This window comes from Mauremys mutica, chromosome 2, assembly GCF_020497125.1.
Source record: "Mauremys mutica isolate MM-2020 ecotype Southern chromosome 2, ASM2049712v1, whole genome shotgun sequence".
NCBI classification, from domain to species: domain Eukaryota; kingdom Metazoa; phylum Chordata; order Testudines; family Geoemydidae; genus Mauremys; species Mauremys mutica.
The window spans coordinates 197,627,808-198,622,152 of NC_059073.1; the positions used below are offsets into that span (position 1 = coordinate 197,627,808).

Consider the following 994,345-nt stretch of genomic DNA (forward strand, 5'->3'; position numbering starts at 1 on the left):
GGGAAAATCCTTTCCTGTATTGAGAACTGGTTAAAAGACAGGGAACAAAGGGTAAGAATAAATGGTAAATTTTCAGAATGGAGGGGGGTAACTAGTGGTGTTCCCCAAGGGTCAGTCCTAGGACCAATCCTATTCAACTTATTCATAAATGATCTGGAGAAAGGGGTAAAAAGAGAGGTGGCAAAGTTTGCAGATGATACTAAACTGCTCAAGATAGTTAAGACCAAAGTAGACTGTGAAGAACTTCAAAAAGATCTCACAAAACTAAGCGATTGGGCAACAAAATGGCAAATGAAATTTAATGTGGATAAATGTAAAGTAATGCACATTGGAAAAAATAACCCCAACTGTACATACACTATGTGGGGGCTAATTTAGCTACAACTAATCAGGAAAGAGATCTTGGAGTCATCATGGATAGTTCTCTGAAGACGTCTATGCAGTGTGCAGCAGCAGTCAAAAATAGCAAACAGGATGTTAGGAATCGTTAAAAAAGGGATAGAGAATAAGACGGAGAATATCTTATTGCCCTTATATAAATCCATGGTACGCCCACATCATGAATACTGCATACAGATGTGTTCTCCTCATCTCAAAAAAAGATATACTGGCATTAAAAAAAGGTTCAGAGATGGGCAACTAAAATGATTAGGGGTCTGGAAAGGGTCCCATATGAGGAGAAATTAAAGAGGGTAGGACTTTTCCGCTTGGAAAAGAGGAGACAAGGGGGGTATATAAAATCATGAGTGGTGTGGAGAAAGTGAATAAGAAAAAGTTATTTACTTGTTCCCATAATATAAGAACTAGGGGCCACCAAATAGGCATCAGATTTAAAACAAATAAAAGGAAGTTCTTCACACAGCGCACAGTCAACCTGTGGAACTCCTTGCCTGAGGAGGTTGTGAAGGCTAGGGGTATGTCTACACTACAAGACTATTTCGAATCAACTTAATTCGAATTTGTGGAATCGACCTTATGAAGTCAAAGTTGTGTATCCACACTAAATACACTAATTCGACTGTATGAGTCCACAGTAACGGGGCCAGCGTCGATTTTGGAAGCGGTGCACTGTGGGAAGCTATCCCACAGTTCCCGCACTCCCCGCTGCCCATTGGAATTCTGGGATTTCCCCCCAATGCATGCTGGGGGAAAAAATGTGTCGAGGGTGGTTTTGGGTAACTGTCATCATTGAACCGTCAATCACGCCCTCCCTCCCTCCCCGAAAGCGCCAGCTGGCAATCTGTTCGTGCACTTTTCTGCTCAGTGACAGCGCGGGCGCCACAGCACTGCGAGCATGGAACCCGCTGCAGTTATGGCCGTTGTCAACTCCTCGCACCTTATCGTCCACCTCTTCCACAGTCAGCTGCTGAGAAAGAGGGCTACTTTTCAATGGTGCTGCGAGCACTGGTGGACCATGGGGGATGTTTTATCAACGTCGGGTGGCCAGGCAAAGTTCATGATGCGCGTGTTTTCAGGAACTCTGCTCTGTTTAGATGCCTGCAGGAAGGTAGTTTCTTCCCGGACCACAAAATAACTCTTGGGGATGTGCAGATGCCTATAGTGATCATCTGGGACCCAGCCTACCCGCTAATGCCCTGGCTCGTGAAGCCCTATGCAGGCGCCTTGCATAGCGACAAGGAACTCTTCAAGTACCAGCGAGCAGTGTGACCTGTGACTGTTCAGTTTCTTTACAGAGAAGCTGAACCTGCCCCTGTTTCTTTACCAAGTTACTGTTGACTAGCATCTGCAGTTACATACCCCGTCCACCCCGCTTCCCCCACTTCCAACACATGTTTAAAAATAAAATACATGTTCCACTGTAACTTTACAAAGGTTTCTTTATTGATGACTTTGCGTTAAAGGGTTGAAACTGGGACACAGACTGTGCTGGGTAGGGTGTGCGGTGATGTAAAGACCGCCTCTAAACTCGAGGAATGACAGGCTCTTGCTCCCAGAGCGGTCTGCAGTGCTGGACTGGTTGTTTCAACGGAGCCTGCCATCCCTCCTTTTTGGGACTCTGTGTGCGGGGGCTATGTGGCCTTTTGGCGGGGGAGGACGGATACAGATTCCTCTGCTGCGTGGCTCTGTGGTCCAGGACAGGGACTGTTGCATGAGATCTGTAACCCCCCTCCCCCACTACAAAGTCACGTACCCCCCCACCCACACAGAACCTGCAAACCACCTCCCATACCAACCAGGGTGCCTACTGACTGCACTGTGTGTGTGACCTGCTGCTGATCCTGCCCCCGTGTCTGTACCCTGGTAAAGGTGATTGTCCTGTCCAATTACCAACCCCCTTTCCCCCCCCCCCTTCAAACACAGTCTCCTCTAAAAGAACATGACGGAAACAGTAATTAACAGAGAAGTATTTTTTATTATCAACTAGACAGTTAGGAGATGAAACTGGGACGGGGGCTTGGGTGAGGCAGGAAGGAAAGGACTTCTCAAAATTTAGGGTATGAGAGCTTTTGGGTACTTGAGCACTCTGCTGGGGTGCAGTGACAGTTTTCACGGCCCCTGGCGCCCCTCTTTCTGCTTATTTTGGGTGAGGCGGGTATGGGACTTTGTGGCGGGGGAGGGCGGTTGCAGATACACTGCAGGGGGGCTCTGTCCTCCTGCCTGCGGTCCTGCAGAACATGCACAAGGCGCCAGAGCGTGTCCGTTTGCTCCCTCATTAGTCCAAGCAGCGTTTGAGTCGCCTGCTTGTCTTCCTCACGCCACCTCTCCTCCCGTTCGCTGTGTGAGCGCTGGTACAGAGAGAGGGTCTCCCTCCACTGGCTCTGCTGGTCTGCCTCAGCTCAGGAGCAGCCCATAAGTTCAGCGAACATCTCGTCCTGTGTCTTTTTCTTTCGCCGCCTAATCTTTGCCAGCCTCTGTGAGGGGGATGTTGTGGCAGGTCTGGAGACAGTCGAAGCTGTGTGATGGGGAAAAAGGGAGTGAATTCCTTGGAAAGATACATTTTTGCGAACAATGAACACAGTCTAGTCTGTCTCTGTGAATTCTGGGTTGAGATCCCAGTGCCTGATGGGGCAAAAACCATTTTCGCGGGTGGTTCTGGGTAAATGTCGTCAGTCATCCCTTCCTCAGGGAAAGCAATGGCAGACAATCATTTCAAGCCCTGCATTGCCCTGGCAGACGCCACAGCATGGCAACCATGGAGCCTGTTTTGCCTTTTGTGCCTGTCACCGTATGTGTACTAGATGCCGCTGACAGAGGCGGTCCAGCAGCGCTACACAGCAGCATGCTTTTGCTTTTGCATGACAGCAGAGATGGTTACCAGCCATACTGTACCATCTACCATACCATAAATTGGTAATAAGATGATCATGGTTACCAGTCCTTTTGCACTGCACTATTTGCTGCTGTCATAACTGCCCCTGGCTGAGATCAGCCAGGGGCGCAAAAGCCAAAATTGGGAATGACTCCCTGAGTCAATCCCTCCTTTTTGGTATCTAAAAATAGAATCAGTCCTGCCTAGAATATGGGCAAGTGTACTAGAGAACCACTGTATCAGAGAACCAGAGAGCACAGCTGCTCTGTGTCAGATCCTGCAGAAATTATGAGCTGTATGCTATTCACAGGGGGAGCTCCTGCAACAACCCCACCTGTTCATTCCGTTCTTCCCCCAGCCTTCCTGGGCTACCATAGCATTGTCCCCCCACTTGTGTGATGAAGTAATAAAGAATGCAGGAATAAGACACAGTGACTTGTTAGTGAGAAATGAGTGGAAGGCAGCCTCCAGCTGCTATGATAGTCCAGACAGGACATTAAGGAGTGTGGAGGAGAGGAGCCCAGCATCCCTCTGCTAGTCCAGGGGCAATTGAATCTTTTCTTTACACATGAAGGGTGGGGGCTGATGGAGCTCAGCCCCCTGTTGCTATGATGAGGACGGTTACCAGCCATACTGCACCATCTACCAGGAAAAATTAGGAGCAGGCGCCCTTGATCGACCTCACTGATGCTAGTCGGCATGGTTACCAGTCCTTTTGCACTGCCCCATGTGCCAATAGGCTGATGATGACGATGGATATCAGTCATATTGTACCGTCAGCCACCCATGGCGGGGGGGGGGGAAGCAAGGATATTGGTGTTGAGTGCTGCAGCATCACATCTATCTGCAGCATTCAGTAAAGATAGGGTGACATGTAAAAGAGTCAACAGAGGATTGTTTTCCCTTTCACTTCTGGGGATGGGGGTGTGTGTGCGTAAATTGCCGAGCTATGCCCTGACCCACCGCGGACACTGTGTTTGACCCTAGAAGCATTTGGAGCTCAGCCAAGAATGCAAATGCTTTTCAGAGACAGCAGGAACTGTGGGACACCTTGCTTCCTCAGTCCCCCCTCCCTCCATGAGCGTTCATTTGATTCTTTGGCTTTCCGTTACGCTTGTCACGCAGCAGCGTGCTGAGTCTCTGCTACGCCGTCTGTCTGGAGATGTGTTAAAAATACTTTGGACCAGGCGTAACATTACAGTAATTCCCCTAATTAGATGCAGGAGTCTCCGAGCGAGATCACCCTGAGGACGGTCACTGAAGGAGATAGAGTGCATGCTGCGTGAAAGCCAGCACAAACCAGGGGCCTATGCAGCCGTGCTCGGGGAGGCAATGCTCCCTGAGGACCTCATGAAAGCGTGGCACGGAAAAGTGTGCTACCACGTAGCACCCAATAAGGCAGCTCTCCCCCCAGGAACCTCCTGTGGAGGCTTTTCAATTCCCTCCTGGAGAGCTTCGTGGAGATCTCCCAGGAGGATTTCTGTTCTATCCCCATATATAGAGAGACCTCCTTTTCACATACTTCAGATTCCTGTAATATTAAGAATAAAAGTTTACATGTTTAAAGCACTTACCGACTGCTCCTTCCCCTGATTCAGGGTCCGGGTTAACGGCCGGGGAGGGTTGGTAGGGGATCTCCGTGATGGTGATGAAGACATCCTGGCTGTCGGGGAAACCAGCGTTGTAAGCGCTGTCGCCTGCCTTGTCCTCCACAAACCCTTCCTCATCTTCCCCGTCCGCGAACATCGCCGAGGAACTGGCCGTCGACACTGTCCCATCGTCAGAGTCCACGGTCACTGGTGGGGCAGTGGTGGCAGGCTCCGTAGCGTCCGTTTGCCGCTTTGATTTTTTGGTAGCCTTGTCTGGGGGTCCTTGATTTTCACGCGGCGCTGCATTGCATCCCGCCTGTATCCTCTGTCTCTCATGGCTTTGGAGACCTTCTCGTAGGTCTTTGCATTCTGTTTTTTGGAGCGCAGCTCCGAAAGCACAGACTCCTCGCCCCATACACCGATCAGATCCAAGACTTCCCGGTCAGTCTATGCTGGGTCCCTCTTTCTATTCAGAGATTACATGAACTCCTCTGCTGGAGAGCTCTGCATTGCTGCCGGTGCTGCTGAGCTCGCCACGATGTCCAACCACGAAATGAGATTCAAACAGTCCGGACAGGAAAAGGAATTCAAATTTTCCTGGGGCTTTTCCTGTGTGGCTGGTCAGAACATCGAAGCTCGGACTGCTGTCCAGAGCATCAACAGAATGGTGCACTGTGGGATAGCTCCCGGAGCTACTAAGTTCGATTTGCATCCACACCTAGCGTAATTCGACATAGCCATGGGTAAGGAATGGTGTCCCTAGCCTCTGTTTGTCAGAGGGTGGAGATGGATGGCAGGAGAGAGCTCACTTGATCATTTCCTGTTAGGTTCCTGTAGGGCACCTGGCATTGGCCACTGTCGGTAGACAAGATCCTGGGCTGGATGGACCTTTGGTCTGACCCAGTATGGCCATTCTTATGTTCTTAAGTATGATGCTTCCCAGGGGTATCCAGGGCTGTGATATACCACACTTCCACCTGCCCTTCATGTTAGAAAGCCTTCCCTGTGCCTGCTGTAAGTCAGCTCCCCAACCCCACTGGCCATAGTCCGCACAGGCATTCCCCTATTGGCCTTGCAGGCCCTACTGTTTCTCTACAGGTCAGTGATTGGCACACCCCTATCCCTGAGCCCTCTTTGAAGTGTCCAGCCTCTGGTCCACTGGACACTTGTATCAAAGGGGTAGCCATGTTAGTCTGGATCTGTAAAAAGCCACAGAGTCCTGTGGCACCTTATAGACCAGTGGTTCCCAAACTTGTTCCACCGCTTGTGCCGGGAAAGCCCCTGGCGGGCCGGGTGGTTTGTTTACCTGCCGCGTCCGCAGGTTCGGCCAATCGCATCTCCCAGTGGCTGTGGTTCACTTCTCCAGGCCAATGGGAGCTGCTGCCTCTTCCAGCATAATAATCATATTCAGCAAATCATAACTTTTCCAATGACATCGCATATGACTTTTCTTGTACAAAATGCATCAAAATTATGTCATAATCATATAATAAATGTAGTGTGAAAAATATGGGGTGCAGTACCAGTGATATTTAGACCTCATTGGTTCAGGAGCCACATTAGCGATCAGCATTGCTCAACAGAGCCAGAGTCGTGTGAATTCATTGTTTAATTTACTATTTATATATAATTATTCTCACAGTATAAGGACTGACCAAGTATTATTTTATCAACTACAATTGGTTAATAACATAATAAAAGCATCCTGATTGGTTAATTAAATTACATAGCCACAGGGGAGACATTAAAGAGACACTTGTGGCTCTCGAGCCTCAGTCTGAGTATCACTGATATACCTATATCTATCCTTATATATATTGCAATGTTTATGGTATCCAGCAGCCTGTGATTTTTTCCTAATATTTCTCTTTTTCCGCAATAACATGGAAGAGGGGGAAATAGAAGGAACAGAAGGTAGGATTTGGGGTAGGGTGATATACTAGCAACCAAGGGCGATCACAACAAAAATTGCAGTGATTGACATAGGATAGTTACATCACTGGCCTGGAGGTGGGTGAGGGGATCTTAGTGGGCATCATTCATGTTCTTGTATTAATTTGTTTATCACTGACATTGGCCTGTAGCTCAAGAGCAAGAGTTCCTGGTTTTATTCCAAGTTTCTCTCTGGATTTGAGTGACCATTTTTTGCCTTTCCAGAACAGAAGGCAGGTTACTGATTGGATACAGTTATGCCTATTGCTAACCTGCTGTAGGGCAGTTGATGTGCTGCTAAGGGATTCCCAGGGCCCTGTGCTAGCGGTGGGGTTCCAGCTGGAGGTATGCATTCTTCATTAAAGTATCTGAAATCAGAAATTAGTTGGTGCAGACCAAACACTTGGTAGGGTCTGATTTTATGCTGCTTGGAGTAACATTTCCATCTTCAGCTTCCAGAGAGCTGTAGAGCTATAGACCATTGTTTTGTAACTGCAGCATCACCCCCCAATAACACAATACTGAGGAGTGTGTAAGCACTTGTAGTTCCCACTCTGCCTCAGACATGGATCACACACAGTGAATAGTCCAACTCATCCTCTGCCTGGGGGTTATTTGTATTGTTAATTTTAAATAAAAACAAAAAACAAGACTCCAGCCTAAACTTTGTCCTGAGTTCAGCTATTCCAAGGCCTATCGCTATCCCCTGAAGGACTCCTATATTCCTACCCCTAGTTCCCTCTGATTCAAAGAAGCTCCTCAGTGACTGGTATAAGATAGTTGTATCACAGCTCATATCCTGGGCTGTCACACCTGCTAATGAGAATGAGCAGAAATAACTCTATATTTGTGATGTTCCCCTGGTGTTATCCGGACCAGTGATCTGCCAGGTCACTCCAATCCTTGACTCTGGGAGCCAGCCATACCCTGCTCTGCTGTGAGAACCCCCACTCCTGGGCTGTTCACGCACAGCCTCTGGCATGTAAGCTGCTCCTTGGATTGTGCAACCGAATGACACTAGCCAATATCTCCAGCCCCAGACACAACCCTAGGAACCTCCATCTTGCAGTGTCTAGTTATGCCCGCTGGATGCTGCAAGCTTATATGAGTTTATCAATTTAACAAAGGAATTGATATGCACAAGGCTTGTTATCTCAAGGGGTGTCTCTGACATGCTTCAAATCAAATGCACTGTTTCAAGTAGAATAAACAAACAAATTTATTAACTCCAAAGATAGATTTTTAAGTCAAAGCATAACAAGTTGGATTTGGTCAAGTGAAATATAAGCAAAATGCATTCTAAGCTGATCTTAACACTTTCAATGTCCTTACAAATTTAAATGCTTCTCACCACAGGCTGGCTGGTTGCCCTTCAGCCAGGCTCTCCCCTTTGATCAGCACTTCAGTCGCTTAGTGGTGTTGTCTGTAGATGGAGGTGGAAGAGAGAGAGGAAGAGCATGGCAAACATCTCTCCTTTTTATCATGTTCTTTCTTCCCTCTTGGCTCTTCCCCACCCCCGCACGCCCACCAGAGTCAGGTGAGCATTACCTCATCATAGTCCTAAACTGGTCAAAGGAAGGGGGGTGACTCACTCAAGAGTCCAACAGATCCTTTGTTGCTGCCTAGGCCAGTGTCCTTTGTTCCTGTTAGGCTGGGCTGGGTTTGTCCCATACATGCCCTGATGAGGTGTGAACTGCCCCTCTGCTCTTGGTGGGTTTTTGCCTGGGCTTGCTATAAGCCATGAGGACACCTTTTCAGCCTCATAACTATATACATGAAATTACATCCTATAACATTACTATAACAACAATGCTCAGTGCATCATGAGCCTTCTGAAGACACCCGACATGACAAACTTTGTGTTAGATACCACACAATCATATTATAAGGATGAACATGGGGGTATAGGGTGTTCCCCCGAGGTAGAGAGCGTCACAACATCTTTAAGCAAGGTTCTAGCTTGAGTCTTAGGAGAAGAAGAGCCTTGCATTCCTATGTAGGGTCTTCAAATCTGACATGCTGTTGCAGTATAAAATGGGTCCTAAACAGACCATAGTCAGGTACGTCCACTGAAGAAGAAATACAAGCAATAAACATACAGTAATTATAGTCGCAAGGTACTGCTAAGAACTTCTCATCATCTCACTATCTAGAACAACATTTATCTAGGCATATGTTCCTGGGTTCTAAAAGGAGATGAAAAGTTCTTGTAATGTGACCACCTATGTTCTAAACTCATTGGTGACAATCCTGGTAAAACACTCTACATAGAGAAACATAGTATGCAGTTAACATGACAATATAGTTCTTTTCAACTATATAGCATCTTCAATGTGAATTTTTCAGTGTATTTAATACACATATTTGCATTCATCTTCACCACACCCCAGCAAGGTAGGACAATGGGAACTGCAATCTCCATTTTAAGGATAATGCAGTTGAAGCACAGGCAGGCCATGTTCATCCATGGTGTAAATCCATTTACTTCAGTGGATAAATCTGGCCCAGAGAGATGTATGTGATTTGCCTTGTAGAAAAGCACTTCAGTGAATATGCAGATGCAAATTGCAATCTAATATATAAAGTCTTTAAATATTTTCCCATTTTGTTTAGTTTGTTGATCAAAATACCCCAATAAATAAAAAACTGTTACATTTGGCAATATGGTCACAGTATAACACTATGTATTTTCCATATAAAAACTTCCAAGTCAACTGGCTAATTATTATTATTTTCACTTTTGGTATTAGAAAAGCATCTCCAAACAAACAAGAGACTCCTGTTGTTGAGCACTAGATCTTCCTTTGAGGATTTATAGATCAAATTAATTAGCAGATGGAACAGGAATCATTGTCTAACAGTTTCCAGTTCCACATTAACAATCTGTGATTTGGTGCTAAATCTCAGGAGGCAGCACTGCTATTTATGGTTCTATTTAGTGCAGGACTGCTCCTTCTTGCCTGCTCCACCCTGAATGAAAATGCCAAGATAGCCCACAAGATGAGGTGGGTTGTAACAAACAAGATGTCCTGGGTAATGCTAAACTCACTGCTAGTTTTTAACATTTTTATGAACTTATGCCAACATTATTTTTATTTCATGACTAAAGCATTAAAGTACACTAAAAGGAGTTTCAGGGGAAATAAAAATGTGGACAGTTTTTTAATACTAATTAATTAAAACCAAACTTAGAATTATTTACAGGAAGCTTTTCCTATGTACTAATGTTCCATTTCCATTGGTGTAAAATTCTTAGGGCATGATTCTGAGTTACAAAATGGCCATTTCAAGCTACTCTGGCAGCATAAAGGGATCCGGATCTTGAACTGGGTGGAAATAGTCCCCTAAGAATATATAATGCACAGAGGACCTCCCTGATTGGTAGAGAGCTGTGAGACGGGCTCTACACTGGCCCTGCTTCCTGCCCTCTGCCCCCTGTCAAGGAGATGTTAGCGACCTAGCTGGACTGCACTGCACTCTGGCTATTCCCTGCTTCCCAGGGAACACAGGGATCCATAAGAAGCTAAATATAAATAAGAGGAATTCAGAAGCTGATCTAACTTATGTCAGGAATGGGCAGGGTCTAGCACTCAGGAAGTGCAATGGTGGCCTAAAGTCACATTTGTCCCTTGCACTGGGTTCCTTTCCCATGGTGCCCCTTGGGCTGGGCCCTTTTACCCACCCAGGCCTCGGATCGGCGACATCCAGGTATTCCATCACACCAGTCCAGTCATAAGACGCTTAACCCTCTGGATGCACCCCGGACAGTCTGCCCTTTCTAGGGTTGTCCATGAACACAAAAAGGAATTAACGCAAATAAATTATCCTAGAGGTGGGCCATGGTTATCTTCCTTCAGAGAGGCTTCTGTTAAGCTGTGGCCCCAAGTAGGTTCAAATGAAGAAATAGTTCCAACAGAGGCAGATTAGCACCTTATCGGCCTGCCTGTCTGTCTGTCTGTCTTCCAGGAGGAGAAGCCAGGCACCAGTCATCCAAGGAACTCTTGCCTTCAGCCAACCCTCTCTTCAGGAGCTGAAGACTGGAGGTCATTAACCCTCAATTGCCAAGTGTGGGATTTGTATTCCCTACTACAATCCCCCGTTCCCCACCACCATACACATGTGCACCCTGTTCCTCCTCCCAAGTACAGTAATGGAGTATCGGAGTCAGATCCCTTATTTTTTGCTCTCAGTAGTCATGAGATGTTGGATGTTAAATAGTACTGGTCCAGTATCAGTGGGGTAGCCGTGTTAGTCTGGATCTGTAAAAAGCGTGTTAGTCTGGATCTGTGGCACCTTATAAACTAACAGAAGTATTGGAGCATAAGCTTTCACGGGTGAATATGTCTGACGAAGTGGGTATTCACCCACGAAAGCTTATGCGCCAATACTTCTGTTCGTCTATAAGGTGCCACAAAACTCTTTGTCGCTTAGTACTGGTCCAGTACATTGTCTGTGAAATGCAGAGCACTCTCATTTCAAGGTGGGAAATGCTGCACTTTCGCCTTATTTCTCTCAGTGACTCCTTGTGTATTCCCAGCCATTTTGAGAGCCTCAGGCAAGAAGTTATACAGTACCTGAGTAGGAGACTTCCAAGGAGCACCCAGCTTCTTCAGGAAGTTGTGTTGGTGGTTCAATAGATGGCATTCTTCTCTCTGTTAGTACCAGGAGGATGGATAGCTTTGTGGTTAAACTCTATCGCCGGAATCACTATCTGAACTTGGGTCACTTCTCTTAGTTTGAAATACTCTACCTCAGTTTCCCCAGTCTGTTTAAAAATAAATAAAAAAGGGGTTGTTAATAATAATAGTGTTCTATGGCATAACCAAACACTGTGTGTGATACAGCAATAGAACTAAGATCTTTCATAGGAGTCTATTCCCTTGTAAAAGTCAGCCATCAAAATAGGAAGCTTAGAAATCTTAGACACTGTAAAATTAATGCTGTTCCCAATTTAATGCTGAGAATTCCAGATTGTAAGACTTCTAGCTTAATGAAATTTAGACCTATGCGAAGACTGCATATATATAGAGAGAGAGAGAGAGAGAGAGAGAGAGAACAGAAGTCAAATATGATCTCATTTATACCAGCAAACATTATGACCTGAACATGGTTTCTTCTGAAGTCAATTGCAGAATTTCCATTGACTTCAGTGAAAGCCAAATTGGACCCTTAGTGGAAAATGTAATCATTTTGTATTTTAAATGTGTGACAATAAGTACCTATCCTGTGCAGAGATGTGGACATTTTCATTTTCAAAGGTATATATACATTTGGCTTTACATCACCTTTTAATTAAATAGTCTCTTGTGAGTTTTTTTTCAATTTACAGAGAAAAATAAGAGGTTTTCTTGGAGGCTGAAGATTTGAACTCTTTTAAATAATTCACTGTCTCATAAGTTAAATCAGTGGAATCCCTAGCTGATTTCATTCCAGCAGTTTACAAGGATACAGAGCTATATTAAATCTTCAACTCTAAACTCTATGGTACTAAAAATTAGCATTTTTATAAGTCTCGTCTTCTTCCACTAACATGGAATAATTTCACCAAAGTTAGAGATTATGGGCAAGACTTTTGAAAGAGCTCCACTCCCTGCTAGACACCTAAACAAGTTAGCTTTGTTTTCAAAACTGTCAGCACCCAGTTGTTCTGATTGGAAATAGCACATAAAATAATGTATGAGTCTAAATGGGAATTGAACTCTTTTGGAAAAACTGCAATTTTCTTGCTTTATAAGTGTATCTGTAAAAAATGGGAGCAGCTTTTTCATGATGCACTTTGAGTACAAGATGGGCTGGTCATGTGATAGAAATCACCTGGTTTAAAACTTATGGTACTTCTGCTTCTTTATTGACTCAGGCCTTGTCTACACTACAGGACTATTTCGAATCTACTTAATTCGAATTTGTGGATTCGACCTTATGAAGTCGAATTTGTGTATCCATACTAAATACACTAATTCGAACTTCTGAGTCCACATTAACGGGGCCGGCGTCGACTTTCGAAGCGGTGCACTGTGGGAAGCTATCCCACAGTTCCCGCAGTCCCCGCTGCCCATTGGAATGCTGGGTAGAGCCCCCAATGCCTGCTGGGGGAAAAAATGTGTCGAGGGTGGTTTTGGGTAACTGTCGTCATTGAACCGTCAATCACGCCCTCACTCCCTCCCTCCCTGAAAGCGCCTGCAGGCAATCTGTTCGTGCACTTTTCTGGTCAGTGACAGCGTGGACGCCACAGCACTGCAAGCATGGAGCCCGCTGCGATCCTCACCGTTTTCTCCTCCTCGCACTTTATCGTCCACCTCTTCCACATTCAGCTGCTGAGAAATTGGGCTACTTTTCAATGGTTCTGCAAGCACTGGGGGACCATAGGGGCCTTTTTACCAACATGAACGTCGTATGGGCGGGCAAGGTTCCTGATGCGTGTGTTCTCAGGAACTGTGGGCTGCTCAGACGCCTGCTGGAAGGTAGTTTCTTCCCGTACCACGAAATAACTGTTGTGGATGTGCATTTGCCTATAGTGATCCTCGGTGACCCAGCCTGCCCGCTAATGCACTTGCTCATGAAGCCCTATACAGGCGCCTGGGACAGCGACAAGGAACTCTTTAAATACCAGCGAGCAGCGAGCAGCGTGACCTGTGACTGTTCAGTTTCTTTACAGAGAAGCTGAACCTGCCCCTGTTTCTTTACCCAGTTACTGTTGACTCTCCTCTTCGGTTAAATACCCCGTTCTCCCCATTTCCTCCACTTCCAAGACACGTGTAAAAATAAAATACATGTCACACTGTTACTGAGGAGAGGTTTCTTTATTCATGACTTTTCGTTAAAGGGTCGAAACTGGAACGCAGACTGCGGTGGGTAGGGTGTGCGCTGATGTAAAGACCGCCTCTAAACTCAAGGAATGACAGGCTCCTGCTCCTACAGCGGTCTGCATTGCCGGACTGCTTGTTTCAACGGAGCCTGCCATCCCTCCTTTTTGGGATTCTGTGTGCGGGGGGCTATGTGGCCTTGTGGCGGAGGAGGACGGATACAGATTCCTCTGCTGCGTGACTCAGCGGTCCACGACAAGGACCGCTGTATAAGATCTGTACCCGCCCTCCCCCGCTAAAAAGTCACATCCCCACCGCCCACACAGAACCTGGAAACCACCTCCCATACCGACCACGGTGCCTGCTGACTGCACTGTGTGTGTTACCCGCTGCTGATCCGGCCCCCGTGTCTGTACCCTGCGAAAGGTGCCTGTCCTATGCAATTAGCAACGCACTTCCCCACGCACCCCATTCAAACACAGTCTTCAGTGAAGAAACATGACGGAAACAGTACTTAACAGCAAAGTATTTTTATTACTTAAGTACACAGTTATGGGATGGGACTGGGATTGGGACTTGTTTGAGTCCGGAAGGGAAGGACTTATGCAAACGTAGGGTATAAGAGCTTTTGGTTACTTGAGCACTCTGCTGGGGTGCAGTGACAGTATTCACGGCCCAGGGCGGGCATCCTCCTGGTTATTTAGGGTGAGGGGGGTATGTGACTTTGTGGCGGGGGAGGGCGGTTGCAGAGATACTGCCGGGGGCTCTGTCCTGCAGCGGTCCTGCAGAACATACACAAGTCGCCGGAGCGTGTCCGTTTGCTCCCTCAGTGTACAAGCATTGCTTGAGTCGCCTGCTTGTGTTCCTCACGCCACCTCTCCTCCCATTCGCTGTGTGAGCGCTGGTACAGAGAGACTTTCTCCCTCCACTGCCTCTGCTGGTCCGCCTCGGCTAGGTAGCAGCCCACACATTCATCGAAAATCGTGTCCCTTGTCTTTTTCTTTCGCCGCCTAATCTTCGCCAGCCTCTGCGAGGTGGATGCTGTGGAAGGTCTGGAGACAGTGGAAGCTGTGAGATGGGAAACAGTTAGTTAATTCCTTGCAATGATACTTTTTTGCGAACAATTAACTGAGTCTAGGCTGTCTCTGTGAATTTTTTGTTGAGACCCCTGTGCCTGCTGTTGCACAAATCATTTGCGCGGTGGATTCTGGGTAAATGTCGCCAGTCATTCCTTCCTCCGGGAAAGCAACGGCAGACAATCATTTCGAGCACGTTTTCCATTAAATGCCCTGGCACACGCCATAGCGTGGCAACAATGGACCCTATTTTGCCTTTTGTGTATGTCACCGTATGTGTACTGGATGCCGCTGACAGAGGCGGACCAGCAGCGCTACACAGCAGCATGCTTATGCTTTTGCATGACAGCAACGATGGTTACCAGGCATACTGCACCATCTACCATACCATGAACTGGTAAGAAGACGGTAATAAGATGGTCATGGTTACCTGTCCTTTTGCACTGCGCCATTTGGTGCTGTCATAAGTGCCCCTGGTCGATCAGCCAGGGGCGCAAAAGCAAAATTTGGGAATGACTCCCCGAGTCAATCCCTCCTTTTTGGGTATCTAAAAATAGAATCAGTCCTGCCTAGATTATGGGCAAGTGTACTAGAGAACCACTGTATCATACAACCAGAGACCACAGCTGCTCTCTGTCCAATCCTGCATAAATTTTGAGCTGAACGCTATTCACAGGGTGTGCTCCTGAAACAACCCCAGCTGTTCATTCCGTTCCTCCCCCAGCCTTCCTGGGTTCCAATACCATTGTCCCCCCACTTGTGTGATGAAGTAATATAGAATGCATGAATAAGACACAGGTAGTCGTTTGTGAGAAATGAGTGGAAGGAAGCCTCCAGCTGCAATGATAGTCCAGAGATGACATTAATGGGTGTGGAGGAGGGAGCCACTCATCCCTCTGCTAGTCCAGGGGCAATTGAATCTTTTCTTTACAATGAAGGGTGGGGGCTGATGGAGCTCAGCCCCCTGTTGCAATGATGAGGACGGTTACCAGCCATACTGTACCATCTACCATGAAAAATTAGCAACAGGCGGCCTTGACCGACCTGTCCCAAGCAAGTTGGTATGGTCGTTATGGTTACCAGTCCTTTTGCACTGCCCCATGTGCCAATAGGCTGATGATGAGGATGGTACCATCTTATTGTACCATCAGCCATCCATAGCGTGGGGGGAGCAAGGATGTTGGTGTTGAGTGCTGCACCATCGCGTCTATCTGCAGCATTCAGTACAGATACGGTGACATGTAAAAGAGTCAACAGAGGATTGTTTTCCCTTTAACTTCTGGGGGTCGGGGGGTGCGTAAATTGCCGAGCTATGCCCCGACCCACCGCGGACACTGTGTTTGACCCTAGAAGCATTTGGAGATCAGCCAAGAATGCAAATGCTTTTCAGAGACAGCAGGAACTGTGGGATACCTTGCGTCCTCGTTCCCCCCTCCCTCCATGAGCGTCCATTTGATTCTTTGGCTTTCCGTTACGCTCGTCACGCAGCTGCGTGCTGAGTCTGTGCTATGCCGTCTGTCCGTTTATTTATTAAAAATACTTTGGACCAGGCGTAACGTAACATTTCTTCCCCTACTTAGATGCAGGAGTCTCCGAGCGAGATCACTGTGAGGACGGGCACTGAAGGAGATAGAGAGCGCATGCTGCGTGAAATCTAGCACGAACCACGGACCTATGCAGCCGTGCTCTGGGAGGCAGTGCTCCCTGAATACCGCATGAAAGCCTCGCGCGGAAAAGTGTGCTATCACGGAGCACCCAATAAGGCAGCTCTCCCCAGGAACCTCCTGCTGATGCTTATCGATTAACGGCAGGAGAGCTTCGTGGAGTTCTCCCAGGAGGATTTCTGTTCTATCACCATATATACAGAGACCTCCTTTTCACACACTTCAGATTCCTGTTATATTAAGAATAAAAGTTAACATGGTTAAAGCACTTACCGACTGATCCTACCCCTGATTCAGGATCCGGGTTCCTGGCCGGGGAGGGTTGGTAAGGGATCTCCGTGACGGTGATGAAGAGATCCTGGCTGTTGGGGAAACCAGCGTTGTAAGCGCTCTCGCCTGCCTCGTCCTCCACAAACCCTTCCTCATCTTCCCCGTCCGTGAACATCGTCGAGGAACTGTCCGTCGACACTGTCCCATCATCAGAGTCCATGGTCACTGGTGGGGCAGTGGTGGCAGGCTCCGTAGCGTCCGTTGGCCGCTTTGATTTTTTGGTAGGCTTGTCTGGGGTCCTTGATTTTCACGCGGCACTGCGTTGCATGACGGCTGTATCCTCTGTCTGTATCATGGCTTTGGAGACCTTCTCGTAGGTCTTTGCATTCCGTTTGTTGGAGCGCAGCTCCGAAAGCACAGACTACTCGCCCCCCACACCGATCAGATCGAAGAGTTCCCGGTCAGTCTAGGCCGGGTCCCTCTTTCTATTCAGAGATTACATGAACTCCTCTGCTGGAGAGCTCTGCATTGCTGCCGGTGCTGCGGAGCTCGCCCCGATGTGCAACCAGAACGTCAGATTCAAACCGCCCAGACAGGAAAATGAATTCAAATTTTCGCGGGTCATTTCCTGTGTGGCTGAGCAGAGAATCCAAGCTCGGGCTACTGTCCAGAGCGTCAACAGAGTGGTGCAGTGTGGGATAGCTCCCGGAGCTACTAAGTTCGATTAGCATCCACACCAAGCCTAATTCGAGCTAGCCGTGTCGAATTTAGCGTTACTCCACCTGCCGGGGTGGAGTACCAAATTCGAACTAAAGAGCCCTCTAGTTCGAATTAAATGGCTTCCTGGTGTGGACGGTTGAGCGGTTAGTTCTAATTAACGCTGATAAATTCGAATTAAAGTCCTAGTGTAGACCAGGCCTCAGACTACCTGCAGCAGGTCCAACACCCTGTGCTCTCAAAGGCAGCTGAATCTGACCTTCCTTTGCTACCATTTCCAACCTGCACTTCTCCCCATGTCAATTTCCCAGGTACCCAAACAGCCCCTTCCCCACCCCAGTCTCACTAGATCCAACCTCACCCAAGCTCCAGGCTTGTGATGTAGCCATGTCCTACCACTAACTGAATTATAACCTTGTGACTATACAGTTAGGTATGATATCCCCTCTTGGCTGCCCCCCATCCCATGCCCAGTCCTATCCTCTGCTTCCTCTGGTCTCCCCCATTACACCTACCACCTCACTCATTCTAATGAGAATAAAGTTGGAATCTCAGGTGAAATTCCATCATGATGCTAGTTCCTTCAGAAATGAGGAATTTAAAAAAATCCCCTATTCATCCACTGCTCGAATTTAAAGTAGACTTTCCATTGGTGTTCTGCTCACACAAACTTAACTTGGGACACCTAGATGGTACAGAGTGGTTCAACTGCATTAATGAATCTATTTTTTCATAAATATCCATAGGGCTTCCACGCAATGCTCGTATCATTTTGATGCTTTCATAAAGGGAAGGCTGTAAAGTAATAAATTAAGTCATTGGGCTGTCTTGTCTTTCCCTAAGAAACTGAGATACCATGAAAATTCATGGTGGTCATGTAGTAACATTTGACACGCTCTTTGAAACACTCTAAGGGAATCCAAAAACATTCCTATCCGAGTTGAGTTCTGCAAGCAACTTTCAGACACTGCGCTATAAATCTTTGAAAACCCAGGACTGTTTCTGTAATGAGCTTAAAAACCAAAAACACCTTATAAATCAGCAAATATTTTCAGAGTAATGTTAAGTACCCCAAGGTTAGATTGTGCCCTTTACGCATTGCTCATAGAGTAACAGGCAGTACAGAGCAGTATTTCCCCAGAGAGAGCACCGGGAGCATTTTGTTGTCTGAATGCCTTTTGGACCTCCGAAGTGTACAGAGTTTTTGGAGTGCAGCTGACTACCCTCCATGCACCAGCCAACTCTGCAGGCCAGGGCATTGGAAGATGGAGCCATGATCCTGCCTCCTCCTTCACCACACTAGACACGGGACTGGAATTCTTACAAATCTTTTGCACGCACACACAACCCCTGCCCCCCCACACATACAATGTGCTCCCATACAAAGGGCTGCAAGAATCTGGCCCCCAGTCTGCAGAATACGTCTCCATGTTAATGTGGATTTAGCTCACAAGTTTACAAATATTTTTATCCAGAAGGAATAAAAATATCTTGCCTAGTAAAATTTCAAAGCACATTATTTCTTTGTACACTCTAATCTCTCTGCATTACTGAGGACAAATCATGTCTAGAATGGGTTATTTCCTCATCCATAATGCTTACAAACTATATTGAAATCTTGACACACCATTTTCATGGCTTATAAATACATCCTCCACTAACAGAGTCAGACTGTCTCTCTCACAGAAAGCTTACGTTGGCTTCCTTGGAATCAAAGTAATGTAAAGTGCACCATATGAAAACTTTAATTAGCAGTCATTAATGGCCAAGAGAATAGCTAACCATATGATGTTGCAGCCTTCTAAATGAAGGCCTCTACAGTTCGTGTTCTGATTCAAAAAGTCCATCTTGGTCTTTAATTGGGAAAATTTGATCGTTTCAAAGAATTAATCAGAAATGTACAGCTGGGACTTTACATTAGGAAACATTTAGAGAAATCATAGGTTACTCATGATCATGGAAAATAACATAGATGGAATCTGGAAATAAGTCCTTGTTTCTTTGGGCTTATGTATCATCCCCAGCAATAACTATTCTGCAAGTAGAACTCAATGGACATTTCTTCTCAAGATGCATACGGCAGAATAACATCCACTCTCCCATAGCTGTGCTGGCTGTGCAGTGCTCACAGGAGAGAAGCGTCACAAAACTTTATTTTTGTCAGTAAATTATTTCTTACCACAACCATGTTCTTTAAATGCTATGGGATTCCTTCTACTCCTGCTGCCAATAACAGGCAGATGCCACTCATCTGTATATCTTTCTCTCTCAAAGCAGAATATATGATCAGAAGAATCCCAGAAGACCTCAGCTCCTGGATACATAGCTAACTCAAATTAAGCCTGGTGAAAACAAAGTGATGCTTGGGGGGGGGGGCGGAGGGAATGCTTCGAAAAACTAATTGGGACACCTTCTCTTGCTTCCACAAAGTGTTTGACACCCAGAGATAAAGCAATCTCAGACAAGGGGCTTCAGCTGTGAAACTAATTTCTGGAGCAGATTAGATTAAGCCAGAGTCTGATCATGCTAGAAAACCTTTTTTGATCAAGCATTCCTCCCATAACCAAAAGGATTTATACTAGAACAAGTTGAGAATTTTCCAACTATGTCTTTTCATCAGAAAATGCCAGTTTGTTGAAACAGAACTGTTCACAGTAAAGGGTCACTTTTGACAAATCTCCCAATTAATTTTTTTTTTAAAATCGTCAGAACATATCAGTATCATGAGCCAGTTTAGGAAACAATGGCTTTGAGTGACACTCTTTTTTAGATCTTGGTGTCAGCTGCAGCCACATGTGATATTGAATTAATGTGCATGCAAACAATATGAATGCACACACATGCACACATAGAGTATGTGTATCTTCAGAAAGATTTCATACCTGTTTGAAATTTGTGGACATACCTGCTCTATTACAATATATTGGTATCACCCTATTACTTTTAATTAATGGCAATAATGTAAATAATTATTCCACTTCAAATGAAAATAATGTCATAGAGAAAGCTATCAAAGAAATGAACATGTATTTAATGAATTCACACAACTAATACTAGTTTTCAAACAGTTTTTTAAAACTGTAATGTGAGAAACTTTTCCAAAACTTTCATCTCTGTGGAACAAACAGAACATCCTATGGTTTAATAAAAACGGTGTGTATATATCTTTATTGTAAGTGCTTTCACAAAGGCTAATCCCATCAGTACCTGTGCATTACAGAGATCTCCGAGATGAAGTCAATTTTATGATTTTGTAAAATAACTGGCAGCACTGAAGAGTGAACCAACCAATTATGCCCTGAAGCAACCAGTATGACTTTGAATAGAAATAAGGCACCGAAGGTTTTTTTAATACAATATTTCAAAGTGCATATGAAGATTTGCTCATCCTGTGAATGTAGTCAGTTTTCATTATACTGTGTGGGATATTGTGCTTAAATAATTGTGGACATTTTATGCACACACTGCATATATTCTGGCCTATAACAGTGATCAAAGAGGCTGCATGGGCCACTGGAGATATCTCATGGCATTGATATAAAGCCAGCAAAGAAAAAGTGCCAGCAAATAAAACTCAGAGAAAGTCATATATGGCTAATAACAACTGTGTCTTCCTGTCACCTCTAGATGAGAATGAAGGTTGTAGCACAAAATAACACTCACCCTCTGCTTGGTTGACTCTTAGGAAACATATTCTTTAGCAGACACATTATACCATCTGCCAACTTTGATAACTAGTCACTATCAATACCATGACAGTACTGAAAATCTACTGTAGAGAGGTTATAGCCCTTCTCTACTAACCCAGAATTCATTATTTTGATGAAATAACTATGTTAATTGGTGTTAATAATATCCCATCTTTCACAACAGAGCTAATACGTGGACAGCAGTTGTTGCAGGGATGCACTGAGAATTTGCATGTAACAACAAATAAATGTTCTTCTAGTGGTAGAAGCTTGTTCCATATACTTGCTTATTTGTGTTACCTCCCAAAACCAAGGCCTGTTTCCTCAAGAGTCTCTCTTCTGTCAGCTAGATTCATAGATTTTCAGGCCAGAAGGGGTCATTATGATCAACTAGGCTGATCTGCATAGCAGAAGCCACAGAATTTCACCAAGTGGTTCCTGCATCCAGTTCATAAATAGTTTAATACATATGAATAATAGACTAACAATAATATAAATATCTAGCTTATGCATGGTATTTCTTGTCTCTTTACCAATGTTGATTAAGTAATAGTCATAACACCTCTGCAAGGTAGGGAGATATTATTCCTATTTTACTATGGGGGGAACTGATACACAGGTAGGATAAGGATGTCCTCTCTAATGAGTCAGTGGCAGTCAGAATTAGAAAGTCTCTGTTCACTGTATCCCTTCCCATGCCCAGTCTCTTAGACCACACTGTTTTCCCTTCAGTTTATGCAATACCTATTGTTAGTACTAACCTGTGGACAGCTATGATTGCAGTGACAAACTGGGCAAGTGAAGACCCTTCATCAGAAATACACTCCCATCGATCACCTGCTGTATAAACTCTGGGGCTGTTAGCTCCATGGTATCACACAAGGAGGGAGCAGCCTGATCCCAAACCTTTTGTGGCTGAATATGCTAAAACCAATATCTGGAAATGCACTGATAAAGCCAGTACAGATCACTAAATAGAGGTGTTAGGTCCTTCTAAATAACTGGGACCAGGCCCCATTCAGAAGGAAAAGATTACAGCCTTCTTACCAAATGCACATCTAAAATATCACCCTTTGGATTGATCCTGTTACCTTGAATTTCTAGGGGAAAGTGAGACTCCAATGTGACCCTAAGGTTGTGAACCAGAATAGGAAATGGTTCGAATGAGTGGACTCATCCTTCAAATGAGTGGGCTGAATCTCCGCCCTAGATCTCACAGACAAATGTTCAGGTGGGGACTTCAGGGGAGAGAATCTCTGTGAAGACTCCCATGAAGAATTCCTCCTGTATGTGTGTGTCTGTTTTTCTCTCCTCACATGGAATAGGCCCAGGTTCTGTTCAAAACCAGGCATGTCTGCAGGATTTCACAGGAGGCCTCCACACCATCACTGTCCCCCTTTCCTAATAGCTCCACCATGTCTCTGTCTGCAGCAACTTCTGCAATTCATGGGTTGGGGACCTCCATAAAACATAATAAATCTCTTAGGATGCAGTATATTTTTTGGCCTAAGCTCCTTAGGACTGGAGCGAAGATAATATATGTATATCCATGAGAATCTGTGTACTGTTTCTTTAAATCTGAAGCAGGCCAGGCAGAAGCTCTCTTGTGAGAAGTGGGGAGGGGGGTGGAGAGAGAGAGAGAGAGAGAGAGAGAATACCTTTCAGGAAATTGTTTTCCTTATCCTCGTAACCAGGGGTGGCTCTAGCCATTTCGCCGCCCCAAGCACGGCGGCATGCCGCGGGGGGCGCTCTGCCGGTCGCTGGTCCCGCGGCTCTGGTGGACCTCCAGCAGACGTGCCTGCGTAGGGTCCGCTGGTCCCGCGGCTCCTGTGGACCTCCCGCAGGCACGCCTGCGGATGCTCCACCAAAGCCGCAGGACTAGCGGACCCTCCTCAGGCACGCCTGCGGGAGGTCCACTGGAGCCGCCTGCCGCCCTCCCGGCGACCGGCAGAGCGCCCCCCGTGGCGTGCCGCCCCAAGCATGCGCTTGGCGTGCTGGGGCCTGGAGCCGCCCCTGCTCGTAACATTTTGTGTTCAACTCCAGAAAAATGCAACTCTTTCTGTGATTTGTCATCATTGTCACATGACACCTCTGGACCTCCCACGCACACTTGCCCCCTCCCTTTCAAGAGGTTTGACAAGGGCCTTCTACAATTTCCATAGGCAGAATGGACAGGGGTAGCTGTCCTTACCACTGCATGAGGGAGGTGAGATATCCATATGCAGAGGGAGCCTCTCTCTATGTTAAGCTAGAGAGGATGATCCAGACCTTGGTCATTTCTCTATTTCCACAGCTCACAAGCATTATTTCAGTTTTCACTATTTGAGTCTCATTCAAACCCTGATCCCCATTAAATGTGGAAACCCTCGAGTTTGTTAGTAACTTTTGCCTTTGGGAAAATTTATCTTTTATAGTCTGTATTATGCATAGAAATAAAATCAAAATGGTACTTATACCTAGGTGTAAGTCTGCTATGGGTCCTGTAGCTCACTCCAGTACAATAGGTTACTTTCAAGTACACTTGTGTATTGCTAGCTTACCCCAGCCTCTTTATTTTCCCTTTTGCAACTAAAGAAAATAATAATAATAATGTGTGTTCTCTGAGTTCCCTTATTCACAACAGTTTTCACTTTCCAGAACCCCTAAAATGAATAAAGTATACTGCAATTCCTTTTTTCTTGAGAAATCTAAATTTATAGTATTGATTTTTGTTTTTATTAAAAAGATTTTGAACATTTTGCAGACAATTTCAGTTGAAGAATATTATGGACATTACAATTTCAGTTGAAGAAAACAGTGGGCTGTATTATTTCCTTTGATAATGTTAGCTATTGCATCGTATCACCACAGTCACTGGAAACTCAGCTATTAATGGAAGCTAGAACACAGAGTGGTGGCTTGTTATTCTGCTAAAGGGCACTGTAACTGGGAGAGCTGACTCAGGAAGTATCTCAGCACCCTGTCACTCAAATCCCTGCCAGTTTATGGTAATTGAGCTCTGATTGAAAGACAGGCAGTTGGCAGAGGAGGCCAATTAATTGAGCGGAGCTACAACTGAGACGTTAATTGGTTGGAAGTATCCCCAGCACCTACGACTATATAAGTAAACCAGACATCACTGCTGGGAAGAGAGCTTGATGGAAGGCAGTAGTAGGCAGGATGGGCTCCTGCACCTGTACCCTTCCCCAGGAGCAAGTGGGGGAAACTGGCTACTGATTGTCAATATAATAAAAGCATTGTGGTGGATAAGAGTGGTTCTGGTCAGTGGCTGAGGTTGCAGAGGACTCTCAGGGGACCACCCCATGACAGGCATCTAATGAACATCAGTCATCACCTGAAGTGCATCAATATCTAAGCATGGTTGTGTTAAGGGTGAGTTTGTTAGTTTAAAATTGATTCCTACATATCAGTTTCACATCACTTTTACAGAGAAGGACTGTTTCCCTTAACCCCAGTACCTCCCTCTAGCTGTTGTCACATCCACTCAGGAGTCTCCATTTTGGTGTCATTTCCCAAGATAATGTTAATTTATGAAGCCTGCTTCCAAAGACCCAACTAGTAGCAACCTAGACACTGCAGTATCATTGAAAACAAGTTATCCATATCCATTTAATATATAGTACTGAAATAACAAAAGCTGCAACAACGAAATGAAAGGTTTTGTGAGAATGTATTTCCTTTCAAAATGAGAAATGGCATAGTGCAAAAAACCATTTGCTTCACAATGCAAGGCGCCTCATGTGCAAAATCATAGGTTTAGAATTGTTCAGCCAATCAAGCAATAGGATTGGCTGAACATCCCTGAGTGCTTTTATAATTTAGGTCATAAGGTTTAATTAGCATATTACAGTTTGGGTAAATGAACAGTACGGAGATGCCAAAACCTAAAATCCTAAAAATAGTAGCACATAAATCTTCCTGCTGTGGTGCACACATGCAGCTGTAAGATAACTGATGGACTGAAAATGCTGCCTGAGTATAGCATTAGGATTCTAAACAGTAGAGGAACTCCACTAAACAAATTTCATAGGTCAGCAGAAATTTATCTGGTTTCTTTTGTGGCTGTAACTCGCTCCTTGCCAGCTAAACCACATAAAGGAGCAAAGGAAGCAATGAGTGCAAGGTAAAGCAAAGGGAAGGGAGTGACATGAAAAAGAAACTTAAGGTGATTTTTTTAAAAGAGATGTATACAAAAGGTACAGTACTTTGAAACTACACTGCTTCTTGAGAAAGAGAAGATGAAAAACAAAAGAACAGCAATAACTAGTATATGGGGGCCGGGAGGGCAGATGATGTCCTGTGTTTCATTTCACTGTGTTTTCTGAGGTATTCTCTCAAATACAAATTCTTAACCCTTCTCAATACAGTGGACATAGTAGTTCTACTCAAAGAGAAGTGGAACATAAAGCCGAACAGTGCATTCCTTCAGCCGTCATTCTGACAGTTTTTAGAACACCACCCAAAACAAATGTTTTCTTAAGAAAAAGGATATCAGGTTGGACTAGCAAATCTCTCTCTCTCTGTCTCTGGGCCTTGGCTCCATCTGAATAGTGCTAGCCCAACTTTCTGTCTTCCCGTCAATGCTACTGACGGTATTGCCAATACTATGCATTCAAAAAATCATGAGACTGTCTTTTAAAATAATGATGTAAGGGCTAGTAGACCTAGAGCAGAGGTGGCAAACCTGAGCCTGAGAAGGAGCCAGGATTTACCAATGTACATTGCCAAAGAGCCACAGTAATACATCAGCATCCCCCCATCAGCTCCCCCCCTCCACTGCTCCCAGTACCTCCCACCCACCGGCAGCCCCACCGATCAGCTGTTGTGGCATGCAGGAGGTCCGGTTGGGTGAAGGAGCGACGGCACGGTAGGGTCAGAGGAGGGCGCAAGAAGGAGTGGAGTTGGGGCAGGGCCTGTGGCAGAGTCAGGGGTTGAGCAGTGAGCATCCCCCGGCACATTGGAAAGTTGGCGCCTGTAGCTCCAGCCCCAGAGTTGGTGCTATACAAGGAGCTGTATATTAACTTCTGAAGAGCCGCATGTGGCTCCAGAGCCACAGGTTGGCCAGCCCTGACCTAGAGGGATGGAAAACTCAGCTCTCTGTGTAGGGGACAAAGAGAACAACCAGCTCTGGCCAGTCTCATTTACATGAATTCCACCTTCAGAATGTTGATGCTTTGGTTGGAATTTATTTATATATTCATGTGCTAAAGAGATAATAGATTATTACCATTAGTATACTTATGAAAGAGCATAGGAATTGTGTAGGATAGGCCTGGGAGTGAGGGGCAGCCTAAGAATATGGTACTAGACTTTGGTTGGATAACAAAATGCAAGTTCTATACATGAGATTAGTTTGAGGTTTTGATCAGAAGTGCTAAACAGAAGTATAGGGCCATGGTTTCAGGGGCGGCTCCAGGTCCCAGCACACCAAGCGCATGCTTGGGGCTGCATGCCGCGGGGGGCACTCTGCTGGTCGCCGGGAGGGCGGCAGGCAGGCTGCCTTCGGCGGCATACCTGCAGAGGGTCCGCTGGTCCCGCAGCTCCGGTGGACCTCCCACAGGCGTGCCTGCGGAGGGTCCACTGGAGCCGCGGGACCGGCGACCGGCAGAGCACCCCCAGCGGCATGCCGCCATGCTTGGGGCAGCGGAATGTCTAGAGCCACCCCTGCATGGTTTGGGTGCGTTTCCTATCTTGAAGTTGTGGCCTGTATGGAGTTAATTGACTAGACTAGCAGTGCTGCAGGCTTTGCAATGAGGATTAACTAGAGCAGTGATGGCAGTAACAGAGCTGAGCTGAGCTGACTTTGCAGTGAGAACCAGCTGGACTATCAGCAATGTAGAGCTGACTGCACAGCAACCCGACAGATGGTGGCAGTCTTAAATTGACTTTGTAGTGCCTCAGAGAGGTGTAGCCTCCCGCATCAATGGGTCCACTATGCTAAAATGCTGAGGGGGCCTTGATTACCCACAGGAGCACCCTCTGCTCTGGTACAGCAACCCCAGTCTTGGCCTGGTATGTAGCAGAGACCTGAGGGGAGAGTGGGGGGACCTGGAGAGAGACCCTGCCCCACACTCTCACCACCACGGCAGCTCATTTCCTGCAGGGCTGGGCCCAGCTCCCTGAAACCTGACACGTGGGGTCACAGCCCCTCAAACGTCTGGCCCAGTCACCCTCTGTTGTGACGGAGGAGTGGCCAGGCCAAACCTGTGAGGCACTGCAACCCCTTGCACCAGGTTACACCACCTAAAGCAGAGAGCAAGGCACAGCCCTGCAGCACAGGACCCACTGCTGTAGGGTGAGTACAGGGCAGGCTCACTCTCCAACCACCCCCTGTGGCCTCCCCTCCACACCAAGCCAGGAGAAACATATGTTTGCCAGTTCTTGCACTCTTGCTTTAATAATTTCTGTGGGTGCAACTGAGCCATGAACCCACATTACCACCACCCCTGCAGCACGTGGCCAGCAGAAACGGAGCTACTTTCACAAAACGGCACAATCTGACAAAGCAGTTCTCTCTGGATTGGAGGAGACCTACCTTTCAATTACAACTGAGACCAATTGGAGAACTACTGACACTAACTGATGAACTAAGAGTAACACTGGTTTTAGCGGGGTGGCTGCCATCACATGGACAATTAATATTACCTGGGACTGACCAACTTCCTGATGCACTTATTTGAGATCCTAATTTTCTTGCATGTAAACAGATGTACTAAGTTTTCATGTTTCCCTTTTTTGCCAAGCATAAAGATATTGTGGATCCATATTCCCGTGGCCTCCTGAGTGCTTGTGAAGGGGAAGAACCACCTGGAAAGGTAAGCAGGGAAGTTTCACTTTAATTTCCCAGAGCCAACAGTAGGGCTCTGAGTGGGGACTTAAGCCACAGTTTCTTTTACTTTAGAGAAGGACTTCTGGACAGAGTGAACTCAGCTCGTGTTGCTGCCATTGGCAGCTAGCAAAAGGGATAATATGAGAATTCTTTTTTTAAAATGGTAAACTTGGAGTTCTTATACAAGTCTTCTGGCTCTTGAGCCTGTAGGTTTCTCATGGTTGCAGAGTTAACACTTTTATTTATGAAAGCTAAAGATCTGGCATAATTACACAACTCTTCAGGCTTCAGCTCCTAGAAATAGAAGAGACACACCAAACACCATAGGACTTACAAGAGTTGGCAACGCTATAGTTGGGTAATGCACACTGTCACAAATTCCTGAAGCGGATCAGGGGGTTTCTGCACCAATTTTAACAGAGAGCAAGAAAAACTGGGTCTTAGATAACCTTTTCTTAAGAAAACATTTCTTTCGGCTAATGTTCTGAAAAGTACCACAGCGATTACTGTAGAAAGCAGTTGGTGAAGGGTTAAGCCAAGTGAAGCATGTGCAGTTGGGTTCAGTCACTGATCAGGCCTATCTGCTCTCTATCAAAAGAGAAGGAAGAGGGGAGCAGAGGGGCCTTTTGGTTGGCTGGAAGGTGGGGGAAGGCTGTTCTTTTGCTTGAATCCCATGGGTAAGGGACAGAACTTTTATTTTAAAGCTTTGGCTGAATCCTAGTAGAAATAAAAGGGCATTGGGCATTTATCTAAACTGTTGTTTTACCATAGGAAGGACAGTTCAGGTGGGAATTTTTGGTTGTGTCCCCAAAAGACTTTAGATGTAGGCCGTTTGCACCTTAAGGGAAGGAGAGTCCTTCTAGTGACAGGCCATTAACATATTCTTTCAGGGGCTAAATGGAATCTAAGGCTTTGTCTATAGCAGCATGTTTGTTGCCAAAACTTTGTTGGTCAGGAGTCTTAAAAGTTTCACCAACAAAAACACAGGTGTGGACTGCACTATGTCAGCAGGAGATGCTTTCCCACCGACATAGCTACCGCCACTCATTGGGGGTGGTTTAATTATGCCAGTGGGAGAGTTCTCTCCCGCTGGCATAGAACGGCTATGCAGGACACCTTATAGTGGCGCACTGCAATGGTACAGCTGTGCCTCTGTAAGTCCCATAATGTAGACATAGCCTAAGAGAGGATTGTCACAGTTCAAGGCAATTGCACCTGTATTCTTCCTAGGTGTCCAGCAAGGATACCCACTCTTAGGCTTCCTGCTCCTCAGCCATCACCTCTCTTGGGTGGAGACATCTCTCTCTCTCTCTCCCCTGATTGGGGTATTTTGAGGCTGCCCAGCTCCCTGCCTGAATTCCCCAGAAAAGCCAGACTTCCTAAGCAGGCCTGCTTTACTTTTTTTCCTCAGATACAGTAAATGGTGTAATTGACACAGTTCGGTCACCACACTGCTCTTTCTAAATAAGCACATTCATTCTTAAAGAAAAGCATTGTAGGGAAAACATTAAAACGATGAAAAACCTACACACATTCTAATAAGCTTGCCAGAGATCACCCCAACTCCACTGAGGGCTCTGGCTGGTGAACAGCCCTTCAAACCTCACCCAGGGGGTGTTCTGTGGTTCCCCAGTCCATAACAGCTTTGGTTCAAAACCAGTACACTCATAAATATATGAGTCCCTCTTTTATGCACTTTGGGCCTTTTGGTCCTGAGAACAGGTCATTTGAATAGCCAGGTCCCCAGTCTAGGGCAAAGCTTCAAAAGATTAGGTTCAAAGGTGGGCATTTGCATTCCCCTCCTTTCACATAATTTCTAGGAAACCTATTCAACTAACAGTTTGTTTTTGTCTTAGCCACTTGTTTAAAAGAGTCTTTTAAAGCTCATAACATTTCCCCAGGCTTACATTAGTTAAGTATCCTAGACAAGTTACATACAACCTCAATAACACAAAGATATTTGCATTTTTAATGCAATGAGCTCCTAAAATACTTAATGCAATAAGGTTTGTCCAGGATATTACAGGAAATTGCCATATCTGTCACAGTGATCTCTAGAAAATTATAGATACATCTCTTATTCATTTTGTGAAATTGTGCCCACAAACAATGTTTTATTTCTATGGAAAGCAAAGGAGTAAAGTTATAAAACTGCAAATACAAAGTCCTTCTTTCCTATTGTTAAGGGGAAATAAAGGTTGACAGCCATTCCTATTAAAATATATTATCCGCAGCTCGCTAATACAATCAGTTGATAAGCCTTATTCTCCCATAAGGCCATGCCTACATGGGAAAGCTGATGCGCATAGCTATAGTTGAATGGAAGTCGCCCCCATCAGGCATAAGAACTTGAGCAGGTTTAAAGTTGCAGAATTTCCTCCCCAGTCTTCCATTGGGAGTGGAATCTAGCCCTGACAGAAGAAGCTGAGGATGTCAGTTGCCCTGCTTCTACTCTGCTGCCTGCATCACTGATTCTTCCAGGTGGACTCCTCCAAAAGGGATTGTGAGCCTCAGGCTGTATCAGTTTATGCCATTTTCTTCCATGGATCTGTGGGAGATTATAGAGGAGCACAGGTCCCTCCACTTGCACAGGCTTACAGCCTCCTCTGTCCTTTGTACCCAAACAGAGATTTAAAAAAAAAACCAAGAAAATCTAATAGTTACTTTGAAAATGCCATTGTTACTTGCTGTTGTGCTCTCATTCCTAGGGCCTCACCCTTTTATGTGTGTGTGCGTGTAAAATGTATCCACTGAGGAATAACCAAATCATGGTGAGGGTGGAGTCATTCATAAGATCACTGAGCTCAGTTCTTTCCTGTAGGTGTGTCTTCATTTCCTCCTAAACCTTCACAGCTATAAGACTACTAATTGCTCTCTGGCCTAACAGACATTCTTCATGACTTTAACATTTAAAAGAGATTGGGTTAGTGCCCTTTGTGTAATTAGTTTCTGAACAGAAAGGAGACATTTCAGAAAGAGGGAAGGGGAGGAAAGGAGGTCGGAGATTAAATGTGGCATGAGGGACAGTGGATGGGGGGGTTATATTGTTTCCTCTCTCTCTCCCTGTTTTTGATGGCCGGTTATTTCCCTAAACTGTAAGGTATATATGAGTCTTGACGACATAATACATCCAATTATTCATTAGCAATATCCTACTGCATTCCTCTACAATTGTATGAAAGGGATTAATTGTCTGTATTAAATCACGAGGGACTTTATTTTTACAGAGATAAGCTTTCCCATCTTGTGCACCTTGTCTGCATCCTGTTAAAGAAGAGTACCTACTGTGGGGAAAAGAAAGGAGGGATGATGGGTCTTCTGCCTCTCCACCTCCTAATAGTCTTTAGGAATTCATTTGAATCATCATCAATAGCAACAGAAGGGGGGCTACCCAACTTTGATCCACCAACCCTCAGTAGTGAGCTCTTCCGGTTATATGCGCAGTTAGCTAGTGTCAAAGCAAAAGAAACATTAATATTTAAAGAACAGTAACAGCACAGAAAAAAACAGTTGAGATATCAGTGATCCCTACTAGCCACACCAAGGGGATTTGAGTGCATTCTGACCCTCACAAGAGGTGCTCACTCTGGCCTCCATCTTGCAAAGAGTTATGCCCGTGCTTAATGCTATACACAGTGACTGGTCCCATTGACTTCACAGGGAATACTCCCAGTGCATAAAGGTAAGCATGTGTGTGAATTTGCAGGCTTGAGGCCAATATTGCAAGATCAGGGTCTTGCACCTAAATCTGTATCTAGATATTTAAAGTGGGTAGTTTTACTACTGAAGTTTGAGAAATTCATGCTATTTGGTGTGAAGTCATTTTAGAATGATCCATTATCTTAAAACAAATTTGTATTTTTTCTAGTTTCATACATTGCATTTGTCACATGCACTTATTGAACATTATCTTTTTAATCCAAACCTTATACCTAAGGACTAGATCCTGCAAAGGGATCCATGTGAGTAGACATTTTGTTTAATTTTTTGTGTGTTTTTATTTTTACTTAATTGCCTTTTTTACATAATTGTATTTAATATATTTATAGGTTTCAGAGTAGCAGCCGTGTTAGTCTGTATCCGCAAATATATTTATAGGCACTTACTAAATTGACTCTGTGTAATGTCTCTTTTTAGAAGGCTGTACACATTAGTTAATGCTATTAAAATATACTCCAAGTAAAACCACAGCAGCTTAATTGATGGATATTGTTTGTTAATTTGTAACCAAACTTGTGCATAAAATAGTTCTTGGCACTTATCATCCAATGAGCTCAAAGCATTTTACAGAAATAGGTAAATCTCATTCTCCCTCTTTTTATATATGAAGAGATTGAGACACAGAGTAATGAAGAGACCTTCCCAAGACAAGTGAGTGGCAGAGCCAAGAATAGAATCTACAGCACCCTGTTCCATACCCATTCCAAGGAGCCCTATCTAACGGTAACTGTACAGATATATGTGTCAGCAAACAAGCTGCCAATTAATTGTATCTTGGTTTGAATGATTGGCAATTAGGTCTGGTAAAAAAAAATTTACTGTTTTTCCACAGAAAATTGACTTTTTGCCTAAATGAAATATGTTGTGACGTGTCTTTCTGTGGAAACTTTCACATTGTTTAACTAAACATAAAGGCCTGAAATCCAAAATATTTCTGTTCACAACATCTATCTATCTATATCTGTATAAACACACACACTCTTATAGAAGTGGTAGTTAGATTGACTCATGTCCCCAAACTCATGACCCATTCTCCTCTATGGGTTGAGCTTCCCAGCTGGACTTCATGTCCCATGAAGCACTGTGGCCCTGGGACTTCTGCAATGTACTATATTTCCTCACCAAAAAGGGGAAACCATGGTGCAGAATGGGAGGTGTAGTCCAGCCAGGGTGACAGAGAATGAGAGCATGAGGCACAGCAGAAGAATTTCCAAATCAAATTTTTCAGGTTTCAGCTTAAATATTACAGGCTTTATTTGTATTTTTAGTGGTAGGGTTTTTTTTGCCAAAACATCAAAAATCTTCCATGGGAAAACCCTTTTTCTAATCAACTTTAGTAATAATATTTTTAAAACAACTATGCTGTTTTTTTGAAACTTATTAAAGTACATGCTTCTGTTATTTTATATTGCTCATTAGGCGACAAAATGAATAATGAGGAATACTTCAGAAACAACAGTGACATTGCCCAAATGCCAGGAAAAAGAGGGACATATGGAGAATTCAAGAACAACTGAAAACACACAGGGAAAACAAAAAAGGGAGACCCTCTGTAATACAAAGCCGCTGGATTAAACACTTGACAAAGGTGCAGGGGGAAACCATGAAAAAGTCCCTTGCCTTTTGTTTTAAAAAACAGTGTGCATTCATTCTTATCAGTGATGGATGATTTGATGTGTTATGAAGTCAAAGAAACATCAACAGAGCATGAAACAAGGCATCAGTGCCGGGGTGAAAAAAACTGACCCAGCGCTCTGCTTTTCAAAGAATGGTAAATGATAAAATGGAGGCAAAGGTTACTTTTTCTCAGCCTCCTGACAGACCACACTTTGTCTTGAATTTCCTCTAAAAACACCTGCATTATTATATCCATTAAGAAAATACTCAAAGGGTCCTGAGGTAACAAATGATATGAGATAGGGGACCCTGAGCCAGGTGTACAAAGGAATATTTCTAGAGTTGATATTACAACTTTGCTGAAGACTTACGGGAATTGCCTCAGGGTGTTGTCATGTCAGCAAAGCAACTAGTACAGAGACATAAATGAAGGCAGCCCCATTCAACTTTATATAGAAAAGATTTCGACCCTCATCGCTGTATATATTGTGTAAAGGAAATTGCTGGTATTCCGACAGTCTATGACATTCCTTTTTTGTGCCTCTCCAGAAGAAATGGGAAAGGAAGAAATTTGTTCTCTGAGGAGAGGAATTAGTTTTCATGATGATTTAATTAAAATAATGCACAAAGCCTTGTAAACTGGCAACACAATTCATAAACATAGATTAAGTAACACTCCCTATCCTAGGGCCTGATCCTAAACACCTTGAAGCCAAATAAACTGCTACAATCTAAGGGATTGATTCTGCAAGGTGCTGAGTACCCTCAACTCCCACTGAAATCAATGTGAGGTAAAAGTACTCAGTACCTCATGGAATCAGGCTGTTTGTCTAGTCTGTCTTACACTCTACAAGACAGGAGACATCAATTCAAGCAAGGGAGATTGGGATAGATATTGGTAAGGCTAAAAATGCAGGCAGGATTCCTGGAAGAACTGTGTATTAGAGAACTTCTTTTCTCTTTACTGTTTTTTTAATTTATTTTAACTGTATCACATCAATAAAAAATATTGATTCATCTTGATAAACAAGAATAGGGAAAGAGAGAGAAGGAAAGGATCTTAGACCCCAAAGCTTGTCAATAAAGAGATGTCAAAAGTATTCCAGGAAAACACTGTCAATGTTGAAAACTTCTAAAGAACTCAAGGACAATGCAACCATCAAAAAGAATCTCTTCTTAAGACACAACACCACAGGAGTCTCATAAGAATATATTTTGCATCATGATTAAGAAATTTCCATAGAGGAGAAAATAGCCTGTCAATAATATATTCTGAAATTAGACAAGCAATAAGTGTACTTAATACAATCAGACAAAGAGCTATATCCTCCCACCCTTACTTAAATTTAATAGCACCTTACTCAGCAAGTAACTCCATCAAAGTGAGTGGGATGATTTGCAGAGAAAGGTGCTACTCGGTTTAAGTAAAGGTGGCAGAATCTGGCCCAAAATGTTTGACTACTCTTTTAGGGCTACATTTTGATACCAGAGCTCATGTTAGTAGCAGTAATAGTCCATCACTGACAATGATAATATTGTCGCTATTCTCATATTGGCTATGCATATAACTTTGAAGTCCTTACCCTGATACACAGTCAGCCGCACTGAGGGCATGAGAAGTCCACATCCATGATGTTTGACGATGCAGTTCTGTGAGGCCTTTCACATGCACCCTGGAGACGATTTCATCAATCCCACTCGAACCTGTTGCATGCTAATTTTGTCAGAGACTGACAGTGAGCCCTGTTCTGAGCCATTTGAGATTGATGCCAGAGCACTGGAGACTGCTCTTCAAGTTATCTCTGAAGCACTTATATGGACAATGCTTCTTTCTTTTGCCCTGCCTCAACTCCCCATACAGGATCTGTTTCGGGAAGTGATGGTCTTCTGTTCTGATGACAAGTCCAGTTCACCTAAATTGTGTTCTCAGTAGCATTTCCTTGATTCTGGTTGTGTTTGCTCTCTCAAGGACCTTAATATTCATCACTCTGCCCTGCCAGCAAACACTCATTATTGAGTGGCGAGAACACATGTGAAATTGCTCAAGCTGTTTAATATGCTGTCTGTAAAAAGTCCATGTCTCAGAAACATACAGGGGAGATGTTGGGACCACTTCACTGTAGATCTTCAGTTTGGTGGAGAGAAAAATGTTATGCTGGTTAAGGACTTTTGTTTGGAGTCAGCCTGGCTGGCTTTACAAATTCTGGAGGCAATTTCCTTATCAAGGGGACCATTACTAGATATAGTACTGCCCAAATACTTTAACTGATCCACATTTTTCAGCTGTGTGCCTTGGATGGAGATGGCTGTCACTGGGGCATTGGAATGAGATGCTGGTTGGAACAAGATCTCTGTCTTCCCGAGACTGGTGATAAGGCTAAAGAGCTGGGATGCTTCATAAAATCTATCAAGGATGACCTGAAGGTTATTATGTCTATGGACCATCAAGGCACAGTCATCTACAAAAGTGCCTCGACGAGAAATCTCTGCAGCATCTTGGTCTTAGCATTACGTCTTCAAGATCAAAGAGAGCCATCGAGTCAGCAGCAAGTCCCCTGATCCAAGTCCCTTGTGGCATGGCTGAGGACACAGGCAAAGAAAAGTTGAACAACACTGGAGCAAGTATGCAGCCTTGCTTCACTCCATTCAAGATTTCAGTGTTGAATAGAACCTTACCCCACTACAAGTGCAACTGAAATCGACTGGGCTACTTGTGGAGTACCATGCTGCCAGTCTGAGTAAGGGTATCAGAATGTGCTCTTTAATCATCTAAATATCATTATGGGCTAGATGATGGGACCTTACTCCATGAGTAATCTCATTGGAGTCAGTGGAACTACTCATGGAGTACAGTGCTATTCAACACGACAGTGTTAGAATCTGGCCTTTTATAAATAAATTCCATGCTAGAGCCAACTTACATTGTCCTCCTATTTTACTTCCCATTATTATTCAAATTTCACCAAAATAGTTAATGTTACCCCTGCTATAGGAAGCACAGAATCAAACATAGCCTCAGCATGTGAAACGTTAAGGTCATCATTACCACCATTAACATCTGCTTTTAAAAAATAGTCCTTCAGAAATTCCCACCCACATAACTAACAACAGTTATCTTTGCAGGGGTTAGCTCTTTTCTAGGCAAGCCTGTTCACCACCCTGGAAGACCATGAGAATATTAATAGAAAAAATGGTCTGTTCATTAAGAATCAGATTCTGCCACTCTTCATAATGCTGAGTAGCACTTTAGACACTGTTCCACAAAGATAGTCAGTTCCTAAACCCAAGACTTAGGCAACTAAGTCCTAGTTTTGGCCCCACTGTGATCCACACAACTTCCACTGAATCTGGTATACACTAAACTCACTTGGTAACTAAGTTTTTAGGGTAAAAGTTCCATAGGTGCATAAGTTCTTGCCTCTAGGTATGTGCACTGCTACCTTCTGCTTGGTGTCCAGAGGCCTATCTCCCACCTAACCCACAGAGCAATTCACAAACTGGTGGAAGATAGGCCTCTGTCCACCTATCTTCAGAGGCTTATGCTCCAAGGCTGGCTACTGGATAGGGTCTTATTCAAAATCTGTCCAGTGTAGGAAGAGGTGCTGGTGTTCACCTTCTAGCTTTAAACCCAGTGGTTAATGCACTTACCTGGGATGGGTGAGACCCACATTCCTTCTCTGCCTCTGCCTGATGAGGAGAAAGGGTCTGAACAGAGGTTCTCTTCTTGGCCCCATGACTCTTTAAGTATCTATACACAGTGGAACTGTTGTTAGGCCAGAAAAAGAGAGAGAATGACTTTGTAGTCAGATGATTAGGGCTCCCACCTGGAAGGTGGGAGACCTAGGGTCCAATCACTCTTTCATTGTTTATCCACAGTGGAACAGCATTAATAGGAGAGACTGAAGCCTGGTCTACACTAAGCATTTAAACCAGTTTTAGGAGCGTAAAACCGATTTAACGCCACACCCGTCCACACTGAGAGGCCCTTTATATCAATATAAAGGACTCTTTAAATCGATTTCTGTACTCCTCCCTAACGAGAGGAGTAGCGCTAGTATCGGAATTACCATATCGGATTAGGGTTAGTGTGGCCGCAGATCGACGGTATTGGCCTCCGGGTGGTATCCCACAGTGCACCACTGACCGCTCTGGACAGCAATCTGAACTCGGATGCAGTGGCCAGGTAGACAGGAAAAGCCCCGCGAACTTTTGAATATTTCCTGTTTGCCCAGCGTGGAGCTCCGATCAGCACGTGTGGCGATGCAGTTAAAAATCAAAATAAAGAAAGAGCTCCAGCATGGACCATGTGGATGTGATTGCTGTAAGGGCAGGCAAATCTGTTCTATCAGCGCTCCATTACAGAAAACGAAATTCACAATCATTTTTTAAAAATCTCCAGACAGACGCCAGAGCAGGGACTCAGTGCACTGCTGCGTGACAAGCATAACGGAAAGCCAAAGAATCAAATGGACGCTCATGGACTGGAGGACTCAAGCTATCCCACAGTTCCTGCAGTCTCCGAAAAGCATTTGCATTCTTTCTTAGCTGAGCTCCAAATGCTTCTAGGGTCAAACACAGTGTCCGCGGTGGGTCAGGGCATAGCTCGGCAATTTATGCACCCCCCACCCACCCCCAGAAGTGAAAGGGAAAACAATCCTCTCTTGACTCTTTTACATGTCACCCCATCTTTACTGAATGCTGCAGATAGACGCGATGCTGCAGCACTCAACACCAACATCCTTGCTCCCCACCACCCCATGGGTGGCTGATGGCACAATATGGCTGATATCCATTGTCATCATCAGCCTATTGGCACATGGAGCAGTGCAAAAGGACTGGTAACCATGCTGACTAGCATCAATTAGGTTGATCAAGGGCGCCTGCTCCTAATTTTTCCTGGTAGATGGTGCAGTATGGCTGGTAACTGTCTTCATCATAGCAACAGAGGGCTGAGCTCCATCAGCCCCCACCCTTCATGTGTAAAGATAAGATTCAATTACCCCTGGACTAGCAGAGGGATGCTGGGCTCCTCTCCTCCACACTCCTTAATGTCCTGTCTGGACTATCATAGCAGCTGGAGGCTGCCCTCCACTTATTTCTCACTAACAAGTCACTGTGTCTTATTCCTGCATTCTTTATTACTTCATCACACAAGTGGGGGGACAATGCTACGGTAGCCCAGGAAGGCTGGGGGAAGAACGGAATCAACAGGTGGGGTTGTTGCATAGCATGTGAATAGCATACAGCTCATAATTTCTGCAGGATCTGACACAGAGCAGCTGTGCTCTCTGGTTCTATGATACAGTGGTTCTCTAGTACACTTGCCCATATTCTAGGCAAGACTGATTCTATTTTTAGATACCAGAAAGGAGGGATTGACTCAGGGAGTCATTCCCAATTTTGGCTTTTGCGCCCCTGGCTGATCTCAGCCAGGGGCACTTATGACAGCAGCAAATGGTGTAGTGCAAAAGGACTGGTAGCCATGATCATCTTATTACCAATTTATGGTATGGTAGATGGTACAGTATGGCTGGTAACAATCTCTGCTGTCATGCAAAAGCAAAAGCATGCTGCTGTGTAGCGCTGCTGAATCGCCTCTGTGAGCAGCATCTAGTACACATACGGTGACAGTCACAAAAGGCAAAACAGGCTCCATGATTGCCATGCTATGGCATCTGCCAGGGCAATCCAGGGAAAAAAGGCACAAAATGCTTGTCTGCCGTTGCTTTCCCAGAGGAAGGAGTGACTGACGACATTTACCCAGAACCACCCGCGACAATGATTTTTGCCCCATCAGGCACTGGGATCTCAACCCGGAAATTCCAAGGGGCGGGGGAGGCTGCGGGAACTATGGGATAGCTGCAGAATAGCTACCCACAGTGCAATGCTCCAGAAATCGACGCTAGCCTCGGACCGTGGACGCACACCACCGATTTAATGTGTTTAGTGTGGCCGCGCGCACTCGATTTTATACAATCTGTTTTGCTAAACCGGTTTATGTAAATTCGGAATAATCGCGTAGTGTAGACGTACCCTGAGGGATTCCCTCATCAGAACATCATGCAGCTCAGAGCTCTCTCCTGAGAGGTGGGAGACTCCTGTTCAATCCTTTCTCCTGCTCAGGCAAAGAAGGGAATTGAACTTGGGTCTCCCACATCATAGGTGAGTGTTCTGAACACTGAGTTAAAAGTTAAAACATGGACTGCTCCCACTCTGGCAATTTTGTGGGGAGTGAGGCAACCACCTAACTCATTGCCACAAGAAACTGCTTAGCCAGTTCCTGAGTCTAGGAGCTGGGGTCCTGTTTGTGGATTGCTAAGCAGAGATAGGTACCCCTCGCTGTGAGAAGGACAGGGCTTAGGACACCCCCATCTGGTTGGTATCTCCCAATGACTAGTTTAGGCAGCTCCCTCTCCCCCAATATGCTAGCTTTTGTAGATCTCATTCCAAGGTGGCACCTATTCACTGCGCAGTGAGCCGAGTCACCTGACTCTGGCTTTGTGGATGGCAGTGTTGCTCCTGTGATAACTTTTAGGTGCCATATTTCTCAGCATTGCAGTGCCTAGGTTCTTTTGTGGATCTGGGCCTTACTTCACTAGAAGTCCCCACTGATTTACCGTGGAAGAACTCAGAGTAAGATACTACTTGACATAAGTAAGGGTCACAGAATTGGTCCCTTAATAAGAAGTCAATCACTAGTTTTTTTATAATCCAGGTTCAGATTAAGCAGAGAGAAGAGGTTGACAGCAAAAGAAATGCCTGGCCCCAGTCCAGTAATGCACTGAAGCATGTGCTTAACTTTAAACTCCTGAGTAGTCCGCACTGACCTCAATAGAACTGCTTTATGTGCTTAAACTTAAGCACATGTTTAGTGTATTGGAATTTCATCGTGACTGTATAGCCTCCTTATTCCTGATGTTGTGCTGAGTCATAACAATGTGCTTAATTGCTTTGCTGGATTATAAAATGTAAGATCAAGTGGCAAACCAAGTACAAGACTATTTTGGTTTAACCTGACAGGGCATTTCTGAAGTGTAAGAATAATTTGTGTTTAACAATATCTGACAGAGACACTTTGGAAGAGAGAAAGTGCCATTGTGAGACTTGGGATGCATAGGTGTTAATGACTCTGATATTTTATAGAACAAAAGAAACCAAACTGTTTTCCATAGAATCTGTTTGAGCTCAGATGTGTGAAAAACAAAAATGACCATCCAAAAAAAATAGTAAGATGATAGTTATTTCACTACCCTGAAAACTTAATACAGGAAGGAATGTTCTGCAGCATTAAAATATGAGAGGATATATTTTTTTGGTCTATGTGTGCATTGTGAGGCACACAGCTATATTTAGAGGTAGATGAGTTTCAGTAATGGGTGAAATGGTTATATGCAGTCTCTATATTAGTCTGTGATCTTTCTGAATGAAAAGCCATACATAAATATCATTAACATTAGCTGCCTATGATACTGGGCAGATATAGTGATGAGACAACATTTTTGAACCATGTGAAGAACTTCAGACATGTTCTGATGCATTGTTTCCAGTATACAGAAACTGGAGCTGCCTGGGGAATTTTGTATAATGATATTAAAAATGTTACACCCAAGACAAACTTATAAAAGCAAGGAAATTATTTGATAAAATTGTGGCAGCATCTTCACATTATTCTATATGTAGGTGTAAAAGCTTTTATTATGGTTTAAATGTGAATGGAGAGAGCTGTCTGACACCTGCTCTCAGTAAGCAGTATACCTTTATTTTTTGCTCTCTCTCTCTCTCTCTCTCTCTTAAGATACTGAAAATTCACTGAGTTTCCTCCTTAGCTAATCCACAACATAAATAGTGTTGTCATTTTTAGCCTGAGTGGTTACCCAATATTCCGGACCTTGATGGGTCGTTTCCACTGGGAGGAGAAATTGAAGATAGTCCGATATTTCTTGAGTGTGATCCTGTTTCTTTACAAAGAATGTCCAAAGTACCGTTTCCTTGAACACAGCAGGAATAAAACAACAGGAGGCAGTTTCCTTGTTCAGAAATCCAAGCCTGCTTCCAGCCACTACTCTGCCCAAGAGAAGCACACTCTTTCAGCATCTCCCAGGGACATGCTTCCAGTAATGCCTTGGTTTTTTTCTGTGCTTTTTGCTGAGATAATTCGCGGCTTTTTTGCCTCTGACACTCTCAGTTGCTGAGTTTGCCATCATCCCCCAGGGAAACTGCTCTGCCCATATGATTCAGCTTCTGCACGTGGCCTAGTCCCTTGGCTGATGTCCTCTATCATTTCAGCCATTTTACTCCATAAGGAGCTTAATTGCTTCTTACATTATCCTGAATGAAAGGTGGCTAACATGCCCATCAGCCTGCACCAAAGTCTCTGATTGCCCACAGATCAAAGAGGTGCACGATGGTTGTTACCATCACCTTCCACCATGACAATAACCTGATAAATTATTCTGGGAGTTGCAGTTTTCAGAATCCTGGCACAGGAATGCCCGTCAAAGAGTTGAATACAGAATGGCACTGAGTGAGAGATCCCACTCCAGGCCTTGGTGAATGAACATTTTCAGAAAGGCTGAGTGCCATTTCCAGAAATGCCTATTCAGCATAATACTATGACTTAGAATAGACTCAGCACCATACTGAGGATCCTACTGTTAAGAGTAGGAATAGGTTTTGGACTAGCCTACCTGATCTGATATCTGGGCAGAGGTTGAAATCTCTTGAGATAATGAAAGAGCTGACCATCACCTCCATGTTGGACAACAACTTTACCAGCTCCTCTAGGAAGCCTTCGGTGTCAGAGGGATTATACAGTAGAAAGGTGCCCAGGTTTGTTCTGTTTCTTCACTGTCTGATTAAGTGAACACACAAAGGATCTGAATGAGCCCATGATTCCAGCCTCCATTGCCCGCTTGCTAAATTTCCAACAAGTACCATTGTGCTTTTTTTTCCTCCCTGCTGCTCCTCATGCTTAGAACGTGCTTCCCATAAACGTCGGCAAAGCTACCTCATTGATCTCCTTCAAATCCCTTCTCAAAACTCTCCTTTGCCATGATGCCTGCAAAACACTTGTAGGCTGTGGTCTTGACAGTCTGTCATGCTGACTCCTTTTACTCCCCCATCAGTCTGTGTTCATCTCTTGTCTTTTAATTAGACTGTAAACTTCTTGGGGGCAGGGATTGCCTTTTTGTTCTATGTACAGCACTTAGCACAGTGGGGTCCTTGTCCATGACTAGGGCTCCTCAGTGCTATGGTAATATAAGTAACAGATCATATTAATGAGTGAAATGAGCTCTTTCTGTATTTCAGCCCCCGAAGGAATAAAATGACTACTCTGCCCCCAGGTCTGTCTGTGCTGGATCTGGACCTGTGGTGAATAGAGCATTGTGGGGGGAGATGCCATGAACTAAACATAATACACTTATCAGAAAATTGGCACATTCACATCTATGAAACAACTGCTGCATTGGACACCTCACACCAAAACATGGGGGACGACAGTCTCTTATTCCTTAAAAGGTATTTTTCTTTCCAACACTTGATGTATATGAAATATAATACAAAGAAAAAGCAAAATAATTCTAAGAAATAAAATCCAGGAAGAAGAGAAAAGGGAGTCACATTCTTTGCTACTGCACCTGGTGGTTCAATAGCCCTCTCATCCCTTTTGTTTCATTTTCAATCATTGAAGCTGGATGTGAAACTTTTGAAGTTCAGAGATGCAGGAAAGAATGCCCGACAGCAAAGAAAAAAAAATTCCTGCAAAAATAAATTGATGATGAATCAACACCAAAAATAATCTGCATCTAACTAACACCTTCCCTGCAGGCATCTCTGAAAACAAGAAATATTCAGAGTCAGAAAACAACAGAAGAGGGATAGGAGGAAACCTAAATTCCAGAGCTAACCACCCCCATGTCTGGGGAAAATTCATATCTAAATGCAGCTCTCAATTTAGCATCTCAGGCCAATGTCTAAGAGTGGTTGAACAGCAAAAAGAAACACTGGTTTAATAGTTGTTGTTTAATCAGTTTAATGGTTGTTTGTTAAAAAGAAATGAAAGCTTGCAAGATGTGAGCTGCAGCCAGATAGTTCAAGCTAGCCAGAAAGGCTAGCAGTAGTTTAATTTGACATCAAATCCAAAAACTAAACTTTGTAACAAAATAAACTAAAACTGAATTACCTGCTGCTACAACCATAGTTTGATTTGGACTTTTAGGAGGGCAATGCCTTCTCTATAATATTATATGATAGCATATGAGTTACAAACTTAACTGCTGCAGCCAGGACTACAGAGTTTAATTTGCTAATCAATCCTTGACTTGTGTGGGTTTTGTTTTGTTTTTCAAATACATTGGTATATAATCTGTATGCACACAGACTTGGTTGATTTTAAATATATATTTATTTGAAAAATGTCTAGGACACATCAAACCACCCTGCTAAGATTAAGTCAAAGTGCCAGCCCAGAACTGAAGACCTTGGGCCAGGCAAGCATAAAGTATATGGCACTTAAGAAACTTGGACATAAACACACGTTCCAGAATTCAGGGAAAGCCAAAACATGGGTTTCACATCAGAAAGATCAAATGTCTTATGTAATTTGCCAGAAAAAAAAAGAGCAGCTCTTTTATGGTCAGGTGTAAGACCTTTAGAAATGAGTCTCTACATGTACTTGACAGATCTGGAGTTCAGGTGATTCATGGAAGCAGAAAATGTGTTATATTGTCCACAGAAAGCTTTTATTACCTGATTTTTTTTCTCTCTGTAATGCAAGATTAGAAGGTCCAAACATTTACCAATTTAACACCACGCATGCAGCTGATAATCATGATTTCCTTTTAAGGAGTTTTGAAATTTCCAAAAGTGAAATCAGGTTTAGTGACTGTGGGGCTGGTGCCCAAGGTATAGGGAGAGCAAGGGCTCCAACTTAGCTGTGTCAGCTGGAGGCAGTGAGCTGATCACTTTGCAACCAAAGTGAAGGTATTTGTGGCCCGCTGATGCAAGGGATGAAGGTCCTGTGTAGACCCTAGAGAGAGGGCTTCCGTTGAGAAGGAGGACTCTTTGGAGCCCCTGCACCCAGGATAAAGGCTTGATATTTGTGGTGGTGGTGTTTGTACTTCCATTTACCCCATAAAGAGAAGAGAATTTGGCCAAAAAGCTGAATTACCCAGGAAAAAGGGGAAACTGAGGCACTATGCCATCTTGATGTCAGAGAGGTAGAGGTAGTATCACAGAAACATAGTAATCTCTTTGACATACTAGACTTGGAAAATAGGAGACATCTGGTGGTACCACACAGGGAATACTGATATATTTAAGAACTATGGGGATCAAGTCAGGAGAACTCAAATGAAAACTGGTTGGCCTGAATTTAGTTGGTACAGCAGTAAATATGGGCTCTTTATGCAGGGCAAACTTTAGACAAAATACATTTTATGTTGTATTTCGGCTCCATATCAGCCACTGAGATTACTAGTCTGGATCATTACAAGTCTGAATTTACTTTGGAAGATCTTGTAAGACTTTACTATTTAACCCCTGAAAGGAGATGAGAACCTCAAATTCAGTTTATTCCTTTGAGTTTACTGTTTTGGAGGTGTCTGTCACCTATGCTGAGTTGCTAGTCAGGCCAGAGCAATGATCCATAATTGTCACTCAGCTGCCATTCACTTGGAACAACTGGCAAAAACTGAGCTGGGGCTGATGTAATTTGAGTCTAGAGCATTCTTAGGAAGACCAAAACAAACAAGTGTGTGGGTGGGCAGAGAAATGTCCTTAGACAATTCCAGCAGCATCAGAACCAAATCTGAAGTCCTAGCTACCCATGGACAAGTGATCAGATTTCCCCTCCACCCCCACGGTTTTGTGGGAGAAAGGTGCATCTTATACCTTTGGCCCAAAATGATCTGAAAATCCTCTGGGGACAGTTCAAACTTTCCAAATAAAACCCAAAGCCCACTTTGGGCTGAAAAGCAGTGTGTGAAATTGCAAAGCAAAATATTTTTAGTTAAAGGGAAGCAGAAAAAAAATAGGCTCTTACAGCTTTCACTGAGGAGTCAGGATATAGTGATTCCATTAAGCCATTACTGCAGATCTGTATGTTTCATGTATCAAGGCCATGCTCCAGAGTGTTCTGTAAGCCTATCAAAAGATATTCTAAGAAAAGTCATGTATTCCCTGATTCTTAATTGGTGAGCGTGAACAGTGCTCTTCCAGAAAAGATTTTAAAACAAAACATTTTATCTCCTCAAGGCATCTCACTGCACCTAAGAGCCATTGACAGTCTGGTTTTGTTCTTTTTTTGGAAATACAATTTAACATCATCTTCAGGCAACATACTTGAAAAGATTTCCTCTCCTAATAAAAAGCACCTGTGCCGCCTTTCCCTAACTTAACTGGCTCTATCCAGCTGAGCCTGCCCCTAATGTGCAGTAATCCAACAGCTACAATTGGTCTTCGCTTGAGTTTATTTCCATTTTAATTTGTTTCTGGTTACCTCAAAACTTGAGCAGCCCACACATAAATAGCATTTGCTTTAATTCTGCAAGGGCTCAGAGGGCACAATCCTATCAGGAGCAAAGCATTTTCATTTCCCATGTTAAGTCAGCTGAGCACCCCCCTAGAATTGTAATATGTTGGAGACCATGACTGCTGCATGTTCAGTACAGCACTGAGCACTCTGTCTGCATGCAATGAATAACAATCATTTTAATCTTGTTTCAGAAACACAATTGATGTTATTTTTAGCTCACTCATTGAGATGCAAAGTGCGTATCTGTAAAACTAAACTCAAGCCCGGATTTTCAGACATTGGCATCTGAATTGTAGCCCAAGAACCAATGTGCATCTAGCTGCATGTGCAAACACACATTTACATATTAAAAATGGCACTCAAGTTGAGGGTGAAAAGAGTACACGTGCATTTTTTGCAGGTACAGGTTAGCTTCCAGTCTCTAAAAACTTCCCCCCTTATGATTGCTGTTGGCTTTTTAATTGAGAATATGAATCATTTACTGTATCTACAATAATTTGTATTTCACCTAAGCTGGGCATTATAAAATAGCAAGAAAAAAGGAAGTCTGTCCAGTTAGGAAATGTATTCATTGGAACACGCAAACCTCTTCTCAACCTTCCAAAATGGATTGTATTGTCTTATTTTCACATCATTCTATCTATTTGGAATATACCCATAGGAGCAGGGTTTGCTTAAAAGCTGCTGTTTAGCAGTGTTTCCACTGAGAAGCTGTTGCAGACATGAAACATGCAAATACCATTTTCAGAAACTCAGGCAATCTTTCGTCACAGCAAGACTGCAACAGGGACCATATTATGCACTTGTCCCTCAAAGGGAGAGTCTAGTGCCTTTTAGTGTACAGATAAGCTGAGGGATGTCTTATATCCCATAACACACCAAATCCATTCATTTCTTTTATCATTTTGTTTACTTTCTTCTCTGTGTTTTTTCCCCCTAACTTCAGCTCCACAATTTATCCTTAGCCAGCTTTATAGTCTCACTTATATCAGTAGTCACTAATACAGTATCTCTCCCAGCATGGCTACAAGTTTTCTGCTTTCCAAAGTTGTTTTCTTGTTCCTTTCCTGCTCTTACAGATTCACCTTTTGTTTATTCTTGCAGCTTGTGTTCTCTTTCCTTTTACTTTCCAAAGTTGTTTTAATTCTTTTATCTTTTACTTCTACCCCATTCCCCCTCTCTTCTCAACTTGTCATGTTTGGACTTCTTCCAGAAAGTTTCACTTCTCCCTTCCTCTAAATCTCTGTCCAGACACTCAAATGCTGGCTTGCTTCCCATCCTTGTATTCAAGCTCTATTTTCTACAGCTCTGATTTGACTGATTTCAACATCTTGTATTTCTATACTTCATCTTGTGGTCTGTCTCTCCATTCTTCTCTCTTTAGGAACACTTCATCTAACTCCTCTATTCTCTGCTCCTCGTCTTTCATTTGTTACTGTACACCTCTCATTCTTTCCTTATCCTTGCATGCACGTCTCATTTATGTTTGCAATCTGTGTTTTTCCCCTTAGTTCAGCATTCTTTATTCACTGATCACTTTTTGGACACCTTGCAGTCAAACTGAAAATCTCCCTGTTAAACTTGCCAAAGCAACCCATAGAACTAATGCCTTAAGTTGAGATGGGGCATGGTTTTCTTATTTAGGTAGGCCTTTCCATTTCCTATTTACCTGGCCCCAAAGCTCTTCTTTCTTAGCTTAATCCATGTTGGAGAAGTTGCTAGAAAAGTAATATTCAGCCTTGAATTGGAGAGCCACTTTGTCATCTAATCTATTGCAAAGAACCACAAAATAATTGTGTTATGATTACCTTGGCATAGAATTGTGATGCATGTCATGACATTAGGTGATTCTAACCCAGTATTGTCATGAATTGACACAATATCACTGAGTAATGTCAGAAAATTAAGATGTGAATGATTTGTTTGTCTGTGACTGAATTTGATGCAATGGAACAGATGCTCAGCTGACAACAATAGAGCTATGAAAAATCATGGCGATCGGGGGAGGTCCCGGATGACTGGAAAAAAGCTAATGTAGTGCCCATCTTTAAAAAAGGGAAGAAGGAAGATCCAGGGAACTACAGGCCAGTCAGTCTCACCTCAGTCCCTGGAAAAATCATGGAACAGGTCCTCAAGTAATCAATCCTGAACCACTTAAAGGAGGGGAAAGTGATCAGGAACAGTCAGCATGGATTCACCAAGGGCAAGTCATGCCTGACTAACCTAATTGCCTTCTATGACGAGATAACCGGCTCTGTGGATGAGGGGAAAGCAGTGGATGTACTATTTCTGGATTTTAGCAAAGCTTTTGATACAGTCTCCCACAGTATTCTTGCCAGCAAGTTAAAGAAGTCTGGGCTGGATGAATGGACGGTAAGGTGGATAGAAAACTGGCTAGATGGTCGGGCTCAACGGGTAGTGATCAATGGTTCCATGTCTAGATGGCAGCCGGTATCAAGTGGAGTGCCCCAAGGGTCAGTGCTGGGGCCGGTTTTGTTCAATATCTTCATTAACGATCTGGAGGATGGTGTGGACTGCACCCTTAGCAAGTTTGCAGATGACACTAAACTGGGAGGAGTGGTTGATACGCTGGAGGGTAGGGATAGGATACAGAGGGACCTAGACAAATTAGAGGATTGGGCCAAAAGAAATATGATGAGGTTCAACAAGGACAAGTGCAGAGTCCTGCACTTAGGACGGAAGAATCCCATGCACTGCTACAGACTAGGGACCGAATGGCTGGGTAGCAGTTCTGCAGAAAAGGACCTAGGGGTTACGGTGGACGAAAAGCTGAATATGAGTCAACAGTGTGCCCTTGTTGCCAAGAAGGCTAATGGCATTTTGGGTTGTATAAGTAGGGGCATTTCCAGCAGATCAAGGGATGTGATCATCCCCCTCTACTCAGCACTGGTGAGGCCTCATTTGGAGTACTGTGTCCAGTTTTGGGCCCCACACTACAAGAAGGATGTGGATAAATTGGAGAGAGTCCAGCGGAGGGCAACAAAAATGATTAGGGGGCTGGAGCACATGACTTATGAGGAGAGGCTGAGGGAACTGGGATTGTTTAGTCTGCAGAAGAGAAGAATGAGGGGGGATTTGATAGCTGCTTTCAACTACCTGAAAGGGGGTTCCAAAGAGGATGGATCTAGACTGTTCTCAGTGGTAGAAGATGACAGAACAAGGAGTAATGGTCTCAAGTTGCAGAGGGGGAGGTTTAGGTTGGATATTAGGAAAAACTTTTTCACTAGTAGGGTGGTGAAGAACTGGAATGGGTTACCTAGGGAGGTAGTGGAATCTCCTTCCTTAGAGGTTTTTAAGGTCAGGCTTGACAAAGCCCTGGCTGGGATGATTTAGTTGGGTTTGGTCCTGCTTTGAGCAGGGGGTTGGACTAGATGACCTCCTGAGGTCCCTTCCAACCCTATGATTCTATGATTCTATGATTCTATGCTAATTTACACCAGCTGAGGATTTGGCCCAGAATTTCCTTCAACTTTCCTGTGTTTTTTTTAGGTGTGCTGTCTCTTTAAGGCCAGGCCTGTTGGGAAAAGAGGCAGGACTATATAAGGTGAGCCTTTCCACAGTGTGCAGAGAGATCTTTTGAAGAGAGGCTAACAGGCATTTTTAGTGCATAACAACTTTTGTTGGTCCTACAAAATCTTTGTACAATGCTGCATGTCATTGAGCACGCTATTGAAACATTTTCTATTAACTATCTACATGCACACAGACTTTTTCTTTTGTAGAGCACTCTCCCACCACCTCCATTCCTACAAACAGTAAAAAATATAGTCTTTGAAACGATGAAGCCCCTCTTCTGCTCTTCCACTTCACATAATTTGATTTAAGTCCCTTCTATTGTTCTTTGCCTTCAGGAGGTTCCTGTGCTGCTAGATTTTCTGGCATCACCTTTGCCAACCCATGAGGGTCACTAGTGAACTCTTATTGTAGCCACTGTCTGTTTCCCCCCTATCTGGTGACACTCATTTAGGGCTTCTCTAAAGGAGTGTTGTTCCTTGGTGGTTCATAGACAAGAGTGGTTATGGGAAGTAGAGTTGTCTTTCTTCTTTTACCATGAGCTTGGCAGTACTTTTTGCAAACATTTCACCGCCACTCTGTTTCTTGTGTTAGTTCTGAGGTGCTGGTTGTACTCTCACTGGCTGTTCTACCTCTGTCATGGTAGTATTTGGCTTGCTGTCACCAATGCTTGATTTGTTCTGTCACCTTCTCCACTACTGCTGGCTTTAAATGTCTATTTTCTCTAGACAGTGGGGGTTTTGTGCAGTGGGATATAAGACACTATACTGTATTGTTATCCACACCTTCTTTTGATGTATACTCTACTCCAGTAATGTTGCCAATGGACCTCTGTACTCCCCACTATGCCTTTATAATAGATTCTTGGCAATCTTGATAGTGTCTTCTGCTTTGCCATTAGACCGGCTGTAATGTGAAGAGGATGTGATATGTTCAAATTCTGCTGCCAGGAAATCCAGTGTCTATTATCTGTGAGAGCAGCCTCTGGAATTCCATGCCTCGCAAACTGAGCTTTGTAGTCTCTTCAGTAATAGAAGATGCTGGTGTTGTATGTAAGAGATCTTTCTTCAAAAATCTGAATAGTAATCAACCATCACAGTTATACTTTATTTTCCAAAATACATCAGTCTGTGCCTTGCTTGTTCCATGGTCGATCAGGTATTTTGTGCATTATGAGTGGTTCCCATTGTTGATTTGCTAAGTGTTCCTTGCAGATACTATACCTGCTTATGAAGTCTGACCTCGTTGCTAAGGTTAGTTACACCTTCCTTTTCTTTGTCTGCTCACATTTAGTGCTGACAGGTTGGCAAACAGCCTTTAACATTGCTGTATTCAGCATGACTATTCTGATTGTCGTACTATTTTTGTCCAGTATTACAAGTACTTCATAATTTGTTCAAGAGGCCCTGAAAAATTCCAGTTTTCACAGATTTCTCCATGGATTTGTGTTGCTATGAGTTGAATGTTGCTCACTGCCACTACTGCAGTGGCTCAGGGCCAAATTTTAAAGTTGCAGATAGGCACCTAGTGAGATTTTCGAAGACACCTAACTTCCATTAATTTCTGCATTTTTAGGGGCCTAAATATCTTTGAAAATCTAGCCCTCTGTGTCTTTGGTCAGCCACAATGAAAAATGAAAACAGGCTGTAGACAATGAGGACTGTTGCTGAAGGCAACAGACCACATGGCAACTGTGCTCCTCAAAAATTTTCCAACAGAACAGTTTTCAGTCAGAAAATATTGATCTGATGGAATCAAAATGTTCTGTAGGAAAGTGTCAATATCATCAAAACTTTCAGTGGGAGGCACACAGTTGGGTGACTGTGGTGCGGGGGCTGGCTCACTGGCACAGGCAGGTTGGCTGTTTTTAAATTTTGTTTCTCTGTTATTTATCTTTGTATATTATACCATGTAAACAGGGAAATTACCAACCACTGATTAGAATACCAATTACCAATGAGTATACCAAGTACCAATCACCAACCACCCACTGTATATTGCAATTTAGAAACAGTTTTTAAACCCTAATTAAAAAAAACAAAAATAGAACAAAGTAAAAATATTATAATTTATCATATAAAAGTTGAAACATTTTGACTATTCTATCATGACTTGATGTAATGTGTAATTACATCAAGTCACAATATAACATCTAAACAAATCAATGTTGTTTTGATTTTTTTCAAAACAAAATTTTAGTATTTCATTCCACATGGAAAAAGAAAATTCTTCCAATTCAGAATGGAAAAAGTTTGGAATTTCTTGTGAAACAGGAAATCTGAGTTCTGACCAGCTCTATTCAGAGCTAAGTTGGGTGGACTGGGGGTTTCCAGGTTGTAAATGCAGGATTTAGGATACTGCTGTTACAGGCTGGTGGCGCTGGAGGCAAGGAGACCGGAATAACCTTGAGAGAAAGCAGATGGACAGTGCTTCTTGTGCACAGAACTTGCTGGAGTGGCACATGTGGGATTTCTGAGCAAGGAAACTGCTTGCTGTTTCTACTGTGTTCAGGGAAATAGAACTTTCTGTTCATTCTGTAAATGAGATTACACCAAAGATCACTCATTACCGAGTATAATCATCTTCCATGGGTCTTCAGGTGGCTAATAAGACCAGTCCTTGAACCAAAAGTTCTATTACAATGAGGGCAGATGTTTTCAGGCTCAGCAGGAGGCTGTTGACCATGACTGGGAGCCAGTCTTTCCTTCCTCCTGCGCCTCTTGTCCTCTTCAGCTTGTTGGAGAGCAAGTTCAAAATGCAGGGGCCATCACTTAAGACTTCACTCCATTAAGTGTCAATGTCAATATTACACTTATTTAGGTTGTCCTTTGGCAAGTCCTTATAACACTTCCATTGTCCACCCATGTTAAAGTGCCCTTCTTTCAGCTGAGGAGATAGGATGTGTTTTGGGAGGCGATGGTCTGGCATCCAGACAATGTGACTAGTCCAGCGGAATTGCTGACAGATGATTGTTGCCTCAATACTGGTGGTCTTTGGCTCTTCCAGAGCACTAATATTGGTGTGCCTGTCTTCCCATTTGATCTTCAGAATCTTATGATGGCAGCATTGATGGTGCCTCTGAAGGACTTTCAAGTGGTGTCTATAGGTTGTCCAAGTTTTGGACCCATACAACAGTGTTGGGAGGATAACGGCTTGATAAACAAGAAGGTTGGTGTCTGTTCGAATGTTGTGATTGTCAAAAACTCTGTGCCCTAAACGTACACTGGCACAGCTCAGGCGATGCTGAATTTCTGCATCAATATCTGCCTTGGATGAAAGGTGACTTCCAAGGTAGAGGAAATGATCGACATTCTCCAGTGCCACTCCATTGATTTTGGTAGATGAGGCATGTAATACCTTATTTGGAGAGGGCTGATAGAGCACTTTAGTCTTTTTGATATTAAGAGTGAAACCAAGACATGCGTAAGCATGGGCAAACGCATTCAAGATAGTTTGAAGATCTTTCTCAGAGTGGGCAAAGACTGTATTGTCATCAGCATACTGAAGTTCCACAATAGATGTTGTGGAGCTCTTATTCTTGGCTTGTAAATGATTTCAGTGCCAGCTGTAAACTTCCCAGCAATTAGGTAAAGAAAGACGGCAATAAAAACCGGAAACATGGTTGGAGCAATGATACAGCCCTGTTTGACTCCTGTTTGTACTTTGAAAGGTTCACTCTGGGAGCCAGTGCTGCTCAGAACTGTCACTTTCGTGTTATCATGAAGCAGTTTTAGGACATTGATGTATTTATCAGGTCATCCAATTTTAGAAAGTACAGTCCAAAGGCCACGGTGATTCACTGAATCAAAGGCTTTAGTTAGATCAATAAAAGCCATGTACAGTGGTCAGTTTTGCTCCCAACACTTTTCTTGCAGCTGCTGTGCTGTGAAGATCATATCCACAGTTCCACAAAATGGTCAGAAATTGCTCTGTGACTCCGGAAAAATTTCTTCTGACGGGGCAGAAGGCAGGTTGCAAGGATCCATGCCAGAACTTTGCCTGCAATGGCTAGGAGGGGAGATACCATAATAATTTCCACAATCTACTTTATCCCCTTTCTTGAAGAGGGTGACAATCCGGGCATCCCTCATTTCACTGGGTATCTCCTCCTTTATCCAGATTTTAAAGATAAGCAGGTAAAGCTGCCAAATTAGCTGTGGTCCACTGTCTTTAAAGATTTCAGCAGGGATTCCCATCTAGACCTGCTGCCTTGTTGTTCTTCATCTGCTTGGTGGCATTGTGTACCTCATACAAATTGGGAGAGTCTCTGAGCTCATCCCCAAATGGTAGCTGAACGATTTGCTCAAGGACTTCATCTGCAACCATAGAATTACGGTTAAGGAGATCTTCAAAATGTTCTTTCCAGCGAGAATTTTGGCTTTGTTATCCCTCAGAAGTGTGGTTCCATCCTTAGAGCAAAGAGCATTCATACCCTGGCAAATTGGTCCATAAACAGCCTCAGTGGCACTAAAGAAACCACATGTATTGTGGATATCTGCGAGATGTTGGAGTTCTTGCACTTTCTCAATCCACCATTTGTTCTTGAGTTCTCCGGTTTTATGTTGGACTTCTGCCCTCACCTTGGCATCGGCTTCTCTCTTTATAATACAATTTGTCGTTCTGCCAAGCACGAAATGCCATTCTCTTCTCATTGATGAGTTGCTCAATTTCAGCATCATTCTGTCAAACCAGTCCTGATTTTTTTCTGGTTTGGTAGACTATGGTTTCCTCATGGGCATTGATGATTACTGCTTTCAACTCGCTCCATTGTTCAATTTCTTCTGGAAATTCTGATGGGAGCTTTTCTTCTATGACTGCTTAGAAGAAGTGGTCACACTTAATAGGGTCCTTCAAATCTTGAACCTTCAACTTGCACTTTACCTGCTTCTTTTGCAGCCTCCATTTGGGAGCAACCTTAATTTTCATTGTGGATCGAATAAGGCAATGATTAGTCCACCAGTCATCAGCACTTGTCATTGCTCTTGTGAGAAGTACATCACTACGATCTCGGGCGCGAACTATGACTTAGGGTACGTCTATACTACAGGATTATTCCGAATTTACATAAACCGGTTTAGCAAAACAGATTGTATAAAATCGAGTGCACGCGGCCACACTAAACACATTAAATCGGTGGTGTGCGTCCACGGTCCGAGGCTAGCGTCGATTTCTGGAGCGTTGCACTGTGGGTAGCTATTCCGTAGCTATCCCATAGTTCCCGCAGCCTCCCCCGCCCCTTGGAATTTCCGGGTTGAGATCCCAGTGCCTGATGGGGCAAAAATCATTGTCGCGGGTGGTTCTGGGTAAATGTCGTCAGTCACTCCTTCCTCTGGGAAAGCAACGGCAGACAAGCATTTCGCGCCTTTTTCCCCTGGATTACCCTGGCAGATGCCATAGCATGGCAATCATGGAGCCTGTTTTGCCTCTTGTGACTGTCACCGTATGTGTACTAGATGCCGCTGACAGAGGCGATTCAGCAGCGCTACACAGCAGCATGCTTTTGCTTTTGCATGACAGCAGAGATGGTTACCAGCCATATTGCACCATCTACCATACCATAAATTGGTAATAAGATGATCATGGCTACCAGTCCTTTTGCACTGCACTATTTGCTGCTGTCATAAGTGCCCCTGGCTGAGATCAGCCAGGGGCGCAAAAGCCAAAATTGGGAATGACTCCCTGAGTCAATCCCTCCTTTTTGGTATCTAAAAATAGAATCAGTCCTGCCTAGAATATGGGCAAGTGTACTAGAGATCCACTGTATCAGAGAACCAGAGAGCACAGCTGCTCTGTGTCAGATCCTGCAGAAATTATGAGCTGTATGCTATTCACAGGGGGTTGCTGCAGCAACAACCCCACCAGTTGATTCCGTTCTTCCCCCAGCCTTCCTGGGCTACCGTAGCATTGTCCCCCCACTTCTGTGATGACACAGTGACTTGTTAGTGAGAAATGAGTGGAAGGCAGCCTCCAGCTGCTATGATAGTCCAGACAGGACATTAAGCAGTGTGTAGGAGAGGAGCCCAGCATCCCGCTGCTAGTCCAGGGGCAATTGAATCTTTTCTTTACACATGAAGGGTGGGGGCTGATGGAGCTCAGCCCCCTGTTGCTATGATGAAGACGGTTACCAGCCATATTGCACCATCTACCAGGAAAAATTAGGGGCAGGCGCCCTTGATCGACCTCACTGATGCTAGTCGGCATGGTTACCAGTCCTTTTGCACTGCACCATAAGGCTGATGATGAGGACTGTTACCAGCCATATTGCACCATCAGCCACCCATGGTGGGGGGGGAGTGAGGATGTTGGTGTTGAGTGCTGCAGCATCGCGTCTATCTGCAGCATTCAGTAAAGATAGGGTGACATGTAAAAGAGTCAAGAGAGGATTGTTTTCCCTTTCACTTCTGGGGGTGGGTGGGGGGGTGCGTAAATTGCCGAGCTATGCCCTGACCCACCGCGGACACTGTGTTTGACCCTAGAAGCATTTGGAGCTCAGCCAAGAATGCAAATGCTTTTCAGAGAGACTGCAGGAACTGTGGGATTGCTTGAGCCCTCTAGTCCATGAGCGTTCATTTGATTCTTTGGCTTTCCATTACGCTTGTCACGCAGCAGTACGCTGAGTCCCTGCTATGGCGTCTGGCTGGAGATTTTTTAAAAATGATTTTCAATTTCGTCTTCTGTAACGGAGCGCTGATAGAACAGATTTGCCTGCCCTTACAGCAGTCACATCCGCATGGTCTATGCTGGAGCTCTTTCTTTATTTTGATTTTTAACTGCATCGCCACACGTGCTGATCGGAGCTCCACGCTGGGCAAACAGGAAATATTCAAAAGTTCACGGGGCTTTTCCTGTCTACCTGGCCACTGCATCCAAGTTCAGATTGCTGTCCAGAGCGGTCAGTGGTGCACTGTGGGATACCACCCGGAGGCCAATACTGTCGATCTGCGGCCACACTAACCCTAATCCGATATGGTAATTCCGATACTAGCGCTACTCCTCTCGTTAGGGAGGAGTACAGAAACCGGTTTAAAGAGCCCTTTATATTGATATTAAGGGCCTCTCAGTGTGGACGGGTGTGGCGTTAAATCGGTTTTACACTCCTAAAACCGTTTAAACGCTTAGTGTAGACCAGGCCTTAGTTGAGGAGATGCCAGTGCTTTGACCATGGGTGTCTCCAAGATGTTTTGAACTTTTCCTTTTCTTGGAAAAGAGTGTTCGTAATAATAAATTCATGTTCAGCACACTTGGTCAGGAGCAGAATTCCATTTGAATTGCTTTTGCCAACTCCTTCTTTCACAATTGTTCCTTTCCACAGGTCTGAGTCTCATCCAATACATGCATTGAAATCCCACAGAAGGATGATCTTGTCTTCTGTAGGGATCGCCAATAAAATGGGTTCCAACTGAGAATAAAAATCTTCCTTTACATTCTCATCGGCATCCAGTGTTGGTGCATAGGTGCTCACAATTGTTGTCTGTTGATTTTGTTGAGCCTCAATCGGAGTGTCATAAACCGCTCATTGATGCCAACTGGTACCTCAGAGAGGCACCTTACAAGCTTATTCTTTATAGCAAAACCCACTCCATTCAATCAGGGTTCATCTATAGATTTTCCGTTCCAGAAGTAGGTGCATCCTCCTTTCTCCTCTCTCACCTGTCCTTCATCAGCTCTTCTAGTTTTGGACAAAGCAGCAATATCGATGTTAAATCGACTCAATTCACGAGCAATAATGGCTGTATGTTGCTCTGGTCGGTCGCTGTTTAAGTTGTCCATCAGGGTAACGTATGTTCCAAGTTCAAAAGTTAAAAAGTTTCTTACATCTTCAACTGCTGAGGTGGTGATCCTGCTGGATGCAGCTATCCAACCAGGAAAAACAGAGGCAAGATTATATATACAGTACCTTTGCTAATCTCGTCCCCATGTGGGGTGAGCAGAGTGGATCCTAAAAAGAACTGCTCAGTCCTGGGTGCAGCTGCTCAGATGCTTGACCCACCTCAATCCTCAAGCACACACCCACTGTGTTGGTCTGTGAATAGGAACTTCCGGATTTTACAGTCCTGTTCTCGTCGCCACTCACCAATGCCCTCGGACTTTTGACTTGTGCAAATGTTATTTTCCCAAAAACTGGAAGATGCCTGTGCAGGACTTCTGTTAAAGTGGGGAGACTGGTGTACAACAGTCACCCCACTGTCTTTGACATACAGAGGACTTGAAACCAATGGCATGGACACCATGACGATTGGAGACCCTCTATCTGCTGCAGCCTTAATCCACCTTCACAGCCATTGTAACTGTTCCACCCAATTGTGGGTAGGGGTTCTTTGGGATTCTCAGTGAAGGACTGCGATGAATGACCCAGGACGAGGAGAACTAGATACAATGCAATTTTATTATAGGATGGTAAGTATAACAATTATTAATGCTGAGATTCCTTATCAAACAACTACAATACTGTATGAGTAAATTTAAACAAGTAAGGCAAAGGAGGGGAAGCACATAAGGAAAAAAAAACCCTCCCTCCCCCAACAAAAACACAATGGGGGAAAATAAGCAGAACAAAAACAAACAGAAAATTCTGTCTAGCTAGTTACTTATGACCAGGCATATGACAGCCAGATAGGAGAGTATATACATAGTGAGTTCGGGCTGCTCCACAACACGTGCTTGGGCTGGATTCGAGAGCGGGAGGGTCAAGTCCTGGTTGATCAGACCTGGACTGGCAGTGACGTTGAGTCATTTTTTGGTACCCTCTGATTACTTTACAAGGGTTACTAAGTATATAGTTCAGAAGGTGAGTGTGGCACACGTTGATTGGCTGCTAAGTGCCCTAACTGTTTTTCCCCTTATTAGGAAGAACAGTATGATGTGGAAACTGAAGAAACGGTTTCTGCAGTAAACACTATGGAAACAACCCACACAAGTTTCCTGTGATGAGCACTATGCCCTAATAAGGTCATGCAGCCTATCGTGGGCCCCTTTTCGCTGCGGGGTCGAGAGGCGGCCTGACCAAAACCGCAGGAGGGGGGAGGGGGTTAGGCTGTATTAACAGTAACATTACACAACAGTTTCACCTCCATTGTGCATTTATTCTCCATCTGCTCTGCCATTAGGGACTTCTTGGATCACACTTTGTCTGGAACCTCGGCTTTGACCATTCTGCCATGGGTAGCCCTAAGGGAGTACATGACTCCAGACAGCATCACTCTGGGGTCATGGAAACACGCAAGCCTCACCACCAAAGAATATACCTGATTTATATCACTGACTTCTCTTAATAGATACAACCCTGTAAGGCCCCAAATACTGGCTGACTACTCAGGCCAAAGGGGTAGCAGTATGACTTTAGAGTGCAAATTTAAAGGGAGAGGCAAAGCCAGTTTGAAAGATGTATGGCTCTGTGTATGATTGCTACACTTCAGCACTTTGCCTTTTTTTAGACAGCAAAAAGGGAACTGCATCATTCTAAACACTTAAGAATTCTAAACTATATAGTGTCCCTATAAATAAATAACTACAAGACTATGTGTTGAGGTGAGGCTTCAGTTCCTGATGAAGTTGCAAACGGAGACAGATGATCTATTCTAATTTGCTATAAAATTAACCTTTTTTTTTTTAAAACCCAGACAGGTGATCATTCATTTATTGCATCAAGTGCCATGTGATTTAGAGTAAAAGTTGAAAGAAAACAATGTAATGTGGTTAACATTTTTCTGTATTCTTAACAAATCAGTACATCTTCATAAAAACACTCTCATGTAAGGAAAACAAACACAAATGTGTTAATATTGCAGCAAATTCACTCACGTTTTACTAGATATTGGGGGGGAGAGGGTTACTGTAACTTTCCTTGCACAATTCTATATCCCAAATTTTGTTCTCAAATGATGAAAGGTAAGTACATTGCAGTACACTTAACCAGCACAGAGCCAGATTCTGTAAAATGCTAATGCTCTCACCTCCCATTGATTTCAATGGAAATTGAGAATGTGAAGCACTTTCCAGGGGGAGCTTTGTGAAATACTGGAATCTGAGTTTCCATTCTGCAGAACATTCTCACACTTTGAAACCTTTTAATAACAAATTCATTTTAGGCCAATCAAAATTGTGACATTTTGTTCTGATTTTGACTTTTTTAAAATGTTGTTATGCATACAATGAAATTTGGAAGCAAAGAGATTTCAAAAAGAAAAATAGAAACATTATGACACGGTCAAAATGCAATTTTTTTTGACCTTAGCAAAATGCTTCATTTCAATTTTTTAAAACCAAAATTTCACCAAATCAACATATGCCCAAGGAAAGTTTCAATTTTGACAAAATGGCATTTTCCAGCATAAACTTTTGACTAGCTCTGCCTGGTACCTCTAAGGCTCTGGTTCATGATCTCTTTATACACATGGGACTCAGTGTCCCTATTGACTTCCTTGGGAGCTAGGAGTGCTCAGTCCCTTGCAGGATCAGGTCTATAATCAATCTGGCCCCATTAAATTGGGTTTTTGCTACTTCAGTTGATTGCAATGTTGCTAATTGCATCATTTAATTATTTGCCCATCTGACATAATTCCAAATGTTGCTCTTTTCATTGTCATCACTCTAGACAAGTGAGTTGTCTGTCCACTATCTTTTTAATACCATTCTTAATCAAGTACTCTTTTTAAAGTGCCTGTGAAATGAAAATATTCATTGGAAAGGCAAGAACTTGCAAAACGTTATGGTTAGAGGGGAATTTTGTCTGAGTAACAACTAAGGAAAAACTGATCAAGAACTTCAGAATTTGGTCTTTTAATATTAGCTATAATTTGGAATTCACAAGGTAGGAAGAAGCAAATAATCTTCACACTGAACTGTGGGTTGTCAAAAAAAACTAGCGTTATGCTTGCTTTCATTTAAATCAGGGAAATTATTCCCTCCTTTCAAATCCCCATATATTCTGTGCATTTACAATATTGTGCTACGCTGTAATACTGAAAGCAATTAGAAATAACTGAAGATGTTGTTGCTTCATTCTAAAAAGAATGAGTTGCCACCTACACATCTAATTAAAAATCTGAAAAGCCAATTTCAAAACTACTGTGCTGTATTTCATCAGCTACCTTAACTGTACTGTTATGCAAATGCACTCTAGTCAGAAAAAATGCAATGATTTCACCTGCAAGCAATGAAAATCCATCTTAGTTTATTCTCTCCTTAGTACAGTATGTTGAAGAGCTGGTGTTTCCACCATCTGGTCTACCTCATGCCAAAGTTAATTAGATATGAATAAAGCTTCTTCACCTTTTCTATTTACAGGTGTCCAAGGAAGGCATTTATGACCACTGGGAGTTCTATTTGATAATAAAAATACATTGTAGCCATTGTCACAACTAGTAACAGTTTCCAATAGTTGAACATAATATAAGTTACTGTTGACTTCCAGATGATGCATACAGATGATTCTTGCATGATATTGTCCAGTGCTAAAAAGAGTGACATCTCTTTGAGTCTTCAGTCTTAGTACATTGGCTGAGTATCTCCCGATACAAGTAATCATGTACAAAGTAGGTGAATGCCATGCTTATTTGTTCTCAGCTCTTCATATCTTTCCAGAATTCGCTTCTAGATTTCAGTCTGTCAGATGACTAATATATTAATCAGTTAAGTCTATGGCCATAAGCCACTTTGGTATTACAAATGTAAGTTCACAAATTTGGAAATGTCCATACAACCACTTTTTTCCCATGATACTATTTGGTTAGAGGCACAATTGGAAAAAACCACCGTTCATGTCTATAAAGCAAATGTTTAGCCATTAGTTAATAACTAGCTAATTTTGACCATGCACAGTCCCTGCTAGTGGGCTAATCTGGCACACACTTTAGTAGCTGTAAGTAGTTAGGCACATGGCTATTTTTAGAATTGGTTGAAAATTTTGTGACAGACTAGTAAACCACCAGGAAATGCCGATTTGCTGAAATTGAAACGTTTTGTGGGAACGTGCCAACTTTGTCAAAATTTCCAACAAAATAAGTATCAAAAGATTTCAATTCAATAAGGCTGCAGTGCTTTGTTTCAAAATTATATTATAAAAGGAAAAAGTGAGGGCTTCAGCCTTATGGAAACAAAACACTTAAATAAGGTCATTCCAGTATTTCCAAAACGAATTTTTTTCAGAATTTTCATTTCACAGGATATTTTCACCTTTTCAGTCTAATTTGGGGCAAAAGTCAAATTTTGAAATGTTGGATATTTTTGCAGATTGGAAATGCTGAGTTTTGACCAGCTCTAGTTACATTGTTGTATAGATGGTCGCCTCTAATGGGAGCCACTGTAGCTGTCAAACCAGGTTCTCCTATCTCCCAAAACTCTCGGCAGTTAGCTATCCCAAGGTGGTCATTCCCACTACTCTGTATACGTAACCTCTGGTAACTTTGTACCATGCATCAGGACTTATCTGAATATATGTCACTTATAAGCCATGACCAGGCTGAAAATGCTCCACATTTATTTTACCAGTCATAGCACTCACTCCTCTTTGGGACAATACCCCACACATTCCTGCTTTTTGAGGATGCAGGGTCCCCAGAAATTACAGTTGGCACAGAAAAACCATTAACATCCCTGTTGTGGCACAGGAAATGGTTGCTGAGGCACTTGGAGGTAGCTGCCCAGAATGCCGGATGGGGATATGAAAGTATGGTTCTGATGAAAAATGTCACCTTGTGGACACAAGCTAATTTTTGTAACTTCTAACCTAAGTTGATTGTGCTTCTAATAGGTCACATAATCACAGTTATAGCTGTAGTATGAATGGGGCCTAACAATTGCTGCTTTTAGCACAAAACAGCTTCTGGCCTTTGTTAAAGACTTATTGACTGTTGTGATTATTATCTAGCATTTTATGTTTGAATGGAAAACACAACTTGCAGTACCGAAGAGCAACACTTCTTGAGCCTTTGTACTGGGTCATGTGAGCATGTTGCCATCATCTATGATACGTAGCTTCCTCATCGATGTTCTTTTTCTTGTAATGCTGTTTAAGATTCTGGCATATTCCCTGGTCTATTCATTGGATTAAAGATGTGGCCTTAAGCAATGGAGAGAAAAAGGTGACACATTTCTCAAGGAAACTTTAAAATGTGCTGCGCCCTTATCCAGAATCAGTAAAATTTCTTTTTCCTTAATTATGGCACTTGTCATCAGTCTTATGCAGCAAGTTAAGTGAAAATCTAAATTGTCATTCATGTATAGTATGATAACCACAGCCTAGCAGCAGCAAATTTTTAAATTCAGCTAACTGAGGCCTAGGGCATCTTAATTTCACTGATAGAAGCTTCCTTTTTGCCATTGCTATCACGTTTGCTAGCACAACAGGAAAAAAAAAGTCTATCCTCTGGATTTGTTTCCTCTTCTGCTACTGCACCATTTTTGAAAAGGAGAGAGTTAAAGAATAGCCGGATATCACTGCAGTAGCAGATTTCTTTAGGGACAACAGATTTGCACAAATATCCAGGGTTGACAGTTTTGGTCGGAGATATTTCTGGAGGTTTCAATCACATGACATAATCTTTAATTAATCTTTAATTCCTGGAGACTCCACAACAATCCTGGAGGGTTAGCAACCATGTCTCAGTCCCTAGTTAGATGCTTAAAGGGAGGTGGCCTGACCTTCAGTGGTGCTGAGCACTTGTAGTTCTCGTTTGCATGAATGGGAGCTGGGATGGCTCAGTATCTTTGAAAACTCAGAAAACCAACTTTTGTTTAGAGAAATAGTCTGTCTTTTTTCGCCTTCCTTTCCTTTTGTGGCCAAGCAATCTTACCACTGCCATGCAAACAGCACTTACTGTGCTCTGTGGCTTGTTAGTGTTCTGCCATAATTATCAAAGAGCCTCAATGATCTTGACTTTCCAGTCTTGCAAAATAATAGCTCTCTCTCTCCTGTCATTTATTCGCCCACTCATCTGAAATTCCAGAGAACAAAGCATGTGGCATAACATATTGCTATGAAAAAAAATGGATCATATTTCTGCCTTGCAGGCAGGGCTTCCAAAACAACATATATTTCAACAACAATGCAGATCATTTCAATAGCTGTAACTGTAGGTAAAATGTCTTCAATAATACAACTAATATACTTTATTGTACTTTAACTGTCATACCTATACTTAAATGACTGTAGGCCTGCTGAGAAGCAATTGGCACAAGTCAGCTTACTGTGCTACTGTTTTTAATGTCAGGCACATTATAAATGAGTTTTTATTCTCATCAATGAATATTTTCACTCCCTTCTAAAATATGGTCTGATGAGTTTTTCATAATAAAGAGTGATAACCTCCATAGATTTGAGTAAGAGCCATATGAGGAGCCTGATTCTCTTTTCAGGTTGGTATAAAATCTGGGATCACTCCACAGAAGTCAATAAACTTACATGGGCGTTAGCGAGAAAAGAATCAGACCCTATGATTTTTACTACAGATTTGTTGTGTGTGAACTAGGAGTTATCCGAACTGAACTACTATTTTACATAAACCACAATAAAGAACAGGGTATCATTGTCAACAAAACCCACCTGTGTGAGATAAATGAAATATTGTCAGTAAAACAGCGAGAGTGAAACTAACTGCACTGTCAGATAATTCGTATTTTCTGAAAATATTAGTTACAATTAATCAAAGTGTAAGCTGAAGTAGTACATGGTATATGTTGCACTGAGAAGAAGATGGAATAGAAATTGTCTGCAGATCCTTCCTTTCACTAATTTTTATGTTTCTATGAGTTAGTGGAGGTGGCAGTGAGGGAAATGAAGACTTTGAGAGTTAATATTATAAAGTGATAGTTTTATTACAGTGTCTAATTTAGTGCAAGCTAAACAGGTGATATTTTTACTGACTTTGTGTGTTGGGTTGTAGTTTGGTTTTGTTTGGTTTTTTAAATCTGACACTTAATGTTGACAGATTTGAAGGAGAGGACAGATGAAGAATAACCACTTTCTTGGGACCCAATTCTGCACGGTGCTGACAGCCTCCTTTGTAGTGTTAGCACCCTCCATTCTCATTAACTTCAACACTCAGCACCTTCAGTGCTAAGTTCAGTACTCCCATTGACTTTATTGATCAGCACCTGGCAGGATCAGGATCAGCCAAATTCAGGCTGTCTGTATTTCTCCTTCATCCCAATTTTCCCATTCTTCTCTTTCTTGTCCTTGAGATCCCATATCCTGGCCACTAGTCTCCTGGATGAGCAGGAAAAGCTCTTTAGTTGGCTAGAGATATATCTCTTCAGTGACACAAGGTGCTTCTTCCTTCCTTAGAGGAACAGAGACAAGAATTTAAACTGAGCTCTGCTACACCCCACTGCCTCTTGTAAAATGTTGGGGGACATAAGGAAGAAGGGAAGGTACCTCATGTCAGAGCCTGGATGTGTTATACATGTTTTGTCAAAGAGTCACTGAAAGACAAGAGAAGCGGAGAGGACGGGCACTTGGAAAATATAAGCTATAGTTTATTCCTTGTATCTGCATGAATGGTGCTTCTCTGGGTTTGCTCTGGCAGAGTTTAGGAACAAATATGTAATGCACAGTTTCTCTTGTTACCTGTTTTTTTTTCTCTCTCTCTCTCTCTCTCTCTCTCCTTAATAAATGTGAGATAATTTAGATTGTTTTTTTTTCTTTTTAGGAGCATTCTGCAATGACTTTACTGCCAAACAAACAATCTCTTCCCTTTGGGACCCCATTAGGAAGGTAACGACATTTATCCTGGAATCGCTTAGCCAAACCAACACCTAAACAGAAGGCATCCTGATGAAGCCTATCAGAGCTAGCTGAAACTCTTCAAGTTTCCATGAACTTTCCTTGTGAAAGAATGAGAGAAACTTTTATGATAAATTTGTGCCATCTTTTACTAGAGTTGTTTACTTTTTGAAAATGTTGATGAAGTTTATTAAAAAAGCGAGGGGGAATAGTTTGGAAAATGTTTCCTACCATTTTCTTACTAGCCCTATTGTCAACAGTTCTGTTGGTTGTGGTAAGCAGGGCACAGAAAAGCTAGCCAACCACAAGGAATGGTGGGAATAGGAGACTAAAAGTTACAGTAGTGCCCTGGATAAAATAGCTGTCCATTAAATAACAGGGAATATTTTAAAAGGTTAATTATGTTTTTGTTTATATGTTTGTGATAGACTGTACCCCTGTATTCACTCCTTGCACACTATTGTAGTAATATATTTATAAAGTATGCCTTGTTGAGGTATCATTTGAAAACTCATAATTTGCTGGTCATTGTTGTCCTGGTAAAATATGGGTAGCAACATTATACATAGAGTTATAAGATTCCACTGTATGGTGTTACTAAAACATGTCCCAAGTCTGGGTAGTGGCCAAATCAGTTCCCCAGAGACAAAGGGCAAGCTGACATCTCAGCCGGGTGTCAACAAAGTCAATGGACCATTACTTGCTAAATGGCCATTCTATGGCAGGAAAGGGGTCGTGAGTGAAAACTCTACATCTTAGCAAAGAAACAGCATAGGGTTCCTGTCCACAAAGACTGCTGGTCACTGTGATCCCAGCTGGAAATGCTTCTCAAGGGGGAGTGGAAGACTAAAAAAGGAAGGGGAAACACCCCAATGGACCACTCCTCCTCACTCTCCTCCTGTCCATTGATTCACTGCATTAGAAGAACAAAGAAAGCAGCCATCACACAAAGGAAGGGAGCCTGGCCTAAGAAGTTTGGTTCATAAAACTGTTGAGAGCGTGTGGTAAGAAAATTTTTGCTTTGAATTTAACATAGTTTGTTAGGTTAGGTATTAGTTGTGTTTCATCTTTATTTTTCTTGTAGCCATTTCTGACTTTTATGCCCCATTACTTGTATTCACTTAAAATCTCTCTCTTTGTAGTTAATAAAATTGTTTTATTGTTTTATCTAAACCAGTGTGTTTGAACTGAAGTGTTTGGGAATCTCCATTTGGGGTAACAGGATTTGTGCATATAATTTCTATTAATAAAATGACCAACTTTATATGCACTCGTATTGTCCAGGAGAGGGCTAGGCAGTCCAAAACATACTTTTGGGGGGTGGGGAAATCTGGGACTGGAAGTGTGTTGGGGTCACCCTGCAGTATAATTCAGGTTGCAGTCACAGACAGACATAGGTGGGAGTGACTTACATACTGGTGGCTGTTTGTGAGCAGTCTAAGAGTATGTCTACACTACGAAATTAGGTCGATTTTATAGAAGTCGATATTTAGAAATTGATTTTATACAATCGACTGCGTATGTCCACACTAAGCACATTAAGTCGGCGGAGTGCGTCCTCACTACCATGGCTAGCATTGGCATATGGAGAGATGCACTGTGGGTAGCTATCCCACAGCTCCCACAGTCTCCGCCGCCCATTGGAATTCTGGATTAAGCTCCCAATGCCTGAGGGGGCAAAAACATTGTCGTGAGTGGTTTTGGGTACATGTCATCAGTCTTCTCTCCCTCCGTGAAAGCAACAGCAGACAATCGTTTCGCGCCTATTTTCCACACCATGGCAAGCTGGCAGCCTGCTCAGCTCAGCTCACTGACACTCCTGCTGTGGTGTCTTGGGTGCTTCTGGCAGCAGGTGGTGCAATAGGACTGCAAACCATCATCATTGTCATACACCGCTTCCGCTGCAACTCTGCTTTCCTGCTCTTCTTCAGACGCCATACCACAGCAAGCGTGCAGCCCGCTCAGCTCAGCTCAACGACTCCGCTGCTGTTGTGTCCTGGGTGTTGCTGGCAGCAGACGGTGCAGTAGGACTGCAAACCATCATCATCATCATACACTGCTTCCACTGCAACTCTGCTGATATTGTCTTGATAGCAAATTTCTCCATGTTGTCTATCATGGGCTCCCGGGTCCTTGGGAAATGTATATGGTGCTAACTGTCATCTGCCACCACTTCCGCTGCAACTCTGCTCTCCTGGTGCCATGCATCCACCTCGCAGGTCCTCTCATCGTTCGGCATAAATATCTATTCTCATGGCATCCATCATCATCCACCGATTCGGCTGCAACTCTGCTTTCCTGCTCTCCTTCAGACGCCATACCATGGCAAGTATAGAGCCCGCTCAGCTCATCGCTGCTGTTGTAAGCATTGTAAACACCTCACACATTATCCTGCAGTATGTGCAGAACCAGAACCTGCAAAAGCAGGTGAGGAGGCGACGACAGCATGATCATGACAGTGATGAGGACATTGTCACAGACTTCTCTCAAAGCATGGGCCCTGGCAATTTGGACATCATGATGGTAATGGGGCAGGTTCATGCCATGGAACGCCAATTCTGGGCCCGGGAAACAAACACAGACTGGTGGAACCGCATAGTACAAGGTCACATTTTGCCTCTTATACTGAGGGCCTGCCAGTTTGGTGTGAAAGAATTCAGCTTGCAGGCAGCCATGGTAAGCCACAGTCTTTTGGCTTCTTTAACCATCATAATATGTGGGAATGGTTTCAAATAGCAGCACCCTCCTTTCCCATACCAAGCACCCGTTGAGTTGGTCATTTAAAAGGAGAAGCTGTACTGGATGCAAATGAATCCCAAGTCTTCAGGGCAAATTAATCATGAAACACACTTGCTTTTAAACCATGCATTATATTTTCAAAGGTACACTCACCAGAGGTGCCTTCTCTGGCTTCATGGTCTGTTAGCCCGGGTTGGGAGGGTATGGGCTGATGATAAACAGTTCCTGGCTGTTGGGGAGAATGGTTTCTCCGCTTGCATGCTGTGCACTATCCTCCTCCTCCTCCATCTCCTCCTCATCTTCCTCATCCCCAAAATCCTCATCCCTGTTGCATGAGACTCCTCCCTTGCAGGTGTCCATGGAGAGGGGTGGGGTAGTAGTGGGGGCCCCCCGTAGAATTGCATGCAGCTCATCGTAGAAGCAGCATGTCTGGGGCTCTGATCCAGAGCGGCCATTTGCCTCTTTGGCTTTTTGGAAGGCTTGCCTGAGCTCCTTAATTTTCACATGGCACTGTTGCAGGTCCCTGTTGTAGCCTCTGTCCAGCATGCCCTTAGAGATTTTTTCAAATATTTTGGCATTTCATCTTTTGGAATGGAGCTCTGTTAGCACGGATTTGTCTCCCCAAACAGTGATCAGATCCTGTACCTTCCGTTCGCTCCATGCTGGAGCTCTTTTGCAATTCTGGGACTGCATGGTCACCCGTGCTGATGAGCTCACCACGCTGGCCAAACAGGGAATGAAATTCAAAAGTTCCCGGGGCTTTTTCCTGTCTACCTGGCCAGTGGATCTGAGTTGAGAGCGCTGTCCAGAGCGGTCACAATGGAGCACTCTGGGATAGCTCCCGGAGGCCAAAACCATCGAATTACATCCACACTACCCCAAATTCGACCCGGCGATGTTGATTTCAGCGCTAATCCCCTCAGCGGGGAGGAGTATAGAAATCAATTTTAAGAGCCCTTTAAGTTGACAAAAATGGCTTCGTGTGGCTGGGTCCAGGGTTAAATCGATCTAACGCTGCTAAATTCGACCTAAACTTGTAATGTAGATCAGGGCTAAGAGTGGGGGCAACAAGAGCAAAGCAGTGTAAAGGGCACCTCAGGCTAGAGGGCTGGGGTGATACAGCTACTCACTAGTCTATATTGTACCCTGAGTATATCACAGTGTTAACAAGTGTAAAGATGTGCAATTTTGTATGCTTTTTAAAACTAGCTAAAGTGATAGTAACATTTCAAAAACAAGCTCTTTTCTTTACATATTCATAAAGTATTAAGGCTCCAGCCTTCATACAGGTGATAACAGAATGGGCAAGTAAATATGTAGGGTAATCTCTGAAAGTAGTGGTAAAATTGCTGAAATACAGGATTAATTGCATCTTTATCCTTTTACTTTTATTTCTGCACTATACTGCTATCATGTGACTGTTTACTTCTATAGATGATATAAATATTTGTCTTTCCACGTACAGCAGTAAAAAAGAAACATTGAGAATTCATACATTTGTTTCTTTTGTATTTCCTACAGCTCAAAGGGTTGAGAAACTTTAGATGGCAGTGCCAAAATATATGCAGAAAGATGATAGAGAGCGCCATTATGGTAAAAAATATATAGGGAAGAGATTGGTGGATGCAATAAAGAGTGCTTTTTAAAATATTCTTGTTCACACTGTTTGCAGTTACCATGACAAAGGAACATTTTGCAAACAATAATAAGAGCAAAGCAACCTGCTCATTTCTTCAAATTATATATTTCTAGTACTCTATATTTTAAACTAAACATGCCCTCTTAAAAAAAGGGGGGCATCTACTCTTGGCTTCCATATTAGGCTGATCATTGGTACAAATGCAGAAGAAGCAGGAGCCACAACAGGTTCTGACAGCAGTCATGTTAGTGCTGGTCTGAGATCAATAACTTAGAAAGTGATAATATTGCATGGCTTGTTGGCCAGGAATAGGCAGCAATCAGAATTGGTAAGTGATGAAACAATGAAAAAAGTAAAATGAATTAGTCAACACTGGAGAAAAGAGCCTTTAACTACTATTAAAATCTAAGGACCAGATTGTGATGCCCTGGTACCTCTCACCATGGGTAGTCTCATTAATGTCCACTGTAGTATTTGTGGGGTGTAGTATGAGTAAAGGAATTTCAATCTGACCCTAAGTAAACATAGGTAGGAAGATAAATACGTTGAGTGGACTTGCAGAAATTTGTGTGTGTTAATTTCTCCTATAATACCTAAAATATTCTTGATCATTCTTCATAATTTTAAATTATTGATAGGCATGAGCCATGTTCTGTTTTCAGGATTAATTTGGAGTAATTCTATTGAATTTGGTGTAACTAAGTAATTAGGCCCATAATTGCAGTCACCAGTAAATACCAAGATCCATACCAGAATGATCCCGTTCGCATTGAAACCAATGGGAGTTTAACTATTGACTTGAAAGGGAATAAAATTAGGCCCTTTGTGTGAGTAGCCTTTTGTGGCCTTAAACTCTGTGTGGGCACCATGAGTCCCTGTGACATTATTCATCAAGGATGCCCAGCCAATGACCTGGAACAGATTGTTTTTATAAAAACAATTGGTTTTTGAAGTCTTCATTGAAATATTGGTAAACTAGAGCTATCGGCCAAAACAGTTATAGAACTCTGCTTTTAGTATACATAGACTCCAAATAGGCCCATACAAGGAATATGGCCTGTATTGCACCAAATCATTACCAAAAAAACCAAAAAAACCCAAACCCTTGTTGTGGGGTTTACAAGCGCCACACTAAGGCTGAGGCAGAGAAAGGCTGAAGCAGTACTGAGCCAGGAAAGCTCCACCCTCAGACACTGCTAAGCATGCTTGTGAAGAAAGGAGAAGTATAAAAACAGCTCCAGCAGCCCAGGCAGGGGATGGAGAGAAGCCATTTCCAGGAGGAGAAGGAGCTGTTGCAGAGGAAGTCCAGCTGTGAGTCCCTCCCCGACCCTTCCAGACAGCACCCCAGAAGTACAGAGAACCACCACTAGAGGGTCACCTGCATCAGCCCCAAGACTCTGTGGTTTGGAACAAAGGACTACAATTAAACAGCAGCCCTGCCCCAAACTAAGACACTAGGTGGGTAGGAAATGGCCTATGTGAAGGTGAGCAGGAGATGGGATGAGTGTAGGCCATCCCGCACTGGCACAATTTCAGGGCCCTGGGCCAGGTCCCAGTGGAGCAGGAGGGCCTGGGTCCTCCTACCCACCTCAGATCCCTCTACACCTAGTCCAGCGATGGGCAGAATAGAGACTTACTAACAAGGAAGCTGACCCAGATGAACCCCATTCAGGGGGTCCCTGACACACTGAACTAAAAGAGACTGGAGAGCTATTCCTGACTACTAAGCATGCTGGCTGAATAGACAACTCAGCTACAGCATGGTTTTGTTCTCATTTAATATGCATTGTGCTAGTTAAAGCCCTATGGAATTATTAGTGGGTAAATTAGAGTCACCCTTGTGGGAGTAGATAGAGAAATTGTCATTTGAACTCGTGGATAAGAAAAGAGCTTAATTATTGCCTTGTGTGATGGGCCCCCTGCTCTACACTGAGTTCTAAGGGGTTAACAGAGCCCTTGGGAAGCAACCAATCAGAGACGGGCTGTAAGGAGCAGCCAGTCTGGGCTGGGCTGGCACATATAAGAAGGGTTGCAGAGCAGCACAGCTTCAGTCACTCCCTGGAGCTTGAGAAGGGAGGAAGACTGGTTGCCTTGCAGGCTGGAGACAGAAAGCACCCTGGATAGAGAAATGCTGCAGGCAGAGATCTGGGAATCTAAAGGCAGCTCCTGGTGGGCTGCAGGAATCTGCAAGTTGAGGCTCTGAGGCAAGGGCAAAGAGGGTGCTGGGGCCATGGGGAAGTGGCCCAGGGAGATCTACATAGGAGTCAGAGGGGACGCAGAAAGTGGAGACCATCTACAGGGTCCCTGGGCTGGGACCCAGAGTAGTGGGCAGGCCTAGGTCTCCACCCCACACACCTCCCTCCCCCAGTCATCACTGGGGAAATGGCAGAACTCTGGACTTCAGTTGCCACTGAGGGAAGTGACTGGACAGTTATTGCAGAGCTCCCAGAAGTGGGGAACTCAGAGCATAACATGGCCAGAGGGCTGTGTCACTGGAGAGGATGCCACGGTCCTGGGAGTGACATGGTCCCAGCAGGGGCGGCTCTAGGATTTCCGCCGCCCCAAGCAGGGCAGGAGGCCGCGGGGGGCGCTCTAGTGGTTGCCGGTCCCGCGGCTGCGGTGGACCTCCCGCAGACGTGCCTATGGAGGGTCCGCTGGCCCCGCAGCTCTGGTGGACCTCCCGCAGGCACGCCTGCGGATGCTCTACCGGAGCCGCGGGACCGGCGGACCCCTCCGCAGGCATGCCTGCGGGAGGTCCACCAGAGCCGCCTGCCGCCCTCCCGCTGGGACGCCGCCCCAAGCGCGCGCTTGGCACGCTGGGGTCTGGAGCCAGCCCTGGGTCCCAGACCAGAAGTGATGGTGGAGAGGCACCACCAGAAGAGGGTGCACTAGTGAGAAGAGCTAATCCCCATGACAGCAAACAAGAGGCAATGGAGTGGTGAGTTGCACCCTGTCACACCTTTGAAAAGGGGACACTATATGTTATGGCCAAGTGATTTAAAAGTCACTATCTCATTCAACCTGTGATGGACCCAAGTTACAAAATCTACATCAAGTTTTTAAACTCTCACTCTGAGGTCATGTGTTTGTAAGTGGTTTTTTTGATTTAATACAATCTCTAGATTAAACAGTATCCACCTGAGGAAAATACTAGCAATAAAAAGGGACAAATGAGGATCAATACTATTAATAGATTACTTTCCTCAGAGGTATTTCAACGCCATGTATTTGAAGCAGATTAATAGACAGGCCTAGATTGTTTCAGTGAAGCAATTTGGATGGAGGATGATTCACCTTGAAAGTGAACAGAAAGACAAAGGGCCAGACACAGCATTTGTGGTGGCAGATTCTGCTAAACAAAGCAACCCAAAAAGTGGGAACTACAGCAGGAGAGGGTGTCTGGCAAAGGAAAGTGCAAGCTACCTCAAATATATTGACATCAGTTCATATTCTACACCAGGGATTGGCAACCTTTGGCATACGGCCCATCAAGGTAAGCCCCTCGCTGGCTATGCCGGTTTGTTTACCTGCCGCGTCCTCAGGTTCAGCCCATCACAGCTCCCACTGGCCGTGGTTCGCCATCCCAGGCCAATGGGGGCTGTGGGAAGCAGCACAAGCTGAGGGATGCGCTGGCCGCAGCTTCCCGCAGTCCCATTGACCTGAAACAGCAAACCGCAGCCAGTGGGAACCATGATGGGCCGAACCTGCGGACGCGGCAGGTAAACAAACCGGCCTGCCAGGGGCTTACTCTGACGGGCCGCATGCCAAAGGTTGCCGATCCCTGCTCTACACTCTGTAAACATAGTTCTTGCTATTAGGGTATGTCTACACTGCAATTAAAAACCCATGGCTGGCCCCAGTTCTCTGGCTCAGACTCATGGGCTGCAGGGCTGTAAAATTGCTGTGTCGATGTTCGTGTTCAGGCTTGGGCTGGAGCCTGAGCTCTGAGACCCCACAAAGGTCTATACAGCAATTATTAGATCTGCGAGCCTGAGTCAGATGACCTAGGCCAGCCACGGACGTGCCCTGAGTCTTTTATTCCAGTGTAAAAACACCCTTAGAGGCCATGATTCAGCAAAGCTCTTACGCATGTGCTTAAAGTTAACTTCAGTTGCGCTATCATCAATTAACACCAGCTGAGGATCTGGTCCACATTATCTTCCAGCCATTAGAGTTCTGGCAACAGAGGGAAGATAAATTAGGTTTGCTTGGGAAAATGGAAGCGTCTTCCACAAATATTTTGCCAAAAATGTGTCTGTTTTGTCAAAAACCTTCTAAATTGCAGGGGGTGGGTGAGAAATTGGCTGGCTCCAATTCTAACTCTTCCCACAAATGGCAGCAAATACTAGGTCAAGTAAAAGCAGCAAAGAATCCTGTGGCACCTTATAGACTAACAGACGTTTTGCAGCATGAGCTTTCGTGGGTGAATGCCCACTTCGTCGGATGCAAGAGTGGAAATTTCCAGGGGCAGGTAAATATAAGCAAGCAAGAAGCAAGCTAGAGATAACGAGGTTAGATCAATCAGGGAGGATGAGGCCCTGTTCTAGCAGTTGAGGTGTGAAAACCAAGGGAGGAGAAACTGGTTCTGTAGTTGGCAAGCCATTCACAGTCCTTGTTTAATCCTAAACTGATGGTGTCAAATTTGCAAATGAACTGAAGCTCAGCAGTTTCTCTTAGAAGTCTGGTCCTAAAGTTTTTTTGCTGGAGGATGGCCACCTTAAGATCTGCTATTGTGTGGCCAGGGAGGTTGACACCATGCAAGGCACTGCATTTAGCCGTATGGAGTGGAAATCCATCAACCTCATGAAGAAACTTGCACAAATACAGACGGATATCATCTTCCTTTCCAAATGCAAACGGATGGACATCATACCTAATGGACTAAAGGTAAAAAATCCACTGCTATCTACATACTACACAGACCACAGTGAGAGATTATGCCATACTCTATCAAAGAAACTGAGGAACCACCTGATCAGCATCCTATACAGCAAACAGGAAAACATCAAAAAAGAGCTCTCCAACCTGGAGACTCTCATCTATAACCAAACTTCCATACAAACGGACTTCACTAAAATAAGACAGGAGATCTACATTACTCACTTCACCTCTCTACAAAGGAAAAAGGACTGTAAGCTGTCTAAACTCCTACCTGCCACATGGGGCCACAACCGTGGTACCCCTAACCCACCCAGCAATATCGTCAATCTATCCAACCACACACTCAACCCAGAAGAACAGTCTGTCCTATCTCGGGGACTCTCCTTCTGCCCTGCCACCCCCACCAACATGATACAGTTCTGCGGCGATCTGGAAGCCTACTTTCGCTGTCTCCGACTCAAAGAATACTTTCAGGACAACACTGAACAGCGCACTGATACACAGTTACCCTCCCACCAACAGCACAAGAAGAAGAACTCCACATGGACTCCTCCTGAGGGTCAAAATGACAGTATGGACCTATACATTGATTGCTTCCGCCGATGTGCACAGGCAGAAATTGTGGAAAAACAACATCGCTTGCCTCACAACCTAAGTCGTGCAGAACGCAATGCCATCCACAGCCTCAGAAACCATCCTGACATTATAATCAAAGAGGCTGATAAAGGAGGTGCTGTTGTCATCATGAACAGGTCTGACTACCAAAAGGAGGCCGCCAGACAACTCTCCAATACCAAATTTTACAGGCTACTTCCCTCAGATCCCACTGAGGAATACACTAAGAAACTGCACCATCTACTCAGGACACTCCCTACACTAACACCAGAACAAATCAACATACCCTTAGAGCCCCAACCAGGGTTATTCTATCTACTACCCAAGATCCACAAACCCGGAAATCCTGGACGCCCCATCATCTCGGGCATTGGAACTCTCACTGAAGGACTGTCTGGATATGTGGACTCTCTGCTCAGACCCTACGCCACCAGCACTCCCAGCTATCTCCGTGACACTACTGATTTCCTGAGGAAACTACAATGCATTGGTGATCTTCCAGAAAACACCATCCTAGCCACCATGGATGTAGAGGCTCTCTACACAAACATCCCACACACTGATGGAATACAAGCTGTCAGGAACAGTATCCCTGATGATGCCACAGCACAACTGGTGCCTTTATCCTCACACACAACTATTTCAAATTTGATGACAATATATATCTCCAGATCAGTGGCACCGCTATGGGCACCCGCATGGCCCCACAATATGCCAATATTTTTATGGCCGACCTGGAACAACGCTTCCTCGGCTCCCGTCCACTCACACCCCTTCTCTACCTACGCTACATTGATGACATCTTCATCATCTGGACGCATGGGAAGGAGACTCTGGAAAAATTCCACCACGATTTCAACAGCTTCCACCCCTCCATCAACCTCAGCCTGGACCAATCTACATGGGAGGTCCACTTCCTAGACACCAAGGTGCTAATAAGTGATGGTCACATTAACACCACCCTATACCAAAAACCTACCGACCGCTATGCCTACCTTCATGCCTCCAGCTTCCATCCCGGACACACCACAAGATCCATTGTCTACAGCCAAGCACTGAGGTACAACCGTATCTGCTCTAACCCCGCAGACAGAGACCAACACCTAGAAAATCTCCACCAAGCATTCTCAAAACTACAGTACCCGCATGAGGAAATAAGGAAACAGATCAACAGAGCCAGATGTGTACCCAGAAGCCTCCTACTGCAAGACAAACCCAAGAAAGAAACCAACAGGACTCCACTGGCCATCACATACAGTCCACAGCTAAAGCCCCTCCAACGCATCATCAGGGATCTACAACCCATCCTGGACAATGATCCCACACTTTCACAGGCCTTGGGTGGCAGGCCAGTCCTCGCCCACAGACAACCTGCCAACCTGAAGCATATTCTCACCAGTAACTGCACACCGCACCATAGTAACTCTAGCTCAGGAACCAATCCATGCAACAAACCTCGATGCCAACTCTGCCCACATATCTACACCAGCAACACCATCACAGGACCTAACCAGATCAGCCACACCATCACCGGTTCATTCACCTGCACATCCACCAATGAAATATATGCCATCATATGCCAGCAATGCCCTTCTGCTATGTACATTGGCCAAACTGGACAGTTTCTAAGGAAAAGGATAAATGGACACAAATCAGATATTAGGAATGGCAATATACAAAAACCTGTAGGAGAACACTTCAACCTCCCTGGCCACACAATAGCAGATCTTAAGGTGGCCATCCTCCAGCAAAAAAACTTTAGGACCAGACTTCTAAGAGAAACTGCTGAGCTTCAGTTCATTTGCAAATTTGACACCATCAGTTTAGGATTAAACAAAGACTGTGAATGGCTTGCCAACTACAGAACCAGTTTCTCCTCCCTTGGTTTTCGCACCTCAACTGCTAGAACAGGACCTCATCCTCCCTGATTGATCTAACCTCGTTATCTCTAGCTTGCTTCTTGCTTGCTTATATTTACCTGCCCCTGGAAATTTCCACTCTTGCATCCGACAAAGTGGTCATTCACCCACGAAAGCTCATGCTGCAAAACGTCTGTTAGTCTATAAGGTGCCACAGGATTCTTTGCTGCTTTTACAGAACCAGACTAACATGGCTACCTCTCTGATACTAGGTCAAGTAAGTAAAACAAAATACTCAATAGACGTGTCCAAGGTTACACAGCATGTATCAGCATGTTAAATAAGTGAACTTTTATACAGTTCTTCACTTATTTATAATTAAGTATAAATACTTAAACTTTGGTGGAAAGTTGTTAGAGTGTAGACAATCTAGCCTTGATTATTCATCAAGGTCCTCTTGTTGGTCTTTAAGTGGTGGCTTGTTCCTTTAAATTGTAATAGTAGTACAGTTTAAGGTAAATGCTAAAGGGACTGGCCAAATAAATTACAATAAAATTTTAGAATTTTAACATTACTCCATAGATTATTAAAGTTAAAAGAATATTTAATGCCTAATTTAGGTTCACTGACTATTTTGCTTATTTTTCATTTCCCCAAGCTTGGATAAAGGGAGGGAAATGGTAAGTTATAGTTACATAGTTCCTGCTTTGTCTCTAATGCTCTAGGACTAGAGCTGGCTGGGAAATTTTCAAAGCCAATTTATCAGAATTGAAGCTTTCCACAGAAAGTTTTCTCAGGTCCAGGATGGAGGGGGAGACAGAGACCCAAGAATAGCCAGTATCCTGGTGGTTAGGGCACTTGCTTGAGCCTCCTAGGCTCTGACTGGGTGCCCTAATCACTGTGCAATAAAGCCTGTCTGTCTCTCTCTGGCCCCAATGAGCATTTTATTATTTATACAAAGGGGAACCGTTCCAATGGGGGTGGAAGAGGGCGAGGGAGAGGGGACAGATACTAACCCTATAACAAAGATGTAGGAGACTCAGGTTCATATGGCTTCTCAGAATCAGGCAAAATAGGGTCTGGCTCTCAATGTGAGCCCTATGGAACAAATCCCCCCTTCCAGTGAGCAGTAGAAACAATGGGATCTCTCTCTCTTTCTCTGCAAGAGAGCTGGCATAAGGGGATGTATCTTCTGAGTGCTACAAGGCTCAGCTCCAAAGCACCTTCCAGTGCCTTATAGAGAGCAGTGGGGAATCAAGGGTGGTCCACAGAATGCCAGGGTCTGTGGATTACTATTATTTATTTGTATTGAGACAGGAAACCCCATTCATGGACCAGAGCCCTGTAACCAACAAACAGTCCCTGCCCCCATGTGCTTACAGTCCTTCCACTGCACTTACCCCCTAAGGTGGGAGGGTAAGTGCATGCTGCTCAGAGGCTACTCTAGGTTAGAGTAATAATGTGTCCCCGGCCGCTCTGCTACATGTGAGGAGTGTTATGTTTGCAGCATGTACACAGAGAAGTTTGTTTAAAAACACAAATACTCTTGCTGGAAGGTTAATGTAACGCCACCTTGTTTTTAGAATTCAGTAACCCTGGAGTAGGGAGGAACAGGCTGTTTCCTAAAACAGAGAAGCACAACTCACCCCACCTTGCTTTAGTCTAGCAGTCTGCAAATGGAATGTGCTTGAACACGGTGCTATAGAGCCCCCTAGTGTGTGAGCAGGAGCAGTGATACGTGACAGGGTATTCTCCCCCTGTGTGCCTTTGTGGAGATCTGCATTGTGCTAGGCACTGCACATACACCTACTAGGAAACCATTATTTGAGGCAGGAACTAACAACCAGTCTAAATAGACAAGACAAGCGAAGATGAGAGAGAGGAAATATTACTCCCCTATGCCTCAGTCTCCAATCTGTAAAATAAAAGTGGCTTGGTAAGGTCACACAGGAAGCTTAGAGTAGATCAAGAGATTCAACCCAGATCATCTCAGGCTTAGTCCAATGCCTTAAGCACAAGAACACCCGTCCTTCCTTCTTAAAGTGCTGCACAACTCCAATACGTAGTACATAAATTCAACCTTTGGAAAGCCTGTTGTGTGATAGTTTCTTCCCTGCATGAATTACATAGTGAACCAAGCTTTAATGTCTTTACTTAGCATCTCTTAATGTTTGCTACTGTGTGAAATGCAAATTAGCATCAAGCTGAAACTAACTACTGTTGGCTACAGAACTATCTGAACTGAAACCAAGCAACCCAAAGGTCTACTGACCTCTGTTACAGTATTTTGTCAGCATAGGCTGAGCTGAACAGATTTACACTGAGTGTTGGCATAGGAAATATGTCAGGCAAAAAGAATGCAGAATTTAGCATTCAATTAGTTGTCTGAAACAATCAATTCGCTTGCATGAATGAGCTTTATTTAAATAGCAGTTCAGGTCACAGTAAAAGCACTAATGAGAAGAGTTAGGTAAATATCAAAGTTGTTTATTATTGTAGAGATTGTACCTATTTAATTTTTGTAGTCTGAATTTTGACTAGTAAAATGATGGATAGGGAATCATTTAAAAATATATCTTGTTTAGGTCTTTAGCTTATGTAATAGCATCTGATTTAAGAGAGCATCTTATGACATTCCAGCAGAAAACTCATTAAGGAAATTCAAGATCTGGGCAACAGAATGGCTTTGCATTCTGTCAGAAGGCCAGATGATGCACTGAATTGTCTTGGAAGCAGGTGTATTTCTTCCATTGATTCTCTCAAAAACATTCTGGGCATTTTTATAGTTGTCTGATCATGGAAATGAAAAATCTGTAGTTTCAGAAGCATGTTTTGTGTACCATTGTTGCTGGGCAGTTTGTGAGGCTTCCTTGGAAGGCAACCTGTTCTTACTGTTGCTGTGAGACAGAAGAGGACTCTGGTCAGGAAGCTCATGCTCAGCTCTTTCATTTCAAGCTGTACAGACCCCCTCCATATATGTGAAAATGCAAGTACAGGAAGGGGGGAAAGAGCTCAAGGCTTTATTGCAAAGTGTATCCAAACATATCAAACAGCCATAAACTTCTTGTGATATTCTATTGTGTATAATATTACTAAAATGTATGTTTAACATTTACCAATCAGTATTTTAGACACCTCTTAAAAATATAACTAAACCTAGAGATGGGTGGCAGAAGCTATGCTTTGGTTTTAGACTCATAGATTTTTAAGGTCAGAAGGGACCATTATGATCTAGTCTGACCTCCTGCACAATGCAGGCCACAGAATCTCACCCACCCACTCCTGTAACAAACCCTTAACCTATGTCTGAGCTACTGAAGTCCTCAAATTGTGGTTTAAAGACCTCAAGGTGCAGAGAATCCTCCAGCAAGTGACCCGTGCCCCATGCTGCAGAGGAAGGCGAAAAACTTCCAGGGCCTCTGCCAATCTTCCCTGGAGGAAAATTCTTTCCCGACCCCAGATATGGCAATCAATTAAACCCTGAACACGTGGGCAAGACTCACCAGCCAACACCCAGGGAAGAATTCTCTGATTTTTTTTGCAATATGTTATCGGTTAGTCTTCATTTTGCAAAACCAAAGTGGTTTGATTCTAGGACCCACTCTGTATGTATTGCCGAGTAGAGGGAGATTAAGATAAAAAGCTCTCTAGCTCATCAAATCTAACAAACTATTAAATCTGGCCAACAACACCCCCCAGAAAATAGGGCCCCTTTTTAAATGAATCTCTCTGCTGAGCTGAGAAGCTAAAAGGTTCCAACAAGATGCTGCTACAGCTGTAAAAATGAAATTATAGAAAGTTTGTCACTAAAATATAACTACAATATTAGCACTATTAACTGTAAAGTGATATATTTACCTGGTTTAGGAAGAAGGGGGAAAACATTGATTCAAAATTTATACATGGAAAACACAGCGCAGGCTGTATCTTTGCAAAGGCAGAGCACTCTCTGAATAGTTTTGCAATATATTCCATACTGTGGTATTTTATATTGTGAATACTACTTCAACCAACACAGGCAGAGGTCTTTCAAGAACTGTTGCCTTGCAACCACAGTAGTGATGCAGTTACTCTTGGGAGGGCAGTGCTCTATAAAAAAAACCTCACCTAGTGAATGATTTCTTAACTGTGTTGACAGGCTCCAAGATCTGTAGGCCTCCCCGTGACTGATCTTTGAAATGTGCTGGTTTGTGAAAAGAGGCGCTTACAGAGGGTAAAATTAGTAGGTATCTTTGAGTACCTTGTGATCACGCTGGAGGAAAAATGTATCTTGGATATCTTTGAAGGCCAAGATTTTTCCAGTGGCTAGTAGAACGGGAGAAATAATGGATTATTTGGTTCACTAGCAATTCGAGGGGGGGCGGAGGGAGATTCATTTCAGGTCAATCCAAAAAAATGATTTTTCCTCTTTGATTGTCAGTGAGTCAAAAAGTCAGAAAACGTTTCAAGTCAAGTTGAATGAAATGTTTCATTTGGCCCAACTAGAAATATTTGCTTTTATTAATGGCCTGAAATCAAAGGAGGACTAGCTTCACAGAGGAGGAGGAGGAAATTTGGTAACAATGACTAGTCATTAGGCCAGGGAAAGAGCGAGACTGATTCTATAGTTTGGGGGATAGAGCTGCCCTGTTGTAGGTGAGTGACTCAAGTTCAGGTCCCTGCTCCAGTGGCTAGGGCACTCTCCTGCAGTGTAGGAGACCCAAGTTCCTATCCCTTCTACCTCTGGCTGATATGGGAGACCCAGATTCAATTTCTCCACATCCCAGGTAAGTGTCTTCACCATTGAGCTAACAGATAGGAGACCGCTGCTCCTACCTCTTCCCCCAGCCCGCTTGTGACTCCAAACTGAAAAATATCAAAATGGTTCACTAATGTCAAAACAAACCATTTGATTGCAACATTACCAGCCATTTTCAGTTTGTTTGGTCAAAACTGTTTGGCAAACTCAGCACAAACTCGTGAATAGTTTCAGGTTGACCAAAACTAAACTTTTCAGTGAATAAACTATTCTCTTAAAGCATCCAGCTCTAGTAACTAGTGAAAATTGACCAACTTAAATTTTGGATACTCCACTAGAGACAGATTAGAGGGCCTGATTTTCAGCAAATGGTACTCAGCAGGCACCTAAAAACTGAGGCACCCAAATTACTAATCATTTTTTAAAATCTTGGCCTGAGTCTATAAACATAAAGGAGGAGAAAAACTAAGTATGTGCCCCTGAATGCATAAGAGATGGAACTTCTACAGTCTTTCTGTGACCCATGTCAGTTGGCCCACCGAGCCACTATGGGGCAGTGGGTAGCTACTGTCCCACTGGCCAGCCTGCATCAGGCCATCTGTCACTAGGGCATTAGCGGAGGGAGGGACGCCAGCAAAGGTTTGTTGCGCTATTGGGATTTTGCTACTCGAGGCAGGTTGGCGGGGTAGGGGAACGCAGGCCCACCCAACTCCACTGCGTTCCAGCCCAGGGCCCTGACAGCGGTGGGTCAAGGGTCCCGCCCCTGGGTCAGCAGGGTCCCTCCACAACACGCTGACCAAATAGACTCACCGCACTGTGCAGTTCTGTCCCTGGGCTCCTTCCTACTCGGTCCCTTGAGCGAGTCCCTCCAGCTCATCTGGGTACTCAGGGCTCCTCCAGGTACTCGGTGGCAGGCAGTCCTGGTAGCCCCTATCCTTCCTCCAGGTCCAGGTTTCACCCCTGGACCAGCAGCAAGGTCTGAAGGGAGAAGACAGCAATCTGCATCTGCCTCCCACCCTGGTGCTGCCCTGACTGGGCTAAGGGCCCCGCCCTTTGTACTTCCTGTTCCACCCCTCCCCTTCCGGGATGTGGAGTAAGCTTGGTCTGGCCCCACCCCTCAGGCTGAGGGAGTGGTCCTACCCTCAGGTTCGGAGGGAAGCTACCCTGGCTCCCTACCCCTTCCTATCCTTTGTTCTCCTTCCCTAGTTTTCCCTTCTCCAAAAAACTTCTCATCAGCATTACTCTTTACACTCCATTATTTTCTGCTGCTTAGTGTGTAGGCTAAGATTCAGTATCATATTTTAATATCCGCTCTGTCTGTAGATCTGGTTCTGTTTTCTTACATAATCACAATTTATAACTTGACTTCATTTTGCCTTGAAATGACTTGCAGTTTTCCCTGGGTAAGGACTTCAGGATAGCCTGAGAAGTGTTTTTGCAATAGTTTCTAAGACGGCAAAGAAATGGTTGAGTTGTCTCTAGCAGAATCCAACTCCTGTTTAGCATCCCTCCTTTGCAGAAATTCCAGTGGTAACAGCACTGGTGGTAACTTTGTAATACTTGTTTTAGGTAGCAAATACAGGCCTTTGAAAAGTCAGCAATCATATTCCCCTAAATATATTTAGGAAAGCTTTTTTGTTTGGTTTATTGCCTACCAAAGATTGTTTAGGCTAGAGTGACCAATAACAGAATTTCCCTTTACTGCTTGGTAAGCAGATCACTTTAATTATTACACTTCAGAAACAGTAAAAAGATAGCTATCTCCAGAATTTGCTGTTTTTCTAAAAAAATTACTAAAATCTTTTTAAATTTGTACAGGAAGCTTTAAATAGGTTCATTTAGTAAAACTAGACACATGGTTGTTTAAATGTCATTTCTTAAAGCACCCTACTAGCCATTTTCCTTGTCTTAACTTAAACAGCCCTGAAATTTTTATAGTAATAAAATTGTCAGCATAAAAATAATCCTGAAGGAATTGTGTGTTTCTGCTGCTCATATACTAGCATTAATAGACAGGTATAAAATGTTACTAAAAACCTATTTAAAAAATCACTAGTTACCCAGGATCACTGTTTTAAAAAACTGAGGGAATATAATGAGTATCTTAATGATGAAATAGGCAATAAGTCTATACAGGAGGCACGTAAGAGTGTATGGAATGTTTACAGGTGAAAAATTTACTTCTAATTTAGGGAAGTGAACTTCTGCCTTAATTTTCATGTCTGTTTGCTCTGCCATAACAGAGGAACTTCAGATGTGAAAACTGTGATTGTGTTAGTTTGGAATTTCAGTACATTAGTTTGTGTGCTTATTCACATATATATTCTACCTCTTTGGTCTTTGAAATTGGACTGAAATCTCAGAAGAATCAGTCTGTTTCTTTCAATTTCCATTATTGTTAGATTTTTTGGACTCAGAAATAGCACAAGAACTAACCTTTTCAAAGGTTTTTAGTATTTTTGCCTCCAGCCAAATTCAGAAAGTGCCAAAGCGTGTGCTGCTTCTTTTTTTGCTAAAAATAAACTGAATTCTTCAAACGACAAAATCTATATTTGGTAAAAGTTTGAGACAAAGTTACAGGTTTTTTTATTTGAATTGGTGCCCCATGTTAAATGACCCTGTGGCAGTTTATGGCCCACATACAGTATGCAGTTTGAATGAAAAACGAACCAAGTTGAGCACAGTTTCAGGCAATGTTTTTTCTAGGCTTTTATACAACTGAAAGCTTTATTGCAGCTATCAATGAAGATGCAGATTTTGAAATAAACCAGCTCAATATTTACCTATAATTGTCTCAGCCTATTCCAGGTGTTTCTATACAATAATAATAAAACCTTTAAAAAATAATTGCCTTAGGCAAGATTTTCAGAAGTGAATGGAGACTTTGTGTGCCCACTTAGAGATACCTATGGGGCCAGATTTTCAGATGACGGGTGCTGTGCTCCATGTTTTCTGAAAATTGGGCCCCTTTAAACATGTATCAAGTTACACCAAAAACCTGAGGCAAAAATCACGAGTCATTTTTTAAAATCTTGGTCTCTGTGACAGGTCAAGACTCACCACCACTGGCACCTCCCACTGGTTGCTCTGGGAATTAGCTCTCTCCACTGCAGAGCACCCTCAGCGTGTTGTCTTGTCCACTCTCCGTTTTGCTCTGCTCTGGGACCCACATTGCTTTCTGCTCAGCAACATCCTCTTCAGGACACTCCCCTCGGGCAGTGCCCACTACTCCAGACTCACCCCCTTCCAGGGCAGGGGGTTAACAGCAGTCTTTGGGACTCACACCTGCCTCAGTGGCCAACCACAACCCAGAGTCTAGCCCCTTTAGCTCAGGGGCAAGTTGCAGTCTGTATTGGCCACCATCTTCTGTGGCCAGGTGCAGTATAAGGGGGAATGGGGGCGGGGGAAAACCAGGCCCACCCACTACTCTGGGTCCCAACCCAGGGACCCTCTAGCAGCAGCCTCCTTCTGCCCTCCTTCATTCCCCTCCTGTCCGCTTTCCTTCCCTGGGCCACTTCCCCTTTGGCCCTGTGCTCCTCCTCAGCCCTTTGTAGCAGGGCCCACAGCCTGGCAGGTAACGGGGCTGGAGTTCTCTCTTGCTCCCCCGAGCCTACCCAGCACTGCTCTGTCGGAGGTACTAGCTCCTTCCTCAGGAGCCGGTCCTTCTCCCTTGTCAGCCAGGAAAAGACTGCCTCTCCTTCTGCTAGGCAGACTTTATATAGGGTCTCGCCCGGCCCTGATTGGTTGCCTCTGCTCTGATTGACTCCCTACAGGCCATTGTCAATTGGCTGCCAGCCTGCACAGCCTCAAAGGCCTGTTCCAGCCCTTTTCTCAGGGAGTGGGGCAGTTGCCCCACCACAGTCTCCATTTACACATCTGTAAAGTGTGAACACCCAGATTTGGAAAGCATTTTGAGAACCTTGGACCAAAAGTAATGCAAAAATGCTAAAGATTAGTTATGTGTCATTATTTAAAAATATGCTTGGGAAAACACTCAAAAAGAAAAACTCTGCCTATTTATTATTTACACATCTTTCAAATAAGGAAGATTTAAATATAAAATCCACACTTGAGAACATCATGTAAACTGGTGACTCTCTATAGAGGATCGTGAGTCCATAAAACAGTGACTGGGTTATTCTCAGCCACACAGGTAGCTATTTCATCTGTAACAGATGTATAGTAATGTTGATAATGTTCTTCAGTTAATAAGTCATGCAATTATAATTCAGTGTGAAGTATTAATATAGATCTGTTCCATAAAGCCATATATGGAAAAAAACTCCAACTGGATATTGCGTATAAAAAAAAATGTGGAGCAGCATTTGAATTCTTGTAGCATCCCTCTGATAAGAAAGCAGCAAAGAATCCTGTGGCACCTTATAGACTAACAGACGTTTTGCAGCATGAGCTTTCGTGGGTGAATGCCCACTTCGTCGGATGCAAGACGATAAGAAAGGCAAGTCAACTCTGGCTTCTATTGAGGCATGCCACAGCTTAAAAGCTGGTCATTTCCTATTCATAAATCCCATATGCGGTTGGCAAAATATCAGGAAGGTTTCTCCCCAACACTATGACCCTCTGTTTTCTGCTATACAGAGGCCATGAAAGCCCCACACTTAGATAAGGAGAAATTCCCCTAGAGTCAACATAGGCAGCCAACACAAGCACCCTTGCAACCGCCAGCAAAGGGGTTGGATGGGAGGTGTCAAGAGGCGACACCTGATAGTTCATACTGCTATGGAGATTCTGGGCTGCTCCAGGATGAAGAGTAGCCCATAGGCAGCCATGAAGCTATCCTAGGTGTCTCACTGGCCCTCAGAGCAGCTCACAATCCTGGGGGCATCAGGGTAGTTTAAAATAACCTCCACTCCCTCTTCTCTTCGGCTGCGCCTTTCAGAAAGAGATGAGCACCTACTATTGATTTCTTCATAGCAGCCACTAGACTCATTCCGTGAACTGAAATTTCCATTCCTGTGTGTTATGCAGACCCAGATTCTACCACCCTTACTGACACTGAGTAGTATCTTACACTGCCAATAGTACAATTGATTTAAATTGCTAAATCTTAAACTATCCTGAGAAGCAGAAATAACACTAGCTTTTGCTCTGCTGTCCACTGAGCATCAATCTTGACCCGGAGAGACCATCTTGAGAGGAGCTCAGTTGTCCATTCATTCCTTAGTCAATCTCCAAAATAAATACAATAGTTTAACTGTTAGAGAATCCCCTGGAAATAATAATCTGGGTCAGAAAGGTGCATTCTGCATTTTCCAACTAGTGGTCCTAGTGTGTGGACATGTCCCATTCTAATATTGCCAAAGTCACAAAACATAATGGGCCCAATTTACCAATTGATACTTTGTGTAGTCACTTACATTGATGCACAAGGGTTGCACAGCACTACTATGCTGAGTTGATAATATTGTACTAGTATAAATGCAGGTGCGTCACCAGCTTTTTTGGCGCCCTAGGCGGTGGAAGGTCCCACCCCCGAAATACCACCCCCTGACAGAGGCAGCAGAAGGTCCCGCCCCCGAAATACCGACGACGACCAGGGCAGCCGAAGATCCGGCCGCCGTGGTCGCCGCCCCCCAAATGTTAGCGCCCTAGGTGACCTCCTAGGTCATCTAATGGGTTGTGCCGGCCCTGTATAAATGCCTTACACATTGAGTAGTTAATGGTAAAGAAGGCCCAATAACGCATTCCCAGAGAAAAGTGATTTCCTGAGATTAAGGGAAAGTTAGTAACTCTGCTATGAAATATTTGGGCCCAGATACTCAAAGGTTGTTAGACAGCTAAATCTTATTGAAATCAATGGGAGTTAGGCACCTACATACTTTTGAAGATCTGGGCCTTGGTTTGTATTAGGACTATCTCATAAATAGTGGAGAGTTCTGATGGGGGAAAAAATGGATTGGGTTTTTTGGTTTTGGTTTTTTCGTTCAGGTTTAGAACAAGAATAGATTGATTTATTTGAAACTTTTCACACTTTTAACTTTTCCCCCACCCCACTCTTTTTTTCAATTTTGCCACTGAAAAAGTGGGCTGAGATGGAAGGTGAGGAGAAGGGTAAACTAAGACCAAATACTCTTCTTTTGGGGGCTCTTCAAACAATTTTGGAAAAAAAATGCTTTCTTAAAAAATTGTATTAATTTCTTTTATTTTTAACAGAAACTTTTGTTTAAAAAATGTTGACCATGTTCAGTTTCTATCATTCCCTTGACCTCACTCAGATAAAATTGGTAGATAATTTTTTTAAAAAAATCAAGTTGAACTCAGTGGTGGAACTTGGATGTATGCCTCAAGACTTTTCAAGCAATTCTCTGTAGTGGAGGGCAAAAACTTGCTTTCTTTGATATTTCCTAACATGTTGCTCTATCAGCTCTCTTCCTCTCACATTTGTTATTTTGTCTTTCCTTAAAATTTGTAGTATCTCCCTCAGCCATGTGTGAAGGACAGTCTCCATTCTTTTCGTTAGACACTCTCATTGGCCAAGTCTATCAAAGAATTGGACTGCCCGATGTGTCCGCAGCACAGGAGGAACTAAGGTGTAAGGAAGCAAAAGAGAAACTAATCTTTCATTCCTCTCCCCTCATTCCCATGCTATTTCATCCAGAGAGAGGTCAAGGGTTGGATTACCACATACTCCCAATGTATACAGGTGTAAGGCCAAATTCTGAAAATTCAGAAAGGCAACGGAAATGTTTCCTTTGAATTGTCTTAAGAGTATCTGGGTTTGAACTATCTAAATTATTGCAGACATTAAAGAAATGGAAGATTATCTAGAAAAATTCTAGTTCCATGGCTTTCTTTTGAAATTTTTTTGTAGAAAGGAACCTGTAATGAGGTCTACAAACTCCATTCTGAGCCTAGACAGAGGGGCGAGGAGAACCTCTCCTGTTTATAGGCTGACAATTTTGGGGACAGGCACTGACAGCTACAACCAACAGAGGAAACAAGGCCTGTTATAAAGCAAGAAGTACAGAGAAGGAAGGGGAGGCAGAAATGCCTGGGACAGCAAAGGAGAGACAGCTCTTCACCAGCTGCCTCCAAGAAAATAACCAAATGTCTGAAGCAGACTGCAAGCCCTAAAATTGAAGGGCTGCTTGCCTTAATTAAAGGTGATGACAAGCTAATGAGGGTTAGCCAGGAGAAGCTGGGGCCCTCTCGAAAGGCCACACCAAGAGACCATGAGAGGCCCAACCTTTGTAGGCTATGGAGAAAAACAATAGAATAGGAAGATTTTTTTTGACCAAATTACTTATTTAGATTACTATATATTTACCAATATGTAACTCTCATATTCGTCACTGCCTTGGCCCATTGAGTCTTATTATGAGGGATGTATGTTGGTACAACTCACATGTTAACACATGATGTCTTAATCTAAAGTAGCTTCCACCTAGCTTTAACATAAATACAGTTACTCCTTCCATCCTTTTGACATCTAAATGACATCCACTTATATATAAGTGGGGAAGCAGGTCTAAGCATGTCAATTCTACCAGGGATAACTTGGACTTCTTTACACATTACCTCTTAATTTGGCCTCTAGTCTTCACACCTCTTTATCTTGTCTTGGACCACATATGGAGGAAGACTAGAAACAGCACTCTCTTCTTATGCTGGTTCTCTAGGTTGAAACTCCTCCAACTGTCCAGATGTATTCCCTAATGGCTGCAGTATACTAAACAGTTGACCAGTGTTTGTGTGCTGTTAAACAGCTGCCACCGTTTATTGCTGTTCATTGGTGGGCAAAAGGCTTCTGACCCGTCATTTGTAAAGTCATTTGGGTACCTTCTGAATGGAAGGTTCACATGAGCAATATAGGAAAAGGTCTAGAACAGCAGTGCAGAGTTTTTGCTATCGGTAGATTTTCTAGGAAAGTAAAAACCACAAAATTAGCAACACAAGAAAATCTAAGCCAAAAAAAATGGGATACAGAAACCCAGTTAGCATATCTACATTTTTCTCATATTTGTCTGGAATGCACATATGATAGCTTCATAGGATGAGCTCAGAAAAATCAATACTCTAAATGAAATGTCATTGGAATCCTCTTCTCATTTCAGCTCTGGCGGGAGTGAGGAGTGGTAATGTATCCATAAATAATGTTTAGCTTCAATCTCTTTTACTCTCGTTCCAAACAAATGAGCAATTTTTGAAAAGCAACTGTAGAAGATGCACTTTTGCCTCTTCATCAAAAACATATAAAAATGATATATATTGCAGTATTTAATGCAATGTATTACAAACCTTCATGGTGATCCAATACAGATGCCTCTTTTCTCTGTGTCACCGACCTTCAAAAGTGATGATGTGAAAAGCCCCAGATTTTATGACAGCTTAACTCAGAATACATTACAGCTTCTATATTAATATGTATTTCAAGCTCTGCTATAAACTTCGGATATGAAGAGAAACTCTGTACCCTGTGTTCTGCTATAAACTTTAAATATGAAGAAAAAATGTTCATGTGGAAAGAAGCAGGTTTTGACAATATTTATGTGCAATAATATTTCCTCTTTCTCTTTGTCTAGCAAATGCATAGCTCTTTTGGGGAGTTCCATAAATTTTACATTTGCTAGAGATGTAACTCTAATAATCAGTGATATAAGGAACACAAGGAAAGAGATATATACATGGTACAGCATTATGGAGACCCACTGTCACTTCATACTTACAGTTAGAATCAGGTCTCCATTACAAGCCCAATTTTTACCCATATAGTTTAAATGGAGAGAGAGGGAGGAGGAGGAGGGGGAACTGACATCAGCAACATTTTTGTGGTCTTTGCTTTGTCAATGGTAGGAGTTTAACTTAAATTTAATTTCAATTACATTTAATTTCATCTAAAATGATGAAACCATTATTTTCTGCTGTAGGATTTTAAATGTGATCCTTGTTTGAAATTTGGATCAAAATGTTTTTGGAATCCCTGTAACACCAAAATTTCTTGCCTCTTGCACTTGTCTTTCAGTATAAGACGTTTTTTATAAAACATCTTGCATAGCCTAACTAAAAAAATCTAAAGAATTATTAGCATTTTTCATTTTTAATGCTTCTGACTTCCCAATGCTTAAACATAAAGATCATATTTTTAGAAATGCTTGGTGTACAAAAAATTAAATGTGAGCAGTTTCAATAGGGCAAATTCTGAATTTCATTGCATTTGACAATGAAAACACTTCTTAAGTGTACTCCTGCAAAAGTTGAACTGCGGCAAATAAATCTTTATTTGTTAAGGATCAATCCAGCAAAGCACTTCAATATGATCTTAATTTTAGGCACATGAATAGCATCAATGAAGCAACTCATATTTAAAGTTAAGCATGGGCTTAAGTGCTCTCTTCAAAAGGGCCTTAATTGTTCCTACTCTCTATGTGCTCTATGAGGCTAGTCTTCTGCCCACACAAAATTAAATTTGATGAAACTGGATCACATTCCCTCTCAGCAGATTTGGTCCATGCAGTGCTTGTAAGAACTTCAAGGACCACCATGGAACTTAGAAACACAGTAGCCCCAGTCTTTGTGGTGCCCCTAAGTTCATGTTCATTTCAAGCTAAGGCTGGAAGCATCATATGGACTGGAGCAACTGGTAGAGAGTATGGAGATGCCACTTCAGACTTAGTTTTGATGGGGAAAGTCTATGGCAGCTACAAGGTAGGGGGTAACAGGGATCTTTTAGATCAATGACTTCTGAGGGGGGGAGAAAAGGAGCCATTAAGTTTTGTAGTCTTCTCATTGCATTAAGTGGTATGCACATGGGATGAAATTTACTCCTGTGTAAAGGGCTGGGAGTCCCAGGACAAGTTTATACCTCATCTAAGTCTCACTTATGTCCTCGGTATAAGCCCTATTTGAGGACCTAGTAGTGCATTGCATAGGCTTTATGTTGGCCTTTTGTACTGGGGTTAATTGTATTCATAAACACTCATGCCCAAAACATAATTCAGCATATACTATACACACAATTTTGTGATGGAGAGACTTGAGCACATGAAAACATTTGTATGCAATACTTCATGCCCTGGGCTCAATAAGAATGGTGCCCAGTTCTCCCTCCCTTCCAGCCCCGTCAGATATCTGCTGATGAACCAGAGTGTGGGACTCCATGCTACAAGTCAAGTTCTACCACAGAACTGGGATGATGTGCTCAAAAATTCTATCCATGAAAAGCCTAAGGTCTCCATGTGGACTTTGAGAGTGAGTGTGGAACAGAAACACCAGAATTTATTTCATGCAGAGAGAGAAGCACCAGCTCAGATGAAGGGGACAACTTGGACATTTTGTACCATAAACCTTTATGAGCTGAAGTCCAATATTTACAGAAGGCTACATACTGCTTGTAAATATGTATTCACAGCAGAGTTAGCCCAGATTCTAACCTGGGTGTTGCCCCTAACTCCTTGCTATCTACACACAAAAACCTCTCACACAGGCCTGAGAGTGCTATAAACCCATGCTACCATACAGTGTTGAGGGTATGGGCTTGAGCCCAGGCATTGCCTTGGCCCAGGCTGCCAACCCACTGACTTTGAAGTGAGGAAGAAGGCTAGTCAAGCCTGGATGCTGATAGCTCTCCAGTGCCTCCCCGCAGTTCTACCTGGGCTGTATTTTCTTACCCTCTCCCTCTATACTTCCTCCCTCTTTCAGTGCAGGGAGAATACAAAAGCCTGCAAGATGGCATATGGAAAGGCTAAGGATCACAATGCCACAACCAGCAATTCACTAAAAATGTGCCTGATCAACAATGAATTTGATTGGGTACTTGGCCCTGCCTTGAGCATATATATATGGAGATATACCTATCTTATAGAACTGGAAGGGATCCTGAAGGGTCATTGAGGCCAGCCCCCTGCCTTCACTAGCAGGACCAAGTACTGATTTTTCCCCAGATCCCCAAGTGGCCCCCTCTAGCATTGAACTCACAGCCCTGGGTTTAGAAAGAGGATAGCTCAAACCACTGAGCTCTCCCTCCTGACATGTACCCCACTTTCCTGTTGGGTGGGCTTTTGGATGAGAAAGGGGGGCTATAGCGCATGGAGGAAGGAGAGGACATGGAGTTGATGTGGCCTCTACCCCACAGACTGCTTTGGGGCACACCTATGAGTTTCTTGGGCTGGACTCCCAGAATCCAAAGTGTGTTCCAAATGAAAACAATCCTGCAACCATTCACTGTTTTAATTAAACCTTCTACTATCAGTCTCTCTTCCAATAGCCTAAAGGCATCATGAGCCAGGGCTGTAGAAGATAAGCTCAGTACCCCAAAATAATTGGTACAGACACTCCATTAGTCCTAACCACTAATAGGGATATCAAAGTCCCAACTTGTGCCAATTTGAAAACATCAGTTTTCCAAAATAACCTGGAATCATGAACCCTGCTACTGAATTCCATGGTGTTCTTGAACCGCTCTCTATGATTGATAAAGACCTACCTAATGAGCAAGTAGTATCCCTTCCAGTTTACATAGTCATGTGCACCCACTGAAGGTAGACTATGGACATATGTGCCATCAATGACCCTACCATAGTTCGGGAGCTCCATTTGCTGAAACCTCACAATCTGATGACATTGCAGGGGGAATTAGCAATCTTCACCACCCCTGGATGAACCAGAATAATTATTGTTTTGCAAACCTTAATCACTACAGCACCAAGAGTTGATGTGCCAACAGCAAATTGATTAGCCACAGACCTATAGCAGTCTGGGACAGTCACTTTCCAGATGGCAATCACAACCCACTTTTGGACTGGTATGGCCTCCTTCATCTCTGTGTCCAGGCACTAAAGGATCAGACACATTGCACACACAACTTCATGCAGAAATTCTGGATGCACTGCTGGTCATCCCAGGTCTGCATAACAATGTGATCCCACCACTCTGTACTTGTGATCCTGCTTCAGAACCACTGGTCAGCATAAGCGGGTTCCCCAGCTATTAAACCCTGCATCAGTTATCTTCACTCCACCATGTCTGTGAACTCCTTAGCAAGACACACCACTGCATTCCCAGGGCAACAAACAACTACTATTCCTGACCATGTCCCATGCCCTGCACCTGTCTCCTTTTTCCTCTTCTACTTTTCCCAAAACGTGACTTGCATTAACAACTGCTGGAATAGGTCATTATCCAGAGTAGGTCCATGCCCTGCCATCTGTGGTTTAACTTTACAAAATTGGTGAGCTTCTGCACAGGGGCTCAGAAAGGACAAACAAGTTCTCCCACAATATGCAGTGAATGACTTCTTACCACAGTGCAGCTTGTGCAGAACTCAGAGCCATGGGCTGTCCAGGCAAAAGTCCAGCTCAGGACATGGTTTAGTAGAACCATGGACTGTTAGAGTTAGAAGGGACCTCAGGAGGTCATCTAATCCAGCCCCCTACTCAAAGCAGGACCAATCCCCAAACAGATTTTTTACCCCAATTCCCTAAATGGCCCCCTCAAGGATTGAGTTCACAACCCTAGGTTTAGCAGGCCTATGATCAAACCACTGAGCTATCCATCCCCCAGCATAGATGCACATACACAGCTCTGACACAGATAGAGCTTTGAAGCAGGGCTGTTCTAGTTGGGCTCTGCAGTGAATAGCTACTCTAAGCCTTTCAGGAGCCTTGCAGGAAATTTTAAAGCCATAGGTCTTTTTGCCGTATGCAGAGTTTGTAAGGCTGGAATCAGTCATAAAATCTTCCTAGACCATAAAGCTCATGTGCATTAAACTCAGTAAGTGATTAAAATAGTTCAGAATAGAGACTGCAGCATATAACACTTTATGCACTGAAGTACAAAAAATATTAGTATGGAACAATGGTCAAACTTAAAGTGCTCTGTTCTAAGCCCTGTTTTTAGCTCCCTGTCACAAAGTGAGCTGGTCCTTTAAGAGGGAGCTTGTGACTAAGAACCAGGCCTCCTGGGAGAAATAAGGGCAGCTTGTGCTCAGTAAGAGGAAATGCTGGAAAAAGCAAATGTTCTACTAAAAAGGTAGAATCTGGACAGGAAAGCTGCAGCAAGAAGTTATAGGATGAGTACCTAGGAAGAGGTCCTGGAAAGGAAAGACAGAGCAGGTTGGATTAGGGGGGCAGGCAGCTCAATTGGTTTCAGATCCCAGGTCAGAATTCCCCATGTACAATGTTATAAGCTCATGTTCAAAACAAGACAGCCTTGCCTAAGCAAAAGTTATTAAACAGGGTCAATCCTAAACAAAGGAATGGGTCTGGGTGTTTACTACATACTTGTAAACAGGTTCATCAAGCCCGCAGGAAAGGGCAGGAAAAAGAACAATTTGCATTTCAGCAACCACAAGTACGGGGAGGAGTCTGATGATGAAGAAAGCTCCATGCTGTATGTTGCCTTTGTCACAGTCAGTAATCCCTCTAATTTTTCGCATCCCTGGGTGGAATGGATTTTGTTACGTGCACCAATAAGGAGGTGCTGTGCAGCGGGTGGGGGGCTGAGGGTTTGGAGTGTGGGAGAGGGCTCAGGCCTGGGGTAGAGTGTTGGGGAGTGAAGGCTCTGGCTGGGGGTGCAGGATCTGGAGTGGGGCTGGGGATGAAAGCTTTGGGCTGCCCTGGGGCTGTGGCAGGGAGAAAGGACTCCCTCCAGCCTTCTCTTGCAGCTGCAGCTTGGAGCCGGGTGAGAGGCACTTTTCCATGGCCGTGGCTGGGCTGGGACGGGGGGAGGGGGAGCCTCTCCCCACCTGCACAGCCATGCAGCTTAGAGGGAACTTAGGTCACAGTTGAATAAACTTTACTTAAGGGATAGCTTTCAGAAGAATTCACTTCAAAGGTTCACTGGACTATAAAAGAAAGGGGCAGAAACCCCAAGTTATGTCTTTCACCTAAGAAGACAAAGGCACAAGCTCCTTTGGACACCTCTGGAAGAGATCCTGATCAAGGAGAGGTCAGTCACTATCTTGCTGGAAAACTGTGAGTGAAAGAGGTCATCTTGAACAAAGCCTTGAACCAAAATTTGCTAGATTAAGTTTTAGACTTTTAGATGTGTTTTACTTTTTTTGCTTGTAACTCTCTCTAATTTTCTGATACTTCAACTCACTTAACATCCTTTCTTTTTGTTTAAACTTATTTTACTATTAATCTAAACCAACAGTGCTGTGTTTGTAATAAAGTGAATGCTCCTTAAAGGAGCAAAGTCACCATATTATTTCTCTGAACATTCTAGGAGACAGCTGGACATTACAGAGCACATGGTTTGGGGAAAATTCTGGAATGGGGAGTGTGCCAAAGTCACCCTGCAAATAATAATCATGGTTGGTGTAAGCTGTCAAGGAGCTGCAGACAGGCTACTGGGGTCAGAGCTACTGACCCAGGGCTATCTAGCATACAGACACTTGGGGTGTGGCCTGAGGATGTTTGAGAGCAGCCCAGGTTGGGAACTACAACAGCAAAGCATTGTGAGGCACCAAAGATCACAGGGCAGGTGATCCCTCACTGGTCTGGATTGCATCCCAGCATGTGACAATGGGCCAGCCACAGGTGTTTAATTGCAGTGTAGACTTACCCATTAGTATTTGGCACAATTATGGTGCTTTACAGCTGGCAATGCAGAAGAACAAGAAGAAATGGCTGTCAATGTTGAACAAATCTCAAATTGCTAGAGGCAGCATGCTCTTGCAGGGAGGAACAGACTCTACCTAGGTAGGTTAGCAGAGATTCATGACAATGTGGGGAGGCATTGAGAAACTTACATTTAAGGCAACTGAGTCACTTTCCTTGACTTGCATTAGATATTGTTTATATGTATTGCTGCAGGAATATCTTACAAATCTAAGGAGATGTAAAAGTACCATAAGCTCCCATTGAAACATGCAGTTTATTTTTATTTTAACTGAAGGTGAAACTAAGGTGACGGTGGTCATTTGTCTCCTTAGCACAAAGCCACGTGGCAGTCTTTACGCAGTTGACACTATGAAATGCATCAACAACATTCCTAATGTATCCTACTGCATAGTATTGATGGTAGGCACCAAGAGGTGCCAGATATTTAACACATGAAGATTGATGGTTACTGTCAGATTTATAGGGTAAACTATGCTTTACACCCCTATGCAGAGCTGCCCAAGTCTCCCCTCGGGTGCTAAGCTTGGATTCATTCACTTCTCTGAAAGCTGCAGTTCAACCACTCTGAGCTTGGATTGTGGTTTGCAGTCCCCCTGTTTACCCACTATTGCTCTTCTAGCAGGACCACCTGGGTTTTGCCCTTGCAGGAAACTTCCTTTCTGGAGATGAGAGAACTACCTGACTTACAGTGCCTCAAAACAGCTTTTTCAAAACTAGCTTATTCAGCCAAAGATACATAACAAGCGGAGAAGAGGGTTAAAACAACAAAAGGCCTGGGTCTAACCCTTATCCTTTCCTGATAAGTTCCACTTCGCCCAAGTTCCCTGGCTTCTCGATTGGGAGGCTGTGCTGCTGTATTCTGTCTCTCTCTCTGTGTCTGCTTGTCGGTGTCTCCCCTCAAGCAGAAGCTAGCAACTCTTTTCCCTTCCCTGCAGCCACTTCCTGCACAGGGTGCTTTTAACGGTTTATGCCCCTTTTGTGCTCTAAGTTCTGGCCTTGGCAAACCAGCTGTGTAATTCCATTTGGTGCCTGGAAACAGCACCTTCCCAACTACTGGCACAGCCATTGTTTCCTTACCCATTTTAAGTTTACCCAGAGATGTCTCCACTCTGACCCTTGTTTCATTTTCTCCTTGTTTTTCCTAACAGCCCCCTTGGCTTACCTCCATCCAGTCAGATAAGATCAAGCAGGTAAACTGAGGTGCATATAATCATACAAAATAAAGATCTCCCTCAATCTCCTTGGGCACAAAATGAAACCACTGCTCTAATCCAACACAAAGGCAATTGCCTCATGGGAAACTTGCTCCCCATTGGAAGATACTGTTTGTTGTCACCCTTGCTGGAGAAAGCAGGTCTAAAAGTATGGAACCTCCCAACCAACCGCCAATCCCCATTAGATGCAACAAATTAGCACATCTCACTGGGAACTGCTCATATTTCTTTCCTGCCCAACTATGACTGCTTTTAGGGGTCTGTCACAGGGAACACCCTCCTGCATGCCACAGCATGGCAGGCACACCTGCCTTAGTTTGCCTTTTCAGAGTCCATAGTAGCACGACTGTCCTCTAGTGCATCAATATGTTTTTGTTACCAGAATACAGCTCAAAACAGGCCACAATCAAAATCCCAAATAATTCCATCCACCATCCCCAGTGCAAATAATCATTAAGATCACCGGACAGCTTGCCCCAGCATGATGCACATGCCATACACCAGTGCCTTGAGTCACTCCCAGTCTCTGTTCTCTGTTCTCCCTCTCCTTGTACCAGGACAGCCACCCTAGTCCTTCAAGTGGAGTACAACCTTGCCCACCTCAGAAGGAACCCCCACCCCGCCAGCTCTACTGGGAAGCCTCCTTGCCAAAGGAGCATCTATCATTCCCAGGGGCCCTCTCATAGTCCTATGGGTCCAGCTCTCTGTTCCTGGTATCCGTGAGTAAGCTCCTCTTTTGCTCCCCTACCTTCATCCTTCTCTAGACCTGCATTGGGGACACCAGCCAGCTCTTACTGATCTTCAGCCTTCTCACAGGAACCACCCTGTGCCTCCTTACAGGACTCCTCAAGTCCACTGGTCTTTCGTAGCTCTCACCTACCCTTCCTGACTGAAGCAATTTGCTCTGACTCACTGGGACTCCCCCTCACTGGGTCTTTCCTGACTGACTCACTTGGTCTCTCTTGATCCTTTGCATATCCCAAGTGCTGCCTCGCCCACTTAACTAGCCAAATGGGAGCCCTTGTCCAGGGACACTGGCCCTACTTCAGATACTGCAGCCAGCCTCCTTGTGACAGGTTCCACCAAGTAGCTTCCCTCTAGTGACACCTTGCACCTCTACAATTCTATCTACCAGGCAGACTTTCCACCCACAGTCCACGATCTGCTGGCAGAAATGAAACAAATCCATTGTGTGTTGCTCTAATCATAGAAATGTAGAGCTGGAAGGGACTGTGAGAGGTTGGCTAATCCAGCCCCCTGAGCTGAGGAAAGACCAAATATATCTAAGTTACAGGAAACCACATCCCAAACTCTAACTAGTCTAATGCTATATGATGGATATGATTTTTCTTAGGACAACAGAGTATGAATCACAGCAGTCCAACTCTATGATCTTTGTCCATGAATCGGAAAGGGTTTTTTTTAGGAGTGGAGTTTCTATTTTTTTTTTTACTTTCACAAGGCCTGTAAACAAGATGGGACCAAACCCCAAACTGCAACACCCTCAGTCTTTGACAAAGCTAGATCCACATCCAGATGTTAATTTTGTGGCTCAAGCCCCTCTCTCTAGTTTTCAGGAAATCTCTATAGAAATATTAAATGTCAATAGCCCTTTAATCCTCTATTACATAGGACATGGCTCAAAAAGCACAGAGGAAAATATTAGACAAGCCAGCATTTAAAGTCTGAATTATTAATATGAAGTTTGGCTAAATTCTGTTTTTCTGAGTCTCCTTTATCCCTCCCATTTGTAAATAGACCCTCAGCTTCAGATTTAGTCTGTTTTAATATTTTAGAAAACCAAACACAGTCAGGTTTGTTTCATACATTTTTAAAGATAGTCCTTAAAGGAATTAATTTGGCTTAATGACACTTTTTGTGTCTTTTTGCAATCATGTAACAAATATGAATCTCCAGTACAGTAAAACAGTATGAAGTGAACCAACAGAACCGAATTTGTCATCAAAATGACCGGACTATTTTCAGAAAACGCTCAGCAGTTTGATAGAATGAGATATTTAACTAACAGAGGTCCAATTTAAAATAGACTGTTAATGAAATAATTTCAATCTCCCGTCTAGACAATCAACACAAGCAGCAGGGAGAGAATGGCAGTGCATGTTGCAGGAACCTTATGCATTTTGGGTGACCGAGAGGACATTAACCTTTATTTTCAAGTGCAAAACTGTGTAAATCAGAATTAATTATCCAGCAATGGAGCAATAGTTTTCTTCCCTATTGCAAATGGAAAATAGTGCATTTCTGCCATGGCAATATGGTTTACTGGCAAAAGCAATGTATGGGGGAGGGGGCAAAGCTTACTGATCAATTAAGGGACAGCTAAGTGCTACCTTGAAATTTCATAAATCAAAATATAAGTAGCTTCTTTGAAAACTAAAGAAGCTAGGTCTTCTGTAGTGTAACATAATTCCTGAGTAGGTGAGAGCTTTTATTTTAGTCCTCTAAAACTCATATTCTTTTCTGGTATGTGCGATACAAGGATAATGATTGTCTAACCCCATCAACTCAGAAGAGACTAATATTTCACATTATTGTGAAGAGACAGAACAACGGGAGTCAAAAAAAAAAAAAGGAAGCTAGTCAGAGGGAAAGTTCTGTGTTGCTCAGACTTCAGGGGCAGAAGGAAGAAATTCTGGCAGGTCAGGAACCTATAGGAGTCCAAATAATAGCTGTCAGAGCATAGAAAGTGAAATGGGAGAGCAAGAGGCCAGAGGGGCTCAAACCAACTCCCATTAAAGACACTCAGAATAACAATAGTGTGGTTTAAAAAACACACACAGCTATGTGGCAGCTGATCTATGAACTTTAAGAATTCCACAGCCTGTGTCTGCAGACATATTTAACCATCTTTACTGGGATGAGGTTTATCCAGCAGAATAACATAAGGTAGATGTCATTAAACATTTGGAGGTAGCTGACAAATTATGAATAACAAATGGTTAAAATGGTTGTAAAAGTTATCAAGGTCTGTCTTAGGACAAACAAGTTGGGACGGTACAACGGGTGTTGGGTAGGAATTTCTCATGTATAAGAATTGTAAGAAGTGAAACACTATTACTGTTCTGCGAACAAAGGCTGAACTGGAGGAGAGGATCTGTGGTTGTGCTGGGTTGCACATATATAATGTATGGGTGCTGCAGTATGTTGAGTATGATACAGAGTATTAATGTGGCTCCCATTGTCAGGGGTGAAGATGTACCATAGGATGCATGGACACAAAGCTGTCTCATGATTTGGGATGGATGATGGACAGGGAATACAGGTACAAAGTGAAGACTCCTTGATGTACTTTAATTATATCACCATTATTTCTAATGATTGATTTTTGTTTTAATTTCATCTTTGATTTAGAATTTTCCAGTTTCCAGTGGATAGGGAAGTTTAAACCTTCTTTCAGCTTTTTCCCCTGTATAAGTGATTAAGTATTTTAACTATGGCTTAATCAAGATTTGTAACTAGAAACTTCATTTTTAATGTTGTTTTGTGACACTCCAATATACATTATTGGTTTGAAAAGATGGAAAGTATTTGGTATCTGTGAAATATTGATGTTGTATAAACCACTGCATCACTCCTGCCAGGTTTATAACCCCTGCCTGATTCTAAACAGGTTTTCGCTGGGTGTTGGATTAGCCCTGTATATCAATGCAAGGATTTTCATTAATTTCAGTGGGTATTGGATCAAGTCCATAATCCTCTCAAGAACCCTTTCAGGGATTACAAACTTTATGAGACTCAAGCAGATTTAATAATCCCTGTAGGAATCACACAGGATTTACAAACTTCCTAGGAGTCACTGAAAGGTTTATCATTTCTGCCAAAGTCCCCATAGAGATTATAAAACCCAAAGAGATTTTTACTTGGTTTATAAAATTTGCTGGAGTCGTTATACAGCATCTGGGCCTTGCAGGAGTCCCCGAATAATACAAATTTGATCACATCTGGAGCCGCTTTTCTATTCCTGCTGTCGGAGAAAAACTCAGTTCTCGCTTTTTTGTTTGGGTGCAGCAGAGTCAGATACTTTATTCTGTTTAGCAGCTACAACAGGGAGAGAGTGCACTAGGGGACAGGGTCACCCCAGTCCCGGACAGGTCTCTCAACAGGTAAACAATTACAGCAAGCATTTATACTTTTGTTACAGACAATAATAAGCAACAGCTGCATTTTGTTTATACATAGGTCATCCTGCTATCTTATTTTTCTCACTTCTAGAAGACACCAGTCTACATATTTTGTATTATCTACACAAGGTCGAAAAACAACTTCTCACACAGGTTTTTTTTCCACTCGCCTCTCTCAATCCTCGCTTCTACAAATCTCACATTATTAGGGTTGCAGTTAGCCTAACTCTTGCTAACAACTAGTCTGATTCTCTTGCTAACAGACTGTCATGCATTAAGATCTCCTACAAATCCCTGTCAGTTCTTTCTGTACTTCCACACTGTCCTTTCTTTTTTTGTTTTACTTCTCAGAACACTAAGTACACCCAGAGCCACCTCTTCAGTGCCTGAGCTCCCAGAAATATTGATATCCACTATCTGTGGCGCCTACAGACATAACTATGTACATGAAACCTCACAAAAACTGGGTTAAGTAACATAAAAATGCCCTAGCCTGTCTTTCTCAGTAATCAAAATCAAACTTTGCTGAGCACTACATAATAAAACATATTCCTAGGTAAGTGTCTCTTTGAACTAAGACATTACAAATCAACACTAGATCAATTTTATAATTGTGAAATGCCTTTAATTTTTAATGCTGTCCTATGTAGTAGTGATACAAACAAGGTGGATCTTATTAATGATATATGCATCCACACAAAGGCCAGAATCCTCGTCACAATTTAAGCCCAAGCCTCCCACCTAGGAGCTATAGATTGACTAACTCCAACAGCTGACTTAACCACTCTCAATTCCTGGTGTCTGTTAAGATTTGACTTTAATTTTCTATACAAAACGTTCTGTAAAAATCCCCTTCAGTTCAGGGAAGTTTCATTGCCTAGGCAACCTGATCACAAAGTATTACAAATAGTTCAGACCATGCTGTCTTTTTATAAATTAGAAATGTGATCAATAAGATACCTTTGTTAAATATTAGTGGTATTTAAGAAATACCATGAAATATTGGTTTTGTATTAAAGAAGTTGATAAATTGAAGTGGTACATTGGCTTCTCAATATGAAGTGCACATCTTTAAGGTGAACCAACTGAAATTTGATATAGCCTACATGAGCATAAGGCCTGATTAACTGTACAATTGGCAGTAGAACAGAGTTCCTCATATAATGTGATATGAGGTGCAGAGATTAACTAGTGACAGGTGTGTACAGCTGTTTTGTATGATTTTATTAATTGTAATCCCGTACTGGTGACTGACCAAGCAAATGAGTCAAATGACTTTATATTGCAGCATGAACTATTACACAAGGACAGAATCATCAAGGAGTATGAAGATGCTTTACACAAAGATTCTGTTCTAACTTCAAAACTGACATTTCTGAAGATAGTTAAAGTGCTGATGGAAAGAGTATGGAGTCTGTCATGAGGGTTGTACCCACCACATGCAGGTGTCTTAAAAGGTTAGTGACTAGAGAGGCCAATTGACCAACTGAGCTATCCAGGAGGGGTTTTTGGCCTAATTGGTGATCAAGTCCAGCTAGGGAGGAGCTGGGCCTTCATAAAGGAAGGAGCAAAGGGCTGTCAAAAGAGGGGCCAGGGAGGAGACTGAAGCGAGAGGTAGTTGGGGGCTTTCTCTCTGGCACAGTTTTGAGAGAAGCTGGGGAGGTTTAGAGCCAGAACTAGAGGGACCTTGAGACAGAAAGAAGCCAGAGCGGCTGTGCTTTGAAACAAGAGCAAGAGAAGCCATTGTAGATATGAAGCTAAGTCTTGAGCTGGGAGCCTGACTGGAGAGAGAGGCTAATCAGGAGCTGCCACCTACTTGAAATCCTGGGTATAAGCAGAACATGACAGTCCCCAAGTAGTGGGAGTGAGACCCACGAACTGGGGCCAGAGTTGGGATAGTTTGAAGATGGGGCTAGCCTGCAAAGGTCTACTAGCTAAGCCCAAATGGGCTGAAGTTTCATTTGTATTGCTGTCTTCTCTTGGACTTTAATTGAAAGACTTTGAGGCCCTGTAAAGGGTTGGACTCAGTTATGTGATTTGGCCAGAGGGTCAGGTCATACCAATGGCCAAAACAGGCAGAAGAAGGTCACGGGGGAAATGGAGGTACAGCTACCATATAGAGCCATGAGAGGGTGTGATGTGGTGGAAACTTTGCAACAGTCATTAAAATGTGGCCAAAGGGGCTCACAGAAAGTAACCTGAAGAGGTAGATGGCCAGGTGGAGCTAAGATAGCAGTGTTCAATGTGTGGGGTTGGTTTGTTCTAAGGCAATGGTGGGCAACCTGCAGCCCATGGGCCACGTGTAGCCCATCAGGGTAATCCGCTGGCAGTCTGCATTTGCATGGCCACCCGCAGCTCCCAGTAGCCGCAGTTTGCTGTTCCCAGCCAATGGGAGCTGTGGGAAGTAGCAGTCAGCACGTCCCTGTGGCCTTCGCCACTTTCTGCAGCTCCCATTGGCCAGGAACAGTGAACTGCGGCCACTGGAAGCTGCAGGCGGCCCGCCAGCAGATTACCCCGATGGGCCATGTGCAGTCTGCAGGTTGCTCGCCACTGTTCTAAGGTGTCAAACACCAGGAAATTGTATTTAAAAATTACTAAAATCTTAGTTTAGAGAAATAAGAAACGATAGGCCCAATTGTAGTAATTGTCTTCTAGTGCCAGTCCAGGAATTTGACTCCCACTATTTTAGTGAGATGGGTTTCTCTGCCATTTTGAGACAGGCAAATTAATAAATATTAAGAATCTTAAATGCAAATTAATCCCATGATTTCTCTGTTTATCAAAGTTGGCTTACATCTCCTTTCCAGAAGTACACAGTCTAAACAATAGGGCTTTTAACAGGAAAAGCTGTGTAATACATTAAACTATACCATTTCAACATCTTATTAAAGTCATCAGAGCAGCATGTAGCTCAGCGGTTAGAGCACTCTCCTGAAAGTGGGGAGACCCCTGTTCAAATCTTTTATCCCCCTCTGGCTGAGAGAGGGGAATTGAAGCTGGGTCTTCCACAACACTGGTGAGTGCTCTAACCACTGGGTTAGTTAAAAGGTAGGCATCACCACAACCTCCTCCAGACACTTTGTGTGGAGCGAGGCAGGTGTCTAACGCATTCCCTCAAAAAGCAGCTTAGGCACCTAAGCTGCCTGACTCCAGACAGTGAGTTCCCATTCATGGAGTGCTAGCAGAGATAGGTGCCTCCCTGAGCCTGGACTTAGCCACCTATATCTGAGAGGGGATGGGGCTTAGCAGACATCCCTCTGGTCAGCATCTCCCATTGGCTAGCTTAGGTGGGTCCCTGTCTAGCATGTGGACCATGTTCTTAGGAGAGTCTCTCGCCCTGTGTTATATAGGGAGCCTAGATGCCTAACTCAACTTTGTTGATCCCAGTGTGGTGCCTGTGATTTTTCTAGGTGCTATGATGCTGTGGTGCTCAACCTTGCAACACCTAAGTCCCTTCATGGATCCAACCCTTATTGCCTATGTACAGTCTAATAGGATTGCTGCAATGTTGCAGCAATTGTTGCTCCATATGAAAGAATCCCATTGGGTATGGTCATGTGGCACAACTATATCTGACTTTAAGGTCATTGTGTTTAGAGCTCAGCAGCATAGCATGGGGTGAAACCATTTTCAAAAGCAATAATTTTAAGTAATCATTGCAGAAATACATGTTCTAAAATATTCATGTGGAAATTAGTGGGTTTGCAGCTTTTGCATTTAAAATCCCTGTTCCTTAAAAGCCAGTCATTTGTTTTTAATTCTTTTTTTAGAGTCATGGATAAAGGATTGGGAGGGGAGAGAAGTGGTGTGTAGTATCATACAGAAATCCTGGAGCATAGGCCAGGTCATGTATGAATTGCAGCACAAAGAAAAAATAATTTCCAGGGGATGGCACAGACAGGGACAGTAGAACAGACTTCCGTATAGCACAGTCAGTCAGACACAAGGAAAGCCAAAGGCCAGATCCTGCTCCTCCCCTTAGTGTTCTCAGAAGCAAAGGGGATGGTTGGTATCAAAAACAATATTCTCTTTCTCTAGCCTTTCAGGCAACTTGACCATCCTAACGTTATTCCTGATTATTTTATCATCAGAATCGGCTTCTTTGCATTATTCTTTATCTTCCTTTCAATGCCTGGAATCCTGGCCTCACTGATGTAATGAGTTTTGTCACTGACTTCAGTAGAACCAGAATTTCACCCATCAGGTCATCTTAAGAGTCCACCTGTTTGATAAGAGCCAGATCTCATATGCTGTCCCATGCACCCAGACCTGTGAATCCATATGGATCTCCACAGAAATCAATGGGGCTCTATGAAGATATAATTCTCTGTCCCTGTGGAATAGTTTGAAGGGCTAGCTCTTAAATGTAGATGTCTAATACTTTACTGTGAATACCTCTGAACCTACAGATTCATTTGGTTTCTTCAGTGCACCAATATATTCTTGAACAATCCAAACCTTTTATGCATAGAATTTCAGACATATTCGGAATGGGACCAAGGCAAAATTCCAGATGCAAGCACAGCCTCAAACTGGGAGGAAGTTCTGATCTGAATTTGACTCGTGATCTGAACTCACAGCTCTCTTTTTTGATAGGTCTGTATGTTCATATCCATATTTCCATCAACAGAAGACCATGCTGCTGTTGTTCTACAGCAGCTCCCACTTGTTTGCAGTTGTCCCCAAACATACACAAAAATATTAAATATTGCTCTTGCATTTCTGAAATATACGAGTAAAAAGAGAACAAGAAAGGAAGAGGTGGGGCCACTATACAGTAAAATGGGGGTAAAGGTTAAAGGTAAAATGGGTGTGGCCCAAAAACTAAATGAATATTTGCCTCCATTTAACAGGGTGGATAATATAGAATAAGGGCACAAAGGTAGGATGACTGATAGAAATGTGTATAGAAATGGTGAAAGCTTAATGTGCTCAAATCAGAGGGACTGGATAATTTCCACTGCAGAATATTGAAAGAACTGGCACGTGAAATTGCAAGTTTAGTTACAAGGACTTTTATAAATCTATCAGCTTGGTGGTGGTAGCATACGATTGGAGAATAGCCAATGTTGTACTTATATTTAAGAAATAGAAATAAGATCCAGGCAACTACAGACCTGTTAATCTGACTTTAATAGGATGAAAGGCTCTTGAAGAAATTTTGAAGGAAAAAAATAATTAAGTTCATGGAGGTAAAGGGAATGAATTGTAACATTGGCTCACCAAAGATAGATCATGCCAGTCTAACTTTAACTTTGATGATATGATTAATTTTTTTTAGGTAAGGGAAATGCAGTAAACCTGATATATCTGGACTGCAGTAACACATTTGGGATGATACCACATGGAAAATTAGTTTTTTAAACTGAAGATAATGAGGTTTCGGACAAGAACTGTAAGGTGGGTAGGGAACTTGATAAAAGTGGTGATGCTGAAAAGGGAGCTATCAGGCCAGAGAGACGTTACTACTGGAGTCCCTCAAGGATCAGTCTTGCCACTGATCTTATTTAATGTTTTTATTAATTACCTTGGCACAACAAGTAGAAGTATGCCACTGAATTTGGTGATGATACCAAGTTGGGGGGCATTGTCAATACAGAGGAAGACTGGAATAATATATAGGAAGAACTGGATGACCTAGAGGACTGGAATAATAGAAATTGGATGAAATTTAATTGTACAAAGTGCAAGCTCATGCACTTAGGAATTAAGAAGAAGAATTTCTGCTATAAGCTAGGGACTCAGATGACTATCAATGAAGAGACCTGGGTGTATTAGTCAATTGCCAGATTACTATGAACCACCAATGGGGTGCAGCTGTGATAAAGGCAAATGTAATCCTAGGATATATCAGATGAGGCACAGTAACTCCTCGCTTAACGTTGTAATTATGTTCCTGAAAAATGCGACTTTAAGCAAAACGATGTTAAGCGAATCCAGTTTCCCCATAAGAATTAATGTAAATGGGGGGTGTTAGGTTCCAGGGAAATTTTTTTCACCAGACAAAAGACTATATATCTATAGATCTATAGATATATACACAGTATAAGTTTTAAACAAACAATTTAATACTGTACACAACAATGATGATTGTGAAGCTTGGTTGAGGTGGTGAAGTCATAGGGTAGGATATTTCCCAGGGCTAAATGATTATTGCTAAATGATGAACTAGCATTTGGCTGAGCCCTCAAGGGTTAACACGTTGTTAATGTAGCCACACACTCTACAAGGCAGCATGAATGGAGGGAGGGGAGAAAGCGTGGCAGACAGAGATACGCATCCTGTGTGTGAGAGAGAGGGATGTGCATTTCCCTTTTAAGTACGCTGACACCACTCTAAGTACACTGCCTTTTTAAGTAGATCAGCAAGTTGAGACAGCAGCTGCTGCGAGCAAGCTCCCTCTGTCCTGAGCACTGTTGTGTCCCCCACACACTCTATGGAGATGGAGTAGGCAGGGGGAGGGGGACACCCTGACATTAACCCTTCTTCCCCCACTCTCCCTGCACAGCAAGCAGGAGGCTCCCAGGAGCAGCTCCAAGGCAGAGGGCAGGAGCAGCACAGGCAGCGGGAGAAGGGACAGCTGAACTGCCGACAACTGATAGCCTGCTGGGCGACTGCCACACAGGGAACTTAGGGGAGCGGGGAGCTGATAGGGAGGTTGCTGGTCCACCCTGGTTCCAAGTTCCCACCACTAGCTCCAATGGGCTGCTCTTCCTGCAAGCAGTGGACAAAGCAGGTGGCTGCGGAACAACATAAGGGAGCATTGCACAACTGTAAACAAGCATGTTCTCTAGTCGATCAGCAACATAACAACAAAACAATGAGGAGTTACTATATTTCCAGTAGAAGTAGGGAAGTATTAATGCCACTGTACAAGGTAATAGTAAGATGTGAACCACCACTACTATATGCAGTTCTGGTCACCATGATTAATTCAAACTGAAACGGATGCAGAGAAATTCTACTAGGATTATTAGGGGAATGGAGGACCTACCTTACAAGAATAGGCTAAAAGAAATTGGCTTGTGTAGCCTAGTAAAACAAAGGCTGACAGGGGAGATGATTTATGCTCTATAAATCCATCATGGGAGTGAATGCTAGATGGGGAAAAGACCTATTTAAGTTAAAGGAAAATGTTGGCACAAGAACAAATGTGTAGAAACTGCCCATGAATAAACTTTAGGCTGGAAATTAGAAGAAGGTTTCTAACCATCTGTCAGGGTTCCCTCCCCACTCTGGGGTATAGATGTGGGGATCCGCATGGAAACCCGCCCCCCAAGTTTATATACCACCAGCTTAGGTTAAAAACTTCCCCAAGGCACAAATTCCTTTCCTTGTCCTTCGATGGTATTGCTCCCACCACCAAGTGACTTAAACAAAAATTCAGGGACGGGTCACTTGGAATCCTTATTCCCCCCCCCCAAAAAAATATCCCCCTAAGTTCCTTCACCCTCTTTTCTGGGAAGGCTTGAGAATAATATACCAACCAATTGCCTTTAATGAAAGTACAGACCAGACCCTTTATCTTTAGGACACTAAAATCTACCAGGTTCTTAAAAGAAGAACTTTATTATTAAGAAAAATGTAAAAGAATCACACCTGCAAAATCAGGATGGAAGGTAACTTTTACAGGGTAATAAAAAGATTTAAAACACAGAAGACTCCCCTCTAGACTCAGCTTCACAGTTACAAAAACAGGAATAAAACTACCTCTTACCATAGGGAAAATTCATAAGCTAAAACAAAAGATAACCTAATGCATTTCCTTGCCTTACTTACAATGTTTGCAATCTTAGATGGCTCATTTCAGGTATCTTTTCAGGAGATGTTGTACCTTCCTGGTCTCTTTCTCCATCTGGAGAGGGAACAAAGAGAGCCATAAACAAAACCTCTCCCCGCCCCAAGATTTGAAAATATCTTCTTTTCTCATTGGTCCTTCTGGTCAGGTGCCAACTAGGTTATTTGAGCTTCTTAACCCCTTACAGGTAAAGCGATTCAGTACAGCTGCCCTTATCTCTATGTTTATGATGCCATCAAAGGAGTGAAGTTCTGGAATAGCCTTCTGACAGGAATTGCACAGGTAAGCAACATATTTAGTTTTAAGATAGAGCTTGATAAATTTGTGAATGGAATCGTATGAGCTGGGTGGATCTGGGGTAACAGGGTGCTGGGCTTGGCAGCCCTGGATCACTCTTCCAATTCATGTCTTCTGTTCCTAAATCTCATGTTTCAGAACTTCAGCCAGACACCTGCCGGGGGTCAGGGAGCAATTTTTTTCCTGTTGATGTGTTCTGTTTTTTGAGTATGTGGTGCAGTGGGTTTGGTTTGGTTTGTTTATCCTGGGGAGGGTGGGGGATGTTGTTCTCCTTACTCTGAAACATCAGGTGGCCCTAGACAGCAAATGGGTGGGTCAATGCTCTGAGGCAGTATAGAGAATTCTTTCTCAGGTGTATAGCTGGTGGGGATGCTTAGGTCAAATCGATCACTGTTTTCAAGCTCAGGGACAAATTTTCCCTCAGATTAGATTGGCAAGGATCTTTGGGTATTTTTGTCTTCCTATTCAGTGTGAGGTGTGGATCACTTGCTTGCTTGGATCATCCAGGTGTATATATCCTCAAATGAATTCCCTGCCACTGCAAGGGCCTCAGGTATTGATACACCTTGGTCCCTCCTGTTCTCTGCTTGTGGTACACCATATAGTTTAGTCTCCTGTAACATTTTAGTGTAATCCAGGTTACTGAGTATAATAGAGAGGTACCTGGGTGGGGTTTAGTAACCTGTGATGTGCAAGAGTCAGACTAGATTATCTGGAGCCCTTCTGGCCTTAAACTCTGATTCTAATTAAACAAGTCTTTTAGGACAAATATTTTATTCTAAAAAAACTTCATTTGCAGTTCAATCTGCAAAAGACATCATTTTCTCTGCTCACCTACTCCTTGCATAACATGCAACAGAAGATTTACTACTGTCTAAATATTTTTATTTCTTAATCCTATAGCTCTCTGAAACCTGTGCAATTTGTGTGGCTTTTGCATACGTGTCCAATTCAGAATTGCCCTACTATAATTATTACTTTTTTTAAAATCGCCTTCCAACAATTGATTAGAACTGGTTCTGGGGATAAAACGTAATGTTCTTTTAATCAGTTTGAACTTTAGTTTCAATCTGTAATGCTTGAAAATATTACTTGGCATTACTGACCTGAGGGACTCTTTATCAAAGTCATCAAAAATGTCAGTGGCTCAGAGCAAGAAAAATATCAGGAAAGAAGAGCCAAGCTGCTACTTAGCTTACTAAAGAACAGATTAAGTGAATGGACTGTATTTTTATGTCTCTCTCAAAAAAGAGGTATTTAGGGAGAGTATGTTGTGGCTTTTGTATGCTGGCATTTATAGAGCAGCTAAATAAAATATAAAAAATCCTCTGACTTAACTAATGTCACACTGGGAAATAGAATGTTTTATGTAAAAAGAAAAACATAATAAACAAGTTCCATTAGCAAGCCAATTAAATTAATTCATTGAAGTATGTTTTCAGTGAATGAGTGAATAGGAAATAAAAGAAGATTTTAAATTATGTCCATACAAAGATCTACATTCTGAAGACCTTCTAAATTCTTCTTCAAACCAAATGCCCGCTGGAGTCAGTGCGACTTTGTGTCACTGAGTCAGAATTTCAGGGTTTGGCCCGGTTTTTGTTATTGGGTTTTTTTTTCTGGTTTTAGCTATCAAAGAATCAGCTCTCCAGATTCAACACAATTGAACAGAATGGCATGTTTTACATGTCAGCAGGTGCCTTTACCAACTTGCTCTAAAGCAAAGTAAAGCAATGCACAGATTTGGCTTTCAGAAAATGTGCATAACATACACAGGCAGGGGGCTGTCGCAGCTAACAGAAGGGGGCAAAACCAGGTAATGGGAAGCCTACTTGAACTTGCACACTTTTATTCAATGCTTTTCCTATTTCGCACCTATTTCCACTGGTTATGCATGACCACCGAATGCCAGAGCAGTGCAAATTCTACTCCTTTGCCACTTACGCATAATTTCAGAACAATTTACAGCCTGAACCTGGCTCTCTGAGTTTCCATTTATACCCGACTATTTCATGTACTGCTTACTGGGTAATAACATAAAAGGACTTCTTGCTTGTAACACTAAACTGGCTCTTTGTTAAGAGAACTATTTAGAGATGTTACAACTGCAACTAGCAGTTAAGCCATGTGCAAACTGGCTGACTGCTGCCCACAGACGAGTTGTGCCTCCCGATACTGGGGAGGGTACAGTCTAAAGGGGAGGACACATGATTGCCCCATGTCTCCTCTGCCAAGTGACCCCTGCACTCCACCTTGCACCCAGCCTGGGGCTGCTGCGCTCTCCCTGCCCCACCAGAGTTACCTCCCCTCGGCATGTTTGGCCCCTGGTAGGCAGGCCTTGGTTTAGGGTGACCAGACAGCAAGTGTGAAAAATCAGGACAGGAGGTGAGGGGTAATAGGAGCCTATATAAGAAAAAGCCCCAAAAATCGGGACTGTCCCTATAAAATCGGGACATCTGGTCACTTTACCTTGGTTGGGGAGTAAGATGGAGCCGCTTCTCACACTGGCTGAAGCTGGCAGCTTCCGGTCGCTGCCTCTGTGCAGCACAGAAGCTGCCTGAGAGGGATCCCAGCTGGGGAGGTGGCAGCAGTGGCCAGCTCCATACCTGGGCCCAGCTGCTGGGGACGGGCCAAGTGAGCCGGAAATGTGCATGGAGGGAGAGGGGACTCTGGCTCCTTCAGCCCCTGTCCCCAGCAGCTGGGCCCAGGCGTGGAGCAGGCCGCCACCCCAACCAGGCTCGCTCTCAGGCAACTGCCACACTGCACAGAGCAGTGACCCAGAGCAGCCAGCATGAGAAGTGGCTGGTCCCACCTCTTCCACTCCCCACCCGGTGACAGGGGCCAAACGTGCCAGGTATCAGAAGCGGGGAGAGAGAGACACAGCCCCTCTCTCTCCTGCACAGCAGGCTGAGCAGAAATTGGGGGTGGGGCACTATGCTGCCTCCTCCATACTCTTCCCTCCTGCAACCTGTGCTCCTCCCAACACGTTCCATGCAGGTTGCTGCAATGCTGATCATTGATAATTCCCAGGACAAAAATGTGGTTTCACCTAAGAGAGGGTGAGAGGATACAGCGCCCAGCCATGCTCTTCATGGGGAACCGAGTATTTGCTCAAGAGAAGAACCATCACTAGTCTCCTCAAAAGTGGATGGTAGTAACATGGTTTTTGGTAGTAACATGGCCCAACCCTCCTCAGCACTGTTCAGTAAGAAGCTTGAATCTAAAATCCATTTTCATAGTCATTCCCATTCTCTTGCCCAGCGTAAACACAGATTTTGGCATTACAGAGTTACTCAGTGTTGCAGAACTCCTGCCATTTTGCCTTTGGGGGTAAGAGGAGAGGTAAAGTGTTTATTTTTTGAGGAAAAGCAAGATTTACAGAGTTTGCAAGTGAATATAAAAACAAATTTTGTTGTCAATCTTGAAAGGGTTTGTTTCAGTGGAAATGTCTAAAGTTATTCAATAACTGATCAATGACAATGTCACTTAAGAAGAAATAACAAAGGAAACAGTCTAAAGCAAAAGAGCCCCTACTCTTATGAATAAAGCAGGATTTGGCCACTAGTGGTCACATTAGATGTGTCAGGAAATAAATGACATTTTCAATGAAAGAATTAGATCTATAATGCTCCTCACGCCAGAAAAGAGATTATTCTGCTGTGATCAATGTAAAAGAGAAGCTTTATTTGAGACTGCTGGACATAGAAAACTGGCTCTCTCTCTCTCTGGCTTTTTAGTGCCCATATTAAATGTACAGAGTCGGTGTTGCCTACTTTCCCTATACAAAGTCTGCCCAAATCCTCCTCTAGGCTGAACAGTCATAGAGAAGCCTGCAGACTACACTATAGGATCTGGATCAAACCTTCCCTACAGCTGGAGTGATCAGATATGAGGGTGAGGGGATGGGTCTTAGACCAGCCCTTACTTGATACTGAGATCAGCCACAAACTTCAAATCTGGATGTTGATGCGAATTTCCCAAAAATGTGGGTTTGTATGATCCTGGCTTTTGATGTGATTGGGCCACTCTTTAATGGCACATAATGGAGTAGAATTAGTTTTTAAGTTATATCAGTAAAAAGCCTGACCAGGACGCCTTTAATTGCCATTTGGTGGTATTAAAGGCTAACCAGAATTCATGTTCTTTTCACAATTAGAGGTGTAAAAATTACTCATTGTTGCCATGTCCAAATTGCAAGGGCATGTTCAACTAACAATAAAGGTTTCCTCACATATAGTCTCATTCGACAGACTATAAAAGAGAAAATTGGTCCACTAAAAAATTATAGTAGGGAATTGGAGACAAGGATGGAGATGGCAGATTTGTTAAACAGTTTTTTTGCTTCAGCCTTTTCGGAGGACAAAGAATATGGAGAGCTATTTTCTAAAGACAGGACATACTCCAGAGGACTGAAAAAATGGCAAACCTAATACCACTATCTTAACAAAAAAAAAGCCACAAAATATACTGTCGCGGGCAATTATAGATTTCTTAGTTTCATAAATGGTGGAAATGTTTTGAAGGATGTGCTATGAAAGACCTTGAAATACATAATTTGATTCTAAATATCTAACAAGGATTTATAAAAGTCTTTTTTTTAACTCGCTTTAGTTCTTGAGAGATATTGCTGCCATGGCAAACAAGGGAACTACATTGTGTTTTGTATACTTACATTTTCAAAAAGTAATAAGATTCCATGCTGAAGATAATTTAATAAAGCAGACAGTTATGATACATGGGTTAAAATAATAACTTCAGGATAGAAAATTTAACTGAAAAGGGAAACAGTGAGAGGTAAAGAAATGTCTGAAAGCAAAGAGTTTATTAGTGATGTACCTTAGAGGCCAGATTCAGAATATCTTTTAACTCTAATGCATTAAAACAATTTGGATTACAAAGGGAAATTTCACCTCTTCTGTCTACTCTGCAGATCTCTCATCCACAGGGTAGAAAAGAAAGGAGAGAATGCCATGCAGGTTCACAGAGTAGGGATAAGCAGTGAAGTTTGCACTTACTTTGTTGATAATATAAAAATACTAAATACTGTATCATACGATATTGCAGGGACACCTGGAAATTTTAGATCAGGGGTCCCCAACCTTTTTAGGTCCAGGGACCGGTTTCGTTTGCCGGACCCTCCGCAGGCGTGCTTGCGGGAGGTCCAGCTGAGCCGCGGGACGAGCGCTCCCTCCGCAGTCGTGCCTGCGGGAGGTCCGCTGCTCCCGGGGCTCAGCTGGAGCTTCCGCAGGCACGCCTGCAGGAGGTCCACCGGCTCCAGTGGAGCTTCCGCAGACGTGCCTGCGGAAGCTCCAGCTGAGCCCCGGGAGCAGCGGACCTCCCGCAGGCACGACTGCGGAGGGAGCGCTCGTCCCGCGGCTCAGCTGGACCTCCCGCAGGCATGCCTGCGGAAGCTCCACTGGGTCGGTTCGCGGCCCGGTTTCTAAGAGGCCGCGGACCGGTACCGGGCCGCGGACCGGGGGTTGGGGACCCCTGTTTTAGATAACTGGGAGATCAGATTCCTGATGAAGGTGTGCCAGTATGTGTTGGGGGGGAGAGGAGTGGGTTTTTTTTGTGGGGATAGTGTTTGTTCTATGAGCAAAATTATGCAGGTGGGGCAGAGTTAAGTTTATTTCATAGTTTTGTATTAAGTGTAATACTGATTTGGGACATTCAAGGTAATATTTCTTTAACTATGACATTCTCCTAGAGTTTGTTTTCCTTTCAGTAAATGGATATGTACAGCCTTAACTCCAAGTTAACAAAGTATGGCTTTAAGTCCTGGCCTATGTGGCAGGGAGTGAAGAGGGGATGAGCTGCAGATGGAAGAATGACTCAGACAGAATTTGTCCAAGGTCTCTGATAGCTAGCAACATGGATTCTGTGTTGGGTCTCTGAAATCTCCACAGTCTGTAGTGGTAGCTCAGGTATGTTTTGATAGGAGGCAACATGTGCTCCTTCCCAAGACTGAGCAGCTCTGTAAACTTGGGGATAGATTGTTCAATATTAAACAATGGGGTGGATCCTATGCTGTGTCCAATGGGTCCCTGGGAGCTGGTTAATGCTCTCTTTGCAGCCCCAACTCCAGTGCAAATTTGACCAGTTTAGGGGCTGCTCTAATTTTCCATATTGGGTATGGCTCTCTAGGGACCATATGCTAGCTGGTGAAAGCTGGAGCACACTGTAGATTCAGTCGGAGAATGTGAATTCTTTTTTTTTTTTTTAAATGTACATTTCGGTCTATGCTTCTAAATATTTTTCGATAGTATCACCTTTTCAGGTAAGGTTGGAGATTCCTTTGAGTTTCAATGGTCTGCATGCTGTCCAGCTTAGGGAAGCCCTGTTTTATGGCAAAGAATCCAATCTCATGTCTCCTCATTTCCCAGGTCCAGGAGGGGAAAAAAAAGTGCATTAAAACTGGAGCTCTAGTGGTGCTCCCTTCAGATTTGTCCATTTCCCAGCCAGACAAAAATAACAATAGACTCCCTCCAGTTGGAAGTTTACTAATGTTGTGCGTCTCTGTAATCATTTTAAATACAGCTTTTATGTCCTTCCAGGGACAAAAGAGCATTGCAATAAAAAAGCTGCAATTTCCCACTCTAATGCCAAGTAAAAGGTAGAGAATTACTTCAACTCCACAGATCATTCGCCTTGATTGTTTCCTTCCCTTGTTAACCACTATTCCGATGGCTGCATTGGGGCTGAGGGGAGTAAAGAAGCTAAAGTTAAAGAATCAGACGAAAGATGCTGAGGTTAAAACTTCAAAGTCAACCCGTTAAAGGTTGGGGAATAGTTTAATGGGCCAGATAAAGGCTCAATGCAGAAAGATTATTTTCTCTCTTCCCACCCAAAAGCCTGTATCAATAAAACCCATGAAGAAAGATATGCTTAAAAAGTTTATCTGGCCTTTGGTCCATTTCAGACAGTTAGTTTTAATACAAGTGGATCTTAAAGAAAATCAATTCTCCCTCTCTGAGTGGGGATCAATCTATATTTAAAATTACGCTATGACAGAATGTCCCCAGGACTTAAGTAGGATCTTGACATAAATGTGACTCTTTCAGCAGCAAGATGGCAGGCACTCAAACTATCTGTGTTGTTCCTTGGTGCTGTAGTGCTTTGACTCATCTGCAGTAGAAAAAGAGAACTTCTCATTAGTGAATTTAAGTTCGGGCCTATCAGCCACTCATGTACAGGAACAGGCACTATGATCTCTTTGAGTCTGTCAGCTTCCAAAATGCCAGAGCTCCTGTCTTCTGATATGTTTTTATAATTGAATTGGATTTCCAGCCAGTGATACATAAGCGTGCTTATATCAATGTCTGGAAGGCACACTGCTACATTTTTAGGTCAGCTCTGCACTCTGGGGTTCCAATTAAGTACCTAACTCATCTTTGGCACCTTAAAGACTAACAGATTTATTTGGGCATAAGCTTTCGTGGGTAATCTTTAAGGTGCCACCAGACTTCTCATTGTTTTTTGTGGATACAGACTAACACGGCTACCCTTCTGATACTTAACTCGTCATTATCCAGAACACACATGCACTGACAAATCCTTCTCTCAGATTGGTATAAATCTAGATTGACTTTAATTGAATCTGAAATCAGTGGCATTACTCTGGATATACATTAGTCTACATGCATAGAATTTGGCCCAATAACATCTTTAGAGTAATGAAATGGACAAAACTTTCAAATCTCTCAGATTGCCTGCATTCCCCACTTATTCCTCTCACAACACATACTCAGGCTCTCTGAATTGCAGAATGAAATCAGAGAAACTGCTGTCACTGGAGATTTCTTCTTTACACTCCCACACTTGCTGGTGCACAGCGCATCCACCAGTTTCTACCATTTATTTCGGTCTTGTGCTGGTCTGTTCAGGCTTCTGAGTGTTGATTGGATTTGGCCTCTTTCTCTATTGTTCCGAGTGTTTTTTCTCTAGGTCACCGTCTTTTTTTCCTCTTGCCAGATGGTGTCCATGTTATCAGTTGCCACAGAATTCTTGTTGGTGGGATCCTTAAAGCATGTCCTAAATATGTCCATCAACTCCTTCTTACCAAATTTGATGCTTTAGATTGGCTTGCTCTGGTTAGAATTTCTGATGTTGCAGGAAACGCTTCTGATGGACTCTGAATTAATCTTCTTATCCGTTTCTGCTTTAGATTTCCATGACTCTCCTCCGTACAGAAGGACAGGCATGATGCTGCTGTTAAGAATTTGTACTTTTGTATCCATGCCAATTGTGCCACTTTGCCAAATCTTTTTCAAGTTTATGAAAGTTGTTTCCTGCTTTTGATGTTCATTGCTTGACATCTAGCACAGGAGATATCCTCAGGATTATTCAGATTCCTGATCAGAATAACCATAGAAGAGGCTGTCCCCAGGTTTTATGCTGGGCCCAAAGCATGCTGGGACATGACTTTGGGAGTTTAATCTTTGATACGTGACTATGCTCTGTATGCAAATAGGATCAATAAACCTCATAAGTATGTATCTCACTTCTGTATCTCAGTGCCTTGATTTAAGAGTTCCCTTTATATTTTAAAAACCCATCAACAACCTTAAGCTTGTTCCTACTAGATGGTTAAAAAAGATTTTTGTAGGAGATTTGTTTTTGTGGTTGGCACTCAAATATTGTAGTGAGGGATGACTTTATAAAAGCTTAGCAAGACAAATAGTAACCCCTGACATGCACTGCTACAACCTCTCCTTAGATGAGTTCTAATAAATCCAGCTCAGGAGAATGCATCTTCCCCACCCAATCTACACTTTAGGTTGAACCTTGCCACATCAGCCCACAAGCTAAATAGTAGCAGGCTTGTAAGCTTTGAAGGGGCTGTTCATCTGAGAATCCCTGATAGCCAAAGGTCCTGCAATACAGCCAGGGACAGGGAGTATCCATAGGAGAGAGAAAAGAGACCCTCAAGGTGTGAAAAGGAGGAAGACTGGACAAAATAAGGTGGGGAAGTGAAGAGGTGTGCCTGTGAGCGGCAAAGATCCTGGGAAGCAGTGGAAGATTCTGTTTCTTAGTGTGGAAAATTAAAATTCCTGAAATACTGTCTCCCATCCAGTCTGTCTACCGTCAGCCTGAAACCCCTTCACTGCTCCCTGGAGTGTCTGAAAATCTGAATTTCCAGGCAGTGAGAATTTCTGATATTTCAACACTTGTTTCCCTCCTGAATTGGATGAAAAATTTGAAATATCAAACCTTGGTTTTATGGAATTAAGAGTTCTGAAAAGTTTTTATTTGGAAGAGTCAAAATGTTGGTTTGTCCAAACTGAATTAAAACTTTTGTTTCAGGTCCATTTGACATTTAATCTGTGTCCTCCTGAGCAGTTGTGGTACCTCCTGGGAGTAACTGTATGAATGCCTCATGTCCCTATTCCTGCTACGGTCTGGGCTTCAAGTGGCTTGCATCTCTCATAGTATACCAGGACATTCCCACCAGAGAGAAGACTGCAGTGCATCATGAGAGATGTAATCTGGTCTCCTGGATTTGTAATGGAGTCCCCTCAACACACACGCCTATCAAACTTTTTTTGTAAAAGAATAGCACAACACAATGTAGGTGTGTGACTCAGGCTATGTTTACATTGGCACTTTCATCTCTAAAACTTTTGTCTCTCAGGGGTGTGAAAAAACACACCCTTGAATGACAAAAGTTTTAACAATGAAAAGCGCTGGTGTGAACACAGGGCCGGCTCCAGGCACTAGCTGAACAAGCTGGTGCTTGGGGCGGCAGATTCTAGGGGGCAGCTTCCACCCAATCCTAGGGCGGCACTGACGCTTTTTTTTTGTTTGTTTGTTTGCTGCTCTGGCCGCCCTGTAGGGGGCAGAGGAAGGGAGCGCCCTGCAGCAAATTTGGCAGGGCAGCCCGTGTCCTTCCCTCCCGACCGACGGGAGCAGCTCGGAGCCCTCCCGGCAGGTGGCGCAGAGGTCAGGGCCGCGGGGTGAGCACCCCCCTGAAGCCCTGGCTGCCCCCTTCTCTCGCTCCCCCCTCGCTCCCTCCCCTTCCCCCCATTAGACCGGGCGTGCACTCTGCGGCACAGGGAGTCCCCTGGCTCCGGCCGCCCTGTAGGGTTTTTTTGTTTTGTTCTCCCCTGCTTTGCCGGCCACCCCGTTCCCCCACCCCCGCTTTGCCGCTCCAGCCGCGCCGCAGGTTGTTTTTTTTTTTCACCTGCTTTGCCGCTCCAGCCGTGCAGGTTTTTTTTGTTTTTCCCCCACCCTGCTTTACCGCTCCGGCTGTGCTGCAGGGTTTTTTTTTTTCTTCCCTGCTTTGCCATTCCAGCTGCACCGTTTTTTTGTCCCCCCCCCCACCCCCGCTTTGCCGCTCTGGCTGTGCCGTGTTTTCTTTCTTTTCTTTTCTTCACCTGCTTTGCCGCTCCAGCGCCTTGTTTCCCCCTCCCCCTTTACCGCTCCAGCCCCACCGTGGTTTTATGTTGTTGTTGTTTTGTTTTTGTGTTTTCCCTGCTTTGCTGCTCCGGCTGTTCTGCAGTTTCTCCCCCTCCCCCTTTGCCATTCCAGCCGCGCCGTTTTTTTGTCCCCCCCACCCCGCTTTTCCGCTCTGGCCCCGCTGTGGTTTTGTTTTTGTTTTTTCCCTGCTTTGCTGCTCCGGCAGCCCCTGCTCCACCCCCCCCCCCTTTTCTTTTTTTGCTTGGGGCGGCAAAAAAGCCAGAGCTGGCCCTGTGTGGACAGCACGAGCTGCACTACCATCAATGAAGCTGCTGCCCCTCGTTGGAGGTGATTTTATTTTGTCGCTGGGAGATTTATCTCCTGGCGATAAACAGCAGCCACACAGCGTACCTTATATCAGCGCGGCTGCAGCAGCACTGCCACACCGTTGTAAAGTGTGTGGTGTAAACGTAGCCTCAGTAGTTAAAATGCACTAACCTCAAAGTTATGGCTCTGGAAGATGTTTGTTTGGTGGCTTGGTGTTTGCTTTCTTCATGTCTTTATTTCCTCTTTCTCATTAACTCCATGTCTCACAGCTCTTTTCTTGGTTCCGCTTGCTTTCTTTTCTCATTTATCAGTATTATTTTTATTTGCTGTTCTCTTCTGTAGTGTCTTTCCCATTCTTGACTTCAGAGTCTGATCTGTGATCTCTTTCCTTTCCTTCACGATCCCTTTTCCTGTCATAGCTCCTACCTCCTCTCACAATCTTTGTTTTAGTCTTCTACTATGTCCCATCCCCATCTCTTTTGGACCTACCTTCACCCCAAGCAGCTCAATCCTGGAGTCCTCACTCAGGCAAAACGCCTATCGATTTTGGAAAGATCCCCACAAGGGGAATCCTGAAGAGTTTTCCTCTCCCATAGCTTCTGTAGGCATGTTGTACCATGGCAGGGGGGGAGGGAGTTAGTAATTGCTGAGGGGCAAAGTGGAATTCAATCTGTTTTATGGAGAAAACATATATACTCTTTTGTGTAAGGTGCACTTGACTTGACTTTCCTGAAGACAGGATGGCGGGAAAGTAATCTTACTGCCTTCGCTATGGAATTGTTACCACAATGCTGCAAGATGGCATGGGGCTGATTCTCCTCTCATTTAATCTGGTGTAAACAAGAAGTAACTCAATGGAAGTCCATGGAGTTACATAAGTGTAAAACCAGGGTTAGGAAGAGAATCCTACTGATGTGTGTAATGTGGCTCAGTTAAGATTCCTACAATAGTGTTAGCGCTTGTGACGTTGTCTGGTTAAAATATGATCGTTGTTGCTACCACTGTTATATGTTTGCAACAAATCTTAAATAGTGTTTCAAGTAAGGTGTCAATAGAAAAGTTATGATTTGCTGAATATGATTATGCTATTCATGTATCATTTTTGTGTTTGAAGTTATGAGTATTTGCGCTATACCTGGATTTTTAAATGTTTGGGTAACACCCAAAAGGTATTTAGCCTACACATCTTGAAGGGACTATTCAAGTTAAATAGCTCATCAGGGAACACTTAACTCACAATGGACCATGGGAGATGCTTATCTACACTTAATGGACTTTCCCATCAATATTCCATCTGGAGTGTAGTTAATGGCTTCTGCTGTGACTAAGTGAAATCATGCATGGACATGTGACTTGCCCATGTGACCCCCCAAAACCATCTTGCTACCTTAATTTTCCACAGTGAGAACAATGGGTTTCCTTTCAATTGGCAGAAGCTATAAAAGGCGCTGGAAACATCTCCATTTTGCCTCTTTCCTGCTCAAACCTCTGGTCTATGAACTTGTACTAATGGGAGCATCCTAAACAAAGGACTGAGGACCTGTGATCCCTGTAAGCTGTGCAGCTGGGCAGCCACCCAGAAGAGATTCAAGTGCCACCCAGTTGATTAGCATAGCATGCACAGCCAGCAGCATGTGTTCAGGTGCCCCTCGCGCCGCTGCTTTGCAGCCATGTTACTCCATCCTGCAGCTGCTCCTGGGACCCTCTTGCTGGCAGTGCAGAGCGGGTGGAGAGAGAGGTGCCTATGTCAGCGTGTCCCCCTCCCCCTGCCACTATACCCCGTCTCCACAGAGCAGGGGAGGGGGGACAGCCTGGCTCAGGAGGACTCAGAGCTTCTGAGGTCTGCATGGTGAGTGAGTGCCTTTCTTAAAGAGACAGTGCATGGTTTCTGAGACTTCCTCAGCAGCCAGCTCACACAGTCTCTCTCCTCCTCCTCCTCCTCTCCTCTGCCCATATACCCCATCTCCGCAGAGCTGGGGAGCGGGGAGATAGGGCTCAGGACAGCTTTCAGTGAGTGCCTTAAAGAGACAGCACACAGAATATCTCAGAAACTTCCCCAGCAGCAAGCATACACATTGTCTCTGTGTGTCACACACATGTGCGTGCACGCGCACACATGCACACAGTCTCTGGGTCACATACACTGTCTCTTTCACACTCACTTCCCAACACATACTTGTATTATTGTTGTTACTTCTTGGTACTTATTGCAATGCATATATATTCTCTGTAATGTTATTCTTTCTGAATGTATTATTTTAGTGTTTTGTCTGGTCAATGCACTTCATAATTTTTATTTTCTCTTATGCTTAAATTTAATTCTTTGAGTAGTGAGTTCTAAAATGCCTAACCTGTCCTGGCTGGAGTAATTATCCCTATGGCAACTTTTTTAAAAATATGTATTATATCTAGGTTTTTTGTTTCTACTGGTGACGCATATCTCGGTGCACATAAAAAAATTTATTCTGCACATGGATTGAAAAAATTAGAGGGAACATTGCCGAGGACCTTCCAATGATTTGGAAGCAACCAGACTTATCAAGCCAGCAGTTTATTCCATCACTGCTACAAGCCTGAACCAATAACTTTGCAATTGTTGTATGTATTTGATTCCTTTAACCAATTTTAACTCTCATCTTTCTATATTTTTATTAATAAACCTTTAGATTTTAGATACTAAAGGAGTGGCAACAGCGTGGTTATTGGTGAGATCTGAGTTCTACATTGACGTGGGTATGTGGCTGGTCCTTTGGGATCCACAAGAACCCTTTTGTTTGATTAAATTGGTTTTAAATAACCACTCATCTTTAAGGGTATGTCTACACTGCCCGCCAGATCGGCGAGTAGTGATCAATCCATCAGGGATCGATGTATCGTGTCTTGTCTAGACACGATACATCGATCCCTGAACGCGCTCCCCATTGACTCTGGAACTCCACTAGGGCAAGAGGCGGAAGCGGAGTTGACGGGGGAGTGGCGGCTGTTGATCCCGCGCCGCGAGGACGTGAAGTAAGTGATTGTAAGTTGATCTAAGATACGTCAACTTCGGCCACGCTATTCTCATAGCTAAAGTTGTGTGTCTTAGATCAATTTTTCTCCCCACCCCTCCAGTGTAGACCAGGCCTAAGTCTAGTATCTGGGTGTTGAATCCAGAACTGGAATGCCGAAGTAGACTGCTTTTCTGACTTCTGTTAGCCAGTGTGATGAAACAGAAATCTACTTTTGTTGCTGGTTTGGTATATCTTATGGGAGAATAACCACCAGTTTTGGGGTGTGTCTGCCCTATTTCTCAGAAGTTTGACCTGAATTTGGTATTCTCAGTTGTGATTCATGGAGGCACAGTTACAGCACTTTATTTTAAAATTGCAGTTTTGATATTACATAAATGCAGATCTTATTGTTTTTGCATTTTATATGTACAAAGTATTTGTAATTTGGTGTATATCACATTATGCATCGAAAAATATCAGGAAGTATATCCTAAAATGTGTTTTGAGAGAGAGATTTGTTTAAAATCTCTTTCTATAATCCCTTGCTGCTATTTCACACCTTCAAAGAGAAATTACTTTATGAATGAGCATATTCTGCTATTTTTTTAATAGAAGTAGCTTCTTCTATAACTGTGATTATATCATTGAGGTCTAGACAAATATGATTAAAGACAGAGTTAAGAAATCCTAAATTACTCCTAATAATTTAATTAGCAGCAAAGGAATTTCTATTTTGAATAATTTTCAATTAAATGGGGTTAGGTTTCATAAATAAAAGAGAATTTATCACCATGAGCTCCTTTCTGGTTTGGTTTATTCAGATTCATTCCAGCTATTTAAAATATTATCTATATCTACATCTATATCTAGTCTTTCCTAACAAATTGTCATCAGCCCAGTCCTGTTGAGTTTACCTTCAGTGGGATTACTCACATGAATCGGGATTACAGGATAAATATACACAGAGGATAAATGTCACACCTAAATGTGTTCATAATCACAGAACACAAAATTGGGGGGTTGGACAGAACCCACATAATATTGTCCAATCTGCCACTGGATGTACCACAGCTGCAAAGTATTTCAGTAATACCGAGGACATAATTACCATTTTAGGTGACAATCCTGCAACTATTTATGCACATGCTCTCCCATAAGTAGCTCATTGAAATCAATGGGACTAGTCACAATAGTTTAGCTAAGTATAGGCATAAGCAGTTGCTGAATAAGGACCTTAGATATTCCTGCCTTTTTAAAATCTGTATCAGAATTTAAACTCTCAGTGTATTCTTGGGCTTTCTATTATTATTAGGACCCCAATATACAAACCACAGAAGTCCTACTCAGTACAGATCCAGGCAGGCTCAGGGTGTTCCTCTACATGGCTCTCACCACAGGTTCGGGACCAAGAAGGTGATAGTCTCCTTTGAGAAGGGTGCAGTCCATAAGGTAAAATTTTCATAAGCACCTGAGTCCCATTTTCAGAAGTGATTTAGGCACATACAGTATGTCTGCACTGCAGCTGGAAGTGAGCCTCCCAGGCTGGGCTGACAAACTCATGCAAGCAGTGCTTGTGCTGAAGTGCTTAAAAATAGCTGGGTTGATGTTGCCATATGGGTGGCTAGCCCAAGCCTCTGCGTGAGCTCAGACTTGAGCATGGGTCTGAGCCTCTGCCAGGACTCCAACATCCACAAGCTATTTTAAGCACACTAACTAAGGTGAGCCTGCTAGCATGAGTCTGTCTACCAGGCCTGGGAAACTTGCTCCCAGGTACAGTGTAGACATACCCTTAGGCCCCAGACCCTCAGAAATATTTAGGCACCTAACTTCAATTGCTTTTAGTGGGAATTAGGCACTTAAAGACCTTTGAGGATCTGGGCCCTAAGTATTTCAGTCACTTTTAAAAATGGAACTTAGGCACTTCTGAATTTTTTATCCATAGTACCTTTTCATTCCACGGGCTTACAGTTAGGACTGGGTGACACTTTCATAATAAGACAATTTTTGTTAGAATATGCCTGTCATTGGGCTTTTGAAAGGTAGTGCAATTACATGATATTCTACATCTTTAAAATGAAATTTTGCACCAAAACTGTTTGGTATGAGGACAAAAATATTGCCCATTTTGAATTATTTTTTGCACTTTTAAGTTTGGTGGGTTGCTTGGTTATGATTGGTGACATCTGTTACATGGTATTAGTACTAGCTTGGGTTCCCTGACTGAATAAGCCTAGGTGGTCAGGAAGGAAGATCAGCAATCATTTTCTCAAAGACTGTGTGGGTAGGGGGGTGTTTTGTGTGCCCTGTTTGAGCTAGTCAGAAAAAAGCAGTGAGAAGAAACATTAGTGGGCAGCTTTTGTGTAGCTTCCTGTTGCATTGTGTTAGACATTGGCTCATAATATCTTTGATTCCCAACACAATCTGGGACCAGAACAGATGCCCTGCTTGATGGCTTCCTGGAAAACACTAGAGGGAACTACTAGTAATACTGTAGGGAGCATAGATGACAACCACCCCTCTCCACAAGAAGACCCCATTAGGTTAGGGTGTAGTGTGTGTGTTTGAGGAAAATGTTTCTCACAGAAGTTGTTGCAAGATCGGGGAATGTCTAACCTGCAAAGTTCCATAACAGTTAGTTCCAATAAGCATTCAGACTCTGAAACTCATGAGGAGCCTCATATTATTAGATGTACAGCTTTATTATGGTGAGACTACGTTTATGGACTAGTTACAGTGAGACTGACTGTAGTTGTTCTTTTAGTGTATAACTGGGAGGTTAGTTCATGCCATTATGCTCATGAGTATAGTTTTCAGGCTGCTTTGCAACACGTTGCTTCTGCATGTAGGTTGCCCATGTTGACGTTGATGTTTGCATGTTTTGTTGTTGTTTCTCCGTAATTCTACTGTGTAAGTTTCAAGAATCCATAATGCTTTGCATACACTTTGGGATTCTGATGAGGAACCCACCAACTGAGATTTGAGCAAGCATGGGGGGTCCAAAATTAAACCCGTTATCAGATGTGTCCATTGCAGCAGACCTCATCTATAAAATCGGCGGCACCAATTTTACCATCCCTAACTTTTGTGAGTTCAAAATTTGGATCCATATTTGAATTCTTATGCTTGACTGTATCGCTAACTGAACTATAAGTATGTCCCAGATCCTCAGTTCTGAACCACAATGCACACAATCCTTATTTTCATTTACACTAAAGCCAGCTTACCTTCTCTGTCAATCAAAATGCCCTCAGGGGCACTAGGTCTAGAGACACTTCCTCCCTCAGTCCATTTTCCCCCTCTGCACAATAGATTCTTCTTCCCTATTCTCCACTGCCCCACTTGATAAAGTATTCCTACCTACCCACCCCTCTGCCTGAGAGATTCCTTCATTTTCCCTGTGATGTTTAAATACAGTACATGATAAAGTACACAATCCTCAGCATATCAGTTCTCTAAATTATTCATAATTACAAGTATTCTAATTTGGTTTAGATTTATGCTACTTTTTTTATAAAGAGCCTTTGTCAGCTTTGATTGTACATGGCAAATATGTTTTCATCCTGGATTTATAGCACACTTTAGTCATAATTAACAAATTTTAATTCTAGTGAGGCCTAAATGGGTCTAAAGTGCAATAAACTAAATGCCCATGTTTATATCTAAATATTTCCACTTTGTGTCTAAAGGCATATTTTAATTCATTTTCCCCCAAGTTTCCTGTGACTGAGCATGTTATCTGCTGAGCATGAATACATATCTGGAGTACATAATTGCATAAAGTTAAGTATTTGAAAAAGAGGCTTCATGTTTGTCATAAACAGATAGTTAAGGGTTAAGGTCTCTTTTACCTGTAAAGGGTTAACAAGCTCAGTAACCTGACGGACACCTGACCAGAGGACCAATCAAGGGACAAGATAATTTCAAATCTCTATGGAGGGAAGTCTTTGTTTGTGTTCTTTGTTTGGGGGGTGTTCTCTCTTTGGATCTAAGAGGGGCCAGACGTATATCCAGGCTCTCCAAGTTTCCTGAATTATTTTCTTCTATTCAGTATAGTGAGTATTAGTAAGGCGGATTAGTCTTATAATTAATTTCTGTATTCGCAAATGTGTGTTTGCTGGAGAAATATCTTTGTCTGTTTGCTGTTACTTTTGATTATTCTGAGAAAAGGGAGGAGGGGAGTCTCTCCAGGTTTATAAGTTAGACCCTGTAATTTTTTCATCCTGGTGTTACAGAGATAGTATTACTTTCTTTCTTTCTTTTAATAAAATCTTTTCTTTTTAGAACCTGATTGATTTCTTCCCTTGTTTGGAATCTCAGGGGAAGAGGAGGGGGGAAAGGGAATTCCTCTTTGTTTGAGTCAAGGAGTTTGAATCAAGGTGATCTCTCCCGACGGCTAAGGGAGGGGGGAGGTGGGGGAATGGGCTATTTCCCTTTGTGTTAAGATCCAAGGAGTTTGGGTCTGTGTTCCCCAGAGAAAGTTTTGGGGGAACAGGGAGTGTGCTAGACACTGGAATTTCTAGCTGGTGGCAGCATAACCAGATCTAAACTAGAATTTAAGTTTAGAGGCGTCCATGCAGGTCCCCATCTTGTGGACACTAAAGTTCAAAGTGGGGAATAAACCTATGACAATGGTCTCCCCAGTGTGCTTATAAACTCTTGTCGACACTTGAGTGTCTAAAATCACATATCTAAGTCCCTGATCCTGTAAACACTTAGGCATGTGCTTAACTCTAAGCACTTGAGTAGTCTCAGTAAAGTCTAAAAATTAGCATTGTGCATACCTAATTTGGAAAATGTGGACATGGCTTGACGGTATTCTATCTGTCACCATTCTGCAGAGATGAGTGAGGAGTAGTGAGGACCCAAGGAAGGGCTGAAGATGTTTAAGTTGGATGTGCTTACCAAGTCATGGTGAACATTATTTGAGACTCTAAGTGGTGAACAGGGAAGGGGTCAGACTCTAGAGGGACTTGGCCAGAGGGTCAGGTCCTCAGCATAGGAGACTGTCCAAAAGTCCATAACGGGGTGCTCTGGGATGGTGAGTCGGCTACAGTGCCATTGTCACCTTTCTTACTCTACTGGCTAAGGTACCAAGGAAGTAGTTGCATGTTTCACTAGGCCTATTAAAGAACAGCTCAAGATTGTGCAAATGGAACACTGCTATAACCTCAAATTGCATTTCCCCTCCCCCAATAATGTACACCCTGAGACCTGAAGCCCAAAAGAGAAGGGAGCTCAGTGCTGTCACCTATTAGTGAAGTGGAAAAGGAGCAGTGCAGAGCTGCTTAAGAACCACTGATGGGCAGGGCTCCACTGACAGAGCTCTGTGCCAGCTGTAGGAGAGCTGACTGACTAAGCCAGACCTCCATGTCATTTTAATTACAGGACTGTTTGGGGCACTTTGGTTAAAATGCAGTTAAGTTTTGAGCCTGGGGGCCATGCAATTGCCCATGTTGTGAGATACAAGGATAAGACATCAGTATCAAGTGTGCTCGGAAGGTCACCCTGATACCCAACTGTGCCGACGACAGTGGTGAAGGGAGCCTGGACAGAGGTAGGGAAGGGACACAGGAGAAAATATGGTCTTGCCTTCAGCTGGGAGCAGCTCACCAGTAAGGCCTCTATCAAGGCAAAGGTCCTAGACATTACTGACCCTCCTCCCTGACATCTGAGCTGAGACTGCTGAACGGTGAACAATGCAGAGTGGTGGCAGATCCACGGAGGCAGCAGCAGCAGCTGAGGAGAGGTGGATGGGGCCAAGGAGCAGTGACAGTAGCTCCAAGGCTGCGCAGTGGTGGTGACACCTTAGAGGGGATGGACAGTGTAGAGCTAGGCAACTTGGGCTGAAGCCACAGAGAGCTGCAGCCTACCAAGGGACACAGGTGCAGGCATCCCTATCCAGTAAGTAAAGTAAAAATCCACCCCAGCTGGATTAGGTAGTAGAGCCTCCAGTGCAGCCGGGGCTGCTCTGATGCGCTAAAATCCTTGGATTTCCCCAACCCAGAATAGCTAACTGTGAGCTAGCTAGCTGGGCAGAAATATATCAGCCATTTACAACAGCTGATGGAGGACACCCTGCATCAGTGCTGCTCCAGCTGAGTGTTCTCAGTAAAAACAGTCAGATGTTCCATTTGTTAGCAAAGTAAAATATCCCAGCAGTGTTCTGAGGGTCCTGGCAGCCTAGGATCTAGGAAATGAGCATAGGTCCTAAACTCTGATTTTATTCCCTTCATTTTGTTGCCAACTGCTAAACCATTACTTAGAATTTGATATTAAATAAAACAAAGACAAAGGTGGACTGGCTTGGGTTCAAACCTCTGTCCTTTGCTGTCTAGCTAGAAGTGCTTCAGAAATCGTGAACTCCGCTTATCCCTCGAGGAGCAGAGAGTCTTTTGTGCAAACTTTCTGGCCAACTGACCCTGATGGGCTCCAGAGGGAGACATGTCCAGACTTTTCCTTGCCCTAATGTTGAAATTGCCCAAATTATTGTGCTCACAAAGGGCTCAGTTCTGCAATCTTTACTCACACCAATCAGACTAAATGGTACTGAGTGGAAGAGCTTGAGAATCAGAGCTAATCTCCAGTTAAAAAAATTATCCCTACAGTAAAATTACTTTAGGGAAGGAAACCATGAATAATTTTTTTTGGGGGGGGGGTTGGCTATTGCTATTCCATCTGACCTAAAACTCTTTCACTAGTTGATATTAAGTCATTCAAGATCACATCATACAAAGTGTTTAGTGAGAGCAAACCTAGTAACTAATAAACTGCTACTATTGGACAAGAAATGTGCAAAACACCTAATATTGCAGAATCGCTTGCCAGACTGGGGGAACTAGTGATACTTATTATTATTTGAAGCCTAGGAGCCCCTGTCATACACCAGAACCCCATTATGGTAGGTGCTATATAAATGCAGAGCAAAAAGACAGTCCCTACCCCCAAAGAGCTTAAATCTAAGTATAAGATGGGACAACAGCTGGATATAGATGAGAAGCGCAAAGAGACAATGTTAGTCAGCATGATGAATAGGGGGTCACAGCATAGCAGAGGCCTAAACATTGCAAAGTCCTTTTTTAAAAAAAAATCTTTTCAGGAAGTGTATGATTAGCCCTTTGTTACAAGCTCAGTGCAACGTGAGCCAGATTTAAGAGTTCAGCTGCTTAATGTACTTATTACTGGTACTACATATAATTATTTATACACATTCAAAATAAGTGCTTAGTGGGTGTAGAATAGTGCCATAGCAGAATTCTCAGCCCACTTATATCAGAGGTAGCATTTTACTCTCGCTCTGCACAGATGTAAATGACTATACAAGGTACAAGGCAGAGGAGAATCAAGTCCATAGTGTAATGGAGAGGCTTGATGGTTACGGGTTAATGATCTTCTGCGAAAGTTCCTGTAATTGTGTGGCATGCCTTAGAAGCAAATATTCATACATAGAGCTTAGAGGGTGCAACAAAGGGAATAACAGGGGAGGCAGAAGGAGGGTTGAGGACTGACCTCTGTAAAACAAACCGTGAAACTACTGCTGTTTGCCAGTCTTCATCACCATTTAGGATTGGACGTCAATGACCACTCTGGCATGTCCCTTGTGAAGCCACTAATCATTTCTAGCTCGATGATGATCATTGCTAAGTCTTTCCAGCACAGGATAGCTGAGAGTCAGCACACACAGATCTACTATTGGCACATGCTGCCAAAAACCAGTTTACAGTTGTCTGTATTCTTACAAATCTGAAAAAAGCACAATGGAAATTAATGAAAAGCTTTACTCCTGCATGCAGCGATTTCTCTTAAATACTTATGTAGCAACTGCAACTGGATAACCGTATACACACAGACATAAATCAAAATAAGCTCCATTACTGTTGGGACATAAAACAAGAACATGCAGTCTATGTGTTGTTCCATTTTCAACTTGGCTACTAAAACACAATAAAACAGATTTGGATGAGGCGAGCTGGATAATATGTAACAAACCTTTTGCAATGGAAGAGTGATTTGCATATCCCTTAAGTCCTCTTTTTGTATGGCTTTAGAAAACATATATAGGCTGGTGCCAAGATATCTCGTTCTTCTGCCAGTGCTTTGGCAGCTTGCAGTGAAGGTGGTGCCAGGCAGCATGGTCTGCAAAATGCTAAATAGAAAAAAGCAGATGCAGGTTGTTTGACCCACATGGAGTCCTGCACTCCCTTGAAAAGGCACGCATTTCCCTCTATTGTGAGCAGTACGTACTGAACCATACAAAAATGTGCTCACTGTTACCTCAAAATTTTGTTTGCTAGGTTAGCTGAGGATACCTTTTTAAAACAAAATTAAAGTTTTATTGTGCTCCTCGGTGATCACTTCTGGCAAGAGCAGGATTTGGCAATGTTGTGTGAAATAAGGCATGCTTTAAAAGAAACACCATACTTGTACAGTGCCTAGTTCTCTGGGTAAATGTTTGATATTTAACTAATTTCAGTTTTAATAAACATTGAATCTGCTGCACAGGAGCCTGGGGCCTGATTTTGAGCTACAGTATATTTTGAGAATCTCTGGGGAGGAAACTCAAACAGAGAACATCCTCTCAACACCAGCCACCTCACAGCCCTTCCTCCCCCACCAAAGCTGTCCTCCTACCTTCCACAAGCCTTACAACCCACCAATGTACCTTCGCTGTTGCAGAAGTGATGGTAATGAGGAACATTGGAGGTCCACCTTCATTTTTCTATCTCCAGGTCTGGCAGCCCATTCCCTAAGTCTTCAGTGAGGTCTATATTTGTGGGTACTGCCAGTAAGGAGCACTGTTTCACGCTCCCTTCACCCCCATCCTCATAACTATTGTTTGAACAAGGATTGGCTAGCTCCTTCATGAATCTCTAAACTTCCCTTCTTGAGGTATATAGTCTGGATTTTCTTAATAGCATAGCAATACACATAGCAGTGTAACCCAATCTAACTTACACGTGTATGTTTTATATTACAATGAATTTTATTTGCAAACTGCAATTTTTGTGTATTTGGGTGGAACTCTCTGTAATACCAGTGTAGTATCAGGAGCAGATATCAGCAAAGCAGTTAGGGCCTGTTGAAGCCAAAGGGAGTCTTTCCACTGACATCAGTGGGCTTTGGGTCAGGCCTTTCCTGTTCTGTATCATCAAATACAAAAATGTACTTGATCAGATCTGCGTGTGAGCATTCACATGTGATGCCAGCCTTCAATGGAGGACAGTAGACTTTCTCTTAGAGTGGATCCCAAAGATCTGCTCCTTTAGCTGCCCAGCTTTGTATTTGGAGTGAAAGATGCAGATGTTGAATCTTCTGCATTGCTTCTGATTGATACATACACCATTAATAGCTGTAGGGATGAAGACATAGATAGCAGAGATAAGGTAGCTGAAAATGACAGTATTTTATGCCAAAAAACAGTTATGGAGACTACTTATCTACAGTGAGTTACCCTAGTAGTCAATGGGACTACTCACATATACAAGTATGTGCAGGATCAGGGACTAAATTTGACATGACATAAATGAAGATCCTAAGCATATAAAAAGAGGTAAGGGAGACATAACAGGAACAATACGATTGCAAGGGTCCCTGGGTCAGAGAGGCCTCTCTGACCTCTCAATTGGCTGCTGAGTTCTTGTGGTGTTGGGTTTTTTCCCCTTTCTCCTTCTGTAATCTTCGTGGCAGAAGCAAGTTTTTGGGAGGGAACTGAATAAGGTCAGGCAGTTTGCTTTGTTTTGGGTTGGCATTCAAAGAAGCAGCATGGAAGAAGGTCCATAGAAGGAAACGAAGGGGTAGTGGAGAGGGCAGGAGACAATAAGGAAGTAGAGCAGGTCAGGGATATAGGCAGGAGGTGTGTGGTATACAGCAAGGACAAGGGTTGAGATTTTCAAAGCCCATTAGGGTGTTCAACCATACAAGTCTTATTAATTCTAATGGGAATTTAGCTAAAACCTTTGAAGATCTCAGCCAAGACAATTAAGCTTGATATGCAAGACAATAGGGAGCCAGTGTGGAAGTAAACCACGTTAAAATAAAAATATTTGCTCCAGATGCTGCCCCTCACAATAGCATCACTACATCAAAAACCAATCATTTGGGTTCGAGAGATCTTGCTGCATGTTGCTGCTGCCTTTGTCTGTCTGGTAATTATAAACATGTTTGTTAGGCTGTGAAAAATAATGGCTTGATTTCTTTCTTTCTTTTTTTTTTCCCTAGAATTGTAGTGGCTAGAATAGATCACCATGAAAGTTGAGCTTCCTGACATACCACAAATATGTATCCTATATGATGAGTCTAGGCTCCAGGGGCTGTCAAAAGAAAATCTCTTGGGTTATTTTTTTATCACAGTGACAGCACAGACTGCTCTCCTGCGACACTAGAAAAAAATGTGAAGCTGACACTACAAGAATGAATTGCTTCTTTAATAGAAAGAAGCTGCATCAAGCAAGAAGGTAATCCACAGGCTGTGGGAGGAGAAGATAAATATGAATGTATACATGAACAATCTTTCCTATACTGAGAGTCAGAGGTCATTCGTCTCCTTTTTTTTTTCCTTTTTTTCCTTTCTTTCTGTCTGCTCCAGGGAAGTATAAGATTTTCTTAGGTTTCTACACTTTCTGCTTTACTAGTGATTACCATGTCTATATTATTTGTTGCTATCTGAACTTTTTACATAAAAACACCATCTCAAACTTCTCTTTTAATCCGGTATCATCCCACACTGTCCCTAAAATGGTGTTTAATCAATGACATGGATACAAGTCCCTTACTTACCCAATTCACTAGAGATATCAGAAAGCTTAAACTGTTTCTGCTTTAAAACTTCATGCCAAGCAGCAGTATTAAATGTTTAGCAGTTGAGTTGCAAGGTTCTCTTATCATCTTTAACTTTAATGCCCTGGATTGAATATTTCTTTTTGGTGCTCTTTTGTTTCTTCAGCTCTTAGACAGTGTATAGAAATGGGCAACATTTTGATCTGTAGCTATTTAAAATGTAAACTTGCTAGCTTGGAAGCATATGTTTGAGACGATTGTTCAAATGAGAGGTACAGTTGGAATTGTTTCCCTACAATTGCAGATTCTGGAGACCTGGTGCAACCAAACCAAGTGAAATTATTTTGATTCACCTGGGTATTAGTCCTTCATCATAACTCAGCTTCATTGCTTCTATTAAGTTTACAGTGACAAATGAGAGGAAAAAAGATTAAATTTATGCTAGTGTGTTGACAGCCAATTCTGACTGTGTGAAGCAAGAACTGAGCCACTGTTGAAATTTAGGAGAAGGTTATGACTGAGATTATATGATCTTATACTTAGACTTTCTTTGGTCTCAGAGAGGGTGTAGAGAGTGGTAGCTTTCTACTGCTCTACCCATACATGTTCTTATTTAAAAGTCAGCTTTGTGCAAACTGAGAGATGAAAGTGGAGTATAAAATGGAGTTAAAATAAGAGGAACTGTAGTGGAGTTAAAATAAGAGTCCTGTAGTGAGCAAGAGATGGATTGACAATTGCATATATCTTTCCCACCTCTAGATTCTATGATCTAGTACTCTATAGTCCCCTATCTAAAAAATGTGTCTAAATCACCTTAAATTAGGACAAAAGTTAACTGCTAGCAACAGACTACACAGGCAAACTTTGAAGTGAAAAGAAGAATTTCACAGGGGAATAAAATAAATAGATTCTCAATCTTAAATAGGGAGAGGCTACTTCATCTCCATGGTGCTGGAGCTAGGTTTTTAAAATTCTAACTAAAAACTATTATAACTTGTGAAACTTTGTCTTCCCCTGTGAAAGGGGAAGACAAATCCCATGTTCTCACTAGAGGACAGAACATAGGGGAATGTGCTGTTGTGCATAATAATTGGAGATATACCAATCTCCTAGAGCTGGAAAGGACCTTGAAAGGTCATCAAGTCCAGCCCCGTGCCTTCACTAGCAGGACCAATTTTTGCCCCAGATCCCTAAGTGGCCCCCTCAAGGATTGAACTCACAACCCTGGGTTTAGCAGGCCAATGTGCAAACCACTGAGCTATCCCTTCCCCTGTGGCATATAACCACTGGCCATACCATTAAGTCAATAATACAAGTTTATGACTTGCCATCCTGGTGGAGGAGACTGTTCAGAACAAACTTCTTAAAGCAAATAGGTCCAGTAACTTCTAAAATAAAGTAAAAATTTCTGAGCCCCATGCAAGAAGCAAATAAATCACTCTCTAGGAAGGTAAGGAAGCATGTTTTAATAAGGGCAATAATGTCCACTGAAGCACACCATAGGTCAGAAGTAAAATGAGGATGATGTATGGAATTCAAAGGCTTTTTTTGTTTGGTCTTGGAGGAGAGTATTGAATATTCTATACATGATTTCTCCTACCCATGTAAACAACCTATCAATCATTTAATCATACATTTAAAAGTTTGGCCTGCCTGACATTCTCCTAACCTTCACCTACAAATCAAGCTCTGCCCCCTTGAGAAACAGTGTTCTCTTCCAAACTGGGTCACTGCAATACTGTACAGATCTTCATAATGTGATGTTCTTGTGATGGGTTGGATGCCACCTGATGTACTTGGATTTCACTGAGCCTGCCTGCTCCCCTAGCCTGGGCTCCCTCTCCCTGTTTTGCTGAATTAGGCTCTCCGTCCTCGGCAGCACACACACACAGCTGTAGAATCACACAGAGTCTGCAAACAGCTCTCTATGAGAAGACTCCACTAGTGCAGCTCCCCTCTGGAAAATACACTCAAAATAATATTGTCTTGTACTGTAGAGAAATTTATACAACATAAGCTCATAAATTCTCCCTCAATGTGGAGGAAGATATGCATAATTCACCCCCCCACCCAGTTAGAAATTGCACAAACTAGGTTTAATAATAAACAAATTTATTAACTATAAAAGGCAGATTTTAAGTGACTATAAGGGATAGCAAACAGAACAAAGCAGATTACCAAACAAATAAAACCAAACATGCATACTCAGCTTAAGATCTTAAAGACTAGTTTCAGGAAGTAATTTCTCACCCTAAATGTTGTTTTAGGCAAGTTGCAGAGTTTCTGTAGCTTGGAGGCCTAGTTATTTCTCTTTACAGACTAGACTCCTGTCTTAGTCCGGACTCAGCCCTTGCCTTTCCTCTCAGCTTAGTTCCTTAGACTGCTGAAAGTACCTGAAGAGCCATTCTTCTTGGGCAGGAAGGCAATGGAGAAAAGTCCTGTTTGCCTTTCTCCCCAAACTTAAATAAGATTTATATAAGGCTGGAATCTTTTGTGTCCCAGTCTTGACCTCCCCTTCCTTTTAGTGGAAAATTACTAGAGGTCCACGATGGTATTTAGTGCCAGGTGGCAGGACCACCTGAGCTAGTAATGTCACCGCTACATCCCAAGATGCCTCTCAGGAATGAGAGAGATTAGTATCCTCAAAGTCTTATTGTTTCTTTCTAATGGCCCATCAAAGGTGGCCTGTTGTCTGGTGGGTCTGTCCCAAATACACACACACAGTTGTGATTGTTACAAAGTCAATATTCCTAACTTTAGATAAAGAAATGATACATGCATAACAATTGGATAATCACATTCAGTAAATTATAACCTTTCCAATGATACCTTACAAAATGAATCTTGCATAAAATATCTGTTATGCCATATCCATATCATGAGCATATTTCCATAAAGAATATGGGGTGTAATGTCACAGTTCTTTTCACTTTCTTGTGTGTTTTGATGAGCCGCAAAAGAAATCTAACATTTTAAACTACCATTTTTAGGCTTCAGAGTCAACACAACTTTTGATGAATGGAGGCAGTTCACACCACTCAGAATTACTGTTTCTGTGTGCCTGCAGCCTTGGGTGGACACTGTTGCATTGGTTTACACCCTGGTCACAATCTGAAGACTCTGTTTGCAATCAGAAAGGTTTCAAGTAATAATTTATAAAAGAAACTCTAGAGAACAAGACGACAGCCTCCGAGGAGAAAGAGGAATCCATTGCTAGCCAGACAAATTACATTCTTGCCCATTCCTTTTTCAGTTCCCTCTTGACCATATTATTCTTCCCCTCTCCTTTGATATTGGCAAATGTTTAGTAATTTTATGTTGTAGTGTGATGAGCACCATCTTAGCTGACACACCAGGGACCTCTATAGCTAAAAGCATGAGCTGCTACAGTCTGAGCTGTAATTAGGTGCAGCAACAAATCCATATCCTCTATGGATTGTCATAAAGGGGAACTATGGGGTAGATAAACCCAACATTGTAACAGCCAGGAAAGAGTTGATATACGAACCAATTAATAATCCAGCTGTATTGAAGGGGCCAATTAGAAACAGCTCGCATAAAGGCTGCTGCTCAGGCAGAGAAAGGTGTCTTCAGAGGCTGAAAGTTGCCTTGATGTGTCTTAGTAGCAGGTTGGGAAGAAATCATACAAGGAGACAGAACTCCAGAATTGGAGTAGTGTGGTCTGCAGCATTGTGAGAGACTCAGACAAACAGCAAATAAAGTAGGAGCAGCCCAGGGAAGTGGCGAGAGATTGGAAGGAGCAGGTGTTAGCTGCCTAATACAAGATCCTTGGGCTGGAACCCAGAGGGGAAGGCTGGCCTGGGTTCCCCTTCCCAGCAAGAAAAGCACAAACCTCAGGATTAAGAGGTAAAAACTGATCGTCCCAGATGGGGCTGAAGACATTAAACTGTTTTTTCTCAATGTATTTTTATCCCTGGAAAGGTGACCTGGCTGAAGGGCTGGGCCATAGAAGCTGCAGACCACTGGGGAACTAGAATCAGACAACAGAGGGGGGTAGAGTACAAAAATTCCTGCAATGCCACACTCTGGCTCATGGGGGCAGGGCCGGCTCCAGGCACCAGCTGAGCAAGCTCGTGCTTGGGGCGGCAGATTCTACTGGGCGGCTTCCACCCAATCCTAGGGCGGCACAGCCGCTTTTTTTTTTTTTTTTGGTTCGCTGCTCTGGCTGCCCTGTAGGAGGCGGAGGAAGGGAGTGCCCTGCAGCAAACTCGGCAGGGCAGCCCGCGTCCTTCCCTCCCCACTGACCGGAGTGGCATGGAGCCCTCCCAGCAGGGGGCGCGGCGGTAGGGGCCGCGTGGCGAGCGCCCCGCTGAAGCGCCGGCCACCTCCCTTCTCTCCCCTCCCGCTCCCTCCTCCCCACCACTAGACCGGGCGCGCACTCTGCAGCACAGGGAGTCCCCCTGCACCCTGGCTCCAGCCGCCCTGTGGGTTTTTTTGGTTTTGTTTTTCCCCTGCTTTGTCGACTGCGACGTTGTTTCTCCCCCCGCCTCCCCCCCGCTTTGCTGCTCCAGCCGCACTGTTTTTGTGTTGTCCCTCCCCCCGCCGCTTGCTGCTCGTTTTTGTGTTGTTGTTCCCCCGCTTTGCTGCTCCAGCCGCGCCGTCCCCCCCTGCTTTGCCGCTCCGGCCGCGCTTTTTTTTCCCCCCTCTGCTTTGCTGCTCCTTTTTTTTTTGCTTGGGATGGCCCTGCATGGGGGCACTCTGGTGATGAGTTCCCCCATCACAATGACGTGTAACACCCACTCACCAATGAGTTATAGTAATACCTACAGTCCAGGATCAGATGGGTCCCATCTGTGCTAGGTTCTGTACAAATATTTATTTACAGTCCCTGTCCCAAAGAGCTTACAATCTAAAATGTCTTCCTTTCTTTGATTCCATTTGTTCTCCTGTAGTGCAGACTCATGCTGTCCTGGTCCTTCTTGATTCCCACCCTTTTCTCTCTGCTTATGTCTATACAGCAACTAGACACCCAGGGCTGGCCCATCCCAGCCAACTCAGGCTCGCGGTGCTCATTGCTGTGTAGATTTCTGGGCACGGGCTGCAGCCCGAGCTCTGGGACCTTCCCACCTGCTCTGGTTATTGTTAATAAACGCATAGTCTTTGTACTCAGCTAAAGTCTCAGAATAAATAAGTGTATAATAGTTAACACTAGAAAAAGCCTTTAAAAATATTGGTTCCAGAAAGGAGAGCGTCGTTTGTTTATTTGTTTGTTTGTTTTTCAATAGCAACAATTTAGATAAGTGTGTACCCTCTGCCCAACCAGAATGCCACTTAAATATAAATTTTTTATTATAAGAGGTTTGTCTCTGACCTATCTTTGCTCTAAAGTAAAGTAACTGAAAAAGTTTTAAAGACATTTAGTATGTGTAAGGTCCTCAACAGGGAGTTTAAGGGAATATGAGACTATATGTAAGTTCACAATGTTAGCAGCTACTAGCCACCTCTTTATTTCTCAATTTAGCTACCAAAAACCACCTCCTGTATTTTGGAGCTTTCAAGAGATGCCACCCAAGGCTTCCTGATCATAGACGTCTTCTGTAAACACACTTCCCTTTAATGTACACCAGGAGGACCACTCCATCTATCTACATGGATAAAACTGCACTATTCGCTAAATGCTTTACTGCTTTCCAACCATATGTTGAACTAAAATCTGGAAACTAGAGTGAAAACTTCACTCATTTGCTCTAATGAATAGAAGAACCATTGCAGGTTAGTACATGCTTTTTAAAATGGTGAGTGGACAAATGCTATAAATGGCATAGTGGAATGTAACTTGTCAATTTATATTAGCAAGAGTAGTTCGACTTTAATTTATAAGACTTCATCAGAGCTGGTCCCAAGGATTTGTGAATGGGCAGCTGTATGTGAAATATTCTTGTTGATAAAGCTCCCCTGGCTGAGAAAGCACCAGAGCTTGGAGTGACAGGAAAGAAATGGAAAACAAGAGTGTATGGCATGTCTTTAGGCCAGGAGATGAGCAAGTGGGTGGATATGGCAATAGCCTTAGTTCAGGGAAAAGTGAGTGAGTAGTGGGCATCTCAGTTGCTTCGATACTATGGTAATATACAAGGTATGAAACCAGCAAGATAGTGGGGAGGCGCAGGGGAAAGAAGAAATGATGGGTCCCTCTCTCTATACATGTGATTCTCAAATTTCTCCTGAATAGATAGAAGTCCAGTGTGCTGATGTCTGTGTATGAACACTCTTATTTTGAAATGTGTCCTATATCAATTTACTTTTAAGTTGGTTAAAAAAAAATTAAGAAAATGTATATAGGACAGGGCACATTCCACTTGGTAGAGTGGTATATTTTATAGTTATTTAAATCATGTGTTTTGTTTGCATAAAATAAACTGGGATATTTCAGGTATCTTGAAAGAAGTTCCTGGGATAGCAGGACATCCATACGGAAAAACCAGGGCTGTCCCAGCAAAAGCAGGACATATGGAGATAGTAAAGTTCTATCATAGCAATGATGTACTCCTGTATTAGACAGGGTAGAGATGTCAAAAGAAGAAAACTTGTCAAAAGAAGATGCTGCCCAAGAAGATGCATGGGCCCCTCCCTCAGGGAGTCCCTGGGGAAGGCAGATCAGCATTTTATGTGGCTAACGCTGTTGCAAGCATCGCAAAGCATTTTGGGGAGGGTCAAAGGTGTGTGAGTGGGGAATGGAAGATTCCTTTTGTGGAAGCAGGGAAAGCTTCAAATAAGGATTTGAAGCGGATTTTAATGCGTGTCAGTCAGTTAGCAAGAGTCAGGCCATACTGTAACCCTAATGACGTGAGACTTGTAGGAGCAAAGATAGTGCGAGGCGACAGGACAAGAACTGTGTACAAAGTTATTACGACCTTGCAATCACTAACCAAAATGCAGGCTTGCTTTTCTTAAGAGAGAGACAAATAAGATAAGCCTTTCTGTTATGTATAAACAAAATGTATTTGTTGCTTTTTACTGTCTCCATGATTGCTAGAAATTGTCTGTAACAAAGGTATAAAGGCTTGATGTAATTGTTTACCAGTTGAGAGACCTGTCCAGGACCCTGTGTCCTATGGCACTCTCTCCCTCCATTGTAATTACTGGAGAAAATAATAAAGTATTTGATTTTACTGCACCCAAACAAAAAGCGAGAACTAAGTTTTTCTTCGACACTTTGCAGGAGTACAAGAGGTCAAGGGGTGGAGGAGGAGAGAGAAAGAAAAAGCAGAGAACAGGTTAACTCAGCACTTTAGCTAACTCTGTGTGAAGATAAGATGCTGGCCCCGGCCCAAGGTCATGGGCTTCACGAGAAATCTACAGACAAAAAATCTACAGCTGTCCAGTCGTGAGAAGAGGAGAACTAAGTGGAGCAGAGCTGCAAAGATAGCAGCGAAAACAGAGTGAATGAGACGGCGATTGTGAAGGCTAACAGAAGGGAAAACAAATTCTCCGGAGCCGGTGTGTTTTGGGCAGCTGAGAAGGCCACAGCAAGCTGATTTGGACTGGCACAAAGAGCACCAGAAGCAGAGGTCCCTGAATGGAATGCGCCCCCCCCCCAGGAGCCCAGGACTTAAAACCCTCCTGAGAGTTGGAGCAACTCGGAGATTACAGCAGATTCCCCCGGATGACCTGGGCCCAGGGCAAGAACTTCCGTCCACCCCTTCCCCTCTTCTTCTTATGTTACACAAAGGCCTGGCCAGCTTTGGGTAGAGTGTGTGTGAGAATGAAAGTGGGTTAGAGCTTGGGGCTCTAATGCTTGCTTTCTTCCCCTGAGTGACACGGGAGCATTCCCAGCACTATCTGCTGTTATTTTATTATTTTATCAATGAAGCTTTACAATCTGGACACTTGATGTATTTTGTCGTCATCTCCCCAAACGATTCTGTGGCATCAGCCTGATCAACTGACAGTCCAGGCAGATTGGTAACGAAAATCTGTCACAATGCATGCTATAGTCCAGCAGTTTCAGTATCAAGCTCCATTCTTGTAGGAATTCCCTCAATCAAGGCTGTGACCTACAAGTCATCTCTGATTCCAGCTTCTGATAACACGTTCAGTGTTAGGTCTTGATCAGTCTGACTAGCGCTCTTGTTTTTTACCACATTATGAATTCTTGCCTTCCATCCTTTCTTAGGTTCAGCCTTCATACGTGTCTTCTTGGATGGAAGTTATTCTGTGTTGCTGATCATTAAACTGTGCAACAAGTCACAGCAATGTGTCCTTTCTGCAAATGACCTGGCGTTCCCAGCAATCCTCCTCAGTGAACATAGCTTTGTGCACAACAGCCATATGGAATTTTTCTTGCATTCTCATCGTCTTCTGTCCTGCCAATTCAGGAGATGAACTTCTTGGCTCACATTAAATTCCAGAAAATCCTTCCCTGTGGCTTCAATGGCAATAGCTATCTCAACAACCTTCTTGAATGTAAGCACCAATACAGTCAGTAACTTCTTTTGGATCTGGTCATTATATAATCCAGAGACAACTGGTCATGCAGTGCATCTCTTAATGTTTATCTGAATTGATGATGCTCTGACACCTTCCTAAGAGTAGCAATGAACTGTGCTACCCACTCTCCACTTCCCTAATGTTGCTGATGGAACCGATATCATTCTGCTATCGTTGATGGGGTGAGAGAAAAATGTTCCTGCGTTGCTGCAGTAACTGTGATGTATATGACAGTTCCGGGCACAGATGCAGACAATAGGTCACACTGCAGTCCATATGCCTTCAGACCCATCACTGTCAGCAAGGTTGCAATTTGTTGTTTATCTGGAATGGAATTCAAGTTAAAAATTGCTCAAACTGTTTGAGGTACACCACCCATTATTCACTGTTTTTGTCGAATTCACCAACATTGCCCACAAAAGTAGCCATTTTTCTGTCCCGCACCCCCCGCCCCATTGCACTTCACAGCCTCCCAGACATCTTCTCTTCCAAAGGAAAACTGTTTTATTTTTTCTTTACTGAGCATTATTTGCCTTTAATCTCCTCTTTCTGGCTGGGTGCTTACACTGCAGAATCACTCCTTTGATTGTACTTAGGCTCCCACTGCTGGCTGTAGGCACTCAGCACAGACTAAAGGTTGTCTCTCTCCCTAGCTTGCATGAGAACAAATATGGCTGTTCCCTCCTCACTGCGTTGTCTCTGGCAGCCACCTTCTTCTTTGTCCTGCCCTTATTTCCTTGCTGGCTCACACCATCCCTTACCGCAAAAGTAGCAGTCTGCCACCTTGTGCATTCAGGTGAACTTTTTTTCCTTTTATTATTGGCTATTTATTTGCTTCCTTTTTCTTTGACTATGTGCAGGCAGGAGAGCATTAGACATTTGTGGGCTAAAAAATCCTCATTGCCTATGGTCTGTAGAGAAGGACATAGACACAAGGGGAGCTGATTTAAACCCAGCTGTCTGCTGTGGTGGCTTTATTGCTGTGGCAGCAAAACAGAAACCAAGACAAAAGTGAGGCTTTGTGATGGGCAGAGTACAAAGTGCCCAAACATTTAAAGGGACAGGATATCAAAGTGACCCATGTTACAACAGAAAAAAAAGTCTTGGGAATGCCCTTCCATCTAACTTTATAGAAAGGAATGGTGGTTGTGACTGTCCCATTTCTTTCAGACTTATTCCTTTCACCGGGGTGACGTGACCTGTAGGATGAAAACTCATGTTCACAAAGGATTTTTTTCTTCCAAGGAAATAACTCATTCCTTGAATTTCAATCTTCTTGACCACACAGAAAGTGGGGCTTCAGGAAACATTTCCAAACAAAAAAGACTATTAGGCTTTGGAATAGTTTTCCAAGGAAACTTGTGAAGTCTCGCTGCTTTAAAATTAGACTGAATAAAGCACCTCAGAATATGTTGTGGAAAGCAACACTGTCTTGGTAAGAGGTTGAACAAGATAATATTAGGTTAGCATGAGATCTTCCATTTATAACTTCTGGGATTCTTTAGGAACCGCATAAACAGGTTGAATTGTTGAAATCTTTTCCCGCAAGTCTCATTTAATTTAAAAGTAGAAATTAAAAAGTGTGGTGTAGATAATGATGGTTCCACAGAAGGGCTAGGAATTTTTTTTTTAATGGAACCTTTAGGAAAGGAAGAGACCACTGTAGTCTTCAATGGTAACAGGAATTTATTTATTTATTACCACATGGGGAGCAGTTTGTCTCAGGGTACGCCTACACTGTGATTAAAAAAAACCTGCAGCACCCAGCCTCCAAGCCCAGGTCAGATGACTGAGGCTTGCAGGGCTCGGGTTGCAGGACTAAAAATTGCAGCATAGATGTTCAGGCTTGGATTGGAGCCCGGGTTCTGAAACCCTCCCCCCTTGCAGTGTATCAGAACCCAGACTCCAGCCTGAGCCTAACTTTCTACACTGCCAGTTTATAGCCCCACAGCCCAAGCCCCATGGGACCAAGTCAGCTGACCCAGGCCAGCTGTGACCATGCTGCAGGTCTTTTATTTCAGTGCAGATGTACCCACAAGGCCTTGATTCTATAATATTGCTTTCTCTCTGTTATCGGGGGAAGTGAGGGATGGGCAGAAGAGTGGATTATTCTATAGCAAATTTAGTTCTAACCCAACACATGTTCTCTTTCTTGCTCTGTGAAAACCATTCTATGACTTTTCAGGCAATGCAAGGAGACCGTGGCAGAGGATGAGTTTTTATTGCTATACTTGTTGCATACTATACTATTTACACAGTAGTAAGGCAGAGGATTTCTTGCAACAATAAGTCATACACTTGTAAATACGAGGATCAACTAGGGAAAAGACATCTTGGGTGGTGAGAGTGGCTTTAAACATGACAGATAAAAGATACAGTGAACTATTCTTTATATTTTGTGTAGAATAACTGATATTTTATTAATTGTATTGAAATCACAGTTTCTCCAGTTTCTTCTGTTGTAAGAAACATGGCCTGAAGCTAAATCATGAGATCCTTTAAATATTTGGCAGTACATTTTTTCTGGAACAGCTAGATGCAGTTAATAGGCATATACTTGCTGCCAGAGCAAGCAAATTTGTAATCCCTCTCATGCTTACAGTATGAACTGTTCTCATATAGGCCCCAGAGCACATAATCACTGAGTATATTCTTATTGTCTTATAAGTTTTTTGTTCTCCCCCTTCACAAAGTTGTGCTTATGGAAGATGCTAAATCTATTTTGTTCTTCTAAGACATGCTTTGCTTTAATTATAGTGTATGTTGTTTATGGGGATGAGTAAAAGATAAAGCTCAGGAATCTGCATAATAGCCTTTTCAAAATTATAAAATATATAAGAATCTACTGTATCTGACTTGCTTTTGGGGCATCATTTGAAATGCAGAATCATTGCTCACCTTAGTTATGCAGTGATATGTAATATTCACAGAAGTATCTATTGCACTGAGCATCAGCCTGACAGGTAGGGAAATTATGATTTTTAATAGCAGTTTGTAGCAGAAGCTCATCATTCCTGGTAAACTGAAATCAAGTTATTCATAAGTGATCACTCACAAGGTGTCACTGACAATGTGGTCTTTTATCATTGGAATAAAGAATCAATCCAAAAAGGCACCGAGCATGCTTGGCTCACCTTCTCATCAAAGAGCCCTCAGCACCCCCCAGTGACTCTCTGAGTCAGATACTAAATAACAGAAGCAAGCTAAAAGCAGAGCCGGATGGGAAAAACATTTCCCAGAAAAACTTAGATGAAAAAGAATTGTTCACAATTTCACTGGAATCTCTCAACTTTTTTAGTAAAAAAATTGAAACCCCAAAATTTTGATTCGGAAAGGCTACGTAGTTTCTCATAAGAGTTGTAGTACAGGTGCAGCATGCCAACGTTTTATATGGGCTCCCTTTCTCAACTATACCTCCCATGATGCACCATGATTTTCCCCTCTTGCTGAGTTGCCATGGGAGATGTAGTCTGGTTGGGGAACCTGGCCAAAAGAAAAGAACTGGGGCATAAAGTAGCTGAACTACAACTACTGTGAGGCATTCTGGCAGCATATATGAATAAAAATATGTCCATTTTTGGGTGGTTTGTTTTGTTTTTGACAAAATCAAAATTTTCCATAGAAAGCAAATACTTTTTCGGGGGGGAATTGTACTGAAAACCTAATTTTCTGTAAAAATAATTGACAGCATTTGTAACCAGCTTTGCTGAGAAGAGATCTATATATTAAAACTTATGGACAATGTTTAGAAAAATGACCTGTAACTTTCTTTAAATTTCATTTATAAATTCTATCATTTAGTCCTTCATTCGTAAACCTTTCCCCCACACTTCCATGCTTTATATTAAAATATCAGTTTGAAGAATGAAAGACAAAGTGTATATACCTGAACCCGCTCATATAACTGCAAAAAGATCATCTGGATCCACTTGCAAACAATCTGACGTTTGACAACACTCCCCCCCCCAATTCTCAACTAGTATTGTCTTTTATTGCTGAAATATAGCCTTTAATAAGAATACGTTTTATATGTTGAAGAGTAGCCTGGCTTTCTACCAAGTATACTTGCTATGCTTTACAGACATCTCTCTCTCTCTCTCTCTGCTTAAAGGGAAGACTAAACACTTCCTCTGTATTTTCCTCCTTTTTTGGATTTGTCAGTTTGCATTGAAAGCAGACATTTATACATATATACAAGCTAGCAGGCTTTTATGAATTGCATGGTTATTATTGCTTTCCTCCATACTGATGCAGCAAACGGATCATTTCAGCCTAAATGAATTTGAATTTAGTCTCAGGGAACAACAAAACAGGAAAGCATAACCAAGTGTCCATGAGAAAGCATACAGTGGAGCCTCTCTGCACAGTCTGCATTATTATAGGCAGGGCTAGTAGCCTGCCTACAGTTAATACTGCCTGGACACTTCCTTTATAAAACTCTGTTTCCAGTTATTTATAACTTTGCCAAGCTTAAATCATTTGGGCTGCAATTTTCCATACTGGGTGTCTGCCTCAGGCTGAGTTGGGGGTTTTGTTTTTGTTTTTGTTTTGTTTTTTGTGGGAGGGGGAGGGAAAGAGGTAGAGGTTGTTTTGGTTAGTTTAATATTTTTTTTAACATTTCAGAAAAAAATGGTTCCACATTTGCAAGAACAAGAGTAGGGAAATACATTTTGAAGATTGGGACTGTATCATCAATTTGCTGTTTCTATGGGAATGCTACCCAAATTTGATCAAGTTATGAGCCTCTGGGGGAAAAATGCTGTTTGCATATGCTCAGATTTATTATAACTTGGCACCTAAATTCTGCAAAGATTTTCTGCTCGGAGCACCTGTGACTGTCCTGCCCATGCACGGTCCCCACAGAATGGAGCATGTTTCAATCCAGAGCTGTAGGGGCTGAGCTGGGCTTTCCCTGCAATTGTTGCTCCTAGTGGCTGTGGGCTGCTGTGACGCTTAGTGGCCTAGAAGCAGTGCTTTCACAAAGGGTGCCAGAGCTCCTGGGTTCTCATCCCACCGGTTCCATGGCTCAGGAAGCGAAACAATCTCAGGAACTGAGACCAGGAAGTCTGTCTCTCCCTGTGCTTTCAGTGCTCCTCCTACTGACTCCCAGGTAGCATAGAAGAGGAAGTAGAGGGGGCAAGAGATGGATGTACAGGGAATGGCAGACGGAATAGATTCAGACAGAAAACTGGCAAGAGGAAGACACTGGAGCTGCGGGGGAGAGACTAGGATTGGTTGGACAAGGAGACAAATTTAAGGGCATGGAAGTGGGGATGGTTGGAGCTGGGATTTTTCAAAGGACTTGAAGGAATCTGGATGTCCAGTTATCCCTAGAAATCAATGGGCATCCAACTCAGTTAAATAGCTTTGAAACTTTCACCATGAATTCTGTGTCCTCCATTTTCCTCCTGAAAAATAATAGAAATAATCTTCTACCAGTTGTGAGAGTCTCTGGCCTTTATCATGCATTCACCTGCTGACCAACATTTTCTTCATCACAATTAAGGGCTTGATCCTGGAAAAGGTTAAACTAAAGTGTTTAAGTGGGTGAAAGCTTGAACAGCTCTACAGTGCTCAAGCCGACACAGCAGAACCAAAGTAAACTCCATTATAAATGGCATGTCTGCTATATTCAGCCCCATTCATAATAGGGGGCTGTGAAGGATGTATAGACCTCAGGTTGTGGCAGCCAGGAAGGGTTTAGTAGATGGCCCAGCTACCTCTCCAGCTGCAACTAACTGGCCAATTAACCACAGCTGGGGTAAAAGGCTGCGGCTCAGACAGGAGAGGGTAACTACTAGAGAGACTAGGAGTCTCCCGAGAAAGTTCCTTGGCAACGGACTGGGCGAAAGCTGCAGAGAGACAAACATAAGGCAGAGAAAGCAGCTCCATGATAGATGTCTTCAGAGGGGTAAAGGTAGGAAGCAGCGCAAGGAGCTAGAGAGGGACAATAAGAAATAGACCCTAGTGCTTATCAGAAGGGCCCTGGACTAGACCCCAGAGAAAAAGTCTCAGCCTGTGTTCCCTACCGCCCTCCTCCAGGGCTGGACCTAGACCAAATGGCACCCCAGACAAGGAGCATCTTTGGTGCTCCCTACTCCATTTGTTTCCCATCAAATTTGCCCCTTGCTGCAAGCTAGATTGCAGTTGAACTTTTTGCTTCCTGTGGTGTGCTCCTGAAGGCTGCTGCTTTTATTTTCTATGGGGGAAAACAGACTGTGTTAGGGAAAGCAAAAGACAATGTTCTGCAGTCTTAGACAGTCATCAAACATTACGTGTTAAGCATGATAAAAGACGTAAAAGTATTTCTTTTATATTGTTGGGTAGACAGGCATTCGATAGATCTCTATAGCATCTCATTAAATATGTCCTTTATTAGTTGCTACTTACTCTTCAAGTCTTAAAACACAAGTACACTTTCACAATAAAACAAGATTCACAATATCACAGCTGGGCTCTCACTTCTCTTCAGTTTGTTCTTATTGTGATGTTGCACTCCATATTCTTTATGGAAATATGCTTATGATACTGACATGACATAACTGAGATGTACTTTATGCAAGATGGGTCTTGTAAGATACTATTGGAAAAGTTATAATTTACTGAATGTGATTATCCAATTTGTATCATTTTTGTATCTGAAGCTGGGAATATTGACCATGTCTCTGTATTTCAAATGTGCTACGTTGGATGATGCCAAACAGTGTTAGTGGCTTATTGGAGAAATGCACACAAGCATAAGGATAACCCCAGGAACTGTGTGCAATAGAAACCTCTCAGAGATAGTGCTACACAATGGGCACTGTTTGACCCAGGTCAGATAGCTCTATACAATGGGAACTGTTTGACCCAGGTCAAAGCAAAAAAGCTTTCCGGCAAGTGGGGGGAAAATATAAAAGAGGGACTATGATAATGTGAGGGGACCTCACTCTCCCTACAACAACACACCTGGAAACACCTTAGGAACAAAGACTGAACGGTGGGAAGTGATGGTCCCAGGCTGGAAGGATTTTTAGCCTGTGTAAGAAAACTGGGGAAAGGCAAGGCAACTTGTGCCTTAAGAATCTGCCAGCCTGTTTATCACTCAGGATACAAAGTAGCAAATTCTCACCCTATCAAGTGTGTCAAGCTTAGTTTCTGTGTTTTGTTTTATTTGCTTAATATTCTGCTTTATTCTGTTTTCTATCCCCTGAACCACTTAAAATCTGTCTGTTATAGTTAATAAAATTTGTTTTGCTTATTATTAAACCCAATTTATGCAGTTTTCTAACTGGGGGGGAGCTCAAGAAGTTGTGCACATTGAGGAAGAAGGTGAATTTTATGAGCTTGTGCTGTGCAGATATTTCTATACAGTGCAAGACAGTATTATTTTGGGTGGGCATGTGAGTGCTGGGGGAGCCCTCTCACAAAGAGCTGACTTCAGTCTGTGTCTGTAGTCAGGTGTGGCCGTGTGTGTGTGTGTGTGTGTGTATAGAGGGAACCCAGACCAGTTGAGCAGGAGATGCTCAGTTAAACCCCAATATATCAGGTGGCATCCTGGACGGGGGAGGGGTCCAACCCGTCACACTTATATCTTGTGTGCTGACTGACTGGTGAGGCCCCACCCCTTATGTGGCTGACAATATTCTAGGAAGTTGGAGGAAAATGTGGTTCTCAAAAAGTCTGGAAGGTTCCATGAGATTCGACAAAGGTCCAGAACATTCTAGGATGTTAGTGAAAAATGAGTCCACATATGGAATACCCGAAACATTTTACTTCAGCCATTCTATTTTCCCTTTTGTCGTAAACAAAAACAGCACCCTGAGCCCGGTGCCCCCAATCCGGGCTAGGATGATCAGATGTCCCGACTTTATAGGGACAGTCCCGATTTTGGGATCCTTTTCTTATGTAGGTTCCTATTTTCCCCCCAACCCCCTGTCCTGATTTTTCACACTTGCTGTCTGGTCACCCTAATCCCAGCACCCCCAACCCCAGCACCCCAGGTGGTTGCACTTGAACCAAGACTGAAGAGGTGGGATAAGGTCAGTGAACTTCGGGTTTTGTTTGGACTTTTCTGTTACCCTGGAAGGGATGAGGCTCCAAGCAACCTGACTGGAGGCCGGAGTTGAGAAAAGGAATAGACCACTGAGTGGCCCAAGCTGTGGCCCATGAGGCAACAGAGACAGAGAGCCTGCTACATTGCACCCAACCACAAAGATGCACACCAGCTAGTGAATGACTTTTCAACAGTGATTACTCCTGCTTCTGCTGAATTTAATGCAAGTTTTACCATTTTGCTTCAATGGAAGCAGGATCTGGCTCTTAGGATATGTCTACACTACAGCGGCACAGCTACAGTACTGTGCCACTGTAAACCATAGCATAGCTGCTGCCTGCATCAACAGAGGAGGGTTTTCCATCAATGTAAGTCATCCACCTTTCCTGTCTGTGTCTACATTGAGAGTGGGTCAACCTAACTATACTGATCAGGATGTGAATATTTTTTTCAGCCCTGAAAGATGTAGCTAGGTCGACCTACGTTTTAGATGTAGACCAGGCCTTAGTCTCATTCCTCACTTTCTTAATAGATGTGGAGGTATTTATTATCTTACACAAGACAGTTGACAAGACCAGTAAATCCCTGATTGGATTTATAGCCTACTGCTTTCCTTGTCTAAATTAGAATTCATCAACATCTCTGGACTTCAGTCTGTTAGAAAAAGAAATTGGGTTGTTTGAATTGGACTCTACCTGTTTTTTGCGTGGAATACTATATCTTCTATTCCCTCTCCTTCGTCTTTTTTTTTAAAGTTAATCTTGCAACTGAATCCAAATTTCTATGAGTGTTTCTATCCTATTTTAAATGATAGTCACATTTTTAGAGCCACAGATAAAATTCAGTTGTTTCTCTCTTGTTTTGCCTTTTAGAGCCTACAGAAAATTCCTCAGCTGAAGATTTTTGTTTTTGTTTTGGGTGAGGGGGTTGGGGTTTGTTGTGTTTGTTTGTTTTTTGTATGGCATGTGCTCAGTTTTCTTGGCTCTTTATGCTGCAGCAGTAAGCAAAGGGATTATTCCATCCACATTCTTATCATTGCCAACAGCGGAACAAGATCTAGTGCTATGTTAGTTCCCCCACCTGCTACAAAATAGCTTTTTGAGCATCTATTCATTTCTAGGCTAAGCTACAACATGCTGCTTTCTAGTCACATTCATTGCTGTAACCAAGAACTATTTCCCATCTTCTTTTTAAAGTTATCTGACCTAGGGCTTTGCAGTTTCTTTAGCTTTTGCATGTACAAAGGACTCTCATTCAAAGTTAAGTGTGTCTCTGTAGGCTGATTCCATCATAAATTCCAAAAGCTTCTTCAACAATGCACCTTTAAGGATAGGGATTATTGTTACTGTGAACAGCTATTCTAATAAGATGATGTAAGATGAACATGGGAGTGACAGAGGCATATTTGCCTAGAACATGCCCTATGTGAATCTGATTGAGCTGAGTGCCATGCAATAATGGCTTCTCTCCAACCAACTTGAGTGCTAATTAAATATTACAGCATGCATCCACAGAATTGGCTTATGGCATAAGTGCAAAGTTCTCCAGCATAGTGGCATAACCTACTGGTCAGCATAAGCTAGCATCCCCTTCTGCTCACTCCACAGAGGATGTGGTTCTGTTATTGCTTTCAGTTAGAGTCTTTAGCTCAAGCTATAGAGACTCATGCTTTCAGCTCTAGCGGTCACCAGTTTATCCCCCAGGGAGGTGCCCAAGACACGTGTTCTATGAAATTCTGAACACAGAGAACTCTGAGTCTCTGGCATCTTTCAAATCTCAAATGCTTCCCTCTCCCCTAGACAGACTTTAGCAAGCGTGTTCATGAAGCCAGTCTCCCTTCATAAGAGACATAGAAATCCTGAGTGTTGCTGAGCACCTGCAACTCATTGACTCTAGAAAAAAAATACAGGTGCTCAACACCCCTCAGGATTGGGAGAAAATATCCTTTAAAAAAGTGGGGAAAAGGGGAAGGAATGTCTTCCTGCTGTCCTGAGGCCAATAGAGACTGAATCCCCTGGCAAGAAAGTACTTGATCTATTTATGTACACACTTAATCACTAGGACAATTTCATCAGATACAAATCTCATTTTCATGTGGGCATTATTAAGGAAACTGCTCATAATATTGAATAGCAAAATGTAAAAAAAGGACATAATCTAGAACAGCAGACAAGATTTCAGTCAAAATTTCCCCGCGAAAACCTCTCAAAGATGGAAAAATGTCTTAAAACAACACTGTGTTGCTATCTCTCATTGGAACAGATAACGTAGCTTAATCCAGCGGCTGGGGGCTGCAGTACCAACAGCCTTCCTCCAAAAGTCAGGTTTCAGGCAAGGCACTTTGAAATGAACAGGCAAGGCTGAGCAGAGTACAAGTATTTTGACCCCACAACTGTGGTATTTGATAGCTCAGGATGCTCAGGGAGGAAGCAATCATAAGGTTTCAGTTAACCCAGCTCAGCATCTGGGACTGTATTTGGATAAAATTCTCACTAATAGGGAAAAAAAATCACACCTTCACAACATATATCATTTATAATAGTAGTCACCAGGGCCGCCCAGAGGGGGGGGCAAAGGGGGCAATTTGCCCCGGGCCCCGGGCTCCGCAGGGGCCCCCAAGAGAAGAGCGGAGGCTCCCGCCTCCGCCCCTCTCCTGGAGCCTCGGCGCATGAAGCGCCGAGACTCCGGCCGAGCCCCTGAGCCCCGCCCCGATCCGCGTGGTGAGGGGGCGGGGCTGGGAGCTCCAACGGGGCCTGAGCCCCGCCCCACTCAGAGCGGCGTGGGGAGGGGGCGGGGCAGCTGCCTCCGCTCGGCGTGGAGCTCACAGCCCCGCCCCCTCACCACGTGGCTCTGAGCGGGGCGGAGCTCAGGCCCCGCTGGCAACGCGCTCGGTAAGAGGCCGAGGCCGGGGCCGGGGGGAAGAAGCGGGGGCCGGGGCCGGGGCCGGGGCCAGGCGGGGGCGGGGGGGGGAGAAGCGGCGGCGGCCGGGGGCAGGCCGGGGGGGGAAGAAAGGGCGGCCGGGACCAGGCCGGGGGGGGGGGAAGAAGCGGGACCCGCCGCCGTCGAAGCGCAGCCCGGTCTTCGGCGGCGGGGGGCCCTTCTGTGCCGGGACCCGCCGCCGAAGTGCCCCGAAGGCCCGCGGCGGGGACCCCCGCCACCGAATTACCGCCAAAGACCGGGTGGCGGGTCCCGCTTCGGCGGTAATTCGGCGGCGGGGGGCTCCCGCCGCGGGTCTTCGGGGCACTTTGGCGGCGGGTCCCGGAACGGAAGGGCCCTCCGCCGCCGAAGACCCCGGGCCCCCGGAATCCTCTGGGCGGCCCTGGTAGTCACAGCCCTAACTGAGCCCCTTTCTGCACGTTCACTGAGCTGCTGTGTTTGAGTCCCACCGTGATGTAACTAAGCTTCCCTTAATGAGGGTAGGGTCCAGCACTGTCTGTCTTTGGTCACTCTGGAATGCTTCCTTAGCACAGCCTCTGTCAGCTACCCCTTTGTGGAAGTGTGATCTTGCAAACCAGCTGCCCTAGGTCCATGGGACTAGGATTGCCATCTGGCTGGTTTTTAATTGGCCTGGCCAGTTCTTGTACTACCTTCCCAGTTAAAAGATTTAATGTGCTTCTTCCCTCCCCACAATTTGGGACATGTTAGCTCGCTATACAACTCCCACCCCCTAGACTGGACTGCCTTGCCATGTTAGCATAAGGCCAGAACAATGATAAATTAACATCAAAAGACTGCGTGTAAGAGAGAGACTGATTGTGTAACATCGTTCTCTAAAACATTTTAATAATTAGCCAGAGTTGAGAGCAGGACCCTTTTTGTTGGTGGGAGTGCCCAATGACCAGTTTTTCTGCGTTTTGGAGGTGGCAACCTTACCCAGGACCACCGCTGACCCCTAAGACACACTAGTAATTTAAGCACCCTGTCTGTGTCTACATTGAGAGTGGGTCAACCTAACTATACTCTAAGCTTGTGGGCATTCTTTACTGTTTGCTGATCACAAATCCCTGCCTTTGTTTCGTTACACTCCAAGAATTGGTCAGTATCTGTTCATGGGGTCTGGATTTCTGCTTTACACTCATCATCTTCCTTCCTTCCTTCTGGTGAGCCTGGGCTTGGGGTCCTGGTCTCTTCACCTCTTTCAAATGGCTGATCAGAGTGCCTTCCTTTTATAGGTCTCCAGTTTCCTTTGTCAGATAATATCCTGGTGAGCTCCAAAACCCCTATCAGCTGATCAGTTGCTTAGTTACCAGCTCACCTGGGTAGACTGGTTCCTCTGGGCAGTAGTGAACTTTTTGTCCAAAGGTGCTTCCACTTGAATAGAGGACCATAAAGGTTTAATGACCTCCTCCTCCTCCACATTATTAGCACTATCTCTTGGAATTTCAACTCAGGATGGAGATAAAAAGACAGCAGAGAAGGCAAACTAGCCTTTCAATCAAAATAGCATTTGTAATTTGATAAACATAGAGTTCATCATCAAACAGAATTAATAAGTTGTAAATAGACTTCAAATTGCTCCATCAATTTGTATGCAAATGCTCAAAGTGGAAATGGGCTTTTTTCAGCACAGTTCTACTTACAAGCAAACTTTTTTTTTAAATATGCACACACTCAGCCTCATTTACATGAGATTTATTCTCTACCCTGGTGTCTTTTCTAAACACCCCAATATCCACACAACAAAGGGTACAAAAAGCTTTCAAAAGTTTAGACAGATGCTTTCAGAGAAAGAAATTCAGTCAGATCTGCCAGCAAATATCTTGTTTGATTAAATCAACCCTATATAATTGCTCCTAATGCTGCAATACTCCCACGGAAAACTTTGTCATTTTGAAAGACTTCATTTCATTAAATCCTTGCATATTGCTGCATGGTCTGAATTTAAGTTTAAAATATTGATCAGCTGTTTCCTTCCATACATTTGAAAAATGTATGAGGCATAAGACAGTCTTCCTTGGAATGAAATTATCTTCAAATCTGAAAATATATTGTTACCTTTTTCTTATTCAGAGTAGAAATGGACATACACTTTTAGGATAATGTGAGCTGTCATATTCAGACCCTCCTTCCAGATAATGTCATGACTCATCTCCTACTGAGAATACCTCTCCAGGAGAGAGAATCCCTGTTAGGAAGAGACAGGTAATAGTAATGGAAGATTTAGTAGTTGGGTTTGTGATGGCTGGGAGAACAGCATAGTGAATTGCCTATTGGGTGTGAAGGTTGCAGATCTCTCAAGACATCTAGATATAGACTTTTGTCCAGTGCTGGGGAGGAGCCAGTGGTCATAGTACATACCAATGGCATAGGGAAAGATAGGAGAGGTCCTTGAGGCTAAATTTAGACTGCTAGGTTAGAGGCCAGGACCTCCATGGTAGTATTCTCTGACATGCTTCCAGTTCCATAACCAGGGCCAGTTAGATAGGCAGAACTATAGGATGTCAATATGTGAATGAGATGATGGTGGAAGGAAAGATTTAGGTTTATTAGTAACAATCAAACTGTTTGGGAAAGATGGAACCCATACAGGAAGGATGGGCTCTATCTAAATGAAAAAGGAACCAGATTGCTTGTATGTAAATTTAAGATGGTCCTAGAGGAATTTTTAAACTAAGGGCTGGGGAAAAGCTGACAGACATGGAGCAGCATGCGATTTGGACAGATGGTCTCTTAGGGGAGGATTTATTAAAAGGGATACTCTATAGTCTAGTCAGGGCCGGCTCCAGACCCCAGCGCGCCAAGCGCGCGCGTGGGGCGGCATTTTCCCGGTAGGGCGGCAGGCGGCTCCGGCGGACCTTCTGCAGTCATGCCTGCGGGAGGTCCAGTGGAGCCGCGGGACCAGCGGACCTCCCGCAGGCATGACTGCGGACGGTGCGCGGGGCCCCCGGCTCGGGTGGCCCCCCCGCCGGCATGACTGCGGATGCTCCACCGGAGCCGCGGGACCAGCAAACCCTCCGCAGCTGCGGGAGGTCCACTGGAGCCGCGGGACCAGCGAACCCTCCGCAGTCATGCCTGCGGAAGTCCGCTGGTCCCGCGGCTCCGGTGCACCTCCCGCAGGCATGCCTGCTTGGGGCGGCCAAATTCCTAGAGCCACCCCTGAGTCTAGTAAAGAGAAGAGGATAAAAGTTGGTAAATACAGGTGGGAACTGAAGAGAAACAGTCAAACAAAATAGTGCCATTCAGTTACATTATATGAAGGCTGACTGAACATTGATAGATTTTATAAGTGCTTGTATATATATGCTAGAATGCTTAAATACTACAAGGATGAACTTTGTGTGGTATTAAATGAGATTAATTAATATAATAGGCATCACAGAAACCTGGTAGAATGATGATGATCAAAGGGATATGGTAATACTTGGTTAAAAATACATAGGAATGATAGAGTACGGGGAGTGGCACTTTATGTGAGATAAATCAAATACAGTAAAAGTCTTAAATGAATCCATCAGTACCTTAGAATCTCTATGGATAGAAATTCCATGTTTGAATAATAAGATCATAGCAGTGGGAATACACTACTGATCACCTGAGCAGGATGGTTATGGTGATTGGAAATGCTCAGGAAGATATGAGAGGCTACAAAAACAGGAAACCCAATAACAATATAGGGAACTATCCCTATATTGACTGTAAACATGTCATCTCAGGACTGGATGCAGAGAGAAAATTTCTAGACACCACAAATGACTGCTTCTTAGAGCAGGTTGTCATTGGAACCCACAAGGGGAGAGGCAACTCTTGATTTAGTCCTAAATGGCACATAGGATATGGTCCAAGATGTGATTATTGCTGAACCGCTTGGTAGAAGGGTCCATAATGTAATTAAATTTAACATCCTTGTAGGGGAGGGAAATACCAAAGGAACCCACCATAGCAGGGTTTCACTTCAAAAAGGAGATCTATACAAAAATGGGGTGGCTAGTTAAATGGAAATTAAGAGGAACTGTCACAAGACTGAAAAGTGTGCAAGCTGCATGGAGATTACAAACTAACAACTGTGGTATGTAACCTATCACTTAAACCAGTCTCTGTACCAGATGACTGATGGACAGCTAATGTGATGCTGACTTTTTAAAAAGGCTCCAAAGGTGATCCTGGCAATTACAGGCCAGCAAGACTGACCTTAGTAGCAGGCAAATTGACTGAAACTATAGTAAAGAACAGAATTATCAGACACCTAAATTAATGTGATTTGTTAGGGAACAGTAAATATGGCTTTTGTAAAGGGAAATCATCCCTCACCAGTCTAAGAATTCTTTGCAGGTGTCAACAAGGGTGATCCAGTTGATAGTGTGTACTTGGACTTTCAGAAAGTCCCTCACTAAAGGCTCTTAAGCAAAATATGTAGTCATGGAATGAAAGGTAAGCTCCCCTCATGGCTCAGTAACTGGTTGAAAGATAGGAAACAAAGGGTAGGAATAAATGGTCAGTTTTACAATAGAAATAAGTAAATAGTAGGGTCCCCCAAAGATCTGTACTGGGACCAGTGATGTTCATCATATTCATAAATAATCTGGAAAAAGGGGTAAACCGTGAGGTGGCAAAGTTTGCAGATGATACAAAGTTACTCAAGATAGTTAAGTACAAAGCAGAGTGTCAAGAGTTACAAAGGGATCAAGAGTTACAAAACTAGGTGGCTGGGCAACAGAATGGCAGATGAAATTCAAAGTTCCTAAACACAAAGTAATGCACAGTGGAAAACATAATCCTAACTGTACATACAAACTGATGGGGTCTAATTTAGCTGTTACCACTCAAGAAAGATCTTGGAGTCATTGTGGCTAGTTCTCTGAGCAGATGTTTTTAATGTGCAGCAGCAGTTTAAAAAAAAAAGAAAAAAAGCTAATAGAATATTAGGAACCATTAGGAAAGGGATAGATAATGAGACAAAAAAAGTATCATCATGCCAGTATATAAATCCATGATATGCCTACAGCTTGAATGCTGTGTGCAGTTCTGGTTGTTCTGTCTCAAAAAAGATATATGAGAATTTGAAAAAAGTACAGAGAAAGGCAACAGAAGTGGTTACGGGAATGGAACAGCTTTCATAGGAGAAGAGATTTAAAAGACTAGGACTGTTCAGCTGGGAAAGAGATGACCAAGGTGGTGGTGGGGGACATGATAGAGGTCTATAAAATCATGAATGGTGTAGAGAAAGTGAATAAGGACGTGTTATTTACCCCTTCAAATAACACAAGAATGAAACTAATAGGCAACAGGCTTAAGGGAGGGTTGTGTAGGCCAAAAATATAACTGGGTTCAAAAAAGAATTAGATACGTTCATGGATGATCGGTCCATCAATGGTTATTAGCCAAGATGGTCAGGGATGCAACCCCGTGCTCTGGGTGTCCCTAACCTCTGACTGCTGGAAGCTGGGACTGGATGGAAGGATGGATCACTGGATAAATTGCCCTGTTTTGTTCACTCCCTCTGAATCATCTGGCACTGGTCACCATCAGAAGACAGGATACTGGGCTAGATGGTATAAGGGACTAGGGTGTATGCAGTCTGGCCAAGCAGTCACAGCTTGGTTGGGATCTGCACATCAGGGACGATAGTTGCTGAGCAGGAGCCAGAGAAATCACAAGAGTCAGGTTCAATAAGCAAGAATCTGGGTCAGATTCAGGCCGGGATCAGAGACTGGAAGTCAGTAGTAGAACCAGGCAGGAATCAGGGTCAGAGTCAGGCTTGTATTGGAGATCAGGAGACAGGTCAAAGTCTGTGTGATTGTCCAGACAACTTCCTGGGGTAATCCCTAGGGTTAAATAGGGCATTTGGCCCATTAGAGGGCTGTAAGATACTATCACTCTTGCTTCCTTGGGTGGTACTTCCTGGAGCACGTGCTCGCCACAGTGCTCCCACGGCTAACCAGTGACATGGTGGAAAAGCCAGCCATCCCAGGCTCTGCAGACCTGGGTTCTGGTCCATGGGCCTTTACAGATGGACCATTGGTCTGACCCAATGTACCTGTTCTTATGTCCTCATCAGGAGGGGGTAACTAGTCTTGTCTCCTGCATGTACAAATACTTCAGAAATTTGTCGTATGGTTGCCGTACTTTTTCCCTCTTTCCTTATTTATTATTTCCTATACTGTTACATCTGCCATATCTCAAGTAACTTCCTCTGTTTGTTCCACATAAACTCTGACATTCCCTGTCTTCATCTTACTATCTTGTTTCAATCACCCTGGCAGAAGATATGTTCACTCTCATGGGCCCTCATTTCATTTTGTAATGTGCTGAAATTAGAGATGGGCCTGAGCCACATATTTCACATGTGGAGTCAGAGCAAAATCCTCCTTCAAAAAACATAGAAGGTGTTCAAAGCAACCAAATATCACTCAGGGATCTGAGGGACCCTGGCCTATATAATTCTTCAGCCAGTGTGGCCTAAACTTTTCCTGTCATGGCCACCACTTACCAGTAATGGAATCTGTCTGTGCCCCTCCCCTCATGACTGCACAGTTGACTCAGCAGGGGAGCTTGGGGTGAAGGAGGAGCTGGCGGAGGAAAAGAGGCTTGAGGTGGAGCTGGCCTGGGGGCAGAGTAGAGCTGGGTGGCTCCCTCCCCACCCTGCATGGGGGCTGTCCAGGCCCCGCTGTGTGCCCCCTCTCAATGTTCCTCTGTGTCCCCTTGGGGGAGGTGTCCCATAATTTGGGGACCACTGACTTATATATAGCTTAAGTTCTCAATCCTATATAGTTCTTAAGGGTGCTGCTGTGTGTTACCTGGGGTTCCAGTAAAGTTGAAGTTTTCAGTACCTGTGTTCCAGTGAACCCCAAGCTCTCTGTTACCCTTATTACCTGGGGTTCCAGTGAACCCCAATGTCTTGTGACCAGATGTCCCATTTTTATAGGGACAGTGCCATTTTTGGGGACTTTCCCCCACCTCCTGTCCTGTTTTTTCACAGTTGCTATCTGGTCACCCTAATCTCTCAGTACCCTGGTTCCAGTGAATGTGAAGCCCTTGGTAACTTTTCTCTGTCTGAGTTGGTATCAGGACAAACCAAGGGAGATGCAGCACCTCTGTCTGCTATGTGGCTGGCACAAACAAATCAAAACCACATGCTTTCACTTAAAGCCAGTATTTTATTAATTCCCTGCACTTCCAATGGAATGCCTCTACTTAGTCACTGCTTTATCTAGTCTGAAGCATGCACAAATACAATAGGTTATAGAGTACCCCAAACTGCAAAACACCCCTCAGGAGTTTGTAGTGGTCTTTGGGTGATTCTTCAGCTACAGCATTTCAGTGGCCAGCTTCCCATCTGTGGCTGGAGATCTTCTCAATGTGTCCATGATGAAATCCACTAAACCCTGACTCACACTTTCTCTTTTATACCCCAGAGTTACAAAGACGTGTCAATCAAAGGTGTTACATAGCTGATCAAATAGAATCAGTTGCTGGTTACAAAGGAAGTGAAAACAGGATGTGGTTTTGTGGATTCCAGTGGTTAGTCTGGCAGGTGTAAATATTTCCAGTATGCCTGTTTTTCACTGACACTTACCCTCCGCACATCAAGAAAAGGGCACAGAGAGTCAGATTCGCCCCTCCTCCCTTCAGGCTTTGCCTTAACTAAGTTATTACAAAGATGTACTACATAATTATTCCTACCAATAAGCAAAATAATTGATAGTCCATCCCAATAGTTCGTAGTGGCTTAGGAACCTGGTTGTTTATTAAAATACCCCTCTGCTCCATGCTGGTGCCTTCCCTACTCTGCTGAATTCCTAAGGTCCACAAGAGGGGAGCACTATCCAACCTGAGGTTCCACACATAGAACAGAATAAGATGCCTCTGATCTCTCTATCTTTTGTGTAAGTGTACAAAGTATGTATGTTTGAGTCTTTGGAATGATCAGTACTAATGGTATTTAAAAGCTGATAAAGGAAATTATGTTAAACTGGTTTCAGATTTGAGAATCTGTTACACCACAGCCGACTGCACTATAAGCCTCAGGTATACATTTAATTTACAAGTGAAACAATCCCAAAACATGCTAGGGAGATCAATAGACATCCACCTCATTCATTATACAATACTGCTTTGTTCACTGAGCACTGTCCATCCTGTGCCCTGAATGACACAGAGGGCCTGCGGAGAAAATAGTATGTGATCATGTAATTAAAAACTGTATCAAAATGCATATGCACAAGGAGGACAATGAAGGTTGCACAGGCAACCTTAATCCTGGCATTTCCTAACTTCTGAGTGGTTGACTTTGCAGCCTAAGTAATCCTTTACTCTAGTTATGTTTTTGTGATGCATGTATGTATGCTTTATTCTTGCACCACCATAATTTAGCATAAAGAAGGGCCCAAGTATTAGGTAACAGCCTATTGTTTTCTCACACTGTCACCTGCACACGAAATGCAGAGAGAACTACTTTATTTGTAGATGGATTTTTTTAAAACATTAAAATAAAATGTAAATTAAACCAAAAACCTGAATCTATATTCCACTTCAGATGCGAGTATGTTTTGGTGATGAGGTCATTTCTTTTATAGATGGTGTAAAAAAAAATTATTTAGCATGTGAAGTGCCTAGACATAATGAAAATTATAGTGGTCTTGCTTATATATATTTACAAAAAGAGTGCAGCAATGATATCTTAATTAAAAAGAGATGCAGGTATTTGGCTAACTGCTTCCAAGTAATAATGTCACTGCTTAGGTGTCAGGAACATAGAACAAATTGTAGCTGCTTTAAACTCCATATAGTGGGACTAATTTCACTTGGGGGCTAACGCTACCATTTGGCTCAATTACTCTCAAACAGGCAATTTGTAATTCCTAGAGGCAAAACAAACTTCTGTTTCAACAACACAGTCAGATTTAGAGGGCTTCATCACCAGAATGATTTCCCAGGGCATGAAATATGTTTCATTTAAATCTTAAACCTTGTTCACAACCAAGCAAAATCTGTAGCAAGAGTTTCTCATTCAGATTTCTCGGAGTTTCTGTTCAGTGGGTTTTAAGTATCTACCAGTAAAAGATAAATTATGAACTTATTTTTGCCTCATTATCGAGCAAGGTCTTAATTCTTTTTTTTAGTCCTGTATGTGTGTGGGCTGCTCACACTGCCTATAATTAAGGTTGCCTAATGCTGCACATTATAACACCATTTTTCAGACGCTTATAACTTTGCCAAACTTTAACTGGCTGGGCTGAAATTTTACATGCCAGGTGTTTGCCTCGGGTTGAATTTTTTTTGGAAATTTTCACTCAAAATGGATCTCTTGTTTCTAAAAATGCAGCTTGGGGTGGTGGGGGAGAGGGGAAATACATTGTTTTGCCCATGTTAAAAAATGCTGGTAACCTTTTCTTTGAGAAGCTCTAGCACCCCCAGGCTTTAGAGCAGGGACTTGAGATTTGGCTGGGTGGGGCCTTTTTACTATCACCATGAAAATCTATCCAAATTTGGCCAAGTTATAAGCCTTTTAAAAACTGCAGTTAGCAGATGCTCAGGGGAGACTTACTTGAGCTTTACAGCTTAATTCCCCAAATATACTGTCCATGAGCAATGCTTCAGCTCAGGGATGAGGCAGACTTCCTGCTTGATTCTTGTGCATGGACCCAGACCTGCCACAGCTGGGAGCAGTAATGATAGGGAAAGTCCTGCTCAGACGCATCTAGTCCTGGGCTTGATTATAAAGTATGTGCTGTTATTGAGTTTAAATGCTGGGAGTGGAGAGGCTTCTTGGCCTATTTTATTCTTGAATGCCCAAGCTTTGCCTAGCTGTGAACCACACTGGCAACCTAATTATGCTAATCACCATATTCTTATTTAGTAGAATTAATCAGGGTGGGCTACACTGCCCAGTTAATGATTATGGTGGCCATGAGTCAGATTAAGTATTGTCATCACCAAGTGCCTTTATTTTTCGGTGGATTTTGTTGTTGCTGTTTTTGCTTAAAAAGGCAAGATGGTTCTTTATTTACCATCTGGGTTTTGTAGTGTTGGATTCATGTTTTCAAGCTTTTCTTTGCAACCAGCAGAGCTAGACACTTCCTTTCTTTAAAAATAAATAAAGCATGCTGAGATTCTCATACCTCCAGGAGCAGAAGTTTTAAGAAAAATGCTAAATATCATGATGCTTGCAACTTATTATTGATAGTTAGCATATAGTGCTCTATGGGCTGCACTTTGTCACATACACTAACTAAACAGATTTTATCTAATTTAGATCCTTATGTATTATCACTCTTTTAAAAATGTTATGCTATAGTAGTAAGGTCACAGTTGTAGCCACTTATTCTTTTATTAGATTTCATTCGAATTCATATGGGCTTTAGATCATATTTGATCTTTTTGGAACAGGTATCACATTTGTGGTCTCTTTATTCAAGAACTTTCTGCTTATCTCAAAGCCAGTGTTTATAAAGTTTAATGACCATTCAGAGGAGTCAGATTAGCAGAAAAAGCTGCAAGAACTTGTCCTTAGACTTATTCCTACTGGAAAAAAGATTCTACTTCACCATAATATTCTGTTTGTTCTTTATTTTCTAAAGAAAGAAAAATCAATTCTAATAATTGCTTACATAATCCTATGTAGCATGGTAACTTATTTCTGGTGTAGTTATTATAGTTTAAATGTTACAAAGATAATTTACATAAGATGATGCAGGGATATATGTAGATATTTAAAGACCCAAAGATTAAGATGTCCTCCATTCATCAGCTTCCTTTTATGTCTTTCACTGGTTCCCCAACTGGTATCCATCTCAAGTTTTTAAGCTTTTAAAATTCCTGTTGCCACTGTATCCCCCAGTCCAGTCAAGGGCCGCTCATCCAGTTCTGACAACTTCAGGTTCATCAGTGCGGCAGGGGGGAGGGGCGGGGAATCTCCTGTTCCTTCTATAAATGTGTCTCTTTTGAGTCTTGAATGGGAATATAGTCATTCTAGTGCCTCCCAGGTGGCACTGTCTTTTCTCCCAAATGATACTGAGGATTCTCTGACTCCAAAGATTTGACCTTTTCTGAAAAGTGAGTCCATTTGCTCCCATTGTCCGTAAAAGAGGAATGTTTTAAAAAAGATGGGTGTAGCCTTCTTGTGTCTTCGCTGCTAAGAAGTTTCATTTAAAAACATTTTCCTTGTGCCTTTTCTTGAAGATGGTACTCTTTTTATATGCATCCACTTATTCTGCCGTTTAATAATAGGAATGGTATGAGAGTTGGTGTATGTTTCCTCAGGGGGGAAGAACAGATTGAATCCCATTTTTCTACTCCACTGTTTGTGATAAGGATGACATGAGGGCAAGAGGACATTTTTAAATGACTAGATCATGAAGTGGCCTAACAATATGGCCACATACTGAAGACTTTTTGCAAATGTTTCAGTTATTCACTTTACTATGAATATCAACTAGGGCTGGATGAAACTTTTCAGTGAAAAGGTGTTTGCATTTTTGGTGACAAATTTAAAAAAACAAAATTTGTGTCAAATTCGTCTTATTGTCTTGATTTAAAAAAAAACTTCAAAAAAATTGATTTGCAACCACTTTTAATTTTGCATTTGACTTGAATTTAATTTAAGTTTTAAAAAACTTTAAAATGAAACTAAATGTTGCATTCAACCTGAAATTCTGCAAATGTTTGGTCAAAATTGGAAATGAACGCTTATGTGCTATGGTGAAGAGCAGACAGTAAGGCCCTGATCCAGCAAAGTACCTAAGCATGTGCTTAACTTTAAGCATGTGAGTAATTCTGTTGAAGTCAATGGAACTATTCATGTGCTTACATGCTTTGTTGGATTGGAACCTAAACCCTTAAATTTGTTTAAAACTAAAATATCATTGTAAGATTGGTCACAAATTTAGGGCCAGATTATGAAACTCTTTCTCACTAATGGGAGTAGTTACTCACTGGAGCAGCCCCACTAAAGTCAATGTGGTTATTTGTGGCCTTTAGAGAGGAAAGTACTTAGGCGTGCTCTTAAGTCCCATTTGACTTCAATGAAACTACATACTTAAGTGACTTTAAGTGCCAGGGATGCTTTTCTGATTTGGGGACTGTTTAACTGTTCATCAATGGGAATAAGGGTTTGCAATCTAGCCCTTAGCATTTTATTCTGATTGTAATGCTCTGTGGATATCTCCTCCAGACTGATCAGGACTCAGCAACAACTAAAGAGACCATACCAAAGAAGCCTTCCCCAGCTTTATACTGAGCCTACTATCTGCTGGGGAAAGCCTTTCTTTGCCCCCATTATCTGATTTTCTGCGCCTTGATTTGAGTTTCCATTAACAGGGGACACAGCTATAAATTCTAAGTCTTTGGTGGCACTTGGAAGAGAATGCCCCTTATTCTCTTAAGGAAGAATGAAGGAAATCTGTATATCCTTGGCTCTTTGGGGTCCTGCAAGACTGTTATTTAGAACAGAAGTTCTCCACCTTTTTCCTTCTGAGGCCCCTCCAACATGCTATAAATACTTCAGGGCACAGCATGGGAGAGGGGAGCATTGGGCCTCAGGGCTCCTCGAAGTTCCATTCCCAGTTTCAGCCCCATGGGGGCACTGAGCTTTAGCCGTGGGGGCCCCATGGCCCCCTGAAACTGGCTCACGTTCCCCCCCCCCAGGGGGCTGTGGAATCCTGGTTGAGAACCCCTGAAGAGGAAACAAAGTAAAACATTCGGAAGCACTGCCATTGCTAGATCTCTTGGAAAATCCAGAAAGGATCTAAAGAACCTTACATGGGCCAGCAGATCGTTTTCAAAGTTGCTCTAAAATATGGTTTCAATTTATAAATTATACAGTATATAAGGGATAAGGGTATGATTACAAGAGGGCAATAGAAATAATTGTTCCACCTTTAATTAACATAACAAATTACATGCTATGTATTAAGCATGTGTAATAAAGATTCATTTACTATGAGATATTGGGGGATTCCTCAGGGTTCTGGTTATGAAGAATGGATGAGTTTTGGGGTTGTTTTTATTTTCTTTTTCCTTACCATTTGTGTTTTAAAAGTGTATGTGGTGGGTGAATGAAACCGGCTGGCCAGCAATATTAAGAAAAAATCTTGTTTAATTAAGGGCTCCTTTTTTTTCTTTTTTGTTGCAAATTCACATTGTCCTATTTATTTTAATTAGTTAATGTTGCTTTACCTGTGATTCATACATGCAGGCAAGGATAATGGAATAAAGATCTGAAGGGGTAAGGTAACTAATCAGGTTGGGATATGAAATGTTCACTAAGATTATCCCTAAAAGGGAAGAGGCTGACATCCCCCTGTTCATTGTGTTTATCAAAACTTTAGAAATGATGCAATTTACATTTTTCTCAACCCTCCTCCACCTAAGCCAGACTGCCTCCTTGTTATACAGGGCCGGCTCCAGACCCCAGTGAGCCAAGCACGTGCTTGGGGCGGCACGCCGCGGGGGGCGCTCTGCCTGTCGCCGAGAGGGCGGCAGGCGGCTCCAGTGGACCTCCTGCAGGCGTGCCCACGGAGGGTCCGCTGGTCCCGCGGCTCCGGTGGAGCATCCGCAGGCATGCCTGCGGGAGGTCCACCGGAGCCGCGGGACCGGCGACCGGCAGAACGCCCCCCGCGGCGTGCCGCCGTGCTTGGGGCAGTGAAATTCCTAGAGCCGCCCCTGGTTATACACCCTTTTTCTTTCAGTGATAATGACTCTATTTGATAGAGATGTTCATCTCTGGTATACTGTCCACATAACAGAATTTTTTTTTAAAAAAAATAGTTGGTTTAAATATGTCCTTCCCTAATTCTGCCTCCTAATAGAATTTATAAAATAGTTTCTTGGAATCTTAACATCTAGATAACCCAGCAAAAGGAAAAAAGGGGGGAAAGCAACATTTTACAAAACTGCCTCCAAATATCATAGATACACAAAAATTAATCTCCTTGAAAAGAGATTGCTAAACTAAAAAGGGTTGGATTGGACATGAGTGCCTGCATTCTCTAAGAAGAAACAGAAGTTGCTACCTTAATTAGAAAAAAAGCGCTCCTTTATTTGATAGTGGGTGGATATGTACATGTGTGTGAGGGCAAGAGATTGCTTTCTTTAAATGAAGGAAAAGAATACATTAATTATCCTTTGCCCCACATGTCAAGGGTATTTTAAGAGAGAACCTTAACTGGGCCTCATACCCAAAGCTAGACATGAAGGGAGGAATTCCCTTCTCCATTAAGCCTCCTTAGACTGCTGCAGCCAGGAGAATATTCTCCCCGTGCAAGGGCACATATATTGCCCTCTGAGATCCCCACCACAGGTCCAGTTGTAAGGGGCAGGTGGATATAAGAAGCAGGGCCACAACACATAGGCAGCTGGAAATAGATTGCTGTGGTTTACCTAAATTACTCTCCAGCCCCTGCAGCAGCCCAGAATCAAAAGGGCAGGAAGCCATCTTAAGTGCTTAGTGACATAGTTCAAAATGTCAATCAGCGTGTGTATGTGTGTGTGGGGGTTATATAGTAGGAAGAAAAAAGCATAAATGATGCCCCAAATCATAGCTGAACTGTAACAAATAGATATGTGGAGAATACAATAGAGAGAGAGTGTATATGTTTTATTCAAATAGTCAGTGCTTGTACTCAAAATAGAGCTTATCCTTGTGAACCAAAACATCTCTGAAAGGTGTATGAAGTTGGGGTTGATAATACTGTTGTAGATTATGCCCCTATGTTGGCAGTTCTGAAATGGCAGTGGCAAATGTAGGAAAATCTCCATCACTGGAGATTTTTAAGAGCAGGTTAGACAAACACCTGTCAGGGCTGGTCTAGTTAACACTTAGTCCTGCCATGAGTGCAGGGGACTGGACTAGATGGCCTCTCAAGGTCCCTTCCAGTCCTACGATTCTATGATACCTTATTATAGATCCTAAGGATAGCTGCTAAAATAATATATATGAATACATAAAACTCAGTGATCTAGCAGACAGCAGTGATTGTACCCTATGGAAAGTGGTCCAGGTAGTAATTTGAGGGAGGTTGCTTGGTATATGTGGTAACTTAAGTTAAGAAAATAATTGCTTTTTAAAAAATCCCCCCAAAAAACAAAGATTGGAACCTCTTCATAAGACTGTATGAAATCAAAGGGAATACAGAGCACTTATAAGGGAAGGACTTAATAAGCTATTGAGTGACAAAGCAGCATGGTAAAGAAAATTAGCTAAAATGCTTTTATGAAAAGGGCAACAAAGCTGAAAAAAAATATTGGCTTATCTCCTTAGGAGAGCTCATATGAAAGCAATTTGTCAAATAGGAACTGAAAAGGGGTATGATAAGGGATCGTAGATCTATTAAATCTGCTTTTCAGGATTTCTATACCTATTGTCATATTGCATCCCAATACAGAGTAGATACAATAATATTTTAAAAAGTGAAGCTGCCACTTATAACAGAAGATGCAATTAGATTAGAGGAGCCAATATCAAGTGGAGACTGAAACATCTATTTAAAAAAAAAAACTTTTAGGAAAAACGTCTTTCCTTTGCTGAAACTTTAAAAAGGGGGTAGTCCCCTGGAAAGCAGAAAGCTGCCATTACATTGTTATTCAAGGAGATCAAACCTATAGAGTAGAGCTAGTCAAAACGTTGCAATGGAAGAGATTTCTGCTGTTAAATGCTATTTTCTTTAAAATCAAAACTTTGTTGCAGAAATGTTTTGGTTTTGAGAACATTTTCAATGCAGAAAAAGTTAAAAGAAATAATTTTGACTTTCTCATTGCATTTAGACTATTCTATTATAATCATGTTTATTACCATAATATATGTAATATTTTATACTGTTATAATATTTCAGTGTTAGCAAAATGAAATATGATGGTTCTAAACTGAAATTTTTCGGAACTTCTGGTCTGCAGAAAACTTCACTCTCTTTTTGCTCTTACTTGGAATGAAAACAAGTTTAGAAATGTCAGAATATTCTGCAGAATTGAAATTCCTGTTTCTCACCAGCTCTGCTACACGATTGTGGTTCTTAGTAACCAATTTCTCTTTAAATATAGATCTTAAAATCATGCTAAAATATAGGCAGCAAGAATGGACCAAAAAAACTAACCAAAAAAACAGCCTTTATTATTGGAGGGGAATAATCAGATAATCTATTACCTACAATTAACTTAATCCCTTTGGCCTGGTTAAAGAAACAGAAACATGTCTAATCACCTTGATGCATAGAAGCCTTTGATATGGTTGAGTGGCTATTTTTAATGGACTATTATAAACCATGTATTCACCCCAAATTTAGAAAACCAGTAATATGCTATGTACTTAACACCAAAATATAGTAACTGGCATTTAGGAGGCCTAAATTCATTTTGTGGCAATCCATAAACTTGGGCAAATCATTTAATCTGTCATGTGCCTCAGTTCTGCATCCTTAAACAGGATAATGCCATAGGAGTTTTGCGAGGATAGAATCAATTAATGTTTTTAGGGAGCTTAGATACTACGGTATGGAGGACCATGTAAGTATCCAGCAAGATAAATACAGAAAAATAAAAGTACATTGTCATCAATTCTATTTGTTGTAGCAATAGAGCCACTACCTTGAAAAATTAGTTGGTATAGCTATCTTTCTAAAATACATGCTCCAGTTCTAGCAAAAGTTCTGGGCTTGATGTGGGAATTACTCAGTGAGATTTTATGGCCTGTGTTATGTGGGTTAGACTAGATGATCCCAATACTCCCTTCCGGCTTTAAAAATCTATTTATTTTACACAACCCAAAATAGAAACCAAGGAACAAAAAACAGGTTTGTAAATAGATGATGTGTCAGCTTGCATTGCTCTTATCCTCATTACCTCCAGTTCTCCAGGTGCTACTGTAATTAGCTTTAGTGAAGTGTCAGGTTATAAAATAAATCATCAAAAACTAGCGCTATCATCTATATTAATAAATCAAAACACAGGTAAGCTCAAAGCTTCATGCAATTTCTCATGGGCTTCTGCAAAAATAAAATACTTAAATGTGTATGTAATAGATAAAGCAGACTACATTTATGGCCCAGATCCTCTGCTCTACTCAGAGTCTGCTGGGCCTAGCCAGAGGATCGGGGAGAGGAGAAGAGGGGCACAAGGGAGCTTGTTAAGGTTCTCTCATTGTGGAGCCAGTTCTATGCATGGGTAGCTTAGAACAGCCTTGGGGCTGCTCTATCCTATGCCTTTTTGCCTAATGTCTCCAAAGATCCTTTTGCCCTGGCCATACCACTCCACTCTTCAGCACATGAGGGTTACTGGAGGAGAGGAAGAGGGCTGTGATAGATCTATCTTTCCCCACACACATATATACAAACCTGGGATATGCACAGGAGGAGCGATCCTGCTGGTTTGACACCCTTTTGTACCATCACAGTGTAAATGGTCCACAGCATTCTAGAAAAGCTGGCCCTGTAAGATTATCTTCCTCCTCCTCCTGCCAGGGGGCGGCTCTAGACATTTCGCCGCCCCAAGCAGGGCGGCATGCCGCGGGAGGCGCTCAAACGGAATCTGGTCCCGTGGCTCCGGTGGACCTCCCGCAGGCGTGCCTGAGGATGCTCCACTGAAGCCGCGCGGGACCAGCGGACCCTCCGCAGGCACGCCTGCGGGAGGTCCACCAGAGCCGCCTGCCGCCCTCCCGGCAACCAGCAGAGCGCCCCCCGCAGCATGCCGCCCCAAGCACGCGCTTGGCGTGCTGGGGTCTGGAGCCGCCCCTGCCTCCTGCAACAATTCAGAAAGGAAGCCAGAGCATGGAAAAAAAACTAGTAATGAGCCATGTACCTACTTAAGTAGATGTGAGCTGGCTGTCTTTTCTATATGCTTGCATAGGATTTTCTTTGAGAAATAAGGAAAAGACTGCAAAATGTTCCAGCTTGTTGTTTTTTTTAAATCCACAAGTTGAAAGGACAATTCTATAGTAATATCCAAAAAATGGAGTCACGGGGCTCCCAAACGTCAAGCTATATTATTAGCCAGTGAATTTATTGGATTCATACTGAAAGTGTTTCCATAGGCCAAGAGTAAAGAATATGTACTAGGTGTGGAATTTCAAAAAGCAATCTCTGTTGGCCTAATTTTGCTTCCATCGAAACCAATGAGAGTTCTAACATTCCAACAACATTTCTAATTATGACAATAGAAAGGACACAGTCTTCCATTAATAAAGAAAAAGGGATAAAGAATAAAGATAACTACAGTTACTCCAATTACTGAATTTAAAATACTTGCTCCAAAGTTTTTAAGATAATTGATAAAGCAGCTTAATCGAAAGTGGCACAAAAATTACAATAATCTGTTAGAGAATGAAGAAGATACTACACTGAATAATATAAGAAATAGGAAGGGACTTAATATTCCTTTTCCTGCCCCCATTTTTTCTGTGATAAATCTATATAACTTTTTTAATATCTGGTTTGGGGATAATTTTATTCCTGGACATTCAAGGAAAGAGATTACAGATAGGATATATTAAATCTTACATAGTTCTGAATAAAAATATCAAAATAAGTTAAAGAAGAAGCAGGAAAAGCTTTTGACTTAGAAATTATGCACACGAGGAGGACTATCACTGGATGAAAACTCAATGGAAATTGAAAATTGTTTTTTGAATTTTTTTTTGTCAAAACATTTTTATGGAAAAATGGCTCTTCAATTGAACACCGAAAATATTGGTTAAAAAAATATTTTTACCAAAACATATACCCAAAACCTGGCAAAAACTAATGTTTTCAAAACCCAAAAGAAGTAGGTTTCTTCCTTCACACATCCACACTTTCTTGCAGTCTTCCTCCCTTCTCCAATGGAAAATGGACAAAAAGTTAAAAAAGAGATTGGTTTCATAAAAAAAAAAGACAAATGTGTCATTTTCATTTCAAATTTTAATGGAAAATATATTTATAGCTTTACCCAACCAGCTCTAATAGATTCTATTATACACCAGGAAGGCTGTTGTGCATAAAATTACTGCCTCAGAAGCAGTGCTAGAAAGATTGCAATAGAGAAAATAACTTAGAAAATAATTGTGTGTTTCCCAAAAATACAGAATTATTGGTTAAAAAAATATATAAATGTTACCAAAAATACTACTGGAATCAGAAATATAAATTTCTCCCCAGGGATAGTTGTATTTGAAGTACCAAATACTAAAACAGCCGGAGCAAAAACCACCAATATTCTGAGACTGTTATTTCTAGCACAGAAATGTACTATTGTAAGAACCTGGAAGTTTGAGGTAAATAATCTTGTTGATGAAATTTTTTGTAGATTCACTGGAGTCACAGATTTACACCAGTTGATGAGGATTTGGCCCACAGTGTCAACCTCTGAAAAAATTCATCCAGAGGAACAATCCAATGCGAGCCCCATGCACCACATAAGCCCTCAAAATAGGTTTCAGATAGGACTTAAGTCATGCATAGGCTTTCTGCACAGGGATGAATTTAACCCAGAATGACAAGCTGTGCAGTGGATAGCATGTAATGAAAATGGACCTTTGATTTATTCTTTTCCAAAGAAATAAAAGAAGCTTAAAACTATGGACTCTTTAAGTTAGGGGGTCAATAATCCTTAAGTTGTGCAGAAGTAGAGAGACACGAAAAATAGGCTGATGAAAAAGTTAAACTGAAATTGGACTAGTGTTAATTCTATGTTCTGAAAAGAGTAAAAACTTGCAAGGGTCAGTGGAATAGAATGGGGAGTTCTTCTTTGGCTGCATATTTCATAATGAACAATAGCAATACAGGGCATTGTGATATGGCTTGTTAGTTTATTTAACAAGCATCTGCTTTTTTATTTATCTTCAGTTCAGTTCTCCCAATATGGAGCAGGGGAGGTATAGCCATAGTATAACACAAAGTCCAAGTTTAAAGTTCAAACACAGTGTAGCAGGAAAAAAAAGTTTTACACATGATTGGTTTGAGATGTATGGATATGGCTTCAATAATATGTAACCCTTATGCCCGTCTGAGTTGGCAGCAACAAGGGTCGGGTTCAGTATCCAGGGGTTCCGTTTCAGTAACACAAGGCAAAACCGGTTCGAGCCCCCACCCAGAGACCTGGGACAATTACATACCACGCCACCCCACCCCTGAGGCACCTCTAGGAGGCAATACTTCCCCTCTCGCAAGCACGGAGTCTGAGTGTAGCAAAATCCTTTTAATAAAGGAGGGAAACAATGCGGCATTATGTTGGGGAAACACCACAAACAGGATTCATAACACAAACCAAGAGCCAAAGACCCACCCCTGAGTAAGTTTGGCAGTATCCTTTTCCCCTCAGAGTCTTAAGTCCAGCAACCCAAAAGATCACCCAAAGTCCCAAAAGTCCAACACCCCAAAAGTCTCTCGAGTCCAGCAACTCAAAAGTCTCTGTCCCTGGTCAGTGCAGCCCCAGAGTTCAAAAGCTTATCTGCAGAGTTTTACTTCCCAGCCGGGCGGTGGGGGAGCGCCATGGCAGTGTTAAGGGGCACCTTACGTAGTCTGAGGCCGACCGCCCCTCCTCTCCATGGGGTTCTGCTGCAGCCTTTACCACAAGCCACTCCACCAGCTGTCCCATGAGCTGCTCCAGCCATTCCACGAACTGCTCCGCTCTGCTCTGCCAGCTGTCCCGTGAACCACTCCAGTCATCCTGCAAACTGCTCCACTCCACCAGCCACTCAGCAACATAGCTTCAAGCCCCTCCTCCGCAGCACTCAGTGATTTTAGCTCTTTAGTGATTTCAGCTTGTAGTAGGGGAACCTCAGTGCTGGTGCACCATTGGCCCAACATAAATTCAGCTCAGCAGCCTGTAACAAGACTCCTAATAGAATTAAAATTAGCTCTGATATTCCTCAGTAGAGACAGACAGAGGTGCAAGTAGCATTTCAGGCCCTCAAAGGGGGCCCATACTATCAGGTACAAATACCTGTCCCCGGCCTCTCTCAATTCACTAGGTTTTGGAACCCATGTCCCTTGTCTAGCAAGTGCTACTTAGTTGATGGCAAGTCCCTCTGGCATAAAACAGTTTCATTGTCCTGGATTCACAATCAAGGTAACAACACATTATTCTTCCTGCCCCAATAACAGAGAAACTGGTGACCATTTGGGCTGCTGTGGGTTCATGCTAGGTGGGGTGGGTGTGCCTATGCAAACAAGATCAGCCCCTGAAGTTCTTTTCCACAACTCGCCACAATTCACCACCAGATGTCAGGATAGAGTTCATCTTGACTCTGCTTACAATAAGCAACATTTTAAAAATAAAATTGTAGTCAAAATACAAGCACAAAGAAGAATCATGGGTGGAGAATTGTTTAGGAAGAAGTTGGGTGGGGAGAGCCCTCATTATGGAAGTTGTTAAATGATACAAAATAGCTTTTCAGGACCTTCAGGAGATTTCCACACCATATGATTATCATGTCATGATTTTAATCTGAGTTTAAGTTCCTGGAACTAAATTAAATTTTGAGCCAGTTCTTGCTGTCTCTGAAATTGGTAGCAATGGTTTTATTGATGCCAGTGGTTTAAGGTCAAATTCATTACTGTCAGACAACTATCCACTTTTTCTAAAGCTTAAGTTATTTCTTAAAGTCTATTTCTATTGACCATCTTAAACAATTTAATAGATAATTATATGCCTGTTATATAAGGGAGTCTGAAACACCTATAAAATGGATATCATTCTCTATTAAACTTTACCGTTTTTTAAAGAATAATTTCTGTAGAATCCTATTGGTTTCATTCTTATAAAATTCTGCAGGGCTACTTCATAAGGGAAGAATACTAAGCCTTTGGAGAGGCTGTGATCAGATAAAGTCCAACAGCAGACGACTTGAGTAATGTGTGGTTTAAGTATCTCATAAAATAAAAACTCCTAGGTCTCAGTATGCATCTTGGAAGAATTCTGTATTATACTGATGCCTCTAACCTCCTTCCTACTTGGTCTTATGTCTCCTATGCCTCGAATCTTCTGCATACCTGATAACGATGTCTTATTGTTTATCCCAGTAGACATTATTAGTGTAGTGTTGTTTATAGTCCTGTTTCACAAAATATATTAAAGTGTGAAATATCAACTTAGTAGCAGAATGGGGAGAAATAAATTTGCTTGTTTTTATGCATCATACGTGAAGAATTTATAAAAGTGTATGTTAAATATTTAATGGAAAAATTTAGGCTCATGATAATACTAGTTGGAAGATAAGTTTAATATGGCAAGTTTATGGAGTGGTTAAGCTAGGTATGTTCAGCTGAAAACCACCATCTTTATCCTTACTAGTTATACTACTCAGTAAAAGTGCATTTCACCCTAGTGCAGAGAACCAGCAAAAGGCCTATGGCACTACTTAAGCCTCAAAATAGGAATGGATTTCTGTAAGTGTTAAGGTGGGAAAAGAGGAATGTCAGGAGTTTGTTTTTAAAAGATGAATAGACAAAAAACATTTCATCATCAATTTCTGGTGACTGAAACCAAGTACAGTATCCTATATTAAACCTATCCGGACTACTTTCAGAATTGTGACTTTGAGTTAACTTCACTTGGATTGAAGATTCCTTTTAACATTCCTGAAACTTCTTGTAATATTGACATGACAAACATACATAAAGTGAGAAAAATAGACATGCTGAATGAATGAAGTTAAATAGAATTCCTTATTGAGGTTGCAGAAACTGTACGGGGAGACTTTGGCAAACTAGTAAAGTGCCTGAAACCACTATGGCTTATTGTTAAAGGCAGCCTAGTCAGCAAGCTGTAAATTGGCCACTCAGCAGTCTCAGCTTGACCAAGACAGGAGGGGCGGGGAGTTTTGGGGTGCCACAGAAAGGGCAGCTTGACCCCGCGGCCTTCCTGATAAGAATTGTGTTGAAGTTGCTGATACATGCATTTTAAAAGAGCAGGATGTGCCCCAGGAATGTCTATTGGGGTCTCAAGGCTGCAAACTCTGGAAAAACCCATACCTGGTAAATCAATAATCAGAAGGAACCTCTTGCTTGACCACTGAAACTGCTTACTTAAGTTTTCTTTAAGGGACATGTCATTCTATTACTAATGTATAAATAAGGGGGGAAAGCTTGAGATAGTTGGACTCATTTGGGGACTCTTTTGGACTCTTTTTGGACTCTCCCTCTGGATACATCTTGCGGTTCCCACCAGAAGATGGAAGATTTGACCACTGGAAGCCTGTCGCTATGTCACTCGAGAGCCACACTCAGCTTAGGTAATTATCAAGGGTTGGGGGTGTTTTACTTACTTGTTGCAGACGTGTGAAAGTGCTTGAGACTAAGTAAAGTTTAGCTTTAAGTGAAAGCACTCTTGTGTTGTCCTGTTTGTGCCAGCCATCTTTCAGTCGGATGGACGTGTCTCCCCTGGTTTATTTCCTGACCACCTCACACAGAGTAAAAGTTACCAAGAGCCTTGGGTTGAAAGAACCCCAGGTAACAGAACAAACCATCCCAATGTGTAGAAAGAATAGTAAATATGGCAGGCGACCCGCTTGGCTTAACAGTGAAATCCTTCATGATCTTAAACACACAAAAAAAGAAGCTTACAAGAAGTGGAAGCTTGGACAAATGACCAGGGAGGAGTATAAAAATATTGCTCAGGAATGCAGGAGTGAAATCAGGAAGGCCAAATCACACTTGTAGTTGCAGCTAGCAAGAGATGTTAAGAGTAACAAGAAGGGTTTCTTCAGGTATGTTAGCAACAAGAAGAAAGTCAAGGAAAATGTGGGCTCCTTACTGAATGAGGGAGGCAACCTAGTGAAAAAGCTAATGTACTCAATGCTTTTTTTGCTTCTGTCTTCATGAACAAGGTCAGCTCCCAGACTGCTGCACTGGGCAGCACAGAATGGGGAGGAGATGACCAGCTCTCTGTGAAGAAAGAAGTGGTTTGGGACTATTTAGAAAAGCTAGATGATAGCAAATCCATGGGGCTGGATGCGCTGCATCTGAGGATGCTAAAGGAGTTGGCGAATGTGATGGCAGAGGCATTGGCCATTATCTTTGAAAAATCATAGCAATCAGGGGAGGTCCCGGATGACTGGAAAATGGCTAATGTAGTGCCCATCCAGTTTTGGGCCCCACACTACAAGAAGGATGTGGAAAAATTGGAAAGAGTCCAGCGGAGGGCAACAAAAATGATTAGGGGGCTGGAGTACATGACTTGTGAGGAGAGGCTAAGGGAACTGGGACTGTTTAGTCTACAGAAGAGAAGAATGAAGGGGGATTTGATAGCTGCTTTCAACTCCCTGAAAGGGGGATCCAAAGAGGATGGATCTAGACTGTTCTCAGTGTTATCAGATGACAGAACAAGGACTAACAGTCTCACATTGCAGCGGGGGAGGTTTAGGTTGGATATTAGGAAAAACATTTTCACTAGGAAGGTGGTGAAGCACCGGAATGGGTTACCTAGGGAGGTGGTGGAATCTCCTTCCTTAGAGTTTTTAAGGTCAGTCTTGACAAAGCCCTGGCTGGGATGATTTAGTTGGGGATTGGTCCTGCTTTGAGCAGGAGATTGGACTAGATGACCTCCTGAGGTCCCTTCCAACCCTGATACTCTATGATTCTATGAATATGTCAAGTGAAAGTCTAAAGAAGAGAGCAGTGATATTATCCAATAACTCTAAAGGTGAATGGTATGTGAAACAGAAAAAGACTTATTAGATTACTAACATTCAAATTCTGCAAACACACGTTGAACCTTAATACTGTGAGAAGTTCCATTGATTTCATTGGGACTACTCTTGGTAGTAAAGTTTCCCCTTCCCCATAAAGTTCAAGTTTTCTTGTCCCCTACAAAGCACTCTTTAACTCTGTGCTGTTGACACCACTCCCCTTTCCTTGTCAACAACGTCCACCTCAAAGTTCCTTCCAGCTCTGTTTGGCTCTTTCACCTATTGCTGATGCCATGTTGTCCTTCATACTGCTCCATAAGTCTGGAATCACATCTCAGTTAATATTCACCAAGTTTGTTCCCCCTCTTCTCTCCCAAATTTCACAGAATAAGTGTGCGTAGTGAGATATTCCAGATCTGATTCTGAGGGGCTATAGGGTTGTTCTGAAATGTGTAACATGATATCAGTAAGTTAACTTTAAAATGTGCACATGCCATAACTTATGACCTTATGACTGTAACCTTTGTCCTTCTTCACCCCATCCTTGCTTATTTGTTTCTTGCTTGTTGCATCATGCCTAAAATCAGATTATAAGCTCTTTGGGGAAGGAACTATGTCTGTGCTGTAAAGTGCTCAGCATACCTTTGGGCAGTGTATAAATAATACTAAGCCTATCAGCATTTGTCCTGAAATATATAATAATTTAATGACCATATGCTACTCAAGGTTTGTTCAAAATTGTGTCTTTAGAAGATAAGCCCATTGGGGCAAGACCCTATTATTTTTATGGCAAAGTTTACCCATTGTATGGTACCATGTACACTTCTGATGCTATAAATATTAGTCTATATACTACAGACTTTGCAGAACAAAAAGTCACATGCTACAGTCACCCACCCCACATCTATGTCGTCAGGGTTGGAAGGGACCTCAGGAGGTCATCTAGTCCAACCCCCTACTCAAAGCAGGACCAATCCCCAGACAGATTTTTGCCCCAGATTCCTAAATGGCCCCCTCAAGGATTGAGCTCACAATCCTGGGTTTAGTAGGCCAATGCTCAAACCACTGAGCTATCCCTTTCTCATCTGGCTTGCTAAATTATAAAGACTGCTGCTAATTATTGTGTATTTAATTTTAGAAAACAACTAATTTAAAATGCACTAACATTGATCATCCTATTAGGATAGAGCTGTGTAGGTTTATTTAAATAGGGTGATTTCTGGTACTGTAACAAGAAACAATCCTTGAATCCCACTAAAAGCATATCTGCTAAAACAGAGTAAACAGACCTTCTAGTCATACTGTATGGGGATTATTTTTGTTGATCTGGTAATCAGAAATCTTTTAGATGCAGTGGAGATGAGAGAAAAGCTTTACTAGAATTTGATAGAGCTTAATTGAAAGAGATTAATTATGTTCTAAGTCTCTAATCATCTAAAACAGCTCTGTATGTGTATTTTCTTTCTTTTACATTTTCCCCTGTCACTTGCAGATCATTATATTTCTTCATTGCCAATGGCTCACCAGCCAAAAGAAAGAGAGGAGATGGCAGTCCATAAGTGCAGATAGCTGGAAGCATGAAAAATGACAGATGCTTATGGATCACTGTGTATCATCAGAATCTGTCCTCTAAATCCATCACCTAACACTGTGCAATGCCACCCTTGCTTAAACAGTGCCAATACATGTGTGGGAAGAGGGGTATAGAGATCTTTTTAGAAGACATGAAGGAATTGCCAAATATTTCTCCATTTTTCCTTATTAGCCAAAAACTCAACCCAGGGAGCTACCTTTCTATTTTATCATTTACGATATAGAATTTTCAGCTAAACCTACCAACCAGAGTTCAATAAAAACAGCAGAATGAGAATTACTTGAGTATATTCATATCTGAATATCATTTCTATACTTCTGTTAGTTACTACATCGCTAAGGAAAAGCCAAAAGCTTTTCTTTTTTTTAATATCAGTGTTCTCTTAAAGTGTGATCTCAGTGAGAGGGCTTTAATAAAGCAGGCATAGTTTCATACAATTCAGCAGGAAATTCCTGCATACCTTCAGACTCCTCCTCATTAATGCATTCTAGCCTTTCATTCTGAAATAGGGCACTTTGCACATTGGTGTCATTTATCCTTACTAAATCCAGAGATTGGCTCTGAAAAAGCTGTATATCTTTAATTGATAATCTGTTGACCTGTCATCAACTTGTCTCCATTTATCCAGACTGACAAAATAAGGTATCGCTTATTCGATTGCTTAAAGTCTAAATGCTAAAAATTTGCTTGGCTTCTCTTCCTCCTCCCAAGAGGAGTACATCAGATGGAAAAGTGCATATTAAGTCTCTGTATGTAAAAATATAACTACTAGGCATATTTAGTACAAAGACTGTTTCTTTGCCAAAGGACTTGTCTTGGTGCTTGTAGTTGCATGTTAGATGTGCAGCTAACTGAACACCAAAGAATTCTAACTCATTCTGGTTTGCCCTGTTTAATGTTATTCTGTAGAGGCATTAATAAATAATGGACCCTCTGAGGTACAGTAAATTCTAAATGTACCACTCCATAATATATCCCCTGGATATCTCTTGTACATCATTATTTTCTGAGTTTAGTCCATTTCAATTTTTTGTGAAAGAACAAAAATCTTAATCTTGTAGAAGAGAAGATCCAGCCTGCAATAATAAAACTCAAAGCCAGACTTCATCCTTTACTAGAATTAACTAATTAATCCTGGAGGCACTTCAGTTTGAAGGGAAAACAGTAGTGATAAAATTTTCAAAAGCAACTCAGTGATTTAGAACCCTAAAACTTCTTTTTTCCAAACTTCTTTTGGGGCCATAATTTCAATGGCATTTAGGCATCTAAAGATGCAGATGGGTGTCTAGTGGGATTTTCAAAAGCATCTAAGCTGGTTAAGGGTCTAACTCCCATAGGTGCCTGAGCTGCTTAGGTACTTTAGAACATCACTCTAGGTGCCTATCTGCATCTTTAGGTGCCTAAATACCATTGAAAATCTGCCCTTTGAGCATTTATCAGCCTGAGTCTCAATGCCTTTCAATGAGATTTAGGCTACTGAATGCCAAAGTTCCTTTTGAAAATGGGACTTAATAGCCTAAGTTCCTTAGGGGCTTTTGAAAACTTTAGATCTGAATGAAAGGTGTGATTGTCACTTTCCTATACCATAGTAGAAATTTTCAGACTTTCTTCAGGATGAAGTTTTGCCCAGTGTGTTTTGTGTTTTTGTTGTTTGCTTAATTTGCCCCCTCCAGAGAAACATGGCAAGTGAAAACAACAAATTCTGCTTCTGCGATATGAAGTTCTGAGATGGTGGTATATATTTCATGTACAGCTTGTTGGAATTTGGCTGGTATATGTGCATATGTAATATAAGCAGCTCACTATCCATCCATACATAAAAGTTCAGTTATTTAAATGAAAAGCATCCCCAAGAACGCCTGTATTCTCAAAGAATGTATTTGATGGCTTAACAAAAAAAATTTCCCTCTCCTAGCCTATTCTGTACCACCCTCATATTAGCCCCATTGGCCTCTTTTACCCTGTAGACTGCACAAAGTTAGGCTCCTAAAGCCATATTTAGGCACCTGAATGGAAGTGGCCTGATTTTTCAGAGGTGCTGAACCACTGATGTCACCCAGCTTTGAATATGTTGACAAATGTATTTAGCCCTTATTTCTGTGCTTCCCTGCAAGGATGTCCCAACTAATTTTGTGGCTGTACTCTACTGAGCACCTAATGTTTCCCGCTGAATAAGTTCTGCTATAACTTCACTTCTCATGAGGGTATATCTACACTGCAGCTGTGGGGTGGACTCGCACTGGCTCAGCTCAAGCTGGTATGCTAAAAATAGCAGTATGTACTTGCCATATGGACAGCAGCTCAGGTTAGTTATCTGAGCTAGGATTCTGGGTAAGGCAGGCTTGGACTCAGGTGGCTAGCCTGTTCCACAATATTTTGCTATTTTGTGCACTAGCTCAAGCTGAACTAACATGAATCTGTTTACCCATACTGGGAATCACATCTCCCAGGTTCAGTGTAGACATACTCTCTCAGCCTTGACTTTCAGGCTTTTCTCTTGCATGGAGCTGACCTTACTCCTGGCATTGATCAACCTTTATGGGACAGGAATCTGTACTCCATGACTTTCACTGCAGTCTAGAGGTGGTCAGGAATTTTCCAACAAAACATTTTTTCTTTAGAAAATGTCAGTTTTTCAAAACTGAAACCATTAGTGGGGAAGGGTCAGTTTTTGGCAAATCTCCCAGTTCAAAACATCTTTGGAAAGAAGGAATTTGTCAATGCCCCTTTGTCTTCAGGTTTTGAATTTTTACTTATTTATATCTAAAAGTCTAAAAAAATCAAAGATTAAAATGTAAACACAACATATTTTGTTACAATAATCTCTAAATGTTCCTATTGACCTGATCCAGTTTTTTTAGATTATTGGTTCATGAAAAGTCACAAATTTGACTTTTCATTCAGATCCGGGACAAAACTTTGAAACCTCAAACACTTGCAGGATTGGAAAACTCATTTCTGGACCGGCTCTACTGAAATCCAAAGCAATACTATGACTCAAAATGATTTATCATCTCTTCTCAGAGGGTGGAAGCTTATCCTATTCCTCCACTGGGCACCTTTGTGTGAATTTACCCCAGAAAACAGATTAAATCCCAAATGTCATAATGAAAACAACTTAGTTAGGAAAAAACCTGAAAGGTAATTATCAAATCTAATGAAAGCCCTTTTAGTGCCTACACAAGGAAAAATTATGTAGGTACAATGATAATTTATAGGTACGCTTTTTCCCAGTTCAGAAAAGATAGGTATCTTACATTCTACGTCTTCTTCATGTTGAAATATTTGCTGGTCAGCACTGCAACCTGTTCATCACTGACCCCTATGTAGATCAGACTGACCTTATCAACCCTCTAAAGTGTTTTTGCCCACCCTTTCTCTCTTTCTCTGTTCCTATACCAGCAAGTTTTAAAAGTAAAAGCTGTGGTCACTCTTATTGTGTAAGGAGTGAATGAATTCCTCCTTAGTGGTCAACATCCTGACCATAGTGTTTGTGCAATAGGTGGTCAGATGCTGCAGTGATGGTTTATGTGATCTTCATCTTCTTTGTCCTGTCCCACTTTTGGAGTTTCCAGCTGTTGTTCTCATGTCCAAGAATTCTTCTCAAGTGGGTCTTACAAGCTGACACCAACCTTCTCCATGTCTTCCATCAGCACCTCAAACCACCTCTTTCAAAATATTCTCATGGCCTTTGTCTTGAGACTACTAGCTCTTCTGTCTCTAGCCAACATATGCAATCTCATGGCTTCATATGACCCAGCCATCTCAGTATCCTCCCTCAGCTTTTCTGTGATGGAGGCTACCTGCATCATGGCTCATACCATTTCACCGAGTAGCCCTTGTCCACCTGAGCATTTTTATTTCAGCACTGTGAAGCAGTTGTTGTTCTCTCTTCCTCATTGGCCAGCATTCTGACCTGTACATCACAGCTGCCCTAATCATGGTCTTGTACACTTTGCTCTTTTTAGTTTACTTGGTATAGTCTTATCACAGAGAATTCCTGTCAACTCCTTCCATTTACACCAATCGCTCTTCATGGAGCTCCTAACATCCACATCCACATCCCCACATGACTCATCACTGAACCAAGGCATTGAAATTGTTACACAGATTTTAATGCTGTACCATCAAGTTTTACTGTCTTTTTGTTGCCCCCTCTATGAACCTTTATATGAGAGATGATATGATTGTGATGGAATGCACCCCTGTGTTCACACCCTATACTCTATCTTGTAGTAACCTTTGTACTTGCTAGAAGGCTGTTTATGAACAGCCCAGGCAGGAGCTACAGCAGCAAGGCTTTGTAAGGCATGCCAGGTTGCAAGGCAGGAGTGATACAGCCCCTTACTGGTCTGGATTGCATTCTGAAATGTCACAATGATATACCATCTAGATTAGAGGCACCTGAGAATAATGTGGTTTCCAATATCTACTGCCAGTTACATGGTCATTCAATATTGCATAGCATCCTGTTTCCATGAGTAGTTCTGGTGTCGTCATTCTCCTGTTCCTTCCCAAGTTAAATTGCAAGCATTTCTTTGAACTCCTTGAAATGGGAGCTAATTGTGCATATACATGCTTTGCTTAGCCTTGGTCAGGCTAAAGTTTATTTGAATAGTAGTGGTCTTCTTCCACCGAATGGTCTCTGGGTTTCCTTGCTTAACTGTGAAGCAAAAGGTGAGTTTTTATCAGTTGTATGCTTACAGTTGCAGCACCTATATCTTCTTAACTCCATATTCCTCATTGTCCCTGATAATTAAAGTTCATAGCTAATACCCCATTGTGGTGAATGGAATTGGTTCTTCCCACTTTGCTAAGTGCTATTGTTTGTCAATTTAGCTGCACATTCTGCAGGAGAGGAGTGCATTGGTTTACCTTGACATTATCTCCAATATTTCTCTCTCCCCACACAAAGGCATTAGACTCCGATTTTTAAAGCTATGTAGGCATTGCTGCACTCCGCGTTGCAATGCCTACCTGAATTAAAAAATTAAATCTCATATTTTCAAAAGGGATTTAGACACTTGAGTCTAAATGCCATGGGATGAAGGTACTACCACAACATAAATGTTAATTTTGTGGTTCCATCTGAATTTCTTTATGGAGGCTCAGCGTCTTTGGCCTTTTTTTGATTTTTTGTATTTTGTAATGTTTTTATGGTAAAATGTCTCAACTTTACCAAGGACAAGTGGATTGTTTCCTCCACTTCTGTTTTTACAAAATGAGCAATAGAAAAACAATTTAGACCCTTGTGGTTTAGGTGCCAAACTCTTGCATACATCTCAAAAAACCTTGAGTCACAGTGGTATATAGTCTGAAAAGATATTATCCTCTATAATCTGCCATATTAATTTCACAGAGTAAAAATTAATTAAATGTGAATTCTCTTTGATGCAGGAAATAAATGTATTATAACCTTGTACCCCAAACATGCTTAACTCTATACAGTACATATAACACTACTAGAATGCAGTCATTTCTAGCATGGCAGAGAAGTAACTATTAAGCATACCACACAGCAGAGCCTGAAGGGAAAGTTTTGACCAAGAGCTCAGCAGCACGATCCTATTTTTACATTAATGTACTTAATGTTTACGGAAAGCCAACAGGGCTGCTTTTTTAATGTCTCATTTGAAAGACACTGCACACAGTAAACTTCATAGAATTCAATGTATCTACTTCAGAAAGATGAAGCAACTCTGCTGGATTTTTTTTTGATGCTCCTCCTATATACAATAATTCCTGATAAGATGAACTTTCATCTGGCTTAACACAAATCCTGAAGTTACCTCTTGTGATAAAATATATTCATCTGTCATTGAAAGTAACTGATATATGAGACCAATTTGAAAAGCTCAGTCACTCCTGTTACAGCCATAAATAGAGAATAATGATTTTTCCCTTTTTTCCTTATTTGTAAATCCTTGTTATTGCCTTTGCTAATGATGCATCTCTCCTCTTTACTAGCCACTTGATGTGTGAGTAAACATGCCAGTAATTTGTACAATACATTTATTTCTAATTCGATATTAAGAAACCAGCCGGGTAAATATTACAGAATGTGTTCAGCTCCTCCAATTACAGGCAATTCTTTTCCATACCATAATCCTCAGATGTGTGCCAGAACCCTACCCATTGGAGCCTATTATTCTTCCAAGCACCATGCTTCTCCATCCCTCTGAGTTTTACCCCTTGACATTCCTCCTCTGTTCCTCTCCCATCACAAACCGCAAACAAAGGATATGACTTTCATGCTGTTATATAACTGAAGTTCCTACATACTTCAAGTGGGTACCTATATCTAAAAAACTATACACATGTAGGCATGCATATGTCTAGGTAAATATTTACCTATTTAGTAGTACTTTCAAGATGTAACCATAACTCTCTTGGCGGGTAGCAATCGATTTATCGGGGATCTATATATCGCATCTCATCTAGACGTGATATATCGATCCCCGAATGCGCTCCCATCGACTCCGGAACTCCACCAAAGCAAGCGGCAGAAGCGAAGTCGACGGGGGAGCCGCAGCCGTCGATCCCACACCGTGAGGTATTCCCGTAGCTGAAGTTGCATATCTTACATCGACACCCCCCCCCACAGTATAGACCAGGCCTATGAGCGTTAACAGTTCTCCTTAGGCTGAGTCGGGCTCTTGAGGCATGAAGAGGGGTTGACTTCTCCTGAGTGGCTGGGGTTTTAATAACCCATTGGGGTAGGAAGGTTGCACGTCTCCTCCTGATGCTTGCCAATTCTCTCATTACTCCTGAACCTTTTAGGGGAAGAAGACATGGTTTACTGCTGATTCCCCTAATTGGATCTAGTTACCAGGGCAGCACTATAGAGATCTCAGCCTCTCCAGGTGCCAGCCAGTAACACCTTACTTCTTGGAGGTTGCCACTGAGGCTCTGCTACCCACTCCTGTAGGGTGAATACCAAACCCTGAAGTCAATACCACACAATCCTGTGTAGTAAGGCTACAAAAAGCCACCCTATCACCATTGTGTTGAGAATGCCGGGGGTTCTTGTGTAGAACATCTACGCTGTCTCTCTTTACCACTAGGGATAGACTGAAGTCTTGGGACTCGCTGTCTGGAGCCCTAAGAACTGACTGCTTAAAGTAGTTGGGATGGTGGACCCTACAAGAGCAGAGCTACTTCTCAGTGCAGACCCTAAGACTGTCCATAGTGAGGTCAGAGGCAATGGTGAGGAGCTTGAGAGACTACGCTCGACGACTTGACTGAGCTAAACCAAGTCTGTCGGGCTGACCCAGTAGCTGCTTGTTCAGAATTGTTGCAGAGGAAGATGACGCAGACGTGATATCTGTAAGAGTGATGCCAGAACTGGGGGTCAATGTATATAATTGAATTTGGACTAGAAAGCTGGGCCAGGAGTTACCAGCTCTTGAAACAGACAAGTGGAGTCTTGCTAGACTAGGAAGGTTCTGAAGAATACCCATTCCATGAAGTCGTAAACCTCATGCATTGTCTTTCTCCAGTTTTCCTGCTGTCACTTCTCCAATCTATCTACCCTGTCCTTTTCTACAGAATCTCATGATGATTACAACAATTCATGAGCAGCCAACTGGATGTATGGCGTGGTAGGATGGGCCATTTGGGGACACCAGACCCCAAATAACCTGGAAAAGAAACCCCCTTGGGTTTATAAAATAGCCCCATTATTGTGTATTTGTAGGACTTGTTCTCCTCTCCCTTCACCCTGCCCCATTGTTTTTTTGTTGGTAACAATTTTTTTGTTGTTGTCCAGATTTTAGGCCCAATTCTGTATTGGATCCGCTTGCATGGACAGCAGTAGCCACGCAGCATCACACTGAAGTTGACTGCACTCGGCATGATTTCAGGCTCTGTGCTAATGGCTCCAGAAGCAGAATCAGGGCCTGACATGGTGAAATCTTTGAGACAGGAACCATATCTTTCTTTATGTTCCTGGATGGCACCTAGCACACTCTTAGGTGCTCAGTGAATAAATAATGAATACTGTGTTCTGTTATGTGAGAGAGATGAGATTGGAACCTTTTCATATCCTGGACATGCAACTGGCATTTCACATATTCTTTTTTTGAGAAAAAGGCATTCTATATTTCTAAGGCTTCTTTATTCATGGAGGGAAATATTCAGGTGAATAGGGGTAGAGTACATGGTTTCCCCCAGTTCTTTGCTCACTTTACTGAAAAGCTAAAGCATATACTTTTTTTTTTTTAAGGAACTCCTTTTATTGGTTCAAGTTACAAAATGTAGCATGTGTACCTGTTCTTCTTTTGGATGAATCTGAATCAAGAGAAGCAGTTTAGGATTTGAGTGTAGACGTACCCTGGAGCACAGCACATGTAGATATACCCTAGCTAGATTACGTACCGGAGAAGTGAAGCCATGGCAGCACAGACAGATTAGCTGTGGTTACCCAGGATTCCAAGCAGCTGCGTACCGCCTGCACTGAAGAATGTACTGCTGTAACGTCACTGCTCCAGTATCTGAGCTAGCTAGATTAAAGCTAGTTTGGGTGTGTGTACACAAATTGCAATCACACTCCATGACTGCAGTGTAGATGTACCCTCAGAGTGAAGAACAAAGCAAAGGACAGCATGTTCAATGGGTGGAAACTGTTCTACGTGCAGAACTGTATGCAATTTATTATTTATGGCCACCCAGGTGCACTGGTAAAAGTTTTTTGGCTCACTTTTAGCTGTGTTTAATAATCTTGGCAATGAAGGCTGTATATTCATAAGAGCTATTTATGGACCAAGGCTTTTTATACTTAAGACAATGAGTAATTCATTGAATGAAATCATTCAGAGGATTTTAGGACAAAGTTAAGAGTGCTGTTAGTCCCAAGGTGATTAAGCAGAAAAGACTTGCTGATAGACTTCCAGGAACAGGAGCTTTTAAAATGTCCAGCAGCTATTATCTCTTGGATATGCATAAGAACTTGAATGTTTTCTAATGAATATGGAAAATGTAGTGGATTAGATTCACAAGGGAGCTTTACTTTTATTCTAGTGCTGTCTTTCTCCTCTCTCCCCAGCATTCATAGGCCCATACAACTTCTAAATTAAGATTTCTGAAGTTGTTTCTGGCTGGTGATGTCACACTCTCCCTTTTCTAATAAAATGTGCTACTGTATCTGGTATGTCCTAGGGCTGCTTATGATTTCCTGTGGAGTGTCTGGGCTTATCACCCGGCAAGATGGATACACTGCAGCTCTAAGATGATGCAGTGGCAGTAGTTATTTTTTGGCTGTCTAATAGTATTGCCCATGATAAATTACATAGGCTTGTCTTTAAAAAAGATTATAAAGTTCTAACTAGTTTTTCAGATGCCCAAAATGTACTGAGAGATGTACTTGTATGAAGCAAAAGAATTCCACAAGGCTGGTCCATTCCTGCTAGATATGAATGCTACTTTCATGTCCATTATTTATCCAACACGTTTGTTTGAGTCTCGATTATTCCATGTAAGACAGAACACTTATTTTCCAAACAGTGGGTCACAGCCCAAAGATGGGCCATGACACAGTCCCGGGTGGTCCGCTGGCAGGGGCTGGAGATTTGGGGGACATATAGGGGAGTTGCTCCCCTCCTCCCCAACTGCATCTTTCCACTCACTCCCAACCCTGGTCCATCAACACAGCTCCAGGGCACGCAGCCCCATCCACTTGCCCTTCCTGACAGAGCCTGCATGGAAAGCATGTGTAGGGGGTCTGGAAGAGAGGAATTTTTCAGGGGAGAGGGGGAAGCTGGGGTCAGGAGAGCAGCAGAGGCACAGCTGGAAGGTTTCCTCCTCCCTTCCTCAGTGTCTGGCTTATAGGCAGCAGGTGTTGCTATTTTGCATTGGGAACATCATGGACACACACACACCCTGTGCTCTGAGCTGTCCCCTCCATTTCGATGTCCGGCACTGGGGTGTGGGTGTGCTGTTTTGCAGTGGAGGGGTGGGTCAGAGGACCCACCTCCCCAGGGCACTGACCTGTCCCCTTCCCCCTCCCATCTCTGCTGTCTGTGCTAGGAGCCACCTTTGCTCTCCAGTGAGCCACAATCTTCACTCTTCAAAGTCAATGCAGAGGTGTACCTGGGGACAGAATGATACCACATTAGATTGGATTAAACTTTTGAGCAAGCTAGCAGAATATTTGTCATGTAGAGGCACCTAAAACTAGTCTGCCCAAAGCCATAGGAATAGGGAACCTCTTTCACTGGCAGTAGGACAGATTAAATAAGTCCTTTAGAGTATAAAATCTTTGATTACTCTGGTGCTTGTAAAGCTCCTATGCATCCTCTTCTTTCCTCTGTGTAGAGGCTGTATGAGACATATAGAATTAGTTCTGGTAACATGGTCAGAGGCAGAACAACAGGAGAGAGTTCATCAAAAGCTCAGGTTCGAAAACCCACTCTCTAGGTAGAGTTTGTTAGTCCAGGGATATGATTCAACCCAAAATGATGCTAACCTGGCAAAAATCTCCAGCTACATCTATTTCCATGCAGTTTTTGAAGCAGCTAACTCAAATTCAAAAACCAAGAAGTGCAGGCCATGCAAGATAGCTCTGTACATTTGCCACTGGCCTTGATTATGTTGCCTGTCACTCACCTCTGAGCATGATATATTCTTCTTTTTAAGATGTTGAGCCTAAATGGCTACACTGCTCTTTGATCCAGGGGTCTGGACCACCCACCAATCCTCCCAATAGAGTTCAAAAGAGGGATGTTGGGAGCCACTGAAAGGGTCAGGAGTGCACAAGAGGTATCTATGGTAGAGAGGAGTGTTGCTTAAGCAGGGATAGAGGTTCCCATCTTAGGTTCCTTTCTACACTACGGGATTATTCCAATTTTACATAAACCGGTTTAGTAAAACAGATTGTATAAAATCGAGTGCACGCGGCCACACTAAGCACATTAATTCGGTGGTGTGCATCCACGGTCCGAGGCTAGCATTGATTTCTGGAGCGTTGCACTGTGGGTAGCTATTCTGTAGCTATCCCATAGTTCCCACAGTCTCCCCCACCCCTTGGAATTCTGGGTTGAGATCCCAGTGCCTGATGGGGCAAAAATCATTGTCGCTGGTGGTTCTGGGTAAATGTCGTCAATCACTCCTTCCTCTGGGAAAGCAACGGCAGACAATGATTTCGCGCCCTTTTTCCCTGGATTGCCCTGGCAGACACCATTAGCATGGCAACCACGGAGCCTGTTTTGCCTTTTGTCACTGTCACTGTATGTGTACTAGATGCCGCTGACAGAGGCGATTCAGCAGCGCTACACAGCAGCATTAATTTGCTTTTGCATGATAGCAGAGATGGTTATCAGCTGTTCTGTACCATCTACCATGCCATTGTAAATTGGCAATGAGATGACGGTTACCAGTCCTTCTGTGCTGTACCATCTGCTGCTGTCATAGATGCCCCTGGCTGAGATCGGCCGGGGGCGCAAAAGACAAAAATGGGAATGACTCCCCGAGTCAATTCCTCCTTTATGGTACATAAAAATAGAATCAGTCCTGCCTAGAATATGGGGCAAGTGTACTAAAGTGTATCAGAGAACCAGAGAGCACAGCTGCTCCGTGTCAGATCCCACAGAAATGATGAGCTGCATGCCATTCACAGGGGGTTCCCCTGCAACAACCCCACCTGTTGATTCCCTCCTCCCACAGCCTTCCTGGGCTACCGTTGCAGTGTCCCCCCATTTGTGTGATGAAGTAATAAAGAATGCAGGAATAAGAAACAGTGACTTGTTAGTGAGATAAAATGAGGGGAAGGCAGCCTCCAGCTGCTATGATAGTCCAGACAGGACATTAAGCAGTGTGGGGGAGAGGAGCCCAGCATCCCGCTGCTATGATAGTCCAGGCAGTACAGAATCTTTTCTTTACACATGAAGGGCGGGGGCTGATGGAGCTCAGTCCCCTGTTGCTATGATGAAGATGGTTACCAGCCATTCTGTACCATGTACTGGGAATGATCAGGAGTTTTTTACCCAGGCGTCCCCGGCCGACCTCACCGGAGGCCAGCCACGAGCACTCACGGGTTGAAGATGAGGACGGATACCAGTCCTACTGCACTGCACCATCTGCCACAAGGCAGATGATGACGATGGATATCAGCCATATTGTACCATCAGCCACCAAGGAGGGGGGGCAAGGATGCTGCAGTTCACTGCTGCAGCGATGCTGCAGCATCGCGTCTATCAGCAGCATTCAGTAAACATAGGGTGACATTTAAAAGAGTCAAGAGAGGATTTTTTTTCCCTTTTACTTCTGGGGGCGGGTGAGGGGGGTGAATTGACGAGCTATGCCCTGAACCACCGCGGACAATGTGTTTGACACTACAGGCATTGGGAGCTCAGCCAAGAATGCAAATGCTTTTCGGAGACTGCAGGAACTGTAGGATAGCTTGAGTTCTCAGTCCCCCCTCCCTCCTTCCATGAGCGTCCATTTGATTCTTTGGCTTTCCGTTATGCTTGTCACACAGCAGTGAGCTGAGTCCCTGCTGTTCTCTGTCTGGAGATTTTTTAAAAATGCTTTGGAATTTCGTCTTCTGTAACGGAGCTCTGATAGAACAGATTTGTCTGCCCATACAGCGATCACATCCGTACGGTCCATGCTGGAGCTCTTTTTGGATTTTGATTTCAGACTGCATCGCCACCCGTGCTGATCGGAGCTCCACGCTGGGCAAACAGGAAATTATATTCAAAAGTTTGTGGGGCTTTTCCTGTCTACCTGGCCACTGCATCCGAGTTCAGATTGCTGTCCAGAGCGGTCAGTGGTGCACTGTGGGATACCGCCCGGAGGCCAATACCGTCGATTTGCGGCCACACTAACCCTAATCCGATATGGTAATACCGATATTAGCGCTACTCCTCTCGTTAGGGAGGAGTACAGAAACTGGTTTAAAGAGCCCTTTATATCGATATAAAGGGCCTCTTAGTGTGGATGGGTGTGGCGTTAAATCGGTTTAACGCTCCTAAAACCGGTTTAAACGCGTAGTGTAGACCAGGCCATATGCAATGCAGTCAAAGTGCTTTCCCCATTATGACATCTGCCTCCCTTTTACTCCCTACCTCTAATACATCTGTTGTTGTTTTTGCATATGCAAAACCTGCAGACATATCTCTACTGTTATATTGATCAATACACCTTTCAAGATCCCATGCATGTCTATCACAATATGATGTACTTTATCCAGAGCATCAAATGCCCCAACAACTTCTTCTATATGGGTGAAACTAGGCAATCACTATGCTCTCAAATGAACTCACACAGAAAAATGATAATAGACAAAAACATTTTATCACTCCATGGGAGAATGCGTTCACAAAGTGATCACTCCATATCTGCTCTTTCAATACTCATCCTCAAAGGCACAACAGTACCTTCAAAAGGTGAGCATGGGAACTTAAATTCTTAATTCTGCTAGACACCAAAAACTGTGGACTCAACAGGGACACTGATGTCATGGCTCATTACAATAATTTGTAGCACAACACCTGCCTGCTAACCCTTAATGTCCCACTTCTAACTATTTAAGCTTAACAATCTAACCCTTATTGCACACGCCATTTCAACATGCATTACTCCTTCTGCTTGACAATCTGTCCCAACTTGAATTTAGCTCAAACACTCTCATTTCCTTCTCTAGACCTGAAGAAGAGCTCTGTGTGGCTCAAAAGCTTTCATCTTCCACCAGCAGAGGTGGTTCTAGTAGAAGATATTACACCTCCTCCACTTTGTGTCCCTATCTATCATGTCTTTCTGTGTTCAGTAATAATGCTCCTACTGCTTCCACTGGAGTCAATGGCAGAACCTCCCACTGATAGGGCCCTTGGTGTAAAGTGTTAAACCCAGGCTCTGGAACCAGATCTATGAGAGCAGATCTCTCTGCCCACACAGGTTCAGCTGTAGGATCAGCATCTAAATTTTCACATCCTACAATTTTTATATGTTTATTTTTAAATGACTGGGTTTGGAGTAGGGAGGGATTAAATATAATAAAATGACTTTTTTGAATAATGCAATTTATTGTGCCTAGGCCGACTGTGGCATCCACATGGAGCTTCACCAAAGCCCCTGGGTGAAATCCTGGTCCCATTGAAATCAATGAGGCTAGGATGTGAGAAAGACAAAGCAGTAAATCTGTAATTTAATTCAAAATATCCATCTATTAGTAATTAAGTAATCTAAATTATTGCCTAATGTTTGTCACATACCTATGCTAATTGGCTGATGCACCTCAGAGCTTGGAGAAAGGCAAGGCTAGCTCAACATATACAAATTTGTTTTAAAATGAGTATCAGCTTTTATGCTGCTGTACCAGTCTCTGCTTCGAAATGGCTACCTAGTGTCTGTAACAAGTGTACATGCCCTCCCACACAGATTCCAGTTTTTTCTTCTTTGCTGCAAATAAATGTTCTCTTCCTCTAGCATGGGATGCCAGGTGAAGGTCAAGAATCAGTCTCTTTTTTACTGGACAATTTGAAGTCTGTGAACTCTAAACTCTATATTGAACGCTTGTCTTAGTTCAAGTTGTTTCTAACTCAAGCTTTTCACAGACTGTTATTGATCTGCTCCTCTAAAAGTAATAAATCCTGTAGTGTAGTAATTCCATAAGTACAGCAGAGTTTTGGGGGGCTTTGAATCTTCATCTGATCAAACAGTTCCAAATCTCTTAGATAAATTATTCCCCAAGCTCTCAATGTCAGCTCTGTATGTATTAAATCCTCTTCCCCCAGACATTAAATCAGATGCCGCAAGTTTATGTTAAACCTTTTTGTATGCTTTCACTTGTTGTATAGACACGGAACACAAGCGAATGAGAAGTAAATAATTTTCCATTTATTATTATTATGAGAAACAGGTTGGCCACCTAATAAATTTAAATAATTCTTTCTCCTATTTAATTTACAGTCAATTCATGTTTAATTTAATTTGAGGCAGAGAGAGGGAAACATTTTAAAAAATAAATATGTATAATACTTTCTAGTAAGGATCTTTCACAAATTGGATTTGTAAACTATCCCTAGAGAGGAGACTAGTAAAATGTATAAGTCCCTCTGGAATTTTATTTAAAAGGGTTTTGAATTTTTTACACTCTGGTTTTGACTTAATCTCCTGTAGATTATAAGGAGGCAGTGCAGGTAAAATGCAAGACTCAGAACCTATTCCTGAGTTTTCTTCTTGGCTGTGTTGCTGATTGGCTGTATGGTTTTGGTAAAGAGTAGCCATGTGAACTTTTTCAATGGGGGACAGCGTGCTCAGCACCTCTAAAAATTGGCCACTTCTTAAGTTGTCTACATATGGGTGTAAGTGCCTAACATGAGGTATCTAAATTTGATTATTTTGGCTGTAACCCGTCTGTCCAGCATGTTTTTTCCCCACTAATCATACAAATGCCCCTCTATGAGAGTTTGGCAAAGGTTCTAGCTCTACAGAGTTGAAAATATTTCTGAGGAAATGAGGCCCTCTACTAGATTCTGGATTTATCTCTGCTAGTGCACAAAGAACAATGCATCTCAAACATGGACTGAAAAATAAATCATTTTGCATTTACAGAGATCCAGATTCTTATTTGTTGGTGTAATCTAAGAAAAAACATCTTTTTATGTTCTCTTCCTTAGTTAGAAGATGGCAGTAGCTGGGTTTTTTTCCTCCTGATACACGTGCACTCCTAACTAGAGCTGGGCAGATAATGTATTATTCAGTGAATCAAATCAAATTTCATTTTGGATTGAACCAAAAACAATGTCTTTCAAAATTTCCAACTCAGTGGTTTTTGCTTTGATTTGGGGCATGTCATAAACAAATAGTTAAGGGTTAATGCCTCTTTTACCTGCAAAGGGTTAAGAAGTTCACCTAGCCTAGCTGACACCTGACCAGAGATACCAATGGGGAAACAAGATGTTTCAAAAGGAAGGAGGGAAGCTTCCTTTGTTTAGAGTCAGTTTCAGTTTCAGCCGGAGTGGAAAAGATCAAGGAACCAGCCTCTTATCAGAGTAGTAAGTTTTAGAAAGGAATAAATAGGTTTATGTTCATTTTCTTTTATAACTTGTCTTTGTGCAATTAGGGGAATAATCAAATTTGGGTATTCTTGTGTGTACTAAATCTGTTGTCTATGAGATCAGCTTGTATGCTGTCTCCCAGGATTTTTTTTTCTTTTACCTTTCTTTTCTTTAATTAAAAGCCTTCTTTTTAAGAACCTGATTGATTTTTCCCCCTGTTTTTTAAATCCAAGGGAATTGGATCTGGACTCACCCGGGATTGGTGGAGGGGAAAAGGGAGGGGGAAGGAGTAATTCTTCCTTGTTTTAAGATCCAAGGGTTTGGATCGGTGTTCACCAGGGAATTGGTGGAGGAGTCTCTCAAGGCTACCCAGGGAGGGGAAGGTTTTAGGGGGGAAGACAGAGTTTTCCAGATGACTCAGACATCTGGATGGTGGCAGCAAAACCAGATCTAAGCTGGTAAGTAAGCTTAGGGCTTCTCATGCAGGTCCTCATATCTGTACTCTAAAGTCCAGAGTGGAGGTAAAACCTATGACAGCGCATTTTAACAAATTCAAAGGAGAATTAGATTCACAGAGGAGGACAAAAGGGAGGTGGTCGCCTTATAACTTTTAGCCCAGCGGTCAGGGCACTCCCCTGGAATGTAGGAGACCCAGGACCCAATTTGTGCCAACTGGCAGAGGACACAGAAGGGCAAGAGTTTTACAGTGATCCCCTGGTTCAAGTACATGATAACCTTTAGTGAATTATTGTGCATATTAGGTCTCTACTGAGAGCCAGTAGTACACTGGTCATCATAATCCTTGCAAAATGGATAATATTTAAGAAGTAATATACCTATACTGGAAAATATGTTCTTAAAACCTTGAAGTTAAAGACAGGTCACCAAAAGGCGACATGCTTTGGACATATTCTGTTCAGACAGGGGATGGCAGATGCTTATCTCTGTCTGTCATTGTGTATTGCGCCTTTCAAAATGTAAATCTATTTGCATACTAAGCCACTAGTTAATCAAGACCATGAAATCAACAAGTGATCACAGGGAAGGAAATCCACAGGAAGGAACATAAAGCAGGAGGATGTCCCGTTTAGGAATAAAGATCAAAGGACTGTTTTCATATATCTGAGTTTACAAAGAGAGACACAGTATCCTTTACCTAGGGGACAAGCTGGCAGCATGTTTTGTCTCATGACAAAAGGATCATAGCCAGGCTTGGCTGAAAAATGCCGGAAGGACTTTGGGGTGAGCTTAGCTCTATAACCATAAATATATCTAGTTAAATAAGTCTAATTTCTACAGTGCATGTTATTATTTTAATTTATATGTAACCATTTGTTTCCAGTGCTTCAATTTGCTATCATTTGAACAATTGTTTATAAACTTTTGCTTGTTTTCACCATAAACATAGCTAAGCGCTGTGTGTTAAACAGAGCAGTGATTTAGGTGAAACTGATAAGCTGAGGTATACTGCTTCTTTGGGACAGTGAGTCTGTGAACACTGAAAGAACAGGAGTACTTGTGGCACCTTAAAGACTAACAAATTTATTTTAGCATGAGCTTTCGTGAGCTATAGCTCACTTCTTCAGATGCATAGAATGGAACACACAGACAGGAGACATTTATACATACAGAGAACATGAAAAGGTGGAATTATGCATAACAACAGGAAAAGTCTAATCAATTGAGATGAGCTATCATCAGCAGGAGGAAAAAAAATAACTTTTTGAAGTGATAATTAAGATGACCCATAGAAGGTGTGAGGAGAACTTAACATAGGGAAATAGATTCAATTAGTGTAATGACCCAACCATTCCCAGTCTGATTGGACTATTAGTTCTCCTCACACCGTCTATGGGTCATCTTAATTATCACTTCAAAAAGTTTTTTTTCCTCCTGCTGATGATAGCTCATCTCAATTGATTAGACTTTTCCTGTCGTTATGCATACTTCCACCTTTTCATGTTCTCTGTATGTATAAATGTCTCCTGTCTGTGTGTTCCATTCTATGCATCCGAAGAAGTGAGCTATAGCTCATGAAAGCTCATGCTAAAATAAATGTGTTAGTCTTTAAGGTGCCACAAGTACTCCTGTTCTTTTTGCGGATACAGACTAACACAGCTGCTACTCTGAAACTTGTGAACACTGAGTGTCCTTTGGAACAGGGGTAGAAACTCCAGGCAGATACTTTGAGGTTGAAGCGTGCCTATCGCTAGCCTGCAGAGGGACAGCCGAGCTTGCATAGGCTGAGAGGTGATTGTTTGTGTTACCTGTTTGTGAAGTCAGCGAGATGACCAACAGAGGCACAGGCAAGGTTTCCTTAGTTTAAGGGCAGGTGGTAGTGAGGTGCCTCACAACCCTCCCTGGGTACCCGTGGGAAGCACCACACCTGCTCTGGTTGATATAGAAGAGGGAGTTGAGCTCTGATCTGCTACAAGTTCCTGGAGAGTGCCCTAGCCACTGGGCTCTGCACTTTTCTGGTGTGAGTTTCTCTCTCAATGTCTCCTGTTGAAGCTGATCTATTTTGTCTAATGATTAAATAGTATTTGGAGTAGGCACTTGAAGTTGGGTTGAAACTGGAACCACTTCATTTTCATATTACCCAACCATTTTGGTGGGGTTTTTTTGTTTTTTGTTTTGTCAAAACTGTTCAGGGACAGTTGATGTGCAATTTCAATTGAGCCAAACCATTCAATTTTTGGTGAATAATCTATTCACCAAAAATGTCATCCAGCTCTATTCCCAACTCCTATCTCTGGATTTTATAAAGGATCAGCCTTTACCTTGCTGAAACCAAATCAGGACACAATACAACCCTGGTGGTTTCATTTCCCAATTTCTTCCACTTCTTCAGTTCTTTTTACAGTCTGTCCAGCTACCTCCAATTATTCCACAGCTCCAAACCTTACCTGCTTCATACATTTTGTGTGCAAAAAAGGAACCGTAACTGATTATTCCTTTTGGCTATTAAGCAGTCCTTTCAGCTTCTCATTCTAGTCCTCTCTCTGGATTCCCAAGCCCTATTAAGTTAGTATAATCAAATTAAACAGTTATATCACAAATATAATAACTGTTACCATAGAAACACAGGACTGAAAGGAACCTCTTGGGTCATTGAATCCAGTCTCTAGCTATCACAAGCAACCTTGTCATGTAATTCCTTTAATAAATTTATCAAGATCAGTCTTAAAACTAGTTAGGCTGTTTACCCCTGCTAGTAAGAGGCTGTTCCAGAACCTCACTCCTCAGATGGTTAGAAATCTAATTTCCAGCCCACCTTTATTCATGGCCAGTTTGTACCTATTTGTTCTGAAGATCAGTTTCATTAATCCAAAGGGAAATGCTCTACAACACCAGCTAGTGATGACAAGAGAGGTGCACCTTTCAACCAAGCTTTCAAAGCATTCACACTAATGCTGCAGTTTTGAAGACTTTGATCAGTTGATGGAGTCTATTTCTAGCTACTTTTTGGAGTGGTCTGTCTTTGTTCATGTTATCTTCCTGGTGTCCATTCTCCTTGCAATCTAATTGGCCTTCACTACAAAATGGAGACTGCTGCCTTTTGCCTACATAAACAAAATAAACCCTTATTTAAAATATTGCAATGTTCTACAGCAATATCCCAAATTACTGCAGTAATACTACTGCAAAGTGTTCAATAGGTCAGAGCGACTGACTACGGTAGAGTTTTTAACAAGAATAGAGATTGCCCCAGTATTTGAAATTAGCGGTCTTTTTTAATATTTGTTTATCTATAGTGCTGAATATATTTGTATCGCAGTAGCATCTAAGGGCCCCAGTCAGGGACTGAGCCCATTGTGCTAGGGACTGTACAGGCATGAAATAAAAAGACCCCAAAGAGCTAATAATTTAAAGCTACTATTGCAACTATAATACAGTTTATCCCCGTAACATTCCATACTCCTTGCTGGATCTAAACAGAATGGGCCAAATTCTGCTTTCACCACTATAAATACAGTGTTACACTACTTTGTCTGGATTTGCACCTGTGCAGTCAACAGCAGAACTTTGAATGTCTGAGCTGAAAGATGCTTAATGAAGACACCATTGAATGGGCTGTGTTTACACAAAACAGGATGCAGAGTTAAATCTATGCACTCTGTCTCTCACTGAACATTCTGTATGCAGATCTGCATTTCAAAAATTGGTTTATATTGAATAACTCCATTTCCCTATATTATAAATCGAATAGCGTAAATACCTTAAGAATCAGGCAATCCCGTTTAGATCTCCACTTACTGTAAACTGTGTCTGACAAAAAGTGAGAGTCATGGGTCAGATCCCATAGTGGTATGGCAAATAACACCTGCTTTTCATCTGTGTACACTTCAAGAACTGTCCTGCTTGCAGTCCATCAACACTGCTTTTATCTGAGGGTTTACCTCTTACTCCTCACTTTGAATAAGTGCCTAAAAAGTTCCACATGAATGAATTCCTTAATCTCTTCACTCTAGAGATAAGAGAAACACAAAAACAACCCAAAAGAGCTAAATAGTAATTGAGAAATAGAACTCCTTCGAAGGCTCCCTCATAAAACAATTTTAGCAGTGTGCACATCTTCAGCCACTGCAACTCACTGTTTGCTTGATGTTATGTGGCTTAGTCTTTTCATCTGTATTTAGCAGAGGAGGGGAACACATAAACATTTATTATTACAGTAAAGATGCTGACAAAGTACAAAGGGCACTGACTGGAGAGACTCTGGGGCCAATGAGTTCAGGATGAGGGAATCGCATGTAGAAGATCTGGGTGGTTTCCAGTAAACTAACTTTGTTTGGCCCCTACCAGGACCAACACATTATCCACTGGGCCCAACAGCACTCTAAGGCCAGGTCTACAATAAAATGTTAGGTCGACCAAGCTACGATGCTCAGGTGTGTGGAAAAATCCACACCCTAGAGCAATGCAGGTAAACCAACTTAAACCCTGGTGTAGACAGCATCTACATTCTACTTCTTGGAGAGATGAATTAACTATAGCAATGGGAGAGCCCTTCCTGTCACTGCAGGGAGTGTCTACATTGAAGCACTACAGCTGCAACTTTGCAGCTGTAGCAGTTAAAGTGTAGACATAGCCTCTGTTACATTAGAGAAAAGGCTCCAAAGAATCCCATAGTTATTCCTGTTTTACACAAGTATAACAGAGCAGAATCTGGCCTACATTCTATAGAGTGGGCACAAAAGAATGTAACTCTCAAGTGGGAAAGGAGTTTAAGTTTTAACTAGAGCTGATTAGAAACTAGAATTTCCATTCTATGGGCAATTCTGACATTTCGGGGATGGGAGGAATGGGAACCGTTCTGACTCTGAACAAAACATCAGAATTTTGAAATTTCCCATAGAATAAAACTTCTAAAAATGATTTGGATCATCAAATTGGTTTCATTTCAATAACGCTGAAACATTGTAATTAATATATAACCAGAATAGATATATTAATAAAAACACTTTAATATAAAAATCTAAACAAATTGAATTGAACCGATGAAGTCAAAATAATTTATTTTCATTTTCCCATTCTTGAGAAACATTTTGATTTCAACAAAACTGCATTTTCCAATGGAAAACTGTTCTGTTGAAATATTTTCAACAAGCTCTGGTTTTAACCTGTGTGCCTACAGCACTGTGCTCTATATACCTGCGGTGAATTCAGTGTTCCTTGGTAACTGTTGACACATGACAACAATAAGATATAAGGCATAGAGCAAAGGTCAGGAAAATCTTTTTTAAATGAATGCAACTTTCAGCTGTGGAAAAAGGGCAGTTTAGAAAAGTGCCTTTTGCACCTTCTAATTTTCTTTCCTCTGATAGATGTTGTAAAGTGTTGATTTATTTTTTTGCAATTTCTGCTTGGCTGCATCTAAAATATATCCTACCCTAAAACTGTTCTGACAACACTGTTAACTCCTAAATCTGGATATTCTTAAACACTTATAGATTCATAAATATTCTAGTTCACACATGCAATCCTTCTGCAATATTACAGGATTGCATATATAGATGCCTTTACTAATTATGCATTTCTGATCTATTCATGCTTTGGGTGGTTAGGTTACTTCATTGCTTAATAGGTATTAATGAAAGAGCTTTCAGCTATTTATTCAAAATATTTCCATTCCCAGGTTGGTTAAAATTTGGCTTCAGGGAAGATTCAAACTGGTACTGTATTCCTAGGAATAGGAAGGCTTTGAATGCTTCCATATCTGGGTTGATGAAATTTGCCCTACATAATTTATGTGACTTCTTACTACTTTTGTAAAAGAGCATTTCCGCCTCAAAGGTGGCTGCCTCCTGGGTTATGAAGGTGGTTTACTGGCAAGCATTGTCAAACATTCTGAAAAGAAGGCCTACCATACTGGAGTTTAGCATCAGATTCCTAGTACTGCTGTCTAATATAGGAACAAATTCCCTCTTGCTTATTACTATACCTAAAATGATAAATAGGGCTGTGTGAGAGGGTGCACCAGACCCTTTGAGGCCCTCCAGAAGGCCCTGCAGTCCTATCACAGCGCGCCTCAGAAAAAGGCAGAGTGGGGTCCTCCAGCAGCCTAGAGAGGCTGCAGGATAGGCAGCCTATTAGGGCCCAGCAGCCTAGTATAAAAGAGCTGCAGGGCCAGAGCAAGGGCACTTCCTTGCTGGACGAGTGTGGATGGTGGAGTGCTGGCTGAGGTCGCTACAGGACCTTGGACAGAGCAGTACTGGCAGAGACCATGGGGAGAAAGAAGGAGCCCCTGGCTGGCTGATGGGACTCAACCAGAACAAGGTCCTGAGGTAAGGCTGAAGAATTTGCTGGGACTGCAAGGAAGTGGCCCAGGGTATCATAGCAGCAATACAGCTTAGATAATGGGACAATGTGGACCAGCTGCTATCTATAGGCTCTCCGGGCTGGGTCTTGGAGTAGAGGGGAGACCTGGGTCCCCTCCATTAGCCACTGAGGAAGAGGTCTGGACTTTGATGTACCCCAGAAGAGGAACTGAACTGATTTAATGGCCCAGTAGGAGAGCTGGGGCCAGAAAGGCCCAGAGAGGGTGAGGACATTGCCTCCAGGGAGGCAAGCCGTGGAGCACGGTGCGATACTCGGGCCAAGACCATTTAAAGTGTGGGCCTAATTAAGGACCTGAACAAAGAGAGCTACAGGGAAAGAAAGGGCAGGCATACACACTCCAACAAGGGGTGCTCCCGAGAGGTGTGCCATGCCTTTACAGGCTAGATGAAAATTTTCCATCAAAAGTGTTTTTTAACACAATTGGGTTTTGGGCTAAACAAAATTTTTAATGAAAAGTGGCTGGTTTTGGCAGTAAGCTTCAAATTTTCATTAAAATGTTGAACACCCAAAAAGTGAACAATTTCTGTTTGGACATGCCACAGTGGTGCTTCATGAGAAATGTAGTTCAGTTGCCTCAGGCCACCCCTCCTCTTCTACATTCCCCATGGTAAGCTATTTTCAATTAATATTAATAGTGTGGTGCATTTCTATAGCGATATACACCTGATGATCTCTTACTTTTCAGTCCAATAATTAAGCCACACACCACCACCGTGAAGTAGGTGAGAACAGTTATACTATTTTACAGATGTTTAAATTAATTTGAGATACAGGGAAATAGTAGCCTGCAGTCACTTAGAGACAAGGAGCCTGATGACAAATCCTCTATACTTTACTCCTTTCCATAACATAATTCATCCTATTCCCAACAGCCATTTTCATAATTACTCCTCATTAGAGCAACTTTCTCCAAGCTAAAACATCAAAGCAGACATTTTCATTCATCTTAACCAGCTAAAAGGGCAAAGACCATTTTAGCCTCTCTGTCTTTGGTGAATGTCTCTCTTAAATTGCTGTTTTCCTTTTCCTTTGGGCAAATATCTCAGGAACATGCTGGTGACACTGTATGGGGGAGGCTGCCTTACTCAAACTCAGTAACATTGCTGAAAGTTTAGCATTAATGCCCTAATGAAATGAGTCACTTATTCTGGACTGGTGAAGAGCAGGCCTATGAAAACTATTACTCGTGGCTAGTAACTGTTTTGTTACATTATCCAAAGTGTCCTGTTTTGGGCATTTCTGTTGTCTTATTTTGGTCATGGCTCAGATATTTTTAAAAGCAGTGTGCCACCTTAGGGAGAACCAAGGTGGATTTTTTTCCCCAATTAATGTACTTTAATTCCATTTACATATTTGAGAAGTCATTGTCTTTGTTGTACCTTTTTAAAGGACAACTACTGTTTGTAATTGTTTATGTAGATTGCTAACACCACTTCCATTGTTAAGAGATTTCTTCAGTGTGGAGAGAATATAACTAATGGTTAGAGCAAGTAATGAAGTCAGTTATTCTTATTATTTGTATTACAGAGGCACCTAAAGGCCCCAAATGAGGTCTTCCATTTTACTAGGTATTACATACAGCTGTTCCATACATATAGTATGAAACCATTCCAGTCCCTGAAGAGCCTTATTAGCTACACTCATTGTTTCATGCCCCTTAGCATGTAAATTACAGCAACTTAGTCTCCGTTAGACTCAGATCATGGAAGGGGCCATCCAAATACCCCAGGAAAACCAGCTTCCATAAAGGAAAAAAAATAAAACTCACCACCCCTAGTTGTTGCCTACAACCCCACACTGGAACCCATATGGGGTGATGATGCTAGTCACCTTCATTTCAAGGGCAACATCAACAATCATAGTTCGTACTAATGGCTCTTTCCGTGACTCCATAAACCAATTCGGGAAAAACAATGCTTACTGCATGGGCCACAGAAGAATTTGCCTAGTAGTGCTGATTGAGCTGCACATTGTTCTCATGCTTGGCATGTGCTTCCAGCTGATCAACATGATTCTTTGCAAAGTCATGGACGCCTGCCCTTAGGTGTGGTGCCATGCAATATAATCAATCACCAGTTGCTCAAAGATCAAATCAGAAATATTTGTTTTGTGCAGATTTTGTGTCAGGGTATTTTCGAAGCATTTCATCTGCCGTCTATGTTTAGATTTCCAGGGCTTAATTTGGAATATAAGACTTGTTTTGATAGACAGGTCTCACACATATGAATTAAATATCCAGTCCATCTCATTTGGGTGCAGATCAAGTAGGCCTCAATGCTGACTGAAACAGCTTTTGCCATGAATACAGTGATAGAAACCCAGTCTTACCATTTGATTCCCTGTAATAATTATAGCTGTCACAAATGGAAACTGTCAAGCTTTTTAATTTGTCATTGACAACAGGTCCATATTTCACACCGGTAGAGCAATATTGTGAGAACAGCATTATAGGCTTTAATTTTTGTCTACAGACAGATTCCATGTTAATTCCTGATTCAGTGATGGAGACAACCATATCTTAATTTGCACATCCACTTTGTGGTCAATTGTTGCTTCGTTGTTCAACATGCTGCCAAGATAAGTCAATTGTTTGACAGGTTGGAGCATAGTACCATCCAAGCTTATTGATGGGTTTTGATAGAGTTGTTCAGAACCTGGCTGGTACATAACTTTGGTTGTTCCACTGATGGTGAGACCGCAGTTACAAGCCCCAGGAGCAAAGCAGTTTGTGGGATACTGTGGTGCTTCTTTAGAGTGCGCCATCAAGACACAATTGTAGGCATAGAGCAGTTCCTGAATCAACGCTTCTATCACTTTCATGTTTTCAAATAGATGGGAAAGATCGAAAAGCTTACCAGTGCAGAAGTGTCAAAAGGCACCATTTGAAGAGCCATGAAAGGGTTCCTCTAGCATCAAAGCAAAGAATAAATTTAAAAGGTTAGGAGCAAGAATACATCCTTGCTTCACCCTGTTCGTGAATGGAAATGGGTCCGATAGATAACCATCAACACTAACTCTTCCAGCCAGGCCTTGAGGAATTGCTGAATGATGTTAATTAATTTGTCTGGACATACAAATGTTGTCATTTCCAGAGGGCAGTGTGGTTGACCATGCTGAATGTCTTGGTTAGAATGAGAAACATAATATTCAAAGGTTGATGCTGCTCACAACACTTTTCCTGTAATTGTCAAATGATGAAAATCATGTCAACAGTTTTTGGCTAACACAAAGTCACCCTGACACTCAGGTACAACCTTGTCAATCATTTGGGTCAGGGTTGGTTCTAGAGGATCCATGCAAGACTCTTGCCAGCCCCAGAGAAGAAAGAGATACTGCAGTAATTACCACAGTTGCTCTTTGAGACTCTATGCTTATAGATAGTGATGATGTTGGCATCTTTCAGTAGTTGCAGTATGATTTCTTGAAGCCAGACATGTAAGGAAAATTCAAAAAGCCTGTCAATGAGATTTCCTCTATATTTGAAAACATCAACTATAATGGCAACAGGACCAGATTTGTTGTTTTGCATTACTTGAACAGCGTTCAATACTTGGCTTGCATGGGTGGACATACAACTGCACCAGATGTAGGCAATTTGTGGGCATTATCCAGTAAATCATCAGAAACAGTAGAAAAATGATTAAGTAGTTCACTAAAATATTTGTGCCACTTTGGTGCATGGTAGTGCAATCTGTGTTGACAGATTCACCATCAGCACTTGTTAGCCATGTGAAGGCAGATTGGATAGGCCTATCCACAACTTTGACTGCATAATAGAAATCTTTGGAATCATGTTTATCAGCAAGGGCCTGTAGTTTATCCACTTTACAGTCAAACCACATATTTTGCATTTGGCAGAGTTTGCGCTGGAGCATGATGCAAGCTGTCCTATATCAGGCCTTTTTCGACTCAGAGCGTGGGTCAGCTAAGAGCGTGGCATGCACTTGTCACTTGACATCAAGGAGATTCAATATTTCAGGGTTATTATCCTAGAACCAGTCTCTATGATGGTGTTTTGTATACCCAAAACAATCCACAACCATGCTACAAATTTTTCCATGCAGGGATACCCATTCAACAGATATGTCATCACTGATCATTGGAAGAATTTCTAAAACAGGAGTTAGTTGTGCTGAAAATTATTTGGTGATTGACAGATCTTTCAGCCAGGCAATATTTACATGCTTAATGGACTGATTTTTAATCCATTTTCAGCCAAATAGAGAGGGAAAGCTTTTAATTAAACATGATGGTGGTCAGTCCAACAATCATCTCCTCATTCTATCCGAGTTATGTTCACATCTGATAGGTCATGCTGTTGGACTAACACATAGTCAATCAGATGGCAGTGATGTGAATGAGGGTGCAAAATGAGGTCATTTTGTATATATCATGGAATTGGAGGACAGTGTTTGCGATAACTAGATGGTGCTTGACGCATGTCAGCAGAAGTAGGCCTTTGCTGTTCATCTTGCCAATGCCACATTCGCCAAGAACACCATGCCACACAGAATCATCACAGCTAACATGAGCATTGAAGTAATCTAAAATAATCAACTTGTGTTCAGGGGGAGTCGATCAGATCATTTAGTTGAAAATAAAAATGCTCCTTAACTTCAGAGTTAGCCATTTTTGTTGAATAAGCACTGATCAGTGAAGCATAACGTCCACCTCTCAGGGGAAGTTGGAGCTTCTCTAGTCTGTCATTTGTACCGATGGGTAGGCTCTCCAAACTAGAAACAAGCTTCTCTCTGATTGCAAAGCTGACTCCTGCATCCATGGCTTGTTTTATAGGCATTTCTTCCAGAAGAAAGTATACCCAGCACTCTCTTCAATCAGCTGACCCTCCTCAGCAAGTCACATCTCACTCAGCAGCACTACATCTATACAATATCTTTCAAGCACTTGACCAATAAGAGCAGTCCACCTGGCAGGACATTTAATTTGGTTTGGATGATCAAGGAATGTACGAACAGTCCACGTCACAACATAAAGAGAAAAGGAAACTTTTTGAGGCTTGTTTAAATTTTGACCACATGATGGGTCACCCTCCAGCTATGGTAAGCTAATCAGAGCTGTTTAGGATGAGCAATTTTAGGGGCCTTTTTTAGACCCCTCTTCAGATTGAGGTCAGCCGTGCTGTCCCTAAATAGGACAGCTGAATCAATCAAGATGCTGTCAGACTATGGTGTCATCCCAGGTCAACACAGAGTAACCAAAGTCTTGACCTGTGCAGTTCATGGCTATGACTCCCAAAAATTTCCGTTACCTGTTACTTTCACCATTCCTCCATAGCAGCAGGACTTGCTGGACTGTCAAAGGCGCCACAAGAATTTGTTTAAAGTGAACAAGCAGTTGTGCACCAACTCGGAAACTCCCTTGACACTTCCAGTGGCAAGGTAAACAGAGAAAACTGAAGGAGTTTGTTTTCAGAGTGACCTTCTCTTACACCAGTTGCCAAATTGCCCAGGATAATGAGCCTGGTCTGCCGGACCAGAGCCCAGGCAGGGTATTATCAAACAATTACTACCCATATGTAATGAGGACCACATCCTGAAAGAAATCTTTTCTAAACCCCCTCTTCTGGACTTCAAACAACCCCCCAACCTCACAAAGCTAGTCATCAGAAGCAAGCTCTCCACAGACCAAGAGACATCAACTCAAAGCAGCACCAGACCCTGCCAGAACACCAAATGCAAAACATGCAGACATATTGCCATTCCTCTGATGATCAACACCCCCCCACAACACACCTTTCATGATTCATGGGTCCTACAAATGCTTATCACAACATATGGTGTATCTCATCCAGTGCATCAAATGCCCTAATAACAACTGAGTGTGTGAAATGCGACAATCACTACACACTCGAATGAACTCACACATTAAAATGATAAAAGAAAAGAACACTCTATCTCCCATGGGAGAACACTTATGACAAGGTGGTCACTATATCTGATCTTTCAATACTTATCCTCAAAGGAAACATGACACTTTCAAAATGCAAGCCTGTGAACTAAAATTCATAAGTCTGTTAGACATCAAAAAACATGGATTTAACAGGGACACTGATTTTACGGTTCATTACAATAATTTGTAGCACACACCTGCCTGCTAACCCTTAATGACCCACTTCAAACCCTTTAAGTATAACAATCTAACCTAACCCTTATTGCCCACTCCATTTCAAGTGACCTTCTACAACATGTGTTACCCCATATGCTTAACAACCTGTCCCAATTTGTATTTAGCTGAGGCACCCTGCTTCCTTCCTCAGATCTGAAGATCTCTGTGTAGCTCAAAAGCTTGTTCTTTCCCCGAATAAAAGATTATAACCTCACCTACTTTGTCTTTCATATCCTGGGACCAACATGGCTACAATAACGCTGCAAACTCCAAGAAATCGTCATGGCCCCATTTTTGTGATACTTCATTGGGGTCTGCAAATACAGGAGAACTGTGCAGCCTCTATTTGCAACATTTATGAGAACAGTGCAGAGCTCTGTGGATTCCATGCTTCTGAAAAAGATGGCAGACACCAAAAAATGCCATGTGGGTTTGTAAGATTTCTTTTTATTAAAAAAGCATTAAAATTATGGGATATGGATGGAGAAAGTTGCATGATGGAAGATTGATCCCTACCTCCCAGAGATCTCTGGACAAGTCATTTCTATCCTACAACATATTGCAAAAATTTCCACAAAAGCATTGCACTGGACAGAAGTATGTGGCACACTGGGTTAATTACCCATGGTGCACTGCACTTTGCATTGACACACTCACCCCTGGTGAGTACATGCAGTGCTGATGCAAGCGGCCAAGAATGCATGCACTCGAGCAATATACAAACTTTGGTGGCTATACTCTAATGTGACTTGCATAGACGTGGCCTTAGGGTTCAAGCATACTTAAGTTGTAGTATAAGTACACGGATGCAACATTCATGTTTCGCAGACTAAAAGTTGATCCTAAAGTATACCACTTTTGATTCCCTCTAGACTTAGATGTAATTTGGCCCAATGAATGTGTGATACTTGGTAGGTCTGTTACTGTAAAAGGGATTTTAGAAATGTAATTATTCCAATACAGGGAAATGCTTGCCTGAAACCATAAGGAAGTCAATTTCCTGCAACTGAAGTTGGATTTCAAAACCAGTCTCCTACATACACAACATAAACATCCTCCCTCTCATGTAGATAGAGGCAGTTAAATGAGGTTCCTAATTTATACTCAGTGTTACGATACATCCCATAACAGGGACCCATACCAGTTTGTACAGCAGTGTGCTGTCTTTGGAAAAGTGGGGAGTCCCCAGGAACTGACAAAACAATGGAAAACTTTTATGGTTAGCGTTTGTGTTTTTGCTAATGGTTCCATTGATAATCATAATATTGAACGACAAAAGTTGGCTTTGGCTTTACTTCGTAATTTCCAGATTTTGACTTTATTGTGCTCCTGTTCCTTTATTATTCGCTACCCCAGTCTTATTTCTTTCATTCTTTTTGTAATTGGCATCATCAAGCAGCTGTTCTTAGTGTGGGTGCCTGATCACTGCTGCTTCTAATTTGCCATAGTCCCTCCAGGATTTTTGTGTCTCCAACACCTGCTCCTTACTCTTTAGAGCAGTGACTGAGGAGCACATGACCATATCCCTCTGTGCCCAGATCAGCCAAAATAGCATGGCCCTAGGCACTCTACCTTCTTCCTAGTGGCAGTGGACTTGCAAAATCCATGGGCCTTTTCAGACAAGTTGGGGGCTGTGACTAGTTGTTCATCACTAACCTCCATACCTCCAGCCATAGATAGCTCCTTATATTAAAAGTCTCGGCAGCTCACTCCATACTTAGGGTCTGCTTCTCCTATTAACATTAAGGGGTGTTTTTATCTATCATGTTTTACCTACCTACCGTAAACTGCAGATACGCTTAGATATAATAAAAGATACTAAATGTTTTCTTTTACTTGCTAACTGAATTGAAACTGATTTTTCCCCTCTCCAAATTTGCCAATAATCACAACCCTGTTCCTTTGTCACCCTGCAGCTGCATTGTATTACTCCCTGGGCCAGATATAGCTCTCAGGCCACCCACTGTGTTGTGTTGTTGTTAGTGGTGGTAGTGGTGTTTTAAAAGAAATCATAAAAAATTGGAATTCCTTTTTCTAGGCTTAAACCTTATAACTGAAATCAGAATCGGACACCATGATTTTTATCTCGACCGTGGCCTTTTAAGAAAATATAGCAAGCTAAGGAGTAGGTTTAACAGTGTTAAAAAGCTTTGATAAGATGCTTAAAGAACCTCGCCGAATAGGATACTAAATCTAGCAAACCCTACTTCTAATAGGCGGGAAATGCAATTAACCATCTTTCCCTGGAGTAGCAATATAACAGGGCTCCAGCAGGTGTGTGACTATTGTGTTATTAAAACAAAAAAAATCAAGTCAGCTTTTCACTATAAAAACAAGTGAAAGGCAGAGCAGATGCTGTAATAACCATTAATTTACATTCACCAAGTATATGTGTTATAAAGCTACATCAAGAACCCTGGAAAAACAAATTATTTTTGGCTCGCCTGTGCGATAGCATAACAAAGCAACTGGTATGTTTTTAGCAGAGCTAGAATACATATTAGCCAAACTAGCTCTGATGTAACTACTGAAGTTCAGAACATACTTGGCCTTGAGTGCTAAGGAGGATCAAAACCTGAACAGTTTATATCCCCCAACCCCAATATGTTAGGTGACCTGAATCTGAACTAACTCTGGTGTGGTCTTTTTTTGAAACCTTGATAAAGAGAACAGAGCAAAATGCTCAAGTTACTCAAATTCCATTTTAACAAAGTTTCACAATCCCTTGCTACAAATTCCATTGAAAAATTGTACTTGGAATTTGACGGAGAGCCCTGTGGGCACTGGCCTGCAAAAGAGAATGTTCAATATTTTGTGGAGGTCTGATTCTGCAAGACTTGTGATACTGGCTTAGCAGTAGAAGCATGCACCTAAAAAAGCACTATTTAGGAATGTACATAAAAGTGAAGATTCAGGAAATATCTTTACTTATATAGCACTTCTCATTTGAGGATTTTAAAATGCTGTATATGCTAAATAAGTAAGTTTCACCATGGAGCAGTTTAGTGTTTGTGTTATTTTGTTCTTGTAGGTGGGTAAACTGAGGGACTGGGTGGTCTTCTCAGGTTCATACAATGAGTCAGTAGCTGAGCTGGAAATCAAAGCTGGGAGTTTGCACTCAGAGCAACCTTCTCTAACCATTAAATATTTGTCACCCTGTATTAGCTTTTATATATAACAGAAAAAAATTCAAGGGGAGGTGTAAAGTAATAGTCTCCGAGATTCCTGATTTCATTAAATACTTGTATTAAACTAAAGCTTTGACTCTCTGCAAAAAAAAAATAGTGTGGTAATAGCAAGATAGCTATCTTGGTGTTAAATCCTACTGGAGACCAGGCGTAGGTCATTTTTTCCTCACTGTTAGCTAGTTAAGGTGGGTGGTTATGACATTTTGGGCTTATGTATGTCCCCATTCTGACATTCTGAAAAAAATCTTGTATTTCAGCCTCCATTTTGAGTGTAACCTTGATTATGTCTTTCATTATCTGCTGTACCACCATGTTGGGTTGCCTCATCACTTTTGTGTTACGGGACCAATCTGGAGTCTGACCTTGAAGGACAATGTTATAGCCCTGTTGGTCCCAGGATATGAGAGAAATAGTGTAGGTGAGGTAATATCTTTTATTGGACCAACTTTTGTTGGTGGAAGAGACAAGCTTTTGAGCTTCATTCTTCTTCAGGTTTGGGGTTCCAGAAGAGTTAGAGTGTAAATCAGAGTGCCCACAACTTGAGCATGGAGTTCTGGTTACACTGTACATAAGCTACTGGGGAGAGTTGGAAGGCTCAGCACGGGTCCCAGGGACTAGGGCAGCTGGACTGAGGGGTCCCACTTTTCAAGGAGGGAGCCAGACAGCTTGCATCCCAGGAATGTTCCTGGGAACCAGACTTAGAGTGTCTGGATGCTGTTCAGACCCAGTAAGCTTGGAAGCATGCAGACTCCAAAGGTTGGATAGATTACAGTATCTCAGTAATCCTCTCCAAGGACAAACTCAGCTCAGCCTTTAAGAGGAACACGGGGTTGATCTTGACTAGTTACATCAAGGGGGAAAAAACATACATTTGTTCAGTGAAGATATAGTCACAGAAAAGAGCTTCTGAAGATAAGGTGGAGTAGGAAACTGTGACTGGGAGATGAGTGGAGACTGGCACTGGCTGTTTAAAGAGACTGTGGACCACTGGAGTGGTGGGAATTAGATTGGGAGAATGGGAGGCACATCTGACAAGGAGCCAGGATTCGGCGGGAGGGGGAAAGAACTGGGACCAGTTGGGCAAACAGATTAGGAAAAGGCACTGGGGGATTAGGAAAAGGCGCTGAGTTGTGGCAAGGAGGCCAGGGAGGGAAAGAGGAATGTCTGTGGGAGGGGCCAAGTGCGGTGCAGGGAAGAAGATGAGAGAGATGGATTGGATGTAGAGCTAGAAGATGGGAGGAACTGGGACTGGTTAGGCAAAGATACTAGGGCAGGTTGGGGGGAACTTGATTTAGGAGTCTAGAGTGGGAGTTTCTGCAACAAATTAGGCAAGAGCCAGACAGGCAACTTCTTTTACTACATAACCCTAACTAATCTCCAGAGCACTTGAGCACTGAATGAGGAAGGAGTCCTATGGAAAAAATAGTCTGTGATCATGTAATTAAAGACTGTATCATGATGCATATGCAGAAGAAGGCCAAATTAAGGTTGCCTAGACAACCTTAATACTGGCATTTCCTAACTTTTGAACGTTTGACTTTCAAACATGGATGTTCTTTTAACTTAATTTTTTTTTTTGTGTTAAAGAAAATATACAGTGTTGAAATAAACATAGCATTCCAGGGAGTATAACCTAAATGCCATTGGACTTTCGATCACCCCCCAAAGGACAGGTGCTGCTATAAGATTTTTTTAATGTCATTTAAAAATGTAAAGTGATTTTCTGTAACTGAAAGAGAACAACATGCAGTTTCCTTTGCTACTTTAGCCTGTAATCAGTACTCTGTTTGGCACATCCCTGGGTGTAGAAATCAATACAAATTTAGGCCGGGTACCTATTTTGTTCCTCAAAGAAACCCCACAAAGCAGTTACAAAAAACACTTTATAGTATTTACTAATGAGGGAACCATTGCTGTAAAATAAATGAATCAGACAAGTGAGAAACAAAATCATGTCAATAAAGTGGTAGAGAGAAAAAATGCAATTGTATATAAAATATCTCTTGATGACATCTCAATAAAGTAATAAGATCCTGCTTATTAGTAATAAAAAGCCCTCCAAAATATCCTTCACATATTAATGGATTATGTTGGAAAATTCAAGTTGTAATAATATTATTATTAACTGGAAAATTTAGTGTAACTAGGTGCATAGAGTAATTTGCTAACAATGATTAAGACCTATTCAGGAAGATGCTTAATTTTTTGGAACTAATCACATGCTTGAAGTTGAGGATGGGTAAAATTTTTAGAAGTGCTTAAGTGACTTGGAAACCTACATCCCACTTTCAAAAGGAATGTAGGTTCCTAAAACACGTTCGAAAATTGTATCTGATGTGCATAAGTACTTGTCTGAACTACGTGGCCCGAGTGAGCAGTGGTGCAGTTCAGCACTTAGGTACAACCGTGTAATGAATGTTAATGAATGATAAAACGATATCACTGGAAGCACAATACTAACATTCACAGCACACAGACCTTACTCCCACTGGAGAGCAGTGGGACTGTTCATGTAAGTACTTGCCATTGAGTAAAAGGGGCTGCCCTACCCACACCAATGTTACCTGTGCAATTCATTTCACTGATTCATTGCCCAGCATCAAGAATAACAGGAGCAGCCTGGTAAATATCTTGCCATGTGGAAACCAAAAGTACAGCCATGTTGAGAGGGAGGGGAAGTGTACTTAAAATACTATACAGATATTATAACAAGCACAGGTGGCAACGACCCAGCTCCTGACTCGATCTCATCTTCCTGAACATTGACAGTAGCTCAGTGATCCAATCTCTCAGGTGATATTGCTCTTTTCATCACATCTCAAAGCACTTTACAAAGGGAACTCAGTATCATGTTACAGATGGGGAAATTGAGGCACAGACAGGGAAGGTATGTTACCCAAGATCATGCTGCAGACCAGCGAAAGAGCTGGGAATAGAACTCGGATCTCCTGAATCCTCGTCCAGTACTCTAACCACTAAATAATACTGCCTCCTAGTGGGTTACATGATTGCTAGACATCAGTAAGATATTGGAGATCAGGAATCCTAGCTTCTATTCCTGGCTCTGGAAAAAGAGTACATGGTTTAGTTCTTTGAGACAGAATAATTGAAGCACAATCAAGAATGAAAAGCAGTGTGTTTATGGCTTAGGTTTACCATATTAGAGGAGCAGCTTAGAATCTTACCCCAGGTCTCTAATTCAGCACAGAACTCACAACTCAAAGACCGCGGGGATTTAAAGGAGATTTATAAAACACCTTTTGTCTCCTCCCAATCCTGGGCTGCTACAGGGACTGTAATGCCTCCTTACATAACTTCCATCACCCTGGGGGCCTGCGTACATCACAGCAGCCTCCTCAAGCTGTTCTGTAGGCTGCAATGCTGGAATGTCCTCAGTGCTTTGGTTGGCAGAGACCCCCTGGAAAAGCTTGCTCCCAGCATGCTCACACATGTAGGGTGACCAGATGTCCCACTAAAATTGGGACTGTCCCGCGTCCCGATCAATGTACAATTGGGATGCCATTTGTCCGAATACTCAGGTAAGGAGGCGAACGGGAGGGAGGCGCTGACCCTGTGGGAGCTCCGAGGCTGGAAAAATTGCAGCCAAGCTCCCCACTCCTCTTCTTCTTCTCCCTCTACACCCCGCAGCATGCCATGTCCCCACTCCTCCCCTCCTCCAGCGCTTCCTGCTGCCTACAGCTGTTTGGCAGCACTTAGCACTTTCCAGGAGGGAGGGAGGAGGAGCGGGTAAGTGGCACTCAGGGGAGGAGGCAGAGAAGAGGCAGGGCAGGGGCAGGGACTAGAGGGAAGGGGGTGGATTGGGGGCCATGTAGGGGCGGAAAGAGGCAGGGGGTGGGTGAGCATCCACCCAGCGGAGGGGAAGTCAGCGCCGTAGGGGTGAGTGGTGGGTGGGGGGGTGAAGAGGTAGGTGGAGGGCGGGCAACCAAGCGGGCAGGGAGATGAGCGGTGGGTGGGGGACTGCAGAGGGACACAGCAAGCCAGTGGTAGGCTGGAGAATGAGGAAGAGTGTGGTGGGGAGGGGGTCGGGTGAGGGCTGGAGCCTGGGAGGAGCGAGGCTGGACTGTGGGCGGGGCTGATGGCACCCCAATGTGTCCCGATATTTTAGTGTGGTGATCTGGTCACCGTACACACATGGCTTGCATGGGAGGCCTGAGAGGGAAGCCATATAGCTGCCTTCCACTGTGACTGTCCCAGTGGAATCCTCCCCTGTTGGAACTGGGGCTTTGAGAGCCCCTCTATGCCACTTCTGCCCTTTTACCCAGTATAGAGGGGCCAAAGCAGGGATCAGGGTCTCATTTCTGAATTTCTGAAACTGTGCCTGCAGTAGCCTGTGTTAGCTTATTTGTAAAACAGGGCATCTTATACTAGCATTGTAGGGCTGGTGTTTATGGCCTTGGTTAATAATTAGAGTGGGGAAATGCATGAAAATTAGAAGAGGTCAGTAGCAGTGAGATATTAACTCAGTCTCCTGGCTGCAAATTCATGGACCTTTCTGCAGGGATATTTGGTGAGAGTCCCTTTCTTTTCACTTTTCCAGACTCAGTGTCTCCCAGTGGATGTGTTATATCATTGCTGCCAAATACAGCAAGCTTTTCTTGGCACTTTTCAGTTTCTGGAGGAAAAAATGACAAATTATGAGACAGACAAAATACTTTCTCTCTATATATAATATTAATGAGCACATGAGGAGCAACATGTGGAACAAACCATGTTTTAGATTTATTGCAAAAGATGTCTGATAAAAGGAGAGACAGTCCAATGTTTCCAAACGTCTAAAATTAACAACTCATTATTCTCTTTGTATAATTCAATTTTCATCAAACCATCATAAAATCGTAAAATACTACTCAAAGTTAACATTCCACATTGCATTTTTTTGCCATTTTTATGAACTTTTTACAAAATGAAGCTTCAAAACTCAGGATAAACTGAACACTTCTGCCTCAACCTTAACTATGCTGTCACAATCAGCTCTAGCTGCTGTCATTTTTTTAACAGTATGTTGTCTAGACTTGCTGTGAACAGCAATAGATGATGTGGTTGTAAAAATGGCAGCACCTTGTCTATCTACACAAGGATTACCACCATTGCAACGGAGGGTGGAAAGTGTTAAGAAAATCTCAGGCTAGGCACAGCTATTTCTCCAGATTTAAAATGGAAATATCCATCACTGTAAGGTGCTTTGAGTTCCTCCCTTAATAGATGCTAAAAAAGACTGGAAAGTATTATTTATCATACAACTGTGAAAAATGTCATTCACAGGCATGACATACCAATGATGAATTATAAATATATGTGGATCTTGTATCACAAAAAGTAAACTATTGAGTTTTATAGAGAAGACTCACTCTGAACGATTGCCTGTGGAGAAAAAATAATTGACACTTGCAATCTTTAGCTGGTTATAGCTCCTGGGTTAAAAAATAAAAAAGAAATTCTATTAGTCTATGTTGTTCACAGGCTTGTTTTGTAATATGTACACTATAAATTACAGGGAAGTACATGAAGGGGCTCGGTAATGTCCTTATCCAGATGACCTGTGCTCCTGTGATTTATTATGTCACCAGAACCCTAGTAATCTATAGCTGTCGGTCTCTTATTTATCTGTTTATTGACTATCAAATGCTCCCATTCCATTAACTGCTTTTTCTTCACTGAAAAAAAACTTAATACATTTATCATCACTCTAGGCCTTCCCGTTCTGCAACTCCCAGCTGCCCCCTGTCTGCCAGTGGTTGTACTCCTAGTCCGAGGTCAAGCTTTGCAGGATCATTACCATCTGTATAGGAATAAAAATGTGCTCTCTGTGCCAAGGGGTTTCTTGCCTCTGTTGTAATATCCACAAAGTCCCAGTCAGCAGACCTGCTCCCAGCTGTAGTCGGTTTTATAAGTGCTTGCTGCCTCTAAAGATGAGATAAGGATTTCTTATAAGGACTTTTCATTATATTTTGATGGATTGACTGGATTCAGACTGAACTCCCAGTTGTCAAAAGGACTGAGGTGCCAAACACAGGATTGTCCCTATTTCTTCAGTGAGGTGCTGGAGATGCTACAAGTATTTCCTGCAGGGAATACATCCCACTGTAATACATCCCACTGTATTCTTCAGTCTACACTGGCTCCCAATTCATTTCTAGGTGCAATTTAAGGTGTTGGGTTTTAACCTCAAACAGGTTAGGTCCTGGTTACATTGGAGAACACCTCAATCCTGCTACTACACTGCAGTGGTTGAGATGTTCCGAGGTTCTTGAGCCAACAAACTCCTATGATGAGGGGGCTGGTGACAAGGCATTTTGATCTCAAAAATATTCTCAATCTGTTTCCATCTTTGGTCAGCCTTAGGGGATCATGTGTGTTTGTGTGTCTACATGAGACAGCTTCTGTTCTAAGTACCTGATAGTGTTGTACAAAGGTTGTAGGGAATTGACCTTGTCAAGTCTTGAGTGAATTAAAGGTCATCTCAACTGAGTGCCAATAAACACTTCATGCCACACTAAATCATCATGAATTCTGTGTATCATATTTTACAGAGAACTATTTTAGATTTTTTTTAAATGATTAGAACTATTTTTGTATCCCTCCACTGGAGACCTTAGTTACCATGAACTCAGTCACATAGGGTCCAAAAGGCAAGAAATAATATCTAAAATATTCAAAATAACTTTGCTAGATATTAAAAATTAGACTTTAAAGTTGTGCTACAGCTAAAATATGTCAGGCCACTAGCAAGTACTGTGTATCCTTTTGGGAATCACTGAAATGGCATCACTCCTTTTCCAGGAGCATAAGGTCCCTATGTCTAGTCCACAAATTATCAGACCTTAAATCTGTTCCTAGTGCACGACTGAAGCCGGTGGGGGAGGGGAGAGAAATGTAGCTGATAAAGACAAGAAAGGTGGCTATTAGAAGCTGCTCAGAGATTTTGAATGTTAGTCATGGAGGAGGTGGCTAGTGGGCAGAGGACAGGTAAGGTGATAAAAGGGTGCATGTTAAATTGCTTTTAATGTATGAGTATTGTCGCCATATGATGTGCGCGTGTGTATGCGCACACAAAAAGCTCAGAGGTAGCTATACATCATTTAAAACATGATTTTTTATTTTTTTTACCAACACATTTCAATCTCAGGTTTGTTTTTTGGCTACACTCTGTCATGGCTGCTGCTATTTGTACAGCTGCCTTCTGTCCTCCAGATCTGCTGAATAAGGACCTGATTATTTTCAAACAACTTTTGCAATTATCCTTGAAGAAGGAAATTGCTACTTTATGTACAGTACATCTGTGATTATAACTGTTCCTTTTTTATACTATCGCCGTGTGAGCTTTAATTTGGCAAGCATTTGTAGCTTAGTGTTTCATGAGCACCCTCTATATACTCTGAAGAACAAAGAACAAATTTTAAAAAAGCAATCGGACCATCCCATCATATTTAGCTCTTACCCAGTTTAAAGGTCTCGCTCTCTGGTAACTCTGTTCAGGTGTTTTCTTTTAACTGTACATTGGTGCATAATAGCCTCAGAAATACGAAAATTGTTTTTCCCCTGGAATCTATTTTCCCCGATACCCTTTTCCATTTGGCAAATAATGGATTTCTATAGATACAGGCCAGCCCCCAAATTTGGATCTGGATGCGGAGTCTGAGCACTTTGAAGGTACATGGTGTTTAAATGAAAGTCTGGAGGGAGGGACCCATTTTGTCTAGAAAATGGATGGCACGAGGAAGAAAAGGAGAGAAATATGTACTGCACAGTCTTTTATTAGGAAAACAAACAATTACTGAGAACAGTTTTCAGAAGAAAAATGCATAAAAAGTGTGTAAGAGTGTATAACTCTCTCAATAAAGCATTATAACAAAGAGCCATTAGGTAAGTATCCCCTGTTTAGATTCCCAAATGAGGGGAACCGGTTCAAACCACACAGTTGAAGGAAATTAGCATCACACATAAGAGGGGTTAAGACAGCGCTGTATATTACGAATGTTAAAACAATGCCATATAATTGCAGGTTTTACCTGTCAGAGGCTATCATAATAGCCTACCTTTATGGAGTGAAATGCCTTTCAACAAGATTCTCAAAGTGCTTAACATTAATTAAGCCCCATAAAACCCGTGGCAGGTACTGGTTTTACAGATGGGCAAATGCAGATACTGAGAGCTTAACGGACTACCTGAAGATCATACAGTGAGTCAATGTCAGAGCTGTGGATAGAACCAAGGGGATTCTGACACCCAGTACCCCACTAAAACTGGACCATATTTCCTCCTATTTAAGGGGGTAAAACTATAAAATAAATTGTTTAAACATGGGAGGTGTGCAAAAAGTGAGGGCATCTTTTCTGCAGCTGTTTAGATGAGCATCATATTACCGGCCTTGACATAGGAAGGTGGAAAGTAAAACCTGATCCAGTGCTAAGGGTGTCTTCCCACATTATTGCAGAGATAACCTATACATAAAAATGTTATGACGCAGTGGGTGCCTAATATTTTTTCAAAAAAAATTCTCCTTAACATCCTCCCAAAAATTATTAAATCCTCCTGAAATTTCACATGCCATATCTCATCAAATAGTAGACTTTTGGGGGGAAGTTTTGAAAATACCAGAAAAGTAGTTTTAAAGGGTTTGTTGAGGGGTGAGGCTTATTTTGTTTTTAATTCTCCTCTTGTTCACTTATTGTGCAGAAAAAAAATTGTTGCCTCCTCATAGTTCAGAAAATGGCTTGACCTGTGAACACCAAATTTTTGTTTTTTCCTCTTCTTGGAGACAGGAAGTGGGGGTGGGGAGCTCAGGCCTTGTCAACACTACAGGAGAAATTTGATCTAAGCTACACAATTTGAGTTACGTGAATAGTGTAACTCAAATCAACGTAGTTTAGATCTACTTACTGTGGGCTCCACACTACGCAATGTCAACAGGAGATGCTCTCCCATTGACTCCCCCTACTCTTAGCGATCCAGTGGAGTACAGGAGTTAACGGGAGAGCAATCTGCAGTCAATTTAGCTGGTCTTTACTAGACCCGCTAAATCAACCGCAGATGCATTGATCGCCACTCGTTGATCCCCCAGTAAGTGTAGGCAAGCCCTCAGTTCCTGAAAGGAGTGTTATAATGGAGTAGAGAAGGTGAAGAAGGGAGTACAGGAGATTAAGGGAAGCAGAGAGAAGGACAGAGAAAGCCAGTCTCTTATCCATTCTAAAACTTCTCTAGATTTACATTACTAAATGATTAAAATATTCAGTGGATAAAATCATGCCCTTACTACCTATTTCCCTAATCACTCCCCACTTATAGTCTTGCAGGAGAAGAAACAGAGCACAGCTTCCTTCCTATGGACTTCCTCCACCAGTCAAATTTCAACTTTTGATGCTTTGTTTAAAAAAAAAACCAGCAGGGAAATTCCCAAACAAAGTATTTGGTTAAGAGAGTTATGGTTAAAAGTATGTTTCTGTGGAGTCCTGCTAATATGTAAAATATTACTTACCTTAAAAAAAAGTATAGAATTTTTTAAATAAATGAACAGTGAAGACATCTCAATTCCCCCTTGCCATGTAATTCTTCATTGTGGTCTATCACCTCATGCAATCCTATCTCTGTACTTAAAAAATTTGCAAGTTTTATGTAAATATCAAAATAACATCTGACTAGGAGATTATAATTTCCTATATATTATAACAGTAATATATGCTATATTATTATTCACTCCAAAAATATAACGTTAGGTACACAACAGTTAAAAGTTCCCACTTACAGTGTTAACATGCTTACATGCAATATGTTTCCTAATACAGAACAGATCAGTCATTCCAGTTCTATTCATAAGAGTATTCTACTCCATCATCACATCACACTGTGAGAATTTAGATTGACTTAACACACCCTTTTTGTTATTTACTATTTCTATCACTATAGTACTTAGGAGCCCTTGTCATGGACCAAGACTCCAACACAGTGTATTTCTTTTGAACTCTATACTACACACTTAATAATGAATATATAAAGTCAACAGTACATATCAAGCAGCACAAGGAGGCATTGTAAGTCAGAGAGGGTGAAAATGGATCATATGATAATGGTAAACTGATTGAACTCCATAATGGTTTACTTCAAGTTTGTCAAATTTTGTAAAGAAATGGTAGCATTTCTTTTGAGTGTTCACTGGACTCTTGTGGAACACACTTTCAGTGTTAACTCTTTTTTAAACTCTACTTTGTTATCTGGCAAATCTTATTGAGTCAGAGTCAGATTTTTGAAAAGATGGGCACAAGCAAACAATTATATGCATTTTAACATGGCTAACTATAAATGTATACATCTAGGAACAAAGAATGTACTTACAGGATGGAAGGCTCTATCCTGGGAAGCAGTGATTCTGAAAAAAATGTGAGGGTCATGATGCATAATCAGCTGAACATGAGCTTCCAATGCAAAGCTGTGGCCAAAAGGGCTAATGTGATCCTTGGATGCATAACCAGGGGAATCATGAGCAGGTATAGAGAGATTATTTTACCTATGTATTTGGCCCTGGTGCGACCACTGCTGGAATACTATGTCCAGTTCTGGTGTCCAGTTCTGGTGTCCACAATTGAAGAAAGATGTTGATAATCTGGGGAGGGATTCAGAGAAGAGACCTGGGAATGATTAACACACGCCTTATCATAATAGACTTAAGGAGTTTAATCTATTTATTTTAACAAATAGATTACACTTTATTGCAATCTATAAGCACCTACAGGAGGAACAAATATTTAATAATGGCCTCTTCAGTGTAGCAGAGAAAGATATAACAAGATCCAATGGCTGGAAGTTGAAGCTAGACAAATTTAGACTGGAAATAAGGTGTACATTTTTAACAGTCAGAGTAATTAACCATTGAAACAATTTGCCAAGGGTGGCTGTGGATTCTCCGTCACTGAGAATTTTTAAATCAAATTAGATGTTTTCCTAAAAGATGTATTCTAGGAATTATTAAGGGGAATTTCTATGGCATGTGTTATACAGGAAGTCAAACTAGGTGATCACAGCGGTCCCTTCTGGCCGTGGAATCTGTGAATTTGCAGAAGCACTCAGCAACCAGTCACTCCCATTAAACATGCTTCGTTTAAGTGCCTAAATGAGAGTAGAACTCTCTCTGGCCTTGAAGCTACCTGTGTTCCCATATGAAAACACTTGATTGAAAAAAAGAGTTCAGCTGAAAGTGTGTTTTAGTGGGAGCTGAGTTCTGTTGAAATTCTGGCCCTCAGTGTATTCGTTTAAACTTGTGCAGAGCGTGAATACCTGATATTTGATATTATTTCTGGGTCTGATGCAGTATAGCAAATACAGATGTTCCAGCAAGTATTCTGAGTAGTGGAACACAGCAGCAGGTTAAGATAGCCTTCTGTAGGTCCCATAGTTGGAGCTTGTTGCTGCTGCTACTACATCCCACTACTTGATTTTAATGGAAGACTGTGTAGACTAGTGAGTAAAGTATACCTTAAATTACAAAGGTAGTTTATTCACATTCATGGTAAGGGATGAAGTTAGTTTTCTTTATCTTCCTCTTTTTTCATGTTTATACTTGAAATTAAATTGAACAAAACAACAGAACATCAAAGGTAACAAAGTAGGGGATGGGCTAGGTGGTTTTAAGGCTATATTTACACTTGGAGTTGGGGGTGTGATTCTCAGCTAGAATAGATATACTTGTGCTAGTTCTCATCAAACTAGTGTACTAAAAATATAGTCATGGTAGCACAGGCAGCGGTGAGTCAGGAGTGGGTGGGTGAGGTTCTGTGGGCTGCAATGTGCAGGAGGTCAGACAAGATGATCATAATGGTCCCTTCTGACCTTAAAGTCTATGAGCGGCCACCCCAAGTACAAACCTCCCCAGATCCGTTGGCCTCTAACTTGTATTATTCCAAGAATGTCTACATTCTGCAGTTAAAGGGTCAAATTCTGATCCCAGTTACTCTTATAAATTCAAACTCAACTGAGTTGTGCTTGATTTAAACATGTAACTGAGATCAGAATATGGCCCGAGATCTCTGTCCTGTAGAAAGTTGCATGAAAATACTTTGGGAGAAGAATTAGTATCCTGCTGATAGTCTTTGGCAGTCAAGTAAACACTAATAAAATTCCAAATTTAGCCTCACTTTTCATCCCTGTGTGGATACCACTGGCTGATGAGAAAGCACTGTGGAAATGAATAATAAGCAGGAACTACCAAAATTTGTCTTCACTGGACTGGTGCCATGATCCAACTTAAACAGCTTTAGTAGTGGGAGACGAATGAGCAGTGATTATCATTTATTCTGTCAGAAACAATGGTCCTCTGAATGGCTCTGTCCAAAATAATAATCAGGATATTGGATCTGAGCCAGAGCAAAGGAAAGAGCCACACATGGTGTTTATGGATTTAAAGTTATGTTGCTTCTGTAAGAGAGAGAGGCTGACGTGCAGGGGAAGGAGTGAGAAGATCTGCTAAATACCATAATTTGAGATGAGCAATTACTGCAAGAGCAGATTTAGAAATATATGTATCTTTAAATTGTAAGCAGTAATAAATTGGTGTGTCTGTATTTTATTTTCAAATATACAAGTGGAATGCCAGCCTTTTTTTCCCATTTGAGTAGTCTGAAGCCTCTATTCATTCCCTCACTGACTCAGGTAAAGGTGTCTGCTACAGGTGATCTGCTCTTATCACTTTGCGTAGGCAATGGTTACAGGATGGAGAATCATTTAATCTGTAAAGGAGAATATTAAATGATTTAACCATGCCTTATTTTGGTTATTTTCCTCCGTCCCCAATTCTAACTTACATTGTCTCAATTTGTAGCAGCTGTATCTGGTAGCCATATTGGTACTGCAGCTGGATAGGCAAGGAACCTTTGATTTTACAGCATAAGTGCCGGTTGTCAGGGTGGTAGCCTTTTCTTCCCACATTTGCACACACAGAATGAAAAGCATCATCTTTCAAATGCTTTCAGCTTCCGCTGGATCGATAAAGTAATTGTGTCAAATTCCAGTCCTGTGAAGGGAGATACAGACCCCCTGGTGTCAGTGCAGTTGCACTAAATTCCACTAGGGCTTATCTGGGCATATTAGATTTTTTTTATCATTTAAATTATATATAGTATGTTATATATGTGTATATATATTTTAAAAAAACCTGTTTTTATGTGGGGCAAGCCAGTTCTACTCCATATGTCTTTATTGGGGAAGAGGGCAGGAAGTCATTCTGTGCCCACATCCTAATGTGCAAAGGGATTTCAGCACCTCAAATCTGCCCTAAGATTCATGGGACCTCAGAAAGCTGTCAGAGTCTAGAGCCATTTGCACAGAGGCTATATCCCACATTGCCCTCCATGACCTCCCTCCATCAACAGGGCTCTTGTGTAGCTCCCTCTATGTGCTGCTGTCCCAGGCAGGGCTCAGAGAGAAAGGGCCCCTCTCTCCTGTCCTGTTCATCAAGTCAAGGATCTGTATATGGGAGGCGATCTTCTCTGTAGACTAGGAGCCATGATGCAAAATGATTAAGTCCCCGGGGATGATCCTTCTCAAACATGGAGCTCTGGGTGACTATTTAGGTACATAGTTTTGAATTTCTTTTTGGTTCTGTTCCTTCCTGAAGAATGCCATTTTCACAGAGCTAATACTTGCCTTACATAGAGCTGCATAAATTGACTCAATTAAACATTTGAGCAAATGGAAGAGAGGCAGGTTGAAGCGCTCACTTTATATCAAACTGGACAACCATTTGGGCTGCATGAGGTGGAATCACTTAAAAGAGTGCTTTTTTTCTCAGCATCTTGTGCTTGTTGATGCTGACTATTGGGGAGTCTTTGTACCTCTGGGTTCACTATGTGGTCTTGCTACAGGAATTGTTATCTCCTTTATTAACTTCTCCCAGGTCAAGCATGCTGATCTTTGACCTTTACAAAGAAACCACTATAGCATTTTACAGTAAAGGTACTAAACAGTGCATTTGACAAAGTGCTATTGCAATGCTCTGGGCAATTACTGTAGAATAAAAGATAAGTATGTCATTGAACATTGCCTATGCCATTGATGTGCAGATCTATCTTTACACTTCTGATCTGTTTCTTTATATTAAGTCCTGCATCTTAGCTTGTTCCTTTTACATCTCCTTCTTGGGGTCTTACCCTCCTCTTCCCCTTAACGTGACCAAAGCTTCTCATTTTCACCTCCCCCCTCTACGTCACTGACAACTCCATCATCCTCTCCATCTTTGAAGTCTGTAACCTAAATATTCAACCTCTCCCTCTTTGACAATTCATCCATTTTGTGTCCAAATCTTGCTCCTACTGCCTCATAACATTTTTAAGATCCATCTTTTTCTCACCAGCCAGCCAGCCAAAACTCGCATTTGTGCTATTTTTATTCCACCTTGATTACTATAACCACCACCACCACATCTCTGGTCTCCCCTAACATCCTTTTCATCCTGCTCCAGTACATATAAAATGCAGCTGCCAAGTTCACCATCCTTGCCCGTTGCTCTAATCACATTTTGAATCCCTTCCCTGCACTAAGTTCAAGCTTTTTCTTCCCAGCTTCATGGCCATTCACAATTCTTCCCATCCCTAGGTGTCTGCCTCTTATCACATTGCTCAACCAATAGTCTGCTGTGCCTTTTTCTGCACCTTTTTCTGCGATGCCCCTTATACATGAACATGTTGCCTGAACTGATCTGTAGGGAAATGATTCACCTCTAGTTTTATGCCTATAAGAAATGAACCAGTTAACGCTGGCTTGAAGAGCAGATGGGGTTAGATGATATTTGGCTATTTATAATCATTTTAAATCCATGCAAATGAATACCAAAAATACTTATATGTCATTGTATCTTCTTCTCCACCCTTCATGTACCACTTGTATTTTTTAATAACATACTGTATTGTTGCTATGTTTCCACAACATCCAGGATAATGTGGACCTGATCTCAAATGAAGAGACAGGGCGGGATGGGAAACGGAGTCAGAGATAGTTGAAGTGACTTCCCCAAGGTCACGCAGCAGGTCAATGGCAGAACTGGGAATAGACCACTGACTCCTGACTCATAACCTAGTGCCTTAGAGAGAGAGAAGGTGGGTGAGATCATATATTTTATTGAACCAACATCTGTTGGTGAGAGAGAGAAGCTTTCCACACATACAGAGCTCTTCTTCAGGTCTGATATGATCTAGTGCCTTATCCACTATACCATGCTGCATACATATATTTTTTAAAAAAATAACTTACCAGTAATATCAAGAAAAAATCATATACTACATGTCTCTATTTATATATTTTTGAAAAGGAAAGGTATGTTCACTTTTGAGTAACAACATTTTCTGAAATGTTGTATGCCAGACAATTGATTAGATTCTGAGTCAGAATGCTAACCTTTCATTGCAAGCATGCGTTTTAAAATATAGACGCCCGTTAAATCATAGACTTTAGAGAGAGAGGGGAAGACCTATTACACCTCTTATCCACCCCATGTCACTGTTGGGTTGTTCACTACTCTCTACTCACAAGTGCTTTATCCAGACCACTTTTAAATGAATCACGTGATGTAGGAGGCTAGACCTGTGCTTTAGACAGGTGACTAACCAAATGGAAAAAGGCGGAACATTGTGTCCATTCAGCACCAACAGATTGTTACATTATGCTTTCTGAATGGGTATTTAAGAGCAAACTTTTGAAGTCTCTACTCCATTTTTTGCCAAAGTTGAGAACTGTCATGGTTACCCAGTGAGGCACAGGGAGAATCCATTTAGGTACAAGACAGCAGCGTGTTTCTGGATTAGATTGGTTTTGAAGGGCTCAGAAGCATACATCTCACCGTCAGGGAGCAGGATGGAATAGATGACCTAATACTAGCTCTCTTTCATCTCTAATGTCTACTGATCTGGGATGGGTTTTGCTCTTAAATTGTAGAGCATGATTGTTCATGTAAATCCACATTCAATTAAAATTGCCCTACGCTGCCTCTCCTCTCCCTCAGAATTATCTTTTTAAGTATTCTGTTGTATCCAATTCCTGTACTGAGGCCAGGCAAATCTATCACATTATTAAATCTGTTTCACTAATGATGCATAAACAAAAACATAATTAAAAAAATGCAACATTTTGCAAACTTTTGAACAACTCCTTCACATGCATTTTTAAGGCAGTTTTCAACTTTAACCCAAGCTTCTTTTTGCTTAGCATGCTAACTAGGTCAACATTCCAAGAGTGGCTCATGGGGATAATAATGTGTTATTTTAAGTAACTAAAATATTATCCAGGGTTCAAGAATCATTTTTCACGATTTTACCTTTTTCCTCTAGGTTGGTTACTTTGTTTGCATGGAAGTTTTTAGAGATAAACCAGTCCAGTGTCTCTTTTTTAATAAATGTATTAAAAGAATAAGCAAGCAGTTATAAAAACGAATATGAGTTTAAGCGAAATGTCACTAGCACATTTAATTTATAGTTTCCGAGCTTAATTTACAATAATACTGTGCAATAGTCAAATCAAGGTTATCATTGAAATACAATCAATAAGTCCTTCTGGCAGTCTTGCACAGTAGCAAAATGATTTTTAGAATCCCACACATCCATCACCTTTAGAATGACATTTGTAACAAGGTGGCTTGCCTCTTAACAGTTGGAAGGCTGGGGCTACCCGACCCTGATTACAGAATGAGCTGCAGCTGGGAGCGATGAGGGTGACTGCCTTATAAAGAGCAGCAGGACGCTGCAATGAATGGGGGAATGTTCGAGGATTAGAGACTACTAGGAGTGAGCAAGCGCTAGCAGAAGGTTCTGGGATTCCAGCCAAGTAGGGCCTGGGATGGCCTATCAAAGCAAGAACGGCCCCAGGCAGGAAGGCCTGGGTAGAGGAAGAGAAACCTTTGTTTCTGTGAACTTTTGGATGGACTTGAAAACTTTATTTTGAAATATTGTTAATTTAATGAAGCACAACTTGAGAAGGGCTGGGAATGGGCAAAAGTGTTTTTTGAGTTTTTTTGAACAGTCCAAGAGAAGAAACAGAGGCAGGCTGCTGTAGTGTAACCCTATGCAAAAGGAGGCTGTCACCCCAGTTACACACTCCTTTAGCCCAGAGAGCTCTTACTAGTTAGACAACAAGCTTTTAGGCATTTAATATCTACTCTGGGAAGCAGTTAGTGACACGCACATACAGAACTTACACTAATGGGACTGGGAGTGATCTGAGCATCCTCAAATTGTTTGGCAGAAGGATTTTCACATCTTCTTCTACTTAGTCTTTTTATGAGCCAAATCAGCTGGGAGGTAGAATTTAAACAGAGCAAGGTGAATGATAATTGTGAATTATTTAAGAATACTTTACTAGATGCCTAAAAAGCCATAATCAGGAAGGACATGCTGCTTAAAAACACAACTGGCTTAAAAGGAAAGTGAAGGGAGCTGTAAAAAAAACCTGTATATATAACAAATGGAAGAAAGGGGAAGTTGACAGTAATGAATAAAAATCAGAAACTTGTCTGTTACAGCTCCATTTTGTTCTTACAGCTGTCCCCTTACTCCATTTTGTTCTTGTTCTCCTCTGTGGCCGCCCCTCCCTGGCTGTTAAGTTGTTTACCAGGGCCTCTGCCCTTCTCAAAGGGAGGGCCACTTATGCTAAGTGGGACCACTGCCCTGTTCAAAGGGTTAGTCCTGTTATCACCTTGTTAAAACCTGGGCTTGGTGTAGGGTGAGCACTGTCCAGAGCTGCAAGACCTATTGTGTTTTTAAGATCCTGGGCATGAGTCATACTTCTGGGCTCAGGGCTAGTCCAGACATGTCTTGGTGGCTGCCTGCAGGTTTTTTTTCCTCTGCCTTCTCTCCTCCCTGTAAGAGGGGGAGCCAATCAGAGTTACTGGCGGGAAGCTGCCAGGGTTTGCCTTTAAAAACAGACATTTTCTGAACAGACTTCAGAAAGGTTCTTGCATTGCTGCCTGGTCTGATCAGCCAAGGGTTCTGGGGGTCCTTTCTCCGCTCTCGTTTTATTTTTGAGCGTACCCCCATTTTTGAACCCCCCCCCCACGAAGAACGAATTACTGCCTGAGAGATCTCCTGATTATCAAGACTGTACCGAGCCTTCTGATGTTCTTGCTGCTTCTGCCTCTGCTACTGCCTTGGGGGATGGTAAGAATCCCTCTGTGAAACTTTCTATACTTTTATTTTATTATTTTAGCTGCTGGCTCTGTCTCCCCAGCACACAGACTCAAGCTAAACCTTGGTCTGTGTCTTAAAACCTCTCTTAAACTCCCCCTGTCTTGGCTGCTGGCTTTCTTTCCCCAGTAGGCAGACCCAAGCTGTATCTGTAATCTGTTTCTAGTTCTGCAGTGCCTTTGCTGCTAGAAATAAGCCTGCTTGCAGCCCCCGCACTGCTGCAGTCACCCCCGCCCTCTTTGGAGCTGTGTCCTGGACACACACCACTCAGCCCTCTGTAACTACCCTTAGCATAAGGTGCACCCATTAAGTTAAGTTTAGCATTATACTTTGTAAGTTAGGCTTAGAGAATTGTTGCATTGTGTTGTTTTTTAATTTGTGTAGTCTTGGTTAAGTTAGATCATAGATAAGATTTTGCTGTGTTCTGTATAATTGTAATTGTCTGTCTTCCCACTGCAAACACCCCCCCCCCCCAGCTTCTCTGTGTCTTTCTACCTTATTACACTCTCTCTGCTGCTTAAGCTTGCAGCCTGTTTGTTCTGTCTCACTAAGTTTAAGTCTCTAGCATAAAACCCCATTGGTTACTTTCTTCCTCTCTGATACCCCTCACATTCTACATTTACACTACTGTGACACATTTTTACCTAAAATTGTTTGTTATTTAACACATTTTATCCATAACTGTTAGTTGGTTATATGCTGCTGTGACACACCTTTTTACATAGAAATCGCTAGCTACCTGTTACATTTATACCTCAGTGTTAACTGATTACCCACTGTATTGTATCCTACTGTGTTGTACCCCACTATTGAAACCCCTTTACTGTTCACCAAAAAGAAACCCCTCCCCAATTGTCTACCTTAACAACCCCCATACCCCTCACTATTGAATTTTCCGTTTTTGCATTTGCTTAATAAAGTTTATTTTGCACCCCACCCGTGTGGTAATTGCTCCCCAAGATCCCATATACCTGCTGGCAGGGACAAAACTAAGAGCTGTAGAAAATTGATAAGCAAAGGTACACAAGGAGACATCTATGACCAGCAGAGTAAAGGGAAAATAAGGAATTTTTAAAGTGTGCTAGAAATAAAAAGAATCCTAATAATTGGCCCATTACTAGATGGAAATGGTAGAATTATCAGTAACAATGCAGAAATGGCTAAAGTGTTTGATGCATTTTTCTGTTCTGTATCTGGGAGAAAAACAGATGATATATTTGTACCAGATGATGATGATGAAACACTTTCGATTCCAATACTAATTCAGGAGGATATTAAAGAACAGCTAATAAAGTTAGACAATTTTAAATCAGCAGGGTCAGATAACTTGCATCTAAGAGTTTTAAAAGAGCTGACTGGGGAGCTCATTGGATCATTAATGCTGATTTCCAGTAACTCTTGAAACACTGGACAAGTTCCAGAGGACTGGGAGAAAGGTACTGTGCCAATATTTAAAAAGGGTAAATGGGATGACCCAGTTGATTATAGGCCTGTCCGTCTCACATCGATCCCTGGCAAGGTTATGGAGTGGCTGATATGGGACTTGATTAATAAAGAATTAAAGAGGGTAATATAACTAATGACTATGAATGTGGGTTCATGGAAAATAGATCCTGTAAAACTAACTTGATATCTTTTTTGATGAGTTTTGTTGATAAATGTAAGTGTTGATAGAATAGACTGACTCTGTACTCACATTTTGATTAAAAAAGAAACAAATGATACACAATTAACATTGCACACATTAAATGGATTTAAAATTGGCTAACTGACTTGGTCTCAAAATGTAATTGTAAACAGGGAATCATCATCGAGTTGGTGTGTTTCTAGCAGGGACCTGCAACAATCAGTTCTTGGCCCTACAGTATTTAATATTTTTATCAATGACCTGGAAGAAAACAAAAAATCATCACTGATAAAGTTTACCGATGACACAAAGCTTGGAGAAGTGATAAATAAGAGGATAGGTCATTGATACAGAGCAATCTGGATCGCTTGGTAAGCTAAATGTAAATGAATACGTCTAGGAAAAAAGAATGTAGGCAATATTTACAGGACGGAGGACTCTATCCCGGGAAGCAGTGACTCTGAAAAAGATTTGGAGGTCATGGTGAATAATCATCTGAACACGCACTCTCAGTGTGATGCTGTGCAGTGCCAGCTCAGGCTTTTTTGCCGCCCCAAGCGGCAAAGAAGGGGGGGGGGGGAAGCCGCGATTGGCGGCACTTCGGCGGCAGCTCAACCGGGCCGCTTCATTCCTCAGCGGCAATTTTGCGGCGGGTCCTTCGCTACGAGAGGGACTGGGGAACTTGCCGCTGAAGACCCAGACGTGCCGCCCCAAGCACTTGCTTCCTGTGCTGGTGCCTGAAGCCGGCCCTGATGCTGTGGCCACATGGGCTACTGCAACCCTTGGCTTTATAAACAGGGGAATCTTGAGTAGGAGTAGAGAGATTATTTTTATCTCTGTATTTGGCACTGGTGTGACCACTGCCGGAATACTGTGCCCAGTTCCGGTGTCCACAAATCAAGACAATTGTGGATAAATTGGAGAATGTCCAGAAAAAGCTATGAGAATGATTAAAGGATTAGAAAACATGCCTTACAGTGATAGATTCAAGGAGGTCAATCCATTTAGTTTAACAAAGAGGAGGTTAAGGGATGACTTGAGTACAATCTACAAGTACCTAAATGCAGAACAGAAATTTGAGAATGGGCTCTTCAGCGTAGCAGAGAAAGGTATAATACGATCCAATGGCTGGAAGCTAGGTAAATTCAGACTGGAAAAAAAGTCATACCTTTTTAATGGTGAAAGTAATTAACCATTGGAACAATTTACTAGGGATAATGATGGATTCTCCATCACTGCCGATTTTCAAATCAGATTGTCTTTAAAAAAAAGAAAAAAAAAAGATATGTTCTCCTTCAAAAGGCATTATTTTGTGGAAATTGTATGTCCTGTGTTATATGGGAGGTCAGGTTAGATGATCATATTAATTTCTGAATACTAGTCATGTGGCAGAGGGTACATTAGGAAATGCACTGCAATTTGACCAGGATACAGGGATTAACACACCTATTCTTCAAATGTGGCATCAACCAAATGTGTTTAATGAACCAATATGGTTAGTACAATGATGAGGAGACCACAGTTTCCAAAGAGAGAGAGAACCTCCATTGTATAGCTCATCAAATAGAGGTATAGCACAACTAAGTGCAGTGGTCACACAATAGGGGCCAAATTTTCAACGGTATTTAGGCTCCTAGATGCAGATAGGTACCTAGTAAGATTTTCAAAAGTCCATTGGGAATTAGGCACATTTGAAAATCCCACTAGGGACCTATCTGTATTTTAGGCTTCAAAATACTTTTGAAAATCTGGCCTTACTTCTTTAGTAAATAGCAAATCTCTGACTCTTAAGAGAAAAGAAATGTTAACTAGAAAGTTACTTGTTACAAATTGTATTTTCCCCCTATGTCTCGCCCCTTGAAAAAGTTAACTTTGTGGGTTCATCCAATTTAAGATTTCTTTCTAGGAATGTTTAATTCTAGTTAGATTGGATCAGTGGGCCTTTAAAAAAAAAAAAAAGCATTTATGTTAACTTTAGACATTTGGTATTTATCTAGAATATCCTTGCATTTTACATCCCATATACATTCTCTATTATAGCATTTAAGGGGAGAGTCAGGTGGCAGATAGCAAAGCTGACACTGATATTTGAAATTTGAAGAGCATAGCACTTTAAAATTAAGCTCATTAAAAATAATAGAGTGATACATTGGTAGGACTTGAGCTGCAAACCCAGAGGTGACAGGCTATTTGGTGAACAATTTACTGAGTGTCTCACTCCCCCTTCCCTAACCATGGGCATTGTAAGTTCATTCTATTAACCTTAATAGGTTTGCTCTCAAAGTGCTTTACTCTGAAGATTTAAATATGAATGCTTTCATAGGTTAGCCTGCAGCTAACTTAAGCAACTAAACTAAAAGTAGAAGCAATATATTTATCTATAAGCATATTTGTATGTGCATACTCTGCCTGTTGGTGTTAACTGTGATGAAACCTGTAAATGTAAACCAGGAAGTGGTGTGACAGCCAGAATGCATTGTGAGGTTTTTATTGTTAAATATTGTACATCAGTAATTTCTCCTTTTACTCAAATCCCTAAATGCCAATGGAAATCCTCAGCAGCTAGTCAGTGCTGCTCCTTGTTCTAGCTGAAGAGTACTATAGTAAGAGAGACACATTTTCCTCAACTCAAGTCCTCAGTAGATATACTTGTGGGTTTGAGCTCTGACACCATGTCCCCTGTAGCATGTGCAGCTCTTGTCAGCTTGGGACCCAAACTCAAAACCAGCAAGCATGTTAGTCAAAATAGATTTTGGCCCGAAGAGGGTACAGAAACGGCCCTGGTGGCACTAATGGATGACCTCTCAGTGGCAATGGAGACGGGCCAAGCATAACTGCTCAGACCATGTCAGCCATGGGTGTTACCCAGCTTTGTCTTCTTTTGGACAGACATGTCAAATACTGTCATGCACATATCACAAAGCTCAGAAGCACAAGTTGCTCAAGCTAAACCCACATATGAGAGAAATTATGCTAATTCTAAGAGGAAAGCACTTACAGGAGCTCACTCAGTTCACTAACATTGCCATAGACATCATTCATCCTCCTATCATCAACAAGAGTTTGTGGGTTCGGAATTGGTATCTTGACTCCTGTATGCTGAAATGATGGAAGCAATAACTGTTTTTTTTATGGGTTGAGGGCCTGGTAACTGTGACACATGCCTTCCTCACTGCTAAGTTTAGCTACTGTAACTTTCTTTACCAGTTGGCTGCATCCACTACATCTCATTCAGAATGCAGCAGCACTTGTTCTGGGTGGGACAGACACGTATCACACAGGGGCTTCATGCACCTTCTAAAATTGCTTCCAGGCCTAATTCAGTCAAATGCCTGGTATTGATTTACCAAAGACTGCCTCCTCATCTACTGGCCAGTGAGAGAACTATACTTGCCAGGGACAGAGCCCCTATCATGACTTGAGGTGAAGCTATCAAGAACAGGAGGCAAGGCATTTTTGGTTAAAGGTCCTACACCAGTGATTCTTAGATTGAGGCTCCTGCGCTGCAAGTGGTTTTTTAAAGTGGCTCTTTGCAGCACATGATATTAAAACACTATGAGATTTAATTATTAACCAATCAGGATGATTTTACTATGTTACTAACCAATTGTAGTTGATAAAATAACACTACTTGGTCAGTCATTTTGCTGGGAGAATAATATGTATCTATAGTAAATGAAACAATGAATTCATTACCCAAGCTCTTTTGGGTAATGTTGATCGCTAATTTGGCTCCTGAACCACTGAGGTCTGAGTATCACTGTCCTAGACTATGGAATATATTGCCACAAGACATTAGACTGAGTCAGAGATAGGTGTTTAGAGGAAAATGCAAAACAGTTCATTACATTGGCCTTTCTGCACTGAGGAGACAATTTTTTTCTCAGACAAAATTTATACACCCAAAAGAATACCCTCCTTTTAAGTAAAAGCAATAGGCAGAACAGAGTGCGGAGTTCCCCATTTGCAGCATGTCTTCATTCTTGTGCCTAGACATCACAGCAAATGAGGCATCTCATAAATTCCTAGCTAGATTAGATAACTAGCTTGCCTAAAACCACAGCAAATCTACTGAGCAGCAAGAATCAAATCCAGATCTTCTGCCTCAGAGGTCACCATATACCACTTTCCACACTTATAATAGTTTCTTCTTCTTCAACACTTATCTGAACAGTCAGCCGTAGCAATTGTTCGCTGCTCAAGGGCTTGACAGCCCGAGAGTCCAACATTGGAACAGACTTGATGAACCCATGTAATAGGGGATCTGCTGCTGGGCCGCCTCCACCCCTTGGCTGGTGGAATTTTATCCCAGATGTACAAGGCCCCCCGAGAACGGCGTTTGCAGGCACATTCTCTGGTATTCTTGCGACATGTCTGAAAAGCATAAGATGCCATCTGCGGACAATGGCTTCAGTAGTCTGTAGACTGGAGTTGGTTTTGTGAAAAAAGCATTATAGTGTTAAAAGCTATACTACTTATCCATAAGAATATCATCCTCTTCTTTCAGAAAGTTGCCTTGACAGATCTTTACCACAGAATATTATTACTAGTTGTCTTAGGGTTTTGTCAATATAACTTATGTCACTCAGGGGTGTATAAGCCACCCCCCCAAGTGACATGAGTTACACTGACCTAAGCGCTGAATTATCATACCTCTCAAAATGGTGTTTCAGGGAGTTGTGGGGAATTAAATGGTTGACACAGGAGAGTTGCACAGATATAATATCCATAATAAAGCATCCTATTTATCTACAGATGTCTGCACTTTTTGAATTATAAAACATTTAGGGATGTTCAGACAATCAGACAGCTGAGCTAGCTAATCATTCCTAACCAGATTATTCTGCATAAAGACACTGGAATGAGCTCTTCCTAGGCAGCTCCATTTTAACTGTGGGATTATTTTAGAGGAAGACAAGGAGAAAATATTCTTCACTTTTAGTTTCGAACAGATGGGGGTGTCAGATTGACAGCCGTGAAGACTGAATTTCTCTGTTTAGCTACAAAATAGGAATAGCACAGGCAGCATCAGTGCAAATTTCTTCATACTAGCCAACCAGCATGCCTCAAGCCTGAAAGACCTCTGGGGCTAATATACATTTCTATGTAAATACTGTAGAACCTCCTTACTAATCATCCTACAGCTCGTCCTGTTTGACTGGTTTTAGTAATGCTAAAGTGCTATGTTAGTGATGCGGCAACTGCATTCTGTGGCAATTGCCCAACTAACTGATAGTTTTCCTAAACAAAATTAGTTCACCCTAAGTCTTATGTATCCAAAATTAAATATAGTTCTTATTTTTTTTAAGCAGCGTCTCCATATAAATGCCAGCTCACTAAACCTGTGCAAAACTAAGAGAAAGAAAAATGTTTTGAGTCCATGGCCTGACTTGACTGATTATCAGGGAAATTTTAAAGGGTCCATGAATTCTTCCATAAGGTTTTCTGCCAGTCTGAGGAACTTCCTCTATCAGATATTAATTCTATTGTCTGTTTAATGTATTTTCTTACATAGGATACAGCTTTCCACCCGTCCCAAGATTCTTCCCTTTTAACTAAACCAAAGGAAAGAAACCCCCAAAAGATCTAGACCTCTACTTTTTAGGCACCCCTCCACCAACTGCACTCTTGAGCAGCCTCACAGCAGCAACCTCTCACTGCCCTTCCAAGGTAATGGAGGCTGGGCAAGGACAAACACAGTAGAAAAAGCCACCTTTTAGGTTTGATAGCCAAGTTGGAAAGGAGGAGGAAATCTTGCCAAATCTTCTATGCTAACCAGGGATGTACTGGGTCCGTACTTAACGGAGGACCTCCTTTGTGCAGTGGGAAGTGGTGCTGGTGGTCATTAAGTGAGCTCTTACTTTGGAATTTTAAACTGATGTCCCAGCATAGTGATACGGTGCAGGATGCTGCTGGAGATGCTTGATTTTTCAGAGCTCCTGCAAAATCAGTGGCCTGACTGCTTGTTGTCATTAAAGGACCCATGGCACTTTCCACACATTTTGTCTACATGAAATTCCTTTGCAGTGTTCAGCTGGACACTGCATTTCTCTTTCTTTCTGTCCTGAACTGTGTGATACTGTTGCTGTTCTCTGTTAGATAACTGTCAGAACATAAGAACGACTGTACTGGGTCAGACCAAAGGTCCATCTAGCCCAGTATCCTGTCTATCGACAGTGGCCAATGCCAGGTGCCCCAGAGGGAGTGAACCTAACAGGTAATGATCAAGAGATCTCTCTCCTGCCATCCATCTCCACCCTCTGACAAACAGAGTCTAGGGACACCATTCCTTACCCATTGTGGCTAATAGCCATTAATGGACTCAACCTCCATGAATTTATCCAGTTCTCTTTTAAACACTGTTATAGTCCTAGCCTTCACAACCTCCTCAGGTAAGGAGTTCCACAAGTTGACTGCGCGCTGTGTGAAGAAGAATTTCCTTTTATTTGTTTTAAACTTGCTGCCTATTAATTTCATTTGGTGACCCCTAGTTCTTGTATTATGGGAATAAGTAAATAACTTTTCCTTATCTACTTTCTCCGCATCAATCATAAGTTTATATACCTCTATCATATCCCCCCTTAGTCTCCTCTTTTCCAAGCTGAAAAGTCCTAGCCTAATCTCTCTTCATATGGGACCCTCTCCAAACCCCTAATCATTTTAGTTGCCCTTCTCTGAACCTTTTCTAGTGCCAGTATATCTTTTTTGAGATGAGGCAACCACAGCTGTACGCAGTATTCAAGATGTGGTCGTACCATTGATTTATATAAGGGCAATAATATATTGTCTGTCTTATTCTCTATCCCCTTTTTAATGATTCCTAACATCCTGTTTGCTTTTTTGACTGCCGCTGCACACTGTGTGGACATCTTCAGAGAACTATCCTTGATGACTCCAAGATCTTTTTCCTGATTTGTTGTAGCTAAATTAGCCCCAATCGTATTGTATGTATAGTTGGGGTTATTTTTTCCAATGTGCATTACTTTACATTTATCCACATTAAATTTCACTTGCCATTTTGTTGCCCAATCACTCAGTCTGCTTTGGTCTTAACTATCTTGAGCAGTTTAGTATCATCTGCAAACTTTGCCACCTCACTTTTTACCCCTAGAGGTGATGGCATTTCACTGTGGAGTGAGCTGATTCCTGTATAGTTAACTCTTAATGTAAATCTGTGGTAGAGATCATCCTCGAATCAAGGGACTTCTGCTGCTGCTGCTGAGTTAACTCCTAAAAAGCTTTAAGATTATGTTAGATAAAAGAGGTGCACCCAAGTAAGATGAGCATTTTTTCAAAAAGCTCATCAATCAGCAAGAAGGAAGATCAGATAGCATGAAATCCTCCCCTTCCTTGCAGCAGAGCATGCAGATAAAGTATGTTTCCTTACAAATTCTTGCACATGCTGACGGGATTGAAAGGTCCCTTTGTCAGCTCACTCACTCATGACTGATTTCCCCCTGCAACACTTCCCTTGTGATAGAAACAGTTAGAAAGAGAAACGGTTACTTTGTTACAACACTGGCTGGCAGGCAGTTGACCACTACACCCAGATCTTTCAGGGTATGTCTACATTGCATCTGGGATGGAGCCTCCCAGACTTGAAGTGGCGCAGCCCCTGCTATTGTGCTAAAAATAGCTGTGTATATGTTGTAGCTACTTCTTGAGCACACTAGTGCAAGCCCCACCATCACAAGTGTGTGGCGCCACGTGGGGAGGTTCACTTCTAGATGCAATGTAGACATACTCACAGGCACAGATAAAGAACTCAGTGAAGGAGTAGAGAAGGAATTAAAGTAGAAGAGTAAGGAAGACAAATGGAGAGGTGCAGAACTTGAGAGGAGGACAAAGACAGGAGAGAAACAGCAGCAGAAAACTGGTGAAAGGGGGGGCAGAAAAGACACACAAGAGGGAGACCAAAAGGCATGCTGTTCCAAACCAGCGCCTCACATCAGCTGGACAGATTAGCCACTCAGGACAGGCAGAAAACTGTTCCCAGAAAGGTAGATTCAGCTGTTGGTGAAGCAGAAGCAGCATCAGGAGAGACTGAATCACTGGACTCATGGTTGGGAAAACAATCAGCAAAACTGAAAGAAAAAAAGACAGTGAGAATGTTAAATAAGAGAATGAGAGCAGAGGCACCACAGAAGCTTAGTGGTAGCAAGGTATGAATTACCATCATTCTATTGCTCCCTGAGCCAGGTATGTTGTGGAAGCAGCATACTCAGCCTATGTAAAATTTTCTCTTTACCCTGTCTAAAGAATGATGTTGATATGCTCCAAAATACTGTCCAGATCTGATTGATCCTTCGATTGAAATATAGAATCTCAAGACTGGGAAGACAATTTGGAAATAGGGAGGTGATTTGATCCTAAGGGCTGTCAATTTCAAGGGATGGCCTTGCTGGTATGTGTAGTATAAAGTAAGTCCATCACCATTTTTTAATATCTTTCATTACAATGCTTCCAGACTGCATCTATTTCCCTCCCCCCCGACTTCTTCGAGATAAGAGCACTTCAACTACCACTGCCCTGACTTTCTTGCTAACTTTGAAAAGTAAAATTGTGTGAAGATTTTAATCTTTATCCTTAATGTCTTTGCAAACTGCTGGAGAACACACCTGAAAGATCAAAAATGCCTAAAGGCTACGTCCTTTTTCAGACACAATGGGTATGTCTACACAGCAAAGAGAAACTCGCGGCTGGCCTATGCTGATTCGGCTCACGGGGCTCAGCCTGCGGGGCTGTTTAAATGCTGTGTAGACTTCTGGGCTTGGGCAGAGACCCAGGCTCTAGGACTCTGGTAGATGGGAAGGTCCCAGAGCTCAGCTTCCAGGCTGAGCCGGAAATCTACACAGCAATGAAACAGCCCTGCAGGCCGAGCCCTGTGAGCCTGAATTGGCTGCCAGGGGCTAACCGCAGGTTTTTCTTTGCTGTGTAGACATACTAACGTTGCCAAACCTAAAGCCACTGGAGTCTGCTAATGGGGTCCACTGCCAGGGACAGTGTGTTTTTGATCATGCCTCAGGTCCATATGTTACGCAGTACTGGCTGCGTCATAACTGAGAGCTTGATATCTCTAGGGAACTGGGATGTTGTTTCCTTTATATTGGGCACATTAGCTCCATTATCCTCCAGTTTAACTGCAAACCTCTGTTCGCTTAATTTGCCTTTCTTAATTTCCCCAATGCATATATCATTTCTGGATACATTACCTATTTCTCTTCCTCTTCTCTGACACGACCTCTGAACCAACATAATATAGAGTTTGAATGGAAGAGAAGGTGGCATGTTAAATCCTGGAGCAAGGTGTTCCAGCTGAATGGGTTTGCAGGAGCCCCATTGCTTCAACTGTCTCTGTTCTTCTGGAAATAAATGCAACTAGCAAACTTGAAAATAGCAACTGCCATCTGAATCCTTGAGCCATGTTCCTTTGCTGCCCTCTACTGCAGGGCTCAGTATAATTCCTCTAAATTGCCAAAAAAAAAAAAAAAAGAGCAATCTTCTATTTCCTCTGAGAGGCTGCCAGTCAAAGCAGGACTTGAAACCCAGGAAAACACACTGAGAACTCAAAAAAGAAAGAGATGGTAGGTGATGTTGAGAAGTAACATAAAGTAAGAAAGGGCATTAGTTACAGGACAACCAGCTCTAGTAGTGTCAATATGAAATATCAGCAAAATCAGACACCAACCTAAAAGATGGCAACTAAAAGCCGTATTTTCAGGGCCTCAAAGAACAATGATCGAACCATCCAGAACTTTTTAAAAAGTTAAATTTAAAGAGACATTGTCAGATACTTTAGGCCTCATGCTGTTTGTTTGTTTTTCTGTTGTTATATATTTTGCATACATTTACAAAACCCAATCTTAAATGGAAACAGTTTCCATGACTTTCTTAAATATAAAAGAAAATATGCTTATTTAGATTTAAAGATCATCCTTCTATATTGTGAGTGCAGGGAAACTAGAAAGTGAAACTGACTAGGAACAAAATCCTTTTATGTGAAGTCTAGTTTCATGATCCAAGCCAAAAGCATTGAAAAAAGTAGACCTCAGAAAGGATACAGTAATCCAGGCCCTGATCCTGCAATCTGAGCTGCATGAGTGCACCTTTATGCCTGCATAGAATCCCCCTGAAGACAATTAACTTCCATACAGATGCAGGAGTCCTGTTATAGAATTGCAACCTTAGGCCCCAGATTCTTTTAGTTTTAATAATTTAGGATGATAGTTATTATTTGTATGTTGACTGCATAATCATATAAAGAATCCTAAACCAGAATGTTTCTAACAGGTGTTGGTTTTTTTTGTGTGATTAAGCATGATGGTTTCTCTCATTTGCTTCATGCAACACCTCCATTTGTTTGGAAAAAGTTAATACAAAGAAGGGTTTTTTTTGTTTTTAAAAAACACCTTTAGATTTTAAATTGATTTTTATTAGCATTAGCCATTAAATAATCACTTGTTATACCAACAAGTACACATCTGAAGTTATCTTAATATATTCAGCTTTACATCTCAGAGTAACAGAGACCTACAACATTCATTATTATTAATTTAAGCACTGATAATCTGTAAGCCTGTGCAGAGTCAGGCTCTTCATTAATTAAACACGTACACCTCTACCCCGATATAACGCTGTCCTTGGGAGCCAAAAAAATCTTATCATGTTATAGGTGAAACCGCATTATATCAAACTTGCTTTGATCTGTTGGAGTGCGCAGCCCCACCACCCCCGGAGCAATGCTTTACTGCGTTATATCCAAATTTGTGTTATATCGGGTCATGATATATGGGGGTAGAGGTGTACTTTCTACTGGCTACAGGCCCTCAACCAAAGCCTACTAAAATCAGTTAAAGCCCTTCCATAGACTTACATGCACTTTGGATCAGACCCAAAGAGTATACCACCCTAAATAGTTCTATTGGGGTAGGATGGCTGGTCTAGTGGGATAAAGTACTCAATTGGGACTTTAGATCTGGGATAAATTCTCAGATCAGCCACAGCCCTCCTGTGTGACCTTGGGCAGGCCACTTAATCTACGCAGTGCCTCTGATCCCAATCTCTAAAATGGAAGTAGTACTTTCCTGTCTCACGGGGATATTCTGAAGAAAGAAGTCCATTAATGACTGTAACATTCAAATACTACAGTGATGAGAGCAATATAAGTACTTAAATTGAAGTCAATGGGCCATGCCTTATAGTGTTTGCAGAATCAAACTCAGACAATTTTTGTCCCAGAGATCTTGCAATTTGTAACCCTAGAACTGTACTTCCTCACATCTTAATACAATGCTTTTAACACTGTTCTTTGCAGTCCTTCAGCTTTATTTAATATTTTTCCCCCAAAATATCACTCCACCCAAATCTAGTTCAAGAGAAATAAAAAACGAATGGGCTCTCCCACAATTTTTTCTTACCAAGTTGTTTTTTGTTACACACATCCAGTAATGACACTAACTGAAAAAAAATATAAAATATTCAAACATCAGCAAAAGCTTTTTTGTATTATTTGCAACTCTTTTTCTGCACCTATTTCTTCTATGACTTTTGGTTTGCTGGCAGGGGTTGTGGTGAAAAGCTGGTCTGACTTGCTTTTACAGGGAGCAGAACTGGGTCATTGCCACTCTCCTCAGCGTGCTGTTCTCCTATATCCTACACTATTATAGGTGATGCAAGAAAATCTGAGTTGTCTTTGCTATTAAAGCACCCCTTTTCTTTTTGTACCTGTTGTCCTCTTGTTGACTTTCTTTACAGATTGATTGTAGAGCTTAATATTTTTCCTTGAAAGATGTCTCCCTTTCTCCCATCCCCCCACAAAATATAACATTTTCAAGCCAGTGCAAATTACTAGTGCCCTACGTGGGGTTAGTAAAGCATTCATACAAGAGGGCAGAGCCTAAATAAAATGAGCTGCCATCTCTCTCTCTCTCTCTGTACAGCTTATCCGGTTGGGCCAAAAGTCACAGAGGTGGGTGAGTGCCTGAAGTCAGGCATCTAAAACGCACAAGCCAGGAATGATCTCGCAGGGGCTGGGCACCTGCAGCTCCCACTAGAGTCGGCGGCAGCAGCAGCAGCGAAAGGTGCTCAGCCTGCGAGGACATCTGCAGTTGCACTCCCTGCCCCCTGCACGCCTCCCTCTCCCGCTCGCTGCCTGCACGGGCCGGGCGCTCTCCCGCTCGCGCTTCCTGCGGCCGCCGCTCTAAATCGATCGCGGAGCAACAGATCGGCGCCGGAATCGATGCCATCGCCGATCCTCCCCTCCCCTTCCCTTGTCCTCGCCTCTCCCCCCGGACACCTGCACGCGCCCGCCCTAGCGCCAGGCCCCGCAGCAGCAGGGAACAGTCTCAGGTACCCGGCGCGAGCGCCCCGCTCCCCCTTCCCGTGCTTGGTGCAGGGGGCGCTGCACGGTCAGCTGCTGCTGCTGCTGCTTCCTAGGCTGAAACCCGCGTGCTCAGCAGCCCCCGCGATTGCTGCTGCCTCCAAGGCGCCTCTTGTCACCCTTTGCTTCCCTGGGGCTTGGGGGGGGACACCTACCCGTCCCCCCCAGTGGGGTACAGGCTCCTAGGGGTGGAAAGCCCCCCCACCTCTGCCTCCTCGTCTCACTTCTGCCTTTCAGATCTAAACGTGGAGCCCCCTCCCAGTTTGCTAGCCGAGTTTGCAGCTAAAAGCAGCTGTTTCAGCTCAGCAAATAGAGGATGCTCGTAGTTCCTGCTCCTGCCCCGCTCTGCCTTGGCTTTAAGCGCTGGCGCCGTGTGGCGAAACGTATCAGGTTTTGGCAAGAGCCAAATGTGAAACGGACTCGCCCCGCGTGCTGGAAGTGACCCGCAACTCAGCCTACAACGCTTTTAAAGCTGTTCGTTTATTTCTTTGGAAAACAAACATTGGTCTGTACATTTCCTCCGTTCAGAGTAAACTTGAACTGTGCTTTTTCAAGAATATGCTAATAAAATAAGCGAGGTTTAATTGACAGCTGAGGTTTGCAAGAGCTTAGAATCTTTTTAACACATCGTTCTCTGTGTTTTTTGTTTTTTTAAAAGCAGAAAGTTAATAAGCTATGGAACATGAGTTTACTCCGCTGGAATGTCTCCTTCCCACTGGTATTGTACCTCTTCTTACTATTTAAATCTCTTTCAAGAGTCTTTACCCTGCAAATAAGCATATTTTGTGTGCACAACATTAAGAATTAGGTTCTTGGTTTGAAGGACAGCTCGATTATTATCTATTACTTTGAAAGGTTAATATATAAGGCCTAATATTCCCCTTCATTTGTTGCTAGTAGAGCCAATTTGATGTTATTGTGATGGGAATCGTCCCTTGAGGAGGTAAAGAGAGGGGGCACATTGTGCAACTGGGATACAAAGTTGTACCATATTAATTTAAAAAATGTTTTAAACAGATAGAGTTAAATTGGTGCAAGTGCCTGTGTATTTCGGTTTAAGATTGGCCTATTTCAGTTTAACTTAAACTGAAATAAGAGTGTGCGCACACCTGAGTTTACACTGGATTAACTATATCCCTTTCAAATCATATTCTGTTAGCCTGAGGCCTTGGGTAAACTGCACCAATTTATGTTTATATTAGAAAGTTGCATTGGTTTAATTTAAATTTGCTTTTAAGCCAATTTAGTTAAACCAGTGCAAATTCCTGGGTAGACACTCTTATTTCAGTATATTTCAAACTGATTCCTAATCCATTTAAACTAAATGGAAATAAGATAAATGATTTTAACCGTAAAAGTGTTTACACAGGGATTTTCACTGGCTTAACTAAATCAGTTTAAGATGCCACCAAAACGTCTGTTAGTCTATAAGGTGCCACAGGACTCTTTGCTGCTTTTACAGATCCAAACTAACACGGCTACCCCTCTGATACCTTTAGTTTAGTTGATGAAATTTTCATATGTAGACAAGGCTTAAAGCTGATGAGGAGGCTGGCCTGAGACGATATGTGGAATAGTTGAAATTCCCCATTATTACTGAGTTTTTTATTGTAATGGCTTCTCTAACCTTCCTGAGCATTTCACAGTCACTATCACCATTCTGGTCAGGTGGTGGGTAATATGTCCCTACTGCTGTAGTCTTCTTATTAGAGCATGGAATTACTATCCATAGAGACTCAATGGTAGAGTTTGGTTCATTTAAGATTTTTACTTCATTTGATTCTACACTTCCTTTCACATGTATTGCCACTCCCACACCAGCGCAACCTGTTCTGTCCTTCCAATATATTTTGTGCCATCTCCCCTTCCCCCACAACTCCCCTCCAACTTACACAGTGGGCCTCACCTAGTACATCTCAATGTAAAACTACAGTGCTTTGTCTTCACTAGGATTTTGCAGCAGGATAGCTAAGGTGCGTTAGTCATCCTGAAATGGAAAACACATTTATTTTGGCAGTGAAGGCATAGCAAATGGTGATATTTAAAATGTCAGTGGCAGGCATCAGTTAATGCTTCATTGCAATGAATGGGAAGGGGAAGGTACTCAGTGGCTCTCCAGCTTTCTCTGAGGCACTCTACAGACAGTATTGCATTGATTTAGATTTGTTTCACATTCAGAATGTTATTTTTGCAACCAAGGGGCCTAGATACTTTTTAAAAAATGAAAACTTAGATTCTGCGGCACAGTTATGTGGCGTGGGGTAGATGTATACATAACCGTTCAAGTGTGATACAGCAAATGCACAGGGCTCATAACAGTTTGTCACATTACAGTTTGTGAAATCATTTAAAAAGCAGCTCTGTTTTCTTTTTTTAAAAGATCTAGGGCCTTCTACAGTGTACCACCTCTGTTTCCCTCCTATGGTTTATTTATAACCTTTCTGTGCGGGTTGGTTGTGCCTAGATTGCCCATTGTGGGTTCTGCAGTGAGACTAGTCTTACTAAACTTAAACTACAGTGGACTTTGAGAGCTCCATACTATGCCTTTGTCTCCTTAACATTGGTGTGCTGCTGTATGCTTTAGACAGGACTTCACCTGATTAGTACTTGGAATCTTTGGGTAGTAGGGTATGCTAGGTCCATTTACTCAGCAATATTTCTATCGTGGAGCATTGTATGCCATAATCTACACTGGATTTCTGTTTGTTCTCACGTGTAACTCAAACTTTACTTTTTGATGTACAAAAGCCCTTTCATCTACAGCATAAGTGTTGACTTTATTTAGTTTTAAGGGGGCCCCAATACAACTTCTGTCATTTCATAACTTCTGCCAGATGAGGAGGATCAAAGAGAGAGACACATCTTTCATTGCTCAAGTCCACCAGCAAGGTAGCTCCCTGGTGGCCACTTCCTTATCGGCCCTCCTGCAGAGGGGAAGGCTCTGCATAGCAGAGAATCCTCTTGCCTTGCTCTCTATCCTGGCCCACAAAGAGTTCCATGAAACTATTTCTCACATCATGTGGGGAGTGTGCAGGGCCGGTGCAACCCATTAGGCGGTCGCCTAGGGTGCTAGCATTTGGGGGGGGCGGCATTTCAGATCCTTCAGTGATGACCAGATCTTAGGCCGCCCCGGTCGTCATCGGCATTTAGGCGGAGGGACTTGGGGCAGGGGGGCGTGGGGAGGGCCGCCTGCAGCAAGTAAGGGAGAACGCGGCATGGAGGGGAACCGCTCCCCGCCCCAGCTCACCTCTGCTCTGCCTCCTCTCCTGAGCACACCGCCCCGCTCTGCTTCTCTCCCTCCCAGGCTTGCGGCGTCAAACAGCTGATTGGCGCCGCAAGCCTGGGAGGCGGGAGAAGTGGAGCAGCAACAGCATGCTCGGGAAGGAGGTGGAGCAGAGGTGAGCTGGGGCGGGGAGCTGCTGCACAGCTCCCCAGGCTGGGGGGAGCTGCTGCGGGGGGGTGCCGCAGGGCAGAGGGGGGAAGCTGCCGTGGGGGGGGGTGCCTCAGGGCGGAGAGGGGGGCAGAGAGCTGCCACAGGTTTCGCGGGGGGTGGTGGTGCAAGGTGGAAGTTTAGCCTAGGGCACGAAACATCCTTGCACTCGCCCTGGGAGTGTGAGCCATTTGTGGGGGCTGTCTCCCTTATATCCTATTCCCCATACCCACTGTGCATCAGAACCACACCAGTTCCAGGGGTGGTAGTCGGGACTTGGATTTGATTCCTTCAGAAGAGGATGTATTCTTTGATAGTCTCTTTACCCTTTTCATCAACTTGAATGGGCTTTGAGGTTTTATCAAGATGATTATTTTAAGTACCTCTTAAAACTTAAGTTTATATGGGCTATATTGATGTTATAGTTATTTCACTGGTGTCTGGAATCACATTGTCTCCAGTTAAATGAGCCAAAGCTGTTTCAGCTTTAAAAGACTATCGCCAGGTAAACTGTCTGTAAAGCTGAAATGTCCATTTATTGCAGGTAACCCTTTGCATCCTTTCCCGCCCCTTTCCCGCCCTCTCCATTTGAAACTAGAGCTTTGTTCTGTTAAAGCAAGGTCACCTGTATGTCACAGGAGAGCCACAGGAGAGAATACAGAGTGTTTTACAACTATATAGCAGTACAGTTGTTTCCGTACACAGGAACTATGAAGTTATGCATTAAATTTAAGGGAAGGAGAGCAGGAGGAAGCAACAGTGCAACCTGACTGCTCTTCCATAAATCCACAAGACTTTAGGTTTGGTCTAAACAACAAAGTTTGGTTGACATAAGGCGCCTTGCATCGACCGAGTTGTGCATATGGCTAAACTAAAAATTTGTCTCCCAACGATGTAAGCCTCCCGTTATACTGACGTCGTAACACCAGCTGCCTGAGAAGCATTGATCCATGGGTGAAATATCAAGGTCGACATAGCACGAGTGTGGACGTTACATTACTTATGTCGACCCTAATAGCCCTCGAGCAGCTGTCCTGCAATGCCCAGCACTGACTGCTCTGGTCACAATTGTGAACTCCACTGTCCAGGGGTCACAGAGACTGAAAAGCCTCCCTCCCCTGTGAAGCCCTGCAACATGTTTAAAATGCCGTTCTCTGATTGTCCAGTTTGGCAAGCATACCGAGCTGCTCTCCATTCTTGCGTACAACTGCTTAGCTGACCATGCTGGCCACATGCTCTCTAGCTTGGAATAGACAGGAAGTATTGGTTCTCCTGGGCCTGTGGGGAGAAGAAGCTGTGCAAGCACAGCTATGGACCAGCCGTAGAAACATCAGCATCTATGAGCAGCTTGCACACGGAATGCAGGCGAAGGGGGTACAACAAGCAGGGCTGTGTGAAAGTGAAGGCACTGCAGCAGGCATATCAGAAGGTCAGGGAGGCTTACAGTCAATCTGGTGCCGAGCCGCAGACATGCTGCTTTTACAGTGTGCCATACTTGGCAGAGACCCCACCTCTGTCCTGCTGACCACAGTGGATACTTTCAAGAAGCCTGAACCACAGGTCCCTGGCCTAAACAGCAAGGAGGAGGAAGAAGAGGAGGATAGGGTACATGCGACCAGGGAATCTAGCTATGTCATGAGCCAGGACTGTTTGAGACTTTACCACTGTCTAATCAGCCCTGATTGTCAAGCATGGGTAAGCCCAGTGCAGGGGAAGGAACCTCAGGAAAGTGTGTAATTGTATTTCCTGTTACAGTGATACTGATGGCAACCCCAACTTAGCAGGACACAGCTATTGACTTTTCATTGATTTGCAACTACTAACTAGAAGAGGTAGTGGTACAACAAAGAGAGGTAGAGTTGTTATAGGCTTTCCATTCCCTTGTAGAGTTAGGGAGCGGACTCCATGAGGAGCAGTTTGTTTACATGCACAGGGATGTCCCTTGAATCCTCCTGAGAGATCTCAATGAAACTTTTATGGAGGTACTCTGCAATTCTCTCCCAAAGGGTCTAGGGAGGGCTGTCTTATTTCTTCCTCAGCAGTAGGACACTTTCTCACGCCAGTGAACGATAACTTCAGCAAGTACCACTGCAGTAGACAGGTGAACCGCACCTCTCTATGCCTTTGTTACCTTCAGGAGTGAGTTACCAGCTAAAATCACGACCACCTGTGGAAAATGGTGACTGTACTCGGTACTATTGCCCTGTACTGTACCTATAATTTCATGCAACTGAGCAATTCCCTCCTCACCAGTCAGTGCTCGTTTTTCGGGCCCAGAAGTGGCACTCCACCAACACACTTGAATTGGTTCTTGCTATACCCCACAGTGATCTGTTCTCCAAGAAATCATCATGTTCCCCACTGACCTGGTTTTTCTTGTGGCTCTGCAAATACCGGAGTATCATGCATCCTGTGCTTGCAATGCTTATGACAGTAGTGCAGAGCTCTCAGTGCTTCTGTCAGAGATGGCGAACAGCGAGGAGGGCTATGTGGGTTTGTGGGATTTTTGAAAAAGGCGCAAAAATTGTGGGCTATAGATGGCATATTAACCAATTAGAAATGGAAACTGTTTCTGCTGTCCCCGGTTTTTTGGTTCCACCTGCTTTTGGAGAAGCAGGACTTTGTACATTCTTTGTAAATAAATAAGATTACACGCAAGACAATACCATACTTCATCATTGATTTCTGCTCCCAACTGGACCATTCCCTGGACCGTGAAATTTGACTAGCCACTTGTCACTTAAACTTTGCTCTATAAGTGTATTATATCACCTGAAACCCCCCACCCCATAGCTTAATGTTGTGTGTAGTCAGGGGTAAACTATTTTCTAACAGAGAATACTATACATCAGTGGTTCTCAACCTGCGGCCCAGTCAGCACATGGTTGCGGCCCATGTGACATCTTCAGGGCCATACAGGTAGTATTGGATGCTGCTCACAATGGTGAATAGGTTGAGAACCACTGCTATACTTGGAATGATATAACATGTGAATAACAATGTTTTTAATTGACAGTTGAATTATATGAGAATATTTTACCATTCAAACAAGTGAATAGAAATTGTTTCTGCTGTTAATCTTTTTCAAAAAATGGGGCTAGGTGGGGCAAGAACATTTTTATTTATCATCCTATAACTCAAATGGGTAAAGATAAGTTGCTAGAAGCTGGGAATGGGCGACAGGGAATGGATCGCTTGATGATTACCTGTTCTATTCATTCCCTCTGAAGCACCTGGCACTGGCCACTGTCGGAAGACAGGATACTGGGCTAGATGGATCTTTAGTCTAACCCAGTATGACTGTTCTTGTGTTCTAAGTGGCTAGTCAAAGTTTGGGGTCCTGGGATGGTCCAGTTGGGAGTAGAAATTGATATTGGAGTCTGGTATTGTCTATGATGTAATCTTATTTATTTACAAAGAATGTACAAAGTCCTGCTTCCGTAAACACAGGCGGAACCACACAATGGGACATCTTCTTATAGCCCTAAACCTCTTTAGCCAGCACTAGACCCAAAACTGTCCACTAGGCTTCTCCAGGGTCTCCCCCTTCTTACAGGCTATTGCTTGGGCCTTGTGCTGGCTTTGTTCCTGCCTCTGAGTTTTTCTCAGTTTCTTGTCTGCCCCCACATCTCCCCAAGCTATACACTCACCCTCCTGATCAGAAAAACCTTTCTCTCACATGTTGCTAGTTTCTGGGCAGCAGGGGCGGCTCTAGCTTTTTGGCCGCCCCAAGCAGTCATGCGCGGGAGGCGCCCCGGAGCCGCGGGAGCAGCGGACCTCCCGCGGACATGACTGCAGAGGGACCGCTGGTCCCGCGTGGCTCGGCTGGACCTCCCGCGGCTGCGGACGGCTCGCGGGTCCGGCGGCTCCGCTTGAGCTGCCGCAGTCATGCCTGCGGGAGGTCCAGCCGAGCCGCGGGACGAGCGCCCCCTCCGCAGTCATGCCTGCGGCAGGTCCGCTCGTCCCGGGGCTCCGGTGGACCTCCCGCAGGCATGACTGCGGCAGGTCCGCCGGCCCAGCCTGCCGCCCCCCCCCCCCCCGGCAGCAGAGGACGCCCCTTAGATTTTGCCGCCCTAGACTCCATTGTGCTCTCTCTGTTTTAGATGTGACTCCTTAAATATCTCTTACCACTACCTTAAATGGACAGCATGTTCACATACAATTTTTAACAAGGTTTTAACTTAACCCATAAAAATGTTTTACCCAGCTCACAACAGTATAATGGCCCTGCTGAAAGGACCAGGAGTCAATGAAGCAACCATGCTTTCAGAAGGATATTGACTTCCTTCCTTAGTCCTGTTGGTGCCCTCCACAATGAGTTTTTAAAGATACATATTTTGTGGTTTCACAGCAGCCTTTTTATAAAATCATATACAAACTGCATAAAGGTTTCAGATACAAGTCCACATTTAGGCTTGATATCTGAATCTGGAAAACAATATAAGAAATTGCCTATGTCTTTCTGTAAATTGAGAATGATGTTTAAAAAGCATCTTTTATATGCATATGTGTTCCAGCATGTGTATGTGAATAGAGGATTCTACCAGGACAAATGACTTCTATATTTGATGAATGCAAATAACTATGTTAATGCATCTTTAAGTTTGCATCATTAAAAAGTTAGGAAACTGAAAAGTTAAATTTTCTTCAGCAACAATATAAGAAATTGTTTGCAAATACAAACCCAGTCTGAATAAGGTAGAAGCTGAATATGAAGTAGGAACATGTGGTAAATTGTTGCACAGGAAAAACTATAGGAGGTGACTGGTCCAGGCTTGGAAGTCTTGGGTTCCAAAAATTAAAAAACCCTCTATCCCCCCCCCCCCACCCCAAAACACAATACTTGTATTTGTCATCTGTTTTCAGCTTGTACATGTGAAGACCATTAGCCCATGTTCAGTGCAAGTTTTTTGGATAGTTAAAATTTTGCACTTGATCACATTTATGTTTATTGACGCCAAAGTTTTAGACCAAAACCTAATACAAATATAATTCTTCCCCCATTCAATGAAAAACACAGTATCAGGCTGCCAAGTATGGTTGGTAATCCTCCTTCTACTGGCTTCCAAATTTAATAAGCTTATTAGGCATGGATCTAAGAGCTGGCCTCTTGCTAACAACATTGTTGATTGACAGCTTAGTCCAGAAAACTTTTTTCAATTGCTAGTGAAAATGTAGCTCAATTTAACACACTAAAAGAAGCCTATCTTAGAGGCTTCCTTGGCAATTATTAAGGACGAAGTTCAGTTAAAATAAAAAAAATATATAAAAAAAAAAGTAGTGGCAGATCTCACCCAGTACAAAATACCGCAAGAAAACAATTATCTTTACTCTGCATACAACCCACCTAGCCCTACTGCCATAGATGAGTCCTCTCCCCACTATTCTTAACCCCATGTCCAAATAGATGGAGTTTGCAGTATGCTCAAAAGGTCAGACGATCTGTACTGTTTTGGACTAAGGGTCAAACAAATGTTAAAGGCAAAGAGATTATCCTTCCTACACCTCCTATCTATATCCTAAAATGGCTCTCATCACCACCATCACGGCCCAGAGCTACCACCCACTTTTAGACATCCAAGTCTGATTATTTTGGCCTATGTCTTTCTGTAAATTGAGAATGATGTTTAAAAAGCATCTTTTATATGCATATGTGTTCCAGCATGTGTATGTGAATAGAGGATTCTACCAGGACAAATGACTTCTATATTTGATGAATTCAAATAACTATGTTAATGCATCTTTAAGTTTGCATCATTAAAAAGTTAGGAAACTGAAAAGTTAAATTTTCTTCAGCAACATTCACTCAGCTACTCTATATATAGATACCTACAAACAGCATTTTTGGAACGCTGTTAAATTTGTGTCTTGTCCTATACCCAATTGCTACTGAGAGGCTCTTGCTGTCATTTCCTGGGATTGATTTTTTTTTTTTTTTAAACACCAGCAGCATTTTCTCAGTAGAGCGTCCTGCCTTTGTAACTTGTTTTCATGGATTGTCTGCCAGAACCTACATCTGGAAGGCTTCAGGGTACGATGTAAGGCCTGTCTGTCAAGCCACATCCTGCTCCGATTGAAGTTCCCTGACTATATTCCCACGGATTTCAATGGGAGCAGGATTTTGGTCTCTTATGTTTTATTTAATTTTTTTTTTGATGATGACTCTCTTTTTTTTTTTTCAGGATTTTCCTGGGGTTTTTTACTCTTACTTTTCTTGTTTTCTCCCCCAACAAATTATTTTTTTGGCAGCCACAGTGGTAGTGGAATAGTTGGAAAAATGTATGATTGTAATTTGTCTCAGAAGTATTTAGTTGCTTCTGTGATAAGAGTTGGATGCATTTCTTTTTTAAAAAGGGGTAAATATTGTTTTAGCAAAAGATGTTAATGTCATGAGTTGCTAATGTATAAGCACAGTAGGAAACTTCCTATAGAAAGAGTTAAAGGCACCACATGCTGTAACCCCAGTCACCTAGATAGTCAATAAACAGATTGTGTCGATTAAAGCACTCTCCTTTGGATGGGCACTCCAACCTTTCTTGAGGTTTCTTTGTGTTGCCGGATGGCCGTACAACAGGAGAGTTATTTTCAGGCTCATCTTTTTGAGATCTGGTGCTTCTTGCAAGTGGTTTTGCCTAGGGGTTCTTTGGTGAAAAAAACCCATGGCTACAATACAAGCTTCTGCTGACATAGCTGTGTGAATCAGGGGTGTCAAGAGGAGTCATCCCTGACCGACATAGCTGTGCCAGGAAAAATACCTTAGTTTCGATACAGTTATGCTGGCCAAACTGGGCTTTTGCTGGTATACACTGTATCCACACTAGGGGTGCTTTGCTGGTGTACATAGTGTAGACATAGCCTCAAGAAAAGGAAGTGTGTTAAATAGGAGAACTAGGGAGACAGGGCCCAAAGGAGCTGCTTCTTGGCATAGACTTGACATGTGGTACTTTTAGCTGAGGTTTCTGCCTTTGTTAGTTTGTGACCATCTCTGTTCCTTTTCTATAGGACTTGAGTACACTTTGTAATTAAACAAATTACACTAGGTTAAAAAAAAACCTTGATCCTGTATCTCAGATTTCTCCTCTGATGGGAAACCAACAAGCCCCCCAAATCAGCCACCACTCATTAAAGAGGCAACAATATATTTAATATGGCTTCTCTATTTTTGTTGCGGGAACCATAATGTTTGAATTTCCTGACATTTTTGGTGTTAAAATTAATGGGCCTGACTTATCACCTCATTAGTCTAGTTTTAAGCTGGTGTAACTGATTTAACTGGTTTAAAACTGGAATAATGAGGCCCAACTCTGTCATCTCATCCTTGACCCAAAATTTAGATTCTGAAAAAAACAAGCTTTTAAAAAAACCAATAGTAATAATTCTATGAATGTTTTCCTTTAAATTGTAAGGGAAAAATTGTTGATAATCATATAGGCTTTTGCTTGAAGTCTTTGAAACTGAAATTTTCTAGCAATGAGAACCTGAAAATGAAACAGGTTGGAAACAAAAGCAAAACTTACTTTGTTCATTTTTTTCATTGTTCAAGTGGAGAGAAATAAAAAATAAATGAAAAGCCTAAACAGGGAAGAGTAAACTGGAATTTGAAAAATGTCATCAGGGTTAATAATCTTTAGTAATTGTTATTAGTAACGTTATTTCTAAATTGACACTTCCTTTAAATTCTCAGGGCCAGAATGTTCCATTTTCCTCTCCACTCCTAGGACCTCAAGAGCCGGGCTGTAAACAGGCTGAATCCTTCAAGAAAACGCACAAATCTTGATTTAGGGCCTGATCCTGAAGTCAAGGGGAGCTCTTCCATTGATTTCAATAGGTCTAGGATCAAACTGTTAATGGCTAAACTCACCTCATTCGTGGGGTTTTGTGCTGATAGTAACTCAAAAACAATAATACAACATAAGCTTTAGCCTAAGCTTCCTGCTTGAACTTCCTTGTTTTTAGGGTTTCCCCTAGAATCTGCTTTTCCTAGCTCCCTAATGGTTCTCTTCATGTTCTGATACAAGATGCTTGTGCCCACCTACCAGCATGACTCTTAATTCAGTGTTTTATCATTTGAGCCTGTGGGTCACTGAAAAGAAGGACCTTCTTTTCTTTACATTCTTAGTTTGCTACCCTGTTACAAGGTCACAGTTTCAATTCTTAAATTTATGGGGACTAATCCAAATCCAGGTGAAGTTGGTGTAACTGGTTCTATAGATCTGCAGTTTCCTAGCAAGCTGAAGGACCAAAACAAGGCAGAAACTGCTGCTACACGAGTGCCCATATCTTTCATGCATCCTCCAGTACAGTCTATGGTGCTGCAGAAGTATTTGACAGTTGCCATCTGCTTGATGTCCCATCCGGATAGGGTAATACTGAGCTGGTTGTAATCTGGGACTGGAGGCTGCTTGATGGTAATGGCCAAAGACTTAGTTTTATCTGGAGTCATAGCCATGTCAGTGTGCATTGCTTCTTGCCTGACCAGACTGGCCTTCAGCTGCAGCGATTCACCAAACTGAACCAACCAGACAATGTCACCCGCGTATTTGAGATCTCAAAGCAGAATGGGCGTTCAGCTCAAGGCCATGGGCAGCTGAGTTGACTCATCGGATCCCATACATTTGCTCGATGCACTAAATGAAACGCTTCCAGGGTCAATATGTTCATATCATGAGGGTGTTTATGCTGAAGATGACCACTTGTGAGAATTTGGTCAATTGTATGTTGTGTTGAGAAGAAGGATAGTCATATGGTTAAAAGTCCCTAGACTGAGAGTACTATATGTTATTATTTATAATGCAGTAGTGCTTAGACAAAGGACAGATGTACTTAGGTGCTGTACAAACACATAGTGAGAGAATACTGTACCCTGAAGAGCTTGCTGTCTAAATAGGCAAGTGTAATGAGGTTTGCTCACCACTCTGGTGCCTTCTGCTGACTGTCTCTTCAGGTGGTGGTGATCGTCCATCGTTGTCGATGAAGACCTCAACAACTCATTCGTTCGATGACCGGGCTCTGTGCATCTGAAGATGACTGATCAGTCTGATTCGGGCGTGGAACGTCCTGTCACACGTCGGACAGACATGTGATGGCACTGTCGATTATGTGCGGGCAGCTCTGGACTTGCGCAGCTCATGCTTTCTTTCAGCCTCAGCAGTACGCCTCGCCCCTTGATCTTGAGGGACTTCAGAGAGGTCTTCAGCGTGTCCTTGAACCGCTTCTTTTGTCCTCCATGGGAGCGCTTTCCCTGGGTGAGTTCTCCGTAGAATGTGCTCGTCTGACATTCTCACGACATGTCCGGCCCATCTGGTCTGGGCTCTCATCACCAGTGTGTGAACTGACGGCAGACTGGCTCTGGTAAGGACTTCAGTCTCAGGCACTTTGTTTTGCCATCTGATTTTTAGAAGCTTTCACAGTCAGGAAATGTGGAAGTGATTGAGCCTTCATGCATGACTCCGATAGACAGTCCACGTCTCGCAGGCGTACAGCAGAGTTGGAAGCACCACTGCTCGGTAGACCTTCAGCTTCGTTGGTAGGCTGATCCCTCGACGTTCCCAGACGTTGGAGCGCAATCGGCCAAATGCAGAGCTGGCTTTAGCAATTCTACAGTTTACTTCATCATCGATTGACACTGCTCGGGAAACGTGAAGTGGTCCAGGTACGTGAAGTGGTCTACTGCCTGAAGTCTCTGTCCATTTACAGTGATGGATGGTTCTGAGTACGGAACGTGGGGAGCTGGCTGGTGCATGACCTCAGTCTTCTTGATGTTAATGGTGAGATCGAAGTTGTTGCATGCAGATGAAAACTTGTCCATACTGGCTTGCATTTCTGGCTCTGTACTAGCATTCAGAGCACAATCATCGGCAAAGAGAAAGTCTCGAAGTACAGTTTCCTTCACCTTGGTGATGGCACGCAGTCGCCTCAGATTGAATAGTTTCCCGTCAGTTCTGTACTTCAGGCCTACTCCTTCAGTGCAGTGTTGAAAGGCATCAGTCAGAGTGGCAGAGAATATCATGCTGAACAAAGTGGTGCTAAAACACACCCTTGCTTGATGCCGTTGGTGACTGGGAAGGCCTCAGATGTTTCACCGTCATCCAGGACACGAGCCATCATACCGTGATGAAATTGACGTGCCATTTGTATGAATCTGTCTGGACAGCCGAATTTCGACATGATCCTCCACAGGCCCTGGTGACTGACAGAGTCGAACGCTTTCGTGAGGTCCACAAAAGTTGTGTAGAGTTCACGATTCTGCTCTTGACATTTATCCTGTAGCTGACTTGCAGCGAAGATCGTGTCAGTAGTCCCACGTCCCTTACAGAAGCCGCACTGTGATTCTGGCAGTAAGCCCTGCTCCAGGTGAGTGATCAATCGGTTCAACAGAACCCGTGCAAGAATTTTCCCCGCTACAGAGAGCAGTGAGATTCCACGGTGATTGTCGCATACCTGGCGATTGTCCTTCCTTTTATAGAGGTGCACGATGGAAGCATCTCTAAATTCCTGTGGAATGGATCCCTGCTTCCAGAAGGACTGAAACAGCTCAGTGAGTTTCCGTAGCAGCACGGGTCCACCGACTTTGTACACCTCTGCTGGTATGGCATCTGACCCTGGGGCTTTGCCATTTGACAGCTGGTTGATGGCTTTCTTCACTTCGTCCTCTTCTGGTGAAGCATCCATGGAGTCATTGACTGCAACCTGGGGCATCTTGTCAATGGCCTCATCATTGATGACTGAGGGGCAGTTGAGAACTGCTTCAAAATGTTCAGCCCATCTGTGGAGAATCTGCGTCTTCTCTGTAAGGAGCACAGTGCCATCAGAGTTCAGGAGGGGAAAGCTCCCAGAAGACTGTGGACCATAGAGTGTGTTGAGGGCTTCATAGAACTGCTTATAGTCGTTCCTGTCCACATACGCCTGTATTTCATCTGCTTTGACGCTCAGCCACAAGTCCCGCATTTTGCGCAGTCGGTTCTGTACTGTTCTGCGAGCGTTGATAAAGGCGGTCTTCTTTTCTGCTGAGGATGGGTCGTTCTGATATGCATGATGCAGGCGGTGCTTCTCAGCAAGTAAGGCCTGGATTTCTCCATCATTTTCGTCAAACCAGTCTTGCCGCCTGTGTGTGGAGGGCCCCAATACCTTCGATGCAGCTGTATGGACAGTGTTGCGGAATCGCTCCCAGTCTTTCTCAGCGTCATCCTCAATATGAAGATCAGCAAGTTCATTCTCTAGAATTCCGCTAGATTTTCAGTGATGCGGCTGTTCTTCAGCTTCGACATGTTGATGCTTTTGAGAGCCTTACAGCCTTGTGGTCGTCTCTTTGGCATGATACGGAGCTTCATTTTGGATACTATGAGCCTGTGATCCATCCAACAGTCAGCGCCGCACATAGCTTTTGTAACCCTGACATCTTGTCTGTCCCTTCTCCTGATGATTACATAGTCGATCAGATGCCAGTGCTTGGAACGGGGATGCATCCACGAAGTCCTGTTACGGGTAGGGAGGCGGAAGACCGTATTGGTGATCAGAAGGTCATGTGCTGCACAAGTTTTCAGCAGTAACAGGCCATTGCTGTTACACTTTCCCATTTCATTTTTCCTGATGACTCCTTCCCAGGCTGCGGCATCGCATCCGACTCTTGCGTTAAAATCGCCAAGCAGGATCAGCTTGTCTGTGCGGTGCACTGATGATAGTAGAGCATCTAGTTCTTCATAGAATTTATCCTTCACATCCTCTGGGTTGGTCATTGTGGGAGCTTATGCGCTGATGAAAGTAGCTTGTTTTCCTTTTTGAAGCGGAAGCTGCATTGTCATGAGTCAGTCATTCACACCCTTGGGGGAACTGGCAAGTTTCCGAACAAGATGATTCTTGATGGCGAAGCCAACTCCAGATTCACGACGCTTATCACTGCTGTGGCCACTCCAGAAGAATGTATAGCCTCCGCCTAGTATGAATGTATAGCCTCCGTACAGTTGTCCTTCATTAGCAAGGCGAGTTTCGCTAAGGGCTGCAATATCAATGTTGTAGCGTGCGAACTCTCTGGCGACAAGTGCTGTTCTTCTCTCCGGTCTGTCTGCCGTGATGTTGTCCAGTAGTGTGCGCACATTCCATGTGCCAATGGTGATCGGTGTCACTCTAAGTTTTGTTTTTGTTCGACCGCTTTTATGGGATCCCCGCCAGCCACGGTATGCTGGCCAGGGTAAGGTGAAGCAGGCAATGTTTAGGGCACCTTTTCTAGCCCCCTCCTCATTCTACGGAGGTGAGCAGTGCAATCCTGAATAGGGCTGCTCAGTCGCTCAAGAAGACGCCGAGCTCCACCGCTGCTTCGGTCAGTGAGGAACAACCATTATACCTGAGCCGCCTGTGTGCAGGTCTGCGGCTACAGCTCCCAGTGTATCCACACCTGCTGCTTCGTCGCTCGCCCATCGCCACAGGACTTGATGTGATGTGATATGATGTCGAGACTTACGCGTGAATTGGATTAAAGTGAGGGAGAGTTGCACAACGTCAACCTCACTCTCTCTTCCCAGTTCCTATCTGTATCCAGTGGCAGGACAAGAGTCAAGACGGCTGGAGATAGGGCAGGGCGCAGTGGATGACCAGGACGCCTACGTGTCTTGTCGTGCTCTTGAGCGTTCCACAACGCTTGCTGTCACCGCCTTCCTGACCGTTGAACCAGGTTTCCTCAGTCAGCCGGATCCAGACTTCGCATGCAATGGGTAGACAGGCCCTAACTCACCGAGGGTCTCAGACTCATCAGCTACCCTCACTCATCGGCTGCCCTTCAGGTGGTACCTCGCCGCTGTCACTCCTGCTCTAGGATCCACATCTCTCCCTGAACCACGGCATCCTCTTCAGCGACACAGCCCTCTGGCCATGCCACACACTATGCTCCCCCTTTCTGGGGGACCTGCCGTCTGCGGTTCAGCCACTTCCCTTAGTGGCTACTGCAGCGAATTGTCTGGCCACTTCCTCAAGGCCCCAGAATCCTCTTTGCCCTTGCCTCAGCCTGCAAACCCTAGCAGCCAGACAGGAGCTATGTCTCGCTCCCATGGTCCCTGCTCGCAGCACTGCTCTGTCCAGGGTGCTGGCAGTTCTCTCAGCCCTCCAGAGACACAGTCCTTCCTCCCTGGGCTCCCAGCAGAGCCAGCCTTTGTCCTGCATCTCCCTTTTTATATGGGCCTCTTTCGCCCTAATTAGCTGCTCCCTTCAGCCCTTCTCTGATTGGCTGCCTCTGGCGCAGCCTCTCTAGGGCTGCTTTTAACCCCTTTTCTGCCAGTGAGGGGCAGCCGCCCCATCACAGCAAGACAGACAGAGTGAGAACAAGGAATATTATCCCAATTTTTACAAATGGGGAATTAATGCAAGACGAGATCAAGTGACTTGCCCAAGATCCCACAGGAAGTCTTTGATAGAGCTGGGGATTGAACCTAGCTCTCCTGACTCTCAGTCTAGGGACTTTTCACCATATGACTATCATTCTTCTCAACATTTTGAACATGTACAATACATGTAAAAATATAAAAGCAGTAGTGATCAGTTAAGATTCCTGTAAGTAGTCAGAAGAACTGATTGCAGCAATAAGATATTGTGCATATCGTGCTGAATTTATTGCCAGTTATTGCAAGATATCAGGAAACTTTTTATATTATTTCCATAGTTTGTATCCTTATTTATCTATAAATAATTGTAAATTCCATGAGGGGGAAGAAAAAGCCTAATGTAGATAGCAGTGGAAATAGTTATGCTGAACTTGTATAACCATTATGCCAAACTATTCAGTTTCTTTCCCAAATTTACATGTACTGAATACATTTACTGAAATAAATAGCCAGTCTCATTTGAGAACAAAGCTGGAACTGAATAAATGTAAGGGGTTCAGAGCGCTAACAAAAGAACTGAAATCTAAAGTAGTGAAGTCACACAGCCTACAGGATGTAAATGAGAACAGGAGAGAAGAAATGTAAATTTAGGTGGCAAAATGAAGAGCTGGAATGTTTTGTATGACTGTACAAATGTTTTAAGCTTTGTAGTCTGAATGTTGTTGTTACCCTTGGGTATCTTTGCATTAGTTTTTCACCCTGTCACAGGGCATTCCCTCAGCTACTCCATTGTGCCACGCTATCTAGCCTATTTCTGTCACCTAATGGTCATAAACTTGCCCAGGCTCTTTTCCTTTCACCATATGTATCTTTTATGCCTATGGACTTCTACACACTGAACGTGCCACAGGCATCGTGTAGCACAGGGGTAGGCAACCTATGGCACGCGTGCCGAAGGCAGCACGCAAGCTGCTTTTTAGTGGCACTCACGCTGTCCGGGTCCTGGCCACCGGTCCAGAGGGCTCTGCATTTTAATTTAATTTTAAATGAAGCTTCTTAAACATTTTAAAAACCTTATTTATTTTACATACAACAATAGTTTAGTTAATATTATAGACCTGTAGAAAAAGACCTTCTAAAATGTTAAAATGTATTACTGGCACATGAAACCTTTTAATTAGAGTGAATAAATGAAGAGTTGGCACACCACTTCCGAAAGTTTGCCGACCCCTGGTGTAGCAGGAGCTTTCCATGAAGCCTCAGCACAGCTCACCTTCTGAGCTTCCCCTCTGAGTTCTCCTTGCTTCCTGTCCTACTTGCATCCACTCAGTTACTGCCAATTACATCATTAGCCCAGTGATTAACACCCAGGTACTCATAATCCTCCAACAAAAAGTATTCAATTGCTTCTGTAGCCTTTTCTGTGCTGCAGTAAGTTCAGTGACCAGGATGCTACTAATAGTACTATGTCACTCCCTTTCCATTCCCATCTGCATGGTTAATCTTTGCAGGAGAATACATATGTTGTGCACAAAGCATTGGTTAAAAAAAATGTAAAATCTATGAGTCCAATTGTTTGTCCAGTGGGGAAAGCTGCAGAAGGCAAAGAAGTGGGAAGACCAATCATGCATAAAAAAGGTTTGCAGGATCAAGCCTTACGTTAGATCATTCTGCAGTCTGAATTTGCCTTTTTAAGACTTAGATTGTCAATACATTTTGACTTGCTTTGTCCAAACATGATTTCTAACAGAGTTAATCACAGAGATAAAACTAAAGGTATGTAAATATAGGAATTACTGAGACTGTGTCTGAGGCTCCATGTGATCAAAGTAAAGGGTGAGATATGGGAGATGATGGGGTGTACGGTGAGGTGCACCAGATGGCAAAATCTCCTGAGGTGAATTCGCTTTAGCACCACTGCCACTGATATTCAGCATTTACGTAACATATTTGCATACATTAGATAGAGTATCTAGAGCAGTGGCTCAGCCTTTCCAGACTAGTGTACCCCTTTCAAGAGTCTGATTTGACTTGTGTTCCCCAAGTTTCATACAAAAAATACAAAGGTGTCACAGCACACTATGCCTGAAAAATTGCTTGCTTTCTCATTTTTACCATATTATAAAATAAATCAGTTGGAATATAAATTATTGTACTTACATTACAGTGAATAGTATATAGAACAGTATAAACAAGTAATTGTATGAAATTTTAGTTTCTACTGACTTCTCTAGGGCTTTTTATATAGCCTGTTGTAAAACTAGGCAAATATCTAGATGAATTGATGTACCCCCTGGAAGACCTGTGACATGTACCTCTGGTTGAGAACCACTGATCTAGAGTGAGTAAATGCATTGCAGGAGAGTGTTAGATAATGGACTTCTGGTTCATGAGTTCTATTGTGCACATATTGTTATAATACAAAGATTCATTTATAACAGAGTGTCAGCAAAGTTGCTTGTAAAGAATCTGACTCTGCTTTTCTGGGACATCCTAAGTTCCTAAATGGGACTTTGAACAAATAGAGAAAAAAACCATCCTTAACAAAATCCTTCCCAAAGTTTACCCTTATCCTAGCGCATGCTAGGATGGGACTTAGAGGGTGAAAACTGGGAAAACAAGCTAGGATGTTACCCTGAGAGTTTACAGTGTGAATGAATATTCCCACAACACAGACATAGTCAATACTGCTTATATAATAATGTGCCGCTCTAAGAAGTCACAGTTTATTGATTTAAGGGGCTCCCAGTGAGCTGGGACATAACAGTTATCTGTAAGATCTGCCTTTGTGAATCATGTTATCCATAAACTAAACTGGTACAAGGGAGAGTGAGTAAGGTGAATGATTGGCCTCTACTTAGCTTAAGGTCATAATTGGTGGCAGCACAAAAGCAGTACTTGAAGGGAGGTACGTGATGGACTTCTGTCTCATGGAAAATTCTTATGAATTAGGTGTGGTTTTAAAACAGGTGAGTCAGCCTCATCTCATAGTATTCATATTTGGGTTTTTTGTTGCTTTTGTTTTTCTTTCCTTTTTTGAAAAATAAAAACAAACCAAAAAAACCCCTTACCTACTAAACATAACAAAAAGACGATTGTTATTAGAAATGGGTTATGTCCCTATAACGGTTTCCCTAATATTGTGCATCAAGAGGCATTTCTGCTCACACCATCAATTGTATCTCACCTTCTGTCTGTAAATGTAACGCCTAAGTAGGTGTGTCAAATGTTAATGGTTGTCCACAAAAATGGGACTATGGCTACACTGCAGAGCTTACAGTGTGGACGCCTTAAGCCGATTGGAGAGCGCTCTCCCATCAACTTAATTACCCCAGCCCCTGGGACTGGCAGCCTGAGCAACATAACTTTTATTGACCTAAGCTGTAGTGTATACATAACCTAAAACACAACTGGAAAAAGAGAGAGCGATTTCAGAACTGCTATATACCATGAAGCTATCACACATTTTTGGAGTAGCCAGAATTATAGGTGATTTCACTGGGGAGGGGAAGCAAAGCCTCTCTCCTGGCACCTTTACAGATGGATGTACATGAATGTAGAGGACAAGGGATAATGTCAGAGAACAGAATTTAAACAAAAATGAAATGTTGTAGGAATGAATACAGGCAGCATTTAAGTGATATGAGGAATGGTATTTATTTGCTGGATGGCAAAGGCCAAAAAATTTTTCTTTAAAAAAAAAAAAAAAAAAAAAAAAGCTAAAAGGACAAAAAAAGACATTTTGTTCTTTGGGGGATATATAGAACTAGCTTTCCTAATTATTTTTGACATTTTGTCATTCGTGCTATGAGCTTACTCAGAGGATAGAAGTAAATAGCCAGTCTCCTGTGAGAGCGTAGCATGAACTGAATGTGTTTAAGGTCTGAAATGTGCTAGCATAGGCACCAGATCCTAAAATAATGCTGTCATGTTTCCAAAATAAGACAGTTGGGAGCAATAGGAGATATACAGTGTAAGCTAGGGCGCAGATAGAGTAGTTCCACTGAATTTCATACATGCAAATTTTTCAATGTGAAGTTTTGGAGGAAAAAAAATGGTCATGAAGGTGCAGGAAAGGATTACATCTCTAGCTATGGGTAGCTGAGGAAAATGAACTTGCAAAAAGCCAGCAGGGTGGTGGTCAGGGGCTTCTGACAAATAATATGTACCATCAAATACTGACAAATATCATGACAGATAAGTGGGTAAAGCAGCAAGAGGGAAATTCAAGAGCATGAATCTGGATCATTTTGTAACCTGTCAGTTAATGTTTCAGCATGTTTAGCCACTGTTCCATTGAATGTGTATAAGACTTTGATTTGTATTAAGCTTTAGGCCCCAGTGTTGAAATAAGCTGCACAAAGACCTCCAGGTCTGCACAGAACCCATTGACTTCCCCTAGGGTTCCATGTGGACACAGGGTTTTTCCATTTCCATTTATTTTTAAATATTCAGGGGAATTTTAAATTTCCCACTAAATTTATCTGTTTGGCTCATCAGCTCTTGAAGCAATCCCTTGTCCTATGTGATAGTGATGACATAACTCTATTGTAGATTATGACATCTACTTCCACCCCTTTGAATGTCACCATGAGTAGCAAGGCAAATTATTATTTTTTTTGTATTAAGGTTGAACAGACGTGATGTGGAAAAACAGCAATTCCACCAAAGTTCTTTTTTATTTCAAGCCAATCTGTTGTGCATTTTGTTTTGGCTGCTGCTGTCTGGTCATGACGCAGCAGAGTTGTTGGACAAAAATCACAAGAAGAAAACTAGTTTAGTGAATTACTTAGTATTATGGTGAAAGGTTCAACTTCTTTGCTGTGACCTGTCAGAATTTAACTGATAGTTTTGTTGATGGTGCACAGCATGGAATAGAATACAACTGACCACAACTGGATTGATCCAGTTATAGTAAAAGTGATAGAAAATTGTTGTGTCAATGTAGCACAGGGGTCGGCAACCTTTCAGAAGTGGTGTGCCGAGTCTTCATTTATTCACTCTAATTTAAGGTTTCGCGTGCCAGTAATACATTTTAATGTTCTTAGAAGGTCTCTTTCTATAAGTCTATAATATATAACTAAACTATTGTTGTATGTAAAATAAATTAGGTTTTTAAAATGTTTAAGATGCTTAATTTAAAATTAAATAAAATTCAGAGCCCTCCGGACCAGTGGCCAGGACCCAGGCAGTGCGAGTGCCACTGAAAATCAGTTCACGTGTTGCCTTTGGCACCCGTGCCATAGGTTGCCTACCCCTGGTGTAGCACATAGAAAGATAAATGTTTGGAAACTCGTATCGAATTAGAATTCCATTTTTATACAGTAGAATCATAACAACACCATTTTGTTTATTTACTGATGCAGCATGGTCTGATGGATGATACTGGGTGTCAAGTATATTTTCCATACTCTACCCCTGTATTGCTGTGTGAACTTAAGCAACTCATTTAGGGTACATATACACTGTAAATGAAGGTGTAATTATAGCACAGATAAGAATAGGAGTGAAGGCATAGTGGCATGTACTCAGCATGAGCTCCTTGCCCCACTACAGCCCACTGGGCAGGCCTGTGCTGAAGTCTGTGCAACCATGTCTTCACTGCTATTGTTACCTACACTAGCTGGATTAAAGCTGGCATGGGTCTATATACCTGTGCTACAATCACACATTTTCTGTGCATCAGTTGCCCCACAGGCAAAGTGTATTTTATCCGCCTTTGTAAACGTATTGGAGATGTTTGGAGGAAAAGCTAGATATTATTTTTATTATTATTATTAGTAGTAGTATTAAATCAATAGTATAATTATGAATATAAGTGTTATTCTGTGGCATTTAAAACATTCCTGTAGTATTAGAACATTGCTAATTCAAAGTGACTGATAAAAAAAAAAATTCTATATCAGTCATGGACCAAAAAAAAGACTTTTATTCAAAATTGAATTGATGACATTGAAATTGCAGTATGTGGTATTGAAGAGCATGAGTTTTAAACATATGAAGATAGTCACATACATAAAGCCTGGGAAAAGCTGAGCAGTAGCAACTCCTATTGAAGTCAGTGGGAGATATGGGTGCACAGCACCTCTAAGGATCAGGTGCCAAGTCTGGGAATAATCAGGACCTTTAATAACCTTAATTTTTTTGTGCCTAGTTGAATGTGAACCAATTCAGTGATAGCTTAGCCTAACACAGCACACCTTAAAAGGGTACAGATTTCTATGTAAAATGGGTGTTGACTCTGAAGACTAACAACAATTTTTTTTTTTTTTGAGATTATACTTATCTCCTAGAACTGGAAGGGACCTTGAAAGGTCATCGAGTCCAGCCCCCTGCCTTCACTAGCTGGACCAAGTACTGATTTTTGCCCCAGATCCCTAAGTGGCCCCCTCAAGGATTGAGCTCACAACCCTGGGTTTAGCAGGCCAATGCTCAAACCACTGAGCTATCCCTCCTCCCATGACCCTGTTATAAATGCTGATTATTTTTTTGGCAGAAACATCCAACTACTTTTAAGACAGAGTGGAGTTGGGATTGTAGATGGAGTTTTACAAGTGTATCACCCCTTGTTTTCCCCCTCTTATCTAGCCTCCTTCCAGTGTGTCCTCTGTTAAACCTGGCATTTAATTTCCTTAAAAACAAAGCCAAAGGGCTAGAAAGTTGGAGTTCTCACTCCTAGGTACGCGTTAACATGTGCAAGAGAGCAGATGTGACTGGGCTAATTCAAACATGTAAAATGGGAATTATTTTGTCAGCCAGGATCTTTATAAAATTTCAACAGGAACACATTAGGGCCCGTGGCTTTTTTGTGTACAGCCAGAGAACCCACTGAGTAGCGCCCTTTGTTTTTAGTAAAGGCAAAATAATACACACTAAAATGAAAACCAGAGGATAAAACAAAATGCTGCTATGGCGGGAGTGGGTGGCCAAACTTGAATGAGTGGGGCTGTGATCTAGTGGGCTATGTCGCAGCACTGTTCTGGTTTGGCTTGCTCCCTTTGTCATGATGGGGGATGGGTGGGTCAAACACTTGTGAGAGATATTGTGACCCAGAGCAAGGTTTGCAGCACTGCTCAGGTTTGACCTGCCTGCCCTGATCGTGAGGTGGGGGCAGGCCAAATCTGAGTGTTTAATTACCCTGACTGGTAGGAAATTGCATCTTATTTCAAGGTTGAGTATGGCTAGGGTTGGCAGGTGTCTGGTTTTTGACTGGACCACACGATTGAAAAGGGACCCTGGCAGCTCCAGTCAGCAGCCAAGTCCGGTTGGCGGTGCAGTAGGTTGGCAGGCTCCTCCTGCCTGGCTCCGCGCAGCTCCTGGGAAGCGGACAGCATGTCCCTCCAACTCCTAGGCAAAGGGGCAGCCATGGGGACACTGTGTACTGCCCCTCCGCGAGCGCAGGCTCTGCAGCTCCCATTGGCTGGAAACCACGGCCAATGGGAGCTGCGAGGGTGGCACCAGTGGACTGGGTGGCGTGTGGAGGCCCCTGGCTGTCCTTCTGCCTAGACCGGAGAAACATGTTGTCACTTTCAGGGAGTCGCCTGAAGTTAGCGCCGCCCGGAACCCGCAGCCCCAACCCCTTGCCCCAGCCCTGAGCCCGTTCCTGCACCCAGCCTCCCTTCTGGAGCCCATACCCTGAACCTCCTTCTATGCCCCAACCCCCTGCCCCAGCTGGAGCCCCCTCCCGTACGCCAAACCTCTCGGCCCCAGCCCAGAGCCCCCTTCTGCACCCCAAACCCCTCATCTTCAGCCCTACCCCAAAGCCTACAGCCCCAGCCGGAGCCCTCACCTCCTCCCGCACCCCAACCCCCTGGATTTTTAAAAGTGCATGTTTACACTTAAAGTGTTACAGCAACACAGCTATAGCTATGCTGCTGTATTGCTTCAGTGTAGACACTCGCAAGCATGTGTGTCTGTGCGGAAGAGCTGCAGCAGTGCAGCTGTAGCTGTGTTGCTTACAGCATTTTAGGTGTAGACATACCCTGAATGATGTTAGCTATGCCAACAAAAGGCCTTTTCTGTCGGCATAGCTGAGTCTACACTGAGGATTTTGCTGGCATAGCTATGTCACTGAGGGCGTGTGTGATTTTTTTTTTTCCCCTCACACCTTCACAGTGATTGTTACGATGGTATAAGTTTTAAGTGTAAACTAGGCCTAACTTCAGCTTTTAGCCATTGGATCTTGTTATGTCTTTATCTGTTAGATTGAAAAGCTCCCTATTATCATATTTTTGCCACATATAAGTAACTGTGATCAAGTCACCTCTCTTTAATAACTGAATAGTTTGCACACAAGTAAATTACACGACATTGCCCGATGTTGCTTACAGCCTAACTTAGTATGGGGTAGTTCTGAACTGAAGGAAAGATCATTACGTCCTTGCAGTTAGTCAGGGAACGTTCCCCCCCCCCCTTATTACTGGAAAATAGCCTGATGACAGTCTTTATCAGGACCTGTCTTTCTCTGTGTGTCTGGGGCAGTTACCCTTTTGAGTGGTTTTGTGGTTATTATAAATATAATTATTATTTACCTTTTTATTTACAGTAGTGCCTAAAGGCCAGGGCCCCATTGTGCTAGGTGCCGTACAAACATAATAAAAAGATGATCCTTGTTACAGGGAGGTTACAGTCTAAGTTTAAAGATGAGGGACAACAGGTGAGGAAGATGGGCAGAGGAGAGCACAAGATAAGAGTGAGACAATTAAGATCAGTGTGACATGCAGTGGTTACAGCATATCGGCTGCCTAAGCATTATTGTGTATTTTGTAGGTATCATGACATAGGTGGGTTTTAAGAAGAGATGTAAAAGAGGACAGTGTACATTTTAAAAAGAGTTTGGTTAAATGTGTTGGAGGCAGTCAGGAGGGTTGAATTCTCATGGCTACTTAAAGCTTTTAAAGCTTTGTTTCTCTGTACAAACCTCCCTTTGAAAGTATGCTTGTTACGTTGCTAAAGGGGCCACGTGGAATCCAAGTTGGTGGCTGCATTGCATGTAGGAAACTTAGTTTGCTGGGCCAAAGGTTCCAATACTGATCTCATTTACTCCAGTGAATGAAGTCACTTGAGTTTTACCAGCTTAAAAAGTAGTGTAAGTGAAATCAGAATTAGGCCTAATCTGTAGAGCTCTGCACGGATACAAAATTTGCATCTGCGTCTGATCTGCGATCCGCAAAAATGGTCCGCGGATATCCGCAGATTTGCAGGGCTCTAGTAATGTATTTTGGCACCTGTTGCACTTCTACAGTGACAGGATGCTATTTTGTAAAGTCACCTAAGCATATGAGTTGTATACCTGCATATCTGACAAGAGAATCTATCCCTACACATTGTATATTGTTCATAATGATTAGCTAAGGGTACGTTACAGCTTATTGCTTTTTCAGAATTCATTATTATAATTACGGTATAGCCTGTCTTTGAGGAGAGAAGATCATTTATTTTTGATGTCCATAAAAATGTCTTTTATCCTTCCAAAAAACACCGAAGGAAAACAGATCTTCCTATTTAGGCATCTGCAAACAAAGAAATAAAGAAAAACAACAACACACAACAGAAAACGAAAACCCAACTACTACTACTACTTTAGCTTTTTTAGATGCTACCCGTTACAGCACAGTTGGGGTTTTGTAGTCTGTTAACTCTTCCCGTTTATCTCATTTGGTTTTGTGTTCATATTCATGTCTTAATTTTCATTTCACTTTTAATTAGTTTCATTATATTTGATGGCACAATGTTTGGTTTATCTTCACTGTTAATAGCCTAATTGTTTCTCTTGCCTTAAGTAATATCTCGTTAACTTTATAAGCCATCTTTTCCACATCATCTACAGAATTAATTTCCTGTGCATATAGTGGTATTAAGTCTGCAGCATTTTCCCCAAAACTTTCCTAATTAGCATTTTTATAGTTGTATTGGATTTTTTCTTTAAGAATTAAGCTTCTGAAGAGAGTTAACAAAATAAGTATTATCAGTTGATGATCTTTTCTAAACATCACTAGAAACCTGGGGATTCCTATTGATGGAGCAATTCCAGAATTAGGAGGAAACGGATCTTAAAAATTGGGAAAGGAATATTTGAAATGTTAAAATATATAGACTATTTTATAGCACTAAATTAAAATATTTTATTATTTTTTCATACATTAATGCCTGATGTGTTTAGTGGTTTTACAGGAATAGAAGTCTATATAAGCATTAAGTTGCCCATAGTAAGCATTTTATTACCATTTTTTTGTTTAATTTGTCAGAAATAATTAGTCTTGGGAGATAGCAAACAGATGCTGCAAACAAATGGGGTTTATCACCTAGAGTATTCTTTGGCTGTAACAAACATATTGTTTTCCCTCCTTAATTCTACATGGTACATAATGACAGTTAAGTAATGGTGCTCCACCACTCTCATCGCCACTAGAGATAGCTTTCTTTAATATCTTTAGCTGGGAATGTTAGATTTCCATTCAGGTAGAAAGTGTCTTAATTTTGACTTAGATATAGATACAGTTTTCAGTTTTGATGTTCCAGTAATCTTTTTGAAATTGTGTACAATCAGTGTCAGTTTGGGGTATAAAAGATCACATGACACTTTTTGCAAGACTAGGGATGTTTATTATGGTGTCCTGGCCAAATTTCAGCTATAGATATTACATTCTTGGGTCTTGCTCATGATTTTTGAATGGTTGGGGTTAACAATACTCAGTCTTGCTGTGCACTGGTAATCGCCTGCCATTTTCCACTCCGGAAGTTGACTACATTTCATTTGTGGATTAAGTAAGTGATCCATGTCTGTATAGTATGCCCCGATCCTGGCTTCAGAAGGACTGTTCCTGAGATTAAAGTTAAGCGCACACATAAGAGTTAGCAAAATTTGGGCCTTAGTTTGTTCAAAGCATGTTGGGAATCTTTCAGTTATGAAGAAGGTGTTACGTAATAGAAGCCACACTAACATCCATAGTTAAAGTTTGTGTTCTATTTTTCTATTGGACTGGATTTTAAATCACTTTGTTAGGCATTAAAGTAAATGAAGATCATTACAAAATTTACCCCATTTTCTATTAGTAAATATTTATATTTATAGGAAAAAGTTTCTCTTAGTAAATATTTAATTTTCTGGAAACTTACAAGTCAATCCTTGCAATAGTTTATAGGCTTAAAACTGAAAAATCACCCCTTTCCTCAAAAATCTGGAACTGGTGTGTCCATTTTTTTCTAGATTCCACCTATCATACAATTGTTAAAAATAAATCCATTTGTAACTTCTGATGGATGTAGAACTAAATAAAATGTTGTGCATAAGTTGGATTTAAAAAAAAATAAAAACAATTACGAGAATGAAGTTATTAGCATTGTTAGTAATTATTGTGTCTGTGTCATGGAAATGGATAAAAGATTATATATCAAATGATAAAATAAATCACTCTAGTGATTTAAATGTACAACATTGCTTCTTTTGAAAGAAAAATGATGGTACCTAGCCAGCTGAGCAGTCCACAGAAAGACCGCAGAATAGGCATCTGTGGCGATTTGGGAATCTGTACAATAGATGAATGCTGTGTGAGATTATGAACACTGTATCTTTACCAAGCTGCAAACTCCTTTTTGAATGTGCAGCCTTTTTGAGTTCTCTATTGTCTGTTTGCCTCCATGTTGGGATGAGATTCAAAAAGAATATCAGAAGAGGGTCATTGATTTAAAGTGCTTTGACTATTGAAATGTAATTGCTCTAGACACTAGGCTGGCTCCCAAAGAGGAAAATGTTTTAGCAGAGGCCTGAATCAGTCAGGGGCCCCTGCCTGCTTTCTGGATGCCAGATTGCCCCAGGGACTCCCTATGCAAGGACAAAGGAAACAAGCTGACCAAGGGGGGGAAATGGTCCATATTGTATCCCATAAGTCATGCACAGAAGCAGAAAGACTCATGTCAACTGAAATATTTCATTTAGATAATTTCATATGGTTTTGGTTTGATTTCAACTTCTTTTATTTTTCTTTTATTTTTTACTATAACTAGCTTAAATTTCTAAACAAGTTGTGGTATTGAACTAAAAAACTGGAATTTTTTGTTCAGAAAATGTCAGAATGGAACATCTTGACAATTTTGAATCTTTCTTCCAAAATATTTTCAAAACAGGAAATTAATCACAATTGATTATTTCCCCTGTGAACAGTTTCAGCTTTGATAAATTGGCATTTTGCAGGGAAAAAAATATTTTTGTTGAAACATTTCCTTGAAGGAGTTGAACACTTGGGTGCTTTCCTGCACAAAGGTTTATTATATTTCCCAATGCAGAATGTGGTCATAGAACCCTGTATCTCCAGTCCTTTCCCCTGAGTACATCACATGTATTCACTTCCACTGGTGCAGAATCTTTATTCATTACTGATTTGGTAAAATATAAACTAAAGTAAAAACAGAGAGGGCATATGTTGTTTTAAGACCAGGTTATTTTACCGTATATTCACTTTGAATACAACCTTGCTCTGTGAATAGCCCTCCTTGAAATTAATGTGACTACTCCTGGAATAAAGCACCATTTGACACAAGTACAGAGGGCAAAATCTCACTCTTCCTTTTTTTAATGGTTTGTAAAGCGCTTTGAGTTCCTTGCATGAAAGACTATAGAAATGGAAAATTATTATTATTATGGCAAAGCAGCTAGGAAAATGATGCAGGAAAATGATTAGACCTTTCTCCCCACGGCAAAAAGCCCCCCCCCCCAAAAAAAACCCCATACGTGTGTGAGCAGTTTTGTACTTTTTAATCATTCAGAAGAGATAAAAGCAGTATGGAAGCAAAGTAAATCAGACTGGAAATGGGAAGTTAGAAGAAATGTTTAATCTTCATGTTTTCATTCCACCTGCCACGTAGTTTAATATCTGAGGCTGGAAAAAATAAAACAAGCCTATATCAAAAGGCTAGCAAAAATACCTTCATCCGTTACACAATATTATAGATTTTTTTTAAAGAAAGCTGTAATTAAACATAGCCAATGAAGATGTTATGAGCTTGTTGTGAGCCACAAAGCATTACAATTTGTAAGAGGAATTTCCCATCAGAGCAAACCGATGAAACTTGTTTCCTAACCACCACTGAAATTAAAATGTAAATATATTCATAGCAGTTTGTCAATACGATGGGCTGACTACAGAAAAAGTTCTATTCGATGTCTCCGGAGGATTGAACACGAGCATGGAGCAACGTGTCCTCTTTGGTATAATTACTGTTCGGAACTTATTGAAGTGACATCTAATGAAGAGTTCACTTGAAACGTGGACTGCAATATTAGACCTTAGGCAAGCTAGAAAACTGATCTCCACCTAGCTCCCACCTTATATTGCTGTCCAGCAGACTTCCTGTGAAATTTACAGAAGCCAGCAGATGCTAAGCCATGGAGATGTGTTTAGGAGTGTTTTATCACACAGTTATTTTTTTTACTTTCTCTCTTTAAAAGCCTCATGAATCTGTGTACGAGGAGGAGGTGAGTTATAAAAATATAGTATCATATGGAACAAAATCTCATGAGTTAGATTGTTGTATTGTTAGAACATTTACTGTTCACTTTAGATCCTAGCTGCTTCCTGAGGGTTGACAGACAGTGATGTATTTCTCCCTAAACTGTTTTTAATCGATTAAAAACAATAAGCTGAAAAAACATTTTTTTTAAATTTTGCAGTACCAGATTATGTAATCTTGTAACTAAATATCGGAAACATAGTCTGTTACACAGTGAAATTTTAAGGGCCACACAGAGGTTTTGGGGGCCTGGAGCAAAATCTGAAACAGAGGCCCCTCCTCACTCTTCCAAAAAAAACCCCCCAAGGGTGCAGAAACAATGAAGGGAGGCTCCGGGTGCTGGTGGAGAGATTGGCAAGTAAGCCCACCTTGCACTCACCAGGTGATGACTCCTATACCGCAGAGCTGGACCTGGCTGCTTGCTCTGGGCGTTGTGACCTGACGCATGGGGTCGCAACGCTACTCAGGTTTTGCGGAGGGGAGGCTGGGTGGTGCTGTGACCCAATATGCCAGGTCATGCCACTCACTCAAATTTGGTCTGGCGGCCACTTTTTGGTAAACCTGAGTGGTACTGCAGCCCAGTGCTGCAGGTTGCAATGGCACTCAGTTTGGGGGGGGGGGTGTACCTTGGGGAAAACTACCCCTTTTGCTCTCCTCCGCTGCATGGACAGCCATGGAAATCTCTATACGAGGGGGGAGAGAGGAAAAACAATCCTGTGGATGTATTGACACACTTTTTTTTCATAATTTACTTACTGAGTTACCCATTTCTGCCTCTTACTTCTTAGCTTATCAACTTACTTCAAGGGAAAAAGAAAATGTAAAAATGTTCCTCTATATTTCAGAACGTTAAATTCCCAAAGAATGATTGCAGGTGTAATTGATGGTTTAACCCCCCCCAAGAATTGCATCTTCTTACAGAAGAGACACTGTCAGTTGTTCAGTAGAATTAGGTCAATAGCCCTTCACAAGGTATGATAGTGGTTAACACCACACAGACAGATGGCTTATTTCCTGTCACAGTGGTTCAAATTGGCATTGGCTCAAATTAAATTATTGGAGTTAAGCTGTGTAAAACTGGTGAAAATGAGAGAAGATTTTTGAATGTAGCATTCAGCTTTTCACACACACTAATTTTCTGGTCAACTATGAGCTAACTTAATATTGCAGAAATACCACAAGCTACAATTCTCTAACAATAGTGCTTTGCACTTTTACAGAGCTGTTCATATGAGATGTCAAAATGATTTACAAATAAAAGTCTATTGAGCTTCAGTACACTGTGGTGAATTAGGTGTTACCTATGTTTTAAAGAAGGGGAAATTGAATCACAAAGAGGCCAATTAACTTGCCAGTGTAACACAGCAAGTCATTTGTAGAGATGGGAACAGAACTCTTGTCTCCAGACTCCCAATCCTATGTGCTAACAAGCAGACAAAGGTTCCTTTCCTAAATGCATCTAATTACAGCTTTGTAACATTTCCAAATACCTACGACTAAATCATCCACTTGGGAAGACAGATTTACATTTCCACTTATGATCAGGTGGAAATGCACTTGGAGTGTGGGCTGTAATATAGATCCACAAACCCCAATCACAAGCCATAACTACCTTTTCACTTTTCCATTATTGGTTTTGCCAACACTACACATCCAGCTGTGCCAGGAAACCTGATTAGGATATAGTTGTCCTCTATACAAGTTATGAACATGACCCCACTTTGTACTTACTGTCCTAAACCTCAACCGTGTTTTGTAAAGCAATGTTTCCTTGCATGGCTGTGTTTGTAATGTAGTCACACACAGTCTTAGATGGTGCCAACAGAAACAGTTTGGTCCATGTGCTGTCCAACAGGATGGTCAATGGGGACCTAACCCTGTGATGCTGAGAGGTGTGCCTTTTCTTCTCCATTTCCATCCTCAAAGTTGCATGTAGGTCAAGGGGGATATTGCGGTTCTGATAGTAGAAAACGATAAAAGCAAATTATCTGAGAATTTTTGGGAAAGCCGTCTTGTAACTTCAGAAATCAGTTTAGGAATGATGTTTAGCTATGAATTATTTAGATTCATAGATTCCAAAGCCAGAAAGCATCTTGTGATAATCTAGTCTGACATTCTGTATAACACAGGACATAGAACTTAATAGTTCCTAGAAAATATCTTTTAAAAAAAAAAATCTCATCTTGATTTAAAAATTCAGTGATGGAGAATCCACCACCATCCTTGCTAAAGTGTTCCAAATGTTAATTACTCTCACTGTTAAAAAATTATGCCTTATTTCCCAGCTGAAATTGTCTAGTTTCAACTTCCAGCCATTGTATTGTACTTATATACTGTACTTATAAACCTTCTCTTTGTTAGACTCAATCCATATAGCGTATCACTATAAGACATGTTTTCTAATCCTTTAAACATTCTTGTAACTCTTCTCTGAACCCTCTCCAATTTATCAATATCCTTCTTGAACTGTGGACACCAGAACTGGACACAGTATTGTGGCAGCGGTTGCACCAGTGCCAAATACAGAAGTAAAATGACCTCTCTATTCCTACTCAAGATTCTCCTGTGTATGCATTCACAGATCACATTAGCTCTTTGGCCAGTGTGTCACACTGGGAGTTCGTGTTCAGCTGATTATTCACCTCCATTCCCAAATCTTTTTCACTGCATCCCAGGATAGAGTCCCCTATCCTGTAAATATGGCCTTCATTCTTTGTTCTTAGATGTACACATTTACATTTTGCCATGTGAAAACACACATTGTTTGTTTGTGCCCAGTTTATGAAATGATCCAGATCACTCTGAATCAGTGACCTGTCTTTTTCTGTATTTACCCATTCCCCCAATTTTTGTGTCATCTTTATCAGTGATGATTTTGTTTTCTTCCACATCACTGATAAACATATTAAATATTATACAGCCAAGAACTGATTCCTGCAGGACTCCATTGGAAATACACCCACTTGCTGCTGATTCCCTGTTTACAATTACATTTTGAGACCTATCAGTTAGCCAGTTTTTAATTCATTTAATGTGTACCATGTTAATCATTGTATGAAGCCACATATCTGTACCCTTATTTCTTCTTCTTCCCCCATTTGCTCCCTTTATTCTACCCAAATCTCTCTCTTCACTGCCACTTGTTTCCTATTCCAGTTTCATGCCCTCTTCCTTGCAGCTTTGGAACAGCTTCCAAACCACCCGTACACTAAGCTCCCTCCTCTGTCATGTGATTGCTGAACTGTCATCTCCTTTACAAAACCTACCAGCTACTGCATTGCATATGCCCTGTGTGCTCTGATTTTTATTTGTACATATGCTTATATTGCAAACTGTTTGTGCTTGGAATTAGGCTGTTGGTTTTGTTTAAAATTTCTTGCCACGCACCATGTACAGCTAGGTTGCTATATAAATAATAGTGAAAACTAGCAGCAGCAAAAAGTGTCTCTCTAGTAGAATAAAAATCTAACATTGTATGTTCATTATAAATAAACACAGTTTGAAAAAAAGGCAACTTTTAATAGGCTTTTTTTCTTCTGGGATAATCACAAGATCCATCATTTTATGTAAGGAAAAAGAATAAATAAAGTGTAGCTGGCTGGCTGTTAGCACAAACAAAAATGGATCACAACAAAATGGAAAGGCAAAAAATGAGCTTCACAATTCATTCCTTGTTGTAAGCCTGTAGGGGTGCACTGGAGATGAATTTAACTCATTGAGCCTGATTCTTATTTAGATACACAGAATAAAGAAACAGGCACGCATGCAAGCTTTGAAGAGCGTGCGCTTCTGAACATACTGCTGAATCTCACGTCCATCACGTACACATTTCAAGCTGCTAGCAGATAATGGTTTAAAGATTTGACACATTTAAATGGTAAGAAAATGAAAATCTGCGTCAGAATACGTTTCAGAACACAATGAAGTATTTGAAAATTAAAAAAAAAAAAACAGGAGAAAAGTTGAGTGTATGCGCTGCAAATGGTATGGCCCAATTATTAAATGTAAATATTTATAGGCTAATAGTTCTAAGTCTACAACAGTAAACTGTTTATTCAAATGAAAAGTTTTATTTGGGGATTAGAGATGTATTGTTTTCTTAAACTCAGAGGTGGCATTGTGTTTTGAGTTCTGTTTTAGTTCTGCAGCAAACCACATTGATGAACGGAATTCAGAGCATTAATCTACTTAATATTCCCATCCCCCCACCGTCTTTCCATCCACCAAAATAAACTGTGATATTTACCCAGAAAAATTAATAGTTATTGCCACCTGTTTTTGTTGTGGTAATAAACACTGATAAACTCCTGAGGAAAATAAAATAAAATATGAAAACAAAGGCCCCAATAATATCACAGCTCTAACCAAAATTCAACCTCTACCCTCATATAACGCAACCTGATATAACACGAATTCGGATATAATGCGGTAAAGCAGCGCTCCGGGGGGGCAGGACTGCGCGTTCCGGCAGATCAAAGCAAGTTCAGTATAACGCGGTTTCACCTATAATGCGGTAAGATTTTTTGGCTCCCGAGAACAGCGTTATATCGGGGTAGAGGTGTAGTTAAATTTGTACAAAATTTTGTGTGTCTCAAATATCCCAATAGACCCAAATATCAGAAGATTTATTATATACACAGGAGGGTTGGCAACATTGAGCTCACCCCAGGATCAGGGCCTTAATTTATTACTTGGTACTAGGCCTGTCAAGTGATTAAAAAAAATAATTGTGATTAATCGTGCGGTTAAAAATATTAATTACGTGATTAATCTTACTGTTAAACAAAATAGAATACCATTTATTTAAATATTTTTGGATGTTTTCTACATTTTCAAATATAAGGATTTCAATTACAATACAGAATACAAAGTATACAGTGCTCACTTTATTTTTATTACAAATATTTGCACTGTAAAAAAACAAAAGAAGTAGTAGTTTTCAATTCACCTAATACAAGTACTGTAGTATATTCTCTTTATCATGAAAGATGAATATACAAATGTAGAATTAGACAGCTGCAGCGGCACAGGAGCCAGCAAACAGAGCTGTAAACAGGGAAGTTTGAGCAGCAGTTTGCAAGGGGAGCTTCAGGGGAAGACTAAGAGAGCCAGGCAGAGGAACAGACAGGCTAGTGAAGGGAGTGCGTGGTGGTCTAGCAGTGTTTTGGTGCTCGGGAGTTTGTGTTGCTGTGAGTGGTAGTGTTTTGGTTTGGTTTGTGTTTCCCGGACTAACAGGACTTAGGTGAGAAGGCTATGACAGATACAGAGGCAGCAGTGGTAATGACCCAAGCAGTGGAAGACACAAGGAAGATGACTGGATGTGGAAGGTGCGGCGTGTACATGATCCCGGAGGGGGTACCTGAAAAGAGTTTTGTCTGCATGAAGTGCCGCCTGATAGAGCTGATGGAAGAAAAGATCCGAGGATTGAGATGCAGGTGGAAACTCTGGCTGAGTTTAGAAGGGGGTTTGAGCGGATAATGGAGCAAAGACTTGAGGAGGCTGAAGGGAAAAGCTCAGACTTGCAGATGGAAGCAGGACCAAAGAACTCTGGGAGACTGCTGGGTGAGGAAAGTGGACAGTGGAAGCATGAGACTAAGAGAACCAGGCAGAGGAAAAGACGGACTAGTGAAGGAGAAGTAGAGCTCAGGAATAGGTTTGCGGTGTTGGAAAATGAAGACGGGACATAGCAGGTGGTCGCTGAAGGTGAGAGGGCAAGGAAGAAGAGAAGAGCAGCTAGTCCTATAGGAAAAGGGGAAGAGTCAATGGAGATAACACCAAATATGAGCCCCAGGAGGATACGGGATGGGTTGCCTGCTTCTTATTTACAATGAAAGTGAGAACAGGCATTCTCATGGCACTGTTGTAACCGGTGTTGCAAGATATTTGTGTGCCAGAGGCACTAAAGATTCATATGTTCCTTCATGCTTCAACCACCATTACGGAGGACATGCGTCCATGCTGATGATGGGTTCTGCTCTATAACAGTGCAAAGCACTGAGGACCGATGCATGTTCGTTTTCATCAGCTGAGTCAGATGCCACCAGAAGATTGATTTTTCTTTTTGGGTGGTTTGGGTTCTGTAGTTTCCACATTGGAGTGTTGCTCCTTTAAGACTTCTGACAGCCTGCTCCACACCTCATCCCTTTCAGATTTTGGAAGGCACTTCATATTCTTAAACCTTGGGTCAAGTGCTGTAGCTATCTTTAGAAATTTCACACTGGTACCTTCTTTGCATTTCGCAAGATCTGCAGTTAAAAGTGTTCTTAAAACGAACAACGTGCTGGGTCATCATCTGAGACTGCTCTAACATGACATATATGGCAGAATGTGGGTAAAACAGAGCAGGAGACATACAATTCTCCCCCACGGAGTTCAGTGGCAAATTTAATTAACACATTAATATTTTAACAAGTATAATCAGCATGGAAGCATGAAGGGTCATACAAATGTTTAGCATATCTGGCATATCAATAACTTGCAATGCCAGCTATGAAAGTGCCATGCAAAAGCCTGTTCTCACTTTCAGGTGACGTAAATAAGAAGCGGGCAGCATTATCTCTCATAATGTACATAAATTTATTTCTTTTATCAATTGGCTGAACAAGAAGTAGGACTAAGTGGACTTGTTGATTCTAAAGTTTTACAGTCTTTTGTTTTTTGAGTGCAGTTATGTAACAAAAAAACCCTTAGTTTTGTAAGTTGCTCTTTCAGGATAAAGAGATCACAATACAGTACATGCACAAGGTGAACTGAAAAATGCTATTTCTTTTGTTTATAATTTTTGCAGTGCAAATATTTGTAATAAAAATAATATAAAGTGAGCACTGTACACTTTGTACTCTGTATTTTAATTTAAATCAATATATTTGAAAATGTAGAAAAACATAAAATATTTAATAATTTTCAGTTCGTATTCTATTGTTTAACAGTGCCATTAAAACTGCAATTGCAATTAAGTTTTTAATTGTGATTAATTTTTTTGAGTTAATCACATGAGCATTTAAGTGCGATTAATAGACATCCCTACTTTGTATTTATAAATGAATTTTATCAGGAGACTGTGGTTAAATTCTGGGCCAGATCTAGCCTTGATGGCACAGCTCTCATTGACTTCACTGGGAATAGTGTTTGCTGCTGTTATGGCTGAACTGTTATGGCTGTTACAGCTGAAAACATACCTTATGATTGCACTCTCAGCATTCAAACAAGTAACAAGAAAACAACTGTAGAGACTATATTAAATGTGGATCAATAATTTTGAATTATAATGTTGTGAGCAGACATTGCTTGTTCCCAGAGAAGTTAGCTGTAATGTGTGGATATGTTTTATGAATTAGTACAAATAATTTCAACTTGCACATGCTCCAGTTTTTTTAATAGCTTGGCAGAATTTGAAATGAAGCTCTTTTATTTTAGTATCAAACAATTTATGGTGGCAAATAGAAAAACTGACTTAAATAGAACCGTATAGAGAGAGAGAATGAGTGGGGAGGAAAGCAATTTATGCCATTGTTATAGGAATATTTTTGTTTTGAACCTCTAGTGTGTAATATGATGTTTGGAACTAAATTAAAATTTCTCTACATTCGTAGCTAAGAAACATCAGAATGAAATTTAAATTGCAAGATAAATTATTTTAATATGACATAACTCAAGTTACCTACTACAAAAAATCTACTGTTTTGCATTTACAATCAGAATTTTTTTTGTTTTAAAAAGTCTCATAAAAAAGTCATGCTGCTATGTTGAAGTTTTTATTAATGACAAAGATAATAACCAACGTGTGTGTGTGTGAGAGAGAGAAATAAAGCTTGGAGCTGAAGTTGGTTTCAACTCCTGTGTGAGAGAAGTATTATAATTTATTTTGAATGAATGTGTTTGTTTATAGGAATATATATGATACTGTAGTGTCTGTTGGGATTGATTCCAAAGCACATTGAAGTCAGTGGAAAGACTCCCATTGACTTCAGTGAACTTTGGATCAGGTCTTTGGGCCCCTACTTAGATAAGCACTTATATGAATGCTTAAATCCATCCCTGTTCAGGAGAGCAGTTAAGCACATGTTTAAGTCCCACTCAAGGCAGTGAGATTTAAGCCTCTGATTAAAATTAAGAACTTAATTAAGTGCTGTCCTTCAAATCTGGACCTTAGAATCCTTAAACCAAAGAACCACCGTTCTTCCTGTACCATCGATACACTGAGGTTAATGGCAAATAAACCATTGAAGGAGGCATCTCTCTCAAAAATATGTTTTGTACGTATCTTTATATTGAATTATAGCAAAGTGATCTTATTCTTGATAAATGCTCTTTATAACTGTGGGTATTTTCCTCCCCTTTTTCCTAAATCTTCATTAGAAAGGATTGCAGTTTTATGCTGCATTCAATTATGGTATAATTTGCATAATGTTGATTGGAAGTGGTTTGAAGTAAAAATGTAAATTGGATTCAGCAATCAAAAAGGCTGATACTAAAGACTAATTTTTCTGTATACAGAAAAATATTTTATGAACTGTAAAATATGCAGATAGTGAAAGAAATCCATTAGTTTAATAAAGCTTGCAATGAAATGGATATACCATAATACAAGAGTATAGATATTTTTGCCTTTTAAAAAAAATGTATTATACCTACCCATTTTAGAATGTGCATTTGGATGCTAACACATTTCTTCTATTACAAGTGTGTATTTTTTTATGATATTTTAGGAGGGGGGAAAAATGAAAATATGTTGAGAACTAACTGTAAGCAAATAAAATTGATGCTTTTCTTGAAGGATAAAGGAAAGGTGATGGAGTTAATTGCGTACAGTTCCAAGTAGATTTAGAACTAGCAGCAGGAAATTAGCTGTTGTGTGAAAACAGCATGAAATGTAATTCAGAGCAGCTGTCTAATTTATCAGCAAGAACAAACTGCTCATGTTCTTAAACTGTACTCAATTACTCCATCCACCCTTCTTTGACCTGTTCAGCCTGCTAATGTTTGCTTAAAACTAAAAATTAAAGTTTGCCAACTTTTTGAAATAAGACAAAAGAATCCCTTTAGTTTCCCTTACAATCTCCTTTCATTAATATTTCAATTCATACCCATTCTGCAGCCGAAATTCTCTACTTAGCAAGGCAGATTCAATAAAGTCGTATTCTTTTGTGGATGATTTCAAAATATTACCAAGCTGGTGGCATGCAGCACCATGCGAGGTTTTATGCTATCAAAAATGACCACAAACCTTGAGATAAAAATTATATCTTGCTGTTGGTCTGTTGGGAATGCTCTTTGAATGTATTATTGTCATATTTCCTCCTACACTGATGCTGGCTCTGTTCTTATTGTTTTTTAAAACAACTCTTTTAGCTCTACTCCCTCTACATACTGCACAGAGATTAAGCAAAATAAAATAAAATAAAATAGGGCCGGACCCTTGGCAATCACACATCAACATAGCTTCACTGACTTCAATGCAACTGTGCTAATTTACACCAGCTATGGGTCTGGCCCGAAAAGCTGCTCTTGTGAATATGAAGTTTCTTTGCCACAGAAAGAACTGCTTTTAACAGTTCCAGAGTTAACAGTTCAAGTTTGTATGTTTATTTCTTTTTACATATGGAGATAGCAAGTTTTAATAGCAGTAGAAACCATTGGCATTATATTTTTATCCATTTCTTTGCAAAGAAAATTCTATAAATATATCTGGTATGGATGAATCCTGTGGGGAGCTGAAATATCTATGGTAGTGTTAAACACAATGGAGCTTAGCAACATTCCCATCTGTAGTAAAGAATGCTACTATGCTGCGAGACCAGATAACAATATTAACATGGTTCAAACATGGTTTTGTTGCATAGACAGGATTTGAACCATATTTTGACTCATTTGTGATAGAGCTCAGGGGACTTTGGTAAAGCTTTCACATGATTCTTAAAATGTGTAGGTCATATCTACATGGCAAAATTGAGCCATGTTTTGACTGTTGGAGGACAAATATGTGTAACCTGGTCTCTTCGTATAGTTAATTGCTTTTGTAGACTTCATGCTTTTGAGTCATATAGGATACTTTTATTTCCATTCTTGTTCTTGAGTCAGTTTCTCCTGCTTTAAACTTAGCTTAAGTTGAGTCAAAGAAGTGAGAGGTTCCGAGGTTTGTGGTTGCTGAGATATCTTTTGGTAACAAGTTCTAGATTTGTGTCCAGTTGCTGAAGAAGTGCTCTCTCTCTCGAGGTGAATAGTTACAGTGGAAAGAACTAGTGTTGGGAAGTTCATGGTAGTATAGACTTGAGGCACTTCCCCTTGACAATTTGGGTTAATTTCAGGGGGTGGTTTTTGAAGATGAAGTCCAAAATCTTACATTTGAGCTGGTATTCAGGGAGAAGGCAATGAAAAGAGCAGAGCATGGATGTGATATTCTTTCACCAGCCCATATTACTGAGCAGACAGGCTTCTGTGTTGTGAACCAGTTATAGCTTTATCAAGGTTGGTGGTTTCATTCTTAGGAGAGAGTATTGACATCCTGGTGTTTGTCTTTGTGATGGCCACCACCTTTGCAATATCAGAGATTGAACCCGAGGCATCCAGAGCTTGAGAGCATGAGTCTCTAATGGTTAGAGTTAAGGAGCCAGATTCTCTATCCAGGGGATGTAGTAACAGACCCACGTCCTCTCTGGATTGAGTGCAGAGCAGGACAGGTAACAAACACTGACAAGTAGGTTACAGATTCACCTGTTAAAAATTTGTGTAAAGCAGATATTAAATTATTGTATCTTCATAGTCATAAGTGCTTAGTAGTGATCTCTGCTTTGGTGCCAGTTTATGCCTCCTATGAGTATTTCTTTTCAATGATTTTTGGATATATGTTGTGGTTGTTGGTGAGCCGGGCATGTGCCAACTGATGTGTCTGACAATTGTGCTCAATATCCATGCACACCTGTTATCCCATCTCCCTCTATTTGCATCCCTATATAATGTCTTAATTTGTAACAAATAGACCAGGGGTCAGCAACCTTTGAGAAGTGGTGTGTCAAATCTTCATTTATTTACTGTAATTTAAGGCCAGTAATACATTTTACATTTACAGGGGCCGGCGGACGGAACCCCAGACTGGCAGCGGGCTGAGCGTGCCTGGTGGCCGGGACCCCGGCTGGCAGGGGCCGGTGGACGGAACCCAAGACCGGCAGTGGGGCCGGCCCGGGGTTCCGTCCATCCAGGCAGGCAGCGGGCAGAGTGGCTCAGCCTGCTGCTGGTCTGGGGTTCCGTTCGCCAGCCCCTGCCAACCAGGGTACCAGCCGCCGGCCCTGCTCAGCCCACTGCCGGCCCTGGGTTCTGTCCATCCAGCCCACTGCCGGCCTTGGGTTCCGTTCATCCAGGCAGGCAGCGGGCTGAGCAGGGCTGGCAGCTGGGACCCCAGCTGGCAGCAGAGTGCCACTAAAAATCAGCTCGCGTGCCGCCTTTAGCACACGTGCCACAGGTTGCCGACCCTTGCAATAGACCATAAACCTGAGGACTGTGTTAAAAATGTAATCAAGCCGGTATGTGAAGGAACTCAAATCATGTATAATATTTGTTTCAGTTGATCTATTTCCCTCCCAGTTGGTGTCATGTATGAAAACATTTTTGTGAGGTGAAATGTAGCAATCCAGAGATGTGTAACAAGAGGTTTTGTATTAAAACTCATTCTGTTTTAATTGCTCTGTTGTGTATTGTCAGAAAGCTTCCTACCAAAGTTTGCTGCCTAGTGATGACTAAGTGAAAAATAAAAGTGGAATAGAATAAAGTTACAGTGGCAATATGCAGTTTTTCTCCATGCTTGCCTATGGAAAGTTGCTAGACCCACTTATCCAACAGCAAAATTGCAAGCAAAATTCTCAGTGTTTTTCCTTATCAAACACATTGGACCTTTGGGAGAGCTGTTAAAAAATGTCCCTGCTTGGACAGTGCCACTCCTTATGTTGAAACTCTTCAATAACATTTTTTCCCCATCTTCCATCAAGCTCAGTATTTTGCCCATGCCTTAAAGGCTCTGCACAACTCTATCATTTTCTTCATCTCAGTCCATGCTCCCTCTGTTCCTCCAAGCCTGCCACCTCATTGTTCCCTTTTGTATCCTCTTCCCACTCTTGTCTGCATGCCTGATTTCCTGCTACCTCTTTAACCTGGAACTGCCTTCCTTGCTCATGCATCCATTCTCTCTTACCTCAAATTCTTCCTTTCAAAGACAGTTTTTCCGTGAACATCAGCATTAATTGGCTATAAAAATTAGACTGCTTTGGAATCAAACCATCTGTCCTTCCTGTGCACGAACGGTCTGATTTTTCCTCTCACTAAACACTGCTATAAATCAGTTGACCTTGAAGCTGCTCCAGATTTACCAGGTGATCAGATTCAGGCCCACTGTGTAACCATTGTACTGGTGTCTGCCCTGTTTCTGCATACAGAAGCCCTTAAGATCCCTAGAAGTGGTGGAGGCACTGGTGCCTGAACTGTGGCCTTGGCCCCTGCTCTGACTCTTCCCCTGAGGCACCACCCCTGCTCTGACTCTTCCCCCAAGGCCCCGCCCACACACTGCCTCTTCACCCCAAGGCCCCTACCCCCTGCTTACTCCTCTCTGCCCCCCATCCCCCGCATCACTCGCCCTTAAGGCAGGTAAAAAGCGGGAGGGCATAGCCTTCCCACTTTTAAAAGTAATGGGGCCATGGCCTCCTGGTCCCCCCCATTCCGGCACCTCTGACTACACTTTGTCATGGGCTCTGGAGTTAGTCACGTCCAACTCTCCTGTGCTCTAGAGAATTACTGCAAAGTGGGACATTTGAGGAAGAAGAAGGTGAAAGGTGGAAATGCTGAAATGACCTCTCCCTTCCTTAAAATGGGCAGGATGTTGTGTAGGTTGCTCAGCCTTTACTGCCATGTGAGCTGTAACCAAAACCATTAAAAAAAATCCTGCCAACAATTGTTTCTACAATCGCTCAGTGACATGGTTAAATGACGCCTGAAACATGGGTAATTTAACGTCAATGCTACCTAAGAAAAGCCTTTTTCTTGCAAAACATTCACAGGTGCAGAGTTTCTGATACAAACGTTTAAATTCTATATGTTTCTCAACCCAACAATTCCATCTCATTTTACAACAAATTTTATATAAGCTAAAATTTCTGAGGATAGAGTTTCAAGGCCAGCCTTGAATCATTTAAGAACTCAGACTGTAAAGAGATTACTGAGCCAATGACAGATTTGTAATTGTTCCCAGGACATAGAAGAGAAGTATCTGAGAACTGTAGGGAAACAAACATAATCCTAATCTTAAGAATAAGGACCGGAAGGGGTTGGAAATATCTAGTAAGGTTGTCTTTAGTGGCAAATGCGAACAGTTTTGATTTGCCACATTAATTGTATTTTTAAGGTAGATCAGATGAAGAAAATGCAGTTGAGAGAAATTGTGTGCCTATAATTATGGTTTATGTGTACATCAGGAGAAATCTGGAGAAAAAGCATGAACTTTGTTGTGACAAAACATGTCAAAGTTATGAAATACATGTGTCTGAAAGCTCTCTATCGGCTAAACATAGTCACATTTTTAAGTACATACTACATTGATTACAATCACAAATGGACATATGTGTTACCTGGGCTTTAGGCCCAGTTCAGCAAGGTACTTTAAACACTTCACATGCCTAAACAGAGGCAAGTAAGTATTTCATTGACTGCAAGGAGGCTACTCCCATGTTTAAAGTGAGATAACTGCTTCAATACCTTTCTACATTGGGGCCTTTAAGATCATCCTCAGAAGCTTGAATGGAGCCTGAAGCTGAACAGGAAGTAATTAGTCTTGAACTCTGTAATTATGTGCTCAGAAAGATTCACACCAGTTAAATAGCAGGCAGCCCCATAGCACATATAGGGGGTAGCCCTAATCATTGTAGCAATTTACTCAGGAGATGACAAAAGGTGTGGATGGCAATTAGGAGGTCTATGTTAGGGAGGAATAGTCACAGTCTTTTTTAAGAAATTGCTGAAATGGGGTTTGTGAAAATCATTTTGCAAAATATTTATTTGTTTTGTTTTTAATTAGAACTCTCACAAGTTAAATAAATAGTAGGAAATTGCTCTACTCTGTAAGCATGAATATATTTTGAGTGAATCAGTCATGACCAAATTATAAAAACACATACAGTAGTTTATTCTTGGCCATAAAAGCCGGGAATCTTTACTCAGAAAAATATACTGTATAACCAAAAGGGATTTTTGGCTCCACAGCAAAGCAAACTACACAAATAGAAGATATTGTTTGGAAATAAGGAAGAATCCAGCTTGTGAGTGTTGGATATGAGCATTAATTATGAATATAGCTATGCAGCAATGCTTGGACATGAAATTTCGATGCCTCTGGAATCAACAGGTCAACATACAAGTGCTAAAGTATTAGGTCTAGTCTACACCTAAAACTTAGGTTGACCCAGCTACATTGCTAAGAGCTGTGAAAAATGTCATGCCCTGAGCACCATAGTTAGGTCAAGCTAACCCCTGGTGTAGACATATGGCTAGGTCAATAGAGGGATTTGTCCATCGACCTAGTTACTACCTCACTGAGAGGCTGATTGCCTACATTGACAGACAAGCCTCTTGGAAGTGTCTACATACTATGGCAGCACAGCTGCAGCACCATAGTGTGACTGTAGTGACCTTAAAGTCGTTACTAAGCCTTTATATTTGAGATTTTAAAAACGTATTTCTACTTAGGTACTTCAGCGCTACGATATGAATTTGTCTTACAGAATTCAGAGCATTTTTTAAATGCAGGTTATTTCCTTTTTTTTTTGTTGTTGATTGAATGTGCAGAGGTAGCATGGACCAGAGGATTCATTCATGAATCATTGGACTGGGACTCTAGCTGCTACTGTAATACAAATAACAATACAGGAAAAATGTCCAGTAAAATAAAAAAATATATAATAATGTTATAATAATACTTAGTCTTATATAATGTTTTGCATTAGTAGATCTCAAAGTCTAAAGTGCACTAACCTTGTGTGTCTGTTTGTGATTTTAAAAGGCTATCACCACGATCTCTGAATGCATTCACTGTGGTATGAATGCTTTATTATACTCTTGGCAATCCTGTTTCAAGTCCGGTGGTAGTTAATATCCCCTTGTCGTCATTTGGGTGTAAGGACACCAAGGTCACAGGGGGAAAAAATGAACACAGAAAACATTCCTATAGTATTTAGTATGTGATTTGTACATTGAAATATCACTCTTGATTCTCCATAAGTTGGAAATACCATGATTGGACAGAAATATAGATCACCTCATGACACAGTAATGAATTCTTTAGGAATCATAATCAGTCGGGAAACTATGCCAAGAAGCAGAGAGTTTTGTCTTCAGCCATCGAAAAATGTGCATTGTAGAGCTTATCATCTATATTGGCATCTATCAAGCAGCTTGCTAGAAGCAGCAGAGACAGTAAACAAAGTATGTTAGAGGAAAATTGTCCCCCATGGGGAATAATTTAAAGTGCTGCTTTCAAAAGACATCAAATTATTTTCCACTGGAATACTAGAAATATGAAATACCTGTGCAAGGGGAGCCGGCTTCGTAGATAGCAGCGTTGATGTATTCACTGAAAATCTCTACAACTAATGCTTATCTTCACATCTCACAGCTCTTGCTCCATATTGACCTAAAGTACATGCATAAATTTCTTAGCATCACTATGCTTAGATAGTAGAGGTGTGTAGTGCTGAGTGCCCATGCCCACACATAGCTGTGTTCCAGGTGTCTAAGAGCTCCACAGGGGTATTATTATTGATCTGGTCCAGCCAGGTTAATCATGGGTGACTTCATGACCACTGCCAGTCTTTGACTGGGTAGTGCCCCCTCCTTACCTCAAGTCCTATTTTCAGAGCTTGGGTGGGGACTTTTGTCTCCGAGGCAGGCAACATGACCAAACAAGGGCCGGCTGGCCAATGATGATGACTTCAGTCCTCTCGAGACCAGTTCTCAATGATACATCCCTATTACTGATAAAGTCACACCATCTTATACTCAGTGGTTACCACTGGCAGTGCATATGAAATGGCTCCATGCCTTGTTTAAGCAACATCCATGTTTCAGATCCATATAAGAGGATCAGAAGTATTCAGGTTTGATAAATCTGTTTCACCTTCTTTTGGCTCCAGACCCTATGTAGATCCTTCTTGGCTGAGGTGGCTAAACCCATTCTCCTTAGGATGTCTGGCTGACTGTGCCCGTTCAATGACTATCTGCCTAGACAGCTGAAGTCAACCACTGTTTTCACCATGTGACCTTGTCATGAATAGTTAGTAAAGGGTTAAAGCATAGTACCTGGTGGGCACCTGACCTGAGGACCAATCAGGGAAGAGAATTTGAAACTCCTAGGAGGGAACTTTTTCCCTCTGTTTGGGGGGGGTGTTGTCTTTGGCCGTTTGGAGTTACAAGAGTCCAGATGTTTTAATCAAGTCTACCAGCTTCCACCTTTCTGAACTAATTTCTTCTAGTCAAGATAGTGAGTATTAGAAAGATACTTTGTGTCCTCACCTAATAATCCTATGCTTGCAATTCTGTGTGTTTGTTATTGATTATTCTTAATTCTACCTGTATCGTTGTACTGAGAAAGAGAGAGGATTCTCTCCAGAACTTAGCAAGGTTATACCCTATGAGTGGCCAGCTTGGACTCATAGAGATTCTGTATTTTCTTGTTTTTCTTTTAATAAATTCTTTCTATAAAGATTTGATTAAATCCCTTCTACTGTGGATATAGGGGAAGGGGCTGAGACATTCTCTCTTGGTGGTGAGACAGCTTATCTCCGGGCAGAGAAGGGAGGGGGGAAGAGACAGTCCTCCTGGGTTTGATTCAAGCAGTTTGAATCAGTTATCTCTTTCCAGGACTAGGGAAGGGGAGGGGGGAAGTGAGTCCCTCTTTGTGTTGAGTCAAGGATTTGACTCGGTGTATATCTCTCCAAAGTGGCTAGGAGAGAGAGAGGGGGGAAGTGGGCTGCTTCCCTGTGTGTAGAGATTCAAGGGGTTTGAATCTGGGTTCCCCAGGGGAAGCTTGGGGGACAGGCAGTGTGTCAGACACTTTAACCTGACTGGTGGCAGCGAAGGAGACCTACCCTAGGATTTTAGGGTGGGGGAATACATGCTGGTCCTCACTTTGAAACCCCCCAGTTTCAAGTGAGGGTGCAGACCAGGACATGGTGTGTGACCTGATGCACAGATGTCTTGAATCACAACTTTTGTGCCAACACTTGGGATTTTTGTTTTTTGCCCAAGAAACCCTTAACCCAAGAACAGCTGCCTTATGCTGGAAGCTGTCACATCTTTGAGATCATTTGTGTCTGCACCAAAGAGGACAACCTAATCCACGTAATCCAGGTCTATAAAAGAGGTTGAACTGACAGTTATACCGATATTTGTGGAGCTATGTTCAAGGAGGCAATTCATTGCGTTGCAGAACAGGACTGGGGCCAGGACACATCGCTGTTTCAGCCTTGATCTGCTGTGAAACCTGTCAAACCTATGGGTCCCCCAACGCACCTCTGCCCCATAGTCATTATGTAGATCTTGAATTAGCCTCAAGAGGATGTCGGGACCACTGATGCCTCCCAAGGCCTTCCATAAGGCAGCTGCACTGACAGAATTGAAGGCTGCCTTTGGGACTACTGTGCTGCTGTCAGAGGCCAGTTCAATTCACAGTGGATCTCAGATAAAAGATGGAGAGCAAGTATAGTGCCCATTGTAGATCAGCTAACAGTGAAGCCCGATTGCCCTGAGTGATGGTATTTCATAAAGAGAGGCTGGAGCTGGGTGAATAGGACATATGTGAAGATTGCTCCAGAGACTAGAGAGCAGAGTTATTGACCTATAGCTACTGCACACAGTGCATGTCCCCTTATAGAGCAGGATTAGGATCCCTTCCTTCCATGCTGCAGGTACCTTCCCGGTAGTCCAGGCTATGGCACAAAATTGGTATAATACTACCCCTAGGGGCTCTATGGCATACCTGAGAAGTTCAGGCATTATGCCATCGGGTCTGGCAGTGCACCCCTTTCACAAGTTTCTTTATGGCAGAGCAAATCTTATCCAACAGAGGTACATCTACGTAAGTTTTGGGGTCAGGCATTTAATCTGCTGCTAATGAATCCAGATGTGGACATGGAGTCACTTCAGAATGCTTAAGTGTAGGCTCATAATATTCTTTCTGTCTTTGCAGGACTTCTGGGGGTTAAGCATGTTTTACCATCAGTCTTGTCTTGTTTAGCAGTATGGATCGTGCAATGGGAAGCGGCAAGGGGACAGCCATACACACACCAAAAAAAAAAAAAAGTCTGGTGTTGTAAAGAGAGGCTTTTGCATTTGAGCCACATACAGGACCTCTATGGTGGCATTTTCAGAAATGCTCCCAGTTCCACGCGCAGGGCCAGGTAGGCAGGCAGAGCTTCAGAGTCTCAATGCGTGGATGAGACGATGGTGTAGAGAGGAGGGGTTCACGTTCATTAGGAACTGGGGAAACTTCTGGGATGGGAGGAGCCTATACAGGAGAGATGGGCTCCACCTAAACCAAAGTGGAACCAGACTGCTGGCGCTAAACATTAAAAAGGTTGTAGAGCAGTTTTTAAACTAGGAGATGGGGGAAAGCCGACTGCTGCCGAGGAGCATGTGGATCGGACACAGACTTCTCTTAGGGGAGAGTCTGATGATAGAGAATCTCCAGGTTATAGTCAGGAGCAGAGGACTGAAAAGTATAATGTAAGGGCCGGATCAGATGATAAACAGTCACATAAAAAAGAATCTGGCACATCAGAAAAAAGCAGGCTAATAAACAGGGACAAGTTTTTAAAGTGCTTATACACAAATGCCAGAAGTCTAAATAATAAGATGGGTGAACTAGAGTGCCTTGTGATAAAGGAGGATATAGATATAATAGGCATCACAGAAACCTGGTGGACTGAGAGCAACCAATGGGACACAATCATTCCGGGGTACAAAATATATCGGAAGGACAGAACAGGTCGTGCAGGGGGAGGAGTGGGACTATATGTGAAAGAAAGTGTAGATTCAGATGAAGTAAAAATCTTAAGCGAATCCACATGTTCCATAGAGTCTCTATGGATAGAAATTTCATGCTCTAGTAAAAATATAACATTAGGGATCTATTATCGACCACCTGACCAGGACAGTAATAGTGATGATGAAATGCTAAGGGAAATTAGAGAGGCTATCAAAATTAAGAACCCAATAATAGTGGGGGATTTCAATTATCCCCATTTTGACTGGGAACATTTCACTTCAGGACGAAATGCAGAGATAAAATTTCTCGATACTTTAAATGACTGCTTCATGGAGCAGCTGGTACGGGAACCCACAAGGGGAGAGGCAACTCTAGATTTAATCCTGAGTGGAGCGCAGGAGCTGGTCCAAGAGGTAACTATAGCAGGACCGCTTGGAAATAGTGACCATAATACAATAGCATTCAACATCCCTGTGGTGGGAAGAACACCTCAACTGCCCAACACTGTGGCATTTAATTTCAAAAGGGGGAACTATACAAAAATGAGGGGGTTAGTTAGACAAAAGTTAAAAGGTACAGTGACTAAAGTGAAATCCCTGCAAGTTGCATGGGCCCTTTTTAAAGACACCATAATAGAGGCCCAACTTCAATGTATACCCCAAATTAAGAAAAACAGTAAAAGAACTAAAAAAGAGCCACCGTGGCTTAACAACCATGTAAAAGAAGCAGTGAGAGATAAAAAGACTTCCTTTAAAAAGTGGAAGTCAAATCCTAGTGAGGCAAATAGAAAGGAGCACAAACACTGCCAACTTAAATGCAAGAGTGTAATAAGAAAAGCCAAAGAGGAGTTTGAAGAATCGGCTAGCCAAAAACTCCAAAGGTAATAACAAAATGTTTTTTAAGTACATCAGAAGCAGGAAGCCTGCTAAACAACCAGTGGGGCCCCTTGATGATCAAAATACAAAAGGAGCGCTTAAAGACGATAAAGTCATTGCGGAGAAACTAAATGGATTCTTTGCTTCAGTCTTCACGGCTGAGGATGTTAGGGAGATTCCCAAACCTGAGCTGGCTTTTGTAGGTGACAAATCTGAGGAACTGTCACAGATTGAAGTGTCACTAGAGGAGGTTTTGGAATTAATTGATAAACTCAACATTAACAAGTCACCGGGACCAGATGGCATTCACCCAAGAGTTCTGAAAGAACTCAAATGTGAAGTTGCAGAACTATTAACTAAGGTTTGTAACCTGTCCTTTAAATCGGCTTCGGTACCCAATGACTGGAAGTTAGCTAATGTAACGCCAATATTTAAAAAGGGCTCTAGGGGTGATCCCGGCAATTACAGACCGGTAAGTCTAACGTCGGTACCGGGCAAATTAGTCGAAACAATAGTAAAGAATAAAATTGTCAGACACATAGATAAACATAAACTCTTGAGCAATAGTCAACATGGTTTCTGTAAAGGGAAATCATGTCTTACTAATCTATTAGAATTCTTTGAAGGGGTCAACAAACATGTGGACAAGGGGGATCCGGTGGACATAGTGTACTTGGATTTCCAGAAAGCCTTTGACAAGGTCCCTCACCAAAGGCTCTTACGTAAATTAAGCTGTCATGGGATAAAAGGGAAGGTCCTTTCATGGATTGAGAACTGGTTAAAGGACAGGGAACAAAGGGTAGGAATTAATGGTAAATTCTCAGAATGGAGAGTGTAACTAGTGGTGTTCCCCAAGGGTCAGTCCTCGGACCAATCCTATTCAATTTATTCATAAATGATCTGGAGAAAGGGGTAAACAGTGAGGTGGCCAAGTTTGCAGATGATACTAAACTTCTCAAGATAGTTAAGACCAAAGCAGATTGTGAAGAACTTCAAAAAGATCTCACAAAACTAAGTGATTGGGCAACAAAATGGCAAATGAAATTTAATGTGGATAAATGTAAAGTAATGCACATTGGAAAAAATAACCCCAACTATACATACAACATGATGTGGGCTAACTTAGCTACAACGAGTCAGGAAAAAGATCTTGGCGTCATCGTGGATAGTTCTCTGAAGATGTCCACGCAGTGTGCAGAGGCGGTCAAAAAAGCAAATAGGATGTTAGGAATCATTAAAAAGGGGATAGAGAATAAGACTGAGAATATATTATTGCCCTTATATAAATCCATGGTATGCCCACATCTCGAATACTGTGTACAGATGTGGTCTCCTCACCTCAAAAAAGATATTCTAGCACTAGAAAAGGTTCAGAAAAGGGCAACTAAAATGATTAGGGGTTTAGAGAGGGTCCCATACGAGGAAAGATTAAAGAGGCTAGGACTCTTCAGCTTGGAAAAGAGAAGACTAAGGGGGGACATGATAGAGGTATATAAAATCATGAGTGATGTTGAGAAAGTGGATAAGGAAAAGGTATTTACTTATTCCCATAATACAAGAACTAGGGGTCACCAAATGAAATTAATAGGCAGCAGGTTTAAAACAAATACAAGGAAGTTCTTCTTCACGCAGTGCACAGTCAACTTGTGGAACTCCTTACCTGAGGAGGTTGTGAAGGCTAGGACTATAACAATGTTTAAAAGAGGACTGGATAAATTCATGGTGGCTAAGTCCGTAAATGGCTATTAGCCAGAATGGGTAAGAATGGTGTCCCTAGCCTCTGTTCGTCAGAGGTTGGAGATGGATGGCAGGAGAGAGATCACTTGATCATTGCCTGTTAGATTCACTCCCTCTGGGGCACCTGGCATTGGCCACTGTCGGTAGACAGATACTGGGCTAGATGGACCTTTGGTCTGACCCGGTATGGCCTCTCTTATGTTCTTATGTACAGTATGCCCATAATAGATTGGCAAATGCAGTGTAAATGTTTGTGATATATTGTGGGGACTGCAAACACAGCTCCTTGTTCTCTTACTTTCTTGACTTGATAGTGTCTCTTTTCTTCTTTCCATGGCTGGATATTTCATATGGCCCAAGTGATGAACTGACCTACCTGAAAATAGAATTACTACCCAGTTTTCTCAACAAGAAGCTTTGCATCCTCAAGACCAAACTACTCAAAGGGCTGTACATACACTAATTTGGAATATATTTTATAAATGGGATGTAGAGGTAGACAGGTGAGCAAATCTTGTCCTAGCTATTGCAAGGGAGGCAGAACAGATGCATGGTCTAGTATATCTTCTGCCCCAGGAATCCTGCTAGGATAGGATCTGACAGGCCAGGCTGGAATGGTGTATTGTGGGTGCATTTTGTTGCTTCTCTAAACAGAAGAAACTTCCATGACCACTAACAGCAAAGGACAAGATTGAATCTCTTATATTAAAGTTCATACAGCACTGCACACTTCTAGCTTTAGGAGATGCTTGTGACTTAGTCATAGAATCATAGAATATCAGGGTTGGAAGGGACATCAGGCGGTCATCTACTCCAACCCCCTGCTCAAAGCACTAAGTGACCTAGACTAAGAGATGGAACATTCTTCATATTTTCCCTCTTTTGGGCACCAAAAACCTCATGTTCTGCTCTTTCTGAAATTAGATTGGCCAGGTCTCCACGAGAAGTAGTGGCTGCATCAAAGCAAGGCAAATTTTTCATAAGAGGCAGCCCTCTAATTAAAGAACATGAGCTTTGCTGCCAATTTTCTTACTAATTATTTATTTTGATTTAGTTTCAAAAACCCCTGCCATCCAGAATTCTGGGGGAAAATACAAAATTTATTAATAAACAAAATGTACAAATTGAACTAATGTTCAAATCTAGCAACCCTCTTTGATCCCTCCAAAATGAGTCTCCTATCATCTAACTGGCCCTAACTCAGAAAAATCTTATTTATTATCAGTTTAATATTGTTGACTTATTATAAACACTTTACAAAGATTTCCTAACTGCAAACTATGCTCAAAATCACTAACACAAATTATATTTACAAACCTATGTCTTAACGTGGGTGACAGGTTAACTTTAAATGGACAGTTTGGTTTTTATCACAGAAACAAAACATGTATATTAGGATAATTATAATTTTCTAAATTATTAGGTAACGGTTCCCATTTATTTTCAATGGGAGTGAAATTGGGCTATTAGGAAAAAAAGGACCCAATTCTCTAAGTCATTCCTCATAAAACTAGACTTATGCAAAAAGACCCACTGCAGTGTTGCAACACAATATTTTAGTGTTGCATTTAGTTAACTTGATGTATTGGTTTTAATTGCTTTTTATCAGGAAGTACATTACTTAGTGAATGGAACTGTTTTGCAAGAAGAATGTCACAGTCACCAAAATAATTGAGATAGTGACATTCTATCTCTTTTTATATTCACACCAGTCTAGTGCTTTACATGGATGTTCCAAGAACAAGCCTGCCATTTAGTTTACTACTGAGTTTACAAAGGATCCCTCTGCTAGATGGCTAATTTGGGCAAGATTTTTGAAAGGGTGCATGCAAAATTGGTGTATGTATGCGTACACATCAGTTTTTGCAAATACATCAGTCAGGTATGTGAAGAGTGTATTACCCCTTTTGAAAGTCTGGCCCCTTATGAGCCAGCTAATATTTTAGTATCTTCTAGCTATTGACGGTCTGATGTTATGAACAGTTTTGATGCTGTCATTCCAGAATAATGTAAATGTTCAAAAAAGTGACCAGACTCTTGAATCCACATGGATCTGAAATTCATGGCTTTTAGATTTCATGGGGATATTCAGAAAGTGGAAATGCATTTTAGGTTCCTTCGTTTGTTTTTATGATGGTAGCATTTGGTGCCAAATGGGGCATTTTAATGCAGAAATTGCTTGATTTTTAGCATTCCACATCACAGAACTGAGGTAATTAGAAGAAAAGATTCATTTGCTTGTCGGTAAAAGTGCACTGAGCAGCCTAGTGGATTGTCATTTGAATTTCAAAAATACTTGAAGTACAGGTTTCTACTTATTTTAAAAAGTGACTCAGCAAGAAAAGTTTTGCAGAGGTGAGTACCATATATAATTATATTTTGTTGTTGGTGAGATTGGCTTTCTGAGGAACTGGGAATTAGAGTCTCCACTCTCTTACTGCAGTTTGACACCATCTAAACTCCATTGATTTACGCCACAGGTGCTAAACTTTTAAAATTCAGTTGCTTACCACAATTGATTGGGCAAACCCATCCAAAATAGTGTCTGTCTTTAGTAAAATAACAAAATCATGTTAATTTACCACAGTATGGTTCTGGCAAAGATAGTAAAGAAATGCATGTTGTTGAGTTAGTGAGATAAAAGAACTTGACTTTTCATAAAAATGATTACACTAAGGGAGACCTGGCAAAAGTTACTTCACAGTATTCGATAATAGCTGGCTCATTACTCCTGGTGGAATTCTGCACCACTGTGCACATGCAGAATTCATGTCCCCTGCAGATTTCTTTGCTTCCCCACAGAAAAATTACTTTTGACTGTCAAACGAAGGGAAGCCGCAAAAGCAGTCATGCACCCCTCCCCAGCAGCACAGGTGCATTGATTCGGGCACCCAGAGCAGCCTGTGGAGACGTAAATGACCGCTGGGGTATGGGTGCGAGGCTGGGCAAGCATGCGTGCCTGGGGAGATGTCAGTCACTGCTGGGGGGTGGAGCTGAGTGTGTGAGCAAACAAGACTTTGTCTCGCTCGCTATTGCGGCACACCTGACATGGAGGGGCAGGGCTTTGGGGTGTTTCTGAGGAGGTAGGCATGGGGCAGGCTCTGTCCACTCGGGCAGGCTGTGTCCCTCAGGAAGAGGAGAATGTAGCAGCCTGCCTGTTTAGTCAATTGTTCCCACTGTTCTTAGTGAATCCCCAAAAGATTTAATGCTCCTTTACATTGCCAGAGTGATGTAAGGAGCCTTATTGTAAATGACAGTATGGCCTTATAATGCTTATGGTGCTTTAGTGATTAGAACTGGTCTAAATTTTTGGACTGAAATCAAAATGTGCTCATGAACTGTTTACTACTGACCTCTCTGAGATGGTTAGTAGCCAATATAAATTGTGAGTTTGATTCTCCATCCCTCACTTGCTCTTCAGTTGCCTATGATGTAATACTGAGCATATGGCTGCATATATTTGACTAAGAACTAGAAATAACGGATCAAATCTAGCTACATTACTATTAGATAAAGGGGTTTGGGGGATTTCCTCCAATGCTTCCCACTCCCATTCTCCATTCATTGTATTGTAGTTTAAATACATCCCCAAAATAATTGAAACTGGCATGATTATATTGTGTTGTTTTGACAAATAAAAGATGCAGAATTTTAAATTTTTTGGCACAGAATTTTTAATATTTTGGCACAGAATTCCCCCAGGAGTAGCTCATGTAGGCACGTCTAATGCAGCTCTTAAAGATACATGGGTTGAGCGTGCACTCTTTTATTGGTTATCTCAGACTAGAGGACTCCAAAAGGGCCAAAGATACCCAGTGAAGAGAAAAAATAGGCTGTGTATTAGCAGGAATGGAGGTTTTGGGCTAAGGTGGTTGTCTGGCCAACTGCACATACTTAATTTTGAAAATTTCCCCATATGCAGCCTCACATAACTATTAAATAAGTGTCACCAAATATATTTATCCTTGTGGCTGATAAAGATAACAAAGAATTGTCAATGATAAAGCAGATCTTAAAAGAAATAGTATTGACCTCAGTGGCCAATAACTATCTCCATTTTGATGTAATCATTTCAATTATGGTTGTCATTAATATGCACATCTTGTGTACTCTAAAGAAACATTAACTGCTGCCTGCATTCTAAATGGTTCTATTGAGAAAGGTAATGTGAAGGCTGTCAGGACAGCAAGCAAAAGTAGTGGATGTCTGTGGGCTTAAGTGCAAGCTGTGAATTTATAACCAATGGAACTTTTTGCAATGAAGCATGAAGAACAGCAAAGATACTGACAGTATTAAGTTCTAGAGTTTCTCTTTCCTTCATTGATTTTTATTGTGTTTATTATATTGCTTCCAGGCATATGTATTTTCATTTTCCATTAGAACAGCCAGTAGTCTTCAGAGAGTCAGGCTGGTATAAGTAGCACCCATTTCATTAAAAATGGTTCCCTTTGCACATAATGGTGACTGTGATTATTAAAAAATATATTTTTAAATAAATAACTTGACATTTGCTATTAGGCCTCAAGGCTATTACGTTTTAAATGCCATTTGTTCTTCATTAAAAAGGCTTTTCTTTTTTAAATCCTTGGCTTATTCATATTAGAAAATTTTATTTGGCTTTTTGATTTAAAGAAAAACAAAACAAAAACCTTATTGAATTGGTCTGCCAACTGAATACAGCATTATCATCTCATAAGGCAAGATATGTTTAGCCAGTTGTTTTTTCTCCTCATTGGCTTTTAAATAGAAGCTAATGGGAGTCAAAATAAGTTTGTCCTAAACTGTTAAGGAAAGTATGAACTTTTATTAAAATTATATTTTATATTGCAAGTACAAAATTGACATAGTCCTACAAAGACAGCTGTTTATTTCTTCTCTTCACCATTAGTGATGCTGTTCACATTACTCCACATTGACGTTTGAACATGCTATATGAATAAGTCACTTGTATTTCATATGTTTTATTTATTTTAACTACATTCAGATAAAATTTCAGCCACCTATTAAAAATCTATATCTGCTGGAGGCATATGAAGCTTGTAGATTGGATCAAATCTGCAGTTTATCGGCTCTGACCTTGGTAATGGTTATCACATCCGTCAATGAGAATCACAATTTTGGGTTGGTTATTTTTGGGGTGGGGGTGATACAGCGGCAGTGTAGTAGTTGTATAAAAAGCCTAAACGCTGTTAAACAAAAAATAACAGTGTGTTTCCAGAGGAGATCTCTTAAAGTGAACTTGGATATAGTTAACATCCAGTTATAGTGCAATATAATGAAAGTCCTTCATTGTTTCAGTGCACTAAAATACACAGCCCTGGTCTACCCTACAGAATTACGTCAGTATAACTACATCACTCTCTCAGGGGCATGGATCATTCAAACCCCTGAGAGAGGTAGTTATACTGACCGAAGCGCCAGTGTAGGCAGCACTATGTTGGTGGGAGATCTTCTCTCGCCAACATAGCTACTACCTTTCATGGAAGTGGATTAACTAAGCTTATGGGAGACGCTCTCTCCTGTTGGTTTAGTGCATCTTCATTAAAATGCTACAGCAGTGCAACTGCATTGGTGCAGCTTGCGCCATTGCAGCATTTTAAGTGTAGACCTGCCCACAGATTGCATGACATCCACTTCTCCGGTGAAATTCAGCCATAATGCAAAACCTCAACAAAAGACTCTAGGAATCTCATAAGTCCCACATTGGGGCTGCTTGAGGAAGTCTGCAGGCAGCATAATTTCACAAAGAGGGCTCTACTGCCCTTGGGTGCCATAGGAAGAGGCCCCTGGGCCACTCCTATGTGGGCCTGCATGGAGGGTGGGAAAAATGATCTGCTTCTTTATAGATCCAATGGCCACAATGTACAGAAGATGTCAGCAGGAGGGGCTGCAGCTGATATTCAAGTTTCATAGTCTTCAGTACTCTGGCCCTGAGTTGTGAAAATGTATTTCACTTCTGTAAAGCCTCTGTACTTCACCTACACAGACTTATTGCAATAATTGGAAAGATTCCTTCTGACTTCATTGGCCTTTGGATCAGGCCCACGCTGTCTAGGAAGTTAACAGAACCCATAGCAAAGTTCTTCTATTGGAAAATAATGATTTCATTATAGAGAACTGCATTCTCTATTTTTTCCCTCTTTGATCTGCACCGTGAGTGCTAAACCATTCCATGGAGAAGACCAAATTCCTTTTTTAAAGAAAAATTAAGTCTCAGTTCTTTTTAATGAATTTGAACAGAGTAACATAGGTAGGTAGAAAACTGAAAGAAGAGAATCAGAGAAACCTTAAAGGTAAAATTTTCACAAGCCCCTAGGCTCCTTGGATTTTCAATGGGACTTGGGCACTTTTGAAAATTTTACCCTCAGTGACTCTTTTGAGTCAAAATCATTGATGTATCTCTTTGTTGTAGAAATGAAGATGGATATAAAGAGAAAAGGGATAGAGTAAAGGAAGAGAGTGTCAGGTAGAGGAGAAGGATCATCTATGGCGACTTCAGGAGGCGGATTAGAGGAATAATAATTAATATAAAAAAGGCAAAGAGACAGATGTTAGAAAAACACCACTTAAGGGTGTATCCCTGATAGTCCATGTAGGTTTGTAAAATAAAAATGCTTAATGCTAGAGAAAGAAAGACAATGATTAGTCAATTTCTAAAAGAAATAAAGACCATGTGCATTTTTAGTTATGGTTCATGGGCTGAGTATAAGTTCAGGACTGCATACTGTCCCTAGCCTACGGCATAACATCTGCTAACCTCAGTGAGAGGTTTACACAAAGATTAAGGCAAGAATATGTCCTTTATTTAGTAATGAAGGTTTTAGTTATTACTGTTAAGGACCCTCTTGTCACACTCAGTGGGAAAATATGCTCATCTTTGTGACCATTGCTGTTTCCATCCTTAGTTCTGCTCCTTTCCCCTTCTGCCTTGGTTTCTCTCCTCCTTTCTGTCTCTCTTCATTTCTCTTTCTGCAGCAACTCCCTATTTCTACCATATGGGTTTCATTCCCACACCGTTCGCCATCCGATCTACTAAAATAATAGCAATGACAAGCTAACATTGACAATTGACATTTAAACTGTCATGACGTTCTCGCATTAATAACCCAATGAGACCAATGTATCGGGCTCTCTGCAGCAGATTCAGCAATGTTTTATGTACAGTACTTGAAACTGGGGCTTGTTGAAAAATGGGTACATTTGTCATGAACATTTTTTGTGAAAAATTCATACTTTTCATTGAAATTTCAAATTTTGTAAATTTTCAGCTGGCTCAAAAGCGGGTCAGAATGGATGAATTTTTCTCAAAAATGTGAAAAATTCAGCTCTTTTTTCCATCAAAAACTGGAAATAAGGTGAATTTTGACTTGCTCTATTTTCACCTATGAATGCTAGAAATAGTGAGTGCCACAGTGTAAAAGCTGCACGTGTATATTCTGCAGAAGATGCACTTTTAATATAACTACCTCAAGTGGACAAGATTTGGCCCACAGGCATAGATCTTGACTCCACTGCTCTATGTTAACAGTGCAGATGATTAACCATTGGAAAAAACTACCAATGGAAGTGGTGTATTCTCCTTATCTTGATGTCTTCAAATCAAGATGGGATGCCTTTCCGGAAGATACGCAAGAGGAACACAAGTTATTGGGCTCAGTACAGGGTGAAATTCTTTGGCCTGTTTTATGCAGCAGGTCAGACTAGATGATGTAATGGTCCCTTCTAATGGGCCCCTTTAAAATCTACAAACTATATTATACAGAGATGTTAGCCTCTTCATATTTAAGATTTTAGCATTCCCTCACCCCTAACTTTGGCTTGGAAAATTAGTCTGAAAACTACCTCTCAATACTATGTAGGAATTGGTGATTACCCACTAACAGTACTATGTTTGGTACCTGAGTTATTCAGGGAATGATGGGGTTCACCTCTCTGGCCAGGGAGCCGGGTGTATTTTTGCCGGATTGTCAGGGAGGGAATTGTTAACTGTTTGGGAACCCAGGTGTGGAGAGTCAGACAAGCTGTTTGCTGGTGTAAGGCCTCACGGGTCTAGAACCTAGGCTTGTAGAGCAACCAGTGCTCCACTTCCCTTGACCTGCTGAGGACACAGACCGGGGAAGTTCTGCCACAAGGAGTTGACAGACAGCAGCCCCATGGCTCCAGGTTGGCTGCTTGCCCTATAGAAACCCAAAGAGCATTCCAGAAAGTGTCCAGACAACCTCTGAGGATAGGACAAGAAGCAATGGGCTTAAATTGCAGCAAGGTGGTTTAGGTTGGACATTAGGAAAAACTTCCTGTCAGGGTGGGTAAGCACTAGAATACATTGCCTAGGGAGGTGGTGGAGTCTCCATCATTGGGGGTTTTTGAGAGCAGGTTAGACAAACACCTATGTGTGTGACTAGATAATACTTAGTCCTGCCATGAGTGCAGGGGGCTGGTCTAGATGACCTCTTGAGGTCCCTTTCAGTATTATGATTCTGTAGCTGACACGACCGTTCCTGCTCCTTGCTCTTGAATTTCTGGCTTGACTGTGGCTTGATTTGGATTTTGCATCCTGACTCAGACCCTGAAACCTGACTTGGACTCTCACCCTAGGTATCAATCCTAGCGTGGACCTGATTATGAACTCCCTATGAAACCTGAGGCTACTCCCAGCCTCAGGTTTTCCCCTGCTCTGACCCTTGGCCCTGCCTTGTTGGGGTTCTGACACCTGGTGACAGGTGTCCTGTGCAGGGTCTTGTTCCACAGCGGGCCCAGTTTCCTCGTATTCCAGAATTGGAAATGGATTTAGGGGAAGGCATCCCCTAAAGAAGCTAGGGAATGAGGTTGGGGCTCTTCATGTCTGGTACAGTGAGGAGATAACCCCCTTTTCCCCATTCCGGTGTGGGTGGTGGAATCCCAGTAACAGGCTGGGACCCTCTGTAGAGGGGAGGGAGGTGGCAACAGCCCTCCACCAGGGGAAACTATTAAGGATCATGACCTGCACTGTGTGAGTTATTGCAGGAGAACTACTGAGGCATTAAGTTAACAGTGTTGCAGCCTAAAAAACCACATCCCTTGTGTATTGTCATTCTTCCTGCCTGGCAGTAACAGTGACCTGGGGGAGTGTGCAAAGGCCCATTTTCCAGATGGGAAAAGTAATGAAGTTTAATTGACTTGCTCAACATTACATAGAAAGGCCTTGAATCAGCATTGGGATTCTCTAGTACAGATTCCTATTCCCCTGCAGAGTCTGACTGACTTCAGCTGGATTCTATCTGGGTCTATCCCAGTGAATCTCAGTGTAAGTTTGGGATCAAAGTGGGTGGCAGAGCTGGGAACAGAACCACTGGCGGATAATTTCAGTCTCAAAGCATATTCATTAAAACACGGTGCCTCTCATACAAATTACTTCAAATCTGTGTACTTAGTGAGACCAACTGTGAAATGAGGAAGATAATGTGTATGCACCTTTGTAAAGTGATTTGAGATCTACAGATGGAAATACTATGTAAGTGCAAAGCAGCATTATTAAACACATTTTTCAGATGGTGTAATAAGGCACAGAAAGGTTCAATGAATTGGCTGTTTTTCTTAAAATAATCTCCCGGATGCCTGCAGCCCCCGGGTGTCTGTTATGTGCTGCCCTCTGGGACTGATCTGCACACAGCATGGGTCTGTGTGAGCTCTTTGTTGGAGAGCTCATAAACTCAAGCTGTAGCAGTTTATGGTGCTAGCTCTGGAGGTTTTTGGTTCAATCCTCAGGATAAGATGGTGGCCACTGCATAAAAGGGACATCCAGAACTCACTTAAAAATTAGAGAGAAAAATGTTTATTTCAAAAGAGGAGAGTTCTTTTTTAATTTTATTATTGTGTTTCAAGAAATTGAGTATGATGGATTGGCAGGCCTCTAGACTGAAGACTTCTGTTTATCTACAGACCAGGTTGAGTCTGTAGCATGAGAGGGTTTCACCACACCAAAATGATCATGAGCCTGGTTTAAAATCTTAAGATTTAAAAATAACAAATTTGAAGTTGCTTTCATTTGTCTTTTGGGTTTTGAACCCTTAAGGTTCACCTTTTCAAGCTTATCTCTGCAGCCACAACATCTAGAAATGTTCATCTTTTTAAAACGAAACCTAAGAGTCTCACATAATCACATGACTCCAGGAGCTAGGGCTTTAAAACAAACAACAAAAATCCACCAAAACCTGCAAAATTTTATAGACTAAGAAAAACACAAAATAGTGTGAGACTCCAGACTTGGATACACTGTAAATAGTTCAGTCTACATGCCTGTCAAGTTTTTGATCTCTCTGTTGAAAATGACAACAAAGGTGCTAATTGCAGTGGGTTTTATGATTTGGTTACTTGTCTAGTAGAGCATGATCCTGAGAAGTGCTGAGCATTTTGGCCTGATCCACTGAAAGGTGTAAGCATGTGTTTAAAGTTAAACGCAAGAGTAATCCCACTGAAATGAATGAGACTATTCGCATGCTTAACATGTATAGAAGTCTTTTTCCTGGACCAGGCTAGAGTGCTTATCACCCAGGCCTCAGAGCTGGACTTTAGAAGTGTTTTTGAGAATCAGGCTTAATTTAGGATCTCTTTGCTGATATATCCTCTTTTAACAATAATTCTACTTAATTACATACAGCTGTATGTACTTCAAAGTCTGTACGTCTGACCTTAAAAGGCAAGGATTAAAGGGAATAGGAGACACGTGTAATGCTCTGCAGAATTTTGAATAATCTCAGAAAGTTACAGTTGGTTTGGGTAGAATAGCAGCATAAGCATTGGAATGTGCATTAAAGTCCATTTTAAATAGTCAAATAAACCAGAAAACATCAGAATGAAATTCTTTCCTGACAGCAGGAACCAAAGCTATTTACAGTAAGAAAGTCCATATAAAGAACATAAATTAGATCTCAGAGAGAGACATTGCTTATTTGAAAAGAGATGTTCACTGAGACAGTCATGTTATTTTTCTGCAATATGGATTTATGGCATTTAAATGGTTATGCCCCATAAGTCTTAATTAAATCTGACAGTTTTAGTATTAAAGTTGAATGATCTGTTAGAAAGACAGGTTGCGAATAAGGACCTTTCTTACTGGCCCTAAAGCTTGTCTTTATTTACAGGCTTTACTGTATTTTGGAGGAAGAAAGAAAGAAATAGTTATCTTTAATTATCGTCGTGATCGGCAACATGTCAAAGCACATAACCATAACAAGCACAAGCAGCTTACAATAAAAGCAGTTGTTATAGCTAAGGCTACATTTTAGTCATGGGTATTTTTAGTAAAAGACATGGACAGGTCACGGGCAGTAAACAAAAATTCATGGCCCGTGACCTGTCCATGACTTTTAATAAAAATACTTGTGACTAAAACTTGGGTGGGGGGCCATGGGTACTCAGAGGGGGAGGGGGAGCGCGGTCAGGGTGCACCCCGGGTGCTGGGGGAGGTGGCCCGGGGGACCCTGCTGGTGGGGGTGGAGGCCGGGCAGTGTGGCCCAGGACCCCCGCTGCTGCTGACGGGGGAGGGGAGGGCTGCGGTGCACAGCTGGGACCCCCACCGTTGCTAGGGCGGGATGGTTGGTGGGCCTGGCAGGGGTTCCCTACCCGGCTCTGTGTCTCTGTAGCTCCTAGGCGGCAGAGGGGTCAGAGGGCTTGGCGCACTGCTCCTGCCACAAGCACCCACTGACGCAGCTCCCATTGGCTGGGAACCGCAGACAGTGGGAGCTGCGGGGGCGGGGCCTGCGGGCTTGGGCAGCGTGTGATGCAGAGCTCCCTCCCCCCCACCCCGCCCCGGCTCCTCCACTACCTAGGAGCTGCAGGGCCATGCCAGTGGGAGCTGGGGGGCCCCTCACCCTGAGGTAAGTGCCTTTCCCAACCCCCTGCCCCTAGCCCCGAGCCCCCTCCCATGCACCCAAACTGCTGCTGCTCGCCCAGGGCCTGCCCGGTCAGCCCAGCAGCTGCAGAAGTCATGGAGGTCATGGAAAGTCACGGAATCCATGACTTCCATGACCTCCATTACAGACTCGCAGCCTTAAGCCTGGTCTACACTACGCGTTTAAACCGGTTTTAGGAGCGTAAAACCGATTTAACGCCACAACCGTCCACACTAGGAGGCACCTTATATCGATTTTAATGGCTCTTTAAACCGGTTTCTGTACTCCTCCCTAACGAGAGGAGTAGCGCTAGTATCGGTATTACCATATCGGATTAGGGTTAGTGTGGCCGCTGATTGACGGTATTGGCCTCCGGGCGGTATCCCACAGTGCACCACTGACCGCTCTGGACAGCAATCTGAACTCGGATGCAGTGGCCAGGTAGACAGGAAAAGCCCCGCGAACTTTTGAATATTTCCTGTTTGCCCAGCGTGGAGCTCCGATCACCACGGGTGGTGATGCAGTTAAAAATCAAAATAAAGAAAGAGCTCCAGCATGGACGATGCGGACGTGATCGCTGTAAGGGACGTGATCAGCGCTCCGTTACAGAAGACGAAATTCAAAATCATTTTTTAAATATCTCCAGACAGACGCCATAGCAGGGACTCAGCGCACTGCTGCGTGGCAAGCGTAACGGAAAGCCAAAGAATCAAATGGACGCTCATGGACTGGAGGACTCAAGCTATCCCACAGTTCCTGCAGTCTCTGAAAAGCATTTGCATTCTTGGCTGAGCTCCAAATGCTTCTAGGGTCAAAAACAGTGTCCGCGGTGGGTCAGGGCATAGCTAGGCAATTTACGCACCCCACCCACCCACCCCCAGAAGTGAAAGGGAAAACAATCCTGTCCTGACTCTTTTACATGTCACCCTATCTTTACTGAATGCTGCAGATAGACGGGATGGTGCAGCACTCAACAACAACATCCTTCCTCCCACCCCGCCATGGGTGGCTGATGGTACAATAGGACTGCTACCCGTCCTCATCATCAGCCTATTGGCACATGGGGCAGTGCAAAAGGACTGGTAACCATACCATACCAACTTGCTTGGGACAGGTCGATCAAGGTCGCCTGGTCCTAATTTTTCCTGGTAGATGGTGCAGTATGGCTGATATCCATCATCGTCATAGCAACAGGGGGCTGAGCTCCATCAGCCCCCACCCTTCATGTGTAAAGAAAAGATTCAAGTGCCCCTGAACTAGCAGAGGGATGCCCTCCTTACTGTCCTGTCTGGACTATCATAGCAGCTGGAGGCTGCCTTCACTAACAAGTCACTGTGTCTTATTCCTGCATTCTTTATTACTTCATCACACAAGTGGGGGGACAATGCTACGGTAGCCCATGAAGGCTGGGGGAAGAATGAAATGAACAGGAGGGGTTGTTGCAGGAGCACCCCCTGTGAATAGCATACAGCTCATAATTTCTGCAGGATCTGACACAGAGCAGCTGTGCTCTCTGGTTCTCTGATACAGTGGTTCTCTAGTACACTTGCCCATATTCTAGGCAGGACTGATTCTATTTTTAGATACCAAAAAGGAGGGATTGACTCAGGAAGTCATTCCCAATTTTGGCTTTTGCGCCCCTGGCTAAGAGCAGCCAGGGGCACTTATGACAGCAGCAAATGGAACAGTGCAAAAGGATTGGTAGCCATGATCATCTTATTACCAATTTATGGATTGGTAGATGGTGCAGTATGGCTGATAACCATCTCTGCTGTCATGCAAAAGCAAAAGCATGCTGCTGTGTAGCGCTGCTGAATCGCCTCTGTGAGCGGCATCCAGTACACATACGGTGACAGTCACAAAAGGCAAAACAGGCTCCATGATTGCCATGCTATGGCATCTGCCAGGGCAATCCAGGGAAAAAAGGCGCAAAATGCTTGTCTGCCGTTGCTTTCCCAGAGGAAGGAGTGACTGACGACATTTACCCAGAACCACCCGCGACAATGATTTTTGCCCCATCAGGCACTGGGATCTCAACCCGGAAATGCCAAGGGGCGGGGGAGGCTGCGGGAACTATGGGATAGCTACGGGATAGCTACCCACAGTGCAACGCTTCAGAAATCGACGCTAGCCTCGGACCATGGACGCACACCACCGATTTAATGTGTTTAGTGTGGCCGCGTGCACTCGATTTTATAAAATCTGTTTTACAAAACCGGTTTATGCAAATTCGGAATAGTCCCGTAGTGTAGACGTACCCTTAAATATAGTCTTTGTGTAGGGATTGGGCCTGCAAACACTTATTCATTTGAATAGCATTTTACTCAGGCAAATAGTCCCGTTAATTGTGATGTGACTACTTGTATAAGTAAAACTAAATATGTAACATGGGGTTTTCAGGGGTGGGGCATATGCTTCATAGTGTTTATTCTGACTGTAAAATTGGACTAATATTATTTACCCTCTTTTGTAAAGTGCTTTGAGATTTTTGGATGAAAGGTTTTAAGCAAGGGGGGTGATGCGTATTAATATTCTACATCATGTAGTTTTGGAAATTTCTAGAAGGAATGTCAATGCTGCAACAGTAGCCTAAAGCCATTTCTTTAACATTTTGGAATAAAACTACTGGATATAAATGTTAGCCAGTTTCTGATGTTAGTAGACCCATTTAATGGTGTATCAGCGTGCTTACAACAGTCGTTTTTGATCGTATTTTTCTACCATAAGGCAACATGAATGACACATTGTACAATAAAATGAGAAGTCAAGCCCTTCTCCAGAGTACATAAAAATTCCTTATGTGGCTCTGATATTGTAATGTGATTTTTCTGGCTTTTTTTTTTCCAATATATTTTAGCTTATTTTCTGTAGATGCAGATTTATCTAATGATGCAGTAAACAAAAGTTGATCTTAAAAGCGATTTGTCAAAAGGAGCCTGTAATGGATTTAGAATTGTAGAATGTCTCATACCAGCAACAGATCTGTGTTATACCTTCATTAGGTAGCAAATTCAGCCTCCAAGTATTAACTTCTAAGAGAAGCAAATGAAGACAAAAGACATTGTTTTAGAAGTCAAATGTTTTTAAATGTTGTTGCCAAAACGCAGTCGTTCCTTTTATGTCCTTCATCTGTTAGGATAAGAACTGTGGGATAAAAATGTAAATATTTCCTTTATTTATATTTTTAACAGAATCTCACTTTGAGGGCTCGGAATCTGTATTTTCCTTTTTAGGGTATTTATAACTTTTTTTTTTTAACTTCAAAAGTTTCAACTGGCACTTGGAGAACTTTCGTTAAGTCTGTTCAGTTAAAAATTAATCACAGCTTTCCCTTGTGGATACATATGGGATAAATTGCATGTGACAACATTGAGAACCATGGCTATTTGTGCAATATAGCCCAAGTCCAGATCCCAGCCTGCAAACTTAGTGGGGATTGTCATGGGGCTTTCCAGGCCTGTGAGCAGCTCTATAACTACTACTATAGTAGCATTATTCTCTGTGGTCCTAATATGTGCCTTAGATTGACCATGATCCTAAGAGTACCTCACAACATAGGCCTAGGCAAATGAGTGCTTGTCAGAAAGAATAAAGTGAAATCCTGGCCCCGTTGAAGTAAAGGGAGTTTTACCATTGACTTCAATGGAGCCAGGATTTCACCCATACTTCCTTAGGAGCAAATCCTCTGCGGATGCAGAGATTACCTTCCATTTACATATCTACTTTAATCTCAAAAGATCTCAGTGCACTTCACAAATCAGTTAATCCACAACTGTTTAAAGTCCCCTCTTTGATTGCATGCAGCGGCTACTGAACAGCACACCAAAATTATATCAAGGTCTAGTCAGGGCCGCCCAGAGGGGGGGCAAGAGGGGCAATTTGCCCCAGGACCTGAGCCCCACGGGGGCCCCCACCAGAGTTTTTCGGGCCCCTGGAGCGGGGTCCCTCACTCGCTCTGGGGTGCCCGGCAAACTCTTGCGGGGCCAGGCGCAGGAGCTTCTGCCGCTCCGGGTCTTCGCCAGCGGGGGGTCCTTCCGCTCCGGGGCGGAAGGACCCCCTGCTGGCGAATTACCGCCGAAGATGGAGCGGGACCCGCCGCCGAAGTTTAGCCCGGTCTTCGGCGGTAATTCGGCGGCGGGGGACCCTTCCGTTCCGGGAACCGCCGCCGAAGTGCCCCGAAGACCCGCGGCGGGGCCCCCCTCCGCCGAATTACCGCCGAAGACTGGGCTAAACTTCGGTGGTGGGTCCTGCTTTGGCGGTAATTCGGCGGCGGGGAGGCCCCCGCCGCGGGTCTTCAGGGCACTTCAGCGGCGGGTCCAGGAACGGAAGGGCCCCCCACCGCTGGAGACCCCGGGTCCCCGGAATCCTCTGGGCGGCCCTGGGTCTAGTGCAGTAAAAGACTATTATATCTCACTGAAACTGCAGAAGGAGCTAGGTAAACATTATGGGAAGTATTGTAATTATAATGGAAAATGGAAATTGGCTAGGACATCAGGCCTAACACCCTGTAGCATGGCCTTGGGGGATAGTTAGTGACCAATTAGAAAGTTCACAACCTCTTTTCTTTTCCTTTTCTTTTCTTTTCAATTTTGAAATTGCAGGCATATCTAGAGTAACATGTCTAGAGGGCTCCTGTCACTAATTTTATTGAAGTGAAGATATTTCAGTATCTTGTTCAGAAGAAAGAAGTAATAACTAAAAGTTGAGGCTTTATAGGAAAGAATGTAGAGAAAATTTAATTTTTCTCCCTTTCTGTCTGTCAGTCTGTAAATGCAAAGCCAGGGATAAGTGCTTAATCCAAATAAAAATATACAGACACAAAGTAAAAAAAATTATACAGTACGCTACAAAAATAGAACTTCTAAATGGTCTAGCTTACCTGATACTACAGTTGTATAGTATCACTTTAAGGCTAATATGTGCAGTTGCTTTGTTCACTGTTACCAGCTCCTGTTTAATCTTTCTCAGCTGTATAAGTCTAGATTTACTTAACTTTTCTTAGATCCTTTTGCCAACAAGCCATTAAATGATTAACTTTGTCAAGAGTGCAGAGAGCTCACCGTTATTACCTCAAAGATAAACATACTGAGTATTTAGCATTGTACTATGAAAGCAAATTTACAGTGTGATTCAGTGCTTTCAGTTTACTGCAGATACCCAAGTCTACATCCCTTTTTCTTGTCAAATGCAGAGAGTGTCATTACCCAGCCATCTCAGTGACTGAGAGAGAGAAAGATTTGATCAAAAGCAGGTGGATAAAACTCACCCCAGGCATTGTGAAAAGAGAGTAGTATTCCCAAGAACTGGCAAAAATTTTGACTTGCCTGTCCATCTCTCAGATCATCAAGATGGTTTGCAATCCTATGGTCAGCTTCTTTGCTATGTCAGGCTTAAACAGCATTGGTTTGGGGGCTGGTCAGCGCGTGCTTGGGGCGGCAAGCTGCGGGGGGCGCTCTGCTGGCGCCGCGAGGGCGGCAGGCAGGCTGCCTTCGACGGCTTGCCTGCGGAGGGTCCGCTGGTCCCGCGGCTTCAGCGGACCTCCCGCAGGCGTGCTTGGGGCGGCAAAATGCCTAGAGCCACCCCTGCTGGTCAGTTGTGGCTCCTGGATTCTCTTCTCAGTCCCACTCCAAGGTGCAGGTTAGAGACCATAAACCATCTGGGAATTGTTCTCTAGCCACTGTGCCTGCCCTTCTTGAGTCCATGGTGCTCTTCCCCACCGGCAGGCTCGTCAAGAGGCTACATCTCTCTCTACTGGCTGTAGACCAATTAGTTACCTCAAAGCTTGATTCCTACAATGTGTTTTAGGTTAGGATAACAGTTAAAACCCTCACAGAAGCACCAGCCCGCTCAGTATAGCATGGCCTGGCTATTAGGTGAGACAAACTAACAATAGCATATTAGTCTGGTGCATTGTGTACTACCCTGTATATACTTCCCTAGCTAAGAATGGATCTGTTTCAAGACCCGTATCTTCTGAGCCCTCAGTAAGCTGGGCCTTGGTTACATCAGATGTTTCTTCTCCTTTGAAGCCAACAGGACTCTATGGCTCAATGAGCCCAGATAAATGTGGGCCTTGTTCTTAAGAGTATTTTCTTGGCAACCTGATACTGCCTCAACTATAGAACTCCCTTTCAGATAAGGCTGAATTTCAACACCCTCAGAGGGAAATGGAAGACCCATCTCTTTGCACAGACCTCCCAAAATATACGGTGTCCGAAGAATGGCCCAGTAACACATTCCTGAAGACAAGCAACTTAGGTAATCCAAAAACTAAACCGAAGACCCTGTGATCACAAATGGCATAAAATGAGAGGGGTGAAGAATACAGTTCTATATGCAATATTTTGCTTACCATGATTGTTGTCCATGGCCAGGTGTGATGGTGACTCCAAGAGGAGATACAGGCACTAAGCCACTTTCATTTACATGCCTAAATATGGATATAGGAACGTAGTGCTAGGCTTGTCTGAAAATAGTGACCTATTTTTCTTTTTTTTTTTTAGCCTGAGCTTGTTTAGTTCAATAGTCCTACTTCTTTTAGGGCTTTTTTGCCACTTCAGTTTTTGCTTTTTCAGACAAAGAATATCCTAATTTAAAGTCATTAGCAAAAATTCTGCATAGTTTCTCTAATGTGGCCTTGCATGAGCTTTATCTTGTGGAATAATTTTCTCCTTTGGTTTGTAATTTATTCCCTTGTTTACGTACCTAACATCCTATCCCACAGCAAAAATGATTCTTGATGCACAGTGAAGACTGGAAATTAATTAATTAATTCACTTTAGCAAAACAGGTTTCAGAGTAGCAGCCGTGTTAGTCTGTATCTGCAAAAAGAACAGGAGTACTTGTTAGTCTTTAAGGTGCCACAAGTACTCCTGTTCTTTTAGCAAAACAGTTTCACATAAGCAAGTTAGGAAATATTCCAATAAGGTTTCCATCTCTACCTTAACTATGCCCCTTGTAGTTCTCCATATCAATGTTTTGCTTCTAAGGTGTTTCCCCCTCTCTCCCCCATCATCACAGGATCTCAAAGTACTTTAGAATACATGTGTCCATTAACATTAAGTGACTTGGCCACTACTAATGATCTACAGACTCCCTGTCCCCTATTCTAACCACTTGACTATGTTGCTTCCAGATCATGGGTTTTCCACGTGGGGGTTGCAAACGGATTTCTGGGTGTCACGGCCACTTAGAAGGACTTTAAAGAAAAATGGTAGCATTTCAAAAAATTACTTTGTTTATGCATCTAGGATGCTTGCTAGATTTCATAGAACTTGTATAAAAATCTCCTGGGCATTTGAGAAATAAGGTGGCAAATTAGGAAGATGCTATACCTATGACAAATGGCTCCATATTGCCTTGCTGGTTGTTCCTATGCTGTATTAGGAAAGAAGGATGGTCTTAGCTTATAGGGGACTGGACTGGGACTGAATTCCTGTGTGACCTTGGGCAATCACTTACTCTGTGCTTCACTTTCCCATCTGTAATGTCATGATGATAACTGATACCTCATGGGGTTTTAGGAAGGTAAAATCCAGAAATGATTGTGTTACATGGTGATGAGGACCATGTAACAACCTAGATAATCAAACTTTGTTAGTTCTGTGGCATCTTCACTTACTTAAACAAATGTTTTGACTGAGAGATTGGGAGATGCAGTAGTTAAAAACCAATGCATCAGTGTTCTGCTCAGAGATTTATTTCAGTGTTGGCCTGGATTGCCCATTAAAGCATTTTACTAGATTAAAAAAAATGATAGGGTACAGGGAGGACCTGGTGGCTTAGTGGTTAGCACACCAGCTCCTTGTCTCTCTGTGGGGATGGTAGAGGTGCCTGGTTCTTGATCCTAGGTCAGGAGTGTATGGGTCTCCACCCACATCTGGGCCTTTCCCTTTAGGTGGAGTGTGGTAGGGAGACCTGGGATTTCCCACCACTGGGTCGCCACCCAAGGCCTTGTGGCAAGTAAAACTGACAGGGTCCTCACTGCAGAGAATCTAAGTCCACCACTCTGGGCTACTTCTTATGTAAATACTTAAAATATCTAGATAGCTAGGAAGAGAAAGGATGGTCTTGTGGTTAAAAGGAGTTGCATGCTCCTTGGAGAACTGGATTCTAGCCTTGCCTGTACCACAGAGTTCCTGTACGATACTGGGCGAGTCACTGAAATCAAACTTTTCCAGGTGGCCACTGTGTGTTCTTCATTTTCCCAGTACCCAAATTTAGACACCGAGGGTCTGACATGGAGAAATGCTGAGCACTCAGAACTGTAGTCAATAGAAGCTCTACTCTGGACACACAAAGTGCTATGAAATACTAAATGCTCTGGAAGAATCCAGCCCTAAGTGTCTCAAATTGGGCACCCAAACATAGTTGACAGGATTTCTTTTTGGGTGTTTTGCTGTTGACTTGAGCAGCAGTGAGCCCAAAATATAAATGAGCATGGCCGTGTTAGTGGATTCTTATGAGGAATTAGTTTTTGATTTGTTTTGAATTCTTCCACATATATTCTACTGCTAAGCTCTTGAGAGAATGCCACTTCCCTCCTTTTCATTAAGACTGATATATGTGTGTCTGTACAAATCCCTGTTTCTTCCTATCCCTCTTGGAATTTACCTTGAGAATTAATGGCTGTAAAATACTTTTAAAAATCAATAGAATGTACATTAAAAAATTAACAGCAAAAATACATTGAAAATACATTTCCTAACACTGCATTCACAGGAAAAGCAATTGGCCGTTCAGATTTGAATTATTAATTTTAAAAAGTCTGAGAACATATTTGTAGGGGCTGTGATCCATTGGCATAATTTTTGCTGGTTTATTAGCGGAGTTGTCACTCTTAAGAGGAAGAGTAAACATCTCATTTGGTGACTTGGGATTCAGGCTAGTAAAATGCAACTACAGAAATAATTTATAAATAGTGGATATAATTAACTGCATCTCAGAATTAGGGCTGACAACTACTTTGTTAGCAAGTGCACAGACACAGGGCACAGACTTTAGTGAAACTGATGCTATGGAAGATTTTCAGATTTAGAAATATCAGTTACTTGGGAAATCAGTTTACTATTGAATTTGTTTAAATATTAAATAGTAGAATATTGGCTAATTTTGTATTTATGTGTCCCATATTCTTTTTATCTCTCCTTATAACACTTCAGAGTGCTAGTTCTTAAAGCAGATAAGGTACAGACTATTACACGTAAGTAGCTTCAAATTATAGAGCAAAAGACTGAGCATCAGTTGTGTTACATTGTATGTTAGAAGTGTCTCTCTATTGACTTTCACATAAAATGAGTTTCTGCCTGAAAAGTGACTCTCAAAATGGCATTGCAAGGTTCCATGTCTGCTGTATCTCAGTAACTTACAGTGCTTATTTTTCAGATAAAATTTTTTTCCCCTAGCTGTGAGCCCTGCAACTGCAGATCTGAGGGTCAAGCTGGGTTCTTGGGTCTAAATTCACCAGTAGTAATTGATCTGGAATCAGAGGTTTTGTTCCTCTGCAGTTTCCTGAGCATGAGAAAGCAGAATTTGGTCCTGGACTGACAATTCAGTTGATGTGGTGGTGGGGTGTGTGTGTGTATAGATATAGATATGGGCGCAGGGTGTTAGAGTGGAGTACAGAGTCATAGAAAGAAACTTATCAATACTCTGGGCTAGGTTTTGATCTTGTAATGATCTGTTTGATCTGACGTGAGTGAGCTAACCTGATTTACAACAGTGTTAATAAAATCAGAATCTGGCCCTCTGAATCAAAACTTAACTGACAAAATCATCTTCACACCAGAACATAGATTAGGAGACTGTATCTGCAATTCGTGTAAGAAACTCCTGACTCTGAAGTTACAGCGTTTAAAAAACAAAATATTTACAGCAGCAAGTACATGACGGTCAGAAGACTGCTGAACTCTTTCTCAGATAACTGTGCTGCCTAATATATTTTTTTTTTGAACGAAACCTCTGCTCTCTCAGCTTTTGATATGGGGGTGGTTCCATTTGATCATTTTTGGGAACTCCATGGTACTGCTATTAAAAACATCTCTGAAATAAATGCATGGCTTCAAAGAGCTGGCAATAGCACTTTTAGAAACTAGCACGGCACTACAGAAAAAGAAATTATATTTCTGACTTTTAAAAATCTTGGTTCAGATGCTCAATTGGTGAAAATTGGCATAGCTCCAATGGAACTGCATTGATTTACACCATCTTAGAATCCACACTCTTATGCTGTGAGATAATCTCCTAAATGCCCTTGTAGCGGGGTAGACACCCGCTCCTGCCCTGAGGGGCTTAAAGCCACCCCTGGGAGAGGCCTGAGAGAAAAGTTGGGCTGATTGGGAGGCAGCCTCAGCTGGAGGACATGCCCCAAACAGACCTAGCTGGCCCTATAAAGGTCAGGGCAGCCAGGAGTTCAGAAGGCTCTCTCTGGTCTGAGAGGGAGCAGGGCCTGGCTGCCTAGCAGAAAACGTACTGGGAGTGAGGCAGGGCTGGGGAAAGGCCAGAGGAGCTCCTGGCTGGCAACTCCCCAGGCTGCAAGGCTTGGTTTAAGGCCTAAAAGGGTACTGCGTGGTAGAGGAAGGCAGCAGGTCCGAACCCCCTTGCCTGTGATGAGTGGCTTATACTGCAGTCTGCCCCAGGGAGTGGGGCTAGATGGTGACTGGCAGTAGCCCAGACTGAGGCGAGGTGGGGTTAGTGGGTGGGGGTTCCCGTGGGTGGAGGAGACCCAGAACCTGAGAGTGTGGGGGTACTGCCAGGGGGGCAGCAATCCAGAGAAAGGGGCACCAGGGTCCGGGAGGGACACGGGGGCCCAGTGGTAGCCGATCACCGGCCGACAGAGGGCGCTCCAGAGGGCTGGTGAGCTAATTCCCAAGGACAACCAGCAGGAGGCGCCGCCGAGTGAGTCCACACCCTTACAGCCCTTCACATACTAGAAGTGTGAAGTGTCTGTTCTCTTTCCTTCATTTTTACAATGTAAAATGAGCATACCTTGCATCTTCATTTGATTATTCTAAAAAAATGCATTTTACGTTAAAGTCTGTGGCTATATAAAAGAAAACCAGTTATGTCTGTAATCAAAAGGCTGAGGGATGTCAAGAAAGAGCCTAAATTAGCTAAGGGTAACAAAGAAATTGACCTAGTGAGGAAGTATGAGATCATAATTAGTGGTCTGAATGAGCTTCCTTTCTGCAAGTTAAAGGCATTCATACCCTGGTGCTGGGGAGTACATAAGGTCATGGGCCAAATTTTTCTCATTTGCACTTACGTGAAGCCTGAATAACTGAGGTGATACCTATGAAGTAATTCTAGCTTTGCACTAGTGTGAATAAGAACAGAACTGAGACCATTACCCAAAAATCTGGGCTCTGATGAAATGGTAGAACATTATTCTGCCACCAACTATATTTTTAATCTCAGGAATGATGACATATAAACCTTTTCTTTTTTTCTTCTAAGCCTTCATTAAAAACAGCTTGTTAGAATTCCTGGAATTGAAAAGCCAGGTTTTATTTGATGATGTATCCCATGCTTTCACTAAGTCACTCATATTGAGTAGATGTTTTTCAGTCATTCTGTGTTAGTGGAATTCTCATTCCTGAATAGAAAAAAAATTCCTGTTCTAACATTTTTAAAATTAGTAGTACCTAGAACTGTGAGGAACCAGGATTTCTATTCTGTGAAAATATTTGAAATTTTCTGCAAAATGGAATTTAAAAAAATGTTTTGAGTTGATTGGAAAATCCTATTTCAATAACATTCCATTTTGACTTTTAAAAAATAAAATTTCAAAGTAAATTTTTTTGACCAGCTCTAGTAATACTCTTTCCACTTCCAGGATACAAGTTTGCATGAGCATTCTTTTGTGATTATCTGCTGGCTCCATAAAGCACTGTGTTCTTAGCCATTCCAGTGTTGTTGTTGTGACAGATTCCCACTGCAAATGAATTCTTTGCAATAGAATCACAGGCTATAGTGGAAATTCTGATACAATAGTGGAGACATCACCCATCACAGGAAAAAAACACATTCCAGGAAGTCATTCAACTGTTTTTGTTTTAGGCCTGGTATACACAGCCAACTTTTTTTCACCAAAAGACAACTTTTGGCGATGAAACAGCAGAGGGTACACACTACAAAGCCACTTTTTGTGCCGAAACTTCTCAGTTGCACCGCTGTAATAAAACCACCCCGACGAGAGTCATAAGGCTTTTTGCACCGTAGTGCCAGTGTAGACACTGGGATTGACTTTAGTGCTATTATTGGCCCCTGGACAGTGTCCCACAATGCCCATCCTGACCACACTGGTCAGCAGTTTCAACTCTGCTGCCCTGACACCAGGTAAACAACCTTCCACCCCTCCTCCTTTAAAGTCCCAGGAATTTTGAAAGTCCCCTTCCTGTTTGTTTGGTGTGCAGAGCTCATATCACATCTTCCCAGCTGACTATGGCGGCTCAACGTAGCAAACAATCTCCCGCTTGGATCACTGCAGAGTTACTGGATCTGATAAGTATTTGGAGAGAGGAAGCTGTCCAGTCCTGGCTGTTTTCCAGCCGTAGGAATTTCAATACCTGTGGCTAGATTGTGTGGAGCTTTCACGAAAAGGGATATGACCGGGACATGCTGCAGTGCAGAGCAAAGTGAAGGAGCTGAGGAATGCGTACCAGAAGGCAAGGGAGGCAAACCGTCTCTCCGGTGCTGCGCCCCAGACCTGCCATTTTTATAAGGAATTGGATGCTATCCTAGGTGGCGACCCCACCTCCACCGCAAAGAACACCATCGATATTTTGGTGGGTCTAGAGCCAGTGGAAAGTGGACCTAACCCAGAGGAGGAAGTAATTGATGAAGAGATGGAGCCTGAAGATGTGGAGTCCTGTGATGCATCCAGTCAGGAGCTGTTCTCCACTCCAGAGGTGTCTAGCCAGGTTCTGCAGTCACTCTCTGGTGAGCCAGATGCATGAGAGGAGACCCCTGGCAAGTGGTTTTGCTTTGTGAAGTTCTGAAGCAGATTGGGGGCAGAGAAATGTAGAAGGCTGGCTTTGTTTCTGTGTGCTGGGCATTTCCCCGCACAGCTAGGCAGTATAACGGAATGGGGAGTTGATGTACTCTGAGATTTCATGGGAATCCTCCAGAGAGATCTCTAGGAAACTTTCCTGCAGGTACTCAGCAATTCTCTGCCAGAAGGTCCTTGGCAGAGCTGCTTTGTTCCTTCCCCCATTGAGAGACAATTTCCCGTGCCACACAGGTGAGCAACATAGGGACTGGGGCGGAAGCCGCAAGCATGTAGCAGATGTACCCTTGCTTCCCTGCTTACCTTCAGGAGTGAGATATCTTCCATAGTGACCGACACTTGTGGAAAACAGTGGGAAAGTTTAGAGTGTTGCCCCCATAAGTGCCCCACGACCTTTTCAGATTGCTTTTCTGCGATACACGAGACTTCTGTCCCTGGGTTCACTCACCATTCTTGTGGTCTTCTGCCTCATGTGTACTTGCCTAGGGTCACTGAGAAAGTGATCGGTATGTTACCAACAGTGTTACTGTTTCAGTGCTCTGTGTGTAGTTGACAGTAGTGCTTCTGTTTATTGTTAATATGCTTCTCCGGACTTGACCTTCAGAACCAGCCCTCAACAGCAGTAGAGCGTCTGTGCAAGATAAGAAAACGGCTGAGATGGACCAAGGAAGATATGTTCTGGGTGGTGCTGCAGCAGTCAGAGGCAGAAAACACTGAACGCAAGAAGTGGAGGGGAAAGACAAGAGAGAGATTCTTACACAGGGTTGCCACAGAGAGGCTGATTAAAGTTCTGGAGCGTCAAACCAACATACTCCAGACTCTCGTAACACTCCAAACTGAGCAGATGCAGGCCCGCACTCCCCTTCAGCACATTCAGAACTCTGTCCCATGCACTCCCAAAACTCCCCCTGCACATTTCTTTCCACTTTCTGACATTTTGCACTTTCCTGTACACTCCACCCCACAGACAGCTTTTCAAATGAAAGCTGCACCTATATTCAGCTATGAAAATCAGCCCCTGACCCCCCAGTACCTTCACCCCCACCAACAGTGTCTGTGTGGTGGTGGTGTTTATTTGGCAGTAAAAGCAAAAAAACTTTGAATTATAAGCACTCTGTTTGTTTCCATGCAAGGTATGATACCTTATGGCACCTGCAAATCAACAGCCACTTTTATTAGTTCCTTACATTGAATCTTAGGCCTTAATAATCACAACTGCTTCCTAGCATACCAAATGTAATTAACCATTGCAATCCAAAGCATTGCAACAAACATTACTGGTTTTCATCTTCAAAGTGTTGCCTGAAGGCATCCCTGATTTTTATTGCTCCACGTTGCACCCCTCTAATAGCCCTGGTGTCTCACTGCTCAAAATCAGCAGCCAGGCATTCTTCCTCAGCAGTACATCCCTGAGTAAACTGTTCGCCCTTCCCTTCACAAATATTATACAGCGTACAACACGTGGCTATTACAATTGGAATATTTTCCTCATTCAGGTCTTATCTGCCATAGAGGCAATGCTAGCATGCCTTCAATCGGCCAAATGCACATTCAACGGTCATTCTACTCAGCCTGTTCAACTGCTCCTTACTGCTGTCTAGGTTTCCCGTGTATGGTTTCATGAGCCATAGCATTAAGGGGTACGCCGGGCCTCCCAGGATCACTATGGGAATTTCAACTTCCACTTTAGTGATCTGGTCTGGAAAGAAAGTCCCTGCTTGCAGCTTTCTGTACAGGCCAGTGTTCCTAAAGATATGTGTGTCAAGCATCTTTCCGGACCACCCCGTGTTAATATCAGTGAAATGCCCATGGTGATCCACAAGCACCAGCAAAACCATGGAAAAGTTCTGATTAATGTACTCGGTCACAAGGTGGTCTGGTGCCAGAATTGGAATATGCGTGCCATCTATTGCCCCTGCAGAGTTAGGAAAACCTATTTCTGCAAAGCCATCCACAATTTCATGCACGCTGCAAAGTGTCAAGGTCTTTTGCAGCAGGATGCAATTAATGGCCTTGCCCTCTTGCATTAGCACAGCCCTAACGGTCAACTTTCGCACTCCAAACTGGTTCGCTACTGACCGGTAGCAGTCTGGCGTTGCCAGCTTTCACATTGCAATCACAACGTGCTTCTCCACTGAGAGGGCAACTCTCATTTGGGTGTCCTTGCACCACAGGGCTGGGGCAGGCTCATCACACAGTTCCAGGAAGGTGGCTTTCTGCATCCGAAAGTTCTGCAGCCACTGCTCATCATCCCAGACTTGCATAATGATGTGATTCCCATCACTCTGTGCTAGCTCCTCTGTGAATGCCAAAAGCAATTTAATGTTAATGGTCCAGATCCCTGAAATATCCTTTACAGGGTAGGAGGAAATATTTTCATTTTTGTATATCATATTTCCTTTTACTTTGCAACTTTCTGTTTAGACTCATGCAGTATTTTTCTAGAAGGTAAAATTTCCTCTTTCCATGGAAATGAGCATCTCTTCTCCTTTTTCCTCTCCTCTTCCCCCTTTAGAATACTACTCATCAGATCACTGGGAATGGTAAAGAAATGATGGTTCTTCAGGCAAGCAATAAAATGTAAATATTATTGGTTGACAGGAGATCCTTTCTATGGTTGAAGTTGCTCAGCCTTTGGATTCATACTTCAGTAGCACCCAAAGGCATGGCAATATCTTAGCACAACACATGCCCTATTGTGTCTTATTGCTTACATCATTCCGCTAAGAACAAACGTAGTACTTGTTTTCCCCAAAGGCCTTTTTATTTGATGTAATAAAAATGTTTTCTAGCACACAGAAAAGAAACTCATAGTATGTAAAGTAACTTAAGATATTTTTCTGATACCCAAGGGAAATAAGGAAGGGGTATATGTTGTTATGTTAGATCTCAGACAAAGCTGATATTTAAAAATATATATGCTGATTTTGTGGGAGCCATATAGCCTGCAGACTGGTGTATAGCAAGGGACAATCTATAAAAAAAAGTATAATGATATTATAAATATTTATAGTGCACCTAAGTGAGTGTAAGATAATAGGGACAGGCCAGAAAGGCTGTTATAATAGTAAATTTGTGTCTCTCAAAGACATTGGAATTCTTTTGAAAGAATTAAATAATGCATAAAGGGAAAATATTAGATATAATTTATATAGAGATTCAAAAGTTGATTAAGTCATTTACAAGCAGCTACTAAGAAAACTCAGAGGAGGAGTAATATTGGGTACGTGTTAGAAAGCAAAGAGGACAGATGTGTGACCAATTTTCAGAACTGAAAGGGGTTAATAGTTAAGTGGGAGTATGCCGGGGTAAATACGAGTATTGCTGTTTAACATACTTATTTGCAATCTAGAAAAGAGAGTGAATAGAAGTCATACTTTGTTGTTGACATAAAAATTATCAGGTTATTCAAGACTAAGGATCGGAAGTTCCTTTAGGAAGACCTAACAAAACAGTGTGAGCCAAATGATCAGTTCTGCCTGAACTGTCTCCCCACATTTATACCTGTAGTTTTATGGGTATAACTGACCGTGACACATTTGTGCACCTATAATAATTTGTGCCCATAAACTATGCCCGTAAATATGGAGGACAGTGCTTGAAAACGGTATGTACTGTCACAGAAAAGTGGGTAAGGATCTATAAGCAGCAAATAGGAAAACATAGATATGATTGGAAATTAACAAATAAACATGTAGTTGGTTAAATAGATGGAGGTTTTTTAAAAATCAGAAGGTAAAACCAAAATTAGGAATCAAGCGTGAAATCCCACAGGATCAGTTTCCTGAGATTATGAAGGGACTGGCGTTGTTGGATTTTGATCCTTTTCTTTTTTGTGTATGCCATAAGGACCAAAATAAACTGAGCATCTTATATTTTAAGCTTTATGTTGTATGCAAGTATTTATTTTTTTTACTCCTCATGCTACAATTGGCTTGATTTGTAAAGTCTGCAATAGTAAAGTCCACAGGAAAAGTACATAATAAAAGAGAATTGCACTAAAACTGTAAGAAGCCACGTGAGGGACCAACTCTCTCCTTGTGCACCTCAGCAGCAATTGAGATGAATATGTGTCCTCTCAGGAGAGATCTCCATATCAGGGGATTGCCGGCAAATTATTTTCCCTGCTGGACCCTTGACTATGGAATTTTCTTCCCCTGTTAGTACAGCCCAGCCCAGTTTGGTTAACCTTCAGTTCGTGCTAATTGCGTTTTTGAGTAATGGATGGACAGACGGCCCTTGAGATAGATTCTTCTTAACTTATTAAGAGATTTTAAAGATGAAGAAGTGGAAGTGGATTTTTTTCAAATGAGAAGCCCATAGAGCTCATGGAGCAATGCTGTAGTTTACTCTTAACAATCTTTCTTGATAGCAAGAGTGCTGCTGTAGATTGCACTAGCTGAAGTTTCTCTGTGGTCTTCACATTTATCAGAAATCTCCATTTTTATTAATAGCCATTTTTAGTCAAGATTCTCAGTGAGTGTAAATTGTTGTAGCTCCAGTTTACACTTCACTGTCAATTTATGCCTGCTGAGGTTCTGGCCCTTTTTGGTTAGTTGTATATCAGAACAGGAAGCACTGCTAAAAAATTGATGTTTGTGCTTGCTTTGGTGGCACAAATGTTAACATTTAGTCATTTTTCACTTGATGTGGTTTAAAGCAGCGGTGGGCAACCTGTGGCCCTTGGTCCACATGCGGCCCATCAGACATTTTGCTGACATTGACTATCCCCAGGCACGGTCCCCCAGAGCTCCCAGTGGCCGTGGTTCGCCGTTCCCAGCTGTGTTGTTCCTATCTGTCTCTGTCAGTTCAAGTACACGGTAAAGACACATTCAAACTCAGGATGGAAGAGAGTTCTACACCCACCTCTCATTTATTTACTGTGGTCTCTTCAACTCTTCTCTTCTCTTCTCTTACCATACATATTTGGTAGCTTCTACCCTACTGCAGATTATAGAGCGAATGGGCAGAAGAGTAGAGCAACATCAACAAAGTGCTGAAATGGGGAGCAGTCCTCATCATGCTCAGCAGTTTAGGTTCTGCATAACACCACCCATCAGAAAGTACTGTGATGAGGTAAAGGCCAAGACTGTAATGACACCCAGGGTGTATGTAAGTAAGTACAAGCCTACGACCACTCAGTTCAGATGTTTGCAATAAAAGATAAGTGAGTATTGAATCTTGTACTTTGCTGACCTCTCTTCTGATCGTCTTCTTCGTTGAGTCTAGCAGGAGCCAGGCTGCAGTTTCTCATTTATAGCAGAGCTATGGTGCTCTTATCTCAGTAATGGCATCCCCATTGGTGGTGAGCATGTGATTCTTCCAGCATATCATTCCAATGCCACATCACAGCATATAATGATACTCAGGTGAAAAGTTGTTTTATGTTTGTACATTCATGGTCTGATTTGCCCTACAATAAGACTGATGTAGTTTTTAGTGGATTGCAGGTTGCTACCTGTCATGCACATTCATTTGTGGCTCAACTTATGCAACTCCTTCTTGTTTTGCCAAGATTTTCATGCACATTGCAGAGATTTTCTTCACCTTTATGTTTCCTCATACTTCCACATGACTCTTTCTTCTGCTCTACTAAATGTGCTCAGAGGCACAGAAGACCTTCTAGGGATAGATCATTTCTCCTTGCAATTACATTGGTTTCACATGATCAAATAGACTTCATTAACCTGGTAGCTTAAGGAAATCAAGCTCCAGGGGAAAGTTCTATTCCAAGATAGATAATTAGGAAATGAAATAAATGCTATTCCCAGCATATGCAACCCTAATAAGGCATGGGGGTTACATTTGCTCCCTGGAGCCACAGTCTGGAATAGCAAGTATCCATTTATTTAAAACCTTTTTGCATTTTGTGTGTTCATTTTTGTCGCTTGTGTTGGACAAAGTCTAAGGATGGTGGGGCTTACAAGCCAGTTCAGGCTGTGGGAATGCAGACTAGTTAGTTGCAGGCTTGCAGAGCTGCGTGTTGGTGATAGTCTGTTTCCAGGAGTGAGATTTAGGTGGTGGAATCACCATGATAACAGACATATGCTAAAAAGAATATGTGTTGGTAAAATAATTATATCTTGTCAAGTATGTTCCCTGTGTTGTTTTCTTCAATTGTACGCTCTTTGAGGCAGGGAACATCTCTTTGTTCTGTGTTTGTGCAGTGTCTAGCACAGTGGGGCCCTGGGCCAGACTGTAATACTGATAAATAATTAACAGTAATGCTGAATAATGTAGCTGCAGTCTTTTCTGTCTCTCAACTCTTAGCTTGTATAACTTTTTTCACAGTGCTCCCTAAGGCCTTGTCTACACTACAAGACTATTTCGAATCAACTTAGTTCGAATTTGTGGATTCGACCTTATGAAGTCGAATTTGTGTATCCATACTAAATACACTAATTCGAATTTCTGAGTCCACATTCACGGGGCCAGCGTCGACTTTGGAAGCGGTGCATTGTGGGAAGCTATCCCACAGTTCCCGCAGTCCCCGCTGCCCATTGGAATGCTGGGTAGAGCCCCCAATGCCTGCTGGGGGGAGAAATGTGTCGAGGGTGGTTTTGGGTAAGTGTCGTCATTGAACCGTCAATCACAACCTCCCTCCCTCCCTCCTTGAAAGCGCCAGCGGGCAATCTGTTCGTGCACTTTTCTGGTCAGTGACAGCGCGGACGCCACAGCACTGCAAGCATGGAGCCCGCTGCGATCATCGCCGTTTTCTCCTCCTCGCACTTTATCGTCCACGTCTTCCACAGTCAGCTGATGAGAAATTGGGCTACTTTTCAATGGTGCTGCAAGCACTGGGGGACCATAGGGGACGTTTTGCAAACATCAACGTCGGGTGGCCGGGCAAGGTTCATGATGCGTGTGTTTTCAGAAACTGTGGGCTGCTCAGACGCCTGCAGGAAGGTAGTTTCTTCCCGGACCACAAAATAACTGTTGTGGATGTGCAGATGCCTATAGTCATCCTCGGGGACCCAGCCTGCCCGCTAATGCACTTGCTCATGAAGCCCTATACAGGCGCCTGGGACAGCGACAAGGAACTCTTCAAATACCAGCGAGCAGCGTGACCTGTGACTGTTCAGTTTCTTTACAGAGAAGCTGAACCTGCCCCTGTTTCTTTACCCAGTTACTGTTGACTCTCCTCTTCGGTTACATACCCCGTTCACCCCGTTACCCCCACTTCCAGCACACGTGTAAAAATAAAATACATGTCCCATTATTACTTAACAAAGGTTTCTTTATTCATGACTTTTCGTGAAAGGGTTGAAACTGGGACGCAGACTGTGCTGGGTAGGGTGTGCGGTGATGTAAAGACCGCCTCTAAACTCAAGGAATGACAGGCTCCTGCTCCTAGAGCGGTCCGCAGTGCCGGAATGCTTCTTTCAACGGAGCCTGCCATCCCTCTTTTTCGAATTCTGTGTGCGGGCGGATATGTGACCTTGTGGTGGAGGAGGACGGATACAGATTCCTCAGCTGCGTGACTCAGCGGTCCAGGACAAGGACCGCTGTATAAGATCTGTAACCGCCCTCCCCCGCTGCAAAGTCACATCTCCCCCGCCCACACAGATCCTGGAAACCACCTCCCATAACGACCAGGGTGCCTACTGACTGCACCGTGTGTGTGACCCGCTGCTGATCCTGCCCCCGTGTCTGTACCCTGGGAAAGGTGACTGTCCTATGCAATTAACCACCCCCTTCCCCACGCCCCCCATTCAAACACAGTCTTCTTTGAAAAAACATAACGGAAACAGTAATTAACAGCAAAGCATTTTTATTAATTAAGTAGACAGTTAGGGGATGGGACTGGGATTGGGACTACTGTGAGTCTGGAAGTGAAGGACTTCGGCAAATGTAGGGTATGAGAGCTTTTGGGTACTTGAGCACTGTGCTGTGGTGCAGTGACAGTATTCACGTCCCCGGCCGCCCCTCCTCCTGATTATTTTCGGTGAGGGGGGTATGGGACTTTGTGGCAGGGGAGTGCGGTTGCAGATACACTGCAGGGTGTCTCTGTCCTCCTGCGGTCCTGCAGAACATCCACAAGGCGCCTGAGCGTGTCCGTTTGCTCCCTCACTAGTCCAAGCAGCGTTTAAGTCGCCTGCTTGTCTTCCTCACGCCACCTCTCCTCCCGTTCGCTGTGTGAGCGCTGGCACAGAGAGACGGTCTCCCTCCACTGGCTCTGCTGGTCCGCCTCTGCTAGGTAGCAGCCCATACATTCCTCGAACATCTTGTCCCTTGTCTTTTTCTTTCGCCGCCTAATCTTTGCCAGCCTCTGTGAGGGGGATGCTGTGGCAGGTCTGGAGACAGTGGAAGCTGTGAGATGGGAAACAGGGAGTGAATTCCTTGCAAAGATACATTTTTGCGAACAATTAACTGAGTCTAGGCTGTCTCTGTGAATTCTGGGTTGAGACCCCTGTGCCTGCTGGGGCAGAAATCATTTTCGCGGTGGATTCTGGGTAAATGTCGCCAGTCATTCCTTCCTCCGGGAAAGCAACGGCAGACAATCATTTCAAGCCTGTTTTCCCAGAATTGCCCTGGCATACGCCATAGCGTGGCAACCATGGACACTGTTTTGCCTTTTGTGTATGTCACCGTATGTGTACTAGATGCCGCTGACAGAGGCGGGCCAGCAGCGCTACACAGCAGCATGCTTTTGCTTTTGCATGACAGCAGAGATGGTTACCAGCCATATTGTACCATCAACCATACCATAAATTGGTAATAAGATGGTAATAAGATGGGCATGGTTACCTGTCCTTTTGCACTGCCCCATTTGGTGCTGTCATAAGTGCCCCTGGCCGAGCAGCCAGGGGCGCAAAAGCAAAAATTGGGAATGACTCCCTGAGTCAATCCCTCCTTTTTGGTATCTAAAAATAGAATCAGTCCTGCCTAGATTATGGGCAAGTGTACTAGAGAACCACTGTATCATAGAACCAGAGAGCACAGCTGCTCTGTGTCCGATCCTGCATAAATTATGAGCTGTATGCTATTCACAGGGGGTGCTCCTGCAACAACACCACCTGTTCATTCCGTTCTTACCCCAGCCTTCCTGGGCTACCATACCATTGTCCCAACACTTGTGTGATGAAGTAATAAAGAATGCAGGAATAAGACACAGTGACTTGTTTGTGAGAAATGAGTGGAAGGAAGCCTCCAGCTGCAATGATAGTCCAGGCAGGACATTAAGGACTGTGGATGAAGGAGCCCATCATCCCTCTGCTAGTCAAGGGGCAATTGAATCTTTTATTTACAATGAAGGGTGGGGGCTGATGGAGCTCAGCCCCCTGTTGCAATGATGAGGACGGTTACCAGCCATATTGCACCATCTGCCATGAAAAATTAGGGACAGGCGCCCTTGATCGACCTTACTGATGCTAGTCGGCATGGTTACCAGCCCTTTTGCACTGCCCCATGTGCCAATAGGCTGATGATGAGGACGGATACCCATCTTTTTGTACCATCAGCCACCCATAGCGTGGGGGGAGCAAGGATGTTGGTGTTGAGTGCTGCACCATCGCGTCTATCTGCAGCATTCAGTAAAGATAGGGTGACATGTAAAAGAGTCAACAGAGGATTGTTTTCACTTCTGGTGGTGGGTGGGGTGTGTGCGTAAATTGCTGAACTATGCCCTGACCCACCGCAGACACTGTGTTTGACCCTAGAAGCATTTGGAGCTCATCCAAGAATGCAAATGATTTTCGGAGACAGCAGGAACTGTGGGATACCTTGCATCCTCATTCCCCCCTCCCTCCATGAGCATCCATTTGATTCTTTGGCTTTCCGTTACGCTCGTCACGCAGCTGCGTGCTGAGTCTGTGCTATGCCGTCTGTCCGTGGATTTATTAAAAATACTTTGGACCAGGCGCACCATATCAGTAATTCCACTACTTAGATGCATGAGTCTCCTAGCGAGATCACCGTGAGGACGGGCACTGAAGGAGATAGAGAGCGCATGCTGCGTGAAATCTATCACGAACCACGGACCTATGCAGCCGTGCTTGGGGAGGCAATGCTCCCTGAATACCGCATGAAAGCCTCGCGCGGAAAAGGGTGCTATCACGGAGCACCCAATAAGGCAGCTCTCCCCAGGAACCTCCTGCTGATGCTTATCGATTAACGGAAGGAGAGCTTTGTGGAGATCTCCCAGGAGGATTTCTGTTCTATCACCATATATAGAGAGACCTCCTTCTCACACACTTCAGATTCCTGTTATATTAAGAATAAAAGTTCACATGGTTAAAGCTCTTACCGACTGCTCCTTCCCCTGATTCAGGATCCGGGTTCATGGCCGGGGAGGGTTGGTAGGGGATCTCCGTGACGGTGATGAATAGATCCTGGCTGTCGGGGAAACCAGCGTTGTAAGCGCTCTCGCGTGCCTCGTCCTCCACAAACACTTCCTCATCTTCCCCGTCCATGAACATCGTCGAGGAACTGTCCGTCGACACTGTCCCATCATCAGAGTCCACGGTCACTGGTGGGGCAGTGGTGGCAGGCTCCGTAGCGTCCGTTTGCCGCTTTGATTTTTTGGTAGCCTTGTCTGGGGTCCTTGATTTTCATGCGGCGCTGCGTTGCATCCCGCCTGTATCCTCTGTCTCTCATGGCTTTGGAGACCTTCTCGTAGGTCTTCGCATTCCGTTTGTTGGAGCGCAGCTCCGAAAGCACAGACTCCTCGCCCCACACACCGATCAGATTGAAGAGTTCCCAGTCAGTCTATGCTGGGTCCCTCTTTCTATTCACAGATAACATGAACTCCTCTGCTGGAGAGCTCTGCATCGTTGCAGGTGCTGCGGAGCTCGCCCCGATGTCCAGCCAGGACGTCAGATTCAAAGTGCCCAGACAGGAAAAGGAATTCATATTTTCCCGGGTCGTTTCCTGTGTGGCTGCTCAGAGCATCAAAGCTCGGACTGCTGCCCAGAGCGTCAACAGAGTGGTGCACTGTGGGATAGCTCCCGGAGCTACTAAGTTCGATTTGCATCCACACCTAGCCTAATTCGAGCTAGCCATGTCGAATTTAGCGTTACTCCACCTGTTGGGGTGGAGTACCGAATTCAAACTAAAGAGCCCTCTAGTTCGAATTAAATGGCTTCCTGGTGTGGACGGTTGAGCGGTTAGTTCAAATTAACGCTGCTAAATTCGAATTAAAGTCCTAGTGTAGACCAGGCCTAAGTGTGTCAACTAACAGTTTAATGGCAAAGTTCTTCCAGCTCCGCACAGCAAATCTTGACTGCTGTTATCCACTCTCCACACAGGTGAAGATGCTGTTGATGTCAACAGGAATACTGCACCTGAAGGGAGAACAGACAATCAGAGCCTAGATCTTCTGAGTAGATCTGAGAGAACTTTACCTTGAGACAGCAACAGCCTCTGCTTTTAATAGAACACATGCGTACTCCCAAAAATGCTAATACCATTAAATGTCAAGCACAGGCGGCAACAGCAAGACAGAGGTTTGAACAAAATTGCTGCACAGACATGGGGTCCTATTGAGGGGGCCCATTAGCAGAGAACAACTGTTATAAATGAAAAGGACTTGCTAAAATAACTACCAAGTAAAATGTTTCTAATGAATCTATGACTGCCTCTATATATCTGAAATGATAATACCTAAGAAGAAGGGCAATTAGTGAAGTGTGCTCCAAAGTTTCTAGCCTAACATTAAATAGGAAGGGATGTTAGGTGCAAACAAAACAAAGACAATTAGGGGAGAAGTCAATTTACTTGTTAATGAGCACTATCATCTCTTTTTTTATAGGAAACCTGACGTTTTGCCTTTTGATTCTTAATCAGCCTTTGGACAAAGGTTACTTTCATCCTCTGTGGAGCAAAGGTACTAATAACTTACGTATATCTTCATTTGCTTATTTACTTAGCTGCTGCCTAGCTAATCTACCCTATATCCATTGGATCTCAATGTGGCAATTTCCACTAACTAGAGCAATGTGAGACCGGGTGAGAATGTGAATCAGCAGAATACATTCCTTGTTGCTGAGTGCAGCAAATGAGCAGATTAGTCAAATTCTGCATCTCTTATGCATTTCAGTGGGAACTTCATGGACTGGGAAGGGGTGCATGTATGTGCACTTATGTAAAATAAGGCTGCAGCTTTTCAGAGGCATTCTCAGGAATGATGGTGGTTTTGCTGACAGAGTACAGTAGATCAGTGCAGCATTGATCACTTAGGAAGTGAACGTTCCTGATAGGCCATCAGCAAAATGTGTTAGTTTTAATCAAAATCAAAGGAACCATGTACAAAGATTTATAAAAAATATGGGAATTTTTTTCAGTTGGAAATGTGCAAATCATTGGGGATGTTTGCTTTGTTTAGTAAATGTAGAGCTAATCGTCTCTGGCATGATTGCTGTAACGCTACTAATATTTTGTAGAGTATCAGAGGAATAGCCATGTTAGTCTGGATCTGTAAAAAGCGACAGAGTCCTGTGGCACCTTATAGACTAACAGACGTATTGGAGCATAAGCTTTCGTGGGTGAATACCCACTTCATCAGACGCATGTAGTGGAAATTTCCAGAGGCAGGTATAAATATGCAGGCAAGAATCAGATCTTCACCAAGCATTCTCAAAACTACGATACCCGCACGAGGAAATAAGGAAACAAATCAACAGAGCCAGATGTGTACCCAGAAGCTTCCTGCTGCAAGACAAGCCCAAGAAAGAAACCAACAGAACTCCACTGGCCATCACCTACAGTCCTCAGCTAAAACCTCTCCAACGCAGCAATAGTGATCTACAACCCATCCTGGACAACGATCTCTCGCTTTCACAGGCCTTGGGTGGCAGGCCAGTCCTCGCCCACAGACAACCCGCCAACCTTAAGCATATTCTCACCAGCAACCACACACCGCACCGTAGTAACTCTAACTCAGGAACCAATCCATGCAACAAACCTCAATGCTAACTCTGCCCACATATTTACACCAGCGACACTATCACAGGACCTAACCAGGTCAGCCACATCATCACCGGTTCATTCACCTGCACGTCCACCAATGTAATATATGCCATCATGTGCAAGCATTGCCCCTCTGCTATGTACATTGGCCAAACTGGACAATCCTATATAAAAGGATAATAATAATAATTAATTGGAGATATACCAATCTCCTAGAACTGGAAGGGACCTTGAAAGGTCATTGAGTCAAACCCCCTGCCTTCGCTAGCAGGACCAAGTACTGATTTTTGCCCCAGATCCCTCAGTGTCCCCCTCAAGGATTGAACTCACAACCCTGGGTTTAGCAGGCTAATGCTCAAACCACTGAGCTATTCCTCCCCCCTCCCTGGACACAAGTCAGATATTAGGAATGGCAATATACAAAAACATGTAGGAGAACACTTCAATTTCCCTGGACACACAATAGCAGATTTAAAGGTAGCCATCCTGCAGGAAAAAAAACTTCAGGACCAGACTTCAAAGAGAAACTGCTGAACTTCAGTTCGTTTGCAAATTTGACACCATCAGCTCAGGATTAAACAAAGACTGTGAATGGCTAGCCAACTACAAAACCAGTTTCTCCTCTCGTGGTGTTCATACTCAACTGCTAGAAGAGGGCCTCATCCTCCCTGATTGAACTAACCTCATTATCTCTAAACTGATTCTTGCCTGCATATTTATACCTGCCTCTGGAAATTTCCACTACATGCGTCTGATGAAGTGGGTATTCGCCCGCGAAAGCTTATGCTCCAATATGTCTGTTAGTCTAATATTTTGTAGGGATTTTTTGTTACAAATTTGTACATGCTTTAAGCTGTTCATTCTTTCAGTGGAGAAGCTCAATCTTTCAGAAGGTTGCTAGGAATTCTTGCCTAAAATATTCTTAAAATGCTGCAGCACAGAGACAGACACCTAATTTCCAATATTCATTCATGGAGTTACTCTTACTTGCTACGAACAGCGCTTGACTTAAAGAGATGCTGTCAGTTTGAATATTTTTAATTGACCAATTTAAAAAAAGAATCTAGCTTCTGATAAAGCACTGGGGCAGGGTGTAACCCAGGGGTACGCAACCTATGGCATGGGTGCCAAAGGCGACACACGAGCTGATTTTCAGTGGCACTCACACTGCCCAGGTCCTGGCCACTAGTCTGGGGGGCTCTGCATTTTAATTTAATTTTACATGAAGCTTCTTACACATTTTAAAAACCTCATTTACTTTACAGACAACAATAGTTTAGTTATATATTATAGACTTATAGAAAGAGACCTTCTAAAAATGTTAAAATGTATTACTGGCACGCGAAACCTTAAATTAGAGTGAATAAAAGAAGACTCGGCACACCACTTCTGAAAGGTTGCCAACTGAGTTTTTCTTCGACACCTGTTAACAAGTTTGGAATCCTGCAGAGAGTCATTCCTGCTGATTCATTGTGGCTGGTGTGAATTGATAATTCTACCTTGGACATGAGGGAGGGTGAGAGAGGCTCCATGGTTGTAGGAAACTAGGGTATGAGACAGAGAAGTCTCTTCAGAGAAACCATAGGAATAGCCATGCTGAGGGAGAGGTTTATGCACCAGTTTTGGCCCCAAGCAGTTCCTCACCTTCTTGGCAGGATGGCTACAATGTACAGGTGTCCCGAGGGAGGGTGGTGCTCTGTGGAAAGGATAATGATACAGTCTGGGAAGAAACTTTGGTTATAAAATTTCCAGGGCATGGACTATTTCCAGGGCATGGAATATTTCTGACTTTATAGCTATATAGCACCAAGCGCAATGGGGCCTTTATCATAATCGGGTCCTCTGGGCTCTACCATAATTTAAACATGAATGAGAATAACTGATCATCTCAGGAGCTAAAGCTCTTGTCAGGGCCCAGGTCACTTGCTGTCCTAATTACTGCATCTTTTTCCTCTCTGCCTTCCTGTAGCCTGCATTATCCCATTTCAGTCTAGTCAGAATGTCACTGCTTAGATCATCTTTTCTACTCACCACATCACTTTTCTTAATTTTTCCAGTGGCTCCCCCTTTTCCACAACAAAGCACAAGCTTCTTTGTTGGTATCCTAAAGTCCTTTACCAGCTGGGCCGCTCCCTTCTTATCTACTTCTGTGTCTTGTGTTGCTTTTGACCATGCAATTGTCTCTTTCTCCCATAAGCTATATACCAGACATACCAACAATCACCTTCTGATGGTATTGCAATACCCTTACCCCATTGCTTGTATGTTGTATTCTGGTATACCTTTCCTTTGGTCTGTTCTTTGATATTTAAGCCCTGCTCCTGCAATCAGATCTGTGTGTGGTGACTCTTAGACCTGCATAGGACCACTGCAGGATAGAAGCATTAGACTGTAAGCTCTAGGGACAGAGACACTTTTTTACTGTAAGAATGGTCATACTGGGTCAGACCAAAGGTCCATCTAGCCCAGTATCCGGTCTTCTGACAGTGGTCAATGCCAGGTGTGTCAGAGGGAATGAACAGAACAGGTAATCATCAAGTGATCCATCCCCTGTTGCTCATTCTCAGCTTCTGGCAAACAGAGGTGAGGGACACCATCGCTGCCCATCCTGGCTAATAGCCAGTGATGGGCCTATAATCCATGAATTTATCTAGTTCTTTTTTGAACCTTGTTAGAGTCTGGGCCTTCACAACATCCTCTGGCAAAGAGTTCCACAGGTTGATTGTGCATTGTGTGAAAAAATACTTCCTTTGCTACACTACAATGATGAGAGTGAAATAACAACTTGAATACAATTTAATACAACAGTGTGTCTGGACAGAGCGTAGCACAATGGGACCCAGTCCTCTTAGGGCTACTGCAGTGAAAATAACAATTACTCCTACTAGGAAGGATGAAATTTTCAAAAGTGTCTAAGTGAATTAGGAGCACAATTCCCATTAAAAGCCAATAGGACTTGTTCTCATAAGTCACTTAGAATCTGTTCAAAATACCACTGTTTGTGACTACAGGAGAAACAGAAAACCGGCTGTACACAACGCGCTGTCAAATTCCCAAAGTGTAAAATAAAGGCGAGATCCTGGGGAAGAATGGAGAAAAATATTTTTTTTGACTAACTTCTTTCAGTTACAGCAGTCTTCGGTGTTACAGCAGGTACAAAGTGTTCAGACAGAAATGTTATTTTCAAGTGAACGGTGTCCCTTTAACAAGATAACTTGTTTCATTAGTCCTACCATCGCAGCAATAGGTGAGAACAAAGATGTGAGGTGATCTACGCATTTTGCTCTGTCCCGAGTTTATCGAGTCACGTGGATAAATGTGGACGTTCTGGGCTAAATCCATCCCTGGTGTAATTTCGCTTGACCTCAAGAATCAGTTGTTACAGCTAATTAGCCTCTGTTTTATTGGTGACTTTCTTGGCAGATATTTTTACTGACATAATTTGCAAAGAGCTACTTCAAATTGCATAGGTTTGAATAAAGTTATTTCCAGTCTGTGCTTTGTGAAGGCCACTATGTGATTTCTGCACTTAATTAGCCCTTTTTTAGGAATAAATATAGCAACATTCACCACTCTACCCACATGAAATCTTCCAGTTTCTGGTAGTAGGATACTGTGGACCAGAGCAGTAGCACTTCCTTCTGTCTTCTGTTGATAGTTCTTCAGTCATGCTGTACATGGATCTTTGCCTTCATAAGAAACTTCACCAACCTCTGCAGCTTCCAGTATCAATATTGCTTTTCACTTAAAATACTATCAGTCTGTATTTTACTACGGCTGGTCTAAAGATGGTGTGAAAAAATGGTAACACTTGAAATATAATATGCCTACAAAAGGATGGATTCTGAATTTAAAGACTGAAGCAGTTTCCACGTTAATTCAGAACCCAAGGAAGCCCAGACTTTGAACACCAAAATCACAAAGTCCATATGGAAGGTACAATAAATAAAAGCTTCTAAAAGACCAATTTTTCTTATTAATGTAGGTCACTTATGCCGGATTGTTCCAAAAGTGACTAGCAATTTTAAATGCCTTCATTTTTGAATGCCCAACTTCTGAGACAACTTGAAAGGGATCTGATTTTTCAGAAGATGCTGAACATCTGCTTTCTGAAAAGTATCTCAAGTTGGGCACCTGAATTTGAGGCACCAGGAGTTGCTTCTCATTTTTGAAAATGTTGCCCTTATAATCTCTAGTATCCTAATGCTCTGGCAATGTCCGTGTGGCAGAATGCTAATTGTGCATTCAGAATCCTCTCCATGGCTGAAAGATTAATGATGAAAGCTATAAAGTGCAGCAGTTATGCACTGAAAAAATAAGGTTGTTACTTAAAGAGTTAGAATAATATGTTAGCGTTCTACAGGGTTTTGATAAAATTCCCATACAGTATTGTATTTCTAGAAATGTTAGGCTATGCTGTTAAATAGTCTCTTTAAGTTTGTGAGTGGGGAAAGATGTATTACAGAAGTGTTCTTCCTTAGATTCTCTCCTGCTCCAAATTGGGTGGGTTTGTATCCAAGGACTTACTAGTAAAATCTGGTTGCAGGTTTGAGTGTTGGTTAATCAAGTCCTGTTTCTAGGCTGTTGACAGATGTTATGTCTGTGCCTTGTGTAAGAAAGGCATGGTTGTGATTATCTTGCTGATCCATTGATACTCCATAGCATTAGCTGCTGTCCAATCCTGAAGCAGGTTTTGACTTCATCAGAAAATAAAGGCTGTCACAGAAAGTTATAAATCAGGCAGAACAGCTCAGGTTCTTATTTTCTTTTAAATATTAGGCACTCTTGCTACAAAATATCCTTCTGCCCCTGTATTGAAATATATTACCAGCACACTCTCAGAGCACTGTGGCTGGCCAAACCTTGACTGTGAGCTGCATATTCAGTAGTGATTAGGCACTTCTGGGTACTGGGCACATGCTGAGTAAGCAGCTGAATGGATCAGGACTTCCTGAGTAGGGAATCATTGGGTGTAATTCTGTAGTCTGTGTTATGGAGGAGTTCAGACTAGATGACCATAATGGTTCCTTCTGGTTTAGAATCTATGAATGTGGGGGTGGGGCTAATCTCAACTTCCTCCTAAAACTGGCCCGCCGAATTCCTTGCCTTCTGGGAGCACTCCCTAGGTATGGAGAGCAGGAGGAAGATTCCCTCTTCCTCCTGTCTTCCATGTGGGATTCCTCTCTCTGCAGGAATTTGAGATCTAGCTGGGTTTTGTTATGCTTCCTGCCAGCAATTTCCTTCTTACCTCCCAAAACGATCCATAGGTATATTATGAGAGTTCTGGTCATGGATAAGAGGTAAAAGCAAGAAAAAGAGATGAACAGCTTGAGGAGAAGACCAGGGGGGTTAGAAACTGGACTCTGCTCTACAGCCAAGACAGGAGGCCTTTCCACTATCAAAATCACTATCAGATTTAGAGCTAAATGTGGGCCAGCTTATCTATCCAGGTCAGATGGGGTGCAGTAGCACCTGGTGGCTCGAAGTGGTTTCCATCATATACAGCAGTGGCTCTCAAACTTTTTTACTGGTGACCCCTTTCACATAGCAAGCCTCTGAGTGTGACACACACACTCCCTTATAAATTCAAAACACTTTTTCATATATTTAACACCATTATAAATGCTGAAGGCAAAGCGAGGTTTGGGGTGGAGGTTGACAGCTCATGACCCCCCATGTAATAGCCTCGTGACCCCCTGAGGGGTCCCAACCCCCAGTTTGAGAACCCCTGATATACAGGGTTAACAGTTTCGTTCAATGGCTTTCAGCAACTCCCATTATAACAATTGTGCCAACGTAACTGCTGGTCAGTCTTATTCAGTATTGAACTATGATAGGACAGCTATTGAAGGGAGTAAGTGATCACTGGAAGTTGTTTAATAACTACGTTACTTCTTTTTTTTGAGTAATTTGTGTTACTTATGACTCAGATTGTTATTTACCTCTTACAAAAACTCTTGCAAGGAAAAAGTTAGAAGCATATATTAAGTATCACAGTGCAGGTTGTCTGCAAATACCATATACCATCTTACATGTCATGTTCCATATGCTTTTGTCCGCAATATACCCAGCAATTTATTTTTTTAACTCTCTGAGGTTGAGGCTGAAAATCTAGGTTATTCTCCCCTGTGACTGCTATCTTTTCCTTCATTGCTTCAATTTATCATGATGAAAAGAGTTGGAGCAATTCACCTAAGCCTTTGAAATTATTAAATACATACATACATTCAGTTGCTCTGTTACTAGTCTGCAATGAACTTGCTGTGTTGGCATATGCTGTACTCTCTCCTCACCTTTTATTTTCATCATTTCCAGCTGAACATACTTCTAATACATTTCAAATTTGTACCAGACCCAGAATTGGCAGCTGGCATAAAACTTAAGAGAATTTAGAGCAGTTACTATTAATAAATAGGAAAATGTTCATAAAATGGTGATTGGAATGTCACATGGACTTATGTGCTTTATTGCAATTTCATGCAGGCATCCGGACTAGCAGTAACTCTTAGGCTGGCCTCAGCAAAACATCTTCATCCTTTCTGAGGTGATACTAGGCACCTGATAAGTCAACAATGGAGTATATTTTTCCTTCTGAAAAATTTAAATCGAATCAAGAATATTATTTCTTTTTCGTGTTTAGTAATTTAAGTTCACCATTCTGTACACTTGCTATATATTTAAAACTTTAATATTTTCCAAGTATAGAAGGCTTGATGTTTGACTTCATGCAGTGAGTTAATTTTCTTTAACTACAGGAATCTGAGCAGAGTTATCAGCTTTCTTGAGTGTATGGACTTGAGAATGTATTACTATAAACAAGAAAAGGTGGTCAAGGTTAGCATGGGCTATTACTGCACCTTAAACTTGAAAACAAAACAATAACAATGGTCAGATCCTTGGTAATACAGCATTTTACATCAGCTGAGGCTCTGTCCCAAGAGTTTCCATTCCCAAATGGCCAAATGAAGAAAATTAACCTTAATAATAATTGGAGATAGGTATATCTCCTAGAACTGGAAGGGACCTTGAAAAGTCATCGAGTCCAGCCCCCTGCCTTCACTAGCAGGACCAATTTTGGCCCCAGATTGCTAAGTGGCCCCCCTCAAGGATTGAACTCTCAACCCTGGGTTTAGCAGGCCAATGCTCAAACCACTGAGCTAGCCCTCCCCTACTCCATTCCCAGTGGTTTACATTTCTTTTCATGAAGATGAGAGGCTTCAGAGGTTACAGTCACAGGAAATGCCTCCTGCTCAGAAGTGCAGCTACTCAGCACTTTGAAAATCATAGCTCAGGTGACTCAAGTTGCACATTCTAAAATTGAGCTATCCAAAACTAGTGGACACTAGAAAATGAAGGTCTAATTTGGTTTGCCCAAGGTTACTCGGTAAGTCATTGGTAGAGCTAAGCACAGAATGTAAGTCCCTTGACTTTGTTTCATGCTGTAACCACCATTCAGTCTTGTTTCCTTTAATATGTAGGACAGAATAAAGTCCTTAGCTAGTAGCTATGGTAGATGGCTATTAGACTGTAAGCTTTGTGTTGTTTTTAGTTCTGCACAATTTCAGCAACTGGAAATGCTGAGATCTAAGAGGAGATGGTTTGTTTAAAGAATTGCAGATTTGTTGTGTGTTTTTTTTAAATGGAACAATGATGAATAATTAAGAACTCCCTTTGTGGTGCTTTGAAAAGCTAAACCCTGCTGAGCTTTAGTTCAGAGTAACAGAACAATAGAGAATTGCTTTGAAGTGCTAGGGAAAAGCCTAACAGATGATTAGAGCAGAAGCGGGGGGGAAAAAATAGCCTCCCTCCCCTATTACAATGCTTTTTACTACTGAGCTGGGATGCAGATCCCATTAGGGAACTTCTGTTGTCAAAAGTTTTGCTATATGGAAGCCTTTGATAGCATCCTACTATATATCCTGTTGCCGTCACATTTTGCAGAGGATATTTAAAACATGAAGCTTCAGAAAGTATTATCAAGAGGAACTTCAGAGCGCCCAGTACAAAGATGGAAGGGATGAGCCGCTAAAAAAATAATATAACCAGCAAGTGCTTTGGCTGCAGAGCTGTGGCATGGGAAGCCAAGGGCCAGGAGTAAGTATACAGAATTGGCACAGATGCCTGAGCTGAGAGAAAGGAGAAAGTTCTTCACTTAAAATATCCATTGGACTTTCACTGGTATTACACTTAGAACTGACCTGCCTGCTGTAGCCATAGCCATCTAGAAGGGAATTATGTTCATCAAGGCAAAACAACCTCAGAATAAAGGGAGGGAGAGGACCAGTGAGGTGAGGGACAAGCTGGCCGGGAGAACTCTGCTGCCAGACTGAAGAACAATTAGTGTGGGGAGTTATGTGGCTGTGGACAATGAAGCAGAGGGAGGCAGTCCATAGGCTGATGGCAGTGGGATTGTCTATTTTAAGGGATGCTCCTCATTCAGTGACTAATGTCCACGAATTAGGTCAGTAACAAACGACAAAGAAACAATTCAGCAGATAAAACCTATGGTTTCAAGCAATAATGATGCAAATGATCAGATGCTGGAGTTAGACCTGGTTGAAAAGAGGGGCATAATTTGTGAAATTATTTACAAACATCGCATGCTATTTTTTCACTAAAATTAAAAATTTTGTCAAGTTTTTGCTGAACTTGTGAATCTTAAATTTTTGACTGATACATGTATGAATCATGACACAACTCCATGCTCTGGGTGTCCCTAATCTAATTGCCAGAGGTTGGAACTGGACAACATAGATGGATCACTCGACAATTGCCCTGTTCCGTTCATTCCCTCTGAAGCATCTGGCATTGGCCACTGTCAGAAGACCGGATACTGGGGTAGATGGACCATTGGTCTGACCCAGTATGGCCGTTATTATGTTTATTTTATTTACAAAATATTGTGAAGTGCCATCCTTTTAAAAAATAGCTTTGTCATGCAATTCGCATGCCGTTGTCCTTCTTTGAAATGCAGATGATCATCCTACATAGGGGGAAGTCAGCGGGTAGAGGGAGAGGAGAGGATAGAGTGGAAAACTGAGATGGTAGAAGTAAAGATCAGGAGACTGGGGAAGAAAGCAGGAGTGAGAGTGGATGAGAAGAGCTTATTGGGGAGTGCATGAGTACTCACATAAGGAGAGGTCACTTTATGTGCATTGAAAAAGTTGTGTTCTGGAGGAAGTTTCCACATTTTAGTGATACATCAGATAGTTGGGATATTACTAGGCATCCAGTGGCTACTTCACTCCATCTTGACAGTCCAGGGTTTGAGGGATTGCTCTTCAGGAGTAAATACCTATCAAGAATATTGTTTCTGTAGGCAGATCTTAGTATGGATCCACTACATTAGCAAAGAGGCCCAAAGTGTGAGACCTTATAGTAGTAGTAATTAATCTAGGGCCTGATCCAAAGCCCACTGAAGTCAATGAAAGTCTATTCACTGACTTCATTGGGGTTTGAATCAGATGCTCACCTTTTAGTCTCTCTTCTTTTTACTCCAGACCTGCGCTGGGGCAGACAAATGGAAAAAAAAAAGGCTTGTATTGATGCAAACACCTCTCCACTAGTCTTAGCCTGGTGGTTTTATTTCAATCACTGATTGCTTTTTAAAAGTGGATCTCCCCTTTTTAAATTACTTAGATTTTGTTATATTGCCAATCTTAGATTTTTAAGCGTTTTGATTGCTTTGTGACCATGATTCTAATACTGAGGAACTCAGCCACTGAATAGTTGAACTATTCTGCAATAGTTGGGACCATCACGATATTTATTGGGCTACTTGGTTGACGCAATGTGTATTCTTTACTGTCTGAAGGAATGTTTGCACTTCAACTACATTTTAAATGAAATTTGGTGGGTTTTTTTTTTTAAACTCTTAAGAGCAATTTACATGTTCGGTTAAGGTCTGTTAAGCAAACTGTGCTACATATAAGCAGTCTCTGTAAATAAAGCTGGCAAGTGAGTCTCATGCAAAATGTAAATATTCAGGAAAATATTTGCAATGCAATGTTAAGGTTGAACTTTTAAAATCATACAAGTCAGAAAATTCAGTGTCAAAATTCTCACCTCTCTTACAACACTGCTTGGTTGTGCAGATGTATTATAATAGGATGTTCCATTATGTGATCTCGCTACATATATGTAGTATTAAAAACAGTATGCACATCTAAAGTTTTGGAAAGACATGCAGTTATTTTTCCATTATATGTTGTATTATTTGCTGAATGGTTTGTCACATTGCCTAGAGTTTGAAACTAAGTATTGTGTGATAAATTAAAGAACAAAAAATCACAGACAAACCTACCAAAACAAAGCAAGTCATCAGTATAGATTTAATGTAGCTGTCTCCTATCCTTTAAGTGCTCTAAAATTATTTGTGGTATATTTTGTGTATTGTACAGTACTCTTGAACACTGTTCAAAACTGACCAAAAACACACACACACAAAGAATAAACAAACTCCAGCAAGAGTAAGAATAATGCAGGCAGAAGTCTGGGGGCTATCCAGTTTATTGCACTGACTGTAGCTTGTATGATTACCTGCCTTGTGGACAGGTGGCATATGTGAGCATTTGGTGCAAACAGATCATGGCCCTCAGAGACAGAGCATGGGCTCTTGAGACCAGAGTGGCTGAACTGGAGGAGTTAAGAAAGACAGTAGAACATAGATGACACTTTTTGGGACAGAGTAGGGCAGTCCCATCCTCCAGCTGACAGCATCTGCGCTGTTGAGGAGGATGAAAGTCTTGGGGAAGGAGAACATCAAGCTGGAGCAGAGGGAAATGATCCATGGTTGAGACCCTCCTTCATGATGATGTCATAGTATCTTCTCATACTGAGGATACCCCTCCTGGGGAGAGAACCCAAGTTATTAGGAAGAGACAGGTAATAGTAATGGTGGATTTGATTATTAGAAATATAGATAGTTGGTTTTGTGATGACTGGGAGAACCTTCTGCTGAAATGCCTACTGGGTGTGAAGAATATGGACCTCTTAAGACATCTAGACAGATTTATGTGCAGTACTAGGGTGGAGCCGGAGGTCGTGGTACATGTAGCTACCAGTGACATAGGGAAAGATAGGCGAGAGATCCTTGAGGCCAAATTTAGGCTGGTAGGTTGGAGATTTAAATTCCAGGATGTCCATGATAGCATTCTCTGAAATGCTTTCAGTTTCACGTACAGGGCTAGTTAGATAGGCAGATCTGTAGGGTGTCAGTGCATGGATAAGACAATGTTGGCAGCAGGGATTTATTAGGAACAGGGTTATTTTTTGGGAAAGGAGGAGCCTATCAAGGAAGGATGGGTTCCACCTAAACCAAAATGGAACCAGATAGCTGGTATGTAAAATTAAAAAAGTTGTAGGGGAGTTTTTAAACTAAGGGCTGGGGGAAGCCAACAGGTGTGGAGTAGCACATGGTTCAGACAGACATTCATTAAAGGGGATACGCTATGTCCTCCTAAAGAGGAAGATAGAAGTTGATGAAATTCACTAGAAGGGTGGTGAAGTACTGGAATGGGTTACCTAGGGAGGTGATGGAATCTCCATCCTTAGAGGTTTTTAAGGCACGGCTTGACAAAGCCCTGGCTGGGATGATTTAGTTGGGGTTGGTCCTGCTTTGAGCAGGGGATTGGACTAGATGAGCTCCTGAGGTCTCTTCCAACCCTAATATTCTATGATTCTATGAAATACAGGTAGAAACTGAAGAGAAACAGTCAAACAAAAAGAACAGGAGTACTTGTGGCACCTTAAAGACTAACAAATTTATTTTAGCATGAGCTTTCGTGGGCTGCAGCTCACTTCTTCGGATGCATAGAATGGAACACACAGACAGGGGATATTTATACATACAGAGAACATGAAAAGGTGGAAGTATGCATACCAACAGGCAGAGTCTAATCAATTGAGATGAGCTATCGTCAGCAGGAGGAAAAAAAACTTTTTGAAGTGATAATTAAGATGGCCCATAGAAGGTGTGAGGAGAACTTAACATAGGGAAATAGATTCAATTGGTGTAATGACCCAACCATTCCCAGTCTTTGTTTAGGCCACAGTTAACAGTATCTAGTTTGCATTTTAATTCAAGTTCAGCAGTTTCTCTTTGGAGTCTGTTTTTGAAGTTTTTTTGTTGCAAAATTGAGAGGTTGAAGTGTTCTCCCACTGGTTTTTGAATGTTATGATTCCTGATGTCAGATTTGTGTCCATTTACTCTTTTGCGTAGAGACTGTCCGGTTTGGCCAATGTTTTTGCAACAAAAAACTTCAAAAAAAACTTCTCCTCACACCTTCTATGGGCCATCTTAATTATCACTTCAAAAAGTTTTTTTTCCTCCTGCTGACGATAGCTCATCTCAATTGATTAGACTCTGCCTGTTGGTATGCATACTTCCACCTTTTCATGTTCTCTGTATGTATAAATATCCCCTGACTGTGTGTTCCATTCTATGCATCCGAAGAAGTGAGCTGCAGCTCACGAAAGCTCATGCTAAAATAAATTTGTTAGTCTTTAAGGTGCCACAAGTACTCCTGTTCTTTTTGCGGATACAGACTAACACGGCTGCTACTCTGAAACCAGTCAAACAAAAGAGTCCCATTCAGTTGCATCATAACTAACAGATATGGCAGATAACTAAACACTGATATATTTTACAAGTGCTTATATAGAAATGCAAGAAGTCTATATACTAACATGAGTAAAATTAAGTGCCTGGTCTTAAATGAGGATATTGATATAATAGGCATCACAGAAACGCAGAGGAACAATGATAATCAATGGGACACAGTAATACCAGGGTACTGGTGTGGGAATGGCACTGTATGTGACAGAAAGCATATTCAAATATAGTAAAAATCTTACGTGAATCCAATAGTGCAACAGAATCTCTATGGATAGAAATTCCAAGCTTGAATAAAAAGAGTATAGCAGTAGGAATATATTATCAACCACCTGACCAGGATGGTGAATGTGATTGTGAAATGCTGAAGGAGATTAGAGAGGCTGCAAAAACAGAAAATTCAATAATAATGGAGGATTTCAGCTATCCCTATATTGACTGGGACCATGTCGCCTTAGGACTGGATGCCAAAATAAAATTTCTAGACGCCATTAATGGCTGCTTCTTGAAACAGCTGGTCCTGGAACCCACAATGGGAGAGGCAATTCTTAATTTATGACTAAGTGGCATACAGGATCTGGTTCAAGAAGTGAATATAGCTGAACTGCTCTGTATAAGCAACCATAATGTAATTATATTTAATCTCTTTGTGTGTGGGGGCGGGGAGGGATGGGGGGATACCAACGTATTTAATTTAAAAAAGGGGAACTACACAAAAATGAGGAGGCTAGTTAAACAGCAATTAAAAGGAACAGGTACAAGAGTTAAATGCCTCCAAGCTGCATGGAAATGTTTTAAAAACACCATAATACTGGCTCAAACTATATGTATACCCCAAATTAAAACAAACAGACAAAACACACACACCAAACAATCAGAGGATGAAAACCCCCAACATGGCTAAACAACAAAAGTAAAAGGCAGTTAGAGACAAAATGACATCTTTTAAAAATTGGAAGTCAACTCCTACTGAGGAAAATAGAAAGTAATGTAAATAGCAAATTAAGTGTAAAAGTATAATAAGGTAGGACAGAAAAGAATTTGAAGAGCAACTAGCAAAAGACACAAAAACGAACAGCAAAAATGTTTTTAAGTACATCCGAAACAGGAAGCCTGCCAAACAATCAGTGGGGCTACTGGACGATCGAGATGCTAAATAAGCACTCAAGGAAGACAAGACAGTTGCAGAGAAGTTTAAATGAATTCTTTGCATAGGTCTTCACTGCAGAGGATGTGAGGGAGATTCTCACACCTGAACCATTCTTCTAAGGTGACAAATCTGAGGAACTGTCCCAGATTAAGGTGTCAATAGAGGAGGCTTTGGAACAAATTGATCACCAGGAACAGATGTTATTCACCCAAGAGTTCTGAACGAAATCAAATATGAAATTGCAGAACTACTAACTGTGATTGTAACCTATCACTTAAAGCTGCCTTTGTGTCAGATGACTGGAGGATAGATAATGTCGTGATGATTTTAAAAAAGGCTCCAAAGGTAATCCTGGCAATTACAGGCTGGTAAACTTAAATTCCATACAAGGAAATTGCTTGAAACTACAGTAAAGAACAGAATTATCAGACACATAGATGAACATGATATGTTGAGGAAGAGTCAACATGGCTTTTGTAAAGGGAAGTCATGCTTCATCAGTCTATTCCAGTTATTTGAGGATATCAACAAGCATGTGGACAAGGGTGACCCAGTGGATGATGTACTTGGACTTTCAGAAAGTCCCTCACCAAAGGCTCTTAAGCAAAGTAAGCAGTCATGTGATAAGAGGGAAGGTCCTCTCATGAATCAGTAACTGGTTAAAAGGCAGAAAATGAAGGATAGGAATAAATGGTGAGTTTTCGGAGAGGCGAGGGGTAAATAGCAGGGTCCCACAAGGATCTGTTTGATATTCATAAATGATCTGGAAAAGGGGGTAAAGAGTGAGGAGGCAAAATTTGCAGACAACTGGTGGCTCCAAGCTTGGGGCACCCCCGCCACCTGCAGTGGCTCTGGCTCGGCGCTCCGGGACACCCCCGCTGGCTGCAGCGCTCCATGCTCCGGGGCACCCCTGCTGGCCACAGGGCTGGGAGCTGCGTGGTACCTCCACTGGCCGCGGCAGATGGGAGCTTGGGCCCACAGTTCCCAGCCTCCAGGGGTGGCGGGGACCCTACAACTCCCAGGCACTGGGGGCTCAAGTCACAGAGGTCTCTGGAAGTCATGGATTCCGTGACCTCCCTGACAAAGTCATAGCCCTAGTTGTGGGTATGACTCTGCTTCCATCCAAGAGAATAGCAAAAACTTCCACTGATGGTAGGGGGAGTAGGATCACTCCATAGGTTTCTAGCATCATTTTTTATTTTAAACCCCTGTTATCAGGAGTTTATAATTTAGAGCATGATCCAAAGCCCCCTGAAGTCAATGAGAATAGTTTCATTCAAGCTAATGGACTTTGGATCAGGCCCTTAGTCGGAAGCTTGGCATACAAGGGGCTTGCTCATGCTTCTGATGAAGTCAGATTTTGGGATGGGAGAAAGATTAAGGCCAGGGTGTCCAGGAGATGGTGATGATTTATAATTTGTATTAGTGTAGCACCTAGAAACCCTAGTCATAAACTCCATTGTGTTAGGTGTTGTATAAACACAGGACAAAAAGACAGTCCCTGCCCCCTGGAGCTTACAGTCTAAGACAGCGGTTTCCAACCTATTTTTCATTTGTGGAACACTAAAAAAAAATTCAAATGGGGGTTTCAACCCCTTTGGAAATTTTAGATATAGTCTATAGACCCACAGATGGCTGGGGACTACAGGTTGAAAACCACTATTCTATGGTAATGACAACCTTTTGTAGACCCCAGCTTAGACCTTGTCTGCAGACCCCCAGGGTTCCAGTCACCGCAGGTTGAAAACCACTGGTCTAAGACAAGAGACAACAGATGGGTACAGGCAGATGGGAGACTACAAGTGAACAATGAGACAATATTGGCCAGCTTGATAGGCAGTGGTGTCAGGACACCACCAGGCTGACGGGTATCAATTTTTTTGTAGCCATTAGGGCAAAGGAGAGTTTTGCAGAGGGATTTGAAGATGGATAATGAGGTAGAGCTTTGCAGATGTTTACAAGAAGCATGGGGCAAAGGTGTGGGGCAGCATGGGAAGAAGCATGAATGTGTTTGTTTCAAAATTTAACAAGTGGGCAGTAGGAGACTGGCATCATGGAATCTGAGTTGAGCATTGACAGCTAGGTAGTGAATGAGAGATGATGGATAACGTGTATTTTTCCCCAAACAGGAAAAATAAATGATCAGTTCCAGGCTATATTATCACTGGTACACTCAAACAATTGAAACTTTCAACTTTGTGAAACTTGATAGAGAAGCTGCTGCACAAGATTACTGGGAGATACATGTTATGATCCGCAAAAGTCAAGGCAAAGGCTGACATTTGGCCCTTTACACTCTCGCAAGAGGAGTGACTGCATGAATGAACAAAATTTTGGCTTCATCTTTGAACCTGTATTTATCCCTTCACTACTTTAGGGTCAGATACACTAATCACTCTGGGTTAGTTCTTAACTCTCATTAACCCTGAGTGTTGGCAGGACATTGCATTTGTGTGGAATGATAAGCTATGAAAGAAGTGTTTCCACTCTGGACAAGGTAGAGGAACCTGGAAGATTACATCTTGGTGTGTCCAGAGACACTGAGTTGAATTTGACTTTCCTCCAGATCTTGGAAGGAAGCCCAAATATTTTGAAGTTAAGGAACTCGATAAGCTCAGATTTCACCTGGACTTGACAATTTTGGCTGCATGAGCAGCTTCAGAAAGAAAATATATTTGTAAGTCTAGAAGATGCTTTCAAAGTGATTTAAAATTATCTGGAGTCTGTACAAATCTGTACTTACATTATTAACTTGGGTCTTTACTAAGGATTTTAATCAAGTTATTTTAATCCATTAAAAATGTTTTAAAGTAAAGTTAAACAAAACATCAAGGGCCAGATTCAACACTGGTTTAAGCAGGTATAAGTGCACTCAAGTCAATTGAGTTGTATGTGCTCACACCAATACTCAAGTATGTGGGAGCTCAGTATAAGAAAGTGGGAACTTTGCCCAAGATTTTCAAAAAGGGCAAGTGACTTAGAATGCCAAAATTGACATCTTAAAAGGGTTCAGTTTTCAAAAAGTGTTACCTGCACACCCTTTGAAAATCAGGCCCTCAGAAGGTGTTTCAAGGTAGGCAGCAAGAAATTGAGGCTTTAAAAATTACTAGTTCAAAACAACTAATAATTAGTTGTAAAATTGCTAGTTCAAAATCTTGGCCTATGTTTTATCATCCTTTAGCACTGTTTCACCATTTTATTTACATATTTAATGTCTGACCAGTCCAGTTACTTTTCTGATAGCAAACACAAAAGTAAACTAGACTGTAGATGGTATTACATAATACGATATAAATCATCTCAGTTCTACTCTCTCGCTCAGTTTGCAAAATACTCTTAATCCTTTTCCAGATTTATAAACCTTATTTAAATTAAGATGCAGACTCAGATCATGGGTGTGGCACTCAAATGATCTTTTTCTAGTTGTCATAGTCAATTTCCACTAACTCTGACCTGAATGAGCTTCAAGATCTACTGACCATGTGTCAGGAGAACAGTTCTTCGGTGTGATAATGAAACTGATTGACAAACTTAATGCTGTGGGAAATTAATGTTCTCCATTATTGGTACAACACAAACGGTGGTAATGGAAACATCTATGTCAGCGTGGCTCAATCTTCACCTGGACGCACCTCCCCAAGTAAAAGAAGCATTTGCCATGTTCATTTAAGCTTTGGTGTCTTGCCTACTATAAAAGATGTCAAGAAGTGCCAACATTTGGGGGTTGTTTGTGATATCATAGAATAATAGAATATCAGGGTTGGAAGGGACCTCAAGAGGTCATCTAGTCCAACACCCTGCTCAAAGCAGGACCAGTTCCCAACTAAATCATCCCAGCCAGGGCTTTCTCAAGCCTGACCTTAAAAACCTCTAAGGAAGGAGATTCTACCACCTCCTTAGGTAACCCATTCCAGTTCTTCACCACCCTCCTAGTGAAAAAGATTTTCCTAATATCCAGCCTAAACCTCCCCTACTGCAACTTGAGACCATTACTCCTTGTTCTGTCATCCGCTAGCACTGAGAACAGTCTAGATCCGTCCTCTTTGGAACCCCCTTTCAGGTAGTTGAAAGCAGCTATCAAATCCCCCCTCATTCTTCTCTTCTGCAGACTAAACAATCCCAGTTCCCTCAGCCTCTCCTCATAAGTCATGTGCTCCAGCCCTCTAATAATTTTTGTTCCCCTCCGCTAGACTCTTTCCAAATTTTCCACATCCTTCTTGTAGTGTGGGGCCTGATATGGTCACTTGTCTGCTGATCTCAGTCAAATTCCCAGTAAACAGTTACCAGATGACAGCTGTGAAACTCTGTGTCTCATTGCCGGTATCCTGAGCTATCCCATCGTTTAGGTAAATTTATACTAGGATGATATGTGCCCCCCACCCCCCTTTTTTTTTTGGTTTGATAACCAAAAGGCATACTCAAATTGCCTAAAAGATTGTAGACTACCTGCAGTAACTCTTTGCAGTTATTGCAGTAACTCTTGCCTCTTCCCCACAAATTTGACAGGAGCAATAATCTAAAGGAGAATGGTGTCCCCATCCTAACCTGTACATTCTTTACAGCAGGGATCATATTTTTGTTCTCTGTGTACAATGCCTAGCACAATGGGGTTCTGGTCTGTGACTGGGGTCCTATGCACAACCACAATACAAATAACAATAATAGAACTAAACTCTGGATTCGGACAAGGAGGGATTATGAGCAACTAGGATTACCTAGATTATAAAAGCTCTGGTCTTGGACTGTCTTGTACTACATGTCTGTACAGTACCTAGCCCAGTGGGGCCCTGATCCTTCATGAGGCACCTAGGCGCTACAGCAGGGGTCGGCAACCTTTCAGAAGTGGTGTGCCGAGTCTTCATTTATTCACTCTAATTTAAGGTATCACATGCCAGTAATACATTTTAATAATTTTAGGCAGTCTCTTTCCATAAGTCTATAATATATAACTATACTATTGTTGTACGTAAAGTAAATAAGGTTTTTAAAATGTTTAAGAAACTTCATTTAAAATTAAATTAAAATGCAGAGCCCCCCCAGACCGGTGGCCAGGACCCGGGCAGTGTGAGTGCCACTGAAAATCAGCTTGCATGCTGCCTTTGGCACACATACCACAGGTTGCCTACCTCTGCGCTACGGTAATATAAATAACTATTAATAATAATTCTCGCTGCCCATCTCCTCGGTAGGAATGTGTGGGAGCAGACTTCCCTCCAGTTGCTGAAGAGGAGGAGAAAGTGGGGAGACCTAAATGGCCAGTGAAAGCCAAATTTAATCCCTTGCTTTCTGTTCATTAAAGAAAGAGAGGTGCACTTTACCAGCAAGGACGTTGTTCTAGCCTGGTCAGTTTGCTAGGAAGAGCAAAAGCCATGTGGGAGCTGCTGTCTACATTTAGTCTACTTCGGTGGTTCTCAGCCTTTTCCCTACCAGGACACCATTGCCACCCTGTACCCCTTTCCTGTCTAGTTGAGACCCCCCCATTCCATTTTGTAATCTGGGAAAGGCAGGGTGGTCATGCCCCCAGGTTGAAAACCAGTAGCCTAAATCTGAATTTACATTGCCTGGGCTGCCTTTTTTCTTGACCATCCCTTTGGAAGCCTGTACCTCTGAGGTTCACCTTTTGGCTGGAGAGGTAATGCTCTTGTTAGGGACTTTTGAAGCTTGCTTTCTGCAGTGAGTTTAGGAGCAGGTTAGTTTTTTAAGATCACTTCCAAATCATTCATTTAACTTTATTGCTTTTTTTTTTTTTAGATCTAGAGATTTGAATGAGCATTAATGCATCAGTTAGATTTCGTTCAGTACTTACAATGCTAAGATACCTTTGTATTCACCTTCTGAAAATGCTTTGGCAACAGATCTTGCTAAATTGAAAGTCAGAGAAAGGATAGAAATAATAAACACATCAACAGTTTGGCTGACGCAGTTGAACATTTTACAGTTTGTTTGCAATCCAGCTTCTATCTCTGATAATTTAAAAGACACAGTACAGTGTCCTTTCTGAAATATGCAGGACAATAGGTAGGTTCCAAAGTTATTAGTGCAATAAATCTTTGCTAAAACAGGTTTCTGGTATGCACTGCAGAAGCTTGGTGCATGCTGCTCTTCAGTTTCATATTTAGATATTAAATTTAGAGATGTGCAGAATTTGTTCAAGTTTGCTGCAAGTCTTAGCCGTTTATTTTACAAGCTTGCCGTCTTAGTGAGTTCTTCTGGGACTTCTTAAAGTAACATGAGTAACTACATATTAAACCTGGGTTCCAGCTTTTATGGTAGCATTGCATAGTCTAAGCATTTATTTTTCATGACAGTGTAACATCCTTTAGTTGATGACTCATCTCACAAACCATAAAGCAGGGAAAAATGAGTCTTGAAGCCCCTTTTTGGACAACAGATTTGACTTAGATTTTGTGTCTGTTTAGATTCCATAAGGAGGCATCCATTTTAGTAATCCCTACCAAGCTCCAGAAGATGCTTTCCATCAATTAGAGTGCTCTTTTAAGGAAAGAATAGGTAGGTCTTTTGTTTTACTCCTCATCCCAGCATCATTCATATTTTATTTGCTTTATGGCATCTAACGTATTATAATGGAAGAACACAGATATTTCCCATTCGCTATTCTGGATACTTAAAACAACATCAGCTCAGAAGATATGCTACTGCATGTCTTCTGGAAAATGTTCAGTCCGACATATAATCATTAAATTATTGAAAGAAAGGAGATCATTCATTGAGATTACCTGGAACTAACTTTTATTTTCACCTGTTCTTCCTCATCGGGTGTGTAGGATCAAGTGCTGGCACTTCTGTGAGAGGCAGCACTGCGAGCTGTGCAATAGCAGATACCAGCTGATAGTGGCTTTAAGCCTCACAGAAGGCCTAAAAGCTGCATTGAGAAATGGTGCCATGATTGGAAACAAAACTTGTACTATACTATGGGCTAGAATGTTCCTGCCCTTGGTGTGGGGAGTGGAGGAAGACGAAAAAAGCCATTTCCTCCATAGTTCCCCCTCCCCATGCAGGGGCCTGGACTGCACTCCCTGAACCCATGAGACTGAAGAACTTTTTTCCTTAGCACTGTGATGAGTGTCAGTAGCCCCAAAAGAGCAGGAAGAAAGTGGGGCCATGGTTCCCTTTCACACTGTCCTGTTGGGTGGCTCGTTTGACACTGTCCTAAAAGTAGCATAGTGTCCTCAGGGTGCTGGGGAATTTCAAGGAGGGATAATTCTTTCCCAAATTCCCCCCAGGTTAGTTTATTTCTGCACTGCCCCTAACATGGGCCAGCGGCTAATTCTACAGTCCTTGGATGGGTATAGTGAGTACACTTAAACAGTTCCTTCTGGTTTTAGAGACATCACCAGTTCCAGCAGCATTCCCCATTATAAGTATAGGGGATGTCTCTGGAGTCAGTAATATGTCTAAAATCAGAATGTATTTTAATGGCACCCACTGACTGTGACTCTGAGGCAGGTCTCTCTTTTGAAGCTTCAAAGTGCTAATGAGGCTCCAGACACAGTATATGATTGGAGAGGGAGAGAGAGAAACTGAAGTCACAGCAGAGCTTCTCACACAAGTGTTCTGCATGACCAATGTAACAAAGCAATTAATGTTAAACCATTTTTGTGATATCCCTTTGTTCATGCGTTTCTTTGACTGTAAAACCTGATGATCATGAGTTAGCCCTGGTATTTATCATCAACTAGTATTGTATAAATAGCCATACATTTTGATTAAGATAATAGTCACTTTTTTCAGAATAAAAACAACGAGAAGTACTTGTCACACCTGAGAGACTAACAAATTTATTTGGGCATAAGCTTTTGTGGGCTAAAACCCACTTCATCAGATGCATGGAGTGGAAAATACAGTAGACAGGTGTATATATACACAGTACATGAAAAGACAGGAGTTGCCTTACCAAGTGGGGGGTGCTAACGTTAGCACTGATCCCCCACATGGTAAGGCAACACCCATCTTTTCATGTACTGTGTATATATACCTGTCTACTGTATTTTCCACTCCATGCATCTGATGAAGTGGGTTTTAGCCCACGAAAGCTTATGCCCAAATAAATTTGTTAGTCTCTCAGGTGTGACAAGTACTCCTTGTTGTTTTTGCTGATACAGACTAACATGGCTACCACTCTGAAACCTTTTTTTCAGAATGTTAAGAACATAAGAACATAAGAACGGCCGTACCGGGTCAGACCAAAGGTCCATCTAGCCCAGTATCTGTCTACCGACAGTGGCCAATGCCAGGTGCCCCAGAGGGAGTGAACCTAACAGGCAATGATCAAGTGATCTCTCTCCTGCCATCCATCTCCATTCTCTGACGAACAGAGGCTAGGGACACCATTTTTACCCATCCTAGCTAATAGCCATTTATGGACTTAGCCACCATGAATTTATCCAGTCCCCTTTTAAACATTGTTATAGTCCTAGCCTTCACAACCTCCTCAGGTAAGGAGTTCCACAAGTTGACTGTGCACTGCGTGAAGAAGAACTTCCTTTTATTTGTTTTAAACCTGCTGCCTATTAATTTCATTTGGTGACCCCTAGTTCTTGTATTATGGGAATAAGTAAATAATTTTTCCTTATCCACTTTCCCAACATCACTAATGATTTTATATACCTCTATCATATGCCCTCTTAGTCTTCTCTTTTCCAAGCTGAAGAGTCTTAGCCTCTTTAATCTTTCCTCATATGGGACCCTCTCTAAACCCCTAATCATTTTAGTTGCTCTTTTCTGAACCTTTTCTAGTGCTAGAATATCTTTTTTGAGGTGAGGAGACCACATCTGTACACAGTATTTGAGATGTGGGCGTACCATGGATTTATATAAGGGCAATAATATATTCTCAATCTTATTCTCTATCCCCTTTTTAATGATTCCTAACATCCTGTTTGCTTTTTTGACCGCCTCTGCACACTGCGTGGACATCTTTAGAGAACGATCTACGATGACTCCAAGATCTTTTTCCTGACTCGTTGTTGCTAAATTAGCCCCCATCATGTTGTATGTATAGTTGGGGTTATTTTTTCCAATGTGCATTACTTTACATTTATCCACATTAAATTTCATTTTCCATTTTGTTGCCCAATCACTTAGTTTTGTGAGATCTTTTTGAAGTTCTTCACAATCTGCTTTGGTCTTAACTATCTTGAGCAGTTTAGTATCATCTGCAAACTTTGCCACCTCACTGTTTACCCCTTTCTCCAGATCATTTATGAATAAATTGAATAATAAAATGTTATTTAATTTGATTTTGAGAAATAAAAATGGCCTAATATTATAGGTGTATGCAGATTACAAGCTTCATCCTGTGTCCATGGCAGGAATAGTTAAATGGTTAAAATGCTGCCACGTAATATCCTTATAGAGAAACAATACAGACATTTTCAGAGAAGCTGATAGATTAATAACCTAACTGCACATAAATGAATACAGGATGGGATCTTCAAAGGAACCTAAGGGACTTTGATGCCCATATCCCAATGAATTTCAACTGGAAAATCTCAGCCAAATATGTAAATATACATTTTGATGTAAGTGAGAATCTTTGACATTTAGTATTGATTAATAGGCAGGAGATGGCACAAAGCTACCATCATGCTAAAATATGGGTATCCCTGAAGAGCAACGCATCGATTTTTTGCTGGCTATTGAGAACTGTATAAAGAATAACATTCAACATAGTTTATGGCTGCAAGACTTATATGGACACTTTGGGTGTAATAAGGCAAGAGGCCAAATGCCTTCAGCACCTGTGAAGCTTGTACATAGCTGCATGGCCATACAGCCTTGATCATGTTACCACCTTATTTTAGACGGTAATTTATTAGTGCGTAGAGAGTAACAGTGGAAATAGCTTCCCACAGCTCTTGTTGGCAAAACATTCTAAAGAACTTGACACATACACTCAAGCACTTGTTGGCTCTGCTCCAAACCAGGCCGAAATTAACGGGAGTCTTTACACTGATTTCAGCAGGCTTGAGAACAGGTCCTTTTTCTCAGACAACGATGAAATGTCTGTGAGCTGGCACGTGATTTAGATATGCACTTCCAGATGAAGACATCAAATGCACTTGCAAAATGGCAGATTAACAGGTTTTAACTAAACAAAAAGAAAAGCCTAGAGTAAACAAGTAGTTAATACAATATATTAATTCTTGGAAAGAATAGGGGGAAGTAAAATTACCTTAAATTATTAAAGAGCCACTTTCAAAGTTTTTTTTCCAGTCTCGCTTTCAGTTATCTCCCACAACTTTGTTGTTATCTGTACTAAATACCAATTGAGGGTAGTGACATTGCTGTCTAATTTTTTTAGTTTAAATTTAGTTCTTTTGAAATGTGCTTGTGACATACCAGGGTACAATCCAGACTAATGAGCAGATGTGTCAACCCTTCCCTGCAACTTTGGGTGCCATACAATGCGTTGCTGAAGAAACTCCCATCTGGGCCACTTCTAAACAGCCTTCCAGCATGCAAACCACATCCTGAGTGTCTCTGTGTAACTGCAGCCTGCCAGTCACATTGGGTCACACTCTGGCTCTGACCAGGCTGTGTTATACTGCAGGGTGACCCCAACACACCCCCAGTCTTAGATTTCCCCCCAGAAATGTATATCTTGTACTTCCCAGCCCGCTCCTGGACAATACAAGTTATATTAAGCTTGTTATTTCGTAAATCAAAATAATATGCACACAACTTGCCATCCCAAATGGCATTTCCCAAACACTTCCATTTAAACACACTGGATTAGATAAAACAATGAAACAAGTTTGTTAATGACAAAGAGAGAGATTTTAAGTGAGTACAAATAATGAGGCATAAAGATCAGAGATGGTTACAAGAAAAATAACAATAAAACTTTAATGGTGCCTAGTTGCAAGGGGGTTAGCCTGGAGCCTGGGCTCAAGCATGGGCTTTCATTGCAGTGTAGGCATGCTGTGGGTGAAATCCTGACCCTGCTGAAGTATATAGGAGTTTTGCCACCAATTTCAGTGCAGCCAGGATTTCACCCAAGATGTAGAAGCTTTACTCTATTTTATGCTCACTCTTTTTCAGTGTAACTCTGTTTGCCCAATAGCACTTAATAAATTCCCACAATCTGTGTGGGTGGTTTTTGGCTGCACATTTATCAGAACCGACTCTGTCTAACCCACCAGGTGTGACATTTCCTCTTGCTTCTCTTTATGTCATTTCAAGTAGCGTAGACAGCCTTCTGACCTTTAGTAAAGTTACCATCATAGTTTAGTCTGTGCTGCAAGTAGTAATGAGGCCTGAGCTTTCCCCTTAAAGAAACTCTTCCATAGGTGAGAGCAAATCTGGAGAACTCCTTCAGATCTTGGTCACACTCTGTACAGTTATAAATAGTTTATAAAGGGTTAGTAAATAAATAATAGGATTTTTTAATAAATGGTTATTCAGTTCTTGAGTCCAGCAGGTCATTAGGTTGCTTATTACGGTTTAAAAGGTGTTTAACATTTATAACACGTACGACTCATGTCTGTAACATGCATATAACATCTATTAATAGTTCATAAAGGGTTAATAAATAATTTATACATGTACCCTTAATATAAAGCTCAACACAGATCTCTTTATAAAAATGCATGACCGCTACCTCAAGAGAGTCGAGATCAGTGGTAAAATATTTTAAACACACCAAACCACCCAAAACTTCCCTTTCTTCTCTTACACCCACATAAAGCTTCGGTAGCAACTCCCTTAAAAGAAGACATAACCCTGAACATAATATTCCTGTCAGAGGACAAATTGGGCCAGATCATGGCAACTCGACAAGCTGGTATGATTTCTGAAGACTTCCATTCTGCTGCGCTCCAGAATCTAAACTTAAAAAAAAAAATCTGGACTTTATTATTGATGATATCATTGAATTGAGAGCAGAGTGAAAACTGCCTGAATCTGTAGACAGTCTGCAAAAACTGCTCCTATTGACATCAGAGGAATGTTGACTTTGAAGCTTAATGACAATTTAAATATTAATGTTGTGAATTATTTCCCTGCTGATCAAGATACTTAAGAAAGAAGCAAGACATATATTATGAAGATCTGCTCAATCTGTGTAATTGGGCATCCTGTTCAGATGCCTTATTTCACCTCAAGTGGGTGGGACTGGGTTTGGCAGAGAACTTGGGCGAGTACTACTACTGTTTTGTCTGTGTTGATGCCTGATTCCATCTTTATAAGGGCTGACAAAACTCTGTGGGGAAAAAATAAGCACAAACTTAATATCAACTATTGGGCATTCTCTCACAGTGCAAATGATAACAGAAATCGAGTGTGACACTTTGTGTCATGGTGGGAGAAATATTAGTTTTTCTTCGAGTGATTGCTCATGTCCATTCAACTTAGGTGTGTGGGTAGTAGTAGGATTTTATGTTTGTATTTTGTATAATTTAGAATAAAGAATGAAAAATAATAATAATGTAGCATGTATTAAATGTATTGATGTATGATTTGACCATATTCTTCCAGCTACCCTTTTTGAATAGCAGAAAGGAATGGCCTAATGGGCCATTTGGTAAAGATGCATTAGCTGGAATCTGTGGCTGGGCTGATTTCAAGGCAGTAACAGACCTTTTCAGGGTCACCACTTTGTTGTAGGTTTTTCTTTTGCATTGCAATTTGATGTTCCTGTTCAAAATGTTCTATGTAAATTAATTCTGTTTTGTGTATGAATGAGGAATGTGTGTTAAGAGAGAAGTTTGAAGGCCATTGCTGAACCAAATGTTCTGGTGAAAAACCAGAGACAGACGCAAGGGCTGCAACATGCCCCTATTGAAATAGAAGAGGAAGAGGGCAGATTATGGACTCTAAAAATGAAACAGGTACCTATCAATGGGGACAAAATAGCTGTAATCAAAACCAGCATGGAATAACTCCCTAAAAGACTTTATAAAAAAACAAAATAAAAAATACGAAGGATAATTTAAGAAAACAAGCACTCATCAAACAACAATTGATTACAGCATGATGGTGCAAAACTCATTGGTCCCAATGAAGAAAAATCACTATATAAACAGGGTGTCTTGCCATGAAACTTTGGTTCATCCTGCCAAGACTTCCCTGGAGCATCGTGTCACGACCAACAGAACCCGGCTCCTACCTACATGTGATCAACCTAGCTGGCCACTAGATTGATCAGGACTCTGGACTGGTAAGTATAACACCAACTGGCGGGACAGTGTGTGTGTGTGTGTGTGATTGATTAAATGCATATGCTAATTGTTATATCTTCAATAAATGCGGCGTATTGCCTTTTCCCCTGAAAAAGATCCCCTGTGCTTCTTATAAGCATAACATGTGTACTTGCCACATGCACCATAGTGCCAGTAGTTTTTCCCTCAGCAGTATCCATAGGGGACTGGTTCTGGCATCCCCTGGAGTGTCATGCATACGCTGTGGCATATAGGGCACTGCCGGCCCCCTCCACCCTCAGTTCCTCCTTGCCACCAGTGACAGTGCATGGAACTGGTGCTGCTTAAAGCTAGAGCTGTTGCTTCTCGTTCAATCAAACTCATTCGCCTCTTCCAAATATGATTGTATATAGTTTCCCTCTAATTAGTTCAACCTATTTGTTAAGTTAGAGACTTTATAGGTCCCTAAAGGGGCTTTACCTCAGGATGGGGCTTTAAACCCTGCAATCGCTGTAAAAGGCCCATGCCCATTAGCGATCCACGTAATAGTTGTTTACGGTGCTTGGGCAAAGGTCATATTAGTGATAAGTGCAAAATCTGCAAATCCTTCAAGCCCAAGACGAAGAAAGAGCATAACATTCATTTGAAGACACTCCTGATGGAGTCTGCCCTTACCCCGATGCTGGAGCAGTGCTCCAATTTGGCGCAGAGCATCACGACTTTGGTGCAGCGCCCCTCTGGTACCGTCTACAAGCTGGCACTGGTCTCCTTCCGTGGCTCCAGACAAGAAGCCCAGGAAGACAGGGCGAGGAACTTCTCCAGCTTCCTGCAAGGGAAAGGACAAGTCTGGGGTCGACGAAGGCCCTGTCTCAGGCCCCTCTTCACCCCCTTCGGGATCCTGGGCCCCAGCTCAGGTCGAGCGGTGTAGCCCAGCCTGCTCCCCGCCGACTACGCCGGATAGTGGCGGAGGTCCTCGTCAACCTCGGGTGCCATCTATGCTGGAGGCCCTGCCAGCAGTGCAAGACATTATGTCCCTCCCAGTGCTGCCCACTCCAGCCCCTCCAGGGTCCCTGTCCCGGGGTAAATCAGGGCAAACTTTTCCGGCAGTGCTCCCCATCATGGGGGATGCCCCGCCATCGGTTGCCCTCTTGCAGCTGACATGCTTCTGACCATGTTAGGCAGAAGCCTCACAGCTCCATCTGGTCTCCGGACCTCAGACGGGGCAGAGAAGCTCAAGCGTGGCTTGCTGGTAGCTGGACACAGACCACTGGAGGCACACCCCCCCCCCCCCCGCAGGAGTTTCAGAGTTGGCGTCCGGAATCTCTGTGGCACTGATACCGCTCTAGGGACAGGTCGAGGGACCAACAATACCATTCCATGGACTGTTACCGATCCCCCAGGGTGGCGTCATGGCATGCGGCTACATCTTCACAAAGTCAAGCCCTCTCTAATTCCTGATCCCACACCATGTCCTGATACCGCTCATTAAGCATGAGGCATAGATAGCCATCCTGGTGCCATTGTGGATCCACCAAGCGCTGCCAGTCGCTGAGGCCCTGATCCAGATGTTCATCAAGGTCAGCCACATCCAACTCCAGGAGGGGCGACGGGTACCCATTGGGACAGAGCCACCAATCAGCCCCATCTTGGTTGCAGAGGAGCGACCGCTGAGGCTCTGGCTCAGGTTCAGGTTCCCTAGTGGCAGGACAGGCTCCGGCACATACGGTGCAGACTAAGTCGGCGGCACTGCAGCCAGGCCCCTACATCAACAGGCAAGGCAGAGCACATGCCAAGAGGCATGCCATCTCTGGGACTTCTGTGTCGACTACGGAATCCATCTATAAGCATGACACCTTCCAGGTGCCAGGAAAATGCTAGCAGATCACCTAAGCAGGGACTTCTCCTCTCACCACGAGTGGGTGCGCCACCCGGAGCTAGCCAGCATGATCTTCCAGAGGTGGGGAACTCTCAAAGTGGATTTGTTCGGTACCAGGCAGAGCAGGAGGTGCCACAGGTTTTGCTCCAGACGGGGTCTGGCCAAGAGCTCCCTCTTCGATCCCTTCCTCCTGCCATGGACAGGAAGCTGAAAGTATGCATTCCCTCTGATTCCGCTCATTAGCAAGGTCCCAGCAAAAATCAAGAGGGACAAGGCGCAGGTTATCATGATTGCCCCGGGGTGGGCCCACTGGCAGTGGTTCGGGACGCTATCGAGCTTGTCTGCAATCCCTCCCTGGCCCCTGCCAAACCGACCGGACCTGCTGTCACAGGATCATGCCCAACTCTTGCACCCCAGCCTCGCATCCCTCCACCTTACAGTGTGGATGTTGCATGGCTGAACCCGCATGAACGGTCCTCCTCCAGAGTAGAAAGCCCTCGACTAGGCTGACTTACCTGGCAAAGTGGGTGAGGTTCTCCCACTGGGCGGCCGAACGGGGCATCTCTCCTTCACATTTTCTGATGCAGTTGATCTTGCACTACCTGCTTCATTTAAGGAACCAGGCTGGTGCACTCCTCTATCAGGGTTCATCTGACGGCCATTTCGGCCTTTCATCTGCCAATCCAGAGGCAGATGGTGTCCTACCATGACATGACAGTCAGGTACCTTAGAGCAGGGGTCCCCAACCTTTTCAGGACCAGGGACCGGTCATGCCTGCGGAGGGAGCGCTTGTCCCGCGGCTCAGGTAGACCTCCTGCAGGCGTGCCTGCGGGAGGTCCACCGGCTCCGGTTGAGCTGCCGCAGGCATGACTGCGGACGGTTCGCTGGTCGCGCGGCTCAGCTGGACCGCCCGCAGGCATGCCGGCGGCAGCTCAACCGGAGCCGGTGGACCTCCCGCAGGCGTGCCTGCGGGCGGTCCAGCTGAGCCGCGCGACCAGCGAACCGTCCGCAGTCATGCCTGCGGGAGGTCCACCGGAGCCCTGGGAGCAGCGGACCTCCCGCAGGCATGACTGCGGAGGGAGCGCTCATCCCGCGGCTCGGGTAGACCTCCCGCAGGCACGCCTGCGGGAGGTCCACTGGGTCGGTTCGCGGCCCGGTTTGTAAGAGGCCGTGGACCGGTACCGGGCCGCAGACCGGGGGTTGGGGACCCCTGCCTTAGAGGCCTCAAGAGGCTCTTTCTTCAAGTCTGGTCCCCAGCCCCTCAGTGGGATCTCAACTTGGTTCTGACCAGGTTCATGGGCCTGACCTTTGAGCCTTTGGCCTCATGCTCCCTATCTCACCTATCATGGAAGGTAGCTTTCCTGGTGGCGGTGACGTTGGTGAAGCGAGTCTCTGAGCTGCGAGCCCTGACCTCAGAACTGCTATACACAGTCTTCTATAAGGACAAGGTCCAGCTCTGGCCCTACCTGGCTTTCCTTCCCAAGGTGGTGTCTGCTTTCCACATGAGCCAGGACATCTTCCTTCCAGTCTTCTGCCCTAAGGCCCATGAGACTAGTGAAGAGAGGCGCCTCCACACTTTGGATGTAAGAAGTGCCCTGGCTTTCTATCTAGATCGGACAAAACCTTTCTGTAAGTCGACTCAGCTTTTCATCTCTACAGCTGATAGGATGAAGGACCTCCCAGTGTCCACGCAAAGGATTTCTAAGTGGATCACCTCTTGCATTCGGAGCTGCTACGAGTTAGCGGAAGTCCCTCCACCGCCGATAGTCAGAGCCCACTTGACCAGAGCGCAGGCATCCTTGGTGGCCTTCCTGGCACATGTTCCAATTCAGGACATCTGTAAAGGCATGACATGGTCCTCGGTGCACACGTTCACATCACTCAGCAGGCCAGGGACAATGCTGGCTTCAGCAGAGCTGTATTGCAATCTGCATGTCCATGAACGCCCTACCCGACTTTAGGGGCACTGCTGGGAGTCATCTAAGTTAAATGGACATGAGCAATCACTCGAAGAAGAAAAGACAGTTACCTTTTTCCATAACTGGTTTTCTTCGAGATGTGTTGCTCATGTATATTCCACAACCCGCCTTCCTTCCCCACTGTCAGAGTTTCTATCAAGAAGGAACTGAGGGTGGAGGGGGCCGGCAGCACCCTATATGCCGCAGCATAGGTGCACCGCTCCAGGGGGCACCAGAGTTGGTCCCCTACAGATACTGCTGAAAGAAAAACTTCCAGCACCGGTGCATGTGGCTAACATACACATCTAAGTTGAATGAACATGAGCAACACATCTCGAAGAACACCAGTTACAGAAAAAGGTAAATGTCTTTTCAGTGGAACCTCTGCTGAGGTGGTCCCCAGTTATCAGTTGTTGTGGTATACTTTATAGTTTGGACACTTATCCATTTGGAAACACACTGAAAACACCAAACTGTTTTCATATCAGTTAAAAACAAAATAATCAACAGCTATGCATACTTTTGCTGTTACATATGCTATACATACTTACATGAGCTGGATTCACACCAATTACATAGAGAGGAAAGTCTACGTGGCCAGTTCTTTGAGTCACCAAAGTACCTGTTTCTTATCTCTCTAAAAATTACTTAGTTTTGGTGGTGGTGGTGGTGGTGGGTTTTTTTTTTGGGGGGGGGGGGGGGGGAAGAGAAAAGTAGTGAGAGCAAATGTTCCTGATTGTAGCTGTAAAAACAAAATGAAAAAAGCATTGCTCATATGTGAAATGAAAGAGCAAGCAAACAACCAGAAACAGTTGCTGCAGAGAAGCTGGCTGGTATTTCAGTGGGACTGAGAGTCTAAATAATAAATGAGTACTAACAATGACAGTAATTTAAATTACAGGAGAATCCTGGTAATTCAAACTGCTTGGGTGAGGCTAAATATGTTCGCATAATTGGGAGTTCAGATAATGGAAATCAATAGAACAGAGAAATAGGTTGGCAGCTTGTTAGTAAGGGAGGTGGGTGTTTGGATAAACAGGCTTCTAGAATAATTCACAGAAAACAATGCAGAACTACTCCTGAGGGGCCTGGTGACCCTGAGCGAGAAAGAAGAAAAGGGTTTTTGTTTGGTTTTTTTTTTTTTAAATAAATTGGTGTTATCAATTTTTGAATTTTAACCAATAGTGAACCTCTTGCTCCCTGGAGAACTGTGGACTTTGTTCAGAGGTGGAAGGGAGAAAAGGTGTCGAGTGGCTTTCTTACACACAAGTAAGATTTTTATTTAAATAGACATTGGTGGGAAGTCCTTTCTGAACCACTGGATCCTGATTTTTCCTACCAAAGGATCATACTTGTTTCCTCCTTTTATCAGTAGCAGTATGTAGCCTTTTGAGCCTAGATCATCAAAGGTGTTCAGGTTCCCAACTTTCATTGAAATCAGGAGTCAGAATACTTTTGAGGATCTGGGCCTTGGAGCAGAGCTGACACTGGAGTTGTTTTTGACATTGAAAGTCAATGGGAATTGGGTCCTGTCACAGGATAAGCTGGCCCTTTTTGGGAGGGGGTGGTTTGGATCACAGCTCCATTCTGAGCTGGGCTCAGCCCACCTCCCCAGGTGAAGGGAATAAGTCTCTGGGTCAAAGCTGTATCAGAAACAGGCTGCCTGAGTTTGGGGGCAGAGAGGGTACAGAGAGGTTCTTCTTAGTCTCTAGGCAGGTGACCTAGGGAGTACAGTTCTGAAAGGAGCAGTTTAGAAAGGCATGAAGCCAGTTTGCTTTAGCAGAGGAAGAAGAGAGACTCACCTTAACTCCCAAGCAGAGGGCCTGGGGAGTGAGACCTCCAAAAAGCTGGATAGGCTCCTGCTGGAGACCCTGGGTCAAGGGAAAGGACCCAATTTAAATGCTGATCTGTTTTATTGGGACAAATAGAACTCAACCCTGAAGAAAAGGGTCTGAAATCCTGATGCAGTTGAATCTAGCTTTTAATGGACTGGCTAGTATATGGGCCCACCAGTGTACAGGTACTTAATTGCCCTTTCCCCACTGGCTCCACTCTCCATGATTATGTAACCTCCTTTCTGCCCCTCCCCATAGGGAACCTTACAAAGACATTGTGTGTTACAGTATATACTGCTTTACTGAGTCATGTATAAGATATACATTTGTCATTACAATGTATATAAAGAGAGAGCTCCCAAGGCCCCTGCTTTTTGGACATCTACAGAAAACTCAAATATTGCTAAAATAAACCCAGAAAAATGAAATTAGTAAACCCTGAAAAACAAGTGCCTGACATAAGCTCTTCACTAGAGTTTCCTCTAAGATGCATGTACCCTTCTGGTTGGCCCTCTGACGTGCTCCTTCTAGTTCATTAAAGAGACTTGAATTACCTGAGGAGCCTTTGGAAGTTAGCCTCCTAATTCCCAGAGGATTCTTCTTAAAACTCCAGCCCAAATCAGTTAAATAACATACATAGAACAGTAAAAATGCAAACAATTCTCCATTCATAACATTAATTCTGCATTCATTCTAAACAGCCCTTTTCAAAACATGTCAAGTTAGAAAAATATCTTTAAATATGTAATTTCAACATTATTTATTAAAATCACAAGAAAGTGGGTAAACATTGAACTTCACTCACACTTGGAGCTAGAATTCTTTACTACCTTCTGTTACATTTATCAGCTTTCACTGACACGCTACAAATAGTAATCTATGCATATTATTTATCTTTTGCTAAACTGCTACTTAATGCCAAAGATAATACAGCTGGTGAAAAGCCAATACACAGAACATTGAAAACGTTAGTCTCATATAGGACTTAATAATAAAGAACTAAAGGAAGGTAATATCATTAATGCTAATTGTAGGCATGTGGCCTCCTGTGAGGCACGCCCCCGTGGTAGCCCTGCATGTTGGCCCCTTACCTCATTTTCCCTCCTGGGTCCCCAGTAACTCCATATGAGCTGATATTCAAGGCCATTAACATAATTTAGTCACAAAACCATAATGCAAAAGTCCATAACCTAAAGTCCCAAACAGAGTTCACATCACCCCCTTGCAAGTAGTCTTAAAACCCGGCTTCATTCTCACCATCCTGATGTCTTCTGCCATACCTGGACTCTGTCAATTCTCCTCTGTCATGCTGCCAAAACAGCCAACCCAGCTCTTCCTTCTAGATGCAACCTTGCTTTTCCCAGCGGGAGCTCCCATAGCCTCTCTGATGGGAACCTCACCTGGTTCCTCCAGGGCCCAGGTCTCCAGAGAGGAGATATCAGGACGTAAAATCCCTCTGCTGCTCTCCCTCCTTCAGTCTTCTCTGGCCCTTGCTTCCGGCTCTCCAGCTTAGAGCCAGCAAGCATCTCCTGCTGCTCCTGCCTTCAGCCCTGCCCAGACCTGGCTGTCTAGGTTGGGGATGCCAGCCAGCAAATTCCTCTTGGTGCTTTCCTGCCATCAGCCCGCTCACAGGAACCACCTTCTCTCTTTGGCAACTATCATCTCCTGTCCCTCTTGTGTCTGACTCCTGTCTGACTCACTCCGCTCTAACACCTGGTGTCATAGCCCCCAGGTTCTGCCCTGCCCCCTCTTAGTTGGCCCAACTGGGAGCCCCTCTTGTGGAACAGGATTGCTGAGCCCAATTTCATTTCATGGGCCAGCAACCCTATACCAATCAACATAGGTTTATGGAATATAGATCCTGTCACATTAACTTGATATCTTTTTTGATGAGATTACAAGTTTGGTTGATAAAGGTATTAGTGTTGATATTATAAACTTCTGGAAGGCATTTGACTTGATACTGCATGACGTTTTGATTAAAAAACTAGACAGATAGAAAATTAACATGGCACATAATAAGTGGATTAACAACAGGCTAACTGATCGGTGTGAAAATGTAATTGTAAATTGGGAATCATCATCGAACGGATGTTTCTAGTGGTGTCCTGGTGGGCTTAGTTCTTGGCCCTATGCTATTTAACATTTTTGTCAATGACCTGGAAGAAAACATAAAATTATCACTGATAAAATTTGCAGATGACACAAAAATTGGGGGGTGGCAAATAATGAAGAGGGCAAGTCATTAATGCAGAGCCATCTGGATTGCTTGGTAAGCTGGGCACAAGCAAACAATTTTGAATTGTTTTAATATGGTGAAATGTAAATGTATAAACTTAGGAGCAAAGAATGTAGGCTGTGCATACAGGTTGGGGGACTCTGTCCTGGGAAGCAGTGACTCTGAAAAAGATTTGGGGGTTGTGGTGCATAATCAGCTGAACATGAGCTCCCAGTGTGACATTGAGGCCGAAAGGGCTAATGCAACCCTTGCATAAACAGGGGAATCTTGAATAGGAGTAAAGAGGTTGTTTTACCTCTGTATTTGGCACTGGTGCAACTGCTGCTGGAATACTGTATCCGGTTCTGTTGTCCACAATTCAGGAAGGATGCTGATAAATTGGAGATGGTTCAGAGAAGAATTGCAAGAATGATTAAAAGATTAGAAAACATGTCTTTATAGTGATATACACAGTCTATTTAGCCTAACAAATAAAAGGTTAAGGGGAGACTTGGGTACAGTCTAGAAGTACCATTCAGTGGCTGGAAGTTGAAGCTAGACAAAATCAGAATGGAAATAAGGCATACATTTTTAATGGTGAGAATAATTAACCAGGAACAATTTACCAAGGGTCTCCATCATTGACAATTTTAAATTAAGTTTGGATGTTTTTCTAAAAGAGAAGCTCTAAGAATTATTTTAGAGACCTTCTATGGCTTGCATTATATAGGCAGTCAGACTAGATGGTCACAATGGTCCCTTCTGACCTTGGAATCTATGACTGAATTAATCAGGTCAAAGAGGGGTTGCAATCTAGGACACGTTAGAGAACAGATGAAAACTAGAGTCTTCTTCTGTACACAGTGGGTAGGACGTAGACACCTCATGAATCAGGTGGTTCCCAAACACATTTATAGCAGTAAGAGACCTCTGGTGAAGAGCACCTGATTTCTTTTGAGTAATAAGTTTACATGCAGGCCTGCATATGTGATTTTATAGGCCATCCACCATCAACTGTTCCCTCCCAGGCAGCACTAGCAACATTATTGAACATCTGAACATGGCACAGTTTTACAATTCTGTACAGTTTTCTCATGACTTATTGTACCAATAAATCTATAAAGTTAACAGAAAACAAGCATTACTGGCTTTCTATAAGCGTGTTGAATGTTTTGAGACTTTTGAAGGTTAGAAAGTAGCTCAGGCTTTTGCAGTTACCATGGAGTCTTGTGGAAGCACTTTCCAATAACCTTGTTCAAAAATCTCAAAACATGTAAAACAGTTGTAGAAAGCCAGGAATTCACCACTATCAGTCCCATGATTGCCAGCCCCCAAAAGTTCAAAAAACCATAAGTCAACCCAAAATCTTGACTTTTTGTTTAAGATTATGTTGTGGATTTTGGTTTGTTGGTTTTTGAACTCACCTGCCCACCTTCAACTTGAGTGTGACAGTTAGTGTTGCCAGCTTTCCCAATGTATCGAGTCCAGTGATTTTTGTCTCCCACCTGGCAGGAGCTCTTTCTGGCTGGCTGAAGGTGTGTAGAACTTCCAGCTTCTCTCCAAGCACCAGCATTCTAATTAATTCTGTATTCCTCCATATTCGGTCATGATCATCCTTCAACTTAGCAATTTGTTATGCACCCCCTCCCCCAGTCAGCCCCTTGCCCCCACCCACCCCCACTGCTGACTGGGCCCTTAAAAGTCCAGTCAGCAGTGCAGCAGGGCTAAGGCAAGCTCCCTGCTTGCCATGGTTCTGGGAAGCACTAGCATGCCCCTCCTCTAGCTCTTACGCATAGGGGCAGCTAGGGGGCTCTGTGCCCTGCCCTCATCCCAAGCGCTGGCTCTGTAGCTCCCATTGGCCGGGAACCACGGCCAATGGGAGCTGCAGGGGTGGTGCTTGTGGACAGGGCAGCGCACAGAGCCACCTGGCCACAGCTTCGTGTGGGAGCCAGAGAGGGACATGCCACTGTTTTCAGGAGCTGTTTTAGGTAAGTGCCATTTGGAGCCTGCACTCCGATCCTCCCCTGCCCCCCAACTCCCTGCCCCAGCCCTGATCCCCCTCCTGCCCTCCAGATCCCTTGGTCCTAGCCTGGATCCTCGTCCTGCATCCCAAATCCCTCATCTGCAGCCCCACACCAGAGCCCGCACCCCCAGCTGGAGCCCTCACCTCCCCTGCATCCCAACCTTCTGTCCCAGCCCAGAGTCCCCTCCCGCACCCTGAACCCCTCATTTCTGGCCCCACCCCGCAACCCTACTCCCCAGCCTGTGGGACAGAGGCAGCTGTAGCAGGGGCCTCCTCTTCTTCTCCACAAGTATGGAGAGGGGCAGCTCCAGGAGGTTTTCACCCTCCTTTGCCCCTTCCTAGGTCTCAGGATATTCCCCTTCCCAGGCTTTGGGGAGAGGGTGAGGAGCTGCTGACCCAATTATTACTGGGGAAAGAAAAGTGCCATAGAGAGCTGCTTGGGTCTCTGCTCCTTCCCTCTCCATCCTCCTGTGAGCATAGTGTCAGCTGCTCCCTCTCCCCCACTCCTCATTACAAACTCTTCTTGGATCCTCGTAGGCAGGGGAAATCCTTCTTTCTTTCTGATGCTTCTCAGTTTTGATTATGTTAATCATTTCTCCACAGATAACACCCAGTATTTTTGAACCATTTTGGCTCAGACACAAACTCCCCAGCAAACCTGGTGAGGAAACGTTTCCACTGAATTGAATTCAACAGGATTCCTCACTTAAAATTAAACACGTTCTTGAGTGATTTGGTGGCCCTCTACCTTCCCACTCCAGAGGGGTGGGAGCAGACGAGACTTTCTCAAAAACATTGACTATCTAGTAAGTCCTGTACATTGTGTTTATGAGCAACGAGCATTTTGGTTCTCATCATAGACTGACAAACTGATTCACAGTCTGGAATTGAAAGGGAAGTGCTATTAAAGCAAATTCTCAGTTTTTTTTAAGAGAGGCTCCGTGTCGGGGAGGGGGAGAGGCTAAAACTTCCTGAAGAGAGGTCAGTCTTGCCCAATCTTTGTGTATATTAAAAAAGAGAATTCAAACCACCTTTCACTTTAATTACTCTGTATACAATGCTGTATGTAACTTTATACAGGAAACAAAACTGGGCCCTAACCCAAAAGCACAAATAATTTTAAATAGATGGTTATAATCCACTCGATCAAATGCCTTTTCCCAGTCACGAGAAATCCATCCCCAAATAGACACAAAACTATTTAGAAACTTAAATTATGTTTTAAAAAATAAATGTTTTCTAAAAATAGATCTGCTGGGGTTGGAAAATGTGTGTACAGCCAAGACATTAAATGTTTTGGTTCCTTTTCCAGCACTGTAACGTAAAACCTTAACTATGATCTCATATTTCCCCCTCTACCACATGACAGATCACACATAACCAGTGTATGTGTGTCCATGCAGACTACATGTTTATGTTACTGAGGTTCTAGTCAAGGCTTTGCATTATCGTGCAGACTAAATTATTGTGTTGTGTGCAGTGTGTTTCTTTGTGTAGGAGGGGGAAGGGAATTTACTGTGCAGGGTAGAGACTGCCAGTGTTTAATGTCATGTGTAATGTGGTGCTTCACGTGTGTGCATAAGAGGTGTTTTGTAACTTGGCTCCTAATAACATATGTGAGCAGGATGTAGTTCTTTAATAAAAAATTGCTGGAATTGGAATTTAAGCATTCATTTGGCATTATTTTAAGAATTTGAGCATTTGTTGGAACGGACATTAAGCATTTGAAATTGGCATTATTTTAAGTCAGGGATCTCAAACTTAAATCATCATGAGGGCCACATGAGGACTAGTACATTGGCCCAAGGGTTGCATCACTGAAACCTTAGATATGTTATAATAGCCCTACAGAATAGAAAGGCCGTGGCAGATCCTCAGCTGGTGTAAATTGCCATAGCTCCACTTACTTCCACTGAACTCTGACAATTTACCCCAGCCGATGGTGTGCCCAGCTGTATGCAGTGTTCATGTTTAGCCCTAAGGTCTAAAATTGCCCCTCTCTCTCTCTCTCTCACTCACTCACTCACTCACTCACTCACTTGAGGCCTTGTTGGAAATGGCCCTGAGAGTCAGACCACAGGATTTGTAAAGTAAGTGTCTGGAAGACTAACCAAAAAGCAGAATGAAAGTGACTGGGAGAATGGGAAAAGACAGAATGAGGGAGACTCACTGACATGGGGGAAGAAAAGAATTGAGTCATACAGAAAGAAGAAAGCTCCTGTCCTGTTCCACAGAACAGACGGATTTAAAGTAACTAACATCATTCACAAGAATGAGTCCATTTACCTCCTTCATACCGCTGCCCCAAGAATCTCCACCCCCAATGAGTAGCTCAAAGACATCAGTGCAAATTATATTCTTTACGTCCCTGCTAAATTACTGCTGAAGAAATGCTAAATGTAGCTATGCTGCAAGGATCCATTAATTTGTATTTTACCTCTCTTCTCCTTTTCTGCCCCCATTCCAACCCCTTTCCCAAATCCCCGCTCTGGCCCCACCACTTCTCTGCTTCCTCCCCTGAGTGCACCATGTCCCCGCTCCTTCTCCCTCCCTCCTGGGAAGTCCTAAGCGCTGCCAAACAGCTGTTTGGCAGCGGGAAGCGCTGGGAGGTAGGCAGAGGAGCAGGGATGCGGCGCACTGGGGGTGAGGAAGGAGGAGGTGTGGTGGGGGTCAGCTTGGCTGCCAGTGGGTGCAGAGCACCCACTAATTTTTCCCCATGGGTGCTCCAGCCCCGGAGCACCCAAGGAGTCGGCGCCTATGGCGGGTTGCAGGAAATAACTCCGCAGGCCGCATGCGGCCCGTGGGCCGCATGTTTGAGACCCTTGTTTTAAGTGTTGCCTCACTAAATCACCGTGTCCCCGGCCTGACCCAATGTTATTGAATACGCTTCTTAAGATGAAGAAAACGAACTATAGTATACTGTCTTATTTCTGCTGTTATCGTAGGTAAGTTGTGTTTGATTTTATTTGTGTGAATTCACACTGAATGTCATACTTTAACATTCATCCAGGAACTTGCATGATTTTTTGGCAAATGCTTGATTGGATTTACTCCTGGCTTCAAGAAGTTTGTTGTCACAGGAATGCTTCATTTCTCCTGGTCCAGAGAAAGACCTTGCAATAAAGTATGTAAAAAGCTGTTGTGTTTAGTAAGACCTACGGAAGAGCACTATATTGTTTTCTCCCTACTTTCTCTGCTACAGCAATTAACTACCAAACTCTGTTCTCAAATGTCTGGTGCACGTTTCCACTGATTTCATTGATGAAGTAAACAAAATAGAGCCATGAAGGCTGGTGTTCCTTTAAAAAGATGGGAGAAAAATCAATGTGTGTTAAGTGCAAAAGGACAGGCTTGTGGTAGGTGAAAGAAACTATATTTTTAAACTACTAAAAAGTCAATGCCAGTAGTGCAAAGATAGAAAATAAAACCTTTGTTTTAAAAGTGAACTTTCAGATTGTCTTGACTAATAACAGGAGAAAGCCCTGAACAATAATGTTTTTTTAAAAAGAGAGAAATAAAGGAGTTGTAATTCAGCATTATTATGAGAAACTTCCTTTGTAAAACCTCTCTAATCTAATCACTTGCACATCTTATGCATAATACTTAATCAGTCTTTTTGATGTGTGTACACTGATTTTTGTTCTGGTTCCCTGATCTCATTAGTGCTTATTGACAATAATTAAAATCCATGGCTGAGGATCATAAAGGAAGCTAGTATAAAATAATATAAATGTGCACAATAACGAATTAAAAAATTGTTTTTGAACACCCAGGATTGCCTTGTTACTGCGCATTGTAGATTACATTCATGTATTATTCTATACATATTTGTCATATTTTCCACTGTATTGACTGTTTTTTAACAGAAGAAAGCCATATACACCTCTACTCTGATATAACATGGCCCAATATAATATGAATTCGGATATAAAGCGGTAAAGCAGCGCTCCAGAGGGGGTGGGGCTGTGCGCTCCGGCGGATCAAAGCAAGTTCAATATAACACGGTTTCACCTATAACGTGGTAAGATTTTTTGACTCCCGAGGGCAGCGTTATATCGAGGTCCAGGTGTAGTTTAGATGAAAATAAACATCCCACATATTGTGATTTACTATTACTCAATGGAAGTCCATGGAGCTATACTGATCTATCCCAGGTGAGAATCTCACCCTAGTAATTGTTTTGTTGCTGTTCGTCCAAACTCCTGAATGTTCGACCTCTGTGTATATATAGCATAACATGATTGCTGTGCTGTTGATCATATTTCATATATAATTTTTCTGTGACAGATACATTCCCAACTAGATTGATTTAAATGACCATACAATATTTTTAGTGGTTCCCCATGATGTTTTTGTATTGTAAGGGTTCTGTTCCCTCCCAGGAATTTACATCAGAAACTAAAAGGAATACATGGCACAGAACTGAATGGCTAGTATGCAAAATACTGGAATATCATAGAATATTAGGGTTGGAAGGGACCTCAGGAGGTCATCTAGTCCAACCCCCTGCTCAGAGCAGGACAAATTCCCCAGATTTTTACCCCAGTTCCCCAAGTGGCCCCCTCAAGGATTGAACTCACAACCCTGGGTTTAGTAGGCCAATGCTCAAACCACTGAGCTATCCTCCTTAATAAATCATAGTCTGCATGCCCAGGATGTACAGAGATTGGATTGTAGACAACTGGCTATCTACTGAAAAGCCATAAACACATCTCTCCCTCCCACAACTGCCCAGCAGCAATTTCTGTGGGGCATCAGTATAAAACTGACAAGGAAATACACTAATTGCAATAATATTGTATCCTGTATGCTTTAGCTGGTTTTCAGGGGTGTGTACTCAAAGAAGCTGAATATATCAGCAGTGCATTTAGGATTTATGTATAACACTTATTAAAGCTCATGGGAATTACCCAGATTAATCTGCAGTGTATCAATTGATTGATCAAACTGTAGAGTGGAGTAATCTCTTATATCTTCTGATTATCAAAGAATCATAGAAATGCATGGCTGGAAAGGACCTTAAGAGGTCATCTAGTCAAGCCCTCTGCACTGAGTCAGGAACAGGTATAGATCGAGTACCGTATTGTTCCGAGTATAGGCCGCTCCTGATTATAAGCCGCACCCTTAAAGTTTGGTGCTATTTAAAAAAAAATAAATTTTTAACTTTTTTTCACTTAAAGAAAATCTCAGCCGCGGCCGGGACTCAGAGGGCTCTGGGCTGTCTGCCGCGGCGGGGAGCCCAGAGCCCTTTCAATCCCAGCCACGGCGGGGAATCAGAGGGCTCTGGGCTGCCCGCTGCGGCGGGGAGCCCAGAGCCCTTTCAATCCCAGCCGCGGCGGGGAATCAGAGCGCTCTGGGCTGCCAGCCGCGGCGGGGAATCAGAGCGCTCTTGGCTGCCCGCCGCGGCGGGGAGCCCAGAGCCCTTTAAATCCCAGCCGCGGCGGGGAATCAGAGCGCTCTGGGCTGCCCGCCGCGGCGGGGAGCCCCGAGCCCTTTAAATACCCGCCGCGGCCGGGACTCAGAGGGCTCTAGGCTGCCCGCCGCGCCGGGGAGCCCCGAGCGCTTTCAGTCCCAGCCGCGGCGGGGAATCAGAGGGCTCCGGCTGCCCGCCGCGGCGGGTAGCCCAGAGCTCTTTAAATCCCCGCCGCGGCGGGGAATCAGCGGGCTCCGGGCTGCCCGCCGCGGCGGGGAGCCCAGAGCTCTTTAAATCCCAGCCGCGGCGGGGAATCAGAGGGCTCCGGGCTGCCCGCCGCGGCGGGGAGCCCAGAGCCCTTTAAATCCCAGCCGCGGCGGGGAATCAGAGCGCTCTGGGCTGCCCGCCGCGGCGGGGAGCCCAGAGCCCTTTAAATCCCAGCCGCGGCCGGGACTCAGAGGGCTCTAGGCTGCCCGCTGCAGCGGGGAGCCCAGAGCTCTTTAAATCCCAGCCGCGGCGGGGAATCAGAGGGCTCCGGGCTGCTCGCCGGGGCGGGGAGCCCAGAGCCCTTTAAATCCCAGCCGCGGCAGGAAATCAGAGGGCTCCGGGCTGCCCGCCGCGGCGGGGAGCCCAGGGCTCTTTAAATCCCAGCCGCGGCGGGGAATCAGAGCGCTCTGGGCTGCCCGCCGCGGCGGGGAGCCCAGAGCCCTTTAAATCCCAGCCGCGGCGGGGAATCAGAGCGCTCGGGGATGCCCGCCGCGGCGGGAAGCCCGGAGAGATGTAAATCCCAGCCGCGGCGGGGAATCAGAGAGCTCCGGGCGGCCCGCCGCGGCGGGGAGCCCAGAGCGCTTTAAATCCCAGCCGCGGCGGGGAATCAGAGGGCTCCGGGCTGCCCGCCGCGGCGGGGAGCCCAGAGCGCTTTCAATCCCAGCCGCGGCCAGGACTCCGAGGGCTCTAGGCTGCCCGCTGCGGCGGGGAGCCCAGAGCTCTTTAAATCCCAGCCGCGGCGGGGAATCAGAGGGCTCCGGGCTGCCCGCCGCAGTGGGGAGCCATTAGACCCCTAACTCCCACCCGCGGCTGGGTCTTCGAGGCTGCCCGCTGCAGCGGGGAGCCCAGAGCTCTTTAAATCCCAGCCGCGGCGGGGAATCAGAGGGCTCTGGGCTTCCCGCCGCGGCGGGCAGCCCAGAGCCCTCTGATTCCCCGCCGCAGCTGGGATTTAAAGTATTTTTATTGGGTTTTTTTAGACAAGATCCCGCTTATAGGCCGCACCCCTAGTTTAAAGACTTAAATTAGGGGAAAAAAGTGCGGCCTATACTCGGGACAATACGGTATTTCTTCTTTGAGTGCTTGCTCATGTTGATTCCATTCTAAGTGTGTGTGCGCCCACTTGTGTGGGTGTCGGAGATTTTTGCCTTGCTGGCTTTGGTGCCCCCTTGAGTGCCGTGCTCATGCGTTGGTATATCAGGTGCCACCGGCCCTATACCCTCTCATTTCCTTCTCACCACCCGTGGTGGTTAGTCAAAGCACCTTTCTTTGCATAGCAAGGGCTAAAGGTTTTCTCTCTTCTGACTTCAAACCTTAGGGTCTTGTAAATAGTTGTTTATAGTAGTTAGTGTTTAGTAGTTGTTAAGTGTAGTTAGGAGTTAGAAGTTAAAGTCTCAGCCGGGACTTCGCCCCATGCCCTTGTCACTGGGGTTTAAGCCCTGCGTGGACCGTAACAGGTCTATGCCTGTAAGTGACCCACATAGAAATGGCCTTTAGTGCTTGGGGGAATCACATGTGAAGGACAATTGTCGTATTTGTAAAAAATTTTGACGCGGGACTCAGAAAGAGCGGGACATTGTTTTAAGGGCTCCTCTCATTGAGGCTGCCCTTCATCCGGCTTCTGAGTCATCCTGCCAAGACTCGCCTAGTACCTCAGCCTCGGTACACAGTGCACCCCGTCGCTGGTGTCCAGAAAGAGGGCGAAGAAGCACAGCTCCCTGGTACTGGCCAAGAAAGGCCATGGGTCATCGGGCAAAGGACCCAGTTCCTCCATTTCATAGTGGGCGGATGCCATCTTCAATTCACGGCACTGCCCTTTGACCTCTCATCAGCCTTGAGGGTATTCACAAAATGTCTGGAACCAGTGGCTGCTTACCTGAGACGTTGAGGAATCCAGGTCTTCCAGTATCTCAACAACTGACTCATCAAGGGCAGATCTCAGAAGCAAGTGTAGAGGAGTCTCGATTTGGTGCGTTCCACCTGTTGCGACTTGGGCCTGTTAATAAATGAGAAAAAAATCCACCTTAACGCCTGTCCAGTGAATAGAGTTCATCGGGGCAGTTCTCGACTCCATGTGAGCCAGAGCCTTTTTCCGAAGTGCGTTTTCAGGCCTTGTCAGACCTGATCGCCAAAGAACCACCCACTTACCACAGCTCACACCTGCCTTCCGTTGTTGGGCCACATGGCCGCGTGTACATACATGATCAGCCATGCTTGGCTCCATCTCTGGCCTCTGGAAGCATGGCTGGCATTGGTCTCCATCCCCAACAGGCATGACCTAGACTGGGTAATCAGGGTCTGGACCACATCAGGACTCCGGGTTGGTGTTGGAGGGAATCCCCTTCGTGATCCCGTCCCCATCGCTGACCCTGGTCTTCAGTGCTTCGAACCTTGGCTGGGGAGCCCACCTAGGTGAGCTAAACACCCAGGGCCGCTGGTTACGGGACGATCTAGCTCTCTACATCAGTGTCAGAGAGCTAAGAGCGGTTTGCCTGGCCTGCCAGGCTTTCTTGCCCCACCTGAAGGGCAAGGTGGTGCAGATCCTGATGGACAATACCGCCACAGTGTATTACATTAACAGGCAGGGCGGTGCCAAGTTGTCAAGAAGCTCTCCACCTTTGGGATTTTTGTGTGTGGCATGCCATTCATCTGATTGCTGCATACCTGTCCGGATCCAGGAATGTCTTAGCAGATCACCTCAGCAGGACTTTCTCGTCTCACCACGAGTAGTCACTCCATCTGGAGGCAGTCAGCATAATCTTCCAGAGGTGGGGGACTCCCCAGATGGACCTGTTCGTGTCCAGGAAGAACAGAAAATGCCATGTATTCTGTTCGATCCTGGGGATGAACAGGGGCTCTCTATCAGACACAGAGTCCTTGTGAAGATCAAGCAAGACAGGCTGAGAATTATTCAAATAGCCCCCGTGTGGCCTCGCCTGCACTAGCTCAGCATGTTGCTGAGCCTTTTGGTAGCTGCCCCGCTGCAGCTACCCCTCTGGCTGGATCTGCTGTCCCAGAACCACAGCAGCCTTTTGCACCCGAACCTAGTGGCGCTGCACTTGATGACTTGGCTGCTTCATGGCTAAGTGCAGATGAATGGACATGCTGGGCCTGTGTTCACCAGGTCTTGTTAGGTAGCAGGAAACCCTCCACCACAGCAACTTTCCTGGCCAAAGGTTCACATGCTGGGCCTCATAACGGCGTATCCTGGCCGAGCAGGCCCAGCTGCAGGAGATCCTGGATTATCTGCTGCACCTCAAACTGCAAGGTTTGTTCCCGTCATTGATCAAGGTCCACCTGGCTGCTATCTTGGCATTCCATCCTCTGTTCCAGGGCAGGTCGATCTTCGCTTACAACATAATGGCAGTTTTTGAAAGGTCTGGAGTGTCTCTACCCGCATGTTTGGGATCCCATCCCTCCCTGGGACCTGAATCTCCTGCTGTCAAGTATCATGGGGCCTCCCTTTGAGCCTCTGGCTTCTTGCTGTCTCTTGCTTCTCTCCTGGGAGGTTTCGTTCCTGGTCACAATAACATCGGCCCACAGGGTGTCCGAGATCAGAGTGGTTACTTCGGAGCCGCCCTATATGGTCTTCTACCAGGATAAGGTCCAGCTGTGACCGCACCCAGCGTTTCTTGCCAAGGTTGTGCCTGATATACCAGTGCATGAGCGTGGCACTCAAGGGGGCGCCACAGCCAGCCCTATGAATACTGCTAAGGCAAAAATCTCCGATGACCATGCACGTGGGCGTGCACACACCTAGAATGGAATGGACATGAACAACACATCTCGAAGAACAACAGTTACAAAAGGTAGGTAACTGTTTTTTATAGTTACAGAATTTTTCCTAATATATAACCTGAATCTCGCTTGCCGCTGATTAAGCCCATTACTTCTTGTTGTACCTTCATGGTGAACAATTGATCACTATCCTCTTCATTACCAGATTCCCCTTGAAGTCTTCTTTTCTTAGGACTAAAAGATGCCCAATTTTTTTTAACCTTTCTTCATAGGTCATGTTTTCTAAACCTTTTATCATTTTTGTTGCTCTCCTTTGGAGAGCATAATACTCTTCCTAGAAACATCTTAATGGGCTTTAAAAAAAATGGCTGAATCAAAGCTAGTTAAAAAGAGTTAATGATGAACAAGTGAGTCTGTAAACTTAATAGAAACCTATCTAGTGACTCTGTGAGGCTAATCTGTGTAGGAAGCAAGTTTAATGGATGTGGGATAAAATATCCAGCTCCCAGATGTAGTGTTAACTCAGCCAGTTCTGCAGACCTGCGGCAAATACAACTTAGAGTGAATGGAGGAAATAAAAGTGTTGATGCTTCCTACATGGCTATGGGGGATCATGCAGATCCCTTTGGTAATGTGTGCCAAGGAATTGTGACCCCCGACACCTTGCAGGTACAGTGGGAGTTCACTGTCTTTGTTACCTTCCACAATAAAAACACGTTGTCTATTAATTAACTAAAAAAAAAAAAAAAAAGCATTGCTGTTCTACAACTGGCCCTGGTGAGTCTCAGCAAAGCAGTGTATGACTAAATAAATCATTCCAACCATGTAATAAAATAGTAATATATACAGTAATATAAGGGATAACCAAATATGCTTAATCCTCCTAACATGGGCAAAATACTAAATTTTAATGGCGGGGGAGGATAGTTCAGTGGTTTGAGCATTGGTCTGCTAAACCCAGGGTTGTAAGTTCAATCCTTGAGGGGGTCATTTAGGGATCTGGGGCAAAAATCTGTCTGGGGATTGGTCCTGCTTTGAGAAGGGGGGTGGACTAGATGACCTCCTGAGGTCCCTTCCAACCTTGATATTCTATGGATTATAACAGTGTATAAGCATGCACACAGTGGTACAACATAAAAAGCACAGCAAAGCTAAGACACATACTTATATCCAGGCCTAAAACAGCTCTTTTCTCTTTATTATGGCTGAAGCACTAAAGATATCTGTAGTCAAGGTTGTGTGAAAGTTTCTATTGTAGCCCCATGTCAGTTGCTTATAACTTGCTAAAACTTTCATCTTTTGAGATGAAATTTTCTAGATTTGGTAATTGTACAATGGTGATTTGAAAATTAAAAATAACTGAACAAAAAGGTTCAGCAGTGTTGGAATACAAGGATAATAGACACGATAAATCGATCCCTGAACGCGCTCCCTGTCGACTCTGGAACTCCACCAGGGTGAGAGGCAGAAGCGGAGTCGACGGGGGAGCCGTGGCCGTCAATCCTGCGCCATGAGGACGGGAGGTAAGTCGAAATAAGATACATCGACTTCAGCTACACTATTCTTGTAGCTGAAGTTGTGTATCTTACATTGACCCTCCCCCCCCCCCCCACCCCCAAGCGTAGACCAGGCCAGACTCAAGGTATCTTGGAGTGACTTCACTTCTATTTGCCTAACTGTGGGCACAGATCAGGTAGCCAGAGGCACCAGTACTTAGATTTAGGACTGTAATTTATTTTGTGGTGCAGATTTTGCCTGAAGAATTAGCACTATATAATAGAGAGGCCAGGCCATTTGCAAATTGTAGCCCTTTGAAAAATCTAGCTCTGAATGAGGCAGGGCTCCTTGTAGATGCTTGGCTATGTGGGATGGCGGCTGATGTGGAGTACTTCTCCTAATATTTTTCTATCCCATACAAACTATGTTACTGAAGGGGCCAAAAATGCATTAGGGATCTCGCTTTCTTCTTTGGATGTTTTTGAGAAGCTATCAGAACAGATGTATAAATCTGTCAATGAAACAAGTAGAAAAAACCCAGTAGACAGCACTACAAGGGAAACTGATACTCAAGCTGGCATCTGTCTCTAAGGCAGCCTCAAGCACAAATAAACATGTTCTTGAGGTGTCAGCTTCATTCCTTGCAGTACAAAGAGAGAGAGGCAGAATTCAAATTCTTTAGAACCTGGTCTTAACAAAAAAATATATCCAGCCTGAGTGATGAGGTCTGAGGCACAGGTGGAGCAGGAGACCAGCTGGAGCAAGGGAGAGATTGGGTCTTAAAGGCTCCCTATCCCTGGTAATCCCAGCAGGGTTGCTTGTTGGAGAACATACTTTAAATGGCAGGAGCAGCAGGCTGGCTGCCGAAAGGAAGAACCTGGATTCTGTGTTCCCCCTCTCAGGATGATGTCAAGTTATGGTGGGTTGAAGAGAATGGACAGCAGGCGCAACATTAGCTGTGGTTGTTAGGCACCCATAGACTTCGTGCCACGTGGTGCCATATACATTAAAATATATTAGTTATATTAGCTCATTATTAGTTTATGGTTATATATAAATTAAAATATATAGTATTAATCATTATAATCATTAGTGAACAGTAGCAGCTGAACTGTTAGTCAATATTTTGCCTTGTTTTACCTGGCTCTCTCTAAATTGTCTTATATCATTTGATCCAGCGTAAGTCTTTTTTAGCTGTCATGTAGTTTGTCTGACTGAAAGAAAAATGTGTTCACAGTATAAACTGCTGACTTGTCACAGTAGGTAAGGAGACACTTCAAATGCTGTTGCTGGTTTTGGGTGTAACAATGTGCATGGCATGTTGGAAGCTTTCAAGTTGCTTTTTTTTCATTAGTGAACACCTGTAAACCACTGTACCTCCTCTGCAGCAGGAATGTCAACTGTATCCCTGTTTCTCTTCTGGGTTTGGAATTCTTGTGGCTGAGATAAGTAAAGCAAAGCAGAAAGGGGCTATGGAAGGGTTTGACTGTAAATCTCAGAGAAATATTTTCCAGGTTTGTTTGTTAGTAGCCATTGCCATATGAATCATTCTGTTCCAACTGGGCCAGGACGTAACTTTGATTGTGTAGTATCATGTGCTTCAGTTTTGAAGAACAGCTTAAAATTATCTACCTCTAGTCCCTAGAATTACTTCTCTATCTTGGGGTACCAAATCTTTACTCCCTCTTCCTTTTGATCCTTCCTCAAAACATGTCATCCAGGAAGCCTATCTCTGTTAATCCATCACCCCCCAAAAGGTTGTCATTTATTCACAAAAAGGAAACAAAAACCTGCTGCACTGTTACGGATTGGCTTCAGCTTCTGGTCTTATGGCATTTTGCATGTCTGAATTACTATCTATTGGTAGTTCAGCCATACGTTCCTTGGGACAGAAGAGTTGGTGCTCAGTGCTTGCTGAAAATAAGGCCCCTCTGGTGTCTCAAGTTTGGCCTCTACTGTCACTAGTCAGTTCTGAAAATGTAGGCTCTTACCTCTGCTGTGTTCTGTGCGGCACTGACCATGTGATTAGTGCTCAACAAGTAATAAATAACACTGAACTTTGGCCAGAGCGCTGTTTATGAAAATATTCTCCCTAGTGTTTGATATCAATAAGTGATGTGGCAAGCAAGCAAGCAAGCAAGAAGAGTTGTAAAAAACAGCTTTATAAAATGGGAGGAGAGGCCAGCATTACTCAGTCAGGCTCTGCTGTTTCATTCCCAGCCACCTGCCCAAGTTTGCATTTCTGAGCTTTTAGTCCCTCTCCGGTCCAGGTCTCTCCTGAAACCTGATCCCCTTTCCCTAGTTCCACATATTGTTTATTACAAAAGGAATGTGCCCTTTTTAAAAATGCAGTGTCCTCCTTGACAAATCTGAAGTTTAATATGCTGGCTACTAGAATTCTAGCATCATAATATAGCTTTTGACCTTTGTTGGCAAAGCTGAGTTCTGATTAACTGATTGGGCCTTTTCTGTGTGTGCACGTGCATGTGTGTGCATGTGTGGTGAAGGGCAGGGCGGATTGTAGTTGTGTTTAAATCTGCTGTGGAGCAAGTGAGTATGACATCAGCCCTTAATACCAACTCTTCTTGGGCCAAGCCTGGTTGATACTGAGGAGTTGACTGATGCTGGTGGCTACAATCCTGGCTCCATTCCTGTACCTGCCTGATGTTGAGGATTTCTCTTTTGCAGCTCTAGAGCCCTAGAGGACCATAGTTCCCAAGGACATGTTAACACAGAAGAAGCAGGATTTGACCTTCTTATTTGCATAATTGCTTTCGAGACACCTGTTACACAAATAAAATGGGTGGGGGGAAACCACCATAGAAATTCTTTTGTGATCTTTTTATTGCTTTAAAATGTACTATGAGCCATTAGTTATAAAGGCAGCCTTTAGCATCTGTTTCCTCCACCCGGCTTCCATCCACCGTCTCAGAAGCACTCTGGGGCTAGCTGGGCATATTTGAAGGTTTGCCTTTACCTAAGGCTAAAGTGAGCCTTTTCTTAAGTGTTGCAGACTTAGGTTTCTAAGTGAAAGTCAAAATGTACTGAGGCCTGGCTGGCAAGAGTAGGAGAGCCGTAGCAATTTCCTTTGAGATTTGGCTGCCAGCTCTTCTCAGACGCCTGAACTTCAAAAGGAAATGCCATGTTTGTCCCCTAGCCTAGCCACTGCACTCCTCAGCACTTTGCAAGCAACTAGGCAGCTTTGAACTTTTACTTAAGACGATAAATCACAGTCTCTAGTTTATCTTCTTAGGTTAAAAAAAATGGGGAAGTAAGCTAGAAAGCAGCCTGGCTGCTGGCACAGCACAAAGGAGGAATACAGTCAGCCAGGCCTGTGCTTCTGTGCAAACAGTGATCTAAAGTGCTACTGCTGTGGAAGAATCAAAGGGAAGAGGTGGGATGAATAGCTAGAAAGAGGAGAAAGGGAGAAAAGTGATAGAGGGAACAAAAAGGTAGAGAGAAAATATCGTGGAGGATTCAAAGTAAGTTAGCAGCAAAACAAAAGAGGTGGTGAACTGGAGGATTTTCAGAATAACGTTAAGAGTTTCGAGTTTTTTTCTTTGTCCATTCATACAAGCCTTGAGTAGTTAAACGCATGAGGTCACCTCACAGTGCATCAGTCATATATAAATCAGTCAATAAAGCACATCCTGTGGGGTCTAAAAGCTTTAGTAAAGCACTTGAAAACATTCAGTTCCTACATAATTATTTCTCTTTAACAAAGTTGTGCTGTGTTATTTCACACTGGAGGAGATAGGGTCGATGTGACCAAGAAAAGGAGAGCATCTTTGCACACTGTCATGTCAGCCCAGTGAGAGGGGCTTTACATTAGGTCCAAAAGGAGCAGATGACAAAAGCCACCAGGTAGGTATAAAACAAGGTGACCTTAACACAGGGCTAAATTTTGTGGAGGAAATGGAAAATTACAGTAGGGTTATGGGAGTAACAATAGGGGTAACAGTGAGAGAATCTGCTCAAATCTTAGATGGCTATACACAAATCCAAGGCATATGGGGAACAAAGAGAAAGAACTGAAAGTATTAGTCTGTAAGCTAAATTATGACTTAATTGGCATCACAGAGACTTGGTGGGATAAACCTCGTGACTGGAATATTGGTAGAGAGAGGTATAGCTTGTTCAGGAGAACAAGCAGGGAAAAAAAGGGAGTAGGTGCTCCATACAACATCAAGAATATATACACTTGTTCTGATGTCCAGAAGGCAGTGATAGGCAGACCAGCTGAAAATCTCTGAGTGAAGATAAAAGGGGAAAAAACAGGTACAATGTCATGGTAGAGGTCTACTATAGACCACCAGACCAAGAGGATGAGGTGGATGAAGCACATGGGTGGCAGGTATCATAGGCCAGAGGAGGCTAAGCCTCCCCAAACAGGCCGACCCACTGCCTTTGGCATGCTGCTGCCACTAACACTTGAGGCCCCCAGCACCGGCCTGACCTGTCAGCTGTTAGGCAGGAACCCACCACTCGCTCCTCTTTACCCCCCACCCCGTCACACACGCTTAAGGAAGGAGGAGCCAGTGGGCAGAGGGGTTTGGGGGAGGGGCGGAGGAGGGGAGTGGGTGAGGGGCGTATGGGGAGGGGGCCGAGCGGGAGAGCATGGGTGGGGTCTGGGAGAGTGGAGGCCAGGCAGGGGCGGACCAGTGGGCGAGGGCTCAGTTTGGGCTCTGCCCAGCCTCCCCAGATGCCGGAGGCATGCGCCACCCAGGATGAAGCATTTCTAAAACAAATAACAAAAATACCCAAAACACAAAACCTGGTAGTAGTGGGGGACTTTAATTACCCAGACATCTGTTTGGAAAGTAATACAGCAAAAGAGAAAATGTCCGATAAGTTCTTTGAATTATTGGGACAATTTTTCTTTCATGAGGAAGTAACCGGAAGGACAGCCATTTTAAACTTGATTCTGACTGATACGGAGCAATTGGTTGCAAACCTGAAGATACAAGACAGTTTGGGTGAAAGTGATCATGAAATAATAGATTTCGTGATTCTAAGGAAAGGAAGGATTGAGAGCAGCAGAATAAGGACAATAGACTTCAAAAAAGCAGAATTTAACAAACTCAGAGAACTGGTAGTTAAGGTCTCATGGGAAGAAACTCTAAGGAGTCTCCTGAAAAGGATTTGAGGAGAGCTGACAGTTTCTTGAAGAGGCAGTATTAAAGACTTCACAGCAAACTGTCCCGATGCAAAGGAAAGATAGGAAGAACAGTAAGAGGCCAATATGGCTACATCAGGAGCTATTTAATGAGCTGAAAAACAAAAGGAAACCTACAAAAAAGTGTAAATATGGATAAATGGCTAAGGATGAGTACAAAATAATAGCACAAGCATTTAAGGACAAAATCAGAAAGGCTAAGGCACAAAATGAGTTACTTAGCAAGTGACATAAAAGGCAGTAAGGTTCGGTAAATACACTAGGAGCCAGAGAAAGATGAAGGAAAGTGTTACGTCCTCTACTTAGTGGTGAAAGAGAGTTAATAACTGATGATATCAAAAAGTCCCAGGTGTTTACTACCTGTTTTACTTCAGTCTTCACTAAAAAGGTTAATTGTGACCAGATAATTAACACAATCAATATTAACAAGGGGGAAGGAGTGGAGGACAAATTAGGGAAAGAACAGGTTAAAGAATATTTAGATAAGTTAGATGTATTCAAGTCAGCAGGGTCTGATGAAATTTACCATCAGGTACTTAAGGAACTAGCTGAAGCAATCTCAGATTTGTTAGTGATTATTTCTGAGAACTCATGGAGAACGGGTGAGATTCCAGTGGACTGGAGAAGGGCAAACATAGTAACTGTATTTAAAAAGGGAAACAAACTGGACTCAGGGAATTATTGACCAGTCAGCCTAATTTTGATACATGAAAAGATACCGGAACAAATTATTAAACAACCAGTTTGTAAACATCTAGATGATAATAGAGCTATAAGGAATAGCCAGCATGGGTTTTTCAAGAACAAATCATGCCAAACCATGGCATGCCAAACTAATTTGTTTCTTTGACAGGGTTACTGGCCGAGTAGATAGAGGGAAAGCTGTAGATTTGATATATATCTTGATTTTAGTTAGGCTTTTGAGACAGTCCCACATGACATTTTCTTAAGTAAACTAGGGAAATGTGATCTAGATGAAATGACTATAAGGTGCGTGCAAAACTATTTGAAAGACCATAGAATAGTTATCAGAGGCCTTGGCTACACTTGCAAATTTGCAGCGCAGCAGCAAGGTGTGAAAACACCCTCTCCAGCGCTGCAAATTGCGGCGCTGCAAAGCTCCAGTGTGGTCAAAGCCCCAGCGCTGGGAGCGCGGCTCCCAGCGCTGTACGTTATTCCCCACAGGGAGGTGGAGTACGGACAGCGCTGGGAGAGCTCTCTCCCAGCGCTGGCGCTTTGACTACACTTAGCGCTTCAAAGCGCTGCCGCGGCAGCGCTTTGAAGTGCAAGTGTAGCCAAAGCCAGAGGTTCTCAAACTGGGGAGAATGGAATGTATCCAGTGAGGTACTGCAGTGATCAGTTTTTCTCCATATTCACTGAAGGTAGAGAGAAATAATTGTCTTAATCTGCAGTGAGGGGGAACTAGGTTAGATGTTAGGAAAAACTTTCCAACTGTTAGAGTAGTTAAGCACTGGAATAGGGGCTCATGAGAGGTTGTGAAATCCCTGTCATTGGAGTGTTTAAGAACAGGTTAGACAAGCATCTGTTGGGGTGATCTAGGTATACCTGGACCTGCCTCAGTGCAGGGCACTGGACTAGATGACAACTTGAGGTCTGTTCCTGCCCTGCATTTTTATGATTGTGTTAGTTCATGGGACGCTGGGCATCCAGGTAGGAGATACCTAAGAACTCAATTGTGCTATCTAGGCACAGGCAATATGTAGGGATAATGTGGAATGCCTCCTGGCGTTCCCATCATGCTTGCTGTTGCATAGGAAGGGGAGTCCTTACTCAGGCAAAATTCCCATTGAACCTTTATGCGTTGAGTAGTGAAGAGCTATGTGGAAAGCCAGAGTGCAAAGGAGGCAGCTGTATTCTTTCCTTACATCGATACATATGTAAGTGGGGCCGCAGTTGGTAGCTGCCTGACGATGGGGTAATGAGGGATGAAAACAACTGAAAAATGTGCAGCGTCCCCTTTAAATGTCCTGTTGTTTTCCGAGAGCTATATGAGCAATATTACACTTTTGCTGGCTCCTGGCCAGTGGGATTAGAATGTAGAATTGTAATAATTTTGTTCCTTCAGTAAGTAGAGATTATTTCAGCCATAACCTTACTTTACAACAGTTTACGGTAACTAGGGAAGAAGTCTTTGGTATCCCTTTGATACTGTACAGGAAATTCAGGTTGGCAGGATGTTATTACCTAAATTAGAGTTGGGCCAGGAAATGATGAGTCATGTTCAGCTCTCTGTTGCACCAGCGTAAATCCAGGCTAATTTAGTTGAAGCTAGTGGAGTTTTGGATTTACACAGACATAGCTGATAGCAGATTTTGGCCCTAAAGACAGTACCCCATCCCTTAGAAAACTTCAAGATACCTTCAATGACCGCAAATGGTTTGAACCTTGCTTTGCATCTCATCACAAAGATGTCATCTCAGCAGCACAATGCTTTTGACACCACACACAAGGGGCATCACTTCTGTAATAAGTGCCCCCGGCTGAACCGCCTGCAGCACCCTCAGGGATCTGATTCTTTGAGTGAGTCGCACTGGTGTTCTTTTGTGCTGCGTGGATTTAATATGACAAAAAGTAGGCGGGAAGCAAGGTTCTTTCTTGCTCATATCGTTATTTATGTTGTTTAGTATTTGTATTACAGTAGCACCTAGAGGCCTCCACCAAAATCAGGGCTCTATTGTGTTAGGCACTGTACAAACATACAGTGACAGTCCCTACCTCTAATAGCTGACAATCTAAAAAGACAAGATGGGGGTCACATGGTACCCGTGAAAAAGATGGTTGCCTAGTCCCAGACCACCTCACTCCCCACAGATCAGTTCATCTTTAATAATTATTTTTCTAGCAAATTGGCAATAAGTTTCTGTCATAAAAGTTTAAATTAATCCCCTGGATAAACTTCAAACTGTTGAATATGGATTCCAGTGGACACATGAGAGGCAACAAAAGAGCTAAGCCTAAATCACTTAAGCAGCTGAAGGGGGAGACCGCAAGGCCACCACAGAACCTAGGCCAGGATATTGCGGCACTGAAAGAATTCCTCACAGAATGACCGGATTCAGTCTCAAAAGATATGAATTGCCTCTCTATAGATGTATGTGATCTAAACTCCCAAATGGCTCGCTTGGAAAATGAGCTATAAAAGACTGCCATTGAAAGCAGGGGAATTAAAGAAACGGCCACCTTAAAGCTTAGGCTTGTGTGTTTTATTAGTGCTGGATAAATTGGTATTACCAGTTAACATTAAGAAATGGATTGCAGTAACTATTTTAGTGGCCAAAAGAATTATTTAGAGAAAATGGAAATCTGCCATTCCTCTCTCATACACAGTCTGGTTTAGTGAACTCTCTACTAGTGCCTTAATGGAAAAAAAATGACTGTCTAATAGAAATGCTTGGAAAAATATGAAGATGTCTGGTGACACATGAATCTATTGCATACTTTTGCAGTTTAGGGTATATTAGACCCCAATACACATAGGTTATGTTCTCATTTATCTATTTAGTCACTTCAACAGTTGATGCCCTGCATGACCTCTATGGGTTCAGGTGTTTTTATTTTGTTTGGTTGATTGGTTGGTTTTTCCCCAAGGTTTTACAAACAAGCAACATTGAATTTAGTTATTTATATGGTATTTCCGTCTTGTCCATGTAGTTTATATATGTTTTGTTTTATGTGTTTATATTTTATTTAAAACAATAAATATAACCCTAAAAATAAAAAGGCAGGACAGTCAAAAGGTGAGAGAAAGGAAGTAGTATTATGCCCATTTTACAAATGCGGAAACGGTGGCATGTAGCAACCAAGTAACTTACTGAAAGTCACAGAGGGTGTTGTAACAGAGCTGAGAATTGAATCTCGACATCTTGAGTTCCAGTCTACTGCCGTAAGACCATTCTTCCTCTCAAAATCTTATTATTTAACATACCTACTGTGGAAGTCCATAGAGACTAACTAGAGTGATACCCTATTGTGACAGGTGCTGTGCAAACAAAGAAACTGGAGCAGAGACTATGCTGGCAACTCTCTCACTTGTGATGCATATGGTTTCCTTTGTTACTAGTGTTCTATTGGAGCAGTGAGACTGAGAGTTGCTGTTTTGGTTCGATGCAGCTTGCTATTTTATTTCTTGCAATTTTATTGATTATGGTTGAGTGTGTGCAAATGTTTAGTTTTTTATAAGTCCATTGAAGATTGTTTGATCAAATGGCTCCTTTGTCACTTTATTGTTCTACATAAGGCAAATCCTCTTTTGTTCCTGCTCTTTTCTCCTAACAATAAGTGTCATTAGTCTTTATTGTATCTTTTGATACAAGTTTGTTGGTCAAGCAGCCACACTTGTTAGTACACATCCATCTTGAAATTCATGTTCTGTATAAGTCCGTGTGCTCTGTGTTGTGTATCTATAAAACCATTTTTAAAATGCTTTCCAGAATGATTCCTCTAATTTTTTTCCTTTACCCCAGCCTTAGCTATAATCCATTGTTGATAGATATAGCTGATTGATGTCAAAGTTCACTATCTCTTCATTATCTTTTATGCAGATATTCTGGATTGCTATATAAACACTTTGTTTTTATTGCATCCCTTTCCCCATGTGTCCTGTCTTCATGGATTAGAATGTTTACTAAGAAATATTGTCAAGGTCTTTTTAATATACAGTCCAGATACTGTAGGGTTTCATCAGACCTTTTTTTCCTTTCTCTGCTCAAAGCACAATAAAATAATGTAGTGTTTTTTTGAGAATGAAATGCACTCTTGTGCATACTGAGAAATCAACATAGAGCCTGTATAGTAAATTCCACTTAAAGCCTCAGAATAGGGCTTATGTGTGACTTAAGTGGTGCACAGGCATTGTCTTGGGTCCTCTGTACAGGGATGAATTTCACTGTATAATGTCTGTATCTCAAAGACTCCCAAAATTATCTTCAGAGTTTTCAAATATGGGCACCTGAAGTTAGGCATCCAACCACATATTTAGGTAGCTAGGTAAGTGCCTTGATTTTTAGAGATGCTATGCACCCACAGCTCCCAATGAAAATGTTGTCCCAAATACAATCATCTCAACTGAAATTCAGCACCTCTTAGTAGAAGATGCACAACCTGTTACTGGGGGTGGTCAGAAGACTGGAAATTCTGACATTTCAAAACTTGTTTTCATTCTGCCTCAGAATGAAAAGCTGAAATTTCAACATTTCCCATGAAATGGAACTTCTGAACAAATTTCGATTCAGAACCGTTGAAACATTTCATTTTTATAAGGTAGAAACATAATGTATAATGTATTATCAAAATGATTCATTTTAACTTTCTTCTATCTATAATTTAATTGAAATTGACACGTTCCTGTGAAACATTTTGATGAAACTGCATTTTCTGATGGAAATTTTTCACCCAGCTATAGTACACAACAGGGGCTGTAGGAAAAAGGGAAAACCTCGCTGTTCCCATTGCAGTCAATGAATCTAATAATTCTGCTCTGAAGTGTTACAGTTACATAAGTGGGAAAAAAATTGGTTTGTAAGACTGATTTTTAACCTAACAGTTTCTCTTTAAAATAATTTTTATTACACCTGTTGATTTTCTTGGTAGGTAATACTGAATGTTCCAAAACCATCCCTTTTGCTTTTCAAGTGTCTTTTATAAACCATGTCACATTCATATACTGTCACATCAATAAATTAAGTAAAGAGACTAACCTAAACAAATGCCAAAATCATTAGCACTTAATTAACCTCCCGAACTGCTCTCTAAATTGACTTCAGTTTAATTTGCGATATGGGCTCAGTTCACATGAAGTGTGCTAATATAAACAAATAAAATACATGCAGCACAAGACTGAATTGGGGGAAAGGGCGAGGGGAATGTAAATATAAAGTTAGTATTACAGTATACCCAATAGCAAAACTCTGGTTGTTTTGGTTGTAACATAGGACTAGAAAAGGATGAATGGCATTTAGAAAATTCTTCTTAAATTGACATTAATGATTTCAGTGGGGCTTCACGTGGGTGCAGGAATTCACAGTATGGAGTCATCTGTGGGATCGAACTAAGGCTATGTCTGCGCTACACACCACTGGCAGTGGCACATTGGGTATGTGTAGCTGCGCACCACAGTGAAAAGTAGGCTGCGTCCAGACTACGGTGTGTGGCTACACAGGTCAATGAAAGGCTCTGGCAGAGGGGAGGCAGTAGGAAAAGGCTTCAGCAGCTCCCTGCTGCCTGAGTCTTTCACTGTGGCAAGGAAAGGGTCTGGCGGTATGAAAAAGCTGAGCCTTTCTCCTTTGCCTTCCCCTGCCAGACCTTTTCCCCGCTCCCAGAGTCTTTTTTCCTAAGGAGGGGAAAGGCTCCAGCAGCAGGGCTGCAGCGGAATACTACATGGCTAAAACTAGCTGTGTAGACAGGGGTAAATAGAGAGCATGTGGGATATGTACTCTCATATATACCTCCACCCTCCAGGTGAGTCTCTAAAGCAGTGGTCCCTAACCTTTTCATCTGGTGAGCGTCGGAAGAAAGACTGTGGCGGCGGTGGAGCACCCGCCAAAATGCTGCCGAATTTGTGCGGCATTTCAGCGGCGATGCCTCTCGCTGACGTCGCTTGTCAGCGGCAAGTGACGTCATCGAGAGGCGTCGCTGCCGAATTTCTGCCGTGTTTCAGCGGCGACGCTTCTTGATGATGTCACTTGCCGCCGACAAGTGACGGCATCGAGAGGCGTCGCTGCCGAAACGCCACAGAAATTCGGCGGCATTTTGGCGGATACTCCACCGCCAGCCAGGACGCGGGCGCATTTAGAGCCCCCGCCGGCGCCATGGCACCCATTGGCACTGCTCTAAAGTGTTGGGGTCCCCTGCTCTTAAGTGTTGATTGGCAGTCCAGGGCATTCCTTTAAGAGGCTATATTTTCTTTTATTATGTAACTGTACCAGAAATATGTATTATTTCTGCATATTAATACATTTTTTTCAAATATATTAGCATATCATATTAGCTGGAATATCACTAAAGTTAACATCAAACTCTGTTTACCTAAAATATAGAATCATAGAATATCAGGGTTGGAAGGGACCCCTGGAGGGCATCTAGTCCAAACCCCTGCTCAAAGCAGGACCAATCCCCAGACAGATTTTTGCCCCAGATCCATAAACAGTCCCCTCAAGGATTCAGCTCACAACCTGGGGTTTAGCAGGCCAATGCTCAAACCACTGAGCTATCTCGCCCCCCATTAAAATTTAGTATTTTGGCCAAGTTAGGAGGATTAAGCATATTTGATTATCCCTTATATTACCGTATTTATTACTATTTTATTACATGGTTGGAATGATTTATTTAGTCAAACACTGCTTTGCTGAGACTCACCAGGGCCAGTCGTAGAACAGCAATGCTTTTTTTAAAAATTAATTAATGAATCAAAGTATTTCTGAAACTGCATTTTTGGTTGAAGAGACATGGTAGTGACAATAGATATTGTTTCTCTGCTCCTAAAATATACAAACCAGCTTTTTTCTGCAATGTTTAAAAATTCCTTGTGTCTTTTGATGTAAGGTATTAAAGTATATCTACCTTTTAGGAGATTTTCTGAGGTTCCAGGAGATTTTACAGATACATCATGCCAGAGAAAGTAATATCAGAAAGAAAGGAGATGGTCCCAGATAGACAGTAATCAATCAGAATGTGTTCGTAGAAGGACGCGAACAGAAGGAATCATTCATCAGTGATAAATTTGTTTGGATTATTCCATTGCTTCTGAAAAAAGTCTTAGCTGGAATTCTGCTTGGTCTATCTTCATTCTAAAATTGCCCATTTTATATATATAAATTAAATTTCCTTTCCCCCAGATGTTTGCGTTAAATATAATGACTTGGAAGCCCTTGAAGTTGTATATTTAAAAAGCACAGGAAATAATAAATTAAAGCTGTATATTTAAAAGCACAGGAAATAGTATTGCCCAGTAACTATGCTAAACAGAAGAATGTATACGTATTGGCTCTACTTGCTTACATATTTCTCTACTCCCCTCCCTCCCCCCCTGCACCCCTCTGTCTAAATTCAGTGTTCAGCGAGGGGAATTTGTTTTGAATTTACTCAAAAGCTACCATGAACTGGATTTGTGTGCTAACTTCAAATGGTTTTTAAATTTGCTGATAACTTTGCCCTTCCCTGATGGGATTTTCTTTTATTAGTTAATGCTGACTTTGCATTAGTTAATGCTGTGTTTGCCATCACTGTTTATGAGTAGCATAGTTACAACCACCATAAATACAGAGAACATAGGGGAGGAGGAGGAGGAAGTGGAGTAAATAATTTATTTTCATGTGCTTGGGATGACCACATAACTCACAAATGGCAGTGGAAAGTGGAGTTTAATGGTCATCCTTAAAAGAAAAAAAAGTAAAATTGTGTACTCAGACTTCCTCAGTTTTTATGCTTATATTAATGTTATATTCAGTTTAGAATAATGATTAAATAATGTCTTATCATTCAGATTTTATTAATAGGCTAGGGATTGAAATATAGGTATGTATTTCCCTTTCATTGCTGAGAGTACTTTGGCAAGAGTGATTGTAAATGAGCTAACCCGGGCCCAGAAGCCATGGCAAAACTCTCATAAAAGCAAGATTATCACCATGCAGAGAATGCTCAAAGGGCCAGATAGCAACCGCCTTATGCACTCTGGTGAGCAGTTACACACTTAAATGGCACCACTAGAGTCAGTAGGACTACTCGTGTGAGTAACTACTCACCAGTGTGTGTAAAGGAGTCACAAATCAGGCCGTCACTGATGTGCAGGAAATAGCACAGAGGCTGTTTATTGAGAAGTTGCACTAACCCTGTAAGCTAAATCCTTCTTGCATGGAATGGAGAATCTGGGGTGGCCCTGTCTGCCTCAGTGGGAGGGAGCAGGAAATCCGGGAACATGTGGTAGCTTCAGCTATTGCTCTCCTGGTCTCTGGAGTCTGTATCATTTGGAGTGCGGGGTGGAGGTGCGGGCGGGCGGGGGGGGGGGAGCTAATGTAGAGCACCACCCTAGACAAGCAGATGTTTGATAGGGGAGAGCTCACGGTGCAGGTGGTCTTCATGTCTTTTGAGTGCCTGCATGTTCCTTCCTCCCTCCAAGAGGGTAGAAGTCGGGAGGTACACATGCAATAAAATACTTTAATATATCCCCCCCTAAGAATTAGCCAGAATATAACAACGGTTACTTTTGATGATTGTCATGATGACAAGAAGCTTGTGCTTGAGTGTGTCTAGTGGAGAGGAAAAGGTATATGTGGGATGGGAGAGGGTGGAGAGGGATGGTGGTATCTTGGGTTGTATTCCTGATTGTGCCATTCTCACGCTGTGTAAACTTTGGGGAAGTCATCAAACATTGTGTCTCAGTTTATCTATGGATGTTATCACATTTGTGGGGCCAAATTCAAAATGGGCTACATTGGACTAACACAATGACTTGCTGCTAGTTGGGTCTGTGCCTGTGGCAGGAGAATGCCAGGTCAGTTTGTCTGCCATTCTGTGTTACGGAAAGTGAGATGCTGTGTAAACAAGCTACAGAACATGTAAGAATAAAATGAAGTGGAGGGAGTTAGACCTGTAAAATGTTGTGATCACTCCTGTGACATGCTGACCTCTCTCAAAGCCCACTGATTTATAGCCCCAGGTCACCAAAGCAATGCTTAGCTTTAGGCACATGAATAAATCCCTAGTCAGCAAAGACATAACCACATGCGTAATTTCAATCACATGTGTAGCCCCACTAATTCCAATGGAACTTAAACATGTGTGTAAGTTGTTTACTGGATCAAGACCTAACTATGGCTGACTGCAATGGAAGCAGAGAGTGTGCAGCACATTGCACAATCAAGCCCTAAATGAGTAATGCAAGTCTAGAAATGAGTTTCCCCACCTTTCACTGTAAAATCAGACTCTACTCTGCATTCTCAGGTGTCTCTTTAGAGCATGGATATTTCAAACATAAAACTGGAGTAATAAAAGTTTCATTATTTTCCAAGTTAAGATAACAACCCTCTGTAGAGTCTTTTATTTTATTTTGAGATGAGAATTTTTTTACTGTTCGATTTAAAATGTTAAAAAGAATCCACAAAAGTTGTATACATTTTTTGTCAAAATTTCAGTTTTCTGTATTTCCAACCATCTTCAATGGTAAATTATCTTCACTTTTAGTAGTGTTTTGCACATGAATACCCATTTCTCCTGAAGGCGACAAGTAGCATTAGAGCTTAAAGTATAAAAATGCTGTTTTCAGTCTTGTGGCATCTCAGAAGTGCTCACTTTAGTGTGCAGTGAGTCTCCAATATTTTCCATTCTTGACCCCAAAATCCTGCCACAGAATCTTCTTGTGCCCCCAAATCTCACTGTCTGCTTGAGGGGAGTTTCTAGATTGGGTTTATATTGGGTCAGGCTTGGAGGAGGGAGATATGTGCTGGACAGGGCCGCCCAGAGGATTCAGGGGGCCTGGGGCAAAGCGGGGGGTGCTTGTATTCACCGGGCGGCGCTCCGAGTCGTCGTTGTTGTCGGGTCCTTCACATGCTCCACATCTTCGGCAGAGCAACTGAAGGGCCCCCCCCCCGCCGCTGAAATGCCGCTGAAGACCCGGACCGCTGCCAGGTGAATGGAAAGGGATTCTTGACCAGGACTCGCGAGGGCCCCTGTGGGGCCTGGGGCAACTTGCCGCCTCCGGGCGGCCCTGGTGCAGGATGGATTAGTTGCTGGGTAGACAGGCTCCTGAATGTGTGCTGGTTGGTTCTGGTAAATTATCTGACATCTTCAAAAATACAAATTTAATAAATGCTTTTTCATTTTCAAACCACCTGTGATATTTTACAACGGAGAAATTTTGATCTCCAGATATTCACAAACGTAATGAATTTTTGATACCGTTGATATCCTTCCTCTTCCAGGCAGCCTCAGCATGAAAAATGTGTTTCTTGGGTTTAAGATAACTCTGGGAAAACAAAGAAATTATGGTTCAGTAATGTTCTGTTCTCTGTCTTGTTCTTCTGAATTTTATTAATACGGTATTCAGGCTTTGGATGCATCTAGCCTCATGTGCATACGTATGTATATTATATAAAACTTGTCTTCGGTCTTTTTCAGTGGTGGATTTAGGGAGGAAGGGCAGCACAACATGATGTTAATTAATATCTGTAAAATCTGTTATTTAAGGGGAATTCAAATCTTTAGAGTTCTGAAGAAAACATATCAAAGTTGTATTATGTGCAAACTGATACTATTCTGAGTCCACTGCAGAACTCTCCCCCCTACCCTTGTTTATGCTGTTTGAATGCCACTCTGAAGATTGTCTCTGGAGGGCAATTTAAGGGTGGAAAGAATTGTCAAATGTCCTCAGCACTGACTAGGGTGACCAGATGTCCCGATTTTATAGGGACAGTCCCGATTTTTGGGTCTTTTTCTTATATGAGCTCCTATTACCCCCCACCACCTGTCCCGATTTTAAACATTTGTTGTCTGGTCACCCTAGCACTGACCTGATTCCACTCCCATTGAAGTCAGTGGAAACATTTGATGTCAGTGGGAGTAGAGATAGGCCAACACTGGTTGTTTTTGAAAATCCCACCCTAAATGTGTACATTATGGGCAAGGGGTTGGCAGATTAGCCTATCATTACAAATCCCTGGAAGCATGAGAACAGTAAACCCATGGGATTTGCAGAGGGACAGTATCAGTGTCTCTCTGATTAGAGAGGAAGGGTGGTCCAGAGGTTAGTGCACTAGTCTGGAACTTGGGAGACCTGGATCCAAATCCCTGCTTTGTCACAGACTTCCTGTATGACCATGGCCAAGTCTATGCCTCAGTTCCCCACCTGTAAAATCAGGATAATAGTACTCCCCTGCCTCACAGGAGTGCTGTGAGGACAAATATTTTAAAAATTGTGAGGCATTCTTATCCTATGGAAATGGGGGCCATGTATACGTACAGAAGATAGGTAGCACAGCATCATACTCAGAAGAAAGCAGACAGAACTGAGGGCTCCATGCAAGTCACCCTGTTGACAGGACCAGCACCTGCAGCATTTAGTGACTGGCAAGAAATAAGGAAAAGATTCTTTGAAGTGTTTAACTAAAGAAACATTATTAAAGGTAAAGATTTTTTGTATGCATTTTAAAAAAAAACTTTCACAAACTGCACTAGTTTATTTTTTCCTTTTTTATGTTGTCTTCCTGCTTGCTTCTCCTCCTCAATGTTGGTATTGGTGGAGAGAAACATAGGCAGGAATAGAGCAGCATCATGGGAATAATTCAAGTGTGAGAGGCCAGAGCAAATATATGTACGAATGATTAGTGAGGAGCAGGGCCGGCTCCAGGGGTTTTGCCGCCCTAAGCAGCCAAAAAAAAAAAAAAAAAGGCCGCCATCGTGATCTGCGGCAATTCAGCAGGAGGTCCTTTGCTCCGAGCAGGAGTGAGGGACCCTCCGCCGAATTGCCGCCAAATAGCTGGACGTGCTGCCCCTCTCCGGAGTGGCCGCCCCAAGCACCTGCTTGCTAAGCTGGTACCTGGAGCCGGCCCTGGTGAGGAGCATGGACTCCTAATAGAAGAAACACATCAGAAATTGATAATTGCTTACAGCAGGGGTAGGCAACCTACGGCACGCGTGCCGAAGGTGGCACATGGGCTGATTTTCAGTGGCACTCACGCTGCCCGGGTCCTGGCCATTGGTCCAGGGAGCTCTGCATTTTAATTTAATTTTAAATTAAGCTTCTTAAACATTTTAAAAACCTTATTTACTTTACATACAACAATAGTTTAGTTATTTATTATAGACTTATAGAAAGAGACCTTCTAAAAACGTTAAAATGTATTACTGGCACATGAAACCTTAAATTAGAGTGAATAAATGAAGACTCGGCACACCACTTCTGAAAGGTTGCCGATCCCTGGCTTACAGTGTCCCGATTGAAAGTTCATCAGATGTTGCGAGGTCTGGGTTTTCCCATTCCATACTCCACTGAATGTTTTTTAATAGGACAATTCATTCAGTCAAATATGTTGTTCAGTATATATGTCCTTGTACTTTATTTAAGCTCTTACTTTCTTTTGATGCATATTGGTGTAAATTGTATTGTTACTGTATATGGTATGCCACTGTTTGCTAGAGTAGTCTCTGGAGGTATTGTTGGAGTGCTGATCCATAGTTAAGCAGATGGGGAATGGAAATTTAAGTAAGTGTTTTCATTTTTAAGATTTTATATATACAACCACCTCCTCCCCCCTCCCCCCAAAAAAAACAGCTGTGGAAGCTCATGCACAGGTTATCCAACATGGCAGCTAAATGGCCTGGGATCTTTCCATTTAAATGCCTGATCCAATGGCTGTTGACTTCAATAGAAAGACTCCCATTGACTTTAGTAAGCTGTGGTTCAGATCCTAAGAGACCCGACCCTTCTCTGAGAAACTACCACAACTGTGGTGATCTGTGGCACCTGAGCTGGATTGCCATTGGTGTAAAAGAGAGGGAGTTGCTGCCAGGGTGTACTCTGTTAGGACCCTGCACCATTAGAATTTACTCTTCTCCCCTCCCTCCCTCCTATAATGGCTTGAATTTTACTTCCAGAATATGATGTAAGATCCATCTTTTCTCCCTGACCTTCGAGAAGATGGATGAGGCTGGGAGTCGTGGGCGAGGGACTCTGGTGGGGATTTATTTATTGAGAATTTTAATTTTTTTGTTGTATTTGCTCTGAATTTCTGAATTGTGTGTGGGGAATAATTGAGGGAGTCTATTTGTTGTAAGAGTCTGTGTTGGATTTCTTTTTGTTTAAGAGATTGTTAAGGCTGCCCAGAGCTTAGGATGGTTGCTCTTTTGTTGTAGAACATTTAAAAAGATAGATAAATTACATATCTAGATTCACAAAAGGGCAGAAAAGCTCCAACTTCTGCAAACTGTGAGACGTATTGGCAACTTGCTACAGCTGGTTTGCATAAAAAATGGAATACAACCTGATAGCTCTAATTTTATTGTGCAGGTGGAGATTTAAATTCAGGTTAAGATCACAAGCAGTAAAGCAACAATGTCGTAACAATCCCTGTTTTAGAACTCAAACATCTGCATTTTGCCTAAAAGCCATACTTTTGCGACACTGGCATTTTGACAACAAAGTTCAGTATTGCCTTCAGGAAGTGTGTGTGTACACATGCATGTGGACAGCTTAAGAAAAGTCTTTGCACCCACAAAAGAGGGAAGAATAAAAATAAAAAAATTGCAAAACTAGCCAATGGTACAATCCTCTTAATGTTGTTATAAGAAAGTAAATAAGGAAAACAGATAGAAGTTTAACATGCTTTTGCTACTCTATGGAACAGAAATGTTCTGAATGTACTGAATATATTGAATATTTTAGGAACTAATTCAATATTTGTTTCATTACATATCCTGATATCTTTTTGCTACATCATAATTACATTCCCTCCTCCCCCCAAAAAGCCCTTAAAATCATTACTTTAAAATAAAGTAGAACATTTGTTGGAAAGTGGTCTCCGGTTTTACCACTGAACTAGGGGCTGGGGCAGGCAGGGAGCCTGTCTTAGCGGCAGCCCCGCTGCACCACCAGAGATTGCAATCGATTGAGAGATCCTCTAGGATCGACCGGTTGGTGATTACTGCTGTAGATAATGTTGTAAGGTGTCTATTTTTGGCATGTGTTTTGTATGTTATTTGTACTGCAGTAGTGCCTGGAGTTCCCAACTTGTATTGGAGCCCTGTTGTGCTAGTCACTCTGTACCTTACAGTCTAAACAGACAAGACAAATGATGACAGTGGAAACAGGCATAGAAAGATGAAGTGTCTTGCCCAAGGGCTCATAGCTGGTGAGTGGCAGAGCCAAGAACAGAGCCATGGTCTCCTGACTGTCCACCACACCAATAATCTGAGAAGGCTGAAAATCCACAATACTTTCCCATTTCCAGAGCAGAGGTTCATAGTTCATCCTTGCAAAGATTTGACTAGATATAAAACTATGCCAGCCAGCAGCATCAAGAGAAATTGCTTGCTCACATCTGAAGAGACTTGACTTCCATTACTTGCGAGGTAGTACATGCTGTTGCTCCACTGAAGCCGTTGCAGAAGGGGAATGGAATGGTGTTATAGAACTATTGGCTGACAACGTTTTTAGTGCTGAACTCAGAGAGGGAAAGCAGATGTGACATAGATAAGAAAGAAAATTTAAAAAAATACTTTTACCGAAGATAATTTTGTATACAGACTTATGCAAGTTCATTGTTGCAATAAACCATATGTGCTTCTTTTGAGATGTTGCTGTTGCATTGTGACAGTTCTCAGAATACCTAGGACTGAGTCAACTTGTTACTCCCCAGGCTCCAGGGAGAGAGACTACTTGCTGGTGCTTAACCGAGTGTCAGCTCCTTGACACCACCAGTCTGTTAGCCATCCAAGCACTCTCCTCTGGGCTAGGCCAGCCTTCATCTTCCCTTGCCCGTTAACAATAGGTGCACCCCTGTCCCTGAGCCCCTTCATATGTAAATAACTTTCCACTGTGATAACCAAAGAGACCGGGGAATAAACATCTTTGGTCTAACTGGAAACCCGTTTGTCAACTATTCCTTGAACCAGACTTTAAAACATATTCTCAGTATATATCCAAAATTCCTTACACATAGAATCTGTACATACATTTCACAGTGATATTAATGACCAGTGTGACCTTGTTTTTTTGAGACCTCACATGACATTCTTTTGTGAACTGGAGTGTACATACCTGAAGAAGGATGTTCTTGTAACTCCCTTTCCAATTGGTACTGGGTGGTTCATGGGTCAAAGTCATGTCAATGAGCAATTTTGTATGCTCTGTAGTGTCTGTGTGTCTCATAGAATACCTCAGTTGTACAGTTGTGTGCTATGTAAGTGCTCATATCTTCCCCCAAGGAAAACATGGGCTACAAGAATATTTCTTAGGAAACAACATAAAATCAGTGCCCTTGAAAAAGACAGTTGCTAAATAAATGTTCACTTCAATTAAAGCTGAAAGGGGAGTTCACACTGGCATCCATGGGAACATTACACGCACTCTTGATTATACTTTAATGGGTCACCTAGCAGGAATTATGGCCAAATACTGAGAGATTCTGACCACCTGCAACTTCCATTTGCTTCTATAAGAGTTGCAGGTGCACAGCACTTTCAAGATTGTGATCGGTGTCAGTCTCTTTTTAAGTTTCAGCACTATGTGCCCCTACTGGAATGTGACCCTACTTTGTAAGCATTAGCTTTACCTCTTGAACTAAACAAGAATGTATAATATTTGTCTCTAGCAGCAGCAGCAACAGCGCTGGCTCCTATTCCATGCCTATAATCATTAAAGCAAGACCAATTGCAAGCTGCTTCTAACATATTAAGTTTGAGCAGTCCTGTTTCCATCAGCTTCAGTAAATCAAGGAAGCAATGTTCTAGCAATCTCTGGACTGGTGATGCAGCGCTTTTCCAGTCTAGTAATTATTCGCACTTCCCTGTGGAAGCGTTGGGATTGCTTTTGCAGCACCTGTTTAAAAATGAGTCGTTTTCTACTTTTTTGGCAGTCTTTTTATAATATGGGCCTTGTGACTATGATAACTGACAGCTAATGTTTCAGACTTGAAGCAGCAGAGGACAGAGCCTTCTTGACAGCAGGTCAATCTCCCCTCTCAAATTAGACCAGGGAAAGAATCAATTCTTGCCACATTCAGCCCATGCTGTAAGAAACCCTTCAAAGATTCCCCTGAGAACTGGAGGAGCAGACTGCCCAAAAGGATACTCCTTAATAACAAACCATGCCTGTAGGTATAGCAGGCAGGGCTGGCGTAACCCATTAGGCGACCTAGGCGGTCACCTAGGGTGCTAACATTTGGGGGGCGGCGGCCGCCCCGGTCGTCGTCAGTATTTCGGGGATGGGACCGTCTGCCGCCTCTGTCGGGGACGCCATGTCGGGGGCGGGACCTTCCGCCGCCTAGGGCGCCAAAAAAGCTGGCGGCGCTCCTGATAGCAGGATGGAGACCTGAACACACTCAAATCAGGTGTCTGGACTACATGTAGAGAACTAAACTGACTGTCTTCTGGACATTCTTTTACTGTATTTTTAAACTGTGCCCAGTACTTAGATATCAAAGTGAACAGGGGTTTTCTAAATACTTAATTTCCATATTAGGGCAAGCAGAAGTGAACTGGCATCAGCCTGTTTGAACGTAATGGTGTTACTGCCAGATAAAGTGCCTTCACTTCTTGAACTAAAGAGCATGTAGAGATGCTAGGCTCTCAAAAGTTTAAGACTAGCTAGTTTACCTATCCACTGTATTTTAGATGCACCCCCAATACTGAGGGTCTCCCGGGTCCATGTTTCTTCTTTTGCCAATTATGTTCATTCAGAATTTTAGGAAACTATCCCTTGTGCACTTGTTGATCTTTTAACATTTTAAAATAATTTTCACCTGTGATGTTTTCGCCTCTCCTGTTTCAGCTTATGTATTAGATTCTCTTATGTATTAGATGGCAAAATTCATTTTCAAAGTTGCATATTTGCAGTTGGTTAGAAAACCATTCCTCAGGCCAATGATTTGTTTTTCAGCTGTATTCACCTTGCTCTTAGTATCCAATAAAGGAACAAAAAAGGGGGAAATGGTTTAAATAGGCACAGAATAGGTAATAGTCCCTGATTCAAAAAGGTACTTACTTTAAGAACAGGCTTGAAGTTAGGCACTTGTGGTCCCCTGGAGCTCAGTAAGGGGGTATTCACATGCTTAAAATTAGTCATGTCTTTACGACTCTGCTTAATTGATGCCTAAATAAATTCATGACCCTACTCCGTTATGTTCTGTGTGGGAAATTCTGTCTTCTGTATTCCTAGACTAAATAATGTGGTAGTTGAGATCCATTTTTGTCCTGACATCTGGGTTTAAGTTGAGGTCTATTTGAATACATTAAGAAAAGCTTTTACAGATACTAAAAGGGCCTCATCCTTCTGTCCTGCCCTCTAGTTGGCTCCCTTTTTCTGTTCCATTGTTCTACTTATAACTTCATACAACATTTTAGACCCTGTTTATGCTGAGTCTACTGGGATGGTTCTTTTGCTCTGGTGGTTTCAGTGATCACTGCAGGAGTTTTATTTAGTGTCTTCAAACGGCACTCTCAAGAGTCTCAATAAATTTTGCTACACTCACATTTTAATTATATGCTTAACAGACTAGTCCCAAGATGATGTATGGTCTAAAGTAGAGAGTGGCTTATCCCAGGTATCACCATGAGAAAAAGACCAGACCAACAAATTTGACTACTGGTACTAAAATTTAGCATTCTGGGCAGGGCAAAGCCACAAGGTAGTACCCCTAAATTACAGAAACAATGAGGGAGCCTTTGAGGGGAGGAGGAAATGAGAATCTGTTCAGATTTTTGGAAATAATCCACCTAATTCTAACTCTGTGATCACTTGCCCTTTATAGGCACTATAATTTAGGAGCCTTTGAGAGTTAAATTCAGTGCCTCAGTGCTAGGTTAATATAAATTTCCCATTTAATTATTTGATTATATTGGATAGATGGTCAGTTTTATCAAGGCAGGGCTTCTATTCATTTTTTTTCCAGAGTTCAGGATTTCACAAACCCAAAGAGAACTTGGAAAAGACAGCTGTGACTTTTTCAATGATCCCACCTCACCACCTCTCATGTGTTTCTTACTAAAACAATTTGTATAAACTTTGATTGGAATTTTAAAATGTGCAGTTTTAGGTTCAAAAGAACCACTGCTAGAAAAGCTTTAGGATGGCTTTTTTCAGAAGCACATTGTCCTACCTCTTCCCATTGAAGTCCATGAACAATTCCACCTGAGAGGTGCTTTATTTGTGCAGTAGATAGCTTTTTATTTTCACTAAATATTGTAGTTATGGTTTAAATGCACAGCAGGCAACTGACACCAATAAAGGAGTGAACAGTCTGCATATAAATGGAAAACCCCTCAGATATAATATATGCTATTTATAGCTGCTTCTAATTCTAACAATGTGAGATTTTCCATACTTAAGTATTTATTTATCAGATGTATACTAGCAAGCTGCTCTCCACTGATCTTGTTTGCAAACAAAATATCACTTAACATGAGAACTGTGCCCATTTACCAGCTGTTGAGAATTTCCATGTCACTATTCTTGATGCTGTTGCCTGACCATCCATAATACTTTTTTTTTTCCTCCTTATTTTTCAGTTGTCCTCATCCTTTGTTTTTATGCTCGCCCCCGTATCTCAGTACTCCCAGAGTTCTCCTACAGCTGCCTTATAGTGACACCTGCTGCCAGAGACAGGACTGGAATAAACAAATTGCCTCTTATCTTTAGTGTCTAATTTTCTGCACCTGTCTCACCTGCCAGCAGCTTATCCTGGACATATTTAAGTTTCCTGTCTCCAGTTTATCACCAGGCAAGGAATGGCCTTCATGCCAGCAATTCTGATCCACATAGTGCTTCATTGGGCCTGATTCTCATTTACACTAAGGATTCTTTACACTGCTCTAGTCATTTAAAGAAGACGTAAAGTGGGTGCAAATATAATTTACTCCCACTTTTTTAGGCTCTGTTACATTGCCAAAGTGGTGTAAAACGGCCTCAGCATAAATGAGAATCAGGCCCAATATGAATATTATGTTAGCTTCAGAAATCATGGTAAGGTGATGTAAATTACCCATTGGTAAAGGGATGCAAGAGAAAGTGTGCAAGTGTAACTTGCCTATTAAGGGTCTGGAAGAGGGAAGTGTAGCCAAAAAAGTAACTAAGTGGAGGGTGTAAGAAGGTGTAGATTTCATGTAGCTCACCCACTACTTTAATATTATCCAGCACAATGGAATAAGACTCCAGTTCAGCAAGCTACTTAAACATGTGCCTAGATTAAAACCTGTAAGTAGTACCATTGAGTTCAAGTGCTACAAGTTAGGCTTGTGCTTAAATACCTATGTTACATACCAAGTCTTTGATTCTTTCAGGTCCCACTTCTCGCTTAGATGTAGTGAATAGTGGTGGCTACAGGGAGCTGGCTGCAGTCCTATGGCTGGCTGCTTGGTCCCAGCAGATGTTAGAGTTGCAGGAGGGCCGTGGCCCACCTCCCTAGCTCAACCCTGATAATCTCCCTTCATTCCACTTACACCTTGGAGCATAGGCGGCAGGTTTGTATAATTTTTGGTGGGGCCCAAAATGGTGGTGCCCCCCCCCCCACTCCCGCCCTGTAAGCCGATATAAAATGAAGCTACAACGCGTCAGTGCCACAAGATTACAAGGTTGGAGAAGGGGTAGGGGGTTCCAGGGGCCAGTCAAGGGACAAGGAGCAGGGGGGGTTGGATGGGGCCGAGGTTCGGAGGGGCAGTCAGGGGACAGGCAGCAATTGGATAGGCATGGGAGTCTAGGAGGTTTATCAGGGGACAGGTAGGGGGTGGGGTCCTGGGGGGAAGTTGGGTGGGGTCTCATGAGGGGGCAGTTGGGGACAAGGAGAAGGGAGGCTTAGATAGGGGCTGGGGTCCCAAGGGGCAGTTAGGGGCAGTTGTCTCGGGAGTGAGTAACGGGGGACAAGGACCAGTGGTGCTTAGATAGGGGGTGGGGGTCCTGGGGGGCAGTTGGGGCAGAGGTCTGGGGAGGGGGCAATCAGCGGCCAGGGGCTGGGATTCAAAGGGCTCTGAGCTGCTGGCAGCCGTGAGGAGCCCTGAGCCCTTTAAATCCCAGCCGCCGCGGCTGGGATTCAAAGGGCTCTGGGCTCTCTGCCCCTGCGGGCAGCCCAGAGCCCTCTGATTCCCAGCCGCGGCTGGGATTTAAAGGGCTCTGGGCTCCCCGCGGTTGCAGGCAGCCCAGAGCCCTCCGATTCCCAGCCGCGGCTGAGATTTAAAGGGCTCTGGGCTCCCCGCGGTTGCAGGCAGCCCGGAGCCCTCTGATTCCCGTCCGTGGCTGGGATTTAAAAGGCTCTGGGCTCCCCGCAGCAGCGGGCAGCCCAGAGCCCTCTGATTCCCGGCCGCGGCTGGGATTTAAAAGGCTCTGGGCTCCCCGCAGCAGCGGGCAGCCCAGAGCCCTCTGATTCCCAGCCGCGGCTGGGATTTAAAAGGCTCTGGGCTCCCCGCCGCAGCGGGCAGCCCAGAGCCCTCTGATTCCTGGCCACGGCTGGGATTTAAAAGGCTCTGGGCTCCCTGCCGCAGCGGGCAGCCCAGAGCCCTCTGATTCCCAGCCGCGGCTGGGATTTAAAAGGCTCTGGGCTCCCCACAGCAGCGGGCAGCCCAGAGCCCTCTGATTCCCGGCCGCGGCTGGGATTTAAAGGGGCGAAACCTAGCTCCAAATATTGGTGGAGCAGAGCCCCTGATTTTGAATATTCCTGGGGCTTTAGCTCCACGAGCCCATATAAGTTGGCGCCCATGCCTTGGAGTGCTGAGCAGCTGGCATAGGAGGCAGTTTCATCACCGCCACGAGTTTTACACAAGTAGAGATTCCTCCTACATAGGGGGATTTTTCCAGGGGGAATCCCTGGCCAGTTTAATTTCACTTTGCACTGTATAAATGGTGCAAAATGAATTTAGTGGATAGTGAGTCTTGCTCTTAATGTCCCTTGTCATTCCTGTACAGTTTTGTAGACTTCTTTCGCCCACCTACCAACATGTAATCTGTACCGCCTTCCTTGTCATCTGCTACATATAGAGGATTTCAGCCTCCAGGGTTGGCACTGTTTACCTGCATTAAATTGACTCTGACATTTAAGAAAAATAATAATCTGGAGTGTTATCACATAACTTTTTGGGGGGCATTTAATTTCACTCTGAATATCAAGGTCTAATTCAGATAGGTCAGTGAGAGTTCAGCAACAAAAGTGCTGTGAAGTGTGTCACTTACAGCCGGTCTCCCCACATCGTTCATCCTCGGAATGCTACCAGTTTGCATCACCTACATCTCTGCTCCTGCCATAGATACGTTTGCACTTTATTCTAAACTAATCCTAACTGAAATGTAAGGCCACCGACCACCTCCTTTTCAAGTCTCTTATCCAAACTCATTTCTACCACAGGACCTACAAGCAATCAGCCACTTTTTAATAGTGAAGGGACAGTTGTAGGAGTTGATATTTATTTGTTATTACAAAACATAAATGTTTTGGGCTTTCAAAACATTAGATGGACTTTCACAAGCACTTGCCTTAACTCCACTTCGTGGAAGTCAATGGTCCCATTGATTAAACTGGGAGGAGAGCTAGGCCAACATTGTGTGCTTTTCAGAATCTGACCTGTTTATGTGTGTGTGTGTAATAAATGTGTCTATTTGATTTTGTCCCTCTCTCCCTTTATATTATTATTTGTATTGCAGGAAGCACTAGGATTCCCAGTCATGCACTAGGACCCCCTTGTGCTACACAGACACAGAACGAAAAGACAGTTCCTGCCCCAAGGATCTTACAGTGGTTGCTCCTCTTCTCAGATTGTAAACTTATAAATCATGGGTGTGATTGCAGCTTGAGCAGACATGCCCGAGCTAGCTTTAATGAGCTACCTCGGCTGCTGGAACCGCCAAGCCCCGCACACACTTCAGCACTGGAACCCTGAGGCATTATTCAGGCATCTTGCCCGCATGCGCTGCCGTGGCTTTACTTCTCTTGTATCCGAGCTAGCTAAATTAAAGCTAACTCAAGTATGTCTACTTGAAACTGCAATCGTAGCCCATGATTACAGTATAGACATAACGTGTGTGTACCACTATTATTGAACGGTGCTTAGCACAATGGGATCCCGAGTGAGGTCTTTGGGCTCTACTCTGATATAAATATATTATAAATCATATTACTTAGATATTACTCAGGCAAAGTTCCTAGTGAGGGTAAGAACTGAGCAAGAATGTTAGGACTGAATGCTGATTTATTACTTTTAGTACGCAAGTGCATTAGTGTTATGTAAATCATATTGATTAATGAAAAAAAGTTAGCTACGTTACTGCTGGCTACAAATTTTAAGTTCATAATGAGAGAAAGTTTATTGATATCCTCTTTGATGAAAGGTTTTGTGTGGGTGAAATATATTTTCTACCGTTAAAATAGATAACATATTTTGGTAATAGAAAAATCACACTGTTTTTTCCAGCATGAAAATAATCCCAGCAGGAGTAGACATAGTGCACCACGCTAATTCCATTTTACTTTAATATAAAGTGGAAACTTAATGTTGTTTGTGAGATGTTACTACTGCATTGCCAAAACTGGATTTCTGCAAGAGCAAAATGACTGATGTAGTTACAGACATCATTATTAAAGTTTGCTGTAGTTCTCCAGCCAAACTGTAATAATCATTATTTCTAAGATCTAGCTTTAATTATTTCAATGTTTTTATGGTTTCGAATGTTTTTAGTTATCTTTTGTTACACAACCATAATTTTTTTCTAGTATTTTTGTCTCTAATACAGTGAGCATTATTAAACAATTGGCATTGCTTCACCTAATTGCTGAATGTGTGGTATTTTCTTACACAGAGACTAGGAAATACTGCAAATATATCACACAGAATTATCAGGCACATAGATGAACATGGCATTTGTAAAGGGAAATCATGTCTCACCAGTTTATTAGAGTTCTTTGAGGAAATCAGCAAGTATGCCGACAAAGGTGATCCAGTGGATAGCGTGTACTTGGACTTTCAGAAAGCCTTTGATAAGTTCCTTCACTAAAAACTTTTAAGCAAAGTAAGCAGTCATGGGATAAGAGTAACTGGTTAATAGGATGCAAAGGGTAGGAATAAATTATCAGTTTTCACAGTGGAGCGAGGAAAATAGCAGGGTCCCCGGAGGATCTGTACTGGGCTGTGCTGTTCATCATGTTCATAAATGATCTGGAAAAAGGGGTAAATAGTGAGGTGGCAAAGTTTGCAGATGATACAAAATTACTCAGGATAGTTAAGTTCAGTGTTGACTGAAGAGTTACAAAGAGATCTCACAAAACTGGGTAACTGGGCAAGAAAATTACAGATGAAATTCAGTGTTGATAAATACAAAGTAATGCGCATTGTAAAACATAATCCAAAATATATGCAAAATGATGGAGTCTAAATTAGCTGTTACCTCTCAAGAAAGAGATCTTGGAGTTACCGTGTATAGTTCTCTGAAAACATCTGCTCAGTGTGCAGCAGCAGTCAAAGAGGCTTACAGAATGTTAGGAACCATTAGGAAAGGGATAGATAATAAGACACAAAATACAATGCCTCTGTATAAATCCATGGTATGTCCATGTGCGGTTCTGTCACACGCTCTCAAAAAAGATATATTAGAATTAAAAAAAAGTACAGAGAAGGGCAACAAAAGTGATAAGGGGTATATAACAGCTTCCCTATGAAGAGAGATTAAAAAGATTGGGACTGTTCATCTTAGAAAAGAGAGGACTGAAGGGGGAAATGGTAGAGGTCTATAAAATCATGAATGGTGTGGAGGAAGTGAATAAAGAAGTGTTTTGTTAACTTTCTCATAACACATGAACCAATGAAATTAATAGGCTGCAGGTTAAACAAACACAAGGAATTTGTTCTTCACACATAGTCAACCTGTGGAACTTTTTGTCAGGGGATGTTGTGAAGGCCAAAAGTTTAACTGGGTTAAAAAAAAAATTAGATAAGTTCATGGAGGATAGGTCCATCAATTCATATTAGCCAACATGGTCAGGGATGCAACCTCGTGCTCTGTCTGGGTGCCCCTAAACCTCTGACTGGACGACAGGGGATGGATCATTCTGTAAATTGCCCTGATCTGTTCACTCCCTCTGAAGCATCCGCCACTGGCCGTTGTCAGAAGACAGGATATTGGTCTAGATGGACCACTGGCCTGACCCAGTGTGGCCATTCTTACAATAGGAGATGCTGCGGGGATGACAGTTCTTTACAGTAGAAGGGAGACCACCCAGTGCATGGCTTTGTGTGAGCTGTGCAAAGAAAGTGACTGACTGACTATATTTGTAGTGTTGACGAATTGAAGGCCTGGTGATATTCAATGTGGAAACAAGAATAGGTGAAACAACAAAGGGAGAAGCCAAGGGGATTAAAGATAATAGGGGCAAAACAGCAGGAGGAGAAGAGGAAATAATGTTTGAGGCGTGGAGCTTTAATAGGTGGAAGTTAGGTATGTCACCAGAGTTATGGGCACACTATATTTGAACATAGTACGGTAGGTATTCAGTAAGGGCCAGATTCTGATACCTTTACTCATGTTGAGTAATACTCAAGTAGCCTATGATGGGGTGTACAAGGCCCGCCAGTCCTCCAACACCCTGCCTAAGCGAAGGTGGGTTCTCCAGCTCTGCCTATGGAGGCTGCATGGAAGCAGCCAATCAGAGCCCTGCAGGCTTAGATCAAAGTAGCTGCAGGGCCTTAGCAGGTCAATTCCTGGCTGGAATCAGTGGAGCGAAGAAGGGTGCTCCTCTCTGTCCACAGGAGCTCAAGAGGCTGCATTTGCTTAAGCTGAGAAAGAGGACCCTAAGACAAGGGGTGAAGATAAAGGGACCAGATGGGAAGAGACCCAGGAAAGCAGAGGCAACTAATTGAAGAGAGCAGTAGGTCGCTGCTGTTCATAGGGTCCCTGATTGGAACCTTGAATAGGGCAGATCTAGGTTTCCCCACTGGCTACTGGCAAAGTGGCCTTTAAGCCCTGAGAAGGGGGTAAGACTCATTTAGAAGCCCAAGTGAAGGGCTGAATTTAAAGGGCCCAGAATTGAGGCTGAAGACCCTGGTGAAGGCAGACAGTTTGTTGAACTCTTTGCTACCCCAGAAGGGGTTCATTTTTGTCTGTGACCGGGCCAGAAGGCCGAGTCACTGAACATTCAACAAGTGAGATTGACAACCTACAGGGGCTCCAGGAGCAGGAAAAAGCCTCCAATACTGCATGTAGCACTTCTCAAAGGGTAAGAAACGTACTTAGTACGAGTAAGGGTTTCAGAATCTGGACCCAAGCAAGTATGTCACCACACTCACCTACCTAGTTTCTCTGGTTTTAATATGCTTTTTGTTTTTCATGCCTATTGATTTTGGTTTCCTAAAAGGGCAACAGCAACAAATATTTCTTAGACTGGAAGGCTAGCTGTTAAACCAAATTTGTGAAACTCTTTCTCTACCAGGGGAATATTGATAGATTGAACTGTGAGTTAATAATGTTCAGTTTTACCTGTGCACATGATGAATAAATGAGATCACCATGGTGTCTTTTTAACTTTATAAAGACAGAAGTTTGATCTGCTTTCATAAAGGAATCATTTAATCTTTTTTTTTTAAACTGTTGCTCCACTTAAAATTTCAACCAGGTGCCAAGGCCTTCTGCTGTTGAAGATAGCAACAGAAGGTCCTTTTTCACTTTGTCAGTGAAACTACCTTTCTCTCTATTGTATAAAAACAATATCCAAGCTCAGGGAGGCAAGTTAGGAAATCTATTTCCAGCTGATGGCTTGGGCTTGTTATGCCTGTAACAGGTAAAAAAAGATGCTTTTAAAGTTCTGTGTGATGAAATAATACATGGAGACAGATTATGAAATATTTTTGACTGATCAGACAGGCTTTAGTTGTAGTTGTTTGCATTTGTGGCAAACTTTAGAATACCTGGTCAGAGATTGGAGCCCATTGTGTTAAGCACTGTACACACATACAACAAAAACACAAGTGGCTGTTCCAATGGGCTTATGATCTTATGAGACCAAATCAAATATAAAAGATGTTGGCCTCCCTGTCAATAATCCTAGGAAGAAGAAGGGGTCTACAGCAAGAAAACTCATACCAAAGAGGAGTTTGTGAATAAACTGAACTTGATAGTGAAGTATTACAGGTACAGAATAGTCCATTGGTTCTCAAACTGGGGGTCACGACCCCCTGAGGGGGTCGCAACCCGGTTATGCGGGGGGTCGCAAGCCCCGACCTCAGCGTGTGGCTGCAAGTTGCGAGCCCCAACTGCTGTGCCAGGCTGTGAGTCCCGACTGCGACGCATGGCTGCGAGCCCCGACCCCTGTGTGGAGCTGCGGGACTGTGAGCCCCGACCTGGGCACGCGGCTGTGAGTCCTGACTCCGACCCCTGTGCCGGGCTATGAGCCCTGACCCTGACAGGGATGCATGGCTGCGAGCCCCGACCCCAGTGCACAGCTCCGAGCCCCGACACCGAGCTGCGAGCCCTGAGCCCGACAGGGACGCGTGGCTGCGAGCCCCGACCCTGGGCTGTGAATCCTGACCCCGACCTCGGTGCATGACTGCAAGCCCCGACCCCGGTGCATTGCTGCGAGCCTCGACCCCGAGCTGCGAACTCTGACCCGGCACCGGGCTGTGAACCCCAACCCCGACAGGGATGCATGGCCACGAGCCCCGACCCCTGCGCCAGGCTAGGGGCTGGTCAGGAGCGGGGCTGTGAGCTCCGGCCAGGTGTGGGGCTGCGATCCACGACCCCCCCATGGGGCTGCGAGCCCCGACCCCAACCCTGGCCAGGAGTGGGGCTGCAATCCCTGAGTCCGACCACCACATGGGGTTGCGAGTCCTGACCCCAACCAGGAGAGAGGCTGTGAGCCCTGAGCTGGGGCATCCAGGACGCTGAGAGCCCCACCCCTGTACTGGGGTTGTCAGGCGGAGCCCAGCCATGCGGAGGGTTATTACTTGCTTCAGGTCATTAATTGCTGTCAAGTATGAAAATAAAATTCTACTTAAAAATAACTTTTCACTTATATTTAATTTGATAAAAATGTGTTTTAGTCTTAATTTAAAAGCAGTGAGAAAAGGTAAATTCATTTTAAGTAATAGAGTTTAAATTTAGTATTTAATATAGTGTTAAATATAAAAAATGTGTTTTTAATTTCTTGTGGGGGGGGTCGCACTCAGAGGCTTGGTATTCAAAAGGGATCACCAATACAAAAAGTTTGAGAACTACAGAAATAGTCAAAAGTAGCTTTTGGAGTCATTCTACTGACTGCAGGCAATGGGAGGATGACTAGTATATAGATATCTTTGCTGATATGGTGCAGGAGAAGGAGAAGTTGCCTCATTTCAGGTGTGGCTTTTTGCTTTTCTGATGTTGCCTTTATATACAGTAGAACCTCCGAGTTACGAGCACCTCGGAAATGGAGGTTGTTCTTAACTCTGAACAAAATGTTATGGCTGTTCTTTCAAAAGTTTACAACTGAACATTGACTTATACAGCTTTCGTACTATGCAGAAGAAAAATGCTGCTTTTAACCATCTTAATTTAATTGATACAAGCACAGAACGTTTCCTTACCATGTCAGATCTTTTTTATAACTTTCCCTTTATTTTTTTTAGTTTACATTTAACACAGTCCTTTACTCTATTTATTTTTTTTGTCTCTGCTGCTGCCTGATTGCGTACTTCCGGTTCCAGTGAGGTGTGTGGTTGACCAGTCAGTTTGTAACTCTGGTGTTTGTAACTCTGAGATTCTGCTGTGAGGGGAGGCTCTATGTTTTTTGCCGCCCCAAGCACGGCAGTCAGGCAGCCTTTGGCGGTGTTTCTGCGGAAGGTCCGCCGGTCCTGCGCCTTCGGCATACCTGCCGCCGAAGCTGCGGACCGGCGAATCTCCCGCAGAAACACCACCGAAGGCCGCCTGACTGCCACCTGCACAATGACCGGCAGGCCTCCCCCCGCGGCTGGTGCCTGGAGCCGCCCCTGTCTACTGTATATGTAGATAGATAGATAGATCTATTAGCACATAAGACTACTATCCCTAAAATTAAGTTGTTTTCCCTGTAAAGCCCAGAAGTGTTGGTGGTTTGAGGGGGGACAGAGGGAAGTGAGGATGGATGTGCAGGGACAAAATAGGCAAGGGAGAAAAGAATGAAATCTTATTTCTGTAGAACAAGGAACCAAGAAGCAGATGAAAGAACATAAGAACGTGCATAAGGAAATAACTATAATTTTTAAGCTATAAGGTTCAATACCTATAATATAAATTGTATGCTGTCAGGGTCTGTGAAAGATAAAATCCCAGTTAAATAATTCAAAGCCGTCTTCTCAGTGCTGTGTATTTAAACCGGGATGGAGTGGGAGTGGAACATACTACTTTTTAATGAAAAGCGTCAAATATTTGGTAATGCAGCACATCTGGTAGTTAGGTTAACACAGGATTGATGTAATGGACCCAAGTCACATTTTAAGAACCCTTGTCTTCACATTCACCTGCTCTTATTAGCTAGCAAAGTTTAAAGGGAAGAATCACAATAATAGAATTCTCATCTATTAAATATGGTTTTTATTGAACAGTTTTAATAAGTGAACAAAGAACATCATATTACTGCATTACAATTCAGACAACAAAGTGCATGGGGAATTTTTTCAACTGGAGTGAATTTCTTGAAGCAATATTGTAGTACAGCTCCGGGTGTGCTAAATATAGGTTTTCACTTAATGGATGGATGAGATCCCACTATGCAGAAAAAAGCAGAGCAGTATTTTTCTTCCATATTGAACAGAAGTTTTGATTTGTGATTCTTGATGTTGAAGGTAAAATAATACAGTTATACATCAGGTTCTAAAAGGCCATCAGTCCTCCGTAAGGCTCTAAATCAGGAAAGCATCATTTTAACACATGCTTAAATTCATCCCTATTCAGCAAACCATTTAAGTATGTGCTTAACTTAAAGCACGTCTGACTGCTTTGAATAATGATGCACTGCCGAATTAGGGCCTGAGGACATAAGGACCTGATATCCATCACAATTCTTGCCCCATATGAAGTCCATGATTAGTTTATTGACTACTTATTGTAGGAAGATTTTGAGAAGTACAGTAGACTGTCAAACACAAAGCTGTGTTCATCATGGCAATTTGTAGTCTACATAAAATGGAGTGCAGGAGGTTCTGTCATTTTACAGCCATTGAGTCACTTGTTTCAACAAGATATTGATGTCTCTTCCAACAGATATTAGGGAAAGACAAGTGTCTGAAGGCCTCCAGTAGCAGAGGAGACAGATCTAGAATGGAAAGAGTTTATATAGTGAGTGGATCTTGAAAAAAGAGTAAATAATGTGGTGGCAAAGTTGGCGGGAGCCCCGGGCTCTTTTAAATTGTTGGCCCCAAGGAAGCTGCCCCCTGCCAGCTCTTACTGGTACGCTGGACCGGACCGGCTTACTTTCACCTCTGCCCCTCCACCCCAGAGCCCAGACTCCTGTCCCCCTCTGCCCCCCCACCCCTGAGCCCAGGGATTCAGAGGAAGAAACAGCCTGATATTCAGTCCTAGGCTTGCACAGAATTTCTTGCGCGCTGCCTTCTCCTTCCCTCAGGGCATGCTGGGAACTGCAGCTGCCAGGAACCCTCTGACTCAGTGGTTCCCATACTTGTTCCACCGGTTGTGCACGGAAAGCCACTGGCGGGCCGGGCCGGTTTGTTTACCTGCCGCGTCCACAGGTTCGGCCGAACGCGGCTCCCAGTGGCTGCGGTTTGCTGCTCCGGGCCAATGGAGGCTGCGGGAAGGGCGGCCAGCACACCCCTCAGCCCACGCCGCTTTCAGCAGCTCCCATTGGCCTGGAGCAGTGAACCACGGCCACTGGGAGCCGCACTCGGCTGAACCTGCAGACGCGGCAGGTAAACAAACCGGCTCAGCCCGCCAGGGGCTTTCCCTGCACAAGCGGCGGAACAAGTTTGGGAACCACTGCTCTGACTCCCTCTCCCTCCCAGTGTCTTCTATGTGCAAGCTGGGCTCTGCCAGGTCCAGTGACCCCTAGTGGCGGCTAGCAGCACTGCAGCCCATTTCTCTGGTGGAAAGGAAATTCTGCATGTACAATGTTAATTTCTGCTGATTGCCACATTGCGCAGTGGTACAGGATTCCCCCAGGAGCATAACTCGAATGGAGTAGCATGACTAGACAGTTTTAGGTATTTGTTAACTGTGGCTAACTTAAAATGTATACTCTCCACCCACAGAGTAACCTACTCCATCCATTAACAGAAACCAACAATCTTTTTAATTGGGTTATTTGTTCGCTCTTTTGACTAAGCTGTACCTTAATTAACAATTTTCTTTTTTTATCTCCATCCCATTTTCTGTTCTCCTATTTCTGTGCTCCATTTCTCTTGCTTTTATTATTTACTTGTACTCTGTGTTTCCCGCTTTTTCTTTAAGCCTTCACATACTCATTGTGTGCCTGGGGTGCAATCCCATACTCTGAAACTAACTGAGAATATGAATGCTGAATGTGATCTGAAAGGAGTAATTACTTATTTTGGCATCCATGCAGAATGTATTTATTAAGTAAAGACTGGGGGTGGATGGGAAATCTATACAAGAAGTGAACAAATGATTCTAATGTACCCCATTAAAGCATTTCAAAATATACTGTGGGGAAAAATTATGCATTGGCTGAGGGATTGGATTTACTCTAATAGGTCCTTTTAATCTCTAGTTGGACTTGGTAGTCACTTTCTTTTACATGTTTAAGTTTCCAAGCAACTTTCAGATGGAGATCTTTCAATTTGAAAGGCAGGCTATCTTGGGTTGTTTTTCAACAAGGTGCCACTTGAGTTGGGTTTGTTCACGAATTCATACACTGTGGTATTCCAGTCTCCTCCTAAGAAAATTGGAATATCTGGTTTTTGTTTTGAAATTTCAATGAAAGAAAGTTGCCATTTAGGGTTACAGATGGATTCCAGAATAAGATGCTTGTTGGGAAATATATTCTGTAGTGATAAGGAGAACCAGACATTTTACTCTGGTCCTGGGGATACCATGGTTAATATATTTCATGCTGCTAAATGTTAGTGAGGGACCAAAAATGACCAGATTTAGCAAGTGCAAGCCATGTATAATCCAGTGTCAGAAAACAAAATCAAATCAATTGATCAGCCAAAAATGTTTAAAAACTAATCATAACTGTGTCTGAAATCAGAGTACTCATCTTACATTTTCTTTATTTTGGGTTAGACTCTACGTTTACATTGTGCCCAGAGTGAAAAATGGCATCCGTGACAATTTAGAATCTGTCTATACAAACTGTATGAGTTCTGGGTGATATTATGACTGGGGGTGCCCCTCAGAAATTTTTCACATAGTACACACAACTGACCTCCCTCGTGTCCACTCCTCAGAGCTCCCCACCTCCCCTCTCCTGACTAGCTCTTCCATGCAGGCACTCACTGCAGCTCTACCTGCTTGTAGCAGGGCTGTAGGCCATCACTGAGCAAATCCTGCGGGCAGAGTGCGGGGGCACACGGGCTGTTGGAAGTGCGGAGGAGCCAGGCAGGCCTCTGGGAGGGAGCTCTGGTGGATGAGCTGGCCCCACAGCAGCGCCAAGGAGGAGCAGCACTGGTTGCCCAACGGCCCATTCAAGTTTGGCCCCAAACTCCTTCACATGGCAGTGGGGACAAAACTGAATGAGTGGTATTATGATGTGGTGAAGGGGCTGCAGCGTTAAGATCATAAGAATGACCATACTGTGTCAGATCAATGGTCCATCTAGCCCAGTATCCTGTCTTCTGACAGTGACCAGTGCCAAATGTTTCAGAGGGAGTGAACAGAACAGGGCAATTGTCAAGTGATCCGTCCCATTGTCCAGTCCCAGCATCTGTCAGTCAGAGGCTTAGGGACTCCCAGAGCATGGGGTTGCATACCTGCCCGTCTTGGCTAATAGCCATTGGTAGACCTATTCTCCATGAAAAGTATAAGTGGGCCAAACATGAGTGGGCAGTCGGGTGGCCTTCCCAGCCCTCACCCCGATTCCAACAGGCTGAAATCTGGGCACCCTTACCAGTGGTAAACACCGTGCAAATAGCTGAGGGCGCCACTGATTATGAAGTGTTACTATGAAAACTGCTGTATCCCAAATGCCTCTCTGTATGTATCTTTGTTAGACGGCAAACTCCATTTTGAATGGGGGTGGGGACTAGTTGCCTTCTCTAGTTGTCCTTTCAACTCCGTGTTGGAAGAAAGTTCCAACAATGGTAGGGAACACAGGCCTAACAATAGAGGGTCATTGAATTTAAGCGCTTGACTATGGAAATATAACTGCTATAGACAATAGACTGGCTCCCAGCCAGGATGACTGGCTTAGCAGAGGAGAAGTCACCTTGAAAATGAAGTCACCTAGCCGGGGTTTATGCTCACCTGGGGAGGCCAAGCAGGACATCATCTGACAGAGGGACTAAAAGTTATATAAGGAGCTGATCTATTTGGGGTCTTTGGCCATTTGATCTCCAACTGAAGAGAGAGAAGCAACCCAGCATGTAAGTGAAACGCCAACAGACCCCCGTTATTGGCGGGTGGAATCGAACCTGGGACCTCTGGAGCTTAGTGCGTGAACCTCTTCCGCATGAGCTAAAAGCTAACTGGCTGTTAGCTAAGGCTGTAAAGCAGACTCATTAATATCTCTCTGTAAGTGGTCTCGGTGCCACTAGATGGGACAGAACACCACATCCAGAAGGTGTGTGGGTTACATAGGGGCCTTCATGAGGCTGGGCCTCTGCCTGCTTTCCTGAGCCCATATTCCCCCTCCTGCCCCCTACAAGAAGTCCTGAGGGTAGGGTAAGCTAGTAAGGGGCATTGCCATTAGGATGTTTGTTTTCTAAATTATTTGTGCTCTCTTGTGCTTTATATGATTGTGTTAGACTCTGGGCAAGGTGTGTGGTAAATGGTTTACAATTACCACAAGCCTCCAGAAGGAGTTAAACTGTAAACCAGAAAACTCATACATTGGGGAGAGGGCTTGTTTAAGCATGGGGGAGTCTGAAATATCAGCACTGAGCCAAGGGCTTAGCAACTGGACAGCAGGTCCCAGCTCTCGGGATGGGATTGTAGACAAAGGATCTCTACCCCAGGAGCGTGCTTAGCGACCCCAAAGACCAGGGCAGTGTCTGGACCCCATTCAGCCCCAGCAGACTTAAAAAAGGGATCTAGAGGCTTGGATTTCCCTCATGGCAGTGTGGTGGGTGGATCTGTGACAGCATCTAGGCGCACTGCCCTAGGAGCACACTAGAGAAGAAATTGTGATGCTTGCTTCAGCGGGGAAATATTCTGCATCTGGTCTATAATAGTAGCAGATTATTTTCCTCTCCATGCTGTCTCAGCTCTGCTGGTCAACATATTCAAGTGTGGAATCAAAGCCTGCCCATTCACCAGGTCTGTCTGACCCCTCCCCACGCACCATGGCGATGGGAGTGGTGGGCTTGAAATAGCTGCTCTTCCCCCACCTGTGCTGAGTCCATCCTCAGAAATAGCTCATTAGGGTTGCCAACTCTGACTGAAGCTATTCCAGGAGATTTTTTTTCACAACATGACATAATGTCATTTTCTTAAAATATCCTATTAAAATCTCCTGGGTTGCTTTCAATAGGAGTGGGGTTGATGCCAATTCCTGGAGACTCCAGGCCAAACCTGGAGGATTGGCAGCCCTATAGCTCGTGCAGGGAATAAGAAGGTGCTGAACTTCCCGAGTGGGTGCATAGACAATCTTGCTTTTCACAAATATGTTTTCATAAATGCTGTCAACGTTGAGAGTTTATTTTTTCCATTAAGGATGAAGTTAGTTTGCTTTTAAAGTTTGCTTGATGGAAATCCTGAATGGCAATTAAAATCACAGATAGTGGGAGCATTCCATCATACTTGTAGCTGTTTGTCTTCATTGTGTCAGAAATCAATGATGCTGCTATGGAAAACAACATGAAATGAAGAAATAAAAAGTCAGTCAAAACCTAAAGTTATTGCATGTTGCACTGAATTATTAAACAATCTAATTTTAAAACTTCACAAATACCATCAGCACTGAAACATCTCAATTTCATCTGCAAAATCAGGTAATAGATGTAGAATAAACCCAGCAACAAAACACTTTCAGTAGTTTTAACTTTAATTTGTGATTTTATGTGCATGTTCTCTTCAAGTTCAAGACACCTGTGGACAAGTTGTGGTGAAATGGATATAAAGTCTTGGAGTATCGGCAGGATGTATTTAAGAAATCAGTGGAAGGAGAGTGGTATTTGAAGTACTGCTTAATAGAGAAAAACACTATGAATGCAGGACTAAATTCACTCCTGGCATTAACAGGTGCAAAGCCCCTTCAGAGCTAACCAGGTTCTGGTAACTAGTGAATCCCATCCTGTGGCTTATGGATCATTAGTGACCCAGCTTGGACTTGCTGCTGTTCTGCAGACACCTGACTGATCAGATGATGCTAGCTTTCCTCCTTGTTTCCTGTTCCCAAATCATAGTAAAGGCATTTAACAATGTCTATCACACAAATAGACCTTGCTCTGCTTTGCTCTGGGTCAAGCAAAGTTAATATGTGGCACCGACTCCGGGGCTGGAGCTACAGGCACCAACTTTCCAGTGTGCCGGAGGATGCTCACTGCTCAACCCCTGGCTCTGCCACAGGCCCTGCCCCCACTCCACACCTTCCTGCGCCCTCTCCTGAGTCTGCTGTGCCCTCGCTCCTCCCGCCTCTCCCCCAGAGCCTCCTGCACACCACGAAACAGCTGATCGGGAGGTGCGGGGACAGAGTGGGAGGTGCTGATCAGCTGCTGGTGGGTGGAAGGCGCTGGGAGCGGGGATTGGGGGAACTGATGTAGGGCTGCTGACGTATTACTGTGGCTCTTTGGCAATGTACATTGGTAAATTCTGGCTCCTCAGGCTCAGGTTGGCAACCCTTGTCCTAGAGCCTTGTGGTGGCTCCCATAGTCTTCACGAGGGATCATGGCTGTGTGGCCATGTGTCCTGCTTGCCACCTGCCAGTGGAGGAAGCCTCAGAGAAATTTGTTGTCCTTGTTTATCTTCTCCTTTTCAGTGTGGGTGGGTGGGAGGATGGTGATGTCTGTCCTAAAAGGGGGGTTAATATTAAGAAAAATGACATGAGCCAATAATGTTCTGTTCAACTATCTCTTCCTTTTTGCCCAAGAATGACATTTTTTAGCTGAGAACTCAGTGAAAACCCTGAAACCAGGAAAAGAAAAGCACTTTCCCCCGAATGAATGTTCATTTGACTTTTGATTTTCAGATATCCTAATTTTAACTGTTTCGTTTTCTTTGATTTTTTGCACATAAAAGAGAGATTTTGATCGTATCTTGGAAATTGCCTTTATACAACACAAAGCAGCACTCTAGAATCAGGGCTGCTGCTAAATGTTATTGCTGCAGGTAGCAGCTCCCCCTAGCTGTTAACTAAGCTTTTGAAGCCCAGTATAACCCCTCCTCACAGAAATCTCTCTTTCTCAGATACCATGAAATATCCCTTTGGGCTTGTCTACACAAACGTTTTGTTCACAGTGGCGGCAAGCTGGGGTGTGAATCTACTCCACACTAGCCCATTGTGCCCAGCTGTCCATTTGGACCCTGCTGTTGTGCATTAACAGTTCCTTAGTGCACTTTGATTTAGTTCCTTTTCAAAGCGGAGTAGATAAAAGAGCACTATAGAACTGTTAGCGTGTGCCAGCAGGCTCCACAGGAACAATTACTGCGTGGTAGGCTAGTGCAGTGCCGGGTAGATTTCCAAGCTCTCTACAAACTAAATGTGCAAGCAGTGAGACCTTCCTCAAATACAAATTCAGAACAGAGAACTCTGATTAGAAAGGGATGGAGGGAGGGGAGAGGAAAAAACGGTAAGACTTGCAGATTGGCAGCTTCCATCACAGAAGGGTAATTTACAAGATGCCACCAGAATCCCCCTTTCTCTGAGACATTTGCTTGGCTGCAATCAGCTCTTCCTGGTAATGTCCTACGATAACTGCAGGCAGACTGAAGATTGGACAGAACTGGTAGGCTAGTAGCATTGAAAGGTATCTGAGCATGGCATTCTGTGTAGCCCACCGAGCTAGCTTGTTGCTCCTTGTGTCAACCTATTGGCTTATAAACAACAACACTGCACTGTTGTTGATTCACATGTGCGCTACCTTGGGTTTGTTGCCCAAGACCTAAAAGCCCGGAGGAACAATTGTACTGCCTTCAGCTCAAGGAATTTGATGTGGACAATCAGTTCCCAATAGATCAGGTTCCTTGGGATCATATAGACATACCTGTGCTAGCTCTCATTGAGCCAGCATGCTAAAAATAGTGTCGCTGCTGCATGAGCTAGCCATGCTGAGTACAAACCAGCTTAAACCCTGTGGATATGTACTGTGCAGGGCTAGCCCATACCACTTGCTGCTGCCCATGCGACCAGGACTGCATTACTATATTTAGCATGCTAGCTCAATGAGAGCTAGCGTCAGCCTGTCTAACCAAGCGGGGAATCATACCCCCTAATTTCAACTAGGCATATTATACTTGCGATCTGCATTGATTTCCAGTTAGTTTCTGGTCACAATTCAAGACGTTTTGATCCTATTAAAGCACCGATTGGTTTGGAACTTACGGTCTGACCAGGCAATGTGCTCAATATTTGATACTTGACCAGGCCCATTTACTTCAGTGGAACAATCTATGCCTAAAGTTAGGTATGTACTTGAGTATTTTGCTGAACAGGCTTAACAGAGGTAAGATGTGATGTTTGTTGACTTTGAAAGGGTAATTGGGAAAGGAGGATTTCATGACTCATATAAATAGAGATGAAGGAGTCGGGGTAGTGAAGCAGAAGACAGTGTTTTTTTGGTGAAGATTTTAATGAAAAACTTTTCATTTTTTTGACCAGGTTCATTCATAAAATTTTTTTACTGTTTATGCACAATGAGTGATGTATAGGCACATCTTAAAATATAAATAAATATGAGGAAAAAGTTGAATAAGAATATATTTGATTTTATAGGCGCTATCAGTTTTCATCCTCAGAGTCACTTCCGCTTCACAAATTTTAGTAGATGCCAGAATTTCGCCTTTGACAGGGCCTTAAAACATCTCCTAGAGCTGAAATTTTGTGTGTGTGTGTATGTGTGTGAGAGAGAGAGAGAGAGTGTTTTTGGCTGATATTTGTCAGCTTTTGGCCAATATCTTGGTTTTTCAGCTGAAAACACAAAAATGTGCATGAAAAAGATCAACAAAAATATTTTTCTATTTTTGTCAAATTTCCCTGGGGGAAACCAACTCTAGTTTATAATGATGTATGTGGTGTTTTTCCTGCCCTCCCAGAACACCATATAGCAGTTCATTGATTCAGTATTGACTCTGAGGGAAAAATGCAATTTACTAAATCAGTAACAAAACTGTGCAGCATCCTGGCTTTTCTTTCATGGTCTCCCATTTAACTATTTGATCAATCCTGCCCCTGTTTGGCTTGTGAGATCTAAAGACTTCACAACTCCCAGTGCAATAACTGCAGGAGGAATTCAGTAGTTTTGCAAGAGAACCCAGAATTGCCTCACCAGAAGTACATTGTTGTCTTTTGCTCTAGGCACCAACATGGCATATAGAAGTGGACCTTCAACTACAGTACTTATGACATATGCTTGACAGATGTGATTTTTTTAAATTGCCCATTTGAATGGTGTTCATATAAAACATCTGCAACTGATAAGACTTTTTCTTTTTGCACGTGTAGAATTTTAAAATAGCAACCATCATTTTGTTTAGAACACTTGTTAAAAACAAAACTTGTTCAGAGTCTGAAATGGTGTATGCAAAGTTGTAAATGCAATTGCAGACACAGTCATAACTATTGGCTCAATCCTGTGTAGTCCTGAGTGCTTGTCTGTGATGCTGCTCTCATTTCCCACTGACTTACAACAGCGTGAGTGCACACTTGTAACTGCTGGTTAGGAAAGAAACTTATATCTTGTTAATTTGGTTGATATCACAGTGTAACCTGAGCACAGATGGTATGCTTAATCATGGTTATTTCAAGCCCTGTGCAGCACTGAAAATATAGGGATAAATGTTGTACAATTAAATATCAGTGACAAGACTAGATATTTTTACTTGTAGATGAATTAGCTTAAAATATACTTACTTTAAATGGTCAAAAGTAGACATTATAGTTACATTAATGTCTCGCTGCAGAGCAGAAAATTACATGGATTTACAGTATGGGGCGGATTTTGCATGGAGAGCTGGAGCAAAAGAAATCCATGGATTCTGTGACTGTATTCTCATAACTTCTGTAGAACTAAGCAAAAATGTGCAGAAAACATAAATGCACAATTCTAAGGACTTCCATTGCTAGTATTATTACTTTAATGATAAGGCAAAGAACTTGTTAGTCATATGTTGTAGCAAACAATCCAAGCAATTTTGTTCATTTCTGTCATATAGTTTTATGTATAAATGTCACATTTTCAAGTCACTAATTATGTAGATTATTTCAGTAGGTTAATTATGGTAACTAGGTTACCAAATCAATAAATGAATGGGGGAGATAGATGTGAACAGCTATGCTTAGAAAAAGATGGCAAGAGAAAGTTGTGGGGCAATATGAGGAGATGGGATAAAGTCTCATAACTGGGAGAGTTAATTATGTTTGTTAATTTCAACATCCCTAAAAGGCCCTTCTTGTAAGAGAATTGAATACATAGTATTGCAATTACAAGACATGATTGCAGTTAAGTTTGTATTCCTGGACTGGTTGTGGTTAGAAAAACCTGTTCTCTTTACCTTATGTGCCTTTACCTCATCTTTTGTTCAGAGCATCACAGCTGAACATGCTGTACATGTACAGAATCTTTTTTTCCCACATGAATGTGCAATATTATTGAACACCCAATGTTGTGATCTGTAGGTTGCTTGCCTTTCTCCTATAAGGTGCATGACTTTTTGTCTTGGTTCCAGCTGGATTCATTTCCTTGTGGTATCATTTGCTCTATGGTTCTGTTGCCTTGCCACGGTCACAGAATCTTATGTTAGTGGTGTCCCCCAGGGATCTGTACCGAGCCCAGTCCTATTTAACATATTCATAAACAATCTGGAAAAAGGAGTAAACAGTGAGGTGGCAAAATTTGCAGATGATACCAAACAACTCAAGATAGTTAAGTCCCAGGCAGACTGCAGAGAGCTACAAAAGGATCTCATAAAACTGAGTGACTGGGCAACAAAATGACAGATGAAATTTAACGTTGATAAATGCAAAGTAATGCACATTGGAAAACATAATCCTAACTATACATATACAATGGTGGGGTTTAATTTAGCTGTTACCACTGAAGAAAGAGATCCTGGAGTCATTGTGGATAGTTCTCTGAAATCATCCACTCAATGATAGCGGCAGTCTAAAAAGCGAACAGAATGTTGGGAATCATCAAGAAAGGAATAGATAATAAGACAGAAAATATCATATTGCCTCTATATAAATCCATGGTATGCCCACACCTTGAATACTGTGTGCAGATGTGGTCGCCTCATCTCAAAAAAGACATATTGGAATTGGAAAAGGTTCAGAAAAGGGCAACAAAAATTATCAGGGGTATAGAACGGTTTCCGTATGAGGAGAGATTAAGAAGACTGGGACTTTTGAGCTTGGAAAAGAGGCGACTAAGGGGGGATATGATAGAGGTCTATAAAATCATGAGTGGCATAAAGAAAGTAAATAAGGAAGTGTTATTTACTCCTTCTCATAATACAAGAACAAGGAGCCACCAAATGAAATTAATAGGTAGCAGATTTAAAACAAACACAAGGAAATATTTTTTCATGCAATGCACTGTCAACCTCTGGAACTCCTTGTTATGTGTTATGAAGGCCAATACTATAAATGGGTTCAAAAGGGAACTAGATAGATTCATGGAAGATAGATCCATCAATGGCTATTAGCCAGGATGGGCAGGAATGGTGTCCCTAGCCTCTGTTTGCCAGAAGCTGGGATTGAGTGACAGGGCATGGATCATTTGATGATAACCTGTCTGTTCATTCCCGTTGGGGCACTTGCCATTGACCACTGCTTGATGGACATTTGGTCTGACCCAGTATGGCCATTCTTATGTTCTTATCTATGTATGATTTCTTCCCATCTGAACTCTGCCTGTTCTTGCCATAGCCTTGAATCTACTGCAGGGGTGGGCAAACTTTTTGGCCTGAGGGCAACATCTGGGTATGGAAATTGTATGGCGGGCCATGAAGGCTCACAAAATTGGGGGCTGGGGATCAAGAGGACGTGAGAGCTCCGGCTGGAGGTGCAGGCTCTGGGGTGGGGCTGGGGATGAGGAGTTGGGGGTGCAGGAGGGTGCTCTGGGCTGGGACTGAGGGGTTCGGAGGGTGGGAGGGGGATTAGAGCTGGGGAAGGGGGTTGGGGCACAGGAGGGAGCCAGGAGGGCAGGCTCCAGGCGGCACTTACCTCAAGCAGCTCCCAGAAACAGCGGCATGTCCCCTCTCTGGCTCCTATGCAGAGGCGTGGCCAGGCAGCTCTGCGTTCTGCCCTGTGCGCAGGCACCACCCCTGCAGCTCCCACTGGCTGCGGTTCCTTGGGGTGGGGGCAGCATGCGGCGCCCCCTGGCTGCCCCTATGTGGAGGAGCCGGAGTGGGGTCGTGCTGCTGCCTTCTTTAGTTTATTTAGGATAATCCGTGCAATTATTTTCATTGGGATGGACAGTAGTTGAATGCTCCTCCAGTTTTTGCACTGACTGAGGTCTCCTTTCTTTGGCAGCTTCACCATAGGATCATTTTCCCATTTGTTTAGTGTTTTTTTCTTGTTCTTGTATCTCTTATAAGAGACCTATCAAAATGTGTTCTTCGAGTCTGCCTCCCTTGGGATGTTGTCCAGATCATAGTGCTGCACTGCTAGAGATATCTTTCAGATTAAATATTAAACTGTGTCTAAGGGCTGTGTAGGTAGATGTTAAAGAGCAGGGGATAACATCCGTATCTTGGCTGATATTCCATATCTCACCCCCACCCCTCCCCAGCGTCTTTGCTAGCAAGGGATATGGGTTCTGTTCTCAGCTCTGCTGTGACCTTGAGCACCTCTGCCTCTTTGCCCTCATCTTTTGTCTGTCTTGTCTCTCTAGATTGTAAGCTCTTTAGGGCAAGGGCTTTCTCTTGCTATGTGCTTTGTACGCAGTGCCTAGCATAATGGGGCCTAAATCTTAGCTGGAGCCTTTAGGCATTGCTGTAATGCAAATAATAATAATAATAATAATAATAATTAACGATTTTGGGTGAGCTGCTGATGAATGCCTAGAACCTGCTACATTTGCTTACGCAGTTGGTGCACTAAGCAGTGGCCAATTAGCTATTTGTAAAGCACTTTCATCTTTAATATAAAAGGCACTGTATAAAATAAGCTTCTATTTTCTTGTTTTATCTTTGCATAGAGAATTTTTCCATCTGAATCGTAAGGTCAAGATTGCTGACTGTCTGCTTAAACTCCTCTGGATAATAGTGCTGCATGTTCTTATAGCTAATACATATAATTACTTTTTATCAAGCAAGATTTGGTCCAGAGCTGTAAACATACTGTGAGTTATTGACTTTTTGCCCAACAGTTAATTACCTGCTAGCTACCTAAAGCACCTGGGGCTTTGGTCCATACCAATGTAAGTCATTAACTTGCAGGTAAAGGATCAGCACTTTGTAAATGGCTTTCTAAATAACTTTACAGGACTGAAGGGGGCGGGGAGGGGGGCTCTTTAAACCCCAGCTACATAAGGCAACTATTTTAATTTGAGAGTGGCACATGAGAGGGAAAGAATGTTGAGCTTCAGGTCTTCATTAGAATCCCAACAGTGATTACCAGAACAAATGAGGGTTATTTTATTTTGGTTTGTGTTTTGGGTGCATACATATTAAAAAACAATGGGCCAGATCACTAGCTGGTATAAATGGTTGTATCTCCAATGAAGTCACCCTCTTTACAGCAGCTGAGGATCTAAGCCACTTCCAAATAAACCAAAGACTAGTAATGGGCTCTTCCCTCTCACTTATCTGTATAAACATCCCCATAAATTCTAACCTGTCCACTTTTTTAAGCTCTGGGAAAAGAGATGGACATTGGAGCATGCCCAGAAAGATAACAAACTTGGGGTTCTATTGAACTGAGGAGAGAAGCAGGTTTCAAATCGATGGGCCATTCACTGAGAATGCCCTGCCTGCAGTCCTCTTGTGGCTATAGCTAGGACAAATGTTGCAGCTGATCTACAGCTGTGGTATCGTAAGAGGAGAAAGAACCTGGCTCGTAGCCAGATTCCAAACATTGCTCGGCTTCTAGATTACAAGACTGTTATGCGCTCTGAAACAAGCTGATGGCTAGTGTAGATCACGTAACACAGCTGCTATATGCTCTCTTGCAAGGAGCACTGCTGCTTGAATGGATTGCCAAGTTATATACTAGCTGAAGCTTCCAATTGTATACTAGCTGAAGCTATCTTTACAAATATCCCTGTGTAAAAGTAAATTACAGTAATCCAATCTCAAGATAACAAGGGCATGGGGTAACTGTAATGATATCTTCATTTGAGAGAAAAGGTTACAACCTTCCAGCCAAACGCAGGTGAAAAAAAGATGTATTCTTTGCCATAAGCTATTTGATTACTCAGAAGCAGTTAGGAACCTGATAATGTATCACAAACTGCGGACAGACTCTGAAACAACCTTTGTCAGGTCTTCTGATTGTTTGCTCCTGCTAACAAGAATGAACCCTGTCTTGCTGGAATCAAATCTACTGGGACTGGGCACCGGGTGTGTGAGGAGGAGCTCGTGGGTGAGAAACAGGTTGAACAAGGAGCCTGCAGGTTGGGGGAAACTGGGATAAGGAGCTCTCTGAGTAGGCAGGAGGAATGCAACAGGCTAGGCAAGGATCCCAGGGAGGGAGACTGGACTAGCCGAGCAGGCTAATACTAGGATGAGGAGCCTCAGGGGGTGGAGACTGGGCTTGGTGAAGCTAAAGAGACAGTGGTATGTCTACACTACATCATTTATAGCGGCGCAGCTGCAGTGGTTCTGGTGAAGATGCTCTAAGCCGACGGCAGAGAGCTCTCCTGTCAGCTGAATAACTCCTGCCTCCGTGATGGCATAGATTTTTCACCCCCCCCGAGCAACCCAGTTATACCAATGTAAGTTTATAGACCTGGCCTTTGATAGGGGGATGGGGATGAGCTGCTGTGGTGGGGAGACAGGATTTGCACCAGAAGAGTCTGGAGGAGTCATGGGCAGAAGGGATTGGGGTTTGGGGAAAGTAGCAAAAGGGTCTGTGACCACTAGAGCTCAAAATCTGGAATGGAACCCCAACTTCTTGATCCTTGCCATTCCTCTGTCAACAAATATCTGAACCCCACTAGCAAAATATATGTGTCTACCGGTAATTCTCTTCCCACCCTGCAGCTGGCTCACATAGAGAATGCCAGCTGTCATCATGTACTCTGTTAGCTCAAGTGGCAAAGGCCTGTGGGGTGGATTGAAAGGTTCCAGCCCGACTGATGGCCAATGTGGGTGTCAGTGTGAATACACATGATGGAGTTTCTGGTTTTCAGATAGCTTTTTCAAAAACTTAGCTTCTTTGTGTTTAATTCCCAAGTTTAAAAAAAAACCACACTAATGTTGCATAGGCTGGCACAGAAAAGTTTCCAAGAAACACTGGAATATTTGGGGAGAGACTGAAGTGTCTAGCACGGTGCCTCATAATCCTGCAGATATTAGTGAGCTGCAGGGAAGCGTATGCCCAGTCCAGGGGCAGAAGGGGCCATGCTTTTATTATTTAGTATTTCTATTCCACTGCCACCTAGAGGCATCAGCTGAGATTGGGGTCGAATCGTCAAAGTACCATGGAGACACCTAGTAAGACACTCCCTATCTCAAACCCCTGGGGGGTTTTCGCCTTCCTCTGCAGCGTGGGGCACGGTCACTTGCTGGAGGATTCTCTGCACCTTCAAGTCTTTAATCCATGATCTGAGGACTTCAGTAGCTCAGACATAGGCTAGATATAAGAGTGGGTGGGTGAGATTCTGTGGCCTGTATTGTGCAGCAGGTCAGACTAGATGATCACAATGGTCCCTTCTGACCTTAAAGTCTATGAGTCTATGATTCTATGAAAGAGCTTACAATCTAAATAGTTAAGACAGACACAGCATGAGAGGAGACACACAAGGCTTAAGTGTCTTACCCAAGATCACACATGAAGTCCGTGGCTAAGCCAGGAATAGAACCTAGTCCAGTAACTTACCTACTGGACCATGCTGCGTCTTTGGTATGGGCTGTGTTGGTTGATTGAAAAAGGGATGCAGGAAGGAGCAGTATTTAACTCATCATTGGATTTTCACATTGAAATCCATGGGGTTAGCAGGAGCCAATCCAGGCTGATCTGCTATTATGCAATGCTCCTCCTCCAAAATCTTGCAAACTACCCCACTTGCAGAGCTTCTTTGGAGTTTGAGGAAAGGGAGAAAGATGTGCCCCCCACCCCTGACCCTCCTCAGCCATCACCCGTCCCACCCCAGATCATGAGATCAGAATCATCCTCTACTTGTGGAAGCGGAGAGAGTGATCTGACCCTATGTAGGTCTAAGGGCTTCTTTTATCCTGGATATTGCTGTTAAGAGGCTTGCACCTCTCTGAGTGTAAGTAATATAAGATGGTCATTTACTTTTTTAATAGCATGTCATATTTTAAAGCCCTGTGTGAGAGAAGGCTGTATGCCTAGTAGGTTATCATTACTAGAGTTGCTTATGAATAATGTCTGGGTGTTCGTTGTATTTCATAATGATACAGTTAGGATACATTTCCCTCTTATAAAATGTAAGGTAAAATATGGCAAACTACAGGATTAAAATAAAGCCTCACATCTCTGCTTGTTAGTACAATTTAAATCAATTGGTGACCTAATGATGGCAGCCAAATTGATTGTGATTTTGCTTCTTCTGGACCAGGCTAGCTAAAGATTTAATACTTAAAGCTAATACCATGGTATATCAATTGAGTCAAACCATCTGTGGAACAGTACAGGAATTAGTTGCCTACTTGGTTACCATTTGTCGAGCCAGACTTGTGCCTTGGGGGGACAGAGAATGTAAGAAAGAAAGCAAACAAATTAAAACAGGATCGGATCAGACCGGACCATAGTGCTTTTAACAGCCTATTCCATTTTGTGCATAAATCACTGTCTGTGGTATGTCTGCACTGCAATTACACAACCGCGGCTGGCCCGTGCCAGCTCAGTCGGGGTCACAGGACTCGGGCTGCGAGGCTGTTTAATTGCAGTTTAGGCATTAGAGCTTGGGCTGCAGCCTGAGCGCTGGAACCCTTCCACCTCACAGGGTCCTACACCCTGGGCTCCAGCCCAAGCCCAGAAGTCTGCACCGCAATTAACCTGCCCCGCAGTTCAAGCCCTGTGAGCCCAAGTGAGCTGGCATGGGCCAGCTGCAGGTTTTTAATTTCAGTGTAGACATACCCAGGGTACTATTACTAAGGCCATGACAGCATGGGAAAGTTGATGGGTTTAAATTCACCTCTTAAACCTATTTTACTCTGGAGGGAATTCTGTGCCAAAAATTTTAAAATTCTGCAACAAAAAATTAAAAATTCCGCACACAATATTTTAAAATTCTGCAAATTGTATTTGCCAAATAAATGTGGAGGCTCCAGTGTGGCATTGGGGAACATAGGCCACTGGCTGCACAGTGGTGGGAGATCACTGTGCAGCACCCCCTCCGTCTCCCCCACCCCCGACATGGACTCAGTGGGGAGGCTGCACCCGACCCTGACACAGCGCAAGGACCAGGCCTGACCCAGAAACATCCCAGGGCCCTGACCCTCCATGCTATGTGCACCAGGTGTGGGCATGCAGGCTCAGCAAGGCAGGATCCAAGTGTGCAGGGGCTTAGTGTCGGGGGATCCAGGTGTGGGTTGAGAGGGTTCTGTGAGGGGAAATCTGGGTGTGGGCAGTTCAGTGGGGGATCTGGGTGCGGGGAGATTTGGATGCACAGAAGCTTGTTGGGGGGTTTTGGGTGTAATGGTAATGGGACTCTGCAGGGGGGTCCAGGTGAAAGGGGTTGGAGCTCAGCAGGGGGCGTGTCTGGATGTGGGGGGATAAAGCTCGGCAGGAGGGTCTGGGAGGCTTCAAGGGGGGTCTAGATGCTGGGGGAGTGGGGCTCAGTGGTGAGGCTTGGTGGGGTGGGGATCCGAGTATAGGTGGCTCATTGGGGTGGTCCTGGTGCAGGGGGAGTGGGGCTCATTAGAGGGTTTCTGAATGTATGGCAGGGTGAGGATTGGTGAGAGGGTCTGTATATGAGAGGTTCTGGATGCACAGGGATTGGGTGGATGGGGGAGCAGCTCCCTGTACAGGGATCCCTCCCTCTGCAGCTGAGGAGCGATGGGTTTAGGAAGCAGGGGGTGGGAGAAGTGTTTGCAGAGCTTTCTGCAGCGGGGGTAGAAATCGCGGTTGGGTCTGACCCAGCCCTGGATGCCGTGCAGGAGAAGAGGAAGTCCCGTCCTCCCCAGCCCAGCCAGGATTAGCAGCTGAGCCTTTCCCAGGGTAGGGAACTGGGTCTTCCCCAGTCATGCCTCCTGCACCACAGTGATTTACCTCTCTGCCTGCTGCCATGGGCACCTGAAACATACTGCTGGGGAGGGTTGCATGACTGCTCTTGTGGCTTCTCAGTCACTATTGTGCTGATCATCACAGACACGTCTAGAAGTAAAAAAATAAGATTATTTGCTTATAGAGCCAGTATTTTAACAACATATTTCTTTATTTTCAGCCGTTCTAAGAGCTTGCGCTGATGGAGGTGCTAATCACCTGTATCATATCACAGAAGGAAATCATGAGAGGTACATTAATAATAATATTTTCTAATACTTTACCTTTAATCTTGAGTGAGTGCATCAATGGGCCTGCACTTTCTGTCTGCACATTCTTTCTCTAATCCCTCTCCTCTATTCTGATCAATATATTTTCATTAAACTCACCATCATTTTAACTGAGGTAGAGTGTAAACATACAGCATCTGCACAGTAAAGGAAGTAGCACCCCAGTTCCCTAAAATTGTGAAATACATACTTGACTGTTTTTTTTTCTGGGGGGACATTTTACAGCATTACCAAGAAAAGACCAGTATAATTTATTTTTCTGTAATTACTTACGAGTTCTGAGCATTTCCTGTCTTGAGAGATGATTGGTACATCCCATAACAAGTTGCCATGCTCTTTCTTTCCTCCTTAAATCTTCATGTAACCCCTTTGGGGTTTAGAGAGCATGGCCCCTTTAAATCTTTTTCCCGGGGGGAGGAGGAGAATGAGAAAAAAAGGAGGGAAGCTCCAGGGGGTGACTCTGAAGCTGGGAGGTAGAGAGAGGCAGCAGCCCCCAGGCCTTCACAATGGAAGCAGCAGAGAACCTGCCTGAAGCCTGGGAAGGACAAGGTGGCCGATCGGGGACACCTCAGGACAGGAGGAGCCCTGTGCCAGGGAGGAATCGCCCGAGAAGGACAGGACAGAGCTGGACCCAGTATCACGCCTGCCCAGAGCTGTATGGGGCTGTGAGTACTGGGGCTTGTGACTCTGCATTGGGAACAAGGAGGGAGGCTGTAGCTAGTTAAGTGGGGAGGTGGTTGCTCTGTGTGGCTTTGTGAGTGGCAGAAGAGGGCACCAGAGGGGTTTGTTGGGGGAAAGTTCACTGACGCCAAAGACCACCAGGAGCACCCAAGACTCACCACTGGACTGGAACTTTGCTCAGAGCTCCTGAACTGTATGCGCAGACACATTGCTCAGTGTCTGCCCTTCCAGACTGTGCTACTGCTGGGCCCATGGGGCCTTGGTTTGGATGCAACCCTGTTTTACCGCTCCCCCTATATTTCCCCTTGTTGTATTTCTCCTCTTATCCCTCTGTAAATAAATACCTCCCTTTGTTATATCCATTGTACTTTTCGTGTGTGTGTGTGTTTTGACTCTGGGGGGTTTGGAACAGGTGCCCCTGGGGTGGAAGGGATTTCTCCTGCTGCATTCCTGTGCACGCTTTCTCTTTGCCAAAGCTGCCTGCAGAGCAGACTCCATCTTGGCCACAAGGGCGCTAAAATTACATTCATATGATGAGACATTAGCCAACACGCTTAGGACGCAAGAGGAGTGTATGGTTGAGGGTGGGGAGAGTTAAAGAGGACTGTTTATAAGCAATTGATTTGTTATTCTTTATTAACCTTGTAGTGATACTTGTATTCTGTATACTTGTATTAAGTAAGGGATCCACTAGTCTTATCCACCACATCATCTAATTAAATATTCAATATACAATTATGTAATGATTTGTATAGAAGAGGCACTGGATAGCAATTTTTCCTGGTGTATTTAATGATTTTACCAGCTCTGCCTTATATTACAACATTTAGAAATGTGAAACAGCCTAAAACATTTCTCTTTTTTTATTGTAAGCCTAGTCCTCTTATCCTTTGACATCTTTACTTTGTACTATGGTCCTGTCACTCCTCATATGCTCAGCAGAGTTGGGCATGTGGAGCAACCTTGCAAATCCCATCCACTGGTGGGTTCCTAGTGAAGGTGCTTCTGCAGTGTCCCAAGAAAGGTTCGATGATGCCTCTAAGGAAAATCTAGGTGCTTGTAGGAGATGATATTGGAGATAAAGTACGTATCACTCTTCTTCCTAAGTCACCTTTGAGCCAATGCTGCAGCTTTATACATGACCAAACCCGAATACAAATGTCACAATGTCCTGAAAAGAAGAGGCTGTGACTGATGGAAAGGATGTGACTGATGGAACATAATCCCGAGGTTCATTCCTTTTCTTCCAACAGATTTCTCTCCCACGTCTGTTTGCAAAGAAGGTTGTGTCACAGTGCATTGCGTCAAAATGGTGTAATATTTTGGAAGTAAAATAATGGAAGACAGGACAACTGGATTCAGAGTCTTGTCAATGTTAAAAGATGTGCACTCTTTTGAAGCCTGCGCTGGATCAACTGAGTGTGTTTTTAGTATGTTTGGATTGGTTTGGTCAAAGCTTCATGAATGGATAAGGACAATAAACCAAGTAAGAAAGTAAAGTTATATTTAAGGGTAGATATGAAAGGGAGATAAGCCTAACTAGCTGGTAAACAGGGGGATTCACTCCTGAGCCTTGTGTTTTCCTTACAGAATTACAAGCTTACTAGTTTGCAAAGAGAATCCCATAGCATGAATTTTGTGTTTCAATTATTTAAAACTTCATGAGATTCCCCCTCCCCCTTTCCTGATCAGCTCCAAATAAAGGTGCAGTGTGTGGTGTGTTGTTTTGATGGTTTTTTTGCCTTTTTGCCAAGTTGGGGGAAATCACAACGCAACCTGTACCTGGCATCCGTGGGGAACATGATGCCTAAAATCAGTGATTGCAATGACTGTGATGGAGGCCGGCCACTGCCTAGGGTTGCAAGAATGAAGGCTTCTCCTTTACTTTCTCTATTCCCCTTCCCCTCTGCCCCAGTTCATCAGCAAACACAACCTGACCCTTAATGTGAACTAGAACCTGTTTGACTCAAAGCAAGCAGTTTTGGTTGATAAAAAACATGATATGTTTTGCGGATAGAGACAAAATGAGCTGTGAAATATGAACAACAATATTCTATAACTCTCATCTTACCTCAGTCCATACCCCATTCATCTCTCCTGCACACATTTAATTAATTTAATATAAATGCAATTCAGGAAAAATAGCTGATTGTACCTTGACTGAATAGTTTCATATACTCTCTACATACTTGGCCCTTGGGGTGTTCTATTTTGGGGAGGTAAATTATACCATCAAAGTCAACCTTTAAAAATTAAATCCAGCAGGGCTTTATATTTTCCTTTAAAGAAACTAGTCTGCTGGAAAGAATATTCATTTACTTTTCTAAGATATTTTTTTCTTGAAATTCCCTGTCCAACACTATTAAAGAACTGTCTCTTCAGAGACTACTGACATGTTAATTATTTTTTTAACACAGGCATAGTCTTCTATTTTATTAATTTACAGCTTTGGTAGTTAATACTATTGTATCAAAAACTAAAAGCCACAGTATGTTAATTATAAATTAATTATAGTGTTAAGGTAGGGGTGGGCAAGCTTTTTGACCCGAGGGCCATACCTGGGTGGGAAAATTGCATGCAGGGCCGGGGCAGGGGATTGCGGTGCGGGAGGGGATGCAGTGTGCAGGAAGGGGCTCAGGGCAAGGGATTGGGGCAGAAGAGGGGTGCAGGGTATATGAGAGGGCTCAGGGCAGGGGTGCAGGGAGGGTTGCGGAGTGTGGCAGAGGGTTGGGGGTGCAGGAGGGGTCCGGAGTACAGCAGGCAACTCAGGGCAGGGAGTTGGGGTACAGGAAGGGTTCGGGCTCTGGCCCGGCGCCATTTACCTGGAGCAGCTTTGGGGTGGCAGCAGCACGCACCACGGCCAGGGCAGGCTCCCTGCCTGCCTGCCCTGGCCCTGCACCACGCTGCTCCTGGAAGTGGCCGGCACCACGTCCCTGCGACCCCTGGAGGAGGGGGAGCAGAGGGCTCCGCGTGCTGCTCTTGCCACGCCCATAGGCGGCAGGTTTGTATAATTTTTGGTGGGGCCCAAAATGGTGGTGCCCCCCCCGCTCCCGCTCTGTAAGCCGATATAAGCCACAGGTGAGGTATCCAGGTGTAGCTGCTCCACTGACCATCCTTTTTCCTGTCTCCTTCTCCCCCACATGCTGGACTTTTTATCTGGCTAAACCAGGGGTTCTCAAACTGGGGATCGGGACCCCTCAGGTTATTACGTGGGGGTTGTGAGCTGTCAGCCTCCATCCCAAACCCCGCTTTCCCTCCAGCATTTATAATGGTGTTAAATATATTAAAAAGTATTTTTAATTTGGGGAGGGGGGTCACACTCAAAGGCTTGCTATGTGAAAGGGGTCACCAGTGCAAAAGTTTAAGAATCACTAAACCTTATGATGCTAAACCTTATGGCTATGGGGGAAAGGGTGCTTTATAGGCTGTAGCACATAGATTAGGTTGCACCCTGGCCCAAAATCATTAGCTTAAAATATTTAAAATATTAAAAACTGCAGATGGAATTCTTATTATAAATAAGTTATTTTGTTTTTCTGAAATATGAATGTACATTAGAGCTTGCTGACATTTTCCAAATTAGGATTTTGTTAAATTGGAGGAGTTGGGGTGGGAGTGAAATCTAGATGAATTTGTTACAACAGTTTTCATTTTAAAAAATCCCATTTTTCAGCCAGCTATGGAGACAGTAAATTTCAAAATTCCAGCAGCATAAAAGATATAAAATGAACACAGAACACATTACATGGATTAAAAATAGTCTAACTTATAGATCTCTAAATAAAATGGGAAATGGGAAATCATCAAGTGGGTCTGTTTCCAATTGGGTTCAGCAGGGGCTGTTTCTTGGCCCTACACCATTTGATGTTTTTGTCAGTGACGTGGAAGAAGACATAACCCCACTGATAAAGTTTTCTGATGACACAAATTGGGGGGATTGGTAAATAATGAAAAGGGTAGGTCATTGATCAAGAACAATCTGCATTGCTTGGTATGCTGAATGCAAGCGAACAATATGCATGTTAATACATATGTATTAAATGTAATGAATACATATGTAAATGAATGTCTGGGAACAAAGAACGCAGGCCATACTTACAGGATGGGGGACCCTATCCTGGGAAGGAGTGACTGAAAAAGATTTGGGGGTTGTGGTGGATGATCAGCTGAATGTGACATTGTTGTGACCAAGGGTGACCAGTGTGACCAAGGGTGACTTGCCAAAAAATTAATGCAATCCTGAGATACCTAAGTAGGGTAATCTTGAGCAGGAGAAAAGAGGCTATTTTACCTCTGTATTTTGTACTGATGTGACCACTGCTGGAATACTGTGTCCAGTTCTGGTGCCCATGGTTGAAGAAGGATGCTGATTAATGTGCAGAGGGTTCAGAGAAGAGCTGTGGGGATGATTAAAGGATAGTCTCAGAAAGCTCCATCTAATAATAATAGGAGATATACCAATCTTCTAGAACGGGAAGGGACCTTGAAGGGTCATTGAGTCCAGCCCCCTTCCTTCACTAGCAGGACCAGTTTTTGCTCCAGATCCCTAAGTGGCCCCCTCAAGGATTGAACTCACAACCCTGGATTTAGCAGGCCAGTGCTCAAACCACTGAGCTATCCTTCCCCTCCGACTAGCTATTTAGCTTAACAAATAAGCTAAAGGGTAACTTGATTACAGTCTAGAAATACCTACTTGGGGAACAAATATTTAATAATGGCCTCTTCAGTGTAGCAGAAAAAGGTATAACACAATCCAATGGCTGGGAGTGTAAGTTGGACAAATTTAGACTGGAAATAAGGCATACATTTTTAACAGTGAGAATAATTAACAATTGGAACAATTTACCCAAGCTCGTGGTGGAGTCTTCATTACTGACAATTTTTAAATCAAGATTGGATGGCTTTTTTTCTTAAAGATATTCTCTAGGAATTATTTTGGGAAAGTTCTATGGCCTTCCTTGTGCAGGTGGTCAGACTAGATCATAATGGTCCCTTTTGGCCTTAGAATCAATGAGAATACAGGACAAATATTTTGTGAACATTTTTGCAAATATATTTCCTATTTTTTGGTCAGCTCTAATGTACAGCAAGAAGGGGGTTCCCCCCACCACAAAAAAAGAAAATTAACCTTTTAGTTCTATTCTATTGTGTCTGATCATCCTATGCTGCTGCACATTTCACTGAATTGTTATGGAGTGATGGTATCCACTCTACAAGTGGGTTACTACTTAACTGTACATCTCTGAACAACTTTTTTTAAACATTTTCTGATTAAGATTTAAGGCATTAATTCCATGTGACTAACAGTCTGAGGCACATAAAGGTGAAGCTGCCTTAAAAACTGTTATAATATTGACACTGGAAAAAGCAATTGTTACACTCACTCATGTGTCTCTGAAATACTACTTTCTAGAATGGTGGTAAATGCTCTGTAGTCTTTACTTCAGATTTACAGGCATTAAGACCTTTGTTAATTAGAACTTAAGGCCATAGTAAAGTAGAACTGGACAGTCTGAGAGGAAGGATGGTGTTGTGGTTCAGAGGATGCAGGAGACCTGTGTTTAATTTCCAGTTGTGTGACAGACTTCCTGTGTGACCTTGGGCAAGTCACTCAGAGCCTGAGTCTGTTGAAGTTGAAATAACTAGGAGATTATGTATGCATAAAGAGATCAGCAGTGAAATCCAGGCGCTATTGATGTCAATGGGAAAACTCCCATTGACTTTATTTGGGCCAGGATTTCACCGCAGGATTTTGAAAGGTAAGCAGCATACTCGCTACTGAAATGAAGAACTGAGCAGTCGTCTACTTGAGGGTGAGCAGCATGCTCCCTTGAATGAAATATGGAAAGATCACATATGGTGAGACGAGCCAGTAAATCTCAACAGCCTTGCCTGTGTTCTCCAGAGGTAAGCACAATTTAGTGGCGCCAATTCAGCAGCCAGCCTGTCTTATTTTGATTTAATATTTATAAGATTTTTTTTAATTTAGAATTTGCCTAATCATAGGAGGCTCCTGTCCTCATCAGTAATCCAAGGAAGAAGCATAAGTCACTGCTGGACACATAGTGTAAAGAAAACTGAGTAGAATTGAGAGGACAAGAACAACAGAAGTGTTCTTTAATAGGGCAGCAGAGAATACAAATTTCATGTGTTTTAAAAACAACAGAGTATTGTAAATTCTAGGCTAGAAATAAGGTGTGAGTTTTTAACAGTGAGGGTAATTAACCATTGGAATATCTTACCTAGGGATGTCTTACCTGGCGGCTCATGCATCACTTGAAGTCTTTAAATCAAGACTGAGTGTCTTTCTAAAAGATATTCTAGAGCTCAGACAGAAGTTATGGGCTTGATACAGAAAGTTCTATGGCCTGTCTTATATACAGGAGGTCAGATGATCATCATGATCCCTTAAAAAGCTATGAAGCATTTGTGTTCAGGAGGATGCAAGCTGTCTTTAAAAAAAAAATGAGCAACATATTTCTGTTCCCAAAGTACATTTCTGTAATTGAGGAAAATTATGAGGCAGAATATAAAGAAAAATATCTTTTGAAATGACTCTCTGCCCCATCAGTCAGCTGATGGTTGGGAACTGTCCTTTGAACTCAAGGCCCAGAGTTCAAGAACCTCTAGAAACCACTAAAAAGTTTAAAAGAGAGAAATCAGTTTATTTGGCAAGAGTTTTAGGGAAGGAGTTTTTACATTAAACATTCTCTGCCTAACCCTAAAAAAGACTACAGCTGTTAAGGTCCAATATCACGGTTTCAGCCTCCTTCTGATTCATGCAAGATCAGTGTTCAGTAGATCTACCATCCAGCCTGATATCTTAGAAGATGCTGGATCTGGCCTGCATTCTTAAAAACAAACTTATTTTTGGAAACTAATTTCCACACTATCCCCATGGCTAGAGTACAAAATGGTTTTAACGGGTTCTTTTTTTTTTTTTTTGGCCGAGTCTTTTTTAAATCCTTGTTTCGAGGATAAAGATTATTTACAAAAACAGTGGGATTAGCTAATGTGTTTTTGTTTTGTTTTTTTCTAGTGCAGATGAGGCCTCTAATAGTAGGAACAATTAAGATTACATATATTTCTTTATTTAAAATTTTACTAATTAAACTTCGATACACATCCGTACATTTTCAAATATATTGTTCTTCTAATAGTTTTACTCTGATAATGAAATTCAAAGTTTGTTTCAGAATTAGCAAAGCTCTTTAAAAATTTGGGTGGTTATAATCCTAAATTTAAGCAAAAATTAGCTCCCTGCATCAATAAATATTTCCTAAAGATATGTGGTCAATAAAATTGCTACATTATGTAAGCATATCAGTCCTATTGGGTCTCTGAATCAGACATTCACAGAAGTGATGAGAGGTGCAAATGATTGGTACATCTGAGAGGGATTTACTACTGGATTTTTGGTATAAAAGAGCAATATAGATCCAAAGCATCAGGATGTATTTATCTTGAATTATTGACTAAGTCAGTATGATATATTTCTAGACAGTTGGTTATCAAATGCTGTAAACTGGAGATCGAAAAGTTGCCTAAGCATTATCCTGATTCATTATAGGATTGTTGGAAGGCCAGAAGTAGTATGGTTTTCTGATCACACAAAGTGGGAATACATTTTGAAGGAGATATCATTGGAAGCAGCTGCAAAAGCCATTTTACAGCTAAGTTTACTTAGAGGCACTGTTGATTATAGTTATTATATTACATGCAGTATGTTCCTGAGAAACTTTGTTCGGGTGTGTAACAGGCGGGTCCGGGGCTCAACCCTCTGAGGGGAGGAGGGGAGCCACACCGGCCCGCTTGTCTCTCGGGGGTTCTGTCCTGTCTCTTTAAGGCTAGGACAGGCCCAGGCCCCCTGGTGCAGGGGCTGGGCGACAAACAGTCTAGATAGGTCTCAGGCCTTTGGTAGCAGGCTGAGCCAGTAACAAACAGTACAGGGGCTCAGGCCTTTGGTAGCAGGCTGAGCCAGTAACAGTACAGGGGCTCAGGCCTTTGGTAGCAGGCTGAGCCAGTAACAACAGTATAGGGGCTCAGGCCTTTTGTGGCAGGCTGAGCCAGTAGCAAACAGTACAGGGGGCTCAGGCCTCTTGTGGCAGGCTGAGCCAGTAGCAAGCAGTACAGGGGCCCAGGCCTTTGGTAGCAGGCTGAGCCAGTAGCAAGCAGTACAGGGGCTCAGGCCTTTTGTGGCAGGCTGAGCCAGTAGCAAGCAGTACAGGGGCTCAGGCCTTTTGTGGCAGGCTGAGCCAGTAGCAAACAGTACAGGGGCTCAGGCCTTTTGTGGCAGGCTGAGCCAGTAGCAAACAGTACAGGGGCTCAGGCCTTTTGTGGCAGGCTGAGCCAGTAGCAAGCAGTACAGGGGCTCAGGCCTTTTGCGGCAGGCTGAGCCAGTAGCAAACAGTACAGGGGCTCAGGCCTTTTGCGGCAGGCTGAGCCAGTAGGTAGAGGGGGACGACTGCCACCCGTGAGTGGGGTGGCAGGGGGGGACACAGGCCCACCCACTCCACTGTGTCCCGGCCCGGGGCCCTAGGCAGCGGTCCTCACCGCTGCCGGTCAGTGGGGATCCTGACCGCAACACACTGACATGGGTTCAGTCTGGTCAGCAGCCTGACTGAGGTCAGCTGCCCCCGGGCCACTTCCACTATCCCCCTCTTGTCCTACCTGGTCCACGGCGTCTCGCCCCGGGAAGTCCCACTGCATGGGCTCGTCCCAACCCGGGCTGGGGGGTAGGTCTGGTAGGTCCTTAGGGAAGTCCAGCCAATCCTGCCCCGGGGGCTCCTCGGGGTAACAGCATGGCAGCTGGGGCGTTCCCCCGGGCTCCTCGTCGTAGGTGGCGCGGGGGAGTTCCGGCTGGTCTTCCCAGGAGCGAGGTAGGGTGCTCTCCGTCCAGTCCAGGCAGTCGCTCGGGGCTCCAGTGGTTCCTCCGGTAGGAGCTCCCTCAGGCAGGTCTGCTCTCCCCGGTGGCTGAGACCTGACTGAGCTGGGAGGCCCGGCTTTTATTCTTCCGGGTCGCCGCCTGACCCTCTGAGGGGCGGGCTCACCATGCTGTAGCCCCGCCCCTTCCTGTGTCCGGGGCTCAACCCTCTGAGGGGAGGAGGGGAGCCACACCGGCCCGCTACAGGGTGGGTAGGTCCTTTGGAAGTAAAATACTAGAAAGTCAGCTGCAAGGAAATTGAGTTACCAGTTACACTACAAGACTGAGGTGGAACTGCTTTTCTTAGCTGAATGTCTGCAGCTATTGCAATTAAAGATGGAAATCACATAACCAGCATTATCAGAAGGTGTTGCTCATTTCCAACAATCATAGCTCTTCAATAGGAAAACACATGAGAGAGGTCGCAGGTGAATTACGGCCCTGAGAAGTAACTCTCCAAAATCAGAACTTAACCAGAAAGATGGCATCTTCTGTACACACTATTGTTAACTTTATTAAATGGTAGTTTCTTCTATCTCAGTGTAGATTGCTTCTTTTTATGTTATGGGAGCAAAAATAACTATAACGTAAGCCATGGACAGATGGCTGTGATTTCTCTAGTCAACCAATAAGGACTGTTAGAGTAATGCCTTCATGCACATCAGCTCTCTGATAAGTTAACTGAATCCCTATGTATAGGAGATGTATAGGCATAATGGAGTAAATTTCACTTATGTGGGGTGGTGTTGTCTAGTTGTCAGAGCAGGGAACTGGGAATCAGGAGTTAGTGGTACAAGTGCTTACCATCCTGTGCCTCAGTGTGCCTCAATGCAGGACCAACACCAACTAAATCATCCCAGCCAGGGCTTTGTCAAGCTGGGGCTTAAAAACCCCTAAGGATGAAGATTCCACCACCTCCCTAAGTAACCCATTCCAGTGCTTCACCACCCTCCTAGTGAAATAGTGTTTCCTAATATCCAATCTAGACCTTCCCCACTGCAACTTGAGACCACTGCTCCTTGTTCTGTCATCTGTCACCACTGAGAACAGTCGAGCTCCATCCTCTTTGGAACTCCCCTTCAGGTAGTTGAAGGCTGCTATCAAATCCCCCCTCACTCTTCTCTTCTGCAAACTAACTAACCCCAGTTCCCTCAGCCTCTCCTTGTAAGTCACGTGCCCCAGCCCCCTGATCATTTTTGTTGCCCTCTGCTGGACTATCTCCAATTTGTCTACATCCTTTCTGTAGTGTGGGGGGCCCAAAACTGGACGCAATACTCCAGATGTGGCCTCACCAGTGCTGAATAGAGGGAAATAATCACTTCCCTCGATATAATATATATAATATAGTATAATAATTTTGCCTCTCTGTTAGAAAAGAGACTAGGAGGAGGTAAGCTAAGTGGATCATGTTTTATACATGATAGCAATTCATGAAAATACAATTACTCCACAATGGATAATAAGATTGGGGAGTGAGGGAAGCTGTGACAGCTGCCAGACAGAGAACCTGTTTGGGGTAAAATAGGGATATATTCATCTAAACTTTGTTCCCACAATCTAATGGTTTTTATTGCTTCAGCTCCATGGGCAGATAGACTGCTTTTGTGCCTCCAGCATACTGTAAATAGAGCAATGTCGCTGCAGTCTGGGTGATTTCCAGCTTTATGGCATGGTAAGTCATTTATAGCCATCTTGGTGACAGGAGTTAGGATTTCCTAGCAATGAAATACTGTGCACTGAGTCACTAGTGGAAAAGAAGTTCAGAAAGAAATCTGAGTTAGTCTAAAGTACTCTTGTTTAGCGTTCCAGTTCATTGTGCATTGGGAGTAACTGCCAGTGTCTGAGAGATTTGTTAATTGTGTGGCATTAAGGTTGAAAATTGTGCCAGTGGAGTTGTTACGGCCCTGAATATCAATAGAAATGAAGGGTCAGGTGGGTGATAGTGTCTGTTATAGATTAGTATTAAAAAAAAAACAGAAGAAAAAGGAATTACAAATCAATTTTAACACCATGTGGGAATGAGTTTCTCCTATTAAAAATAAATAAATAAGAAGAAAGACAGATGGACATACCAGGAAGCTCATATGACTTTTTGTTCATATTTAAATTTTCAAAAAACAACATTAACTCAGACTCAACAACATCTATCTGCAATTTAAAGGAAGCTTCATTAGGGTTGAGAAGAATGCCAAGAAGACGGAAGAGCATTCAAGCCATAGGTACAGAACTGTGCATGATGCCAACAGCTTCAACATACAAGCCTTATAGTGAGCTATGCTGCGCTGCCACATGGAGAACTAGACAAAGGTTAGCAGTGTTCCAGTACCTGTTTTCTTTTTCAGAGCTTTTGTACGCATAGCCCAGAGAGAAGCTGAAGGTGGCAGGAGAGAGAACGCCACAAAACTTCAAATTTTATGGGAAGTTGGGTAATGGGAGTAAGCATGGCACCTGAACACAAATTATTCAGATTACTTTCTGCTGTCACTGGAATGCTTTTTCAGTAAACTTATTAGTGATTGTTAGAGCGTAAATAGATTCTGAATGTTTCTTAGATTTTCCCGTTCTCTTTCTCCTCTAGGCCCTGCTCGCTTTTTATAAATATGTGAAAGCCTGAAGTTCTAACTTAAACAATTTGCATTCAAATATGCACCTTCATTTTGAAAACAGATTACTATGTACTACAAATCTGTTTAAATTTAGTGTTGTTAGTGAAGTCAGTAGCTCACAAAAAAGGGATTTTGTACATACTTGACAGTAATGGGGAAATATAACTTTCAAATGTAAATCCATTTATTTTTAAACTGTTTTTCCTAGTTCCTCTTCTATGATTTTTTAATCTAATTTTAGTCCCAGGCAAGTCTTTCCATTTTATGAATCACCTCCTTCAGTTTTTTCATTCTAAAATGTTGTGCATCACAATTGTTTTCACAGAAAATGCTATTAAGAACAAAGAATTGCATCCTATAACTATGACAGAATATTTATTGTAATGAATAAAGAAGAATAAGATGAAAATGAATACTTAGACTCCCAGAAATTAACCATTTAGGGAAATTAGCTACCCTAGCTTCTTATATGTTTGGCCATGAACTTTCACACTTGTATTTGTGTAGTGAAAAATCCAGGCTGTCATGGTGAATGGTAGGAAAGGTAGTCTTCTCTTTTGTAATATTGGCTCTAGATACATCTCCTTGTCAGTGCTGGAACTACTAAAAAATGACTGTGCGGCAGTCTTGCCTAGTGCATAGTTCGGGCAAAGACAGTTCAAGAGGCAACCTCCATTGGTTGGCTAGGCAACGACTGCCATCTAAGATAGCCAATAAAGTAGTCCCTGGCAAGTGGCTAATACCACCAGTCATCCATTAAGAAATCTGTATGGTGGATTGCTATGCTACTCTGAGCTTTTTGTCTCTGAAGACTATGGGTTGTGTCCTTGGCTAGAAGCTAGAGTTATAAGTGATCACGGCGCCGACTTCAAGTTGTTATGCACCAAAACCAATTTATCCATCAGCGTTAATATACACAGTAATACCTCTTGAGCTTTGATCTTAGTTTCACTGTTCTCACAAAAACTCAAATTTACACATCTAAATTCCATCCACATGCATAAATTCAGACTTTTGTGCAAGCAAATTACTCTGCACACTGAACTATGAACACAAATATACCGGCTGGGTTGTGACATCTACTGCTAGATTATTTTTCTAAGAGGCTGTTGGTGAAATAGAAAATCAAGAAAGACCACATGAATGTTTTTACTTTCCAAGTCCTGCACATAGTATGATAAAATGGAATACAGTGTTTTCTGTAATTGCCTTTCATAGAAACTGTTTTAAATAATGCATGTAAAAGTTTTACAGATGGAGAATTTAAGAGTTTTGGGCAAGGGTGAAAAGGTGTGTTTTTGGATAATAATTGAATATGTATCATCAATGATGTGGAGAGACGCATAAAGGCTGTTGTAGATGACGGGAGCTGTGCAGAAGAACTTTCTTACCCCACACTGACAAGATTTTCAGTAAGTAGACAGACAGGCATGGAAGAGGTGGACTATAAAATCCATGTGGTAATCTGGATCTAAGAATTTGGAGGTTCTTGAACTAAATAGAAATGCATCAGGGCCCACTGGAGTTGTCTGCAGATAAGAAGGATGTCTTCATGCTTCACAGCATGTCAGAAGTGGGCTCTGGAGTGATCAGAGAAGAGAATAGCAGTAGTCTTGCTGAGTGGAGATAATAGCATGGGTGAATTCAGAAGAATACTGAAAGCACCTAGAATAATATGCAGTTTATGTATCTACATAATGGTCCATACTCAGTAATTCTAGTTAACCCGGAGTATGGTTTGTCGGAGAAAAACAGAGTTCTCACTCTCAGGTTGGGTGCAGCAAGTCAGATACTTTATTTTGTCTAGCAGTTGCGTGGAGGGAGAGAGCTAAACAGGTCTCTCTCAGGTAGACAATTACAGCAAGCATTTATACCTTTGTTACATACAATAATGAGCAACAGCTGCATTTTGTTTATACATAGATCATCCTTATTTTTTCTCACCTCTATTTAGACTGTAGTCTGCATTCCATACTTATCTAACACAAGGTCACAACAACTTCTCACACAGTTCTGTCCCACTCACCTCACACAATCCTCGCTTCTACAAACCTCGCGTTATTAGGGTTACAGCTAGCCTAACTCTTGCTCACATAGACTGTTTGCATTGAAATTCCCTTCACGTCCCTATCCATTCTTTCTCTACTCCACACTCCTCTCTTTTGTGCTTCTAGCACAATTAACATTCTTAAACTTCCATTTGCATCAAGCCTTGTATTTCAGACTCTACATCAAATGCTTCAACCTTAGGGGTTTTGGTTGGATGCAATGACAATGCATGATTAGCATGGACATGGAAAATATTATTATTATTATTATTACCTCCTTTACAACAATGATAACATAATCCTAAACTAAACAACAGCAATACAAGCAGTAACATTCCCATGGTAATAATATGACGGGGTGGTTGTACAGTTTTAGTCACAAAGCACAATACATCATACTTAGTGCATAAAGTAGACACTCTGTAAGCTGTATGAAAGGCATTCTTTCCAACTTGATATATATTTTGAAGCATATGAATTTGCCCTTGTAATTCAGAGATTCTTTGAACCTCTGGTAACAGTGAAAGTAAATTTTGAAACCAATCACATACTAAACTAGTCCAATTAAAGGGTATCTGAAATCTAAGGACTACTTGTAAAATTCTATCCGCAGGCCAGTAAATAATATGATTGGCTGCAGCAGTAGTGAGATTAAAATGTATATCTCACAACGTGGTGGCTTCAACATACAGCTATCATTAGCTTGGAAAAGTAGGTGTCCTGTCAGGGTAGTTCCTTGTCCCCTACCCTCCCAGCAGATGTTGTCATGAACAGTGACAACTTCCCCTGGCTTCAGTTTACGTATACACTGAAGCTGTGGGGGTTCTAACGGCCAAAATGTCCATCGAATCCCTATCGCCATCCAAATGTCGGATGTTATCCCAGGAGCACTGACTAAAAATCGATTAGGCATTCCAGGTAGTCTAATTTCCCAAATGTCTCGATGAATCACCCAATCCCACATCCATCCTCCCAACGGACCTGGCAGAATTCGATATGTTGGAGCCCACACCCCTCCAACCGGTTCGTATGCTTGGAAGGAGCCCTGTGAATGTCCACACTTCCACCCAGAAAATCTCCCAAATATGTCTCCATGGCCACAGATCAGATGGTACTCCTGAAGTGTCTGAAAGGGCAGTGGGCCACGCCTGGTGCTCGAGATCACTCTGAATGGCTATTTAGCTGGTCATTCAGGACATCTTGAATTTCCGAACATGTCAAATCCCAGTGCAATGCCTTCCCAGCCTCAGTGATATTCAATACCATCTTTGTCAACAGCTTCTGGATCATAGAACTAAGGGTGGAAATAACATGTAACTCACCAGCTCCAGCTTGCACCTGGATTAGCTGTGCTCCAGTGATAAGGCCTGTGGCTTTCTCTAATTGTCCTAGTTTCTTGTCATGTTCTTGGCTTTTAAAAACATTCCAAATTGCTGGTGCACTATTGGCCCCATCCCATAGGGATCCGGCTGTGCTAATCTAATGGCAGCCCCCTGTGAGCAATTTGGGTATGTAGAGGTAATCTGGAAAATGGATAAGGGCAATGTAAATTTGACAGTCCCTAGTGTAGTATTAATCACAGTCCATCGATATCCTAATGCATCTCTTTGGTGTAGTAGTAATATACCACATCTGTTGGTTGTACATCTTTATATACTTCTGAGAGGCATTGGCATTAATGGCATGAGAGGGTATATTGCAGTAGGGTACAAATTACATTATTAGTTACTGGAATAGTTTCTATACAGGTAAAGTATACAATAAGGGCCTCTTTCATCTAACACCTTGCAAACTCCAGGAACAGCCATCGTATATACTTCACTTTAGAACCCATCAATTTCAGTTACAGATTCTTGGGGTTCATTTGTAGTAATATCATATATTTCTATCTCCACTGACCCATTTGTTTTCCACTCAATTGTTCGCTCATACGAACTATTCTGAACCTTAAAAAATAATCTTTTTGAACAAAATTTCAATAAATCGCTAAGCTTTTACAGTATTGCCTGTATCTGGGTAAATTACAGTGGTAGTGGCAAGGGTCGAGGGGCTGGTGGGGGTAACATTCGTAGCAGCAAGGCGGTTTTGGTATTCATCATCTGGAAGCCAATTAGGGAGGGCAGTGCATCCTAATGGTACTTGTCCCTAAGCACAGAGCCCCTCCCCTGGAAGAAATCCAAACCACCACTCGACCCCGCATTCCCAAGCACGATCCCCAGAAGTCCCTCCCTGCCAAGTAACAATACTCCGTCTCTTCCACCAGGGCCAATTCCTAATGTCTTTTGTAGTCAGGAATCCCTGGACTTTGGTGGTTTCAGCGGAACGAGTGTTCCTTCTGCTCTTCTCCAGAAACAGTCATTGTACAGGGGAGAGGTTACTAGCACATCACCCTGTAATGGTTTGATTCTTCTAGAAAAATCCAAAGGCACAGTAGGTCTGTCAGTGGACAAGGGAGAGGTTACTAGCACTTCACCTTGTTCTTTTTCCCTGCTGTCTGGAAGGCACAGCAGAGCTAGAAGGAGAAATAGGCTGATCATCAGTCGGAGAGTCATCTCCAGGTGAAGGGGTCTTTTTACAGTGAGAAGCATGGGTTCAGGTAGGTAGTCCTTGGCACTTCACAGCAGTGTTGTTGGTTAACAGAACTTGGAAAGGGCCTTTCCAGCGTGGAGCCAGGGCAGTCTTTCGCTGATGGACCTTTATGTAGACCCAGACTTCTGGTTCCAGCGAGTGGCAGGGACACTCAGGATCCTTGGGTAGGGCTTCTTTCACCTTTGTATAAAAAGACGTAACACATTTCACTAGTGCCTGACAATAATTAAGCATTGTGTCATCCATGAAATGAATGTCCATCTGGGCTAGGGTCAGTGGGGGCGCAAGAGGTAATCGTATCGGGCGCCCTGTCAGAATCTCATGAGGGCTGAGTCCAGTCTTTTGATTGGTGTCTGTTACAGCTGTCCCCCTGCTGGATTCCTTTCCCCCACCCCTCCTTTCTGTTTGTGCTAAGTGGCCGCCCCCTCCCCCCCCCCCCGGCCATTGAACTGCTTGCTACCAAAGTCACAGCCTGGCCCTGCTCATGGGAATGGCTTGTGCAGACTGATTGGAGCCATTGCTCTGCTCAGGGAGGGGGGCTTCTTCTTTGTTCAGACCCGGCTCGGTGTAGGGTGCTCTGCCCAGGAGTGCAAGACCTAAAGTGGCCAAAATAGTTAAGCATATGAGTCATACCTGTGACTCAGAACTTGCCCAGACATGTTCTGTGCTCACCTGCAGTTTTTCCCTGCCTTCTCTCCTCCCCTGTATGAAAAGGAACCAATTAGAGTTACTGGCGGGAAACTGCCTAAGTTTGCCTTTTAAATCAGACATTTTCTGATCAGACCCCGGAGAAGGTCCTTGCTTTGCCACCTGGTCTGATCAGCTAGGGGTCTTTGGGGGGCCCTCTCCCCGCTCTTGTTTGTTTTTGAGCGTACCCCCGTTTTTAAACTCCCCTCCCACGAACAACGAATTTGTGCCTGGAGATCTCCTGATTATTGTAAGCGAATTGAGTCCTCTCTCCATCCTCCGATGCTACTGCTGTTCCTGTCTCTGTGCTTGCTGCTGTCCTGGGGATTGGTAAGAACTCCCTCTTGCAAACTCCCCCTGTCCTAGCTGCTGGCCTTGTTTCCCCAGCAGACAGACCCAAGCTAACGTCTTGGTCTGTATCTGTAATCTGTTTCTAGCTCCGCAGCGCCTTTGCTGCTAGAAATAAACCTGTGCCGCTGCTAAGCTGTGCCTCCCTGGACTCTATCCTGGGCAGCCTACTTGCAGTCGTCCCGCTGCTGCAGCCACCACCTTAAACCCCCGCCCCCTGGAGCTGTATCCTGGGCACACACCACTCTGCCCTCTGGAACTACCCCTAGTATAAGGTGCACCCATTAGGTTAGGTTTAGCCTTTAGTCTAGATAAATTGTAATTTCATTTTGCATAGCTGTGGTTAAGTTAGGTTTAAAAATTGTTTGCATTGTACTCTGTAAGTTAGGCTTAGAGAATTGTTGTATTGTGTTTTGTTACTTGCTAATTTGTGTAGTCTTGGTTAAGTTAGATCATAGATAAAGACCTTGCTGTGTTCTGCATCATTGTGTTTCCCCTGTTCTCCCTGTGCCCCCCGCCCCCCGGCTTCCCCAGTCACTTGCTGCTTAAACTTAGAGCCTGTCTGTTCTCTGTGTCTCCCTCGCAGTCTCTTTGCTGCTTAAACTTACAGCCTGTCTGCCCTCTGCGTCTCCCTAAGTTTAAATCTCCCTCCGCAGTGCCTCTGCCTTTGGTCTCTGCTCTCTTTTAATCCCTTCCCCCACGTGTTAGCATAAAACCCCATTGGTTACCCTTTTTCTCTCTGACACACCTCACATTTTACATTTACACCACTGTAACGCATTTTTTACCTAGAGTTGTTGGTTATTTAACACATTTTACCCTTTACTGTTAGTTGGTTATATGCTGCTGTGACACACCCTTTACATAGAAATTGTTAGCTACCTGTTACATTTATACTTTAGTGTTAATTGGTTACCAACTGTATTGTACCCCACTATTAAAACCCCCTATACTATTTACTAAAAGAAACCCCTCCCCAATTGTCTACCTTGACACCCCCCATACCCCTCACTATTGAATTTTCCCTGTTTTTGCATTTTTCTTAATAAAGCTTATTTTGCACCCCACCAGTGCAGTAGTTGTCCCCCAAGATCCCCTACCTGCTGGCAGGGTCAATTGGGAGTGGCCCTCATGCTCATCAGTGCCAGTGGGAGGGCATCTGGCCACTTTAAGTTTGTTTCAGCACAGATCTTGGCTAGCTTATTTTTCAAAATCCCATTCTGACGTTCCACTGTCCCAGCAGACTGTGGATGATGGGGGCAGTGAAGGTTGCGTTGAATCTGCAAAGCTGCACATAACTCTTTTACAATCTGTCCAGTAAAATGAGTTCCACGATCACTGTTGATACTCACAGGAATGCCAAATCGTGGTACAAAATCCTTAAGCAGAAGTTTCACAACCGTTCTGGCATCTGCCTTTCTGCAGTGAACGGCCTCAACTCAGTTTGAAAATACATCAAGTAAAACTAACACATATTCATAACTACAACATTTAGACATTTGAATAAAATCAATCTGAATATTTACAAAAGGTCCCCAAGGACGGGGATGGGCTGCCTGCCTAACTTTAACAGCTTTACCGATATTGTATTGTTGACAGGTTGAATGCACTGTATACAGAACATCTTGAAATTGTATTGGAAAGAGATGTGTGTTCCATGGGAAAGCACAAGACTATTTGATATGCACTCCTTTCATGGTTTATTCCTCTGAGTTGCCCATGAATGTTGAACTAAATTGATTGCAGAGTAAAGAAAAGGTCATATAAATAATGCTTGGAAGCAAACATAATATGAGAATTAATAAAACTCTCCATGTTCGCAATTCTTATTTTTTTTTTTTTAGGAGAAAACCATGACCAATGATTATCTGTGGGCACACTGCAAATTGCTTCTGTGCTATATTCAATTTTTATTTTTGTTTTTTGTGTTAAAAAGCAGCTGGTGAGTGTGGGGAAGCTGTGGCTCCAATGAGTTATATGAGTGTGCTTGGAGCTCCGCTGAAATTGATTTTATTTTAATTTTGGTGGTGGTGATTTTTCCTGTACTAACTTCATAACACAGGAATAGACAGAGACAGCAGTTGTCAAATAAGGGCCCAATCCAACTCCTGTTGAAATCAATGCAAAGTCTCCTATTGATTTCATTAGGAAGTGCATCAAACCTTAAATGCCTTAGATCAAACTGATGCACAATTTATTTTTGGATTATCTGACATTAGGTCTTGGATGCAAATGTTGGAAACACATAGGGTAAGATTCTGTACTGCAATCTTGAAGAGATCCACACACAACTCTCAGCCCAGGGGGTGTATTAGCTAAGGTGGCTTTAAGCCACATTTGTTACCTTCTGACTGGAGGCTGCTCCGGGAGCTGGAGAGGTCTCTAGTATAACTTTGACAGCGCTGCAGGCCTGTCTGAGTTACAGCCCCCTCTCCAGGCTGCCTTATAGGCTGCAGTACTGCCCAGAACCTCCACAGCACAACATATCCCTCCTACATTGGCATGCCCCCTATGTCAAGGCTTGCAAGGTGGTCCTTGGGCTGTCCTCCATAATGCCTGCACTGGGGAATCTTCCCCCAGCTGAACATGAGGCTTTTAGCTCTAGCCCGTTCCCTGCCATAAGGGGCTAGAGAGGGGGTGAGGATCTCACCCATAATCTCAACCAAGTACTAGATACTTCAGGGACTGGAGATTAGATATACTATTAATGAGTAGATAAAGTAAGCTATTTTAGGGTAGGTGTGGAAGATATCTACAATCACTAATGTAGCTACAGCATGTTGAAATTTTGATTTTTTTTTCAATTTTCTGTTTGAATTTTTATTGAAAGAAAAGGATGAATTTTCCAGATTTGGTGTGCGTGAGAGAGAAAAAAAAATCATTCTGTTTTTGACCACTTATCTATCTCATTGAAATTTTCCAAAAGTAGACTGCAAAAAAAAATAATATGGAGATATTTTCCCGCCTTTTTCAACTAGCTCCAATTGAAAGGAAAGTAAATTGAAGGAGTAAAAAAACACAGCACAACATTGGAAGCTGACTTGAACATTCAGGAGAACCAAAACCACTTGATAGAAAGACTTTTGGTCATTGTAACAATTCACACATAATTGTTAGTCACGTATATTCAACTACAGTGTTCCAGGAGCAAACTTTTTTAGCCATCCAGTTGAACTGCAGATAACTGCCATTCTGATTTCAGATTCCAGGCCACCATTTACATTCCTAACAGATAGTTCTCATTCATTGTAAGTTTTAAGTGACTTTATTGAAGTATAAAATGGGGTCTAGATAAATGTATTTATTTATGATCTGTATGCAAAAATTAAAAGGCATCTGGGAGTATAATGTAGTTAAAATCTCCTCCCATGGGCAAGTTACCGGGAGAAAGGTAAGGGAGGTCTCATTTGATTCTGTAAAAAATCTACAGAATCACATTTTCGATGGTGCTACCCTCTGTGGCATGGCAGGTGAGACTCTCTGCCACTCTTACCCAGCTCAGGGTCCTTCAGCTGGTGGAAATGTTGATAATAGAGTGATGTTGGACATGGGTCAAGTTGGTATCATTAGAAAGTCCTTTCTCCCATGAACACAATGGTACCAAATATGACAAACCTAGAACAATTATGTAGATATATATTTGAGCAAATGTTAAAAAATTAACATTTTTTAAAGTTATACTTTAAACACAGGGATGTATTGCTTAACTAAAAAAGACATTGATCTTAACTAGTCCTAGGGGAGTTAGCCTTGGCACATAGGACTGAAAACATTCATTTATCAAAGTCTTCATCGGTGACATCTCTATTTAGGGCCACCACTGCTAGACACAGGCCTGTAAAGGCCCATGTCTAGTTGTGACACTCTGTACCTCGGGAGAACACCGTGCACCCCCATGTTCATCCTTATAATATGATTGTGTGGTATCCAGTCAAAGTTTGTCACGTTGGGTGTCTTCGGAAGGCTCATGATGCACTGAGCATTGTTGTTATAGTAATGTTATAGGTTGTAATTTCATATATATAGTTATGAGGCTAAAATATGTGCTCATGGCTTAAAACAAGCCCAGGCAAAACTCTCCAGGAGCAGCGGGGCAGTTCACACCACATCAGGGCATGTATGGGACCAACCCATCCCAGCCTCACAGGAACAAAAGGACACTGGCCTAGGCAGCAACAAAGGATCTGTTGGACTCATGAGTGAATCACCCCCATTCCCTTGGTCAGTTTGGGACTACGATGAAGTAATGCTCATCTAACTCTGAAGGCAGGGGAGCAAAACCAAGAGGGAAGAAAGAGCATGATAAAAGGGAGAAATGCTTGCCATGCTCTCTCTCTTCCATCTCCATCTACGGACACCACCACCAGGCGACTGAAGTGCTGATCAAAGGGGAGAGCCTGGCTGAAGGGGAACCAGACAGCCTATGGTGAGAAGCATCTAAGTTTGTAAGGGCACTGAAAGTGTTAAGATCAGCTTAGAATGTGAGTTGCTTTTATTTCATTTGACCAAATCTGACTTGTTATGCTTTGACTTATAATCACTTAAAATCTATCTTTGTAGTTAATAAATTTGTTTGTTTGTTATACCTGAAGCAGTGCGTTTGGTTTGAAGCATGTCAGAGACTTTTCTTGGGATAACAAGCCTGGTAAATACCAATTTCTTTTTTAAATTGATCAACTCATACAAGCTTGCAGCATTCAGCGGGTGTAACTGGACATTGCAAGACGGAGGTTCCTAGGGTTGTATCTGAGACCGGAGATATTGGCTAGTGTCATTCGGTTGCATAATCCAAGCAGCGGCTGGCCAAAAGTGTTCACTCATGTAGCCGGGATTTGCTTACATGCTAGAGGCTGTGCGTGAACAGCCTGTGAGTGGGGATTCTCACAGCAGAGCAGGGTATGGCTGGCTCCCAGAGTTGAGGCTTGGAGGGACCTAACAGATCACTGGTCCAGATAATACCGGAGGAACGTCACTAGTGTTGTGACACGTTTTGATTCAGTACCACAAATTTATTTGTTCATGCATTCCAGCTGCATAAGAAATGTTAACTGAAGTGAGCAATCAGTGGGGCTAGCAAGTATAATTGGTAGGATGCATACATAGGTAATTTGCTCTGGCACTTTTGTAGTTCAAAGCTTTAACACCAAGTTAAAGGCTAACCATGTTGAAATGTACCTTTTCTCCTGAAATAATGTGGTGTGATATGTGTGTCATGGGTATCCAGATCTTCTATCTGTTCAGCAATGATTTTTTTGCCTCTGGAATGCATCCCACTTTTGCACAATAACCAAGTGAGATCCAGGTTGGTGAATGTAGAAGGCTCTATTACAGTCAATGTAACTGCTGCTTCATTGAAAACTGGACTTCTTGGCTTTAGAATTTTTGGACCTTGATTGGAAAGTGAATGAGTCAGGAAGCTCCTTCAAAGAATGGTTCTTTGCTGGTCCAAACAGCACTTGATGCTGGGATTGGTCCCTATTAATATGCTCCAGGTAGCAGAGTAGCATAAGGGGTACCTTTGCCATCTGCTGTATCTTCAAGGAAGCCTAAGTTATTAGCAGCACAAAATACTAACCTACCCTTGATGAGGTTTGGGGGAATGTAGAATCCTTCATTAAGTTCCATGCAGTGAACAACGTTTGCGTTTGCAGTCTCCAGGCAGAGTACTTTGTTGTAGTCGATAGAAGCGCCAATGTTGTGTGGAAGCTGCACAAGGAATTTACTGGGGGTTTTGGAATGAATCGTTGAACTAACAGCCACTACTGATAGATTATTCGTATGCTGCATGGTTGTCATGTATATGTTGGAACCCTGCCTTTCCACTTGTACATGAGATTTTGTGATACAATGGCTGCCTTGTGCTCCACTTGCTTACTGTCACACTCACAGATGCTGAAGTCACTGCAAACACCAGTACACAACTTAAAGTACAGGCCACAAAGTATTGTTTTCAGGTAGGGCATCAGCTATAGATCCCTGAAACTTTGGTGTACTTCAGGGCAAAATTCTTTTCTGTTAAATAAAGAAAAGGCATCTGGAAACATTTGTATCCCTGACATAAGTGCTTTTTTCCACTTTTGATAGTGCCCGATCTTTTGCAGCTTTGAAGGTTATGCGCTGTAATTGATTTCTCTGGATAGGATTGCTAAAAACTATGTCCGTATCCCACAGTTCATCTTCAATAAGTGTCCTAAGAATCTTTCTGCTAAGCATTTGTTCCTCTGCAGTCCTGTTCAAAGCATATTTCTCTATACTTTGCCTCTGCATCAGCCACTGCTGCTATTTTCCCATTCATTAGAATCTTTGTGAGGCAATTTATGAACTCCAGCTGTGTCTCAGTAATAAAGTTAGTGTTGGTTTCTGTTGCTTTTACCTTTTGATGGGACACTTTACATATACTCTTGGTATGGCACTCGATGTGATATTTAATGTCATATGCATGGGTATCTTTTGGGTCAATACATCCACTTTGCCGCCTGTGCAACATTCTCTTTAAGAGTGATTGCTTCATACATTTTCTCACCTGTCTTAAACGTTAAAACTGTGCTTAATGAATGCCCTTTGGCTTCTAGCTTATGGCAAAAGAAGGTGGTCTTCTCAAAATGCATGTCATGGGGCCTAGTGTGGCACTTGTCCCGGCATCTTCAATTTTTTTCCTGATGCTCTATGTACTTCCTCTCCAATCTTGCCAAATTCAGTTTATGGGTGCACTTCTTACAGCATGTAAGGGGCCATTGAGCAGTGTTTGACCAGGTCCTCCAGGGTCGTATTCTCCAAAGATTCAGTTACTAGTCAGTACCCTTTGTCTCCCCATTGATGCCTAAAAATGATCATGACCAAAGGAAAAACAAGGATTTTGTAATAAATTACTTTGGGATTGTAATTAATTATGTTATGTGCTGTGTAGTTCTGCAAATATGTGCATATTGTTTGCGGTTGGATTCCAGTAATTTCTGGCTGGATGCTGATGTCTTAACCTGTGCCTTATTACAACTCTTGGCATAATAAACAAAACTGATAATCAGTACCACTAAACTGTGTCCTGATGCAGTGATGGCAAATCATATTGAAGCACTCCTTCAGTTTATTGTAATCTGTAACATTAATTTTTTTATCAGCTATCATGTTCTGAGCATTAGCTGATAACACAGTACTGTCAGTCACAAGTAACTTTGTTGGGGCTGCATATTTGACATGGCTGTATTAGAGTGTATATAATTTTAAACATTTTCTGGAATCTATAACTACCTAATTGTTCTAGGTTTGTCATGTTTGGGACTATAGTGTTCGTGGGATAAAGGTTTTTGAATGATATCCAACTTGACCTGTGTCTGATGACATTGTATTATCAACATTTCCACCAAACAGAGGCCCAGCGAGTACCCCCTGCCACACCACAGAGGGTGACACCATTGAAATTGATACTATATAGTTTTACAACTCAAATGACACCTCCCTTACCTTTATATCATTAACTTTCCCATTGGATTACACATGCTTCCAGACTTTATCCTGGGCTCAACCTACCACAAATAATAACTGCAGCAGATCATTCTATAATAATCATTCCTTAAATAGGCAATTGCTTGGAGAAATGTTCCAATCCCTGTTCTGATTGAAATCCCACCCACCCAAGCATCTCATCACTTTCTAAAAGCCCAAACAAATGGTTGGGCCTTGCAGCATGGCCTGGTAGATGACAGATTCAGACTATTTCAGATTAAAGACAGAAGTAAATCCCAAAGTTGAAGAGCCCTCACCAGGACCCTAGTTCAGGAAATCCACTTAAAGTGAAGCATGTGCTTAAATGCCTTCCTGAATCTGGGTCACAGTGTGTGGGAGGGTTCCCCCCAAAATACAAAGTACTTTATCTTTTAAGCTCAGTGAAAGAGGTGATTGGTATGTAAGAACAGCAAATAATTACTTATCTGCCCCACTCAATTATCCATCGTTAACATTGGGGACAGAGAGGGATGGATATCTCACTGTAGACTATTAGGGTCATTGTGGCTTGAGACAGAGGATGATCCCATTATTGTGAAGAGGATTAATAGAATGTCAGAAAGAAGATTGATAAGGAGCAGAGCTGTAGGTAAGTATTTTTAGACTGCCTGAGGTATGAAGTAATGACAAAGTCGATAAAGGATGATATCTTTGACAATTCTCTCATCTTATTCTGCAGTGCAGAAATGGCTAAAGAGCAATATTTTGGTATTCAGGTATGGCTTAGATGATACAATTCGTGGTGTTAGTACAATTTTTTTTAAGCATCTGATTTGGGAATAGATTGTGGTGTTCTTTATTTGGAAACTAATATTTTGGGAGCTCTAACATTCATTTATAGTCTTCAGATTGCTAGACATGCAAATATTGGGCCAGATTTCAAGAACTGGCCATTATTTTTTACCTTATGTCTGTAGACTTTTCAACATTTACGTGAAACTGCTGAGAGAGATCATGAAATGTTGTGAAGTCATGTGACACCCATGTGCTGATGAAACCCAACTGTACGTCTGTCTCTCTGCCAGCACAGCTTCTGCCATCATCAGCATCCTCCATTAGTTAGAAATCAAGCGATTTTGCTGAAGCTCAACCCAGGAAAGGCAAAAGACCTGATGTAGGAAGATGAAAACACGATTAACAGTCAAAATGGTGCAAAGCCTCTGGACTGTGATGGGTTCATGACTACTCATGGATGTGCAATTGCCAGAGGAGCAAAGATTACTCAACATCACTGTGGTTGCTCCACTGTTGGGCTTTAAGAAAGCAAGTGGGGCTCTTTATAGGTAAAACAAAGTATGTGTTTGGCTATCCAAGCATCAGCACTACTAGCAATAGGATTGCTGCTCTTGTCCTATATAGTAGGTTTCAGCAGGTAATGTTCACTGTTGGGGGCAGGTCCATTTGAATTTGTGCATAACAAGTGGTGGAGGGAGAGACTATCCCAAACATATAATTCAGGAAAGGAGAAGGGCTAAATAATTTTAGTGACATTTTCTCTTAAAAAATCAACTTTGAGTTGCATTTGACAACTCTCCTTTGAATCACCAAATGGACAAAGAAGAGGGAAACCATCTCTTTGTTTTTTAAAAAATGGATCTCTATTTTAGATAAAATAAACATTATGTATTAGGTGGATGATGGTTTGAGGCTTTTTATGTGTGTGGAGGGGATTTGTTGTGGAGTGCATGATGGATTTCCGGAGATATTGACTCTCTGTGGGAATTCATATGATAAGAATCTTTTTAGAGGAATTAACAGCTGTGCTAGCAAGCAAATTACTGTACCTACACATGCTCTCAATGCAAGTGTGCTGATTGTCTCTGTGAGGCCAACATTGTTCCATAATTCTAAGCTTTGCTGTAAAGAAATATAAGTGCTTGCATGCTCTGTGGTTCCATCTCCCATCTTGTAAAAAGATTATTGCTCTCTGATTTCCTTTTAGAATCAAAGAATTTCAAATTGGACAGCAGTTTCTGAGAGTTGGACCCATGCCTCTGTTTTCTTCTCCATCCCCTGTTTCTCGATGGTGGGACTCGCTGGACTACTTAATCTTCTGCTGTTTTAAGCAAATAAGAATTATCTAGGCAAAAATGATAGCAGCATTTGTGGAAGTGGTAGGGACAGCTTCCATGGTCTTGTTCTCTGTAATAACTGTTTTAAAAAGAAATTGTTCTCTTTTTTTCAAAAACTCTTATCATCTTTTACCGTCTCAGTGTTGATTTTGGATGCTAATCATATCATGTTTATTAAGCAGCCATGTGCAGGGATCTATCTCATCTCTCATACATTCCCCATGAATTCCTCTGTATTTCATTAAATCTCAGCGTAAGAGGAAATGTTTCCTGGCAGGGTAATATTCTAACAGCACATTGCAAATGTGCAGAAGGGCCCCAAGGTCAGAAACTCTTTTTGAAAGGTTAATTAAGTCTGAAAGAAAGGTATTATGTTGTAATTAAATAGTAATGAATGAGGAGCTGTGAAGTATTTGGTGTATGATGCAGTACCACAAGGCAAAGCTGAAATTATCTTCAAATTTATTATTTTATTACATATTCTATTATAAAATACCCCTGGGTGTCAGTGTAATTTTTATTCCTGAACTTGGATATGACAGAAGGGGGATTAAGTGGTCAGCTCTGCCATGCATATATGTAATCATAATACATCTCAAGAGCGGTTCTAGGAACTTTAATAACATTCCTGACATACTTAAGAGAACTTTCATCAAAAGTGCAGTGCCTTTCCAGCTAGGTAGAACTTCACTTCCAATCAGAGTGTAATGTGCTTTTTACTGTGTTCACATTGGAAAGACTGCCACAAGTTTTCATGCCTTTAAATTTCACACCAGTGTTATAGAAACATCGCCATGACCCTATTTAAGAGTTCCATCAGAATTTTCCTTATAGTCCTTGTGCTTTCAGTAGCATTTCAACATTTTAAAGTGTATTGGGGGGGACCTTGGTACAAGAGTTGGAGACAAGTTGTCAATCCAGATGTGGATTTTTTGAAAACATGGTATAAATTAGCTGATTCAGACTTCTGTTCACAGCCTTGTGCCCAGATATTGCACTTTGTAATTTCAGAGATCAGTGAAGAATTAATTAATCTTCTATACCGTATGTACTATGCTATCTAGACAGAAACATAAGCTACCAGCAGTTGGCAGTTTTAACTCCTAATTACTCTGTGCTAAAAAAAAAAAAAAGTTGGAGATATACCTATCTCCTAGAACTGGAATGGACCTTGAAAGGTCATTGAGTTTAGCCCCCTGCTTTTACTAGCAGGACCAAGTACTGATTTTTGCCCCAGCTTCCTAAGTGGCCCCCTCAAAGACTGAACTCACAACCCTGGGTTTAGCAGGCCAATGTGCAAACCACTGAGCTATCCCTCCCCCCTTAGGTGTCAAAACCTTAGTTATTTTGTGTGGCAAAATAAATTGCATTTATAAGCAATAGCCATATTATATAAAAAACAACATGGGAACTAGAAGAAACCCTACTTTTACTCAGGGCTAAATTAAGGCAGAAACACTATGGGTATACACGAAGGGGCCTGGCTTCTGGAATCACATGATATTGGAATGTCAGCTTTCACCTTAAATGTTTCTAGCCCTCAAATATGGCCTCAGTGTAACCGATGCTTTGTCTGCCTGAGTTTGCAGACAGTCTGAATAAATAGCTGTGAGAGTTGTTAATTGCCCCCATTCATCACAGTACAATGTTAAATCTGAAACCTGCAGCTCTGGGGCACTCCTCTGACAACATCCTGAGTTCTAGAAAGGACTCTGTAGGTAGGGGGCCCTCACTAATGCCACCTAATCATGGCTCTTATAGGGGTAATGGGGGCTGTGTCCTCCTTTCTCCAGTTGAACCTCAGTGCACCTGAAGATAATGGGGATGGTGTTCTGGAAAGGGTGGACAAGTATTCTGCCCAAAGAGGAGTGATGGTGGACTCTCACTAAACAACGATTCTGTGGGTGGCACTAGCCACTGCCATCCCAAGGAAGGGATGGGGTATGGCATGAGGATGGCATTAGTGGGACACGTGGGTTACGTGTATGGTAACAAATTCCCTTAATCTGATTCTGCCTTCCTCTGTTTGTAGATTGTGCAGTCTTTGCTCACAGTGGTCAGCACTTATGAAAGTGAGTAGGCTCATTTAGTGGTACATTAACCAGCATGAGTAAGGGTGTCACAGTCTAACCAACATTATTTTTTAAAGCTGCTTAGGTGCCGCTGGATGGTCTCATCCTTTAGATCTTCTAGGGACAAATTTTCAAAAGCGAATTATCTAAATGGTGCCCATTGGCCTGCATATGAACGCCAATACACAAACTCAAACCCTGATTTGTGGGCACACATGTTAGAATCTTACTGCTTATTTTGCACCCATTTTACATATATATTTAATAATCTAGAATTGCAATATTTGTACTTTGGCTCGTATTTTGGTAACATGATGAAATCAAGTCCTCTGTATCTTCAGCACTACTTTCATCGTCTCTTCAACACAATTAAGGAAGTATCTTCAGCTAGAAAAATGTTTTCTAGAAGCCTGTTAAAATATGCATCCTTCACCTGTCTCATTATCGGGCAGATTGGATTCTTCCTCACAACTTTGCATACGCCTGAAAATCTTTCAAACTCATGAATAAACAGCCAGATGCAAATATTAGTCTTAAAATGATGTGAAAATTTTAGCTAGCAATGAATCTTTCACAGAAAGAATGGACTGTCATCCATAGTATTCTACCAACTACTAAATGCCATCTCTAATGACATTGAATATAATGTAACTGTCACTGGAAGTGGTCTATGGGCTCCTCCTCAGGGCAGCTCAGTACAAATTAATTCAAAGTGTCTGATTCGCCACTCATCTGCATTGTGTGTAGTCATTTACACTTGAGCAAACAAGAGTGTAAAATGCTACCAAATTGGAATGGTGGCATTTTATACCCAATGTTGACGAGTGTAAATGGCTGAACAAGGAGTGAGGTTGTGTTTAATCAGGCTGTAAATGTCTTCTCTGGAGGAGCAAGTCAGATTACTATATTTGGTAACTTCTTATAGTGTGTTATATATTATATGTATCTGTAACTATATATATCCTTAAACTGTAAAATGGAATTTTTGATTCCATAAGAAGCATTAATGAGTGTTTGAAATTTAATAAAATAAATAAAAATGGTAGTTGCTACATACAGTATTTATACAATAGCATAACTTAATTAAAAGGCAACAAATAATATTTTTTGTAACCCCCTTTCAACCTAATCCATAATGAAGGTTGGTAAAGAAGGATGTTATACTCTCATACTCTGCGGCTGACATTAACAACATTCAATATTTTAAAATGAAAAGTATGTTTAGCCCTTATGATTGCTCTGATATATATATATTTTTAAAGATGGGGGCACTTTGTGCTAGGTACTATACATACACACAGTAAGACTGTAAGATTACAGTCAAAACAAAGTGTGGGAACTAAAAATCAAAACACAATATCATCCTTACACTTTCTTAACATATGGTACACTAATGCATCTATGAAAAGTAAATGTTAACAGTAGTATTTTTAAAAACAGCCTATAATTTGAGTCCTTTGATCGTCTGTGCAAATTTGTGAGTGCAAATGACTTAATTTAGACATTTAACTACCGGATTGTTCATCAGCTGGTTAGATAGCTAAATGCTGGCATTTACACTCAAAATTCTGCATCAGGAACTGATGTAAGAGTAAAGGTGCAGATACAGTAAAGGACTGGTTGAGGCTTATTTAAAAGTTGTCCTTAGAAATGAATGTCACTGCTTTTAATGACGATAATTAGATCTACGAAGGGTGAGCGAGTTTAGCAGACAGGTGGCAGCCAAAGTTATGACATTAAATTTAACATAATATGGGGCTCCATAGCACTTGTAATGCATCTTTTCTTTCTAAACCAATAATGTTGTATTGAACTGTAATCCTTTCTTGACTCTCAAGTACAAAAACATATAATTTTGACATGGAGACTTTTGGTGTGTATTTTGTTTCTTTCATTCCTACATATACTTAAAGTAGCAAAAATATTGGAAATCTTAACATAAATATCTACCGGTCAGTAAGGACCTGATCCTACACTTATGCATACAAGTAACTTCATACATGTGTAGCTTCATTGAACTCAGTGGGACTATTAATGTGTGTAAAGTTAATCAAGTATGTGTTTGTAGGATTGGGCCCTAACAGATGAATTTTCAACATGGGATTTTAGATCCACAGTGCCTCTTAATGAGTGTTGTTGCTAAATCCTTGTACTGACAACTAGCTGCTAATACGTGGTTTAGTTCAGTAAGTTCTATTTAAAAACCTTTACCATCTGGAGTAGTTCATTTTACTGCAGTATTTATAGTATTTCTCTTTCTACACATAGTTACTACAAGTGCTACGTGGTAAAGGTAAATACCACGTTTTGGCAAACACCTAATGTTTTGATGATACCCATTGCAGTTTCAATTTGTATGGTAGATTATATAATGAGCAGAAAGAAGCTTTACTCCAAAATTGTCAAATGCTCTGAAATCAAATAAACACTCCGTAAAATATTATACAACCTCTCTCTTCTTAACTACATTGCCTGGTTTAACATTTACCTATTATAAGCCAAATTCTAAAGTCCCCGCTCAAAGGCAGATGCTCAGCTGTTGTGAATTGTCATAGCTCCATTAACTTCGAAGGAGCTCTCACAGTTTACACCGGCTGAGGATAGGCCCCTCAGTCCATACTCAAACAAAACTGTGTGCTGTCCATGAGACATCAGGATTTGGTCCTGTGATTTTTAACTAATTATCTAAATTAGTGCCCTTCCTCCTTATAACGTTAGACTCTGTGGCTGATTAACTACTACACACGTTTTCAGATACCTCTTCACTCTAAAATATAATGTTTACAGATTTCTTCTGCATGCTTTGTTTGCAGTGTTGTTGTAGCTGTGTTGGTCCCAGGATATTAGAGAGACAAGGTGGGTGAGGGAATATCTTTTATTGGACCAATTTCTGTTGGTGAGAGAGACAAGAAGATGGTCCAGTAAAAGATATCTTATTCTTCTCCCCTCCTCTCCCTCGCCTTGTCCCTTTTGCATGCTTTGGCAGTTAGGCACTGGGGATGGCTGACTTTTAGAAATATTTTACTTGTCTGTGGAGAACATTTAGTAGCTGTACTGACTGCTAAGCAAGAGGGAATCTGTGCCTGCAAACACAGCAAAAGCAACACATTAACAAGACTGACTTTTCTTCTTATATTCAGTGGTCAGTCTTTGGGAAAGCAGACAGTCCATTAGTGATCGGTGTGGAATTGCCCCTGGCTGTGTTTATTGGATTTTATTTGTTACATCTCAGTTTGTTCACAAAGGAACAGGATGAAGAAGGAGGAGGAAAAAAAAGATCAAACCAAATCAAACCCACAGCAAGTCACTGTCAACCAAACGGCCTGTTCTGTTGATTAAAGTGCAGAGCGTAGGCATGAACCTGGATGTTTGCTTCAGTGACTTCAACATCTTACAGGAGTAAACTGCTACAGATGGCAGTGGCAGATTTCATTCCAATGGATGCACACTATGTTGTCCATTCTGCCCTCCCCCAGCCCTACTAGGAAAATAAAAGAAGAAATACATTTGTAAATGCAAATAATCTTAAATTTAATAAATCAGACTGAAGAAAGCCTGAGGATTGAGTAATTTACTTCAGTGGAACAGAGCACAGCTTAGTTTGTTTTTGTTTTATGTTGTTTTTTACATGTGAGAAGTAGGGATGAGAAACTCTTCTATTGTTTTCTGAAATTTAACTAGAGTTTGAGCAGCGAGGTCAAAGTGCAGTTATAGTCAGAAACAAACTTATTTAAAATACTATCGTCTTCCTGACGAGCCCAGCTCCTCGTGTGTATTCAAATTCACATCAGCTGGCTTTACTGACTCATATAATTTTTTGGTACTGTTTACTCCAGTTAACCCTGCAGGTGATGCTCAAGTCCCAAAAGACACAAACTAACAAAAAGACACAGGCCAAGTGCAGATCAGTTTAACACTTTCCTACCTATTAAAATGTAGTTGTTGCTAAGAGTTTCTCAGAGCATTGGGTACAATGTCTACACTGTATTATATGCTCTGTAGATAGAGAATTTTTAGAAAAAAATTCTAGCAATAGCCTTGATGGGGATGGGGGGAGATGGGATCAGTTTCCACAGTGATCAGGGAAATTGTGCTGTACCCTACTAGGAAAATCTGTCTTTCAAGAGGGGTTTCAGCTTTAGTATGGTCAGTTTGTTTATTTAGATTTAAAATAATTAAAAAGATGCCTATCCAAGGTCTCAGGTGCCTTAATAATACAAAATCCCAGCAGCATTAATCATATCAACCAGAACTCAGCCAGCTACCTACAGAAACTCCTCTCCGGCCCTGCATTGTTGTGGAAAGATCACTCTCAGCACTCTCCAAAACACCTACCAAACAGTTGTCTTGTCCTGGAAGGGTCACCAAATTTGGGCTATTTTAAAACTTAGGGAGCAGATTCTAGGGTCCTGGGGCCCTCCCAGAGGACACCTTGCCAGCCATCCTGTCTCATTTATAATGAAGGGGATCCAGCTCAAGTGCCCTGCTGACCATAGATGTGGCACTATGGCTTGGAAAGAGAGGGGATACCTCCAGTAGCCTGGTCTCAGGACAATTAGGGCTTGTAGGTCATAAGGAACATCTTAAACTCCATCTGGAGACCAATGGACAGCTAGTGTAGTTCCTGGAGCTCTGGTGACGTGCTCCCAGCGAGATGCCCCACTCAGTAAGTGAACTGCTGCGTTCTGCACCAGTTTCAGTCTTTGAATGGTTGCAAGGAGAAGCCCCATATAGAGCACATCCCAGTGTTTCTAATTTTGAAGTAATTAAGGCTTGGGTAACAGTGGCAACGTCCGTATATGAAAGAAAAGGTCACAACCCGCTAGCCTGATTCAGATGAAAAGCTGACCGGCTTACAGCTGTAATATGGTAATGGAACAGCAGCTGGGAGTCTAAAATAACCCTTAAGCTGAGAATCCTAGTAACTGACTGTCGACATACTTCCTCAATCACAGGGACTGATACTACCCCTGCCATCTTCTCCCAGCTGCTCAGTCTTGTCTTAGCATAGTACATATGGTATAGAAGATTAATTAATTCTTCACTGATCTCTGAAATTACAAAGTGCAATATCTGAGTTGGATAACAACACATACAGTTGGGCGTCATCAGCCTAATGACAACACCACATCCCATGCCTCCTTACAGACCCTCATGATGGTCTCACTTATCTGGTTGGCAACAGTATTGATTGGCGTTTGTCTTGCTTGCTTGAAAAAGAGGACTTACACCCACTACTGCTAACAACATAAAGATACTCTTTGCTTGCTCAAGGAATAGGAGTTTATGGTTTTTGGAGAACAATATTGTATACATTATGTTTTCCATACATAATTATGCCAATTAGATAATGACTATACATAAATAGCTGTTACAGTTAATTATTGAAATTAGAATGTAGCATACCATTCCAGAAACTTCTAACTCTCAAAGATTGCATCCAATCACAGTAGCATAGCAACACGTAATATGCTTTAGCATCTTCTAGCTAATGCTCAAGGTGATTCATATGACCACCTGGCCTAGAACGTACAACAGATCTCACCTTTGTTCAGAATATTTGGCCAATTCAAGTGTGATGAGAGTTTTCACACACCTTTATGTTATGGAACTCCATTGCACATGAGATGTCATTGCAGCCTTCTTGGTGCATCAGCTGCAGCTCTATGGCTGTATAAAACTTGAGGCTGAGAGTGCCGAGAGACTACCCTATGGCTATGTCTACACTTGGAACTCGGAGTGTGATTCCCAGCTTGAGTAGACATACTCATGTTAGCTCTCATCAGCAAGTGCACTCAAACTAGTTGTGTAGGACAGGCAGTGGTGAGCGGAGGCACAGGTTAGCTACCCTGAGTATGTACCCCTGGGGTCTGGGGTGGTTTGTACTTGGGGCAGCTAGCATGGGCTCCCACACATTGCTGCCTGTGCTACCGTGGTTACCTTTCTATTTTCAACATGCTAGCTTGATGAGAACTAGTGTGAGTGTGTCTCTCAAACTGTGAACCACCCCTTCTGCCCCACACCCTCATGCTGATCTTCTTGGTAGTGTTCAGTAGCAATGCAGGTTATGCAAACCTGATTTACACAAATCCGTACTTACGGAAAAAGTTCCGTAAGCTAGAAATAGGGGTTTTGTTGTTGTTGTTGGGGTTTTTTTGCGTAATGGTCGGGTATATGTTTCTGATGTATGCAAAATTGGAGTTACGCAAGGTGTTCCAGAATGGAACACTTGCGTAAGTCAGGGAGCATCTGTATGTGCCACCTTCTCATAAGATGTTTTCATATCTTGTCCTGACACACATCCCTGTGTTGGAACAGAAAAAACAAACCCAGCTCTCCCACGTGTTCATGTATCTTACTACCTGACAAGCCAGAAGCCTTGTCCAAGTCCTGACTTAGACATCCAAATTTCCCTGTGGTCTCTGCAGACCTCTTGCTGTCTAATTTTCACCTAGGTATTAACCTCGAAAGAGTGGAACTCCCTACTAAATATTTTGCTACATCCTTTATTTCTTGTCCCAAATGCCATTTTTGGTAGCCCAGACATATGTGTGTGTGTGTGTTATAATTAAGGTACATAGAAAATGGAGAATATTTGTCTGAGTTACACTGTTGAAAATAGGAAAAAATATTGTAAACATCACTAGGCACCAGCATGAACTCAGCGCTCATTCTGAACATACATTTATCTTCTGTCTCTGCAATTATGTGCTTCAGTGATACACTGTGTACTAGCTGTGGTCATATTTAAAATGCCAGTGGTCCAATGGAACATCACTATGTTCCACCAGTGCATGGAAGCTGCAGTAGAGGACAGCAGCAAAAGGTTTCATAAGACTTCCATTTCCTACTCATTTATCAAATGTCAGCTGTACAGTAGTTAGACAAATACAATTGGCTGTTCACAGTTCTACACTATGCGGCTTCTCCCCATCCTCCACTCTTCGTCTCCCCATGTGTTCATGTGTATTTTTGAAATGGAGCAGTTTCTTTTTAATGTATATTTTTAATAGGAACATTTCAGAACCCACAAGGCACTGTTTTCCTTTACGCCATGTTTAGCATTGTTTGGAGTGAGGAAGGAAAGAAGAATAGAAATAAATCTGCAAGGCTCAAATACGTCCTTGATGACGCTGAGGAGTGAGAGTGTTTAAATTAATAGAGGGGAGGGAGTTTGTTTACAGTGGCTGACTTATTGCTAGGTTAGAACCTAGAGCAAGAGACATTTTAACTAACCACGGGGGAGTCGTCTTGTCAAATCAATAAGGATATGGTGTCATTTTAGACACACACTTTATTTTTTCTTTAAACCCTTTTGTCTTCAGGTTAAACATATATTTGCAGTAGTTCTTGTCCTGGTGGTTTTTCTTGCTTTTTCTTTTCTTTTTGTATTGCCATAATTGTAAGGCATCTCTTCTCTGCTCAGTGCACCTAGGCAACTGAATCATTGATATGACTTATGTATGGACATAAAGAGGAGAATGTGCCCCCAAGCAAGACGCTTTCTGAAAAATGAACATGCAAGCCCTGTCTCCCACATTAAGGACATAAGGGCCCAGTCCTGCACTAATCTCTGGTGAGTGGATGCCTGCATCTGTGTGGAGTCTCAGTGAGTTCAATGGCATTCATAGACTTTAATCATAGAATCATAGACTTTAAAGTAAGAAGGGACCATTATGATTGTCTAGTCTGACCTCCTGCACAACACAGGCCACAGAATCTCACCCACCCACTCCTGTAATTCTGCCATGTGGAGTTCAATGTAGGATCAGGGACTAGGACTCCAGTTCAGCAAAGCACCTGAGCAGCTTCTTAAGTCCATTTTTATTTGGCAAAGTACCTGAGCACATGCTTAACTTTAAGCATGAGTTAAAGTCTCTTTAAGGTCAGTAGGACTAAAGCACATGCTTAAAGTTTAATCAAGTGTTTCAAGGATGTGCTGACGAGTGATTGTTTTGTTAGCAATAGGTGATGCATCAGACAATTAGAGTGGTAGGAAAGAGACTTGTATTAAGCATTCTGGATGCCATTGTTATATGCCGAGGCTCCGGAGTTTGAGAACTAACAATCAGGATTCCATTTGCATTGCTGAGCCCCTTGTTGCCACACTGAACTGGGTCCCTTCTGAAACCTGATACTCTTTCTTCATTTTCCCTTATCCTGTTACAGATGTAGTTTGTTGATTCATAGATTCCAAGGCCAGAAGGGACAACTGTTATCATGTAGCCTGACATCCTGTATAACACAGGCTGTAGAAATTCCCTGAATTAATTCCTGTTTGAATTAGAAAATATGTTTGAGTAAAGCATCTGCTCTTGATTTTAACAATTGCCACTAATGGAGAGTCCACCTGGATACTTGGGAAATTGTTCAAATGGTAAAAAAATTATGCCATATTTCCAGTCTGAATTTGTCTAGCTTCAGCTTCCAGCCAGTGGATTGTGTTACACCTTTTTCTGCTAGATTGAAGAACCCTCTGTTACCAAATTTCTCTCCCCCATGTAGGTCCTTATCAACTATAATCAATTCATCCACAACCTCCTCTTTGTTAGACTAAATAGATAGAGCTCCTTTAATCTATCACTATCAGACATGTTTTCTAACTCTTAAATCATTGTTGTGGTTCTTCTCTGAACCCTTTCCAGTTAATCAACATGCTTCTTGAATTGTGGATACTAGGACTAGGTACAATATTCTAGCAGCGCCAAATACATAGATAAAATCACCTCTTTACTCCTAACTTGAGGTTCCCCTATTTATGCATCCAAGTATCACAATAGCCCTTTTGGCCACAGCATTGCACTGGGAGCTGATGCTCAAGTGATAGTCCACCTTCCCCCTCCCCCCCAAATCTTTTTTTGAGTCGCTGCTTCTGAGGATAGAGTCTCCCATCCTGTAAGTTTGGCCTACATTCTTTTTTCATAGATATATATATGTCAGATTCCAGGGTGCAATCCAGAGAGGTGTGTCACCACCCGCCCTGCAACCTTCGGTGCCTCAAAGTGCTTTGCCAACCTGGGCCCCTCACAAATAGCATGCAGGTCACACCCTGAGTATATGTGGATAGCTGCAGCCTGCCAACAACACTCCAGTCACACTCTGGCTTCTACCAACCTCAGTTACCACTTGCAGGATGACCCCAGTCTTGAATTTTCCTAAAAATGTGTGTTCTGCACTGTACTTCCCAGCCCTCTCCTGGACAGTTCAGATATTAGAGGTCCATTGCCGTGGTAAGGGGTCAGTATTCAACAGTTTGCTTTTTAACAGGGGTTACCAAGCAGTTCAGTTTAAACACAACACTGGATTCATTTTGATTAAAAAATAAAACAAGTTTATTTAATTATCAAGAGATTTTAAATGAGAACAAGTATAAGGCATTAAAGTCAGAAATGGTTACAAGAGAAACAAAGATAAAACACTTTCTAGTAACTACAACTCAACAAACTCAACTTGCTTCAAGGTAAAATCTTTACCACATGTACCCAGCAACACTGCTAACCAGCCTTTCAGGATCTCTCCCAAAATCAAAGGGCTGGTTCCTTTGTCTACTTAGGTGAAAGAGAGAAAGAAAGAGAGAGAGAGAGAGAGCTAGGGAGAGGGGAAAAGAGATAACCCTGGGGGTGTTTTTCCTCCTCACTTGAATAGTCCACACACCCTTTGAAATGTATTTTCCTGAGGATTACCCCTAGAAATAAAGTTGCTTCCCACTGTGAGGACGGAGACATGGAGTCTCATGGGGAAAGAGGTTCCATGTGGTAGCTTGCTAAAATGCAGATCAATCTGTTCCTGCCCCCCTTCTTTGCCAAAGAATGGCCACTTGACAGGTGACTGACAATCAGCTTTGGTGACACCTGGCTAGAGGCGTCAGCTTTTCTTTTGTGTTCGAGGAACAGGTTTACCCCTACCCAGACTTGTCTGGTAAACATATTTCTGTCGTAATTTCAGCTTATGTTCATAACTTTACATGTCATGTTGCGACATACTTTTCACCAGGATATTATTGACCAGTGAGTTGTTAGTTTTTAGATGATGCCTCACAAGGCAAATGTTTTACAAAGATTATTACAATAGCGTGTGGGATGTGAATATAGAGTGTGTTCGGTTACAGTATATGTTTGCATTTGGCCATGTTAAAATGCATATTGTTTGGTTGCACTCAGCATACCAAGCAATCCAGATCACGCTGTATCCGTAGCCTGTCCTCTACACTGGCTGCTTTTTGTGACCATAGTCTGACAGGAAGGGACAAGTAGTCATCCTCCGAGCTCTCAGACCCATGTGCTGTGGTGTGCAGTCATGCTAGGTAAGGATTTACAATGCTCCTTTCTTGAAGACACAGCAGAGTGTATCCCACTACAAAATTCCTCTGGCCTGCCCTGAGCTAAGCTGGCATATTTTGGATGGATGATTCTGTTAACCTCCATTCCTCCTTTTTCAAACCACCATGACTCCAACAAATAAAACCAAGTATAGTGCTTGATCTTGTGAGCTAGTAAGAATTTTCCTGCAAGGTGCTGAATGCCCTTAGCTCTCATTGCTTTCAAATTAAGTAAACTTATGACTGCAGTGGAGCATGCAGTTATACTTACCTTTTAAATAATGTGTCAGTAGCAATAAATAATAAAGAGGGAGTTAAGAGGGCTCAGCAACTCTGTGAAGATTTTATTACCTGATTTTTCAGAAGGACAACGCCAGTTCCCATTGAAGCCAATGGGATCTTCAGGTGCTCTGCACCTTTGAAAGTCAGGCTATTAGTTCTGAAATCTCGGAGTAGCATTTTAGTTTATATTGCATAGCTCATCAGTGACGGGAGAACCATTTCAAACATTAGCAAAAATAAACCCAATAGTTCTACTTACCGTTAACATTTCTTCTTGTCACTAAAGGGTAGGTTTTCAGAACAGAGAATTTTGCAGCATGATTTTTATTAATGATAATGGAAGTTGCTTGGCTGTCCCTGTGCAGAAAATTTCCCCCTGATGTATGCTTTGGGTAGTAGTTAGAGATGATGATAATCTATTCTACAATTTATTTCAAGTACTATATTTTTATTATTTGCAGGGTGGCACACTACATTAGAGGTAAGCATAAATGCATACATTATTGAAGTGATAGCCTCACACAATTTTATATTTTTCCTTAAATCATAACATTTCCAGATTAAATAATACTTAATGTCCTTGAATGTTAAGGCTATTCAAAGGCATTGGAAAGAAATTCATCTCCAAGACTGCCAAATATTAGGAAACAGCTTAACACTGTGGTCTATGCAGCACTTTCGGGTAGTCCACAGCAGGCTGGTCGGTCATACGCGTCCTGATTCAGCAAAGCAGTTATGTATGTGCTGAAGTGATTTGCTTGAATTGTGGCCAGAGTGCTGGTTCTCTCTCACATTTCTAACTGCTAAATCTCACTACAAGAAGCTAAAAGTACACTATATAATTTCCAAATATTGCTTTTCTGTGTAAGGTGTTACTGTTGCTGTCATTAAGAATTAGTAAACTCTTTGAGGCAGGGATCATCTTTTGGTTCTGTTTTTACAGTACCTAGCACAGTTGGGTCCTGGTCCATGATGAGGGCTCCCATGTGCTATTGCAATACAAATAATAATAAGGGAAATTTTGTGATTGCAAGTGAAAGTGGAGGTAGACTGTGGGCTCATGAACAGAAGTGGAAGTGTCCATAATCTATATTTTAAGATGTGGTTCACGCTATGGAAAAATCGTGAGAACCCGTGCTTGTAATTCTGCTAAAAAACTATTCTCTGCAGCAGTGGTTCTCAACCAGGGGTATGTGTACCCCTGTGGGGACGCAGAGGTCTTCCAGGGGGTACATCAACTCATCTAGATATTTTCCCAGTTTTACAACAGGCAACAGGAAAAGCACTAGCAAAGTCAGTCCAAATTACAATTTCATACAGACAATGACTTGTTTCTACTGCTCTATATACTATACACTGAAATGTAAGTACAATATTTATATTCCAATTGATTTATTTTATAATTATATGGTAAAAATGAGAAAGAAAGCAATTGTTCAGTAATAATGTGCTGTGACACTTTTGTATTTTTATGTCTGATTTTATAAGTAAGTAGTTTTTAACTGAGTTCAAACTTGGGGTACACAAGACAAATCAGACTCCTGAAAGGGGTACAGTAGTCTGGAAAGGTTGAGAGCTACTGCTCTGCAGGACATAACAGTACATTTGTAGCATATGGAGTCTGTTAACCTTGGGTGACTAGTTCAAATACAGATGAAGGAGCTGTGACTGCAAGTTGCTGTCATCTAGTAGCTTTTTTGATGATGTGTTTGAAATTACAGTAACTCCTTGCTTAACGTTGTAGTTATGTTCCTGAAAAATGCAACTTTAAGTGAAAAGATGTTAAACAAATCCAATTTCCTCATAAGAATTAATGTAAATAATGTGGGGGTTAGGTTCCAGGGAAATTTTTTTCACCAGCAAAAGACTATATATATATATATATTGTTTATTTAAAACTTATACTGTGTGTGTGTATGTATATATATATATATACACACACACAGTATAAGTTTTAAATAAACAGTTTAATACTGTACACAGCAATGATGATTGTGAAGCTTGGTTCAGGTGGTGAAGTCAGAGGGTGGAAGAGGGAGGGATATTTCCTAGGGAATGCCTTACTGCTAAATGATGAACTAGCACTTGGCTGAGCCCTCAAGGGTTAACCACATTATTGTTAATGTAGCCTCACACTCTACAGGCAGCACGAATGGAGGGAGGAGACACAGCATGGCAGAGAGAGACAGAGACACACACCATGTGTGCGTGTGTGAGAGACCAAGGGAAAGACAGAGACACACACCATGTCTGTGAGAAAGAAAGACGCACATTGCCCCTTTAAGTACGCTGACCCCACTCTAAGTACATTGCCTTTTTAAGTAGATCAGCAAGTTGAGACAGCAGCTGTTGCCAGCAAGCTCCCTCCATCCTGAGACCTGTCGTGTCCCCCGCAGCTCTGTGGAAATAGGGTACAGGAGCAGGGGACACCCTGACATTAGCACCCCTCTTCCCCTCCGCTACTCCCTGCACAGGAAGCAGGAGGCTCCTGGGTGCAGCTCCAAGGCAGAGGACAGGAGTTGCACACGACAATGGGAGGAGGGACAGCTGAACTGCCCGTCAGTTGATAGCCTGCTGGGTGGCTGCTGCAGAGGGAACTTGGGGTAGCAGGCAGGGGGGCTGCTGGCCCACTCTGGTTCCAAGACCCCACCAGCTAGCCGCAATGGGCTGCTCTTTCTGCAAGCAGTGGACAAAGCAAGTGGCTGCCAAACATTATAAGGGAGCATTGCGCAACTTTAAATGAGCATGTTCTCTAATTGATCAGCAACGTAACAATGTTACTGTAGTTAGTTGTCTCAGCCCTTAGTGACCAGTTTCCATGTCTCAGACAATCTTGTGCATAATCTCAGTAGAGAATTGATAGATTGAATAGGCATGGGAACTGAATGTAAAACAAAAACCAAAAAATCAAATCTCCTGCTGTACCTGTTCTTAGGATGAACAGGACACGTCAGTCCCCACAGCTATCCTACTGCATCCTTTTCTAAGTGCTAAGTTCACAGAACACCCCTGCTAAAAACCAACCCTCATTCCCTTAGGGTAAAACTCACAACAGAGCAGCCAAAGAGCCCACTTTAGGGTTAAGTGGAAATATGGACTTCTGGACGGGCTGGCTGCCTGAAGGTGTTTGTTGTATTGTAATTGAAAGCAAACTGTACTGTACTCTGTCTTCAAATGTTCATGTCTCCAGTGTTAACATTTATTTTAAAAAGGTTCATTGCACACCATTATATGCTAAAGGAGCTACATCACAAGGAAAATCAATAGTAGGAAATTGTAACTTTGAATTAATGATACAACTGAGTAGTTATGCCAGAGTAATTTATTTAAGAAAACCACACTGTATTTTATTATAAAATGACTTCTAAAGTGATTTTTTTAATTGTATGAAAAGGCATTTTACTCTTTAAGTTAAAGTTTGAAAGTGAGTTAGGAAAGGCCCAGTCCCAGTTCTGCAAACACTTCAGACTCAACATGATGCTCACTAGCTTTTTTGAAGCTACGTCCTGAGGGGTGGGCCTTGTCTTCTAATCACCTGTTCCCTGAGGCCAACATTAAATGACCAAACTGTGTAAAGGAAAGACTGAACTATTCCTGGGTGTTTTTGTTCTGAATCTGAGATAGTTACAAATTTGTAACTACAGGGAAAACCACTTGTGGATTTTGAAGAACTGACACCTATAAGATCCCAAGGCTGGAGTTCGGGTGACCTCTGGAAAGCTTTTTAGCATGCATGTAGGTTTGTTTATTGTTTAAATATGTTCTTTCTGTAATACTTTCACCTTAAGAATAAATGTGTGTGCTTTTAGAGAGCTGTGTCATAATTTGCAACTGCTGGCAATTATAGCTGTTCATAGCCTACAGAGAGAAAGAAAAGTGCATATACAGCTTACAATTCCTCAGTACACATCCTGGACTCCCTTTCCAGCCTGGGATCATTCTTTCACTGTTCAAGTCTTTTTCCTCCAGGTGTTGAGATGGAGTGGGGGAGAGAAGCCACATGATGATATAATTCTCCCTCTTTTATACTTTCTTCCAGCTGTTACAAAGATCCTTGCTGTGATGTGGGGGCCAGGCAGGTTCCATTGGTCAAACAGTTTTTATTGCATATGTGCCTTCTCTAAGGAGCCTCTTTGATAGTGGATTGTGTGTTGATGACCCATTAATGAGCGTCTGGCCAGTGATGGCTACTCCTTTGTTGTAACTGAAAGGCTGGCTCTGGGTGTTCCCAACCTCACAACATATTGCAGTAACACATATAGCAATACTTCATAACTTCACATATAACTATAGTACATACAATCCAACAGGATATTAATGTTCAACAGATCAAGACATTTAAAACAATACCTCACAAGGCATACTTTGTACAAAATATCATAATTATATGACAGTGGTGAATATGGGGTTCCAGGGTGCTGCTTTGAGGTACAGACTGTCACAGAGAACAGGGTTTACAGCTGAGACTCCCAGGCAGAGAGAGTTGCACCCCTGCAGGCCAGATTTAGATGCCTATCTCTGAGGGAGGCAGCAGGGCTTAGCAGCTCTCCTGGGCTACCTTAGGCAAGGAGCCACCTGGTTTTTTGTGAATCTCATTCTGAGATGCCTGTCTCTCCCCATTCATTGTGTAGAAAGCCTAGATGCCTAACCCTGATTTTGTGAATCCCAGTGCTTTTCCAGGCACCTAAAAGATAGTCATGGTGATACTCATTTAAGTTACTTTGTGAATCTAACCCATGGTGCGTGTCTTTTGCATCCTTCAGGAATGCTGTACCCTTTCAAAGATTTTCCTCCTTTGTTTGTTTCTGTATGTTTTGGGGGAAGAGAAGAAAGGAGAAGTTACAATAACCTTGTGGTTGGGCACTCAGGCCGTTTGGTGCCCTCTGCGGGGGATTCTGAAGCCATGCTCTATTCCAGCGCCCAGTGGTGTTTCTACGGGGAGGCAGTGGCCTGGGGCTTGGAGGGTTAATTTTCAACCAGAGTTCACAGGCCTCTCAGGAAGGTATGCCTATCTTTGAGATAATTAGGTGAAGCTGAATCCATTTGAAGTCAACATTTTAAAAAGATGTATTTTTGCCAGAAGAGAGAGAACTATGTAGCAGCATAGGTGGCAGGTTATATGTGTGTGTGGTGCCTGGGCTCCAGGAATATTCAGGGCTGGGTGCCTTGCTCCAGCAATATTTGGAGCTGGGTCTCTCCCCCGGCCCTGCCTGGATTGGGCCCCGGCCCCCGCGGGTCTCCCCCTCCTCCCCCCACCGCGTCCCTGCCTGGAGCAGGTCCCAGCCCCCGCCTGCCACTCCTCCCCCTGCGTTTTCCCCCCCCCCGCTGCGCCGCGTCGCGTCGCGTCCCTGCCTGACAAAAAGCAGCGCGCGCCTGTCTCCTGTCTGCTCTGTGCTGCCGGCAGAACTGTTGTCTGCTGCCCCGGGGTCCTAGTGCCTGCCCTCCACTAATGGCAGGGCAGGCTGCCCTTACCCTGCCCTCGCCCTGAGCCTCCCCAACGCCCCAAACCCTCATCCTCAGCCAGAGCCCTCATCCCCCTGCACCCTAATCCTCATCCTCAGCCCCAACCCTCATTCCCCCGCACCCTGATCCTCATCCCCAGCCAGAGCCCTCATCCTCAACCCCAGTCAAAGCCCTCATCCCCCCGCACCCTAATCCTCATCCCCAGCCCTGAGCCCCCCCCACACCATGAACCCCTCTTCCTCAGCCCCACAGCCCTCACCCTTGCACTATTTCCTATCTCCCAATTCCCTCCCTGAGGGTGCAGCCCTCACACCTTCCTATGTCCCCACCCCCAGCCCAGAGCCTGCACCCAAACTCCATCCCAAAGCCTGCACCTGCACCCCAATCCCCAGCCCAGGATCTGCACCCCAGACCTCCCCCCCACAAGCCCCCTCCCAGAGCCTTAGGCAGGTGGGGGCGGAGGTTGGGGGGGCGGAGTTGGGGGCAGGTTCTGGGCACCACCAAAATTTCTACAAACTTGCCACCCATGTGTAGCAGTATTGATCAGAAGCCAAAGCAGTGTGTTCTAGGGACACAGCAAAGCTACTTGTTTCTTGAGTTTACTGTTTGTAAAATTCCATGGATGGAAATTCAACTAGCAACAGTTTCTTAGTATCAATTTGGGTTAAGCCAGACTCTCTGGGGTAAATTGCTACCTGGAGAGGATGTGTTTTGTTTCGCTTTCTCTTGTAGTTCTGCTCCTAGCTCCTCAATATGTCTTTTGAAACATCTATGTTTCAATGTTATGAAACATTTAATGGCTAGAAAAACACTGCAGCTAGTAATTAGTGTAAGGAATTAAAGCATAAGAAACCAGGTGATCATAAATGACAGTTTTTCCCACATTAAAACCTCTGGATTGTGTGTGCTGTTTGAGCAAGATTAATTATAAAACAGCTAATGATCTATGGAAGGCCATAGAAGTAAATGTGAGATATCATATGATGCTCTTCATAACGACTGTTTTTTCTTCTTAGGTGGGGTGAAGGGCAGGAATTGACTTGTGAGGGGACCATTTTTTACATCCAGAGTAAACTTAGTTTTAATAGCCTCTCTGCATTAGCAAGTAGGAAAGCAGGGAAAAGAACAAAGTATAGGAGTTGACCTTTGAAGTTTCTCAGGCTTCTGAGATCTTCTAATTAGTATACCTAGACTCAGTAGCAAACTAAATTGCTACCAGCTTTATTGCACAGGTGTTCTTTGTCTGAATAGAACAAACCAGGAGTCCAATCCTATTTCCACTGAAGTGAATGAGCCTGATTCTTTTCTCACTTACACTTGTGTTGAAGTCAGTAGAGCTATACTGTTGAGAATGAGAGGATCAGGTGTAGAGAGTTTTAGGATTGACTGCAGTCGGTGCGCAGTAGCATTACCTAAAACATGGTGCGTCCAGCTCAAATATACAGGAGTCTTGGGTAAAACTCAGACAGCATAGGGGATTGCTAATTTCCCTAAGAACAGGTTGGATTTGCTTTTGTTGGGAATGCTGGTGGCTGTTTTGAAAGAGGGTAGTTCTATGCTGAATGCTGTGTAGAACAGTATCACTTCCAGCCCCTGCTGAAAAACAACTTTCAGTTATTAAGAACAATGATGGCAAATAACTATTAAGTCTTTAAAGAAAAAAAATCTAATAAAACCAGTGCAGAAGATTTTTATGAGCTTTAATCATGTGGGAACTTTTAAAGAAGATGTGTTATTCTGTTAAGATCAAGTGGGAGAAAATTTTCCTGATGTGGTGCTAAATTTCTTTAAGGACCTTTTTAAAATTTAATTTTTTAAGTTATAAGCTAGTGAGTGAATTTACGTATAAATCCTTTGAAAAATCATGCTGACCTCAAGAGAAAGTTACAGAATGGCCCAATCCCTCCTTAAGGCTGAAGTTAGTTTTGAAGTTATCTGTGGAACAGTAACTAGCACTTTCATAATGCTATCTTGCCTTTTCATCTCTCTTGCTATTGTATCTAAATTTAAATTTACAAGATTTTAGTAAGGGGGAAAACTATTTTCTTCAAAACCCTTAAATGATACTTTGTATAGCACAGTTAAAGTTTCATTATACATTTGAAAATAATAATGGAGTTTACAAATCTGTTTAATGCACTTAAAAGCTATACTGGGGAGAAACCAACCCATTTAAGGTAAAATAAATACCCTAAAATCTCCATTCCTCTGTTGTTTACAGCAAAGACAATGAGACTTTAGAAGAGATGCTTTTAAGAATTTAATTTAAATTAAATTCTTATGGATCTTTGCCATTCTTTTTATTTTATTTTATTAATTTTTTAGGAGATAATGTTTCCAAAACCTCAGGCATAGATAATATTAGGAGTACTTATCACTGGCAAGTTTAAAAACAAAAAAAGGAGGTGGGGGGCAATAGGGAACCATAATAAAATAGAAAATCAGTAATAACTTAAACCACCTGAAAAACCAAATGATCAGTTGCCAATATTAATACAGTGTGTCCTCTTCTCCATAGATATTTTAGAGAGAAAATAAATCCAGCATCTCATACAATGCATCCAAGCACACCACAGCAGGAAGAAGATTAACCAAACTGTCTTTATTCAGCACATTTCTAATGTACTAAATCACTAGGAGAATGAAAGCCAAATTAAATGGATTTTCATGTAACTTTTATTTGATTAGCTATTTTTTGTGTATGGGTGCAATGTATGGAACAGATTCCTGAGTGCTAAATTGGGCAACAAATTATCTTTAGTGGCTGCCAGCCCACAAAAGCTCTAAAGGCTTCATGACATCTGAAGATGCAGAGGGCTAATTCAGATCCCTTGAGGTAGATTTAAAACTAACTTTCTATGTGCTGCTTGCCAACGTAGAAGCTCACACTTAGGCCTTTTGTGGTTTCCCTCTCCTATCAAGTAATCCATTATTCTTTCAAGCCAATGCAAGCAGAGATATTATGTTGGATTCCACTTGCTTATAATGTCTTGCAACCCTTGGATAAAAGAACAAATTCTGCTAAATGTCTGACACCCTGAAACTATTATTGCTGTTAGCAAAGGAACAAGATTCTAAGAGACTAGACGGTACGGTATAATGAATTGGTTTTTAAGCTGTTTTGTTGATGGCAGTGTATTTAAATTATACAAACAAAAAGGATATTTAGAGCCAATCTTTCTTAAAATATGCATGCACAGCTCCTGCTGAACTCTATCTGGGAGTTGCATGTGTCTATGTAAAGGTGTAGTATTTGCCCCTTAGAAAAGAGAGAACAGCAGTTTATTAGACCTGTAGCATGTTAAGATAGGGGCTTACTATTAATTTTGGATGTAGACTACTTCATAATCTTGTTCCTTTTCCTTTGAGAGAGGAATATTCCTCCCCCATTTTTTTTTAAATTTAAGAATATAAGATGCCTTAATTTTTCATTTTACTGTTCATGCTTTTCTTTCAGCTTCTTGCCTGATTACATCAGCGGTGACTTTGATTCCATTAGGCCTGAAGTCCAGGAATATTACAAGGTCAAGGTAAATTAAATCCCTTTAATGTATTTGCACTGGTTTTTGTTAAAGCACGATGGGTCCCAGCTCATTAGTGAGAAATCCTTACCACCTATTGGTCATCCTCAGTTCCTCTTGGCTTCTGAGGAATTTGACCAGGCCTTGTGTTATATGTGAGTAGCTCAATACAATTTAATAAATAATAATGTATAGAAAAAACAAAGCGACTTTGATACAGTTGGCTTTTAGTTGGGAATTTGCAGCATCACCTCAACATGGTAGAGATGTGTAGAGATTTTCTTGGCAAGAAACTACTGTGAACTTTTCTGAAAGTCTGAGTTTGAAAGGCACCCACATAAGCTCTACAGATATTGCCAGAAATGTGATTTTTTTTCATGAGTTATAATATTTTATCCTTCAAGCAACAAAACAGTATGTAAAGACTTTTTTGCTGCTGCTTTCTCAATCGCATATTGAAACGGAGAGTCCTGCACTGACTAGCTCTGCACTTGACTAATACAAACTTCAATGGGACTTCTGGACAGAGCCCTGCATATGTTAATTTGTAGCTAATGCAGCCAGCACATTTTCCACCAACACAGTTAATATTAACACTTTCCCTTTTCTTAGGTCTTTGCCTTGGCTATTTAGAGTCACCACATCATGTTTAGAATCACTATTCTTAAGCTACTGTACATTAGCGAGAATGGTGAGTGAGGTACAATCTTTTACTGGACTGCACATAACACTTTAGCAGTCTGTTTGTCTGGGACTTCGTGTTCTGAGTCTCAGAACCTCAGGCCTAAGAAAACTGACCTTTTGGAGTAACATCTGAGAATTTGCAGAACTCTGCTTATAAGCACGGCAGGCACTAGTTACAAACATGCTAAATAACTGAGTTCCGCATGAGGTGGGTAACTTAGCCTCAGAAACTCACAGATCTGATATTTCTTCTTTGGGTTTCAGCTGTATAGGAGAACATACACAAAGACGTTCCTACTGAGACTGAAATGGAAAATAGCTAATGGCCCAATTCCCCTCTGCTAGTTCAACTGGAATATGCTACCACTCCAGGCCCAACACGAGTTCTTGCTTAAGGCACAATGGATATAAGGTGCTTTGTTGGCATTGCCTTCTGATCGAAGAGCTCCCTTTTGATCATGAGTTTTCATGTGTTGTGTACCTAAGACCTGGAGTTTCCATCTTCTAACAATTTGTGAATCTGATCCAGATTCAGCAACTAAATTAATTCCTAAGAGCTCATGCTTAATTGGTTAATGTTTGCAAAGAGAAGTTTTAAAAAATGTTATTTGTGCTAATTATTAGTGTTTATCTGACTCATTCTGTCTAAGTAAACTGCTAATTTCAAAGTGTAGTGGGAGATCAGGCTTGAAGAGGGTTACCACAGAGAATATTTGACTTAATAGTTGGGTGTACATTGTGCTGTAAATTACACATTGGTAAGTGGGTGTAGCTTACATGCCGATGGGTTCAGACAAGGGATTGCTGTAATGTAGTGGTGGGGTTGGTGAGGGAGAGCTAGTAGGAGAATGTTAGAAGGTGTATGCTACATCAGGGGATGTCGCACCTTTTCATGCCAGTTCCTTTTCCTGTTACAATTTATATGATAAAAGAAATGTTTTAAGCACTTAAAGGATATTAAGGTTTATAAGGACTAGCCAGCATAAGTTGGTTTAGCATGGTTGGTTTGTCGACAAATCTGTTTCCTTCTGTGACAGAGTTGCTGACCTCCTGGATGGGGGTAGTAGTAGATATGATCTATCTTGATTTGAGTACAGGTTTTGACACAGACCAATATGACATTCTCCTAAGCAAACTAGGAAAATGTGGTCTTGATTAAATTTCTATAAGGTGTATGCACATGTGTATGCACATATAGTTTGAAATACTGTACTCAGAGTAGTTATCAATGGTTTGCTGTCAAACTGGGAGGATGTATCTAGTGGGGTCCCACAGAGCCCAATCATGGGTCTGGTACTAGTCAATATTTTCAATAATGACTTGGATAATGGTATGAAGACTAAAATTTGTGGATGGCATCAAACTGGGAGGGATTGCAAGCACTTGAGAGGACAGGATTAGAATTCAAAACACCCTTGACAAACTGGAGAATAGTCTGAAATCAAGAAGATGAAATCCAATAAGTGTAAATTACTTCACTAAGGAAGGAAAAATCAAATGTACAACTACAAAATGGGGAATAACTGATTAGGTGGTGGTCATGCTGAAAACAATTTGTGGGTTAGTGGATCACAAATTGAATGAGCTAAACAGCGTGATGCAGTTGCAAAAAAGACTAATATTCTGGGGTGTATTCACAGGTGTGTCATGTGTAAGACATGGGAGGTAATTGTCCTGTTCTTCTCTGTACTGATGAGGCCTCAGCTGGACTACTGTGTCCTAAAGTATAGCACCCAGAATTGGAAAGATGTGGATAAATTGGAGAGAGTCCACAGGAGAGCGATAAAAGGTTTAAAAAAACCTGGGCGTGTTTAGTCATCAGAAGAGAAAAGAAAGGGTGCGGGGGAGGATGTATTAAGGGATGTTATCAGGAGGACTGATCAATTGTTTTCCATGTTCACTGAATGTAGGACCAGAAGTAGTGGGCTTAATCTGCAGCAAAGGAGATTTAGGTTAGATATTAGGAAAAACTTTCTAACTATAAGGGTAGTTAAGCTCTGGAATAGGCTTCTAAGGAAGGTTGTGAACTCCCTGTCATTGGAGATTTTTAAGAACAGGTTGGACAAACACTTGTCAGGCCTGGTCTAAGTGTATTAGGTCCTGTGTCACCACAGGGGTGGCTGGACCTGATGACCTCTCAAAGTCCCTTCAAGCCCTACATTTCTGTGATTCTGTGACTTAGTCCACTCTGAATTTGGTCCTATGTACCATTCAACTCCGAAAAATGTCTGTAAGCCTATAACTTTGTATTTGTGATGTAAAGCTAGCAAGTAGTTCAATGTGATTGTATGACTGTAACTGAGGGCATAATCTAACCTGAAGAATCTGTGCTATTGGTGGTGGTGCCTGAGCCAGAAAAGACACCGCTCGACTTGAGATCCTGTGAGGGTGTGCTTGGCTGAGGGAAAGAAACTTTAATAAAAACAAACGAACAAAAACCCTGAAATAATTTGGTCTGAAATTCAGATGTAAATGTGGAAGTAAATGTATGTAATTTTTCTGTTGGGGGCAAACAGTAGGGTTTGACTAGTATTCCACACTCTTATCTCCTACTACAACAGTTGGGCTAGTAAAGGACTAGCAGTAGTTTGCTCAGTTCCTGTAGCCGTCTCATTTTGTTTACAGTACACCTATGAATCACATAAAAACAGATGATGCTTACCCAGATACGTTGGGACAGGTCCTCAGCTGGTGTAAAATGGCAGTTTCCTTTTTAAATCAGTGGAGCTAGGCTGAATTATACCAGTTAAGGTTCTGCTCCCCTATATATAGGGCCCTACCAAATTCACAGTCCATTTTGGCCAATTTCACGGTCATAGGATTCTGAAAATTGTAAATTTCATTATTTCAGCTATTTAAATCTGAAATGTCACGGTGTTGTAATTGTAGGGGTCCTGACCTAAAAAGGAGCTTGTGGCCCCCTCACAACTTATTGGGGGTGGAGGGGATTGCGGTACTGCTACTCTTATTTCTGCACGGGTGCTGGCAAAGGTGCTGCCTTCAGAGCTGGGCAGCTGGAGAGTGGTGGCTGCTGGCCAGGAGCCCAGCTCTGAAGGCAGAGCCCCCACCAGCAGCCGGGCAGAAGTAAGGATGGCATGGTATGGTATTGCACACTTACTTCTCTGCTGCTGCATGCAGAGCTGGGCCCTCAGTCAACAGCCACCACTGTCCTGTGCTGCTGCCGTCAGAGCTGGGTGGCCAAAGTAAGGGTGGCATGGTATGGTATTGCCACCCTTACTTCTCTGTTGCTGCTGGCAGGCTGCTTCTCTCCAGCCGCCACTCTCCTGTTTCCACTGAAGGAAGCGCGAAAGTAAGGGTAGCAATACTACAGCCCCTCCCCGATAACCTTGTCCTCCCCCCCCCCCCCCGCAACTTCTGTTTGGTCGGGACCCCCAGTTTGAGAAACGTTAGTCTCCCCTGTGAAATCCCTATAGTACAGGGTAGAAGCATACAAAAGATCAGATTTCAGTCCGTGACACTTTTTCATTGCCATGAATTTCGTAGAGGCCTGCCTATATGCGCTCCACTGCTCCATATTATTGGTTTAGTTTGATTTGAGGTGGTTTTTTGGACATTTTAAATGGGAAGACAACTGCTACAAAAATAATTGATCTTTAACTTTCCCCTTCCTTTGAGCTCGGCTTCTACAGCATGAAATAAGAGACTGGGATTGTCATGAATAGTTAGTAAAGGGTTAAAGCATAGTACCTGGTGGGCATCTGACCTGAGGACCAATCAGGGAAGAGAATTTGAAACTCCTAGGAGGGAACTTTTCCCTCTGTTTGGGGGGGTCTTTGTCTTTAGCCGTCTGGAGTTACAAGGGTCCAGATGTTTTAATCAAGTCTACAAGTTTCCACCTTTCTGAACTAATTTCTTCTAGTCAAGATAGTGAGTATTAGAAAGATACGTTGTGTCCTCACCTAATAATCCTATGCTTGCAATTCTGTGTGTTTGTTATTGATTATTCTTATTCTGCTGTTTTGTGTACTGAGAAAGGGAGAGGATTCTCTCCAAAACTTAGCAAGGTTATACCCTATGAGTGTCCAGCTTGGGCTCATAGAGATTCTGTATTTTCTTGTTTTCCTTTTAATAAATTCTTTCTATAAAGACTTGATTAAATCCCTTCTACTGTGGATAGGGGAGGGGCGAAGACACTCTCTCGGTGGTGAGACAGGCTTATCTCCGGGCAGAGAAGGGAGGGGGGAGATAGTTCCTCCTGGGTTGGATTCAAACAGTTGAATCAGGTATCTCTTTCCAGTGGCTAGGAGAGAGAGAGGGGGGAGGTTTCCCTCCGATGAGTGGATCTGTATTTCCCCAGGGAACGTCTCTGGAAAGGGGAGTGGGAGGGGGAATATAACGTAATCGACCGAGTGGTGGCAGCCTGAAGGAGACCTACCCTAGGATTTTGGGGTGGGGCTTGAGAAAAAGGTGGTTTTGAAGCAGTTTCAGGGTTAGAAGATTTTCAGTTTCTTCCAGGGCTTTCTGTTACAAAGCCCCCTGTGGAGCGGTGTTTTCGTCCATTGTGAGAGGAGATATCACTCAGGATTCCTGAGGTGGGGGGAAGTGCTCGACAAAGTACATTCCCATCCAACAGGAAAAACAGGTTTGGGGGGGGAAGAGACAAACCCTCCAGCCAGGTTTTTTTTTTTTTTTTTTTTTCTATCCCTGTGTCTTTTGAAAGGATCAGAAGACAGGAGAACACCAATCCCTGAGGAATAGACCAGATTTTTCTCAGGGGTATTGTTAGCAGCAGCCTTTCAGCTGGGCTGCTGAGTACAGCAACTCAGAGCAGAGGGAGACAGAGGAATTTTTTTTTACTCTTTCCCTCTTTCTCAGTACAAAGCAGTAACATTACACAAACCACAGTTTGCTATACAGAGGATTGCTTTATCTTTCTGTACTCAAGTTATCATAGCCAGGGTTAGGGACTGTCAAACACCACAAACAGTTCACGGACTGCAGAGGGGTGTGGCCAGCGCCAGGACACAGACACAATGAGTGCCAAGGCCGCATCTAAACTGGAAACAAGACACAAAGAACTGCAATTACAAGACATGGAATTACAATTAAAACTCAAGGAGATTGAAATGAAAGAAAAAGCCAAACAGGCTGATCACAAGAGAGAAATGGAGATAATACAAGCCAAAGAGGCTGAGCACAGAAGACAATTAGAGTTAAAAGACAAAGAACTGGAAATCCAGAGACAGGCTCTGGAATTAGAAAAAACTAAACAGCAAACGCTACCCAATCCAACCCCTCTTCAACCTAATGACCAACCTTCTCGGAGAAAATTTCCCGCCTACAGGGCCGGGGATGATGTTGAGGCCTTTTTAGAAAACTTTGAGAGGGCCTGTATTGGATACCATCTTCCTAAAGATCAATACATGCTGGAGCTGAGGTCACAGCTCAGCGGACAATTATCCCTGGTGGCAGCTGAAATGCCTAGAGACCTGATGGACGACTTTCCACTGTTCCTAACCAAGGCCAGACTCAGAATGGGCATCACCCCTGATCACGCCCGTCAGCGTTTCAGAGCCCAGAAATGGAAACCAGAGATGTCATTTCCAGAGCACGCTGCTTACCTGGAAAAACACTATTTCTCCTGGATATCAGGATCCAAGGTTAAGGAGCTAGACGACCTACACCTCCTGATATTGATGGAACAGTTCCTAGATGGTGTTCCTGAGAACATTAGACGCTACATCCAAGATGGTAAACCAAAAACTCTCACTGAGGCAGGAGAGATTGGAGCCAGATGGATGGCATCGGTAGACAACACGAAAGCTACTGCCAAGGGGAGCGAATCCAACAGGGTACACACCGACACTAAACCCTACCGTCGCGGACCAATCAAACCCACACCTACAACCCACGGACAGTCACACTCTACCTCTTCTTCTACCTCACCAGTCGCCAGTAGACCAACACAAACCGGTGACCCATCAAGTGGGCGATGTTTTCAATGCAATGAATTGGGGCATATCAGAGCCAAATGCCCAAAGAACCTAAACCGAGTGCAACTCCTTGCACCTTCACACCAAGGAAAGCCGGACATAGATGTATCTCAAATACCCTTAGAACATAGGGAAACTTTGAGAGTGGACGAAAAGGAGATCATCGCATGGAGAGACACTGCAGCACATGTGTCAGCTATCCACCGAACCTTCGTGGACCCCAAATTCATCAACCAGAAAACCAAAGTGACAATTCGACCCTTCATGTCAAAACCTGTAACATTACCTACAGTGCGTTTACCTGTCCAGTACAAGGGCTGGTCAGGGAAGTGGACTTTTGCTGTCTATGACAACCATCCGATTCCCATGCTACTGGGGAACGACTTGGCCCGACACATTGAACAGCAAAAAACAGAGGGAGTGGTTACACGCAGCCAAGCCAGACGAGCTGCCGGACCCATCCCTGTTCCTGAGCCATCCACCGGGACCCCGTCTGTGTTACCAGAGACCCAGACAGAGGTGGTGGAACCGGATCCCAGGCCAACACCTACAGCAGCCATAGTACATCCAGTCCCAGAACCGGAACTGGAAGAGCAACCAGCGCCAGCGCCAGCGCTTGCAACTCCACCGCCAGAGGGCGCCAACGGGCCTGAACTGGCAGAAGCAGCAAACAACCCTACCCAAGAGGCTCAGCCGGAGCCTGAAATGACACTTTGTGCACCAGCGGGGAGCGGTCCACAGTCAACGGAAACAACCTCATCACCTACATCGCTTCCAGAGGAACTGGTGTCTCCCGCCTCAAGGGAACAGTTCCAGAAAGAGCAGGAAGCTGATGACAGCCTCAAGAAAGCATGGGCGGCGGCACGCAGCAACCCACCGCCTCTCAGCTCTACTACCCGATCCCGGTTCGTTGTGGAGAAAGGACTGTTATACAAGGAATTTCTTTCTGGTGGACACCAGGAGGGCTGGCATCCTCAAAAACGGTTGCTCGTTCCGACCAAGTACCGGGAAAAGCTCTTAAGCTTAGCCCATGATCACCCTAGTGGCCATTCTGGGGTGAAACGAAGCAAAGACAGGTTGGGAAGGTCCTTTGACTGGGAGGGGATGGGCAAGGCGGTAACCACTTACGTCCGGTCTTGTAAGGTATGCCAAACGGTAGGAAAACCCCAAGACCAGATCAAGGCCCCTCTCCAACCACTTCCCATAATGGAGGTCCCATTTCAGCGAGTAGCTGTGGATATTATGGGTCCTTTCCCAAAGAAGACCCCCAGAGGAAAGCAGTACATACTGACTTTTGTGGACTTTGCTACCAGATGGCCGGAAGCAGTAGCTCTAGGCAACACCAGGGCTAACACTGTGTGCCAGGCCTTAACTGACATTTTTACCAGGGTGGGTTGGCCCTCTGAAATTCTTACAGATTCGGGAACAAACTTCCTATCAGGGACCATGAAAGACCTGTGGGAAACTCATGGGGTGCATCACTTGGTTGCCACCCCGTACCATCACCAAACTAATGGCCTAGTGGAAAGGTTCAATGGAACTTTGGGGGCCATGATCCGCAAATTCGTCAATGAACACTCCAATAATTGGGATCTAGTGTTACAACAGTTGCTGTTTGCCTACAGGGCTGTTCCACATCCCAGTTTAGGATTCTCACCATTCGAGCTGGTGTATGGCCATGAGGTTAAGGGGCCATTACAGCTGGTAAAGCAGCAATGGGAGGGGTTTACACCTCCTCCAGGGACTAACATTCTGGACTTTGTAAGCAACCTTCAAAACACCCTCCGAGACTCTTGGGCCCTTGCTCGAGAGAACTTAAGAGATGCTCAAGCGGAGCAAAAGGTCTGGTATGATCGACATGCCAAGGAGCGGTCCTTCAAGGTAGGAGACCAGGTCATGGTCTTGAAGGCGCAACAGGCCCATAAGATGGAGGCGTCCTGGGAAGGACCATACATGGTCCAGGAGCGCCTGGGAGCTGTTAACTACCTCATAACATTCCCTGATTCCTCTTTAAAGCCTAAAGTGTTTCATGTTAACTCTCTAAAGCCCTTTTATCCCAGAGAATTACAGGTCTGTCACTTTACAGTTCAGGAAGGAGATGACACCGAGTGGCCTGAAGGTGTCTACTACGAAGGTAAAAGAAATGGTGGTGTGGAAGAGGTGACCCTCTCCACAACCCTACAACGTCTACAGCGGCAACAGATCAAGGGACTGTGCACTGACTTCGACCCCTTGTTCTCAGCCATCCCAGGACGGACTGAGCAAACCTACCACTCCATTGACACAGGTAATGCTCACCCGATTAGAACACCACCCTACCGGGTGTCACCTCATGCCAAAGTTGCTATTAAACAGGAGATTGACAACATGTTGGAGATGGGTATCATCCGCCCTTCTACCAGTGCATGGGCATCTCCAGTGGTTCTGGTTCCCAAACCAGATGGGGAAATACGCTTTTGTGTGGACTACCGTAAGCTAAATGCTGTAACTCGTCCAGACAACTATCCAATGCCACGCACTGATGAGCTATTGGAAAAGTTGGGACGTGCCCAGTTCATCTCTACCATTGATTTAACCAAGGGATACTGGCAGGTACCACTAGATGAACCCGCCAGGGAAAAATCTGCCTTCATCACCCATGCAGGGGTGTATGAGTTTACTGTGCTTCCGTTCGGACTGCGGAATGCACCTGCCACCTTCCAAAGGCTGGTGGATGGTCTACTAGCAGGATTGGAAGACTGTGCAGTTGCATACCTCGATGATGTGGCCATTTTTTCTGATTCATGGCCCGAACACCTAGAACATTTGAAAATGGTTTTAGAGCGCATCACGCAGGCAGGACTAACTGTTAAGGCCAAAAAGTGTCAAATAGGCCACAACAGAGTGACTTACCTAGGACACCAGGTGGGTCAAGGAACCATCAACCCCCTACAGGCCAAGGTGGAGGCTATCCAACAGTGGCCTGTCCCAAGGTCAAAGAAACAGGTCCAATCCTTCTTAGGTTTGGCCGGATATTACAGGCGATTTGTACCACACTACAGCCAAATCGCTGCCCCACTAACTGATCTGACCAGGAAAACCCAGCCAAATGCAGTTAAGTGGACTGATGAGTGTCAGAAAGCCTTTACCCAGCTTAAGGCGATGCTCATGTCGGACCCTGTATTAAGGGCCCCAGACTTTGACAAACCCTTCCTAGTTACCACCGATGCATCTGAACGTGGGGTAGGAGCGGTACTAATGCAGGAAGGACCGGATCACAGCTTCCATCCTGTCGTGTTTCTCAGCAAGAAACTGTCTGAGAGGGAAAGCCACTGGTCCATCAGTGAAAAAGAATGTTACGCCATTGTGTATGCCTTGGAAAAGCTACGCCCATACGTTTGGGGCCGGCACTTCCAGCTACAAACTGACCATGCTGCGCTAAAGTGGCTTCACACCAACAAGGGAAACAACAAGAAACTTCTCCGCTGGAGCTTAGCTCTCCAAGACTTTGACTTTGACATTCAACACATTTCAGGAGCTTCCAACAAAGTTGCTGATGCACTCTCTCGTGAAAGTTTCCCAGAATCAAGTGGCTAAAAACTGTTCTTAATATGTTTTCATGCTTAGTAGTCGATGTAATAGTGCATGTGTTTTATTACTCTGGTTGTTTTACAGTTCTAGGAGGAAATCGCCGCCAGTGGATCCCACTGTGACGATTTGGGGGGCGTGTCATGAATAGTTAGTAAAGGGTTAAAGCATAGTACCTGGTGGGCATCTGACCTGAGGACCAATCAGGGAAGAGAATTTGAAACTCCTAGGAGGGAACTTTCCCTCTGTTTGGGGGGGTCTTTGTCTTTAGCCGTCTGGAGTTACAAGGGTCCAGATGTTTTAATCAAGTCTACAAGTTTCCACCTTTCTGAACTAATTTCTTCTAGTCAAGATAGTGAGTATTAGAAAGATACGTTGTGTCCTCACCTAATAATCCTATGCTTGCAATTCTGTGTGTTTGTTATTGATTATTCTTATTCTGCTGTTTTGTGTACTGAGAAAGGGAGAGGATTCTCTCCAAAACTTAGCAAGGTTATACCCTATGAGTGTCCAGCTTGGGCTCATAGAGATTCTGTATTTTCTTGTTTTCCTTTTAATAAATTCTTTCTATAAAGACTTGATTAAATCCCTTCTACTGTGGATAGGGGGAGGGGCGAAGACACTCTCTCGGTGGTGAGACAGGCTTATCTCCGGGCAGAGAAGGGAGGGGGGAGATAGTTCCTCCTGGGTTGGATTCAAACAGTTGAATCAGGTATCTCTTTCCAGTGGCTAGGAGAGAGAGGGGGGGAGGTTTCCCTCCGATGAGTGGATCTGTATTTCCCCAGGGAACGTCTCTGGAAAGGGGAGTGGGAGGGGGAATATAGGGGTGTCTCGGCCCACGTAATTGACCGAGTGGTGGCAGCCTGAAGGAGACCTACCCTAGGATTTTGGGGTGGGGGGGGAAGACATGCGGGTCCTCACTTTGAAACCGCCCAGTTTCAAGTGAGGGTAGACTCCTGACAGGGATGAACAAGATATCAAGGCATATAGATAAATTGTTAAATGAAACATTTATATTAGGAAACCGAGTGAATGATTGCAAATGGGAAAACGGAGCAACTTTCGTTGCTCTGCATAGATGGATAAAATTGTGAAAAATCCACACCCCTGAGCGACGCAGTTATACCAGCCCTAAAACCCCTGGTGTAGACAGCGCTACGTTGATGAGAGGGTTGCTAGTGTCAACATAGTTATCGCCTCTCGTGGAGGTGATTTAACTACGCTGATGGGGTGGGGGGAGCTGTCTCATTGGCAAGTCGTGTTTTCACTGAAGCACTACTCAGGCGCTGCTGTGCTCGTTTTGAGGGTAGACATGCATTTGGACAACTGTATGGGTTCATGTGGAGCAAAGTTAGGCTACCACCTGAGTGCTTTGGAGAATCCCACCCTATGTGCTCATCAGACGCTAAATGGTGGAAAAGTTTGTATGATACTTAATTTATATGTCATATACTCCTGATATACTTGCTAGATAAAGGGCAAGTTGTGTTCAAATATTTGAAGGTACTGGTCCGAAACAAATTGTCATTTTGCTAATTTACACCAGCAAGTAAGTTTGTTCATATTTGTAAAACAAGCTACATTTCTCTCTGGTTTTATAAATGTATTTTATAGTTCATTTAATTTTCACTTATGCATAAAATGTCAGTGTGTCAAACCCTACTTTTGAAAGCAGCATTGATTGATTGACTGAGATAAATGCATTACTTTTGAAGTGTCTGAATAAGAGGAGTTAGTTGTTAAAGCTTAAATGTGAAATTAATCATGTCATACAATACTCATTTGCAAGTAGTTGTCACTGGTTAAGAGGAAGTATTGAATCCCACATATGAAGTTAAGTATCATATAAAATATACTGATCTGGAAGCAGTTTTGTCAAGGAGCAAGAGACAGTTATGGGCCTGTTTTTCCCATCACACTATTTTCATACTAAGTCCACTGACTTCAGTGAGTTTACTCCTTATTTACCAGACGTAAATAAGAAGAGAATCAGGTCCATTTTCTTCATTATGACATTAATGTTATAAGAAATACGGCATCCCTTGGTATATTCAGAAAGTCAAAAGGTTTTAAATGGAACAGGTGATCTCCTTCAGAATCCTTAGGTTGATTTGTTGCAATACTCATAGGCTAGCAATATTTTGTGAGGGTTATACAGCAACACCTTCCTTTCTACCTTAGCAGGCTCAGCAATGTTATGTCATGTGTTACAGGGCAGTCATTTAAATCAGAGTGGGGAAAAAAATCTTTTTTTTTTTTTTAAATCAAGTTGCAATTTATTAAAACAGATTTTAATTTAAATTATATTTTTCTTTTGTAATATATTGACTTCAAATTTAATGTTGACAACCTATATGAAGGCCTAAATTGACTATAATATATTAAAATTTAAATTAAACTTAAAAATTCAAGCAATAAACATTTTTAAAGAAAGTCAAACCACTGAGCTGGTGGAAGTCACTGGCCACATACCAAGAATCAGTTTGAAAGGCTAAACCAGCTTTTGACAGCAGTAGCCTCTTACACAGGTGCAGAGAGAATATTTTCTTTATTTCTGTTCAATCAGTTCAGTGATTAGTTCAATCAAAATGGAGAAACTGATTGGGAGTTGAAAAAAACAGTAACACTTGTTTTCCTCTTCTAACCTATGAATAAAAATGAGGTGTGAGAAGATGAGATCTACTAGTTCTTAAAATTTTGAAGGACATGGTGATCAGTTCAGTTCACTAATTACCAATGATGCTTCCTTTGTTTAATAAATCAGTTTTGAATACAAATGTGTTTTGTTACACTTATGTATACAGTGCACATAAGGTAGCTTTATGTAACTAATGAAAAAAATTAAAATGCTGTATTTTGTGCATTTTAACTGAATTCCATTTCTATCCAAATTAATTTTTACTCGTGATTTGTATTAAACTTTATCTAGTAAATAAGAAATGAGCCACCATTTTCTAATATAATAAATGTTAAAAAAATAAAGAATTTGAATTATGCAAATAAAGAATTTGAAAAATGTATGCTAAGCTATATAAATTGCTTAATGTGATCTACTATATCTTACTGGTTAGCAAAAATCATCACCTTTGGTATAAGGACTGTATGTAATTATAAATCAACATGTTTTAATATTTACCAACAAATGAAAATAAAACTTCTTTGACATTTGTACATTTGTTTTTTCCAAAGACTAAATCAAGTATTTACATCAAGACTTCCTGCATACTGATGTAAATCATTATTAAAATCAGGGATGTAAATCACTTTAATTTAAATCAGTGCTCCCTGATTTAAATTAAATAAGTTCATAAAACAATTTATCTTGGTTTTATCTTCTCTAGATGTGACATGTAGTAGTGGATGAAGAGGTGTGAGAACAAAGCCACTTGATTGTGAAGTTTAACAGGATATTAATTGCATACTGGATGATTATAAATGTGAAGCACAGATGATGAGTTAAGAGCGCTTTGTTTTGGGGACAGAAGAGAACAAACATTTATTACTGAATAAAAAGGTCAACCTGAGCCTTGTTTTTCTATGCTACAGTCTTGGTTTTGCTAGTTCAGTAGAGAAGAAGGCTGCCTAAAATCATTCAACCTTTACATTAAAAAAATTATTTCAAACCTGCCCCGCCCTTATTTAAGCATTCAGTATCTTTAAAATTGGACAAAATTACCCTGCAACTGTCAAATAATTCTTTTTGGAATACTATATCTCACGTCCCCTTTTAATTAGGATTTGCTGTATATAATATCTGCGGCAGACAGGAATTTAACATACCCTTCACTACTCCTGCCCCTCTGATTATTAAAGCGTATAAAATGGCACTAACTTCATATTGTGTGATCCCATAATAAAAGACTAAGCTATCTTTTCCATTGGCCTGCATACTTTGAAATATCTAGGGGAAAAGATACCATGCATGGAGAGGACATGTGGTGATACTGCTTTCACCAGTGTTGTCGCCTTGTTAATATAGCTGAGCGTTTCTATTAAAATCTTTTAAACATTACATTAAAAGATGAAACAACCACTTGTACTGCTGTTGTGCCTCAAACAAAGCCTAATTTAAAAAGTTTTTGAAAGTAAAGAAATTGTCAGGATGTTCCTAAAATAATACAGGATTCACACTTTTATGCCTAAAACCAGAAGGCCCAATCCAGTCCCCATTGAAATCAACGGGAGAGGTTTGCCATTTATTTCTATGGGCATTAGTTCAAATCTGTGATCAGACACTATAAATATATGCATTTATAGGTCCAGTATCTCTTTTAATTGATTATTTAGAGGCTTGTTTTCTCTATCGTTTCTTTTTTAAAAAAGACCTTGAGAACTGCTTATTTTTACAGAGAGGCTACCACTGCAAAACTTTCCTTTCTAATAAGTCATCAGTTGCTTCCACATCTGGCATTCCTGTTACATTTCCTGATTTTTACTGTTCATCAAGGTTGTGTTAATGCTAAATGCATACAGTGCTGACAGAGCATTCCCTGCCAATGTATTTATTAGGTTCAGGAACATTGCCTCAGTATTACAAATATGTTAATGTGTATGTTTACTTTATACACGGAAGTGTTTTGCTCAGCTATAAATGTTTCTGTTTGCTCACTAATTGCTACATGTGTCTGTTAGAGGCTGAAAATGCTTGTAGTCAGGAGACATGAACAGTTATCCCTCATGTTAACTGATGAAAATTAGTTATGTTATCAGTTTTAACACATATATTAAAGGTTATAAATATCTCGTGTCTATTCTCATGTATTTCTTTTTCTAAATCTTAAATTCTATGACTGGGTACGGGATAAAACTGAATCCTGAGGAATTTAACTGGGTCATGAAAATTAATTAAAAGAATATTTTTAAAAGTAAAAATGGTTTGCATTTAGGACATAATTCTTCCCTTGGGTTTACAGCTCTCATTGAATTTTGAGAGGGAGAATTGTTTGACCCTCTAATAGTATGGAGTCAGGTTTTTTCCATACATGTAACTATAAAAGCCACTGTAGTAAATCCTCCTCCTTAAGAGGCGGTAACTAGGTGAACGGAAGAATTCTGGTCACCTAGTGCCATCTACCCAAGGACTTAGGTTGTCTTAAGTATGTCACTCAGGGGTGTGGATTTTTGATCTAATTTTCTAGTGTAGACCAGCTCTAAATCTGTCACCACACGGCACCACAAACTTTCATCCATTCATAAACTGGACTCAAATAGAAATGTAATTTAGGTTTGGAAGAACATTCTTAATGCCTCCTTGGTTGCTCCTCCAATCTCTAACTGTGCTGGCCATTTGCTAACGTTGATTTGTGGTTTTCCTGCTAGTGATGTCGAAGAGAGCTCAGCCTTTCTGGGAAAGCTCACGTTTCACGTCCTTTTTGATTTCTTGGACGTGCTTCTGTTCTGTAACGCTTTCAAAAAGATACCACTGCTGCTTTTGGGGATGGAACTTTGTTAAGCCTTCCCTCAAATAATGATGGGAAGGCTGCTGAAAACAGCTGCCTGGGGTGTGAGGAAAGTGTGGGACCTTCCCTTTAGAGATACCTGGCACAGTTGGCAGATGGCTGCTGCCAGATCATATGGCAGAGCTCTACTACAGCAGAGGTTGGATCTAGGGAATGATAGTAGGTTAGTGTGTCTAAGCTTTGGATATATCTGAACTTTAGAGGGATCCAGTGTTTCCTCTCCACAGAGAGCTGCTCAGCCAACCCAGTACATCAGTTTTATAGCAAAAATCATAGTTCTGTGTAACCAAGCCTTAAATAACTCTTCTTATAAAACTCTCCATTAACAGGTATTCATTTAAGGGGCCCTTACTATATTATAATATTAGTTTGTCAAGTATATTAAATATTTTTATGACAAGATAATTCCATTCTTCACAGGGCAAATTGTATACACAATTGAGATTTCTGTAACTAGGTTGATTATATGCCATGTAATTATTCAGCAGAAGCCAAAGTATGTGCTATGTTAACAACTATAGTATTTATGCCACTAATATATTTTTCTATTCTGAAACAATATTTTTCAGATCTTGTTGGGATCAGGTTTTCTAACAAGTGGTAAAAGATGACTTAGGTTATGTTGGTCTTCTGCTGAAGACTAATGGAAGTAGTATTGTACCCTTCCAGAAATGTCTGTCAAATTATCAAGAGCTATTGTGATGGATAGGCAATTTTGTAGAAGTGGGTTAACTACACACATTAATTGGCCTCTGTTCATCAAGTGACTGCGAAGGATGAACTAACCCAAACAAACGAATAGTGGCCTGCTAAAGGTTTGCTGAAATGATTTTTTTTTTTTTGGTAAGCTCCCCGAGTAGAACAAAGGAACATCTTTTTTTAAATGTGTAATTACTTTGTTTCACTCTAAAATAAGATTATTATTAGTTCCCTAAGATCCTGATGAATATGAACTGCACCCATTCTGTTTTCTCTGCCAGAGTGAATGACAATAAAGATAGGTAGCATTAGCTATTCTTTACAAACAGCTAAGTCTGGAGGTTTGCATACATGGCTGTAAGGACAAATAGAGTAAGCCCCAAAGTATAAGCAAGCTCTGTACCTGTCCAACAGATATCTCAGGTATGTGAGGTTGTGTGGATGCAGGAGATCCTCAGTGGATACTCGTCTTGGTTCCTCTCCCTCCTTTTACGGAGCTAGACTGCAATAGCCTTTCTAGTTCATTAAACTGTCAGTTGAGGACAACTTGTAGAGAAAGTTCCTTTATGACTGGTTGTGTGTCTGCTCTTCTCTCTCTACCAGCCACCATGAGGATGTAGTTCTGACTTCTCTTGCTGATAGCTCCATTTTACAGCCAAAATATTTTAGAGTACAGGGGCAACTAAAACCAGTCAAGCTTCCAATATTTCAACTACAGGACAAGGAGTGTTAGTGTAGTGGGGTGGTCACCCCGCTCCGGCCCTGAAAGGGTAAAAGCAGCCCTCTCCAGGGCTGCAGCAGGGTAAGAGGGATTAAGAACGGCTGGGGAAGTTGAGTGGGTAGCTGACCACAGCTGTGGCTGGCTTAATGAGGGCACAGCTGGCCCTTATAAGAGAACTGTGGGCCAGAAGCCAAGAGACAGTCTCTCTCTGCCTGTAGAGAGAGAAGGACCTGGATTGGAGGTTGCTGCGGTGGGCAGAACCCCTGGGTAAAGGGCACCAGGATCCGGGAGGAACACAGGCAGCCAGCGGCAAGTGGGACATCAGCCAGCAGAGGGTTCTCCAGAGCTGGAAAAGCTAATTCACAGGACAACCAGCAGGAAGCACTGCACCGGTGTGACGCCGCACCGCTACAGTTAGATTTAAATTTCTTGAGATTACGTCTCATGGCTTTAACATTTGTATACATTGAACAGTGCTCTATTGAATACTGTCACTGTTGCAGTCTGCAACTTCCTGTCCATACAGGAAGTATGGTGAATGATCTATAATGGCAGTCTTATTATACCTTTTATTTCCCTTATGCCATAATATTATTAAAAACATATATCCTTACAATATAGTACACTTCTGCACATTTGAGGCAATGTCTTCAAAACTAGGACTTTAAATTTGTACTCCTGAGACCTAATCCAGGTGGGATTTTCATAAACACCTAAGTGATTGAGGAGTATATGTTGCATTGAAAGGAATTGCAACATGCTCCTAAGGCACTTTAGGTGCTTTTGAAAATACTTCTTGTCGGTTTCTAAATAAATGTGCTGTTTGTCAAAAGTGATGATGGCCCACAAATTCCCAATGAAGTCAATCAGACCACTTACTCAGGAGCCTAATTTAGGCTCCTCTTTTTTAAAATATTGAAAATTCTCTGTCTTGCAGGACACTTTCTACCCTGCAGAGTGAATATCCTAAAATAAGAATGAGTTTCTGTCAAATAGACACTTTCTTTACATGCAGCACTGGTGACATTTTAGGACTCTGGGCTTATGTTACCACTTTTTAGATGCTGCTTTTTTTTTTAAATCTCCAAGTATGATTGAAACCTCTATTTTTAACCATCCCCTCCCAAGCTAGTGTCTGTATTTCTGAAAGGGAAAAGGCAGAATAATTACCTATTCCAATGCATAAAAGATTTGTAGTAGATAGATGGATACAACCAGGGCCAGCGCTTCCATTTAGGCGACCTAGGGCACCAGGATTTGGGGGGCAGCAATGCGGCGGCGGTGGGTCCTTCTGCGCTCTGGGTCTTCGGCGGCAATTCTGCAGCGGTCCTTCACTCGCTCCGGGACCCGCCGCCGAAGTGCCCCGAAGACCAGGAGTGTGGAAGGACCCCCCCCGCCGCAGAATTGCCGCCAACGACCGGGAGCGCAGAAGGACCCCTGCCTAGGGCGCCAAAAACCCTGGTGCCGCTCCTGGATACAACTGCATGAATATTCCCTAAAATAAAAATTTGGTTCATTCTTGTTGTTTGTAGGAATTTCTTTTAAGGAGAAGAAATGGAGTCAAATTCTAAATCCAGAGTAACTCGATTGAGATTCAGCTTGTTTTGAAGTCAATGAGAGACTTTGTTTATTCTGGAATCGGGCCATTATGCTGATATAACTGAGACTACTTCAGTTGGAGTTGGGTGCCAGTCCACCTCTGGGTCTTCTAAAAACTCCAGCCTTAATTCTTCCTTTTTTTAGATGGTGCTACTAACTTATTTTAAATGTGCTTTCTCTAAGGAGCAAAGGATCATGCACCTCTTTAACAATAATTTACATAACAAAACTGTTCATAGGTCAACCAAAAACTACACTGATTATTTTATTGCTAAATTATGAGGTCAGAAAGGTCATTTTATTTATGGTCAAAATTATGGTTCCTGTATAACACATTCCATCAGACTTCCCTAAATGTATTCCTGTTTGAACTAGAGAATATATTTTAGAAAAACATCTAATCTTGATTTCAAAATTTCCAGTAATGAAGAATCTACCGGAACCCTTTCAATAGGTAATTACGCTCATTATTAGACAAATTTAGACTATAAATAAGGTGCAAATTTTTATCTTCAGCTTCCAGCCATTGAATCTTGTATACCTTTGTCTGCTAGATTGAAGGAGCCTCTATCAAATTTCTTTTCTCCATGTAGGTCCTTACAGTCATCACCCTTAACCTTCTCTATTAAACTACATAGATTGAGCTCCCTCAGTCAGTCACTAAAGTATATTTTTCGAATCCTTGAATCATTTGTGTGGTTCTTCTCTGAACCCTCTCCCGTTTAACATCCTTCTTGAACTGTGGACACTAGAACTGAATACAGTATTCTAGTAGCAACGGCACCATTGCCATATACAGAGGTTATGGTATCTTCCCACTGCTACTTGATATTCCTGTTTGCACATCCGAGGACCATATTAGTACTTCTGGACACCGTATTGCATGGGGAGCTCACGTTCAGCTGATTATCCACGTCTCCCTAATCTTTTTTGGGTCACGTGCTTCCCATGTTAGTTTTTATTCCTATGAATATAGCCTATATTTGTTTTTAGATGTATGACTTTACAGTTAGCTGTATTAATGCATATTGTTTGCATCCACCCAGCTTACTGAGTGATCCCCCATCTTATGCTTCAACTCTGGATTTCATGGCCGTGGAAAAACGTGTCATAGACCATGAAATCTGATTTGTTTTCCCTGTGATGCTGGGACCCTGGGGCTCCCAGCTGCCAGTTCGGCTGAACTGGGGAGGGACAGGAGTTGTCCTTCCCCTGCACGGCCACTCTTGGTGGGGAGATCAGACCCCCCTCAAGAGGAAGTGCAGAAATGAGGGTGGTGGTACACCCTCACTTCTGCACTGGAGCAGTCGAGGAGCTGGGATACTGGCTTTCACCTCTCCCTTACCTGGGGCTCCTGCCGCAGCTCGGGGTATGGAGCTCAGGGCTTCCTCCCACAGCGTCTCCTGCCGGGGCTGAGGGCTTCTGCTCCTGGCAGCTGCAGCTGGGGCTGCCTGGACTCGGGGCTTCTGCCCACCACTTCTCCAGCTGGAGCTTGGGGCAGTCTGGGTTTGAGGTTTCTGCCCCTCGTGTTTCCAGCCAGGGATCAGGGCTTCAGCCCCTGTGGCTTCAGACGGATTCAGTGTAGCTAGGCTCGGGGTTTCATTCCCCCATGGCTCCTGAAGCGAGGGTGGCAATCTTGGGGATCCCATCCCCACAATAACTTTGCAACCCCCCCACCCCCATCTCCATGATCCCATTTTGGGTCAGGACCCCTTATGGTTAGAACAGCTGTGAAATTTCAGATATAAACAGCTGAAAGCGTGACAGTGACCAACTTGAAAACCTTCTGGCAGTGAAATTGACCAGAATGGACCATGAATTTGGTAGGGCCCTCAATATAGGGTTGTTTTTCAGTCCAAGGTGAAAGTGTTTTTTCTTTTCCTCCCTTTGATAAATAGTCTAGAATGGGGTTCTCAAACTGGTGGTCGGGACCCCTAAGGGGGTCACAAGGTTATTACATGGGGGGTCGCGAGCTGTCACCCTCCATGCCAAACCCTGCTTTGCCTCCAGCATTTATAATTGTGTTAAATATATTTTTAAAAGTATTTTTAATGCATAAGGAGGGGGGTCGCAATCAGAGGCTTGCTGTGTGAAAGGGGTCACCAGTACAAAAGTCTGAGAACCCCAGTCTAGAAAAAAGTAAAGACCATATTGCTTTAGAAGATACTTCTTCCTGAGAGTTCCAAAGAAATTAATTCTGTGATCGCTTAAAAAGACATTTCTCCAGTCTGTCAATCTGTGATGGAGAAAACACTGGAACACTTAGAAAAGCAGAAATTCATTAGAAAGAAAATAAATACAAGGGTTGTGGGGGGGGGAGTGTACTAAACAATGATTGCTTAATCTAGAGAAGAAAATTGAACAGAGTTATTTTGTGATTAAACCTTTTCAAGCAAAAGACAGCTCTAATATAGCACCAGCTGCAGAAGACTCTTAGAATAGATGGTGTAGGGGGCCTTATCCATCTATTTCACCTTGGAGCAAATACAAGAGAAAATTTGTCTTCATTTTTAGGTGCTCACTATTTATCTTTGAGGGCAGAACATTTCAAAGAGCTTACGTTTGGTATCTGTTGTTGGTTATTTGTAAGTAATTAGAGCTGCGCTCTTACATTGCAGGACTTAACCCCCCCAACTCACTTGGTTTTGCTACAAACTCAGAATGCAGGTCAGGTTCTTTGAAAGGGGTGTAAGTGTGAGCCAAGTTTTGAGTGAACGTGGCAGCAGTTAATATGCCTGTCTAGGTGACACTGACATTTAAGTGAACCATTGATACCAAAGAATGGAACATAGTCATAGAAAACATACAGCCAGATTTTGGCTTCATCCACACAATTGGGGACAAGTCATTCTATGTTGTGGATCTGCCTGAGAAGAAGTCTGCCCACAATTCAACAGTAGGTGTGGGGGAATGCAAGCTGTGTGCTTCTAATGGGATGGGTTGTTGGAGTGGTGGGAACATATTAGGAGCCCTGTTTCCTTCCATGCCATGAGAGATCTGAAACTGGCACTAAGGGCAAGTGGTGTGATTTACAGACATTGAAAGGAGTGGTTGAGAAATAGTGCGTCTCGAAGGCCCTGCCTCTCAGCAGCTGCTGGGCACAGTCTCTATGGAGGACCTGCTTAATAGGGAGCTCTGGCAATCGGATGGAGGAAGAGTGGCTGCAAGAAGGCAGACAGGCAGCAGCTGCTGAAGCAGACTTGTCTTCAGGGGAAGGACTGGGATTGTAAGACTCAGGTGAGAGGCCGAGGGCCTGTCCCCCATTCGCCCTGTCTAGGCGATACGACTGATTCTGAGGGTGAGCTGATGCTCTGAATTCTTGAGCCTGTGGAAGGAAAAGTCCGGGGCCACACACCAAACCGAAGGAAAAACAGAGAAAGTAGGAAGTTGCCCAGTGGAGGCAGGTCTGGAGTGGAAGCCAAAAAGAGACTGACCCAGCCCTTGCCCCTCTCTCTACTTGGGCTCTGGGCTGGGACCAGGTAGAGAGGGGAAGGCCAAGGTCTCCCTACCCTTCTCTCCTCCCCTGGCTGTCTGAAGACTCCAGGGAAGGTGATGAACTGTGACTTGACCATCCACCCCTCGGTCCCCAGACTTAAAGGGATTCTTTTGTCATGGCCTGACCACTAGGTCTGCTGGCCTTCGAATGAAGCCCACTACAAAGTAGTGGAGAACGTGGGCAACCTAAAAAAGGAGAGCAAGCTAAAGATGAATGTGGACAAGCTGTTGAAATGCGTATGGATGAAGGGCAGTAGCAGCAGACCCAGTTGCTCCAGCAGCTGACCACACATCAACAGCAGCAAGTCTTGCAACAGCTTACTGGGGAATTAGCCCCCCAGCAAAGAGATCAACAAGTGGTGCAGCAGATGGCCATGCTGTTTCAGATCAGGGTACACTGGGGAGTGTGGAAACAGCCCACTCCCTGTTTTGAGACCTCCACTAAAGCTAACAAAAATGGGGTTGCAGGATGACTCTGAGGCATTCCTGGTCCCTGTTGCAAGGGTTGCTATGGTGGCTTGCTGACCTGCCTTTTATAAGGGCCAGCTGCAGTCTGATTGGGCGTGGTCCCAGCTGTGGCTACTTCCCCAATCAACGCAGGTATTCCCCTACCACAGCCCTTTCCCAGGGCTGTTTTAAGCCCTTCAGGGCAGGAGCGGGGTTCCTGCCCCGCTACAGCCACCATCCCCAAACCCTCACTGAGGGATGAGAAGCAGCACCTCCATCCCAGAGAAGTCCCACAGGGAAATACTAGGCCTGGTATATGCCATACGGCCCATACCCTGTAGGGGAAACCTTGATCAGGAGAAAACACTTGACCAAGTGATGCTTTTATTTTATTGGCCAGGCATCCACCAAAAGTACTGTACCTCCTACCCAGAATGGCAGTGGGCAAGTCAATAGACGGTACCCTGATCCCCACTGATACCTCTCCCTTTGATAGGGACCCCATTTGAGAGGATTGGCATGGACATGATGGAGACGAGTGCAGCTGGGTTCCACCACAGAATAGTCATCTATTGGACTATGCCACATAATACCTCCAGGTGATTCCACTCCACCCCAGGAAGGCTCATGCAAGTGTTTGTGTGGGTGGGAATTGCTCAGAAAATAACAGATCACAACACCAACTTTGTCCCAACTCATGAAGGAACTGCATTGCTTGTTGAAGATAAAAGCCTTGATAAGACTGGTGTGTACCACCCCCAGTCTGATGGCCTGGCAGAGAAATGTAATAATACCTTGAAAAGTATGTTGTGGAAGTTGGTAGCCATGGAACCTAGCTACTGGCATCAAATACTTCTGCAACTCCTGTTCACTATCCGCAAAGTCAATCAGGCATCAACAGGGTTCTCTCCATTCAAATTACGGGAGACAGCCAAGGGGAATCCTAAACCTCCTTCAGGTGACGTGGGAGGAATGAAGTTCCAAAGCCGCAACCTTAGTACAGTATGGGCTATTGCTGAGAGAAGTTAAAGTTCTTAGCCAAGTTTGCAAGAGAGAATCTAGTCAAGGCATAAAAGGGGCAAGCACAGGCGTACAACAATGGAAGCTGAGGCGTACAACAAGGGAAGCTGTGTCCAAGAGTTCCAACCAGAGGCCTGGGTGTTACTCCTGGTTCACACCTTAGAATCCAAATAGTTGGCCAAATGGCAAGGCCCCTCTGAAGTGATCAGATGAGTTAGAGCAGTAAACTGAGATTTAGGAACCTAGCAAGTGAAAAGATGCTAAGGTGTACCTTGTCAACCTGCTAAAGGCCAGGAAAGATCAGGAAGAGTTCCTGGAAACTTCATTCCCCCTAGAGGCCCAGTCCCTGCAATTTCAGCTATGATCACGTCTTGGTAGAAAACCTGTAGATGGAACAAAAAGTGGTAGCTCCAAAATCTGCCCAGTCCTTCTCTGCGATCTCTTCTGCAGTTTCAGGACAGACTAACCTAGTGTTCTATCACATACAGATCCTTGTAGCTCTCTCAAAATCCCTGAGGAAATAAAAATATTATTTACTGCCTACTGTAACCACGAAGGCTCTCCTTAAGTTCTGATCTGGACTTTCACGGCTATGGAATGGACAGCTGACTGCACTATTGTGTGTGTGGAGAGAGGTCTTAAACTGTATTGGGAATATTTTTTTTATTCTGTTGTCTATTAAAAAAAAGTGCCTCAGTTGCCATAAATCTAACTGTGCTGGGCCTAAGAGGAGCTATTAAAACCCCTAACCAACCTAAAATAGCTTTTTAGTACCCTACAGTTTTAAAGATCAATATCATGGGCCTTCTGGAGCTAGAAGCATGTGTTGTGTCCTGCTGGGAAACTCCCAGGTCTCATATTATAAGTTCCTATTTTTGTCTCTGGGGAGCTGTTAAAGTAACCTTTAAAACTTTTTAGTGACATTCTTCTGTCTAGAGAAGCTGTTACTGGTGCCGATGTGAATCTTGCCCATATTAGGCTTCAGGCAGGTGTAATTTCAGGGAGAAATTCTACATTTCAGAGGAGGGGAGATTTCTTTGGCAAGTTGATTTTAGGGGGAAAAAAAGCATCTTTAGATGTTCTAGGGCTTGCAGTATTAAAACAGTCCCAGGAGTTGGTAGAGAATGAGTGGGCAGATGTAGGAGAGACATTTTTACAGTTTATTGCAGAACTAGATGCTCTGAAGTGTCACCATCTGTTGTCCTACAACCCAATGGTCATGAATTTTGAACAATTTTACTTTCTTTGGTAGTCAGATCCAAGTGAGCTATGAAAATTGTGTTTAGTCTTCTGGTATTACCCTTATTATACTGGTCTGCCTGTGATCTGCAAATCTGGGTTGTGAATTCTGCAGCCCTGGGCTCTCATACGCCTTGTCTACACCATGGGGGAAAGCCGACCGCTGCAGAGGAGCATGTGGATCAGACACAGACTTCTCTTAGGGGAGAGTCTGATGATAGAGAATCTCCAGGTTATAGTCAGGAGCAGAGGACGGAAGAGGATAATGTAAGGGCCGGATCAGATGATAAACAGTCACATAAAAAAGAATCTGGCACATCAGAAAAAGGCAGACTAATAAACAAGGACAAGTTTTTAAAATGCTTGTACACAAATGCTAGAAGTCTAAATAATAAGATGGGTGAACTAGAGTGCCTTGTGATAAAGGAGGATATTGATATAATAGACATCACAGAAACCTGGTGGACTGAGAGCAATCAATGGGACACAATCATTCCGGGGTACAAAATATATCGGAAGGACAGAACAGGTCCTGCAGGGGGAGGAGTGGCACTATATGTGAAAGAAAGTGTAGATTCACATGAAGTAAATATCTTAAGCGAATCCACATGTTCCATAGAATCTCTATGGATAGAAATTTCATGCTCTAATAAAAATATAACATTAGGGATCTATTATCGACCACCTGACCAGGACAGTAATAGTGAATGATGAAATGCTAAGGGAAATTAGAGAGGCTATCAAAATTAAGAACCCAATAATAGTGGGGGATTTCAATTATCCCCATATTGACTGGGAACATTTCACTTCAGGACGAAATGCAGAGATAAAATTTCTCGATACTTTAAATGACTGCTTCATGGAGCAGCTGGTACGGGAACCCACAAGGGGAGAGGCAACTCTAGATTTAATCCTGAGTGGAGTGCAGGAGCTGGTCCAAGAGGTAACTATAGCAGGACCGCTTGGAAATAGTGACCATAATACAATAGCATTCAACATCCCTGTGGTGGGAAGAACACCTCAACTGCCCAACACTGTAGCATTTAATTTCAAAAGGGGGAACTATACAAAAATGAGGTGGTTAGTTAAACAAAAGTTAAAAGGTACAGGGACTAAAGTGAAATTCCTGCAAGTTGCGTGGGCCCTTTTTAAAGACACCATAATAGAGGCCCAACTTCAATGTATACCCCAAATTAAGAAAAACAGTAAAAGAACTAAAAAAGAGCCACCGTGGCTTAATAACCATGTAAAAGAAGCAGTGAGAGATAAAAAGACTTCCTTTAAAAAGTGGAAGTCAAATCCTAGTGAGGCAAATAGAAAGGAGCACAAACACTACCAACTTAAGTGCAAGAGTGTAATAAGAAAAGCCAAAGAGGAGTTTGAAGAATGGCTAGCCAAAAACTCCAAAGGTAATAACAAAATGTTTTTTAAGTACATCAGAAGCAGGAAGCCTGCTAAACAACCAGTGGGGCCCCTTGACGATCGAAATACAAGAGGAGCGCTTAAAGACAATAAAGTCATTGCGGAGAAACTAAATGGATTCTTTGCTTCAGTCTTCATGGCTGAGGCTGTTATGGAGATTCCCAAACCTGAGCTGGCTTTTGTAGGTGACAAATCTGAGGAACTGTCACAGATTGAAGTGTCACTAGAGGAGGTTTTGGAATTAATTGATAAACTCAACATTAACAAGTCACCGGGACCAGATGGCATTCACCCAAGAGTTCTGAAAGAACTCAAATGTGAAGTTGCAGAACTATTAACTAAGGTTTGTAACCTGTCCTTTAAATCGGTTTCGGTACCCAATGACTGGAAGTTAGCTAATGTAATGCCGATATTTAAAAAGGGCTCTAGGGGTGATCCCGGCAATTACAGACCGGTAAGTCTAACGTCGGTACCGGGCAAATTAGTCGAAACAATAGTAAAGAATAAAATTGTCAGACACATAGAAAAACATAAACTGTTGAGCAATAGTCAACATGGTTTCTGTAAAGGGAAGTTGTGTCTTACTAATCTATTAGAGTTCTTTGAAGGGGTCAACAAACATGTGGACAAGGGGGATCCAGTGGACATAGTGTACTTAGATTTCCAGAAAGCCTTTGACAAGGTCCCTCACCAAAGGCTCTTACGTAAATTAAGCTGTCATATGATAAAAGGGAAGGTCCTTTCATGGATTGAGAACTGGTTAAAGGACAGGGAACAAAGGGTAGGAATTAATGGTAAATTCTCAGAATGGAGAGGAGTAACTAGTGGTGTTCCCCAAGAGTCAATCCTAGGACCAATCCTATTCAATTTATTCATAAATGATCTGGAGAAAGGGGTAAACAGTGAGGTGGCAAAGTTTGCAGATGATACTAAACTACTCAAGATAGTTAAGACCAAAGCAGATTGTGAAGAACTTCAAAAAGATCTCACAAAACTAAGTGATTGGGCAACAAAATGGCAAATGAAATTTAATGTGGATAAGTGTAAAGTAATGCACATTGGAAAAAATAACCCCAACTATACATACAATATGATGGGGGGGGCTAATTTAGCTACAACGAGTCAGGAAAAAGATCGTGGAGTCATCGTGGATAGTTCTCTGAAGATGTCCACGCAGTGTGCAGAGGCGGTCAAAAAAGCAAACAGGATGTTAGGCATCATTAAAAAGGGGATAGAGAATAAGACTGAGAATATATTATTGCCCTTATATAAATCCATGGTACGCCCACATCTCGAATACTGTGTACAGATGTGGTCTCCTCACCTCAAAAAAGATATTCTAGCACTAGAAAAGGTTCAGAAAAGGGCAACTAAAATGATTAGGGGTTTGGAGAGGGTCCCATACGAGGAAAGATTAAAGAGGCTAGGACTCTTCAGCTTGGAAAAGAGAAGACTAAGGGGGGATAAGATAGAGGTATATAAAATCATGAGTGATGTTGAGAAAGTGGATAAGGAAAAGTTATTTACTTATTCCCATAATACAAGAACTAGGGGTCACCAAATGAAATTAATAGGCAGCAGATTTAAAACAAATAAAGGGAAGTTCTTCTTCACGCAGCGCACAGTCAACTTGTGGAACTCCTTACCTGAGGAGGTTGTGAAGGCTAGGACTATAACAATGTTTAAAAGGGCACTGGATAAATTCATGGTGGCTAAGTCCATAAATGGTTATTAGCTAGGATGGGTAAGAATGGTGTCCCTAGCCTCTGTTCGTCAGAGGATGGAGATGGATGTCAGGAGAGAGATCACTTGATCATTGCCTGTTAGGTTCACTCCCTTTGGGGCACCTGGCATTGGCCACTGTCAGTAGACAGATACTGGGCTAGATGGACCTTTGGTCTGACCCGGTACGGCCGTTCTTATGTTCACTGGGGTAAGTCGACCCAAGTTACGTTACTCCAGCTACATTATTCACGCAGCTGGAGCTGACGTAGCTTAGGTCGACTTATTGCAGTGTCTACATCATGCTACGTCGACAGGAGATGCTCTCCTGTCAACTTACCTTACTTCTCTTGTTCCAGTGGAGTACCGGAGTTGACTGGAGAGCACTCTGCTGTCGATTTAGCAGGTGTTCACTAGACCTGGTTAGTTGACCCCCACTGCATCGATTGCAGCAGCGTTGATATCTAGTAAGTGTAGATATGGCCATAGTATGAACGCCCCCATCGCTTTGCTGCTCCCTTTTGAGAAGAGCTGGAGCTCTGTTGGCAGCACACCTACCCAGCACAATAATACCAACCCCGTCTCAGAGTTTTTGGTGCCCATGTAGTCTGACTGGGAATTTGTTCTCATAATGACAATATCTGACCACCACCACCTCCTGCACCAGGGCCAATTTCTTTCCAGTCCTTTCCTCTACCACAGCGGAACATCCCAGTAGCATTGTCTGAGATCTTCAGTGAATTCCTGTGAACAGGTTGGAACCCTCTTCAGAATCTGACTGACAGGCTGAGAATCAAAGTGGTGCTACAAACTGTCAAGAAGCTTCTTTCTTCAGTAGAAAGCCTTTCTGCATATATTTCAACCAGGAATATCCCACCTGATGGTAATAAGCTGTTACAATAGTTATGAATAATGCCTTAATTATAGCCTTTAGTCCCATACTTCTCAATGAAACCTGAACAGTGCTACACAATTCAACTGTCCTTGGATGAAATCCTTGCCCCCATTGAAATCACTGAAATCAATAGCAAAACTCCCATTGGAGCCAGGATTTTCAGCCTGGTCTTGACTGAAATAACTGATGACCTTTGAGCTCTAACCTGATCTTCGATTGAAATCTAAACTTAACTATAATTCCCATGCTAGGATACATAAGGAAGTGCTAATAATGAAAGCCATTAAAGCTGCAATGCAAACATAAAATACATAAATTAATATTTGAATAGGTTTTGCAATAAGTCAGAGACTTATAGGGTCTGGTAGTTTACATAAGTAGCTAGTATGAATGCTTGACCAAGGGATGTAAGACTTAACAGTATGTATCTTGTAATAGACAAATAAACTGTAAAACAGCTTATTCTCAATGTAAAGTATTTGTAGCGCTTTGTTGGTATTATAACCATGCCCACTTGTGGTGCTTCCCCTACATACTGTTTTTCTCTCTCTCTCGCTTTAATGGTCTCCATTGAACAGGGAGTATGCACAATTCAGTGGAGGTTACTTTGCTATCTATATTTCTATTTCTTTTTCTGTAACTGCAGTGATGCCGGTTTGTATGGAACTAAAGTCTTCATGTCTCTGTGACTCACTGATCTCATTATATACATAATTTTATGTAGCTACTTGACTACGAACCTGTTGTTGGTGACTTGTGCAATTTGTACCCCCAACAATTACAGTCATCTGCAAAATGGGCCAGAAGCCAGAACTGCAGTGCAACTAGGCTTTGGTTTATTAGACTGAAGTTGCTGGTGAATTTGCCAACCATTTTCCTTAAATCTCATGTCTTAAAATTAAGACATGACACAGAACATTTTTTTAAGGAAGGCTTATCAAAGGGGGCTGGGGAAGGGGTGGGTGGGAAGGATTTCACAATTCCGAGGATCGAAGTGGATTGTTATGTTCTGATTTAAGCTTCAAGAATCTCCTGTATCCTGTATCTCCTTTATTATCTACTGTAAAGCAGTACATAATGCAACACAAGTTTGTTTCCTGTAAACTCTGTCCCTCAATGCTTTGCAGACTTGCATACAATTAGGTAGAGGGGTAGCAAAATGAAGTATTGTGGGAAAAGGACTAAATATTGATTTTTGTATGAGAGATGGCTTCCTTAAGGTTGATGGATACAAGAAGGTGATTGCCAGATAGTGCAAGCTACAGAGCAGCTGTAAATCCCCACACTGACTGAGCGAGATGGTTGATGGGACAGAGAGGAGGCTGGTGCCCAATGAGCGGAATGCTCAGAGAGAGCAGTAGATCAAGATAAGATTCCTTTAGGTAATAATACTTCACACTTATGTACAGCCTTCCACGTGAAGATTACAAGATGCATTAGAAAGTTGGGCTAAATCTGATTTTTGTCTGGTGGATATAGAAAGATGTATATCCCTAAAAGATGTGTAGTCTATTCCTATCACTTGTTCAAATGTTTAAGCTGTGTACTCCCATTAAATTAAATACACTTAAAGGAGTCTCCTCGCTACAGCCATATATATGGAACTCTAAGGGACAACAGAGTCACAAACTGTAACCATTTTATAGGACACTTTTCAGCACAATCCCAAACTTCTTTAAAAGATTTCTATTTCTAATGTAAAGTGAAGAGATCTAATCCTTACTTCCTGAGAGTGCTGCCTGAGTAACCAACAAGTAAAGACCTCAGGATTTGACCAAAGGAGTTAAGTTAAAATGTGACAGGAATTCCAGGCTTTGAAATTGTCTATATAACACTGTATGAACTCCATTTGTGCATGTTGTGATTGCAACTCATTTTGCAATCAGATAACCATTTGCAGAAATGCCTTTTAACTGGCCACCTCCCTCTGGTCACCTGCATATGCAATTACTGTGATTAGACATGAAGTCATGGTAACTTCAAGCACAAATTGTGTGCATGTATTTTTGTACTTGCTGTTGCTGGGTACCTGATTCACACAGTTCTTAAAATTGGTGCGTCAATTACTTCTGAGGGTTCCCACTGTAGTGATATCTAATATATTTATGTGATGTCTTCATGGAAGGATCTCAGAGCAGTCCATAACCATTCATTAAATGTTTGCAATACCATTGTGAGTATTTTATTGTTCAGATGGGTCTGCTGAGACTTAGAGGCTAAGTCCAACTTTTCAAATATAACCTCTAACTTTTGGATCCTCAACTTAAATGCCTAGATAATTTTTCCAAGATCCCCTGTAGAGTCAGTGTCAGACCAAAGAACAGAACCCAGGAGTCATGATTTTCAGTCCCAAACTCTAATCCCTAGCCAACACTGCCTTTCTGTGTACATTTAATATGTACTAATAATTTTGCCTGTCTTCTGAGAAAGGTATTTTTAAAATTACCTAGCCTGTTTATTACACTTTAATAGCTTAATATGATTTGAATTTATTTTTGCTTTTGCTATGTAGAAAACATAGATTTTATTTTAATGATAATTAAATTGATAAATTAAATTGTCAAATAATGTAGGGTGTTAATTCCTGAGTTAGAGAGACTGAGTGAGGTAATATCTTTTATTGGACCAACTTCAGTCCAATTAAAAAAAAGGAAAAAAAAACTACCTCAGCCACCCTGTTTCTCTTATATCTGGGGACCAGCACAGCTACGACACTGCTAACTTATCTATTGGTATTTGGAAATTAAAGTGATTTATTGGCACAAAGTTTCTTGCAATCATTTTTCACAAATCCACTTCTCCTAAGTTTTGACAAGATTCTTGGTATGATTTGCAAGTAATATGCAAAGATACTTAAATAAAACTCCTGAATTTTGTAGAGAGCAAACATATGCCATCTAAACATTTAACTAACCATATACACTGCACACAGAAAATCTACTGTGCTGTCTTAATAAGCATGCATATTATATATTTACAATAGTAAGGCACATAATATAATTTTAGTAACTCATCAAATTACATATAATGTGGTACTCGTACCTGAAAATAACTCTCCACAGGTCACCTGCTAATTTCAACCAAGTGTTTGACAACTGCTGGCAGACTGTTGGATTCAACGTGGTTGAATCAGAGATGTATGGCATACAGAATAACAAGTGCATGCTGGGTACTGGTTGTGTGAATGTCCCAGGAAGGGAGCCACAAATATTTCAAAGTACTCAGGGTTGTAATACAAGTGGTGACACAGTCTCTCACTGGTCTGAATTGAACCCCAGAATATGACAATTGCTGCTCGTTCTGTGTTCCTGTTTAATAGCATAGAAACTCCTGTACTGTGTGGGCTGTTGGTGGGCCCTGATCATGCAAGGTGCTGAGTGTTTCCTGGAAGTAGTTCAGTGCATTCACTTCCCATTGCAGTCAGTAGGAATTTTATACATTGAGTAAAGTGTGCTGGACCAGGACCTTAATGGTTAATTACAGTGTGTGTTTCTGTGCATTTGCAGGGATCCTGGGGGGCAGTCAGCAATGAGAGGAGGAGGTGGCGGGGGGTGGGGGGGCAGTCTGGGGCAGGGGTTCCAGGGGCGGGCAGGGGACAGGGAGAAGGGGTGGTTGGATGGGGCAGGGGTCCAGGAGCGGGGGGCGTCAGGAATGAGAGGAGTTGGATGGGGCAGTCAGGGGACAGGGAGCGGGGGGAGGGTTGGGGGGGGCATCAGGGAACGGGGGTGGTTGGATGGGGCAAGAGTCCCGGGGGCTAGGGGGGAGACCAGGCCACGACCCCCTCCCCTAACCAGCCCTCCATACAACTTCCAAAACCCGATGTTGCCCTCAGGCCAAAAAGTTTGCCCGCCCCTGCTGTAACTGAAAGTGAATAAATCTCCTCCCGCCTCCCCCACTCCTGTTAAATTTTTACATAGATACTTTTGAGAGTACAAAACAAGTCTGTCTGGGGTTAATGTCTGCCTCATGGAACTTCATCGAACATCCTAATGTTGACTAATAACAGCAATTTGTCATACAAACATATCAAGATAATTGGCTTTGCTTCAGTGGTAACGTTGATCAGACTCCATGGCGGTACCGTCTGTCACCAAAATGATGTACAGTAAGAGTGCAGATGTTATTTACAGTGTCTTACTAATTCCTCTCATAGGGAGAACTATATTTCTTCCTGTGTAGTATAATCTAGCTGTTTTATAAGGAATACTGTTCATTCTCAGCACTTTGAGACAAATTTTATGGGAACAGATAAATAGTTAATGAAAATGTCCTATGTTGTAGCTCTCTAAGGCATGATATTAGCAAAATTTTGAATGATCTTGCTATGAAGGAAGAAGTTTCTGCTATAATTAAGACACACTAATATGGTGTGTTCCAGAAACATACAGAGCACATACCTCTTATCTTGTACTTGTACCTTGTAGAATGCATTCATTGTTAGCTAAATTTGTATTTGTTCTTTTTTCATTAATCTAATAATCTAATCAGATCCTTTGTTCACTTCATTCAAAGTAATACAAAGCATGCAGAGTTTTTCACTTCAAGAAAACCATTAAAATATGGTACATTATTCCATTAGATTGCATTTAGATCGTAATTTCAGTAGTTGGCTGTCGCGTTCAAAATACTGTCAGATAGAAGACTCCAGTTTATATTCCATTTTCATAACATACACCAATAAAGTTAGGAAAGGTAAAGCAGGTCTATGAAAAAGCTATTGGTCATGTAAAATACTTGGGAGTGTAATAGAATGATGCTAAATGTTTACATGAAGGAAAAGTATTAAATAGTAACATCTTTCACTTAGTAGTAATATAATTGGTTAGTGAGCACAACCTTTGCCTTCGGTCTGCTATTAAATCCTTTCTGCTATGAACTCCCAATGAAATATTCAAAATGAAAACCAGCAATTCCCATCCTCTGCAGTGGAACTGTTATTTTTACTTGATGGAATCCTTAATTTCCAGCCTCGGCCTTTGAGAGAGTTCATTCTATGAAACGGAAGCAGCAACTTGCCTCAGGGCTAAGAACAGAGCTGTTGAATAGATTTTAATTGATGCATTTGTATGCCTTCTAATCTATCCACCAATAAAAATAAAGATTGGGATATTTTTTTTTTGTTTTAAGAGCTTATTATTTATCCAAAGCACAGATGACTATTCATAGCAACTTCTTGAAAAATTGTATGCAAGTTTTGCATGCAAAATTGACAGTATTGTTCCAGGCAGTAACTGCAGGTAATTGCACCCCTACACAGGCACACAAATTGACTAATTAGCCCATAACACTAAACAGTGCATACAGTATTGGCCACATACCTACAGAGCATATACAGTAAAGATTTATTGGAGCATTAGTCTCCTACACTGCACCCTGCTATGTTTATAGCTGTCCCTGTGGGCAAAACTTGCTTCTGTAAAGGATCGGAGGTGAAATCCTGTCTCCTGGGTATTTTACAGTTGAGTAGATTTCACCCTAGATCAACCTCACTGGCCAAATCATTAGCTCAGCTTCCAGCCTGAGTAGCATAGCTGGGCTGGATATAGCAGAAAGAAATAGAATAGCTGGGCTTAGAGTAGAAGAGCTAAGCAGGGAAATGGTGCAGAGGAATCCCTTTCTGCACCTCCAACTATGGAGCTGCTATTTGGCTACTGCTGTGGCTCTGAGACCTTCCTGCATCCCTTCTGTGAACTGGTAGAAGTGCAGGAGAGTCCACATAACAGCAAATCCTCCAGCATTTGCAATTCCCGTTGCACGCTGATCACACAGGAAGCTGTTGCAGATCTTTTTGTTGTACAGGGTTGTGCAACCTGAGTGTGGCTCTCCAGTGGACTTGCACAAGGTCACACAGGAATTACATTTCAGAGTCAGTAAGTGAACGTACATCTCCGGAGTTCCAGCTGAGGTACCTTGGAGCCTGCTTAAGCCTGATGAGTTATCCCTGAGCTGGTGTGTGATGAATCATCATAGGCCATTACCTTCAGGTATTATGATAGGACCCATGCCATTCAAGCAGGGTTCAGCCAATCCATAGGTAAGGACCCACCCCAGGTGATCCCAAGGCAGGTATATAAGCTCCTATGGGACGCAGTCTCTCCAAGCAGCTAATGGTCACTATCTGGCTAGGAACGCTCCCATTGCCAGTAATTTCAACAGATTGCTTCTAATCATGCTTTTTTCCATGCTAGTCAGCCCCTATTCCAGCCTACATCCACTCCAGCCTCAGCTGATGACTCTGACACTAGCCTAGTGTCTTGATCACAACACCGTTTTTTGCTACATAGATAAGACAGATGAGTGAAAAGAAGGCCACACCGACGGTTTGTTATTTGCAGTTAATAGTAAGCCCCAGGAATTGTTTCCAGATGCCAAGTGCATCCAACTCGTCATTATGCATGAATGGAGTTCTCACTTTCTAAAAATAGTCAATGGATTTCAGACCTTATACATCTGGTTAATACAAATGTTTGCAGAGTAGTACCTGCCAGTCTAAAAGTAGAACCTCTCAGACGAACACACCACTCCCCAAATTAATCGTGTGTGGCAGAACTCAATCATGGAACTGCAGTCTCATTGTCTAAGTCAGTGCACCATGAGCTCAGCTGAAAGGAGGAGCTTTGCTGGCTTCCATCATCAGAGATTGTTTCATCTATTGTACGCACTTTTTATGCATGTAACGCTTTTAATTTTTCTCCCCTTGCTGGGGATTTCAAAATGTGACTTAAAGAAAAGGCGCTGACGAGGAAGAGAACATGATATAGTTATTATTCGCAAAAGTGAGCTCTGGCAGAACACTCACTTCTAAAGTGTTATGCTGTATTTTAGCCATCAAAGTCTCATTAAAGCCTTTGGAATCACACAGGCGTTGGAGTATTTATTATTTTATAGTGCCTGCAAGTAATGGGATGTGATTAAGTAAAGGAACAGTTAGGCTGAATATCAGGAAAAGCTTCTGGTGGGACCTGTTACGCTGTGAAATATCTTCTAAGGGAAGACATTTTAAAATTAAGTTGCACACAGCATTTAAGAATACACTATATGGAACAATTCCCCACTGGCAGGAAGATGGACAAGATGAACAAATAGGTCAATTTAATCTCTAGCTCCTATGATCTGATTCTATTAATCACCGTCACACAAGGCACCCCATTCTGGAAAATTTAGAGGGGAAGCATATTTACTGTTTGAGCAATGCCTGACAAGAATTTAACGGAGTAGTTAAAGGGTAATTCTCTCAAGTTTCTCACTTCTTGATAATCCCATTGCACTTGTGGAGGAGGGGAGGGGATGTTGATTTTTTTTTAACCTTCTATAGGTGCTTGCTAAACGAGTGCAGAAAATCCCGAATGTTACAGATGTTGAGTGTGCGTAGCATACATGTTCAAATGTGATGTGTGTGCAGAGCTGCTGTGCACTGTGACCTGAGAAGGAAAATTTTTTTTAGAAACTATTTTGACAGATATTCTTCAGAAAATGGTTTTCCTGGTGGTAAGGGAATTGTCACCTCTTAAAATTGTGCACAAGGAAATGTCCTATTTTCTGTTCCCATAACTTGGTTTCTCAAGTTGTAGGCTTTTTTGGATCATTAATACAAATGCAGAGAGGAGCAGGCTTTGAAGTTTTACTTATACCTGATTGGTTTTTTTTAAATAGTATTTTTGTTAAGATATGGCTGGAAAGATGTAAGGAACAAAGAGAAATCCCTAAAACTTGGTTTTATGTGCCAAATCCATGGATGTGAAGGCTTCACCTTCTGACTTGTTTAGCTTCTATATGCTCTTTCCCTGGTCCCAGTGCAAATGATTTCTACTATAATGCACTTACCCAGAGATATTACTGTCAGTCTATACAGCAGTACACTAACATGAATTTCCACTTCAGCACCAGGCTCTCTTCAGTGTCAGAATGAGGGCATGTTAGGTCAGGTTCATACACTGGTAAACTTAACCTGTAAATAGAAGCAACTACTAGGGAATTAAAAGCACAGGAGGATACCTCCAAAGGTGATTCTTACATATGAACACTGCCACAGAAAATGAAACATCTCACTTTCCCAAGGCAGAGGTTTACCTTTTCGGAGCAGAACATTGACTCATGTAGGGCCAAGTTTCACGTAGGGCCTCAGATATTTGCACACAACGCTCATTGACTTCAGTACAATTTGTGCATTTTTATCTTAGAGACAATTTTTTTGTTTCTAAAGTAAGTAATATATATGATTATAGCCTTTACTTGGTTACTCTTTACAAAGCTTTTCTAATATTCTGTTCCAAAAACAGTAGGATAAACTTCCATAACTACAAGGATTTATACAAAGGATTTTAGCTTGCAATTTGATATATGTGTAGATGCACTAACTGGTCCGTTGCCCTCATCAACTGGGGGATGTCGGGTCAGAATCTGACCTGAATTACTCTGGCGTGCATATGGTCAAATTCTGATCTATTACTCTGGTGCAAAGCTAGAGTAACTCATTCTGGATTTACACTAGTGTAGCAGAGAGCAGAATCTGACCCAAAGTATCCACTGAAGTGGATACAGTATATTAGTGTAGTAGGAGCATTTAGCAGAGGGAGATTTGAACAGGCCCTGTGAGAATCACCACAACAAAACCTGCTTGAGGAAAAACTCTTCCCCCTGGGGACAGAGAGGTGTGCATAAAATAGTTTATGTACTGCACAGTGTGTCAGGTTGCACCCCTTAGGATGCCACCTGATGTACTGGGATACCACTGAGCCCTCCTGTTCTGCCAACCTGGGCACCCTTTTTACCTGTCTTGCTGAGCCAGGCTATTAAGCCTCCTCCAGCACACTGGCAGGGCCACACCCAGCAGCAGAAAGACACAGACACTGAGATCAGCTCTGGGAAGACTCCACTTTAAGGGACTTGCCCCAGCGCTCAGGTGTCCACCTCTCTTGGAGTGCAGACCCAAAGGTATATTATGAAATCTGCCTCCTCCCTCAGTGTTGGGGAAGGTATGCACAGTCTTTCCCCCCACCCCCCATATGAATTGCACAAACTGAGTTATATTATAATCAAGAAATAAGTTTATTAACTAAAAAAGGTGAATTTTAAGTGACTCTAAGCGGTAACAGACAGACCAAAGCAGATTACTGAGCAAATAAAATACGCAAACTATGCTCAATATAGTTAAGAAACAGGTTACAAAATGTAATTTCTTACCCTAAATGTTATTTTAGGCAGGTTGCAAAGTTTGTGGCTTAGAGTTCCAGTTATATTTCTTATCAAACTGGACCCTTGTCTCCCCCCCTTGCCTTCCCTTCAGATGTCTTTAACAATCTGTCTTCTTGGGCAGACCGGCCATGGAGAGGAGTCCTGTTTTGCCTTCCTCCCCACCCTTAATAAGGGTTACATAAGGCAGGAATCCTTTGTTTCCCAAATTTGTCTCCCCTTTCCTTTTAGTGGAAAGTTACAAGAAATCCGAGAAAATGTTTAGTATCAGGTGACAAGACCACCTGACCTAGTGGTGTCGCACTTACGTCCCTCGGACACATCCCAAGAGGGGGAGAGATTAGTATCTTCATGGTCTTATTGTTCCTTCCTAATGGCCCATCAAATTTGATGGCCTGTCATCTGGTGGATGTCTTCCCAATACACACCCAGTTGTAATTGTTACATAGTCCATATTCCTAACGTTAGATACAGAAATGATACATGCATACAAATTGGATAATCACATTCAGTAAACTTTAACCTTTCTGATGATATCTTACAAGACCTATCTTGCATAAAGTACCTCTATTCTGTCATATCCATAACATAAGCATATTTCCATAAAGAATATGGTGTATAATATCACACACAGTATTAGCTTACCTTCACCATGTGTGAAACAGCCTGTAGGAGTACTGGATATGCCCGTGGTAGGTTCTGTAGAGTATAGGAAAATCTAGGGAATTGGAATATTCCTGCTATGAGATGTAGATGATGGTAACCTAATAAGGAAGGGTCCCAACACACTGTATAGTAATGCACTGTGCTTGCTGAGCTGCTGCTGTTAACCAACTGCACATTATTTTATTTATTTTCATGCATTTGGTATCTTTCCCAATCTTGAGGCACCTCACACTATTTAAAACCCCTAGCCACAAAAATGTGTGTCAACACACTAAATCAGTTCTTAAGCTGAGCTGAACAGGTCTTCACTTGAGTAGAGTCCTACACAGGGTGGAAAAAATGCTGCCTAACTGCCAAACCTCCATAGTCCACTTGAGATAAAAGATAGGCTTGAAACCATGCCCAGAAGATTAACAAATCCAGTCTCTTGGAGACCAATTAAGAAATATTTTTTTCAGTGTTGAAGACCCCTCATGGCAAATGGTCTCTCATCATCCCCCTGTTTAAATAGAGTGAACTTGAGCACCTCTGCTGATCAGCTACAATAGTGTTGTAAAAGAGAGAGGTGACCTCTGAGGTAACTGGAACCAAGCCAGTGAGGGCATTCCAACTTAAAGCAAGCACCTTACATTTCTAGCTGTAATTCATTGGTAGCTAGGGCATACTTAACAGTAATGGTATCAAAACATTTCTGCAGGCCAATGGTTTAATTTTTGTCTGAGGTTTCCCTTGGGTCTGTCCAGATGTCGGTGTTCCAGTTACCATGTACTGAGCTACCAGATGGTTTGGTGATCTTTGTCAGAGGAGGAGGATAAAGCTTCTCATAAAGTATCCTTTTGTTGGTGTTTGTTGTCATTGTTAGGTTCAGAGTATTTGACTTATTCACAGAACAGTTTATTTAACTTTCTTTTGAATGGGTAAAACCTGTTTAGATCTGGCTACCAAGAGAGTAACAAAACACTGAAGCTGAAAAATCCATTAAATTTCTACAATTCTTTTCTTGTCAAAGTTTGGGGTCAGTACTTTATTTTGGTTGTAGCTATAGCAGGTAATCCAAGGAATCAAGTCTTTCAGAGGGAAGTAACAACTTTCATCTGAATTATCCTTCTCGTTATGAATTTCAGACTCAAGAATCCTACACTTAGAAATATTCCTTCAGTGTTTAGATGTTCTGACAGGATCATGCTGGGAGTAAGCCTACTGCATATGCTGCCCCTGTTTCACAAATGAACAAGACTTCAGTCTTCAGCATTATGAACCTGACACTTTTCCTCAGCAACCAAATACATTAAAAAAAGTTAAGTCCAGCTATGCAATCCCTATTCCTGATGACCAACACATGGGAGACAAAAGTTTAAAATCAGCCCTTCATTCATACAAGAGGTAAGAGAAGTGCCACTCAAGGATAAGAGAGCAAAACCAAAGGAGGATGTTTCCACTGGCCAAGTACTCTTTAGTGGAGAGTTAAGTGCCCAGTTTAAAATCAGGAACATAGGAACTGGCATACTGAATCCAGACCAATGTTTCATATAGTTCGATGACCCATCAATGTCCAAAAGTGGCCAATACCACTTACTGCAGAGAGAACACTAGGTTCCAGACAATGGATAGTTATGAAATAACCTTCCAAAGGGGAAGTTTCTTTGTAACTTTCATCAACTAGTAGCCAGCTTTCACTCTGAAGCATAGGGGTTTATATTCCATATATATTTGCTATCTAATGTTCAATAGAGTTGTGTATATCCCTTGTCTATGCTTCTGTTGGGGTAATAGCACAGTCTATATTATATCTCCAAAATATATGTAAATTTAATATATCTGTTGCTGGAAATTTTGCATTTCTTAATTCCCAGTTTTATCCCATGCCAAAAAGATCTAAATATTTTTCTACAAAGAAACATACTTATTGGTCTGTATTAAATGAAAGTTGCATGTTTAGAGCACTATTTGGGCCAACATATATTTTGAGAAAATGATACTGATGTGGTTTTTCTCTCACTTCTTTGGGGCATGACGTTACCTCGGCGGGATCATGATTCATTATATTAAAAAGTAAAGCAAAAGATTCTAGAATAAGAGCTTCTTTACACACCACAAACAATTTGCATAGTGTAAGTTGCTATATTTAATGACTTGCACTAGACAAAAAAGGAGTAGTTAGGTTTAAATATTATTTGGATTTATTTATTTTTCCATTATATGAAAAAAGATTCTGAATTTTTAGAGAAGTCAGCTTCTTGGCTCACTCTAATGAAATTATTAAGCTAGGAGGAAGCAAAACTTTTTTACTACTGAGATCTCACCTGCTCAGTTCAATTTATGCAGGCAAAACTGCCATTGAGGTCGGTGGGAGTTTTGCCTGCTTAAGGAGGGAAAGATCAGGTTTGTGTGGTCACAAGGATGACTTGATGTGTGACACACAAACTTTTTAGTGCTAGTGTTTCAGGTTTGGGGAGGAGAAGGAAAGAGGTTATCAGAATGCATAAAAGACTGAAATAAATGTGGATGGAGTTAAGACGTACCTTTCTTCAGAAATTGTAAATTCTGCATTTCACACATTTTCACACCAGTAGTTATTAGTGTAGCCGAGGCCTGGCCTGACATGAGCAATTAACACATGGAGGAAGCCTCATTTCTTGGGAGATTAGAATTAGGGAGGTAAATGAATCATCGGGTTGAAAATAGAATGTTTGTGCTGAATAAGATAAGTTAACAGGTCAGTAGGTGAAGAATACAGAATTTCTGAGCCAACTAAGATAAGAGGAAGGAGGCCTAGGGAACAATTTACTATGAACTAGATAATGGGACAAAATAAGATAGGAATGTAAGTATGAGGTAGGGAGGAAGTCAAAGCATGGATAGCACATGGACAGTGCCTGCTGCACAGGGGATTGGTTCCTGCAAAATCCCAAAGTGTGGTACAGTGTATAGTAAATGCAATGAGATTTATAATAAGGGAGAGTTTCTGTGTAACTTTGGAGCTGTGATGTACTCTGCATCCACCCCATCCCCCTGTGTTTGAATCTGATCAATTCAGCATAGCGTTGCTGTATGACAAATAAAGATAGCTGAGTGACCAAGTCTGGAGTCGAACTGAGTTCTTGGGAAGCTGAGTGGAAAGAGGCCTGGGAGGGACTCCCAACAGTTTGAATGTCTCACAATAGAGGAATTTGCAAGGGCAGTAGATTAAAGAAATCTAATGAATACAGGTGAATGGTTTTACAAAAAGTTTCTTCAGGGATGTGACAATCACAGCCCTACCAAAGGTATAGACTTTGACACCTTGACTCATGCTGAGTACTGTTTCCCTGTGCATTGGTTTCAGTGGGACTATTTTGTGTAGTAATGTACTGTTTAATGTGAGTAAGTCTGACCCCAAATAAGGTGAAGGAGGAACCTATTCTTATATTGATTCCTGTATTCCTCTTAGACCCCCTTTGAAAGGCACAGCCTAAAATATTCTAGGTAACACGAGAAAGAAATCCCCTGACCTATCTGCATACAGGTATAAGATATGCAGTGCAGAACAATTTGCTGGTTTGTTCAGTAACAAAATTGAATTAAAAGAATGGGGGAAAAAAGCCAAAGCAAAATAACACATCAACCTGTGGAAGGGATGTCTCTAAGGTGCAGGGAGGGTGATAGTCAGCATACTACAGTAATTTATGACAGTGCTGGAGACTAAAATATATCTAGTTTCTATTTTTAGAGTGAAAATAAGAGACACTGTTCAAGTGTCTTGAAGGTCACCAAGAAGGCATACATTCCCACCCCCCCAAAAAAAGAACATTAATACAGTATAAGCTAATTATATTTGAGTATAGCCTATAATTTAATGAAATCTGAAGAAGTTCTCAGAGTCATTTCACAGAGCTACAAAAAATCCAAAATAATGTGAACAGTCCTGCTTTTGTAACCTCTAAGAAGTGATATCTGAGAGCTGCCACCCCACACTTGTCCATATCCTAGGTATATCGGATAAAGATATAACATTTCAGAATCCTCAAACTATGTACTGTAATCTCTTCTCACTTGAAAGGCAATGTGCTGCAGGGATTAAGGCACTGGACTGTGAGTCAGGTGATTTCTCTTCCCAGCTTTGTGACTGACCCAAGCTGGCAGGGAAAACTAGCTCAGAGGTAATTTCAGCTCATCAGGCGATAGTCCTAGGGGATTGTTGTGACCGAACCCATCACAATGATGACTATTACTATTATTGCATGTCTTTACTTTGCAGTTGGATGTCTTTGGCTTGCCTCTTGCTTTGATGTGATTAATCTCTGGGACCGTATCCTGCAAATAAACTTACTGGCCCTGATTCTGCTCCCATTTACACAGTTTTTGTATCCATGTAACCCCAGTGTCTTGGATGGACACTGCTATAAGTGACTGCAGAATCCAGGCCCAGGGTCCTTCTAAAGATTTCTACTTTTGATCTTGCATTTCTAATAGTTAGCAAATTGCCTTGTTTCCCAACTTTCCTCTGTAATTAAACAATATTTTTCATACTTTGTGCATTAACTTGTACGTTTGTTATACATACTTTTGTTCCATATGTACAAAGTAATCATTAGAGTAGAGAAAGAAACACTAGAAGAAGTAAGTTATTTTACATATTGAGGGAGGGAGATGTACAGTGAGTTGACACCACGCTAGATGTCAAGTAACAAATATCAAAAGTAGCAAATAATTTACATGAATTTTAAATATTTGGAATAGTAGTATGATTGGCACTGATGCAAAATATGAATTTTTAACATAGGGATCATGTCTGTCCTCCTTTATGGACAGAGTCAAGGAAATCCACAGAAATTGGTGAGATGATCTACTCATTCCAAAGTTAAATGTCTGTGAAAGATCTTCAGAGTCCATTGCAAAGAGTTTCTTGCAACATCAGAATTTCTAAGTAGAGCAAACTAATCTAAAACATCAAATATTGCAAGAACACAATGATGGACATATTTAGGACACGCTTTAAGGATGCCACTATCATGGCTTTCATGTCAGAAACATGGACACGAGCTGGAAACAGAGAGCAAGGGCAGTATAGAGAAACATTAATCAGAACAAGGGAGAACGAAACGAAAACAATCAACGTGACAATCAGAAGCCTAAACAGATCAGCACAAGACTGGAATAAATGGTATAAACTGGTGGATGCCCTAAGCACCTGCAAGTGTGGGAGGATAAAGAAGAAGGAAATTATCTCTCCTACTTTGCACATTTAGGAAATCACTGAAATCTCTTAAAACAATATGCAGTTCTTTTTTTCTCAATGGTGGACGATGTTTTCATTGCTGCTGTTTTAGCATCGAATATATGGTATGAAAAAACCATCTTCCACCAGAAGCCACATGCTGCTTCATTGAAATAAAACAAACCAAACAAACAAAAACTACCCCACATCTTATTTACTTTGAAAAAATAACATTTGAGAAAGGAACCAGCAGGGAAGGAGGCTGCAGATGTTGAAGTCAAAGTTTCAGCTGTGGAGCTTTTTTCAGCACTTGTCAAATCTGACAAGTTCATGTAGCTTTTGGTTTGTGGAGGGGTACATATGTTTTATATTTTCTTTTTCATGCCAGCAGGTGGTATTCATTTGATAAATTGTTATGCCTGCTCAGTAAGAAGTCATGTCCTTACTTTTGTTTTTTTGGCTAAAGAGAGTCTTTCCTGAGTAAGAATTCTGGTTTACTCCTGGGGGAATTCTGCACCAAAAAATTCTGCACACAATATTTTAAAATTCTGCAAAATTTTGAATATTTTATTTGTCAATATAATCACAGCAGTTTTGATTATTTTGGTCATTTATTTCAAAATACCTGTCATCAAGTATGTCTGTAACAACATAGACAACAAAAAAAATTCAAAAAATGTTTTTTGACAAACTGATTCCTTATTAGGCATATTAATACAGAACTCTGAGTAATAATTCATTTAAATTTCAATACAGAACTGTATTTCCTGCACCCCTTAGAGGCAGTGCAAAGGCTTGGGGGAGTCGGGGTTACGGAGGAGTTGAGGGAGAGGGAAGTAATTGCTGGGAAAAAGTCTGTGGGTGAACCTGAAGGATTGTTTGGTATGAGTGGGAAAAGTCTGGAACAGATTTTTGGGGGGTTGTGGAGGGACTGTTAGTGAGCTTTCCCCCATGCAGACTCTGGCTGACCCCTAGCCTTTCCCATTCAGTCAGGCACATCTTCCCTGCACCCCCATGTGTCCTTGAACCTTCTGTCCACATGTCCCTCCACCCCACACTCTCACACCCCTGTTCCCATGTGGCCCTGCACCCTTTCCTCCTCTGCCCATGTGGCTCTGTGCCTTAACTCCCATTCAGCCCCTGACCCAGTCTTTCCTCCCCCACTAGCCCTTATGAGCCCCTGTCTGACCCTGCAGCAGCCCCATGCTGTTTGTCTCCCCATATCTCCTGTCTCTTGACCTGGTCTGGCAGGCTCTGTGAAGAAGGCAGGCTCTTTCTCTTCCCTAGCTGGGAATGGCTTCTCTGGTCTAGTGCCACAATGCCCTCTGGTGGACAAAAGGCGGAACTGCAGCAACATTCCAGCAGAACCTTTTTCTGCACAAAAAAATTAAAATATGTATGGTTCATGAATTATGCATACACACAGTGGCGCAGAATTCCCCTAGGAGTACTGATTGTTTGGACTTTGCTGCATATACTGAAACCTGATTAATAAATTGCTTTTGTTAATCTTGAGTTGCAATGTCACTTGCACTGTGAAGTTTTAGCAAATCAGATCATCCCACCCCAAAGTTATAGTCTGAAATGAAATAACCCCATAGTTAAGACAAGTGGTCTGCATAATATTAGTTCTGTAGTACTGCTGAACAATAAGCTAAAGGCTGAGTCCAAAAACTGGAAAGAATGCATTTCACTTAATTATTTTGTGCCTTTGGACTTTTAAAGTCCCTTTCACCAATTACAGTAATTGGTTTTGTTTTCTAAAATAATTAAATGATTTGTTCTCTAAAATAGTCAGACGATTTCTTTTAGTTTTAGGATAAGTCTGATCCAAAAGGAAATCATTCAGTAGTTTTTCTACTCAGCATCATTTGGAATTCCTAAAAGAAATCAGTGAGTCCCGCTCTGTCCCTTCACAAAAATTGAAAAAGTATTTAATTCACTAATTTCCTACTGATTGATAATTCAAACAAATTAATCAGCTCAAGTCTGTTACATGTTTTTAGATCCCAGTCCATCCTAAATTAGCCTGGTCTGTGGAAAATGTATGAATCACTCATGCTTCACAGCTGCTTAAGCCAAATATTCCTTTATTTCTTCATATCCTCTCTCTCTCGCTGTTGTGAAAACCTCATGATGCATTTCAGTCTGTCCCCATCCAAAAATCAGTTTCAGGCTCTAGGGGCACTGACTGAGCACTTGAACAATATAAAATGAGGCAGTACTCCACAACTTGATTTAAGGTCTGTCAGCCTGAGAAGCATGTTGAGAGTGAATGTTGTCAGGAGTAGCATCTCAACATTTCTAAGATGTGTTAGAGCTGTTTTCTCTCAAGCCACAGAGCGATCCCCTCTTACATTGACCTGGTAGTCGAGGCCAGTGGCCGTATGGAGATTCTGATGTCGAGATTTTTAAAATGGGTTTGTACCTTATTCCTCAATAGCCATACTGCCGGGTGCACTTAAGGACACAAACGGTGGCAAAGATATGTATTTCTGTGAAAACTTTTTGGTTCAAAAGTTATGGGGCTGGAAGAAAAATTTCAGTGTACAAAGATGCTTGTAGATGGAGAAGGATTCAGACTTTCACTCGTGTAACCCATTGTGCAACAGGCAAGCACAGCTGTAATTCCTTTGCTCCTGTAATGACTGTCACTTGTCTTTAAATATGACTACAATTGGAAATCAGTTTCCACATGTAGAGTTCAGGAAATGTGCCAAGGCAAGTTGGTGTCTATGTTCCCTCCTACTGTCCACCAAGGTGGCATGACAATTTTCTATTGCAGTGGCTGTCAACCAGGGATCCGAGGCCTGCAGGAGGCTGCAAGCAGGTTTGAGGGGGGTCACCAAGCAGGGCCAGCATTAGATTCACTAGGGCCCAGGGCAGAAAGCTGGAGCCCTGCCACATGGAGTTGAAGCCTGGGCCATGAGCCTTTCCATCTGGGGCTGAAGCCAAAGCCTGAGCAGTGCAGCTTTGCAGAGGACCCTGTGGCATGAGACCTCAGGCAATTGCCCTGCTTTGCTACCCCCTGACATTGGCCCTGGCTTTTATATGCAGAAAACCACTTATTGTGGCACAGGTGGGGCGTAGAATTTTTAATAGCATGGGGGAGGGGAGAGGCTTAGAAAGAAAAAGGTTGAGAACTGCTGTTCTATTGCATGTTTTGCTTCCTTCATAGCAGAGTGCCAAGCTTGCTTGTCATGTGCCATATCCTCCCGGGTCATTAAGTCCATCCCGGCAGACTGTATGTGCTGCTTAATGCAGTCCTTGTAGTGGAGTTCCTACTCCCTTTTTCAAATCCACTATCTAGAACTCTTAGTTAGTCGATTGTTATCCGTACATATGATGTGGCTGACCCAAGTCATTTGCCTCCATGCTAGCATGGCTGCTAGCTGTAGTACTCAGTTGTTGGTGTGTGTCAGCGCAATTGATTCCCATTATGCTGCGTAGGTGGCATTGTTGCAGGCAGTCAAGTTGTGGGATATGGTGACAATAAAGGGGGCAGATCTCTAAAGAGCATAGAAGACAAGGGAGCACAGCTCTGTAAGTTTTTGGCATTTTGTGGACACTTTGACCTTCCCTCTCCCACACCCCTATCTTGTCCAAAGACTTTTTTGTAGACTACCAAAAGCTGAGGCCGCTGACTTGAAATGTGCTGAAAGTTCTTTATCGATGCTGCTGATGTAACTGTGCTACCTAGGTAGCAGAAGGACTTGACATTATTTAATTGGCAGCCATTCAGTTTTATTTCTTGTGATGATGGAAGTAATGGGCTTCTGCCAGGAGATGGTTGACACAGGATTTCTGTTTTCTTTATATTAATACAAAGGCCAAAAAGGGATATAGCATGGGCAAAGGAATTCAGCAAATGCTGCAGGTCATTCTCAGAAAGGGCGACAAATGCTGAGTCATCAGCATCCAATAGATCCTTTATTTCATTTTGCTGGGATTTGCTTTTGACCTTGAATCGGTGAGGGTTTAGAAGTCTGCCATCAAATAGGGTTGTTAAAGTCACACCTGTAGGGGTAGTATATGAGGCAACTTCTAGCACTCTAGCCAAGAACAAAGTAAATAATGTAGGGGCAAGCACACAGCCCTCTTTAACCCCATGGGCTAAAGGAAAGGGATCAGATGAGTCGGCACCCACTGATACATGGGTCTGTATGTTGTCATGGAAGCAGCATATAAGATTAATTTGTCTGGGCAGCCAAACTTTGCAAGAAGGCACCACAGAACAGAGCATCTGATGGAGTAGAGCGCCTTACTAAGGTTGACAAAGGCAACCTACTGGGGCATTTGTTGTTCAGAAGCTTTCTCCTGTAACTGGTGTAGGGTAAATATGTCAACAGTGCTGCGTGATGAACGAAAACCACACTGGGATTCAGGGAGTATATCATCTTCAGTAGCCTGAAGTCTTTTCAGCAACAGCTTACCAAGGATCTTACCAGTGATGGAGAGGTGTGAAATGCCATGATAATTGCCACAATCATGTCTGTATCCTTTACGCTTGTAAAGCCTCATTTTCCCAGCAGAAAGTAAATCTAGTAAAGCTTTACAAAGTGTAGGACCACTGTGTTTCAACACTTCAACTGGGATTTCATCAGCTCCGTTTGTCATTTCCATAAATGCGTTTTTGGTTTTCTCCGAGGTTGGTGAACCTTCAAGTTCAAATGGGACTGTTCTTTGCTCGATTGAGTCTATTTGATCACATGCACTCAACTCACGATTGAGGCGAGTCCCAAAATGTTCTTTCCATCTTTCTAATATCCTACTGTGCTCAGTCAGGAGGGTGATGCCATCAGTGGACCGGATTGGACAGTTATTGGCTTCTCATGGTCCATAAATGGACTTTAACTCCTGAAAAAAAACCTCAGGTGTTGTTAGTATCAGTAAGAGCTTGTAGTTCTGTTCCTTTATTTCTCCACTAAGTGTCTTCCATCTCCTGGAGCTTTTTCTGCACTTCAGATTTTGAGGAGGAGGGGTTGTTCAACTCTGTGCATAGCTTGATGGGCCACAAAGAGTACTTGAATATTGTCCTTGGCAAAATGTGGACTGGTTTGATGCTAAGTTTGGACACCAAGGACTTCTTCAGCTGTTGATTGTGCTGCAATTTGAAAGGCACCCCACTTTTCAGCGACAGTCCGCTTACTCTTGAATTTGCACAGCTTAATAGTGCGGCATGAATGGAAGTTACTAACTGGGTTCTCCCCTCTTCTGTGCAAAATTTCGAGACCTGGACATGTCTGTTTAGTTTGGGGGGCAATTTTCAGTCTAGGACTGTGAATCCCGAGATTGTCTAGTATGAATAAGCTGGTGATCCACAAAACATTCTGTGCCTTGCCTAGCCCTGGTAATGTAAACATCCCTCAGGCGTTATGATGAGTAATGACTAGTCTAGAAGGTGTCTTCATTTTAACTGACAGTACTGCCAAGAATAGAACCACTTTTCTGGCATGTTGAAAAGGGTGTTTGTAATAACACTCTGCACAGAGTTTGACCTTGCTAGGGAGTAGTTCTCCATTTGTATTTAGAGACCCATTTCTGAATTTGCTCATGACTGTTTTCCAAGTGATGTAATAATTTCCAGCGCAAGCATTGAAGTCACCCAATAATAAGATTTTGTCATTGTTGGGTACGTTTCTTAAGGTGTCACTCAACTGGCCATAAAACTGAGTCATCTTTTCTTTGGGAATAAGTAGTGTTGGGGCATAGGCACTTATTATTGTTACCCATTGTCCCAAGACTTATTGAATATCAACATTAATGGTCCAGTGAGCCACTCAGACAGCTCTTTTAAAACTCTTGGATGTAAGTTGTCTTGACCTGCTGATTTTAAAATGTCCAACTTCTGTAGCTTTTGTTTAACATCCTCCTCAGATACTGGTGGAATTGAAAGAATGGAATGTTTTACATCCTCCTCATTATCTGACTACATTATCTTCCCCCGCACACCTCCCCAAATGCAGAACAGAAATACATATGGAACACTTCTGCCTTTTCTGCTTTATTATTGATCATTTTATCATTTCCATGTAGTAGTGGATCAATACCATTATTAGGATTCTTCTTGTTACTAATATAAATAAAGACTGTCAGGAGGAGGTTTATTTTAACTCTGTTGGCCATAAATTTCTCTGTGTATCTCTTTTCTTCCCTTATTAACGTTCTACAGTTCCTCGTTTCTGATTTATATTCATTACTGCCAATTTCCCTATTCTTCCATTTGTTATATAAAAAATAAAAATAACTGTCTTCACTTCCCCTCTAAACCAGATCAGGTTTTTTTTAAACAGTACAGCTTTCTCCTCAATTGTAGAATTGTGGCTTTGGGGGCATCTAATAAAGTGTTCTTAAACAATTCCCAATTAAAATTCATATTTTTCTGATTAAATTCTTCCAAACTGACTTGTGTCATAATTATTTTCAGCTTTGTGAAATGGGCCCTTTTAAAGCATCAAGTGTTCATATCACTGCGCTGGTCTTGAATTCTATTTGCACACTATAAAAGTGGTCAAGTCATGATCATTTGTACCTAAGCTACTATTAATTTTAAATCTGTGATCAGTTTCTCCTTATCCATCAAGACAAGGTCTAATATAGAATTCCCCTGTGCTGGTATGCAAGGCTTTCTGCATTAAGAAATGGTCATCTATAATATTTAGAAATTCCAAGGATGTTTTAGTACTGACAGTATGAGACCTCCAGCATATGTCACTCAAATTGAAGTCCTCCATGATCACTCAAGTGTTTTTACCTACACGTTCTTGTCATTACTTTCCAACATGACTTACAGTGGGACCCACAGGATAATGTGGGCAACTGTCAAAGCTGTACCAGCTATGGAATTTGAGTAGAAACATATTTATTTTCCCTCCTTTTTATGGGGTTCCTTTCTTCAAGTTATGACTTCATTTTTTGCTATTAATCTTGTTAGCAATACCATGGGTACAGCAACCTTTTTAATTTGTTACTAAATTAAGCACTTCAAATGCCATTTTGAATTTAGAGAACTGGACTCCTGGAATCTTTCTTCCAGGTCTTTTACAGTCAATATGCTGTGAAGGTTCTAGTGAGACTGTCCAGAATATTTTTGGTGTTTGCACTTGAAGTGTGGCATACCTCTGGTTCCTCCAAGAACTGTGATATTTCATTACAACAGCTTACATCCAGCGGCTTGCAGTTGAGTCTTCTGAGAACTGCCTTGTAGCTGCTTTTATTTATATATATATATATATATATATATATAATTTATTTATTTTCCAAGAGCATCTTACAAGACGGCTTTCTTAATAACAGAAAATGATAAATGGTAAAAGCTTCCATAGACCCTCAGTTGAAAAATAGAGTGTAAAGTAGTTCAGCCTTCCTAGATTTTAATGCAGAGTTATAGTCTGCCTGCAATTGCCAGAAATTGACTCTGCAGGGAGGAGATAAGACTCTCTGCTGGTGATTGCAGAAAGGGATACTTCATTGTTGAGGGGGGGTTAAATTGACCTATAAACTGCTTACTTCTGCCAGCACTCTGGAGCCAAGGAATGATCCTGTCAAAAGATAAGACCCTCCTTCTCTGTTGTGAATTTAGGAGCTGTCCTAAACTCTCCTGTCCTTTCTCCCCAAGCTTGGGAGTAACCATTCCTGCCATTGATTTAGTCATCACCTGTCATCTTCACTTTCTTGTTGTTAGAAGACTGGCTATGGGGGCTATGCTCAAGATGGAAAAATGGTACTGGAAGTGTGTTCTGGCACTTCTATAACCCATAAGTGATAGTACTGAAAGTGCCAGAATGGTGGTCTAGCTCCCAAAGAAGTGATAGGATAGTGTTCCAGAGTTTTCCAGCAGGACTTGAGCCTTGCATTGGAGTCTGGGATTTCCGGGTTAGGGAACTCTGAACAGTTTGAGGAGGGTTCTTGTCTTTTCATGCAGTCGTTCACAACCTAGTTTCTCCTGTCACTGGAGACATAAAATAATGACTCTGCCCCACTATTAGCGAGTGAGCAGACTCTTCTTCTCAAGTGGGCTTCAGTTAAGGAATCACATTTAGCAATATTATTGTCCAACTCAGTTCCAGTTCAATACCTTCAGAAAGGGATCTCACAGTATTAGCAACATTCTACTGCGAAACCCTACTACATGTTAACCTCCCTGGGGTTGGTTTCTGTCATCTTTCTGGTTAAGATGAAAATCCTTTTTGGTTTGGGGTAATATGACAAATCTTCACAACTTCTCTGAGGCTTTTTTCATGACCGTACCACATGCACAATATGAGAGGAAGGCGTTTAAAGGTGGATCTCGCCAGATCTGGGCTGTATCCCAGTGAGTTCATTGAGGTCAGTGGACTTCCCTTTAAAGAGTGTCCATCCTCTTCTAAATACTCTGTGGACAATTTCTTTCTGTTGTCCAAGAGTTTGAGTATAAAAGCTGTCTGTAGAGTATTTTGAACAGGTTGGATACCTGTTGTAATCAGGATGGATGCATTGAAGTGACTGTGGAGGCACTAATTGCTTTGGGTGTCTAGTGGTGAGCTGAGATGACACTATTCAAGACCTGAGGTGTTTTTTTTTTCCAGAGGAGAAGGCTTGGGAGTGCAGACAAGAAAGAAAGCTGACAAGTTCCAGAAGTTTTTTTTTTCCTTAAAAAAGCTCCCATTTGTTCAGGTCATTTCAGAGAGAGGAAAGTCCAAGGATCAAATGCTTTGAGGAATAGATGCTTTATTAGCCTCAGGGAAGTTGCTGATTATGTGAGAAACAGTTGGATACAGACTCTAAGTCAGCCGGAAAACAATCTGACTTTTTTTTTCTGTGGAGTCGAAGAAATGTATGGTGAAGTGGATGGAACCAGCAGGGATGCAGCCCTGCGGGCTGTATCCAAAGGCAGGAGGGGGCAGCCTCCCAGTGTGGCCACTTGTTGCAGGCAGCAGGTTTAATTTGGAACACTTCTATAGGCATTGAGCAGTGCTGTTTTTTCCCCCAGCGTTGTTTGTTTTCCCAGCTGCCCACAGGGTCTGAACATTAAATACATTTGAAAAGTTTCCTTGGCTGTTGAGCAGCTCTAAACATTGCTTGTTCTTTTTCTACAAGTCACCTTATCCTGATTAAGTAAAGGACTCTTTCCAGTAATTAATGCTCAGTTAAGGCTCCATAGTTTTCTTGGGAGGGAGAGAGAAGGGGAGGCGTTGGTGGGTTGCAGAATTATACCCACATAGGATAGAAGTGGATATAACCTCCAAGAGCATGCTCATTATAGCTCTTTCTACACCTGTAGAAGCTATGTAGCTCCCCACAGTGCTTGCCTCGTAGCCTTCACTGTTGGACAGAGGAGTGGGAACACTGCCACACTCCAAACTACCTAACACCTCCTGGAGCCTTACAATCAGTGCTAGGTTTTCCCTCTCTCTCTATGGTGGCAATAGCATTATTGCTGCCTTCTTCACAGGCTTGCTGGGTGGGGCAGGAACTCCCTGTGCACTTGTATTGGAACAACCCTAATATGCCCCTGAACTTTAGAGTACTGTCAGGTGCCAGAAAAGCCACCACTTCATTCTTCACAAATAAACTGGTTTGGCCCCAAAGGCTTTCGAGGTGAGCACATGTTGGGAACAAAATATGTGCCATTCCCTTCTCAACGATTCCCCTTTATTTCCCCCCTTCCCCAGTTTGCTGCCATTTTGTTTGTTTGTGTATAAACTCCAGCTGTAAACAGAAAACACATTTTCAGTCAGCAAAATAAGAGTTTACCCCGTTTTCCTATTGCGGATTTGTCATTTTGCTGTAAGCGAATAACTAAGCGCTACTTGCATGCTGCATTAGTGAATTCTGCCTCTGTTTTGAGTTTCTGGCCCTATATTTTAAATATGGAGATGGGGGAGAAACTTGACAAGATTTGTTTTATTTGCCTTACCAACATTGTATGCAATATTTTTTTAGACTCTTATCATATGTTTTGAGCGGTGAGAACCTAATTTTCTTATCGGTCAATACAGTGTAGGGCAGAAATATAAAATGAATCAGACAGACATAGAGCCAGGAAGCTTTTAAGGAGACCTTGAAGTGGTAGGTAAGGGAACCTCTAAATCTAGCAAGTATGGTTCTTATTATAATTTATGATGCCATACGGGTGTTTTGTATCCTTGAAACCTCTTTGAATGGTGACTTTATACGGTAGACATTACTTTTTCCTTACTCAGCTCTTTGGCAGAGGCTTAGGAATTATTTTAGCTCTGAATTAAGAAATCTGAACTCCTGCTTTGTTCCATTTTTAACGTGTTCTATTATTTTCTGTAGTATAAGGAGGCTTGATTTTTAAATCCTTCCAAATTAACTTACACAACGTTGCTAGTTGCAGCAAGCTGACGTTCTTGTGGCCTTACATTTATACACGGGTTTCAGCATATAGTAGAAATGTAACAATTGCAGCACCAGGGCAACTACTGGAAAAGAGTGTGATTCTGCAAGGCGCTGAATACTTGCAACTTTCATTTCTTGGGAAGGCACCGATCCAACATACCACTTAAGGACATGCGTATCCAGACTCTCAAATATTCTCTCTGAATTTAGTAGAGTAACTTGTGTATCTAGTTAGGTGTGGGGCTTAGGTCCTCAGCATCTCTCCGCCTTACAGTTTTTGTATTCTGATTCTGAATCTCTGTGCACAGACTTGTGGGCAAATGGGCCACAGTTCATTTCATTAAGAACAACATACATCAATATATAATCCAATCTACATAGTCATGATGTACATCATAAGACTAGCAAACGACTAGAGAAACCATTTTTTCTTGTTCTTGAAACTGAGAAATAATTGACCATTTGTGTTCTTTCATTTCCTATTTTTATTGCTAGGGGTGTGAGTTGATAGAGACACCGGATCAAGACTTCACTGACTTCACCAAGTGCCTTCAGATACTTCAGAAAAAGATAGAAGAAAAAAGTCTCCAGGTAAAGCCAACTAATCTTTCAATCTGTGGTAGTGTTATAACTAGGGTGACCAGATGTCCCCATTTTATAGGTACAGTCCCAATATTCAGGGCTTTCTCTTATATCGGCACCTATTCCCCCCACACAATTTTTCATACTTGCTGCCTGGTCACCCTAGTTATAACTCTTCCTCCCGAGAGAGCCTAGGCTGCTGCATTAAACTTGCACTGAAATGAAATGGTTATTTACTGTAGCCCTGACAATCTGCATGGAGAGTAAATATTTGTTTTTGCTAGGTGAAATTACCCTAGACAGACTGATAAACAAACAGCTTTCTTAAGACAGCTTGTATTGATTTGTGTTTAATGAACTGCCTAACATGTTGAAAAGTGATTTGTGGGTGGTTGCAGGTGCTGGTGTTCAAAGCAAGTGTCCCACTTGGGTATGTAAATAACTCTTCAAATCTTGGCACTCTGGACATTGATGCTGCCCTCCGAAAAGGAGTTAAGAAAACAAAAAACCTCAGGTTGACCAATGGCTTACTCCCTTTGAAATCAAAGGGACTATTTTCAGAGTAAGCAAAGGTTAAGCCAAAAGAGAGAGAGGTGGAATTTAGCTCCCCCTTCTCTGGCTTGGGGGAGCTGATGATGAGGAGTTCCTAGGGATTCCATCTTTTTCTTCCAGTAGAAGAGCAACAGCACCTGACAGGGAAAGAAAAGGGAATCCCCTTTTACTCCTCCTCCTCTAAAGAAAGATCTCTCCCTTCCACCGATAACCTACAGGGCGAAAGGCAAATCCTGAAAGGAGAAAAAGGAAATACCAACTCCTGTTGCCTCTCCCAGAGAGGAGAGGTGAAGGAGACTCTAGCACTTTCACTCACTCTCTCTCAACTTCGGTAGTAGAAGGGGGTAAAGATTCCAGCCTCCACCAGCTCCCTTTCTCTTACAGTGGAAGTGGGGAAGAAGGAAGTGTTAATGTTACCCTGCTCCCTTGTTCTCTGTGCAAATACATAATGCATCTATTTTGCTTAAAATCCCTTTTGAAATGTCTTCACTTTCTAATAGGGAAGCAATTCCCTGAGGCATTTCTAAAGATTCTGGTGAAGAATCTCCCACCATGCACCTTTTTATGTGCATTTCCCTTCAATACAGATTCTCCATTCTGATAAAAACTGGGGTGGGTGATTCCCCTCCACACACTGCAGATGCTGTTGTCTGGCTAGTTATGGAGTCAGGAAACCCTTTCAAATATGTTTACTCCTTTGTACCCTACCTCATCTCCTGGGTGCACAAGATAGTGTAAGGCTGCCTCACCCTGTAACACCAAGATCTGGTGAGCTTCGGAATCTTCTTTGACCACAGAGCCAGTCAAGTGCTGCTCATTATGAATGAGGGTGGCAGAATTGGACCCAGAATGAGAAGGGACTACAGTAAACCTAAACTTGATTGAGTTCTGCACCCTATGCTCTTATCAGTCCAATTTACTGTGGACAGATGGGTTTTAAAGGGATGTCACGAGAGGTTTAAAACTGAATAATAACCACACAGTTGAAATGAGTGCAGTAGGAGTGTGACATCTACAAAGGCATCTCAGAAACAAGTAACCTCGTCCTTAAATCTTTGACTGCTTTGATCCCGCTTTCATTTACTAGTGTAATGTATTGTATTGTTAAGACTGAGAAAGGATATCACACTTCAAATCCTTGATATTTTGTGAAGCACAAACCTAAGTATAATTGCATTAATTGTTCAGAATGTTTACTATAGCACAATACCTAACTTTTCAGTTCAACTAGATTGTTATGCTGCTATATGTAATGACAGCTGAGGTGTTGACTTTGAATTCGGTACTAACCTTTTGCTTTTCTGAGGATACAATCAACTGAAAAGGGCATGATTTCTCCGAACATAGCTACTGTGTTTATTAAATGCTGGCTACTTCTTGTTCGAGGCGTCTATTGCATAAAATACCTAAGCTGCCATCAGTTGTGAGCTGTGCAATTGGATGGAATACATACATTTATTTTTCTATTGTTGACCTTTCTCTTTCTAGCACCCACCTTATGGCAGAAACAATCACTGCTTCGATATACATAAATGACACAAATGAAATCCCAGACTGCATCACAAATCTAAAGTTTTAGTTTTTGTTCACATTTCCTTCTGCTTACAAGCATTAAGTGTAATTTGTCAGGAGTAGCATGGACACTAATTTTGGGTGCCTCAATTTTTAGGGGCCTCGCCTGAGAAACCTTGATCCTGATTTAGAGATAAGTGCTCGCAGCTCTTTGTGACTTCAATTGGAGATGCAGGTACTCAGCACCTCTGAAAATCTGGCCTCTTTTGAATAGATTTTGTGTTTAACCTTTGACACCCAAATTGGAAAATTTTGCTTACAAGTATCAAGGGATGAGTCGAATGGGCCCCAAAACCAGAGGTTGAGTACAGCCAGATACAAGCAATGCTGACATTGGATAAGGTAGCAACCATCTGATTCTGTGGCAGAAGGCTTATCATGATGGCCAGCTTCATCTCTAGAAGGGAATGGTGATGAGTCACACAATCACTTGATTCCCCAAAAAATAAAAGCAGCAGAGGGTGAAAGCAGCTCCTGGTGTCTGAAACTTTGAGGAGAACAGAAAGGTATTGTACTGTACTTAATCATAGAATTCAAGATCAGAAGGGACCATTATGATCATCTAGTCTGACCTCCTGCAAGATGCAGGCCACATAAGCCGATCCCCCCACTCCTTTAGCAAGCGACCCCTGCCCCATGCTTCGGAGGAAGGCGAAAAACCTCCAGGGCCACAGCCAATCTACCCTGGAGGAAAATTCCTTCCCGACCCCTTCTTTTTGGAATGTAGGAAGACTTTCATTGTACTTTTTGGATTTTGGTTTCAGAGAATCCTTTTCCTTATGTGAGTGGTTACTGAGTAAAAGATGTTTTCCTGGTGCCAGAACTTAAACCCATGTGTTCAAGTTTATTTTTACCCTCAGGCCAGCTAGGGTTGGGGCAATCACACTAGTCAACTAGGGATAGCTCAGTGGTTTGAGCATTGGCCTGCTAAACCCAGCGTTGTGAGTTCAGTCCTTGAGGGGGCCACTTGGGGATCTGGGGCAAAATCAGTACTTCATTCTGCTAGTGATGGCAGGGGGCTGGACTCAATTACCTTTTGGGGGTCCCTTCCAGTTCTGAGATAGGTATATCTCCATATATTAAGTATAAAGAGGGCCCCAACATCTTTTCCCTTGCACTACCGTTGAAGTTACTTTTTGTAATATCCATACTTGTCCAAAATATTTTGAGCTTACACTGTGTTTCCTATTTGCTCTTCAGGTAAGCAATGATAAAAAGCTAGGAAACTAGGTGCACTCAATATGTATTGCATGCTCACAATCAACTGTAACATAGTCTGTCTTAGAACAAAATACAACATTTAGAAGCCTGGATATCTGAGCAGAGTTTTTCCTGGATTGGCATGACAGTTGCTTATACTCACTATGGAAATTGCTTCTTTTATGTCTAATGGGAAAGTTAAATGTCAGTCAAGATCTATTATGCAGGTCTCTAAGGGGAATTTTTCGCTAACAAAAATAATTCACAGCATCGTTTGTTAATCATATGTGATTACTTTTCCTTAGACAGTCCAAAAAAAAATTCTCATGTACAGATTCAATATGGCATCTAACATCTCCGGAGTGCTTGCTTTTGCTTTACATACCCTCGTTTGGTAGCACATTGCGTATCCATAACCAAATAATGTGCAATAAAATAACACTATAATTCTGTAATTTTTGAATCATCAAATTATGTGTGCGCAAAATTAGACATTGTAGTACATTGCAGAAGGATACAAGCAAGACTACACTTCTTAAATTCTAAAAGCCAGATTCTGACTTGTTTTCCCCTTGTACGCCCTATTCGCTGTAATGGGGGTTGAATGGATAAGAGAGAGGATGAAGTAAAACACAGAATTTGACACTAGACTTTGTTTCCAAGGTTTTATATCTCTGTTTTATATCTCTCTTCTAGTTTATGGCTCTCTTAAGGTCCATGGGAGACAGTTCCATGTAAGGAAAGCTCTCTGTCCTCTTGGCATGTGCCCTTTTTATACTGTTTAAGTCACTTGATGTTTCAGTATGCACATCCTGTTTTACCACTTTAATCACGAAGTCCTTTTTCATATCAGTATTTGGACAATTTCATTTCATTTTAATATCTGCAATAAATTTATTTAGGATTATTCTTCTCTGGAGTAATATATTACTGTGTCTACTGTTTAATGAAACCTGGCTTTCCTAGATAAACAGCACGTTCCCCACTCCCCCTCATATAGTGCATATTACTACAAGGAATCCTTTAAACTTAAGCGTTAAACACACTTATTATAATGTAATAATACCTAGCTTTTCTACTGATGCAAAGCACTATATATCTCAGTGATTTACTCAGGAGGTCAGTATCATTATCCCTCGTTTCCAGATGGGGAAACTGAGACACAAAGAGGGGAAGTGACTTGCCCAAGGTCACCCAGCAGGCTAGTGGCAGAGCCAGAAATAGAACCCAGGTCTCCTGAGTCCCAGTTTAGTTCTGTCTCCATTAAGCCACACCCCTTCTTAGTGACAATAATCAGTAACTCCATTGAAGCCTATAAAGTTACCAACAATGTCTGTGAAGGGAGAATTAGGCCAATAACCTTTCTTCATACAACTTAACTTAATCTAGAATATCAATAGAATATTTAAAGCCCCACACCACAAAAGCTAACTAAGTTTACACTCTGCCCCATCTCTCCCTTCCACTTGGGATTCTGAGAGGCAGCCAGGAATTTCAGGATCAGAAAAAGTTGTGCAGTCAAACCTCACGTAGCTTTTGCTGCCTTCCAGCTTGTCTTTCTCCCCATCTTTGGTACTTGCCAGCTTGTTTCCCTCCCTATCCCATCAGTCCCTGCTGCTGGCTAGCTTAACCACCACCCACACCCCTTGTTATTTTGGGTGCCCTCCTTTTTACAAATCAGTTTCCAGGAGGGAAAATGAGGAATAACTTCTCCAGTTGAAACTACCTGCTTAATTTTAAATAAAGTATAATTTTCCAAGTTTGAATTGACTCAAGTGCTGGGGCTAACACATCTGCTCTGGCAAAATTTTCATGTCATAGTCAATGACCATGACTGATCTAGCCTGGGCTTATTTTCAGTCAAACTCTGGCACCTCCCGTCATTCCATACCTGTATTACCACAGTGGACCATAGATTCAGTACTGACTCAAAGAGATGAGTCCTCACCTGTTGAATCACCGGTACCACTTCACACAGCACCCTGGGTTTTCCTTCTACATTTTCTATGTGTGTAATGTATAACCCAGACCCAGCTTAACATCCTGTATGAGACTTGACGAGTCACTTCCCAAGGTGGTAAGTCTCCCAGCAGTATCAACATTAGTTTACACTGCAAAATAAACCCATGACTTTACTAATGCGTGTGTGTGTGTGTGTGTGATAATTTCTCTTGAATAGAAAAGGGACTGAACTAATGCAAACACTTTCTATAGAATGATAAAAAGAAAAAGTTCAGATTCAGACTTATACTGTCCATTTAAAAGAGCTCGGTTCTGAAGTTGTTGAGATGCTTTGAAAAATGTGATTTTTAAATGAAAATGCTAATATATTACCAGTGACCTTAAAAAAAGTCTTTTCTTTAACTTTTCTACACTGACATTGATGGTTTTATTAATTTAAAAGCATTAGCATTAAACCTTTGAAAGGCAATAGGAGTTTCAGTAAAATTCATTTTTATATTGTTGGCCTATATAAGGAAATGAAGATCTGCTATAACCTTGTTTTTAGCAAGGAGTATAATAAAGCTATATTAAAAGTCTCAGAGCTCAGTTTTAAAGTAGATGGTATTTTAGATTAAATAGTTGAAGAAAGAACAATCTGTACTTTCCAGACAAAGATAACACTTTAAACCTATCACTGGATTATAAAAATTCCCTGTAAATCTGAATAATGGATGAATAAATTAAAGTTGATTTGACTTCTTGAGCCTGTGCTTTTGAGGACTGTTTATATTTGAAGGCTCTTCATTAGTTATTAAGAAGCCCTTTTACGGGCTTGTCTACACAGGGACACTCGGGAAAGTTAAGTTAACAAGGCTATGTCTACACTAGACACCACTGGCCACAACGTGTAGTGTACATGTATCTACACGTCACAGTGAAAAGCAGGCTGTGTCCATACTGTGGTGTGTAGCTACACGTGCCAATGAAAGGCTGTGGGGGGGAGGCAGTGGGGAAAAGGCTTCAGCTGCTCCCTGCTGCTGGAGCCTTTCACGACAAGGACGAAAGGTGTGTGGGTGGGTGTGTGCGTGTGCGTGCGCGCCTTTTGGCCCTGCCAAAGCCTTTTCCCTGCTGCTGGAGTCTTTTCCTGAAGTGGGAGGACCCTTTCCCCGCTGGCTTCTGACTGCCAGAGCTTTTCCTGTAGTGGGGAAGGGCTCCAGCACCAGGGAGTCAGCAGGACATTCTGTTCCTAAAAAGAGCATGTAGCTGGGGGAGACATGGCTTGAGTAAGCAGAGAGCCATGTAGGATATGTACTTGGCTGCATACCCAGGCCCTTCAGGCCTGTCTTTACTCTCCTAAGCTGTGCCTCAGTCTATGCTGCTGTTCATATCTGGGCTAGGGGGAGTATGTCTGTATCTACGCTACACACCACGGAAAGGAGCATGCAGTGTAGGTATACCCTAAAGTTGTGAAGTTAGTGCACATAAGTTAACTTCTGCACTTTAACTTCATAACTTTAGTTAATTCATTTTATTTTTTTATGTAGACAAGCCCTTAGTAAATCTTTCCTGATTGGACAATGGAATCTGAAGTGTTGTCAACCCAGTGCCTGATCCTGAGGAGTGCAGAACACCCTCATTTCTCATTGTGATCACTGAGAGTTGAGGCTATTAGCACTACGTGCCACTTGGCCCTTTCCAGAAGGGATTAAATGACAACCTGTGATGATTTGGGGGTTCTGTCTTTACAGCTTATGAATTCTGGTTGATATAATGAAGTTACTATAAATATTTCTGCATTAATGCCTCTAAGTAAATGTGGAAGCTACCCTGAGCTGGCAGGGCTGTGTCACATTTTTGTCAGACCAGGGGCTATGCTGGGTCATAAGAACTGAAGGACTGCCTATGCGGGAAGAAATCTCTGAATGACAATGGGCTGGCTGGAAACTTCCCCCAATTTATTTTCTCTAAGTGTGGGTCATGACCCTGTTTTAATGGGGTCACCAGGGCTGACATTAGACTTGCTGGGACTCAGGGCTGAAGCCAAAGCTTGAGCCTCACAGCCCGAGGGCTTCAGCCATGGGTGATGGGGCTCAGGTTACAGGACCTTCCACCTGGGGTGGTGGGGCTTGGGTGGTCTCAGCCTTTAATCCTCCTCTTGGGGTCATGTAGTAATTTTTGTTGTCAGAAGGGGATCGCGATGCAATGAAGCTTGAGAACCCCTGCTCTGGAGTAATGAGGAAACTGAGGCAGGGATATATATGTAGGATTTTTTTCTGAGGATCTGTGTGTTTATGTGATAAATTTCTGTGCAACATGTCTGTGCATTTTATAAGTTATGCCCACTATGTGCCCTCCCGAAGAGGTAACCCAGAAGGCTCGTACCATTGGGTGGGATTTGGGAAGAGGATGTGCATTTAAGCTACAGGAAGAGTCTGAGGAGGCAGCACTGGGGACTAGGAAGGGGGCCATATGGACACAGTTCTTAGGCAGGGATGCCAGATTGAAGATCTTCACCCTGAGAGCTCTCCCAGAGGCCCTACGACAGCGGCAGTGTCTGGTCTCTGCTCATACTCTGGAGGATTAAAACAGTTGGGAATTCAGTGGCTGAATTCCCTCTGGTAAGTGGCAGACACTTCCACCAGGAGCCTCACTGCCAGGAGTAAATACTCAAGCAGGGCATGGGTATAGGCTTGCATGTTCCTTAGTGCTTCAGACTGACAACCATTCCACTACTGCTGTACATGAACCTGATTCACCTCTTGCACTGGTTTTATACCACTGAGGTGACTCCATTGACCTCACGAGAGATACTGATGCAAGTGGAGAATCAGACCCAGATTATACATGTGTCTGTAGCATCTATGACCCACAGCTGGAACACTAGTTATGTTGATTCAATTGTCCCTAGAGGATCGTGATAAAGAAGCACTTCAAGTCCCAGCTTCTGCTGCTCCTCTTTAGAAAGCAGCAGACATTTAACTTAAGATGACAAATAGATAGGCCTGGTTCTCATAGATGACTCTGAATACACTGCAGTAGTTCTAAAAGAGGCCTCAGGCTGCAATACCTAACCCATCCTTGCCACAGGAGAAATAGAATAGACTCCTTCACAAGGAAGACCTGTTTACCAAACCCACTGAAGTTAATGTGATCTGTTGGGTGCTCAACTCTTTATAAAATCAGGCCACTTATTTAAGGGCTTAAATATAGACTTGGTGAACTTAACTTTAGGCACCGAGGTTAGAAGTCTCACTGTTGGTGTTTTAGAATGTTACCATTTTATACACTTATTAGCTAATGAAAATTTCTCTCTTCCCCTGCAAAATAAGTAATTTTTGGAGATGAATGTCATTACATAGTGGTATGGAATGTTGAAATACAAATAAAAATGGTTACCCTTTTTAAAACAAAAAATCTTTACAATGTGAATTTTTCCTAAACCTAGACTTTTTTTTCTAAGAATAAAAGATGGCACTATGGGAAAACTAAGCATGGATCCTTACCAAACTTGCTCCTAATGGAGTCCTGATCTATGACTTGTGCTCTTAGGTGCTACTGCAAGAGAAATAATATCAAGCCAAATCATATTAGAGTACTCACGTTTAATCCATTCAACAGCTTTTATTCAGCACTGCTTTTCATCATAGTTCTTGGTTCTTAAGAGTGAGATTTTTAAAGGTAATTAGGCACTTAAAGATGCAGATAGGTGCCTAAGTGGGCTTTTCAAAAGCATTTAGGTGGCCAATTCCTATTGATTTCAATAGGTGTTAGGTGGCTACATGCTTAGAATCCCACTAGGCACCTATTTGCATGTTTAGGCACCTAATTACCTTTAAAAATTTGACCCTAAGCAGAACTATGGAGTCGCAAGGACTTTATTGGAAGTAATACCCCAGTGATTTGTTCAATGTTTGAAGGTTGGCTTAGCAAATGGGAGAAAATTACCCATTTTCCATTACTTACTTTTCCTCTCATGTTAAAGAGAGACAGTCAACCTGAAACATACATGCCTGACAGAAAACACCTCAGTGGGTTATAACTGAATGAGATCAGAGGAAAAAAAATATATTTTTTCACCTTGTTTACTTGATATATTGGACAAAATTTTGTGAATAGTTAGTTTATTGTGACGTCAGTGCCTTGCTATTTGTAAGAGTTTAATATAGCAGCAAGGAAGAGAGAAATATTGTTTAAAAATAGGAATGTGAAAAACATTGAAAGAAGAGGTGGGGATGGTGCAGTGCTAAGGAGTGGTCTCTGAAACTAAACTGATCTTTACAAAAAATAAAACCTGATTATATTTCAAGTTGACTGTGCCCAGTTAAAGGGGCAGACATGGGCATTTTTCCCCATGTCACTTAAAGAACCTATTACAGTTCTCTTCTACATACATTAAACAGCAAAATATTCCTACCTACACAAATTAAATGTAAGCATATGAACTTGAAACGGGAGGCACTCTATCCACAAAGCTGTAAAGAAATTCTGCTACAGTGCTCTTCAAGTGAATGGAAATATTTATCTGGGTTAGAGAACAAAAATAACTTACGAAATACTGACTCTGTGTAGGTGAGGCTGAAGCAAGATTTTTTTAGAAAGGGACTTTAAAAGGTGGTCTATTGTGAAGTGAATGGGGAATTGTCTGAGGATAAGGGAGGTGTGAGAAGGTGTATATCCCCATTTGATCGGTTCCCTGGAATTTGTGCTTTCTGGCTCTGAACTATTTGGTGGAATTTAAAGCTGTGTTTTGGCCCTTTCCAGCCCTGAATGATCTGGGACCTTCCTATATGAAACTGTTTCTCAGTCTGTGCCTTACTGCTGCAGTGAAGATCTGCAGAGGTGCTTAAGCTGGACACCCCACCTCCACGCCCCCCAGTATAAACAGCAGGGAACTGCTGGCAGAGCCTTCACAGTGAAGAGTGCCTTTCCTTTGGAACGCTTCTCTTCTCTGATTGACATTTCTTGAATCTGTTGGCCACCTGGATATGCTGCAAAGCAAATGTAATTTGAGCAAGCCGGGGTGGAGCACTGAGGAAAGGAGTGAAGGATTTCTGTTTGGTGTCAGGTGGTGGGTTTGAATCATTGGTCTGCTGACTAGTGATTAGATGACAAGGGAAGTAGTCCTGCTGCTTTGGATGATTTATGTATTTTAACTACTGTGGTATTGTTTTTAAATGTAGGTCATGGGTGCTCAGTTTCTTTTTTTTGGATCACATCTCAGTGAATGAATACTTAACATAGGTGATGTTATTAAAGAACACAAATTCAGGGGCATGTGTTTGTCTGCAGTGTTTCAAAAAACTTCCACTTCGTTGTCAGCCTCTAACAGCCCTTTTTTTTTTCTCTCTCCCATCAGAAAACAGAGTCACTAATACAGTTTTCATTTAGCTATGACTCTTTGGTCATAGATTAAAATATTAAAATGGGCTGGTATTGGGAATCCTGACAGAATTGTTTCCACAAGTTGTCAAAAATAGTTCTCATCCTTTGTTTTTCATTACAGCTATTTTTATTAATGATTAAATGCAAAAATTTAGGCCTATGGTATAGTCTCCTGTTGATCATGATACTTTTGACCAGTGGCTGGGGTTATATTTTGCAGTCTTATTAAAGCTTAATTCACTGTTACTACCTTTGTCAGTTAATTTGTTTTCAGTCATACTTGATCCAGCTTTTTCCTCTCCAGTCTTTCACAGGGTTCTCTGTTTTCAGATTGCAGCATCAAACTACCAGACCAGAGAATTGCATTATTCAGTTCAGGCCTCAGTGCAGTGAAGAACTGGTCTCTGAAAGTAAAAGGGAAGCTGTTTAATCATCTCAGTTAAATTCTTTCCTGAGAGCAGTGATTTGCTTTGCTGGATTTTCTGTGGTTGATTTCACTGGAACTCTTGCACTCCTAGTTTTTTTTAAAACCTGCAAAAGCTCAATAGGCATAAAGCTTGATTAGGCTTTAGTGTATTTTACAGAAGAAAGTCTATTTAGATTTAAATTTAGAGCTTTGGTTAGAAAATCATGTAGGGCCTGAACCAAACCAAATCAAAGACATGGGAAAGACTCTTATTAGGTAAAGTGAGCCCTCTATTTGGATCAGGCCCTCTATTGCTTTAACCAATAATCAGACAATGAGGGAGTTTATTTAAATGAAACATGAGATTTAAACCATTCACAAAGAACAAATTACCATGGAAAAAAATTGGATAATTTTTCAATGAGCTCTTAATTGATGATGGAAACTCCATGGGGCAGGGACTGTCTTTTAATTTATGTGCACAGTGTCAAGCACATCTCTGGTGCTAGATACAGATTTTACATAATCCCCATAGAGATCACTGAGAAAAAGTTAATGCAACCACCTGCAAATGTATGCTGTAAGTCTGGGCAACAAGGATGTCTACTGCTTTAATACTGTACCCTTCATCCATAGAGTTTAAGGCCAGAAAGAACTATTTTGATCATCTGGTCTGGCCTCCTGCATTACACAGGCCATAGCACTTCACTCCAACAGGCAAAAAGAGGGAGAAAGGGAATATTATTATTCTGTTCTATGGATGGAGAACTGAGACACAAAGAGATTCGGTGACTTGTCCAAGGTCACACACAGTCTGTGGCTGAGTCAGAAAATGAACTCCAAATCCAGTGTCTTTACCACAGACTGCCGTTCCTTACTTACAGAACTGTCAAACACTGTGTTATGTTTTACGGCATTATACAGGTAAAACAAATATATTTATAATTTATTTATTTTATTTACAGGTAGAGAAACTGAGGTATGGAAATTTGTGACTTGCGCAAGCTTACATAAGAGAGCTGAGAAAATCCCTTAACTTGCAATTCTGTGATCTAGCCATTAGATCATCTTTTTCCTTTTTTGTATCTCACTGTCAAATATGTTGCTCAGTTTATGCAGACCAACACAATCCATTGGCATAGTATTGCTGCTATCACAGTGAATTAAATCTTCTCTTTTTAAAATTAAAAAAAGGGCTATGAATAGAAAAGTACTGTAGCAAAAATGTAAGGGAAGGAACATAAGAAGAAAGAGACTCTGTGAAGGAGCTGGCAACTGACCTGGAACGAAATAATGTCAAGATTAATGGAATCAGTGAGATGACAATGAAATTGATTGAGGGCCATCATCTCAGGTACAGTGACAGACATCATCTGAGAGTTCTTTTTCCCTTGGAGAATCAGTTGGCTAGAGCAATGAGCAAGTTCTTGCTAGAGGTAAGAGGATTGTACCTGAGCAAACTTCTGATGTCAATCTATGATTGATTTACTAGGAAATGAAGGGCCAACATATACTTTAAAACAAAAATTATTGATTTTAGCAGCTGTTTGGCCTAAAAATGTTGACATATTTATAAATTACTAAATGTGCATATCACACGCTGCAAAGTAAAATCACAATGCATTGACTACTTTACACTCCAGCTAGCACTAGAGAGCTAATACAGCTACGGGAAGGTGAACTGAAATCTATTCTGGCTCGTGCATCATCAAAGGAATTATCAACAACTTTCCAAATGGCAGAATACTGCTGCTGATGTATGAAGCAGAAAAAGTACAGCTGGAAATAGAGATTGCAGGCTGAATTTGTAGTGCTGACTGAGAAAAATGTTTGTTTTTTTTCCTTCTAAACTGATCAAACTTGGTACAGTGTTACCAAGAGACAATAAATATAACTCAGTGCCATTTATAGTCATTTTTCAGCAGGTAAATGCAAGCATCTGGTTATTGCTAAGGTATCTGACTCTCCGAATCGCCCCCTTTATTATGTGTTGTAGCAATTAAATGAAGGGCAATGCTCTCCAATATCTGGCAGGGATGGGTGATTGGGAAATTTAAAAAAATTGTCAAGGACAAAGGGATAATCTCTTTATGAATGAGAACTAGAAGAGGAATGGGAGAGTAGAAGGAAACAACATTCAGCCCTTTCACAATCCAGTTTCGAACCAGGATATGGCACAGAAATGGCACTAGAGATGGAGGATCTCCATAGTCACAGAGAGGGGACAAAACATCCATGCTCATGTGACTAATCTCTTGGGAGCTTTTGACACTGTTGATCAGCAGGTGTTGCTGACTTGCATATAAACTGTAATAAGACTGAACTGTGCAGCACTACACTGGTTTTGCCCAGTCTTCTGAGAGACATTTCAGAGATTTTGGTCAAACAGCTGTTCTTCCCTGGAAGCCTACAAGTGAAGTCATGGAAGGATCAGTCTTCAATCATATCTCCTTCAGATTTTCGCTAAGGGAGATCATAAGATGGAATAGGTTCCAGTGCCAGGTGTGTTAGAAAGTTAGCTGACTGGAGCTGAACCCAGGTAGAAAGAGTGAAGCCCTTTGGGACTGGGCCCAGAGCATTAACCTTACCATCTACAGGAGGACATTTTCCCCTCTGTGTGCCACAGCGCACAGTCTCAAGGTTATTGTAAGATATGAAGATGGCAACAGAAGTAAGAGAGGCCTTCTTTCATCTGGTTATCGGGAGATTGTGCTCTATCCTCTTTAAAAAATACCAAGCCACCGTGATCCGCATGTTCACGATATCCAGTACTATGCCGATGAGCACAATATGAGAATCTAGATAGAATACAGCCAGACACTGACTGTGAAGGTGCTTCCAAAGATTGGAGAGTGGGTGTTCTGTGTGGTTCTTAACTTTTTATTTGGCATCTCGATACCACAGTGATGGTCATAGTAGAAATGTATAGATACGAAACCCTTTTCACCATTTCACACTGCTTCCTAGAGCCCTCCCCTTCTCCCTTTTACCTGTTCCTCCAGGGCTGGCCTTACCATGAGGCAAACTGAGGCCACCGCCTCAGGTGCCAGACGGGGGCGCCCCTAGGACCCAGAGTGTAGAAAATGGTGTCTGCTGCTGGTGCATATGTATTCTCTTTGCTGTAGATGCGCAGAGATGGTGGAGTGCTGTGCTGGAGGAAGGAGGGCACAAGAGGCAGGCAAAAATGTGAGAGGGAATAACCGAAAGCAGCAGGAGCTGCAGGGAGAGAGGAGGAGGAGCCTCTTATGTACCTCACTAGCACCCCCTGGAGCCTGGATTGATTTAACACCAGCTTCTCAGGGAGCTTCCTGTTTCCTGCTGCTTCCCTGAACCCACTTGAGGAGAATAGGCAGTCAACTGAAGTAGTGGGAGACAGTTAGGCCCTTAAGATGCTGATATCTTCCCTCCCGGGGTGTATGGGGTGTTCAGGGAGGGGTAGCACCTCTGGTGTAGGGGCATGTCGTGTCCCTTCAGGGCAGCTCGTCCACCTTTGGTCCCCACCTGTCACTCAGCTCTCACCTGTGGCTCCTAGTAGCTGTAGCATGCGCAGCGGCCACACCCCGGGCAACAGCTTCGACAGGCTGGCTAAACCAGGTTGAGGGTAGCCGTCGGGCATAGACCTTCGGTGAGATGGGGCCTTGTCTATCCCGAGCATGTGAAGACAGACTCCGGCGGATTGAGCGGATGATACCTTTTGGAATAAGACCAACGGTCATGAAGGCGGTTTCTGCAAGCGATGTGGTACGCTAAGAGCACGGCAAGACGCGAAAGACGCCCTGGTCAACCACTGCACCCAGCCCATCTCCAACCGTCTCGACTTTTGTCCTGCCATTGGAGCAAGATGGAATCTGGGAAGAGAGAGTGAGGCTGACTATGCGCACCTCTCCCTCACTTTAATCCAATTCACGCGCAAGTCTTGACATCCCTCCAATTCCCGTAAACTTTAAAGTCCTGTGGCGATGGGCGAGCGACGAAGCAGCAGGTGTGGATACACTGGGAGCTGTAGCCGTGGACCTGCACACAGGCGGCTCAGGTCTAATGGTCATCTTCTTGCTGACCGAAGCAACAGCTGGATTCGACGTCTACCTGAGTGACTGAGCAGCCCTCTTTAGGACTGCACTGCTCACCTCCGTAGTAAGAGGAAGGGGCTAGAAAAGGTGCCCTAAACATTGTTTGCTTCATAGAACCCTGGCCAGCTTACCGCGGCTGGAGGGGATCCCATCTTATGCGGTCGAATAACAAAATTTCAAGCAACAAAACGCAAGGTGACACCACTCATTATTGGTACATGGAATGTACGCACGCTTCAAGACAACCCCTCAGCAGATCGACCAGAAAGAAGAACACCTCTGGTCGCCAGAGAGCTCGCAAGATTTAACATCGATATTGCGGCCCTGTGTGAAACTCGTCTAGCCAACGAAGGTCAGCTCACAGAAACAGGAGGTGGTTACACATTCTTCTGGTGTGGACGTAGCAGTGACGAACGTCGTGAATCTGGAGTTGGCTTTGCGGTTAAGAATCATCTTGTCCGGAAACTTGCCAGTCTTCCCAAGGGCGTGAACAATCGACTCATGACACTGCATCTTCCACTACCGAGAGGAAAGCGAGTTATACTAATCAGCGCTTACGCACCCACAATGACAAATCCGGATGAAGTAAAGGACAAGTTTTATGAAGATCTCGATGCCCTACTTTCATCCGTGAAGCGCACCGACAGGCTGATTCTACTTGGTGATTTTAACGCGAGAGTAGGATCCGATCACTCTGCCTGGGATGGCGTCATTGGAAAAAATGGAATCGGCAAATGCAACAGCAATGGCCTACTACTATTGAAGACATGTGCGGCTCATGATCTGATCATCACCAATACCATCTTCCGCCTGCCCACTCGCAAAAAGACGTCCTGGATGCACCCACGTTCCAAGCACTGGCATCTCATTGATTATGTCATCGTGCGGAGGAAAGACAGACAGGATGTAAGGGTGACTAAGGCCATGCCGAGTGCTGACTGTTGGACTGATCATAGACTTATCATCTCTAAATTAAGCCTTCACATCAAGCCAAAGAGACGTCCGCAGGGAAATAAAGCTGTGATGAAAAAGATCAACGTCAGTAAACTGAGGAACCCCAACACAGCAGCTTCACTAGTAGAAGATCTCGACAACCAACTCTCAGAGCTGCAATTAGAGGAAAACGTTGAGAGGAACTGGGAACGCTTCCGAAATATTGTGCACTTTTCTGCACTAAAGGTTCTTGGACCCTCACACAGGAAACAGCAGGACTGGTTTGATGAAAACGATGAAGAGATCAAGGCTTTACTTGCTGAAAAGCACCGCCTTCACCGTGCTCATCAGAACGACCCGTCGTCAACAGCTAAGAAAAATGCCTTCAACAACATTCGCAGGACCGTACAGAGCAAGCTTCGTAAGATGCAGGACTCCTGGTTGAGTGCCAAAGCAGATGAAATCCAGAAGTTTGCTGATAGAAACGATGCCAAACGGTTCTACGAAGCCCTTAGATCCTTGTACGGACCTCGGCCTTCAGGGAGTTCCCCTCTACTGGACTTAGATGGTGTAACTCTCATTACTGAGAAGACTCTGATTTTACAGCGTTGGGCTGAGCATTTCCAATCCGTACTGAACCGCCCATCTTCCATCAATAATGAGGCGATTGATAGAATGCCCCAGGCGGATATTAATTACAGCCTGGATGTTCCAGCATCAGAGACTGAAACCCTACAGGCCATCAGCCAGCTGTCCAGTGGCAAGGCCTCAGGATCTGATGCGATTCCAGCGGAAATCTATAAGGATGGTGGTGCAATGCTTGTTGACAAACTCACTCAGCTGTTCCAGTCCTTCTGGAATCAAGGGTCCATTCCTCAGGAATTGAAAGACGCGTCCATCGTACACCTCTACAAGAGGAAAGGAAATCGAAAAGTCTGTGATAATCATAGAGGAATATCACTGCTTTCTAGCGCAGGTAAGATCCTTGCACGAGTGTTGCTGAATCGCCTGATTGACCACCTGGAACAGGGTTTACTACCCGAGACACAGTGCGGCTTCCGCAAAGAGCGTGGCACTGTGGACATGATCTTCGCAGTTCATCAGCTCCAAGAGAAGTGTCAAGAGCAGAATCGTGAACTGTATACCATCTTCGTGGATCTTACCAAGGCTTTTGACACTGTCAGTCGCGAAGGTCTGTGGCGCATCATGTCGAAGTTTGGGTGCCCTGACAGATTCATCCTGATGGTACGTCAGTTCCACGATGGCATGACGGCTCGTGTTCTGGACGACGGAGAAGCTTCAAAGGCCTTTCCCATCACAAACGGCGTCAAGCAAGGGTGTGTGTTGGCACCGACCCTGTTCAGCATGTTTTCAGCTATGCTGTCAGATAGACGCCTTTCAGAACAGTTCCTTGGGAATCAGCCTGAGATACAGGACTGATGGGAAACTGTTCAACCTGCGAAGACTCCAGGCTGTCACCAAAGTAAAGGAGACTGTGCTAAGAGATCTTCTTTTTGCTGATGACTGTGCCCTGAATGCTGGATCAGAGCAGGAAATGCAAGCTAGCATGGATAAATTCGCAGCAGCATGCGATAACTTCGGCCTCCTCATCAACATAAAGAAAACCGAAGTGATACACCAGCCAGCTCCGAAAGCCCAACACCAAGAGCCCACCATCATAGTGAAGGGACAAAAGCTGCAAGCAGTGGACCAATTTACATACCTTGGCAGCACCCTTTCTCGCGCAGTGACAATTGACATCGAGGTCAACTGCAGAATCGCTAAGGCAAGTTCTGCATTTGGCAGACTGTTGACCAACGTGTGGGACTGCCGTGGAATAAGCCTTGCTACAAAGCTTAAAGTCTACCGAGCAGTAGTGCTAACTACCCTGATGTATGCCAGTGAGACTTGGACTGTATACAGGAGGCATGCTAGGCAACTGAACCACTTCCACATGACTTGCCTCCGCAGACTTCTGAGGATCCGGTGGCAGGATAAGGTGCCAGATACAGAAGTCCTCTCCAGAGCAGGCCTGCCATCAATTTATACTCTGCTTATGAAAGCCCAGACACGCTGGGCAGGCCATGTTGTAAGGATGCCAGACCACCGCATCCCCAAACAGCTCTTTTATGGTGAGCTGTCTCAAGGAAAGCGATCGCACGGGGGACAAAAGAAGTGATATAAAGACACGCTGAAAGCCTCTCTTAAGTCCCTGGATATTGACATCACCTCCTGGGAAACTCTGGCACAAGACCGATCGACATGGCGTACGCTGATCCATCAAGGCTGCCAGACATCTGAAGCCAGAAGGATAACTATTGCTCAAGAGAAGCGAGCACTCCGTAAAGCCAGAGCTGTAAATGTAGTAACAGTGGTGCCCACACATGTCTGCCCGACATGTGGCAGAACATTTCGTGCCCGTATTGGCCTTATCAGCCACCTGCGGACGCACTGTGGACAGCTCACAACCTGCTAGATGTCAAGGTCTTCTTCGAAAACGATGGACGAACATCTTCCCTCCCTCAGGCCCTGCTACTAGCCTGCTTATTTGTCCCCTTCAGTTGAGTGTTGAGCGCCACTATAGCTGGCACAGAACAGCAGTCATGAGTGAAAGAAGAAAACTCCCCTCTGGGGCAGCATTCAGAAAAAGAAAGCAAGCAAAGGAAGTTTTCTATCTAAGCAAGAAGGAGCTCTCCTGAGATATAGACACAAATGTTCACAGTGAGCCTTCCGGCCCCAGTGAGGATGAGAGTGGTGAGGAGATGCCTGATCTTCCAGTTAGAGTGCAGGTGACCTGACAGCTACTGCAGCATACATATCTCCATCTCAAATGGATGTAACCATATACATTCCTGAAGAAAAGTGTAGATCAGAGAAGAGTGTGGTGAAGGCTCAGAAACAGCTGCTGCTGAATTTAATTGCTTAAGTCTAGATGATCCAGGACTGTGGACCCACTTGAGCAGTAGCCTGAGGGACTTCCTTGTACTGCCTGGGCCACAGCAAGTGAAAAACTTCATGTTCCCCAAAGACAATGAAAATAGAAGTTTCCATCCAACACATTACTGACGTGAAATCCCCAATGGTGACAAACTGGAGAGACCATGGCTTACATACTCAAAAACCCAGAATGCTGCATACTGTTTCTGTTGCAAACTCTTCCAGTCTAATGTTCCAGCCACGTTGTGTTCTACAGGAACAAAGGACTGGAAAAATGTGGCATGCCATGAGAAGGCAGCAAATCACCAGAGAGCATTCCATAGGTGGAAAGGGCTTGAGATGAGACTGAGGTTAAAGGCCACCACAGAGGATCAGCATCAAGAGAAGATTGCATCAGAGTCTCTTTACTGGCAAAATGTTCTGAAAAGGCTCATTGCCATTGTGAGAGTGCTTGCTACCCAAAACCTGGCACTTCAGATCAGCTGTATGTGCCAAACAATGGAAACTTCTTTAAAATTGTGGAGCTGATGGCTGAGTTTGATGCTGTACTCCAGGAGCATCTAAGAAGAGTCACCATCCAAGAAATGTACACACACCACTACCTTGGAAAAACAATTCAAAATGAGATCATACAGTTACTGGCAACAAAAGTCAAACAGAAGATTGTGGCAGAGCTGAAGTCAGCAAGATATTACTCTGTTATTCTGGACTGCACACCTGACATCAGCCATACAGAACAAATGACTTCAATGATACATTTTGTAACAACAGAACCTAGTGAAAATGTCCCTGCAGTGGTAACTGGGAGAGCATTTTCTAGAATGTATTGACAATGATGATACTACAGGAGCTGGTATGACAAATGTGCTTCTTAAAAAATGGAAGATACGGGAATTGTGATGGCTGACATGAGAGGTCAGGGCTACAATAATGATGCCAACATGAAAGAAAGAACAGAGGAGTGCAGACACGGATCCGAGAGTTAAACCCTTGAGCTTTTTTTGTCCCATGCAGTTCTCTCATTCATTGAATTTGGTGGTCAGTGATGCAGCATCAGCTTCTAGTGAAGCTGCTGAATTTTTTAATGTAATTAAAAGCATCTATGTATTTTTCTCTGCATCAACTCATCGATGGCAAATTTTGAAGCAACATCTGGGAACATCCTCTCTGACACTGAAACCAGAGTGCCACACAATGAGAGAGTCGAGTGGAGGCAATAAAGCCTATCAAACACCATATTGGGAAGATAGATGATGCCATAGTTGTCATTATGGAGGATAATGCTATGACAGGAACTGTTTGTGGGAGAACAGTGGCAGAGGGAAATGGAATCACGAGAAATATACATAACTTCAAATTTCTGTGTGGCTTAGTGTTGTGGCATGACATATTATTTGAAATAAATGTTGTAAGCAAGAGACTCCAAGGTGTTGATCGTGATGTATCTGGAGCGGTGGAACAACTGGACAAAGCAATGTCATACCTACAGTCTTACCGGTCAGATGAGGGATTTCAAAACGTTCTGAAGAGTGCACAGAAGTTGGCAGAGGAACTTCACATTGAAGCTATTTTCCCACCCATTCAAGAATACAAGAGTCACCGAAGAAGAAGACCTTTTGATTACGAGGCACAGGATAATCCCACAAGAGACCCCAAACAACAATTCAAAGTTGAATTCTTTAACCAGGTGCTAGATTGTGCAATACAGTCAGTTTCATGCAGCTCAAGGAACACAGCAGTATATTTGGGATGTTGTATGATATTCCAAAACTCCTCATGATACCTGAAGAAGACCTACATCAGCAATGCAGGGCACTAGAAACAGTGTTGACACATGATCACATGAGCGATATTGATGTGAGTGATTTAGGTGATGCACTGAAAGCCCTTTCAAGATACATTTCAGCAGGATCAACTCCAAAGGCTGTTCTAGAATATATTTGCACAAATAAGATGACCACCATCTTTCCAAATGCTTTTGTTGCTCTGTGCATACTTCTAACACTTCCTGTAACAGTTGCCAGTGGAGAATGCAGCTTCTCCAAGCTGAAGTTAATAAAAACACATCTACGCTCCACAATGACACAGGAGAGGCTGGTCAGCCTTGCAACCATCTCAATAGAGCATGAACTGACCCAGACTGTGGACCTTCAGCAGGAAGCAGTTCAAATCTTTGCAACCAAGAAGGCACGGAAAGCACCACTTTGATTATTCAAATAGATAAAAATGCCAGTGTTTGCTATGCAGACAAGAAAAGTTATATTTGCTGTTCAGGCATTTGAAAGTTAAGTGTTACGGTATATACTCGATCATAAGCCAGTTCGTTTATAAGCTGACTTCCCCCCCCTCCGCCCCAAGATGGATAAGTAAAAATGGAAAAATTTTATAACCCGTTCATAAGCCGACCCTATAATTCAGGGATCAGCAAACTTTGGCTCCCGAGCCATCAGGACAAGCCGCTGGTGGGCCGAGATGGTTTATTTACCTCGAGCGTCCGCAGGCACAGAGGTAAACCTAAGTAATCGAAAATGTCCCGGCGCGCCAGCTGCTTACCCTGACGGGCCGGGACAGCAACTGGTGGGGAAATTTTTGAGGGGGGAAGAAGCTGGGAGTCAGGGGACTAACCCCTGTGACCACCCCCACATGACCCCACCCCTAGCCCAGGATCCCTATACTCTCCCCATCCCATCCCTTCCTTATCTGGGGAGGGCCGGGGAGGATGTCTCTGACCTGGCTGGAGCTGCTCCGTCAGGCTGGGCAGCGCGGCCACAGCCTGCTCCGGCGAGACGGATCGGGCAGCACGGCCACAGCCTGCTCTGGGGGGCGGGGCTGAGCGGCACGGCTGCAGCCTGCCAGCCCCGGAGCTGCAGCTGCTTCGGAGGCTGGGGGAGAGCAGCGTGGCCAGAAGCAGAGAGACTCTGGCCCTGCCTCTTCCCTTAAGTCTCTGCTGGCTGTGCTGTCGCTCCTTGCTCCCTCTGTTTGGGGGAGGGGCTGTGTCCCACCTCTCCCGCTCTATACCCGTTCATAAGCCATCCCCCTTCTCTGGTGTTTCCCTTTTTTACTAAAAAAATTAAGCTTATGAACGAGTATATACGGTACTTAAAATTTTTGAACAAGGCATTTTAAGTTGTTAGTTCTCCTTTATTGGGGTAGGTAGCAGAGCAGTACCATGAGAGGAGTAGAACAGGAAAAAGGCAGAACTGAGACCTTTCAAAATTTTGGCCCAAGCGAGTGGGCATGGGGGCATCATTTGAGCTCCCCGCCTCAGGTGCCAAAATGTTGTAGGCCGGCCCTGTGTTCCTTAAATGCACATTCTTTAATTACATGGTAATTAACCTGTCCACACAAAAAGGAAGTAAGTCAGCGAGACCAATGTATATGGAGGAATATTGTTTAAAGCCAGTTGTCCATTTAAATGGTCTCAATAGGAAAGGTAGCAAAAACTGGGAACTGGATCATGTTCCCTGTGGTTACCATGTGTTCAGAATCAAGTCTTATTGTGTGAGAGAGAAATCTAACAGTTTCTTTTGAGCTGCGGGTACAAAGTAATATGTTTTTGACTCCCTTGCTGTATTATTTTATTGTATGTTAGTAACTCCTGAAATCCTGTGTGTCGTGAATTCACAAGCACATCATTTAAAGACTGCCAATTGGTCATTAGACTCCAGTTGTCTCAGAATTAAAGTGAGTTGTCCTGTAAAATGCTGAACAATATGGATAAGTCTTAGAGAAGGTGCAGTGGGTATGTGAGGAGTACGACCCTGTCCACACACAGCTATTAAATGGCCATGATTTCTAAGGATTTAAACTTCAAAAAATATTTTGTATTTTTGTTGCTGTGAATGGAGAGCACTTTATGAAAACAAATTTTAAATAAAGGGCTGATGATCAAAATGAAGATTTGCTGGAAGATGCACTTTAGTTAAACGCAAGTTAGGGAGTTCATTAAAGGGGTATCTGGGTGGAATTTTATGGCTTGTGTTGTACAGGAGGGCAAACTAGATGATCTAATGATCTCTTTCTGGCCATAAAATCTCTGAATCTGTGAGAGGTTCTGGGCTTTGGAATTCATTTCTCTTTTGCCCCATAGCCTAAAATAAGCAGGATTTTGGGGCGGGGAAGGGGGACTGTTTGTTTTTGTCTGTGTGTGTTTTTAGGGCACACTGCAAGGCATATCCATTGGCATATCAAAGACAGGAAAGAGTTTCTTGTTTTTTGGTTCATGATTTTACTTTGTAAGTGGAGGTTATGATTTTTGGATGGTGTGGATGTGCATTTGTGTGTGTGTGTGTGTGTGTGTGAGAGAGAGAGAGAGAAGTTTGCATTGACACCTAGTGCTTCAGACAGATCTTTTATAAACCAGTATATTGTCTGCACCTGTTTGTCACTGCTGATGCCAGGATTCTTTTGTAAGGCAGGGATGCCGACAATCAAAACAACAAAAATCTGACTTCTCTCTTCCTGCTTTTGTGATCCTGCACTGTCTTCACTTGCCTACTCATCACAGTTCTATTATATGTCTTCCCAAGTCCAAATAGTTCCTGAATAATAGATATAAGGATCACGTGAAAATGAATATCATCTTTTTTCACCCAACCCTGATATTTTATAGCTTTGTGCTCAGCAGGATATTCATGTGATGTTTAAAACACTAAAGTAGAACTAAACTTTTTTTTAAGTACTGTATTGTTCACTAATCTACCAAAACAGTGTGGTGCCATTATTTTAAATGGAATAATATTTTAGACCATTTAGTACTATAGTACACTTTAATAGAAATAGAAAAGCCTTATTTTTTTTTAAACGGGCAATCTTTTACCAGTATCACAAAATAATTCAGCCAGGACTTTACAGTAGTATTTTCAATAGGCCCTATATTTCATGACAAGAGGTATCATTTGTGTACGTATCTGAGAGCAAAATTCAGCATCCAAATTGGCAGTTTTTCAGTGGAGGGAAATGTGTAGTGTATGAGGAAAACTAGTCAAATTTCCATCCCTCTCCTCCACCCCAAGTTAAATAGTGTGTACTTAAATATTGTCAGGTGTAATATTAAAATTGCAGCATAACAGTCCAACAAGTCAAAATAAAGTGTGTTCCCTTCCATTTTATTAAAAGACAGAAAATCTCAAAGTCAAACCGAAGAACACAATTCTTCCAGGTTCCCATATGGTAGAAAACCCATATCATAAAATTAAAGAGCAGCTCTCTGAAAATTGACTCATTGGGGCTAATTAAAGCCCCAATCCTATAGCTGACCATATGTTGTATGCAGGTCACCCACTGAGCCTTTGCAGAGCCTCCTTGATGTCAGTGAAGCTCCAGACGGGTATAACAATCCACTCACATGCTGTCAATTGCGGGTTTGGGGCCTTTCTATTGTTAGTGATTTAAAGGAATTCTTTTTTTGTAACAATGTAACATCAGATTCAGCTTTGTTGAATAGGAATTGCTGCCTGTCAAACTAACGCAGTTTGTTTCTACAATAGAATCAATAGAATGAAAAAGGTAGCTTAAGTTAGCTAGAGATCTAGGCTGTATAACTTTATTAAACACAAGACCAGTAAGACGAGCAGGGAAAGTGGAGGAAAACCCAAGTTTATGCTGGTTCTATTTTAGATTTGTGTGATCTTTATCAATATAGGAAAATAGTGCTTTCTTCATTGGAAGGCTCTAAATGTTTCTCATTTAAATGTGCACAGCTAATAAAAATTATTACATTAGTTCAATGTCATTTTTTTGGAGGTGTAGTAGCAAGGCTGGGCAAACAGGGCCCACGCCCAGGGCGCCATAGCCAGGGAGGTGCCATAAGGGGCTCGGGCTTCCCCTGGCTGCCTGTGGCCGGACTCCTCTCTTCTCCAGCCCCTCCCCTGCACTGGGTCGGCAGGCTTCTCCCGACCCACACCCCCTTGCTCCTCAGCTGGCTGGCTGAGGGCTCCGGCTCTGCCCCACCCCTGGGGAGCCCAGAGTGGTGCGGCCAGGGCTGGTCACCGGCGGCATGACCCACCACTCACTGTCCGAAGCGGAGCCGGCTCCCTCTCTGCCTTCAGCCCTGTGCTGCTCGGTCTCCGGCGGGGGCCAGCCGGGTTGGGGTCAGGAGGAGTGAAACTTCCACGGGGGGGAGCTGGACCAAGCAGGAGAAGAGGGGGGACTTAAGGTGACAGTGCGCTCACTGTCTCTCAAACTTCCCTCACGCACACAGGCTCTCACACCCATGTACACTCTGCCTCTCACAGTCCCCCAACACAGATTGTCTCTCACACACACACACAGAGTCTCACATTCCTCAACACAGACACTGTCTCACACAATCCCCCAACACACAGTCACACACACACTGGTGTTCTCTCTCTCTCTCTCTCTCTCTCTCTCTCTCTCTCTCTCTCTCTCTCACACACACACACACACACACACACACACACACACACACACACACACACACACACACACACACACACACACACTCTTGTGTTATTACTGCTTGGTACTTCCAGTCAAAATGCTCGAGGTGAGCCAGGAGTGGCTAGAGGCTGCATGAGGGTCGTGGGCTCAGGCAAGTTGCAGCCCCCGTGTGACGGCAGCAGGCACCACAAGCCACCGCAGCAGCACAGAAATGTGACAATACACCATATACCATGCCACCCTTACTTTTGCTGACAGTGGCCTAGGAATTTGCTAGTTGTAGCAGTTACTCATTGTGACATTATCTGATTAAAACATGACCATGTAGATCAGTGTTGCAACCACTGTTATATTTGCAACAAAATGTGGCATGTAAGATGTCTATGAAAAGGTTATGATTTGCTGAATATGTTTATCCTATTTGTATGCAAGTATCATTTTTGTATTTGAAGTTACAAGTATTGACTCTATACCTGTATTTCAAATGTTTTCTTCTGGGGTAACGCCCACAAGGTAGTTAGCCAGCACATCTTGGAGGGACTAGTCAAAGTAAGTGGCTTATCAAGGGACACTTAACTAGGGTGACCAGATGTCCCATTTTTTAAAGGGACAGTCCCGTATTTAAGCCCATCTGCAAGTGTCCCGACTTTTTCTTAAAAACGGGCAAATTGTCCCATATTTTCTGGCAAACCTCCCTTCTCCTTCTCCCCCCCTCCATCAGTACTGGTGGGTCCTGCTGCTGGCCAGATCCCTGCTAGCCAGTCATCTGCCCACCAGTGGTGAGTGGGGGGATCCAGTGGCCAACGATGTGGATAATTGAGCAAAACTGATGGTGGGGCCCTTTATGTGCTTCCTCCCTCGCTCTCCTCTCCCTGCTTTGTCCCTTTCCCCCCCGCAGCTCCGCTGCTCCTCCATATTGCCCCCCCCCCATCCCCTGGCAGAGTGCGTCCCACTCCTAGCGCTGAGCAGAGAAGCAGTCCCTGGTCAGAGCACTCAGATCACCAACATCCTGGTCGGCAGGCTCCTTCCTTCCCCCACTGCCTCTGGCTGGGCCGGCACCCTGGGAAAGCTGAAGACCCTCTGGCCTGGGGCACTGGACAGGAGGAGCTGAGCCTTGCATGTGCCAAAGCCCCACACAGCACTGGCACAGGGAAGCCTCTCTGCCCCTCAGCTAAGCTGTGGAGTGGCCGGAGGGAGGGGAGGGACAAAGCAATTTCCAGCTGTTCACACCCTGAGCCTGCAGGCTCCACAGCAGCCCCCCCTGGGCAGGGGCTTAGCACCTCTTCACCAAACCCCCCGCCTGTGGGTCCTGCCCCAGGGAGCCTAGGCCTGCTCTGTCCCCTAGGCACCATCCCCTGCTGAGTCACCTCTCTGGCTGGGTTTGCTGAAGCCTCTGCAGTCAGCTTCCCTGGGCCCTGGTCCACAATGCATTCTTCGGGCTTAACCCCTTTCCTGCCTGCGCTGTAGCCGGGGGATAGGAGACGGCTGGGTTATGTCGGTGGTCAGCAGCAGCCTGGAGGTGTTAACTGCCTTTTGACACTGTGTGGGCAGGAAGGGACAAGCTGCTTTCAGCCATGGGGGAGGGTTCAGGTGGGGAGATGAGCTCTGCAAAGACATGGGCCAGTTTATTCCTTCCCCTCCCCTGCAGCTGGAAGCAGCTCCCGTCCCTTCCCTCCCGCACAGTGCCGAAAGGCTGCTGGCGGCCACAATCTCGTGTGAACCCTAGCAGAAATCTAGGGAGAGGGGGCACATGACTCTGCATTCTCCCCACACACATGTTGCCTCAGGAAGACACAGTGGCAGGTACCAGGAGAGGCAGGTCCATCCCAGGTGCCCAGCCAGGCATGGAGGGTGGAGAGCGCCGTGCAGAGGACGCTGAGTTGGTTGGTCACATACCCCCTCCCCACCATGTGCGAGAGAGGTGTACGGGAGTGTGTGTGTGTCACCCCTCCCTGTGTGTGTGGGGTGGGGGACAGTAGGGGTTTGTGTGTCAACCTTCCCTATGTGAATCCTAAAGCCTTAAGGATAAGAAGGTAAATAAAAAGACTCCAACTAGCAGCATTGTGGGGGGAGGGATAGCTCAGTGGTTTGAGCAGTGGCTTGCTAAACCCAGCGTTGTGAGTTCAATCCTTGAGGGGGCCATTTGGGGATTTAGTTGGGGATTGGTCCTGCTTTGAGCAGGGGGTTGGACTAGATGATCTCCCTTCCTACTTTGATTTCTTTTTAACAGGGACTCAATCAACTTGATGTTAATTTGAATGTTTGTACAATTGATTGCTGTTGAACTCACTTGAATAAGAGTAATTTTGCCAGGTGTCCTGTATAGGGAAATATGGTCACCCTACACATAACTCACAATGGACCATGGGAGACACCCATCTACACTGAATGGACTTTCCTGTGGACATTCCATATGCAGTATAGGTAATGGTCCAGAGGTGATGTGCGGGGGAGCCCAGGTAGCCCGTAGGAGCCAAGGAGGTTGGGAGGGGGGCACCAAAATACAAGTTCACCCAGGGCACTATTTTCACTATGGCCAGCCCTGGGTAGTAGGAAAGGTGGCAATATTCTTGACTAAAAGAAAGGGGCTTAATTTGCATGCAAACAAGTATGCTACAATCATAAAGTCTTAGCCCTTGTAATAAAAATAGAAGCTGATGTTTATTAATATATCATTCCAGATACATGAAGTACTATTATGTGGCTCATGGGTTGCATAAAATGTCATGTTGCCACCCTGGCTCTAGACTAAAGCTCTATAAAACTGGAAATTCCACCAGATGGCCATTTCAAAGCAGACATAAAAGTTTTAGAGCTGCGTTGTGGCAAGGCCCTAGTTACGGCTAATGTGAAAATAGCATCTTAAAAAAAAACCGTAATTACTGAGCATAACTGACCTATGTTATGGTACTTCTACTAATCATAGTTTACATGTAGATGATACCTTTTGTCTGAGAGTCTGGAAACACTTTACAAAGACTGGCAAATGTTCCCATTTTACTGATAAGGAAAGATACAACATGAAGAGGTTGTGCCTTGATTGTTGAGTGACAGAGTTGAGATTATAACCCAGTCTGCAGACTCTGCGACCTATTCCTAGCAGTGTTTTCTATTGGCCAGGCAACTGGACAGATGACCTGAATATTATTCCTGGCTCTGCCCCTGACTTGCTATGAGGCGAAATGCAGATCACTCAGGACAAGATTCTGCCATCCTTTCACTCACCAATACTTAACTGATTGAGTAGACCGAATCAATTGATGGGTCTGCTCCTGAAGTAAGGTACTATGCAATAAGGGTGTGGCAGCATATAGCCCGTAAGCATTTATTTGCTTTGGTTTCCCCATTTGTAAAATGGGGATAATGCTTATATTTGTTAAAGTACTTCGAGATCTCTGGATGAAAAATACTATGTGCGTGTGTGATGTTATAGCTGTTCTTTCGTTATTGGATTAACCGTCACTGACCATGAATTTATAAAGCATTAGTCTACAGTCCTGGCAAACACATGAAGTTTTATTAACCCAGGAGTCACATAATAGTATTCAATGGTACTAGAATGACATTAATATCAGACTCTATGTTTGCTAAGGGAACATAGAGCAAGTGCCTCTACAGATAGTATCTTCAAAAGTGTCCTCGGCTGTGGCTGTTGGGTTTAATTCATGAGCACATGGACAACTAACGTGAGCTAAAGGACCCCTCTGAAGATTTTGACTTTTGAGCTGTCAGTGAGTTCACAAACACATAGGCACAAATTAATTAAAGTCACTGGAGTTGCAAATTGACCGGTATTAACCCATAGATACTTAGAAGTCGCTAGCAGACAGATTGCCAAATCCTGGAGTAACATTCCTATTCCAAAGACTGTTCATCTGGGCGAAAGCCTCTGAAGTTAAAGCATTGTTTGTGTTCCTGTCATATAAACTCTGATATTTTGTTTTGTATTTAGAGAATTGTCCTTAAAGTTCTCCTTTTTTTATCTTGATTTTTTTTTCTTTTAGATTGATATGATTGTGACCTTGGGTGGACTTGGAGGACGCTTTGACCAAGTCATGGCATCAGTGGAGACTCTCTTTCACGCAACTAATATCACTCCCACTCCAGTTATAGTTATTCAAGAGTGCTCCCTCATCTGCCTACTTCAACCTGTAAGTGAAATGAAGTGTGAGACCACAATAAACATGATCCTGCAGTTCCAACAGTCAAAACTGCCATTTCCCTCACCAGGGCTTCACTTGCATCAGGATTGTAGAATTAGACTCTAGATTTAAAATAGATTTCTAGCAGCTGGGAGATGACTTATGGCCGCACCCCTGCAGAAATGGTATATTTTGCACCTGCTTTCTGTAGAGATCAGGATTAACTCACCAAGAACAGATTTTAAATAGAGGGTGGGAAACTGAAGAAGTGAAAATTTAGTAAGTGCTAAAACTTTATTCAGTTTTGTAATTGGTTATGAATGGAAATATCTTTGAACTTTTAAATTGAATTCCAATGGAATTAAACGTAGCTCCCTCTCCCCTTTTTCATTTTAAACAGAAATATGAGACTGACACATGAGAGAGACACTCAAGAGGAAAATTCAAGGGCTTAACAAACACGTCAGACAGAATTCTCATATAGTCCGAATGCTGCAATTTATTTTGCCTGAAATCCAGATGTGATTAATGAGGGAATCTATTTAGAAATGTGGTGATTTTGTGGTGATCAGGTTTTTATCCAGTTATTGATTCAGAAAATAACACAAATGATATCTTGTGCAGCTTTCACTTTTAAGATTTAATTTAGAAGGCAAAAGCTGAGTAAAAGAGCTTTTTTTCCTAACAGCTACTTATTGGCTTCTGTTTGGAAATATTTTTTCTGATGGCTGGATTTCTAGAAGTTTAACTAGCTATACATTTTTATCCAGTTTGTCTTTATAAAATGAGATTCACTGGCAAGGTTGATGACCAAGCCTGCACTATGCATGCATGCTTCACTGTAATCTGAGAGGTATTAATAGGGTTCTATAAGAGATTGCAGATTTAAATCCACAGAGGCGAATTCTACATTATCAACATGAGGCACTCTGTCTGTAGGAGGGATGTTGGGCACAGGAGCTCATTTGCCACTATGACAAGGAATCACTGTGATTATTAGTTGCAGAGCTAAAAGGCTAGATATGGAACAAAGTGAGGAAAAACCTGGGCTGAAGGATAATTGCGATCAGATCTGAAAGTGGGAAGTAATTTACCTGTGAATGATTTGCACATACTGTACTGACACTAAATTAATTATAGGAAACTTTTGAGAAAGCTAGCTAGAGCATTTTGAGGAGTTTCAATAAGATTAGAAATGCCCAGTTTAGCGTTTAAAATATTTGCTTTTATCATGTAGCAATTTTAATTCTTTGCATTTAAAAATGGCTTCTAAAATGGCAGAGCTAAGATTATGTAATTTTGGAGGAATAATTCACCCCCTAACAACTTGAACAAAAGTCCTTTGTATCATTATTACTTATTTATGCAGTGTGTTAAGTGGGTTTTTTTGTTTTACTGATAATTTTAACCCCTTTATTACACTTTTACAAAACATGTTAACACTGTTTTTCATTGGCATAGGCTAATACTTCTTTCACTCAGTTTCTGGCTGATGTACAGTATTGCCAGCTGATGACTTTTATAACTCCAGGCTGTTTCTAGTATTCAGAAATAAAGGGCAGATTCAGGGGGCAGGAATCTTACAGCAATCTTAAAACTAACTGACACACAATTCCATTTCATTGCTGGTTTAAACTTGTTACTCCATTATCTTCCATCCGCTGCCTTGGTCCTTTTGGAAAATAATTTTAACTCTCTGTTTTCCAGATAAAATCAAATAAGTGGTTTATAAATATGAATAAATAATCCTATATTGGAAGTACTTTCTTCCTGTTCCGTTCAATTTAGGTTTACATTATGATAGTTTCTCTTGTAAATAGCTATGGAAAATGACAGCTCTTTTTTCTTTGTAATTTAAAATCAAGGTAGGAGAGAATTAGAGCACAGTGGGAGATGACCTGACTTTTTTGAAATAATGCAAGTGAGGAGATGACCTGACTTTTTTGAAATAATGCAAGTGAGGAACAAAAGAAGTGTGATAGCATGATACACAAAGACAAATTATAAAATTAATAGGGACATCTGACACACATGTGACAGTGTCCTGCAATATTCTTGAAAAGCCCTATCTGTGGAGTCCATTGCATTAAATGCAAAGTTTACGTATTATTGTGGGCCTGGATGATCAAAGGACTATACTGAACAATTGCATCCCATGCATCCGACGAAGTGGGTATTCACCCACGAAAGCTCATGCTCCAATACGTCTGTTAGTCTATAAGGTGCCATAGGACTCTTTGCTGCTTATGCTGAACAATGTGGCAGACAAGAATGATTTGGAGGGGGGGACAGTATGTGTGAAGTGGAATTCCTGAGAAATACTTGGGGGGGAGGTGAAAACAAATGCCCTCCACCTGCATTGTTCAGAATCGAAACCTTTGGAAGCTATGCTCTGAGGAGAGATCCATTGTTTGCAGTTCACCTGTTCCTGTAGGCTGGAGCTTTTAAAGGCCCAAGCTGTATAAAGAAACAGGTTGATATGCACAGTTTGAGTTCTTGCTCCAAGCTGAAGCTGTTAGGAATTTGTAACCACAGGAAAACCTCTTTGTCAGATTTAAAGGACTGACCTCCTACCAGAGGTGGGGGTGATCTCTGGTAAGCTTATTAGTGTACAAGTAGGTTCTTCTATTGTTTTAATGTTTTCTCTCTGATGCTGTCACCTTAAGAATAAATATGCTTGCTTAGAGAGTTGTGGTAATTTATAACTGTGGGCAACTATGATGTTGATAGCTACTGAAGGAAAAGCAAAGCACTGACTCTGGCCTGTTTAGGTAGTTTGGCTACCTGGGAATAATACAATGTAGGCAGGAAACTGTGTAGCCTGGAAAAATCCCAGTTAGGTAGGGAAAAGATAGGGTTTTCTGCCCAAGAGAGGTGACTGCTGAGAGCCGAAAGCTTAAAAATAGGTGCCCTTGCTGGACCACAGAGGGAGATCACAAGACAGTTGCCCTTAACTGTGACAACGTCTTGCAAGGAAATCTTTCACATTCATGTAACATGCAGATCAGAAACCATTCTCTTTTCAGGAGGAAGGATCCATTTTTGTTGTTGGGTTTCTGGGACAGCAAAGTATGAGCAAAAAGCATTTTATCTCCAGATAAAATTAGACTTTCCTGTTAACATAAGAGTATAGTATAGTTCTATATTATGTATCCTCCCTATATGTTGTTTTTTTTATTTATAACCAAAATAGAGAGTACACTTTTACCCCATGCTGTACACATCTTTGACATAGTTAGAAACAGGATGACATCAACATAAAGCCAGCAGCTTTCCCTAGTCCCACCCCTCAGAAATAATCGGCAGAGATAGTCACACACACCAAAATTATCTTGCCTCACCCACAAACATCAGTCTTTATCATTTTTCTCATTCCCCAAAAGCCTGACTAAACAGTGATTCTTTCATTGTGCCCTGAAGATCAACAGATTTGGAAGCTACTGCTGATCCCAGGGCACTGGTGTCATCTCCCATTGAGATATGCCACTTGCTAAGGAGGCTGCCACGGTCTTAATCAGTTTAAATTTCTGGATTGTTTTAAGATGTAGCCCCAGGTAGAGTTAACTGCAGTAACCTGTATTATAAATTAATATATCTATCAGAGGACAGATATATAATGCTTGGTAAGCATTTATAATCCCTGTTCATAAAATGTGTTTTTAAGTATATAAAAGTATATAACTTAATCAATTTAATGTCAGTTTTTTATACTTTTTAAGAATGATCTCCTGCCTCATTCATTGTGAATCTTAGAATTCAATCTGTCAATTGATTCTTTTATGTATGGCTGAGTTTGTAGAAGTGGACAACATGATTAGGTCAGGAAAGCAGCAATGCTGCTGGCTCATGTTGTGCCCTTAGTTAGTCACATAACCTCTCTCTGTGCCTTTATTTACCTGTCTGTAAAATGGGTAAAATAATACCTTTAAGAGCTTCATTTTTAGGCTGAACATTTGTAAAGCACTTTGGTTTCTTCAAAGGAAAGATTTCATACAAGTGGAAATTATTTTATTTTTTTAGTATGTCTCATTCCTCTGACTATAAATAGGGAGGCAGAGTAGATGCTCCAGCTGGTGACATTTCCTTTGAAGCAGCTTCCAATGTGATGATTTAAGCAAAGAATTAAAAATAGAATACATATCTCTGCAATGAAGAGTGATCATATTTCTCTCTGTGGTGAAAAAAGAATCCTTAATAAGGAATAATCATTTCTTATGAACAGGATATTTTATGTACCAGTCCATACTTTTTATGCTTGAAATTTTGCTAATGTCAATTACCATTAGGATATACCCTGGCTGAAGAACATTAGGCCCTCAGAGTCATGTTTATCATGCTACCCATGCTCAGTATGAATGGCTTAAGGTTTCACATACATACTTTCTCATTTTCTGGTACTGTGCTTCTCGGGAGTACAGAAACATTAGCTTCTGTACACTGAGCATAAATTATCTTTTATCTGTGAGTTTTATGGCAGTTTGTAATACAAGGTAATAGGATTTATGACCAAGAAATGAGAAGATGTCCAAGAGTTAATGAGGCATGTCTTTTCATTATACTGAGCGGAGTTCCGTGTTCCCCATGCAGGATTCCACCATTGAGATGTGGGAAGAAGTATTGCTACTTGTACTTGAAAATATGTTGCACAAGAATACTTTTGTCAGTTATCTAACTCTCCAGAAATGCTGTTTGACCTATTTCTTCCATGCTGTGTTGTACTTCCTCGTGTTTTTCCTTCCCATAAGAAATAATGAGGAATGTAATAATGCTCATAGAAACTGAGGAAGGAAATAGAATGCTGATAATATTAGGAGTGTAACCCTTGTGGTTAAATCTAAGGTCTCGGGGTCAGGATTCCTGGAGTTTTTTTCTCAGCTCCACTGCTGACTCAGTGTGTAGTCTAGGGCAAGTCACTTAACCTCTGTGTGCCACAGTGTTCCCATCTGTAAAGTGAGTGATATACAATTACCAGACTGGGTGTTGTGGAGTTTACTTACTTGTAAAATACCATAAGATCCTGAGATGAAAACCTCTATAGAAGTGCAAGATAATGCTGTTGGTAATAGTTGTAATAATAACAAACAGGCTTTTAATTAGCTTCCAGATCTACACCTACAAAAAAAGGCGGGGGAAGTACCATTTCTTCAACTCTACAGATTTAGGCTCTGATCCTGCCAGTGACTCCACAGGGGCAGACTCATATGCCTTTGAAGTCATTTGGGCTCTGCACAGTGCAGGGTTTTGCAGGACTGGGGCCCAAGTCCATCCTCTCAATTAATAGGCAAACTACTCAACAGAGGCAAATGTCTGCCTGTCTTTCTCTCACTCTCACACATACACACATGTCAAGTTCTGTGAACTGATTTCACACCAATCAAAACTTTTGCTCCTTTTGTGACTAGACACAGTCAGTGCAGCATGCATCAACAAGAAAAAATATAAGATTAGGTACTTGCTCTCCTGTGGTTTGTTGTTGCAGTTTGGTGTGGCAACATCTTTTTGCCTTGTTTGCCAGGATGTCCCTGCTTGTATGGTAAAAGATAATGGGAAATCCAGATAATATGTGGTCAGCCTCTGAGTTTCCTGGTCTCGCTCCTTTCTTCTGATGCAAGGCTGTCTCTAAGGTCCTGATCTCACTCCTATTGAAGTTCCTAATCGCAGATCTCAATTCTTGAGTCTCTCCTCATTCTTCCTCCAAAAATTTTGGAACATCAATGTCTATTTTGAATATACTCTTGGCATATTGTGAGGGTAGTCTCATTTACAATGAAGCCATAGTAGTCTGAGTGAAAGAGCTCTTTAAGATTCTGCTCTAGAGATATCAAAATATTTAATTTCCTCCTTCTCCTCTAAGGTTGCATCTCATTTAGTGTTTCTGTTTCTAGCATGAGGACATCACCACTCGAATCAAAGCAACAAATCTCTCTTCTTCTGCATCCAAAACCTCTTTTTGTACAGCTGGCCTAATTCAGGACCTTGCATTTTATGGAGTTCTTAAGGATAAAATGCTCCCTCCCGAGAAAGCAAATCTTTCTGTGGCTGCCTGTTGAAGAAAATAAGGCATTTCTTTCCAGCTGAATGGCTGATGTCTAAAACTAGCAACAGTGAAAATGGACTGAATTCCTCCTCTGGGAGTCTGAACCTTCACTGAGGGTTCTGGGATTGTTGTGAAATACGTTGTGTTTCTAAGGCTTCATAAGACTGATATACTAATGCCTTCCAGAAAAGGTTATGATACACTTTACTTTGGCTTGCTTAGCAGGTAGATTTATACTTGAAACAATACTGAACCACTTAAAGTTCTCCCCTAGTTATTGGCTACCAAAGATGGTTCCAGAGGAGTGAGTGTCTGCTTGAGGAATGCCAAAACAGAAGTATCTAGGAGAATAAGACATGATAGAAACTCTAGCCATTTTATTTTACCCCTAAAGCTGAGTCATTTTACATTGGCTTTCCCTGCAGTCAGATTTAATCATGATGCTCTAATTCCAGTACTGGGCAAATGTCTTGCTGCCTCTAAAGTCTTTGGATGTAGCTAAGCCTATCAATGTGAGGTACTTGCTTGCCTATTCACAGGATGCTCCATATACTGAAAGTTCCATGTCTTTATATGCATTTGTACAGCACACCTCTCAGCTGGGGTGTGAGGGTGATGTTTATGTAAATGGATATATAGTAATATAAATATAGTCCTAATTAAAGTCTTAAAAGTGCCAGTACCCTTGCTCCCTCGCTTCTTAAGAAGCTCACCCTGAGGAATGCACTATATCCTTGCTGAAACAGAAACTTCATTTGATTTCACAAGAAGATAGCTTTGCCCAGCTTCTACCCTTAAAAGAAATGCAACTCAGCACTCCGACACTTTTTTTTAGAAAGAATTCCTTTCCCGCCCAACTCCTGTAGGAAAATATCGGTGGGCTAACAGTCATTGGATTCACTATTGTAGTATTGCAGCTTTGATGACACTGTATAAAAGTGGCCTACAAAAGCCTCTATTTCTTTTGGTCAAGGCTGTGTAACTGTCACCATTTGTTTCCTGCATTTACTGAATTCAGTTGATCCAGATGTGATTAATTTTTTTCCCATTCCCATTTTAAGAGTTGGGTGGAATTTATGAGCTATCCTACTTTTTGCTGTTTCCACAGGAAAATCTAAAGGCAAATTTCTCATACTGATACTTTGTTGAGTTGTTTTGTTCCAGTATGTCACATGATTGCTGTCAAATAAATTTAGAAATATTAAATAAAAAGTGCTAAAAATATCCTTGTAAATGCTCTTATCCTTTTGAATTGCATAATTAGTATCAGTAGAGAAGTGCAGTATTACACCAATTTTCAGAAGAGTGTTTTAGAATAATCCTGAATTTTGTGAGATGGTGTAATTCAAATGTGGTGACAGAGCACTTTGTAGGGTAAGTGGAGGGACTGTTTGCAGTGTATGACAGCAGATACTTACAAAATGTTTCTATTTAATGCAGGCATACATGTAAAATATTAAAGATTGATGTGCCTTGCATACACAACCCTTGCATACATGAATAATCTGTACTCATGCAAGTGACTGCTTTGAATTCAGAGGTCAATTTGTATATGTAAGAGCTGTTCACATGAGTAAGGGTTGCAGGATAGGGCACTAAATTGCAATGAAACTTGAAGACAGTGCTTGCAGGATGCTAGGCTTTAACTTTTAACACAGGCTTTATATATCCAAACCGCCACTACCAAACGAGGTACATTTTTCATTACTAAACAAATCCTCTTTTAGCCTTATTTTCTATGATACAAGGGTAATATCCTGTGGCCAGTTAGATTAATCACACAACTGTTGTTCCTATTAACCTTTAAGATAATGCATCTTCCAAAGAGTATACTGATTTAACTAGAAATGAGCTAATTAGATTTCTTTTGTATTTCTAAAATCTGGACTCTGATATAGTTTGAGTCAATACCCAGATTTCACTACTCTCCTATGGTTCTGCTGTCAAATATTCAATCTTTGTCCAAACTTCTAATTAGGTCCCACAACAATTCATACATGAGCATATTGGAGCATCCTGAATCTAATAAAATTCTTCCTGGGAGATTGCTTACCTCTGCTGTTGACCCTAGCTGTTGTAATGGACTCTCCTAGTATTTTAATAACTGATCCTTCCAGTTTCATGAAAACAGGGTGCACTGTCCCAAAAGAAGCTTTCTGTTAAGACTAACTTTCTTAGGGCTGGGATTTTCATGTTGGCATTGTTGTTCTTCACTTTTTTTGTAATCTTGATTTTTACTAACTTCTTTTTGCAGTGTTCTGATACCCTTCATTTGTGTGTGTGATGCAATATAAATATTTTCTTTTGCCATACAAACAAATTCTTCATATATGATACCTGACTGGAAGTTGCTGAACAATTTCCATTAATTTCTTTTTAAATGAATTTCCATTGAGTTATATTTGAAAAAGAATAATACACTCAGTACAGTAGCCTCTGTGATATTTATTTTGACTTTTTTGACTGTCTGCACAGTTTCAGATTTTATTTACTGTGCCGCAGACTTTTGTATTGATTAGTTCCTGACTGCACTTCAGGAGTTATGATGGGTTGAGGGAAATAGCTGGAAGTATGGGCAGCTGGGTTTGTTAGGCAAGGAGATATGGGGAAGGCAACCTAAAGTAGTAGGATAACCACATTAATTAGGTGTTTCTACTAAAAGGGTCAACAATGAAATAATATGACTGTTACACTGTGGTCTTCAGGCTTCAGAGTTAACACCCCATTAAGACTGATGGGAATAGATCATACCTCTCATGTTTTGTCTTGGGGTCTGCAAGCAAAAAAGGTATGATGCTAACTCGGATTAAATAGCAATGAAGACTTGGCAGACCAGATTTTAACTCGGATTAGCAGCCCGAGTTCAAACCCAGGTTCCTCTATATGCTTTTACGTGAACTGCTAACCTCAGTTAAAAGCGGAGTTGCAATGTGTCCAATGCTATTTTAACCTGAATGAGCTAATGTGGGTTAGATAACCCAAGTTAAGAACACTTTTTTCTTCTTCAGTGTAGACATACCTTTAGGCTATCTGCAGACAGGCAGACTGCAGTGAGCAGTTCAGATTCTATTGAGCTAGAAGATTTTATTCATAACAAAAGGGTCAGAAGAGTTTTTCTTTTCAGTCAACTCTTAGATTCTCAACTACAGCTTTGGAATACACTTGCTTTTCATGCATGTATATGCTTGTAACAATGAATTCATATTGATAATAAATACTAGAAGATCATCATTTTGCTTGGTTTATCCAAATACGGGAAACAGTATCAATTCCAGATTTTGCCAAGAAAGCCTCAGTTAGAAGCCATATAGTTAGAAATAGACCTGGCTTACAGCATAAATAAACAAGACAGCAAAAGAATGAAAAGAAAACTGAGGAAGTGGTTTGCCCAAGATCATGCAGCACATCAGGCAGAGCTGAGACCAGAACCCAGGATTTGCCAATGCTCTGCCCAGTAGGCCACACTGCCTCTCCATAGAGCATCTTTTCCCCTATCCTGCTTCCTTATTTGAGGTGAATTTCTCCTAAAAGGTTCTCTAAGGGGAAACATGATATTGTGGTTTGGTTCCCACTTCTAATATTAGCAGGACTCTCATGATAGGTGGGGTATGTAACAGGTGAGTTTCTTCCTCTGTCCTCCATGTAATTTTGATTGAGTGTTTTAGAGAAATTGGCAGGTGTCATGGGATCTGTAATCTATAAAACAGTTGCTTCTGGAAGGAGAATAAATGTCTGAAAAGTATTTTATTACATGTTATTAAAATTGTAGAAGGGGAAAAATGAGTACTTGTATTCCTAGATTGAATGTAAATGTCAGGAAAATTGAGCTGATAGAGAACAACGTTCAATTATTATCTACTATGAAAACCAGAAAATTCAGAATGCAAAATACTCAGTCTGATCAAAGCTTTAATTACTAGTATTTTCCTTTACAGAAAAACTGGAAATGTTTTTGAACGGTCAAATCTCAGAGTACAGAGTTCATCCATACTCAAGTCCCATAACGATATTGAAAAATGTTATCTCTTAAATTTGATCCCATTGTAAAATTGCTCAGGCTTTTCAAATCCCTTCTAGTATCAGTGTTAATTCTGTTTCTGCCTTCTTGGTGGATTGAGCTATATATGGATTGACTACATTTACTCTTATTGTTACTTTAGGATCAGCCTGGAAAGAAGGATTATATTCAGTAATATCTGAGGCCCAGGGGAGAATACTATACCACTCTGATAAATGAGCACATGTCCTTACTGACTTAGTGAGATCTATTCAGTCTCACCACAGAAAGTGACTTTGAAATCTGAATTTTCTTATGTTATTACCAACATGGTTTTATTATTCCAACCCATGTACAGATATATCCCCAGTTTTGCCGAAGCCGTGCAGTTATCAGGTATCACCCCCTACAATGTCTTTATAGGTGCTGGTAGAGACCGTGCAGAAGGCTATCACCTTTAAGTCGGTTGGAATTGAGAGGGTTTGCTGATGATCAGGTCCATTGACTTCAGCAGGAACAGGTTCTGACCATTGGCAGTTGAATAGAGGGGAATGATTACATCCCTCAATCTGCTGGCAATGCTCCTACTTATACAGCCCAAAATCCCATTAGCCGTCTTGGCAACAAGGGCACACTGTCGACTCATATCCTTCTGGGGTCTGTCCTCAGCTCCAGGAGTGGAGTGGTGAGGTGGGAAGCAGTCTAGTGGCTAGAGCAGTGGATTGTGAACCAGGACACCTGGGTTCTATACTCAGCTGCTGCACTGCCTTCTAGGCAAATTCTGCCTTGCAGATATGCACAGAGAACACACCCTGGCCAGCAATGGATAGTGGCTGTCTGAAGAACAAACATGTGCCACAAAGTGTTAAGAGACCAGAGTCATATGGGAACAGAGAACCTGCTCCTATTGAAGTCAATGGCAAAATTCTAGTGGTCTTTACCCAGAGCAGGAATGGGCATAGAACTACAGCTGTTAGGACAGGAGGCTATTAACTTCTCTGGAGGTTATAGAGATATCTTACCAGACCCAGCAACATGTGTGTTCTTCTTTGGCTTCTGAATGTGGTTTTAGAAAGGTTAGAATTTGTTGTAGCCTTACTGATGTGTTTTGTTGCAGACATATTTTCCCCTTCACTTTTGATGGTTATGTTTTTATTAACTATTTCCTATAGTCTAGGCATAATGTTTATATAACTCTGTAATAAATGAAATACAATTTTAAAAAGAAGCTCAACAGCCAGGAGCATTATACTAGTCCAAAAGGCAAAAGTGTATTACTTGTACAGATTAGAGTTAAGCTTACAGCAGTTAAATTCAATTAGACTTAAGCATGTGCTATGTGCTTTGTTGAATCAAGGCCTGCAAGTTTAAAGGTATAGTATCCCATTTCCCATCCAGTCCATAATGCTAAATTAATGTCTGTCTTCTCTCTGTATTTTTCCATCAGTATGTAATACTCATTGAATTCTTCATAGGGAAATATCTAAACTTTACTGATTTCTACATCTGTTTCTGAATGATTAATTTTATTAGAAGTTCCCATTCTTTGTTAATGGAATTACAGTCTTCAGTTTTAGCAATGTCAAACACCTGAGGCAGATGAAAGAACTACACCAAGAACGGAATCCTTTTGATCTAACTCAAGGAATAAATTATCTGATGGACCAGTAATTAGCTCGCATGGTTCCCATCTAGAAACCAAAGTGCTGGCAGTAAAACAAGAACTTGCTTCTTGAATCTGAGCCATTTTAAGCCTCTTACATGTATTCCGCTAAAAAGTGTAGTACAGTAGAATGCCTTTCCTGAGGCAAATAGAGGCCAGCATATTCTGTCCCCATTGACATCTCTCTTGGGGAAAATAAAATTAAAAACTTCTTCCTAATAAATAGGTATTTTTCTCCAATTTATAACTACTGGCAGCTTTTTTCAGCTGGGGAAATACCTCAGAAGAAGAGGCCAGTGGAAGGTCACGGTGGTAGGCTTAACTCAAGCATGCCAAAGTAAGAGCTTATCATTAGCAGCAAACCTGTTAAATTTGTATACAAGGAAGAGCTACCCACATGGTCTGTGCCACTGGAATTTGGGAACTAGAAAGGCATTGGCAATAACTTCTCACTTGGGGATAATGGAAATGTTAAAGTAATGAAATGAACGAAAGCTGGCAGATTCATGTGGGAAAGGCAGATACCTTCATTCCTCTTCCCTGCTTTCTATGGGTGGAAGATGGAAGAGACAGAATTCAAAACCCAACAACCTCTTGCTCCTTGATTGCTGCTGCAGAGTAGTTTCCTTGTGTACAGGGCTGCTAACCACCCTCTGAAGCCTCCTTCCTTCTCAGTGGTTCTCCACACCTCCCTGTGACTGAAGGGCCTACTTTTGTCCCTCTATGCGAGGAAAGCGAAGTTCCTGGGAGCACACAAATACTAATATTATCCATTGTGCCTGTTCATGTATGCTGTGAATGAAAGTACATCTAGTTAGAGACCTGTCCATTTAAAGAAACTCCACCCCACTCACTCTTACAGACATTTTTAGTTTCTTTAGGTGGTGGTTCAATGAATTCAGTTGAAGTGCTACACTGTCAGTGGCTTTGCTGCCTCTAGGTCACTTGTGTGTTTGACTTTTCAATGGAACTCCTTTCTTCCCAGCACATCCACTATTTATGACACAGCGTAAATACCAAACAACCATCATTGGTTTATTCATTTACTAATAGTAATTCCTCCTCGTAAAAACCACTCTGTACAGACCTGGTACCAAGCTACTGCATTTTACATTCTGCTATATATCTCATTTGACCTTGAGGAAGTCTTATACCAACATGAATTTAGGAATTAGGTCTCTTAACAAAAGACTTTCTCTGATTGCTAGGAACAGACACATTCAAATATCAATTCAGGAAACTATATTTAAAAAACAAACAAACCTTGAACATTTACCTTTTATCCCCAGTCATGTGTAACTGAGAATAGTTTGTTATTCAGTGCAATCCGTTAAAAGGTGCAAAGCACTCAGAAATAACTGTCAGTACTAGGCTGAGGTAGCTGACATAGTTAACCATGTCCAAAATGGTGCTACTCAAGTAGAACTGATGAGACATATCTCCTCCTTGATCACCCCTTTGGTACACCTGGTCACCAACATTTACTTGACCACTATCTTCTGATAATAAAGAAAAGGTAATAACTTATTTGTGTAGTGTCAGTTAACTTTGTGCTGTGATTTGAAAGTTCCTCATTTTAAAAATGGCACAAGTCTCTAGACTTGCAACTGGCACAGACAAATGTTGCTTGAAGTTGACACAACATCACTGTGTCCTCCTAGGAGCAGAGTGAAAATCTCTTATGGGAAGGAGTTCTTGTTGTACTTTATAGATATGGTTGCTGAAAAGCAGATTGAGATTTGTTTCCTTGGAGGGATTAAAAACAAGTATCTTCTCTGCTTGAATGTGCCACTATTTCTCACCGAGGTTCTGGAGATGCTCGGGGAGCTTCAGGCCCCCACTGGTTACAATGAGGCAGTAATTTTAGGGCCTTCTCAGAAACCATCTTTTGACACTTGTCATCTTGCTAATTACCCCTTGGCTTTTAATCTTCTTTGGGAGAAAAGTTAGAGAGAGATGGTGGGAAAGTAAATCTAAGAATACTTCTAGAGTTCAGGCTTCCTCAGCCCTTGCTCAATGTAGTTTTAGGTCTGGGTATGGTACAGAGGTGGCAAGGTGTTTGGTTTGTTTTGTTTTGTTTATTTCTTGCTGGCAACGAATGAGGATTGCCGTGCTGAATTCATTAAATCGATCAATTGTCTGTGATACTGTTGATCGTGTGATGTTGCTTGACATAGTGAGCCCCTGGTGGGAATAATTGTTTTGACATGGCCATGTTCTTGTCTTGTTGAGAGGATGCAAGATGCAGTGGTAATACTGATACCTAGTTTTTATATTGGCCCTGATCCTGTGCTACAGAAATCAAGGATCAAACCCATATAATACTTTGCATCCATAGATCTCAGAGGACTTTATAAAGGTAGGCAATATCATTATCCTCATTCTATAGATTGGAAAACTGAGGCACAGGGAGGTGATATGATTTGCCCAAAGTCCCAGTAAAGCCAGTGGCAGATCTGGGAATAAAACCTAGGTTTTCTGAGTCCTAATTAAATACCTTATCCACTGGGTCATTTTGCCTCCCTAACTTGACCGTGAGCTACCTTATTGATGAAACAAACCTAGTCCCAAACTAAAATATTTATTTTTCTTGTTTATGAATTCTCAGAAATTCAAAAAAGCAACAAAAAGTTCATAATATAAAATCACTTCTATTATAAATATGGCAGTGTCTTGCAATATCCTGGACAAACCTTATTAAATTAAGATGGTATGAATTCATTGTATTAAAATGCAAATGTTTGTGTGTTTATTGTGGGACTATATATAACATATCTAAGGGGGAGACATGGCTAATGTCTCCAAGGCAGTGTTATGAGCTTCAAAGGACTATTTGGAATAATGTGAATTAAAGTTATGTGGGTTTCCTAGGAAGTACCTGGGGGAAGGGAATGCAAATTCCTCCTGCCCCCTACCCCCACCTGACCTAATCCTTTGAAATTATGTTCTAAGGAGAAGCTCATTGTCTGAATGATTACCCATTCAGGGTCTCTTTGGGTCTTTGAACCTTACTCTACAAAGGAGAAACTCGCTGATTCATGGGTGTGCTTGCTGTGCGTTAACAGCTGTTATGAACATGTAACCACAGAAGAACCTCTTGGAGGGGTTTGAAAGACTGTTCACATGCCAGAGCCCTTATTGAAGTTGGAGGTTGATTTCTAGTAAACTTCTTAGCATGTATGTAGTTTCTTTTATTATTTTAATGTTTTCTCCGTAATGTTTTCTCCTTAAGAATAAATGTGCTTGCTTAGGAAAAGCTGTGTGGTAACTTAATTGTGGGCAATTGTGCTGTTTGTAGCCTCTGAGGACGAAAGCAAAGCAGGCCTGCTAAGGCAGACTGACTTTCTCGGGGATTCACCATATAGGCAGGGAACTGTACAGCCTGGAAATATTCTGGTCAGAAGGGAGAGAGATAGCTGGGGAGCTGGAAGCCAAAGAGTAAGTGCCCTTGCTGGACCACACAGGACGAGTACAGGAACAGTTGCCCTGAACAGTAACAACTTCATTATAGTATCAGAGGGGTAGCCATGTTAGTCTGGATCTAACTTCATTATAGCATTCAGAAATGTATTCTGTGATGCACAGCAGCATTACATTTAGGAGAAAATAAGATGTATATAGAAAATTAATAATCTCAATTCTAAAAAACACAAGAGTGATCTTACATCAACAGCTGTTAATTTAATTTCATAAGTTATTTTTTATGAACAACCTCACCAAAGAGAGAGGAGGAAGAGGACTAGCTAGTCAAATTCTGGTAAACTGTTCAACTCATTTGAAAACCTGTGTCACAAGGTTCTCCTTCTCCTCTTCTCTTTGTATTTGAGTAGTGGATGTTTTAGCATCCAAGTATATTTTTCCCCTCATCAAAATATTACAAAACCCTTCACGATTGTCATCATAGATCACACATATGGCAGGTTAAAGGATGGTTGTGTGCATGCTTATTTCATTAAATTCTTTTTTAAGCATTCCTAACCTTCACCTGCCTAAAATATTTGTAAAGAGAAAAATAATTATACATGTGACAGTCTTTCACAGATGGATGAGCACAAGAGAAGCATAGAACAGCATAGTAATGAGCTTACAGTTAGACTTCAGTTTTGCTCGCATTCCAAGAATTTTCACAGAAAATTCATACATTATGTCGCCAATGCAATGAGCTGTCATCCACACAAAATACTGAAGCACAGTAATGTTACTCTTTTAATAAGTAATCAGAAAAAAACATTTGTGGATGAGAGGACAGGGAGAATTTCCACACTCTACATTTACCTCATCTCTAGTTCTGGGTGTTTCCTAACCAAGGAATGCATATGGTGTGTGCTCAGTAGATATTGACCTAAAAGTTGGTTTAAAAAAAAAAAAAGATGAGATGTGGTTTGGCAGGCCAAAATATTTTAAAGTGTAGTAGGAAGCATGGAGAAAGGTACTGAATCGGTTGTGGGAGAAGCAGATGAATTGGGAGTCAAAGCTAGTACTGTTCTGTCGCTGTGCCTCAGTGGGTTACAGCTGAGAATACAAGATTCAGGACAGACCCCTAAGAAATAGGGCAGACCCACCCCAAACTGGTGATTATTCTAATGTTAGCTATACCACGCCAGTAACAAACATAAATTTCTGTCTCACCCCACTGGTTAACTGGTTAACAAGAAGTCAAAAATGCAGTCCCCTTAGGCATTCCAGCCCTTATTTCACCACCTAGACACTAGACTTTATGATGAGTGGTTATTGAAAACCAGTTTAATCAAACAAAGGGTTCTTCTGATCTCAAGAGACCAGCCACATAGCCCGGTCAATATATAACTCAGATCTTCCCCAATAATCACGCTGTTGCCAGTCCTTTAATAGCTAAAATCTAAGGGTTTGTTTCTAAGAGAAAAGAAATGGAGAATTAATATGGTCAGTAGATTATATGCCTACAAGAACTTTGCAATGATTGTATCAAGTTTGAAGGAGTGATGGAATAAACTGCTTTAGTTTGCAAAAGTCTCTCTGGAAATTACCCAAATATCTTGAGGGTCATCAGTCCTTGTTTGGAGCTTCCTTGTTAGAAATCCAATCCAGAGAAATGAAGCAGGAAATAAAGACACAATTGTGATGTTTCCAGGGTCTTTTGTACCCTCTCCCATGTGGATGGAATGTCACTGTCCCAAACAAAGCTATCAGTCTCAGTTTATGGAAAATTAGAGTTACAAGATGGAGTCCAGGGTCACATGAGCAGGTCACATGCCCTTACCTGGCTTTGATGACTCACAGGAGTAGCCATTGCCCACTTGGAGGCTAAGGCATCCACAGGGAGACTTGCTGGATGGGACAAGTTTCCTCTATGGCCCATTGTGAGAGTTAAGTTTTCTTTAATGGACCAAGAGTTTGAATAGTCCATTTGCTGGCGAGACTGGATGTAAATTATCTTGCGGACGTTATTCCAGGAGCAAACACATTTGAAATGCAGCTACACAGGCAATATTCATAACTTTATGCATGTATCATCTCTGTATCACAGGATCAACATACTTAGCAGATCATAATTTTTCCATTGACACCTTACGTGATAGACTTTGTACAAGATTTGTTTCAATTGTATAACAATGGTAGCAACAATTATATACACAGTCATATTTCAGTCAGACAGCATCACATATTGGCAGAATAAAAGGAGCAAGGGGAGACAGGCAAGAATGTAGATCAACTATATAGTCAGGGCCACAGTTATGCAATTGCCTTGAAGGCAAGGAAAAAATATTTCCACTAGAGGTGTTGCAGAAGTCCAGTTGGTAAAAGAGCAAAGACAAGAGTAACATGAGGGGAAAGGAACAAGCCAAAATAGGAAAAGTACAGGTTAAAGAATATTTAGATGAGTTAGATGTCTTTAAGTTAGGTGGGCCTCATGAAATTCATCCTAGGGAACTTAAGGAATTAGCTTAAGCAATCTTGGAACTGTTAGCAATTATCTTTGAGAAGTCCTGGAGGATGGGTGAGGTCTCAGAAGACTGGAGAAGCACAAGCATAGTATTCCTATGAAGATTGAAGAGGGACCTGATAACAGTTTTCAGATATGTGTAGAGAGCCTCTACATCCATGGTGGCTAGGATGGTGTTTTCTGGAAGGTCACCAATGCATTGTAGTTTCCTCAGGAAATCAATGGTGTCACCGGTCCTCGCCCACAGACAACCTGCCAACCTGAAGCATATTCTCACCAGCAACTGCACACCGCACCATAGTAACTCTAACTCAGGAACCAATCTCTTCCCACATATCTACACCAGCGACACCATCACAGGACCTAACCAGATCAGCCACACCATCACCAGTTCATTCACCTGCACGTCCACCAATGTAATATATGCCAGCAATGCCCCTCTGCTATGTACATCGGCCAAACTGGACAGTCTCTACGGAAAAGGATAAATGGACACAAATCAGATATTAGGAATGGCAATATACAAAAACCTGTAGGAGAACACTTTAACCTCCCTGGCCACACAATAGCTGATCTTAAGGTGGCCATCCTGCAGCAAAAAAACTTCAGGACCAGACTTCAAAGAGAAACTGCTGAGCTTCAGTTCATCTGCAAATTTGACACCATCATCTCAGGATTAAACAAAGGGCTGGTCCACACTAAGAAGCGGGGTCGAACTAGGGTACGCAAATTCAGCTACGTGAATAGCGTAGCTGAATTCGAAGTACCCTAGTTCGAACTACTCACCCGTCCAGACGCCGCGGAATCGAAGTCCGCGGCTCCAAGGTCGACTCCGCCACCGCCTTTTGCAGTGGTGGAGTACCGGAGTTCAAACTATCGCTTCCGGAGTTCGAACTATCGCGTCCAGATTAGACGCTATAGTTCGAACTCCGAGAAGTCGAACTCACCGCGTCGACCCGGCTCGTAAGTGTAGACTAGCCCATAGACTGTGAATGGCTTACCAACTACAAAACCAGTTTCTCCTCTCTTAGTTTTCACACCTCAGCTGGTAGAAGAGGGCCTCATCCTCCCTGATTGAACTAACCTCGTTATCTCTAGCCTGCTTCTTACTTGCTTATATATACCTGCCCCTGGAAATTTCCACTACATGCATCCGACAAAGTGGGTATTCACCCACGAAAGCTCATGCTCCAAAACGTCTGTTAGTCTATAAGGTGCCACAAGACTCTTTGCTGCTTTTACATATGTAGTTTGTGATGTATATTACACACACATTCACATAGATCCATAATTCACATCTATCACAAAGCTAAAACTAGCCTTACAAAAAAGTAAGAGCCTGCGGACAAATATGGCTGTAGGTGCACGCGCACACACAATATTCTTCAACTTTTTCCCCCTAGCTATATTCTTACTTACATAGTGAGTACATAATTAAAAAAAAAGTATTATCTAAGAACATTTCATCATGTTTATACATCCATAATGTGTTCTCAAGAAAGGAACATGATTTTTGAAGGGGGAGTTATTAAACATAATGTTATAACTGTTGTATAGAAAGGAATAAGATGAATGGATAGAAAGGATGACTTGAGTACAGTTGTAAGTCATGTGGGAGCAGTGTTTTGTGCCACTGTTTTATTACTATTTGGGGAAAAAGCAACATAATGGTATCTACTGCAAATTATTTGTATACTACTCCATTGTGAATTATAGTTCTTGCCAAGATGATCAATGCTTCCCCTGGTTAAAAGGGCTGTTTCCGTTTTATCATATTTAATTTCTGGGCCATTTGTCATGATATGCCTGTAATAGGGTGCTCAGAGGGCTGGGCTCCCTAGTGGGAATGCCTGATTTCCAGCCCCTTGCTTCTTACCTCTGTTTCTTCAGTTTGGACTGTAGGGGCCAAGCCTCAAACAGTCTGTGGTGGCTTGGCTCGAGTATTGCCCCTTGTGGATCTTTCACAGTGTCCAGCCACAGCCTCAGGTCCCTCTGGGTGAGAGGACAGAGTAAGGTGGGCGGGGACTAACCTTAGAATGTCGCTGTAGTTAAGTCACTCAATTCACTCACAGCTTCATGCTCCTTGGTCTCCTCAGCAGTCTCCTCAGTCAGAGATGCAGTGCTTCCTCCCCCAGTGGCTGTTCTGACTGTCAGGCTCTTAGAGATGGACGTTCTCTAGCTTTATTCAAAAAGTTATGTCATGGAGGTGGAAGTCACATTCCCTAAAGCACTTGAGTCCATGGTGTTGCTCTCAAAATACAGTGCCTGCAGAAAATGTGTGATTGATGTGGCAGAAGTTAGTTTAAATTATGATTTCTTGGACCCTGGTGTCAAGCAGGGAAATTTGGTTCCTGACACTTTTAATTTAACATCCTATAATGGGATTTCTGGGGGCATGCATGTTTGTGTATATATGTTTGTTTAAAAATTAAATGTCTGTTTAGTGAGCAAAATCCTGGCCTAAATTACAACTGTAAAATTGATTTTCTGGGTGTAGCAGAGGACAGAATTTAGTTCAATGACTGTTTAAATTGTGTGCATGTTTGTGGTATGTGTGTCTATATACACTAGACCCTCTCTAGAACGCGGGATTTGGGATCCATGCGCGGTACCGCGTTAAAATGTTATAGAGGGGACTGTGTTAAAATGAATTGCAATTAAATTAATTAAATTTGGAATCCATGGCCATGACCGCATTATATGTGAATTCACACTATATAGACGTGCATGCTAGCGAGGGTCTGGTGTATGTGTATATTTATACATAAAATATGCAATTGTGTGCTGTAAAAGTTTTAGTGACACGCATTTTAAAGATTATTGTGTTACTCACAAATTCATTGGCTTGCCCTGCCCCATACTTGGAGAGGTTACTGGTAGTGCTTATCATACTAGAGAAAGATGCTAATTGACAGAAAGCAATCAAAACATATATTCAGAGTATTCATATTATTGGTTCCATATTCATTAAAGTTTGAGAACTTAAAATTCTTGTCAAAATGTTATGTCAAGCTAAGAAATGGTGCCTTGACATGTCTTAGTTTAGCAACTCTTATTGGCATTACTGACATTATATGTCAAGAATAAGAAGGAAAAAAGTCCACTGCTTGACAAGACACTTTTACCTGTGTTAAATATCTACACTTTTCATTTTTTCATTCCTTCTATATTTTTCAAAATTTTATACCTTTTTCATTTTATTCTCGTGTACCAAAATTTGATGGATTTTTATCTCTACTCCTAGGCCTGAATAACAAAGGTCAATTCCAAACTCATATCTGAACTTTCCTCAAACTCTTGAATTCAGATTTGAGGTTCCAATTCAAGCCCATCTGTACTATTCTTTTATTTATGGATAAGTGAACGTGTTTTGCTAATCTTTGGCTGTGATCATTGTGGTGCAAATAGCTAAGCTCAAACATGGGTTGATTTTTATTCCATGTACTAGACTAGATATAAATGGGAGAGGAAAATATCCAGGGGATAAACATAGTGAACAGTAGAGCAGAGTGACCACAGTGAAATATCACTGTAGAGAAACCGGGGGAAAGAGGTGGAGAGAAAGCTAATGAAAAATATAAGCAGTATATATTTTAGGAGGAGTTGGTAGTAATGCCTGTAGTTTTGAAGTTGTCTAATGCTTTATATATGCATTATACTATGTGTAGGCACCTACTTGCACCAAAACATTTTGGCTTTGGGAATGTTGTCCAATCTCTAATAATTACCACATGCTTACCTTTAGAACATAAGAACTGCCATACTGTGTCAGACCAAAGGTCCATCTAGCCCAGGGGTTGGCAACCTTTGGCATGCAGCCCATCAGGGAAATCCACTGGCAGGCCAGGATGGTTTGTTTACCTGCAATGTCCGCAGGTTCAGCCGATTGTAGCTCCCACTGGCCACAGTCTGCCGTTCCAGGCCAATGGGGGCTTCGGGAAGTGGCGTGGGCCGAGGGATGTGCTGGCCGCTGTTTCCCGTCCCAGCCCGCCAGCAGATTTCCCTGATGGGCCACGTGCCAAAGGTTGCTGATCCCTGATCTAGCCCAATACCCTGTCTCCTGACAGTAGCCAATGCCAGGTGCTTCAGCAGGAATGAACAGAACAGGTGATTGTCAAGTGATCCTTCCCTTGTTGCCCATTCCCAGCTTCTGGTGAACAGAGGCTAGGGACACCATCCCTGCGCATCCTGGCTAATTGCCATCGATAGACATATTCTTCATGAACTTATCTAGTTCTTTTTTGAACCCTGTTATATTCTTGGCCTTCATAACATCCTCTGGCAAAGAGTTCCACAGGCTGACTGAGCGTTGTGTGAAAAAATACTTCCTTTTGTTTTTTTTTAAACCTGCTGCCTATTAATTTCATTTGGTGACCGCCAGTTCTTGTGTTATAAGAAGGAGTAAATAACACTTCCTTATTTACTTTCTCCACACAAGTCATGATTTTATAAACCTCTATCATATCCCCCCTTAGTTGAATATTTTCTAAGCTGAAAAGACCCAGTCTTATTAATCTCTCCTCATATGGATCTGTTCCATACCCCTAATTTTTGTTGCCCTTTTCTGTACAGCTTCCAATTCCAATATATCTTTTTTGAGATGGGGCAACCAGATCTGCATGCATTATTCAAGATATGGGCAAACTACAGATTTATATAGAGGCGATACGATATTTTCTGTCTTATTATCTATCCCTTTCCTAATGATTCCCAACATTCTGCTAGCTTTTTGACTGCTGCTGCGCATTGAGTGGATGTTTTCAGAGAATTATCCACAATGACTCCAAGATCTTTCTTGAGTGGTAACAGCTAATATAAACCCCAAAATTTTTTATGTATAGTTGGGATTATGTTCTCCAATGTGCATTACTTTGAATTTCATCTGTCATTGTTTCCCAGTCACCCAGTTTTGTGAGGTCCCTTGTAACTCTTTGCAGTCTGCTTTGGCCTTCATTATCATGAGTAGTTTTGTATCATCTGCAAATGTTGCCACCTCACTGTTTACTTTTTCCAGATCATTTATGAATATGTTGAACAGTACTGGTTGCAATACAGACCCCTGGGGGACACCACTATCTACCTCCCTCCATTCTGAAAACTGACCATTTATTCCTTTCTTTTGTTTCCTATCTTTTAGTCAGTTACTGATCCATGAGAGGATCTTCCCTCTTATCCCATGACAGCTTATTTTGCTTAACAGCCTTTGGTGAGAGACCATGTCAAAGGCTTTCTGAAAATCTAAGTACACTATATCCACTGGATAACCCTTGTCCACCTTCTTGTTGACCCCCTCATAGAATTCTAGTAGATTAGAATCTACAAAAATCATTTCAAGTATCAGAGGGATAGCCGTCTTAGTCTGAATCTGTAAAAGCAGCAAAGAGTTCTGTGGCACCTTATAGACTAACAGACGTATTGGAGCATGAGCTTTCGTGGGTGAATACCCACTTCGTTGGATGAAAGCTCATGCTCCAATACGTCTGTTAGTCTGTAAGGTGCCACAGGGCTCTTTGCAGCTTTTAAAAATCATGTTGACTCTTTGCCCAACAAATCATGTTCATCTGTGTGTCTGATAATTCTGTTCTTCCCTATAGTTTCAACCAGTTTCCCTAGTATTGAAGTTAGGCTTATTGCCCAGTAATTGCCTGAATTGCTTCTGGAGCCTTTTTTAAAAATTGGCATTGCATTAGCTATTGTCCAGTCATCTGGTACAGACGCTGATTTAAATGATAATCACATACCACAGTTTAGCTAGAGATCCTTTTTATGTTTTTAATTTAATTGACTTTGGGGTGGAATTGGAAGGGGAAAGGAAAGTTTGCAGAATATATATATATATAATATGTCTGCAAACTATATAAATACACACACACCCCTGTATGTTCAGAGTGTGTGTGTGTGTGTATATATATATATATATACACACGTGTATATATATATATACACACGTGTATATATATATACACACACGTGTATATATATATACACACACACATACATACATACATACATGTGTGCACACACACTCCACACCACACCACTCTGTGCATACAGGGCGGGGTGTATATTATAGTTAGGGCTTCGTGTCTGTCGCGGAAGTCACAGATTCCGTGACTTCCTGCAACCTCTGTGACTTCTGCAGCAGCCACCATGGCTGACCCTAGGGGACAGCCACACTGGCCACTGCTGGAGCGGCTCTGCAGCTAGCCATTCAGGCAGTCCTGCAGCCAACTGCACCGGGTGCTGCTATGGCGGCCCCAGGGAGTCAGCGGCCCTGGGGCAGCCGGAGTGGCGGCGGGACCCTGGGGCTCTCCCTTCCCCCCGCCCCCACTGCCCAAGCAGTGTCCGGAGCGGTGGCGGGGCCCTCGGGACTCCCTGGCAGCGGCAGAGCACTCAGGGCTACCTCTTTGGCAAGGGCCAGAGCAGCAGCGGGCCCCTGGTTTCCCTCCCCATCTGAAGAGTTTCTCCTCCCTCCCAAGATTAAATCATGAGTATTTTTAGTATAGATCATGGACAGGTCAGGGGTCATGATTTTTTTTATTTTTGCCTGTGACCTGTCCATGACTTTTACTAAAAATTCTCTTGATTAAATTGTAGCCTTAATTTGTGTGTGTGTGTGTGTGTGTATAATTATGGGATTGTGGTCATTGTTATATATATGATCAAAAACAATTACCTTAATCGCATAATCACACCAAACTAAAACCCAACAATGTACAGTTTGCTAATATATTTTAAGTAACATCAAGAAAAAAGTGAGAAATCTTTACCATACAGAAATTATACTTGAACATTTACATTGTGTTATAAAAAATTGAGGAGTAGATTCAAAAGTGTTCAGCATTGGCCTAACTCTGCTCCAGCTGAAGTTAATGAGAATTTTGCCATTGACATCAGTGGGAACAGATTAGACCACTACTGAGTGTGTTTGAAAATTCCACACTGTCTTTCAGTAATGCTGCTATAGAATTTCTCCTACACATCATGCTACTGCAGTTCTTGTTCTGAATTTCTCCTGTCAAAAGTCTCTGTGGTTGGTGAGGGTTCATGAGTAGAAAAGTCTCCTGATATGTATAAGAGAGAGTCTTCTAATTACAGAGGCAAAGGATTACTGGTACCTCTTGTCTTCCAGAGGTTGCTTGTTCTCTGAGACAACTTATTCAATTCAGCCAAAGAAATCACTGATTTATGGTACTCATGCAATGCCAACACCACAGGAAGCAAATCAGGACAAGTATCTTGGTACTAATATACAAGAAGATGCTGAACTCAAACAGCTCTGTAAAATCAAAAGGTAACCGTGCTTAAAGAACGGCACACTTAAACCAAGAGAGAAAGATGTTCATGATTCCTGTTAGCCACACCATGCTGAGCCTGGAAGCATTAAGTGTTTTTAAGATGTTAATGTTGGATGGGAAGGTTCACTGAATTAAACTAAATAAGTTTTGTGCTCCCAAAATGATCATCCTTATTGGGATAATCAGAGAAAAGACTGTTTTACACTTGGATATTTGGCATTACAAAATTATCATCATCTTGTATAATTTACCGATGCAAGCTCTGACCGCTGGAAACAATATAGATGTGTTTAAGGTTGCTCCAAATCATGGATTTATGACCGTGGTCAATGTTCTGTGGTAACTGACCAAAACCCAGTGTGAAAGATTATTAGAAACTTAACTAAAAGAAAAGGAAAAAATGGGGAGAAAAAATTCTGTCTGCAATTTTTTTTCAGTTCACGTATTTCTATTGTATTAAATTCCTTCCATAAATTAAACAGATACAATTGTTTCTAATTTGCTGCTTTTCTTAAAAAGGAACCTCAGGGCACCAATACCTCTGTATACTAATGGTGAGTAAATTTAAACTTTAAAATAAAATCCAATTTTACTAAACTAACCTGAACCCACTAACACCAGTGACTTAAGAATGGGAAAGTACCTCATTTTTCTGACAGAAGCTAGGAACGTTAACTTCTGCATATCTCTGCTTGAAGCAAATTTTTGTGGTCTAGAAATAAGCACTTTAAAGAAGGTTTTTATAAGGGAAAAAAAAACATTTACATGATTAACTGTGGTATAGTGCTGGTAAAATAAAAATACTTTTTTGTCCAGGCTCTGAAACAAACCTGTTTTCTGTGTGTTCAATATGAGTTGTATGTCGTGTTGTCAGATGTTCGGCTGCGAGTGTGTTCTCCCTGTGTGCTGTCCCAGCTCTGCGCAGATAGCTGGCACAGCAGATCTCAAGTGAACCGCCCAAGGACTACAACATCCCTTAAGGTGCAAAGGCGCTTGGTCAGGTTTATTGTCAGCAAAGCACAGTCCTAGTTCCCCAGATCAATGTCTACATTTACACTGGCACGTTTATGCCCATGACAATGGATGCAGCTCAGTCAGTGGCGGGACTTTCCGCTGCCCCCTTGGCTGGACAAAGACACTCTCTCTCTGCGATACTTCTTTATACACAATACAAACAAGTTACGTATTACCCTTGACATATCAGGGTGCCACCCTCTGACGTTTTAGGGCACCACTCATTGCCTTGTACCTGAAGGTTCAATCAAAACATCTCTATTCATCATGCTGTCATCCTGACCGTATGCCTTAAGATGGGTCAGCACGTTCCTGTTATCTTTGGGGAATGCATTTATTGGGGTGTTGTGGTACCAGCCTTCTGGAATGTGCTTGCATGAGTGTTTTGTGCCTAGGACCTCTTAGGAATATGTGTTTTTGCAGAATCAGCCCTATGCTTGCCAAATTCTGTGAGCAGAGCCTGCCTCTTGCTCACAATTTAACTTTGCTTTATATCAGCAAAGTTTTGATTACTTTAGGTCAGGCCTCATACCAGGCCTTTGATACATGGTCTTGTGTTTCAGGCCATCTTCCTACTACATGTCAAGAAGAAAATATGTGCCTAAAAGAGTATAGGTCACGTGCACTTGCATCTCCCAATGAAACCAAAGAGACCCCACATACACAATTTCATATTTTGGTCTTTTAAAAAATTCAGTTGCTTGTTGTGGTTGGGCATTCAAAGATAACTGGCTTAATTAAGCACTTTCCTATGTTTATGTGGGAAAAAGAAGGGTGAGAAACACATCTTGAAAGCACAAATTGATTCTGGTATTAATAAAATGATATCATTAGAAATTGTAGGAAAATACAAGAAAAACAGGCAAACCGTTCAGGGAAAAGATTTTGTATATGCTGATACCATGTCCATCAAGTTGTAACACTAACTGTTGTACTAAAATAAGGTTTGACTGGAGAGGTTCTGGGACTTTTATGCTGCTGACTATTTTTCTAAAATGTCAAGTTAACAATCGAGTGCTTACCTTGCTTAGAAACTAATGATTGTCAGAGCAAAGACTACAAAGAGAGTTTGGTTTCAGAGAAATGCTTCATACATTCATTTGCCTATCCTTGTTAATTTTTATTTCAATCTTAATTCCTAATGGTGGTATACATTCCATAATAATTAATGTAATGGCCTTGGTTCAGTAACTTTGACTAACAAGACATATTCCTTTTTGACCTTCATTCTCATATTTAAATATTAGGCAGAATTCAAACTTGCACTATGAAAAGAATTAATAAAGTGTCTTTTGAAAGATGTCCCTTTGTATTCAAATGAAAATATTTTGTTTGGTAACCCCTCAAATGACTATTAATTAAATGTAAGTAGGATGCCAGAATTACCACATCATAGCAGTCACACAGCTGTCAGTTGCAAGCATAATTATAACTATACTTTGCATAATTCAATTTTTATTTTTAATAATTTTGACAGATCTCAATGTTTATATATATTTTAATCTACCTTAAATTTTCACAGTGGTGGGGGAAAAAAATTGGGGAGGGAGGTCAGACAAGAAGAGAGCCAGACAATAATTATTTAGTGACAGTAGATGGTGAGATTCAAAAAGTTAAAGCTGTATAACCATTAAAAAACACATTGTCAACTTCACATGTCAAAATATGAAAGGGAAAAAACAGTATCCTTAAACTCAGATACATTTTCAAGCCTATCTATAATTTTTTTCGCTGTGTGTGTTTATATATGTTGAAATTGACGTCTACTGACATTTGCCTATATAAATCTAATTCTTCCAAGTCCAATTATAACTGATGCCAGTGGCCTAAACTAACCTGTTTAATTCTGATACCTCTTATCCTTCCACCTATGGGATGAAGAACTGAAGTGCAACATCCAAAGGGACTGATCCCAAGAGGTTTAGAATTAATGAGAGTTACAGAAGTGCTGTACTTCTCAGAGATGGGGCCTTTCTATGGTAGTTATTTACACTGGGGCAGAAGTAGTGTAGACCCCCAATCTGCAAGGAAGTGTAAGGTACATCAGTTAATGTACACCCTTTGCATTCAGAAGCAGTTTTCTATAGTTTGAATATGAGTCAGTGGAATCATTCAAATTCTGTTTTGTTTTGTTTTTTTCTCTCCCTAAGGCATGTACTGTGGAACTGCTTAGATAACTACAGGAAGAGGATCTTTTGGTGCCTTTTTAAAAAATGAGTAGATAATCTAAAGGGAGGGAGGTGAGGAGTAGAGCAGATAATCCTAAATGGCTCACACCTACTTGGCTGTCTTTTTAATTGTACAGGGATGTCTCTATGAGGATCTTCCATTTCGGAAAAAATTGTGGTTGTTAAATCAAGGACTGTCCTCTGGTTTAGCCAGTGACTTACCATCTATGTAATTACAAATAAATTATTGTAACAAAGTATTGGAATGAGTTCTGTAAGATTTAGTTTTTATTAGTTAAAAAAGAAATTAGAACAGTTGCAGCTGCATCAGAGGTCATACTGGCCTAGTGATGACACAGTATTGTGTCAAGAAAAAGCCTGCCTCTTCAAAATGGCTGCATCTCTCTTGTAGAATTTATAGTAACCGAGTCCGTGGCAATATTATTTTGCACATTGTCTTTCAAACAAATTGCACCCAACACACTTTGCAGTAGAGTGAGGAAAAAATAAGAGGTATTTTATAGGCAAAGGAGAAAAGGTATGTTTTCAGCTGATTTTTTCGTTTTTAAATGGGATGGAGAGTTGAAGATGTGAGAGATGGAGGAAGGCTGTTCTGTGCAGATACCAGAGCTGCAGAGGGATGGTATCTTACATCAACAGTGTTGAGATTACATGGAGGGAAAGAGAGCAGTCCAGTTTTAGGTGAGGGCAGTGACCAGGAAAGATAGCAGAGTAATTCCATGGAGTGTTTTAGAACAATGACGGCATTTTTGATCTGGGACCCAGTCCATTGACTTGAACAGGCTTTGCATCATGCCTTAAATTAATGGGGAACCATTGGCGCTATAGATGGGGTTGAGCTCTTTGTGTCTGAGAGGAAGAAAAGTGGCAGCATTTTCTATAAGCTGAGTCTGGAGATGATGATAAAACCTTTGCAACCCTAATGTGCGGGGGAGGGACGGGAAGAAGACTGTGTAATTTATGTAGCTGGGGCATTCACTCACCCACCCATTAATCTTAGCCCACTTCAACATGCTGAAGTCACTGCAGTGGATGTTGTAGCAGCTGAAATCTGCAAGTTCTGGAAGGAGCTACTTAAAGCGACAAAATCTAACCTTCATCCCATTGAAGACTGTAATAAAAGTCCCATTGATTACACTGGAACAAAGGTTTGGCCTGCAGCCTATTGGATTTTAGTTGTGTTGCATAATTATGTGCAATGCTGTTTCACTGAAACTGACACTGCCTCTGTGCCAGTAGTTGCAGAAGTCATTATCATGGTTTACAGGGAAGATTGTTGAAGTTAAACATTAACAGGTAACTGGGTAATGGCCATACACTTCATACTGGAGCCGAAGATTGACTTATTCTCCCCCCACCCCTCGCTTTTATTGGACCTGATCCAACAGAAGTTGCTCCAATAAAAGATATTGTCTCACACACCTTGTGTCTCTTAACCAAGAAATGTATTTTGTTAAAATCACGTCCCTATGGTGAGGTCTGCCTTTGACTCCTGTTAAGCCTTCTCACTCTTTCATTCACCTATTCTTTGTATGAAAGACAGAAGACTTATGCTGTGAAAGAGAAGAAATAAGGATAGATTTCGGTTCTTTTAGATGCAAAGAGTACACAAGACAAAAATGGCTGCATTTCTTAAGGGGTGTGTGATTATACACCATGTGTGATTCTCTTGCGCTTTAAGATCTATCTGGTTATGCACAGGGGGTAAATATCCATGCTTCTAGCAAATATAACCTGTGTTTAAGCTCCATGTGTGGTATGGGTCATTACGTATAAATCAGCCAGTTCAGCATCTAGCATGTGTTTCATTTTTACATACTGCAGAGTAATTTAATTTACTGGTACTGCATTATATTCAGCCTTTTTTAAATGAGGACGATTATTTCTGTTACAATGGTCACAGTTTTAAAAGAAATATATGTATGGATATATATAGTTACCCATGGATTAGTGTAATACAGTCGTCAGTTTTTGGATCAAAATTCCTGCATGCGTAATCTCATATCCTTTGTAGGGTTCCTAAGTGGCCAGTTTTGCATTTTTTACAGTGTTTGCCATTAAAAAAGCCAACATTTCCCAGCAGTTACTTCTCCATTTATCACATAGCTCCTATTCTGAATATAGAGGAAAACTGCAGTATCTGATTTCATTCTGTGGTAACTTGCCAAATGCCACTTCTTACACTATACGGAAGTTATATATGAAAAGGCCAGCCTGGGTTTAGAGATATTATCTAATAAATTGCACTGCATAGTCCTGCTCCTGATGGTGGAATATAGAAAAACGATCTTGTTAAAATCTCTCCTAGATGTAAAAGACATGCATATCTCTAAGGCCTTGAAGCAGATGAGAGGCTGCTAGTTGACCAAACATTTTGTGAGCAAGTTGTGAGGAAGCCCCTCAAGGGCCTAATCCAAAATCCATTGAAGTCAGTGCAAAGATTCCCATTGCTTTCAATTGGCTCTGGATCAGGCCCTAAAGAGAGCTGTGTAAAGGGCTGGTCTTCAGCCCAGCCCTTTCCAGGCCTCTCTGTTTGTGCAGTTTTGGCTATTTATGTATTTAAATTCTTGACCTATTTCAATAAAGTATTTAAACGTCTAAATGAACTGAATTGTGTCCGCAATTATTTATGCCTACAAATGGCAGATACTGAAAGAGAGGGCAGGCTTTAGAAATCTGGCCCAAAGTGTTTGGGAGTTTAAAAAAAAAAATCCCAAACTACAGAACTGCAGATTGGATCAAAAGGCAGAATCAGCCCATAGGATGTTAAGAGAATACAAGTCTTAAGAAACAAAATGGCATTTTAAACTTTGAATCTTAAGCTGCCGACATTTAACGTGCTGAAAGAAAACATAGCATTTTAACTGTGACATTCAGGGAATCAGTCAATTTCCTTTGATATATGCATTCAGTAACTCTAGGTCAGGGTAATAGCTTATGATTTGTTATGTTGTGTTAGGTCTTTCTCTTCCCTTGTTTTTCAACTTCTTGCTAGAAAACCTTTTTTGAGTGTTTGAAATTTTTGGACAGAATTGCCAGCTGCTTTGACGGAAATTGCCTAAGGAATATACAGTATTAATAATACAAAGACTAAGCATTATGTGGTTGATAAGAAAACTGCAAAGACAGCAAGAGGAAAAAAAGATACCAGTTCTGAAGCAACTATTAACTTTGACGTTAAAAAAACAAAAGAACCATGCACACACAATGAAGCCCTTTTCAAAACAGAACTACCAGTAGACTTATAGCAGATATTCCCAAGTGTACTTTGAGAGAGAATTTTCTGTAATGAATATCTTTCTAGAGTGAAGACAAATAAACATCTCGGGAGATTGTAGGACTGGCTATATCAGTGATACTCAGACCTCAGTGATTCAAGAGCCAAATTAGTGATCATCATTATCCAAAAGAGCCACAATGGTGAGAATTCATTGTTTCATTTACGATAGCATTATATATTTGTATTTAAACAATATGACAGGGGAAATATTTAGTTTTTATATTATTCTCACAGCAAAATGACTGACCAAGTACTGTTATTTTTTACTAATAACATAATAAAAACATTAACATAGTAAAAACATTGTGATTGGTTAATAACTTAGATGGACACATTAACGAGCCACTTGCAGCTTGTGAGCCTCAGTGTGAGTATCACTGGGCTATATAATATAGTTCCTGTTTGGATGGCAGCAGCTGCAAACTTTAGAAATTGCAGGTAGGAGAAAATGTCTCCATAAAATATTTATCCACCCAATACATATGTAAAAGAGACAAAACTATTAATTCAAATATGGGGAATTCACAGTTTCGTAAACTCAAATTTTCTCACTTAAAAAAATCCCAAACTTTTCTTTCAAGATAACTCCATGTTTTAAATAAAATATCTTTATAGCTCTTTATAGCTTGTATAGTGACATGTTTTCCAGGTTTATGAATGTCTGGTATAGAGAGAGACGTTTACGAAAACCCAGAGTCTTACTGCCAACAAAGTTTGGGGAAATTTTGGATCCAGAAAGGGATCTGAACTTTATGGTGGCTTCATATCTCTAACTGGCCAAACACCCTCCAACTTAAAATACAGATACTAATTTCTGTTATCTGAACTATGCAGCTCAGGACCATCTCGGGTCTGGTAGCCAATATAAACCATGTCAGAAGAATGGACGATTCTGGGTTTGTTTGCTTGAGTGTGTGTTCGTAGTTTGTTTTTGTTTTGTTTTTCTTTCTTCCCATTTGATCTCTGGTCTATTTTACCTGATTATTACAATTGTGATTGCAAAGTGAGTTTTGGGATTCTTAATAGTAAATAATATGCCTTTTCATTTTATAATTAAACATTTATGTTATGGTGTGTATTCTAAAGGCCACACCTGGATTTGGGCTACATTGTGGTAGGTGCTTTGCAAATATGTAATAAATGACAGTCCCTTCCTCAAAAGCTTAAGTTCTTAGTATATTTTTTTCAACAATGCAGTTCTTTGCAGTGTGGGAGACTGCATGTTTAACTGTATGCTGCTGGTTTCTATTCACCCCCGAGCCAAGGTGGAATAAAAGAAAAAGATAGCGCTAGGTAAAGCAGAATGTTTAAGACAATCAGAACTGCAGAAAGAAGCCAACCAGAGATTCCAGCCAGTAGGAGCACAAGCAGCCAACGCAGAGACCTGTGGTCCTTTGAACAGTCAGAGAACTTCCTATAGTTTTGACTGAACTTTCTCTACCCTGTCCTTATTGGCTGTTTGCACCAACCCTCCCCATCCATCACAGTCTTTTCACCTCAGTTTCACTCCTCACCGGCGCCTCTTACCCTCTTCTCCCCTATCCTGTCCTTCTCCCTTCTTCCCTTCCATTTTCTTTCCACTTATCTTATCCCCTCCTAACTGAATCCATACCCCCCAGATAAATGGCACTAACATACTTGTATGTTCTACCTCTTCCCCGATCCTCTGTCTGTCTTGCCCATTTACATAGTAAGCTCTTCAGGGCAGGAACTGCCTGCTACTCGGTGATGGTGCAGCGCCTAGAACAATGGGGCCCGATTCTTGCTGGCCTTTAGGCACTATCATAGTAAGCCTGACTGAATTTGTCCCACTTTTTTTTTTTTTAAATCAAAGGTCGCATAAATGGCTGAGTCAATGACATGTTGTTAAATCAATATACATGACTGAGTATGTTTATCAATGTGACTCCAGAATACAAGAGTTTAGTTTCATTGTGGTCATTCCTGGAGATGTTTACTTTAATTATATTGTGGTCAACTACATCTACTCTTTGAACCAACTTTAGGCTCTTTAGGAATAAGTCAAGAATAGCTTTTGTGTGTCGTAAAGCGACTGGTTCCAAGTAGCAATTATTTTCACCTCTCTTCCCTTCCTGATCTCTGAGTGTGTCCCTTCTGTTGCTGGGCCTCTCAAGCCTTTTCCTCTCCTGGGGTAGAATCATGCAGTTCTTCCACTTTTAGGCCAAGCCCTGGGCTACAGTACCCTGTTTATCAACTGTGGTTACCTGGCAGGTCCGACTGGGTTTGTCATGTGCAGTTCTTCCCTTTGGGAGTCTGTGACCAGTGGTGTATATAAAGGCCAGACAGGCTTCTGCAAACAAAGTATTGTTTGCTTTAACTATGGGGGCGGAAGGGTTGAGCATTTAGAGAGACAGGATTTTAAAGCAGCGGTCTACAGGTATGTCTCTTACCTAAAGCCCTTTCATCCTGCGGTGGTGGCCAAGGCAGTCCTAGCTTCTTCAGATACTCCAGTGGATGCCTGTCTAACAGTCTGGTTTCCCAACAGCTCCCCAGCCACAGCCCCTGCTCTGGAGAGAGAGAGAGAGTCCTTGTAACTCAGCCGGAGTCCCTTTTTCTTGTCAGTTTCCAGGCTTTTGGCTGCCACCTGTACCCCAGCTACTAGAGCATTGACTCTTAAGCCTTAAGTGTTTGCTAATGAGTGGCTTATCTTGAGCCACTGGTTCCTTCCTGCAGGTTTTCCTTACAGCTCACTATTAAACTAAACTAATATATCGTAAACTTTCCAGTAAGCAGGTCAACATTCAGTATCCATAGGCCATTATAGAACAGTTCATCTGCAACAGCAATCATTTTAAGCTTTCAAGAAATTGCTTCCCTCAATCTTACCCTGTTGTGACACTTGACTAATTTATATGCAAGTAGCTGAAATCAGTTATTAACACCTTTGTATTATATTTAATTGGCTCTCTTTCACTACTGGATACTCAATAGCCTTTTCCTGATCAGGAACACCAGTAGTTTAAGCCAAAAAATATTTGAGCATTATTGAAAGCAGGAGCTGGGGGGACAGCTGATAGGTGTGGAGGAACACTCAGGTCTCTTCCTCAAAAAGACCCTTAATAGTAAGGGTCTTTATACTATGTTCTTATCCATGCATCAAGATAATAAAGTTTCCTTTGTCTAGCTGTGTCTGCACTTGGAACCAGAGTTATGTTAGAGAATACTCCAGTGGACACCTATGCTCTTCAGTCTTTTAAAGAGAATTAAGATTGAGCAAGGTAATTCCTATGTTCTAAAGCCCATTTCACTGCAGCATGAGCACAGTAATAACATCAAAAGACTAGTTCACAAGTCCAAGCTTCTAATCTTCTGTTAGCCAATATGGGGTTGATTCTAGGTGGGTTACAGTTGTTGTATTGCATGTTAGTAATCTAAAGTTGTTAAGTGGTATTTCTCTGCTATTTTGATTTTACATGAATACTGTCTGTAACATATGGAACAGGTTGGTCCTGGAACAGTGCAACATTTATTTTGGTAGGCTCTTTGACTCTGGTAAGGGTGGGGAGCGGAACCATTTGGAAAATGGGATCCATGATGATAAAAAATGAAAGTATGGTAGATTAACACTCTCTTCTCATTCTTCTTAGAACTGTTATGGGGAATTCTGGGCAGGAGGATAACAGATAGTGACAAGACAGTGGCATCTCTCTCTTATCAGAAGTAGGGTTTCCTCAAAACCAGCTGAAATACTCCAAAGGATTTATTGCTCCTTGAGGCTGATAAAATGCTATCCTAAAACTATCAACAGAAAATTTTAATGGAGTAGAAGAGGAAAGGAGGGGAAAATAACTGTACCAATTGAGAAAGCAAACTTTTGCTACCTTATGTCCCAGCTGACCACATCCAAAACTTTGATCTGAAATAAGGAGTAAGAGAGCTATGAAAATTGGTTACATTTTATACACTCTTTCATTGTATATATGATCCCTTTCCAAATCTTAATTTAAATTTGGATTTAGACATTTTAAAAGACCAAAATGTAGAAATTTCATTGTGCTTATAGGGGAATTGATAATTCAGATATTTCATCTTACTAATTGTCGTTTTAAATTTAATTATTGACACAAGTCTATATTTTAAAGAAAGAGACACCATGTCTCCTGCTAATTAGTTGGATTGACTTAATTCAGGATATTTTAATTGGAAGTTCTATTTTTAATTAATTTCAAATATCAAAATGAAACTAGTTAGTAAATTCATACTGACCAATAGAACCCTGTAGCAGTGGTTTCTTGAAGTAACTTGTTAGCCAAGTAGCTATGTCTAATAAATGCTGATATGTAACATCCTGCAGTGACAGTTTTTGGGGTACCTAGGACTGTGAGGCACCTTGTTTCTCCCTGTCTCCAGCAAGAAGGAATCTTACCTATGGTGTTTGGGTGTCAGCTCCCTCACATCACCAGCCTATCAGCCACTTAAGCATCTCCATTGGGCTCTGCTAACCCTGACTTCACTTTGCAGGTTAACAATAGGTGCAGCTCAATTCCCAAATCCCTTTGAATCGTTCCCCTGTACCATCCCAGTCTCTGAAACTGGCTACTCACATAAATTCCAGATCCTCCGCACCCAGAGGTGCCGTGTACTCCAGTTTTACCTTGTAAACCACACAACACCAGGGAGCACTTGTAATAAAACAAAAGAAGGTTTATTTAAAAGAGAATGAGGATTTAACTAGAAATGAGAGTTTGATGAAAGCAAATGGTAACAATAGTTAACTTTCCTATCTAATCCAGTAGATTTCCTCCCCAAAGTTCCGTCCATTTCTCAAGAACCTGGATTCAAACCTTCATGAAAGCACTCCCTTCCTCAAGGGATTTCGTCAATGAAATGCAGGGTCAGTGCAACCATTTAGGCGACCTAGGCGGTCGCCTGGGTCACTGGCATTTGGGGGGGCGCCATTTTCTTCAGCAGCGACAGCGTCAGCCGGCCCCGGTCCCCGCCAGCATTTAGGCAGAGGGAGCTGGGGCAGGGGAGGGCCTGCAGCAAGTAAGGGGGGGAGGGGCGGCACACAGGGGAACTCCCCACCCCAGCTCATCCCTCCCTGCCTCCTCCCCGAGCATGCCCTGGCTGCTTCACTTCTCCTAAGCTGATTGGTGCCGCAAGCCTGGGAGGAGGGAGAAGTGAAGCAGCCACGGTGTGCTCGAGGTGTTCGTGCGTGGAGCAGGGGTGAGCTGGGGCGGGGGGGTGCCTCAGGGTGGAGAGCTGCTGCAAGGGGGGCGCCTCAGGGCAGAGGGGGGGAGCTGCCACGGGCGGGGGATGCCTCAGGGCGGAGTGGGGGAGCTACCTCAGGTAGGGGGCGCAAGGTGGAAGTTTCGCCTAGGGTGTGAAACATCCTTGCACCGGCCCTGAGGAAATGGCTTCTCCCTCCGTGTTATACTGAAAACAACCTTTTGTTTTGTTCACACAAGGTGCAAACTCCTGGCTTGTTGTAAAGTTTCTTTTTTACCTGTAAGTGATTTGATTATTTGTCCTTGTTTCTGATGGTTTCCCATTCAAAGTCTTAGTGTTGTGTGAAGTTGAACAACTGAGCCTTGCATCGTCCCACTGGCCAAACAGGGTGAGGTGACAACTCCCCCTTGCTGGAATAGGCCATCACCAAGATACATTACCTCCTGCTGACTAATTTCTACTCCAAGTCCATAAAGCATACATGAATATAAATACATTATTCCTTAAATATTACCTGTACATGTATCTCATAATGGTTATGAGTCTTGACAAGTTATGACCTTTCTGTAGATACCTTACATATTGGTCTTCATGGATAAATATCCTGTGAGACATGTTTGGTGTAGTGAGTCTGAGGTGAGAGATATTGCAAAGAACAGGGGACCGTCTTCCAAGGGGTCTCCGTGCCACACCTGCTTATTGCTTAAGTATAATAAAATATGTTAAGTGACTGTATACAATTGGTTAGCTTTCAACCACTCTAGTTATGCATTAATTACATAGGAATTATAAATTGGAAAGTGTTTATCACACCACTAATGCAGTTGAATAGAAATTAAGTCTATAAATTGAATCAATGTATTGTGATATCATGGTTCATTAGGGAGGTATCAGTATAGGGAAACCCTTTTTGGAAAACTCTTCCAAAGAAAACCTGGATTCCTGAACTGGCTTTCTAATAACAAAAATATGATTATTCTGTGTATTTTTCCAAAAAACACATTTTATTTTATTTTTTGAAATGAAGTATGTCCCTTTCTTAGAGGGAAGATGGTGTTTTGATCTAACATATGCATAAAAAATCCTGGATGTGTTGACTGACAAGTATGTCGGACCTAAGGTTAGAAATGCACATTGGCCTTCTGCATAGTGTCTTTCTAAAGCCTTCAAAAAGCAGAAGAAATGGATGAGTTGCCCCACCCAGTCAGGTAATTTCTAAAGCCCTTCTCTGGTTCCATTCAGTCAATTGCTCCCCATCCTGCCACCAGCATAGATATGGCTCATTATATAAGCATTCTTATTAAAATGCAGCATGGTTTGGGGATATATATTTGATTTATGATTTTAGATTTGAATAAAAGTGAAAAAGATCTCTTTACATGACCTCTAGGCTTTCCTTATGTTCCCAGTCAGTCAGTCTGTAGCCAGCTGTAGTTCCTTGTCTTACGCTTGATGTAACAAATTGGGAAAAGGTTGGATTATTTCTTAGGCCAGGTCTATACTACAGAGTTAAGTCAACTTAAGTTATGTCAATGATCATAAACCTCTGTAATTACATCGTTTGTGACTGTTCACACAATGCTCCTTGTGTCGGTGAAGCACCGACTGAGAGAGCAGTGAAACCTGGGTAACTATCCCACTGTGCAAATTGCCACCACCTGTCGATAGGAGTTCTGAGAATGGATCACAGCGCATCATGGAGGTGGGAAAAAGTACATCTCCTGCATGCGTGTGGCTTTAGACTGGGTCTTGTATGCTGCTTGCCTGTGTGCTGCTTTGGGTCCTGCAGAAGTAATTACTGATTGGCACAGCAAAGTTTCTTGCATCAGGGGAAGAAACAAAGTAGTTCTGCCAAGGAAACTTTGGCAGAGGATTGCACAGTACCTTTAGGAAAGTTTTCTAGAGATCTCTATGAAGGATTCCTGGGAGATCCCAGTGTGCATTAACAAACTTTTGCAAAGCTGCACAGAGGAATGAGAAGCAGATGCAAACAGTACCTAGTGTTGTTAATTTCTATCCCTTCTCCAAAGGGCACCATGTATCAAAATAAAGGACATCTCTAACTCATGTCGCTGTGCAATATAAAAGCAAACTGCGTACTTACCGGAGCTCTCCTCTCCTGCTTCAGGTGTGCTAGAGACAGAGTACTGGGACTGGCTAGACCCCTCCAGATTCAAAAAGAGGTCCTGGCTCACCACTCCACAAGACGACCCTGTCGCCTGTCCCACATCCTCGTCCAACTTGACATCCTTGTCCACCACTTTGTCCTCAGGGTTGACTCTGCTGGCTGCTGCCTCCAGTCCCCCCGAAGTATCCACGGGGCTCTTGGCAGTGGAGGTGTGGTCGCCGCTGAGGATGGCATGCAGTTCCTTGTAGAAGCAGAGTGGGGGAAGTGGTCAGCTCATCTGGAAGCTGACAGGGATAGTTTCTGTGTCACAGGCTCCCAGAGGAGAATTCTGGCAGGGTCCAAGCCCAGTTGGACTTGCTAGATAACACAATTGGCACCCAGGGAGGTGTAACCTAGAATTCTGGCAGGGTCCAAGCCCAGTTGGACTTGCTAGATAACACAATTGGCACCCAGGGAGGTGTAACCTAGAATTCTGGCAGGGTCCAAGCCCAGTTGGACTTGCTAGATAACACAATTGGCACCCAGGGAGGTGTAACCTAGAGACCCAGTTAGAGAGTGGCCAGATTGCAGGATACCATCTCAGAGAGAAGTGGAAGTATGGGCCTACTATTTGAAAGGGGTACATTTTGAGGTCTCAAAAAGGGCAGCCTACCCAGGTACCGTGACACTTGACTGCAAGCTTTTTGGGTCAGGAACTGTCTTATCATGTTGTACAGCACCTAGCACAATAGCATCCTGATCCATGACTAGGGCTCCTCAATGCTATGTAATACAAATAATTAATAACACTTAATCTTACAACAACATAATACACTGAGCAGCACTGGAAAAAAATAATTGAACAGGAATGATCTTAAGGTCAGCCAGCCAGCTGTATTAGCTACAAAAATTCTCATTTCCGCCTTCTGTAGTCTGTTCAGCCATAGTATGCTCAGTCTGTAGTATGCTCAGCCATCTCCAGAAATCCTGTCAAACAGGTGGAAAAGACAAGGATTACACAATTTTAATGAACTATTTCATGCTTTTCTCACCAGTTTGTTTGAAATACATGTCGCTAAGAAGTAGATTCAGAAGCATTCCTTAAAAATCAATAAACTAGGGTTTTTACAGACCAAGGATGATACTGAGTTCCAAAGCTGAGTAGCCATCACAAGGATCGTCTTTGCTGCTGAAAAAGAGATGTGTTGTTTCCCTTTGAGTTACTAATGTATGTGTTCTTCCTGAGGTAAAAACATAGTGAAAACAAGGTACTTCACTTTTACCACAAGGTATGTTCAGTGGGTCAGCACCATAAGCCCAGGGTGAAAACCACAACATTTTAGCAGTGAATACAAGCCCAGAGAGAACATGCACCCACATACCCTCAGCCATCTCCTCTTAGAGCTGTGGTTCTCAACCAGGGGTTACGCAACCCTGGGGTTACGCAAAGGTCTTGCAGAGGGTACATCAACTCATCTAGATATTTGCCTAGTTTTGTAACCTGCTACATAAAAAGCAGTAGTGAAATCAGTACAAACTAAAATGTCATACAATGACTTGTTTATACTGCTCTATATACTATACACTGAAATATTGATTACAATTGGTTTATTTTATAATGATACGGCAAAAATGAGAAAATAAGCAATTCTTCAGTAATAGTGTGCTGTGAAACTTTTGTATTTTTGTCCGATTTTATAAGCAAGTAGTTTTTAAATGAGGTGACATTTAGGGGTACGCAAGACAAATTTTTTGAAAGGTTGAGAGACACTGCCTTAAAGTATAGCTCCAGCTCCGTGTAGGTCCCACTGATTGCAGCTGTGGCAGAGTAACAGAGAGAAATCCAAATGTTACTCAGTATTAATCCATCTTCATTCTCTTCAACTAATTCTAGAAAGACAATTTTGTTCACACAGTACCCTAATACAGACCCTCTTCTGGCTAATCAGAGTTATGCCCATTAGTATTTATTGTTGTTAGTTAAATCTATTCTAAAGTTAGAAGTTGAAATTATTTGAACATTATTGTTTTTCAAGTGTTAGTTTAAAACAAAATTATTTCTCCAGCAGTAATAAAAACAAACCATAATTAATTTTTTCCACATCTGTAGATAAGGTCTATTACAAACTCAGATACTCATATAGAATAGTTTTTAAACTCTTTTTTTTTCTCTCCTTTCTTCTGAAATTCACTAATCAGGTATGACTTAAAAGTAATTAACTTCTTTTTCCTGGTTTAACCATAGCTAAAAACAAAGGTAAATTCTTCAGGAGTCTAATCCTTAAATAATTAAGTCAAGTAATTGATTTTTTTCAGTTTCTTACTGTTTCAGATGTTAGGAGGTCATTTTAAGTATTTAACTCTTTGAGTTATAAGTTGCTTTAGACCTGCTTTAGACCTATAAACAGTAATGGGCTGTGTTCATCTGGTATAACAATACTCCTCTTTACCTATACTTCACGTAATAAATTTCAAGGTGTCAGAATGCTGAACAATCATTCTCAATCCCTACACATCCAATATAAAACTAGTTATTGTTCAAATATAAATAAATATACAATTAAAGTGAATGTAGTGATTAAGCCATTATAGGCTTTCTATAGCTCATTTACACACTTGCTAAGATTTTCAGTATTGACTATTAATTTTGGTGCCTCAGATTTTGACTACTCAACTTGAGACACCATAAAGTGACTTAATTTTCAAAAAGTGCTAAGTATCTGCTCTCTGAAAATCAGGCATCTCTAAGGTGTATCAGATTGGCCTCCAAAAAACTGAGGCCTCAAAAATTGTTAATTACTTCTTTAAAAATGATTATGATAATCTGAGCCTTTTTGATTAAAATAATTAGTCCATCACCTGGAGAATAATATATAAATATATAATGTCTTTGGAACTTAACAAATTAAAGCCAACATTGGATACGAATTCTTCAGCTCTGCGTGAATACTCTGTCTGCTGACAATTTGTGTTTGGCTGGGATCTCAGAAAACAGAATCTTCATTTCAGTTCAAAATGTTATGCTTAATATCTCTTCTACTAGTGTAACTGGGCTTCTCATTTCATGGGCTGAAAGAATGAGTTAAAGAGCACTCCTATTTTCCAAAGGGAAGCTGCCTCTATAGCCAGACAAGATTCAGAACAAAGGAATTCAGAATTCATGGGTGCCCCCTCCTTGTTGCATCCTATTTAATAAATGATCCTTGATTATATGCTATTTAATGCTGGGCACATCCATGTAGTTTTTTTCCAGAAGTTACTGGTACTTCAGGCAGGGCCGGCTCCAGACCCCAGCGCGCGCGCGGGGCGGCATTTTCCCGGTAGGGCGGCAGGCGGCTCCGGCGGACCTTCCGCAGTCATGCCTGTGGACGGTTCGCTGGTCCCGCGGCTCGGGTGGACCTCCCACAGGCATGACTGCGGATGCTCCACCGGAGCCGCGGGACCAGCGAACACTCCGCAGCTGCGGGAGGTCCACTGGAGCCGTGGGACCAGCGGACCCTCCGCAGTCATGCCTGCGGGAGTCCGCTGGTCCCGCGGCTCCGGTGCACCTCCCGCAGGCATGACTGCTTGGGGCGGCCAAATTCCTAGAGCCGCCCCTGACTTCAGGTTATGTGGAGTTTATTGCTTGGCTTTTCAGGCTTTCAACAACTCAACCGTATGTGCTCTTCCCATCCATCCTGTTTTATTCAGAATGTCTCTTTATTGCTACCTCTCTCTTGGGAAGAAACTGTTTTGTTCCTCTTTAGACTTGGACAGCTCTTGTCAAAATTATCTTTCCTACCTTGGAAACACACAGGCTGTGAATAATCTCACCTGTCTCTGTTTATCAGTCTCTGTTCTTTTGTTTTGCGTTGTGTATTTAGAGCCCCTGTCTCCTATCAAAAGTCCTTATTGCTTTTGGACACAAGGGACCTGAAGTCTAGTTTCTCTCCAGGAAGGTACCCTCTATGTTCAACCTGCTGCTGTTTGAAACTGGCTAAAAGTTTCTGTATACTGAGCATATATCACTATAATATCACATGAAAGGCATAGAATAAGCAACATTACTTGTTACAACCTCTCAACACTTACATGGTTTTTGTTACAACATGAAGTGTGATTACATTGATGATTAGTTTTATATTTTCTGTGTAATGGTTCTTCTTTTTGCCTCATGTTGCTCTGCAATTTGTCCAGCATTATTTAATTCTGGTTGCCTTTATTGGTCACATATTTTGAGAGTGCAAATGCTGTTTGGTGTATAAAAGTCAAATGAGGTGTAAATCAGTGTTAAGACTTAGATGTGCTGTCAGTCAGTAGATTCAGGTTTTTAAATACTAATTTTTTCCAGGTGCAGGCGGTCAGCACCTTGTCCAGCAAGCAGTAAGCAATTACATATCGTCAGGGCTTTTTGTTGTCCTTGCTGCAAGCCAATACAATTTCTTTTACCTTTTGGTGGTACTCTAAATATATCAATTTAATTTTGTAGCGATAATCTCTCAGATTTATGGCTGTGATGATAAATGGGATGCCAGGAAAATGCAAATATTACTTTCAGACCGTCAGAGACCTTTGAGAAAGGGTGCAAGTTTGACTGTAACACTTACAGCACTGTGAAATAGTTTAGGACCAAATGTGGCCCATTTAAAATTATTTTAATGTGACAGGGATTCTGCTCTGGATTCTAAGGATCAAATTCACTCCTGATATTAGTGGATACAATTCCTATTGAAATGAATGGGAGTTGTACCAGCATGTGCTCTACAAATATTTAATCGAAATTCCACATTCACTGTACATTTTGTTACCAAAAGGAATATGTTCTATGCATTGACTCTGCTGTTACATGAGAAAGGGATGGTGGTAGGGAAGAAACTGCTTCTGCAGGACACCCTAGTCTTTAATATATACTGTTTTAGGGAACGGGGCTCTTTGTCTTTAATGCTAGCAGGGTTGGAACTTGGGGATAATCAGTCATCCTCAGCACAGACATCTGAGATGTAACTTCTCTTCAGAGTCAGCTGGGAGAGGAAAGATCCCAGTTTTTTGAAGCAAGGTCTGTCAATGAGAGCACTGCTACAAGGGCATCAGATTACTCCTTCCTAGAACCAGAAGTAAAACCAAAAAGGTGTACATGTAGTTGTGACACTACACCCCGTATTCTTCATAGATATGGTGATGATATGGTTATGGCATAACTAAGATATTTTATGCAAGATGGGTCATGTAAAATATCATTTGAAAGGTTATGATTTACTGAATATGATAATTCTATTTGTATGCATGTATCATTTTTGTATCTGAAGTTAGGAATGTTGTCTATGCATCTATTACAGGAGTTCTCAAACTGGGGGTCGGGACCTCTCAGGGGGTCATGAGGTTATTACATGGGGAGGTTGCGAGCTGTCAACATCCACCCCAAACCCCGCTTTGCTTCCAGCATTTATAATGGTGTTAAATATATAAAGTTTTTCATTTATAAGGGGGGGGCTTGCTATGTTAAAGGGGTCACCAGTACAAAAGTTTGAGAGTCACGGATCTATTACAAATGTTTTTAAACCTGGGGAATGCCCACTAGACAGAATGCAATCAGTCTGGATGGCCAGTTGGGAAGAGCCATTAGGGAGAACAATAGGTCTTAGAATGCTAATCACCCACTGAGAAGCTTTTCTGGGGATGCTGCAAACAGCCTCTGGGTTATGGCTGCAGGGACATGTGACCAAAGGGACCAAGTGACCAAAGGGAAATAGGACAGCCCAGGGAATTACAGAACAGTCGCCTTAACTTCTGTACCCGGAAAGATAATGGAGCAAATAATTAAGCAATCAGTTTGCAAACACCTAGAAAATAATAAGGTGATAAATAATAGCATGGATTTGTCAAGAACAAATTGCGTCAAACCAACCTGATAGCTTTCTTTGACAGGGTTAAAAAGCCTTGTGGATAGGCAGGAAGAAGTAGGTGTGGTATATCTTGACTTTAGTAAGACTTTTGATACTGTCTTACATGACCTTCTCATAAACAAACTAGGGAAATACAACCTAGATGGAGTTACTATAAGGTGGGTGCATAACTAGTTTGAAAATCATCCCCAGAGAGTAGTTATCAATTGTTCACAGTCATGCTGGAAGGGCACAACGAGTGGGATCCCACAAGGATTGGTTCTGGGTCCAGTTCTGTTCAATATCTTCAATGATTTAGATAATGGCATAGAGAGTACACTTATAGGACGATACCAAGTGGGAGGGGTTGCAAGTGCTTTGGAGGATAGGATTAAAATTCAAAATGATCTGGACAAACTGGAGAAAGTCCAGAGAAGAGCAGCAAAAATGATTAAAGGTCTAGAAAACATGACCAATGAGGGAAGATTGGGTTTGTTTAGTCTGGAGAAGAGAAGACTGATTTTTGACTCATCATAACATGGTTTGGTTGCATTTAGGCTAGCTGGCCACGCTGCATAATAATCCAGTTTGACCACATCTCTGTTTAACCCGTGCTTAATAACAAGCTTAAACAAACCAGTTCAGTCACAACTGTTTAAATCATGCTTAAGATCAGCAAGTGAATACTGTTTACCACATGTAGCCAAACCCTGACATAGTTTCTTAGAAGAATAATACAGATTTGCTAACTTGATTTTGAAACCACTGTAGCATTCTTTCTTCTGATATGTGATATCATTCTTACAAAGAAAGCAATGAAACCATCTACTCGCTTTGAAGCTTAGCTGATCTTGACTTGGTTTAATAGTGCACTAAGAGGCAATTGAGCCTCTCGGCTCTCACAGCAAGTTATTTGTGCAACAGATGTATGAAAAGATCCTTGCCATGTGAATTAACTCACACGATCTGTGGTATCATAGGAAAAGGACAGAATGAATGTAGATGAAAGACTATCTAAACTCTTCCACATAGAATTGCACTAAAAAGGACTGAATGATAATATTAAATGTCCTAAAATAATGGATTGTGAGGAAAATTATGTTGTAATACTCATCACTTTGGGATTGCAGAATATTAGGGCCTTTAGAGTGGTTTTGATTTTTAAGCATGAAATCACTAGAAATGCTAATACTTGTACTTAGCCCGTAATGATAGGCCTGCTGAGAATAGGACATCAAACTCACAGGCTTAAGGATAAAATGTCACAATGGACCAATAAAAAGCTAGTTAGAAATTTGAGAAGAAACACAATATTCTTGGTTATTGTACTTCCAATTTGCATCTTCTCTCTGTATCTTTCTGGTCATCTGAAAAGAGTTGTGTAGGTGCATGTGTAATAGGCAGATAAGGGTTAATAAAATGAGTGCTTGGAGGGGACATTCATACAGCAGATTAACAGTTAAATTATGAGGCACCTGTGAATGCTGAAGATGCTCTTGTGTGCAAGAACTGAATTCCCAAGTTCCCTCTGATAGTAACTCTTTCATACTCCCATCTACCATGCTGCTCACTTCAGACTGTGTTGTAATTTCACTTTATTTGTGTGTATATTTGTAATGTCTTCACCACTGGCAGTTTAACTGATGGAAACATATTTTCCCCCTGAAGATTGCATCCTTTTTTTTTCTCTTACCATTGCTGACCACTCACCAATCATCATATGGGCTTGACAGCAGAGGACAAAATTACTGTTCCAAAGGTAGAAAGGTACTTTACCCGCTATTCCCTATGTTTGGAAGGGACTCACCTATTGTGCTTGGTGAAAAGTGTCATCATTGATGTTACATGATGCTGTAATCTCAGGAGTCAATTAGTACTCCTATAATCCGGACCTATTTATCTATTCATCACACATTGATTACATATAACATGTGAGTTAACTACAACACCACGATTAAATGATCAAATTAACTACACTTGAAAAATAGTAAATTTATTGCACTTCAAAACAATGTCCAACCTTTGGACCCAGTCCTGCACATTTTTCCTATCAACTGTAAATAGTTCTATTGCATTGAAATTAATGGGACTGCATGTGCCGGTTGCTTGAATTGTCTGCGAGATAGGGCTTTACATGTCTAGTGCTACCCTAGAAGAGGCACACCTAATAAAGGAACTATTGCACAGTGAATTAAATCCCAGGTACTTGAGAGAGTGAATTATAACGATTATTAGACCCAATTAATGAACACATCTGCCTCAAACAATTTATGACAAGTCTATGGGATGAAATCCCTCTAGTGGTGAATGCCAGTAAATGAGATTTAGTATCCCTCAAGGTTAAACATTTAAGTGGTCACCGCTGTATATATAAAATATAAATTATCTGCAAAGAGCAAATAATTGACTCTCCTGAGATTACAGCACCATGTAATATTAGTGATCACACATTCCACCAAGCACTTTAGAAGAGTCCCTTCCCAACATAGTGTGGGCTGTGCATTACTGCCGTACCCGACTTATATCTGTAATACAAATCTATTACTCCTAGGGTATGTCTACACTATAAGAGTAGTTCGATTCAACTTAATTCGAATTTGTGGAATCGACCTTACGAAGTCGAATTTGTGTATCCACACTAAGGACACTAATTCGACTTTGTGAGTCCACACTAACGGGGCCAGCGTCGACTTTGGAAGCGGTGCAGTGTGGGAAGATATCCCACAGTTCCCGCAGTCCCCGCTGCCCATTGGAATGCTGGGTAGAGCCCCCAATGCCTGCTGGGGGAAAAAATGTGTCGAGGGTGGTTTTGGGTAACTGTCATCATTGAACTGTCAATCACGCCCTCGCTCCCTGAAAGCACCTGCGGGCAATCTGTTCGTGCACTTTTCTGGTCAGTGACAGCGCAGACACCACAGCACTGCGAGCATGGAGCCCGCTGCAGTTATGGCCGTTTTCACCTCCTCGCACCTTATCGTCCACCTCTTCCACAGTCAGCTGCTGAGAAATCGGGCTACTTTTCAATGGTGCTGCAAGCACTGGTGGACCATAGGGGACGTTTTACCAACATCAACGTCGGGTGGCCAGGCAAGGTTCATGACGCGCGTGTTTTCAGGAACTGTGGTCTGTTTAGACACCTGCAGGAAGGTAGTTTCTTCCCGGACCACAAAATAACTCTTGGGGATGTGCAGATGCCTATAGTGATCCTCGGGGACCCAGCCTACCCGCTAATGCCCTGGCTCATGAAGTCCTGTACAGGCGCCTTGGACAGCGACAAGGAACTCTTCAAGTACCAGCGAGCAGCGAGACCTGTGACTGTTCAGTTTCTTTACAGAGAAGCTGAACCTGCCCCTGTTTCTTTACCCAGTTACTGTTGACTATCCTCTGCAGTTACATACCCCATTTCCCCCACTTCCAACACACGTGTAAAAATAAAATACATGTTCCATTGTTACTTAACAAAGGTTTCTTTATTAATGACTTTGCGTTAAAGGGTTGAAACTGGGACGCAGACTGTGCTGCGTAGGGTGTGCAGTGATGTAAAGACCGCCTCTAAACTCGAGGAATGACAGGCTCCTGCTCCTAGAGCGGTCCGCAGTGCCAGACTGGTTGTTTCAACGGAGCCTGCCATCCCTCCTTTTTGGGATTCTGTGTGCGGGGGCTATGTGACCTTGTGGCGGAGGAGGACGGATACAGATTCCTCTGCTGCATGACTCTGCGGTCCAGGACAAGGACCGCTGCATAAGATCTGTAACCGCCCTCCCCCGCTACAAAGTCATGCCCCCCACACACACACAGAACCTGGAAACCACCTCCCATACCGACCAGGGTGTGTACTGACTGCACTGTGTGTGTGACCTGCTGCTGATCCTGCCCCCGTGTCTGTACCCTGGTAAAGGTGACCGTCCTATGCAATTACCAACCCCCTTCCCCACCCACCCACCCCCTTCAAACACAGTCTTCTGTAAAAAAAAAAACATGACGGAAACAGTAATTAACAGCAAAGTATTTTTAATAATTAACTAGACAGTTAGGGGATGAAACTGGGATTGGGGCTTGGGTGAGTCAGGAAGGGAAGGACTTCTCAAAATTTAGGGAATGGGAGCTTTTGGGTACTTGAGCACTCTGCTGGGGTGCAGTGACAGTTTTCACGGCCCCTGGCGCCCCTCCTTCTGGTTATTTTGGGTGAGGGGGGTATGGGACTTTGTGGCGGGGAGGGCGGTTGCAGATACACTGCAGGGGGGCTCTGTCCTCCTGCCTGCAGTCCTGCAGAACATCCACAAGGCGCCGGAGCGTGTCCGTTTGCTCCCTCATTAGTCCAAGCAGCGTTTGAGTCGCCTGCTTGTTTTCCTCACGCCACCTCTCCTCCTGTTCGCTGTGTGAGCGCTGGTACAGAGAGAGGGTCTCCCTCCACTGGCTCTGCTGGTCTGCCTCGGCTCGGGAGCAGCCCATAAGTTCAGCGAACATCTCGTCCCGTGTCTTTTTCTTTCGCCGCCTAATCTTTGCCAGCCTCTGTGAGGGGGATGCTGTGGCAGGTCTGGAGACAGTCGAAGCTGTGTGATGGGAAAAAGGGAGTGAATTCCTTGCAAAGATACATTTTTGCGAACAATGAACACAGTCTAGTCTGTGTCTGTGAACAAGAGCATGCACAGCACCTATCTCGTGCGCACTCCTGCTGCAGGCAATCCGGAAAGCATAAACTCTGCCCCTGTTCCACCCCATCGCAGTGTCCCCCGACCCTTGGAATTCTGGGTTGAGATCCCAGTGCCTGATGGGGCAAATTTCATTGTCGCGGGTGGTTCTGGGTAAATGTAGTCACTCATTCCTTCCTCTGGGAAAGCAACGGCAGACAATCATTTCGAGCCCGTTTTCCCTGGCTTACCCTGGCAGACGCCATAGCGTGGCAACCATGGAGCCTGTTTTGCCTTTTGTCACTGTCACCGTATGTGTACTAGATGCCACGGACAGAGGCGATTCAGCAGCGCTACACAGCAGCATTCATTTGCTTTTTCATGACAGCAGAGATGGTTATCAGCCATATTGCACCATCTACCATGCCATTGTAAATTGGCAAGGTGAGGACGGTTAACAGTCCTACTGCACTATACCTTCTGCTGCTGTCATAGGTGCCCCTGGCCGAGATTAGCCGGGGGCACAAAAGACAAAACTGGGAATGACTCCCTGCGTCAATCCCTCCTTTATGATATCTAAAAATAGAATCAGTCCTGCCTAGAATATGGGGCAACTGTACTAGGGTTGCAGTGTATCAGAGAACCAGAGAGCACAGCCGCTCCGTGTCAGATCCCGCAGGAATGACGAGCTGCATGCCATTCACAGGGGGTGCCCCTGCAACAACCCCACCTGTTGCTTCCCTCCTCCCCCAGCCTTCCTGGGCTACCGTTGTAGTGTCCCCCCATTTCTATGCTGAAGTAATAAAGAATGCAGGAATAAGAAACAGTGACTTGTTAGTGAAATGAAATGAGGGGAAGGCAGCCTCCAGCTGCTATGATAGTCCAGGCAATACAGAATCTTTTCTTTACACATGAAGGGTGGGGGCTGATGGAGCTCAGCCCCCTGTTGCTATGATGAAGACGGTTAGCAGGCCGTCTACTTATGGGCTGATGACGAGGACGGGTAGCAGTCCTACTGCACCACACCATCTACCGCAAGGCTGATGATGATGACGGATATCAGTCTTATTGCACCGTTAGCCACCCATGAGGCGGGGTGGGGGGGAGAGGATACTACAGTACAGTGCCGCAGCATCACATCTACCAGCAGCATTCAGTACACATAGGGTGACATTTAAAAGAGTCAAGAGACGATTTTTTTTCCTTTTCCTTCTGGGGGTAGGGGAGGGGGGTACATTGACGAGCTATGCCCTGAGCCGCCGCGGACAATGTGTTTGACCGTACAGGTATTGGGAGCTCAGCCAAGAATGCAAATGCTTTTCGGAGACTGCAGGAACTGTGGGATAGCTCAGTCCCCCCTCCCTCCCTCCATGAGCGTCCATTTGATTCTTTGGCTTTCCGTTACGCTTGTCACGCAGCAGCGTGCTGAGTCTCTGCTACGCCGTCTGTCTGGAGATTTTTTAAAAATACTTTGGACCAGGCATAACATTACAGTAATTCCCCTAATTAGATGCAGGAGTCGCCAAGTGAGATCGCCCTGAGGAGGGTCACTGAAGGAGATAGAGAGCGCATGCTGCGTGAAAGCCAGCACAAACCAGGGGCCTATGCAGCCATGCTCGGGGAGGCAATGCTCCCTGAGTACCTCATGAAAGCCTGGCGCGGAAAAGTGTGCTACCACGGAGCACCCAATAAGGCAGCTCTCCCCAGGAACCTCCTGCGGAGGCTTTTCGATTACCTCCAGGAGAGCTTCGTGGAGATCTCCCAGGAGGATTTCTGTTCTATCCCCATATATATAGACCTCCTTTTCACATAGTTCAGATTCCTGTTCCATTAATAATAAACGTTTACATGTTTAAAGCACTTACCGACTGATCCTTCCCCTGATTCAGGGTCCGGGTTAACGGCCGGGGAGGATTGGTAGGGGGTCTCCGTGAGGGTGATGAAGAGATCCTGGCTGTCGGGGAAATCAGCGTTGTAAGCGCTGTCGCCTGCCTCGTCCTCCACAAACCCTTCCTCATCTTCCCCGTCCACGAACATCGCCGAGGAACTGGCCGTCGACACTATCCCATCGTCAGAGTCCACGGTCACTGGTGAGGCAGTGGTGGCAGGCTCCGGAGCGTCCGTTTGCCGCTTTGGTCTTCTGGTAGCCTTGTCTCAGGTCCTTGATTTTCACGCGGCACTGTGTTGCATCCCGGCTGTATCCTCTGTCTCTCATGGCTCTGGAGACCTTCTCGTAGGTCTTTGCATTCCGTTTTTTGGAGTGCAGCTCCGAAAGCACAGACTCCTCGCCCCACACACTGATCAGATCCAAGACTTCCCGGTCAGTCTATGCTGGGGCCCTCTTCTATTCAGAGATTGCATGAACTCCTCTGCTGGAGAGCTCTGCATCGTTGCCGGTGCTGCTGAGCTCGCCCCGATGTCCAACCATGAAATGAGATTCAAACTGGCCAGACAGGAAAAGGAATTCAAATTTTCCCGGGGCTTTTCCTGTGTGCCTGATCAGAACATCCAAGCTCGGACTGCTGTCCAGAGCGTCAACAGAGTGGTGCAGTGTGGGATAGCTCCCGGAGCTACTAAGGTCGATTTCCGTCCACACCTAGCCTAATTCGACATGGCCATGTCGAATTTAGTGCTACTCCCCTCGTCGGGGAGGAGTACAGAAGTCGAACTAAAGAGCCCTCTATGTCAAATTAAATAGCTTCGTGGTGTGGACGGGTGCACGGTTAATTCGAATTAACGTTGCTAAATTCGAATTAAAGTCCTAGTGTTGACCAGGCCCTAGATACTTGTCACTCTTCTACTCGTATAATCCTGTCCTACTTATCTATTCATCACACATTGATTACATATAATGTGTGAGTTAACTACAACAATAACAATTAAATGATAAAATGAACTAACTGGCTACAATTATACCTTATAATGCAAACAAGACTTTACTTGTAACAGTGTTGGTGGTCACCGTATTTGTTCTGCATGTGCTCTTAAGAATCTCCCATTCTAAGAATCATAAAGGGAAACAGTAGCTGAATCCATTGTAGGGTAACACAGAACTATCAATCAATTTAATTTAAAATAGACGCTACAGCAGATGTAAATGATCCTCTCTTTTTTGATTTAAGAAGATCCCATCTATGGCGGGTCAGAATTAAAAAAAAAAATCACAAAAATTTCCCACTTTTGACCAGCTCTAACCCCATTGTGTAATTAATGTTGATACAATTGGTACACTGCATCATAGATTCCTTTGACAAATCACACAACCACTTGCTTTGTGACACCTCTTTATACCAATACTACAATATTACATTTTTAAAGGATATTCATTTCAGAAATCTTTATCATATTCAGAAAGATTCTGGCAACAAATCTGGCCTAAAATTTCAAGGTTGGGAAAAAAACAGTTTTTATAAAATCCCACACCAATAGAAATGGATCCAGAATTTGTTTAAAATATTCCTGTCAAAACATTTGGTTTTAAACAAATAAACATATTCTTATTTGGTTTAATCGTTGTTCCCTTTGTCTCTTCCATTTACACTGTAACTTCGGAGATTTAATTTGTTCCCATGGACTCAAATACTATCTGCCAGTCGTTTAGGTAATCTTTTGTACTCAGCATTATTATGTCTTTTCTCTGCCCTTTCCTTACATAACACAATGACAGATGTGCTCAGACTTTGTTGTGCTGCCACTGAAAGAAAGCTAATATAACGAGTTCAGTCTTAAATTTTGTTCAGAATATTGTGGGAATCATAGTCAGTATAGCAGCTGGCAAGGTCCCAGGAACTCCTGATTCCCTGCACTTGAGTGTCACAATGGGGACAGATGAAGGGCAAGCTGCCATGGAAAGTCATGGTCATGGAAAGAGGTGATCCCTGAGACAAATTTATTAAATTTGTATTGGACAGGGTGACAGGGCAGTGGGCAGAGCACCAGGGTGATGAATTCTGATTTTACTCAGAAGACATGCTACCCTGTGGATGCACCATTTGGAACTTCTTCAGGACATTCACGTCTAACATATAAAGTACACAGTGCTTCAGTACTCAAGCCTGAGTGTGCATTACTGTGGCCAGGGCTTCATGCAATAGCAAGGGGTGCAACGTTTTGGCCAGCCAGAGGTTGATAAGTCATTTGTGACTGTTAATGCCATATGGGTGTCCAGGAGCAGCAAAGAGTCTAGATGAAGGCTGGAAGACTAGAAGAACCTTGACACAATACAAAGCTTTGACTGGAGGACAGATTCCTTCATTTGAGGATGATGTTATGGTTTCAGCCAGTTCTTCAGAATGATTTCCTTCTCTTGTCACCATTGTGTCCATCTTACCCAGATTTAGTTTCAGCCATCTACTCTTCATCAAAGAGCTACCACACCCAGACACTGGGCAAGATGGATGATGGCTTTGCATGTGTTTGAAGTAGAGAGAATTGTAGGACTAGAAGGGACTCGAGAGGTCTTCTAGTCCAGTCTCCTGCACTCATGGCAGAACTAAGTATTGATATTGTATAGAACAGAGTGTCAACTGCATACTGCTGTCACTGAAGTCTGTGGCTTAACTTGTTGTGTGTGTTGAATATTGGATAATATTAAGCCTTGTGGGCTCCACAGGAGAGTCCTGTTGAAGCAGAAGAATAGCTGCCCATCACATCCTCTCGATGCAGATGTCTCCTACATCTGCCTCCTCTATTTATGATCTTTCATCATCTGTCCTGTCACACATTTCCATATGTCCTCACTGTGTCTTCCTGGATATCCCTTGATCTCCTGATGCTCCATATTGTTCTAAACTAAATTTATCTTTCAACATAAACACTCTTGTCGCTTTCCCTTTACTGCTGAAAAAACACCCCAAGCTTAAAACTTCATTGTCATGTCCGGCTCCTCTCTTTCTCTCATTATATATAGGTTGTCACGAAATTGAGGCATTTTCCTCCCCAATACCTTAAAATCTGTCTCTCCCTCTGAATCCCCACTAATGAAACACTAGTCCATGCATTAATTATCTCCTCTACTGCAGAACCCTCCCTGACCATCCGTGTGTCTCTTTTTTTTCTTTCCAATCTACCCCAAATGATGTTGCTAAGACCTATCTTCCTTCCTGCTCAGACCATGACTTCTGTCCTTAGGTCTCTTCATTGATTTCGTTTTCCTTCCATGTTAAAGTTCACACGCCTCATCCTTCAACACTTTCCATAACATCCACTTCCTACTTCTCTGCTGATACCCCCCTTCTCATTCTTATGCTTCCCAGCATCCTCTCTGTTAACTGTTTCAATCTTTTGTCTCCTCCTCCTTGTGACCTTGTGCCTTTTTTCCATACTCCGCCTTATATTTAGAACAGTCTTTCAACTGCCATGTGCCAACTCCTATCCCCTTTCCTCCATTAGATCTGTCTAAAATTGGTTTTGTCAGCCTATGCTGAGCTTTGCACCTATCGTGTCTGCACACCTTTTTGTGCTTGAACCACCTTAATTATATATTCTATTGTTTGCACGTTGTATTAGATTTGTTGAAGTTACTCTGTAAGCGCCTTGGGACGGGGCCCTTGCCTCTGTGTTTTTGTGAAGTGACACTTAGGCACTTTAAATGACTTAAAAGCCCAGCTGCTTGCAACTTGATACTCTACTTGTTACCCACATTTAACTTTCATAGTTTTGCACAAATATATATATGGAGATATACCTATCTCATAGAGCTGGAAGGGACCCTGAAAGGTCATGGAGCTGAGCCCAGCCCAGCCCGCTGCCTTCACTAGCAGGACCAAGTACTAATTTTGCCCTAGATCCCTACATGGACCCCTCAAGGATTGAGCTCACAACCCTGGGTTTAGGAGGCCAATGCTCAAACCACTGAGCTAGCCCACTCCCGAAGGTTATATGTTCCTGTTATCTTTGATATGTTAGTTAGGCATCAGTGCACCCAATGTTCAGCTGATTATTTCATTAGTTCCCTTTGACTTAGGAGACTTAGAGGGAAAATTGTTTCTCAGATTTTCTTTACCACCACCAAGTATTTTTGTGTTTGTCCCTATTCGGTTAGTGCTTTCTTATTAAAATGGCACCTAAAATGAGTAACACATCAGAAACAAGGGTAAAAGTTAAGCCTGTTTGGATAAAACACACTAAAAAAACAACCTTCTGACATTTTCTTCATATTGCTAAACTTAGAAGTTGATCTCATTTCCCAGCACCAGACACAAAGTGGGAAAAATAAATTGAATCAATCCTCAAAACTGATCAATGTTTTTTTCAAAACTACTTTATAAGATAAAAATCAATACGGCCATATTATTTGCCATTATTATCACCAGTAACATTAGAAAATATTTGATTTGTAAGTTCAAATGCTAAAGCAGTTCAGCTGTCTACTTCAGAAGTAAAAACTTAAAAGGAAGTAATTTTAATCCATCTTTGGGTTTCTTTTTACTCTTAAACTTTGTAACTTTGGTTTCTAGAAAGGTTTCTACAAACACAGTACCAGTTTCATTTTTTAGCACCAGTGTATTATTTGCTTATTTAATCTTAAAGTTTAAAAATAAGAGCAAATTAATGTTTGTAGTTGCAATTTACCAATAACGATTACTCTGATTTTTGTGAATTCTCCCTTAAGTGTTGCTTCTGTGGAAGATTTCTACATGGGAAGTTGAAAATATCATTCTGCACCTAATTTTCCCTGTGGGCGGCTCACAGTGGTTTGACTGTCTAGCCCTTTCTGTACAAATGTGTTGTTGTTTTTAATCTTTCTGCCAAAGAAATGAACTCATTTGTTAACTTTTTAAGATATTTCTTTCCCAAAACAAAATAAACTCCCTAAGAATGTATGATTTTTTTTTAAATAAGTCAATTTATTCTTTGTACAGTATTGCTAAGGCCCTTTGTTTCTGGCTTTACTTTGTTTAAAATTTCCTAGCAATGTGTCAGTGTTTACTACAAAAAATTAAAAACGGATGAAAATCAATGCAAACATTAACTTCACAGTTTTCTGGGAAAATATTAGGTTTAGTATTGTGGGACAGGACACCCAGCTTACCAAGTGGCCGTCTGTCCTTCTGGAGCATCCCTCAGGTGCCAGAGGGATCCCCTGGAGCTGGCTCCCCATTCCAGAAGGAGAGAGGTATATCTGCGGAGATCCAGCACTTCCAGAATTTCAGTAAAAATTAGTGAAAACTGAAAACAGAGGACCTTTAAATATTGCTAACTCTGAGTATTCAAAAATCATGAATCAGACCCCTAAAATCATGAGTGGCTTAAATCATGAGATTTTATTTTAAGATAAATTTGTATTTAGCTTGTAAATTATTTTTATTTACCATCTGGGTTTTGAGTGTTTAGTGTTTGTTTTCAAACTTTTCTCCACAAGCATGAAGGCTAGAAACTTTTCTTTCTTAAATGAAAGATGAGATTCTTCTGTACTCACAAGGCTGTGTAAGCTGGGGCTTTGAGAAAAACGTGAAATATCACAACTCTTGTGATAAAACCCTGAGAATTGACAACACTTTGATAATTACCTGAGGTATTTCTGTTTTAAAGATCTCATGTTCTTTGTATAAGTAACATACTTTTAGAGGCATCTGTTTCACAAGCAGATGTTTAACTTTAAGTATGTGAGTAGCCCTCTTGTTGAATCAGGGCCTAAAAGAGAATGATCTCAAGGTTAGCAATCAAAAGAAACTGGGATTGAGAAGCCAGGAATTAATCCAGGTCCCTCTTAGGCCAGCCATCTTTACTTCACTGCTTTTCATATTCTTTTACCAATAGGTGTCAGAATAGAGATACACTTCAGTGAAGCTTGCACCTCTTGCAGAGTAACTCAGGGCTTGTCTACACTTAAAGCACTGCAGCGGCACAGCTGTGCCACAGCAGTGCTTAGTGAAGACTCTACATGTGCCAACGGGAGAGCTTCTCCCTTCGATGTAGGTACTCCACCTCCCCGAGTTAGGTTGGTATAACTGCATTGCTTAGGGACGTTATACCAACATAAGTTTGTAGAGTAGACCAGGGCCCAGAGCAATTTCCCAGGAAGGTAATGCTCACAAAAGATAAGAAACATTGCAGTAGAGAAATAGCTATGCCTGTTGCGTGGCTAAAAGGGCATTAGGCATGAATTTGTAAATACCTGCATTTGTGGAGCACCCACAGTACCCATGGAAACCTGTGGCTCAGCACCTTGTGAAATTGCGTGATTTGAGAAGATAGACAATGTTGAACTGTTCTCCGTCTTGCTCTGCAAACAATCAAACAGGTTAAAGCTATGAACTCTGATAGTTTTTAATTGACAACTTTTCTAAGGTTCATTTGATAACTGAGAGCCTGGCTCATATTGAGGATTTTTATAAGGTATTTGGCATAAGCAGTAGAATTTGTCAAGCACCTCAGATAATTCATCTTGGCAGTAAGGTATTTTTCCTTATTTTCATCTTCTAACTTGTCACTTCACAGTGGTGGAGGCTGCTGTGAGAGAGGAAACACGAAATACAAGGCTGAAGCTTACAATATTTTCTTTCGGTAAAAGGTTATTTACTTGCCACTTAGGATATTGCTTGAGTTACACAACTAGTTTTCTTTTGCTTTAAACAGGATCTTAATCTTTGTAATACACTCAGTAAGTGATACATTTTGGGTTTCTTGGTTTTGTGTTTTTTAAATACCCATTTTGATAGAGAAATTAATAAATCATTAAAAAAACCTAAATGTTTCACTGTTGTGAGAGGGAATTATGTCTGTGACTCCGATTAGCACTTACAGGAGTTAAGTGCTCCCATGCAGCCCAGAGAATAAAAGCCAAAATCATGTACTTCTGAAGCATCTTATCTCTTTTGTTATGTAGAACAAATTAATTATACAGGAAGAATCTGATATTTTTTCCACAAATATTAGCACAATTTCCTTCTTTCCTTCCTTGATGTTTCCTGCTAGCTCTGTTACAGGAAAAAATTTCATATATAAATGAGTACAGATCATTGTTGTCCCTGTACTGTGAAATGCTGCTTTTCCTTTCCCTCTGAACTTTGCACTGCCCACTCTTTTTTAATTCATTGGGACTACCTACATGCTTAAAGTTAATAATATGCTGAATTGGGGGTCTAGGACAGCTAATAGAAGGGTATTGTGCTACCTATAAGCCTAAATAAGTCATCACTAAAAGTAGCTCTTTCAAAGAATATTAACAGCTATGAAATAAGTTAACATTAGAGATATGAGAAACTCAGTTTCAACTAGAGTGTGTTTCACTTCATGTCCTACTGTAGTGTTCTTATATCATTATATTTCAAATGGGTTCACACCTCTTCAGTTTCATTTGAAACAAGTATTAATTTTTCACTCCAAATTATAATTCAGCTAAGATTCACTCAAACCCTTATGGAAAAGTCCTATAATGCATAATAGAAAATGACTTTTTCTATATCAATATATTTAAGATAATTGTATCCCTGCTATGGAATTATTTTGGATGCTGTTTAAAAACCTAACAAGGGGGATGTCGTTTTCTTAAATTCTATAGATTTTAGATTTATTTCTCTGGAACACTTTTAAACTTTGTAGAACCCCATTAGTTTCATTACTGGTTTAGAACTTTTTCCAGAAGGGAGAGTACTTGAAACATACAAATGTGACCAAAATTTTGGCTTTGTGATGAAACCCCCCAAACTAGGTAAATGTAGCCTAGTTTTGTTTCTAAAGTATTACACAGCTCATGTGGAAAGTCAACAGTTCAAAAAAAAATTAATGACTAGGTCAGGATTCCTCCAAAATGGAGGAAAAAACAACCTAACTTTGGGTGTGACTGCTAGTGCAGAATAATGAACAGTATTGGATTCAGATTAGAGATGGGGCCAAACCAAAAGCCCAGGTTCAAAATCCCATACTTTCAAATCTGGATCTTTGATTGGTCCCTCTCTGTATGATAGGCCACACTGAAATCCCAGATCCGAATACTTCTGAACTTTGGGAGAATTAAGATCAGTCCTGTCTCTAATTCAGATGTGTTCTACTGTATTTTTTAAATGTGTTGTATAAATGACTTGGTCCTTGGTTGCTACTGTCTAAAGAAGACTTCTTTCTGTATTGCAGGGAAAGCACAAACTGTATGTAAACACAGGACTTGAAAGCAAGTGGTGTGGCCTCATTCCAGTTGGGAACCCTTGTGACAGCGTTACTACGACGGGCCTAAAATGGAACCTCAGTAAGTCAGATGTCTCATTGCTTACACCATTTCAAATTAGGGATAGCTTAATTGGAGTTACTTCAGATTTACACCCGTGCACATTTAAATCTTGTCCTATATGTTTAAGGGGGGAGGGGGAAATAGTAAACTTTAGTGGAGCAAGTTTTTCCAGCAATAAAAAAGTCAGAAAAGGAAATGCATGAATTACATTAAAACCTAAGACATCACAGGCTGTAATATGTTTTGCTTTTGGGAATCATAATACTGTTTAAATAGAACATTTGTTGAGGTCATGATGCATTACCATCCTGATACATTACTCTTCAGGGAGGTAAGGCTGCAAGTGCCTAAACTCCTGCCTATAAGCCATAAAGTTATGAGAGAGAAATAATAATGTGATATAGATTATTAAAGCCACCTCACTTTCTGAGAACTGCTTGACATGTACCGTCTATTTGTCAACTCTGGATGAATATATCTTTTCTTTATTATTATTTAAAATGGGTAAAGTTCATTTGCCCTAAAACAGGAGTATTTGTTATAAGAGAAAAAGATGACAAAAATTCTTTTGACAGAAAAATAGAAAGAGGAAATTTTTCCTTTGAGTCATGCAGGGTATTTTTACCCAAGAAAATGAAGTCAACTTTTTGTTGTTGTGGAGAAGCATTAAAATTGAAAAGGAAAGAACCAAAGAAGTGATTCACAAGCACTGGAAAGTTCCATAAAGGCCATCTTCTACTAACCCAGAGACATCTTTTTATTTCAGAAGGTGGAGAAATCCAGTAGGGGGAGAGGCTGTTCTAGACAAATAGGGAGGAACTGGATGAGAATTTGAAAGTGGAAGTCAGCTTAGGAGAAAATGATCATGAAATGGTAGAGTTCATGATTCTGAGGAATGGTAGAAGGGAAAACAGCAGAATAAAGATAATGGATTTCAAGAAGGCAGACTTTAGCAAACTTAGAGAGTTGGTAGGTAAGATCCCCTGGGAAGCAAGTCTAAAGGGGAAAACAGTTCAAGAGAGCTGGCAGTTTTTCAAAAAGACATTATTAAGGACACAAGAGCAAACAATGCCACTGCATAGGAAAGATAGGAAGCATGGCCAGAGACCATCCTGGCTCAACTAGGAGATCTTCAATGATCTGAAACTCAGAGCCCTACAAAAAGTGGAAAATAGGCCAAATTACAAAGCATTAATATAAACAAATAACAAATAAAAAGGGTAACAAGAAAACATTCTACAAATACTTTAGAAGCAAGAGGAAGACCAAGGACAAGGTAGGCCTGTTACTTGATTGTCTGGGGGGAGTGAATGTGTTACTTGCAGGGGTGAGCTGGAGCCGGTTCGCACCGGTTCGCGCGAACCCGTTGTTAAATTTAGAAGCGGTTTTAGAACCGCTTGTTAACTAGCTTCCCTGCAAGGGAAGCTTTGATGGGCTCTGCCTGGGAAGCCTGTAATTCCTCCTCCCGGCCGCCGGGGGGCGCTGCGCTGTGCTGCGAGAGCCATGTGAGCTGCCTCCTGGCCCTGTTGCTGCTCCTGCTCTTTGGACCTCTGGCCCTGGGGCTCCTGCTGCTGCCTGGTGAGTCCCCGGCTGCCTCCTGCTGCTCCCAGCCGCTCCCCCCTCCCCATATGAGTGTCTGTGCCCCTCCCCCGCCTTCCCTGCCCCCAGCCACCCCCTGCCCCACCCCCTGCCCCCAGCCAGCCCCTGCCCACAGCCACCCCTCTGCCACAGCTCCTGCTGCACCCCCTGCCCACAGCCACCTGCAGCCAGCCCCTGCCCCCAGCCAGCCCCTGTCACCCTCCCCCAGCCCCCAGCCCCCTGCCTGCACCCCTCCCCCGCCTTCCCTGCCCCCAGCCGCCCCCTGCCCCAGCCACCCCCAGCCAGCCCCTGCCCCCAGCCAGCCCCTGCCCCCAGCCCCTGCCCCCAGCCACCCCCTGCCCACAGCCACCCCCAGCCACCCCCTGCCCCCAGCCACCCCCTGCCCACAGCAACCCTCTGCCCACAGCCAGCCTCTGCCTGCAGCCCCTGCCACAGCCACCCCCTGCCTGCAGCCAGCCTCTGCCCACAGCCGCCCGCAGCCACCCCCTGCCCGCAGCCACCCGCAGCCCACCCATCTGCATCACCTGCCCACAGCCAGCCCGTGTCACTCCCTGCCTCCAGCTAGCCCTGCCCCACGCCCCTATCTGCAGCCAGCCCCACATCCACTGGTGCCCTGCAGTTCCCAGGGCAGTAACCCTGCACACCTGCTTTAATGAGGGGGGGGGGCAGGGAGCAGCTGGGACCCACACATGTGCACACCCTAGAGTGACCAGACAGCAAGTGTGAAAAATCGGGACGGGGGTGAGGGTAATAGGAGCCTATATAAGAAAAAGACCCAAAAATTGAGACTGTCCCTGATCACCACCCACACATGTGAAACGGAGCTCATTTCTAGTTCAGCCCCATCTTTTTAAAAAAGAACTTTAGGTAGGGTTAAAATACATCTGTATTTTCCTGGACATGTCAGGCTTTTCGGTTCTTAATCACCTCCTGGGAAAATATGGACTATGGTAACCCTATTGGTACAAAAAATACATGCTGTCGCACATCCCTTAAATCAGAACTTTTTATAGGGAACCCGTTGTTAAATCAGAACTTTTTATAGGGAACCCGTTGTTAAGATTTTGGCAGCTCATCACTGGTTACTTGGACATCTAACACAGTGAATGTCAGTGAAAATCAGGTAGGATCAGAGGCTAAAATAGGGAAAGAACAACTAAAAAATTACTTAGACAAGTCATATGTTTCCAAATCACCAGGGCCTGATGAAATGCATCCTAGAATATTCAAGGAGCTAACTGAGGAGCTATCTGAGCCATTAGTGATTATCTTCAAAAAGTCATGGAAGACAGAGAGATTCCAGAGGACTGGAAGAGGGCAAATATAGTGCCCATCTATAAAAAGGGAAATAAAGACAACCTGGGGAATTCCAGACCAGCCATCTTAACTTCAGTACCTGGAAAGATAATGGAGCAAATAATTAAGCAATCAATTTGCAAAAACCTAGAAGATAATAAGGTGATAAGTAACAGTCATCATAGGAAAAACAGCCAGGAGTCCTTGTGGCACCTTAGAGACTAACAGGGTTTTTGCTGATACATACTAACACGGCTACCACTCTAAAACCAGTCATCATAGATTTGTCAAGAACAAATTATGTCAAACCAGCCTAATGGCTTTCTTTGACAGTATAACAAGCCTTGTGGATAAGGGGGGAGAGAGGGAGTGGTAGATGTAGTATATATTGACTTCAGTAATTGACTTTGATACAGTCTCCCATGACCTTCTCATAAACAAATGAGGGAAATATAATCTAGATTGAGCTACTATAAGCTGGAAAACCATTCCCAGAGAGTAGTTATCAGCGGTTCACAGTCAAGCTGGAAGGACATATCAAGTGGGGTCCTCCAGGGATCAGTTCTGGGTGCAGTTCTGTTCTATATCTTCATTAAATGATTTAGATAATGGCATAGCAAGCTGGGAGGGGTTGCAAGTGCTTTGGAGGATCCGATTAAAATAAAAAATGATCTGGACAAACTGGAGAAATGGTCTGAAGTAAATAGGATGAAATTCAATAAGGACAAATGCAAAGTACTCCACTTAGGAAGGAACAATCAGTTGCACACATACAAAATGGGAAATGACTGCCTAGGAAGGAGTACTGGAGAAAGGGATCTGGGGGTCATAGTGGATCATAAGCTAAATATGAGTGAACAGTGTAAAATTTGCACACAAAAAAAGAAAACATCATTCTGGGATGTATTAGCAGGAGTGTTGTCAGCAACACATGAAAAGTAATTCTTCTCTACTCCAGGCTGACAAGGAGTTTTGTGTCCAGTTCTGGGTGCCACATTTCAGGAAAGATGTGGGCAAATTGGAGAAAATCCAGAGAAGAGCAACCAGAATGATTAAAGGTCTAGAAAACATTAAGTATGAGGGAAGATTGAAAAAATTGTGTTCATTTAGTCTGGAGAAGAGAAGACTGAGAGGGGACATAACAGTTTTGAAGTACATAAAAATTGTTATAAGGAAGAGGGAAAAAAATTATTCTCCTTAACCTCTGCGGATAGAACAGGAAGCAATGGGTTAAATTGCAGCAAAGGCAGTTTAGGTTGGACATTAGGAAAAACTTCCTAGCTGTCAGGATGGTTAAGCACTGGAATAAATTTGCCAAGGAGATTGTGGAATCTCCATCATTGGAGATTTTTAAGAGCAGGTTAGACAAACACTGGTCAGGGATGGTCTAGATAATATGTAGTCCTGCTATGAGTGCAGGAGACTGGACTAGATAGCTTCTCGAGGTCTCTTCCAGTCCTATGATTCTAACCTAGGTCCTAATCCTGCAGTCTGATCTACATAGGTAGACCCTTGTGCCCACCCACATATATGGCCCCCACAGGAATACCTTCTCTATCGTAATGTTGAATCTGAAATCCAGCCACTCTGCTGGGGCCTACTGTACCACTGATGCCTGCCTCACATCTAGCTGTCTGCTTTTATCTTTTTCTAGGGGTTTAATCTTTGGCAAAACATAGTTTTACATGGTCTCTTGCACTTCAGCATCTGGAAAGCCTTAAATTCTGCTGCAGATGTGAGTGTGCACAATTGAAATCCCTAGTTAGTTAGCAATGGCTCACTAGTAGTTGGGTTCTGAATTCTGCATTAAATTAAGAATGGAAGGAAGTTTCCAGATGCAGGAGATCCAGGGTGAAGTGCTGGCTGGCTGGCACAGTTCAACTGGTCTGTACCATGTAAAAGGCGCACTCATCTTCTAATTTGAAAGGCTTGGTTTGAGCATTGGCCTGCTAAACCCAGGGTTGTGAGGTCAATCCCTGAGGGGGCCATTTAGGGATCTGGGGCAAAAATCTGTCTGGGGATTGGTCCTGCTTTGAGCAGGGGGTTGCACTAGCTGACTTCCTGAGGTCCCTTCCAATACTGATATTCTATGATAATGTGTTCTCAATGATAGGGGTAGGATGAGATTCTTCTAAATCCTCCTCACTCATATGCTTTTGGCTGTACAATGAATTTTGTGTCTACTGTATAAAAAATGAGTATCATAATGTCTCAATAAATTTCCCAGACTTACAGAGAGTAGGCGAAGGAAGCTTAAACCACCATTAAGTTAATGAAGCAGAATCTAAGGGGTTCACATCATTTCGTAAAATAGCCAGCTGAAGTTGCACACTGCACTGTATCAAAATGTGATGAACTTTGTGAGGAAACTTTTTGTTTGTTTCAAATGCTAGTTATTTTTCAAATGCATCGAATTTTCCCTGAGTTGAATGACATGACCTTTGTTACCTTAACAAGGTCCCTGTCTGGGAAACAGAGGATTGTCAGGGTAATTCTGGAGAGTCTGCGGGCTACCCCATATAATATGTCCCATGGAATTTTCTGTTGCTTCTAAAGCTGTGGTCTCTTTCATGAGAGAAAATTTGCAAAAAATGATGATAGCAATTTGGCAAAAGCGCCATAGCTTATCGTAACTCAGCATTTGTAGATCCTGATTGTAATTAAAGTCTGGAAAATGTTGTGATAGCTCTTTCCCCGAAGACCATTGCTAGCAGATAGTCAATTCTAAACTTGTCTTACCACTTCCAGCCTTCTATGGAATCAGATAGAGAATCCAGTGGGAATGTCCAACCTGATGATGTTCATTTTCATGGGAAGAGCCCGCCATGTCTGTCAGTGAGGCTATTACCATAGTGGCATTTCAACAGGGAAAGGAAAGGGTAGATTGCCCTTGATCAAAGAGAAAAGAGAATGTCCAAAATGTGCTGGTTTGACCTGCTTGAACTAAATATACCCTGACCAGATAGAAATAAATATTGTTTGGCAATGGGCAAGAGTTATTCTAAATATTTGCTAGAGTAACTACATATATAGCAGTCGGGCATATTCCATGTTGGGCATTCTTGAATCACAAGAAAATGCAGAGGTATGGGGAATCCCCTAGCATAGGGTCATGCATGAAGTGAATGGGATCCAGAACTTTCTATGACATAAGTACCACAAAAGGCTAACGTGGATCATTATTGTTAAAGATAGCACTGTGTGCAGTCATTATTACACTATATAACCTCAAATGCGGTTATTTGAAAACTTAAGGCTGAGGTTTTAAAAGGAGCCTAAGAGAGTTAGGAGTCCAAGTTCCATGGATTTGGGGCACCAAACTCGTGTAGGCTAGAATTTTAAAAAAGGAGCCTAAACTTGCAAAGTGCAGCTGGAGTGGCTGTCTGCTTTGTTGTGTATGTAAATACTGAGCCGCTTTTGCTTGTTTTTTTTTCATTTGGGCAGGAGGGTGCAGAATCATTTTCAAAAGTATAAATAGTATAAGCAGCAGCATCTGACCAGAGAATTTGCTAAATGGTCATCTGTGTAATAGGTGCATAATTGTCTTCTAGTAGGTGCTCTCACCTCTTCTCCTGTACCTTTTGTTTACAGTCTAGTTTATGTTAATAGATGTTTTACTTAAGAGAAAAGTGGGAACAGGCAATTCGGAATATGTTAGGCTGGGACTGTGTACTAAAATGTATACTAAAATGATACTAAAAATCTGTCACACACATAATTGAGTTGATCCATTCAGACATATTCTGTATGGAGAAGTCTGAGTTTAAACCTTATTTTATTGGCCAAAGAGATGTTTGTTTTTTATGGAGACATGGGTTACTAACCACTCCATGGTTGGTTTGAGGGTTGGAGGGTTGGAATGGTATCAGACACAATTTGCAGATGGCATGGGACTGGGAATTCAGTTGTCCTCAGTGCTTATGATACCAACAATACTGTGATTAGCTGCTGAATTCTGGGAGGTACAGCAGTGGTGAGCTGGAGCTGGGGCGGGGACGGGGCGCGAGGAGGGCTCCAGGCGCCGCGCGGCCCGGCCTGACTCTGGCCACGCGGCACAGCTCCGGGCCGGGCCTCAGCCCAGGCCCCGGCTCCGGGCTGGGCCCCGACCCCGACTCCAGCTGCGTGGCTCCAGCCTGGGCCGGGCCCCGACTCCGGTCCCCAGCCCGAACTCCAGCCTTGTGGCACCGCTCCGGCCCAGCCCCGGCGGGGGTAAGAGGCCGGGGTCGGGGGGGGGGTTGGATAAGGCGGGGACAGGGAGCGGGCGGGGGAGGTTGGATCAGGCAGAGATTCTGGGGGGTCGGTCAGGGGATGGGTCGGTCAGGGGATGCTGGGGGGTCAGTTAGGGGATGGGTAGGCGCTGCGTGGGAGTTCTGGGGATCTGTCGGGGTGTTGGTGGATGGGGTCGGGGCAGTGAAGGGACAGGGAGCAGGGCGAGTTGGGCAGGGGGTGGGGTCCTGGAGGGCAGTTAGGGTTGGGGGTCTCGGGTAGGAGTGGTCAGGAAACAAGGAGCGGGGGGGGTTATGGGTTGCGGTTTCTGAGGGGGGCAGTCGGGGGCAGGACATGGGTGGGAGGTGTACTCACCGGGCGGTTCCCTACCGGGTCTTCGGCGGCGGGTCCTTCACCCGCTGGAGCCGTGGCACCGACGACCTGGTAGGGAACCGGTTCCTAAAATTTTGGCAGCTCATCACTGAGGTACAGCATCTAGATACTATGGTGACGAGCACTATATAGGGAAAAAACTTGGAATTTTTTTCATTTTGTTCAGTTACCTTTTTTGTGCAGGGAGACAAGCAGGCATAGAAATGACAATGTGACCCTATCGGTAGGAAACTAACATTACAACAGCAGCTCTACTTCCTTCCTTTCCTTGTTCCTTTCTGTTTTCAATGAGAAGCCAAACACTGCATTTTGCATTATTTGACTGGGTAATGTTCACGTTGCACATCAGCTGCTCCAACTGACTTGGTTGGTCTCATTATTAATGTTTTAATCACAAAATCTGGATAGTTCTACTATTTATACCTCAGCCTCTTCATCACTAAAGTATAGAACCTAAGAATGCCGGGATTCTCTAGGTATTCCAAAAGCAACTGGAGACTCTAAAGCCTGAAACTGATCCTGTGCCCAAGTAAGTGGCTGAACCTAACCATTAATAACTCAAATTCTGAATCTGATTATTATTTAGATGATGGTAAAACAAAAAGCAGTGAAACAAAGTAAAAACAAAGACCCCAAATCTAGAATGCATGTTAATTTCCATTGCAACAAGCTTTTTTTCTCATGACAAGCTCTAGATTAAAATTGCTGGAAAAATACCATAGCACTAGTACTAGCTATCACTAATTATCCTCCTGACTTCTGTACTGCCTGTGATTTTACACTTAAATTGAAAATGGCACTCACCCACGGAGGATAATATAAAGAAGCAAAGGGAAGGAGGCCACACATTGCTATGAAGTGTGACTCAACTGTCGTCATTTTTGCTGATAGCTTGGGTATGGCAGACCTTTGCCTGTTCGTTTGTGCATGGAAGTATGAGACATGCCCCTCCCCAGTAAACCTTAATGGACAGAATGCTTATAAATATTATAAATTCAACCCTGGGTGTGTAAATCGATGATATTTTTCATGCTAAATGTGACAAAAAGTAAAAGACTTTTCCTCATTTTGTCATCAGTTAATAGAAAAAGATCTGAAAGGCTTGTTTTAAAAACTTGATTTCTGGACCATCACATATTTTTAAGTGTCTCAACTATAAATTAATTTAGAATCTGTGCTGTAATAGCTGGTAATCAGTAATCAACTGATGATTTAGCTATTAATAGAGCCTTGGATCTTTATTGGGGCATGTAGGCATTATTGTAATACAAATAACATTTTTTGAGCATTTTTAGTTTCTTTTGTTATTTTATCTCAAACTTTCTTGGACTACAGTATATTTAAGTGTTGGTTCACTTATCAACCTTACTTATGAGTTTAACACAGTGTTCTTTCTGGGCATATGTAAATTCCCATGTGATGAAAATGTATAAAAAGCTCTCAAATGCTAGTCAAATGTGATCTACGTTCAATTCACAAATACTGTGAGACTTTGTAGGCTCTGGATAGGAATAGAAAGGTCTTTAAACCATGATTTGAGAACTTCAGTAACTCAGACATAGGTTAGGGGTTTGTTACAGGACTGGGTGGGTGAGATTCTGTGGCCTGCATTGTGCAGGAGGTCAGACTAGATAATCATAATGGTCCCTTCTGACCTTAAGTCTATGAAAGGGATAAATATCTATGACAGAAACTGTGCTGAGGGATGCTACCAAACCTCTCACATCTATGATGTAATAATTAAAACTGAAATCCATAAACTCTCCTTCCAATGGTCAAGCAAATACAGCTTACGTCTTGATTTCACATACTATACTATAGAAAATGTGTGTGTGTGTATGTACACACATGTGCATATATATATGTAAATGTTTCCTTACAAACTGTCATTTACTAGTATTGGGGAAAAATGGGAGATTCATTTGTTTTAGTTTCCACCTTATGAGCAAAGAAATTTGGAGAAGTTGGAAAATTGCTCAGGGGAACAACTCCTCGCTGTATTTACTATTGTAAAGTACACATTCTGGATCACACTAATAACATATTCCTTACCTGGTCCCAAAGGGATATAAATCTTTTCTCCATTAAAATCTGATTTACAACAGAGAATTTAGATAATACTAGCTCTGATTTGACTCATCTGGCTGCTTGCTGATAACAGCTTCATACCATTTAAAAAGAAAAGAAATCTTCAAGTGCTAGTGTTATCCAGTATATATCCTCTGAGGTCCCTTCATGGAGGTTAACTGAGAATGAAGAAAGAAAGCTGCAGTACTGCTATTGATAAGGGAACCTGGCTGGAGGATAATGGCATTCTAAGAATTTTCTATAGTAAGGAATGATCTCATTAGCAAATAGTAAGTTATGACTCAATGCATATTTCCTTTCATATGCTGTACCTTATGATACCTGTATTATTAGCGTCTGTAAGTGAATGAGCACAGTGTGTGTAGTGTTTTTCCATGTAATTTTTGTGCAAACTGGCTTTTGTAGGGTGGGAATTATATTGCTGTGAACTACTTCTATGCAACAGAGTCTCCCTACTGTTTGACTACAAGGAGGCAATAATAATTAATAAGAGAAAGCTCTTACTTCTGTTGTTGTCAATAGTTTTTGCTAATATCAACCAAAACTTTTTTTAAATATTGCCATTGATAGTAAAAATCAAACTTTTGCTGTGTTACTTATTATTTTTGTGTTCCTTGTTTGTTTCTAAACTGCTTAATTGTTGTGCTCATAAAATTGAGGAATCCTCCCACCCACAAAAGAAAAAGGGATGCTACCATTACTGTTAGGGCTACAATTTTATTTTAAAGGCATTTCACTGTTTTAAGTGTTTATGGCCAAATGTTGCAGAGGAAACACAGAATTTGGAACTCCAAAGAGAAGAAGCAGCTGATTTTCAGGCTTGTTGTTTAAGTGTATTTTAGATGGCATTTGAACTACTGATTTGGAATCTTAAACCAATTGAGTCTCTCTTATTTTATGGGTTTATTGTTCAGGAAAAGTTCTGAATTAACATCAGTGGAGACTCTGAAGAGATGTTTATCCCCCAAATTTGATACAGTATGGTCCACCGCAATCCAAGCTTCCCCATGATGCCCTGCCAACGGGGCTCCTTCCAATTAGGAAGGGCAGATAATCAACACACCCCTTTAATCCTTGGTGCCTCTTCTCAGAGTGTTAAATGATTGGTCCTGGTTGTGATGATGGCTTTTATGATACTGAGACTTGGCCACTAGAAATTGGATAGAGACAACTAAATGAAACTCATCTCTACAAGCTGCAAAACAGCTGTCAGAGGGCAGCAGCTTCCAACGTGGGCTGGTTTTAACTAGTGACCAGTAGGTGAAAGGCTTCACAACCAACAGTTTGAAGCATCCAGTCCCCTTCTATTCTATTAGTAAATAAATATCTTTCTAGTTCAGTAACTGGGAAACATTTTCAGAGCTCCCATGGGCAGTACCTTGCTTCCTTCCAGTTTCCTTATTTTTAAAATTCTGTTTAGCACTGGGCATCAGAATCAGTGCTGCTGCTACAGTCACTTTGGGCAGTGTCTGCCTGTTGCCAGCAAATTAGCTGCTCAGCTGTAAGCATTTTGTTGTCTGCCTTTGAGGAGGCTGATCAGTTGTTATAAGACAAAGCCTGCTGAAATATACTCACAGTGAGGCTGGTGTCCTGAAGCGGGCGGACTGATGTCAAAGCTGAGCAACAGTTAACAAAGCAACGACAGGGGCACTGCCTAATGCATAAAATATTTTGAAACTAGCAAGTGTTCCGCACTAAAGCAGTGCTCAGCTCAGTGTATGGTAGCTGCAATTTTTAAAAGCTAAAAGTAATGTTTACAATTGTGACTGAGCTGGAAAATTTGGATCAGAAGTGTGTGGTGGAAGCATTGGAGCTGGGTTTTTGGTCCCTCCTGGTAAAAGCAGAGTCAATGCACAAACCTCAAGTCTGGACCTCTTCCCCAAATCCAGACATCCACTGAAATCTGGGGGAAGGTTCCAGCTCTTCTGCAACAGAGAAATTTCCCCCTCTTATATGGTTTGGGAACATAACTGTAAGTAAAACCAGACTGAATTAGCCTGGCCGATGTTTGAATCCTGCTGTGTTCCACTGTTAAATACAGTCGTGCATTCCTTCAGACATTTGGTGTAGGAAAGGTTTCAGGAGAATGAAATCTTTCTTCCCCTTGCTTCTCCTCTATGTCCTTTCAAGACCAGTTTAGTTCCAGTCCCAGCTCTGATACTTCAACTCATTTATATAGCTCAATGACTTAATTTAACATACTAAAATCACTTAAAAATCAACAGAAATAGGCCAAGTAGGAAGTGTAAAAAATTTAGAAGGCTTTTTGTTGTGTGGCAGGGGAAGAGATGTCGGAAGAGGAAAAGGGTCAGATTCTGCTCTCATTATACCATTTTAAATCCAGAGTGACTCCACTGACTTCAACCGTTACTATGAATTTATACCAGTATAATGGAAGTGGAATTTGTCCAAGAGAGAGAGACTCTTGAGTTTATACTAAAGTCATTCTCATCAGTCAACCTGCCCACATGAATATTAGGAAATCAACTCATTTAGACAACTGCGGAGGCAAAGCTGAAATATAATCGTGTTCTTGAATGCAAGTCAATGAAAAATTGGCCAGTGTGCAAATGCTCATTTGTCATATCCCTTGCAAATATACTTTAATTGTTTGCATATTTAAATGCCCAGAATCAACCATAACAAATGTGAGATGTCATGTTGCTGAGAGATTTCCAAAAACAAAAAAGATCTCTGAGGCATGTGGTGAGTTATTGCTGGTTCCTAGTGTTCTCTGCAGAATCACAAAAGGGCAAGGACTGAAAGAAGGACAAATCAATCATGTCTGGTTCAAGTTCCAGTAACTGAAAAGAGGGATGTGTTAGCTCATGAGCTAAGGTAAAGAACTATATAGTTTATCCTATTGTATTTGTTTTTAAACTGCCTGTGGATAGAGCTAGATATTAAACTGTACACTTAAAAACTGATTTGTTTCCAATTAGCATATTTGCAAACGTATGTTTTAAGTCTGTATACTGCAAAAATCAGTGTAATTCATTGTTATCTTCATCCCAGGGCTGCTGAGAAACATTACCTTCTCTGTGCCCTTGTCCTCACCTAAGTTGCCATAATAAAGGTGCCAAGTGGTGCTGGTTATGTTGGTTTATTCTTCTTTTGCCCTTTCTTTTTTTCACTCTCCTTGCCCCCACTCTTCACTTTCCATTTTGTGTCTTGGTGTAGCTGTTCCCCACATTCTGTCAATTGTTAGAATTTCCACCTACCAGTGTAGTGTGGGATAAATGTGTGTTTTGTCAAACAGTAAAGAGACTCCAGAGTTCTGGTACTTCAGTGTGGGATTTAATAGTTCGCCTCCAAAGGGTGCCTAATAGAACTGAGTAAATAATTGATTTTTCAGTGTGGTGGCTGAAACCGAAGGAGGAAGATTTCAAACCAAAACTGATTTTATTTTATTTTTTCCCTTGCTGAAATGAAACACCAAAAAACTTTCCTTCAGGTCAAACGAAATGACAATTCAAAATGAACCATTCTGACTTTTTTCAAAATACAAAAAATAATCTAATTTTTTTATTTGGCCAAAACTATTTGCTAAACTTAACACAAATTTGTGAATAGTTTTGGTTGCTCCTAAATTACATTTTTTCAGAGAAATTTCACCCAGGTCTAGTGCCTACAGCGCTCTGGTCTCTCTTTGGTTTATGCCATCAGTCCATTAATTATTTCTATAGAAGAGTAAAGGCTTTTTCCCTCGCCACCATGTGATGGTACAGTGGTCTTGGTGGTGATATTCTGTTGAACACCATGCATGCTTTTGGCTCTGTACAATGCACAGAAAAATATACAGTCCATGCTCATTCATGATTCAGTGTGACACTTAATTGTAGCCTGTAGCAATCTTGACTAAAATGGGTATGATTTGGAATTATCTGTTTTCTGCCTAGATTCCAGATATAGAGCATTGTGGCAAATCTGTTTTTCCCCAAACAGTGGGCTTGTCTAATGTGCTGCTCTCTAATTGCCCAGGTAGGCTCTGTTAGTACGCTTTAAAAGGTACCTATTTCATGTTAACGTAGTCCTGTTAGTGGCTGGTCCAAACAGAGGATGACAATCTTATCTTGCTGTCAGTTATTCCTTTAGTTCTGTGCTGTTGATCTGAAGGTTCCAACTGTGCTGCTGACACATGTAGAGGTCATTATGACTCCACATGATGGAATTCGGCAGGGGTCATACACATAAAAGCTTCATTCACTACATAACTCAGATTCATCCCCAGAGCAGATCCATCCTATGCACTGAGTGAATCAGGAGTCCTATGAAAAAAACAGTATGAGATCATGTAATTAAAGACTGTGTTATAATGCATACACACAAAGGGGCAATATTAAAGTTGCAGAGATGACTTTGGAGTTCTTGCTTTTGCAACCTTAATGCTCTTTTAAGGTATTTTCCATTGGGGGGGGGCGGTAATCTACACATATGCATAATATGTGAGTATGTGTATATATGTCTGTATATAATGACCAAACTTAATATTTTGTTTGGAAAGAGATTTCATTTACTACTTATAAGGAATTACTGATAAAAACAATAAACATTTTCAAACCAATCAAAACATCTTCATCTATAATGATTATAGCTCGATGACATAAATGACATACAGCAAATAGATAGCGAATGCATATTCCTCTCCATATTCTGCACCTACAGTATAGAAAAAGAAAACACACACACACACACACACACACACACACACTATATATATATAAAATAAATTGCTGGTACAAGCCAGAGTGTAGCAGTTATAATCTAACGATCAATAAAAAATGTCTCATAATTGCACCGCTAGGTTCCCCCAGTGTGGCACATTAGTTTATTATAATTTACACCCTGCCTCCAGCAGCACTGTAGCTCTCCTGATTGGCTTACTGTTTAATCACTGTGTTTGTAAGACAATTTTCTAATCAGCTATCTGAGCACTCATCAAAAATAAGGCTCTTAATTTTGAAGCAAATCAGTTGGAGGTGCTACATCAGGGATGGTGGTATGGTTTTATTTTTTTAAAGAAAAAAATCAGTCATGTTCATTTTATAAAACAATGTATTATAGAAAAATGTTATGAACTCATTAATTGTAGAAAGCTGTTTTTCCCTCAGAAATCTGTATTGTGCCCTTATTAGCATGGTGGTATTGTCAAATCAAGAACTGATTTGGAGGTGTGAATGAATTAGTATCCTTCAGGGTTTTTTTACTGCATTTAGCAGCTCTGAAATTGGCTGATAATTACTTAAAATATAGGATCTTCGTTTATAAACTGGTGGTGTGTTTCCAATCATCAGCCTATTTAATAGCAATAATACATTATTTGCTGTTCTACACGGTATGGTGGGCAGCTAAAAAAAGTCAGGCTCACAGCAGTTCCAAATATTGTACTTTTTGTCTAGTATCTAGATGTAAAACTTGGAAAGGCGCTACAGATTTGAATCTGTTTGTTTTATTACTTAGCAAAAGGTACTGATTGCTCTTCATACTTTATCTGTAGCTACTTTATTCTTTTGTTATGTCATAGGAACAGTAACTTCTTTAATTCTCTAATCCATTTGTAAGATTTTCTATAAAGTATATGCAAATACAGCATACATGGTGATATGGTGCATGACTAAAAAGGTTTTAACAACATGAACTTGGGATGACCTGCATAACTTATGAGCAGCTTTACTACTCATGAGTAAGGAACCTATAAAATAAAACCTTTTCAATCCTACCACATTGTCTTGTATTTTCTATATGCCATATATGTTGCAGAATTAATATTTTATAGATGCTTGATTCTGTGCTCATTGAAGTAGTGGGAAAATGTCTCACTCACCTTAATTGTGGAGGCTTAGGGAATTATGTAGCACTTCTTGGTGTATCCTTCCTCTGCTAAATCCAGATGGGATTACTCACTGAGTAAAGTTAAACATGTGCATAACTATTCACTGTGTAGATGGTGTTTTACAATGCAGCGTGGGCTGTCAAGCTCACTCCTCTCTCTAAGTTTGAGAGCCCGAGCTCCAGCCCAAGCCACAACATAAATGCACCATTTGTACAAATAGTTTTTGGAGTACTAGCGTCAATCCTGCTAACGTGAGTCTGTGGCCCTGGGCTGGAAGGTTCACTCCTAGATGCTGTGTAGACATAACCTCCAAAATAACCTAAAATGTAATAGTAACTTTAAATCTGTAAATCTCAGGAGTTTTCATGAGTGCTGAGTCCCCCTAATATCTCCTCTCTCTACTGCTGTAAAGCTCCCATTTCTATCTCTGCGAGTTGGCAAAATAACAAACTTTAAAATCATGACCCGTATATTATGTGTTCTGGAATGGCAATCATAATTTACATGAGTTCTTCCTAATTTTACTTTGGATTGTCAGGGCGAAGTATGAAACCATGACTAGGGTTGTGTGAACAAGTGTTCTTCAAACATTTTGTTCATAGCTTGTTCATATCCCAACTCTCTTGCTTGTTGACCTATAACTCAACATAAGATCCTATCAGTACAGCTGCCATTGAAGCATCAAGTACACTCTCTTATGACAATTTGGTTGACAACGTACTCTGGTACATATGGAAATGTTTCTAATCAATTAGATTTTGTCTCAAATAGCCAAAAGTAATAGGGTATAGTACCAACCTGCAAATTTGTAAGTAAGAGGACATAACACTTCTGAGTTAAAGAATTACCCATAATAAATTTGAAATTGCTTCTTCCGGTAGCCACATGTTGTGCCTTCATGTGACCTAAAAATGGCCATACTGTCTATTTTCATATTTGGTAATAAAATTGTTCACTGGGGTTGAAACTTCTTATGCCACTAATACCAATACCCTACATAGCAAAAGGCACTCCTAGTGGAGGGGATGGAAAAGAAGTTTAACATAACGTTATATGTTGGGGTCTATGAAATATTAACCTGCAGACAAACTAGCCAAAACAAAAATGCATTTTTGTAATGGTAGTTGAAATGAAATATCAAGTTTTCATAACAGAACTGCATAAAATACCAAAAATCTGGAGCAAGTCTTTTAAATAAAGCTTTCTTCCTTCTTTTTCTTAAGAATTGATGTAAAGAGCTGCTGGGAAACACCACTTGCAGTGCACAAGAAGTTTTTTGGTTCTGCCAAACTTAAGAAGTATGCTACATATTCTTTGGTGCCACCTGCTGGTAATTTATCTAACTATTTTCATATAAAATACTACTACTACTACCTAGGTCTTATGTGGCACTTTTCATCTGTAGATCTCAAAGCACTTTACAAAGGAGGTCAGTATCATTATCCCCATTTTACCCATGGGGAAACTGAGGCACAGATGGGCTATGACTTGCCCGAGATCACCCAGCTTAGCAGGCCAGAGGAAGAGCTATTGAGCTAAATAGAGTACTCCTGAAACAGTTTGGACTTCTTTTCTGGTTCTAAGACTTTCCTCCTCAGCTTTATAAGTCAAAGTCCCAGTCCTGTATCTCTTAGGCAAAATTGACACTGACTTCAATGAGTGTTCGGTCTGAGTAAGGAGTGAAGGATGTGGTTTAATGACTCCAGTATTACTTCAGCTCCCCAGCTAAATTCACCTTGAAAAATTGTGTCCCATTGCAAAAATCAGCTGTTCCTTTGTCTCTCTCAATCTTCGATTTACATGGCTCTGATGCCCGGTTGCTCCAATCAGTCTTGTTTTCACACTGCTTCTTTCTGGCTCTTGTTAACTGTGTGATGCACAGCCATTTGATTCTCAAAAGGACGGATGTGAGCCATTGTTCAGTACATATTTCACATTTGCTATAATTAGAAATAATCTTTTTTTAAAATATATAAAATTTGAAGTTAGGAATCGTTCTACGCAGTACCTCCTGCAGGTTCACTGGGGCAGTACTGCATGTAAGTGACCTACCAAGGGGAATCTGGTAATTAAATTACAAATTTGAGATCCCTTCCAGAGTTGTGCTTAAAGGTTAATATTGTGGAATGATCCCTTGGATGTAAGTAAGCATGTTTTTCGTGCTGTGTTAGATACTGTGTTTAGATAATGCTTCACAGTATCTGTAGGGTAGGCGGGGGAAAAGATCATTGTTTAACATACAGTGCCATCTACAGAATAGGCCAGGCAGTCTGAAAGTACTTTCAATCCTTTTTTTTTTTTTTTGTCGCAGTACAGATTACCCCTGTGGTCACAATATGTCATGAATGTGCACAGTCAGAAAATGGATCATAAGCCTAACCATAGCAGATAAATGCTAAATTAGAATCTAAGGATGAAATGAGCGTCAGTGCACAGAAATATATTGAGAAATCTCCTTTCAGACTGTAGTGAAACAGAAAGAAAGTGCACTCATTGTTTTAATGCACTATGGTACCTGCTTACCCCTTTGTAAAGGCAGACCCATGCTAAGCTGAGTTGCTCTAGTGTTTTAAGTGTAGACGCACCTTAAATCTTCACCTAACTGTGTTCCCCTTTGTTAATATTCTGGGCCTTGCCAGGATGTGTCCCAAGCTGTAGAACCCTGTGAGGTGGGAGGGGTCCTAGAGCTCAGGCCCAGTCCCCAAGCCCAAGACCCGCGAGCTTGAGTTGGGTGGCACAGACCAGCCGTGGGTATTTTTTTTTGCTGTGTAGCCATCCCCTTATTCGCCCTGTCCTTGCTCAGGCCTGCCAAGCCTTGGCCATGGCTTCCATTGTTTCCACCTGTGATTCTGTAAAAGGGGCTTAACTGCTCTTCTCATTTAGCCCTGAATGAAGAGCACACAGGACACTCATTGACTTTAATGAGGTCTGTTGTATAAAGATCAAAGACCCAGTTGATGTAAGTCGTTAGCACCTTCCAGTGTAAGACATGGATCTAGTCATCCAAATACCTTGCACTGGGGTATGAAGGAATTAGCGGTGTAACTCATGCCTGTTTGGTGTGGTGCTCTGTCCCTCTCTAGTGGCACCTAGGCCATGTAGAGATTGATGAATCTGTTACAGCCTTGGCTAAGAGCCATGTGGTGTTTAGCTTATGCAGTAGAGGCTCATGCATTTAGGTCCAAAGATCCCAGGTTCAATCCTGCCCCCCAACAACCTGGGTCTGTCAGCATTATATGGGCACTTATGTAGGTTGGTGTAGCAGCTGCAGAGTGGGAATTGTAGTGCAGCCTTGTGGGCCTCTCTGTTGATTGGGGAGTTGGATTTTGGTTCCTATAAATCCCCATGAAGTTGTTCACACAAATCCTGGGGCAGAAGGCTGAATTACACCCATAGTCCACTTATTCTGGAAAAATATATAGATGAATAACCACTTCACTTTCAAGGTTTCACTGTTTACTTGGTGTAGCAAAAATCCTCTTGCAAGCTAGCAAAGAGAGTCATGGTCGTTGGAAAAGTAGGACTCCGCCAGCGATAATGTCAGGAATCAGGGCCTGAAGCACAGCCAGTCTCTGAGCAATCTAACAACAGCAGTAGGTTGCCTCCTTGGTTGGACAAGTCAGCAGACCAGCTCTTAAGCCCAGCAGCAGCCATAGTTCAGCAGCTGCTCAAAGCATTCACCCTTAGCTATGATAGCTTCTGTGCTTGCTTTTGCCAGCTTAGCTCCTACCTTGCCTTGCTCCAGGTAGCCCAGGGCTGACCCTTGGCTCTGAGTCCTGACTTCTGATTTCAGCTCTGAAACTGGGCTCCGTTTCCTGACTAGCAGCTCTTGCTCTAACCACTAGGCAAGACTCCTGCTCTTAACCCAGGCATGACTGCCCTCATGTCCCCATCATTGACAGATAAAATGCTTCTATTTCTAGCCTTCCTGGGTTGCAAGGCAGCAGACTTAAGCTGTCACTAGTCCAAGGGACGTATTACACATCAGGCCAGTGTAGTTGGGATAGGAGGATGGGAAGGATGCTGCAGTTGAGGGAAAATGAGAAATAGTTTTATGGTGGGTTGTTTTGTTTTTTAAATGATGTGTGTTAGACGTAGCATAGAGGTTTGAAATAGTAGTAGTACCAGCAGAGATGGGTCAGTGGGCTTAGTGCCTAGGAGATGGTCAAAGCTTCATGCCAAATGCAGTTTAGCACATGGATATCACTGCTTGTGAGAGAGTGGGGGGTATGTATATGTAAATTAACACCATTTTCTTTAATGTATATTAAACCTGAAAAGGGACAGAAATATGAGTTAACAGAGCTCTACAGAATGTTAAAATAATTATGTTGCAGTTATGCTCAACATTTCCATCTTTAAATAAAGTGGTTTTGAACTGCTGAAGTATGGCAGTTACTGCAGACTGTGATTAGATAAATGGATGCAAATGGTAATTGTAACTGATAAGTGATTGATGGCTTTAGATGTTTGCCATTATATAACCTTGTAACTAGTTTCTTCCGTAGCAAGGATGGAACCTGTAAGCAACAAGCTGATGCACAGACATCAACTTTCATTTTCCTGGCTGGGTTCTCCATCCTGGCTCCGCCCCAAGGCCCAGCTCGCACTCCGCCCCTTCTCCCAAGGCCCCACCCCCATTCCACCTCTTCCTGCCCTCACTCCACCCCTCCCCAAGCACATCCTGCCCTCGCTCCGCCTTTTCCTGCCCCTTTTCTCTCCAGCGCCTCCCACTTGCCATCAAACGGACTGATCAGAGGGCGCCACTGAACAGCTGATTGATGGCTGGTGGGTGCTGAACACCCACTATTTTTTTTCTGTGGGTGCTCCAGCCCCGGAGTTGGCGTCTATGAGCTGATGTACCAAATTTGAATTCAAACCACAACTTTTAAACAGTATGTGGGATCTAGAATATAAGTCTGGGGTATGCGCAGGGATGTTGCATGATTGATTGATTAACTTTGCCATTGCTGTCAACATGCCTGGTACCAAGATAAGTCTCAGACAATGGACACAAGAGGAGCTGGTAAGTAGGTTTAGCAGAAGGAAACAATTAAAAGTTTGACGTAGCATGTGGAGACTTTAAGCCCAGCTGAGCTTCAGTAAATTGTGTGTACTGGGGGAGCCAGCTCATCCATTATTCAAGGGGGGAAGAAAAAGAGGAACCCAACCATCTCTTACCACTCTTTAGTGATCTCTCATATTTTATATTTCTGTCCTTACTCTCCAGTGTTTTGTGTTGCTTTCTTGGAGTATATTACTTACTTCTGGCAGTAAGAGTGGTGAGACCTGTAAGAAATTTAAAATGCAATGCTTAGGGCTGTATGAGAGCATGCAGTAGAGTTCCCATTATATGAGCCACTTGAGCACTACCAGGTGTGTTTTGATAATTGGAAGCTGATGGAATGAGATGAGCAAGCAGTTCCTTAGAAAGGGAGGCTTGGATGATGGGGGCTCATGTAATCAGGGTTATACTATAATTTCATTTGATTTGCCACTTGACAATCACTACAACAATATTTGGTAACTAGATTAATTGAAAGAGATTGTATCACAGCAGATTGGATTCAACACTGGCTCTTGGTATTGTATGACAAATAACTCAGTTATTAATTAGAAGGTAACTTTTCTTTGTACATAAACTATTCACTAGTAACTTTACCAAAGACAGCCAGAGAATTGTTGTAGCTCTGTACGTATTTGCTCTATACGCTCTGGTTCTCGACATCAGTTTATCTATAGTGCTGAAATCTAACTTACCGTACTTTCACTGTGTCATTGCAGTACTGAAAATAAACTTGCCTGTGCATATCTTGTGTGCCTGTTCTTGTGTCTGTATAAGAGAAGTGAATTAGGTTGTATTTTGTTGACCTTTAAGATGCAAGTGAAATGGTAGCCCTGTTTCCTTACACTTCAAAGTACTGCCAGTCTATTGTCTGCATTAACCTTTGTGAGCACCCTTGATGCGATTGTTACACACAGCAGCAGCAAAACAGATGCCAGAGTTAATAGAAAAGGGATAAATTGGACGTATTATGCAAAATAACTCATCTAAATACATTCTTCTTGGAAACTAGGAAAAGGGTATTTTGTATGTATTTAAGAGTTAGATGGTCTGTGAATCCTGTAATTTGCTTAGCCAAATAAAACTTCAAAACAGATGGTTTCTAAATTTGGGGAAAATAACCATTTCAGTATTTTCTCTCTGTGCAATCTGCTGTTATGTTTTAGTATGGGAATCATTTGAAAATTAAACAGGGAAAATAAAATTGGGAACTGCTAATTGCAAGAACATTGTTTTTATTATGTGCTAGGGTTTAACCTAAGATTTGTTTATACTCTGATTTAGTGTTCCTTGCTTACAACGTGCATAAACACTAGCAAATCAGTTAGTCGGAGTCACCAGTGTATTTAGCTCCCAGCTGCATTCACTAATAAAAGGAAGAATGACAAGTTTTCTCCTTACTGCATCTCTGCAGAGGAGGAAGTGGAGATGCATAAAGAAATGATTTATTGCACTTAAATAGCACCTGCCATCTAATGATCTATAAGCACTTTATGAATTTTAATATATTTGTTAACCTGACAACGTCTGTGTGGTAGGAAAAATACTATATTTTTGTGACAGGGTTTAGGATACAATCCAGACCAGTAAAGGGCTGTGTTTCCACTTGCCCTGCAATCTTGGGTGCCATTACAGTGCTTTGCTGTTGTAGCTCCCAGTGTGGGACACTCACAGCCACTGTGCAAGCATGCAGGTTACTCCCTGACTGTCAGCATGCTATGCAGCCAGCACTGGTTTAGCTATTCTGACCCCAGCAGCCTGGCTACAGCCCCATTCTGGCTTCCACCAACCTTGGTTACAACCAGCAAGGTGACTGTGACCTCAACACACTCACAGTCCTGAATTTTGGGGAAACAATGTGCTCTGCGGTATCCAGCCCTCTCCTGGACAGTTCAGAGAAATAATAAATTTTGTTTGTACTTCTGCTGACACAAAAGCACATTGCAGCTTATTTATTAAACTGTAGTAAATACATCCTTCCTCTTAAATACAGCACTGTGTTGGTTTATAGTTTAAAAAAAAAGATGTTTTTGTTAATAAATTTAAGGGATGCCAAGTAAACGGAATAAAGTTAGGAAATGTTACAAGAAACTATAGGTGAAAATATGCATCTAAAAGCGTAAAACTTAACATAGCAAGGTACTCTCTTTGTTCAAGATGAGTTGTCTTTTTCCTCCTTGATATTCAACTCCCAGAGACTTCAGCCTCTTTTGGTTGAAGGAACCATCTTTCTCAGTTTGCAAGAGTGCTCTTCCCTTGTCTGTCTAGTGATGGAGGCCAAAGATGGCTTCTGTCTTTGCTTATATCTTCCATAGGTCAATGACCTTGCTTCAAGAGACAGGATGACTTCATGCTGTTCTTCCCTTTCTGTCGGCTTCCAAACCCCCTGTGTGATTTTTATGTAAACGGAGCTTTCATTTTTGTTTTGGTCACACCTTACTTAATTTCTTTGGAGACAGGTAGATAGCTGTGGTGTTCCCTCGTGGCTGGGAGAGACCTGTTTCTCCCTTTGTTTGGGTCACAGACTGTAAAGCATAATATTAAAGAGTATTCCTCATTCCTTATGTAGTATTAATATATGCACTTCGCAATGATATTAATCACTAGTGTAACACAGGCTTTCATAAAAGACCCAGCTCAATACTCGTTAATAATATAGTAATATTGTATACAATCAGTTGATTGAATTGCTTATCACTTGAGGTTCAGCTCCCTCCCCCCCCCCACCTTCATGTTTATAGACCAGTAAACCTTTGAAATGTATTCTTTGAAAAGTAAAACCCGTACTAAGCTTCTCTCTCATGCTGGGTGTAGACACCCCGTTGTCATCTCCCACACTTGTTGACTTGATAGCTTTGTTTACCTCATATGTAAAAATGGACCTGCATTGTCTCTGCCTGACAACGTAGTGGCTCAGAGAATCAAATACACGTTTCTTTATCTAAGGTAGATTGTGCTTACACATTGCTTGCCAAAGAAATTTTAAGAGTATAGTTCTAGTGCATAGTCATAACATTTTGTACATACTTATGCATACACAATGAAAGAATATTCATGATCAGTGAGTTATTAGTTTTCCAATGATATCTTACATGCCACATTTTAGATACAGATTACATGTGTGTTAAGTGTAGTGAGTATGTCAGGCGTGACAAGAGCTGCTGACAGAGTAGTGAACCACAAATGGGTTCTGTGTCACAATTCCCATTCTACAGAATAGGAAATTGAGGCATGGGGGGCTTAGCTTGCTAAAAGTCACATGGGAAGTTTGTGGACAAACTGGGAATCCAGCCTGGGTCTTTTAACTCCCAAGCATGTGTCCGCACTAAATAATCATCCTTTTTTTTCCCCTGGAAAGAAAGAAAATAGATCAAGGAAATTGATTGTTTCACTTTTAATAAACCCAGTTTATTATTTTGAAAATATCTGAGTTTTTACTACCACTATCATTTTATTTTCATAATAGATGGCCAAATTCTGCTCTGTTACACTTATGCACCCCCATTGCACTTAGATGTTACATAGGCTCTACATAACCATGAGTAGAAATTTTATTCAAAATCTTATAAAATTGGTCCCAGGTCAACATCTTGTTGATATTGCCAGCATAACTGCTATTTTTAGTAAAGTTAACCAGGAGATGAGGTAGCTGCTTTGGAAAGTGAATATCTGTAGTATTGCCAACTCATGGTGGTGGGTTGTTTTTTTTAAAGCAACAGGCAGGGCCGGCTCTACTGTTTTTGCCGCCCCAAGCAGTGTGCCAAATTGCTGCCACAGATGGCGGGGGCAGTCTGTGTGCCGTTAGGGCGGCACGCGTGTTTCCACAGCGGCGGCAATTCAGCGCGCTGCTTGGGGCAAAAACACACGGATTGCCGCCCCAAGCACCTGCTTGGAATGCTGGTGCCTGGAGTCGGCCCTGGCAACAGGATATCTAAGGGTGCTGGAGTGCATCTTGCATTCTCTCTCTCCATGCTCCCTGCTTTCACAAGGGGAGAGGAGGGAGCAAAGAGCCCAGTAGCTTAGTGCAGCTCTGCTCCCTCGTCTACCCCTTTGCCCCTCATGAGAGAGACAGGACAGCGTACCTGCTCCTCCCTACTGCAGCACCCCTCCTGGCAGGGCTGTCCTTAGGCATATGCAGAATATGCAGCTGCATAGGGCAGAAATTGCCCCAAATTTCATAGTGCCCTATGCAGCTGCTTGGTTCGTATGCAGCAGTACTGGCAGCCAGTCCTGTCCCCGGCTGGCCCCCCTGTGTGTTCCTAGGGGAGTGTGGGCCCTGGGACAACTCCCTCCCCCCTTCTCTCAAGCCCCTTCCCAGAGGATTAGTGGGGTGGCCTGGCGATGGCAGCAGGGGTCAGGCCTACCCCTGCACTCACTGGCAGTGGTGGGAAGCACAGCAACTCAGCCCCAGCCCGCTCCACTCCTCTGGCTCCACGTGCTCCACTCTGCTGGATCCCCGCTGTATCGTTCTGCTTCCTGCCACCAGAGGCGGGGGACCCCTCCCCCAAGCGACACGGCTGGGGCAGGGGGAGCGGAGTTGGCTGGGGCCAGGTCGTTCCACTTCCTGCTACTGGTGCCAGCCTCCCCCGCCCCCCGCTAATCCCCCGTGCTGGGCCTGTGGGGCCCCCCACAGTTCCTGCCTCCACGGCCCCGCAGGCCTTGAGCACAGCCCAGACCCTCCATTGGGGGGCGGGGAGCAGGTGCTCGGGCTGCGTAGGGCACCATAATTGGTAGGGATGCCCTTGCTTCCTGGGACAGGACAGTTGTGGGACGGGAGTGTAGAGCCCCTGGAGCTCTCCCTCCCAGACTAAGAAGGGGAAGGGAGAGCCTGCAGCAGCCCCCTCAGGCCTGGGAGTGGGGGCAAAGAACCACAGGAGGAGCGGGGGAATGAGCTGCAGAGGTAGGAAGCTGAACTGATCTTACCCAATAAATTTTGGGGGAGTGGGCAGCACTTATTATCACACACAATGGGGGCTAGAAGGGGGTGTTTAAAAAATCAAAATACAGATCAAAATATATAATTTTTGTAACTTCATTTTTTTCCCAGCTGGTGACTTTTGATCTCTTGCGGCTGACAGTAACAGATCCTCAGTGTTTCCATGTGGGATGTGAATTCACAGACTCACACATCTAGAAAATCTTAATGTCTCTAGACTCTTTCCCTGCCAATGCAGGATTGTATTTTAAAAATATTATCTGGGGCACATTCTTAGCTGTTGTAAATTGTCATAATCCATTGACAGTTTACACCATCTTGAGGGTCTGTGCCCTAGTCTTTTGGCCAGCCTGGTTTTAAATGTTCCAAACAATCAGGCATTTCCACCTGTGCTTAGGAGACTATTCCAGAGCCTAACCCTAATAGGAAGAATTACCTGATTATTCTATCTAAATTTACCCATTTTTAAATTGGGCCAATATGATCACTGATTCCCTTCCACAGATTGAGGGCTAATTAGAGACTGATGTATATGGGGGAATAAACAAACATAAGGGAGTCTAAAATAATGGACCCTAAGGGAGGTACTACAATAAGTTGTCTGGTTAGACTCATCTCTGAATGTAGCCCCTCTGATGTACTCTCTCTCTGCTGGTCTTTGAGAATCATTTTATGGGAAGTGTGAGAGTAGCAAGACATATGAACACACAAGACCCAAGTCCAGTGCACGTTGCGTTTAGGGATTTTTTTTATGAGCCTGCTTTAGGGTTTGAAAAAAAGGCATGTGGAAAACTTCCATAAGCGCCTTTGTAGCTCATAGCACCACCTATAGTGAAAAGGCAAAACTGCAATGTAGTGTTAGCTCGTTAGATGAAAAAAATTTCAATATTGTAGTTACTCTATAAACTCTTTGGTGTCCTGGAAACACACTGGCAGCTGGTAGTACCCTAAGGAGTCAGAATTCTGACTGCAGCAATTTTCTCTCTGTGACTTTTATGCCACCACCAAACATTTTCCCTAGGGTAATGGGGGAGAGGGAGGGAAAGAAAAGGGGGTGCACGTGCTAATGACAGAGTTTGACATTGACAGAGTATATAATAATTGGAGAGAAATATGTCTGCTGACTACCGCTGTCGTATTTTCTTACTTGATTTATTCTTTTTATGTTCAGTTGGGCCATTGTAGAATAATTAGAAGTTCAAGATCTTTTTTTATTCCTTGAATTGTTCTGCCATGAGCTAAAACATTTTGATTTTAGAACAGGTAATTTGACTTACGTATAGGGGAATGGAGATACATGAAAAAGTAATGTATGAGGTAGAGGCAAAAAATTACATGACATCAAGTGGACAGAGCCCCCCAAGGATGTCAAAGGTCCCTATAAATGGATCTGCCCTTTCCCTCTTAACTGACTTTTCAATCAGACGTCTTGAAATATAATGGAATCAATGCAGGGAATAGTCCAAGCAATATAAATAAATAATACATACCTTGTAACAAATACAACTTGAGTACATGGGGAACTTGTTCATGTACTATATTATAAAGAAAACATCTGAGTAGTCAATACTTTATCTTGTTTTGGCTTCTGCTCTCGGACCTGTGTATCCTTGTGTCTGTATTCAGAGTCGATGAATGTTTATAAGGGTAGCAGAATCATTTTTGCCAGTTTTGTGTATATACCTGGGTGTAGTTGGAAAAATTGTACACAGTTCTGCTCTACTACCTGCAATACAGTGCAGGTCAGTGGAGCAGTGTGAGTATAGCTGAGAGCGGACGTAAACCAGGTGAGGAAGAATTTCTTCATTCCATTCAGATAAACCAAAGCATCAAAGGAACTGTCTTTATAAATCAGAAGATAAAATCACATTATTTTAAAATTTTGACATTGCATACTTTCTAGTACCAGAGACTTGCACCTGCTAACTTCGACTTGTTCATGTCATCTCAGAATAAAATGATCATAAACTTTATGCAGGCTGAAAGAAGTAAAATGCAAAAGCCAGCCTTTTGAAGGCATTCACTGACAGCAGACATCTGAGAAGCTGTGAAAGAGGAGAGGCCCTCTCACAGTTGTATTTTATCCAGTCCAAAATCTCCATGGGTGTTCATTGTATTGACCTCGTTCTGGCAGTGTGTTCAAAGACATTATCTTTAATTGTTGAAACCAGGTTCCCTTGGTAGAGTATAGGAGTGTAGCATCATCAATGAACTGGTTCTATGGTTTGGTCCAAGTTTTTTCCTCTGTAATAAATTGAAAGCCTGGTGGGAACAGACGATATTGAAGCCAACATCCCCAACGGTTGACGAGTTAATGTATGGTATTGGCAATGAGGGTCTAAGTTTCTAAGTTGCTTATTCCCTTCAGCAAAAGAAAAAATGTGCCATTGTTTCTTGTCTGAGAAATTAAAAAAATACATGAAACTATTTAGTATTTTAGTTCTTAGGCCTTGTCAGATTAAGGTTTGCTAGTGCTGGTACAGTATGATTCAAATATATAGCTCCCGCTACAGCCTAGACACAATAGTTCAGTCTCCACTGTCACTAATCTGGTTGGGAGTAACAACCACAGTAATTATTCCATGTGAACTTCAGAACTGCCAGCACCAAAGAAATGGACCAGTTGCTTTTCTGAATGCAAAAGGAAGGAAATCATGTTACTCTAGCCATTCCTGTAGCTGGCTTGAGTAGTTTTATACAGTAAGATTAGCTTTTGTAACAAAACAATAAGTAAAATTATCCTACTCTGTGTACCTAACATTTGAAAACAGATGCACTGCATTTTATCAATTCATAATTCAGTGTATGCCTCTGATACCTTAGTTAAAATGGCACTACTTATCAGTGATAACTGCTGTAAATATCCATTTCTTCTGGAAATTAAACAAAATGCAGACTACATAGTCAGCAGGGGACATTCAGTGAAATTGAAAGGTAGAAAATTGAAAACTGATAAGAGAAAACAATTTTTATACAATGTGTGATTTGCCTTTGGAATTCATTGCTGAAAGATGTTATTGAGGCCAAGAGCTTAGCAGGAATCCAAGACTACTGTATAGTCATATGAGTAATGAAACCATCCAGAGATAAAATTGTAAATATTTTAAAAAGACTTTGGCATATAAACATTTTTGTTTCATAGCATTTAACAACCCTGTAGGGGATTAGGATGAAACTTTCCCTGGAGGTAAGTTATCCCTTAACTGCCTAATACAGGGTTTCTTGTGCTTGCCTCTGAATTGACTGGAACTGGCCACTGTCAGAAACAGGAGCAGATGGACCACTGATCAGCATGTCCGTTTCTCCATCCCATCACCAACTCTGGTTTGGATTGTGCTTGGCCTGCTATCCATTTGTGTGCACTATTACCCAGGTTTTGCATACTAATTGGGTAATTATATATGCAAATGTGCAGTGAAACTCTGCCTACTAAAGATTTGACCCATAAAATCCTGTTCTAAAAGTAATAGTAAACTCGGCATCTTCTTTTATAGAGAGAATCAATTTAAAAAGAAATAACTCTACATATAATTTAGCATCGTAATTTTGGTTTATATGTGTTTAATAGGTCTAATAATGCTTACCTGCTGAATCTCACAGGAGCATTTGGCAGATTAAATAATTAATAAAGGACGTTGAGACTGTGGGATGCAATGGAACTTTATAAGCACAAAGTGTTGTTACTGTTTTATTAAATAATTTAGAATAAAGAATGGTATCTCCTGAACTTGGGAATGTTCTTCAGCAATTGTGCCATAATTTTATTCTTGCATAAAGTTTGCCTCATTTCCCCATGATTTTCTCCTTTTATAAACTGGATTCTTAACAGTATTCATTATTTCCCTTAAAATATCTGAATTTTGAAAACATTTGACTCAGAACAGCTTTTAAGGTGAATTAAATAAAATGGTTTAAATCTCATTTTTAAAATCCTCCTTAGCAATCCTCATAGAGCAACCAGAAGTGTTTGTAAAATTGTTCGCATATCCTCATGTACTCTGGGCAATCTCAATCACTTGTATGACAATATCAGTATTACAATACGCTTTGTGCAATACAATATTCGGGACAACTTCTCAGCTGGTGAGAAGATTTTAAGAGCTTTTGTGGCGTAGGGCCTTGGGGTCTGGCAATGATTTATATTTCGTAACAGAAGATGAGTTGGGCAATAACTTGTTTCAGGGAAGAAAGCTTTGGTGGTATTTTTGTTGGTTTGGGGTTGTTGTTTTCTTGTTGTTTTTTAAGAAGTTACACGTCTGTGTTCAACAGAAATGGAAACTGGATGTACGCAGCAGGAGAGATGGTATCAAAGTTAGGTCATTAAGCATTTGAAAGACAACTGTTAGTTGTTGTTAAAGGGTCTGGGCAAACGCTCTGGCTCAGGAGTTAAACTCAGGAGAGCCCAGGGCTGCCCTTGGGGGGCTAGTTTCACCTGGAGAAAGTCCCCACCTTGGGTGGGCACAGAGGGAACTTCAATGAAGGTCTCTCCCCAGCACAGACCCCTCCCCCCAGCAGCTTCCCAGATCACAATGGATGCTACAGTTTCTTGTATTTTACACATTATTTACATCGGAGAGCTACACAGTATCTGATTCTTTAATAAAGCTGTTTTGTTCCACAGGAAACAAATAAGCTACTGTCTAATCAGACAGGGTGGAATTACCCATCACACATGTCATAAGATTAATTTTAAAAAGCAGCAGAATTGTGCCTGAAAGGGCAGTTGATCCTTTTTGGGGATTATACATACTATCTCTTTGCATGTAAACCTGTGTTTGACATCTATCTATCTATCTATCTATAGATATATATTGATCAAGAGAGAATTTATGGGTCAGCATTTTCTTCTTCAGAAGCTAAACATTGTCAAAATGAAAACTCCCTGTCTGACAGTTGAGGAATGAGTCATTGACTTGATCAGCAAGTCCCACATGTGATCACGGGTGTTTGGGAGCTGAGGAGCTCCTAGATGGCTCAGCCATGTACAGAAAGGGACATGACAGTTCTTCATATTGTTTGTAAACTTAACCTTCATCAAGCCAAGCATAAAAAATTAATAAGGGGGGGGACTTCAGGACTGTGACATTTGTAAAAAGCACCATTTGCAACACTAGACTCGAGTTCCCTTCACACAGGGAAATCTCCCAGTAGCATCAAATGGAGTGACTTGCACAGATGGGAGAGAGCATAGGCCCTATTGTTTGCAAAGTGCTTTGAATATAAAAAGCACCTCATGAGTGCTGCTGTTAATAATTACATGTTACAATGAATATCAGTTTGCTGTGTTCTTAGTGGTTTGAATGCTCTCACTGAGGTTTAACACCATAATAGAAACATGATGTGTGTTATGTTCTTGTTAATTTTCAACTGTGATTTAGGTAAGAGGCAAAGTGGTCCAGTGGATAGGGCACTGGATTGAGACCAGCTCTGTCTCTGGGTGACCCGTGGCAAGTCACTTCCCTCCCTATGCCTTAGTTTCCCCATCTGTGAAATGGAGATAATGATACTGACCTCCTCGGTAAATCTACTGATGAAAAGAGCTTTATAAGAGCTAAGTATTATTATTCCTGGCTGTGCCACAGGCCTGCTGTGTGTGACCTTGGACAAGTCAGTGTATCTCTTTGTGTCTTTGTTTTCCTTCCTTTCTTTTAACATACTTTTTGGTTTTGATCCTAAGCCCTTCAGGACAGGGACTGTTCTTTACCATGTGTCTGTACAGTAGCTAGCACAATGGGGGCCTCGAGGCACTACTGTAATACTAATTGTGACAGATATGAGACCTTAGGAGTTGGGAGACTTCACAAACTATTCTATTGAGATGTGACAGATCATATTATGGGCACATGCAATATCTTTGAGACTGCTATAGCTATAAGTGTTAGATGCACCTTTGTGAGCTAGGGATTGTATTCTGATTCTATGGGGGAGAGGTGCAACTAACTGGAACTAAAATCAGTGAAAGGTAATTACTGCAAATCCCTAGACAAGTAAACAACTCTGGAGACATGCCACCCTGGGGGATGGGGAGAGCATATGCTGAGTTTGACCAGGTTCAAGAGGCCCAGCAGACAAAGAACAGGGCTTTGCTATAAAGGGCCAGCCTGAACTGATTCATAGACCCTCACTTGATCGACAAACTGACATGAGACTTTCACCAAGAGAGCAAAACCTTGCTAGAAGGGTTTGAAGGACTTTGAAACCTCCATATGGAGGATGGGTAACACCTGGCAAAACTTAGCATGGGGGTAGACTGTTTGTTGTTTTATTATATGTTTTCTTCTTGGTAATCCAAAATAAACGTACTGGGCTTTGTGAAAGTTGGCCGCTCACTGATAAACACTGTCAGAGTTGCCGACCTTCAAGGATTGTCCTGGACTCTCCAGGAATTAGATTGCCATGTGACAAAACCTCTAGGAATACATCCAACCAAAATTGGCCACCCTAGTCAGAGCCCCTGGGAGCGAGCAGAACTGGATTCAAATCAGACCTGCTGTGTTAAGCTCAGTAAATTGCAAGGGGACTGCAACCCTAAAACTTTGTCCTGTAGGGAGATGACGGCTGGAGGCCTGAAACCTAACAGGGCAATATTGAGGAAACACTGGAAGGAGCAGAGATGCAGTTAACCCCAGTACTGTGCCACTAATAAACAATAACTTAAATTGATGGGTAATAAATGTATAAATCTTCTAAGGTCCCAGTCCTGTAAACAATCATATAAGTAGTCCTGCTATGTATAATAGGAGCAACTTTAACATGTTGAATTTTCTGATTTTTGACTAGACCTATATGGATAACTAATGTTTGGTTCACTGGCAGTTCTGAAAAATTGGGGGGGGGGGAGAGAACTTTGGCTCGGCTAGAACCGAAACTGAATATTTTTTGGCATTTTCAGCAAATTGAAAAAATTGTTTTGATTTAAGGCATTTGTAACTTGAAAGGAAAGGCATGGCTAGAATCATAAAACAGCAGGTGGTGTGGTGTCCCCCTGATACTCAATAGCCCAGTGGCTCAGGCACTCACCTGGGATATGGGAGAACCTGGTTTAAATTTCTGCTTTGAAGCAGGGACTTGAACCAAGGTCTTCTCCATACTACCTGAGCATTCAAACCACCAGGCTATTAGCTAGTTTGGGGTAGGTTTCTCAGTTTTTCCTATTGAATCTGTTCTATTTACTTGACTAGTCATTGGGAGAGAATGAGACTGACTCCATAGTCTGGTGTTTAGGGTACTCATCTAGGAGGGACAGCTGGGTTCAAGTCCCTGCTCTAGTGACTGCATTCTCATCGCTGTTGGTTGAAGCTTAGCACAGAGTGTATTACTCATTAGCAGCTGTTTACACAACATGTTTGAAATTTGGAGTCAATTCTCTTCAGTATTAGTAGCACCAAAGTCATTAGACTCTCACCCACTCTGGGGTTTCAGATGTCAGCAATGCATTCTGGGGCATGACTACCAAGGAAGCTCAAGAATACAGCTAAAACTGAAGAGATAAGACTCGGTGGACAGGCTACTGGCTTCCATCACCTAGCTGAAGAGCCCATTCAACAGACCTGTCACAACAGAGTGGGAAAAGGAGTACGTTGCCCAGCCTTCCTCTGTAGAGCACATGCAACCAAGTAGAAAATGGGTCACCCAGCATTTCCCGAGGAGCAAGAGATCATCAAAGGGATGGTGTAAGAGTGCACAGGTTTGCAGAAAGGATACCTCAAAAGGATCAAATAAGTATCCAAACTGAACTTCTACATCGTTTGAAGTTGGCCCTTTTCTGGTCTATAGATCTTTTTACCATTGTACCTAAGTGCTCTAAACTCTAAAAATTCTCTGTCAGAAGACTGTAACACAAAATAAGATTACTTCTTCACGGGATGGTCCCTATATGGATTCCAAATGTGGGTGTGCATGCGTGCCATGCACTGGAGCCAGAATGATTCATATCAATGCCCCTTGACCCGCACATGCATCGTGTGTTGTCCTCGTGTCCATACTCAAGACTATGAGAGGCTGTCCAGGTCGACTCTGCTCCAGTTCCCTTTTACCACTGGATGGCCTGAGTCAGAACCTCTATTCCTTCATACTCTTAGTCTCACTAAGAGAGTGATTTGCCCATTCTTTTTTCCTTGTACATAGTTCTTGATAGTATTTTTTTTCTAGTTCTTGTAGTGTAATTCGTTAGGTTCACTCTCTTCTGGAGTTTATCCCCTGTCCCTGAGGTTTATGCCACACTAAATCAGCTTCAAAAGATGCACAAACACACCTCTGTGAGCAGTGAGCACCAGTGCTGTTTGTACTGCCTCAGCAAAGCCTACGTCATCACTCACTGCACCATCTGCCTCTCATTCCCACCCCACACGAAGGAAGCTAGGGAACTATGCAAGTTCCTCATGGAAGAGGTCGTGCACCTGCGTGCACAATTGGATCCGGGACTGGTGGAACTGCTGGAGCAGTGTCCATCAACATCCATCAGTGCCCCTGTATCTGCCTCCTGGGCACTGGCTCCGTTGCTACTGCCGAGATCCAACAAGCCCCACCATGAACATAAGAAGCATGACCATGAGCACAAGGATAGGTCCCTGTCCGAGTCTGCCCATAAATGCAGCATTGCTTCCCTGAGCCGAGCCAGGTCAAGTGAGAAGTCATGTGTTGACCCAGCTGCTCCAGCTCCCAAAAATCCTGGACGGAGGGCAAGGCGATGCACAGGCATGATCCAGCGGTGCCCTCACCAGCTCTGTCACTGCTCCAGTACCGCCACCTGAACCATCGGCACTGCGTGGCCCCTCCAGTCTGTCACACAAGGTCCCCTGCATGCTGGGCCACCTGGAACTGCTGTTGCTCACTGAGGAGCTTCTGCTGCCATACCTGTGTTCCCCTCTACTTTCTGGACCCTTGGGCTCCTCGGTCCTGCTGTCTACGGTGGATGAACCACTGCTGCTCCTGCTGGAGAGTCATGCCCCTTCCATCCACCTTGGACCACTGGCACCATTGGCTTTGCCACTGCCAGATCCATCCTCTGACTCTCTAAGGGCCAGAGCCCTCCTTCTCGTCTGCTTTGTCTTGCAGTCTCCCCACCACACTCTCCTATCCTCCAGCGTATGACCCTGCCACGAAGCCATGGTACCAGTACCCGCAGGGCCCACTACTGGTCGGAGACCCTGATAGAATCTTAGACTTTAAGGTCAAAAGGGACCTGTTTGGCCCTACACCAGTGGTGCACCATCGAAGACTTTGTACCAGCCATCCCCTGTTCAAACTGCAGCTCCCTCAGTTTACAAAGAAGGGGAGGAGAAAGTAGTGCAGTCGGTACCACTGGTTCTGCTGGTCCCCACCGGAGTCTCATCATTGACAGAAGAGGCACTGATTCCAACCTTTCTCTCCCCTCATGACAATCATAAGCAGTACCACAAGCTGCTCCAGTGCATGGTGGAAGATCTTGGGCTCCCAATGGAGGAGTTCCAGGACACACAACACCAACTCCTGAACATCTTCCAACTGCAGGGACCCTCCCCGTCCATGAGGCCACCCTGCAGCTGGTGCAGACAGTCTGACACACACCGGCATCCCATGCCCCTACCCCCCAAAACAAGCAGAAAGGTGATACTTTGTCTCTTTGAATGGAGTGGATTTCCTCTTCAACTGTCCACCCACTAACTCGCTGGTGGTCCTTGCGGCGACAAAGCACACTCGCCAACAACATCTCAAGGCCACCCCTCCAGCCAGGATGGTGAAGAAAATGGACCTTTGGGGCAGGAAGGTCTACTCTTCCATAGGACTCCAGTTTTGTATAGCCAACTACCAAGCTATGCTGCCAAAATATGATTTTCACATTTCAAATTCTTGGAGTTTAATGATTTTCTGCTGCTGGACAAGCAACGGCAGTTCCAGGTGCTGTTGGATGAAAGGAAGCTGCTGACACTGCCTCCTGCTCCTTGTCAATCAGCGTTGTACTCCATGGGATTCCTGGCTACAATCTTCCAGATTCCCAAAGAGGTTCAAACCACTTTTGAGGACCTTCCCTATGACACCCCCAAACTTTTGCATGAATGAAGGGATTCATTCATCTTGTCACTAAAGTGTCTGCTATCAAGAGAAATGGAAACAATTCAACACCTGAGCTCACCACCACCATTACCCGCTGGACGTCATATCCCTTCCTAGCCTACTGGACTACCTTCTCCAACTCAAAACACCAGGCCGCGCACACAACTCCATCCGGGTGCACCTGGCAACGCTCAGTGCCTTTCTTCCCCCCAATGGACAGTACTTTTTTTCACACACGCAAGCACTGTTGGCTTCCTCTAAGCTCTGCTTGATGCCTTTTCACTGGTGCTCAAATCTATCCCTTCTTGGGACCTTAATCTCGCCCTCTCTGCCCACACCAGGCCACCCTTTGATCCCCTCACCATGTGCTCTCTCCCACCTCTCACTGAAGGTGATCTTGTTGGTAGCCATCACATTGGCCTGATGCATTAGTGAACTGGCAACTATGATGGCTGACCCCTCCTCCAACACTGGCTTCCACAAGGACAAGATCTCCATATGCCTGCACCTCAAATTCATTTCTAAAGTGGTGTCTGCATTCCACCTCAACCAGTGCATCCATGTCTCCGTCTTTTATCCCAACCCCCATGCCTTCCACAGAGACAGAACATTACACTCTCTTGATCTCCTAAGTGCACTGGCCTTCTACCTCCAACGCACCCATCCTTTTCAGCTTCACCCACGCTCTTTGTCGCCATTGTCGAACATTGTAAGGGACAGGCCCTCTCCTTGCAGCTCCCAATGGAGTAGTTGCATCTTCAAATGGATCTCCCATTGCATTCATGAATGCTACGTGCTCTCTAATGTACCTCCACCTCCTGGAGTCACGTCTCGCTCCATGTGGGTGCATGTGGCCATGGTGGCCTGCCTCGCCAGCATACCATGGCAGGACATTTGCCGGGCAGCTACATTGAGCTCTGTTCACACCTTCACTTCTCACTATGCCATTGACCTGGCAGCAGCTGTGGATGTGGCTGTAGGACGCGCCATACTACAGGCTATGACTTCTCATGAGTCCTCACACCCATCTCCACACTGATCACTTCTTGCTACTCTCCCACATTTGGAATCTCTATAGGGAGCATCACTTGCAGAAGAAGAGGAGGTTACTTACCTGTAACTGGAGATACTTCAAGATGCATGGTCCCTATTTTGATTACAATACCTGCCCTCCGTCCCCTCTGCTGTGGACTATACTGCTGAATGGTAAGGAGGATACTGGAGTGGCATCGACCCACATGATCTCTTATAGCCTCAGCTGCAGACACGAGTGTGAGACATGGTGGATGTGCAGGTCAAAGGACTCTGATACAAATTGTTCCGGCATATGGCACGTATCTGCACCCATGTCTGGAATCTGAATACGGACCACACATCTCAAAGAACCTCCAGTTACAGATAAGTAGCTGCCTCTTATCTCTTATATAGCGCTTTTCATCAGTAGATCTCAAAGCACTTCACAATCTTCAGTGTGGTTATCCTCACAACACCACTGTGAGGTAGGGCAGTGCTGCTATCCCCGTATCACAAAGGGGGAACTGAAGCACAGAGAGGCTAAGTGACTTGTCCAAGGGTCTCTCAGGAATTCATTGAACCCTGTTCTCCAAAGGTATAAACCGGCATCCTAAGCACTGGCCCATATGTAACTCTTTTGCTATCATATGGCATACCAGTCCAAAGCATAAGTGTTTCCTAGCCATACTAATAAAAATAATGACAGAACAGCCACTTAGGAGCCTTTTTATAGCAATTATTATCACAACAAGAGATATAACTACATAATTATTTGGTGTGGAAAGATTTATTGGAACTGCCATAATAATTACATAAAATACTTATCCACGGTCCTTAGCATTACCATTTTTATTAGTGCAATTTTGCACTTCCTTTGCATGGTATTTAAAGCTGTATTTTTTTTCCCCCCTCACGTCTTCCTGCATTGCAGAGTCTCATCTGTTAAAACTCCAACATCGCACATTCTGCGATCTTCCTTTGCATTCATGGTAGGCAGAATTCACTGACATGGTCTTCACACAGGCAGGCGCACCTTTTTCTTGTCCAGCCTGTGGCTTTGCTTCCCCTTCCATCTGGACAGCTCTATCATTTTCCTCCCTCTTTGTGCCAGAAACATACTGCATATCTAACATGTTCAAAGCAGCCAAGCTTGCTATTTTAATACAAGCTCTTATCTCTTATCAAACATAGATCTACAAATAGTGTACTGTGTCCCCCACAGCTATTCTCTGTTTAGAGATTCTTCATTGTGTGTTGGACAGATGGCACAATCAGTGGGTTGTAGCAGAGCATTATAAAAAGGAATTCTTTCTAGCTGCTTCTACCCAGCCTGTTTGAATTCAGTGAGACACAGCAGCTGGAACACAATCTTTCAAAGACAACTCTGAACTTTTTTTTTTTTTTTGAAATTTGAAAGTCAAAAGATGCTTCGGAAAAATAACATAAAAAGTAAAGCAAGCACAAAAGGGAAGCAGGGAAGTTCAGGGTTAAGAACTTGGCTTTGGATGAGTTTCCTTGCTCTCAGCTGCTCCACATAGATGCACACAAATCCCTGTTTGTGTGCATTGATGTGAGGGAAACAGTAATGTTCCCCCTTATGTCAAATACTTCATTAGGATAATCAGTATGTCCAGTACTGTATCTACACTGGCCTAGGAAAGTACTTAAGACATTTATATTTTCAGTGAGGGAGAGGTGGAAATGTTTGCTGCTTTGCTTTTGTTACCTATTGATGGACTCTCGGGGTAGGGAGGAGAAGTATAGTTCCCCATCTTGGGAATCTAACAACACTGCAAGCTCTGAAAGTACAAATTTTTTTGTATGTGAAAGTGTCTTAAATATTCTTTTGTAATAATTCAGTTATATAAATTTGCCATAAAACAGTAAATCTTTTGCTGCCTTTGGCTCCTGTTCTCCCCCCTCCCCCCCCCCAAGCCTATTTGTTTCTAATTTTGTAACTTAATCGACTTACATGACTCTTTCTTACATCTAGTTTGGAGCATAAGAAAAACATTATGTAATTACTGTATAAAACTTCTGTGTTCTAGCAAAAGATACACACAGGTGCCCTTGCACTACATTAATTTTGTGTTTGCTTTGTCTTTTCAACTAGGCAAATTACTTATATTCTGTATAAGCAGACTGAAAACAGGAAAATCTTATTTAGATTGACTACACTGAAAGAGGTGTAACTCCTAAAGCCAAGGGGAATTTGTCTCATGGAGGGAATCACAGGTGGTGGCTACATTTAATATATGTGTAGGAACTTTGAAAGTCTTTTGCCATGCCAATCATACCACTTTCTGGAAGTGTGAGGAAGTCCTTAGTGGGTCAGAGGGTGGGTCTAATCATGCACACAACTACATCCAGTAATAGATGCCCTCAGTTGTCAACCTATATCATTAAATAAGGAAGGAATAAACACTCTCGCATCTATATTTTGGAAAGTTTTTCATTGTTTAACAGAACAGAATAAGTCCTTATCAATTTGCCAATCAAGCTTTATGAACTAATCAAAAGTTATAGGACTGTCAATAATACAGATATTCTACATTCTACTCCTAAGTACTATTTAATTATTCAAATCTATTGTTGCTATTTTAACTGGAAATTCACTTGTACTTGTAACCACAGCCAGCTTCTTTTGGCTCTTTTCTCTGAAGCAGCAAGCTGTGATGTAACTGTAATTTTTAAAATGGTTCCCCTGACAAACAGAATTCCTCCTGTCAGAGGAAACTTTATCTAGATGTAACCACACCACCATCCTAAGTTGGCATTTTGTTTATACCAACCACTCAATTTCAAGGAAACAAATTCCAGACTGAGACTATCCTCCCGTTCCTCTTCTCCCCATTCACTGTCTTCATTTGTTTTCACCTTAGCTTGTTCCATCCCTCCGACTTGTTCTCCATGCACTTACTCTGGTGCCTCTCCATTCTTTTCACTCTGTTTTGGTTTTACTTTTTCAATCTCTCTGATATTCAACAGTAATTACTATGACAAATATTGCAGTTCTCTTTAATAATTATGCATACTATTTCTGCACTAGTGTGGTGTTTCTGTTCCATGTATGGGAATGGATATTTCACCCATGGGGTTTGTCAAGGTAGCAGAGTCTACCCACCGAGGCAATGAGAGAAGAGGTCCTTCCTGGTAACCATCACCATCTGACTCGTAAGGGTTATTAAGAGACAATGCCAGCGCAAGTGTCTTTAATGGCACTAACCCAAACCAGTATGAACAAAAGAGAGTGAGAGACCTTCATAGACAGGAAGAACTGGACTTGAGAGGAAAGCCTATCCAACTTCAGCTTGTAGTGAAGTGTAAGATTAGATGAGATTAAATATGCCTGTAGGTTGTCTGTTATTTTAATGTCTCTCTTTTTTATTTTTTTCCCTTGTAATGCTGTGTGCCAAGTGCTAAATACAAATACTTTGTTCTAAGAAGGGTGTTGGTGAGTATCACGGCTCTCAGCTTCCAAAAGGGAGGAAATGCGGGTGTTGAAAACCCAGTCAGGCCTGCAGGCTGATGAGTAGTTGGTACACACTAGATAATGTACCTGGGTCCCAATTTAGGAGTGGAAGAATCGTGAGGGCAAGAGGATGAACACTTGAGCGCTCAAAGACTAGTGAGGGGCCAAGGGGGCAGCTAGTCCTGTGGCTGTGAAAGGAAGTGTTCCATAAAGTCTCACAGACGACCTTTCTTTTCAAATTAGTTCCTGGAAGGATAGTTTGAGATTTGTAGACGTGGCACCCTTCCCTCTGTATTCTCCAGTTCACATCACTCCAGTGCACTGAATCACTCTCACTTTAACTTTAGCATGACATCTACCCTGGGCAAAAACTCCTTGTTGGTCCCAATCCCTGAGGGCTCCCAGCCACCCCTCTTTTGGCTGGCTTCCCTACACAGGCACTCACTGCAGCTCTATACGCTGTAACAGATCTTGAAGCTGTTATTGAGCGAATCCTGCAGGCAGAGTGGGGCGAGGGAGGGCGGGGACACACAGGCTGTTGGAAGTGGAGTGAGGCAGAATAGGCTCCCAGGATGGAGGGAGCCTGGTGCAGGAGCCAGCCCCATGGCAGTGGCAAGGAGTAGCAGCTCTGGCCCAACCCCTGCCCACTCACATTTGGCTCCATGGTCCCTCTATCACGGAGGGGTTGCGGAGCCAAACCCGAGTGGTGCTGTGACCTCTGTGCACCAGGTCTCAACATCACTCACTCCATTTTGACCCCACTCCTGCCTCATCATGACGGAGGGTCATGGGACCAAACCTGAGTGGCCAGTGGGGCAGCCAGCACTGCTCCTCCTCACCATTGCTGTTGGGCCAGCTCCTGCATCAATACCTGAACCAGATCAGTCAGAGCTCAGGTGCCCCCCCCCAACGAATTGGGCCCTAGACATGTCCCTAGGTTGCCTTAATCCAGCCCTTTCAATGGCATGTGCCATGTGTAATGTACGTACGGCTGTGGGTACCACTGCATTGCTCAGTCCCATACATATTCAGAGATCTCTGGGATTTCCACAGGACCCATTACTGACTTTCTACTGAACATTACTTGCAGTTTAATGATATCCAAGGTCTGGTCTACACTGAAAATTAGCTTGACCTATCTGTGTCACTCAGTGTGTGAAAAACTTTCACCCCAAAATACTCTAGCTAGGTCAGCCTAGCCCCCAGTGTTGATGCGGCTAGGTTAACTAAAGAGCGGGGGTTAACTAAAGTGATGGAAAAAACGTCTGCACTACAGTGCTAAAGCTGATGGAAAAAACGTCTGCACTACAGTGCTAAAGCTGCAGCACCATAGCTGTGCCACTGTAGCATCTGTAGTGTAAAAAAGCCCCAAGACCCCATTTTCCCCCAGTTATACTAGTATGGTTAACTGCTGCTGTTATAACAATATAACTCCCTGTGTGGACACTCTGCTCTGGTCTGAGTGTGGTTTTGGATTTAGCTTAACTCCCTTCCCAAGCGACATAAACCATCTGAAAAAGGCACCTCTGACACTGAAATAAGGGGGAAGTTATACCAGTATGCCTTTCCCTTGCAGACAAGTCCTTTTTTTAAAAAGTAAGTGTTTAATTAAATAAATGCTAGAATTAAAAGTGTGGAATTGGAACAGTGATTCTCTTTGTTATGGCTTTTGATATTAAATTCCCCACCTGAGGCTGCTTGGAAGGCAGCTTGAGATTGTGGCAAAAGCACAATATTTCTGCTAAAATGATCAGCAGTGAAATAGTTGCACTGATATTTAAATTGTCACCTTCAGGTTTGATAGTTAACAAGGTGCAGCATTTTGAATATCTCCTAGCTGTTGGTTTTTCAGGCTGCATGGGTAACATTGCTTTGGCTTACATTTATGATCAAGGCTAGAAAAAAATATTTTGAGAGAGGGAGATTGTTTACAATTCTGCAGCAAGAGTGGGGATCCATGCAATATAAATGGCCCTGACAATTGCAGTTGACCTATGTTTCAACAAAACTGGCGCATCATTTCCTATTTGCTAAATGCTGGCTTTCTGTGAATTTGTTAAGCTACAGCTCTTTGAGGGAGAGGAATCCAAAATTCAAAAATACCTCCTTATCTCTGGGATGACTCCAGCCTGCAGCATGGCAACAAGCCAATGGTCACTGTGTTCTCCCCTCAGTATTTTAATTATTTCCAGCACTTAATATTGACTGGGAAGGCAATTCTTACATTTCTATAAATATTGCTTTGTAGATAAGTGCTTTATCAAAAGAAGCTGAACCTGCCCTTCCCCCTCCCCCAGTGATGGTAGTAAATAGAACACACTGTTCTTCGCAGGTACATTCTGCAGAATTTTTTTAATGTATCTTGCACAGACATTGCTCCCCCAAGACAACACAAAGTATTGCTAGTAAAGCAGCTGGCCAGCTGTGGAAGAACTTGTGCACGTGGAGGGAGATTTTTTTTTTCAGATGTTCCTGCCAGCAACTGCAGAATTATGATAAAACTGTTTTGCTGAAAGTTAGATATGTGCACGTGAGAGTGAGCACAACAGCTTGGATTGCCTTCTGCTTCCTTCTCTGTTTGTTTAGTGCATGGTTTCCCAGCCTTCCTATTTAATTTAATAACTCTGCTTTCATTTCTATGCTGTTAACCTGCCTTGCGACTCACGGTGGTTGCACTTCAAGGAGCCCCCTAATGCTACACCAGATTCGCTTGTTTGTGCATTTACACCTTCCTTTCCCTGTTACTGATTCCCACAACCCCTTGAATTGCTCTAGACAAACAAGGAAGTGTTGCCAAGGGGGTTAGCAGAGTTGGAAACAAGTGGAAAAGACACTGCTAGTGGATGCTTCCAGGGAGATTAAACCAATAGGACACTCTAGAAGTTTAGTCACCCTTTATATTACGGTTCCATTTATATATAGTTCATAAAGAGTTAATAGATCTATTAAATAAATGCTTGTGATGCTTTGGGGGTTCATCCAGACCAGTAAGGGATTGCCTCACCATCTGCCTTGTAACCCTGGGTGCTTTGTGCCATGCAGCTTTGGCTCAGAGCCCTGACACCAGCAGCCTGCTTACAGCACAGTGGCCTCATCCTAGCTTCCACCAGCTTGGTTACTCCATGCAAGGTGACACAGCAGCCCCTCCAGTCCTGAGTCTCACTAAAAGTCTCCTCTCTAGCACGCAGCCCCTCTCGCTGAACACTCACAAAAGTTCCCTGCTTCTTTCGAGAGTCAGGGCACAGCACGAGTCCGTTAGCTTGACTGAGGATTTTACTCGTTGGTTTACTCCGCACTGAGATGGATGTGTAATAAAACAAGATTACGTTTATTAGCAAAGAACTGAGATTTAAGTGATACCAGGTAGTAGAAGGAATTGGGATAGAAATGGTTACAAACAAGCAAAAGTAAAAATATGTTTCTAAGACTGAAACCAAACTTAAACCAGAGCCTTTTGTTCAGAGTAGTTTTTTCACCACAGTTGTTCTTCCAGCATGGCTGGCCAGTCCTTAGCCAAGATCTAGCACAGAGCTCCTAGCACTTGGTTTCTTTGTCTCTTCAGGTGAAGGGTGCCAAAATGGCTTTCTCTGCTTATATCCTCCGAGTTTCTTTGTTTTCAAAGTCAGGAAACCCTCCTGGGGGCTCAGCTTTCTGTGTCCATCAGGGAGCTGATGTCATGTTAATTTTTGCAGTCTCCTCCCCATATCATGATAGTTAAGTGGCTATTTCCTCTAATCTCAAGTTCGACGGCTTTGTTTACCTCTTATATAAATGTACTTCCATTGTCTGTCTTGGCTCAGTTTACACTGGAGATCACATTCCTTTGTCTAGGGTGGGGTGATTCAAGCCCTGCCTGCCAAACACATTTCAAGGGCATACTTCCAGCGCATATTTATAATTTTTCATATATCACTCATAAATACACCGAGTAACTGTGTTAATGACCAGCTTGTTACCAGTTAGCATAAGATATTTTATGTGACAACAGTGAAATGGGGTACACTGAGCGGATCAGGCCAGTTGAGTCTCACTGCTAGATACCAGGAGGCCCTTTCCCTCTGGCATTGGAGTACTCTTAGGGTCACAACGTTAGAGATTGTTAGAGTCCAGGAGGTCAGTGAGTTGCTTGCTACGATTTATTACACATTTTCCTGGTAATTCTGGTAATTATATGCCTGCCAGTCTGACATTGATCCTAGGCAATATAATCAACTTGATTAACAAAAAATTAAAGGAGTGTAATATAATTAATGCCAATCAACCTCAGTTTATGGAACATAAATCCTGTCAAACGAACTTAATATCTTTTTTAATGAGATTAAAAGTTTGGTTGATAAAGGTAATAGTGTTGATGTAATAGACAGACTTCTGTAAGGCATTTGACTTTTGACTAAAAAACTAGAAAGAGAGGAAGTTAACATGGCACACATTAAATTGAAGAGCTGCTGGAATACTCTGTCCAGTTCTGGTGGCAACAATTCAGGAAGGATGATGAATACATGAAGAGGGCTCAGAGAAGAGCTGTGAGAATGATTAAAGGATTAGAAAACATGCTTGAGATTGAGCTCCTTGAGTCTATCACTGTATTTATCTTAACAAAGAGAAGGTTACAGATGACATGATTACAGTCTATAGGTAGCTACATGGGGAGCAAATATTTGATAATGGGCTCTTCCTTCTAACAAACAAAAGCATAACACAATCCAATGGATGAAAGTTAAAGCTAGACAAATTCAGACTAGAGATAAGGCATGCTTTTAACAGTGAGGGTAATTAACCTTTGTAACAATTTACCAAGGGTCGTGGTGGATTCTCCATCACTGGCAATTTTTAAGTCAGATTGGATATTTTTTCTAAAAGATATGTTGTAGGAATTATGTTGGGGAAGTTCTTTGGCCTTTGTTATACAGGAGGTCAGACTAGATGATCACAGTGGACCGTTCTGACCTTGGAATCTATTAATCTCCTGATGTGCTTATAACCATCTATAACACTGTTGCCTTATCTCCACAGCCCAATCTATTCTTCTTCTATGTATAGGTTTAGATGTGTATGTTTTGGTGCCATAACCCTTATTTTTGCATATATATTTGTAGTAGCATGTGCACATATAAAATGTAAGTACTTACAATTTGTGACAAAAAAACTGGGTGAAGCAGTGATAATGAGATAATGAGGGGGAAAGTTGCCTGTCCAGGGACTTGCCTGACGACTGGCTGAGATTCTCATTCCAACATAGGCAAGGTCAACCCCAGCTGGAGGTATAGTGCTGACCTCAGTGTCCTCTGAAGGCTTCTCCCACGGCCACACCAGTGCTTACAGGCTTCTGCTGGGCCTTCTTGTTCTGGCCCAGAATCTCTTATTCTGTGTGTTCTGCCTCCTGCCCTGCCCTATCTTCCCTTTCCCCAAACAGCAACCCCCCTTCCCCCAAAACTCAATCCAAAACTCTCGAGCAGGTTTATAGCTCCTTTTGTCTTAGCTTGGGGAGGGAGGCTTGTGATTATTTTATCCTGACAATTACATTAATTGACAGGCCTGTTCACACTGTCTCAAAGAATTTGAGATTGATGCAGTCACCAGTACCTCACAACATAACAGAACAATTTGGCTCACCTTTGTCATTTATGCAAGTGAGAGCCTTTGTTGCTAGAGGTATGTACTCTGAGCTCCACAGCAGGCGTTGTTCGTCTGCTCCCCAGGCTAGGTCTGCGCCAGCACTTATGTCGTTCAGTGTTGTGAAAAAAACACCCCCTTGAATGATGTAAATTACACTGACCTAAGCGCCAATGTAGGCAGCACTATGTTGGCAAGAGACCTTCTCCCACCATCATAGCTACCACCACTCGTGGGGCTGGAGTAGTTAAGATGATGGGAGAGCTTTCTCCCGTCAGCTTAGAGCAGTTCTGTTACAGAGCTTACGGCAGTGCTGCTGCATTGCTGCAGCTGCAAACTCTCTAGAGTAGCCTCTATGTTGGTTTTCCTGTGAGCCTGTGGAATGTAGCCAGCTGACTCCTCGACTGTCAGAAGGATTACTTTATCACTGAAAGCAGCAAAGAGTCTTGTGGCACCTTATAGACTAACATGTTTTGGAGCATGAGCTTTCGTGGGTGAATACCCACTTCGTCGGATGTATTCACCCACGAAAGCTCATGCTCCAGTACGTCTGTTAGTCTATAAGGTGCCACAAGACTCTTTGCTGCTTTCACAGATCCAGACTAACACGGCTACCCCTCTGATACTTTATCACTTTACATCATCTCCATTTCTGCAGTCTTTCAAAACAAACTCAACTCAGCATTCCCCTCCATGCACCTTTTGATGTTGTCATACTGAAGACATATGGTCTAAACTCTGCAGTTTGGAGGGATTAAATCTGATGTAGCATTTGAAATCAGTAGCACAGGAAAATGTGTCATCTGGCACTTTTGCATAATCTCTAATGGCAACAAGTGCTGTGTTGACTAACATTTTCTTATTATACTTAATCAGAGTTTTTCAAAATATTTTATTAAGAATTAGTGCAACTTTGAGACTGAAAAATGAGCACTCTAGTGGCATTTCCATGCTACCAAAGATAAAGCATTTACATCTAGATTTTTTTATTGGCTGTAAATCAGCACATTCAATTGAGTGTTTATTATAAATTTAAGAGGTCACTTCTGCAAAAGCCAAGATAATGTGGACTTTCTCTGCTCCTTTAATTTGTTAGAACAGAAGGCCAATTAATTGCCCATGCTTAATAGCAGGCCTGTTTGGAATCTCCTCTGTTCAGAAATCAGTGTTGTGTATTGGTTGAATGACTGCTCAGGTTGCCAACTTTTGGTAAACCCATTTCTGGGTTAAAAAGAATAGTATGGTTTGAAATCTGGGGGTAAAACTGAAGGATTATTACATAATTTATATGTAAAATTGGGATTTTCCCTCTGTTCTTCACAACTTCTCTTTGCTCCCCATTCTCTTTGTCTTTCTTTTCTCTTTCTCCTGTTCTCACATTAATTCTCATCTTCCATCTGTTGTATGCCTGTTTACATTTTTCCCCATCCAGAACATAAAGGGGATAGAAAACAGAAAATTTAAGACAACTAGGTCCTTGTAGTTTAGCCACATGATTGTTTGTTCCCTCATCATTTTCAATTTTGCAGGAGAGTAATTAACACAATTTGCATGATGTCCCACTCCACCTGCCTAGGGAGATCTGGAGCTGCCCTCCCCAAATGATCATTATGTAAATGAAGTAATTTGGGACACACAGAAAATTAGTCCAGGTGGCTACTTTATTTATTTATTATTTTTAAGATGAACTTCAATGTCGGCAAAATGCACCAGATTGACAGCCCTGGAGACTGAACATATGTGTCTATTTCCAGAGTAGCTACAGGGTCGGCAGTTAATATCAACTACCCCCGTGCCTCTAGGCACACTTGTGTTCTCATCCTACACAACACTGCAATGTTATTTGTACAAAATATGCCATGTATGGCATCATTTGAAAACTAATAACAGTGGTCAATAATCAATATGAAATGTATGCGACAGTGATGTGCACGGAATTATGGATACTCATTGATATTATGATTTTAAGTCTGATAAAAAGGTGTTTAAACCTGACATGTTGGGTTGTTGATAAAACAGGTTTTTCTCTGAACAAAGGAAAGAGGCCAATACCTCAAACCAGATGTGGTCAAATTCAGTGGGCTTACAGATGGTAGGAGGAAGATATTGACATTATAAAGTTTTACATTTACCCTGTCTTGCTGACTTTTGGCCCTGCTAAATACTTCTGACAGCTCTTAGTACTTGCAATATTATTTGCACATCATGAACAATTATACTCTGTGTCGAGTTTTGGATAAGCTAATGACAAGCTGGATGATATATGAGCTCATTTGCACATGTATAAAAATATCCCAGATAAAAAGTGAAGTGCAGAAAAGTTTCCTGTTACTTCACAGTAACTTGTACTTTATCATGACATTGGTGTCATGAGACTAAATTGTCTTATCTGCAGTAACAATAAACCTTCCAATAAACCTCTGTAATGTCCTTTTTCTTGAGAAGAGAATTAAAAATTGTAAGCATGTTATTTAAAACAAAAAACTCAAACACAGTGTCCTTATCTTGGACTGTCTAGCTGCTGTATATGTACATGTGTATAGACAGGTGTGAGTGTTTGTATATATATATACAATACACACGTGTGTGTGTGTGTGTGTCTTGGTAGCTAAGGAAATGTAATGCTGTGTTCTGATTGGTTTTCAGTAGAGGTGTGAGTCCTACAATAGCTTCCAAAGCAAGTTAAACAACACTATAAAGAAACCATTTCCTATACTATAAAGCTATAAAATATAAGGAAGGAGTATTTTTTCATCTCATTGATAAAGGATGAGATTTAACTTTCTCTTCTCCCCGCACAACAGTTTAAATATTTAATATGACAAGACTTTTTTTGCCATTAGCCACCTTTTTGCCTGGGTCACTCTATTGTCCCTCTCTATTTTCCACGGCCATTCTAGTCTATCTAAGCCTACTCACAGAGGCAGAAGTGGTTACATGGGGCGGGAGGGAGGAACATATCAAACAGCCTACACATACACTTGCAGAAACATGGCATCAGATTGCGGAAACACAGAGAAATAACAGATTTGTTGTGCGGGCACAAGATTCGGACAGAAACTTCGTATTACAGGGCAAGTCTTTGAGACTTGACAGGTCGGTAATTCAATCCTAGGTAGCCTTACTTGAGTGAGTTTTATAGCAGGAGTGCACTCTATATTAATAATGTCTAAAGACATAGCTGTCCCTCCAGTGCAGCAGCCTCCCAAGAAAACATTAATCATATTTTCCTGAGGCAGCTGAATTGATTTCTTGAGAGAAATATTTCCTTGCCTACTCCCTAGCCATTTCTTAACCAGTCACCAAGTTACAGTGATCTGAGACCAGTCAACAACTAATTATTGCCTGCTGATCGGGTGCAGGGTTTGCTTCAGGTTCTCATGCAATTTATTTACCATTTACTGGGGCACAAAACCTGCCTTAGCTGTTACGCATGTCTGTGTAATGTTGGCTTGTGTACATCTGTGTAGGACTTGTATATCACTCCTGTCAAGGTTCCTCCCCCACTCTGAACTTTAGGGTACAGATGTGGGGACCTGCATGGACACTTCTAAGCTTAATTCCTAGCTCAGATCTGGTAACACTGCCACCATCCAGAAATTTGAGTGTCTGGATCACTTTCTGTCCCTCCCAAAACCTTCCCCTCCCTGGGCAGCCTTGAGAGGTTTTTTCACCAAGTTCCTGGTGAACACCGAGCCAACCCCTTGGATCATAACACAAGGAGAATTTAACCATCCCCCCTCCCATCCCCCACCAATTCCTGGTGAGTCCAGATCCAATCCCCTTGGATCTTAACACAAGGAAAAAATCAATCAGGTTCTTAAAAAGAAAGCTTTTAATTAAAGAAAGAAAAGTAAAAATTATCTCTGTAAAATCAGGATGGAAAATACTTTACAGGGTAATCAGATTCATATAGCCCAGAGGGAACCCCCTCTAGCCTTAGGTTCAAAGTTACAGCAAACAGGTAAAATCCTCTCAGCAAAAAGGAACATTTACAAGTTGAGAAAACAAAAATAAGACTAACACGCCTTGCCTGGCCATTACTTACAAGTTTGAAACATGAGAGACTGATTCAGAAAGATTTGGAGAGCCTGGATTGATGTCTGGTCCCTCTTAGTCCCAAGAGCGAACAACCCCCAAACAAAGAGCACAAACAAAAGACTTCCCTCCACCAAGATTTGAAAGTATCTTGTCCCCTTATTGGTTCTCTGGTCAGGTGTCAGCCAGGTTTACTGAGCTTCTTAACCCTTTACAGGTAAAAGAGACATTAACCCTTAACTATCTGTTTATGACAACTCCCAACCATGGTAAGCCTCTTTGTTGTTTTTTTCCTCAGTCAGTTTTTTTCCTCGGTAAACTCAAAAGCTTGGATTCCATAAGTAGTGGTATACCTGTTTACTATGATAATGGCAGTTTACATTTATCTATCTTAGGCTTTTGATAGAGTATCTGTTGCAGTGGTATCTAGCAAGGAATACAGCACCTTTTGAGAATGTGTGACAGAGTTGTACAGCTTTGGATCAATTAATTTTTACGTATACAGTGCTCATCAGTATGTATCTGGGTACAGAACTTAAGGTTGTTAAAATAATTTTGGAGACGAAGAGAGAAGCCAACACGGGGGAGGAGGGGAAACAGATGAAAGAAAGAGAATCCAAAATGGTCAAATGTGAATTTGAAAAGCCTCAGAAGATATCTCTTATGTAGGTGGTATTCTACTTGGAAACCAAGGCAAAAAAGCTGAAGGCCTAAATAACTGACTTTCAGAGGTTCTGAGCACCCATATTTCACTTAAGCATTTGTGACGCATGACCAGAAAGGGCTAAGTGTCCGGCAGGATGAATGACTCAAATTCAACCCTTAAAGACATATGGGGAGATAATGTTTGTGTTTTTATGTATTTACATATATATTGGTAGTGGTCAACAATGTAATCAAACAGTCCCTGGCGATGCTGTATTCTGTTAATTCAGAGATCAAAAGAACGTTTTAGACAAAGGAAATGCAGTGGATCTAATTTACTTTGATTTCAGTAAGACATTTGATACGGGGAATTATTAGCTAAATTGGAAAAGATGGGGATCAATATGAAAACTGAAAGGTGGATAAGGAACTAGTTAAAGGGGAGACTACAACAGGTCTACTGAAAGGTGAACTATCCGGCTGGAGTGAGGTTACTAGTGGAGTTCCTCGGGGATCGGTTTTGGGACCAATCTTATTTAATCTTCTTATTACTGACATAGGCACAAAAAGTGGGAATGTGCGAATAAAGTTTGCGGATGACACAAAGCTGGGAGGTATTGCCAATACAGAGAAGGACCGGGATATCCTACAGGAAGATCTGGCCTTGTAAACCTTGTAAACTGGAGTAATAGTAATAGGATGAAATTTAATAAGGAAAAGTGCAAGGTCATGCATTTAGGGATTAATAACAAGAATCATAGAACTCTTGTTATAAGCTGGGGAGGCATCAGTTGGAAGTAACAGAGGAGGAGAAGGACCTCGGAGTATTGGTTGATCACAGGATGACTATGAGCCGCCAACGTGATATGGCCGTGAAAAAAGCTAATGTGGTCTTGGGATGTATCAGGCGAGGTATTTCCAGTACAGATAAGGAGGTGTTAGTACCCTTATACAAGGCACTGGTGAGACCTCATCTGGAATACTGTGTGCAGTTCTGGTCTCCAGTGTTTAAGAAGGATGAATTCAAACTGGAACAGGTACAGAGAAGGGCTACTAGGATGATCCGAGGAGTGGAAAACCTGTCATATGAAAGGAGACTCAAATATCTTGGCTTGTTTAGCCTAACCAAAAGAAGGCTGAGGGGAGATATGATTGCTCTCTATAAATATATCAGAGGGATAAATACCAGGGAGGGAGAGGAATTATTTAAGCTCAGTACCAATGTGGACACAAGAACAAATGGATATAAACTGGTTATCAGGAAGTTTAGTCTTGAAATTAGATGAAGGTTTCTAACCATCAGAGGAGTAAAGGTCTGGAACAGCCTTCCAAGGGGAGTAGTAGGGGCAAAAGACACATCTGGCTTCAAGACTAAGCTTAATAAGTTTATGGAGGGGACGGTATAATGGGATAGCCTAATTTTGGCAATTAATTGGTCTTTGACTATTAGCGGTAAATATGCCCAATGGCTTGTGATGGGATGTTAGATGGGGTGGAATCTGAGTTACTACAGAGAATTCTTTCCTGGTCTGGCTGGTGAGTCTTGCCCACATGCTCAGGGTTTAGCTCATCGCCATATTTGGGGTTGGGAAGGAATTTTCCTCCAGGGCAGATTGGCAGAAGCCCTGGGGTTTTTTTGCTTTCCTCTGCAGCATGGGGCATGGATCACTTGCTGGAAGATTCTCTGCACCTTGAAGTCTTTAAACCATGATTTGAGGACTTCAGTGGCTCAGACACAGGTCTGATACAGGAGTGGGTGGGTGAGATTCTGTGGCCTGCGTTGTGCAGGAGGTCAGACTAGATGATCATAATGGTCCCTTCTGACCTTAAAGTCCATGATTCTATGATTTAAATGAACTGTAAACATAGGGTGTTGCTGTATTACTCTCTCTTTGAAATGTATAGCAAATCATCTGTGAATGGTGGAAAAAACAGGCAATTGCCTTATGTTAATCTGTGTGAATAATTACCAGAGATGCTTAGGAAGTAGACCTGCTTCAGTCACCCTGAATTGTACCCAGTATTATATGGTCAAGTGGATGCTAGAAGCAGGGCTGCCTGGGGCGGGGGGGGGGGGGAAGAGGGGCAGTTTGCCCCAGGCCCTGCAGGAGCCCCCACGGGAATATAGTATTCTATAGTATTGCAACTTTTTTTTATGGAAGGGGCCCCTGAAATTGCTTTGCCCCAGGCCCCCTCAATCCTCTGGGTGGCCCTGGCTAGAACATTGTATAAAAGACCCTTAGGTCTTGATCCTGTCATCTCAGATCTGCTTAAGCTTCATCAGGGAAAGTTTGAGTTGCAAGGTGAGATCCCAGTCCTAATGTGGAACACCCTGAATATGATATTGGACATAACCTATGGACTAAATTCTAACAGAACTCTTTGGAACTACAAAGCTCACCATCTCCGCTATAAATCTAAACCTCAGGAACTGAACTGATATCTGTATGTATATTGATCTTTTAACCATACTCTCTCTCTTTTCTTTAATAAATTTTAGTTTAGTTAATAAGAATTGGCTGTAAGCGTGTGTTTGGGTAAGATCTTGAATATTCATTAACTTGGGAGGTAATGTGTCTGATCCTTTGGGATTGGTAGAACCTTTTCTTTTATATGATGAATGAGATTTTCATTAATCCTCATCATATTTGAGTTGGGTGACTACGTGGAGGCCTGAGGCTGGGTTACTTTAAGGGAACTGTTTTGTTGACCTCAGAGTAACCAGTGAGGTAATAAAGAAGCTGTTTTGTGCTGGTTTGGTAAATCTAAGTATTAAAATATCCATCAGTTTTTGGGATTGTCTGCCCCATTCTTTACAATTCACCCTAATTGAGTGACCTCAGCTGATTCCCCTGGGCCTCCGGTCACACAGTTACTTAACTTAAAGCACATGGGTACTTTTAGTTGGGAACTACTTGTGCTTGACAAAGAGGAATTATTCACTTGTTTAAAGTTAAGCACATGCTTCAAGTGCTGAGCTGAATCAGAGCCTTAACTGGGGAAAGTCCTGGTTTGTCCTTCAAAAACTTGATTGGGGCATAGGAGACAAATGGGAGTGGCATCTTATGATGAAGATAGGGGACTCATCTGCCATCCTGATGAGCTACCATAGGGGATCCGCAATAGAAAATATAAACCTTTGCTTTAGAGCTTGTGTAGACACAGAAGTTGTACCAGTTGAACTTAAAATGGTTTTGATTGTATATCAGTTTAAAACTGATCATACCTGTTTAGCATGCATACCAGTAAATTTACCGACAGAAAGTGTAGATGACATAAGATATAAGTCAGGTGTAGACCAAAATAAGTATTCATATCATCTATTGCTCTGGTTTAACTAAATTGATATGAAGTCACATCCATATTAATACCAGAACAACTTTGTGCGTAGACCAGGCTTTCAGCAAAAGACTTGTATTAGCAGCACTTATTATTGCTATCATGGTGTTGAAGCTCACTAAGTCTCTTCTAAACTTCTTCTAGCTGTAACTATTTTGATTTTTAGCTCCCCAGTAGGTATGCGTGAGGCTGCTAGAATGGATAATCACCAGTTTCAGTTGCTTCCCCACATGAATTGAATGTCCTACTTTCCCTAGAAACATAAAGCCAGGTTTGCACAGCAGACTGCATTCCCGGGGGCTCATAGGGGCACAGAAGTATCAGAGTGGGGATTTCCCCACCCCTCTCCCTGAGGGGCAGCTTTAACTTCCCCCAGAAGCTCTGCCAATGGCGACTGTCCAGGAGATGTGCTGAATCAGTGCCCCTTCAGTCCAACCAGGCTCCCTCAGGAGAGAGCTGTAGGCAGCTTGCAGCACTGTGCTCCCATTCCTGGTAGACGTTCCACTCCCACAGGCTTGTGGCCCAGGTTCTGTCAGCAGCACTTGGGCAGTGAATCAGACAAGCTCTTGTCTCTTCCAGAAATGTAAATTGGACAGTGCTGGGCAGAGCAGCTTCTATTCTGTCCAGATTCAATGTTGTTATTCCGATGCACTGCATTAGATCATGTTTGCTTCCAGAGTGACGGCATGTAGCATAGAACTTCACAGAGCTAATGGAGTGTAGCACAGCTTATCACAGCTTTAAAGACAATTTATTTTTTTGGTTGGCCCTGGTTGGAGTCATAAGGGATCTGGGCTGTTTCCCACTGCTTTGAAGCTCCATGTTTCCGCCTCCGCTCTGCTGGCTGCAGAATGACTTGGGATGAAATTCCTATATCCTTCCTTAATTGGCCCAGGGTGGGGCTACTGTGTAGTGATGTGAAATCCATCCTGTCCCTGACAACCAGTTATGTCGCCTTCCTCAGCATTCACCCAATTCTGCATGGCCTGGGGAGCAAGAAACTGGGATCCAAAAATCCATCCTCGGTCTTATACGTGGAGTTTATCATGTCTTTGGTGCTAGCCCTGTGGGAAATTGATTTCCGTGGAAATTGTGCTAGTCTCTCATGAGAGAAGGATTTGAGGTTGAGTAGAGATTGAACAAGCATAAGGGCTTGTCTACAAGAGGAAAGCATTACTGGTTATACAGATGTAATTATATCCATATAACTCCCCATTTGGACACACTTATTCCAGTATAAGAGTGGTTTAGGTTAAACCACTTCCAAAATAGCATAGGTAAACTGAAAAATGGTATGCAGAGGAATAAGTATCCAAGTGAGGGTTATAGCAGTAAAACTACATAGGTTTAAATTCGCACTTTACAGTATGCTGGTGTAGACGAGCCCTTAATAATGTGAAATGGTTCTATCAGTTTTTGTCTCCACCTTGTAGAGATGTTTTCTTTTTCAGTTTTAATTGGTTATTTATCATATGCTCATCACTAGTGCGTGAGAACACTTTATGGAATTACAAGATATGTAAACCATACACGAACCCTGAAGAATCTTTGGTACTCTTTGTTTTCAATCCTACATCTCCATGAGCACATCTTAAAGGATTGATTTCCACAAGGTAATACTTTTATGGAAATCTCACAGCTGAAAAGGCTGGTAACTTTTATCCTGATCACACTTGGAAGAAGTTGTTTGTCTATAAATCAGAATAAAAACAAGGCAGCGACTGGCCAGGTGTTGGCTATGGTCCATTACTTACAATCCTTCACAAAGAATGATGGACTAATTCAGAAACGTGAAGCAGGAAAATTCCTTTTGTATGCAGAAGCTAAGTGGATCACACTGCTGCTAGCAGCAATCTCTCCTTAGTATGCTGAAGAACGTGTTAACCTTTCAGGAGACCTTTTTTCACTGTGAGGGCTTGGCCCAAAATTCTTTATACAAACAAAAGACCTTACCAGCAATGTATGTTCAATCATATCAAGATCAGGCAGGACTCTACTACTCATCTCATGTTATTTCAGTGCCAGTCAGCCATCTGCGCCACATTCAGCACCATCATAATTTGAGCCTCACCGTCTACAGCATATTTTCAGTCCCCAGGGCATAAATGCAGTGGTCATTTTGCTCCAGAGTATTACATTGGCAAAATAATTAGCAAATTTAATTGGTTATGGGCCTGATCCAAAACCCACTGAAGTCAGTGAGGCAATGGAAAAAAATAGTGTGATCAAGTGATTTAAAATGGATCATAATGCATATGCACAAGGATGCCAAATAATTCTGACATTTCTTAACTTTTGAGTGCTTGACTTTGCAATCTGAATAACATTCTTTTAACATAGGTTTTCAGAAGGGCTGGGGGTGTGTGTAAAATATGTATTTATTTAGCTCAGAAGGAAAATATTTATTGGAGCTTGTGTGTGGAACATGCCAGAGAACAGTGTACTAATGATTCATTTAATCATCTCCAGCATGTGAATGATATCAAAATTAATGATAGAGAAGAACTAATCAGTATTTTAACCATCCTCCCACAACTTTCTATTTTAATGTCAATGCCAACTACATTTTGAAAACAGAAGTTTTCACTTTTCAGTTACCCATGGCCAAAATGTTCAAAGTTGTGTCTAAAGTTAGGCACCTAAATCCAGATTTCCAAAGGAGCTGAGCATCGTCAACTAGAGCTAAGGAGAAATTTTTTGACAAAGTGTTACTTAGTTGGAAAATACAAATTCATCAAAACCAAAATGTTTTGTCCGAACATACTAGTTTGGACTAAATTTTTATTGGGAAAGTTTTTTGAGGACCAGGATCAACTTTCTGGTCAGAGAGAGAGAGAGACCTACCCCAGTATAGCCAGGATGTGTCGGGTTGCGGTGTGACACACAGGCTCCATGACAAAGGGTTCCCTGTTCTTTGCAAATAACTCACCTCAGACCCAACAAACTCACTAGAGCAAAGACATCTTACGGGATATTTATCCATAAAGACTAATATGTAAGGTATCTACAGAAAGCTCGTGGCTTGTCAAGTCTCATAATCATTGCAAGATGTATGTATGGGTAATATTTAAGGATTAACATGTTTACATTGAATATATACTTTGTGGACTTAGAGTAAAAATTAGTCACCAGGGGTAATGTATCTCAGAAATGTCCCATTCAAGCAAGAGGGACCCCTCCATTGCCACCCTTCCCTAGCCAGCCAATAATTTAATACAAGGTTCTGTTGTTTGCCCTGGCCACATCTCAGAACCATCAACAGAAAGCCATCAAAGACAATTGAAAATGACTGTTTCATTATAACAGAGGGAAAGGCACTCTATATCCATTCATGGAGGAAACACCTTAAAAAGTGTGTGTGGGGGGGTAGGATCCTGGTTCTTGTGAAACTGCCCAACTCTACAACTTTGGGCAGAAACCTATTTTATTAGATTGGAAAGGTAACTATTGATAAGTGTAGACCCAGGTTCACATTTTATGATTGTGTTGTAACTAGTTGTTTCCATCACTTTGTTTCACTTCTAGTCAAATTTTAATTCTTTTTCAAATAAACCTACTTGGTTTTATTGTAAGTGCTCACAAGGCTGTGTAGTTTACAGAAGTAGTGGTTTAAGTAAAACTGGGATATATTGCAGCTTGCGGTGCAGTGTATCTGGAATTTCTGTGAGTAGCCAGTGTCAGGGGCTGGATACCACAGGGGAACAATTCAAAGGGATGCACCTACTGCTGATCTGCAAGGTAAAGTTAGGGCACTCGGATAGCCCAGAGGAGAGTGCTTGAGTGGCTGAAAGGCTGTTGGTGTGAGGGAGCTGACACCCAGACACCACAAGAAAGATTTCCTCTCACTGGAGGCAGTAACACGGTGACTCATAGCCCTAGGTGCCCCAAGTACCCTCACACCTGATGGTTAGGGCACTCACTTGGGACATTGGAAATGCAAATGCAAGTCGCTGATCTGAATCAGGCAGAGCAGGGACTTGAAGCTATGACTCCCACTTTTCAGGCGAGTGCCCTAATCACTGAGTATTGGCTGTTTTGAGGTAGGGCGGTCTCACAATCTCTCATTTTTTTTGCCAAAAAAATTCAAAAGGTCTCTAGTGCAGAAAGGATTTTTTTCCCAAATATTTGCAAGATGGGAAAAGTGTGACTCATATTTAAGCTGCTATAATTTACTATTTATTATTTGACTATTTCTGTTGCAGTAGTGCGTGGGAACCACAACAAGGCATAAACAAATATTTTATGAGGCACTGTACAAATACAGTCCCTGCCCAAGGGAGCTCTCATCTAGGATTTAGATATGTAACTTGTGAATAAACCAACAATAAAAGTGGGGAGGACATGCTAACAGTGGAGACAGGTGGATTTGCGTAAATCAGTTGTCAAAGATCTCAGTCATCACAGTAAGTGCCCTTGTTCTCCTGGAACCATAGTGTTTCTGAGAGGCATATCACTTAATAATGTGCATGAAAGGTGAATGAGAGATTCAAATGTTAGAAAAGGACAAAATGCAATTAGCTATAAATGTAAATATATGGTTATGTAAATGTGTCTATGTAGTGAGTCGGTGTGGCTCCCCTCTTGCCCAGCAGAGGGAGCACCGGTACAGACACCCAAGTGGGCGGAGCTACCGCCATCTGTTCCCGCCCCCCAGAAGTCAAGGGGCGGGACAGGAAGTATAAGAGCGGGTCGCCAGAGCTCAGTAGGGCCCGAGCCGCCACAGGGAGCAGACGTGCCGCAGGGAGCTCGCGACTGGGAACCCGCCTGGACCTGCGGCGGCCACCCAGCCTGGACAGAGCTTCCCTGCGCCCACTACTCGGAGGAGCCGATGGAGCGTCCCGGCGCCCACTACCCGGAGGAGCCGACGGAGCTTCCCCGCGCCAACTACGAAGAGGAGCCGCCAGAGCTCCCCCAGCCCTGCTGCTACCCGGAGGAGCTGCCTGAGCACGCCTGGCCGGACTTCCCGGGGGAGCTACCGGACCTGCCACCAAGCCCTGGTCCCGAGGAGCCGATGCAGCTTGACTGGCCTGGATCCGGTGCAACCGACGAGGTAGGTCCTGAGGGGATATGGAAAGTAGCCCGGGCGTACCCGACCCCTGTCAGGCTACAGAGGCAGAGGTCCCGATGTCAGTGTGTTGCGGTCAGGACCCCACTGACCAGCGGCAGTGATAGCCGCTCTTAGGGCCCCGGGCTGGGACACAGTGGAGTGGGCGGGCCTGTGTCCCCCCTGCCACCCCACTCACGGGTGGCAGTTTTCCCCCTCTCCCAGGTGCAAGGACCTGGGCCTATACACCTCGTACTGTTTGCTGCTCAGCCCCTGACCCAAAGGGCCTGAGCCACCTTGTACTGTTTGCTGCCCAGCCCCTGACCCAAAGGGCCTGAGCCACCTTGTACTGTTTGCTGCTCAGTCCCGCCCCAGAGGGCCTGAGCTCCTGGTACTGATTGTTACTCAGCCCCTGCACCAGGGGACTGAGCCTTCTGACTGTGTCTTTGTCGCCAGGAACCCAGAAGGGGATCAGCCCCTGCGAGACAGAGGACCTGTAGTGAGTCGGTGTGGCTCCCCTCCGCCCTTGAGAGGGTTGAGCCCCGACCCGCCCGGTCACACGTGGCACCTGACCAGGGACTTGAACCCCTAACCCCTGTGAGAAGGGGTCGAAAGAGGGGGTGGCAGCTGCCCATCCCCTCCCTACCGGAGTATGGACATGGAGCGGTGGTTCCAGCTCCTCACAGAGAGTCAAGAGCGGCAGCAGGCGGCCCAGCTGCAGCAGCAGCAGCAGCAGCATGCCGCCCAACTCGAGCAGCAGCGACAGCGAGATGCCGCCCATCTCCAGCTCCAGCAAGAGCAACACGTGGCTCAACAGGAGCGGCAGCAGCAATTAGTGCAACAACTGGGGAACCAGCTGCAACAGCTGGTGGCCACCTTCCCATGCCCTGCTGCGGGGCCAGCAGGGGAGAACGCTGGGACGCCACGCTTAGCCGCCCTCTTGCGACTGACCAAGATGGGCCCGGACGATGACCCCGAGGCCTTCTTGGTCACTTTCGAACGCGTGGCCCTCGTTGCCGGTAGGGCCCAAGATCAGTGGGCTACCCTTTTGGCCCCCTACTTGACCGGAGCGGCACAGACGGCCTACCGCGGACTGGCGACAGAGGAAGCCAAGGAATATGACCGGGTAAAGGCCGCAATTTTAGACGCCTTGGACGTCAGTCCAGAAACCTTTAGGCAGTGGTTCCGGAGCCAGACGTACCCTCTGGGCACCCGCCCCCGACTGGTGGCCCAAAGCTTGAAGGAGGCATGCCGGCGGTGGCTACAGCCGGACGCCAGGACGGCTGAGGAAGTAGTCGAACAGGTCATCCTTGAGCAATTCATCCACACCCTGCCTGCCCAAGGGAGGGCCTGGGTGCTCCGCCACCGGCCCGCGACATTGGCCGCGGCGGTCTCGCTTATGGAGGACTTCCTCGCCGCCGAGACTCCAGTGGGGCCCGCCCTTCGGCCTCCCAGCTCCGGGCCTGAATCCTCCCGCAGTGAGAAGAAGGGGAACCCCCCGAGCGGACCACGGCACCCGGGCCGCGGACCGGACCCTCGCCCGGAGCCCCTCTGAATTGTGCCCCCGGGCCGGGCCAACACCCCTGGCCAGGGGCCCCCGGGGGCCCAACGAAGCCCCCCTCGGAGCCCGAGGGGAGCAGTCTCCCAGAGCAGACGTCCAGAGCTCGGTCCCTGTTTCAGGTGCGGGAAGACAGGGCATCTCCAGCAAGACTGCCCAGCAATGGATTGTAGTTACGGGCAAGTGTGTGCAGGGCACAGTCAGGCCTGACCACCCCGGAATCCCAAAGAAACCGTCCCTGTGGCTGTCGAGGGTCAGACGATCCAGGCCTTGATTGACTCCGGCTGCGGCCAGACATTAATCCGCCAGGATCTGGGACCTCCCGCCGATTCCCGCCTGGGGACAATACACCTACAATGTATCCATGGGGACGTCCGGCCCTACCCGAGCGCCCGGGTTCCCCTCACGATCGCGGGCGTCACCCAGAGCCTGGTGGTCGGTCTGGCCCCTCACCTCGCGTACCCCGTAATCCTGGGGCGGGATTGGCCCGCCTTCGAGGAGGTCCTCCGAGCCACACCCGCCCTGGAAGCAGACCACCAGGAGATCTCGCCGACCGCTGAGGACGAGGCCGCGGGGACCGCAGCAGAGGGCGAGGACGGCGGGGGGCCTCCGCGGGAGCTCGCCCCTGAACCCCGCTTTACCACCGATTTCTGCCGGGATCAACGGGCGGACCCAACGCTCAGCCGTGCTTACGAGCAACTGGCGGCAGTCGACGGGGCCGTTACCGACCCCCAGCGAGCCACCCAGTGGCCCCACTTTGAGCTGCGCCGAGACCGGCTCTACAGGGTCGACTGGGATCCCCGCACGCGAGAACCTCAGACTCAGCTGCTAGTACCCCAATGTCATCGGCGAGCCGTGCTGAAGCTGGCCCATGATATACCAGCCGGGGGGCACCTGGGGCGGGAGAAGACCCTCGCCCGGATCACAGCCCGGTTCTTTTGGCCGGGCGTCTGTGAGGATGTGAAGAGGTACTGCAGCTCCTGTCCGGAGTGCCAACTAGCCGCTCCTCCCGGGGTCTCCAAGGCGCCCCTGGTCCCCATGCCCCTGATGGAGACCCCCTTCGAGCGGGTCGCCATGGACCTCATGGGCCCCCTCCCAAAAAGTGCCACCAGCTTTCAATACATCCTGGTGCTCGTGGACTACGCTTCCCGTTTCCCTGAGGCCGTCCCGTTGCGGAGCATTACAGCCCGAGCTATAGCGGAACTGGTGAAGATCTTCGCACGGGTAGGGCTGCCCAAGGAGGTCTTGACTGACCAAGGGACGAATTTTACCTCCCGGCTGTTACAGCAGGTTTGCGAGCTCTTAGGGGTTAAACAGCTCCGCACATCGGTGTACCACCCGCAGATGGACGGGTTGGTGGAGCGATTTAACCGAACCCTCAAGGGGATGTTGCGAAAATTCCCCCCGGAGGAGCTCCGCCACTGGGACCAGTTTCTTCCGCCCCCGCTGTTGGCCATCCGGGAGGTCCCCCAGGCGTCAACCAAATTCTCCCCGTTTGAGCTGTTATACGGACGCCGACCCCGAGGCCTCTTAGATCTGATGCGGGAGACCTGGGAACAGTCGGCTTCCCCAACCCAGGGCCTTCTGAAGTACGTCCTCAAACTACAGGAGTATCTAGCCCAGGCCGGGGCCCTGGCACGGGAGAACTTAAGGACAGCGCAGGGGCGACAGGAGCGGGCCTACAACCAGGGGGCACAGGCACGGGAGTTCGCCCCCGGGGATCACGTCCTACTGCTCCTGCCCTCGAGCGAGTCCAAGCTGTTGGCCCGCTGGAGGGGACCGTATGAAGTAACCCGAAAAGTGGGACCGGTCACCTATGAGGTTCGCCAACCAGATAAACGTAAGGGGACCCAACAGTACCATGTGAACCTGCTGAAGCCCTGGCGTGACCAGGAGGGTTTGTTGATCAACCCTTATCCGCCTGAGCCGGAACTGGGACCCCGCATACCCCAAGTAGAAGACCCTGCAGCGCCCCTCCTCGGAGAATCGCTTACCGACGAACAGCGCAAGCAGGCCAACTGACTCCTCCAGGCCTTTCAGAAAACCTTCACAGCGATACCGGGTCACACGACTCGGGTCTACCATTCAATACAGACCGAGCCGGGGAAGGTGGTTCGGGAAACAACTCGGCCGCTGCTGTACCGGATGCGCCAAGAAGTCGAGGAGGAAGTCCAGGCCATGCTGGCCTTAGGAGTCATCAAGCCATCCCAAAGTGAATGGCGTAGCCCAGTGGTCCTGGTGCCCAAGCCAGATGGCACCCGCCGGTTCTGCATAGACTTCCGGAGGGTGAATGCCATCTCCCACTTCGACGCCTACCCAATGCCCTGGCTGGACGAGCTACTGGGACGCCTTGGCGAGGCCCAATATATTACCACCCTCGACTTCAGCAAAGGCTATTGGCAGATCCCGCTCGAGGAGGCCTCGAAGGAGAAAACCGCCTTTCCCACCTCGACCGGGCTGTACCAATTCACCCGAATGCCTTTCGGTCTCCATGGGGCCCCGGCGACCTTCCAGAGACTGATGGACCACCTGCTGCAGTCCCATCGTGAATATGCGGCCACCTACTTAGATGATGTGGTGGTCTATAGCCGGCACTGGGAAGACCACCTAAACCGGGTCGCCGCGGTCCTGAGATCCCTGAGGCAGGCCGGTTTAACAGCTAATCCCAAGAAGTGCCATATCGCCTGGCAGGAAACCACGTACCTCGGCTATGCTGCCGGGGGGGGGACGGGTCAAATCCCTTGTCGGGAAAGTACAAGCCCTCGTGGACTGTCCCACCCCAATGACCAAACGACATGTCCGGCAGTTCTTGGGCCTTGCCGGGTATTACCGGCGGTTCATCCCACAGTTCGCATCCATCGCGGCGCCCCTAACCGGGCTGTTAAGCAAGGACAGCCCCCGGCAGATACGGTGGACCCTGGAGTGCGAAGCTGCCTTCCGGACGCTCCAGAGGTGCCTCTGTCAGGAGCCGGTTCTGTACAGCCCGGACTTCAACCGGAGGTTCATCCTTCAAACAGACGCCTCTGAGGTAGGGTTGGGGGCTGTCCTGTCCCAGGAAGTGGAGGGAAGGGACCACCCCGTGCTCTACCTCAGTCGGAAGTTGTTTCCCCGGGAAAAGAATTACGCCGTAGTAGAGAAGGAGGCGCTCGCTGTGAAGTGGGCCTGCGATGCCCTCCACTTCTACCTCCTCGGGGCACCGTTCATACTGGTCACCGACCACGCTCCCCTCCAATGGTTGATGCGGATGAAGGACAACAATGCCCGCATCATGCGCTGGTATCTGGCCTTGCAGCCCTACGCCTTTACTGTCCAGCATCGGGCTGGCAAAGACCACGCCAACGCGGACTTCCTATCCCGCCTCGGGGGGATGAACGAGCCTGGCCCCGACGAGCGGGAGCCAGACTTGAGCGGGGGGTATATAGTGAGTCGGTGTGGCTCCCCTCTTGCCCAGCAGAGGGAGCACCGGTACAGACACCCAAGTGGGCGGAGCTACCGCCACCTGTTCCCGCCCCCCAGAAGTCAAGGGGCGGGACAGGAAGTATAAGAGCGGGTCGCCAGAGCTCAGTAGGGCCCGAGCCGCCACAGGGAGCAGACGTGCCGCAGGGAGCTCGCGACTGGGAACCCGCCCGGACCCGCGGTGGCCACCCAGCCTGGACAGAGCTTCCCCGTGCCCACTACCCGGAGGAGCCGACGGAGCTTCCCCACGCCCACTACCCAGAGGAGCCGCCGGAGCTTCCCCGCGCCCACTACGAAGAGGACCGCCGGAGCTCCCCCAGCCCTGCTGCTACCCGGAGGAGCCGCCTGAGCACACCTGGCCGAACTACCCGGGGGAGCTACCGGACCTGCCACCAAGCCCTGGTCCCGAGGAGCCGATGCAGCTTGACTGGCCTGGATCTGGTGCAACCGACGAGGTAGGCCCTGAGGGGGATATGGAAAGTAGCCCGGGGGTAGCTGACCCCTGTCAGGCTACAGAGGCAGAGGTCCTGATGTCAGTGTGTTGCGGTCAGGACCCCAATGACCAGCGGCAGTGATAGCCGCTGTTAGGGCCCCGGGCTGGGACACAGTGGAGTGGGCGGGCCTGTGTCGCCCCTGCCACCCTACTCACGGGTGGCAGTTTTCCCCCTCTCCCAGGTGCAGGGACCTGGGCCTATACACCTCGTACTGTTTGCTGCTCAGCCCCTGACCCAAAGGGCCTGAGCCACCTTGTACTGCTTGCTGCTCAGCCCTGACCCAAAGGGCCTGAGCCACCTTTTACTGTTTGCTGCTCAGTCCCGCCCCAGAGGGCCTGAGCTCCTGGTACTGATTGTTGCTCAGCCCCTGCACCAGGGGACTGAGCCTTCTGACTGTGTCTTTGTCGCCAGGAACCCAGAAGGGGATCAGCCCCTGCGAGACAGAGGACCTGTAGTGAGTCGGTGTGGCTCCCCTCCGCCCTTGGGAGGGTTGAGCCCCGACCCGCCCGGTCACAGTCTATATATACCCTCTCTCTCTCTCTCTCTCTCTCTCTCTCTCTCTCTCTCTCTCTCTCTCTCTCTCTCTCTCTCTCTCACACACACACACACACACACACACACACACACACACACACACACACACACACATTTTATATATATATATATAGGTATATAGGACTTCTGTTTTTTCATATTTTTGGTTTTATTTTTAGCAATTTTTGAGTTTTTAGTAATTCCCCAAAATTGGGGGAGTTAGTTTCCTTTGTAAATACAGTAGTATATACTGTAATGAGTAATCTCTTTGTAATTGTTTCCTAAGGTGTTTTAATGGAGTACTGTTTCACCCAGCACTACATTAAAGCCCACTAGGGAACCTTGAGTATGCACCATCAAGGTCTACATGGACCAGTTAATGTACAACACATTAGTGCGCATTAGAAATCCCACCCCCATACTCTACATTGCACTTCTGTGTACACAAGTCCTTATATACAAGTAACTATTTTCCAGTGTTTTTCTGATGTGTATTGGATAAACATAATTTCTTTTTTTTGTGTGTGTGTTTATTGCTTAAAACCTAAAAAAGAAGTCTTAGTTATGTATTAATAGTACCACTGCCAGCTCTCTGATTAGAGGGATGGCACAGGTTAGAATTTCATTCTATTCATTCTGCCAGGGCAGAAAGACTGCTTCACCATCTCTTCAACTTCACATTTTAAGATGATCTGTTATGCACCATTTGTTTGATGCATGAAATATAATAACAATTACTAAAATTCATTAGTGTGGGGGGTTCATGCTGTCATAAGTGAACATACATTTCTCATTGACTTTTGCAGTACCAGTTAAAGATGTCAAATATTTGCAATACTGCTCATCAGCTTTATGGCACAAAATTAATATTTGCATCCTGATTCTTTCATGACTTCACATACGTGCATAAATATGTTGAGTTTCTGTAGAATGGAAGAAAGAGAGCTAGAGTATTTTCTGTTGAATCACCTACTGACTTTCCTAATCATGGTGCATTGCCTCAGTGGGCTCCTGGACAGACTAATGGCTAGCACTTGGGGACAAAGCTTCAAAGGGCTTTGTAGTGAAATGAGAGTCACCGGTGTGGAGCCTCCTGCTGGTCGTCTTGGGAATTAGCTCAATTCCAGCCCAGAGCGCCCTCTGCAGGCCGGTGTCTCGCCTGTCTTAGGGCCCCCATGTCTCTCTCGGACCCTGCTGCCCCTGACCTTGGGGTTCTGCCCCCAGCAGTAACCCACAGTCTGGGTCTCCCCTCCCAGGGGAACTGCCAACCCTCTATCCCCACCTTGCCTCAGTGGCTACTGCCAGTCATCCTCTAGCCCACGCTCACTGGGGCAGACTGCAGTCTGTAATGGCCACTCATCACTGGCAAGGGGAGTTTAGATCAGCTGCCTCTGCCTAACCCCGGACTGCACCTCTCCAGCCCCACTACCTTCCTTAGGCCTTGCACAAGGCCTGCAGCCTGGGGAGTTACCAGGCTGGAGCTCCCCAGCTTCTCTTGCCTTTCCCCAGCACTACTCTACTCCAGGTACACTTTTCTCTCCAGCAGCTAGATCCTTCTCTCTCCACAGCTAGAGAGAGAGACTGCTCTGCCGCTCTTTTATAGGGCCCAGCCTGGCCCTGATTGGCTGCCTCCCAGCCTTTTCCTATTGGCTCCCCAGGGCAGCCTTTTCCCAGGGCTGTTTTTAACCCCTTCAGGGCTGGAGTGGGGTGACCGCCCCACTACAGGCTTCCATACTGTGTGTGTGCAAAACTTGCATATTTGCAAACAAGTGTTTGCTCATGTAAACTGTCAGGAAATTGTCAGGAAATACAATGTTAAGTTGAAAATCAATGGGCCCCAATTGTCCACTACTGTGCACCAGTTGTAGTCACTAGTACCTGCGCAAAGTGGTTGTAAAATGCTGAATGGTGTCACTTGCATTCAGTTTGCACAGATGTCAATGATTATGTTAAGTGCAATTCAGTGGAGAATATGGTCCAGGAAATGGCAGAATTAAGTTTGAAAACTCAATCTTAACTTTGCTCCCTTTGGCCTGTCTTCAAATATGGTCTCCCTTTTATTATGGTTAAGGCTGTGATTTAGTCATGGAGGTTGCAGAAGTCACGGAATCCATGACTTCCAGTGATCTCCGTGACTTCAGCTTGTGGTGGTCGGGAGCTGGAGGGTCCCTCACTGCCCATTGGGGTACCTCCGCCGCTTCTGGCAGCCCCCACAGCTACCTGCCACTGGGGGCGGCGAGGGAACTCCTGAGCTCCCTGTTGCCAGGAGTGGCATTGTGGGGGAACTCCCAGCTCCCAGCGGGTGATGGCGGGAGAACCCCCAAGTTCTGGGCTGCTGGGGGTGGCAGGGAACCCCCAAGCTCACGGCCGCCAGGGGTGGCACACAGCTCCTGGCTGCTGCGGAGGAACCCAAGCTCCTGGCCTACCTGGGTGGCGGGGAACCCCCGAGCTCCCAGCCCCCACAGGCAGTGGGGGACACCCGGAGGTGCAGGTGGCAGGGGTACCCCACAGCCTCCAGCTGCAGCTCCTAGTCCCTGCAACTGTCCCATTTGAAGTAATGTGGGGCTCTGCAGATCCCCATTTTGTCAGGGATATTTTTAGTAAAAGTTAGGGACAGGTCATGGCTTCTGTGAATTTTTGTTTTGCCCATGACCTGTCCATGACATTTACTAAAAATGTCCGTGACAAAATCTTAACCTTAATTATGGTTAAGGCTGGATGTCTGTCACGGAGGTCACGGATTCTGTGACTTTCTGTGACCTCCATGACTTTTGCAGCAGCAGCAGTTTGGGTGTGGGAGGGGGCTCAGGGCTGGGGCAGGGGATTAGGGTACAGGGCGGTGCTTACCTGGGGGGGCTCTCCAGAAGCAGCTGGCATGACCCTGCAACTCCTGACCTAGGCGGCGGGGCCAGGGGGCTCTGTGCTCTGTCCCTGCTTGCAGGTACTGCCCCCGCAGCTCCTATTGGCTGCGGTTCCCAGCCAATGGGAGCTGCGGAACTGGAGCTCAGCAGAGGCAGCACGCGGAGCCCCCCTGGCCTTCCCTCCCCCTAGGAGCTGCAAGGATACACGGAGCTGGGTAGGGAGCCTACCACCCCCGCCGCCACCACCACCCCTCCCCCGCATCAGCGGGGGTCCCTGGTCGCACACCGCCGCCCGCTACACCCACGAATGCCAGCCAGGGTCCCGGGCTGCACACTGCCACATGCCTCCCCAGCACCAGCTGGGGACCCAGGCCACCCCCCAGGACCCTCGGTGCCCCCAGATCACCCTCTCTCCCCCCCCCCACCCCCAAGAGCACCCATGGGTCCCAGCTCAAGTTTTAGTTATGGGTAAACAGTACAAGTCATGGACAGGTCCCAGGCCGTGAATTTTTGTTTACTGCTCGTGACCTGTCTATGACTTTTACTAAAAATACCCATGACTAAAACATAGCCTTGATTATGATATATTATGGTAGTTCCAATAATGTGTTAGGCCCTGTCCAAATATATAGCAAGACACAATGTATGTGCTGAGTCTTTTACAGTTTAAGACGGCTAACTGGACCTTCTTTCACAAACTTCGGTGCACTACCACATTTTCAGATCTACCTTTAGTAAGTCTTGGTGATATCTACAAAACAAGCCAGGTTTGAGGTGAAATAATTTGGAAGGTTGTGTGTTATAAATGATAAATTCAGAAAGCTGAAAGTCTTCCATTGTGGACTATTTTTCAATGGTTGTGTGTAACCCCAACTCTGATTTATGTCAGTGGGAACTGTAAGTGTTCAGCAACTCTGAAAGTGAGGTCATTCCTTTGTTAGGGGAGCATTCACTTTTCGCTGGAGAAAGGATTGATTTATTAATTGTGAGAATTCATATGAGATGGGAATGAAAGAGGATTGGGGAGCAGAGGAAAAAGAAAGGAGGGCATATTTGTTGGGGAAGATGAGAGAGTGATTGAAAAGGCAGAGTGGCACTAGAGGTGTGAGTGTGTGGAGGCACCACTGTCCTGTGGGTGAAAGAGATGGAATGAGATAAGAGACAGAGGAGTTGAAGATGAGGTTAGAGACACTATGTGCATGTGTGTATATAGCATAAATAAGATATACATGGTGGTGTGTTATGGTAGGTAGGTTTTATTAGCATTAATTTAGGATGTCCTAGTTGCTTACGAGTAGCAAAACCATGAGTGAGTAACACAGATCCGCCCAAATGAATGCTGAAAAAAAACCCTCTATCTTTCTCATAGACTCCTCGCATGTCAACTTGAGGTGCAAGGGGCAGAGTAAGAGTTGCACGCCCTGCACTTCCTCTCCTTACAGATAGGTGAGGAGTGGACAGAGTCTTAGCTCAGCCCCTCCAAGATGACAATGGAAAGTAGTCTGCTGCTGGTAAGGACTGCAAGTCACAATTCATTTTCCAGACTACTCCTGGGATGATACAGCTATGTCCTACCTTTTTAAATAAGTCTGTGTATAAAAGCACAATCCACCCCATGATTCCTTCTGTTTCAGTGGGAGAAAAAAATATAGCTCATGACTGTAAAACACCTCTAAAAATGAGCTAGGACCACTTTCCTCTCGATAAAATTCTCCAGACTTTAAAGCCTGGTATCTCTGGGTCGTCCACGGCTAGACACATATGCTGTGTGTCCCACTGGAAATCTGGTATATCCCCTCGTTCCATTGGTATAAAGCTCCCATTAGTGTCTTTCATAATCACAAGATACTGGACCTTAAACCTGTCATAGGCCCAGACCTGAATTGTTGGACTTTAAAGTCTTGACACTGTATAGAAAATTTATTTTTGATCATTTATAGAAGCTCCTAAAATTTTACTAGTTATAATCTTTCAGTTCCTCCAATCCCTGTGTCATCTGACTGATGGCAACTAAAGTGCCTAGTTTTATAGGTCTGGGGATGCAAAATACAGCCTCAATAAAATTTTGTTAAACTCTCACTTGTAAATTGGTGTTTCTGTAGCATGGGGCGTATACAGAATACATGAGTTATGAGATATAGGTTTTACTGATGCTCATTTGGGATGTCTGCATAATACACTCATGGCTGCCACAGGTATATAATACAAGCATCCCAAACTCATGCCAATAAATCTTACACCACAACCCTTTATATATGTTCAATATATGTTTTTTGGGGTGGGGTGTATGTATTGTTACCCTTTGTGACTCTAGCAGCTGATCAACATTCAGGGCCATGAGGATTGTTGCGGCTGGGAGGAGAAATTAAAGATAGAGTCTGGTACCTTTGATCCAGTCTTGTTTGTACAGCTAGTCAAAGTTCAGTACCCTGGTACAAAGTCCTTTCCTCTCCGAACATGGAGGAATCAAACAATAGGAGACAGCTTCTTTGCTTGCAGCCCCAAGCCTCTTTAGCTAGCTTGTCCAGACCCAGAAGGGTTTCTCCCATGCTTCTCCAGGATGTGTGTGTCTCTGGCCAGCTCTATGTTATAGGCAGTGCAGTGGCACAGCTACGGTGCCATAGCTAGGCTGCTGTAGCGCCATAAAGTAGATGCTTCCTACAGCAATGGAAGGAGTTTTTCCTGTCACTGTAGAAACATCACCTCCCTGAGCAACAGTAGCTACATTGATGGAAGCATTCTTCCATTGACCTAGCTATGTTTTCACTGAGGGTTTAGGTCAGTAGAGGTACAGCACTCAGGGGCATGAATTTTTCACATCCTGAGCACCAGCGCTGTGTGGACCTAACTTTTAAACGTAGACCAGGTCTCTGTCTCTCTCTGTGCTGTCTTCTACTATTCCCCGCACCCCCCACACCCTTACACAAAACAATGCCCAGCTAGAACCCCTCTACCCAAGTCATTACAACACTGAGTGATCTTGGGTGTGCCTTTGTCTTGGAGACTGCAATAGCTTCATAGGGCTTGTCTACAGTTAAAACGCTTCAGCAGGGCAGCTGCACTGCTTCAGTGAAGACACTACCTACACCAACGGGAGGGTTTCGCCTGTCAGCATAGGTACTCCACCTCCCCAATAGGCAGTAGCTAGGTTGACACCAAGGGCTAGGTTGTCTTATGCTGCTCGAGGTATAGATTTTTCACACCCCTGAGCAATGTAGTTATGCTGGCCTAATATCCTAGTGTAGACCAGGCCTTATCTTTGACATGAGTGAAGGGTGGTTGTTACACTCGGGTCTGGTCTACACTGCAAAAGTTACATTGCCATAGCTACATTTCTCAGGGGTATGAAAAATTCGCACCCCTGAGAGATGCAGTTCAGCTGACCTAATGCCTGGTGTAGATGCCGCTATGTCGACAGAAGACTTGGCACTGAGAACCCCTCTAGTTGCTATAGCACGGGCTGGTTTACACTGAAAATTTACATCAGCATAGCTATGTCTCTCCTGGGGTGTGTGTAAAAAATCCACATAATTATAGAGACATCACTATGCCAACCTAACCCATGGCATAGACAATGCTAGGTTGATGCAAGAATTCTTCCATCACCCTGGCTTCTGCCTCTCAGGGAGGTGGATTACCTACAGTGATAGAGAACCCCTCCCGTTGGCATAGGTAGTGTCTACCCTGAAGTGCTACAGCAGCAGCTGTAGCTGTGCTGCTGTGGCATTTTACGTGTATACACGTAGCCTCAGTTTAAACAAGGTTTAACCCAACAACCCACAACTGTATTTCTTCATGAATGTGCAAGAAGAATAAAGTCAATCGACTGCTTTTATTTAACGAAGATGTATCTTCATTAATTCCAGTTTCTAATCACGTGACCATTTCACATAAGGACAAAACAAGAACATTTCCCAGGGCATGTATTTTACTTCTAAATGCTCCTTCAACTGCCAGACACGTCGTTGTCTGCCAAAAAAAAAAAAAAAAAAAGCCTCCCTTTTTTTTTAAAGCACATTACATTTACACCCTTATCTGTGCTTAGCAAAATTCCAATAATAATTTGAGTCAGCCACATATACAATATGTGTTTTTATTTAAGCAGTAATGAGGCACACAGCATTTCCTGGAAATTAATGGCTGGCTGGGAAATTTTATAGCCCACAGCATGGCCAAGGGCCATTAACCTCAACTGGTCAATTCTCCAAGAAATGCCTCATTTCAGGGGCCGTTTGTTAAATTGTTTTTCTCCAATAAAGAAGTAAAATTAAATGTTATTTTCGTCCCATGCAAACACTGCACCTTTGGGCAGCCATGAGAATCAGGAGATTGAATATGCTGCTGCCACCATAGCACTGAGCATCTCAAGAATGAATGATAGGTGACTAATCAAGAACTGGTCTTTCAACCTTCTATCATTTTATATTGAAGGTTAGTAAATAAAGCTCTTTGCTTTGCTTCCTCCATCTGACAAAGAAGTGGGAAAAGCATTGGGCCTAGTCTACACTTAAAACATATACAGCATAACTATCTCATTAAGGAATGTAGGGGTAAAACCACACCCTCTAGCAACTACACTGATAGAACACACACACACATCCCGTATAGATGCAGCTATGCCGACAGAAAAGCGCTTCTGTTGGCATAGCTAGCATTGTTCAGGGAAGTGGTGTTCCAGCTGTTTTTTGTCAGCATGTGCTCCCTCTACCTTAGGGGGCTATGGTGACATCATGCCAGCATAGGCTCTATAGTGTACATTTGGTCAGGGGCGGCTCTAGCAATTTCGCCACCCCAAGCACGGCGGCACGCCGCGGGGGCCGCTCTGGCGGTCGCCGGTCCCGCGGCTCCGGTGGACCTCCTGCAGACATGCCTGCGGAGGGTCCGCTGGTCCCGCGGCTCCGGTGGAGCATCCGCAGGCATGCCTGCGGGAGGTCCACTGGAGCCATGGGACCAGCGGACCCTCCACAGGCACGCCTGCGGGAGGTCCACCGGAGCCACCTGCCGCCCGACCAGCAGAGCGCCCCCCACGGCATGCTGCCCCAAGCACGCTCTTGGCGTGCTGGGGCCTGGAGCCGGCCCTGCATTTAGTGTACACCATAGTCATCAGAAAGAGTCAGAAATATATACAGAGAAATGCTGGCATTCTATTTTTGTAATGAACCTATCTTATCTATCGCAGCCCCCATCACCATAGGCTCTGCTGCTTACTTATCACAGTCCGGGAAGAGGGGTGTTTACATAGTGGACAGTGTGTAGTATTTAAGTATTTTAGCTTGATAGTTCAGCCTACTTTATTATTCCATCTAGTGTTTGTAAAAATAGGCACATTAGAGGCACTTCGATGCAGTCAAAGCCATTCAAGTGATGAATTGTCAAACAGGAAAGCTACAGCACATATTGTGTCTACTAAAGAGAATGAATGATAAAGAAGCTAAATGGGCATTAGAAAAAAACTACCACAAGCTGTGTCAAAGGTCATTATTAAAACTGCAGGTAAAAACTCATCTGCCTTGGATTTTTGATGTAACCTTCATAATTAGGTTAAAAAATATTCCATTGCATTCTGTAAAGTGCAATGGAAATTAGGGCATAGTTCATTACAGGTGAAGATTCTCCCCCACGCAGTCTGAGTGAATGATCTCTTTCTTTGTACAGAGAATTACATTGTAGCAAAATCCATCCACCTCTTGGGTAAGGGCAGCTCTGCAGTCCTTCCAGAGGCACTGTTCTAGCCCTAGCACAGAACCCCGTCTCAGCAGTGCAAAATCATCTGTTTGCCAACTCCATGTCTATTGGAACCACAGTAGATCCAATCATAGAGGGCCTTGCTCCATCCCTACCAGCATACTAGAACAGAATTAGAAGCTGGAAAATTCACTATCCACTTAGAATTCTGATCTTTGGCTTTCAAGAGGGAAAATGAAAGGAGCCGGAGTTGGTATAATCTCCCAGTGTAGCCTTTTGTGATAAGCATTTTCCTTTTAGTCCAAGGAAAATAAGTGGCTATTGTGTAATGAAATGATCCCCCTCAGTGCAACTATTGAAAGTTAAAAGGCTTGATTTTTATTTCAGTGGGACGACTTAATGTAAGTAAGGGTGATAGAATTGTGCCCTTCATGTTTCTTTGTGAAATGTGGACACAAATCCCTTTGTAGTTTAACTCCTTGGCTAAAAGACAAAATTATTTTTAAAAAAATAACTGATGTACATCTTTTTTTCCTGAGTCTCTCATGTCTTGTGGTAACATTCCAATAGTTATATTTGGGGACTAAAATTGTTTGACCATTTAAAAAAACTGCTAAAGATGTTTACAAAATATTTAAATGTAAATTAAAACTATTTTTTAAAATATGAACATTTGAAACAGTTTGTGCTGCTGCCTGAAATATAGAACGTAACTATTTTCTTTATCACTAGGACTTGTGCTAAATGTTGAGTAGTCTATTGCGGGGGCAAAACATTTTTGCCTTAGTTATACCAACCTACTGTTTACTTCAGTAAGGTGAGCAAGATTTGGCCATGGAATATCTGAAATCCATTCCATGTTCATAATCTAATATATTGGTAATAACACTGTTAAGAAATATATGCCCAATTCCCCACTGCATTACTTTGATATCAATGGAATTATATCAGCATACATGATGATGGGGAGTGGTATGAAATCAATGGCACTGCACTGAAGCAAATCATACTGGTGACTTTTATTTTAACACTGCCACTCTAAGGCCATGTCTACACTTATCAGGGATTGATTTAGCGGGTCTAATGAAGACCCGCTAAATTGACCACAGAGCACTCTCCGGTTGACTCCGGTACTCCACCAAAATGAGAGGCATAAAGTAAGTCGACGGGAGAGCATCTCCCCTTGACACAGTGCGGTGTAGACAATGCAGTAGGTTGACCTAAGCTACATTGACTCCGACTACATTATTCACATAGCTGGAGTAGTGTAACTTAAGTCGACTTACCCCGGTAGTGTAGACAAGGCCTAAGTATGGCACTACCCTACTGTTTATTTTCTGAACCCCTCCAGAAGATTTTTAAAAGAGAAGTAGAAGTGCTTCTGTTTTTATATCTTTTTTTTAATTAGGGTGGATTATTTTACAACTGTTTTGTTCTGCAAAATGTGATCGCCATTTTGCAAATATTTAAACACGAGTTGTCCCATTGAACAACAAAACCACGTACATGCATGAAGTTACATGCATTAGCTTTTTTATTAAAGTTACAGATATTTAACATGTTTATGTTTAAAACAAACATTGCTAATGAAATCATACGATCTGGATACCAGCTCCTCCACTCAGACTGGATTTGTTATATTCTAAAAAAATTAATTGAATTCTTTTTCTTCTAATAATTATATTTGAATTTAATTTTTTATTTTATTTTAATCACTTAAACATCCTGAATCACAGGGATTCACTGAAATATGTCACATTATTATAACCCTTATTATGAATTATTCACAGTAATTACTGAGTTGTTGCAAACTGTATTATGAAATTTACAGTACCAGAACATCTAATGATGGCTGTTTTACTCTTTGGATGTCCTTAAAATAAGTAATAGTCACCAGATTGCAAAAAACATGCAATTACATAATTATTAAAATTCAGATTTCTGGCACAAAGCTTGTGGTCTCCTACGTCCAATACTTTCAGTTTACAGGAAACTGACCTAAATAAGCTGTAGTGTTGTTTTAGAGTCATTACATCTGATTGGGTCCAATGCAAGTGCCTCTGTCAGGACCGTGTACAAGAATGTTTTGTTTCCAGATCATTAACTTGATTTGGAGCCTTTTCAGGTACAGGGTATTCACAGAAGGCCATGTTTTGAACTTAGTAAATCTGGAGTAACTCTGTTGACTTCAGTAAAATTACCCTAGATTTACATGGTGTTCCTGAGGGCATGTACAGTAACTCCTCACTTAACGTTGTAGTTATGTTCCTGAAAAATGTGACTTTAAGAGAAACAATGTTAAACGAATCCAATTTCCCCTTAAGAATTAATGTAAATGAGGGGGTTAGGTTCCAGGGAAAAAAATTTTCACCAGAAAAAAGGCTATATATACACACACATACACATACACACAGTATACGTTTTAAACAAACAATTTAATACTGGTACACAGTGATGATGATTGTGAAGCTTGGTTGAGGTGGAAGAGTCGGAGGGTGGGATATTTCCCTTACTGCTAAATGATGAACTAGCAATTGGCTGATCCCTCAAGGGTTAACTCTCTCACTCTACAAGGCATCAGGAATGGAGAGAGATGCGCATTTCCCCTTTAAGTACACTGCCTTGTTAATTAGATCAGCTTGCTGAGACCGCAGCTGCTGCAAGCTCCCTCCATCCTGAGCCCTGGTGTATCCCCCCTGCTCTATGGAAGATGGGGTAAGCGGGGTGCAGGAGCAGGGGGGAGGGGGACACCCTGACATTAGCCCCACTCTTCCTTCCCTCCCCCCCCCGCACAGCAAGCAGGAGTCTTAGGTAGCAGCTCTAACAGAGGGCAGGAGCAACACATGGCAGTGGGGGGAGGGACAGCTGCAATTGCTAGCCTGCTGGGCAGCTGCTGCACAGGGAACTTAGGGGAGCGGAGAGCTGATAAGGGGCTGCTGGTCCACCCTGGTTCCAAGCCCCCACCAGCTAGCTGCAACGGGCTGCTCTTCCTGCAAGCAGTAGACAAAGCAGGCGGCTGCCAAACGACGTTAGAAGGGAGTATTGCACAACTTTAAACAAGCATGTTCCCTAATTGATCAGCAATGAAACAACGTTAACTGGGACGACTTTAAGTGAGGAGTTACTGTATACATAAACATTTAGGTCTGGTCTATGCTACAGACATATATCTGTATAACTAGTTTGCTCAGGAGTATGAAAAATTCATACCTCTGAGCGATGTAGTTATACTGACCTAACCCCCTGTGTAGACAGTGATACATCAGCAGGAGAGCTTCTCCTGCCAACATAGCTATCACCTTTCGGGGAGGTGAATTAACTATGCGGGTGGGAGAGAGCTCTCCCGTTGGGATAGAGCATCTACATTAAAGTGCTACAGCGGTGCAGTTGCACCAGTGCAGCGTTTTAAGCATAGAAGTACCCTCAATTTGCAGCAAGAGGGGTTGTGAATCTGCTCTGCACTAGCCTGACACTAGTCTGTCTGTGGGGACCTGCTGATGTTAATGCACTTTGATCTAGTCCTCTTTGGGATGGGAGTAGATCAAAGATCATTAATGAACTATTAAAGCATATCTGCGGGGTCCACACAGACAGCTAGTGCATGGTAGGCTAGTATAGGGTAGATTCACACCCTAACTTGCCTAACTGTTCATATAAACGAGCCCTAACATCAGAGTCTGGACCAGATCCTGCTGTCAGTTGCACCAGTGTAAATTTTTAATAACCCCATTGAAATCAGTGTAGTTACTCTGGATTTACACTGGTGAAACTATTATCAGAATTAATGATGTCCCTTTCAGTTAAGAGCAACTCATATCCAAGCATCTGTGAAGTGGCAAATATTTTTCATTGGTAAATCCAGTGGCGGGTTAGCCGCTGGGCAAAGGGGTCCATGCCTGGGGCCCCGGCCAATTGGAGGGCCCTGGAAAAATGGGAACCCCCATGCCACGACCCCCTCCGCCCACTCAGCACAACAGCCAGGCTGTGGGGATGAGGCGCGGGGGCTTGCCCCGCTCTGCCCACCCACCCCCCAACCAGAGCACCAGGTGGGTGGAGAGGGGCAAGCCCCCGCACCCTGACCCCATTTCCCTGGAAGGAGTGCTGGGGGAGGCGGGGGACAGCAAGCGCAAGGCTGAGGAGCCCCACAAAACCCTAATCCACCCCTGGGTAAAGTAAATGTTATCCATAGTTCCTCCGTTTCTCCCATGTGCGTTTAAGTGCATTGGTTAATGTTTTGCTTCCATTCCACTGACGTGGGAACAAAAACTGTGAATTTATTAACATAATACGGTTCAACGTTTGCAGTCTCAATGTGACGTACAACTGTTTCACCCTGTTATGTAGTGGCAGGGCCCAGCCATTCTTGGCAGCCAACAGTTCAACCGAGCCAGGTCCTTTGTCCTTGGTTTAGTGCCCAGATGGAACTAACATGTGTATCCCCATGACACCTGTACATGTGCTTTAGCATGCGACTTCCAGCCTGCCTTTGTATTTCATTTGGTCAGTCTCTCGCCCAGTGGCAGAATAAATTTCTTTCCTCACCTCCACAGTGCAACCACGAGACAGCCCTAGGTGGTGAATGCTTGAAAATGGAGTAGAATTCAGCAATATCAGTCTTAGCATCCGAAATATCAAGAACCAGCAAACTCTGCAAGAAACGCTTCTAAAAATTGAGAGATCTTTCTCTAGTGAATGGATGTATCATTTTACATTACACTAAGATACAATATAGCAGAAATAATGTTAACATCCTAAACTCCCAAAGCCTTAGAAGTTCTCCTGTCTAGCTTGGGATTTCCTGTGCTGTAGGACAAATGTCATTAATATCAATGAGCATCTGTTATAAAGAGGCTCCTTTTGTGCAAATGGCAGTTAGGGTTTGAAGGCTGCCTAGTAAATGATAAACCTTTGAGAGAACACGACTCTTGGTACCAAGGTAAATGCATGGGGCCACCTGATAATAGTACAATCTGTTCCTCAGATTTCAATATCTTCCTTCTGTCTCAAACCATTCCAGTCTGTGTTTGGCTTCCCCAGTACCAAAAGACAGCAGCCATGTAAGGCTCCACCTATTTGTGAACTTTTCTAACAGGCAATGAAGTTGTTTCAGATCTTGAATATACAAAACCAAAGGTTTATCTTATAAATTAAAAATGGGATGCTCGTTGACAATTTTTTATAGCCAGTAGTATAAAACAGCCTGAGGTTATACCTGTTAAAAATTATATATATAAAATGAAAATACAAACAGTCCTCAACAATTAGAGGCACACACTGGAAAGTGTGTGTATACTATATATATAAGCAGAGCTGCTAAGACCATGCTTTATATATAGGTACTGTATAAATGCATCCAAAGATCTCAGTTTTCAGGTACTCCTGAGGTCACAACACCTGAGGGAGCATCTTTCCACCCTCTTCTCCAATACTAATTCTGGGACCATCTGGGGGGCCATTTTGGCCCTTGGCATAAATTAAAGCATCCTCGGTGCTGGTCTAACTTACAGCTACAGGAATGGCTCTATATGGGCTGTTCCATTGGTCTGAGATTGTCAGAGTTCATCATGCGCTCACTGCACCCTGACATGCCATCAGGAGGGACTGGCGGTAAAGAAAATGAGAACACAGTATGGGTTCTAGAAAGCATGTTCTGAAGAGTCAAGCCTAACAACAAGCAGGAAGTCTGTAAAGAAGGGTGAACACAATATGATGACTGAATTAAGTACAGCTTTTTTTTTCCTGGTCCTGATTCTCCTCTCACTTGCACCAGTTTTACACTGGTGTTGCTCCATTGACTTCAGTAGAGTTACTCTGGATTTATATTGATGTGGGTAGAGAATTAAGTGTCCTGAATACAAATTTGGGCATTTGCCATGAAACTGAGTTGCTGGTGGACATGGTTTTCAAAAAGTATAACTGAGAAGAGGTGGCATCGAAGATTAAAAAGATCTATTAAACAATGCAGAACAAAGACCCATTAACTATGTAGGATTATTCCCTGCAGTGTATTTTCAGGTGCATTATCTAGTTTAGTTTTAAAAGTCTCAAGCAAAGGAGCATTAGAGTACAACACACAAGCATCAGTATCAGCAATGAAAATTAAGGAGCAAACTGATATGATTCAAAAACATTGCTCAATAAGTAAGGGAAGAGGGAACATCCACCAGTACTGGTAACAAGTCGCCAGAGATGAAAAAGTTCAAGTGTCAAATCCTGCTCACCTCACTCATGTAAAATTCCTATAGACTTCAATGCCTGTTTTGTGTGAGTGAAGTTTGGACCCCTGGAAGACAACTGAAAAAGAGATGAAGAAAATGTGAAGGAGCTGTGTGAGTGGCTTGGGTCAAACAGGAGACACCAGACTGTTTAAAAAAAGAAAAACACCTCTAGAACTTCCAGGTAACTTGATTCCAATGAACTGAGATCAGAGGAAGCAAAATTCAGTGATGCAGTGTGTAAAATATATATAATTAGTTGCCTGGATCTACAGTATATGGTGTTTTTGTTAGTAAAACTGGAGGTATATTTACTAAAGCAACCATAGCTCCTCATGTTTTCATGCCGTTGTGTTCCTCAAATTCTATCTGTGGATGTCAGTAGGGATTTAACAGCAACTTTTGTCAGAAGGTTCTTTCTTTGATTAAAATTAAAGGGAGGCAGGCAGGTTTGTTTACTACTCAACAGCACCCTATCTAAGTGTCCCTCCCCCATTTTCTTCTCTAAAAGTAATCTGTTGGCACATCTAGGCAGAAAAATGACCCTAATCTAAAGATTAATAGAGCAGTGTGTGAATGTGTCCAATGATGTACATGAGACTTGAATTTTTCTGTCTCTGTATGCACTGAGTTGTCTCTTATCAGTGAATATCTAGATCTTAAAAACTAAGATTATTATTGAAGAGGGCAGTAGGCAATTTAGGAAGTGCACTGTCTTTGTATGACACAAGCTTTGCAGCTAAGCACAGTAATTTATGTTGATAAATTGCAGCTGTCGGAATGTCTAGATCACTTCATGGAATGTATTTCCTAGTTCACATTTCTAGTTCATGTGTTAAAGGCTGGTGGTTTGGGCTTTTTTTTCCCCCTCCTCTCCTTAACTTCCTCAGAAAGTAATACCAGGCTTTCATAGTGCCCTTCAAATTGGCACAGCATAACTAGGGTCAAATTAACTCCATTTTCTTTTAATGTGTGAAAGAAAACAACTGCTGCCCTCTGGAACAAAGTTGTGCTAAAACGGGAGAGACAACTTGGTTTCCAGATTCACTGGTTTTTGAACCCCAATCCTTTCTTAGCAAATGCCCTTCAGTTTCAGAGCCATGTGCTTCTTAACTGTGCATGTCAAAATGTATAGCCATTTGGCTCAGACAAGACATATCTAAGTGAAGCAAGTGTCCTTCATTTATTCAAGAGACGGGCGGGGAGGGAATTGCCATAATCACCGTAAGGAAAACGGCTGTTGGGGAAAAGAGAATAGTTTTCAGACCCCACAATTATTGGTTTGTTTCACCATTATTTAGAGGATCAATAAAGAGCTTAAGTCAAAATAGGTTTTTAAATAATTAAGGATTAGAGGCACTGGTGGTTCCAGATATTCTGAGGTCCTGTAGATGTAAGATCATCTTCACTCCCCTGGCCCTTTTTGCTTAAATTCTCATAAACTCCATATTTTTAACTCCATCCTTTTTCACTACACCATCGTGTCCCTTTTCAAAACCTGGATCTAATTGGGGTCTCAATTCAGCAAAACACTCGGACATGTACTATCCTATCAATGTTAATAGGATTTCTACATTTACTTAGCTTTAAGCACATGCTTAAGTGCTTTGCTAAATCGTGGGCTAAAGGAAAGAGCAGTTAGCTGACCCAACGAGGCTAGGTCCAAACTGAGTGTGACTTGATCCTAAAGATATGCCTGAGCCCTTCAGGGTTGCAACTGAACTCCAAAGAGCTGTTTCACCTCAGTGTTTTGCTACATCCCATTGCAGTGGTCACACTCTACTTGCTTCAAAGTTTTTATTGGTTGAAAGAGATTTCTCATACATATGAATGGGGAATACTAATAGAAATGGCAGGAACTTTCAAACCTGTAGAAAGTTTGACCCTGATATTGAGATGGGGACCACTTCTGTAAAGTTTTAGGGGCAGTTACATCCAGCATTTTGGTTTGGGAGCATCTCAAATTAATCTGTTAGTGGAGGAGATTTTATTTATAATAATAATATCTAGCTCTTAAACAGTGTTTTTCCACCATATATCTCAAAGGGCTTTTCCGAGGATGTGTCATTATCCCTATTTTACAGATGGGGGAATTGATGCACAAAGATATGACCTGACTTGCCAAAGGTAATCCAGCAGGCCAGTGGCAGAGGTCAGAATAAAACCTAAGTGTCCTGAGTCCCAGTTCAGTGCTCTGGCTACATTGCCTCATGATGACTCCGAGAGCACTCCTAAAATAGTGTGTGTGAATGTTGCATCAAGCAGTGTACTATAGCATATTGTCCAATGCTTTATTTATGTGCACCTGGATACCTGAGTTGGTAGTGCATGCAAATTTTAATCTGAGGATCCAGAATTCAATCCTTGTTCCTGGACCAAATGATTTCTGCACTGGCATTGTGACAGTTACCATAGAAGACCTTTTCTAAAGCTATATTTACACTACAGAGCCTGTGCCTGTGTCAGTATGCTGGCATAGGCCCCTACTGTAGATGCAGCATATGCGGAAAGAAGGAGATTGCCCATATAGAAACATCACCTCCCTGAATGACATTAGCTACATTGACAGAAGCCCTCTCCTGTTGGCATAGCTGCATCTACAGTGGGAGGTTTGTCAGCATAGCGGTCAGCTAGGCAGTGTGGTTTCTCCATGCCTCTGACCGACGTAATTATGACAGTATATGTTTTAAGACCAGGCCCTACACTAGCTTGTGTGGTTGAAATATACACAGATGTGCATATACGTACAATGGAAGGAAACGTACAGTGCTATCACCTTAATAGCGAGGCAGTTCCTTGAGGCTGACTGCAGGCTTGCAGCTTCCTATGGAAAGCTTATAGAACTCATCATTCCAAATAGCAGCAGAGGTGGAGGTTTCAGGTATGACTACTGCCACTTTAAAAGTTGGTGTTTTATGTAAAAATAAATCCCTGAACATCAGATCCAGCTGTAGTATACATTCAAATAAGTCCATTTCCCATTAACATCTTTTTTTCTGTCTCTGGTCTTTTCATTAGCAATATTTTGTAATAGCATTCTTCTCTTTCACTGCACCCCCTTTTTTAAAACAAATACTACAAGATGCTGCACTATTGGTTCAGATTATTGCAGTTTACTGAAGTTTTACTGTAATGTTTTCTGATTTCACTATCATTTTCCAACTTCCAAAGTTTTTTTTAAAAGCAAAATAAAATCAACAACAAAAAAACCCCAAAGCTTTGAAAGCACCATGTTTTAGAGTAGCAGATTTTGCACAAAGTGTGTATTTTTCATTTTTCATACAAAAATGAGTGATGGAAGAATTTTCTGCTCTTGGACCTTGAAACCCATAACATGACTGCAAAAACACCAGTAATACACAGTGCACCTCAGTCTAGTGTATTTTATCAGCCTAATTGTTTTATTTAATAAAAATTCATAATTGGATTTCCGGTGTGAGAGGAGAGTCAGGGCCTGAGGTGTCTGGGAGTGTACCATACCAGTCTAAGTTAAGGTAGGATTAGGCTCTGAGGTTTCTGTTCTCATTGCAGTGCCCAATAACACTGAGGGGAGGGAAGTGCATTGATAGATTCCTAAATATATTAAATATTTCCATTTGGGGAAAATCAGGTTTAAAAAAGCCCCAAAGTATTCACCTGAAAACCATTTTTATCGCACTACACTTATGTCAGTTTAACTGATTTTAGTGTCTAGAATAAACAGCAACTCACTCTTATGTCTTCCAGTGCAGACATGATGTTGTAATGAGGAATCTTTTATTTTTCAGTTCTTCCCAGACCACCTCTTACTGTTCTAACTCATTCCCCGCCCCCTCTTTTGCTGTCAGTCACTGTCACATTACTTTGCACTATGTGCATCAAGAAGAGCAATTCCTTCCATCAAGTAATACTGTTCTAAAGATGCCTCCCTGGAAGCTAGACAGATTGTGTGAGGAGTTTGGGAAAGAGTAAGCTGGACAATAGCAGAGGTCCTTGACACAGCTCTGAGCTGCCAATCTCTCATGCATGTGCTTACACAGAGCGATATATAGGGCATGCCCCTAGGGCCAGAATCCTGTCTGTCAGCTCAGAGAGCAGGCCTCCTCTCCGCACCATTAATCACAGTGAGGGGAAGGGAAATGGTTCATTACACTATGTCAATGATATTGTCTGTTCTCTGTTCTACAAATTAAGCAGGTCATCTCCTTGTTGCATTCAGCCTCTGCTGACTTGATGTCTGGGATTCAGGAGAGAGAATGAAAATCCTATGGGGGTTTACCTATGGTTATCTCAGGCAAAAGAGATCAGCTAGTGAATTGCATCAAGTGAGCAGACTTCCCAAATGTCATTTTCCTTTCTGACTGTCAAATCTATGGCTACCTTTTGCCTCCTGCCCCAAATTGATGGGTTTTAGCAATACTCTAGCAAGTCCAACTCCTTGTCTAAACAAGGGACTGTCCTAGTGTACAATGTTAGCATTAAACTCCTAGGTCCATTTCCAACATAATATACTTTGAATTGCTGTAAATCATTCTTTGAAACTGATTGACTCTAGACTTGTTATCAGAGTAACAATTTTATGCAGAGTTCCCACCTTCTTTAAAAGTCCTTGCCCTTTGCCCAAGAATCAGCTGACTATTTATGGATACACATTCAAAGTAGCATGCAGAGATTTATCCACCTGGCTGCCACTGACATTAAAACCATCATGTTGCTACGTTTTTGCACATCACTTTCAAATTTTACAATTTATTGTTCTCCTCTCCACTTACATGCCCCAGAATGAACTCCTTAGAATAAAGCTTATGTATAACCTGATTTCATTCTTGCATATAAGGTCACATTCTCATGCAGTGTAGTGATATCACTACTCACGCATGGGCTCACCTCTCTATCTCAGCTCAAAACAAAATTTGTATTAGACTCTGTGATTCTTTCTGGGACCTCAGGACCTGTTGCATAACCTTTCCTAAAGCTTCTTACCATTAAGGCTTTTATCATGCTCCTCACAAGTATGTCCTACCACACCTTCCATATGGCTGGTGTGGAGATCCCCTGCCAAGTCCTTCCTTTGACCCTGTGTTTCCTTCTGTGACCATCTGTTGCGTGACCCTCACTTTCAGCTGAGGCCTTGAAATGGTGCTCTAGGTCATACATGGGTCTCAGGAGCAGTGCCCTGTTACAAGGGGATGTCCTCAACTTTTTCATAACAAGGGAGTCCAACTAGATAATTTTTTTTAGAATTTCCCATTTAGTGCTAAAATGCTTGATGCCACCTTTATGCCTCAAAATAGTCTTCAAAACTCCTCAGTACCTCGATGTGCTGAAGTGGCTGTTCCTCTCAGTGAGTCTGAAATTCAAGATTATGCAGGATCATTCTTTCCCCTCAGAAGAGGAATCAGAATCTCTTGGTTAATGCTCTCCCTCATCTCAGGAACAAGGAAAGGAGCATCACACTGTCTTCATGAAGACACAAAGGCAAGATTCAGACCATAAATTAGACAAAACCTAAGCAAAAGTCCAAGCTCCTGAACATGTCAATCAAAACTAAAGACTCCAATTTGTGGAAATGACACACTATCCAAAAACCATAGCAACCATCAAGGAAATCAGACAAGGGATACATTTAATCAAGGATTTCTAAATCACAGTCTGAAATATCTCTGATCTTATACTTCTATCAGACCAAAGGGGACATTAAGGTGGCGCAGGATTTTGTACTGAAACTGAAAGAAAATACAGAACATCTCCCAACAATTCTAGCTCTTCTAAGAAATCTAGTGAAAATCACAGGCCTGCAAAGGAAAACAAATCAGAAAACATAAAAGATACAGAAAGGAAATTTCTGAATCAACAGAGCATGGAGCACGTGACTTATGAGGAGAGGCTGAGGGAACTGGGATTATTTAGTCTGCAGAAGAGAAGAATTGCGGGGGGATTTGATAGTTGCTTTCAACTACCCGAAAGGGGGTTCCAAAGAGGATGGATCTAGACTGTTATCAGTGGTGGTAGATGACAGAACAAGGAGTAATGGTCTCAGTTGCAATGGGGGAGGTTTAGGTTAGATATTAGGAAAAACTTTTTCATAAGGAGGGTGGTGAAGCACTGGAATGGGTTACCTAGGGAGGTGGTAGAATCTCCTTCCTAGAGGTTTTTAAGGTCAGGCTTGACAAAGCCTTGGCTGGAATGCTTTAGCTGGGGATTGGTCCTGCTTTGAGCAGGAGGTCGGACTAGATGACCTCCTGAGGTCCCTTCCAATCCTGATATTCTATGATTCTAAGTGGTGGCGACCCGGAAATTTCATATTTGCATTGAATTCTATAATATTCATGCAATCAACAGCATCAACAATTCCCATGGAGATTCAGTTAAAGGAAGAAGCACATTTACCATTACTTGGGGACAAGTGCTGTGAAGAATCAACAAAAAAGTTCTTTGGCAGACACTTAGTCTTCTTTATGGTCCCCAAAAGTTATAAAGATACCTGAGCAGTGCTAGACCTAAAACAACAAACAAATGTGTTTCTGGATGGAAATATTAGACTAGCTTAATAGCTATTCCATCAGGAGAGTTCTGGATCTAAAGGAATCCTATCATCATAAGCAAATAAGCTTTGCCAATCAGAGATATGAGCTTTGTTAGCAGTAGAGATGATGGGGGAAAGATTATGGGGTTTTTTCCCCATGAAAAATTTCTACAAAAATGAAGACTTTTTTTGTCCTCATCTTGTTTTTTTCAAATTTTGTGGGTAGGTACTTAGAAAGATTGATTGAAAACTACAAAAATCTTTCTGATGACCTCCAATCTCCAAAACAAAACCAGACATTTTTTATGGAAATTTCACTTTGGATTAAAAAGGTTTTCCACAGAAAATTTTCAACTAATTCTACTTACTAGTACAAATCTATTCCATCTGGTGTAACACGATCCTCAAGAAATTTGTCAAGTGGGCAGTCATCTCCATGTGAGAGACAAGCAAATCCAGGCAAATTCAAAACAAAAAGCTAGGGAAACACCAGGATCCAAATCCAGACTTAAAGAACAGATTCATAATAATCAGAAGAACCCAGCACAGAAAGTCTAATCTTTGAGGCTATGGATAAACAGAAGAAATAGCCTCAGGAAAGACAACAACAGATAGTTAGTTACAATGAACCATGACAACTGTCCCATTCAACGACTACTCCAATCTATGACTTCTACTGAGCTGCTTGAGATGGACATCTCTTGTATAGAAATCTTCACCTTGGCAAGATTATATGAGAGTGCTACAAACTTATTGCTCAAGGACACCCTGCAAAAGCATAAAGAAAACAAAAATAGGATTACAGGTAGTGAAGCGGACTACTAGCAGAAATAGGAAAGAATTTTCTCTCAAGGGAGGAATCTGATGGAACAAGACAAGTGTGTGATCATCTGCAATATGAGCTCGTATTGCTTCCAGAATAAGTCAGATTCAGTGATGCTCAGATGAAAGTCGAAGACCACCTAAAGAAGAAACATATCTTGCTCATGACTCACCTCATTGTGGTAGTGTAATACATAAATCAACAAGGGGGAACAATATGTGTAAGGAAGCCAAAAGCAGATTCTATTTTTCAGTAGACACAGAATATTGTACATACATCATTCTGTCCCAGGTCTGAGCATGAGAAATCTCTAGGTTATGACAGATAACCCATAAAATGCTGGCATTTTCCAGACCACTAGCCAAGTAAATGCTTAGAAAGAAAGTATGCATATCTCTACAGCATCCAAAAAATCAAACCTCTATTGTGAATACATGTTCAGGTCTGGCTCATTTTAAAACAGCTGGATTTGACTTGTCATGAAAATGCCCAACAATCACTATACATTGTGCCAGGTTCAGTCTTTAGATATGTACATCACTGCGTGCCTTGTAAAACACTTCTGCTTGTGCAATAACTAATTTTACTCAAATTGTGGTGATGGGGATATCGGAGAGTAGGATTACACGCCTATGCTGTTTTCCAGATTATTCTGTTAGGGTGGCCCTGAATTCTTGCTGTGTTCTCATTGAATGTTCCTGTTGTAGATTAGAACATAGGGGGAAAATGCAGGTGACATTATATCTCTAAAACTATCGCTAAACACACCAGGTGAGGCATAGGAAGTATATTAAAACCACTCTTATGAAACCATGTGGTACCAGTCTAGTTCTGAGTGTCTTTTAAACCTCAAAATACAATAGGCTGGAATGTTCTTATCATTAGCTTAATTTAAAAGATGTGTGAAAACAAAAAAAATAAATTTAGAATTAATCACCCACCCTAGCTATCTTCCCCATCGCCTGGAAATTTCAGATGGCAGATGGTATTAATACTTGCCCAGCTTTGCATCATCATTATCATCATCATCTCTTTTGTCTGTGGCTTGTTTCCTTCTCATATTCCTGCCATATCTTTGAGAACTGCCTTAGTCTGCTATCTATGGCATCTTTGATTTAGAAGCTTTTTTACAGTGTAATATTTTCATCCTTCTGATGCTTTGAGGAAGGCATGACCTGAGTGCAGAATGAGAGCAGGAGCTCTCCATTGTTGTTTGTCTATAGAACTGATTGAAATTTGTTATTGAAAAGTAGTTTTGACAAAAAATGGCTTTTCATTTGAGAGACTTGTTCACGGAAATTTATTTTCAACAATTTTTTTTGAGATTTTTAATGAAAAACTGGAAATTGAAAACTGATGAAATCTTTAAAAGTTTTACCAAAAACTGTTTAAAAACTGAAAATGTTCAGGTTTTGTTTTTTCATTGAAAAAAAACAAATAAAATATTTTCATGGGAAACTTTTCTGAAAACAAAAAAAATGGAAATTTCTTAATCAGCTCTAGTCGTTTATATTATGAGAGCTCCTAGCAGCCCCCATTGGGTTTGAGGGCCCATTATGCTAGGCCAGGGGTGCTCAAACTTCATTGCACCGTGACCCCCTTCTGACAACAAGAATTACCACACGATCCCAGGATGGGAGGCAGAAGCCTGAATCCACCTGAGCCCTGCAGCCCCGGGCGAGGGAGCCAAAGCCCAAGGGCTTCAGCCTCAGGATTGGGGCCCGTAACCTGAGCCCTGCCATCCGGGACTGAAGCCTGTGGGCTTCAGCTTTGGCCCTGGGTGGTGAGGCTTCCGCCCCAGCAAGTTTAAGCCAGCCCTGATGACCTCATTAAAAATGGGGTCCCGAACCACTTTGGGTTCCCGACCCACAGTTTGAGAACCGCTCTGCTAGGCAATGTACAAACATATGTAGGAGACTGTCCCTGCCCCATGAGGATTTATAATCCCAGCTATGACCATTTTCTATGTAGATTTAGGCATATTCTACTTGGTGGTTTTGTCAGGATGGATTGACTAATGTCTGTAAAGCAACAGGGAGTGCTATATAAATATCAAATATTTTATTAAGTGATACTGAAATCAGGGAGTGTTTATACACCGGGGCCAAAATAGGATACACCATGTCCAATCAGTGGAAATAAAATACTAAACACCTATCAATGTTTTTTAAATTTAAAATAAAACACTGAAAGGTGATTTCAGCAATTACTGATGTGTCTTTCCATCTGCTTCTCAAATCTTAGTGTTTGGTGTTGAGTAATATCTGCCTGAAAAAGACCAGAGATTTCAGGCAAGATGAGGCATGTCCCATGCTATAAATCAGATTCACTTGACAAGAATTCAGAACAGTCCTGAAAAGATATGCTTTGAGAGTGTATTTCCTTACTCTACAATTGCAGTTGTCATCGTCTTTTAACCCCAAGTGCTGGAAATTAGTTGGTGTTGACAGAAATCCAGACAAGGTATAATGTAGCTGATTTAGTCTCTTATTTTATTCCAATTGGTGGCACTGCCTTTGTACTTTGTATTCCTTCTGGTTTCCTCCAGTGTTCTTAAGATGGAGAGTGAAGGTTCTTTTTACTTCGGGTTAATGGTTAAGTTGAAAGCCAACACCAGGTCCTCCATATCCTAAAATTGTAGAGACCATATACATCATTGTACTGCAGTGTTACTGTTGTAATTAATCTTGAACAACATATTTGAAGGTTGGACTACATGTAATCAGTTGCACTATTAAAACGTTAATGTCTTTGCAGAGTATACCAGTTCATTAATTTAGTAGAGCATTAAGCCTCTGTTTTTAAGGGTCAAGAGATTGCATCACATGACTTGGTCGGTATCTAATACAAAACTGCATGATTAATGCCAAGGCTTTTAATTTCACTCAGCCTAGTCAGAAATCTTGTTCTATGTTCTGGTCTCTGGAAAAAAATATATCCAGAACCACTGAATCCTTAACGATAACAGGCCCATGAGTATGTGACACATTTCTGAATTCAGAGATATTGCTAGGCCAATTTGCAAAAGGGAATCCCTCTCCCCCCCCCTTCCCCAAAAAAAAGAGTGGGGTGGGGAGAACTTCAAAGAAGATTACAGAGACTGAGAACTTTTTTTTCAATTGAAAATTGTATTCACTGTGGGCTCTACTCACTATTGAAACCAATGTGAATTCACCAGAGTGCAAAACTGAGTTAAAGACCTCAACGTTGAGCTCAGTGCTAGAATAAAGATCTTTGCATTCAGTTCAGTTTAAGAGTAAGATCCTTGGGACTTGGCTCTGTCTTAAAGCTGATAAATCCCCTCTCTTATTTACATCAAATAGAAACCCTTGGTATGTTGATAAAATAAACCAAAGAATGTACACAAACGAAACTAAGAAGAATCTCCCAATATATCTGAGCTATAAGCAATCTGAAGTACAAATTCATATACCAATACAATTCATTTGTGTCCTTTCTAGAATTTGTAAGGCAGTCAGCTGCTACAGTAATGGGTCACGCAGAAGATACCTAGAGCTCAATGGCTCAGCTGTTTACTGCCCCATCCAAATGCAAACATTCCCAAACTATCAAAAGCCATGCACATTTTGCTAGAGGGAAGGGAACCCATTAGCCTGGTATAAGCTTCGTTTAAGCCGTGGAAATAGCTATTGTACAATTAGGTAAAAATCTGAGTCCACAGAAGTTAGAAAGAGAGAAGAAAGAGCCTATCCTAATTTGATACAGGATTGTTCCTTGTGGAATTTTTTCTAGAGTTTTATCAAGGGTGCTGTGGAATCCAAGGGACCCTCCACTGCTGAGCAGGCCTCTAAAATGCTCTCTTCATTGACACACAGGGCAGCTTATGCACACGCTGAAAAAACGTATATTAACTACAGAGATAAGAACATAAGAACAATACTAGGTCAGACCAGTGGTCCATATGGCCCAGTGGGCAGTACCAGAGCTTCAGAGGGAATGTACAGAACAGGGCAATTTTGGAGAGATCCACCCCGGGCTTTCTCTCCTGGCTTCTGGCTGTCAGAGACTTGTAGTGATCATGAGCATACATTTTCATCCCCAACCATCTTGGCTAAAAGCTATTGATGGACCTATCCTCCATGAAGTTATTTAGTTCTGTTTTGAACCAGTTATACTTTTGGCCTTCACAACATCCCAGGGCAGTGAATTCCACAGGTTAATTGTACATTGTGTGGAAAAAGTACTTCCTCTTGTTTGTCATTGTATGAAATTTTAGTTTGTACTGACTTTGCTAGTGCTTTTAATGTAGGCTGTTGTAAAACTAGGCAAATATCTGAGTTGATGTATACCCTGGAAGATCTCTGCATATCTCCAGGGATATGCATACCCCTGGTTGAGAACCAGTGCTCTATCAAATCCCCCCTTAGTCATCTTTTCTAAGCTGATCAGCCCTAATCTTTTTAGTCTTTCCTCATATGGAAGTTATTCCACACCCTTGATTATTTTTGTTGCACTTATCTGAACCTTTTCCAGTTCCACTATCTCTTTTTTTAGACGAAATGACCAGAACAAGGCAGTATTCAAGGGTTTGGACACACCATGGATTTATATAGATTCAACTCCCTGTATACATGCTGGCTTGGATTTTTCATTAGGACACACCTCTTCCCCACCTCAGTCCAGTTGTTGCTTTGAGGCCCTGACCTGCAATTGAGCACCCTCTACCTTCACTGAAGTTAAAGCATTGAAGGAGACACTCAGCACCTTGTAAAAGGGGGCCCTTGAAACCGTACCTACTTTGTATTTTAAAAAATAAAAATGTAGGAAGCAAGATTAATTCCATTTTATTTGAAAACAAAGTTTAATGATGTTTTGTGTAAACATTTGCAAGGTGGATGGCGACGTCATGGTATTTTCACATATGTTCTGTCACAATGTTGCCACCTATGATATTACAGGATGACTTCATGCTGGAACCGTTACCAACCATCTCTGTTTAGTGCTGAAAACACTTGCTAATTTTGGACTTTGGAAGGCCTAACTTTGCAAAGCAGATGTTAAAGATATCAAGTTTGGCTGTATCAAAATGAAAACAGAGCAGAACATACAATTCTGTGACTCTTGTAAAAGCCTCACATTCCTTCCCTGCTTCCCAATGAATAATCTTTTACCGAGAAAAAAGCTGTACAGTGAGGCACATCCTGAGAGGTGATAGCTGTTTATCACTTCCATTCAACTTAATGGGAGTTACTGGTGCTCAGCACCACTCAGGATTTAGGCTAATATATTTAGCTAAAATGTATTAATGCCCAGCCCTGCAACTTTTACGCATACCAGTAATGGCCAGTCCTGTAACATTTACTTATACAAATAGTTGCATTGACTTCAGTGGGAATAACCAGTTAATTGCAGGATCATGGGCTCGGTTGTTTTTTTTTTAATCTTTGGGGTCTTGTGAAATTCCTTGCTGGGTTTTCTGGGTGCCCATAGACACTTTGCTGATTTTCTACAGAACAAGTTGGCAGTGGCTGCCACTCTATGAATGCCAACAATTTGTGTGTGTTCACTATATTTTGCATCTGCAAGATTTTATATAAACAGACTGTCTTAAAATAAAAAGCTTCAGTAATGATTTTATAAATGAAATAATGTAGATGTTAGATGTACACAGTGTGTTGCTAGCAGAAGGAATTTGTTTAATGTAAAGACCAAGTGATTCAAGGTTTTTTGATTTTTAATTTTAAAGTTCACATGCAAATCTAAGGGGACATTTTGTAACAGAAATAATTGGCTTGGCCTCATCCTTGGGGTGATATTATCTGTGTCTAATTGTTTTTATGAAGAAAGTGCAGTAATCTAAAATTCTAAGTAATAACGTAGTGGTTGTAGGAGTAAAAATAATTACATATTGGAAGCTTAAAAACATCCCAGCCCAATGCTGCTAGAAAGGATAAAGATAAACGTTGTCACTTTTCTATTAGACATATAATAGGCCTTATTTGTCATTCACCTGAGCTCAAAAATAGATCAGCTGCCAGAGAGAGCAAGGAGATGAGCATACACCTTGTGAGCTGTCTGCAGCAGATCAATGGATATTTTTAAAATAATAATAATGACCCCTTTAACAGGAATGGTTTAGACAAAAACGCAGCTGCTTCATTGATGATGACCTTGTGTGCATGAGGATGAATGCTCTAGTTTGTTCTTTTCATTTGCCTATGTAAATGCAATATCATATTTCCATAAACACTATAAAATTCTTGTACTAAATGGCAGTTTACTATTAAAATCTGCACAGTAGAGTTGTTTATTGTAAGGTTTAGTTTGAGCAAAGGCTGCTATGTATAATCGGAGCACTAATAGCCAAATTTTGGCTGCTCTGGAATTTTGCATGTAGGGAGCCTTTTATCACCCCCTCCTCCGGCCCACTAACCGTAATGCGACAGGCTGCAGTCCTTGCGTGCAATGACTAGCACTGCCAGCAGCATTGCAAATCCCAATAGGGGCATGTTTGGCTGGGTTGGAAATGTAGCTGGTGTCCATCTCCTTTGCACCTTGGCTAGTGCTGGAAGGCCAGTGCTTGAAGAAGGGCAGTGCACACTAACACTTGGAACAACAGCTGCCACTTCTGACTACATTCTTCCTAGTGCCAAGGGAGGTATTAAGAACATAGGAATTGCCATATGGGGTCAGACCAATGGTCGGTCTAGTCCAGCATCCTGTCCTCAACAGTGGTCAGTGTCAGATGTTTGAAGAAGAATCCCTGCAGGTGACAATTATGGGATAACCTGCTCCCAGGGAAAGCTTCTTCCTAAGCCACCTTAGTTGGAGGTTGGCTTATGATGCACAGGTTAAGTACTGGGTTTGTTTGCATTAATCCTAACGACTGTAGCCACCTGTTTGCTTTACTCATGATTAATTACTCCAGTCACTGCCACTGGGGTGCTGTGCTCCTGTCTCACCAAAACACCACAGGCTTGAAAGCATAATTGAGCCCTTTCCATGCACACATTAATCATATTTGCACATTGTCCCAGAGTGGCAAATCAACCCGGGTGTATCAGTGTAAGATACTGGAGATAGAGCTGAATTATTGTTGGAGACCGTTGTAAGTATACGTGAGGATGAGGCCTACCTGTTTAAATTCAGATAAAACGCAGACCAGGAACTGGCTTCAGGTTGATGCCCTTATGCACATTCGATTCCCTCCACAGGCACAAGAGACCATATGTTTAGCAGAGCCATGGTGGTTCTAGTGCATGGGGAGGCAGGCTGTGGAGCAGCCATGCATGGGGACTCTTTTTGTGCTGAGGGGCAGTGCTGCCTATGCAGATCCACTGGCCAACACCACTCTGTGGGCTCTATAACAGATGTGCTGGTTTCCTGCACCTGGCATGTGTGAGCAGAATTTCTTCTCTCCCAAGCTGTGCAATACCCATTTATTTAAGATTTGTATCCCAGTCCAGTCTGGCCTGTTATAAGGATTTTTTTTCCATACAAACATATTACAAGTGAAAGGAATAAGCAATACATTACAAAAGCTGGGAGCTTTCTTCTATTAGGAAACATTTTTTAAATCTTGGCTCAATGGCTCATGTAGTGAACTTATGGGATGTCATGGGATAACACAGAATGTCCTCTTATGGATTGGTAACTGGTTAAAAGATAGGAAACAAAGGGTAGGAATAAAGTATCAGTTTTCAGAATGGAGAAAAGTAAATAGTGGTGTCCCTCAGGGGTCTGTACTGGGTCTAGTCCTATTCAACATATTAATAAATTATCTGGAAAAAGGGGTAAACAGTGAGGTGGCAAAATTTACAGAAGATACAAAACTACTCAAGATAGTTAAGTCCCAGGCAGACTGTGAAGAGCTACAAAAGAATCTCTCAAAACTGGGTGACTGGGCAACAAAATGGCAGATGAAATTCAATGTTGATAAATGCAAAGTAATGCACATTGGAAAACATAATCCCAACCATACATATAAAATGACGGGATCTAAATTAGCTGTTAGTGCTCAAGAAAGAGATCTTGGAGTCATTGTGGATAGTTCTCTGAAAACATCCAGTCAATGTGGAGCGGCAGTCAAAAAAGCTAACAGAATGTTGGGAATTATTAAGAAAGGGACAGATAAGAAGACAGAAAATATCATATTGCCTCTATATAAATCCATGGTGTACTCACATCTTGAATACTGCGTGCAGATGTAGTCGCCCCATCTCAAAAAAGACATATTGGAATTGGAAAAGGTTCAGAAAAGGGCAACAAAAATTATTAGGGGTATGGAATGGCTGCCATATGAGGAGAGATTAATAAGACTGGGACTTTTCAGCTTGGAAAAGAGACGACTAAGGCGGATATGATAGAGGTTTATAAAATCATGACTGGTGTGGAAAAAGTAAATAAAGAAGTGTTATTTACATCTTCCCATAACACAAGGATATGGGGTTATCAGATGGAATTAATAGGCAGCAGGTTTAAAACAAACAAAAGGAAGTATTTTTTCACACAACACACACACAACCTGTGGAACTCCTTGCCAGAGGATGTTATGAAGGCCAAGACTATAACAGGGTTCAAAAAAGAACTAGATAAATTCATGGAGAATAGGTCCATCAATGGCTATTAGCCAGGATGGACAGGGATGGTGTCCTTAGCCTCTGTTTGCCAGAAGCTGGGAATGGGCAACAGGGGATGGATCACTTGATGATAACCTGTTCTGCTCATTCTCTGTGGAGCACCTGGCATTGGCCACTGTTGGAAGACAGGATACTGGGCTAGATGGACCTTTGGTCTGACCCAGTGTGGCCATTCTTATGTTCTCAATATGTAAGGCTATGGAGAGTTTTAACCAGTTCACAAAAGCTATTATTTGTTTGTTTTTTCACGCAAATTTTGGACCACTCAAGTACATGAAAATAACAATAAACTTAAGAAAATCCAAAACACTGTATTAGGTAGACATTTATATTAATAATAAATTAGGTTACGTATAAATGCAAGGCTGTCTGTTAAAGTAAGGCAATGTAGTGGAAAATACACACATGAACATGCATTTATGTACATCAGTGCTCAAGTCCTAAATAAAGAAGTGCTGAAACTCTCTGGACCTGGCTCCCTGCTCTGGAAGGAGAGATGGCCACTTGGTAACTTGGTCAGACCTGGGAGACCCCAGACCTCACTCCCTGCTCTGGAAAACTGTGAAATTAATTTTTTGCATGGATTTTCACCCTTTTTTTATTTTTGTAATAAACACTGATAATTTCCTGGAAAATTTTAAACAAAATAAAAACCAAAAATGAAGGCCTTTTTAATAAGGCATAAGTCGGTGTGTAACATAAACTATCGGGAACCCAGAGAACATAGTGTAGAGAGCAGGAGAAAAATAATTAATCATGTCCTGATACTCAGATAGAAAACCATGCTTATAAATGGTTCAAGCCAGAGAAAACAATGAAACGAAGAGTTAAAGCTGCCACTTTGGGTTTGATTCACCACTGGGTGATGTTGGCTGCAGGCATAGGACCCCTGTGGTCAAAGTCCACTTGGAGAGGGAGTTGTGGCAAAGTAGCGCCCTCGCACACACCTCTACCCCACACCACAGATTGCAGACTGGGTAGTGTTTACTGGAGGATGTGGTAACTCAGTGCAGCCCTCAGGCAGACTCGAAACAGCAGGCCTCACCAGAAACGAACGCTGCTTCACCCCCACGGGAACTGCCCAACGGGAGCATGGTGACGAAAATACCACCTGCTGTCTAAAGGTGAATCGCTAATGAAGGGAGATGCATTTGATACCTTTTAACTTGCATTCTCTCCTTAGTTCATCCTAATAATAAACAAACACAACGGTGTATGTCGGTGACAGGGACTAAAGTATCACCAGCAGAGTGAGATTGGGAGGACATGGTGAGATGAAGGGAGTCAAGAACCTGGAAGCCCCAGCTGTTCCAGGAGTCCGAGCGCTTGGGAACTGGTGCTTATTAGCTCCCTGTCAGCCTGCCTGATGGAATTTCATTTTGAAATGATCGAAATGAACCATTTGGGTTTTTAAATTTTTTAAAATTCTCGTTTGCAGAGAATTTCAAAATGTCTGGTATTCATTCCAAACTGGACTAAAGCAAAAGTCTGAAATTCTCCACGAAACAATTGCTGTTCTCCAGACAGCTCTGTGGAAAATCACAGTTCGTGTTTTGTTTTATTTAGTACTTGCAGTTTTCAGCGCATCGAGATTAAAGGCCTGATATTTCCTTTCATTTACACCAGTATAAATCCAAGTCAGTCAAGTTACACAAGAGTAAAAACACTGGAGGTGAGAGGAGAATCAGGCTGTAACCTTATAATTTTTTGAAAATAAATAGTAAAGTGAATGCTTGCTCTTCTGCAGGCACACGGTGACCTGCAAAGCACAAGCTCATGCATTACTAACATATCCCCATTTAAATGCAGATTTTTTGCTCTTTACACAGGACTTCAGGGAAATCCTCTCCAGGTAAATTGTAATAGGATAGCAAATTGTAATTCAATATTTCACGTTAACGTATGTTTCAGCTTATTGATCTCAATTTTCTATCACTTTTAATGCAACATTTGCCTAGGGGGAAAGAGAGAGGATTGCATGCATTTTAATAAGGCTTGTAATTAATTATTAATTATTTCTGATATTCCACATATCTGTGCCACTAGAGGCATTGTGCTTATACCTTGGTGCCTATTTTCAATAATGGAAACTGGCAAGGTGTGACCTTACATATTGCAGGAAGTAATTGAGACACAGAACTGGGAAGAGGAGGAAGGAGAAAGGGAGGCAGACACTTCACCATAACAACCTTTCTGGTCACAAGGGTACTGGACTCTTCAACTTCTGGGTCAAAGTAAGGCCCCAATTCTTTGGTGGCAGCCACAGGATCAGGGCCTAAATGTTGTGGACCTGATTCATTAAACGACTGGAGAGAGAGTTGGGGGTCAATTTGGCTCTTTGCCTTCCCACACCCAACATTTAATTTCCCCACTAAACCTGCCCCTTTCCCCATTTGGACAATACTGATTTGCATCGATAACTACTAATGTTGGGAGAGGTCTATCATTGTAATCTCCGTTCTCTGTTTGTACAGTACTTAGCACAGAAGGATCCTGGTCTGTAACTGGAGGTCCGAGGTGCTATGGTAATACTAATAACTTATGGCAATAATTATAATTATCTTCAGAAACTTCACTGCCGCCACCACCCCAAAATGTCATTTCTTACCTAATGATATTTATTTATGCAATTAATAGTTTGGAGACTACTGTGTTCAATTAACCCCTTAAGATTAATTTCAGGATTCCCTTGTGCCATGTAACAGAATGGCTCTCCCCTTAATGGCTGGAGTGCCTTGGGCTAGCCAACCCTGAGTACTAAAGGAGGCACACCTTGGGAAAGTAGCTGATTCCATATAAAAAGCAGCAGGGGATGGGGCTGGTTCTAGAAATAGAAAACTGTGAAGTTATGGTGGGGGGAAGGGTGGCGGCAGCAGCAAAGCAAGATTAGCTCTTACAGAGACTTTGAGTTGTGCCAAGCTCTGAGAAAGAGAGCTAGAAACCCACCAACTAAGGGGAAAGAGACATTGAGCTGGTGTTCAGGCCTGAAAGGCCAGTGTGTGCTTGAAGACTGAATAAATTGAACCCTCTTGGGGACTGTTTTTATTTCCTTTGGACTTCTGAGTTTAAGGAACCCTGTGAAGGAAACAATGGCGGCGGAGCGCTGCAGAGCTACCTCTAGTCAAAAGGGGGCGCTCAGGGGGTGGCCAGCTCCACGACAAGCCATATCCAATGGTGTATTAAGGTGAAATGTTTCCATGTGCAGAGGGCTATGCATCCTTTATTTCCCATTCATGATATTTTGAGGATTTAAGTGAGTTGTAAGAGGTGCATAGGCCTATGCAGGCCCCTCCAAGCAGGAATGAACCTCATCTTTAAACAATACTACTTATGACACATGGGAACCATGAAAGTAACCCTAAAGGGTTATTCATATTAAAATATGAATACATACAATTATTAAAATGTATACGATATTTGAAATCCCATTCTTTGGATCAGGGACTGATCCATTTACTCTTTGTTTTTATAGTGCTTAGCACAATTAAGCTGTATGGTGGCTGAGGGTTATAATTTAATAATAATAAAAAAACCCAACTCAATTGTTTTAATTGTTCTGATGTTGCAGATGAATGTCCAGTCTGCAGTGCTGTGGAACCACAGAAAACAGGTGGCTTGGCAGCAGAATTTAGGTCTAGCTTGCAGCATTGCCAGTTCAACGCATTCATAAATCATGAGTAAAGCCCCAGTACCTCATGAGATTAGATTAAAAACATAAGGATTTTAAAAATAAATGTTCTGTTCTTTTTTTATTTGTCTTCCAGTTTCTGAAACTTTACAGTGGCCTTGGGTCACATTTTCAAGCTTTTCTGGGCAGCCACGAGGGCTAGCAACTTGTTGACTGTTTTTTTGGTTTAAATAAAGGCTGAGATTATCACCTAAGCATATGTCCCCGGGGACTGGGACTTTACAAAGAACACCAAATATCATGAGACCTGCAATGAAATCATGAGTTGCGAACACTGAGTTTACCACAGATTATGAGGCTTTATTTATAATTTGATCATTAGAGGGTAAAATATACCAAAGCATATGTACGTATGTAGTAGTGATATCCATGTAATAAATTATATGTATCATGCCCCTTCAAAAGTCTCATCTATCATCAGCCCCATTAATCCATCTCTTTCTACATTATTGCCAGCATTCCAAATATCTGGCTGTCATATCATATAAAAACCACAAGAGAACTGTTTCCTTCTCCCTCCCCAAACATTGACTTTCCCCCAAATGACAAGGCAATATTCCTTTGTGCAACAGAGACAGGCTGTGATTCATCAAGGCAAGAAATGGGAGTTTTTTTATCAGTGGAAAAGGTATACATTTAGAAAGAGATCCCCACTTTTCCGAAGGCAGATTAACATTTGCTTTTAGCCCTGGAAGGTCTTGTGATGTCACACATTAAAAGCACAGCATCACAGACGGTGGAGCTCCTTTTAGATAATTTTTACAGTTTGAAAATGTTATACTTTCTTTCCCTTGGAAGCCTGGACAATTAGACTCATAGTATTAAGTAGCGTGGCTTTACAGATGGAAGGATAGGAAAAAATAGCACATAGGGGTAGAGCTTGTCAGAAGAAATTCAGCAGATCAGTTTTCCATCAGAAAATTCAGTTCCATCTGAATTGAAATACTTTGCAAAATTGTTTCATTTTCACCAAAATTCCAATTCTGAGGGGGGAAAGGGAGGAAAAAAACTTTCAAGATCAAAACAAGATGTTTCAACATTATTGGATATAAACTTTTGATTTTTCCTTTTGAAATTACTTTCATTATACATTTTCTTATTCTGTATTATAATTATAAAGTCAAGTCAAAATAAAAAAAGTAATTTTTCTGTTCTGAAACTGAATGAAAACAGATTTTGAAATCTCAAAATCCCCTCAAAAATATAACTTCTGTTCTCTGTCTAGGTCTATATGGAGGTATAAATAGCAATAATGGGATGACACTTAAAAAAGGAAAATTTAATTAGAGTGAATAGCAAAAATAACTTCCTGAAAAGAGTAGATGAGCCATTACTTCGGGACTTTTCAAGCTAGATTTGATACAACGTAAGAACATGGACTATGGTGAATAATCTTGCATTGGCCAGGGAATGAAGGGATCAGATATTAACAAATAGAGCTTTATTGTTTCTATTTTCTGATACTTTGAGAATATTATAACCTAGCATCATGCTGTTGTGACACAAACATTAGGATGTAATAAATTTTCCCTGCAAGACTAACAGTTAAACATAGAAGCTGCATTAGTTCTATTACCTTTGCCAGCTCAACTCTACTTCGCCACACATTACTGCTCATTTGCTGTCTTAAAAATGTGCTTTCTTAATTACACTAGTTGAAATGTTGGCTAGGTGTGAAAGCAAATCATTTGAACTTTTCCATTTGAACTGTGTGAATCAATAAAGTGTTGTTTATATCCTTTTGCATCTTCACCTCTGTTTCCATCCTTGCAAAGAAGAAAATCCTGTGTAGATGAAGATAAAAGGCTCCCCCTATTGGATAGAAAGGACGTTATACTGACAATCTTTCTTTTAACTTATGTTTGTAGTGTTGTCGCTGTGCTGGTCCCAGGGATATTAGAGAGACTTGTCCCTCTTTTAACTTACTTCATTTTAAACATTTTATTCATGGAAGATTTACTGCTTCCAGTTTTGTTTTATTAAGCTGACAGGTTCTTAATGCTTGCTTTGTTACTGAGCCTTTATTTCATACTTGGAGATGGAACAATAGGAATCATTTTCATAATATTAAGCATGGTGCAATAAATACTACTATTAAACCATCAGATTTCTAGAGGAAAAGTCCTGGGCTGAACAACAGATAGGTTGTTGGGGGGGGGGTTGTATTTTTCCCTAAAGCTGCAACGTACAATCTGTGTACTATATTCAAAGATGATAAAATTAAATGTCTGTGAGACAGTGTAAAGAAATTTTATAACATTTCAGATCATAAACAGCTTCTACGAGCTGACTGTATGTTATAAATGTTTAACTTGATCATCAATTTTTAGCATGAAAATTCAGAAATGCAGAGTTGGTTTTAAAGAAATAAGATGAACTGCAAAGCTTGCAAAACAAAGCATGCAAACTATTTTAAGGCATTCTCCAGAGGAAAGCATTTTCCATAGGCCTCTATGACTAGACAGCTGCAGAGGCTGCTCTCTCTTATGATGGAGTAGTTCTCCCATTGTCTCCAATCTAATGAAAATGCCTAGCTGTTACACAGAGCTTTTCATCATTGGGTCTCAAAGCACTATCAAAGGTCAGTATGACTATCCCCATTTTACAGATGGAGAAACTGAGGCCCGGAGATGTGAATTAATTGCCCAAATTCATCCAACAGGCCAGTGGCAGAGTTGGATTTAAAATCCAAGTCTCTCCTACATGTCTGTCCAGTGCTCTAACGCTAGCCAGCCATTATGTAGTCAGCCGACACTAACTCATAGACTCATAGACTTTAAGGTCAGAAGGGACCATTATGATCATCTAGTCTGACCTCCTGCACAATGCAGGCCACAGAATCTCACCCAGCCACTCCTGTAACAAACCCCTAACCTATGTCTGAGTTATTGAAGTCCTCAAATTGTGGTTTGAAGACCTCAAGGTGCAGAGAATCCTCCAGCAAGTGACCCGTTCCCCATTCTGCAGAGGAAGGCAAAAAATCTCCAGGGCCTCTGCCAATCTGACCTGGAGGAAAATTCCTTCCTGACCCCAAATATGGCAATCATTCTTCTGGCCTTTATCTATGAATAACTGTAGCATGAGTCTTATTAGTCCTGGGGTAACTCTGCACCACTGTGCGTACGCAGAATGTGCATCTTCTGCAGATTTCTTTGCTTCCCTGCAGAAAAAAATGACTTCTGACGAGGAAACAAAGGGAAGCCGTAAGAGCAGTCATGTTGTTTTGGGTGCCTGGAGCAGCTGGTGGAGAGGTAAATCACGGGGGAGGAGGGAGGAGAGGAGGGTGAAGCCATGGCTGGTGGCTCCTACCCTGCGCCAGACTCAGCTGCTAGTCCCGGCTGGGCTTGGGGAGGACAGGGCTTCCTCTTCCCCTGTAAGGAACAGCTGGGGCTGGGTCAGACCTACACCCAGAAACCTCTTCTGGCTGCAAGAAGCTCCATACTGCATTGCGTCTCAGCCATGGGAGAGGGGTCACTGTACAGGGAGCTGCACCCCTGTCCACCCAACTGTCATGCATCTGGACCTCTCATACCGAAACGCCTCCACCAAGCCTGGCCCCCCTGCACCAAAAACCTCACCAAGACTACCACACTCAACCCCCTACTGTGCCGACCTTTACCCCCTGCATCCAGAGCCCCCCTGGCACCTAGAGACCCTGGGAAAGCTCCATCCCCGCCCCCACACTCAGACCCCTCAGCTGAGCCCCAACCTACATCTACAGCCAGACCACCCTTTGCTGAGCCCCCTGCACTCAAACCCCCAACCTGACGAGCCTCACCCCCCTGTACCTGGACCACCTTAATGAGCACTCAGACATTTACCCACTGAGCCTCAACCACCTGCACCCAGACCCCTCACCCACCCACCCAACCCCATCAAGCCTCACTCCCCTAGCACTCAGACCCCACTGCTGAGCCCCTGATACTCAGACCCCCCCAAAGAACCCCATTCTCTCCATACCCAGACCCCTCACTGCGCGCCAACCACCTTCACCTAGATGCCCTTGCAGAGTCCCATTGTCCCTGCACCCGGAATCCCCTCGATGAGTCCCTGTGCATCCAGAGGCCCCCCCTGCACTCGGACCCCCTCGCACCCACTTTGCCCCACATAGAATCTTCTCAGTCCACATCTGGATTCCCCACACTAAGTCCGTCCACACTTGGATCCTGCTGGGCTGAGCCTGTCTGCCCACACTTAATACGCCTGGTGCAGAGGAACAGGGCCCCAGGGTGTTTCTGGGGTGGGCCTGGCCCTTGCACTGTGTCAGGGTCACGTGCACTCTCACCGCCGAGTCCATGTCCTGGGGGGAGCTGCAAGGTGATCGCCCACCTTCACATTTCTTCATTGACAAAATTTGCAGAATTTTAAAGTATTGTGTGCAGAATTTTTATTTTTTTTGGTGCAGAATTTTCAATTTTTGGCTCAGAATTCCCTCAGGAGTATTTTTGGTCTGATGCAGCCCTCCTGGAACTATAACCTGTGGTGTTCTTCGAGTGCTTGCTCATGCCGATTCCATTCTAGGTGTGCGTGCACCCACGTGCGCAGTCATCAGAGATTTTTGCCTTAGCGGTATCCATAGGGTCGGCAGTGGCACCCCTTTGAGTGCCGCACTCAGATGCCATTATATCAGGCGCTGCTGACCCTACGTCCTCTCAGTTCCTTCTTACCACCCATGGGTAAGTTAGTCAGAATGCCTTTCCTTACATTGCAAGGGCTAGAGGTTTTTCGTCTACTGACTTCGAGCGTTAGGGCCTTGTCAATAGTTTGTCTATAATAGTTAGTGTTAAGTTTAGTTAGTAGTTAGCAGTTAGGGTCCCAGAGGGGACTTCTCCCCAGGCTCCAGGGTTTATGCCTTGCACGGACTGCCGCAGGCCTATGCCTCAAGTACTTGGGGGAACCACACATTACAGAGAAGTGCCGAATTTGTAAAAACTTCCTGCGCCGCATGCAAAAGGAGCGTGATATTTGGCTACAGGCGCTCCTCATGGAGTTCGCCCTGCGTCCGGCCTCCGTGCAGTCCCGCCAGGATTCACCAAGTACATCGGCCTTGGTGTGCAGTGTACCCCCATCACTGTTGCCCAAAGAGAAAACCAGAAAGCATAGCTCCCAGGCACCAGGCAAAAAAGGCCATGGGTCATCGGGCAAGGGACCCGCTATGGGCTGCCTGACCACTCCGGAGCTGCACGCTCGTACCTCCCCAGTTGGGGTCCTTAGCCCCATGAAAGGTCACCACCAACTCCCGGGAGTGGCATGGGACTTAACACATTTACAGCACCAACACCTTCACAGGCTCCCCCAGCACCAAGCACAGGCCTCCGCCTGCACTGCCAATGCAGCATGTGCCTCAGGATCCGGCAAAGGCTCCCCACAAGGGCAAGCCAGCTGCTAAGACCACTCAGGGAGCAGTGGAGTGCTGCCAGTCCCCCAAGATGAAGCAGTGCTCTCCACCGCCGCACCGCAGATTACTGGAGTCACAGCCCAGACTCTCTGGGGCTCGCCCTCAGTCACTGGTGCCACGTTTGCGGTCCCTGTCGTCTCAACGCGGATTGCCTAGAGGAAGACGCCAATCTCCGTACTACCGACGCCATTCGCCCTCCTGCCAGTCATCCTCTTGGCACACGCCTCGATCGCCTGCCTCGTGGGAGTGCTCCTCACTGTGTCCCTGGTTCTCCTGGCACCAGCACCGGTCCCCTCGATACAGGCACCAATCACCTTGTTCTGGGTACTGGTCTCTGACGGCAAAGGTCAGCAAACAAACCCAGGCACTGACTGTCCCACCGTGGTCACCAGAAGGGGATTCCTCTGGCACAGAAGCCCAGTTCAGCCCCTTGCCTAGACTACACTGGCACGAATGGGCACCTGAGGCCATGTCAACATCAACGGCGCCGACTTGGCAGCACGGCCAGTGCCCAGCGCAGAGGCCTTATTTAAGCGTGTGGGGAGTGCTGCTTATGGCAATGCCCCCTTCACACCTCTCATCAGCCGCCGCCTCGGACCAACAGCTGGTGGCACCAATAGCACTAGGCTCGGTGCAAGAGGCACGCTCAGAGGTCGAGGCAGAGGGAACTGCACCCCAGGGGCCAGAAGCGCTCCTTTTGAGGGTGCGGTCGAGAGCGACACCCCAGTCACCTTCCAGGATCCACCCCACTCTTCAACCATCTTCGTCCCTTCTGTTTGGCCTGGTCCCAAGTCACCGCAGACTGTTGGGTGCTGGACATAGTGTCTCAAGGTTACACCCTGCAGTTTATGCCTGCCCCTTCCTCCCACTCCCCGTCCCTCTTCAGGGACCCTTCTCACAAGCAACTACTTGTTCAAGAGGTCAAAAACCTCCTGCGCATGGGGGCAGTGGAGGAGGTCCCTTGGCACATGGCAGGGAAAGGTTTCTACTCCCATTATTTCCTAATCCCGAAAGCAAAGGGGGCCTCCGGTCTGTTTTGGACACGCAATGCCTCAACAAGTCTCTCAAAAAGTTGAAATTTCGCATCATCCCCTCCCTGGATCTGGGAGGCTGGTATGCTGCCCTCGACTTGAAGGATGCCTATTTCCATATCTCCATATTACAAGGTCACAGACATTTCCTCCATTTTATAGTGGGCTAACGCCATTTCCAATTTACTGTGCTCCCCTTTGGCCTCTCATCAGCCCCCAGGGTCTTCACGAATGTATGGTGCTAGTGGCCGCTTACCTCAGACGTCGAGGGGTCCAGGTCTTCCCATATCTCGACAATTGGCTCATCAAGGGCAGGTCTCAGGATCAACTGCAGAGAAGCTTCGATCTGGTGCATTCCACCTGCCACTACCTGGGCCTGTTGATAAACAAGAAAAAATCCACCTTAAGGCCAGTCCAACACACAGAGTTCATAGGGGCGGTTCTCAACTCCATGCGAGCCAGGAGGGATGTTTTCAGGCCATGTCGGACATGATCTCCCGTGTGAAGAACCATCCACTCATCACGGCTCACACCTGCCTGCGGTCGTTGGGCCACATGGCCGCCTGTATATACATGGTTAGTCATGCCCAGCTCCACCTCCAGCATCTGCAAACATGGCTGGCGTCGGTTTACACCCCCAACAGACACGATCTAGACCGGGTAGTCATGGTGCTGGATCACATCCTGTCATCCCTGGAGTGGTGGTTGAACCCTGGGTCAGTGTTGGAGGGTGTTACCTTCACAGCCCCAGCCCTGACCCTGGTCTCAGATGCTTCGTACCTTGGCTGGGGAGCCTACCGGAGTGAGTTCAGTATTCAAGGCCGCTGGCTGAGAGACGATCTGGTCCTTCACATCAATGTCAGGGAGCTACGTGCGGTTCGCCTGGCCTGCCAAGCGTTCTTGCCTCACCTGAGGGGCAAGGTGGTGCAGGGCCTCACGGACAATATCACCGCAATGTATTACATCAACAGGCAGGGCAGAGCCAAGTCGTTGGCCCTTTGCCAAGAAGCTCTCAACCTTTGGGACTTTTGTGTGCGGCATGCCATTCATCTGGTAGCTGCGAAGCTGCTCAGGACCAAGAATGTGCTAGCAGATCACTTCAGCAGGACCATCTTGCCTCGCTCAAGTGCTCACTCCATCTGGAGGCAGCCAGTCTGATCTTCCAAAAGTGGAGAACTCCCCGGGCGGACTTGTTTGTGTCCCAACAGAACAGGAAATGCCATGTATTCTGTTCGCTCTGTGGGACGGACAGGGGTTCCCTGTCAGATGCTTTCCTGCTTCCGTGGGCGGGAGCCCTCATGTATGCCTTCCCGCTGGTGCCCTTGATCCAGAGTCCTCGTGAAGTTCAAATGGGACAGGGCGAGGGTTATCCTGATAGCCCCCGAATGGCCTCGTCAGCACTGATTTGGCATGCTGCTGGACATTTCGGTAGCTGCTCCGCTGCGACTCCCTCTCGGGACAGACCTGCTGTCCCAGAACAACGGCAGTCTTCTGCACTCAAACCTGGAGGCGTTGCACTTGCTTGCATGGCTGAATGCGGAAGAGTGTGAATGTTCGACCCAGATGCAACAGGTCTTGCTGGGTAGCAGAAAGCCCTCCACCAGAGTGACTTACTGGGAGAAGTGGAAAAGATTCACATGCTGGGCTTTGGATTGGTGCATCCGGGCAGAGCAGGCCTCACTGCAGGTGATCCTGGATTATCTTCTGCTCCTCAAACATCAGGGCTTGTTCCTGTCATCAATCAGGGTCCACCTGGTTGCTATTTCGGTTTTCCACACTCCCGTCCTCCTCGTTCCAAGGAAGATCGGTCCTCGCACACGACGTGGTGGCCTGGTTCTTGAAAGGTCTGGAGCGTCTTTACTCTCATGTCCGGGATCCTGTCTCTCCCCGGGATTTGAATGTTGTGCTGTTGAGGCTCATGGGGCCTCCCTTCAAACCTCTGGCTTCCTGCTCCCTTCTCCTTTTCTCCTGGAAGGTGACGGTTACATCCTCCCGCAGAGTGTCTGAGATCAGAGCGCTTACATCAGAATCACCCTATATGGTGTTCTACAAAGATAAGGTCCAGTTGCAGCTGCACCCAGCATTCCTGCCCCAGATAGTTTCCCAGTTTCATACTGGCCAGGATATTTTCTTTCCGAAGCCCTATAAATCTGAAGAGGAGCGCAGGTTACATGCCCTGGACATCCGGAGGGCGCTGGCCTTCTATGTCGATAGGACACAACCGTTCTGTAAGTCAACATAGCTGTTCATTGCAGTGGCAGACAGGATGAAAGGTCACCCAGTGTCTGCTCAAAGCATTTCATCCTGGATCACAGCCTGCATCTGATACTGCTATGAGCTGGCGAGTGTGCCTCCCCCGGCAATAGTCAAAGAGCACAGTGGCTTTCTTAGCCTAGGTACTGATCCAAGAGATCTGTAGAGCTACTACCTGGTCGTCTGTTCACACATTTACATCCTATTATGCACTGAGCCAGCAGGCCTGGGATGATGCTGGCTTCGGCAGGGCAGTGCTGCAAAACCGTGAACTTTGAGCCCACCTCCATTGGCACTGCTTGTGAGTCACCTAGAATGGAATCGACATGAGCAAGCACTCGAAGAAGAAAAAACGGTTACCTACCTTTTTAACTGTTCTTCAAGATGTGTTGCTTATGTTCATTCCATTACCCACCCTCCTGCCCCTCTGTCAGAGTTGCCAGCAAGAAGGAACCGAGGGTGTAGGGTCAGTGGCGCCTGATTTACCGGCACATGAGTGCGGCACTCAAAGGGGCGCCACTGCCAACCCTACGGATACTGCTAAGGCAAAAATCTCAGATGACCACGCATGTCGACACATGCACACCTAGAATGGAATGGACATGAGCAACACATCTTGAAGAACAACTGGAAAGGTAGATAACCAGTTTTGAGCAGGTATGATCTTGACCTAACACAGTAGCTGTTTCCTGTTGAATTTCTGTATTCTTACATGGCAGTCATGCTGTGGGAGAATGTCATCAGGGTGGGGGAGTAAAAAATGCAGATCCCTCCGTGATCCGAAAGGTTTCCAAGACCGTTAGCGACTTAGGAAAGAATTTTGAAGGGGCTGTGTGAATTGGACACTACCATAATGAATGCTGACAGAGGAGAGAAGCCTCTCAACAGTCCCAAGTCAGCAACTAAAGTGAGGGTAGGGCCTATAGGATCAGCAACTGAAGGTTTGACCTGAGGAAGGATTACTTTAGAATAAGTATATTATAAAGTTAGGCCTAGTTCTTGTCTGTCCTACTTCTTGAGGCTATGCAGAGAGATTGCTTTGCCCTAGATTTATGGCAACTCCTCTAGTTTGTGATTTAAGATGAGGGAGATAGTCCCGCATAGTGTTGTGGGAGGCAAGGAACCAGTCAATACACATGAACTGCCCAGCCCACATTCATGTCTGCAACGGGAATTTCTTTGGGCAGCCCACTACTTAGTTGATAGACGTAACTTTCCACGCTTTGTGCTCCCAGAAAGCAAAGACTTTTTCATTTACATTGGGCCACTTAATTGCAAATCCAGAGGGATCCAGTTTCAGATCCACCGGAACTGATGCATTTTTGCTGCATAAGTTGATAGGGTGTAGAGACCACAGACAGGGTCTTGCTGGTCTCTACACACTCCTGAGCTCTGTTGCCAAAGGTCTCCCTGTACCCTGCCATGTAGATCGTGCTACCATTTTGTGGATTATGTGCTTATTTTACCCATCAGCTAGTAATAATGTGCTTATTTTAGCCATCAGTTACATCTTGTAAATATTTTCCTCTAATGTGGCCTGCAAAGGCCTTAGCCTAGTGATACTGCTTAGCAGAAATTGGGGATAATCTTGGAGTTCATGCTCTTGCTAAGCAGAAATTAGTACAGAACTTACTGATCTTAAAATACACACATGGATATTATAATCTTTATATATAGAACCGTGCAAATCCATGGACCATTTTTGAGGATAATGCAGCGGATGCAGATACAACAGCACAGGGCTCTATGGATCTGGAGTGGAGTCAGATGTATTCACACTGGGCCAAGCCAAGCCCCAAACCGCTTTGCCTCTTCCCAGCGCGCAGCCAGGTCCCCAGCCTCCATTCGCAGCAGCCACAGCCACTTCCCCCCGGCTGGGGCTATGAAGCCAGGCAACATGTCAAGGAAAAGGAAATCCAATTTCTGACAGAGCTCGGAGTGCTTTAAATAGGATAAAAAGTCTGCCGACCAGGCTGGGAACAGCAAGAAGGGAAGGGGGAGAAAGGAGGAAAGTCAATGCCTGGCAGGGGATGGAGAGTCCATGAAGTGCCAAGGAGCCCGGCCGCCTGGCTGACGGCTCAGGGAGCAGAGGGATGAAAGTCAGTGACCAGGAAGCAGGAATGGGCAAGAAGTTCTGGGAGCCCATCCCTATCCTCTCAGGCCAAGTACCTGCAGGGAGGGCAGACCCATGCGTGTGGCGAGGGATCTGAGCCTGGGCCCCATCCTGTCCCCTGAGGCAGCAGGCCCAGTACCTAGCAGGTACATGTTGAGCAGCAGCAGCTGGGCTCCGGTGCCATCTCTCATAGCAGTGCCTGTCCCACAGCGTCTGGCTTGGGCAGCCTGGGGCGTGTAGCATGCTCGGGGCTGGCAGCCAGCAGCTAGAGCTGGGCATCAGGTCAGAATTGGGGCTGTCCAGCGGATTGTCCCCCTCCTCCACACCACCCCTTCCCCCCAGTCCCTGCCCTTGTGTTGCCTCTTCCCTGCAAGGCACCCTCCGGCCCCTCCAGATGGCTTGCTGCTGCAGGTGTGGATAGAGATAAAAGTTAGCAGATCCTGGGTTGATCCTGACGGATGCGAATCCACATTTATATAATGTAAGAAGCTGCTTCTCTCCCTGGAAAACTGCTGCCAGTTTGGCAGTGGAAGGTGACCTAGAACAAAAATGGCCCATAGCCTTTGCCCTTCCTTCATCGGTCTGTGCATGGAACAAGCTCACTTCCTGAGAACCTCAGCTACAAGAGAAATTGCTTAGAATAGTGGTTCCCAAACTTTGGTATGTGGAGCCTTGCTGATGTAGCTCAGTTCCAGCTGTAGTTACATTAAAAGCTAAAAATAATCATTCTAATAGAAACAAGCTTTAATGACTAGGGATCCAATGTATGTGGTGTACATCATCTTGCATGGGAGATATGTGGCAAGGGTACAAGTACACTTTTTCTAACTGGAGATATACACCTACCTCCTAGAACTGGAAGGGACCTTGAAAGGTTGAGTCCAGCCCCCTGCCTTCACTAGCAGGACCAAGTACTGATTTTTGCCCCAGATCCCTAAGTGGCCCTTTCAAGGATTGAACTCACAACCCTGGGGTTAGCAGGCCAATGCTCAAACCACTGAGCTATCCCTCCCCCCACTTCAACCTTTAAATTGGTGGAAAGGAGTATGATAATTTTCTCTTCTTTTAATCATACTGGCCTTTAAAGATCCCATGGTACTTCATGCAAGTATAAAGGAATCAACCCTGCTATCTTGGCCAAATTCCAACTTGAGTAATTACAATTCTGCCTACCTAAAATTCCCTTTGCAAGAATTTCAGTTGGCTACTACATTCAGTTCCCTTCCTAAACTATTGCTGTGTATTGTTAAACAGCTGCTTTCTTCTACCCCTGGGTTTTCTTCATTCCAAAAGGAGATGATGCCTATATTTTGTTTATGAATCACTCTGGGCCAAAAAAGTACTTGATTCATGTAAGTTGTTTCCTTCAGCTGCCTTTCAAAAGCACCAGTATTTTTAAAAATGTGAACTGATGACTGAACCAGAGCTGAATTCTTAACTTAACCTACAGTGGAAAATGAAGGATTCTCTCTCACCTATTATTATTTTCAATTAGTTTATGCAGAAAAAATAAATTTCAAACACACATGCTACTGTCAGTTGCTCGCCTGTGCTTTAAAGTTGGTTGTATTTTACTTGGTTATTCTGTAGTAGAGATGATGGATTTAGTTTTTAAATTTAGAATTACCTTTGAGATGGTACATATTGATTCAAGAATGGTTTGGATATAAACATTTAGGGGACAAAAGGATATATATATAGATTTTAGAGTATATTGTCTTCATTACAGTAAACATGAAATTTAAACCTCCTTAGCCAGAGAGGAAATAAATGTCACTTCATTTGCTTATTTGGCAGTTTGTTTTTTAAATGCCTTTGTAAAGAGATTTCCCTGGTGTTTACTTAAATTATTTTTTTTGTTTACAGCTAACCATGTGCTAAAGTTTGGAACGCTTGTCAGCACTTCAAATACCTATGATGAATCTGGAGTTGTGACCATAGAAACAGATAAACCGTTGCTGTGGACAATGGGTATCAAAAATAAGCAAAATGCTTAAGATAATAACTGCCTTTCTTTCAGCTGACCAAAGACTTTAAACATACTGGAAAATTTCACTCATTAACAGAAACAGAATTACTGTGCCAGCAGTAAAAAAAAAAAAAAAAAAAAAATTTTTGGAGGAGCAGAAGGAAGGGAAAGACAATGGAGATCAATCGGTCAAGTGAAAAATCTTTAGGAAGATAGTGACAAAACAGAATATCTCCTTCTAGTTCCATGTGTAGGACACATGCACTTCCTAAACCAGCAGCACTGAAGGGACTAATGGGCATAGACTGACCTACTTTACTCCTTGCAGGAGTGTGTCCATATTAGGTTTTAATATTACTGTTAGATCAGTGGTTGAAGAATCTGTTCTCAAGTCAAATTTTAAATGATGTATTATGTATGTTCTTGTTTTGTATAAGAAAACCTTGTGCTGTTTAATGTGACTAGAACAGGCTGATCTTCTACCCTGCTGTTTAGTAACATAACTCAAGTGAAGTAGGCAAAAGCTAATTGCAAATTTTTAAGAAAAACAGCAATAAAACCGCTGCAGTGAAGTTTAGAATAGAAGGCTGAGTATTTCTTTTAATGCTGCTCTCTGTGCTGCCATTTTACTTCTACTTTCCAGCATCAAGTACTATTTACAAACTTCTAATTAACAGACAGTAAGCAGCATTAAACTAATAAAGTGCTAGTTAGTGTGCAAGCTTTTATAGATTAAGTTTAGATTTGTCACAACTGTATGAGCTTTGTATACAGAAGTTCATGCAAGTTCTTTAAACTGGATAAAGTTGCATTTTAATTTGTAAAATCTGAACAGACTGCTGTGATAACCAAACTGCTATATTTTCCTGTAAAGAGTTTGTTAGCGTAAGGTGGTACAGAATGCATGTGTCATTGAATAGATGCTAAACACAACGGTATATAACAAATTTCGTGCTAATGTTAGTGTCAAGCTGCACCATCTTGAAAAGCACTGTAAAGACACATTAGTGGAATCCAAAACTGGTAAGGAAGGATAAGGGCCCTCAGCTGATAGTGTGATCTGTAAGTATATATTTCAGTTGTTGCCTCTTAAAGAGATGGTTTTTAGAACAAGATCTGAAAAACTACCCTACTTTTTGTAAGTAAAACCAAAGGTTACTTCAGCTCAAAGACTAAAGTGAAGTCTTTTCAGCTTGCTTTATGCTTCTGACGGCACATTCCTTTTTGTAGGGGTCTCCCCTCCCCCGATTACAAGACACAAGACAGGAAAATGGCAGTAGGTTAGTGTTTAATATGAATGGATTTAGAATTAGGTTTTAGTACCACCTAACGCTGGGCCAATATATGTAAAGAATTATTCTACTGCTGAAAGCAGTAAACCAAGAAAGGCAGTTCAGTCACTTTACCTCACCTCATACAATGAGCAGCCCACAGTGACAAGTTATTTATTTACTGAACCTAGAGAGTTCAAAGAGTCAGTAAAACAAAATGAGACTAACTCAGATGTCAAGCTTGTTTTAAATCTTAACCTGGTTTATAGCAGTAAATAAACAAGATACAGATTTATGGAATATTAGTAAACAAACCCCCACCCCACACCCATTGTCCATCACTCCAAACTTCAGGTAACAGATCTTCTTGATGAGTGTTCAGCCACCACTGTAGAACAAGAGAGTTTGATCAGTTTCAAGTAAGACCACTATCTTAAGTTACATCATCTCATTCTAACTGGAACTAAATCCCCACTAAAACAGCCTTAAAAACAGCACAAACATTACACAGTCTTTGCTCTGAGAGAGTTTTCTTAATTTGAGGATTATGCCACTCTTGCTCCCAAAGGGGCAGGAAACATGTCAGAGGATTCCAGTCACCCTCTTTTCTTTGATTAGATGGGAGAGAGTTCCTGGAACTTTTGTTGTAATATGCATCCCTACTAGGGAAATGCCAAAATGACTGCTTTTTTAACCAATTAAGAAGTCTTAACTGAAGTGTTTGAAACCTTCAATATCCGTGATTTTTGTAGTGCTACTTACCAGATTGATTTAAGCTTCAATGTTCATATGCAAAAGCTTAATACATAACTTTTGTACAATATACCACAATTTATGTAACATTGGAAACACTGCTTTACTTTTAATAAAGGTATTTTTAGTACTATTATTTATTAGCTTTGTTGGGTGATTTCTTCCAATACAATCTCAAAACATTAACTTCTCAAAACTATATGCCTCATTTACACTACATTCTCTGCAAGTGTTCAAGACACTTAATTTTTAATTAGAAATTTCACTAAGTGGAAAGTTGAGAATGCAAAATCCAAACAAACTACTGTACTACCTAAACCTGCAGCAAGTAATTACTCCTGGGGCAATTCTGCATATTGATATTATTTTTGACAAATAAAGCACTCCAGTTTCAATTATTTTGGTAATTTATTTCAAAATACCTGTCAACAATACATACAACTAAAAAGATTCTCCCAGGAGTTAAAGAAACCCTCTAATGACCCAGTTCCCACTGAGGAGTGTTGGAGTGGGCTGTGTGGGGTCCTCAGAACACATACAACCCTCCTCCCAGAGCCCAGCTGCATGCACCACTAATTTCTTTACTGTCCCGCCAGGGGACATGGTATGGTGCGACCCTGCTCTTCCTCACCCTTTGCCAGAGCTGAGTCTCCCAGGCTCTCTCCTGTCCCCAGGAGAATGAGGCTCAAGCTGGGCAGCCACAATGTGCAGCCTCTATCCCCACTGGGCTGGGCACACCACTCACTGTAAACTGTGCTCTGCTAAGTCCAGCAGCCCCTAGTGGCGGCCAGCAGCTCAATTCCACAGGGGAAACATGGAATTCTGAACAAATTCTGCATTACACAGTGGTACAGAATTCCCCCAGGAGTATTTAAACATTGTGGGCCACCTTCTCTCATCTACAAGTGCAATGAATCGCACTAAAATTTTGCAGTATATTATTTAGTAAACAAAAGATGAAGCACTAATATCTGAAAGCAAAATTGATTTACTGAAAACTCCTGAATGTTTGCAAGATATAGATGAAGTTGCTGAAGTGCTCACTATACTGTACTATAGTGATGGGGGCCACATAAGTACTTGGATAAACGAATACCAAAGCAGCCTTATGATTGTGTTCATTGAAATACTAAGCTTAGTTATCAACACAACTCTGAACACTTATTCATGTTCTGATACTGGCATTACCATTTTATCAGATTTACTTACACAATGATGTTGTTGATAGGGATATGGATCAATTTCACAAAGAAACCAATAAATCCCATTATCGCAAAACCTATTGCTGTCGCCATGGCAATCTTCTGGAATTCTGCAATTTAAGAAGTTATAGGTTTTAGTCCTGTAAGTTTAAATCTACCACTTAAAATGCAGTAGATTAGGTTACTACAATGACCATGGAGAGATTTGTGCCTTTGAAAGTTTCTCCCAACGTTAAGATAAAAGGCACTTTAGACGTGCCTTTTAGATGGTAAATGCCCCGAGACAAAGACACCGTTATTTCGTTTCTAAAAATAACCCAAGTTTTAGAAATACTAGTTTTCCAGGGATTAATACTTGTAGGATTACAAAATACAGAATATCATATTACTTAAAGCCAGATAAGCTAACTTGAACTTTTAAGTCAGACAATATTGTAAACAAAGCACTAAAGTATTCAATTTCCAAAAGAAAACAAGCAAAATCAAGTTAGTGACACTGCACAAGATTAATTTGATCAGACTAAACATCAGGATGTGAAGTGTCCATAGAAGCCATTATCAAAAGGATTCTGAAATTAAGCAATTTACATTTCAGAACACTTCAGCTGTGTAGACTGCTACAGAAACTCACTACCATACTGCTATCACAAGTTTGACTTCAGCAAGATGTATACCAGAAAAAAGAAAAAAAAAATTTCAAATTGGTTGTTATACACAGAATTAAGTGCATCTCATGATTTTTCAGACAAAACTGTGCAAAACAGGTTGTTTGCTACACAAGTGCAAAATTGAGAATCAGTCAACATGAAAAATGAATAGACATCAGTATGCCTATAAACACATGAACTTCCTGTTTTTTGTGTTTCAGACAATATCATAAGATAGAAAATAAAAGTGAAATGAGCATTATGGCCCTAGGTTTTTTCTCCCTTTAATCTTCCTTCTTGCATACTTTACCTTTTCTGTCTGGCTTAGTGCATCTTTTAACAAGCCTGATGGAATCTTTTACAAATTGACGGCTGGGCTCAACAAATTGCATTACTTGATCCATGACTGCCTGCAAGAGTAAGTGTCAATTTTAATACATAGATTGTTTCAAGAATCATTTTTATGTAAGATGTGAAATGATTTTTCAAGAGGCAAATACTGCCTTTGCCCTTCTGCTGGTCTTATTTAATGTACATTAAAGTGTTAACATTTTCACATTCAGTATTTAATCACACACTATGTCAGGATTCTAGGTTTTTTTAAGTCTACAAAGTTGTTAAAAAAAATCTATATTTTGTTGCAATGTATTTTGTACCCAGGAGATGGAGCACAGTCAAGTAATCAATCCAAAGAACCATGAACTTTGACTTCCAATTTTTACATCCTTTGAGTCTTATTGATGTTCCCATTCTCCTGCATAGTGTTCCTCTATTTTTGTCTCCATTATTCCTTCTATATTTACCAGTTTATACATTCTGAATCTAACTGGAGTACTGATATACTTTCACATTACAGTTTTCATCTATAAGTTGTCTGAACACTCTTCCAGGAGGCGTGTTTTTGTTTTAACTACAACCAGAACAACAAACAGTAAACATTTAAGTGAGTGTGTCATGATCTAAATTAGGGCTGTACCGCGATTAAAAAAGTAATCGTGCCGTTAAACAATAGAATACCATTTATTTAGTATTTTTGGATGTTTTCCACATTTTCAAATATATTGATTTCAATTACAAACACAGAATGCAAAGTTTAAAGTGCTCAATTTATTTTTTATTACAAGTAAACCTCTACCCCGATATAACACGACCAGAAATAACACAAATTCAGATATAACGCGGTAAAGCAGTGCTGGGGGGGGGGGGGGCTGCACACTCCAGCAGATCAAAGCAAGTTCGATATAACGTGATTTCACTTATAACGCGGTAAGATTTTTTGGCTCCTGAGGACAGCGTTATATCGGGGTAGAGGTGTATCTGCACTATAAAAAACATCAGTATTTTTCAATTCACCTAATACAAGTATTGTAGTGCAATCTCTATCATGAAAGTTGAACTTATAAATATAGAATTATGTACAAAAAAACTGCATTCAAAAAAATAAAACAAATGTAAAACTTTAGAGCCTACAAGTCCACATGTAGCCAGCATCACAAGATATTTACATGCCAGATGCGCTAAAGATTCATATGTCCCTTCATGTTTCAACCACCATTCCAGAGGACGTGTGTCCATGCTGATGACAGGTTCTGCTCGATTACTGTCCAAGCAGAGCAGACCAACACACGTTCATTTTCATCATCATGAGTCAGATGCCACTAGCAGATGGTTTATTTTCTTTTTTGGTGGTTCAGGTTCTGTAGATTCCACAGTGGAGTGTTGCTCTTTTAAGACTTCTGAAAGCATGCTCCACACCTCATCCCTCTCAGATTTTGGATGGCACTTCAGCTTCTTAAACCTTAGGTCAAGTACTGTAGCTATTTTTTAGAAATTTCACATCAGTACCCTTTCTTTGTGTTTTGTCAAATCTGCTGTGAAAACATTCTTTAAAAGAACAACATGTGCTTGGTCATCATCCAAGACTACTATAACATGAAATTTGGGTAAAACAGAACAGGAGACATACAATTCTCCCCCAAGGAGTTGTCACAAATTTAATTAATGCATTTTTTTTGAACGAGCATCATCAGCATAGAAGCATGTCCTCTGGAATGGTGGCCAAAGCATGAAGGGGTATATGAATGTTTAGCATATCTGACACGTAAATACCTTGCAATGCCAGCTACAAGAGTGCCATGCAAATGCCTGTTCTGACTTTCAGGTGACATAAATAAGAAGCAGGAGGCAGTATCCCCATAAATGTAAACAAACTTCTTTGTCTTAACAATTGGCTGAATAAGAAGTAGGACTGAGTGGATTTGTAGGTTCTAAAGTTTTACATTGTTTGGTTTTTGAGTGAGTTATGTAACACAAATGTAGATTTGTAAGTTACACTTTCACAATAAATAGATTGCACTAAATACTTGCATGAGGTGAATTGAAAAATACTATTTCTTTATTTTTTTACAGTACAAATATTTAATCAAAAATATAAAATGAGCACTGTACACTTCATATTCTGTGTTGTATTAGAAATAAATATTTGAAAAAATAGAAAACATTAAAATGTATAAAATATTTGGATTTGTATTCCCTTTAACAGTGCTATTAATTGCAATTAGAAAAATTAATCAATTAAAAAAGTGAGTTAACTGCAATTAATCAACAGCCCTAATCTAAATCCTAGATAGCAAAGGAGGTTTTAGTACCTACAAAGGGCAAGATCCAACTGCCATGTGATACTTTTCAAATATCTTCAAGTTATCAGTTAAAACCTATTCCTTTTCAAAATTTTAACTTGCTAGAGGGGTGCAACGAGTTACAAATCTACTACATGTTTTACAGTTTTCTTTGCACGCCTGCTTGAATGAAATACCAATCAGAAGTTTCTTTAACAAGGCAAACCATCCCACAACAGTGAGGGGCGGGCCCTTTTCCTCCTGGAATCCGACGAAAGCTCATGCTAAAATAAATTTGTTAGTCTTTAAGGTGCCACAAGTACTCCTGTTTTTTTTACTAGCTTTTATGGTTTGTATTGCCACGCCCCCTAGGAGCCGTGGTCAGGGAGCGGGACCCTGCTGTGATTCACTGCTGGCTTCTCCCTGAAGCAGAGGAATAGTGACGGGGGGGGGGGCTAGTGGAGCTGGCAGAGGGAATGGGGGGGGGCGGGGGGGCTGGTTTATGGCCCGGATTTCGCGGACCAGCCGTAGCCGAAGCTTTCGCCGGACTCACGTTCTGGTTCCCCTTGACACCCGCTCCACGCACGGAGCGCAGCGGCCTCGGGCCCGGGGGCAGGGGAGGGGAGACGGGTGGGCTGCGTGCGGGCTCCCCCAGGCCGGCCCCAGCCCTCGGACACGAGCTCAGCGAGCCCCGGGCCCGCCAGCCCGTTACAGCCCCCGGGGCGCCCCCAGGGGCTGGGGGAAGAGACGCGGCCCCGCTCACCGCCCCCCCTCAGAGCTACCGGGGCGGGGGCCCCGCGCGGCCGCTCCCCCACCCGGAGGAGCCGCTACCGCTCTCACCTGAGGCTCCGGGGCCGGACGAACCGCTCGCGCTAAGGACACGTAGCAACTACACAAGTCACGGCGAGGAACCGGAACCGGAACGAGAAACTGCGCCGGAACTTCCGCCTCCGGCGCTACGCCCCCCTCGCCAGGCCGTCGTCGCCTGCTCCCGGCCGGGATGTTGGCAGGCCCGGCCCCTCTCTGACGCAGGCGCTCTGAGGCGATGCGGCAGGCCACGCCCACTCCCTTGCGGGCGGGGAGAGGATGGGCGTGGCAAGCTGCGCGTGCGCAGGTGGAGAGAGTTAGGTGCTTAAGAAGGGCAGGGTGGGGGTGGAACGCCGAGGTGGACACGTCACGTACGCTTCTCGCTGCTGTGTGCGGGTGCCAATGGGATCGGTCCATCCCCGCTGCTCCCCAATGGTTCCCTGCCGTGGGAGGGGGCTTGGGGGGTAGTAACAGCCCCCGCGCTCGTTTCTCTTCGGGGTTTACACTGCCATAGTGCAGCGCCCCATAGCAGCAGCAGCACTGTGGTGAGCCACTATGTTAACTGTATTGCAGGAGGGACTGTGAGCCCCATTCTGATATGAGGCTCCCTCCACTGTGCAAGGTGCTGTACAAATGCAGAACAAAAAGATGGGCTCTGCTTCCTTCTCCACATAGGAACCCAATGCACCTCTTGCAGGCATTACCCAGCTGGGGAGCCTCTGGGCTAGAGGTTCCCATGGTGGGCCCTTCCCAACCTACAATACAGTGGGGAGGAGGGGTGTCATATAGACAGCTCAGCATTGTGGAGGGGGGGATGGGCAGGCAGCCAGTGGGACAGTGGCTGTTATTTTCCTTGTTTTGATATGTAAGGGATTTCTGCTATTTTCAAATAACATGCAAACCCAGGAGCACCATTTTTTTTATTTGTTGGGCAAGAGAAAAATCCCATGCCCCAATAGAGCTCAAATGTTCACATCCGGGTACCTGAACTTAGGCTTCCTAATTTGTATTAGGCACCTCCACAAAAATGGACAGAATTTTCAAAAGTTCTGAGCATCCCCAGCTTCCGTTGGCTTCAGTGTGATTTTTGGGGGAGAAGTGCGGGGTGCTCAGCATTGCTAAAATGAGACCTTTTATTCAGCTGTCAAAATATGTATTTAGGAGCCTAACTTCAGACACCTAGGAGACAAAAGCCCACAGGTAAGTCAAACACATGGCGACCTGGGAGAAGGGTTAGACTGGGGGTGGGTGGGAGAGAATGGGAGACAAGAGGAAACAGCGGGGAAATGAAATCATTATCTTATGTGTATATACTAAAGAAATATGGGGAATAAACAGGAAGAACTAGAAGTACTAGTGAATAAACACAACTATGACATAGTTGGCATCACAGAGACTTGGTGGGATAATACACAACTGGAATATTGGTGTAGAAAGGTACAGCTTGCTGAGGAAGGACAGGCAGGGAAAACAGGGAAGAGTTGATGCCTTGAATATTAAAGATGTATACACTTGAACTGAGGTTGAGATGCAAATGGGATGCAAACTTGTTGAAAGTCTTGGGGTAAAAAAAACAAGGGTGATATCCTGCAAGTTCTTGGAATGCATTAGAGACCATTTTTTATTTCAGAAGGTGGAGAAAGCTACCAGGGGAGAGGCTGTTTTAGATTTGATTTTGACAAATAGGGAGGAACTGGATGAGCATTTAAAAGTGGAAGGCAGCTGAGGTGAAAGTTAGCATGAAATGACAAGAGTTCATGATTCTAAGGAATGGTAGGAGGGAAAACAGCAGAATAAAGATAATGGATTTCAAGAAGACAGATTTTAGCAAACTCAGGGAGTCAGTAGGTACAATCCCATGGGAAGCAAAACTAAGGGGAAAAACAGTTCAAGAGGACAGTTTTTCAAAGAGATGTTATTAAAGGCACAAGACCAAACTATCCCATTGCATAAGAGAGAGAGGAAGTACTGTATAGCAAAAGTATCAGAAGGGTAGCCATGTTAGTCTGGATCTGTAAAAGCAGCAAAGAGTCTTGTGGCACCTTATAGACTAACAGACGTTTGGGAGCATGAGCTTTCATGGGTGAATACCCACTTGCATCCGACGAAGTGGGTGTTCACCCACGAAAGCTCATGCTCCCAAACATCTGTTAGTCTATAAGGTGCCACAAGACTCTTTGCTGCTTGTATAGCAAAAGATCATCTTGGCTTAACCAGGAGATCTTCAATTATCTGAAACTCAAGAGTCCTACAAAAAGTGGAAACTAGGTCAAATCATGAAGGATGAATACAAACATCCTGGAATATAAACAGCACGGGCATGTAGGGGCAAAATTAGAAGGGCCAAAGCACAAAATGAAATTAAACTAGCTAGAGACAAAGGGGAGCAAGAAAACATCCTACAAATACATTAGAAGCAGGAGGAAGGACGAGGACAAGAAGTCCCATTACTCAATGATGGGGGAAAGACAATAACAGAAAATGTGGAAATGGAAGAAGTGCTAAATGACTTTTTGTTTCAGTTTTCGCCAAGAAAGTTAGTAATCGGACATGTAACATACTGAACGCCAGTGAAAATGTGTAGGATCGGAGGCTAAAATAGTTAAAAATTATGTTAGACAAATTGGATGTCTTCAAGTTTGCAGCACCTGATGAAATACATCCTAGAATACTCAAGGCGCTGTCTGAGGAGATATGAGCCATTAGCAATAATCGTTGAAAACTCATGGAAGACAGGATAGACTCCAGAGGACTTGGAGAGGGCAAATATAGTGCTAATCTTTAAAAAATGGGAATAAAGGCAACCTGGGGAATTACAGATCAGTCAATTTAATTTCAGTGCCTGGAAAGATAATGGAACAAATAATCAATTTGCAAATACCTAGAAGATAATAAGTAACAGTCAACCTGGATTTGTCAAGATCATGTCGGGCCAACCTGTTACAGGATGTTGTGTAGTAACAGATTAGATGGGCTCATAACAGTTCTAATTTAGTTGTTTAGCAGGACCCCCTCTCCCCCCGCTCCTATAGACAGATGCTTGAGGGATAAAAGATTCTATCTTCTGGTGTCGCTTAAAATAGGGAGATAATGATAAGGGTGCAAAGCAGGTAAGTAATTTATTGAAGGGTAAGATAAAGTAATGAGAGAGGGGAAGCAATGTATATAAAACAGAACAAACTGAATATGTAACACCAATTACCTTAACAGACTACAGGCCTATGAATAATGATTAATGTTGCTTTCAGATGGATGACACCGAGAAACAAAACGGACGGCTTGTCAACTCAGTCTGCCTCAGCTTCAGCGGGATGGATCCAGACCCTCTATTGTGATGTTGGAATCTCACAGGAGGAACTCAGATCAGACATGATACTCAGGTAAACTCTGACTCCTTGAAGATGTTGATCTTGCCTCTCGAAGACAGCACAGATAGAATGGACACGGGCTGCACTGGGTTTCTACATATCCTTCTGTCTCTCAGGGCCAGGTAGTATTTCTCACCTTTTGGGTTGCTAGGTAGATTAAGTCTGTGCTGCAACCAGTCAGGGAATTACACCTCAGAACGGGTGCCAAACTAACTGGGGAAGAAGGACACAAATATGGAGTTCCAACTACAACTTACGAAATTCAAGATGGCGATTTCAATAAAATCACAAAATAACATATAGAAACAGTTCTAATAGGATTGTAAGCTGTATTTGTTTTATGTACTAACAGCTTTCTTTGACAGGATAACAAGCCTTGTGGATAGGGGGGAAGCGGTAGATGTGGTATAGCTTGACTTCAGTAAGACATTTGCCCTCTGAGGATTGGACAAGAAGCAATGGGCTTAAATTGCAGCAAGGGAGGTTTAGGTTGGACATTAGGAAAAACATCCTAACTGTCAGGGTAGTTAAGCACTGGAATAATTTCCTAAGGTGGTTGTGGATCTCCATCCTTTGAGGGTTTTTTAAGAACAAGTTAGACAAACACCTATCAGGAATGGTCTAGTAACTAGACTCTAGTTATTACTTAGTCCTGCCTGAAATGCAGGGGGCTGGACTAGATGACCTGCTGAGGTCCCTTCCAGTCTTACACTTCTATGATTCATAAGTATTGTCAACCCCAGACATTCAAAATTCAGTAATTGGGACTACCAAAATCATTAGACTAGCTAAAAATTCATGAGATTTTAAGAAAACTATATGGAACCTCTTCTTATTGCCTTCTGGTTTTTGAGCTTTAGAGAACTGTGCTCACTTTTCTACTTTCCATCCTTTTCTTTCCTTCCCCTTCATTGCACAAAAACATGCTCCCTTCACCGCTTTTCCTAACCCCCTGTGCTTTCCTACAATCTCGTTTCACCACTGCACTGATGCAGAGGAGATGGAAGAAGTACAGAGGACAGCAGACAGGTTGGTAGCTAGATGCATGTGGGGATGGTGTGGCTAAGTTGTCTATAAGCTTGCCCCTCAGAACACTGCCTGGTGTCAGATGGGGTCTAGTGGCTGACTCCCTGTGGGCAAAGAGGGGTGACTCAAAGTCTCATCTGGATGAGGGAGATCACAGAGAGCTTTGGGGAGGAATTGTCCTTTATGCTGGAAATTTGCACTGAGAAAATTGTCTAGAGTTGGCGGGGGGAAGGGGAATTGGAGGGCGTTTGTAAACTTAGATAAAATACTGGGTTTGTAAAAGCAGTCAGGCCCTGGGAAGTGGGTCATTCTTGATTTTCAGGGACATGTAGCCACACTACTCAAGAAGCCATTTAGTTTCAGAGTAGGAGTGGATGGCATGCTTGTAGCAGAGGAACAAAATGTCATCTGCAGTGATGTGTTTGCAGTCCATGTTCATGCCATGAATAAATCTGTGTTCGAAGTCTTTGATGGGGGGGAGGAGGGATAGCTCAGTGGTTTGAGCATTGCCTGCTAAACCCAGGGTTGTGAGTTCAATCCTTGAGGGGGCCACATGGGGATCTGGGGTAAAATCAGTACTTGGTCCTGCTAGTGAAGGCAGGGGGCTGGCCTGGCCTGGGCTGGGCTGGACTGGACTTGATGACCCTGCAGGGTCCCTTCCAGTTCTATGAGATAGGTATATCTCAAAGTGAGATTTTACCCTTGAACATCTGAAATCTTTATGTGCAATTATGGGTTATACCATGTCACCTTCTAAAATCAAGGTCCTAAGTTCTTACAGGGCAGAATAGATGAATAGTGATTTGCTGCAAGTCACTTAACTTCTTTAATTTCTGTAAAATGGAAATGATAAAACCTATGATAGTGATGTATGGATGGAAAGCACATAAAGCTGTTAAGGGTTCTGAATACTTATTATCTTTGTTTCTGCACTCTCAGCTTTGTAGAATACCATCTCTTTTGTTGAGAAGGGCCATAAATTCAGACCTGGATCCTGCACTGTGTTCAGTGCATTCTCTTGGAAGTGCATTCACCTCCCATTGATTCAGTGTTGTGGGTTCTCTGCACCTCAGAGTGGGAGGTCTCAAGTTTTGTATTACAAAGACCATTTTGGTTTGGAAAACATTTTTGGTCTGGCACAATAATTTAGTTTTATTTTATGTGGACTTATCTTGTGAGATTTTATCTGCTTAGCTCACTGATTCACTCTTTTATAGGTTTGATTCTGCTGTTGTTTCACAGCCTGGAAACATTATAAAATGAAATGTATTTTTGGCCACCTGTATTTTTTTTCTTTGTTCAAATTACCTGTATAGACAGAAAAAACAAAAACCTTAAATACCTCATCCCGGTTACCTAGGTCTCCAGGCTGAATTTCTATACCATGGCTTACTTGGGGCAAGAGCTATTGAGGTGCTGACTCAGGAAAGCAGTTGCATTTAGGAAGGGCACACAAGCACCTGCTTAAGGCCCCTTTAAATTAATGAGGCTTTTGCATGTATATAACTTTAAGTACATGCTTAAATGCCATAAATGAATAGGGATTCTTTCCTGAATCAGGACCCTTGTGTGGAATGCAGCAATCTGCCTTTTGAATGAGGTAGATCTCTGTCAGTTGCACAGGCTATCTATTCAGGTCCAGGTCAGGGGAAGCAATGCAGTCCAGTGGACAGAGCACTAGATTTGGAGTTAGACAGTCTGGATTCTCTATGTGTGCACCAAGTGCTCTCTCTCCTCCTTCCATCCACTTTCATGAATATTTCCAGTGACAGTCCCTTCCTTCCTTGTCCTTGACCAGTTATTCCATGAAATTAGGCTTTAAGGTCTTCAGGGCAAGGATCTTATCTGTTTATGTATTTATAAAGAGCCAGCTACAAACCTTACAGCGGGTTTGAAAAATTCTACCTGCCCTGGACGAGCATTTTTTTTGTGGCTAAAATATTACTACTCCACCCCAACCTCTCTTCATTTTACTTGTCGTCATGATGGGGATGGGCAAGTAAGTTTTTTGCTTGTACTTATAAATTTTCATGAGTTTTACAAGGCTGAATTTGTGGCAGTAGATAAGTAATAAATAATAACGCTCAGCAGAGAGAAACATTTATTATCCTACAGTGTAATATGCTAATGTAGATTTCGTTCTGGATACTCATTGTTTATAAGCAGCAGCCGCCCTGTCTTATATTTTGTGTCTCTTCATACATTTTTAGGATGAGAAAATGCTTTCTGGAGTATTTTTATTTAACTTTCTTTTGGCAGTGTCTGTTTCTCGCTTGGTCTTTGAACCCCTGCCTTGTTTTAATTAATGGTATTTTAGGCTTTTGTGCAGAACCCAGCTATATGGTGATGAGTATTATGTTAAAAAAAACACACACAAGAGACTAAACCTACACTTCTTACCCTCCTGCCCTCCAGCCCCTTCCCTTCAGCATCCCCTCTCCCTACACTTGTCTTTCTGTTTAGCTAATCTCCATCTAACTAAACTCCACCAGAAACAAATCATGGAACCAAGGTTTGCCACCAATGCGTTGTTTTCTAGGCTTGTCTGTTATATGCCTTTCCCCTATCCATTATCCATCTTGTCTGTTTAGATAGTAAGCTCTTTGTGGCAAGGACTGGTTGCTATTCTGTGTTTGTGCAGTGCCTAGCAGAATAATGCCCCATTCTTGGTTGATTCCTAGGTATTACTGAAATAAACATTATTATTATTAATAATAATAAATAGAACAGTGTGGTTCAGCCATCTTAGGGTACGTCTACACTACGGGATTATTCCGAATTTACATAAACCGGTTTAGCAAAACAGATTGTATAAAATCGAGTGTGCGCGGCCACACTAAACACATTAAATCGGTGGTGTGCGTCCACGGTCCGAGGCTAGCGTCGATTTCTGGAGCATTGCACTGTGGGTAGCTATTCCGTAGCTATCCCATAGTTCCCGCAGCCTCCCCCGCCCCTTGGAATTTCCGGGTTGAGATCCCAGTGCCTGATGGGGCAAAAATCATTGTCGCGGGTGGTTCTGGGTAAATGTCGTCAGTCACTCCTTCCGCTGGGAAAGCAACGGCAGACAAGCATTTTGTGCCTTTTTTCCCTGGATTGCCCTGGCAGATGCCATAGCATGGCAATCATGGAGCCTGTTTTGCCTGTTGTGACTGTCACCGTATGTGTACTAGATGTCGCTCACAGAGGCGATTCAGCAGCGCTACACAGCAGCATGCTTTTGCTTTTGCATGATAGCAGAGATGGTTACCAGCCATATTGCACCATCTACCATACCATAAATTGGTAATAAGATGATCGTGGCTACCAGTCCTTTTGCACTGCACCATTTGCTGCTGTCATAAGTGCCCCTGGCTGAGATCAGCCAGGGGCGCAAAAGCCAAAATTGGGAATGACTCCCTGAGTCAATCCCTCCTTTTTGGTATCTAGAAATAGAATCAGTCCTGCCTAGAATATGGGCAAGTGTACTAGAGAACCACTGTATCATAGAACCAGAGAGCACAGCTGCTCTGTGTCAGATCCTGCAGAAATTATGAGCTGTATGCTATTCACAGGGGGTGCTCCTGCAACAACCCCACCTGTTCATTCTGTTCTTCCCCCAGCCTTCCTGGGCTACCATAGCATTGTCCCCCCACTTGTGTGATGACACAGTGACTTGTTAGTGAGAAATGAGTGGAAGGCAGCCTCCAGCTGCTATGATAGTCCAGACAGGACATTAAGCAGTGTGTAGGAGAGGAGCCCAGCATCCCACTGCTAGTCCAGGGGCAACTGAATCTTTTCTTTACACATGAAGGGTGGGGGCTGATGGAGCTCAGCCCCCTGTTGCTATGATGAAGACAGTTACCAGCCATATTGCACCATCTACCAGGAAAAATTAGGGGCAGGCACCCTTGATCGACCTAACTGATGCTAGTCGGCATGGTTACCAGTCCTTTTGCACTGCCCCATGTGCCAATAGGCTGATGATGATGATGGATATCAGTCTTATTGCACCATCAGCCACCCATGGCAGGGGGGGAGCAAGGATGTTGGTGTTGAGTGCTGCAGCATCGTGTCTATCTGCAGCATTCAGTAAAGATAGGGTGACATGTAAAAGAGTCAAGAGAGGATTGTTTTCCCTTTCACTTCTGGGGGTGGGTGGGGGGGTGCATAAATTGCCGAGCTATGCCCTGACCCACCGCGGACATTGTGTTTGACCCTAGCATTTGGAGCTGAGCCAAGAATGCAAATACTTTTCGGAGACTGCAAGAACTGTGGGATAGCTTGAGTCCTTCAGGCCATGAGCATCCATTTGATTCTTTGGCTTTCCGTTACGCTTGTCACGCAGCAGTGAGCTGAGTCCCTGCTATGGCGTCTGTCTGGAGATTTTTTAAAAATGATTTTGAATTTCGTCTTCTGTAACGGAGCGCTGATAGAACAGATTTGCCTGCCCTTACAGCAATCACATCCGCATGGTCCATGCTGGAGCTCTTTCTTTATTTTGATTTTTAACTGCCTCGCCACACGTGCTGATCGGAGCTCCACGCTGGGCAAACAGGAAATATTCAAAAGTTTGTGGGGCTTTTCCTGTCTACCTGGCCACTGCATCCGAGTTCAGATTGCTGTCCAGAGCGGTCAGTGGTGCACTGTGGGATACCGCCCGGAGGCCAATACCGTCGATCTGCGGCCACACTAACCCTAATCCGATATGGTAATACCGATATTAGCGCTACTCCTCTCGTTAGGGAGGAGTACAGAAACCGGTTTAAAGAGCCCTTTATATCGATATAAAGGGCCTCTTAGTGTGGACAGGTGTGGCGTTAAATCGGTTTTACGCTCCTTAAACCGGTTTAAACACGTAGTGTAGACCAGGCCTTATATATTTTTGGCAATGCTTTTAAAGCATCAGAGAGACTGTATTTGAAAGCAAGTTGTATAAATATCTCAACACCATGTCTAATATATTTGACAACGTACAGAGCTTTGATGGGGCTAGAATAGGTCTTGCAAGGATGTTATGAACTGTAGGGAGTTAAACCCGTGCACACAACAACTGTAATACTTAGCAGTGTCCTTTAAAAGAGAGTTGAGGGTTTGTTTGTTTTTTGAGAAGGCAGGAGTGGGTGAGTTCAGTTGAACGGGGCAGATTGTCAGAACTGAAAAGTGATGCGGTCAAATTATCCATAGTATGAGCCGTAGCACAGACTTCCCATTGCTGCTCCACTGATTTGCCTCATCCTTGATTGGGATCAAAGGATAATCAGTTTTCACTGCCATCCAGGCCTCATGTTCTATGCTGAAACTTGTAGCAAGGTTGACACTGTCAGCTGAGATGGTTTTTAGATGTGGGCGCTTATCCACTAGAATTAGACTAAGACCACAAAACTCATTTAACATAGGCTACCAGACAGATATCAAATTATCAGTGTTTGGTGGTGTAACTGTTAACACTTTTGTTTTTCATGGATTGCACCTTTAAATCTCTAAGGCCTCTGCTGTCTGCAGAGACAGGTCGATATTTTGCATTCAGTTAGTTCAGACTGTCACAGAGGAGACACCAGGCTGGTAGCAAGGGGGATGCAATAGAGGGCACCTCCCCATCCCCTCCTCACTGCTTTTCCTGCTGCCCCTTGGGTACTTAGCAGACTCGTGTAAGCCAGGAGAGATTTGAATATCCTCTGTCTCCCCAGCTGCAGCTTGTCAAGGCTGCCTGCTGCATCCCAGGGGCTGCAAGGGAAGAGAAAGAGCAGCTCTTTCCTGCTCACAGGGGAATTAGGTTAGGTATTCCACTCACTCTCCTGAATCCCTACTACAGGATAGCTGCCCTCCCATTGCAGGTATCCAGTGCAGCCCACAGGATGCTACAGAGAATCACTTAGCCTGGAAAAAAGCCAGCAGATAAATTGTAGAAGGCAAAGTGTGAATTTGCTGGAGTGGGCGCCGAGGCACAGTCTAAAATGGCTGGATGTGTGTGTATGTGGGAGGGCACAGGCTCTTTTTACTGAAAGAGAGAGACAGGTTTTGTTGCTTGGGCAGCCTGAGAGGGATGAGAGACGGGATCAATTGACTGAGGGAGGAAAGGGGAGGCAGAGGACCAGTAAGCTGCATGGCTTGGTGGGGACAGACTCAGGAGGGTCAGGACATCAGGTGGGGATACTAAAGGAAGGGGGTCAGTTAGCTGAGGCAAATGCTGAATTGACTGGAAGAACTGGGGAGGGGGGAAGAATCAGTTGAATGGGGCTGACATAGGGTTGCCAGAACGCCCAGTCAAAAAGGGATCTAGGCGGCTCTGGTGAGCTGACCTGGCCGTTGTGTCTGGTTGGCCACAGTGTCCAGCTCCATGTGGCTCCCGGAAGCGGCGACATGTCCCTTTGGCTCCTAGGCACAGGTGTGGCCATGGAGGCTCTGTGCACTGCCCCAAGCACCAGCTCCGCAGCTCCCATTGGCCAGGAACCGTGGCCAATGGGAGATGCAGGGCAGTGCTGCGGACGGGAGCAGTGCACAGAGCCCCCTGGCCCTGGCCGCCCCTTCGCCTAGGAGTGAGAGGGACATGTTGCTGCTTCCAGGAGGTAAGAGCCGTTTGGAGCCCTCATCCCGCACCCCAACCCTCTGTCCCAGCCCTGAGCGCCTCCCACACTCCAAACCCCTCATCCCTAGCTTTGTTGGGTCGCAGGCATCAACAAGTATCTGCAACTGGGTCGCCAGAAAAAAAGTTTGAAAACCACTGCTATGGAAGATCCTAAGATAGATAGGGCCTTTATTTCTTAATTTTATAATATCATAAATATCTGTGATTTATTTTATCCTGGGAAATCTTTGGAATATCTTTGCTTCCGAGGGTTTAAAAATTATTTTTCATTCCACTAAGGGATCTTAATGTGATTATAAGTCTTTGTTTATTTGCTGAGCATCTCTACATGATTTACAGTGAGAAGAATGATGATTTTCCCTCCACAATGGCTGTGGAAGTGTGCGTGTGAAGGAAGGGCATACTAAGGGATTAATGTGAGGAAAAATGATAGCTAAGATTCTTTGTTCTGAAGGAAGTGATTAAGTGTCTGTGCTCTATTTCCCTGCATCAGCTTCATTAATTTAAGAAGTGCCACTAGATCAGCCTTCAGCACTGTGGGTACGAAAGAAATTTTGCTAGTCTCAAGCAGTCAACAAGCCCCATCTTTTGATTTGCACTGCTTAAAATTCAGTGAAGATGACATGAATAATGTAATGTGTGGCAGTGGAGAAGGTGCAGGATGCTGTTAGAATAGATTTTTATCAGTGAATTTATTGTGTGCATTTTTAAAGTTGACCTTTTAATCCAAAATTTTTATTCAATAACATTCAGAAGAACTGAGGAACATGGTCATTTTGAATATTTGTATCTCCATTGGCATTAAAAATATGATTTTGACAGAAACAAGGATTGTATAAAAAAATGACAACGAAACTCAAAGGGTGTGAAGAATCCAGAATAAAGTTTTGAAAGGGTGAATAGAAGATAAAGAAGTTAACTTAGAAATAGATGCATCCGTGAGACAGAGGACATATTTATGTATGAGAGGTGATTAAAGAGAAACTATTTCATTAATGTTTTCCTTGATAAAATACTTGCAATATTTTATTTCCGCTTGATGCTAATACGGCTGAAGGCTAAGATTGTATTTCCAGTATAGTGTATTTCTTTATTTTCAGCCACATGTAAGTTGTTAGTTTGTGGACTGACTTTTTATATTAAATATAATTTTATTTATGTATTCAGCATCATCTAGGAGTGTCAACAAAGATTACAAAATAACCCTGGGCAACAGTTGGCCACAAAACCAGAGTGTTCCTCCTTTTGGCTCTTTTCCTCGCTGAAACTAGGTAATAGTAATTTTGTTCAATTCTCTCAGTGGTCCTTTTCAGCATCTGCATGCAAACACTAGGAGAACTGGTCAGATGACATGGACTCCAGTGCCAGCAATATGCAGGTGACACATCTCTACCTATCCTACACAGAACCAGCCTTCAATACGGGCCAACGGGGCAAAAGCCCGGGGCGCCATTATAAGCGGGGCGCCTCCGGAGCAGGAGTGCCCATCCCCCCGCTACTGCTCCTGGCCCCTGCATTGGAGCCTCCCCTGGCCAGCTGCTCCCTGGAGGATTCCTGTCAGCGGGACAGAGCGGGGGGAGGGGGCACTGGTGTCAGGGTTTCCCCCTCCCCCCGCCCACGTACCCAATCTCCACAGTGTGGGAGAAGAGTGGGGACAGGGCTCAGGAGTGAGATGGAGCTGTTGGGGGCTGCTGATGTCTGAACAAGCCTTCAGACGGGTGAGTGTCACTCTGCTTAAAGGGACAGCACTCTGTCTCTCACACACTCTCTGTCTCACAGACACAGACACACACTGTCTCTTTTGCACTCAACCCTCAAAACATACTTGTGGTGGTGGTGTTGTTACTTCTTGGTACTTCCTGCAGTGCACATATATTCTTTGTAATTTTATTCTTTCAAGTGCAGTTATTTCAGTGTTTTGACTGGTCTATGCATTTCATAATTTTGTTTCTTTCTTATGCTTACATTTAATTCCTTGAGTAGTGAGTTCTAAAATGCTTAACCTGTTCTGGCTGGAGTAATTATCATTATTACTTTTATTACCGTGTTGTGCTTTGTCATTCATTATTTAAAGTGGTACAATCAAATAATAGTATCCTTCTAGAATGTAACTTTAGCTTGTACTAACCTTAGCAGTGGCAGTTTTAAAACCATTAGCTAAACACATAACTTTAGACGCTGGGCAGATGAAGGTTGCTTATTTTTAAATTGTATTTTTAGTTATATCTGTAAAATAACTTAAAATGTTCATGAAAATAAACAAAGTTCCAACTAGGATACCAATAGCAATGATGGAGTCAAATGTTAGTGAGTCATGTACATGCTTGTGATCGGTAAACATAAATGCCAAAGAAATTAGAAAAATTAATTCCCTTCCTTAATAAAAGAGAAAAAAAACCCTTAATCACGTATGTTAAAATTAAGTATGTTTTTAGTGGAGTGAAAAACAATTGACTAAAATAGCAGTGTAACAGAGTGTGTCTGCTAGAGTAAGTTAGCAGATTTTATTTATTTTTATTTATCTCTACTAAAGATAGAGTACAAAGTATCAAGTGTGTGTTTCTGATATTTGTGTTAAAGCTCCAGAATTGATACCTCAAGGCTTGGGATTGGGAATATCTTGCTGTATTATCTTCTGATTGTTATAAACTTACATATAAACTTTAAATATGGCTTTAATTGGTGTTTTTATATTTTTTTTCATTCTGTATATAACAATTAGATGACGTGCTCCTGTCAGCTAATTCCTATGTTATTATCTGCAAAAACCGTAGAGTTTTCAGGTGCCTAAGAGTCTCTGGAATCATACTTGATGTTTCCTCCCACCCCCCAAAATCTTAAATGGCACCCCAGTGAGCCAGGGATGGCCAGAGGGCTGCAGGAGGGCCGTGGGCGCTGGCAAGATGCAGCCCCATGTGACACCGCGATGCCCGCCTTGAGCCTCATGCCGAACACCAGGCGCCACAAGCCACAGCAGCAGCACAGAAGTAAGGGTGGCAATGCTTACTTACGGTGCTGGCTGGGTATGCAGCTCTGAAGGCAATGCCATGCCACCCTTACTTCTGTGCTGCTGCTGGCGGTGGCATTGCCTTCAGAGCTGCATACCCAGCCAGCACCCGCTGGTATCAGGCTGCCCTGCCAGTGCTTAATTTGTGCCAGGGCTGAGCGCTGGCATCTCTTTCAATACAGATTAAATACTGGGGGAGGCAGCAGGGCCCAGAGGTGATGTGATTGAGGGGAATCCCAGGGATCCCATGGGGACGAACGGTGATGGGGGAGGGGTGTGCCAAAATACAAGTTACCATTTTCCCTAAGGCCGGGCCCTGATCCTACATCTTATACAGTCACATTACTACCACCAGGATGGCTTGGTGCATGGAAGAAATCAGCTCATGGATGAAGAACAGCTGGCTGAACCTGAACTTAAATACAACAGATGCAGGTGGGCAGAGGAAAGCATTTTGAAGAGTTTGAAGCCAGGGTGCAGTCTCCTTTGGTTGAAGCTGCTACCCCACAATTGGTCAGTTCAGTCCTTAGTTAATACTTTTGGATTCCTCGCTGACACTAAGCTCTCACATAGCAGTATCCACAAGTAATGTTTTCTACCATCTCCTGTTAGCAAGGAGCAAGCCTGCCGACGGTAATTCCAGGCCCCAGGGCAGAACAGTCAATGGACACGCACGCACGCACCCCCAGGCGGACACAGTCTGCCTGACAATTTGGGCTGTGCTGCGCCTGCATTGGCTGGTGCCCAGTGAGCTGCCGGCTGCTCTTCCAGTACAGCCAGGACTTCCACATGCCTGCCTGGTCGGGTTGCCAACTGCACAAACCCAAAGACCCTTGCCCTGCCCTTCCCTGAGGCCACACCCCCATCCTGCCCCTTCTCTGAGGCCCCACCCCCCTGCTCACTCCATCCCCCCTCCCTCTGTCACTCACTCTCTCCCATCCTCATTCACTTTCACCAGGCTGGGGCAGGGGGTTGGGGTGTAGGAAGGAGTGCAGAGTACAGGCTCTGGGAGGGAGTTTGGGTGCGGGAGGGAGTGCGGGCTCTGGGAGGGAGTTGGCGTGCAGGGTGCGAGCTCTAGACTGGGGCAGAGGTTTGGGGTATAGGAGGGGCCCAGGGGGTCGGTGCTTACCTTGGGCAGCTCCTGAAAGCGACCAGTACACTTCTCTTGCAGCAGCTCCTAGGTAGGGGGTCCTGGGGGTCTCCGCGTACTGCTGCCTGCAGGCACCGCCCTCACAGCTCCCATCAGTGCTAGGGGCGGGAGCAGTGCGCGGAGACCACCTGCCCCCCTACCTCCCCAAGGGGCTGTAGGACCTTTCCCACCGCTTCTGGGATCGGTGTGGGGCGAGGGCAGGCAGGAAGCCTTATAAATCACCAGGGTCCCTGGGCAGTTGCCCCCTTTGCCCACCTCCCCCGTCGGCCTGCCTGGCTAGGAGACCCCATCCCATCCTGGTGGATCAAGACCTGGCCTCTTTACCAAACAACATATTAAATAGTTGGTGCTGGGAAACCTATTTTCTATGTTTCTGTTTTTTATATTTTAAGGCTAGACACTGTTTTTATTTTGTTTCTTGGCCAGCACTGTTTATATTGTGAGTAATTAACAAATAAAAACTCTGACAGCAATTTTAAAGAGAAATGTTTTTGTTTTCTGAATGTAATCTTTTTAATGTTTAAAGTATAATTTTAAAATATCCTAAACTAAGTAACATTGCTCCAAGTAATTATTTTTAATGCACTATATAAGAACATGTAAATGGGTGTTGCCCACATCTATTTCCATTTTTCCGGTTCTCTCGGGGCTGGGTTATTGATCTGTTTAACTTTTTGTTAAAAAAAATTCAAACATATTGATCCAGCCTGAAGTGAGCAATATGAAAATCTTAAGTAATATCAAGGTTGGGAAAGGTGGAAAGTTTTTTACAATTATCTGAGCCATCTGGTCTTCCTTCATTTAGAAGGTAATGAAGTACATGTTTTTTGCTGAAGTTTTCTACCCACAAGACTTACTCTGCTGTCTGATGTGATCATCTCTGTCTGGGTTCTTTTCAGAAATGCCTTTTGTGACTTACATATGTCCATGGCAGGATTTCCTAGAGCAAGAAAAGGGGGGTTGGAGAGGAGAGGGATAGCTCAGTGGTTTGAGCATTGGCCTGCTAAACCCAGGGTTGTGAGTTCAATCCTTGAGGGAACCATTTGGGGATTGGTCCTGCTTTGAGGAAGGCTTGGGCTAGTTGACCTCCTGAGGTCCCTTCCTAATAATCTATGAAAAAATAATCTGATTCTTTTATGCACTCCCCAAAAGGGCTTTTCCATGTATGCTGTTCAGTTTGAAAAACATGTTTCTGAAGGGATCAGTTTGTAACATTTTGTGGCACTAATTTGTTTTTGTAAATGTAACTTTTATGTTCAATGCTACTGTTGTTAGTGTGGAAATCTGCTCTTTAATTATGGCACTTCCTGCATAATGCTATTAAACAGGCCTCTAACATCACAAGATTGTCCTAATTACATCAGTAATTTTATTCAATTTAGATTTCTTTTATATGTCTCTGTGCAAGTTTAGAAAAGGAGCACTTATCTAAAAGCATTCATTTTTGCATGGGATTATTAATTGAAATAAGCAAGTAAGATGGCAAGAATTCCTCAGTGCTGCTATATGCTGGTCATTTTCATTTCTAATGCTCAGGAAACAGGTCTGACTGTTCCATAGTGCCTCCACTTTACCCAGGTATAGTGCAATTACAGATCATGAGATTTCATTGATAGCTAATCAGGTGAATAAAAATAGACTCCATACTCGTTGTTTTGTAAGAATTGGTTTGTCATGGCAGTGAGATGTAACACCCATCAAAGGGTTAGGTTGGAAACAACAGCTGTGACAGGTTGCAAGACACTGTCACCTGTTCTTAGCATATATTCGGCTAAAGGATTTGTTCTGATGATAGAACACTGGAGCACCACTAGATGGCACACAACTATTTGAAGGGATACTACCCCAGTCCTTTACACTAAAGCTTTTTGGTTTGTTTTATTGGTTACATAGATTTTATGTGCTATCCAGCTGGATGGTTGTTTTGGATGGAGCATTGTAGAAACGCCAAGCATTTTTTTCTCCAACTTGAGCAGTTCAGTCTTATAAACTCAGTTACCATTTTTTTCCCAGCTTGCCTCTAGACTTGGGTGAATGCCTATTGATCCAAATTCAGCAGAGACCAACCAGAAACAAAACACAATGTCATGATAGTTTAGGAACAAGATGGCAGGTTACTAAGCAACAATGTTGGGGCTATATTGTTACTGTAAAACCCACAGCTTGGCAAGGGGGCAGAGGGCTGGGGAGAAGCAGCCCACCAGCAGTGGTTCATAGAGACAGTCTCTCTGTAGCAGTGATAGGCAGAAGTGGTCTCCAGAGAAGCTGGGAGAGCACACTAAGAAGTGGTACAGCATGCACCCTCTCCAACTTAACCACAACCTCACTCCATTTATGATGTCCAGTGGCACTATGGCTCCCTTGGTGCTTGGACTGAGGGAATGTCAACACTTGGATTTTGGCTTCTCCCTTTTTGCTCTCTCCACATCTCCTCATATGTGTACATGGAGGAGAAGACAGAATCTGTCCATAGTACATTCCCTATAACCATATAGGGTGAAATCTTGGCCTATTTTAAATCAATGGAGTTTTGCCACTGAGACCAGTTGAGCCAGGATTTCATCCATGGAATGCCAACTTAATGTATGCACTTCAAAATGCATGGTATTGTAAAATACCATGGGACAACACAATCTATTTTATTATAATGAGGTACAAGTTTAAGGAAAGAAGCAAAATCTTGACAGAGACTAAATTGATTTTTTGACCCTGAGCTGCAATTTAACTGTGGGTTGTATCAGGGAGCCCAAGGAGGCTCCTTGTATGCAGGGTATGCACTTTTTTCTTGTTTGTAAAATAAATGTAAATCCATTTATCAGTTTTTTTGGTTATCTATCTGTCTATCGTACTTATGCCCCCCCATTAACATAGTAGCTGAGCATCTCACAATCTTTAAATATATCTATGAATTGTGAGCCAAACCAGAAGTTCTAGGTGCAAAGGACTTATTGAATGACTCCCTATAGCAAGAAGTGGGACCACTAAGCGCTGAGGATGGGGTGGCGATTAAAGATAATCTAGGGATGGACCTAAACAAATACTTTGCCTCAGTTTTTAATAAGGGTAATGAGGAGCTTTTGTGGTAGTGGCAGGGTGGCTAATGGAAATGAGGATATGGAAGTAGAAATTACCCCATCTGAGGTGAAAGTTAAACTCAAACATCTTACTGGGACCAAACCGGGGGGTCCTGGATAATCTTCATCCAAGAATGTTAAAGGAACCGGCACATGAAATTGCAAGCCGAGTAGTAAGAACTTTTAATGAATTTGCAAACTTGGGCGTCAGACCCAATAACTGGAGAATTGCTTATATAGTGCCCATTTTTAAGAAAGGGAAAAAGGTAATCTGGGAAACTATAAACCAGTTAGTTTGACCTCAATTGTGTGCCAGTTCTTAGAACAAATTTTGAAAGAGGAAGTAGTTAAGGTAGATCATGCCAGACCAACCTGATCTCCTTCTTTGACATGATAAATGATTTTTTAAACAAAAGAAATGCAGTAGATCTACTCTACCTGGTATTTGACACAGTTCCACGTGGGAAATTGTTAATAAAATTGGAGAAGATGGGGATTAATATGAGAATTGAAAGGTGGATAAGGAACTGGTTAAAGAGGAAACTACAATTGGTCATACAGAAAGGTGAACGGTCAGGCTGCAGGGAGGTTACTAGTGCAGTTCCTCAAGTCCCAAGATCTATCCCTATCTATAGCAACATTTTTATGAATGACCTTGGCACAAAAAGTGGGAGTGTGTTAAAATTTGTGCATGACACAAAGTAGGGCAGTATTGCCAAAATGGAGAACTGGCATATAATAGAAGAAGATCTGGAGGACCTTGAAAACTGGAGTAATAGAAATGGGATAAAATTTAATAGTGCAAAGTGCAAGGTCATGCACTTAGGGACTAACAACAACAATTTTTGCTATAAGCTGGGAACGTATCAGCTGGAAGCGACAGAGGAGGAGGAGGAGAAAGACCTGTCTCTATTGGTTGATCACAGGATGACTATGAGCCAGCAATGTGAGGCAGCCATGAAAAAGGCTAATGCAGTCCTAGGATGCATCAGATGAGGTATTTCCAGTAGAGAGAGGGAAGTGTTCGTACCATTATACAAGGCACTGGTGAGACCTCATCTGGAATAGTGTGTGCAATTTTGGTCTCCCATGTTTAAGAAAGATGAATTCAAACTGGAACATTTGCAGAGAAGGGCTGGAGGAAAAATAGAAAAGGAATGGAAAACCTACCTTATGAGAGGAGACTCAGAGCTTGGCTTGTTTAGCCTAACCAAGGATGCTGTGGGGAGATATGATTGTTCTCTATAAATACATCAGAGGCATAAGTACTAGGGAGGAGGAGGATTTATTTAAGTTAAGCACCAATGTTGACGTGAGATGAGGCCAAATGAATATAAACTGGCCATCAACAAGTTTAGGCTTGAAATTAGATGAAGGTTTCTAATACTCAGAAGATTGAGGTTCCGGAACAGCCTTCCAAGGGAGCAGTGGGTGGGGAAAAAAACTAACTGGTTTCAAGACTGAGCTTGATAAGTTTATGGAGGGATTGGTATGAGGAGACTGCTTACAATGGCATGTAGCCAATCTGTGGCTGCTAGTTGCAAATATCTCCAACAGCTGGTGATGGGACAGTAGATGGGGAGCTTTCTGAGTTACCACAGAGAATTCTTTCCCAGGTGTCTGGGTGGTGGGTTTTTCCCCATGTGCTCAGTGTCTGTTTGATCACTATACTTGGGGTTGGGAAGGAATTTTCTCCTGGGTCAGATTGGTAAAACCCTGGGAGATTTTCACCTTCTTGTACATCATGGGGAATGGGTCACTTGTAGATTAAAACTAGTGTAAGTGGTGGATTCTCTGTAATTTGAAAAGTCTTTAAATCATGATTTGAGGACTTCAGTAACTTGGCCAGGGGGTTTGGGTCTATTACAGGAGTGGGTGGGTGAGATTCTGTGGCCTACAATGTGCAGGAGGTTAGACTAGATCAGGAATCGGCAACCTTTGGCACGTAGCCCATCAGGGAAATCTGCTGGCAGGCCGGGATGGTTTGTTTACTGCAGCGTCCGCAAGTTCGGCTGATAGCAGCTCTCACTGTTCCAGGCCTGCAGGAAGCAGCACGGGCCGAGGGATGTGCTGGCTGCCGCTTCCCTCAGCCCCCATTGGCCTGGAACAGCAAACCGCAGCCAGTGGGAGCTGTGATCGGCCAAACCTGCGGACACAGCAGATAAACAAACCGTCCTGGCCCGCTAGCGGATTTCCTTGACGGGCCGCATGGCAAAGATTGCCAATCCTTGGACTAGATGATCATGATAATCCCTTCTGGTTGTAAAGTCTGAGTCTATGATTGACTTGATTACAATCTATAAGTACCTACATGTGGAACAAATATTTAATAATGGGCTCTTCAATCTATTGAATCCCACTCCACATAATTAATGTCATCAAAAGCTTTTATTTCAACTTACATGCAGTGTTGATCACAGTGAGCTCAGTTTTGAAGTCAAACAGGAGTACGTCTGGTGTGAGTCATGTCTGCAATCCTCTTTAGCATTGCCATCGACTGGGTAATGCAGCGAACTACAGAAGACATGCCAAGAGGCATTAAATGGACACCCTTCTCATCCTTTGAAGACCTGGACTTCACAGATGATCTTGCTCTCCTATCACATACCCAACACCGTATACAAGAAAAAACAACTTGACTCAACACATTCAGCCAAAAAATTGGACTGAAAATCAACCGCAATAAGACCAATATAATGACCTTTAATATTGCCTCACCAGCACCAGTACGGATAGAGGATCATGTTCTCACCAATGTAGAAACATTCACATACTTGTTCAGCACCATCAGCCAGGATGGTGGAACAAGCCAGGACATCCTTGACAAAAATCAGTAAAGCCAGGAACACCTTCAGGAGTTTAAATACAGTCTGGAAATCATCAAAATACAACATCAGAACCAAACACAAGATTTATCAGAGCTGTGTACTTTCAACACTACTTTAGAGTGCAGAATGCTGGGGAGTGAGAAAGTATGAGATGTCCAAACTGTCTTCATTCCATACAACCTGCCTCAGAAAAATCCTCTATCTTTTGTCCCAGAACAATCTCAAATCAAGATCTCTTTAAACGGTGCAGCCAAAAGGACATGAGCACCATCATTGCCGGCAGGCATTGGAGATGGAATGTCCATGTGCTTCGGATGAGTAGCAATAATTCCATAACCTGAGTAGCAATAAGATGGACACCTGAAGGCAGACAAAAACGAGGCCTCCCAAAAACAACGAAGAGCTGTGGAAGCCGAGCTGAAAAACCTGGGGCACAGCTGGGGAACCATTGAAAGACTTGCCAGAAACACAGGAGTGGAGGAGCTTTGTCGCTGCCCTAAATGCCAAAGGCGTAATGGGAACACGATGATGATGATGATCAATCTATCAGGGAAAGGTGTAATATGATCCAATGGCTGGAAATTGAAGCTAGACAAATTCAGTCTGGAAATAAGGCTTAAATTTTTAACAGTGAGAGTAATTAACCATTGGAACAAACGACCAATGGTTGTGATGGATTATCCATCACTGCCAATTTTAAAATCAATATTGGGTTTTTTTTTCCTAAAAGATCTGCTTCAGGAATTATTTTGGGGGAACTTCTAACGTCTGTGTTATATAGGAGGTCAGACTAGATAATCACAGTGGTCCCTTCTGGCCTTGGAATCTATGAATCAAAACTTGCCTTAAGGAATATGGAAGTTAAGAACTCTCACATGGGATTGCTGTCAAGGCAGAGGAAATGATTGTTCTGAAAACCTTGACAATATCATTTTAATAGTGTGAAAATAGTGTGGGTGACGACTTCAGAAACAGAAACCCTGTCTTCCCAGAGCAGGCCTGAAGTAGCTCCCACTTTTCCATGCCGTCCCACTGTGCTTCACCAAGAACTGGACAGGCCACCACCATAGTAATAGGGCAGTTTGTCCTTTATGCCCATTCACTCTTTGGCCTCTCTTTTGAGAGTGACAAGAGTGCCAGTGGCTGCGACTTGTGGGATTCATTTTTGTAATATGGGCAGCAGTCTCGTGGAGAAATGGACTGTCACTACCAGCTCACTCCACCACAAACATCAACTAATAGGCACCAGCTAATAGTTTATGGTCACCACCAATTTGGGCTGGATTCACATCACTGATACAGGGATTAAAGGTGTCACCCACTTTCTCTTTGATCCATCTGATTCCATTTTAGTGTATGTGATGCTGGCAAACCAGGTGCCAGCTCTTGCCAAGACTGCAGGCATTAGCTAAGAACTAACAAGCTCATAGCTGGAGACCAGACCAGTTCACCTGTATGTTAGTTTTTCTCAAAATACATAGTAGTCTTATAAGAATGTATTTAGTGTTTAGACTTTGAAATGCTTGTAAATTGCTGCACCCATTAATCTCACTTGCAATGTCTGTATTCCATGCTGTAAGAAAATATGTAAGTTTTGCTTTATAACTTTGAAAATGTGTACTCTGAACATGTGAGCCCAGGCATGGGCATTGTTCCCCTGCCCTTGCCCATCCAGAAAGACTATCAAAATCAGTTGGACCATCAAGGAACATCACAATCCAAAGGACTGGTTAATGGCCAAGTCACACTTTAGAAATGCTAGGTGCAAGGAAGCTCATCCTGTGGACTTGGAAGCTAAATGAAGGAAATAAAACTAAATCACAGGAAAATTTTCCATCTTTTTCGGTGTTCGAACTTTAACAGGGTTTGAGACACCAAACTGAAGTGAGAAGTCTCCAGGGGCTGCTCCTGGGTCCACCCTGAAAGACACTTTGAATTAACAGATCACTACAATTCTTAGGATTTAGATGATAAACCCATTTGTATGTATATGTTTGTTTGCTTTAGCCTGTAAATAACTCTTATTTCTTTTTCCTAGTTAATAAACCTTTAGGTGGTTTAATAGAGGATTGGCTACAGGTGTTGTCATTGGTATAAGATCATTCTAGGGTACCAATTGATCTGCGGTAAGTGACTGGTCTCTTGGGACTGGGAGCAGCCTGAATATGTACAGTGTAATTTTTGGTGTAAGTGACAATTTATCACAAAGTCCAGTTTGTCTGGAGGGCCTAAGGGGACCGTCCGTGACTCCACAGTAAAACTGTCATAGTGATCCAGGAGTTCACATTTGTTACTGGCTTGGTGAAATCTAATTATAGAATTCACCACCAGTTTGTGGTGTCTGCACTGAGATAGGCATTCACAACCATAGAATCATAGAACATCAGGGTTGGAAGGGACCTCAGGGGGTCATATAGTCCAACCCCCTGCTCAAAGCAGGACCAATCCCCAGACAGATTTTTACTCCAGTTCCCTAAATGGTCCCCTCAAGGATTGAAGTCAGAACCCTGGGTTTAGCAGGCCAATGCTCAAACCACGGAGCTACCATGAGTCACTCCTGATGGCATGATAGTGTATTTTTAATAAACTTGTAATATCCACAAAAGCTTTTGAAAATCATGGTCTGTCTGGTTAAGTGTGTGTATGGTGGCGGGGAGGGGGAAGAAATCAAGAATTTTAGCTTTGATAGTGTGGATCTCAGTTTTACATGCAATGTATTTTACTCCCCAGTAGAGCAGTCAACCTGTTACCAGTTTTACACCAGGTATTGTAGCAATAGCTGTCAAGTTGTGAATGGGAGTGACTAGGCTGGTACCTGTGTAAAGCATCTGGGCATGAGGAGTGCGAATTTGATATTTCCAAAACCTTGAGGAGCCTGAGACTGACCTGGGTGCTAATGCAGTTAAGAGTCCTCTCTCCAGCTAGCCTGCCTTTTGGGTGAATATTAAACACAAGAAGTAGTAGTGCAGAAATGATGGAGGAGATTGAGCAATGTAACCTATGAATCTCTTGAAAACCTTTAATAATACAAGCGCGCATTCAAAAATGCATCTGAAAAATGAAAGTTCTATTGTTTGTATAGATATGAAATTCTATAACAACACAATGGATTTATATCACATTTGATTTTAAAATATTCCAGATTACTTCTGGTTTCTAACCTTTTATGCCATTGTCAAGAGAAAAGCAAAATTTTATTTACATCTGAGCTTACAATCTCATTGCAGTACCAGCAGACACATTTTACTGCAATAACAGGTGTTGGTGACACATTATAGAGCATAAATAACAGGCAGCTGTGAATTGTGCTGCTATAATTCCATCAAGGGGTCCTTGTTACCGTTCATCAAACTAAAATAGTGAAGCTTGAATCATTTATTTAGTTGCCAGGATTTTCAGAATTGCTGAGCACTCACCGCTTGTGTTAATTTCATCTGCAGTTGTGTGTGATCAACATCTGAAAATTCCAAAGTCCAAAATAGAATGACAGCCTCAGAATTCAATATGTGCCTGATTTTTATTTTATATATACATGGATCCTTATGTAAACAAATATTTACGCTGCTCCTTAATCATCTGAGTGGAAAGCAGCACCTGATAGGATAAGCTTTGTGACTGGCAATTCTGACAAATAATTCCGGAATTTTTCATCACACCTGTGATCGCATGGATTACAATGTATTTAACTCTGTCATCCACAGGTTGATAATATTGTAATAAATATGCAGCCATAATAACTCAGGCTATGATCTTGTCAGATCTTATAAACTGAACTGGGGTCAGGCAGAGTCAGTGGAAGAATAGGAGACCTCTAGCAAAGTGTCTTTACTGAACCATTGCCCAGCATAGTATTAGAGGAGGAATAATACTGTTGGAAGTGCTAACTTCTGGATCAAATACAAAACAGAGGTTCTGACCGCTTGTGATCATTCAAGATTGCCCAGCTACTACAATAATGTGTGCATTACTAATGCCCTAGACAGATTAGATTCTGCTCACCACAGACACCGACTTTCATTTTTCCAGGTGGGTGCTCCACCCTCCACTCTTCCTTGAGACTCTGCCACCACTCTCCCCCTTCCCCCACCCTCCCTCCACCTCTTCCCACCCACCCACCCACTGATGAACAGCTGATTGGCAGGTGTCTGGTGGGTGCTAAGCATCCACCATTTTTTTCCGTGGATGCTCCAGCCCCACAGCACCCGTAGAGTTGGTGGCTATGCTACTCACTACAAGATTTTTATGCCACTCCATGATTTTGGGGGACACCCGGTACCAATTTGGCCTGTGATGTAAGGTGGAGCAGCCATAGGGCTGTTGTAATTTATACCCAGTTGCCTATGACCACAAGGGACCATTCTCACAGCCCGGCATTTCCAAGGCATGGCAGCACACCAGCCAAGCCGCTTTCCCCCAGCCATGCTCTGCACTCTGGGAGATGAAAGCTCTGGTGGTGTAATGCTGCTATCCAGCTCACAGCCATCTGGGGCGTCCATTTATAGATGGGAAATTCCCACATAGTTGGTTAGGCTGGCATAGCCTCTTAGCAAAGTCAACTTGGAGGACCAGAGTAGTGCAATGGAGCCGTAGCATAGTGGAGAATCTCACCTGTTTTGTTTTATATATACAAAGAGCTAAAGGTGTATTTTGTAAACAGCATCATCTCCCCAGGTTTCTTAAGGCCATTCAAAATCAGCACCTGGATGAAGAACCATATAGTAGCCAGACTGATAGATTTTCAATCTGTCTGCCTAGACAATTTTTTATCATATTTGATTAAGGAAAACGGTAAAGAAAAAAAGAGAAAAAAATCAACATTTAAGGGTGCCAATTGAAGATCTGTTTAACTTATTATTGCTTTAAACTATTAAGTGGTAACATGAAATGAATTTTTATTTTCAGACGTGTTTCCTTCTGCATTTTTCATGCAACCATTTTAAGAAAAATATATTTAGAGATTGTATTATACATGTAGATCAGTGATTCTCAACCTGTGGGTCAGGACCCCATTTTAATGGGGTCGCCAGGGCTGGCTTAGACTTGCTGGGGCCCAGGACCAAAGCCCAAGCCTCAACCCCACCACCCAGGGCCAAAGCCCATGGGCTTCCGCCGTGGGTGTCAGGGCTCAGATTACAGGCCCCCTGCCTGGGGCTGAAGGCCTTGGGTTTTGGCTTTGCGCCCCCTGCCTGGGACAGTGGGGCTTGGATGGGCTCAGGCTTCGGTCCCCCCCCTCTCGGGGTCATGTAATAATTTTTGTTGTCAGAAGGGGGTCACAGTGCAATGAAGTTTGAGAACCCTTGACGTAGCTAATATAAATGTTTGAGACATTTAAAGTAATCACCTTCTTCCACTAGGTGGCACCATTACACTTACTACAGTAAAAGTCACCGTCTAATTTGTGTTTTAGTTTTTCATCTCTTTTTTTTTCCATTCATTCCTCTTTTTGAGTTTAAAAAAATGGATTGGTAAGCTGAGGAGGGTGAAATCACTAGACATTTTTTCTCAGTACCAGAGCTGTGCAGAATTAGCATGTTTATCATAGCATATTAGCATATTTAGGATAATTGATTTTATTAAGGGTCTGCCGCTCTGATAGTTTAGAATAGTAAATTTTTCTATTGGTCCTGTGCTAATTCTTGATTCCGGGCTATACTGAGCATTTCTTTTTTGATTGTTTTTTGTCTTAAGTGTATTGACTCTGCATAGATGATCTGGCAGAAGTGAATTATAAGAAACAATTTAAGTGAAGCGAGGTCGCTTGGTGAGGAGGTTTTGAGTGGAAGCTCCATGTACAAAGCCATCATTGGCTGAAGGGAGGATTGAGGGAAACCTGGGAAACCCGGAAAAAGGTTGGAGGAAACCTGGAAAAAGGTTGGGGGAAACCTGGAAAAAGACAAGGTCTGAGGTACACACTGGAGATGTGTGGATGTAGTGCTATAAATGCAAGACCAAGAAGTATGAACTTGATACATAGTGCAGTGTGCGATGTTGTAGCCATGTCGGTCCCAGGATATTAGAGAGGCAAGGTGGATGAGGTAACATATTCCATTGGACCAGCTTCAACTGGTGCGAGAGAGAAGCTTTTGAGCTACACAGAGCTTGTCTTCAGGTCTGGGAAAGAAGAACTTGTGTAGCTCAAAAGCTTCTTTCTCTCATCAACACAAGGAGGTGAGGTGGATATCCAGAAGGTCAGAGAGGAGGAGAAGGAAGTTGTAGTTGAGAAGTGGGATGCTGAGAGCATGGACAAGAGTTTAAGCCATTGAGATGGATAGGAAAGGACAGATTTTTTGTATGTTGTGGAGGAAGAAGTGGCAGGATTTCGCCTTGGCCTGGCCTTGGGACATGGAGGGACTTGGAGAAATGATCTTACAGCTGAGAAATGTCCTTGTCTAGCACCCCACCATGCCAGTCCAGACTGTTGGAACTTCGAGAGCAGAACCCAATTCTAGAAATGACACAAAGTCAATGCCTAGGAAAGTCTGATATCTAATGGACTGTACCATGGAGGGCCAACCTACTGAAGCTGTCCTGCAGTCAGGGGCGGCTCTAGGCACCAGCAAACCAAGCTGTTGCCTAGGGCGGCCAAATCTAGGGGGCGGCAGGCTGGGCCGGTGGACCTGCCGCAGTGATGCCTGCGGGAGGTCCACCGGAGCCGCGGACGAGCGGACCTGCCGCAGGCATGACTGCGGAGGGGGCGCTCGTCCCGCGGCTCGGCTGGACCTCCCGCAGGCATGACTGCGGCAGCTCAAGCGGAGCCGCCGGACCCGCGAACCGTCCGCAGCCGTGCCCGCGGGAGGTCCGCTCGTCCCGGGGCTCCGGTGGACCTGCCGCGGGAGCTCAACCGGAGCCGCGGGAAGAGGGGACCCGCCGCGGGACTGAGGAAGGGCGGCGCAGCACACCGCGCTGCTTGGGGCAGCCTATTTTCTAGAGCCGCCCCTGCCTGCAGTGGCTCAAAAGTGGCACTCGGGGCAAACTGTTAAGAGCAGGACACAAACCCCAAATCGGCTGTGAGCTCTGTACTTAGATTTCGTCAACCAAGTACCAAGTGTAAACTCCTCACGCACTATAACAGCCTAATCATGGAGTCACAGACAGTCCCCTTGGGTACTCCGATGTATCTTGTCACCTAGGCAACCTTGCCTTTGTGACAGATGGTCCCTTACCCCAAAAATCACAACAATATTCAGGCTACTCCCGGTCCCAAAGGACCAGTCACTTACCCCAGGTCAGTGGCATCAAAGCAACGCTTGTAGCCAATCCCATAATAAGCTATCTAAAGATTTATTAACTAGGAAAAGGAAATATGAGAATTATTGACAAGGGTAAAAGCAGGTAAACATACACACACAAATGAGTTACTGTCTTAGGCTCCAAAAGGTAACAGAAACTTCTATAATAAGCAAGCCCTATATGTCCCTTAGGGCTAATCCAGGCTAAACACGTGAGATCTCTTGCTTATGCCTAGAAAACCTTGCACTCAAGAGTCTTCTTGTTAGGGGTTTTTATCCCATTCCCCCCATCCCTTGTTTGAACAGCCAGTTCAGCTGATGGGAGGAATTCACTCACATGTTCTCTTCATTGGAGGAGCAGGGGGATGGGAAGAGCAATCAACAAAGTAGTTTATCCTTACATGTTCCACAATAGTTCATCTGGTGTCTATGGGCCTTCTCTGTTAGGCAAGACCTAACACCTTCTGTTGAAAGCTAGCGTTTCATACTAATTCATGTCTCCTTCCTGCCTAGTGATTTACACAATTACAGAGAATCACAATGCAAATGCTCCAATATTACCTTACAATATGGGTACTATAAGTGAGATTAATGCATGCAGCAACTTACAAACATTCAATAAAGTCTAAACGCTAATCACATTTTATAACTCTAATATCTATTCATCGATACTAATATATAGCTGAGTCAGACTAATTCTAACTATATATCTGTCAGTATCCAAGTGAGGCATGGGGACTTTGGCATAAGCTGGCATCTGGCTTGCCAGCATCACAGGCGATGGAGGTCCACAGAGGCTGACTCATCAACCCTGAATTGATGAAAAAAAGTTATGTAAAGATGCTTACATCTCAGTGACATGCAGAAAACACTTTAGGATCCCTTTGAAGTAAACTGAGGTGTTTTCTGTGACTCTGGTGGAGTTCTTGGCTTGTCTGGATGCAGCTAGGTCATCCTCCCTGAAATATTTGCTTCAAAATGCTTATGAAGAGCAATTTTTAAAACTTTGGCATAAACGAGTTCTCCCAAATGTTTGGAAAATGTCCCAGAGGATATCCCTCACATTCACCCCGAGATTTTCATTCCCATTCCCCGCTTCAAAGTACTCAAGTTGAACATTGTGCTATAGTATCAACATAGTATATTTTCACTAATGGAATATAAACATATGAGAAAAGCACAGCTTAATAGAAGATAGGTAGCCAGATTCTGCCTATGGTTGTGAAAAAGAATTTTTGTTCAAATGAGAAGACAAATGAATAAATTCCCCAGTCTTGTACCCACTTCTGTTTGCAGCATACACACCCCGGTAGACAAAATATATTATAGTCTGAGGAGGTACATTTTTGTGGGAACTCCTTCTTAAAACATTGGCAGCACATGACTTTAAGAACACATCTCAGGATTCTGATGATGACATGATTTATGACATCACAAAAACCATTGCAGTTTATGAAGTCAATAGGACCCTGAGGATGACTTTTAGCCTTGTAAGAGGATTCAGGACAATGGGAGAAGGAAGAAAGATGTTTGCCATGAGGCCTCAAGTTAACATAGTAACCAAATCCTTGTCTAGAGTGTCTCATTTTCCTGCTTTTCCTTCCTTCCACCTCCATTGAGACCAAACTGTTTCCCATACTCTCTCCTGGGATGGGTACCATGAATCCTAGGACAGTTCACAGTGAGATCCAGAACTTGGCAAAATTGAATCAGGGCTTTATAAATTCTGAAGATCGCCGCTTCCTTCGGGAATCAGTAGTGAGTATGGAAAATCCCATGTCTCCCACTTCAAGCCATACAGCTGCAGGTGAGATTGTCAGGGAGGCAGATAAGGTCCTGAAAGAGGCTAGGAACAAGGAGAATGCTTTGGAAACTGATGCAGAGGAGGTGATTGAACCAGATCAAGATGATCGCCAAGAGATGATAGACCAAAACTTGCAGCTAACAGATGAGATGACAAAGCAGGCCAATGAAAAGAATAGGGAGGCCTTTGATGTCCTGTCTAAAGGTGAACTTCAGAAAGCAATTGACTTGTTCTCAGATGCCATCAAGCTGAATCCATACCTTGTCAACTCGTATACTAACCGAGCCAATGTCTTTGTGCACCTGCAGAAACCAAACGCTGCCATTAGTGACTGTAACAGAGCCATAGAGCTCAACCCTAACTTAGCACAGCCCTACAAGGTGCGAGGAAAAGCACTCCAGCTCCTGGGGCTCTTGGAAGAAGCAGCTTGTGACCTGGCCTTAGCTTGCAAACTGGATTATGACGAAGATGCCAGTAATGTGGTAAAGGAAGTGCAGGTAAGAACCCAGAAGAATTCTGAACACAAAACAAAGAATGAGCAAAAATGTAAGCACAGGGAGACACTGGAGAGAGTGAAAAGGGCTCTGGCAAAAGGAAGCGCTGATACGACATGGGATCAGGAAAAAGCGCAGAGGGAAAAGGAGTCCAGTGAGGAGCCCGAGAGTGAGGAGAGTGAGTTGGAGATCGATAACGAAGGGGTGATTGAACCCGATGAAGATGAGCCCCAAGAGATGGGCGACGAGACTCTGAAGGTAACAGACGAAATGATGAAGCAGGCCATTGAAAAGAAGAGGGAGGCTTTTGATGCAGTGGCTAAAGGAGAACTTCAGAGAGCTGTTGATTTGTTCACAGATGCCATCAAACTGAACCCACGGCTTACGATTTTATATGCCAACCGAGCCAGTGTCTATGTGCAGTTGCAGAAACCAAATGCTGCCATTAGAGACTGTGACAGAGCCATAAATATCAATCCTGACTCCGCACAGCCCTACAAGTGGCGAGGGAAAGCACTCCGACTCCTGGGTTACTGGCAGGAGGCTGCCGAGGACCTCTCCTTGGCCTGTCAGCTGGATTATGATGAAGAGACCAATGCCATGCTGAATGAGGTGCAGCCAAGGGCCCAGAAAATCACCCACCACTGGAGAAAGTATGAGCAAAAGCAAAAGGAAAAGAGATTTAAGGAGGCCCTGGAGAGAATGAAGAAAGCCCTGGATGAGACGGGGGGAGCTCAACTTCAGACACGTGAGGAACAGGAAAGAGATGAGCTTGAGGCCTGGCAAGAAGAGGAAAGAGCTCAGCCTCAGGATACCCAGAAACATGAAAGAGTTAAGCTTCAGGCCTCCTGGGAACAATGGGGTGCACATCTTAAATACTCTACAGTACAAGAAGGAGCTCTTCCAGCGGCCCATGGTGACAAGGAGAATTTCCAGCTGAAGGCTGAGGGGAGAGCTGAGAGTGAGGAAGAGTCCAGTGAGGAACCCGAGAGTGAGTTGGAGATCGATAACGAAGGAGTGATTGAACCCGATGAAGATGAGCCCCAAGAGATGGGCGACGAGACTCTGAAGGTAACAGATGAAATGATGAAGCAGGCCATTGAAAAGAAGAGGGAGGCTTTTGATGCAGTGGCTAAAGGAGAACTTCAGAGAGCTGTTGATTTGTTCACAGATGCCATCAAACTGAACCCATGGCTTACGATTTTATATGCCAACCGAGCCAGTGTCTATGTGCAGTTGCAGAAGCCAAATGCTGCCATTAGAGACTGTGACAGAGCCATAAATATCAATCCTGACTCCGCACAGCCCTACAAGTGGCGAGGGAAAGCACTCCGACTCCTGGGTTACTGGCAGGAGGCTGCCAAGGACCTCTCCTTGGCCTGTCAGCTGGATTATGATGAAGAGACCAATGCCATGCTGAATGAGGTGCAGCCAAGGGCCCAGAAAATCACCCACCACTGGAGGAAGTATGAGCAAAAGTGCAAGGAAGATGAATTTAAGGAGATGGTAGAGAGGATAAAGAAAGTCTTGGAGGAGCAGGAGAGTGCTCAGAAAGCCCTGGAAGAACAGGAGATAGATGAGAAAGCAGCCCTGGAGGAACAGGAGAAATCCATGAAGGAACCTGAGACAACTGAGCAGATAGTGCTGAAAGAACAGGAGGACAATCAACAGGAGCCAATGGAGGAACAAGTGAGAGCTCAGAAGAAGGCATTGAAAGAACAAGAGTCAGTTCAGCCGATGGATCTGGAGGAACAGTTGATAGCTTTGCAGACTGAGCTGGAAGATCAGTTGAAAACTCAGCAGATGGAGCTGGAGGAAGAGGAGAGAGCTCTGCAGAAGTTGCTGGAGGAACAGGAGAGGACCCAGAAGAAAGTGCTGGAAAAACAGGAGAGAACCCAGATGAAGGCTCTGGAAGAACTGGAAAGAGCTCAACAGCTGGCTCTGAAGGAACTGGAAAGAGCTCAGAAGAAGGTCTTAGAGGAACAGGAAAAAACTCAGAAGGCAGCCCTGGAAGAACAGGAGAGAGCTCAGAAGAAATCCCAGAAGGAAAAGGAGAGGGCTGAGAAAGCCCTGGAGGAACTGGCAAGAGCTCATAAGATGGCCCTGAAGGAACTGGAGATTGCTCAGAAAAAAGGCCTGGAGGAACATGAAAGAGCCCAGCAAAAGGCCTTGGCAGAACAAAAGAAAGCTCATATGGCTATGGAAGAACTGGAGAAAGCTCATAAGAAGCAAGAGAGAGCACAGAAGGCTGCCCTCGAGGAGCAGAGGAGAGCTCAGAAGACCCTAGAGGTACTGGAAAGAGAACAGAGAAAGGCCACGGAGGAGCAGAAAAGAGCTCAAAAGAAGGCCATGGAGGAACAGGAAAAAGCCCAGAAAGCCCTGGAGGAACTGGCCAGAGTTCAGCAGCAGACTCTAGAGGAAAAAGAGAGAGCTCAGAAGAAGACCAGAGAGGAACAGGAGAGAGCCCAGAAAGCCCTGGAAGAACTGGTGAGAGCTCAGAAAGAGGCCCTAGATGAACAAGAGAGAGTTCAGAAGAAGGCTACAGAGGAACAGAAGAGGGCTAAAAAGGCCTTGGAGGAACTGGAGAGAGCTCAGAAAAAGGCCTTGGAGGAACTGGAGAGAGCTCAGAAAAAGGCCCTGGAGGAACAAGAGAGAGCTCGAACGAAAGCCTTGGTGGAACAGGAGAGGGCTCAAAAAGGCCTGGAGGAACTGGAGAAAGCTCAGAAAAAGGCCCTGGAGGAACAAGAGAGAGCTCAAAAGAAAGCCCTGGAGGAACAGTTTAGGGCTCAAAAAGGCCTGGAGGAACTGGAGAAAGCTCAGAAAAAGGCATTGGAGGAACTGGAGAGAGCTCAGAAAGAGGTACTGCAGGAACAAGAGAAAGCTCAGAAGAAAGCCCTGGAGGAACAAGAGAAAGCTCAAAATAAAGCTCTGGAGGAACAGAAGAGGGCTCAGAAAGCTCTGGAGAAACTAGAGAGAGCTCAGAAAAAATCCCTAGAGGAGCTGGAGAGAGTTCAGAAAGGGTTCCTGGAGGAACAAGAGAAAGCTCAGAAGAAAGCCCTGGAGGAACAGAAGAGGGCTCAGAAAGCTCTGGAGAAACTGGAGAGAGCTCAGAAAAACTCTCTAGAGGAGCTGGAGAGAGTTCAGAAAGGGGTCCTGGAGGAACAAGAGAAAGCTCAGAAGAAAGCCCTGGAGGAACAGAAGAGGGCTCAGAAAGCTCTGGAGAAACTGGAGAGAGCGCAGAAAAACTCCCTAGAGGAGCTGGAGAGAGTTCAGAAAGGGGTCTTGGATGAGCCAGAAAACGCTCAGAAGGTGGCCCTGGAGGAACATGAGAGAGCTCAGAAAAAGGTTCCAGAGGAAGAGGAGGAAGCTCAGAAAGAGGCCCCAGAAGAACATGAAGGAACTCATAAAATGTTGTGGGAAGACCTGGAAAGAGCACAGAAAAAAGACTTAGAGGAATGGGAGAAAGCTCATAAAAAGGTCTGTGTAGAACAGGAAGGAGATCAGGAGAAAGATGTAGAGGAACAGGAAACAGCCACAGAGCAACAACTGAGAGCTCAAAAAGAGCCAGAGCATGCAACAAGTTCATTAAGGCCTCTCGCAAAATCCATTTGGGATTATTTTGAATCAGGCTAGACTCAGAATTCTGAGCCATTGTCTGAGTTTGTCCTGGAACCCAGCAAACATTAACAAACCCAGGAATCAACGCATGCTTACTGCAGTGTGTAAATTTGGAGGTCGTGTACAACTGCTGTTTTCATTAAAACACAAATATGAACAGAATTTTTCCATTATTTTTTATTTCTGCATCTAAACAGTTTTTAAAGGATTAAAGCATTTCTCAGGCAGTGTTTTGACATGCACAAGTATACACAGACTGTGGAATGCTCCTCTCCAGTTGAATATGAGTGCCTCAGGTACTCAGTCATTGGGCTGTAGAGTAGGTTAAAGAGCCCAAAGACACTTCCTTCATCAGCCTAAGTATTGCTACACTAAGAGAAACTGCAAATGGAGCTTGCACATTTCTGTTTCTCTGCCTATGTCTATTTGATCCCCCTGGTACTTTCTCAAAGACTGGTCCGTGAAGGGGAGGAGGGTTTGGAATCTTCCTCTCCTGATTATTCTTCCTGTAAAAGGGGATGAGAGAAAGAAGACATTGAACATCCTGCCAACAGAAAATCTGTGGGAGGGTTTTGAGCAGCAAATGAGAGCTGACCGTGACCAGCTGGGTGAGGAGCCTTCAGATAAATGGGTGATGGAGGGAATTATTACTGAAGAGGGAGGCCAGGGTCTTGATGTGGAGCTTTGAAGGGAAGAGGGAATTTATGGGTGGGAGCATGACTAAAGGGTGCATTGTTTGTGATGTATAGGCCATATGATCGAGATAAACTCTTAAGTTGCTTGAGTTCATGAAAGGGGCCATGATTCTGCAAGCAGCTCTGGGTAGGGAGAGCCTCTTTGACATCAGCTGATTGCTTTGCAGGCACAAGGGCCCACACAGGTGGAGCAGCTTGCAGCATCAGGGACTTGGTTTAGACATAACCATGTTTTTAAATCAAATCTAAATTTGGGTGTGTAAAATCCAGTATTTCCAACTTCAAGAGTTTCCAACATGAGTCTGGCCTCAAAAATCATGAGATTGGCTTAAAAATCATGAGCTTTTTATTTTTAAATCATAACATCTTTATTCTTTTTATGTGTGTTCTGATTTCTGAGCCTTTAGAGTCCATTTGGTTCATGATTTCAAGCTCTTTGCTGCTACCATGCATGCTAGAAGCTTTTTTTTTTAATGAACATAATTACTTGACTCCGGGAGCTGGGACTTTAAATAAAATCACCAAATATTGTGACACGTGGCAACTTTGAAAATTCTGATGAATTGTACATGGCTGAGCCCAAGGCAAATAAAGCAGAGGTTTAGAATCTACAAGGGGAAAAAAGAATTTATGGCAAAAATGTTGCTGCTGCTAATTGCTTGTGGAGGGAGAATCCTTCAGACGATGCTCATTATGGCTAGAGGAACTAAAGAGGAGGTAGTCCCAAACTAGCTTTGGAAGAAAAGTAGAATTAGAGGCTCTTAGGCTGGACCAAAGTTTCTGAAGCTATCTGATTGCTGCCTGAAGAAGGTGGAGTGTATTGGGGCTGAAGCTTTGTGAAGGAGCACCCACCCCACACAAACCCTGGAAGGGTTAAGGGGCCAATTAAATCCCCAGGCTGCAGCTGAAGGAGGAGCCAGGGAGCATGGGAACAGGAAAGGTCTGTATACAGCTAAGAGCAGCTGGGGGCTGCAAAGAAGGGGTCTGCAGTCACTCCCTGGGAAAAGGGAGGTGTATTTGAGACGGCGGGGTTCAGTAATCTATATTTACTCCCTGTGAGGAGGGAGTTTGAGCTGGTACACCCAGAGTGGGTGGAACCAAAAGCTGTAGGAAGGAGTCCAGGGAAGGAGCAACAGGGTCTAAGTAAGCCAGGTACAGGATCCCTAAACTGGAACCTGGAGTAGTGGCCAGGCCTGGGTTCCTCTACCCGCACTGGGGAAGTGGTATCACCAGGTAGTGCCCAATAAGACTGCCTGAGACCAGTCGTGCGGAAGGACTTTGGTACTCCGCAAGGGGGATACTTGGTGAGGGACCTGGCTAGAGGGCTGAGTCACAAAAAGGAGGCAGCGGCTCTTGGAGCAAGAGAGGGGCCACAGATGGCAAAAGAGAGAGTGTGGCAGAGTGCAACTGCAGGAAGGGGTGTTGGCTGTGCAGAGCTAAATCTCCAGAATAACCAGGAGGGGGCACCACCTGCTGTGATTACACTCAAGTGCCCTGCCAAAAGCGTCTAATGCCTGATGTGACTGGGTAAAAGAAACTCCTGGTAATTTTACTCTGGGACTTGGCGGGAGGAATTCATACCTGAATACTTTCCCTTTCCATTATGGATGATAGAAGATCTATTTTGAGCATGTCTTAACCTTACAGATGTACCTACATCTACTTTTTTTTTTTGGTCTTTAACTACTCTGCAGGTTACCTCTTTCAATAGAGTCCTGCAGAAGTGGTGGGTAGATGTGGAGTCCTCAGTGGGTGAAAATGTATTGTCCTTTGACCCCCGCCCCCCTTTGCAACTGTGCCTGACTCTTGTGAGATGTTGAGTGCACTCCACTCCCGCTGATGTCCATGAAAGTGGAAGATGCTCAGCAGAGAGTACACTGCAATACATTTTTAAAAGTACAATTGACAACAGTTTTAGGACACACACATGCCCTGGCAGTTCAGTGAACATAAACACATCAGCGCAGTGCTAAAGTCGGAGAGAGTGAGAGAGAGAATGGAACTGCGGATGAGCTGCAATGAAACTGACTAGTCTAACTTCAATGTTCCAGCTGAGTCAGGGCAGAAGTAAACATTCACCATGAATAAATAGTGACAAGCAAAGTAGTTATGAAACTCTTTCTACCTTTTATTCAGAAAGCTTTTCTCTCCATAGATATAGATATTTTAATATAACCAGACAACAGCAAAACAAAATGAATTGGAAGAAGTCTATTGTAAATTCTCTGGGGCAGGGAATGTACCATCCTGTATATACAGCTACAGACAGCACTTGTGAGCACTAATTATTAGAGTTGACCAACATTTTTACATTTAAATAGTTTTTAATGGAAAATTGAGGGTTTGACTCAATGAAATTTTTCATGAAAATTATCTGCTTTCCACAGAAAATTTCAAAACATTTTTGATTTGTTCCACTGAAAATGTGGTGTGCGTGTGTATGTGTAACACATTTCATTTTAGTCAAAACTTTCCATGAGGGGAAACCTCATTTTCCTGCTAGTTCTAATAAACATATATTGTCATGGCGGTTTCTTTAAAAAACAAAACAATCATTCATTCTGAGCAAACAACAGTGGATGGGCAAACTTCGAAGAAAAACATTTAAAGTTTCAGTTTAGTTCTAAATATGTCATTATTTAGAGAAAAAATAGAAAGCAACAAAATAACAAGGGTATGGCATTATGTAGGAGTGCAGCAATTAACAGCATTCAGCTGACACCTTATTTATTTGTTTTTAATAATGTGTTAATATTATTGATGTGTGCAAAATGAAAACTGAGGATGAAGCATAGAAGAAAGGAAAGGAGAGAGGTAGAGTGAGAAGGAGAAAAAAGTATCAACATGTTATCATAAAGTGGCTTCTCTGGCATGAAAATATTTTGCACATTTCCCAGTGCAAGTCCAGATTGACTCATTGACTCTTACTGGAAGATGTTTCCTCCTCCCTCTCACTATGATGGTAGATGATAAATCTGATTTCCACTCTGAGACTGGGGGAGGGTGTGTCTCTGTCCAGTGTATGAGTAAAACTCACTCTTGTATGAAACAAGAGGCATCTTCATTGAGGCTAAAGAGGAACAGTTTAACAGAAGGGATATGGGTATAGTTTAGTGCTTTTGAGGAACAGGTGCAGATAATAATCCAGGTGTTTGGTTCTCATGGACCAAAGGCTGTGATAATGGGGGCTTGTCTACACATGAACATTTGTGAATTTAAAGCAGAATAACTAATCCAGAATAACTCCACATATGGACACACTTATTCCAGAATAGTTATTCCACAATAGCTATTCCAGAATAACTCCATGTGTTGACAAACCATGAGGCATGTGCGTAGCTGCATCTCCAGCAATTTGTGGCCTGTGATCTGTTTAGTATCCAGTAGAACTTGTTAAATATTTTGTTTTAGGTCAGGCACAGGTTGGTATTTATGATTTTTTTCAAAAAATTTGGTCCTGTATACTATGTGCTCTAGTCAATTATGACCTCGTCAGAACTGAGATTGATTTTTCTTTTTCTTAAATATCATATGAGAGAGAAGTTTTCATCACTACTCACTCCTAAATTGTTGTTGGGATAATTTTTCACTTACCTGTGCATTTGTTTCCAAACTGGCAGATACAAAACTGTGCACTGTTATGACAACTGAATGTGAAAATGGATTCTTCAGCATGCACGGTCATGGCAAATGCATATATTTGTTTATGCTCATTTGCTCACCTTTAAACATTGACTAATGTAGAGCTGTGCATGTGAAACAACTCTTTGAATTTTGACACTAGGTGGCACCGCAGTATATCTGTGTATCATAGTAGCAAAGTTACAGTGAGATATGGAGAAATAAAATTGCTTCAGACCGTCTTGATAATTGTTATAAATTTCTCTGGCTCATTAAAAAAGCAGGTTTTTATTAGCTCAACTTTTCAGTGTACAAAGTTTGGATAATCTTTTTTGGAGGGGAGAGGGATGTGGCCAGTATAGCTATTCAGGGCCTATAGAAAGAGCCAGTCATGAAGAAAGGCTACAAAACCTTTAAATGGAAAAAAAAATATATTGTTTCTGACATGATCATAAGCAAAATTCTGGGGCTCTGGCCTTCTGCTTTTTTAATCAGACTATATTGACACAGGCTGTCTCTCATTACATAAGACTTCCTAATGGTCAGTAAGCTCCAAACCTTCCTTAATAACCTATTGGCACATCACTTTGATTAGTATCCAGTATCTGTCTTTGATATGTACAGTGTCTTTATGTCCATAGCGAAGGTCAGAAGGGGTTGGAGAAAACTCTAGGTAGAAATTCCACAAGGAAGGAGAAAGAAACTAAGTAGTTTTAGGAATAATACTGTAACGGGAGCCATTAGTTTGTGGTTACTGACTCAATCATGTTTTGGGTATTAGCCCTTTGAAGCCGTGCTCCATGAGGGCTGACTTCATAAGGGACAGCTAAGACAGCATACGGTAAATGTTCTGGAGCCAGGAAATTTAAGATCAGTCTCTTACAAGCACTCTTGTGTGTGTCACACCTCTGTTATAAATATTACTTTTCTTTTTCTGATATGGTTCCTCCTTCAGTGTTAGGGGGAAAAAAGCAACTCTTTCTGTGATTTATATACGGCTGTCACATGATGTTGTTGAACTAGCTACAGGAATGACTGGGTTCTAACGTCCCTGATCAGAAGAGACTGAATCACAGTTATCACGAAAACACAACTGATATTCCTGCGTGGAGAGGACAGTGTCCCTTCCTGTAGAAGCAGGATTTCTTTCATGTTCATGCATCATGAATCTTGCCAGACTAGTCAGTGTTTATTTCCAGGAAGTGACCTATGTTATCCCACCACAGCCTGCATGACCATACAGCAAGAGAACTCCATGGCCTGACTGAGGAGTAAAAACTGGGAAGGGAGTCACCCCCAGCAGAGTTAGGTTCCAAACCCTCTGTTATTTTACAAATGTTGGTAACATTAATCACACAGGTACTTGCTTTATTGTAGTAAAATACTCTGGTCTCACCCTTTCCCTCCTCACCTCTCCCCTGCATCAAAGAGTCCTGACTGGTTGCTGCAGTCAGTGTTGTCCAGGACAGTGGTAACTCTCTTGTCAATAGGGGTAGCAGTTCTCCGAAAAGGTGGATTTTCCATAGTGGGGCAGCTCCTGGCTCTGAACTCAGAGTCAAATGGGATTAGTTATGTGCAAATGTCTCAGCTAGTCACTGTCTGTCTAGATACGCATAACATTGTCTCACCAATAGGTAGAACTTGTCCCGGCCCTGAGTCTGTTGAACTGAACTACAAGGAGGGCATTGTAGTCGGACATAAACGCATATGCTTCTGCCTCCTTTTCAGGTAACACCTGAGTGCTCTGGGTGCTGTTACCATATCTGACCCACTGTGTGTCCAGGCTGCTAAGCAATAGAATGCAGAAGCTAAGCAGATCAAGCATCCTGAAGTGTCAGTACAGTCTAGGATGGAAAATGGCCATAGTGACCCCTGAGGCAGGGGATTATCCCTTGATCCTAGGCAGAACGGTGGGTCGGCTCTGTAAAACTCCCTGTAGTTCCTGGCAGGGGCGACTGGTCCTAGGGGCTTGGCTACACTTACAAGTTGCAGCGCTGGTGGAGGCTTTCCAGCGCTGCAATTACACCCCGTCCACACTTGCAGGGCACAACCAGCGCTGCAACTCCCTGGTTGCAGCGCTGGCTGAAAACACGTCCGGGTTGGGGTATAAGGAGTGCAGCGCTGGTGATCCAGCGCTGCTCAGCAGGTGTGGACACTCACCAGCGCTTTAATTGTCCTCCAGGGAATAAGGAGTTATCCCAGAATTCCTGTTCAGCCACTCTGCTCATCAGTTTGCACTCTACTGCTCTTGCCTCAGGTGACCCGCCCTTTAAATGCCCTGGGAATTTTAAAAATCTCTTTCCTGTTTGCTGCAGCCAGGTGTGGAGTGAAATCAGTTAATCTTTCCAGGTGACCATGCCTCCACGCGGCAAACGAGCCCCAGCATGGAGCACTGGCGAATTGCAGGACCTCATTAGTGTTTGGGGGGAGGAAGCTGTCCAGTCCCAGCTGCGCTCCAGCCGTAGGAATTACGATATCTTTGAGCAGGTATCAAGGTCCATGCTGGATAGGGGCCATGATCGGGACACACTACAATGCAGGGTTAAAGTTAAAGAGCTGCGGAGTGCCTATTACAAACCCTGCGAGGGTAATCGCCGATCCGGAGCTGCCCCCACGACCTGCCGTTTTTACAGGGAGATGGACGCGATACTTGGGGGTGACCCCACTGCCAATCCCAGGATCACGATGGACACTTCTGAGCCGGGTGGGGGACAGGAGGCGGAGGCGGCGGGGGGGGGGGTGGGAGGAAAACGCGAGTGAAGCTACTGGGATGGGGGAAGACACCCCAGAGTCCCAGGAGGCATGCAGCCAGGAGCTCTTCTCAAGCCAGGAGGAAAGTACCCAATCGCAGCAGCCAGCAGTTGCAGAAGGACAAGCAGAGCAGCGGGTTACCGGTAAGCGGCTTTTATTTTCTGGGTGGAAATGTTTCTGGAGAGGAAGGGGGGTTAGGGCTGTATGCATGCCAGCCTAGATGTGGAATAGCCCATTGATGTGGTCTATCACGTCGCGGTAATCGGCTGCAGTAATCTCAGCAAAAGTTTCAGCCAGAGCGTGGGCAATATGCCTGCGCAGGTTTATAGGGAGAGCCACTGTTGTCCTTGTCCCAGTCAGGCTAATGCGTCCGCGCCACTGTGCCACGAGGGGTGGGGGGACCATTGCTGAACACAGGCAACCCGCATAGGGTCCAGGGCGGAATCCACATTGCTGTAGAAGAGCCTCCCGCTGTTCCCTAGTGACTCGCAGCAGGGAGATATCTTCCAGGATTAACTCCTGTGAAAAATGTTGGGAGACTCTTTAGTGAAGCTAGTGATAGAGATAAGGAGATAGTGAAGATCACCCCTGCAGCTGCATCTTCACTCAACCCCTCTATCACTGCAGCTTACCCGAAGCAACCAGCACCCCTCTATCACTCAAGCCCCACTTCTCCCTCTATAAGCACCCCTCACTCACCATTTCGTGGCTTCTGTTGTGTTATGTGTGTGGTAAAAGAATGCTAAAGTGAGGACTAAGAACTCCTTCAGTGTGTGGGAATTTCAGTCTGGAGATAATGAACACAATGCTTCCCTGTTAAATGTTGTCAATTCTGCCTTTCTAAAGTGACCTTGACTGCTGGACTGACCAGATGTACCACAGCACAGAAGCTGCAGAATTTGAGAAAAAATCCCCGAAAGAGCAAGGAAGACATGCTGAGAACTGTTATTGCTCACTCTGCTAGAGAGAGTAAAACCTTGCAGGAGTGGAGAGAAAAGGAAAGCATGATCCGCCAGAGACATTGGCGTAGAAACGCTGTGGCAAAGAGGAAAAGCACAAACCAGCTGCTAGACATCCTGTCGCGCCAAGCGGACTCTCTCCAGGCTATCGTAGCCATGCAGGCAGAGCAGTCCCGTGCTGCCCCACAGCCCCCCCCCCGTCCCAAAGCTTTTTGCCTTGTGCCCCAATGTCAGCTCAAACCCCCTTTCCCCAGCATCCAGGTTCTTACCACCACCAGCTGCCTCCAACACCTGTACGTTCACCAACCAGCCCTGATAACTACAACCCTTACCCTCTGCACTCAACCCCCATCACCATGCAGTATATGCACCCTGAAGTGCAGGATTCATTGCACAGCACTCCAGACAGGACATATGCAAACTTGTGACTGTACAGTTCACCAACCCACACCCCTGCCCTCTTGTGTTCATGAAATGTTGTGTGTCTGTCTGTCTGTCAAGGAATTTTTTTTCTTTTCAATAAAACAATTCTTGGCTTTGAAAACAGTCTTTATTATAGCAGATAGTGAAAGATACCTTAGCCCAGTAAAGAAACAGGCACTGCAAATCATTTTGGGGATAATAGAATAACAGTGTAAAAGTGCACTTCACTCCCATGCAAGGCAGCAAACATTACTGTTGGCTTTCAGCCTCAAATTCTTCCCTCAAGGCATCCCTAATCCTTGAAGCCCTGTGCTGGCCTCTCTATTAGCCCTGCTCTCTGGCTGTGCATATTCAGCCTCCAGGATTTGAACCTCGGTGGTCCATGCCTGACTGAATGTTTCACCCTTCCCTTCACAAATATTATGGAGGGTACAGCAAGCGCATATAACCGTGGGGATGCTGCTTTCCCCCAAGTCTAGCTTCCCATACAAGGATCTCCAGCGCGCTTTTAAACGGCCAAAAGCACACTCCACAGTCATTCAGCACCGGCTCAGCCTGTAGTTGAACCGGTCCTTGCTCCTGTCAAGCTTCCCTGTATAGGGTTTCATGAGCCAAGGCAGTAACGGGTAAGCGGGGTCTCCAAGGATCACAATGGGCATTTCGACGTCCCCTACTGTGATCTTCCTGTCTGGGAAAAAAGTCCCTGCCTGCATCTTCCTGAACAGGCCACTGTTCCGAAAGATGCGTGCATCATGCACCTTTCCAGGCCAGCCTGTGTAAATGTCAATGAAACGCCCACGGTGATCCACAAGCGCCTGGAGAACCATAGAGAAATACCCCTTACGATTAACGTACTCTGATGCCAGGTGGGGGGGGGGCCAGAATAGGAATATGCGTCCCATCTATCGCCCCTCCACAGTTAGGGAAACCCATTTGTGCAAAGCCATCCACAATGTCCTGCACGTTCCCCAGAGTCACGGTCTTTCTTAGCAGGATGCGATTAATTGCCTTGCAAACTTGCATCAACACGATTCCAACGGTCGACTTTCCCACTCCAAACTGGTTCCCGACCGACCGGTAGCTGTCTGGAGTTGCCAGCTTCCAGATTGCAATAGCCACCCGCTTTTCCACCGTCAGGGCAGCTCTCAATCTTGTGTCCTTGCGCCGCAGAGTGGGGGCGAGATCAGCACACAGTCCCATGAAAGTGGCTTTTCTCATACGAAAGTTCTGTAGCCACTGCTCGTCATCCCAGACTTCCATGACGATGTGATCCCACCAGTCAGTGCTTGTTTCCCGAGCCCAAAAGCGGCGTTCAACAGTGCTGAGCATTTCCATGAATGCCACAAGCACTGTAGTGTCACACGCGGCAGGCAAATCCATATCGATATCATCGTCGGACTCCTCACTGTCACTTTGGAGCTGAAGGAATAGCTCGACTGCCAAACGTGTTGTGCTGGCGACACTCATCAGCACAGTCCTCAGCAGCTCGGGCTCCATTTCCCACAGAAATCGCGATTCACACACAGAGTAAAACAGAAAGACACTCACAATGGCGCCAAACGTTGTCGGAAAGACAGAATGCTGGGATGTGAAGCGATGCACCACGGGGCGTTGGAACAGGAAGCGGAATGACCCACACACTTCCTTCCCCTTCCCACAATACTCAGCGCCAAAATGGGACGAGGTGCTCTGTGGGATAGCTGCCCACAATGCACCTCTCAATACAGCGCTGGAAAGTGCTGCAAGTGTGGCCACACTGCAGCGCTGGTAGCTGTCAGTGTGGCCACACTCCAGCGCTGGCCCTACACAGCTGCATGACCAGCGCTGTAACTCCCAGCGCTGCAACTTGTAAGTGTAGCCAAGGTCTGTGGGACTGCTGCCCAGAATTCACTCATGGTGCAAGGTGTAGAGGTAAAAACATTGTTGTGACGGCAGAAAAGTAGCTGTGTGGACAGACCACACTATTTAATTTTTAACCGCTTAAGCTGACTGTGCCCTTAACTGCTTACAAAATCACAGTGGTAGCCGCAGTGTGTACCTGGCCTTAGGCTGTTAACCTGACCTTGCAGAAAACAGTTCATTCAATTTGTGAACTTGATTCTTTCACACTCCATTACACCCTGTGAAGTGTAATCACCAAAGAGTAGTTAGGACCAAATCTATGCTAATTTTATTGTTGGCCTGAGTATCCCTTGTGAAAGGAAGACTGAAATGGAGTAGGAAAGAGGGCAGGTTGGCCAGAAGCGTGTGCTTTCACTGCACAATCAGGCGTTTTGTCATGAAAAGTTTAGCTTTTGAGAGGAGCCAGTTTTTTAGGAGAACTGTTAACATGAATAACTTCATCTCTACTGTATTTACCTGTGGGGAAAGATGATGTGGAAGAAAACTCCTAATTACTTGATTTGTAAAATATTTTAACACATCACTACCTGGATTAGGTGTGCCCTCAATACTTGTAAGCCAGCAGATGCATTCATCACTGTCCCAATGATTGGTATCCTGGTTGCAGAGGGAGGAGAGACCAAGTTTTGGTTTCTTGGCTGAGTGATAGTTAATATCAAGAGTGCTGGTGGTTTTTGATGTGGCTATGGAAACTAACCAGTGGGAAATATAGGCCAATACTACCAGCATAGGAATTGGAGTGGTAATTGCATTACTGAGGTGGGTTGGATTTGAACTGGTGAACAGGGCTGATGGGGCTGGGGTCAGTTGTACTGGGGCCAAGAGCTAAAGACCCCTCCCACCCCTAAAAATATCAGTAAGATCTGTGTAAGTAAAGTGAAATGGGAAGGGTGAGGCCCCAGCAACATGATTCACCAGGCCCCCAAATTTCTCTTGATGGGCTTGCTGGTGACTCTACTATTTCCAACCTCTCCTAGCCCATCAAGTTGCCAAATACAAATAGTCTTTGTATATTTCCCGATATATTGTAGCCTACTACAATAGCAAACATGAATCTGTAGTATTGTTTACTTCTGAAATGCTTGTCTGTCTGAACTTCAGAGTTTCTGCCTCTGATTAAGAGTGAGCCTAAATTTGAAAAGCTCTCTCTTAAGGTTGATTTTACTCTGTGTTGAGACCAGCTGTAATTTAATCCACCAGGTTCAGCTGCTTGCAACCTCAGAACTATAATGGGAAATAGAATTTCAGTATATTATATAGATTAGTTGAGAAGACTTTCATAGAAACTCTTTATACTGCAACCAGCTGTTTCCTTTCTCTAACAAGACTATAAAAACAGGGTTAGATTAAACTAATCAGTTACCAAAATCCAACCATATATTCAGTTTCAGCGTAACCTTGAATGAATCCATCATGTTTGTTTAGTTGGCCTCCCATAAATGGTCCAAAGTAGCAATTTTTTTTGAGTCAATGCTTTGTGGGGTGTTTTACAAAAAAAAGATTAAAAGGTAGAGCTCCAGGAATTATTTTTAACGTGTACTTTCCAAAGAATTAAGACAGGGTCCTTCACCCACAACACCCTTTCTACGCACAAAATAATAGAAATTGGGTTGAGTGGAAGGAATCCCTCTCTCCTTATTATTGCTACCATAGGCCTAAATACCTTTGGGGATCTAGGGCATAGGGCCTAGAAGCCCTAGTTACAAACCAGTTATGCCTCCCTCATAAAACCCTAATCCAGTAGCTTGGTGCCACTTAACTGCAGAGAACCTGGTCTCTTACTCCCCTTCCTTGTGCCTTGTTCCTCTTCCACAAGCAGCTGTGCAGAGAAACACAGTGAACCAGGGCTCCACACCAGGAGGAAGTAAGAAGTCCTCTCTCTAGTCTGTCCCGACTGCCCCCTCCCCATAGCAGTGGAATCATAGTCGTTTCAGGCTGTCATTGCAGAGAAAGGAGTGAGTACTTTGTCAACATTGTATGTGTTTGCAAATGTCAGTTTTACGTCATGGCAGAGCATACAGCCCACACTGTGGCATATAGGTCCATTTAGTACTGCAGTCTCACAGATTCTCTGGATAGTCATAACACCAATTTATGATAAGAGATTAATCTCAGAACACTTCACACACCCTACATACTAATACAGATTACTTTGCAGTCACTTCTGTTGTAGAAGACATAATTTGTTAACAGCACATGGCAACGCTGTCAGAGGTTCTGGGACAATTTTTATAGTGGGGGTGGCTGAAAGCCATTGAACAAAATTGTAAATCCTGTATATGATGGAAACCACTTCAAATCAGGGGGTGTTGCCACACCCCCAGCACCCTTGGTTCCAGCACCTATGAATGCTGTGTAACAGTTACGACAGAAAGTGAAAAACACCATATTCCACTAAAACTAGTTGGGAAATGTTAGGTAAGCGGAATATAATAATGACTCAAAATGGAACTGGGTCAGGACACCAGGGTTAGGGCTCCAGTTACAAATGCAATGGGGTTTTTATTCATTGCAATAATCCAGGCAAGATATTTTCAACTAGACATCAGGAAAAAATTGCTTAGTGATAAGAGAAATTGAGTAGCAGAATTGATACCAAGCAAGATGGCCAAGGCGCTATCCCTACAGATATTAAACAGGTTAGATACGATGGTAGAAGTTATGATGTATTGAGTATAATGTAGTCTGATAGGATGACCCAACTGGTTTCTTCCTGGCCCCATTATCTGGGATTCTATTATGGACCAATGCTTTTGCCACATCAGCTGATTTCCTTATCTTGCATGACAGTTTGTCATTATGTACTATTATTTGGCTGTTCACGTACAGCAAACATGTCATGGACAAGGACAACCTGTTATACAAAACTCTTATCTATTAGCTGTTATTGAATCTCATGGGTTCCCTTTAATGTGAATATTGCAAAAGCAAAATTCCTTTCAGCAGTACTTGGGACTTTTTTATTTTATCTAAATGTTAAGACTTGATATTTAACTTGCTAAATTGAACACAACCTTTCAGAAAATATAGAACATGCTTGCTTCAGCCACTATCTTTTAAATAAGGTAGACAAGCTTCTAATAAGAGGAGTGTCTAAAAAAGTGTATTCCTAGCAAATTGGACTCAGTGGTAGAAACAGTTGTATGAAATATAATCCCTAGATCAATGAAAGGAAGTGATTGACATTTAGAAATATTTTCACATGAACTTTAAAGGAGCAAAACAGTTATACCAAAAATCAAATTAAATTAAGCATTTGTTTTTACCCAGAGAAATCCATCAATTCCCAAAAGTTAAACAAGAGTTTGCTTTCTCACGGTCCACCTGCTCCTATTATTTGATTCTTGAGCAAGGTTTTGTCTCAGGATGCATTTCAGTCTTGAATCCTGGATACAAATCCAACACTCTTTAATGCAAAATTTGTAACATTATTACCCTTTTCATGGCAACTGATCATCACAAATACAAGATTATGATCTTGCTGCAGGATCTGCCAGAAAACAGAATTGAGGTAAAAATAAGGAAAAACCTCATACCATCAGGACAGGCAAGGCAGACCAGAAATCAGACCTAAATCCATAAATAGTAGTGATCCCTTATCAAGATACCAATGGGCTTGTATCTGATCTCATTTACATCGTGTAAATGAGGAGCAATTTACCAACTTCAGTAGAATTACATCACTCTTATACTGAGTTAGATCAGAATCAGGCCCACATTTCTAACTGTTCTGTGCCACAGGAAATGTATCTTCTCTCTGTAAACCATGAAAAACCTGATAAAGTACATTCCATTCTGTATAAACATTCTCCCAAACTTTTAATTTTTTGCTGCAATCAGTGTTTGTGGAAGGTGCTAGATTTAGATCTCAAGTACTTTATTTATCCACAGAACAAATACAGCACTGCAGGAGAAATGCAAACTTGTCCACACTGCCCTGACAACATGCCTGAACTCTGATCTGGAATGGCCAGTTTTAGTTTCTGTACCATATTCAATCCTTGTTCTCTCTGCTGAGACTGCCCCAACAAAAGGACCAATCAGTACTGACCGAGGTGGTGGATTTAGTGATATGGACACTTGTCCCTCAGGAATTAGATGGAGACTCTTGATTAATTTCCCAAAGGCTGCCAAACATAGGGCCAGATTCTGATACCGTTACTTACACTGAAATCACAAATCTCAGCAATATGAGGTGCTGACTGGAAAAACAGGACAACAAGCTTTCTCCAAAAACATGGTTAAAAATAACCGAATATGCTCAAATAACTCCTGGAAGGAGAATTACTAAGTGTCTACAGATGTTCACTTGCTCTTTGTGTGAAAAGTACTAATTTTGGAAACCACTAAGAGGATGCACATTTTTTATGTTTAACTTGACTTGATGTCTCCAGACAGGGAAAGGAAGCTAGAAGATCATAGAACCTTGCTTAAGGACAAATGAATTCAAGTTGTGGAGAACTCAGAGAAAAGCGAGTTACCACAGCAGTCCAAAAGAAGGAGCAGATCCAAAACATTCCACTTGACACCAAAAAGAACCAGGAAGTGTGGAGAGAGAAATGCCAGAACACCACTGGTGCTGGAACTTGCCTTTGCCACTTGTTTGAACAATACACTTATAGCTTTAAATGACACCTTGTTTGTAATACTTAATACAGCGTAACACTTGGAGCTCAAGTCTGCATCCCTTTCTATTTTTGTAAATCCTGAAGAGAGATGAGATAATACGATAGAACCTCAGAGTTATGAGGGAATGGAGGTTATTTGTAATTCTGAACAAAACGTTTGTTTTTTCAAAAGTTTACAACTGAACATTGACTTAATGCAGCTTTGAAACTTTACTATGCAGAAGAAGAATGCTGCTTTTAACCATCTTAATTTAAATGAAACAAGCACAGACACACTTTCCTTACCTTGTCAAATCTTTTTTTAAACCTTTCCTTTGTTTTTTTAGTAGTTTGTTTAACACAGTACCGTACTGTACAGTATTTGCTTTTTTATTTGTCTCTGCTGCCTGATTGCGTACTTTCGGTTCCAAATGAGGTGTGTGGTTGACCAGTCAGTTTGTAACTCTGAGTTTCTGCTGTATATTTTCTATGCCATAATTAACCTCTTTTTAGCAATGTCGCAACCTCTAAAACCTCAAAGAGATATTACCTTACCCCTCTCAATGGCTGAAAAATATATGGCTAATGGGAAGATTATCATCTGGATGCTTGCTACCAAAAACAGGACATGCCAAACTAGAGTTAACAGAAATGAGCTATCTGGGAGAAGGATACCGCTTGAGATGTAGCAGCCCACACTCAGGTTTCAGCATAGTTCTGCACCATTTCTGCCTTTAGCAACCCATAGGCTAGTTAGGCAACCTATGGCACGCATGCCGAAGGTAGCACATGAGCTGATTTTCAGAGGCACTCACACTGCCCGGGTTCTGGCCACCGGTCTGAGGGGGTCTCTGCATTTTAATTTAATTTTAAATGAAGTTTCTTAAACATTTAAAAAACCTTATTTACTTTACATACAACAATAGTTTAGTTATATATTATAGACTTATAGCAAGAGATCTTCTAAAAACGTTAAAATGTATTACTGGCACGCGAAACCTTAAATTAGAGTGAATAAATGAAGACTAGGCACACCACTTCTGAAAGGTTGCCAACCCCTGGGCTAGTTGCTTGTTTGTCTTTCTTCAGCCACATCATAGATTTTGGGACACAGGTTTCTGATTTTCCTCTTTTTCATTGTTTGTCTTTGAACACTTTCATGCCTTTCGCTTCCTAGAAACAGTTTTTATAGGTTTCTTTGAATTGTGACCACATATGCTTTGAGCAGAAATCAATTGTTTCATTAGCAATGAAACAAACACAAGTTCAAAAAACCCTTCTAAGCTCTTTTTCAACACTCATTGTTTGTGTCCTACATTCCCACAATGTGTATAACTGCACACACAGAAAAGCAGCTTTCCAGGCTGCTGCTACGTGCAGCCAAGAAGTGAACAGACAGTGTGAACAAGAGTGATACAGACTATAGTTGACATTAGGCAGAACAATTCAGACACAAATTCTACTGAATGTCCTAAAGAGATCATGCCATTGGGGGAGAGGGGAGTTCTATGTAACAATGAAGTTAATTTAAAAAAAATCATGGAAAATTATGACTGTGATTTGTTTGCTTCTAATCAGGGATTCCTTTTTCACTTTAAGTAACTAGCCAGTCCTCCAGCCTCTTAAAACAAGTCAAAATTTGTTTTACTTCCTTATATTCTGTGGTCCTGATTCTCCACTGCTTTGCATCTACTATAATCATTGTCACTTGCATGTAATGTCAGTAAAATGTTACCAACTCAGAATTCTCCATTCACAGTGGTAGTTGCATTTTTGCACCCATTTTGAATAAGTTTAAATGACAGCATAAGCTGCAAGGTAGCAAAGAATCGGAGCCTGTAACTCATCCCATTGATATAGTTTGCTGATCTTTCTTTACAACAACAGTATAACTTTGCTTTTAAGTTCACTACCTCTTTTGCTACATTGAGTTCTGATCCTCCAAAGAGTTTACATTTTCGGAAGGACCTTTGGAAAGATCTTGAGCTCTGCTGACAGTCCACATTGAGCCTTCAGTCTCCCCCAAACCATCACATTCAACTTGTTAAAGTGCAGTTCTGCTCTGACAAGCGACTGTAGAAATTGCATCATAAAGTTCCATGTTTCTCAGTAACTTCTATATCAAATCTGTTCAGATGACAGGTAAAAGAATAATTTTTTCCCATCAATGTGAGCCTGGGATTTGAAAATCAATTTGGGTTCTATCTGGCTCACACCAGCAATATATATTAAATATAAATTCTGTAATCGTAACTTGGCTAACAATTTTGTTGAAGACAGCGTGAAGCAGAGTAGCTAACTCTCTCATGGCTGTACTGGCTCCTCAGTGCTGATAGGAGTAAAAAAGCAGAAGACCAGTAAAGTAGGCAGTTATATTTCTGATTTTATACATAGGGACCTAGTGTATAGAATCACAACTTTACCACTTTCATAGACACTCTTCGGAGCAGAATCCCACTTACTGTGGTGTTAGTCCAACATTGCCTGTATTAAGTGCAAATTAGAACGGCCACTAGAGGTATTCAAACAGTGTTATCCCCATTTTACAGACGAGGAAATTGAGGCATAGATTAAGGAAGTTGGAATCAGAGTTAAAATTAGACATCTGTGGTGGTTTGTTTTCTTTTCCTATTTGCTCTCCAATTAGGCATAGGTTCAAGGGTGAGAAATGCTAAACACTCATTCCCTCCTCCCAGGAAGTGAAAGACTGTCTGGAATGTGAATGTTTTTCCCCTGTATGGCAATGTAAGGCAATACCTCTAGCCCAGCAAGTCCACCAAAGTGGTGGTGTTTAAAAACCTGTAACAAACTTTAGAACTCTATTTTAGATCCATTCATGAATTCCCTCAGGATGCATTAAATTAAGAATCTGAAAAAATTCACCAGCTCTGTAAAAGAGTTCTCCTAGTTTTATCTCCCAGACAGTGGGAATCCCTGGCCATGCCCAGTTATTTACACTAGGTGGCCTATGTTAAGGCTCCAGTTTGTCCTTGCAAGGGGATCCCACCCTTTGTGGTGGGACTTGTGTCTTTTCTGATAGGGGGAATCAAAAGGAAAATAAATGTTCCAATGCACCCAAGAATAACTTCTTCCTGGAGTCAACTAAGAGGGGGAAGGGCCAGCAGTACTTTTTGACACTGGGGCTGTCTGTGTAGGGTTTTCTAGGCAGGGCCGGCTCCAGACCCCAGCGCTCCAAGCGCGCGCTTGGGGCGGCGTCCCGCGGGAGGGCGGCAGGCGGCTCCAGTGGACCTCCCGCAGGCATGCCTGTGGAGGGTCCGCTGGTCCCGCGGCTCCGGTGGAGCATCCGCAGGCATGCCTGCGGGAAGTCCACTGGAGCCGCACGTCTGCAGGAGGTCCACCGGAGCCGCGGGACCGGCGACCGCCAGAGCACTCCCCGCAGCGTGCCGCCGTGCTTGGGGCAGCGCAAATCCTAGAGCTGCCCCTGTTTCTAGGAGTCCTTCTTGCTGAGCTACAGAATTGGGCTCACTCTGTCAGGCTTACAGAGGGTTGGAGATCTCCTGGATGCGTATATCTCCTGCAGTTTCAGGAGTCGCTCCAAGCCATTCCCTGCTCAGGGAGATCTCTCTTCCCAGCTAACTGCAGTTTCCTCCATTTTAAAGGTCTCCTCCCTACCAAACATGATAGTCCCACCTATCCAGACCTGTCAAGCTGTTAACACAGGGCCTCTCTGATGCCTTCCTCAGAGGTCTAGAAATCCTTTTCACAAGCTCATTGAGATGGTCCAAGGGTTAGGATGCTAACCCAGTACTTTAGCGAGACACAAGTTCAGTTCCCTGCTCTGCTACAGGCTTTGTTTGTGATTGTGGTCAAGTAACTGAGCCCTAGATACTCAAAAGTATTTAGGCACCTGCTACCCATTGATTTCAAGGGGAATTAGGCGCCTAGGTACCTTTGAGTATCTGGCTTTTAGTGTCTCTGTGCCCCAGTTCCCCATCTGTAAAATGGGGGATAATAGTGCTTACCTTACTTACACTCACAGGAGTGTTGTGAGAATAAATACATTAGAGATTGTGAAGCACTCAGATACTATAGTAATGATGGCCATGTAAATACCCCAGTAAGATTTAAAGTACAGTGCAACTTCTGTTCTCCTATCATTTACTCACAACTTCCTGGTATCTGAAACAGGATCACCTCCCTCCTCCCCGACCCTGTGACTATTAATTACACTGAAAATACCCTCAAGTATCCAGATGTATTCAACCTCCTTCCCTCTTCACCCATGTGATTCAGGGAATTTCGGATGCACTGTATTCTCTGAAAAAGCATACCCTTGAGGCCAGATTTTGCTCGGAGACATGTATGTACAGCTCCCATTCACTTTCATTTTGCGCCTGTAGTGGAGGGAAGAATTTTGTCCGTAAAATATTTTGTTTTAATTGATGCAGGTTTATAAGCAATGTCTTTTAAATTAAAAAAGCTTGCTACTGCTAATCATCATTAGGAAAGCTACAACTAGATGGCAGCGTTCCTTCAAAGGAAGGTTTAAAAACGAATTCAGTTCTGAAACTTGAATCCAGCAATTTGAACATTATTTAGCAGGGGAGAGTATGTCAAGATCATATCTGGTACAACCCGATAGAAATCCTGAAGTTTACTGGAGCCTCAAAACAGTAAATTTGCATTTTTAAACTAACCTGTTCCACCTGTCTCCAGCTAGTCACTATTTAGCCTATATCCCTCTAAATACCTGAGCCTCACAGAAACACATTTGCCAGTTTTGCCAAGACTCTCTGTCCTGTCCCAATGTGTCCTAACAGACGGTGTCAATATAGATACTACAATACCAGCTCCTCTTTCATGCTAGCCAGGCTAGTAAGCGTTGGCTAAGTATTTTCTGTCTGAGCTAATTTGTCTTCATCAGTCACTATTTACAGATGTTTTTGTTTGGTTTTTGACCCTCTGAGCCATGTGGAAACTGGCTTTCAAGCCCTTCTTGCAGGCTGGCATAGTGGTTAGCGCACACAGCCTCTTCGTAGAGTGTCCATGAGTTTGGGTATGTGAGACGCTGAAGACCCCATATCCTGTCTAGTGGACTCCTGAGAAGAAAATGTCAAATCTTCAGCAGACCTAGGTTTATTGCCCATCTTTCATTTTAGTCTTTGCAGTGTCTCTCTCCCTTTTATATAACCAACGTTATCTAAACAAAAATACCCCAAGGCATCTACAACAGCAGTAGACTCAAAAGCAGCATGTCACTCCTTGCTATTTGATCACTTCTCTAAAATGTCTTGTATCAGTATAACCAGTTACTGTATTCAAATGCATTTTTCTGTATTTGAACATTTTTATGTGTACATACAATGTGTGTCATATTTAATCTTTACAATCCCACATAGTTGTGGGTGTATATAATCTTGTTTATGGATTAGACCAACTTTACGGTATTTGATTAGGGGTTTATAGAGTTCCGATATAGTGTGAAAATAACATTTGTGTGGCATTTCAAGTACTTTCACTTCACTCCTGGCTAAATCAGGAAATTAAGAGTGACAGAAAAATAAATACCAAAAAATGAACAGAACTATGCTTCCCATGTCCCCACCATCTCCCCTACCATGAGGCTACCACCCACTCCTCCCTGCTTTTATAGATTAAAATGTCACATCTGCAGGACAACAAAGGCCAGTAGATTTGGGGGGGAGGAAAGGTCTTAAGTATCTTTTCCTCTTCTATTGACCCTATACATTCTGATAAAATGGAAACTACAGAGAATAAATCCTACTTGAGACTAAATCACACCTTGGCTCTTATCAAGCCTTGGTTATGCTGCAGGGTGACCCCAGCACACACCCAGTCCCAGATTCCACCCCCAAAAGATGTGTGTTGTACTGTCCAGACCTCTCTTGGACATTACATATATATTGATTCCTTTAAGGGAATAATATGCACACAACTTTTTGCCCCATATGGAGTTACACAGACACTTCAGCTTGAACACACTGGATTAGATAAAACAGAAAAACAAATTTATTAACTACACAAAGATAGATTTTAAGTGAATACAAGTAAGGAGACATAAAAGTTAGGGTACATCTACACTACAAGACTATTTCGAATCTACTTAATTCGAATTTGTGGAATCGACCTTATGAAGTCGAATTTGTGTATCCACACTAAATACACTAATTCGACTGTCTGAGTCCACAGTAATGGGGCCAGCGTCGACTTTGGAAGCGGTGCACTGTGGGAAGCTATCCCACAGTTCCCGCACTCCCCGCTGCCCATTGGAATGCTGGGTAGCGCCCCCAATGCCTGCTGGGGGAAAAAATGTGTCGAGGGTGGTTTTGGGTAACTGTCATAATTGAACCGTCAATCATGCCCTCCCTCCCTGAAAGCGCCTGCGGGCATTCTGTTCGTGCACTTTTCTGCTCAGTGACAGCGCGGGCGCCACAGCACTTTGAGCACGGATCCCGCTGCAGTTATGGCCGTTGTCAACTCCTCGCACCTTATCGTCCACCTCTTCCACAGTCAGCTGCTGAGAAATAGGGCTACTTTTCAATGGTTCTGCGAGCACTGGTGGACCATGGGGGACGTTTTACCAACATCAACGTCGGATGGCCAGGCAAAGTTCATGACGTGCTTGTTTTCAGGAACTCTGGTCTGTTTAGACGCCTGCAGGAAGGTAGTTTCTTCCCGGACCACAAAATAAGTCTTGGGGATGTGCAGATGCCTATAGTGATCGTCGGGGACCCAGCCTACCCGCTAATGCCCTGGCTCGTGAAGCTCTGTGCAGGCGCCTTGCACAGCGACAAGGAACTCTTCAAGTACCAGCGAGCAGTGAGCAGCGTGACCTGTGACTGTTCAGTTTCTTTACAGAGAAGCTGAACCTGCCCCTGTTTCTTTACCAAGTTACTGTTGACTAGCATCTGCAGTTACATACCCCACCCACCCCGCTTCCCCAACTTCCAACACACGTATAAAAATAAAATACATGTTCCACTGTAACTTTACAAAGGTTTCTTTATTGATGACTTTGCGTTACAGGGTTGAAACTGGGACACGGACTGTGCTGGGTAGGGTGTGCGGTGATGTAAAGACCGCCTGTAAACTCGAGGAATGACAGGCTCCTGCTCCCAGAGCGGTCTGCAGTGCCGGACTGGATGTTTCAACGGAGCCTGCCATCCCTCCTTTTTGGGACTCTGTGTGCGTGGGCTATGTGGCCTTTTGGCGGGGGAGGACGGATACAGATTCCTCTGCTGCGTGCTCTGTGGTCCAGGACAGGGACCGTTGCATGAGATCTGTAACCCCCCTCCCCCGCTACAAAGTCACGTACCCCCCCACCCACACAGAACCTGCAAACCACCTCCCATACCGACCAGGGTGCGTACTGACTGCAGTGTGTGTGTGACCTGCTGCTGATCCTGCCCCCATGTCTGTACCCTGGTAAAGGTGATTGTCCTGTCAAATTACCAACCCCCTTCCCCCCCTTCAAACACAGTCTCCTCTAAAAGAACATGACGGAAAAAGTAATTAACAGAAAAGTATTTTTTATTATCAACTAGACAGTTAGGGGATGAAACTGGGATGGGGGCTTGGGTGAGGCGGGAAGGAAAGGACTTCTCAAAAATTAGGCTATGAGAGCTTTTCGGTACTTGAGCACTCTGCTGGGGTGCAGTGACAGTTTACACGGCCTCTGGCGCCCCTCCTTCTGGTTATTTTGGGTGAGGGGGGTATGGGACTTTGTGGCGGGGGAGGGCGGTTGCAGATACACTGCAGGGGGGCTCTGTCCTCCTGCCTGAGGTCCTGCAGAACATGCACAAGGCGCAGGAGCATGTCCGTTTGCTCCCTCATTAGTCCAAGCAGCGTTTGAGTCGACTGCTTGTCTTCCTCACGCCACCTCTCCTCCCGTTCGCTGTGTGAGCGCTGATACAGAGAGAGGGTCTCCCTCCATTGGCTCTGCTGGTCCGCCTCGTCTCGGGAGCACCCCCTAACTTCAGCGAACATCTCGTCCCCTGTCTTTTTCTTTTGCCGCCTAATCTTTGCCAGCCTCTGTGAGGGGGATGCTGTGGCAGGTCTGGAGACAGTCGAAGCTGTGTGATGGGAAAAAGGGAGTGAATTCCTTGCAAAGATAAATTTTGGCGAACAATGAACACAGTGTAGTCTGTCTCTGTGAATTCTGGGTTGAGATCCCAGTGCCTGATGGGGCAAAAACCATTTTCGCGGGTGGTTCTGGGTAAATGTCGTCAGTCATCCCTTCCTCCGGGAAAGCTCCAGCAGACAATCATTTCAAGCCCGTTTTCCCTGGATTGCCCTGGCAGACGCCACAGCGTGGAAACCATGGAGCCTATTTTGCCTTTTGTGCCTGTCACCGTATGTGTACTAGATGCCGCTGACAGAGGCGGTCCAGCAGCGCTACACAGCAGCATGCTTTTGCTTTTGCATGATAGCAGAGATGGTTACCAGCCATACTGTACCATCTACCATACCATAAATTGGTAATAAGATGGGCATGGTTACCAGTCCTTTTGCACTGCGCCATTTGCTGCTGTCATAAGTGCCCCTGGCTGCTCTTAGCCAGGGGCGCAAAAGCCAAAATTGGGAATGACTCCCTGAGTCAACCCCTCCTTTTTGGTATGTAAAAATAGAATCAGTCCTGCCTAGAATATGGGCAAGTGTACTAGAGAACCACTGTATCAGAGAACCAGAGAGCACAGCTGCTCTGTGTCAGATCCTGCATAGATTATGAGCTGAATGCTATTCACAGGGGGTGCTCCTGCAACAACCCCACCTGTTCATTCCATTCTTCCCCAGCCTTCCTGGGCTACCATAGCATTGTCCCCCCACTTGTGTGATGAAGTAATAAAGAATGCAGGAATAAGACACAGTGCCTTGTTAGTGAGAAATGAGTGGAAGGCAGCCTCCAGTTGCTATGTTAGTCCAGATAGGACATTAAGGAGTGTGGAGGAGAGGAGCCCAGCATCCTGCTGCTAGTCCAGGGGCAATTGAATCTTTTCTTTACACATGAAGGGTGGGGGCTGATGAAGCTCAGCCCCCTGTTGCTATGATGAGGACGGTTACCAGCCATACTGCACCATCTACCAGGAAAAATTAGGGCCAGGCGCCCTTGATCGACCTCACTGATGCTAGTACGCATGGTTACCAGTCCTTTTGCACTGTCCCATGTGCCAATAGGCTGATAATGAGGACGGATACCAGCCATATTGCACCATCAGCCATCCATAGCGTGGGGGGTGTTCAGTGCTGCACCATCGCATCTATCTTCAGCATTCAGTAAAGATACGGTGACATGTAAAAGAGTCAAGAGAGGATTGTTTTCCCTTTCACTTCTGGGGGTGGGGGGGGTGCGTAAATTGCCGAGCTATGCCCTGACCCACCGCGGACACTGTGTTTGACCCTAGAAGCATTTGGAGCTCAGCCAAGAATGCAAATGCTTTTCGGAGACAGCAGGAACTGTGGGATACCTTGCATCCTCAGTCCCCCCTCCCTCCATGAGCGTCCATTTGATTCTTTGGCTTTCCGTTACGCTCGTCACGCAGCAGCGTGCTGAGTCTCTGCTATGCCGTCTGTCCGGAGTTTTTTGAAAAATACTCTGGACCAGGTGTAACATTACAGTAATTCCCCTAATTAGATGCAGGAGTCTCCGAGCGAGATCACCCTGAGGACGGTCACTGAAGGAGATAGAGAGCGCATGCTGCGTGAAAGCCAGCACAAACCAGGGCCCTATGCAGCCGTGCTCGGGGAGGCAATGCTCCCTGAGTACCTCATGAAAGCCTCGCGCGGAAAAGTGTGCTGCCACGGAGCACCCAATAAGGCAGCTCTCCCCAGGAACCTCCTGCGGAGGCTTTTCAATTACCTCCAGGAGAGCTTCGTGGAGATCTCCCAGGAGGATTTCTGTTCTATCCCCATATATAGAGAGACCTCCTTTTCACATACTTCAGATTCCTGTTATATTAAGAATAAAAGTTTACATGGTTAAAGCACTTACCGACTGCTCCTTCCCCTGATTCAGGATCCGGGTTAATGGCCGGGGACGGTTGATAGGGGATCTCTGTGACGGTGATGAAGAGATCCTGGCTGTCGGGGAAACCAGCGTTGTAAGCGCTGTCGCCTGCCTCGTCCTCCACAAACCCTTCCTCATCTTCCCCGTCCGCGAACATCGCCGAGGAACTGGCCGTTGACACTGTCCCATCGTCAGAGTCCATGGTCACTGGTGGGGCAGTGGTGGCAGGCTCCGTAGAGTCCATTTGCCGCTTTGATTTTTTGGTAGCCTTGTCTGGGGTCCTTGATTTTCACGCGGCGCTGTGTTGCATCCTGCCTGTATCCTCTGTCTCTCATGGCTTTGGAGACCTTCTCGTAGGCCTTTGCATTCCGTTTTTTGGAGCGCAGCTCCGAAAGCACAGACTCATCGCCCCACACACCGATCAGATCCAAGAGTTCCCGGTCAGTCTATGCTGGGTCCCTCTTTCTATTCAGAGATTACATGAACTCCTCTGCTGGAGAGCTCTGCATCGCTGCCGGTGCTGCTGAGCTCGCCCCGATGTCCAACCACGAAATGAGATTCTAACTGTCCAGACAGGAAAAGGAATTCAAATTTTCCCGGGACTTTTCCTGTGTGGCTGGTCAGAGCATCCAAGCTCATACTGCTGTCCAGAGCGTCAACAGAGTGGTGCAGTGTGGGATAGCTCCTGGAGCTAGTAAGTTCGATTTGCATCCACACCTAGCCTAATTCGACATAGCCATGTCGAATTTAGCGCTACTCCCCTCGTCGGGGTGGAGTACCGAATTCGAACTAAAGAGCCCTCTAGGTCGAATTAAACGGCTTCCTGGTGTGGACGGGTGCACGGTTAATTCGAATTAACGCTGCTAAATTCGAATTAAAGTCCTAGTGTAGACCAGGCCTTAGAAATGGTTGCCAGAAAAATAAAGATAATACGTTTACTGATGCCTAATTTAACAAACTGCATTATATTCAAAGCAAAATTTTCTCACTACAGGCTGTCAGCAGCATTACTGACCAAACTGTTTAGGTCAGTACCGCACCCTCAGAGTCCAGTGCCTGTTTCCTTTGTCTCTTCAGGTGCAGTGAATATGATGGGCAGAGGGAGAAGGATGGGGTCGTTTCTGGTGTTTGTCCCTCCTTTTTATAGTGTCAACCCTCTACTGAAAAACATTTCCAGTTGCAAACTATGTGGAAGGATGTTCCCTGCTGTTTTTTTTCCACCTATTTGAACTTCCTTTGTCTTCTCTTCCTGCTTGATGACTTTGTTTACTGCTTAAATGCAAATTAAACAGAATGCATGTTCCTTTATTTAGGACAGAACTGTTTGCACACTTCTGTGTGGGCAAGACTGTGGGGTTTGGAACATGAACACCATACAGGGAAATCTTACAACTTCACATACAATACTGCCACACACATTTTATCAAGATAATACTGACCAGCAAATTATGAGTTTTCAAACGATAACTTAGAAGACATATCTTATACAAACATAATTACAATCATGTATAGGGTGCAAACACAGGAGTATATTCTGTCACATCAAGATGAATGCCAGTTGAGGGGGACAGAGCTGACTTTGACTAGCTACACTGAGGTAAAAACTACCTGTTGCTCTATCTCCACTGGGATTCTAGATTGAGGCAGCTATATTAAAGTAAAAAAAACCCACACATCTTTTTAGTGAAGAGCAATCTAAGTTGCCCCTTGGGACCAGTCTCTCACCTTGATTTGCACAGAGTGACAAACGGCCAGTATCCAGGATCTCATGGCTTGCATGATACTGGACCATATTCCTCACACTGATCAAGGATTAAATATCCTTCACCTTGAACAGTATAATTTTGAGGGAATAAATTCCAGATTTGGGGGGAAGACGGAAACCTATCACTAAATGTTGCCTTTTAAAAATTATTTATTTATTAAATGGCAGCTGTTCGAAGCCACTCAGAGTTTGGAATGTTAGAAATAATCCTGATTGAGATGCGTTAGTGAGCAGAATGGAGGTGAGACAATCAAAGATGCATGATAATCTGTATTTATCACCTACCTATGCTGTATGTGTGTATAAATAAAATTACTAAATTGTGTTATATTATATATCCATTATATATCAGATTTAAGTAGAGTGCAGTAGGATTAAGCTGCATACCTTAAAGAAAGCTCCAGTTATGCTTTTCCTGGTGATTCATAATGATGAAAGATATCCTTCAATCTTCCTAAAATTATGTAAATAAATACTGGTACAAGTTTTGTCAATTAGCTGGACCAAAGGGATTTTACTCTTTAATCAAGTGTGTTATTGGGTATGACTCACTTAAGAATGTCTTTTGATACTGATAAAAGAGAACACAAAAGACTGAAGGGGATCTGCAATGCTTAGTCTACAATTATTTAGGTAACAAAGCCCTAAATGAAGGCTTTGTTACCTTCTAATGAAGTCTTCTGGGGGAAAAAAGACCTTGACCCAACTGTTTCCCAACCATCTTCTCTTTTTTTAACATCTTAAATATTAATTTTCTTGTGACTAGACTGGTCAGAGAATTTATAATGGAATATGGCACCTTTCAACTTCTGGCCAAAAGTCTGAATTTCACGTTAGCAGTGACCAAAAATTGTTACCCTTTCTTAGTGGCTGCAGTGAAATGGCCTATGGCGTATGCAGTGGCCTATGTGAAATGAGTTTTGCAGTTCAGACACAAAGTTCCTAGTGGAGAGGTGTCTACATCAGAAAAAACATCACTGCAGTTTACAATTTTGACCACCTACCTGGAGAGACTACTAATTGGGTGAGTACTGGAGACAATCCAGTCACATTAGTGTTGTCCCCTTCAGAACACAGTTTAGGTATACATGTGGGATGAGTGGTGAAATTTACACTGATGCTTTATACCTGTTCTGTGGAGAGCAGATTTCAATTTCCAGGGCTGTCTTTTTGTTACATTTCATGAGAATTAGAACTCATTTTATGAACAGTAATTGTTCAAACTCATGCATTTCCTTTCTCATCCTCAGATCCACCAGTCCTCAGAATGCTTTTCTTGTCTCAATGGTAGGTGGAGGTAGAAATGTATTTGTGAAATGTAGGACCCTGTGCACTTAAAAACTCACCAGTTCTGCATATAACCAGATTCTTCCTGCAGAGAACCTAGAAAATTATCTCTTTCAAAGGGTCTTTCTCAACAAATGAAAGTAAAGATTTTTAATATATTCCACAACTTTAATTAGCTGACAAGAAAAGCAGAAAACAAAAAAAATGCCTCAAACACCAGTCCCCTTCAGCCATGTGTTCACTGGAGCCCACTTCAGACAGCTGGGCTCAACTCCATTTAAGAAAGAGTCTCCAAGCACAAAAGCTCTTGGTAATTAGATTTAATGGAAGCATAGAGACCAAATGGGGAGAGAAAGGAGGCAGAGAAAATTGCAGATAAGAGATAGAGAGAAATTGGAGGACTTGTGGGGAGGAAGAAAAGGAGACTGAAAGGCCAGGGATTGGAGATGAGCCACTCTTCAGTCAGCCATGACCCATGAAGGGGAATAGGGCCAGTCTGAATTCATGTTCCTTCTCTGCCTCCTTCCCATTTATTTCCCAGAAAGTGTAACCTTGTCCATGTCAGATAACATGCAGCCCCTTCTCATTCACTCTCCAGCGACTCTGGGCCTTTCATAACTAGAGCACAACTACGGCCACTTCCCAGTTCACTTCTTTGCAGCTGAAACCATTTAATAACTGGGTGCAGCCACTCACCCACATGTAAACCTAGCAGTCCAAGAGTGCATGAACTGCCTTCTCCCCAGAAGTGTAACCCTTTCATGGCCATATCCCATGGTTGGCTTCTCTATTCACCCCACAGCGAGTGTAACTTTTTCACAGAATGCATGATGCAGTTTTCAATGCAGCTGCATAATGCAGCTGTTCCCCTATAAATGTAGATGGGCCTAAAAGTCACAATAGCACCATAATTTCTTTCAGTTGAAAAGTGCCCCGTACATTGTCACCCCAAAGCTGCCAATGAGTGTGTGTCATCTCAAGCAGCGGGAGTGCACATCTTTTTTATAGCTGAAGAATAACAACTGAATACAATGAAGAGTAATTAAATGGGATTTCTCATGTTTCAGAACCAATTTCCCTTCTTCTCAGTAATGGTTTCTTTTGTTACTTGTCTTCTGCTTACTCTGCCATTCTAGGATTTGTGTCCTAAAGAAATCAGAGCAAAACTTTCAGCTTTGGGAAACTTTCCTCTCTATTTGAAACAGATGCCCCTGTACTGTAATGGAGCATCATCCAGGTGGATAAAGAGATTTCTGTGATTGTGATTTTGTCCAGGGGAATATTTTTTTCTTTTTCAACTTTATATTTGATAGGAATTGTAAAACAAAACAGTGATATTGTTCCAAGTTTAAAGTAAAAAATTCTGCAGCAAGAAGCCTTCCTGGTAAGGCTGAAGATTTTCAATTGCTTTTTTCCACTTCACATTTTGTAGCTCCTGCTGTAGGCCAGTTGCCGATCTCCAAAGACCCATCTTCTGCGGTGAAAGTCTAAGCTCCCTTCTAGGAGCCTTGTTCTAAATATTACAGGAGTCCAATGATATGAGTAAAAGAAATGATACCAGAATTTCCTAACTGTGCTCTGAGATGCATGTCCCGAGGATTAGCCCAGTACTGCTGAGTGACTGGTGATTGTTTATGCTTGCTGGGAAGGGAAGGGTGAAGAGAGTTTGGCTGGATGTTTCACTGAACAAACAAAAGGTTTCATATGCTGAAGATATGACTAAAAAAAGAAACTCCAGCTAAAAGGACAGCTCACTGCATTTGGCATTTATATTATTGAAGGAGACAGAGGCAGTGAGAGGGAAAGACCATTAATTATGGAGCACAGCAAGGGCTGCTACTTAAAGTGTCTGGTGCTAGCGTAATTACAGGAGACATCCCTGCTCTCTGATGCTGGGAGACAGACAGACCTCTCTGCTGTTGGAAGGGGAAGCCTCGCTCACTTGAGATTCCGATTTGTTCATTCTACCAAACTTTAGAGCCACTTCCAAGGAGAAGCGTATACTCCGAAAATGAGCTTTCCTGTTGCTTTCACTGTGGGTTTTCCCCATACATGGGTTGTTTGGAGGCCTTAAAAGGGGAAGGAGAAACTGACACTGAGCCTCTCTAGCTGCGCCACTGACCTGTGTGTGACTTTGGCAAGTCACCTTAGTCTGTCTTGTCTCTCTAGGTATCCTGTAAATTATTTAGGGCAGGGACTGTCTCTTACTATGTGTATATACAAGCACCTAGCACAATGCCCCCCCCCCCGCCCCCCAGTCTTGGTAGAGGGTTCTAGTACTACTACTGTTGATTTAAAAAAAATAACTGAGATTCTGGAAAACAAGATAGTAGCTTCAGAGAGGGGCCTATACAGCATGTAGGCATGTACCCCTGGTTTCCAAGCTCTGGGCAGGAAGGAGTGAAATCCAGCAAAGGGATAGTATGAGATAAACATCACTGATATTAGCATATTGTCCCCACCCACTCTTCCAGACCAAGATAAAATAAATCTCAAGGGCACAAGCTGTTGACTTTTTTTTTAATCAGTTCACTTAATCAGATAAGTGTGAACAATATGTACATACCAAAGGAAATGCAAAGCAATAGGCTAGGGGCCAAATTAAAAAGTAAATCCAATGGCCCAATCTTGTGAGATGCTGAGCAAAATTTGCAGGAGCCCTAATTTGTAGAATCAGTCCCCAAAGCAACTGATGAATCATGAAGGAAGAAATGTGCGCCTTATAAAGACTTAATTTTTTAGCGGGAAGGTGAAGAAAACGGATTTGTTTACATGCACCAACAAGATTGGCATTGGCTTTGTGCCACATGAATTACATTTCTGTCATTTCTTCTCCTTACTCCCCACCACCTTCTCTCAATTGGCTAGTTTGATCTTGCTTAATAAAACTTTTCTCTTAGGCTTGCTTCCAAGTTCTCATAGATTTTCTGCTGTAGCTCACAACTTAATAATAATAATTCCTTCCATTTAATAGAACCTTTCATCTTGAAGTATCTCAAAGTGTTTTACAGACACTGTGCCAAATTCTACTCTTTCACCAGTGAGAATCCAGAGTAATTTCACTTAGACCAATGGAGTTTCAAGTGAAAAAAACATTTGGCCTGATATGTAAAGGGATCGCTTCACCTCTGAGGATAAAAGGTAGCTGATACTCTGCATCAGGAACTCTAAACAACAATCTTTTTGAGGTAGGCGCGTACAGACTAAAACTCATTTCAAACTGAAGGGAATTAAATGGAGCAGAATATAATTACTCCAGATGGAATATTGCCAGGACACCAGGATTTATACCTTCATCCCAGCAAAAAGTAGCATGTGATCTTTTACCACACGTGTTCTCTAGTTTGATTTTATATCTTCAGTAGTGCCAGTCCCAAATATTCAAAAACCAGGAGTCTCCCTTCCAAAAACCGTGAGATTTTTAAAAAAATTAAATTTGAGATTTTCAGTTTTGAGCCTTTAGGAGTCCCATTTTCCAAGCATTTTACTGTAATCAAAAGGGCTACAAATTTACTTCTTTTAATAAAAGCTGCAAAGAGTCCTGTGGCACCTTATAGACTAACAGACGTATTGGAGCATCAGCTTTCGTGGGTGAATACCTACTTCGTTGGTAGTGGGATGCATCCGACGAACTGGGTATTCACCCACGAAAGCTCATGCTCCAATATGTCTGTTAGTCTATAAGGTGCCACAGGACTCTTTGCTGCTTTTACAGATCCAGACTAACATGGCTACCCCTCTGATACTTAATAAAAGCTGAGATTCTCACACAATTACTTGATACAGGAGCTGGGGCTCTTAGAAAAACACCAGTTATCACAACACCCCTCAGAAAATAGCACTGGTAGAACTTTCAGGACCATGAGTACCTGTAAAAAGCTGGGGCATTGGTTCAGTGCTGCCTCAGAGGGAGGAGGGCCACCATTTTTTCCTCAGGAGGAGGAATCACAAACACTTTCTACAACATCTTAGTCTTCCATACAGCAGGGCTTCTCAGACCTTTTATCTAAAGCATGCCACATCTTAATAGAGAGACTGTCTCAGGGGCCCATCCTCTCTTGCAATAAGTGGAGTTATGCCAGTGTAAGCAATTAGAGGCCCTGTATGCTCAATTAATACAGAGTATTTGTAGCAGTCACTTTGCAGATCACCTTAACCTGTCTTCCTGGCCTTGACCTTTCTGTCAGAAGGAAATTATTCCACTCGCTCCACACTCGTCACTCCACGTTTGCCCCTCCCAATTGCTTAAAGGAACTAGTGATATGATTGCCGAGCTGAGCAGCCAATGCTTCTACATGTAGCAAAGGATTTCTTGGCTCCCAAGTTTGATGATAGCGTAGATCACCTGGCTGAGGAAGGCCTGGAGGCTATGTAATGGTTGCAAAAGATGGCGATGAGGCAATTTCCTGAGGAGCTGCTAAATTTAATTGGGGAGCTTTTGGATAATAAGCTTCCACAAATAAACAGGAAGCAAAAGGATGAAGGTGCCTTGATTGCGTCAGATGGGAAATTTGTGAGGAATGGTGCTTACTTGCTGGACACTACCCAACCCCAATCAATTTTTAAATAACTATTTATCCTTCTGATAACATGTCTTAAAGTGGAGTTGTGTATTGTGCTACAGAGTGGAGAAAGAGTTAATTTTCTGTGCTTATACTAGAGCTCCAGGGTTTCTCACGAGCTGTTAAGCTTACTTCTCTGCAGTTTTTTTTTTAATCTTTTTGATTTATAAGACTATTGAGACGTTAAAAACATAGAAGCTGATCAAGCTGAGGCCTGTACACCGATCGCTGGCAGACCTCCTTCAGGAATATAATATCACACCTCGTGCTGCACTTGACAAGGACGAGAAGAATCCCCTTTGTGCGGTTCCCACACTCATTTCACCCATGATCCAGCCTTTTGGGCAAAGTAGGATGGTTTCTATGCATTTGGATTAAACACGAATCCTTTAACCCTTTGCGTGTGGGCTGGTTGGTAGCAATCAACCCCATCTACTCCAGAAAGGAAAAGCCCAGACACATAATCTTAGTTAATAACCCTGGGGCTAGATTTCATAATCTAGCACAAACTTAAATCCCCTTAAACAAAGAGGTCCAAATCCTGGTTTCAGTAAAGTCAGAGCTTTGCCATAGATTTCAGTGGAATCAGGCTTTGCCTCACAATTCCATCTGTAAATAGAAAGAATGAATAAGCAAAGTATCTCACAACGGTACTGAGGGTGACATGGTTTCTGTGGGATATTAATTACCCGTTCTCATTAACTCTGTACCTCTAACTCTAGCTTATTGACTTATATAGCTCCTCATTACCAGAGTACATTAGCACCTCACACAATTTACTGTACTTATTCTTGCAACACCCTTGGGAGATAGGGAAATGTTGCTATCGTCAACATTTTACAGTTTGTAGTCAGAGAGATTAAGTGACTCACCCAAGGTCACACAGGAAGTATGTTGCAGGGAAGACAGTTGAACTGAGGTTTGAGTCTTAGGCTACCATCTAGCCAATGGACTCATCCTTCTTTCCTAAATCAGTCTACAGTCAAACTCATCTCTCCGATGCCCCCTGCCTGACGTGTAAGGAAATACTCCATAATGTATAAAATTCATCATGAAATAAAATGGTTGCTATAATAGTAAATATATAAAGTAAAATGCCATGGAAGTCTCTGCTGAAATATTGTTTTGAATATATAACAAGTAAAGCTTTGTATTTGCTTTTCATGTAGTACAGTTGAGCCCTTAGTAAAGCAATAATGCCATTGTGGGGAAGGATAGAGGGAAATTTAGATCCAGATAGTCAAGATCCCTGAGTAAATAGTGACCACTTGAGAAATACTTTGTGACTATTATAAGAACTCTCCTCGGTAATCCCTCAAATAACATTCTGTATTTGATATACAGTGCATACACTATAGTTTGTTTTTATAGGGCAGACACTATGCTGAATACTGTTTAAGGTCAAGGCCCAAACAGAGTAAATAAAGCTTACAGAATAAAGGGAAATCTGAATACGCTTCACAATGGAGCCAGACTTGTAGTTATTACAACAGATTTTAGAAAGACCTTCACCTTAATGCTGGTAATATCATTTATTGTATATAAAAAGAAAGGTATGCCTGAATATAGCCTTAACACGTATGTTTTGATTGCTGCACGAAAGGAATATGACGATTTGGTTACATTTTTAAATTAGTTTAATCTCAGCATGCACTGGTGTTTTTTAATGTGTTAATGAACGGAATAGGAGAAATGGTGGTCAGATACTGATGATAACAGAGGCAGGGAAAACCACTCATATAAAGAGAGAATGACAAGAATGGGGCTATTTGCTTTCAAGAGGAAGTGAATAAAAGGAGGCATAATAAATGTATACAAGACAATGAATGATAGGTAGAGAGAAAGTAGATCAATGGCTTCTAATTATCCTTGCTTATAATACAAGACCAAGGGGACAATCAATGAAATGGAAAGGCAACCATTTTAAAACTGACCCAAGGAACTACTATTTGACACAGTCCACAATTAGCCTACAGAACTCAGTATCACAAGATTTAGTTGAGAGCAAGAATTCAGCAGGATTCAAAAATGGACTGGTCATTTACATGGAACTGTGAACCTTGGCAGTTAGATTAGAAAGATCAAAATAATGTTTAGAAGGGATATAAACTCTCATACTTCAGGGCATAAACCAACTCTTAACCGAGGGGGATTAGGAGGGAACTTTTCTTATACACAGGTTCTTCCACAATTGCCCACTGCAGGACTTCTTGTGCCTTCTTCTGGCATTAGCCACTTTCTGGGCCATGATAATAGACTAGAGGGCCCACTGGTCTCATGTGCCATGGCATGTTCTTATGTTCCTGCTATGATTTACTCTAAGAGATTATATTTTGTTTACAGAAAAACATGCAAGTGAAGTTACATTTTAATTTATTGAAAGGACGTACTTGGGAAACTGAAGTTTCCTGGCATAACTGTCCTTTGAGCGCAATCACAAGGTGATTTCCTTCATTCCCTCTACTCCCTTTTTACTAGTTTCTCATAGAATCCACCCTGGCTCATCCCACACATTTGATGCCTACTCATAGGCAGACCATAATTTGCTAGTGACTCATGAGTCAATCATAGAAAAATCCAAAACTAACGCAGCTCCATGATGTTTGAAACTGTACGGCTGACTGAGCCAGACAGCGTAATGGACTGAGTCAATCCGCTAGACTGAACTTTCTTCTTTATAGTCAATGTAATCTGTATCATACATTTTCATGTGTTTGTGTGTGGATTTAGCGCTTGTGAAAGCTACAGGTGTAACAGAAATTAGAATTTATCTAAAAGTTCATGCAAACCCCTATGAGTCAAAGCCTCTGAGTTTTGCATTGCCTTAGTTATCAACCCCTGATCTCACAGACAGAAAAGTTGCCAAGCTACCCTGAGAGGAATTTAAATCCCTGGCCCAACTGTTTGTTTATAGCAGTAAAAGAAGAATGTGAGGGTTGTCCTGTTATGGAATGACACATCATCTCATGATTCTGTGTAAAACGTCAAGTAATTTAATGTACAGTAACAAAGTGGCAAAACTCCTGGTTGAATAAAACCTAGACGTAGCACTCAGAGGAGGTTTGACATTTAGAAATCTCTCAGGCAGCACATCTTTCCTCTTAAACCGGATGTTCTGAATCGTGGGTCTTGGTATGAATATTGGCAATTTACTGGGCTGTCACTGTTGTATCTGAATGTCATGGGGGCTGGCCCCGGAGGGGGTCAGGTACCCACCTTACGCTAAGAAGAATGAGCCAGCCGAGATCCAACTGTGGATAGTTAATTACCTACGTAACTGGGTGGCAGGTAATTAGATAAGGAGCACCTGGACCTAATAAAGGCTTATAAAAGCTCTGTCAAAAAGCCCCAGAATAGAGGAATTGCTGGAGAAGAGAGAGATGGCAGGGAGCAAGAAACTACTCCTTGTGGTGTCTCCCTGGGGAGTAGAGGCCCAGAGAGAGAAGAGCAGGCTTGGGAAAGTGAAGCCAGGCCAGTGACTGGAGCAGCCCAGGAGAGCAAACTGGGCATGGTACTGCCTGTGGAGCTACTAGGAACTGGCTCAACAAAGAGTGATGCCCTGTTTGGGGAAGACTGGCATCTGTCTATATATGCCCAGCAGAGGCCCAAGCTCCAGGCAGGAAATCCAGCCTGAAAGTGCTTTGGGTCTAGAGGGGTGGGACATAAGCCTGATTAACCCGGGGGTGGATAGTGTCCGGTGAAGTAACTGACTGAAGCTTTTATTTATGTTTTCATGTTATCCCTTTCTGTTAAATGAGACTCTCTGAAGAGAGTGCTCTTTCATACTAGAAAGCCTGCTTGGGTTTGTTTATACCGTGGGGGAGGGGAAAACGAGGCAAGGACTCAACTGCAACGTCGTGCCTGAGCACAGGGCGTGTGCTGGAGTGACCTCCATGCTGTTACAATGAAAATAAGAAATTGTGAAGTCTCTGTTCTATACACAGCTCCTTTAAATACCTATGAATCCTGTCCTTCTGCAGAGAGAGAAGCCATTTTGTTCCTGCAGTTGCTGCAGCCTTTTAGAAAGGAAGCACACTTAGCTCATTCCTAGAGACTTAAGTTTTGTCCATTCTTCCTGTTTTTGGTAGTCAAAAATAAACCAGACTAAAGGTATGTGGCTACCCCTTGAGTATGGAAAATGGCTGGCAGCCCTCAAATGGGAACAGGTAGGGAATAAAGAGAAAACAAACAAGTACCTTTTTTATATTAGAGGAAAATAATGAAAAATATCACCAACTTGTGAAAAAGGAAATATTTCATAAGGACACAAAGCTAAAAGCTTGTCCCACTTAATGATGTGGGGCTTTCTAACTTAAAGTCAATTGAATGTGTGTTGTACGAACCCTATTTAGAGTTTAGAAAGAACACTTCTTGGAGAAGTATGTTGACCTTCTGGCTAAGTCACTGAAGTTCTGTATTCAATTCTGGGTTCTACCTATGTGACCTGGTCAGATTTTTAAAGGTATCTGGATGTTGGAAGGTGTAACTAATTTAGGAGCCAATGGTCTTGTAGACTGATGGACATGCAGGAAAGCTAATCTGGATTAACTAAAGATCTGTGTTTGAAGTGGATTAATTAAAGTGCATTAAATCCCTTTGATGCCGTTATTCAGAATTAAAGTGGCCTTAATTTGGTTTAGTTTAATTCACTTTGGAAATAACTTAAAATAAACCCAAATTAAGGCTGCTTCAATTCTGAAAAAGGGTCTTAATACATGGGTTTAATGCGGTTTAACTAATCCATTTCAAATTCATATAGTTAGTTAATTCAGATTAATTTTCCTGGATCACCCTGTGTGGAGAAGCCCTAAATCTCACTTTCAAACGTGTCTAAGTGCTGCTCTACACTACAGAGTTAGGTCAATGTAAGGCAACTTGCATCAACTTAACTCTGTAACCCACCAATGTAACTCACCCATTACCTGAGAGGCGTAGCACTTATGTCGATGTAGTTAGAGCGATGCAGTGTCAGTATAGACACTGTGTTCCTTACATCGACTGTTGCTGCCTTTCAGAAGCTGTCCCACACCAACAGTTATATCTGAGCAAGCACTCCTGGTAAGGACGTGTACAGCTGACATAAGGAGCATAGTGTGGACATACAAAAGCAGTTTAATTACTGCAGTGGCTGTAAGTTGACGTACTTAGGTCACTTTAATTTTGTAGTTTAGACTTGCCTTAAATTACTTTTGAAAATTACTTGGGCTCCTCAGTCAAGTGTTGCAGTGCTGAGCAGAGCACGGTGTAAATACCTTTAAAAATCCAGGCCTCAGTCTCTCTCTACCTCAATTCTCTATTTGTGAAATGGGAGATTAATTCTTCCTTTGTCTCTCTTGTATTTACATCTTCAGGTTAGGAATGTTCTCTTAGGCCAGATCTACACTACAGATTTACATCACTATAACTAGTTCAGGGGTATGAAACTAGAGTTATACTGACCTGCCCTGGTGTAGACAGCACCATGTCAGCGGGGAAGTTTCGCCCATTGACATAGCTACTGCCTCTTGGGCAGGGGTGGCTCTAGGTATTTTGCCGCCCCAAGCATGGCAGGCAGGCTGCCTTCGGCGGCTTGCCTGCGGGAGGTCCCTGGTCCCGCGGATTTGGTGGCAGCCTGCAGGAGGTCTGCCAAAGCCGCGGGACCAGCGGACCCTCCGCAGGCATGCTGCCGAAGGCAACCTGCCTGCCTGCTGCCCTCGCGGCTTGCCGCCCCAAGCACGCGCTTGGCGTGCTGGTTGACTGGAGCTGCCCCTGCTCTCGGGGAGGTGGATTAACTACATTGACAGGAGAAGCTCTCCTGTCAGCATAGGAGCATTTTCACTTAAGCACTGTGCCAGTGCAGCTGTGCCAGTGTAGAATCCTAGATCCATAGGGTTTGATAGAACCACAGGGTTAGAAGACACCACAAGGGTCATCGAGTCTAACCGCCCCACCCCCCCAAGATGAAGGCTTTGTAGTGAGATGCAGGATTTGTTGTTATAGCCTTTTTAAAACTGTAATGGAATTTGATTTAAAAATAAGAAAGTAAATTCAAAGAGTGTAGACCTGTCCTTACTATGTTTTTGTAAAGCAGCTTGCACAATGGTTCCCCAAATGTTGTTTTGGGACCTCGAGGAATTGGTGCAATAATTTTGCATTTTACCAAGAGGGGAAGATGAAGTCTTTCTTCCATCACCATCTCAGGAAAGTTTTAATTTTTTAAACTTTGTTTCTTTTATTTAACACTGCATAAAAAAGTCTTTTGGCTCTGTGTTTTAAATTGCATTGTCAGTCACTGTTCCTCTAGAATGAATGTAAACTTTTTTTTTATTAACCCTACTAATTGACATTGAGCGAACAAGTTAGCGTGTAGATTCATGCCCTTCAATCAGTGTAAGAAAAACACACTTCCTACTGATGTAAATCTTTGCTCAGTTTCACAAGCCTATACATGCAAGAAGTGATTAACTCTCTTTGTCAAGGTTGCAGTTTTCACAGGTTACTACAGTTCCATCACATCTAGTGTGGAATTAACTTCCATAGCCTATGGCCTTAATTCAAAGATAAAAAGGATTAGTATGGAGGAAAAGTCTACTAGATATATCACCCCATTTAAGCTTTCCCTGCTACTGCTGCATCTCTAAGAAGTAATTAATAATAAACCTGAATAGAGTTGGTGAGCCCAGAGATCAGCGAGAGGATTGTTCGGCCTCATGTGAAAGGATGTGATGTCCATTTCAGGAAGCTTTTTTAAATAAGGTTCTCAGAGGCTCCAAATTTCAAATCAATATTTCATAATCTTAATTTGCTGGAAAAATTATTTCCTTTCCATCTGTTAGGTCTCTGTTCCTTTTAAATAGTTTAAACAAATGTCTTGGGACCAAATTCATCACTGGTGTTACTTCAAAGGCTTCAGTGAAGTTACGCCAAGGATGAATTAGTTCCTTCTAGTCTATCTGAACATCACCTGGTGCAGACTCTTCTCACATCCAACAAGCTATTCTGTGTTCATGGCACATCTTCCAAAGAGCCTGCCATACTGTAAAGGAAATATATATATTTACATATGCACCTATTTAAACTAGAGGTGATGAGATCTCAAATGCTATTTAAAAGGTTAAAACACAGCCAATTTTTATATTTTAAGTATATGGGTGACACCAGCAGCAGCGTTTCCTCAACCCACATGCCCAAATTTCCATTCAGACAATGGAGTTGCATAGAATCTAATCTGGGTGAAATTTGGACCATTGTCGTCTCCAGAGGGGCAGACTTTTTTTGTTCAAAACTATTAGAAAGGAACTAAGGGGGTTATCTGATTTCTATATAAATGTCTCTTTTTTTCCCTGCAAACATCTGGTTCCTTTTGCTTTGTGACATTAACCCACAAAGGCGTCCACAGGTGAGTAGCAGAGTTCAAAATAGATGTCCCAGACTTGCCATCCAGAAACAGGCCACCCTCTAGCCTGTTGTCCCATTGCCAACAGCAGTCTAAAGTCTTCATAATGCTGCACGTAATCAGGTGAGCTCTCTGAAGCTGGAGATCAATTTATTCCTTGAAGCCTGGGGATTAATAATAGTCTTGGTGATTTTACCCAACATAGTGCAAATGTAATGTAGTGCTGTTCCTTTGCATTCATACAGGATAAATAAGTGTCCCGTCATAAAAGATGCAATTAGGTGTATTTCATGCAAGAATTGCATTTACTTCAATGGGTGATTGAGTTCTGAAAGCAACTGCAACAGATGTCACCAGAGGAAGATGCATTTCATCCATGGAATTAGGAGCAGAGGAGCCAATGCAAGATGGGGGAACTGGTATAAGACATTTTTTTGTGTGTGTAACAGGAAGTTATGTGAGATAATTCAAAGCCTTTTTCTCCTCATTTTTTCCCAGACTTTAAATTACAATACTTACCTTTCCTAAGAAACCTCTAGGTGACATGGTCAGTATTAGCAGGCAAAAAACTGGCAAATTATGAAACTCAAAATTCAAGGATTTACAGAATGTGGAGAAGATCAAATACAGGGAACTGAAGTGTCCTGCAAGAATTTTCTTGCAGATTTTTCTTTTCATTTTACAGGTTAGTTTAATATCCCTATAACAGACAGCCTAAGCCTCAGACTAAGTTACTTATACAATACGTAGTTATTTAATAGCTTAAGGACATTTACAAATGTGTTTAACTTTACATACATATTATTTGATTTATATTGCACTAGCACCTAAATTCCCTACTCCTGGACCAGGACTTCATTTGTGCTAAGTACTGTGCAAACAGAACCAAAACAGGCCCTTCTTTCCAAGGACTGTACTCATATTAGTTAGTAGTGAATTAAGCCTCACAATATCCTCCTTGAGCTGCACTCAGTGACTTGTTTTAAAATGGAGCCTTATCTCTTAAAAATAACAGCTTGAAGTAACCTACTCTTCTGCTTCAGGCTTTTATTCAGCAGAATACCCTCACTGCCTCCTTTTCTACTGACTGGTTATTTTGGCACCTGTGAAACTTTAAATTGCCTTCAGCTGGTTAGACCCTGAGGAGCATTGGGAAGTAGTTAGTTCACCTTTTCTATTTAGTTGGAGAGAGAATTAAGTTTGTTCTCTCCTGTCCTATTCAGGTAAGAGCTCCTACCATTATGAACTGGGGGAACAAAGATTAAACTAAACAATATTAGGGTTTTTCTGTCATTAAGTCACATTAGTATTCTTACAACTGTAGCTGATCTATATGCTACACCACTCTGGAGAAGAGTTGAAAAGGTGAAATGTTGTAGTGATTAGTAGAAAGCAGAGGGGAGAAATCTCAGTACTATCTGTATACCATGTTATTCATCTGAAGGTAGAAAGCCATGAAAACTTTGAGTGCCAAGGGTGAATGTTTTGAAAAGATATGACAGCATGAAAAGAGATTAATAATTAGAGCTGGACAAATAATTTACTTCATTTTTATTTGAGACTGTTAAAAACTTGTTCATGAATTGAAATTGGCTGAGTCAGGCTTTGCAAAGCAGCCTAAATCAAGCCCCTAGCTTACACTGATCTTTAATTGGAGCTGGGACCTAACTCCCTAAGGATCCTTTGAACATCCTAGTCTGAATGTGTTGTGTAAGCAAGCGTCAGCCTTTGTAGATTACTGACAAACTGCTTTACTTTCTTATTTTCTCTGAGTAGCTGATATTTGCAGCTCAATGTTTGAGCTGGGTGACTGTCCACCTCAGTCACATGGTATCTTGTACTGTACCATTGAGGTGGCCGGCTTTATCATTTGCAGAGACTTAAGACACCAGAAGCCTGGTTAAATTGCCTACCTGTCCAATCCCATTGCCAGAGACCAAGGGAATCTCGTTAGAAATTGTTGCCTCAGCTCTGGCCCAGTTGATTCAGTGGGAAATCAGAGGTCAGTGTGAGCTATTGAGTGTGAGTTGAACTATGATACTGAAAGAGGCTTTACTAGTGCATAAGGCTGGTCCTGGCTTTGCGTTCCTTTCAAGTCCCTAGGGGTTGTATTATTTAATCCACTTAACTGATATGTGGTTCCCCCCCACCCACCCCTGCAAATCTTCTGTAGCATATAACACTGTGTGAGGTGCAGTGATGGCAAAATGCCACACACACACAGTTTTGAAAGAGATTAACACCTACTAGGACACTTATTGTGAGTTCATTCTTTAGGTATCAGAGGAATAAATCCCTCCAAGGTTGCAATGTCTGCTGTGCTATAACCGTTTACGTACATGAGCACTTGTAAGATATTTTGGAAAGTTCTGCCACTTCTGTCTCATTAGCCAAAAGTTCTCAATGGTTTCTGTATCTGCTGATTTAGTATTATGCATCTATTTATTACGGTAGTGCCTCAAGGCCAACCAAAAATGGGGGCCTTATTGTGCTAGGCACTGCACAAACACTGAGTAACAGACAGTCCCTGCCCCAGAAAGCTGACAGTCTGAACAGACAAGGCAGACAGGCAGTGTGGGAAGGGATAGAACGTACAAGCGAACTGAATGATGTGATAGCTGCAAACCTCAAGCTAGCTCCATGATTTATTTATTTTTGGGGTGGTTTTACTTAGGAGGGGATCAGCTAACTAGAAAGAAAAGCGATTGGAAAGGAGCTGAGGAAAAGAGGGTAAAATGGGCAGGTGTGGAGTGAAGTGACGGTGCAGGGACTGTAAAGGTGGGGGAGGTTTGGTACTGTGGTAAATGGACGGGGGGAAGCTCCCTTTTATGGACACCCAGCCAGCCAGTAGCTATAAAATCCCTCTTAGTAGCTGTTCTCGAATTGCTCTACCAGTAAAGGGTTAAAAAGTCTCTGCTATGCATAGGTAAAAGGAAGTGATGGACACCTGGCCAAAAGAGCCAATGGGAAGGCTAGAACTTCTTAAAATTTAACAAAGACTTCCTTTTTGTCTGTCTGTCTGTTCTCCCGGGGATAGGCAAACAGGGCAGAGTTATGCTGTGAGAAGTTTGGGCCAGGTATGAAAAATCATCAGTATCATATCTAGAAACTACTCATTTAAAACCCCAGGTGTGTAAGTAGATCAGAAAATGTCTAGGAAGATGCAATTAGGTTTATTCCTGCTATTTCTTTATGGCTTGTGGATTCCTCTGCGCTAACCCCAGGTGCTTTTGTTTTGCTTGTAACCTTTAAGCTGGACCTCAGGAAAGCTATTCTTGGTGCCCAATCCTTGTAGTTGCTCTTTTTTAAATCTAGCAATAGCCTAGTTCCCAGGTATATTTTTTATTAATAAACTTTACCTTTTTTTAATAACAGTATTGGATTTTTGTGTCTTAAGAGGTTTGTGCACGTCATTTAATTAGCTGGTGGCAACAGCTGATTTCCTTTTCTTTTTCTATCTCAGCTCTTCCCTTGATGGGGGCTGAAGGGACTTGAGGGTACCCCACAGGAAGGAATTCCTGGGCTCTCAAAGGGGTTCTGCACTTGGGTGGTGGCAGCATCTACCAGTCCCAGGTCAGAGAAAAGCTGTACCCTTCAGAGTTTAATACAAGCCTGGAGTGGCCAGTATTAATTTTTAGAATCCTTGCAGGCCCCCACCTGATGCAATCAAAGTGCCAGAGTGGGGAATTAGCCTTGATGGGCACAGACAGCCAATCAGCACAGGCAAAGAAAGTTAAAATTGTAGAAAGGTCTCTGAATGGCCAAAAGACCCCAAGTCTCTGCTGTGGCTCCTACTTGCTTTTATTGCTTTCCACCTGTACCGCTACATTTCTCTACCAATCACAAAGGACAAGTATTCAGTGTTTCATGCCTGCCAAACATTGCCAAACCAGGATTAAGTTGTGTAGGGATCAAAATGGAGCGCCCTGGCACTAGGTCCCAAGAAGACCTCCCCTCCTGTCTTTATGGGTCTCATGAAAATGACCAAAATAAGCTAACTAAACCCAGCATTGTGTTTTGTTTACATACTGTGTTTTTAAAAATATCATATGGCTGCTTGTTAACACAGGCCTGACACCATACATAGAAGTTTAAGAACCTGATCCTGCACTCATTCAACTCACTGCGACCTTTGCCAGTGAGCAGCTTTAAGTCAGAAGTGAGGCATAAGCCTTGGAAATCCTGAAAGTCCCATGGGTCTTGACGTTGGGTAATATGTGGATCTTCTCCACAGATGATTACTTATGAATTACTATGTAACGATTACAGCAGACTTCAGTGGAAAAAGTAAGCAGCCATCTGTTAGTTGACTGTCGTCTTAACATATGCTGTACACTGAGTGCCAGTAAATATCTTTTAGGTAACTAAGAATAGGGCTTGATTTTATTTACTGGTTTTAGGTGGGAGAGAGCTGCTGACACAGTTGTAAGTTCAAGGATCACTTGTGAAAGCCTGTTTAGGTGGGGGGGGGAGAGAGGTTTCTGCCAAATATTAAAAATAAATTCACTTTTCCTGATGTCAGACATGCTAAGTGTTGTGTGGTACATTTAAAAGTGCTACTATGAAATTCTGAACCTGTTTTTTGGTGTTATTGCGTAGTGCCTCTGACCAGCTGGTCTATCAGTCTCTTCCTACCACAAACTGTCATGCTTGTATGGCGCCCCCATTACTGTAGTGTCTGAGCACCTCACCGTCTTTAAAGCAACACCTGTGGGAGGTGGGGAAGTGCTATTATCGCCATTTTAGATGGGAAACTGAGGCCTAAAGAGACTAAGTGACTGGCCCAGTCACCTCAGGGATTCATTGGCAGAACAGGCTAGAGCCATAACCGGTGGACAAAAGTTCCTCTCAGTCTCCTTTTGTAAAAATCTCCATTTAATTTCTGTTTGGGCCAGATCCTGTTCCCTTTAATCAGCCAAAATTCTTACTGATGTCAAGATCAGGCCCTTTGTCTGCAGCATTTCTCTCTCCTCATGAGAAATGGGCGTATGTGTGTGCACGCACGTACTTTGAAATGTTTGCATAACTGAAGAAAAACGAGTGCTGCCTCTGGGCTTGGCCAAGTCCCAGATAACCTAAATAGTGCTGTGCCAAATTTAAAAAAAAAAAATTATTCACGTTAACCCCCAGTCATCAGCAGAGAGGTAATATGATCTCAAGTGCTACCCGTAGACGGTGAACAACCACCACTCCACTGCCAAGCACGCTGCCCTGCTTAATTAAATAGCATACATATGTTTTCCACTTATGATACATTAACTCTTGACTTTGATTTAGAATGCTTTTAAAACAATATTATCCAAAATCTCAGCATAGTTTGGCAATTACTATCTTACTTGCAGTCTTGTCCCAGCGGGCTAGAGCAGAGAGGTCAGACTCAGTCTAGAGAGAATGCTGGATGTGGTCCGTGGGCCAGGTATAAAATGAGGAGTGTATCCTCTGCTCAGTCCTCAACAGGCTACCCACATCTGTCAATGGGAAGTTTGCACAAAGATCAAGAGTAGAATATGGTCTTTGTTGGGCCCTTAGTGTTAAGTCCCTAATCAAGTCTGCATCCCTCACTGGGAGAGTGTGTTTCTCAGGACCACGTCTCTTCCTGCCCTTTATTTCTCCCACTTTCCTGTTCTTCTGTTTTCCCTCCTTCCCTATTTTTTGTCTTGCTTATTTCTTCCTTCAGCATTTCCTTCCCTGCAGCAATTCCCAATAGGTTTCGCTCCTAGCCTCTTCCACCTGTTAAAATGATCAGCAATCATTAGTAATCAATCATTTAGGGGATGTAGGGTACAGCACCCGCAGAACCTGGGAGAGTTTGGATGCTGGTAACTTGATGTAAGAAAGAAAAACAGTTTAGGCAAAGATTATATCTTGCTAAAATTAAGGTTGTTTTCTTTGTACCATACTGGTTTTATTCTTGCTTAGTATCATCTCTGCTCTTTGTTAATAAACCTTTTCTTAGTTTTACTATTAAACCATCTCAGTGCTGTTATACTGAAGTAAGTGAGAGTCTTCAGCCAACCTATCAGGCTGATGTGTACACTGTCTCTTTGGAGGCAGTGAGAGGGCCTGAACACTGCAGGGAGACGTCTCTGGGGAACTTGGGTTCACTGATTGTTACCTGCAAGACAAGGTTAAGACTAGCAGTCTCCAGGTGAAGCAGATAGGCTGCAGTGGCAGGGAGCTGACACACAGTCTAATCTCCAGCAAAGCTCACTCTTGCTGAGGCAGCGTGGTAGCACAATGGCTTACAGTTCTGGATGTCCTGAGCAGGACATCACAATGCAGTAGTTGGCAGGATTTGAACCTGTGCAGGGAAACCCCACTGGATTAACACCTACCCCCCGCCCATACTACTACTTGCCCAGGGTAAAAGCCCCTGAATTTGACAAAGATGAAGATCTCCAAGCATCTGTCTCTACAAGAATGCACTTGAGCAGATCCTGCTCAGTTGTACTCAGGGCTGGCTCTGGCTTTTTTGCTGCCCCAAGCAAAAAAAAAAAAAAAAAAAAAAAAAAGAGTGGGTCCACCGGAGCAGCAAAGCAGAGGGGAAAGAGAAGAAAAAAAAAAAAAAAGCGCGGCCGGAGCGGCGAAGTGTGGGGGGACGGTGTGGCTGGAGAAGCAAAGTGGCGGGGGGGGGGGGGGAGAAACAACGTCGCAGCCGACAAAGCAGGGGAAAAACAAAACCAAAAAAACCTACAGGGCGGCCGGAGCCAGGGTGCAGGGGGACTCCCTGTGCTGCAGAGTGCGCGCCCGGTCTAGTGGGGGGAGAAGAGAGGGGGGGGGAAGGGAGAGAAGGGAGGCAGCCGGTGCTTCAGCGGGGCGCTCGCCACGCGGCCCCCACCGCCGCGCCGCCTGCCAGGACGGCTCCATGCCACTCCGGTCGGTGGGGAAGGAAGGACGCGGGCTGCCCTGCCGGGTTTGCTGTAGGGCGCTCCCCTCCTCCGCCCCCTACAGGGCAGCCAGAGCAGCGAACAAAAAAAAAAAAGCGGCTGTGCTGCCCTAGGATTGGGCGGAAGCCGCCCAGTAGAATCTGCTGCCCCAAGCATGAGCTTGCTCAGCTGGTGCCTGGAGCCGGCCCTGGTTGTACTGCAGTAAGTTTGGAGCAACAGCAGAATCTGGCCCAGTGTCTGTCTTTTTTCCCTTTCTCTAATTTCCCTTTCCAGCAATTGCTTGCTTCCTCCATTTTCTGGTCCCCAGGCATATACATGGAAAGGCCAGGTCTCTACTCTCTGATTACACTAACCTTAATATAACGGTGTAACAATGCCCCTGGTCAGATTGTCTGCAGGGAATGAACCAGGGACCTCTGGACAGGACCTATAACTCAGTAGAAGTGGGGGGGGGGCGGGACGGCATATGGTCAAGCCCCCTCTGTGGCCCCACCCCCTCCTCTTGCTCTTCCCCCGGAAGCCCTGCCCCTGCCAGGCCGGAAGCTGGAGCCGGGCTGTGGTAAGAGCTGCCCAGGGGGGCGGGGACACAAGTTTGAAGTTGCTCTTGGGGGGGGGGGCCCCCCTGCCCAGGGCAAGTGGAGGGTCAGGGACTTGCTGGGTGGCTCTTACCCGGCCCAGCTCCAGCTTCTGGCCTGGCCAGGGGTGGGGCCTCTGGGGGAAGAGCAGGAGCATGGGGTCGAGCCCCAAGGGAAGAGGCGGAGTAGGGGGCAGGGCCACAGTTCCAGCACCGGTGGCCCCCTTCTATGCAGGTTCTGGCCACTACAGGAGACAAATGCTGACATTGGATTTATGTGGGTTACATATTAGGCACCCCCCAATCCGAGCCAGCAAAACACCTCAAGCTTCAGCCATCCATAGTACTTCAAATTCCTGTATGGGTCACTGCTTGTGACTCACTGTTCACACCACCTTTGGAGGAGTCCTCTGCAGAGGCTGAACCCAGGAACTCTAGATACAAAAAATCATGAGCCTCTAACGCTTAAACTCATAAACCTCTATACATATTCCCCCCCGCCCCCAGTGATTAGATTAAGACCCACAAGTTACAGGTGTGCACTGAGTAAGGATCACAACTGCTGTGCTCCCCCCTACGCTTTTCAGAATTTACCCAACACATTGTTTCACAGCAGAGTCTGCAAGGCCAGTTACAGAGAGAATATTTCAATACAGCATCCAAACTCTCACAGGCTCTGTAGGTGCTGTACCCTGTGGGCCCTAAGTGATATATTACTAAAATGGCTTTTTGTTCCCCTTATATCACCCGAAGTCCATTGTCAATGCTTCCAGAGCTAGGGGCTACAGACTTTGGTGTGCTCGCCAAGCTGTATCTATCTTGTTTGTTTATCTTATATGTAAATGTACTTTCTTTGTCTCCGGCTTACCCTGGCAAATTAGCAAATCTACCTTCCTTTGTGTAGACAAACCTGTTTATCAGATATGCTCCAAAAACATATTTTAAGAACATACTTCCAGCACCCATACATAACTCTTTATGCACCCTCTGTACATATATAATACAATGATGATCATGATCCGTGTATCACCGGTTTTTATGTCATACCTCAATACTTTTATGGTACAGTAATACTATATACAACTAGATGATTCAATTGCTTATTTGGGGTGTTCAGCCTCCCTCTTTTCTCCCTGGGGTGTCTGGACCCTGATTGTCACAATAGGGGAGTGATTTTCTGCCAGGGCAACAGAAGGGTTACAGACCATGAATTATCCCTTTCTGAATGCAGCATAGCAAGAGGGGAAGGAAAACATGTACTACTTCTCCCTTTAGCCTACATCTAAGAACTCCACTATCTTTGCCAGACATGTGTCAGATTGGGCCCAGGTCTTTTTGATCAAGCGGTGATAGACTGCTGGTGTATTGCTAAAGGCTGCTGTTAGAAAGCTGCTTATGCAAGCCGAAGAACTGATCAAACACGTGAGTCTCCATGTATTGTGTAAAATAGGCACTTGATATAATTTGTCCAGCAACTTATAACTATGCTGGGAACTTAACCAAAATAGAAAAAGGCATGGCAGAGTTAATTAATACAAAACTAACGATAGACCATCTTTGCCCTTGCCCTGGAGCTGCTATTGGGACAATCACCCTTTAAATGGGATATGGCTACATTCAGACATGCCCATCATACAGGAAACACACTTGACTTCAGCTGCCCTATAATTGCAATCGAAAGGAGGAGCCACATTTGTAGAAAAGCCTGACCAGGGGCTCTGACTGGTCTCCAAGAGACCTGATGACACTGTCACTCTTTTCACCCAGAGGATCCCAATCCTATAGTCTTTCATGGGTTCACTTCATCCATGACTAAAATGTTCCACCCCCATATTATAGGATGGACTGTGGCAACTATTTAACAGTATACAGCAACACTTACACTTCAAAATATCTTAGGAATGAGGAGGGAAGAAGACCATATCCAATTTTAACTGCAGGGAGAGCATTTGGTAGGCGGAATGTAATTATCTAAATTGGAATTAGGTAATGGGTTGGAATGGAAAGAGAAAATTTAGCAACCACCCATCTAACCTGGAGAGGGAAACATCAATCTTGCATCTCCTTGGTGTTGATCTGATTCACCTTTGCCACTCCCTCTGCAAATGGAAAGTACCAAAAATCCCATTATTCTTTTGGCTCCTTAGAGCATAGGTGGGTCCATCTTTTTTAATATGTCTGGAATGGGTGAGAATATGCACGGGGCAGAGCAATTAAGCAAAATGCTTCTAGCAAATTAAAACGGTTTGCTGAAAAGTGAGTTTAGTTTGAGACTCTCCCCTGTCTGCCTTCAGAGAAGGAGCACTTCTGAAAGTGATGCCGTTTGATCTATGAATCCATCTTGACAGATGGTCAAGAATATTCACAAGAAATGAAACCAAGCACTATAAGAACATACTCTGCTCTATATATGTAATCTTTAAAATAACATGTGTATTACATTCTGTCCGTGAAGTAGCTATTGCCAAAAAAGAGTCCTCTAAGATAGTGCTATGGATGTAAAAAGATCAGTGAAAACATCATTAAAACACTGCAACATCTCCTTTATTGCTGTTACATCCTGTTTTCACTGCAGTAGTGAGCACCACAACCAATGGGCAGCACACATTGCTATACAGTTTGCATGTCCTCCAGACCATCAGTCTGCGTTGCTTTCTTATTGTCATTTGAATTGCTACCAGTGACCGCGTGAGAACAGCCTGACTTTCCACCCTGTGCACTTTGGAAGTGTTCCCCCATGGGGTATTAAATAAGTGATTTAACTAGCTGACTGCGTGATTCAGCTTATCGGCTGGAAACAGTTAAGAGAGGAAGGAGAAAGCAGGGAGGAAGGGTAGGCCAGAGAAGCCCAAGACCTCAGAGAAACAAGATCTCTTCTCCTTCCCACTCTGTGCCATGGTAGTAGGTAAAGGCTTGGTGTAAAGCACTTGGTGTTGAACTTGCCACTGATATATGTGAGGACTGTTTGCGGTAAGAATTCAGGGTGAGGGAACCTCACCCTGTGGTGCTACCTCTTGTGTTCTTTTATACCCTCTGCAGAGACATGCTTGAGTAAGTCATTCACCCAAGAGCTTTGAGAGCAGTGCCTCTGGGATACTACAAACCTCTCTTAACCCAAGTTGTGCTCAGCAAACTGGAGCCATTGGACAATTTTAGCCTAGCTGTATACTTATTTTGGCTGCAGGAATCAACAGCACAACATTTATTTTGGCTCTGCAATAAAAGAAAGTAGAATGGTGGTGCCAGTCTTGTATCTCTCGCCTGGCAAGATCTCTGGTTGAGCCCACATAGGTAACAATAGAACATACACATGATTTTAGTTCATCTAATCTATTTCCACATATGAATGGAATTCTCAACGCTAGCATGGAGAATATAGTGTGAGTTTCTAAACTGTCCTTGTCCTTGACAAAAACTGATATAAATTATAGGTATAATCTTTCAAGTATGATTTACCAGCACATTCTTATGCTCTAAAATTGCAATTTACTGGTAATGGGTTCAGAGAGTTACTTCATTAAGGATAAGCACCCAAAGATCAGACCCTGATCTGAGCTGTAGCCAAACTTTTGGGCATAAATGCACGTTAGGGTGAAAAAAACAAATATTGAGTTAGTTTTACGCAGAGAAGCTGCATGAACTGAATAATACAGTGGTTTAAAGGAGAGTATAAGTTGTTCTCCTTTTCAGTAAGGCTGGTGTTTTCTGAAATGTACCGACAGCGTGGCTCAGATAAGAGGGTTTCCTCTCCACTCATTGATAGGTTGTGTTAGTGATGGTCCCTGGTGGAGTGAACAAAGACACAACTGAACAATCTGCAATTACATAAGAAGAACTGGGTTCTATTTGTTTCCTCGTCCAGATGGAGTGTGATGGGTCCAGTAACAGGAAGTGCAAAGGAACTGCTCTCAGATACCAGCGTGATGGACATGCTCCACAGTCTATTCGAATAAGGCTTTTATACCACGTCTTTGGCTGTCCGTCAGAGAGTGCTCAACAGCTGGTAATGGAACGGATAGCTGTGTGGTCAAAGACTGGTCTGAATGTTGAATCCAAAGTATTGTTGTGCAGCAGCAGGTAAACTATCACTTGTTCCACTTCTAAATATCAAATCTCTACACTAGAAAGATTGTTTTCAATATCTGGCCTATATCTCTTAATTTTCTTGTCAATTTCAAATGTATTCTGCTCTTTTGCTCACTCTTGGTTTTGAGGCTTGCAATGTGCAGGAGGTCAGACTATTATTATGATGGTCCCTTCTGGCCTTAAAGTCGGAGTCTTCATTGAAAGTGGTACTCCTGTTGATGTTGGAATAGTGCTAGTGGTGATGCTTAAATAATGGATGCTTTAATAGTGATGCTGAAATCTTTTAAAATTAACTCAATTTTTTTGTTTTGATAAGAAAAAATCTCTCTCAATTATTTCTCCCTTTTTTCTGATGGGGGTGGGAAGGAGAGGAGGTAAAAATGATTCAAAGTGGGGAAGGGAGAGGGGGTTAAGATTCCACTTTAACAATTTTTTTTCAACTGGGGAAAAAAGTCAGTGTTGCTTTCTCTGTCCTAGAGAGGAGGCAGCTGATACAGCTCTAGGCAATGAAGACAAGGAAACTGCCAGCATGCTTTTGGATGCTGTTAAAAATAATTTCGCGTGTGCATCAAATAACTGCAACCCACTTCCAGAATGAAAAGGTAAGTGACATAACAATCTCCTGTAGTGGGCACTGGATGAGCTTGACAGTTAAATCAAGTCATATTTCCAATATGTCTTACAAGGAGGTGAGCCTCTGAGAATCATTGGGAACATGTACAGGATGTACACTGAGGCTGAAGTGGAAATCAATCTCTGCTCAACTGAGGATACGTCCTTTAAGAGCTGGTGTGATATACAGTCAATGACAGGCAACCTGCTGAAAATAGAATTCTGTGCGGAATTTGTAAAACAGGGATTGATAACTGTCTCAACACTAGAGAGGAGGAGGGAGAAATAATTATCATTGCTAACACCACTACATCTTCACTGTCCATAGCAAAGGAGGAGGCACTGCTGTAGATGGAACCCTAACCATGGTGCTATCTAAACCTGCTTGGTTTACTCAAGATGGTAAAAATGCCGTCAGTGTCTTGTTTACGTTAGTGCTGCCATTGGTGGAGCTGCACCTGTGTTAATGATGGGAAATTCTTCAGAATAAAGCTTAGTTTAGACAACGTCTTGGTAAGAATTTGTCAGTATTTACACCAGTCACTTCACCTTGTCCTTTATTGAAGATGTTCTTTCAATCTGCATTCTTTAGAAATATAGGGAGCTCTTCACATTTTCTACTATTTGTTCCATAATTTTTCATCGTTTACTTATAGGATGCTTTTGCTAAAGCATGATCTGTGTGAAAAAGAAGAGAAGAAAGTCAGGAAAGTAACACAATAATACTTTATTAAAAGAAAAGCGTTTGGATTTTTTTCTGTAATGCCATTAATTATTCAGAAATTGAAGTGAAAGCTCAGCTAGTAAAGCTGACTTTAAGGTCAGAAGGGACCATTATGATCATCTAGTCTGACCTCCTGCACAATGCAGGCCACAGAATCTTACCCATCCACTTCTATAACAAACCCCTAACCTATGTCTGAGTTATTGAAGTCCTCAAATTGTGGTTTGAAGACCTCAAGCTGCAGAGGATCCTCCAGCAAGTGACCCGTGACCCATGCTGCAGAGGAAGGTGAAAAACCTCCAGGGCCTCTGCCAATCTGCCCTGGAGGAAAATTCCTTCCCGACCCCAAATATGGCGATCAGTTAAACCCTGAGCATGTGGGCAAGACTCACCAGCCAGCACCGAGGAAAGAATTCTCTATAGTAACTGTGGAAGCCAACCCATCTAACATCCCATCACAGACCACTGGGCATACTTACCTGCTGATAACCAATGATCAATGGCTAAATTAATTGCCAAAATTAGGCTATCCCATCATGCCATCCCCTCCATAAACTTATCAAGCTTAGTCTTAAAGTCAGATATGTCTTTTGCCCCCACTACTCCCCTTGGAAGGCTGTTCCAGAACTTCACTCCTCTAATGGTTAGAAACCTTCGTCTAATTTCAAGTCTAAACTTCCTAGTGTCCAGTTTATATCCATTTGTTCTTGTGTCCACATTGGTACTAAGCTTAAATAATTCCTCTCCCTCCCTGATATTAATCCCTCTGATATATTTATAAAGAGCAATCATATCCCCCCTCAACCTTCTTTTGGTTAGGCTAAACAAGCCAAGCTCTTTGAGTCTCCTTTCATAAGACAGGTTTTCCATTCCTCGGATCATCCTAGTAGCCCGTCTCTGAACCTGTTCCAGTTTAAATTCACTGGAGACCAGAACTGCACACAGTATTCCAGATGAGGTCTCACCAGTGCCTTGTACAACGGTATTAACACCTCCTTATCTTTGCTGGAAATACCTCGCCTGATGCATCCTAAAACTGCATTAGCTTTTTTAATGGCCATATCACATTGGCGGTTCATAGTCATCCTGTGATCAATCAATACTCCGAGGTCCTTCTCCTCCTCCGTTACTTCCAACTGATGTGTCCCCAATTTATAACTAAAATTCTTGTTATTAATCCCTAAATGCATGACCTTGCACTTTTCACTATTAAATTTCATCCTATTACTCCAGTTTACAAGGTCATCCAGATCATCCTGTATGATATCCCGGTCCTTCTCTGTGTTAGCAATACCTCCCAGATTTGTGTCATCCGCAAACTTTATTAGCACATTCCTGCTTTTTGTGTCAAGGTCAGTAATAAAAAGGTTAAATAAGATTGGTCACAAAACTGATCCCTGAGGAACTCCACTTGTAACCTCCTTCCAGCCTGACAGTTCACCTTTCAGTACGACTCGTTGTAGTCTCCCCTTTAACCAGTTCCTTATCCACCTTTCAATTTTCATACTGATCCCCATCTTTTCCAATTTAACTAATAATTCCCCATGTGGAACCGTGTCAAATGCCTTACTGAAATCGAGGTAAATTAGATCCACTGCGTTTCCTTTGTCTAAAAAATCTGTTACCTTCTCAAAGAAGGAGATCAGGTTGGTTTGGCACAATCTACCTTTTGTAAAACCATGTTGTATTTTGTCCCAATTATCATTTACCTCAATGTCCTTAACTACTTTCTCCTTCAACATTTTTTCCAAGACCTTACATACTACAGATGTCAAACTAACAGGCCTATAGTTACTCGGATCACCTTTTTTCCCTTTCTTAAAAATAGGAACTATGTTAGCAATTCTCCAGTCGTATGGTACAACCCCTGAGTTTACTGATTTCATTAAAAATTCTTGCTAATGGAATTGCAATTTCATGTGCCAGTTCCTTTAATATTCTTGGATGAAGATTATCTGGGCCCTCCGATTTTGTCTCATTAAGCTGTTCGAGTTTGGCTTCTACCTCGGATGTGGTAATATCTGCCTCCATATCCTCATTCCCATTTGTCCTCCTTCCATTATCCCTAAGCTCCTCATTAGCCATATTAAAGACTGAGGCAAAGTATTTATTTAGATATTGGGCCATGCCTAGATTATCTTAACCTCCACTCCATCCTCAGTGTTTAGTGGTCCCACTTCTTCTTTCTTTGTTTTCTTCTTATTTATATGGCTATAGAACCTTTTACTATTGGTTTTAATTCCCTTTGCAAGGTCCAACTCTACATGCCTTTTAGTCTTTCTCACTTCATTCCTACATGTTCTGACCTCAATAAGGTAGCTTTCCTTGCTAATCCTGCCCATCTTCCACTCCTTGTAGGCTTTCTGCTTTTTCTTAATCACCTCTCTGATATGCTTGCTCATCCAGCTTGGTCTACAACTACTGCCTATGATTTTTTCCCCCTTTCTTGGGATGCAGGCTTCTGATAGTTCCTGCAACTTTGACTTGAAATAATTCCAGGCCTCCTCCTACCTTTAGATCCACAAGTTCTTCGGTCCAATCCACTTCCCTAACTAATTTCCTTAATTCTTTAAAGTAGCCCTTTTGAAATCAAAAAACCTAGTCCCAGATCTATTTTTGTTTATCCTTCCATCTAGTTTGAACTGAATTAGCTCATGATCACTCGAACCAAGGTTGTCCCCTACAACCATTTCTTCTATGAGGTCCTCACTACTCACCAAAACCAAATCTAAAATGGCATCCCCTCTTGTTGGTTCTTCAACTACTTGGTGAAGAAATCCATCAGCTATCACATCCAGAAAAATCTGAGCCCTATTATTGTTACTAGCACTTGTCCTCCAGTCTATATCTGGGAAGTTAGTCTCCCATGATCACACAATTCCCATTAGTGTTTTACTTCATTAAAAACATATCTCTATCCATATCCAAATCAGATCCCAGCGGTCTGTAGCACACCCCAAGCACTATCTCAGGGGAGGCTCTAGTAGCTTTCTTTCCCAATGTGATTTTTTTGCCCAGACAAACTCTCTTATCCATTCCATCCCATCTTATTTCTCTACAGTCTACCTCATCATTGATATACAATGCTACTCCACCACCTTTGCCTTTATTTCTGTCTTTCCTAAACAGCACATAGCCTTCAATACCTGTACTCCAGTCATGTTTCTGTTATCCCTATAATATCCGGTTTCACTTCCTGCACCAGTAGCTCTAGTTCCTCCATTTTGTTACCTAGGCTCCTCACATTAGTGTACAGACAGCTTAATTTTTGCCGTTTGGCTTCACTGACATCCTTTGCCCAGTTAGGCACAGACATTCTAGCACCAGTATCACCTATTAGACTGGTATCTACACTACCCTTCCTCCTTATGTCCATTCTTCTACCCACGGCTGTATCCTCTCTTACTTTGTTTTCTTCCCTCTCAACGTTAAATTCTGGCATGGAGATTACCTGGACATCTCCCAACCATCTCCCCCAAATTCCTAGTTTAAAGCTCTCTTAATCAGTTGTGCCAGCCTCCATCCTAGAAGTCTATTTCCCTCCTGACTCAGGTGAAGTCCATCCCAAGAGAACAATCCTCTGTCCATGAATGCTTCCCAGTGGCCGTACATCCCAAAGCCCTCCTTATAGGACCACCTACCTGAGCCATCTGTTGATCACCATAATCTTGTCACACCTTTGTTGCCCTTCTCTAGGAGCAGGCAGAATCCCACTGAAGATCACCTGAGCCTCGATTTCCTTAAGCGTCTTCCCCAGTCTGGCATAGTCTCCTTTGATATGTTCCAGCGAGAATCTAGCCGTATCATTCGTTCCCACATGAAGGACAATCAGTGGATTCTTTCCCGCTCCCGTTAGGATCCTTTTCAGCCTCAGGTCCACATCCCGTATCTTAGCACCCGGCAGACAGCACACCCTTCTGTTCTCCGGATCAGCTCTAGTTACAGGCCTGTCTATTCTTCTCAGTAAGGAGTCCCCAATCACATAGACCTGCCTTTTCCTGGTGACAGTGTGATTCTCTGGTCTATCCCCTGCTCCCACTGGCTGCAAGTCCTCTCAATTCCCATTCACCCTTGCAATCTTCCGCAAACCATCCCGTATCCTCCTGGGGCTCATATTTGGTGTTGTCTCCATTGACTCTTCCCCTCTTCCTGTAGGACTAGCTGCTCTTCTCTTCTTCCTTGCCCTCTCACCTTCAGTGACCACCTGCTGTGCCCCTTCTTCATTTTCCAACTCCGCAAACCTGTTCCTGAGCTCTATTTCTCCTTCCCTGGCCCGTCTTTTCTTCTGCCTGGTTCTCTTAGTCACATGCTTCCACTGTCCACTTTCCTCACCCAGCAGTCTCCCCTCAGAATTCTTTGGTCCTGCTTCCATCTGCAAGTCTGAGCTTATCTCTTCAGCCGCCTCCTGTCTTTGCTCCATCATCTACTCGAACCCCCTTCTAAACTCAACCAGAGTTTCTACCTGCATCTCCAGTCCTCGGATCTTTTCTTCCATCAGCTCTATCAGGCGGCACTTCATGCAGACGAAACTCTTTTTTTCACGTACCCCCTCCAAGATCATGTACATGCCGCAGCTTCCATACCCAGTCATCCTCATTGTGTCTTTAACTGCTGCCTCTGTATCGGTCATAGCCTTCCCACATAAAACCTGCTAATCCAAGAAACACAAACCAAAACAAAACCCCCAACAGGCACCAGAACACTGGCAGACCACCACCCACTCCCTTCACTAGCCTGTCAGTTCCTCTGCTTAGGTCTCTAAGGGTATGGCTACACTGGCGAGTTGCAGTGCTGGAAAGCCTCCACCAGCGCTGCAATTAGTAAGTGGCCACACCTGCAAGGCACTTCCAGCGCTGCAACTCCCTGGCTGCAGCGCTGGCCGTACATCTCACTCAGCATGGGGAATAAGGATTCCAGCGCTGGTTCTGCAGCGCTGGTCATCAAGTGTGGCCACACACCAGCGCTGTGATTGGCCTCCAGGGTATAAGGATGTATCCCAGAATGCCTATTCAGCCACTCTGCTCATCAGGTCAGACTCTACTTCCCTGGCCTCAGGTGACCCGCCCTTTAAATGCCCCGGGAATTTTAAAAATCCCCTTTCTGTTTGCTCAGCCAGGTATGGAATGCAATCAGCGAATCTTTACAGGTGACCATGCCTCCACGTGGCAAACGAGCCCCAGCATGGAGCAATGGCGAGCTGATGGACCTCATCAGTGTTTGGGGGGAGGAATCTGTGCAGGCACAGCTGCGCTCTAGCCGTAAGAATTATGATACCTTTGCCCAGGTATCGAGAGCCATGCTGGAAAGGGGCCATGAGCGTGACACGCTGCAGTACAGGGTAAAAGTAAAGGAGCTGCGGAGTGCCTATTGCAAAGCACGTGAGGGGAACCGCAGATCCGGCAGTGCCCCCACGACCTGCCGGTTTTACAAGGAGCTGGATGCGATTTATGGGGGTGACCCCTCTGTAAATCCAAGGACCACGATGGACAGTTCAGAGCCGGTAGGGGAGGGGGAGGCAGACAGTGAGGCTACTGTGGTGGGGGAAGACACCCTGGAGTCCCAGGAGGCATGCAGTCAGGAGCTCTTCTCAAGCCAGGAGGAAGCTAGCCAGTCGCAGCCCCTGGAACTTGGTGCAGAAGAATCACAGGAGCAGGTCCCAGGTAAGCAGCTTTTATTGCAATGCAAAGGTTTTGGGAGAGGAGGGGTGATGGTACGGCTGCATGCCTAGACATGGAATATCCCATTGATGTGGTCTATCACATCGCGGTAATCTGCCTCTGTAATCTCTTCAAAAGTTTCTGCAAGAGCATAGGCAATTCGCGTGACCAAGTTTAAAGGGAGAGCCATTGTGGTCCCTGTCCCAGTCAGGCTAACACGTCCGCGCCACTGTTCCAGGAGGGGTGGGGGAACCATGCCTGCACAGAGGCAAGCTGCATAGGGGCCAGGGCGGAATCCGCATTGTTGTAGGAGACCCTCCCTTGCTTCTTTGGTAACCCGCAGCAGGGAGATATCTTCAAGTATTAACTCCTGTGGGAAATGGAGGGAGTGTTTCAGTGCTGGTTTCCCCAACTGCATACCGCGGCAGGAACCCCAGGGTTAATTCCTGAGGGACATGGCAGGACATCCCCAAGTGCTGCTTGATGCCTGCCTTTAACAAAGCTCAAAAACAGGCAGCGTAGCCATGAAGCAAGAAGCACCCTGCCCAAGCAAACCGCGGCAGGAACCCCAGGGTTAATTCCTGAGGGACATAGCAGTGCTGCTTTCCCCAAGTGCTGCTTGATGCCTGCCTTTAACAAAGCCCAAAAACAGGCAGTGTAGCCATGAAGCAAGAAGCACCCTGCCCAAGCAAACCGCGGCAGGAACCCCAGGGTTAATTACCATTACCATTTCTGGGAGGCTGTGAATTCTCTAGCTGTAGTTTGAAATGTCTGAGGAATGCTACAGAGTGAGACTTGAAACTAACTTCAGATTATACACAATGCAAGCTCTCTTAAAATGTATCATTTGCTGTATTTTTATAGTGACCTTGAGTAGTCCTGGGCCAGTCTTATCAGTGACTGAAAGAAAGCTTCAAAACCTCAGAAGAAAGCCTAACAAAAGCAAAGAAGATTTGGTGAAGGCAGTTATGAGCCAGTGTGCAACAGAGAATAAAACTGCGCAGGAATGGAGAGAAAAGATGCAGCACTGGAGGGAAACAGAAAGCAGGAGAAAGGCGTTGACGCTGAAGAAAACCACGAGGCAGCTTATAAACCTCATGGCGCGCCAAACAGACTGTATGCAGTCACTGGTAGCAATGCAGGCAGAGCACTACCGTGCCAAACCCCCACCCTCCCAAACCTCTTTCCCCTATGCACCAATGTCAGCTCCAAGTCCCGTTCCCCAGCATCCAGGTTCTTACCTACACCATCACCAGCTGCCCCCGACACCTGTACGGTCACCTATGAGCCCAGAGAACTACGACCCTTACCCTCTGCACTCAACCCCCATCACCATGCAACAGTACAATCCTGAGGTGCACAGCACTCCTGGCAGTACATATGCAAAACTATGAATGTACAGTTCAACAACCAACCCCCCTGCCCATTTACTTCCTTTTTTTTAAATAAATGATTTCTTTGATTATGAAACAGTTTTTATTATTGCATAAAGTGAAAGATAACAAACCCCAAGGAAAACACAGGCACTTAAAAGCACTGTAACCAGTGCACGTCACTCCTGGTCAAGGCAAAAAAACATTACTGTTGGCTTTCAGCCTCAAATTCCTCCCTCAAGGCATCCCTAATCCTTGTTGCCCTGTGGTGGGCGTCTCTAGTAGCCCTGCTGTCTGGCTGTGCAAATTCAGCCTCCAGGACTTACACCTCGTTGGTCCATGCCTGGCTGAATGTTTCACCCTTCCCTTCACAAATATTATGGAGGGTACAGCACGCGGATACAACCGCAGGGATGTTGCTTTCCCCCAAGTCTAGCTTCCCATAAAGCGCCCGCCAGCGCCCCTTTAAACGGCCAAAAGCACACTCCACAGTCATTCGGCATCGGCTCAGCCTGTAGTTGAAACGGTCCTGGCTCCTGTCCAGCTTCCCTGTATAGGGTTTCATGAGCCAAGGCATTAATGGGTAAGCGGGGTCCCCAAGGATCACAATGGGCATTTCAACATCCCCTACTGTGATCTTTCGGTCTGGGAAAAATGTACCTTCCTGCATCTTCCTGAACAGGCCACTGTTCTGAAAGATGCGTGCATCATGCACTTTTCCAGGCCAGCCTGTGTAAATATCAATGAAACGCCCATGGTGATCCACAAGCGCCTGGAGAACCATAGAGAAATACCCCTTGCGATTAATGTACTCGTAGGCTAGGTGGGGTGGTGCCAGAATAGGAATATGCGTCCCATCTATTGCCCCTCCACAGTTAGGGAAACCCATTTCTGCAAAGCCATCCACAATGTCCTGCACGTTCCCCACAGTCACGGTTCTCCTTAGCAGCATGCGATTAATGGCCCTGCAAACTTGCATCAACACGATTCCAACGGTCGACTTTCCCACCCCAAACTGGTTCCCGACCGACCGGTAGCTGTCTGGAGTTGCCAGCTTCCAGATTGCAATAGCCACCCACTTTTCCACCGTCAGGGCAGCTCTCAATCTTGTGTCCTTGCGCCGCAGGGTGGGGGCGAGCTCAGCACACAGTCCCATGAAAGTGGCTTTTCTCATACGAAAGTTCTGCAGCCACTGCTCGTCATCCCAGACTTCCATGACAATGTGATCCCACCACTCACTGCTTGTCTCACGAGCCCAAAAGCGGCGTTCCACGGTGCTGAGCATTTCCGTTACCGCCACAAGCAATTTCATGTCACCCGCTTTAGGCAAATCCATATCATCATCGGACTCCTCACTGTCACTTTGGAGCTGAAGGAATAGCTCAACTGCCAAATGTGATGTGCTGGCGACAGTCAGCAGCAAATTCCTCAGCAGCTCAGGCTCCATTTCACACAGAAAGCGTGCTGCACTCACAATGGCAAGAAACGTGGACAGCGAAACTGTGACTGCTGGGAAGTGAAGCGATGCACCACGGGGCGTTGGAACAGGAAGCGGAATGACCCACACACTTCCTTCCCCTTCCCACAATACTCAGCGCCAAAACGGCGCCAAAACGGGACGAGGTGCTCTGTGGGATAGCTGCCCACAATGCACCTCTCAGTACAGCGCTGGAAATGCTGCCAATGTGGCCACACTGCAGCGCTGGTAGCTGTCAGTGTGGCCACACTGCAGCGCTGGCCCTGCACAGCTGGACGACCAGCGCTGCAAACTACCAGCGCTGCAACTCGCCAGTGTAGCCATACCCTCAGTCTCCCCGGCAACCTCCCCCTGTAAACTCCCACTGAAACTCCTCTGTTTACAGCTCAGTTTGCTGGCTGCTATGCCACTGCAGCTGTCTATGCTGCTGCCTGACTGGCTGGCTACCTTTATAGGACCCCTAAGCAGGGAAACCCCACCCCCTAAGCAGGGCTCAGCTTCTATCCCAACACCCTGCCCCTACCAGCCTCCACACATACAAACTGCAAAATACAATACACAAAATACAAAAACCTGCTCCTCCAACAGAACTCCCACTGAAACTCTCCTGTTTACAGCTCTGCTTGCTGGCTGCTGTGCCACTGCAGCTGTCTAGATGTAATGTAAAGAGATCTTTGAGGATCTTTGAGGTTCCCAAAACACAGGATCTCAGCAGCAGCATTTTTAAAAATTTACAGTGCAAAGGTGTGAGAGCTGTACCCATAATTATCACCTGTTACTTTGTCCTGCTGTCTCTTGTGCTGACTTTGCACTGCACTTCTCCATTTTTGTTCTCCCCCACCCCTAAAAAAGAGAGAGAGAGAAAAAGAGAACGATCCAACTTATACCAAAAAACTTCAAATAAATGAGCCTTTTCTTAATAGTGTAAACTTCTTACTGTTCTGGTAAGCAACAGATGTGGAGGAAAACACCAATATCCAGCACTGAAAAGTTACATTGGCGTAGCTACATCTCTCAGGAAAAATCCACACCCCTGAGAGACGTAGTTAAGCTGACCTAGTGTCAACAGCACTAGGCTGACAGAAGAATTCTTCTATTGACCTAGGTACTGCTTCTGGGGGAAGTGGATTACCTACAACAACGGGAGAACCTGTTCCATCACTGGAGGGTCTACGCTCCGGTGCCACTGCGGTGCAGCTATGGCACTGTAGCGCTTTAAGTGTAGTCATAGAAGGCAAGGGTTATGTAATGGGGCTGAGCAAAGCTTTGTTGCAAAATCATCAAGATTTGTGACACTTTCAACAAACATGGGCAAAATTGGGCAAACCTGGCTTGCGTTTCAGGTAGTCGGGCAAGGCTTCAGGGTCTTGAGTTGAAACCATGCATAGCTGTATGTTCTGCAGGGGTTGGACTTTGGGGAGGGATAGTAAATTGAGAGCACAGGTGTTTGTGGACGCTAAGTGGTTTGTTTGTTTTTTTAAACCTGCTTTTGTTGCTCAGTGCCGTTTTGTGTGTTGACACTCTTCTCAGGCTTAAATTGGTTAGTTTTGTTTCTCTGTAACCCAGACAAGGTTTGTGTGTGTGTAGACAAGCCCCAAGTACCAAGCTTTGACACACAAGTTTCAAACTTTTGGCCTATATTCTTGAGTATGACAGAAGCAGAACCAAAGTAGCAAATAGAGCAAATCTAGATGGGTTACATTCAACTGCTTCAGTTTAGAGATGTGTTTAAACTAAACCCTTGGAGTCAAATGAACTTTGGAGAAGGCCAGATCTATGCTTTGCAGCTTTAACTCATCTTGATTTTAAACACATTTTTGTGACAAGTGCCAGAAATCCCATAGGAGTGATTTTCAGCCAAATCCAAAATATCGCTCTGGCTCTCAGGCCGGATGACTAAACGGACATTCTCCTCAGGCTGTTCCCCAATTTTTCTAACCAATGGGTTATGGATTATCCATATGAATGCTCTGCCCAGAGAAACCTGAAATATTACAATTCATAAGTACCTCACCTGCTTCATTGCCTCAGTTCAGTGCCTCTTACTGTTCTCTCGCTTCAGCTTACTGCACTGAATTTGGATTGGACATTTGAGAACTGAATTGCAACTGGATAGCTGATCTCAATGAAAGGCTTGTTAATTCAATTTCTGGCATAGTAGTTTTTAGATTATGGGCAATTGTGTACAAAATCTTTTACAACATGATGTGCTTGACTTTGATATAGGATAATATTAAAGGGCCAAATGCAAGTTAATTTTTGTTAAAGATCTTTGATTCAATAACCATTAACAACTTTTCTGGCAAATGGATATTGTTTGCTCTTTATCTAATGTGTGGCATGGAGAAGGGGAGGAATACTGGAATAAGACAAAGGTAAAGGGAGGGAGGTTGAAACAGGTAGATATTGGTTACAAAAACACACATCTCCCAAATGATGGGATGTAGAGGTTAAATTTAAATCCTGCAGATTTGATTCTTTGTGTGTGTAAATTACACATTTGGTATTCATGCAGGCTTGGATTGCAGGGTTCCAGGGAAACTTCCCAGGAGGTCCCTGCACTGAATATCCTACTTGGACTCCTCCAAGCATACGCAAATTTAAGCACAGATCTACTGATCTGCGGATAAAAATCCTAGCTAAGAGGGGACCCACAAAATTATCTTTTGTGAAAGCCTTTGTACCACCATGCTACTCCCATAGAAAGCCATCCCCAAATTAATTTGTAAAGCCACCATTCTGTCCTTCAAATCACTCTTCACCCCATTTCTCTCTATGACCCCCCCCCATTACAATAGTGTCTAGTGCCTCACAGTCTGTAGTGTATTTATCTTTACAACAGCCTTTCAAGGTAGGAAAGTGCTATTATTCCTACTTCCCAGAGGAACTGGGGGACAAAGTGACTTGCCCAAGGTCACACAGGAAATCTGTGGCAGAGCTGAGTATCAAATCCCAATCTCCCAAATCCCAGGCTAGCATCCTAACCACTGAATGCTATTATACCCACGATAAATTACAACAAACAATAGTTTGAGAGGTAGCCAGCAGGGATAACTGACATCACTAATTTCTCTGGGTTATTTATCTAAATTAAAATTTTACTTGAAACCTTCTGGTTATCACTTACAACAACACATTCTTATCACTGTTACTCTTGTCCTCCTGTCCCCCAATTCTCTCAATGTCTGTTAAAACTCATTTGTTGCCTCCTGTCTTAATTTGAACTGTAATCTCTTTGGGGTAAGTTCTGTCTTTTAATGTGTTTGTACAAATGATCCCAAGTGGGGCCTCTGGGTGCTACGGTACTGCAGATCATTAAGATTATTTCCATGAATTATGTGGTGTGATCTGAGATGCTGTGCTAAATTCAGACACGAGGCTGCAAGAAGGCATGAGCACAATACACATCAATCTTAGCATTGAGGGCTTTTATAAACACAGAGTTCCACAATTTAACTAAAGTATGTTTGTTTTTTAAACAGATTTAATTAAATCAATGTAAAAGTCCATATGGACATTCTGATTTCAGTTTAATCTGGGCATATTTTGGTTTAGTTTAGGTCAATTAGGGACAATGTTTGCTGTCAGCAACAGGTAATCTAGCCTAGCATTTTTCACAGGAGAATAATTATTTTAGTTTTAAGAGTATGTAAGGAACAAATGTGTTTCATCATCCTCCATTTTCTTGTTTGACCATGTCTTTCCAACTTTGTTTGCTTTTAATAGCAGATATATTTTATTGGTCCCCAATTTACAGGAAATCTCTCACACTGCTTGTTTTGGCTCGGTTTCTGCCAAATCAGTCACACTTACAAGAAGCCATGACATGGCAGTGAGAGAGTGCAGGATTTTTTTTTTCCAAAGCATTTCTAGGTTTTTGTTGGATGCCATTTCAAGCTCCCTTGTGCCATAAAGCAAAAATTGAAACAATGACTTTTGACATTTCTTGAACACTGGATTGGTGATGAACCAATAACTTTCCTACCACATGGCATGTGAAGCATCAGGGCCAGATCACACTGGCCTTGCTCACGCTGATGTAAACTGAGAATAGCTTCATTGTTTTCAATAGTTAGTCTGGATTTACAGCAGTGTAATTGAGATCAGAATCCAAGTTAGAAAGACTGCCTCATCTACCAAGACTTTCCCATGGCACCTGCATGAGAGGATATGAAGTCAGCAGGCAGAGAAGTGGCAGCAAGAAGGCTGTTAGCATGAGCTAGCTGTGTTTGGGAAAGTCTCCCTGTTCCCTTCTAGAGCCGGACAAACTTTTTCAGTGAAAAGTGCCAATTTGGGTTGACCAAAACATTTCCTGAATCTGTGTTGATTTCGTCAAATTGTTTTGGGTGAGGGGAGAGAGAACCTTTTAAAAATAATGCTATTACATTTCAGCATTTTTCAAAGGAAACATTTTGAGTTTTTGATTCAGAATGACTTTGTTTTTTAATTTCCTTCCGTTTTCATTCGAAACAAACATTTTTTGATTATTTGTTTTTCTAGATCTTCAAGCAAACTGAAAGATCAGTTACTTGCACTACTCTATTTCCTTCCTACCTAGTTCTGGCCAGATTTTCAAAAGTGCTTGGCACCCAGTAACTCTCACTGTTCTCAATAGGAGCTGTTGGGTGCTGAGTATTTTTTGAAAATCTGGTCATATTAGGCTGAGTGTAAATGTTCAAGGGAATTGTATCATTTTTTATCTCTGTTAAAATTCCTCTCCAAAATTCTAGTATTCCACTTTAACCAGGAGGAGCAGTTGTATGTTTTCCATCTGGGTCGTTTACCCCCTTTCCCTCTGTCCTGCTCATTGAGCATATTTTCACTGTGGTTTTTATTCTGCCTACGTTGGGGCTTTCTATAGTACGTAAACCACTCCCAAGTAATCTAGACACATATAGCAAGGTCACAAGTGGAGTTTGAGTCTCTTACCTTCTCCCTTAAAGAAAATCCTGCTTCAACTTTACACTGGGTGAGCTTACTTCAGGCCAGATTCTGATGAATGTGGTCATGATCCCTCAACCACATTGTACACTTATACTAAAATAAGGAAACTAAAAAGTCTATGGGCCAAGTTTCCACCTGATGTCAATTGCTGCAACTCCAGTGGAGTTGTACCAGTTTAAACCAGACTCGACTTCAGAAATCTGCGCCTTTCCACATAATGATTTAATTGCAGGAAAGTACCTAACTTCCAACAAGTGATCCTCTCGCTGACCTTTTAGACACTAATTCTGTGCTGCTTAACATCATGTAGTTTTTATCTCCCGTGCACCCAGGTCAAAGAGCCAGTCCAGGGTATAGATCACCTGTATCATGTCGCAGTTGATTGGTTTCATGTTTTAACTTGTCAGGGTACTTCTGAGATAAACAGTATGTGGGGAATCATGTTGTACACGATTACCGGCGGAGTAACAAAGACAGATCCCATCTCCATTACCTTCACTATGTACTTGATCTCTGACCTGAGCCATCAGAGTTGTAGCCAGGCGATTCCTTTGAACTCGGAACGGTAGCATAATGTGCTGCTGCTGTCACCACTGGAAAATGCCACCCGTTTTAGTGAAATATTTCATATATGAAAAAATAAGGCACCTGACCTCCTATTCTGGCCAAGGGTGAGAATGGGAAAGGCAGTCTTAAAATATATTAATATTATTATTGCATGACTGTAGTACACAGAGACCCAATAACGTTCAGGCCTCACTGCACTGGGCTCTGTACTGTGATCATTGTAACTGCCTTGGTTTGGCAGTGGTCATGATGATCAGAAATACCCAGCTATGTAATTTCCATCTGATAGTTTTGGGCATGTCTCATTTAAAGGACAATGCCGGCATCCTATGTATGCCTATCAGCAGTGCCTTTCTGTAGTGTTCACCCCATGGAAAAAGTAATGATAACCTCAATGGAAGGTTGTGCATCATTTTCAGAATCTGAGTGCCACTGGGCTAAATTCAGAGACTCAAATAACAGCCATTATGGAAAAGTCCTACAGAACTTAATAGAAAATGGTACAAATTTATAATTATTTTAAGCCAACCTATAGAATCCTATGTTGTATTCTACAGGTTGGCTTAAACATTCTATAGAAAAAAGCATAATTCTCTAACATTCTGTAGATTTTTTGAACCCAAAATCTTTGGAAACCTTTGGTTTCTCACTAAATTCTATAGGAGTCTTTCACAAGAGAAAAGTGTAAGAGATTGTAAATTGAATTAGTTTTTGCTTCCTCCACTTTATTTTTCATCTGAATCCCTTCTCCCTGACCTTGTGCATGAAAGTTGCACACTCTGGGAGTGAAATTCTGGTCCCAGCGAAGACAATGGGAACTCTGTCATTGATTTTAATGAGGCTTGGATGTGAAACTTGAACCATGTTACAGATCGCCTCTGAATCTGGCCCATTATCTTAGCTATTACAAGCTTTTTATGTCCAAAGCCCACAATATGGGCTCATTGCATACAGAATCATACTGTTTAAATGGAAGCAACGTTTTGGTTCCAGGACAGCAAAAACAACCTGCAATAACAAAACTACTTCCCTTATTGGGTGGTTCTTCTTTTGTAGACCTGAAAAATGGCTCAATAAATGTCAGCCAGATTTAATAATAATAAAAAAGCCTCCTGCTTTATACTTTGTGTGCCAGACTTCATTCCACAGCACACTAAGGCCGAATAATAATAAACCCATGAAATGGCTGATTGGGCTCTGCTGAAAATATTACTATCAAGTGATGGCAGGTATTATAAGTTAGGAGCAGATTTTCTCTCTAAGTATTAAGAGCAGTTAAATAGCACCTTACCTCAGGAAATAATGCTGTCTGTCCACCTCTTCCAGAGGAGTGGGAGGAGCAAAGAGGAATGGAATTGATGTATATTTTACAGCACTGCCCCATGGACCACTTCACTTCAGACATGCAAACAAGTTGGAACATTGTGTTTCTTGTCAAATGGCTGAGTGGAAATGACGCATCACTGAGAAGATGCCAAAAGGTTCCCAGAAAAAAACTTTTATCAATAGCATTTTTTTCACCTCTTTCATAACAGGCATTTAAAATGGATAAGACAAATTTCCTGCTTGTCTCTTTAGGGCTCTTGCCAGTATGGTTAACCTTCTTTCAGGGAAGAATTAAGAAAGTATTTAATTAAATTTCCATGACAGAAAGAAGCAGCAATATTTCTATTTTTAAAATTCTCTCATGCACACACACACTCTCACTCACTCCTTTTCAGTCTCCCCAGTTATTTATCACGTGTCTACAGCTTGCTTAATTGGACTTTGAGGGGTTATCAGTCCTAGCAAAACAGTTGTTAGCAAATGCTAAACATATTTTTTTTTTCCTCTCAGCCTTGCCAGTGGCTAAAATTTGTTAATATTTATTAAAGGAACTAAGTCAAAGTGGGAGGAAAAAATTAATCTAAAAGTTAACAGAGGAAAAGAGCTTGCCTGCCAGTGCTTGATATGATATTAACTATTCATCAAAAGTATGCTAAAGATCTGTCTTCCTCACTTGAAATAGTTTTTCTGTGGTGAATGTGGTTACTGGGAAAGGTAAAAGCCCTAAGAAAATAGGGGGGGAAAGTCTTTATTTTTAACATCAGCAGATCAGAGACACTAGGGAACTAGTATTAGAGTGTAGTATTTGGTGACATCATCATCAAAATATAAATTAAAAGATGCCTAGTTCTGGGTCTGAAGTTTTGCTGTTAGACATTTCAGAGGAAGAAATTCAAATATAAATCTGAATGCATTCTAATGTAATGCCCAGTATTCCATGGGTTAAACACTGTAGTTAAGAAAAAATGCTATTGAAATAAATGGGCCAAAATGGCACTGTGCTTGCTTATAACAGGGTTGAATTTGCCCTAGCAAGGACTTCACTGGCACATTTTCAAAGCAGCATGCTGAGTTTTAGCTGTCAAATTCCCATTGAAGTCAATGGAAGTCAATCAGTTAAAACCATACTTTCTGGTTTGAAATTCTGCTTGAGTGTTGTATCCAGGGCAGCAACAAAAGGTTATAGCCAGGGCATGCTGCTCACCCATGATCATCCTATGCTGTAATGGAAACTTAATCATCTGTACTACTTCATAGCTGCAGTAATATTACTGTAAGCTGTTATGTGTTGGACCATTAGAATAGTGAGTAATTTTAATAAGGGACAGATAGGACTGGGATGTCCTTTTTCTCATCCATATAATCCCTTCATTTGCATCTTCCTGCTTCTATTAGTGGCATTTAGTTGTACATCTCTCTTCTCCTCCTTCTCTGGGCTCAAGGCTCAACCCTGCATCAACCACCTGTAAGTTCTGTACATGTAGCCATTCATCCACATGCCGGCACCTCTCATGGAAATGGAAAGTATGGTCAGGTCATTAATGCAGGAATAAGACCAATGGAGGAGCTTAGTCCTTGGCACTTTTTGTTTTGTTTTGTTTTTAAGCTAAAAAAAAAGGTACGTGTTTGTTCCAACAGTACAAATCCTACGTCTAATTTAAGTAGTTTTTAGTTCCACTCTTTGTTTTGCTTTGTTGGTTTTTTTTTTTTTTACACAAATGTCTTGCAGGAAATAAAAATCACCATTTTCCATTGTGTGTGAAAATATTTTGCACACCTAGGGTATGAAAGTACTATAAAAGCCAGTGAGAAAGTATGAACCAATTTTAATTCCTTTCAGTTCAGTCGGAACCAGTGTTGCAAAGACTCACTTCTCAGACAAATATTTAATCACTTAAGAGTATAATTCTAGGATTCCATTCTGCAAAGCTTAATTTCAGTGGGAACTATACACATAAACAAGAGCTATTTGTGAAAGTATCATCATAAGGATTAAACTAGATGACTCCCATTAAGGTAAATGAAAAGCGTACAGCTATATTTCCTACATCCGTTGCTGTAAAGAGAGATCTTGCATTTATAATCGCCTACAGGGAAGGACAAATTCCGGCCTTGTGAGCATGGGCAGGGCTCCTCTATAAGTGGAAGCACATGCTTTGACGTTGCAGTCTATATGATTTTATAAAAATTTGATGAGTGAATATAATGTAACTGGAATATGCTTCGTGCAAAAGGTCTCCTGTAAGGTATCATTACAAAGCTTATAATCTACTGAGTGTGGTCATCCTATTTGTATAAAGGTATCACTCTTGTATCTGAAACTAGAAATATGAAATATAACTCTGAGGGCCTATTGTAATTATGCAAAGTGTGGGCCATTAATGGTGGTTTGGAATCTTAATGGCTCCCATCAACCAGGACAATTGACTGGATGGCTCTGTTTGCAGGCAAGACTCCTGTGAGTCAGGCTGGGAGGAATGAAGGCTTGGGGTCTTACAGTGACATGTGATCATGTCACCTGAATTGAAATCCATCTTTAACCTGGTGCTTTTCCGGTGGGGGGTGGGGGTGGAAACCCATCGGAACAAAGGATTCCCGCCTTAGGCAAAAGATATATAAAGGGGTGGAACAGAACAAAGAGGAAAGGAGCCATCATGAAGAATCCCCTAGCTACCACCTGAGCTGGAACAAGAGCTGTACCAGGGGAAAGAATTGTGCCCAGGCCTGGAAGGGGTCCAGTCTGAGAAAAAAACTTACTGAAGCATCTCTGACGGTGAGATTATCTTTATTCAGTTTGATTAGACATAGATTTGCGTGTTTTATTTTATTTTGCTTGCTGACTTACTTTGTTCTGTCTGTTACTACTTGGAACCACTTAAATCCTACTTTCTGTATTTAATAAAATCACTTTTTACCTATTATTTAACTCAGAGTATGTGTTAATACCTGGGGGAGCAAACAACTGTGCATATCTCTCTATCAGTGTTATAGAGGGCGAACAATTTAACAGTTTACCCTGTATAAGCTTTATACAGGTGTAACCCTTCTGCCGGGCCAAAACGATAGCAGCAAGGGCCGGGTTCAATACATAGGGGTCCCTTCCCCACAACATAATGCAAAACCAGCTCGAGCCCCCACCCAGTGACCTGGGAAAATCTTACACACACCCCTGGGCGCCTCGAAGAGGCAATACTTCCCCTCTCGCAAGCACAGAGTCTTGGTGTAGCAGAAAAGGTTTAATTATATGACAAACAACAAACATTAAATTGGGAAAATACCTCAGCTAGAGTTCATTGGTCAAACTGTGAGCAAAGACCCACTCCAGCAAATTGGGCCATGTCCTTCTCTCGGGGCCCTTGAGTCCAGCAACCCCCAAATCACCCACAGTCCCAAAAGTCCCACAATCCAAAAGTCTCTGTCCCGGGTCAGTGCAGCCCCAGAGCTCAAGAGTCTCTCTGCAGAGATCCCCCTCCCCAGCCTGGGTAGAAAGGGGCACCTTACGTGGTTTCGGGGCCAACTGCCCTGCCTCTTCATGGGGTTCTGCTTCCACTAGTCATCTCCGCAAACAGCTCAGTTCCGCTTGCTCTGTGGGCTGCTCCGCTCTGCCAGCTGCTCTGGTCCACCAGCTGTCCTGTGAGCCACTCCAGCCGTCCTCACGAGCTGCTTGGCTCCACTCACCCAGTGGCTGCACAAACTGCTCCACTCCGCTCTGCCAGCTGCTCTGCTCCACGGTATTGCTTCAGGCTCCCCCACTCATTAGCACAGTACTCAGTGCTCTCAGCTCAGCAAGTCCAGCTCTTCAGTGATTTCAGCTCTTAGTGATTCCAGCTCATAGTAGGGGAGCCCCAGTGCCCATGAGTTCAGCTCAGTAACCGGTATCTCGATTCTTAAGGGAATCAAAAAAATTAACTCTGACATTCCACAGTGGAGAGAGGCATAGGTGGAACTGGTGCTTCTGGCTCACACAAGGAGCCTGCACCACCAAGTACAGACATCTGTCCCCAGCCTCTCTCTTTTCAATGGGTTTTGGAACCCATGTGCCCTATCTAGCAAGCGCTATCCAGCTGACAATGAAACCCCCCATCACAAGACAATTTTGTAGTTCCCCATTTACCCAATCAGGGTGACAACATTTCATTCCTCCTGCCCCAATAACAAAGAAATTGGGGATCCCACAGCGGTGAAAATAGCCATCCCAGGCTGCTGTGTGCTATGCTAATGGGAGTGGGAGTGCCAATGCAAATAATTGAAATACCAATGCGAATACATGAAACTTCTTTCTGCACTCCCCATAATTTACCACCAGATGTCAGGGTAGAGCTCATCCTGACTCTGCTTACACAGGTAAAATGGATTTATTTAGGTTTAGATCCCACTGGGAGTTGGGCATCTGAGTGCTAAAGGCAGGAACACTTCTGTTAGCTACTTTCAGGTAAACCTGCAGCTTTGGGGCAAGTAATTCAGACCCTGGGTCTGTGTTGGAGCAGACAGGAGTGTCTGGCTCAGCAAGACAGGGTACCGGAGTCCTGAGCTGGCAGGGAAAGCAGGGGTGGAAGTAGTCTTGGCCCATCGGGTGGCAGCTCCCGGGGAGGTGGGGGAGTGTTCTGTGATCCAACCCATCACACATGCATCTTCAAGTGTCCAAGACACTGGAAGGGTATTGTTGAAGAACATAACACTGAATGAGGCCAGGTCTACACTAAAAAGTTAGGTCCACTCAGCTACTTTGCTCAAGCATGTGAATAATCCACAAGATGACCTACCTTCTGGTATAGACAATATTGACCTAGCTACCACTGCTCAGGCAGGTGGATTAACTATGTTGATGGGGGAAGGCTTCCCTTTGCTGTTGTGAGTGTCTACACTGAAGCACTACAGTGGCTCAGCTGCAGCTGTGCTGCTGCAGGGTTTCTAGTGAAGACATAGTCTAAGAGAGATTAAAATTAAGAAGCCATAGGACAGAACATAGAATGGAAAAAGTAGAATTAAATGCTGGTTTTTTTCTTATTTTTCGTCTAAGTGACTCTAATGATGGCCAAAGATCTTGATGGACAGTCTTGAAAACTGAAGTTTTCTATTTAGCTAGCTCCCTCATCACTATCCTTGACTCTTTTTTTTTCTACACCATTTTGTGCACATAAAATATCCTTCCTGAGCTGGTCTGCAAAGCCGTTGGAAGCTCTTTGCAATCCAAATGCAGATACATAAATCAAGGATTCCAAGGCCAGAAGGGACCATTGTGATCATCTCGTCTGACTTCTTGTATAATACAGGCCACAGAACTTCCCCGAAATAATTCTGAGAGCATATCTTTTAAAAAAATATTCAATCTTGTTTTTAAAATTGCCTGTGATGGAGAATCCACCATGGCCCTTGGTAAATTGTACCAATGGCTAATTACCCTCGCTGTTAAAATTTCACACCTTATTTCCAGTCTGAATTAGTCTAGTTTCAGATGAAGATACGAACTTTGCAGCTGGCACCTATGGGCTAACTCAAAACTATGGATCCTAACCCCATTGAGGTTGGATTTGAGATATTTATCTGAACTTTGTGGCTCAGACCCATCTCTAGTAAGAATTACATCAGACTTGTTTTACACACCTATTCCAAAATACTCCCCTATGTCAATTTGCAGCCTAATATTTTCCACGTTCTAGGCAATGAAGACCATCCCAAGTTGTTTCATATATTCCAAGTCACTCAAGTCAGGTCTGTTTGTGATGTTTTGGGGTCAGACCAGTTAGGGGTTATGTCACCACTTGCCCTTGAACCCCAAAGTGTCATAATGGTGCTATCCAATATATATACATGTGCAGATATAGGTGGAGAATGCACAGTTCTAAATCTCCACCAACAAAGTAAAAATGTCTAAGAGTAAGGGGAAAGGTCCTTTGATGTCTATCAGTTCTAAGAGAGGCTACACAGAACACCCAAAAAACCACACTTCCATTTGTTTAATTTTTACTGAATGATGTTAGAATTCTGTGTTTTCTCTTGAATTCCATCTTACACGTGGCTTTAGAATCTGGGATGTGCACTGTTTTTTAACAGTGCCTGGATCTGAAACGGCAGTGTATATTCATCGTGTGTGTGTGTGTGAGAGAGAGAGCTAAAAAGTTCTATATTTGGTTCCCTTTGCACCAGACAGGGTTGTGTTTAAATTTACCAAGCAGATGGAGGAAACACTGTTCAGAAGCTGTTATCTGTGTTTTGTAAGGGAGACAGTCTCTGGGAGATGTAAAACAGAAGTGTCAGGCGTCTCACTCTAAAGGAATTAGATCATCTTGGACAGGATGAACTGAGCTTTACAGGGTAGATTCATGTCTGCTTGGTGTACTTTGGAGAAAAAGCCAAGTTGAGCACATTCCTCAGATAGCACAACATATCTCCTCGCTGCACAGACGGGAAGACGAGGCCAGTATTGCAATCCCCACCTGCTCACACAGTGCTGACAGAGGAGTGCCAGTATCACACCAGTATGTATCAGTGGGTGAATCTCCAAGTGTAGGACCTCAGTTCAGTCACTGAGACACACCTCTGAATGATGCTGATGAAATGGTTTTTGTTCTTTGTTCAGTAAGAATTTACAAATGCTGGGGATTTTTTCCCTTCCAATTACAACAATCTAGAGCCAACCTATATAAACAGCCGTATGACTCAGGTGTGGGGGGGGAGAAAGTATTTTCTGCACACAGGAAGGCATTTATGATTATCTCTGACTGGGGGTATTGCTTCAGTTCATTGTTAGGATGACCAGAGAATCCAGTCTAGTCTGGGATTTCCTTATGTTTGTCAAATGAAAAGTGCTAGTTTATGAGGTAATTGGGAACAAACTTTTAGTTCCAGGGGGCAACTGAGGACCCAAAGGCAAAATTCCCATTGGTTTTAACAGGACCAAGATTAATGCAATACAACTTTATATGGTATAGCATCTTTCATAAGAACTTCATAAAATATACACCTCGCATCACAGCAAGAATGCTGTGAATTGGTGTTATCCAGGCTACATCTCATCCTGGCTAGTGATGGACTCTTTGTACCTGATGGAAGGCAGGCCAAGGCCGATTTGCATTAGCGTAACCTAACTCTGGTGGACTTTGTCACCAGGGACCATGGCAATGGTGTACACCCTCAGAAGACTATGGGGATGAGTGTGGCCTAGAGATTAAAATCAGAAAACATTGTTAAAACCATTGGATGGTCTGCTTTGCATGGTGCACAGCCCTTTAAACTGATCACTAGGTAACTTGTGGATTTCACAACAAATGTATGTTAAATCGACACTTTCATTCCAAATCCCTATTTTCAGATGCTTACAACTTCTCCTTAAAATGACCTTTTGAAGCTGATATTTCTCAGCCTTGCTCCATCCCAGAAATTAATTTATTTGGCGAGTTCCAGGAAAGTCTATTCCAGTATTTCTGAATTATCAGGGTGAAAGGCTCTGCCACATCGAATGTACAAGGAGTGCTTTATGCATAAAGCACAGGCATGAACATGCTAGATAGAGTGGAGATGGTCCCAAAGTAACATGTTAGATCATTACAATCCAAAACTTCTGGAAAATCTGAACCTAGGTCTGTTGTTTGCAGTAGTCTTCCATCTATCATATCAGCAGAACCATCTCCAGTCTAGATATTCACAATGATTGTGCTCAGAACTATCTCTAATATTAAATAATACAAAATACTATATACTGTTTTGTGGCTGTTACATATGATACGGGAACGTTAGCTTTGAATTTTTCTGGCTTTTGTGCACATCTAAAATTGTGGCAATATCTACATTATTATTAGTGCAGATTTTTGCATACTGTTGTTATTTATGCTCCTGTATAGAAGAAAGTGAGCTAGATACTGAGTACTTGCTGAGTAACTATATTCCAGTCTTATTAATGACCTGAAGAAGAGCTGTGTGTAGCTTGAGAGTTTGTTTCTTTCACTGACAGAAGTTGGTCCAATAAAAGAGATTACCTCACCCACCTTGTCTCTCTAATGTTCTGGGGCCAACGTGGCTACAACAATACTGCAAACAAAAAATGAATGAAAGTTTGAAGGCCCCAGACAAATCAGACTCAGATCTAGTGTTCTTCACTCCTTTGAGGAACAGTTTTAAAATAAATCTCAAAATATTGTAAGAGGCTTGACTCTGAGGAACTTAGCTTGGCTTTTGTTCTGCGTGCTGAAGTTGATCGTGTATTCTGAATGTATCATCTGTTCTCTGGATGTCTCTGTGTCACTCTACCATCTGGCTTGAATCAGGGTAATACACAGAGGGAAAAGAGTGTTACTTAGAATTGGCAGGAAAACCCAGTCACTCAGCCTGATAATCGTGAACTTTAGATCTTTTTGAAAAAATGTTCCCTTTCAACTTCAGTCTCAAGCGAAGGCTATTGTTAGGAGAGTGTCTTCATCAGAACAGTCATAAAATTGAACAACCTGAGACGAAAACTTCCATTAGTTTCTTTTTAATTTGAAGAGATACGGTATTTTACATTGGAGGTCAGTCTGAGCCTTACCTGTAGTAATATTAGTAACTATTTTCCTGTTTTAAAATTATAGCACTTACTGTATTTTAATTGATCAATAGAACCATATATAAAATTATCAGAGACTGAATTGATTATCCTTTGTTCCTGCATTACAATTATATTGACCTCTAGATATGAAGGTGATGCCACTTTAAATTAATTTGGGACCTGACTTGACTTCCATCAAAATTTATCTTGGTGGTTTTATAGTATCTAAGTGCCTTTCAGGTAACATCGGTAGCAATAGCTCAGTCTTTGGTGGACTTCATGGAGTCTGTGGCACTTCTCTCTTTTTGGGGTCAAAAATCTATTGGGGGTAGGGTTTTTGTTCTTGAATTATTTAGGGGCAGAAGAAGGTGTCTATTGTGAATGGCATTCATACGGTGAAAAGGTTGTGAAAATTAGAGGCAAAGCCCCCACCACTTTCAGTATGAACAGGATCAAATCCTTCAGTCTGGTGTAGCTTCCTGCTGAAATATAAACATCCAAATAGAGGCAGTAAAAATAACTCTGGGATTATTTCGTGTATATTGCTCTAATTGTAGCTGTGCACTATATGTAATCATCTGCCAGCAGATCTCTTATAAATTGTTCTAAAAGCTCACTCCAGCCAGAAACTGCCATCCAAAATCCAGACTAAAAGCAATTTATTTTTAAACAAATGTTTCCAGATGCTTTTCTAAAACTCCAAACCAGCTTTGATTTAACAAAAACACAATAAATGAAATCTGTTCGTTCATATAACGGTATTTCTACTCGTACTTGGAAGAGGGTAGAGAGGTTCAATTGTACATTACTAATTTATTTTATGGGCAGCCTTTGGCTAAGGGAAGACCCAGTAGAGGGGTATAGCTGGAGAGAGATGAGGTGAATTGGTAGAACAGTGTATGTACAAAAAACAAAATATCGGCTCATACTGGGCCGAATCCCAAGAGGGCCTGAGCTACTGCAGCTCCTATTGATTTAATTGAACTTATCAGGATCCAGTTCGCTGTAGCCTGACTTTAGGCAGTGCTAATGACCATGAGACAAGAGCTAATTTTGTTTTTTAAATAGAAGCCTAATGTTAGGCTTCTTTAAGTGTCTATTGAGGCACCTACCTGATCTCTAAAAGTCCTGAGCCCCCAACAGTGTACACAGACCTCAAAGGGAGCTGTGTCAAGTACTCCATGCTTTTGAAAGTTAGATAGATGCCTCAATATGGACTTAAAAGTCTAAAGTCTCAGTCTCTCTCTCTCTCCCTCCCGCCCCCCTACTCCGCCTTGGCTGATTACTTAAGCACAGTCTCCCTCTAAATGCAGGGGAAAGGCAATGTCTTAGCCTGGGTATTTCACTGAAAGTAATATAAAGTTTATTCATGTGTAAACAGTGATGTACAGGTCATATAGCCTCTAATTTACATATTGTGTGCTCCAGCCTGAATCTGCAGGGACTCCGTAACGAGCAGCCAGAAGGAGAGAGTGCTCTTGGGAGGGCAAGAGAGACTGATTGGCACTCCCAAAAGCATGTTGCCATTTCCTGCTGGGCCAGGGAAATGGTAGCCAGGTGAGCAATGAGCAGAGCTGGACTAGAGATCGTAAGGGGTAGTCAGGCAGGGTCAGGGTCTTCTTCCTTTATCTGGTTTACAAAGGTCACCTACACTCCCAACCTGGGCTGAGCACATCAGTGTAGGATGCAGATTCAGGAATTGATGCAGGAAAGTCTTGACTAAGCTACTCTCCTATTCTTTCTTACATAGGTTGTAACTTGGAGTTGCAGTATTAGAACTGGGGTTTGTGTGCTAGAAAGATCACAGGCGTGTGTAAGTGCTGGGTTGGGAAGAAATGGCATATGCAACTTGACAGATAGCATGGTAGGTGTCTCATTGGGGCACAGCAATTATCTTAGGGTACGTCTACACTACAAGACTATTTCGATTCATCTTAATTCGAATTTCTGGAATCGATCTAATGAAGTCGAAGTTGTGTATCCACAATAAATACACTAATTCGACTGTGTGAGTCCACAGTAACGGGCGAAGCGTCGACTTTGGAAGCGGTGCACTGTGGGAAGCTATCCCACAGTTCCCGCACTCCCCGCCGCCCATTGGAATGCTGGGATTTCCCACCAATGCATGCTGGGGGGGGGGAGAAATTGTGTGGAGGGTGGTTTTGGATAACTGTCATCATTGAACCGTCAATCACGCCCAGCATCCTTCCCTGAAAGCGCCAGCTGGCAATCTGTTCGTGCACTTTTCTTCTCAGTGACAGTGCGGGCGCCACAGCACTGCGAGCACGGATCCCGCTGCAGTTGTGGCCGCTGTCAGCTCCTCGCAACTTATCGTCCACCTCTTCCGCAGTCAGCTGCTGAGAAATTTGGCTAATTTTCAATGGTGCTGCGAGCAGTGGTGGACCATGGGGGACGTTTTACCAACATCAACGTCGGGTGGCCAGGCAAAGTTCATGACGCGTGTGTTTTCAGGAACTCTGGTCTGCTTAGACGCCTGCAGGAAGGTAGTTTCTTCCCAGACCACAAAATAACGCTTGGGATGTGCAGATGCCCATACTGATCTTAGAGGACCCAGCCTACCCGCTAATGCCCTGGCTCGTCACGCCCTATGCAGGCACCTTGCACAGCAACAAGGAACTCTTCAAGTACCAGCGAGCAGCGAGCAGCGTGAACTGTGACTGTTCAGTTTCTTCACAGAGAAGCTGAACCTGCCCCTGTTTCTTTACCAAGTTACTGTTGACTAGCCTCTGCAGTTACATACCCCGTCCACCCCGCTTCCCCAACTTCTAACACACATTTAAAAATTAAAGTACGTGCTCCACTGTAGCTTTACAACGGTGTCTTTATTGATGACTTTGCGTTAAAGGGTTGAAACTGGGACGCACACTGTGCTGGGTAGGGTGTGTGGTCATGTAAAGACCGCCTCTAAAGTCGAGGTTTGACATGCTCCCGCTCCCAGACCGGTCAGCAGTGCCGGACTGGTTGTTTCAACGGATCCTGCCATCCCTCCTTTTTTGGACTCTGTGTGCGGGGGCTATGTGGCCCTGTTGCGGGGGAGGACGGATACAGATTCCTCTGCTGCGTGGCTCTGCGGTCCATTACAGGGACCGTTGCATGACATCTGTAACCCCCCGCCCCCGCGACAAATGCACGTACCACCCCCAACGACAGAAAACCTGCAAACCACCTCCCATACCAGCTAACCGCCTACTGACTGCACTGTGTGTGTGACATGCTGCTGATCCAGCCCCCGTCTCTGTACCCTGCTAAAGGTGACTGTCCTATGCATTACACTACCCCCTCAACCACCCAACGACCCACCCAAGACATCTAACACAGCGCTGTGTAAAAAACCATGACTGAAAAAGTAAGTAACAGAAAACTACTTTTAATAATCAACAACACAGTAAGGGAAGGACTTTTCAAAATGTAGTGACTGATAGCTTTTGGGTAATTTAACACTGTCCTGTGGTGCAGTGACAGTTTTCACGGCCCCTGGTGACCCTCCTTCTTGTTATTTTTGATGAGGGGGGGATTGGAGTTTGAGGCGGGGGTGGGCGGTTGCAGATACAGTGCAGGGGGGCTCTGTCTTCCTGCCTGCGGTCCTGCAGAACATCGACAAGGCGCCTGAGCGTGTCCGTTTGCTCCCTCATTAGTCCAAGCAGCATTTGAGGGTACGTCTACACTACGGGACTATTCCGAATTTGCATAAACCGGTTTTGTAAAACAGATTTTATAAAATCGAGTGCGCGCGGCCACACTAAACACATTAAATCGGTGGTGTGCGTCCATGGTCCGAGGCTAGCGTCGATTTCTGGAGCGTTGCACTCTGGGTAGCTATCCCATAGCTATCCCATAGTTCCCGCAGCCTCCCCCGCCCCTTGGCATTTCCGGGTTGAGATCCCAGTGCCTGATGGGGCAAAAATCATTGTCGCGGGTGGTTCTGGGTACAGCCTCACCCCTCCCTCCCTGAGCAGCAGACAACCGTTTCGCGCCTTTTTTGCTTGGTGAACTGTGCAGACGCCATAGCACAGCAAGCATGGACCCTGCTCAGCTCAATACCGCAATCGTGAATGTTTTAAACACCTCGCGCACTCTCGTGCAGTCTATGGTGAACCAGGACCTTCAATCTGAGGCAAGGAGGAGGCGGATACGGCAGCACGGCGATGACAGTGATGAGGACGTAGACACAGAATTCTCTCAAACCATGGGCCTCTGCGCTTTGGAGATCCTGATGGTAATGGGGCAGATTCTATCCATTGAACGCCGATTTTGGGCCCGGGAAACAAGCACTGACTGGTGGGACCGCATTGTGTTGCAGGTGTGGGACGATTCCCAGTGGCTGCAAAACTTTCGCATGCGTAAGGGCACTTTCATGGAACTTTGTGACTTGCTTGCCCCTGCCCTGAAACGCCATAATACCAAGATGAGAGCAGCCCTCACAGTAGAGAAGCGAGTGGCGATAGCCCTGTGGAAGCTTGCAACGCCAGACAGCTACTGGTCAGTCGGGAATCAATTTGGAGTTGGAAAATCTACTGTGGGGGCTGCTGTGATGCAAGTAGCCAAAGCAATCACTAAGCTGCTGCTACGAAAGGTTGTGACTCTGGGAAACGTGCAGGCCATAGTGGATGGCTTTGCTGCACTGGGATTCCCTAACTGTGGGGGGGCAATAGATGGAACCCATATCCCTATCTTGGCACCGCAGCGCCAGGGCACCCAGTACGTAAACCGGAAGGGGTACTTTTCAATGGTGCTGCAAGCACTGGTAGATCACAAGGGACGTTTCACAAACATCCACGTGGGATGGCCAGGGAGGGTTCATGATGCTCGCGTCTTCAGAAGCACTACTCTGTTTAAACGGCTGCAGCAAGGGAATTACTTCCCAGACCAGAAAATAACAGTTGGGGATGTTGAAATGCCTGTCGTTATCCTGGGGGACCCAGCCTACCCCTTGATGCCATGGCTCATGAAGCCATACACAGGCAGCCTGGACAGTGGTCAGGATCTGTTCAATTACAGGCTGAGCAAGTGCAGAATGGTGGTGGAATGTGCATTTGGCCGTTTAAAGGCGCGCTGGCGGACATTACTGACTCGCTCAGACCTCAGCCAAACCAATGTCCCCTATGTTATTACTGCTTGCTGTATTCTCCACAATCTCTGTGAGAGTAAGGGGGAGACCTTTATGGCGGGGTGGGAGGCTGAGGCAAATCACCTGGCCGCTGATTACGCGCAGCCAGACACCAGGGAGATTAGAAGAGCACACCAGGAAGCGGTGCGCATCAGAGAAGCTTTGAAAACGAGCTTCATCAATGGCCAGGGTACAGTGTGACTGCTGTGTTTGTTGATGAACACCCAACCCCCTTGATTGACTCAGTCCCTGTAAGCAACTCCCCCTCCCCCTTCGAGTACAGCTTACTTATGCAAATAAAGTCACTCTCATTTAAAAAGCATGAATTCTTTATTGATTCATTATAAAAAGAGGGAGAGAAGTAAGGGTGTGGTTTGGGAGGAGGATAGGAGGGATGGAGAAGGCCATTAAAAAAAATTCACAGTAACGACATCCTTCTGGTTGGGCTGTCCACGGGGGTGGAGTGGGTGGGTGCACGGAGCCTCCCCCCACGCGTTCTTACACGTCTGGGTGAGGAGGATGTGGAACATGGTGAGGGTTGAGGGTGGTTATACAGGGGCTGCAGCGGCACTCTGTGATCCTGCTGCCGTTCCTGAAGCTCCACAAGACGCCGGAGCATGTCAGTTTGATCACGCAGCAGCCCCAGAGTTGCATCCCGCCACCGCTGATCTTCCTGCCGCCACTGCTGATTTTCCTGCCGGTCTTCCTGCCGCCACCTCTCATCTCGGTTGTCCCTCCTGTCCTCACGTTCATCCCTCCTGTCCTCATGTTCACTGGCCTCTTTCCTGTAATTTGATACCACGTCCTTCCACTCATTCAGATGAGCTCTTTCATTGTGTGTAACTTCCATAATATCCGAGAACATCTCATCTCGCGTCTTCTTTTTCCTCTGCCTTATCTGTGCTAGCCTTTGGGATGGAGGAGGGATGGTTGAAAAATTTGCAGCTGCATGAGGGAGATAAATATTTAGAAAGATACATTTTACAGAACAATGGTTATACTCTTTCACAGTGAACAGCACTATTCACCTAGCACATGTGATTTCCCTACAAGGTCGCATTTTTCATCTTAATAGTGAGTGCTTGCAGCTCTGGAGTTACAGATCTCACAGACACAGGTCCAGACATCAGAATTCAGCTTGCATGCGGCCATGGTAAGCCACTGTCTTTCGGCTTCTGTAGTGATTTACCCCTCCCCCCCAACGCATGGCTAATACCACGCTAGCTCCCTGCTAATCAACAACCTTCCCACCCCCACCCCCACTGCATGTCTGGTAGCTTGGGGAAGATCGCCGGTGACCAAACACAGAAAAGATCATCGGCATTTCACTCCTCCCCTCCCCCCGCTTCGCTACGTGCAGGAAAGTTTTTTTTTAAGCTGCTGCAGTCCACGAACCCAGTAGAAAAATGGCCACCCCCCTTACTTAAATTCCTGATTTTTAACCAGATTATCCTGAACGATATCACTTTGCTGAGGATAACAGAACAAGATAAAGAGCGGATGCTTCTTGAATGCCAGCAGTCACCGGGACCATACGCTGCTATGCTTTGCCACGCAATGATACCTGATTACTTGCTACATGCATGGCGTGGTAAAGTGTCCTACCATGGTGGGCGGAACAAGGCTGCCTTGCCCAGAAACCTTCTGCAAAGGCTTCTGGAGTACCTACAGGAGCGCTTCATCGAGATGTCCCTGGAGGATTTCCTCTCAATCCCCGGACATGTTAACAAACTTTTCTAAGTAACTATACTGTCTGCGAATGCATCCCAAGTCCTCAGGGCAAATCAATCATTAAAAAAGGCTTGCTTAAAAAACAATGTTTGCTATTTGCAAAGGTACACTCACCAGAGCTCCCTTCCATGGCGTCATTGTCTGGGATAGTGGCTTGTGAGGGCTAGGAGGACGGTAATTCCGTCAGGGTGAGAAAAAGCTCCTGGCTGCTGGGGCTCACGGAGTGCTGTGTGCTCTCTGCTAGGTCTTCCTCCTCTTCTTCATCTTCATCTTCCCCGTCTGCATAATCCTCAGCCATGGCAGAGATTACAACCCCCACCTCGGAATCCACGATCAGAGGTGGGGTACTTGTGGCGCAGCCCCCTAAAATTGCATGCAGCTCAGCATAGAAGCGGCATGTTTTTCGACCTGCCCCGGACCTTCCGTTTGCTTCTTTGGTTTTCTGGTAGGCTTGTCTGAGCTCCTTAACTTTCACTCTGCACTGCACTGAGTCCCTGCTGTGGCCTTTATCCGTCATAGCCTTAGAAATTCTTTCAAATACTTTTTCATTTCGTCTTTTGGAACGCAGTTCTGTTAGCACTGAATCCTCTCCCCAGATAGCGATCAGATCCAGTACCTCCCGTGCAGTCCATGCTGGGGCTCTTTTACGATTCTCAGGAGACTGCATTGTTAACTGTGCTGATGAGCTGTGCGTGGTCACCTGTGGTGATGAGATCTCCATGCTGGGGAAGCAGGAAATGAATTTCAAAACTTCGCGGGGCTTTTCCTGTCTACCTGGCCAGTGCATCCGAGTTCAGAATGCTGTCCAGAGTGGTCACTGGTGCACTGTGGGATACCGCCCGGAGGCCAATACCGTCGATCAGCGGCCACACTAACCCTAATCCGATATGGTAATACCGATACTAGCGTTACTCCTCTCGTTAGGGAGGAGTACAGAAACCGATTTAAAGAGCCATTAAAATCGATATAAGGTGCCTCCTAGTGTGGACAGTTGTGGCGTTAAATCGGTTTTACGCTCCTAAAACCGATTTAAACGCCTAGTGTAGACCAGGCTTGAGTCACCTGCTGGTTCTCGTGACGCCACCTGTCCTCCCGTTCGCAGAGTGAGCGGTGCTGCTGACTGAGGTTCTCCCTCCACTGGCTCTGCTGGTCCGCCTCGGCTCTGGAGCAGCCCATAAGTTCAGCAAACATCTCATCCCTTGTCTTTTTCTTACGCCTTCTAGTTTGCGCCATCATCTGTGAGGGGCATGGTGCATCAGGTCGTGATACAGTTGCACCTGTGTGATGTCAAAAGATAGTGAATTTCTTACAATGATACATTTTTTAAACAAAGAAACATAGTCTACTCGTTGTCTGTGAACAAGAGTATGCACAGCACCTGTCTCATGCGCACTCACTAATGGAAAGTTCGATTTCTCTGAATGCGCTTTCATTGCCTGGGGTATTGGGCTGCAGATCAGAGAACCTTTGCAGGAAAGAAGAATTCGTGTAGCAGCAAGGCATGGTAAGCCAAACACTTTTGGATTCATAGAAGTGAATGTACAGCTCTGTCCTCTTGATGCAGGCAATCCTGAAAGCATAAACTCGGCCCCTGTTGCACCCCCTCGCGGCTGTTCACTGGGAAAGATCCCTGTATGCTGCCACTCTGTAGACTGCAGCACGTGGCTGTTAAGTGAGGCTTCTTGTTATGCAAAGGAACAGTTAAGCGCTCCCATTACTAATAGTACCCCAATTACTCTAATTTCATGCAGGAGTGTGCGAGAGAGATCACCCTGAGGAGAGTCTCACGGGCAGAGAGAGCGCGCATGCTGGAAGAAAGCCACCACCACCCAGGGGCCTACTCTGCCATGCTCGTGAGGGCAATGGTCCCGGAGTTCCAGCTTGTAGCATGGAAAGGCAAAGTGTGCTACCTCGGGGCACACGATAAGCTAGCTCTGCCAAGGAACCTCCTGCATAGACTTTTAGATTACCTCCAGGAGAGTTTCCTGGAGATATCTTATGAAGATAAAAGTTCCATCCCCCTGTATGTAGACCTTCTGTTCTCCTAATGTCTCTCCCTGTTTAATTACTAAAAAAATGTTAACTCGTTGTTCTTAGCTGCTTTTAATAAATAAATGTTAACTTGTTTAAAGCACTTACGGACTGATCCTTCTCCCGATTCAGGGTCCGTGGTAACGGCTGGGGAGGGTTGGTAGGGGATCTCAGTGAGGGTGAGGAAGAGATCCTGGCTGTATCCTCTGTCTCTCATGGCTTTGGAGACCTTCTCGAAGGTCTTTGCATTCCGTTTGCTGGAGCGCAGCTCCGAAAGCACAGACACATCGCCCCACACAGCAATCAGATCCGAGACTTCCTGGTCAGTCCATGCTGGGGACCTCTTTCTAGTCTGAGATTGCCTGGACTCCTCTGCTGGAGAGCTCTGCATCGTTGCCGGTGCTGCTGAGCTCGCCCCGATGAGCAACCAGGAAATGTGATTCAAACTGTCCATACAGGAAAAGGAATTCAAATTTTCCCGGGGCATTTCCTGTGTGGCTGGTCAGAGCATCCAAGCTCCAACTGGCGTCCAGAGCGTCAACAGAGTGTTGCACTGTGGGATAGCTCCTGGAGCTACTAAGATCGATTAGCATCCACACCTAGCCTAATTCGACATAGCCATGTCGAATTTAGCGCTACTCCCCTTGTCGAGGTGGAGTACCGAAGTCGAACTAAGGAGCCCTCTATGTCGAATTAAATGGCTTCCTGGTGTGGACGGGTGCACGCTTAATTCGATTTAACGCTGCTAAATTTGATTTAAAGAGCTAGTGTGGACCAGCCCTTAATGTGTACATGTTTCAAAATCCCCCATTTATGGGCACACATTTCTTGCCCAGCAATGTGACTTACTGTTCCCTCAGCAAGGATGGTGGTGTAAACTAGTATCCAAGTGTACATACGATTACAGTAACAAGTATTGACAGATTGCAGAGAGCTTGCACACCTAATGCTAATTAATATTAGTCTTCACGCATTTATATAATGTTTGCAAACTACAAACGTTTGCAGATTAAGTCAGGCCCTTGCAAATTATGTGTAAATTGCTACCTTATCTACACAATGTAAATCTCACTGTTCATGTAGTGTTAGGAGCTTTTCTAGTCCATTAAGCAGCTCTGAAAACAAAGATAAACAAGAATAGTACTGCAGTTCTGACTTCAGCCGTGCTCTTTGCTCTTCTTGCTCTCACAAAACATCTGGAAGGGTTTTAGTGGTGGGTGGTGGTGGTTGTTTTCCAATGAACCTCAGCAACACACTTTGCCTGGACAAAGAGTTTAAACCTAATGGCTACAATTTGCAAATCTCTAGGTGTCTAATGTTAGGCCCCTTTAAGTGCCCTAATCCTCTGAGGTATTCAGCACCCTGAGCTCCCTCTGAAGTCTGTGGGAGTTGTGGGTACTCAGCACCTCTGAAGATCTGGTCACTTATTCAGATGCCTACTTTCAGGCATTCAGTTTGAAACGTTTGGCTGTGGAACATGACAGATAAGCTCACCTTGTCCCCCACACTGAAAATAGCGCGCCCATATTTCCCCTTACACTGACTGTATCCACTTCCCTGAAGGGAGCAGGCCAGGGGCTTATCAGACAGTAGAATACTTGCTTATGGTTAGTTTAAAAGACTGAACAAAGATATGCATCCTGTACTTCTCCGTGGGCCAAGCGTTCCAAATGTGGCCTGCATTTGTACCTGCACGTCTTAATGTGCACAGGAACTTGCATGTGCAGTTTGTGTGCACAGCTGTTGCAGAATGTTCATGAACAAACCGCCTTGGGCATACTTAGATGCAGTGTAATGGTTTTGCTCGTGTAGATGCGTTGCTTGCATGTGCCCAAGTGACAGTGCTCAAAAATGGCAATGCTGAGCATAAAGAAACACAAGCCGGCTTGAGTCCCCTTTCCAAACCTGGCCCTTAAAATCTGACAGGCTTGAGCTCTCATAAAGTTCTGTTTTGCTAATTTTATTTATTAAGAGAAATGCCTCGAAGACATGTTTTTTGTGTGTGGAGCTCCTGATAAGATAATGTGCTGCATGAAACATTCAAAGGAGGCTTTTAAGTTATTAGGACTAATTCAGTCTCTTCCCTTCTTCAAGAGCAGCCAAGAGGGGAGTCAGGAGGACTTGGCAAGTACACAGAAAGGGCAGGGCGATGACTGGAAAGAGGCAAGTAAAATGGAAATCTTGACTTGCTTCTAGTTCAGTTGATTAATTATCACTGGAATATGATATGCAGATAGCATCTCTCTGGGTTCCTTGCTCCCAGGAAGTCTTATCCTTCCAATTAGAGAAGGGAGATGTTTCCTGAAATGTCTAGAAAGATCTTGGGAGCAAATTAAAACAATTTTTAAAAAATCTCTTTTGTCGAAGGAAAAACAATTTATCATTCTTCTTCACTCTTACGAGGCCAAAATCTAGAATGGTCTAATTTTCTAAAGTGGCAACCTTAGTGGGGGCACCCAAATCCTACATATTTTTGATACCAGTCATTAATCTTACCTACCCCTTTTATAATCCGTACAGCCTCATGTCACTGTAATCAAGTCAGTTATATAGGGAAGAAATTGCAATCCACTCCACATTTGTATGGTATCAACGTGCGGGATGTTTCGCTCTTTGCTATGATAGTAGATACGAGCCAGACCTGGTGAAAAAGGCTGGGTCTATGTGGAAGGAAGAAATGTCAGCTCCGTAGTATCTTCTGGTGGAATACTCTCTCCAAGTTCAGGCTCCACTTGTCAGGTGATAGAGCAGGACTGTGGCTTTTTTCTTCCCTCAACTCCACGTGGATTCCCCATGGAAGATAATGTTGGCTCAATAGGCAACATCTTGTGATGACTGCCTCTACCATAGGAACCCCTTCCACAGTTCCAGGGCAGCCACCCAGGGGATCCACATAAGATCATAGCTCCTGAGAGAAATTATTATAGGGGAGGAAGTCCAGGAAGCTATATGGAAACCCTGGATGTTAAAATGTCCACACCAGTCTTGGTACAGTACAGGTCTATAGGGTTGAGTCTTCTGCCCCATTGCCTCCCATGGGTGCTGTGTTATATTGTGCACATGTGAGATTTATTTACTTGGAAGTGTGGACATAGTCCTTGAGGCATGTGGCTAGCAATCTACCAGTTTGTATACTCCAGCCTCCAAATACGCACTTGCCCAACTTCGTGTTAAAAGTTCCAGGGTGGGCAGCCCATTTGGCATTTAATGTACCAAGTATCACAGCTAGAGAGGCCATTCAAACACTATATGCAGAAACAGGAACACACATCACTTACCCAAGTAATGTACCAAGTATCACAGCTAGAGAGGCCATTCAAACACTATATGCAGAAACAGGAACACACATCACTTACCCAATGGCATGATTTGATGGCAACGTACTGAGTATTCAGCAGAGTTTGTTCTTTTCACCAGGAGGGGATGAAATGGCCCTTGACTTTAATTTTTTTTATTCAAGCTTTATATTGCTGCAATTAATTATTCTATAGAGTCTGAACAAACACTCACCATTTTGTCCGTACCTTATACCGTCTGCTCTGCTTTTCCGTCATCTTATGAAGGTTGCTTTCTTTTCATGTATTTGTTTGGACAATGAAAGGCATCATCTGCAACTTTGTTGGGTTTGTTCTTTCTCTATTCCTGGAATGACACAATTACTACCTCTGTGCGCATCCTTTGGTTTTGAGAAGTATCCAACAGGTCTCAGAGACTTTATGGACTTGTTTTTCTATCTTAATGGCACCAATAATGTCTGATTTAAAAGTCCTGAAATAACATGCAGTAAATATTTTTTCCGTGTGCCACATTCTTAGTATGCAAAAATCTGGTCCCAAAGGTTTGCCTGACATCAGCTGTCAGGCATTGGGGTAAGTGAGACTTCATAGTTTGTACCCTGCATTCATTTTGCACCTATTTTGTTTTCATGGTGGGTGAACTTTTCAACTTTAATTTCTGGGCCCTCTGCACAAGGGTGAATTTCACTCAGTAAAAATGGCTTTGCCAAGATTCTTGTAGTCATGTTGAAATTCTGGATAAGAATTTACAAATCCCAGAAGTAACTTGACAAGGAAACTTTATATGTGTGTCTTAAAATCTAATGGGCCAAATTCTTATCTTAGACTTACACTGGGGTGGATTTGGGGTTCCTGTGAGATCAGTGGAGTTGCCCCAGATTTACAATAATGTGACTAAGATTGGATTCAATGCCTGCATGAGCCTGGCTGTACTTTACTGGGGGCAGTCCTTGGTTATTGCCATTTAAAATCTCTCTCTCTATTTTACACCTGCTGCCTCGTGGCCAGAAGCAGGGGTTGGCGCCCAAAGCCCCGTGGTTGAAGCCCACTGCCATGCGGCTGGGGCTCAGGGTCGGCACTTGTGGCCAGCACCTGCCACTGCACAGCCAGTGCCCAGAACTGGAGCCAGGAGCCAGCACCTGCTGCCACGCAGCTAGAACCAGGGGCCAGAGACTGAAGCCCTGCAGCTGGAGGCCAGGGCCGCACGTCCAGAGGTGGGGGGTGGGGGGTGTCAATACTTGCTGCCCTGTGGTCAGAGCCTGGGGCCACATGGCCAGGTTCCTGGAGCCTGCCATCCAAACCCCTTTCCCCCAACTTGGGTAAGAACTCACCTTCGTCCTGTAACGTTGTGCCCCACTCTCTCCAGAGGCGATGCAGGGCAGTGCATCCAGGAGCAACAGGAAGGGAGCGGGAGGAGCTGATGCTTTGCCCCCCACCCCATCACCACCCAGGAGTCTGTCATGGCCTCACAAAAAGCCCCTGGTGGTCGCATGCGGCCACAGTGGCCGCATTTGAGAAATGTTGGACTAGGTAATACATAGTCCTGCCATGAGTGCAGGGGACTGGACTAGATGACCTCTCGAGGTCTCTTCCGCTCCTATGAGTCTATGAAATAAAAAATGTTTATATAACACTTTGAAGCAGAACTGCAGAATGTTTCTGCAAACAGTCCTTTTGGCCTGAATTCTGTTCATTTTTAAGAATCAGTTCTTTCAGTGATTTTGGAATCTACTGAGTTCTGAATTCCACCTACAAAAATTTCTTTAAGGCAGGTGGGAGAAGTCAGCCAGACATGCCTGCAGGTACAGGGGGTTCCTCATGCTTGATCCTGGATAGAAAAAATGTTGAAGCATGTGTAGTTGTCTTAGGCTACTGTGTGTACTGCTTTGGCCCTTTCAGCTGTGGGCACCTGGTCCAGGTGGGAGTAGAGTGATGAGCAGAATTTCAAACTTGGGTGCATGGTTCTGGTTAGAAAGGGACCTATATCCCCATTTCTGGTAAGAGGCTGAAATCAACTCTATAGCTGGCAGCTGAAACCAAAGAGATGTCAAATGTTAGATGAATGGAGATTCGGAAACCATACATAGAGAAATCTTGTGTAGGGTATGTAAAGAAAAAGTGCTTCAATTTATTACTAAGCGTAAATTGTAGTTCTATTGTTTGAAAAGTGACTATGTAAAACTAGCACCTTCTTACTCAGCTCACCTGCACTCTGTCATATCTGCTGACTCTTTTGAGGAAAAACAAGTTTTCCTGAAGTTGGCAGAGCCAATGTAGCTATGGGAGGAGGACCTGGGTTCGGTTCCTTCTTGTGCATCAACAGAATTGTTTACCAAGTTCCAATCAATTCTACATGGGTAAACCCAGTGAAAGCAATGGGCTTACACAAATTTAACTGAGGGCATAACTTGGTCAGTAGCCCCTTCATAACTGGTGGTGATGCATGGGAAGGAAAGAACTCAGCCTGGCTCTTTGGTCCAGTTGGGTCTGCACTTTGCAGAGCTGGAATTCGGAGGAAATCGTATTGCTTGTAAGATGAGCATATGAAATCTGGAAAATAAGTGTCATCCAATAAATATGAAATCCCATTGTCATTTTTGCAGTCACTTTTCAGCATTGTGGCTTTAATTGTTGTTTCTGGTTTGTCTGTCTGTGGCCTACAGATTTACTGTAGTATAGTGTTTTATTTCCTTTTAACGCAGAGACCATACCTGTGTACCTGCGAGATTCAAATTGTGAAAGGACAAGGAGGACTTAGGCTGTAGACAAGTATTGCACAGAGCAAGAGCAGCAGTGCATGGCTATACCTGTGTAAAATGACCAAGAAGAAGGAAGAGAATAAAATGAATTTCTGTACAGTGTGACTAAAACTATCACATACCTTCCAAGCTGTCAGCATGGCCTCAGTTTTGTCAATCTCTTTAGCAGCCAGAGCCATCACAAATGACCCATCAATCAAAGGTTAGCTGGTCACACAGCTGTCCCCAGTAATGCCCTATCCAGGACTTCATCTACCAGGGTTACAGGTGCCAGAACCAGTGTTCCTTACAGAAGAGGCCAGTGGGGTGGCTGAACCATCTGCTTAATTTTGAAGGGCCAAGGCTAGACATTACACTTGTTAAAGGGTATGTTTAGTGCTCTGCAGTCTTAAAATTTGAGCCACAAACTCGTACGCTTAAATACGGATTCAAAAGTCTAAAGTGAGATACTTTTTTATATCTTTTTTTTTTTAATTGTAACCTAAGTCTCATTTATATTGAAGGATTCTTTTTAGAGTTTGGTCACTAGAAGAAATAGCTTCAAATCCTAGTCCTGTAACTTGTGTCCCTCTCCAACCTATGGAAGTCCTTAAATAAAAACGCTAGCCAGCAAATGCTGCATCAGCATTGTGGCTAGTCAGAGGTGTTTCACCAAATGTTTTAAGAAAATATCTTTTTGACTAAATATAAATTTTCTCATGACATTTCCCTTTTTAGTAAAATTTTTAGGGGGTTCATTTTCCAAAATTGCACACAAAAAGATTTAAAAAATTTTGCAAAAAACAAATATTAGTGTTTTTTTGTTTGTTTTTGAGAAATAAGATATGCTTCCTGACCAGCTCTAGTTGTCATATATCCATGTGGCTGTACAAGGAACTTAGAGAACTACATTGGCATCATATATGCCAGAATATTGATATATAAGCTTTCACTCTAGAAGCAGACAATTGTTTTTCAGGTATCTATGTAAAGTACACAGTTAAGATAATATACCACCCTGGATCCCAGTGAGAGTTGTGTGTATCGAGGACAGTATACGGTCCTTAGTTTTGAATTGCTACACTACATTTGTCAAATGGAGTAATACATTCAGAACTATTGCACTGTGGAATTCCAGCATGAAAAATGTCTTATTCTGAAGGAAGAGTTTGTTTAAAAGTCACAAATCTCATATGAGAAGCTCGGTTATAGAAGCCAAAAAAGGGAACAAAAACAAGTCTTACAAGGCAGACCTCTTAACTATGAATCGCCTGATGTATGAGCTGTCAGAAATCCAAAGTTAACCAAGGGCAGGAGAATATTTTGCAAAATCCCTGCGTTAGGACTGTCATGGCAGCACATATTTCCTGAGCAGTGTTTCTAACACTTTCTTTGCTTACCACAGTGCAGAGCTTATAAAATGAGGCTTCTCTTGAGCAGGAGCAGGAATCTTGTTTTTAGATGCTAATTTCAACATTTGACTTGAAACAGGTCTTTTGTTGCATCTTCACCATTACTGGAGCCAACAATATGTACATCTCTTTGCTTCACTGTCCAAGGATGTTTTATTCAAGAATCATCATCTGGCTAATATTCAAAGTATTGGAATATAGCACCTAGAAATTTGTCTTGGAATGGAAACCCTAACACTATCCTTCGGGGCACAGCACCCAAACAGCTGGATCACTACTACTATTGTAATTCACTATAATGATCTAAAATCAAGCGTTGTACTTAGAGCCCCATCTCCATTTCCTATCTTACTCTAAGTACTAGCTCCAAACATCTCCAAACCTTGGGATTATTCAAAGCATGAGGCCAGATTCAAGATCTGCAGATAGATTCTCCTTCTGTAACAGGCTCAACCAAAACCCTGGAATTAAACGTTGTTAGATATTGAGTGGCTTTAAAACAAACCTGAATTCTGTGGCTTGAGTCAGTCTCTAAGTATAACTACATTAACACTATATACAAGGAATTAATAGCAAACACTTTGTTTTCTCAGCGTGCTCACTGCGTTAATTGCAGCTCTCTGTGCTCAGGCTTGATATGCCAGCTTCCCAAATGGATGTGGGGATTGGGAAAAACAATTGAAGTTATATGGTTAAAGCCAGTCCCACATCAGTTTTAATATTTTTGTGGTGAAGGGAGATGTTGGTCTGGTGAGCACCCACAGTTCTCACTGGGCTGAAGGAGGAATTGCATTTGCTCAGCACCTTTTGGGATCACACCAACTTGTGGGCAGATTAGTTAATTTACCAAGCAAGGAGAAAAGATAAATATGTAGCTCAGGGACCTTAGGGCAATGTCCTAGGAGAGGGGTTCAGCTAGCCAGGGGCAAATCTGGTTGGAAACCAAATGGAGAAAAGTCAAGATTAGGAGCTAGGGAGCGGTGGTGGAAAAGACTGTGAAAGTTTGTAGCACAGTGGCTAATCATGCCATGTCTGTATAATGTGAGGCTACACTGGGGAAAAAGACAGTAGGCAAGGGAAGCAGAGGTTCTGCCTTCCTTAACCTCACTGTGGCGCAGGTTGTCCAGAAATTCAGGCCAACAGCTAAAGCCATCCAACACCTCTGTGAGGAGCTTGAACGGGGGGCTATAAGAGAGAGCAGCCCAACAGAGCTATGCACTCTCCAAGCAGTAGATGATCTTTTTCACTAGGGTAAGAGGTTAACAAGTATTTCAGCTCTCCCAAAGGAAGCACAAAGCTGACTGCGAACGAGAGAGGGAAACCTACAGCTTTTTTGTGGCCTTCGTGACAGGCAAGAGTCTTAACCAGACACCATGGCAAAATCCAGAAAACAAAATGTATTAACTGTCTGAAAATGACTGTGGTTGCCATGAAAGAGGGGGGCCAAGGAGCTCTGCTAGCTCGCTAGAGATGTTGAGAAATTGGCGGTGCCATTGCAGCTGTGAAAGAAATATTTTTTCCGGATTAAATGTACAAAAGTCTGTAGTTCAATTGGTCCCTGTGGGTGGTGAGGGTAGGAAACATGCTCATCTTGTAAGCCAAATATAGAACACTTCCAAATTTCTTTGCCTCATGTTCCCAAGTAACAATGGGCTCACTTTTCTCTACTTCATCTCCGTTTGTTGCAACAAGAAATACCAATTCTCAGGGGCCAGAGCTAAGCTAAATAAAACAAGCTGCGTGCAGTTATGCAATGCAGAGCAGCATTAGGGTCCAGGGATGAAAAGTCCTAACCAGAAAGAGCTTGAATGGCTCTGCATCCTATACCATTTTTTTTTTAAAGAGAGACAGTGGGCGAAATCTTGCAGTCCTAATCCAGTCAAATGTCTCGTTGAAGTCCTTGGAAGTTTTGACAGAGAAAAGACTGCAGGAGTTAGCCATGAATCAAAATTGCCTTCCTCATTCCCTTTTGAAAAATGTGGCAAACAGTGGCAAAATGAGCAAAAAGTCTGCAGAAAAGTGTTAATTACGCCATCACTATGTGTACTGGTGTGATCATCCGAGTGCACGTTACAATGGTGTGGTAAATCCACACTAGCCAGACTGTTTCAACACACCCACCCATACCTCTCCTTGCCAGTCTTTCAGGCCCTATGGATTGTTGCATCTATCCCACAGTTCCTGGCAATGATGCATAATGTCACTGATGTATGTTTGGTTTGTTCCAGGGGAATGCTTCAAAAGCTCCTATCCCGCCCGCAAGGAGTTTTGCATGCCTTATGAGGGGAAAGGCACTCTGTACCATCCTATTTGCTCACAGTATCAATGCAGTGTTCAGGGGTCGCCAGCCTCTCGCTCCCCCCAAAGCAGCTAGTACATTGACTGTGGTGCACAATATGATGGGTAACTCCATTGTACTTAGTGGGTGTGCATAGCTATAATAGAGGGCAGTACCTAGGCTTTTGGAACTATTATGCATTTGCACTGGTATAGATGATGCATGAGCCAGAATAGAATCCAGCTCCCTTTCTCAGAGCTGTGTTGACACTGCAGGGCAAATAGAAGCTAACTAGTGACAAAAATATATTTTTACTACTTAAGTCATTATGTGACTGAATATACCCAGAGGAGATCTATTGAGTAAGAGAATACCATTCTTACTGTAGCTGCCTTTCCAAGAAGATTTGCACTTAATTATTATTTGCCTATGTTGTGCGCAGGCAGCACGCCCGCCATGTAATGGTAGCTAGGGTTGTAGTTCTGATACAGGTGCTGTAGTAGGCCATTTCTTTTTTCCAGAGTAGTCATGGCATGTCTGGCTCATGCTCTGTTGCACAAAGACTAAGAGGAAAGATTTGACTGCAGGATTGGTTACCATCAAAGGTAAACAACCAACTCAAGAGGTGACAATCTGATATGACTACTGTTTAAACAGACATAACTCTATAGCTGTTTTTATATATATATATGCTGCACATTCTTTTATGCCAAGGACTATTGCTAAGATAGGATCAACCACAGCAGACTCTGTACCCCAAAAAGAAATCTAGTCCTAAAGCCCCCCCGCCCACACACACACACGATATTTTTCACTTAAAGAGGCCTCAGCGCTAATGGCTGCGGGGAGAAGGACTTCCCTTTTTTCCCTGTGTCCCGTTGCTAGGTTTTGTGGCTTTGTGTTAATGGCCAGTGTGGGCAATGCTTTAGCCTTGATCCATCTATGGCTGGAGCTAACTCTTCTTCTTTCTGTCTTTGAGATCAGTTCACCATAGGACCCTTTTGAAACCACTCACCTGGGGCCCAGGAGACCCTGTAGGAAGGCTTCAGGATGAAAAAATGTGGAGGCTTTCAAATCCTGATAGCCGGGGAAGGAAAGGGGTGTGCAGATAGACTAGTGATGGGGGCTCACGCACCCATAATGCATTTTTTTAAATTACTCTGTAAAACAAGTAATACATTTTGAGCTGCAGTAAACAACTGATTGTCCTTGAGTTCAGGGTACTTTGACTCAGGTGAGTTCTTTCCATGTTTGTGCATCTCACGCTGAGCATGGGAACTCTTGATTAAGCTCAGTGCAAAACTTGACAGGATCAGTATGGGACATATTAGGGTGCTGCAGAAATCTTTATTTTTAGTTCACCAGCATGGAGCTACTCCCAACCAGTCTCAGCCATGGAATTAACCTAAGTGATTTGTCAGTTCAACTCCCTCTGAAGTCAGTCAGTGTCTTTCTAAAGACTTCAGTAGGAGTTTAGTTGGGCCATTCGGGTCTGTGGGCTCCCAGTGGCTAAGACAATAGAACAGTTACGCTTTAAAAGTTAGAGAAGTAAAAAATTTACTGTGACCATGAGAGCCCTCAGTGCCCATGGGCAGATGGCCCACTATACAGAAACTCGTATTAGGCCTGACACACTCTTCCCAACGCACTGTTGTCATAATAGGTATCTTGTAAAGTATCTTGTTTAAGCTAGTAATGCGCTGGTCAGGACTAACCTTGTGTGATGGATGTACGAATTGGGTACAAAGAGTTATATGTACATGCTGGAAATATGTTCTTATATATGTGTGTTGGAAACAGTGCATAAACTCAGCCTGCTAGACAAAGAAATATGGATTTGCCTGTCTGACCAGCTTGATTGCAGACAGAGGACAATGAAGGTACCTTTACATATAAAGGTAAACAGAGCAAAGGACAATGGACTTTGGAGAAACATAAGGGGAGCAAAAAGACATTTGTTATCCATGACTTAGGGAACAAAGGGGATGGCATCCTCTGAGTCTGTGCAAATGATGGATGCTACATGTGAATTAGATCAACTTTTGAGTAGTTCTTAGGCAATTCTTTTCATGGCTGTTGATTATATAAAAAAAAATTAAACCAAGTAGGTATTTTTAAATTTAATGGAAGATGCCTGTAGTGCTAAACAGGTACCGTTTACTAAATCTAAATAAACTAAATTGAGAGGTAGAGAGGGGAAGACCATACATGCACTATATTGATGCATAGCCACCATTTTCCACTGTGGCTCCCACACTCATTGTCCTGCTGGTTCTTTCTATTTCTGGAACCCCAGACAGCAGCAGTTGTTCATCACATCTCCTTCCATCTGCAGCTATCCAGGAGACTGCAGCCTGTCCTTTCTGATGAAGACCATACCCCAGCTATCCACCCCGGTATAATGAGGTATAGCTCACACTTGTGTTCCTCATGCTGCATTACCAATAATTCAGTTTCAGGTGTAGTATTCAAGAGCTTGGAATCTTTAAAATGCTGCATGATTTTGGGACCCAGTTATCTGAGAGATTGCCTTTCTGTAGCCTGCCACAACAACTACGGTCCACTGGGGCATTTTAGGCATCTGAAGATAGCACTCAGCATTCTATAGTGAGCAATAGGACATTGTCGGCCGAAGCCTGTGGAACTTGTGTGGCTTTCAGACCCTGAGTTTGAGCTTTGGATCCGGCTGCAAGGTTTCAATCAGGATTTGGACTGAAAATTTCCCCTGTATTTGTTGGTGGTGGTGGTCATGGTGATGGTTTTTGTTCTGGTTCACTGGTTTCTCAGAAAAGCTATGACTTTATGAAGAGCAGGATAGTTTGAGTCAGTTTGGGGGGGTTGTATAATTTTAATAATTGTTGTCCCAACCCCCCACATACTTTTGCTATAAACATTATATGAGACAATTAAAGAAAATAAACCCAGGCCTCTATGAAGTGCTTTGGCTGCTTAGCTCTCTGTTAAGTGTTTGAAGTTAAATCTGGCAACTCTGCAATTGTCAAAACACACATCTGTGTTTACTGAGTATCCTACGTCTTGAGTGAAATTTATAAAAGGGCTCCCCTTCTTTCACGCAAGCTGCCAGGGATAATTTCGACACACACAGTCCCAGATGAAAGTGATGCTGATGAATAATTCTGCTAATAGTGCCTTTGGGGGTTGTCTAATTAAACAGAGTAGTTAAGCTCTCAGCTTCATGCAGTTCAAAGGTTACTCTTCATAGCCTCACTTATTCACAGCTCAATCATGACATTATATCTTTTTTTAATTTGTTGGTAGCATAATTATGAGGTTTTAGAATCGCCAAACTGCAAATTGAGGAAAAGCAGCAAACTCTGGTAAAAACTTGAATACAAAAGACTTTGCATGAGGTAAACACGGACAAGGCAACCCATTGGCTCATGGCATATTCAAAACACAACACACATTAAAATAATAGCTTGATATGGCCCACTGGAGTAAAGCCCATGAGAAAATGGAGTGTTTTAGCAGAAAGAGAGGATACATGATGGAACATGCAGCTGTGAGAGAGAATCACGCACCTCCGTTTTGTAGTAAGGTCCGGGGAAAATAGCAAAGTCCTTCAAGCAACCAGAAGTACAGCTATCTCACAAGTGTATGCCCTAGAGTGTGTTGCTCCATTTATAATTTTATTATTTGAATAATATGGTTGAGTTGTGCAGTTGGCGCCTAGACACTGCAGTAAAATGTTTAATAATAATTATCATTAATTGCATGAGTTGGAACTTAAGTCAGTCGGATTGTTCTCTTGGTCCTAGTCATTTTATACTTAATTCTTTTGTGCTAAAAAGAATTATTTTCCACCCCCAAGAGAAGTTTTCAGTATTTTTCAAGCAAGCTAATTACCACTCTAACTTATTTAGGTTTGTTGTAATTATTTGTGGATTATTTGCTTAGTTGACAAATAAAAGATATTATCTTAATTTATTTTTTTTTGAATTTTTATTAAGAATTGGAAGTAGGCCAAAGTAGAGTCACTCGTGTTCAGAGTCTTTAGGTTGAGATTAACGGGACTCTGTGAACTACTTGACGTTTTCGTTTTGCAATCAAAAATAGCCCCAACCAATAATATGGCATGTAGCTATGAACTGTAGTCTGTTTTCTGCATACTGCACCTTTAAGTTTCTAAGAATTCTCTGTCTGCTGGAGGTATCTACCATTTAATATTCAGTTGATGTAACCTACTAGGGAGAAGAAATACAATGTACTCTCTTCTGAAGACTTCACTCTTATAACTTATCTTTCTTAGCATGGGCAGTGTTTGAACCCCTCCCTTCAGGGAGGTTAGCCCCCGCCCAAGGTGCCCTGCCCCTTCCACTCAAGGCCCCACCCTGCCCCACCATGGCCAGATGAACCCCAGATGAACCACCCGAGGACTGGTCCCCCCCCCCCTGCCCCAGCTGCCTTGAGCTCTGGCCTGCCAGCGAGCCCACCCTAACCACACTGGCCAGCAGGCCTGAGCATCTGCCCAGGCCACCAGCCAGCCCAAGCTCTGAGCCCCCACTGGCTTCAGGGGAGAGAGAGCAAGGGCGGGGTGTGTGGGTGGCCCTATGGCCTGGGTTAGGGGAGACTTAGCCTCCCCTGTCTATTATACCCATCGCCCATGTTTCTCAGACATTGTCTATTGAGTTCTATACTTGAGCTAAATAGGGACCCTCAGAGCTTACTCCTGTGCTGCGCTCTTTAAGATAGCTTTGAGATGAATTTTCATGTAATGCTTATACCATAAGGAATCTGGCTTTCTACTGCCTCTCACCTTGATCAAGTTCCTTACACCTGTGTGAGATGTTACCATTTTCATTCAGTAGCTTTTTACAACACCTTTGCAAAAGTGTAAACTATACAAGGAGAAAGGCAGCGGAGAGCCATGCCTACCAGATTATGGGAGGGGGTTGCAAAAATCCAAACCAAATGAACATTGTGGGGAAGCAAAGATGATTGAGGCAGATGGCAAAGGTGGACAGGACTTGCCTAAAAGAATTGTGGAATTCTTCAGGGCTTGTCTGAGGCTTTACGGCATCTCTGTTGCAGTTGCTTTTGGGCTTCATGCTTTACAAATCCCTAGCATGCTCTAGCCTGTAGCAGTTTGAGCCTGGTAAAATGTTATATTGTGTCATTAACTGCTAAAAATCCCCCTCGCCCTCCCCAATAAATACATCTACATAACCAATCACCAAAGAGACTTTTCCAAGGTAGAAATTTGATCCTGTGGACATAAAGACCAGCCCTGATGAAAAATCCTGTGGAGTTTAATAGAGATGCTACCACAAAGATTCTATAGAAATTACTCTTAAAAATCTAGAGAATTTAATAGAAAAATATAATTTCTATGGGTTTGTAACCACCGATAGAATTCAATAGTAGTGGTATATATTCTGTAGCATATGTCTAATAGGGAAATGTCTGGGCCAATCTTCTCTCTGAAACATAGCATCACCTCTTCAGATATTTTTCCCCTTCACTGTTGTGAGGATGGCTCTCGTTTCCAGTATTTAGAATGTATCTTAATGTGGTCCCTACTCTTATTTCCTAGTGATTGTGATTTTTTTTTTAATGGCCCTTTTTTCTGCCTGGTGTGCCGTTCTTGTTTTGCGTCTTTGAATGAGTGACGGGCTCCAAGAAATCCAGGAAGTTTGCCAACGTCTACAGGCTAGGAGGGTGTCTCCAAAACAGAGGCCTTCCAGCAGAAACAGAAAGGTTGGCAAGTGTGGACTGGCAGTCCTGAGAAATACAGCCATTTGTTTATTCAAACCACAAGCACAGTGCAACCAAAATGTAATAGGAAGAGAGCCTGAGACATAAGCTCTTGTATTAGAGGCCTGGTATGAGGCAGGACTTGCTTACAGAATCTGGCTGATATTGCAGAAATACACATTCCTAAGAAGTGCTAGTCACGCAAACACATCCCGATATTAAGTGGTACCAGAACCTCCCAATATTAAGGATTGTACAAATACATTTCCTGAGGATAACAGGAACACACTGACCCCTCCTAAAAGATAAGGTCAGGATGACCGTACGTAATAGAGATGTTTTGATTGAACCAACATGTACAAGGTAATGGGTGATAGTTACTGCCCCCTGATGTGGCTAGTTATCTCAGAGGGGCAGTTCTAACTTGCTTCTATTGGGGTATAAAGATGTATCTCAAAGGGAGTATTTATATCTGGCCTGAGGAGGAACGGAAAGTCTCACTGCTCACTGAGCTGGTCCATTGTTATGGACATGCATGTATTAGTGGTCTGGTGGAGTCTGCAGGATAATAGTACTGTGCTTCATTGACAATAAACCTGGCTGGTTGCCTTTGTCCCTGAATGGTTCTTGTGGTCATTGGGCGGTTTGCTCCAGGTCTGCTGTGCCAGCTGTCTGTGCAGGGCTGAGGTGGCAGACGGAACACACACACATGCATCCAAACATCTAACCACACTGGTGACCCACGACAAGTGAGCTGTCCTCTGTAGGAATCATGATCTAACATGGCAGAAAACCACAAGCTAGGGAACTCCCTCATCCCCTCCCTGCAAACAGGGGCGGCTCTAGAAAATCCGCCGCCCCAAGCAGGGCGGTGCGCCGCGCCGCTCGCGTCGCCCTTCCTTGGTCCCGCGGCCAGGTCAGAAGTGCCTGCGGACCGTCCAGTGGTCCCACGGCTCTGGTGGAGCATCCGCAGACATGCCTGCGGGAGCTCCGTCCGAGCCGCGGGACCAGCGCACCTGCCGCAGTCATGCCTGCGGGAGCTCGAGCAGAGCCGCGGGAAGAAGGGACCCTCCGTAGTCATGCCTGCGGCAGGTCCGCTCGTCCCGGGGCTCCGGTGGACCTCCCGCAGGCATGACTGCGGGAGGTCCGCCGGAGCCAAATGCCGCCCTACTGATAAAATGCCGCCCCACGCGCCTGCTTGGCGCGCTGGGGTCTGGAGCCGGCCCTGCCTGCAAATCCCCAAAGATAGCAAGCATAAAACCAGAATATAACATTGAAAACAGCTGTAAAAAAATTACAAAAAAGAGATGTGCCATCCCTTGTTATAAATACTTGTGGTCAACAGCAGGCTTCAGGTAGCTCCCCTGTGCCTGAAGAATGGGATAGAAATGGAAAAAGGTGGTCCTAGCAAAATTAAAAGATAAAATGGGGTCCACTGCATTGCAACCACCACCATATAATTAAATCCACGTTCTGGTAATACCTAAACTGGGACCTAGACTGGTGGCTGTCAGAATGGGACGAGTAAGTACACAGAAGGAAATGAAGGGAAAATGGAACAGTTCAGAAAGCACATCAGGAGACAGGAGCTGCGACTCAATTGCAGGGGAGTGAATAAAAAAGAACTTCAAAGTGAAAAACCACAATTGAACAGGTTAACACCTAGAATTGATGCATTAACAGATGGAATTGCCCAAAAACAGTTAACTAAAGCATGTAAGAGCACTCCCACAATCCATTTGGCATGCAAACAAAAGCAACAGATACTGAGGGAACAAATTCAGGTTTTGCAAGAGCAGGTAATGACCCGCACTTTCCTTTCAAAGCCAGGATAAAAACCAGGAGTGCAGGTTCCCAACTGCTTTAACTCCTGGAGCCACACTCCTTGCTGGCTAAAAATATAACCACCTTTCTCAAATATTTTTACATACTGGCTAAGTTTTCCTTTATACCCTTTCTCAGTTTGCTAAACTTGCTGCTGCTGCTGCTGCCTGTATCTTAAGATAACTTTATAGAGTTAATCTCTCTTGGCTCAGGTCTTGCTACCTTCCTAGGTTAGTCTTCACCCCCCTTTCTCCGCCTTTCCTCACTTCATCTCTTTCTCTCTCTCTGTGTTTTAAAAGTTATGGCCTCAGGTCACAGGTGTTCAGCAGACAATGGCTCACTCTTGAGGGCACAGATTCAAAAGGCTGTTTTTTTGCGTAACCAAAGGTGGGGAATTTGCAATCATCTTCCCCCTAGATAGTCTCCAGGAAACCCACTCCTTTCATTCCAAAAGTCCATTCTTGTCTGGCACATGGTTCAATATAGTCCTTGGAATAGCCAGATCTCATATCTGTCACATTTCTCCCTTTGAGAGGTTACATACAGTCCTATCCCCCCAGTAATATATAAACAATTCATTTAATACAATGGACTCCAGAGATACTTGCACTTAATTCAGTATGGCCTCACGGTCTGGATGTTGCAAAGGCCAAAAATATAACTGGATTCAAAAAAAGAATTAGATAAGTTAGGTCCATCAATGGCTATTAGCCAAGAGGGTCAGGGATGCAACCCCATGCGCTGGATATCCCTAAACCTCTGACTGCTAGAAGCTGGAACTGGATGACGGGATGGATCACGATAAATTGCTCTCTTCTATTTCTTTCCCTCTGAAGCATCTGGCACTGGTCGCTGATGGAATACAGGATACTGGGCTAGATGGGCCATAAGAATGGCCATATTGGATTAGACTAATATCCTTATTCCCTAGTGTCCACTTACAGCATTTGCCCATGTTTACCAAACACTGCTACCTTTATCTACCATCTTTTCCCCTTATACTCCGGATAGAGTTTAAGGCCAGATGGGGCCACTAGATCACCTCATCTTACATCCTGTATGTCACAGGTCACCAACACCACCTAGCACTTGCACACCAACAAACCCAACAATGGAAGTAGGACCAAAGTAAATGAGACCCTCAGAAGACTAGATTATGATGTGAAATAGGCAGAGAATAGGAAGGACTGTGGCCTGAGTCCCCTGCAGTGAAAGGGAAATGATTAAGTGGGAGAGACCCAGATAATCCTGGCAAGTGACCTGCACTCTCACATTGCAGAGGAAGGTGGAAAAAAAGCCCAGGTCCCTGCCAATCTGACCTGGAGGAAAATTCCTTCCCAATTCGATATATGGAGATCAGTTAGACCTTCAGCATGTAAGCAAAAACCAGCCAGTCAAGCACCTGAGAGCAAGAGAGTGCTCAGCACCGCCTCACTGCCCTTGTCCACCCTATCCAGTGTCCCATTTCCAGCCATGGCCATTCCTGGTGCTTCAGAGTAAGGAGATGAAAGAATCTCCCACAATATACTGGGGAGAGAAAAATCCCTTTCCAACCCCTGCCTGTGGCTGGCTGAAACCTTGAAGCATGAGCGTGAGGAACATAAACTGGAATTGGGTCCCAGAGCTATGGAGCCCTGCCCACCATCATCACAAAGCAACTGCTTTATACAATTGCACTCATAAATTTGTCCAGCTCTCTTTTAAAACTAATTCAGTTCTTTGCCCATAGAACTCCTGATGGGAGGCTGCTCCAGAATCTTGTCCCTCTGATGGTTTGGAAAATAAAAGGTTTCTGCCTGAATTTGTTCATAGATAATTTATATTGCTATGTTTTTGTGCCAACATTGTCCTTTAGTTTAAATAGCTCTTCACCCACCCTGGTATTTTCCTCTTTGATGTATTAAAAGAGAGAAATCATATCCCCTCTCGGCCTTCTTTTTGCAAGACTACACAAGCCAAGTTCTTCCAGTCTCCTCTCAACCTAGTAGCTCTTCTCTGCACCTGTTCCAGTTTAAATTCATCTGTCTTGAACATGGGTGACCAGAATTGTACGGTGGTATTCACCCACGAAAGCTCATGCTGCAAAATGTCTGTTAGTCTATAAGGTGCCACAGGATTCTTTGCTGCTTTTACAGAATTGTACACAGTATTCCAAATGATGTCTACCAATGCCTTGTACAATGGCATTAATACTTCTCTATCTTCACAGGAAATTCCTTACCTAATACAAGCTAGGATAGAATTTGCCTTTTGCGTAGCTGCATCATATTGATGGCTTATAATCATCCTGTGATCAACCCACACACCCAGGTCTCTCTCCTTTTGTGTTGCTTCCAACTGATGAACCCTTAGCTTCTAGCAGAAATTCTTGTTATTAGATCCTAATTGCTTGACCTTGAGTTATGTACTATTGACATCCCATTTCTGTCACTCCTGTCTTCAAGTTCATCCAGATCTTCCTATATACTGTTCTGATCCTCCTCTGTATTGTCAATGCCTCCCAAATTTGTAGTGTCAGCAAATTTCATCAGCGCCCTCTTACTTTTTGTGCCAACGTCATTTAATAAAAATATTGAATACGATTGGTTCCAAGACTTATCCTTGAGGCACTCCACTAATAACCTCTTTCCAGTCCGATAATTCACCTTTCAGCACAACCCTTTGCATTCTCCCCTTTAGCAAATTACTTATTCCCCTTATGATGCCTGCACTGATCCCCATCTTCCCTAATTTAACTAATAATGTCCCATGTTGTAACATGTCGAATGCTTTACTGAAGTCCAAATATATTAGATCTATTGTACTTCGCTTGTCTAAAAAATCAGTTATTTTCTCAAAGAAGGAAATCAGGTTAGTCTGGCATGATCTACCTTTAGTAAGCCCATGTTGCATTACATCTCCATTACCATTTACCTCGACAAATTTCATTATTCTTCCCTTCACAATTTGCTCTAAAACATTGCGTACTACAAAGGACAGATTTACAGGTCTACAATTGCCCAGATCAGTATTTTTCCTTTCTGAAATATAGGTACAACATTAGCTACACTCCAGTCATATGGCACTACCACCGAATAGATAGATCTATTAAAAATTCTTATTACTGGACTAGCAATCTCATGTGGCAGTTCTTTTGGTATTCTGGGATTGAAGTTATCTGGGCTCCCTGATGTGAGCGCATTAAGCTCTTTAATTTTTTTCTTCCACCTCAGATGTGGTAATTTCCATTTCTAGACACTCAGTTCCATCAGCCCTACTGCCTTCATGCCCATGTTCCATATTATCATAATTACTGAAAACTGGGGCAAAGTATCTATTCAGGTTTGGGGCCAACAAGGAGGGCCATACCTAGATTATCTTCAGTATTCTTCCCATCCACACTGCTTAGCAGTCCAACCTCATCCTTCCTTATTCTCTATTTATATAAATACAAAAATCTTAATATTTTGTTTTTCTTGGCAAGAGTTAATTCAGCTTGACTTTTAGCAACTCTCACTTCATTCTTACATTTTCTAACCTCCACATTGTAGCTTTCTTTGCTGATCAACCACTTTTCCCCATTCCCTGTAGGCTCTCTGCTTACTCTTAATAATCTTTTTGAGATGGTTATTCATTCAGCTGGGTTTGGAGCCTTTCCCTCCAAGTTTTTTTGCTTTTTCTTGGGATGCAAATTTCAGGTAGTTTTATATAATTTGATATGAAGAAATTCTAAGCCTCCTCCATATAAGCCCTTGAGCTCTTCAGTCCAGCTGACTTCATTAAGAGAATTAGTTTATTTCCCAAAGCCTGCCCTTTTGAGAAGGAGGAGGAAGACGGAAAAAACAACAACAACAAATGGTCGGGCTCAACGGGTAGTAATCAATGGTTCCATGTCTAGTTGGCAGCCAGTATCAAGTGGAGTGCCCCAAGGATCGGTGCTGGGGCTGGTTTTGTTCAATATCTTCATTAATGATCTGGAGGATGGTGTGGACTGCACCCTTAGCAAGTTTGCAGTTGACACTAAACTGGGAGGAGTGGTTGATACACTGGAGGGTAGGGATAGGATACAGAGGGACCTAGACAAATTAGAGGATTGGGCCAAAAGAAATATGATGAGGTTCAACAAGGACAAGTGCAGAGTCCTGCACTTAGGACGGAAGAATCCCATGCACTGCTACAGACTAGGGACCAAATGGCTGGGCAGCAGTTCTGCAGAAAAGGACCTAGGGGTTACGGTGGACGAAAAGCTGAATATGAGTCAACAGTGTGCCCTTGTTGCCAAGAAGGCTAATGGCATTTTGGGTTGTATAAGTAGGGGCATTTCCAGCAGATCGAGGGATCTGATCATTCCCCTCTATTCAGCACTGGTGAGGCCTCATTTGGAGTACTGTGTCCAGTTTTGGGCCCCACACTACAAGAAGGATGTGGATAAATTGGAGAGAGTCCAGCGGAGGGCAACAAAAATGATTAGGGGGCTGGAGCACATGACTTATGAGGAGAGGCTGAGGGAACTGGGATTGTTTAGTCTGCAGAAGAGAAGAATGAGAGGGGATTTGATAGCTGCTTTCAACTACCTGAAAGGGGGTTCCAAAGAGGATGGATCTAGACTGTTCTCAATGGTAGAAGATGACAGAACAAAGAGTAATGGTCTCAAGTTGCAGAGGGGGAGGTTTAGGTTGGACATTAAGAAAAACTTTTTCACTAGTAATGTGGTGAAGAACTGGAATGGGTTACCTAGGGAGGTGGTGGAATCTCCTTCCTTAGAGGTTTTTAAGGTCAGGCTTGACAAAGCCCTGGCTGGGATGATTTAGTTGGGTTTGGTCCTGCTTTGAGCAGGGGGTTGGACTAGATGACCTCCTGAGGTCCCTTCCAACCCTGAGATTCTATGATTCTATGAAAAAAAACCATAGCTGACGACCTGGTTTTGAGTATCATTCCTTTTAATTTAAACTAAATCAGCTTGTCATCACTCGCCCCACGGTTATTTTGTATGACCAACTCTTCTATGATGTCCTCACTACTTGCTATTTTAGACTTTGGTTTTAGTATTCCCCGCTTGTTGGTGCAGTGACAATTGGATGAAGAAAGCTGTCATCTATGCCATCCAGGAATAACTGGGACCTACCAGTAGTAGTAGTAGCATTTATTCTCCAATCTATGTCTGGGAAGTTAAAGTCTCCCATTATGGCAGAATTCTCTACAGTATTTCCCTCTCTAATATTAGAGATCACTATCCATATACTTAGAAAAGAACAGCAGTGACTCTGGTAACTATTAGTAAATACTGACACTTCAATGTACTAGTGTATTGTTATATGTACCAAGTGATAGGCCTTTCACCTTTTCCCTTGCTAATCCTGTACCCGTTCCTTTCTGCTTTATACCTTAATAAATCTTGTGGTTCTTGTCATCTAATTTTCAGGCCAAATTTTCCTTTCTAAATTTTATCCCATTGCTCCTAGCTCTATCCTATTTATTTTGCTTAAGTCCTCCTCCAGATATTTGTTGTCTTACCGTATGAATTTTCCTCTTAGTCATCATCACGTAGAGTATGCATACTCTATCTATCTCTTATTCTTTTCTCCTAAGCGATCCCACCCACCTGCTGAACCATTCTGGAGGGCCCTCCTGGTTTAATGGCTTGGCAAAACGTAGTATCCAAGTACCGCAGTGATTGGTGCTGTAGCATTCACTATGTAATAATGGCCTTACTTGGTAATGAGGTTTCTAGAATTGTATGCATCATTGCAGGTGCTATTTACCATTTTTACACAATTAATAACTATTTCCTAACGCAGAAAAACCCTCAGCTGAAACCACCAAGATTTTAACCTCATTTTACCTAGTCTTGAGTTTTTCACATGATTTAAAGTGATCAGTAAATCCATTTCTGACTCCCATGGAGAGGGAGTGAGATCTCAAGAAATTCTTCCTAGATTCACTCAAAACTTGGTCCAGGTTTGCTTGGTAGGTTCACAAACCATGGTGAACTCAGTAATGTAGTCAATGGTAAATGCAGTTAAACTGAGTTTACTCACTTTGCATTTGGGGAATATGGAGTTTAGTTTGTTCGCTACTTTTTTTTTTTTTTTTACCACTAGACCACTGGGTGAGCTTGAGTTGTTTGGGGTTATGAAAGTTTCATACAGTTCTCCACAGACCAGGCAGTACACACTTTTATGGGTGAATGTACACCGAAAGGAAGCAGAGTCATTTCCTAATTGCAAGGGGAATGCATTACAAACATGTACCAACCTCAGGAATGCTGTACCTATTTTACAACATGGAAAATTATGATTCAATAAATTGGCACATTAAAAAGATTATTTTTTTCTCCTCCATAAAATTTTGTAAGTTTTATGCAACCGTTGCTCTTCTTTTGGACTTCCCCTTTGGTGTCGTGTTGAGGGCAAAGCTGAGATGAATTGTTCAAGGACAAAATCAAAAAGGGGATGAATGTTCAAGGGTGGTGCTACAAAGTGAATAATAATTTGAGCTATTGGACTGTGAGAAACAGGAGTGCCCTGTAAGTGTACTTAGATTTCCAGAAAGCCTTTGACAAGGTCCCTCACCAAAGGCTCTTACGTAAATTAAGCTGTCATGGGATAAAAGGGAAGGTCCTTTCATGGATTGAGAACTGGTTAAAGGACAGGGAACAAAGGGTAGGAATTAATGGTAAATTCTCAGAATGGAGAGGGGTAACTAGTGGTGTTCCCCAAGGGTCAGTCCTAGGACCAATCCTATTCAATTTATTCATAAATGATCTGGAGAAAGGGGTAAACAGTGAGGTGGCAAAGTTTGCAGATGATACTAAACTACTCAAGATAGTTAAGACCAAAGCAGATTGTGAAGAACTTCAAAAAGATCTCACAAAACTAAGTGATTGGGCAACAAAATGGCAATTGAAATTTAATGTGGATAAATGTAAAGTAATGCACATTGGAAAAAATAACCCCAACTATACATACAACATGATGGGGGCTAATTTAGCTACAACGAGTCAGGAAAAAGATCTTGGAGTTATCGTGGATAGTTCTCTGAAGATGTCCACGCAGTGTGCAGAGGCGGTCAAAAAAGCAAACAGGATGTTAGGAATCATTAAAAAGGGGATAGAGAATAAGACTGAGAATATATTATTGCCCTTATATAAATCTATGGTACGCCCACATCTCGAATACTGTGTACAGATGTGGTCTCTTCACCTCAAAAAAGATATTCTAGCACTAGAAAAGGTTCAGAAAAGAGCAACTAAAATGATTAGGGGTTTAGAGAGGGTCCCATATGAGGAAAGATTAAAGAGGCTAGGACTCTTCAGTTTGGAAAAGAGAAGACTAAGGGGGGACATGATAGAGGTATATAAAATCATGAGTGATGTTGAGAAAGTGGATAAGGAAAAGTTATTTACTTATTCCCATAATACAAGAACTAGGGGTCACCAAATGAAATTAATAGGCAGCAGGTTTAAAACAAATAAAAGGAAGTTCTTCTTCACGCAGCGCACAGTCAACTTGTGGAACTCCTTACCTGAGGAGGTTGTGAAGGCTAGGACTATAACAATGTTTAAAAGGGGACTGGATAAATTCATGGTGGCTAAGTCCATAAATGGCTATTAGCCAGGATGGGTAAGAATGGTGTCCCTAGCCTCTGTTCGTCAGAGGATGGAGATGGATGGCAGGAGAGAGATCACTTGATCATTGCCTGTTAGGTTCACTCCCTCAGGGGCACCTGGCATTGGCCACTGTCGGTAGACAGATACTGGGCTAGATGGACCTTTGGTCTGACCCGGTACGGCCTTTCTTATGTTCTTATGACCAAGCATGGGTTTTGGAGGTAGGAGGTCATGAGTGTCATGCTGTCTGGTATTGGACACAGCTAAGAGCGTCAATCTTCGGTCAGACTGCCAGGAAACAGGGCATGTGCCCCAAACTGATGTTATATTCTCTCATAAGATTTCACCAAGCCAGTAACAAATGTGTGCTTCCAAAACTACACTAGCTAGTATGAAGCCACAGGCAGTTCCTCTAGCCCCTCATGTACCACCCAGACAAACTAGTCTTCTGTGAGAAATGATTATTAAAACCAAAAATCATGTATATTAAGTTCTTCCTGTTCCAAAGAACAAGACAAATGCCCGTGGTCAAAATATACCTTCAGATCTTACCCAAAAATCATGCTGGTAGCCGATCCTTTAGTAACTAAAAATGAAAGGTTTATTAATATAAAAAGGAAGTGTTATTAAGAGGTTAAAATGAATCCTATACATTACAGTCGATTTCAGAATTTGTAGATCAGGATAATAGCAGTGATGTCAAATTTGCTAGTTTGTTATAAGTCTCCCTAGTTCATCCCAAATATTGGGGTCCTCAGTCCATTGTTCAAAGCTCTTCTTTGTTCGAAATCATAATCCAGAGATCTGAAGCAGGAAAGAGGCAAGGGAATGATGTCACACTTTCTAATTTATATTCCCCCAGTCCATGTGCATGGAAAGTTACTGTTTCAAACATGCAGTCAGGGATCACATGTTCTATGTGCCTTGCTGAGTCATGAGCATCCATTGTCTACATGTTCTCTGAGGGGTCCTTGGGAGGGGCCCACTGGGAGAGCTGATTCTCCTTAATGGCCCTTCAACCACAGTTGGCTGGTCTGGATGTAAATCTGTTTTGTGGGTGTTACCCAGGAACACAGTATGTTTGAGATACAAACATATAGCAAAGATTCATAACTTCATACATGACAATAATACACACATATAAATAGGACATTGTTCAACAGATCACAACTTTTCCAGTGATACCTTACAAGGCATACTTTGCATAAGATTTATCACAATTGTATATCAGTGGTAGCAGCAGCAAAATATATAGTCATTTTCTTTCTAAACAGCGTCACACTGAGTTCTAACCTTGGCTCTGCCAGGCAATCACTGTGTGGTGGTGGTGGTGGTGGTAAGTCTGTCTATCTTTAGTCTCCCTATCTATAAAATGGGGCTAATTTACACCTACCCACCCCCTTCATATTGGATGTTAGGAAAATTAGCCAGTTAATGTCCTACAAACTTCTGAACATATAGGGGGATTTTCAACCTAGTTTTAGGCTCCTAAATCCTGATTTAGGTACCTAAATAAGTGTTGTGACTTTGAAAGGTGTTGAGCACTCAGCAGCAATCAGTCAATTACTATGGAAATACTATCCTGAAATGAGTAGCTGCATTTACTCACAAGGAGTCTGGATGTAACCCATAAAGTCTTTCCATTCCTGGCTTTTTTGTTTGTTTGTTTTAATGTACCACCTTTCTGGTGCCTTCATGTTGTTTTGCATCTAATTTCCTAAGTTCTTTAAAAGAAAAAAGTTGGGGGGAGTAGGGAATAAACAGGGAAAAAATGTAAACTGCATGAATGTTTCAGCTACCATAAGTTTTAAACTTTTAAGCTTTTTTAAGTCCTTTAGGTGGAGTAAGTTAAGACATTAAGGCATAATAAGTGCTTAAAATGTAGGGTTAATATAGGGGCTTCAGCGGATTGGCCAGGGGGTGGAATGCTTGTATTTTAGTAATACCGGTCAGGTAAAGCTGCTCAACCCTCTTATAAAGGTACATACTTCCCAAGCTGTACATATATGCATGGAACAGCTGCTTATAAGTGTGAAACTCTAGGCAATGATTATCTACTGAGCATAGTTCTATATATAATAATGAAATGGTCGGAACTTGATTAAATACTTTTCCCCCCTGAGGACCAGTCCTATGTCGAGTTTAAAGTATTAGCTGCTTTTGCTGAAAAAATATCTAGAAAAAACATGGATAAGATTTATTTTTAATTTGGGAGGTGACTGTGTTTTGTTTGTTTGTTTGTTTTTTCCCCCATCCCCACTGAAATCTAGTGGGCTTTTGCTCGAACTTGTCACAAGTAGAGTATTCAGCTGTGGGTAGAGACTAAGCATGGAAAATGTAATCTCCCGGGGGGGGGGGAATTTTGGAGAATCTTAAGGGAGTCTGGAAAACAGACAAGGCTGAGCTCTAACATGGCTGTAAGGGTCTGTAAATTGAGAGAAGGATAACTTTTTAAAGAATGGAAAATGCACTGAATGAATAATCTCTCAATTTAGCGATGGAGCAAGGGATCCACCCATGCCACCTGCAGTTGGCAGCCAGGAGAGCTAGCTGATCATACTATGAGGAGGGGAGTATGCTGTACTATATAAGGTTTCACAGATAACTCCCCTGCCCAGTGCAATAGGAGCTGCCCAGGAGGATTTGAGAGGAAGGATGGTCCAGTGATTAGGGCCCTACCCTGAGAGTTCAGTTCCTTGTGCCACCTGTCTGACCTTGGGCAAATTACTTAGTCTCCTGTGTATTAGCTCCCGTCTGCAACAGGACTTTTCTACCTCAAGGGAGAGTTGTAAAGATAAATATATTACAGATAGAGGTGCTAGGATGTTAAGGTAGTGGGGGCCGTAGATATAAGTACTGTAGATAGCAGGAATCTTTGAGACACAGATGCTCCTTCTGGATAGTCTGTCTGTGCATCGCCCCTGACTCAGGGTTCTGCCTCAAAGCACGGTCTAGCCCTGGATATTTCATCATACATGTAAGTCAAAGTGGGGTTTTTGCATTTCATATTTCACAGAACTTGTAGCAAAAACAAATCCTTTCTTGTCCCAGGGATACTAATAATGACTATGAATGACGAAAAGCTGTTTCCAAGCAGTTACTTTTTCAGCTGTTAATTTCCTCTCTCTCAATATAATATTTTTAGAGAGCAATTTCAAGCAGATTCCAAGAAGTGAAGCAATGCAGGATAAATGACTGACTTTTGGACTATAGATGCATTTTTTTTTTATTTAGGAATTCTTGAGCAGATGAAGTAACGGACTGAAAATATTTCACTGTGGTTTCTGCCTAAGGAACTTGCACTTTCGAAGGAGCTGTAGTGTTGGAACATGCTACCAACTCACATTTTTCCTTTAATCCATATAATAAACTGTTCCACCAAAATATTCCATTCTTTGGTTTAAAAAGTAAATAAATTAAGCAGCTAGGAAAAATACAGGGCTATGTCCATAACTGGTGTAAGTCTGTGTAGCCTCACTGAGATCAATACAATGACACAGATGTACTCCAGCTGAGGATTTAGCTCTATGGTCTTTCTTCCAACTACTAAAATGGAGTAATATGTCAAGAATTATTTATTGACGGGGCTTCAGCTAGACTAAGTGCAAATGCAGCATAAATCATTTGTTCACCAAGATCCAGTGAGCAATACTGTGTTTCTCCAAGGTTTAAATTCATTTTATGTTGGTGGATTGTGGTTGGTGAGGAAGTGAATCTTCCAGTTGGAAGGTAGAGTCCGTGCTCTTAAATATTTTCCATTTTTTCCCCTCAAAAAATGCTTCAAGTAAGATTAGTGTGACTTATAATAAATGACTAAAACTTGTGTGGAGTATCCCCTAGGAATGGCCTTTTGTTTGATCTGTGGGTACCAGAACTCCTGAGCTTCATAGTTCTCTTATCTAGACAACACACTTCAGGCAAAATTCTGCTGCCCTAACCATGGGGCTGCTCTTGACTTCAATGTTTTGCTCTTGAATCTCCTGTTGTTGTGAGCAAGAGATGACCTGTGATACAGGAGCTTTAAGAAATGTAGTGTTACTGTCAGGGGCGGCTCCAGGCCCCAGCACGCCAAGAGCGTGCTTGGGGCGGCAAGCCGCGGGGGGTGCTCTGCCGGTCGCTGCGAGGGCGGCAGGCAGGCTGCCTTCGGCGGCTTGCCTGCGGAGGTTCCGCTGATGCCGCGGCTTCGGAGGACCTCCCACAGTCTGCCGAAGCCGCGGGACCAGCGGACTCTCCGCGGGCAAGCCACCGAAGGCAGCCTGCCTGCTGTGCTTGGGGCGGCAAAATGCCTAGAGCCGCCCCTGCTTACTGTACCTCTAAGGTTTTGGAACATTCTGTGGGACAGGGTTTAAAAGATGTGTTTGACAGTAGCCATTGCAGCTGAAATTAGAGATGGAATCCAACAATGAAGTGAGGCTGGATGTAGCTGGTGAATAAGAATCTGCTTTATTAATTCACTTCATTTTTGCGGCTTTGTTTTCTTATGTCTCTCAACCAGTTCACTGAAAAAGCGTGATGGGTTAATTTGAATCTGGAGACATAACAAAAGTATGCGCCTGAAGGATCTAAGACCTAAGCAGTGTGAATGGGAACAGACCCGTGGAGAAAAGTAGTGATGGAACAGTATGAAGGGGGGCAAAGCAATTCAGATGGGAAAGAATAGCCTTGTTTTCTGATGATCACTTACCTCTTCTCTGCAACAGATCTGTGTGGCCAAAATAACTTTTGGAAAAAGAGGAAATGGTATTGCAATACTACTTTTATGTAGTTAAAGTTGCAAAAAGCGAATCCCTAAACTCACACTGGATAATCTAGGGCAATAAGGGCAATAAGAAAACCTGGTAATGGGCCAGTCAAACAATGGTAGCATGGTCTGTGTTGAGGCTGGCGGGTGTCAAAGAAGGAAACGGTATCTGTGCATCTGGCTGGGTTCCATGGAGTTGGGACGTTGTTGTCCTGGTTTTTGAGAATCTACCCACTTCACACCCCCACTGGTACAACATACAAGCAATGGACTGTGCCATCTTCATAGTTCTTTCAGAGTTTTTGCATTAACTTTTTCCCCTGTGTGCATTTCTGAGCAAGAGGTGAGCATCTATTAATTGCATGGAGTGAAGACCAACAGAGACCATCTTCTGTTGTTTTTTTTCACCTTTTGTTCCCTTCTTTCAGTGAATTAATCTATACAGTATGTTTCCTTCATTAATAAAACAGGACAGAGACTTGAACACCTGATTCTAAGTAATTGCTAAACATCAAACCCACTGATCCTGAAGGCTGGTTAAACAATATTCCTAAGAAGACTTCATTATGAAGCTGAGAATACATTAGCAATTTACACTGAAAGATTGACTTTTATAGCTTTTGTAAAGAAGGCTATGAATCTTTCACTTTGATCAGTTATTTGTGATTCTTTCTGTGGCTTGCTTCCTAAAGTTGAGAAAAGGCAAGGTTGTTGCTATGTGGACACTCTCTAAGCTATTGAATCTGCAGTATTTGATATAGTATATACAAATAAATAGTTGGAGTGGAAAAAATATGGACTGTGTGAACTGAATTCAAATAAATCTGTGGGGGTTCATGCCCTGTAGATTCTGTGACAAATTCCGTGAAACTCCATTGAACTCTATGGGCCTGATTCGCCTTTTACTTACACCAGTCTACATCAGAAGTGACTCCACTGAAGCCAATTGAGTTGCTCTGGTGTAACACCAGTGCAAGGGGAATCAGGACTGGTAGGTGTATGTCAGAACAGAACTTGGCACCCTGAGTCTATTCAATTCTACTTCCTCCATATTGGTGCTAATAGTTATACAACTGCCACAGTAGTTATAGTTCTTGCTTTAAAGTTCATTAAGTACATGCCTGTAAAGTGCACTGAATTTCAAACCAGGCTTGATTCATACCTCACAATAGGAACATAACTCCATCCTCAGAGAGTAGATTTTTCTATGGCACTTCTGACAGTACATGTAGGGGAGAGAAAATGGAATGGGAAGGTGTGCAGTACCAGTAGCTCGTGTCAATTAAATATTCAGTACCTTTTATTTCACTTGTGTCAGTGATTTCCTCAGCCAGGCTTCAGTGGTTTCAAAAGTGCAAACCTGCTGCTTTCTTCCCCATTTGCAGAGCCACTGGGACCTGAACTCGGCTTGCTCTATGAGTTAGCAGCTGTTTAAATCAGAGAAGGCATGTGGTTGATTGAATCGCCTGTCATATTGATTTATGGAGCTTAAAGGTCATTTTGTTTCTGACTTGTAAGTGATTTTCTTAGAATAAAAAATGTTAAAGAAGAAATTACAGGTTTCCTTTTTAATATGTCTTTATTCATTATTTTAAACCTTTTTAAAAAAAAATTTAAAAGTCCAGTGGAGAAGACCATTGTATCAATATAGCATCCAGCAGTACCAAAGGGTTGGTTGCTGTTGACAAAATCTTTATAATGCTTTGGATGAAAGGATGATATTAATGGCCTCTGGCTTAGTGATAAATCCACTACCACATCCCCTGACTGGGTTTTAAAAAAAAAGTGCTTTGCAGCAGCAACTGTGCCTTCCGGTAGGCCAGATTCTGCCATCCATACTTCTATTTAGGTTCTTTTATCATCTTTCATTTACTTAGTATCTGAATCCCTGGTTTCAGAGGTGCCGAGTTTCTGATTTGCTTGACTCCTGCTCCACCCCATCCCCCAAGGCTCCACCCATGCCCTGTGTCTTCTTCCCACCTCCATTCTGCCCCTTCCCCCAACTGTACCCCTCCTTCCTTCACCCCTGCCTCCCCAGCACCTCCTGCACTTCGCTGAACAGCTGATCCTCAGCGGGTAGATGGAGCTGGGGGGAGGGGGTGGAGCTGATCTGTGGGACCCATTGGTGGGTGCTGAGCACCCACTATATTTTTTTCTGTGGGTGCTCCAGCCCCGGAGCACGCATGGAGTTGGCGCCTGTGTCTGGTTTCACTCTTATTTCTGTGGGACTGCATGTGGAGCAAAGTACTGCACAGTGAGAGAAACAGTGAGAGAATCTGTCTGTACATGATCACCCAGGGCCTAGCACACCATGGGTACTGCAGTAATATAAATAATATGTTTTATCTAGTGACGTAGGACAGTTTCTGATTTTTTTTCTATTAAAATAATAAAATGGAAAGGTACAATTTAAAATAAGCATTTTTCACTTGGGTAATTACAATGGCCAGATTCAGCCCCGGGAAATGTGTATTCTAGTAAAATCAATAGGAGTTGTGTGTCACATCTGAGAGCAGAATTTGGCCTCCTGTCTATTGATTCTCTGGTTTTATTCCTTTTAGAGGATTTGCTCATGCCTTTCATTCCTTCCTCGCCTGTCGCTGCTGACTAGGAATGCTGCTGATCACATGGGTAAGATGCAGAGAAACTCTGTGAAGCAGCGTGGACTCTTACTTTCACCTTTGAACTCCAGGTATCACGTGCATCAATTACAGCTTCTATTTTTGCTTAAGTGAAAAGCTGTTTAATTGGCAGACTTGCTTGCTCTTTACTGAACAAAATAGAAACCAGGGCCGTGCTGGGACCACTATCCAATCAGGAATTTTCAGAATAACCAGAAAGGCCTCAGGGGAGAACAATGGAAAGCTGACATCAGCTCTCTTAGGCACCGGCTGACACAATTTACTGAACTGGCCCCAAAGCCATTCTGCTATAAAGTCTGAATTTCTTCATTTTCTCATCCACAGAAACTTTTTCATAGACCAAGCAGTGATCCTTCCACTGTTCAAATTGGTGCCAGCCAAAGTAGAGGAACAGATGATGATCAAAATCAAGAATACCACGTGAGTGAAAATCTAGCTAAAACACAGAGACCTTTAATTAAAAATGAACTACTCAAATAATAGACTTTGTGACTCAAGTTTCACTGCTTCCATCTTAGCCAGATCTAATCACAAATATCTAATCACAGTTTCACAGGTGCTGATTCTAGAGCCTGTGCTACTGCTCTGAAGCTTTGCTTGAATTTGCACATAATTCAGACAAGCTACATGGAATTATTTAGACAAGCTCTGAGAATCCCTTCACATGCCCTTGGAAATCTCAGAAGAGTTTCAACTGTTTCAGTTGTCACTTTTGAAGGATTATATGTGAGCGTGCATTCAGACAGCAAATACATCTCTACCTCGATATAATGCTGTCCTCGGGAGCCAAAAAATCTTACCGTGTTACAGGTGAAACCGCGTTATATCGAATTTGATTTGATCCGCTGGAGTGCACAGCTCCCCGCCCCCCCCCCCGGAGCGCTGCTTTACCGCGTCATATCCAAATTTGTGTTATATCGGGTGGCGTTATAAGGGGGTAGAGGAGTAGATTAACTTTCGTGCTTGGTAAAGCTGTCCATTGGCCTTTCAGAAAAGTCATTTCAGCCCAGTCCTGCAGTCCTTATTCACATGAACAGGCTCATTGACTTCACTAGCACTACCTTTGTGAAGTATTTGGCTGCAGAATCAGGCCTTTTATCTTTTAAACAAAACCTTGATCTTTGATAGCTCAGTGAGGGATAGACTCTAACCTAGGATTAGATTGGATTCAAAACTTTTAAGTTGTCAGTATTTGTCCTAGGCATTACACTTAAAGCTACATGGAATCCAGTGCAATTCATGTTGTTTCAAAGTCTTGAAGGGTTATGCATCTTTAGTGCAGAATAGACACAAACAAATCAGTTCTTTTTACTTTAAGCTGCCATAATCTGTCCCTTTCTGCAGTGATGAGCTGCCAAAATATTAACAACCGGTTCTCTCCTCCTCACCCCATGAGGGGGTCGTGTGTCCCCCGCCCCCCGGGACTCCTGCCCTGCCCCCCAGGACATCTGCCCCATCCACCCCCCTTCCCTGTCCCCTAACTGCCCCCTGCCGCCCCATCCAACCCTTCCTCTTATTCCTGATGGCCCCCCGGGACCCCTGCCCCATCCTACCACCCCTTCTCTCTGTCCCGACTGCCCCTGGAACCCCTGCCCCTGACTGCCTCCCACCACCCCATACAACCCCTGGTCCTTCCTGACTGCCCCCTAGGACCCTTGCCCCCATTCAATTCCCCTGCTCCCTGCCCTCTGACTGCCCCCAGTCCCAACCCTAATCCAACCCCCGGCCCTCTATCCAACACCCTCTCCCTGCTCCCTGTCCCCCTCCCTCGCTGCCTGGAGATGGGGGCCACGCCACCCAGAGTCGGGGCTGGGAGCCGCGGGCGCTGGGCTGGAGTTGGGGGCCAGGCCAGAGCCGCTGGCCAGCCCAAAATCGGGGGCCGGGCCACAGTCGGGACTGGGGGCCAGCCCAGAGCTGGGGGCCGGCCCAGAGCCACTGGCCAGGCCAGAGTTGAGGGTCGGGCCAGAGTCAAAGACCGGGGTCTGGCCCGGGGCTGGGGCCCAGCCCAGAGCTGGGAGCTGAAGTCACTGGCTGGCCCGGAGTCAGGGGCTGGGGGCCGGCCCGGAGCCGTGCCGCCTGGCCACAGTCGGGGTCGGGGGCCGGGGCTGGGGCTGGGGCCAGGGACGCACGGCGCCTAGAGCCCTCCTTGTGCCTCCCCGCCCCTGCTCACCTGCAGGAAGCTGCCGCTTCCTTCTCAGCCCACCCAGGCTTCCCGCGCTAACAGCTGATTGGCAGGAAGCCGGGAGGGGGAGCCTTCAGAGGAGGAGGCAGAGGCAGAGCTGGAGCCAGGTGAGCTGGGGTCAGGGGCAGGGTAGGGCAGGGAGCTGCTGGAGCTTTTGTTAAATTTAAAAGCCCTTTACAACCGGTTCTAAAAGGGTTTCTAAATTTAACAACCGGTTCCTGCGAACCGGTGCGAACCGGCTGCAGCTCACCACTGCCTTTCTGCGCAAGAAGAAATGACTAGTTAGCTTTGCCAATATCCTGCCAGAGCTCTTCTTTTTTGGTTAATTTCCTCTATCAGTATCAGTTAATATCTCTACCTATTGTACCTGTGTGATTTCCCAAAGACAGATTCATTCAGTAAGTTTACATCAAGCATGAATTTGGTCCTTGTGTATTTCTTTTGAACTGATTTCTTACATCAAATCTCTGTTTAAGGCTCTGCCTACACTTGGAGCTAGGGATGAGAGTCCCAGCTCACATAGACATACTCATGCTAACACTTATTGAGTTAGTGATAGGGTGGCCATACATCCTGTTTTGTCCCTTTTTAAGCTATCTCCCGGCCATCCTGACTTTTTTGTCAAAAAAGTGGTGTGTGGAGGAGGAGGGCAATTGGCGATGCCAGCCCATGCAGGGGGGAGGCATAGCTTGATTGGGGGGCGGGCAGGGATCGGGTGAGCAGTGACACCAGCCCCGTGTGGGGAGTGTGGGGCAGACCTCTGGAAAGCGGCTTGGGCCAGCCCTGCGTGGGGGATGAGGGGATGCTTGGAGTAGCCCCACACGGTGTCCCATTTTCCCTTTGGGAACTATGATCACCCTAGTTCAGTAATTCTCAAACTTTTGTACTGGTGGCCTCTTTCACATAGCAAGCCTCTGAGTGTGGACCCCTCCTTATAAATTAAAAACACTTTTTAATATATCTAACACCATTATAAATGCTGGATACAAAGTAGGGTCTGGGGTGGAGGCCGACAACTCACAACCCCCCATGTAATAACCTTGCGACCCCCTGAGGGGTCCTGACCCCCAGTTTGAGAATCCCTGCCCTAGTTAGTGCACTAAAAATAGTAGTGTATCGGGGGTAGCGTGGGCCTCTCTGAATAAGTACCCATGGGGTTCAGGTGGGATTGTACTCGGCACAGCCAGCCTGTGCTGCTGCTCACCACTGCCCATGCTACCCCAGCTACACTGTTATTTTTAGCTCACTCATGCAAGTATGTATGTATGCGCAACCTGGGAATCTCATCCCCCAGCTCCAAGTGCATCAAAACTCATTCAGCAGCTGCATCAGAGTAGATGAAAGTCATGCTGACAAGAAGAATGCTTTTGCCTTCAGAGGGATATAAGCACTATAAAATCAGTAGCTGCTCCAGGACTATGACACACAATCCATGTCTAATTTTGCCCAATGGAAGTGAGTAAGAGCTGGGGTGACCTGGTTTGGAAAAAAGTAAGGATCTCTACTTTCAGGACAGAATTGGAATCTAAACTCTGAAAGGACAGAAATGTTCATTTCACTTTTTCCATTATTTTTATTCCCTTCTGAAAGTCAAGGTTCCAGACTGGACAAGAAGCAGAAATGCTGAAATCATATTTGAGCCAATATTTTTCAGAGATTCCAAAGCAAGAAGGGACCATTGTGATCATCTAGTTTCTAGTCTGACCTTTTAGTCTGGCTTGTTTGGAAGGAAGGAAAGAAGTAGTGTTATATTTTCCATATAAAAGAATAACCATGTTCTTCCAGTAGCAGTTTTAGTGTAAGTCAGGGGTCGGCAACCTGCGGCACACGTGCCAAAGATGGCACGCAAGGCGATTTTTAATGGCACGCGGCTGCCTGCCGGGGTCCTGGCCCCACTCAGCCCCACCGCTCTCTCCTGAGGGGGCAGGAGGCAGAAGCTTGGTCCTTCTGGCAGTCAAGCTCCCACCTCCCCCACTTCTTCCCCCAGTGTGCTGCCTTCCTGTGCCGCCTCCTCTCCTTCCCTGCGCCAATCAGCTGATCACCCTTGCAAGGGGGAGGGGGAGTGGAGCCACAGCATGCTCGCTGCTCTGGGGAGGAGGCAGAGAAGAGATGGGGACAGACGGGGCCCTGGGGAGAGGGGTGGAATCAGGCATATCTCCTCCAGCCCCCTGCCATGAGCCGCTCATGGCAGGGGGCTGGGAGCACCCCCACAAGCCGAGCACCCTAGCCCTCTGCCCTGACCCTTGAATCCGCCCCCCCACACACACCCAGCCCTCTGCCCTGACCCCTGCACCCTCCCACACACACATCCAGCCCTCTGCCCTGACCCCTGCACCCTCCCAACCCCAGCCCTAACTTCTGCACCCCCCACACATACCCAGCTATTCCACATCCCATGCCCTGACTCTTGCACCCCCCCCCACATCCACACTCCTACCCTGAGCACCAAACTGGAGCTCCTGCACACCCACCCCCCCCACATTCCCACCTGCACCCCCGGTCTGGGGTCCCAGCCGCGAGCCCCGCTCAGCCCGCTGCCAGTCTGGGGTCCCGGCTGCCGGCCCCTTGCCAGCTGGGGTCCCACAGGCCCTGCTCAGCCCACTGCCGGCCTAGGTGAACGGAACCCTAGACTGGCAACAGGCTGAGTGGGCCGGCGGTGTAAGATCTGCATTTTAATTTAATTTTAAATGAAGCTTCTTAAACATTTTGAAAACCTTGTTTACTTTACATACAACAATAGTTTAGTTATATAATATAGACTTGTAGAGAGAGACCTTCTAAAAAATGCTAAAATTTATTATCGGCACGCGAAACCTTAAGTTAAAGTGAATAAGTAAAGATTCGGCACACCACTTCTGAAAGGTTGCCAACCCCTGGTGTAAGTGAACAGCAAGACAAAGAACAGAAGTGAAGTCATTAAGCCAATACTGTTTGCTCTTTCATAACTCTCATCCGCCCTGCACCCTGTGTCGTCATTTACACTTGTGCATAATGGGTGTAAAATACTACCAGCTCAAAATAACAGCACTTGCACCAACTGTGAAGGTGTGTAAATGATGACCTAACGTGCAGGACCATGGAGAACCAGGCCCTGCATGTCTCCTCTATGACAGTCTGTGTCAAATGACAGTTGCCTTCTGAAGACCTTGAGGCTAAGACCCATAAAAATGTAAGGATGCACAAAAAGAACCACAATTACATAGGTACCTATGCTACAAGTAATACTGATAACCTCACAGTAGACCACATTCTTGCAAGGTCAACAAACCCATTTTTGCTTTTCTACAAATTTTCCTGTAGCTTCATTTATTAAAACCATTAGTAGCTTCCTCTTCTAAAAGGATAGTTATTAATTATAGCTGGTAGCCAATGGCTGCCATGAAACACCATGGGATGATACCGAACACATATGTGGCACTTCTAGTCTTTTCGGCACTGGGATCTCCAATTTGCAGAGGAGGGGATGGAGGCACCGGGAGGTTCAGTTACTTGTCCAGGGAGTTAATGCAGAGCTCTGAATCCCAATCCTGCCATCTTTGCGCTGGCATGTGGCTGCGTTTCAGCAGGGGATGAAAGGATAGGAAATTTGCTGCCTCTTTGAGGAGAATACTGCAGATGTGGGCTCCAGTAGTTGGGGGTAGAAAGATAGATTTACTAGGTGCATAAAGTGACAGCATGTGGAAATGGTACAGTTATTAGTTGCTAAATACTTTTGTTACTCTCTTTTGAAAAGGTCTTTATTTCAGTTACTTATTTCCTCATGTGAAATATAGCTCTGTGGTGAATGAGATAGCTAGCAATGTCCACACACACACACACACGCGCGCCATGGGGTTGAGACTGTAAAGTCCTTCTGGATGACAGGTGCTATGTAAAAGTAAGGCATTATTACTATATATTGTGTTTTGAAAGTATTAAGTTCTAAGAATATGCACCTGTGTTGGTACTTTCAGCTGTGTTAGAGCTCCTGTAGGATTTACATTGACTTTACAACTGGGTTATCTCTTAAGTAAGCGTGAGAAGCTCATGGGTCTCAGAGCCCAGGTACAGCATCTTAAGGCCAGAGTTGCTGACCTTGAGAAAAAAGGGAAAGATGGAACTGTTTAGTGTAGCCTAGTGGATAAAGCACAGGACTGCGACCAAAGAAAACTTGGAGCAAGTCACCTCACCTTTCCATGCCTTAGTTTTCCCCATCTGTAAAATGGGGATAATACCACCTACCTCATTTATAAAGTGCTTTGAGATCCATGGATGAAAAGGTTTATATAAGATCTAGGTTTTATTATTTATTATATAGATGGCATATAGGGCTATTACGGAATAGAACTGGCTTCCCTGATCCTCTGGATCAGGAAGTCAGTCTCACAAAGGAAGGGTACCAAAGATGAATGGAAGAATACATACACATTCCTAGACTGTACATTCTTACAACTGAGATAATGGAGATGAATTTCTCATACACCAAGGTTGTTGCTCCAGGAGATGGGATTACAGTTCAAACTAAGACAGGCTGTGCTGAGAGGACACAAACTTTTATATGTTAGTCAGGACCAGAGAGGGTGATGAGGAACTTCAGAGGTATTTAAACAAGTTAGGTGAATGGATGTGATGGTCTATGAAATTCAAGATCAGCAAATGGAAAGTAATGCACATTGAAGGGTAACACGTTACAGGTTTCTAAATTAACAAAAAAGGGACCTGGGTGTCATTGTGGGCTCAGTGAAGGGGCTCAATGAAGACCTCTGATCAATGTGTAGCTGTGGTCAAAAAAACAAACAAGTTGTTCATGGGTTGTTGTTTTTTTTTTAAGACCAGAAGGGACCATTAGATCATGTAGTCTGACCTCATATATATCACAGACCATAGAATTGCACCCAGTTACTCCGGTATTTGAGCTCAATAACTTGTGTTTGACTAAATGCATCTTCCAATCTTGTTTTGAAGACCTCGAGAAATGGCGAATCCACCACTTCCCTGTGTAGTTAGTGCCAATGATTAATCTCCCTCACCATTAAAAATTTGTGCCTAATTTCTAGTCTGAATTTATCCAGCTTTAACTTCCAGCCATTGATTTTTTTTATGCCTTTCTCTGTTAGATTAAAACTGCCCTTTAGTACCTCTCACCAAGATATACCTACCTGCTCCTACTCACTACTCCCTGCTTATACAGCCAAGAGTCATATTAGTTCTATTTGCCAAAGCATCTCACTGGAGTTCATGTTGAGCTGATTGTCCACTATGATCCCTAAATCCTTTTCAAAGCTGCTACTTTCCAGGATAGTCTCCTATACTATAGGTATGGCCTGCATTCTTTGATCCTAGGTGGTTGCTCTTGCATTTGGACGTATTAAAGTGCATTTCTTTTAATGGGCCCTTGTTACCAAGTGTTCTGGTTCACTCTGTATGACTGCCGTGCCCTCCTCATTATTTACGACTCCATCAATCTGTGTCATCAGCAAATTTAATCAATTATGATTGTGGGTTCTCTCAAATTTAGTCTAGACTTTGGGATTTGAGGGAGAGATGCACTTCTTTCTTGTCTTCCTTGTCTTACAGGAGAATATTTTCCCCTGCATGACACACATCCCAGGTTACAGAGCTTGTTCTCGCTCTCTTTATTTTTCCTATCTTGTCCAATTTCCACCTTTTTCTGCAGCTTGCTTCTTCCATCTTTGCTGATGAGACACGCAAAGGAAAAAGGAATCTGTACAGTGTGGTTCTCTCCTGTGCAGCAGTGGGCTGCTTTCAGAGCTCGCATAAGACTGCTAAGGATAGGGAAAGCAGTTCTTCTTTCTGCTTTGATTGGAGCTTTCAGCAGTTTTATTGCTTCCAGTAGTTCCTCCTGGTTTTAATTTAGCATAGTTGCAGAACGGGCATTCTGTGTGGCATCATCCATCTCCAAGCCTGCAGAAATTCCACTCTACTTTCCCACACAAGCTAATGGAATTCATTGTACACTTCCTGGCTTCACATTTTCTAGCACCTCAAGGGATAGGCTGACAGGAAGTTCAGAGAGTGTAGTTCAGAGAGAGGCTTCCCCTTCACAGAGATGCCTAAAAATCCATATGGATTTCGGGATGTCTGAGTGACTGAAGAGTAATGTATCTTCTCCCTCTCTGGGACAGAAGATCCTCTCCAATGCAGGGTATGAATTATGCTGTTAAACTTGGTGTTCACCCAAGAAATTGGCTTTACTTTGCTTGCAGAGTGTGTATTTGCAGCACAGAACTAATCAGAAATGACTTTGAGAGTATACATCTTTATGCCAGCATCTGGGTGGGGTTTTCACTGTCTGTATACTTGACCATGAATTTCTTTGGCTCCAATAAGGAGGAATGTGAATCTCAGCATGGAGTGATCTAAACATTTACACCTAATTCAGAGATACAGTAGTATACAGTAGACAGGAATTGATGGTTTCATATCATAATGGCTGACGTTATTACCTTTAGCCCTGCTACTGCATTCCCAATCTTTCCTACTGATGCCTCATCTACCAAGATGTAGATTATCAGTTCTGATTCTGTAAAGACAGAATTTAATGGTACCTGTGCCCACCCCTCCAAAAAAAAAAATACATCCAGTGGAATTTAGATTTAGACAGGTTCCAGGGAGATTTGTTCAGTTCTAGAGGAATATATGAGTTCATAATTTTTTAAGGCCAGAAGGGACTACTATGATTGTCTAGTCTGATCTTCTGCTTAACACAGGCCACGGTATTTCACCCTGTAATTCCCTTCTCGTGCTTGATAACTGATGGTTGACTTAAAGCATATCAAGCAATCTGAGATTTTGCTACATCACTCTCTACAACCGTTCCAATAAGTAATTACACTGAGTGAATTTTTTATCTCCTGCTTTTGGTTTCTCCTTCCTGCCTTGTCCACAGTCCAACTTCCTCCTTTTTGCATCCCTTTGACACTGCTGTCATAGGGCTACCTATCATCACTGCACTTGTCTCCCCGAACCACACTGATCACTAGCAGTCCCTAATCTACTTAGCATGTGGCCAGAATGGGGAGCCATGCAGAGAAGAGGGAGTATGTGTAAAACAGAGCACTCTCCTGGCCATGCTTGGATCCTTCCTCTAGCCTTGTGTTTTGGACAGAGGAACAGAGTGAGAGAATGAAAAGAGAGGACTGGTTGGATAAGATCCTGCTCTGGCCCCTTTGTACTGGGTAAAAGGGCTGGCATGGAGGGTCCTGAAAAGCCCTGGTTCCAGTTGAGGCACTGCGAAGACAACTGTAACTTAAGGCTGACTTCCAAGGACCTCTTTGCAAGCGCTGTAGGCAGCTATAAAAGAAAGGGGATCTGAGAAAAAGATCTGGGCTTGACAGACTAATACGGTAGAGCTCTGCGCTTCCATTGTAGCTTCCATCCTAAGCGCTCTATAACCCTAGTGAGCGATGCCTCAGAGCACTCCTGTGCATACCTCACAACTTGCCAGTGCCCACATGTGAGACAGTGTTGCCTGTCCCTCACTTTCATCATTTAATTTAAGCAACAAATTTACAATATTCCAAGTCCTTCCTGTAGCATAAATGGCTCTTTCTATAACCTCTGGTTTGTTATTTATGATGTAAATAATTTGTGGCAATAACAGTCAAGGGGGCACCTAATGAGTGTGAAAAGTAAGTAACTTTGGGCTAAAATTAAGGTTCATTCCCTAAATGAGGGGCATATGGGAGGCATGCGCCTCTGAAGTGAATAATTACTGGTATCGCAAAAATGGGGGAAATGCAGTAAAGGGTAATGAAATAACTAGCCTAGGACACACAGGATGTCCATAAAAGAGCTGAGAGGAAAAGGCAGATTGTCTTTCTTAGATTGTAAGAAGGGGGCAGGGACAGTCTCTCCCTATGTATTTTGTACAGTACTTATCATAATGGGGTCCTGATTCCTACTGGCCCACTAGGCATTACTACAATATTAATATTTAATAATAAGGATACTCTTCTGTACTTTAACCATAAAATCGATTTTTCTCCCTGTGCCCTCTGCACGAATGGGCTGTAACACTGCAAGAGGCACTTGACATGATCACAACTCTGACTGGGGGAGTCAGGTTGGGGTTTTCCTTACAATAAATATGTTTATTAAGAGAGAAATTACCGACAAAGCATGTTTTCCAAAGAAGTATGTTTGTCTCATACACTGGAGAAATAACTCAAGAACAGTAAACTCTAGTCACATTGTTACTAATAAAATCAGGGGTTGAAATCCTACCTCTGTTAAAGTCAATGAGAATTTTGCCATTGACTTCATTGGGATCAAGATTTCACCCAAGGTCTGTGGGGCCTTAGGGAGGGCATATTTACCACAGTGCAGATTGCATAAAATGGGGGGTGAGAAGGATTATGATTTGGGTATTTTACTTTTCAGAAGACTTTAATGGGGTTTTCATTTAATCATTCATGTTCATTATGGCAGCATCTAAGCATCAGCCAAGAATGGGGTCTCATTGTGCTAGGTGCTGTTAAGGTAGAGTAGCATGCAGTCCCTGCCCCCAAAAGCTTACAGTCTAAACAGACTAGATGAACACAAGCTGAAGGAGGGGGTAGAACGCACAAGCCAATGGCACGTGAAGGGGGTTTTTTTAAGAGGGGATAAGCCAGATAGAAAGAAAAGGGAAGGGAGATGGGACATTGAAGAGAAGGCGAGGTGAGGGGGATGAGGCAGGGGAGAAGAGAGCAAGAGGAGCAGTCCAGGAGGGATACTGAGGTGATGAGGATGAGGGGGAGCAAGGGTTGGAGCAAGAAGGCAATCAGCACAGGTATAGGAAGTCCAGTCAACTGTAGAAAGGTCTCTGAATGTTCAGAGGTCCCTGCTTTGGCTGTTTCAGCTGGAGCCTCTGGCTGGCTACTCACTGCAATTTCCCCCCAAGGCCACGGGGGGTGGGAGAGGAGGCGGTGATTTTGGGGCACTAGTGTTCTAGTCCAGATTAGGGTGGTGGTGTCTACTTTGCACACTACTGGGTCCAAGAGAGGTTGCTGGGGACAGGTGTGGCCACAGTTGGGGCCCCATTCTACCCCCTCCTCCAGTGCCACAGCCTGTGCTTTTATGAACCAGTATACTAGGTGCACATTTTTTTTTAACTTCTATTCTCTGCTCCTCTTATTTGGAGGAGCACTCTCTCTCTCTCCCCTTCCCTCCCCTCCCCCGCCCAAATGTTGCAAAGTTCTCTGCTGCATGCGAGCTAAATATGGTTGAATCCCAATTGTGTGTCAGTGAAAAAGCAGAGTCAATTTTCCCATATAATAAAGTATACCCCAGACGATGCATAAATCAGACTGGAATAGTGCCTTAAGCGTGTTTTTATAAATCAAGAAAAGAAAATCCTGTCCAACCAGACTACCTTCCCCTCTAGTTATACAGTGTTTCTTTTAAGTCTCTCTTCCAAGACAGCTTAAGAATTGTTGACATCTGGAGTCCTCCCTGTACCCTTTCATCAAGAAGCAAGAAAACTTCTTTCATTCTTCTGATTCCAGTCAGGACCAACCTTAGGGAAAATGGTGCCCTGGGTGAACTTGGCTCCCCAATCCCTGCACACACCCCCATGCCCCTAGCCCTGGTCCCTCTGTGCCCCAACCCCTCTACTTCCCTCCTGCGTCCCCACCCCTGCACTGTGCCCTCTTCAACCTAATTCCCACACTCCCCCTGCACCCCTAATCCCAGCACTGTGCCCCTTTGCCCCAATCCCTGCACCCATGTGGGGAAACTGACCTGGATGCATGGAGCAGCTGGCATTGCTGCTCGGGGCCCCCTTCCCGCCCCCCAAGCTGCTCCCCCACGCACCCCTAGGGGGCTGTGAGTGAGGAGTGACCTCCTGGTCACTTTCCCCATCTGGGCTGTCTGTGGGGAGGACAGGAGAGCAGTGGCTTCTGATGCTCACCTCACAGCACAACCCAGGTGGGGAAACACGGAGCGCTTGGTGTTGCTTCTCGTTTTGCCCATCACAGCCCACTAGGGGGCATGGAGGAATGTTGTGAGGGGGATGAGCAGTTTCTGTGCATCACTGCTCGCGCCCCCACCAACCCCATGTTTCTCCACCAGGAGGAAGCAGGCAGAAATCTGGACACCCCATCCCCCACCCCCATGCAGAGCTCCCTTGCCAGCCATGAGGAGTTTCTGGCTTTATACTGGCAGTGTGCACCTCTACACTGCCTCGTGGCACCCTCTGCAACATGGCACCCCTGGGTGGTTGCCCAGGTGGCCCACCCCTAAGGCCGGCCCTGCAGTGGTATCAGTGCATCTCACAGCAAATAAGGGATGTCCCTCTTAAGGAAAATCTGACTCCTGGCATTAAGGAGTTAAATTCAGCCACAGGTCTAAGTGAGGTGGAATTTTACTTAATTGCTCAGTTCAGCTCTGCAGTGGGAGTGGTGAGGTAACATTCACTAGGTGCTATTATGTCTTCACTAGCGGCAGCGTTTTAACGTGGCTTGTGTGGTCACGGCACCAGCACTGGGAGAGAGCTCTCCCAGCTCTATAAAACCCACCTCCGTGAGGGGAGTAGCTCCCAGCGCTGGGAGGTGCACTGTCTACACTGCCACTTTACAGTGCTGAAACTTGCAGTGCTCAGGGGGGTGTTTTTTCACACATGTAGGCAAAGCCTCAGCTACTTAGCTGGAAGTGCAGAAAGATGTGTTGTGGCAAGTTCACTTTAAAAGCAATAATAAGTTTTAAAATATCCAAATCAAAGGCATGGTACTGAGCATTTCTCCAGAAGTGTCTAGCAGTATATGATAGTGTTGTGCCAACAAGGCTATGATTAAGGTTAAAGGAAATATTCTATTTAAAAAAAATAAAAACCAACCCCCTTACTTATTAGTATTACAGTAATGTTTAAAGGCCCTAACCAAGATTGGGATCCCACTGGGCACTGAGCAAATGCATAGTGAGAGACAGTGCTTGTCCTGAAGAATTTACAATCTAAATCTACAAGAAAGATAAATGGAAACAGATGTCAAGTGACTTCCCAAAGGTCATACAGAAGGTCAGTGGCAGAGACAAGAATAGCTCTCAGGTCTCCTGACTCCCAACCCTGGGTTTTACCCACTCACCTACATCTCTTAGGAATAAATATAGTGCTTTGACTTGTATCCGTTGTGTCAGTGGAAAGAGGAATTTTTAAGATTGAAGTATATTTGATGAGCAATGTTTGAGTTCTTTGCTCTGTTCTTATGTATTGTTCTCACATAAATAACTTTGTATTTCAAGTACCACGTACTTTTGAATGATAAGCTGTAACGTCGTGTGATTGAAAGCTATTGGTATAAGAATAATCATTGTTCATGTTTAAAGTCACAGGGATAGATTGTGTGGTTTTAGTCACTGTGCATGAGGCTGAGGAGATCATGAGGGAGTAAACCTAATCAGTCGATCCTGGAGGTACTATATGGAAGGCAGACACAATGCCTCAGGGAGCACATGCTGCGGTGGCATCTGCTTCACTTTATAGATGCAGCATGCACTCCCCCTGCGATGGCCTAATTCTACAGAATCGTGACCTTGCCCCCTCCCAGCTCTCGCTCTCTCGCTCTTGCTCTCTGCTGGTGGTGTTAGATTCCCCTGGTTGCAGAGCCCACAAGGACTGAGACTGTGGCTGGTCCCTACACAGAGGAGAAGGGGGTGGGGAGGGAGAAGGCTTCTTGAATTACTTCCTGCCCTCCTTCCCACACCCTCTTCTCTCTGAACTTGCCCAGGGATAGATACAATCTAGCTACTGAATCTCTTTCACTGAGTGTGCAGTGCTTTGTAACCAGGGCTGAGCAAATAATGCTTTTTTTCCAGCCCAGCGGCCAAAATCAAAAATCTGAGTAAAAAAAAATCCAGTTTGATTTCAATCAACCAAAATATTTCACGTTGATTTGAAACATTTTCATTTTTTCTTTTATTCATTTAGAGTTGAACAAAACATTTTGGTTGGTTTATACTAATTCTTTTTCTTTTAGTTTTTGGTTTCAATTTAGCCACTTCCGGTTTTTCTCAGACCTTCCCTATTTCTTTATAACTGGCCAAATTTTGAAATTGCAACACTGTTTCAAATCAAAATGAAATATTTTGACATTTTCTAAATGAAACATTTTGACTCATTCAGGTTTTTTTTCCCTCAACCAGAACTATTAGTTGAATTCTACCCAATTTCAGCGAATAGTTACAAACCCCCCAAAATGCATTTTTCGGACTTAGGGAGGAGAGATAAATCTGAACTGATAACTCCTTGACTATTTTGATGCTTGCATTGTTACCCTTACCGTTAATGAATTTTTGCTGTTGTGACATCATGAATTGCACTTCGTATTTGCTAGATTAATAAATTAATAATTTAATCTTTCCTAGATTAATACAACTTTCCCAGGGTTTGAAATATTATTCTCCCCAATTTAAAGATGGGGAAACTGAGGAACAGAGTGATTAAAGGCTGGGGTTTTCAAAGGAGATTGCATGAGGTGCCCAAATCCCCACTGAGTTTCACTCACTCAGGTTTGTTCAAATGACTTGCCCAAGATGATAACAGCAAGTCAATGGCTGACATTGCAGTGTCTCTATCTCAGTTGTAGTGAGTGCAAGGGGAAGGGAATTTAGTATGTTGGATGCAAACAGATACTGTAGTTCTCCAATTCACAGAGGTCCTGATCCAGAGCCCTTTGATGTTTATGAGAGTGTCATGGGGTGTACATACCCTATGCTAGCCCAGCAACCAAAGGGTTAATACAGGCACTGCTAGCCACTGCTGAATGGCAGTCTCTCAGCAGCTGGAAGGATAAAAAGGCTGGGAAGCAGAAGGGTGGGGCAGCTACCAGAGGAGTGAGCAGGCTGGAGAAAGGATCCTCTGCCCAGCGACAACAGCCCAGAAGGGGACTAACTGACTAACAGGCTGGAGAGCCTGCAGAGACCCAGGGGAAGTAGGAAGGAGCTCAGGGCACTGTCAGAGTTGAAGAATCCTGGTCCTGCTTATCTAGCTCAAAGGCCGTGAGCTGAAACCCAGTAGAGTGGGCAGGTCTGGGTTCCCCTACTATAACCTCCTAATGGATTTGGGTGTGAAGAAAGAGTTTTCAGACCCCTGGGCACCAGGAATAGACGGACAGCCCTGGTAGGCTATGAGAGCTCGGGCTGAGCCATGTTTGGCCAGAGGTGGTGCCATTGCATTGACACTCTGCTTCACAGAGCGTCTTTCCATTAATTTCAGTGGGGGGTTAGACGAGAGCTGGACTGAGCAACACATGTGCTGTATGGTGTCACCACATAGGTTTCTCCAAATCGTGGCCTGGATTAAGCATTCCTGGAATAGACTATTGACTACTTTATAGCCATGAACTGAGTCCAGAAGTCATGTCTCCCAGTCCCCTGGTCTAACTACTAGATGGCAATTTTTTATTATAATAATAAATAGTGACTACTACTCTTCTTGGGCTGGTAGTAGCTACCCTATTCTTCCTCGTATAGATGGAGACAGGAACTGCAGCAAATTATTTGGAGTCTATAGCAAGTGTATTATGATTGCAGAGCTGAATCAAAATGTTACAAAAATAGTCCAGCAATAAAAAAAAAATCCAGTTAGGACTGGCAAATTTGCTTTGCCAGCATGGGGTGTCAAGAGAGAATGTAGAATTCAAAACCCAAGTAAAAGAGCTTTCGTTCGCTGATGAACAAACTTGCTTTCTGCTCATTGTCTCCATATGAAATGCATATTTATCCAAAAAGACTGATGCTCAAATGACTATCTGTGGATGGCTGTCAGAGCATTTATGACATTCCTTGTAATTACTGCTTTACCTGCTCTAGAAATAAATAAGGATACGACTGCTCTGTTTGTCCAGTGCTTAGCACAATGGGGTCCTGACCCATAACTGGAGCTCCCACAGGTTACTGCAATACAAATAATAAATTAAAAATGGGATGAGAAAAAAAAATATTATCATGGGTGGGCCTATTTTGAGTTAGGTTAGGTCTCATATGGGCTTCAGTGAATCTGATGTTTCATGTACTAACTGAAAAAATATACAACTGAAACTACACATGTATTGGTTATTATGGTCCTTCAAACAGCTGATGTATTTCCAGTACACGGAGGCTCCAGGAACTACATGCAGTATTCTAGGCATGGTCTCACCAGAGCTGTACTGAGAGAGACTATCCCCTTCCTTCTTCATGACATGAAGTCACGGCATATACATCTGGAGATCTGGATCTGGCAAAAAGAACTGCACAGATGGATCTCTGTACCTTGTATTGAATTCCTTCGAGATCTGCACAGGCACAGGACAGATGCCCGTACAATTTTTTTTGCATGATCAGAGCCAAAAATAATATTGACTAGTAAAGCTTGGTAATAAATTTTAGATGGAAGTTTTCCATTGGGAAAATTCTATTTTTTTCTAAATTCAAATGTTTGGCAGAGTGTGACACTTCCCAGGAGTGTGAGACACCTTGCTACCACCTGCCTTTCGTGTGAGGAAGCCTTGTCTGTGCCTGGTAGGGGTCAGCTCCCCAAATCCTCTGGTAATACAGCTCCCCTAATCCTTTAAGCCTATACAAGCCCCACTCTCTCTTTCTGCAGGTTAGCGATAGTCGCTCGCCAATCTCCAAGACTGCGCATCTCCCTAGAGTGTCCAGCCCCTGTTCTGCGGGATATTCACAGATTTGTTGCTCTCAAAGGAACAGGACACCCCAGCTTACCAGTTTCACCTCCGATCACTAAATTTATGGTGAAAACAAGTTAAAGTTTATTTAACAAAGTATAGAGATTTGAGTGACAGCAAGTAGAAGTAGTGGAAACAAATGGTTACCTGTAAAATAAAATCAAAACACACATACTATAGCCTACACTTAATTAACCAGGTACTCTCATTGTATGCAGTGTAGTTGTAGCCCTCTCAGTCCCAGGATATTAGATAGACAAGGTGGGTGAGGTAATATCTTTTATTGGACAACAGAAGTTGTGGTCCAGTAAAGATATTACCTCATCCATTTTGTTTCTCAAAGGCACTCTCATGGCTAATAAAGTATCTCTCACCAGCACTTTCCAGTCAGGCAGATTGTTATCCTTTTTTCATCACATGAGATATGCTGTCTGCTTGACTCGTAGGTGAAGGATAAAATCCTGGCCCCTCTCCTCTCTTGTGGGTGGGTGGGTGGGTGGGGTGGGGTAGGTTATGCTGTTATTGACTATTGTCTCTTACCCCAGGAGGACCCCTCATCCGAGACTTATCTTGGGGTTCTTTTGTCTTTGTAAATGTTCAGGCCCGCATCTGGCCCAGACAGTAAATATAGCTTGTCTCCACAGACGTTTTTTGTTCAATATACTGATTGAATCAGCCCTGAGGCTTGCCTTGACTCAGGTGACAAGCTTTATTTCAGCAGTTTTGGAACCTAATATTTTACATTGTACATAGCTCTTAATGAGCTATTTCTCATATAAACATCTTGCAATAATTATGACCCATAGGCTGCTGGCTCTTGGTAGAGACCTCACATGCCACCCTTTGATGAACTATTATCCACATATCTGAACCAAGGGATCCCTGCAAATCTCTGTGCATTGCCTGTGCTCTTTGCCAGTTGTCATTAATGCGTTCCTGGATCATTCAGGGCTGTGTTCATTTGGACAAAATTTTCTATGGGAAAAAGTTTAAATGAATTATTTTGACTTTATAGTTTTCGTTTCAACTTATGTTAAAATTGAGACGTTTGTTTTATTTATATTTTCTTATAACCGTTTTACATTATCAAAATGAGTCAGTGTTTCAATAAAGAGTTTTGATCGTTCTGAATCAGTTTTTCAGAATTCTCGTTTTGCAGAAAATCTTAGCTTTTCCCTCTGATTTGGAATGAATTGGTTTTTAAATGTCTGAATTTCCCATGAGATGGAAATTCTGGTGTCTGAACAGGTCTGTTAGCTAGCGTGTGCCTGCAGTGCTCTCATTCAACCCATGAACGTAAGAGACAGACTAATAATTTGTAATAACTAGGGCCTTATGGCTCCAATTTATTAAAATACTTAAACACATGATTAAGCCCATCCCTATCCTGCAAAGTCCTTAAAAATTTTCTTTAGTCTCATGAAAGTAAGTGGGACTTAAGCATGTGCTTCGAGAGACACCAGAAGGTGGTATGACAAAGGTGGAGGCAGGTTGCTTGAGTTCTGAAGCAGCCCACGGGGAATCCCCAAACATTCCCTAAAACCCACCATCCAACCCTGTAAATATTGTACCCAACTACTGAAACCCCCAAGATAGCCTCTAGCTCTGCATCTTCCTCTCCAAATCTGAAAGCACCAAAAAAACAGAGAAGAAAGGCCTCCCTGCCCTTTAAAAAACAAAATGGTGCGTGAACCTGACGGAATGCCGCCGATGGTTGTGCTATAATAGGTGGCCACAGATACTGTTGAAATTAAATCTATAGTTGTCCACCCTAAAGACCTCCATGACCAAGATTCAGAGTGCCCTACAAGCTCTACCCAGATGGATGGGTGAAGCAGAATACAAAATTTCTGGTGTGGAAGATGATCTCAAAGAGAACAAATTACAGATTGTGATGAACTGTAATGATAACAAGACTATTAAGACCAAGCTAATTGATCTAGAAAGCCACTCACAAAAGTGTAGTGTCAGAGGATTGGGTCCCTGAGGGAACAGAGAAAGGTAACCCCTCTGAATTTGTCCATAAATTGCTAACTAAGTTGTTGGATCTGCAGCTAGGTTTTGTTTTGATACAGAACAGGTACACAGGCCCTTGCCCCCAAGCCAGCTCCAGGAGACTGGCCTAAAGCACTGATTGTGCAGTTCACCTCTAAGGAGCTTATATTGCAGAAATCCAGAGGTAAAAAGGAGCTGTTATGGGAAAGACCAGCAATTAAAATACTGCTTTTTCAAAATTATGCCCATAATGTGTCTGCAATAAGGGCAGCTTTTAAGCAAGCAAAATACTTGGCTGGGAAGATGTACTTGAAGAATTTTATTAAATACCTGGCAATGTTCCACATTAAGAATGGTGAGAATTCAGTTCTGTGGAGGTAGAAAAATACCTGAAAAATCTGCAAACTCCTCCCTACCAAGAGGAGACATCTATGGAATGATCTGACCCTATGGAATTTATATATTACTCTCTCTGATGCAATATGGCTCCTCTAAACAGGTTGGCAGGCACAGGTTGATACTGATATGTTAGTTCCTTTTCTTTTTTTTCTCACTCATTGGAGTTAAGGGTTAATAGGAAGCAAATTGATCATCACCCTTTGCCTTAATTCATGGGAAAGGAGCATCAATGTAAAATCAATTAGTTTATTAGTATCAGGGCCGGCTCCAGACCCCAACGCGACAAGCACGTGCGTGGGGCGGCAGTTGTCGTCAGGGGCGGCAGATTGGGCCGGCGGACCTGCCGCAGTCATGCCTGCGGGAGGTCCACCGGAGCCCTGGGACGACCGGACCTGCCGCAGGCATGACTGTGGACGGTTCGCTGGTCGCGCGGCTCGGCTGGACCTCCCGCAGGCATGACTGCGGCAGCTCAACCGGAGCCGCCGGACCAGCCAACCATCCGCAGCTGCGGGAGGTCCAGCCGAGCCGCGCGACTAGCGGACCCTTACCAGTCAAGCCAGCGGGAGGTCCGCTGCTTCCGGGGCGTCTCCCGCGCATGACTGCTTGGGGCGGCCGAATATGTAGAGCTGGCCCTGATTAGTATATAAAATATATAAAACCAATGTTTTATTAGATGGTGCTTCCTTGTAGCAAGGTTTTATTGATAATACGCAGTGCTTAATTTGTAATGAAAGAGGTGCTGGGGTTCAAGCAATTAGGTGCTGAGGCTCAAGAATTTTTTTTACATTCATAACTGATGCAGCAAGTCCAGAGGTGCCAGGGCTCTGAACTGCCAAGCCTAGAGGTGCCATGGCTAAGTCCTGGCACAAATTAAGCACTAGTAATAGGTGACTACTAGTGTTAATGTTTGTGATTCCAAGGACTGTTAAGACCTTCAAGTTTCATCTGATCTGGCCACCCACTGTGGGTGTCAAGCGTGCACAGGCACGAAACTTTCAAGGAGCCACTATTTGTTTACCATGTATGCTCCAGTCCCGGAGCACCAACGAAGTCAGCACCTATGCAAGTGTGTATTTTTTTGATTCTTTAACCAGATTCTTCTTTTTTTATTGTATGAAATACAACATCTTTTCTGTTTTGTTTTTTCACTTTATTTAATTCCTGTTTCTGACCCTCTCAGGCAGAGATTTTCCTTCCTGCTCCGGTACAATAGGTACTGGGAAGCAAAATCTTATCCCTTGATTATATAATTTTTGCTGCTTAGATATGCAAACACTGTATGCTGCTCAGGAAAAATCACAATTTCTCGTTTTTTCTCCTTTTATTTGGTGTATTTTAACAATGATGGCTCCAATAATTAAATGTGTCTTCTGGAATTTAAAGGCTTTTAATAACCCTATTAAAAGAAATATATATATTCAGTGCTTAAAATAGAGAATGTTGACATTGAGAGACATCTGACAGAACTTGAAGCAAGTAATCTGAATAGACCTTGGGTAGACCTCTCAGTTTCTAGTTGCTTCAATTCTAAAGCGAGGAATGTTGCTATACTAATACATAAAAAAAAAATTAATGTTAATATTTTGAGCACAGTATCTGATAGCGAGGGCAGATTTACTCCAAGCTGAAATTGGCTATTCTATAATCATCTTTGCCAGTCTCTAGGGGCCAAACCACGATGATCCCTAATTTTTTCATAATTTTTTATGAGTATAAAGGACTTGGGCCACTATCTTCTTATTGCTGACTACTTTAATGAAACTCTGAACTCAGTCCTTGGTAAATCTCCATCTCCACATAGAAACACTAAGGGCTAGTCTACACTTACCTGCCGGTTCGACGCGGTGAGTTCGACTTCTCGGAGTTCGAACTATCGCGTCTAATCTGGACGCGATAGTTCGAACTCCCCGCGCGCTCCGGTCAACTCCGGTACTCCACCACTGCAAACGGCGGTGGCGGAGTCGACCTTGGAGCTGCGGACTTCGATCCCGCGGCGTCTGGACGGGTAAGTAGTTCGAACTAGGGTACTTCGAGTTCAGCTACGCTATTCACGTAGCTGAACTTGCGTACCCTAGTTCGACCCCCGCCCTTAGTGTAGACCTGCCCTAATACTTGTCAAGTACTTCATATGTACGTACATTCATGGCTGGTTTAAGCTTTTTGGGGGGATTATCCCTGCCACAGATCTCTGACACTCAGAATGCCCCTGTAGAATCGTGGAACTGACTCTGTCTATAAAAGAAATGAAGTTTGGAAAAACTCCTGGCACAGATCGGTTGCCTATTGAATTTTACAAAAAGTTCTATAAAACTTTAACATCTAGGTTATTGAATATGTTCAGTGAGGCCAAGAATGAGCAAACTCTCCCCCCTACTCTAAGAAAAGCTGTAATTTCAGTTATTCCTAAACCTGGAAAAGACCTTGGATGATATAGTAATTACTATATCATGTGTCTGATGAAGTGGGTATTCAGCATGAAAGCTTATGTTCCAATACATCTGTGAGTCTATAAGGTGCCACAGGACTCTTTGTTGCTTTTTACAGATCCAGACTAACACGGCTACACCTCTGATAGTAATTACTGTACTTCAATCAATTGTGATGCCAAGATTTTAGCTAAAGCTATGCAATTGGACAAAGATCTCTCTCACATTATACACACAAGTCAGGTCAGCTTCCTTTGTAACAGACAATGTCTTTCAACTGATTGATATAACTCAGGGATGGGCAAACCTTTTGGCCCGAGGACCACATCGGGGTGGCAAAATGGTATGGAGGGCCAGGTAGAGAAGGCTGTGCCTCCCCAAACAGCCTGGTTCCCACTTCCTATCTGCCCCCTCCCACTTCCTACCCCCTGACTGTCCCCCTCAGAACTTCCGATGCATCCAAACCCCCAGCTCCTTGTCCCCTGACTGACCCCCTCCCGGGAACCCACCCCTATCCAACCCTCCCTGCTTCTTGTCCCCTGACTGCCCCGACCCCTATCCACACCCTTACCCCCTGACAGACCCCTTGGGACTCCCACGCCTACCCAACCCCCCCCCTCCCCATTCCCTGACTGCCCCGACCCCTATCCACACCCTTACCCCCTGACAGACCCCCTGGGACTCCCACACCTACCCAACCCCCACCCCCCCATTCCCCGTCCCCTGACCACCCTGGAACCTCTGCCCCATCCAACCGCCCCTGCTCCCTGTCTCCTTACTTCCCCCTGGGATCCCATGCCCCTTATCCATGCCCCCACTCCCTGCCCCCTTACCATGCTGCTTAGAGCACCAGGACTGGCAGCTGTGCTGCCTGGAGCCAGCCAAGCCGCCCCGCTGCCCAGCAGGAGCTCGCAGCCCCGCCGCCCGGAGCGCTGGCAGCACAGTGAGCTGAGGCTGCGGGGGAGGGAGGACAGCAGGGGAGGAGACGGGAGCTCAAGGACCGGGCAGGACAGTCCCGTGGGCCGGATGTGGCCCGCGGGCTGTAGTTTGCCCATCTCTGATATAATTGCTACTTTGAGAGATTCTACAGAACCCTGAGCTGCCATTTAGATGCCAAAAAGGCCATTGACCACATAGCCTCAGCCTGGAGCTCTCAGCCCCACCCCCGTATCACGCGGCTCTGAGCGGGGAGGAGCTCAGGGGCCCCGCCAGAGCCACACTGCAGCTGTCCAGGGACGCTCCTGGAGGCGCTGAGGTTCTGGGTGAGAGTGGAGCCGGGGGTAAGAGGCTGGGGCTGGGGCCAGGGAGGTTGGATAAGGGGCAGGGAGTCCCGGGGACAGTCAGAGTACAGGGAATGGGGGGGGGGTGGATCATGGGCGTTCTGGGGCTCTGTCAGGACTCAGTGGGGGGGTGGATAGGGGTCGGGGCAGTCAGGGGACAGGGAGCAGGGGTGGGGTCCCGGGGTGGTGGTTGGGGCAGGGTCTCTGGGGGACGGTGAGGGGACAAGGAGCAGGATGGATCAGGGATTCTGAGGGGGGCAGGCAGTTGGGGGGCAGGAAGTAGGTGGGGGTCAGATAGGGGGCAGGGCCAGGCTGTTTAGGAGGCACAGCCTTCCCTACCCTAAAGCTCATTCAGCAGTTTGAGGCTTGCAGAAGAGCCAAGCTGTTAGCTTTTCCATTAGGGCTACCATCCCTTTCACTTCTCAAATGCCAAATTATAGTCTATATTTAATTTCAGTGCCATAGGGAGATTCATGTCAAGGGAGGGTAGCTTCATTTAAAATTAGCCATTGGGGGAGGGATCATATGAGAAGAGCAATGTCCTTCCAATGCAGGGGAGGGGGGTCTACCAAGGGAGACCCCCCTCCCCTGCATTCCCCGAGGCTCCAGAGGGGTTAATTCAGTGCTTCTCAAACTTTTGTCCTGGTGACCCTTTCACATAGCAAACCTCTGAGTGTGACCCCCCCCTTATAAATTAAAAACACTTTTTTATATATTTAACACTATTATAAATGCTGGAGGCAAAGCAGGGTTTGAGATGGAGGCTGACAGCTCGCGACCTCCAGTAATAACCTCGTGACCCCCTGAGGGGTCCCGACCCCCAGTTTGAGAATCCCTGGGTTAATTTAATTTTAGCACCCTCTGTCCATTCACATGCATGTGCTAGTTTGAGCATTTCAGTTTTCACAACATAGGCTCATCCCAGATTCTGGAACAAGCTCAAATGCTCAGTTCGTGGAGTATGTACATAAGCTATACTAAAGACAAACCCACAGTAACTGTCTCCAGTTTGTGAGGGACCCCATGGAACCAGTCTCTAGGAAACAGATAAATGCATGGAGGTTAAGTCCATAAATGGCTATTAGCCAGGATGGGTAAGGAATGGTGTCCCTAGCCTCTGTTTGTCAGAGGGTGGAGATGGATGGCAGGAGAGAGATCACTTGATCATTACCTGTTAGATTTATTCCCTCTGGGGCACTTGGCATTGGCCATTGTCAGTAGACAGGATACTGGGCTGGATGGACCTTTGATTTGACCCAGTACGGCCGTTCTTATGTTCTCATCTAAATGAACCCAAAGTTATGGAGACAGATATGAGTCAAGGAAGCCAGCAGAGTATCAGAAACCTGGAAAAATCTCTGACTGGATGGGCTCAGGCATTTGGTCATAAGCTGAGGTGGTTCAAAAGTTTTGGATTTTTTTTAAGGAGAATTTTTTTATTGTTTCTTTAAACAATCAAACACAGCAAGCAGCAAATATTTGGCCACATACTTCTGAAACCCCAAACCATATTCAGGTTTTGGCAGACTAATTTCAGCTTTTCAATTAAAAAACCACAACAAATTTTGAAGGAAAGCAGACATTGTCCGTGATTTTTTTTTCTGCTTTTTAAAAACCCCTAGTTTTCGATCCAGAAAAAGTTTTGACAGAAAATATTTGTCCAACCCTTTTAATGAGCTTTAGTGCCTTTTAGCACTAGCTGATGCTGAGAGCCAGTGATACCTTGTAAAGAAGTTTTCTCAAAACTGGGTTTGTGCTGAGATGCAGACGGTTTATTTTTCCCAGGGCCGCCCGTGGAGGGGGAGCAAGTGGGGCAATTTGCGCTGGGCCCCACAGGGGCCCCCATGAGAATATAGTATTGTATAGTATTGCAATTTTTTTTATGGAAGGGCCCCCCGAAATTGCTTTGCCCCAGGCCCCCTGAATCGTCTGGGCGGCCCTGCTAGATGGACCTTTGGTCTGACCCAGTATGGCTGTTTTTATGTTCTTAACTGTATGCATTAGGAGCTCCAAAACATGAAGAACTTTTATTATTTTTGAAGAAACTTCCTGAGTTTACTCAGCCAGCAGCATCCTTTCACAATTTCCTGGCCCCAAAAAACTCTGCCAAAAATTGATAATTTGAGAGTTGCTTGGAATAGAGATTTGTATACATAAATATCCCCAACACAATGGAATACAATTGTATCTAATGTTAAAAAAGCAGCTATAGACTTGAGACCTACTGGCTTATTCACCAAAAGAGACTTTTGCAAATGTAATGGTCCTGCATAGACTAATAGTAATGGGCCTCACAAATGCTGGCCACTGTTGGAAATGTAACTTCCTTGCTGCTACATTAGCTCAGATGTTTTGGGGGTGTCCCTGTATCATGAATTTCTGGTAGGAGATGGGTCAAAGACCCCATATGAACTTCTATGCTAAGTTGGAGTCCACGCCTTAAGTTTAATTCTTAACAACTTCTTCACCTTAGGAAAACAGAACATACTGTGAAGTTGCTTCAGACACAGAAAAATCCTGTTGCGCTACATCATATGTACAGTAGCTGCTTTGGGAAAAAGGGGAGACTCGCACCACACACACTGGTAACCAGGCAGCATGGTTCCACCATGCAACTTTGGTCGCCTAAGAATGTATCCTGCAAAAAATGGGAAAGTCGATCCCCACCAAACATTGATGCCTGGCGTGGAGATGTGGCTGACCTCACAGCTAATGAATGACTGGCATTCTGCAGAAGGGACATGCCCCAAAAAATTCAGAGTGCTTTGTACTGATTGTTTACAGGTCTATGAGTAATGTAGACACTGAAGAAAGATATATTGCTTCCCGACCCCTCCATTTATTCTAACCCTATTTACTTTGTGTGTTATGATGAACCTGGTATTTTGCCATATTTGTTGTATTTGGGAAAATTAATAAAAAATTAGCTAGGAAAAAAGCTGGTACTAATGGTTCATTAAGGGCCCCATATAGGTAAAATATGAAGTTCACACCATGCCAGATGAGTGAATGACAGCCCTTTTTTTAACCTAAATAGTAGGGCTGTCAATTAATTACAGTTAACTCAACAAGCACCAGGCAGCATTATCTCCAGCAAATGTAAACAAACTTGTTTGACTGAGCAATTGGCTGAACAAGAAGTAGGACTGAGTGGACTTGTGGGCTCTCAAATTTTACATTGTTTTATTTTTGAATGCAGGTTTTTGTAAGTTCAACTTTCATGATAGAGATTGCAGTACAGTACTTGTATTAGGTTAATTGAAAAATACTATTTCTTTTGCTTTTTTTACAGTGCCAATACTTGTAATAAAAAATAAATATAAAATGAGCACTGTACACTTTGTATTGTGTTGTAATTGAAATCAATATATTTGAAAATGTAGGAAACATCCAAAAATATTTAAATAAATGGTATTCTATTATTGTTTAACAGTGCAATTAATCACGATTAATTGTTTTAATCGCTTGACAGCCCTACTAAATAGGTATTATCATGTCTCTACTACCACAGGATTTTGTAAGGTTTAGGGAGTTATTTTAGTTACCCACTAGGTATTTCTTTAGACATCTCTAAAACTAGCCCAATTCCAAAGTAAGAAAAGTAGGAGTGGAACTTCCTCAATGTACTGCAATATATACAACTCCCATAATGTAATACAAGCTCTAAGACATCTAAAGGATTGCATATATTTATTTGCAAATAAATATCAGTAGTACTCCTACTCATCTTTATTATACATATGTATATACTAATTTTTTTCAAGTTCCTCAAGAAGTTTTATCACAGTTTTTGACAGAAATTCAAGGTTATTTTTCAACACTTGAAAAGAAAAAGCACCAACTGCAGGATACAACAAGATGCCTACAGAGCTAGAATCTGAGATCAGGTTTCTACATATCCCATCACAGAAATTGGCATAAAAATATAATCTCTGATTTAGAATAACAGAGTTAATTATATGGAGCAGGAATACCATTAACAGCCTGCCCAAAGGCAAGCAAACTTCAACATGGTTCATAATATACTGTCCATCCATGTCACAACTGTAATAGGAAAGTTTAATTTTAGAACCCAACACAATGAGATGAAAAAGCAAGGCAATCTTTGGTGTGGTTGGTCAGAAAGCAAGAGAGTGGATATGCCATCTTCCAAACAGAAACAAGAAATAGCCTCTTCCATAAACCTGTCAACATGAAATGCATTATTTATGCAGCTCCAGAGCCCAGGCTGACAATAATGCTTTCGTATATTTCTTTGAATAAATTCAAACAACAAGGTTTAGCCCATAACAAACTGCCTGCTATGAAAAACAAACTAACTCTGAGAAAATATTGTGGTAGATGCAATCAAAACACTCAATCCCACCAAATCCCAATGGACTGCCAATTGATCTAATAATTTGTAGACTTCCAAATAGAAGTCCTTCTAGATTCATACGGCTAGTTCTTTTAATAAGAAGACCTACTTAATGATTTCAAGCTGTCCCTGCATTACAGTTCTGTATTAAATCAGGACACTGCTGAGAACTATGTGAATCTTTAAAAAGTTTATTACACTCAGGGGGATAGGAAGAGAGAATTGCTTAAATTTGAATCCCATGAGTAGAAATAATGATTGCATCAATAATCTTAGAGCAATAATTTGGCTAATGAAAGCCACAATTTGTAATTTAGAGAATATTCTCTGTTACAAAGAAACTGGGGGCTAGGAGCAAGTTTTGGCCATAGCTATAGAAAATGTTTCAGGTCCCTTGAGTGGGTGTATATGCAGGCTCCAGGAAAAAACATATACATGTTCATTTTAAGTTAATGGGGCTATTTGCATGTTTAAAGTTACACACATGCTTTGGTACTTTATGGAATTGGGGCCACAGTAATGAAAGAAAAGGGATTTCTCAGTAGCTTTAATCCAATGAATAAAAATTCTATACAAGCATTCTAAGAATATTACAAAGCAGATCCTACTGGCATATGGCATAAGAAAGGGGTGTCTGCTTTTCTTCCCATGTTTTTTAGTTTTGATAGCTGAGCCACTTTTAGTAAAGTTTAGATAGGCTTACACACCAAAGCTGAAATTCTGGTCCCATTGAAGCTAAATGGGAGATCTGGCATTGACTTCAATAGGGCCAGGATTTCACCCAGTTGTCCTGGATACTTCTGTAGTTAATGATTCATTTTGTGGATGATCTCTTGTTTTACCACATATGGCCATGGAGAACAGATGTGTTCAGAAAATTCTGCAAGCTTGGATATTTCAAAGCAAAATGGGCAGGGGGGGAAATCAGTGATGTTTTGGGGTGTGTGTGTATATCTGGAAATGTTTCGATTTTTCAAACTGCTCTGTTCATGACCTTTTTGAATATGTGAAAATTTGAGTTCACAAAACACTTCTGTTTTCATGCACTTAAGATCATTTGAGTGAAAATTAGACTTTCACTTAGCGAGAGTGCTCTTTTTCTTCCTCCAAAGCATGCACTCTCTAGTCTTATTAGTTTAAATTTTGACCTCATTTGAATTTTATTTAAGGAAAGATGAGGGTGGGGGTGGGTTTTTTTTTGCTTTTTTTGCCTGAAGCATGTGAAGATTTTTTTTTCCACGTTTCAATGCAAAAAAGAGGCACTTTACAAAAAGTGAAACTTATGGGCCATGATATTTCCTGAGATTACATTGCAAGTACTTTTTCATAAAATTTCCATTTTGGAGCAGGGAGGGTCACTTCTGCACAACACTAATTGACACAAAACAGTATCTGAGCTAGAGCGTCAACTGATGTAAACTAGCATAGCTCCATTGACTTCAATTGATATAGCTCCACTGATTTTCGTATAGCTACGCAGATTTACACCTGCCAAGGATCTGGTTCAGGAGCCCCCAGCACTGGAAGAATCCAAGCAAGAATTGCTACTGAACTTGTGTGACATGTAGGCATTCAATTTAAAGAACTCTAAAGTCAATGTACATCTTGACCTATGATAAACTGTTAAAACCCCCATCAAAAGTCTTTATAGATGGATAATGCTACCTCTTACTTTGCTGGGTGTAATAAATGTTATTAAAATGATTAAAGACCAAAATATAATTTCCTCTTCCAAAGTATATACAACAAAATTCAATATTTTTTTGCCTGTTGATCTAAGGAGAGCTAGTAATTTTATCTATGCCAATCATGATGGGGTCAGACTAGGTGTTACAGATACTAGGGGTACATACCAGCACAGCTGAAGTTCTGTGTTCTGTTTAGTGAAGACCAGCTAACAGTAGCATATGGAATTTCAAAGCTTCCTACTCACTGATGATTTCTTTGCAGGAATCCTCACCTAAGTGGTGAGAAATGAGAATTCATCAATATATACCTCTGGAAATTGTCTTGATAACTATAAAGTGCTTTATTTAAAAAGCTGGGATTTTGTATAAGTAGCAACACTTCTTTCAAAACTATATAATTATGGGTTTGTCTGTTTCTCCATTACAGTGGTAGAGGTATGGGACAGATTTAGTGTGGTACTATGCTGAAAAATGAATTCCTTTTTATCAACAAATCTGCCCTGTGTATCTAGATTCATAGCTGCCTATTTTAAGGATACTTTTTCCCCCTTTTCTCCTCCTTTTTTACTATTGTCAACCTTTCAGGAGTGACACAGTTCTGGGATGGTTATGTTGAATCATTTGGTGCTGCTATGTCAGCAGAATTATCTGAATTCCAGTTCAGGATCACCTGAGTAACCCCATTGTCTTCATAGCATGAGCTGTTTTTTCCTATTCATCAGCCCTGAAAGCAATGAAAGTTGCATAGGTGTAACTGAGAGCAGAATCTGAGGAGCATAAAGTTAGGCATCTAATTATTTGTGGGTGGGTGGAATTGGAAATTGGGGAGAAAATGAGAAGGTTGGTGGCATAATATTTCACAGGGCTTGAAAAAAATACTAAGGCCTGCCTGGCTCATTGTTTTGTGAAAGCTTAGCTCTGAAACTCCAGCATTCAAATGTTTGGTTTCTTTAAACTACAATCTTTTAATGAGTTTCTGTTTGTTTAAGGTATTTATATTTCCAATCTTAACCCTGTCTTAAAGTTTGTTTGAGGCAGAGACGACCCGTACCTGCCGATAGTGGGAGAGGAACAGTGAGGGCAGTGGCTTCAGCAGATGTTACTGAGCATGCTCAGTCCAAACCAAGTAGCAAATCAGGGGGAGGGGTGCGTGACCCCCCCCATCACTCCTCCCCCCCATCACTTCTGGTTTGAGGATAGCTCCTGATGTAAAGGGAGTAGGCTGGAGTGTTTTGGTACAAGCTGAAGTTAAGGAAGACTGTTCATGTATGGAAGATTGTGGAAGTCAGACAGAGTACTGACCTGCTTCAAGAGAATTCATTAGAAAGCCAGTGAATGGTGACAGAATACCAGGCGGCTTATATATTCACTCGAGAATCTTCACTGATGTAGTTCATTATTCACTGCTATGACTCAGAATACAGAGAATGTACGTGTGAATGCAGTTTGTGAATGGAGGCAATGCCCCAAAGCAAATTCAGTTCCTCTTCCATTTTGCCTGTGTAAATGAAACACAAAATACACCAAACATCCATACGTGTTCCATGCAAAACCTAGCAGTGTTGAGGTTTGAGAAATCAACCATTCAGAAGTCCAGGAATGCAGATTTTAAAGATGAAAGCTCAATCTTAACCTGGGCCTCATCTATAATGCGTTATGTTGCACTATAAAAGACCATACAATTTACCTTTCATGCCAAGTTATTGCATAAATCTATTTGCATTCCTTAAGTCTGCATCTAAGGCCTGGTCTACACTAGGACTTTAATTCGAATTTAGCAGCGTTAATTCGAACTAACCGCTCAACCGTCCACACCAGGAAGCCATTTAATTCGAACTAGAGGGCTCGTTAGTTCGAATTTGGTACTCCACCCCGACAGGTGGAGTAACGCTAAATTCGACATGGCTAGCTCGAATTAGGCTAGGTGTGGATGCAAATTGAACTTAGTAGCTCCGGGAGCTATCCCACAGTGCACCACTCTGTTGACGCTCTGGACAGCAGTCGGAGCTTGGATTCTCTGACCAGCCATACAGGAAATGACCCGGGAAAATTTGAATTCATTTTCCTGTCTGGGCACTTTGAATCTGACGTCCTGGGTGGACATCGGGGCGAGCTCCGCAGCACCTGCAACGATGCAGAGCTCTCCAGCAGAGGAGTTCATGTTATCTGTGAATAGAAAGAGGGACCCAGCATAGACTGACTGGGAACTCTTCAATCTGATCGGTGTGTGGGGCGAGGAGTCTGTGCTTTCGGAGCTGCGCTCCAAAACAGGGAATGCGAAGACATACGAGAAGGTCTCCAAAGCCATGAGAGACAGAGGATACAGGCAGGATGCAACGCAGCGCCGCGTGAAAATCAAGGACCCCAGACAAGGCTACCAAAAAATCAAAGCGGCAAACGGACGCAACGGAGCCTGCCACCACTGCCCCACCAGTAACCGTGGACTCTGACGATGGGACAGTGTCGACGGCCAGTTCCTCGGTGATGTTCGCGGACGGTGAAGATGAGGAAGGGTTTGTGGAGGACGAGGCAGGCGAGAGCGCTTACAACGCTGGTTTCCCTGACAGCAAGGATCTATTAATCACCGTCACGGAGATCACCCAACAACCCTCCCCGGCCATTAACCCGGACCCTGAATCAGGGGAAGGAGCAGTCGGTAAGTGCTTTAACCATGTTAACTTTTATTCTTAATATAACAGGAATCTTAACTGTGTGAAAAGGAGGTCTCTCTAGATATGGGGATAGAACAGAAATCATCCTTGGAGATCTCCACGAAGTTCTCCTTGCGTTAATCGAAAAGCATCAGCAGGAGGTTCCTGAGGAGAGCTGCCTTATTGGGTGCTCCGTGGTAGCACAGTTTTCCGCGCAAGGCTTTCATGAGGTACTCAGGGAGCACTGCCTCCCCGAGCACGGCTGTATCGGGCCCTGGTTCGTGCTAGCTTCCACGCAGCATGCGCTCTCTATCTCCTTCAGTGACCCTCCTCAGGGTGATCTCGCTCGGAGACTCCTGCATCTAATTAGGGTAATTACTGTAATTTTACGCCTGGTCCAAAGTATTTTTAAAAAATCTACGGACAGACGGCATAGCACAGACTCAGCACGCAGCTGCGTGACGAGCGTAACGGAAAGCCAAAGAATATAATGGACGCTCATGGAGGGAGGGGGGAATGAGGACGCAAGGTATCCCACAGTTCCTGCTGTCTCCGAAAAGTATTTGCATTCTTGGATGAGCTCCAAATGCTTCTAGGGTCAAACACAGTGTCTGCGGTGGGTCAGGGCATAGTTCGGCAATTTGCGCACACACCCCACCCACCACCAGAAGTGAAAACAATCCTCTGTTGACTCTTTTACATGTCACCCTATCTTTACTGAATGCTGCAGATAGACGCGATGGTGCAGCACTCAACACCAACATCCTTGCTCCCCCCATGCTATGGATGGCTGATGGTACAAAACGATGGAAATCCGTCCTCATCATCAGCCTATTGGCACATGGGGCAGTGCAAAAGGGCTGGTAACCATGCCGACTAGCATCAGTAAGGTCGATCAAGGGCGCCTGTCCCTAATTTTTGATGGCAGATGGTGCAATATGGCTGGTAACCGTCCTCATCATTGCAACAGGGGGCTGAGCTCCATCAGCCCCCACCCTTCATTGTAAATAAAAGATTCGATTGCCCCTGGACTAGCACAGGGATGATGGGCTCCTTCATCCACACTCCTTAATGTCCTGCCTGGACTATCATTGCAGCTGGAGGCTTCCTTCCACTCATTTCTCACAAACAAGTCACTGTGTCTTATTCCTGCATTCTTTATTACTTCTTCACACAAGTGGGGGGACAATGCTATGGTAGCCCAGGAAGGCTGGGGTAAGAACGGAATGAACAGGTGGTGTTGTTGCAGGAGCACCCCCTGTGAATAGCATACAGCTCATAATTTATGCAGGATCGGACACAGAGCAGCTGTGCTCTCTGGTTCTATGATACAGTGGTTCTCTAGTACACTTGCCCATAATCTAGGCAGGACTGATTCTATTTTTAGGTATCAAAAAGGAGGGATTGACTCAGGGAGTCATTCCCAATTTTTGCTTTTGCGCCCCTGGCTGCTCGGCCAAGGGCACTTATGACAGCCCCAAATGGGGCAGTGCAAAAGGACAGGTAACCATGCCCATCTTATTACCATCTTATTACCAATTTATGGTATGGTTGATGGTACAATATGGCTGGTAACCATCTCTGCTGTCATGCAAAAGCAAAAGCATGCTGCTGTGTAGCGCTGCTGGCCCGCCTCTGTCAGCGGCATCTAGTACACATACGGTGACATACCCAAAAGGCAAAACAGTGTCCATGGTTGCCACGCTATGGTGTATGCCAGGGCAATTCTGGGAAAACGGGCTTGAAATGATTGTCTGCCGTTGCTTTCCTGGAGGAAGGAATGACTGGCGACATTTACCCAGAATCCACCGCGAAAATGATTTCTGCCCCAGCAGGCACAGGGGTCTCAACCCAGAATTCACAGAGACAGCCTAGACTCAGTTAATTGTTCGCAAAAATGTATCTTTGCAAGGAATTCACTCCCTGTTTCCCATCTCACAGCTTCCACTGTCTCCAGACCTGCCACAGCATCCCCCTCGCAGAGGCTGGTGAAGATTAGGCGGCGAAAGAAAAAGACAAGGGACAAGATGTTCGAGGAACGTATGGGCTGCTACCTAGCAGAGGCGGACCAGCAGAGCCAGTCGAGGGAGACCGTCTCTCTGTGCCAGCGCTCACACAGCGAACGGGAGGAGAGGTGGCGTGAGGAAGACAAGCAGGCGACTGAAACAATGCTTGGACTAGTGAGGGAGCAAACGGACACGCTCAGGCGCCTTGTGGATGTTCTGCAGGACCGCAGGAGGACAGAGCCCCCCTGCAGTGTATCTGCAACCGCCCTCCCCCGCCACAAAGTCCCATACCCCCGTCACCGAAAATAATCAGGAGGAGGGGCGGCCGGGGACGTGAATACTGTCACTGCACCACAGCACAGTGCTCAAGTACCCAAAAGCTCTCATACCCTATATTTGCCGAAGTCCTTCACTTCAAGACTCACAGTAGTCCCAATCCCAGTCCCATCCCCTAACTGTCTACTTAATTAATAAAAATGCTTTGCTGTTAATTACTGTTTCCGTTATGTTTTTTCAAAGAAGACTGTGTTCGAATGGGGGGAGTGGGGAAGGGGGTGGTTAATTGCATAGGACAGTCACCTTTCCCAGGGTACAGACACGGGGGCAGGATCAGCAGCGGGTCACACACACGGTGCAGTCAGTAGGCAACCTGGTCGGTTTTTGGAGGTGGTTTCCAGGATCTGTGTGGGCGGGGGAGATGTGACTTTGCATCGGGGGAGGGCGGTTACAGATCTTATACAGCGGTCCTTGTCCTGGACCGCTGAGTCCCGCAGCTGAGGAATCTGTATCCGTCCTCCTCCACCACAAGGTCACATATCCGTCCGCACACAGAATTCCATAAAGAGGGATGGCAGGCTCCGTTGAAAGAAGCCTTCCGGCACTGCGGACCGCTCTAGGAGCAGGAGCCTGTCATTCCTTGAGTTTAGAGGCGGTCTTTACATCACCGCACACCCTACCCAGCACAGCCTGCGTCCCAGTTTCAACCCTTTCACGAAAAGTCATGAATAAAGAAACCTTTGTTAAGTAATAATGGGACATGTATTTTATTTTTACACGTGTGCTGGAAGTGGGGGTAACGGGGTGAACGGGGTATGTAACCGAAGAGGAGAGTCAACAGTAACTGGGTAAAGAAACAGGGGCAGGTTCAGCTTCTCTGTAAAGAAACTGAACAGTCACAGGTCACGCTGCTCGCTGCTCGCTGGTATTTGAAGAGTTCCTTGTCGCTGTCCCAGGCGCCTGTATAGGGCTTCATGAGCAAGTGCATTAGCGGGCAGGCTGGGTCCCCGAGGATGACTATAGGCATCTGCACATCCACAACAGTTATTTCGTGGTCCGGGAAGAAACTACCTTCCTGCAGGCGTCTGAGCAGCCCACAGTTCCTGAAAACACACGCATCATGAACCTTGCCCGGCCACCCGACGTTGATGTTTGTAAAACGTCCCCTATGGTCCCCCAGTGCTTGCAGCACCATTGAAAAGTAGCCCAATTTCTCAGCAGCTGACTGTGGAAGAGGTGGACGATAAAGTGCGAGGAGGAGAAAACGGCGATGATCGCAGCGGGCTCCGTGCTTGCAGTGCTGTGGCGTCCACGCTGTCACTGACCAGAAAAGTGCACGAACAGATTGCCCGCAGGCGCTTTCACGGAGGGAGGAAGGGAGGTTGTGATTGACGGTTCAATGACGACACTTACCCAAAACCACCCTCGACACATTTCTCCCCCCAGCAGGCATTGGGGGCTCTACCCAGCATTCCAATGGGCAGCGGGGACTGCGGGAACTGTGGGATAGCTTCCCACAGTGCACCGCTTCCAAAGTCGACGCTGGCCCCGTGAATGTGGACTCAGAAATTCGAATTAGTGTATTTAGTATGGATACACAAATTCGACTTCATAAGGTCGAATCCACAAATTCGAACTAAGTTGATTCGAAATAGTCTTGTAGTGTAGACAAGGCCTAAGTCTCTTTTCCTGTCATCTTCCAGATTCTCAGCTTGTGCACCTGCTGTTTTGTATTCCTTCTCCCTTGTACTCTTCCCCCAAAGCCGCCAAAAGGGATTTCAGAGGATCAGATCTCTCCTTAGGGGAATCTGTCTGTCATGTAATGCTTCAGGTCCTGTCTGGAGTCAGAGACGCACAGAGTTGGAGAGGTAACCACCAAGCAGAGTTTATAAATCCTAGATGGCAGCTACATCCTGTGATTCCCACAATAGATGTTTTTTCCTTTTTTGTCCCTCAGGCTGCAGCACATCCCTGGTCCTCCTTTTCCCAGCAAGCCACAGAGTCCAGTAATGCTCCCTTTCTCCAGAGCTATAGGGTACACAGGAATTGTATTTTACATTTTCAACCAAAAAAAAAGGCCTTTCTTTTTAAAATGAGAATTTTAGATTTTTTTCTCTTGTCCATTTTGTTAAATTAAAAACTGAAAACTGTTTTCCAAAAAAAAAAAAAAAGTTGGAAAATTATTGACTCTTTTCTGACCAGTTGCCATGGTATTCCTGTAGTACTTTCAAATGAAAAACATGTATGTTGGCTGTTTTCATTTTGTGGTGTATTTTTGCAGTTATTTCACTAAAACTGAGAGTTATACGATTTCATAATTAACTAATATTGCTGTGTAATTCTCATTTTCCAGGAGAATTCAACATAGAAGAGATTTTCAAAAGTACAGATAGCAGTGAGGTGTCTAACTGCCATTTGTGCCTTTGAAAATCTCCCCCGAGCTCTGAAATACCAATTGGAGGACATGACTATATAATTTAGGTCCAAAATGTGACACACAGTAGCTGGGGGCTTGACTTAAACTCTGCTCCCTTTTCTTTATGCCTTTAAAATATGGTCTTTTCAGAGCTGGCTGAAAATGTTCAAATGGAACAGTTTTCAGCGAGAATCAAAGAGTTCCACAGAAACATGATGATTCTGCCCAAATTTTTGATGGAAACTTGGCCAACTGGCCAGCTTCCCTACCAACCTGCCTAGTTTTCTGCCAGCACTCCCTCCCTCATGCAAGCCAGAATGAAATGAAACATTGCCAATCCAGAATTTCCCATGAAATGGAAATTCCCTTGTTTGGACAGCTCTAGTCACACGTTATCCAGGCCTCCCGCTATTAACAGGGAAAGCCAACTGACTGTTTTTTCTCTCCTCTTTAAATTCTTCAAACTTTTTTCCAAACTACATGTTTGCCATCTGGAAATGATCGTTTACTGCCTTTACTTTATTGCTCTTTCACCCCACACTTCTTCCTTGAAGGCATCTCTTATTTGGCAGCTAAACCCACTGAATATGATTCAGTTGCAGCCTTGCCATTATATGAGTTGCAGGTAGCTGCTGACCCACTGATCTCAGCTTTGCAACCCCCGCTGACTTTACAGGGTGAAGTTGTATGAAACACAACTTAAATATTATATTTTGTGCTCAGAGCACCAAGTCATTCTCTAACATGCTCTAAAAGGGTGAATTAGAGACTAGTAGAACTAGGCGGTTACTATGTTGGCAAACAAGGCAGCCATTCTGTAGACTGCAATAGATTCCTAGACAGTTGGCGAGGGACAATGTTGGCCAAGACACTAATATTTTTCTCTTGTTCTTTCAGAAAAGCATCATGTCTACGTTGAGAAGGTTGAGAAGTAGAGATCTGCTGCAAGTTTTCAGCCAAAAGCAAAGAATAAGCCCAGGTTGTACACAGCCCCAGCACTATGTTCAAGTTAAATAGATAGTCCTCAGTTGGAGGTCGTCAAGCTCTTCCTCTTAACCTTCTGAGCCCTCCTTAGATTTTTCTAACAGCATTAGGATAGCCATAAGGAAGACTGAATTTATTAGGATGGGCCCTGTGAAAGGACCAAACATCAAACAGCATGCTCTTGTTTTATCTCTGCTGGGCTTGTTCAGCCTTGCAATGAAATGATTTGACGGGGTGGGAAAAACATTCAGAGTTGTGTAGCATTTATGCATACTGTGAAAAATTATCTATTGTTTGTTGATTGTTTTGTTTTTGTGGGAGATTTGAGGTTAAGTCCTATGCTGACTGAAAAGTTACAGGGGGATCTCATTACAAAAACTGGGTGAGTGGACAACAAAATAGCAGATGCAAAGTAATGCACGTTGGAAAAAATAATCCTAACTACACATATATAATGATGGGTTCTAAATTGGGTGTTACCACTCAAGAAAGAGATCTTAGAGTCATTGTGGATAGTTCTCTGAAAACATCCACTCAATGCAGCACAGCAGTCAAAAAGGCTAACAATGTTAGGAACTATTAGGAAAGGGATAAAAAATAAGACAGAAAATATCATAATCAGGTCTTCAGTTCTCAAATATTATTTCCCAGAGCCCTTTCCCCTTTCGGGGCTCCAGGCTTTAGCCCTGCCCGGGGGTGGGGGTGTATGCCAGGGCTTGCGACTGAAGTCCCGTGGCCAGGGCTGAAGCCCCGAGCCCTGGTGCCTTCCCTGGGGCTGAAGCCCCGAGCCCCAGAGCCTCCCGTGGGACTGATAATATTTACCAGTGGGCTCCAGCAATCTATAAATCCATGTTGCACCCACAACTTGAATACTTGTCCAGTTCTGGTTGCACTATCTTGAAAAGGATATAGTGGAACTGGAAAAGGTTCCATGAAGAGCAACAAAGATGACCAAAGGTATGGAACTGCTTCTATCCGAGGAGAGATTAAAAAGACTGGGACTGTTCAGTTTAGAAAAGAGAGGACTGAGGGAGGATATGATAGAGGTATATAAAATTATGAATGGTGTGGAAAAAGTGGATAAAGAAATATTATTTATCCTTTCCCACAATACAAAAATGAGGGTCAGCCGATGAAGTTAATAGGCAACTGGTTTGACACAAGCAAAAGTAAATACCTTTTCTCACAATACACAATTAGCCTGTGGAACTCATTGCCATGGGACACTGTGATGGCTGAAAGTACAACTGGGTTCAGAAAAGAACTAAATACATTCAAGGAGGATAGGTCCATCAATTACTATTAGCCAAGATGATCAGGGATGCAGCCCCATACTTGGGACACTCCTAAACCTTTGACTACCAGAGCCAGGAATAGAAAACGTGGGGAATCTCTCCAAAATTACCCTTTTCTGTACACTCCCTCTGAAGCTCTGGTACTGGCTACTGTCTGAGACAGGATACTGGACTAGATGGATATTGGTCTGACCCAGTATGGCTGTTCTTATGAGGAAAGAAAATCCATTTCAATTAGATATGTCTCTAGTTAAGCATGCGCTTAACTGGTTTGCTGGATTAGGGCTGGAATGTGCGACCCCTTTGCAGGATCGACCCCTCAAAAAAGAAATGCCAAAGATTGGAGAATCCACTCATTTGTTCTCCCATTTAAACACACTAGCTTGTAGTCATAAGCAAGGAAAGATTAAACGTATCTTGGCAAACAAACTTGTATTAAGTGCACTGGCTAGGAATGTTTATACTTTCTTCCTGAAAAATATATGGAGTATATTAATAGTAGTGCTCAGTTTGTATAGTGTGAAACATGGGCTGTGTGTATGCACGTGTGACGTTGCAGTGAGAGGCTGATATCTAGTGCAGGAAGTCAGGGTTGTCCTCCCTTATTCATTTTTTTATATATATATCTGACTTTGGCACAATCTGATGCATTTCAAAATCAAACAATTGCTTTAATGAACTTTGGAGCGAAGTCCTTTCTGGCAGGGATGATTCAACAGCATCCAAAGAGAGGGTGAATTCCCACAGGCTAGGAAACTACCCATCCCTCCATTTCAGATTGGTAGAAAGGGGCTCATAGTATTTCCCAGGAATCCCCTTCAGCACATCACTGCTCAAGATATCTTACAAACAAGAATGTAAGCTTCTTGGTACAGGGCCACTGACTCCTCTTTGTTCTGTGTGGCACAGTGCAGTGTGCCTGGGCCCAATTAGTAATGACTGAAAATTAAGCATTACAACACCTCTGTTAAGTACGTGAATGATGTCCTAGGAAAACATAACTTATGTTCAGCAGCACACAGGGACACTACACAATAACTCAGGACAGGAAATGATAAAAACCTCATTGAACTGAACCTGAAGGACATGTTTTGGGAAGCAGACTATAATATCCCAAATTGGAATTTGGTCAGAGCATGGGGCCTAATGCCTCTACTGTTATGAAAATGGTCATGAGATCCTTAGGAACCGCATATGGCCAGGCCCTTGGTTTTTGTCTCAGTTGAAGGCCTCTCAGCTGACTCAGTGCAACCCTTTTAAATAAGATATGTTTTTCTTTGCAATGGCTGGTGATAGCCTCCAAAATGAAATTTAGTGCATTATCAGCATTTCCCTCCTGCTTTTTGGTCTCATTGTATGTTTCTATAGGGGAAGCCCTGACAGAATGATTTAATATTTGTAATTTGAAGGAAATGGGTGTAACCTTATAGCTGTATATTTTTAAATAGGTTTGAATTAAAGAAAGTAGTTTTATTTGGAGAAGAGTACAAAAATAATTGGTGTTTGGCTGCCAATAAACACAGACTACGGTGACTTAAAATTCTTACAGTGCAAGGCAACCCAATGTAAACAAATCGAAATAAAGAATGTAAGTAGCTCAAATTCATTCTTTCCATGTGAGGCCAATAACTGTGGGCTTCTTAACCAAAGCGAATTCAACTAAACAATGAAGGTGCATTTAATTGGTTTATATCACTCCACTTTACATGTTCCTAGGACTTCAGTCCCACACAAATATTAATCCACAGAGACATATGAAGGTGTTTATGGCACAGACTAACTAGTGGTAAGAGCACTTCACCATTTCATATCAGATACTTATTGCTGCCAGGATGCGAGTCAAACATCATTTTTAGTAGTCAAAGTGAGATGATGTAATTTTAAAATGTGCTATGTGTCAAATGGAGCTTAAATAAAAAATGCTATAAAATGACAGCTGTCAAAAAATCAAAACTGCTAATGTTAAGTCCCAAAGCAGGGTTTTATTAGCTCTTGATGAGTTTAGAAGCTCTGCGGGGGTAAAAGCATGGCAATATTAAGGGTATTATATTTACAAGAATGTAAATAGCAGGTGAAAAAGAAGTACAGAACACGAGGTTTGGACTGGGGGCATAATCTAGTTTCTAGCTGGTAGCCAGAGCCTTCAAAGTGTTGCGTGACTCACAAGAGGTACTAAACCTCCTTAACTCCCCTTTGATTGCAATGAAATCTAAGGGGAGTTAAGCGCTTCTCAGATTTAGGCCCAAAATTAGGCTAATTGGGAGGCACAATGTACACGCTCTTTTATACTGTGAAGGATTTCTTTCTTTTAATGCAGATTTCATTGATTTTTCTAGAAACAGGAAAGGGGCTACAGCAATGTGTAAAAAGGCCTTCAGCTCTCATTAAAGTCATTGGGAGTGGGTCAAGGCCCCAGTACACTTATAATTTATGCACAGCTGGATATAAATGAAGCATGTAGGATGAGATAAGGAATGGGCTCTGTGGGTTTCATCTAGATAAGGGGTCGGCAACCTCTGGCACGTGGCTCGCCAGGGTAAGCACCCTGGTGGGCCAGGCCAGTTTGTTTACCTGCTGCGTTGGCAGGTTGGAATCCACGGTTCGCCGTCCCAGGCCAATGGGGGTGGCGGGAAGCAGTATGGGCCGAGGGATGTGCTGGCCACCCTTCCTGCAGCCCCCATTGGCCTGGAGCAGTGAACCACGGCCAGCGGGAGCCGCGATCAGCCAAACCTGCCGACGCAGCAGGTAAACAAACTGGCCCAGCCCACCAGGGTGCTTACCCTGGTGAGCCGCGTGCCAGAGGTTGCCGACCCCGGTCTAGATTAAAGAACACCTAATTCTGCAAAGTGTTTTTAGTAGCAAGTGTGCGGGGGATGAATTTTTTCATTGACTAATCACAAATTTTACTAACACTGTGACTATGTGATGACCTTGGAAAAACAATCCAATATGGATGAAAAAATTGTTGCTACTAGTGAGGGGCCAGCTGTCCTGGAAATATTGTAGATTAGCCTTTCTGACTGTGTTTCTATATTCCCACTGCTGATCCAAACCAAAACCAAAAATGTAAACCAGATTTTTTTTAAGCATACAAATTAATTTGTGATGCATTCAAAGGATGGGTAAAGATTGCACTGCAAGGTTGATAACTGTGCATAATTGTATTAGCATCAAGTTGTGACTCTGTTTGATCAAGACATCTCAATGTAGAATACTTGCCCTGCAGAATAAATAGCAAAAAGTGATGACTCTATATGAGCATGTTCCATGTCTCTGTCACAAACGATTTCTCTCTTTATAGACCATTTAATATTCTGGTTGGAACTGCTATGTGGAAAAAACCTAGTTGTTTGGACTAAAGCCCTGTCTCTAACCCAAGAGATTTAAATCCAAACTGTAGTATTATTATTAGACCAACAGCCGAGAATGCCAAATGGCTCAAGGGAAATGAGGTCAGCATGGGTCAAAAGGGGTAAAAGTATAATATTTTGGGCCAGTTGGTGTGTCACCTAGTTAAACTAAGGGCAACAATTCCGTAACACAATTCTGAGTGTTGGTGTAAACTGAAGGCTTCTTATAGCCAGAATTAATATAAGGCTTCAGTCTGAAAGGGTTCAATAAAAGGTCATGCTTCTTGCAGCTCAGAATCAGTTGTAGGATCTTAGTTAGTAAGTGAACTCATCAAGCTTTCAGTAGGTTTTTGTCTACATTTTTCTCTTGCAAGGGTGTTTCCAGATCATACCTACAAATGAAGTAAATTTTGCCATTACCTACCTGTGCCTCGCTTTTCTAAACAATTTGCTATATGCCTTTTAATATGCAAAGCAGACCTCCAAAATGTGCCTTGCCCATAGAATTGAGCATGGCTGTGATAAAATTGTTGGTTACTAAAATAGATTAGCCTAAATTTACTAAGTGCTGAGTGATTTTTGGGAGCCTGACTCAAAACACCTTATAGAAGTCTGATTTTCAGCAAGTCCTGAGCACCCTCTAAAAATCAAGCTCCTTGAAAGTGGGCACCCAAAAGCACGGGTCATGTTTTTGAAAATTTAAGTCACCATGTTTAAAAAAATATATTTAATCACATATTTACTTGCAACACAGAGCAAAAAGCTGGACCCTGCCCCAAAGACCTTGCCTTGGTATTCCAGTAAAATAACTAATAATGATGACTCTGCTGTTACTGTTAGAAAGCATGCACACAACCTGCTGGAACACTGGTTCCTTTGAAAATTAAGTTGGATTTAATTGATCTGTGTGATCCATCAGGTAAAATTCCCATTTGCTGGGCTTGTTCCTGTGATCCTCCCTCAGTTCTGCAACACATCCACATGGACATCGAAGGAGTGTCTTAGTTCAGGATTTGACCCCATAAATGTTAGTAATATTTCTCTCATAGACGAAGGGAGTTAACATACAAAACGGGATGCCTTTCAAATTTGGTGTTGGTCATTGCATTTCAAATATGAGACTTGTCTGATCCTTCATACTTAGTTTTAATTCTGGTAGACAGAATGCTAGTTCTGTAATTACATTGCTCACTTTGTTGGCCTTAAAAGTCAAGCTCTGTCATGTTCTACAGATGTAGCTGTTGCGTTGAGGGTCAGCAAGCTGCTGCTGGCCTGATCTCCACCATCATTGGTTCTTTACTGGGAATTCAGTTCCATGGGGTTTTGTACCCTTGGGATACTATTAAATATAACATTGTGCCTCCACAGTGCTGACATAACTGAGCAGCATACCAAGATACAGGAAGGAGAGATGTTAGTCTGTCAGGAAAAAGTGTGTGCTTCATATGGGAAAGGCTCCTTTGGACCTTGTAAGATATGAAAGCATTGATGAAGAGTGCCTGCAGACTCTATAAGGTGCACAGCAGAGACCTTGGCTCTGCCCCCATGGGCAGGTATGGAGATGTTCCGGTGTCCTAGAGTTGGACTCCCTCTGTCACACCTTGGTAGGTGTGCAAAAGAGATGCTGTGGATGCGTGTGCATGGGGAGGTACTAAACTCCTTAAAATTCAATCAGGTAAAGTGAGAGCTTTACAAACCATTGCTTTATCTTCTCCGGTCATCTTGGAACACATGAAAGGACTGAGTAAGGGCTTGTTTGGTCTCTGATTGTATATCTAAGGCTGTAGAAAATATGGTATTGTATTGTATTGACTTTGTATTGGCTTTGTATTGTATTTGGAAAAAAGTTTGAGACTATGTAACTAAAGATTTTGTTGTAATACAGTGGCAACTCATCTCTGGCACTTGAGGCTCTAAATTGTGGCCTTCAAGGGCAACTGTTTTAAAGAAAAAAGATGTGTCTGATTATGAATTGCAAATATGTTTCCTGAGCTGACCCCTGTGCCTTTTAAGTAGAGGTGAGTGAAGTGTCTGAATCACCCCCAATACTACAGGAAGGTGGTGGTATTGTGTGCTGCTTCACCAGCTGACTCCCACTGCTTCCTCTGCAGCTCCCCTGCTGGCCATCTGCAACAACAGAAGCTGTTGGGTAGAACTGGGCGGGAACTAGAATTTTTATTCTGTGGGAAATTCCAACATTTAAAAACAATTGTTTGCATTTGGAATGAAAAGCTGAAATTTTGAAATTTCCTGTGTAATGAAAATTCTGAAAAACAGGATCATCTAAAGGTTTTGTTTTGGTAGTGCAATTTCAGTTCATTTAGTTTTTACTTTTATATATTATATTTAATATGATGTTTACAATTATATAATATGTCAAAACTAAATGCACTGAAAAGACAGTGTTAAAACAAAATGTTTCACCCTATACCCGTTGAAAAGTGTTGTTAAAATTGACACACAGCCACAAAACATTTTGATTCTGTTTAAACTTTATTTTTCAAAGGAAAACTGTTTTGTCGAAAACCTTTTGGCCACCTTTTCTGTTGGGCATTGAGCTTTTTAAAAAATCTGACCATGTGTCAGCCCTTGTGCTCAGTGAGTATCTGATTCTGCTCTTGCACACATTGAGTTATGCTGTTGTGAAATCAGAAATTGGCCCAGAGAGCCTTGTCTGGAAGAAGAGTAGGAGAGGGGAAGGTTTAGCTCTCAAATTGAAAACCCAGAGTTGTGCACTTTTCTTCTCTGTGAGCATTCAAACATACAGCCTGTAATAAAAGGGAACTAGTCCTAAATCCTGCCTTTTTTTCCATCATGTGTTTAATGTGTTTACAACTATGCAAGTCTGAACCACTGACACTGTTCACACACCTTTTGCCTATTCCTGCTGGTCTCAGCTGTTTCCTCCGTTGCAGCAGCTCTGGCCTTTGAAGCAAATGGCTCTAGTAGGAAGAGTTCTAGAGGCAGTAAAACTGAAAAGTATTCAAAGACTCATCTTTCAATGCAAAATAAAATTTCAGTTGCATTGCTGCAGAAATACTTGGCCTACTGATGCTTTTCCCATCCAGCACTTCCTTGTGTCCTTCCCTTAAGACCCCACTAGGATTAGGTAATCATCTCATACAGCTAAAATAGTAGTGCAGTAGCCTAGAAACATGGCGTAAATGTGCTACTTTAAACTACTATTCATACTACTTGGGAACACAGAACCTCATGCAATAGGCTTTGGTTCAGGACCATACGTAGGCTTTCTCTTCATTGGGTAAAAGGTGTGTATTTACATTGATATAGCTATCTCAATGTAAAATCCTAGTGGAGACAAGGCACAGGTAGGTTTTTACTGCAAAGTAGCTAGTCTAGGTCAATCGTATGCCTCTGACCTGGGGCTCTCCTTGACTAACTACATCGAGGTGAAGACTGCAGCGGCGTGTCTTCCCCCTAGCATTTTGTAGCAAGAGAGTCATCTCAGTGTAAAAACACAATATTTTTGCAGTGAAGACATATCCTTAATTGGCCATTATTTCCATGCACTAATCTGATACTCATGAAAAATGCTTTGCAACGAAATTCATCTAGTCACAGAAAATATGAGTGGTTAACATGACTGCATTCATCTTCCTACCTTTGACTGCGTAGCATCATTTTTTTAAAAAGTTTGCATATTATTTAATGTTTTTAATATGTGAGAAAGATTCTGTTGAGTAATTCAGATCCCAAATTTAGGGCAGTTGAGCCCCCCTTAATCACACTGAGTAGCATTTTATTCCATGAATAGTGCCACTGGTTTCAATGGAGCTTCTTGTGGAGTAAAGTTCTACATAAAGACTTTGTCCCTATGGCTGGAAATTTTTTTTCAATTATTTCACTAAACCTACTATTAACAGAAATGTTTCAATGATTTTTATTTAAATATTGAGAATAACACTTTTTGCTTAGATTTAAACGTGTCCCTGAAATATTTGTGACTCCAGCAACTCTCAGACACTGCAATGGTCAGCTAGAATATGAGAATCAGAAAGTGAAATTGCCTAGAAACTGATTGAAACCTTATTTATTTGTAATTGTGGTAACACAGGGGAGCCTGAGCCACCAACCAGGAGTGCAAAGTGCCGTACAAACACCAGACCTCATTTAAATTGGGTCCTCAAGGCATCTACAGCCAAGATGCTTAGAGCTGTGCTGATGATGCAGAGACGGCAGGGTTCTGGAGGCTGAAGCTATTGTAGACATCTATGTAGGTGGCCTTGATTTGCAGTGAACGTCTGTGATACTACATGTTTGTGGATAGATCTCTCTGATTGATCCATGAAGGGAAGGGAGCCGCCCCCAGAACAATATGGAAGGAATTCTATGCAGACTCTTCAGAGTTTTTCTACCCCGCTGAAAGTTTTCCTGTACAGTTTGGGTGGAGGAGGGGTTGATCTGGCCCATTGTATTTATAACCTAAATGTGTCACTTGAAAGTATATCTTTTTGTCGCATTCATTTCACATTTAAATAAAATGTTAGCATACGTTATTTACTCGCTTTCCCCTGTAGGCCTTAGCTGCAATAGACCAAGGTAGTGATCTTCGTGGGGGTTTAATCTAGAACTAATGTTCCTCTGGACTATTGAAACTTCAATAAGACTGTACCAGATATTTGGAACATGAACTGTCTTTGGCCCCAGTTTTTCCCTTATGTTACTCAACAATGAAACTGCTAAAATATGGGTAGTAATTTATATTTTTTAAATGTAATTAAAATTTAGTAAATGCAGGTGAAAACCTGTTGAATAGGTTACCCTTGTGGAGCACTATCCTTATTATTTGTATTGCAATAACACATAGGAGCTGTCATAAACAGACAGTTAAGGGTTAATGCCTCTTTCACCTGTAAAGGGTTAAGAAGTTCACCTTGCCTAGCTGACACCTGACCAGAGGAACCAATGGGGGACAGGATTTTTCAAGAGGAAGGAGGGAAGTTTTCCTTTGTCTCAGAGTTCATTAAGTTTTGTGCCGGAGAGGAAAGATCCAGGAATCAGCCTCCTATCAGAGTAGTGAGTAGCAGAGAAGAAATAAATAGGTTTATGTTTATTTTCTTTTGTAACTTGTCTTGTGCATAAAAGGGATAATCAAATTGGGAATTCTTTTGTGTAACTAAGGTTTTGCCCAAGGGAACATCCTCTGTGTTTTTGAATCTGTTGTCTGTGAGATCAGCTTGTATGATATCTCCCAGAGGTTTTTCTTTTACCTTTCTTTTCTTTAATTAAAAGCCTTCTTTTTAAGAACCCAATTGATTTTTTTCTTGTTTTAAGATCCAAGGGGATTGGATCTGGACTCACCAGGGACTGGTGGGAGGAATGATTAATTCCTCCTCGTTTTAAGATCCAAGGGTTTGGATCAGTGTTCACCAGGGAATTGCTGGAGGAGTCTCTCAAGGCTACCCAGGGAAGGGTTATAGTACTTGTGGGGGAGAGATATTCTGGGGAGAAGGTAGACAGAGTTTCCCAAATGACTCATTAACAATTTGGGTGGTGGCAGCAACCAGATCTAAGCTGGTAATTAAGCTTAGGGGTTCTCATGCAGGTCCCCACATCTGTACCCTGAAGTTCACAGTGGGGGTGAAACCTATGACAGAAGCCCAGTCATACCCCGGCATCCCATTGTGCTAGGCACTGTACAAACATAGTACAAAAAGATGGTCCCTGCCTTGTAACACTGCTTCAGAATATACCCAAGCATATTGAATATAATTTTTCTCCACGTTGATTAGAAGATCAGCTCAGTTAGACAGCCAGATTTTTTTGGACCCTTGGGAAGTCACTTCAGACAAATGTTACTTATAACAATAACATGTAATGATTATTCTATTTGTGTGCCACATGTAATGGCAGATAATGCAAAAAGCACGTTCTGCTTGTTTCATGAATAAATATAGGTCCCAGCTCTGCTTTCATTTATGCCTAATATTTCCAGCTGGGTATTGGTGTATTTATTTAGCTGGAGTAAAGGGCCCAAATTGCCAAAGGTGTTATCATGACCCTGAAACTGTCCAACATTAAACGGTTTTAAACAGGGCTTGGTATTCAGAGATCTTAGCCTGTTTTGTACTGTGGTAAACACTGTAAAATTCATGCCCAGGTTTAGAAATATATTGATAGAAAAACACAAAAGGAAAAGAGTCTAAATGAGGTAAAGAGCTCTGAAACTGAAAGAAAACTGCAAAAGAAATTTCATCAAAACCTATTAGAGTCCCTTTTTAGAGACAGTCAATATTGGTTAAAATTTCTTTTTCAGTCAAACAAGTCTTTCTCAATGGGAAAGAAAGGGGTTTGTTCTGCTGTTCAATTCTGAGTTGGGACTTTCCTGCTTTAGACAAAACAGATACATGCAGAAAGAAGGAAGAACTAGGATTGTAAAGAAGGGGGAAATACAGCTTTTGCTGATGTCATTAGGATAAAGGGTGGCTGGTCAGTCACAGATGGATGCCTTGGGCTGGAGATCATCCATGTCAGCTGTTGTTGTATGTGACATTACCCAGTGTATAATCTGGACTGCTGAACAGCTGTGTTCCCTCCATTCTCCAATCTGGGGTGCCTTTTACACTGCTTTGCTATGACAGCAACCACTCCTGGTCTGCTCACACATGGCCTCCAGGATGTAAATTGCTCCCAGCTGTATTATATAATCACTATGACCAGCCACTCTTGAATTACACTGCAGAGCAATACCAGCAAATTCCCAGTCCAAAACTTATCCCTCAGAAATGTGTGTTGTATAGTGCCCAGCACTCTCCTGGACAATACAAGCTCATATAAAGTCTGTCATTTCATTACTAGAAAATGATAGGCACAAATCCTGTTATCTCAAATGCAGTGTCCCAAATACTTCAGTCCAAACACACTGGTTTAGATAAAGCAATAAAATGAGTTTATTAACTACAGAAAGATAGATTTTAAGTGATTACAGGTAATGAGGCATAATACCAGAATAGGTTACAAAGAAATAAAAGTCAAAACACAACTAATATCTAACTTAACAAGTTAAATGAATATAAAGCAAGAGGTTTCTCTCACCACATCCTTTAGCACTGTTTCTGGCTGGGATCCTTTCAGCCAGGACCCCTTCTCCTGTTGTTCAGGTGGTGTTGATGTCATGATCAGAGAGAAATGAAGGAGTATTTTGGAGTGTCGGTTCCCCTTTCTCATAGTTCTCTTTTCCTGTGCAAGAATCCTCTCCAGCTGGATTCAGGAGGCAGAAAGTCTGTCAGAACAGGAACCTCAAGCTGTTCATTTGTCAACTCATTCACACCCTCTTTCCTGCCAAAGAATGGCCGCTTAACCAGGTGATAATCCATTTGATTTTGCTGACGCACGTCTGAGGTGTCAGTTTGCCTTATTGTCTCTGAGGAACAGGTCTGTGAGTGTTCCCCAGAATTGTGAAATGTCTCAGTAGTCCCATGTAGTAGAATCATATAATTTTACATATATTGTTGCCACACATATTTTAACAAGACAGTAATGTTCAGCAGACTATGACTTTTCAAATCATACCTCACAAGGCATGCTTTGCAGAAAATGTATCATAATTTTGTAAAGGAGTGAACATGAGGGTACAGACTGTCACACTCTGGACCCTGGCTCACTTGCCTGGTCAGAAAAATCATCTGGTTGGTCTCGTCAGGTCCCTCTTCTTCACTGGTCCTTCTCAGGCCAAGCAGAGCTGAATGAGCCATCTCAGCTCACCATGCTGGTGTCATACAGTACAACTGATTCCAGGATCAGGTGAAAAGCCGAGAGAGAAGGAAGATGGGCGTGGGGAGGAGGGACAGAAAAAAGCCCATGAGGAAAGGTAAGACAAAGCAGGATCTCACATGTATCCTGTTGGGGTCCTCTCTGGTGCAGGAATGATGGTCAAGTATCCCCATTGGAGTATTGAGGTGTCTGGTGTCATGGCAATAATCCTTATGCCGTAGCTGCAGTGACGGTAGAAAGTTCCCCCTTTTTTTCCCCCAAAGTCTTTTTTTTTTTTAAGGACTTCAAAAAGGTGATGGTTGAATAATACATCTCATTATTTGTCTGCAAATTAGGCTTAATCTCTGACACATCAACTTTGGTTTATTGATTTCTACTCCTCTGGTCCTCTTGGTCACCAGTCATAATCATAACGCAATCCTTGAGTGGTGTCAGCTGACCCTTTCTGTTTAAATTAATTCAGTCTTTCTGTCTCCTTCTTGCATTTCTTAAACAGTGTTATATAACAGATGGTTGTGACAATTGCTCACTTTTCGCAATTAGGCTAATAATTAAAGTAGGCCTGCTAGGCCCCAATTATTACAACAGTGCATATATTATCCAAATTTGCTTTCCCCATTCTCTACTCAAATCCTCTAAAAATGCTCAATACAGTTCAATTCACATTACAAATACAGCCCCAAATCTCACATTTCTATTCTACTGCTAACATTTTATTTATCTATTGCCATTGCTTATTCCTTTAAAACTTCAGTGTTCCTGGACAGGAAACCACATGTCTGCCAGGCCTGTAGCTTTTCTGATTTGTGTATGAATCACTGGAGAGACTAAGCAGTTTGATGGAGGAGGAGTGACAAAGTCAGACCGTATGGCCTCAGCATGGGGTGTGTCTGTCTGCACATAAGAAATATACTATGGGATTTTTTTGTTCAGATGTTTCAGTCAGGGATACTATTAGAATACTTGGTTTAGACACTTTGTAATCATGGAAAGGAAGTTAAAATAAGTCTGTGAGTTTTAAGGTTGGCAACTAGCATGTGGCTATCCCTGGGATAGCAGGTGGTCTATGCTTTCTTCTGCAGCTCACTGAGATTACTGTTATGTCCTAGGGGCAGCCGGTGTAGGAAGCAATCACTTGAGGCCAGAGAGCAGACAGCTAACCAAAACCTCCATTTTATTTACAGAAACAGAGAGCTCACCCAGCCGGTTGAAACCGGCTGAGCTATCCCTTAATAGTCTAACTCAGTTGCCATAGTAACAAAACCCATGACAACCAAATACACAACATATTCCTCCCCCCCTAATAAGAACATCCCCTAAATAAAACACACACTAAACTAGAGAAGGAGGGTAGACTGCCTCCATTCCCGGCTAAACCCTGGGGATTATTTTGCCCCATAACCGTGGGTTCGCCCTAACTAAAGATCCAGCCGATGAGGAGGCCTTCTGTCTCTAGGTGGATTACGGCGAACTTCTGGTGTTGTTGCACCCGAAAGTACTAGGGGTTAGACTGGTTTCTTCTTTAGTCATCCGGTGCACTTCTGCCCAGTTCAGCTGAATCTTCCCAAGCCAAGACCTACCCATTAAGGCTGGGTAGTCACCTCTCACCACAAACAGTGGCAATTTAGCCGCCTGTCCATTGAGCTCCACCTTAACATCAATAGTGCCCAACATGGGCACAGCTTCACCTGTATACGTCTTCAGAACAGTTTTTGTTGCCTTAAGCGGAAGATGCTGTAGCTTTTCCTTATACACAGTCTCAGGAACCAGCGAGACAGCTGCACCGGTGTCTAGTTCCATGCGTATAGGTTTGCCCTCCAATAAGGGGGTTACCCAGTATTCATGTGAGCCCGCTGCCAAAGACAAAACATGCAGTGGCACTTCCTCTTGTGAGGAGGTGTCACCTTGATCATCCTGGGTCTGCTCTAGGGTATGCAAGGTTCCTCTTTTTGTCGGCCAGACCACAGGCCTCTTTTTCTTTTGTTTACAGGCACACTCAATGTGTCCCTTTTTGCCACAGTGTCGACACACCAGGTCCTTACACCAGCATTCTGATGCCTGGTGACCCAGCTTACCACAGCGGTAACATTCTTGACTCTGCACCGTTTTGTGGGTCAGTTCTTGTGACACTTTTTGCACCGATGTATTGTGCCTCCCTTGTAGCCAGTTCCATGGAGACAGCAATATCAACAGCCTTCTGTAATGTAAGCTGAGCCTCTGTCAGTAGGCGCTTCCGTATAGCTTCACTGCAGAGGCCACACACTAACCTGTCACGCAGGGCATCATTTAACATCTCTTTAAATTCACAGTGTTCTGCTAGCTTTTTTAAAATGGCTACAAATTGTACAACTGTTTCATCTTCCTATTGGTCTCTTTTGTGGAACCTATATCTTTCAACAATTACCAGTGGTTTTGGGGAGAAATGAGACCCCAGGATTTCCACAATGTCACTGTAAGATTTAGTCTCAGGCTTAACAGGGTGTAGTAAGCTGCGTAGCAGGGAGTAGGTTTTAGCCCCTACAACACTTAAGAATATTGGCACCTTCTTCGCTTCTGTAATGTCATTTGCAATACCAAAAAGCTCAAAACGCTCAGTATACACATGCCACTGCTCTGTATTCTCATCAAAAGGCTCCAGGGGCCTGGTCAGAGTAGCCATGATTTTTAGTATCAGAGGGGTAGCCGTGTTAGTCTGGTTCTGTAGAAGCAGCAAAGAATCCTGTGGCACCTTATAGACTAACAGATGTTTTTGCAGCATGAGCTTTCGTGGGTGAATACCCACTTCTTCGGATGCAAGAAGTGGGTTCTTCTTGCATCCGAAGAAGTGGGTATTCACCCACGAAAGCTCATGCTGCAAAAACATCTGTTAGTCTATAAGGTGCCACAGGATTCTTTGCTGCTTCTACATGATTTTTAGTTTCACTTTCACAGTCAGTGCAAACAAGCAGCTTTTTTTCTTTGTTTGGTCTTTACCTTGACTTCTACTTCCTTCTGTTACTGGAGCAGCACCAGGATCCCATCCTCGTCGCCAGTGTTATGTCCTAGGGGCAGCCGGTGTAGGAAGCAATCACTTGAGGCCAGAGAGCAGACAGCTAACCAAAACCTCCATTTTATTTACAGAAACAGAGAGCTCACCCAGCCGGTTGAAACCGGCTGAGCTATCCCTTAATAGTCTAACTCAGTTGCCATAGTAACAAAACCCATGACAACCAAATACACAACAATTACTTCATGTACTTAACCTGGGTGCCATTAAAGAATATGCTCTGGTTGCACTGGGCCAGATTCTTGTTTATACTTTGGTCCCGTTTACATCACTCTTCAGTGTAAAGAACCCTCGGTATAAATGAGAATCTGGCCCTCTGTCATACCCACTTTTGTTGTTATTTAATTTCTTTACAATTTTTAAAATGAATATAGTCCACATTAAGTGCAGTCAGTGCTTGTGAGTTTCTGCAAGCACTGAGTAGACCCAGTCTGTTGAATGAGAGAGTGATTCAAGCTGTGATCTCAGAATATGGATGTATATTAAAGATTAGTGGACAAATTCTTCAATGACTTGCACTTTGTAAAACCACTGAAGTCAGTTGATTCTAAGCAGGGTGTAAATGAGCACTGATTTTTATTTTTGTTTTATTTTATTTTGATCTAGGACTCAATGGGAAGGGTCTTCTAAATTACAGTATAACTTCTACAGCAGAAAGTCCCAAGCTGTGGCCCAGAGATCTGACAGTTCACATGGTATTGGTTCCTTCTTGTTTCTAATCACTAGATTACAATGGAAGATACTGGGAAAATATTTTAATGTTAATTTTCCATATAAACATGAATGTTATGTAACCATGAATTACAGGGGTGTGGAGGGATGGGAGAGAATATTGTCAGTGCAGTTGTGAATGGTAGGAAGGTATTAAGTGTCTATTAAGATGCCCACTTTAAGAAAAGTGGGAAATCCTCTGCTGCAGAGAAACCAAGCCAAGCAATGCTTTAGCTGGTCTGGAGGCACTGATAGACCATAAAAAGTCTGCAAGGGCAAAGGGAAAATTCTCCTCTTGCTGTGCTGGGCCACCTCTACTGGCTCTACAGAGACTTCCCTATGCAAGTTCTGGAATAGTAGCGGGCAAATCAGGGGCAAGAGGAGATAGGGATATAGCATATGTCACTATGGCCTGTTGTATTAATATTGATCTCAGAGGCCTAAAGAGTTAAAGGTGTTTAACCTCTGTTCAACATTAAACAGCGATAGATGGACGGGGGATATTTTCTAGAGAGACCGTGGATAGACTTGGTTAATTGGCAAACACCCAATTCATACAAGCAGAAAGTTTCTTGATTAAACACACCCAAAGAACAAGGAATTAAAAATAAGTACTTATATTGAAACTGTAGCTGAATAATCACAAAAAACAAATTTAGTCAGATGCTATCAAAGTTACTCTTCAATTGGAATCAAAATATCAGAGTCTTTAATTTTCATTAATAACCTTTCTTTGATTAAAAGGAAATGGTTAATTTTACTCTCAGCACTGATGTGCCCAAGGCATTCACTTATCCTGTTTTTTTAACAAAGGTGGGGGAGAGGGAGAGGACAGAAGGTGGAGGAGAGAGAGGATAGAAAAGATGGCTGAAACAAGGCTTTTGCTGAGGTTTTGGAATACTGGACTGCTGGTTAGTTACAAGTGGATGCTTTTGCCAACAAGTCCACTATGACACCTGCTTAGACCCTGGTTCATGTTCTGGTCAGAAACATCTGTTTGGATCCTTTCTCCTTAGGCAAGGCAGGCTTGGATGAATGCAGTACAGTTGATTTCAGGATTCAGTGAATAGCTGTGGGAATAAGAGATAGGATAGAAGGAAAGAGGAAGGGGAACACAACAAGGGAAGGGAAAACTATGCAGGATCTTGTATGTCTCTGCGATGCAGACAATTAGGGTATGTCTACACTACGGGATTATTCCGATTTTACAGAAACTGTTTTTTTAAAACAGATTGTATAAAGTCGAGTGCACGCGGCCACACTAAGCACATTAATTCAGCGGTGTGCATCCATGTACTGAGGCTAGCGTCGATTTCTGGAGCGTTGCACTGTGGGTAGCTATCCCATAGCTGTCCCATAGTTCCCGCAGTCTCCCCTGCCCATTGGAATTCTGGGTTGAGATCCCAATGCATGATGGGGCAAAAACAGTGTTGCGGGTGATTCTGGGTAAATGTCGTCACTCAATCCTTCCTCCGTGAAAGCAATGGCAGACAATCATTTCGCACCCTTTTTCCCTGGATTGCCCTGGCAGACGCCATAGCATGGCAACTGTGGAGCCCGTTTAGCCTTTTTTCACTGTCACCATATGTGTACTGGATGCTGCTGACAGACGTGGTACTGCACTGCTACACAGCAGCATTCATTTGCCTTTGCAAGGTAGCAGAGACAGTTACCAGCCCTATTGCACCGTCTGCTGCTTTGGAAATTGGCGATGATGGTTACCAGTTCTATTGTACCTGTCATGTACCATGTATTGCTGCTGTCATGGGTGCTCCTGGCTAGCCTCGCTGAGGTGGGCCAGGGGCGCATGGACAAAAATGGGAATGACTCCCCAGGTCATTCACTTCTTTATGTTTTGTCTAAAAATAGAGTCAGTTCTGCCTAGAATATGGGGCAAGTCTACTCGAGAACCAGAGAACACAACTGCTCCGGGTCAGAGCCCCAGAGATCCTGCAGAAATGATGAGCTGCATGCCATTCTAGGGGGTGCCCCAGCAACAACCCCACGCGTTGCTTCCCTCCTCCCCCAACCCTCCTGGGCTACCGTGGCAGTTATCCCCCCATTTGTGTGATGAAGTAATAAAGAATGCAGGAATAAGAAACACTGACTTTTTAGTGAGATAAAATGAGGGGGAGGCAGCCTCCAGCTGCTGTGATATTCCAGGCAGGACATTAAAGGGTGGGTGGGAGAGGAGTGCAGCCTCCCGCTGCTATGATAGTCCAGAATCTCCATTAGACATGAAGGAGGTGGGGGGGAGAGGAGCTCAGCCTCCAGCTGCTATGATGAGGACGGTTACCAGCCCTATTGCACTGTCTGCCAGGACTGAATCTCCAGGAGACAAAGCTTAAAGAAGGGAATGACCGGGAGTCATTCCCATTTTTGCTGAGGCGCCCCCGGCCAACCTCACCCAGGCCAGCCAGGAGCACTCACGGGATGATGATGAGGATGGCTATCAGTCATATTGCACCATCTGCCATCGCGGAGGGGAGGGGATGCTGCTGTTTAGCGCTGCAGCACCGCATCTGCCAGCAGCATCCAGTAGACATACGGTGACATTGAAAAGAGGCGAGAAACTATTTTTTTCCCCTTTTCTTTGACGGGGGGGAGGGGGGTAAATTGACGACATATATCCTGAACCACTGGCAACAATGTTTTTGATCCTTCAGGCATTGGGAACTCAGCCAAGAATGCAAATGCTTTTCGGAGACTGCAGGAACTGTGGGATAGCTCGAGTCCTCAGTTCCCACCCTGCTCCCTCCATGAGCATCCATTTGATTCTTTGGCTTTCCGTTACGCTTGTCACGCAGCACTGTGTTGCATTCCTGCTATGGCCTCTGTCTATCATAGCCTGGAGATTTTTTCAAATGCTTTGGCATTTTGTCTTCTGGAACAGAGCTCTGATAGAACAGATTTGTCTCCCCATACAGCGATCAGATCCAGTATCTTCTGTACGGTCCATGCTGGAGCTCTTTTTGGATTTGGGACTGCATGGCCACCCGTGCTGATCAGCGCTCCACGCTGGGCAAACAGGAAATGAAATTCAAAAGTTCGCGGAGCTTTTCCTGTCTACCTGGCCAGTGCATCCGAGTCCAGATTGCTGTCCAGAGTGGTCACAATGGTGCACTGTGGGATAGCTCCCGGAGGCCAATACCATCGAATTGTGACCACACTAACCCTAATTCGAAATGGCAATACCAATTTGAGCGCTACTCCCCTCATCAGTGAGGAGTACAGATATTGATATTATGAGCCCTTTTATCGAAATAAAGGGCTTCGTTGTGTGGACGGGTGCAGGGTTAATTCGGGTTAAGGCTGCTAAATTCGGTATAAAAGTATAGTGTAGACCAGGCCTTAGATAGCCCCGCTGATGGCTGGATGGCACGATAATGTGATGACTTTCAGCACTGGCAGGTGAAAATGAAATTCTTTAAACAAGAGCAAGGCCAGCCAGCCTTCCTCTCAGGAAGAAAGTCCCTTCGCCACGTCTGCTCCTGCTGCCTCAAGGTCAAGGAAGCTGAGATGAGTTGCAAAGCTGGCAGGTGAGGGGATGAGCTGGGGAGAGGTTGATTCTTCCTTTTTTTTCGCTCCCAAAGTGTCTTTTTAAGAAACCCCCAAAAGGAGTAAAAGTGTTTAGCATATTTTATCCTCATTATTTTGTCTGCCAATTAAATCCATTTCCATTAAGGCCAAACTTGGCAGGGGTAAATTCGTTTTCACATTTTCTTGTTTACCAGGTATGACCCTCACCATCAGGGGTGAAAGTAACTTACAGAACTTACCGGTACTGCCGGAGTCCTGAGGGGGCGTGGCCTCATCCAGAAGAGGCGTGGCCTCTCAAGATTTAAAGGCCCTGGGGAACCAGCTGTGGCTGGGAGACCCAGAGCCTTTAAATCAACCAGGGGCTCCCAGCTGCAGAGGTGGCTGGGAGCCCCTCGGGGCTCAGGGGCAAATTAAAGGGCCCGGGACTCTGGCCGCCAGGGGGAACCCCGAGCTTTACGGGGCTGGGGCAGAGATTTAAAGGGCCCAGAGCTCCTGCCGCTGAGGGAAGCCTGGAGCCCTTTAAATCCTGGCCTAAGCCCAGCCGCCAGAGCTGTGACCGGGATTCAAAGGGCTCTGGGCTGCCCGCAGGGGTGAATGAAGGACAACTGGAATAGCCTTCATGAAATATACAAGATATTTAAAGAAAGTTTTGTCAATTTCAGCCTCTGCACTCTGGAGGCAGGACAAAACAAAAAGAGATCTGAGATTGCACCCGATGTCCTAAGGACATTTCAGGTGTTTAAATCAATATATAAAGAGGGTGGATTGGAATGAAAACTACAATTTCTTTCAAAGGAGGCACAATAATTTCCCTGAATATTCAGTTTTCCCCTCCAATCCCTTTGTGGTTTTGTCTATGGAGGCTATTTGCTTTCCCTGTGAATCTTTAGTTGCTTTAGCAAAATTGCTTTGCCCAAAATAAACCCTAGTCATCATGACACATCTTTTCACCATGTTCTCCATGTTTTTTGTGTTTTTTTTTAAACAGTAACATTTCAAAGAGGATCTGCAAGCAGTTTGGACATCACAACCATGATCCTCTGCTGGGGAGGGAATGGGATAGATCTGAACTTGGAAATGGTTTCTGATTTTGATTGTGTTTAGGAGATCCCCTCATCCCGGGGGCAGAAAAGAACTGCCCCTGCCATAGTCACACACACCCAACAACAACTGGGAGTGAAATTAACAAGGATGCCAGAAACAGCTCCTAACTCTGGGCACTGAACTGCACAGGGAACAGCTCAGTTTAAACTGTTCTTTTGCAGGCAGCAGCAACAGGCATCTCAGCCAGTCTCCCTACTGCACGCTAGAGCCTAGAGGAAAACCTCTGCTGCGGGGGGGGGGGGGGGAATGGGGAGGAATGCAGAGCCTTGTCTGCAGCCTGGCTGGAGGAGGGGGAGGGAGGAGACGAGAAACCAATGTGACAGTGAGTTTTCCCCTTCCACCTGCTTTTATTAGCTCTGGATTTAAGCTGTGCAGCCAAATGCTTGTATTTGTTGTGTATATTAGTATTGGAGAGATCCCCTCATCCCCGGGGGCAGAAAAGGACTGCCCCTGCCATGGTCAAACACACCCTTCCCTCGACCCCCTCCCCCCAGCTACTGTGAGTGAAATTAACAAGGATGCCAGAAACCTAGCCCTGGGGGCTGTGAACCATCAGGGAACAGCTGAGTTTAAACTATTCTTATGCAGGGAGCAGGCTTCTCTCTCCCTCCCTCAGTCAGTCTCCTTTTCTTACCGGTCCTCCGTACCGGCCCGTACCTGCTTATTTTAACCTCTGCTCACCATAGTCTTTGACTTATATCAGAAGGCCATTTTTGTTTGGACTAATTCCATTTTTCTGTCTGATTTCTTACACTTGTTCTTAACATTCATTTATTTAAAATAACGTGACCTATATTCCATGTTAATTCTTAGGCAGGCAAAAAGTCAAAAGTTATTGTGACATCTTATGAACTTTCACATACTTTTCACTGTTACTTAGGGTAAATTTTGAGGTCCAAAAATCACAACAGCTTACTCTGCCAAGGCATAGGCAACACTGGGGAGGCTGCTATAACTTCAATTGTTAGATGGGCCCCCAGCCCAAGGTGGGGGGGGAACAATTATCTAAGTAGCAGGGAGGTTACTTCAAGCTATCCTTGCTCTCCCTCTCCCACCCCTTGTTTTGGAGGTGCAGCACAGAATCTGACCCAAAGTCTCTGATAGTCGTCTGTTACATGTACAAAGTAAATGTGCTTACACACAACACTACAGATTAAAGGTCATATCCCCAGCTGGTCTGAATCCATTTGGCACCTCTGACAGATCTTCACCAATACAGATGGCAGATCTGACTCTAGGGCCACATCACCAGCTTAACATGAAATCAATGTGAATACATAGGTGATGGCTGCCAGCACCAGGAATTGAACCAGGGACTTATGGAGGGGAAAACATGAGTCTCTACAGTCTGAACTAAAGAGTTGGGCTCTCTAATCGGGGCTGTAACAGACTTGCATTCCCTGTGGATCAGGCACAATGGGGGACATGTAACGCACCAGTGAGTAACACAGGTATGTTAATAAGAGCAGAACTGGTCACACTATGTAGCCATCATGGAGAAAGCAATTGTAGTTTTAAACTATTATTTTTGTCAAAATGACCTATAGTCCATGGGTTTTCTTCATTTGCATAGCATTCGCTGTGCACTGCACGGTACAAAGATACCCTGTTAATATAATGAACACCATCACTGGAGCATTTTGCTTATGCAGGAGCAGGCTTCATACTGGGACAAGAGGACTAATAGTGTTCTTCTCTTCAAGAGAATTCCCTTTGATCTGAGCTAGAAATACCAAACCTAACACTGCTGACCTGAATTTTAAATCTTCATTCCTGAAGCATTTGAGTTCTGTGCAATTCTACTGCAATTTTATTGCAAGCTCAGTGCTACCATATCTTTTGCTTATATTACACCTTTACATTAACAACTGTTAACAACATATTTATTTTCTACAGGCATTGGTATTGCTTTAATGTATCAAAAGGTGGAGGTTGCAAACTGAGAGAATATAAGTGATGGTGGCTCCATCCATCACATTTATGCTTATCCAAAAAATACAATTACATGTATATTTAAAATGTTATATTTGCGATTTGGCATCTGGCCTTTAATGAGCCACTTAATTACATAAAAACATAAGAACCGCCATACTAGCTCAGACCAATGGTCCATCTAGCCCAGTATCCTGTCTTCTCATGGTGGCCACAGCCAGATGCTTCAGAGGGAATAAACAGAACAGGCAATCATTGAGTGATCCATCCCTTCTCGTCCATTCCCAGCTTCTGCGAATCAGAGGCTAGGGACACTCAGAGCAAGCGGTTGCATCCCTGACCATCTTGCCTAATAGTCATGGATGGACCTATCCTTCATGAACTTATCTAATTCTTTTTTGAACCCTTTTATAGTTTTTGGCCTTCATAACATTCTTTGACAATGAGTTCCATAGATTGTGTGCTGTGTTAAGAAGTACTTTCTTATGTATGTTTTAAACCTGCTGCCTATTAATTTTATTGAGTGGCCCCTGGTTTTTGTGTTATGTAATTAGAAGTCTGAAGAGGTCAAAGGTCTTTAGGTGAAAGGTATATATACATGTTAAAATGGTGTATGTTTGATTATAACTTTTCCCCTGGATGCCTTTGTAATTCAATTGTTGTTTTAGGCCCTAATCCAGCAGAGGCTTACACATGTGTTTATCTTCATCTGTTGTGAGTGGTCCCATTGAAGTCTAAAAAAAATATTCATTGGAAAATTTTCAACCAGCTTTAATTGTATTTTAAACTTTAAAAAATAAATGGCATTTCTGTTCTTTAAAGTTTGAAAGCAGATGCATTAAGATCAGCGACCCTCTCCCATGGCAGTAAGCTGTATCCAAATTTGAATACAATTATTTTTTTTCTAATTTATGAGAAAAAAGATGTTAAAAATAACAACTCAGGCTATTATCTTCATATGGGTTGAATTATTATAAATACAGATATTTTTGTAATGGTTGGTATTTATAATAATGCACATACACATATGTGTTTGGCATCACAGGCACCAACTTTCCAAAGTACCGGTGGGTGCTCGACCTCTGGCTCTGCCCCAGGCCTCCCCCATCACCCCCAGTCTCCTCCAGCCACGGAGCACCCACAGAGTTGGCGCCTATCTTTGGCCTTATTTTTTCACTGGGCCTCTACCTGGTCTCCACTTGTGCTTATGCAATTTCTGCACTTCTACCTACACATGTGATAGTCTGTATTAACCACATACTCCAAGGTGGTGCACAAAATGTGCAAACAACCACAGTTAGAGGTTGTCTTTTGAAAATCAGCCTGTTTGAGCCCTAGACCTTAGAGAACCTGGAATCAACACACTGAAGTCCCACTTCTGCCAGTCAAGATAACGGAAGTTGTACATTGGTCTTCAGATGCCTGGCCACAACTACACTCCAGTTTGTATTATGATTAGACTCACAAGAACAATGCAACTTATTTGTGTATGTATTTAATACAATCTAGAATATGTAGAGTGCAGTCTTTCTGTATAGCTCTTGCTATGTTATTGATGATTGATATACCTTTAGCAGAAACTCTCTCTAAAAACCACATGTAGCATCTGAGCATAGCTCTCCTGGGTAAATAAATTTAAAAAGGCAGGTGGACGGAGAAACAGCTCCCACTTGTACTGTGGTCTTCCTTAGGAACACATTGCTCTTTGCATTAGCCTCACACATGCCAGGCATTAAATAATTGTTATTCATTGCAACCCATAGGTGTCATACCCAGTGCAGTGCACCAGAAAGATGTAAGAATGGGAAATATTTCTGTCAGCAAAACAGGAAACAATCACCTCCAATGACTGTTAAAATCCACGGGGCTGAACAGCTAAATCTGGTTACTCCTTGTAATGGGCAGATTTTAAAAGGAATTCAGGTTTGGTGTCTGACAAGAATGGTTATCTGAATGTCTGGAGGCGTCTCATTCCACCTCCAGGTGGCTTTTGCATCCATTCCCCCAAAACAGACTTAGTTCCTTTCCAAGTGAGGTCAGACTTAAGGGTGCCTGGGATGCTGGGCAGCTTTCACCCCATCTGTTTTCCATGATGATGCACTGGTTCATGCTTTTCTTCTCTTTCAGCATTCTTAATGTTATTATTCCATACTACTTTAATTCCCAAATCAAGGCTTGATGAAACTAGCTGCAATGGTTGTTAGAGGTACCACATTTGTTTTGCCGGTGGACCTCCTCATATCCATGTTGGCACTGCCGTGCTACACTGCTGTTTTTAGCACGCTAACTCAAGCAGAACTAGTACATGTCTGTCTACCTGTTCTGGGAAGCCCTAGCTGCAGTGTAAACAATACCGAGTAAGGATACATGAGAGTAGCAGAAAGCAGTACTTGGCCTACTAGCTATTGTGGGTTTTTATTAAGGAGAAAACTTCCTTAGATACTTTGAGTGATTTTCCTGTTTGAACATACAGATGAGGAACAGATCTGTATTGGGCAATGTCTTTACTAGATACTTCAGACCTGATTTTGCTCTCTGTTTATTCTGTTGTAAATCTTCTGTAACACCTCTGAAGTCACAGAAGTTATGCTGGTCTTACACCAGACTTCAGAAAATTACAACAATTAATGTCATTAACCACCCACTTAGCTACTTTAGTCCTAAATTCAGCACTGGGCAAATGCATCCCTATTACTCCAAATGTATGTTAATAATGTCTAAGTTAAGTAGCAGTCATTACAATTCACTGTCATTAAGTTAAACTGGTTCCTTTTAGGAAACACCCTCACAAAGCGGCCACCCCTACTAAGCTGAGTTTATCCTGTCTTCTTGCAGTGTACATACTGTTATACTCCTGTCAGAGAGATTCTGTCACATCAGGAGCTCATACACTAACTGGAAATAGCAAGTAAGCAACCTAGATATTTAGAATCCTTTATTACCCTTGATTTTCCATCAGTGGGAGATCTGTACATGGATCAAAGGCAGTATGTGATAATGTGTGCATGTGGTTTGTTAGAGGAAATACAGGCATGTAAACAGAAGTGTGACTCTCCAAACCCTTCCAAGATTAGGAGAAGGCAAAGAATTGGTGCTGCTACTCTTGACTGACATTGAGGAGGGAGCATGTACCACCCTTCAGGAGACGTATTTCCAGTTGTTTCTGATCATCCGGTTTAGCAACTGTTTTGTTCTTCCACGCTTTACCTTGAGGGAAGGGAGTGTTCAGAATTTAGTCCACCTCTTGGGACTGCCTTCCACTCTCAACAACGCTCTTTCATTGAGGGATATATTAATTAAAGTTTCAGTACGTATTCCTAAAAAGTAATAAAAATGTTGATAAGCCTTCAAGCAAAGTTCACGTGCTACAAAACTGTGTGATTTCATAAGAGGGAAAAAAATCTAATGCTCTTGCCAACACTTTTGTAGCAGTTCTACAGGACTTCATGCTTGACAGCCACAAAAGTGAAGATGTGTTCCTGTAGTGATGCTTGTCACAGCACCTAAGCCCCAGCTAGAAAGGTGTCATAGGGCAAGTACACCCCATCCCCTCTTGGGGTGACGTGTGGTAATTACTTCCCCGTGGTCACATCCTTACAACCAGACTTTGTCTTGGGGTGATGGGAACTAATCGAAAAAGTCAATATGGCCACTCTCCTCTCAAGGATGTGTGGCCCAATGGCCAGGTCAGTTATAGTGGCCCTTGTGTGCAGATCATCATGGTCTCCAGACACAGAGCAGTGCAACCTAGCGGCCAGTACCCAGAAGGCCACCATCAGGTGGGGGTGGCAGCCTGGGTAGAGGGGCCCGGGCCCACCTGACTCCACTGGGCCCCAACCCAGGGCCCTAACAGTGGCGGAGTGGTCCACCACTGGGTCAGTGGGGAATCCCACCAAAACACACTGACCTCACTCAGGTGGGAAATACCACTCACTCATCCTCCCTGGGTCACTTCCTACCATGTTTCCCGAAGCCACAGTCCATGGGGTATCAAGGACTCCAGGCTTCTCAGCATGGATGATTCCCTTTGACTCTGCTGGCCACAGACCTCCAGTCTGACTTTCAGGATCTCCGGCTCCTGCAGGCAATGACTGGGACGGCTCTTCAGCTGGAGCCTCTGTTCAAGGTCCTTCCCCGCCGGTGACCAGCCCTGAATGAGTTGAGCTTCTTCCTTTTATACCTAATCTCCAGCTGGAGCATGCCCAGCAGGGCAACGGGGGTGTGGCCTCCTCGGGCCAAAGAGTGGCATTATCCCTCGCAGTACCAGTACAAGTGCACCCCATCACAGAAGGTAATATGATTTTCTCTAAAAAACAGTGCCCATTCATATGCACAGTTCCATCTGCAGATAGAGCAATAGAGGGAAGATGGCAGAAAGTATTGTCTACTCTTTTTCTGTCATGCGCTAGAATGACCAAACATAATGCTCCTGATTTGCCCATAATAATGTTCTAAGTGTGCAGCATGACCACTTTGTGCTGTGATTGCTTCAGAGTTCTTATGCTAAGCAGAATCCTGTGGTATCAATACTTGTAGAAGATTTCAAGAAACACCTAAGTGTTATAGGATATAGGTAATTCAGTAGATGGCATTTTTCACTCTGAAACAGAACCAAAACTCCATGCTGTACTGGGGGTATAATGTTTCTTCCAGCTCTGTCTTCTTAATAAAACATACATATGAGGTCCTGGTCACTTTTGGTCTTTCACAATCCCATTCTAATTTTTTTAGTAGTAGGGTACTAGCTCTGGGGAACATGGCCAAATTCCAACTCAGGTGTTTACATTCTGCAGTCCAAAATTCCACCTATAATTGCAGCTGCATACAAGTGTCTTTTTCTTTTTTTTAATTTCCTGTCCTATTGGGTAGTATAACTGTGTGCTGTTAAACAGTTGTTGTTTTTCATCCCAGAATTGGCTGCATTTCAGTGGAGATCCTTATGTAGAGTCTGTATAATTGTTTGAGAGGCAATTTGGGAACTTCGGGGATAAGAGACACTATATGTTCAATAGACATAAGCTATTAGTAAGGCAGGTTCATAAGGAACCTTGAACTAGTGGCAATTGGGCATGAGTTCTAGGTTCACTATATCTTATGATTTTTATGGAAAGAACATTTGCCAACATAGAAATACATTAACTTCTACTGCCAGGCAGCCAACATCTTTCCACCATAATCAAAAGCTCTCTGCTTCCATCACTGGGATCCTCCACTTACAATTGATGACTTCATGGAAGACCTGTAGGCCTCTTTCCCCATGTCTGGGTGGCTCATTCCCTAGAATCTTATGGCTGCTTCCTTCACCTTATACCTTCGGTATGTGGACATCAGGCAGGGCCACTGTCCCACTAAATCTCAAGGGTATTTTATCTACCACAAAGTAACCATAAACCCTGTATACCAAGTTCAGGTTTCTTGGGAATTTGAAGATTTTGTAACTTTTTAAATTATTATTATTATTGTCAACTCTAACCAGAAAATCTTATTTTTAGACAAAAGCAAAATGTGTGGAGAAAGGGGAGCCAGTTTTGGATTTGGAACTAAGAGAAAGATTAGAGATCTCATTACAGAACAATTTTTGTTTATATTTTTTATTCTTCTCTGCACTGCCTGGTTCTAGACTGGACTAAAAGTGTAAATACAGAGATGCCAAGATTTTCTTATAGTGCTGTAGGACTAGAGTGGTATAATTGGGATAAATTTTTGTTAAGTATTCACATCTTTGGGAGTTATACAAACCAAATTTGACTGCAGCATTTCTTGTAGTCAGCGGCGGCTCCAGGCACCAGCACGCCAAGCAGTGATTTCCCTACACTCCCCCTGAATTTCCCCAACACCCCCGCCCCCAGTTTTGTGAGCTAGTTACATACCAATTCAGAGACTGTTTGGAAATCTGAATTTAAACTGGAACATTAATACACACTTTAAAAGCTTATACAGTGTATGATAAAATATGTATATCTGAAAAAATATAATAGATTTGAAAAGTATGAACATAGACTTGCTTCCTTATACAGCTGGTTTTTATGATGTCAGTGCATTCATTTCGGTGATGTTGGCCAACCTAATAATTTCAAATGTTGATTTGGAAGCAAAGTCTAAATGAGCTCTCCCTAGCCAGTGATGAGCTGGGGCTGCGGGGAAAGGCTTAAGGGCAGATTATATTTACATTCACACCTAATCTACCTAGGTATCCAGCAAACAGAGCTGTGCTGCCCAAGTGATAGATTTTGGCTGGGGTTGGGTTACAAACCACTTGAATGTGGGGGGAAGGGGGGATGAAATGTTCTTCTTATTGTATGAGTAAAGGGCAGTAGAACTGTAGCCTGTGATGATTTGAAGGCATCAAGAGAGAGGGTGGGGACCTGTGCCTCTCCACTGTTTAAAGACAGAGCTGATTAGGCCCCATAGATAGTCTTTTGTTCTGTTAAGTGACCACTGCAGCTGAAATCACTGACAATCAAGTCTAAGTGCTTAGTCCTGTTGTGGGGACAGTGTTCCTGTGGGGACAGTGTTTTTGTGTAAGAGACAGCCCAGACTGCACTAGCAGCGAGCGAGGTTCCCGCACTGAGATCTCAGCTGAAATCACTGAGAGCTGGTGGAACCTCAAGAGACCAACTCGCAGAGGTCACAGTGGCAGGTGGCAGCCAAAGGTGACTGCGCAGGGCCGTTGGCAACAGAGTGGTGGAGTGAACGGTGGCACAATGAACAGACATGGCCAGAGCGAACAGTGAGCAGCTGGAGGAACAAGAAAGGTGCCTTCTTGTCCCCCATCTGGAAGGTGTACTCATGTGACAGCACCTCTGAACTCTGAATCTCCACTGACCAAGGACAACACCGGTGAGTGGAGTGCGGTGGAGGGAAAAGTGAGGGTCATGTTAAATAAACATTTGTTTGTTGGACTATATTTTAGTCACTTTGCTCCAGAATGCTAGATTTGTGACTGGGAATGGAAACTTATATAAATATGTTTCCTAGTAGGCCAAGATTTTTAAAATGCAGTATTTGCCAAGGTTGTTATCTCACATTGTTGCTATCTTGGGAAGTCATTATGTTGGGGAGTTTCTGTACTAAACATTTTTATTATTATAATTAATTTTTACATAAGAATGGTCATACTGGGTGAGACCAATGGTCCATATAGCCCAGTACCCTGTCTTACAAAAGTGGTCAAGGCCAGGTGCTTCAGAGGGAATGAACAGAACAGGTAATCATCAAGTGGCCATCCCCTGTTGCCCATTCCCAGCTTCTGGCAAACAGGCTAGAGACACTCAGAGCATGGTATTGCATCCCTCCCCATCCTGGCTAATAGCCACAGATGGACCTGTTCGCCAGGAATTTATCTAGGTCTTTTTATAATCCTGTTATAGTTTTGGTCTTCACAGCATCCCCTGGCAAAGAGTTCCCTGGGTTGACTTTATATTGTGTGAAGAAATACTTCTTTTTCTTTTTTTAAAACCTGCTGCCTATTAATTTCATTGTGTGACTGCTAGTTCTTGTGTTATGTGAAGGATTAAATAAAATTTCCTTATTCACTTTCTTCGCACCAGTCAAGATTTTGTAGACCTCTATCATATCCCCAGTCATCTCTTTTCTAAACTGAAAATTCCCAGTCATTTTAATCTCTCCTCCTGTTTCATACCCCTGATCATTTTAGTTGCTCATCTCTGTACCTTTTCCAATTCCAATATATATATTTTTAGGATGGGTGACCAGATCTGCACACACTATTCAAGGTGTGCATGTACCATGGATTTATATAGAGGCAATATGATATTTTCTGTCTTATTATCTATCCATTTCTTAATGATTCCCAACATTGTTTGCTTTTGTGACTGCTGCTGCACATTGAGTGGATGTTTTCAGAGAACTATCCACAATGACTCCAAGATCTCTTTCATGAGTGTTAACAGCTAATTCAGATGCCATCATTTTGTATGTATAGTTGAGATTGCTTTCCAATGTGCATTACTTTGCATTTATCAACATTGAATTTAATTTGCCATTTTGTTGCCCAGTCACCCAGTTTTGTGAGAGCCCTTTGTAGCTCTTCGCAGTCTGCCTGGGACTTAACTATCTTGAGTAGTTTTGTATCATCTGCAAATTTTGCCACCTCACTGTATACCCATTTTTCCAGATGAATATGTTGAACAGTACTGGTCCCAGTACTGACCCCTCAAGGATACCACTATTTATCTCTCTCCATTCTGAAAACTGATAATTTATTCCTACCCTTTGTTTCCCATCTTTTAACCAGTTACTGATCCATGAGAGGACTGCCCTCTTATCCCATGATGGCTTACTTTTCAAAAGTCAATTTAAATGAAATACATTTTATTTTAATTTTTATTTTTTTTTAGAAATCTAGATCTGTTATGTGTTTTGGTGTAACTTGCATTTTCCTTATGTTAAATTTGCATAATCCTAACAAAACATTTACTTTATTCATATCTCTTTTATATATCTCATTGGTCCTGACACCCCCTCCTGTAAATTCGAACACTCCCCCTAATTTCAATTCCTGGGGAAACCACTGATGCCAAGCGCGTGCCTGGGGCGGCAAGCCACGGGGGGCGCTCTGCCAGTCGCCGCGAGGGCGGCAGGCAGGTTGCCTTCGGCGACATGCCTGAGGAGGGTCCGCTGGTCCCGCGGCTTCGGCAGACCTCCCGCAGGTGTGCCGCCGAATCCGCGGGACTGGGGACCTCCCGCAGGCAAGCCGCCGAGGGCAGCCTGCCTGCCGTGCTTGAGGCGGCAAAATACCTAGAGCCACCCCTGCTTGTAGTTCTCCCCAGGTTAGCTGCTATCTGTACATTATGGACTAAATGGAAACCAAAATACTTCTCATTGAACAGATACAGTCTTGAAGCCTTATAATTGCATTTGCCCGACAGCGTGAATACCTTTGAGCAATATACTCCTATGGTAAGTTTCATAAGGTGGGGCTGTTCACGTAGTCTTGCAAGCTCTTTTTCTTAGTGTGCAAGCAAGTTTTGACTCTTGAGGAGATGGGCTGTCACTGTTAGTTTTGGATTAGGCAAGGCTTTTGTGTAGAAGCAGCTTGTGGAGAGATGGAGTTACGCAATCAGCATAAGAGTTTGTTTTTTGCCTCAGGCTCTGATTAGAGTCAGTTCTTCAGGCAGAATTGCTCCCTGAGATCTGGGCACTGGTGGTGTTCTGGGATTCCTGGAGGAAGGGATTGCGTGCTGTCTGACCATCTCATTTCAAGACTGGATTATGTGTTTAAATTAAGCAAGTCACACTTAAAGTATCCCAGACTTCACATCACTGACTTCTCCCACACTGGGAAGACAACTGGCAAGGTCCCAGACACCTGCTACCACTTGGCAGAAGGACAACATTGGCCTCAGAACATGGCACTGGTATCAGAAGAAGGCACAACAATACTGAGGGCCAGATTCACTGTTATGTTCTGTCTCCTTTGCATTGCTTTGGCAATACAAAGAAGCTCTAACCCCCGTCTAACCAGACAGTGAAAGTGGGTTAATAATGGTTGCTTTGTGTCACCAGAGCTGCACAACACAGCTGGAGTGTACTAGTGAATCTGGCCCTGATTTCTATTTTAAAAAGGCCCCACCTTCCAGTAGGACAGGTGAGATTTTAAAGCTCCAAGACTATATATCAAATATGAATTAATTTCAACTTATTTGAAGTCAATAGGTGAAAACTTAGTGTAGCATCCAGTTCTGTGTTGCTGTCCTGGCTGAAGTTGTAACCTGTACTGGGGCTTAACAATCTAACCCCTGTTATTGTGAAGACAACCCTGCAAATGGAACTCAGTGTCTGCCACAATAGGGCTCTGATGCTGGCAGGAGCCCTTAGGGGCTATTATAATACCAATGATACATTATGCCTAAGGTTGAAAGTTTTTCAAGATGATTTTTAGAAGTCATGGTTTACTTATGGCTCCCTCCAGTAATGCAAGGCTGCCCTTGGGGCACAGGAAACCCACACTTGTGGGACACTTGATCTTTTGAGTAACTCAAGGCCAATTGGAGAGTATGGGAAAGGGTCATGTCACTCAGGCTGCTGCCAATGATGCTAGGGCTCCTGAGCAGAGCAGGGCCACCCAGAGGATTGAGGGGCCCTGGGGGGCCCCCGCCGCTGAATTGCCTCTGAAGAACCGGCACTTCGGCGGCGGGTCCTGGGGTGGAAGGACCCCCCTGCCGCCAAATTGCCACTGAAGACCCGGCACTTCGTCGGCAGGTCCCAGGGCGGAAGGACCCCCCCGCCGCCGAATTGCCGCTGAAGACCCAGAGCGGAAGAAACTCCGGGGGCCCGGGCCCCGCAAGAGTTTTCCAGGGCTCCCAGAGAGAGTGAAGGACTCCCCTCCAGGGGCCCCGAAAAACTCTCGTGGGGGCCCCTGTGGGGTCCAGGGCCTGGGGCAAATTGCCCCACTTGCCCCCCTCTCTGGGTGGCCCTGGAGCAGGGCTTTGGAGCAGAGCCTGGAGCAGCTCCGGAGCAGTGGAGCTGCAGGTTTTTGCCTGGAGTTGGAGCGGAGCTGGAGCACAGTTCCAAAGCCCTGCTCCTGAGTACTCTCTCCTGGCTGCTGGCTGCCTGCAGCTGAACCAGCTCTTCTCCTGTGTAGCCAACATGGCCTCTGACCATACGAGGGGCAACTCAAGAGCACAAGTGGCAGCAGGATCTGGTGTACTAAGCAGGGAATGGAGAGCAGAATATTTCAGTGTCCTGGTCACAGCTCTGACACTGATTTCCCTCTGTAGCCTTCATCAAATCGCTATGGCCTATGATGTGGACTACATGCCCAAACAGGGGCATAAGGAGTAGTAACCACCTCCCCATTGAACAACTGCACAGATTACCCATACAGAGGGTGTGCTGTGCAGAAGTAAGTGGCCATCTGTGTCCATTACTTCCTCTCTCCTGTAGCAGATGGGAAGTTGACAGAGCACTGGCTCCACCCCCAATAACCAATTAGACCAGCTTGCAAATTGTCATAATACGCAGCTGTTATAGATCAGCAACAAATTACTGTATTATGGGCCATCCTAAAGCAATGGGGAATCAGGCAGGTAGGTAGGGAATTATAACTTTAGAGGAGTGTCTGTGAAGCACAGTGTCTCCTGGGACTACTTCTTGGGACAGTGCCGCTTATACAGCACCCTTTGCTCAGGGCTGTGTTTATAGGCAAAATCTAGTCCTTAACCTTTCTGCCTTAATAAAAATGGTATGAAGTATTATTAGTGTCATATGAAAAATAGGTAAGATAATACTTACCTTTCTCATGATGGGGTGTTGTAACAATTAAAGTTCATAAAGACCTAGTAATGTCTAAAAATATCTGATGAAATTTGAGCAAAATGTATTAATAAAATGGAGAGGGAAAGATATGGGACCTTCTTGAAAAATAGACATTTTGCCACAAAAAATGCACACATCTGTGTGTCAGTAGAAAAATACACCAACTACCCACTACAAACAGATGCCCACGTGTTTGAAAGTATATATATATTTCTAGCCAGTGGGATCATTTCTATGTGGCTTGCATCAGAGTACAGCCATTTCCTTTGAGTTTGTGGGGAGTTCCATATCTAAATATTCCTAACCAGCACTATTAGTTAGTTATAATGTTTTCTTTTAGAATGGGAACTAGAACTTTTTAAATTGCCAAAATATATAACCATCTAGACAAATTATCTGCAAACAAATTGATATGTTCCCTATAACCTCAAGGGAGGTTATAGGTCAAGCGTGGCCCTGCTTCCTGATTCAGCAGAAAACAAGATGTCGTGGCTGCTTCTCTAACCCATGTGCTGTGGCAGTGGTCACAGAGTACTTATAGAATTGCCCTGTGCTCTGAGTTTGTTTAGGGAGGGGAGATTAGGAGAGTAAGATTGCATTCTCCTCCCCCCCCCAGTTGTTCTTCATATAAAGATCATTTTCTTGGGCTTTGCTCAGCAGAAGACAATTGCACCCCAAAGTGAAATAGGTGTCTGTGATGAAGGAATTAGGTTAAATATCAAGCGTAGACTGATGCAATCATAAGCACTGAAGCTAAAAGGCTGAGCAGGAGAATCTGCTACCTTAATTCATTTTGACTAGTACAGTACTGCGGCAAGCAGTAATATGGTAGTCAAGCATGAGTAAAGGGTGCAGAATCTGGCCCTGAATTATGACTCTATCAGACTGGTTTATTTTAATTCAAGTGCAGTTATCAAAAGCACTAAGCCATTGTGCATGGCCATGTTCATCTTGGCCATACTTGAAAGCAACTGTGAATATCTTTACAGCTTCAAACTGGACCAAGGCTTCAGTAAGTGAAAGATATTATACAGTCTATATTTTACATTCTGAGGGCTAATGTTTTGATGTCTGTCTTCTGCTTTATGCTACCACAAAGTTGGCAAGTAACAGAGAAAGCATATTTTCCCAGCCACATAATAAATTCAGCACTCCTATAAGTAACATTTATTCTGTTGCGTGGTATCCACTAATGCAGAGCATAGAAACATTTTTAACTGAAAGAATGGAAGCTGCATCCCTAGAGGGTAATTAGTGCGAACAATTGCTTCTGAAGAAAGTGCTTGACTATACTGTGGGACAAATTTTTTAAAGTATAATTCCCTTTCACCACATATCATATCTCTAGTATAGCTCTGAACTACACCCAGCCCCCTCTGGGGATTGCAGAAGTGTAGCAGTGATCCAGCAACACCCCTTCCCATTGGGAACACCCTTGGCATGCCCTCTAAACAGGAGCTAAAAGAGGGATGAGGTAGGAGCTAGGGAAATCCATCTGCAGCTGGAGAGATCCAGCTGCTTTCAGATCCCTCTGTACTACTTCTCTGACACAAAGGGAGTAGAGGAGCTGGGCTCTGGATTCAGCCCATAAATCTGGACTAATTGAAATGCAGTGATAATATAATAATTTGTATCAAGATGAGTAAACTATACACTCTGATCTTAGACAGCACAGTATAAATCAGAATTAATTAAATAAATATACTATAATAAAATCAGGGTGGAATTAGCCCCTGAAAAAACTTCTGATAATTTTTTCCCCCTATTGATTTTTTTAAGACTCTATTTTATTAGAAGGCAGTGAAAGGCACTTAAAAGCCCCATAGAAGCCAATGGAATTTGAGGTGCAAAGCACTTTACAGAGTCTGTCCACAGGAAGCAAATAGAAGTAGTGGAAGTATTCAAACCGTACATAACCCAGGAGAAAGCAATAGGGGAATACTCTGAGTTCCAAGTTTATAAAAGGGAACCTGCATAGTCAATTTGTGGGACCCCATTTAGGAGGCACTCCCTCTTGTGCTCTAGTATGCCATAGATTCAGCATACAGACAGACCATTGTAAGTCATAGGGGTAGATTCTCAGCTGGTATAAAGACAATTTACACCAGCTGAGGATCTGCCCCATAGTCGCCTTGACTTCACCAAGGTTGGCAGACAGTCTCTCCAACATCCAAGTCCTCCTACCATCAGATTCAGTGGAAAGATGCCCATTGAGTTTGTGGGCACTGGATCAGGCTCCAGAACAAACATCGACTTCATTTGTCTACTGTCCTGGCTCCAGCTCAGAGTTCTGGAACAAGCTCCTATAGGCAACTAACACTGTACTCCCAGAAGCTGTGTAATTTAGGGCAAGACCACCAACACTGAAAATGGGTTTCCACCTCGCCACATCGTCTTCAACGGGAAATTGAGTAAGTAGAACTGAATTTCTTACATAACAATTCCTTATGCCTAATGCATATGGAAACTTATGGGGCACTATGAAAAACCTCAATGGTTGGATTTGAGAGAGAATTTTTTTTTCTAATCAAGTAATTGAGGTTTATTTTTGTTTTTGAAAACTCAGAATTTTGATGAATTAATACTTTAAACTTACATAGATAGCACCTTTCCTACGAGGACCTTAAATAATATAGCTAAGGCTCACAAAACTCCTGTGAGATGGATAAACAGAAAGGTTAAGTGACTTGCTCATTGAAACACAACAAATTAGTGACAGAGTTGGAACTGGAACGCAAATATACTGTTGCTTAACCCTGTGCCCTAATCACTGTACAACCATGTCTGGAGTAGTTAAGTGCAGTGGTATAGGAATGTCCCTGGCCCCTGTAAGTTTCCTGTATAAACACCCAGGCTTAGGCATCTTGTTCTTTTTCTTTGGTTTGTCTTTTTTATCTAAATCCCAGACTAATATGAAGGGGATAATTTTCAAGGCAGTGCATGGAGAATTAAGTATACAACTTCTAACATAACTGCATTGTACTGAAAATATTGGCCTAAGTCATTTTATGGTCACCGCATTTTCTAACTTCTACAAACCGTACTGCTGAAGGGTAAGATAAGGTGGGATGTTGGTCAGACACTTTTCTACAGTCTCAAAGCAACACTTTTTTGTAATCATCTCCTCCTCTGGAGTCAGATGCTGGAAAGTTTTCTGAGGGTATGTCTACACTGGCAGAGTTACATCGCCAGCAGTTACAGCGCTGGTCAGAGAGTGCTGAAGGGAAACCACTGTTGTGTGTTCACACTGTCAGCTGCCTGAGCAATAGCATGTTCACACTTGCGGCACTTACAGCAGTATTCAGAGTGGTACACTCAGGGGCGGCTCTAGAAATTCCGCCGCCCTTCCGCGGTCCCGCGGCCGGGGCAGAAGTGCCTGCAGACAGTCCCGTGGTCCCGCGGCTCCGGTGGAGCATCCGCAGGCATGCCTGCAGGAGCTGCTTCCGAGCCGCGGGACCAGCGCACCCGCCGCAGTCATGCCTGCGGGAGCTCAAGCGGAGCCGCGGGAAGAGGGGACCCTCCGCAGTCATGCCTGCGGCAGGTCTGCTCGTCCCGGGGCTCCGGTGGACCTCCCGCAGGCATGACTACGGAAGGTCCGCCAGAGCCAAATGCCGCCCTGCCAGAACAATGCCGCCCCACGCGCCTGCTTGGCGCGCTGGGGTCTGGAGCTGGCCCTGGGTACACTCTGGGCAGCTATCCCGCAGAGCATCTCTTCCTCTTCTGCCTCTAAGAGTTGTGGGAAGGCGGAGGAGGGTTGCAGAGCATCCTGGATCCTGTCCCAATGCCCTGTGATGCATTGTTTCACATCCCAGAAATCCCTGTGCTTCCATCGCATTTGGCAACATCTTTCAACGCTTTATGTACTGCGCGCCCTGCCTCTTTGATCTGCAGGTATGGATCCCGCACTGTTGACCAATATGCTGCTCGCTCTGACCAACACATCACAAGTGACAGTGGAGTTATTCCTTTAACTACAAAGGCAAGAGGAGTTTGATATTGATCTCGCCATGCATTCTAGCTTTGTCATGAGATTGCTTGTGGCATTCATGGAGGTGCTGACCAAAGTGAAATACTGCTTTTGGGCTCGGGAAACGAGCACTGAGTGGTGGGATCACATCATCATGCACATCTGGGATGACGAGCAGTGGCTGCAGAACTTTCGCATGAGGAAATCCATATTCATGGGACTGTGTGATGAGCTTGCCCCAGCCCTGTGGTGCAAGGACACGAGAATGAGAGCTGCCCTGTCATTGGAGAAGCACGTCATGATTGCACTGTGGAAGCTGGCTACTGCAGATTGCTACCGATCGGTTGCTAACCAGTTCAGAGTGAGAAAGTTGACCAATGGACTCGTGTTGATGGAAGTCTGCAGGGCCATTAATCACATCCTGCTCTGAAAGACCATGACTCTGGGAAATGTGCATGACTTTTGTGAATGACTTGGCACAAATGGGATTCCCTAACTGCAGAGGGGTGATAGATGGGACGCATATTCCAATTCTGGCACCAGACCACCTAGCCACCAAGTACATTAATCAGAAGGTGTATTTATCTATGGTTCTCCAGGCGCTTGTGGATCACCGTGGGCGTTTCACAAACATTAACGCAGGCTGGTCTGGAAATGTGCATGATGCACGCATCTTTCAGAACACTGGCCTGTTCAGGAAGCTGCAAGCAGGGACTTTCTTCCTGGACTGGAAGATCACCATAGGGGAAGTCAAAATGCCATTGTGATCTCGGGAGACCCTGCCTACCCCTTAATGCCATGGCTTATGAAGCCATACACAGGGAGCCTAGACAGCAGCAAGGAGCAGTTCAATAACAGGCTGAGCAAGTGTAGAATGACTGTTGAGCTTGCTTTTGGCCATTTAAAGGCCTGCTGGAGCTGCCTATATGGGAGGCTGGACCTGGCCAATGACAATATTCCTATGCTTATAGCTGCATGCTGTACACTTCATAATACTTGTGAAGGGAAGGGTGAAAGTTTCACTCAGGGCTGAACCGCTGAGGCTCAACACATGGAGGCTGAATTTGAACAACCAGAGACCAGGGCTATTAGAGAGGCGAAGCGCGGGGCCATAAGGATCAGGGATGCCTTGAGGCAGCAATTTGAAGCTGAAAGCCACTAATATTTGTTGCTGCACTTGGGAGTGCAGTGCTTGTAATGCTAGGAGGTTATTGTGATTGGTGCAGATGATGCACTGTGAAGGTTTAAGAAAATTGCCTGTTGCTTTGCAGGGCTCTGTTTGCTTTCAATTAATAGAATAATTATTGTTTTCAAACCAACACAATTCTTTTATTAAAAAAACAACAACCGGAGGAGAGAGACAAACAAAAAACCACATCCCCACTGTGAGGGATGGGGGAAGGGAGGAGGAGAGATCCCAGGACGGTTAAAGATTTGTATATGTCCAGGTATCATATGCGACCTTGTCCTTTGGAGTACAGTGCAGTGGGTACTGTACTTCAACAGGGCTAAACTGCAGAGGGACGGGTGTTGAATGCAGTGGGTATTGGGAGTCCACAGGACTGGACTGTGACGGGGCAGGAGTGGAATGCTGCGGGTACAGAGTGGAGCCAGGAGGTCGATAAGAGTGTGTTAGTGGTGTCTGGGGGGTGCATAGGAAACAGTTTTATGACAGCGGCTGCAGGGGAGGGCAGGCGCAGAGCTGCTCAGTTTGTAGTGCTTGAGCGTGTCTGCTTGGTGCTCCATAACACTTAAGAGCCGCTTTGTGGCTTCGTTATGGCATGCTGCATTGTCCTTTCGGTCCCTCTTCTCGCTGTCCTGCCACTCCTTCAATTCTTCGGCCGTGGAGTACATCATGACCTCACTCAGAAAGTCCTCTTTAGTTCTTCGTGGCCACTTTCTAATTCTGCGTAGCCGTTCAGCCAGTGATAACAAAGAGGGAAGCTGGGCTCCCAAGGTCATCTCTGTGAAGCCAAAATGCAACATTTTACAGAAGCAGTATTGTTTGCAACACAGAGAACTCTGGTTCAGTGATTTAAAACACAGCCACTATTCACATACCTGTCACTAACTGGCTGACCCCCGGCAAGCACACAAGACCCCCAAAATGGTGAACAACCGCAGGGGCAGGGGAAATTAGTGTTCCAGAACCATACTGTACATTGGGCATGTGGCTTTTGGTGGGGGCCCTTATAATCATTACTGTCCCCACATTTTCCACAGGCTGGTGTTCCTTATGAAAGATATCTCACTGCTGAGGGTGAGCAGGGAATCAAGGGAGCGTGTTTTCCAAGACTGTGGCTTCCGCCCTGGCCCTTATGCAGCTCACCTGTGTGCAGCAATGGTCCCTCTGTCCCCACAGTGATGGCAGAGTGGTTACCTTTAATGGGGAAAGAAACAAAGCAGCTCTGCCAAAGAATCTGTGGCAGCAGATTGCCCAGTATCTCCATGAGAGTTTCCTGGAGATCTCTGAGGCAGATTTCCATGAAGTGAGGGAGTCAATCAAGACCCTGTTCCTCTGTTCAGACTAGGCATGTGGTGGTACATGCATCATACAGACAGAAGCCTGCTTTCTGCAACCCTCCTGCCCCCAACAACTCGCTTCAGTGATTCCCAAAATTAAAGCCACTTATGAGGGGCTTCCTCTCCTGTTTGTGCTTCACCAAGCTCCAACAGCTGTGACTGGCTGGCCTCCTCCGGGGGTAGAGAAGAGCTCTTGGCTGCATGCATCTCTGATGGTCACCTGAGGACAGGGCAGTAGAGTTCAGATTGATGACTAGAGAGGCTAGAACAGGCATTGTGGGACACCTCTTAGAGGCCAATCAAAGCACTGTAATCGACCAGCCTTTCCGTAGCCCTGGTGCAGAAAGCTCTACGCCTCTCATTGGGGTGGTCTTTTACAGCGCTGCAACTGCACAGTTTCTGCGCACTAAGTGGCTTGGCAGTATGTACACCTCGGGAGTTACACCACAGAAAGCTGCTTTACTGTGCAGAAACTTGCCAGTGTAGACAAGGCCTGAGGTGTCATTTTAGTGCTCATGAAATGCAATAATCCTTAGGTACTTGGATGCATGCCCTCAAGAGTGAGCTATGTATAGCTAACTCAGCTGATTTCTCCTCTGAGATCCTCCTGTGAAGGGAAGTTTCTATACAAAGAAGATAAGGGTGTAGAATGATTCTCGTGGTCTCTCGGGGGTTTCAGGAGCATAGGGGTTTCAGGAGAGCTGGCTGTGTGAATAGCGTGGAGATGTAGGGGGAGGAAATTGTAAATGTGTTCAGGAAATCTAATGAGCTGGATTTAGCAAACATTTGTATGAATGGGTTTTATTTTCAGGTGCTTTATACCATGCCCATCACCATGGTAGCTGAGCACTTTCCAGAGGTTCACTAAACACCTTGTCTAGTATGCATTACATTTGTTCACATGAATGTTCGAAGGAAAATCTTTTATTCATCCAACTCCAGATATCCATGCATAAATGAGTGTTTTCTAGCCCAAAGTGCTCATCTGGTCAATACATGCAGGTACGTGGTGGGACTGTGACAAGAAAAAGTACAAGTATTAAATAAGACAGTCAATAAATCTCGTGTATTTCTCTTAAGTTGCCTGGGAATCCACCTATTTTAAAATCAGAGATCCATGTATATATAATATGTTCTACTGCCACAGGGGACAGTAACATGTTCTAAGCCTGTTTACTTCTTACCTATTTCTCCTTACCTTTTTACATGGGAAATTACATGTCTTAATGATTTCTTTGGGCACTGATCCTATTTATTTAGAGGGTAAGTCATCAATTCAGGGAATGGAAACCATAGGATGTAACCAGCAGCCAATCACACAGAATTCCAGAGACCAAAGGCATAGAGGAGCATTTGCCTCACACCGTTTGTAAAAATGGAAGTATGTTTCGTGAGCAATTCTGAAAAACAAATCTGTAAAATCAAGATTTATGTATGGGCAAGTCAATGTGAGAGAAGGACCAGATCAGTCACATTTTTTGGTACTATGGTGGCTTAAAGAACTAGAAGATGTAAGTGGGAGTCTGAGAAGGGAACTACAGTAGAAAGATTTTATGAATAACTCTGTTTGTACTGTCAGCCAAGCAATAAAGTCAGCTGGAGCAAGCTGGAGGAATAAACTTGCTTTCCTGTTGGTGAGCTTGCTCGTGACTGGATAACCTGATCCAAGAAGTGGTTTTATACAGATTCATCCTATGTCACCAGCCCAGTGACATACAGAGTGATCTCTTAGTAACCTTGTTAAGTACATGGTAACAACTAAAAGTCAGGGTGATTGATTTGGCCTCTTTCTGTTCCTGGAGTGTCTGCAAGCCCGATGTGATTCTCAAATTGACTAATTATTGTATTTAATCATCTCAATATTTGGGGAATTTTTTAAAATTCTGAACTGATCACAAATAGTTGTATACTTGACATATGAAAATTGTGCAGTATTTATTCACTGTGACTGGTTAGAAATCACCTGGTGGTGTTTCTGTTCCCTGATTGATTGAAGGAATGAATAACTGGGAAGAAGAAGAAGAAGAAGAAGAAGAAAAATTGAAGAAGCTGCAATTTAGGGAGAGGTATCAGGAATAGGGACTCTTAAATCTCTTGATTTTGGACCATATGTATTTAACAATAGAGACTAGAACAGCACTTAGATTTATTACTGTAAACAAAAGAGTTGCAGAACAGACCAAAGTAGCAAATCTTACCAATGTTGTTTATTTAACATATAAACTGTGTAGTCATTTGCATGAAAAAGTTGGTTAGATTAGATTGTAGAGTACACACATAAGCCGTACTGGGGATTGTGTCTGGGTGGTGTAAGTGAACCAAAAAAGAATTAACTTTTGTATAAAGCTTCTGATTCCACAAAGGGCTAGCAACAGTGTCATGCCCAGAGCTGGTAGGGATTTTTTCAACAAAACAGTTTTTCATTCAAAAATACCAATTTGTTGAAGCAAACTTTTTGCACAAATGTATGTGTTTCTGAGAACCTTTCCCAACAGAAGTTATGTTGAGAGAGAGAAAAAGAGTAGTCAGGCCACTCACCTGGGATATTCAAAACCCAGGTTCAAGCTCTCTGTATCTGAGTACTCTGTATCAGACATATTAGGGACTTGAACCTGGGTCTCCCACAGCTCAGGTGCAATAACCACCAGGTTATAGTTAGCTTCTCTCTCAAGCTCTCCTGTTGGAGCTGTTCTACTTTGTAGAAATAATTAAATATTCACTGGACCAGACAGAGAGAAACTGACTCTATAGCCCAGAGATTACGGCCTAGTTGTGGGTTCAAGTCCCTGCATCTCCCACATCCTGGGTGAGTGCCCTAACTACCGAGGTATAGAATATGTTTCTTTGTCTGGACCAGTGAATATTGAGAGATGTTTGCTCTGAATTGGGCAAAACAGAGACTTGAATAGGGGTCTGTCATATCATGTCCACACTGAGATCTTCTTCAGTGGGTCTCTTGCTGCCTCTTTCATCCCAGTACAGAATGGGAAAATGTTTGAATTCAGTTTTTTGCAGGATGGAAAAACCATTTCCCATCCAGCTCTACTCTTGCTCCCCGGGTATGACCAGTGAGTGAGCGCTTGTTCTGATAACTAACATGATCTCCTGTGGGAGGGCTCTGAAAGTGTGAGGATTACATTGCATGGAACCATCTGGTGTTAGTTCTCTCCAGCTTGCTTGTACAACTCCACTTAAGCTCAGCTGAATTACTCTTCCTCTTATTAAAAACCACTGTTTTTTCTCCTTGTCACAAGACTTGCAAATACTGTTTCTCTAACAACAACAACAAATTGAAAGCATGCATGTCCACTGAGGCTGCATGCTTTGAAGAACATTTTGAACTAGATTCACCTCCAGAAAGTAATCTTATTGTAGACTAAATGTAAACCAATCATGAGCCCTGATATTTGCTCAGTATTGTTAGCTTTACAATGACTTAGTAGAATGTGAAGGTTGCGTTAAAAAAAAACAGGTTCTTTATAACTCCTGAATCATTTTGCAATTTTTTTTTTGTCTTCCCTCTGGGTGCAGAACTTCCCATTTGAATTTGTTAGAACAACTAACAGCATTGCGCACATGAAAGTATATGTGGAATCTGCCAAGCAACAAGTGCATTGCCAACTATTCCCATTGATTTGGATGAGATTACAAGTTTGGTTGATGAAGAGAATGTAATACACTTAGACTTCCCTAAGACATTTGACTTGGTACGTCATGATATTGTGACTAAAAACCTAAAACAATATAAAATTTATGTGGCACACATGAAATGAATTAAAAGGTAGCTAACTGATAAATCTCAAAATGTAACTGTAAAGGGTAACCATCATTGAGTCGGTGTGTTTCTAGTGGGGTTTCACAAAGATCAGTTCTTGACCTTACGCTATTTAACACTTTTATAAAAGAAAACATAAAATCATCACTGAAAACATTTGCAGAAAACCTAAAAATTGGGGGAGTAGTAAGTAATGAAGAGGACCGGTCACTGATACAGAGCGATCTGGATTGTTTATGTCCAGTTTATCAAGGGAACAATATGCACTGTAATATGGCTAAATGTATATATCTAGGACAGGAGGAGGGATTCTACCCGAGGAAACAGTGATTCTGAAAAAGAGTTGGGGGTCATGAATCATCAGCTGAACATGAGTTTCCAGTGCAACATTGTGGCTGAAAGGTTAATGGGACACTTTGATGCATAAAAAGGGAAATCTTGAGTAGATGTGTGGAGGTTATTTTACTTCTGTATATGGCACTGGTGCTACTACTACTGGAATACTGCGTCCAGTTCCGGTTTATTTTGGGTAAATAGCTGCTAAATGCAATTTTGCTCTACAGAAAAATGAGTACAACTTTAAAAAAACAAACAGATTTCTGTGCAAAAAGAGGAAAAACAAGCTCTGAAACAATTTTTTAAAAATCCCCAAATCATTCAATTAAATTGTCCCTATGCCATGCTGCAATTTGATGAGTTTTTTCCCCTTCATTAACACTACAATCTAGATTGACTTCCCTGTGTATATTGAACACCAGTGTGAGCCAATGCTGAGATCATGTTTCTGCTCTCTTATATTTTTTGTAGATCTGTAGCACAGTGGTATTTGTATAAAAGTCTCTAAAGGATAAAATACTGTTCTTCTTCTCCTTCAGTGCAAACCATTTCAGGGATTCTACATCTAGGAGTGAATGTCCTAGACAGCAAACATTATGGTTTTGAGTGATATTGTCTTTGTGAAAATTTCTGCTACGTGTGGAACCTCTCTCTGTAGACAAGTAGATGCAGGCTCATCTCTTTTCATATTCATTTTCATGCCATGTATATGAGTATGGGGCATATCAGTTAGTACGTGGACAGATTTGATAAGTTAGCTACTGGAAAAAAGGGAGCAGATTTTTAGTTATCATCAACATCATGTTCCTGCAATTTATTGTGAAATAAAAAAGTAGTACCTCAACTAGGGTAAATCAATATAGCTCCATTGACTTGGACCAGCTAAGGATCTGACCCAGGGACACTACTGCAGTATACATTAATTTTAATAATATTAGTCTATTCATATAAATGCATACTATTTACAAATGTATATAAATGTATATAAACAGGGCAAGGTGTTTCACAGTTCAGAGTTCTGTTTTAGCATGCAAACTTTCATTTGTATTAATTTTTGGCTTCATGATAAATAAAACTTTTTGAATTTCAAAAACAACTTTATAATCTTACACATCTCTAATAAACACAGAAATTCATGATTATAATTGTTTTATAATAAGATATACAACAGGATATACAAGGCATCTTTCCACATTTCACTTTTTGTGATGCAGTATTTTGATTACTAATATGCATATTGTATATTAAATTTGGATTTAAATATTCAATATTACTAACATATGTTTGATGCCACATATTAAATGCCAAATTCTGATACCTTCATTCATGTTCAATATTGCCTTCCTCCATGATAATACCATGGAAGTCAGTGGGTCAAAACTTTTCTGTAAGTGGGAAAACGTATGAGTCCACTCCCCTCCCCCAATGGAAGAATGCCAGGTGAACTCTGAGTTGACACTTAGTGTGTTCACTTTTCCCTATACAGAAATGATGCTCATTGTGGAGGATGGGGTATATTCTCTCTGACAAATGAAAGAGAAGATACACATGAGATCAATGAACGACTCAAGAGATTGACCCCAGGATCTAAAAACTTTCACCTCTAGCTTTCCAGTTCTAATTCAGTATATAATGGCAGTGAGGGAATGTTATTACCATCTGATGGCTATATAGCCTCTGTGAAATGAGTTTGGTGATCCCAGTTCACTTCCAGCTGGACATGTGTCCACAGCACAAAAACCCCACATGAAAACTTGCATTTGTTAGCAATGCTGTTGGCACTTTTGATGGGTGGAGAGGAACGGGATGAAGGCCAAATGAGCATGAAAACTGATCAGCCCTCTTATTCTCTAGAAATGGTCCTCTCCCACTGCGAGTTGAGGCATATGGGTGGAGCATTGAAAGGAAGCTTACTCTCCTCCTGTACTTGTTCTGTGAATGAACGAAGAGAGGCTTTCATTTTCCCAGGCTGTCATTCTGGCATATTTTATATGCACTAAATAAATAAATACCATTTCTAGAGAGATGCTGCTATTAAAAATACCCTGCATTTTTAAAACCAAACATTTCAACCCCTGTTATATTCAATGGTAGTGAATTACCTTATCTGTTTTCAACCTGAATATAGTTTGTATCCATGTGTGACCATTTTTCACCAAAACTCATCAAAATCATTTGCAGTGTTCCTGTCTAGAGCCTCTTCAGGTGTAAATGGACACAACTCCATGGACTTTTGTGGAGTTTCATCCAGTTACACCAGCTGAGAATCCAGCCCTATGTTTTTCCCTCTAAGCCTTTAATAAATTAAAAAAATAATCCCTCATAGAGACTGAAGTGTCAGATGTTAATATTAATGTAGTGGTTAACCACAACATGGCAATTACTGTTTACCAAGCAAGCTTGATTTATTCAGTGCTCATCACCCCATGTGTAATTAGGAGTATAGAGCAGTAGTGTCAGTACAAGAAGTTAGCTTTACCAACTTTCAATTTCAGGGAGAATCTCCTGAAGGTGGAGACCCTTCACTTCTGAAATTATTAAGAAAAGATAGTGAGACTCATTCCTAAAACATCAAACATGTATCTTTCACCATCTCAGATACCGCAAATCAAAACCCAGATAAAATAACAGAATTTTATTAATAGCATTTTATAGTGTTTACAGGTCCAAAATATTGTATAGACACTAACTATTTAGTCCTCAGAACACTCCACCGTGGTAGGTAAGACAGTGTTATCCCCAGTTAACAGATGGGGAAACTGAAAGAGGAAAAGGCAGACACTTGCCTAAAGCAACAAAGTGAGTCAGCACTGAGCCAGTATCACGGCTCAGGGTGAGCTGACTCTTAAGTAAGTGCTTGTTTCTTGCAGGAGAATTTATTTATTTTGGGGTAGATTTTCAAAAGCACGTAGGGAATAAGAAACAGAAGGCCTATTGAAAGCCAATATAACCCGTGCTCGTACCTCCTTTAGATGCTTTTTGAAAATCTCTTGTTTTAATCCCTTTAGTTTCCATTTTCTCTGTATCAAGATTAAAACAAATTTGGCGTAAAACATTTGTAATATATTCTGTATCTTGGAAAACGTAATAAAATAAAACTTGGCAACCCTGGTTATCTTTCAAGACAAGTTTGCATGGGTTGTTCAATTCAGAAAAAGTTTCTCATCCTCTGCGCGGGCTTGTTCAAGTGAGTCTGAATTCCATTCCATGTTATGTCATTTTATGGTGAGATTTCAGAGATAACAAATTGAGGTCAATAAGGGATCTGTGAATGACAAACCTCAGTATCATGCTATGCATGATGCACTCATGCTGTTCCCATTAACCTTAATCTTCTTACTAACCTTATAGTGCACTGATGAGGGAATGTATTCTCTTTAAACTAAACTTTAAAAAATGGGGGGGAAGGAAACATTCAGACCTATTGCAAGCAACTCCAGTTCAATTGAAGTCAATGGAGTTGTACTCTCCTATACTAGGTCTGAATTTAGGCCATTATGCCTGGCTTGCTACCCCATGCCACTTAGGTGTTTTAAAGCAGGCAATTGTAACATCTTTCCTAATTGCTCTTCTTTTTGTTAGAACCTGCAAGGTTAGAACTTGAGACTTTCAGGCTTTGGGTTCTCTGACACCATCACCTCAGGCTTAGGCTGGTCTCCCATGGGAGGACCCTTTAAGGCTGGGCTCAGCAAGAAATACCACTCAGCAGGACCAGAGAGGTGGCCTCAGACAGCTCCCTGATTGGTTGATAACAGTATATAAACCTGGAAGCCATGAAGGGGAGCTGTCTGAGCAGTTGTATAGACTGCTTGTCTCTGCTCCAGGCCCTGCTTGTGGGGGACCCTAGACTCTGGCTTCTGACCCCGTGTGATGCCCGTGTGATGCCTGACTCTTGGTTTGCCCTCTGGTCTATCCTGGACTCTGACCTCCCAGTACTTGCTTGGCCTGACTCCTAGCTCCTGGTCTGACCACTAAATCTAATGCCAGTATCCTGGTTGATACAATTTTAAATTGTGGCCATACAGAAAACAGGGAAAATCTTAATTAACTAAATCCATCTGTGGGATTATTTGCAATTCCTGCAAGACCCTCACTGCCAAAGGGCTAGATTGGGCAACTCTTGTGTGAATGGGAAATTTGATCACACAAACAAGCCCATTAAAGTCAGCAGATCTACTTGCGTGAGTAGGGTGAGTAAGGGTTGCACAATCTGGCTCAGACTAATGGAGAAATTAGATTACTTCCATTTCAAGGCAGCTTGAGTCCTTTTTTTGCCTTCACAGAATCAACATCATGGAAAAAGGAAATACTTTCCTGTAAAATATTAACTTGGATTTTTAAAAGTGACTAAAGGAGTTAGTTGCCATCCCACACTGAATTTCAGTGGAAGTTGGGGGGCCTAACTCCAATAGCCCCTTTGAAAATTTCAGGATTAGTTCTTTTAATTCTAACCAAATAAACTGAGTGTGTGTGTAGGGGAGGAGGGGGGGAGAGGGGTTAGTAAAAGGAGGGGCCCGCAGAAAGACTGGATGGGTTCAGAGCTCTGGTGATGCATTCAATGGTTAAAGTTAGCTAGGTCCCTGGTTTTGCAGCCCCAGCTGAAAAAAAAAACAAACCAACGCATACAGTTAAATAAAGAGTCTTTTGCAATTGGTCTGTTGATGATGAAGGTACGTGATACAACAGGATCTGAAATAGCCCACCAGACCTGATTAAAGGGGAGGACAATGTCAACCAGCCCCAAGCTATTTTGTTGCATATTTTCTGCTCATTTCAGCATACCATGTTATTAGCAATGATGCAGAAAAATGCATGTTCCCTGCTTGGGAGGCCATCCAGCAAGGAGAGGAACATGCATTTGGAATTGGTATTATGTTAATTTCAGGTTGGCAATAAGTAATGTTTATTTTGGATTGTCTTCTGGTTTGTTGAACTTCAGTTTGGGTGAGAGGAAACTATAGTCGGTCAAACCTTAGCGGTAACCAGGAGAAGGCAAAGATTGTCCATCTCTCTGAACAGGAGAGCCTTGTTGGCAAGGCTGAAGAGCTAGCAGCTCAGGAAGGACATGAGAGAGAGTTGGTATGAAGGAGAGGGATAGAGAGGATGGATATTCTGAGATTTGGATTAATCAATAGGGAGGTGCAATGAGCATGGCATTCAGATTACACCCTTCATACACCTCTTATGTGGATGGACCCCCAAAACAGCACTACAGTCATCCTACTGAAGCTGGGAATGGGCGACAGGGTATGGATTGCTTGGTGATTACCTGTTCTGTTCATTCCCTTTGAAGCACCTGGCATTGGCCACAAGACAGGATTCTGGGCTGATGGACCTTTGGTCTGACCCAGTAAGGTCATTCTTATGTTCTGCTAGTTCCCATATCTGGTGGTTTCTAGGTAGAAGTAAAGGATTGAGGTTGTTTGGATTTTGAGTTTTGGTTCAACCCATTAAAAGACAGGGAAAACTTGTTAAATTAAGATTCAGGTCCAGAATTTCAAGTGCCCTATAATTTGTGATTTTGGTTTGTTCGAGAAATAAAATGTGGAGGGTAAGGAAAACAGTGAGGAGAGGAGAGCTCTGAGAAAGAGGAGCAAGGGGGAAAGAAAAGAGAATTCAAGTGGGAAGGTGGAAGAGATGAAAGCACAAGGATCAAGGAGAAACTGCTCAAGAGGAAAAAGGTTAGTTTGTCTAAGAAAGAGAGAGAAGAGAGAATCCTTCAGTGGGAGATAAATTGAGATGGGGGAGAAGAATAACATGGAAAGGGGGAGAGAACAAGGAGAACATGTAAAGATGAGAGAAGTATTTAAAGACAACCACAATTCTTTCAGTAGTGAACTGTATTGATTTATGTTCCTAAACTTGTCTCTATTTTCTGCCTCTCTGAGTGGCAACTGAGACCTGATCTAAACTTTAAAAGGTTGACCAGAATAGCTCCAACAGTAGGGAGTGCATTGGTTTTTTCTTCCCCCAACATTAGGGTGACTAGACAGCAACTGTGAAAAATCGGGATGGGGTGGGGGTAATAGGCACCTATATAAGACAAAGCCCCAAATATCGGAACTGTCCCTATAAAATCAGGACATCTGGTCACCCTACCCAACATAGCCATGCAGTTATACCAATATAAGTGTACTTATATTAGAATAGCTTGTGCCAGACAGGCAATTGAGCTTAAGCTATTCCAATATCAGAATATTTATAAAGATAAAACTGCATTCACACTAGAGGATTTTGCCATAAACATTAATCTTAAACAAAAACATGGTCTATGAGCACTGAATGTTTTTCTGTAGAAGCTTAGCCAAAGAGAAGTCATTCATGGGTGTAATCGATGAGTATAAGAATGCTGCAAAAGGCAATGATGTGTCTATGATCATTAGCACATCCATTACTTTTATAGGGCTGAGAAAAGAGTTGTCAGTCCCATGTTAGCTTTCAAAGAGAGATTCATCTCCAAGTTGTATCATCCTTTCATCTACTGCTGGTTATTGGATGACTGGGTCTTGGAATGAAGTAGAGGATAGAACTGTTGGCCTCAAAACATTGGGAAATATATTTTGTTTGAGTGAAAAATTCAAAAATAAGATTAAAATGTGAGCAAGTCAAACCCAGAAACATGTTGGTCTCCATCATCCAAAGTAATGAGATCTTGTTCAGATGCATGGAAATCTGAATTTTTCCATTACTAATTAGCAGGAGATAAGAACTGGAGGCTGCAGATATTTTGGGGTGTCACAATGTCACAATCCCTTGACATACTTATATCAGACTTAGATGGATGAATAAGAAAATAATTCCATTAGCTATTCTGTTCATATTATTCCTTCCTTTGTCCACTGACTCAGTGTTATAAACTCATCAGGACATGCATCACTTCAAACAGGTCATATTTTACATCAACTTACCTATGTTTGTCCTAGCCATACACCTCATTTGCTGGGAACACTTGAGGAGCTAGTGCTTGGAGCAACAGTTTGCTATGTTGGAATGTGCTATTTAACTGAGTGTGGATGTTGGGAGAGGTGGCAGAGAGGAAGAAGCTGACTTCAGATGGAAAGGACTAGATACAATATGTGATCCCAGTCCAGGTCCAACTGATTTACATGCTCACTCCCTGTTCTGGGGTACTACACGAGGCAAAACTTCTATTAACCGCAATGAGAATAAGATCAGAGCCCTGTCATTTTCTGCTTTGCTAAGAAATCATTCAGAATGGCAGCATACTCAGTAAACAGGAGTTGTAAAGAGAGGGCAGAATATGGGACTGAACAAAGCTGCTTCCTTTATCAAAGAAGTCTGCATTGTGACCATTATGTAATAAGCAGTTTATTAATATGGACATTTTAATAATATCTGTCTTGTATATTTATGCAGTCTGTAATGAGCAAAATTTATATTGAAGTCAGGTGCTTTGACAACAGATTACAATCTCATTGCTATAGTATAAATATACATGACATTTGTCCAAGAAAAGTAGTTACATAGAATACTAATATAGATACCAAACAATAACAAAATATTGAAGTAAAGCAAACTGCTTATTCTCTATATAGGAAGCTACTGGACTACTTAGAAGCAAAGATTTTTATAAAGGGTGTTCGTCATCATCATCCCTACAGAGAGTCCTGAGGTTTTCTCAGTCAAACTCCCAATGACTTCATTGAAAGTTTTGCTTAAGTAAGGACTGGCTAAAGACTTCAGGATTCGTTCCAGTGTTAAAGGATGTGGAGTAGCACAGGCATATGAATAACACTTCTTTTTACTCACTCTTTTCTTCTGAATCTCTTTAGTGGATAGCAGTGTCAATGCCAAGTCCTCTGGCAGCTTTAGAGAGATTTCAGAAGAAGGGTAAGTAAGAACCATATGGAAGCTACAATCATGTATTGCCTTTGATAGTTATTCTGTTCATGTGTTGCAGTCTAATGATTAGCAATCTTTAAATTGGATATTGACTGAGTTTTATCCTCACATTTGGCATTTCGTGTATTCACCTTAAGTGATATCCAAAATACACCTGGACTGTTGCTACATATTGGACAAAAGTGGGGTTTGTTTTCATCACACCCAAAGGAGGAGCAATGCTGGCAGAGAATAAATAGATAGCTGACAGTTAGAACTAGGAAAATCTATGATATCAAAAAATTTTCCATTCTGAAACAAAATGAAAGCAAACAAAAAATAGAATTTTCCTGCAAAATGAAAATTCTAAAAAACCTTCACTTTGGATCAATGTTTTGTTTTAATAAAATCAAAACATTTTTTATTTTTTTAACTTTAAAAAAGTATGTTAATATAAAAAAATAGATTTTGTTTTGAAAAGTCACTGTGAAACGAAAAATTAAATGAATCTGTTCTGCGTCATTGAGTTTTATCCTAAACAACATTTTGTTTAAATCAGCATGTTTTTTTAAAAAATTTTTGATTTCAACAGAAGCAGCATTTTTCATCAAACCATTTTGTAAAAGAAATTCAGACCAGTTCTAACTGTGTCACTTGTGGTGTAGGATTTAGGGGCGAACCAAATCTCAATGTCATACCCATGCATTAGTCCAGGGGTCAGCAACCTTTCAGAAGTGGTGTGCCGAGTCTTCATTTATTCACTCTAATTTAAGGTTTCGCATGCCAGTAATACATTTTAACATTTTTAGAAGGTCTCTTTCTATAAGTCTATAATATATAACTAAACTATTGTTGTATGTAAAGTAAATAAGGTTTTTAAAATGTTTAAGAAGCTTCATTTAAAATTAAATTAAAATGCATAGCCCCCGGACCGGTGGCCAGGACCTGAGCAGTGTGAGTGCCACTGAAAATCAGCTCGCGTGCCGCCTTTGGCACCCGTGCCATAGGTTGCCTACCCCTGCATTAGACTTTATATGGGTGCCCATTTGAAGTCTGGGAATAATCCATTGCTGCAAATACCAGATTTATTTATTTATTTTAATTGACTGAGTACTCATGGACGGTGCTTTATTTATACACTGTTCATAGGCGCCGACTTATATGGGGCTCTGGGGCTTTAGCCCCAGGAATATTCCCAAGCAGGGGCTCTGCCCCACCAATGTTTTCTCCCCTGCTTGGAGCGCACCCCCCGCCGCCGCCGCCACCGTCGCCACGGCTGGAGCTTCCCCCCTCCCCGCCCGGCAGGGGCGGCTCTAGGCACCAGCAAAACAAGCTGGTGCCTAGAGCTGGGGCCCCAGCTCATCCTGCCACTGCGAGCCGAGGAGCGGCCCGTCCCCTGCAGCCGGGGCAGGGCCGCGCTACCGGCTCCGCTTGGGGGAGAGGGATGGCCCCTTACCGGTAGCGCGGCCCCGCCTGGCTGCAGAGGACGGGCCGCTCCTCCTCCGCCCGGGTCCTACACAGCGCAGCAGCAGCAGCTTGGCTGGGGGGGGCGGGGCTAAGCTCCGCCCCGCTCAGAGCCGCATGGTCAGGGGGCGGGGCTGGGAGCTCCGGGCCGAGCGGCTCCTCCCCTGACCACGCGGCTCTGAGCGGGGAAGAGCTCAGCCCCCTCCGGGAGCCATGCGGCTGCAGCGCTGTGCAGGGCCGCTTCTCGAGGCGCGCAGTGAGCGGGGGGTAAGCAGCCGGGGCCGGGGGGTTGGCTAAGGGGCAGGGAGTCCCGGGGACACTCAGGGGGCACAGGTTCTGTGGGGAGAGGGGCGGTCAGGGGCCAGGGAAGGGGGGTTGGATTGGGGGGGTCTCAGGGAGGTGGTTGTCAGGCACCCCCCGACCCCATTACCTCCAGCCCTGACCCCCAGCTCCAAGCCCAGCCCCACTGAGATGGGCACCCCCCCAAACCCATCCTCCCCACCCAGCCCTGTCCCCCAGCTCCAAGCCCAGCCACTCTGAGGTGGGCACCCCCCCAAACCCATCCTCCCCACCCAGCCCTGACCCCCAGCTCCAAGCCCAGCCCCACTGAGATGGGCACCCCCCCAAACCCATCCTCCCCACCCAGCCCTGTCCCCCAGCTCCAAGCCCAGCCACTCTGAGGTGGGCACCCCCCCAAACCCATCCTCCCCACCCAGCCCTGACCCCCAGCTCCAAGCCCAGCCCCACTGAGATGGGCACCCCCCAAACCCATCCTCCCCACCCAGCCCTGTCCCCCAGCTCCAAGCCCAGCCACTCTGAGGTGGGCACCCCCCCAAACCCATCCTCCCCACCCAGCCCTGACCCCCAGCTCCAAGCCCAGCCCCTCGGACCTGGGCACACCCCCGGCCCCATCCCCCTCACAGCCCTGACCCCCAGCTCTGAGCCCAGCCCATCTGATCCGGACATCCCCCTGTACCCATTCCCCCCACAGCCCTGACCCCAGCTCCGAGCCCAGCCCCTCTGATCCGGTCAAACCCCTGTACCCATTCCTCCCACAGCCCTGACCCCCAGCTCCGAGCCCAGCCCCTCTGATCCAGACACCCCCCTGACCCCATTCCCCCCACAGCCCTGACCCCCAGCTCCGAGCCCAGCCCCTCTGATCCGGACACCCCCCTGTACCCATTCCCCCCTCAGCCCTGACCCCAGCTCCGAGGCGAGCCCCTCTGAGCCAGACAACCTCCGACCCCATCTCCCCACAGTCCTGAGCCCAGCCCCTCTGAGCCAGGCACCCCCCCTGGGCAACAGCAGCACCACCTCCAGGCAGTGACAGCCCATTGGCACCAACCATCACATTATGTAATTGCAAATGTAGACAGACCAGTAAAGCATTTAATGTTTTTAAATAATGTATTTGGTGTATTTTCAAATTATTACAAATTAATTTTCACTAGTTATTTTTTACATTTTCCAGGGGGCTCTCCAGGTCCTCGGCTGCCAGCAGCCAGACAGTAAAACAGAAGGTTTATTAGATGACAGGAACACAGTCTAAAACAGAGCTTGTAGGTACAGAAAACAGGACCTCAGTCAGGTCCATCTAGACCCAAGTTCTGGGCCTCTCCCGATTTCCCCAGACAGCTCCAAACTGACACTTCCTCATCTGGTCTTTGTGTCTCTTCCGGACAAGGAGGCCACCTGATCTCTTTGTCCCCAACACCGTCAGTTGGCACTTTGCAGGGGAAACTGAGGCACCCACACAGTATTCAGAGAAAATATTAAGAACATTCCCACTTTGTCACAACAGGTGCAACAAAATTTAATACTGTATATTAAAGCAGGCAAGTGCTGCTTCTGACTTTCCACTTTTAATTGACCCTTGTAATCTTGTAGTGCTGACGCATTGTAGCTTCATTTTATATCAGCTTACAGGGTGAGAGCGGGGGGGGGGGACACCACCATTTTGGGCCCCACCAAAAATTATACGAACCTGCCGCCTATGACACTGTTGACTGAAGCCCTCTGTTATCCACAGAACAGGACAGCATAGATAGTGACAGTATAAACTTGAAATTAAAAACCTCTTGATTTGGACACAGTCACATGTTCTGTAAAGAAATATTGACTAAGGCATTTATGGCAACAAAGGCTTAACTCCAGTGCCCATCTGTGTACCTGCCCACCTCTTCCTACATTCTGTTATGCAAACAACTAATATTTGTGTCTATGTGGATACATATAACATATGTGATATATATAGTGAGTATCTTCTCTGTAGGCAGCATGATCTGAGGGTTTGTACACAGCATTTAGGATTAGGATCTCCTGAGTTCTAACCCCAGTTCTGTCATGGACACTCTGCCCTGCCAAATTACTTCTCTAAGGCCTGATCTACACTACGAGCTTATTTCGAATTTAGCAGCGTTAAACCGAATTAACCCTGAACCCGTCCACACAACGAAGCCCTTTATTTCGATATAAAGGGATCTTAATATTGATATCTATACTCCACCCCGATGAGGGAAGTAGCGCTGAAATTGGTATTGCCATTTCAAATTAGGGTTAGTGTGGCCACAATTAGACGGTATTGGCCTCTGGGAGCTATCCCACAGTGCACCATTGTGACCACTCTGGACAGAAATCTGAACTCGGATGCACTGGCCAGGTAGACAGGAAAAGCCCTGCGAACTTTTGAATTTCATTTCCTGTTTGCTCAGCGTGGAGCACTGATCAGCACAGGTGACCATGCAGTCCCAGAATCAAAAAAGAGCTCCAGCATGGACCGTACGGGAAATACTGAATCTGATCTCTGCATGGGGAGATGAATCTGTTCTATCAGAACTCCATTCCAATAGATGAAATGCCAAAACATTTGAAAAAATCTCCAAGTCTATGAGGGACAGAGGCCACAACAGGGACTCGATACAGTGCTGCGTGAAACTTAAGGAGCTGAAACAAGCGTACCAGAAAGCCAAAGAATGAAATGGATGCTCATGGAGGGAGAGGTGACTGACGACTGAAGCTATCCCACAGTTCCCGCACTCTCTGAAAACCATTTGAATTCTTGGCTGAGCTCCCAAAGCCTGAAGGGTCAAAAACATTGCCGTGGGTGATTCAGGGTATATGTTGTTCCCCCGTCCTCCCCCATGAAAGCAAAGGGAAAAAAGTCCCTTCCCTTCCCTTCCCTTGCAGATGGCAGACGGTACAGTAGGACTGATAGCCATCATCGTCGTCCAGTGAGTGCTCCTGGCTGGCCTCGATGAGGTCGGACGGGGGTGCCTGGGCAGGGCCGGCTCCAGGCACCAGCTTATCAAGCAGGTGCTTGGGGTGGCAACTCCGGAGCCGGGCGGCACTTTCAGGGATTCGGTGGCAATTCGGCGGAGGGTCCCTCACTCCCGCTTGAATTGCCGCAGATCGTGATCGCGGCTTTTTTTTTTTTTTTTTTTTGGCTGCTTGGGGCGGCAAAACCCCTGGAGCCGGCCCTGCGCCTGGCCAAAAATGGGAATGACTGCCAGGTCATTCTCTTCTTTAAGCTTTGTCTAATGGAGATTCACTCCTGCCTGGAATATCATAGCAGCTGGAGGCTGCCCTTCCCTCCCCGCTTTGATCTCTGCTTGCAGAGGCAATAAAGTCAGTGTTGTTTCAAATTCATGCATTCTTCATTACTTCATCACACAAATGGGGGGATAACTGCCACGGTAGCCCAGGAGAGGTGTGGGAGGAGGGAAGCAACAGGTGGGGTTGTTGCAGGGGCACTCCCTAGAATGGCATGCAGCTCATCATTTCTGCAGGATGTCTGGGGCTCTGACCCAGAGCGGCCATTTGACACCATCTGCAAATTTGACACCATCAGCTCAGGATTAAACAAAGACTGTGAATGGCTTGCCAACTACAGAACCAGTTTCTCCTCCCTTGGTTTTCACACCTCAACTGCTAGAACAGGGCCTCATCCTCCCTGATTGAACTAACCTCGTTATCTCTATCTTGCTTCTTGCTTGCATATATATACCTGCCCCTGGAAATTTCCACTACTTGCATCCGACGAAGTGGGTATTTACCCACGAAAGCTCATGTTGCAAAATGTCTGTTAGTCTATAAGGTGCCACAGAATTCTTTGCTGCATTCCCATTTTTGTTCTTGCGCCCCCGACTGACCTCACTGAGGCCGGCCAGGAGCACCCATGACAGCAGCAGATGATACAGTGTGACTGATAACTGTCATTGTCAACTTGCAAGGCAGCAGATGGTGCAGTAGGGCTGGTAACCGTCTCTGCTAACTTGCAAAGGCAAGGGGATGCTGCTTTGTGGCGCTGCAGTACCGCGTCTGTTAGCAGCATCCAGTAGACATACAGTGACGGTGAAAAAAGGCTGAACGGGCTCCATGGTTGCCATGCAATGGCGTCTGCCCGGGCAATCCAGGGAAAAGGGCGTGAAATGATTGTCTGCCGTTGCTTTCACAGAGGGAGGATTGACTGATGACATTTACCCATAACCACCTGGGACAAATTTTTTGCTCCATCAGGCACTGGGATCTCAACCCAGAATTCCAATGGGTGGGGGAGACTGCGGGAACTATGGGATAGCTACAGGATAGCTACCCACAGTGCAACGCTCCGGAAGTCGACGCTAGCCTCGGTACATGGACGCACACCGCCGAATTAATGTGCTTAATGTGGCCACGTGCACTCGATTTTATACAATCTGTTTCCAAATATCGGTTTCTGTAAAATTGAAATAATCCCGTAGTGTAGACATACCCAAAGAGTGTACAGCGTAGACATGCCTTTAGACTTCCATTGGCCTTCGGTTTAGGCCAGAAGTGAGGTGGGAGTTCACTCATGATCAGTCAGTTTCATACAAATTCACATAGAAATGATGATTGACCATAGATAAAGTAGATGTGAAATTCTCCAGCTCAGAATTGCAGATGGTTTCACAACCAGAATGTAAAACATTTTCACCACCTAGGACTTCTGTGTGTTCTTTTATTGGGTTAATGTTTCGAAAATGGTTTCTTTCTTTTGTTTAGTTTGTTTTTCAGTCATCACTTTTTTGATTTCCTTCTTGT

The 994,345-nt window shown here is 43.0% G+C and overlaps 4 protein-coding genes and 5 long non-coding RNA genes across 17 annotated transcripts; 4 read left to right on the forward strand and 5 right to left on the reverse strand.

The window, feature by feature from the left end:
- Nucleotides 1-8,175: 8,175 nt before the first annotated feature.
- On the reverse strand, nucleotides 8,176-82,456 carry LOC123362881. 2 transcript variants are annotated; one of them, XR_006576618.1, is made up of 3 exons: nucleotides 82,249-82,456; nucleotides 11,367-11,557; nucleotides 8,176-8,215 (listed from the first exon to the last, which is right to left on the reverse strand). It is a non-coding gene; the product is annotated as an uncharacterized LOC123362881 (long non-coding RNA). The 2 variants fall into 2 exon arrangements; XR_006576617.1 differs by lacking the exon at nucleotides 8,176-8,215 and adding an exon at nucleotides 8,710-8,861.
- On the forward strand, nucleotides 24,256-36,542 carry LOC123362879. The gene is made up of 4 exons (XR_006576615.1): nucleotides 24,256-24,383; nucleotides 27,755-27,826; nucleotides 32,171-32,283; nucleotides 32,980-36,542. It is a non-coding gene; the product is annotated as an uncharacterized LOC123362879 (long non-coding RNA).
- A 161,313-nt stretch (nucleotides 82,457-243,769) lies between the features above and the next one.
- On the forward strand, nucleotides 243,770-740,183 carry TPK1 (thiamin pyrophosphokinase 1). 7 transcript variants are annotated; one of them, XM_045002743.1, is made up of 9 exons: nucleotides 243,770-243,865; nucleotides 244,558-244,614; nucleotides 332,401-332,475; nucleotides 433,990-434,059; nucleotides 483,148-483,220; nucleotides 538,029-538,124; nucleotides 567,518-567,664; nucleotides 626,920-627,031; nucleotides 638,876-639,343. In XM_045002743.1, exons 2-9 carry the CDS (start codon nucleotides 244,572-244,574, stop codon nucleotides 639,022-639,024), a joined length of 765 nt encoding a protein of 254 aa, XP_044858678.1. In that variant the 5' UTR covers nucleotides 243,770-243,865; nucleotides 244,558-244,571; the 3' UTR covers nucleotides 639,025-639,343. The 7 variants fall into 7 exon arrangements, with proteins under 7 accessions (XP_044858678.1, XP_044858681.1, XP_044858679.1 ...); XM_045002746.1 differs by lacking the exon at nucleotides 638,876-639,343 and adding an exon at nucleotides 738,710-740,183 and having other exon boundaries at nucleotides 243,778-243,865; XM_045002744.1 differs by lacking the exon at nucleotides 243,770-243,865 and adding an exon at nucleotides 244,214-244,401.
- LOC123362459 lies at nucleotides 607,266-625,301 on the reverse strand. Of its 2 annotated transcripts, none has more exons than XR_006576452.1 (3): nucleotides 625,220-625,301; nucleotides 624,965-625,072; nucleotides 607,266-607,340 (listed from the first exon to the last, which is right to left on the reverse strand). It is a non-coding gene; the product is annotated as an uncharacterized LOC123362459 (long non-coding RNA). The 2 variants fall into 2 exon arrangements; XR_006576451.1 differs by lacking the exon at nucleotides 607,266-607,340 and adding an exon at nucleotides 624,259-624,480.
- LOC123362460 lies at nucleotides 632,654-640,701 on the reverse strand. Its single transcript, XR_006576453.1, has 3 exons — nucleotides 640,608-640,701; nucleotides 638,455-638,520; nucleotides 632,654-632,797 (listed from the first exon to the last, which is right to left on the reverse strand). It is a non-coding gene; the product is annotated as an uncharacterized LOC123362460 (long non-coding RNA).
- A 141-nt stretch (nucleotides 740,184-740,324) lies between the features above and the next one.
- Nucleotides 740,325-746,302, reverse strand: SEC61G (SEC61 translocon subunit gamma). Its single transcript, XM_045002750.1, has 4 exons — nucleotides 746,144-746,302; nucleotides 742,996-743,095; nucleotides 742,046-742,148; nucleotides 740,325-740,471 (listed from the first exon to the last, which is right to left on the reverse strand). The coding sequence occupies exons 2-4, from the start codon at nucleotides 743,087-743,089 to the stop codon at nucleotides 740,462-740,464; spliced, it is 207 nt and encodes a 68-aa protein (XP_044858685.1). The 5' UTR covers nucleotides 743,090-743,095; nucleotides 746,144-746,302; the 3' UTR covers nucleotides 740,325-740,461.
- Nucleotides 745,780-792,576, forward strand: LOC123363247 (translation initiation factor IF-2-like). The gene is made up of 3 exons (XM_045004122.1): nucleotides 745,780-746,417; nucleotides 749,359-749,490; nucleotides 792,447-792,576. Exons 1-3 carry the CDS (start codon nucleotides 745,780-745,782, stop codon nucleotides 792,493-792,495), a joined length of 819 nt encoding a protein of 272 aa, XP_044860057.1. The 3' UTR covers nucleotides 792,496-792,576.
- Nucleotides 775,824-780,438, forward strand: LOC123362453 (trichohyalin-like). Its single transcript, XM_045002741.1, has one exon. It carries the CDS (start codon nucleotides 776,011-776,013, stop codon nucleotides 780,289-780,291), a length of 4,281 nt encoding a protein of 1,426 aa, XP_044858676.1. The 5' UTR covers nucleotides 775,824-776,010; the 3' UTR covers nucleotides 780,292-780,438.
- A 40,340-nt stretch (nucleotides 792,577-832,916) lies between the features above and the next one.
- On the reverse strand, nucleotides 832,917-848,735 carry LOC123362457. The gene is made up of 3 exons (XR_006576450.1): nucleotides 848,401-848,735; nucleotides 842,371-842,441; nucleotides 832,917-833,045 (listed from the first exon to the last, which is right to left on the reverse strand). It is a non-coding gene; the product is annotated as an uncharacterized LOC123362457 (long non-coding RNA).
- Nucleotides 848,736-994,345: the final 145,610 nt, after the last annotated feature.

What these genes read in the sequence shown, in the direction of transcription:
- SEC61G (XM_045002750.1), bottom strand. Translation starts at nt 743,089, where the DNA reads ATGGATCAAGTAATGCAATTTGTTGAGCCCAGCCGTCAATTTGTAAAA. An exon ending in CACTAAGCCAGACAGAAAAG is followed by an intron (nt 742,149 to 742,995) that starts GTAAAGTATGCA and finishes CTTAAATTGCAG; the next exon opens with AATTCCAGAAGATTGCCATG.
- LOC123362453 (XM_045002741.1), top strand. Translation starts at nt 776,011, where the DNA reads ATGGGTACCATGAATCCTAGGACAGTTCACAGTGAGATCCAGAACTTG.
- TPK1 (XM_045002742.1), top strand. Translation starts at nt 445,765, where the DNA reads ATGGACATACCAGGAAGCTCATATGACTTTTTGTTCATATTTAAATTT. An exon ending in TAGAAGAAAAAAGTCTCCAG is followed by an intron (nt 538,125 to 567,517) that starts GTAAAGCCAACT and finishes TTTTTCTTTTAG; the next exon opens with ATTGATATGATTGTGACCTT. An exon ending in GGGCCTAAAATGGAACCTCA is followed by an intron (nt 627,032 to 738,709) that starts GTAAGTCAGATG and finishes TTTTGTTTACAG; the next exon opens with CTAACCATGTGCTAAAGTTT.
- LOC123363247 (XM_045004122.1), top strand. Translation starts at nt 745,780, where the DNA reads ATGGGGGGGGGCGGGGGGGCTGGTTTATGGCCCGGATTTCGCGGACCA. An exon ending in GGCAAGCTGCGCGTGCGCAG is followed by an intron (nt 746,418 to 749,358) that starts GTGGAGAGAGTT and finishes TGTTGCTTTCAG; the next exon opens with ATGGATGACACCGAGAAACA. An exon ending in AGATCAGACATGATACTCAG is followed by an intron (nt 749,491 to 792,446) that starts GTAAACTCTGAC and finishes TTCCACAAGCAG; the next exon opens with CTGTGCAGAGAAACACAGTG.